The sequence below is a fragment of the Bos mutus genome, chromosome 16 (assembly GCF_027580195.1).
Source record: "Bos mutus isolate GX-2022 chromosome 16, NWIPB_WYAK_1.1, whole genome shotgun sequence".
NCBI lineage: Eukaryota > Metazoa > Chordata > Mammalia > Artiodactyla > Bovidae > Bos > Bos mutus.
Window position 1 is genome coordinate 49,868,247 of NC_091632.1, and position 1,108,667 is coordinate 50,976,913.

General features: G+C 40.1%; 7 protein-coding genes, 1 long non-coding RNA gene, 1 other non-coding gene and 3 pseudogenes across 11 annotated transcripts in view; 2 read left to right on the plus strand and 10 right to left on the minus strand.

Moving 5' to 3' along the window:
* Nucleotides 1–14,879, minus strand: part of LOC138991282 (uncharacterized) — a 25,047-nt gene extending 10,168 nt beyond the window's left edge. For both annotated transcript variants that reach the window (XR_011467307.1, XR_011467306.1), the window contains exons 1-4: nucleotides 14,294–14,879; nucleotides 6,333–6,437; nucleotides 3,201–3,320; nucleotides 2,548–2,685 (exon numbers count right to left, since the gene is read on the minus strand). This is a non-coding gene — a long non-coding RNA (uncharacterized lncRNA). The remainder of the gene's footprint in view (nucleotides 1–2,547; nucleotides 2,686–3,200; nucleotides 3,321–6,332; nucleotides 6,438–14,293) is intronic.
* A 51,480-nt stretch (nucleotides 14,880–66,359) lies between these two features.
* LOC102285258 (lymphotactin-like) lies at nucleotides 66,360–69,706 on the minus strand. Its single transcript, XM_014478659.2, is given in 4 exon segments — nucleotides 66,360–66,624; nucleotides 66,627–66,694; nucleotides 67,576–67,690; nucleotides 69,512–69,706. Coding segments are annotated over 4 exon segments (324 nt in total). The 5' UTR covers nucleotides 69,573–69,706; the 3' UTR covers nucleotides 66,360–66,544.
* Nucleotides 69,707–79,520: 9,814 nt separating this feature from the next.
* On the minus strand, nucleotides 79,521–83,214 carry LOC102285534 (lymphotactin). Its single transcript, XM_005897194.3, has 3 exons — nucleotides 83,000–83,214; nucleotides 80,926–81,040; nucleotides 79,521–79,861 (listed from the first exon to the last, which is right to left on the minus strand). The coding sequence occupies exons 1-3, from the start codon at nucleotides 83,058–83,060 to the stop codon at nucleotides 79,699–79,701; spliced, it is 339 nt and encodes a 112-aa protein (XP_005897256.1). The 5' UTR covers nucleotides 83,061–83,214; the 3' UTR covers nucleotides 79,521–79,698.
* A 226,993-nt stretch (nucleotides 83,215–310,207) lies between these two features.
* LOC102285826 (small ribosomal subunit protein eS4, X isoform-like) lies at nucleotides 310,208–311,017 on the plus strand (annotated as a pseudogene).
* A 41,288-nt stretch (nucleotides 311,018–352,305) lies between these two features.
* RGS7 (regulator of G protein signaling 7) lies at nucleotides 352,306–839,202 on the minus strand. The gene is given in 18 exon segments (XM_070385326.1): nucleotides 352,306–353,009; nucleotides 365,706–365,795; nucleotides 368,851–369,037; nucleotides 374,960–375,085; nucleotides 376,333–376,443; nucleotides 377,409–377,470; nucleotides 378,671–378,769; nucleotides 387,154–387,228; nucleotides 419,489–419,570; nucleotides 419,677–419,753; nucleotides 421,077–421,141; nucleotides 430,080–430,131; nucleotides 437,319–437,425; nucleotides 475,679–475,729; nucleotides 559,926–560,003; nucleotides 560,006–560,021; nucleotides 837,901–838,030; nucleotides 839,008–839,202. Coding segments are annotated over 17 exon segments (1,407 nt in total). The 5' UTR covers nucleotides 837,979–838,030; nucleotides 839,008–839,202; the 3' UTR covers nucleotides 352,306–352,958.
* On the minus strand, nucleotides 403,467–403,538 carry TRNAY-GUA (transfer RNA tyrosine (anticodon GUA)). The gene has a single exon. It is a non-coding gene; the product is annotated as a tRNA-Tyr (tRNA).
* LOC138991236 (E3 ubiquitin-protein ligase ARIH2 pseudogene) lies at nucleotides 744,058–745,359 on the minus strand (annotated as a pseudogene).
* A 63,429-nt stretch (nucleotides 839,203–902,631) lies between the features above and the next one.
* Nucleotides 902,632–925,043, minus strand: LOC102266670 (ADP-ribosylation factor 1 pseudogene; annotated as a pseudogene).
* Nucleotides 925,044–952,143: 27,100 nt separating this feature from the next.
* Nucleotides 952,144–979,074, minus strand: FH (fumarate hydratase). Its single transcript, XM_005897199.3, has 10 exons — nucleotides 978,905–979,074; nucleotides 972,516–972,650; nucleotides 969,172–969,282; nucleotides 965,032–965,208; nucleotides 962,694–962,876; nucleotides 959,637–959,802; nucleotides 957,606–957,809; nucleotides 956,731–956,858; nucleotides 954,822–954,975; nucleotides 952,144–952,337 (listed from the first exon to the last, which is right to left on the minus strand). Exons 1-10 carry the CDS (start codon nucleotides 979,034–979,036, stop codon nucleotides 952,195–952,197), a joined length of 1,533 nt encoding a protein of 510 aa, XP_005897261.1. The 5' UTR covers nucleotides 979,037–979,074; the 3' UTR covers nucleotides 952,144–952,194.
* A 14,255-nt stretch (nucleotides 979,075–993,329) lies between these two features.
* On the plus strand, nucleotides 993,330–1,065,037 carry KMO (kynurenine 3-monooxygenase). The gene is given in 16 exon segments (XM_005897200.2): nucleotides 993,330–993,616; nucleotides 1,019,115–1,019,184; nucleotides 1,019,481–1,019,578; nucleotides 1,020,773–1,020,862; nucleotides 1,028,214–1,028,262; nucleotides 1,032,711–1,032,798; nucleotides 1,034,692–1,034,857; nucleotides 1,036,213–1,036,284; nucleotides 1,038,231–1,038,352; nucleotides 1,040,282–1,040,429; nucleotides 1,045,929–1,045,986; nucleotides 1,057,526–1,057,608; nucleotides 1,058,794–1,058,895; nucleotides 1,058,984–1,059,043; nucleotides 1,061,001–1,061,138; nucleotides 1,061,141–1,065,037. Coding segments are annotated over 16 exon segments (1,461 nt in total). The 5' UTR covers nucleotides 993,330–993,562; the 3' UTR covers nucleotides 1,061,204–1,065,037.
* OPN3 (opsin 3) lies at nucleotides 1,064,037–1,069,761 on the minus strand. Its single transcript, XM_070384407.1, is given in 5 exon segments — nucleotides 1,064,037–1,064,161; nucleotides 1,064,164–1,064,357; nucleotides 1,067,911–1,067,942; nucleotides 1,069,415–1,069,464; nucleotides 1,069,467–1,069,761. Coding segments are annotated over 5 exon segments (696 nt in total).
* A 20,023-nt stretch (nucleotides 1,069,762–1,089,784) lies between these two features.
* On the minus strand, nucleotides 1,089,785–1,101,336 carry CHML (CHM like Rab escort protein). 2 transcript variants are annotated; one of them, XM_070385327.1, is made up of 3 exons: nucleotides 1,100,916–1,101,336; nucleotides 1,098,931–1,099,016; nucleotides 1,089,785–1,096,714 (listed from the first exon to the last, which is right to left on the minus strand). In XM_070385327.1, the coding sequence occupies exon 3, from the start codon at nucleotides 1,096,380–1,096,382 to the stop codon at nucleotides 1,094,427–1,094,429; it is 1,956 nt and encodes a 651-aa protein (XP_070241428.1). In that variant the 5' UTR covers nucleotides 1,096,383–1,096,714; nucleotides 1,098,931–1,099,016; nucleotides 1,100,916–1,101,336; the 3' UTR covers nucleotides 1,089,785–1,094,426. The 2 variants fall into 2 exon arrangements, with proteins under 2 accessions (XP_070241428.1, XP_070241429.1); XM_070385328.1 differs by having other exon boundaries at nucleotides 1,098,931–1,099,088.
* Between the last annotated feature and the right edge of the window lie 7,331 nt (nucleotides 1,101,337–1,108,667).

Genomic DNA, 1,108,667 nt, shown 5'->3' on the forward strand with positions numbered 1-1,108,667 from the left:
TGTATACCAATAAAATGGACAACATGGAAGAAATGGACACATTCTTAGAAGGGTGCAATCTTCCAAGACTAAATCAGAAACAGAAAATATGAACAGCCCAATCACAAGCACTGAAATTGAAACTTCACTATGCTTTATATAGTCTGTTCTTCTTGTAGCCCATGTACGTGAGGTATTTATGACATTTATGACAGCTGGAAAGCTGTGAAGAAAGGGATAAAGAAAGTGGGGTTGTGGGAAGCAAAAAGTCTCATTATCTCCAGGGCTACAGCTAAGGCTGTGAAATGGCTTAGCTCCCCTGAGAGGGTACCATGTGATATGAAAGTACACACTTCAAACGTGCCATTTTGGCAGTCTCCTAGTCCTTCAGTTTCAATGCATCTTTCACTGTTATTTAAGGACATGCAATCATGGGCAACAACTCCAGCTTTCGTACCCCAGATACTTTTTCCTGGTTTTCCTTAACTTTTGCAAGTAGACTCAAATACGTGGGAGTAAAAATTTTTTTTTTTAAATGGACTCCGAACATTCCCAAGTAAGATGTTGAACTGAAAAACTTCCCATGTCTCCTTCTAATTACCACTGTCCTTCCTGCCAGATTACAAGCCATTCAAATAGCAGGCCCTGACATTATCTCACATTTGACCCATAAAAACCTCAGCACTCTGTCATTACCCAGAAAACAACAGCTGAATCTTGGACATGGGATAGATGTGTATGTCATTCTGGAAACCTTCAGACAGCCCAGGACTAGTGATTCCCAACTGTTTATTCTAAGAAGAATTTCAACAAGGTTTTATTTGTGTATGTGCCCACTTACACGTGGCTGTATCAAAAAGAAAGTGAGAGAGAAAAGCTCTCCATTTTATGCTGTATTATACTGCAGTTAGAGAAAATGTAAGCAACACAGAGTTAAACCTTCTATTCCAGAACCCTTTCTATCAGGCAAACTCTGTTTTGGGCAGCTGATTCTATTTGCTCAACATACTCTGTTTTGGGCAGCTGATACTATTTGCTCAACATTCAAATGATCTTTTGTTTATATGCAGATGACACCACCCTTATGGCAGGAAGGGAAGAACTAGAGTCTCTTGATGAAAGTGAAAGAGGAGAGTGAAAAACTTGGCTTAAAACTCAACATTCAGAAAACTAAGATCATGGCATCCAGTCCCATCACTTTGTGACAAATAGATGGGGAAACAATGGAAACAGTGAGAGACTTTATTCTGGGGGACTCCAAAATCACTGCAGATGGTGACTGCAGCCATGAAATTCAAAGACGTTTGCTCCTTGGAAGAAAAGCTGTGACCAACCTAGACAGCATATTAAAAAGCAGAGACATTACTTTACCACCAAAGGTCCGTCTAGTCAAGATATGGTTTTTCCAGTAGTCATGCATAGATGTGAGAGTTGGCTATAAAGAAAGCTGATCCCCGAAGAATTGATGTTTTTGAACTGTGGTATTGGAGAAGATTCTTGAGTCCCTTGGACTGCAAGGAGATCCAACCAGTCTATCCTAAAGGAAATCAGTCCTGAATATTCATTGGAAGGACTGATGCTGAAGCTGAAGCTCCAGTATTGTGACCACCTGATGAGAAGAACTGACTCATTTGAAAAGATCCTGATGCCAGAAAAGATTGAAAGATTGAAGGTGAGAAGAGAAGGGGACAACAGAGGATGAGATGGTTGGATAGCATCACTGACTCGATGGACATGAGTTTGAGTAAGCTCTGGGAGTTGGTTACGGACAGGGAAGCCTGGCGTGCTGCAGTCCATGGGGTCTCAAAGAGCTGGACACCACTGATCTGACTGAACTAAACTGAACTGCTACTATTTGACCAAATAGCAACTGGGCAACTGACAATTACACTATAGCGCCATCTAGCTCTCACTACCAGAGCCTGATGTCCTACTCCCAGCCTGGTTGAGTGTTTAGGGTTAGTCATTACCCAATAACGCAAGGGCTTCCCTGGTTGTTCAGTGGTAAAGAATCTACCTGCCGATGCAGGAGACCTGGGTTCATTCCCTGGCTTGGGAGGATCCTCTGGAGAAGGAAATAGTAACCTACTCCAATAGTCTTGCCTGGGGAAATCCCATGGATAGAGTAGCTTAGTGGGCTACAGTCCATGGGATCCCGAAAAAGTTGGACACAACTTAGCCACTAAACAACAGCAACTATACAGTGTAACTCAGCTGATTGCCATTAAGTGAGGATGAAGCCAAGCAAAATCCCAAAGCAGGTTTATGTTTAATAATCCATATTTAAATTTTGTTGGCTACATTCCAAACTAGTTTTCCAGTAAAAATACAAAGGCTTAGATCTTCCTTGTTGAACATGGGTTAAACGCTGCTCTGGGTTAGTTTTGTTAACCAAATTTCCACAGAGTTTGCATCGATTACCTCCTGCCCTCTTTGGAAAGGCTGTCAGGAGACAGTGTTGCAGACTTAAATCTAAAGTCACTAGATCACTGATTTTGCAAATCCCCAGGACATTTATAAAAATCCCTAATGAGGACACTTGGTAAAATTGTATTTTAATTCACTTACATGGAAAAACAGAGTTGTTCACAGAGTATGTGTGAAGAGGAATGTTGAGAAGGAGGTCATATAAATAAAATAATGAATGGGTGCCACGCTTGTAGAAGATCAAAGATCCTTGCTGAAGGCATGATCTAGAAAAAAAGTCTAAGAACAAAATTTTATGATGCTTCCACATAATAAATTCTTTACTAAAGTAACCAGTTGTGGAGGGTTATGCCTGCTTTCCATCACTATTCCTGGCTAGTGCAGGGGAGGGAAAAGGGGGCACTAAATGTCAAAGGGACAAGAACACCAGAATTGGATATCTTCCCTCCAATAAACAGTGTTATGGTGGAAAGTTTACAGCTTTTGGCTTACAGACTCGGATTCAAATATTTAAACAGACACTTTCTAGATGTTTGGGAAATTAACTTACCTGAACTGTTCAGCATTATTGCAAAAAGTAGTGGAGATAATGTCTGTAAAAATATCTAAAACTATGTTTCTGGAAAAACAGTGTTTACGACTACGTAAACACTATTGAAACATCAAAAAAGAGTATAATTGCCTACTGGTATGTTTGTGGGCATCATTAGACTGTACTTATTTGGATTGCTGGTAATCTGGTGATGATTTGAGTCAGTGATTTAAGAGGGGCCAAAGGTTCCCTACTGCATTACCTTTCGTCTGCGTCATCCGGCTTCCAAAAATAGGGCCAGTGCATCCTTTAACAGGAATAGACGTCTGAAATAGCTGAAAGATGTGTAAGTGTCAAAGTCGTAAGTATGAGGAAAATTAACCTGAAATAGAAGCAGAGAAGACTTAGGATGTGTCACTGTACTCAGCAATGGGGAGAGTGCTTGTGTACAAGATTCCTTCTGACTTCAGGGGGACAATTTGGTAGGGAAATAAGCAACAGACCCACTGCATCTGCAAGCCCGAGGTTTCCGCACGGCCTTTCCTTTCATTAGCTGTGTGGATAGAAACACATCTACACTCCTGGAGACTTGACTACCTTATTTGTAAAACAGAAATTATATTTTTACTGCCTCTCAAGAATTGTCATAAAAAAGAAAGAGAACAACATATCTGAAAGTCTTTTGCCCTTCTCAGTGATCAGTCCACCCCCAAGCAGCAATGGCTGAAGCCAAAATCCAGCAGCTTCTCTGATTCCTATCTCTCTCCCCATCGCCAACTACCTCCAACCATCAGTAAGTCCATTCACCTCTCCTCTCTGAATACATCCTGTGTTCAGGAACACATCCACTTTCCATGCAAGGCTACTATACGAGCCTCATTTCTGAACTCCTGTTCACACACTGACCTTACTAAAAAGCCTTCTCCAAACAAGAGTCAGAATGACCTTTTTAAAAAATAAACCAAGAGAGAACTAAACATTTCATACCTCTCTGTGGAAGGATTCGATGACCTTATGAAATATTCTTGACAAATAAATTAAACATTATTAGCCCTGACCACTTCTCCACTCATATCCAATTCTTCACTGCACTTCACATACTGGGATCCAGCCTCTTTGGTCTAACCTAAGGTCACTATGGTATTCTAGCTTTTTACCTAAAAGTTATACAGGTTTAGCACTTACATTTAAGGCCTCTGATGATCCATATCAAGTTTATATTTATATTTAATATGAGGTAAGATGTGAGGATTTGGGGGACATATAAATATCCATTGTTCTCATACCATTTGTTATAAAGATTATCCTTTCCCCACTGACTTGCTTTGCCTCCTTTATCAAAAATGAATTGACCATATATATGCGAGTTCTATTCCTGGACACTAGTCTATTCTCATTGATCTACATCATTATGTATTTAGGTGTTGTTGTTTAGTCGCTAAGTCATGTCCGACTCTTTTGTGACCCTGTGGACTGTAGTCCACCAGGCTCCTCTGCCCATGGGATTTCCAGGGCAAGAATATTGCAGTGAGTTTCCATTTCCTTCTCCAGGGGATCTTTCTGACTCAGGAATCAAACCCACATCTCCTGCAGTGGCAAGCAGATTCTTTACCACTGAGCAACCAGTGACCCCCTGGACTGAAGCCTACAGGCTCCTCCGTCCATGGGATTTTCCAGGCAAGAGTACTGGAGGGGGGTGCCACTGCCCGCTCCGAAATATATAGAATCTATGTTGTCTTGTGGAGAAGGCAATGGCACCCCACTCCAATACTCTTGCCTGGAAAATCCCATGGACGGAGGAGCCTGGTAGGCTGCAGTCCATGGGGTCGCTAAGAGTTGGAATGGACTGAGTGACTTCAATTTCACTTTTCACTTTCCACTTTCATGCATTGGAGAAGGAAATGGCAACCCACTCCAGTGTTCTTGCCTGGAGAATCCCAGGGATGGGGTAGCCTGGTGGGCTGCCGTCTCTGGGGTTGCACAGAGTCGGACACAACTGAAACGACTTAGCAGCAGCAGCAGTAGCAGCATGTTGTCTTGATTACTGCAACTTTATATAGCAAGTCTTAAAATCTAGCAATGTTAAAAGCCTTAAACTTTATCCTTCTTCAAAAATGGCTTTGACTATTATGAATCCTTTGTTTTTCCATATAAATTAATATATCAATTTCTAAAAAAAAGAAAAATTGCTGTCTCCTAGTCCCTTTGTATGCCACTGACCCACTGACTTATTTTAATTCTTGTATAATTTTTAAAAAAATACTTATCATTCTATTTTTTCCCAGTAAAATACAAACTTTATAAAGGAAGGGAATTATCTACTTTTTCTCCACTATTATCTTCAGCTCCTCAAATAATACCTTTTGCATAATAGGTTTTCAATAATATTTGTTGAATAAATGAGTTCACTAGTCTTAGAAGTCATTTATCTTATGAAAACCCCTATTGTTTTGAAATACGTTCCTTGCCATTGAAGAAGTCAGAGCTAGAGCACCTTTCCATAGTGTCTTCTTGAATTAGAAAATTTTTCAAGGCTACCACCATCTCCTCCATACCTAGACTGACAGTAGCCAAAATGTAATAGATAGAAGGAACATTGGTCTGAAATTTGGAAGATCAAAATGTCTGATTCTGCTCTGCCACTAACTAGGAGCGTGACCTCAGGAATGTCACTTAACCTCTTCAGACCCTTTTTTTTTTCAATCTGTAATTTGGGGATATCAGTTGTATCTACCCCACATGCATTGTGGAAATTCAATGAGATAACAATGTAGTCTTTGATGCACTGCCTGTCATATAGCAAGTGATCAACAATCATTATTGTTATCATTGTGTAAATGATTATAACTTTTGGAAGTTTCTTTAGGGTTGTTTCAGGAAACCTTAGGGCTTCCCTCATAGCTCAGTTGGTAAAGAATCTGCCTGCAATGCCGGAGACCTTGGTTCAATTCCTGGGTTGGGAAGATCCACTGGAGAAGGCATAGGCTACCCACTCCAGTATTCTTGGGCTTTCCTTGTGGCTCAGCTGGTAAAGAATCTGCCTACAATGTGGGAAACCTAGGTTTGATCCCTGAGTTGGGAAGATCCCTTGGAGAAGGGAAAGGCTACCCACTCCAGTATTCCGGCCTGGAGAATTTCATAGACAATACTGTCCATGGGGTCGCGAGGAGTCGGATATGGCTGAAAGACTTTCACTTCACTTTCAGGAAACATTGAAAGCTAAGGAAAAAACAAAGAGAAACAAAACAAATAACAAACTTTTCAGAAGTAAGGGTTAGGGAATTATTAGTAACTCTGGGCCTGACTGCCCTGGTATGACTTGTACCACTTCCAGTATGAGAAGAAACTTAGCTCTCTCACCCCTTGTTAGAAAAGTCATTCCTCAACCACAAACCTCCTTTCCATAAAGTAAGATTCAGATCTTCACCAACAGACGCTTTCATTCCCAAATGTCTTCTGCATTTTACCCAAACTGCTTTTCACTGCAGGACTTGGTTCCCTAAATGTCAAAGAGATATATCAAATCAGCAGTCCATTCAGGCATGTAAGCCTTAGTTCTTTAAAATCAGGCTACACAAAGTTGGTGGCCTTCCTTGTTAATGTCACTTCCCTGGTGGCTCAGCAGTAAAGAATCCACGTGTAATGTGGGAGACACAGGTTCAAACCCTGGATCAAGAAGATCCCCTGGAAAAGGGAATGGCTACAGACTCCAGTATTCTTGCCTGGAAAGTCCCATGGACAGAAGAGTCTGGTGAGCTACCACGGGGTCTCAAAGAGTCAGACACGACTTAGCATCTAAACACCTACTACTAGTACTTGCTAATGTCATTATTTGCTAGAAACAAGAGAAGAATGGGCAAGAAGGAAAGAAAGCTGGGAGACAGTGAGAGTTTAGCCCGCTATATGCGAGAGTGTATTTGTTCAGGTGTCTCTGTGTGTGTGTGTGAGAGAGAATACCTGAACCATCTCTTTCTTTAAAAAAAAAAAATATTTGTTTATTTTAATTGGAGGCTAATTAATTTACAGTATTGTACTGGTTTTTGCCATATATGAACATGAATCAGCCACGGGTGCACGTGTCCCCCCATCCTGAACCCTCCTCCTACCTCCCTTCCCATCCCATCCCTCTGAGTTGTCCCAGCGCACAGGGCTTTGAGTACCCCGTTTCATGCATCAAATTTGCACTTGCACATCTCTTTCTTAAGGGCTACACCAGGAACTCGAATCTTCTTCTGTCTTCTAGAATATGGTTGGAACCCGAAGTAGTAGACGCTCTGCATTGCAGTTAGGATGGTGTAGACATGACGACTAGCCAACTCTGCCCATCGTTTGGCTGAAGCACTGGCCTCAGTTAGGTGTAGAAGGTGTAGAAGCAGCCCAGCTGGGCTGGCCTCTACTGAAAGGCATTCAAGGAATGTGGGAACAGAGACTATGTCTCCCAGGTTGAATGACCTAACTTGACTCTCACTATTGGAAGGGTCCAGATAGGAGATGGGATCTCCATACTTCCCAGGGAAGGAGAGAGGAGAAAGTGGGCACAAAGCCCTGTTATGACGAAGCTTTGGCACTTTTCAAAGGAACCGGGACTCTCACTGCTAAACACTGATAAATGTCCTGGGGCTGGATAACTTGAACCAGAGGAGTATAATCAGTGTACGGGAGAGGTGGATCTGGTCATTGGCACACAAGTAGCTGCCCAAAATTCCCCAGGCACAGGCTTCCAGGAAGAACCCTGAGCACCACAGGGCAGGGGCATAGTTCATGGTTCACCACCCTCATTGAGCACACAGGGGATGCAGAACGCTGCTAAGAATGGTCTCAGTTTCCTCCACAGTGGATTACACATGAAAATCCAGACAGACTAGAAAAACATTTTTTTTTTGGACAGGGAAGGGCTGGCCCTGCTTCCTTGCCTCGCGTTTGCCAAACACCTGTTTAATACATTCTCCTGCTCATTTCCTCAGCCAGGTGCTGGGCACACAAAAAGGCGGAGCCCAGGTGAGAGGAGGCAGGAGCAACTGACAGCACCCTGTCACCACAGGTCACCTTCAGGACACCTAGGAAGGACCACGTCCTCGGAGGACTGTACACAATGCTCCAAAAATCGAACTGTTCAAAACTAAAGATAATAAAGCCCCCAGAAGCATTGCCTAGCTGTAGCACTCTGTGCTTGTAAAGCTCAAACCATCAGAGTTCAGAGCATGTAGGATGCTCCACTCTAGTTCCCACAAGGTAGAAGATAGCAACTATCTCCAAGGTACCCAGAGGAAAAGGTAAGGAAAACAAGACAAGGGGAAGGAGCCTAGAAGCCCTGAGGTCCTCCTTTTCCAGGATGGTCCCACCAACCACTCTGCTGGTGCTCGTCCCATCTCTGGTTAAACACAGAAAGCCCGCTAGAATGGCAGCAGCAGTCCTGACAGAGTGATTTCTCATACGGCACCATCTGTCCCCTGCAACTGCCACAGCTGTGGCAACGGTCCCTCTGCTCAGCTTTTGGAGCAATAATAACTCTACTCTTGCTCTTCTATATGATCCAATGACTCTTCAAATATCTGGATATGACTACTAGGCAACCTGAGTGCATCCTCAGCCAGTCTGTGTATCTTCTCCTTCAGTCAGTTCTCAGCATCTTAACTGCTTGTTTTTTCCCGGTCATTTCAGCTCCTGGGCATCAGCCTGAGGTAGGAAGGGACCACCCTCCTTCTTGCATCTGACAGGCAACAGGTCTGAACTCCCTTCTGAGAACTGGGCGAAAGGAAACCCCTGTGTCAAGCAGTGTAATTTCTGAGCCCGGTATAACATTGCCTATTGATGGAGAAATCAGAGAGAAGTAGTTTGACCTTCTCTGTGGTATGGTACAGGCTTCCCAGGTGGCCCAGTGGTAGAGAATCTGCCTGCCAATCTAGGAGACATAGGAGACGTGGGTTCAATTCCCGGATCAGGAAGATCCCTGAAGGGAATGGCAACTCACTCCAGTATTCTTGCTTGGGAAATCCCATGGACAGAGGAGCCTGGTGAGCCAGTCCATGGGGTCACAAAGAGCTGGACACAACTGCACATGCGCACATGTGGTATTGTACAGATAGAATCCAGGAAGAAGTTGCCTTAGGTTATTGTAGACAGGCACTGGAATAAAGTTTAATACTCACTTTTTCAAATTTAGAAGCAGATTTTTCCTGTCCCTCTTATTTTTGATGATGGGGACAAGGGAATACTCCACCCACCACCCACTGTGTGCGCACAGACACACACACACACACAAATACACACAAACACAATGCTATACTAATACTCTGTAGAAGAATCAATATGCTTACTGTGTATCCGAGGTCACCCAGGAGCTGGGCCAGGAAGCACTCTGAAAAACAACCTGTTTTTCTAGAAGACACCTGACACCGAGAGGGAACAGTTAATCTGAGCGCTTCTCATTGCTTCACAGCAAAGTAAGTGGGATTTCCCCCAGAGAGAGCAGGCTTCTACCTTGACACAGCTTTCAAGTATAGCTGAGAAGTACAGTTAATTTAGCTAAGGAGCTAAATAATGTTAAATGACCTCTAGGCGGCTGTCTGCAAGGAGTTCTAAAACACCACAAAATAGCTGATTCTATCCCGTGAGAGACATGCTGAAGCCCCCCACACGTGCACACTTATCATCCATCATTTTTCAACTAGGTCTCCAACACCCACTTTGGCCATCTCTGCTCTTTCTCTAGGTTTAGAGAGGATCTAGATAAAGGTCTATTTTCAGCAGACACCTACTCATCTACTGCCTTCCTTCTCGTGTATTTTCTCCTCCTCAGTGGGTCTGTTCAGGTTTCTCTAGGGCATTTGAGCATTAAGCCCTGTGCCTTTTGTGCTACTGTCTTTTATCTGATTGTCTTCAACATTTGATCCATGACTTTATGTGCATTAGGGATAAAGGCCTGAATCAAAGAAATAGCTCTGTAGTTAAAACAAAATAAAACACTAAGAACAGAACCAACAGTGGAGAGACTACTAATTAGGGGGAAATTATATAGCAAATGTTTCCTAGTTGGTGGCTTAGAATTCTAAGTACATTTTCTCATAGTAACCATGATATGCACCACACTAGATATAGATGAAATGGTATAATTATTGTCCTACTTTGAGTAAAAAAGATCCTGGGAACTAGCCTGAGTACCTTATCATTTTTATAATAATATCTCATGGGAAGATACCCTCCTGTTCTTATTCACCATGACCCTTTCCTGAAATGGCAAACATGATTGGGTTTTACTTGTTTTTGTAGGACAAGAAACTAAATGAATAAATTATTTCATTCATTCCTCAAGCATTTGTTAAATGCCCACCATAGTCAGATGCTCTGCTCGGTGCCTATAAAGACAGTTCTACCATTAAGGAGCTCAGCTGATAGAGACAGATAAATAGAGTGTCAGAGTATTATGTGATGGAGCAGAATGGTGGTTAAGGACATTAGAAGTGTGATAAATACAGAAAAGAAGACCTTGTGGAATACCACTAAAGGAGATGATGGGTGAAGCGAAGTCTTCCAGGAAAACTGGGACGAGCCAAGAGAGGATGCTAGAATGACATCACAAAAGCCAAATAACAACACTTCAAGGAGTGAGTGGCAATCATGCCCCATCTATTTAGGCATCCACTTCCTCTCTTTGGAATGGATGTTGCCAGCACAGACCTCTCACCTGAACTCAGAACATTGACCTGTCCACTCCGCATCTCCACAAGGATATCTAATAGACATCCCATCAAAAAAGCCAGCAATTGGAGGAGGGGAGAAGAGGTTGGATAAGAATAAGAGAATGGTCTTGAAATTTTATTTGTTAGAACTAGAACAAAACCCTAAGGTATGGAGGATGTCAAAAAAGCTTCAAGGGGAAGATGAGCTATAAGATTTGTTATTGTTGTTGTTGTTTAGTCACTAAGTCATGTCTGATTCTTGCGACCCCATGGACTGTAGCCCACCAGGCTCCTCTCTCCATGGGATTTCCCAGGCAAGAATACTGGAGTAGGTTGCCATTCCATTCTCCAGGGGATCTTCCTGGATCAGGGATTGAACCCATGTCTCCTGCATTGGCAGGGGAATTCTTTACCAATGAACCACCAGGGAAACATGAGCTATAAGATACATCTTAGGGAAAGATGAGGGGAAGTCTCAATTTTGAAAAGAAGAGTTTGGATCCTTGAACAGTTTGTTCTTTAACCAAAACTTGACAAGTCAGATGATACATAAATTACTTAGTGCAGAACCGAAGTTCACAAACATTTGTTCTGCCCTTTTGGTGTTAATTTTCTAGTCTAAGAGAAAATCTTCTCCTATTAATTAGAATGATTCTCATTTAATAGACAATTTCATCAAGCATGGTCAGCTATCAAGACAAGAAGCTTAGGACAAAAGGGATCATTTGATTCTTCTGAATCACTTATTTTTATTTGAAAGGTTAAAATCTAAAGAAGTCTTAAGAAACTCCCATTTCCCAGGCATTGTTTCATAGGATAACCCTGGAACCAACAAAAACATCACTGAATCAGCTGGTTACAGTGGGTCGGATCCTAAATTTTCTAATTGAGAAAATTGAGGTGCAGCAGGTGCTGCTGACATTTAGAGCAGTAAGCATCCTGCTTCTTTGTAAATGCACTTAATAAGAAGGGAATTAAAAGACTAATGCATCTCAACACAACTTCCTGTCAGTAGATGTTCAGCAAACCCTTTCCAATGTAAGGGACTCTAATGTTAACTTTTTAATTCAGTTTAATTGCTTCTCAGAGGTTTGCATTAATAACATTTTATGTGATGCCAAATGATGGAACACTGTCGTGGATAAAATTTTATTTTTAAATCAATGAAAGAATACAGGTCCCAGTGCCTGTGGACACTGCTTGAAGATCTTGTCCCTGCTTCCCCTCACTTTACCCTGCCTACTCCCACCTCTGTCCTCCTTGCCATTGCCCAATGAGGCTTTCTGCAAATGTTGCTTTAACCTATTTATCTTTCAGGATTCTTTGCTTCTCTTTACAGCTGTTATAGTTTCTCTAAGAGGAAAGGTAACTTGATAAATTATTTCACATTAGATATTAGGGATTTTTTTGATGTGCTGACTTCTCATCATATTTCAAAGAGATTAAATAGCTATTAAGGTATTTTGTTTTTTGGGGTTTTTTTTGAGATTTTTTTTTATTTACTTTTTTTAAAATTTTATTTTATTTTTAAACTTTACATAATTGTATTAGTTTTGCCAAATATCAAAATGAATCCGCCACAGGTATACATGTGTTCCCCATCCTGAACCCTCCTCCCTCCTCCCTCCCCATACCATCCCTCTGGGTCATCCCAGTGCACTAGCCCCAAGCATCCAGTATCGTGCATCGAACCTGGACTGGCATCTCATTTCATACGTGATATTTTACATGTTTCAATGCCATTCTCCCAAATCTTCCCACCCTCTCCCTCTGCAACAGAGTCCATAAGACTGTTCTATACATCAGTGTCTCTTTTGTTGTCTCGTACACCGGGTTATTGTTACCATCTTTCTAAATTCCATATATATGCGTTAGTATACTGTATTGGTGTTTTTCCTTCTGGCTTACTTCACTCTGTATAATAGGCTCCAGTTTCATCCACCTCATTAGAATTGATTCAAATGTATTCTTTTTAATGGCTGAGTAATACTCCATTGTGTATATGTACCATAGCTTTCTTATCCATTCATCTGCTGATGGGCATCTAGGTTGCTTCCATGTCCTGGCTATTATAAACAGTGCTGCGATGAATTTCACAATTTGTATGGAAATACAAAAAACCTCGAATAGCCAAAGCGATCTTGAGAAAGAAGAACGGAACTGGAGGAATCAACCTACCTGACTTCAGGCTCTACTACAAAGCCACAGTTATCAAGACAGTATGGTACTGGCACAAAGACAGAAATATAGATCAGTGGAACAAAATTGAAAGCCCAGAGATAAATCCACGCACATATGGACACCTTATCTTTGACAAAGGAGGCAAGAATATACAATGGATTAAAGACAATCTCTTTAACAAGTGGTGCTGGGAAATCTGGTCAACCACTTGTAAAAGAATGAAACTAGAACACTTTCTAATACCATACAAAAAAATAAACTCAAAATGGATTAAAGATCTCAACATAAGACCAGAAACTATAAAACTCCTAGAGGAGAACATAGGCAAAACACTCTCTGACATACATCACAGCAGGATCCTCTATGACCCACCTCCCAGAATATTGGAAATAAAAGCAAAAATAAACAAATGGGACCTAATTAACCTTAAAAGCTTCTGCACATCAAAGGAAACTATTAGCAAGGTGAAAATACAGCCTTCAGAATGGGAGAAAATAATAGCAAATGAAGCAACCGACAAACAACTAATCTCAAAAATATACAAGCAACTCCTACAGCTCAACTCCAGAAAAATAAATGACCCAATCAAAAAATGGGCCAAAGATCTAAATAGACATTTCTCCAAAGAAGACATACAGATGGCTAACAAACACATGAAAAGATGCTCAACATCACTCATTATCAGAGAAATGCAAATCAAAACCACTATGAGGTACCATTTCACACCAGTCAGAATGGCTGCGATCCAAAAGTCTACAAATAATAAATGCTGGAGAGGGTGTGGAGAAAAGGGAACCCTCTTACACTGTTGGTGGGAATGCAAACTAGTACAGCCACTATGGAGAACAGTGTGGAGATTCCTTAAAAAACTGGAAATAGAACTGCCTTATGATCCAGCAATCCCACTGCTGGGCATACACACTGAGGAAACCAGAAGGGAAAGAGACACGTGTACCCCAATGTTCATCACAGCACTGTTTATTAAGGTATTTTGGCCCCTGAAATGTACAGGTTGGAAAGGGAAATTGGGGCTCCAGGAGGTCTTCCTCCCCACACTCCTCTTCAAGTCATAATTATACAGATTGGAGTATACTAACCCTTTTCAGAAAAAGGGGTGAGAAGAGGCAAAAACTGGACCCAACCATCTCCTGGCACTTCATAGATATAGTCCAGGTCTAATTTAGGTATTTAAGCTTGAACTTCCCTCGTAGCTCAGTTGGTAAAGAATCTGCCTGCAATGCAGAAGACCTGGGTTCAATTCCTAGGTTGGGAAGATGCCCTGAGAAGGAAGGAAATGGCAACCCACTCCAGCATTCTTGCCTGGAGAATCCCATGGACAGAGGAGCCTGGCAGGCTACAGTTCGTGGGGTCACAAGGGTCAGACATGACTTAGTGACTAAACCACCAGTTTTCAATCTTTGCAATTACTTCCCCCACACCCAACTAATGTTTTCACCCTCTAAAACAGTTATTTAATTCCCACATTATTTCTTACCTTGTTCCTCCTGCCTTTCTCCCAGTTTCTCTCCTCTTGACTGGTGTCTGGAAAGACTTTGGGGTCAGAAAACCTGGAATTAAGTGTGGCCTACCATTTGTTGGTTGAATGACCTGGAGTTTTCCCCTTAATTTCTTTGACTCTCTGTTTCCTCATGTGTAAAATGGCCACACTAATAATAATTACTCACAAGGTTATTACGGGGGTCAAACTATGTGATGGATGTGAGAGTACAGCTTTGCAAACCTACAAAGTCCAGTAGGTAAAGTCCAATAGGTATTGTACCAAAGAAGAAAGTGCTCTACTCCGAATGTTCCTGACTACATGATGATGACATCCTGGCACAGAGACTGACCTGGGTGGACCCACGTCTCAGAAGAAGCCAGGTAACGTGCCCATGAAAGATCTTCCAGGGGCGAAGGTGACTATGAATCCACTAGTGACTCTTCTGGGGGACTCGGGGCACATTCAAAAAAGTTAGCACTTAAAAATGGGAGGAAGGAAACAGACAAACAAACGAAAACATGGACAAAGGGAACAGCAAGACAAAGGACTGAACAGGCAGAATCTGTTAAGGAGAAAGAAGGTGGCAAAGGGTAGCAGAGCCAGCAGCACAGAGAAACACTGGGACAGAAATTAACAGATGCGCTGCTGAGTGGATAAGGAGACCAGATTGCTCAAGTTACACCAAACCTTAAGTGACCCAGCTCCTGAACAACAGTCTCTGTGTGGTCTGGCATTCTAATGCTTCCTTTCCTTCATGAGGCCCATGCAATGTGACTCCTATTTTCCTTATTTCCCTGTGTACACTTAAAACAAATCTTGTTACCTGAAGAAAGACCAATGGACTTCATTCTTCCAGCATGAAAGAGCCTAACGTTCAAACGGTAAACTTTATTATTTAAGGCCATTTTCTTCTCTTTTGTTTGCCCCCAAACCCTTGGATTATTTACTGGTGATCATTTAAAAAGATCTAGCAAAATGTCCTGTTTAAAAAAAAAAATTAGTATATTGAATAAACAAATAAATATGATCATAGCTAGATTTGAACAAATAACATTCATGCAGTTGAAAAGAAACTAAAATGGTAATATTCATAAACTCTATGTTTGACTTTCAGACTTGTCTGAGGAAGCTCCAGACCTATCATTGTCTCAAATTAATATATGTGAATGTTCAAGGCACTCTCCTAGGAGGAGAATTCATGGATTGGCTTTAGGGAATCTATGAACTCCATGAAACTATATACAACACTTGGAACATATATGCTTTGTTTCTTTCCATGGATTTCATCACATTCTCAAAAACCACTGACTTAGATGTTCCTAACTCCATCTTGGGATCTCTTTAAACCTCTGGATGTATCTTACAAATTTAATCTTCTTTTATTGATCATCTCCATAGCTTGGTCCTTTCAATCCAACACTTGCTTTCTACCTTGTCCTCAGCCCACCTTTGCCTTCCTCTTTTCTCTTCCCTCTTTCTTTATTGGTCTCTCCCCTTTGCCTTTTCTAACTCCCTCTCCAGCTTCCCTCTTTCCTCCCATTCATGTGACTTCCATGTTTCTTGCATCTCAAAGCTAAAGAGGGTGCAACTTCCCCACTTAAAATATTTCAACTAAATCTCAGTCCATCTCCTCATTCCTCCTTTTTTTTGGTAGATCTATCTCCACCCCTCCCCTCCGGCAAGTGCCTGAAGAGTCACACAGTATGAGTCACTGTGATATTAATAATGTCCTTTGTGTGGGAAGATGACATCACTAACCCACCATCAGTGGGCCATGTGCCCTTGAGCAATTTTCTCTATAGTAAGAACAGTGGGCATTGATGTCTTCCCACGCCCCAGCTCACTGCCCCTAAGAATAATTTTAAGAATTTGGGGGTATAGAAGCTGGACCCAGAATAGAACAAAGCCAATTTACTGTCTCCCAAGTTTTTGATCTAGGGCTGGAATAGTCTTAGGAGGCCCATGTCCCAAACTAGAAATAGTCAAAATATTTTAACTGATTTTATTTTATTTTTTTGCTTATGGTTAGTTTTGATTATTATTCTCTAATATGAAAGAGATCGGGTGCTTCCCAATGATGAAGTCCTCAATGATAACATTCCCAGTTAGTGAGCATGGGTATGTTACATCACCTTTAATCTTCCCAGGATTAAATCCTCAGGAACCTGAAAATCACTGAGATTAAGTAATTTACAAAAACCACTGAGCTAGTAAGTAATAAATCCAGGACTGAATCTCCTTTTCTTTCTATGACACCATGCTGCCACATCTGCTACAGCTTCAGTCCCTCTCTTCCAGGATGCTAATAAAATGAACCTCAAAATATGGCCAAGAAGAGCCCCTGAGCAGCTTAAGTGACTTGGAGGTCCACCTCTGGCTGACCTTCCCTTTCACAGTTACTTGCCTACAATGAATCTCAGACTCTTTCAGTCGCTGGAAATCGGATGGCTAATTTGTCCTCAGAGTTTTAAGGGTACATTTTTATAACTTGCTCTGTTATTCGTGGCATGGAAGTAGGATCCATTTCTGGCTTGCCCTTACTGGTCACTTATCTGCTGTAATTACTTGGATCAGCTAGTGCAGGAAGCAGCGTAAGCCACCTAAGAACAGTTTGTTTCCTTTCTGTCATGCCTGGAGAGTGATCTCTTCTTGACTGGAGTCAGCTGTGCTGTCCTAATGCTCCAAGATCAAGTGAGGGCTGGTAAATATCGGTCTGGTGCTGTGCTCTGGTGGCATTTCATCTGTGTCCTCCTTCCCTACCTAGATTGTAAGCAGGACAGACACTGCCTCTATGTTGATTATGGTGATGATACCTACAATGACAATAATAATCATAGATAACATACTATTTGATGCTCATGATAAACCAGGAAATACACTATATGATTGCTGAAATGAGATTCCATAAGTGGTCTACTGACTTCAGACACTACATTTCCTCACTACTCTATATTGTTTCCCAAATTCTCATATGGGAAATTTGGGAAAAGAGAGAAAGAAGCCTCTTCTAATTGTAGGTCAGTTTTTCAGCTTTGAAGATTAGAGAGAACTCCCAATGAATTCTACAAACATTTGTTACATGCCTACTACATTCTAGCCTTTCTGCTAAATGGGATGGAGATTCAGATATATATATATATATATATATATATATATATATATATATATATAATTTTAATCTAGCTTAAGAGACAAATATGCAAGGAAAAAGACTTTCAAGATGAACTGGGGCAAGAGAGGGGAACTAATATAAAATATAGTAGGAACCCAGAGGAAACAAGATTAAGTCTGATTAGGAGAATCTGGACTAGAATTTCTGTGGAGGCTGGCATCAAATTGGTCCTGGGAAGGTAAAAAAGATTTCTGTACATGGAGAAGAGGAAAGATATTTTCCACTTAAGGAATCCACCAAAATTACTAATAATCACAGATATCATTGTTGGATATAAACTATATACCCACCATTATTCATAATACAATTATATCTATTGATTATTAAATCCCAATAGTAATATCAAGGATGAGTTATTACTGTCTCCATTTTACATGTCAGAAAAGTAATGTTCTTGGAAATTTAAGTGGCTTGGCTAAGTGCAAGCTAGCTAAGGCATCTCTGGCTCAATATCCCACATCTTCCCTCTTCTCAGTATTGCCTTCACATTATATTTGTGTTGTGTTTCAGAGATGGGGATGTCATCCTTGTATAAGAACCACATTAATCAATCTATGAGGTTTTTTTTGCTCATTTAAATAAGATTTTCCTCGTTGTCTAGAAAAAGATGCAGAAATAAATTGCTCAACCCTAGTCAAGGCATAATAAAAAATAATAGTATTATAACAGTATTATTATTATGTTTTCTCATATGTATTGAGTTTTAGTATCTGCCAGATACTGTTCTGAGTACCTTACAGATATTAATGAAATCATCACTCACAGCCTACAGAGAAGGGCGTCAATACATATCCACAAATCTAGGTTACAGGCTCACCTCTTATCTCATTTACTTTGTGCAGCTTTTAGCAGAGGTGGAGGTCAGAGGAAGAACATTTTCTTTGAAGTCTATTTTATTTAAATTCTATCTAAACTTCAGTCCTTCCCAGCTGCCTCCTTCCCTAGTGCCCCTCATCCCTTTCACGGAAATTCAGGGCCCACTTCTGAATCCAGTCTATTAGTGTCCCTGAGCAAATGGATTCCACTGCAATGCAGAGCAGGCTCTGCTGACTGAGGATTCCAAAGGTCCCCAAGTCTCCTCTGGTATAAAGGGCAGTGACGTGGATTGCATAGAATGGCTGCCAGCTTGGCTTGGAATACATTTGGATGCTTAAAATACCAGTTCAGTCAAAGGCTGGCCTGCCAAATGAATGCTGACTGGCAGGAAGCACAGACATTCCAGAGAAAGCTCCATCTCTCTTTAACCTGCAGTTCTCATCCGGAATTCACCTCAGAGTTTGCAACAAACAGCCAAGAGCTTCAAAAGTTTTTTGTATGTGTGTGTGCTGCAATAAAGAGATGAGAAAATGAAGGGAGCTGAGGGTGAACCCTTTCCTCCCTGAGCCTTCAGCCTGACCAGAGAAAACACACACCCGTGCTAACTGGTGTCACTGTCAATGAATGGTCACTGACCTACCTGAGGCTCCCTGGGACCCTTCCCATCCTCTTATCCCTAGTTCATTCAGTCCCCTTCTCTCCTTGACAAGAATTTCATACCTTTTCCTCCTATTTTAAACTTCCAACAACTCCCCTAATTCTCAACGGATGACGTTGCCTCTTATTTCCTGTAAGAATTAGAAACAACTAGAAAAGAGCTTCCACATGCTTCTGCCCAACAATCTCACAGAAGCTCTGCCTAGGAGCTATCTCAGGTCCAGTGTCAACACATGAACTATCCATGGTCCTGGCTGAAGTCAACACCTATATTGTGTTGTGGGTCCCATCCCCTGGCACCTTCTCAAGGATTTTACTTCCTCCAGTGTTTCATCTCTTTCTCACATAATACATTTTCCTATCTGTATACAAACACATTGTTGTTTAGCTCACTTTAAGCCCATCTGTCAATCTCACTTCTGCCTTCAATTACTGCCCTGGTTCCCTGCTCCCCTTTATAGCAATGGTCATCAGAAGTTGTCTAAATGTGTTGTCTTCCTTGCCACTATTCTCATTCTCTCTTGAATTCATTCCAATCAGACTTTTCTCAGCATGCCTTAAAAACTGCTCTTGTCCATATGTTCAATCCCTTTTACACACACACAAACACCCTCAGAGGTGATTGAGTTAATTCTCACAGTTCATCCTACTTGACCTAACAGCAGCATTTGACCCTAAGGATCATGCTTTCCTTTCTGAATTTTTTTTTCCTTGAATATTATTCCTGGTTTCCTATCTACTTCATTGACTCCTTCTGAATCTCCTCTGTTAGTTCTTGCTTATATCCATGGCATCCCAGTGTACACAGGACCAGAGCTTGGCCTTCAGATAGCTTCGGCACCTGTACTCACTCCCTTGGTGATCTCCTCCAGTCTCACAGAATTAAATGCCATATCTGTGGTGAGGATTCCCTGTTTTATTTGCTGTTGCTGTTCAGTCGCTAAGTTGTGTCTGACTCTTTTGCAACCCCAGCCTGCCAGGCTCCTGATCCATGGAATTTCCCAGGCAAGAATCCTGGAGTGGGTTGCCATTTCCTTCTCCTGGGGATCTTTGTGACCCAGAGATTGAACCTGCGTCTTCTGCATTGGAAGGCAGATTCTTTACCACTGAGCCACCTGGGAAACACCCAAATACTATTTTAGTAGCATCTTAATTGGTGTCCCTGTCTTCGCACTTGCATCTTTCAGAGTGACCTTGATACACTATAAGTTATATTGTGTCATTTTTCTGCTTATAACTCTCCAGTGGCTTCCAGCTTCAGAGGGGGGAATAGGAAAAACTAAGCTCTTTACTATAGGTAAACTGGCCTGAAAACTTAGTGATACAGAAATAAACCTAGCAAGGAGTTTCGAGGGAGTAATGGAAACAGAAACCTTATGAGCTGAAAAGTTAATTAGAGATGATAAAATAGAAGCAGCCAGAATAAGCTACTGTTTCAAAAACAGTGAAAGTCACTCAGTCATGTCTGACCCTTTGTGACCCCATGGTCTGTAGCCCGCCAAACTCCAATGTCCATGGAATCCTCCAGGGAAAAATACTGGAATGGGTAGCCATTCTCTTCTCCAGGGGATCTTCCTGACCCAGGGATCGAACTTGGGTCTCCCATATTACAGGCAGATTTTTTACCATCTGAGCCACAAGGGAAGCCCATTTCCAGTAAATAGAAGGAAAATAAAACAAGAGGCTACCCTCTTGCAGGTAGCTTAGGCGTAAGTGGGTATAGATAGAATAGATGTGGATGTATTTTTATGTTAAGGGTAGTTATGGGAAAGGAAGAGGTAGTTACTAAAAAGAGACAGTGTTATAGCCCCAGAGGAAGCAGAAAGGGAAGAAAACCTGGAGGTTCAGTTGAAAGAAGCAGCTTCTGACAAGAGGCAGAACATATACTGTAATGAGGCAGAAATCAAGGAAAAGATTGGTTCAATACAGGTAAGCTTGTTGGTGACAGGGGTAGAAATCAAAGGTAATAAAGTGATCAATGTGATTTCAAAGTTTCAGTAATACTGATCACACTCATTGAAGAAGCTAAGGTATTTTAAAAATCAGTACCAAATTTGTAGCAAACATATACTAGTAAATTAAAGCAGAGGTCAATTCTGGATGAATTTTCCTTCTTTAAAAAAAATAGTTTTTAATATTAAAGTTCTGGAGCACATATTCTAATTTGATATCAAGTCTCTATCACAATGTAGAATATCAATGTTTCCAAACTGGTGGTGTGCCAAAACCAAAGATTCAAAAGTAGATTCCAATAAATCTATTTTATTAAAAACAACAATGTCAGGTTTCCATTGTTATTTTAAAGCATCAATCAATAAACTCGTTATTTAAAGTTTTTCATCACAAAATAGAAGCTTAAAAATGCCCAGGTCATACTAAAACATATTATATGGCAGTCAGGGAACTCCAGTGAGCTTGCTGATAACTCAGTAAGTCAGTTTATCACTCAGATAAGTAAGGTTAACTACTGTGCATGTTTTTACTAGTATACAGATTCACATGTGTTCTTTCCTAATCATATATTATTTGGTGTATACACATAATGAATGTATACCCATGATTAACCAATGTTCACATGAAGGCAGCTTAAGTCATGTTACTGTTGAAATATACTAGGTTATTAGAGAGCATAAGAATTATAAGAAGCTTGTAAACTTTCCCCAAGATGCTCTTCAGCAGACACATGTTAAATGTATTTGTTCCAAATCCTCTTGCTTTCCCTATCTTGGGCTTCCCTGGTGGCTCAGATACTAAAGCATCTGCCTGCAATGCGGGAGACCTGGGTTTGATCCCTGGGTCAGGATGATCCCCTGGAGAAGGAAATGGCACCCCACTCCAGTACTCTTGCCTGGAAAATTCCATGGATGGAGGAGCCTGGTAGGCTACAGTTCATGGGATTGCAGAGTTAGACACGATTGAGCAACTTCACTGATTCACTGGTTCCCTATCTTGGCAAACACTGCACTATATGTTCAGTCTTTGGACACTGAAACATCGAATCTTTCTATTCTTTTTTCTCTCTCAACCCCTATACACAATCAATCAATTACATCACCAAGACTGAAGATGCTTCCTCTTTAACATCTCTTGAATAAAATCTCTAACCCTCCTACAAGCCTCAGTGCAAGCTCTCATCACTTGACAAGATAACTAACATTTTCCCCAATATCCTGCTTCCTGTGTAATTTCCCTCCAAGCTATGGCCATACTGCTTCTACTACTCCAATTCCAAACCTTTGAGAGTTTCCTACAGCTTTCAGGGCAAAGCTCAAACTCCTAAGTAAGATTAAACTACAAGGCCCTGAATGGTGTGACTACTACCTGATTCTGATCTTATTCCTCCTGACTTTATCCTGCCTCTCATCTTATGTCAAACCTATATATGTTTCAATAAAGACAACAATGAGTGCCTTACAATACAACAGCATGACCAAATGCTATCCCCTTAACTGGAATTCCTCCCATCTCCAATGACTAGCTAACTCCTATTTTTTCTTCAAAGCAGAGTTCTGAATTTGATATATACTTTAAGGGTTTTGTTTTTGTAGGAGGAATAGGTTTGTCCTAATATAACCCTAGCCTTCCTTCTGATCACCCTTGATTCAACAGTGTGTATTTCTAGAAATTGGAAAACAACTGAATGCTTCTTATGAGAGAGAACTATAATGCAAAGAATTGGTCAGGATAAAAGGATGATATTCCAAAGAATAGCAAAGAGAAATAAGAAAGCTTTCCTCAGTGATCAATGTGAAGAAATAGAGGACAACAATAGAATGGGAAAGACTAGAGATCTCTTCAAGAAAATTAGAGATATCTAGGGAACATTTCATGCAAAGATAGGCATAATAAAGGACAGAAATGGTATGGACCTAACAAGCAGAAGATATTAAGAAGAATTGGCAAGAATACAAAGAAGAACTATACAAAAAAAGATATTAATGACCCAGATAACCACAATGGTGTGATCACTCACCTAGAGCCAGACGTCCTAGAATGCCAAGTGGGCCTTAGGAAGCATCACTACAAACAAAGCTAGTGGAAGTGATGGAATTTCAGTTGAGCTATTTCAAATTCTAAAAGATGATGCTGTTAAGGTGCTGCACTCAATATGCCAGCAAATTTGGAAAACTCAGCAATGGCCACAGGACTGGAAAAGGTCAGTTTTCATTCCAAACCCAAAGAAAGGCAATGCCAAAGAATATTCAAACTACCACACAATTGCACTCATCTCACATGCTAGCAAAGTAATGCTCAAAATTCTTCAAGCAAGGCTTCAAAAACACATGAACTTCCGAATGTTCAAGCTGGGTTAGAAAAGGCAGAGGAACCAGAGATCAAATCGCTGACATCTGCTGGATCATCGAAAAAGCAAGAGAGTTCCAGAAAAACATCTACTTCTGCTTTTTTGACTATGCCAAAGCCTTTCATTGTGTGGATCACAGCAAACTGTGGAAAATTCTTAGAGATGGGAATACCAGACCACGTGACCTGCCTCTTGAGAAACCTATATGCAGGTCAGGAAGAAACAGTTAGAACTGGACATGGAACAGACTGTTTCCAAGTTGGGAAAGGGAGTACGTCAAGGTTGTATACAGTCACCCTGCTTATTTAACTTACATGCAGAGTACATCATGCAAAATGCTGGGCTGGAAGAAGCACAAGCTGGAATCAAGATTGCCGGGAGAAATATCAATAACCTCAGATATGCAGATGACACCACCCTTATGGCAGAAAGTGAAGAGGAACTAAAAAGCCTCTTGATGAAAGTGAAAGTGGAGAGTGAAAAAGTTGGCTTAAAGCTCAACATTCAGAAAAGGAAGATCATGGCATTGGGTCCCATCACTTCATGGGAAATAGATAGAGAAACTGTGGAAAGAGTGACAGACTTTATTTCTTTGGGCTCAAAAATCACTGCAAAAAAAAAAAAAATCACTGCAGATGGTGACTGCAGCCATGAAATTAAAAGACACTTGCTCCTTGGAAGAAAAACTATGACCAAACTAGACAGCATATAGCAGAGACAGTACTTTGCCAACAAAGATCCATCTAGTCAAACCTATGGTTTTTCCAGTGGTCACGTATGGATGTCAAAGTTGGACTATAAAGAAAGCTGAGCACCAAAGAATTGATGCTTTTGAACCGTGGTGTTGGAGAAGACTCTTGAGAGTCCCTTGGACTGCAAGGAGATCCAACCAGTCCATCCTAAGGGAAATCAGTTCTGAATATTCCTTGGAAGGTCTGATGCTGAAGCTGAAGCTCCAATAATTTGGCCACCTGATGTGAAGAATTGACTCATTTGAAAAGACCCTGATGCTGGGAAAGATTGAAGGCAGGAGGAGAAGGGGACAACAGAGGATGAAATGGTTGGATGGCATCACCGACTCAATGGACAAGAGTTTGAGCAAGCTCTGGGAGTTGGTGATGGACAAGGAAGCCAAGTGTGCTGCAGTTCATGGGGTCACAAAGAGTTGGACACAACTGAGCAACTGAACTGAAAAGGAAAAGACTAGTGGCATATCCACCTTCAAAAGAGAAATGCACCGGAAGTATTGAATACTCTATTCTGATGTGACATAACATGGATTTTTCTTCATGCCTATACTGAAATATGTCGTTGGCAATGTGTTAATAATGCAGCATATCAACCTTCTTCTTTAAAAAGAGGTAGATGTAATTGTACATACTTTTTAAAAGATAGTTATAGAAACACAAAATATACAAGAGTTAAACAGTAAGAAACAAAAGTAATCTTGCTTTGGCGATTCAGAAGGTACTAGAAATCTCATGATATAATTCACTAGATTATAGATGCTCAAAAATATCTGATTGGACAGAATTCTCTAGATAATAGAATGGCACCTAAGTACTATATGTCTCAAATTTCCTGGGACAAGTCTGTTCCATTTAAATGAAAATAAAAATTCCTATTCAGATCATATGCCCTTATTTAATGCATAATTTATTTCTATTTCAACTCTGGGTACTTAGTTTAGGAGTTTAGGGGGTACAAGTCTTAACTTTCTTTTCTGGCACTGAATCACGAAGGAGAAACATAAGATACTTCTTTTCCCAATTTTTAATGTATATTTCAAATTCTGTCTCCTCCACAAGGCTTTCTGGAAAGTAAGATGCTGACAAATGTGCAGTGACCAGCTTTCTAGATGAGTGGACAGAGAAAGAAAGCTGATTTATAGTATTGCCAATTTTCAAGCTGTAAATACTCTTACTATGGCCACTTTCAAACTACCAATGGTTTAACAGTCAGTTTGCAATATTGACATATATTTAAGTTAACTCATGAGAGCAAATTCAAGTCAGCTCCACAGTAGCGCTGTTTCCAGGCAACACTGGTCCACAGTGCTTGTCTGAGCTCTGATGCATTCATAGCCTATGCCATCCCACAGTAATCTCCACACCACACTTACCGATGATCACCTTGTACTCTGACACAGTTAAAACTTACCTGAATTTTGTGCTCCTATAAAACACTAAAAGTTAATAAATTCCTCCATTCTTTTGTTCCTCCGAACTTTTGGGTTCTAAAGTAGATAACCACATGGTCCTCCAATATTGTTAATATTCTGAAATTAGACCCTTCCTTGAGATTCTCATTCATCTGTCTCTACAATGCCAAGTCTCCTTCCTTCCTTTTCTTTGAGACATTATGTGTGGGGGGTGTGTGTGTGTGTGAACATAATTCTTTTTATCCCAGAGTGTTTATACCCCAGAGTGCAATTGACAGGTCATAGAATAATCACTTAAAAAAAAAAAAAAAAAACTACCAAGCTGTTTTCCAGAGTGGGTGTATCTTCCCACCAACAAAATATGAGAGAGCCAGACTTTCTGCATCCTTGTCAGGATTTGGTATTGTCATTATTTTATTTTAGCCGCTCTTTTTTGGTATATAGTAATAGCCCATCATAGTCTTCATTAGCATTTGCCTGATGGATAAAGATGTTGAACATTTTTTTAGTGCTTATTTGCCATTTGTACCTCATCTTTGGTGAAATGTTTCTTAATGTCGTCTACCTGTTCTCTAATCAGATTGCTTATTTTTTCACCATTGAATTTTGAGAGCTCTTTATATGTTTTAGATCATTGTCCTTTGTTGGTTATGTGATTGGCAAATATTTTCCCATGGTCTGTAGCTTATCTTTTCATCCATTTAATAGGGTCTTTTGAAAAAGTCTTAACAAAGACTTTTTAAAATGTATTTATTTGGCTGCCTCCAGTCTTAGCTGTGGCACACGGGACCTTCCTCGTGGCACTCAAGCTCTTTGTTGCCACATGCAGGCTTCTCCACTTGTGGTGTTCAGGCTTCTTTGGGCTTCTTTCTAGCTGTAGGATATGGGCTTAGTTAATGCATGTAAAATCTTAGTTCCCTGACGAGGGATTGAACCCTAGTCCCCTCCATTGGAAGGCAGATTCTTAACCACTGGACCACCAGGGAAGTCCCTTAACAAAGACTTTTAATTTTGAAGTCCAATTTATCCCTTTCTTCTTTCAGAACCTACACTTTTGGTGCTATTATTTAAGATCTCTTCATCAAACCTTTGGTGAGACATTCCTTATTAATGAGTGTCCGTTGTGTTGCAATAGCCCGAATTAAATCATCTCCTTCATTGTCTGGTGTGTTTTGTCTTTCACCACTCTTTGTTGTTAGTTTATTAGTATCCTGAAGCCTACCTCAATTCCTAGTTGGATTACACTATGAGGCAGTGGGGCATCCTAAGGGGCACTAGTGGTGCAGGAGACAAGGGTTAGATCCCCTGCAGTAGGAAGGAGCAACCCACTCCAGTATTCTTACCTGGAGAATCCCATGGACAGAGGAGCCTGGTGGGCTACAGTCCACAGGGTCACCAAGAGTCGGACATGACTGAAGCAACTAGCACAGCACAGCACGTGAGGGCAGTTAACTATCCATCTCTTGGGCCCATCTGGAGCAGGAAGACTCAGATCCCTGCATACCGGCCCTAACTGTGTTTTGATGCCCCCCATTGAGGTACCCCTGCAACACTGCTTGTTCTGATTAGAGGTCTCCAGGTAGAAGAACAGGAGCAACTCAGAGCCTGAACTGAGACCCATGGGCACAGGCCTTCTCTTCCACATATTAATACTAGGAACCCTCCCTCACTTTGATGCAATACCACTGACCTGTAAGCATGGTGGTCCAGAGGGATTGGATAAATGAAGACCTACCACTTTCCTTCCTTCCTGATGCCCCGCCTATAATGCCTTCATCCATGAATACAAGCTCAGCCCCGAGGCAATATCTAGGTTTGCTACCAGCTAGTTAGCCTGATATCACCTTTGCCCCCAGAGTAGTGGGGGCAAGCTCATTAAAAACACAAGATCTCAGGCCCCAGATACACCAGATGGAAACCTGTCTTTTTTTTAATATAAATTTATTTTAATTGGAGGTTAATTAATTTACAATATTGTATTGCTTTTGCCATACATCAACATGAATCCGCCACAGGTATACACGTGTTCCCCATCCTGAACCCCCCTCCCTCTTCCCTCCCATACTATCCCTCATGGACTCTGTGAGAGAGGGAGAGGGTGGGATGATTTGGGAGAATGGCATTGAAACATGTATAATATCACATATGAAACGAATCGCCAGTCCAGATTCGATGCATGATACTGGAAACCTGTCCTTGAACAACATCCCAGGTGATTTATTTGAGGGGTGTGGCTGCTGTAAAGTGTGACAGATGAAATACTGTGTGCAGAGGAGGGGCTCCTAATCCACTTTGAGGGGTCTCAAGGCAAGCTCTTGCTAAGAGGTGACATCTAAGTAGGGTCTTAATGTCTGCACCCAGCTGCCTGCGAATGTCAACAAGCACAGAATGAGAGCAGAGGGCTGCTGCCCACGCCATCCTTCCTTCTCTCTTCTCCCACTGCTCCTGGCCCTCTGCAGCCACGCTCCACGTCCTTACTCCATGCCTAGCACTCTCAAGGGCACCTCACACCATCTGGGTAAGGAGAAACCCCCTTGGCTCAGTGAATCCCTCAGTCTGAGAATGGCTTCCACCCCTAGTAGAGAGCAAGTGCTTCTTTTGGAAAGATTTTTCTCCGTGTGTTCCTTGGATGAAGGGATGACTGATGGCTTGATGAACTGAATGCTGAACTCTGACTTTCAGGTACTAAATATAGACCCCTGCACATGCTGGGAGAGCTAAATTTAGCAGAGCTGGCTTGGAGCGGGGAGGAGGGGTTTTGGGGGCTTCCCCCTGACCCCCCTGCAAGAATGGCTATAAACAGCTCTGAGTAGTGCCCCAGCAGCTGCTGCAGCCTACAATTACTTTATTATTCCTGTCAGGGAAGGAGGAGCTCTGGAAATATCATCCCTGGTTTATTTGTTTGTTACGGGAGTCTGCCAAGGGTCATTTTTCGATTTTTTAGGAACACAAGGACAAGTGCAGATCAAGGAGGCTTCCCTCTGCCTCCATCTGATTTGTTTTCTTCCATGTAGGTTGCAGTCAGGTGTTCTCCTCCTCAAGCTGAGTTCCCATCTCCTGGTGGGTTATTGCTAATTCTGTCCTCTGCTGCCCCAGATCTTCTCTGTTTAGTTAGATGGAAGGGCACTAATTATGTAGAGTGAAGGTCAGAATGAGAGTGGATCTCTCATGCTGCCAAATTGCAATGCCCTGAAGTGTCTGTTCTGGTTAAAAATCCCAGTGGCCTGGCGTACTTCGGGAAAAACCACTTAGCTGCTCATCTTTGTTCAGGCTAGGGTGAAGGCAAAGAAGTAAGATCCTTGGTCCTCACCTCTCTTCCAGTAGAGTGAGAAGAGAACATCAATGCAGCACTTAGCCCCTCCTGGCAGAAAGCAGCAGTCGATACAGGGTGGCATCAGTTTAGCACACAAAATGTTCTCCTGGCTCTGCATCCACTGCGTGGTCCCCCTCACCCTATCGGCTACCAGTGGGTGGAGAAGCCACAGTAAATATCCACTTGCTGTTTTTCCTTTATTAACAAGAACACATATTCCTCTCCTATGATAAGATGGAGATAACTCTCACCTGCATGTTGATTGCTGTCTTTGGCTAATGACAACTAAAAATTCATTCTGAACAACCTCTACATTTTCCATTAATTAGGCTTAATGATGTGGCCTGAGTAAAGAAAAGAGAAAAAACATCTCCTTGTCTTCCAATGAATAAATATGATTTAGTTGATTCCACTGTGTTTTCTCTCACTGCTTCCTGGCTCCCCAATCACATGAGTTAGAGGACCTCTGGGGTAGATGTACCATATCACCAAGGAGCACAGACCGAGAGCCCTTTACTCTAGACCGTTTCTCTCTGAGCTTCCTTCCTCCCACTTGTGTCTCTGAGAAACTGGCTGGACTCACTTCCAGAAAAAGGAGATGAGACAGAGTCTGGCCCATTGATTGTTTAAAAGACTTAATGCCCAGAAGTTTGGGCAATTGTAATTTAAGGGCTCTCAGGCCAGGCTCTGAGAATTTGTGCTTGTGTGCTCAGTCATGTCTGACTCTTTGTGACCACATGGACTGTAGCCCACCAGGCTCCTCTGCCCATGGGATTCTCCTAGAATACTGGGGTAGATTTCCATGCTCTCCTCCAGGGGATCTCCCAGACCCAGGGATCAAACTCACATCTATTATGTCACCTGCACTGGCAGGCAGATTCTTTACCACTAGAACCTGGAAAGCCCATACTTCATGGCACCACAGGCTATTAACCAGTTTTATATCTATTAGCAAATTCATTTCAGCATTCCTGATTCCATGTGTGTGTTCTTCAAATTCTCCTTTGAATAGATGTTAGCATCTTACTCATTCCCTAACTAATAGATGGGTTAAATAAAATGTTTGAAATTTATTCATTATGTATTTGCATATGAATCATGATTTTAACCTTTTGAAAATTGTACTTTAGCATAACTCCTGTATTTAATGTTAAGAGCTATCATATCATATTAATAATCACTCCCTCTATCAACTTTAGTTTCCATTTTCTTAAAAGGAAAGCAATAGCAGTGAAAAAAGAAAAAATTATCTCCCCATACCAGACTTAATTCAGCAGTTCAGAGTGTCAGTACAGAAGGGCTCTTCTGTTGTTTCCTAACTTATCATAAGTAAAGGAAGGAGACAATTACATGTATTCAGGTTTATTTTCCAGGTACTCTTGTGTATGTTGTCAAATTTATACCTCACAGCAACCTTGTGATAAAATTATTGTTGTGATCATCATTATTATAAAACACTTACTCTTTATTAGCCACTCTTTTAAACTCTATGCATATAGTATCATATTTAATCATTGCAGCAACCCTATGGGGTAGGTACTATTGTCCTCTTTTTCCAGATGAAGAAACTGAGGTGTCAGGAGATTCAGCAACTCACCTAAGATCACAGCTAATAAGCAGTGGATTCTGTATTCAAGCCCAGGCAGTTTAACTTCAGAGCTTGAGCTCTTAAGCACTTTTTATTTAACTTCACTTAACAGATGAGACGGAGAAGGCAATGGCACCCCACTCCAGTACTCTTGCCTGGAAAATCCCATGGATGGAGGGAGTGACTTCACTTTCGCTTTTCACTTTCATGCATTGGAGAAGGAAACGGCAACCCACTCCAGTGTTCTTGCCTGGAGAATCCCAGGGATGGGGGAGCCTGGTGGGCTGCCGTCTATGGGGTTGCACAGAGTTGGACATGACTGACGCGACTTAGCAGCAGCAGCAACAGATGAGAAAACTGACAGTGAAGTTACTTGCCTAATAACAAAAGGCAAGTAAATGACAGGGCCAAGATCTCTACCCAGGTCTGCCAGACTTTAAAGGCCAGCTTCCTCTACCAGAGCAAAGAGAGTGACTATTACTGAAGTTGAATACAAGCTGAAATATACCTACAGCTTTTGTCCTGTTGACAACCTGATCAGATTTACTGGATGCTTGGGGCTAGTGCACTGGGACGACCCAGAGGGATGGTATAGGGAGGGAGGAGGGAGGAGGGTTCAGGATGGGGAACACATGTATACCTGTGGCGGATTCATTTTGATATTTGGCAAAACTAATACAATTATGTAAAGTTTAAAAATAAAATTAAATTTAAAAAAATACAGCAATCATTCAAAATAACTCACATCTTGTTCCTCCAAAGCAGAAAATCAGCTGGAAGGAAAGCTGTTAGATATTTGAACCTACAGGAAAAAAGCATATGACACTTTGCATCTCCCTTAAGAATTTCAGGTACCATATTCAGCCCTGTGCTTTATTAATCTGGCCTCTTTCCTATTTGTTACCATTATCTCGCAAGACCTAGAAGGCAGAAATACACCCTGAAAGGCCTTGCCTGGTACCTTGTACAGAAAAAAAAAAAAAAAACAACCCTCAAATATTGTGGGATGCAACCACCTGATTGGTGCAGCATGGAGATGCCTACTCAGCTGAGATGTTGCCCTGTGTCCCCAAACACGATGACTCCAGCAGAGCTTCTCTGAGGTACTAGGTGCTGGGGTGGGCAGCTGTGGGACACGGTTTAGGAGACTCAAAGATGCGGAGGAGTCTGGCTGAGATCATAAGGAAGAATCTTGCTGCTTTAATTCCTCCTCCTGCAAAGCAGCTCCAAGACCTCTGGCCTTTTCCTCTCCGCTCGGCTCCCTCCCTTCCCTGCACACCCCCACCTATTGTCACAAACAAGCCCCAATAAGGCAGCTTTCCCACCATCTCCAGCCCTGCCCACCCTAAGCATTGCCAAATTAGGGCTTTGCCTCCCAGCACCGCGGCTAGAAGCTCATAAACCCTCCTCCGCCCCTGCTGCCTTCCCCTCACTGCAGCGCTACGGTCCTGCGGCACCTCCACGCGCAGCTTTGCAAGCGGGCATCTGCACTGCGGGGCTGCCTCACCGGATCTCCCTGCCCCCGCCTGGCTTCTGTTCTCCTCTGTGCACTGCTGCCTGCAGCTTACATAAGCCCCGCGCACGCACATATGCAGTGAATTCATCTTCTCCTTTATGGAAGCTCCTCTGGCATGACAGGGAAGCTGAAATGCTACTAGATGTTCCCCCCGCCCGGGAGCTGTCAAGTCGTCACGCCCTAAAACAACAAATTCAGCAGCTGCAATACCCTCTGACAGGGCTGAAAGCCCTGAATTGAGAACTCCGTCCTAAGGAAATAGGAACTGTTGAGAAGGGGTATCTGAGCAAGTGTTTTAACCTCTGGGCTAGCGCAGCATTGCATCTAATCAGTTGGGACCTGCCAGCCGCACTGGCCTGAGCAGAGCCAGCCAAAGTCATCAGACCTACTTTGCCAAGAGAAAGGAAGGACAAACTGGTTTGTGTCGAATCTTCTCAATTACTGCATAGACTGATTGACGTAGTAGGTATTTGCTTCCTGCTTGGCTTTACTAGGATGTTCTATTCTGAAAACCTTAAACATCTTACCTGGTGGCAAGGGGATAGTCCTAATTTCCTGCTTACAGGATTGAGTGGCCCCGTGGTCTCCTCTCATTTCCCACCAGCCACAGCCACTCTCTTCCACTCCCAGGAGGCTCTCAAGTTTCCCATCAGGAAGCCCAGGACACAGGAACGTCTGTCCTTTACAGTCACAGGGACTCTCCTTGTCCCACCAAGCAAAAGGCTATCAAGCTGAGTTCACCAATCCATCTGCCTTGTTAGATGTAGATGGAGCCACAGAATGTCTTTCTAGTGTGGACAGAGCATTTTACCAGATCTGATTCATCACCCTCAGGAGCAGGAAGAGGGAACTCCTTCCCATCAATACTATGGGGCTAAGTAGGGAGATTCATGGAAAGGGCCCTCCTCTGTCCTGGCTATCTCGTGGGGACTCTTACTGCTTTGTCAAGTTCAGCCTTGCAAAAGTTAGCCCTCCCAGGTGACTCAGTGGGCTTCCCTGGTAGCTCAGTTAGTAAGAATCCGCCTGCTATGCAGGAGACCTCGATTCGATTCCTGGGTCCAGAAGATTCCGTTGGAGAAGGGATAGACTACCCACTCCAGTGTTCTTGGGCTTCCCTGGTGGCTCAGATGGGAAAGAATCTGCCTGTAATGTGGGAGACCTGGGTCTGGTCCCTGGGTTGGGAAGATCCCTTGGAGGAAGGCATGGCAACCCATTCCAGTATTCTTGTCTGGAGAATCCCCATGGACCGAGGAGCCTGACTGCCTACAGTCCATGGGGTTGCAAAAAGTCAGACATGACTGAGTGACTAAGCACAGCACAGATGACTCAGCAGTAAAAATCCACCTGCAGTGCAGGAGACGTGGATTTGATCTCTGAGTAGGGAAGATCGCCGGGAGAAGAAAATGACAACCCACTCCAGTATTCTCGGCTGGGAAATCCCATGGACAGAGGAGCCTGGCAGGCTATAGTCCATGGGGTCACAAGAGTCAGACATGACTTGGTGACTAACAACAACAATAGAAACGGAAGAGATATGGATTTGGCAGGGAGCTGCTCTAGAAATAGGGTGACATAGGCTGACTGACCATCCCAGTTTGTCCTGGGTTTAAAGGAGGACACAGGACATTCTGTTGGGAAAGTCCCAGGCAGGCTGGGACCAATCGTGCAACCAAGGCAGGGGTAGGGGTTAAGCAGATTTTTCTTGGCAACTCGAGCTCTGGACTGAAAGGATGTTTTTTTCCTTCCCAAAGCATGCAAGAGAGTACCTGCTCCCTGACAAAGGACAAGGAAGAGGACATCTCATACCCATTGATAAACAGAAACTACTGCAAATATAAAAAGACAATTCTGGGAGAAGGTGTCAAGAAATCTAATGGGTTAACAACGTTCAGGACATTTAATCTTCAGCTGTGCCTTGTTTGTGCCAGCTGGAATGGTATAAGTCATAAAAAGGACTCCATATCCATGATGGCAGGATGGCATCCCCACATTCCACCCCTGGCTGTACTCACTGCATCAACCTCTCCCCCCACCCCCACAACTTAAACTTAGAATAGTAACAGCAGTCCTCTGCGCGGCATTTCCTGGGCATTGGATGTGAGCCTCTCAGAAGCAGGCCGCTACAGCATAACGGAAAGAGTCCTCACCTACAAGTCAGGGCACCTGAGTCCATTTCCCTCTTAGTCCCCTCTGACTCCATGACCTTGGTCAAGCACTTAACCTTCTCTCTACTGTAAAAGGGAGAAAACATTCCTATTCCACTTCTCCCTTCCTGGCTGTGAGGATCAAATGAAGTGACCTGGCTCTCAAGAACCCTAAGAGAGTTGGACTTTGATCTGCAGTTCCCAGGATGTCCTAAGTATTCCAAGCTAGCTCAACTTTTGCCCCAGCTTTGGGAAACATCACATCCACTCCCTTGGATTTTTTTGTGTATCTTCCTTCTCGTGCCTCTTCTGAAGGTATAAATTGAACTTCTTTCCAGGGATGTTTTGACCGAATTTACACTCCTTTAGGCACTGGTGACCCACTCCAGTACTCTTGCCTGGAAAATGCCATGGACGGAGGAGCCTGGTAGGCTGCAGTCCATGGGGTCGCTAAGAGTTGGACCCGATTGAGCGACTTCACTTTCACTTTTCACTTTCATGCATTGGAGAAGGAAATGGCAACCCACTCCAGTGTTCTTGCCTGGAGAATCCCAGGGACGGCAGAGCCTGGTGGGCTGCCGTCTCTGGGGTCACACAGAGTCATACACGACTGAAGTGACTTAGCAGCAGCAGCAACAATCATTCAGTCCAATGGTCAGATCTTCAAAGATAAGAGTGGGCTGGAGACCAGTCATAACCAGAGGCTAAAAGCCTATGGCAACAACTCAGTTGGGAGAATTTGAAGATCGACTCTCCGTGGAATAACTGAGCCCCTAGGAGACCAGCCTTTGAGATTTGTATCTGCAAATTGTCTCTGCAACTTACCTCATGATTGCTCTAAACTTCAAATACATTATCATTAAAGCAGGGGTGGGGCAGGGGAAGCAGGAAATGGTAAATATTTTGCCCTGTTTGTAGGATTGTGAGGGCTAAATATCACGATGATCTTTGGTAAACTATAGAATGTAGTATATTTTAAATATGAAAGTCCAAAGCAATCGATTTTTTAAAATTGTGGTAAAATATGTACTAAGAATATGTAATTTTTATCCATTTTAGGAGTTCAATTCAGTGGTATTAATTACACTCACAACATCATGGAACCATTACCACTATCTTTTTCCACAGATTTTTCATCACCCTTAACAGAAATTTTGTACGCATTAAAGCAATAACTCTCCATTCCTGTATTCCCTCAGCTCCTGTTAATCTCTGATTTACTTTCTAGCTCTATGAATTTCCCTTTTTTTATTATAGATATTTCATATCAATGAAATCATATAATATTTGTCCTATTGTGTCTGTCTTATTTCATTTAACGTTTTCAAGGTTTATCATATTATAGTATGTTTCAGAATATTATTCCTTTTTATGACTGAATAATATTACATTGTATTATATACAACATTTTGTATATCTTTTCAACTGTTGCTGAACACCTGAGCTGTTTTAATTTTTCATGCATTATAAATCATGCTGCAGTGAACATTGGTATACAAGTGTGTTCGGGCCCTTGTCTTCAGCTTTTTTCCAGAGCACAGTTGCTGGGTGATATGGTAATTCTATGTTTAGCTCCTTGAGGAAGCAACAGACTGTTTTCCACAGGGGTTTCTCCATCTTACATTCTCACCAGCAGTATATGAAGGGTCCAGTTTCTCCACATTCTCACCAACACTTGCTACTTTCTCTTTTGTTTTGTTTTGCTTTTATAGCCATCCTAGGAGATGTGAAGTAATATGTTGATTTTTTTCAAGATGCATGCAATCTTCAGACATAAGCCATCAATCAGTATAGATATGTGAATTGAGTTCAATTACAGACAGATTGCTTCATTTAGAAAGAGACACTGATGCATAGAACATTCTTATGGACTCTGTGGGAGAGGGAGAGGGTGGGAAGATTTGGGAGAATGGCATTGAAACATGTAAAATATCATGTAAGAAACGAGTTGCCAGTCCAGGTTCGATGCACGATACTGGATGCTTGGGGCTAGTGCACTGGGACGACCCAGAGGGATGGTATGGGGAGGGAGGAGGGAGGAGGGTTCAGGATGGGGAACACATGTATACCTGTGGCAGATTCATTTTGATATTTGGCAAAACTAATACAATTATGTAAAGTTTAAAAAATAAAATAAAATTAAAAAAAAAAAGAATTAAAGAAAAAAAAAAAGAAAGTATTTCTTGACCAGAGTACACTGCGTATTCAGGAGAGGGATGAGAGAACTGGAAATAAAGATGAACTCAAAATTAGAGAAGTTTGGCCCAACCAATCAGGCAGCAGAAGAAATATTTGCCAAGTGGTTATTGATGCTAAGAAAGGGCTCAAGACTTCCAGCATCCGTTGTTCAGGTTAATCTTGTTTTTCATTTAATGTCATGGATCCGTAAAATCTGTATCACAGTAATTTATGAAACTATATTTTTTTGTGCTGTTGTGCATTGGTGAGATGCATAAGATACACACAGTACCATGATGAAATCTCATCTCTGTAAATTACTCTGAGTCCACTGATGTATTCCTTTCCATTAAAGCTCCTTGGCCTGTCCAGATTAGTTTTTTTTTTTTTAATTTGTATAATGGAAGCTATATTCATCGTAGCTTGAGATGCTTATTAGAGAAACTCGCCGTCTCTTTTCTTACTTAGCTTTTTTCTTTGCCTCCAGATGTTTTAGCACATTTTTGTCTTCATTTTTTCAAGGAAAGGATGTGAAGCAAGCTTCCAGACTCCTCACAACTCACCTGCTGCATATGAATGTTTATTCTCAGATTAGTTAATGCCAGACTGAGAAGCTGGGCTAGGAAAAGAGAACAAAGCATGAAAAGTTCCAGCCATTTGAAGTCCAAAATGAATTTGTAGCATATCTCTGAAACTATAATCTATGCCAAAGGAAAAGCAGACTATAATTAAAGGAAAGAGAAACAATAGGCTTTATCCACAGCTTTGTGTTTTCTCTGTAAAGAAGGAATATGGACATGCCAGGAAATAAGTAAATTGTTGAGCCGTTTAATAACAAACATCATATATTATCCTTAATACGCCTCTGGGACAGGAATATCTATTTGTTCCTTGGTATCTGTTCTTTACTTCACTCTTCTGATTTTTAGCTGGAGAAATGATCACATGGAAAAAAGATTGCGTTTCCCACCCTCCCTTGGAGCTGAACTTGGCTGTATGACTAAACTCTGGGCAATAAATTGTAAGAAGTGATACAACTTCTTACAGAGCATCTTCTTACTCTTACAGAGCTGCTTACAGAGCAGCTTCTTGCAGAGCATCTTCATGGAAGAAGAAACATGACTGTTCTTTTCTCCTTGTTGGACAGAATGTGGATTTTGGATTTGGGGTCACTCACGGCTTAACCTACTCTTTAGCAATAGACTCCTACAGCCTCTGGAAGAATACCTTGCGTTTAATCAACAGTTAAAATTGTCACAAGTACCACTGACTAAACAAATATCTTGGGGGTGTTACTTTCCTTGCATTTTTGGAAGGTTTGGTGTTTGAGAGTCTTGATGATGTGTATAGGAAAGAGAGGACTGAGTCATAATTCACTCAATATGGTGATCAAAATAGTCTGAGGGAAATTATGTCAATATAGATACAGAAGCATGTGTGTGCTGCCACTTCAGTCATGTGTGAGTCTTTGTGACCCCATGAACTGTAGCCCGGAAGGTTCCTCTGTCCATGGGATTCTCCAGGCAAGAATACTGAAGTGGGTTGCCATTTCCTCCTCCAAGGGATCTTCCCAACCCAAGGATTGAACCCATGTCTCTTATGTCTCCTGCAGTGGCAGGGGATTCTTTACCACTAGTGCCACCTGGAAACCCCACAGATATAGATATATCAGTTCAGTTCAGTGGCTCAGTCGTGTCCAAGTCTTTGCGACTCCACGGACTGCAGCACACCAGGCCTCCCTGTCCATCACCAACTCCCAGAGTTTACTTAAACTCATGTCCGTTGAGTCGGTGATGCCATCCAAACATCTCATCCTCTGTCATCCCCTTCTCCTCCTGCCTTCAATCTTTCCAGCATCAGGGTCTTTTCCAATGAGTCAGTTCTTTTCATCAGGTGGCCAAAGTACTGGAGCTTCAACTTCAGCATCAATCCTTCCAATGAATATTCAGGACTGATTTCCTTTAGGATTGACAGGTTAGATCTCCTTCCTATCCAAGGGACTCTCAAGAGTCTTATCCAACACCACAGTTGAAAAGTATCAATTCTTCGGCGCTCAGCTTTCTTTATAGTCCTACTCTCACATCCATATGTGACCACTGGAGGAACCATAGCTTTGACTAAGCTGACCTTTGTTGGCAAAGTAATGTCTCTGCTTTTTAATATGCTGTCTAGGTTGGTCATAACTTTTCTTCCAAGGAGCAAGCATCTTTTAATTTCATGGTTGCAGTCACCATCTGCAGTGATCTTGGAGCCCAAGAAAATAAAGTCTCTCACTGTTTCCACTGTTTCCCCATCTATTTGCCATAAAGTGATGGGACCAGATGCCATGATCTTAGTTTTCTGAATGTTGAGTTTTAAGCCAACTTTTTCACTCTCCTCTTTCACTTTCATCAAAAGGCTCTTTAGTTCTTCTTCACTTTCTGCCTTAAGGGTGGTGTCATCTGCATATCTGAGGTTATTGATATTTCTCCTGGCAATCCTGATTCCAGAAATATATATATATAGTTGTAGTTTTTATATATATATATATATAAAAATATATTGCATACTTCACATATATAAAATATGGACAAACATCTACATTTAGCAGCTAGATTGGTAAATAGATAGATGGCATAACATTCACAGAACGTTTGGTGAGCCAGGGTTCAAGAAGTAGTGGCCCCGCTACTGGCTTGTAGAAGTGTAAGCTGGTAAAATTTTTTTGAAGCAATGTGCCAACAATTTGTATCAAAATCTTAAAAATGTTCATTCCTTTTTATACATCATGAAAATTTTAATAGAGACGTCAATTAAATAGAGTTGGGAAACCAGCAGGGGGAGCTCTCATGTCCTGCAGCCATTGCAGAGTTCAACTGGAAGAGAGACTCCTCTTCCTCTCCTGCAAGGACTCAGTCAAAGCAAAGTGACAGACTATGATAGCACTCCCAACTTCCTTTTCTTCTCCATAAAAGTGCTCTCCTTTCCTTGCCTTGCTGGGGACTTGCACATGGCCTATTATAATTGCAGACCCTGAATTGTAACCCTGCAGCCCACTCCAGTACTCTTGCCTGGAAAATCCCATGGACAGAGGAGCCTGGTGGGCTGCAGTCCGTGGGGTCGCTGAGAGTCGGACACGACTGAGCGACTTCACTTTGACTTTTCACTTTCATGCATTGGAGAAGGCAATGGCAACCCACTCCAGTGTTCTTGCCTAGAGAATCCCAGGGACGGGGGAGCCTGGTGGGCTGCCATCTATGGGGTCGCACAGAGTCGGACACGACTAAAGCGACTTAGCAGCAGCAGCAGCAGCTGCTGATCCCAAATAAACCCATCATTGCTGGAGAACTATCTGGCAGTCTTATTTGTTTCAAGTTCACAGGAGTAATTCCATTTTTAAGAATCTACTTAAGGAAAGACACTGGACAAAGAGCGATGTCCAAAATTTTCATTGTAGCACTGGTTATGGAGAAAGTTTCTGAGCCTAAGGGTTCAGACAATAAATATCATGAAATGTCAGAGTTGGCAGTGAACTGGTGTCTTTTGCATGAGTTGATTTTTGCATGAGCTTCTGAGAGGGAAGTTTGGCTTGTACACTGAGGGGCAGAGGTTAGGGGAGTGATGGAGCAGGCAATGAGGTGTCTGCCTCCAACTCGGATCCATGAATCAGTTTACCCACAAGGAACAAAGGATTATTCAACACAAGCTGAAGAAGCTCTTTCTATAAATGAGGCTTAGAGACCTGAAAACACTGCCTGGTACCCAGGGAAGAAGTGCAGGACTCAGTAAAGAGCTATCATCACTTGAGGAAAAACCTTGGTTGGGTTCAAGACAGTGAGACTGGAGGCATCGTTTGGAAATCTGAGTCTGCAGCTATGGGAGAAGGAGGGCACCTAGCCCGGGGTGAGGCACCAGCTGCAGTGGTAGTGGGGAGGTGCTGCCCCCTCGTGGCCGTGCGGGCTGCACAGCAAGGGGCCAGGAGTGAAGAGCGGGGAGGGCCATTTGTGAGCTCACTTGAATTCTCAGAGAGAACTGAAATGGGCTGCAGGTGGAGACACAAGCCAATGAGGTCTGAGTTACCACTGCCTCACTGGTGGTCATAGGTCAGGGTATTAACCATGGTGGGGAAAGTACCATGGTGGGGAAAAACTCTGGTCTGTCGCGTAACCTGTGCGCTCAATTTTACCCACGTATCTGCGTATCTTCCCCGTCATTTTAAGTTTTCCCTTGCACCACAGGCACCAAATGCCTGGAAACAATATTTTACAGATTTCCTTGGCAGGAGGTATCTGTTTGGATATCACCAGGGACAGCACTTTCCAAGGTTTGCAAGGTAGGAGAAAAAGATGCTTCTGGAAGAAGCTCTGGGCAAGTGTGGACATCGGGGCAAATGACTGATGAGGGCTTTTGCCGGCAGCTCTCAGGTGCTGCTGGCAGCTGATTTTAGCAATAGTCATCGCTTACCTGGGTTTCTAGATCTGGGCCTTCCTGACTGCTGCTCTCTGTCAATGGGGGGTGTAAACAAGGTCCTATGAGCTTTATATTCCTTGTGTCCAATCCTTTCATACTGGGGGAAAAAAAAAACAAAAACCTTCTTTTTCATAACCAATACCTGATGGACTCAGCCTGTTGGTTAGCACTTGAACTCCAGAACCACTCAGACTTGGTTCAATCCCGTTCTGTACTTAGTTCTGGTGAAAACTTGAGCGACTTCCCTAACCTACATGTGCCCAATTTCTTCATCTTTAAAATGGGTTAATAAAATCACTTACTTCATAGGACTGTAACGTGAGTAAAATTGTATGTATATAGTATAATAGCATCCATAAACATTAGGTGGCATCATTATTGAATATTGCACGACCATTGAGTTGAGGTGGTTGAATTGTAGGTGGAAAAGGGAAGAAAAAAAAATGACCTATACAAAATAATCCCAACTGTCTGAAATATATAAATTGAAATACACCGAAATGTTTTCTCTCTAGGTGATGGGTTTACAGGTGATTCCATTTCCTTCTGTATATCTTTCTTGTAGTTTTAAAATGATCTATATAATAAGTATATGTGTACTACTTTATAAAAGTAATAACATGAATGTTATTAAAATAGGGAAATTTGTTAAGTATACATTCAGTACTCAACTTTGCTCACAGATTCAATGTCCCATGCAAGCACACCAAAATAATATGATCTTCTTGACATTTAATATTCACCATCTTTGTTTAGTTCCTTTCCCACAAGTCCAAAAACAAGCAAACATAGTGATAATACCAGATCTGAGAATAGTAAAGCTCCAGCTCAGGAAATTTGCAAAAGGTGAACCCTGGAGGTGGCAGAAAAGTTTGTGGGATTCTTCTGGGGAGACTGTTTCACTCTTACTGCAAATAGGAGGAGAATCTATTTCTGAGTCAGCTGTGGCTTGATATGTATTCAGAAGAGTTTTCCAGGGTCTATGGTGTCTATTTGTGTTTTAGTTTGCTCTTAAATCCTTCTCACTCACTTTGGCTGTCCATCTACAAGACTGGAGTGGCCATACTCCAGGTTATGTCTCCTGTTGTCACAGAGTAATTAGTGATAGTAGTAATCCCTTTTGCTTTCAAAAATGTCTCCGTTTAGATAACAATATTTATATGTCCTCTCTGTAAGACCTATTCAAATAGTGGCAACTCTTGGACTTTAATAAATAAAGGTCTATAAATAAACAAAAAAAAATCTGCTTAGAATTGGTCCTTAGTCAACTACCTGAGAATAGCATCTGTTTGGGTTTTGCTTTTTGAAAAGTTTTTGTTTGTTTTTAATTGAGGTATAATGGCACCCCACTCCATACTCTTGCCTGGAAAATCCCATGGACGGAGAAGCCTGGTGGCTGCCGTCTCGGGGGTCGCACAGTCGGACACGACTGAAGCGACTTAGCAGCAGCAGCAGCAGACATATAACATTACATTAGCACATCTGAACTAATATCATGTTGTATGTTTTGTTTTGATGAGCTTCTTGACTTAAGAGGTTGCAACTCACTTACAGTCTCCCCAAAACCATCATACCCTATATTTTTCCTTCTCTAATTAGGAATAAGTTGGAGTCCTAGGGTATCTCTTTGAAAAACAAGTACTGTATTTAAAAAAAATAGTTTCTTGTATGCCTGTGTATCTATCTATATCTGTTCAGCAAACCCACCTGCTAGGAAATTCCAAGCAGTCATATGAAATGTAACCCTATAATCACATCTTATTTTTTTCTATGTCACCAGGGTCGAATACTGCAGCAGCTTATAGAAATGAAACAAATGCTGATTGAATGGAATGGAATTTGCTGTGAGTTACTAATGAATAGGTGGTAAAAGAGTTCATTATTTGGGCTAATCTATTAGTCATTTTCTCACCAAACCAAACTTGGGTCTGCTTGCCCTGTCGTATTAGAACCACTCTGCTGACACTGAGATGTGGTGAAGAAAAGTACAGTGTTATTGCAAGGTGCTCAACATGGGCCCAAGCAAGGAGAACGGGCAGCTAATGCTCAAATTCCCCAAACCACACCCTGCCCCCACCAGTGACTTTCAGGGAACAGGCTTTTAGAGACAGTGTGAGAGAGAGGGTCATGGGTTACCTGATTGGCTTATGGACATTCTTCTGATTGGCTGTTTGTGATGTAAATGGGTAGTATTTGGGGAGTCAACATCATCTTTCTTCTGGTTCCAACCAACTTTAGGTCTATGAGCTTATGGTCAGCATGCAGTTAACTTCTGGGTGAGTGGAGGTTTTAGAACCCACCCAACAACTCAAGGATATGACTGAGAATATTATCTATAGCCTTTGAGGAGGAGCTAAACATTCCTGACTTTGTCTTATGGCTAAACTATTATTATTTTGTCTTGTTTGACAGTTTCTTTGTTTCAGCATTTTTTTTTTTCCACTTCTCTGACTAAATGTATTCTTTGGAACTCAGGGAAGACTCAGGAGGCTAAAGCTTTTCTACAAATAAGAAACAGGGGAGAAGGGGAGGAGGGAGTCATCTGTCACCAAGAAGGCCTCACAAGTTCCTTCTTGGTTTCAGTTTCTATGTATGCTGTTTCCCAATCAACATCCTGAAAATAAACATTGTTTTGGTGAGAATTTTTATTTACTTTTTAATTTCCTCTTTATTTCTTCATCATATTTGGAATAGAGTCAGCATAGAGCAGATGCATTTATCAGTTGGGCTGTATGCCGAGATAAAAAGTCATTAACACGAGATGCTGCCTTGGAGTTTTAGTGTACTACAAAAGATAAAATACATACACAGCATGTTTTTGACTTACTGGTGCATAATCTTGATAACCTACCACATGCACCTGCATTTTCTCTCCATCACCCATGCCTCCTCTCTTCACCCTTCTACATAAGCTTGTAGATTTCTTAGCTGCAAGATGGAGTGCCAATTTATCTGAGGAAGATATTTTCATAAAGATGTGAAGGGGAAAGTGATGAAGCCCGTCCCTAAAAAGTTCTACAAAAACTCATGAAAAGCTAAACAAGACAATCCCTGCATGACGAGCGCTAGATGAGTGCTGTAGGAACTTTAAAGGGAAAAGAGGTGAAATGAGCTGTGGAGTCACAAAGAGAGGTTGCTTACAGGAAGTGAGCATGAACTAGGTCTTGAGTGTTGAGATGAACAGGAGGATGACTTTTCCTGGGAGGACCACACTCTGTAGACAAAGCTTAGGCCCCCCACAGAAATTCTAGGATTCTCAGCGGGGCACAAAAGTAGCCGTATTATCCCATACTCAGAAGCAGAGGAGAGAGTCACATGGATGCAACTGAGGGATGCCCCCGTGGTGACCGCATGGAACAGTGGGTGCTTGTGTGAGCCAAAGTTTACATGGGGCCCTTGCCCCAGTGCACTGTCTTTACTCACATCTCCTGAGACTGGAATTAACCCCAGATGCTAATGGCAGTGGGAAGAGAAGACTCCAAATTGATTGAGAATGCCTTGCACAATCCTAATCAATTGGGGCTTGAAATTAGCATTGACTAGGGATTTGGAAAACAACTTGGAAAATAAAGGAGACTAGGTTCCTTGCACACTTATGTTTGTAGACTGAGTTGTATACTTGCTATTTGTGTCTCTGTGACAATCGTTGGAAATGATGAAATCACCAGCTGTGCGTGCTGCTGGCTTGGGAAGGGGGCAGGAGAGGCACTTGTCTCTGGGGCCCATCCTCAGTCCTGTTGTGCACTTGACTTCTCAGAAGCTGGCTTGCAAGGCAGGGCTGTTGCATGGAGAACCTCAAGTCACAAACTGAGCAATGTGGGTCTGGACACTTTCTTATTGCCAAAGTAAACTCAATGCAGACTTTACCCAATGCAGTCTGAACTGAAAAATTGGACAGTAAATCTCAGAAGAGCAGCCAGCATTATCTGTCAGATGGTTAACTTACTCTTTGCCTTAGCACCTTATGAACCAGATGAACAATTTTCCCTGTGATGCTTAATCTGATGGCTCCATTCCCATCATAAAGCCTAAAAGAAGAGGTGGTAGAGTGGAGAAAATGAAAAAGGGCGCTGGGGCAACACGTATTCCAGAAATCAATATGCAGAATGTCTTTTGTATAACCAATTGGCTTTGGACATCATACTACATTTTCAAAAATAAATATATATTCTTTGTTTTGAGGAAAAGTTCTCATTATTGAAATTCTGGGACCCCCAGTGGGGCACCAAAGCACCAGTTACCCCATACTCAGAAGAGAGCATCCCATCTCAGGAGAGAGTCACATGGATGCAACTGATGGATGCCCCAGTGGTGACTGCGTGGAACAGTGGGTGCTTGTGTGAGCCATAAATACATCAGATTTATGTGTCTTTCTTGCCAAAATCAGTTGGTTAGCTAATTTCCTACACGAAGTGGTTATGCCTTGCAAAAGGCAAGGGCATGCCTGTGGCATGAAATAGCAGCAGGACCAACCTGCTATCAGAAACACACTGTGAATATTGGCCTGGAAAAAATAGGCAGGCTGTGTCATCATAAATCTCCTTTTTTCAATTCTTTTTGAAATAGAAGTTGGCCAGTCCAGTTCAAATCACCCATGGATCATTTTTAGACATTTCCTGGGTAGAGATAAAAATCTCACTAAAATTGGAATTATTGAACGGCATTTGTGATTTGTCCCTTTTCCCAGCATCTCAGGGTCGTAATGGAATCCACCAATCATAGCAACTGGCCACTTAGTCACTGGAAGTGAAGGTGAAAAGTTCCCATTACGTTGAAGCAGGACAGAAATTGAAAATGTCAGCTTGTATTTTCTGTTTTATTGCTTTTCTTTTTCTTGTGGCTGGAGATGAGGATGTAGACTAGGAAGGGGTCAGTCTCTGAAGGAGGTTTCTAGAATTAGTCAAAAAAAAAAGTCCGTAGTGGTAGATGCTTTGTATCCTGTGCATGCTAAGTCACTTCAGCCATGTCCGACTCTTTGCTACCCCATGTACTGTAACCCACCAGACTCCTCTGTCCATGGGATTCTCCAGGCAAGAATACTGGAGTGGGTTGCCATTCCCTCCTCCAGGGGGCCTTCCCAACCCAGACATAGAACCTGCATCTCCTGCTTTGCAGGTGGATTCTTCACCACTGAGCCACAAGGGAAGCCCCAGATGCTTTGTATGATGTGTATTATCAGTTCAGTTCAGTCGCTCAGTTGTGTCCGATTCTTTGCAACCCCATGAATCGCAACATGCCAGGCCTCCCTGTCCATCACCAATTCCCGGAGTCCACCCAAACCCATGTCCATCGAGTCGGTGATGCCATCCAACCATCTCATCCTCTGTCATCCCCTTCTCCTCCTGCCCTCAGTCTTTCCCAGCATCAGGGTCTTTTCAAATGAGTCAGTTCTTCACATCAGGTGGCCAAAGTAATTTCACTTTATCTTGTTTATTTATTTCAATCAAATTAAACAACAATAAGATCTTACATCTGTAGTTCTAGAATTTACTATTCTTAGAGCAAGACATGCAATTATATATAATCATTATTTTTAAAAAATCATAGAGGCAGAGGGGAAAGCAAGATAGATATAGTAGCAACTCTGTGATATCTCTGGATGGTAATATTGTAGATGATTTTTGTTTTCTCCTTTTTTTCTTTGGTGTGTGTTCTAAGTTTATCATTATTATCATAAGTTTTACCTTTTATTTTTTTTGTGGGGGGGGGGGGATGAAATTTGTAAGTGCCTGTGGGGGAAAAAATACTTTAAAACCATCTATTAACCATGAGTATTGGTGTATATGGGGGGTTCTCAAGGCAAGAATACTGAAGTGGTTTGCCATCCCCTTCTCCAGTAGACCACATTCTGTCATGGCATCTGGTCCCATCACTTCATGGGAAGTGGATGGGGAAACAGTGGAAACAGTGTCAGACTTTATTTGGGGGGGCTCTAAAATCACTGTGGATAGTGATTGCAGCCATGAAATTAAAGGACACTTTCTCCTTGGAAGGAAGGTTATGACCAACCTAGATAGCATATTCAAAAGCAGAGACATTACTTTGCCAACAAAGGTCCATCTAGTCAAGGCTATGGTTTTTCCATTAGTCATGTATGGATGTGAGAGTTGGACTGTGAAGAAAAGTGAGTGCCGAAGAACTGATGCTTTTGAACTGTGGTGTTGGAGAAGACTCTTAAGTGTCCCTTGGACTGCAAGGAGATCCAACCAGTCCATCCTAAAGGAGATCCAACCAGTCCATCCTAAAGGAGATCAGTCCTGGGTGTTCATTGGAAGGACTGATGCTGAAGCTGAAACTCCAATACTTTGGCCACCTCATGCGAACAGTTGACTCATTGGAAAAGACCCTGATGCTGGGAGGGATTGGGGGCAGGAGGAGAAGGGGACGACAGAGGATGAGATGGATGGACGGCATCACCGACTTGATGGACATGAGTTTGAGTGAACTCCAGGAGTTGGTGATGGACTGGGAGGCCTGGTGTGCTGTAATTCATGGGGTCACAAAGAGTCAGACACGACTGAGCTACTGAACTGAACTGAACTGAACTGAACTGATTGGTATATATGGGACTTCCCTGGTGGTGATAAGGAATCTGCCTACCAGTGAAGGAGATGCTAGAGACACAGATTTGATCCATGGGTAGGGAGGATCCACTGCAGAAGGAAATGGACACCCACTCCAGTATTCCAGAATATTTCAGTATTCTTGCCTGGGAAATTCCATGGATAGAGGAACCTGGAGGGGTACAGTCCATGGTGTCCCAAAGAATCGGACATGACTGAGTGACTGAGCACTCATGCATTGGGATATATACAGAACTGACTGGCAATATGAAAAATGAAGCAAAAATTGAAAAAACAAACAAACATGGTTTATATCACACTGAATAAATTGGTTATAGCCCAGTTGGATCAACAGTGATAGAAAATGCAATGTTCCTAGGTTCTACCTATTCTCTGTGAGGATCCCTATACTATTATTACACATTCTTTATTTGATTGTGGGTTTGCACATAGATCAAATTCTATCACTGATCTGATAGAACAGAGGCACAGTGGGGTGTCTGCAAATGTACCTCATCTTTGGAAGTGGCAGTGTACCTCTCTGCCACCAAATAAGTATGAATTTGCTTCCAGTGATTCATGGAAATACCAAGTAGCCTGGAAAAGGGATGAAGTCAGGAAAATGGAGAGAATAAAGGAAAACTTGTAGAGATTACATCATTGACACTGAGGTATATGTAGACTTTTTTTAACTTTTCTGTTTAGAGGTTGTGGGGAGAAGGTTGTCACTGAAGTCAGGTTGCAGTGAGACTGCAGGAAATTGGGACAGAGTCTGAAATTGAAAAAAAAAAAAAGAGGAGCTCTTTGTGATGACTAGACTCTCTGAATGGGAGGGGAGTCACAGCTTCCACATTCTTTGTGAGAATGGGTGCTTTGGAACATGACTTAACTCAGCCATCCTGATAGGCATGTACAAGGTCTAGAGGAAAAGAGGTTGCATGAATCTGCTACAAGTTTACCCTCTTTTTAACACTCAGGGACCAAGCAATCCTTTCGTTGGATCCTCCCCACTCCTGGTTACTCATAATTAGAAGGAGTGCACCTTCTCCCTCTTATAGCCAAAGAGTAAGGTGACTTACCTGAGCATGGACCCAGGTATGCCAGCCTCACCTCGGGGTGATGGAGACAAGCAAGAGACAGGACTCTGCTCAGAACACACCCCTCAACACCCTGGATGAGCAGCTCTACTGGCTGGAAGGGCAGCTGAGCTCCTGCAGCAACAGAGGCCACAGCAATGTGGGAGCAGGACTTCCATGGTAGTTGTAAGAGATCTCTTGGGGAGTCTCTGCACAGAGACTCTGAAGATTACATAGTGAGACAATACTACCAGAGACTCCTCTTTGCTGCAGTCCTCTCCAGAATTAAAAATATCCCAACCTTCAGTTCTTGCAAATGTTCACACTCTCTGTCATTACCTGTGCTACAGCTCTTGCTGATTTCAATATCCAGAAGTGTCTCAGCACGCACACACATGGACTATTTTCTCAAACACTGGCCAGCTCTCCTCCCATATTTTAAACATACCTAGACCCTTAATCCAATGACCATCTTCTAGATACACACTCTAGATACATCTCATCCATTACATTGGTCTCCTAGCCATCACATCCTATATTTTTATTAAAAAATAAAATTATTTACTTATTTATTTTTGACAGCACTTGGTCTTCATTGCGACGTGTGGGATCTTTAGTTGTGGCATGCAAGCTCTTTGTTGCGGCATACAGGGTCTAGTTCCCTGACCAGGGATCTGTGAACCCTGGCCCCCCTGCATTGGGAGCGCAGAGTTTTAGCCACTGGACTACCAGGGACATCCCCAGTTTTAACCACTGGACCAGCAGGGAAGTCCCCGTCATGATCTATCTTTGTATCTCATTCATTTTAGTATCCTGGTTCCAGTACATCTTCACCCCATTCCACCTCAAATATATTGACCTAACTACTTCTCCACTGGTTTTCAGTTCCTAAGGTGCTCACTTACCTCTTTTCCCAGCTTAGACTCTGTAGTCCTGCATTACTATCACCCCCTAACATACACCAGAATTCCGTTGTCGCTCCTTCAATCTCATCACGCTTTCTGGTCGCATAATTCTTCTACTCTCCTAAATGTTGACTTCCTGCTTTCCTCTCTCTCCTCAAACTGACAAGATCTTTCTCCTCCTTTCTCCTCTCAGCTGACGACCTTGAAAAAATAAGATCAATCAGAAGCAAAGTGCCCCATTCTCCTGTCACCAAATCTATCAACCCACATACAAAGGCCCTTAGAACCTTTCCCTTTTTTCATGTACAATGGATCAACCATCTTTTTACAGACACTTGTTCACTGGAACTCAGCTCTCACATTCTCAGGAATCTCACTTCTGCAATTATCTCCTCTCTCTTGCATTTATTTATTTATTTTTCCTTTTTACTGTAGTATCTCCCATATTCAAGAAAGAAAGAGAGGGAGGGAGAGAGGAAAGAGGAGAGGAGGACAGGAGAAGAAAAAGGAAGGAAGGAAGAAAAGAAGGAAAAGGGAGGAAGGGGAGGAGAGAGAAGCGGAAGGAGGGATTTCCTCCAGCTATTGTCCCACGTTTCCTGCTATTCATTATGGCTAATTTCTTCCTTACTGCTAAGAGTTTTTCCTGACCACATGCTCCACTTTCTCTTCTTTCATTCTTCCTTTCACTATTCTGATCAGATTTGAGTCCTCAGTACTCCGTTAATTAATGTCTGTATAGTCAAAGCTATGGTTTTTCCAGTAGTCATGTATGGATGTGAGAGTTGGACCACAGAGAAGGCTGAGCATCAAAGAATTGTTGCCTTCAAATCATGGTGCTGGAGAAGACTCTGGAGAGTCCCTCGGACAGTAAGGAGATCAAACCAGTCAATCCTAAAGGAAATCAATCCTGAATATTCACTAGCAGGACTGATGCTGAAGCTGAAGTTCCAATATTTTGGCCACCTGATGTGAAGAGCTGACTCATTAGAAAAGACCCTGATACTGGGAAAGATTGAAGGCAGGAAGAGAAGGGGATGACAGAGGACAAGATGCTTGGATGGTGTCACTGAGTCAATGGACATCAATTTGAGTAAGCTCTGGGAGATGGTGAAGGCCGGGGAAGCCTGGCATGCTGCAATCTATGGGGTCACAAAGAGTCGGACTTGACTGAGCGACTGAGCAACTCCATTAATATTATTCTTATCAATGGCATCAGCCACCTCCATGTTGTCAAACCCATTATCAATTCTCAGTTTTATTTCTTCATTTGTATCTGAATATTTTGACTAGTCACTCATTCCTTCTTTAAACAGTTTCTTCAGGTGTGCCACACACCCCCCCACCCAAGGAATACCACTCCCTTAGTTCATCTGACATACTTGGTGCCCCTTCTCAATCTCCACTCTGGTTTCTCCCTTCTCCCTGACTGTTATTATTTTAAGTGCTCCAAGAGTCAGTCCTTGGAAGTTTTTCCTTCTCTGTGCACATTGTCTCTGAAAGGAACCTCATACAAGCCATGGTTTTAAATACCACATTTGTGAGGATGACTCCTGAAGTTATATCTCAAACAGCTGAACTCTAAGCTTCTAAATCTGTCTCTTTTACATTTTAACTTTTTAACTTGGATGTCTAATCTGTTTTTCAGTTGCTCGGTATTATCCAACTCTTTGTGACCACATGGACTGCAGCACACCAGGCTTCCCTGTCCTTCACTATGTCCCTGAGTTTGCTCAAACACATGTCCATTGAGTTGATAATACACTCCAACAATCTCCTCCTCTGTTGCCCTCTTCTCCTTTTGCCTTATATCTTCCCCAGCATCAAGATCTTTTTCAGTGAGTCAGCTCTTGGCATCAGGTGGCCAAAACATTGTCACTTCAGCATGAGTCCTTCCAATGAATATTCAGGATTTATTTCCTTTAGGATTGACTGGTTTGATCTGTTTGTAGTCCAAGGGACTCTTAAGAATTTTTTAGCACCATGATTTGAAAGCATCAATTCTTTGGCTCTCATGAAGGTTAGTCGTTTATTAAAGGCCTCACAGACAGTGAGCCTGTAAGCTGGAATTCAAGGTTAGGGCTACCTGACTCCAACCAAGACAGCCGCCCAAGAAAACTAGTTAAATCATGTCTCACTGTACAAAGTTTTATTTATTCCATTCCTCTTAAATCAGAGTTAATGGTCTTATAAACCATGTTGAATTCCTTGAGCCTTTGTATGTCCACAAGATCTGTGCAATTCAAAAATAAAAATAAGACATGTTTCTGCAAGATCTTGGCTTCCTCACATTTGCCCCAGCTTTAAAGAATACAACCCCCTTGTTCCATAAGCTGAAAAAACACATTTCAGAAAAATTAAAAATTCCAGAGCTTACATAAATCCAATTCAACGTCAAGATTAGAAGGGTAGGAATATGTAAGATAGATGACACTAATTCATCTAAATCTCTCGCTTCCTCCAGAGCATAATACATTTACTGCATGTATTCACAGCAATCTGTATGATATATTAGGGCAATCACGGGATAGCTATATCTTCTAAAATTGTGGTTTTACTCAAAAGTTGTTCACATAAATGTAATCAAGGAAAGGATAAACTACATATTTACATCTAAGCTCATCTCAATGTCAAGAGACTCTGTTTTTATAATTTCCCTCCTTCTACCTCTTCCTTTACATGTTAGAAATCTTCCCAGTATACTTATGAGCTTATGGACACAGTGATGACTCCAGGACGCTCTGAGCGTGTCAGATGGGGGGGAAAGAAAGGAACAAAAAGAAAAAGTAATGCCTGGGGCAATGACAGCATGATCTACCCCTCCAAAAAACACATTTAGGAATTTATTACCAAGCCCCCATGATGTGTCTTTCCTTTTGAAAGTTCTGAATGCAGAGAGAGCTGTATAGAAGATAATGCTTCTCTTGTATATATGTACCACAACTTCTTTATCCCTTCATCTGGTACAAGAAGGAGGGGACTGATGTCTGATTTATGTTGTTATATGGCAGAAGCAAACACAATATTATAAAGCAATTATCCTCCAATTAAAAATAAACAATTTTTTGAAAAATTTAAAAAAAGAAGTCAAGTATTGTAATCACATACACATAAAAAAAAAACAACAACAACAGCGATAACAGCAACAAAAAAGGAAACTAAGAAAGAACCTAAGAAATAATTTTGAAGGACAAAATTAATATGGGCTTTTTCAACTGGTGATAAAGGAAATATTCTGAGCACAAAATTATTTTATAATGAGTCATTTGATTATTTGTTACTGGTAAATTGAGTTAAACTCCTATCCTTTTGATTGGAAACACTTTTGCCAAAATGGTCCTACTAATGTAGAATTTGTGTACTTTTTTTTAAAGCTAAAAATCACTTAGGGATTTTCTAGTCTATTTGAATCTGTTACATGTATTTCAAATGAGGAAATGAAGTAAAGTGATCTGTCTATATAGGAAACAAAACCCACATTCTCTGATATTCAACATAATGGGAACAAAACCCACATTCTCTGATATTCAACATAAACGACTGTTCATTTATCCCTTCACATAATAAATAATTTTTGAGGGGAAAAAAAGAAGATAATGCTTATTGCAAGGATCACACCCATTACTTAGAAAGATATGCAAGAGCATCTCTAGTCTTCTCTCCTGAGTTCTAGAAGGTAAGGGAAGAGACAGCGGGGCTGAGGATGACAGTCATTGCCATGATTACCACTGGAAATGAGAATAAATATCCCACAGCGAACCAGTCCTAACTCCAAGTTGGGATTCTGCAAAAACCCAACATGAAAGTGAAAAAAAAAAAAAAGCACCCTGACATGATCGTGACCCAAGAGGAAAAAAGTTGATTCAGTCTTCTAAGCTTATCGGTGAACATCAACACAGGGTAGCAGCAGAAAGATCAACTTTCTGTTCTTAATCTGCAGCTATCTTTACAAAATAATTTTAAGCTCCTTGCAGTAAATTCCTGTAGAATTCCTCCCCCAGGATCTGTTGTGAAGCCTATAAACAGTAAAAATAATACAGAGTACAAACTCTGAATACACTCATACATTATTTTTCAACAGGAAGATTTTTTTTAAAAAGCACAATATATTTGTGCATAAAACAATTGTTGTTGTTGTTTAGTCACTCAGTTGTGTCTGACTGTCTTGTGATCCTCTGTCCATGGGATTTCCCAGGCAAGAATACTGACGTGGGTTTCTATTTCCTTCTTCAGGGGATTTTCCCAACCCAGGGATCAAGCCAGTGTCTCCTGCTTGGCAAGTGAATTCTTTACCACTAGAAACCTGGAAAGCCCTGCATAAAATAATATATCATGTTAATTTAGTGAGCTGAAGTTAGAAATCACTGTATCTTCCGAAGAGCATTGTGGATTGCCCTATCTATTCAGAAGTCCTTGATTTAGCTTTGCTAATTGAGGACGATTTGACTCTCATCATGACATTAAGAGTTTTGTATTTGATTCAGCTCATCAGAGCTTCAGGAGTATCTGATCTTCAAACATACAGTGTTCACCATGTCTAGAGACAGAACATGAACACAAGAGTTAATGCAGTTTTGCTTGTAAGTTAGTAAAGCCCATCCCATTCAGTTTCTGAGAAAGTGAAGGATCTGTCTAGAGGAAGGGTTGACAATCAATTAGAAAGAATTTATCCATTGTTTCCATTACCCGAGGAACCTAGTGTTCTGCTTTATAGGGAATAGACAATACAGGGTTGTGACCAACCATTATTTACATCTAATCTAATTATACAAATAATAAATATTCAATACAGAGTACTTGAGGAACACAGAAGACAGAACTGGACTGGAGTCAGGAGCTATGGTTGAGTTCTTACTTTGACTACGAAGCCTGGGGTAAACTGCTTATCTTTTTATGCATTTGTAACCATTGCAAACATTTCTACCTTTCTCCCTCATCTCACTTGACTTTTTCTGTGGAAGCCTCAGTGAATAATACAAGTAAAAATGTTCTAAAAAGACATATGTAAACAAATATTTGGCATTGTTTCTTATTTTTGAGGCCTCAAGATAATATGCCAAGGGTGTATGTTAAGGGTATACTATGATCTTTTCATTTCTATGCAATTTTCCTGTGCTTGTTGATCTTACTTTTGACAAGATAGATGGAGAAACACTTCATTGGTTAGGAGGAAAAATATTTCCAAACTCTTAATCTTTCATCTTTAGCCATGAAGCTGTTCATTATTGGAACCACACAAGTGATTATGATTAATATCATATCAACTCTATGAAATTAATTTTTCAAGGTGAATGTGATGAGAAATAAGCTATCTTCTTTCATTTCTAGCTACTCTAAATCTCTCAACTTTCAGATAATCTGCTCCCTCTAAATTTTATCAGATTTAACTCTCCTGTGGTCTTAATGGATTCCAGTCTCAAATGTGATAAAAAAGAGAGCAAACTAAGCAATGACTTTTTTCAAATTTTTAGCGTATCTAAAAATACACATAAGTTAACAGCTAAGAGAATATTCAAGACCTGAACACATGAGAATATTCACTATCCAGATGAAGAAACAACTAACTAATCTTTAAACTTAAAGTCTATCTCCAATGTTTTCTTTAATAAACATTATAAATCTATTATATAGATTGTAAACTTTACATTAGTATATTTACATTCAATCTTATAAATATAAGTTTTAATCCAAATATACAAAGCACAGTTTCTTTGACAAACACCAGAGGATTGTTGTTCTTGGTGAAATGCAACCAACCTAACCATTAGGTTCCTTTGTTGTTGTCAATCAAAATATTTAAATAATCTTGATTCCCTGAGACCCAAGACAATTTCTTTCAAACATGCCACAAAATTTGAATACTGTAATGAGATCATATGGAGAAGGAAATGGCAACCCACTCCAGTATTCTTGCCTGGAAAACTCCATAGACAGGGGAGCCTGGTGGGCTACGGTCTGTAGGATCACAAAGTGTCAGACATGACTGAGCACACAGCACAAGGAGATAATAAGGTAGGGACTTCCAATTGAGGAAGAAAATCTCAAAAATTATTACAATAATTATGACACTACACTAATAATCAGTTTGCCTGCTCTGTTTACAATGAAGAATAAATTATAGGATCTACATTTAGCCCAAATAGAAAGTTAATGTCTTAGATGTAAATAACCACTTTTTCTTTCAATTTATTTTGATGTGAATATGCCTCAAAGGCCAAAAGTACATCTCTTTCATAAAGTTGTCCTAAGCAATTAAATGAATCTTCCCAAATTGAGCTGCCACTAGTTGGTGCCAGGAGGGCAGAGAAAAGGATTCATGGTACACGTTCCTCTACTCACGATTGTGTGTCCTGGGTCTGCAGCCCACTCACTAATGGGCTGCTGGTCTGTGGCGGGAGACAGTGATCTGTCCATGGAATACATGAGGCACCCACGATGTTCAACCTCAGCTGAATGTTCCCAGAGATTTGCTTGGATGTCCACAGTTCCTTAGGATTTGTATTTCCTAGGGGAGTGGGTACAGGTATGTGATGCTGTGATGAGGCCAATCATGGGAAATGGTTCTAAATAAATTATATAAATTTAGTGGTGGCATATATTACCCAGATACCACTGACATCTCAATGGAACTCCAATTGTCCTCTGAATAATTTCAACTTTTCAAAATGACTTCAAAATGTTCTTCAGTCTCAAGAACACTTCCTAAGTCACATTTTCATTCATGCTTCACTGCTTCTCCTTTCTTCTTTCCTACCTAGTCTCCTGGCTATATTCCCTACTCATCTAGCACATATTTGTTGAATGTTTGCATTATGCCAGGCACTCTGCCAGACTCTGATATACAGTCCCGAGTTGAGCAAAAATGGGCCTCGCCTTCTAGAATTTATGGCCCTATGGGAGAGGCAAATCAATCCAGTAACCCTCAAAAATATCTTGGTCTCTTACACCTCCACCCCTTTTTGCTTATATCATTTCTCCTCTCTGGCTTTTAAGTGCTACTCATCCTCCATGGCTAGGTTAAAATAGTTTTACCTGCGGCATGAACTTTCCATTGAAAAAACACATGTATTTATTTATAGATTTTTAGCTGCATTAGGTCTTCATTGCTGCATGTGGACTTTTTCCAGTTTTTGTGAGCAGGGGCTACTCTGATTCAGGTGTGCAGGCCTTTCGTCGCGGTGGCTGGTTTTGCAGCGCATGGGTTCTAGGCTCACAGTGTTCCGTAGTTGCTACATGAGGGCTCAGCAGTTGCAGCTCTCAGACTCTAGAGCACAGGCTCAGTAGTTGTGGCACAGGGCTTAGTTGCTCTGTGGCACAGGGATCAGGGATCAAATCAATGTCCCCAGCACTGGCAGGTGGAGTCTTAACCACTAAACCACCAGGAAAGTCCCTGGCCCAAGCTTTCCTTGACTTACTCCAGTCAGCCCACAGTAATTCCTACACCTTCTCTGAAGCCCATACACCACGGACCCTACCAGAGTCATGGAATAATCTAAATGCATGCCCCTGGGTCAGTGGTAAAGAATCCGCCTCCAAGGCAGGAGTTGCAGGTGATGTGGGTTTGATCCCTGGGTTGGGAAGATCCCCTGGAGGAGGGCCCGGCAACCCACTGAAGTATTCTTGCCTGGAGAATCCCATGGATAGAGGAGCCTGGCAGGCTACAGTCCATAGAGTCGCAAAGAGTTGGACACCACTGAAGAGATTGGGCATGCATGCCACTGCTAGTGAAGTTTATAACAGAAGGCAGACATCAGGAACTGATCACTCTTTCCACTGAGTGAGGTAGTGGCTTCAAGACTGCACCCAATACAGGAAGTCAGGCAGTGACTGCCCATCAAGTGGAGCTGATTCTTTGAAAGAAACCTATGTCATCTTCATCCATTCCATTAACTAGGAAGTTATCATTCACCTCTATCTTCAGTTGCCATTACATCCTTATGTGTAGGTATTATCCCTATAACTACAATCTAAATGACTTTAGTAACAGGGACTGTGCCTTATGTTTCTTTTAATAGTTGTAATTCAGGCACTATATGTTGAGCTCAGAGATGTCAAAGCTCTGTTGTTGGCGCTACAAGGAATACAAAGATCAGTAAGACACTGTCTTCACTGCCAAAGCTTCCAATTTTTTGAGGGATAATAAGTTCACAAATATCTACACCTCAGGTCACACTAAAACAAATGCCAAAGAAAGTCTTGAAGGTTCAGAGAAGCCACAAATCAGATCCAGTTAGAAGGAGAAGGGAAAGTTTCTTAGAGAAGGTGGAGCCTGAGAGGAACACTAATGACTGGAGAAAGAGGAAGAAGAATATCATTCTCCAGGCATAATGAAGAGCATAAGCAAAGCCACCAAAGAGGGAGAGGTCAGAGTCCTTATCGTATCTACTTTGGCCCCAGAGTACTTAGCATGACATCTCATTCATGGTAGGTGTCCAATAAGTGCTGTTAGGTAGATAATTTAGGCAAGGGTAATTACAATACAAAGGAACCAAAGAATCTGTGAGCCCCTTATGTGAACACACACACACACACACACACACACACACATACACTCACTCTGGAACAACTGACCTTTCCAAAATGAGACTCCAGGTTCTGACAGGTTACAGAGACACAAATGAGGGAATCAGGCTGAAATTCAAGCCAGAAAAAATTAAGACAGTAAAGATGGTAGCATCACACCATTAGACAAAAACAAGACTTTTTTTTAAGTGTGGAGACCTGTGTGGCTGCATAGGTCACACAGCCATGAAACTGGCTCTGTGTCTATAAGTCCACCAAATCTTTTTTTCTAATTGCATTGATGCTATTAATGGATGATAGTTTTATTATTTTGGGATTACAGATCTGAGGAATTTTTGGTCACCAATGTTTTGAAGAATTTATGTTCAATAAATGTTCATTATTGAATGTTCAATAAATGTTCAATAGACATTTATTGATGGTGTATGGAAAGAAGCTTTGTAGTCAGGTTAACTTGGGGAAATATTGATCAACTGGAAAAATGCACAATGAAAGAATTGTGAGTTAAGCTTTATTTGGGGCAAAATGAGAACTATAGCCTGGGAGACAGCATCTCAGATAGCTCTGAGGTACTGGCTCTGAAGAGATAGTGGGGAGAGGTCAATATTGTATACGGTTTTAGTGACGAGGGTAAGTAAATGCAGTCAAGTGCACATTTTGGCATAAGGTTGCTTCTAGCCATAAGGAACTGATGTGTCTGTTAACAATCTTAGTGCTTTGCTAGATACAAGAAGATGCAAAAATTCAGGCTCATAAAATCTTCTCCTGAAAATACCTAAGTATGTAAAGACTGCTCTGCCAGTTTTTCCCAGAGCATAGAGTGCCTTGTTCCTGATCTCCACCCTGAACTCCTTTCAGGGTGTGTGGACAGTGACTGCAGTGGCTAGTGAATTACTCCTTGCAGAGGCAGATGGCTAGTGATAACTTTTAGTTGGTACACTGAGCTAAGTGTGGTTTAATGTACTCTTTGGAGACTTTGATAAACTATGTCACCATGACTCTCTAAGAACAGAAGGATAGTATAATCAGTCCCTAAATATATTTAACCAGAGCATCTTTTTAATGGAGGCTCTCATGGTATTCCATAGTACACTCTATGATTTGATGAGTTGTGTATGTGTGTTAGTTGCTCAGTTGTATCCAACTCTTTGCAACCCCATGCACTGTAGCCTGCCAGGCTCCTCTGTCCATGGAATTCTCCAGGCAAAAATACTGGAGTGGATTGCCATTCCCTTCTCCATTTGATGAGTTAGATGCAAGTATATAGAAAATAGGGAAAATTAAACCCAACTTTCCCTAAAGGATGAAGACTGGGGTCTCAATGAGTAAATGTTAACATCCAGGAAATCTTGCAGATGCCTTATATATTCTCTTTTTCATCTACCCTCCATTGTACCACCTCTTGTCCCATCCTACCTACTAGGGATTAAAAAAAAAACAACTCACTTGTCACATCTTCACTATGTTGCAGGATCCATTTTAAGTGCTTTGACTCTCATAATAATCCTATGAAGTCAGCACTATTATTATTCTGATTTTATAAATGAGGGAACCTAAGGCACAGAGACATTGAAGAATTTCCCTTTAGTCACTTATGTAGTAAGTGGTAAAGCCAGTATGGCTTCCTGGTGGCTTAGTCGGTAAAGAATGCACCTGCAATGCAGGAAACCACCTGTGCTGCAGGAGATGCGGGTTCAATCCCTGGGTCAGGAAGATCCCCTGGAGAAGGAAAAGGCACCCCACTCCAGTATTCTTGCCTGGGAAATCTCATGGACAGAGGAGCCTGGTGGGTTACAGTCCGTGGAGTTGCAGGAGTCGGACACAACTTAGCAACTTCGGCCAGTATATAAATGCATATACACCCAGGCAGAGCTAGTTTTCTATCACACCATTGTCTACCCCAGAGAGCAAGAAGGGGAGAGAAAGAGAGAGAGGGAGAGAGAGCACCTGACTATTCTCCCCTCCTCTTTCACCCACTGCTTATGACAGGTGACTCTGCCAACATCCCTCTCCCTCATCCACATTTCCACCCACCCATCTCCCCTATCCAACCTTCGGAGAAATGGGCATCCACCTTCTCTCATATAGCACCTGGTGCATCTGAAGCTTATGATTATCTCAGTCTAGCCATGTGGTCTTTTGTTTCTATACTCCATAATGTGAAACTTCTTCCCAAATATCTCATTCAGCAGTTCCACCTTGATGAGAGAAATCACAGGTTTCAGGAAGAAGCAAATTATGCAGCCTTCACAATTACTCTCGGCAGCAGAATGTGAAAGGAAATCAACATACATCACTTGTATCTAATTGAACTTTCTTTTGGCAGGATTGAGGGGAGAGACAGGGAGAGACAGCTTTCTGTCAGCTGAGATTCCTCTAAATTTCTTCCCTAGCTTCCAGAATAACCATTCCAGGTCACTTCTCTGACCTTCCACCCTCAGCAGTCTGTCTTAATGTTTACTACTTGCTCCCAAAGATAAAAAAAAAAAAAAAAAAACCTTTTGACCTTCTCCCTTACACTCTCTCATCAAACTCCACCTTGCTGTAATGCTCAGGCACTCCTAATTCCCACTCAAAACCTTTTCTTTCACTTCATTTCTCTTTTTCTCTCATTATGGATTCATCTCTCTGCTCCTTTTGCCTCCCACTGCCATGTGACTAATCCCTCTTAAAATAATGCTGATGACTCACCCAGTGGATACTGTATTCCATTTATATGTACCTTTTTCCCCCAAGGGGCATAAAGAGTTTCACAGATATTTGGTTTTATTTTTACTTCATCCTTGTGAAAAAGAAAAAAAAAAAGGTAATCTGTCAAAAGGGGATAGAAACGTAGTTTGGGCTTTTAGTCTGAATTACTGAGCATTAAGGCTGATAATCAGTTTTTGACTCTTTCAGATCTCCTCTTTCTCAGCATCTCTTCCTTGGTACTATTTATTTGCTTCAGAGTCTATTGGCAACCAGACCATAAATTAGACTAAAATCTTACCAATCAGTTGTGCTGTTTCTTAACCAGCCACCCAAACTGGAAACCTCAGTGCAGCCCCAACTCTTCCAGTTTCTCCTCCACATCCAACTCTGCCAACATTCCTCTCCCTCATCCACCTTTCCACCCACCCATCTCCCCTATCCAAAGGTTGATCACCATGGCCATCCTAGTTCTGTCTTGGGCTCTTTTTCACTCCTATTTCCATTGTCACAACTTAATTCGGGCCACCATCTCCTCCAGCCTGGATTTACCTTTTCCAACCTGATGCAATGTTCGCCTCTCTATTCCCCACCAACCTCAACATTTTCTGCACTCCTCCAAGTCAGATCTGATCACGTTGCTCCCCAGGGCCCTCTGTTTAAAACCACACCCTTTGGCGTAGCACTCCGAGTGGCCTCAGTCTCACCTGGGCTTCCTTCTTCTGTGATCCCTGAGCTCTAGACCCCACCCACCCCAAAAAAGAGCAGTTTCCCTGAACAGGCCTGATTTCCCTGCCTCTGGGTTCTCTCATTCTCATGGTTCCCACTGGCGGAATTGCTCGGCCCTAGTGTTTCTCCTCTGGAGAAGGCAATGGCAACCCACTGCAGTACTCTTGCCTGGAAAATCCCATGGACGGAGGAGCCTGGTAGGCTACAGTCCATGGGGTCACTAAGAGTCGGACACGACTGAGAGACTTCACTTTCAATTTTCACTTTCATGCATTGGAGAAGGAAATGGCAACCCACTCCAGTGTTCTTGCCTGGAGAATCCCAGGGACGGGGGAGCCTGATGGGCTGCCGTCTATGGAGTCGCACAGAGTTGGACATGACTGAAGCGACTTAGCAGCAGCAGCAGCAGCTGTGTGTCTCCTCCTGGCATATTTCTTCTCAGATTTAATGGTACAATTTTTGTATCACCTCTTGTGCAGAACTTTTCCTAACTTTCTGAGGGCAGATTTAAATATTCTCTCTTCAGCATTCCTATAGAATGCTGAATAAATAGAGCATTCTATTCAGAATAGAGATACGTACAATGTACATATTACTTCTAGAGTAGAGATACATATAATGTAGTGTATATTGCACAAAAAAATGTGTTGGAGGCCTATGGTGTTCCTGGCGCTATGCCAGGTATTAGGTACATAGAGATCAAATCCACAATCCCTACTCTGAATTTTTTTTTTTTTAAATTTTTATTGTCTTGGCATGTGAAATCTTAGTTCCCTGACCAGGGATTGAACCTGTGCTCTCTGTGTTGGGAGCACCGAGCTTTAACCACCTGACTACCAGGGAAGTCCCCCTACTCTGAATATTAAGTAAGACTGAAAGTAAAGAAAAATAAACCGATATTTCAAGGTGATACGATGATAGTAGAGGTAACCCCAGGGGCTCAGTGGGTCCGTGAGAGGCGAGCCACCTAGGCTGGGGATGTCAGAAAGGTCTCTAAGAGGAGGCAAACCCTGAGCTGAGCTGTTTGGAACATCCGAATAGGAATGAATGGCTTTGATGACTGTCCTTTCATGGGCTTCATGACAGCAGACTAGATTCGGTGCTCCTTTTGCTCAGCAGGTGCTCCACAGCTATTCAGGAAATCAAATAAATCTAAAAATGATTGGTCTGTGGATATCTAAAACCCCCACTGATGCCGTTTATTGCTTCTCAACCCTGCCTTCTCCTTTCTTTTGGTGGTTGGCTTCGATCTTGGTCCCACAGGTCTAATCTTAGCCAATAAAAAATGCAAATAACAAGGCAGGCCCCATAAATGTGATATCTTCCCATCCCGGTACTGGCTCCCCATAGCCAAAGAAGCAGTGATTGGATTTGTGGGCCATACCGCCCGAGTTAGGCAATCGTGCATCATTAATGTGCTCTCTGGCTAAGCAGAAAAAAAAAAAAAATGAGGAAAAGGAAAAATGTGTGAATGTATACTAGGCCAAATTCAGAAGTCAGCAGGCTTCAGAGTCACTTCTCACTACCACTGGCGGCCAATGTCATTTCCCACAACCTCCAGGATGGAGTACATGCTCCTCCATCTGGGAGACAAAGACCGTGGTGTCAACTTCTCCATCTCTCTAGTCTCACCTTTTGCTTACTCTTCCTTTGTTGTTGAACCTTAGCTTTGTCCCTCAGTCAGTCCTATTAAACTGGCTTCCCAGGTGGCTCAGTGGTAAAGAATCCACCTGCCAGTGCAGGAGACGCAAGAGACACGGGTTCGATCCCTGGGTCAGGAAGATCCCCTGAAGGAGGAAATGGCAACCCACTCCAGTATTCTCACCTGAGAAATCCCATAGACAGAGGAGCCTGGTGGGCTTACAGTCCGTGGGGTCACAGACAGTCGGACGTGACTGAGCACGCACACGTATTTAATTCCTTTCATTTCCTTCATGCCTCCAGATTCTCTCACTTTCAGGCCTCTTTATGGGCTGCTTGTCTTCTGCAGGGATTGCACTGAACCCCCCTGGATAACTTTGACTTACCTTTTAGGTTTCAGGTGAAAAGCTATTTTTAGGAGGAAGCCTGTCCTGAACCTCTCCACCTGTTAGGACCTGAACAGGTTTGCTCCTTTCTGCCCCAAGTTCACACTCCTTACTTTCCCTATCATCATAGGTTACAATCATTGAAATTGTCTGCTTAGTTGTGTAAGCTCCCTGAAGTTAAGAATTGCGTCTGCTTTCACCTCTGCATCCCAGTGCCTGGCAAACCGTCTGAACTATGTTAGGCACTTCATGAGCATCTGTTGTTTGAGTCAGTGGATAAAAGAACCTTGGGGTCAAATGGAAGGATGGGGTTAGCAGAGGCAAACTATTATATATAAAGTGGATAAGTGAGAAAGACCTACTGTATTGCACAAGGAAACAATTTTCAACATATTATGAGACACCATAATGGAAAAGAATATAAAAAGAATATATATATATATATATATATATATATATAGGGCTTCCCATGTGGCGCTAGTTGTAAAGAACCTGCCTGCCAATGCAGGAGATGTAGAGTGTGAGTTCAATCCCTGGGTCGGGAAGATCCTCTGGAGAAGGGAATGGCAACCCACTCTGGTATTCTTGCCTGGAGAATCCCATGGACAGAGGAGCCTGTCGGGCTACAGTCCATAGAGTCTCAAAGAGCCAGATGTGACTGAAGTGGCGTAGCATGCAGGCACATACATACGTATAAAAAACTGAATCATTTTGCTGTACAGCAGTAATTAACACAACACTGTATATCAGCTACACTTCAATTTTAAAAATGAAATAAAAATAAATAAATAACCTGAAGTAAGGAATAGAAGACACAATGTACCAGAAGGTAAACTCTATGAAAGCAGGGGTTTGTTCTGCTCACAGTTACAGTTTCTGGCACATAATAGACCCTCAACAAATTGTTACTGAATGAATGAACTAGTTGATTAATTAAGTTGGTTAAACGAAGCTATTATGTAGGCCTGAATAGTCTTTTCAGGGGTACATTGCATATGGTTTGGTCTTCAGGGAATTAACCTCTGAAGAGAGGAAGCCAGTGTGATATAGAAGTCAAAAGTATGAACTTGGAGCCAGGCTTCCATGGCTTCATATCTGAATTCTATCCCTCACAAGTCAATAGCCTTATTATGCCTTAGTTGTTTTGTCTTTATTAGAGGTCTGTAATGTGACTATCTTAACAACATTTGCAAATCAATAAAATAGTGCTGGTTACGCAGTAAAAACTGCTTAAGTATTTGCTATAGGCAACAGACTGGTCTTACAAAATGGAAAGTCAAGAAGTACTGTCCACAGTTGATAGAATAAGAAATAAATGATAGGTATAATACCTAAATCTGTAAACATAATTAATTAAAATATCAACATAATTATATGGAGAGAATGGAAAAAGAAACCTAAATCCTCATGTACCATAAAAGACAGCCACAGTGTCCAAAATTGACAGCCCAGGAATTAATGGTGACCAAATAGGACTGATTTGAAGTATTAACTGACCCCCACAGTTCTCTGCTAGGCATTGGAGACCTGATGTACTGATAGCCACAAGCAGCTTTCAGTCTAATTGCAGGATTGGGGTGGGGGGAGCAGAGACAGGTACACAAGCAGTTTCAATATAAGTTGGTTAAGTTTTAGGTTATAGTTAAGGACAAGTAGCTGCAGGAGCATGAAAGAAGGGTCACAGCCACTAAAAAAAAGTTAGTATTTTGAACCCTCTCCTTCTTAGGTTATTTGGTTGAATTGAATTGAAATCCAGTAAACCACAGGATTACATTTAGTAGACACAAGTCCTACCTAAGCATCCAGTCAATTAGTTAAAATTTATAGACACTGTTTGATTGAAACCTCTTAGCATTACCTTAGATAATGTGATAATAAGATGTGTATACCTATAGTCTTCAGTATATATTATCTCTTGAATACTTGTAGGGTTTGGGAGATATTTGTGAAATGCAAGTACATGTTCAATCAGGAAACCTCTCTTTCATCTTCTGTGACTTTATTAGGTTTCACCCCTGCATAAAACAAGCGATTTCTCCTTAAGTGTATCTTTTAAGACCAGCTTTGAAGATTACTGTGGGCAAATAGCAATGAGAAAGGACAGATGACTCCACCCTTTGCTAGGAGGCAGTATTTCAATCATTCCTCTCTGTTTCCCTGATAGTTCAGCTGGTAAAGAATCTGCCTGCAGTGTGGGAGACCTGGGTTTGATCCCTGAGTTGGGACGATCCCCTGGAGAAGGGAAAGGCTACCCACTACAGTATTCTGCCTGGAGAATTCCATGGACTGTATAGTCCTTGGGGTCACAAAGAGTTGGACACAACTGAGCGACTTTCACTTCACTTCACTCTGGTTCAGTAGTTGGATGACTAAGAGTAAGCTGATTCAAGAAGTTGCCCTCAGTTACCCTCTGAAAATACTTAGCATTTCAGATTGTCCCCCTAGAACCAAGAAACAATTGGTCCTTGAAACTATCAAGGTCTGATCAGCTCTAAACTATTTAAAGTCAAATAGAAGTGGATGTGTACATTATCAGCTACTTGGCTAGCACAATCATAACCATGAACCAAGTTAGCAATTTAAAGAGAATACAGGAGGACATGAATCTGGGATATTTAGGGGACCAAATGAAGTAACATTAATTAAAACTTTACTGCAAATTATGATCACACTCAAGAAATGTTCCAGGTGACAGTGTTCGGGATGTTAAATCCCAAACGCATAACTTGTGTGTTAACTAGAGTAGTGACAATTGTGGAAGTTGCAGAAAGGCAGTGAGAACTTTGCTTAATTTGAGTAGAATTGATTTTTGTTGAATAAACTGTCTAACCTTGGCAAATGAAAGAACTGACAAACTGTGTCTTTTTCCTTTCTCTTGTAGATGAGATGAAACATAGAGGTATGAGAATTTGCTTAAGATCAAACTTGAGTGAAGTCACTTTTTGAGTAGTGAACTCTCAGAATGGGAACCCAGTAACAGTCAGATAATTTTCTCCTTTATTTCTTAAAAATAGAACTGCATGATGAAGACAGGTTGAAATAAGGCTTAAATTGTCATCATCACAGTTGTCACCTATGAGTTGTGTAGAGAACAACTTCATGCTAGAACCTAAGAATAATGAATATAGCTTTCATCTCTGATAAACACTGATATAATCTCTCCCATCAGGGATCAAAAGGAGGAATGGTAAGGACAGAAATGGAACACAAATGATGTATTACCTTTCCCAATATGTAATGAATAAATTTGTGGAATATTCTTAATAATAAATATTTATTAATTAGAACATCTGAATGATTACAAAAGAAATATTAAATATAAGAAAATAATTTGACTCATGCAGCATTTTTATGAAAAGTGAATATAATGTAATCAGTCCATAGGCTTTGAAGGGAAATGAGGTGGCTGGCTAGGGAAGGGACAAAGTGCTGGAAGGTCACTACCCAGTCAGGGTCACAGTTGTATTGGTGGATTGCTGGGCTCCTGTAGGCTTGGCCTGGCTTATATTTTTCCTATCTTTTGGACGGCTTTTTTCACCCAGGCAGCTTGAGGATCAGCACAGATTTTAAATCCTCTTCTGGTAATGAATCTGCAATACAAGGAAAAGATAGGCAAAATTAGTCACATCCTCAAAGCCTTGGGACCAAAAGTTAAGATCAGATCATATAAAAGAGATCTTGTGCAGAAATGACTGGATAAATCAGTCTTTCAGATTCACAAGATCATAAATGAAAATCATTCTTCTGCAATCTATTTTTTCGTGAAGAAGAAATAGCTCCAGGTAATACCCAGATTCCTTGTTCAGCATAATTTTCAGACTCCTATCTCATCATTGCCACCAAGTGATGTAATTAAACTAGACATTTGAGGTCCTTTTTCTTTTTTCAAATCTAAGCACAGTCATCCTATCTTCTGCACAAAAGGTGATTTATTTATCTTATTTGAAGGGGTGGGGGGTAAAGTTGTGATTATATGTTGGGAAGTGTTGCTGTTTTGAAAATGAAATCCTGGAAAGAGAATGGTACCATGTAGGCTAATTGTTGACACTATTCCTTGAGATGTGGCAACTGATAAAATATGGCATTCTACTCCAGGCATCAGAAAGGAAAGGCAGGGAAGGGGTGGGTGGGAATAGAGAGATATCCCACACCAGTGTGGCTCTGTGCTCCAATTCTGATCTGATCCAGCCATCTCTAAACCTAACCCTTGGGACCAAGCACATTATCTATCTGGTTCCCAGTCCGATTATTCTGTTAAGATAAATCAGAAAGGAGGGTGACAGTATTAACTCGGTTGCCAAGTTTTTGTCATCATTGTTTGGGGCTTTACAAAGACATGGTTAATATGGAAAACCAAAAGGACAGTTGGCTAAGTTGAAGTCTTCCTCCTTGTTAACTTATTTTTCCTGAGGAGGGCGTCATTCCTGTACACTGTGTTCCATCAAGCCCAGTTTTGGGGAGAGAAACTCACATCACTGCTTTCACAGAGCCCTCCTTGATGGTGTAGGTCTTGATGTTTTTAATTGGCAGTCGTTTTGTAGTCAGACTCACACAGCTGCTCTTTTCTAGAACTTCAGTCCCCACACCTGTACAGAAAACCAAGCAAACAAAAATAAAATGTAATTTCTAACAATATAAATGTTAGAGTGTCATCAATTAGATAACAAAGAGTGACCTGATAAAGAGTAGTTTGGGACAGTCAATATTAAACATGGGAAAGGTAGTTCATTTTTGATTGAATCACTAAAGGTGTTATTTTAAATGGTAAAATGAGAAATATGTGAAGACAATAGTTCACAGAGTCCTCACCCTCAATAGATATGGCCTGGGGGGATTAAATTTAACAGTTTCCAGAATATCTTACATTGGAGAAGGAAAAATAACTTGGAAGAATTAATAATATAAAGGGTTTCCCAAAATCTAATAGAAGTTTTTAAGTGCTGACTTTCTCCTAAGCTGAAGAGACTGATAGTTGCTTCTCAGGGAAGCAAATATTCTCAGAGAAATATTCAGTGAAAAATCATCTAAAATAATAACTGATGATGATAGTTTTGAACTATAGTGCTGCTGATATCAGGAGGCTTTTTATAAACATGGGACTGAGAAGATGTTCACTAACGTTGCTCTTCATCTCCCCTTGTCTCCATCCCTCAGTATCCAGCCTGCGTATTCTCTATCTGCTGTATTTGCCAATTTTCTTTAATGCTGAACTATCTGTGAACCCAGTGAAAGAGGGAAATACCCCAGTGTCCACAATCCTCAATCTTTGTTCCCCTACCCATATATGAGTTTGCACCAAATGCCAGCCTCTTGTCTCAGAAAAATGCCAGCCAGCCACAGTTCAGGCAACATTTGACTTAAACTTTTTGTTTTAACAGTATTTTATTTAGGGAACAATTTCAGGGACTTTCAGACCGTACCATCACTATTTACAGAGAACCGTGAGGATCCACAATCAGGCTCAGATATTTTGGTCTAAGTATCAAGTCTACAGATTAGGAGTTTTAAAAGAGAGTTTCTGAAGCATTAATTATATCCCAAGGATATTCCTTCTTGTGGTCAGAGCTGCCAAGAGAAATGTACTCCGACCAGCTGAGAACAAATGATCCTTTAAAAAATACGTGTCAAATGCTCAGTATTGTAGCTAAGTCTCAACTGGGTATGCCTTATAGTTTATTTGATTGTATATAAGGCACTGATATTTGTTAGCACTATAGTCTCATACAAATTCAATAAGTTTATCCTAAATGGGAACATTCATAGCAGTAATATAGACTCTCCTACACACTTAAATGTAATATTGATTTCCTGGGTATGAAGGTATGAGCTTCCAATCATTTTTGTTTTAATAGAAAACATTGATTTGTTTCAGAACATAACACTCTCTAGTCATTCCCACATCATGACTGAGCTCTCAAATTTTTTGAGAATTTATCAAGATCAATATTAAATAGGCAAAAACCTCAAAGGTATACACAATTGTCATCACCATTCCACAGCTAACATTAATTAAGAAACTAGGACTTGTGTAGTAACCTGAAAAGTTTACTATAAGTTTATTATAATTTACACTATTGATTATATATAATGTTTATTTCATTTTAACCCCAGGTAAGTGTATCAGTTATCATATTCATCTTATAGTAAGCATAGGCAAAAGCAAGTTAAGAAACTTACCCCAAATTGCCCAGTTGTGAAAAATAGGAGCCTAGCTGTTAGCCAAGATATATCTGCGAAATCCACAAGATCCTCTAGAGTCAAATTATTCCCATTTTGCACACAGGAAGACTGAGGCTTAGCTTGGAGAAAGTAGTTTACTCCATTCAAAACCTGAGTCAATACCAAAATGCCTGGCCACTGCCTGCACACCTAGATGTTCCTTATCTCATAAATAACCTTTGACTCACCTTCCACAGTATATGCAGCGAGACTGCAGATCACCAGGCAGGTCAGGATGAGAAGTTTCATGACTGAGGTCCCTCTGAGCTGTGCAGCAAGAGGCTGAGGACCTTCACTCCTCTGAGTCTCTTTTATCCCCCCAATGGTCAGCACACTTCCTGTGCTGAGAGGGGGAGTTTCAAAGTGAGTGTGGAATCACGGAAAGTCTTTGCAATACTGGTGCTTTCTTAGTTTGAAAAAAAAAAAAGTTTCTTTGTCCCCACTCACACTAACCCCACATCTTGTGGCCTTTTCTCCTCCTCCTGTGGTTAATGTGTCAGTGAAACCTTATGTGTGTACAAAAGAAACGTAGTTGTCTCGTCTCCTGCCACCAGTCTAAATTCAAACCTCCCACTGCACACGTGTCCCAAGGCCATGTCGGTGTGATGGCCCAGCTGGAACATGGTGTAAAGGAAAAGCGGTGGGGTGGTCACTGTGGTCTCATTCCCCGACTGGCTCATGCAGCATTCACTGTGACATGAGGCTTCCACCACCCTGGGTCATATGCCCTTTGTGACTCCACAGGGAGCCAAAGAGATACTGTTGCTTTCCCAAGTTTTTCAATCCTCTGTCTTCTTTTTCTCCTCATCTGTCCTCTGCCCACATTCAGTTGATCCCCTTTCTTACACCACCCTTTCCACATGCCCAAGGAACATTTAAATAAGAGTGTTTGGAGCCTGTCTATATTCACAGGTTTGCTTTATTGTAGCTTACTACATGTTTTTTAAAATAGATTTTGAAAAGTTGTCCTTACATAAACTTTATTTTGGAAAAAAGAAAAACAAAACATTATCTATAGATGATTTTTAAGAAATTATTGTTTTAAGAAAAACAAAATTATGTATAATATCACCATTCTGATGGTTTTTGTTGTTAATGATTTTCAGTGAATCTCTATTGGTATACATGTTTACACAGCTGTGACAATTATAAATATTTAGACTATTTTTATGTCAATGTAAAAATCTTCCTTTTTTTTTATAGTCTTCATATAAAAGAGTCTTCATATTCTGAGTAAACACAGACATATTAAGCCATTCCCTTATAACATATTGTTATGTAGACCATGTCTATAAGATAAATATTCACTGATATACACCAATGACCAGGAGTAGGATTACTAGGCAAAATCGTATGATCATCTTTATAACTCTTGCTACATATTGACATAATCTTCCCAGAATATAATTTCTATTTGCTGTGCTTCTAGCAGTGTTTGACTGTATCACTTGTAATGAACCCTTTCTGGCACTCAGTTTGTTGTTGGGTTTTGTCTTATTTTGTTTAGTAGGTATCTATTTTTAAAAAATGTCACTCAGTTGTGTCTGACTATTTGCAACCTCATGGACTCCAGCCAACCAGGCTCCTCTGTCCACGGGATTCTCCAGGCAAGAATACTGGAGTGGATAGCTATTCCCTTCTCCAGGAGATCATCTCTGATGCATGTATTAATTATGTATGAAGCTAAAAGGTTTTGTCATTACTATGTAGGGATACAAAAATAAAATTCATATTATGTATGCTGCTGCTGCGGCTGCTGCTGCTATGTCGCTTCAGTCGTGTCCGACTCTGTGCGACCCCATAGACGGAAGCCCACCAGGCTCCCCCGTCCCTGGGATTCTCCAGGCAAGAACACTGGAGTGGGTTGCCATTTCCTTCTCCAATGCATGAAAGTGAAAAGTGAAAGTGAAGTTGCTCAGTCGTGTCCGACTCTTAGCGACCCCACGGACTGCAGCCTACCAGGCTCCTCTATCCATGGGATTTTCCAGGCAAGAGTACTGGAGTGGGGTGCCATTGCCTTCTCTGCATATTAAGTATATGTATAGCTAAAAGTGGTTTGCCATTGCTATTAGGTATATGGAAGCAAATTCCTGTATTTCCTATATTCCTATAAAATTATAGGCTAAACTCTAAGATATTTTTCATCAACGGCATTTAACTTTCCAGTCAGACTTTACTCAGAAATTTGAATCTTTCTTATTAACTCCACCTGGCTATACCATCAGTCCTTAAACTCAACATATCTTTCCATTCAGAATGCTCTCTCTCCTATTACTCTGTGACATTGAATAAGGTTTTACCTTCTTTTCAGTATCTAAATACAGATTATTTGGGTCTTCTTAGACTCATTGGCTCTAAGAAGCATCTAAGACTCACGCCGCTGCTGCTGCTAAGTCACTTCAGTCCTGTCCGACTCTGTGTGACCCCATAGACGTTAGCTCACCAGGCTCCCCCGTCCCTGGGATTCTCCAGGCAAGAATACTGGAGTGGGCTGCCATTTCCTTCTCCAATGCATGAAAGTGAGGTTGCTCAGTCGTGTCTGACCCTCAGCGACCCATGGACCTCAGCTTTCCAGGCTCCTCCATCCATGGGATTTTCCAGGCAAGAGTATTGGAGTGGGGTGCCATTGCCTTCTCCAATCTAAGACTCACAGGGTGTAAGATTACTTGGGTCTTCTTAGACTCGTTGGATATCCATATGTTATTTCCAAACAAGCCATACAAACAAGCCGTATTAAGTGTATATGTAGCTCATGTATATGTCTTCTCCTGTCTCTCTAGAATGTTCAAGGCAAGACCTCTTCATTTCTTGTTAGGACTACGTAAGTAGACCAACTGATTCCCAGGTCTGGGTCTCCTCCCTTTTCAAGATATTCTCTGCAGCATTGCCAGAGAAATTATTATAAAATCTTAATCTAATTGAGTTGTTTTCCTACTGACATATGTTTGCTAATTCCCAACACATACAAGATTCATTTCAAACCTCACATTTTCGTATATAAAGATGCTCAGATCTAACAATGCTTTTCCTTTCAGTTCAGTTTAGTTCAGTCTCTCAGTTGTGTCCAACTCTTTGAGACCCCATGAATTGCGGCACGCCAGGCCTCCCTGTCTATCACCAACTCCTGGAGTTCACCTAAACTCATGTCCATCGAGTCAGTGATGTCATCCAGCCATCTCATCCTCTGTCATCCCCTTCTGCTCCTGCCCCCAATCCCTCCCACCATCAGGGTCTTTTCCAATGAGTCAACTCTTCCCATGAGGTGGCCAAAATAGTGGAGCTTCAGCTTCAGCATCAGTCCTTCCAATGAACACCCAGGACTGATCTCCTTTAGGATGGACTGGTTGGATCTCCTTGCAGTCCAAGGGGCTCTCAAGAGTCTTCTCCAACACCACAATTCAAAAGCATCAATTCTTTGGCACTCAGCTTTCTTTACAGCCCAACTCCTAACACCCACATGTCTTTTCTACTACCCACTTACTATTTCCTTTATCAGGAATGCCCATCCAAGCTCCCTATATAGCTATCTGTAAACTCTTCCTCTTCCTATAAGTTTTCCTGAATTCCTCAAGATATAATTAGTTGTGCCTCCTTCTGAGCTCTGTTGGCACTTTCTAGCCACCACTGCTGCTAAGTCACTTCAGTCGTGTCCAACTCTGTGCGATCCCATAGAGAGCAGCCCACCAGGCTCCCCCATCCCTGGGATTCTCCAGGCAAAGCCACCACTGTTCTATCACTACTCTCATTTTATTCTTCTATTCAATTACATTTCTGCATCTCCCACTAGGTGGCAGCCTCCTTGAAAATAGATAATTGGCTTCAGTCTGTCCCTGGCAAGGCAGAATGTCTGCTATATAATATTCATTCACTAAATGGTTTTTGAACAAGTGAATTCATTTCAAGAGACCAACATTACAGTCACTGTACATTAAATAAAAGATGAATATCTAAATACATACATTCCGAAGACTGTGTCTATATCTTCCTCTCACGTTTATAATTAAAAGACAATTTGACCCAAGGCTGAACTCTTACTTACCATATTGAAATGGAGTTTCTTAAACTCTGAGAATGAATTAATTTCAGTTTTTCAAAGCACGCAATAGAGTCTCTGCTGCTGCTGCTGCTAAGTCGCTTCAGTCGTGTCCGACTCTGTGCGACCCCATAGACTGCAGCCCACCAGGCTCCCCCCTCCCTGGGATTCTCCAGGCAAGAACACTGGAGTGGGTTGCCATTTCCTTCTCCAATGTATGAAAGTGAAAACTGAAAGTGAAGTCGCTCAGTCGTGTCCAACTCTGCCCAGGCCCATGGACTGCAGCCTACCAGGCTCCTCCATCCATGGGATTTTCCAGGCAAGAGTACTGAGTGGGGTGCCATTGCCTTCTCCTAATAGAGTCTCTAGTGGAGAGAATTAAGTAATCAAGAAAAAGTGGAGGCCTAGTACACAATGGGCATAAATTGCTAATATGTGGGTATTGATTGAAATGCCCACAGTTGAAAGATAATAGCAAAAATTCTCTCATCCTTGATTCCTCTCCTTCTTTTACATGCCCCACCCAATCTGTCAGGAAATACAGTTGTCTAACTTCAAAATAGAATCTAAACTCTTCTTACTATCCTAAGAGACCCAATCCCCAGCCACCATTTCTTCTTACCTGGATTAGTGCATTTGTGCACTGCTATATTTGTAAGATATGTATATAGCTCATGATAAAGTGAGGTTGCTCAGTTGTGTACGACTCTTTGAGATCCCATTGACTATAGCCTACCAGGCTCCTCTGTCAATGGCATTTTCCAGGCAAAAGCACTGGAGTGGGTTGCCATTTCCTTCACCAAGGGATCTTCCTGACCTGGGGATGAAACCCAGGTCTTCTGCATTGTGGGCAGACATTTTACCCTCTGAGCCACCAGGGAAGCCCTCATAGTAACTACAAAGCAAAAACTTCTAGTGTATACACAAAAGATAAGATATAGGAATCAAAGCATATCACTTAGAAAATCATCACTTCATAAATAAACTCAGCAAGAGGGGAAGGAAGAAACAAGGGGACTATAAAGCAACTAGAAAACTATTATAATGACATTAGTAAGTTCAAATAAGTCAATCATAAAGGAGATCAGTCCTGAATATTCACTGGAAGGACTGATGCTGAAGCTGAAGCTCCAATACTTTGGCCACCTGATGCAAAGAACTGACTCATTGGAAAAGACCCTGATGCTGGGAAAGATTGAAGGCAGGAACAGAAGGGGATGACAGAGGATGAGATGATTGGATGGCATCACTGAGTCAATGGACATGAGTTTGAGCAAGCTCTGGGAGTTGGTAATGGACAGGGAAGCCTAGCATGCTGCAGTCCATGGGGCCACAAAGAGTCGGATGCGCCTCAGCAACTGAACTGAATTGCATGGATTATTAATTACTTTAAATGTAAATGAATTAAATTCTCCAATCAAAAGAGGTGAAGTGACTAAATGGATTAAAAAAATGCATACTGCCTACAAGAGACTCATTTCATCTTTATGGATACACATCAACTTAAAGTAAAGGGCTAGAAGATATCCCATGAATGTGGAAACCAAAAGGGAGCAGGTGTTACTGTACTTAGACAAACAACCACTCTTTACCACCTCCATAATTTAGCCTTTTCCAAAATTCCATAAAGTTAAAATCATGTATTATATATATTTTTCATATTGACTTCTTTCATTAGTAATATATTTTTAAGTTCTTTCCATATCTTCTGTGACTTTAATAGCTCATTTCTTTTTATTACTGAAGAATATATCATTGTAGGGATATGTGTGTGTGTGTAGTCACTCAGTCATATCCAACTCTTTGCAACTCTTTGGACTGTAGCCCGCCAGCCTCCTCTGCTCATGAGATTTTCCAGGCAAGACTACTGGAATAGATTGCCATTTTCCTTCTCCAGTGGATCTTCCCTACCCAGGGATCGAACCCATATCTACTGGCTCTTCTGCATTGTAGGTGGATTCTCTACACACTGAGTCACTGGGGAAGCCCCTATGGATATACCACAGTGCATTTATCCAGCCACCTATTGAAGGACATTTTGGTTGCTCCAAGGTGAATTCCTGTGGCTTCATTTGATACTGTTCATGTTTTAAATTTTTGCCATTTGCATAGGTGTATAGTAGTATCTCCTTATTTTTCATTTGCAATTTCCTAATGAGGTATAATGCTGAGAACCTTTTCCTATGTTTATTTTCCATCTATATGTCTCCTGTGCTGAGGCATTTGTTAAGACCTTTTGCCTGGGTTATTCAATCAAGTTGCTTGCTTTCTTGTTGTCACATTTTAAGAGTTCTCTGTGTGCTTTGGGTAACATTTTTTTTTTTTAATCAGATGTCTCTTGAAAATATTTTCTCCTAATCTGTGACATTATCTTTACTTGACAGTGTCTTTCAAAGAACAGAAATTTATAATTTTAATAAGCACCAACTTAAATTTTTCTCTTAAGGAACATATTTTTACTGTCAGATTTAAAGAAAAAATCATCTCCAAATCCAAGGTAGTCAAGATTTTATCATATGTCATCATCTAGATGTTTAATAATTTTGCATTTTACATTTCACCTATAATATATTTTGGGTTAATTTTTCATGAAATGTGTAAGGTCTGTGTCTAGAGGGTTTTTTGCATGTGGATGTCCAGTTGTTCTAAAATTACTTGTCAAAAATATTATCCTTTCTCCCATCATACCTCCTCTAGGAAGACTTGTACATAATCGTGCTCCTTCCTGAGGCTGGAATATCATAGAAAATCACTATCTGAGACCAGGATCAGTTTATTAAGAACTTTGTGTTCTTAGCCAAGACAATCAATCTCTCTGCAGCTCAGTTTTCTCACCATTTAAATTGCAGTGACAATTTTAGACACTGTATTGTTGTATCAAATATCTATGAAAGAACATAATACTCTACAAATATTACAATCCCGGTGGAAGAATTTCCTAGTGAAGAGAGAATTATGTGACATCTTTCTTCAAATCAATGAAAAATCCATCTTCCATTTCTTGTTAATGATAATAATTAATAATTATATCTAAAGTCAGAAAAAATGAAGAACATTCTCAAGGTAATTATTCCTTTCTCTGTGTTATTTCTATTTCTTGAGCATGCCCATGTTATTAATATTACCTGTTTCATATTGGTTCTCTTTCATCATAGTCTCATCTGCTAGATGAGCTCTTGGAGTACAGAAGTGGTGTTTTACTTATCTAGACATATACTAAGCCTAACACAGTGCCTGTTTTATATCAAGTACCTAAAAATATTTGCTGAATTGAATAAAGTTTCTTCAAGCCTTAATAAAGTTTACTTTGTGTTATATAATTTTAGAAATATGAAAGGGCAGAATGAAGCAAATAATCTAATATGTTATTCTTCCATTCATCCAACAAGTATTAATTGATCCTCCCTCCCAGGTCTATGGGCTTACCAGGTGGCTCACTGGGTAAAGAATCTGCCTGCAATGCAAGAGATGCAGGAGACACGGGTTCAATCCCTGGGTTAGGAAGATCCCCTTTAAGGGGACATGGCAACCCACTCCCAGTATTCTTGCCTGGAGAATCTCATGGACAGAGGAGCCTGGTAGGCTACAGTCCACGGGGTCACAAAGAGTCAGACATGACTGAAGCAACTGAGCCCGCACATTCCAGTTCTATGCTAGGTACTGGGAACCTAGCATAATAACACCAAAAGCAGCTTTTAGTTTGACTGCAGGATTGTGATGGAGTAGCACAGATGGGCAAACAAGCAGATTCAATATAAATTATAAATTTTAAGTTAAATTTTAGTACAATTGAACACAGAAGCACAAAAGAGGAGTCTCAGACACTAAAAAAATATTTAATATTTTGAGATCTCTCCTTCTTAGATTATTTCTTTGAATTGAAGTCCAATCAGCCACAGAGTTATAGTTAGTAGATGCAGGTCCAACCTAAGTGATTCAAAACATCCGGTCAGTTAGTTAAAGTTATGTGCACTGTTGGGTTGAAACCGCTAACATCACCTATGACCTTAGATAATGCAATCACGAGATGTGCATCCTACACTCTTCCACTTGTATTATTAATTCTCTCGAAAACCTCCTGCAGAGCACATCATGCAAAACGCTGGGCAGGATGAAGCACAAGCTGGAATCAAGACTGCCGGGAGAAATATCAATAATCTTAGGTATGCAGATGACACCACCCTTATGGCAGAAAGCAAAGAAGAACTAAAGAGCCTCTTGATGAAAGTGCAAGAGGAAAGTGAAAAAGTTGGCTTAAAACTCAACATTCAGAAAACTAAGATCATGGCATCTGGTCCCATCACTTTATGGCAAATAGATGGGGAAACAGTGGAAACAGTGAGATACTTTATTCTTTTAGGCTCCAAGATCACTGCAGATGGTGACTGCAGCCATGAAATTAAAAGATGCTTGCTCCTTGGAAGAAAAGCTATGACCAACCTAAACAGAATATAAAAAAACAGAGACATTACTTTATCAACAAAGGTCCACCTAGTTAAAGCTATGGTTTTTCCAGTAGTCGTGTATGGATGTGAGAATTGGACTATAAAGAAAGCTGAGTGCCAAAGAATTGATGCTTTTGAACCATGGTGTTGGAGAAGACTCTTGAGAGTCCCTTGGACTGCAAGGAGATCCAACCAGTCCATCCTAAAGGAAATCAGTTCTGAATATTCATTGGAAGGATTGATGCTGAAGCTGAAACTCCAATACTTTGGCCACCTGATGCAAAGAACCGACTCATTGGAAAAGACCCTGATTCTGGGAAAGATTGAAGGCAGGAGGAGAAGGGGACAACAGAGGATGAGATGGTTGGATGGAATCACCAGTGCAATAGACATGAGTTTGAGTAGGCTCTGGGAGTTGATGTTGGACAGGGCCTGGCATGCTGCAGTCCATGGGGTCACAAAGACTCAGACAACTGAGTGACTAAACTGATCTGAAAATTTCTAGCACTTGGGAGACATTTCAGAAATTCAAGTACATGTTCAATCAGGAAACATTTCTTTCATCTTCTGTGATTTGCTAGGTTTTACCCCTCATAAAACAGGTGTTTTTTTCTTTGTGTTTCCTTTAAGACCAGTTTTGAACATTATTGTAAAAAAATAGCAGTGAGAAATGACAGATAACCCACTCCTGGCTAAGAAGAATGTTTTAATCAGTTTCTCTCTGGTGAATAGTTGGATGACTGACTAGACGTGATTTGATTCCTCCCAAATGCCCTCAGTTTGTTACCCTCCGAAAACACTTGATATTGCTGGTTGTCCCCTTAGGACTAGAGAACAGTTAATTCCTTCCCTTCCTTTGAAACTATCAAGGATTGATCAGTTTCTTAACTATTTAAAGTCAGATAGAAGTGGATGTATAAACTATCAGCTACTTGAATAATGGAATCATAAACATGAATCAAATGAACAATTTAATGAGAATATAGGAGGGCATGAATCTGAGATGTTTAGTGAGTAGATGAAGTAATGTTTATTAAAACTTTTAAAACTTTAATGCAAATTGCGGTCATATTCAACAAATGTTCTAAATGACAGTGTTGGGATACTGAAAACTTACTGGCCAAAAGGAAAAAAAGCATGGTGTGTTGATAACTAGAGTAGTGATGATTGTGAAAACCACAGAAAGGCAGTAAGCTCATTGCCCAATTTGGGAAGAATTATTTTTGTTTGAATAAAGTATGTTTTCATTAAAAGTATAATCTTTGCTACTGTGACAAATGAAAGAACTGACAAGCTGTGTCCTTTCCTTTTCTTTCTTTCCTTTATAGATCAAATGAAACCCAGAAGTATGAGAATGTGCTCAAGATCAAGCTTGATGAAGCTTCTTTTTGAGTAGTGAATCCTCATAATGGGGAACCAGTAGCAGTTGGATCATTTTTCCATTTAATCCATAAAAATAGAACTCCATTATGAAGACAGGTTTAAATAGAGCTAAAATTGTCGTTGTTACAGTTGCCACCTATGACTCATGTGTAGAGAATCATTTCATGCTAAAGCCTAAAAATGATGAGTATAGCTTTCATCTCTGATAAACACTGACCATAATCTCTCCCATCATGGATACTATCAACAGGAAGTACAATTATGACAGAAAAGGGACACAAATGATGTATTACCTTCCCTACTAGGTAATGAATACACTTTGGGACCATTCTTAATAATAAATATTTATTAATTAGAGCATCTGTATGAATATGAAGGACATAAAAAAATAAAAATCTAAGAAAATAGACTCATGCAGCACTTTTATAAAAGGTGAATATAATGTAATAAGTCCATGAGCTTTAAAGGGAAATGAGGTGGCTGGCTAGGGAAGGGACAAGGTGCTGGAAGGTCACTACCCAGTCAGGGTCACAGCTGTATTGGGGGATTGCTGGGCTTGTGTAGGCTTGCTCTGGCTCACATTTCTCCTGGTGGACCTGTCTATTGTTCGGACGGCTTTTTTCACCCAGTCAACGTGGGGATCAGCACAGACTTTAAGGCCACGTCTGGTAATGAATCTGCAATGCAAGGAAAAGATAGGCAAAATTAGTCACATCTTCAAAGCCTTGGGACCAAAAGTTAAGATCAGATTGTATAAAAGAGACCTTGTGCAGAAATGACTGGAAAAATAAGTATTCCAGATAGATCTGGAATGAAAATTAGATTCCATTAGATCTTCAAAAAAATCTTTCTTCTGCAATCTATTTTCTTCATGAAGAAAATATAGCTCCAAATAATACCCAGATTCCTTGTTCAGAATTTTGTGCAGGTTCCTTTTCTCATCATTTCTACCAAATGATGCAATTAAACTAGACATTTGAAGCCATCTAGGTTATTGGAGAAGGCAATGGCACCCCACTCCAGTACTCTTGCCTGGAAAATCCCAGGGATGGGAGAGCCTGGTGGGCTGCTATCTATGGGGTCGCACAGAGTCGGACACGACTGAAGCGACTTAGCAGCAGCAGCAGCAGGTTATTTATTACATGTCTTTTCTTTTTGAAATCTAAACACACTCATCTTATTTTCTGGGCAAAGAGTGGTTTATCATATTTTTGGTGGTAAAGTTGTAATTATATTTTGGGAAGTGTTGCTATTTTAAAAATGAAATACTAGAAAGAGAATGGTACCATGTAGGCTAGTTGTTGACACTATTCCTTGAGATGTAGCAACTGATAAAATATGGCATTCTACTCCAGAACACCAAAAAGGAAGAGAAAGGCAGGGACGTGGGTGGGATGGAAAGGGAGGCATCCCACACCAGTGTGGCTCTGTGCTCAAATCCTGATCTGATCCAAACATCTCTAAACCTAACCCTCCGGGACGAGCATATTATTCATCTGGTTCCCAGTCTGATTATTCTGTTAAGATAAATCAGAAAGGATGGTGACAGTCTTCACTTGGTTGCCAATTTTTTTGTCATCATCATTGTTTGGGGCTACACAAAGACATGGTTAATATGGAAAACCAAAAGGACAGTTGGCTAAGTTGAGGTCTTCCTCCTTGTTAACTTATTTTTCCCGAGGAGGGTGGCATTTCTGTACACTGTGTTCCATCAAGCCCAGCTTTGGGGAGAGAAACTCACATCACTGCTTTCATGGAGCCCTCCTTGATGGTGTAGGTCTTGATGTTTTTAATTGGCAGTCGCTGTGTAGTCAGACTCACACAGATGCTCTTTTCTAGAACTTCACTCCCCACACCTGTAACAAAAAACCAAGCAAACAAAAATAAAGTATAATTTCTAATAATATAAATGTTGGAGTGTCATCAGTCAAATAACAAAGAGTGACCTGATAAAGAGTAGTTTGGGACAGTCAATATTAAACATGGGAGAGGTAGCTCATTTTTGACTGAATCACTAAGGTGTTATTTTAAATGGTAAAATGTGAAAGATATAAAGGAAGTAGTTCATAAGGTTCTTATCCTCAATAGAAGGACTAAAAGGAGATTAAATTTTTCAGTTTTGAGAACATCTTACATTGGAGAAAGGAAAAATATCATGGGAGGGTTAATAATGTTACAGATTTGCTAAAATCTAATGAAGGTTTCTGTGTGCCTATTTTCTCCTAAGATGAAGAGACTGGTATTTGCTTCTCAGGGAAGCAAATATTCTAACAGAATATTTCTCTGAGAAATATTAAGCCAAAAAGCATCTAAAACAATAGTCGATAATGATCAAATCTGAGCTTTCTGACATAGTGTTGCTGAAATCAGAAGGTTTTTATAATCATGAAACTGAGCAGGTGTTCACTAACATTGCTCTTCATCTCCCTCTTTCCATCACTCAATATCTAGCCTGCACATTCTTTCCCCTCTGTATTTGCCAATTTATTTTTAATGCTAAATGTTTTATGAGCCAGTGAAAGGGAAATACTCAAATGTCTGCAATCCTCATCAGTCTTCATTCCCCTATTCATTCATGGTTTCCATCATACAGCAGCCTATTTTCCCAGAAAAATGCCAGCTAGCCATGGTTTAGACAACACTTGGTATAAACCTTTTCATTTCAACAATATTTTTTTATTCAGGGCCCAATTTCAGGGGGTTCCAAACAGTGCCATCTCTATTTATGGGCACCCTTGCAGATGCATGATCTATTTTAGTCTAAGTAAGAAGGCTGCAGATTAAGAGGTTGAAAGGCGAGTTAACTGAGTTGTTTATAATCAAAGGATATTCCCTCTTGTCAGAGACATAAGGAAAAATACACTCCCACCAGTTGGGAAAAAAAATGATCTTTTAATAAGTATGTGTAGAATGTTCAGGCAAGTCTCAGTGTAACTAAATCTCATCTGAATATGTCTTGTAAGTTTAATTGATTGTATATAAGTCATTGATATTTGTTAATACTTATGATCTTTTATAAACTCAAGAAATTTATCACAAGTGGGAACAACATTCATAGCAATAATAATATTCTCTCCTACACACTTAAAGGTAAAAATGGATTTCCTAAATATGAGTTCACAAGCTTCCAGTCAATTCTGTTTTAATACAAAATGTTGATTTGCTTCAGAACATACACCCTCTAGCTCACTCCCCCATCATGAATGCTTTACATTTTTAAGCATTTTTTTGAGATATGGGGCAGTTAATGTGAACAAACACATTATTTAATCCCTGGTATATCTATTTCTATTTTTTGAACTTTTTATTTTGTATTGGGGTATAGCCAATTAACGTTATGATAATTTCAGGTGAACAGCAAAGGGGTAAGTGTTTTTTAATTTATCAATACTAAATAGACAAAAGCTTCAAAGGTATATACAGTTGTTTTCATTATGCTGCACCTAACATTAATAAACAAATTAGTATTTGCCTGGAAATCTGATAAATGGTCATAAGTGTATTTCATTTTAATTGTAGGTAAGCAAATTAGTTATTTATCTTAAAGATAATTAAACCTAGGCCCGGAGAGGTTAAGAAATTTACCCCAAATCCCCTAGTTGTGAAAAATAGGAGCCCAGACTGTAATCAAGTTCTATCTTCAAAATCTACAAAGTTCCCTAGTGTCAAACTATACCCATTTTGCACACAGAAAGACTGAGGCTTAGCTTGGAGAAAGTAGTTTACTCCATTCAAAACCTGAGTCAGTATCAAAATGCCTGGCCACTGCCCGTACACCTAGATATTCCTTATCTCATAAATAACTTTTGACTTACCTTCCACAGTGTATGCAGCGAGACTGCAGATCACCAGGCAGGTCAGGATGAGAAGTTTCATGGCTGAGGTCCCTCTGAGCTGTGCAGCAAGAGGCTGAGGACCTTCGCTCCTCTGAGTCTCTTTTATTCCCCCAGTGGTCAGCGCACTTCCTGTGCTGAGAGGGGGACTTTCAAGGTGGGTGTGGAATCACGGAAAGTCTTTGCAATACTGATGCTTTCTTAGTTTGAAAAAAAAAGTTCCTTTGTCTCCACTCACACTAACCCCATATCTTGCGGCCTTTTCTCCTCCTGTGGTTAAAGTGTTAGTGAAACCTTATGTGTGTACAAAAGAAATGTAATTGTCTCATCTCCTGCCACCAGTCTAAATTCAAACCTTCCACTGCACACATGTCCCAAGGCCATGTCAGTGTGATGGCCCACTGGGACATGGTGTAAAGGAAAAGGGGTGGGGTGGTCACTGTGGTCCCGTTCCTCCACTAGCTCATGTAGCATTCGCTGTGGCATGAGGCTTCCACCACTGGATAATATGCCTGGGGTACCATCCTTGGGGAGAAGGAAATGGCAGCCCACTCCAGTATTCTTGCCTGGAGAATCCCATGGACAGAGGAGCCTGGCAAGCTATATACAGTCCATGGGATTGCAAGAGTTGGACATGACTTAGTGACTAAATCACCACCACCATCCTTGGCGACTCCTTAGGGAGCCAAAGTGAGACTGCTGCTTTCCCGAACTTCTCATTCTTCTGCCTTCTTTTTCTTCTCTTTTCTCTCCTTTGCTCCCATTCAATTGATCCCCTTTATTACTCCACTCTTTCCACATGCCAAGAAACAATTAAATAAGGGTGTTTGTAGCCTGTCTATATTCACAGGTTTGCTTTATTGTAGTTTACTACATATACCTTTAAAAAAAGATTTTGAAAATTTGTCCTGACAAACTTTATTTTCTTTTCTTTTTTTTTGGAATGTATTTATTTATTTATTTAAAATTTTATTTTATTTTTAAACTTTACAATATTGTATTGGTTTTGCCAAACATCGAAATGAATCTGCCACAGGTATTTTCAAAAAAAGTAAAACAAAATTATAATATTACCATTCGGATTGTTTTTATTTTTAATGTTTTTCAATGAGTCTCTATTGGTATACATAAGTTTGGATAATTGTGACAATTACAAATACTGATATTTTTACAGCAATGTAAATATCCTCTCGTGTTTCTTCATAGTCTTCATATTTCTACTGTGTAAATTCATACAAAAGGACTTCCCTGGTGGCTGAGTGGTAAAGAATCTGCCTGCCAAGCAGGAGACACGGGTTAGATCCCTGGATCAGGAAGATTCCCTGAAGAAAGGAATGGCAATCCACTTCAGCATTCTTGCCTAGGAAATCCCATGAACAGAGGAGTCTGGCCGGCTATAGTCCATGGAGTCACAAAAATGTTGAACAAGACTTAGAGACTTAACAACAATAAACACACACACACATATTAAATTATCCCCTTATAACTTATTGTCATGTAGATTATATCTATAAGGTAAATTTTCATTAGTATACACTGAATAAATTCCTTTTAATAACCAGGAGTAGGATTACCAGGCAAAATCCTATGATCATCTTTATAACTCTTGCAACATATTGACATGGTCTTCCCAAAATGTCATTTCAATTTCCAATGCTTCTAGCAGCATTTGACTGTATCAGTTTCAATATAATCTTTCTGATTTGTTGAAAGTACTCGTTTTGTTGTTTGGGGGTTTTGTCTTGTTTTGTTTAATAGGTATCTATAAAATGCATATATTAATTATGTGTAAAGCTAAAAGATTTTGTTATTACTATTCATGGATATGAAAATAACATTCTTATGAAATATATGTATAGCTAAAAGTTTTGCCATTGCTATTAGTGAAATGAAAACAAATTCCTATATTTCTATACAATTATAAGTTAAATTTTAAGATATTTTTCATCAATGGCATTTAATTTTCCAGTCAAACTTTACTCAGAATTTCAAATAACTTTTTAGTTATTGCCACCTGGCTACCATCAGTCCTTAAATTCTGAACACATCTTGCTACTCAAAATGCTTCTCTTCCTATTACTCTGTGACACTGAATAGGGTTTTATCTTCTAGTCAGTTTCCAAATACAGATTACTGAGATTGTCTTAGACTCATTTCTAGCCACCCATATGTTTTTCTCAACCAAGCTGTACTAAGTATACCTTCTAAGTAGCTCCTGTATATGTGTTTTCTCTCTCTGCACTGTTCAAGGCAGGACCTCACCTTTCCTTGTTAGGACCACTGCAGTAGACCAACTGATTCCCCAGGTTTGGGTCTCCTCCCTTTCCAATCTGTTCTTCTCAGTATGACCTGAGTAATCATTCTAAAGCTTTAATCTAATCAAATTATCTTCCTGCTGAGAACTTCTTTGCTAATTCCTATTACCTACAGGAGGGCTTCCCTGGTGGCTCAGATGGTAAAGTGCCTGTCTGCAATGTGGGAGACCCGGGTTCGATCCCTGGGTTGGGAAGATCCCCTGGAGAAGGAAATGGCAGCCCACTCCAGAACTCTTGCCTGGAAAATCCCATGGACAGAGGAGCCTGGTAGGCTACAGTCCATGGGGTCGCAAAGAGTCGGGCACGACTGAGAGACTTCACTTTCACTTTCATTGCCTACAAGATTCATTTCAAATCTCATATTGTCTTATAGAAAAGTGTTCAAGATTTAACACTGCTTTTCCTTTAAGATTCATCTTTCACCACTCATCCTTTTGCTCCTAAACCTCTAGACTTAACAAAATCTGTTTAATCAACCAAATGGGACATCCTCTTTTCTACTCTCCACTTATTGTTTCCTTCATCTGGAATGCCTATTTCATATCCCTATATAATTATGTGTAAATCACTCCTCTTCCTACAAGTTTTCCTGAATTCTCTATATACATTTATCTGTGTCTCCTTCTATGTGCCCTTGGAACTTCCTAGCCACTAATTTCATTTGATTCTCCACTCAGTTTCATTTTTCTACTTCCTACCAGATGGCAGGCTCCTTGAAAGCAGGCAATTTGCCTCAGGTCTGTCTACTAGCTATATAGTGGTCATTCACCAAATGGTCTGTGAATAAATGAGTTCTTTTCAAAAGACCAGAATTAAAATGATTAAGGGGACACAGAGGATGAGATGGCTGGATGGCATCACTGACTCGATAGACAGGATTCTGAGTGAACTCTGGGAGTTGGTGATGGACAGGGAGGCCTGGCGTGCTGCGATTCATGGGGTCGCAAAGAGTTGGACATGACTGAGCGACTGAACTGAACTGAACTGAAAGGATGAACATCTAAAAACATTGTGCCTAAACATTGTGTCAGAATATTGTGCCTATATCTTCCTCTCATGTTTATAATCATATAGAAAATTTGACCCATGACTGAATTCTTACTTAGCATATTGAAATAGAGTTTCTTAATCTCTGAGAATGAATTATTCATTTCAAGTTTTTCAAAGCATGCACTATTCTCTGATGGAGAATAATTAAGCAATCAATAAAAATTGGAAACCTAGTACAAAATGGGTACAATCTGTTAATGTTTGGACATTGATTGACAACCAGTTGAAAGATACTAGCAAAAATTTCTCTCATCTTTGACTTCTCATTCTCCTACAAATCCCACCAAATCTGTCAGAAAATACTGTCTTTCTGTCTTCAAAATAGAATTTAAACCTTTCTCATTACCCCAAGGGATCCAAGTCTAAGCAACCATCATTTTTCACCTGGATTGGTGGATTCATGGAATAGCCTCCAAAATCGATTTCTTTTTTCCACCCTTACTTTCTTTTGGCAAATTTACAATCTGACAAATGTGATCATTTCAAAATGTGAGTAATATGCTACTTTTCTGCTCAAAATTCCAATGGACTATATTTTCATGCTGCTGCTGCTGCTGCTAAGTCGCTTCAGTTGTGTCTGACTCTGTGCAACCCCAGAGACAGCAGCCCACCAGGCTCCCCCGTCCCTGGGATTCTCCAGGCAAGAACACTGGAGTGGGCTGCCGTCTCCTTCTCCAATGCATGAAAGTGAAAAGTGAAAGCGAAGTCGCTCAGTCATCCCGACCATCAGCAACCCCATGGACTGCAGCCCACCAGGCTCCTCTGTCCATGGGATTCTCCAGGCAAGAGCACTGGAGTGGGGTGCCATCGTCCTCTCTGATATTTTCATGAGTGAACTCCAAAGTCTTTTTATCCGCTATGTATTGTTGACCATGGGCTTCCCTGGTGGCTCAACAGTAAAGAATATACCTGCAATGCAGGAAATGCAGGAGATGAGGCTTTGATCCTGGGTAGGGAAGATCCCCTAGAGGAGGAAATAGCTACCCACTTCAGTATTCTTGCCTGAAAAGTCCTATGGACAGAGGAGCCTGGTGGGCTATAGTCCAAAGGGCTACAAAGAGTCAGACACAACTGAGCAACTATGTGTGCAGGCACACAGTAAGTCCTTATGTATCAATAGTTACTTTAAATGTAGATGGATTAAATTTTCCAATCAAAAGGCATGGAGTGACTAAATAGATTTTTTAAATATAAATGTATTTATTTTAATTGGAGGTTAATTACTTTACAATATTGTATTGGTTTTTCCATACATCAACATGAATCCACCACAGGTATACATGTGTTCCCCATCCTGAACCCCCCTCCCATCTCCCTCGCCATACCATCCCTCTGGGTCGTCCCAGTGCACCAGCCCCAAGCAACCAGTATCATGCATCGAACTTGGACTGGCGATTCATTTCATATATGATATTATACATGTTTCAATGCCATTCTCCCAAAGCATCCCACCCTCTCCCTCTCCCACAGAGTCCATAAGACTGTTCTATACATCTGTGTCTCTTTTGCTGTCTCACATACAGTGTTATTGTTACCATCTTTCTAAATTCCATATATATGCGTTAGTATACTGTATTGGTGTTTTTCTTTCTGGTTTACTTCACTCTGTATAATAGGCTCCAGTTTCATCCACCTCATTAGAACTGATTCAAGTGTATTCTTTTTAATGGCTGAGTAATACTCCATTGTGCATATGTACCACAGCTTTCTTATCCATTCATCTGCTGATGGACATCTAGGTTGCTTCCATGTCCTGGCTATTATAAACAGTGCTGTGATGAACATTGAGGTACACGTGTCTCTTTCAATTCTGGTTTCCTCGGTGTGTATGCCCAGCAGTGGGATTGCTGGATCATAAGGCAGTTCTATTTCCAGTTTTTTAAGGAATCTCCACAATGTTCTCCACAGTGGCTGTACTAGTTTGCATTCCCACCAACAGTGTAAGAGGGTTCCCTTTTCTCCACACCCTCTCCAGCATTCATTGCTTGTAGGCTTTTGGATCGCAGCCATTCTGACTGGTGTGAAATGGTACCTCATTGTGGTTTTGATTTTCATTTCTCTGATAATGAGTGATGTTGAGCATCTTTTCATGTGTTTGTTAGCCATCTGTATGTCTTCTTTGGAGAAATGTCTATTTAGTTCTTTGGCCCATTTTTTGATTGGGTCGTTTATTTTTCTGGAATTGAGCTTCAGGAGTTGCTTGTATATTTTTGAGATTAGTTGTTTGTCAGTTGCTTCATTTGCTATTATTTTCTCCCATTCTGAAGGCTGTCTTTTCACCTTGCTTATAGTTTCCTTTGTTATGCAGAAGCTTTTAAGTTTAATTTGTTTATTTTTGCTTTTATTTCCAATATTCTGGGAGGTGGGTCATAGAGGATCCTGCTGTGATATATGTTGGAGAGTATTTTGCCTATGTTCTCCTCTAGGAGTTTTATAGTTTCTGGTCTTACATTTAGATCTTTAATCCATTTTGAGTTTATTTTTGTGTATGGTGTTAGAAAGTGTTCTAGTTTCATTCTTTTACAAGTGGTTGACCAGTTTTCCCAGCACCACTTGTTAAGGAGATTGTCTTTAATCCATTGTATATTCTTGCTTCCTTTGTCAAAGATAAGGTGTCCATAGGTGTGTGGTTTTTTTTTTTTTTTAAAGGTCCAAGTACATACTGCCCACAATAGACTCACTTCATCTTTAAGGGCACACATTAGTTGGAGTAAGGGAATGGAAGAAGATATCCCATGAAAGTGGAAACCAAAAGGCAACAGGAGCAGCTATATTTATATCAGACAAAATAGACTTTAGGTCAAAAACCATAACAAAGTGACAGAATGATTTTATATAATGATAAAAGGGTCAGTTCATTGCGAGGATATAACAACTGTAAAGACTAAATATATAGCACATTTACAAGCGTTTGCAAATACCTCCAGAATCTATGCTCCCATCTCCCATTTACTCTCTGACATCATCTTCTGTTGCTCTCCCCACCTTGTTGCTTCACTGCAGTCACAATGATCTCCCTGTTGTTTCTCAGACATGTCAGGATGCTCCTGCCTTTAAGTCTTTTCACTTGCTAGTTACTTCACCTGGTATTTTCTTCCGTTGCACATAAGCAAGTCTCAGTCCCTCAACCCCTTCAATGTTTTGCTCAGGTATTTCTTTCTCATTGTGGCTTTCCCTGACCGCCCAGTTTAAAACAGTACACATATACCAATTCTGGTCTCACTTGATTTCTCATTGCTGCTTTACTTTCATTAATAGGACCTAGCACCTTCTAATATGACAAGAATTTACTTTTTTCCTGGAATTGTTTATCTTTTTTATTTCCTCAGAGTCTAGGATAATGCCTGGCATTAAAAAAAGGGACAAGAATTAAAGATATTATTTTGTTCTTTGTTTTACTTCATTCATTTTTGTCCTTAAAAGAAATGGAACCTTAGGAGAATGAATGCTATCCACTTGTAGCAACATGAATGGACCTAGAGATGTTCATACTGAGTAAAGTAGGTCATACTCAGAAAGACAAATATCATATGCTATTGGTGATGTGTGGAATTTTTTTTTTAAGTACAAATGAACTTATTTACAAAACAGAAGTAGAGTAATGGATGTAGAAAACAAATTAATGGTTTTGATGGGAGAATTGGGGGAAGGTCGGCCTTTCCTGGTAGCTCGGCTGGCAAAGAATCCACCTGCAATGCAGGAGGCCCCAGTTTGATTTCTGGCTTGGAAAGATCCCCTGGAGAAGGAATAAGCCAACTCCAGTCTTCTTGGGCTTCCTTGGTGGCTCAGCCGATAAAGAATCTACCTGTAATGTGGGAGATCTGGGTTTGATCCCCAGATTGGAAAAATCCCATTGAGAAGGAAATGGCTACCCACTCGAGCACTCTGGCCTGGAGGATTCCATGGACTGCATAATTCATGGGGTCGCAAAGAGTTGGTATAAATAGGGAAACTGGGATTGACATATACACACACTATTGTATATAAAATAGGTAATAAAGACCTATTGTATAGTACAGGAGACTCTACTCAATCCTCTGTAATATCCTATATGGGGAGAGAATCTGAAAAAAAAAAGGTGTTTTGTATATATAATTGATTCATTTGCTGTACAACTGAAACTAACACAGTGTTGTAAATAACCTATACTCCAATCAATAATTTTTAAAAATAAAATAAACATGACTGCAACTGTTATTATTTGAAACATACTTCCAGTGCAATTTTTCACATATTATAATTAGCTTTTTTCCCTATTTTAAATAGTTTTGTTATATTTTTCTGATAAAGACAATACAATTATTGTTTAAAAACTCAGACACTATAGGAAAAAAAAAATTAAGGAAAATTCACCCAAATCCCACTTCCCAAGATAACTCTTCAACTACTATTGATGGACCTTCTTCCATACATTTTGCAGATACATAAACCTACACACATTTCAGTTCACAGTCTTTTGACAACATTCATTGGCTGTAGATTTGCAATGTGTGAGGCTTTGTACTAAGCACTCAAGGGAATTAATCTGTTTAATAATAGAAATATTAAAAATTAAGTAAAATTATTATCTATATTTTATTGATGAGAAAAGTAAGGATCAGAGATGTTAAGTAATCCACTCACAATCCCGAAGCTTAGGGTTAACAGAGTGAAGATTCAAACTCAGATCTGCCATATTCCAAAACCTAAGATTTTAACCAATACCCTGTACTGTCAGATATTCTCTACTCTCTATTGATAGACTCTAGGTTAGTCTCTCTTTTTAAACCCTAGACCACAGAGCAGAAAGAATAGACACGTCTTTGAACTTTTTGTACTTTTCTGTGTATCTCTTTGCATCAGTTTCCTCCAGAAAGTTTTCACAAGACAATCTCTTACTATCATACATACTGCTTTCTCAAAAAGATATGCAAAGACTGAAGATGTAAAAATGAAGCTTACTGACAGATAAAGCCACATAAGATAATTCTCAATGGTCATATCTTTTCCACTGATCTACAAAATCAAACTTGTTACATGAAAGTCACTATATGGATATTTGTGTGTAACATACAAAACTGTGGCTTATAGTAAGTTCAAAATAGGACTTAACTTACCCTCCCACCAATCAGGTATGAAAATACATGCTTTTCTAAATTAACCAATCCTGGGTATTAACAATCATTTTAGCCATGCTTTGACCACTAGTAAAATTGAAAATATTTTATAAATTGTCTTTTATAAATTTTGCCCATTTCTTTGGAATATCTGTACATTTCTTTTATATTTGTGAGAGAGCTGTCTCATATTTATTACAACTACTTTTCTACTAAATTTTCTGATGATTACAATGCTGTAGATATGCAAAAACTGAAGGACTTGGTATATACAAGTTTATGCATTTTTCACAGGAACTACACCTACTTCATGCAAACCTCAGGAGTATCTTTTCTAACAGAAATCCTCAGCTTAAAAATATAGATAAAATATTTCTCATGCAAGATCTGGACCAGGGGACTTTCTGCATGAGAGGCCGTTATCTTGCTGTTCTTTTTTTTTTTTTAAGGAATCTCATCAAATTCAAGGAAAAGAACATTGTTTATTATGCAGAGATCTTCCACTATATGTTCCTTACTTATTAATTAGGTGATTTACTATAAAGAAGCACCTTTTAAAAGGGAGTACAAGAAACTATGCCACGGATGTCACTAGAGGTTCTACCACATACTAACTTGGAAGATCAGCCAATAAGTGAATTTCAATGACTCAGTGCTTCTATCTTTACTTTCATCAATCTCTTGGAAATATGGTGGAAGCTGGTAATAAATACTATGTCTACAAAATACTCAGATAATATATATAAATTATTAGTGTAATCTCTAATCACGCTTTTTCTCTTTTGCCATGTAGACCGAAGCATGTCAGACAATAATGCAGGTAAGGAAATGAAATTAAGGAAATTACGTAGTTCACGGATCCATTTTTATGTTAAAGTTCAGGATAATTAAAAGGCAAAGTGGAGAGGGACAGAGAGAGAAAAAAAGTACCTAATATGAATTGAATGAGTAACCTGTTCACACTCATGGGGTTTCTAAGCAGAGTTTGGCAGGTACTATCAATGGGTGCTGTGAAAGTGGTCTTCATACTTTTATTTTAAAGTTGCCACCAAAAACTCTACTGACCCAAAGAAATACATCCATCTTTCTGACATAATATCAGAAATCTCTTCATTAAAGCCATTCACTTATAAAGTTATTCTTTCCTTCAATAAAAATAGTTATTACTATGTATAAGATACTGTCTTAGAAATAGGAGGAAGAAAAGAATAAGTAAGACTCATGTTCTTGTGAGTGATATTTATCTGTATCTAAGAACATATAGAGAGCTTCCCCAGTGGCACTAGTGGTAAAGAATCCACATGCAATGTAGAAGATGTGGGTTCCATCCCTGGGTAGGGAAGATCCTCTGGGTTGCATGGCAACCCACTCCAGTATTCTTCCCTGGAGAACTCATGGACAGAGAAGTCTGATAGGCTACAGTCCATAGAGTTGCAAAGAGTTGGACACAACTGAAGCGACTTAGCACACACATATGAGCACATAGATGTGTATCATAACCCATTGCAACATGATCTGTACTATCATAGCTTGATCAATTACTTGAAATTGAACACTGAATCTCCAGGAGCCCCAAATAATCCTGGGATGTATAAAGCATATAACCTCACTCTCAGGTATTAACATTGTACTCTGGTTAATACATTACATTACATAATAGACTGCCGGCCTATGCAGCAGAGAGGGTCCCTAAGGAAGCTCAAAGAGAAGATAATTCTGAAGAAAGAACAACGAGGAGGATGGTTCTGTGGGCATTTCCCCAAGTGTTTTAAACCAAATTCTAGTTTTGAAAGTCATTCTATGAAAAAGGAGCATGGGTGTCCATTTTCAATAAACTTGGGAAATTTGTGTATTATTAAATCATAGTATTAATATATCACTATATTAAAGACTCTGAAACCCATAGTTCAATGTGGCTAACGCTGCTTTTCCTAAATATTTTTAACTTACAGAAGAATTTTTCACAGAAGACTTAAGCCAACTGGAGGTGTGTTTTAGAAATACTAATCCAGTGCATTGGTATTCTGTCTAGAGAGGGCCATACTAAAAATTAGGTGTGATGGGGTGGACACGAAACATAACCAAGTCCAAACTAGAGTCTGTCCCTGAGCAAGAAATACCAGAAATATTTTGATGATAAATTCAGCACAGGTATGGAACTTGATACTCAGTGGATATTCAGTTGAATAATACACTCTTTAGTTGAACTCCCCAGCCTGGGGACAAATCTTGATTCTGTAGTACTTTTCTTCATGGTTATGACATTGTTTCTGGTTATTTTCACATAAAAATGTGTAATTAAAAAAATGTGTAATATTACATCTTGTTTTTCTCACAGATTAGAAAAAGGTCTAGTCTTATTCAGTAACAAATTAAAACAATAACTGATGCCATTTTGTTCCAGAAATTGCTAATACTGAGTGCTTAACCTTAACATGATTTTTTTTTTTTACATTTACATTGAGATGCTATGCAAAGAATTACGTTTTTTCTCCAGAATACAGGAGTTATACAGAAAAATAGCTATTTCACTGGCATGGTCTTTTTATTTTATTTTATTTTTTGAACTGAACTGAATTTATTTATTTTTTATATGATATTATACATGTTTTAATGCCGTTCTCCCAAATCATCCCCCTCTTCCCTCTCCCACAGAGTCCAAAAGACTGTTCTATACATCTGTGTCTCTTTTGCTGTCTCACGTACAGGGTTATCACTACCATCTTTCTAAATTCCATATATATGCGTTAGTATACTGTATTGGTGTTTTTCTTTCTGGCTTACTTCACTCTGTATAATAGGCTTCAGTTTCATCCACTTCATTAGAGCTGATTCAAATGTATTCTTTTTAATGGCTGAGTAATACTCCATTGTGCATATGTACCACAGCTTTCTTATCCATTCATCTGCTGATGGACATCTAGGTTGCTTCCATGTCCTGGCTATTATAAACAGTGCTGCGATGAACATTGGGGTACATGTGTCTCTTTCAATTCTGGTTTCCTCAGTGTGTATGCCCAGCAGTGGGATTGCTGGGTCATATGGCAGTTCTATTCCCAGTTTTTTAAGGAATCTCCACACTATTCTCCACAGTGGCTGTACTAGTTTGCATTCCCACCAACAGTGTAAGAGGGTTCCCTTTTCTCCACACCCTCTCCAGCATTTATTGCTTGTAGACTTTTGGATCGCAGCCATTCTGACTGGTGTGAAATAGTACCTCATTGAGGTTTTGATTTGCATTTCTCTGATAATGAGTGATGTTGAGCATCTTTTCATGTGTTTGTTAGCCATCTGTATGTCTTCTTTGGAGAAATGTCTATTTAGTTCTTTGGCCCATTTTTTGATTGGGTCGTTTATTTTTCTGGAATTGAGCTTCAGGAGTTGCTTGTATATTTTTGAGATTAGTTGTTTGTCAGTTGCTTCATTTGCTATTATTTTCTCCCATTCTGAAGGCTGTCTTTTCACCTTGCTTATAGTTTCTTTTGTTGTGCAGAAGCTTTTAAGTTTAATTAGGTCCCATTTGTTTATTTTTGCTTTTATTTCCAATATTCTGGGAGGTGGGTCATAGAGGATCTTGCTGTGATGTATGTTGGAGAGTGTTTTGCGTATGTTCTCCTCTAAGAGTTTTATAGTTTCTGGTCTTATGTTTAGATCTTTAATCCATTTTGATCTTTAATCCATTATCTTTAATAATTTAATCTTTAATCCATTATTTTTATATATGGTGTTAGAAAGTATTCTAGTTTCATTCTTTTACAAGTGGTTGACCAGTTTTCCCAGCACCACTCGTTAAAGAGATTGTCTTTTCTCCACTGTATATTCTTGCCTCTTTTGTCAAAGATAAGGTGTCCATAGGTGCATGGGTTTATCTCTGGGCTTTCTATTTTGTTCCATTGATCTATATTTCTGCCTTTGTGCCAGTACCATACTGTCTTGATGACTGTGGCTTTGTAGTAGAGCCTGAAGTCAGGTAGGTTGATTCCTCCAGTTCCATTCTTCTTTCTCAAGATTGCTTTGGCTATTTGAGGTTTTTTGTATTTCCATACAAATTGTGAAATTATTTGTTCTAGCTCTGTGAAAAATACTGTTGGTAGCTTGATAGGGATTGCATTGAATCTATAGATTGCTTTGGGTAGTATACTCATTTTCACTATATTGATTCTTCCGATCCATGAACACGGTATATTTCTCCATCTATTAGTGTCCTCTTTGATTTCTTTCATCAGTGTTTTATAGTTTTCTGTATATAGGTCTTTAGTTTCTTTAGGTAGATATATTCCTAAGTACTTTATTCTTTTCGTTGCAATGGTGAATGGCATTGTTTCCTTAATTTCTCTTTCTATTTTCTCATTATTAGTGTATAGGAATGCAAGGGATTTCTGTGTGTTGATTTTATATCCTTCAACTTTACTATATTCATTGATTAGCTCTAGTACTTTTCTAGTGGAGTCTTTAGGGTTTTCTATGTAGACAATCATGTCATCTGCAGACAGTGAGAATTTTACTTCTTCTTTTCCAATTTGGATTCCTTTTATTTCTTTTTCTGCTCTGATTGCTGTGGCCAAAACTTCCAAAACTATGTTGAATAGTAGTGGTGAGAGTGGGCACCCTTGTCTTGTTCCTGACTTTAGGGGAAATGCTTTCAATTTTCCACCATTGAGGATAATGTTTGCTGTGGGTTTGTCTTTTTTTAATTTACTTGGCTGTGCTGGCTCTTCATTGCCATGAACTGGCTTCCTCTAGTCGCAGCTCATGGGCTCTAAATTGTGGGCTCAGTAGTTGTGTCACATGGGCTAAGTTGCCCCCACAGCCTGTGGGATCTTCCCAGACAAGGGAGCAAACCTGTGTCCTCTGCTTTAGCAGGCAGATTCTTAGCTAGTGGACCACCAGGGAAGTCCCTTGGCATGGTATTTGAGTGTTGGTGTTATGTAGTTGCTAATTCATGTCTGATTATCTTCCAGCCCCATGGACTGTAGCTGACCAGGCTCCTCTGTCTGTGGAATTCTCCAGACAAGAACACTGGAGTGGGTTGCCATTTCCTTCTCCAGGGGATCTTCTTGACCCAAGGATCAAACCCACATCTCTTGCATTGCAGATAGATTCTTTACCACTGAGCCACCTGGGAAGCCCCGGTATTTTACTACTTATAGTCAAATCTGTAAAATTACATTTAATAATTTTTTTAAATTGGTGAATTTTTTTTTAATTGGTGAATTCTAATGAGCTCTCCTGAACGAATATTGTCCCTAAATGATAGATACTATTAATAATAATAATTCCATACTAATAGCATAGACCAGGGGTTAACCTAGACACCCTGCCTCATGTTTTGTAAATAATGTTTTATCAGAACACATCAATTGCTTAGATTTTTTTATGGATGTTTGCACACTGCAATATCAAGGTCTCTGTATTACATGGAAAAGGGTTAATGTATTTTCCATTAAAGAGTTTGCTAACTCCTGAGTCAATTCCTGATTTGTATGCCTTGTTGAAACCAAACTATGTTTAATATAAGATCAACATGTAAAACATGCAAATGGAGGGGAAAAAAAAGAATACTAAAGGAGTACTCCAAAACATTTATAAGCATTCCCTCAGGAAATTAGCAACTTCATGGTCTGGCTGGCAGAGTGAGAAAGACATCGAGTAAGAGATAGTTTCTGACATTTCAATCCCCTATATCATTTATTAGCTATTTTATTTATTTATTCTCTGCTAATAAAAGTGTACCTCACTAACAGACAGGCACATTCTCACTAGTTAGGGTTGTATTCACCTTTTTCCTTGATAAAAGGTATAGCCACCAAAAGAGGACTCCAAGAAATTTCTTAAAAAAATGTTTGTTTAAGAAGTTAAAAACCACTGCTCTTTACTATCTGGGCATGTATTGGTCAGGGCCAGGTAGCCACAGGCTCAAGGTGACTGAAAAAATATTACACACTGGCCACCATAAAGAAGTTGCTTAAAAATAGTCTTGCTCAACATTCAAAAAACTAAGATCATGGCATCCGGTCCCATCACTTCATGGCAAATGAAGGATGGGGAAACAGTGGAAACAGTGACAGACTTTATTTTCTTGGGCTCCAAAATCACTACAGATGGTGACTGCAGCCATGAAATTAAAAGATGCTTGCTCCTTGGAAGAAAAGCTATGATAAACCAAGATAGTATATTAAAAAGCAGAAACATTACTTTGCCAATAAAGGTCCATCTAGTCAAAGCTTTGGTTTTTCCAGTAGTCATGTATGGATGTGAGAGTTGAACCATAAAGAAAGCTGAGTGTCAATGAATTGATGCTTTTCAACTGTGGTGTTAGAGAAGACCCTTGGACTGCAGAGATCAAACCAGTCAATCCTAAAGGAAATCAGTCCTGAATATTCATTGAAAGGAGTGATGCTGAAGCTGAAACTCCAATACTTTGGCCATCTGATGTGAAGAACTGACTCATTGGAAAATAGCCTGATGCTGGGAAAGATTGAAGGCAGGAGGAGAAGGGGATGACAGAGGATGAGATGGTTGGATGGCATCACCATCTTGATGGACGAGTTTGAGTAAGCTCCAGGAGATGGTAAAGGACAGGGAAGCCTGCATGCCAGATGGCTGGCAGTCCATAGGATCACAAAGAGTTGGACACAACTGAGCAACTGAACTGAACTGAGTCTTGCTTACATAGTTCATTATTCACAGCTCAATGAGGAATCTGAACAGAACAAGTAATCTAGTCAAAATAACTGACTCTCTAGGGAAGATGAAGTTGAGAATAAAAGTGCCTGATTTCCATGATATCAAGTCAATCACGTTGTCAGGAAATTAAAATTAGTAAGCACAGGAGTTACTTTTGGTTTTGTTTTCCTTTTTTCAGAAGTCTACCATTTTGGCCATAAAGTTGGCCATAAGCTTAAAATCATCGGTCATGCAGAATTCAATCCCTTATGGATGTCCTGAACAGGATATCGGGTAGACTCTGTCTGCCTGGAAAGAAACATACATAAGGCCCAACATCCGTGGCCAGCAGCCATCCTAAGGAGCCTTTCATTGAGAAACCATATAGGGTAATGGGAAACATGAGATGTAAAATCAGATAGCTCAATCTTATCCAGATCTTGGATCAGCTGCTATAAGATTTGTTACCTGAAAAAGAATAAAAACCATCCCCATCTCACAGAGCTCAGAATCAGAAACAGAACATGTATTAATAACTTGTCTGGATCACAGGAGGAGGGACTCAATAAATGCCAGTGATTACAATCAAAAGATGGGGCTTCCCTGGTGGCTCAGATGGTAAAGAATCTGCCTGCAATGCAGGAGACCAGGGTTTGATCCCTGGGTCAGGAAGATCTGGAGAAGGGACTAGCAACCAACTCCTGGAGAATTCCATGGAAAGAGGAGCCTGGTGGGCTATAGTTGATGGGGTCACAAAGAGTCAGACACAACTGAGGACTAACATTTCACTTCCCTTCATGGTAAGACAATGCTTAGCTTTGTAAGGAACTGCCAAACTTTTCCAAAGTGGCTGTGCCACTTTACATTCCCACCAATAATAAATAAGATTTCCTCTTGCTCCACATCCTTGCCATCATTTTGTGTTCTTACTGTTTTGAATTTTTCCCATTCTAACAGGTGCTTAGTGGCATGTCACTGTTATTTTAATTTGCAGTTTCCTAATAAGGTATGATGTTGAGCATCTTTTCCTATGTTTATTTTCCATTTGTATATTTCTTTTGGTGAAGTATTTGTTAAGATCTTTTGCCTGAGTCATCTAATCAAGTTGTTTGCTTTCTTATATGTGCTTTGGATAACAGCCCTTTATCAGCTATGTCTTTTGAAAATATTTTCTCCTAATCTGTGGCTTATCTTCTCATTTTCTTGCCAGGGTCTTTCACAGAACAAAATTTTAAAATTTTAATGAACTCAAACTTACAATTTTTTTTATTTAAGGAGCATGCCTTTGGTGCTATTCCTAAAAAAAAAAAAAAAAATCATCTCCAAACCCAAGATCATCTAGATTTTTCTCCTATGTCATCCTCTAGATGTTTAATAATTTTGCAAACTTACATTTCACCTATGATACATTTTGTGTTAATTTATCTTGAAATGCATAAGGTCTGTGTTTAAATTTATTTGTGTGTATGTATGTGTGGATGCTGAGTTGTTTCAAAACTATTCAATATTTGTTGAAAATATTATTTCTTCAGTGAATTGCCTTTTCTTCCTTGTCTAAAATCAGTTGACTAAATTTGTGTAGATCTATTTCTGGGCTCTTTATTTTCTTCCATTGATATAATTGTCTATTCTTATGCCAAAACAACACTATCTTGATTACTGTAGTCATGGAGTCATGACTGTGAGAACCCACTGGTAGGCAGTCCCATCATGTAATTCAGTAATTATTCCTCAAAAGTATGTTTAGAGCCTATTATATAGAGTGAGATAAATCAGAAACACAAATATTGTATATTAATGCATATATATGGAATCTAGAAAGATGGTGCTGATGAATGTGTTTGCAGGGCAGCATTAGAGAGAACAGATTTGTGGATACAGTTGGAGAAGAAGAGGGTGCAACAAATTGATAGAATAGCATTGAAAAATGTACATGACCATATGTAAAATAGATAGCCAATGGGAATATGACACAGGGAGCTTAAATCCAGTGCCCTGTGACAAGCTAGAGGGGTGAGATGGGGTGAGAGGTTAAAGAGGGAGGGGATATAAGTATATCTATGACTGATTCTTGTTGATGTATGGCAGAAAGCAGCACAGTATTATAAAGCAATTATCCTCCAATCAAAAATAAATATATTTTTTTGAAAAGAGCATGTTCCATTGTTTGCAACCAAGAACTCACATGGATAGAATGATCTCCAAAGATAGTCAAATATATTTTCTTGATGGAAAGTTGCTAAACAGTTAGTTCTTTATTATTCTTCTTGAGGTAATATGAAATAGAAAAAGAAATGGGATTTAAAGTCAACAGACTGAATCTAAGTTTTGGCTTTGACAATGGCTATATATATGATGCCAGGTATCATGCAACTTTCCCAAATCTCTATTTATTTTTCTAAAAATGGGGTGATTTTTGTGTCATATGGTTGTTTTGAAGAAGGATATGATACTAATAAAAATCTTGACAGATAATGAACAGTATGAAAAGGCAAAAAGACAGGACACTGAAAGATGAACTCCCCAGGTCGGTAGGTACCCAATATGCTACTAGAGATCAGTGGAGAACTAACTCCAGAAAGAATGAAGAGACAGAGCCAAGTAAAAACAACACCCAGTTGTGGATGTGATGGGTGATGGAAGTAAAGTCTGATGCTATAAAAAGCAATATTGCATACGAACCTAGAATGTTTGGTCCACGAATGAAGGCAAATTGAAAGTTGTCAAACAGGAAATGGCAAGAGTGAACATTGACATTTTAGGAATCAGTGAACTAAAATGGACTGGAGTGGTGAATTTAACTCAGATGACTATTATATCTACTACTGTAGGAAAGAAACCATTAGAAGAAATGGAATAACCATCAACAAAAGAGTCTGAAATGCAGTACTTGGATGCAATCTCGAAAAGAACAGAATGATCTTTGTTCCTTGGTAACCCAAGTCTATGTCCAAATGAGCAATGCTGAAGAAGCTGAAGTTGAAAGATTCTATGAAGACCTACAAGACCTTTTAGAAGTAACACCCAAAAAAGATGTCCTTTTCATTATAGAGGACTAGAATGCAAAAGAAGGAAGTCAAGAGATACCTGGAATAATAGGCAAATTTGGCTGTGGAATACGAAATGAAGCAGGGCAGAAGCTCACAGAGTTTTGCCAAAAGAATGCACTGGTCATAGCAAACACCCTCTTCCAACAACACAAGAGAAGACTCTACACATGCACATTCACCAGATGGTCAACTGAAATCAGATTGATTATATTCTTTGCAGCCAAAGATGGAGAAGCTCTATACAGCCAGCGAAAACAAGACTGCGAGCTGGCTGTGGCTCAGATCATGAACTCCTTATTGCCAAATTCAGACTTAAATTGAAGAAAGTGGGGGAAACCACTAGATTATTCAGGTATGACCTAAATCAAATCCCTTACGACTATACAGTGGAAGTGACAAACAGATTCAAGGGATTAGATCTGATAGACAGAGTGCCAAAAGAACTATGGATAGAGGTTCGAGACATTGAACAAGAGGCAGTGATCAAGACCATACCCAAGAAAAATAAATATAAAAAGGCAAAATGGCTGTCTGGGGAGGCCTTATAAGTAGCTGAGAAAAGACAAGACGCAAAAGGCAAAGGAGAAAAGGAAAGATACACCCATTTGAATTCAGAGTTCCAAAGAATAGCAAGGAGAGATAAGAAAGCCTTCCTCCGTGATCAACGCAAAGAAATAGAGGAAAATAGAATGGGAAAGACTAGAGATCTCTTCAAGAAAATTAGAGATACCAAGGGAACATTTCATGCAAAGAAGGGCTCGATAAAGGACAGAAATGGTATGGACCTAACAGAAGCAGAAGATATTAAGAAGAGGTGGAAAGAATACAGAGAACTGTACAAAAAAGATCTTCACAATCCAGATAATCATGATGGTGTGATCACTCATCTAGAGCCAGGCATCCTGGAATGTGAAGTCAAGTGGGCCTTAGGAAGCATCACTACAAACAAAGCTAGTGGAGGTGATGGAATTCCAGTTGAGCTTTTTCAAATCCTGAAAGATGATGCTGTGAAAGTGCTGCACTCAATATGCCAGCAAATTTGGAAAACTCAAATCCTAAAAGATGATGCTGTGAAAATGCTGCACTCAATATGCCAGCAAATTTGGAAAACTCAGCAGTGGCCACAGGACTGGAAAAGGTCAGTTTTCATTCCAATCTCAAAAGAAAGGCAATGCCAAAGAATGCTCAAACCACCGCACAGTTTCACTCATCTCACATGCTAGCAATAGTGAAGTCACTCAGTCGTGTCTGACTCTTTGCGACCCCATAGACAGTAGCCAACCAGGCTCCTCCATCCATGAGATTTTCCAGGCAAGAATACTGGAGTATTCTTGCTCAAAACTCTCAAATGCTCAAACTTCTCCAAGCCAGACTTCAACAGTACATGAACTGTGAAGATGTTCAAGCTGGTTTTAGAAAAGGCAGAGGAACCAGAGATCAACATCAGCTGGATAATGGAAAAAGCAAGAGAGTTCCAGAAAAAAAAAAAGTCTACTTCTGCTTTATTGACTATGCCAAAGCCTTTCTCTGTGTGGATCACAACAAACTGTGGAAAATTCTTAAAGAGATGAGAATACCAGACCACCTGACCTGCCTCTTGAGAAACCTGTATGCAGGTCAAGAAGCAACAGTTAGAACTGGACATGGAATAACAGACTGGTTCCAAATCAGGAAAGGAGTAAGTCAAGGCTGTATATATTGTCACCCTGCTTATGTAATTTATATGCAGAGTACATCATGTGAAATGCTGGGCTGGATGAAGCACAAGCTGGAATCAAGATTGCCGGGAGAAATATCAATAACCTCAGATATGCAAATGACACCACCATTTTTGGCAGAAAGTGAAGAAGAACTAAAGAGCCTCTTGATGAAAGTGAAAGAGGAGAGTGAAAACCTTGGCTTAAAACTTAACATTCAGAAAACTAAAATCACGGCATCTGGTCCCATCACTTCCTGGCAAATAGATGGGGAAACAGTGGAAACAGTGACAGACTTTATTTTGGGGGGCTCCAAAATCACTACAGATGGTAATTGCAGACATGAAATTAAAAGACACTTGTTCCTTGGAAGAAAAGTTATGACCAACATAGACAGCATATTAAAAAGCAGAGACATTACTTTGCCAACAAAGTCTGTCTACTCAAAGCTATGGTTTTTCCAGTAGTCATTATGGATGTGAGAGTTGGACTAGAAAGAAAGCTGAGCACCAAAGAATTGATGCTTTTGAACTGTGGTGTGGCAGAAGACTCTTGAGAGTCCCTTGGATAGGAAGGAGATCCAACCAGTCCTTCCTAAAGGAAATCAGTCCTGAATATTCACTGGAAGAACTGATTCTGAAACTGAAGCTCTAATACTTTGGCCACCTGATGCAAAGAGGTGACCCATTTGAAAAGTCCCTGATGTTGGGAAGATCAAAGGCCAGAGCAGAAGGGCATGACAGAGGATGAGATGGTGGATGGCATCATTGACTCAACGGGCATGAGTTTGAGTAACTCTGGGAGTTGGTGACAGACAGAGAGGCTTGACATGCTGCAGTCCATGGGGTTGCAGAGTTGGACACAACTAAGGGACTGAACTGAGTAAGTCCTCAATCAATGCTCTTTATATTTACTGTCTGCCAAAATGATCTTTTTATTCCAAAGTACCTAAAAGGGAAAATGGTAACAATAGAGAAATTAATTGAAAATTTTAAGGAAATACAAAAACTTTTAGCATAAGTTAGCTGACTTTTGGGGGTTTCTCTGGAGGCTCAGGGCTTCCCTAATAGCTCAGTTGGTAAAGAATCTGCCTGCCATGCAGGAGATCCCAATTCGATTCCTGGGTCCAGAAATCTGCTGGAGAAAGGATAGGTTACCCACTCAGTATTCTTGGGCTTCCCTTGTGGCTCAGCTGATAAAGAATCTGCCTGCAGTGTGGGAGACCTGGGTTCTGTCCCTGGGTTGGTAACATTCCTTGGAGAAGGAAAAGGCTACCCACACCAGTATTTTGGCCTGGAGAATTCCATGGATTGTATAGTCTATGGGTTTGCAAAGAGTTGGACCTGACTGAGTGACTTGTGCTTTCACTTTTAATGGAGGCTCAGGGGTAAAGAATCCACTTGCCAATCAGGAGACAGGGTTTCCATCACTGGGTTGGGAAGATCCATTGGAGAAGGAAATGGCAACCCACTCCAATATTCTAGTCTGGGAAATCCCATGGACAGAGGAGCCTAGTGGGCTACATTCCATGGGTCTGGAAAAGAGTCAGATATGACTCAGTGACTAAACAACAACAAGCTGAATTTTTCAGTAGTAATAATTATTTAAAATAATAATTATTAGTATAGCATTCAAACAAAAGAAAGGATCCATCTATCTTGTATCTAAGGTAGATCCATATAAGTAGCATGCTAAGAGTAGGTATTGTTGGAAGAACTGTCTTATCTAGTCTAGTTAGTTAGGAATCTGTAGAAGCAGTATTTTTATAAGCAAAGATAAAGTTATACAATCTATTTCTGTTGGAAAACAATTTTATCTTTCTTTTATTTTATAGTCTAATACTAATTACAGAAAATTGTTTGAAAAGCAAAAATGAAGGTAAAATCATCTACTAATCATCTATAATTCTACTGTCCAGAGATAACTATCCCAGTGTTTAGGTATATATCTTTCCAGAATATTTCTTGTTCATTTCAGTAGAGAGACAACAAAAATAAGAACACACTATATATACTATTCCTTGTTTTCTTTTCACCTAGAAATATTAATGAGCATATTCCAGGTCTACAAATACATTACTGTTATTTTCAATAGCCACTGAAATCTCTTAAATACATAAAACAAAATTTGTTTAATTAGTCTTCTTTTGAATGACTATTTAGATAAGTTTAATGAGATAGAGGGGGTTATTATCAAAACTGCAACGAACATCCTTTCTTGTATATTTTTGTGTATTTGTCTAATCACTCCCTTAGGCAAATTCCCAGCAGCACAGTTGCTGGGATATGTAAATGGTATCCAATAGTTTTAGCATCACCCTTATCTGTGAAGGAACACCTTTATACTCCCAGAATCCACCTCAGTTAAAAGGAATAATTGCAGGTCTGGGGCTGTTTGTGATAGTGTAGCACAAAATCATGGTAGAAGTGACCCTACTAACAGCACGAGCACTGCTGCTGAGGCCTGGTCACTCATTTCTTCATCCTAAGAGACCAGCAATGACGCTGTTAACAGAGCGTATGGAAGCCAATCATACCACAGCTATTTTCTTATCAGTTCTCTTCCTCCCTCTCTCTCTTTCCCTGTCTCCATCTATCTCTGTTTCTTTGTCTCTCTGTGTGTGTTTCTCTGTCTCTCTCTTTCTCTCCACCAGAAGTGTGTATGCATGAATACATTACCCTTAAAGCATAGTCTCATCCACAGTAGGCCTATGTGGTTTGCTGAAAGTAACCATAAACACAGTGAAATTTCGTCACCAGTGGTGATGAATACTTTCAAAACCATTAGCCCTTAAACTCAGACCACCATCAGATGTTCCTCAGAGGCTAAACTTAGTCATACTCATGAAACTTTCTCCAGCCACTGCTTGCTCTCTCTAAAATCAGGCAATCCAGATTACTTTTCTTAACTTATTAGTTTCTTCATGTTTCCACAAATTTTGACACTAGGCTCTTTAAGTAAAAGTGCATGAGCAAATTATTGTTCATAGCTCAAAATGAAATGGCTGAAAAAGCTGGGAGTGTTTGGACCAAGGGAAAGAGATGCTCAGAAAGGCAGAATCATCTTTACCTATTGGCAAGGGACTAATTGTGATTCACATGGTCCCCTAGATCAGTACAGAGTGAGTGGGAAGAAACTCCCAGAGGAGATTCATCAAGCAAACTGATTTTGTCTACTTTAAGAGTTTCTCACCCTAGAGGTGTTAAGTACATGCTGACAGTGCTTCCAGAAGGTGCTATAATGTAGAGCCATTTAATCCAACAGTTCAGACAAGGAAGCCTATTGAAGTTGTAGAACTGATATGTAGTTTCAGACCCCAGTTTACACTGTTTTTAATGTAATATGATTTTATTTATGGAATATCTACCTCTGAGAATTAATATACTGCAGTGGTTAAGAGCGGAGAAGGCAATGGCACCCCACTCCAGTACTCTTGCCTGGAAAATCCCATGGACGGAGGAGCCTGGTAGGCTGCAGTCCATGGGGTCCCTAAGAGTCGGAGACGACTGAGCGACTTCCCTTTCACTTTTCACTTTCATGCATTGGAGAAGGAAATGGCAACCCACTCCAGTGTTCTTGCCTGGAGAATCCCAGGGACGGTGGAGCCTGATGGGCTGCCATCTATGGGGTCGCACAGAGTCGGACACGACTGAAGTGACTTAGCAGCAGCAGCAGTGATTAAGAGCCAACTAGAATGCTGTGTTCATAGCCAGCTTGATCATTTGGTAACTGTGTAACTTTTCAGCTGGTTACTTAACACACTTACCCTGTCTCTTCTTCAGTTTCCCTATCTATATAAAACGAAAGTAATAATACTAATTACCATATGGAGCTGTTGCAAGAATTAAATGAGCTAGCACATGCAAATTACCTAGAATTGTTCCTGATTAAGCACTCAATATGTATTAGTTGATGTTATTAATATAATGCCAGTATTATGCAAAAGTTATGTCCTTGAGAGTGAAAGTTCCTAAAAGGATATTTTAGAGTCATATTAAAAGAGGATGATTACCTACTTAATTCAGTAATGAAAGAAGAAAACACTTGCTTTTGCTTAAATGGCAAAACAACTAAATGGGAGTTTTTCCTGATTTACCTAGATAGTTAATTCTCCTTTTCTTTTTTGTTTCAGATGTCACATTTGAACACAAAACACTGACCAGTCATATTCTATTACTACATGATTTGTTGCATTTTGAATAGGGTGGCTGAATAAGGTATGGACCAGACACCAGATCTGCTGCTCTGAAGGACATATTTCTGTATCAAGATTGGACTGAATTCCTTTGAAGTCTCCTCCAACTGGGGTTACCATATAAAATACAAGATTCACAGTTACATCTGAATTTTAAATAAACAACAAATAACTATTAGTATAATATTGTATAAGTATAATATTGTAAATATTTCATGGGACATATTTTACTGAAAATTATATATTTATATGAAATTCAAATTTAATTGGGTATCCTGTATTTTTATTTGCTAAATCTGGCAGCCCTACTTCCATCTGTGAGACCGTGAAGTTGTGATTCCCTTGGGCATAGTTCTCAGCAGCTATTGACAAAATGGTTAGCATTTTCCTTTAGATTTTGTCCCTCATCCAAAATACACTACTTTACTTTCTGTAACTTCCTATAATATAAAAAATTAGAATCGTGTGTGTGTGTGTGTGTGTGTTAGTTGCTCAGTGTGTCTGACTCTTTTGTGACCCCAACTTGTTTACATTTCCCGCATTGGCAGGTGGATTCGTTATCACTAGCACCACCTTGGAAGCTCTCTTGTATTGTGTACTACTTTTTGAAAGCCTACTAGTTGAGCTTGGTCACATTTTCTATTTTTTGCAATACAACATGGTCAATGAAAAGAGAATAAATCAGCTTCAATTATCTTTTGTTTTCTCTAATAAGGGGAATGATTTTCAAACTGATAAAGACAGAACAAGCCTTTAAAAGAATTAAAAGATACTTAAAAGTTGAAAACAGGTGGTTAAGCAGCAAGACAGAACTGAGACATTTTAATAGATTCAAATCTGTGGACCAAGATGAATTATGTCAGCCCAGTCTCAATGGCTGGGCTCTGCCCTCTGTGGTCACCATAGCTGAGACCATTAATATGATCACTAATAAATCTGGACATGTAACTTGGCTATCCAGCATCCTCATACCTGTCCTGCTGGGCCGAAATCCAAGATAAATGGGAATAAAATCCCTATCACTCAATACAGAAAACGGAGGAAGACACATCTCTCGCTCAGTCACCTGGACACAAGGCAGATTTAAATCAAGTGGATGATTCTCCTTAGAATTTTGAATCTAAAGAGAATGATGAAGTGGTTTAGGGACAGAGATTATTCATGGTAGCTGTGACAGAATCAAGAGTCAGGCAGTAAGGCAGCCATCGCTGAAGGGCACTGACACTCAACATCGTGTTGGCTAGTGCTCAGCAGCTATGGTGCCGGAAGCAGCATCCTAAAGACATCATCCTTGTGGTGCCATTTTGATTACCCTTGCTCTCTGATCCAGGTCCTCCAGAATTTTGGACAATTCAGTGAGCTACTCAGTATTCTTCTTTAATTATGTTTCTAGAGTTAGTTTCTATTTTTGCATCCTAGAATCTTAATCAGAAGAACCCCCATGCCATTGCCCTCCCTCACCAGACATGCCCCCAAGCTCAGGCGCAGAGCTTCGCTTCTGCTATGTCACCTTCCATAGCTCTTGCCAAACCTCCCTTGATGAATAGATCTGAGTGGATCCCAGTTCTTCTGCTATATGCAGACCACAGAGATGTGAAATGACTCTCTGATTTCCAAAAGTGCATCTGCTCAGATTCTGTGACACTCTGCTTTGCCAGCTTGTTTGGATCCCACTGTGGCTGAATCATAATTGAGCTCATGCCATCAATATGGAGCGACCCAGCCCACTCATGATTGAGCTGTATCTTGTTTCATATCTCTCTCTCCATCTCATCTCTATCTCTCTGAACCCTTTCCTCAAGAAAACATGCCAGTCTGGGATACTAAGAGCATGAAAACTGTGACAATCTAAATAATCATGGAAAATGAAAGGATAACAGAAGATGGGAAGTAAGTGTTATATCTATTTTCATATATGAAGATATGGTAGATTTCCAAATGACACAAAGTTGAGTTTAACCCATTTTGTAGAACGGATTAGTAAATAATTTTCTAGTATTTAGAAAAAGAAGCCATAATTAGTAGATTCAGAGTCACTAAAAAATGTTGTATCATCTTAATTATAAGCATCTTAAAGATTTTCACTGAAATACATGAAAAGGGTTCTCTAAAAAAAAACAAATAGCCCTAAAAAGATAAAGATTTATAATGAAATTAAAGGATCTCTGCTCAGTCATTCACAACCCCCAGCCATAGTTAAATGATGTTTAACTTTTTTAGCTATTTCTTCTATAGTTTATTTGTCAATAAATAGATGAAATGGTTGGACAGCATCACCGACTCAATGGACATGGACTTGACCAAACTCTAGAAGATGGAGGACAGAGGAGCCTGGTGTGCTACAGACTATGGGGCCACAAAGAGTTGGACGTGACAGCAACTGAACAAGAACAGTAGTTATTATAGTACTAACATGTTTTAATATGTGTACTCTTGCAGACATTATATGTATTGCTGCTCATTATTCCCTACTGTAGAGATGGAAGCAATACTTGTCAGGGAAGACAGGGACAAGAAGAATATCAACTTTTTTGCTTTTACTAAGATATAATTGACATATGTCACTGCATAAATTTAAAGTATATAGGATAATAGTTTGACTTACATCTAGTGTGAAGTGATTACTGCAGTAGGTTTAGTTAGCATCCATCATCTCATATAAATACAATTAAAAAAGCAAAAAAAAAAAAAGCAGAAGATATAACTGACTCCAGATAAATGCAAAGCCAATAAAAATAACAAATTTACCTTTTACAATATTTTACTGCCTACAAAGCACTTTCTCATTTCATTTTTATAGTACATTTGATAGCTAGCATTGATATTATCTTTTTCATTTTTTTTTTAAGAAGGGGAGCTGAGCCTTATTTAATTGACTTGTCCAAGGTGATAGAGTGTGCTAGTTGTGGAGCTACAACTGCATTTCTGATTCCTTTATTAACAGTCTTTGGAGTGTCTGATATTCCTACATTACTTGTTCTGTCAGCTGGGTGAGAGCATCCTGACTTTTCACTTAACAGGTGTCTACTCATTGCAACTCTGGTGACCTTGGCCAGAATCTAAGCTACCTCACCCGCTAATACACCATCTCCTGTTGCTTTGGAGAGGTCCTCGAGTCCAGCAGTGAGATGTGGAAAACCACAGAGAAGTCTTTTTTAAAAAGATTATATTTATTTATGTGACTGCCTTGAGTCTTTGTTGCTTTCTCCAGTTATAGTGAGTCAAGGCTACTCTCTAACTACAGTGCGTGTGCTTTTCATTGCAGCGGCTTCTCTTGTCGTGGAGCACGGGCTCTGGGCCTCACGTGTCAGTAGTTATGGGCTTAGTTGCCTTGAAGCATGTGAAATACTTAAGGACCAGGGATCAGACTCTTGTCCCTTGCATTGGCAGGCAGATTCTTAACCATTGAACCACTAGGGAAGCCCCTAGAGTAGTCTATATGTCCTTTCCCCATCCTCTGAGGTACTCATTGGGGTGATAAAGGGCCCATGGTTCATGAATGGCCAGAGAAGGGACACAATCTTGAGATAGAAAGAGGCAGTCCAACCAATACATCTTCTTCAATAGGATATTTTTAAATTTTTTTATTGGAGTGTAGTTGATTTACAATGTTGTGTTAATCTCAGGTATACAGCAAAGTGAATCAGTTATACATATATACATATCCACTCCTTTTTTATTTATTTTTAAAATATAAATTTATTTTAATTGGAGGCTAATCACTTTACAATATTGTATTGGTTTTGCCATACATCGACATGAATCTGCCACAGGTGTACACGTGTTCCCCATCCTGAACCCCCCTCCCACCTCCCTCCCTGTACCATCCCTCTGGGTCATCCCATACAGCCCCAAGCATCCTGTATCATGCATCAAACCTGGACTGGCGATTCATTTCATATATGATATTATACATGTTTCAATGCCATTCTCCCAAATCTTCCCACCCTCTCCCTCTCCCACAGAGTCCAAAAGACTGTTCTATACATCTGTGTCTCTTTTGCTGTCTCGCATACAGGGTTATCATTGCCATCTTTCTAAATTCCATAAATATGCATTAGTGTACCGTATTGGTGTTTTTCTTTCTGGCTTACTTCAGTCTGTATAATAGGCTCCAGTTTCATCCACTTCATTAGAACTGATTCAAATGTATTCTTTTTAATGGCCGAGTAATACTCCATTGTGTATATGTACCACTGCTTTCTTATCCATTTGTCTGCTGATGGACATCTACGTTGCTTCCATGTCCTGGCTATTATAAACAGTGCTGCGATGAACATTGGGGTACATGTGTCTCTTTCAATTCTGGTTTCCTCAGTGTGTATGCCCAGCAGTGGGATTGCTGGGTTGTATGGCAGTTCTATTCCCAGTTTTTTAAGGAATCTCCACACTATTCTCCACAGTGGCTGTACTAGTTTGCATTCCCACCAACAGTGTAAGAGGGTTCCCTTTTCTCCACACCCTCTCCAGCATTTATTGCTTGTAGACTTTTGGATCGCAGCCATTCTGACTGGTGTGAAATGGTACCTCATTGTGGTTTTGATTTGCATTTCTCTAATAATGAGTGATGTTGAGCATCTTTTCATGTGTTTGTTAGCCATCTGTATGTCTTCTTTGGAGAAATGTCTATTTAGTTCTTTGGTCCATTTTTTGACTGGGTCATTTATTTTTCTGGAATTGAGCTTCAGGAGTTGCTTGTATATTTTGAGATTAATTCTTTGTCAGTTGCTTCATTTGCTATTATTTTCTCCCATTCTGAAGGCTGTCTTTTCACCTTGCTTATAGTTTCCTTTGTTGTGCAGAAGCTTTTAAGTTTAATTAGGTCCCATTTGTTTATTTTTGCTTTTATTTCCAATATTCTGGGAGGTGGGTCATAGAGGATCCTGCTGTGATTTATGTCGGAGAGTGTTTTGCCTATGTTCTCCTCTAGGAGTTTTATAGTTTCTGGTCTTACATTTAGATCTTTAATCCACTCCTTTTTTAGATTCTTTTCCCACACAGTCCATTACAAAGTATTGAGTAAATTTCCCTGTGCTATGCAGTGTGTGTTGGGCTCAGTTGTAGGTAGGCTATAGCCCACCAGGCTCCTTTGCCCACAAGAATACTGGGGTGGGGAGCCATTTCTTTCTCCAAGGGATCTTCCTGATCCAGGGATCTAACCTGAGTCTTTTGCATCTCCTGCATTGGCAGGCAGTTTCTTTACCACTAGCACCATTTGGGAAGCCCATGCTGTGCACTAGGTTCTTGTTAATTATGTCTATGTTATATATAGTCGTGTGTATGTGTCATCCCAATCCCCCAATTAATCCCTTCTCGCCTTACCCTCCGTTTGTTTTCTGCATCTGTGACTCTACTTCTGTTTTGTAAGTAAAGTCATTTGTACCTTTTTTTTTTTTGCATTCCACATATAAGTGATATCATATGATATTTGTCTTTCTCTGTCTTCCTTCCTTTGCTTCTTATCTCTCACTCGACACTTGCTTGCCCAGTCGATATCCACATATTTGCTGCATCCACTGTCTCTATGTCATTGAACTTTTCCTTTGTCCAGGATGCTGGGACACCCTTCCTTCCTTCTTAAACTGGAAATCCCTACTTATTTGTGATCAGTCGTCTGTGATTCCTTTCTTTTTACCCCACCCTACCCCTACCCACTGGGCTTCCCTGGTGGCTCAGACGGTAAAGCGTCTGCCTACAGGGCGGGAGATCCGGGTTCAATCCCTGGTTTGGGAAGATCCCCTGGAGAAGGAAATGGCAACCCACTCCAGTACTCTTGCCTGGAAAATTCCATGGACTGAGAAGCCTGGTAGGCTACAGTCCATGGGGTCGCAAAGAGTCGGACACGACTGAGCAACTTCACTTCACTTTTCACCCTTACTTACTAGGAGGCCTGTCCCTTCTCTGTGCTCCCATAGAATCCTTTGCTTTTTTTAGTTACTGTTTTATTACCCCGTGTTACAGCTATTTCCTTGATTCACGCTTTATCTCCAGTGCTATTACTGGGTTTGGAATTGCTGGATGCTTAATAAAAAGTCTATTGTATGAATGATTAATATAAGAGTGAGTTATTGTCAAATATGAAAAATGATTGGCAAAACAATTTTAGTAGGTTTGTGTAGCATATGATATGAAACATGGAGCTCAGCATACAATAAATACTCAGAAGCAGAGCCTCAGCTGTCATGTTGGGCCTCATACCCCTCACGAACACTGGGGTTGATAGGATGTTTTCAGATGTTTAAGAAGCATTATTGGTAGCCTAACACTGTGAAGATGCTGAGGATCTTCCTTCATAGAACAGAGCTAATGCTTCCCCACTGATGTCAGGTAAAGGCCACAAAAAGCAACAGGATCATGAGGGCATATGGGTATCAGAGGAAATAGCTTACCTTTACCACATGTACCCCCACAGAGTACAGTATGCACACACACACACACACACACACAAAACTCATTGAATAAGAACACTGTGACCCACAGGCACATGGTGAAACATCATGAGGAGAAAATTACAATGTGACAAATAACAGGGTTGCAAATGGAACAAAAGTCAGCTTTTCCACTGGCACAGTAGTCCCCTCAGACCACTGATTTCTCCTGAACATCCCACCTTATTCAGACTACTGCTTCCGCAGCCTGCTAGCTAGGTGGCTACCCTGGTGGTCTTGTACCCAAGGGAACTCTCCAGCTCAAGGGAGGGACCTGAGAGCCTTAGAGTCTCCCATGGAAAATCTAATGAGTAAGATTTTAGGTTGGTGAACAGCAGGCTGAGAAATCTGGGGGAGAAGTGCAGGTCGGAGTTTTCCTCGTCTGCTTTTACTTCTCCACGCAACACTTTCAAAATAGAAGCTACTTCCTCTGTGCTCCACCGCGTGCCCCCAGTCTCAGCTTCAAGGTGGTCTACCACAGCACTCTGCATTGTGTGACAGCAGAGAAGCCACCGACCTTCCTGTCATGCACTACACCAAGCAGAGGAAGATTCAGCCCATGCCAGACCCAAGAAAAATGTCTTTGAGTCTGAGCTGCTCAGCATGAAGAGGGAATGGAGCTGATGCAAGATCTCTGGGAAAAACACATTGCCTCTCGAGATCCAAATGTAAGCAGGGGAAAGAGGTATTGATGATCTGGAAATTTTTCTCGGGAGATACTTGAGTGTATGAACCATTTGTCCTCTGCACGTCTGAACCTGAAAGCAGAATAACACCTGGCACCTGGCGATGACTCAAAAATCTTGACTACGTCATCAAATAAAGGAAAAGGGGAGTATGGGGTTATTCTCCAGAGGGTAGCTGCATGCTTGCCAGGTAGGGTCAATTGAGTAGAAATAGTTTTTATTTTCAATTTTTTTTTTTATCCCTAAGAGGTCAAAAAAAAAAAAAAAAAGCAAGAGCACTCATTATCTTCTTTAAGCAACAGTAGAGAGTTATGTTTGGAGAAGGCAAAGGCACCCCACTCCAGTACTCTTGCCTGGAGAATCCCATGGATGGAGGAGCCTGGTGGGCTGCAGTCCATGGGGTTGTGAAGAGTCGGACACAACTGAGCGACTTCACTTTCACTTTTCACTTTCACGCATTGGAGAAGGAAATGGCAACCCACTCCAGTGCTCTTGCCTGGAGAATCCCAGGGACAGCGGAGCCTGGTGGGCTGCCGTCTATGGATTCGCACAGAGTCGGACACGACTGAAGCGACTTAGCAGCAGAGAGTTATGTTACAGCATGACATATTGCATAACTGCTTTGTAGATGTCATTTACGTAATTAAGACCTAACTGGGACAGGGGACGGAGAAGGCAATGGCTCCCCACTCCAGTACTCTTGCCTGGAGAATCCCATGGACGGAGGAGCCTGGTGGGCTCCAGTCCATGGGGTCGCTAAGAGTCGGGCACAACTGAGCGACTTCACTTTCACTTTTCACTTTCATGCACTGGAGAAGGAAATGGCAACCCACTCCAGTGTTCTTGCCTGGAGAACCCCAGGGACAGAGCTACCTAGTGGGCTGCCGTCTAGGTCGCACAGAGTCGGACACGACTGAAGCGACTTAGCAGCAGGGACAGGGGACTGATTCTTCAGGGGCTCCTGGCCGGTCTCAGCTCGTGCCCATTGACAGGGCAATTGCACTCACACATAGAGTAGACCATCCTAAACATGACTTGACTTAAGAAAGACAGATAATACTAAAAGTTCTAATTAAAGTGAGAAAAGTAATGGTTAGTTCTATTCTTCTCAATTTGATGGAATCATGGATTCACTTTTGAGAACAGGTACTTGGAAATCTGAGTTTGGGTTTAAACAAATAGTTTTTGGTGCCACCTCCGTGTTCCCCAGACTCCTTTCACCCCTGCCCTCCATGTTTAATAATATTTCTGAAAGATATTATCATCCTTGTTTCTTTCTGAAATTAGCAAATTTCCATTTTGTTTCAACCATGTGCAGAGAAGGAAAGCTGGCTTTGTGACTCTCTCAGTTACTTGCTAAATCTGTGGATCTCATTTTGAGTTCCAGAATGCTCATTATTGGCCTCTCTTCAATGTTTTTCTTTGAATTTTTGGTTTCGATTTGATCTTTGATAAGCTAGTTATTTTGTCTGCTTGGCTGCCTTTCCCATTTACTGCAAAAAACCCCTTCTAGCATTCCATACAAATGTTTACATGAGAGAAGCTGTGTTCTTACGCTAGAATCCTCACCCTCGGCAACAACTGATCAACGCAGGAGTTTTTGACTCAGGACTCTGTCCTCCGGGGGTCTAAGTGACTTCAGTTTTAGGCTAGATGGGACTTTGAACAGAGGAAACAGAAACCAGAGTAGCTGTGATATAGCGCGTGGACTTCCATGAGGCGTTGCAGTCTCACGTGCTGTGAGGGGGGATAGACCTGAACGACACGTGCTTTCCGCCCTGTCTAGAATGCGCCAAGCCTGCATCCCGACTGTTCCTTAGGCCTGGGCACACCTTTGCTCATGGCTTCTATGAGTCACTTTTATATCCTTAAAAACAATCCTCTCATTTCTACTCAAACTAGCTGATAGGGGCCACATGGGGTCTCACTGATTAGATGGCTCATTATGTTGACCTCCCAAACAAAGAATAAAATCACAGTGATCCATGAGACCGACCAAACTGCCCAAAAGGCATGCTGTTTTCTCACTGGCGCCTATCTCTTCAAAACTGTGAGACCACCAGATTCCAGACTTCTGGCTGTGTGACCATCCCTTTAGAGAATTTTTCATCGGTGGGATATAAGAGGGACCCCGTCAGAAAGGGAGGATGCTGGTTCTCCTTAATGGCCAGTCACTCTCTCTTTTCCCTCTAATAAATTTCCCTTTTCTTGCCTGACTGCCTGGCTTGCTCTCCTTTTCTCTGCACTCGCCTTACATTCTGGTGCTGAAAACCTAGACTCCCCATTTTCACAGATAAATAGAGTCACATAAACACTTCACTTTATAACACTTATAGGGGAGAATCTCTGTTTTTATCATACATACGTTATCTATATTCAATTGATCAAATTCATAATCCTGACAAGATACTGACCTTCCTCTTTACAGATCTCACTTCTGCTCATAAATGACCAGCCATAGGAGGACCCACCACTTCTGACGTTTGTCTACAACAGGCTTCTTTCTGTTTTTCCAGACAAAACTCTATAAACAATTCTTACCCCCAACTAGGAACTATACTGCCACACCTCCGTAATCATACTTCACATCTCTCCTTCCCTTCAGGCTGATCTATCATGTTACTAATTACTATCCAAGCCTTTCTAAAGACCTCACTGACAGCCTAGAAGAAATAGCTAATAGCCTTCTCACTATCCAAACTCAGCTAGATTCCTTGTCAGCTGTGGTCCTCCAAAACAGAAGAGGATTAGACTTCCTCACAGCAGAAAAAGGGGGGCCTATGCCTATTTTTGGAGGAAGCCTGCTATTTCTACGCCAATAAATCAGTTTTTATAAAAGAATAAACCTGACAATCAGGGCCTTGAGAATACATCAGGACGTCAGTAAGTCGTGGGAAAACTGGTTAAGCAATTGGAATTGGGTCCTACCTTTTCTCAGCTCTCTCCTTCTGCTTACCCTTATTCTAATGTTTGGCCCATGTTTAACGCATCTTTTTTCAAAATTTATTCAGGCTGCTTACAAGCCTTCACCAACCGAACTACCCACAGGCCACTTCTAACTCACTCAGATTATCAAAAACTTCAACCCCACACAAATCCCCTTGACCCACATTCCAACCTTTTCTTATCTCACCCCCATGACACCCTTGTCCCACAAGAAGCAGTTACAGAAGATTGACCTTGGGTCCTTATCCTAAATTAAAAAGGCTGGAATTATAGGGCCCACATGGGTTCTCATTGAGAAGATGGCTCATTATGTTGACCTCGCAAACAAAGAATAAAATCACAGTGATCCATGAGACTGACCGAACTGCCCAAATGGCATGCTGTTTTCTCACTGGCACCTATCTTCTCAAAGCTGCGAGACCACCAGATTCCAGACCTCGGCTACGTGACCATCCCTTCAGAGAATTTTTCGTCGGTGGGATATAAGAAGGACCCCGTCTGAAAGGGAGGATGCTGGTTGTCCTTAAGAGCCAGTCACCCTCTCTTTTCCCTCTAATAAATTTCCCTTTTCTCGCCTGACTGCCTGGCTTGCTCTCTTTTTCTCTGCACTTGCCTTACAGTAGCTTTACCCAGTTTTCTGTTCTTGCACACCCAAGTACTAATTCTAATCCCCGTCCTGATTTCCGGAGAAGGCAATGGCACCCCCACTCCAGTACTCTTGCCTGGAAAATCCCACGGATGGAGGAGCCTGGTGGGCTGCCGTCTATGCGGTCGCACAGAGTCGGACACGACTGAAGTGACTTAGCAGCAGTAGCAGTCCTGATTTCAGAGGTGAGGCATCTTTCCTCCATTCTTAGCCTAATTCCTTTGTCTCTGCAAAGGGGTTTTAACTTAGTCTTCTGCTAACATTACTGAGCAATTTATAAAGCCTCGGGCACTTTAGGAAAATCTACCACAATTGGAGTATCTGGGAGGATCAGGGACCGTAAAGTGTACAGGTGCTCAATAAAGATACCACAATTCTACTGTTCTAAAATAGAACAAATGATAAGACACTTAATAGGAATTTTCAGGAAAAATAAAAATATGCTACCACATTCAATGTAGAAAGTCTAAAACTGATTCCAACTTTATAAATTTTAACAGTGTGGAAAAAAATAGGCATCTTAGAGGGGATTTCCTGGTGACTCAGTGGTAAAGAATACACCTACCAATGCAGGAGACACGGGTTTGATCCCTGTTCCGGGATGATTCCACATGCAACTGAGCTTGTGTACCAGAACTACTGAGCCTGTGCTCTAGAGCCCAGGAACTGAAACTACTGAAGCCCATGAGCCTATGTTCCACAAGAGAAGCCACCACAGCTAGAGAATAGGCTGCACAGCAACAAGGACCCAGCACAGCCAAAATTAAGTAAATCAATACAATTATGCAAAAAACAGGCATTTTGAAATGTGGCAATTTGGTAATGCTTTATTGTTGTTCAGCCTCTCAGTCATGTCTGACTCTTTGCAACCCATGGACTGCAGCATGCCAGGCTTCCCTGTCTGTCACCATCTCCCAGTTTGCTCACATTCATGTCCCTTGAGTTGGTGACGACATAAGTATTACACAGTGCATCACATTTTCCCACTATGCTTTGTTCCCCACATAGAGCACTATTAACCAGTGTATGATCCTTAAGTCACTAGTCCAGAGATGTTCTATGAAAAGAGCTCAAAAGTTCAAGTCTTTTTTTTTTTTTTTTTACCTTTTCCTTATGGATCTTTTCTTACAAAACTTTTTGAGGAAATGAATGCTCCAGAAAAACCAAAAGAATAAACTAAGCAAAAGAAAGACATATATCTATGAAATAGTGGATTTAACCCTAGATAACAATAATGAGAAGTCCTAAAATAACACTCAGGCAGCAGGAGGGGAGAGGGCTCTAGGAGAAAGCCTATAGGAATAAGGGCAACTCAATAGACCACCAACCATGCACAACAATTGGGAGAAAAAGTTAGGATTTGTGGACTGCATATGGGACAAGGGAGATTCAAACAAATTTCAGTTAGAAACTCCAAGAAAAACTGCAATCTGAGCAAAGAAAAACATAATAATTGAATATGGCTTGGCTTTGCATTTAGCAATGCTCTCAAATTCATAATATATAAACTTTAATTATTAAGTCAATCTACGTTCATCTATTGGAAAGACAAAGTACAGGGGGGGAAAGTAACATGTATATAAAAAATCCTCATCTGTAATAATAGCTGGGAGGGATTGGGGGCAGGAGGAAAAGGGGACGAAAGAGGATGAAATGGCTGGATGGCATCACCGACTCGATGGACATGAGTTTGAGTGAACTCTGAGAGTTGGTGATGACAGGGAAGCCTGGCGTGCTGCAATTCATGGGGTCACAAAAAGTTGGACACGACTGAGCAACTGAACTGAACTGAATAATAGCAAGTCAATTGATGGCATCTAAAATTCATAAATTAAAAGTACCATACAAGTGATATCTGTTTATTTATCTGTTTATTGAACCCTACAACATGTCAGCCATTTTTCCTAAAAACTGGAGGTACAAGAATAAACAACAACAACAAAAAACTTTGACTTCATGGAGCAAATATTTTGGCAGGAAAACCAGACCATGAACAGGACTAAACAAGTGAAATATACACCACAAATAGTAAATGCTAAAGAGGAAAAATAAAGCCTAGAAAGACAGAATGAAATATTGAGGAATGGATAGTTGAGATTTTAAATAGGGTAGCTGGAAGATTAATTTTGAGCAAAGAGCTGAAGGTGAATGGGAAGAACACCCTACACAGTCAGAGGAAACAGCAAGTACAAAGGCCCTGAGGTAGTGTGTGCCTGGCACATTCAAGAAACAGCCAAGAAGTCCAAAGTAGCTGGTTTGGGAAACGAATGGGGAGAGGGTAGAAGATGAAGTCACAGAAGTGACAGGAGGGACAATTCTGGGTCTTAGAGTTTGTTGTTGAGAATTGTTTGACAACTCTAACTGTTGTTAGAGTTTGTTTGCTTTTACTCTGAGTGAGAAGAGAGGACACTGAATAGATGGGTACAAGGTGTGATACAGTCTGACCTTGGCCTCAAAAGGTCACTCTGGCTGCTGTGCTGATAATAGATCACAGGAGGCTAAGACTGGCAGATCAGTTAGGAGGGTATTGCAATAATCCAAGTGGGAGATGACGGTGGATTGAACCAGAGTGGTAGCAGGGGATCAGAAAGGAAGGTTCAGATGCTGGTTGTATACTGAAGGTAGGACTGACATGGCTCACTGACAAACTGGAATAGTGGATAAAGATGAAGTGGTTAAATATAAAGTGAATAAAGATGACTCCAAGCCTTGTAATATGAACATTTAGAAGAATGGTATCTCTATTCACTGAGCTGAGGAGAACATGAGAGTTGCAGGTTTGTGAGCTCAGTTTTGGAAATGTTAAGTTTGAGATGCTTATTAGACATCCAAATGGAAATGTCAAGTAGACAGGTCAGTTCAGAGGAAACATCAGAGCTGGAAATAAATTGATAGCCATCAGCAAGTGCATTGATTTTAAGCCATAGTGGTGGGTGAATACACATAGGTAATGAGGGCTGATAGAAGAGATAAGAGGTTCAAGGACTGAGCCTTGAAGACTCCAAGGTCTTCAAGCTGGGAAGATGAGGAAGAGCCAGCAAGAGAAATTGAGAAAGTAGTCACAAAGTTATGTTGTGTCCTGGAAACCAAGGTAGAAGAGTGTCTGCAGGAACAAGAGAGTGAGCAATCTTGTCAAATGTGTGGGATAGGTCAAAAAATGAGGACTTAGAAATGACAGTCAGGTTTAATATAAAATGACATTCATGGATGACCAATCATTAGGGGAAACATTTCATTGGATTGGCAGGAGCAAAAGGCTTACTGAAGAGGGTTCAAGAAGGCCTGGGAAAATTGTTGTTGTTGTTGTTTAGCTGCTAAGTCATGTCTAACTCTTTTGCGACCCCATGGACTATACCTTCTATGTCTGTAGGATTTCCCAGGAAATGATACTAGAGTGGGTTGCCATTTCCTTCTCCAGGGGATCTTCCTGACCCAGGGATTGACCTGCATCTCCTGCATTGGATTGGCAGATTCTTTACCACTGAGCCACCAGAGAGCCCTGGGAGAAGAATTAGAGGCAGTCAGCAGATACAGTTCTTTAAGGAGAATAAATATAGACTGAAGTTGCCTCAAAAGTGTCACTATAGAGGCTTGAAGAAAAAAGAATTATAGCCTAAAGAGAATATTGGGTTAAGAAACAGTTTTGCTTGTTTATTTTTAATTTTTCATTGGGAGAAATAGCATCAAGTTTGTATGCTGATGGGAATAATCCAGTGGATAGTTTAGCAATTAGTATAATACCCTGTGTATTGACCATATATGTTTGCCCTCCTTCTAACAATTTGAGTGTACAAGCACATATTCCCCTAGAAACGGATTATATATTTCTGACTCTTTAATCTTTCAATCTCATTACCTCTACCAGGAACTGATCATATTAGCAATTTGATTGATGATTAAACTATTTCCTGGTTTTTCTAGAACATATAATAATCATGCTTTTCTAATAAAAATAGTATTTCTTTTAATGAGCTTTATAAATAGAAATTGAACATAAATTATGTACCTTTATGTTATAGCAGTAAGAAAAATCACTATTGACAACAAAATTAAAAGGGAACTCAGGCCCAGGGTAGACTGAATTCTCTCCCCTGTACTTTAGCTACTACTGACTAGGAACTGATTGAACCCTGAGTATTTATTTAAAGTTCCAGTGACAGTACAGTTGACTTCCCTTAAGAGTCAGGTATCCATGGACTATGCTCCTCCTGACGGGAGAGGAATATTCACTTTTGAGATAATTCAGTAGGAAGCAGTTCCCTGTCTAAGCAGTCACTTTCCCTGCCTTCAGCATTGTCACTTGCTCTTGCTGCCACTTTAACCAACTCATTCAAGAGAATGTCGTCTTCAGAGCTGTGGTTTCCTCCCCAACTGCAGCTTAACTTTTTAATATAACACCCTTCTCTGTTTCCTTCCTGCTGCTCCTGCCCATGGCCCAATCTAACAGTAATGAAGACTACTGTAATAACTCCTGAGTTTCTCTTTTAGCTTCTTGATTCCTATTTTTCCCTATATATAATTACTTAGGTAACAAAATAATTCTTAATTTTCAAGGCAAAGCTCTTTCTCTCCTTTATATTGCATGCATGTTTGTGAATACTCAGTCATGTCTGACACTTTGCAACCCCATGGACTATAACCTGCCAGTCTCTTCTGTCCATGGGATTTCCCAGGCAAGAATACTAGAGTGGGTTGCCATTTCCTCCTCCAGGGAAACTTCCTGATCCAGGGATGGAACACTGCCCCCCAACCGCAACCCCACCCCCACCCTACCCTGCACCCTGGTCCCCTGCATTGGCAGGCAGGTTCTTTAACACTGCGCCACCTGGGAAATCCTGTAAAGATATCTATTTCCACCCTCCCACTGCCCCCCCCCACTGCCCCCGTCACCCCAAATTCATCACGTATTCAATTCAAAATCATTCCAATAAAAATATCCAAATAGTTTTAGGACGAAATTTTCTAATCTTATTCTTAAACTTGTGGGTTTCCCAGGTAGCTCAGCCAGTGAAGCATCCGCCTGCCATGCAGGAGACCCTGGTTTGATTCCTGGGTCAGGAAGATCCCCTGGAGAACAGATAGGCTACATTCCAGTATTCTGGCCTGGAGAATTTCATGGACAGGGGAGCCTGCCAGGCTAAAGTTCATGGGGTCGCAAAGAGTCCGACACGACTGACTTTCACTTTCATTCTTAAATTTGTGTACAACGAGACTTTCAATTGGGACTTTTCAGGTAGAAGGCAATGGCACCCCACTCCAGTACTCTTGCCTGGAAAACCCCATGGCCGGACGAGCCTGGTAGGCTTCAGTCCATGGGGTCACTACGAGTCAGACACGACTGAGCGACTTCTCTTTAACTTTTCACTTTCATGCATTGGAGAAGGAAATGGCAACCCACTCCAGTGTTCTTGCCTGGAGAATCCCAGGAACGGGGGAGCCTGGTGGGCTGCGGGTCTATGGAGTCGCACAGAGTCAGACACGACTGAAGCGACTTAGCAGCAGCAGCAGCAGCCCTTACAGCCCTTTTTTTTTTTTTTTTTCTTTAATAGTGATTCCAGGAAAGTAGCCTTAGAAATGCAGCGGGTAGGGTGAGGGAGAGTTCTCAGCTCGGGGACCAGATGCTCAGGAGTTGTGTTCCCAAACCGACAGCACCGGGAGACCTTGTTGAGAGCTCGGACTGCTGCTCCTCCAACTGTCAGAAATCCCCTCCACTTCCCCTGCACCCACTGCCCCCAGCCCCAGTGCCTATTGCCAGGAAGCCTCAAGATAGGCCTCAGGATTATTCAGCAAAATGTCTGAGTATTTTCAAATTCCTTGTCTGATCCTCCCCAGAGCCGTATAAAGAAAGATGGAACAGGTATGATTGTGTCCACTTTACTCATGAAGAGACAAGCACAAACAGGATAAAACGATCGGCCTGTCATCCTGCTGTGTGACAGAGCCAGGGCTGGATGCAGTCCATCAGAACCCTCATCTCACACAGTCCCATCAAAAATATATACCCCCTCAGGTTTCCCTGGTGGTGATGCTATCCATGTCAGACAGAGGTACTCTAAGAGGAATGCTTGGTTGTCCGTGCTCCATTGGCCTTGGGAATAAGGGAAGCACCCTGCAGTTATCTAAAACTATAAAGAAGTGATAAGGCCGAGTGAAAGTGTTAGTCTCTCAATCTTGTCCGACTATTTGCGACCTCATGGACTGAATAGATTTCTCCAGGCAAGGATACTGGAGTAGGTAGCCATTCCCTTCTCCAGGGGATCATCCTGACCCAGGGATCAAATATATGTCTCCTGCATTGCAGACAGATTCTTTACCCTTAGAGCCACCAGGGGAGCTGTGATAAGACCAAGGCCTGATGCAGTCCCTCCAGAAGCATTCTCCCTTGGAGATGTGTCATCCTCTATGTAGGCACCATCTATGACCAATTGTTGGCCACCTGGGAAAATAACATGATAGACACGGAATAAGACTGAGACATTTAGTTTACCCCTGCCCTTAACACAGATCAAGGAGTAAAGATTATACCAGAAGAGAAAGTGATTTTTCTCAATATTTTCTGCTGGATTACATGTGAAGTACAATCACACCAACCACAGTTTCTATGCCAAACTCAGAAGTGGGACAGATATGGAGAAATCTGAGAGAAGATAGAACCACTAGTTGAATAGAGCTCTTGAGAGGTGGCACATACAGACTGAAAGAGGCCCTAAAAATTGTCCAGGATCAGCAAGTTTTTGCATGCAGAAGGTAGGAAGACTAGAACTCAGGCTTTGGTGGCAGACCCTTGATCACCTGCATTTGAATTAGAAACCTGTTTTGAAGCCATTTAATTTTTATCAATTATCTGAATTCTTTATTTTAGGGGGGCTTCAAAATCACTGCAGGTGGTGACTGCAGCCATGAAATTAAAAGATGCTTGCTCCTTGGAAGAAAAGCTATGACCAACCTAGACAGCATATTAAAAAGCAGAGACATTACTTTGCCAACAAATGTCCATCTAGTCAAAGCTATGGTTTTTTCAGTAGTCATGAATGGATGTGAGAGTTGGACTATAAAGAAAGCTGAGTGCCAAAGAATTGATGCTTTTGAACTGTGGTGTTGGAGAAGACTCTAGAGAGTCCCTTAGACTGCAAGGAGATCCAACCAGTCCATCCTAAAGGAAATCAGTCCTGAATATTCATTGTAAGGACTGATGCTGAAACTGAAGCTCCAATACTTTGGCCACCTAATGCAAAGAACTGACTCATTGGAAAAGACCTTGATGCTGGGAAAGATTGAAGGCAGAATGAGAAGGGAATGATAGAGGGAAAGATGGTTAGATGGCATCACCAACTCAATGGACATGAGTTTGAACAAGCTCCGGGAGTTGGTGATGGACAGGGAGGCCTGGCCTGCTGCAGTCCATGGGGTTTCAAAGAGTCGGACATGACTGAGCAAGTGAACTGAACTGAACTGAATTCTAGACTCACTCGGCATTAACCAACCATGTGGCAATAAGTGTAGTAAAACTGAAAGAGCACTGAATGAGAAGACCTGTCAGTCTGTGATCCCTACTTGCTCCACCTCTCTAGAAACTGATTTCTTCATCCATAAAGTGAGGAAGATAAATATAATCTCCAACTTTTCATAAAGTTCTAAAGTCACAGTCATTTTCTACACATAGAAAATTAGATGTTTGGACTTCCCTGGTGGATAAGGATCCAATTGCCAATGCAGGGGACACAGGCTCTATCCCTGGTCCAGGAAGATTCCACGTGCTGTGGGGCAACTAAACCCGTGAGCCACAACTATCGAGCCTGCTCTGTCGAGCCTGCAAGTCTCAACTTCTGAGCCGGTATGCCACAACTACTGAGCCTGCCTGCTGCAATTATGTAAGCCTGCACACCCTAGAGCCTGTGCTCCACAACAAGAGAGGCCCCTCCTCTCCCCAACTTGAGAAAGCCCCAAGCCTAGCAATGAAGACCCAACACAACCAAAATAAATATTTTGATAATTTTTCAAAAAGAAAATTAGAGGGTTTAAACATCATGTTTTCTTTCTTTTTTTTTTTTTTTTTATACTTACAAACAATGTGTATTTATGTATCCCACCAGGCTCCTCTGTCCATGGGATTTCCCAGGCAAGACTACTGGAGTGGGTTGCCATTCCCTTCTCCAGGGATCATGTTTTCTAAAATCCTCTCTGGCCCTAACATTTTAAAGTTTCAAAAGTACATTTTCTGAGTCATATTTTTTTCTTAGGGTAAACATATGGTCCCTAGTATTTCAAGTGGTACCTCTGCAGTAAACATATAGTATAAGTTCTGTGGGTTGTACTGAACTAAAGAAATGTTACAGTCAGCAGGGCCACCTGCCAACCTATGTTTCTCTGGACAATTTAGAAAAGGATGCTTTTCTATACAGAAGCAGCTTCATAGACACAGGGCTAAGAAAGGGATGTTTGGGCTGAATTTCAGCTTCCTCTTCTCTCCTCATCTGCACATTCTTGTACAGTTTACAAAATACTCAACTAAACACAGCAGTCCTGGTGGAGTCTGAAAATCTGAAGACGTTTGCTTCAAGCCAAACTCAGTCTTTCCAAGGAAAATTCTGAAAGCTTATAGCCAGCCGCATACAACCTCTAGATTCACTGAGCTGGGCAAAAATTATATTAAAGATTGAAAGATTTCATGGTGGAATGTTGATTTTGCTGTTGATGCTCTGAAGGATAATCACAGCACCTCTGTCATAAGAATCAAAACACGGTGTGAAATTGTCCATAATTAAAGCATTAATATGATTAACTAACCTACTTAGTAAGTTACCCTACACTCTAGGCTTCTCTTTCAAATAGACTATAAGTTCCTTAGAATAGTTGGAATTCTTGCTCATTTTTATGCCTCCAGAATTGACTACAGTGTCTGGCACAAGACAGTTGTTCAATAAACAATAACTAAGCTCATTATCAGAAGTTGATTTGATTCAAATACACCAAGACTGGATACTATGAACATAAAAGAAATGCAATGAAATTAAAGTAGAAATGGAACAAGTCAGCTTAGAGAAGGAATTCTTAACCTGCATGTGCAATTATCAAACGTCTGGTGATTCTGATACATCTCTCCCCACTCTGCCCCTGCTCAACTTTGAGAACCTCTAAAGAGTTGAGATTTTCCAAACATGAGTTCTGAAGATCCTTGCTCTCCTCCCAACCTAATCAGAGTGCAGAAACATGGCTCTCAACCTTAAAGGGGGAGAGTGCTTGTCAGAATCAGCACCTACCACTCCAGTTAAGGAGCTTCATGACAGCTTTTACAGGAATAGGGCCCCTGGAGCATTTGTGTGGTGGCTAATGACTATACACTGGCTTATGCCTTCAGTGAAAGGAAAAGTAAATTTCATAATTGTGTCTTTCCATATCTTTTCTCTTTTAAAAAATAGAAGTTTTTTTTTTTTTTAAAGAAGTATAGAGAATAAAGCAATAAATACCAATGTACTTGCTACTCAGAATTAAGAACAGTGTGTTATCTCCTCCAGATATTTAAAAAACTAATACACTACAATCTCTTTAGTATCTTTCTCCATCTTATTGCTTGTCCCTCCTCAATAGAGGCAAGCATCCTACAGTTGATATGTACATATTTTTATCATGCATGCTTCATTATTTCCTTCCGATAGCAGAGTATAAGAATTCTTATTTCTACCTATCCTCCCAAAAGTTAACATTATCAGTTTATATTTTTTTCAAGTTTGATGCTTATGAAACAGGGTCTTATTGTTTTAACTTGCATTTCTCTGATTAGTAGGAAGTATGCCATCTCTGGGGTCGCACGGAGTCAGACTGAAGCGACTTAGCAGCAGCAGCAGCAGCAGCAGCATGAGCATTCTTAATATTCGTTCGCCTTCTGAACTCCCTTTTATGTGAATGGTCCATTGATTTTTTTGCACATTTTCCTATTTAACTGTTAGATTTTTCTTGTTGATTTTAAGAATTCATTTAATATTCTGGATACTAATTCTGCATATTTTCCCAGTAATAGAGAATTTTTAAATTGAGGTTGTCAAACTAATCAATATTTTCCTTTGTCATTTTTTCTTTGGCAACTTAAAAATATTTTCATCATACCTGTATGTTTTGATATGAAAGATTGTTCACATTTAGTCACAATCTCTCTGGAATCTGGTTCAAAATATAATGTGAAATGGGGATATAGTTCTGTATTTTTCAATACAGAAAGTTCATTTTCCCCTGTACATTTATTAGTTAACCTCAGTGAACTCTGGGAGTTGGTGATGGACAGGGAGGACTGGCATGCTGCAATTCATGGGAAGCAAAGAGTCGGACACGACTGAGCGACTGAACTGAATATTTTTCAGAGTCTACTAATGAGACATGAAAACAATTTAGTGGGCCCAAGTCACCATTTTTTCAAAAATGAAAGAATATAGAAAATAATAGGCTACATTGTATATAGTAAGGGTAAGATATGCTTCACAACCATACAGATATAAGTATACATTGGGTGAATGGTTGTTGTTCAGCTGCCCAGTCATGTTCAACTCTTTGCAACCCCATGGATTGCAGCTTCCCTGTCTCTCACCATCTACCAGAGTTTCCTCAAGTTCATGTCCATTGCATCGGTGATGCCATCCAGCCATCTCATCCTCTGATGCCCTCCTTTTCTTCTGCCTTCAATCTTTCCCAGCAGCAGGGACTTTTTCAGTGAGTCAACTGTTCACATCAGGTGGCCAAAACACTGGAACTTCAGCTTCAGTGTTAGTCCTCCCAGTGAGTATTCAGAGTTTATTTCCTTTAAGATTGACTGGTTTGATCTCCTTGCTGTCCATGGGACTCTCAAGAGTCTTCTCCAGCACCGCAGTTAGAAGGCATCAATTCTTTGGTGCTCTGCCTTCTTTATGGTCCACCTTTCACAACTGTATTTGACCACTGGGAAGACCATAGCCTTGACTATATGGACCTTTGTCAGCAGAGTGATTTCTCTACTCTTCAACACACTGTCTAGGTTTGCCATAGTTTTCCTGCCAGAAGCAATTGTCTTCTGATTTCATGCCTGCAGTTGCCATCCACAGTGATTTGAGAGTCCAAGAAGAGGAAACCTGTCACTGCTTCCATGTTTTCCCCTTCTATTTGGTGTGATGTAATGGGGCTGGATCTTAGTTTTTTAAATATTTAGTTTTAAGCTGGCTTTTTCATTCTCCTCCTTCACCCTCATTAATAGATTCTTTAGTTCCTGTTCACTTTCTGCCATTAGGGTGGTATCATCCGCATATCTGAGGTTGTTGATGTTTCTTCCACTTTGATTCCAGCTTGTAACACTAGGTGGGTACTGGCTATGAAATAAACTTTATTTCTTTCTGTGGATTATGACCAAAAGTGTTTGAAATCAACTTCCTTTCTCCCACGTATTTATAACACCATCTCTATCATGCATCATGGTCTCATGAGTGATTGGGTTAATTTCTGATGCTGGGGTTCCTCCAGTGAAATTCAAAACTGGCCCAGTACTCGGAGGGAAAAAACCGAAGAAAGAAGCAGACCACTCCAGATTGGTAGGTGGAAATCTTAATAAGCAAGGGAACTTAAATGCAAGGCTTATCTTGGGTGGCTGAAAGAGGAGTAGATCTCCACACCTGCCAGAATTTTAAAATTTATATAGAGGACTTAACTGGGTTCATCGACATGTCTGGTCCAGATGGTCTCAACAGCCGCATTACTCTCTGAAGGCTGAGTCTTTGAAATAGCTCCCACTGTGGAAACAGTGGCCCAAATGTACATTCCAAGGACAGGGGAGGGGGTGTTCAGTTCAGTCACTCAGTCACGTCTGACTCTTTGCATCCTCTCAGACTGCAGCAAACCAGGCTTCCCCATCCAACACCAACTGCTGGACCTTGCTCAAACTCATGTCCACAGAGTCGGTGATGCCATCCAATCATCTCATCCTCCTTTGTCCCCTTCTTCTTCCACCTTCAATCTTTCCCAGCATCAGGGTCTTTTCCAATGAGGCAGTTCCTCGCATCAGGTGGCCAAAGTCTTGGAGTTTCAGCTTCAGCGTCAGTCCTTCCAATGAATATTCAGGACTGATTTCCTTTAGGATGGACTGTTTGGATCTCGTTGCAGTCCAAAGGGACTCTTGAGAGTCTTCTCCAACACCACAGTTCAAAAGCATCAATTCTTTGGCATTCATCTTTCTTTATAGTCCAATTCTCACAACCATACATGACTACTGGAAAAACCATAGCTTTGACTAGATGGACCCTTGTTGGCAAAGTAATGTCTCTGTGTTTTAATATGCTGTGTAGGTTGGTCATAACTTTCCTTCCAAGGAGTAAGCGTCTTTTAATCTCATGGCTGCAGTCACCATCTGCAGTGATTTGGGAGCCCCCCAAAATAAAGCCTCTCACTGTTTCCATTGTTTTCCCATTTATTTGCCATGAAGTGATGGGATTGGGCGCCATGATCTTAGTTTTCTGAATGTTGAGTTTTAAGCTAACTTTTTCACTCTCCTCTTTCACTTTCACCAAGAGGCTCTTTAGTTCTTCCACACTTTCTGCCATAAGGGTGGTGTCATCTGCATATCTGAGGTTATTGATATTTCTCCCAGCAATCTTGATCCCAGCTGTGCTTCATCAAGCCCAGCATTTTGCATGATGTACTCTGCATATAAGTTAAATAAGCAGGGTGACAATATATAGCCTTGATGTACACCTTTCCCAATTTGGAACCAGTTTTTTGTTCCATGTCCAGTTCTGTTGCTTCTTGACCTGCATACAAATTTCTCAGAAAGCAGGTCAAGAGGTCTGATATTCCCATCTCTTTCAGAATTTTCCAGTTTGTTGTGATCCACACAGTGAAAGGCTTTGGCATAGTCAATAAAGCAGAAGTAGATGTTTTTCTGCAACTCTCTTGCTTTTTCAATGATCCAGCAGATGTTGGCAATTTGATTTTTGGCTGCTCTGCCTTTTCTAAAACCAGCTTGAACATCTGGAAGTTCGTGGTTCACATACTGTTGAAGTCTCACTTGGAGAATATTGAGCATTACTTTGCTAGCATGTGAGATGAGTGCAATTGTGCGGTAGTTTGAGCATTCTTTGGCATTGCCTTTCTTTGGGATTTGAATGAAAGCTGACCTTTTCCAGTCCTGTGACCACTTCTAAGTTTTCCAAATTTGCTGGCATATTGAGTGCAGCACTTTCACAGCATCATCTTTTAGTATTTGAAATAGCTCAACTGGAATTCTATCACTTCCACTAGCTTTGTTCATAGTGATGCTTCCTAAGGCCCACTTGATTTCGCATTCCAGGATGCCTGGCTCTACGTGAGTGATCACACCATCGTGATTATCTGGGTCATGAAGATCTTTTTTGTATAGTTCTTCTGTGTATTCTTGCCACCTCTTTTTAATATCTTCTGCTTCTGTTAAGTCGATACAATTCCTGTCCTTTATTGTGCCCATCTTTGCATGAAATGTTCCCTTGATATCTCTAATTTTCTTGAAGAGATCTCTAATCCTTCCCATTCTATTGTTTTCCTCTATTTCTTTGCATTGATCCCTGAGGAAGGCTTTCGTATCTCTCCTTGCTATTCTTTAGAACTCTGCTTTCAAATGGATTTATCTTTCCTTTTCTCCTTTTCATTTCACATCTTTTCTTTTCTCAGCTATTTGTAAGGTCTCCTCAGACAACCATTTTGAATTTTCGCATTTTTTTTCCCCTTGGGGATGGTCTTGATCACTGCCTCCTGTATAATGTCATGAACCTCCATCCATAGTTCTTCAGGCATTCTATCAGATCTAATCTCTTAAATCTATTTGTCACTGCCACTGTATAATCATAAGGGATTTGATTTAGGTCATACCTGAATGAACTAGTGGTTTTCCCTATTTTCTTCAATATAAGTCTGAATTTGGCAATAAGGAGTGCATGATCTGAGCCACAGTCAGCTCCCAATCTTGTTTTTGCTGACTGTATAGAGCTTTTGCATCTTTGGCTGCAAAGAATATAAGCAATCTGATTTCGGTATTGACCAACTGGTGATGTCCATGTGTAGAGTCTTCTCTTATGTTGTTGGAAGAGGGTGTTTGCTATGACCAGTGCATTCTCTTGGCAAAACTCTGTTAGCCTTTGACCTGCTTCATTTTGTACTCCATGGCCAAATTTGCCTGTTACTCCAGGTGTCTCTTGTCTTCCTGCTTTTGCATTCCAGTCCCCTATAATGAAAAAGACATCTTTTGGGTGTTAGTCCTAGAAGGTCTTGTAGGTCTTCATAGAACCATTCAACTTCAGCTTCTTCAGCATTACTGGTTGGGGCACAGGCTTGGATCACTGTGATATTGAATGGTTTGCCTTGGAAACAAACAGATCATTCTGTCGTTTTTGAGATTGCATCCAAATACTGCATTTTGGACTCTTTTGTTGACTATGATGGCTACTCCATTTCTTCTAAGGGATTCTTGCCCACAGTAGTAGATATAATGGTCATCTGAGTTAAATTCACCCATTCCCGTCCATTTTGGTTTGCTGATTCCTAAAATGTCGATGTTCACTCTTGTCATCTCCTGTTTGACCTCTTTCAATTTGCCTTGATTCGTGGGCCTATCATTCCAGGTTTGTATGCAATATTGCTCTTTACAGCATTGGACTTTATTTCGATCACCCGTCACATCCACAACTGGGTGTTGTTTTTGCTTTGGCTCTGTCTCTTCATTCTTTCTAGAGTTATTTCTCCACGTATCTCCCATAGCATATTGGGCACCTACCAACCTGGGCAGATAATTTTTCAGTGTCGTATCTTTCTGCCTTTTCATACTGTTCATGGGGTTCTCAAAGCAAGAATATTGAAGTGGTTTGCCATTCACTTCTCCAGTGGACCACATTTTGTCAGAACTCTCCTCTATGACCCATCCATCTTGTGTGGCCCTACATGGCATGGTTCACAGTTTCATCGAGTTAGACAAGGCTGTGGTCCATGTGATCAGATTGGTTAGTTTTCTGTGTTTGTGGTTTTCATTCTGTCTGCCCTCTGATGGAGAAGGATGAGAGGCTGATGGAAGCTTCTTGATGGGAGATAACTGACTGAGGGGGAAACTGTGTTTTGTTCTGATGGACAGGGCTATGTTCAGTAAATCTTTAATCCAATTTTCTGTTGACAGACTGTGTTCCCTCCCTGTTTTTTGGCCTGAGGCCAAACTATGGTGGAGGTAATGAAGATAATGGCGACCTTCTTCAAAAGGTCCCATGCACGCACTGCTACACTCAGTGCCCCCAGCCCTGCAGCAGGCCACCGCCAACCCACACATCTGCCGGAGACTCCTGGACACTCCCGGGCAAGTCTGGGTCAGTCTCTTGTGGGATCACTGTTCCCTTCTCCTGGGTCCTGGTGCACACAAGGTTCTGTTTGTGCCCTCCAAGAATCTATTTCCCAGTCCTGTGTAAGTTCTGGCAGCTCAATGTGGGGTTAATGGTGACCTCCTCCAAGAGAACTTATGCCATAACCAGGTCTACTTCACCCAGAGCCCCTGCCCCGTGGCAGGCCACTGCTGACCCGTACCTCCACAGGAGACACTCAAACACAGTTCTGGCTCAGTCTCTGTGGGGTCTCAGGGTCCTCATGTATACAAGTTTTGAGCCCTCCGAGCATCTCTGGTGGGTATGGGGTTTGATTCTAAACATGATTTCGCCCCTCCTACTGTCTTTCTGGGGCTTCTCCTTTGCCCTCGGATGTGGGGTATCTTTTTTTTGGTGGGACCCAACATTCTCCAGTTGATGGTTGTTCAGCAGCGAGTTGTAATTTTAGAGTTCAGGCAGGATTAGATAAGCACACATCCTTCTACTCTGCCATCTTGGAGTCATCTTGGGGAGGGGGTGAGAAGCCTCCAATTGTCTGAGTCCAGCTTAGGGGTCAGCTGGCAGTCATATCCTTTCCCTGATCTCCTCCAACAATCACACAGGTATAGCAGCCAGGATTTAAATGCAGGCAAGTTGGTCCCAGAGTCCTGGTGCTTAGCTAGTGTGCAAAGCTGTTTTCCACACATTTTGTCACATTTGTTCCCAAGTACCTCTTTTTTTTTTTTTTTTTTTTTTGCCAAATTGAAATATCATCATCATATATTTTTTAATGATTCTTATTAGTATATGAGAATATTAATAATTGTTTGTACTATTTATTTATTGCAGTGTTAGTGACTCAGTCATGTCTGACCTTTTGCTGTTCTGGCACCCCACTCCAGGACTCTTGCCTGGAAAATCCCATGGACGGAGGAGCCTGGTGGGCTACAGTCCATGGGGTTGCTAAGAGTCGGACTCGACTGAGCGACTTCACTTTCACTTTTCACTTTCACGTATTGGAGAAGGAAATGGCAGCCCACTCCAGTGTTCTTGCCTAGAGAATCTCAGGGATGGGGGAGCCTGGTGGGCTGCCATCTATGGGGTCGCATAGAGTTGGACACGACTGAAGCGACTTAGCAGCAGCAGCAGCATACTCCAGGCGGTTGCTATTTCCTTCTCCAGGGGATCTTCCCAACTCAGATCAAACCCATGTCTCCTGCATTGAAGTCAGACTCATTACCATCTGAGCCACCAGGGAAGCTTATATTTATCATCACTTATGGTTAATTTTGTAAATATTCTATGTGTACTTGGAAAAGGTACAAATTTCTTGTATGTTGGGTGCAAAATTTAATATTGAGATCAAGGTTGGTATCTGCATATGTATCTCTTCGTAATAGTTTATCTGCATGATTTGGAAGAGAAGTGTTAAGATTTCTTATTGTGGTTCTAGATTTTTCCATTTCTTTCTCTAATATTCCCCATGTTTCTCATCTGTATGTATGTATCCATGTGTGTGCATCTGTGCTAATGTTCTTAGATGCATATAGGTTCATAGTTGTTACTTTTTATGTACTTTCCTCCCTTTTTACTGATTAAGTAAAATCACTTTGTATAATTTTAAATGCTTTTTCTTCTATTCAGTTTTGTCTGGTAGTCAAAATACAGTGATGTTTAAGAATATGGGCTTTAGAAACAGAAATTGGGCTGGATTCCAGCTCAGCACTTCCAAACTATATGACCTTAGCACTTAAAATAGTGCCTGGATCTGTAAATATTTTGTGTTGCTATATTGCTATTGCCTCCCAAACTTTTAGTTACTATATTACTGGCATATATTTCCAATTACTTTTCTTTCGACCCATCTTTATCAATATGTTTTAAGTGCATTTATAAATGATAAATGGCAGATTTTTTTAATTTTACCTTTTTAATAGATATTAATACTATATTTAAATTATACCTACTGACAAATTTAGGTTAGCTTATACCAGGAGATGGCAAATTATTGTCCTTGGAACCTATAGTCCTATAGTCCCTAACTCAGCACCTGCTTGTGTATGTAAAGTTTTATTGGAACACTCACACTCAGTTGCTTATCTAGGATTGCTTTTGTGCTTCAATGGCACAGGTAAGTAGAGACCATCAGAGACCATATGGCCTGAAAAAAAAAAAAAAAAAAAAGTACTATTTAGCCCTTTACAAAAAAGTTTGCTCTTCCCATCTTGCCTTTTTTTCTTCTAGCTATACTTTCACCTACTTCTTTTCCCCTGCATCCTTTATCCTATTGGCTTAATCCAATAGAAGAATTAACTCCTCTCCTTCCACTAGTTTGAAATTTATACACTTTATTCCTTTTGTTTTAGTGATCATTCTTAAATTTTATACTGCATATTTTTTGTTTCAAAGTTATTTAATGTGTTGAGTGCATGCTCAGTCATGTCTGACTCTTTGAAATCAGAGGAGCCTGGTGGCTACTCTTTGACTGTAGCCACCAGGCTCCTCTATCCATGGAATTTTTCAGGCAAGAATATTGGAGTGGGTTGCCATTTCCTACTTTAGATTTAATGTATTAACTGGGTATAATTAACATACAATAAACTATACATAAACAAAGTGTACAATTTCTGTTTTGACATATGTACATACCCATGAAGTGACAGTTAATAAAATTAACAACAACAAAAAAGAAAATGAATACATCCATCACTCCCAAAGCTTTTTTGTGCATAACCTCCTCTTCTCTTCCTTCCCTGCTCCCACATCTTCAAACTACCACTGATTTGTGTTCTGTAAATATAAATTAGTTTATATTTCCTAGAGGTCAGTATCAATGGAATCATTCATTATATACTCATTTATTTCTGACTCCTTTCATTCAGCAGAACACTTTGGGTTTCATCCATGTGATTTGTGCTATCAATAGTTCATTCATCTTTATGGCTAAGTAGTATTCCATTGTATGATTATATGGCAATTTATTTAATCACTCATATATTGATATTTCCAATCTGAAACTATTATAAATAAAGCTGTTCTTAATATTAATGTACAAGTATTTATATAAACTTACTTTTTCTCTGAGAAAATACTTAGAGGCAGCATGGCTGGATCATGTTACATTGTAGATACATATTTAACTTTTAAGAAATTGTCAAATGCGAGGGTGGGATGATCTGAGAGAAAATCATTGAAACATGTATATTACCATATGTGAAATAGATCACCAGTCCAAATGTGATGTATGAAACAAGGCACTCAAAGCCAGTGCACTAGAACAACCCTGAGGGATGGGATGGGGTGGGAGGTGGGAGGGGGTTCAGGATGGAGGTGGGAGCGGGGTTCAGGATGGTGGACCCATGGCTGATTCATGTCAATGTGTGGCAAAAACCACTACAACATTGTAAAGGAATTTGCCTCCAATTAAAATTAATTAACTAATTAAAAAAAAAAAAAAGAAATTGCCAAATGGTACCACTTTACATTCTCACCATCAATTTCCTTCCTTAGCGTTTTAATACTGTGCAGATAGTGTAAATTAGAATGGTATGCCTTTTCTCAGGGCTTGCTTCTCCAGTGGCTCAGGGGTAAAGAATCCTCCTGCCAGTGCAGAAGACACGGGTTCAATCCCTGGAGAAGGAGCTGGCAACCCACTCTGGTATTCTTGCCTGGGAAATGCCATGGACAAAGGAGCCTGATGGGCTACAGTCCACAAGGTCGAAAAGAGTTGGACAAGACTGAGCACACATGCAAGTTATATTCTACCAGGTAAGAAACTTCACATATTTTCATAAGAAACCAAATCACGTTCCTTATGTAATCCTGTAGTCATAACGTGCCTCCCTGTCCCTCTGACATCTAGGTCAAGGTTGAAGCCTCAAATTCCACATCCTTTGTACTTCGAAATTCTTCCCCACAGTTTCTGCAAATTCCTAGAGTCTTTTGCTTTTTCATGATAAAATACCATGTCTCCAGCATCTTCCCCTACATATACTGTTTCTATGTCAACTCCACCTCAGTGTTGACATGAAACTCATCTCTTCAGATTTCGGCAAGAATTCTACTGACCTCAAGCACTTGGGAGATGAGTGACTTTACTGATTTCTTGGAGGAGTGTGTGCTGCAGTCCATGGGGTTGCAAAGAATCGGACACAACTGAGCGACTGAACTGAACTGAACTGGGAGGAGTGAGGGATAAAAAGATGGTCTTACATCACACAGCTCACAATTTCCCGTCAAGTTACTCTTGCTCACCTTCTCTGTGAGCTCCCCATCCCTGTCAAAAACAAACACAGTCTACTCTCTACCTCATGTCTCACAGTGAGAGAGCAAAATTTATTGCTTGTGCATGCCCTGAAGTCTTACACTTCAACCCAAGCAACTTACCGAAGTATTTCTCCCAAACAAATATAATACATTCCCTAAAAGAAACCTTAGTGAATAAAATATTTTTTTTCTATTTCATTGCACCCATAGTTGGGACTGGTAGGTTAACGGAGTTTGAAAGCACATTGGAAGAGTTCTCAATGGAAGGTGACAAACTCAACCAGCTACACCCATCTCCCCGCAAATTTGCTTTTACTTCCATCTGCATCCCTCCCTTTCAGTTATTAACACAAGAAAGAGAGCAAAAAAGAGAGACTCCTTATCTTTTGCGTGGGAAATTGGAAGTAGAATGTCTTACGAAGAATATGTGTTTCTTTTAGGCAACTATGCTAGACTTCTTAATGGTTTTAAACTGTGGTGTCAGAGAAGACTCTTGAGAGTCCCTTGGACTGCAAGGAGATCCAACTTGTCCATCCTAAAGGAGATCAGTCCTGAATGTTCATTGGAAGGACTGATGTTGAAGTTGAAACTCTGATATTTTGGCCACCTGATACAAAGAACTGACTCATTTGAAAAGACCCTGATGTTGGGAAAGATTGAAGGTGGGATGAGAAGGGGACGACAGAGGATGAGATGGTTGGGTGGCATCAGTGACTCGATGGACGTGATTCTGAGTGAACTCCGGGAGTTGGTGATGGACAGGGAGGCCTGACATGCTGCAGTCCATGGTGTTGCAAAGAGTCGGACACGACTGAGCGACTGAACTGAACTGATGCTAGACTTCAGCAGCATGGTTTTCAGACCTCCTGAAAGTAGAAGAGGGGAGGCATTCTACATCATTCATCAAACCCCCTTAAATGTAAGCCCTGCCCATAGGATGCCCTAAAAGGTCACGGAAGAGAATGAGGGGGAGGCAGGGGGGATGTGGTGACATTTGCAAAGAACCAAGGGCTAGGGCAACACAGATTAAAATAGAAGAGGTTGGGGGCAGTGAGAGGGAAACCCACCACAAAGATCACAGAGTTTTACTGTTCTTTTCCCACTCAGATGACATATACTCACACATACAAGTACCCATTCACTTGGTCACACCCACAGCTGCCACCGAGGAAGCCACAGGGTCTTTCACTGCAGCTCCACCCCCCATAGCCCACTGAAGAACAGATCTCAGAGGTGAGGAAGGAGTAGGAGGAGCTGTGACCTGGGCCCCCTGTTCCCTGGCAAGCTTCTGAAGCATTTGAAGGGGAGGAGCTGTTCAGGAGGAAAGGGTGGAGGTGGGCACAGTAGGGTTCTTGCAAGGTCTCATGGAAGTCGGATGGATTTCTCAGCTTCCACTGTCTCATTCCGCACTCTTTCCCTAGGATTTGTGCTTCTCCTATTCCTCAAGGCCTCATGTGTTGTCACCAAACCTGCTTTGTCTAAGAAGCAGAATAGGAAACTGAGCAGCTGCAGGAAGTTACACCTTTGAGGTACATTCCCGTGCCTACACTTTTTCAGTCTGAGACGTCTGAGTCCACTTTATAGTTCAGCTCAGGTACTACACGAATTGAAATAATGACTAGATGAGAAACACAGAGCCTGAAGAGTAAGCAGAACAATCCAAAAGAAAGAAAAAACAAAAACGAAAAGCCCTAGTTCTAGAAATCACTGCACACAATTTTCTGTCCTCTAGCACTTTTTCTGTTAATTGCGTGGTTTTCAAAACAACTCTGTAAGACAAAGAGTAATTGGAAGGGGAGAGGAATGATATTCATTTTTGGATGTATCACCAACTAGGTATAATGCAACAGACTTCTGATTAGAAATAAAATGTCAAGAATAGGAGGCTTTCCTGGTGGTGATAGTGGTAAAGAACCTGCCTGCCAGTGCAGGAGACGTAAGGGATGCAGGTTTGATCCCCAGGTCGGGAAGATCCCCTGGAGAAGAGCGTGGCAACCCATTCTTATATTCTTGCCTGGAGAATCCCATGGACAGAGGAGCCTGGCAGGCTATAGTCCATAGGGTCGCAAAGAGTCAGACATGACTGAAGCGACTTAGCACATACATGCACGTGCTAAGTCTTGTCAAGAACAGGCAACACTACTGAATTAGATGGAGAAACATATGGAGGGGGAGAAGTATGGGGACACATCCTAGAAGGTAGAGAGGAACTGACACATGTTTATTTTTTTAATTATTAATTAATTAATTTATTTTATTTTACAATATTGTATTGGTTTTGCCATACATTGACTTGAATCTGCCATGAGTATACATGTGTTCCCCATCCTGAACACCCCTCCCACCTCCCTCCCCATCCCATCCCTCTGGGTCATTCCAGTGCACCAGCCCTGAGCACCCTGTATTATGCATCAAAGCTGGACTGGTGATTTGTTTCACATATGATATTTTACATCTGTCAATGCCATTCTCCCATATCTTCCTGCCCTCGCCCTCTCCCACAGAGTCCAAAAGACTGTTCAATACATCTGTGTTTCTTTTGCTATCTTGCATACAGGGTTAGTGCTACCTTCTTTCTAAAAGTCTACAAGCAATAAATGCTGGAGAGGGTGTGGAGAAAAGGGAACCCTCTTACACTATTGGTGGGAATGCAAATTAGAAGCCACTATGGAGAACGGTGTGGAGATTCCTTAAAAAACTGGAAATAGAACTGCCATATGACCCAGCAATCTTACTGCTGGGCATACACACTGAGGAAACCAGAATCAAAAGAGACACATGTACCCCAGTGTGCATCGCAGCACTGTTTATAATAGCCAGGACATAGAAGCAACCTAGATGTCCATCAGCAGATGAATGGATAAGAAAGCTGTGGTACATATATTCAATGGAATATTACTAAGCCATTAAAAAGAATACATTTGAATCAATTCTAATGAGGCGGATGAAACTGGAGCATATTATACACGGTGAAGTACGCCAGAAAGAAAAATACCAATACAGTATACTAACGCATATATAGGGAATTTAGAAAGATGGTAATGATAACCCTGTATGAGAGACAGCAAAAGTGACACTCATTTAAAAATCGGTAATTAAGACAGTGAGATGTTAGGAAAGGAACAGACAAAGTGACCCATGGACAAGATAAAGAGGCTAGAAATAGGCCCACTTACTCTATGACTTACAGCAGGTGACATATCAAAGAGGGAAGGACCAGCAATTTAATAAATGATTCTGAAACTATTACTTAACTGCATGTGGGAAAAGGAGATAAGAGTCCTACCTCACAGTAACAAAAATTCCAGATGGATTAAAGATTTAAATGTGAAAAAAAAAAAAAAGCTAGCAAAGCTTTTAGAAGAAAATACAGAAGACCTTTATGGCTAAAAACACAAAAGCTAAAACCCTAAAGGAAAAGATCAAACATTTTAATTATATTAAAATTAACTTTTGTTCTTGTAAAGATATATACAGAAGGCAACAACGCAAACCTCTATATGAGAGAAATACTTGCTACACATGTAACACAGGAAAATTGATATCCTAAAAAATATACCTCCTACAATTAGTAAGAAAAAGACTTCTGGTCTCCTCAAAAAGAGCAAAAAAAAAAAAAAAAGAAACAGAAAATGGGCAAAACCTATGAACAAGTATTTCTTAGAAAAAGAAATTAAAAAGCCTATAATTTAAATGAAAATATGTTTAAACCTAATCTCATTAGTGGTTAGAAGGCAGCAGATTCAAATGAAATGAAATACCAAGTTTTTACTTTCAGATAGGTAAAAGTAAAAAAAGACCATACAAGAAAAGTTGAACAATACCAAGCATCAGCAACTTTATAAAGGAAAGGAGAACACTCACTCACTGTACATACATTTATACAAGTATTTTGGAAAACAATTTGGCATAGCCTACTAATGCTCAACATGCACACATCCAATGACTCAGAATGTCACTCCCAAGTTTCCACCTAGAGAAACTTTTGGACATGTGCTTTAGGAATGATATTCAAGAATCTTCATAGCAACCTTGTTTGTAACAGTAAACACTGGAAATAACCCAAATGTCCATCAACAATCTATTGAGTGAATAAATAGTGGTATGGTCATACAATAGAGTATTATGCAGCAGTGAAAATTAATGAACTCCAGCTACATAGACCCACATGGGAAAATCTCAATTAAAATCAGGAGAAAGAAGTGTGTCAGAAAAGCACATCCAGCATAATGCCATCTAAGTAAAGTTCAAAAATATGCATACATTAAATAATATATTGAGTTGGAGTACATAGGTAAGTGATAAGACTACAAATAAAGCAAAAGAGTGATTAACACAAAATTCAGAAGAGTGGTTACCTCAGGATTGAGAGACAGCAGTATTGGGGGAAAGTTCAGGAAAGCTTCTAACTTAGTGTAAACTACTATTTATAGTCTACATATGCACAGTTGTTCATTATTACTCTTTTGTTCACAATTATTCTTTTTTTGGGCACCCAATCAAGGTTAGGGAAGGCAGCATTTCTGGAATAAACTGTCAAATGTACCTTATTAAGAGGAGTAAAAATGAAAATTGACCTTTGAATTTGGGACACAGAAACCATCAATTGGTAAAGCGATTGTATAATTTTTGCCTAAATCAGAAAATTTTTAAGAGTGAAGGACGAAATTCTCAATAATTAAAATATGTCAAGACAATCAGATCAGATCAGATCAGTCGCTCAGTCGTGTCCGACTCTTTGTGACCCCATGAATCGCAGCACACCAGGCCTCCCTGTCTATCACCAACTCTCGGAGTAGTTCACTCAGACTCAAGTCCATCGAGTCAGTGATGCCATCCAGCCATCTCATCCTCTGTCGTCCCCTTCTTCTCTTGCTCCCAATCCCTCCCAGCATCAGAGTCTTTTCCAATGAGTCAACTCTTCGCATGAGGTGGCCAAAGTACTGGAGTTTCAGCTTTAGCATCATTCCTTCCAAAGAGATCTCAGGGCTGATCTCCTTCAGAATGAACTGGTTGGATCTCCTTGCAGTCCAAGGGACTCTCAAGAGTCTTCTCCAACACCACAGTTCAAAAGCATCAATTCTTTGGCGCTCAGCCTTCTTCACAGTCCAACTCTCACATCCATACATGACCACAGGAAAAACCATAGCCTTGACTAGATGAACCTTTGTTGGCAAAATAATGTCTCTGCTTTTGAATATGCTATGTAGGTTGGTCATAACTTTCCTTCCAAGAAGTAAGCATCTTTTAATTTCATGGCTACAGTCACCATCTGTAGTGATTTTGGAGCCCAGAAAAATAAAGTCTGACACTGTTTCCACTGTTTCCCCATCTATTTCCCATGAAGTGATGGGACCAGATGCCATGATTTTCGTTTTCTGAATGTTGAGCTTTAAGCCAACTTTTTCACTCTCCTCTTTCACTTTCATCAAGAGGCTTTTTAGTTCCTCTTCACTTTCTGCCATAAGGGTGGTGTTACCTGCATATCTGAGGTTATTGATATTTCTCCAGGCAATCTTGATTCCAGCTTGTGCTTCTTCCAGCCCAGCGTTTCTCATGATGTACTCTGCATAGAAGTTAAATAAGCAGGGTGACAATATACAGCCTTGACATACTCCTTTTCCTATTTGGAACCAGTCTGTTGTTCCATGTCCAGTTCTAACTGTTGCTTCCTGACCTGCATACAAATTTCTCAAGAGGCAGATCAGGTGGTCTGGAATTTCCATCTCTTTTAGAATTTTCCATAGTTTATTGTGACAATAGGCATACCTGAATAGGCACAATAGGCACAATGAAGATTAACCTGAACAAAATAAAACAAATCATCACCCTAGCTTTACGTGACCTTGACAAAAGTAGGTTTTTGTTTTGCCCTCATCTTTGAGTGATGAAAGAAAAAGAAACTTAATTGTAATGTGTTCAAGAGAAGAGGTGAGAAAAGGAAGTGGAGATTAGAAGAGATAATCCTTTTGAAGAGTTTAGCCATAAAGAGGAACAAAGAATTTGGTCAGTAGTTCAAGGGTCATGTGTGTTCAAGAGAAATTTAGTTTTAGGTAAGATACACCACAGCATTATTAGGGTGTCAGTTGGAAAACCCACAAGAGATGAAACTATTCAAGAGAAAAAAGGCTGGACTCATGCCCTTGATGGTGCAGGAGCAGATGAGGTCCATGACCCTTGAGGGAGACTGAGCTTCAGTAGGAACAGAGGTGTTTCATTCATGAAAGGAAAGGTATTTTAGATTGGGAGATGTGATAGAGGAAGCAGGTGCAAGCCTCTTCTGGTTGTTCATATTCTCTTGGCAAAACTATAGAGGAAACCAAGTCAAAGACCCACCCACACTGAAAGCACATTTCTTATTATAGACTGAGAATTAGATAGACTGAGTCATCATTTCTGCTCTTCATTCTGTGACTCTTCCAGGACAAGTGTTCCCCGCTAACATCAACAAAATCTCTGGGGCAATGAGGTTCTCCTGCCCATTGCCCTAAAGGAAGAGGCTCCCCAAGCAGTCAGGGCATTGTTGGAGCAGTAAGGTGTTGGGCAGCATGTGCAGTGGCTACAGACAAGGACACACTTTGTGGGAGTGGAATCATTTATTTGATGTGAGAAGAAACAACAGGAATGATACTCTTTTAAAAATGTCTTTTTAATTGAAGGATAGTTGCTGTATAATACTGGCCTGGTTTCTGCTGTACAACAATGTGAATCAGCCCTAAGTATACATATATCTCCTTCCTTCTGAATCTCCTCCCATCCCACCCGATCCCACCGCTCTAGTTTATTACAGAGCACCAAGTTGAGCTCCCTGTGTCACACAGCAACTTCCCACTAGCTACTGTTTTACATATGGTAATGCATACATTTCAATGCTACTCTCTCAATTTGTCCCACCCTCTCCTTCCCCAGCTTTGTCCACAAATCTGTTCCCCATGTCTGTGTCTCTAAGGAATGATACTCTTGATTAGACAAAAAAGCAAGGGGAAGCAGTGCTCTGGAGGAAGGCTTCTTTATTCAAGATGTCTTTGAGTGCCCTGGGCTAAATGCTGGAAGCTCTGAGTGAGAGTCATAGCCCCAGGCCTAAAAGGAGGCCAAAGGATATCAAGGAAGATGAAGAAAGAAAGAAGCAAATTGCTTGATATTTGTTTGTTTGTTTTTTGTTTTTGGCAGATGAATAGGGGACTGGAGGACTACCCTGGTGGCTCAGATGTTAAAACATCTGTCTACAATGTGGGAGACCGGGTTCAATCCCTGGGTTGGGAAGATCCCCTGGAGAAGAAAATGGTAATCCACTCCAGTACTATTGCCTGGAAAATCCCATGGACAGAGGAGCCTGGTAGGCTACAGTCCGCGGGGTTGCAAAGAGTCAGACAAGACTGAGCGACTTCACAGAATACAAAAATAGGAAGTCAAGAAACACCTGGAGTAACAGGCAAATTTGGCCTTGGAGTACAGAATGAAGCAGGGCAAAAGCTAATAGAGTTTTGCCAAGAGAACACACTGGTCATAGCAAACACCCTCTTCCAACAACACAAGGGAAGACTCTACACATGAACATCACTAGATGGTCAACACTGAAATGAGACTGATTATATTCTTTGCAGCCAAAGATGGAGAAGCTCTATACAGTTAGCAAAAACAAGACCGGGAGCTGACTGTGGCTCAGATCACAAACTCCTTATTGCCAAATTCAGACTTAAATTGAAGAAAATGGGAAAAACCACTAGATCATTCAGGTATGACCTAAATTGTATTCCTTATGACTCTACAGTGGAAGTGAGAAATAGATATATGGGACTAGATCTGATAGACAGAATGCCTGATGAACTATGGATGGAGGTTCATGACATTGTAGAGGAGACAGGGATCAAGACCATCCCCAAGAAAAAGAAATGCAAAAAAGCAAAATGGCTGTCTGAGGAGGCCTTACAAATAGCTGTAAAAAGAAGAGAAGTGAAAAGCAAAGAAGAAAAAAAAGATATACCCATTTGAATGCAGAGTTCCAAAGAATAGCAAGGAGAGATAAGAAAGCCTTCCTCAGTGATCAATGCAAAGAAATAGAGGAAAATAATAGAATGGGAAAGACTAGAGATCTCTTCAAGAAAATTAGAGATACCAAGGGAACATTTCATGCAAAGATGGGCTCAATAAAGGACAGACATGGTATGGACCTAACAGAAGCGGAAGATATTAAGAAGAGGTGCCAAGAATACACAGAAGAACTGTACAAAAAAGATCTTCACCACCCAGATAATCACGAAGGTGTGATCATTCACACTTACCTAGAGTCGGACATCCTGCAATGTGAAGTCAGGTGGGCCTTAGGAAGCATCACTACGAACAAAGCTAGTGGAGGTGATGGAATTCCAGTTGAGCTATTTCAAATCCTGAAAGATCATGTTGTGAAAGTGCTGCACTCAATATGCCAGCAAATTTGGAAAACTCAGCAGTGGCCACAGGACTGGAAAAGGTCAGTTTTCATTCCAATCCCAAAGAAAGGTAATACCAAAGAATGCTCAAACTACTGCACAATTGCACTCATCTCACACACTAATAAAGTAATGCTCAAAATTCTCCAAGCCAGGCTTCAGCAATACACGAACCGTGAACTTCCAGATGTTCAAGCTGGTTTTAGAAAAGGCAGAGGAACCAGAGATCAAATTGCCAACATCCACTGAATCATTGAAAAAGCAAGAGGGTTCCAGAAAAAATGTCTACTTCTGCTTTATTGACTATGCCAAAGCCTTTCACTGTGTGGATCACAATAAACTGTGGAAAATTTTGAAAGAGATGGGAACACCAGACCACCTGATCTGCCTCTTGAGAAATTTGTATGCAGATCAGGAAGCAACAGTTAGAACTGGACATGGAACAACAGACTGGTTCCAAATAGGAAAAGGAGTATGTCAAGGCTGTATATTGTCACCCTGCTTATTTAACTTCTATGCAGAGTACATCATGAGAAACGCTGGGCTGGAAGAAGCACAAGCTGGAATCAAGATTGCCGGGAGAAATATCAATAACCTCAGAGATGCAGATGGCACCATCCTTATGGCAGAAAGTGAAGAAGAACTAAAGAACCTCTTGATGAAAGTGAAAGAGGAGAGTGAAAATGTTGGCTTAAAGCTCAATATTCAGAAAACGAAGATCATGGCATCCGGTCCCATCACTTCATGGGAAATAGATGGGGAAACAGTGGAAACAGTGTCAGACTTTATTTTTTGGGCCTCCAAAATCACTGCAGTTGGTAATTGCAGCCATGAAATTAAAAGACGCTTGGTCCTTGGAAGGAAAGTTATGACCAACCTAGACAACATATTCAAAAGCAGAGACATTACTTTGCCAACAAAGGTTCGTCTAGTCAAGGCTATGGTTTTTCCTGTGGTCATGTATGGATGTGAGAGTTGGACTATAAAGAGAGCTGAGTGCCTCTTCAAAATTGATGCTTTTGAACTGTGGTGTTGGAGAAGACTCTTGAGAGTCCCTTGGACTGCAAGGATATCCAACCAGTCCATCCTAAAGGAGACCAGTTCTGGGTGTTCATTGGAGGGACTGATGTTGAAGCTGAAACTCTAAAACTTTGGCCACCTGATGCAAAGAGCTGACTCATTTGAAAAGACCCTGATGCTGGGGAAGATTGAAAGCAGGAGGAGAAGGGAACGACAGAGGATGAGATGTTTGGATGGCATCACTGGCACAATGGACATGGGTTTGGGTGGACTCCGGGAGTTGGTGATGGACAGGGAGGCCTGGCATGCTGCAGTTCATGGGGTCACAGAGTCGGACATGACTGAGCGACTCAACTGAACTGAACTGACGAGTAGGATTTTGTTAAATGATGTATTAAGAGAGGGACTTCACAACCAAAGGAAGTGCCTTGGACAAAGTTCAGAATTCTGAGGTGGCCAAGTTGGTACCCACAGCACTCCTTTGCATCAAGGAGCAAATTCTACACTTGCCTCTCCTCTTCCTGTGCTTAATAGACTTGAGATCAGCCTCCACGCTGTACACACTGAGGTCAGTCCCTCTCTAAACCCTCTAATACATGACAGGAAATTGTCATTTCCCACAAGTACACTCCATTCTTGTGGGACTTTGAAGTCCCCTGGTGTTTGCTAGAACTTTCTTTTTTAGCATAAGCCCAGCGGCATCTGCTTGCTATCATAAAATCTGATAACTACCACAGCTATCATAAAACCCGTTTATTCTTGACTGAAGTGAGACCCACCTCAGCAACTGACCTGCCTCAGGTTAACTGGACAATGCTGACATCCAAATGTCACAAACTTTATATGATGCCACATATCCCCAAGCAGCAGATGAAACTTTCATTCAAGACCTTTAACCTCAAAGCAGCCATCTCTTTCGGTCATTCAACCTTTCAAGATGATTTCCCTTCTATTCCTTCCTTCCATCCATCCTTCCTTAATTCCCTCCATCCTTCCTTCCAAGTATTAAATCCCTCACAACTTTTGGACATAGAAAATGATGTTAAAACATCGATGGGCTTGTGTTCACTTTCCCTAATCCATTAAGTGATATCAACCCACTGCAAACAAGTGCTCTGAAAGACCATAGGAAATCAAATCCCAGAAATCCATGACTGTCAGCTGAGAGTCTAATAGCAGTCTAGCAGCAGTTGTCTGAAAGTGACAACTAGAGGTCAAGTTTGAATCTGAGGTAAGTGGCATGGGGTTTTTGCAAAGCATCTGAGATAAAGGGGCAGGACTTTTCATACTTTTCTAGACTTCACAAACTAAACCCAAAAACCCCCTGAAAATAAACAATACCACAATTTTCCATGTCAGCAGTAGAAGCAGAGTAATACAAAAAACTTACTAATTTAATAGGCGATTTCCATTTCTTAGTAATGTCTCTGATTATCAGCTGTATTAAATTTCCCCATGGCCCATCTTGAACTCTGGATCATATAGTTAAGATGGTGGACAGTCTACTCAAGTTCATAGCTCAGATTCACCATTGATTGACTTTGTAACTGTAGGTAAGAATCCTCAGCTCTGTATGTCTCCATTGCCTCTAACTTTTTTTCTTTTTTAAGTATAGTTGGTTTACAATATTGTGTTAGTTTCAGGTATACAGCAAAGAGATTCAGTTATACATACATGTATAAACGTGTAAGTATTTTTTTCAGGTTCTTTCCCCTTATAGATTATTATAAAATATTGAGTATAGGAACTTCCTTGGTGGCTCAGTGGTAAAAAATCAGCTTGCCAATGCAGGAGACACAGGTTAGATCCCTGATCCCGAAGATCCCACATACTGAGGAACACCTAACCCCGTGCAGCACAACTATTGAGCCTGTGCTCTAGAGCCTGGGAGCCACAGCTGAAGCCTGAGTGCATTAGGGCCTCTCCTCCACAGCAAGAGAAGCCACTGCAATGAAAATCTCGCTCACTGCAGCTAGAGAGTAGCCCTCACAGCAATGAAGACTCAGCACAGCCAAAAATAAATAAATTAAATATTTAAAAATACAGCACAGCTCCCTATGCTATACAGCAGGTCTTTTTGGTTGTCTATTTTATATATAGTAGTGTATATATGTTAACCCCAAGCTTCTAATTTATCCCTCCTCCTCCTTTCCCCTTTGGTAACCATATGTTCCTTTTCTACATCTGTGTCTATTTCTGTTTTGTAAATAAATTCATTTGTATCATTTTCTTTTAGATTCCACATATAAGCAATATCATATGATATTTGTTTTTCTCTGTCTGACTTACTTCACTTAGCATGATAATCTCTAGGTCCATCCATGTTATGTAATTGGCATTATCTCATTCTTTTTATGGCTGAGTAATATTCTGTTGTGTAAATATACATTTTATAAACATGCCACATCTTTTTAAAATTTTTATTGGAGTATAGTTGATTTACAACGTTGTGTTAGTTTCTGCTGTACAAAAAAGTGAATCAGTTACACATATACAGATATCCATTTTTTTTTAAGATTCTTTCCTCACATAGTCATTACAGAGTATTGAGTAGATTTTTCTGTTATACAGTAAGCTCTTATTAGGTATCTATTTTAAACACTGAAGTGGCTTAGCAGCAGCAGCAGCAATGTGTATATGTCAATCCCAGTTTCCCAATTTATCCCTCCATTCCCTTACCTCCTAGTAACCGTAAGTTTGGTTTCTACATCTGTAATTCTATTTTTGTTTTGTAGACAAGTTAATTTATACCTTTTTTTAAAGATTCCACAGATAAGTGAAATCATATGATATTTGTCTTTCTGTAAAGGCTATGGTTTTTCCTGTGGTCATGTATGGATGTGAGAATTGGACAGTGAAGAAGGCTGAGCGCCGAAGAATTGATGCTTTTGAACTGTGGTGTTGGAGAAGACTCTTGAGAGTCCCTTGGACTGCAAGGAGATCCAACCAGTCCATTCTGAAGGAGATCAGCCCTGGGATTTCTTTGGAAGGAATGATGCTAAAGCTGAAACTCCAGTACTTTGGCCACCTCATGTGAAGAGTTGACTCATTGGAAAAGACTCTGATGCTGGGAGGGATTGGGGGCAGGAGGAGAAGGGGACGACAGAGGATGAGATGGCTGGATGGCATCACTGACTTGATGGACGTGAGTCTCAGTGAACTCTGGGAGTTGGTATTGGACAGGGAGGCCTGGCGTGCTGCGATTCATGGGGTCGCAAAGAGTCGGACACGACTGAGCGACTGATCTGATCTGATCTGATCTGATCTGACTTATTTCACTCACTGTTGCTGCAAATGGCACAATTTGCTCTTTCTATGGCTAATATTCCATTGTATATATGTACTGTATCTTCTTTATCCACTCCTCTGTTGATGGATGTTTAGAACAAAAATGAAAAGACAACCCTCAGAATGGGAGAAAATATTTTCAAACAATGCAACTGACAAGGAGTTAATCTCCGAAATATACAGCTCAATAAAAAATAAAAATAAAAAAAAATCGACCGAAGACCTAGATAACATTTCTCTAAGGAAGACACACAGATGGCCAAAAAAAAGAACATGAAAAGATGTTCAACAACATTACTTATTAGAGAAATGCAACTCAAAGCTACAGTGAGGTATCACCTCACACTGGTCAAAATGACCATCGTCAAAAAAATTTATAAACAATAAATACTAGAGAGGATGTAGAGAAAGGGGAACCCTCCTACACTTTTGGTGGGAATGTAAATTGGTACTGTGGAGAGCAGTATGGAGGATTCTTAAAAAACTGAAAATAGAGAGATAAGGCCCTCTAAAAAAAGTATTTAAGGTTAAATGAAGTCATAAGTGTGGGACTCTGATCTCAAAGAATCAGTGCCCTTATAAAAAGAGATCTCAGACAGCAAGCTTGCCCCTCTCTCCCTCCTCTCTGTCTCTCACCTTCCATGCACATTGAGGACATTGCTTGTGTGGGTGTAGCAAGAAGGTTGCCCATCTGCAAGCCAGGAAGAGAGGCTTTGCTAGTAACTGAATCCACTGGAACCTTGATCTTAGACTTCCCAGCCATCAAAACTGTGAGAAGTAAATTTCTGTTGTTTAAGCCAAAGAAAGAGAGAAAGACTCGAGGAGCTGGGATTTAATCTGAGTCTCAGATGATCCAAGTCTATGCTCCCAAATTCTTAGGTAACACTCTTTCCAGATATCCCCTCACAGCGGTTTCTATTGTTTTAAAAACTATTATTTTATATTGGATATAGTTGATTTACAGTGTTGTGTTTGTTTCTGGTGTACAGCAAAGTGAATCAGTTATACAAATACATAAATCCACTGTTTTTTTCTCAATTCTTTTCCCCAATAGGCTATTACAGAGCACTGAGTAGAGTTTCCTGTGCTATACAATAGGTCCTTATTAGTTATCTGTTTTATATATAGTAGTGTGAAGGCTTCCCTTCTGAACAAAGACTGTGTCACATCTTTTAGCTGATAGCAGGAATAAACTTGAACATATATACCCTATGGGGTAGATATAATTTTATAAAAGGCCAAGGGCCTGGTTCTAGCTAATCCCTCTCGCATCAACAGCTCTGTGCCTGTGGAATGGGCCACTGCATCTCTCCAGGCCTCAGATTCTTCATCTGTAAAATAAGGGCCTGGGCCAGATGGTCTATGTTCCTGTCTAGAATGTTCCCTGACATTCTTGGTGCCATGATTTCCACATTCAGAATGTTAACAGCTGTGATTTTACTAATGTTTCCTCCTCCTAATGGAAAGATGGGTCTCTTTTCATTCCTTCCACCAATTTCTGAATGCCAATGTTCTCTCATTCCTAAGGTCTGTCTCGAAAGGAATGAAAAATAAGTGTACTGGGGAAGAAATTTGATATCACCACTTGGGCAAATCTCAGACCAATTCTGATTATTGGTTTCCGCCTCTGTAAAAAAAAATAATAATAATAATTGCAATGTTTGTCATGCATCCCTTATAGGCTCACTGTAAATATTGATGAATTAGTTTATTCATCATCTTTGTAAGGGACCATTGCAAACAAAGTATCACTAATTTCCAGCTCCTCCTGAACCCCTTTTGCTCCTCTCCTGGGGCTCATTCCCATTGTGCTGTGTTGTTCCTGGCATTGCTGCACTACCAGCCTGCAAGCCCCACTTGAGGACTTGAGGGGTGGGCCTGGGGCCAACTCATCCTGCCATTTCCTCACACAGATGGAGCTTGATGAACATGTATTTCATGTCCTCATTCATTCAACAAATAATTATTACACCATGTTGGGCTATGAGAGACTGTGGTGAGCGAGACAGGTGCATGCTTTCATGGCATACAACTGTCCAGATGACTCACAGATATTAACCCAGTGAATGTAGAGTTGATTAATTGTAGCAGTAAGTGCTAAGAGGGAATATTACAGCTGTTAGTAGTGTGGGTAGTGGCTTCTCTGGTGGCTCAGTAGTAAAGAATCCACCTGCCAATGCAGGGGACACGGGTTCGATCCCTGATCTGGGAAGATCCCACATGCCATGGAGCGACTAAGTCTGTACACCACAACTGTTGAGTCTGTGATCTAGAGCCACAGGCTACTGAAGTCTGCTTGCCCTACAGTCCGTGCTTGGCAATGAGAGAAACCACTGCAATGAGAAGCCAGTGTACAGCAACTAGTGAGTAGCCCCCCCTCACCACAACTAGAGAAAAGCCCTCGCAGCAATGGAGACCCAGCACAGCCAAAAATAAATAAATAATTTTAAAAAATACTAAAGGTATGTCCAGGAAACTTAATTTAATGTGATGGGTCAGGGGAGGGCTTCTTGAAAAAACCATAGCAAAGCCGCGGTCCTCAGAATTCAATTCTGAAGTACAGCATTTGAGTCTTCCCCTGCAGGGCCCTCGAGGTCAGCTGAGTATGTTCAGTTTGTTACCAAAGTCTGAGACCACGTCAGACTCCACCTGTGTGATCTGAGGGTGACACGACTGCTCCTCTGTGACCCCAACGTGCATCGCATCCCTTCAGCAAATGACAAGCCCTGATTTCCTCGTCACCCAGCCTCACACTCATCCTACAACCCGCTTCCTCTTTCCCCACCACCCAGCAGTCCACAGCAAAAGGAGGAAAGTCACCTTCCTCTCTGAAAATCACCTCAAACCCCCAGTGAACATGACTTTTTCCATTTCACCAGCCCAAATTTCCTTCCTCCCATTTCCTCAGCCACTGGTCCCAGCCCTTCACACATCACCCCCGCCTTGACAGTGGGTTTACAACTTTCCTCTCAGCTACCCCTGCTACCACCACCCAGCACCACCACCACTCACCTCTAGATCAATTCTCAACTAAGCAGACCTCTGATAAAAAAAAGTGAACTCTTATTTCGTTGCAGTGGTTTTTTGGGCTGGGCTATTTGAGGTGATGGTCATTTCCCACGTCCCTTCCATCCCAAAAAGACGGAAACCCATCTTTTTCTAGTAGTCATGTACAGATGTGAGAGTTGAGTGCCAGAGAATTGATGCTTCTGAATTGTGGTGCTGGAGAAGACTCTTGAGAGTCCCTTGGACAGTAGAGATCAAACCAATCAATCCTAAAGAAAATCAACCCTGAATAATCATTGGAAGGACTGATGCTGAAGGTGAAGCTCCAATACTTTGGCCACCTGATGCGAAGAGCTGACTCATTGGAAAAAACCCTGATGCTGGGAAAGATTGAAGGCAAGATGAAAAGGTGATGGCAGAAGATGAGATGGTTAGATAGCATCACTGACTCAATGGACATGAAGTTGAGCAAACTCCAAGAGGCAGTGGAGAACAAAGGAGCCTGGTGTGCTGCAGTCTATGGGATCACAATGACTTAGCCACTGAAGAACAACTATCTCTTTCCTTATCAGTGGGATGGAAGGCAAGCCTGGGAATCAGGATGGCAGGCCACATGAGGTCACACAGCTGACCCTACACAGTTCAGCTCTCCCATGAGCTTTGCTCAGCAGAGACTTGTGAAGTTGATGAGCTGCTCTAAGGTGATGAAGATGTGGTATTCACCCCCTCTCTGACCATAATAACACTTGAGATGTGGACTTTCCCCTGTGGTGACTCAACGCTACTTTACACTGCTTGGGGGTGGACACTGGGCTATTTTAAGTGTTCATATCAGCTAATTCACTGGGTTCTGGGCAACGTAAAAACACTAGTTAAATTGTCCTCTGGGACCAAAATGAAAACCTGTGGCTAAGTTTCTAGAAACTAGTAGCATGTAGCACAAGTGAACATTCAAATTATACTCACTCAAAACAGCTTAAGACCTTGATTCAATCAGATATAAAATAGGAATAAAAATGTCATGGAGACTTCAATATAAGATAGAATACAATAATTCAAGAAAGTAATACAGTTACTAGAATTCAGTGAATTCTCAACAAGCTGTTACTCATTGATTAAACTGAAGATAAAAGGAAGTTTTCATGAAAAAATACCCCATGAAGGAGCACTTCTCTGGGGAAGGGAGACATAGGAAAATGGCAGTTGTCTGGCCTGAAAGTCCTCAGACATGCATCCATACACCTGAGACCATGGACACACACCACCTGACTCAGTGCCTCTGCATGTATAGAGCTCAGAGGAAGGGAGATGATGGAGGAAGGGGTCGGTGTGGGCTTTCCCTAAGCAGAGGCGAAGAAGAACATAAAGTGAGTGCTGAGTCTCACCCCTGAGAATAAAAGTAGCTGACAGGTAAGTCAATCCCAGCTTCCCAATTCACCCTCCTGCCATGTGCACTTTCATGTGTAAAGCAGATAGCTAGTGGGAACCTGCTGTCCAGCACAGGGAGCTCAGCTTGGTGCTCTGTAATGACCTGGATGGGTGGGATAGGGAGGTGGCTGCTGCTGCTGCTAAGTCACTTCAGTCGTGTCCGACTCTGTGCGACCCCATAGACAGCAGCCCACCAGGCTCCCCCGTCCCTGGGATTCTCCAGGCAAGAACACTGGAGTGGGTTGCCATTTCCTTCCCCAATGCATGAAAGTGAAAGTGAAGTCCCTCAGTTGTGTCCGACTCTTAGCGGCCCCATGGACTGCAACCTACCAGGCTCCTCCATCCATGGGATTTTCCAGGCAAGAGTACTGGAATGGGGTGCCTTCTCCAGGGAGGTGGCAGGGAGGTCCAAAAGGGAGGGGATTTATGTGTCCAAATAGCTGATTCACTTCACTGTACAGCAGAAACTAACACAACATTGCAATTCAACTATACTCCCAATAAAAATTAATTAATTAAAAAAATAAAAACAATTACAACATAAAAAAAAATCGTAGATGGCAAATTCCAGAGGGGTATCAGCCATGGGGTTACAAAAGAGTTGACCACTTCACAACTAAACAACAACAGATCAGCATATCAGAAAGGGTTAAGCAGACACTGAATAAGAATTAGTGAGATTCTAGAAGTACCTTCAAGTTTTGAACGTACGTAACTGTAAAGGTAGTCAGCTCCTTGAAACTGTATAGTAAAGTGGTCTGATGATGATTAGACAGAAGCCTTATAACCTTACTCACCTCTATTTTACTGCTCAGAAACCCGTTTGGAAACAATAGGTCCAAAACCAGCTCTGGGCTAAATAAGGCTCCTCTCAGTGTTATATATGTAGTACATGCTGGTATGATCTGAACATTTAGCATCAGAATCCCTGTAGAAGCACAAGCATCTCTGGGGACTCACTAGGAAGGAGGGTGAAATCCCAGCATATAGGCTTCAGTCTTTGGGGAGAGTCTGCTAGACCCACAAAGACTCTGTGTGTGTGTGTGTGAAACAAAGGACAGAACTGAGTTCCCTTGGCCCTGCCAACCTGTGTGGAACAGCAACCATACACAAACATAATCTAAAAACTAAATTAAATAAGTTACAACAGAAGTTCAGAGCTAGAGATAACTACAAAACAGGGCCCTTTGCAACATTACAGAACTCTTAAGAAAGGCCTTGAACAACTATACATAAAGTGGTTGCAGCTGAATCATATCTGAAATCTTAGCAAACATCTGGGTTACGTACATATGATGAGCACACTGAAAAATCATGTATCCATGTATTCTGAAAGCAATCACTGCCCCACAAATTTTATTTTTTATAAGTCAGCCTAAAATGCCTTTGTGTCTCTCAAGGTTTAAAAAGCAAACATAATTTATGATATTATACTGAAAGTGTTTTCTCAGCCAGATTGACAAGAAAATTGCATCTCTCAGACCTCATGTTCCCCAAAGCCAATGTGTACAGGGTTGTCTGACTCTGCTGTAAGGGGGTGACTGTAATAGCCCCTGAAAGACTCTAGTTATATCATCCCTGATATTCCTTGCAATCCACTCTGTCCATTCTTGGGTTGCCCATCTAAGGCAGTGCCAGGCCCAGCTGTCACAGTTGCTTCTTGGAAGAAACGGAGAAGAGGCCTCATAGAATTGCCCTGGGGAAGGAGGTCAAGGTGACACAAATCAGTGCCATTCACATTGCCTTCCTCACCACTAAACCTTCTCTGTGCCCTGAAACAAGACCAAAAACTACTAGTCCCTTCACCTCATGTTGAAGTGTAGCCATGACTTCTTTGGGGGCCATTTGACCTCAGAGTGAAGGCATTTCTACCATAAATGACTCTAGGGCTCAATGAGTTATATGTCTGTTTCACTCTATTCATTTACATCGCGTCTTAATCCTGATTTACGGGAATTTACTGCACATAGACTAATTTTCACACAGACCATTATCTATACACTAATTGTCAGAACTTCTAGAATGGTGATTTGGTATTAGTAACACAGCAGAGCATTTGTCCAAGAGTGCAGCTTTGGAGTAAGATTGAAAGTGAAAGTCGCTCAGTCATGTCTCACTCTTTGAGACCTCATGGAATATATATTCCAGGCCAGAATACTGCAGTTGGTAGCTTTTCCCTTCTCCAGGGGATCTTCCCAGGAAGTAAGATTAGATGTCTGGGATTCACTTCCTAACACGTTAGGCTTGTTAAGAGCTAGGGAACAGGAAGTAGTGGATAGAAGTAAAGGGACCCAGCCAGGCCTCTGGTTTCTCTTTCCATAGTAAGTTGTCCACATCAAACCACCTACCTGAGAAGTCTGTTGCTATTGTAAAGCTACTTGCACAGCAGAAGATGCAGAAATCCAGGTTGACAGAACGCTTCTTTCACCAATTTGGGGGAAAAAAGGTGAGTCATCAGAGGCAAAGACAGCAGCAAACCAAGCCTTCCAGCTACTAACCAACATGCCAAGCATCTGGATCAAAATCCAGGCTCAGACTCTTCCTTGAGCCAGAGATGCTGAAAGTGAAAGTGAAAGTTGCACAGTCATGTCAGACTCTTTGGAACCCCATGGGCTATACAGTCCATGAAACTTTCCAGGCCAGAATACTGGAGTGGGTAGCCGTTTCCTTCTCCAGGGGATCTTCCCAACCCAGGTCTCCTGCATTGCAGGAGGATTCCTTACCAGCTGAGCCACCAGGAAGCCCATAGAGATGCTGAGTGGAAGCACAGAATGACACTGCTTTGTAGTTGGGAAGGACTACAGGGTTTATCTTATCCAGCCTTTTTGTTTTGCACATTAGGTAGCAGAGGCCAAAACCTGTTAGATGTAGCACCCAAGACTCTAGTCTAATAAAAACAGAATCAGAATGAACATTCATGGTTCAAAACGTTGGTCTTTTGGTTCAAGTCTAGTGAAAGTCAGGCCACAACACTCTGTTGTAGCAAAGTAGGGGAAACCTCTCGTTTATTTCACACATAACTGTGTTTGAGATGACCCTTCCCCAGGCTGAAAGAGAATCCTTTTTGTGGTCACTGTGATCTCCAGTACTAACAGGCAGCTAAAACTCTGAGCACTTTTACACGCCAGGTATTGTTTGTTGTTGTTTATTTGCTCAGTTGGGTCCAACTCTTTTGCGACCTCATGGACTACATCTTGCCAGGTTCCTTCCAGATTTCCCAGGCAAGAACACTGGAATGGGTTGCCATTTCCTGCTCCGGGTGATCTTCCTGATCCAGGGATCAAACCCCCGTGTCCTGCATTGGCAGGTGGATTCTTTACCACCGAGCCACCTGGGAAGCCCTCAAAACTATAAATAGTACCCTCCCAAACTATATTTGATGGATTATTTCATTTAACCCTTATAATAATCTGATAAATCAGGTATCATTACCATTCACATTTTGCTGGAAAGACAACCGAGACGTCAAAATATAAAGTAATTTGCCCATATTCACACAGCTACCTATTAGTAGTTGGGGAAGATGAGATTCAAATCCAGATTATTTACCTGCATGACCCACTACTCAGTCACTCTGCTATCCTGACAGTAGGCTAACAATAACAACCAAAATGTAGATAAATTTAACTGAGATGCATGAAAAAGACATGAGATGCATGCCTTTATTCATGACTTGCACTGTCCCAGCGGACACTTAACATGTAAAATGCCAGCCCTCTCTCTGTGTCAGAGTCCCTATAGGAGAAAGTTCTGCAATCTTGAACATCATTAGCATCCCCTTGAGCATCCAGCCCAAGACTCCAGTGAAGTTTGAGAGAGTCTAGTGTCTTAAAATCTCTGTCCTGGCAAGCTTCAGCTTGGCTCCTGTTTGGAATTCAGGGCACATTAAGGAGCAAGGATGAAATTGGCGTCAGCTCTCCTCCCACGCTCTCTCCTAGGTTCTGCAAACAAGGACTTCAAGGACAAAGACATGAGCAATTTCGCTGTGTTCTCTGGGGATAAGCAGGAAGCAGCTGGGGGAAAACAAGGAGAGAAAAACGCAAACCAGGCTTGTGTAAGACTGGATGATGGGATGGGGGCAGAGAAGGTTGAGGGAATGCTAGTATATACATTGCTTGGTTTAAAGTTTATTGGCTTAATGTGGGTCTGGTAAAACTATGATTATCAAAATGCCTTGCATCTATGGGAGTAGCTGTGGGAATCTATTGCAGCCAGGACAATATCATCCTCTCTAGGATCCATCTTCACATCTGCCTGTGTCTTGGAAGAGAAGCAGCTACTTTGTGACCCAGAAATAGTCCACATTTCCCAAACAGCTCTCGTACATATTTAGTAATGCTAGAGCTATCTCCAGTAGCAGAGAGTCTGTCAGCCTACAATTAGAAAAAAGAAAAGACTCAAACTACTGAGATCAGCTTCTTTCCAGAAACAGCATTTCTTTGGTGGGAGGGAGAAGAGGAAGGAGAAAGAATGAGGGCTCCTGCAGTGGAGGTGGGGACACAATGTCCAGAGAAGAAACAGGGGACTTTAGGGACAGACTGTCAATGGTTCAAGGTTGCCCCAGATTTTCCCATGGTGTGGGACTAATAGAGGCTGAGGTTGTCAGGCTTGGGAGTGATGGGAGGGAAAGTGGATGTACAGTATAGTTATTTTCATTCAGGTCACTGAAAATAAAGTGCTTCACTCCCTACTTTCTGTACACACTTTACATGCATAATCTCACTTAGCCCTCAGGCCAACCCTGTGAGAGAGGTCTTTAAGAGCTGCCTTTAAAGTTTTGCAGGGCATATGGTCAAGAGAATAAATGGAGGATCTTCCTTGGTGGCTCAGCAGTAAAGAATCTGCCTGTCAATGAAGAGCCGTGGGTCTGATCCCTGTCAAACTACTGAGATCAGCCTCTTTCAAGAAACAGCATTTCTTTAGCGGGAGAGAGAAGAGGAAGGAGAGTGAATGAGGGCTCCTGCAGTGGAGGCGGGGACACAATGTCCAGAGAACAGACAGGGGACTCCAGGGAAAGACTGCCAATGGTTCAGGGTTCAGGAGGATCCCACATCCATAAGTCCATGTGCCATAACTATTGAGCCTGGGAACTTCAACTAACTGAGCCAACAGGCTCTAGAGCCCATGCTCAACAACAAGAGCCGCCACCACAATGAGAAACTCATGCACCACAACTTTAGAGAGTAGCCCTCGCAGCAACAGAGACCCATCACAGCCATAAATAAGTAAAGAAGATTATATATAAAGCACAAACAGAGGCTGAAGACCAAACACACTCAGCTTGCCAAGCCAAGGGCCCAGAGGCCTCAGGCGATTCCCTTTCTAGTTCACACTGAGATACTATATGGGCTATTAGCAGCTCTGGATGTCCTAGTGCCATCTTATAGCTGTGAAATGAGACCCATAGATCATCAACTTTTTGCCCAGCATCATGGCAATAGCATGGCAGAATCAGTGGTCTAAACCAGGTCTGTCTGCCCCCAGTCTCAATTTTGCTCTACTCTTCTAGTCTGCCTCAGTGTTTAGAGGGAAAAAAAAAAAAAAAAAAAATGAGCTCAAGGAATGACCTCAGTGTAAGTGATTATTGAGGAGCTTCTGAGATAAAACAGTATAAAGTTCTGGAACCCTGAAAGTTCTGGAACAATATGGTTATATGTAAACAATATGGTTATATGTTTATATATATATAAACAAAGCCAGGCAAGCATGCAGACTATTCAGTTCGACAGTCACCTACTGGACATCAGCTCAGTACCGAGCAATGATCTAGGCAGTTAACAAAGAAAGGAATAGAGCAACATTCCTGGCCTCCAGGAGCTCACTGTTAATATTTAGTGAAACCAAAGATTAAGTAGAACAGAGGGAGCTCATTAAAGAGACTGGTAATTGCTTATTTTGGGTGGAACAAGGAAATTCCACCGATTCAGGCTAGAACTTTAGCTTGGCCTTGATGTTAAGAACTGTCTCTGTACAGGGCAGTTCCTTAAGAAGTTGTAAAACCCAAAGAGGTAAACTTCTAGCAAAAGGGCTGTAACTGCTGCTCATCGCACAGAGCAGTGCAGTTAAAGCCAGGATGGAAATGACTATGGCTTGCCTTGGTCTCTGCTGGACTTTCCAGATGAAAAAGCCTATGTCACAGGCTCCTGCCCACAATCGCTCTGCTGCAGAGACCAAAAATGTCACAGAACAGAGAAAATGAGAAATGGTCTTAGGTGAGCAAAACAGCCTTCTGTACTGTGACTTGACATGCCTGGGTTTCTGGGTACTGCGGCTCACTTTCTTGAAAGTCGAAGTTCAAAGACACAAGGAAACTCCTCCTCTAAAGTGACTCGTGCACAGCTGCATGGTGTGATAAAGAGCCCGAGCCAGCTCCTTGCTGGATGAAGTCATTTCTGGGAGGTTGCTGGTCTGGAAGATGGCAACCTGGATGTATTCCCAAGCTGAGTGTGGGTCTCAAACAGGAAGCTCCAATCCCTTTTCAAAGTCTTTTTGCTTTGCTGTCCTGGAAGAAGAAAATGAGTGGAGAGAGTACTACCAACACTCTAGGTACTTTTTCCTTATTCTGTCCTTGTGACATCACATGGAGGGAAGGCTTATTGACCCTGTTTAAAAGATGATACCCTGGGTTTTCCAGGGTTTTACTGGTGGCTCAGTGGTAAAGAATCTGCCTGCCAGTGCAAGAGACATGGGCTTAATCCCTGATCCGGGAAGATTCCATATTCCATGGAGCAAGTCCATGAGCCTGTGCTCTAGAGCCCAGGAGCCACAACTGCTCACCCCATGTGCCCCAACTACTGGAGCCTGTGTGCCTAGAGCTTGGTTCTGCAATGAGAAGTTGCTGCAATGAGAAGCCCACACACTGCAACAAGAGTAGCTCCTGCTCTCCTCCACTAGAGAATGTCAGTGCACAGCAAAGAAGACCCAACACAGCCATAAATACATAAATAAAAATTAAAAAAAATAATAAACTGATCCTCCCATGGTTTACACAGCTTAACTGAAGTCACACAGCCCAAAGGAACAGAGACAGCAATTTAGCTCAAATTTATACAACTTTCAAAAGTGAAGTTCTTTTTCTTTAATCAAGGAAGTTTAGTGATGTGGTTGAGAGTACAGACTTCACTTTCACTTTTCACTTCCAAGGTTGGAAGCCCAGATCTGCTACTAACTAGCTGAAAGACCCTGGAAAGTTTCTCTGCATCTGCTTCCCCATATGTAAAATGTGGATAAAAATAGTGAGGATTCTGGGTGTTATTAGATTATAATGTACACATAGAATTGTTCCTGACATATAGGAAGTGTTATGTAAGTAGGATGATGTATCTCTATGTAGGAAAAGAAATAAAAAGGCACTCTGGAAACTAGAAAAGAAGAAGAGAATAAGAATGACTGGGGGAGGGAGGGAGAAAGAAGCAACATCCTTAAAATCATCTATTTGTATTTCAGCCATGCCTGGAATCTCCACCTTTACCTGTACTTGGTTCATCATTATCAGAAACAGGCCACAGCCATACTCAGTCTGCAGGGCTGCTGGAGACTTGTTGATAGATGATTTGAGGAGAGAACGAGAGAGAGAAAAGGAGAGACAGAACAGAGAGAAGATGGACAGATTGTACAGGTACATAGGCACTTGACCCTTGAACAACATGGGTTTGAATTGTGTGGGTCCATTTATAGGTAATATGTTGGATTATAAATATATTGGAAAAAAATTTTGGAGATTCGTGACACTTTGAAAAAAAAACTTACAGGAAAACCAGATAGTCTGGAAAAAAAAAAAAAAATATATATATATATAAAGGGAAAAAAGTTGGATATATCCTGAATGCATTAAATATTTGTAGATACTAGTCTACGTTATCACTTACTAACATAAAATATACACAAATCTATTATAAAAGTTAAAATTTCTCAAAACTTACAAACCCTTGCATACCACTATTGTTTAGTCCCCAAGTTGTGTCCACCTCTTTTGTGACCCCATGAACTGTAACCTGCCAGGCTCCTCTGTTCATGGGATTTCCCAGGCAAGAATACTGGAGTGGGTTGCCATTTCTTTCTCCAGGGAATCTTTCCAACCTGGGGATTGAACCCGCATCTCCTGCTTTGGCAAGGGAGTTCTTTACCACTGAAACATCAGGGAAGCCCTCACATACAGAACACGGTTCTATAAATCATATTACAGCTTCTTTGTTATTAATGTATGAATCATTATTGGAGAAGGCAATGGCACCCCACTCCAGTACTCTTGCCTGGAAAATCTCATGGACAGAGGAGCCTGGAAGGCTGCAGTCTATGGGGTCGCTGAGGGTCGGACACAACAGAGCGACTTCACTTTCACTTTTCACTTTCATGCATTGGAGAAGGAAATGGCAACCCACTCCAGTGTTCTTGCCTGGAGAATCCCAGAGACAGGGAAGCGGAGCCTTGTGGGCTGCCGTCTATGGGGTCACACAGAGTTGGACATGAATGAAGTGACTTCGCAGCAGCACAAATCATTATAACTGTAAATGTGAATTTCTTTTTCACATTATTTTTTTCATGTTTATGTCTAGTGTTAGTAATACATATAACATCTACAGTACTTTGTATTGTATAAGATAATACTGATGTAGCTACTAACAGACAATTCATCTTATAAATTGATGATATAAACTTCAGCTATTGATAAATACAGTACACTACTGTAAATATATCTTCTCTTCCTTATCATCTTCTTAATAATATTTTCTTTTCTCTAGCTTACTTTATTGTAAGAACACAGTGTATAATACATATAATATACAAACTAAATGTTAATCATTTGTGGTATTGGTAAGGCTTCCAGTCAACAATAGGTTATTACTAGTTAGTTTGAAAACAGTCAAAAATTTCATATGGATTTTCAACTGCATCGGAAGGATCAGTATGTCAACTCTCCTGTTGTTCAAGAGCCAACTATGTAGATATCCTTCCAATTTAAAATGTTCTTATATTGAGTAGAGATTTCCTTATGGGAAAAATACATTAAAATTGAATGTTTCTAACTCCTTCTCTCCACTGCTCCCCAGGGCTCAACAGAGATGGCAGCCCTGGCTTGTGTCTCACCTTTAAAGTCTGCAAAGTTTTGTGTACCTGTCATACTGTGGGTGGGGCTTCCCAGGTGGCACAGTGGTAAAGAACCCACCTGCCAATGCAGGAAACACAGGACAAGCAAGTTTGATTCCCTGGAGTAGGAAATGGCAACCCACTCCAGTACTCTTGCCTGGAAAATCCCACAGTCCATGGGGTCACAAAGAGTCCAACACGATTCAGCCACTGAGCTTGCATGCAAACATTCCAGGTGTCCTGGTCAATGGGCTGCTGGATTCACATTCTCAGCATCAACAGACCACAGACCAAAGGGATAGTAACCAGTGGGAACAGTGATCATGGTTCCCAGAGGAACATTTAGGTCAAATCCAGCTACTCAAAGAAATTCAAAGGATATGATGACAATGACAATGACAATCCTTCCTATAGGAGAGCCATCATGATGCAGTGGGAAGAGACTAAGGCTAGAAGTCGGTGGTCCAGGATTGGACACTGAAAAAGTCATTTCTTCTTCCTCTGTACCACCTGAAAACTGAGGATAATATTTTATTTCCCAATGTTGTATGATAACGAATGTGTCTGACCTTTGTCCCAAGTTGCTGGAGCTAAGTGTTCTAAGCCAAGAGACAGGGATGTCTGCTATTCATAGGCAGTTCCTGGACCACCTCTGAGTTCATGCCGAGGAGATGACTTGGGTTGGAGGCTGGTCATACCAGAAAGCCCAACCATGTCATTAGAGAGTTAGAGCCTTGGGTCACATGTTATCAGCCCAGCCTCCCTGCTGCTGAAGAGGGAAGGGAGCTGGAGACTCTAATCACGTGGCCCATGATTTAGTCATTCATGTCTACCCGATGAAACCTCAATAACAACTATGAACAGAGGTTCAGAGGGGTTTCTTGATTGGTGATAGACACCAGTATGCTGAGGGGGATGTTCCCTGACTCAGGAGGGAGAGGACAGCGAAAGCTCTACATGTGGAATCCTACCAGACCTCTCCTGAGTGGTCTCTTCCCTCGGGTGGTCCTGATTTGCATCCTTTTTAATAAAGCTGTAATTGTAATTTCCTGAATTCTATGAGTTAGTCTAGTGAACTCCAAACCTGAAGGGATCATAAGAACCCATAATTTGTAGCCAGTTGGTCAGAAGTGTAGGTGGCCTGGGGACCCCCAAAGTTGTGGCTGACATCTGAAGTGAAGGCAGTCTTGTTGAGGACTGTGAACTTTACTTACGAATTTTGAGCCAATTCCAGGTGGTTAATGTCAGAATTATACTGAAGGTTGTTATAAGAATGAAATATAATCAAATATGAAAAAGACCTTGTGAATTGTGAAGGGTTAAGTAAACTTGACTTGTATAATTTTTTAAAAAGGCTACATGCAGTATTGATGAAAGATCAACAAGGCGATTTTGCTATTTTTGTTTAATTCAGATGAATTTCTGTTATTCTACTAGTACTCTCTTGCTTAACCCCTTTATGGTTGAGTTTATTTATTTATCACTTCAACTAAATTTAATTAAAATATAATATGCACAAGATTCTGTGATAGACATGGAACTGGGTGTACAGTAAGACACATACCAAAATGGAAAAAATGCCATAATTATTTTCAAGAAAAACACAAACCAGCAGAGGAAATAATACACACAGAAACAAAGTAAAGAATATGTGCACCAAGAGAGTCATGGTTAAGCTAAAACAGGGGATCCTTTCAGAGGGAATCAAACAAAACTTTCAGAGCCCAGGCCTAAGAGATGCCTAGGATGTAGAGAAAAAAAGAGAAACAGTTCACGCTGAGGAGACAATGAAGAAAAGACACAAAGGAAGCCATGCTGGTGATACATTGGAGAGACACATTCATGAAAACAAGGGATTTCACAGCAGGGCAGAAAGATATATTGGAACCAAATTGTAGGTGGCCTTAATGGCAAGTACAGAGGTTTGTAATAGCCTATAGGTAAAGGGAACTTGTGAACAATTTGGTACCCTCAGACACAGCCACTGTATCTATATATTTACTCTTTTCTATTAATTTGGTTGAAAAGATTAAGAAGCATTACCACCTTCCTCATCTTAGAGATAAGCTAAGGAGGATGTAGAGGTTATGTGATATTCCTGAGTCCATGAAAACAAATAACAGTCAACCAGAGAGAAGGCAGGACTCCTTCTATCCCATCAGTCTTCTCGGACTTCCCTAGTGCTTCAGACGGTAAAGAATCCACCTGCAATGCGGGATACCTGGGTTCGATCCCTGGGTTGGGAAGATTCCCCTGGAGGAGAGCATGGCAACCCAGTCCAGTATTCTTGCCTGGAGAATCTTCATGGACAGAGGAGCCTGGCAAGCTAGAGTCCACAGGGTTGCAAAGAGTCGGACATGACTGAGCGACTAAGCGCACATAGCCCATCACTCTTGTCACAAATATATTATCTCTCACTTAAAGTGACAATTTCAAATTTAGATCATTAATAATTGATTGGCCTGCCCTTCAGACTGAAGAAGACAGAGGACATCCCAAGCTTCTCTTCTGGAGACATTTACTCCAACTTGTTCCCTTTGGGAACGACAGCACAGAAGCATGAGGACCCTGAGCAGATTGGAGGGTCCTGCCCCTCAGTCACGTTCTTCATGCAAAGCCAACTGTTCTGACCTGAGTCCACAACACTGGCCTCAATAACACCAGTCAGCTGCAGAGTGAAAGGCTGCCTGCAAGGAGACAGTGCCTGCACAATATCAGCTAGAAATAGCAACAGGACGTTCAATGGAAAACCTAAGTGATATTTTCCTGAAACAGCTGAGCCATGTGACAGACAAAATCAAACACAGCATTCCTTTGTGGTTAAGGAGAGAGAGCTTGAACAGTTTGCTTTGAGAAATCCAAGTGAACACGTTCATTCTCTAACTCTGTAGTGCCCTTTCTCCTACACTGTCCCAGTCTATAACACAATCAAATTCATCAGTCCTGCAGCACTGGAAAGTTTCTTGAGTCTCTGATTAGTTTCAGTCTATGAAGGACATTCAGAGAATTAAGATCCCACCCGGCTTCTGCTTTATCAACGTAAGATGTCTCAGACAAAAGAAGGCTTACTGTCTCATCTATGATGACATGACTGAAAAGGGGGGCAATAAGGATTTTTTTTTTTTTGTCATTTTGTAATCATATAAAAATAGTAGACAAAACTGCTTAAGGGTTGTTTTTTTCCCCAATTTTCAACATTATTGATTTTTTAAATTCTGTTTGCAAGTTAAAGGGTTTGTCATTTTTTTCCTTAAAAAACAACAATGCACCATATTCCTATGCATAAGGTTGAAAATTCTGGATAATCCTTTTAGCATTGTTTAGAAAAATGAGAAAAAAGGGAGAAAGCTTAGTCTGGTTTCAGTGAGGTGCTGACATAATGGCTTCTGGATTTTAACTGTCAAAATTGCATGACTTATTTAAGTTCCATGAATCAAAGTAAACTTACTGTTTATCCATAGCTGCATGAAAATAAAGGAAAGGATCCAGTTCTAGAACCCACTTTAAAGGTAATAATGTGGCCCCAGTCACCAAGCCGCTTCCTTGTTTCAGGAAGGACAGTGGTGCTGGCAGGTGGGATAAGTCCTCCCTGGCGGGGCTGCGGCGTCTGCTTGCGAATTGATTCCCTCCTCTTGCTCTCAGTCGATGTGAGCTCTCTCACATTACTCCTCTAAACCACCGCCTGTTTTGTAGGTTTTTTTCCTTAGATGCCTTTCTAAACCTGAATGAACAGACCGACCAGAGTATACTGCTGAGGTTATAGTAGGGTGTTGGGTTGGCAGGCCCAACCTGGTATTTTTTGCTGTCCCATCTCTGGCTCTCTTTAAGTACCCTAGAGAGAAAATTTAGAATATTCCCTTACTCCTGCTTGGCCACTGCCTGGAATTTCTCTTCTATTCTTAAAAAATGGGAAAATATTCATAGTAATTCATCTTCTTGAGGGTTTCTTATCAGAATTTTCTATTTTTTTTTTTAATTTCAGCTAATAAAGTGTGTTGCTTCCTGGACCTATACTATATATGATGCTGAAGCTGAAACTCCAATACTTTGGCCACCTGATTCAAAGAACTGACTCATTGGAAAAGACCCTGATGCTGGGGAAGGTTGAGGGTAGGAAGAGAAGGGGACGACAGAGCATGAGATGGCTGGATGGCATCACTGACTCGATGGACGTGAGTCTGAGTGAACTCCGGGAGTTGGTAATGGACAGGGAGGCCTGGCGTGCTACGATTCATGGGGTCGCAAAGAGTCGGACACGACTGAGCAACTGAACTGAACTGAACTGAACAGTTAGGTTTAGTTCAGTTCAAGTCACTCAGTCATGTCAGACTCCAACACCTTGAGCTATCTGGTTTTCCTTAATTAACAATAATCTTTTGAAGTTCAGACCACTTGCCCTTGTTGCAAACTTCTATATAACCTGACTCCTCCTGCCTCAGAACAGTTCTCTCAGGGTTACTTGAGATGCTGTCTCCCGGGCTTGAAGTCCTAAAAATTCCCACCAAAGAAAACCTCTCAACTTTTAGGTTGTGACTGTTTTCTAAGTCAACAGAGTGGTCAGGAATAGCCTCTCTAAAGCACGGCACGTGAGCAGTAACAATATGAAGTAAGCGAGCAAGTTTTCCCTGGTTAGATGGATTTCTCTCCATATGACTTGTATCTCCAAATAGACAGTAGATATTTTGCATTGATACTCATAACAGATTTTTTTTTAAATGATGACCCTAGCACAGGTACTAAGTTTTTAGTTGCCTGAACAGTGTAACCACTCAATACTTTGTATTTTAAAAATCTAATTCAGCCCCTTAATATTATGCCACCAAATCTTAATAATACAGATTCCCTGACACTGAAAAAGGAGCATCTAGACATGATAAAGGATTCCCAGGAGGAAATGCAGGAGACACAAGTTTGATCCCTGGGTCAGTCGGAAAAAATCCCCTGGAAGACGAAATGGCAGCCCACTCCAATATTCTTGCCTGGAGAAAACCATGGACAGAGGAGCCTGGTGGGCTAGTCTATGGGGTCACAAAAGAGTCAGACATGACTCAGTGACTGAGCTGGAGCCATGATAAAGATGAAATATCATGAAGCTCTAGTCTAAATACAGTTGACTCTTGAACATGGGGGTTAGGGGTACCAACCCTTCCTGCAGTCAAAAATCCATGTGTAATTTATAGTAGACCCTGTATATGCAGTTCTTTCACATCTGTGGATCCAAACTATGGATCATGTAGCACTGTGGCATTTACTATTGAAAAAAATCCATGTATAAGAGAACAATCACAGTTCAAATGTGTTGTGTTCAAGGGTCAATTGTACTTCTGCAAACTTAAGCAAGGTTGGTGGAAAACCACATGGAAGCAGACTCCAAGATAACCAGTGATGTGAGCGAGGGGACCATATAAAGAATCATTATTTTATCCCATTGAATGTATATAAAAGTAATTAGATAGATAGATTAAAAAGCAGCTTGCTCATGGTTGTACAGCTAGTTAGTTAATGAAGTATTTCCATGTGGTTTTCCACCGACCTTGCTTAAGTTTGCAGAGGTACAACTGACTCTTGAACAACATGCATTTGAATTGTGACAGTTCTCTTATACGTGACATGGGCTTTTAGGTGCCTAACCCCCTCTCAAGGGAGTAATCTTGCTCTAGCAACAGCTGGACTGGTGGGGGGAATTGTAACTGGGTCCCTATGGAACCCTCCCCGATGTCCTCTGCTTTAGCTCCTCTCTGAAACACCCAGATAATAGTATTTGATGCACATTTCCTGAGTAGTTTTGCAGATGTGAATCTCCTTTCCCCCACCAAATGCAGGAGCTACTTGATGATCCTGAGCACATGATCCAAGCCTCCTGGAGCCTAAGGACTGATCATGCTAACCCTTAGGACACCAGCATACCACTGGGCTGCCTCATCATCAGCCAGGGAATTGTATACAAGCTGATCCCATACCCTGAAACACTCCCTGCTCACCTGCCCTTTAAAAATGCTTTACTGAAACCCTTCAGGGGAACTTGAAGCTTTTCAAGACATGAATGAACCAGGAACCTGTCTCCTCGCATGGCCTTGCAATAAACCTTTTTCCCCAATTAAAAAAACAAAAAAACAAAAAAAAACTGGACTACTGTCCACAGGCATGAGGCAGGTATTCACTTCTTCCCAGAGTGGCATTCTGATTTTTCCTTTGGATAAATCCTACTAATCAATATGGATTTTAATAGAAAGGGAAATATTTATATATAATACATGGCTAATAAAATTCTTATTGAAAATGTATCTAATGGAAATGTTAAATAAATGGGCCATCTGAATTTGTTACTTCTCTGATGTCCCTGAAACTACCTTTCTCAGAAACTTGCAGAACTGAAAGTTTGGAATTAAACAACTTTTTCTCAGACACAAAACTAAACATGTGTTCTGTTTTTGAAAAAAGATGTCATAAAGAACAAATGTAGAGTTTTAGAGGAAACTTGTATGTTCTTTTTCATCTTTTTCAAACAAATCATTAAAAGTCAGGGATTTGGATTTAAAAGACATGGTAAGTGAAGAAAGTTGTCACCAAACATAAGGTATTTGGTGTAAAATTAAGCAGATACTAGGGAGGAAGATAAATTATGTTTTTCTTCCCCAAGTCAGCAGAAATGTTAAAAGTAAAATGGAACCTTCAAGGATGTTGACCTTTTTTCCCATGAATGTTTAGTTTTTTCCTGGAAACCACAGAAAAAAGAAATGATTTAAAAGTATAGCTTTTATGAACAAGGATAGTCACCAAAGTCTAATCTCAAAATTGTTCTAAACCAAGAGAAGATCCACCTGGTTAGTAAGAAGTCTGAACAACAAAATATTTTTTAAAGAAATATGGTTGCATTACTTTTACAATTATGACAGAATGTTAGAGGTTGACAAAGTATAATCTGCTAATAGTCTTTGAAGAAAGTGCCTTCATGAATAAAGATAATTTGCAATTAGCAAATCATTATTAGTATACAAAGAGCTTGAGAATATATTTTTGTCTTACAATCATCATTGTCTCAAATCTTGTTTTACTAATTTAATTAAAATTAATATATATACATATATATATAATTCTTGCTCAAAGCACCTCAAATTTATACCCTCCACCTTTTAAAATCTTGTCTTCCTTATAGTCACATATACACCAAAAAGATAAAACACATGAGTATCCAATTTAGTTGACTTCATTCCATCAAGACAGGTGGTTAAATGGGGAAATTTCTAACCCATTAGGAGAGAAAATAATTAGAACATAAAATATATGAAATCATGTACTTTAGTATTGCAATAAAATCAATTAACCATAGCTTTTCCCAGTTTTCTAGAACATTCTAGACCTCATAAATTGAATAATTTAGTCGTAATTTTTTAAGGACATACTTGACCTCTTTTTGACTAACTGGAATTTAAGCATTAATGACCCAAACCTAAATTTCCACAATCATTGGCCAAAGGATTTCTGTGACTTTTCAACACTAAATATAGAAATGAAATTTATATTACCACATGGCTCTTTTTCAATTTGTCATTTATACCGAACTTTAAAACCACTCTAAATTCCTCTTAATGTTTTATGAGTAGTATTTAGTTTCTGAACGTGTCTTAGGTATTTATGTAGCTGACCTGACCTATATTTTAGAACTATTTTAGCATGCCTTACCAAGAATAGTCTTCCAAATGACCATCTTGAGTGCTCTTTTAGACTTTTCTACTTCCATTGGTATCATAAAGATAGCTAATTTCTAAGATAATTCGGTTATCAAGAGAATGGAAGAATATTACAGAGAATAAAACTTCATCTCTAAAAAGTCCCTTTGTCCTTCATGTTCATAAAATTCTTTTATTGGTAAGTACACAATAAAGATAATTGAGAGTTTGAAAGAGGAATAAGGACAATAATAAAAGATGTGTTTGGAGAGTCTGGATGCTGCTTCCACCTCAGCAACCTATCCAAGGTAGATGAACACGGAAGATGAATAGTGCTTCAGAAGTAAACCTAAAGCCTATTGGAAGGACCAATAATCCACAGCACAGACCAGCAGAAAGGAATCTACAGCGGCCCACAGGACAGATGATGGCACGTTAATGTTGGTGTTAGAGAAGTTTTAGTCACTACGTTGCGTCCAATTCTTTTGCAACCCCGTGGACTGTAGCCCACCAGGCTCCTCTGTCCATCAGATTTCCCAGGCAAGAATACTGGAGCTGGTTGTCATTTCCTACTCCAGGGGATCTTCCTGACCCAGGGATCAAACTTGAGTCTCTTGCATCAGCAGGTGGATTCTTTATCACTGAGCAAGTAGGGAAGCTGAGAAGTTTTTATGGGATCCAAAAAGGAATAAGTTCTAGTGAGGCTTTGCAGGTTAAACCAACAAGGTCATTTCAATCATAAAACCCCAGAACTGCTGTCCTCCCAAATGGCTCCTGAGACTGAGAACTAACTGACAGCCAAGCTGTCTTCCACGACTAAGAAGGACTCTAAGGAGAACCTGGACAATTCAAGACCTGCATGTCTCCCTTCATAGCAGGCAAGCTGGGGAAAATGAAAGGGCAGCTTTACTGAACACTTAAAATTGAAGAGTTAGCTAGAGTCAAGAAACAAGGGTTCAAATCTCACATTTGCCTCCTACTCACTCCATGACCTTCTCTAGCCCTCTGTCTAAAATAGTCTCCCAGGGCTTCCCTGGTGGCTCAGTGGTAAAGACTCTGCATGCCAATGCAGGAGACATGGGTTCTATCCCTGACTCAGGAAGATCCCACCTGCCATGGAGCAACTAAGTCCCTGTGCTATTGAACCTGTGTCCTAGAGCCCAGGAGCCACAACTACTGAGCCCATGTGCCATAACTACTGAAGCCCACACATGCAAGAGCTTGTGCTCCACAACAAGAGGAGCCCTGCTCACCACAACTAGAGAAAAGCCCAAGTAGCAGCAAAGACCGGCAGAGCCAAAAATAAATCAATCAAAAAATTGTATATAAAAAAACCCACTTCCTTATAAAACAATTTAAAACTCTGAAAATAAAATATTCTCCCGTGCAGAATTTACTGATGTATGCTTTTCAGTAAGTATTATCTGTTGTGTACATGGCACTACGTTAGGTGCAGCACTGCACACACCCATGAGTAAGGCAGGGCACATTTTTTCAGTGTGTTCTTGAAGCAGTCTTTAGATCAATACAGTAGTTGTTACCAATAAGCACCTCCCAAATGCATTCAGTCCCATCACTTCATGGCAAATAGATGGGGGAAAGTAGAAATAGTGACAGACTTTATTTTCTTGGGCTCCAAAATCAGTGCAGATGGTGACTGCACCCAAGAAATTAAAAGACACTTGTTCTTTAGAAGAAAAGCTATGACAAGCGTAGAAAGTATATTAAAAAGCAAAGACATCACTTTGCCGACAAAGGTCTGCACAGTCAGAGCTATAGTTTCTCCAGTAGTCAAGTACGGATGGGAGAGTTTTACCATAAAGAAGGCTGAACATCAAAGAGGTGATGCCTTCAAACTGTGGTGCTGGAAAAGATTCTTGAGAGTCCTTGGACAATAAGGACACCAAGCAGTCAATCCTAAAGGAAATCAGCCCTGAATATTCATTGGAAGGACTGATGCTGAAGCTGAAGCTTCAATACTTTGGCTACCTCATGTGAAGAGCCAACTCATTGGAAAAGACTCTGATGCTGGGCAAGATTGAGGGCAAAAGGGAAAGGCGGGGTGACATAGGATGAGATGGTTGGATGTCATCACCAACTCAATGGCCATGAATTTGAGCAAACTCTGGGAGATAGTGCAGGACAGGAAAGCCTGGGGTGCTACAGTTCATGGAAGACATGATTTAGTAACCGAACAACAAAATGCCAAAGAACACCTTATTTAAGATGATAACTTGGAATAAAACAAAACACACAAAAAATATCCAAACAGTTTTGTCATCAAACAATTTGAGATAAGAATGTTATAAAACAAGATAGAATGTTATGAGAAATGCTGACTACTATGGATTTCAGAAATAGGAGAGTCCATGCTTACTGTAGGGATCAAACCAGGGTCTTTAATACTAGTATACACATAATATGGTATAATAATTGAAAATTGACCTATTTTTGGAGTCCTAGCCTGGGGCTTACAAGGTTGAACATCACTGGTGGGAATTTAGACTCTTGGCATTCCTTGGCTTCTCTGTTAATTTATTGCATTTATAGCATTTATTAGCACTGCCCAGATAATGTTTATTATATTCACATATTATTGTTCTGGTAGTTTATTTTTCTATCTCCTGAAAATCTTTCCTTTTTGTTACTGTTTTAGGCTAAAATAAAATACCATTGTCCAAGTACAACAATAAAAATAAAAGGCAAAACAGTCTCCCTTCCTCATCACTATCTCATCCTCACCTTAGTCCTTACTCTATCATCTTATTCCGCTTTTTCTTAGCACTTATTATCAGGTATTTATTACATGTTTACTTGCCTGGGTATTTCTTTCTTTGTTCTTATTTTCTGTCACCACTTCTAAAATATAAAATATAAATTCTATGAGGGTAAGAATTTTTTTTTCCCACACAGAATCCTATGTGGAGGGGCAGTGGAGGCAGTGGGGATCATGACAAGAAAGTCTATATGAAATAGAAAAGGAAAGGACCCCACGTTAAGAGCACTCATCCCCATGCTCTGCATCAGGCACTGTTCAGCCCTCTACAAGCACCATCCCTCCATCTTCACAGTTTAACAAACGTGCAAGATGTTTATAAAGATCCCTTTATAAAGATGAGGGAAGGTAGACTTGGAGAGGTAAGATAAGGTGCTCAAAGTTACAAAGCTAGAAAACCCTGAGGTTGACTTCAAATTAGGATCAACCTGGCTTCAAAATCTGTGACCTTCCCATAAGCATTATAAACTGTAAAGTGCTGTGCAAAGGTATGAATTATCCATCATTATTATTTCATGCTTAAATTGTACTTGTTCAGTTTGTGACCCCATGGACTGGAGCACGCCATAAAAAGATAGCTATAAAAATAAAATAGAGTCTAGAGAACCACTTGATTTGGACTCTCAAAGATACTCAAAATTTCATCTCAAAAGATATTTTTTTAATGAACTGCCACAGGATAAAATGGCATGTGTATGGAACTAAGTTAGAAATGGGAAGCCAATAATAAGGATGCACAATAATTCTGTTGAAGCAGAACTGTAAAGTGCAACCTTTATGGATGAGGGCTGGGGAAAGCACTTGTTAACATTTTGTAAATGCTATGGGAGATGGAGTACATATTGCAATCTCCTAATTGCCAATGACACTAAGCATTTCTCATAAGAAAATGCCAAACTGGTGAAAACTGCAGAATGTTCTTTTCTAGCTGTGTGAAGAAGCAAAAAAAGCAGCTGACAGAAACATATATCAAACTACAATTACAGGTCAATGGATCCAACTATCAGTTACATCCAAGAAAGGAATCTAGAGCTTGAGTAAATGGATCCTGGACACTATAAGCCCACAACGCAGAGACCAAAGTTCCATCAGAGTCCTTGTCACAGGGAAGAGCCAATTCTGATTTCATAATGGATCTGTTACTTTAACCTTTGCTTCACATTGCCTAAAAGGATCTGTTTATACACAATGGCCTATCCCTCTGTCTGAGTGTTAAATCAAAGTGTCTTTGTTCAGGACCCTGTCCACCTTTGGGTACCTACAGGAAGGAAGAAATTAATACATCCTTTCCCCAAGGCTTGCCATTCTAGGATATATTTGCAAAATTAATGGGCTTATTATTATTTTGCTTCCTCACCTCCCTCCATCTCTGTTCTGTAAAAGAACCTGGCATCCAGACCCTGATAGGATGGCTATTTTGAGACATTAATAAAGTCATATTCCTTGCCTCAACGCCTCATCTCTCAGATTTATTGGCTTGTTGTGAGGCGAGCAGAGTGAGTTGGATTCAGTAACCTTCTGGGGATTGTTGGAGAAATTGGTACAATTGATCCTTGAACAACATGTGTGTCAACTATGTGGATCCACTTACATGTGGATTTCTTTTTCAATAGCAAATACTGCAGTACTAAATGAGCCACAGTTGGCTGAATCTGTGGATGTGGAATCTCAGATATGGAGGAACTGCAGATGCAGAGGAACCACATACAGGGAGGGTCGACTATGATTTAGACTTGGATTTTCCACTGTGTGGAGGGTCTGTGCCCCTAACTCCCACATTGTTCAAAAGTCAACAGTATATACATGAGCTTTATACATGACCAGACAGGAACCTTCACTCCCATGAAGAAGGAGAGATCCAAAAAGCTGTAATCTAAATAACAATAGGTACACAGTTGAAATCAGAGGACGTCTGAAACTTCTCCTGGTGGCTAAGTGTTAAAGAATCCACCTGCCAAAGCTGGAGACACAGGTTCGATCCCTGAGTCAGCTAAGAAGAAGAAGTAAATGGCAACTCACTCCAGTGTTTTTGCCTAGGAAATTCCATGGACAGAGGAGTTTGGCAAGCTACAGTCCACGGGGTTGCAAAGAGTCGGACAGGACTCAGCGACTAAACAACAACAGAGGAAGTGTTGACAAGCTAAAAACTCTTTAGATCAGAAAATGGAAAACTAGAGAAAAAGCTACCCCTCATATCTTTAAAACTGGGAAGACAGTATGACCTTCAAGTCTGCAAAAACATTATCTGGACTTGGCTGAATCCTGTTTTGCATATCTTGCTGGTTCTGTGTTGCAGAGAGCACTGATTAAAATGTAAAAACTAAGCAGTCATTACTTCATTTATTTAGTTGCCTTTCACTAAGCACAGAAGAGTAGGGCATGTCCTTGGTACATGAAGAATATATTCATAAACAAAGACACAAGACCTCTTCCCTCCCAGAATTTATATTCCAATGAGGAGACACAGACAATAGGACATAAACATGATGCAAAAGAAAACTGAGTAGCATAGGTAAATTGATAAAGATGTGAGGAGAGAATGGAGCTGAGTAAGAGAGCTGGAAGTTCAGGAAAGTTGCAATTTTAAATAGAGAAGGTGATATTTGAGAAAAATGTGAAGGAGATGAGAGAGTATTTTCATGGGGATACAGAGAGAAAGAGTTCCATGCAAAGTAAACAGTCAGTGCAAAAGCCCTGGGGCAGTTGGATCTCCTTGTGCTTGAGGAGCTTAGCATGGGGTGAGGAGGGCAAAGAACAATGAAAATTAAGGGAAATGATGTGAGGGTGGGTGCAATTCAGAGAAGGGAAAATCTGGGTAGATTATGAAGGGACTTGAGGCTGTAGGAAAGACTTTGGCTTTTAGTCGGATAAAAAAAAAAAAAAAAAGAGGGGTTTTTCAGGTTCAGGAGCAGTGTAGTCTAGCGTATGATTTTAAAGATCACTGCTGAGTTTATAAAAGGCTGAATGGTGACAAGGGAGGCAACCAAGAGGCCATTCAATAATCTAGGCTAAAGAGGATGGTGGCTTGGGCCAGATTAGCAGCAGATGAAAGTAATCAGAAGTGGTCAGATTTGGATGTATCTTGGAAATAAAGCCAGCAGGATTTCCTAATAGAGTGAACGTGAGGTGTGAGAGAAAGAGGTGCACTAGAGTTTCTTAATCTGTCTCTATAAAGAGAGAGCTCTTCATTAACAAAGAAGATCATTTGATAAGTACAGTAACAGCCATCATGTGGAAACCAAAAGTTTCACAGTCCCTAGGAACGCTTACTCCTTGGAAGGAAAGTTATGACCAACCTAGATAGCATATTCCAAAGCAGAGACATTACTTTGCCAACAAAGGTCCATCTAGTCAAGGCTATGGTTTTTCCTGTGGTCATGTATGGATGTGAGGGTTGGACCGTGAAGAAGGCTGAGCACCAAAGAATTGATGCTTTTGAAGTGTGGTGTTGGAGAAGACTCTTGAGAGTCCCTTGGACTGCAAGGAGATCCAACCAGTCCATTCTGAAGGAGATCAGCCCTGGGATTTCTTTGGAAGGAATGATGCTAAAGCTGAAACTCCAGTACTTTGGCCACCTCATGTGAAGAGTTGACTCATTGGAAAAGACTCTGATGCTGGGAGGGATTGGGGGCAGGAGGAGAAGGGGACGACAGAGGATGAGATGGCTGGATGGCATCACTGACTCGATGGACGTGAGTCACAGTGAACTCCGGGAGTTAGTGATGGACAGGGAGGCCTGGCGTGCTGCGATTCATGGGGTCGCAAAGAGTCGGACACGACTGAGCGACTGATCTGATCTGATCTGAGGAGATGTCTACTCTTGGGTAAAGACTTTTTTTTTTTTTTTTTGGCTGTGTTGTGTCTTCATTGCTGCTCAAGGGCTTTTTTTCTAGTTGAAAAACAGCCGCTACTCTCTAGTTGCAGTGAACAGGCTTCTCATTGCAGTGGCTTCCCTTATGGGGCTTCCCAGGGGGCACAGGGATAAAGAATCTGCCTGCCAGTGAAGGAGATGCAGAAGCAGGATCGATCCCTGGGTCGGGAAGATCTTCTGGAGTAGGAAATGGCAACCTGCTCAGTATTCTTGCCTAGAGAATTCCATAGAAAGAGGAGACTGGCAGGCTACAGTCCATGGGGTCACAAAGAGTCATGGGGTTGCAAAGAGTCGGACACAACTGAGCATGCACACATGCACACTCTTGTTGTCAAGCAGAGGCTCTATGTTCAGGGGCTTTAGTAGTTGAGTACGTGGGCTAAGTTACAACTCATAGGCTCTAGAGTCCAGGCTCAATAGTTGTGGCACAGGGGCTTACTTGCTCCATAACATGGGAAATCTTCCTGGACCAGGGATCAAACTCGTGTCCCCTGAATTGACAGGTTGATTCTTATCCACTGTACTACTAGGGAAGTCTTTGAGCAGAGGTTTTATAACCTCTTAAAGGTAGGCCTGGGTGGGTGGATGATGAGAAATCTAACAAAATTCTGCCCACGATTCGTTGGTTCCATAAAGTGTCGAGTACCAGCATCTGCTGAGATTTAAAGAATAAACAAACTATAATACCCGACATTTGTGAATATAAATCCTGGGCCTGCCCCTTACCAACTTTGCAACCTTATACAGGTTTCTTAATCTCTCTGAATCTTAGTTTTCTTGTCTGTGAAATGGGGACATTACTTATCTGATAGACTGTGGTGTGCTGTGCTTAGTCACTCATGTGTGTCTGACTGTTTGGGACCCCATGTACTGTAGTCCACCTGGCTCCGCTGTCCATGGGGATTCTCCAGGCAAGAATACTGGAGTGGGTTGCCATGCTCTCCTCCAGGGGAATCTTCCCAACCCAGGCATTGAACCCAGGTCTCCCGCATTGCAGGCGTATTCTTTACCATCTGAGCCACCAGAGAAGCCCAAGAATACTGGAGTGGGTAGCCTATCCCTTCTCCAGGAGAACTTCATGACCCAGGAATTGAACAGGGGTCTCCTGTATTGCAGGTGGATTCTTTACCAAATGAGCCACCTGGGAAGCCATGAGGGAATTACTTAGTGGTTCAGTGGTTAGGACTCTGCTTCCACTACCGGGGGCCCAGGGTCAGGTTAGAAGTCAGGGAACAAAGTCTTGCAAGCTGTGCCATGTGGCCAAAAAATAAATAAATAAGGAAATAAAGGTTAGACTGAAAAAAAAAAAAGATTAGATGAAGTAATGTATGTAAAATTCTTTGTGTAGTGCTTGGCACACCTGTTATGCAATAAATATTTTATTTGTTGATAGATGCAATAGAAGTAATGTTTTTAGTATTGTAATTACTATGACTCCCAGTGCAAGAGGTGATTAAGATACAGATCACAAACTGAAAACACAGGAAATCACTGACATGAATCAAATACTGGCAGGATAGTCATAGTGTTTTTGAGCTGAGACATAAAGCAACTACCTAAGCCCATTTCCAGAGAGATTGAGACACTTATTTAAGCTCATAAGATACTTTAGAGTAAGCACAGGACTAGAGCCAGAAAATGTCCTTAAAGCATTAATGGGGTAAATTGAGGACAAATAAAAATTTACATGGAAACTTACCTCAAAAAGATGTAAGGTTGTTGGGTATAAGCTAAAAACGTAAAGATATTAAGAAAGATTAAGGTGAACTCATAACTGACATATACATGAGAAAAGGGAGGAAACTAGATGGGTTTGTCATCGGGGAGGGTACTATTGTTGGCCACAAACAGCATAGCTCTGATCCAGAAGATAACTGTGGACTAACACACAACCGGGTCTGTTTCCTGGCATCCTGGGTCCTTGCAGCTTAAGAAGATGCCAGCTGTAAACTTCACTTGGGACATTTCAGAAAGGTAGCATGGAGGAGTGGAATGTAGACCTGGAGTTGGACAAAGTTCTTGCACATGCCCCTCTCCATTTAGAGAGGCAGAACATTTCAGGCGGTGCGTCTTGGAAGATATTCAGGCTCTGTGCAGACACACAGGATAGTAGTCTAGTCCAGAAACGCTATCTGTGGCTCCATGGGCAAGTCACTTAACCAAAAAGTTTCATTTGAGAGAGGAAGTCAACACCAGCCCAGCAAAATACATGAAGCAGTGCAGCAGGGTTTGAACTGAGCAGAGAGATCAGAGATCAGTCACTCAGTCGTGTCCAACTCTGTGACCCCATGAATCGCAGCACGCCAGGCCTCCCTGTCCATCTCCAACTCCCGGAGTTCACTCAGACTCACGTCCATCGAGTCAGTGATGCCATCCAGCCATCTCATCCTCTGTCATCCCCTTCTCCTCCTGCCCCCAATCCCTCCCAGCATCAGAGTCTTTTCCAATGAGTCAACTCTTCACATGAGGTGGCCAAAGTACTGGAGTTTCAGCTTTAGCATCATTCCTTCCAAAGAGATCCCAGGGCTGATCTCCTTCAGAATGGACTGGTTGGATCTCCTTGCAGTCCAAGGGACTCTCAAGAGTCTTCTCCAACACCATAGTCCAAAAGCATCAATTCTTCGGCACTCAGCTTTCTTCACAGTCCAACTCTCACATCCATACATGACCACAGGAAAAACCATAGCCTTGACTAGATGAACCTTTGTTGGCAAAGTAATGTCTCTGCTTTTTAATATGCTATCTAGGTTGGTCATAACTTTCCTTTCAAGGAGTAAGTGTCTTTTAATTTCATGGCTGCAGTCACCATCTGCAGTGATTTTGGAGCCCCCCAAAAATAAAGTCTGACACTGTTTCCCCATCTATTTCCCATGAAGTGATGGGACCGGATGCCATGATCTTCCTTTTTTGAATGTTGAGCTTTAAGCCAACTTTTTCACTCTCCTCTTTCACTTTCATCAAGATGCTTTTTAGTTCCTCTTCACTTTCTGCCATAAGGGTGGTGTCATCTGCATATCTGAGGTTATTGATATTTCTCCCGGCAATCTTGATTCCAGATTGTGTTTCTTCCAGTCCAGCGTTTCTCATGATGTACTCTGCATAGAAGTTAAATAAGCAGGGTGACAATATACAGCCTTGACGTACTCCTTTTCCTATTTGGAACCAGGCTGTTGTTTCATGTCTGGTTCTAACTGTTGCTTCCTGACCTGCATACAGGTTTCTCAAGAGGCAGATCAGGTGGTCTGGTATTCCCATCTCTTGAAGAATTTTCCACAGTTTATTGTGATCCACACAGTCAAAGGCTTTGGCATAGTCAATAAAGCAGAAGTAGATGTTTTTCTGGAACTCTCTTGCTTTTTCCATGATCCAGCAGATGTTGGCAATTTGATCTCTGGTTCCTCTGCCTTTTCTAAAACCAGCTTGAACATCAGGAAGTTCACGGTTCACATATTGCTGAAGCCTGGCTTGGAGAATTTTGAGCATTACTTTCCTAGCATGTGAGATGAGTGCAATTGAGTGGTAGTTTGAGCATTCTTTGGCATTGCCTTTCTTTGGGATTGGAATGAAAACTGACCTTTTCCAGTCCTGTGGCCACTGCTGAGTTTTCCAAATTTGCTGGCATATTGAGTGCAGCACTTTCACAGCATCATCTTTCAGGATTTGGAATAGCTCAACTGGAATTCTATCACCTCCTCTAGCTTTGTTTGAAGTGATGCTTTCTAAGGCCCACTTGACTTCACATTCCAGGATGTCTGGCTCTAGGTCAGTGATCACACCATCGTGATTATCTGGGTCATGAAGATCTTTTTTGTACAGTTCTTCTGGGTATTCTTGCCATATCTTCTTAATAGCTTCTGCTTCTGTTAGGTCCATACCATTTCTGTCCTTTATCGAGCCCATCTTTGCATGAAATGTTCCTTTGGTATCTCTGATTTTCTTGAAGAGATCTCTATCTTTCCCATTCTGTTGTTTTCCTCTATTTCTTTGCATTGATCGCTGAGGAAGGCTTTCTTATCTCTTCTTGCTATTATTTGGAACTCTGCATTCAGATGTTTATATCTGTCCTTTTCTCCTTTGCTTTTTGCTTCTCTTCTTTTCACAGCTATTTGTAAGGCCTCCCCAGACAGCCATTTTGCTTTTTTGCATTTCTTTTCCATGGAGATGGTCTTGATCCCTGTCTCCTGTACAATGTCACGAACCTCATTCCATAGTTCATCAGGCACTCTATCTATCAGATCTAGGCCCTTAAATCTATTTCTCACTTCCACTGTATAATCATAAGGGATTTGATTTAGGTCATACCTGAATGGTCTAGTGGTTTTCCCTACGTTCTTCAATTTAAGTCTGAATTTGGCAATAAGGAGCTCATGATCTGAGCCACAGTCAGATCCTGGTCTTGTTTTTGGTGACTGTATAGAGTTTCTCCATCTTTGGCTGCAAAGAATATATCAGTCTGATTTCGGTGTTGACCATCTGGTGATGTCCATGTATAGAGTCTTCTCTTGTGTTGTTGAAAGAGGGTATTTGTTATGACCAGTGCATTCTCTTGGCAAAACTCTATTAGTCTTTGCCCTGCTTCATTCCATATTCCAAGGCCAAATTTGCCTGTTACTCCAGGTGTTTCTTGGAGAAGGCAATGGCACCCCACTCCAGTACTCTTGCCTGGAAAAATCCCATGGACGGAGGAGCCTGGTAGGCTGCAGTCCATGGGGTCGCTAAGAGTCGGGGACGACTGAGCAACTTCATTTTCACTTTTCACTTTCATGCATTGGAGAAGGAAATGGCAACCCTCTCCAGTATTCTTGCCTGGAGAATCCCAGGGACAGAGGAGCCTAGTGGGCTGCTGTCTATGGAGTCGCACAGAGTTGGACACGACTGAAGTGACTTAGCAGCCAGGTGTTTCTTGACTTCCTACTTTTGCATTCCAGTCCCCTATAATGAAAAGGACATCTTTTTTGGGTGTTAGTTCTGAAAGGTCTTGTAGGTCTTCATAGAACCGTTCAACTTCAGCTTCTTCAGCATTACTGGTTGGGGCATAGACTTGGATTACTGTGATATTGAATGGTTTGCCTTGGAAACAAACAGAGATCATTCTGTCGTTTTTGAGATTGCATCCAAGTACTGCATTTCAGACTCTTCTGTTGAACTGAGCAGGGGTCACTCCAACTCAATTATATTCAACACATTTATTAACTGTCTGTGCTCCTAGCTGCCAGGAGCTCCATAGTGAACCAGACAGACATGGCTCCTGCACTCACATAACTTGTAATTTGTCTAGAGAGTTTTACTATAAAATATTAGAGAGAAACAGACTGTAATAAGCAAAGAAATATAGAAAAACAGAAGAAAGAGAGCCATATAGGGAGGATACTGTGGGGACATCTAAGGGGAGCAGTTAGTCCAGTCTTATATAAGAGCTTCCTGGAGGAAGTGACAGAAAACTGAGATCTAAACAAACATGAATTTGCTGCCAGGGTACTTTATTGATGAACCCATGATTAGTTATTTGATTTTTATTGGCGATCTACAATTGTTGCCAGGGATTACAAAAGACTAGAAAGTAAAATGCAATAGACTGAAGGATTGTAAGAAACAAAATCTGGCCAATTTAATGTCTACTCTTCCCCTAGAGACTGACTTGACAAATAATACAAACACATATGACTCAAGTTGCTCCAGAAACCCCACTTCCATGTTGCATTTACATCACTGCCACAATACAGAACTTTAAGCAGGATTGTACAAAGCATACAAACGACAACAAAAATCAGAAATCATGTGATACACGATGTAAGCCACACATATATAGAATACATAAAACAAGTAATATAGATAATAAACTCATTAAAATAGAATGCAAAGATGTGTTACATGACAATCATTCTGAACTAAACAAAATTTCAAGAAAAACATACAGGTACGTAATCTGACTGCCCCAAGGAATGATTTCTATTTTTGATGTTGATGAAATCTTGTCAAGAAAAAGTACTACAACATTCTCTATTACTACTCTAATTTTCATCAAAACAGACTTTATTTACATTCAGAGGTTTACCCCGCATTTATTGGCAGTCAGGAGCATTTCCTCAAATATGAATTTGCTCTGAAATCTTATACCTTCTGTATTATTTCTTGTACCCTGCATATTGATTAATTGGAGCAAAACAGGAAGCAATCATTCATTATGTGATGTCTCCAAAGTACTTCATTGCTGATTAATAATCAAATTCCCTCAAATTATATTAATTATTGCTTCACCATTCTACATACATGATGAGAAAAAATTGTTAATTTATTATTATTGGGACACTTATTCCAATCATGGTTTGGAACTACAGTAAACCTCCATTTGCTGAGAATATGAACTCTTAGCTAATGGGTCTTTCTGATGAACTGAGCAATGGTCAAAACAGTTTTCAAAATGCCTTAAAGTACATGAGAGCCTTGTGAAACGTAGCAGATATTCTGCTAGAAAAAGAAGGACGAAGGAAGAAGAGACTAAGGAAGAGGAGAAAGACAAAGGAGGAGAGAGTACAGAAGTATAAGAAGAAGAGGAGGGTGGAACAGAAAGGGGAGGAGCAAGAAAAAAATAGGAGGGACTTCCCCTGTGGTCCAGTGGTTGAGAATCTGCCTTTCAGGGCAGGGGTCTTGGGTTTGATCCCTGGTCAGGGAACTAAGAACCCACGTGCTGCTGCGGGGCAACTAGGCCCAAGAGCGACCACTACTGAATCCAAGCGCTCCACTAGAGAAGTCCGTGTGCCACACAAAGACCCAGCCCAGCCAAGAGTAAATAAATAAATTCGAAATTCTCTTAGAAACCAAAGAGAGAGATGGAAAGAAGGTTGAGTCTAGGGATACTTTCACACTCAAATAAATTTGGGAAGCAACATGTCCTATCTTATGTAACCAAGGATATTCCTTTTCTGAAGACCTCTGATAGTATGAACCATGCCTTTTTATGCAGTGAAGGTTAAGAAACGCAGCCCCAGGCTAGTCCTTGTGCCAGGGACAGTGAGCTAGTCTGTTACTGCTGCTCTGTTTTCCATATCCCTTTCCTCATGTTTTACTGCACTTTAATCCTTTACTCCCACAAAGTCTCTCCTATTCATCCCCACTCTGTTTGAGAGCTGTTATCCAGCCCCCATGCCTTTTGGAGTACTTGGCAAAAAGGAAGTAATCAATAAACCTTTGCTTTACACATAGTAGGGAGTCAATAAATATTTGCTAAGCTACCAGATAAACACTTTGTACAGTACCTTAAATGTATCTTAGTGATGATCAGCTGAATAGCTTTTCTGATTCTTTTCCAGTAAAAATTTTCTCTCCAACCCACTGAATTATTTCATATATTTTATCAATCTTGTTTATCATTATTATATAGCTAATTGAAGATTTATTTTCCTATTCTTAAAACAACAGCAAGTCTTCTGAGAATGAAAAAAAAAAGACTATCCTATTTAATCCTAGCTGTGCTAGAGAGATCTAATTTGCAAAATATAAAATAATGATATGAATAGCTTATACCCAGACAACATACTACTATCCAGAGGTCCAGTGATTTATAAGATTGTCTATTATTGCCTTGAGTGGAACATCTCTTGTAAAGCAGCCAAAGTATTTGGTACACAACCTTCCCATTAATCATATCCCCCAAGGAAATATATGAGTTGAACACACCATTGCTCTAATTTCACAAAGGTAGAGAGAGAAGGTGCAGAAGCAAAGTGATTTTTCAAGTTTACCTAAGGTCTCACCATGTAAGTGGTTGGAAAGAGTGGGCTGGCTTCTAGCCAGCCTAGAGACTTTGTTCTCCCCAATTCTTAGTTTTATTCAAAGTACAAAAGAACAAGCAATTTAATATCGGTGTCACCAATACATCATCCATATGAAGGATGGTACTGCCTCGTTAATATGCAAATAAGCTGAATATAAAGTATCTAATCTTACTAAGCACAGTGCTCCCTGTTTCTCAGAAAAATTTATGTCTATATGAAAAGAGAATAAAATTGCAGAGGATATTCAATAATGTATATTCATTAACATATGAAGGGGAACACTGAGCTGTATTCCACTCTTAAGATTAACCCTTAGAGTTTGGGAAAAAAGAAAATAAAATTGCCCATAGGCATTTGGTATCAATACTCTTTCTGCAAATATTCTCTCTCTAAAGGCTTTAAAGTTATGAGGAAAATCTCAGATAAATGGCTGAAAGGTGATCCCATAAAACCAGTAATTAACCCTGCATCATTTTCTTCTTTCTTCAAGATTGAAAGCATTAATTATTAGCACCAAGCATATAGGTCTGTCTCCAGATGCCAAGAAGCTGGTGATCAGAAATGGATGCTAGGATATGCTGTCATCTAGAATCTACTTCCCACATGTGGGCAGGAATGGAACCCAGTCCCTCTGTTCCCCAAAGCTCTCTGTAGACTTTGCTGCCTCCTTTCTGCACAATGAGAAAAACATTAACAGAAAACATTCCCTCGAGGTATTTGGAATAGGGGAACTCTTTGGTCTTATTGGGCTTCCCTGGTAGCTCAAATGGTAAAGAATCTGCCTGCAATCCAGGAGACTTGGGTTCGATTCCTGGGTTGGGATGATCCCCTAGAAAAGGAAATGGCAATCCACTCCAGTATTCTAGCCTGAAAAACCCTATGGACATAAGAGCCTGGTGGGCTACAGTCCATGGGGTTGCAAAGAGTCAGACAAGACTGAGCGACTAACATTTTCACTTCACAGGTTTGGTCTTATTAGGAGGTGAGGAAAATAGGAAAGAAATCAAGAGCAGCGTCTAAACAGGATTAAGTTATTATTATTCCTGATAACAATGAAAAGAACTAAAACCCACACATGCTTAGCACTTCATCATTTATAAACACTTTCCATCCATTTTCTCATTTGATCCTCACAACAATCCTGTGAGATAAGTAAGATGGATATTTACTCTAACTTTCAACTGTGAAAATTAAAAGTACACAGAGAAGTAGATGAAGCAGTGTTAATAACCTGAATATCCATCTTCTGGATCTCACAATATGAACATCCTGCTCTACATGTACATTTATTTTTTGCTTAAGTATTTTAGCAGATTATAAGCAACGTGGGATTTAACCTTTTCACATGTAACAAAATTAATAATACTTCTCTAGTATCATTTCCCATCCAAATTGTAATCAGATAGCCCCAGGTGTAAGATAAGCATTACTTCTCATTTTGCAGATGTGACTTTTTTTGACATAACAAAATGAACCAACGGGCTTGAGGACACATAGATAATAAACAAGGAAACTGAGAACTCAGGTTTAGAACTCATGATTTCTTGGTCTCGATTCTTCTCACTTTGAAGCAAAGTTCCATAAAAATAGTCTCAATTGGAAGAAGACAGAAAAGCTACACAGACCTCTGCATATTATTTGAGCAGAAGTGATCTTAAGAAAATGTAAAGCGAATATATGAGTTTATCTTCAACAATGTCTTATTTTTAGTGGCCCTTCTCATTCCCTGTAGTTCTGTATTTACCCTCCCCCAACTCACCCTTCATTGTCCCTAATTCAAACCCCAGTCAATGCTACTTATAATATTTGTTGTTGTTCAGTCATTCAGTCATGTCCAGCTCTTTGTGACCCCATGGACTGTAGCCCACCAGGCTCCTCTGTCCTTGCTGGGATTTCCCAGGCAAGAATACTGGAGTGGGTTGCCATTTTCTCCTCCAGGGGATCTTCCTGACCCAGAGATTGAACCCGAGTCTCCTTCATTGGTAGGCAGATTCTTTGGAGCTGAGCCAATATACTGGCTATCTAAGTGCCCTATCAATACTTCCCTCTCCCCATCTATAAGGTCAACACCATCTTGCAGCCATCAAACATCTTAAAAGAGCGTGATAGACTCATCTCTCTGAGATGAGTTATTAGTCATCGTTACTGACACCATGAACCCCTCTGAGTATTCCTGGAACTATAGGATGACATTATTTTGCCTCATGGAATCAACAAATCATTCTGATGTCATGATTCTTACACCACCACGAGCATTAGCAATGTATTCCTGCTTAGCTCAAGAGTGTATATTCAATTTAGACAATTCCCCTTGTAGATTTATACAATCTCTGCAGTAAAAGGTTTCCTCTCCCATCTAAATGTTTTACCATCTTCTCCCACTTTCAGCCCCTTTCCCTCATCACAAGTATCACACATGTAATCAGTGGTAGACTCAGCTTGCCATTCACGTTTCACCTCTACTCCACAAATATTTGCATTGACTTCTTCTGGGTTCCTGGCATCTTTTGACAAGACCTGCCAATGGTTGCTGAAAATTTTCCAGATGGATGTGGGTATGTTCCAAATCAAAACATCAAAGGTATCTCTTGGCTCGACTCACTTGTTTAGTCTAAATGGATCAGACAGATACAAAAACATTATATAAATTTTAAGTGTCACCCAAGGGAAAGAATGTAAAACATTCTGAGATAAAGAGAAATTCTGGTCATCATCAGGCTACTCTGGAAATGTGATAAGACAAAGCCATGTCATGTTGCCAAGTCCTGGAGAACTAGGGAGGAGTCGGTTTAACCAGAACATATCTGATTCCAGGCTCAAGATGCTTAGGCAGGAATTCAGGTTAGCAATTCCTAGTTCCATACAAAGCATATTACACGATAACAATAGTCAAAAGCTTTATGTGTGATAGATCCCTTCCAGGATTGCCATGTGTTGACATGCAAGGTATAAGAAAATTCTTTTAAGGACTATTCCCTCATACTAGAATATCAGATATGCAAAATAGCCCAGGAGGTCTTCCCTGTCATCTCTGAAATCATGTTACAATTGTATCAGCCACAGTTCTTGATTACAAACAATAGAATCTACTTGGCATAATTAAAGGGGAAAAAAGAACTTATTAAAAGATATTTTAGCTCAAGGCAGGAGAAGGAGACAACAGAGGACAAGATGGTTGGATGGCATCACTGACTTAATGGCCATGAGTTTGAGTAAGCTCTGGGAGATGGTGAAGGACAGGGTGAAGGACAGATGCTGCAGTCCACGGGGCTGCAAAGAGTCAGACATGACTGAGCAACAGAATAACAATTTTAGTTCACAGATTCATTAAACTAGCTGTAAAAACAGGTTAGAGTTGAAGCTCCCGGGAATAATGCCTAAAACTACACGGAACTGACCCAGTGGAGAAATTGCCTGCTGTGTTTAAATTCCTAGAACCTGATGACTGCTACTAACATCAATGCCACTGCAATCTGTGACTAGGGGAAAGGCTATATACCTTTACAGCCACCTGTGCCCACAACTCAGAGCTCCATGCAGAGTTAGCTGCTGTCTCATATTGTTCACATCTGAACTGAAGTCTCATGCTCATGTCTGATTGGAGAGTCCAGCCCCTGTCCCAACTCTTATTAATCACTCACTATGTGTCATGCCTTCTTCTAAGCCTTTTATAAGAATTAAATCACTTAAGCCTTATGACAACCCTCAAAGGTTGGCTCAAGATTATTCCTTTTTATAGGACTAATAAGGGCTTATAAGGCACATAAGGGCTTCCCTGGTGGCTCAGTGGTAGAGTCCATCTGCAATGCAGGAGATGCAGGAAATGCAGGTTTGATCTATGAGGGGGACACAACCCTCTCCAGTATTCTTGCCTGAAGAATCCCATGGACAGAGAAGTCTGGTGGGCTACATACAGTTCATGGGGTCGCAAAGAGTCAGACACGACTAAGGTGGCTGAGCACACATGCACGAGGCATATAAAAATTATCCAACCAGGCTAAAATCACAGACTGTAAGTGGCAGAGTTGAGATTTGAACTCACATAGTCTGAGCCCAGAGCTGAAGATTTCTTAATGTTCTGTTCTGTGTTACATTCACATGCTTGCTTCGTAACTGCAAGGAGGGGAATTTATGTCTCAAACATGAACTCATTTACCCAAATCTAAAAATGCTGTTCAAAAGATGATGGGTAAATATGAATATGTCAGACATCTACTACAGATGTTTAAAATTGTAAGGCTGTTCTCTGTACATATTCAGTTCAGTTCAGTCGCTCAGTTGTGTCCGACTCTGCGACCCCATGAATTGCAGCACGCCAGGCCTCCCTGCCCATCATCAACTCCCGGAGTTCACTCAAACTCATGTCCATCGAGTCGGTGATGCCATCCAGCCGTCTCAACCTCTGTCGTCCCCTTCTCCTCCTGCCCCCAATCCCTCCCAGCATCAGAGTCTTTTCCAATGAGTCAACTCTGCATGATATGGCCAAAGTATTGGAGTTTCAGCTTTAGCATCAGTCCTTCTGATGAACACCTCAGGACTGAACACTTCCAATGATCACCGAGGACTGATCTCCTTTAGAATGGACTGGTTGGATCTCCTTGCATATTAGTGCCCCCTGAAATTTGTTCTTATGGTCATCACTAGAAGCCCATGAATGTGGGTATGAATCTATGCTATTTACTGTGTTTTACACTCTGCAGTTGTGTCTAAAGATAGCAGCCTCAATTGCTTTCCACCCTGCGTACATTGCTGCCCCTCCCATCAAAAACTAGAGCACATTTTCCCAGCTCCTTAAACCTGGGTTTCTCTTGTGACCATCTTTAATCAACGGGATGCAGCAGAGTGAAAATATGCCTAGGTTTAGCAGATGTGGCAGAGAAGGAAACGACAACCCACTCCAGTATTCTTGCCTGGAGAATCCTGTGGACGGAGGGGCCTGGTGGGCTGCCATCTACGGGGTCGCACAGAGTCAGACGTGACTGAAGCAACTTAGCATGTATGCATGCATTGGAGAAGGAAATGGCAACGCACTCCAGTATTCTTGTCTGGAGAATCCCAGACAGGAGGAGCCTGGTGGGCTGCCGTCTATGGGGTCGCACAGAGTTGGACACGACTGAAGTGACTTAACAGCAGCAGCCGCAGCAGCAGCTGTGGCAGCTTCTGCTTTCTCCCTGGGGGAGCAAGTTGCTGTGTAAGAAACCCTACTACCTTCAGCCTACCATGCAGTGAGAGGCCACGTGGAGAAGAACCAAAGAGCTCACTCACAGACATGAACAGAGTACAGAGACATGTGTTCCCTAAAGAAGCATCCCAAGCCAGCCCCTAGTCCTTCAGACAATCCCTTGAAGCCCCAGACATCCTTGCTCTGCTTTGTCCAAATTCCTGACCTGCAGATAAAATGGCTGCGGCCTTAAGCTTTTAATTCCAGAGTAGGTCGTTCTATTAGCAATAGAAAACTAACACACACATTAACTATATGCTCACCCAGGTATACATAAAATAAAATTTATTTGTTTATTTTTGGTTGCACCGGGCCTTTGTTGCTGTGCTCAGGATTTCTCTAATTGCAGTGAGCAGGCTCTACTCTTCATTGTGGTACGTTGGCTTCTCTTTGTGGTGGTTTCTCTCATTACAGAGCACAGGCTCTAGGTGACTGGGCTTCAGTAATTGTAGCACACAGACTCAGTAGTTATGGCACAGAGACTTTAGCTGCTCCTGGGCACATGGAATCTTCCCAGCCAGGGATCGAATCTGTGTCCCCTGCATTTGGCAGGTGGATTCTTATCTACTAAACCACCAGGGAAGTCTCTAAATGAAAATTTTGCCTCTCATTAAATATTCTTCCATAGCAGTGGTCAGCAAACTTTTTCTTAAGGGCTTACATACTATTTTAAGCTTTGTAGGCCAAGAGGCAAAACTGAGGCTATTATATAAGTACTTATATAACTAGTTAAAATGTAAAAACCATTCCTAGCTCAAGGGCCTTGAAAACTCAGCTCACCAGATTAGGCCCATGAGCAACAATTTGTGGATCCTTGCTCTGGAAGCATCATTTTTGATGTTTTCAGTGTACTTCCTATAGGAATTTCCTGTAACTTACTTAATTAAGTCCTTGTTCTTAAGCATTTAGTTTTACTATTTCAATAATAATGCTTCAACAGATCTTGTGACTAATGCTTCAATAAATCTTTGTCCATATTCATGGTTATTTCCTTAGAGTAAATCCTTCAAACTGGAATTGCTAGGTCAAAGAGTATATTCATTATGCCAAAATACCCTCTGAAACTACCATACCTATGTACAATCCTATCAGCAACATATAAGAGAGCTCTGTAGCAGTTTATGACTATTTTAAGTCATAAAATATTTTAAGTTTGTTTAAAAAAAAAAAAAAACTGTTTGAATTTCACGTTGGTTTTGGAGTGTGAGCAGAGTGCGTCTCTCTTCCTTAGTCAGGGGTGATCTCTTTCTCCCTGGGCTTTGTTGGAACACCCTAATTCAAGTTCAGACTCTCACTGAGTCCCTGCTCCTTGTTGTTTACTCACTAAGTTGTGTCTGACTCTTTGTGACCCCGCCAGGCTCCTCCGTCTATGGGATTTCCCAGACAAGAATACTGGAGTGGGTTGCCATTTCCTTCTCCAGTGATCTTCCCTACTCAGATTGAACTCAGGTCTCCTGCATCTCCTGCATTGGCAGGCAAATTCTTTACTACTGAGCTACCAGGGCAGCCTGAGGCCCTTCTCACAGATTCTCGAAAAGAGCTTAGCCTTCCCAGGGCCCTGGGACAGCCCCCAGAAGAGGGCTGCCTGCAGAGGCCCCAGCCACTCCTTACTCAAGCCCCCCACCGCACTTCCTCCCCCTCCCTCTCAGCAGGAGGTGGCTGGCCCAGCTCAGCTCCCAGCCTAACAAATTGCCATCTGCGAATGACTGCTCCTTTCTGCAGCTAAGCCAGTCTCTGTTTTTCTATTCCCTGGCTTCCCCAAGCTCTTTCTTGGGGCACATGTCCTTCTTCTCTCTATTCTCAGCCTACAGCGGCCCCCCAAGCAGAAAGGCAGGAACAGAAGACGTGCAAAGTACTGTTGATGTGGGGTCCAGACAAGGCAGTCTCTTTGGCAGACCCTGGGCAGGCCTGCAAGCTCTAATCTTTTAACCTGACTGTCTAATAGAATCCAGGCTGCTGACACCCTTGTCCTCTAGTTATTTTTAAACCATAATAACTGGCATTACATCAAGGTCATGAAACACAGAAGTTTGGCAGAGCTGCTGCTTCTCCACTTCTTTCTATCTCCTCTCCTAGCTGCTTGCTTCCTTCCTCCCTGCCTGGCCAGATCCTATACCTACCCCTGGAGGCTGTTTTCATGCTCCCCTCTACAGGAAGCCCAGCCTCACTTTCCTCTATTCATTCAGTTCCCTGGAACAGCAGGTCTTAGAGCACGTACATGACTTTCACCACCTTGGGTATTCAGGCTTGTAGCGTTCACTGTCACTTTATAAATGTCAGTATTATCAACGCAACCTTCTAACTGAGGGTGTGGAACATGATTTCACTTTGACATATGGTCCTTAAAGCAACGGTAGTAGCACTGGGCAAAAAACAAGGAGCTCATGAATTATGTTTATTAATTTTAGGACTCTACTCTGATAAATTCCAAACTGCTTTCTCCAAAAGTTCAGGGTACCATACATACCATTGTTTGTTGTTCAGTTGCTCAGTCATGCCCAACTCTTTGTGACCCCATGGACTGCACCATGCCAGGCCTCCCTGTCCTTCACCATCACCCAGAGCTTGCTCAAACTCATGTCCATTGAGTCAGTGATGCCATCCAAACATCTCATCCTCTGTCATCCCCTTCTCCCCCTGCCTTCAATCTTTCCCAGCATCAGGCTTTTTCCAATGAGTCAGTTCTTTGCAGCAGGTGGCCAAAGTATCGGAGCTTCAGCTTCAGCTTCAGCATCAGTCCTTCCAATGAATATTCAGGATTGATTTCCTTTAGGTGGACTAGTTGGATCTCCTTGCAGTCCAAGGGATTCTCAAGAGTCTTCTCCAACACTACAGTTCAAAAGCATCAATTCTTCGGCGCTCAGCCTCCTTTATGGTCCAACTCTCACATTCATACGTGACTACTGGAAAAATCACAACTTTGACTAGAAGGACCTTTGTAGGTAATGTCTCTGTTTTTTAATATGCTGTCTAGGTTTGTCATAGCTTTTCTTCCAAGGAGTGAGTGTCTTTCAATTTCAAGGTTGCAGTCACCATCTGCAGTGATTTTGGAGCCCAAAAAAATAAAGTCTGACACTGTTTCCATTGTTTCCCCATCTATTTGCCATGAAGTGATGGAGCTGGATGCCACGATTTTCATTCCTCTTTCACCTTCATCAAGAGGTTTTTTAGTTCCTCTTCACTTTCTGCCATAATGGTGGTGTCATCTGCGCATCTGAGGTTATTGATATTTCTCCCAGAAATCTTGATCCATACTGAGCATTTCTCAATTAGATGCTAATTTTTGATAAGCCTGGAGTCAAAGGGGGATGATGGTGAAATGGGGAAAGAATTAGATTAGGAAGCATAAGTCTGAGAAGTCTATCTAGTTCTGTCACTTACGGACATGTAAATTTGAGCCTCATCTATAAAGGAAGGAGAATAATAATACCTCCTATTTCTATAAAGTTTTTTCTGACACTGAAATGAAAGCACCTTTACTTATTCAATCTGCAAACAAAACTAAAAGATAATCATCATTGTCCCCATTTTACAGGTAAAAGGATGGAGACCTGAAAATTAAGTAATTTGCCCAAGGTCAAAAACCTAGCAAGTAAGAGTTTGAACCCAGGTCTCGTTGATGTAAAATTTTTTAAAAGGGGAAAAGGAGAGAAATATAAGTGTGAGTATGTTTTATCTTGCTAACAGTTGATAATTTTAGTGTCTGGCCTGAATGAGCTCATTTGAATTTGTATTTGCATTCATTTTTGAGAGAAGGAAAAAATAACAAAAAGAATAAAAATAGAGTACAGGCAGGAGATAAGGGAGTGAGAGAATAAGTGGGCATGCTGAGAGCTAGGAAATTAGTTCTGCCTAACAAATTTCATTCAGTACCTTTGATGTACCAGGAACCTAGGCTTAGGCTAGGCAAACAATGATGAGAAGATGGTTTCTGCCTGTGAAAGTGACCAAAGAGAGTCACACAGAGAGGTTTGTGGTGGAGAGCGGAAGAGGTTAGTAGAGGGAGCATCCCTTTTTTGCATCCAAGTGAGGAGGAGGTAGGCCTTCCCAAGTGGCTCAGGAGTAAAGAATCTGCCTGCATTGCAGGAGACTTATAGGAGCTGCAGTTTCGATCCCTGAGTCAGGAAGAACCCTTGGAGAAGGAAATGGCAACCCACTCGAGTATTTTTGCCTGGAAAATCCCATGGACAGAGGAGCCTGGTGGTCTATAGTACATGGGATCACAAAAGAGCTGAACACGACTGAGCAACTAAACAACTACAACAAGGAGGAGGTGAGCAAAGAAAATAAGGTTGGCAATAAAGGGGAGGCTAGATCTTGGAGGTCCAGTAGATAATGGAGAATTTTAAACATGAAAGCAATACATTCAGATACAAAGTTTTTACTGTGTTGCTTGTTTACTCATTCATTCATTCATTTACTCATTTAGAATACTTGCACAAAAGTGTGAGGGGGCTGTGTATATGAATGGACTCAAAAATAGTTTTTTGCATAGACCCTGATCCCTTCCACCACCCTCACCATTGTGATGGTCCTGGCCACCATCATCCCTCTGCTGTATGATTGCAATCACATGCTAACATCTATCCTTGGCCTCTCATAATCTAATTACAAAATAGAAGCCTTTCAAATTTAAGTCAGAGCATGACAGTCCTTGGCTCAAAACTCCCCAGTGCCCCCTTCACCACTCAGAATAAAACTCAAAGTTTGGACAATGGCCTTCAAGGCTCATATAATCTGCTACCCTCTCCTCCACCTTCCCCACTGGTATGCCTCTGATCTCATTTTCTACTACTCTTTCTCTTGCTGCCCTGCTCCAGCAACACAGACCTACTTGACCTTCAAACGCTCCAAGCATCACTCTGCCTGGGGTGTCTGCACATCCTCATACCACTCCAGGATGGCTCTTCTCCCTTACAGATCTGCACAGATCACTCCCTCACCATCCGAGCTTTGCTCCAGTCTCATCAGCTCAGACAAGCCTTTCCTTCCTACCATACTTAAAATTGCAACAGGCCACGTGTTTCCCTGAACTCCCCATGTGGCTTCTCTACTTTATTTTTGGCTATTTAACTTATTATCATCGGGAATACATATTTTTATGCTATTTTTGGAGTGCCCTCATCCCATCCCTGGGCTTTCCCAGTGGTAAAGAATCCACTTGCCAACGCAGAAGTTTTGGGTTCAATCCCTAGGTCAGGAAGATCCCCTGAAGGGGGAAATGGCAATCCACTCCAGTATTCTTATCTGGGAAATCCCAGGGACAGAGGAAGCTGGTGGGGTCACAAAGAATCAGATATGACTGAGTGACTGAGCAGTCACATATGCACCCACTCCTGCTCTGCCCTTGAAGTAAACATAGGTCATGGAGCTTTTGCCTGTTTTGTTCACTGTATCCCTAATGCCTCAAATGTGCTTGGCAAGTAGTATGCATTGAAAATGATATTTAGGTGATGACTGAAGGAGATACAATGCTATTGTTCCCCTAGATCCATTTTTTTTCCCCTTTTATCTGTGCAATGGCCACTAAGTTAACATCTGCATTTCCAGCCTCCTTTGCAGATAAATGTGGTCATGTTCTTACTAATAGACTTTGAGCAGTAGTTGTACCCTCATCCCAAGAAACAGACTAGGAAAACCATGCAGGACTCAAGGAGCACATATGCTCATATACCACTTCAGGTGTGACCAGGGCAAGTAAATAGATGGAGAAAAGTCTGCTTTAATGGAAGCTGGGAGACAAGAAGAACAAAGATTAACTGTCCTTATTTTCCCCACTGATCTGAAGTGCCATATTTATCTATAATATATTATTAATACCCATCTATTCTCAGATTTCTAGACTTTCTTAGTTTTTCCATTCATATATCTTCATATTCATGAACCAGTGCTAAACTGTTTTATTATCTGCTATGACCAAGGGTTCCATGCCCTTCATTACATTTTTTCCCCAAAGATTCCTAATAATTCTTACAAAAGGAATGCATTGTAGAAACACTGGTGGTGGTGGTGGTGGTGGTCAGTCACTCAGTCGTGTCTGACTCTTTGTGACCCCATGGACTGTAGTTCACCAGGCTCCTCTGTCCATGGGATTTCCCAGGCAAGAATACTGGAGTGGGTTGCCATTTCCTCCTCCAGGGGATCTTCCTGACCCAGGGATCAAACCCACAGCTCTTGCATCTCCTGCAGGAGGATTCTTCACTACTAGTGCCACCTGGGAAGCCTCTGTAGAAACATTACTTGGGAAGTAATTTTGAGTTGGATTGGCGGCAGACAAGATTGAGACTGTTTCATTAATTTTAGATGAGGATGGGAATGACAGCTGCAGAGTAAGAAATTATCCTACCCTCCCTCTACCCTTCACCCCCAGCATAATTGCTGCCAATGCCCCCCTACTCTCATCCCAGATTATGATATTAAAAGTCACTTCCTATGAAGAGGCCAAGACAGATTCAAGAGATACTCAGAGATTCAAATGCCTTAGTAACTTACTGGATAGTGGTGAAGAGTGAGACAAGAATGATTCTCAGATTTCTGGCCCTGGCAGCTACATGAATATTTGTCATTCCCGGATCACACAGGCTGGGAAACAGATTTGGGGAATAAATACAATGAACAAAATTTGAGGATTTGTGGGTTATCTAGAAGAAACTCCTGTAGACATACAGTCAAGTTCTGGCCTTGGAAGTTGGACCTGCCAGTTCACTCTTGGTAATGGAGCATCAGTTGAAGCTGCCAGAAAAGATCATTAGAGAAGGCCTCAAGCGCTGTAGTGACTCACTGAGCTCTGACTCTGGTAGCATTATCCAACTAGCTCTAGTTTTGCTGTCCTAGTGGTCAGGAGCCTAGAACTTCACCAGAAAAAAAGTGGAAAACAATACTGTTACAGAGAAAAGCTCAACTGGATCATGAAGGCAAATTTTTTATGTTGGGAAGGAAACTGGTTCACAGGAGATTACTAAATGATGGAATGGGTTGCATCATTTACTCTGAAGCAGTGCACAATATAGAATCCAAACTCAATTCTGTTGGCAAATCAATTGGAAAACCTTGACTCTGCCATGAAAAGCTTAAACTTTATTCTCATTCATATCAGGTCCTTATTTTTCCAAGGCTCCCAAGGTTGTCTCACCTTTCTTATTGATTTATTCTACATAAAAACTGATTGAAGCCTTGAAAAGAAACTTTATTCTTGGGTCATTTCATAATGAATGATCTTGGAATCACTCTGGCCAAAACTAATGAGGATTTTATCATGCACTGCTACAGGAAATCATCAATTATTCCAAAGCTCTAGACTCCCAAATCTTCATGTATACAATATTATAAACTTGTATTAGTTTTGGAGACATATGTTTTCCTTCCCTTCTTTTGGAGGGAAGGGATATTGTCCTATTTAAGTCTAGCACAATGACTGGCAAGTGGAAAATTACTCCATAAAAGTTTATTGCAATGTACTTAAAGATAGGTAACAGTTCTTGCAGTGGGGATGAGGAGAAATGGGAAACAATGGGGTATCAGTGTTGGAAATGACATTTTAATCAGAGTACAAATGGTAAATAATTGGAATTCAGTATGACTTTAATCTATGTTGTCCATTACTATTATAATGTGTGAATCAAAAATGCATGGATTATTAGGGCTGTTTGCTCTGCCTGTTTGCCCTCTTGCAACAAAAGTTTTCATTAAATGACAGGTGGTACCTACCATAGGAAATACATAGGGTTAGGAGGAGAAAGTCAAGCTCTATTTGATCACCTTCTAGGAAGACCCGTATGTCAGGGAAGGAAATTGAATCATCTGACTAGAATAGAGTGTGATGTTTACTTGTGGATATTCACTTACTATATCCTTGGCTTCTATTATCACAAATCATTTCAAATTGCCAGTCACTGTGGGAAATAGTTGTCTTACCAAGTTTCTCAGATCATAAATTCAGAAGCCTAAAATGAAGGCTTTTGCATGCGTGCTAAGTCACTTCAGTCGTGTCTGACTCTGTGACCCCATGAACTGTAGCCTGCCAGGCTCCTCTGTCCAAGGGATTTCCCAGGCAAGAGTACTGGAGTGGGTCATCATGCCTTCCTCCAGGGGATCTTCCCGACCCAGGGATCAAACCCACGTCTCTTATATCTCCTGCACTGGCATGTGGGTTCTTTACCACTAGCACCACCTGGGCTGCCCGAACTGAAAGTATAATCCCATAGGCATGCATGTGTGTGTAATGTTATTAAACACTTACTGATTACTCACCAAATGTGCCAGGCATTGTGGTAACTGTTTAACAAGTATTAGTTTATCTAATGGTCACAACAACCCAGTGAGGTAAGTGCTACTATCCCTCCTGGCCACCCTCCCTTTATTTTACAGATAAGGGACCTGAGAGACAGAACAGTCAGCTAGCTTGTCCACATTGTCTGACTCCAAAGCTGCGGCTCTGAACCATTACACAGCAGGCGTCTTCACAAGCAAGGTGCCATATGAAATGCAGATAGGGTTTGGAGTGACTCATGCTCGCTCCACTTCTCACCACAGACCATATTGAGACACGGCCACCGCTTCCTCTTCACCCTTCCCAGCCAAGAATAACACCTGAGAAGTGGCTTCCTGTTGGATCTGGAGGTACTTGTGATGCTTGTGTGTCTGAGAATTCTGTGAACTCGAGTCCCCTTTTGAATTAATGCATATGACTTGAGTTGTTAATAGCTTGAAGAGGAAGTGTCATGGCTAAACGATAGACTAGAACAGAAATAATTTCTTAAAATGCTGAGTCTCCTACTGTTCAATTGCCCAGAAAACTTGTTCTCATCCCAACTGCCATTATTTGCAGGAATTGTTCTCTTTTTTCTCAACATAATGAAGGCCTGACCATATCCCACAAGGCTCCTCTGTCCATGGGATTCTCCAGGCAAGAATACTTCTCCAGGGGATCTTCCTCACCCAGGTATCGAATCCAGGTCTCCCACATTGCAGGCAGATTCTTTACCATCTGAGCCACCAGGGAAGCCAAAGAAGACCTTTTGGTGACAGCTTATTATAGAAGAGATCTCCCAAATCTGAACTTTCACATTAATTGTATAAGAGGAGGAATATAAGTATGGACCAACTTGGCTTTATGGGAGGGAAATGGAGACTCTCTTTTCTCTAGTTCATTCTACTTCTCTAAGGTTAGTCCAACAAAAAGCAGGAACCAAATGTCATGAATTGATTTCTATTCAGCATATGTCACCACCAGGATATCTTTGCTCTGATGAAGAGCCTTCCATCTTCCTGGAAAGAAGACACGTATGTCAAGGATTAGGTTCACCTATTACACACAGAATTCTTTACCTAAATTCGTGGTCCCCAGCCATTCCATTGTAATAGGCTGGTCAGTAATCAAAGCCAACAGGGTCATTTCTTACTCTATACCCACTGATACAGTCTCTCAACTTTTATCCACAGCTCAAAGCATTATTGATGGGGAGGGGTCCTGCCAGTACAAAGTCAAGTTAGCACTCTGCCCTTCCACCCACCCCTTCTTATAAATTTCTAGCTAGACACCATCACTTCTTAGTCACTTCTATTCCTGAGAAGACTGAAGTAAAATGATCTCTTGGGAAATCCCTGACATGTAAATCTAAGAAGCTGAGAAGAGCCCAGACATAATTCCAGAGAGAAGGGTGACTCCAGAACTTTTGCCACACACTACACATTCCATTGAAGTGCCAAGCAGTGGACAATCCACAATTCTTCTTAACCTCTAAATCCTTTATTAGATCTCAAAATATATATTAAGTATCTACTAGGTTATGCCAGATGCTATGCTAGGTGTTGATGGTGAAAAGACATGATCCTCACTAAGCTAGAAAGCTCTTTATTTCCTTTACCATCTTAGTATCCTATCCCTTTTTGCCTGAAAGATACCACCATTATTGTCCAGTCTGAAAGAGAAGCCCAGATCGAGTGTCCCTAGAGGTCCCTGTCCACTGTAAGAATCTATTATCTTGGATCTGAAATAAAACAGGAAATGGTTTGGCCAGGTGCAAGGGTACAATCTATTAGTAGAACACTATTCTGATGGATGAATTAATTCAGTGTATCTAATATTTGTAAACTCCCCCCACTTTAGAAAGATAGTTTCTTATGCTTCTCTTAATGTTTTGATCCTTAGCCAGTACATACGGTCAGATTAATTTCTCTTTGTGTTTCTTTTCAAAACATACTGTTCTTTCAAATGTAGCAAACACAAAGAATCATATTATGGATAATCTTCCCATGACTGTCACTCAGTTAAGAATGCTTGTTAAGGACTTCCCTGGAGACTCTGTGCTCCCAAGGGGCACGGGTTCAGTCCCTGGTCGGGGAACTAAGATCCTGCGTGCTGTCTGGTGCAACCAAAGAAAGGGAAGAAAGAATGCTTATTAAGCTTCCACCTTCTTTCACTTAATTAAGGTTTCTATGTCTCTGAACCAAAATTAGTCTGATCCACTGGAATAAGAAGATGGGATTATGTCTTCTGTAGATGGTTTAGGAACACTGGAAGTTGACCTTCTCCAACACTACAAGATTTAATTGGATGACCTTTCATAGAGGTGGCTGGAATGAAGTTAGACTTCATCGCCCCTCCCCTCACTGCCTGGAAAATAACACAGTGTGTATGTTAACTTTCCGGGGCAGAGCTAGTCGCACACAAACCTATAAAGCCTCAAAACCTGGCTATTGTACACCTAATCCTCCAATTCTCTTTTTCAAAATTTCTCCATGCTTTAAATAACCCCCCCAGTGCCCAGATTTCATGCAACTAAATTGTGGTACACCATGCAATAGAATAATTATACAGCCATTAAAAACCACACCGTGTGTGTGTGTGTGTGTGTGTGTGTGTGTATGTGTTAAGTCGCTTCAGTCATGTCCAACTCTTTGTGACCCTATGAACTATAGCCCACCAGGCTCCTCTGAAGCTTCCTGACCCAGGGATCAAACTCACATTTCTTATGTCTCTACATTGGCAGGCAGCTTCTTTACCACTAGCGCCACCTGGGAAGCCCCAAAAAATCACACTGCAGAGAAATATTTAGTAGAATGGAAAGATGTTCAGCTGCTTCCCTCAGCTCCCTGATTCTCAATCAGAGTATGAAACTTGCCAAATATTTTATTCTGGTCACTGCTTCCTGAGCATGCAAAATGCATCATTTCCTGTACCACATCAAGGTTGATGGTCTTAGTTCTAAGAACTGGCTTATAAGTAAGGAAGCAGAGTGTTTCCTGTTAGACCAGCAATAAAGAAATAGACTATAACAGTTTATTCTTTTCAGAAGAAGTAAAATGGATGTATGCTCAGTCTGACATCCTCAAGATGCAAACTCCTCATTGAAGTTTAGGAGACATCTATTGGGAGATGACGATTAGTTAATACTATTGTTTGGAAGCAAGATATAAACCCTGGCCCAACACTAAAGCTGGGGTATCCTGAACATGCAGATTAATCTCTCTGAGGCTCAGTGTCTGCATTATTGAAATGGGACCACAGTAATACTGACCTCATAGGGTTAGTGGAAAGAATAAAAAAGTAGCACGTAAAGAATTTAGTTTAATGCTTGATATTCAGTAAGTTCTCAGTAAATGTCAGCTATTATTCACTGCTCTACCACAGTTTTATCCTCCAGCCTACACTTAAGAAGGGGGATAGGATGGTGGAGTTGAGAGGGTCTCACCCTCATAAATAAGAACAGAGCACAGAGTCCGCTAGGATTCTCAGTCTCTGACTTAAAAGGAATTAAAGTCAGCTTTGTGTGATCCCTTGACTTGTTTTTGCCCCAGTCTGCCTCCCCCAGTAAAAGCAGTAAGAGGGGCTGTCACTTCTCTGTGAAGTGTAAAACTGCAAGGGCATTTGAGGGGGACTATTACCTGCTCTGGGTCCAGTCTTCGGGACTGCTAGGTATAAAGAATACCACAGGATGAAGTAAGAAGGAATGGCTTCAAAGAGAGAAAAACCAGCTGAGATCATAGGGCCTTGGCAATGGCAGAATGTTATAGGCAATTGGAGTGACAAAGATGTACCTGAGAAGTTGTCTCGGGAATGACAAGTTGGAAGTCCCATGTAGGATACCTGTTGCAAGATAACTGTTTCCCACTGAAAAGCCCAAACTTCTCTCGAACTTGGTGAATGCCCCCATCCATCTGGCACTTTAGCCAAAAGGTGAATTTAATTCAAGGGAGTAAGAATACTTAGAGAGTCCTTACAATGACGAGAGTTGTCTGCAAGCAAGGAGGCAGCAATGCAGATGAGTGAGGAATTGCAGTGTGCTGGCTGGCTTTGAGAGAAAAAGACAGCTACACTCACAACTGCTCCAAGTCAGAAAGTGATCCCTGCCTGAGGGAGGTATAGAGTGCTCTGGCTGTACTTACCAGGACACGGAAGCCTGTGTAAGAAGCTTCCAACAATGGAGAACAGGATGCTGCCAGGAAGGCAGTGGGAAAGGAGGGGAGAGAATCAACACAAGATTTACAGCAAGAACATCTCCTTTCCAGCACTGCTGACGTGTCCTGGACAAGCTGCCATCTCTGACCATCACCTATTCAGAACCCAGAGTGAAAAGCAATTTCCATCCCTCTGATTCCTGTTGAATTGTTCTTCATTCTCAGTCCTATTGCCTCCATCTGCACTTTCCAAGAAATTACTACCCTGGGATCAACTGAAAATGAAGGTCATCTGATTTCAAGGGATTTTGGAGTCTGAAGTATGACCATGGGCCTGCAGCCTGATGGTGGGCAGTGTGCACCTTTCTACCCTGCTGTGTTCTGTGACCTGAGACTTTGTAACCACTGTCAGTGGCCACAGAATTAGACTGATTGCCTACCAGTTGCTTTCAGGTCCATCCTCTCCTTCAAAAAGCCTTCATTTCCATTCTTGAGATCAGACTTGTTAGGGGTTGCAGAGATAAGGCACTATCTCATCATGGCTTAATCATGTATCCGTTCCAAGAAGGGTGTCTGAGGAAGGTTCTGAGGGTTCTAGGTGAACTCCAGACCGGTTCTCACATTGGACACCAGAGAAGAAAATCCTGGGGAAATGGAACTGAGCCAGGTGAGTTTCAGGAGTTGGGAAAGAAGAGTGGCAGGCTCTACATGACAGGATTAATTCATTCATTCAACACTCAACATACATCAACCGAGTATCCACTACATGCCAAAGGATATAGTGAGAAAAGACCCGGGTAGACCACAGTGCAATGAGAGGGAAAAGCAACCAAAATGTAATTGTGATATAGTTTGATCACTGTGGGGCTTCCCAGCTGGCATTAGTGGTAAAGAACCCACCTAGCTTCTCTGGTGATTCAGACGGTAAAACTCTGCCAATAATGCAGGAGACCCAGCTTTGATCCCTGGGTCAGGAAGTTGCCCTGGAGTAGGAAACGGCAACCCACTTCAGTATTCTTGCCTGGAGAATTCCATGGACATAGGAGTCTGGTGGGCTACAGTCCATGGGGTCACAGAGTCACACAAGACTGAGCAACTAACACTTTCACTTTCACCAAGGCAGGAGACATAAGAGATGCTGGTTATATCCCTGGGTTGGGAAGATCCCCTAGAGGCGGGCATGGCAACTCACTTCAGTATTCTTGCCTGGAGAATCCCCATGGAGCCTAGTGGGCTACAGTCCATGGGGTCACAAAGAGTCAGACAAGACTGAGCAACTGACCATGCACACACATGATTCATTGCAACCATAGGCGAAAGTCAATGTGAAATAAAGTAAAACAGGAAGGAATTACCTCCAAGTTTTGGGGTTGAGAGAAGTCTTCTGGAAGGAAGGCAGAGGCAGAATTAAGAGGTCTGTGACTTTATACCTGGACCAGATGGCAGAAGAGGCAGGAAAAGGGATGGAAATCCATACCCACGGCAGCCAGGACTTTATGGCCTTGCCACCAAGAACCTTCCATCTCTCGTTCTTTGCTTTTCTACACCCTTGGTTCTTCTGATCTGCCTTCTCCCATCAGATTTGTGCACCAAAGAGAAACACCATAGACCTCAATAAGAATGGACCAAAAAGGTGTTTTATAAAGACAACCTTGGTGAAACGTGATATTTAGCCTCTGTAACCCTGAGGAAAATCTCTGGAAGAGGGCAGTGTTCGCAGCATCCCAGACTCAAGAGGGGAACCAGACATAGCCAAACCTAAGTCACCTTCCTTCCATTTTCATCTTATTTTCTCTCCCCTCTCTTCTCCTTGACCCTTGGGAGGAAAGAGGAAGAAAATTTAGTAGAAAGAGGTAAAGAAAAGGTTATAGAGATGGAAATGGAGAAAAGAATGCTGAACTGCAAGGCATCTCAGCTACCTGGTTCTTATCACTAATGACCCTCAGGCCCTTCTTAACTAGGATTTTCTCCTGCCTCCCTGGATTGGAGATGAAAAATGAAGGTAAATGCAAGGCATTTGCCTTCAAACACTGTGAAGGTAGAGCTGGCTGGGCCAAGGCCAGCTCTCTCTCAGGACCACATTCTTCCTCCCCTCTTTCCCTCTTGCTCACTCCCTGCCCTTCTCCAGCTGCCTCACTGCCCTGAGTCCCCTGCCACCTTTTGCCTTCTCTTCTGACTCTCCTCTGTTCCCTACTGATGCCTGTGAAGATGCAATCAACTCGCCTTCTGCTCTTGCACTGAGCTAGTGGACTAGCTTTCATGACTTGGTGGGGACCACATGTAGAATCTTGGCCACAATCCATTCCTCAGAGGCAGTGATACTATAACAGGAGGGAACTTGGCAGGGCACAACTTTTGAAAGAATGACATAGCCCAAGGACACAACATAAAGATTAGAATCAAATGGGACCAAGATGACATCAAGATAGACCTTGATCCTCAATCAGCAAGCAAAATGACACACCCAGATACACCATGACAGTTCCAAGGCACTGTCAAAAGACCAAGGAGTGGGCATTGGCCCAATTCCTGGAAATCTCCACCCCTTCTCCAAAATAGATGGACTAATCCCCCCACTCATTAGTATATGAAATTACCCAGCCTATAAAAACTAACCACACCACATTTTGCAGTTGCACTTGGCCCTCTGCAAAGGCCCACACTCTGTCTATGGAATGTGCTCCTCTCTGAATCTGAATAAATTCACTTCTTACCTATCACTTTATCTTTCACTGTATTCTTTCTGTGATGAGACATCAAGAACCTGAGCTTCATTAGGTCCTGAAACCAGGTACTGTGGGTTTTAGCTGGGTTGAGTCCCAGCCTTGTGGGTTCAAGTCCCAAGCAGGGTTTTGGCTGGGTTTGAGTCCCAGCACATGGGTTCAAGCCCCAATCTGAGGTAAACAATTTCAGTACTAACCAGGGCCCTGTGGGGCTCCCGGGCACAAGGCCTTTCTGTGCCCCCATTTCCTTAACTATAGGAAACAGCCTTCATTCAGCCTCCCTGACCTTCCTGAGTTTCAATGAGCAGAGGAAGGGAGGGGATGCGAGACCAGGGAGAAACAGTCAAGAGCAGCCTTGTGGCAAGGTCCTCTTTCCTCATCAAGGGATACACTCAACAATGTTTTTGAGCTATTTTGCAGATACTGGAACTCTCTCTCTAGGTGGGAGAAGTCTTAAGAATGATATGCTGCCCACAAGCATGTAGATCCCAGACCAGCTGGATCTGAAGGTTGATGCTGACTCCCACTTACCTCACCACCCACCCATCAGAAGAATCTCCATGTGCTGATCATGCCCTCTTTGAGCAGTTACTATAAAACTTGTCACTATCTTCCCCAAGTTGGGATATATGGTTTTGAGGACATTAGCCTGCTGTGTCCCCTTTTTCTACTTCACCCAAAACTCTGTCTCTGAGATTTTAATGTGGCACCGGCATACAGAGAAGCTGAGCTTTCAGCAGCAGCAGCAGGCTCTGGGCTCTCCATTAGCAGCAGCTGCTAAGATTTCAGAAAGGAGGCAGGTCAGCCTTGTGTGACACGGAGAAATACATGAAGACACACTTGATCTCCTTCCTCTTAGCAACAGAAACAGCAACAACAATAATCCTCTTCATCTGCAGAGTCTTTCCTGATCGCTTTCAGCCCTTCTCTGTCTCTGGTTTTCCTTTGTGCCATCGGCCTGTATTCCACAAACACCTTCATAATATCACCTAAAAGGTGATTTTTTTTATTGTTTGTTCTGATTATATTTTTCTCAATAGCAATGATGCAGTTTATTTTCACCCGACTTTTAAGTTAAAAATTTTCAAACAGAATTGACTGGATTTTGTCATGAATGCCCATTTATCCACCACCCAGTTTCTGCCATTAACATTTTACTGTTCTCACTTTTTTTACGCATACAGACATCTATCCATTCCTCCCTCCATGCATCAAACTATTTTCTTTTTGATGCATTTCAAAATATATTGCAGACATCTGCAAACTTCCCACTAAAAACTTAAGTATCTATGGGATTAACTTGATATTAGCATCATTATCAGTAAAATTTCCATACTATTGAGAGAGTCAGTTCCTAGGCAGGTTGATAAGGAGTCTAGGGGTTCCCAAGGAGAGAGGGGTCTGGAATTCTCAAGGAGGAAGAAAGGACAAACTTTTTTTCTTTCTCCATATTCCTTAGGATTATATAACAATAATGTATCTTGCCTAAGGACAGTCTCTGGATTAAACCTTCTGTTATCTTAAAATGTAAATTATGGGAGTAGGTCTGATGAGGTCTTAACAACCTCCAGACATTCTTTGGATGCACTGGAAAGTATGTAACTTCATTGTTAACACTAGCAAGCGGGTACTCTTTCTGCCCACTTCTGATACCTATGTCAGAAGCTTTCTCTATCTCCTTTATACTTTAATAAAACTTTATTACACAAAAGCTCTGAGCGATCAAGCCTCGTCTCTGGCCCCAGATTGAATTCTTCTCCTCCGGGGGCCAAGAATCCCGGTGTATTCGTGTGATTCAACAACAACCTTTCACTATTACCTTTTAAAATCAATGAGAATAATGTCTCCTAGAGGTCACACCTTTACATATAGTATATCTATATCTCAAAACCACTCTGCAAGGTAAAGATTATTATATGTTCACTTTACAGATTTTGAAACTGAGGCTGAAGTTTGTCACCCACAGTCTTTCTCATGCTAAAAAATGGCTTATTTTTGCTACTGTGAGTGCACTGAATGCAGAGTTTTTGTCTCCTACTTCTTTGAATCCTTTGTAGCATTCAATGGTGCCCTGGATATAGAGGTCAGCAAAGCTTCCTGTAGCTAATGAGAGAGAAGTTTGGTTATAGAGGGTGATGTGATAAGGGACTTAAGCAGAGACACAGAACTGCTTTATTATCTGCAAAGCCAGCCTCCCCTCCCAAATGCACATAGTCATTAGTAAGAGGATAAAATTAAAGTCAGATGAAACAGCCAGTTGCTAAACAAAAACAAGTTAGGTAAATTTTGGTATATCTGCATTCTACACTGACAAGGCATTGAACACTCACAAACAGATAGGAGGAGGAAAAGGAGAAAAGACTAGGCATCAAACCAGAGCTGTGCTTCCCAGACCTTTTCAGACAATGACATCCCTGTGACCTTGTAGGAACAAGCAAGTCACCATTAAAGCCACGTACGTGCTCAGATGCTCGGTCATGTCTGACTCAGCCATACATATATGGTGACTCAACCGGGGAAACCCACATAAATGCCACATGTCCAACCAATTTTATGCATACAACAAACAGGACTCAAGCTGATGGGCAAGAGATGGCATTCGAAAACAAAAAGTCACTCAAAATCTTTTCACATATCTGTATCCATTCCTATTGGTTATCCATTTTAAATACAGCAGTCTGTGAGTCTCTTTATGTTTTGTAAGTAAGTTCATTTGTATTATTTATTTTTAGATTCCATTTATAAGGGATGTCATATATGTATGGTTGTCCAACTGAAACTATCACAATATTGTTAATCGGCTGTGTGTGTGTGTGTGTGTGCTTAGTAGCTCAGTCGTGTCTGACTCTTTGAGACCCCATAGACTACAGCCCACCAGGCTCTTCTGTCCATGCGGATTCTCCAGGCAAGAATACTAGAGTGGGTTGCCATGCCCTCCTCCAGGGGATCTTCCTGACCCAAGAATCAAACTGGGGTCTTCTGCATTGCAGGAGGATTCTTTACCAGCTGAGCTACCAGGGAAGCCCGTTAATGGGTTATACTTCAATATAAAATAAAAAACTCAAAAAAAATGTCTTTTAAGTAAAGAGAAAAATGTCAAAAAAATAAAGATGAAGGTCTAGCAAATAGCTAGAACATAGAAAAGTGGGCATAATTCCCTGGATCCCAACACTGGATGGTTTATTCTCACAATGTCCCTTCATAGGAAGACATTTATGAGGGGTCCATGACCAGGTATAATAACTGACCTTGGCCTTGGCACTGACCCTGAGCCTATGAGTCCTCCCTACACACCGGCCCAACACCCTCCTTTTGGCCTGAACATCTCCATAGTCGCTATATTGGAACTCCACTCAGTAGTTTCCCACCCCAGGTCCTCCCTAACTGAGGATCATCAAAAAGGCAGAAGAGTGACCTACAACCAGAGGTTGTACATATGAACAATCTGTATGGTTGTACCTACAGCCATATGAACCTCTGAGTCAGCTGACTCAACACTGATTATGCCCCGTGGGAGGGGGTCCAGACCAGGAAAAGGGAAGGAGTCCTCCAGTCTCCAGATTCACAGCAAGGACTCAGGACTCACCTCCCTTACTAGGAGAAATCAAGCTTGAAATAGTCAAAGAGACAATTTTCTCCACCTGTTGTCCAACAGATTAAAACTAAAACCCTTTTCAGACCAAAGGATAAGCTGAGCATTTCACTGACTTGCAGAGTCCAACCAAAAGGAGTGGTGTTGGTATGGAACAGTAAAGAAAACTAGCCCTTGCACCAGCCTTGTTTATCAGAATTCCCATTCAGCCCTCTGTCTGCTAAGAATGTTCATGCTGTATTTATCCTAATTCCTTTGGTACACATCTCCTTTCTGGGGATACCCCCAACAAGTGCCTCCTAATACTTGGAGTGAAGGAAAAAGACAAAGTTGACAAGAGAAAGGACAGGGGAAAGAGGGACCTCATAACTTTTGTGTGTTGCCTCCCAACTCTGGCTGGCCATCACTGGCATCACAGCTGGCGCCACGTGATGCCCCACTACCCAAGGGCCTCCCACACAGGACCCCACTAGCACTGCACACCAGACCAAGACCCCTCCCTCACGGGCCATTTTGCTGTGCCTTTCTCAGAGTTTCTCAGGAACCCTTGTGTTACTGTGCTGTGTGCTGTGCTTAGCTGCTCAGTCATGTCTGACTTTTTGTGACCCCATGGACTATAGCCCATCAGGCTCCTCTGTCCTTGGAGATTCTCCAGGCAAGAACACTGGAGTGGGTTGCCATGCCCTCCTCCAGGGGATCATCCCAACCCAGGGATCGAACCCAGGTCTCCTGCATTCCAGACGGATTCTTTACCAGCTAAGCTACCAGGGAAGCCCCCTCTTGTCACTTACTTTCTATAACTTCCCATATCCAAATCACAACTTAATGAAATTTTATTTATCCTTTTCATGACATTTCATTAACATTTCTGTCTTGACACCTTGTCTTGACATGAGCTTCAAAGTAATATACAGTAATATTTCTGGAAATAGAAGCCCTGGGCTGTGATTTTAAATGTTGGTGGTAGAATAATTACCTAAATGAATATATCTTTCTTGTTCTGAATACTATACAATTCAAAGAGACTCCTGATATACTACGGAAATTTGCTCCTAGTGATCATTTACATCATCTCTAAAATTTTTTGATCATCCATCCCTATGAGTAAAAAATCTTGAACATGTGCCTCCAAAATACATCTGTATTCACTTATAAATTTTATACATAAATCATTGTCAATCTTACAGTGTTATTAGAGCTCAATTTCTTATTTTAGATACAAATGGAAGTTCTAATATATTACTCCTATATTACTCTCTATGATAATCATAGAGAATGGATGCTTATACCTGTCGACTAAAAAGATTCACAACGTGGGCTGCAAGTTAAGTTTTATTTGGGGCAAAATGAGGATGCAGCCCGGGGGACAACACCTCAGATACCTCTGAGAGACTGTTCCAAAGCAGCGGTGGGGTAAGGTCAGTAAATAAGATTTTGGTGAAGGGGGAGTTCAGTGCAATCAAGCACTTCCTTTACAAGAGGTTTTTTGCTAGTCAGGCAGAGCTGATGTCACCATGAAGGGATTTAGTGCTTTTCTAGATATGAGGAGATGCAAGGATTGGGACAACAGGGGATGAGATGGTTGGATGGCATTACAGACTCAATGGACATGAACTTGAGCAAACTTCGGGAGATGATAAAGGACAGGGAAGCTCTGTGTGCAGCAGTCCATGGGATGCCAAATAGTTGGACACGACTTAGCGACTGAACTAAACTGAACTGAAGGATAGGGATTATGAAATCAGTTCCTGAAAATATCTAACTGTCTAAAGACCTGTTCCACCAGTTTCCCTGGAGCACAGAGTGCCTCACTCTCCACCCTGAATCCCCTTCAGGGTGTATCAAAGGTCAATAGCTGCAGCAGCACAGGGTTCAATCTGTGCAGAGGGAGAATGCAAATGCCCTTGGCAAGCACCAATCTGAAGTTGACATATCCCACTGTGGAGGCTATGACATAAAAAGAATGGAGAAATATGTGTGAGGCATGAGCATCTTTGCAAGGACAATAATATTTCTCTTCCAACTCAGTAGAATCCTGCTGTGATAGATACATGTACAAGGTTCTCTAAGCTAATAAAAAATGAATTCTTTATCCTAATTTAATGAGAAGTGCTGAGACATAACTAATCTCAATTGCTGTCCTCGACATTAATTTCAGCACCCCACCCCCTTATTACCTGAGTTTTGGAACAAGAAATTTGCAGCAAAATTGACTTATTTGTTTTCCACCTTCCAGGATTATCCCTTTATAGAAATGCTAAGGAGCATCAAACCAGTCAATCCTAAAGAAAATCAGTCCTGAATAGTCATTGGAAGGACTGATGCTAAGGCTGAAGTTCCAATACTTTAGCCACATGATGCAAAGAGCTGACTCATTAGAAAAAGACCCTGATGCTGGGAAAGATTGAAGGCAGGAGGAGAAGGAGATGACAGAGAACGAGATGGTTGGATGGCATCACTGACTCAATGGACATGAATTCAAGCAAGCTCCGAGAGTTGGTGATGGACAGGGAAGCCTGGTGTGCTGCAGTCCACAGGATGGCAAAGAGTTGGACACAGCTGAGAGACTGAACAACAACAACGAGCACTGAAATAGTCAAGTTGCATGAAGGTGTAAGGATGAGGCCCCAGACTGCATTTAAATCATCACAAGATGACAGTGCAATTTTAACAGGGAAGAACCGACTCTGACTCCATGTTGGATCTGTTTCTTTTACTTTAAACTCTGTTTGCCGTTGCTTTTGCTACTGCACTAAAAGGATGCTGTCTATAGCTGTAAGCATACACAATGTCCTGCTGTGGTGCCCCTCTGCCTTAATGTTAAACTAAAGAGCCTTTGTTCGGCTCACATGGGGACATTCTGGTCCCGTCCACCTGTGAATGACTGCTGAAAAGAAAAAAATGGACACATCCCCTCCCTGATGCTGGCCAAGCCAGGAGATATTTTACAAGACTTAATAGGCTTTTTACTTTACTTCCTCACCTCCTCCTCATCTCTGTTCTATAAAAGTTACTAGCAATCAGACCCCAATAAGACGGTATTCAAGGACACTGGCCTGCCATCTTCTTAGATGCCTGGCTTTCCAAATAAAATCACTATTCCTTGCCTTAACACCTGGTCTCCTGGTTATTGGTCTATTGTGCAGCAAGTGGGGCTTCCCTGGTAGCTCAGTGGTTAAGAATCTGCCTGCAGTGCAGGAGCCACAGGAAACGTGGGTTCAATCCCTGGGTAGGGAAGACCTCCTGGAATAGGGAAGGGCAACCCACTCCAGTATTCTTACCTGGAAAATTCCATGGACAGAGTAGCATGGCAAGCTATAGTCCATAGGGTTCTAAAGAGTCGGACACAACTGAAGAGACTTAGCACCCAGCACGCATGCACAGCAAGCAGACCAAGCCTGGATGCAGTAACACAGTCACTGTTATCTTCTGAACAGAAGCTGTAGACTCTGCCACCACTACTCTTTCACGTCACTTGCAGGTCTGTCTCTTAATAAAAAAGAGAAAGTAGATGAAAAAACCTGTGTAGATGAGAAAAGGAAAAGAGGCAGTCTCCGTTCAACTGTGATCTAGCTCCCTTCTATAAGCTATAGATGCTGAAATAAAATAGACATGCCCTTTTAAGGAACACTCTCCCTATCAGTTCTCAATAAACATGAAATAAAACATATTCTATAGAGATCCACCCAAGTGCTCCGACTTAACACTCCTCAAGCTCAGTGTATTATACCAGACACAAAACAATCCTGCTGCCAAAATCTGACACTCCTTGTTAAAACTAAAAGTTGTCACCAGGCCAATATCAGTCAAGGTTACCACTCAGTATACACCAACTTATGTCTCCTGGAGAAAAGAAAGAATTGGAATTGAACTTGGTTTGTGGGGCTACAAGGATGGACAAACCCAGCCCTGCTGGGTCTTGCTCTCGTTGTAGAGAGCAACCTGGTCTCAAGGTTCTCATAGTCCAAAAAGCAACTAAACTTACAAGGGAAGGACAGCCTATTTCCATAGCTGGTGATTTCCCTGCAGCCTTGCAGGCAGCTGCCACCACACCTGCCCAGCCAAAGGGTGGGAGGGCAGTAGCTGTATGAACCTTAATATAAGTTGTATAAACGGAACCACTTTTTTTTTTGTCTATTTAAAAAATATTTATTTATTTTCACTGTGCCAGGTCTTAGTTATGGCATGTTGTATCTTCAATCTTCTTTTATTTTTTAGTTCCCTGACCAGGGATTGAACCAGGCCCCCTGCATTGAAAGAGCAAAGACTTAGCCACTGAACCACCAAGGAAGTCCCTAAACTGAACTACTTTTAATCTGATCTGGGGAAAATCCTACTAAATATTAGGATGTGGAAGAGATGGTACAAAAACCCAGCCCTCTTTATCAGAGTGGAGAGAAGCACAACATCCCAAGGCACTCCCCAAACTGGATTGTACAAGTCGCTCTTGATAACCCCATCTAGGTAGCAAACCTTCTTTGGTGAAAAGCCTGTAGGCAAATGCCAAGTACTACAGAACACCAGGGCCCACATGGAGCTTGTCATTTAAATCATTCTTTTGATAAGAGCTCAACTTCTTCACTTTCATGCCTTGGAGAAGGAAATGGCAACCCACTCCAGTGTTCTTGCGTAGAGAATCCCAGGGACGGGCGAGCCTGGTGGGCTGCCGTCTATGGGGTCACACAGAGTTGGACACGACTGAAGCGATTTATCAGCATCAGCCACAGGGTCTTTGGGAGCCAAGGAAACAGTTGGCAGGGAAGAGTCAAATATTTGGTCTCCTTGCCCATGGAGGCCCTTAAACATCCTGCATCCCATTCCTCATGCCTGTGACTTCTCAGATCAGGCCTTGTCCTTTCTAGTGAACAGTCTTGAACTGGGCAACAAATATTTATTAAACACTGCAGAAGTGAATGAAACAAACATAAACCCTTGGGACTTCCCTGGTGGTCCAGTGGATAAGAATCCACCTGCCAACACAGGGGATGCTTATTCAATCCCTGGTCCACGAAGATTCCACATGCCACCGGGCAAATGAATCCACGTGTGACGACAATTGAGTCTGTGCTCTAAAGCCCCCGAGCCACAACTACTGAGCCCCTGAGTTACAATTCCAGAAGTTCTGGATCCTAGAGCCTGCGCTCCTCAATAAGAGAAGCCACAGCAATGAGAACCCCATGCACTGCAAATAGAGACTAGCCCCCCACTCACTGCCACTAGAGAAAGACTCAGCACAGCCACAAATAAAATAAATAAATACATTAAAAAGAGTACAGTGATTTCTACCACAAAATATAAATGCATAAAAATTCTCTCTGTCCTTCTCTTGGGCCCAATTCTTTCTCAGATCTCCTGGAAAAACTTAGAATTTCGCACACAGAAAAGTCACACTTGTTCCTTCTATCTCCCTGACCTCATGGTCTACACGGGTTCCCTTGTTAACCCCACTCCATTCATAATAAACTTCTGTTGTCCCTTGAATATGCCCAAGCAAATTCCTACTTAAGGGCCTTTGCATTTGAGGTTCCATCTGTCTAGAATGTCCTTCCCCCATGTGTCTATGTTGCTCACCCCCTTGCTTCTTTGAGGAATTTTGTCAGTTATCAACTCCCTTAAAGAGATTTTCCTTGACTGCATGTCTAAAATCAAACCTTGCATCCAGTTTTCTTTCTTTAAAGCATTTGTCACTACTTGATATTTTATCGTATACAATACATATAACATTTATATCACATTATATTATATATCTGCTCTTCATTCATTTTTTGTCTGAATACCCACCTTTCCGAATAAAAAAGGAAATCTCTCAAAGGCAGAAAATTTGTTTTCTCCCCTGGTTTATAAGTGCACCAGTCAGGGTGCACAGTCTCTGACACATCAGAGAAATTCTCCCCAATCTCCCCAGCCCAGCAGTAGTTTTACTTGCTCAGTCATGTCCGACTCTTTGAGATCCTATGGATTGTAGCACACCAGGCTCCTCTGTCCATGGGATTCTCCAGGCAAGAATACAGGAGTGGGTTGCCATTCCTTTCTCCAGGGGATCTTCCCGACCCAGTGATCGAACCCTGTTTCCTGCATTGCAGGCTGATTCGTTACAGTCTGAGCTACCAGGGAAGCCCCTCCCACCTCACCCATCCCCAAGCAATGGAAAATGTATCATCATCGTAGCCAATACGTATTAAGATTCATGCCTGTGGCAGCAATAACAAAAGAAAGGAAATTTGGAAACTTTCAAATGAAAATCATATTTTCAAAGAGCCAGTAAAGCCCTGAAAATTGCTGAGAAACCCTCTTCAGAAACTTCCTATACCTCTTAGCCATTTTTAATTAAATGTGTTGCCCCTAAAACACTAGTATTCAAAATAAACATGGGTTAATTTGACTTATTTTTTGTTTTGTTTTGTTTTGTTTAATCTTTGGCATGGTACGATTACAGTTCTCAATATTTGTTCCAAATACTCTGTATTTCAGCTGCATTTGAGTTATATATGTGTAGAAATCTAATCACCGGTAAGCACACTACATTTACGTGAAAATAATCCCTTCTGATTTCCAAACAGCCAATTGTCAAATGATATTTTGAATTATAACCCATCTGCAAATTGGAAACAGTCTTGAGGATGCCTTTAAAATTTTTAGGATTCAAAGTGACTTGTGATGTGAAGTTTTCTTTTATACACAAAGGAAAACATAAAATTCCAGTAGCAAAAGCAACAAGGAAGAACACACGTGGCCCAAACAAGCTGTTAAGTCCTTTAGGAACAAGATTCAGAAGAAAATGTGCTAAGCATGACACTTTGAGAGGTGTGCCCGCAGAGTCAAGCCATTCTTATCTTCAGGGACTAAACAGAAAGGCTGCTAGATACCCTGGATTTATACAATAAGGAATTCAGTGACTAAGTATCAAATCTTATGTGTAGCTGATCCTATACTGACCTCACCCCTAGTCCAGCAATAGTCAACAAAAAATATGTAACAAGAATAAAAAAAAAATTTAACTCCCCAGTTAGTTATTTATCAATCATTTTGGTCTAAAATTGGACTTCCCTGGTGGCTCAGATAGTAAAGCATCTATCGACAATGTGGGAGACCTGGGATCGAGCCCTGGGTTGGGAAGATCCCCAGAGAAGGAAATGTCCATCCACTCCAGTACTATTGCTTGGAAAATCCCATGGACAGAGGAGCCTAGTAGGCTACAGTCTATGGGGTCGCAGAGAGTTGGACACGACTGAGCGACTTCACTTTCACTTTGGTCTAAAACAGTCTCTTTCCCCTTGTAAAACTTTTTGCACATATTGTTGTTGTTGTTGTTCAGTCACTAAGTCATGTCCAACCTTCTGTGACCCCATGTACTGCAGCATGCCAGGCTTCCCTGTCCTCCACTATCTCCCTGAGTTTACTCAAGTTCATGTCCATTGGGTCAGTGATGCCATCCTACCATCTCATCCTTTGAGCACATACATGCTCAGTCTCCCTGAGCTCTTCCCCTTCCCATTTCTTCCACCTGAGATAGCATCTGTATACACGGCAGAGATCATGGTGGTGAGTAGAGAGAGCTTGGATCTGCGCATGGGTCTCAGTGCCACTCTTAAAATCCTCCTGGGCCCCCTAAGCAATGGTTGTTCTTGTTCATTTGATCGGTGCTATTCCTGCCAATGCTCACGGCCAAAGACAACAGCTGGTCAGATTCACAGTCTGCCATCTCTTGATTTGCTTTGAACTTAGTGAACCTCCTTGCTGACTTGGCCCCAGATCAACTCACACGAGCTTGCATGGGGTCTAGTTGTGATGGCCATTTGATCCCTAGTCCAGGGGTCTACCATATAGATTTCACTACACAGTTACTAGCCCCAAACACTATCAACTGCTTTCCACATTGGTCAACAGGACAGGGAGCAATTTCTGGATTCTTTTTGCTCTTTAGCTCAAAGCAGAGAAAGATCTCCGGAAGTTAGAGTCAAGGTTTCCTGCTGTGTAACCATACCTCACTGGGCTTCCCAGGTGGCACTGGTGGTTAAGAATCCACCTGCCAATGCATTAGATGCACTGGACTCAGACTCCGTTCTTGAGCCAGGAAGATCCCCTGGAGGAGACGGTAACCCACTTCAGTGTTCCTGCCTGGAAAATCCCACAGACAGAGGTGCCTGGTGATCTGCAGTCCATGGGGCCAAAAAGAGCAGGATATGACTGAGCGACTGAACCAAAAGTACCACCACAACAGCCATGCCTCATCAGTAGGGTATATCCTTGAAGGTGGGTTTTTCCAAGTCCCAAAAGGAAACTGGGACATGAAAATGCCTCTTGTGTCTACCTTTGCAATCATGACACAACCCCTACAATTTCTTTCTTCTTCTCGGGGTCACAACACTTCATGCTCAGGCTGACTGCAGAGAACAGTGTCCTCTCTACCTTTGTGGAAGAATCTCCAAGTCCTAACACAATCAAACTGACTTTTAATATGCTAAAAGAGGTAATAAGTTTTTGAAATCTTTCTCATTTGTGAAACCTGATTTCAAAACTTATTGAAAAAACTTAAAAAAAAACTAAAAGATTTTTTTGAAATAATTTTTACTCTGGGTTTCGAAAGCAGGATATTTAATATTTTTCTTCTTGAATCCCTGTTATGAAAACCTAATACTTCCTGAAGCAAACTGATGCCTCAGACCAGCACAAGAGGTGTGCCATGGACACACAAAGTGAGTAACACGAATGACTGTCATGGCATGGTTAAGAGGAACATAGCCAGCTTGTGTTTAAGAAAGGTGGCTTCAGTATGGAGAATATGGGGCTTCCCTGGTGGCTCAGACAGTAAAGAAGCTGACTATAATGCAGTGGGAGATCCAGGTTTGATCCTTGGGTCAGGAAGATCCCCTGGAGGAGGGAATGACCATTCCAGTATTCTTGCCTGGAGAATCCCATGGACAGAGGAGCCTTGCAGAGTACAGTCCAGGGGCTCTCAAAGAGTTGGACATGACTGAGTGACTAACACTTTTGCTTTTCACATGGAGGATATGAGTAAGTAAGGTTGAGAGTAGAGGCAGCGAGAGCAGCTCATGATAGTATTAATGAAAATAATAGCTAGCACTGAGTAAATATATACTACATGCCAAGCATGTGTTTAATGCTCACAACAATCTTATAAAGTAGGTACTATTAGTGTCCCCTGATTACAGGTGGGAGACTGAGGCTGGGAGTCTTCTTAACATCCATCACACAGCCAGTAGATAACAGAGCTGGAATTTGAATGCAAGCAGTCTGACTCCAAAATCCATTCTTTTGGAGTAATCTGGGCAAGAGTAATGGTGACCTGGATTTGGGCAAGGGTACAAGGGATGTGGTAGGCAGAATAATGCCCCTCCATGCTGCCCATATCCTAATCCCCAGAGCATGTGACTGTGTTAAGTTACATGGCAAAGGGATGTAAAGGTTGCTAGTGGAAGCTTTTAATTCACTTTAAAAATAAGGACATTCTCCTGGACTATCTGAGTGGACCCACAGTAATCACAAGAGTCCTTAAAAGTGGAAGAAGGAGGCAAAAGAAGAGGATGAGAGGAAGAAATGTGATGGTGGAAGCAACATCAGTGAGTGTAATGCTGTTGGCTTTGAAGATGGAAGAAGGGGGCCATAAGCCAAGGGTGGCCTTTAGAAGCTGGAAAAGGCAAAGAAACAAACTTTCTTCTAGAGCCTACAGGAAAAAATGCAGCCCAGCCAAGACCTTGGTTTTAGTGCAGTGAGGTATCCATCAGAACTCTAACCTACAGAACCACAAGATAATATATCTGTATTGCTTTAAGCCACTAAGTATGTCTTACATTGTTATAGGAATAGGAAATTAATTCAGGGTTAAATTCACAGGATTTAGAAATCCAGTAGATAATTGGTGCCCTGATAGTTTTTGTTGGTGTTTAGTCACTAAGTTGTGTCCAACTCTTTTGCAACTCTATGTACTACAGCTCACCAGGCTCCTCTGTCTCCTGGATTTCCCAGGCAAGAATACCAGAGTGAGTTGCCATTTTCTTCTCCAGGGAATCATCCGGAGCCAGTGATTAAACTTGTGTCTCCTGCATCTCCTGCATTGGCAGGTGGATTCTTTACCACTGAGCCACCAGGGAAGCCCAGATAGTTAGAACTTGAATGATTCCAAGACGAAGTAAAGGAGATGAAATGAACTTGAAAGGCTCCATTTATTCTCTAAATCTAAAGCCACTTAACTGATATCCAATGTTTTCATTCCTCCAAAGCATAGCCCCAACCATTTAGTCCACGAGTACCTTCTGGATTTTGTATGTGACTTCCCTCATTTGGTCTTTCTACTTGTGTCAACAGCCTCACCAGAAATTCCCTCCATTATTTCCCCCTCTCCATTGCTTTGGTCCCATGTTTATCAGACTCAGAGCTTTAGTGGACAGAAAAGCATCATGATCCCTCCTTAGGCATATTTTCAATTCCCTTTTCCTATGTTCGCTCAAGAAATGGACCAATACAGTCTTTGATGAGATTTTCCCTGATTAAGAATATGATAATGAGCTGCACAGATACAGACATTCCCTGGGCAAGCTTCATTCTCAGGCACAAACAAGCACTAGCAGTAAAGTGTGACCCAGTGGGGACCACTAACCTAGTGAGTGAGGAAGCAGGTGGGGGGAGGAGGGCTTCAGGAAAAGATATGTGTCTATATTTATGTCTTTAAAAAGCATTTCTCATCACACCTCTCCTAGCTTTTCCACCTTTGATTTTGCAAGCAGAGCAATGTATGACTAAACAGCTATCAAGACTGGACAGAAAAAGTGCTTATGCTTTTATACCATCAGTCACCTGAGATGACCCCAGTCATGTCTTTTACTTGCCCCATCAAAGGAAAGGAAAAGACATAAAAGAGGAAGGGGAAAGTTATTCTGTTCAGTTCAGTTCAGTTCAGTTGCTCAGTTGTGTCCGACTCTTTGCCACCCCATGGACTGCAGTACGCCAGGCTTCCCTGTCCATCACCAACTCTTAGAGTTTACTCAAACTCATGTCCATTGAGTCAGTGATGCCATTCAGCCATCTCATCCTGTCGTCCCCTTCTCCTCCTGTCTTCAATCTTTCCCAGCATCAGGGTCTCTTCAAAAGAGTCACCTCTTCGCATCAGGTGGCCAAAGTATGGGAGCTTCAGTTTCAGCATCAGTCCTTCCAGTGAATATTCAGGACTGATTTCCTTTAAGATGGACTAGTTGGATTTCCTTGAAGTTCAAGGGACTCTCAAGAGTCTTCTCCAACACCACAAGCATCAATTCTTTGGCACTCAGCTTTCTCTATAGTCCAACTCTCATATCCATAAATGACTACTGGAAAAACCATAGCTTTGACTAGATGGGTCTTTGTTGGCAAAGGAATGTCTCTGCTTTCTAATATGCTTTCTAGGTTGGTCATAACTTTTCTTCCAAGTAGCAAGTGTCTTTTAATTTCATGGCTGCAGTCACCATCTGCAGTGATTATGGAGCCCAGAAAAACAAAGTCTCTTACTCTTTCCACTGTTTCCCCATCTATCTGCTGTGAAGGGATGGGACTGGATGCCATGATCTTAGTTTTCTGAGTGTTGAGTTTTAAGCCAACTTTTTCACTCTCTTCTTTCACTTCCATCAAGAGGCTCTTTAGTTCTTCTTCACTTTCTGCCATAAGGGTGGTGTCATCAGCATATCTGAGGTTATTGATATTTCTCCCAGCAATATTGGTTCCAGTTTGTGCTTCATTCAGCCCAGCACTTTGTATCATGTACTCTGCATATAAGTTAAATAAGCAGGGTGACAATATACAGTCTTGATGTACTCCTTTCCCTATTTGGAACCAGTCTGTTGTTCCATGTCCAGTTCTAACTATTGCTTCTTGACCTGCATACAGATTTCTCAGGAGGCAGGTCAGTTGTTCTGGTATTCTCATCTCTTTAAGAATTTTACACAGTTTGCCATGATCCACATAGTCAAAGACTTTGGCATAGTCAATAAAGCAGAAGTAGATGTTTTTCTGGAACTCTCTTGCTTTTTCAATGATTCAGTGGATGTTGGCAACTTGGTCTCTGGTTCCTCTGCCTTTTCTAAATCCAGCTTGAACATCTGGAAGTTCATGGTTCACATACTGTTGAAGCCTGGCTTGGAGAATTTTGAGCATTACTTTGCTAGCATGTGAGATGAGTGCAATTGTGCAGTAGTTTGAGCATTCTTTGCCATTGCCTTTCTTTGGGATTGGAATGAAAAATGACCTTTTCTAGACCTGTGGCCACTGCTGAGTTTCCCAAATTTGCTGGCATATTGAGTGCAGCTCTTTCACAGCATTGTCTTTTAGGATTGGAAATAGCCCACTGGAATTCCATCACCTCCACTAGCTTTGTTCGTAGTGATGCTTTCTAAGGCCCACTTGACTTCACATTCCAGGATGTCTGGCTCTAGGTCAGTGATCACACCATTGTGGTGATTTGGGTTATGAAGATCTTTTTTGTACAGTTCTTCTGTGCATTCTTGCCACCTTTTCTTAAGATCTTGTGCTTCTGTTAAGTACATACCATTTCTGTCCTTTATTGTGCCCATCTTTGCATGAAATGTTCCCTTGGTATCTCTGATTTTCTTGAAGAAATCTCTAGTCTTTCCCATTCTATTGTTTTCCTCTATTTCTTTGCATTGATCGCTGAGGAAGGCTTTCTTATCTCTCCTTGCTATTCTTTGGAACTCTGCATTCAAGTGGGTATATCTTTCCTTTTCCCCTTTCTGATATTTAAGTGTTTTTTGCTAAAGAAGTGAAAGCTTTCATTTAATGGAAATAGATAATAAATTTAATGTCTATTTTGGGATGGACTAGACAGTAAAGACTCTGCCTGCAGTGCACAAGACCCGGATTTGATACCTGGGTAGGGAAGCTCCCCTGGAGAAAGGAATGGCTACCCTCGCTAGTATTCTTGCCTAGAGATTCCAAAGACAGAGGATCCTGTTGGGCTACAGTCCATGGGGTTGCAAAGAGTCAGACACAACTGAGTGACCAACACTATTCACTGTTTTACTTTTTATGTATAAATTTGGTTTATATATATACGATGACTGCATCTATTCAAAAAGTAGTGAACTGACTGACAAAATATCAACAACATGGTCCCTGGCCTCATAGGCCATTTTTCATTAATGATTTCACCTATTTCATTTATTATTTCACCTTTTTTTCAGAGAAAAAATCAGGGTAGCAAACAAGTTTGCAAAATCTCAGATGAGGAAAATGGAAGGAGGTGAGACAGGGTTGTGGATCTTGTACGGAAGAGGGAACGTCTGAACTGGACCTTAATGATGGGCTAGAGGTGGAAAGAAAAACTTAATCATGTGTAAAACAGGGAAGCAGAATGTTCATGAAGAGGTTGGCGAGACTGAAGGTGAGGAGACCAGTTGGCCAAGGGAAGGATGGAAAGAGGGATGCAGGCAGATAAGGAAGGATGCCCATACTTCTCTGGGCAGATGAAGTATGCTGGGAGCCTCAGAAACCACACATAACCACGGTGAGTTTTCCCTCTGAAGTTTTCAAAAGGAAAGTTATGTCTTTTAAGTGGCTTTAAACATTATTTTCATAACAATGAATATACTAGCATGCGTGCGTGCATTGTTGCTAAGTCACTTCAGTCATGTCCGACTCTTTGTGACCCTATGAACTGTAGCCCACCAGGCTCCTCTGTCCATGGGATTCTCTGGGCAAGAATATTGGAGATATACTAGTCTATCTTTATGGAAATTTTTGTGATTTTTTTTTTTTTTTAATGGCTGTGCTGGATCTTCTTTGCTTTGCTCAGGCTTTCTCTGGTTCCGGTGAGTGAGGGCTACTTCTCATTGAGGTGCATGGGCTTCTCACTGGGTTGACATCTCTTGTTGCAGAGCACACGCTCTAGGTTCAAGGGTTTCTGTAGTTGTTGCACTCGGGCTCAGTAGTTGTGTCCCCCAGGTTTTAGTTGCTCTGAGATATGTGGAATCTTCCTGGATGAGGGATCGAACCGACGTCCCCTGCATTGGCAGGCAGATTCTTATCTACTGTACCAGCAGGGAAGTCCTGCATGAGTTTTTAAGATAAAATCACTTCAAAGAGCTTCATCATCTGCACCAGGACCTCAAACTCGGGATGTTCACCTTCTTAGATTCCTCCTTCTCCCTATTCAACTTAGGAGCTCAGATAAGTGTAACTTCTCATTACTGCCCAGTCTGACTCATCTCCTGCTCACTGACACTGCTCTTTCTCGGGTGCTTATCACATCTCACTCAGGTTATTGCCGTGGATCACTGGCTGGTCTTGCTGCCTCCCACCTTCCTTCTCCCTATCCTGCTACACTACTTCTGGGTTATCTTTCTATCATGAAAATGCAATCATTACTACCCCACTGGTAAAACCCTTCTAGACTCTTCCTTCCACCTTTCCTTTGTGCTCTGGCTACACCACACTCACCTCCCCACCCCCACCTTCACAGTTCCCCAGATGGGTCCCATCTGTTCTGCACACTCTGTCCTCATCCACCTCCCAGACCCTCATCCTTTGAGAAAACATTTCCTGCAAGCATTTGAACAACTCATCTCTGTGTACCACACAGTCCTTGCAGAAACCAAAACCTCAACAAGTTCTCTTCAGGGGACTTTGTTTCCTTCTATTTCTGGGATAACATCCTCCATATTCTGCAGCCCTAAATCCCAAGCTCCTTGATGACGATCAGGAATCTGCCAACATTTTATCATCTGAGAAATAATTCAGAGGCAAAGGAGATAGGGCACCATTTTCTTAAATCTTGTATCTTCCACATGACCAAGCCCCAAAGCACAGATTGTTTAAAACAGATCACTAAACATTTACTGACTTACTATGATATGTCAGGCACTGTTTTAGGGGCTGATGATGAAGAGATATGGAGAAGGCAATGGCACCCCACTCCAGTACTCTTGCCTGGAAAATCCCATGGATGGAGGAGCCTGGTAGGCTGCAGTCCATGGGGTCGCTAAGAGTCAGATACGACTGAGCGACTTCACTTTCACTTTTCACTTTCATGCATTGGAGAAGGAAATGGCAACCCACTCCATTGTTCTTGCCTGGAGAATCCCAGGGACAGGGGAGCCTGGTGGGCTGCCGTCTATGGGGTTGCACAGAGTCGGACACGACTGAAGTGACTTAGCAGTAGCAGATGAAGAAATAAAGGAGACACAATCCAGTTCTGGAGAAATTAACAGTTTTGTAAGTATCTCTATTTCTAGCCCACTCCCAGAGTCAAGGAATGTGGCAGCTATCAAGGAACATGGTTCTCATCTGACACCCATTACACCAGGATATAGGCCAAGGAGAGCCCCAAAGAGAAAGCTGCCCAGCTCGTGTAAGCACACAAAGAAAATGTGATGCCAAGAGATGGTGGTTTGGGCTTGGAATAGCAGGGCTCTTGGTCTTCGGCTCCTCTCTTTACTCTCAGGCAGTGCTCTGTTAACATGGTCTCTCAGCACTGGGCAGGAACAGTCAGGTATTTGGAAGTTAAAAACAATGTTATTTCTCTGAATTGAGATCTTTGAATGTAAGAAATATTACTGGAGAATTGTAATTAAACCCCAGAACTCTCTTTAGCTTGGGACAGTGATCAAGGTCATCAATCATCTCTGGCTATTCTTTCCCTAGCTCAGAATAATTCTGATCCTTCCCTCCTCACTTGTACCCACCCCACGCTACCCTTTAATTATTCTATTCCCATGGAATAGGGCCAAAGCTATTTCTTTCAAGGATAACAAGATATGTTTCTTTCTCCTTGGGTGTAGTTCACACTGCTTTCTCCTTGGTCACAAGAAGCCTAATTGACTCTATCCCAAAAGTCTTCCTGGACTCCTTTGTGTCTTTTCTAGCACTCCACCAAAGGAGCTGTGTCCAAGATAGATATCTGCACCTGATCTTATCTCTCTTGTCTTCCTCACAGTTTTTGAGCTCTTAAAACCTCTATTATATCTCAGCCATAGAAATGTTATAACATGGATCATGAAAATCTAATAATTAGGAACAAAACAAGATTGGAAACAGGTAGCTTTGATCAATCTCTACATAGCTAAATGCTAGGGGAGAGAGAAAAGAGATCCTGGAATCTAAATCCATGGAGTCCAAAAGATTGCCTGAAAAGTACAGGGGACATTGGGAATTGGGTCACAGAACTGGCACACTTGTGCCCTGGCAGCATGCATCTACCAGCTGAGAGACAGAGGTGCTTTATGAGTTTCATGAGAGGCTGCTCTGACAGCTGCCCAAGAATATCTGCCAACTCAGAAACCAGGAGGACTCAAGTTGTTCTACCAGCTCCTCCACAAATGCGTGGCCAACACTTCTAAATGAAAACAAGAGCTTTTGAGTCCTTTGTCAATATCATCTGATTAAATGGCCCACAGACTCCTCTTTAATGCAAATGTTGACCCATTCAGGACTAAACAGAAGTCACAGGCCCTTGTTCCCTCTAATAATCCCTCTCTTTTTTGCCTTTCTATTTTGCACATAGCTCCTAAATTGAATCATTGGCCATGTAAATCCAACAGGACTAAATTCCCAAAAGGCAAACATATGCTTAGTGTTTTGTGTTTCTGGAGGAACTGGAGAAATTAACAGTTTTGTAAGTATCTCTATTTCTAGACCATTCCCAGAGTCAAGAAATGTGGCAGCTATCAAGGAACATGGATCTCATCTGACAACCATTACACCAGGATATAGGCCAAGGAAAGCAGAAACCAAAACCTCAACAAGTTCTCTCCAAGGGAATTTGTTTCCTTCTATTTCTGGGATAACATCCTCCATATTCTGCATGCCTAGAATATGGGGCTGTGCTTCCCCCCAGCAACCAGGGCCATTAGACTCACAGGTCGCCCAATGCGGCTCCTATCACATTACTGACAGCTCCCACTTCCTGACCTGACGATTTCTCATCTTGACCCTCGGCCTTCTCAAAAGCATTCTTCTGCAGGCTCAGTATTTGCTTAAACAGAAGCATATCTGCACATTTCAGCTGGCCCAGGACTGTAGACTGACAGGGGTTTATTCTGGACTCATCATAAATGCTTATCTTTTACACATAATTTTTCACTCAACCATGTATCATCCTGTATTATTCTCCCACAGCCAAGTGCCTTTGTTGGTTCTGCCTCCCAGATAATGAATGGCATGGCGGTAAAGAGTTCTGACTCTGAACTGATATAGGTTCAAATCCTGACTCCCCAGCTTACAGCAGAATAGATAAAAATAATGGAGTTGTTTTACAGGACCACCATGAGATTGCATAAGCTAAAATCAAAACTGCAGCTAGACTGCGGTGCCTGGAGGACTACAGGAAGGAAGTCTCTCTACGTGTCAGCCTTCTAACAATGCCCAAATGGGCAAGGACCATCTTTCACTTTCTGTTTCTCCCTTTATTACCTAAGCAAACAACAGGTGCTGAGCACACAAAAGCTGTTTGATACACACATACTGACTGACTGAACAGCTGCCCTAAAGTGGCCATATCCTTCCAGGGCTGATAAAAACATTTCTGCCCAAGAATTCAGATGGAAATGCGTGTTATAGCTGCTGTTAAAAACCAGGTTTTGGACCATCCTCTGTTGCCCTCTTCTGCTGTCTCTAAAGTTACATCACATTTTCCTTTAAAAGAAGAAAGAATTCCCCGGAGCTGTTCCAAGCAGCATGGCTGCAGCAATGAGTCAGCAGCTCACCCAGGAGCCAGCAGCTCAGGCTTGGCGTTGGCTGGCTCTGCTCAGTGAGCCCTGCAGCTGCCATGGCCGTGCCCTCTGCAGCACCCCACCATGGGCCTGCGGCTGTCTGGGGTGCCTGCCTCATAGAGGTTTGGAACATAGATAGCCTGACACTGCAAAGGGTGCAGAAGAGTTGCTTCATTTCAGCCACCTGGCCCCCAAAGCTTAGAGTTAAGGAATCAGAGCATATTTCTGCCAAACAAAATCTTCCACAGGGCAGCCTGCTGACCATCTGGATACCGGGGGCAAAGCAAATGCAAAGCTTGTGACCGTCCATCTGAAAAGTATACTTTTCACTGACTGACTGTGTCTGGCCAAACGTTAAGCAGAGGGAGGGGGAGCCCTTCTATGAGCCCCTTAGGGCCTACATTTGCATATTTGAGCTGAAGGGGAAGCACAGACTTCATTTCCTCTTGGCAAGTCAATGAGCTCCTTGAGAGCAAAGACTGTGTTGGGCTCCGGCGGCATCCTCAGTGCTTAGACTATGCACAGTAGGTAACCAATCAATATTTGATGGCCGATGATGGCTGATGAATCACCAAGCCTACTAAGTAGGAGTGTAATGTTGCACTCCTCACTTCCACCCAACCTGTCCTCCATTCTGTCTCCCCTCTCTTCACCTCTACCAAATGTTTCCAGCACCCCAGGAGCAAAGAAGAGCTCACTCTCTCTCCACATGGGAAACTTGGTTTTTTAAAGTTGCTCCCCAGAAGCCAGGAGATATGGGTTTTCATGCAATAGCACATGGCTTTTCTATTAATAGCAACTACATGAAGAGTATAAACATATAGATGCTAGTTATGATGCTTCTGAAGAAAGGACCTCAATTCCCAGAAGGGTGACAGTGGCATGGCTTTTTCCACTTGGTGTGGCCAGTATGGGCTTTAGTGATTAAAACAGAAATCAGCAATAAGGGGTTTTTTCAGTCCCCAAGAATGCATGCTTCTATCCTGCCTTATTTGAGAAGCCTCTGTCTTTGTCTCTCTCTCTCTCTCTCTCTCTCTCTCTCTCCATCCCTCTCTCCCTCACACACACACCTATGCTATTAAATGTGGGGTTAAAAGTGACCTTAGCAATTAACTACTACGGGTGATCAAAGTGAGGCTAAGGACCAAAGAAAAGAATTTGCCTAAAATTAGACAGCTAGTTAGTGTCCTGACCAGATTTCTGAATTCCAATCCAATGATCTTTTCACACCATTATGAGATTATTTTGTCTTGTGTTTTATTTGCCTGCTTGCTTCTGCTTACTATGTCTTGAAAGGAGACCCAATCTAGATTTTTTTTTCTTCTCGGAAAAATTGTAACAGTTTCCAGGTAGAGCCCAGGTCCCTCCCCAGGTAAGAGATTTCCCCAGAATCCTGCCTCCCTTATATTATACCTAAGTGTTTCAATTTGAGGGGAGTGGTTTCACTGAGTTTTTAAATGTTCCCCATGGGACACTGTCTCACCCAACATGGCAGGAAGACCTGGTCCCCTCACCTGCCCATATGATAAGTGATGAGTATGCTTGTCTCATCCAGAAGTGGCGTGACTCCTCCCTGTCATGATCTAAATGTGCAGTCATTTGTGACACTGAAGATTTCCCTGCTAATGCAGCCTCTGGTGCTGAGATCAGAGAAGGCGGCTTGTGCCTATGCACATTTGCTTTGGTCGGTGCTGCAGCTCAGGCCCACTGGAGCTTGCAAGGCACATTCAGCTGAGGGGATAGTTAAGCCTAGGGGGCAGTCCTGACAAGCCATTTTACCCAGGTCCCTTGGATGCCTGCAGACTGCGGAGATTTCACTGTACTTGCATCCCTGGCTCTGTCTACAAGCCAAGCTGCGGACATCAATTTGTTTCAGGAGAAAGAGCGCCACCTTCTGGCCGCAAACTATCTCTGTCTACAGTAATGCTGTTCATTGAAAACCGCAGTGCTGCTATTTTCAAGCTGCTCAGTGCCTGAAGGGGTCAGATCCCCCACAGTGAGGGGAAAACAGGCCACCTGTAAAACTGATACCAATTCCCCCAAGTCAGACAGTGAGCCAGTAACCTCTCCCAGAAAACCTTGGCAGAGCCTTTGTAGCACATGTCTTTCTCCTTCCTTAGGGTTTCTTTCTCCTCTCTGACCCAGAATAGAAAGATGGTCCAGGGACTTCTAGTTCAGCTAAGGATTCCAACCGTGAAGAGGCTGCCCCAGGTCTCACAGTAGCCCCCTTTTATTCCCACACAGACTTCTCTCACAACAAGTAAAGGCTGGATTGAATTCATACAGTTCAAATGTCTCTCTCTCTGCCTGCTGTAGAAATTTCGCAGCTGAAGTTTCTTCACTTCTGCTTTGCCACAGGCCTCTCTCCCCTCTGCACTATACTTTGCAATGCAGCTCTTGTGTTCACATGTGATCACTCCTATTAGAGCCCAGGTCCCAGGAAAGGAGGTTCAATATCCAAGTCTTTGCCTCCAGGAGGACTTCCTGCCAGTAAACCAGATAGGAACCAGCTCCCTACTTTGATTTCTCAAGGGCCTCTGAAATCAAATTCACTTTTCCTGGCCCTTAAAAATTTCAGCAGAAATCATATTGCAATATATAAATATATCAATAAACATATTGTACACTTTAAACTTATGCAATGTTATATATCAGTTATATCATTATATATTACAATTATTTTTATTAACAAGTAGATAAATTAAGATTTTTAGCTGAAGTTTCAATATCAAAGTCTCAAAAAGTAATAGAATGAATAGACAGAAAAGTAGAAGGATAGAGTAGACCTGAAAAGCACTATCAACCAATTCAACATAATTAAGATTTATACAATCTTCACACAACGGTAAGATACAAATTCTACTCAAGTTCCCATAGACTAAAAACCAGGAGACACTGGAACATATCCAGGGACATAAAATCAGGTGCAAAAATATCATGATCTAAAGATATTGAAATCATACAGAGTCTGTTCTCTTATCACTGTGGAATTATGTTAGAAATCAATATCAAAAGATATTTGAAAATAATCCACATATTTTCAAGGCAATGTGACATTTGCCAAGAGATCTTTGACTTAGCCATTGAAAGCCTCAATAAAGTTAAAAGACTGAAAAAACACAGAGAGTGATTGCAGAGAGGAAAGCATTTAAATGAGAAATTAATATCAAAGTGAGAAATTAATATCAAGGATACTTTGAAAACCCCATGTATTCGAAAATTAAATCTCCACTTTTAAAGGATGGGTGTATCTAAGAAGCCATAGCAAGAAAAATTAGAAAATATCTGTAACAGAATAAAAATGAAAAGAGAATTTATCAGAATTTGCTGCATGCAACTGAAGCTACTCAATACAACCAAATACAATGTGGAATCTGGAAGGGGTTTTATCTCTAATTACTCCAATAAACAGATAAGAAACACAGTGATTTTGCATTTGACAAAGTTTCCCCCAATTTCTCTGAATGTTTGTCTCTTGAAATACAGGAAATAAGATCCTGTTGGGGACTCTACTTACCTCTGCTCTCATCCTAGCCCCAGTAAAGGTTCTTGGAAGCAGAACTGCAGCGTCACAGCCCAGAGCTGGAAAAATGCCAAATGCCATGATTTTCCACCAAAGGAAGCTCTAAAGCCTTACACAGCCACTGTGTATCTCACTTTACTTATCTGTAAAATGGGCATATTAGAAGTGTTGCCTGCTAGGAAAACTGTAAGGATTGAGATAAAGAGGTACTGAGACCTCACACCCAGGAAGTACTCACAGGAGGTCAACTGCTATCACTACAGTTATTCAGTCACTCAACAAACTCTAGTTGGTTATCAGGTTGATCTTGTTTTTCACTTAGTTCCCAACAAGGTATGTGGCAAAAATTAAGTCTACAGTAATCAGTTGTTTAATCAAGTAGGGAATTTATTTCATAAAACAAAACTATTGATGGCAAGAGGCACATGAAAGACAAACACCTTCTAGGAAGGTGAAAAAGGCCCAGAGTGAAGCATAAGGAGTAATCGTTTGGGGGCAATACCGAGAATAGCAGGAGGGAAGATGTCTCTTAAAGGTGGTCATAAGTCAAGAATATTCAACAAGGAAAGATAATCACATCATTAGACGGTGTTGGGAAAACTGAATGTGTTAGTGTTAGTTGCTCAGTCGTGTCCAACTCTTTGCAACCCAATGGACTGCAGCCCGACAGGCTTCTTTGTCCATGGAATTCTCTAGGTAAGAATACTGGAATGGTTTGCCATTTCTTTCTACAGGAAAAACTGAATATCCACATGCAAAAGATTGGCACTGGATCCCTATATAATACCATTCATGGGGTTCCCACATGGCTCAGTGGTGAATGAATCTGCCTACCAAAGCAGGAGTCGCAGGAGATCTGGGTTCAGTCCCTGGGTCTGAAAGATCCCCTGGAGGAGGACATGATAATTCACTCCAGTACTCTTGCCTGGAGAATCCCATGGACAGAGGAGCCTGGTGGCCTATAGTCCATGGGGTCTCAAAGAGTCGGATATGACTGAGCTTGCACGTATAACACAACTCAGGCTTCCCCAGTTGCAGAGCAGTAAAGAATCTCCTTGCAATGCAGGAGACATGGGTTCAATCCCTGGTTTGGGAAGATTCCCCTGGAGAAGGAAATGGCAACCCACTCCAACATTCTTACCTGGGAAATCTCATGGACAGAGGAGCCTGGCAGGCTACAGTCCATGGGGTTGCAAAAGAGTCAGACAGGACAGACATCAACAACAACAACAATTACACCACTCATGAAAATTAACTCTAAATGGATTAAAGGCTTAAAAGTAAGATCTGAAACTGCATCTACCTTGAACTCACACAATATTATATAATCAATTATACATCAATAAAGCTAGAGTGAAGGTCAGGGAAGCCTGGCACACTGCAGTCCATGGGGTTGCAAAGAGTTGGATATGACTTAGTGGCTGAACAGCAAAAAAGCTAGAAAAATACAAATGAAAAAATAAAATTAAAAAAAACTTTTTTAAGTTAGGCATAAGCAAAACCCAAGCCTTTGTCCGCAGGTGTCTGGACCACTGCCCTCACTAGAGAATGGGGCGGCACTGCTGTCCTGGTCAGATTCCAGCTCCATTAATCCACCTCTTTGCAGGCTCCTCATGCTGAAGGACTCTTCCTCTCCTGCACTATTCCAACCTGCACAATTACCAGGATTTGTGAAGCCAGCCAAACAGCCGAGGCTTTCTGTGGCAGGTCCTATAGGTCAGCTGTAAGAGGGCCCTCCAGCCCCCAGTGCTGAGGGCCGCTGTGGGCAGACCATAGGCAGCAGTCCTGGTTGTCCCGCCAACAGCGCCCCCTTCAGGGTTAAAATGATTTTTCTTCTGATGCTCAAAAGCAGCCAGACTCTCCGTGGGTGTAAGTGGCATGCACAGTTGGCAGGGAGGGTGGATTTCTCAGGGACCTGCCATTACTCACTCTCCATGCCCAGCCCACCCCGTGCTGAAGCAGTAGAATCTTCCCGTTGTCAGGCAGGGAGGACATCCATTAGTCATGCACAAGGTAGTGAGCAGTGGGGAAGATAGAGGTGGTGCTTCTGAGGAGCAGGCTGGCTGGCAGGTGAACCATCTGGAGACACTTGAGGGCAGGTAGCTCTATTCTGCCCACACAACATCACTGAAGAACCTATTTGGGTGTTTACACCTGAAATAGGCTAAGGAAGACATTTAGCAGAATGTTGACGCCATCTAGACTGGCACCTTGGACAAGCTCTGAAGTGGAGCTCACAGGATGAAACAACGCATTCTCAAGCAGGACCCTCTGCTCCCACAGCCTGAGTCTACAATATCATCTCAGTTTCAGGAGAGTCGTGCTGCTGCTGCTGCTGCTCATTTGCTTATGACATTTGTCGTATCCAGCTCTTGCCACCCCATGGACTGTAGCCCACCAGGCTCCTCTGTCCATGGGATTTTTCAGGCAAAAATACTGGAGTGGGTTGCCATTTCCTCCTCCAGGGGATCTTCCCAACCCAGGGGTCAAACCTTCATCTTCTGTGTCTCCTGCATTGCAGGCAGATTCTTTACCTGCTAAACCATCAAGGAAGACAACCAGAAAATGCCCTAATGCACAGCTCACAGCTAGGGCTTCCTTGGTAGCTCAGATGGTAAAGAATCCGCCTGCAACGCAGAAGACCTGGGTTCAGTCCCTGGGTTGGGAAGAGCCTCTGGAGAAGGGAACAGCTACCCACTCCGGTATTCTGGCCTGGAGAATTCCATGGACTGTATAGTCCATGGGGTCGCAAAGAGTCGGACACGACTGAGCGACTTTCACAGCTCACAAGTATGTTGTCAGCCTCCATCACCTTGAGATAGAGAAGCTCTTTAATTATTGCAAGAGTTAGGGCTACTTTGAAACCACATTTTGTAAATAACATTTTATTTCAATCTCTTGATTGTTTTAATAAAACTATAATCTTCTAAGGGCAATTATTTTTTAAGTCCCGGGGGTTCTTTCTGTGTTTACTTGCACCCAGGCTGCACTGAACACTCAGTGCATCTGCAATAGCTGTGTCCCCAGAAATGCTCAGGCTACAGTTTTGGTTCTTCTTCTTCATGCAGGAGTCATATGCTGCCTGTTCAACTTAATCATGAACACAAATGCTGATTGCAACTGAGAAGGTCATGGAAAAATATATGGCGCTAGTGGTAAAGAACTCACCTGACAATGCAGGAGACATAAGAGACTCAGGCTCAATCCCTGAGTTGGGAAGAGCCCCTGGAGGAGGGCATGGCAGCCCACTCCAGTATTCCCTGCCTAGAGAATTCCATAGACAAAGGAGCCTGGGGAGCTATGGTTCACAGGGTCGCAAAGAGTTGGACATGACTGAAGTGACTTAGTATGCAGCACACACAGGAAAATCACAGTTATAGATTCTCAAACATTGGTGGTTACCTCAATTACCAAGAACACTTGTTAAAATTAGGGCTGCCTGTCTATTAACCCCTATACCTGCTAAATCTGAATCTGTGAGGGTGAGTAGTTTTAATAAGTTCCAAGATGTTTCTGATGAACTACAGAATTTGAGAACTGCTCTCTGGTCCCTTGCTTCTTTAAGTATAGTCTGTGGACCAGCTATCAACACCTAGAAAAAACATGTTAGAACAGCAGACCTCAGGCCATTCCTCAGACCTGTTGAATTAGACTTTAGCCCCTGTGGCCATGTGGCTCATCCGCACACTGGAGTTTGAGAAGCACTGCCCTAGAAGGCTATGACCTCCTGGCAATGGAGGTTAAGGTCCTGAGTGATGGGTAGAATGCAGAGCTGTGCGGTAGGAGCAGGTAGTTGGTCAGGAGTCCCTAAGCAACCTTGAATGTCCTCTTTCCACCCACTCCTTCATCTTTGCCATAGTCACTGACATCAGAGATTCAGAGATGATGAAGGGGATAAACTCCAGACATGATGTCACACTCAAGCCTGGGCCCAAACTTCAGTTCTGCTACTTCTAGCAGGGCAGTCATAAGAAAATAACAATGTCTCTGATTCTTAGTTCTCTTGTCTTTAAAGTAAAGTGCATCTCCAAAGGTCCTCCCAGATGTTATCATCAACCATTTCACACATACGGAGAGTCACAGTTGAAAGGGACTTTAGACTACCTGGTCTGAATTACTTCCTTGCTGTCTTCATTTTATACATGGAGAACTTGGGTCAACCAGGCAAGTTAAGCTGTTATTCCAACTCATGAAGTGGCAGAGCTCTGACTAGAACCAGAACTCCCAGGCTATATGAGGTGGGGTTTGTAACACACAGAGACCAGGGGCATCACTTCAATGTTGGACGATCTGGGAAACACACTCTGAGAAAACTGTTTGCATGCAGGAAATTCACTGGGGGTGCTCTCCCTTTAAGGGAGTAAGAGAAGCAAGGTAAGGGAGAAGGAGAAGTTGAATCATATAGAAAGTTCAGGAGCTGGGCTTCCCTACAAAGTTATCCTGAATCAAGACAAAGAACCAATCCAGATTCCAAATCAACCAGTTGCTCCTTCCTTTGGGGAGGAACTGTGACCTTTGGCTACCTTCAGATGAGGCACATTCTTAGAGAAAGCTCTGATCTGAGTCATTAGTAGCCAATACTCCCAACACTTGAGAAAATAAGTACTTCATTTCCATATACTACTTTCAATATTCCATATTGGGCTTCCCAGGTGGCTCAGCAATAAAGAACTTGCCTGCCAATGCAGGAGACACAGGAGACATGAGTTCCATCCCTGGGTTGGGAAGATCCCCCAGAGGAGGAAATGGCAACCCACTCCAGTATTCTGGCCTGAAAAAAATCCCATGGACAGAGGGCTACAGTCCGTGGTGTCACAGACAGCCGGACATGACTGAGCAACTGAGCGCATATTCCATATAGGAATTCTGGGCGGCATACCCCAGCATCCGACACAGTGCATTTTTGCATATGTACCACCACTTGCATATTCTAAGTGTGCCCTTCTGAAATCCAGATCTGTGCTATTCTGGTTACTCCATTCACCAGAGAAAACCATCAGAGAAAGATTAGTGGGGAAAACCACCATTACCACACCTGATCTTGAGACTGCAAATGACTCTCCCATCTCCCTCCTCTATAATTCATTCTAGATTCCTCTCACCCTAGGCCAACACCTTTGTTTTTCTAGGTAACTGACCAGGTAAGGTGACCCAGGCCTTCATCCCTAGAGACCACACCCTGGTCACCACACCTGTCTCCTACCATGATTGTCACAGTTATCCTCATATCGGGCAGGGGAGTACCAAGAGATGCCCCCACGGAGCAAGTGAATGCCAAACATACCCTTCCCTGCCCCTTTATATAACAACAGCCTACTTCCTCCTGATTATCGGGATCAATGACTCTTGCCAGTATGGTGGCTTCTTTCACCACCTACTAATCTCTTGGTACAAGGACCAAAAGAGGCCAGATGCCAATGACAGCTTAAAGTATAACAAGCTCTTATTGTATGTTCTGATGAAAGCATCCCCTTCTGGAAACCAGCACCCTTAGATCCATGGAGTCTATACTGCGGGGCAGGGGAGCACAGATCCCACAGGTAAGTCACTGGGAAGGGGAGTAAGCTGGACCTCTCCTACTTTACCCTTTGGTTCCTGATCGATATATTCTATCTTGTGGGGCCACAGTGTCCTAGTGTTGTTTAGAGTGTATGCCATGTGGATTTCTTTGATCCCTGCTACCAGGGGACCACCACCCATTGCTCAGATACTGAGGTGGCTGAAAAAACAGAGGCTGACTGATGTCAACTGGCCGAGCCATTTCATTTCCTTAGCTATTTAGTGCCTCTCCCATCATGGCTGCTCTCCATGTGCTGCTGTCTTTTAAGGGCTTTTTTTTTTTTTTGCTATTCTGGGTCTGTGTTGCTGTGTGGACTTTTGTTGCAGAGAGTAAGGCTACTCTCTGGTTGTGGTCACATGCTCCTCATTGCAGTGGCTTCTCTTGTCATGGAGCACGGGCTCTAGGACACTTGGGCTTCAGTAGTTATGGCTCGTGGGCTCCGTAGCTGTGAATCCCAGGCTCCAGAGCACAGGCTTAATAGTTGTGGCATATGGACTTAGTTGCTTCATGGCCTGTGGGATCTTCCTGGCCCAGGGACCAAACCTGTGTCTCCCACGTTGGCAAGCAGATTCTCTACCACTGGGCCACCAGGAAAGCCCTCTCCAGTGATGTTAATATGCTATGCATAAATTCAGACACTTTATGCCCACTCCCAGAAGTCCACTCACACACCTCTTCCCCAGCCCCTATGCGCTCAATCTTGTAAACTTTTTTCTATCCAGGGTCCTGACCCATAGCCAAACACTATTCTTCAGGAGTCTAGATCTGTTATTCCTTTGGTTCACTCCCCTTCCTGCACAGAATGGATGGCCAGGACTATCACTCCAGTTTCTGCCTTTTGAGCAGATTTCATCTCCTCTTTCTTTATGAACTACGAGCAAGTAGGACTGTGGTTCACAGCAGTCCACTTTCAGCCTTCACCCACAAATAAAGCCAACCCATCTGTGACCCAAACATGACATTCTTCTCCTCCATAAACTATGGATAATGGAGGCTCCATCAGAGCCACAGGGATGGCTGTCAGTTGAAGGAGATGCAATCATAGTCGTGACACAGAAGTCTGAGCCATCTGCTCATGGACCTTCCGGTGATCTCTGGCCCCGCCTGTGCTTGATATTGGATGAGCCACTTGCATTTTACAGACCCATCTGAAACAACAGTTCAACCACAAGCAATTCCTGAAGAAGGACTCAGCTATGACTCAGTAGCAGTCAACACTCTGGCAACTGGAGGAATAAGTACCTAAAGGGGAAATCTGAACAAAGCAAAACCAAATCCATTCTAGAATTAAATTAAATCTTCATAGTAAACCTCCGAAAAATCTAGAGAGGGTGTTAGTACCCCCATTTTGCAGATAAAGAACCTGAAGTATCTCGTATCTCAAGATTAAGCAACTGCTGCAAATCAATTCATCATTAGAACAACAATCCCTCAAGCAGCACTGTCCAATAGAAATGTAATCTGAGCCACAGGTGCAATTTTATATTTTCTAGTAGCAACATTAAAAGTTGTTAAAAGATACAGGTGGAATTAATTTTAGTAATAGAGTAAATGGAAACCAGAAGCTCCAACATATTATCAATTCAACATGTAATCAGTTCAGTTCAGTTGCTCAGTCATGTCCAACTCTTTGTGACCCCATGAATCACAGCACGCCAGGCCTCCCTGTCCATCACCAACTCCCAGAGTTCACCTAAACTCATGTCCATTGAGTCAGTGATGCCATCCAGCCATCTCATCCTCTGTTGTCCCCTTCTCCTCCTGCCCACAATCCCTCCCAGCATCAGAGTCTTTTCCAATGAGTCAACTCTTCGCCTGAGGTGGCCAAAGTACTGGAGTTTCAGCTTTAGCATCATTCCTTCCAAAGAAATCCCAGGGCTGATCTCCTTCAGAATGGACTGATTGGATCTCCTTGCAGTCCAAGGGACTCTCAAGAGTCTTCTCGAACACCACAGTTCAAAAGCATCAATTCTTCGGTGCTAACAGGTACTACAAATTAATGAGACATTTTATATTCTTTTTACGGCACTGAGCCTTTGAAATCTGACATGTGTTTCACGTTTATAATACACCTCAATTTGAACTAGCCACATTTCAAGTGTTCAGAAGCCACATGTGGCAACTATATCAGAAGCCACGACTTAGATTCTATCCAACTCTCTTTCTCATCCTCTCTGAGCTGTTCCTTCTGAATTGGCAGGACTTAAATAAAGCCTTGGAGAAGGCAATGGCACCCCACTCCAGTACTCTTGCCTGGAAAATCCCATGGACGGAGGAGCTTGGTAGGCTGCAGTCCATGCTAAAGGTTAGACACGACTGGGCGACTTTGCTTTCACTTTTCACTTTCATGCATTGGAGAAGGAAATGGCAACCCACTCCCGTGTTCTTGCCTGGAGAATCCCAGGGACAGGGGAGTCTGGTGGGCTGCCGTCTATGGGGTCGCACAGAGTCAGACACGACTGAAGCGACTTAGCAGCAGCAGCAAATAAAGCCTTGGAGGAAGATGTCTGAGCAGTAACCCTGCCTTTGGTGGAATTCTATCTCCTTGCCACTTACAAAGCTTCCAGAAGCCTCACTCCTTTGGCACAACATGTTCTGCTGCTCCCATTTAGCTTCGCAGGTGTTGCTGCCACTTGCTGGGACAGTTCAATTTGAAAAGCCAAAAAAAAGTAGTGATAGAAAATGTTTAACTCCATCTCTGTGTGTACCCTGTAATTTAATGCTAAATCCAGCTCAATTTGGTTTCTGTGGCAACGGAGAGAACCAGTTCTCTATGGCTCATATGTCAGATTTCTAAATGCAGGGTGCCTACAACATGCTCAACATCCCAAACATCTGAGCTCTGATGTGCTCAGAAGCCCTTGATTCTCAGCTTGAGCCACAGGTACAAGGATGCAGTATGGAAGCTTCTGTTAAAGTCTTTACCCAGCCTAGAAAATGTAGAAAAGGGTAGATTAGGGAGCTTTCAAGCCTAGAAATCTTCAGAGATGGGAGAGCTGCTTAACTGGTTTGAGAAGACTTGGGAGAGGGTCTTGGTGAAGACCAAAGGAGGTCTTAGACCTGATGTAGTCATTGGTAACCCTTAGTAGAAGCCTTAGCAGATGTACATGTTCTCTATGAATGGACCCCTGTGGGCAGTCATGAGCCCTCAAAAGTAAATTTGCTTTCTTTCATGTCCTTCCTCTCAGCGAGTAGCATGCATGGGACTGGGGAAGAGTGGGTTTATACTCTGGCTCTAGCATTGACTTTGATACATGAGATGTCTCCTTGCCTCTAGGTCCAGAGATATGAACCCATCCTAGAAAACCCTCTGCCATCCTGGCCAAAGCCCCACGATTGGAATGAATTTCTAAAGCCCCTCCTCCTTTCAGTACTGAGTTTTTTTTTCCTTGGATGCTGAAACTGAAGCTCCAGTACTTTGACTACATGATGCAGAGAACTGACTCATTAGAAAAGGCCCGCATGCTTGGAAAGCTTGAAGGTAAGAGGAAAAGGGGACAACAGAGGATGAGATGGTTGGATGGCATCACCAATTCAACAGACATGAGTTTGAGCAAGCTCTGGGAGATAGTGAAAGACAGGGAAGTCTGGCGTGCTGCAGTCCATGGGGTTGCAAAGAGTCAGACACAACTGAGCCACTGAACAACAACAGAACCCCAGAACTGACTGGTTTCCTTAGAAGCCTCTAGAGCAGGTGATTTCAAGAAATTTTTTAACCACCACTCACAATACAAAATGCCAGTAACACCATGTTCCAGGACACTGGTCTACCCACATTCCCGATGAGTTCCTCCAATCTATTTTCCACACCCATTCTATCCAGAGTGAGCTTTCCAGAGCACACATTGTAACAACAGAAAATTCCCTGGTTGCCTCTCATTATTCTTAGATAAGAATCAACCCCATCAACTTGGCTGAGGAAACCCAACAGGACCTGAGCCCCACCTGCTTCAGTCCCCCCCACACCCTCACACTCACCATGCTCCCTCACATCGCATAAGCTCTTCCCTCTGCCTAATGTGTTCTTCCGCCCCTTCCCTTCAACCTGGTTAACCTCTAGCCATCCTTCAGGTCTCAGCTCAGCCATCCTGACTTCTCTGGACAGGTGCAGTCTTTTGTTTATGAGCATTAAATATGTCTCCTTCAACACACAGGTCACCACTGCAATTTTCTATTTGTTGGCATGACTATATGCATATCATCTAGCTCTCCCACTGAACTTTAAACTCTGAAGAGCAAGAATATTTTCTCATTTTTCCCAGCACTGTATCTGGGTGCCTATTACATTGCTTGGCATAAAGTGAAAGTTCAATAAATATATGTCACATGAATGAACAAACATAAATTTCAAGTGACAGCCCCCGACAAGTGGTAAATTTTCATAGAGCTCTTTGTTGAAAAGACTTCGAATGCCAAGAAGACTGGACTGAGTTTCAAAGAGTGTTACAACTAATCTACAATGGCTACCACAGCCCCCTGACGAGAGAATAGCAGCATGAGTTCTGATTATTTGCCCTTGTAATAAAGAGTATGACTTTCCCAGAATGGGCTTGATGCTGAGCAAATTTTTTAGGTTGGCCAAGTGCTGGAATGCATGCTCAACACCCATCCAAATCCTCTTGGCATTCCCTGGAGCTCCTTGGATCACTTTAGACTTTAAATTCTCCACCTGAAATAACCTTTCATCTTTCGGTCACCAACCCTGCTTCCCAAGGAGATCAAGGCAAGAGAGTCTAATCTTTACAAAGTATGTTCCTGACGTCAGCAGGAAGACTAACACAACGTGGCCACATTCCCCAGAACTAACCAAAGCTGCTGCTGTTACTGCTAAGTCACTTCAGTCGTGTCCGACTCTGTGCGACCCCATAGACGGCAGCCCACCAGGCTCCCCCGTCCCTGGGATTCTCCAGGCAAGAACACTGGAGTGGGTTGCCATTTCCTTCTCCAATGCATGAAAGTGAAAAGTGAAAGTGAAGTCGCTCAGTCGTGTCCGACTCTTTGCGACCCATGGACTGCAGCCTACCAGGCTCCTCCGTCCATGGGATTTTCCAGGCAAAGCAGGGCTGCCTAGCTCCAAGGTGTGAACTTCACCCTGAAGGATGAACAGTATCAACACAACAACATGGTCCACGAGCCCCCTCCCCACCTTCCATGTATCCAGGGCTGGATGGAAAGCAGATATCATTTCCTGATTGACAGACCAGGAGTCTGTCTCAGCTACAGAATCATCCTATTATTTGGCTCAGGAAAGGTGAAAGGGGAAACCAAGGGTCCAGGGAAAAAGTCTGCTAATCCATGATAGGAGAGCATTTTGTTAGGGTTTTTTCTTTCTTTCTTTACTGGTTATAATAAAGATTAATGTGGAACAATGCTTGTCACGAAAGAATTCTGGAAAAATTAAGGGCTTTTATTTGTTTTTATCAGTGCTTCTAGATCTAATTAATTCAGCCTGAGATGCTGCTGCCTTAGAGACCCTATCATCTTTTGCTGCATTGATGGAAATATAGCATTTCCATGCCAGGATGGCAGAGCCTTTCTTGTGCTCTGCAGCACAGACCATGTCTGGAGTTTTGTGTCTGTTTCTGAGCTCAGCATTTATAATCCATCAAGTGTCAGTGTCACCTCCTTCCCATCCATATTATAAACACTGCAGGGCAGAGGCTATGTTCTGAAGAGCTCTGCAAAGTTATTTCACGGTCCCTATCCACAGTGCAGGACACAAGGTGGGCATCCTACAAATAGCTTGGAGTAAGAAATGGCAACTCACTCCAGTGTTCTTCCCTGGAAAATTCCATGGACAGCAGAGTCTGGCGGGCTACAGTCCACGGGGTCACAAAGAGTCAGACACGACTGAGCACACACACCTATAAGTAGCTTGTATCATCTGGGCAGGGGTTGCCACTAGAGGATGGTTCACAAGACTGGCAAAAACTGTGAAGAGTCCCCCGGGCAGGCCCCACTTGCCCGCAGTGACAGTCACGTAGCGAAAAGCCCTGGGTGTGTTGCTTTTGCCACCTTAGGTCAAACAGCTTGTGCAAAATCACACAGACAAATTCTGCAGGTGCCAGGCCTGAAATGTAGCCCCGGTGGAAGAGGACGAACATCTTCTGAGCATCTTTTGTAGATCAAGGACAAAAAAGGTTCAGTTGCCTTCTGTCCACAGATGCCCAGAGACCTGGCGGGGAGATGCACACAAGTACCTGTCTGCCCGGGGCAGGAGCCCCCTGGCCCTGCCTCCTTCCTTCCCTCCCCTCAGTAAAGGCCCTGGTGAGGGCCACTTTGCCGCAGTGCCCTCGTTCCTGCCTGTAAACAGGCATGTGAGTTCGGCAGGGTGCAGCTGCCCGCTCCTCTCCAGGAGGCTGAAACGACTCCTGAGGAAGGTGCCGGCTGTGCCTCAGGACCTGTCAGGATGAAGGACGCCAGCCGGGCTGTCTCTCACCGTTCGCCTGCAGATTAAGCAAAAGGCACATAATGATTCATTTTTCAGTGCCCTTTTGATACTGGTTCACATGTCTATTGGGATTCTGAAACTAGTTCCAATCCCCTAGTCGAAATCAGAACTCTCTTGTTTAACATTTCTGAGCATTTAAAAAATCAGAAATAAATGAACAAAATACTGCATTCATCTTCTAGGCTTCAGGTTCAGATACAGTCCTCAGAAGAAAACTCCCTCAGAGCAACCAGCATCAGTCTGGGCCTCACCTGTCCCTTTTGTATCCTTTCTGCAGGCCTCCCCATCCCCAAATTCATGGACAGAGGATCCTATCACTCTCCAGGGATATTATAGGATCTGAGTCCAACTTCAGTGGCATTAAATGTATTGGTTATTTTCTGTCTATAGCATGAGTACTTCCATGAGTTCCTCCGGGTAGGGTGCTCTGAAGGGTTAATTTCCTGGGGAAAGAAGGCTAGGGCAGCCTGATTGCACCAGAATAAACATTTGCTGAGAGAATATTTCTAGGAAAAATTAGACATAGAGGATTACAGAGAAGGAATGATTGAGTTTATTTTGTGCCAGGCAGATAAAAGGCATTGCTGCTACCCGGAGGGCTACAATCTGTGGGGGCACAAAAGAGCTGGACACATCTTAAGTGACTATCATCAAACTACAACAATCAACAAAAAGAAGTCAGATTGTAGCCCTCCGGGTTCCTCTGTTCCAGGCAAGAATACTAGAGTGGGTTGCCATTTCCTTCTCCAGGGGATCTTCTCCACCCAGGGATTGAACCCATGTCTCCTACATTGCAGGTAGATTCTTTACCCCTGAGCCACCAGGGAAGCCCAGTCCTCACCCTAGTGCCTCTTTATACACATTTCCAACCCAAGTCCTGATTCTCCTTCCCGTTTGATTATCAAATCTGACCTTGTTTCAGGGTCAGCATTAGCACTTTTTTCCAATAACCATTTCATTATTAGACACTTTCTCCAGGGATATTATAGGATCTGAGTCCAACTTCAGTGGCATTAAATGTATTGGTTATTTTCTGTCTATAGCATGAGTACTTCCAGTATGATAATTTTCTGGAACCCAAAGCACCAATGCAGCTGGAATCAGGGTGTCTGAAAAGAGGCAGCTGTCGCTTCACATCCTACAAAATGTTTCCACAAAATCTACCCCCAGATGCTAAACTCTTTCACTAGGGAGAGCTGATTCATGGAATTTAAAATAGAATTTCTGTATGGCTGGATAATTCTGTGGAGGAAAACAGAAAAGGAAAAAAAAAAAAAGTATTGCTGTCCTAAGTCCTTCCTTTTGAGGCCAAGTCAGGGCACAGAGTGTTGTGGACACTGGGATGATGGGAATATCAGAAATGCACTTTATCACATAGAAACTCTTAGGGACCCTGAAAGATTCTCTGCAAAAATGAGCAGTTCTTGGAACTTCACTGAAATATCTGCTCCCAGGCAAGAAATGTCAAGTCGAGATCTAAAGCCAAAGTGTACCAGCCCTGTGAAGCCCCTGATAATTTCTGTTTCATGCCATAAACTCTGCAAGATATTTGGTGATGATGTCACCATAACTTCTTTGAGACACAAGACACTGAATCCTATCCCTTTCTGCCTTCCTAGGCATTTTTCAATATTGAAACTTCTCTCTCTTATAATTCAGTCTCCTTCTGATACCTGGTTTCTTCCAGTTTTTAATGTCTAAACTTTTCACATGAAAAAAAATGAACTTGGCTCAACCTCCCCTTTGCTGGCTCCTCCTCCTTTCACTGTCTTTTAATGTTAGGGTTTCCTGTAAATTGGGGCAGCCACTGTGGAAAACAGTATGGAGGTTTCTCCAAAACTAAAAATAGTACTACCATATGACCACAACTCCATTCCAAGGTATATATCTGGAAAAAACCCAAACCACAAATTCAATAATATACATGCACCCAATTTTCATAGCAGCATTTTTACACTAGCCAAGATATGCAAGCAACCTAAGTGTCCATCAGCAGATGAATGGATCAAGATGTGAGATATATACATTAATATATGGCAGGTGGATTCTTTGCCACTGAGAGAGAGAGAGAGAAAGAGAGAGGTTATATATATAATACATATATTATATATATAATAAAGTATTACTAAAATAAAATATATATATATATATAATAAAATACTACTCAGCCATTAAAAGAAAGAATGAAATGTTGCCATTTGCAGCAACATGGATACACTTGGAGGGTATTGTACTAGGTGAAATAAGTCAGACAGAGAAGGACAAATACTGTATGATATCAATTATGTGTGGTACCACTTTATACAACAAACTAGTGAAGGTAAAAAAAAAAAGAAGCAGCAGACTCACAGATGCAGAAAACAAACTAGTGTTTACAAGTAGGGAGAAGGAAGGGGCTACATAGGGGTAGGGGAGTAAGAGGTACAAACTAAGGTATAAAGTAAGCCAAAAGGATATATTGTGCACACAGGGAATATAGCCAATATTTTATAATAACTATAAATGGAGCATAATCTTTAAACATTGTGAATCACTATATTTTATACTTGTAATATTGCCCACCAACTATACTTCAATTAAAAATAGATATCTTAAGATTTTTAATCAGAGGATAGTTGCTTTACAATGTTGTCTTGGTTTCTGCCATACAGCAGCTCAAGTCAGCCATAAGTATATGTATATCCCTTCCCTCTTGAGCCTCCCTCCCAACTCCCCCACCACCTATCTCATCCTCCTAAGTCATCACAGAGCTCCGAGCTGATCTCCCTGTGTTATACAGCAGCTTCAGCTTCCCAATAGCTATCTGCTTTACACGTGGTATTATATATATAGTACATATATGTATATATATAGGTATCAGTGCTACTGTCTCAATTTGTCCCACTCTTTCCTTTCCCTGCTGTGTCAAGTCTCTTCTCTATGCCTGCTTCTCTATTCCTGCCCTGCAAATAGGTTAATCAGTACCATTTTTCTAGATTCCATATATATGCATTAATATACGATATTTGTTTCTCTGACTTACTTCACTCTACATAACAGGCTCCAGGTTCATCCACTTCAGTTCAACTGACTCAATTAGGTTCCTAAAAAATAATAATTTTTAAAAATGTTACCAGCCTTTATCATTACAAACCGTTTTCAAATACTAATTTAATTTCACCTGACACATTTTAATAAATAAAATGTTATTATAACTGTCATGAAAAAGAATGAATAAACAAAAGAAATTTTCGAAGTTATTATGATTATGCTTGGAATTGTTCTCCATCTTGCTGTCACCCTCAGACCATCTTGATCATCTGAAAGCAGGTTTTATCAAAATAATTCCATAATTAAGAAGCTCAAGTCAACAAGGTGAGGAGTGATGAAAAATACAAATATGTCCGTATGTATATATCAGAAAGCTTCTTGCGAAATGACAAGTGCACTATTAATGGAAAGTTTTATAGTAAGTTCATAGCCCCCAAACTAAGAAATGACTGTAGTGATTTACAATTCTGAAACCTTGCTGAAAATACCCTCCTTTCTTTAGTGCAGTGTTTCCAAGCTCCTCGTCAATTTGCTAAAAACCAATTCCCAGACAGCCAATTCCACAGACCAACATTTGGGCAAATGGGCTTGCTTCCATATTTCTCCAAATATGTTGCCTGAGTCCCCTGCAGTGTTATTACCTGAAATGCTCATTCAAAGCACAGGCCATCCCAGACCTATTAATGATGGGATCCAGGAATCCAGGTTTTAAATACCAAGGTGATTCTCATGAAAGCTAAAATTTGAGAGCAAGACTGTGGTTCTAGAGGGTAGACAGCCATGATTTGCAAAGATATTGAGCTATCTTTCGCTTGTCTCTTGACGACCGCCAAGCCATGACAAGAACCTGCCAAATGCTGTAGTGAAACCCTCTCTCCTGGAAAAATAAAGATGTCTTGCTTTCTAAATTCTTTAAGAACAGTTTGCTTTAGACAAAAATAGTTTGGGCAGCAGGGAGTTTAGAGGAAGTCATTCTTGCTTGGGAACTCAGTGGAGAATGTTGTTCCTTCTAAAAGCCTCCGGCCAGTGGGTTACATCCAGAACTGACCTCGGAAAGCAGGGCCTGCAGGAAATAGAGCCTTGCAAGCTTTTGGCAACCAGGAGTTAGGAAAAGGCTTCAGTCATGGATGGTCTCATGACCCTGGACAGCAGAAGACACCTACGCAGACAGAGAGGGTTAGGAGATGGACAGGGGTCAAGGAAGAATGTCTTTGCTTAAAATAGTACAGAATATCCAATCCCTGTCTCCTACATTTCTTTTACTCTAGGTAATCATATTTTTGAGCACAACTGTCTCTGGTATGCCATCATCAATAGAAGTGACAGTATTGTCCACCAAAGGAAATGAACTATTACAATAATAACAGATACTCTTCATGGTATAGCTACAATATGGAACTCTGCCTTCACAGATTATAGTCCATGTCCATGAAGTAGGCTATGCTTAGTCTCTCAGTTGTTTCTGACTCTTTGCAACCCCATGGACTGCAGCCCACCAGGCTCCTCTGTCCATGGGGATTCTCCAGGCAAGAACACTGGAATGGGTTGCCATGCCCTCCTCCTCCTCCCAATCCAGGGATCAAACCTGGGTCTCCCGCATTGCAGGTGGATTCTTTACCATCTAAGCAACCAAGAAAGCCCTGGTGAAGAACAAGATGAAGAAGGCAGATGAAATTATTAGCACAACACAGAAAGGAAAAGAGGCCTGAAAGTCTTGGTAATCTGGCCAAGGTCATGCAACTAGAGAGTGGGTCTGAATCTGAACCCAGATCTGTGCCCTTTCACTGAGTCATGACTTTAGGCGGTAAATTAAATTTATACAAGTTAATTACTAATTCCATTCCATCTTCATCCAGTCTCTTCTAGCCATACTATTCCCACTTTAGATCTCTCTCTAGCTTTATGCTCTGCCCAAATCAAGCCAGAATTTTATTTCTTTTCTTTTCCCATTCTTACTGAGATATAGATGACATATAACACTGTGTAGGTTTATGGTGTACAATGTGATGATTTAAAGCAACATATACTTTTTGGGGAAACAGTGGAAACAGTGTCAGACTTTCTTTTTCTGGGCTCCAAAATCAGTGCAGATGGTGACTGCAGCCATGAAATTAAAAGACGCTTACTCCTTGGAAGGAAAGTTATGACCAACCTAGATAGCATATTCAAAAGCAGAGATATTACTTTGCCAACAAAGGTTCATCTAGTCAAGGCTATGGTTTTTCCTGTGGTCATGTATGGATGTGAGAGTTGGACTGTGAAGAAGGCTGAGCACCGAAGAATTGATGCTTTTGAACTGTGGTGTTGGAGAAGACTCTTGAGAGTCCCTTGGACTGCAAGGAGATCCAATCAGTCCATTCTGAAGGAGATCAGCCCTGGGATTTCTTTGGAAGGAATGATGCTAAAGCTGAAACTCCAGTACTTTGGCCACTTCATGTGAAGAGTTGACTCATTGGAAAAGATTCTGATGCTGGGAGGGATTGGGGGCAGGAGGAGAAGGGGACGACAGAGGATGAGATGGCTGGATGGCATCACTGACTCGATGGACATGAGTCTGAGTGAACTCCGGGAGTTGGTGATGGACAGGGAGGCCTGGTGTGCTGCGATTCATGCGGTCGCAAAGAGTTGGACACAACTGAGTGATTGATGTGATCTGATGTGATCTGATACTTTGTTGAAATACTTACCACAATAGGGTTACTATAAAACTCCATCCCCTCACAAAATATAATTTGTATATGTGGTAAGATCTATTCTCTTAGTAAATTTCAAGTACAATTGTTAAGAATAGTTATCCTATTGTACATTGGATCCCCAGAACTCACTCATCTTATAAATGGAAGTTTATGCCCTTTGACCAAATTCTCCCCATTTCCCTACCACCCAGCCTCTGGTAATCACCATTCTACTCTCTAGATAATAAGGATTCACAGTCCTTTCAATATTTCTCAAAGCCCTTATTTCTAATCTTCCTTTCATGTATCTGGCTTTTCTATTTTATTCTTGCTTGTTTCTGAACCTTTTCACACTCCATAGTTTTCTATCAGATCATACCACAAAAGGAATATTAACCTTTGTAAACAAGTTTTACATGTATAAGCACGTACCTTTTTTCCCCCTTAGGGAGGGGCATTTTATTTTATTGAAATATATTAGACAAATGATATTGTATAAATTTAAGATATACAACATGCTGATTGATATGTTTATATATTGTAATATATTGCCTTTGTAGCAATAATTAGCATCTCTATCTTGTCACAGAATTATAAGCACTTACTTTTTTAACAAGTGCTGAATGTATCTTTAAAAAATAAGTTTAAACATTTTCTGTATTAGGCACTTACCATGTGCAAAGTACCATACAGAAATGTCAAAGACATGGGCACTGACCTCAAAGTGTGTACAATCCAGTGAGGAGAGCAGTAAGACATAGACACAAATAGCGTAAACCAAGTGGAAAGTAAAGAGAATCAAGAAAAGTAGAATTAATATTTCCATTAGTTTCTCTATGACATCTCTACTCCCAAATGTACTTCATCTTGAATCAACCCAGTAACATCTTTGCTGGTAACTCATCTTAGCCTTAATGCAAATCTGCTGCTATTCCAGCCCACCTTGCTTATCCTTGTAAAAGTCAACTTTTGTCAAATGCTTCCTCACCATCACTTCAGCCCTCTGTTCAAGGATCTCTGTTAGATGACTACTATTTTTAGATCAAATCCACTTTACCTACAGGACACTCCAGACCATCCCTAACTGACATGTTCACTTGTTGGTCTAGGGGTGACCCAATTCCATGAAAACCAAAAAACAAGAGACTGTCCCACATGGTTGCTGTGGTATTCTGGTTCAGGGCAATATGCTTGCTTATCTTGGTTTATGCAATAGATGTTCTTCAGGCTGTTGTGAATATCATTGGAATGATTGCACATCCTGGAGAGTCTGTATACAAAATGCGCTCTGCGCATTGAATCCAGTTTTCTCATTGATTTACATTGTGTTTCCCAGAGCTCTTTCTTTCTCTTATGTACATTTCATTTGCAGGTCTTCTAATATGTTAGTTTGTGTCTTCTTTGCATTACCAGAGGCCCATTATCACTCATCATTTTACCATCTCTGAAAGCACTGAGAGGAAGGATCCCAGAAAAAAAAAATGTGAGTCATTAACTGTTGTGAATAATTTATCTGAGTTTTGAATTGAGTTTGCTTAAAATATATTCCTATCATAACTTACTGAAAGAATTTCAACTCTGCTAACCAGCAAACAGAAAAACAGGCCAGTCCCCGAAGTGGGCAACAACGAAAAAATAGGCTTCTCTAATGAGAAGTTTCTATTGGGATCTTGTTTGAATAAACCAGCTGTGAAATACATTTGGAAATCACTGGGGAATACATGATCACCCACCTAGAGACAGGCATCCTGGAATGAGAATTCAAGTGGGTCTTAGGAAACATCTCTATGAACAAAGCTAGTGGAGGTGATGGAATTCCAGTTGAATTATTTCAAATCCTAAAAGATGATGCTGTGAAAGTGCTGCACTCAATATGCCAGCACATTTGGAAAACTCAACAGTGGCCATAGGGCTGGAAAAAGTCAGTTTTCATTCCAATCCCAAAGAAAGGCAGTGCCAAAGATTTCTCAAACTACCACATAATTGCACTCATCTCACATTCTAGCAAAGTAATGTTCAAAATTCTCCAAGCCAGGCTTCCACAGGATGTGAACCATGAACTTCCAAATGTTCAAACTGGGTTTAGAAAAGGCAGAGGAACTAGAGATCAAGTTGCCAGCATCCATTGGATCATCAAAAAGCAAGAGAGTTCCAGAAAAACATCTACTTCTGCTTTATTGACTACTCCAAAGCCTTTGACTGTGTGGATCACAAGAGACTGTGGAAAATTCTGAAAGAGATGGGAATACCAGACCACCTGATCTGCCTCCTGAGAAATCTGTATGCAGGTCAAGAAGCAACAGTTAGAAATGGACATGGAACAAAAGACTGGTTCCAAATCGGGAAAGCAGTACATCAAGGCTATATACTGTCACCCTGCTTATTTAACTTTTATGGAGAGTACATCATGAGAAACGCTGGACTGGAAGAAACACAAGCTGGAATCAAGATTGCCAGGAGAAATATCAATAACCTCAGATATGCTGATGAACCACCCTTATGGGAGAAAGTGCGGAAGAACTAAAGAGCCTCTTGATGAAAGTTAAAGTGGAGAGTGAAAAAGTTCGTTTCAAAATCAATATTCAGAAAACTAAGATCATGGTAAATAGGTGGGGAAACAATGGAAACAGTGACAGACTTTATTTTTGGGGGCTCCAAAATCACTTCAGATGGTGATTGCAGCCATGAAATTAAAAGACACTTGCTCCTTGGAAGAAAAGTTATGACCAAGCTAGACAACTAATTAAAAAGCAGAGACATTACTTTGCCAGCAAAGATTCATCTAGTCAAAGGTATGGTTTTTCCAATAGTCATGTATGGATGTGAGAGTTGAACTATAAAGAAAGCTGAGCACCAAAGAATTGATGCTTTTGAACTGTGGTGCTGGAGAAGACTCTTGAGAGTCCCTTGAACTGCAAGAAGATCCAACTGGTCCATCCTAAAGGAAATCAGTCCTGAATATTCATTGGAATGACTGATGCTAAAGCTGAAACTCCAATACTTTGGCCACTGATGCAAAGAACTAACTCATTTGAAAAGACACTGATGCTGGGAATGATTGAAGGTGGAAGGAGAAGGGGACGACAGAGGATGAGATGGTTGGATGGCATCACCGACTCAATGGACATGAGTTTGAGTAAGCTCCAGGATTTGGTGATGGACAGGGAAGCCTGGCGTTCTGCAGTCCGTGGGGTCGCAAAGAATTGGACAGGACTGAGCAACTGAACTGAACTGTGGAATACGAATATAGTCTAAGTATTTGCTGATATTAGGAAATAGTTATTAATTTTGTTAGACAAAAATAGCATTGCCATTATAGGAGAATGTGTTTTTAAAGATACTAAGTAAAAGAAACAAAGTGAAATCACTCAGTCGTGTCTGACTCTTTTTGACCCTATGGGATGTAGCCCACCACGCTCCTCTATCCATGGAATTTTCCAAGCAAGAATACTTGAATAGGTGGCCATTTCCTTCTCCAGGGCATCTTCCCAACCCAGGGATCAAATTCGGGTCTCCCACATTGCACGCAGACTCTTTACCACCTGAGCCACCAGGGAATCCCAATACATAATAAATATTTAGGGATAAAATAAAATTGTGTTTGTATCCACTTCAAATTCTTCAGCCAAAAAAAACCTCTGAGAATATATTAAGAAAATATGACTAAATGTTAACAGTTGTTAAATCTGGATGATATACAGGTGTTTATATTACAGTTTCTAGTTTTCTGTAGATTCAAAATTTTTATAATAAAGGTTTTTTATGGTGCCAAGGCAAGGAAAAGTTATATAGTATCTATGTGCTGGGCTCCTTATTTGTCCTTTTTCTTACATTAGCTTATTAAATGTGACAATAACAAGTGAAACTCCATTTTACAGATGAAGATTATGAGGCTTAAAAGGATTCATTTAATCATTCCTCCAAAAACCATTAAACATCCATGATATGCCAATGCAGTTCCTGTCTTCAAAAGATGCATTTATCGCTTAGCAGGGGCAAACAGCTAAATAAATCATAAACAACAACAGCTACCACTATCATTTATTGAGCACCTAGCATGACAAATGGGGACTTCCCAGGTGGAGCAGTGGTAAAGAACACTCCTGCCAGTGCAGGAGATGCAAGTGTCACGGGTTCAACCCCAGGGTCAGGAAGATCCCCTGGAGGAGGAAATGGCACCCCACTCCAGTATTCTTGCCTGGAAAATGCCATGGACAGAGGAGCCCTGTGGGCTAAGGTCCATAGGGTTGCAAAGAGTCAGAGACGGCTGCAGTGACTAAGCACACACGCAGTGTAATGAACACAGTGACAAGCACTTTGGATGTCTTCACGCACTTCATCTTCACAACGACCCTCTGAGGTTGGTAGTGTTAGTATTCCCATTTTGTAGATGAGAAGATTGAGGCCCAGAGAGGTTGCATACATTGCCCAAGGCTAGACAGAGTATAATAAAGTGTCCTGGGTGCTACGACAGACATATATGCAGGACCTAATAGAGGAAGAAGCGATCATTCTTTTTAAAAAGGAAGTCACTGGAAAAGGTAACACATAGAGGCTAAATAACTATTAATCCTTACCACCTACCAAGCAACAGAAGAGGAGCCTGAGCCATTGTACACCTAACTCTAAGTTTCTCAACCTCTGTACTACTGATATTTGGGGGTGGATGTTGTGGGAGCCTGAGCTGTACAGTGTAGGGTGATTAACAGCATCACTACTTACTAGATGTAGGAACGACCTTCTGCTGTGACATGCAGAAAGGCTTCAGACACTGCCAAATGTCCCTGGAGGACAAAATAGCCTCTCATTGAGAAACAATGATCTCCTTTAAACTGCAAACTCCCAGTAGTCAGATCATAAACTACACTTTTAAAATCTTTTTTCTCTTTTTTCTTTTTATTTCTTTATACTTTTTAAATCTTCAGCTAAATATAAATGGGATCCCCAGAAGATGTCTTACCACAAGTTCCCCCAAAAGGACCATGTGACAATATTCTAGCACATTTAAACAATATTGATCTTTTCTTTTTTAAAATAGAAGATGGATGTTTAGCCTTTAATTAAACTAATTTCAAACTTTGGCTATTAAAGTCGTCTCCCAGGTGGCGCTAGTGGTAAAGAACCCACCCGCCAAGGTAGGAGACAAGAGACACGGGTTCGATCCCCAGGTTGGGAAGCTCCCTTAGAGAAGGGCATGGCAACCCACTCTTGTATTCTAGTCTAGAGAATCCCACGGACAGAGGAACCTGGTGGGCTATGGTCCATAGCGTTGCAAAGAGTCGGGGATGAATGAAGCACCTTAGCACACATTCAGAACTAGAGAAGAAAATTATCTCTACTCAAAACCTATAGATCCACTCTCTGGAGCTAAGTTAGTTGTAGTCAAATGAGGTTCCAAGGGTATTCTGTCCACTTTCTCCCCTGAATTGCTATGCTTTTGACTGTTCCTCAAATATGAATGAATGATCCTAATTATGTTCTCACTACAATGTAGAAGCAGCCTTTTGTATAAAATTAAGAAGCCCTGACAAATCCATTATCTTGCATTTTGAAGGACCTTGCCACTGAGTCAAACATATTTTAGGCAACTAGAAAGGAAAGAGACACATGGAAATCCAGTCACCGCTTCAGACATTGAAACCATGAGGCCCAATCCAGAAGATGTACATTCATATAGTCAGAAAGCAGATTTGTGATTTGTCTAGGGTCAAAGAGAGAGGGGAAAGGCAGAGGAAATGGGTAGTGACATAATGAGCATAGCTTTTTGGAGTGAAGAAATGTTCTACAATTGATTGTGGTGATATTTGTACAGCTCTGTGAATATATTTAAAAAGCCATCAAATTGTACACATTAAATGATGGAATAGTATGGTATGTGAAATTTTATCTCAATAAAGGTATTATACTTAAAAAAGAGAAACTATGAGGATCAAATATATTCATTCTTTCATTCTTTGCTGTCATCACTATTAACTCACAGTGTGTTGCTCTTCAGACAAGTGAATGACCTTGCGAACACCTTTCAAATTGGAATTTGCAGACTACATGACTGATAACAGTTCTGCAGGCAGGAAATCAACATGAAACGCAGCTGCCCAGCCTCACCCCACTAACCAGCCAATTCAAACATTGCTCAGATCCAACAGTATTAATACTTATGAGATGTTAGTTCTTCTGAAAACACGGCAGGCAGATAAAAATCAAGAAAACTGAAAATAGGAGCCAGCTCATATTGACTCACATCAAGAATTGTATCACTGGGGACTTCTCTGGGGGTCCAGTGGTTAAGAGTCCACTAGCAGATGAAGGGCACACAGGTTCAATCCCTGGTCTGGGAAGATTCCACATACTGTGGGGCAACTACGCTTGTGAGCCACAACTACTGAGCCCTTGCACCCTGGAGGCCTTGCTCTGTGGCAGGAGGGTCGTCTCAGTGAAAAGCCCATGTGGGGAGCCCCTACTCACTGCAACTAGAGAAAACCCATTCAGCAACAAAGGCTCAGTGCAGCCACAAATACATACATTTTTTTAAAAAGAATTGTATCACCATTTTTAGCAATTCAGGTAAGTAGAACTAGGACTGGAGAATATTTTTTGCAAGATACCTGTCTCTAGAAGTAGACTTTAATTAAGCATATCTTTGATCTTGCATTATTATCAGGGCTAATATTATGTAAGGGTGAGTTAGTGATTGTCTGAGAAAGGTGATCTTCACAGTGTTGATAAAGGACCTTGGAAAATACTTTTTGCATCCTCAGACAGATCCCTAAAGTTCCCTTAAAATGTGATTCTTTTGACTTAAGACTTTGGTTTCTGGCAAAATGAAAATAAAGCATAGAATAACTTTTGAAGTGGTTATCGGATATTTACAGTATGGTATGAATAAGTTTCAGATCATGAGAACAAGCTTTTTAATAGAAGCAGACATAGCAATAAAATACTCACATTTCATGTGATTCCTATAATATTTCAGGACGATATATGTACAAATCTGGCTTAAAACATTTTACTATCCTATTCTTTCCACCTAGAAAGAGGAAGAATTATGTAATAAATTTAAAGCATATTCCATGTCATTTAATGAAGAAAAAAATTACTGATACTTTACTGGTGCGTAACTGTCATGGACAAAAAAGTAGAAGGAAAGTTGGAAGGATAACTAAGGATGCTTCCACTTAACAAGATTCCACTCCAGGTCTCATGGTACCCTCAAGGACATCTTGCACCAAGAATAAACACTTGGCAACTCTTAAGAGGACAAGGGTCTTAGGCTCATTCTTTCATCCAAAGACAAACAACAGGAACAATGCATATTTTAAAATCTTTTTTCTTCCCTAGCCCAGACTCATTTGGTGTAGTAAGAATAGTTTTATGTATTGTAATTTGGTGGGGCTGAATTGTATCCCCTTCAAAAGTCATGTGTTGAAGCCCTGTGTGCACGCATGGGTGCTAAGTCATTTCAGTTCTGTCCGAGTCTTTGCAACCCTATGGACCATAGCTTGCCAGGTTTCTCTGTCCATGGGATTCTCCAGGGAAGAATACTGGAGTGGGTTGCCATGCCTTCCTCCAGGGGATCTTCCTGATCCAGACATTGAACTCACGTCTCTACGTCTTCTGCATTGGCAGGTGGGTTCTTTACCACTAGCAACACTTGGGAAGCCCATGTTGAAGCCTTAACACCCAGTAATTCAGAATGCTACTCTATTTGGAGATGTGGTCTTTGAAAAAGTAGTTAAGGTTAAATAAGATCATTTTGGTGGGTCCTAATTGATGGTGCCTTTGAAAAAACAGAGAGAGAGAGAGAGAGGGTAAGGACATAGGTATTTACAGGGGAAAACTGGGGGTGATGATTCAAGGAAAAGACATTCACAAGCCAAAGAGAGACTTCAAAAGAAACTAGCCCTGTGGACTCCTTGGTCTCAGACTTAGACCTGGCAGACCTATGAGAAAATAAATTTCTGTTATTTAAGCCACCCAATCTATGGTACTTTTTTATGAAAACCCAAGCAAACTAACATAAACTTCAAAATGCTTGTCACCTTGAATTGACTTTATTTTTCACAAAGGAGAATGGCCCAAGTTTATTTATATAGGGCACATAGTCCTGCCCTAGTGTTGTCCATGAAGTTCTTCTGAGTCATCATTCATCAGAATTTCTCCAAAGTTAGTCAAATGAAATTTATGGCAACCAAACAGGCTAAAACCATCAGGAGAATTTATTGCAGTCAGTTAACAATGGAATTGGGCCAATATGAACTTTTTTTCAAAAAAAATTTAGATGTCACTCCAGATTTCCCAAGCAAATTTTCTGGGCACCCACATTTCTTTTGATGTTGCTTTACTTCTGGAAATGTTCAGGCCACTCTTTCTAAGCCACACTTTGCATTCTGTGTTCTTTACACTTTCAGGGGCCAGCAAGAATTTTTATTAATGATGCTTTCTCATATACACTGCTGACAGGAATGTAAAATGATATAGCTACTTTGGAAAACAGTCTGGCAGTCCTTCATACAGTGAAACATAGGATTACCATGTGATTTAGCAATTCCGCTCCTACGTATTTACCCAAGAGAAACGAAAACATATGTTTACAAAAAAACTTGTACACAAATGTTCATAGCAATGTTTTTCATAATATCCAAAAGGGTAAATAATCCAAATGCCCATCAGCTGAATGAATAAACAAAATTTCCATACAATGGAATATTGTTCTTCAATAAAAAGTAATGGAGTACTAACCCATGCTACAACATAGATGAATTTTTAAAAACATTATGCTACATGAAAGAAGATAGGCATAAAAGGCCTTATGATATATGATTTCATTCTTATGAAATAACCAAAATGGTAAATTCATAGAGACAGAAAGTAAATTAGTGATTTCCAAGAGGTGGGGGCCGAGGAATGAAGAGTGATGGCTAATGGATCCAGAGTGTCTTTATGGGATGATGTTGTTATTTAGTTATTAAGCCATGTCCAACTCTTTTGTGATCCCACGAATTGTAGCCTGGCAGGCTCCTCTCTCCATGGGATTTCCCAAGAAAGAATATTGGCGTGGGTTGCCGTTTCCTTCTCCAGGGGATCTTCCTGGCCCAGGGATCAAACCTGCATCTCCTGCATTAGCAGGCCAATTCTTTACCGTTGAGCCACCAGAAAAGTCCTATGGGGTGATGAAATACTCTAATAAATCAATTGTAGTGATGGATGCACAACTCTGTAAATATAATAAAAAACTATGGAATTGTACTGTTTAAATGGGTAAAGTATAAACTACATGAATCGTATCTCCAAAAAGCTTTTCTAAATAAAGAATGTGTCCTCATTGCCATTTCCTTCTGCATGTGCTCCTTTTCCCAAATCCAATACACACACCACATACACCACAGGTTCCTCCTTTGACAGAGGCAGCAAAAAAAGGAATTCAAAGTTAGGGATCTAGAATAGACAGTCATTAAGGTCCTTTTCAAACCTCAAGAATTTAAAACATCCACTGTGTTAGTTTCCTGTTGCTGCTATAACAAATTATCACAAACTTGGTGACTTGGACCAAGACGCATTTATTATCTCACAGTTCTGAATATCGGAAGTCTGCAATGGATTTTCCTGGAATAAAATCAAGGTATCATCAAGGTCCCTAGAGGCTCTAAGGGAGAACATGTACACTATTTTTTTCCAGTTTCTAGATGCTGCCTGAATTTTTTTTTTATTTTTAAACTTTACATAATTGTATTACTTTTGCCAAATATCAAAATGAATCCACCACATCTGATGATCTTTCCAAACTTTTTGAAGACAGAGGAAGGAATTTCACCACAAGAAATGAGTCAAAAATTCAGGCAGCTGTCTGGCTGCCTGAATTTTTGACTCATGATTCCTTCCTCTGTCTTCAAAGTCATCAGCAGAGTACCCTCAAATCTTTCTCCGACTCTATTAAAATCCAATGTAATTGCACATTGCGTGCATGTGTGCTAAGTCATTTCAGTTGTGTCTGACTCTTTGTGACCCGATGGACTATAGCCCTCCAGGCTTCTCTGTCCACAGGATTCTCCAGGTGGGAATATTGGAGTGGGTTGCCATGTCCTCCTTCAGGGGATGACCCAAGGGTTGAACCCGCATCTTGCGTGGCTCCCGCATTGCAGGTGGATTCTTCAGCACTGAGCCTTCAGGGAAACCCGGTTTCATAGTACCCACTCCAATATTTCAAGATAATCTCCCTATCTCAGATCTTAACATAGTTGTATATGTAAAACCCTTTTATCCTGTAAAGCAACATATTAAAAAGTTCCAGGGACAGACCATTCATGACTTTAGGGGGCCATTATTCTCCTTATCACATCTACCATGTCAGTGAGTGACCACAGCATTTGAGAGGGCACTGGACCTTGGGTAGGGCCTATGAAAGAGAGAGAAAGCAGAATACCTAGGTCTTCCACAGAACAATGCCTACAAAGACCACCTATCCTGTTCAAGTCCACCCAGGGCCATGGCCTGCCCCTTCCACTTGTTACCTTATGGGTATCAGCAAACAATCCATACAGATCATTTTAATTTTTTTTTAAAGAGAGAAAGAAAAATCTACCAGTTTGGAGTGGCTCTTGAAGAAGCCTTAAGAACTGTTGGAAAAGGCAGCAGTGATCCCAAGAACTAGTATCAGTTCATAAGGACCAGGATCTGACAATTTCATTTTTTTTTTTTTTTTTGAGAGGATACTTTGATCAAGAAAATGTGGAGATATAGTATGCCTGATACATTCCAAAATATCAACTTTCATAATATCCCAGAAGGCAGAGTAGAATAATATGGGCCACAATGTAAGGCAATTTCTCACATAATCAGCTGGCAAAATAATCTTTGCTTACAGGATATTGATGAATAGAATGGTGTCATCTCTTGAGTAAGTCTCCCGTGTTGGGCCAAAGGGCTAAGGTTTAACATTCACATCAGTGGCTTAGACGAATGATTATCCTGTTTGTCAAGGATGGAAAGCCAGAAGGGAGATGATGAACAGAATGGCTGTGTGTATGATACAATAGATTAGATCATGGGCACAGTGAAGTGCAATGAGGCTGGTGCTTGATCATCGGTGGAAATGGCATGCTCAGAACTTTGCTCTAGATTAGCTATGGTATTTAAAAGGGAAAGATACTAAAATGTGGAAAATATAAAAATACCAAAATTCAGAAAGGGCACTAGGCACGGTCCATTAGAGACTAGAGATGCTGCTGCCTGCTGCCAAGTCACTTCAGTCGTGTCCAACTCTGTGCAGCCCCATAGATGGCAGCCCATCAGGCTCCGCCATCCCTGGGATTCTCCAGGTGAGAACACTGGAGTGGGTTGCCATTTCCTTTTCCAATGCATGAAAGTGAAAAGTGAAAGTGAAGTCACTCAGTCGTGTCCTACTCTTCATGACCCCAGGGACTGCAGCCTACCAGGCTCCTCCGTCCATGGGATTTTCCAGGTAAGAATACTGGAGTGGGATGCCATTGCCTTTTCCAAGAGACTAGAGATATGTCTGCATAACTGCAATGTGTGAAGGCATAATCCATGCTCAGTCGTTAAGTCATGTCCGACTCTTTGCCCCTCCATGGACTGTAGCCCACCAGGCTCCTCTCCCCATAAGATTTCCCAGGCAAGAGTACTGGATTGGCTTACTGTGTTCTTCTGTAGGAGATCTTTTTGACCCAGAACTAGAACCCACATCTCCTACATTGGCAGACAGGTTCTTTACCATTGAGCTACCAGGGAAGCCCATGAAGGCACAGAAAAAGGCGCAAATGAAAAGTAGTAATCAGGGAAGAGAGAAGGCATGAGTGAAAATAAGTGAAATTCCAGGGAAGCTAAGACAGGATAGGATTGAGTACAGGTGACAAGCCTAAATACCAGATGATAGGAGAATGACCATGTATAATAGCATCATCACATAATAAAATGTAATATAGTCATCAAAATGAGGTTCTCAAAAATATTGAAAGACGTGGAAAGTGTTTGATGTAAAATTAATTTTTTAAAAAGCAATATTCAGACAAGTGTATAGTGGAATATCAACTTTGTTATTGTTTTAAAGTATGCTTCAAAGAAAAACCATAAAGAAAAACCTCAAAAATGTTAATAGCAGCTGTCTATAATTAAGAGGACTGCAAATGATTTTAATTTCTTCTTTTACTTCTTAATATTTTCCAAGTTTTTCATAATGGATACCTCTGATTCTTAAAATCAGAAAAAATATTTCAAAGTGTAGGTAAAAGTATTGGTACTTAGACAGGAGAAAAGCTGTCTTAGGTCAGAGAAGGAAGGAAGGAAAGGAGGAAAGAAGGAAAAAGAGATTGAGGGAGGGAGAGAGAGAGGGCCATTGGAGCAGAAATAACTTGGAGGAAGAAAGGGAAATAGGGTCAGTGAGAGAAATCACGCTGTATAAATACGTCAGTCAAATCAAGAATACGCCTTAGAAAGCATTTTTTGAATTAATTTATTTATTTTAATTGAAGGCTAATTACTTCACAGTATTGTAGTAGTTTTTGCCATACATTGACATGAATCAGCCATGGGTTAGAAAGCTTTTTGTAAAGAGGTAATTTTCCTGGAGTAAAGCAGTCATTTTTAATTTTTGTTCATTTTAAAGTTTTACCACCTTTTAAATGAGAAATGTCAGGGGAAAAAATGCTAAAATTAATGTGCAGTCCAACATTTCATCAACTCAACAAAAATCATTAGGATCCACACAAGAGCCTCTGCAGGAACCGACATCCTGTGTCATGACAGAAAAGGAGGGCAGCCCTCTCCTTTTCACTGGTGACGGCTCCCAGGCATGACAGCAGCTGTCACTCACTGCCACTGATCTGCCCAGCAAATTAAGCAACCAGCAATAAGTAATAGTCCATGGCCAGCTAACGGTCAATTCTGCTTCTGTTCTCTCATCTGAGAAATGAAGATATACTTTCAACATCTTAGGGGAAGGAAGCAATGTTCGGATAATATGAACATAGGAATGACTGCTGTGCTCCATAGCTATGCCCAATTAATCCAGCAGTCTGTCCCGGCACCAGTAGCTTATTCCCTGCTACAGCTTGATGGCTTTCTCCATTCTAAGCTGCCTAATTTTCTGTTGAAATGGCCTCTCAGGAGATCTATGAGTCCAGTGCCATCCTTTTACAAGTAAGGAAACCTGCAAGATTGACTTCCCAGAAGTGTCACAGCTGGCTGGTGGCAGAGTCAAGGAGAGAAACCAGACACCAGGCTGCTGCTTCTCTCTCCCTCACCCACTGCATCCATGCTTGGGAGACAGGGTGGCAGGACAGTGAAATGGACAGTACCACTATCATCCAGCAGAACTGAGGAAGATACCTTCAGGGACTGAGGAAAGTGTCCCTGGGAGAAGCAGGACCTAAGGACAAAAGAAGATGCGCCAGCCATGCCGACTCTGATGTTCACAGTAAAATCTCTTGGATAAATTCATCTAAAAACTTTCTTAAAAAAAATATATCTTGAGCCTGTCTCACTCCAGAGTTATCAAGCCACATATATTTACCCCCGAGTTTACCAAATAACACAGGACCACAGCTCCTTTCTGAGAGCCAGTGCCCTGACATTCTCATCAACCTAGAGTATAAGCCAAAAAAAAAGTCCCTAAGCATCCCATACTGATGAACTATAGCCCATACATCAAAGCATCAAAGCTCACATACTGAGCTCACAGCCCAGATCACATTTGATGTAATTATGAGGGAAGAGACTGGAAAATCTAAAAACATATACACAAAGATTCAGAAAGCAACTGTCTATGTAAGGTAAGCAGAGTAGTAAAGAAAAGATCTTATAGTGAAATTGAAGGCATGTCATTTCCTGTTGAGCCTCTGTTTCCTCAGCAGTAAAATAGGGTTCAGTAATTCTTTACTTACAGGATTCTTTTAAAAATAATAAGAGATTATATAGGTTAAGCGCTTGGCATGGTATTTAACACATAATAAGAATTTAATAAAAGATGTTGTTTAGTTGCTCAGTTGTATCCAACTCTGTGCTACCCCATGGACTGTGGCTGCCAGGCTCCTCTGTCCATGGAATTTCCCAGGCAAGAATACCGGAGTGGGTTGCCATTTCCTTCTCCAGGGGCTCTTCCTAACCCAGGGATCGAACTTGCTTCTCCTGCATTGGCAGATAGATTCTTTATCACTGAGCCACCAGGGAAGCCCAAAAGACAACTACTATTATATTGACAGTAATAATTATGGCATTTAGAAAACTGGTAATAAAGTTTTATTTCTAGAATACAATCTTATGCCTTCCAGAGGAAAGATTTAGTTACAAAAAATAAAAAGAAATTCATCCAGGTTGATATTTCTGAAGATTAGAGATAGACTTTTTATTGATTTAAATTTAAACCTCAACATCAAATGATATCAGGCTTCCCTAGTGGCCTTAGAGGTAAAGAAGCTTGCCTGCCTATACAGGAGAAGCAGTTTTGATTGTTGGGTTGAGAAGATCTCCTGGAATAGGAATTGGCAACCCACTCCAGTATTTTTGCCTGAAAAATCCCATGGACAGAGGAGCCTGGTGGGGTACAGTCCATGGGGTCACAAAAAGTTGGACACGACTGAGCGCACACACACACACACGCACATCAAATGTATCAGTCTCAAATCAAAAAGTCCTAGATTAGTAAATCTGAACATCGTTTCCTTTAGAATGGTCTGCTTCTTGATTTTCCTCTTCTGCAGAGAGAATAAAGTAGTTTACATTGGCAGTTACCTGTAGACAGCCCCTACATGTCCCAAGCCATCTAGACTAGCTAGACCATCGAGAGAAGTGGGTTCCACTACTCCATCGACTTCATGCTTTTCTAAATGGTACCCAAGAGGCCCAAGGAGGGAAAAGTGCTTCACTTCCTCTTCAGGAGTTTATTGACAGAAGCAGGTTCGAAATGAAACAGACCACGACATCCCTGATGCCATTTCTCTGCCAAGTGCATTAGCATGCTAAACAGCAATGTGGTAAAGGCAGCTCCAGGCTGCAGACGCCCTGCAGCAAAGCTGCATTGCGCCCTTCCACACGGACACTGAAAGTTCATTAGAAAGGCGCCCACTGGTCACGGCAGGAGATAGCAGACACTACTGCCACGTAGAAGTCTACTAAGATTTGAGATTGGTGGTAAAATGGAGCCAAAAATTAAGATTAAAATGGAAAGTGAAAGTTGCTCAGTCATGTCCGACTCTTTTAGACCCCATGGACTACACAGTCCATGGAATTCTCCAGGCCAGAATACTGGAGTGGGTAGCCTTTCCCTTCTCCAGGGGATCTTCCCAACCCAGGGATCAAACCCAGGTCTCCTGCATTGCAGGAGGACTCTTTACCAGCTGAGGCGCAAGATATTTTCTACAAAATACAGACCAAGATATTCTGAGATACTGTGTAGTGGATTAAGAATCAAATTGCTGAAATCCTCTTCCTTCACTTCTAGCCTGGAGCATAGTGGCCACAGGGCGTATTTTTGAAAGAAGAATCCACCACAAGCCAAATGTTCTGAGATGCACAGGGTATAAATTACCTCACTCCATTTTCACAATAGCCCTGCCAGGTAGGAATTTCTATAGGCAATTCCCTTGGGACATCCTCCCACAATTTGGGGAAGATCTTCCCACAGGAGACTAGTGGGGAAGGAGGGGAAAGGACTTGCTTCTTATCATAAACACTTGTTCAGTTGTTAAGTCACATCTGACTCTTTACAACCCCATGGGCCATGGCACACTAGGCTCCTCTGTTCCCCACTATCTCCTAGAGTTTGCTCAGATTCATATCCATTGAGTTGGTGGTACCATCCAACCATCTCATCATCTGTCACCCCTTTTTCCTTCTGCCCTCCATCTTTCCCAGCATCAGGGTCTTTTCCGATGATTCGCTCTTAGCATCATAAACACTGCACTACTCTAAGAGGAGGCCTCCATTCTCTTCCTCAATCCTCTTGTACAAATACATGCAGTGAAATTGTTCCTCCGAAGATATGACTGGACTTAGTAACTCACTCTGGTCCTCTGAACTTGGAATATATGGGCTTAATTGCCTTTTGTCTTAGCTTTAATCACAATTCTAAGAGGAAAAATAATCTCTATGGCTAACACCATCCTGCTACCCTCCAAGAAATGGGGTGATATATTTTCAATGAATCTGAAAAAAGCACACAAATATATAACGGTTATGGAGGGTATGAACACATACTGTTTTCAGTGTTTTCTTATAAAGATTGCCATTATTAGCATTAGCTATTTTCATTTTTTAATCTGAAGTTTTTCAATTTAATGTTTTCATCTCAGACCAAAACAAAGTAATCACTGTAGACATTTTGAAATTACTGTGCTTTTCAATTTTTTTTTAATATATATACAAATGATGCCTCTCTTTAATGCTAGCAAAGCTTATAATGGTCTTAGCTGGATCTTTCAGATTTCTTGAAGCCTTGCAATGCCCATAACCTCATTTTCCCTTCAGAGTTCTTAATCTTTTAACAGAAGGGCAACTCAAAGGAAAACTTAGTATGCCTAGTTTGGAGAGAAGGAAAAAGGAAATTAAAGGGGGAGGCTTCAATTTGCTACAGAGAATTGATGGAAGTGAGTTTTTTGTTTGTTTTTAATGTTCTATTTAAATAAATGATGGCTTATCTCTAAAGAGTGTTCTGTTGATTTGTTAAGTCATTGGGGTGGGTCATTTTCTCAAATTCTGGACAGTAATTTTTTTAGAAGGGTGGGGAGGAGCAGGGGTGGGGATGGGCAAGAAGAAATGGAAGAAGCCAGTCAAGAAGAGAGTCATTATGTCCTGGCTGTCTGTGTTATATCCTGGCTGTCTGTGTTATATCCTGGCTGTCTGTGTTATATCCTGGCTGTCTGTGTTATATCCTGGCTGTCTGTGTTATATCCTGGCTGTCTGTGGATGGAAAATGTGAAGAAAAATGGTACATAAGTTGAGACTGAAGATGGCACAACAAAATCATATCACTCACTAAATTTACTCCAGTCTGTCTATTTCCTCAGCAGCACCACCTCAATCACCCCTACAGCCCCCTGCCCAACCAATACCCTTATGCACTTTCAAGAGGACTTGACTCTTTTGTGACAACAAAAACAAAGGCCATCAATGGAAACTCCCTCAACTCCTTGGATCCTACCTACTAATGCATCTGCTCTAAGCCCGGCTGCCCTGTATATGATAGGGAGAGAGGAGCCTCCACCCGCTTTGGGATGAACCCTATAGGTGTGCTTTAAAACCATCCACTTCCTTCTCTTCAGACACTTTGTCACTTTGTCAAGTGTTTAGGACTGTATGTTTAGATATGCTCAAGGCTTTCCCGGAGGAGGAAATGGCAACCCTCTCTAGTATTCTTGCCTGGAAAATCTCATGGACAGATGAGTCTGGCGGGCTACAGTCCAGGGGTTCGCAAAAAGTTGGACACGACTGAGCACACATACCTGAGGCTTTCCCAGCTTCAAGAATCCCTCTTACTTATAAATCCCCTTTATCTCCCTTCATTGCTTGAGTTCCTCCAGTCTCACTTCTCTCCTCCCTAGCTGCTCCCTCCCTGGGCTACCTGCTTCCACTACAACTCCACTGCAACAAGGCTCACAAGAATGACTCTCCCCTGAGCTCCAAAGTCAAATACCCAGTTACTGGTCACTTCTATTTGCATTTCTCAAAGACTCTACTGGTTTTATTACTGTCTTCTCAACTCTCCAAATCTAGGTCTCCTATTCCCATTTTCAGTACATAATCCTCAAATCTCTCCAGTCACCTAAAATAGAAATTGAGGCTCTTTGAGTCATCTCTGCCTTTCCTTATCCCCAAATGTGGTTAAATCTTCATGTCTTATCTCCCAATCTCCTAAACATCTCTCAAGTCTGCCTCTGGTTATCTTCTTTGCTATCAGCCAATAACCACTGGTTGATCTGCCTGCACGTAGCTTTCCCAACCAATCCATTCTTTACAGCAGCCACCAGGATTTTTATAAAAATGCAAATATGAACCTATCACTTTCTTGCTAAAAATGGTTCAGCGATTTCTTAATGATCTTACAAAAAAGAATCCCAAATCCTTAAAATAGTGTAGTAACAGAAATCCTATTCTGAAGCATACACACATACCCACACGCTTTTATCTTTTGCCTTCCCCTAAAAAATCAGCTTCTCCTTAGATGGCCAGAATGTCTATCTGCTGAGAAAAGATTAGGACTCCAAAGGAAGAATGCCGAGGGGGAAAAAGGGAGGGAGTATGCAGATTTTGAAAACCTCTTGAAATGATGTTTAACCACAAGCCAACAGCCATCAAAGGGAAGATTTTCTGAATTCTTTTATCCTCTATTTTGGCTTAATCCAGACTCAAGACTGGCTGCCCCAGACCCCAGGGTTCCCCACAGTACACAGAAGATTCCCCTTGCAGAGGAAATTTGGAGGACAAGACAGAAACATAGCAAGATTTGGGGTGAGGCTGAGTTATCCAGGAGACCATTAGGCTCTGACCACTTTGAGAGAGGGAGGGAGGAAGTGATAAAAAGAGAGAATCGGCCAATGGCCCAGCTACAAGGTGCACAGGGAGCAGATTGCAGCCACAGGATCAGCAAACATGGGCCAGGAAGACCAGCAACACTGCTGCAGAGGCCAGAAGAGTCAGGAGATACTCCAGGTCACTACAGGGCTCCAAGGTCCTTTCTGTCACACTGCTGCAAGTACGAAGCAAAGCCAGAACCCACCCCGATACTCTTAGAAGCCAACTTGAAGAGTTACCGGCATGGGTAGCTGAGTCTAAGCAGGTCTACTCAAAAGGGACTATTTATATTTTTGTGTCACACTAAGCTTTGGAGCTGAAATTTTTGCTCCTTGGCAGATGGAGTTTCTGAGAAAGACAAAATTAGATGCTGATCTCCCCACAAAGACAAAGAAGGGTGAGGAGGAGACAGAAGTGGGGGGAAAGAAAGGGGAGGTGATAGGCCATGTAGGGAGGAGAAGGGGCAGAGGAGGCGAAAAGAGAATGGGAGGGGTGGGGGGAAGAGCAGAAAGAAACCATCCCTGCGTCCCACCTGGGCTGCCCTGCAAGTCAGCTGGCACCTCCACTATAGTGTCCTGGATGCCTCCACGCTCCATCTGCTGTCAGCCTCGCAGCCATTTCTCCTTCACCGAATTCTTGAGACATACTGGTCTTCTTGCCCTTTCTCAGACCTGGCCTGGTCCCTCTCATCCCAAGGTGCTTTCTTACACAGTCTATTCCCTCTGTCTGAAATGCTCTTCCCTCTCTCCACTACCACCCTGTATACCCATCTAGCTTGACTCTGACCCCTGCATCACTTTTCCAGGGAAGTCATTCCTGGAATTCCCTGGCCCTACCTCCCACCCCATCTGGCCCAGAGTCCCCTATGTTACAGTCTCATATCTCACTTCCCCAATGGCAATCATATCTCTGCTGACCATAAGCTATTTCGAAAGATGTGGACAACCCCAATCAGGGTTTTCCTGGTGGCTCAGTGGTGAAAAATCAACCTGCTAATGCAGGAGACCCAGGTTTGATCCCTGGTTTGGGAAGATCCCCTGAAGGAAGAAATGGTCCCACTCAAGTATTCTTGCCTAAGAAATCCCATGGATAGAGGAGCTTGCCTGGCTACACTCCTTGGGGTCACAAAAGAGTTGGACACAACTGAGCAACTAAACAACAGGACACCACAACTGCACGGCCCACTACCATGTTCTGCATGGTAAATGCTTGACACGCATTCAGTAAATAAAAGTGAGTAGACCAATCATCGTTGAGGGTTTGCTGTTGTTTCTTCATCAGCTGTTGCTGTTGCTCAAGGCGGTATGTGTGCGTGTTGGGTGCACATGTGTAAATGGAATGCATATGTATGGATTGCATGGGAATACAGAATTAAGGCAACCCATATCCAACATAGAAAATGTTTTAAGTGAGAATCAGCAGCAACATAGGTGACACACATAAGATGTGCAGAGAAAGACCCTCTCATAGCCCACTACCCAAGCCCCAGTGCCTAAATCTGTATCTGAAAGGCTAATAGTTTATTTTACTCTCTGAGTCTTGAAATAGTTTGACTTTGAAAACCCTTATTAAAATGAAAATGCTTTGGGACAGGGAGTGGTTTAAGCTTCTATCACTTTGTGTTTTAGAGAGGATTATGATGGATAATTAAGAAGGAGCTGAAACATCAGACACTAGGTTATGAGTGGAGAAAGGTAGGAAAAGAGGACATGAAAACCCTGTAGGGAGAGAAGCTGTCAGAGGTGAGTGTTGTCACCTTTAAACATCGTTTTCACAATTTTGCTTGGGAGGTCCAAGGTATAGCTGCTCCTCTGCAAAGGAACACACTGCAGATCTCTGAGATAAATGGATGAGCTCAGGTTAGCTCAGATTCGAAGGGGAAAGTGCTGGACTCCCTCTAGGCTTTTCTAAGCAAGGGCAGCAAGCCGCATCTTGGCGGGTCTGTGGCATCAGACTATTGCAGCCTGGCCATTTCCTGGTTGCTGGAGACAAGGGGCAGCAGCGAATTAAGCCACCCACAAATTACTGGAGGGGTGGGGGTCTGCATGACTGCTCCAGAGAGCTCAGGACCCAGGTAGACCCCACAAAGGAGCTGTGTCAAGTTTTGGAAGAACCCAGGTAAGTGGGTATAGAGGAAGATGTGAAGGATGGGGAGTGGGAAACAAAGAGAGAGAGAGAGGAGGGCAGGTTAAGCATCTGGAAAATTACTGCAGTCTCAGGCTTTTGCTGCTTCAATGCCAGGATGAGTCATCAGCTGGTTGCCTAGGTGACGGCTATTTTCCTCCTCCTGCTGATCAATTTCATCTGCACAAATGTCCCATGAAACTGTGAGCTGCGAAGATAATATACCCGAGTCACAGAAAGTCCTGCCAAATGAGGTCTGCATTTCAACTGTTCTAAGCCAGACTTTGTGTGTCCTTAACATTTACCTCTATACCTGAACCCAGCCCCATCCCCACAGGCTCTCACAGACACACACAGAGAAATGCTCACACACACAGAGACACACACACAGATGCTCACAGACATACACACAAATGCACACACACACACACAAATGGACACACAGACACACACAGAAATGCACACACAGACGCACACAAGTGCTCACACATACACACATATGTACACACACAGGGTGATGGGCCAGGACAGGGGCACAGGTGAGAGGAGATTGTCACCTGCTTTATCTTAGTTGCTCAGCTGGTAAGGAATCTGCCTGCAATGCAGGAGACCCCCGTCCAATTCCTGGGTTGGGAAGATCTGCTGGAGAATGGATAGGCTACCCACTCCAGTATTCTTGGGCTTCCCTTGTGGCTCACGTGGTAAAGAATCAGCCTGCAATGAGGGAGACCTGGGTTTGATTCCTGGGTTGGGAAGATCACCTGGAGAAGGGAAAGGCTACTCTCTCGAGTATCCTGGCCTGGAGAATTCCATGGACTGTATAGTCCATGGGGTCACAAAGAATCAGACATGACTGAGTGACTTTCACTTCACTTTTATTTAGTCAGCCTAGAGATCATAACAGCAACCTTAAAGACAGAGTGGTACGCTGTCATTCTCATTCCATTTCTCCAAACAATGACCTGAACCAGGAAATACAACCACAGAGAGCAGTCAGGGGGCAATGTCCTCAGTGTCACGCCCTGCAGTCTGCATTCCTGAGTGCAGAGCAAGGGAGAGGGGCCACTCTCTCCACCCTAAGTCCTCCCAAAGATGTTACTGCTCCCTTTTCCTACTTTATTTTCCTGTTAGCACATACTACATATGAAACATGTAATGTTTTGCCTTCCCCATCAGAGCATATGCTGTTTTAGGGCAGGAATTTTATTTTTCCTACTCACCACCGGATTCTTATCTCCTAGCCTATCTCATCATCCTGTACATAGTAAGTTCTCAGTCAAAGTTTGTTGAATGAATGGATAGTAATGTTCTTAGACAACCTCACAGATAAGGCCACTCTAAAAAATATTCAATCTATGTTACCAAACCCCCTTCTGAAAGGACTAAAACCCATGAGATTTCCACATTATAAGCAAGAAAATATGCACAGTATGACAATTAGGAAATTGTCACAGTATCTGTATATTCCCCATTCTCCCCCCATCATGTAGGGCATAAAGAACGTGAGACAGATCTTGCAGAAAAAAAAAAAGGATTGTGTAGAAAAAAAGTATCCATATACAGGATCCAAATCTCATATACAGGTAGTCATCCCACAGCACAAAACTGATAGAACTGCCAGATCTACTCCCATGTTACCAACAATCACTAACTGGTAGCTCAGCTGGTAGAGAATCCACCTGCAGTGCAATAGACCCTAGTTCGATTCCTGGGTTGGAAAGATCCCCTGGAGAAGGGATAGGTTACCCATTCCAGTATTTTGGGGCTTCCCTGGTGGTTCAGATGGTAAAGAACCCACCTGCATGCAGGAGACTTTGGTTCGATCCCTGGGTCGGGAAGATCCCATGGAGGAGGGCATGACAACCCACTCCAGTATGGTTGCCTGGAGAATCCCCATAGACAGAGGAGCCTGGTGGGCTACTCTGGGGTAGTCCACGGGGTCGCAAAGAGTCAGACATGACTGGACAACTAAGCACAGCACAGCAACAATCACTAAAGGGCTTACAAGCTAGCAAGCACATTCCATGCCCTTTCTCTTTCATCCTCACAATAACCCAGGTGGAAAATAGTTTCTAATTCCCGTTTAACAATTGGTGAAACAGACGAAGAGAGGTTAAATAGCACGCCCACGTTACACATGCAGTATATGATAGCCTCGGGATGCAAGCCCAGACCTGAACTCTCCGTAGGCATCCAATACTGCCTGTCTGCTTGCCACACCCCTCTACTTGTCGATCTTGCCCTTTTGGTGATATTTTCAGTCCTACTTTTCTCTTTCAAGCAGCCCAGGCTGTCAATTCTAGCCTGAAGTGTTTTGCGTTTATACTGTGCTTTCTCCTTTTCCAAGGATCTTTAGAGAAATTATATCATTCAAGCCTCAAAACAATCCTGTAAAGCAGATAGCATCATTCCCATCATTTCAGATGTAGAAAATAAGAAACAAAAAGGTTAAGTGACTTGCAGAATTCATTTAACTAATCAGACCCAGGACTTGCGCATTGGTGCTCACATGCTATTCCTCTCCAGCCCAGATGCACTCTGGAAAAGAGCAGCTCAGAGGCCATTGTAATTGGCCCCCAGCCCTGACCACACTCTAATTTGGCTCTATGCCCCCACCAATCCTCAGAGCTGTCCCAGAAGGGTCTCAAGCTGGCAAACGTGATCCACCTTGTCAGCTAATTCTAGACAAAGCCTGGCCTGAGGAACCTCAGGGACTTCATCCTGGAAAAGCAATCTAAGATTTCAGAGGAAATTTGAGTAATTTGAGAAAGGGTCCAAATGTCATAGCTTAAATTAGAAAGTGATGTAGATATTTGTAACTAATTTTATCCTCACGCTTTCCTTGCTCTGACCCCCTCACCTCAGACCATTCCCCATCCACCACAGGTCTGCTTTAAAAAGAAATACCTTGCCTCACCCACTGTGTAATAAAAATGTCTTAAATTGCGGGTAGGTTTGTAGACATGATTCCGAAAAATAAGTTCACAAAAGATCCTTCCAGTTCTTCCTGAAATAGTGTCAACTTAGGTGGGAATGAGTAATTGGAAGAAAGAGAAATTTTAATCCAAACTCTTATAAGATGTCAAGGCAGGACAGCAACCAACAAGCATACAAAATGAAATATATTAAGATTCCCCCAAAATCATGAGTCTTGCCTTAAGTGGTTTCAATGAATTAGTCCACTTGCCTGCCCTGGCCATTCTTCTTTTTTAATATGGCTTCATTTCTCTATGACTTGTTAGACAGTTTTCCTGTCTGTTTGAAAGCCATGATTTTTCTTCTGTCTCTGAGGCCACGTGCTTTGTACATGTGTCTTCATGTTTACATCAGTGGCAGCTGGATTGCGTGAGAACCTATTCAGTACAATGTGCCAGGAACTGTCAGGCACTTTTCATATATAAACTCCTTTAAACATCCACTGAGCCTATGATTGGAGTATGATTGCCAGGATTGTTTTCCTTTTACGGGGTGAAGAAACTAAGGCTCAAAGAAGTTAAGGAATTTGCCTAAAAACACATAACAAAAACTAATCAAAGAGTAGACCTAGTATAGTAACAGAATATCAGCATTAAAAATAACAGAACAAAACAAAAACACATTCACTCATTACTTTTATTTCAGCAAGAGACTTCTTTATTCAATGAATCTGATGGAACATCAACACTGAGTGACCAGGGAGATAAAACTATGTTAAATCCTTAATGACCTCTCTCTCCAATGATGAGATCAATAATAACAATGAAGTATTCATCTTCATTTTGTTTTGGCCAAATTAATTCTCACTGTCTAGCCCTTTGAAAGCACTGCTATGTGTCAAAATTATTTACAAATCAAGTCAGAAAACTTTTAGATTTTCTTATATCCATCCACCCCTTCAACTATGAGAGCAAGGTAATAACTTGTTATTTTTCAATAAATAAGCCATTATATTAATTGTAATGATGATACATGAAGCCATATTAGACTTTTTAAACAATCTGCTCAAAAAGACATTGCTGTTCTTGTTCAGTTACTAAGTCATGTCAGACTGTTTGCGATCCCATGGACTGCAGCATGTCAGGCTTCCCTGTCCTTCACCATCTCCCAGAGTTTCCTCAAGCCTATATCCACTGCAGCATTATTTATAACCACCAAGGAATATATAAAAGCAATTCAAGTTCCCATAAATAGAAGAATGGATTAATGAATGATGAATGAATGGATTATCACATATATATGCATATGTTTATACACACACACACATAATGGTATATTACTCAGCCATAAAAAATGAAATCTTGCCATTCACAACAACATGGATAAACTTATTTAGAGGTATGCTAAGTGAAATCAGTCAAACAGAGAAAGACAAATACCGTATGATTTTACTTGTGTGTAAAATTTAAAAAACAAAATAAACACAACAAAACAAAACAAAAAGTCATAGATGCAGAGAACAAACAGTGGTTGCAGTCAAACAGTTAAAGATTCTAGAGGCTAAAACGTGACCTTTGTTCTGCAGAGCACTGGTGACCCAGTTTCAGTGCAGTGAGGAGAAAACATGTCTCGAGCAAGTTCAAGAGTTGCAGTAAAGATTGCAAATAAATTCACTGTATAATATATGACCATGTGATATAAAGTTCAGAAAATAAAGAAAACTGAAAACTTACCTGTGATTTATTTATCTTGACAAAACCAATGTATTTGGTCAATTTTCTCCTAGTCTTTAACAATGTGAATATGCCTCAGCTCCAAGTACTAGCTCCTAATAAACCTGAAGGTATGAACTTTCAAAAAGCTCTACCTGTCCACAAAATTTATTTGTAGTTTTCCTTAAGTATTTATTTTAATTCAAAGCATCTTTTCAAGATCATGGCACTGAATAACAGGCCTCAAACCTAAAACTGGGATCATGTGTTATCTGTAATATTTCCAAATTTAAACTTGTTTTCAAGTTTAGAAGTCTAATTCCAGAAGAACCAGAAATCTAGTGTCAATCTTGGGAGCTCAGCCAAGTGTTTCTCTGCCCCTGGAGCTCCTTCCAAAATCTGAAAGTTGTTATGGATTCAGGTCACTGGAAAGTGGAATAGAGGCAGGCAATCATCCCACATCAGATAATTTACTGATTAGAAGCAATTTCTTTCTACTCATGCCTCACACCAAACATTCTCCAGCTTCCCAAGTTCTCAAAGCATCCATAACTAGCTGGGCTTGCTGGAGAGTAGGGATTAAAAAGGTTCGAGTTTAATTAAACTCAACCTCACCTTCAAAGAGGGCTTGGCCAGGGGCTCAGCTGATAAAGAACCCACCTGCCAATGCAGGAGAGACAAGAGATTCAGGTTCAATCCCTGGGTCTGGAAGAGCCCCTGGAGAAGGAAATGGCAACCTGCTCCAGTGTTCTTGCCTAGAAAATTGCATGGACAGAAGAGCCTGGTGGGCTACAGTACAAGGGATCACAAAGAGTTAGACGTGACGAGTGTGCACGCACACACACACACACACACACATCTTCCAGGACAGCCTGACTGACACTGCAAAGGAAGTAGAGTGGTCCCAGGCATACCACCCCTTCTTCTTTGATACTCCTGGGAACCAAACATCTTGCAAAATGCTCCCTGTATTAAAAGGGGAAGGGGGACAAATGGATGAGTATATTTTAAATATCTGCATCCAGGCTTTCATATGAAAATTTTACAAGGAAAAGGGTAATGCTAGAAGTGATGATATGGATAAGTGAAAATTTAAGATTCAAAATATCTATGAATTTGAACTGTACAGGTCATCCAGGTATTAATACTTCTGGGAGAATAGCCACATGATTATTTGCATTTTACTGGGCTTTCCCTGGAGCCATAAGTCTTCACCCAAAGATAATAAAGCTTGAAAAGGTGGTTGCAGAAACAGTCTGGGGATATTTCAGTTTTGTGGTATCCTTCTGATGGCAGTTTGTATGTACCAATCTATGGCTCCAATTTTTGGCATTCCAGTTAGGGATTATTTCTTTTTCAAGGAGCTTTTACAGATGTATACATATATACATACAGATAGATAAATAGACTCATGTCTGAGGGGCGCCCTTGACATGTCAGGCACTGGTGCTCTTTTGTCGGTTGATACGTTAGATACATTATTTTAAATAGATCAGAGAAGACCCACCCCAGGAGACCTCAGAGCTCTTCAAATCTTTTCCATGGAGCTAAAGAACCACTCTTCTAATCCAACGGCCCAATTTACAGATGAGCAAATTGAGACCCAAAGAAGGAACATAATGCCCAAGGTCACAGAGCTAATGGCAAAACCAAGAACTCAGAACTTCCAGGGCTTCTCCTCCCACCGTGGAGCTGCCTGGGTGGCCTTACGTCTCATACTGTCACTGCATGAAGCACCTCAAGCCGTTCTAACACCGCGTCTAGGACACACGTGTCACCATGACCCTGATAATCGGTCCAGATTCTTTCTTTATCCGTATCCTCTCTGTCCACATCCTGATTGGAAACATGGAATTTAGGATTACAATTTTAAATGGTCCAGATGAGCTGGGTAAGCAATCACTAATAAACAGAGAAGCTTAATTACATTTGATCCTCATCTGGTCCCTCCTGAATTCATAGGCTGAGACTTGCAATTCCTTTATCACTAGACACAGGGAGAACAGCCAGAGGCATCTGCAGGGCTCTGAGGAGAGCAAGCCCGAGCTCCAGGAGGAACTGTAGGCAACGTTCTTTCAGTGAGCATCTGTGCGTGCTAAGTCACTTTAGTCGTGACAGACTCTTTGCAACCCTGTGGACTGTAGTCTGCCAGTCTCCTCTGTCTATAGGACTCTACAGGCAAGAATACTGAAGGGGGTTGTCATGCCCTTCTCCAGGGGATCTTCCTAATCCAGTGAGCATCTACTGGATGCCTCCTGGGTACCATACTCTGGGCCTTGTATGGGGAACACAAGAACTGTTAGTCCCCAGTCTTGGTCATGAGGGGTCTGTTTTGCCCACTCTGACCATGGCTGGATAAACTTGGATAAAGCTGAATCTCTCAGGCAGTTCTGTCAGGAGTCATTTATTCTAACCCAACCCATTTCAGGAGTCCCATGATCATCCTTAAGCCTCCAAACAAAGGGCTGAGAGAACTAGGGAAAAAGGGCAAATGCATGAATTCAATGACTGTGAGGTAGACAGTCCCATCCTGGCCAAAGTTAGCTTCTTCTCTACCGTTTCATTTCTCTTTTACTCTCCCTTCCCACCAAATCCCATACCCAACATCCACCTCCACTTCCTCTTACTCTGGTTCTAGTTCACTCTGTCATAGCACCCTCAGAAATGTATGCTGTGTGTTTTAATCAGGTTTCTTAACTTCTCTGAGCTTCCATGTGCTCATATGTAATAATGTTCACTCCCAGGTGGCTCACATGGTAAAGAATCTGCCTGCAATGCAGGAGACCCGGGTTCGATCCTTGGGTTGGGAAGATTCCCCTGGAGAAGGGCATGGCAACCCACCCTGGTATTCTTGCCTGGAGAATCCCATGGACACAGGAGCCTGGGAGTTTGCACTCCATGGGTAATCACAGAGTTGGACAGGACTGAGCGACTCTTTCATTTTCACTTTCACTTGGTGGCTCAGACAGTAAAGCGTCTGCCTGCAATGAGGGAGACCTGGGTTCAATCCCTGGGTCAGGAAGATCCTCTGGAGAAGGAAATGGCAACCCACTCCAGTATTCCTGACTGGAAAATCTCATGGATGGAGCCTGGTAGGCTACAGTCCATGGGGTCACAAAGAGTTGGACACGACTGAGCGACTTCACTTCATTTCACTTCACTTCACTTCAATAGGACTATCAGAAAAATTTCATGAGGCTGTAAAAGTACCTCTCACAGTACCTGGCACTAAGCGGTCCTCCACAAATATCAGTTGTTAGCATTATTATTGTTATTTTCTGTTATGATTACTATCCTTTCCCTTAATGACAGTACTTTTCCCTGGATTATTTGTGTTCAGTCAGTTCCTAATGGTGGGACTTCAGACCAAGAGAAGAACAGTAGGTGGGGGCCTTCACTGTACCCTCAGTCTCTCCCTGGGAAGCAGCACCCTCTTGGGCTCCCTGAAGCTGCTCTTCATGTCTGGTCCTCCTCTGACTTAGTCTGCTGCTCTATGCCGAGGGGCCCCAGGCTCTGCTGCTCAGAATCATGAAGCTGAGCATCACGTACCGCAAAGCAGAGGCAAGACGTGCCTGGGCTCCTGCAGGGATCAGAGCAAGAAGGCAGATAATCAAGTTGCATCTCCCTTCAAACAGAGAAGGGCCTCTCTTGCTGGCAGCTAACTCCTAGTTTTGCCGGTTCCCCTTGAGAGTCCAGGACAGCCCAAGGTCAAATGCCCCAGGGCCTCATCTGTGGTTTTATAATGAGACCAGCAGAGCAAGCTCTGCTGCGGCGAGTCAGCACAGACTGCCTTTCTGCTGTAGGACAAGCCAACACCACTCAGAATTCCAGCCTACCTCCTAAATATCTCTCATTTTCACCCTCCTTCTCTCTGTCCCTATTACTGCTGTCTTAGCCAGGATGCTTGTCATCTCTCCCCAGGTAAATAATAAAGTGAAAAACAATGAAAGAGTTAGTCGCTCAGTCGTATCCAACTCTTTGCGACCCCATGGACTGTAGCCCACTGGCTCCTCTGTCCATGGAATTCTCTAGGCAAGAATACTGGAGTGGGTGACCATTCCCTTCTCCAGGGTATCTTCCTGACCCAGGGATGGAACCCAGGTCTCCCATATAGCAGGCAGATTCTTTAACAGTCTGAGCCACCAGGGAATACTTTTATTATGTGCCAGGTAATATGTATACTTCAGTGTTTGCATGCAATTTCTCATCAAAACATCAAAATAACCCTGGACAGATATAAATTATGGTTCTCATTTTATAAATAAGAGAAATTGAAGATTCCCAGAGAAATTATGTCCAGGCCAACACTTTGGCCCACCTATGCCCAGACTGTGGCCTCCCTGCTGCCCTCTCCCCATGCCAATCGCCACCCACTGCTCACTGTTTTCTCTGCCATGAGTCCCACTCTCCTCCAGCCCATCTTCCATGCACTTCTACGAATTCCTTTCCAAATCATAAATCTGATCATATCACTCACATACTGAAAATCCTTTAAAGACTCCCCACTAGATCCAAATAAAGTCAAGACCCCCTAAACAGGTATGCTAGGCTCTTCCCAACCTCACTTCTCTCTTCCACATACCTGAAGCCACAGGCCATTCATCAAGGGCTCTCTGCTTTCACCTCTCCATCCTCCACACACAAACTCTCCTTCTCTGTGCAATGTGGTTTCCCCCCTCTTCTGCCTGGAAAATTCCTATCTGAAGACCCGGTTCAAATGTCATTTCCCCTGGAAATGCTCCACACTCCCTCAGATCCTTTACTCTGTCTTTGGATAGAGTCTTCCAGCCCATCTCAGTCTTTTCCCTAGTCAGTTACTACATCAAATTGTGTTATTGCTTATCAGGGGAAGGTTACTCTGAGTAAGTTGGGTGCCTTCCCAGGGTAGCACCTGGGGCTTGTTTCCCAGTACATTCCACAGGGCTAGTGCAGGTTGTTGTTGTTGTTGGTTTTTTTTAACATTTATTGCACAGGTGGTTGGAGGAATCATTTATTTATTCATTTATTAACAGTTACTGTAGTAGTTGACTTCCCAATTGGCTCAGTGGTAAAGAATCTGTCTCTCAAGGTAATAGACACAGGAGACACAGGTTCAGTCCCTGGGAGGGGAAGATTCACTAGAGAAGGAAATTCCCTGGAGAAGGAAAACCCACTCCAGTATTCTTGCCTTGGGTTATTTCTCCTGGACAGAGAAGCTTGGCAGGCTTCCACGGGTTCGTAAAGAGTCGGACATGACTTAGCGACTAAACAACAATGACAACCGAGGTAGTTAATCATTGACAATTCACTGGTCACTATTTTAGGGGGCTGAGGAGGCAAAGATGAATAAAAGAACTCCCAGTGGAGTCCCAGCTTTGGCCCAATGCTTACATAACCAAGGGCTTTTATTACTTTTTTCTTGACTCTCTTCCCAGTAAACAAATTAAATTGCAGAGCCTGCAGAATACCACCTAATTCCATCCTATTTAATCTGGACACAACTGCCATCCATTTAACTGCCACACTGCCTACAAAAAACTCAATTGTCAGGTCTAAATTATAGCTTGTGCAAATAACCAAATTTAGATGACTTGCAACTCCACTGGGATCCTAAATCCATCATGATGTTAGTTAAGTTCTATGAATTCAATTAACCTTTCTGATCAGTCATGGATTAATTAACCAAGCTGTGCTGACAAGAAAGTATTGAGGCTTTAGGTGGTTATTTTTCTAGAGACAAGAGCTCATAACATTGGGCTGTATCATTCCATTAGACCCGAACTGAAATCTTTGCTCTCTGAATTGTCTTGTCATTTGATAATAATACTCAGTTCTCTAATTCTTCCTATATAAGAAGATCTTATTTCACCAATATGATGATGACACTGGAAGCATCTTCTGGGCAAAGATTCCACCTCTTTGACCCCTACAAAACCAACTAACCCTTTCTGCTTCTCCTATACCCAGAGGTGACACCAGAATTAGAGACAGCAAGAGGTGGAAAAGAACCTAGAGATCATCTTATCTGAAACTCTCATTATACAGAAGAAGAAAAAGAAACCCAGAGAAGGGCAATGATGTGCCCAAGGCCATGAGGCTGAGCAGAGACTGGCATCCAGGTTTACTAAACTCAGCTCATGATAACAGAAACACAGTAGCTACCATTTTTTTACTGATATATGTACACACACACACACACACACACACATGGATCTGTAAGCAACATATAGCCAAATGCTGAGAAGCTGACCAGTAGCTGACCAGTGTTTTGTGGCTAGAGAGACATAAATTCAAGTTCAGTGCTACCCAAGCAGCCCAAGTCTGTGGGAGAAGATGATGTGCAGAGAAATGAAGTGCAAAGAAGTGATTCTGAATTCTGGGCATCTCTTGCTCTCCAGGCAGCTGCTGGTTTGTAAGCAGTTTGCAGAAATTATTGTGCCAAAGGTTGCTACACAAGGCACAGATTTAATCAGTCTCACAGTGCTATGGAGGGGCTTCCCAGGTGGCACAGTGGTAAAGAATCCACCTGCCAAAGCAGGAGATGTGGGTTTGATCCCTGAGCTGGGAAGATCCCCTGGAGAAGGAAATGGCAACCCACTCCAGGATTCTTGCCTGGGAAATTTCACGGACAGAGGAGCCTGGAGGGCTACAGTCCATGAGGTTGCAAGAGCCAGATACAACTTAGCAACTAAACAACAGCAAATAATAACAAGGAGGAAAAAGAGAAAACCAAGCAACTCAAAACAGACAGGAAGGTCACTGTGAGTGGGCAGAGAGCTCATTCCTGGCAAGAGCATAGATCCGACCATCCTCAGTGACCTCACGCCTGATTTCCTGTGGTTAAAGCTGCTCACAACTTCAGTTCCCTCTAGCACTTATTTATTTTGAATTTCTTAATGTTTCTATGAGATCTAACCCTTTCAAAATCCCTTCCTGGAAACTTGCTAAAACAGGGTAGATGGAAGAGGTAGGAGCCAGGGGTGCTGAATGACTATATGAAGGTTACACTTCTGAGCCAGGCCATCCACCTCTGAGCCTGCACAGCGCTGCTACAGGCTGGAGAAGGAAGCACCTGGTTTCAACCTTTTGGCCAGCAGAGGTACATTAAAAATAAAACTGTACAGAGATTTAATATGTGTTATTGTCAGCTCTGGACTAGGAACATTTAAGAAGTATTCTAAATAGGAGAAATATATTAATATGATTTATATGAGTAGTTATTAAGATCATGTGCCAGAGACTGTGCTAGGCACCTTACATGTACTATGTTCTTTATCTCTTAAAGTGCCATAGGGTAGACGTTGCTATCATCGTGCAGCCAAAGATACTGAAGCTCAGTGGCGCCAAGTAACTGGGCCTGTATCACACAGTAAGGAAGTGGCAGAGTCACTGGGTCATGCTCAGTGGTGTCAGACTCTTAGTGATCCCTTGAGCCGTAGCCCACCAGACCCCTCTGTCCATGGGATTTCAAGAATACTGGAATGGGTTACCATGTCCTTTTTCAGAGTCACTGGGTCAATGTGAGGCAAATACCCCTGTTTAGCCACCAGGAAATTGTCTCATCTTCATGTATTAGTTGTTGTGACTGGCATATCTAAACTTCTCAGCCCCTCAGAAAATGGGAAGAAAAAGAATATATTTGTTGACAGTGGGGAGCTGAGAATTTTTTGGCTTTGAGTGTGCCCTTTGCCCCTTGTCTATCACACTGGCATGTAAGGTTGCCCACCTCTGCAATATTTCCTGAACCCTCCAATCCTATGCAGAACTCATGGGTAACGGACACATGATTCAAGAGACTTTTTGCGAAGCAGGTGGAAGTGAAGAGCACTGTTAGAGGGCGGATCAGCAGTTTCCTTTCTCTGGAACATAAAGATTTGATGTGAAAAGAATTCATGGTCCCCCACATAGCCCTCCTATTATTCCAACATCATCCCCTCCTTTGAGCTGTTTTTACCCACAATTTGCATGAGCACTGGCTTGCATCTCCCAGTGATTAAGTTGCATTTGGAAGGATAGTGAGATTAATTTTTAGCTCCTCGTCATCAAGAACAGAGCCCTGAAATCAGCACGCGTGCTCAAAGCTTCAGAAACGGTGAAGTTGCCAAGGCAACGGCAGCCACTTCTGACGTCACCGAGGGAGGACACCTCCGCAGGAAAGTGGGCTCTCGCCTTCTGGATCAGCACTTCTCTGGCCTTTGTCAGATTTTATTAATTATCTGAGTGTCTCCAGGACTCTCAGAACTGTCCTCCCACCGCTCCCCACGTTAGCAAATACAAGAAGAAAAGTACTTTTTATTAAAGTTCTTTCTTTTCCTAGTCACCCTCTGGTCAAAAGCATACAAAAAGAAAAAAAAGAAAAGAGAGAGAGAACAGGAGCGGGAATCACAGAAGGCACTCCTGAATAGTTCGCTGGCAAATTTATCTGTGACTTTGCTTTGAAATTGGGGAAAGAGAAAATGTATAGGAGAAAGATGCTACGGAGCTTATGCGCTTAGCGGGCAGAAGAGGAACGCGGTAAATCCAATCACAAGAAAGGTTAAAGCTCTCTTATCCCAACCTGTTCTCACCTGGAACCTCAATTAATAATAAAATCACCTTTGAGCAGAACCCATTGCGCAATAAAATATAAGGACTTCTCCCTACAGAGTAAAAGGGGAGAGGATACCGTTCAGAGCTGGGTTCCAGGGCACGCATGGCTTACTGCCCACCCAAGTTCACTTCCCCTCTTCTGTGGGGAAAAGCTGTTTTGAGAAGTAGCTACCCAGTCATTTCCCCGGGAATCATGCATCTAGGCCACATGTGACCAGTTCCTACCAACAGAAGGGGAGTAAAAGTGATGCAGGTCATTCACAGGTCAAACGAGGCCATCCCCACCTTCTCTCACCCCTTCTCCTGCCTCGAGGTTAAGACGACAGGGAGCAAGGAGTAGAAGGAGTCTGGCTCCCTAATTCACACATTGAACACAGTCACTGAACTGTTTTGTAAGTCAGAAATAAAAAATCTCTTGGGTTAGATGGCTGGGCTTTCTCTGAGTTTCTCTGTTAGAGCAGCTGTGTTAACACCCTAGCACAGCAGCATTATCACCAACAAGGTTAAGCCAATGAGATGATCCAATGAGTCCTTCAGGCCAGGAATCTCGGTTCTGAGGGGACACCACAGCTGTGTCCACAATGCACAGCCACTGACCAGAGCTAAACACACAATCTTCCCTAACTGAAATGAAACACACTACAGCAAAATCCCTCAGCAGCATTGTTTTTGTCCAGACACAGAAGAGATTACGGGGCAAGAAGCAAGTGCTGGGAGCAGGCAGAGGATGGAACGCTGGAAGGAAGATGAGTTTGTGGGGGCCGAGGCCTTGTGTCTCCTTGAGCACACCACAGGCCACTGTACCGATGCCCCAGAGGAGCCATTGCTCATTGTACAGATGCCCTACAGAAGCCTCATTAGGTGTAAAACCCACTATCAGGACTGCTGTGGGCAGGCGATGCAAAGAGGGCCACGGCCAAGAGTATGAGTGGGGGCTGAAATGTAACAGGCCCTTTCCTTTTAAAAAAAAGCTATGTATTTATGTATTTATTTGTTTGGCTGTGCCCAGTTTTCATTTCGGCAGGTGGGACAGAACCTGGCCCCCTGCCTTGGGAGCGTGGACTCTCAGCCACTGGACCCCCAGGGAAGTTCAACTGGCCCTTTTCTGACAACACTAAGCATTGTGGCTCAGAGCCCAGTTCACCTGGAGGAAAAGCACTTAGTACCTTTTTAAATATGTGCAAAGGTGCCATCCAAGACTAATTCTCACATCACTATAGCCATGAACACATGGAGCAAAAAGGCAGTGGGCTAGATGGCAGGGGTGGCCCTGACCCCTGAGATCTTCATAACACCAAGCTGCAGTGTTTCTACCTTCTAACCATTCTCAACAGGACGTCACATTCAAAGAAATCTGATACCAAAATAAAACTTGAAAGCTTGCTCCCATCACTAAGGAAAAAAATCTGTGTGTCCCTCTTCCCTTTCTAGCCATCTTATCCCCCCCAACTCAGAATCTGATGCATGCTTAGCCAGATCCACACCCCCTGCCTGAAAGGGAAAAGACATGAATGCTCTTTGTTGGAGGGGGTTGGAGCAAGCTGTGTTCGATTTCACCCCCGGAGGCCCTGATGTGATGCTGAAAAAAATGGAATGAAGACAAAGCAAATGGCAGAAGAGGAGACCTAGGCCCAGAGCAGCCAAAGAGAAAGAGGCTTTGTGAACTGGCCATTTGGGAGGACAAGGATAAGTGAAATTCCAAAAACAATGCTTTGGAGATGCAACAGTGGGTTAAGTCATTTTTAAAATGGCATTCTCCCAGGGAAGACAAGTAAAGCTCCAACAGAAGGAAAAAAGAACTTCTATCCAGGGATGATGAAGGACAGGGAAGCCAGGCACGTGGCCATCCATGGGGTGGCGGAGTCGGACTATAACTTAGCAACTCAACAACAACTCTGTAGTTCAGTTCAGTCGCTCAGTTGTTTCCGACTCTTAGCGACCCCATGGACTGCAGCATGCCAGGCCTCCCTATCCATCACCAGCTCCCGGAGTTTACTCAAACTCACGTCCATTGAGTCGGTGATGCCATCTAGCCATCTCATCCCCTGTTGTCCCCTTCTCTCGCCTTCAATCTTTCCCAGCATCAGGGTCTTTTCAAATGAGTCAGGGAACAACTGTGTAAGGGAATATCAGTATTTCTGGCAAACTTCATCACTGAACAGGTATCCTCATTCATAAATGACAGGAATTTTCCGATGTAGGAAATGACACAAACTTTTCTAGAAGGAATTGGGTCTCTTTATTAAATATTTAAATATTAAACCCTTTGATCTTGCAAGTCCACTTGTGGAAACTTACTCAATAGAAATACTCCCACTCTCAGAAACTTATCAAGAAATTTGTACAAAGTTATTCATAGTTGACAAGAGATGCAATTTTAACTGATTTTCCTATGGAAATTTGTCACTCACATCCTAATGAGAAACATTATGCATCTGTGAGCTGGCTGGTTAGGCTTTAAGATGCCATCTGACCTTGTAAAAGAGCCAAGACCTGGTCTTTTATCATTTGTTTCTAAGCCAGTCTCCACCACTAGATATAAGTCCCTTGAGGTCAGAGACCGTGGCCACTTTCAGACCTGTCACAAAGCCCAGTGTAGAGTGGTATGCTTAAGTGCTATTTGTTAGATAAATTCATGATGTAACTGGGCCTGAGTCAAATTTAGGCTCAAGCACTCATAGCACAGTGCTCTAGGAGCAGAGTCAATGGAGACCAGCCTCATTCTGAAATGAACTGCTCCTCTCAGCTGTGTCTTTATTCCCCACTCTGTGCAGTTCTGGGTGTAGGTGGGAAATGAAGGGTTTATGGAGAAGGAAGAAGGATAGTAAGACTGGCAATTGAAGTTCTTAAGATGAAATAAAGCTGGGTTTTTAGCTGTTGTCCAAACCCTGAATCTCCTCAAATTACATGCAGCCCTTTTCTGGGGAAAGTGTATGGCTTTCATGAGCTTGTTAAAGAATTTAGGTTCAGGACAATCTAAAAGATTAATATCGACTGAAGGTTTTCCTGGTGGCTCAATGGTAAAGAATCTGCCTGCCAATGCAGGAGGCATGGGTTCGATCCCTGGTGCAGGAAGATCCCACATGCCCATGTGCCACAACTACTAAGCCAGCACTCTAGAATTCAGGAGTTGCAGCTACTGAGCCCATGCGCCACAGCTGCTGAAGCCCCTGTACTTAGAGCCTGTGCTTCGAAACAAGAGAAGCCACCTCAATGGGAAGCCCACACACCACAACAAAGAGTAGCCCCACTCACCACAACTAGGGGAAAATTCATGCAGCAATGAAGACCCAGCACAGCCAATATCCCAATGCAGAGGGCCCAAGTGCCATCCCTGGTCAGGGAACTAGAGCCTGCGCACTGGAACTAAAGATCTTGTATGCTGCAACAAAGATCGAAGATCCTGTGTGCTACAACGAACACGCGGTGAAGATAAATAAATAAATATTTTAAAATCTAATTATTAAAAAGTGTTTTTAATTCACCAAGTCAAAATATTTTGACTCAGAAAAGACTATGTACAGACAACCTATGCCAAAGAGTAATATACCAAAGGTGACTGAGAAACCAGGGGACGAAGGCCAATGTCATGCACAGACCTACAAATGAGTCTTAAAAATAAACTGTCACATGTATGTTAAGTTTCCTCTTGCAACCCCTTAATACAATATTTTCGGAGAAGGCAATGGCACCCCACTCCAGTACTCTTGCCTGGAAAATCCCATGGACGGAGGAGCCTGGTGGGCTGCAGTCCATGGGGTCGCTAAGAGTTGGACATGACTAAGCGACTTCACTTTCACTTTTCACTTTCATGCATTGGAGAAGGAAATGGCAACCTACTCCAGTGTTCTTGCCTGGAGAATCCCAGGGACAGCAGAGCCTGGTGGGCTGCCGTCTATGGGGTCGCACAGAGTCGGACACGACTGAAGCAACTTAGCAGCAGCAATATAATATTTTGAAGCATTACAATTTCAAAGGGTGATTACTACCATAGCCTTCCAGCTCATAAGCTTACCTTAATGTTGAATGTCCTAAGTAGGACTTACAATTAATTAAGTGTGAAAAGGCATTTTTTGACTTTTAAAAAACTAAAATGGAAAAAATCTCAGAAAGGAACAAGCTGAACATTTAAAATATCACCTATAAGACAAAATATAACACAGAATATTTCGCAACACCATTCACCTTATCATAAAACTATTAATCAACCCCTTTCAGGTGGGCAGTCAAAAGCAGTTAACTTGGTGTGACCGCATTTCATTCAGCTTGGCTCAGCATCATTCTGGAAGCAAGCGAGCAACACCATTAATCCATTTCCTAAATCCTCAGCAACACCATTAATCCGTTTCCTAATCCTTAGATGGTTTGGTTTCTCCTCATCTAACGAAACCATTTTTTTTTTTTTTAAAGCAAACGGCCATCAATTTAACCTTTAGTTATTTGCTTTTTAAAAAGCTCTGCTGCTTGCCAATTTGATTACCTTATGAGATCTCTTTGGGTGTTCCTGATATTTTGTAATGCACCAAAGTTAGATTGGACAGAAAGAAATTTTCAGAAATTTGCCACAATATGTATATGAGTACAGCAAGAAATGTACCACTGTGCTCCCAATCATTTTCTTCTTTACTCCTTGATGTCATATGACTTGTCCTGAGGCAGAACTTCCTACCTCCCTCCACTCCTTATCCTTCCACCATCCAATTAGCTCCTACTGTTGACCTACAGGTTAATAAATAGCTGTATTTGAGGCCACTTAACCCTCTACATAGGGAGATGATGGGCTCACCAACACCACTTACCAGCACTTAACGGCCTGCTTCATCATGTTAAGCAAATAATAAGATGCAGCACTTGGTCTCCAGATGCATACCAATCAAGCAAAGAAAAACCTGTACTTACACAAAATACATCTGAGCAAAAGGGCTTCCCAGGTGGCTCAATGGTAAAGAACACCCCTGCCAATGCAGGGGTTGGATCCCTGGATTGGGAAGATCCCCTGGAGGAGGCAGTGGCAACCCAGTATCTCTTGCCTGAAAAACTCCATGGACAGAGGAGCCTGGCGGGCTACAGTCCATGGGGTCGCAAAGAGTCGGACAAGACTGAGCAAGTTGAGCATATACAGGATAGCAGAAAATATCTAAACCTGTGGTGGGTGGGTGAGTGATACAAAAGAGGCCTTAAGAATAAATAAACACACACATATGACATTTGCACTACATAATACATTAAGACTGCTTTACAGATCAAGAACCCCTGCATAGCGCTTGTTAAATGGAGGATGCCTAGGTTAGTAGCACAAGTAATGAACCGTGCCTCAACAGACTGGGTCTCTGTGTTATTCACATAATGAGTTCCTGTCTCCTTGTGTCTTCCACCTATAAAGGTACTGATCACTAAAGTCCTGATATTGGCTACCTTTCTACTAGTTCAGCCTTCCCTCCCTCAGTGACCTTGAGCAAAGTGAGAATCTGAGGGGGCCTCCATAGGGGCCCCAACAGCTGGATCCCTGAGACACCTCACTGCAGAGTCCCCAGTGCTAGTGAGTCAACTGAGAAACACCCAGTCCAGAGCCAGACCAAACCTAGCTGGGAAAGCTCAGAAGGAGGAGGGTGCATGCGAAGCCAAAATATCAGGACCACGAGATTTGACACAGGTGACTAGACTGGTGTTTATTGGAAGTGCTGTCCAACTTCAGGGGGCACTATTCATTCATAATCATTGTAGATTTCTACAGGTATTTTGACACTTTTCTGGTAGATATTGGAAAAATGTTTAGGGGAAGGATGCTTTTTCTAATTCACACCAAATTTCAACATGGACTAGCTGGCAGGCCTGAGATAGAAGGGTGAGGTGAACAAGCCAGTTCCCAAAGGTCAGGGTTAAGGATGGACCCTAAGGCTTTAGATGCCCAGCCTGGGAGCAGACACCTGTGAAGTTACTACCACCACCACTTTAAAGTTGAGGCCCAAATCTCTACCCTTAAACCTGACCTCCTGCCACCTGCTTTATAAGTTCATCCAGAATTCTTGGGGCCCTTAAGCCTAGCCAAACAGGTCTACCTTCTCACTTCCCTCTTCCATTGAATTATTCTCCCAATGTCTGAATCTGAAACCCTGAAATCACTTTGGAGTCCTTCACCCCCCTTCTCCCTTCATTACTCAGGGACCATGGCCTCTAACTTGGACTGCCTCAAGGTTGCTGGTATCAATTTCCTTGCTCCCAGACCTCCTACCATGACTCAGTTCAAATATTCAACTTCTCTCCCCCAAACCACACAACATCCTCCTAACTGGTCACCAGTCTTTTGGCTTCAGTATATCCTATATAGTTTGGAAAACTGGACTAAAACACTGTTCTAAGCACATCACTTCTTGCCCACAAACCTTCACTAAATCATCCTGCTTACTGAGCTCAGCCCAGTCTGCCCCCAAACAGTGTAATATCCCTCCACGCAGACAGCATTCACTATTATCAAAATCCTTATTGTTCACAGTTAACTAGCCAGTCATTTGCATGTGTGCTCAGCTGTGGCTGACTCCGTGCAACCCTATAGACTGTAGCCCACCAGGCTCCATTGTCCATGAGATTATCCAGGCAAGAATACTAGGATGGGTTGCTATTGTGTCTGCTACTGTGTCCTGTGTCTCCTGCATTGCAGGCAGATTCTTTACCAGTAGCCCATCAAGGAAGCCTCAGCCTGTCATTTAAGGGAAAACAGTATTTCTAAGCCTCAGCTTTGTCATTTGTTAAGTGGGGATATTAATAGTATCTACTTTATAGAGCTATTGTGATGATTAAGTAAAATAATATTTATAAAGTACCTAATGCTTTGTGGCTCAGATGGTAAAGAATCTGCCTACAATGCAGGAGACCAGGGTTTGATCCCCTGGAAAAAGAAATGGCAACCCACTCCAGTATTCTTGCCTGGGTCCATGGACAGAGGAGCCTGGCAGGCTACAAAAGAGTTGGACTTGGGGCTGCAAAAGAGTCAGACATGATTTCACTACTAAACAACAATCGGGGAAGCCCCAGCCAGTCATTTAGAGAAAACAATATCTCCAAGCCTCAGTTTCATCATCTGTTAAATGGGGATATTAATGGTATCTACTTCATAGAGCTATGGTGATGATTAAGTAAAGTAATATATGTATAAAGTGCTTACCACACTGCCTTTCAGTAAGTAATAATGGTGCTGATAAAGGTGATCTCCCCAAAACATCCCTCAAATTACTTCATTCCCAACACCAGCTTGAGATTATTCTTTTTCATATTTACTTCCAACAAAATTCACTCAGCTGTTAAGCCCTATAAGTGTACTTAATCTAGCCATCTGGCTTGCAATTCCCCTTAAACTTTCCCAAATTTTCCTTCTCTACCCATCAAGGAATGGAATCTTCTAGGACAAATTGCTGGAAGTACTGAAGGGTCCAGTCCACTTACCATAACACTCATCTGAACTTTTCTTCCTTATGAAAATCATCCAAAGTTTCATTAAAGAAGCAGGGAAGACATTTCATCTCCTGTCTAGAAAATGTGGGTCTTACTTTCCAATAATACTGAGCTACATATTTTTAAGGACGTAATATGCATATGTATATATTTTTGAGAATGAAAGAGAGGCTTAAAATAGTCAAAAAACAAACTGTCTTCCCAGAGTGCAGAGAATCAGAGTGATAGAGAGAAGAGTATGAAATCTGAATTTAGACAGATATTGGATAAAAGACCAGCTCTGTCACTTCCTAGCTTAATGCCCAAGAAATGTCTCCATGTGCTCACAAAACTAGCATCAGCCAGTTTTCTTTTCTCCTACTCTGACGCTGAGATGTCTGGAGCTCTCAAAAATTCTGCCAAGTAATTAAGCTTCCAGAGTCCCCATAAAAAGGCCTTCAGCTATAGCCAAAGCTGTCGCCTCCTGTCCTGGGTAGCTAAATGATAGATGTTGTCAACGCCTGCCACCACCTGCCAGCCAGAGGCCTCAGGGGCCCTGACCTGAGTAGCAGAAATGATGTTCCCTCCTCCACACACCGCCCCCCCCCCCACCTCAGTTCTGGGCTGAGTGTCTCAGAGATTTCAGACAAACAGCTTTCCTCCTCCTCTCAGAAACTAAACATGTTCCATAGGGCCTTCTGCTCACTGCACAGAGCATGACATTTAACAGGCACTCAAAGAGCATCATTTAACTTGTGGTGCTTGAGCTAGAGATAGGACTGCAAAATGAATATTGTTCTCAATGTTGACCCTGATCTTCGGCTCCACAGCATTGGTCTTCAGTGATGCTTGTGAGCCTTGATTCTTTCTCCCCTGAGGAAGACATATGGATCTTCAAACCAGAGTTTTCCACCAGCATGCTGCAAATGGGTCACTGGTATACCAGGAGATACCATTCGTTCCAAGTCTCCAGGGTTGCTGGGCTGGAATTGGAGGCAAGAGTCGCAGAACCAGACCCTTCACATGATCAGCAGCCCCCAAGGTTAACCCCAGTGTCTCCTACAATTACTAGCATTGTTTCTGCTCAGTATAACATTACTATCAAGCAAAAAATGAAGAAGGTTGAGAAGCCCTTCTTCATGCTAAAAGAGCCCTCATCCTGTTATATCTGTATCCTAAGACAAGCCCTACTGTGGTTAAGATACCATCCTCCACCAAAAAATTGTGAGTGAGGTTCCATTTCATATATATGTAGAAATGTGTCATCATTTCTACATATGTAATGATGTCTATTAAGGAGCTGAATTAATAATTAATAGCCTTCCAAAACAGAAAGTACCAGGCCCAGCTGGGTTCATTAGTAAATTCTGCCAAATATTTAAAGAAATGACACCAGTTACTATAATCTACTTCAGAGGATAAAGGTGCATGTATTTCTTTCTAACTCCTTTGATGAAGTCAGTTTTACCCTAATACAAAAACCAGACAAAACACTACAATAAAAGAAAACTACCCAGAGGGATGGTATGGGGAGGGAGGAGGGAGGAGGGCTCAGGAAGGGGAACACATGTATACCTGTGGCGGATTCATTTTGATATTTGGTAAAACTAATACAATTATGTAAAGTTTAAAAATAAAATAAAATTTTTTAAAAAAATGAAAAAAAAGAAAAGAAAACTATAGGCCAGTATGTCTTGTGAAAATAAATGCAAGTATCTTCATAAAATATTAGCAAATCAAATCCAACATCTATAAAAATTAATTATACACCTCAGACAAGTGGGATATACCCAGGTATGCAAGGCTGGTTCAACATCTGAAAATCAATTAATGCAATCTATCACATCAGGCTAAATAAAAAGGAAAAATCACATGATCATATCAACAGATGCAGAAAAAACAGTTGACAAAATCCAACACCAATTCATGATTAAAAAAACAAACGCTCAGAGTGAACCCTAATGAAAACTATGGACTTGGGGTGATTATGACGTATCATTATAAGTTCATCACTTATAAGAAACATATCACCCTGATGGGGGATGTTGATAATGAGGGAGACTATGCATACGTGGAAGGTACACGGGAAATATCCATGCCTTCCTCTTAATTTTGCTGTGAGCCTGAAACTGCTCTAAAAACTGTTTTTAGAGCTTCTTTAGTGACAAAGAATCTGCCAGCCAATGCAGGAGACAGTTTCTATCCCTGATCCAGGAAGATCCCACATCCTTCGGAGCAACTCAGCCCATGCGCCACAACTACTGAGCCTGTGCTCTAGAGCCCAGGAGCTACAACTACTGAGCCCACGTGCAGCAACTACTGAAGCCCATGCACCCCAGAGCCTGTGCTCCACATACAAGAGAAGCCTCAGCAATAAGTGTGCGCATCACAGCTAGAGAGAGCCCACATGCAGCAATGAAGACCCGGTACAGCCATAAATAAATAAAATAAACTTTAAAATTAATTGCCTTTAAAAAATCATACTGTAAATTCAAATGTTCTCAATTAATATTTTTAAGCAAATGAACACATTTATCAGCAGCCATGGAAAGGGAATCTGAGGGGCAAAGTATGTATAAGTGCTATACATACTTCTGGCAGGAGAAGGGGATGACAGAGGATGAGATGGAAGATGGTTCGATGGCATCACCAACTCAATGGACATGAGTTTGAGTAAACTTGGGGAGTTGGTGATGGACAGGGAGGCCTGGCGTGCTGTAGTCCATGGGGTCGCAAAGAGTCGGACACGACTGAGCGACTGAACTGAACTGATTCTTCTCGTCAAATACTGCTGATAGTTGATAAAAAGGAGGAGGACAGTCACAAACATTTTTAAGTGAGAAAAAACCGTGACGTTTCAAGGTACCTCACTTACATGGAACCACTTGAAATTCACTCACTCTCTTAATCATTCTCTTCCCAACAGCTTGGTAAATGCAACTGGGTAATGATTTCCCAAGAAATGTGTCACATTTCTTCTCTAATTACACCTGTTCTTAGTTCACTCGTCTCATTTCTCACTAATTTGTAAAAAGTAAGAATCAGATTTACCTATCACAGCCATCTTGTAAAACAAAGAAGATGCCACTCCCTCTCTCAAGAAAGAAGGGAGTTATTTCCTTCTGTATACATGCATTTGCTACATAGGATTGACTAATACCAGAAAAAATACGTTCGTGTGCACTAGAAAAGAAATGGAAGACTATTTCCCATACGGTCCAATGTGGGGATTTTTTAATGTGTACAAGTAGATTCAATATCTCCATGTTATATAGCTTTCAATTTATTTATGGCATTTATAGGAAAGTCAGAGGAATTTTACTCTCTGGGAACAGATCATTGATTCCTAGTCAGGACTAGTTGCTTTATGCTGTTTCTCTCTCATTGGTTAAAGAAAAAAAAAACTTTCAAAAATGAAGCAAGCCTCCATCAATCACCTCCCAAAATGTTCTATTTTCCTATCGTGAGTGAAAGCATATCCAAGGGGTATATTTCACTAAGTGTAGTTCATGATGTTTGGACAATGGTCTGTGTGGCTAAATGTCAGAGACATTTCCATCAAAGTCTATTTCTTCAGGGCCCATTATCTCCCTGGCATCTTTCCAGCTGATGGAGGAAAGAAAGGGCACAGCAACCAATGAAACCACAGAGCCCACGCTTCCTTCTGCCAACCATCACCCTCCGTCCTAGTCAGAACCAGTCCTCACTTGGTCCATGGTGCTCCACACCCTCTAGGCTGACTCCTGCTCTCACCTTCACTTAGCCTCGAGAGAGATTTCTCACTCACCCTATGACACTTGACAACTTAAAGAGGCTAAAAGAAGGGAAAGAGCAGTGGGAGTTCGAAGACGTAATGGAAATTTAGAAGCATCTTAGAGGCACTCTGTTTAAAAACTAAAAATAGAGTTGCTGTATGAACCAGCAGTCCCACTCCTGGGCATGTATCTAGAGAAAACTATAATTCAAAAAGATACATGTACCCCAGTGTTTACAGCAGGACTATTCACAGGAGCCAAGATATTGAAACAATCTACATGTCCATTAACAGAGGAATGTGGTAAGATGTGTGGTGTAGATATAGATACACAGACATGTATGTGTACAACGGAATACTACTCAGCCCTAAAAAAGAAAGAAATGATGCCATTTGAAGCAGTAAGGCTGGACCTAGAGGTTATCATATAAGCAAAGTGAGTTAGTTAGAGAAATGCAAATATCATATGATATCATGTATATGTGGAATCTAAAATATGATAAAAATGACCTTATCTATCAAACAGAAACTGACTCACAGACATAGAAGACAAACTTACGGTTACCAGAGGGGAAAGGTGGGAGGGGTAGATTAGAAGTTTGGGACTAACAGATACACACTACTGTATATAAAATAGATAAACAAGGTTCTACTGTATAGCACAGCCAACTATATTCAATATCCTGTAATAAGCCATAATGGAAAATAATATGAAACAAATATATATATATAAGTATACTTATATATATATAGTATAAAACAAAATCAGTATATATATATATATACTTATATATATATAAAACTGAATCACTTTGCTATAATCAGAAACTAACACAATATAGTAAATCAACTATACTTCAATTAAAAAAAAAGATCACAAGTCTCTCTTGCATAAAAGTAGTATTTCAGCATTGACCATTCATTCCTTTGACTTTTTTTTCTAGACCATCTATGAAAACGAAAATATCCCTGAGAAGGAAAAGTTGAGGGCATGCTGGAGAATCAAAGTCTCAACTAGATGGAAAATTATACTAGCCACAATATTTTCATGGTATTTGAGTTGATTAAGCACCTTCAGAGATATAGTCTCACTTGGTGCTCACCAACAAACCCAGAAAAGGAGGAAATATTTTTGGTATTATCATATCCACTTTACAGATAAGATACTAGACGATGAGAAATATTTATCCCCGTCCCAATTCCCATCCTATCCAAAGTAAAAAGCTGAACACGGACCCAAACTCAGATTTCAGCCACACAAGTATGGAGCTGGCCCCGGTCGGAGTCATTCCGACTCGTCCCTCTCCCTTGCCTTCCCAACTTCCCATTTCTGGTCAGACCCCAAATCTTTTGCTCAAGGATCCCAACCATGCCTGTGTCCCAAACCCTCACTTTCCTGAAGGAGCTTGCTCTGCTGGCCGCAAGGTAAGTCAATGAATCCCAGAGGAGGTGTTGGGATAAGGAAGGGACTTTATTCGGCAGCCAGTTGACCGAGAAGGCGGCAAACTAGCGCCTCAAAATAACCATCTTGTCAGGGCCTGGCTGCCAGTTCTTTTACGGAAGAGAAGTTGGGGGAGGTGGGAAACAAAGTAAAAAGACTGTTCAGTCCTTGCAAATGTGCCCTAGAAAGGCAAGCCTCAGGCAGGAGAATGTGTCAGTGTCTCTTCTTTACCTTCCTTCACAGGTGGGCGGCTCAGGTTATCTCCCTGAGGCAGGCCATTAAGTGTGCTTGCAAAAGTGGCAAGATGAAGGTTCAAGTCACAGAAGCAGATCCAGCAGAAATTCAAAATTAACCCTTCCCCTCTCTGCCCCAGCAACTCCACTCTACACAATTGAAAATAACAATATTTACGGAGCACCTACTATGTGCTAGGCCCTGGGCCTTAGGATACAGCAATACGGAATTAGATCCAAAGGTCCTTCTTCCAAATCAGGACTCCCATAGTTGGTTATCCACCAGAATCCCATAGCTCTTTATTTCAATGGTGAAAGCAGTAATAGTGATGCCTAAAAGTTATAGAGAATTAAGAATGTGTGAGGCACTATTCTAGGCATTTTACTTATGCTAAATCATCCAATCCTCATAATATCCCTATGAGATATTTTTCATATTTAACAAATGAGAAAACTGAGTCCAAGAGAGATTGCCCAGCAAGGCTCCACATCTATTAAGTGGTCGAGCAGATATACACACAGGCGGCCTGGCCCTGCAGTCCCTGCTCTGAACTATTACACTATGCTAAGAACCAGCAGAAGAAGTAAAAGGGAAACAAGATTCTATTCAATAGGTAGGTATTAATTTAACACTGTGGCTTTCCTGGTGGCTCAGTTGGTACAGAATCTGCCTGAAATGCAGGCGTTGTTGTTGGTCAGTCCTAAGTCGAGTCTGATTTTTTGTGACCCCATGAACTGCAGCACACCAGGCTTTCCTGTCTTTCACTATCTCCCTGAGTTTGCTCAAACTCTTGTCTGTTGAGTCAGTGATGCCATCCAACCATCTCATCCTGTCGTCCCCTTCTCCTCTTGCCTTCAATCTTTCCCAGCATCAGGGTCTTTTCCAATGAGTCAGCTCTTCTCATCAGGTGGCCAAAGTACTGGAACTTCAGCTTCAGCATCAGTCCTTCCAATGAATATTCAGGGTGGATTTCCTTTAGGATTGAATGTTTTGGTCTCCTTGCTGTCCAAGGGACTCTCAAAAGTCTGCTCCAGCACCAGAGTTTGAAAGCATCAGCTCTTCGGCACCTAGCCTTCTTTATGGTCCTTCGTTATGGTCTATACATGACAACTGGCAGGAGACTTCCTGCCAGTGCAGGAGATGTGGGTTTGGTCCCTGACTCAAGAAGATCCCCTGGACAAGGAACTGGCAACCCACTCCAATAGTTTTGCCCGGGAAATCCTATGAACAGAAGAGCCTGGTGGGCTACAGTCCATGGGGTTGCATGAGAGTCAGACGTGACTCAGCAACTAAATCACCACCATGTGCTCAGAATCAGGAGTTCGAGATGAATGTAAACACCTCTAGGCGGGAGCTTCCTTCCTCTACCTACCTTGAAAGACAAGGCCAGCTCATGTAAACACGCCTCCAACAGAGATGATAGCCCAGCAGGGAGGGCCTCATGCCTCCAAGTCCATTCACCCTCTCTGTAGACACTCCCTTCACCCTGCCCTTCCTCTCTGACCCCCATCCACACTGCACTCTGGAAGCCAATAGTCAGCTAAGGCCTCCCTGGTCTCATGACACTCTGACTTTGTGTCTCCAGTCCAACCTGGCACTCCCTCTGTGATGATTTCAACTGTGCCTGACTTGGATAATAGGTCAGTCCCTTCCCAAACTATCCTCTCTTACCTCCCATCTGGGAATGGGCTAAGATGCCAGTTTAGACTTCATAGCAATCTGCAAGATATGCATGCTTGATCCACTTATGTCTCTCTGATTCATCTTTATTCGTTGATTCCTTCAACAAGTAATGTGCATGACTATGTGCCAGGCCACATACGAAATGGTTTAATTTATATGCAGTATTCCTTTAAATCTTCCCAAGACCACCATTAAGTTTTTATTATCTCCATTTTAGAAGGGAATGGCAATGCACTCCAGTATTCTTGCCTAGAGAATCCCATGGATAGAAGAGGCTGGCAGGCTACAGTCCATGGGGTCGCAAAGACGTGACTGAGTGACTGAGCACACACGCATGCACGCACCGCCACTTCATATGTCAGGACACTGAACTCTTGGTACTTTAATCAAATTCTTTGGGAACCAGTTGCTAGTCTGTGAGCTCCTAGAAGCCAGGTTTACCTTACTTTTCTGCCCTAGGCCTCCAGCAGACAGCCAGCAAACAGTTGTTGAATTGCACTGGATTAAGCCAGCTCGGAGAAGGCAATGGCACCCCACTCCAGTACTCTTGCTTGGAAAGTCCCATTGACGGAGAAGCCTGGTGGGCTGCAGTCCATGGGATCGAGAAGAGTCAGACACGCTGAGCGACTTCATTTTCACTTTTTACTCTCATGCATTGGAGAAGGAAATGGCAACCCACTCCAGTGTTCTTTCCTGGAGAATCCCAGGGACGGCGGAGCCTGGCGGGCTGCCGTCTATGGGGTCGCACAGAGTCGGACACGACTGAAGCGACTTAGCAGCAGCAGCAGCAACAAGCCAGCTGGGCATTCCTTGCAGCCTGCCTCCTAGTAATACTCACTGTAGCTCTGGCTGTTCTGAGAGCCCTCTCCCATTCATATTCACACAACAGACACTGACGTGAATGGCTCCTGCTTTACCAGCGGCCACGGCACACTACCAGGGCTTTGCAAGCTGGGGATGGTTAGAAAGCTCACTATGCCCACATCTCCCACAGAATGGAACCAAAAGCAATTATCTAGGGTTAAGGGGTGAGTGTGCAAGCAGTGAGAGCCCCTGCCAGCCAGGTCTGGGTGAGCTCTTTCGGCCTGGGTACCTGGAAAAATCACGCCCACGATATCTGCTCCTTCTCGTTGCCCTGGAGGCCTTGACGGCTGTCAGCTCTCTGTCCTGACAGAGCCTGATGATAATGAGCCAGTAATACCTCTCTGGAGGCCTTGCTAAGTCATCAGACCCAAGGATGATACCATCTGCCATGGGGAAGAACGCCCAGAGATGCTGATCCCAAGACAACAGCCTTACAAAGGGATTTTAGCCTGGGACTTATGCCAGACACAGAGGCACTTAAAGTCAGGCCTGACCTGACACTGCAGGGTTTAAAATTCAGAGCCAATAGACCAAGTGCCCCCAAGGAGAAAAGCAAATGATTTTCCGAAGACAGTGGGACCTGCTGTTTCCTCTGAGGAAGCCATTAATGAAATGATCATAAAAATAAAGTATCATTAAAAGAACACATTTAGAACAATTGTTCCCTGCAGCAGGTTGTAATCCCTATAACTCTCAGGGAACAGCTTTGAGCTCTGCAGAGCCGCCCCCACGCAAGACGCAATCTGTCTGCCGCAGAGAGTGAGTCAGCCTGCAGCAGGGGGGAGGGAGGCAAGGACAGCCTCCACCCTCCCCACCATAACTCGGCAACTCTTCGGAGTTTTCTTGCAAAGTGGGCTTTTAACCCTAAGTAACAGGTCACTTCTCTCTGTTTGAAAAGGGAGAGTATTTCAGAGGTTTCCAAATGATGAGGACAGTGGCCTGCCTCAGAAGCAATTGTACCCTTCCCCTAGCAGGAATGATGTCCAGTCAAGTCCTCCACGGTCTGGGTTTCCAAATGCAAAACTCTAGATATATCCTTGAGCCCTCATATCTGTCTATCCCTGGCATCTTCAATATCCCCAGCTATAAACTGGACTGAGCCAGACTTACACACACTGCAGGCATTCATCCATCCATTCACTGATGCTTATCGAGTAGGATGTCATGCTTAGTATTGTGCCAGGTGTTAGGGGATTGGGGCTGTGCAGGTTGACAAACTGCAGCCTCTTGGGTCAGGCCCATTCGGCCATTTTTCTCTATTGCCCCTTCCCTGGTGGCTCAGACAGTAGTGTTCCTGCAATGCAGGAGACCTGGGTTTGATCCCTGGGTCGGGAAGATCCTCTGGAGAAGAGAATGGCAACCCACTCCAGTAATCTTGTCTGGGAAATCCCATGGACAGAGGAGTCTGGCTGGCTTCAGTCCATGGGGTCGCAAAGAGGTCAGACATGACTGGGCAATTAAAGCTTCCACTTCCACTTCCCTTCACACAGCAGGAAAGAGGGATGCCTTCCAGGTGAATAGACAAAGCTGGACACTGGCAGGTCAACCGAGATTGGAGGAGCTCCTGTCTGCTCCCAGCTCACTATCTGCTTGAGTTACTCTCCCTAGAGGCTCTGACCCAGAAGCGGAGCAGCCCATTGAGGGGCCAGGCCAGGAGCAGAGATGAGGATGCATCACACAGCCTTTTGTGGATGGAGTGCACAGCTGAGCTGGGCAGAGGCGGTCCAGTTTCCGCCTGGCTCTCACAGCGGACAGAAGGGCTGACTTCACCTACAACGGCTGACCTCCCACACTTCCCCTCGCTGCGGCTGTGGGATCTTCTAGGTCCTGATCATATTGGGACTGTGCTCTGAGTCCCCCCCGCTGGGAATCCCCGGAGGAGTCCTCCGCACCACCTGGGTTCATGGACTATTGATAGACCTACCCCTGTCTATGTCACTCCCTCCTACTTTTTGCCTACCTGATCCCTTCCCTAGCTTTCCACCAAGCCCTCAGGAGGCAGTCGGTTCAGTGATCTAACTCTATCATTGTCCCTCCTCTCCTTAGTCATGTCTGTTGCTCTCTCCTTAACATCCCAAAGATGTGTCTGTTTCTTCCCTAAAAGGGTGATAGTCAGGACACTGTCAAGAGATGCTCCGTGTCCACACTGTGGAGGGAGCAACTGCGACCTCCAGGCTCAGGGACAGCACTTCTGGGTGGTCACAGACACACCCACCTTTCTCCAAGCAGCTCTTCAGGCCCTGTTCCTCACTGGCAGGTCTTCCCTCACTGCAGACATGGGCCCACTCAAAATTCTGTCTGGTCATGACACTTCTCTGCTTAAAAACCCATAAACGAGATCACAGAGCACAATGGCTGAGATCATGGTCCCTGAAGCCCGACTGCCTGGTTTAAAACCCCGACTCTCTCATTACTACCCAGGGGGATCCTGAGAAAGTGACTTCACTTCTCTTGGCATTGGTTTCCTCATCTGTAAAATGGGTTTTGTAGCAGTATCTGTCTCACTAAGAATTGCTCGAGGACTTTCCTGTGGTCCAGTGGTTAAGAATCCACCTGCCAAAGCAGGGAACACTGGTTTGATCCCCGGTTCAGGACAATCCCACATGCGTGGAGCAGCTAAGCCCATGCACCGCAACTACTGAAGCCCCTGGGCCCTGGAACCTGGACTCTGCAACCAGAGACGCCACCACAGTGAGAAGCCTGCCCACCAAAGTACAGTAGCCCCCACTCACCACAACCAGAGAAAACCCTTGGACAGCAGCAAAGACCCGGTGCAGCCAAAAGTAAATAAATTAATAGATGAATAAAAAAAAAATTTAAAGAACTGCTTGAAGGAATGATTGAGGTTAATGTTGCGCTTAGAACAACATCTGGCACAAAGTCTTCTCTAAGTTTGTATTAAATAAGAGGAATGGCTCCCCACTACCTGTCATTTAAAACCCAAGTTCCATAAATGTCTCAAAGAGTCTTCACTATCTGCTCCACTGACCTTTCTCATCTCACAGCCCCACACCAGCAGGCAGAGCTTCAGACACTGAGCCTTGTGCAGACCCTGAATATCCCTCCCATCTCTGTCTCTATCTCCCTCCTAACCTCACCTGTTTTGGGCTTTTCTTCTGCCTGGAAAGTTTGTCCCCACTAAATCTTGGCCTAAGTGCCCATGACTCTGCTCATCCCCTGCCCACACTGGGTTTGATGGCTTCTTCCTGTGTTCATATGGCTCCTGTTTTTCACCTCGTGGCACTTCCTAGGCTGCATTCTAATTGCATATTTCTTGTTAGCCTAAAAACTAACCAATCATCTCAGCCTGTTGCATGATACTTATTACCTAGTTGGTGCTCAGTGAATATCTGATGAAAGAACAGATGTCTGAGTTGTATGCTACATCAATCCTCAGCCATATTCTCAAGCCCCCAATTATTCCAGATACACCCACTGCTTGGACACAGCTCTCAGTGCCAAGAGGAGGGTTCGTTTCTTCCAAGGATATCCTAACTCCAGAAGGATGAGCAGGGTGGTTGCAGGTTGTGGGGGAGGGGAGCAGAGCCACGGGGAAGGGGTGCAAGCTGAGTCTGGTTGACTAAGAGGTGGCAACAACAAACAGACTTGAATCTCATCTTCAGAATGGCAGTTTTCCAAAGAGCACAGAACCCTGCAATGCTAAGGGAAGGAATCGTGGACCACTGATGGGATCAGAGACCTGGCCATCCCACTGACCTGTGGGACAGATTTCCTGCCTCTCTGGGCCTCAGTTTCTTCATCTGTAAGTTGAGTGTGTGTGCTTAGTTCTCAGCCCTGTCTGACTCTTTGTGACCCCATGGCCTATAGCCTGCCAGGCTCCTTTGTCCATGGAATTCTCCAGGTAAGAATAATGGAGTGGGTAGCCATTCCCTTCTCCAGGGGATATTCCTAACCCAGGGATTGAACCTAGGTTTCCTGCATTGCAGGTGAATTCTTTTCCATCTAAACCACCAGTGAAGTCTAGCATTTAGTGAACACTGGCTGAATAAGTAATTTGCTGACTTAATCATACATCTTCTAAGCATTCATGAGTGCTCAGACAAGGGTGTTAGATGCCAGTAATAATATCTAGGGTGTTCTGGTTCATCAACCACAAAGGTAGCTTTCAAAAGCCAGGATGTCAGAGTTTGCTGATAGACTCACAAGCAACTACCTAGTCCCCTTCCTTGTGCACCTGAGGGCCTTTCCACGGAGAAATCTACATGTTCTTAATTCTCTTCTCTCTACTGACTCGTACCTCATACCTTCACAAAGCCTTGGTCTCATCACTGATGTTAAAAAATATATCAAATCTGAAAGGAAATGCAAAAGAGAAGAGTCTATCAAACTGGCCTACCTCTCTTTGGACCTTCTGCCCAATGTACGTCCAGTCTGGCCTTGTGGACCCAGCTAAATGGACTCCCCTGACTTCCTATTCTGAAGTATGCAGTGTTGCTGCTCATTTCATGACTTCCAGGAATAGAAGACTTGAGCACTCACCTCCTCCTTCCCCTTCTTCTCCAGCATAAGCTTTCCATCATGTGTAATCATCACCATCATAACCACACTGGCCACAGTCAACAAAGCCCTTATGTCATTTCACCTGCATCTTCCCTCAATTGTCAGTGGAAAACCAAGATTCCCAGTGGCCCTGTACCCCAGTCTCCCCACAGCAGCATCCATTTCCAGACCACCACTGGACTTCCGTGGACAGAGTGGCTTACTGATGTGGTAAAGTGTCCCAGACAGACGAAGAGTGGCAGGGGTCAGGAAGGGTGACAGGAGGATGGGCAGAAAGCTAAAAGCCAAAGTTCAATGCCAATGGCTGGTGGAGATAACAGGACCCATTCAGAAACCTGTATCTACCTCTTTGGGTATCATTTCCAACTTGGGGCTTTCTTGGTGTCATACTAAGGTCAAATCTTAGAATAAATGTTGAGAGCAGCACTTCCTTTACCTCCAGATACCAGATGGTGCCAGATACAGATTCCTTTTGGCCACAAGTCACACTAATGACTTAGAGAAACGCCCAAACAACACTCTGACAGGTAGTCAACCCCCACCTACGAAGGAATAGTGCCCCATTTGCATTTAACTCAGTTTTTGCAAACTAAAAATCCATTTCCCCATAGAATTATTTTCTTATAAAAGATGGCTAGGTTCCAAAACCACCTATAAAACATTTCTATCCCACTACATAGCTGAAATGGTACACATTAGCAAAAAGAAAAACCACTGGGCGGGAGGCATGAGTGTGTGTGATATAAGAAATTAGTACCCAAAAGTGATTCTAAATAATGAGTAAAATTAGATGGAGAGTTCCTTAAGGGCATGGAATATTCTTATTGAATTATTTTTCTGCCTTCCTGGTCTCAGCTCACAGCCCACCACTGAATGTTTTTACTCATTGAATTCCTGTGCTTGAGAATAAAATCCACTTGTGTGAATTTTCCAAACTGACTTCCAGGACTTTATATCCTGGTCATCCCAGTTGTCTAATATCACTTCAGATCTAGAACTTTCCTTTCCTTTATACAGATACATTGGTGGCAATATTCAAGAGTTTATTATTAATAAGATTCCTCTTTTTTTTGTCCACAAATCAACTAAGCATTATTAAAAGGAAAAGGAGGAGACAAAAAAAGAAGTTAGGGAATGTGGGAGATTTTCCTAAGGTATCTGGGCAAGACGAGGAATGGTCTTAAGCTAGAAGAAGAAAGACAACAAAAGAAAGGATGAGAGGGGAGAAGAAGGAAGAAGAGAGGAGAGAAGAGAAAAATTCAGACAAGACAGGGAAAGGGAGCAGACACCATACGGCATGTTCTTCCCAGGATGGGAAAGAAAGGCAGTGACCAAGAAGAGACGTGAGAGGGGACACTCCCAGTCTCCAGCTCTCAAGTTGCACCTTCTTCCGGGTAGACTATCCATGCCTGCGGGACTTGAATGCACCTATGTGGCTGGGCCAGGGGCCAGGGTTACTATTTAGAAGTTTCTTTACAAGTACATATATTTGCTTAATGAAGTAAGTTAGAGAAGACCAAGCTCCAGGTGACAGATCTTCTATTGACATTTTGCCAAGGTAAGGATGGAAGCTCTCTTCACCTTTGGTTTGCTGCCTACATGATGGGAGACTCAGAGGCCAACAAAGGCTTACAAATCCCAGCTTCATATTTCCTCACTCAACAACCTTGGCAAAATTACTTTACCTTTATCCGCATCAGTTTCCCCACTTATCAAATAGGAAAAGTATAAATTCTTCAAGGATATGAGAATTTAAAGCAGTCAGTCAGTTAGTTCAGTCGCTCAGTTATGCCTGACTCTTTGCACCCCCATGGACTGCAGTATGCCAGGCTTCCCTGTCCATCACCAACTCCCAGAGCTTACTCAAACTCATTGTCCACCAAGTCGGTAATGCCATCTAACCATCTCATCCTCTGTAGTCCCCTTCTCCTCCTGCCTTCAATCTTTCTCGGCATCAAGGTCTTTTCCAATGAGTCAGTTTTTCACATCAGGTGTCCAAAGTATTGGAGCTTCAGCTTCAGCATCAGTCCTTCCAATGAACATTTAGAACTGATTTCCTTTATGATTGGCTGGTTGGATCTCCTGGTAGTCCATGGGACTCTCAAGAGTCTTCTTCGACACCGCAGTTCAAAAGTATCAATTCTTCGGTGCTCAGCTTTCTTTAGAGTCCAACCCTCACATCCATACATGACTACTGGAAAAACTATAGCTTTGACTAGATGGACCTCTGTTGGCAAAGTAATGTCTCTACTTTTTAATATGCTGTCTAGGTTGGTCATAGCTTTTCTTACAAGGAGTGTCTTTTAATTGCATGGGTGCAGTCATCATCTGCAGTGATTTTGGAGCCCCCAAAATTAAAGCCATAGTGCATGTAAATGGCCAGACTCAGTGCTTGACATCTGGAGCAGTCTCAGACATGGTAGCAATCATTTTTCTGAATATTACAGGACTACTGTTAGTGTTTGTTGTTGTTTAGTCGCTAAGTCGTATCTGACTCTTTTGTGACCTCATGGACTGCAGCCCGCCAAGCTCCTCTGTCCATGGAATTTCCCAGGCTCAAATACTGGAGTTGGTTGTCATTTCTTTCTCCAGGGGAATCTCCCTGACCCAAGGATCGAACCCACATCTCCTGCTTTGCAGGCAGATTCTTTATCACTGAGCATCAGGGAAGCACTGCTAGTGTTACAAGACCATAAAGGTTACAGTCACCAAGTCACCACATGTGAGGCATCAACTGTGGCCCATGAAGAGACACATGGCACATCACCAAGCTGGATGACGGGCAGATGAAGAAATAGCAAAGGAGAGGCTGCTGGCTGGGGATTGAGCACAAACTCTCTTCATAACCCAGGTCTGCAGAACAAGACTGTCCTCCCACCGCCAGAGCTCATTGGGAAGATGTACATTCAACAGGTTGGGACATGGGCTGTTGGCCATACTCCCCAGCAACCAACTTACTTCCTGCTTGGGGGTATTTCCTCTTTTGTGGGTCTTCATAGGAGAGCATCCACCCCATTCACACTGCAGAAGCCAGTGAAGACATATCACTCAGAATTAGGATTAAAGTATTTTGTGCTTCCTGCCTCCTGACCTACCAGGACCAAGCCGGTCCCCTCCTGTTTGCCAATCTGCTTCTCCAGCTTCCCAGTGAGCTGAAAGCCCCAGGGTCTGTTTGTGTTATTTACACACAAAGGAACCCTTGTTGTTGTTGTTTAGTCGCTCAGTCGTGTCAGACTCTCTGTGACCCCATGGACTGTAGCCCTCCAAGCTCTTCTGTCTATGGGATCCCAGGCAAGAATACTGGAGTGGGTTGCCATTTCCTACTCCAGAGCATCTTCCCAACCCAAGGAATCGAACCCACATCTCCTGCATCTCCTACTTGGCAGGCAGATTCTTTACCACTGGGCCACCTGGAAAGCCCACAAAGGAGCCAAATCTGGCATGAAGTCAGTGACGATCTTTGCTTCATCATCAGATCACTTCCCCACTCAGAAACTACAGATCCTCCATCCTATTCTAAGCAGAGATGTTTTGTACCCCACCCAAATCAAGGACCACCAACCCCTTCCTCATTATTTCAGGTGTCTGGATACATTATCTCCCAGACAGCCTTTCTGATCTTAACAAGCTTTGATTTGGGGCAAGTTCCTTCCCATTTACAACAAAATACCATCTGGCTGCTTGAAACTTCCACCCATTAAACTTACTGGCTCAATAAATTTTTAGAGAGCACCTACTTTGTCATAGGACTAAAATGTAACAGAGTTCCTGCTTTTCTATGTGGTAATAATGAAAAAAAAAAACAGAAAACAGATTTTGAGGACATAGATGGGTATGCAGCTAAGCTCTTTGCAGGAAAACACTCTTTTAATGCTTACAACTACGCTTTGAGGGGCTTCTCCAATGGTTCTAGAGGTAAAGAATCCACGCAATGCAGGAAATGCAGGAGATGTGGGTTCAATCCCTGGGTCAGAAGATCCCCTGGAGGAGGAAATGCCAACCCACTCATCTTCTTGCCTGGAGAATCCCATGGCCAGAGGAGCCTGGCGGGCTAGAGTCCATGTGGTCACAAAGAGTCAGACACAACTGAGAAACAGAGCACAAACTCAACCTGTGAAGCAGGTACACTCACGATCTCCCATTTATAGACGAGGAGATGGAAGCGATGAGGAGTTCAGAAAGGTCAACAAACATGCCTAAAGTCAAATGCTTAGAAAGAAACAAGACTGGGCTCTGAACCAGGAAGTCAGACTCTATTGCCTAGCATCATTCACCAAGGCATGCTGCCTCTCAAAAGCTGCCCAGAAACAAGTAAATATCAGTATTCAGTTGCTTACATGTGCTGTGAAGAAAAACACATCAGGGAGAGGAGTATGGGAGAAAGGATGATGGGCTGATATTTTTTCCAGACACTCAGTGAAGCTTTGTTAGAGGAGCTGCTGGGAACCGAGTGGGTGAAGATGGGATTACAGAGGTTTAGAGAACTAGTTCTGGTGTACAATGTCACCTAAAACTAGTCAGTCCCACTTCTATATAAAATCTATTGCAGGATTTAAGAATAACTCTCAAGTCCCCCTTTATATTTCACACTTTTTAAAAATACTCCATTTTTTGTAGGGTTTGTGTATATGAGGGTGGGGGGGGATTGTTTGCTTTCTCTTTGTTCTTAAACCTTCTAACCCTCCTGGGGGCCTGCTCTGACTGCACTGCTGCCTCTGAGTCCCTCATGGAAATTCTAGGGGACTCCAGGCCTGGGAATGCTGGAGCAGTGTCCACAGGCAAATGTTTTCAAGCTTATCTAGAGCCTGCCTGTCTGTGAATCCCCATCATTTCTTTAGCTGCTGCATATCATTACTCCCAGATCTTTTCCCAGGAACCGTTCTCGTTCTATATTTGAACAATTCCTTTTTTTAAATCTTTGAAGTTTTTCACTTCATCATGTTAGTTTCAGTTTCAGTTTTTAATTCCAGGCCACTAAAATTATTTTCAAATCTCTGTCCTGCCATCACTGTTACTAGGTTCCTCTGAGCTTTGTCCCATCTGCTGGACTGTATAACGTTCTTTCCTCAGTCGAGTCATGTTCTTGAACAGGAAAAAGCCAAGGTCAAGGACAGAGCCCTGTGCCTCAAACAGAGACCATCCCATGGGCTGGAAGGGGTTACTATTTGCTGCAGCAGGTCTGGGTACATCTGACAACAATAACATTCAGTCAAATGGTGTACAGTCTTCTCCAGTACAACACATACTTCCTTAAGAGCTAGCACAAAGGCAATACACTCCATCCACCTTTTCCCCTGAGCCTGCAAATTAATTTCCTGTTTTAAAAAGTAGAATGATGTTCATTTCTTGTATTTTCTTCCTGTAGGAATTGATCACTGCATCCACTTCAAAATATAGGCATACCTCACACATGGGGAGGGTTTGGTTCCGACTACCACAAAAAAGTGAATATTGCAATAAAGCCAGTCACACTAATTTTTTTGGTTTCCCATTATGTTCACACTCTGCTGCTGCTGCTAAGTCACTTCAGTTGTATCCAACTCTTTGCAACCCCATAGACGGCAGCCCACCAGGCTCCCCCGTCCCTGGGATTCTCAAGGCAAGAACACTGGAGTGGGTTGCCATTTCCTTCTCCAATGCATGAAAGTGAAAAGTGAAAGTGAAGTTGCTTAGTCATGTCCGACTCTTCGAGACCCCACAGACTGCAGCCCACCAGGCTCCTCTGTCCACGGGATTTTCTAGGCAAGAGTACTGGAGTGGGGTGCCATCGCCTTCTCCGATGTTCACACTCTACTGAAGTCTATTAAGTGTGCAAGAACACTATGTCTTAAAAAACAATGTACATACCTTATCTACTGAATAGCACAGGGAGCTACACTCAGTATCTTATGATAACTTATAATGGTAAAGAATCTGAAAAATAATTGAATCCCTTTGCTGTACACTTGAAACTAACACACCAATGTAAATCAACTATAAAAGTGAATGTGTCAATCGCTCAGTCATGTCCGACTCTTTGTGACCCCATGGACAGTAGCCTACCAAGCTCCTCTGTCCATGGAACTCTCCAGATAAGAATACTGGAATGGGTTGCCATTCTTTTATCCAGGGGATCTTTCTTACCCAGGGATTGAACCTGATCTTCCACATTGCAGGCAGATTCTTTACCATCTGAGCCACCAGGGAAGCCCAAATTAACTATATTTCAATTTAAAAATAAATAAAATTCTAAAAAGAACTAAAAAAGCAATGTACATACCTTAATTTAAAAATGGTATTGCTAAAACACATGTTAACCATCATTTCATAACATGGAGCTGGCAATCTTCAATTTGTAAAAACTGCAGTATTTGCAGAGTACAATAAAATCAAGCACAATAAATGAGGGATGCCTATGTTCAGAATCTCTTTAAGAAATTAAAAAAAAATATATGGTCTTTATCAATAGCCTGCTTATCCGCCTGCAGCTCTCTGCTATTTCTCACTTTTACCTGCAATAGTCTGAAGTCATAGCTCCATATCTCTTCAGCAGAGCTCCCCACTGCCTTGCCTGGCTTGAGAGAAACCTGACTCTTCTTTAAATTTCCAATCTCCCTCTGCAGAAAAGGAAATGTGCACCAGACCCTTTCTGAAACACACTGGGGAATAAATATGCATGAATAAATGCAAGAAGAGAACCACAAGAGAAGATTCATTTTTAAAAATCTTGAATCAGCTGCTCTACAGAGTGAGGATTTCTGGATCCAAGCAAGATTTCAAAAGTCTTTTCTATTAAGCTCAGCAATTTTTAGAAGCCAGCCGTGTCTATCATGCTTTTTTCTAGGTATTGAATATAATATTCTTTCCTCTTCTTTCAAAGATCTTCCTGCAGGCAGCCGCTTGAGTGGGAGGACCAGTGCGGGGGAGCTGGGGGGAAGCTCTCACAGCAGGTGCCAGACGTGGCCTCTCCCTGAGTTGGGGCTGGTCTGTTTTGAGTCACTGGGCAACTTCATGTCACCACCTCCATACCCACCATCAGCTCACCCCTGCCTTCATGTGGTCTGTCTTCAAGGAACTTGTTGGAGGTGTTAAAGCAAAGGGATGATGTGAATCTGAGTCAATAGCTGAACGTTTCCCCTCAACTGAAAACACTTCAATGAAAGAAAAATAAAAAGATAGCATAGTTACCTGATTAAAACCTCATTGCCATCATGTAAGCATGACCTGAAAACGGACAACTTCAGGGCAGTAAACGCTGCTTTCTCCTGATTATTTTAGGGTTTTGTGGGAAATGATGCTTTTAGAAAAACCATAAAAAATGATAACACTTAATGCTAGTGAGCACAGGGCAAAATTAATGTACTCATGTACTGCTTGTCATGATATAATAGTACAATCACTTTGGATTGTTAATGCAAAGCGTTTGTCAGAAAAAATTCACAGCTTTTGGCCTGGTCATCCCACTCCAAGGAAGCTACTCTAAGGTAACAAAGAGAAGAAAAAATATATAGGCACAAAACTGCTCATTACAGCATAAAAAGGTCGACCTTGTACAGTCCCAAGTATATACCATACACTGAAAATATTTGTTGAAAAGCTAAATACATACAGCAGTCTGATAATGATTTAACAAATTTACACAAATAAGATGGAATATTACACAGAAATTAAAATTATAGTAGAAAGTCTATAAAATATGAGGAAGACTTCATAGTATAAAATTAATATACATTTCAAGATAATATTCAAATTGATTGCAATTAAACAGATATGTGTATGCATGAGGAAAAATAATATGGAAAAATAGAAATAGTTGAGCAAAGTGAGAAGATGGGGAAGAAGGCAGGCCTCTTTTCACGCCTAGCACAGCCATGGCTCAGGGTCCCAAGAAGCACCCGAAGCACGCAGCTGCTCCAAAACACTGGATGCTGGATAAACTGCCTGGTGTGCTTGCCCCTTGTCCATCTACCAGTCCCCACAAGCTGAGGGAATGTCTACCCGTAACCATTCTCCTAAGGAGCAGGTTTAAGTATGCCCTAACAGGAGATGAAATGAAGATTTGCATGCAGCATTTCATTAACATCAATGGCAAACTCCACACCAATATAACCTACCCTACTGGTTTTATGGATGTCATCAGCATTGATAAGACTAGAGAGAATTTTCATTTGATCTGTGACACCAAGGATCATTTGCTGTTCATCATATTACACCTGAGGCGGCCAAGTATAAATTGTGCAAAGTAAAAAAGATCTTTGTGGGGACAAAAGGAATCCTTCATCTGGTGACCCATGATGCTCGCACCATCCATTACTCCAATCCCCTCATCAAGGTGAATGACACCATTCAAATTGGCTTGGAGACTGGCAAGATTACTGATTTCATCAAATTTGACACTGGTAACCTGTGCGCGGTGGCTGGAGGTGCTAACCTGGGAAGAAATGGTGTGATTGCCAACCGGGAGAGACATCAGGTTCTTTTGATGTGGTTCATATGAAAGATGCAAACAGCAACAGCTTTGCCACATGGCTCCCGAACATTTTCATTATTGGCAAAGGCAACAAATGGCGGATCTCTCTTCCCTGTAGAAAGGGTATTCGCCTTACCATTGCTGAGGAGAGAGACAGGAGACTGGTAGCCAAACAGAGCAGTGGATAAAATGATCTCTATGTGATGTGATTGGAAAAGTCTTTGTACTTAAAGATAATACCAAGTGATTAATAAAAAAAAATGAGAAGATTGAAAGCAATATTTATAATTTTACTAAACTTACTCTAATTCTGTGGTATTTTCTTTGCCACTTCAGAAGTGCTTCTTACAGAAAGAAACCTACACCACCTGTAAAGACAAGAGATGGCAAAGATCTTCGGGGTTAAATTTAAGCAATCATTTTAAAAGTCCTTTTGTATAACTCTTAGAGAGTTAACCGGCCTGTGCAGGGGGTGAGGGGCGCTGCCCTTGTGGGAAACACTGTAAACATCCCTTCAGTTCAGTTCAGTTGCTCAGTCGTGTCCGACTCTTTGCGACCCCATAAATTACATCACGCCAGGCCTCCCTGTCCATCACCAACTCCCTTAGAACTGCTTAAAACAGATTCCTCCTCTATATACTCAGAGTTACTTGACTTCATTTCGCAATAAAAATGAAGGTGGAGGGGCTTCCCTGGTGGCTCAGTGGCAAAGAATCTTCGTGCCTATTCAGGAGCCTCGGGTTCAATCCCTGATCCAGAAAAATCCCACAGGCCTCACAGCAACTAGGCCCATGCGCCACAGCTATCAGCGGTGCTCTGAAGCCCATGCACCCTAGAGCAGTGCTCGGTAACAAGAGAAGCCACTGCTGGTCGCAACTACACAAAAGCCCAGACAGTAATGAAGACCCAGCACAGTCAAAAATAAATAATTTTTTTTTAATAGCTACTTTGCCCCTGGATCCTCATACTGTTTCTGAAAATACAGTCACCCTGTTTTCCTAATGTGGTCACCTTACCTTCCTGGGCTAGTTCTGCACATGTTTAACAGGACTCTTCTTCCCCTCCAGAAGGGCACAAAAAAGAGTGGCCCTTGTTTGCCACATCACAAAGAGAGCCGAGAGCCACGGGCAGGGCAAGGGGACTGAGATCAGGCATCTCTTGGGTTTAAGGGGTTGGGAGCATCTACTGTGGCTCTCAGATGTCTTCTTCTCCCCAAAGCACATGCAAAAGCCATGATTTTAAACAAGCAATAAATAGCCAGGCTTAGTTGGTTTAGCAGTAAAGAATCCACCTGCCAATACAGGAGATGTGGGTTTGATCCCTGGGTCAGGAAGATCCCCTACAACAGGCAATGGCAACTCACTCCAGTATTCTTGTCTGGAAAATCCCAAGGACAGAGGAGCCTGGTGGGCTACAGTCCATGGGGTCATGAAAGCGTCAGACATGACTGAACAACTAAACAACAACCAGGCTTAGTTAAACATGAAGGTGTGTCCAGAGGGAAAAATAGATACAAATCCTGGAGCCCAGGAGAGGAGTGTGGAAGGGAGAAGGAAATTCTTCCCAGCTCAGCCTCAGTGCTGCTGGGACGACGGGTACTGAAGTGATTGAATACATGTGAGCCTCACGTAGAAGAGGAGCTACTACTCTCCTGCCCAAGCACTAAGGAGCTCTAAATGAAGGAGGGCAGTCAGTCTCCCGACAGATCTCATGGCCAGGCCACCATAAAATATCCTAGCAGTGCCTACTCTGATATTAGACAGGAGATTGGATCCACTTGCTTTCTGTTTTAAACCCACTACCTGCAAAGTACCAGGCACTTGACAAGTATCCTCGTCTTCTAATCTCATAATAACTCTGCAGATTAAGTATTATTTTTCCCTACTCTATGGATGAGGAGGCAAAAGTTCAGCAAGCTTTAAAAATTATACCAAGATGCTCACCATAGCAACAGAGTTTCAAACTAGGTCTGCCCTGCTCCCAATATGGTGGTGCCTTTTGCACTCCCCCACACTGTTTCACAGGATCCGGCAAAGAAGAATTGGGGTTAGAAGAAGAGTTTCGTCCTTAGGAGTGCCCAGGAGTTTGCTCAGAGTCCCCCAGTCAAAAGCATGCTGCACCGGTTTGTGCTCAATCTCCTCTCTTTCCAGTCTTCCCAGTCACCCTCACTGTATCCTTTGAGTTTGGAGAGCATTTGCATAGCTTTTAATAAATAAGATTCTCTTTTTTTCTACAATAAGCACACTAAGTTTGATATTCAAGAAAAAATTAATAAAACTATGTCTAAACATCAGGAAATAAGGACTTCCCTGGTGGCACAGTGGATAAAAATACACTTGCCAATGCAGGGAACACAGGTTCAGTCCCCGGTCCAGGAAGATTCCACAGGCCAGGGGGCAACTAAGCCCCATGCGCCACTATTACTGAAATCCACATGCCCAGCGCCCATGCTCTGCAACAAGAGAAGCACCACAGTGAGAAGCCTGCACACCGCAATGAAGAGTAGTCCCCGCTCCCCGGAACTGGAGAGAGCCCACGCAAAGCACCGAAGACCCAGTACAGCCAAAATAAATAAATAAATATTTTTTAAAAAGATTAAAAAATCCAGAAACAGAGGAGACAATGAGGAAAAACATTATGGTGAATTAATCAATGTAGAGCTCAACTTTCAATTTGGTTTTTACCTATCTTAGCATAGCTCACAACATTTCCATCCATTATCATCATGTCTGTCTGTTGTTCAGTGACTAAGTTGTGTCCAACTCTTTGCGACCCCATGGACTGCAGCTCACCAGGATTCCCTGGCCTTCACCATCTCCCGGAGCTTGCTGAAACTCACGTCCATTGAGTTGGTGATGTCATCCAACCATCTCGTCCTCTGTTGTCCCCTTCTCCTTCTGCCTTCAATCTTTCCTAGCGTCAGGGTCTTTTCTAATGAGTAGGCTCTTCGTATCAGGTGGCCAAAATATTGGAGCTTCAGTTTCAGCACCAGTCCTTCCAATGAATATTCAGGGTTGATTTCCTTTAGGTTGTTTATCCAGGACCTAATTGTGATAAACATGGAAGAGTTTAAGTCACCCTACCGAGGCTTGGACTTCCGTGACCAAGGAACTGTAATTAGATAGATGCCTTATTCACCCAACAGTCCACCCCCAAGAGATGGCTTTTCCCAGCCTTTACCCTCTTCCAGATCTTTGGCTCCCCTGACCTGAGCTACAAGCACATGTGCAGTATACATTGCTTCAGAATGGTTCTTCTAGGTCAGTGAACAAGGCCTGGGCTGCAAAACCTGCCTATCCTCCGGGGTAGAAGGAACCCAGTCCCAGCAAGTTGCCCTGAAGCAGCAGCTGCAAAATGTTGATGGTCTGATCCCATTTGTAATGGACACGCAATGTGACCCAAGGCTTCTCAGCCACCCCGGCTCCAGGAGTCTGGAGGGAAGACCCAGTCCATCCAGCTAGGTCCTGCCTGAGCAAGGAAGTCCAATTTCTTTAACTCTATGTTCAAGGGAGATATGCACCAATGGGTAAGTTACTTGGTATTAGGCAGACGCCTTGTTCTCCCAAAAACCCATACCTTTGACCTGACGTCTCTGAACCCCTACCCTGTGCCACATCCCTGACCACAGTGAACTTTGCTGAACACGCATGTGCAGCACACACCCTTTCAGCAGGTCTTCTGCAGCCAGGGCTCTTCAGATCTGTTTGCCCGGCCCCATTCCTTCCATTGCCTCCAGGATGGAGGGAGAAAACACCTCCAAACCACTCTGAAGCAGCAGCTGGGAATGGACAACAGACAGTCTCCATTAGGATCTGCTGCCTTAAAGGGATCCAGGTCTCTCCAATGACCCCACAGGGCTCCCAGTTTTCTATTATGGGAAGATAACGTGGCTAGCTAGCTAAGCAGTCATTTTCCTTCCAGCTCTGCCTTAAGTGAGAACACCCTCCAATGATTAAGTCAGGGCTTGGAATAAGGTAGAAATCCAGTTGCTCTAAGAATCAGATACCATGACCAAGACTCTCTGGAACCTTGCCGTCTCAGATCCCTGGCTCCCTAGAATGCTGCAGGCACATGTGCAGTACAAACCCCTTCAGGGGGCCTTGGGCCCCAAGTTCTTTCGGTGTGAGGATTTAGGGTGCAGCCCCAAGAACCTTCACAGCCTATGTTGTAGAGGAAGCCCAACCCCCCAGACTCCCCAAAATCACATGGAAATGACCATTCAAATGGGCAACAGTCAGCCCCCATTGGTACAAGCTACCTGATGGAGATCCAGGGTTTCCAAATGACCTTTACTGAGGGATACTCACACCAAGCTGCCAGACCTGCCCTGGAAAATCAGTAAGGTTCCTACAGTTCTGCCTTAAGGGGAAATATGTATATGAAGGTGTTAGGTAAGGCTTGGGATGGGCTTCTCTGGTAGTTCAACTGGTAAAGAATCTGCCTGCAATGCAGGAGACCCAATTTGATTCCTGGGTTGGGCAGATTCCCTGGAGAAGGGATAGCCTACCCACTCTAGTATTCTTGGGCTTCCCTGGTGGCTCAGATGATAAAGAATCTGCCTGCAATGCAGGATATCTAGGTTGGATCCCTGGGTTGGGAAGATCCCCTGAAGGAGGGCATGGTAAACTACTCCAGTATTCTTGCCTGGAGAATCCCCATGAACAGAAGAGCCTGGAAGGCTACAGTCCATGGGGTCGAAAGAGTTGGACACAACTGAGCTACTAAGCATAGCACAGCACAGGGTTTGGGATTAAACAGATGCCTCTTTCCCCAATAGCTAGCTCCTATAACAAGTCCTCTCTAGGACCCCGCCCTGTTCCAGATCCCTGGATCCCCTGAGCTCTGCTTGTGAATCCATGCACAGCACCACCCCTTCATCAGGCACTGGGCAGCAGGAGCCCTCCAGGTCTTGGAGCTAAGGCTGACCCCCACCTCTTACATAGCCTCCAGGAAGGAGGGAGCCCACCCCAGATATTGCTCTAAGAAGGCAGCAGCAAGTGAGTGACTGTCATTCCTGTTAAATGACAAAAATTCAAAAAAGGAAATTTAAAAGATCTGATTGACTTTATTGAATCAGGATCATCCCACCTTGAAGACCATAAAGAAGGCTGAGCACCAAAGACTTGATGCTTTCGAATTGTGGTGCTAGAGAAGACTTTTGAGAGTCCCTTGGACTGCAAGGAGATCAAACCAGTCAATCCTAAAGGAAATCCACCCTGAATATTCATTGGAAGGACTGGTGCTGAAATGTCAACACTTGAGCCACCTGACGTGAAGAGCTGACTCACTGGAAAAGACCCTGAGGCTGGGAAAAATCGAAGACAAAAGGAGAAGGGGGTTCCAGAAGCTGAGATGGTTAGATAGCATCACCAATTCAATGGACAAGAATTTGAGCAAACTCTGAATAGTAGTGGAGAACAGAGGAGCCCGGTGGGCTACAGTCCATGGGGTCGCACAAAGTCAGACATGACTTAATGACTGAACAACAACAACAACAACATCCCACCTAACAAATAGGGAGGAGCTGTCAGGAATTTTACAATATGAAGATGTATATAAGTGGGAGAGGGGAGGGTCATCTTCTTTTCAGAATGGAAAAGGCCTATGTGCCAAATTACCTCACTGATGCTGACCAGAAAAATCCAGACTGACAGGTTCAGACTACATTTCTGGGGAAAGTCGAAATCGCAATTAGGTCTTAAGCTTTGGTCTAATTATATGAGCTTAGCACCAGTGACTCCATTTTGAGGCTGTTACCTCTTTTTTAGCAGTTCCCATTTGGACTTGTTGCCTGATGGGGTCCCAGGCTTCTCTAGCAACCAGGACTCCTAGATGCCTCTTACAGAGGGACACCCTGGCCATTGTCCCTGGTCCCATTTTAGGGCAGTCTGGTTTTCTCCTGTTCTGGCTGCAGTGGGCATATACCTGTTGGGGTAAATTAGGGCTTGGCCTTAGATAGATATCTTGTTCCTCCAAGAGCCTGCTCCTGTGACCCGACCACACCCGTGCACCCCTTGCCTTCTTCCCAATCCCTGGCTCCTTTGAAGTGTGCTGTGCATCTGCAGAATAGCCACCCCTTTAGGCAGGCCTTGGGCAGCTGGGGCTGTCAAGGTCTGTGGAGCTAGGGTCCACCCCAATCTTTTGCAGAGCCTCCAGGAGAGAAGAGAGCTCCCCATACAACCGTCTGAGGTGGCAACTCCAAGGGACCAGTATCAGTCCCCACTAGGACTAGCTGCCAGTTGGAATCCTGGGCTTCTCCACCAACCAGGGCTCCCAAGTGTCTGTTACTGATGGATACCCCCTTCGCCTGCCAGTCCCTAACCTGGCAAGGCAGTGCAGTGTCCTACAGCTCTGCCTTCATGGGAACAGGTGCACTTAAATAGATGATTTCTTCCTCCCAAGAGGCAGGTCCTGTGCCTGGTTTCTGCAGATCCTGTCCCATTCCCTACTCTCGACTCTCCTGAACTGCTGCACTTGTAAGAAGTATACACCTCTCAGAAAGCTTTGGGCAAGATCAGATGTCTCACCCCCTGTAAACGTACAGCTGTCACCTGCATTAAAATTCAGGGCTACTTATATGACGGCAAAAGGAAAAGGAAGAGGTTCTGAGAGCTATCCCTCTGAGTCTAGCTTTCTCTCCCTTGCCTTTTGAAGTCTGCATGCCATCTCTAGAGCCCCGTGAACAGCTTTCAAACAAGCTGAAGACCTCGTCTTCACCAAGAAGATGGCTTCTGCAGGAGGAACAGCCTCAGCTGAAACAGGCTGGCTTTTTAAAGGACTTTGCGCCAAGTCACTTCAGTCGTGTCCGTCTCTTTGTGACCCCATGGACTATAGCTGCCAGGCTTCTCTGTCCATGGGATTATCCAGGCAAGAATACTGGAGTGGGTTGCCATGCTCTCTTCCAGGGGAATCTTCCCCACCCAGGGGTCGAACCCATGCTTGTGATGTCTCCTGCACTGGCAGGCAGGTTCTTTACCGCTAGCACCACCCGGGAAGCCCCAGAGGCCTTTGAGAGTGCTCTAAAAATTTACTGTTGAAGCAGCAGGGAATGCAGGTGGCGATGGGGAGCAGGGATGATGGGGTGAGTTTACTGAATTCTAAGCCCCATTTGGTCTTTGGGAGACAGAACTCCGGTGTTCTGAACCCTAGCAGAGTACTCATGTCTTCGGAGTGTCTCCCAAGACACAACGTCTCCTCACTATTTGTCTTTTTCCTTCCTCAGGAATGCAGCTTGCAACAAGGAGATGGTCTGAATCATCTACTTTCTGAGGGCTCAGCCTTAAAAGCAGATGGATTCTTCCTCCTGCACTAATCCTTGTCAGCTAGAAAGCCCCATCTTTACACCTGCCTGGGGTCCATATATCATCTATAAGACACTCACTAATACTGCAGACCCTGCAAGCATGGATCGGAAGCTGGAGGTCCTTAAAGCCTGGAAAACTACGTCCTCTAAAGCCGACACAGCATTGTATTCTCATAGGTGTTCCATATTGATGGTTTGGTTTAGGGGTTTTAGTTTGTTTTGATTGTTTGATCTTTTGATTGTTTGCCTATCCTATTCTTAAAGGCAGCTTTCATCTTGATGACGTTTCAGCTATCGCCATGGCTCTCTTTAAAGCTGATACGTTTTGCATGGGTAGTTCTTTCTCTAAAAGGAAAATCTGCAGTAACATTTCTTTTTTTAAGTTCTGCAGTCAGCCAGGAGACAGCCAGGACGCAGAGAGGAACGGTTGGTGAATTGGCGCTTTGCTGCCACCTAGTGTCGGCGGGCGAGATTGACGTGGAAAGAAGCTGGGAAAGCTAGTGGATGTGGGGGTGTGTCTTTGGACATTCACCTTCGGTGGTCCATAGATGAAGATTTTCGGGCTCTGGGCCAATCCTACATGGCAGTGGGGGTGAGGGGATGTGCAGAATTGTGGGTCACACGGTTGTCTCTGAACTGCTCAGCTTGCTAGCTCCTTGATTTAAGGAGGCTGACCACACATGCCTACAGATAGAAAACGAAGCTGGCACCTTTCCTCTCAAGCCACCAGTAGGGCAAATCTGATCATATCTCCCTCCCCTTGAATCCCATATCCCTCCTCCCATGTCCTTCCCCGGTGAATAAGCAGAAAGAGGGAAGAGGAAGAGGCAGAGAAACAGAAGCAGTGATTTTCTCGATCATCTCCATCCTCTACAGAGAACGCTTGGAACGAAAACCAAGACTGTTGAGGGAGAGACGGTGACCTTGAATCTGTGCACAGAAATCTCCAGGAGATGCAAACTATCACAGTGATATGCATGGCTTCCCACCAGGAAGAACTTATTGCTTTAGTCGCTCAGTTGTGTCCAGCTCTTGCGACCCCATGGACTGGCCTCCTCTGTCCATGGGGTTTCCCAGGCAAGAATACTGGAATGGGTTGCTGGGGTTGCCATTCCCTCCTCCAGGGGATCTTCCCAACCCAGGGATCGAACCTGCATCTCCTGCATTACAGGCGGATTCTTTACCTCTGAGCCACCAGGGAAGCCCAAGGGCTGGAGAGGACCCTGAAAATCAACTAGAAACAAACACTTAGGAACTCAGGAAAATTAGTATCAGGTTAGTTTAATATGTCTGATGGTTGGTTTGGTTCATCTGCAAGTTCAAAACCCCAGTAGGAGTGCCTGATATGTATTATGTATGCCCCAAATTGGGAACAATCACACAATATTTCTTCAAACGTTTAACAATAATGCTATGAACATTAGCTAATAAGAAGGGTCAGATACTGGAAGGTTAAATTCAATTTTCCAGTTAACTAAGAATTAATGTTGAATGGCCTCTCTTGAGGTTCCCAGGTGGCTCAGTGGTAAAGAATCCACCTGCCAATGCAGGAGATGCAGGTTTGAACCCTTGGTCAGGAAGATCCCCTAGAGGAGGAAATGGCAGCCCACTCCAGTATTCTTGCCTGGAAAGTTCAGAGGAGCATGGCTGATGGGCTACAATCCCTAGGGTGGCACAGAATCGGACACAACTGAACATTCACTCACATGCCTCTCTCATCCAAAAAAGTGGTTGCTGGTAGTTGTAACTCTCACACATCTGTGCCGTCTTCTATATTTCTGTTAACATATAGAGAGACAATTTTGAGACGCGAGTGGGGAGGATTAATGATGCATTATATAGCAGAATTCCATCCAAAAATAATTTAACAGGCTAGAATTCAACAGATGCTTTTATAAGAGATAAGACTAAAGTCCTGCAAATAGATTTTAATAAGTTGACCACACAGGATACAGGATGCACAAATTTGCCTTAATAGCAGCTGATGTGGGAAAACCCAGGCATTTTAGTTACCTGATATGCTGCTGCTGCTGTCACTTCAGTCGTGTCCGACTCTGTGCCACCCCATGGATGGCAGCCCACCAGGCTCCACCATCCCTGGGATTCTCCAGGCAAGAACACTGGAGTGGGTTGCCATTTCCTTCTCCAATGCATGAAAGTGAAAAGTGAAAGTGAAGTCACTCAGTCTTTTCCGACTCTTAGCGACCCCGTGGTCTGCAGCCTACCAGGCCCCTCTGTCCATGGGATCCTCCAGGCAAGAGTACTGGAGTGGGGTGCTATTGCCTTCTCCAAGTTACCTGGTACAGCTGCCCCAAAATGCCAAGAGTCTCAGGCAGCACCGATAGAGGGGTGTCCAAGGTAAACAAAATCAATACTAAGGGGCAGGTTTATTTATTTATTTTAATTGGAGGCTAATTACTTTACAATATTGTGGTGGTTTTTGCCATATATTCACATGAATCAGCCAGGTTTTAATCAGTCATATATTATTGCAATAGAGAAAAGAGTCCAGTGTGAATTTACTCCACTTTGACTTGCACAGAGGTGACTGGGTATTTTAAAGGGAGAATGAGGGAATAGGAAGGGAGAGGGTGAGCAGGGGCTCAGTAGAGTCAGGGAAAAGAAAAATTGAAAAAAAAAACAAAACAAAAAAAAACAGGAAGTGAGGGGTGGTTGATCCTTATGATCCTCGTCCAGATTTGCTAACTGGCAGTTACCTCCCACAGAGGCTGCGAAATGAAGACTCTGTCTTCAGATGTTGGCTGGAACAACAATCAGTTCTTTGGCGGCCTTAAGTTTTCTTAGGCAGCTACTTTCAGTGGGGCTAGTGTCATCCTAGGATATGTCCTTGAGCGGTTAGAAATCATATCAGTGTTTTGTTCACTGATATCTTCATAGATATCTTCACAGGCCAAAGTTAAGGCCTTGTTGAGAAAGGGCTCAGGGGAGCCTAGCTAGAGTTTGGTCAAAGAGAGACTTTTTGTCAGAAGTAGAGTGTTGGAATTCGGGAAGATCGTAGTTCTGGTGATTACTGAAAAACTAGGCTCTTGCCTGCGGCTTTCCCTGGTGGCTCAGTTGATAAAGAATCCACCTGCAATGTGGGAGACCTGGGTTGGATCCCTGGGTTGGGAAGATCCCCTGGAGGAGGGCATGGCCACCCACTCCAGTATTCTTGCCTGGAGAATCCCCATGAACAGAGGCGCCTGGTGGGCTACAGTCCATGGAGTCCAAAGAGTTGGACACAACTGAGCGACTAAGCACAGCAGAGGATCATGCCTGCAGTGCTGCTTTCCATTCTCTGCCAGGCCACAGCAAAATAGAAGGGGAACCAGGATAATGAAGGCTCTGGAAATCACATCAAATCAGGAAAATCTGAAGCTGAGAGGATGTTTAGAATAGAAGACTTGGGGGGAAACTGAAGAGCTATGGGGAAGGGGGAATGGAGTTAAGACCTTTGCAACACAATTGTTTAAAACAATCAGGTAAATTGCATTGCAAGAAAATGGGGGTCTCACTGAAACCACGGGTAATCATCGGTTAAATCCATTACATCTATAACCTGCTTTCACTGACCAAGGTTGTTTTAATGTTGCTACAAAAAGCTTGCATGTCATCCAAGCGGCAGTGCAGCCTAAATAACAGGTTGTGAGCGCAGGGGTTTTCCAAGAGCTTGGAGTCAGCTGTGTCTAGTTTGAGCTGAGCCAGGTAAAGCCGGATAGGCCCACTGACCCTAAAACTCGCCCTGCATAAGGGTCTGATGAATGACCTCTGGCTGTCAGAGGGTCAAAAACTCTAGTCTCTGATCATGCTAAATTCCCCCACTTTTAATGTGCCTTCCATGAAGAAGCATATAACTCAGGTATGCCTGCACAGAAAACTGCCTAACTCACATTTTCCCTACCTCTAATCATCTATCTCCATGCTTAAGACCACCTTGCTTCCTTTATCCCATAAATATCGCAAGCCCCTCACTTTTGGGGAGGCAGATCTGAGGCTTGTTCTCATCGCCTCGTTTGGCTGCCTTGTTGATAAACTGTTTCTCGGCTGCAAACTTTGCTGTCTCAGTATTTGGTTTGTGGTGCACTGGGCAAACGGCCCTGGGTCAGCAAAACCACCATATGGTTCACAGAGTCTAATGGCTACGAGAGATGTCGAAGAAATAATTCCTGTCTTGGATAGGATTTGGACACATACACACACTAAAGTCTCTTCCTGGCCCAACTACTTAACCAGTTGTGTGACCTTAAGAAAATTTCTTAACATTTCTGAGCCTCAGTTTCCTTTCCCACAAGTAATGGTGCCCGTGTCACAGAATGATGGTAAGAACTAAAGCGGGTAACAACTGTACAACATCTAATGCTCGGTACATTAGCCAGTGTTCAACAGATGTTAACTCTTACATTAACTCTGAGAGTTAATGATCTGAATTTCCCCATTAGTTATGAGAAGAAAATATAACACAATGGCACAGAACATAGACTCATGAGCCAGATTCCCTGGATATCAAGCTCAATTCTACCATTTAAATAATTTAATTCTGGTTCTCCATTTCCTCATCTGTAAAATAGGTATCATAACCATCCTTGCTTCACAGATTTGTTGTAAGCATAAATGAATGAATATATGCAAAGTGCTTAGAAGAATACCTAGTGTGTGTCAGGTCTGTGTAAAGTAGTTTGACACACTGGATTGGTTCGGAACCTTTGGTATCAAGTACAGGCATTCCTTTGCTCCCTGGGGGATTTGTTCCAGGACACCCCCATACATGCAGATACTGAAATCCAGCTCAGCAGTAAAGAATCTGCCCGTGAAGTAGAGGCCACAGGAGACACCTCAGGTTTGATCCCTGGATTGGGAAGATCCCCTGGTGAAGGAAGTGGCAACCCACTCCAGTATTCTTGCCTGGAGAATCCTATGGACAGAGGTGGATTGTTATCCATAGGGTCTCAAAGAGTTGGACACAACTGAAGCAACTTAGCACACATGAATGCTACCTAAATTTGCATATTACAAAGCCGCCACATTGGGCTAGAGAATGCAGCTTAGACCTGAAGCCAAAACAAGGCACGTGTCTAAACTCAGACCTTGGGGCAGGCTGGCCAGCCTTGGTCTAGAAAATGGCAGTGAGAGGCATGACCACCTCACATCCTGATGGAGAGCAGAATGGAGAGCTCTGGACAGGGGATTCAGGCTGTTCTGGTGGCCAATGGAGTGGCCTGCCTGGGGGTTCATCATGAAGCTAGTGGATTTTAAGTTTTAGACCCTTACCTGCAAAAGCCCTTCCAAAGACCTGGGGGCACTGACAATTCTGTGAACACAATTTCATGTTCTCGAAATTATTCAGCTTCTGGTATCACAAAATGTAAGTCTGTCCTGCAACCTGCACGCTAGTTAACCTGGCCCAGGGGAATCCAATTATCACTGATCTCCCTAATAAGTTGAGCTATTTCTCCCCTCATGGGGAAAAGCAAGTGAAGAGTAGAGAAGTGGCAGAATCTTTTTCTTAGAACTCCTAGAGGAAAAAACAATACTGCTGAGTTCCTTTAAGAGCTGATGATGGAACACAGATAAAAGAGGGAAGTTATACTACTCTGTGAGGACACCAGCTACCCGATGAGTTTGCTCACAAACTCCTTTCCTTTTCTTCACATGCACAGATCTAGAAATTCCCCACCACTGCTCGGCTTGACAGATTTCTAATGGAATATGACAGGAAGTGGAACACACTATTTCCAGTTCTCTGATAAGAACCATCTGTACACACTTGTTCATGTTCTTTCCCCTGCCAGCTGACAGGAAAGAAAGAAGACACCCACCACCGCCGCCACCAAGGGAAACTCGAGCATCTGTGTTAAAAATGGTGGAGTCACAACATGGCTTCTTCCAACCAGGGAGCCACCTTGGAACATCACAGGAGTGAAAACCAATCAATACTGAGTATCAGTATTTCACCTATTGCAGCATGTAGGATCTTTAATGGGCTTCCCAGGTGGCACTTCCCAGTGGTAACAAACCCTCCTGTCAATACCAGAGACCTAAGAGATGCAGGTTCGATCCCTGGGTCGGGAAGATCTCCTGGAGGAATGACAACCCACTCCAGTATTCTTGTCTGGAGAATCCCATGGACAGAGGAGCCTGGTGGGCTATATTCCATAGGGCCATACAGAGTCGTACATGACTGAAGAGACTTGGTATGCATACACACACAAGATCCTTAACAAAGATAAATATCCATACAAAATAACAAAGAAAATTAGAGACATTTTAAATTAACCAGTTTTTGAAAGATAAGAAATAGGGGGACTTTCCTGTTGGTAAAGTGGTTAAGAATCCACCTGCCAGTGCAGGGAACATGGGTTTAATACCTTGTCCAGGAATATCCCACATGCCACAGAGCAACTAAGCCCATGAGCCAAACTGCTGAGTCCAAGCTTTAGGGCCCTCAAAGTACAACTACTGAAGCCCTTGTGCCTACAGCCTATGCTCCACAAGAGAAGCCACTGCAATAAGAAGTCCACTGAAACGAAGAGTAGCCACCCCCCGCAATGAAGAGTAACTACTTCCCACCACAACTAGAGAAAGCCCTTGGGCTGAAACAAAGACCCACACAGCCAGAAAAGAATAAATTAAAAACAGAAATAGGGGGTCATACAAACAACATAGTAGAGGAGGCTAAAGAGAGAAAGAATGACCAGGCTATCAGAGAAAGCTCAGTGCAGAAGATGTATTTTGTGTTGGACATTAAAAATTAGAGTTTACATAGGAAAAGATGAAAGGAGATAGTTCCACATGAAAAGAACAGTAAGAGCTGAAACTTGGAGGTGAAGAGGATAAGAGAGGACTGGTTGGAGCATACATTTTATACATACATAGAAAAGAATAGTGGGAGATTAGACTGAAATAGTATGTTGACTCAATTTTGAAATGTTTTAAATGATGGGCTAAGGAATTTGACCTTTATATTTATGTTGCCAAGAGGGAATCCTTGAAGGTTTTGGAGCAGAGAGGTGACATATTCAGATAGAACTTTAGGAAGAGGTGCTGAAAGCAATTGCAGGGTGGCCTGGAAGGCAGAGAGGAGGATCCATGGCCACAATCAAACACCGTCACCAGTGTCCGATTAAGAGCAGTGTTTAGGACAATTCTCCATGAGTCTCTCTCATCTTTATTTTTGAGATGATGTGGAAATGTGCTATCAGTTCCAAAGTGAAAGTGAAAGTGAAGTAGCTCAGTCGTGTCCGACTCTGCGACCCCGTGGACTGTAGCCTACCAGGCTCTTCCCTCCCTGGGGGGATTCTCCAGGCAAGGATACTAGAGTGGGTTGCCATTTCCTTCTTCAGGGGATCTTCCCAGCTCAGGGATCGAACCCGGGTCTCCCACATTGCAGGCAGACGCTTTAACCTCTAAGCCACCAGGGATTCCCTAAGCATAATAGTTCCAAAGCATAATACAAATACCAGGTCTTAGTCTTGTTACTAGTAACATCCTCAAATGAAAAGGAAAGGGGGAAATGCCAACAAGCCAATGTCTGCTGCTTAACCAAGCAACCCACACAAAGAGTCAGACAGGTGGGGAGGGAGCAAAAGGTTAAACTAATGACTAATGTGAGGTTTGGGGATTAATTTTTAAAACTCTCCCATTATTCCCATTAGCATGAAGAATTCAGAGTCATCCACATCAGAACCAACAGAAAACATCTTATGAAGAGTTAAAGAGCTACAAAGAAATATACACAGAATTATTGAAAAGAAGTCTTTATCATAAATAACGGTGAATGTATCTTTGGTGATCATACAATTTTACATCAAATACACCTTCTACGTTGCCTACTCTGCTTAACTTCATTTATCCTCCATTCTTCACTTTTTGGTGGCTCAGTGGTAAAGAATCTGCCTGAGATGCAGAAGACACAGAGGTGCTGCAGGTTTGATTTCTGGGTTGGGAAGATCCCCTCGAGAAGGAAATGACAACCCACTCCAGTATTCTTGCCTGGAGAATCCCATGGACAGAGGAGCCTGGCAGGCCACAGTCCATGGGTTGTACAGAGTCAGACACAACTGAAGCGACTGAGCATTCACACTTCACTTTTTGGCATTTAGTGTTGGCTCAGCAGTAAATAATCCACCTGCAAGGAAGGAGACACAGGAGTTGTGGGTTCAATCCCTTGTTAGGGAAGATCCCCTGGAGGAGGAAATGACAACCCACTCCAGTACTCTTGCCTGGAAAATCCTATGGACAGAGGAACCTGGTGGGCTACAGTCCACGGAGTCACACAGAGTCGGACACAACTGAGCAACTGAGCTTTTTAGATCCACAAGTTGCATCATAAAAGACCCTGTGATGGCAGCTTTGCTAAGATTGTAACTGACTATTAGCCAGGATTGAAGGGGACTGCTCTACACCCATAACTCTAGCACATTACTGGAGACCACCGTCTTGCTCTTGGGTGGCCTCAGCCTGTAACGACGTGGAGTGGGACTTGGGTTCCCAGCCAGAGACTGGGAAAACACCAGACCCTAGCTACTAGACCAGTGGTCAGTGACAAGGGCTCTGGCCCTTCACCTTTGCGGAAAAGAATTTCCACGAAGATGGAAAGTAGTGAAACAAGTATTTATTAAGAGGGAAAAAAGTATAGTATGTGTGGAGAGACATACAGGCAGATTCAGAAAGAGAGCTGCTGAGTCTCATGGCAGTTTGAATTACTTCTAGAGGTACTTCTTCTGGGTTTCCTTTGGCCAATTATTTTGGTTTGCCTGGTTCTGGTCCATATTTGGTATATCTCAGGATCCTCTCTTGTGTGCGAATGCTACCCTCCCTTGTAGCTAAGATAGATCCTACCGCAATAGTGTCTGGGTAGAGCATCCCTTGACATTGCTCCCCCTAATATCTGCAGGGAGCCTTCTTTGAGCATGAGTGTTCGGGGAGGTCTCCTGACTTCAGAAATGAGAGATCTGTGGTCTGGGCAGGGCCCAGCCCTCTCCTTTAATTGTTCTGCTATTCTCCTCAGAGTTTAGATACACAGAAATTGAATCTACCCTGGCAGAGGGGGTGGGAGTGGGGTGGGGTGGGCATCTACCTCCTGCCTCAGTCTTTGTAAAAAACTTTCAACATCCATAAAGGAAAAATTGCAGGGGCGGGTGGGGAGGTTGAGATGTGTATTTTCTTTTGTATTTGGATAGAAACAAGAAGGAAGAATCACCCCAGGGGGCCATACAATCGAACTGCTTTCCTACTCTGCTACCTTTTAAGAGCATCGCACTGAAATATTTATGCTTGCTGCATTGCAAATATACAGAATCGTATAAATGCTAAACTAACATTATTAATTTATCAGATATTTACAGGCTTATGTCTCCAGGAATCACAGGGAGTCTTTAAACAACAAATAAAAACTTTTAAAACTACCAAGATAAAATAATGAAGTCAGAAGGAATGAATGGACAGTTAATAAAAGACAGAAACAGGAGGTCAAAATAGAGGAGAGTTCACTTCAGTTCTGAAACCCTCACTGAGCTTCTAGTGTGTAACAGGTATATGTGCTGATTGCTAGAAACACAACAGACTCAGCTGCTGTTCATCCAGTGAGGGAGAAAGATGCCGAAAAAAATAAAACTGAGGCTGTAATAGAAACCATGACCTTCAAAAGGCTACACTGCAAAAGCGTGATATTGGAGCATTCACCAACTGGCACAGGAAGAATTACGTGGAAGATTATCCATCCTTGTCTAGGCTCTAGGTGAGAGAAAAATTCTCCCTTGATAGTTTAAAAGTTTGAACTGAGACACTGGATTTAACATTGGTTCAAAAATTGGGAACAAGAAAACCCCAAGGCTAAAAATTAACATTAAAATTGGGACTGGACTGGTGTGGCAAAGGGTTTTGTTTGTTGTTCGTTTTTTTTTTTTCCCCCAAATGGCCATAAGAACATTTTCCAGGCCATGTGCTCTTCTTCCAATGTAACTGTGACCCACCTGCCATCCAAAGATAGAGTCCACCTTCCCTTCCCCTTGAATCTGGGGGCGTTGAAACTATGACAGAAGTGAGGATATAAGACTTCCAAGGCTACCTCACAAAAGGCAAGACAGATTTTTTTTTCTCAGTAGACCCTATTCATTAGAGCATCATTGAGAGGATGGTACAGAGATTTCCCATAACTCCCTGCCTTCACACCTGCAAGCCTCTTTCACTGTGAATATCCCCCATCCAGAATGGGATGCTTGTTACAACCGATGAACCTATGTTACTGAGTCCAAGCTCGCTTTGCTCAGCACACGACAGGCCAATGAATGAACCGCCGGCAGATGGAGAAGATGGTAGAAACGGTCTCAAAAATAACCATCTTACGGGGTCTGGATGCCGGTTTCTTTTATAGAACATAGATGCTGGGGAGCTGAGGAAACAGTCAAAGGGCCGTGAATCTTGTAAATATCTTCCAGGATGGCAAGCCTCAGGCAGAGGATGTGTTAACTTCCTCCTTCCTGTCAGTCACAGGTGGACAGGGTTCTGAACCAAGGCACCTCAGTTTATTAGGCAGAGGGGCTGGATTCTCTGAGACAGGTCATTATGTATGATTAAAATAACAAAAGCGAGAAAAGGAAGTCAAAGCAACAGTTCCAACATTGGCTCTTCCCTGCAACACCTGGGGCTTCCCTGGTGGCTCAAATGGTAAAGAATCTACCTGCAATGCAGGAGACCCAGGTTTGATCTCTGGGTTGGGAAGATCCACTGGAGATGGGAACGGTAACCCACTCCAGTATTCTTGCCTGGAGAATCCCATGATCAGAGGAGCCTAGGGGGCTACATTCCATTGGGTCACAACAGTCAGACACGAACGAGCAACTAACACTTCCACTTGCACTGCAATATCTGCACACACATCATCATCATCCAGAGTCCATAGTTCACGTTAGGGCTCACACTTGGTGTTGTGCATTCTATAGGTCTGGACAAACCTATGACATGTATCCTACATTTTGGTATCACACAGAGTATTTCCACAGCCCTAAAACCCCTCTGTGCACCACCTGTTCATCCCCTCTCTCCCAGGTCCCTGGCAGCTGCGACTCTTTCTACTGCAAGATGGCTTTTTCTGGTTCTCTTCAGGAAGCTGGCTCTCAGAAATAAATTAAGATTTGTTCATAAGTCTTATTAGGGCTTCCCGGTTAGCTCAGTTGGTAAAGAATCCACCTGCAATACAGGAGACCCTGCTTTTTTTCCTGGGTCAGGAGGATCCACTGAAGAAGGGATAGACTACCCACTCCAGTATTCTTGGGTTTCCCTGGTGGCTCAGCTGGTAAGGAATCTGCCTGCAATACAGGAGACCTGGGTTCGATCCCTGGGTTGGGAAGATCCCCTGGAAAAGGGAAAGGCTACCCACTTCAGTATTCTGGCCTGGAGAATTCCATGGACTGTATAGTCCATGGGTTCACAGAGTGTGGACAAGACTGAGTGACTTTCACTTTCATTTGTTCATAAAATGGAAAACTATCTAATAAATGATGATAGAACAATTAGAATGAATGAATTGTAACTAAGTTTATAAATGTGGTTTTATTTTTAAACCATTCATTGAATTATTAAAAAATGTGTCAAAGGACATGTAAAGATTAATATCATTTACCTGTAATTTAAGATATATAAAACAAGTGTGTTAGTTATAGATTCATATATATTAGGAAATTTGCAAGAACATACATGGGAATGGCATACTTCAACTTTAAGATTGTCAAGAACTGTGAAGGTTTTAAGACTATGTCCCCCTTCCACATTAACAGGTTAGCCTTCCAATTTTATGGATGCTGGCAAAAGACCATTTCCTGGCCAAAGAACATCATCACTCATGACAGAGAGGCAGCATGCCCTTCGTGGCTGCATTAGTTCTTCTTGACTCTTCAGTTCCGCAAGGATGAAGCTAAGTGGCCTGGGTAGAGATTGTGCACACAATGGGTTTCTATCACAGCTGAGGAACTCCCAAGCTTTTTTCAGTTCAGTTCAGTTCAGTCCAGTCACTCAGTCGTGTCGGACTCTTTGCGACCCCATGAATCACAGCACACCAGGCCTCCCTGTCCATAGCTTTTTTAATGGGCTGTACAATTTAAATCCTGGAGGGAGACACTCTTTATCAGCTTGTTATTTAGTCACTAAATCGTATCCAACTCTTTTGTAATCCTTTGGACTGTAGCCTCCTAGACTCTTCTGTCCATGGGATTTTCCAGGCAAGAATAATAGAGTGGGTTGCCATTTCCTTTTCCAACCCGGGGATCAAACCCTCATCTCCTGCACTGGCAAGCGGATTCTCTATCACTGAACCACCAGGAAAGCTGTCTCTTATTATACCAGATAGTAAACAAAGTTGCCCTCTGCTCTTAAGGAGACAGCATCTCCATCTTCTAAGATTGTTCACACTACAAACAACCTTGAAAAGAAAGTCTGGGACAAAAGTTGTCAGTAGGTCTGCTCACAAAATATGCAGAAACATGAACAAGGCTTCCAAATAGTCAGGGAAAGAAAAGTGAGGAAATATATTGGAGTATGAAGCCATAGTATCTATAATATGTTTTTTTGACAAAAGGGAAGATTTTTTTTTTCAGTTTAACAAAAGAAAAAAATTTAAAAAGAGTAATTTGAAGTAGAGACTGCAAATGTGAGCATCTACTTAATATTGTTGGTGGGGATAGATATATCTGTTACTATCTATACATTCAGTTCAGTTCAGTTCAGTCGCTCAGTCGTGTCCGACTCTTTGTTACCCCATGAATAGCAGCACACCAGGCCTCCCTGTCCATCACCAACTCCCGGATTTTACCCAAATTCATGTCCATAGAGTCCATGATGCCATCCAGCCATCTCATCCTCTGTCGTCCCCTTCTCCTCCTGCCCCCAATCCCTCCCACATCAGAGTCTTTTCCAATGAGTCAACTCTTCGCATGAGGTGGCCAAAGTACTGGAGTTTCAGCTTTAGCATCATTCCTTCCAAAGAAATCTCAGGGCTGATCTCCTTCAGAATGGACTGGTTGGATCTCCTTGCAGTCCAAGGGACTCTCAAGAGTCTTCTCCAACACCACAGTTCAAAAGCATCAATTCTTCGGCGTGGAACTGAGTGTTTAAAATATTTAGGACTTCCTTCCTGGTACAGGGGACAAGAATTGGCCTGCCAATGCAGGGGATGAGGATTTAATCCCTGGTCTGGGAAGATTCCACGTGCTGTGGAACAACTAAGCCCTGGGCACCACAATTACTGAGCCTGCTCTCTAGAGCCCGTGAGCTGCAACCACTGAAGCTCACACACCTAGAACCTGTGCTCCACAAGAAAAGAAGCCACCGAAATGACAAGCCTTCGCACCACAACTAGAGAGTAGCCCCCACAACTAGAGAAAAGCCATGCAAAGCAACAAAGATTCAGCACAGCCAAAAATAAAATAAATAAAATGTTAAAAATCAGTCTATAAAATATTTAAAAATTGAAAATATTCCTTTTTAAAGATGAACTTAATTGGAGTCAGGTGCTTCCTAGCTGCTCTTGACTCTGAATTCCATCTCTAATCACACAGGCTCTTTTACGGGGCTGTTTCCAGAATCTTCTCTCAATTGGCCAAGGGAGCCTCCATTTCTGGCTTCCTGGACTTGACACTGAAACTCTGAAAGGAAATTACAGTTGGTCTTTGAATACACCAAAGATTTGCCTGTATTTCAAAAGAAGTTTTGACTCAACCATCCTTGGAAAAGCAAACAGCTAACTGAGGTATTTTTCCTCAGTGAGGTTGAGAGGGCAGAGGGCCTATTACCGTAGTTCCCATATCTGAATAAATGAAATGGCAGTGGGATTGAGAAAAGGAGGTGGTGCAGCTGAACCAAAAAGTATTCCTGAGGTGGCATAGACCAGGTTTATTGGCTAATCAGATGGAAGAGAGCCCTTCTCTGACAACTCACGGGGCTCTAGTACTTGAGTCAGTGGTGACGTCATTCACCTAAACAGGGAATATATTGAGAGAGAAGTTACTAACTTCAGATTTCCATGTGTTGACATTGAGGTACCCATGAGACACAGACATGGAGATGTCTTATAGGCCATAGCACCTATGGATGTAGAAGCAAAAGAAGAGGACTATTTGCAAGAATCTTATGGGTCATTGGCACATATGTTGAAAGTTGAAGCCATGGGCTGACCATGTCACTAACAAACATTACAGTATAGTAGATCAGCAGATCTCAACTTTGGAAGGTGATAGGACCCATCATAAAAACTATGGATCCCTTCTTTTTATGTCATCTTCCCCCAAATTACTCTATGTACATACACATACATTTCTGCCTACACCAAAGACCTTGCTCATGGAGTTACTGGCACCCCAGGTTTCTGGGTATTCATTAAATGAACTAAGCACATTCAAGAAAGCACCCTTGTCCCACCCACAGTGTAACTCTTCAGGACTCATACAGCACTTGGGCTACCCAGCAGGAGACCAGGGCATTGGAAGAAGGTTATGCTTTCTCTACTTCCCTTTCCCTCCTTGTGTAAACCCACTGATGGGGTTCCTGCCTTTTAAGTGAAAGTGTCAGTTGTTCAGTTGTGTCTGACTCTTTGTGGCCTCTCGGATTGTAGTGCACCAGGCTCCTCTGTCCATGGAATTCTTCATGCAAGAATACTGGAGTGGGTAGCCATTCCCTTCTCCAGGGGATCTCTCTGATCCAGGGATCAAACCCCAGGTCTCCCGCATTGTGGGCTGATTCTTTACCATCTGAGTCACCAGGAAACACCTTCTTGCTTCTTAAACAACAATCTAATAATTGATCCTGTGTAATTTTACTATCACAAGCCCAGGGCCTCTGTTTCTGAACTAGTAAATAAACCCTACACCTGTACTTCTGAGTGCCGTGAGCCTGCAGGACTCCCCAACTCTGATTCTTGACCCCTTCTATAAAATCTTACCAACTCTAGGCCATGCTACAGATCTGAAGTTTTGCAACAACTGTGAGAGAAGAAAATCTTAAGATCCTATGCAGTGTTTCTATTAACCCAAGTTCGTATGCCCAAATGCACAGTGAAGCCAGACAAACTGAAACACTGTAGTTTGGAACAGAGAAAAATTTGTTTCAAGGGTCATGCAAGGAAACGGGTGGCTGATTGCCTTAAACAGCCCTGAACTCTGAAAGGTTTCAGCAAAGCACTTTTAAAAGCCAGGTAAGGGAGGGGTTTGCAGGATGTGTGATCAACTTGTACACAGTTCTCTGACTGGCAGATACATTGGTGAGGTAGCAGGGTGGTGTCACAGGGGTACACATTATCAGCCCTTAGGCTCCAGGAGGCCTGGGGCTTTGTGCTCATCTTGCTGGAGATGGGGAGGGGTTATATCTGCAAAACAACTCAGGAAATTTGCATCAAATACTTTCATCTAGGTACTTCAGGAAATAACAGCCTTCCAGCTCAGGTGGTAAAGAATCTGCTGGCAATTCAGGAGATTCGAGATCCTTGGGTTGGGAAGATCCCCTGGAGAAGGAAATGGCTTACCCACTCCAGTATTCTTGCCTGGAGAATTCCACAGACAGAGGAGCCTGGCTACAGTACATGGGATCACAAGGAGCTGGGCATCACTGAGCGACTAACACACACAGGTACTTCAGAGAGGAGCTAAAGCAGAGGATGTGCAGGAAGGCCTGTCCTCGGGAAGGCCTCTTAGGGTCCTGCTCAGTTACATTTCTAGGTGTCAGACCCTATCAAGCATTTGGCAGAGAAATGCACAATAGAGCTGGGTGGGACAAGCGAAAAGTGCCCTCTGTAAGAAAACAAGCAGCTGCCTTTACTGCCTCGAACACTTTCTGCTGTTCTAAGCGGCAGTTTTCCTTCTGTACATAATGTCTGAGCAATAGCCCCACCTACAGGCTGCTGAGAAAAGTGCAGCAGTTGGGCTTAAGCCCACAAAGGAGTGCTCATCTGTGAGCTTCTCTACTCTACTCATTTCTGCTCTGTCCCTTTTTGAAAACAGACTCATTCCTCCTGTGCTCAAAACAGCAGGGTTCGTGACTCCCAGTGATCCTCCCACAATCACGTGTTCCACATTGCAGGTTGACCAACTAATCTTGGGCAAACCTATGCTGTCTGGTTTCAAAATGAAGATCCCATGTTCCAATGAGGTCGTCAGTCCCAGACAAGCCAGAATGGTCACCTTCCATGTTTCCCAAGGACTCACTGATTTCCCTCTGTGACAGGCAGGTATCGGTGGTGCCCATATCACTTCCTCTTTGCTAGGTGAGAAATTTATAGAGTCATCCTGCTCATACCCTCCTGGCAGCAGGCTTACCAAACACTGGCATAACTTATATATGTGGGCCCCTGATTTGAAGTCTAGTCAGTTACTCTTGCCTGGAAAATCCCATGGACGGAGGAGCCTGGTAGGCTGCAGTCCATGGGGTCGCTAACAGTTGGACATGACTGAGCGACTTCACTTTCACTTTTCACTTTCATGCTTTGGAGGAGGAAATGGCAACCCACTCCAGTGTTCTTGCCTGGAGAATTCCAGGGACAGGGGAGTCTGGTGGGCTGCCGTCCATGGGGTCACACAGAGTCGGACACGACTGAAGCAACTTAGCAGCAGCAGTAGCAGCAGCAGCATTATAAAGGATTGTGTTAATAAAATCTTTTAAAAATGCAAAGTTAATTCTTGGATTTATAAACTATTTTTGTCAATGCTTCGACTACAGCATATTTTTGTTTCGGTGTCAATAAGTTTAATTAACCATCTCCTTTTAAAGACAATCAACATTTTTGAGACTTCATTAGACTTTGAGATCTCATTTCCATTAATAACCCAAACTATAATAGAATACACCTATATTTTACTTACATCAAGAAATGCACGCTTTTGCCAAAATCTGTATCAAAAAACTCCTGAGAATCCCCTCAAAATGCTTCCCTGTCACCCAGGCCTTCCTGGAGGATGGCAATCTTCCAGGTTGCCCTTGAGATCCTGCTGATATCATGATGACCACGTCTCTTGCTTGACTGTTTTCCTATAGTCAGGTTCCCTCCTGGTGTGAGTACAGATCCGTCCCTTAATTGCTACGGCAGTTCTAGAGACCTGGTGGGCATCTGACAAGAAACCAAGAGGAGGCACAAGCAGAGAAAACAACTGCTCCTCCTAGATCCACTCTATGTGCAGTGGGAATACATGACATTGTGGATGGGAGCATGCGAGGGAGACCTACCATCACATGATCTGAATTCCACCCTTTAGTAGCTGTGTGATATTGTAAAACCCATCTAAGCTCTCCGAGCCTGTTTCCTCATCTATGAAGAGGGGATAATAATAACATTCAGTTCAGTTCAGTCACTCAGTTGTGTCCGACTCTTTGAGACCCCATGAATTGCAGCACGCCAGGCCTCCCTGTCCATCCCCAGCTCCTGGAGTTCACTCAAACTCATGTCCATCTAGTCGGTGATGCCATCTAGCCATCTCATCCTCTGTCGTCCCCTTCTCCTCCTGACCCCAATCCCTCCCAGCATCAGAGTCTTTTCCAATAAGTCAACTCTTCGCATGAGGTGGCCAAAGTACTGGAGTTTCAGCTTTAGCATCAGTCCTTCCAAAGAACACCCAGGACTGATCTCCTTTAGAATGGACTGGTTGGATCTCCTTGCAGTCCAAGGGACTCTCAAGAGTCTTCTCCAACACCACAGTTCAAAAGCATCAATTCTTCGGTGCTCAGCTTTCTTCACAGTCCAACTCTCACATCCATACATGACCACAGGAAAAACCATAGCCTTGACTAGACGGACCTTTGTTGGCAAAGTAATGTCTCTGCTTTTTAATATGCCGTCTAGGTTGGTCATAACTTTCCTTCCAAGGAGTAAGCGTCTTTTAATTTCATGGCTGCAATCACCATCTGCAGTGATTTTGGAGCCCCTCAAAATAAAGTCTGACACTGTTTCCACTGTTTCCCCATCTATTTCCCATGAAGTGATGGGACCAGACGCCATGATATTCGTTTCCTGAATGCTGAGCTGTAAGCCAACTTTTTCACTCTCCTCTTTCACTTTCATCTAGAGGCTTTTTAGTTCCTCTTCACTTTCTGCCATAAGTGTGGTGTTGTCTGCATATCTGAGGTTATTGATATTTCTCCTGGCAATCTTGATTCCAGCTTGTGCTTCTTCCAGCCCAGCATTTCTCATGATGTACTCTGCATATAACATGAAAACTTATACATGAATGTTCCCAGCATCGTTATTCATGATACCCCAAAAGTAGAAACAACCCAAATGTCCATCAATAAGTGAATGAGTAGACAAAAGATGGCTATTATTTAGAACCAAAAGGTATGAAGTACTTGCATACTGAAGTACGTATGAAGTACTGCTGCTGCTGCTAAGTGGCTTCAGTCGTGTCCGTCTCTGTGCAGCCCCATAGATGGCAGCCCACCGGGCTCTCCCATCCCTGGGATTCTCCAGGCAAGAACACTGGAGTGGGTTGCCATTCCCTTCTCCAATGCATGGAAGTGAAAAGTGAAAGTGAAGTTGCTCAGTTATGTCCAACTCTTCGTGACCCCATGGACTGCAGCCCACCAGGCTCCTCCATCCATGGGATTTTCCAGGCAAGAGTACTGGAGTGGGGTGCCATCGCCTTCTCTGATGAAGTACTGGTGAACCTCAAAAACAATATGTTAAGTGAAAGAAGCCAGTCATCAGGGCTTTCCTTGTGGCTCAGTGGTATAGAATACACCTGCCAAAGCAGGCACCACAGGTTTGATCCCTGGGTCGGGAAGATCCTCTTGAGAAGGGAATGGCAACCCAGTCCAGTATTCTTGCCTGGAAGATCACATGGACAGAGGGGCCTGGAGAGCTACAGTCCATGAGGTTGCAAAAGAGTCATACATGACTTAGTGACTAAACAATCACTGCATTTTGAACCCTTTTTTGACTATGAGGGCTACTCTATTTCTTCTATGGGATTCTTGCCCACAGTAGTATATACAATGGTCATTTGAATTAAATTCTCCCATTCTTGACCATTTTGAAGTTCACTGATTCCTAAGATGTTGATGTTCAATTTTGCCATCTCCTGCTTGACCACATCCAATTTACCTTGATTCATGGACCTAACATTCCAGGTTTCTGAGGAATATTGTTCTTTACAGCATCAGGCTTTACTTTCACCACCAGACACATCCACAGCTGAGCACCATTCCCACTTTGGCTCAGCTGTTTCATTCTTACTGGAGCTATTAGATTGTTCTCTGCTCTTCCCCTGGAGAAGGCAATGGCACCCCACTCCAGTACTCTTGCCTGGAAAATCCCGGATGGACGAGCCTGGTGGGCTGCAGTCCATGGGGTCGCTGGGAGTTGGACACAACTGAGCGACTTCACTTTCACTTTTCACTTTCATGCATTGGAGAAGGAAATGGCAACCCACTCCAGTGTTCTTGTCTGGAGAATCCCATGGATGGAGGAGCCTGGTGGGCTGCAGTCCATGGGGTCGCGAAGAGTCCAACACGACTGACCGAGTTCACTTTGACTTTTCACTTTCATGCATTGGAGAAGGAAATGGCAACCCACTCCAGTGTTCTTGCCTGGAGACTCCCAGGGAGAGGGGAGCCTGGTGGGCTGCCGTCTATGGGGTCACACAGAGTCGGACACGACTGAAGTGACTTAGCAGCAGCAGTAGCAGCAGCAGCAGCTCTTCCCCAGTAGCATATTGGACACCTTTCAACCTGGTGGCTGGGGGTGGGGCGGCAGGTGGGGAGCTTATTTTCCAGCATCATATCTTTTTGCCTTTTCATACTGTCCCTGGGGTTCTCCAGGCAAGAATCCTGGACTGGGCTGCCATTTCTTTCTCCAGTGGACTGTGTTTTGTCAGAACTCTTCACTATGACCCATCTGTCTTGGGTGGCCCTGTGTGGCATGGCTCATAGCTTCACTGGGTTACACAAGCTGCTTTGCCACGAAAAGGCTATAATCCGTGAAGGTGGTGGTGGGGGGACATCCATATATTTCACTAAATTTGAACCACATAGAGAAAAAGTGAAGATCTGAATCTCTTTCCTTCTAAGAGATCACTACAGTCCTAACTACCTTTGTCCAATCTCTGCTCAACAACCTCCAAGCTCCACACCATCTGAAGGGATGTGGGGGGGCCACCACAGCTGCCTCTCTGGAACCAGTCCCAGTTCACCCCAAACTCCCTGTTATGCTCCTGCTCACAACCGTGCACCCCAAAAGTGCTCTTCTAAAACACAGTGAGTCTGCCCCCAAAGGTTTATTGATTTCTCCATTAGGAACAGAAAATCCCCCATTAAATAAATGCACGGGGCACACACACGCATGTAAACACACACTCAGTTATGCCACGAGGCACTGCAAGTCAGAGTTGGTCATGAACAGAAACAGTGAATTCCAGATTTCTTCATTTTGAGAACAAGAATGTGGCCAACATCTCTTCCCAGCCCCAGGCGTATTCTATCTAAGTCCTATATGGACCCGACAAGCGCTGACTTCCAGGCTTCACAGATTCCAGTTTTCTCTTGGTTGCCCAGGGTCCCCACCACTGCTCTTCCTGTACCCTCAGGCCTGTGAGAACAGCGGAAGAGGGTAGAGGTGATCTCTGCAAAGCAGCAGTGAGTGGGCGTGAAGTGAGATCTTAATTCCCTGCCCAGGAATTGAATCTGGGTAGCTTGGATGAAAACCAGGAATTCTAGCCACCAGACCAGCAAGTGCTAGAGGCTAGAAGCTAATTTTCCCTGCATCTTTGCCCTCAATGGAAAAATGCATTTATCATGGAGACAAAAACTATAAATGCCGATACAAAGTTTATTACTAGAGACATAGCACAACAAGTGGGGAAGCACAGAGAAACAATTTGTTTAGTTCAGATGACAGAAGCAAAGCAGAGAGGCTCACCTGGAGAGAAGGGTGTGGGTGTCTCCCCTAGTGAGGAGGTGAGCAGTAAAAAGGCAGTTACGTCATCAATATAGGGCAGTTCTTCCAGGTCTTGGTTTACCTTTAGCCAATTATCTGGTTTCCTTTTCCACACCTCAAAGAAGGCAATGGCACCCCACTCCAGTACTCTTGCCTGGAAAATCCCATGGATGGAGGAGCCTGGTAGGCTGCAGTCCATGGGATCACTAGGAGTCGGACAAGACTGAGTGACTTCACTTTCACTTTCATGCATTGGAGAAGAAAATGGCAACCCACCCCAGTGTTCTTGCCTGGAGAATCCCAGGCACAGGGGAGCCTGGTGGGCTGCCGTCTATGGGGTCGCACAGAGTTGGACACGGCTGAAGTGACTTAGCAGTAGCAGTTTTCCACACCTCGCCTACCCTGGGACCCTCTCCTGGGCACACGTGCACCCCTCAGCCAAGGCGGATCTTGTAGTGAAGGCTTCTGGGAAGACAAGACTCCTTATGGCCTGGTGTTATCCCCTTATTTTGACCCCTCAAGCAGCCTTTCTGCACATGTACAGTGTCTCCCTGTCCCAAAAAAGAGGGGAGGGAGATCCCTTAATCCTTTACTCAAACAGGGTTTTGCCTCTCTGTCCTTGCCACGACTGTTACTTTAAGGTGTTTATAAGAGACAAAGATGGGTTATTTGTTTATCCTCTTTCTGTTGTTGATTCCATTTCCGAGGGCAAGCAGGAGGTTGTAAATGCCTTACCTGGAGCCCACCTATATCTTGTCTCAGGAGATGCAAACAGGAGGCCAGGTGTAAATGTCTAACCTGGAGCCCACCTATCTCCTGCCTCAGGGGCCTCTGCACCTTCACTTGGGAACCACAAGCAGTTCCCTGGTTGATGATTCCTAGACAGACTCTCCGAGGACCAGAAGGCAGAGTTTTCTCCACAGAGGGCTGGCATCACTACACATTTCTATGATCTTTTGTTTGTCCCACATAAACAGTGCCCCAGGGATATTCCCCCAGGTCTCAGAGACTGGAGCAAAGGCAAGGAAAAGCAAGCTTGGGTGTTGTGTTGGTTAGTTTGATGTGTGACTTGGCTAGGTCGAAAGTATTTGTACATGAGGTTAACATCATCTACAATCAATTAACGTTAAATAAAGGTGATTATTCTCAATAATGTGGATAGACCTCCTCCAATCAGCTTAAAGTCCCTAAGAACAAAAGTGAAGTTTCCTTGAGGAGGAGAGATTCCACTGGTACGCTGTAGAGACCACTCCTGCTTGAGCTTACCTTACAGATTTCAAGCTTGCCTAGCCCCCTACAATGGCATATGCCAATTCCTTGCAGCCAGTCAATCCATGCATACACATATACATATATGATTCACTGGTTCTGTCCTTCCAAGAGAACCCCTGAGCACTACAGATGCCTTCTTACTCTTTGCAAAACCTGCTACCATAGAACATTGTTTTATAGACTTGGAGACTGAAGTCCACTAATGTGAGGCAACTTGCTCAATGTCAGTGGCAGAGCTGAGGTGTAAATTTCAAGTTCCTTCCTCTGTGCCCATTGCTCTCAGTCCTCTTTCCTCTGTGGTTTTTAGACTGTCATCCCTCAGAAGTGACACTGGTTGGTTTGCAAGATCTTCACTGTAGAGAATCCTTACTTTTTATAGCATTGGACTTTAGAATCTTCTGCACAGATGCAAACTCCCCTGTCAACACCACAGCCCAACAGCAGTGACAAAGGCCGTGCAAAGCCCCCAGTCCAATTCCAGGTACTTGTAGGTCTAACACAGTGATTTAGAAAGTCGGAGTTGGCTACCTGCTCATATACCACTTCTGTCCCTGTCCCTCTCTGCTGTCACCACCATTGCAAAGGGGTGGGAACCGGTGGGTCTTTGGAAGAAAATGACTGCTACAAAAATGACTGCTACCATGTCTGCTGATTTTCTCCTGGCTCTGCCCTGCCACACATACACTATGCTTTCTTATTGTCTCTTGGCTGTTAAACATCAGCAATCATCAATAAGCTCCACCTCAGTAAGTTAGAGAGAGACAAATACAACATGATACCACTTACATGTGGATCTAAAATATGACACAAATATGACACAAATGTCAATAGAACAGAAACAGACTCACAGGCACAGAGAACAGACTTGTGGTTGCCAAGTGGGAGGTAAGTGAGGAGGGCTGGACTGGTACTTTGGGGTTAGCCGATGTAAGCTATTATACTTAGGATGGGTCAACAAGAAGGTCTGACTATATAGCACAGGGAACTATATTTAATATCCTGTGGTAAACCATAATAGAAAAGAATATAAAAAACAATGTATTCTGTGCTCAGTCGTGTCCAACTCTTTGTCAGACAAGTACACATATAGGGGTGTGTGTGTGTGTGTGTGTGTGTGCTAAGTTGTTTCAATCTTTGCAACCCCATGGACCGTTGTCTGCCAGGTTCTTCTGTCCATGGGATTCTCCAGGCAAGAATACTGGAATGGGTTGCCATTTCCTTCTCCAGGGCATCTTCTCGACCCAGGGATAGAACCAGTGTCTCCTGCATTGGCAGGTAGGTTCTTTACTGCTGAACCACCTGGGAAGCCCTCCCCCCCCAAAAAAAAAAAAAAACCCAATGTATATATATAAAACCTGAATCACTTTGTTGTACAGCAGAAATTAACACAACATTGTAAATCAACTATACTTCAATAAAATAAATTTTTAAAAAATAATGATAATCTCTTCACCTCAATCAAACTTACCTCTGATTCCTTCTCTCAGGAACTCACTAGCTAAATAATTTGAAAATTTACATTGTCTGTAGTGATACAGCCAACTAACCAGTTGACTAGACATACTTCACAGACAATACTTATATAATGAAAAGAGTGTTTTTGTCTCAACTCCAAAGAAACACAAGTTGGAAAAAACAATTGGGGGTAGGCCAGGCACCAGAAGATAAAGACTTAAAGAATCCTAAGTCAGTGCCTTTCAGATCCTGTCCAAAAGGATCAGTCCTAGATATGACTCATTTCATCAGAGCAATGGTAGATTTTTTTTTAATGAATTATTTTGATTAGAGGATAATTACAATTTTGTGATGGTCTTCGCCATACATCAAATGAATCAGCCACAGGTATACATGTGTCCCCCATCCCGAACCCTTCTCCCACCTCTCTCGCCACCCTATCCCTCTGAATTGTCACAGAGAACTGGGTTTGGGCATCCTGCTTCCTGCATTGAACTCGCACTGGTCATCTATTTTATATAACATGTGTATGGTAATGTACAATGCTGTTCTCTCAAATCATCCCACCCTCGCCTTCTCCCACTGAGTCCAAAAGTCTGTTCTTTACATCTGTGTTTCCTTTTCTGCCCTGCATGTAGGATCGTCGGTATCATCTTTCTAAATTCCATATATTTGCATTAGTATACAGCATTTGTCCTCTTTCTGACTTACTTCACTCTGTATAATAGGCTCCAGGTTCATCCACCTCATTAGAACTGACTCAAATGCGTTATCGCTGTAGTTGTTGCTGCCACACGATCTTCTTGTCGGAACCATCTTTGGTGTCTGGTTCAGTCACTGCCCCCTGGTTAGCCAGCATATGACATAGCTGTAATGCCACCAAAATCTGGCATCCCAGAGGTGCGAAGGACTGAACACAGCTGAAGCAATGGGCCTGGACCTTCACTGCTGGGTCAGCAGTGATTTCTCAGCGTGGAAGGGATCAAGAAGCCCCTCTTTGTTTCTTTTAATATTAAAAAAATAATTATTGAGTGAAAGATTGTTTAAATTCCATAGAAGCTTCCCCACCTAGGGAGGGGAAGTCTCACAGGGACCTCCCTGGTGGTCCAGTGGCTAAGACTCCATGCTCCCAATCGTGGGCCTGGGATTCAATCCCTGGTCAAGGAACTAGATCCCACATGTCACAACTAAATATCCTGCATGCCACAAGTAAAACCCGGCCTGACCAAATAAATTAATTAATTAAAAAAAACTTTCACACAGATAATTTCATATACTCCCACAATAACCCTTTTTCTTCCCCTATCTCTATATTGCCCTTCCCCACTTTCCGTATCCCACTTGTAAGCGCTGTCCTTCCCCCTCTATCTCTGAGTCTGCTTCTTTTCTGTTTTACTCACTAGTTTGTTAGCCATAGGCTGACTTCGACACTCTTGGTTTCTGATCACACAACTCTTTGAACATACAGGCTTCACAGTCATCCACATCCACACCCACTCATTCCAAGAGTCAGGCAGTTGACCAGAGTCAACCTCTCTCATGAAGAAACATTCTGGCTTGCGATAAGAGAGAAAATTTCTCCTTGTCCTGATCCCAGGCCTGCCAGTTTCCTGACCTGACACTTCTTTCCACAGCAAGCACCCCACCATTGGACAACCGATAACCTGTGAGCAGCGGCAGCGCATAGCTTAACGAGTTTCTGGGCACCCACCCTGAGGCCCTTTCTGCACATCACTGCCCACTCGTCCTTTGTTACACTTTTGAACTTGTTCTAGGCTATATGCTCAGTGTCCTTTTGAATCATGTTGCCCCTAGAAGTTTCACTCTAGTTCCTGTAGAGTAGGGATTTCTGACTCAGATGAGGGCTCTACACTGAGGAGTTTCTTAGATATCGTGGTCATTCAGAGGAGTTCTTCCAGAGATTATGAGCTGCAAGCTGAATAATGTCAGAGGTCTTTTCAAGTAACTGAAGACTCAGCCTGCAAAACAATTTAAGGCCCAACCATATTAATTGACTGAGTCTCACAATTTTTTAATTTAAAATCTTAGAGGAGTTCACTGAGCTTTCTGAGGGCTAGGCTTAGGTAAGAAGACCACCTGGAGAACTGTCCCACTTGGCAACCATAGCACATGGCAAGAAGCCACCCCAGGCCTCTAAAGGGTCAAGGACAAGCAATCGTGTTGTGTTCAAAGTTGCTCTCTGGTCAGAAAAATGGAGATGTGGAGGGCGTAAGGACTTCTGTCATTGTCTTTGCTCTTCTAACAGTCTCCAGCTGCAAACTGTGATGTTCTAAAGGAAAACGTAAGGCTTCCCAGGTAACCCTAATGGTAAAGAACCTGCCTGCCAATGCAGGAGACTTCAGAGACACAGGTTCAACCCCCAGGTTAGGAAGATCCCCTGGAGGAGGGCATGACAACCCACTCCAGTTTTCTTGCCTGGAGAATCCCATGGACAGAGGAGCCTGGCTGGCTACAGTCCATAGGGTCGCACAGAGTCAGACACAACTAAAGCAACTTAGAAAGGAAAACCTGGGGCTTCCCTGCTGGCGCTAGTGGTAAAGAACCTGCCTGCCAGTGCAGGAGATCTAAAAGATGCGGGTTCAATCCCTGGGTTGGGAAGATCCTCCTGGAGGAGGGCATGGCAACCCACTCTAGTGTTCTTGCCTGGGAAATCCCTTGGACAGAAGGGCTTGGCAGGCTACAGTCCATAGGGTGGCAAAGAGTCTGACAAGACAATCCCACACAGGCAAAGGAAAACACATCATGGCAATCATTTTGCTGTATATACACATCAAAGCATCATATTGTACAACTAAAACTAATACAACGTTATATGTCACTCATAGCTCAACAAAAAATAAAATGGGGGAAAATGTTCAAATCTTAAAAATAATTCACACACATGCTAATTGACTAATAAATAAAATTAAAAACTCTGTGTTAGAGCAAAGGATTATTTTTTAGTTGTCTTCAACTTATGGATAGTGATAATAGTTTATCACATTTTAATCACATTAATTAACAGTAGTATTTATATTTAGTCATAGTACAATATTATTGGGCTTCCCAGGTGGCACTAGTGGTGAAGAACCCAGCTGCCAGTGCAGGAGACGTAAGAGATGTGCGTTCGATCCCTGGATTGGGAAGATCCCCCTGGAGGAGGGCAGGACAACCCACTCCAGTACTCTTGCCTGGACAATCCCCATGGACAAGAGGAACCTGGCGGACTACAGTCCATGGGGTTGCAAGGAGTCGGACACTACTGAAGCGACTTTGCACAGTACACATGATATTATTCGCCCATAATGATCCCATCATCAGAGAGGAACGATTACTCTTAATCTCTCCTTCTGCCTGTTAGGTCATGCTGCACTATTATAGCCAAGTTGGAAGGTAAGGGATTTTTCTCTACTAACTTTAGTTATAAGAATTTGGGTAGCAAAGCAAGTCACTGAACTTCTCAATTTCATCAGCCACAAATATCATGTTACTTATTTTTCAAGGTTGCTGGGAAGACAGAGATGTTTGCTGCATTTAGTGTAAGACTTGTCATAGGCTATCATGTAACATAGTTACTGTTGTCATCAAGAAACACTATCCCATGTACATTTTCCGTTCCATGCCCCATTTTCCTTAAGAAGTGATTGCCTGGAACTCATATTTCTGAGTCCACAGTCACTGGAGTGGTCTGTCATAGGTATAACAAATATCTGGGTAACTTTCATAATTTTCCATTCCTTACCTTTTAACTTCATTGCACTGACTCCGTCAGTCTGTCCGCTGACAGTGTCTGTACAACAGCTCCATGACAATTCAGTTGAACATAACTGGCTCCTTTAGCTACCTTAGAAATACCAATTGACCACTAGATGTCAGAGCTGCTCAGAAACCACATTCATTTCTCCACCTTTTTTAAAAATTATTTTTTTATTGAAGGATAATTGCTTTACAGAATTTTGCTGCTTTCTGTCAAACATCAACATGAATCAGCCATAGGTATACATATGTCCCCTTCCTCTTGAAGCTCTCTCTTCAATCATCCCACCCCTCTAGGCTGATACAGAGCTCCTGTTTGAGTTTCCTGAGCCATACAGCAAATTCCTGTTGGCTATCTATTTTACATATGGTAATGTAAGTTTCCATGTTACTCTTTCCATACATCTCACCCTCTCTTCCCCTCTCCCCATGTCCATAAGTCTATTCTCCACCTTTTTAATGAAGAGATTTTCAGTGACTTTGACAACCATTTCATGAGGGTCACATTTCTACTGGGGATCAATTTTGTTTGAGTTTGCAAGTCTATGTTTCATGCCAGAATCATCTGTTTTCTTCAAGGATAAAATTTAAGGACAGTTTGCTATTTTTGCAGTTCACGTGATAGAGTGGCTGACACACAGGTGACCATGGACCCAAGTTATATTGAGGAAAAAGACAACTGCAAAGCCCCCCAAAAGCAAATAGTGATGAAAAGACCAGGCTCAGAGAGTGGTATGATTACAGTGACAATCAGAAGCTACAACTAAAATAAAACATCTATTATGATATAAAAGTCATCAAACTCTACACCTTAGACATCAAGCCTTTTGGAATAAAAGGTCTCTTCTTTTTCTTTAATTGCACTGGGACCCTGGACCAGAGGCATGCGGGCATGAGAGTTTGCAGTCATGGAGGGTCTGGTTAAAGAATAGGCTCAGAGGACAGCCTACATTAACTGCTTAGCAATGTTAGCGCTAGTTCCAAAAGTCACCTAAATATTGTTCAGAACATAATAACAGACATAAGCTGTAACAAGACTGAGGAAAGAGAAAAAGAAGGAGAACGAACTCTCTCTAGAGGAGAGACCTCCATGGCAAGAATAAATCTACGAAGGCACACAGAGGAAGAAGGTTTTATAAACTAAGTTCCTAGGGACTAAAAGAGTGTATACCAAGACAAAAAAATAAAAAAAACATTTGATGTGAAATGTATCCATTTTACTTCATTTTCTTTCCTGTCTTTGTCTTGCATCTCTCTGCACATCAGAAAATTAAATACAGGTCCCAAGTACCTGCCTAATTCCTCAATCAGGTAAAACCTGAAACCAAGGGGGGAAAGGGGCACCTGGACGCAGTGTCCCCACCTGTGATAGCACAGTGGAAGGGGAATACACAAAACCATGCTGTCTGGCACCTCTGAGCTTGAAGAGAGTTTCAGCAGTGTCCTTCCCATGTGGCAGAAGCTCTAAGGTTGATAAATAAATTTCCCTCACAAATAATTGGTGCCCTTTAGACCACTGTTTTTCCTAGAGCAAGCGATTCTGTGAACTTGCCCATCAGTGATAAGCATCCCTACTATGTGTCACAGTGTCAAGGGTGGGGTTCCTGTCCATGCTGGGGCTCCATCTCTTACTCATCTCTATAGGTGCACATCTCCTACAAACATCTCTGTCATTTATTTTGTACAGATTCTGTTCAATTAGCCCTTCTTCAGGAGGCATTGCTCTATGTGCAAATGTTGACATGAAGTGTCCATGAGAAAAAGGTGAGTTCAGGGTCTTGCTGCACTGCCACCTTAGATTAGAACTTTGGGTAGTCTCGTTTTAGGTGTCTCTTATAAACTGTGTGTGAGTTATGTCAACTCTCAGTGACCACATGGACTCGAGCCCATCAGGCTCCTCTGTCCAGGGAATTTTCCAGGCAAGGATACTGGAATGGGTTGCCATTTCCTACTCCAGGGGATCTTCCTGACCCAAGGATCAAAACTGTGTCTCTTGCATCTCCTGCATTGGCAGGCAGATTCTTTACCACTGTTATGCCCAGATGCATTTCTAGTCTAACCTGAGTATTTTAAAGAGACACTTTTAAATCATCTCCTGCATTTTAATTACTAATATATTTGAACTTATTCCATGTTATTTTGTATTTACCATTTAGTTTGATGTTACTTCCCTTCACCTTTCTTATTGACAATTGTGTAGGTCTAGTTTTATTTTTTTTCATCATTTCCCTATTGTCTAAGACATGGTATTTTTCAATATTCATATTCTATACTGTATAAATATACAGTTAATTCAAATTTAAAATGTATTTTTCTAGCTAAATAGAAAGCTAATTCCCACTTTAGTTCTCACAAATAAGACAAAGTCGAAGTGTTTTATTTCTTTCTACTCTCTTCTACTTTTCAACTTCCAAGTTTACTTCTTGATAGAGAATGGTCTTTATCAAGAGGAAAAAAAGAAGTTTGAAGAATATATGCAAGAATGAAGAATTAATGGTAAGCAAAGAAAGTAGTACTAAATTAGTAAAGTAAATGTGTATTTTTTATAAGATCCTGATTACAAAATGCAATGTTTTAGTTACTAAATACCTACTTCCCCCTGTTAGCCCAGGAGTCCTCTGGAAATTTACAGCGTGAGAGAAAGAGAAGTTCTTGTACTTTGGGGCCAGACAAAGATTCCTTTGAACACCCTGAACTGGGAAAGAGATGATATAATCTCTTCTACATGGTCATAGCCATCTACTCTGTTCTTCACCTCTAGCTCATACTGGATAGCTTCCCACAAAAGTTTCTCTTCTATCCACAGGTGAGGGCACTGATGCTCTCTGAAAAGCCCCATTTCTGCTTTCCAGAGCCACCCTTTCTAGAATCATTTTGTTCAAAACTTAATTTCCTTATCAATTTCAGTTTTTGGTCACTCATTTGGTCCTGACTCTTAACTGACTTTATCTGGTTGGTTCTCCACCAACATCACACCTGACTGTTCGCCACACCTTCCCCTTGGTCTCTGATATCATGATTTGGCACTTCATTTTGTCCCCTGAGGGCTTCTCTGACAGCTCAGTTGGTAAAGAATCTGTCTGCAATGCAGGAGACCCTGGGTCGATCCCTGGGTTGGGAAGATCCCCTGGATAAGGGAAAGGTTACCCACTCCAATATTCTCGCCTGGAGAATTCCATGGACTGTATAGTCCATGGGGTCGCAAAGAGTCGGACACGACTGAGGACATCACTTTCACTTTGTCTCCTGCACTTCATTCCTGATTCCACCCCAGCTAGGAAAGGTGTTTGGATGCATCTTTTATTGTTTTACAAAGATGACCTTGTGGAGGAAAAGAAAGGGAAGAGAGTAAGTTAAATATTGTTTCTTGACTACCATATACATACCAAATACTTTGCTTGATGATTTAGACACACTCTTAATCAGTTCAACCAATACTGGAGTTAGACGTCATTAACCTTTAAAAGGATGTCAAACACACTCCAATTTAGTTGATTTCCAAACAAGTGTGAAATGATTAAGGTCCTATAACCTAATAAAAGCACCAAGATTTATTGATCGATTTATTAGTCAAGAAGTATTCATGTCTTCCCAGCAACTAATGCCCTTTTTGAAGTTAAGTTACAAATGCATTTTATTTCAAGTCCAGGGAAACTGCCATAGGCATTCAAGGGCATATATGACAGTTTCTGTTTTAATGCACTTCTAAAATAACAATATTTTGGCTCGACACATCATTTGGTATCTTTTTAAAGATTAATTTGTGGTACAAAATTCTCAAAAGACTCAAATACATGGTTGCATGACAGAATATACGAGATACCACTCTGTGTTACATGAGTTTACTTTTCTCTCTTCATTCTTTACAGCCATAAAATTCTTCACCATCTCCTATTTTCTAAAATGTCTTAGAAGATGGACTGGTACTTTCGGTTATATCATGTTGATATTTAACAAGGCATTACGATATGCAGAGATAGTCATGGGGAGTAGCAAAACTGTTGAATATTTCAATGTGCTCTTTCAAGTATATTTCTAAGAACACAAAAATCCTATGTGTGGAGACAATTAGTGCATATAACCGGACTGAATTCATGCTAGTAGCAAAACGTTGCCTTTCCTCATAGATGAAAATTAATTAAAAAAAAATCATGAATCTACAAAGAGAAGTGAGAACTATTACTCCTAAGTAGCAAGATCATCTCACGTACTTATCATAATGAAGAGGGAGAGTTTCTGCCTTCATCTATTTTCCTGGCATCTGACAGGAGATGGCTTAATTAAGATTGCTAACCACCTTTCTACTACACTGGTTCAAGCAGGAATTCCTTTGGAGATTCACCAAAAACGTTATTGAAACATACATCACAAGGGGAAGAAGCAGTCAGTGCAATTTAGAGAATATATTACTCTTGTGGTGTAATATATCACTGGGTCACTGCTTTGGTGAATAACTTTTTAAATCGCTTTAAGGTAGAAAAGACTTTAAAAATATTTTGTTCATTAGAAACTTGAAACATTTTTATCCTATGCCTTATAGATCAAACTGGGGAGGGAGACAGTTGGTGCTGTTCAGTTGCTAAGTTATACCCAACTCTTTGTGACCCCATGAACTGCAGCACGCCAGGCTTCCCTGCCTTCATTATTTCCCAGAGTTTGCTCAAACTCATGTCCATTGAGTTGGTGATGCCATTCAACCATCTCATCCTCTGTCATCCCCTTCTCCACCTGCCTTCAATCTTTCCCAGCATCAGGGTTTTTTGAAATGAGTCAGCTCTTTGTAGCAGGTGGTCAAAGTATTGGAGCTTCAGCTTCAGCATCAGTCCTTCCAATGAACATTCAAGATTGATTTCCTTCAGGATTGACTGGTTTGACCTCCTTGCAGACCAAAGGAGGGACTCTGAAGTGTCTTCTCCAGCACCACAGTTCAAAGGCATCAATTCTTCAGCTCTCAGCCTTCTTTATGGTCCAACTCTCACATCCATACAACTACTGGAAAAACCAGAGTTTCGACTATACAAAGCTTTGCTGGCAAAATGATTTCTCTGCTTTTTAATACACTGTCTAGGTTTGTCATAGCTTTTCTTCCAAAGAGCAAGCATCTTTTAATTTTGTGGTTGCAGTCACTGTCTTCAGTGATTTTGGAGCTCATGAAAAGAAAACCTGTCACTGTTTCCCCATGCTTATTTCAGTTAGGTGAAAAGAATTCTAAAACTTTTCTAAGTGTTTACCCTGAAATACCACTGTTTTGTATCCTGAGTCTTGTCTAAACCATATTAAAATGAGTCATTAGTCCCACTTCTAAGTACTTGCACCTATGAACTAACTCACATTTTCACTGGGAGCGCCTGACTTGGGGATAATTGCTTGAGGGTTTCACCTCTTTGTCCTCTATTGTCATTCATATGTATTTCATTTCTGTATAATTCCATGATTTGGAATTAGTAAGAATAATTTTTTAAAAATAGTCTCCAAAATGACCAATCATATTTGTGCAAGGCATACTGTTTATGCATCAGGTTACTATAAAAGGGGCATTGCTTTCTTTCAAGCAATGTTCCCTTTAGATAGGGTTTCAATTTAGCTTCAGTGCCAAAAGCTGTTCTGACATAAGTGTTTTTAAGAAAGAACAACTATCAACTTAGGTTTATTTGCATTTTACGTATTGTTTTTAAAAAGCCATAGAGCATATAGTCAAATCTTTGTTAAATTATTCACAGTGTCCTGATTACAACCTATCTACAAGTCTTTTCCATTTTGTGGTAGTTTATAAAGTAGCTAACAAACTCCACTACTGATTTTGCACCAGTGTTGGTAAACTTTTTCAGAATTTAAATTTACTCACAGTAATTAATAGCCACTAATAACATGATCTCTTTCTTTTTTTTAATAGCCAGAGTCTGCAATCTTGTGGTAGATGCAAAACCAAACAAATTAGTCCTGTCTCTTGGCTGGGTGACCTTCTGGGTCACTGGTCCATCCCTTAAAAGCAGTCAGGTTTCTTTACCTGAGGTCCTTGGATGAATTTCAGAGGTTATTTTGTGAATGTCTTAAAATTCAGTGCAAATCTTCCCTATGTGAGAGAGTGTATGGATTTTCACGTAAAACTTTTACCAGAACAATTTGTGTGGTATGATGGATCAGTGTAGTATGTAGCCTCTGAGTCAGACTGCCTGGATTTGTATCACAACATACCACTTGGCTGTTTGAACAAACGATGCAACTTTTCTCTGCTTCTGTGTTCTCAAAATTGCAGAAATAATCTTATAGGCCTGCTGTGAGAATTAAATGGGAAAATTTTGTGGGTATGTGAAGCCCATAATACAGTGGTAGGTACTTAGTTAGCACTCACTAAATATTAGTAATTACCATCATGCTCTCAAAGGAATTTGCAACCACCAGAGTTAAGAGCCACTGACCTAAGGCATTTTTATGATTATACTTTAAAGAATCAGTTCCTGAGTTGACAAGTCACACTAAAATGTAATTCTAAATAGAATATGCATTGGTAAAAGATAGAGACTCATATTCATAATTAGAAAGGCCTCATAAATAACTCGGAAAATGTGGGAGGTCATTTGTGTTGTTTTCCATAGGAGCAAACCCATCTTCCTGACCTGGGGTAAGCTCCCAGATGAATCACTTTGAATCTGCTCCTGGCTGCTCCACCATCCAAGCTTGTCTTGAAAACCCTGAAATAAACTTCCTAGGGTGAGAGCTTACATTGTGACTACATTTGTCAGTGCCTTCCCAGTATTTTCATTTTCAATTAGCACAGAAGTCAAAAGTTACAAAAGCAACGAGATTACGCATCTTTTAATGAAAGATAAAACAACAATATAAACATACACAAATTTACAGAGAAGGGATCAACTTTGATACATCTGGAGTAAAAGGTGTCTCTTATTTAAATATGGTATAAAAATAAATGCAAGAAACATTAACCAAGAATGTACAGACAACAGACAAAGACGTAAGTTTGTTTCTGACTGTGATACATTGGTGAAATGAAACTTTCTCTGCTAATTTATTATTTAATAAATGTGAAGCTGTATGTATACTTCTTGATATATGCTTTTTTCCTTTTACAATTCTTCCAGTTTGTGACTGAATTTTTAGTGACCTGTGTGTCTAGAAGAAGGTTTAAGAGAGAGAGAAAGGGGGGGAAATAAAAGGTTTACTTCACTTGAACTGTTAAAAAGGAAAAGACACAGATCCAGCTTAATACAAGGAAGAAGTTAGCAGACATTCTGAAATGGAGGCGTCAAGATGGTAGAGTCCCTTGGAGATGGCAGTGCCTTAATGTACACAAAGAAAGAACAATTCAGGTCCTTTGCTCATGCAACATCTTGGTCTAATGTCCTCTGCTCCAGGTAACAACAAAGAACTACAAAGTATATGCAGTGACTCCAGTTCGCTTTCATGCTACAAGATGATCCTTTTAATAAGACTGAACGAGGCTTGTTAACCTCTTTGACGTGAGAGATTTCCCCTGAGGAAAAATATAAACAAGGGAAGAAAGAGAAAACAATATGATCACTGAAAACCTGCTTAAGAGTAACATGTTTATTGCAGCTGATACTGTACAAGGGTCAAAAGGGAACCCTTTAGGTGCATCTTAGTTCAAATTTCATGACCAAGTTCCCTCCCTTCCTCCACATCAAACAAAATGATCCTTCCTTTTTCCATCCTCCCACCCCTCCACCCACTTCCTCCCCCCTGTAAACAGACTGATGGGTTCACAGCACAAATCAGCAAATCATAAAACATGTCCAAAATGTTCCACTGAGGCTTAGCAATGATGCAACACCTAGGTTTGCAACTGGTTATAACATCTTACAGCAAACTTTAGGAAGTTGCTCTGAAAGATAGCGATGTGATGCATTCTTGTCCAACTGCTAAGATTAGTGTTGCATTTATAAATATCTAGATGTGCACAGGGTATGATTTAATTAAACAAAATGATTTTTGAGGGTGAGACTGCTGGAAACTCATGATTGAATCTATTCCCTATCCTATATGGTAATGGAAAAACAAACAATCGGTGCCTAAAAGTTGAGAAAAGTCTATTTGCTTTGTACTTCAAACTGTAAATGTCTTCCTGTAATGGAATGTCAAACTGTAAATGGAAAACCATTTGATTTCCTCTAACCTCAACCTCAGAAAAAACCCTACATATTCTGATCCCACTTATTGTGTTAATAACTATTATACATATTCATTTTTTGAACATCTTGATAGTTAAAACTGTCCCTGTAAATTGCAAATACTCTAGAGAAAGGTATGAGATTTTAAATTTCTGATCAGAATAACAGATTGTCAATTTGGTTATTTCTGTTTTATCCCTCACTGTATATGTTTAGTATAAAAAAATAGGTGGAATTTGTACTCCTCAGAGGATAAAATAATAAGGGAAAATCAAAAGATTTTTTGAGAAATATATTTTAGTAATGTTGGTCATAGCAATAGTCTTGATTTACTCCTTAACGTGGCTCAGAGTTTGATAAATGAGTGGTGTGGTCTGGGGAGAGAAATCAGCATTCATGACTATATTTTGGAAAAAGAATGATATATTTAAAAAATGATTAATGATTCCAGACTCAATCTTTCTTTACATACTGTACAGTAACTGACAAGGTCTTTTTGTATACTTGAACAGCAGTAATAAAAATGAAGCACCATTCTCTTTTAATTGGGGAAAAGGAGTTCATAACTTAGCTTTTAGCAGGTTTTGACATCTGATTGTAGAAGAGCCAGTTTAGCAAAGGACTTTCCCACTTAGCTACGCTCTAATCACTTTATGGGAAGAAAAATACTGAAAGCAAATGCAGATTTCTGACAGGAAACCCTATTTTACATTGGCCTTCTAGGCAAACTATGCTTTGCTTCTTCTTGTCACTTCTGTGCTTGTTTCCTTCTCATTCACAAAGTGGGAATAAGTACCTATTTTAAAAGCTTTTCCTGAAGAATAATACAAGTAAATTACTTAAAACTATTTCAGAACATTCTGTGTACTCAGTTTGCTAGTCATTACCTTATTATATAATTACCATCATTATTAGTATTACTACTGTTACATTCTTTCTCATCAGGATACTGAGACCCAAAGTCACTTTTCTGACTCTGAAAAGAACACAAGATTTCTCATGAATTTGGAAGCTAAAATTATACTACTTTTACACTCCAATACCTTAATCAAATCATGTTTGAATAAAAAAACTACTTTTCTATACTTGAAAATTACATTATTTTATATAGCTACTACTTTTTTCTCTTATGCTACTAATGTGTGCATATATATTCATTCTGATACTAATGTATTTTTAAAAGGTGCTTACTGTTTCTAATGCCATTTGTGGGGTGGGGAGAACCTATACTGGTTGACGTATAAGAGTGAATTCATATTTGAGTTGAGGAGGAAGAGGAAGATGCTAACATAAAACTATTTATATTAAAACTAAAGATTAATATAATTTGGTTCAAACTATTGGGAGGATGCGGAGAAGGCAATGGCACCCCACTCCAGTACTCTTGCCTGGAAAATCCCATGGACAGAGGAGCCTGGTAGGCTGCAGTCCATGGGGTCACTAAGAGTCGGACACGACTGAGCAACTTCACTTTCACTTTTCACTTTCATGCATTGGAGAAGGAACTGGCAACCCACTCCAGTGTTTTTGCCTGGAGAATCCCAGGGATGGGGGAGCCTGGTGGGCTGCTGTCTATGGGGTCGCACAGAGTCGGACATGACTGAAGCGACTTAGCAGCAGCAGTAGCAGCACTGGGAGGATGAATAACATAGGTTGAAATAAGAAGCCATTTGCAACTCAGAGTCATTTTTCATTTTGATCAGTGGAAATGATGTCATATTTGTAAATGTAACAAATGGTAATATGGTTCTCTACCTACTTTTCCCCTCAAATATCTATGAAGTTATTAGTATTGTCCTGGTATTGTCTTCATTTTTAAACGGGGGGTTGAGGTACAGATTTAGCTTGGTAAGCTGTTGTAGCAGGAAATAATTTAAAAATACTCACTCATGGAAGCCCATGGAGAAATACAGGCCTACAGTAAATCTGGGGTTTGTGGTAATAAGAAAGCAGATGAACAGAAATGGGAGAATATATGTATATATGTTAACAAACCCACACAAGAAACTCTTCTGAGATGTGGACTCACCAAATACATAATAAGAGTATTTGTTTTGTGTATTGAGACAATTAAAAGGCAAATTTAGGTATATCTAATAGTTACAAAAAAAACAAAAACCTAAGTGCCTCACCCAAGGGTCAAAGTAAATAGCATGGACACCCAAGTGAGTTATCTAGATTTAAAGACCTAGGTCACGTGGATGTGTCTGTAAGCCCTGTGCAAATCTTGTCTTGTTCACGTACTGGAAAGAAAAATGCCGTGCAAAGGTATTTTGTGCACTCTCTAGTGTGCAAAGAAATATCAGTTTCTCACTCTATTGGAAAATCTTAAAAAGAACACTAATTCTTTTTTGCAGGTAAGAAAGAATATACTTGCACATCAGATGTTTTGTAATAATCCTTTTCAGTGTGGATCCTTGGAGGCTGTATTAAATCATCTTAAAAGACAATCATGAAGTTATCTGATTTTTGCTAATTTTTCTGAGTTGAAGAATCTGGGAAAATTTCATAGTTAAGGTCTAAAAATCTTAATTCTGGAAACTAAAAGGGCTAAAATTCCTTACCAATAGCATGTTTTTTGTTTGTTTGTTTTTACCAAATTGCTTACAATTGAATTCTGTATGAATAATGACTATTTTCAACCCAATGACTACATTTGTGCTATGTCATTTATACCCGTTCTTAATAGATTCTAAAGGAAATGAATTTGAAAAAGAATGGATACATGTAATGTTTATGTATAACTGAATTACTTTGCTGTGTACCTAAAAATAACACAGTTAATCAACTATGTTATACTCCAATGTAAAATAAAAATTAAAAGAAAGGAAATAGATTACATTGGAAATGGAAATCTATATAGAAAGACAAAGACAGAAACTCAAAACGAAAATTCAGCATCCTGTGAGATTTTATAATATCTAGTTAATGGACAATATGCTAGCACATGATCAATTTCAGGACAAAATTAACCTGACTTTAACTGGCATCTAAGTGAAGACAGATTCTCTGGATAATCTACAGTATAGCTATCACATAAACAAAGCAGTTTTTCTAGTGTCTCACAATAAAATTTCATCTCCACCAAACTAATTCCTTCCTTTTAAAATGTTGCATGGAGATTTTGTTATATTTAGGAAAATAAAACTCCCCCCAATAAAACAACCTATGTGCTCATTCTTAGTTTTCTCAAGTTGACTATCAAACATTATGAATTTCACATGATATACAATTTTTTCTTGGTTTTAAAGTAATAACAGAAAGTTGACAAAGAGCTGTGAATCCCTAGAAATGGAAATAAAGATCAGGCTCTTAGCTCCGTATGAGAGCCCTCAGCGTTTGGGAGATGGAAGCAAATGTCCACACGTCTTTCCTGCAGACACTAATCCATGAAGGAAGTAGGAGAGAAGCCATATTTGCTCGGGTGACTAGCTACTTGTTTTATTACTGTCATAAAACATAAAAACAATGTACTCAGTCTTTACCAGTCTACAGGACACAAACCAACACTAACTGAAGGGATGGATTTTTAGAAGATAGCCATCAAAGAGCTTAAAGGGTAGGAAATTACCAGGATCTTTTGGATTAAAAAAATATTAACATCTTAACTCTTATTCCTACTTGTTTGTTTCATATCACTACCTCCTAGTCTTCCCCATGTGTTGCTGTAGACTTAGAAATACCTTCTAGAATGCCTTGTCAGCTCCAGAGGCTCTGGGACCAGGAGAGGGCAAATCATGTCATTGACTTTCTACTGGTGTATGTGACCCAGCTATCAGACCTGTGCTGAGCCCCACAGCTGCGTAATAAAAAGAGCTGACTGTTTGATGGTAATAAGATGCCTTTGGACTAGAGATAAGAAACGTACATGCTCATGTCAGGCTGAACTAAAGGATATGTTTGTTTATTCTCATGTGAAAATTGCACCTGCTTCGCTTAAAAAATATAAAAGTCTTTGCCTGGGTTTCAAAATCATTTTGAAACTGGCTTCCTTGGCCTTTCAAACTACCTATTGTCACTCCACAGAATGGTTCTGTGGCTGGTCTTTGCACCTGCTACTCTCTGAGCTTGGGTTCTTCTCACTCTTCAGATAAACTTCTTATTCAAGTTTTTGCTGAAGTCTTCTAATTGCCCCTTAGGTTCTTCTGCAGTTTACCTCTCTTGATTCTTTGTCAGTGCTTTTTTTCCTCTGGGTCGGAAGATCCCCTTGAGGAGGGCATGGCAACCCGCTCCAGTATTCTTGCCTGGGAAATCCCATGGACAGAGGAGGCTGGTGGGCTACAGTCCATGGCGTCACAAAGAGTTGGACATGACTTAGTGACTAAACAACAACAGTAAGTGCATTTTTTTTAAATGCTGTTTTGTACAATCCTCTAAGTCACCTGGCTTGATAAAGCAATTGATACCTGTTAAACAATCTTAACATTATAGAAGTCTCCAAAAATCTACTTGCTTCTTTGCATGAGTTGAGTTCCTTGACTGGAAGTCATAGTTTAGGAATGGGCTTCTAGAAACAAGGGTAATGAGATTCAAATGTATTGGTACAAGTAACTTTTAGGGGAGGAGAGGCACGGTAGAATGAGAAAAGGGAGCATGTTGGACACACCGTATTAAGTAATTAACTGATAGAATTTGGGTCTTTTTAACTTTTATTTTGCCCTGGTTGTTGCCATCAGTGAAACTAAGAGGGGATATGTTGAGGGAATTGAACTAGGCTAGGGGTTTGGAAAAATCCTGCTTCAAATGAAACCAAGTCCCCTAGGATAATTTTCAGGTAAGTTTACTGAAACATGGTGGATAATTTCAGCAAAACTGAAAAGTGTGAGTTCCTTGAAAATTAAAGAAAACTCAATTAGTGAGAATTAAGAAAGAAAAAGAAAAGAAAGAAGGGAGGGATGGAGAAAGAAAGAAAGGAAGGGGATTCTATAGCTAGTTTGGAGGCTAGTATATTTAATGCTGAAAACAGGAAGAAATTCTGTTATGTACTTAAAAGAGATGGTTTATGAACATATTTATATACCAGTTCTTATTAGTAGCTTCTTGTGTGGTTTGAGATAGAAAAAGTAAAGCCAAATACTTTCATTTCCTTAGTTAAGAATAGCTTCCTGAAATAAAAATAGCGCATATCCATTAGAGAAAATGAGGAAAACATAGAAAAATATAAAGAAGAAATAAACATTACTCAAAGTACAATTATTTACATGTTAATATATCCTTCTATTTTTTATACAAAAATATTTTTATTTATTTTTAAAAAAACTAAAATTATACTGTGCATAGTACTAAAGCTTATTATGAGTAATATGCTAATTAAAAATGATCATATTTTGATCAATTACCCATGTAACATATATTTTGTTCAAATTCAACACATTAGTGGGAAAGGAAATCAATTTAGAAAGATGCTACCAACATTTAGAAAAAAATCACATATCATAGAATAAATAAAAACATATTAGGGTAAGTTGCATATAATACGGGAATGTGTTATTTCTGAAAGGTTATTTTAGTCCTATAGACATATAAACATGCATAAGTACAGTTTATATATACATACACACACACTCACAAACATATATATATTGCATTACTATGTCATAGTAATGGGTTGCAATAAAAAAAGATGAAAGCCAATGCTCTAAAATCTATTCTTTAATAACTGCATCAGGTTGATATACCTTAATGCATTTAAGAAATTCACAATTGTATATTCAGATTGTGTTTTATTTTTGGCCGTTATACGATGCAATGAATATTTTTGTGTACAAACATCTGGGTTTTGTTAGAATTAAATTGTTAGAAGCTGAAATACTGATTGAATGTGAAGGAATATTTTTGAAGCTTTTGACACATTGTATAAAGTTCTCTGCAAGAAAATGATTAGAAATACATATCCCTACTAAGTGTGAACAATATGTGAATTCACCAATTTCCTTATCCTAGATATTATTATTTAAAAAAACTAATCTATTGGAGGAAAAAGTTATTTTGTTGCCTTTTGAATTAAATTTGGTTATTAATATAGGTTTCCTTTTTTTATATATATATTTATTGACTATTTGTATTTCCTCTGTTAAAACCGATCAAGACCTTTGCTTATTTTTCTAATGGCGTATTGCTCTTCTGATTTTTTTTTTTTGCAAAGAACTCCCCATATAAACCATATTAGATCTTTGTCAATTACATGCTCATTTACTTGTTTTTAAAGAGTTCACGGGACTTGAGAACAGGAAGTTGCTTTAAACAAGTAAGGCATTTAGCAGTCTTTCATGGTATTTCTGTGGATAAGACAGAAAAAGAGGAAGTTCGTAACTAAATAAACAACTACCTTTAAGGTGTGCTAATTTTTGGAGTAGTGGAACTCTCTTCATTTCTGTTCTTAGGACATTTTAATCAGCAATTTGCTTGACTAAATTGATATAATTCTGCTAAAATGAATGCACGAATGATGCCAATTTGCTAATCTTGGTTAAAAGACAGGATAACAAAGAGATACTCCAAAAAATTACATAATGTGATAACTCACAAGATAAAATTTAATGGAAAGAATAAAGAACTTACACGAAAATTGATAAACAAACAATAAACCAAAAGTCTAGCAGCAAAAGAGAAGATTGAGGAGATATAATCGTAGTTCACAAGAAAAAAAAAATTTTTAGATTTAAAAAACATTTTAAGCCCCAAATAACCTGGCTGCTGTGACTGCAATCTGATGCAATTTTCAGGGTGAACTGTGCTAGTTACGTATATTCCTTCTTTCCTATTGCGCATTTGATATTTCTAATCTATGCTGGTTCGGTTACTTCTCAAGTGTTGTGAGTCTGCATGAGTAGATTTGACACAGCATTGCCCTTTCCCAGGTTTGCTCCATAACTGGTCTGAGGTTGTATTTCCAAAGCCTGGCATCTATATTATTCATGGGTGGGAAGGGTGGGCTCAGTGTACAATAATGGTGATTGTTAGCATATGGAAAGGAAATTTCATGCCAGATTTCATGTTTAATAAAACCAAGATAAAAATCATTTGACCAGGGACTAGAAATAATCCATAGAGTTTTAGAAAGCATCTTAAAACAGCATAAAACTGCCAGAAAACACTGTAATTCTTCATAGATTGAAGACTAATTGACAAGGAAGCCTGTTATTAATGTGTAATACAAGTGCTTTGGAAATCAAGAATACAAACTCTGACTTCTCCCTTCTACAAGTTATTTTCCCTTCTAGTGTATGTATCTCTTGCATTAGGGCAAACGTAATGATAAGACAGAGAAAAATAAATAGACATCTCTTCTTTTGTGATTTTGTATTCCATTTAACTGAGGAATTCAATTTTTTATAAGAAAAAATGAATATTTAACTTGATGAATGCCTATGACACTTTGAGCTATAATGGCAATGAATAAAGAAAGAACGAAATAAGGAACAACATAAATGTCCATCAATAGAGGAATAGAAAAATAAATTACAGGTATATACATTCAGAGGAATTTTGTGCAGCCAATAAACAGAATTGTGTAGAATATGAAATGACCTGGAAGATATTTCTGATGCAATTTAAGCAAATAAAGCATATTTAAAGAATTTCTTAAATCTATTTATTTGTACAAGTACTATTTACGGCTGCTTCTGGCTAAAGAAATTGTTGATGAAGAAATTGAGGTGTAGCAGTTTAACTGACTTCTAAAAATTCATATGGCAAGAAAGTATGAGACTGGGTTTCAAGCCTAAATATTAACATTTCGGGTTTCCAGTGCTGGGTATAATAGGAAGAAAATGAGTACTCTATAAAGTAATGAATTTAAAGTCAGAAAAATTTCCTTCTAGTCCTGACTTTCTCTCACCTATAAAATGGGTACAATAATGAGTATTATATTACCTAACTAGCAGGTTCAGATTAAGTTAAATTAGATAATATAAAGTACCTGGTGAAGAGCCTGGCACATGGCAGGTACTCATTAAATGTGAGTTACTATCATTATCTCACTTTCCCCAGGTCCTTTCAGAGTTTACATATTGTTTAAAAGTATTTCCCCAAGCTCATTTCTTAGACACTTTATCTCGTAGCTTCGTTATATTTACCAGAGCAACTTCCACATAGAACTCTTTTAAAATGTTTATTTAAACTCTATATTTCCTCCATTATTTCTATTTAGTTATAATAAAACCACTCATTCATTATCTTGTGTTAAAATCATTTTATTGATCCTATAAAGGCATCCCATAAAATTTATTATGTAAGTACTTCAGATGCCTATCACAACTGCTGACTCTAAAAGGAATCATAATATTGAGGAACACTGAACCAGGAGGAAATAAAAAAGTAAATGAAAATAGAAAGTTAAAGGGAACTTTAAATAGAAATTAACCATCAAAAGATTTAATGGTATACAGTATAATATTTTTAATTTTTGTATAAAAATAATTTTCAGGATAGAAATTCACTTCTTATGCCTAATCAAATAAATGTAGTAATTTGTAATCTACTGAGGAAATTAGAGAGCCTTTCTAATTTTTTACCCCATTTCTTCAGAGTACTACCAAAACAAAATATTCAATAAAGATATTACTTTTCATTTTCCTGGATAGAAAAGGATTAACCCTAAATAACTGTGTCTGAAGCTTACCTGAAATTTATCAGTATGCTGTGTGTGTATATGTGTTCTGGTATGAATGTTACTCAACTTATCTTTCTTCAGTAATCTCAGCCTTTTGTACCATTCTCCTTAAAAAGATGGTTGCCTTTCCTGGCCTAATGAAATCCTATTTACCCAGTTAAATGTAACTTCTGAAAATTCTCATATTATTCATGGACTCTACTTATTCACCCTAATAAATAGAAATAGTTTATCTTTCTCCTGTACATCATAATATTTTGTTTATATCATTATGTACCATAGCAATTTAGGTCTTGTTCTTAAGATATAGCACAATGTCTGGAGTATAGTTGGCACTTGGTGTATAAATTCTGATTGAAGGTGCATAGGATTACTTCCTCACTTCCTCTTATTTCCTATCGATCTTTTCTTAAAGTTTGCAATGAATGACAACGTGGTGCTATTTTAAGGGTTGAGGAAGTTGGTCAGATGTGGGGATGGTGTTGGAGGAAAGACAGCCATTTTGCTTTCCCTTTCCATCTTCCATAAATTGCATTATATGTTTTTAATTATATCACAGAAATTTCCAATCCAATTGCTCAAGAACAATATTCTGTCAGCACTATGTTAGAAAAGAATGAATTTGAAACAATTCTTAAACAATACACAGAGCACTGTGCAACATCCTATGGTGACTTTCTCCAGCAAAATCTTGAGGCATTTCTTTAGCATTGTCTTTATCTTCCCATGGTGACTTATGAGGCATGCTTAAGAAAAATTTTTATTAAAGGTCAGAGATTCCAAAAGATCCAGCCAAAATTTTGGGAAGTTAATAGTGTGATTAATTCTTGGAGTCCTTCATTTTCCAGTCCTTTAATTTGTGCAATCACAATGAATGTTCAAAGTATATACTGCTTTTTAAAGTCTTTTAATTGGGAATTCATAAAAATAACTGATTAACATTCCCCACCACAAGGAGCCTTGAAGGAGACTAAAAACAAAAACCGTATTTTTGCTGAATCCAATTAGCTTACATTTCAACACACATAACTCCACTTAACTGGCCATCACAGCAAAAGCCACAACACACACCCACAGCAGCAGCAGCATGGAGCTGACCACACAACTCAACAGACAATGCAGACAAACTGGAGTATAAACCAAGATTTTTCTACCTCTTTTCATAACAGGTTAGTGCTGGCCCTCAGTGTTGGTGTACAGTTTTTATGGCATGGGAAAATAGGGATGTTTCTGCCCTATAAAAATAAATGTGTTGAAGGCTTTAGTTTGAGCTTATACAATGTCAGAAAGTTCCAAAGGCACTGGCACAATACCAAAAAAAAAAAAGAATCTCACAAACAAATATATCACTAAAACACATGGCAAGATACTAAGAAAACACTGGTAGGAAAACAACTGATTTCCTGGATGATTTATGCAATAGTTTTCAATACTTTGCTGAAAAATAACGAATGAGAAAGGCATGCTAGTGGGTCTTTGGTGGGCATTTATTGTCACCAACTCCCATTCATACTGAGTCTGGCTCTGGCTTTACACTGTTAAATAAGTCATTTTCTCTCTGCAAAAGTAGGAGACACAGAACCCTCATAGTTCTTAATCTTTTAAGCCATAGGAAAAGCTAAGGGATAGAGTACAGAAATTCATGCACTATTGTTAACAAAGACAGAGATATATAGAATAAAAATAAAAATATAAATAGTTATTTCTTCATTTTATGTATCATAATACACACTACTTTCCAAGTCTTAGTTTGACACATACAGATTTTCACATATGATATCTTTATCTACTCTAGGAAGTGTTAGGACAGAAAGGTAAGTAGGAAGTTCTGAACTTGAATAAAGACATAAATACTTTTGCTGTTACATCAAAGGATGCAAGATGGAAGATGGGGCTTGAAACTGGGAACATTTCCCAAATGGACTTCATGATTTGTAATTCTTTAAAAATGAAAACTTACCACATTCTGTGCAAAGTTTTCAAAACATGTTCTGCGGTCCATTGAATATCCCGACTTATATGTGTGGGGTTGGGCGGGGCAAAGAAAAATAACAAGCAGAGAGAAAAAGAGAGAGAGAAGAAAGGAAGAAAGGAAGGCAGGCAAAAGCCAGAAAGAAAAATGGCAGAAAAAGACAGGGTGATGAAATGACGCAACACCAAATTCATGTTCTAAATCACAGGGATCAGGAAAACAGGACAGCTGCCACCAAAGGCCTCTTGTCACAGGGCATGGGCTCTGTTTGCATTAACGCTTATAACACCAAAACTTTTCTTGTGCAAACAAAATGATGTGATTTCAAGCAAAATCGAATGACACTGAAATAAAGTAGATATGTTTAGGTTTTATGCTGACGTTTTTAAAGCCTACATTATTGAAAATCTAGTGGCTTATGTTCAGAATGTCCTCATAATTTTCTACTGGTACTAAATTTCTGTTGATATCATTAATTCTGTAGACCACTGCTGTCCAACAGAACTTTCTGAAGGCATGGAAATTTCATTCTATACTAATATTTCAGAAGTCTTTAGCTGTGGCTATTGAGTAAGATAAATTCGGTTCGAATTTTATGTAATCTTAACTAATTTAAATTTAAACCATTGCATGTGCTGGTGGTTTCTGTACTGGTCAGTGCAACTGTCTGGTTGCAAAGTCAATTGACTTTGAAAAATATCATTAGCTTAAGTGATGATCATGAATTATACAAAATTATCATTTCATCTCAGAATTTCAAGAAGCTATGGACTATTTTAATATTACAAAATAATGAATGATGTTGATGTTTACATACAGATTTTCCATTTTCTGTTAAACTGATTAATAAGGTGTTACTGACAGTGAGACTTTCATTATAAACATTAATTGAACAATGTAGCCTACTGCAGTTCTTCAAAAATATGCTAGCAGCTCTTAGGTATGAAGCCTCATCACAGGGATACTAAGTGACTCAGGATAAATGCCAAATGAAAATATTTGGAAGCAAATATTTAGTTTGCTGATAGTTGCTGCATTTTGGCAACTATCATAGGAAAAAAGTGAGTTATGAGGCATATACATACATTCCAGTTTACAGGATGAGGAAAGTCCTCCCTGAGTTTTTAATCTGATGGCATTGTTCTTTTCTTTATTGTAATTTCTTATTTCCTTAAACTGGCATACAGAAGACTAACATGAAACATGAGAACAGCATCTTAAAACCTTTGTAAAGCATGGACATCTGCCGAGACAAACACGCAATAAAGAAAATAAGCAATCAACAAGCAGAAACACATACAACTTAAATGACCCTGATAAAATGCAAGGATTTGCGGAAAGGTCTTGGAGTGTATCCACTTACCATTTGTCCAATACTGTGGTTCCAGCAGAGATAACTACTCCAAATAACTATAACTGAGAACCAAGTCATAAAAGTTCACAAAGAACCAATACCTTTTTCTTTGCCTGTAGAAGTTCCTGATAGGCACTGGATCTTATAAAACGTGGATATGAATCACTTTTCATCAGTTTGTAAATGTGCTCCTAAAAAGAAATAATGGTTGAAGTGCCTCTTTATTATTTCTCAGGAAAAATCAAATACTGTGATAAGAATGCAACATCTGATTCAAAAACAAATCTGGAATAATGATAATGCTGATGAGAATATTTTATATGCTTATAGAACAATTTAGACCTTCAAATTTATTATTTTATTCAAGGATCCATGTTTAAACTGGTTTGGGAGCTATGGAGGAGGCAAATCAAATCCAGTCCTTAAAAAAAATGGGATTTAGTTAGTTGACTGTCATCACGTAATTTCAAATCAAGTTGTTGATTTATATAGACCATTAAGATAAATAAATCTGCTATCTCTTAAGATTAAGCCAAAAGAGAATGATGCAAAGTCAGGATTCAATCATTCTAGATACCTTGGCATTTATATGTACTTGGAGGGTTCAAACTTTCCAAATGAATCATCTCATTGGTGAAAATTGTTATGCAAATCTACTTTAGGCCAGAGCATAAGTCCAGAAATAAATTTTGTGATATTTAATTGCTTAACGTCCTAATTTGTATGCATGTTTTGACTTACTCTGAAATATATTAAGTAAATATTCAATAATCCTAATCAGTTTGCAATGTTTTGTTTCGAAGATGAATATTGGTAGACAAAGGAAAAAAATATATTCATTTAATTCAACGTTGGCCCAATCCAAGGAGATTCTGCTTTGGTTTATTGCAGCCTAAGGGAACATAAATGCTCCTTGCTCATTCTAGTCTGTTAGAGGCAGAGTTCTGAACTATTTGAGAGTATCCTGAATGTCCCAGTGTCTACTTGTTTGGAGAAAACATGTATTTTAAGAGATGACTTAGTTTCCTGGTCTTAAATACACCAGTAATCATTTGTAGTTACTGTGAATCCACTTAATGACATTCAAGATTAATCCTCAGTAATCCTGACATTCAGGCTCTCTAGCCCAAGGTTCGTCTCCAAAAGTATGGTACATTTGGAACTGTATCAGAATTTGTTGTTGGAAAAGTGGGGCAATGTTTTATTTTGGACTCAAGCATTTTGGGATTCAGATCCTATCTTGCTCAAGATTTACCACTTACAAACATGTTAATTTCGACAATTTTATTCACTTCTCTGAGCTTCGATCTTCTAGTCTATAAACTAGAGTTATTGTCAGGATTTGAGGAATGATCAACATTTAGCAAAGTATGAGGGAATGCATAGTAAGTGCTCAAATATGTTTGAGTATGTGCCAGGTACACTTCCAAGTGCTTGCCTCTATTAGTTAATTAAATTCTCACAGAACCTCAACAAGGTCGGCAACCATTTCCATATATATTTTAAATATGAAGTAACTAAAGCACAAAGAGGTACTTGCAATAGGTCACAGGGCAGAGCTCAGAACAGAACCCAGACAATTTGCCTTCAGAATCTGCTTTCTTATTACACTGTATCTCTTCTTAAACAGTGGCAAGAGTTTTTATTATTGTATTTTTGAATATAGGGTTTATAAACCCACAAAAAACTGGGATTAAATAGCTGAGGTTGACTGAAAAAAGCCTATGGTCAGGTGGTAATATTTTCTATAGAAAATTATGCCTTTTCCTTTTATTGAAGACACATTAAGCAAAAATATTTTTCAATGACACAGATAACAAAGAAATGTTCTTTTTAAGACTTTTGGGAAGGTCATTCCAAATATTTTACACATTGTTGACTCTACAAAAATGCTTGAAAGTTTATCTTGAATTGAAAGAAAGATAAAACAGCAGAGAAATAAGCAACAGAATTTTCCTCCTGCTCTCTCTCATGTGTCTCCATAAAATATAATTATTTCCACATAGAAGACCATGGCAGAGCCAGGGTGAATGAATGGGTTTCTGGTTGGCTGTTTCAACCTGTGTTAGTTTCCTGCACAGTGGCTCATTTCTTTTTAAACCAAAGCCAGTGATAAATATATTTTATACTGAGAGTAAAAATAAGAAAGGAATTTTCTGTACCTCATGCTTCATCTTCTATATTTTCTCTTAGTAACATAGCTATTTAAAAAACAAGACACTTTTTAGAGCTAACATTCATCTCTAAAACAGGTTTTAAGAAATTATGAAACATGTTTGTTCAGGTTTAAAAGCCAATTTCAACACATCATTAGGAAATGATATCCTCTCGTTACACATTTATTTTTCCTCTTGAGCACAATATACTTTTTTTAGACAAATTAAAATTACTTCTAAGGAGACAACTTCATCCAGTTTGAGGGAAAAAAAAACACACTTAAATAAAACTATGTCTTAGGAAGTTAATATCTTAATATCAATTTCATTTTTTCTTCTTTTTGTAGACTAAAAAAAGTAACTTGGAAAATTTTAAAATGCCTAAAGTCACTGTTTCAGTTTGCCATCAGAGACAAAACTGGTTTCAGTTTTACATAACTTTAAGCTAATTTAATTTAGTTCTGACTATTCATAATAACATATTATTTAGGAAGGTCAGAATCTCAGATTCTCCATATTAGAAGATAAGTTAAAGAGTTCAAGTATGTGTTACTGAGGTATTAGAGTTGAAACTAAAGCAAAAAGCTTTCAAATATTTAAAATATTTCCCTTCAAGAAATTTTCATGTAAAAACATTCAAATTTACAAAAATCCTCAGGCTTTAAAAACTCTTTAAAGTATCCCTGTTATCTTCTAGATCATTTAGTTGTTTTACATACAGCTTCCTTGGTGGCTCAGATGGTAAAGAATCCACCTACAATGTAGTAGACCTGGGTTTGATCCCTGGGTTGGGAAGATCCTCTGGAATAAGGCATGGCAACCCACTTCAGTATTTTTGCCTGGAGAATCCCCATGGATAGAGGATCCTGGCGGCTACAGTCTATGGGGTCGCAGAGTCGGACATGACTGAGCGACTTAGCGCATGCGCACGCGCGCACACACACACACACACACACACACACACACACCCCTAAATTGAAAATGTTAGACATAGCCACAGATTATGATGAAAATCAAACAAAAGTATCTCAACGTTCAACTTCTCAGGAGCACATGTGTGATGCAATGTGAGTTCCATCCATGCACCAACCTGAGCATCTTCGAAAGTGTATCGTCCGGGCTCCTTCACATTCTGGGTGGTTTTGTCATAGCTCTTAGAATCCAAGTTAATAGCACTGGGGGCTCCTGGAGCCAGAAACTCTTGCCATATTTCCTGAACTCGAGAGGGAACTTCTCGAATAGGCCTTTTCTTCAGGTCCTCCACTGCTAGCCAGAATCTACACAAAATGAGACATAATCTGATGTCTGATGTCTCATAATCTGACAATTCTTAAAATATTGGCTTATCATATGATTCACAATGAGGTATAATAATAAGCTAATTTTCTCTGGGGGCGTCCAGAAACAGGCTTCTACTGATTTTTTTATTAGTTGTATTCAAAGATATAACACTTGGGGAAAGGAAATATTGAAAACAATCTTTTTTAAGTGTTCTCTGAAAATCAGGGGCCTCCCAGGGGGCTCAGACGAGGAGCCTAGCAGACTACAGTCCAGGGGTCAAAAAGAGTGGAACACGACTGAGCCACTAAGTCCACACACACTGAAAAGCAGACCTGCCAGGGCCCTGATTCCATACAACCTCAAATTTTTACTGAAACAATGGAGCAGTACTAAAGAACCTTTTGTTAGACAGGAAGATGAGTTTGAAGGGATTTAGGGGGAGTGACATGGATCATCTGACTGAGGGCATAAACTATACCACATACTCTATTTTTTGGGTCTTTTGTCCATTTGAGCAATGGGGGTTAGTATGGAGAGGATTTTCTACTTTACCTGGTAAGGGAATTACCATGAAGCTTTACTGGAACGTAAAGAGGCCTGGACACAGATTAGAAAATGCCGTAGCTGGAGAAATCAGGGCAAGTAACTAATTTTAGGCTATTTAATTCCGAGACTTATGAAATGACAGAAGCAGCAAGCTTTCACATGTAATTGTTCAAAAGGCTTAAATCTGCAGAAGCATCATAGCAATTCAGAAGCTCTGGAAAAAATAATATTGACCTACTTCTAAATATAAAATATATATTTTATGTCCTTCTGTATAGAATATAGTCTATCCGGAAAGGAAAGAACACCAGGACATATTCTGGTTGATAAAAGCAAATAGCAAAGTCTAACAAAAAGCCACATCATATTAATGGGTTTCATTTTTTTACAATTTTGCCCTATATCTTTTTGTTTAGACCTAGAAGTAATGATGAAACATGAATATGTATGTCATAATAGTGTCTTTAAACAAACAAACAAAAAGGACACTTGAAAAAGGAAGCACTAGATCTGTTATCCTCAATAGGGGCCAGATGTGATCTTGATATGGACAAGATGACCACAGAGATGAATCACTATAAGCTACAGGGGATTCTCAAAGAGTCTGCTTGCAATGCAGCAGATCTGGGTTTGACATGATTGAGCAACTAACACACAACACAGGCTATAGGGTTTTAACAGAAGTAGAAGGGGATAAGCAGTACCTTCATAACTATTATGTTTTAAACTTAGGGATTAAGGAAAGTTCAAAAAATAAGTAATAAAGCAGTTGAGCTAGAATTAGAATATCAAATATTACTCAATCTAATAATTTTCCAGTTTCTAGGTACCATTTTCTTATGGACAGGAATCAGTAGATAATCCAATATGGACTATATCTTAAATGTTTTTGCTTTTAGAAGGCAAGGGTCAAGACCATTTCCTTTTTAAATACAGGTTCTGACAATGTGCAATCTAATAGGAATGCTATGTGCAATCTGAGGGAGCCTAAGTGTTATAATTGATGCATATTAAAAAGCTGAGACATCATTTTGCTGACAAAGGTCTGAATAGGCAAAGCTATGGTTTTTCCAGTAGTCATGTATGGATGTGAGAGACCACAAAGAAGGCTGAGAGCTGAAGAATTGATGCTTCTGAACTGTGATGCTGGAAAAGACTCTTCAGAGTCCCTCTTTTGGACTGCAAGGAGATCAAACCAGTCAATCCTATAGGAAATCAACCCTGAATATTCATTGGAAGGGCTGATGCTGAAGCTGAGACTCCAATACTTTGGCCACCTGATGCAAAGAGCCAACTCATTGGAAAAGACCCTGATGCTGGGAAAGACTGAGGGCAGGAGAAGGGGGGGACAGAGGATGAGATGTTGAATGCCATCACCGAATCTATGGACATCAGCTTGAGTGGACTCTGGGAGATGGCGAAGGACAGGGAAGTCTATGGTGTCTCAAAGAGTCAGACATGACTTAAGAGACTGAACGACAACAACAACAAGTTCATTGCAGCGCTCTTTGAACATACGGATAAAAAGAATGTCTGTGTTCTTGAACTAGCAAAGATATACCATTCAAATGACCATAATACAAGGAAGCACATGAGAGATTCTCAAGGAATAGGCACAAACCAGACAGTCTGGGAATGCTGAGCAGGAAGGAGCCCCTCTGCTGGGGCAACTACTGCATTGGAAAAGGGAGTTCTAGGAAGGCTATACAGATGCAGTGACATCTTAAATAGACTTGAAATTATAGATGAGATATCAAAGGGCTGAGGAGGTAATAATAACAGCACCTACACTGTAAGTGCGGGCTCTATTCTAGGTGATTTAGCTATATTAAAACATGCAATCCCTTCAGCTTTATAGAGTATGTGCTAATATCTCCCCCACTTCAGAGAAAGCTGAATATATGAAGACTAAGTCACTTATTTAACTTGCCCACTGTGAGTGCCATATATAGGGTTTGTCCCCAGATCTGCAGCAGATGACATTCTAAAAAGCACTCTCTTGAATGCCTCACTAAATGCATCATTCTTTTTCTTATCCTCAGCATAGTCATCATTGCAATGATTTAGTAGAATGTAAAGGGAACTCACTAAAACTCCACTCCCCCCTTAATATATGAAAGCTGGAATATGAGGAATTATCTTAATGTCATTGAGCCTTGATTTTTTTTCATCAGTAAAATGGGATAATAATGCCTATCTCACTGGGTTTCCATTAGGTAAAATGAGATAAATTATGTAAAGGGCACTTTTGAAGTGCTTGAGATATTTTTAGGCACTCGTATTATATAACTCTCATATTACTGAATTTACTTGGTACTTACTCTGTTTACCTGAAAGAGGAACAAGCAAAAGCACACCAAGTGAGAATAGAACTTCTATTTGAGAAATAAGTACTTATCAATGAGCAGTATTTCTTGACTATTTTTTGTCTCAATACCTGAAGTTTGCTCACATGAGTGCCATACTTCCATAAATAGCAGATGCTAAATAAGATGCACTGAGGTGTATTTAGGTGTAATTAGCCCTGCTGGTTAAATGGACTGTTTTGTCTCTCTTGGTCTGTGACACCAGATACCTAGGCAGAAACAGGAAGAGCAGTGGACAGAAGCTTAGTATTGGTTTATAAAAAGCCTAGGATGGCAATTATCAGCAATCTGACTTGTAAAGATGCTTAACTTCTTCTATTCATATTTTGCTTGCCTGTCAAATGGGGCAAGGGTATTAATATTTAAATTTTATGTTTGAAGTGATGATTAGTTGAATGATAACCAGAAATGATAAATATAAAATATGGCATGGCATACTTATAGAAGTAGTGAATATAAAGCATACTATGGTATGGCATACACCGGACTTCCCAGGTGGCTCTGTGGGTAACAAATCTGCCTGCAATGCAGGAGACACAGGAGATGCAGGTTTAATCCCTAGGTTGGGAAGATGCCCTGGAGGAGGGCATGGCAACCCACTCCAGTATTCTTGCCTGGAGAATCCCATGGACAGAGGGGCGAGCTACAGTCCCTAGGGCTGCCAAGAGTGGACACAACTGCAGCGACTAAGCACACAGGCACACATGGCATATCCTAGGTGTTCAAGACTTGATAGCTGTATCTATCTATCTGTTCTTAGTAGGGAAACAGACTTACAGTATATATTCAAGAAATATATATGTGACTACATAAGAAATATGTAATGGTTCTTTTTTATATAACTTTGTTTTTATTTCAACATAACATGCAACAAAATATTAACAGATTATAATGCTTAAAAAGAAAAAAAGGACTCTAAAAGCAATTTAGTTCAGATTTAAGAAATCATTCTAATTAAACACAATAAATCTATTTCCAAATGATCAGTTTAGACCAAAATTAAAAATAGTGTTTGGTAGATACTTATGTCTGCTGTCTATTTGCAACATTTTTATACAACCTCTGATTCTTGGTATATCCAGCCCCTATTTTCCTAACACAGCAGGGAAGGACATATACATAGGCCATTTAAATTAAAGGAAGAAATGGGAAAGGGAGATTCCAGGCTGCAAAAATATATACAAGCATTTACCTTTCCATAACTAAACATTTCTTCCATAAAAATACAAAATATCCAAGCTCTATAGAATTAGGGCTGGGACTACTTCAAATGCAATTATTTTTGTATTTTTAAAATATAGGGCAGAAAGCCTTTTGGATGATATTTATACATTTTCATACAATGAAATGTGTAATATTTCTTATATGCAATTATTTATCAGGCAATTTAGTGTGTCATAGGATTATTGAGATAAAAATGGAAATAAGATAAGGCATGGAAAAAATCAGCAGTGATCAATTTCATTCATCAAAGAGAGTCTGCACATGCTAATCTTTTAGTCCCAAAGCCTCTTCCTTTTTCAGCTGGTTATCTCCTTATCATCCAGGTCTCAGCTGGAAGCTATTTCCCTGAGGGGGCTTTGAGTGATCTCTCCCCTTGGGTTTGCCCTTCTCCTGTATTTCTCAGATCTAACACTCATCCTTTTGTATTGCGATCTGTTTTCATCTCTGTATTCACGTGTAAACTGTGCTGCTAATAAAATCAGGAAGGATTTTTATTTGATTGGGTGATAATGGTGAAGTACTACTTATTTATTTCTTTATCATGAAACCCATGATGATAGCACTTTTTTTCAAAAACATAGAGAATTAGAGGAAACTCCATAAAAGACTAAAACTAGATTTATCTCTGCTTTATTTTCTAAAGCATTCTGTACTCAATAACTGATGATGTGACCTTATGACAGAAAATATTATTTAGGTCCAAAAAAATCCTTACACCTGCAGACCTCTTGAAACCCTGGTCAACAGGCTTTCAAGTTTCAATAAACTTGAAAAAGAATAGGAAGCTGCGTCACTGAAACCAATGACAGGCATAATTAAATTTCTCCAGATTCTGCCTGTGGTCAACTTGCTTAATCCATGGGACTTCAGTCAAAATTCTATGTTCTTCTAAATGGTTTGGTTTGGGTATCTATTAAATCTCCTGCAAAGAATGTGATGATTCTGGAACTGCTAAGTTGCAGTGAAAATAAAGGAATGCTGGCAACTTTCTCAAAATGGATTTCACAGGACTGAATAAGTCATGGGAAAGTAAATTAGAGTTCCATTTCAAAAGAATACTGAATGAAAGAACTTGTGGAAGAACCGTTTTATGTAGTGGAAAGTTACTGCTCACTTCAGTGATCTTAGAGCTGTTAAAACCTATTCCAGTGTCTTACATTTAAAAATTTAATTTCCAGGTGCCTCTTAAGTCAGAAAAATTTCAAAAATATGTAAGGATGATGTTTACAACAGATGAGAGGATACACACCTCTCTAGCAGACACTAACAGCTCAATCTGGTACTGCTCTCAACTGCCCTGAGGCTGTGTTTAAGTGTACAAAGTAAATGAACTGCCTCCATCATTTTGTTTCAAGTTATTTTATACAGGCACTCGATTTCTTTTTCTAGATCTTACTTGAGATGCAATACACAAAGAAGACCAATATGATAAATAGGTGATATTTTAATTAAACTACATATGTATTATTGATGATTCTTTGTTTTGCCAAATACTAGTCTGATACTTCTTTATGCAGTCCATTTCAAATGCATCAGATTTACATAGTTAAAAGATCAGGAGACAGTGTAAAATAAACCATTATGAAGAAGTGATAATGTTGGACAAAGTGCTTTGCCTTCATTACATTTTCTTCCTCTATCAAGAGGCAGAAATTCAATAGGTCCATAGCTTCATCATGATGTTGGTGGGATAGTAACTGGTCTGTCGAGTGCAAAATCACCAGACTTATCATAAGAAGGTCACTCTTGCTTAGAATATAAGATTCAAACAACATGTCTTACCTTAAGTTTTCTGAGCTGAATTCTGACTCTAGAAATTTAAGGAATTGTTCTCTCCCGACTGGGTCTTTCAATGCTTCATCCATGCCAAAACCCCATCGTTTTACCCTCTGCTGACTTGGTTCTTTGCTATAGAAAACAAAACAAAGCCAAATATATTCCTTTCATTACAAATTCTATATTCTGCTATTACATTTCACCTCAAAATCATATATTCTTTGAAGCTCCCATCTTTAACATATTTTTCAGGGGACAAAAAAAACCTCTGATTGATGACTCTGCATGAAATTGTAGTGAGAAGAAAGTTAGGCATTAATAATAAAGTCTAACATTTATTAAGCATTAAATGCCAAGAGATGGATTCTCTTTTAGATTTCTTCAGCAACTTTGAGATGGGTACTATTGTAATTCTTATTTTATAAATGAGGAAGTCAAGGATAGAGGGTTATAACTTTCCAATGTCAAATAGGTAATGTTGCAGACATTCTGACGCCAGGGCTCAATTTCTTAACCGCTACACTACGAAGTCTCATGGTGGCACATTGTACTGGAGGAAAATGCATTGAGAATCAAAAGGCTTACATCCTGGTTTATGACTTTGTTGTTGATTAAATGTGTGACATAGTCCTGGCTGAGTCACAACATTTTGGGATTCCAACTTTCACATCTATAAAACTGAGAACTTATGGATGAAGAGATATATACTTGTCAAGCATTTGAGAACCACTGAACTGACATAAAAGCAAGAGAAGGTTCATAAATGCAATCTAGCTAAGTGCTGCAGAATACTAAATCCTCACTCTGTGAAGGGGTATGCAGTGATCTTTTTATGACTCTGTCAAGATTGGTGATATAATTCTTCTCTTATATAGCTGATGAAAGAAACCAGGGAGTCTTAAATTGTGTTCTAGTTTTCTTAAGAAGTCAGACACTTGTCAGTTTCTCTTAGAGTGTTTATGGTAAATTCATTTTGTTCCAAAACAGAATTTATAAAGGCATCATACTTGTATTGGGCTTAAGTAAGTATGGATTTAGCATTCATTTTACCTGAATAGATGGACCTTTGTGGCTATGTGGATTTTCAAGGAAGCTAAAAACAATGAGCTAAATTTTAAGAACTAAGGATCCTAACTAGTCGACCTTGAAACCCTTGCACATCTGATTTTTTCGTGCCAGTCTTTCTGGAAATGCAAATCTGATATAATACAAACATCTAAGTTTCAAAAACCATTGCCTTGAAGAAGAGCTTTATATCATGGTTAATGTAGACACAGAGTAAAATTACTTTTACAATTAGTCAGCTATAGGATTCTTTTTACATCACTCAAATCCTGAAATAAGTGAAATATTTGGAAGGAAGAGAAAATGTCACTTACCTTGCTTCAAGTTCCCAGAAGGTAGTATCATCAGACAACCATGGGTTAGAAGGATCAGGTGGTGCAAGAAACGGGTCGTATTCCACATACTGCTCTGTGTAACTTAGCAGACTTGAGAAAAAGAGACATTTTCATTTTCTTTAGTTCTCTGGTTGAGGTAAAACTGATCTTTGTAAGGGACACACTATAAAAACATCTGGCCAAGGAATCCTTGCTTGCTTATAGAATAAAATCTGATAGCAGTTTTCATGCTTCTTTGAAGATAAATATGGTTAAGGATTCCATCTTTCCCAATGCCTTAGCAATATGAATTAAAATGAGACAGTTTAATGTCATTAAAATGAGACAAAATGGAAAAGGTCAGTGTATAGAAGGAAGTGCCAAGGAGCAATTCCAACCCTTGGTCATCTAGCCTATCCACAGCAGAACAGATGTTAGCTGAACTTGGAGAAGAGGTTAAAAGGCAATTTTTGTCAAAAGTATTTACAGGAATTAGGTAAAGGGGGAATCACTTACAGCATGCTTTTGGGGGAAAAAAATCTATTTTTAAAACAAAATAAAGGGAGAAAGGAGAGGAAAAACACTGGAGAGGTAAGATTTGGCAATGCCTCAAAGTGCGGAATATAAATGTCTTAACAGATTTAAATGAAGAAAATATGTAAAAATCTAAGCTTAATTCAAATTCTGAAGTCATAAAATAACTTAGTAGTGTAAATGTTAAGAAGAATTAACAGAAAGTTTCAAAGTTGCCAACAAGTAACTTAATGAATTGAGTTTTATTTCTCCTAGCAAGAGTGAAAAGATTCAATTCCTTGGAATTATCTTCTGTATTTGATTGTGGTTGCACAAAGATTGGGCTTCTAGACACCTAAGATAATAATGATCATTCTGTCATTTGAAGTGCAACAAAAGAGCTCTTTCAAAGTTTTCTATGTTCAAAAGGGAAAAGAAAATAATATTTCTTACAGGGTTCCAATTATATCAATTCTCCTCCCACCAGTTCTCTGACCATATTGAACACATTTAATTGTCATCTGAACATTTTTTAATTTATATGGGCATCTTACAATACTTACCTATCAGCAACTTTTGACATTTTTAACCGATGTCTATCTAACTGTATTTGCCAATACTTTATCTGGAAAAAAGAGATAAGTAGTTACATAAGTAGTGACATTCTCCAATTTTCAACTCTAAACTCTAATAGATTGAGTAATTCTAAACAAGAATATGTTCTCAGACAGGAATATTTCAGTCTATAGAAAAAATCAAACATGAGGGCTCTGAAAGAGTTAATAAAAATTAAGCTCTGACGGTAAACACATAACCAATATTGCTTTAGAACAGCAGTGGAGTTGAACGTTCTGCCCACGTCAGCAACATAACTTTATTTTAAAAGTATTATAGAAATTGTAAGCATTTATTCATGGTGATTATCCAAATTAGAATCACATTTCTCCATCAAACAGTGAATTCAGAAAATAAATGTATTTGCTATTTGTTACTATAATTTCAAGATAAACCCTACTTCCTAATACTAGCCCAACAAAAGCATCAATGATATTTGTTTTACTAATAACGTTATCAACATTTCAGAGCAAATTCTCACATGGACATAACAACATGTAGAAATTTAAAACTCTCTGAGTTACTTTTCCTTCAAGGTGATTATAAATATACTAGAAAAAGTATGTATTACATAGTTGGTAGGAAGAAATAAGCAAAAGGTGAAAAAGTCTCATGACAACTAACCAAGAGATTTGATGATGATTTGATATGAGACACTTGGTATTGCCTTTGAAATATTGCAGCCAAAGCTATTTATTTATCAACAGATGCAACAAGAAGCAATTTATACCATTGCTATACCAAGAAGCCATATATCTGCTCATCAGTGCTAATGAGGAAAAACTTCAAGAGGCGTCTAGAGATCAGTACTGCAGAAACAAGATTGAGCACTCTTTTGTGAAGATCACATCACATGATTGGAGGTGGAAAACACATGACCTAAATGTCACCAATCTATTGTCTTCTCATTTTTTAAAACAGAATTATGGAATATAAACTAACTCAATACTGGAGTCATCTGTGAGTCAGTGTGTGTGATTTTTAAAAATTAGAGGAAAAAGGATTTGGAGAAATAACAAGCAAAGAGTTTTGAAAACTATCTCCTTACATTAATACATCTTCAAGAGAATACATATCTTAAAATTACATTTTAAATACAATCCTACAAATCAATTTTTAAAATATCTCCTATTAACATTAACATCTGGTCTTCACACTGGCTACTCTGTAAACCATCTACTCTGTAAACCATTATTATAGGTTGACCCACCTGTTGTTGTAACTCATCTTCTGTGGGAGGTTTAGTTTCTGGTGTGGGTGTGTGGGTAGGACTGTGACTTCTAATATCATTTTGTAGACCATAGACAGACTATATTAAAATAAAAAAGAAATATGTTAAGGGAAAGTTACATTTATATTCACAGACTTTCTAAAAGGTAATTTTGTGTTATATATTCATTAAGGTAACTCAAAACTTTGCTGCATATTGGATTAAGCTTATCAAAATTCAAAAGGCACTGCTAGCATAAATGTCATATGAATCTAAAATGAAAGCACAGAGTTTTTGGAAAAAATATGTGGTTGCATTATTAACTGACAGAATAACTGACTATAGGAATAAAACTAGGTAACCGTGACAAAATATGGGGTGAGCTGAGAATACTAATTTGGGAAATGACAGCACAACAGAGCATCTAATAAGTATTAATTTCAGAATAAAACAGAGGTGGATATATAATAGAATAAAAATGTAATAAGGCCAAAAGGGTAAAAATAATCTAGTTGTTTTATAGGAAAGGAATGGAGTAATAAGGAGAGAAATCAGGTCAAGAATTCCAGTGCTGATTTTGTCTCTGATGGTATCATCAAAGACACACCAGAATGTTTCTGCTTTCCCAGCTCAACATTAGGCCATTTACCTCACAATACTGACTTTGTCATTTGGTTTCAGTAGGTACCATTTACAAACGTCAGTGACCCCTAAGGTTTTATACATCTTTGAAATTCTTAATATCCAAGTGCTTCTTTACAATTTTGTCAAAAGGTGAACCCTACTATTTGGGAATGCTCTTTTTTGGGAAAGACCCATTGCTTAGTAAATATAAACAAAAATCTGGGGACTTCAAGAACAAAAATTCATCCCTAACTGAAGGTGAGACATCTTACATGTCAACTCAAGGGAGAGGCCAAGTTACTTTTTCTTTACTATTAAAGCACTGTTACTTTAAAATAAAGAATTTAATGTTAGCTTCTAAGCACTTTTCCATTGGACGTGAGGATGGACGAGGACGTGACAAAGTTTCACAAGCCCTACAAAATTAAAGTTGCCAAATAGTGGAAAGAAGCTATTGAAATCAGAAAAGGGAAGATGTTTAACCAAGCCAATTTTCAGGCCCATCACCAACCTTACCAGTAACTCTAAATTTAAATTCGTTCTGTTAACTGACCTGTTTTCACCTAGATTCTACCTCTTCTTAATGTTAACCTTTTGGCTCTGTACCTGGGCACTTTTCCCTTGTGAGTTCCCACTATTTTGCTCTTAGCCCACCTTTAACATATTTGACTTGCTTTTCTGACTATCTTTGGTAGGTACTTCAATTTTCCCTCTTTTGACATAGCTCCAACCTCCTTGAAACTCAATTCTTGTCACTGGGCATACATTTCAACCCAAAGACTAGCACACGTGATGTCAGTTAATTACTAACTGGACTGAACTAAATGGCTTGGACTGTCTTTTTCTTTCCTTCCATCATTCACTCAACATGTATCAAACACCTATTATATGCTGTATATAATTGTTGAGCATTAGGGATATAGATGTAAACAAAAATAGGTATGCTTCCTCCTTCCTTGGAACTTATGACCTAATGGTTACACAAAGAATCACATAGATAAACATATGATTAAAACTGTGATAAGTATTATGAAAGAAAAGAATGACAAGAGTACAGTACCTGGAATACAAAGAGACTTAATTTTCACTGAAGAAAGGTCTGTATGAACTGCTACTAGCTGTGTTTGAGGGTGACTAAATAACATAACCCTCTGAACTCCGAAGTAACAGTTGAGGTGGGTATTTTAAAATTAGTGAAGCGAAAGACCACCAATTATGAAACGCTTATACTTTCTAATGTCTGCTATTTTTTTAGTTGTATCATACTAATTTTTGATAAAGAAAATAAAAAAGACATCTAAGGTGTAAACTTTACATTCTCACTTAACCTTGGTTTAATTACTTAAGGTTCTTTAATAAGAATCTCTAGTTCATGTAAAAAATGTTTTAAAGACAAGACAGCTGACAGTTCTAACAGTGAGTTTGTTGGTTAAGATTTAAAATAATTTAAAAGAGTGCTAGAAAAATACCACAATTTATGGTGCCAAAGAAGTAAAATAATTAATAAATCACCTTCTATCTCTACATTTCTATGATTATTTCAATATACATGCACTTCAATGATCATCATGAAGTTCCATAAAACACCCAAACCATCGGGCGGTGCTGTTTCAAATAGTCTTCCAGCAGCCTGGCCACTGGTTCTGAGGTTACTGGGACATTTCCTTTTTTGTCTTATATGTAAGTAAACATCATGAATTCTCTCTTTCCTCATTCAGGGTACCTTTCATTTTCTGGGGATCAGTAATAGCTTTTAACTTTGATTGTTGGCTAGAGTGAAAATAGCCACAAATAATACAATTTTATGCTCAAGGCTTACTTCATGCATAAAGGAGGTAAGAAAATTGGTCCTATTTTGGCCAATAAGTTATGAGGATCATTTGCAATGTAAAAGGATTTGCACCTTTTAGAAAACTGAAATATATTAGAAGTCTTGGCATAGAGCGGATAGGGCTAGAGAAAAAGAGAAATGAAATTGTCTCAGTGTCTTAATATTTGCAGATGGGGAAAATTAACTAATTTGGATCCACTTTGAGTTTTAATAGGAAAGATAATTACTAAATCAAGATGCTTTGACTTATAACACCTTTTTTTTGTTGTTCCTCAGGGTGCCTGGATTAACACTTTACATATGCAGTACCATCCTAATGAATACTGAATAGGTTATTCATTAAATGAAACAGATTTGACTTTCTACATAAATCTGTTCATATGTGATCTCCTTTTACATCTCAGAAGAGATAAGACAATTCTTTCCTTTATTTTTGGTCAAGGGGAAGGCACTTTAAGAACTAAAGAGTGAAGGAAGTTTCTATGCTTTTTTATGTGGAGTGCAATATCTGGGATTTTTCTAACTGGTGATGGGTGGAGGAGGGGGGATGCTCAGCTCGACTGGAGAATAATTAGGACTATGTCCGATGCCATGTGGAAGAAGCCAGTGCAGAGACAGAGCAGTGAAAGGAGACTAGAGAAGATTGAGAGAGAAAGTTTGCCAGCGTCCACATCTCTGCATCCAGGAATATCTAGGCTAACTCCCTGCCTATTCCTAAGGTTTTAGAATATTCCTCTCTTTCATCTATTTTGAGCAGTTTCTCTTGCCTGCAAATGTATTGTACTTCTTACTTAAAACATTTTTGTGCTGCACTAAGATATGAATAGTTTATTCTGTTATGTAACACATTAAAATTTAAATTTCCACATTTGGCATATGGAAGTAAAGAAATACCAATCTTTTAAAGTATAAACAGCTACAACCACTGCATTAATAGCAGGAAAACTAGGCATTAATCATGAATTTGCTAACTGTTCTTCCAGGATGTGCACTTTAGCTGTTAACTAAAATATTACATGCCATTATGTTCAAATGCAAGTAACACAGGAAAGAAAGATGATGAGACAGTAAACAACTTGCTGTTGTTTTGAAATGTGGGTTCTACAGTTATAGGAAACGATCTGAAGTGTGGCTGCAGTCGTGTAAGCACAAATGCTTTTGTCATTTTTCTTTATGTTTTGTGTTGTTCTAGGACCTCTTCTAGCAATTGTCATATAGAAGGGTGATCTTATGTGGCAACTTGACTGGACCATGGTGCTCAGATATTGGATCAGACATTATTTCGGGTGTTTCTATAAGCATGATTTTTGGGTGAGATTAAAACTTAAATAAATGGATCCTGAGTAAAGCAGAATATCTTCAATAATGCATTTGCATCCAATCAGTTGAAGACCTAAATAGAACAAAAAGACCTCCACCAACCAAGCAAGAGGAAATCCTGCCAACAGATGGCAATTCTTCCCTGGATCCCTAGCTTGTTGGCCTACCTCATCAGATTTTGGACTTGCCAAGCCTTTTACAATCATGTGAGTTGGTACCTTAAAATAAATCTCTCTCTCTTTCTCTCTGCATACAGATATCTATATATCTCCTTATTTTTGGTTCTGTTTCTCTGGAGAAATTTAGCCATAATACAAACAAAGCCTGACTTATTAGAGTTAAAATTTTAGAATCAGATGAAGAAAATCAGGTACATAGTGCCCCTTAAAATTTGCCTAGATTAGGCTGATTTATTTCCACTTGTGCTCAGTTGTTAAGTCGTGTCTGACTCTTTGCAACCCCACAGACCAGCCTGCCAGGCTTTTCTGTCCATGGGATTTTCCAGGTAAGAATACTGGAATGGATTGCCATTTCTTTCCCCAGGTATTTTTGCTTATGCTTCATTATTATTCCTTCACAGAAAATTGAGGTTATACACTTTACTTATTTCTTTGTATTTTAGTAAAGTATGTTCAAATAAAAAGACAGATTTAAACACTGGTTAGCCCTACCTATTCAAAAGTATTTCAAATCAGATATACATCTCAGCCTTCTTTTCACATATTTGACAAATGTATTTGAAATTAAACACTTAAATATAATGTCCCAAACCCTGATATTCCTCAGGTACATATGCTAAATGAATACTTAAGGAACTCACTTGGTCTTTTATTCTTAACATATATGTCCTTTGTTCTATGACACATAATCACAAGCAATATCATCACGGCTGAATCCCAAAGAATGGAACAGCAGCTCTCTTCACTAAGGGCAGTATCTGCTTTCAAAAATGAAGTGCAGTCCAGGGGTTCCACTTCCTTACCAGCCTCAGTATAGCACAGAGGGCGACCATACAGCTAAGAGAAGGAACAAAGGGCACTTGCCAATTAACAGCAGAAGGCGAAGGCAGTTTCCACAGGTGGCAGGCTGGCCTCTGCCATTTCTGTCTAGACTCTCACAGAACTGCTTGCTCCTGAAGGACAGAACTGTGAAGTCTTCAGAGTATGTTGAAACGGTTTGTTCTTGTTGTCAAGCTATTCATTAATAAAATGGTGTGACAGTTTAGAATCACAAACCATTTAAATGCCCTTGATAACATGACTGAGTTGTGTCCCTCCCAAATTCCTGTGCTGCAGCCCACTCTGATTGCATTTGGAGATGGGGTCTGAAAGGAGGTATAAAGGTTAAGTGGGATCATACGGTGGGATCCTAATCCTATGGAGCTGGTACCCTTAAAAAGAAGAGAAGGAACACTGAGTTCTCTCTCTCTGCCATGTGAGAACACAAGCTGGCCATCTGCTAGCCAGAGAGACAGCTCTCATCAGGAACCAAATTTACCAGCACCTTGGTCTCAGATTTCCAGTCTCCAGAACTGGAAGAAAATAAATTCCTATTGTTTAAGCTCCCCAGGCTGTAGCATTTTGTTAGAATAGCCAGAGCATACTAGCATATATATATATGTATATATATCTCACACAATTTTGTCAACTGTTATATACTAGTATATATATCACATAAATACACACATTTGCTTTGTTTGCTTGCTCAATATGTGTACTCTCATTAAGACCGTAAGTTATGGGAGCAAGGCCATGCCTGTCTCATTTATTTTTGAATAACGAAAGACCAGTACATACCTGGCATAAAGTAGAGATTTGCTAAATCTGCTGATTGAATGGATCATTCCAGTTCCTAGCCAAATATGAGCTAAAGCACAAGTGGTAATAATTCTAAAGACAAACCAGTATGTGACTTAGAGTCCTATAACCTTTTATATAAAGTAACATTGCTGGTGAAAATTAAAGAAAATCCAGTACTTCTCAGTATGAAAAGCTGTATTTATCAGAAGGTGAGAAAATCAGTATTCTCCAATTGTTAAGAACAAGGGTATGTACGCTATCTGCATCCTGCAGGAATTCTGTTTTTCTCTAGTGGTTTTAGTGCTATACAGCTCTGCTATTAGTTCTCTAGTTCTACTGTTATTGATTCACGGGAAATTACGCTACCAACTAGACCAATAGAGTTGAGCTCCATGGTTCCACTTTTTACAACATTTCACTTTGCTATGACAATGTTTTTCTACCATTCAGTGAGGGCTGATGGTATCTGAAGAGCAACACTGAAAACTAATGATTTCCAAGTTTTCAAAAACAATGATGCAGTGTGAAGCACTGGCAGGACACCATCACTTGAGTACAAGAGCTCCAGGGACAGTGTAAATTTACTAATCTTTAAGTTCTATCTCATCAATTCAGATACTTTCCTGTGTGATTCAGAGCACATCTCAGCTGGTGTCTATAGGGGAAACCAGACACAAAGTAATATATTTTGACCTCTTCAAAATTCAGGAAGTAGTGAGAAGTGACTTAATGCACTCTGGGGTAGCTGATTGCATGTTTGAATTTGGAACCACAAAGCTAGTCCCGGTACACTAGGCCACGCTGTGAGCGGAGGGTGAGAGGAAGTGCCCAGGCCTGATCATAAGAGAGAGGGGCCAACAGGCTTGCTGCCGTCTGGCTTTGCCTTCTCAGAGACATGCTAGGACCAAAAGCTTTTGAGCACCTCACCTGAATGGATTTCATGGCACTTTTCCTGTGGCTTCTTTATCCTAACATCAAGGTAAACAGTTTTAAAAGAACAAAAGAAAAAAAAGGTACGTGGACCATAGTGGGGCCTTTGACTATAATGCTTATTTCTAGGGATGGAAGAAAAAGACATTAAGAAATTAGACTACAGAAAAAACTTAGTACCTGCTGCCTGGACACATATCCCAGAAAACGCTGCATAAGTAAAAAGCTATGGAAGAGAAGGTCTTGAACTCTGTGCAATGGTTTGATCTAGTGGCACTGACCTTTGGCTGTGTCCTCAGAGTGACTACTACAGGCCAGGTAACTTTATGTGCATCATTTTTTATGGAATAAATATAAACCATCTATATTTACCATCTGAGCCACCAGGGAAGTTCAAAACGAATCTGTGTGTGTGTGTGCTACGTGGCTTCAATCATTTCCGACTCTTTGAGACCCTATGGACTATAGCCACCAGGCTCCTCTGTCCATGGGATTCTCTGGCAAGAATACTGGAGTGGGTTGCCATGCCTTCCTCCAGGGAACCTTCTCAGCCAAAGGATCAAACCCAGATCTCCTGGGGCTCCTGCACTGCAGGCAGATTCTTTATCATTGAAAAATATATTCTATAATAACTGTCTGAGCCACAGGGAAGCCCAAAGAAAAAAATGCCTTCTATATGTATGTGTTACATTAAAAAGTGTAGGTACTTCGGCTATGTGTTTTCAAAAGATTGTATAAAACGTCATTGAATTCAGGATAGCACTTCATTTTTGTTACATACTTCCTCATATAAGAGATCCTAAACCTACTGTCACCATCCTATAGTTATGCCACAAAATTTTGATATTGAAATGTGGTCTTCATACAGTACCTATAATTAAACATCTTTATGATGATGTCTTTTTCTTCAAATTTTTCTCTAACAATGCCTGTCTCTCATGAGTACCACTTGTTCTCAGATAATCTGTATTTATTTTCCCTCATTTCCTGAGCTCTGAAAGAGATACCTTTTCTGCTAATGGCTCTCCTCTCAGCTCTCCTGTCACAGCCACCTCCACACCTTGAGACCTTGGCATGTTTGAGAATCAGGACGGGGTCTATTTCCTGGTGAGAGAGGAACTGACAGAAGTCCAGGGCTTGAACCTCCAGATTTTCTTCTAGCCAAGTAACAGGGAAGAGCAGGGAATATGCTATAAAGGACTCATGAAATGGAAGAAGAGGGTTTTTTTGTTTGTTTTTTGTTTTTGTGGTTGACGTCCTCTAAATGAGGCAGGAGGTAGATGCTCCCCCAGCTCCCTACAGGGTAAAGTGACGAGATTCATTCCCTGTGGACTGAAAATCCAAGAAGAGAGTAGCAGGACAATTAAGTGGGGAGGCAGGGCCCTGCCAGACCACATATTTCTCATTCTTGAAGTCAGGAGACTTCCCTGACCACACATGTGCAGAAAGGCTCCTTGGAGGCCAAAGGGGAATGATGCCAAGGGATGTTCTACCCATACGCCTTTTCTGTGAAATCCATCTTGGCTAAGAAATGTGTGCACGCACATTGGGGCGGGGAGGGGGTCCTAGATTCACCAAATATGGACTGCAAACCAGGCAAATTAAAATGATTGGCCAAAAGAAACCAGGAAGAATTTCCCCATAAAAGTAATTCAAACTGCCAAGAGGGCGTGACTCAGGGACTCTCCTAAGTCCACCCATGTGTCTAGTCACATGTAATATACTCTTTTTTTCTCTTAATAAATACTTTTTCACTACTTTCTATCTCAGGAAATTCATTTCTGCAAAGTTGAAGGGGCACGGCCCTTGTCACTGACCACTGGTTTAGTGGCTAGATGCCGTGCTCTTACTGTTGTGACCTGGCCTCAATCTCTGGCCAGGGAACTGAAGCCCCACTTTAGCCACTGCAGGCCGAGGCCACCTGAGATCATACACAGTACAACACATTGCAAGATCAGAACAACAAATGTTGATTTTACCTTTCGTGTTTTGTGTGGATTTCTCATTCTGGATGACTTCTTAATGTCCACTTCAGTGGTATTTACACATCCAGGCTAGAAATGGAAAACAGAGAGACAAAGAAATCTTTGGGTGTAAAGTTTCTGATGTGCACATTCACTCTCCAGGACCCGAGTAAACGCTGTGATGACACAAGCCCCCAGCAGCCCTGTCCAAATGGCCCCAGCCTCTTCTCTGGGCAGTTATCCAGTGAGAAAATGCACTGCGTTCTTTGACATCTTAAGTTTAAAAGTCTTCAGATACCGTTCTAGAATAACTAACAGAGAAACAGGAAAAAGAAATACAAGAGATCTGCATGTGAAAGTGAGTGTTAGCTGCTAACCCAACAGATTCAGAGCAAGGATATCCAGAGACCAAATAAGGTGATGCCCCCAGCTGATATCTGCATTCAGCTTCCCTCAGAGTCTACATTATCTGGATGAGATGACACTTATTAGACGGTGGTGTGCATCTCCTAAGTTAGAAAATCAATGGCATTCAGTTGAACCAGCTCAAATCCCAGAGAAATTTTTCTACAGGGATCAGTGACATCCAGTGACTTGGAATATTTGTTTGTCTGTAGACAGAATGTGCAGTGGAGTTAATGGTCAAAATGTGGAAGATGAAGAAAGCAACTGGTAATCAACAGACCATGCTTCTTTTCAGAATTCTTTTCTTTTTCCCTTTCCATAGACAGGTGAGCCCCTTTCAAACAGGGTGGGTTGGAGGAAAAGTTTACAGTTTGCTCCTTGATTTTTGACAACCACAGGAATATCATTTTGCCACATTTATTTTTCTGTTGCAAAGAAACAAAGAACTCTAAAGCTTCTTTCTTATTTGGAGAAGAGAAAAGGAGGGAGGGAGAAAGAAAAAGGAAGAGGTAGGAGAAGGAAGAAGAAAAGGAAAGAGAGAGAGGGTGGGAGAGAGAAAACACAAATCAGGAAACAGAAGAAAGGAGATTAAAAATACTTGAGATCTTAATGGAGAAAGGTCCTTCAGTTCAGTTCAGTTGCTCAGTCCTGTCCGACTCTTTGCGACCCCATGAAGTGCAGCACTCCAGGCCTCCCTGTCCATCACCAACTCCTGGAGTTCACTCAAACTCACGTCCATCGAGTCAGTGATGCCATCCAGCCATCTCATCCTCTGTCGTCCCCTTCTCCTCCTGCCCCCAATCCCTCCCAACATCAGAGTCTTTTCCAATGAGTCAACTCTTCGCATGAGGTGGCCAAAGTACTGGAGTTTCAGCTTTAGCATCATTCCTTCCAATGAACAACCAGGGCTGATCTCGTTTAGAATGGACTGGTTGGATCTCTTTGCAGTCCAAGGGACTCTCAGGAGTCTTCTCCAACACCACAGTTCAAAAGCATCAATTCTTCGGTGCTCAGCCTTCTTCACAGTCCAACTCTCACATCCATACATGACTACTGGAAAAACCATAGCCTTGACTAGACGGACCTTTGTTGGCAAAGTAATGTCTTTGCTTTTGAATATGCTATCTAGGTTGGTCATAACTTTCCTTCCAAGGAGTAAACGTCTTTTAATTTCATGGCTGCAATCACCATCTGCAGTGATTTTGGAGCCCCCCAAAATAAAGTCTGACCCTGTTTCCACTGTTTCCCCATCTATTTCCCATGAAGTGATGGGACCGGATGCCATGATCTTCGTTTTCTGAATGTTGAGCTTTAAGTCAACTTTTTCACTCTCCTCTTTCACTTTCATTAAGAGGCTTTTTAGTTCCTCTTCACTTTCTGCCATAAAGGTGGTGTCATCTGCATATCTGAGGTTATTGATATTTCTCCCAGCAATCTTGATTTCAGCTTCTGCTTCTTCCAGCCCAGCATTTCTCATGATGTACTCTGCATATAGGTTAAATACGCAGAGTGACAATATACAGCCTTGACGTACTCCTTTTCCTATTTGGAACCAGTCTGTTCCATGTCCAGTTCTAACTGTTGCTTCCTGACCTGCATACAGATTTCTCAAGAGGCAGGTCAGGTGGTCTGGTATTCCCATCTCTTTCAGAATTTTCCACAGTTTATTTTGATCCACACAGTCAAAGGCTTTGGCATAGTCAATAAAGCAGAAATAGATGTTTTTCTGGAACTCTCTTGCTTTTTTTGATGACCCAATGGATGTTGGCAATTTGATCTCTGGTTCCTCTGCCTTTTCTAAAACCAGCTTGAACATCTGGAATTTCACAGTTCATGTATTGCTGAAGCCTGGCTTAGAGAATTTTGAGCATTAGTTTCCTAGTGTGTGAGATGAGTGCAATTGTGTGGTAGTTTGAGCATTCCTTAGACATCACTTATCCTTCAGATGTGATTGGAAGTTAGTAGTTACATGGTTGTATTTCCTTTACTTGCAACTTTTGACACAGGATGCAGGGATCTCTGGTACTAGTTAAAATTATTACATTGTATATCTCTGCTCAATTTCTCTATTTTCTCTCCACAGACTGAAAGATCATCAGTTACCCTTGAAAGTGACTCCAGAGAAAATATGAAAGTGGAGAAAATGAGTTTGAGGAGCTAGGAGGATATAGAGGCAAGGGCGAAAGGCAGCACTGATGTGATAGAGAAATAAGTTGTTCTACACAAGCACTGGCAAGCAATAGGGATTAGCTCTTTGTATAATGAGAACCTAGGACATTTTTCTTAGAGACCCTTCTCCTGACAGTACAACCATTGTGACAATACTCCACTACAATGTTGTAAGGGATAAAGAAGTAAATGAAGAAAGCATTTTTCTCTTGAATTGTTTTCTTTGTAGGTTGTATGTGAAATATATATATACTATAATACACTGCCCTGTAAACATTAAGTGAAAGTGAAAGTGAAGTCGCTCAGTCATGTCTGACTCTTTGCGACCCCGTGGACTGTAGCCCACCAGGCTCCTCCGTCCATGGGATTATCCAGGCAAGAACACTGGAGTGGGTTGCCATTTCCTGTAAACATTAAATAAACTATAAATGTGGTTTGCATATCTATTTAAGAATAGAAATAGCACAGCCAAAAATAAGTAAATAAATAAATAATTTATAAAAGAAAAGAACTTCCCTGGTGGTCCAGTGGTTAACAATCCACTTGCCAACACAGGGGATGCACGGTCGACCCCTGGTCCAGGAAGATCCCATATGCCATGGAGCACCTAAGCCTGTGCGTCACAACTTCTGAGCCTGCACCCTGAGCCTGTGAGCCACAACTACCGAGCCAGAACTATGGAAGCCCATGTGCCTAGAACCCATGCTCCGCAACTAGAATAGCCGCTGTCGTGAGAAGCCTGCACACCACAAGTAGAGAGCAGCCCCAACTTGATGCAGCTAAAGAAAGCCCACACAGCAACAAAAGGCAAACTCAGCCAAAAATAAATAGTAAATAAATAATTTTTTCAAAAACAACAGAAGCAGCTGGTTTAGCACCATGATCTGCTTAGAAGTGTCGGAGAAAGGAAGAGCACCCTCCTGTGTGAGACTTATTTACTAACTGACACTGAGCGATTCACTTAAACTTTATCGGCATCAGACTGATCAATATTTGATATTCTGATTTAATTTTCTGTGGCTGGTTCTAGTATAAGTGTACATTAACAAGTCCTCTCTCCCCCACTACCAGCCATTCCATATCCTCTCTCACTGATGATTTTAATATGCAGCCAGGATTCATAGACACTTGCTCCTTGAAAGAAAATCTATGTCAAACCTAGACAGCATATTACACAGCAGAGACATCACTTTGCTTACAAAAGACCATCTTGTCAAAGCTATGGTTTTTCCGGTAGTCATGTACGAATGTGAGAGTTGGACCATAAAGAAGGCTGCCGCTGCTAAGTCACTTCAATCATGTCTGACTCTGTGTGACCTCATAGACGGCAGCCCACCAGGATCCCCCATCCCTGGGATTCTCCAGGCAAGAACACTGGAGTGGGTTGCCATTTCCTTCTCCAATGCATGAAAGTGAAAAGTGAAAGTGAAGTCGCTCAGTCGTGTCCGACTCTTAGCGACCCCATGGACTGCAGCCTACCAGGCTCCTCCGTCCATGGGATTTGCCAGGCAAGAGTACTGGAGTGGGGTGCCATCGCCTTCTCAATTGATGCTTTCAGACTGTGGTGCTGGAGAAGACTCTTTTGAGAATCCCTTGGACAGCAAGGAGTTCAAACCAGTCAATCCTAAAGAAAATCAATCCTGAACATTCATCGGAAGGACTAATGCTGAAGCTCCAATACTTTGGCCACCTGATGCAAAGCCAACTCATTAGAAAAAGCCCTGATGCTGGGAAAGACTGAAGGAGACGGGGATAACAGAGGATGAGATGGTCAGATGGCATCACTGACTCAGTGGACATGAGTTTGAGCAAGCTCTGGGAGATGTTGAAGGACAGGGAAGCCTGGTGTGCTGCATGGGTCGCAAAAAGTCAGACAAGACTGAGCAACTGGGCAACAAAAATTCATACCCATTGATCTAGAAGTGACAAAGATAATGTTTTATAAATATTAAAGCAGTGTGTGTTCATTTCCCATTCAATTTCCATTTCCTTGCAGCCTTCTACCCCTAAGCTTATTAGAGAATGGTAGACACTGAAATTCCTTAAGCTCTTATTGATATATCAAGAGTCAAGCATGACAAGACAGATCACAGAAGATTTTCTTCTATACTTTAAGGAGTGGGATAAATGAGAATGTGATATACAGGAAAAGGAAGGCATGTCCCTTTTAACTGAGGGGGAAAAGAGAAATAAAAGTAAGACGCAGCATCCAACATGTGTCCTCATTTTCTTCCTCTGGAGAAGAAAGCCCAGGCAGAATGAAAAGAGTGATAGAAATGCCCAGTCAATTATGAGGGAGCCTATAATGTGTGGGTTGGATAGCTGGTCCCGCTTACCTAGAAGAATCACCACATGCCATCACACTCAATGTGAATCTTTACAATTGGAGTTGGCAAGAGAGATAAAACTGAGATAGTATTTCTTAGGGCCTGTAGGAAGTAGGCAAGAGATCCAGATGTTGTTGCATGTCTCAGTGGTAAAGGAGGCAGAAGTTCTGAGACTAATAGATGGATGGGAACCTGAGGTTGAGACAAGGCCAAAGTGTGCAGGGATTTTTATGTTGGTAGCACAAATGTCTGGAATACAAACTCCAGTGAGCACCCAAAGATGAGATGGTATTCCCATGAGAGCAGTCCCAGGAATAAACTCGACTGACGTATCTAAAGCAGAAATCAGAAAGAAGCCAGAAGTCCTGTGGATGGTTGACCCTTTCTCCACTGTATGAGATCATATAAAAACAAAGCATTTATACTCCACACTCCTATCAAAACTACCTTGCATAGAAGCAGGGAAAGGTGGAAGAAAACGGAAAGTGTGATCACTTACCCAAATTTACCTAGCAGATGCTTTAAATGATTGCATCATACAGAGCACACACATTGAAGACTATTCTTCCAATGTTTCTGAGATAAATAGGCCAATTATAAAAAAAAAAAAACCACCAGAAAATATATTTTCTATATACACAAGAGGAGTCTGAACTAATAGAACTTGAAAGCTCCTTCTGTTATAAGCTAGAATTCTAAATCAATCTTACTTCATACCAAGTCATACCAAATGGGTATTTATAAATGGCCCTAGAAATTGTGTCAACCACTGAAGGCACGAAGTAGAAAGATATTTTCTCCTTGTATAAAAATGTATCTGACTGCCCTCTCAAAGAGAATTTTCCTTTTCAAAGTTAAAAAATTTTGGTCTTTCAAATTTAGTGAATGAGCCCTTAGCAAACATCTAAAATTCTACTTGAACCAATTTTTAACACCATTGATCAGCAAATTAATGAGAAGTCATAGATCCTAAAAGTAAATATTATTAGAAGACTGAACCCTGAGGTAATGTCCCATAACTCAGCTCCCATTCCAGGCTAATGAAATATGCTAGTTCAAAATTTTTTGCTATGGCACAATGGTTAAAATAATAAACTGAACCTGGGATGCTTGTCTCAGTGGACTTCCAGCTTCCTTTCATTTCTAAAGAGCCCCTTAGGAAGCTAATGCTTAGACCGGTCTCTGGTATCTAAGCTTACATAGGGGATTCTTGAAGACTGAAAAAGCTTCAATACTCAAAGCCCTCTGGTGTATTTCTGAATAATTAATGTCATTTCAAAATAACTACTTTCAGAAATCAGGCACTGAAGTGGGTGAAATATGGGAATATTTCTTTGGAATTTTTTAAATAATTTTAAGAAAATTTATTTTTGTATCTAAATCTAGTGATAAGTGGTAAGGTATAAAAATGAAGGTATGACCATACCTCATTATTCTGTTAATATAGTAAGGATGCCAGACAGATGTATCATCACGGTGTGGGAGCCTAAGGACTAGGCAGTAGATGGCAGAGGGCATTACACGTCAAGAGGACATTCCAGACATCCATTCTTACATGAATACTGCTGTTCTTCACCAATGTGGCAGATAAAGATTTTTTTAAAACTTTGCTTTTAAGTAAATTTGATGTGCCCCTTGGTTATTTTGAAAAGGCAGTTATCCTTTTGAAGCACATATAATATGTACCACTCAGTTCAGTTCAGTTCAGTCGCTCAGTCGTGTCCGACTCTTTGCGACCCCATGAACCGCAGCACGCCAGGCCTCCCTGTCCATCACCAACTCCCGGAGTCCACCCAAACCCATACCACTAGCTGGCAACAGATTCACTTGAAATGTTCAAAACGTATCTTCCCAATAAGACACAAATGACAGTACCATTACCAAGTAGGCACTCAGTAAAAATGGTCAAATATGTACTATTTTACAGATATAATGAAGTATACATTACTGTTGGATTTAAGAAATAATACAATTGCATTTACATTGGCCTAGAAAAGAACTATTTCTAGTGATTCAAAGGAGAATTTATTTTCAACAAAACTAACCTGTGTTGTAACACTACTGTAATATTGTTTGCTAAAAGCAGAATTTAATGTCTTGGAATCCATTCCTGCTGGGGCAAAAGGAGCATACTATTGAGAACTATTACTGACACAGTGCTCACTTAAGTGTCTTAAAGAGTTGCAAAACAGAAGCTGGAATTCTTGGTTTCACTGTTGACATTTTATTTAAAAGAACTTAAAAATCACTTATTTCTTCTCATGACATAATGCATTTTTATTACCTGTAGCAGAAGGCAAACCTGAGTTCAGGATAACTTGGGATACCTGAAGGATTCTTTGATGAAGAACAGCACTATTAAAAGTAATGGAGAAAACAACTCCCTAAATTCAATCAGTATGGCTGATATGTAACTGCAAAACAATGTCCTAAGGGACAAATAAGTGGAGATTTAAGAATCAGGCAGCAAATGGAGCTGACAGTAAGAGATACACACATTCCTGGAAATTAAAAATTCAGACTTGACTCTGGGAGAATTAACATTTTGAATATATGTTAATTATTGGGTCAAACAAATACATTATTGAAAATGATCTGTCCTTCTGTAACACTGTACCAGTTTTAAAAATTCAATTTGCAACATATTGTACCTCAGTTAAAATGATCCCTTATTCTTTTTTTTTTAATTTTATTTTTAAACTTTACATAATTGTATTAGTTTTGCCAAATATCAAAATGAATCCGCCACAGGTATTCTTATACAAAGCAATTCTAGGTTTTTAAAGTGTTCAACCTCAGGATATTTTTTAAAGATCCAATTCAAACTTTTCTTTCTCTTCTTGGGTACTTGCCAATTGATTTAACTTCTGATCCTTTCAGCTTGGCTGACCTACTCATCTACTAAATGCTACACACAAACTGAAAGAAGTTGTCTGTGGCTGGAATTCTTCTCCCCTTTTTTTGAAGGAGTTGGCTTTTTTGATATAATCTCTTGTTTACTGGCTGTGCTGGGTCTTTACTGCTGTGAGGACTTTTCTCTAGTTGGGATGAGCAGGGGCTATTTTTTACTTGTGGTGCTTGGGCTTTTCACTAAAGCAGCTTCTCTTGCTGCTGCGCACAAGCTACAGAGTGTGCAGGCTTTAACAGTTGTGGTTCCCAGGCTCCAGAGTACAGGCTCAACAGTCGTGGTGTACGGGCTTAATTGCTCCGCACTAAGTAATTGAACTCCGAACCCGGGATCAAATCCAAGTCTTTGGCATTGGCAGATGGATTCTTCACCACTGAGCCACCAGGGAAGTTCCTGGAATTCACTACATTCACTCTCCTCTATAATATTTACTCATTTGATTTCTACTCAATCTTAATTGTTGTCTATAGATTGTTAATTAAGTAATCCTACTTTTGTGTATGTTATGAATGACCTCTGCATGTCAAGAGGCACAAGGAAGTCTACTGTGGCAGAGGGGAGAGAAATATACCAGGACAGCCTGGAATTGTGGAAAGTGGTTAGCTTAGGTAGAAATTATAGATTATGGTAAAAATCTCTGGTTCAATTCTAAACATAAGTGGTAGTTACTGGAGTGTTTCAAACATGAAAGTGGCTTGTTATGCTCTAGATTTTTAAAAACCCACTCAAACTTTATATCCTTCATAAAAAATTGGACTAAGTGTGAAATGATAAACTATAAAACTCCTAAAAGATAACATAAAAGAAAATTTAGGTGATCTTGGGTTTGGGGATGACTTTTTAATTCAACAGCAAAGGCACAATTCATGAAAGAAATAATTGATAAGTTGAAGTTCATAAAAATTAAAAACTTCTGCTCTATGAAAGATACTGTTAAGGAAACAAGAAGATAAGTCACAGACTAGGAAAAATATTTGCAAAATACAGATCCGATAAAGGATTATTATCTAAAATATACAGAGACTCTTAAAATTCAATGATAAGAAAATGAACAACATGGTTAAAAAATGGGTAAAAGATTTGAACAGGCAACTCACTGATGAAGATATACAGATGGAAAATAAGCATATGAAAAGATGCTTCACATCATGTGTCATTAGGAAATTGTAAATTAAAGAAACAATGAAATACCATTACATCACCTATTAGAAAGACCAAAAACAATGGCAATTCCAGATGCCTACGAGAATGTGAGACAACAGGAACTCTCATTTGTTGCTGATGGAAGTGTAAAATGGTACAGTCACTTTGAAAGATAGTTTGGTGGTTTCTTACAAACTAAATATACCTCTAATCACACGATCCAGCAATTGTACTCTTTAGTATTTATCCAAAAGAATTGAAAAGTTAGATCCTCACAAAAACCTGCATGTGGATGGTTTATTTATAATTGCCAAACTTGGGAGTACTCAAGATGTCCTTCATTAGGTGAATGGATACATAAACTGTGGTATAGGTATGCAGTGGAATATTTTTTAGCACTAAAAACAAATAAGATGTTAAACATGAAAAGACATGAAGGAAACTGACATGCCTCTTACTTAGTGAAAGAAGTCAATCTGAAAAGGCTACACATAGTATCATTCCAACTATATGAGATTCTGGAATATTGCTGTTGTAAACTTGCTCAGTCATGTCCAAATCTTTGCAACCCTGGCTGCAGCACACCAGGTTTCCCTGTCATAACCTTGGAGACAGTTTAAAAAAAAAAAAAATCAGTGGTTGCCAGGGGTTGGGAATAAGGAGTAAGAACAGGGGGAGCTAGAGGATTTGGGGGAGCAGTGAAATTACTCTGTATGATACTATAATGCTGGATATGTGTCATTATACATTTGTTCAAACCCACAGAATGTAAAATACCAAGAGTGAACCTTAATGTAAACTATAGATTCTGGGTGACAGTGCTGTGTAGTTTCACTTATAACAAAGTACCATTCTGGGGATGTTGATAATGGGGGGAGGCTGTGTGTGGGAAGGGAAGAGGGGGTACAGGAACTACCTATACTTTTTGCTTAATTTTTCTGTGAACCTAGAACTGCTCTACGAAAGTCTACTTAAAAAAACAAACAAACAAATTGGGAATTGTGAGTCCTTTGGGAACTGATCATCAGGATGGGGATAGAACAAAAGTGGAAGCAAGGACACCAGTCACAGGGCTACTGTAATCATCTAGGCAAGAAATGATGCTGAGGGCATCTGCACATCAGCATTAAAGATCGTGGGTATTGTGTTTGGGAAACATTTTGAAGCCAGGATCAGTAAAATTTGCTGATGTGTTGGGTTAGGGAGCTAAAAGGAAGAGAATTGTCAATGATGACTTCTAGGTTTTGGCAACTGAGTTGCCATCAGCTGAGATGAGGAAGCCTGGGACGGAAATAAATGGAAGTGAAGACATGAGTCAGGGATAACTCTGATATTGTATTTACATGTGATTTTTAATATTTACTGAATTTTCCAATTGGAATGCAGCTCCTTATGCAGTGATTATCAAGTCATGAGACTTCGCAGAGATGCAGTGGTAAAGAAACTATCTGCCAATGCAGGAGACGTAGGATAAGTGGGTGGGTTTGATCCCTGTGTTGGGAAGATCCCCTGGAAGAGGAAATGGCAACCCGCTCCAGTTTTCTGGCCTGGAAAATTCCATGGACAGAGGAGTCTGGCTGACTACAGACCATGGGGTCGCAAAAAGTTGGACATGACTGAGCACACATGCATTCATTGAGTAATGGCACAGATTATTTCCAACATAAATGTTTGTACAATAACCTGCCTCTGACCCAACCTTTTGTGTCTTTGCCTTTTTGCATCATCATTGCTGATATAAGCGTATCACTGAATGTGCAAGATTATTATCTAATGGTCAATTACCAAGAGGGTGGTAGAGCAGCCTCCTTATTCAGAGTATTGGCTATACTTCCTTAAATTATTCTTCACATTCTCCTAATCTGCTCTGGTTGAAATAATACCCTTCCATTTAACATCCATGAATGGTCTGTTCACCCTTCAATGATATTTCTATTTTATATACTAGCTGTTGTGGTGTTGACACAGACTGTTACAGTTCTCAACAAGCTACCAAGAGGAGTCTAACACATAAGTCTGCCTAGAGCTTCTCTGTGATCAATGGCATTGCTCACGTTTCAGGTTCAGTTTTAAAATACTGAAAGTATTCCCAGCTAGAATTATTCAGGAATAAAAAAATCACCAAGAGTTAGTTGTTGTACTTACCTTGGATAAAATATTGAATATGAGCTCCTTGAAGAGACAAAGCCTGAGGCGCATGTGCATGGACCCTTTTGTTCTGTTGCACCTGGTCTGCCACGTACACAAGTGACTGATCTCCAACACTTTCTATGATTCTTTCCTTACAAAAATCTGGTTGTAATTTGGGGACATGCAAAGATTTTTCAAAGGGGAGATTTAAAAAGTCCCTCTTGGATTTAGCATACAAGCTCCAACTTGCCATACCCAGAGGAGCCCTGGGTTGGCTTCTAGGATACTTCCATAAGCATCAGTGACATGGCTTTTGGTTCACACTGCGTTGTTGTCTCTCTGGGATCTCATTCATGGAAGGTGAGCAGCAGCATACAGTCTTGGAATCCCTGATCCTCAGACTGAATATCATCAAATGACTTAGAAGTTTTGATTTTAACTCTTTGACTCTGTTTACTGAATGGAAGAATGAAGGAATGAAACCTAGGCTAGCTCTCTGATGGCAACAAAAATTTCCTACAGCATAAAAATTGAGAACCCAAAAAGTAGGAAAATGTGACCAAATTGGTGACAGAAATTTTTAATTCTGTAAATATTACTATTGCTAGTACTGGTGATTTAATGGTGTAATGTAAAAGGTGAAGAAGAACCAAATAAAATTTCCATTAGTATAAATAACTCTCAGTAAGTTCAAAATGCTTATAATGATTATTATAATAGATAACACGAGACAATGATAAAATGACAAGTTCATAAAAATCATATTGGAACATATGATGAATTACATATATTGAATGTAATAGTGCCTTGAATTACAATAGTGATTTGAACTCAAAATCCTTTAATTCCAAAGGATATAAGAGGCTCCAAAGTAATACGTTCCACAGTGGAGAGGTGTACCTCCCTTTTACAGGCCAGTAATGTGCCCTGTGATTTCTTAGGAAGGAATGATGCTAAAGCTGAAACTCCAGTACTTTGGCCACCTCATGCTAAGAGTTGACTCATTGGAAAAGACTCTGATGCTGGGAGGGATTGGGGGCAGGAGGAAAAGGGGACAACAGAGGATGAGATGGCTGGATGGCATCACTGACTCGATGGACGTGAGTCTCAATGAACTCTGGGAGTTGGTGATGGACAGGGAGGCCTGGCGTGCTGCGATTCATTGGGTCGCAAAGAGTCGGACACGACTGAGTGACTGATCTGATCTGATTTGATCTGAATGTGCTAAAATGTCCTAATGATACATGATGTTGAACACCTTTTCGTATACCTACTTGCCATCTGTGTATCTTCTTTGGTGAGGTGTCTATACAGATCTTTTGTCCATTCTTAATTGGTTGGTTTCTCACTGTTGAGTTTTAAGAATTCTTTGTATATTCTGGATACTAGTCAATTTTCAGTTACTTATTTATTTTGATATTATGGTCCCAGTCTGTGATTTGTCCTCTCATTCTTATAACAGTGTTTTTCACAGACCCCAAAGATTTAATTTTAATAAACTGACTTATCAAATTTTTCTTTTATGCCTTTAGTGTTGAATCTAAAAACATATCACCAAACCAAGGGTCATCCAAATTGTCTCATATGTTATTCTCTAAGAATTTACAATTTAGCATTTTACATTTAGGTGAATGATCCATTTTGAGGTAATTTTTTAAAAAGTTATAAGGTCTATATCTAGATTCATGTTTTTCTTCCGTTTTTTTGAATGTGGGTCTTCGGTTCTTTCAGCAACATTCTTGGGGAAGACTATTCTTTCTCCATTGACTTGTTTCACCCTTTGTCAAATATAATTCTGGGCTATCTATTCAACTGATGTATTTACGTATTTTCTTATCAGTACTATACTGTTTTAATCATAGTAGCTTATATGCAGAGTACGTCATGCAGAATGCTGGGCTGGATGAAGCTCAAGTTGGAATCAAGATTTCTGGGAGAAATACCAGTGACCTCAGATATGCAGATGACACCACCCTAATGGCAGAAAGCGAAGAGGAACTAAAGAACCTCTTAATGAAGGTGAAAGAGGAAAGCAAAAAACTGGCTTAAAACTCAACATTCAAAACCCTAAGATCATGGTGTCCATTCCCATCTGTGCGTGTGTGTGTGTGTGTGTGTGTGTGTGTGTCAATCGCTTAGTCATGTCCAACTCTTTGTGACCCTATGGACTCTAACCTGTTAAGCTCCTCTGTCCGTGGAATTTTCCAGGCAAGAACATTGAAGTGGGTTGTCATTCCCTTCTCCAGGGGATCTTCCTGACCCAGGGACTGAACCCAAGTCTCCCACATTGCAGTCTATTCTCTACCATCTGAGCCACCAGGGAATCTGATCCCATCACTTCATAGCAAATAGATGGGGAAAAATGGCAACAGTGACAGACTTTGTTTTCTTGGGTTCCAAAATCACTGTGGATGGTGACTGCAACCATGACATTAAAAGACACTTGCTCCTTGGAAGAAAAGCTGTAACAAACCTAAATAGCATATTAAAAAGCAGAGACATCACTTTGTCTACAGAAGTCCATTTAGATCAAATTGCCAACATCCGCTGGATCATAGAAAAAGCAAGAGAGTTCCAGAAAAACATCTATTTCTGCTTTATTGACTATGCCAAAGCCTTTGACTGTGTGGATCACAATAAACTGTGGAAAATTCTTCAAGAGACGGGAATACCAGACCACCTGATCTGCCTCTTGAGAAATTTGTATGCAGGTCAGGAAGCAACAGTTAGAACTGGACATGGAACAACAGATTGGTTCCAAATAGGAAAAGGAGTTCGTCAAGGCTGTATATTGTCACCCTGTTTATTTAACTTATATGCAGAGTACATCATGAGAAACGCTGGACTGGAAGAAACACAAGCTGGAATCAAGATTGCCGGGAGAAATATCAATAACCTCAGATATGCAGATGACACCACCCTTATGGCAGAAAGTGAAGAGGAACTCAAAAGCCTCTTGATGAAAGTGAAAGAGGAGAGTGAAAAAGTTGGCTTAAAGCTCAACATTCAGAAAACGAAGATCATGGCATCCGGTCCCACCACTTCATGGGAAATAGATGGGGAAACAGTGGAAACAGTGTTAGACTTTATTTTGGGGGGCTCCAAAATCACTGCAGATGGTGACTGCAGCCATGAAATTAAAAGACGCTTACTCCTTGGAGGGAAAGTTATGACCAACCTAGATAGCATATTCAAAAGCAGAGACATTACTTTGCCAACAAAGGTTCATCTAGTCAAGGCTATGGTTTTTCCTGTGGTCATGCATGGATGTGAGAGTTGGACTGTGAAGAAGGCTGAGCGCCAAAGAATTGATGCTTTTGAATTGTGGTGTTGGAGAAGACTCTTGAGAGTCCCTTGGACTGCAAGGAGATCCAACCAGTCCATTCTGAAGGAGATCAGCCCTGGGATTTCTTTGGAAGGACTGATGCTAAAGCTGAAACTCCAGTACTTTGGCCACCTCATGTGAAAAGTTGACTCAATGGAAAAGACTCTGATGTTGGGATGGATTGGGGGCAGGAGGAGAAGGGGATGACAGAGGATGAGATGGCTGGATGGCATCACTGACTCGATGGACGTGAGTCTGAGTGAACTCCAGGAGTTGGTGATGGACAGGGAGGCCTGGCGTGCTGCGATTCATGGGGTCGCAAAGAGTCAGACACGACTGAGCGACTGATCTGATCTGATCTGATCTGATGATTTTTCCAGTAGTCATGTAAGGATGTGAGAGTTGGACCATAAAGAAGGCTGAGTGCCAAAGAAATGATGCTTTCAAATGGTGGTGCTGGAGGAGACTCTTGAAAGTCCTTTGGACTGCAAGGAGATCAAACGAGTCAATCCTAAAGGAAATTAACACTGAATATTCATTGGAAGGATTGATGCTAAAGCTGAAGCTTTGGCCACCTGATGCCAAGAGCTGACCCATTGGAAAAGACCCTGATGCTGAGAAACACTGGGGCAGAAGGAGAAGTGGGCAACAGAGGATGAGATGCTTGGATGGCATGACCTACTCAGTGGATAAGAGTTTGAAGAAACTCCGGGAGATGGTGAAGGGCAGCGAAGCCTGGCATGCAAAGAGTTAGACATGACTGAGTAACTGAACATGAACACAGTCCTCTGACTTTGTGGTTCTTTTTCAGTATTGTGGTGGTTATTCTGTGTCATTTGTCCTTTCCATAAACTTTAGAATTAGTTTGTCAATAGCCACAAAATAATTTGCTGGGATTTTGATTTGGACTGTGTTAAATCTATAGATCTAGTATTGAAGAACTAACATCTTCACAATACTTGTCTTCCTATCTCCATACATGAAATATTCCCTGCATTTATCATGATCTTTATTTTTTTCAGCAAATACTGAAATTGCTTCAGTACTTTCCCCATATTATTCTTGTGTGTTTTGATAGACTTAAAATCTATATGTAATGGCATTTAACTTTTAGTGCTAATGAAATGGTATTGTGTTTCTAATTTCAAATTCCAATTGTTTATTGCTAATATATAAGAAATCAGTTGACTTCTGTGTATTAACTTTATATCCTGCAACTATATTACTGCAGTTTATTAATTTTAAGAGCTTTGTTGCTGTGGTTGTTGATTCCTTGTGATTTTCTACATAGAAAAAAACCATGTTATATGTGAACAAAGACAGTTTTATTTCTTCCTTCCCAATTTCCTTCCCGTTTGCGTATTTTTTTTTTTTACTTTATTTATTTTTAAATTGAAGGATAACTGCTTTACAGAATTTTGTCTTCTGTCAAACATCAACATGAATCGGCCTTAGGTGCACAAATGTCCCCTCCCTCTTGAACCTCTGTCCCATCTGCTTCACCATCGCACCCCTCTAGGTTCATACAGAGCCCCTGTTTGAGTTCCCTGAGACATACAGCACAGTTTGTGCATGTTCAATTACCTTTTCTTGTCATTATATTAACTAGGTCCTTCAGTAAGATGTTGAATAGGAGTGGTGAGAAGGAACATGTTGCCTTGTTCCTGACGTCAGAGAGAAACCATCTATTAATAGTATTTCACCATTAAGTATGATATTAGCTGCAGGTTTTTGGTAAATGTGCTTTATCAATAAGTTGAGGAAGTTCCTCTAGTCCTGAAAGTGAAAGTGAAAGTGAAGTCGCTCAGTCGTGTCTGACTCTTTGTGACCCCGTGGACTGTAGCCCACCAGGCTCTTTCGTCCATGGGATTCTCCAGGCAAGAATACTGGAATGGGTTGCCATTTCCTTCTCCAGGGGATCTTTCCAACCCAGGGATCGAACCTGGGTCTCCCGCATTACAGGCAGACGCTTTAACCGCTGAGCTACCAGGGAAGCCCTTTCTCTATTCCTAGTTTGCTGACAATTTTTATCTTTTATTGAGTGTTGGATTTTGTCACATTTTTTCTGCTTCTATTGTTACGAGTATATGATTTTTAAACTGTTGATTATGGAATGTTGAACTAGCATTGTGTACATGGAATAAATTCCACTTGGTTGTGGTGTATACTTATCATACATTTGTTGGATGTCATATATTCATAATTTATTGAAAATTTTGCAGCTGTGGGTCATGAGAGACATTTGTTTGCCTTTCTTGCAATGACTTTGTGAGGTTTGGGTATTAAAGTAATGCTGGAATCATAGACTGAGTTATTCATAGGAAGTAGGCCCTCTTCTCTTTTCAGGAAAAATAGTAAAAAAAAAAAAAAATTGGTATAATTTCTCCTTTAAATGCATGCTAGAATTCTTCAGTGAATTCATCTGGGATTTTGCTTTCTATTTTGGAAGGTTATTTGTTATATATTTAAATTCTTTTGTTGAATAGATTGTTTAATCTTTAATAATAGATACAACTCTTCATTAATACATGTAGGTATATTCATATCAATTACTTTTTGGGGTAGTTTTGGTAAACTGTGTCTTTCACAAAACTTGTGCATTTCATGTAGGTTTTCATATTCGTGGGCATAGAGTTGTTCACAATATTCATTGCTTATCAAAATAACACCTGTGTGATCAGTGGTAATCATTCCTCTTTTATTTCTGCTATTAGTAACTTGTGTCTGCTCTCTAACTAGAGGGGCTTCCCTGGTGGCTCAGCCTGTAAAGAACCTGCCTGCGATGCAGGAGATCTGGTTTGATCCCTGGGTGGGGAAGATCTCCTGGAGAAGGTAAATGGCTACCCACTCCAGTATTCTTGCTTGGACAGAATTCCATGGACTGAGGAGCAATTTATCAACCTTAATGAACCAGCTCTAAGTATTGTATTTCTCTATCACTTTCCTGTTTTCAATTTAATTGATTTCTGCTCTAAGTTTTATTTCTTTTCTTCTGGGTTTTTCTAGTTTTCTAATATTAAAGTTTAGATTATTGATATTAGGTTTTCCTAACATATGTATCAATGCATATATTTATAAATTGCCAAGTACAACTTTCAATGCATCCACAGATTTTGATAACATGTATTTTCATTTAGCTTGAAATATTTTACAATTGCTCTTGAAACTTCTTTTGGACCTATATATTATCTGGAAATGTGTTGCTTAACTCTAAGTATTTTGTCATTTTCCATCTCTCTTTCCATTACTGGTATCTAGTTAATCCCATTGTGGCCTGGGAATACTTCATATAATTTCCATTAAAATTCTTTTACATTTATTGGGATGAGTTTTGTGGCCCCGAATGTGTTCTTTCTTAGTGTGTTCCATGGGAATTTGAGGAGAAGGTATATTCTGCTGCTATTGGATGAAGCAGCTTATGATATCAATTAAATCCAGTTGATTAATGGCACTCTTCAGTTCAGTTATGTTCTTCTTGATTTTCTGCCTGTTAGATCTGTCATTCAATGACAGAGGTGTGCTGAAGACTACAGCTATAATGGTGTATTTGTCTATTTCTCCTTGCAGTTCTATCAGTTTCGGTCTCATATTTTGATGCTCTATTGTGCACACACATTAAGGATTGTTACGTCTTCATGAATAATTGATCTCTTTATCATTACATAATGTTGCTCCTCATCTCTGATAATTTTTCTTGATCTGGAGCTGGCTTCATCTGAAATTAATACAGCTACTAATTGACTATGCTAAAGCCTTTGATTGTGTGGATGAAAACGAACTGTGGAAAATTCTTGAAGAGATGGGAATACCAGGCCACCGTACCTGCCTCCTGAGAAACCTGTACGCAGGTTAAGGAGTAACAGTTAGAACTGGACATGGAACAACAGACTGGTTCCAAATAGCAAAAGGAGTACATCAAGGCTGTATATTGTGACCCTGCTTATTTAACTTCTATGCAGAGTACATCATGTGAAATGCTGGGCTGGATGAAGCACAAGCTGGAATCAAGATTGCTGGGAGGAACATCAACAACCTCAGATATGCAGATGACACCACCCTTATGGCAGAAAGTGAAAAGGAACTAAAGAGCAACTTGATGAAAGCGAAAGAGGAGAGTGAAAAAGCTGGCTTAGAACTCAACATTCAAAAAACAAAGATAATGGCATCTGGTCTCATCACTTCATGGCAAATAGATGGGGAAACAATGGAAACCATGACAGACTTTATTTTCTTGGGCTCCAAAATCACTGCACCCAGGGACCACAGCCATGAAATTAAGACACTTACTTCTTGGAAGAAAAGCTATGACAAACTTAGTGTATTAAAAAATAGAGATATCACTTTGCCTACAAAAGTCTGTATAGTCAAAGCTATGGTTTTTCAAGTAGTCATGTATGGGTGTAAGATTTGGACCATAAAGAAGGCTGAGCGCTGATTAAATGATGCCTTGATCTTTGGCCAAAGAAATGATGCCTTCAAACTGTTGGAGAAGACTCTGAGAGTCCCTTGGACAGTAAGGAAATCAAACCAGTCAATCCTAAAGGAAATCAATCCTGAATATTCATTGGAATGACTTATGCTGAAGCTGAAGTTCCAATACTTTGGCCACCTGATGAGAAGAGCCGACTCATTGGAAAACCCCCTGAAGCTGAGAAAGACTGAAGGCAGGAGAAGGGGATAACAACAAAGAACAAGATGGTTGGATGACATCACTGACTCAATGGACACCAGTTTGAGCAAGTTATAGGAGATGCTGAAAGACAGCGAAGCTTGGCATACTGCAGTCCATGGTGTCACAAAGAGTCAGACACGGCTGAACAACTGAACAACAACTCCACCTATCTTTTGACTAGTGTTCAGTTCAGTTCAGTTCAGTCGCTCAGTCGTGTCTGACTCTTTGCGACCCCATGAATCACAGCACGCCAGGCCTCCCTGTCCATCACCAACTCCTGGAGTTCACTCAGACTCACGTCCATCAAGTCGGTGATGCCATCCAGCCATCTCATCTTCTGTCATCCCCTTCTCCTCCTGCCCCCAATCCCTCCCAGCATCAGAGTCTTTTCCAATGAGTCAACTCTTCGCATGAGGTGGCCAAAGTACTGGAGTTTCAACTTTAGCATCATTCCTTCCAAAGAACACCCAGGGCTGATCTCCTTCAGAATGGACTGGTTGGATCTCCTTGCAGTCCAAGGGACTCTCAAGAGTCTTCTCCAACACCACAGTTCAAAAGCATCAATTCTTTGGCGCTCAGCCTTCTTCACAGTCCAACTCTCACATCCATACATGACCACAGGAAAAACCATAGCCTTGACTAGACGGACCTTTGTTGACAAAGTAATGTCTCTGCTTTTCAATATGCTATCTAGGTTTACTAGTGGTAGCATCCCTTTACTTTCTCCATAGCTTTACTTTACTTTTAATCTGTACCTCTGTCTTTATACTTAACTGAGTTTCTTAATATATAATTAGGTTTTAGGTTTTCATTCACTCTGATAGTCTCTCCCTTTTAACTGGTGTATTTAGGCCACCACTGTTTAAAGAGATCATAATATAGCTGGATTAATACCTGCCATATCTTTTTCATAGTTTTCTATTCGTTGCCATTGCTCTGATTCTTTTCCTTTTATTTTTTCTATTTTTCTACCTTCTATGTTTTCAGTTGAGAATTTTTGCTATTCCTTTTGTTTGCCTTTCTTAACATATTAATTCTATTTCATTTTAAACTTTCCTCAGTGGTTGCCTTTTGGTTTGCAATACATACTTACATCTAATCAGACTCCTCTTTCAAATCACACTATACTACTCCATTCAATTACCTTATAATAGGTTATTCCCAATGCCTTCTCCTTTCTGTACCCTTTAACACTGCTATCATCATTTGAACGATAATTAAAAATAAAAAAATAGACCTGAGTTTCTGACCTATGGTATTTCCTTCTTTCTAAAGATATTCCACATTTCTTGCAAGTCCCCTGATGACAGAGTTCCTCAATTTTTATTTATCTGAGAAAGTGTTTATTTCTCCTGCACTTATAAAGGATAATTTTGCTGGATAGAATTCGAAAGTTTTTTTTTTTCTTTCAACACAAAATATTTCACTCTGCTCTCCTGCTTGCATGATTTCTAAAAGTCTGATGCAACCATTAATCTTTTTCCTCCCTATGTAAAGTGTTTCTTTTTCCTCTGGCTTCTCTGAAGATTTGTCCTCTTTCTGAAATTTAAATGTGTTATGTCTAGGTTTGGATGTTTTGATATTTAGTCTGGTGGTGTTCTCTAAGCTTCCTGGCTCTCGGTTAATTTTCAGAAATGATGGCTCATCACTGCTTCAAATATTTCTTCTCTTCTTGCTCTCTTGTTTGTCTTTCTGGTATTCCTATTATATGTATGTGACACCTTTAATAATTATTTCACAGCTCTTGTCTTTTTCATCCTTTTTCTCTTTGCATTTTGGCTTTGGAAATTTCTATTGACATTTTTTCAAGCTCACTGATTATTTGCTTGGCCATGTCCAGTCTATTTATGAGCATATCAAGTGTATTTTTCATTTAATGTTAAGGCATTTTTTATTCTAACATTTTCCTCTGATTCTTTCTTAGAGTTTCTATATTTATGTTTATACCTCTATTCTTTATTCCTTTATGTTGTTCATTTCCTCTATTAGAAGGCTTAGCACATTTTTCATACATGTTTCAAATCCTTAGTTTGATAGTTTCGACATCTCTGCCATATTTGAGTCTGATTCCGATGCTTAATGTGTCTGTTTGAGCTGCTTTTTTTTCTTCCCTTTTACTCTATGTGAATTTTTTGTTGAAAGCCAGTTATCATGTATCGGGTAAAGGCCCTGAGGCAAACAGGTGTTTATTGTGTGGTTTGCACATCTAGCTAGAGAAGAAGCTGTATTTACTGCTTTCTTTTGTTATAGCAGAGATAAACTTTCCTCTGCTTTCCTTGTTTGTGTCTCCCCAGTTGTCTTCAGGTTTCCCTTAGGCTTTTTAAAACACAAACATTATTTATTTATTTATTTTTGGTTTTGCTGGGTCTTCATTGCTGCAAGGGCTTTTCTCTAACCTGGCAAGGCAAGCGGTGGGGGGCCGGGGGCTACTCTTTGTTGAGGTACACAGGCCTTTCATTGCAGTGGCTTCTCTAGGGCTCCTGGGCTTCAGTAGTTGCAGTTCCTGGGCTCTAGAGCACAGGCTTAATAGCTGTGGCACATGGGATCGGCATGTGGGATCTTCCTGATCAGGGATCAAACACATGTCTCCTGCACTGGCAGATGGATTCTTATCCACTAAGCCACCAGGGAAACCTCTGTCTCAGTTCAGTTCAGTCGCTCAGTCGTGTCCAATTCTTTGCGACCCCATGGACCGCAGCATGCCAGGCCTCTCTGTCCCTCACCAACTCCCAGAGTTTACCCAAACTCATGTCCATTGAGTCGGTGATGCCATCCAACCAGCTCATCCTCTGTCATCCCCTTCTCTTCCTGCCTTCAATCTTTCCCAGCATCAGGGTCTTTTTCAATGAATCAGCTCTTCGCATCAGGTGGCCAAAGTATTGGAGTTTCAGCTTTAGCATCAGTCCTTCCAATGAACACCCAGGACTGATCTCCTTTAGGATGGACTGGTTGGATATCCCTGCAGTCCAAGGGACTCTCAAGAGTCTTCTCCAACACCACAGTTCAAAAGCATCAATTTTTCGGCGCTCAGCTTTCTTCACAGTCCAACTCTCACATCCATACATGACCACTGGAAAAACCATAGCTTTGACTAGATGGACCTTTGTCAGCAAAGTAATTTCTCTGCTTTTTAATATGCTGTCTAAGTTGGTCATAACTTTCCCTCCAAGGAGTAAGTGTCTTTTAATTTCATAGCTGCAGTCACCATCTGCAGTGATTTTAAAGCCCCCAAAATAGAATCCCTCCTTAAGGCTTCCTAAATAAGGCTTGAGATGTGCAGTTTTTTCCTTTGCAGTTCCCTGTTGTTGTTTAGTCTCTCTTAATGTTGTGGCTGGCGCAGAGGGAGTGGAAACATTCTATAGTTCTAGGGTTAGGTGCCATTCTTTTCGTGAGCCTGTGCTCTGGGGCTGTAACCTTTACAAATTTCTCTCCAATTTTTTTTTTTCCACCTCACTTGGGTGAGACCAGGATTAGAGTCTGGTATTTCCTTTTCTTTGTGTTGGTGAAGTTCCTGTACAACTCCGATCAGTTTCTCTTAAAGGCAGATCTAGTTAAGAAGATGAGAATGTTCTGAGAGTATTTGAAAATAGTTCCTTTTTCCCTTCCCCTGAGAGATGTACAAAGGGATTTCTCTTCAAACTTCACTGTGAGAATTTGGTAGAATTCCTGGAGGCAAAACTCACAAGTGTGTGGTGTCGCCTCAAGACTGGGCTCCCTTGGAGTCTTAACTTTCAAGTTAGTCTTCTCTGAACCTCCAGATATTTGTCCATTACAGGTTAAGTTTCTTACCCCAGTATCGGTTCCTTGGAGGTTTCTGCTCTTGGGCTTCTGGTAAATTGTGATTTCCTGTATTCACCTGTCTCTCCAGTTTTGGGCACTTACAGCATTTTACGTAATGACCTCATTCTGAGATGAATGTAAGAAAAATTGTTGATTTTCAGTTTATTCAGCTCTTTTTCTTATTGTGAGACTGAGAGTGATAATTTCCAAGATCTTTCAATGCTGGACTGGAAGTCTTGATTCATTTTTTAAAACTATTATTGATTTTTCTTACTGAATACGTAAACATATTAAATTTTAATTTTAAAACAGATTAGCATAAAAAGATAAAATCAACAGAATTTCAGCATTCATAAATAAACTATTGTTGATATTCATGTATATATCTTTTCAGTCTTCTCTCTACACATCTGCCTGTCCCTCTGTCTTGTCTGTCTATCTACCTACATACCTATCTATCCATCCACCTACCTATCTATTTACTTATGCCTCTTGCAACAACCAAAGAATTAAAATAGACCTTTGGACCTAAGAGTGTGAGATTGTATGCAGATATATGGTCATATTACCTTTTAAAAATTGTTTGAAAATTTAATAGGTAAAAATATAAATGTTTCCCATTACATTTTTTACTTCTTTGATATTTTCTCACTGACGTATGAGTTCTATATATAAATAAGATTACTCCTTTATTATATGTGATAACATATAATATCATTCACCTTGTTTTTCTATTTTATTTTGAGGTCTGCATTGTTTTTGAACCTAAATTAAAGAGACTGAGCTGATGGTTTTGTGTGATAAACAAAAGTCTGGAGTAACTTAAGTTGAATCATGAATATAACAAGTTAGTGAAAATAATAAATTGAAAATCAAAATTATGGATATAATAGTGGAGTGTTAACCCTATGGAAGTTAATTTAGCATCAATATATCATGAAACCCTCTACTGTCATATAGCAGAATACTAATACAGTAATGGGGATAAACAAATTATAACTATATGCAATAACATGAAAGACTCTCAAAGGAAGATGTTGAATATGAGAAGAGTGATATTAATAATTCCATTTATATAAAGGCAGAAATAAGCAAACGTATCTATGGTATGAGAAGTTACCACTGACCTAGGCAGCAGTGACTGGAATGGTCCCTGGTAGGGCTCTGGGATCCTGGTGCCTTTGTTGTTGTTCAGTCACTCAGTTGTGTCTGACTCTTTGTGACCCCATGGACTGCAGCATGCCAGGCTTCCCTGTCCTTCACCATGCCCTGGAGTTTGCTCAAACTCATGTCCATTGAGTCGGTGATGCCGTCCAACCATCTCATCCTCTGTTGTCCCCTTCTTCTCCTGCTTTCAATAGTTTCGGCATCAGGGTCTTTTTCAGTGAGTCAGCTCTTCTCATCAGGTGGCCAAAATATTGGAGCTTCAGCTTCAGCATCAGTCCTTCCAATGAATATTCAGGGTTGATTTCCTTTGGGATTGACTGGTGTGATCTCCGTGCAGTCCAAGAGACTTTCAAGAGTCTTCTCCAACACCACAGTTTGAAGGCCTCAATTCTTTGGCGCTAGGCCTTTTTTATTGTCCAGCTTTCACATTTGTATATGACTACTAGGAAAACCAAAATTTTGACTAAATGGACTTTTGTAGGCAAAATAATGTTTCTGCTTTTTAATATGCTGTCTAGGTTTGTCATTGCTTTGCCAGTCAAGGCTGGTGAACTGGTTCTGTTCAATTCTTGAAAATTCATTGTGCACTTAAGCTTTGTGCAATTTTCTTTAGAAAATTGTGCCATCCTTTAGAAAATTATTATTGAGATATAATTGACATATAACATTATATTCACTTCAGGTGTACAATATAATGATTTAATATATGTATATATTACAAAATAATATTGCAATATATGTATATATTGCAAAACTAGATAATAAGTCTACTTAACGTTTATCACCACACAGTTTAAACTTCTTTCCTCATGATGAGTATTTTTAAAATCTACTGTCTTAGCAACTTTTCAATACACACTTCGGTATTAGTGACTAAGGTCAAGGTGCTATACATCATATCTCCAGGACTTACTTCTTTTAAAACTGGAAGTCTGTCCCTGTTTACCCCCTTCACACCATTTCTCCCAGCATCTCAACCCCCAACCTCTAGCAGCCACCAATCTGTATCTAAGAGTATATTTTTTGGGTTCTACACATAAGTGAAATGATATTGTATTGGTCATTCTCTAACGTATTTCACATGCCCATGCCGTCACAAATGGCAAGATTTTATTCTTTTTATCCAACCCCCAACCTCTAGCAGCCACCAATCTGTATTTAAGAGTATATTTTTTGGTTTCTACACATAAGTGAAATTCTATTGTATTGGTCATTCTCTAACTTATTTCACATGCCCATGCTGTCACAAATGGCAAGATTTTATTTTTTTATGACTGAATTATAAATGTGTTTGTGTATGTATATATGTGTACACAAACACATATGTACATACATAAGGGACAGCTCATTTTATCACACTTTTTATTGTTCTTCACAGATGTCATGTGCATGTCAGTGCTCAGTCATGTCCCACTCTTTATGCACCCTATGGACCATAGCCCCCCAAGCTCCTCTGTCCATGGGATTTTCCAGGCAAGAATAGAATACTGGAGTGGGTTGCCATTTCCTCCTCCAGGGGATCTTCCTGACCCAGGGATTGAACCCACGTACTTCTCTTGCATCTCCTGCATTGGCAGGCAGATTCTTTACCACTGTGCCAGCTGGGGAGCTACAGATACTGCATCATTGTAGAAACTGAAGGGGTCTGTGTCAGCCCTGCGTCAAGCAAATCTATCAGCACCATTATTCCCGCAGTACTTGTGCATTCTGTGTCCCTGAGTAAGTTTGGTAATTCTCACAATATTTCAAACTTTTTCACAGAGTACATCATGAGAAACGCTGGACTGGAAGAAACACAAGCTGGAATCAAGATTGCCGGGAGAAATATCAATAACCTCAGATATGCAGATGATACCACCCTTATGGCAGAAAGTGAAGAGGAACTAAAAAGCCTGTTGATGAAAGTGAAAGTGGAGAGTGAAAAAGTTGGCTTAAAGCTCAACATTCAGAAAACAAAGATCATGGCATCCGGTCCCATCACCTCATGGGAAATAGATGGGGAAACAGTGGAAACAGTGTCAGACTTTATTTTTCTGGGCTCCAAAATCACTACAGATGGTGACTGCAGCCAAGAAATTAGAAGACGCTTACTCCTTGGAAGGAAAGTTATGACCAACCTAGATAGCATATTCAAAAGCAGAGACATTACTTTGCCAACAACGGTTCGTGTAGTCAAGGCTATGGTTTTTCCTGTGGTCATGTATGGATGTGAGAGTTGGACTGTGAAGAAGGCTGAGCGCCGAAGAATTGATGCTTTTGAACTGTGGTGTTGGAGAAGACTCTTGAGAGTCCCTTGGACTGCAAGGAGATCCAACCAGTCCATTCTGAAGGAGATCAGCCCTGGGATTTCTTTGGAAGGAATGATGCTAAAGCTGAAACTTCAGTACTCTGGCCACCTCATGTGAAGAGTTGACTCATTGGAAAAGACTCTGATGCTGGGAGGGATTGGGGGCAAGAAGAGAAGGGGACGACAGAGGATGAGATGGCTGGATGGCATCACTGACTCGATGGACGTGAGTCTCAGTGAACTCCGGAAGTTGGTGATGGACAGGGAGGCCTGGTGTGCTGTGATTCATGGGGTCGCAAAGAGTCAGACACGACTGAGCGACTGATCTGATCTGATCTGATCTGATGGTGATCTGTGATCCTTGACATTACAACTATGACTTGCTGAAGGTTCAGATGATGGTTAGCATTTTTGAGCAAGAAAGTATTTTTAAGTGAAGGCATGGACATTAGTTTTTAGACATAATGCTATTGCACACTTAATAGATCACCATATCATGTAACATGACTTTTATATACACTGGTAAAGCAAACATTCTCTATGACTTATCGTGGTGCTCTAGAACTAAACCTACACTATCCCTGAGGTATCCCTGTGTCCACATTTTCTTTATTCACTCACCCATCAATGAGCACTTAGGTTGCATCTATTGTAAATAATGCTGCATTGAACATGAGGGTGCTTTTTTAAGTTCATGTTTTCATTTATTTTGGTTAAATACCCAAAAGTGGAAATGCTGGATCATATTGCAGTTTTATTTTTAATATTTTGAGAAACCTCCTTACTGTTTCCATAGTGGTTGCACCAATTTACATTCCCACCAGGACAGTGCACAGAATTTTGCTCCATATCCTCACCAACACTTATTATCTCTTATCTTTTTAGAACTGCCATTCTAACTGGTGTGAGGTGCCATTTCATTATGGATTTGATATGCATTTCTAGTATGTATGGTACACTTGAACAAAATTTTTTAAAAATATCTGTATCTTAACCTTATACCAGGTTCCCCTCTATGGTCCTCAACATAAATGTGCCAAGGTGATGCCTGTCATAGTGTATCTGCAAGAATATTTATAATTGTGGCCTTGTGCTTTATAGTTTGTGGTATAAATAATGTTCACCCACAGTACTGTCTTAAAGTATAACCCTAGAGCTCCCACAGGTCACTATGGATTTCCAAGGTGAGAGGAGAGGTGATTCACTCTATACGGCTGACTCTACCTTGCACATATGAATGTGCCCAGGTTCCCTACACTCCATCTCTTTAGATCAACTTTCAAAGTCAGGGTTAACTAACTTGATGGCAGGAGTCCTTTCACAAAGAACACATATATAAAATCATCATATTGTACACTTTAAGTATCTTACAATTTAGTTTGTCAAGTACACCTCATTAAGCTGAAAAAAATGTAACTAACAAACAAAAAACCAAAGTCAGCGCTAAGGATATAAGCTGGCACCACAATAGGGCTGTGAGGAACAAGTTTGGTTCCAGATATCAGGACCATTCTTCTTTGAAAGGCCAATTCACTAGACTACTTTTTTCCCTCCATGATGGTTGTATTTCCTTAGAATCACTTAGATCTAATTCAGTAGGTTATAAAAACTTTGAATCTTATTGAACTTCTCAAACTTATTATGCAAATCTATAACCTCTTCTTCAGACACTTTTAAACCCCAAATTTTAATGGGCTTTGTGCATACACACACATGCTTCACCAGACACTCCACACTAATTTATTCAAATAAAAAAATGATTTACAGGAAATGTATAGAAAATTTCAAACTCTCTGATCTTCAAGAAATTATAATCTGAAAATATTAAAACAAATACTTGGAAGTTAGTGTCAGTTAAACTCTTTAGCACTGTGACAAACATAATTTTTACTGCAATTTAACTAGTTGCTCAATGGAGAAGGAAATAGCAACCCACTCCAGTATCCTTGCCTTGAGAATCTCATGGATGGAGGAGCCTGGTAGGCTACAGACCAGGGGGTCACAAAGAATCGGACACAAATGAGCCACCTGGCACCCAACTAGTTGCTTGAACTCAGTTAATATAGACTAAGATGGTTAAATCATTGCCGACTCAATGGACATGAATTTGAACAAACTCTGGGAGACAGTGGAGGACAGAGGAGCCTTCTGTGCTGCAGTCCATTGGGTCGCAAAGAGCTGGACATAACGTAGCAACTAAACAACAACAAGACTCCATTAGCCCTTGAAGGGGCTTTTATAAAAGTATCAAAACACTAAATACACAAGTCAACCCATATCCCAAATTATCTTTGACATTTGTTACAATTTGGTCTATTTCCCCTACTATTATCTTGAATACAGTAAGTCCCCTACATATAAATGAGTTCCTTCCAAGAACACCTTGGGAAGTCTAATTTTTTTCGTTAAGTCTAACATTGTTAGCCTGTGTACCCAACTAACACCACTGGCTATCTAGTACTGTGCTGTAACAGGTTTACAATAATTTTCACACAAATAATACATAAAAACAAAAAATAAAGAAAACATTTTTAATCTTACAATACAGTATCTTGAAAGGTTCAGGAGTACCGTACAACTGGCATACAGGGGCTGGCATCAAGTGAACAGGTAAGAAGAGTTACTGACTGGAGGAGAGAGAGGAAGTGGGAGATGGTAGAGCTGAAGGACTGTCAGCAATAAGAGATGGAGGGCAAGCTGAAATTTCATTCATGCCTAAATTTGATGGCAAAAATTCTGGTTCCTTGTTGGATTCAATTCTATCTTCTTGAAAAAATGATCCAGGGATGTCTGAGTAGTAGCCCTTTTTTTCTCATCATAGATGACATAGTAGCACTGGATTTTATTCTGAACGGCTGCTACAACCTTCATATACCATTCTGTGTTTGGGTCCTGTGCCTCAAAAGCTAACCTTGCCTTCTCAAATAAAGAAAATCCCCTTGCCATTTCCTGTGCTGTAAATCTCTTGTTCACTAGTTACTTCTTCTTTCTCTTGTCCCTCTTTGTCCTTTCTCTGGGCTCCAATTCCATCAGGTTTTCATTAGTAAGCTCCCTGTGCTGCACAGCCAGGAGTTCAATGAAGTTGTCCTCTTATAGATCGACTAATAGCTTGAAGTAAATATACTATACTACTGAACTCTATACATTACTGTACAGTAAAGCACACAAAAACATAACCACTTGCAGAGGATGCATGCACGTGACAATGTACGCCAGACAAGTGAACTAACTTATGTGTGCGGACACGAGGGTGCACGTTCTCAAGTCTGCAACTTGAAGGTTCATGCGTAGGCACTTACTGTAGTTAGTGTTTGACAATTCTGTCTGGAGTCCTTAATAACTGAAGAGTCCTTCTCAGTGTTATGACTTTAACTTTTTTTGGGGGGGAGGAAACATGGACGTACTTAGGGAAGCTAAATTTATTTTTAAAAGGTATTAAATGCAATAAATGAGTATACTGTGTTAAGTGATTTCATTAAAAAAATCACATTACATATATTTTCTACATCTCTAACTATAAACTCATAATATTTTACAATATTCTACTTTAAGTATACTTTAAAGATTCTGAGCTTCTTTTTGAGATTTCTCCTTCCTGACTATATTTCTCGCTAATTATTTCCAACCTATTTTAATTAAATAAATGACAGCATCAAACCAGATCAAATCAAAGCAAACCAAACAAAATGCAGTATAGTGTATCACCTTGACTTAAACTAGTAAAAGCTTTATCAGGATTAATTGTTCTCTGCTAAGGTTAAAGAGTAGGATTATGCAAGAGGAAATAAAATGAAACAAATCAACAAACAGTACTGCTAGGATAACTCCATTTTTGTCTTTGAGAACAAAGATACTTAATATATTCATAAATCTAAAGCAATACAGGAAAAATATAACTATATAGCTTAAAAGTGTTTTAATTAAATTGTGTTATAAGTCTGTGAAATTTGAATAGAGTCTTTTATTCCAATGAGAATATTAATTTCTATACTTTAAAAACACGCAGTAGTGTGTTCATAATTTTGTAATAAGAGTTTTTTAAAACCAAAATAAAAATAAGGACATTTTTGGAGGTATAGTTATCTTAGAAAGTTCTTCTTCTTATTGTTTAATTAACACTACAGCCAGTGAATAGAAATATAGCTTGTGTATTTTGCTGGGGAGATAGCCATTAAAAACTCTTTTAGGAGTGTCCTGCTTAACAATCCTGCCAGCATCATCTCTGTCAATTAATCCTCAGTAGGCACTCAGAATTCTAAAATCCAGACACAGGGCAGGACCTGTGTGACTGATACGGCCTCCAGACAAGTGTCATCACTTCACACACACCTGGAACCACTTCAAAAACATTTCTTCCAACGGGATACACAGTTGTAATATAAAACATACATAACTGAAGGTAGGGTTGGGTTAGGCGCATTACATTCTCAGAATCATGCAGGTAACCCAAAGCTCTGGTTTTTTTCCCCTCTAGAAAACAAACAGTAAGCAAGAATTGCATAACATGTTCATTTTAAGAGATACAAAGCCAAGCAGAGGCATCCACAAATTGAATAAGGGAAATGGAACTAACAGCTTCAGGGTGGTTTCTGCCTCCAGGTGCTCTTTGGGAGGACTTTCTAAATGAACATCTAGTGAGGGGCACAGCAGGGGCCCCCTGGAGAACATTCATGAGTGCCTTGCTCTGAGGAGAAACAGGACTGGAGCCTACTCACAATGGTTACAGGGCACATAGAAGGCACGGGACTGGCTGAGTAATTCCTGGGCGACTGAACAGGCAAGTGTGTTGAGGTGGGATCAATTTACATAATCTGAGAGCATTTTTTGCTGTGGAATAGATGTGGGCGGAGAAGGGGATCCGACATGGAGCAAGTCCTCTTGAGTTGCCAAGAGTCATCAGATTTAAACTAAGCTAAGACTAGAGATGGGCCCTCAGATGTTCAGGAGCATAAAGTGGACGAACATGAGGGCATAACTTATTAACCAGTTTCTAGAGATGGCTTAAAACAAGCAAAAATCCTACTTCATATCCTTGCAATACTTATGCATGTGACCTCACAATCTTTTTCACACCATGAGCAATAAAACTCAAGCTGAATTTTGAGTAGGAAAGACAGTTAAGTTTCAATTCTAATTTTTTGTGAATTCAAAAAAATTCCATATGAAATCTGACAGTTGAATTAATATCTAGAATTTAAATATATATAAAATTTAAATTTTAATCATATATATATATATATATATATATATATAGACATATACAAACCTTTGGAAAACAGACCTATTTTGGCCCATTCCCACAGGTAGCTGAGAGGAAAATTTTAAGATAGTCTCAAAGAATCTTGATTCATCTCTTGCTGTGATCCTGTTATTTAATAATACTATATAAATACCATTCTCTAGGTCTATGTTTAAAGATATAAGCTCATAACCATTGTTTAACTCCTTACACAAAGTTTTCTGGTATTAATCAAGGTTGTTTGTTATTTGTTACTCTGGCTCATATGGTTTAACACTACTATTACTATAACATTACTATATAAGAAAGCCAGCTAAGTTATTGTATATAGATTCAATGACCAGTTACATTATCAGAAGAATGAGCTAAGCTGAAGCAGAACCACCTAAAATGTTTCCATTAAAGCTGACATTCAAGGCAGCCTATTAGTAGGTTTTAAAAAGGAAAAACTAGTGGAGGAATAACATTTTAGCTCAGACTTTTACTATAAATTCAGAAAAAATAGTTTGGAAGCCATGCCAAACTCCTTTGTTGCAGACTTCTTTCCTTCAAGTGCATGAAAGTATCAGGCACCTCAGAAGCAAAAAGTGAGTATGCAAGTAGTGTCACGTTAGAAAAAAGCAGTCCTATAAATTAAATATTATACTATTGAACTCTAGTCGCTTTAACGGCGGCACTCTTCTAAATTCACCGACTTCGGGGGCGGGGGGGAGAAAAACGGAGTTACTACATTCTTCCTTTACTTTCCAAAGGCTGAAATTATGAATTCAGACAATGTTGGTGCGTGTGCTTGCTCACCACAGGTCTGTGTACATCCCAGAACGCTCTCTCTTGACTGTCAAGGATCTTCCTTTCAATCTTGTCTCTCTTCTTGTCCACTCTGTTAACATCACAGCAATGAACAGTAAGCAGTGTTAATCATAGTGCCTCTGTGGGTAAAAGGCCACAACTTGAACAAATCTTCCAAAAGACTCACAAGGACTCACTTTGCTTGTGCTTCTGCTTGCATAAAAATGAACTCCCACTTCCGGGCAAATGCTCTCTGTAGCCTGGCCAAGCTCTCCTGTAAAATATACCACGGAGAAGACATTCTGGAGCTCAGCCTTACTATGCCCCCTTCTAGTTTATCTACCATATGTGAAAAGTGAAAGTGGAAATCGCTCAGTCGTGTCCAACTCTGCGACCCCATGGACTATACAGTCCATGGAATTCTCCAGACCAGAATATTGGTGTGGGCAGCCTTTCCCTTCTCCAGGGACTCTTCCCAATCCAGGGATCGAACCTAGGTCTCCCACATTGCAGGTGGATTCTTTACCCGCAGGGCCACAGGGAAGCCCAAAAGCTATCTGTTTCTGCCCGGTTGTACCATATGTACTTACCAAGAAAACAAATCAAAATTTCTTGGAGTAAGTGTACTTGGAATGATAAGTCATGCTCACTAAATGCAGCTAATCCTCAAATTAACAGTCACAGAGGACATAGGAAAGCCTATTACAAACATCAATATTAGCAAGTATAACTAAAAACCCCAAATACTAAACTTACATTAAAAAGTGCTCAACAGTAATTCATTGGATTTTTCTCTGCCCATTTTACTGAATAAGAAATCAGTACATTTCTACTACTGATTCAATAAGTTTATCTGGTTTTTGAGAAAAATGTAAACCTTTGGCCCCCTACTACCTATTTACAGATAGTGCTCTAAGTTTAGTAAATCAGAAGATAGCAATCATCTGAACAGATTACATGAGGTCAATTTAATCTGTTGATGGTGACCAACCTAAAGATTTTGCAAAAACCATTTTCCCAGTGTAAACACTCTTTAATTCTCGAAGTTTGGATATCTTCATTATATATAGTATATACTACTATATATATATATGTATACACATAAAGATTTTGGGCTTCCTGGTGGCTCAATGGCAAAGAATCTGCCTGCCAATGCAGGAGATGCAGGTTCGATCTCTGGGTCAGGAAAATCCCCTGAAGAAGGAAATGGCAACTCACTCCAGTATTCTTGCCTGGCAGAAATCCCATGGACAGAGAACCCTGGAGGGCTACATTCATGGAGTCACAAAGAGACACGACTTAGTGAGTGACTAAAAACAAATGACAACATACATAAAACTTTTATATTAAATCAGTTTTAGCAAATAATATATACTTCCTACTTCTTCCCCGAATTTGTGTGTTTAGAATTTCATCATGACTGTGAATGATGAGAGGAAGTAAGCAAGTAAGGGATATAGTAATTATGCTGTCCCTCCCTGGAAATCTGATCTCTAAGATTCATAAATGTAGAAAGTTCAGAGTGCCCAGAAATGACTATTGGCCTTATTCTTGCTCATCTTATACCTTCCTTTGCCAGGAAGTCCTCGGTACTTACAGCTTCATAGTCGGCCAGCTCCAGCCTTGCTTTGTTTTGCATTGTTCTTTTGCAGAGGTAAACCGCTAAAAGGGGGAAAAAAACACAATCATTTCTTGCCTGCTTATTTACACTGAGGCACTAAAAATAAAAAAAAATAGAGCATTATAAACCAAAGCATATTGGTCTTTGTCATTTTTCCTCAAATTGTCAATTTCTGATTTTATCATTCTGGGGGGACAAAACAAATAATCTGTAACATCATTACTGAAATTCAAGTGAAGAGAAAGTGTTAGTCACTCAGTGGTGTCCAACTCTTTGTGACCCCAAGGACTGCATCCTACTAGGCTCCTCTGCCCATGGGATTCTACAGACAAGAATACTGGAGTGGGTTGCTATTCCCTTCTCCAGGGGAATCTTTCCAACCCAGGAATTGAACCCAGGTCTCCTGAATTGCAGGCAGATTCTTTATTGTCTGAGCCACTCAAACACAATGGTAATTTAAAAAGGTGTTACAAGAAAATAGACATGTTTGGAACCTTGGTAACCATTTCATATGTCATTAAAAGTTCTCTCAGGGTACTGTATTGGCCTCTAGACAGGATTTAACCTCCAAAAAGCATTCAGCAACTGCTCAGTCATGTTCCAGTGATTCCATTCTATGAAGTTCCTCTTGACACATTTTAACTCCAAGGCATTTCATCTGGTGGTTTGAACTGAACAGTCAGTCAGCTGGGCAGAAGAATTCTAGGTCCTTCCTATAAACTAAGCAGAGATGCTGTTCTTTCCCAGCTGGTAAACTATATCTAAAAGAGAAATGTTTATGATGGCTTTGCAATTCTGGCCCTTTGCTTCCCATTCCAGGAAATCAGCCTGAGGAATAGTACTGGAGCTTGACAAACAGCATGGTGATTTGGGAGTACAGTGTGTTATCACTTACTTTTATTATAACAGCTGCCCAAAGCTTCACAAAGGAGCAACAGTAGGAGACTGAACAGCCTTGTAATCATATTTCTAGGCTTGAAAAGAAACTTCTTTAACAAGAACCTGACACCTCAGACTTAGCATGAAAGCATAGCTCAGGTCAGTCACAGAAAGCTGATCTTGCCAGAATTTGTTCCATAACAATGATAGAAATGCAAAGGCACAGCACATTTGTTTTTATTTTGTTGTTGTTCAGTGTTAAGTCATGTCCGATTCTTTGCAATCTCAAAGACTGTAGGCTGTCAGGCTCCTTTGTCTGTGGGATTTCCCAGATAAGAACACTGGAGTGGGTTACCATTTCTATCTCTGGGGGATCTTTCTGACCCAGGGATGAAACCTGTGTCTCCTGCATTGCAGGTGGATTCTTTACCACTTAGCCACCAGGGAAGACCCACAATTGGTGTGTGTTGTGTTTTAGTCACTAAGTCGTATCTGACTCTTGCGACCCCATGGATGGTAGCCTGCCAGGCTCCTCTGTCCATGGGATTCACCAGGCAAGAATACTGGAGTGGGTTTCCATTTCCTTCTCCAGGGATCTTCCTGACCCAGGAATTGAACCCAGGTCTCCACTGAACCCATTGCAGGCAGATCCTTTACCAACTGAGCTACAAAGGAAGCCCCACATTTGGTATATGTCCTTAATAGCTGAAAAAAGTAACAACTATTCAATATATTCAATAACAACTATTTCAATATATTATTGAAAGTCTTTACTGAATGCTCTGATGAGTTAGATATCAGCAATCTTCTATTTATCTCACTTTTTCGTGCATTGAAAACTTGGCCCATAACTTGTGACCTTGACTAAACGAATCCTGTCACTCTCTGGAACTCAGCTGCCTCATCCTTAGCTGAGATGGTCAGATTGGATGACCTCTCAGGTTCCCTCCAGCTCTGAAATTTCATTACTGGATAAAGTCATGATTTCACACTGACATGGACATTCTGAGTCAAGGAAGAGTTGAAGGGCAAGGCATGCAATTGCTAAGCCAAAAGAAAATTTGGAACCTTGCCAGGTGTTCAAGTTTACTCTCTGACTTCACTTTCTTCAGGTTCCCACAAAAGCTTTTGTCTAGTGTGATTTAAAACAATCTAAATCTCCTTCAAAGGGGATGACAGAGGATGAGATGGTTGGATGGCATCACTGACTCAACAGACATGAGTTGGAGCAAGCTCCAGGAGATGGTGAAGGTCAGGGAAGCCTGGCATGCTGCAGTCCATGGGGTTGCAAAGAGCCAGACACGACTGAGTGACTGAACAATAACAACATAATCTTCTTTCTGTTAAGACAATGTAGAAACAGAATACTAATGCCAGGCTGGATGAAGCACAAGCTGGAATGAACCACACCCTCTCCTTGCTCAAGGACAATGTGAAATCAGACATCCAAATTTCTTGTTAAGCAGGTTTTAATTAAAAGAAAAAAAAATTTTTTTTGGCAAATCACTTGGACGTAGAAGTAGTTTATTTCAGCTCTATGCCACAAAAAATTTCTATTATCTATCCAGAAAGTCTTAGGATATAGAATATTTACCTCCTAGGGTATGAAGTTTCTGTCGCTTAACTTCCCAGGCTGAGAAAATTTCAAAGACCAAAAACTGACTGAACAATAGTCTGCACCTTACCAGCCACTCTATATTAAAACAATGAAAAATAATGCCTCTGTTGTTGATTTGTGTATTCACTAAGAATGTTTTTCAGCTTTAATTGCTAGACTTGAGAAAATTGAGTCTTCATGAAATAGTATTGCTAATTCGTAGATGGACTGCAGCATGCCAGGCTTCCCTGTCCTTCACCATCTCCTGGAGCTTGTTCAAACTCATGTCCATTGAGTCAGTGATGCCATGATCTTACTTTTTCGAATGTTGAGTTTTAAGCCAGCTTTTTCATTCTCCTCCTTCACCTTCATCAAGAGGCTCTTTAGTTCATCTTCACTTTCTGCTATTAGGGTAGTGTTATCTGCATATCTGAGGTTATTAATAGTTGATAGAGCAATCAAATATCTTCATTCCAGCTTGTGCTTCATCCAGCCTGGCATTTCACACGATGTACTCTGCATATAAGTTAAATAAGCAGGGTGACAATATACAGCCTTGATGTACTTCTTTCCCAATTTTGAACCAGTTTGCTTTTCCATGTCTGATTCTAACTGTTGCTTCTTGACCTGTATACAGGTTTCTAAGGAGGCAGGTAAGGTTTGCCTATTAGTGCTTACTTATATTCTGACTAATTGTAAAAGACCCTGATGCTGTGAAAGATTGAGTACAGGAGCAGAAGAGGGTAACAGAGGATGTGATGGTTGAGTGGTATCACTGACTCAATGGACATGAGTTCGAGCAAACTCTGGGAGATAGTGAAGGACAGGGAAGTCTGGCGTGCTGCAGTCTAGGGGGGTCGCAAAGAGTTGGACATGACTGAGGGACTGAACAACAATATTATAAATGATCTCATTTATATGAGATCTTTTTTTTTATTTTTAAATTTTCCCTTTCATTCTTTGATTGTCAAAAAGTCTATATAAGGATTGTAAGCAGTCTATTATTTTCATGGTCACCATAATTAACTATTTTTCTTTAGTAAAACTTTAAATGAAATAAATATGCTTCCTGTAGTTATTAAGCCTAAGCAAAATGGGAAGTTTGGTTGTACACTGACACTGTCAAAGCCCTTTTTTTGTTGTTGTTTAGTTGCTATGCTGTGTCCAACCCTTTTACAACCCAATGGACTGTAGCCAATTTCCTCCATCCGAGGGATTCTCCAGGCAAGAACTGGAGTAGGTTGCCATTTTTTCCACCAGGGGATCTTCTCCACCAGGGATCAAACTCGCCTCTCTTATGTCCCTTGCATTGTCAGGTAGGTTCTTTACCACTAAGCCATCTGGGAAGTCCAAGAACCTTTCTATATAGGCTAAAGGTCCTCAAAACATCCTGAGGGAAATAGAGCATTGGTAGAATATTTTGGGGCACAAACCATCATTCTGCAAAATAAGGTAAGTTCTGGACAATTTTCATTGTTAAATTGTCAAAAGTTCCTTATGTTGAGAACATGTTTGCCTTTCTGCAGTTGGCATACATTGGTTTCAGTTGCCCCTAGGATGAGATGAGTGAGGCATTTGCCTACAGGGTAAGTCAACAGATTGCCAAATTACCCATTAATCAAGAAAATAAATAATACTTTAATGTAACATATCAGAGAAGGCAATGGCACCCCACTCCAGTACTCTTGTCTGGGAAATCCTATGGACGGAGGTGTCTAGTAGGCTGCAGTCCATGGGGTTGCAAAAAGTCGGACACAACTGAGTGACTTCACTTTCACTTTTCACTTTCATGCATTGGAGGAGGAAATGGCAACCCACTCCAGTATTCTTGCCTGGAGAATCCCAGGGATGGGGAAGCCTGGTGGGCTGCCATCTATGCAGTCGCACAGAGTCAGACACGACTGAAGCGATTTAGCAGCAGCAGCAGCAATGAAAAAAATATAAAAGTATTCAATAAGGACATGCTCCAACAGGGTCAGGATTTGGGTGAAGTGAATGAGGTGAGTCATAAAAGTATAGCATCAGCTCCTGTCTTTACTGGAAATTTCAATTTCTTGAGGTCCACATTCTATTTGAATACTGGAGATTGCACCCTCAAAAGAAGCCAGATGAAAGATGTTGGTTGATGTGTGTTCATCTGCAGGAATTTCAATGTGCATTGTTTGCTTATAATATCAGTGAACTTACCATCTCTCGCTTCTGCTTGAGTTTTCTACCACCACTACAGTCTCTACTCCTTACCACAGTTCTCTTAAAAACTTCCTTGGGTCTTGGCCTCCAGCTCTCATTGCAATCCCTTTATACTAGATGATTCTTGATGTAAATACATGGGAAATTCATTCCTGACTCCATTTTACTTGGATTGGATTATTTTTTTGTACTTGGGTGAAAAAATATCAGAAATCTCACACAACTTAATTGTCAAAGAACGGTGTTTTTTTCATAGCCCTTTAGTTCATATTGGCTTGTCTTAGTAACTAAACACAATCAACATATTCTATTTTTCTATGAAACCAAGGTAACCATGGAAAAGTGTTTCTCCGTATAAACTGGCTTGTAGATGTTTATGTTCTCCAGAGGCTTTCCAGCAAGTTTAAATTGGTGATGAAAACAGACATTAGATATTGACAGAGTATAAGAAGCATTCTTTAAATCTTCTTTAATCAATAAGTTATTGTCTGTTCCATGCTGTCTCAGAAAAAAACAGCTAAGTAATCACTATTATTTCTGTTGGGACTTCCAACTCAATTACAGCATCAACATCCTCTTTATAAGAAAGTGTTCATGCTTTATAAATGTTCTTTCAACAAACAGTGGTGGGAAATTCAAAGTTGGATAATTTGAATCGCTTCTATACTTGTATGTAAAAAGATAAATCACAGAAGACAAAGCATCATTGCCTATAGGAGTGGTACAGTGTCTGAGATCATTATCATTTCACTTTCTCTTTGTCTATAACCTTTTCAGTTCAGTTCAGTTCAGTCGCTCAGTCGTGTCTGACTCTTTGTGACCCCATGAATCGCAGCACACCAGGCCTCCCTGTCCATCACCAACTCCCAGAGTTCACTCAAACTCACGTCCGTTGAGTCGGTGATGCCATCCAGCCATCTATAACCTTTTATTGAATATTTATTTTATTGTTCACTTGTATAATAATACACTTGCATATTAATCTTCACTTGTATAATAAACCAAGCAAATGAGACATAAACTGGTATATGTTTATTCAGGGGGAAAAACAAACAGAATAATAAAGACTATGCCTACTTTTAGTTAAAAATTAAATGCTCTCCAGGTTTGGGAGAAAGTTTAGACAATGACTCTCATTAAATGGACTCTGACAAGAGCTAATGTTAAACCGAATGACATTAATAATTTTGAGATGACTGACTTTGAGAGATGTTCCATAAATTATTTTCTGTGTAAGCCATGCCATTTCCTCGTGTTTAGCACTAAAACATTAATCTATCATGAAGTGTTGAAATATGAACTGCCATTGTAAACATTAACATATTCAAGAAAAACACAAAAGATGTATGGAGAGAACATTAAGAATAAGAATTTGCCTTTATGCAAGGAACAGGGAAAGTGCATCTGTCAGTAAATTATAATGACAAGCGAAAACAATTTTGATCCATTAAGTATGAGAGGAACAATGCCAGTTTTCTTAGGCATATTCATTTTTATTCATTCAACAATTTTAGGGAGTCAGTATTATTATTATTTTTTCTTGAAAAGCAAGCAGACAGGCTCAGAGAGGTAACAAGCCTTGACCAAAGTTACACAGTTGGTATGTTGCTGTGACACACCAACTGAGCTCAGGTCTGTCTGCCTCCATCGCCTGGGTTTTTCTCAGTGAGCTCCTTTTCGGATGTCCAGGTGTTTTCTTCACTCGTACTCCATAATCTTTGGTGAAATGATTCCCAGGCACCATCCCAGGTTAGAACTGGACATGGAACAACAGACCAGTTCCAATAGGGAAAGGAGTACGTCAAGGTGGTATATTGTCACCCTGCTTATTTAACTTATATGAACAGTACATCATGAGAAATGCTGGGCTGGATGAAGCACAAGCTGGAATCAAGATTGCTGGGAGAAATATCAATAACCTCAGACAGGCAGATGACAACACCCTTATGGCAGAAAGAGAAGAACTTTCACTCTTGATGAAAGTGAAAGAGGAGAGTGAAAAAGTTGGCTTAACACTCAACATTCATAAAACTAAGATTATGGCATCTGGTCCCATCACTTCATGGGAAATAGACGGGGAAACTGGAAGCAGTGACAGACTTTATTTTTTTGGGCTCCAAAATCACTGCATATGGAGACAGCAGCCATGAAATTAAAAGATGCTTGCTTCTTGGAAGAAAAGTTATGACCAACCTAGACAGCATATTAAAAAGCAGAAACATTACTTTACCAACAGAGGTCCGTCTAGTCAAGCTGTGGTTTTTCCAGTAGTCATGTATGGATGTCAGAGTTGGACTATAAAGAAATCTGAGTGCTGAAGAATTGATGCTTTTGAACTGTGGTGTTGGAGAAGACTCTTGAGATTCCCTTGAACTGCAAGGAGAACCAACCAGTCCATTCTAAAGGAAATCAGTCCAGAATATTAATTGGAAGGACTGATGCTGAAGCTGAAACTCCAATACTTGGGCCACCTGATACAAAGAACTGACTCATTTGAAAAGGCCCTGATGTTGGGAAAGATTGAAGGCAGGAGGAAAAGGGGATGACAGAGGTTGAGATGGTTGGATGGCATCACTGACTCAATGGACATGAGTTTGAGTAAACTCCGGGAGTTGGTGATACAGGGAGGCCTGGAGTGCTTCAGTCCATGGGGTTGCAGAGTCAGACACGACTGAGCGACTGAACTGAATAGTCCCAGGATAGACAAAACATTCCACAAAGTTCTCCAACTCAGACATACCAATCAGAAAGCTGTGTTTTTTTTTTTTTTTAAGTAACTTTTCTCTTCAAGTGTCTCAGTTTTGAAGAATGCGTACCCTGAAAGTGTTTGTCGCTCAGTTGTGTCCCACTCTTTGCAATCCCATGGACTATAGCCTGCCGGGCTTCTCTGTCCATGGATTTTCCAGGCAAGAATACTTGGAGTGGGTTGTCATTTCCTTCTCCAGGTGACCTTCCCGACCCAAGAATTGAAGCCGGGTCTCCCACATTGTGAGCAGACTCTTTACCGTCTGAGCCACTAGGGAAGTTATACCCTGCTGTGTACCCTGGATGAAAAAAAGCAACATTCCCCTCACTAGAAAAGAATCATCTATTCTATTAATTGTTAAGTACTCTGGTTTTTAGATTGTTTTCTGTAAGTTATGTTAGTTTGAATTTTTGGTTGGCACATGACCACCTGGATGAACTATGAAATCCAAGTTTGACAAAAATGAGGGTTGATTTCATTGGTTTTTTATGGACTTTCCTATGGTTTTCTATCAAATGTCTTTCCAGGAGGCAAAGAAAGCCAGATTGCTGTCAAGTTTCTGTCTTTGCATATGCTGGCCCTTTCTCTGCCTCAAATGCCTTCTCTGCCTTGCTTCCTGAAAAATTTCCCCTCTTTTAAAATCCACCTCAAATGCTCTCAGTTCTTTTGTGAGATCACTCTGGAAACCCTCAAAGTAATTCTCTTATTCTTACAAACTTCCATCTATTTTACATATACCACTATTAACATTCACTAGGCACTTCACAGCAACTTCTTTTGTGTAATTCTCTTTTCTCACTTAGCCTATGAGTTACTCAATAGTGTAGATAAAGTCAGAGTCTCCTTATCCCAGTACCTACTATGGCCCTTGGCATTGAAACAAATCCTCAATAAATACTCGTAAAAATGATATTTAAAAACCATGAAATATTACAATGTTTTAAAACTGTAGCCTTCAGGAAAATGTAAGAAGCAGCACTTATTAGGAGCCTGTTTCCTTGAAGAGTTTAATTAAAATCATGGTTGTTGAACTGAGTTCATTTGAAGTAGACTGAATTTGATTCACTATGATTGAATTTCCTACTGTATCTTTTCTCTTGTTTGCATTTGGCCTTTCATGTTTAACAAAACCTTCTGCTAACAGGATCACAAGATCCCTCAAATAATAGTGAGAAAAGTGCAGTGTGGAAGGCAAGGGACTTACTACAAATCATAGCTAAATAGAAGAGGTGAACAAAAATTCTGGCTCTCTGAACCCCTTTGTTACTCTTTCCAGTAGAGTAACAATAATAATAATAATCCTTTTAGGTTTATTTATAGCTCTTTAATCTATTCAAAGGAAAAGTATTTTTTTAATAGTCACAAGAGGCACTATAACATGGAATAAGCTGCCACCAGATTTGGTGACTTTCCAAACAAGGTCATTTATAAATTCAATGTTAGAAATATTACTCCCTATTGAAATTTTTAGTATTCTCTTCTCAGTGACAAACAATAAAATGCAAGCACGTATTTATCCATACATAATGGTATTGTCAACAATAAAATGAAGAAATAGTGCACTGACCATAGTCTGTGTTTTCCGGCTCCCAACAATTTGATGGCCAAAAATAGGGTGTCTGTGGAATGAAAAGAAGTGGAACTTAGGTTAAACACATAAAGAGTTAGTGGGACTCCTGCTTTATGAACCGTGTTTATCTTCAGCAATTATCTAGAACAGTTTGCTAACAATGTGTTTTATTATCTAGAAAAAAATACTCAGAGAGGCACTGTAAGGTTTTCCTTTTAAATTTACTTTGCTAATCAATTGTTCAGCCTCTAAATAAGTACAGCATGTATATAAAACAGTGTGCCTTTGCTACAGTTGCATGTCATCTGACATAAAGGTAAAAGAACTGATTGCACTATTTATACAGAAGTGTTAATAGAAGTGTTAATCCACAAAGACTGAAAGCAAAGTATTATATTCACTAAGACTCATGATGAAATAAGTTTATATTTAGAAAATTAATTTTGTTGATTCGTGTATTTCATCGTTGCCCTCCATATGTCCAAAAGCACAACCATCAGAATTTTTCCTTACGATGGGCAAACAGTTGCCTGGCTCTATTAATTATAATAGTGCAGTTCTCAACATTATCCAGCTAGATTAAAACAACTTTTCTCCTTCACTTTAAAAAACATTTCTTCATAGACACACTTACTGCTCTAAATTTTTAAACTGCACAAGTCAGAGATCAATTTTTTAAACTAATATCTTAGTTGACTGCTTAACAATAGACATATATGATTCTGTGAAATTCTAGAAACTGACTGATGAAACTATAAAGAAACTGTCTGATTGAGAAAACCAATTATTATCATCAGCAGGTTATATTTTCTGATAGGGTTTTTCTAGCCCTGATGGCTGGACATGCTTGACTCTAAACTCTGAGCAAACTCCATGACTACCTGTCTGCTCTTTCAAATTGTTCCTCGGATGATGATGGCCCTGGGATTCAATGGAACAGTCTCTGTAGATATCAGACTTGTGGATTTGATTATATTTTTCAATTTTACATTAACAATCAGATTAACAATCTGTGTGTAGCAAGCATATTTGGTGTAATCTCTGATTGCATGCATGCATGCTCAGTCACTTAGTCATGTCCAATTCTTTGCGACCCTATGGACTGTAGCCAGCCAGGGTCCTCTGTCCATAGAATTTTCCAAACAAGAATACTGGAGTGGGTTGCCGTTTTCTTCTTCAGATGATCTTTTCAACCCAGGGATCGAACCCACGTCTCGTAACTCTCTTGCCTTGGCAAGCGGATTTTTTGCCACTGTGCCATCTGGGAAGCCCAATCTCTGATTACCGGTTTGATAATTCTGCCTCTTAGAAGAGGGATTCTCAAGGAGGGTAAAAGGGTAATTGGGAAAACTTTTTGAATCTCTGAGAGAGGGTCCTTCCAAACAGTTCAGGACTCCCAGGGGATTTGATTCACTCTCTATACTTTCTTGGAAATTGCTCTGGTATCATAAAGAAGGCTACTAATATTAATTCTGTATATAGGTGAACAAATTTAGAGGGTAAAAAGGTTGAAGCACTAGATAAAGGGGGATATCAAGGCTTTATACAGCACCCCCTCATTGGCAAATAAATTCACTTAACCCAATTTGAGGACAAAATTGGGTCACTATTCTAGGGGAAGCATAGAGAAAGAAAATAGAAAAAAATCTTCTTTTCATGCGGGCTGCTAGTGTTTGAGATACTTCTCAGAGAATGCATTATTCCCTTTGGGTTGCTTCTTTAGTTTGGGGGATGTGTGTGTGTGTGCAAGCATATTTATTTAATTTTAAAAATATACACTCTAGTCAGACTGGTCAGACAACATAACTTTTTTTTTTTCCCCCTCAAAACTACAAGGAATGTTTTCACCAGTATTCTTACAATTTTTATTTATTTTTCTATCATTTATTTAGTGAAAACTCTCTGACTGTAAAAATAAATAAATGAAACTATTTTATCCTGTGATATTATGTGGAAAGATGTTTTCAGGTCTTCCAAGGAGATCAAACCAGTCAATGCTAAAGGAAATCAACCCTGAATATTCATTAGAAGGACTGATGCTGATGCTGAAGCTGAAGCTCCAATACTGTGGCCACCTGATGCAAAGAGCCGACTCATTAGAAAAGACCCTGATGTTGAGAAAGACTGAAGGCAGGAGGAGAAGGGAGTGCCAGAGGATGAGATGGTTGGGTGTGTGGCATCACTGACTCAATGGACATGAATTTGAGCAGGTTCCAGGAGATGGTGAAAGACAAGGTCGACTGGTGTGCTGCAGTCCATGGGGTCACAAAGAGTCAGACATGACTGAGCAACTGAACAACAACAACATTAAGTGGAAAAGGTATAAAACTAACACTCTTTACTAATATTGCAATATTTTTTTCTAGGAAACCAAAAGAGTTCCAGAAAAACATCTATTTCTGCTTTATTGACTATGCCAAAGCCTTTGACTGTGTGGATCACAATAAACTGTGGAAAATTCTGAAAGAGGGGAGTGAATACCAGACCACCTGACCTGCCTCTTGAGAAACCTATATGCAGGTCAGGAAGCAACAGTTAGAACTGGACATGGAACAACAGACTGGTTCCAAATAGGAAAAGGAGTACGTCAAGGCTGTATATTGTCACCCTGCTTATTTAACTTCTGTGCAGAGTACATTATGAAAAATTCTGGGCTGGAAGAAGCACAAGCTGGAATCAAGATTGCCGGGAGAAATATCAATAACCTCAGCTATGCGGATGACACCACCCTTATGGCAGAAAGTGAAGAGGAACTAAAAAGCCTCTTGATGAAAGTGAAAGTTGAGACTGAAAAAGTTGGCTTAAAGCTCAACATTCAGAAAACGAAGATCATGGCATCTTTTCCCATCACTTCATGGGAAATGGATGGGGAAACGGTGGAAACAGTGTCAGACTTTATTTTTCTGGGCTCCAAAATCACTGCAGATGGTGACTGCAGCCATGAAATTAAAAGACACTTACTCCTTGGAAGAAAAGTTATGACCAACCTAGATAGCATACTGAAAAGCAGAGACATTACTTTGCCAACAAAGGTCCGTCTAGCCAAGGCTATGGGTTTTCCTGTGGTCATGTATGGATGTGAGAGTTGGACTGTGAAGAAAGCTGAGTGCCGAAAAATTGATGCTTTTGAATTGTGGTGTTGGAGAAGACTCTTGAGAGTCCCTTGGACTGCAAGGTGATCCAACCAGTCCATTGTGAAGGAGATCAGCCCTGGGATTTCTTTGGAAGGAATGATGCTAAGGCTGAAACTCCAGTACTTTGGCCACCTCATGCAAAGAGTTGACTCACTGGAAAAGACTCTGATGCTGGGAGGGATTGGGGGCAGGAGGAGAAGGGGACGCCAGAGGATGAGATGGCTGGATGGCATCACTGACTCAATGGACGTGAGTCTGAGTGAACTCTGAGAGTTGGTGATGGACAGGAAGACCTGGTGTTCTGCGATTCATGGGGTCGCAAAGAGTTGGACACAACTGAGCGACTGAACTGAACTGAACTGAAAAGACAATTTCTTCCCTAGATGGCTCTAGTGGTAAAGAACCTGCCTGCCAATATAGGAGACGTAAGAGACATGGGTTTGATCCCTGGGTCAGGAAGATCCTCTGGAGGAGGAGATGGCAAGTCACTCCAGTATTCTTGCCTGGGGAATCCCATGGCCAGAGGAGCTTAGTGGGCTACAGTTCATAGGGTCACAAAGAGTCAGACATGACTGAAGTGACTTGCACAGGACACAGCACAAAAGACATTTAAAGAATAACAAACCTTATAGTTTGCTGGAATTTAAAAATTTACTTTCACAGTTCAGCTAGACTTTAGGACACTTTAGTGTATGAGTTTCTTTGTTTTTCAGAGTTGGGTCCTTTAGCTGTGATTAAACAGATCCAAAACTGTCTAGCCATCACTCAGTAATCTTTGGCACATATTCTAACGTGATGAAAGTCATGAAAGTGATCTGGATAATCATGTCAGATCTCAATTTCAGTTAGCTAAGGAGAATAATTAGACAATTATAAGTTTACAGTGCATACAAAAATCACATGATTGAAAATTTACACAGTGCAGCATATCAGTGAAACTGTTTGTCTCAAACTTATGCCCCAAAGCTTCTTCAGATTCCTAATGATGGCCAGAATCTCAATCGTTTCCTGAAGCAATTATAAACACAACATTGCAGGCTTCCTAGTTTAATTCATGAATTTTAAAATCCTTTCATGGAGTTGAATTTCAATTTAATGTAATAAAGAACTTAATGCTGCCTGGAACCAATGCAAAAACGGAAGCATATACCTTGAACAATAATGCGTTTTCTATTTCTAGAGCTGTTCAAGTATAGATTAATTAATGCCTTGGTAGACACTGTAGCAGGAATTAAATTATCCCTGACTTTGGTGAGGTGTTTTTTGTTTGCTTTTAAAACCTTGGTTTTAAGATTGTATGGTTATTAGATTTACAAATATATCATATTTATATCCTATTTTGAATATGTGTATATGCCATTAAAGTATTTAACATTAACTCATATAATTTAAAAGATTATCTATCATCTATTGGAAGGACTGATTTTGAAGCTGAAACTCTAATACTTTGGCCACCTGATGGGAAGAGCTGACTCATTTGAAAAGACCTGATGCTGGGAAAGATTGAAGGCAGGAGAAGGGGACGACAGAGGATGAGATGGTTGGATGGTATCACCGACTCGAAGGACATGAATTTGAGTAAACTCCACAAGTGGGAGATGGACAGGGAGGCCTGGTGTGCTGCAGTCCATGGGGTTGCAAAGAGTTGGACACGACTGAGCGACTGAACTGAACTGAACTGATCATCTATTTAGGTATATCAAACTTGGCAATCTTCTGCCTGTACCTAGAAGTAATGTAAGAGATCTGGGTTTGATCCCTGGGTTGGGAAGATCCCCTGGAGAAGGGAAAGGCTACCCACTCTAGTATTCTGGCCTGGAGAATTCCATGGACTGTATAGGGTCGCAAAGAGTCGAACATGACTGAGCGACTTTCATTTTCACTTTCACTTTCAAGACATCACTACTAATTTTCAGCCATGCCTCAGCTAGTTTGTTTTGAGGGAAATTTTTGAATTCAATAATTGTCAAGAGGTAGATTATATTCAGGGCTTCCCAGGTGGCGCTCGTGGTAAAGAACCCAGCTGCCAATGCAGGAGACATGAGACCAGGGTTCAATTCCTGGGTTGGGAAGATCCCCTGGAGGAGGGAATGGCAACCCACTCCAGTACTCTTGCCTGGAGAATCCCATGGACAGAGAAACCTGGTGGGTTACAGTCCATAGGACAGCAAAGACTCAGACATGCCTGAATCAACCTGCCACACACACACACATGCAGATTATATTCAGTGCCTCCCTTGCTGCTGCTGCTGCTAAGTCGCTTCAGTTGTGTCCGACTGTGTGGGACCCCATAGATGGCAGCCCACCAGGCTCCCCCGTCCCTGGGATTCTCCAGGCAAGAATACTGGAGTGGGTTGCCATTTCCTTCTCCAATGCATGAAAGTGAAAAGTGAAAGTGAATTCACTCAGTCATGTCCGACTCTTAGGAACCCCATGGACTGCAGCCTTCCAGGCTGCTCCGTCCATGGGATTTTACAGCAAGTGTACTGGAGTGGGGTGCCATTGCCTTCTCTGCAATGCCTCCCTTACAGATATATTAATCTTATACATAGATGATTTTACTTGTAAATTGACAGTGAAGATGGATAAAAGTTGGTATTTTATCAAAAAATATCTTTTATTTAGAATTTGTAAAAAAAAAAAATTTAGGCTTAAATGTTTACTTTATAGTCTGTATATGAAAAATTCATATAAGAAAATAAGATTTTATGGAAAATATAACCCTGCAATACCAGAGTAACTCCTTTAAAAAATCAAAAAGTGTTAGTAGCACATACGAAATTTCTTTTCTAATAACTAGTAATTTTTATTCACTAAAATGCTAACCTTAGGACCACAAGTTACTCTAACTTAATAATAAGCTATTTTAAGCACTATTACTTAAAATTTAACTGTTCTAAGGATAAAGCTTCATTATTTTAAAGACTTTTAAAATTAAGTGATCCAACTGATTTCAATTGCTTGAATACTTAGGTCAGTATCACAATTTCAGGAGGTTGCATTATTTCCTAGCTATTCAGTGTAAAATCCAATGATTATTCCTTGGATAGAAGTGCTCTGTGGCAGTGAGAATACTCTAGGAGGACAATGACCTTTGAGAACAACTTTTTTCAAAACATATTCCCTCTGTTCTCTGTTTCCCCAAGCGAGTCCTTAGGCACTCAAGTCACTTATTTAATCAATAAATCAGAGCTAGTGAGAAGAATGCTCCGATGTCTAGAAGTGGGACAATGGGAAGAATCCTGTGAAAGAACCTAGAGCTAGAGTTTGAACTCTGGCATTATATGAGCCTTAATTTTACAGACTGGAATCCACTAGTCAGTTACTAATGAATCATAATGTCTGATGAAATGTAGAATACACTTCAGGTAAATCATCGTAACTCAAGTGTCGACTGTGTGCCCAATGACCAAAATTGGAGTCCATAATCATTTCCTCAAAGATTATTTTTTATAGGTATCTCATTTGAAAATGACCTAGAATAACTCTTGTCAGTTCATAAGTTATCTAAGATGGCCTCCTGAGTATACACACACAAAGCATCATGCGTGTCCTTCACAGACTTTTTCAGTCACCAAGTCATTTCCAACTGTGTGATCCCATAGACAGCAGCACGCTAGGCTTCCCTGTCCTTCATTATCTCCTGGAGTTTGCTCAAACTCCATTTCATTGAGTCAGTGATGTCATCCAACCATCTCATCCTTCATTGCCCCTTTCTCCACAGACTTATAGAAGGTCTCAGACATGCAGAGGATATGTATTTATTAGTTATTTCTATCCTGGAGCTTTAAGCATTCCCATGACTGTTTGCTTGGACTGTAGATGGCTCTGGATGACACAGAGCTTCCTTCCTAGCAAATAAATATAATTTACAGATGACTCTCTCATCTTCCTGAATTCCACTGTCACTCTGAATTTTTCCCAAACTTTTTATATAAAATATAACTTCAATCATCACACAACTTAGTTTTCACAAATCATTAATTAATTAGATTCTAACTAGCTCAAGTCAAAGTAAAATAAGCCAAGTCTCAAAATTTCTGTAAAACAATGAAAATGCAGACATATTTTTACTTTTAAATAATACTTTTAATAAACTTACTTGGAACCGGTAAAAGGTGCCATCATCCTTGAGTGTGAGGACATGATCCGAGATTGGAAAGAAGTAGCCGTGGGCAGCCATTAGCGTTCCCAAATGGAGTGCCTCCACTAGTTCATGAAAACAAATGGAAAAACACATATATAATTCTTTAAAACTGTTCATTTATAGGCATGTAGAATTTTATCTTGTTTCTTTTGAGCACATTCCTACATTGGAATACTCAGCATCCCAGAAAAGCCTGTCTTTGTACTTCTTTCAGCTCTTTCACATAAGGTACCAAGATGGCTCTGCTTCCTGATAGTGACCACAATGACCAACCGCGCACGTGATCAGACCATGAGAACATAAAGCTATGGAATGTTGAAGCTGAACGTCTTTCTGTAATCAAAGAATCTGCTTCCTTCATTTTACAGATGGGACATGTTTTGCTATGTGTTAATAATCTTCCACAAACAAATATATTTGGCATTTACATAGCATTTTAAACTTGAGAAGGGGACGAAAGAGGATGAGATGGCTGGATGGCATCACCGACTTGATGGACTTGAGTCTGAGTGAACTCCGGGAGTTGTGATGGACAGGGAGGCCTGGCGTGCTGCGATTCATGGGGTCACAAAGAGTTGGACACGACTGAGCAACTGAACTGAACTGAACTGAACTGTCCTGTAATATGAATATCCAATACTATTAGCAATTCTTCTAATGACATATCATTACTAGATAATGTTAATAGGCAATGTTTAGGCATCTAGAACAATTTCTACTGCGCTGTGTGCCTGCAGTCTGTGGTTGGCTAGATTGCTCTAGCTTTTATGACTCTATATACAATATTCTAGACATGGACTATGTAGAGATTTATATAACAATGAAAACATTATATTTTCCCAGTAGTCTGAGAAATAGTTGGAACATAATACTGTAATACTCACACTCCTTCTAGAGCAGTCAATGGTTTCTCCCAATAAAAAGGATAAGAAAATTTGTTCACTAGGATTATTACTGCATTTGTGCAGGGACAACATAAAGTTTGCCAACTTGAAGCTTAGAAACCATGGAACTATTCAAGATAGCTTTTTAGTCCAATATAAGCATATATGTATATAGAAAATAAAAGAGTTAGGTTTATTGATTTGTTTGTGTATCTTTAGGTGCAATTTTCTGGTGGCTCAGATGGTCAAAAATCTGCCTGCAATGCAGAAGACGTGGATTCAATCCCTAGGTCAGGAAGATCCCCTGGAGAAGGGAACAGCTATCCACTCCAGTATTCTTGCCTGGATAATTCCATGGACAGAAGAGCCTGGTGGGCTACAGTCCATGGGTTTGCAAAGAGTCAGACACGACTGAGCAACTGACACTTTTTTACACTTTAATGTGCAATTTATAGATTTAGTTCTATTTTTAGATAAACAGCTAAAATGATTCTTTAACTCTAGGATTCTAACAGACTTTCCAGGACTCTATCTCTATCTCCGTCTGTCAATCACAGGTAATTTTCACACTTCAGCTAGTACTGAGTCCCTAAACTGCTTGCTATGGCCCACCTACCTAAGCATAAGAATCTCTTCCTATCCCCTTCACACGTCTATATTGGCTAATAATGAAATAATTGTTTAATTTATTTAACCTGTAGTTGGGTACTATAGTGCCCCTTTTAATATTATCTAGCATATTGCAAAATTTTAAGTGGTAACTTCTACCTCCAGCCTCCACTCTACCATTCTTGTCAATAAGAAAGAACAACTGCTGACCATCCTCTTTACCATGGGCCTGGAAGACCGTTATTAAGTGACCCAGTTATCTTGTTTACACACCCAATCAGTTATACACCTCTCTCCATAGAGTGTTCTTTTTCTACCAAGAAGGATTTCATCCTTTATGCATCCTTTTAGTTCAAAATCAAGATCTTCTCAAAGTCTGTGCTGCTTATAAGTATATACTCACATAGTCTGTGATTGTCATTAAAGCTGAGAAGGTAGTGTTATATGATGGGAAGAACAAAACCTTTGGAAACACTTTTTAGCTTTTGTTACTTAAATTCTCTGCAGAGAAGGCAATGGCACCCCACTCCAGTACTCTTGCCTGAAAAATCCATGGATGGAGGAGTCTGGTAGGCTGCAGTCCACGGGGTTGCTAAGAGTCAGACACAACTGAGCGACTTCACTTTCACTTTTCACTTTCATGCATTGGAGAAGGAAATGGCAACCCACTCCGGTGTTCTTGCCTGGAGAATCCCATGGACAGGGGAGCCTGGTGGGCTGCCGTCTATGGGGTTGCACAGAGTCGGACAAGACTGAAGTGACTTAGCAGTAGCAGTGCCTCTCCTATCCATTAATACAGGTAATAAACCCACCCTGCACAGCTCATATGAAAATCAAATAATACATATATATATAAAGAAGTTGGGAACTTTACTGGTGGCCTAGTGGTAAAGAATCTACTTTGCAATGCAGGGGGTGTGGGTTCAATCACTGGTCAGGGAACTAAGATCCCACGTGCCCTGGAGCAACTAAGCCTGTGGGCCACAACTACTGAGCCTGTACTCCACAACTAGAGTCCAGGCACCATGTTGACAGATTCCACGTGCAGACCCGATGCAGCCAAATAAATAAATAAAAATGATTTAAAAAAATTAAAAAAAAATTTAAAAAGAAGAAGTTGGACTAGTATCCTGTGCATAGTAGATACTCAGTATATGGTAGCTCTTGTGCTCCACTGGGCTTCCCAGGTGACTCAGTGGTAAAAGATCCGCTTGCCAATGCAGGAGACACAGGACATGTAGGTTTGATCGCCTGGAGTAGGAAATGGCAAACCGCACCAGTATTCTTGCCTGGAATATTCCATAGACAGAGGAGCCCGGCAGGCTATAGTCCAAGGGGTCACAAAGAATTGGACACAACTGAGCACAGAGCACATTGTGCTTCATTACTTATACACCAAATGATTTTTACTTTCCTCCAAAGTACTTTCAGGAAATCCACTTCCATAATTGGTCTTTAACTAGGCTGAGTGAGAGGATCTGGCATTCCTAAATAGCATCAGCCAGTCACATCTTCTTTTTGTGTGTTATTTATAAAACTAAAATGGCAAGCATATCTGTGAGGCGTGCTGGCCTATAACAATGAGCAGGTGCTCACAGCCTGGGTCATGTTCAGAATCCCTGGTTACTCATGTTGGCAGCACTAGAAAGAACAATTTTTGAGGATTTCAAAGTCAGGTGGCCTACTTATCTGCTAGGTAGGTAGTACCTATATTGTCACAACCGTCTTTATTCATTTTATTCCAACAGTCTGTGGCCTAGGAAAATATTATTAGTCCTATTTTCCAGAAAGAGAAATTGAGTCATGGCACATGAGGAAATTTTCAGAATATAGATACAAAAAGGAAAACTGAGATGCCCAGAAAGATTAACAGTAAAGAGCTTCTGAACTCTAAACACAGGAAAGAGTGTGACTAAAATAAAACAAAGAAACACCAAATAAAAAAAAAGATGCTAACATGCTGATGAGGATTAGAAAAACATAGTGAAACTAAATATAGGAAAGCTGAAGAAAAGAAAATCAGAAGAAAATGAATAAGTTCTTACTGTATTCAATAGTTACTAATTATATGATAAATCAAACATTTCTAGAGAGCAAGATGAATGCTTTCTTCACTATCATAATTAGGCCTGCATTAAATGCTTGCTAGAAAGAATAATAGTAAATTAGCAATCAATCTCAGCCTCCCACTTTTGAGGTACAAATACTCCATTTTATTGGGTTTAATCATATATATTCTCATTTTACAACCCTCTAAGATATTCTCAGGCTCATAATTTTATTAATAAGGAAAATTGTTTTTGATAGGTTTTTTAAATGCCCTGAATCCAACAGATACACATTTGTGAGAGTATCAATAAGATCAAAATTTAGTTTCTACATGGCCCACACAAAGTTCAATGCAGAGGTCAAGTCAAACTATTTAACTTAATATTTAAGAGGACTGAATTTCTTTTCTTTTTTTTAATTTTTTTTAAATTTTATTTTATTTAACTTTACAATATTGTATTGGTCTTGCCATATATCAAAATGAATCTGCCACAGGTAAACCGTTTAAAATGATTTTAATTTCATTGGTCAAATAGTAACCTGGAAAGTTTGAGATTACAGGAGTTATAATGCTCTGTCACAGGACCTCCAGAGAACATGACTCCAGGACAAGATGAATGCTAAGATAAAAATCAGGGCATCATGGTGAATTTTGTTTCATTTAATACTATAACCTTGCATTTAGCATAGCAATAGCAAAAGTAGCTATTGAATTGATGTTTGTTGAATGAGTGAATAAGCAAATTTATGAATAAATGGTATATGGAATTTTAAAAACATAGTATTGCACAAAAAATACAAGCTATTGTGTGTTTGATGATGAGGAGCTTGTCATCATTGAGAAGCTCCTCCATCATTGAGCTTGTCTTCATTTGAGAAGCTCTGCCAAGATAATGTAGATGTTCAAAATGTAGATGTATCTTTTCAAAATACTTTTAAAGCTTTTGAAGTGGGATTGTTGTGGGTATATTATATGGGAAAAGATAACAGTGATATAAATGGCTGAAATCCCACTAAAAGATCTTAGAGTGGGCTTGAGATAGTTTTCTCAAGGTTGAATTACTGATAGTAATAACATGGAGACATTTTTCCACATGGTCCAGCTGCTCCTGAATCTCCACAATAGCCTTAATTTAACGAGAATCTGGAGGACTACTGGCGGTCTTGGATCTAAGTGTTGAAAGAATTTAGTGGGTAATCTATCAAGATCACCCTCCCAATAATGGCACAGCAGATGGCTCCACATCATTATGCTTCTCAGCAAAATAATTAATCATCTTGTACATGTGTTATCCACATCACCCACACAGCTAAACAAAGTTCAACAACAAATTTACTGTAAGACTCCAGTTTATTTTTCATTTGGATATTCAAGCATGAACAAACTCAGGAGTAAAACTGCATCTCTAGACAACTGTTACTATGTGAACAGTGTAATGTGGCTGTGTTAAGCCAGATGTACTAATTTCATTACTTCACCTCGAACCTTTAAATAATAGAATTATCAAAATCGTTTAAAAGCAAAAGGAATTCTACATGGTGTAATTTGCTTTGGAACCATAACTACTTCAGAAAGTCAAAAGGATAAAAAGTATACTATAAAAGAGGTTTGTGTTGTTCAGTTCTGTATTTCCATATGTAGAAATATATATATTTCTATATTAAATTTGTAATTATAACGTATTTTCAGAACTCAGTATATTTTCTTTATCCAGCAGTCCCACTGCTGGCAGTCTCAGTACCTCCCAGATATACCCTATATTTTGACACTGATACAACAATGCCTCTGAGTCAAGAAAATAATAATAATAATTTTCACTAAGAATTACATTTGTATTTCTGTTATGCATTTTTACTTTTATTTTATGGGTATATAAATCAGCAAATGTGATTCATTTATCAACACAGCATACATGATGTAGCAAGTATGATTAGTGTATGGGGAGAAGTATTTTAGAAGGAAATCCACTCAAGACAGAAAAAAAGACAGTGGATAATATGACATTAAGGCAAGAAAAGCTAAAAAGTAGTCACAGGTAAGTCATTAAACAGTATTAATAAAATAACAGACATTCATCTTCATGTGTCTGAGTCATAAAGGAAAGATTTTGTTAAACTTGTTATTCTCTAAGAAGACAGGGAAGTGGTTATAGAAATATTTAAAAATATTATACTTTTATAGAATAGGCATTTGCAAGGTAAGATGAATCATGTGCAAAAAATCACATATGCAGATTTTTTTCTCCAACAAGGTCAAATAAAAGTGAAATAATCACAATAGGGACTTCTGAAGTAAGTTTATCTTCTCATTACTAAGAGTTAGTGAAAGCAATAAGTATTCAGGCTTTCCTCCTTTTCTAAAAAAACATCGTTTTCACATAGGAAAATGAAGTGCCACTTGCTTTTTAGTACTCACAAACCAGGGTTTGTAAGTGTATAATATGGTATACGGATGATATAAAAGGATTTTACTTGGGAGAAATAAAAACAAGCTTAATTTATATCAACTTTGAAGATGACACTAGGTAATTAAAACAGGTAAATAATATTTCCAAACAAAGGAGCACAGTATGGGGTGAAGCAACTAGAATATGCAAGCCAGCTGCTTGGGTTCAAACCCTGATTCCCTCATGTGCTGGCTGTATAACTGGGGCAGAAGATACATTCTCTGGACCTTAGAGTCCTCATTTGTAGAAAGAAGACAATAATAAAACACTGATGTTAAAAGATTGTCATGAGGATCAATTGAGATAAATGAGAAATACTTAAAATAAGGCCAGTCACATAGAAGAGCTCCAAAAATGTGAGTTATTAGAGTTGGCTAATACTAATGAGAGAACACATTTGGAAGCACTTAGTGAAAAGGCAGTGGGGAACCTGGTAGCTGGTATTGATCCACGCTCCAGATCACATTGAACACTCCCAATTGAACACTCTTTAAAGTCTTCCAGATGATCCAACTGGAATCTTTAGTGTATAGGTGATGATTCTGCTCTGGAATACACTTGCATTTATTCCTAGGAAGCAAAGAACACTACCCCAATTCTAAAGATTTGGTATCATAGTTATAGGACAAATTTTCCAAAGGTAACATATTCTGCACATGGGATTTACAATCTGAAACATGAAAATGCAACAGATCAGTGAGAACTCCCCCAATTCAAGAGAGGGTGGGAAAGACCAGAGGGTGGCAAGGACACAGAGCCTGGCAATGCTGAAAAACAACGGTGACAGAGGAAGCGCAGCGCCAGCAGACACAATGGAGGTGCTTTCTTAAGGAAGCATAATATTTTCCCAGGACTCAAAAAAAAAAAAAAAAAACTCATTAAAAGGTAGTACTGAGAGTAATAAGATCATACATCAATGGCCCTTATCACACACAGGGTAGAGTAGCCTAGTTGCCTCATATGGGTAAGTACAAAAGCTTAGGAAATTATTTCAATATGAAGAACAGCGCTGAAATATTTTAAAAGCGAAAGATATCACATAGGTGATATCTTTGTGATATCGGTGTGGAGGACTGGTTTAAGAACCATGGTATCTGGTAACTATATTATATCAGGATGTTCATTTCACTGACACAGTATATCCTTTTGTAAAACTGGTAGGTGCATCATTGTATAAAATGAGCCACACTTCAACAAGATTCTGTTTTATTTATATGTGTAGTTAGGTGGTAGAACAGTATTCAGAGGAGAGAAAAATCACACTGAGTTTATTCAAGAATAGTGTAAGGAAAGTGTAATAATCCCAAGAGCCAAGGCAATAATAAATTACAGTGTAAAGCAACATTCCTTCTAAAGTTCAATATACATTCTGCAAAATTTCCATTTTCGTCTAAAAAATATTTATTTATTTGCCAGCACTGGATCTTAGTTGTGGCATGTGGGATCTTCAGCTATAGGCAGACTCTTAGTTGTGGCATGCAGTTAGCTGCGGCATGTAGAAGTTCCCTGATCAGGTATCGAATCCGGGCTCCTTGCATTGGGAGCAGAGAGTCTTAGCCACTGGACCACCAGGGATTTTCTTCTATTGCCATTTTCTTAATTGTTTTGGCTTCATTTTTATAGGTCTTTTTTCCTTCCTTCCTCTTTGTTCTCTTGTTGATGACCATCTTTAGTGTTCTGTTTGGGATGCTTTTTCTTTTTTTGCTTGTGTATATATTGTAGTTCTTTGGTTTGCATTCCCCATAAGTTTTTTGTTTAACAGTCTATATATGTAGAAAGTAAGTTGCTGGTCCCTTTCCCACCTAGGGAAGTTACTTTAGCAATTGTTGTAAAGATGGTTTGGTATTGCTCAATTCTCTTAGCTTTTCTTCCTGTAAAGATTTTGATTTCTCTGATGAATCTGAATGAGAGCCTTGCTAGGTAGAGTATTCTTGGTTGTAGGTTTTTCCATTTCCTCACTTTAAAGATATCACGCCACTCCCTTCTGACCTGCAGAGTTTCTGCTAAAAAAATCAGCTGAAAATCTTATGGGGATGCCCTAATATATTACTTGCTGCCTTTCCTTTGTTGCATTTAATACTTTTTATTTATATTTAACTTTTGCTATTTTGATTAGCATGGGTCTTGACATGTTTCTCCATGTTTTATCCTGTATGGGACTCTCTGCACTTCCTGGACTTAGGTGACTCTTTCGTTTTCCAGGTTAAAGAAGTTCCTGTTTGCCGCCCTGCGTGTAGGATTGTTGGTACAATCTTTCTAAATTCCATATGTATGCATTAATATACAGTATTTCTTTTTCTTTCTGATTACTTCACTCTTATATGATATGATAGTGGGTCTATCCACAGCTCTGCAAATGAAATTGTTTCATTCCTTTTAATGGCTTTTGTTTTTATTTTTATTGTCTTCGTACAATTTATGTAAGAGAATGTTTAATTTATGTTCTCTTCTAGAGTTTTACAATGTCAAGTCTTCTATTGATATTTAAACATTCAAGCCCTTTTGAGTTTATTTTTGCGTATGGTGTGTGTGTGTGTGTGTGTGTGTGTGTGTTGTAAATTCACTGACTAACATACAGCTATCCAGCTTTCCCAACACCACTTGCCAAAGAGACTGTGTTTTCTCCATTGTATACTCTTGCTTCCTTTGCTGAAGATTTTTTGACCATAGGTGTGTGAGTTTATTTCTACACTCTCTATTCTGTTCCATTGATCCATATGTCTCTTTTTGCATAAATACCGTGCTGTTGTGGGTACTACAGCTTTGCAGTACTACCTGAAATATGGGAGGATTCTGCATCCAGCAGAATGTTCAGAACAGCATCCTGTTCTTTTTCCTCGAGATTGCTTTGACACTTCTGGGTCTTTTATTGTTCCATATAGATTTTTGGATTATTTGTTCTAGTTCTGTGAAAAATGTCATGAGTAATTTAATAGGGATCACGATACATTTGTAGACTGCTTTGGATAGTATGCACATATTAACAATATTAATTCTTCTAGTCTAAGAGCACAGTATATCTTTCCATTTCTTTGAATCATTTCCTTTATCAATGTTTTATAGTTCTCAGTATGTAAGTCTTTCAACTTTTGGGTCAGGTTTATTCCTAAATATTTTATTTTTTAATGCGATTTTAAAAAGTACTGTTTTTTGACTCCCTTTCTGATATGTCAATGTTAGTATAAAGAATGAAACAGATTTCTGTATTTTAATATTGGATCTTGCTACCTTGCTGAATTCATCATTGATAATTTTGAGGTTAACAAACAAATTTGCATTGTTTGGTAACTATTAGCTTATAAATTTTAAAAGGTTTCTTTACCTTAATTAACTTAAAGGAATGGACCAACGAACCTACAAAATATGCTTTCTTTAAAAAACTATGAAAGTGAAAGTAGCTTAGTCATGTCTGACTCTTTGCGACCCCATGGACTATACAGCTCATGGAATTCTCCTGGCCAGAATACTGGAGTGGGTAGCCTGTCCCTTCTCCAGGGGATCTTCCCAACCCAGGAATCAAACCAGGGCCTCCTGCATTGCAGGTGGATTCTTTATCAGTTAAGCTACCAGGGAATCCCCACTCCCTCCCTGCAAAAACTATAGTAGATATATTAATTTCAGACAAAGCAAACTTTATAACAGGGGGATTGTCAGGGCTAAAGAAGGATGATGAATAATCATAAAGAGGTCAATTCTCCAAGAAGACAGAACAAGTTAATGTCTATAAACTTAAGAGTGTCAAAATATGTAAGGCAAACAGTGATAGGACTGAAAGGAGAAATATACAAATCCATTATTATAGTTGTAAACTTCAGCACCAGTCTTCCAGTAATAGATACATAAAACAGACAAAAAGATCAATGAGACTTAGATGAACCTGAAGAACACTATCCATCACTTGATGTAACTGATGTGTATATAATATTCTATCCAACAATAGTAGAGTTATTCTGTAACATACATGAAATATTCATCAATGTTCAAAGAGATGAATCACATTCCGGGCCATAAAACAAACCTTAAAATATTTAAAAGAATAAACGTCATACAAAGTATGATTATAATAGAATTACATATATTATAAAGTTAAACTAAATATCAACAAAATAAAGATAATTGATAAATACCCAAAAGTTTGAAATAATACACATCTTAGTAATTCATATGTCAAAGAAAAATTCGAGAGAAATTAAAAATTATAATGAGCTGAATGAATATTTAATTTATCGAAACTTGTATTCTATAGCAAAGGCAGCGCTTAGAGGGAAATTTATACTGCTAAATGCATCAATAACCTAAGGTGGGACTTTAGTATCACAGAAACTAGAGGAAGAAGGGTGATTTAAAGCTAAAGAAAGGATAAAATTACAGAAGCAACCAGAAAACAATAGAGAAAAATCAATGAAATTGATAGACTTCCAGCCAGACTAACCAGGAAAAGAAGAAAGAAAAAACAAATTGTCAATATCAGAAATGATAGGGGAGACACTGTGGATCATTACTACTGACCTATGAATATTAAAAAGATAATAAAATAACACTATTAACAGCACTGTGCCCACAAATTTGATAACTTAAGTAAAATAATCAATTACTTGAAAGATATAAACCAAAACATACAGAAGAGGCAACAGGTAACCTGAAAAGCTCTATTTTTTCAAAGAGAGGAATCAATAGTAACCTCCCTTCAAAAAAAGCAATGGTTCTAAAAAGTTTTGCTGGTAAATTCTACCAAATATTTAGGGGAGAAGTGCTATCAGTTCTTCTTCCAGAAAATTACAAGCAGATAGAACAGTTCCTAACAGTTTCTATAAGATTAGTATTACCTAAATACTAAACTCAGAGAAAGACATTACAAGAAGGAAAATGACAGGCCACTTTCTCCTACTAACATAAAAAAAATCCTCAACGAAATATTATCAAATAAAATTCAACAATCAATAAAAAAGGATTCTTTTTCAATCTTCCTTGTCTTTCTTCTCCCAAACTTTGTGAGGAAGTATAAAAAACCCAGAGGTTCATGCTGATATAAATAAGTGACTGAATAAGTGGAGGATATGGACAAAGTTCCCCATCAAAAAAAAAAAAAAAAAAAAAACCGGAGTAATTTATGCATACATTTCACCCTGAATGAGTTGGAGCATAAATTCTTACTCCTTTAGTCTGAGCTACATTTAGGAATTTCTTTCCAAAGAGTAAGTATGAAAAAGGAGGGGAAAATCTCACTTTACAGTGAGATTTATATCATCAACATAAATTACAAGTTTAGGTTCATTGCTTTTTAAAAAACATAGCAATTTGTTATGTAAAACAATTTTTAAAAAGCTGAAAAGAATCCTTTTCTTCTATTAAATATCCTTTACACTTTTTTCTAAGGTCAGATGACTGTATTTGTGTGGGTCTCTTTCTGGGCTGTTCCATTGATCTATTTGTCTGTTCTTTCCCCAATACAACAATACTACTTAATTTATTTTGTTGCAAAATGTCTTCATCTTTCCAATGGGAACTCTCTCAATTGGCTTCTGTGTCCCTTTGGCATACCTCCAACATTCTGTGTTCCCTTATTAAATTCATATTACTAATCAAAAGAAGGCAGTCTAAAAAGATTATCGACTGTCTGACACCATTTATATGACATTCTGAAAAAGGAATAATAGAGACAGTAAACAGATCAGCAAGCTATGACAAAACTAGACAGCGTATTAAAAAGCAGAGACATCACTTTGCTGACAAAGGTTCATATAGTCAAAGCTATGATTTTTTTTCAGTAGTCATGTACAGATGTGAGAAATGGACCATAAAGAAAGCAGAGCACTGAAGAATTGATGCTATTGAACTGTGGTGCTGGAGAAGACTCTTGAGAGTCCCTTGGACAGCAAGGAGATCAAACCAGTCAATACTAAAGAAATCAACCCTGAATATTCATTGGAAGGACTGAGGCTGAAGCTGAAGTTCCAATACTTTGGCCACCGGGTGTGAAGAGCCAACCCACTGGAAAAGACTCAGAGCTGACCCACTGGAAAAACTTCTGAGGCTGGGAAAGACTGAAGGTAAAAGAGGAATGGGGGCAGCAGAGGATGAGATAGTTAGATAGCATCACCAACTCAATGGACATGAGTTTGAGCAAGCTCCAGGAGATGGTGAAGGACAGGCAAGTCTGGAGTGCTGCAGTTCATGGTGTCGCAAAGAGTTGGACATGACTTAACAACTGAACAACAACAAAACAGATCAATGGCTTTCTGATGTGATGAAAAGAACACTTATCTCTGTGTTCTTCCTCCCTCAAACCTAAAACCCCAGAAAAATCATGAGAAAAAAAACATTAAACAAATCCTAGTTCCGGGACATTTTTATAAAACACCTAACTAGTACTCCTCAAAACTGTCAAGGTCATCAAAAACAAGGAAAGTCTGAGAAACTCACAGTTTAGAGATAGTTACCAAGACATGACAGGCTTTCCTGGTGGCTCAGTGGTAAAGGATCTGCCTGCAATGCAGAAGATGCAGGAGATGCGAGTTTGATCCCTAGGTTGGGAAGATCCTCTGAAGGAGGGCATGGCAACCTACTACAGTATTCTTGCCTGGAGAACCCCATAGACAGAGAAGTCTGGTGGGCTACAGTCCATGTGGTCGCAAAGAGTTGGACACGACTGAAGCAACTGAGCAGCATGCATGCACCAAGACATGACAACTAAATGTAACATGGTATGCTGGATGAGACTGTAGTACATAAAGAGGACATTAGGTAAAAACAAAGAAAATGTCAATAAAGTATGGACTTCAGTTAATAATGTACCACTATTGGCCTTAGAAAGCATCACTATGAACAAAGCTAGTGGAGGTGATGGAATTCCAGTTGAGCTATTTCAAATCCTGAAAGATGATGCTGTGAAAGTGCTGCACTCAATATGCCAGCAAATTTGGAAAACTCAGCAGTGGCCACACGACTGGAAAAGGTCAGTTTTCATTCCAATCCCAAAGAAAAGCAATGTCAAAGAATGCTCAAACTACCACACAATTGCACTCATCTCACATGCTAGTAAAGTAATGCTCAAAATTCTCCAAGCCAGGCTTCAGCAATACGTGAACTGTGAACTTCCAGATGTTCAAGCTGGTCTTAGAAAAGGTAGAGGAACCAGAGATCAAATTGCCAACATCTGCTGGATCATGGAAAAAGCAAGAGAGTTCCAGAAAAACATCCATTTCTGCTTTATTGACTATGCCAAAGCCTTTGATTGTGTGGATCACAATAAACTGTGGAAAATTCTGAAAGAGATGGGAATACCAGACCACCTGACCTGCCTCTTGAGAAACCTATATGCAGGTCAGGAAGCAACAGTTAGAACTGGACATGGAACAACAGACTGGTTCCAAATAGGAAAGGGAGTACGTCAAGGCTGTATATTGTCACCCTGCTTATTTAACTTATATGCAGAGTACATCATGAGAAACACTGGGCTGGAAGAAGCACAAGCTGGAATCAAGATTGCTGGGAGAGAAATATCAATAACCTCAGATATGCAGATGACACCACCCTTATGGCAGAAAGTGAAGAGGAACTAAAAAGCCTCTTGATGAAGGTGAAAGAGGAGAATGAAAAAGTTGGCTTAAAACTCAACATTCAGAAAACGAAGATCATGGCATCTGGTCCCACCACTTCATGGGAAATAGATGGGGAAACAGTGGAAACAGTGGCTGACTTTATTTTGGGGGGGCTCCAAAATCACTGCAGATGGTGATTGCAGCCATGAAATTAAAAGACGCTTACTCCTTGGAAGGAAAGTTATGACCAACCTAGACAGCATATTAAAAAGCAGAGACATTACTTTGCCAACAAAGGTCTGTCTAGTCAAGGCTATGGTTTTTCCAGTGGTCGTGTATGGATGTGAGAGTTGGACTGTGAAGAAAGCTGAGCGCCGAAGAATTGATGCTTTTGAACTGTGGTGTTAGAGAAGACTCTTGCGAGTCCCTTGGACTTCAAGGAGATCCAACCAGTCCATCCTAAAGGAGATCAGTCCTGGGTGTTCATTGGAAGGACTGATGCTGAGGCTGAAAATCCAATACTTTGGCCATCTCATGCGAAGAGCTGACTCATTGGAAAAGAGCCTGATGCTGAGAGGGACTGGGGGCAGGAGAAGGGGATGACAGAAGATGAGATGGCTGGATGGCATCACTGACTCGATGGACATGAATTTGGGTGAACTATGGGAGTTGGTGATGGACAGGGAGGCCTGGTGTGCTGCAGTTCATGGGGTTGCAAAGAGTCAGACATGACTGAGCAACTGAACTGAACTGATTGGCTCATTAGTTTTGACTAATGTATCATACAAATGTAAGCCATTAACAACAAGGGAAACTGAAAGTGGGAGAGCGTGTGGACAGCAACCAATGTGAGTGGTAATCAAGAATGTGGGAGAGTTGAAATTGTTTTCACATATGCAGAATAAAAGGAAAAAAAAGATGACATATGCATGAGTCACCTCCCCAGTGGGCTCCTAGTCTGGTTGCCTTCTAATATATTCTCCACAGTATCTTTCAAAGGACAAGCTCTAACCTTGTGTTTGCTGTAAGGATCAAAGATAATGAACTAAAATATCTAACTGTATCTGGAACATAGTAGAAACAAACAAATGTGGACATTACTTTTCTATTTTCCAAGTTAAATCTATTCAAAGTTCCACCTTCTGCCCATCACCCAATTCAGTCCTTAATGATGTCCTACAGGACACCTTTTATCCCTCCCCTATAAGAAAGTGGCTCCCCAGAACTCATTATGGCCAAACCCTGCCTTTATACTACATTCATACATTCATTCTTCTAGTCAAACCGGATCACTTAGTGATCTGGAGAAGATAATTCTCTCCTCTGTGCCATTATTGCCAGAAAGGCCTCCTTGCTACCAAGTAGAATTCTATGTAATTCCCTGGATCTACTCAAATATAGCCCTTCCTCATGAAGGCTTTTCTGATTCTGTTGGTATCAAGCTCACCCTCCAATGAGCCCCCAGTACCTGGTGTCATTTATTGTAACTAATTTTGTTCTGGTATTATGCTATATGCTATGCTAAGTCACTTCAGTCGTGTCCGACTCTTAGCGACCCCATAGACTGCAGCCCTCCAGGCTCCTCCGTCCATGGGATTTTCCAGGCAAGAGTACTGGAGTGGGGTGCCATTGCCTTCTCCGTGTTTCCTATTATTTCTCTAACATCCTGAAATACAGGAACTCTGCTTAAACTCTTTTTTCTCCCCTGGCCAAACAATTCACAATTGTAAAGTGGAATAATATATCATTTGTATTTAAAATAAAGCAAGGAAAAGAAATTTAGTTTCTAAAAAAAATATTCACTTTTGAGTGTTTCTTTAATACTCATATACCCACTGTGCTTTGATACAAGATATGATTAAAAGCCTGCATTTTTGGAAGTGATATATTACCTCTGCAGGACTAAATTAAAAGAGTCACAATGTCTTGAGACAAGCGGCACATCTAATGCTTGCTCTAAGAATATGAAGAAAATACAGAATTTATATGTAAGAATTTTATACTTGTTACTTTGTATCTAAAAATCACACATTTCCAGAAGAAGTTCTGAGAATTTGTTCAATTTCTAAAACAGTATAGAGGGTAACAAACTTGAAATGTCATCTTCCCTGTTTTTAATGAATACCTAGTGTGAATGCAAAAATTATTTTAACCCACAAATCCATGTTTTGAAATTCAAGTACATGCTTCGATACATTTGGATCAGGAAATGACTAAAAAGATCTCTTTATATTTCTTCCATACATCTTGAGCTCAGCTTGAAAAATTCAATAAAAAACTCAGTAGATTAATGGTAGCTGAGACAAAACTCATGGAGCTTTAGACCTTACCCATTCATGGATGACATAAACTAACCTATTCATAGTCCCTTAATTTTGCCCATGAGAAGTGATGCTGCATTTCCTGACAGATGAAAACACGTTTTAAGAAGAAACTAACTGAAGCAAATACTGGATGTGAAAATTTTCTATATAAGAGCAACACAGCTTGAGACTTCACTATGGTGAAATGCAAATATCTTTTATTCACATAAAAATTTACTTTCAATGAACTTCAGTCTAATTACCAAAATGTCTTTCTGGAATGACTTATGAAGTACAGTTATGAATAAAGATATGTTTAATGGTAGAATCAATTTTAATTACATTAATACTTTAGTACATTTATAATTTGAATTTGAATGCTGAGAGAAATTTTGAAAGTGGTATAAAAAAGAAAAAAAGCCATGAATAACACATGGTTGATTCCAGAAAATTTTATTTGACAAGCAGCATGCTATCTATTGGCATATTCTAATTTTAAATTTGTAACATTCCCTGTCTACAATGAGAGTATGTAATGAAGTCTACCTAAAGGGGGCCAAAGGGCATTTGGTATTAAATTTGCATCTTTCTGAAGATAACAATTTATAGGAGGAGAAACATTTTCAAGGGCATTAAAACATTTTAAGAGTTCTGAAACTTTAAGAGTTTGAAGTCTTTATCCATCCTAATTTTGATATTTCACATTCTATCTTTAACTGATTAATACATTGTTCAAAACTTTGCACTTTACTCAAGCTCAGATATCAAGGTTGTTTCTCTGAATCTGTGCTTGTATTTACCTGATACTTTGCTGAAAATACTCTGCATTCAGATGTTTATATCTTTCCTTTTTGCCTTTGCTTTTCGCTTCTCTTCTTTTCACAGCTATTTGTAAGGCCTCCCAAGACAGCCATTTTGCTTTTTCGCATTTCTTTTCCATGGGGATGGTCTTGATCCCTGTCTCCTGTCACGAACCTCAGTCCATAGTTCATCAGGCACTCTATCAGATCTGGTCCCTTAAATCTATTTCTCACTTCCACTGTATAATCATAAGGGATTTGATTTAGGTCATACCTGAATGGTCTAGTTGTTTTCCCTACTTTCTTCAATTTCAGTCTGAATTTGGCAATAAGGAATTCATGATCTGAGCCACAGTCAGCTCCTGGTCTTGTTTTTGTTGACTGTATAGAGCTTCTCCATCTTTGGCTGCAAAGAACATAATCAATCTGATTTTGGTGTTGACCATCTGGTGATATGCATGTATAGAGTCTTCTCTTGTGTTGTTGGAAGGGGGTGTTTGCTATGACCAGTGCATTTTCTTGGCAAAACTCTATTAGTCTTTGCCCTGCTTCATTCCGTATTCCAAGGCCAAATTTGCCTGTTACTCCAGGTGTTTTTTGACTTCCTACTTTTGCATTCCAGTCCCCTTTAATGAAAAGGACACCTTTTTTGGCTGTTAGTTCTAAGAGGTCTTGTAGGTCTTCATAGAACCGTTCAACTTCAGCTTCTTCAGCGTTACTGGTTGGGGCATAGACTTGGATTACTGTGATATTGAATGGTTTGCCTTGGAAACAAACAGAGATCATTCTGTCATTTTTGAGATTGCATCCAAGTACTGCATTTCGGACTCTTTTGTTGACCATGATGGCTACTCCATTTCTTCTGAGGGATTCCTGCCTGCAGTAGTAGATACAATGGTCATCTGAATTAAACTCACACATTCCAGTCCATTTTAGTTCGCTGATTCCTAGAATGTCGACATTCACTCTTGCCATCTCTTGTTTGACCACTTCCAATTTGCCTTGATTCATGGACCTGATATTCCAGGTTCCTATGCAATATTGCTCTTTACAGCATCGGACCTTGCTTCTATCACCAGTCACATCCACAACTGGGTATTGTTTTTGCTTTGGCTCCATCCCTTCATTCTTTCTGGAGTTATTTCTCCACTGATCTCCAGTAGCATATTGGGCACCTACTGACCTGGGGAGTTCCTCTTTTAGTATCCTATCATTTTGCCTTTTCAGAAAGCATTCCTCAGCGATCAATGCAAAGAAATAGAGGAAAACAATAGAATGAGAAAGACTAGAGATCTCTTCAAGAAAATTAGAGATACCAAGGGAACATTTCATGCAAAGATGGGCTCGATAAAGGACAGAAATGGTATGGACCTAACAGAAGCAGAAGACATTAAGAAAAGGTGGCAAGAATACACAGAAGAACTGCACAAAAAAGATCTTCATGACCCAGATAATCACGATGGTGTGATCACTCACCTAGAGCCAGACATCCTGGAATGTGAAGTCAAGTGGGCCTTAGAAAGCATCACTATGAACAAAGCTAGTGGAGGTGATGAAATTCCAGTTGAGCTATTTCAAATCCTGAAAGATGATGCTCTGAAAGTGCTGCACTCAATATGCCAGCAAATTCCGAAAACTCAGCAGTGGCCACAGGACAGGAAAAGGTCAGTTTTCATTCCAATCCCAAAGAAAGGCAATGCCAAAAAATGCTCCAACTACCGCACAATTGCATTCATCTCACACACTAGTAAAGTAATGCTCAAAATTCTCCAAGCCAGGCTTCAGCAATACGTGAACTGTGAACTACCAGTCGTTCAAGCTGGTTTTAGAAAAGGCAGAGGAACCAGAGACCAAATTGCCAACACCAGTTTGATCATCAAAAAAGCAAGACAGTTCCAGAAAACCATCTATTTCTGTTTTACTGACTATGCCAAAGCCTTTGACTGTGTGGATCACAATAAACTGTGGAAAATTCTGAAAGAGATGGGAATACCAGACCACCTGATCTGCCTCTTGAGAAATTTGTATGCAGGTCAGGAGGCAACAGTTAGAACTGGACATGGAACAACAGACTGGTTCCAAATAGGAAAAGGAGTTCGTCAAGGCTGTATATTGTCACCCTGCTTATTTAATTTATATGCAGAGTACATCATGAGAAATGCTGGGCTGGAAGAAGCACAAGCTGGAATCAAGATTGCTGGGACAAATATCAATAACCTCAGATATGCAGATGACACCACCCTTATGGCAGAAAGTGAAGAGGAACTAAAAAGTCTCTTGATGAAAGTGAAAGAGGAGAGTGAAAAAGTTGGCTTAAAGCTCAACATTCAGAAAACGAAGATCATAGCATCTGGTCCTATCACTTCATGGGAAATAGATGGGGAAACAGTGGAAACAGTGTCAGACTTTATTTTTGGGGGCTCAAAAATCACTGCAGATGGTGACTGCAGCCATGAAATTAAAAGACACTTGCTCCTTGGGAGGAAAGTTATGACCAACCTAGATAGCATATTCAAAAGCAGAGACATTACTTTGCCAACAAAGGTCCGTCTAGTCAAGGTTATGGTTTTTCCAGTGGTCATGTATGGATGTGAGAGTTGGACTGTGAAGAAAGCTGAGTGCCAAAGAATTGATGCTTTTGAACTGTGGTGTTGGAGAAGACTCTTGAGAGTCTCTTGGACTGCAAGAAGATCCAACCAGTCCATTCTGAAGGAGATCAGTCCTGGGATTTCTTTGGAAGGAATGATGCTAAAGCTGAAACTCCAGTACTTTGGCCATCTCATGTGAAGAGTTGACTCATTGGAAAAGTCTCTGATGCTGGGAGGGATTGGGGGCAGGAGGAGAAGGGGACGACAGAGGATGAGATGGCTGGATGGCATCACTGACTCGATGGACATGAGTCTGAGTGAACTCCGGGAGTTGGTGATGGACAGGGAGGCCTGGCTTGCTGCAATTCATGGGGTCACAAAGAGTTGGACATGACTGAGTGACTGAACTGAACTGAATTGAACTTGTTGAAAATATAGGATTTCAATGACTCAAAATCTATTAATTATTATTTTTCAAACACACACTGAATGTTATCCTTGCACTAAATCTCTCTTTTCACAAATGGGGCATTTATCTTATTTTCCAAGACTGTCTCATTCTGTACTCCTAATCCAATTCTCTTCACTATGAGTGCTTTGCTCACTCAACAGTTTCAGAGACTTTGTCAAGTAAACCTTTCTTGATGAGTCATCAAGTTTTTTATGCTCATTCAGTTTTCTTCTCATTAGTACTATAAGTATACTGAAAGATTTTAAAGAAAAAAGAAGCAAGAAGAGGAGAAAGAAGGAAGGAAGGAAAGGGAAAGAAGGAAGGCGAGGGAAGTCAAAGGAAAGAAGAAAGGGAGGGAAAGAGGAGGGGAGGGAAGGAGGGAGGCAAGAAGGAAGGAAGGAAGAGGGAAGGGAAGGAGAGAATCTGTTCTTGGTTTTGCTACTGTCCCAAGTACCACCCTATCACCCCTTGGTCCCCTTCCTTTCGAGGTCACTTTTCCTGAAAGAGTACTGTGCACATGTCCCTTACTTCCTGCTCTCAACCTCTTCCTTAGCTTCCTTTACCCTGCCTCTGAATCCAAAGCTTTACTAAATTTGCTCTCTCAAAGGGTCACCAATGACTTCCCAGTGCAAAATTCCTAGTTTCTGCCCACTCCCTCAATCCTTTTTGCTCAACAAGCTACTGATCAATTTCTTCCAGGGACCCCCTGTTTGACTTCCATCATACTCTATGTACCTTAGTGTTTTTCCCTCTGACTCCTGACCTCTTCTTCCCTTTCTCCTCCCAAACCACAGTGAGGAGATATTTTGAAATTTGTCTTTGCAATGGCTCCCATTTTCCTTTGCTCTTTCTATATTCTTTCTTCTTTGGTAAGCTCCTCTAACTTCATAGCTTTTACTACCAAATGTATATAGCTCATACATGGGAAAATGTACTAAACAAAGTGCCAGCCCAATCCTTAATAAATTCTGGGTGTATAAATGGGCCTGCAAACATACTTTGTGATAAAAATGCCAATGAGGCAAGTGCAGTGTGTTCTGGAAACACATTAAATGGACATCCAGTGAAATCTTTGGAGGTCAAGAACCCTTCCTGGAGGAGCTGATACATAATCAGCTCATTATGTATTGATACATAATACAAGTTCTAATGAAAAAGAATATAAAGGAAGTAGGAGGTTCCAAGCAAAGAAAGCAGCCTATTCCTCCAATTAAAAAAAAAAAAAAATTAAAAGTTTTATCAAAAAAGCAGTATATTCAAAGGCTTGTAATTAGGAGTATAATGTCACTTAACAGACATCAATTTGGTGACTAGAAAGTACAGTGGGGGAGGGCATAAAAAGTTGGCATCTGAATAAAGGCCATGATAAACAGGACTATATCAAAAAGGGTTTTACATTCAATCTTAAAAGTTTGGACTTTATCCTGAGGACAATGGGGGATCTATTGAACTTTAGAACAGACATAGCTTTGCATTTTGGAAAGGTCATCTTAGATGCATTGAAATGAATATATGGGTATGGGACAAGGAAAGAGGGGATATGAATTGCAAGATAATGGTAGTTCCCAGTGATATGTGTCTGTGTACAGATTAGGAAAGATGCAGAGATGATGGAGATAAGTAGGCAAATCTGAGAGATATTTAGGAGGAAAAGTCTACCCAGATTTGGGAACAAAATGTTGAGGTAAATTTTATTTTTTTGCATACATTAGATGCCTGATAAAAAATCCAAGTGGAAATTTCTATTAGACAGTTGGATTTATAGATGAGGGGCTCAGAAGGGATTTTATATGTGTATTCACAGCAATAGTGGATAAAATAAGGAAGTATATGGACTCCATAGAGCCAATAAATAGGGGAAAAAAGATGCTTGGGTCTCAAAAACCCTGAGAGTTTTTGACACAAGCAGAGAAATCTGGGAATGATACTAAGTTGAAGGACTAGAAAATGATGGTACAAACTGGAGACTGGACTAATGAAATACAGAAAAGTGTGATAAACACTGCAAGAATGTCAATTAAGGACTGAGAGTTGATCACTGAATTTAGCAAAAAGAATATCACTCACCACACTGAATAAAAGTTTATAAGTGAAGGACACAAGCAAGATTACATGAATTGAGAAATTGGAGAGAGAAGAATTAGAGATAGCAAGTGAAAATGAATTTGTAAAAATAGGAGAGATAGAAGAGTAGGTAGAGTGTATCACGGGTCAACATGGCATTTATGACGGGAGAGAACTGTGGTGAGTAAACCAATAAATATATGGTAGTTTAAAACAGAAAATAGAAATGTGAAGGGTACAAGAAGAACCCTGGGGCAATATAACTCAGACAGGAGAGGAGGTAACAACAAGTATACATATGGTTATGTTTCTATGAGGTAGGAAGAGTTAGAAAGTTGAGAAAGCTACTCTTTATTATTTTCTCTGAAAAGTCCTGGTCTGATGCTGAGGATGACTGAGAATGAACACGACAGGGAACTTTAGGAAAATGCAGGTTACAAATAATCACTCCCACTGGATAAGTCATTTTCTATGATTCAAATCTGTGATTGCCAGGAAATCTTGAAGGCATGATTGGGATCTGAAGCCATGACATCCTAGTGTTGATCAGCCATGGCACTGGGTGGTTTTTCAGTAGCACATGCACTAGTTCATCTCAAACACAGGAACACAATGAGAGTGAGCCAGGATTAAGCACTCTGTCAGAGACTCTGTTGGAAGGACACGCTAAGGGGAAATTCAGAGCATTTGTGAGTTGAAGACGCTGATTGCTATGCTGCTGGTGTAATGACTTCTCCAATGTCTATCTTGCTGGTGAGAGGGGAATTATATGTACACACTGATCATTACTGCATTTCCACTGCTGGACAGATGCATTTTGCATGCGTGGAATTAATAAATGTATGAGTGGTCCTGTCTGAAATCCTGGTTTATCCTGTTATTATTTTATCACAGCATCATACCACAGGGAGTTTTTAGTTTGTTTACTTTACGGCAGACAGAAAGGTTATTTTACTCTAACTGGAGATAAAATATTACTCAATTTACCTTCTGACTACCAGAGATAAAGGGACAAAGTCTATTTCTAAAGAGTTCTTCAAAAGAGGTTCCCTTTGCCTTGCCTGAACCCACTGATTTTATTTATTTCATACATTTATTGTCTCATGTGTTGCATAAAGCTTGGCTGTGTGCTCTGCATGAATATGTAGCTTGGTCACCATCAGAACTCTTCAGAATTGAAAAGATTCATGCATTAAATTGTCTTCTTTACTTTTGCATCTCCCAGTAAAATATTTTAGCCCTATTCTATTGTTCTCATAAGTTTATTTTCTAACTCTTTAATAACTTCTGTACTTCACAATGAACTCTCTCCCACACTTCTGTTTTCATTACAGGTTATATTTTACAGAGGTCCTGTTTAAGATGGGAAAGTTTTGCATTGTTTGTATGATATAATCTATGCACACAGCTATATTTCTATCCTATTCTTTATTTTTAAACTGTCCACATCACTGTCAATTTGCTTGCATCTTTTTCTGTGACATGATATGCCCGGGATGGATTATGTGTTAAGATGTTTCAGTTATTAGTTACAGAGGTGTTCCCAACTGCACAGCTTTATTTAACTTCTGGTGGCAGCTTCTGCAAGCCATGGCCCTAGGATTTCCCTACAGTAAATGAACATACAAAGTGAAAGGCAGAATTGGCGGAAGGTACAGAAAGACAACGAGCACAGGCCTGAGAAGCAGCTACCATGATCCCCTTCCTCTCAACACCACCACTGAGGAGGGGCCCCAAGTTTCCAGACATTTATGCTCAACTATTTGCAACAACTTTTCTTGTAAAGGACTGAGTGGGACAGTGGGGATGTGATGAAAGGCAAGTTAAGGCACTGGATTAAGAAGTCTTTCCTACTTTCAATAATTTATTCCCTTTTATGATATTGCATCTTTATTAGGTTGTCATCACATATCTGTTAGTAACTTGGGGTGGTGGTTTAGTCTCTAAGTCATGTCCGACTGCTGAGACCCCATGAAGAGTAGCCCACCAGGCTACTGGAGTGGGTTGCATTTCCATCTCCAGGGGATCTTTCCAACCCAGGGATCGAACCCATGTCTCCTGCATTGGAGGTGCTATCCTTCATTGCAGGTGGATTCTTTACCGCTGAGCCACCAGGGAAGCCCTTTAGTAAATTAGGTGTATTTATTAAATTTAGGAGGCCAGTTGGGAGCTTTGTTGTTCAGTCACTCAGTCGTGTCTGACTTTTTGTGACTCCATGGACTGCAGCATCCTAGGCTTCCCTTTCCTTCACTATCTCCCAGAGTTTGCTCAAACTCATGTCCATTGATTCAGTGATGCCATCCAACCACCTCATCCTCTGTCATCACCTTCTCCTGCCTTCAACCTTTTCCAGCATCAGGATCTTTTCCAATGAGTTGGCTCCTGGCATCAGGTCGCTAAAGTTCTGAAGCTTCAGCATCAGTCCTTCCAATGAACACCCAGGACTGATCTCCTTTAGGATGGACTGGTTTGATCTCCTTGCTGTTCAAGGGACCCTCAAGAGTCTTCTCCAGCACCACAGCTTGAAGGCATCAGTTCTTTGGTGCTTAGTCTTTTTTATTGCCCAGCTCATACATGACTACTGGAAAACCATAGTTATGACTATACAGACCTTTGTAGGCAAAGTAATGTCTCTGTTTTTTAATAGGCTGTCTAGATTTGTCATAGCTTTTTTTTTTTTTTTTCCAACAAGCAAGCGTCTTTTAATTTCAGGGCTGCAGTGACATTAAAGGGCTGGTATTCCCATTTCTTCTGTGTATTCTTGCCTTCTATTCTTAATATATTCTTTTAATTTCACCATCCACAGTGATTCTGGAGCCCAAAAAAATAAAGTATGTCACTCTTTCCATTGTTTCCTGAAATATTTGCCATGAAGTGATGGGACCGGATGCCATGATCTTTGTTTTATGAATGTTGAGTTTTAAGCCAGACTTTTCACTCTACTCTTTCACCTTCACCAAGAGGCTCTTTGGTTTCTCTTTGCTTTCTCCCATAAGGGTGGTGTCATCTGCATATCTGAGGTTATCGATATTTCTCCCAGCAATCTTAATTCCAGCTTGTGCTTTATCCAGTCCATCATTTCACATGATATACTCTGCATATAAGTTAAATAAGCAGGGTGCCTTGACATACTTCTTTCCCAATTTGGAACCAGTCCATTGTTCCATGTCTGGTTCTAACTGTTGCTTCTTGACCTGCATACACGTTTCAGAGGAGGCAGGTAAAGTGGTCTGTTATTCCCATCTCTGTAAGATTTTCTACAGTTTGTTGTGATCTACAGAGTCAAAGGCTTTAGTGTAGTCAGTGAAGCAGAAGCAGAGGCTTTTCTGAAAATCTCTAGCTTTTCCTATGATCTAACAGATGCTGGTAATTTGCTCTCTGATTCTTCTGCCTTTTCTAAATTCAGCTAGAACATCTGGAAGTTCATGGTTCATGTACTGTTGAAGCCTCGCATGAAGGATTTTGAGCATTTGCTAAAGTGTGAGATGAGTACAACTGTGTGGTAGTTTGAACATTCTCTGTCATTGCCCTTCTTTGCAACTGGAATGAAAACTGACCTTTTCCAGTCCTGTGGTGACTGCTGAGTTTTCCAAATTTGCTGGCATATTGAGTGCAGGACATTATCAGCAACATCGTGTAGGATCTGAAATAGTTCAGCTGGAATTCCATCACCTCCATTAGCTTTGTTCGTAGTGAAGCTTCCTAAGGCTCAGTTGACTTGGATCTTGGTAAGTGATCACATGGTTGTGGTTATCTGGGTAATTAAGATCTGTTTTGTATAATTCTTCTATTGTGCTCATCTTTGCATGAAATGTTCCCTTGATATCGCTAAATTTCTTGAAGAGATCTCGTCTTTCCCATTCTATTGTTTTCCTCTATTTCTTTGCATTGCTTACTTTAAAAAGCTTTCTTATCTCTCCGTGCTATTCTCTGTAATTCTGCATTCTGATGAGTATATCCTTCCTTTTCTCCTTTGCCTTTCTACTTCTCTTCTTTTCACAGCTATTTGTAAGGCCTCCTCAGACAACCTTTTTGCCTTTCTTTTTCTTGGTGATGGTTTTGATACCACCTCCTGCACAATGTTACGTAGCTCTGCCCATAGTTCTTCAGGCACTCTGCCTATCAGATCTAGTCCCTTCAATCTATTTGTCACTTCCACTGTGTAACCGAAGGGATCTGACTTAGGTCATACCTGAATAGTCTAGTGGTTTTCCCTACTTTATTCAATTTAAGTCTGAATTTGGCAACAAGGAGTTCATGATCTGAGCTACAGTCAGCTCCCATTCTTGTTTTTGCTGACTGTGCAGAGCTTCTCCATCTTTGGCTGCAAAGAATATAATCAATCTGATTTGTATTGACCATCTGGTGATGTCCATGTGCAGCGTTGTCTCTTGCGTTGTTGGAAAAGGATGTTTGCTATAACCAGCACATTCTCTTAGCAAAACTCTGTTACCCTTTGTCTTGCTTCATTTTGTACTCCAAGGTCAACTTGCCTGTTACTCCAGGTATCTCCTGACTTCCTACTTTTGCATTCCAGTTCCCTATGATGAAAAGGACATCTTCTAGTTGGGACCTAGAAGACATTAATAAATCTAAGAGTGCATGTTTGTAAAAAAGTGAGGCAATGGGAATTTGCATATTATACAGGGTCAAGGTTCTCCTTCCTTCATAGCTTGCTCTCTACACGCCAGTTGAGCAGAAAGGTCCCAGAAGAGTAAGTAATTCAGTAGTCGTGTGTTCCAACCTGCAATATCATTTTATCTTACAATACTTGCTGGTATAAATGTGTCATTCCAGACAGAATGATCCACTCTCTCTCCTGAACTGTAGGAAAAAGAAATGTCTTTGACTGCTACTTTTCAAAGCTGGATGCAAGTGGTCAGACTTGAATCATGTTAAAAAAAGAATTCCTGATAGATTTCAGGATACTTTCTAATGGCCTTATATTTTTTTGAAAAGTTCTCAGAAAAATAATCATTACTAAAACAGCTATTTCACTTAATACGATATTATTTGAGGCCTAAAGGTAAACTTCCAAACTATGTTGCCTTTTTTATGATTTTTTGAGACTCTCATTCTGTCCTTACTATGCCTTTGCTTTGGGTTTTTCCAGAGTGCTACAATATTTCAACCAATAAACCATGTTTTATTTCTAACAGGAGCTACCACTTGCCCATAAAACTCATACTTCCATGCAATAAAAACAACTTCCTTAGGCTGCCTCAGAACATTTAGAACACTTTCCTACAGTTGGATAATATTTATTCTTGCCTTTACTCAGACAAAAATATATGATATGAAATCTATGGATTGATAAGCCCAGGATATTTCATTTTATGTCCTACAATTGAACCCTTCATGTCATGTAGGGTAACTGGAACCTAGGGCTTATACTTTGAGATAAACCTCTATTAGAGCTTGAACAATAAATATGAAAATGCCCTCTATACAATGATAAGTGAAATATTAAAATAAAAAGTCTATTTTTATATTAATGTTCTCTTTTTTTTTTGTTTTTATTTTATTTTATTTTATTTTTTTATTCTTCCAATTTATTTTTAAAAATTGTATTAGTTTTAAAATATCAAAAATAAGGTATACATGTGTTCCCCATCCCGAACCTCCTCCTCCTCCTCCCTCCCCATTTCCCAGTGCACCAGCCCCAAGCATCCAGCATCATGCATCGAACCTGGACTGGCAACTGTTTCCTACATGATATTTTACATGTTTCATTGCCATTCTCTCAAATCTTCCCACCCTCTCCCTCTCCCACAGAGTCCATAAGACTGTTCTATACATCAATGTGTACGAGACAGCAAAAGAGACACTGATGTAATGTTCTCTTTGTTAAAAATGCTTAAAATTAAATAATGTTTAAACCTCCAATACATATGAGACGCACAGTAAAGATGCCAGATATGGAGCAAAGAACAAAACAAAGTCCTTCTACTTAACAAAGTTCACAGTCTAGTGAAAATTTGCTTCAGACTTTGGGAAATGTCCTGAAATTAGACCATCATGTGACAACAGAAGGGCATCCCAGGCCTCTGTGCACAGGGGTGGTGTTATGTCAACATGCTCTTGAAAGAGGTTAATCCTAAAATTATCCTTAGCAAAGGTCAGTCCTCAGATGTCCTTGGGAAACCTCAATCCTAGAGTCAGCAATGAGAGTTTAGAAACTGTGGCTAAGAGCAGAATGAAGGCAAATTCTATCCTTTTCTCACTGACTATGAGTTGAAAAGCCCAGATACTGGACCTGAATATACCTGGAAGACTGTCAGTGTTGGGGATGTTGGCCACTGTCACTAGACATGAGCAGGGCAAGAGGGAGTCAGCTTCTAAAGGACCCAGAGACAAATTTGGACGATGAAGGGGTGATAGCTACACTTGTTGATGTATTTTCCTACTACTCTCCATGAGACTCAAACAAATCTTGCGAAGAGTTAAAGTCTGAGAGACGAAAGTGGAAGTTGGGAAGAAGTACAGACTTCATAGCTTCTAGGCAGGAATGGTGCCCTGAACTGGGATCAAACAGTGGTGGCAGGGGGTCATCATGCTGGGACACAGCAACCTTATAAGGACAACTGAAGCTGTGGCAAGGATGTGGGCCTCACAAACTGATGAGGGCAAAGGGGACATGAGATACTGGCTCCTGAGTGGCCCAGGAAAACTCCCATACATAGGGAGGGAAAGACACTGAGTGAGACAAATTCCAGCTAAAAAAGGTCAGAAATAACTTAGGCCATCAGAAAAGACTGAAAAAAAAAATGTGCCAGAATTTTAGTGGTGATTACCTGACTGCTTTTTATGAGAACTTTTTATTCTCCTCTTTATATTTGTTCACATTTCCTAAATTATTTATGGTAGATTTATATTGCTTTTTAATAGTTCAGAATATTTTAAGAAAATGTATACAACTAAAGTACTACATGTGACATCTGACATCTATCCTCCCAAAAGATATATTGAACTACCCACCAAGCAGAGCAGAAGGTATACTTGAGGAAATACCTAAGGAAAAACTGGCAGATCATTTAATGAAGAATCATAGCAAACGCCTTCTTCCAACAACACTAGAGAAGACTCTACATGTGGACATCACCAGATGGTCAATACCAAAATCAGATTGATTATATTCTCTGCAGCCAAAGATGGAGAAGCTCTATATAGTCACCAAAAACAAGACCAGGAGCTGACTGTGGCTCAGATTATGAACCCCATATTGCCAAATTCAGACTGATATTGAATAAAGTAGGGAAAACCACCAGTCTATTCAGGTATGACCTAAATCAAATCCCTTATGAATATACAATGGAAGTGAGAAATGGATTCAAGGGATTAGCTCTAATAGACAGAGTGCCTGAAGAACTATGGATGGAGGTTCATGACACCATACAGGAGGCAGGGATCAAGACCATCACCAAGAAAAAGAAATGCAAAAAAGCAAAATGGTTGTCTAAGGAGGCCTTAAAAATGGCTGTGAAAAGAAGAGAAGTGAAAGGCAAAGGAGAAAAGGAATGATATACCCATTTGAATGGAAAATTCCAAAGAATAGCAAGGAGAGATAAGAAAACCTTCCTCAGAGATCAGTGCAAAGAAATAGAGGAAAACAGGAAAATGGGAAAGACTAGAGATCTCTTCTAGTCTTAGAAGATAGAAAATTAGAGATACCAAGGGAACATTTCATGCAAAGATGGGCTCAATATAGGACAGAAATGGTATGGACCTAACAGAAGCAGGAGATATTAAGAAGAGGTGGCAAGAATACACAGAAGAACTATACAAAAAAGATCTTCATGATCCAGATAATCACGATGATGTGATCACTCACCTAGAGCCAGACATCCTGGAATGCGAAGTCAAGTGGGCCTTAAGAAGCATCACTACAAAAAAAGTTAGTGGAGATGATAAAATTCCAGTTGAGCTATTTCAAATCCTACAAGATGATGCTGTGAAAGTGCTGCATGCAATATGACAGCAAATTTGGAAAACTCAGCAGTGGCCACAAGACTGGAAAAAGATTAGTTATCATTCCAGTTGCAAAGAAAGGCAATGCCAAAGAATGCTCAAAGTACCGTACAATTGCACTTATCTCACACACTAGTAAAGTAATGCTCAAAATTCTCCAAGGTAGGCTTCAACAGTACGTGAACCGTGAAATTCCAGATGTTCAAGCTGGATTTAGAAAAGGCAGAGGAACAAGATATGAAATTGCTAACATCCATCAAATCATCGAAAAAACAAGACAGTTCCAGAAAAACATCTATTTTTGCTTTATTAACTATGCCAAAGCCTTTGACTGTGTGGATCACAACAAACTGTGAAAAATTCTTCAAGAGATGGGAATACCAGACCATCTGACCTGCTTCCTGAGAAATATGTATGCAGGTCAGGAAGCAACAGTTAGAACTGGATGTGGAACAACAGACTGGCTCCAAATAGGAAAAGGAGTATGTCAAGGCTGTATATTGTCACCCTGCTTATTTAACTTATATGCAGAGTACATCATGAGAAACGCTGGGCTGGAAGAAACACAAGCTGGAATCAAGATTGCCAGGAGAAATATCAATAACCTCAGATATGCAGATGACACCACCTTTATGGCAGAAAGTGAAGAGGAACTAAAAAGCCTCTTGATGAAAGTGAAAGAGGAGAGTGAAAAAGTTGGCTTAAAGCTCAACATTCATAAAACGAAGATCATGGCATCCGGTCCCATCACTTCATGGGAAATAGATGGGGAAACAGTGGAAACAGTGTCAGGCTTTATTTTAGGGGGCTCCAAAATCGCTCTAGACGGTGACGGCAGTCATGAAACTGAAAGACGCTTGCTCCTTGCAAGAAAAGTTATGACCATCCTGCTGCTGCTGCTGCTAAGTCGCTTCAATCGTGTCCGACTCCGTGCGACCCCACAGACGGCAGACCATCCTAGGCAGCATATTAAAAAGGAGAGACATTACTGTGCTAACAAAGGTCCATCTAGTCAAGGCTATGGTTTTTCCAGGGGTCATGTATGGATGTGAGAGTTGGAATATAAAGAAATCTAAGTGCTGAAGAATTGATGCTTTTGAACTGTGGTGTTGGAGAAGACTCTTGAGAGTCCCTTGGACTGCAAGGAGATCCAACCAGTCGATCCTAAAGGAAATCAGTCCTGAATATTCTTTGGAAGGACTGATGCTAAAGCTGAAACTCCCCACACTTTGGCCACTTGACGTGAAGAAGTGACTCATTTGAAAAGACCCTGATGCTGGGAAAGATTGAAGGCAAGAGGAGAAGGGGATGAAAGAGGATGAGATGGTTAGATGGCATCACCGACTCAATGGACATGAGTCTGAGTAAACTACGGGAGTTGGTGATGGAAATGACCTGGCATGCTACACTTCATGGGGTCGCAAAGAGTTGGACACAACTGAGTGACTGAACTGAACTGAACTGAAAGCTTCACTGGTCAAACAGCCAGAAACAGATTAAAGAAGTTGTATGTTTATCACTGCTTACAGAAGCTCCCAATTACAGAAACCACATATGTTTTCAAGGATGAACCTCAGCAAAGGAAGAATCAAACTTCAGGTTTGCTGAAATAGACAAGTAATTCCCCAGAGTCAGAAAACTGACACTCTCTTTGGGCCATTCAATAGCATCAGTGTTAGTGACACCTAGAAGTTCTCTTTCCAAAAATTTAGATTAAATCATATGAGCAGTTATTTATATAAAAATAACACAAACCATATTCTGAGTGTGTGCCTCAGGTGAAATGGAGTTAATCAGAATTCTACGGTATGTATTCAAATGGGCCTCAGTGCCCAGGTATTAGGAAGGAGGAATTCTGGATAATTCAAAAGGTCCAATCACTTAAATTTTAATATAACTGCAAAATTTTTAAAAGCATTTTAGTTTTATTAGATGAAAGAATTCCTCACTTACAGGGTAATTTTCAAAATTTAAAAATCATATTATTTGTTACATTGAATTTCTCAGACATTATTTTTTAAAGGTTTTTTTTTTTTTTTTTTTTACTGTGAGAGCAGCAATCTTTATGCATGGTTTGTGATCAAATGATAGCTGAACAGACCAGTATATTCATGCCATAGTAAGACCATATTTACGTTACAAAGCTTCTATCAGCACTTCTCATGTTTTCTGTACTATTGTAGCTATCATTTCTGATCATTCTTAGTGGTAATAAAAGGAAAAGCTTCACTATTATGATATAGAAATAAAGCAAGTAGCAATGCCCTCAACTCAAATACAAAGGGGAAAATAATTTATTCTCCAGCTAGGAGATAAAAAATACTGTTATATTTAATAAAAAACAAAGGGGCTTGACTTTTTAGATAGTTCTTATACAACTGTCTATGGTTTCCACTGGATAAGATATAATTACTTACACTTCCCTTCATTTTCTGAGTAGTCTACTTTGATGAATAGGGATATTTTCAATGATATCTTATGCTCTAGCCTTATCAGCTTTACTAATTCTTTTTACTTTTCTTTTCCTCTTTCTAATTTTTTCTGTCTTTCCTTTCTACTTTCTATTTTCCTTCCTTTCCTTTTTTTAAAAAGTGGTACATGCCCCATTTCTTCTCCAAAATAAAAATATTCAGGAATATGTGTATGCAAAAAGATTAATAAAAAATAAAGTGAAGACCTAAAAAGAAGAAGACAGCAATCAGGTCAATCAGCTCCTAAAAGAATTTAGACAATGTCACAGGGCACTTTGATCTGTGGAGTAATCCATATTTCTGGTTTTTCCAGTGGAAATGATAGAAGTATCAAGCTCTGCTGAGATAGAAAATGTTCCTAAGGGGAGTTAATCACCTAGTTAAAAGTACACTGAACAAGGCTATCATTGTGCTTATTCTAGTTTCACAAGCAAAAAAGACTGCAATTCTAATCACATTCCCAGATGCTTTTAGTATATTCCTTAACAGTTGGCAACTATAAGTAAAATATAAAAAATCAGACAATCAGGTAAACTTGAGGGAGGTTACAAAACTTTGGGGCTGCTAGCCAGTTATAGATGCATGCTGCTAGCTAGTAAAAACTAGCATTGCCAGAGAGCACCTGCTGTTCATTTTTTTATCTGGAAAAATTAATCCAGATACATTTGATATAAAAAAATAAACACTTTCAGATCCAGGCAAAGAATATCATTTCACTTTCCAGATGAGGTTCCTGAGACTCCGAACAGAGCTGAGATGCGGAGCAGGGGTTCACAGCTCATGTATCAAACATCATGGCAACTCAATATATTTGTTAGAGATTGGTAGTTCCATGATCTGAAACTTAGCTTTCTGGTCTACCACCTACTGTATGAAGTTTCTCTCTTTTTTCCTTTGAGATTGAATAACATACTGTTGACACTTGAACAATGTGGAGGTTTGGGGCACTGATCCACCACACAATTGAAAATATAAGTATAATTTTACAGTCAATCCTCCATATCCAGGGTTCCACATCTTCAGATTTAAAACTTCAGATTTTATAGTACTGCAGTATTTGCTACTGAAACAATCTACAAATAAGTGGACCTATGTAGTTCAAAGCTGTGTTGTTTAAGGGTCAACTGTATAGCAAGTTTTCAACAGGTACTTGGCGCATAGTTGGTACTCAGTACATGTGAATTTTTTTGTCTCCTTCCTATTCATATGATTTAAATAGGAAGAAAACATGCAGCATGGTACCTGGGGGCACCCAATTAATTAGTGCTAATGTATTATAATTATTTTCTGTTATTGCAATATAGTAATCGAGGTGGGAGATGAAGACAGCCAGAAGCCAAAACCAGAAAAAGCCTCTATCAGCAGGAAAGATGGCCTGCTCATAGGTACACCATGGCAGACATGCTGGCAATTACAGCTTCTATTCTGGCAATCAGAACTTTGATTTATGGACTTCTGAATATTTTTCAGTACATTCTGGGCTTTGAGTTTTAGTTATGTAGAGTAACTGCATGATTATATTAAAAAATGACACTAGCACTTACTTGTTTCGTTATGAAATATGGCATTTAAATGCAAATGCAAAATACAGATAAATGGGGGAAAGGAAGAGAAGGACGTGTGGCTAGGATATAAGTTAAATGAAAGAGTTGAGGCCAGTAGCAGAGATATGTCTGAAATGTACTTGCTGGTTTTGATTACTTTAACTGGAAGATACCATAGAGTAAACATTTGCAGACTTTTTACTTTCTGCCATGCTAAAGCATTCCCAAGGGGGCAAAGCCCACCAAAAGAGAGGTTCCTGATTATATTCAATATAAAGATATTAATGCCATATTTGTATTTTAAATATTTAAGTATTTTAAAACCTGGGGTTCCAATGGAGTACATGAAAAAAAGAAAAGCTGATAAGACACTAAAATGAATGCATAATGGAAACTATGGTTCTTGCTCATCTCACATGAAAATAATTAGAACAACATATAGTATTCCCTGTGTACATAACTGGGCTTCCCTGGTGGCTCAGATGGTAAAGAATCTGCCTGCAGGAGACCTTGGTTTGATTCCTAGGTCAGGAAGATCCCCTGGGGAAGGGAATGGCTACCCACTCCAGTATTCTTGCCTGGAGAATTCCACAGACAGAGGCAGGAGAAGGGACATGGGTTGGGAGTAGGTACTCAAATAATATGAGGAATTTATTAGTGTTTTCTTTAAGCATTACTTGTAACAGAAAATGCAAATTTGTAAGATGTATGCTTGGGTAATATCTATCACTCTGAACAATGTTAAACTAATCAGGCTTGTTAGAGGTGTGTATGTGATGGCTCCAGTCTATGATTTCTTGAATATTATCATCAGAATTTAAAATTATGCCTTAGAAACACAGAATATTTTCTTATAATGGTTCTTTAGCATGGAAACAATAATTAATAAAGCGGTCACTTTAATTTATTTCATATTGACATGATAACTTGTCAACTGGACAATAAAATATGTATTTTTATAGGTTCAGAGTGTTTTAAATGCTTCTACTTTCCACTATCCAAGTAAGACTATTGTTTGAAACAAGAGTATAGGGAAAAGATCTCCTTCTATTCTGCCTATATTACATATGAATTGAGATATATAGGAAATAGCTCTGACAAAAGGTATACTCAGTATGTAATAGGTAAATATAACAACAAATCCCAGAAAATCAAGTACTTTATTCCAAAAGATACTGAAACATCTTATCAGGTAGATCTATGCAGCTACCATGGCTGCCAATCATTTAAGGAAAAGCAGGATCTAGTTTGGAAATAATTGTGCAAAAAGGAGCATACACACAGGATAGAGATTTGGGAAAAGTTTCAATGCATTTAAATGGGTTTTTGTCAGATTTGGGGCATTCATAGTTTCTTCTCAGTTGATTCTCCAATTGTAAAATAACTATGTCTGTATGGCTACTTCATGATATTTTTGTGGTATTCAGATGAAATGATCTATTTAAAATCTATGTTTTAAAATTGTTTTAAAAACTAAAAACAGAGATATTCTATACTTTCTCAAATCTGAAACACACTGTTCTCACTGGCAAGTTAACCAAATCCATGGAATACAAAGGCCATATGTAACAGAATAGAATTTAGAACACTCTCTCTAGAGGACCTGTGGCAGGACTTAGGGGCAGATGACAGACTCTGTAATGCTGAACACAATAGATTGATTCAATTTTGATAAAACATCCAGGTGAATCTCAATTTTGTACAAATCTCAATTTTCAGTTTTTTTTTTTTTTTACATAGATGATACTTCTAAAGAAAAAAATTGCAACTGTTCAAAATTAAGTTTTTATCCTGGATAAATCTACATTTATCCTTAATCTTATTCTTCTGTGTGCATTTTAAACCATTTCTTTTACTTTGGATTTGGTTTAGATGAAGAAAAGTTTATTTGAAATTTCTTCCTCCTCAATTCTCCTCATCCACTTAGGAGATCACAAACTAAATCAGTAGTTATCATAAATTTGATATCACTTCCGTGGATTCCATAAGTTAAAACAAAATCAAGTGATAACTGAGAACTGATTAATCTTGGCACTTCAGTCAATGACTGGACAGGATGTATGTTCTCTGCCATTATGTTACTGAGATTTGACTGAAGCAATAAGACCAACATGTAAAATAAAATATAAAAGATAATGAAATTAAGCTAATAAATGTAAATATGCTTGGAAAATATTCATGGTAAAGGAAAGCCAATGGGAGCTGAATGATAAATAAAAGGTTTCATGCAACAGGTTGTGTTTTTGAAGGCTAATATAAAAATTGCACACATTTTTAGAGAATTCAATTTAGTTAAATGTGCCTGCAAATGTTCAGGGTTTTAAAAGAATCTGGCCTATTTAAAAGTAAAATTAGGATTTTGGCACACGTGCATGTTAACTCATTTGAGCTTCACAAAACACTGTACTAAAATCATCTTACTGAAAAGAAGAAAAAAAGTAAAAACAGAGAAATTAAGTAACTTGCCCAATGCCCCATAGAGAGTAAGTATATATAGAGATTCAAGCTCAAGCATGTCAGCAGAGCCCATGACCCATCTTCAATTCCAGGATGCCTCTCAAGGAATACTGGGTTCTCAAGAAGCATGGGCTGATAAGAGAAAAGTAGAGTGGTTAGGGTGCCACTTAGGGAACATATACAAGTTTAATGATCTTTGATTTCCAGAGGTCATAGTGAGACTCATGTCAAATCTTCACTACTCATTACTCTGAGGTATTACTCACCTTAATCAGTATCATTTCAAGAGTTTGGTAACAGTGACCCTTCCAGTGAGAGGCAGCAAGGATCACAGATGAGCAGGGTGATATCAAGGAGTTATTGATGGTTTGTCAATTATTTCGTGAAGGATGGAAAATTCACTGAAGCTTTATCTTTTGATAAATTCATTCAAAATCCCATCTACAATTAGTATGATCTGATATTGGATACAAAGCATATTTACTAAGAAAAGATGAACAGGTGCTGGAGGGTGGATTTTGCAACTCCAAACCAAAAGCTAGTAGGACATATCATAGGAGGGCAGATCTGAAAGGCAGAAGGAATATAAATGTGGAAGATTTTTTAGTAAGTGTCCCAATTGGCTTGCACCCTTCTGCATCCATGTTTTTGGATAGTACCTTCCTACACTGGCTCTGTTCCTAGCCACGGTGCTTGCCTTGGCAAATGAAACAAGAGAAAATGCGACACAAGCAGAAGCCTGTGTTGCCCTTGGAACCCTGAAAACACCCTGGTAAAAAGCCACTGCAAGCAGGCTGGAGGATGAGAGAATGAGATGCACCTGGCTGACAGCCTACTGAGTACCAAATATGTCAGAAATCCTAGATCACCCACCCACCAGCTGGCTACAGTTCATAAGAAAGTCCAGCAGGAATCACCCAAGGAAACTGGCCAGAAGACGTGACCAGCCAATCCACAGAGCTGTTTATTCTAAGCCACTAAGTTTTAGGGTAGTTTGTTACACAGCAAAAGTTAATCGATATGATAGAATACTATTTCAAACAATGGGGGAAAAAACAAACAAAAGGTTACTACTTTTATCCAAGAGCACAGATTACCTGTTTCTTGTTTCCCAATAGAGACCTGAAAAACCAGAAGGCTTATACTGTAAAGAATAAATGGTGTGCCCATGCAGAAAGGACCTTAGAGAACTCAAAGAATACCATACTTCAGAATGGTAGGAGAACAGCTGAATTATTCTCATGCAACCGGCAGTAAAACAGAAAAACACCACGGGGCCTTAGTAAGTTCAATGTATTTTCTCTAAACAAAATACATCTCATTTTAATTTCAAGGATGTGAAAAATTTGCAACACATGAAGGCTCTTCTTACATGACGCTTTTTAAAATTCATTAAATTCCTCATAATTAGGAAGGCAATGGCACCCCACTCCAGTACTCTTGCCTGGAAAATCCCATAGACGGAGGAGCCTGGTAGGCTGCAGTCCATAGGGTCGCTGAGGGTCAGACACTACTGAGTGACTTCACTTTCACTTTCTAGGCAATGAAAAAGTGTGCTCCTAGAAACTGTTTTCAAACTCTGCATATTGGTTTTGTGTTGCAGAATACACTAAATGTCTACCACAATGAATGAGTCCATGACTGCAATAAGACCATTAAAAACAAAATATAGGCATGATAAAAAGAAGTTGGAATTAAAAGTAAAATTGTTTTCAAACCTCACACAAAAAAACATAGTTACGGGAAAATTAACGAGATTTAGTTCTGTGTGTTTTCATAAGAGAAATCTCATTATTTCATAATCACTTTCTATAAATTATATGTATAATTATTTTGGACATGTATAATGCTCATCCATTCTAACAGTCACCAATCATTTGAGTTAAATATTATAAAATAGGATATTACATATTGAAAAAAATTATAGTAAACTGAATTAAATACAGTTAAATATACTATAGTTTTTAGTTAAATATACATTGATCAGCATAAAATCTGTATATATGTGAAAAATATAGTTAAATATAATTATAATTTTTCAGATTTGCTTTGCCAAGTTTGTTTGTCATGTTAGCCCTGAGGAAACATATTTCTTAAAACCACAAAGAAAATAATTCTATGGGAAAATGATTTATTTACCTGGATCTTCTATGGTTAAGTTCTTTATTAACCATTGAACGATATCTGACCCTAGAATAAGAAAAAAAGAAAAACACAAACATATGTAATATCTATATATGTTAAGTTCAAGAACATTTAACAGCACTCATAAGAGAAGGAATGTTTCTAATTATTATAACAGATTAAGGATCAGCCACACACGATGTGTTGAAAATAGTGTGAATACATTGTCTTCATTCAATGAGTCAAGTGCAAACTAGTCATTATTAAATATGAAATGTTTAAACAGAAAGATTTAATATACTAGTATTGGATAAAGTGATTCATTTATTTATTCACTTTATGAATGATTGCTGAGTATCTATTATGTTTTAAGCACAATTCTTAGTATGGCAAAGCCAATACTTTATAAGATGATAGTTGTCTAATTTCTGGTTTGCTCCATCCATCCCTACATCTACTCTCAAGTCAACCCAAATGTGCTGTCAGTTTTTGAAACTCCTTTGTGTTTCAAGCCTTTATAGTACTATTCTCTTTGACTGAAAGGTCTTTCTACTATTTTCAAGACACTCAAGATTGATTTACACAGTAGACCTTCCCTTGATCGTCACCTTTGGCAGTGTGCATGGAGAGCCTTAAGCCAGTCAAAAGAAAAGCAGAGTAGTCAACATTTCTGCCAGTTGTGATCCAAGATTGAAAGGCCCTGAGCTAGTTCAGTGTACAAGAGAATTAGAACAAAATCAGACTTGTGACTAATTAGGGTTGGAGTTGGCCAGTGGGGGGAACTATGAGGACTCAAGGTTTCCAGTCCAGAAGCATTATGGATGAACAGAATGGTAGGAAATGGGAGATTCCAGAAGAGGAGATTTACCTAAGAGGTTCATTTCTGTTTAACTTGGTTTTCAGTGTAATTCATTTCTACATAAAATAACAACAACAAAAAATATGTAATGTAAACAGCTATACACACTCAGTAAACTGCCTCAGCGCTGCATGGATGAAATTCTGTGAAAATCGAGATTCCATTTCTACCTCTCTTGGAGACTTGGTAGGGTTGTAGCCTACCCACCTGAGATCTGGTAAATGACATTAACAGTGGGCAAATGATTCCAGTTGCTTAAAACAGAATGGGTCCAAATTAATTTTAAAATAAACTTGATTATCAAACTTGACAATGTTTATGAAATTTCCTAAAATTTATGAAAACATTTACACCCAAAATAGCCTTTAATAAGCACGTGTTTTGCAAATATTGAATTGAATTTGTGCTCTTTCATAGCTGTTCCTTTAAAACTGCCAATGATTTAAATGCATTTGAGATGATGGATTCATCTAGATCCTAAAGAAAGCTCTGAGGAAATGAAGGACAGGAAACCATTCACAAGAGCATGGATATTGCAAAGTGTTGTGCCTAACTTGCCACTAACACCCTAAGTTATCTTGAGGAGTTTTCTTCCCTTTTGAAAAAAGCAGAAACTCAGCTTTTCAAATATGTATGTAGTGCTACTTGACCAATGTAGAATTTCAAGTACCTAAATGTTATTAGCTATCTCCAGGCACCCTGCTTATTTTTCACAGTTGAGCATCTATTTAGGGAAAATATACAAGCAACCATTGGAAAATGTCTATTCTTTTGAAGAGAGCCAAATATTGGTTCCAGGACTATATTTTTTTCTTATTGTGAAAGATGATTTTAAAATATCTTAAGAAAAAGTGTTTTTTGTTTTTTTTTTAAGGTTTTCTTCTCTCTTCCTCCACCCTACTTTCCTGAACAGAAAGAAATGCAAAGAAGCCTACTTTTTGAAATTGCATTTAATACAAGAAACAAGAAACTTATTTTACTGGCCTGGTTTTTGGTTATTTCTGTCACAGAGGTAGTCTCAGTTCAGCATAAAAAAGCCAGTTTGATTGCTTGTCAGTATAATCATAGTGGTTTTATTGTTGTGTGATCACCCAATATATTTATGGCTTTAAGTTAACACATTATCAATTATTATTTTATTGTTAAATGTATCATATTCATATCATGTTCATCATATTCATTTATTAGGCACCTATGTTAGCAAGACCTTAACTCCCAATTGAGACAATTAGAGACAGAGAAAGGAAAGAAAAAAATTCCAGCATCTTATGGAACCAAGAGATTGAAAGAGAAATGTGTTATCATAGTCACATTAACAACTGATTCAATGGCTTTATAGTCAGGAGGGGTAGAGGGAGGAATAGCACCTTTGTAGCAATTTCTAAGCTTTGTCTTTAACATTAACAAATAAGTGGGCTGCTGCTGCTGCTAAGTCGTTTCAGTCGTGTCCGACTCTGTGCGACCCCATCGACGGCAGTCCACCAGGCTCCCTTGTCCCTGGGATTCTCCAGGCAAGAACACTGGAGTGGGTTGCCATTTCCTTCTCCAATGCATGAAAGTGAAAAGTGAAAGTGAAGTCGTTCAGTCGTGTTCGACTCCTAGCGACCCTATGGACTGCACCCTACCAGGCTCCTCTGTCCATGGGATTTGCCAGGCAAGAATACTGGAGTGGGTTGTCATATATTAATAAATAAGTGGGCAGATCTGCTAAAATTTTCATGCACAAATGTATATATGCAGAATACTTCAGCGTTTCATTTATCTTTATACTGAGGACATCAGAGTAACAAGTAGGATGTTTTGTTTTGTTTTGTTTTTATTTTAAATTGCATTAGAGCTATCAATTAGCTACAATGTGAAATTAGTTAAGAGATGTAACAGTATCTTATACCCTAAGAGATAAAAGTCGTCCCTGTCACTGCAGCTTCTGGAAAGTTGAGCCTTGATCTGTGCTTTTGTCTTGAAATCTTAGAGCATCTATCACTTTTAGGGTTACAAAATTATGTGTTCTCTCTACTTAACATAAGCAGTGTAAATTATATTATTGTATATACCCACCACTTCATGGGAAATAGATGGGGAAACAGTGGAAACAGTGTCAGACTTTATTTTTCTGGGCTCCAAAATCACTACAGATGGTGACTGCAGCCATGAAATTAAAAGACACTTACTCCTTGGAAGGAAAGTTATGACCAACCTAGATAGCATATTCAAAAGCAGAGACATTATTTTGCCAACAAAGGTTTGTCTAGTCAAGGCTATGGTTTTTCCTGTGGTCATGTATGGATGTGAGAGTTGGACTGTGAAGAAGGCTGAGCGCCGAAGAATTGATGCTTTTGAACTGTGGTGTTGGAGAAGACTCTTGAGAGTCCCTTGGACTGCAAGGAGATCCAACCAGTCCATTCTAAAGGCGATCAGCCCTGGGATTTCTTTGGAAGGAATGATGCTAAAGCTGAAACTCCAGTACTTTGGCCACCTCATGCGAAGAGTTGACTCATTGGAAAAGACTCTGATGCTGGGAGGGATTAGGGGCAGGAGGAGAAGAGGATAACAGGATGAGATGGCTGGATGGCATCACTGACTCGATGGACGTGGGTCTGGGTGAACTCCAGGAGTTGGTGATGGACAGGGAGGCCTGGCGTGCTGTGATTCATGGGGTCGCAAAGAGTTGGACAGGACTGAGCTACTGATCTGATCTGATAATCCCATAATCTATGATTTGAAGTGAAAACAAGCAAAACAAGCAAGTGATCCTCACACACTGCTCATAGTTCTCCACATGCCATATTGTTTTTACTTCCATGACTGCTTATGCTATTCTGTCTCTTTTTCCTTCAGTTAATCCCAGCTGACTTCATCAACTTCAGTTCATATATTACCTACGTCAGGAAGCCTACTCTTCTCACCCTCACCTCCACCTTACCAGGTAATCTGTTTCTCCTTTAAAACCTATTAATATCCTCATCATTCATTACACTTGTCAATGGTTTTATCGACCTCTGTTAATTTTTGTCTGTCTTTCCCTTGCTTGTTGAGTTCCTTGGAGGTCGGGGTGTGTGTTACTCATCCCTGGATCTAAAACACCCAGACCAGTGGCTGACATATAAAAGGTGATGAGCAAGTGTTAAAAGGATGAATGAACAAACAGCAAGATTTCTCCCCTCATATCCTACTCTAAGGGAATTTATAAAACAAAGGCAGTGGTCATACAAAGATATTTGACTGGCATATAGTTTTCAGCTACCATAATTTCTCTTCATAGTGATAATCTTCCCTTTCCAAGGCAATCACTTCAGGACACCCTCCATAATTAAAGAAAGAATCAAAGACATTTAGACATAAATACTATCTCCTCACCCATGCTACAGACTTGAGTAGTAAAGGGGCTTCCTCAAGACTGCTCCAATGCTGAGTGACAAGACCAGGACTAGGTTCTATGCTGAGGCTACTGTATTTCCACTCAGGCCATATAGCCTCTCCAGATTACAGCAAATCCCCTCACAAGTGACAACTATAACTATCTCCACCCGAACCTGAAAATGAAGTTCATCAAAAGAAAAATATTGTTCAATTTTTATAAATATGATATATGAGGACTTGTAAGCAACCAAAGACAGCAAGGAGATCAAACTAGTCAATCCTAAAGGATATCAGTCCTGAATACTCATTGGAAGGACTGATGCTGAAGCTGAAACTCCAATACTTTGGCCATCTGATGCAAAGAACTGATTCACTGGAAAAGACCCTGATGCTGGGGAAGATTGAAAGGCAGGAGGAGAAGGGGACAACAGAGGACGAGATGGTTGGATGGCATCACTGACTCAATGGACATGGGTTTTGGTGGACTACCGGAGTTAGTGATGGACAGGGAGGCCTGGCATGCTGCGGTTCACGGGGTCTCAAAGAGTCGGACATGACTGAGCGACTGAACTGAACTGAACTGAAAAAACAGGGCTTTCCAGGTAGCGCAGGGGTAAAGAATCCACTTGCCAATGCAGGAAACACAAGTTTGATCCCTGGATCGGGGAGATCTCCTGCAGTACAATATGGCAACCCACTTCAGTATTCTTGCCTGGGAAATCCCACGGACAGAGGAGCCTGATGGGCTGCCATCCACAGGGCAGCAAACAGTCAGATATGACTTAGCAACTAAACAACAACTTTGGGCCAAAGGAAAAGGATACATTTGGATACAAAAGGATACATAAGGCTACAAGGAAAAATGGAAACAGGACTCTGATGATATGAGAGTTCCTCATGGTTCCTCTCTGGATATACTTCTCTCTAAAAAACAGCCTCTGTTGTTTCTCTCCTACAAGGTGGATCATGAGGGCTCATAGTTTCTGGGTTTACATCTCCTTCATTAAAGGCATCAAGAAGTTTGAGACTAAAATTTTGTAGGCACAACTCCTAATTTCTCATGGTGGCCGGGGGGGGGGGTGGTGGTGGGCGGGGGATGGTGGTGGTCTAAGTTTGGGGAAGGAACTCATTCCTGCATCAATCAACTGTGGCAAGAAAAGTGAGATCACAAACATTGGTAAACTGGTTGGAGGCATATACAAAAGAGTGTCCAGAAATTTGAGTACTTGGCAGACAAAACAACAGGTTAAACCATAGCTTCCTTTAATTCTTTAGTGTTTATATTTCCATCAGAAAAAAAGAGAAAAGGAAGGAGGTAGAACTCAAAAGCATGTCAATTTGTGAATGAAATGAGCATGTTATTCTGCTTTGTTATAAATATAAATGTGTTCTATGAAATTATTATATTCCTGAAGGGCAGAGTATGAATACATCTCTCTGTGTGTGAATAAACCCACTCTTTATGTGTAATAAAAGAGTTATGCAAAAAGAACTTCATGGTATATATGCAAAGAAATTCACTGGGGTGTTTGTATATGAATGTGTATATTTTTAAGGAAATTATTTTCTAACGTGAATAACATCCAGTTGAGTGTTGTTATGTCTCTCTTTTTTTAATATAAATTTATTTATTTTAATAGGAGGCTAATTACTTTACAATATTGTATTGGTTTTGCCATACATCAACATGAATGCGCCATGGGTGTACACATGTTCCCCATCCTGAACCCCCCCTCCCACCTCCCTCCTCATACCATCCTCTGGGTCATCCCAGTGCACCAGCCCCGAGCATCCTGTATCATGCATTGAACCTGGACTGGCAATTCTTTTCACATATGATATTATACATGTTTCAATGCCATTCTCCCTAATCATCCCACCCTCGCCCTCTCCCACAGAGTCCATAAGACTGTTCTATATATCTGTGTCTCTTTTGCTGTCTTGCATACAGGGTTATCGTTGCCATCTTTCTAAATTCCATATATATGTGTTAGTATACTGTATTGGTATTTTTCTTTCTGGCTTACTTCACTCTGTATAATAGGCTCCAGCTTCATCCACCTCATTAGAACTGATTCAAATGTATTTTTTTAATGGCTGAGTAATACTCTATTGTGTATATGTACCACAGCTTTCTTATCCATTCATCTGCTGATGGACATCTAGGTTGCTTCCAGGTCCTGGCTATTATAAACAGTGCTGCGATGAACATTGGGGTACACATGTCTCTTTCCCTTCTGGTTTCCTCAGTGTGTATGCCCAGCAGTGGGATTGCTGGGTCGTATGGCAGTTCTATTTCCAGTTTTTTAAGGAATCTCCACACTGTTCTCCATAGTGGCTGTACTAGTTTACATTCCCAACAACAGTGTAAGAGGGTTCCCTTTTCTCCACACCCTCTCCAGCATTTATTGCTTGTAGACTTTTGGATAGCCACCATTCTGACTGGCATGAAATGGTACCTCATTGTGGTTTTGATTTGCACTTCTCTGATAATGAGTGATGTTGAGCATCTTTTCATGTGTTTAGTAGCCATCTGTATGTCTTCTTTGGAGAAATGTCTGTTTAGTTCTTTGGCCCATTTTTTGATTGGGTCGTTTCTTTTCCTGGAATTGAGCTGCAGGAGTTGCTTATATATTTTTGAGATTAATTCTTTGTCAGTTGCTTCATTTGCTGTTATTTTCTCCCATTCTGAAGGCTGTCTTTTCACCTTGTTTATAGTTTCCTTTATTGTGCAGAAGATTTTAATTTTAATTAGGTCCCATTTGTTTATTTTTGCTTTTATTCCCAATATTCTGGGAGGTGGGTCATAGAGGATCCTGCTGTGATTTATGTCTGACAGTGTTTTGCCTATATTCTCCTCTAGGAGTTTTATAGTTTCTGGTCTTACGTTTAGATCTTCAATCCATTTTGAGTTTATTTTTGTGTATGGTGTTAGGAAGTGTTCTAGTTTCATTCTTTTACAAGTGTTTGACCAGTTTTCCTAGCACCACTTGTTAAAGAGATTGTCTTTTCTCCATTGTATATTCTTGCCTTCTTTGTCAATGATAAGGTGTCCATAGGTGTGTGGGTTTATCTATGGGCTTTCTATTTTGTTCCATTGATCTATATTTCTGTCTTTGTGCCAGTGCCATACTGTCTTGATGACATTGGCTTTGTAGTAGAGCCTGAAGTCAGGAAGGTTGATTCCTCCAATTCCATTCTTCTTTCTCAAGATTGCTTTGGCTATTCAAGGTTTTTGGTATTTCCATACAAATTGTGAAATTATTTGTTCTAGCTCTGTGAAAAATACTGTTGGTGCTTGATAGGAACTGCATTGAATCTATAGAGTGCTTTGGGTAGTATACTCATTTTCACTGTATTCATTCTTCTGATCCATGAACACAGTATATTTCTCCATCTATTAGTGTCCTCTTTTTATAGTTTTTTAAAAAAACTATAAGTAACTATAGTTATTAGTGTCCTGGTGTTTTATAGTTTTCTATATATAGGTCCAGGAGAAGGCAATGGCACCCCACTCCAGTACTCTTGCCTGGAAAATCCCATGGACGGAGGAGCCTGGTAGGCTGCAGTCCATGGGGTCGCTAGAGTCAGACACGACTTAGCGACTTCATTTTCACTTTTCACTTTCCTGCATTGGAGAAGGAAATAGCAACCTACTCTAGTGTTCTTGCCTCGAGAATCCTAGGGACGGGGAAACCTGGTGGGCTGCCATCTATGGGGTCGCACAGAGTCGGACACGACTGCAGCGACTTAGCAGCAGCAGTAGCAGCATATATAGGTCCAACCAGTCCATTCTAAAGGAGATCAGTCCTGGGTGTTCATTGGAGGGACTGATGCTGAAGCTGAAACTCCAATATTTTGGCCACCTCACGCAAAGAGTTAACTCATTGGAAAAGACCCTGATGCTGGGAGGGACTGGGGGCACGAGGAGAAGGGGACGGCAGAGGATGAGATGGCTGGATGGCATCACTGACTTGATGGACATGGGATTGAGTGAACTCTGGGAGTTGGTGATGGACAGGGAGGCCTGGAATGCTGTGATTCACGGGGTCGCGAAGAGTCAGACACAACTGAGCGACTGATCTGAACTGATATATAGGTCTTTTGTTTCTTTAGGTAGATATATTCTTAAGTATTTTATTCTTTTTGTTGCAATGGTGAATGGAATTGTTTCCTTCTCTTTCTATTTTCTCATTATTAGTGTATAGGAATGCAAGGGATTTCTGTATGTTGATTTTACATCCTGCAACTTACTATATTCATTGATTAGCTCTAGTAATTTTCTGGTGGAGTCTTTAGGGTTTTCTATGTAGAGGATCATGTCATCTGCAAACTGAGTTTTACTTCTTTTCCAATTTGGATTCCTTTTATTTATTTTTCTGCTCTGATTGCTGTGGCCAAAACTTCCAAAACTATGTTGAGTAGTAGTGGTGAGAGTGGGCACCTTTGTCTTGTTCCTGACTTTAGGGGAAACGCTTTCAATTTTTCACCATTGAGGATAATGTTTGCTGTGGGTTTGTCATATATAGCTTTTATTATGTTGAGGTATGTTTCTTCTATTCCTGCTTTCTGGAGAGTATTTATCATAAATGACGTTGAATTTTGTCAAAGGCTTTCTCGGCATCTATTGAGATAATCATATGGCTTTTATTTTTCAATTTGTTTTAATGTGGTGTATTATATTGATTGATTTGCTGATATTGAAGAATCTTTGCATCCCTAGGATGAAGCCCACTTGGTCCTTATGTAAGAACTTTTAAATGTGTTGTTGGATTCTGATTGCTAGAATTTTGATAAGGATTTTTGCATCTATGTTCAGTGATATCGGCCTGTAGTTTTCTTTTTCTGTGGCATCTTTATCAGGTTTTGGTATTAGGGTGATGGTGGCCTCATAGAATGAGTTTGGAAGTTTACCTTCCTCTGCAATTTTCTGGAAGAGTTTGAGTAGGATAGGTGTTAGCTCTTCTCTAAATTTTTGGTAGAATTCAGCTGTGAAGCCGTCTGGACCTGGGCTTTTGTTTGCTGGAAGATTTCTGATTACAGTTTCAATTTCCATGGTTGTGATGGGTCTGTTAAGATTTTCTATTTCTTCCTGGTTCAATTTTGGAAAGTTGTAGTTTTCTAAGAATTTGTCCATTTCTTCCAAGTTGTCCATTTTATTGGCATATAATTGCTGATAGTAGTCTCTTATGATACAGCCAGTTAGGATAAATCATCTACATATGGTCCCAAAACTTTATGCTCTCGAACTTTATGAGACTGTCTACTCCCTTTGGGGTCTAAAAGATCCTGGACTTTCTCATTATAAATTTCCATATAGGATACTTCCACTTTAAAGGTCTGTGACTCATTCTGCTCCAGAGAGATCCTTTGAAATAAAGCAGAGCCTTGGGAGGAGGCCTTGCTGCTGAGGATTGCCCATCATGGAGAAGGATTTTCCTGAGCCTGTCTGTCCATATGCAAAAATGCAAGCACTATACCCCTGAAAGGCTTTCTCAAGAATTCCTTCCCCAAGGCACTTGAAAACTACTTCTTGACCAGCATATTTTGTAGTGTTAGATTCATCCATGGACCAAAAGCAATAATCAAATTCAAATACCTTGGGAGGTTTCCTTTCTCCTGTTTGGTGTTAGAAGAAGGAGGGTGCAGGACCTTTTGATTCCCTTCCATCTCCACCACCCACTTGGTGTTGAGTTCCAGTTCTCGTCGGTTCAGGGGCCAGACCCGGACGGCGCCCGCTCGGCCCCCAGGTGGCCCCTTCACGCGCGCCCTTGGAGCGCGGTCGCAGCTGCTCCGCCTGAGCTCCGCCTGAGCTCCGCAGCGCGAAGGCCAACCCGGGTGACCACGAGGCGGGGGAGGGCCGGGCCCAGGGAGGGGCGGGCGCGCGGGGCGGGGCGCGGTGGCGAGGGGCGGGGCGCGGTGGCGAGGGGCGGGTCAGGTGTGGTGGCGGCTGCGGGCGGGGAGGAAGCCGCGCCGCACGGGCCCAGGCGCGGCTCTAGCCTCCCCGGCCCAGCCGAGAGAGCGCACAGCACCGCTGCCCCTCGCGGCTGGCCCGGGCGGGCCGCGCCGCCATCTTCCCCGCCTCGCGGCGCCCCTATGTCTGGTTTTTTATATATCAGCTTCATTTAGAAAAGATTATCCAGTTTCTATAGAATTAAAATTACTTCTGGTCACAGTTTTAAACAGGATTGAAGTTATAATAGCACATCTCCCAATCTTCCAGACCTAATAACGTCCCTGACATCCAGAGACCATTGGGAGACTACTAATCAAAAACAGTACATTTGCTAAATTTTTGCTTTCGCTAAATCGGAAACACATTTTAAGCCTTGGTCTACAACACTTTAAAAAGGTAGAAAAAAGGATATTTAAATGCATTTGTAGATGAGATGGCAAAAACAAATTATGTGGTTGATTACATTTTCTTTTCAGGTTCTTACTCAGATTTCTATGGCCCTTGAACAAAAGTAGAATCACAGAAAATACTGGTCTTTCTAAACATAACCAGAACCTGCAAATTAAAGAGACAAAAGCCCAAATATTCATACCAAGTACTAACAGTGTACACTGAAGATGCTGCTAAGTCACTTCAGTCGTGTCCGACTCTGTGCAGCCCCATAGACGTCAGCCCACGAGGCTCCCCCGTCCCTGGGATTCTCCAGGCAAGAACACTGGAGTGGGTTGCCATTTCCTTCTCCAATGCAGGAAAGTGAAAAGTGAAAGTGAAGTCGCTCAGTCGTGTCCGACTCTTAGCGACCCCATGGACTGCAGCCCACCAGGCTCCTTCGTCCATGGGATTTTCCAGGCAAGAGTACTGGAGTGGGGTGCCATTGCCTTCTCCAACACTGAAGATAGAATAAAAATACATTTCTTTACCTTCTAGTAAAGCACAGTGAAAGTAAGTTGGAGTTATGGGGTGTAGAGGTCCCTGGTTGTTTTTTAAGCAGATATTTAAGCAAGACCTTGGGAATTTATCTAGATTTTTAAACTTTGCTGTGTAACTTCCATAAGGCATAAAAAGATCTCTTTAGACACAAAGGATTATGTATGTGTCTTTTCAAGGCCTAAGCTTTAAAGATAGCCCGCAAAAACAAGAAGGCAGTATAAATGACTATAATGAGGGGATAAAAGGAAATCAAGACGATCTTAAGAATTGTTTCTCACCCTGTCCCACAGCTCAAGATAATTACTGATCAACCAGAAAAGTTTTTTCCAAATCGTGTTCTGAAAAACACCACTGTGTTTCTTGTTTGGGATGGCGAGAGTAAGTGTGGGAAATGCTGCTTGACCTATCAATTAGAAGTGTGTCAAAATCTCCAGCTGTAATAAAGTAGTCATCTATTTTTTTTTCAGTTCTGTCCATTTTTGGTTTGTGTATTGTGATTCTCCCTTTTTAGGTATAAACACATTCAAGTTTGTTACATCTTCTTAAAAGAACTAAACTCTCTATTCACTACCTTTCTTGATCTTTGATATGTTTCCTTGTAATGAACATAACGAATGTTTCCTTGTAATGCTTAATGTGAAATTAACAGAGCTACTCCTACTTTCCATTGATTAAAATATGTTTAATGTTACTTTCTGGTAGGGAGTATTTAGTTGGGTTATGATTTTTTGTCCACTGTGCCAATTTTTGTCTTAATTGGTGTTATCAAATTTAATTTAACTACTGATATGTTAATATATGCTATTTATTTATCATTTTCTGGTTTATCTACATTATTTTCTTATCTCTATGTTCTTTTTTTCTGCCATCCTATGGGTTGTATTAACATTTCTTAGGAATTTCATTTTGATTTATCTAAGTTGTTTTGAGGGTATCATTTTGTATAGCATTTCATGGTTGATGCCCAAATTACAGTACATATATGTAACATCACAACTTCTGGTGGCGCTATCATTTCACCAGTTTTAGTAAAGGATAGAAACTTTATATTCCTTTATGTCCCTTTAATCTCTAGTTTGTAATATTTCTTAAGTATTTATTCTATATACTTTTAGAAGCATATCAGACTTTGCTATATTTTTTTCTTCAGCAATGAAATTATTTAGAAAACCAAAGAGAAGAAAAACCTATTGCATTTACCTACTTATTTACTTAGGCTTCTCTGTTGGCTCAGCGGTAGAGTCTGCCTGCCAGTGCAGGAGATGCTGGTTTGATTCCTGGGTCAGGAAGATCTTCTGGAGAAGGAAATGACAGCCCATTCCAGTATTCTTGCCTGGGAAATCCAATGGACAGAGGAGCCTGGAGGGCTACAGCCTATGGGGGTCTCAAAGAGTCAGCCATGGCAGCAACTAAACAACAGCAATAACATATTTGCTTACCATGTTTTTTTTTTTTTTTTTCCGTTGTTTCAAGCTTCTTTCCTTTATTGCTTCCTTTTAATTTAGAAAATTTCCTATAGTCATTCTGTTAAACTAGGTCAGCTGGTGACAAATTCTCTTAGTTTTCATTTATCTGAGAATGTTTTATCTTCACTTTATTCCTCAAGGAAATGATCACTGGGCAAAGGATTCTGGGTTGACAATTCTTTTCTTACAGTATTTTAAAATGTCATGCCATTTCTTTCTGTTTCCTGATGAGATATCTGTTCTCATTTGAATTATTTTTCCATTAAAGTATCATTATTCTGTGACAGCTTTCAAAAATCTCTTCTGTTGTCTGAAATTTAATTATGATACGTCTTAACATAGATTTCGATGATTTTTATGTACCCTATTTTAGACTAGATTTATGTCTTATCCTATATTTGGGAATTTTTTAGCCATTATTTCTTTGAGAGCTTTCTTAAATTCTCACCTTGTTTCTCCTTTTCTTTCAGGACTCCGATGACACAAATGTTAGATCTTTTGTTATAGTTTCACAAGTGTCAGGGGCTGTGCTCATTTTTGTCAGTCTATTGTCTCTCTGCTGTTCAGCTTAGGGAATTTCTATTTTTCTATCTTCTATTTTACTGATTCTTTCCTCTGTTTCATCCAGTCTTCAGTCAAGCACATCCACTGAGGTTTTTAATTTGTTATTGTATTTTTCAGTTTTAAAATTTCTGCTTGGTGTTTCTTTATATTTCATATTTCTTTGCTAAGAATTTCTGTTTGTTTTCTGAGCAATTCCAGTGTTTTTTTTTTCTCAAAAATGTTCACTACTATTCATTGAAAAAGTTTTATCAGAGCTGCTTCAAAATCTTTGTAAGATAATCTAACATCTCTGTCATCTCAGTGTTGGCATTATTGATGGTTTTTCATTAAGCTTGAGATATTCCTGCCTCTAGATGTAGAAAGTGCTTTTCTTAATAATCTGAACCTTTTTATATTATGAGACTCTGGATTTTATTTAAACCTTCAGCTGACTTTCTCTGACACTGCTTCTGCTAGGGAGAAGGGGTTGTTTTTTCGTTACTGTCAGGTGAAGGTAGAAATATGACACCGCAGAGGGGTAGCCTGGTTGCCACTGACTGATGGTCAAAGTCCTGACCTTCCGCTAGGCTTCCTCTGATACCACTGTGGTGGGGCGATGCAGGGTGCCTTTAAACTACCAGGTGGGTGTGGTTATCCATTGACAGCAGGGCTGGAGGAAGGGACCGCTTTACTGGCCAGTGGGGATGAAATTCCTGGTTCCCTGCTTGGCCTTCTCTAACACCACACCAGTGTCAGTATGAGATTACTTCATTATACCCACCCATGGATGGAAATCTAGGCTCTCTACCTGGCCTTTGTTAGTATGGTTGAGATTGGGGCTATAGCTTTTCCTGTGGTGTTTCACTGGAATGAAGTAATTATTATATAAAAGCTACCTACCTACTCACTAGGTTGTCCTTTTCCTAATCCTTTGGCTTGAATGCATGGACCTAATTGGTGTTTTACTCTTTTGTTTTTTGTCTATGCGTGCGTGCATGCTACATTGCTTCAGTCACGTCGGACTTTTTGAGATCCTATGGACAGGCTCCTCTGTCCATGGGATTCTCCAGGCAAGAATACTGAAGTGGGTTGGCATTTCCTCCTCCAAGGGATCTTCCTGATCCAGGGATCAAACCCTCATCTGACAACTCCTGCACTGGCAGACCGATTCTTTACCACTATGGTCACCTAGGAAGCCCCTTTTTTGCCTATACCCATTAACATTTCTGGGTTGTTGACCTTTTCCACTTCAAGTCTGAGATGTGTGAAGCAAACATATAATCCAGGGAACTCATAACTATGTCATTCCTAGGTTCCTGAGTCCTCATAGCCTAATTTGTTCTATCTACCTTTCAGAATGTTACATTTTTTCCTGTGACTAGGGTTTTTAGTTGTACTTACCAGGAAGAATAAGTAGAAATATATGTAATCCATTTTCCTGAAAGTAAACACTTCAACATCTGTTTTTTTAATGGTTATATTATGAATGCAAATTTCCTAGAATACAGATACTTTTAATTTTACCATTCTCACCAAAGCATTCTTTTGAAGAAAAAAATAGAAAACTGAAAACTGTCAAACCTTAGCTCTCCATAGTTTACTCTACAACATTCTTTATTATCAGTTCAGTAGTGTTCATCTAAATTTATGCAGACTATAAAGAAAGCTGAGTGCTGAAGAATTGATGCTTTTGAACTGTGGTGTTGGAGAAGACTCTTGAGAGTTCCTTGGACAGCAAGGAGATCAAATCAGTCAATCTTAAAGGAAATCAGTCCTGAATATTCAATGGAAAGACTGATGCTGAAGCTGAAACTCCAATACTTTGGCGACCTGATGCAAAGAACTAACTCACTGGAAAAGACCCTGATGCTGGGAAAGATTGAACGAGGGAGGAGAAGGTGATGACAGAGGATGAGATGGTTGTATGGCATCACCGACTCGATGGACATGAGTTTCAGCAAGCTCCAGGAGTTGGTGACGGACAGGGAGGCCTGGCATGCTATAGTCCATGGTGTCGCAAAGAGTCGGACATGACTGAGCAAGTGAACTGAAGTGAACTGAACTGAATTAAAGTACTTTATCCACCCTATGAAATAGTTATAAAAAATAAGTAACATAATTATCTTAATTTTTAAAATAAAATTTTGTATTAGAATCATGGAAAAATAAGTGCTCTTCAACATATCTCCTGTTTTATTATAGTTCACTTTCTCATTTCACAACTTATTATAATACCGGCTAGTAAGTTGTGATACAGGCTAGACACGGCAAGCTCTCATATTTCAATAAAAAATCAGTTCATAGACTTATTAACTCAACTTGATCCTTTTTAAGTCAGAATTTGTATTATAAGTCCACAATGGTCAGAGTATGGTTATTGGTTACTGGTTTTCTGCTTCATTTTCTTGAATAAAATCATGTTATAACTGCAAACCAGTGGAAATGGAGGTGATACCTAATGGGCAAATGAATCCTTGTCTACTCTTCCTATTTCGGCTTTTCACTCATACTCTTTTCATCACCTTTGTCAGATCAAATTTGTACAATCCATTTAATAGATTTACTTTCGATTCATTCCTTTAGAAGACTGTCTTTCACCTTTCTTAATATGTCCATTCTATTCATTCTCTTGAAGTTTAAAATCTGGTTGCATGTTATTCAATTACTAAGTTACTTAATTTATATGTAACATGCCTACAGTCCAACTGCTTACTTCTCTATTAAAATGTTATGCTTCTCTCTCAAAGTCTCAGTATGATGTAAATAGAAAATACATTTTAAGCATTTTACACAGTCTAGCGAGGACGGCCACTCCATAAATGGTAGTTTCAGAAAGACTGTAGTATCTACAATGGGGCGGTCCTGTTCTAGGAAAACAGCAGTGAACAACATTCCTGGCTCTTATATTCTGATGAGGATAGACAGAAAATAAGCAAATAAATATGTAAATATGTCAGGTGATGATAACTGCAGTAGTAAAAATAAGAGTGTAATGAAGCAAGAAGCCTGATGTTGAGGGTGGGTGGCATGCTACTATCTTTCATAGAGTGGTCAGGGAAGACATCTCTGGTAAAGTATGGTTTTAGTATAGACCTGAAGGAACTAAGCGCAAGTCGTTCAATCCTGTCTGACTCTTTGTGACCCCATGGACTATACAGTCCATGGAGTTCTCCAGGTCAGAATACAGGATTGGATAGCTTTTTCCCTTCTCCAGCAGATCTTCTCAACCCAGGAATCAAACTGGGGTCTCCTGCATTGCAGGCAGATTCTTTACCAACTGAGCTATCAGGGAAGGAATGAGATAAATTATACAGATATATGGGGCAAAATATTCCAGACAGAGAAAATGAATTCTGAGGCCCAAAGCTAGAATTCTTCTTGACCTATTAGAGAAGCAGCACAGAGGTACGTACAACTGGAACAGAGTCAGTGAAGTTAAAAGCAAGAGGATATGAGGACAAACAGGTCATTTCAATTTCCAGAAACATTAAATCTTCCAAGACTGAATGACAGAGAAATAGACAATCTGAACAAACTAATTACTAGTAGTAAAATGTAATTAACGATAAAAAAATTCCCAGCAAACAAAAGTCCATAACTGGACAACATCACTGGGGAATTCTACCAAACATATAAAGAAGAGCTAACACCTATTCTTCTCAAGCTATTTCAGAAAAGTGAAGAGAACACTCCCAAAGTCATTCTACAAGGCCACAATTACGTTGACACCAAAACCAGATAAAGAACCTTAAAACAAAAGAAAATTACAGGCCAATATATCTGAGGAATACACATGGAAAAATCCTTAACAAAATATTAGCATTCCTAATTCAACAATATACAAAAAGCATCATACACCATGATCAAGTGGTTTTTCCCAGGGATGTAAGAATAGCTAATATCCATTCATCAATCTCTGTCAGATAACACATTAACAAAGGGAACGGTAAAAATCACATAATAATCTCAATAGACACAGAAAAAGAATTTTACAAAATTTAATATCCATTCATAATAAAAACTCTCATCAAAATTGGTATACAGTGAGCATATCTCAACATGTAATGGCCATTTATGACAAACCCACTAGTAATATCATACTCAACAGTGAAAAGCTTAAAGTTTTTCCTCTAAAATCAGAAATAAGGCAAGGATGTCCATTATCACCACTTCTATTTAATATAGTATTGAAAGTCTTAGTCATAGCAATCAGACAAGAAAAGGAAATAAAATGCATACAAAGTGGAAAGGAAGAAGCAAAATGATCAGCATTTCTAAATGAAGTGATACTATATAAAGAAGACACAAAAGTCTCCACCAAAAGACTAATTAATGAAATCATTAAATTGCAGAATACAAAATTAATATACAAAATTTGTGCTTTTCTGTATACTAATAATGAACTATCCGAAGGAGAAAAAGTAAGAAAATACTCCACTTTAAAATCACATGAAAAGAGTTAAATACCTAGGAATAAACAACCAAGTTTAAAGGCGTATATTCTAGAAACTATAATACATAGGTAAAAGCAATTGGAAGAAATGGAAACACACACTATACTCATGTGTTGGAAGAATTAACATTATTAAAACATCTATATTACCCAAAATGCAAATTTAATGCAATCCCTATCAAAATACTCATGATATTTTTCACAAAACTAGAACAAATTATCCTAAACTTTATATAACCAAAAAAGACCCAAATAGCTAAAGCAATATTGAGAAAAATGAGCAAAAATGGACATATCATGCCCCAGTACTACAAAGCTACAGTATTTGAAACTGGCACAAAAAACACACACAGAACACTGAAAAAGAATACAGAGATGAGAAATAAACTCACATACTTATGTTCAATTAATCTCCAGTAAAGGAGGTAAGAATACACAATGGGTAAAAGATAAAACTTCAATAAATGGTGCTAGAAAGACTGAACAGCTACATGTGAAAGAATGAAGTTAGAATATTTCTCTTACACCGTATACAAAAATAAGCTCAAAATAAATTACCTAAATGTAAGAGCTGAAACCATAAAATTCCTGGAAGACAGTACCAACAGAACTCTCTCTGACATAAATTGTAGCAATATTTTTTATTCTTCTGTACCCTAAGGCAAAAGAAACAAAAGCAAAAATAAATAAATGGGACCTATTTAAACTTAAAAGCTTTTTCACAGCAAAGGCAACTATCAACAAAACAAAAAGACAATCTACTAAAATGGGAGAAAATATTTCTAAATGATATGTCTGATAAGGGCACCCAACATAGACGCATCTCAATCAGATCAGATCAGTTGCTCAGTCGTGTCCAAGTCTTTGCGACCCCATGAATCTCAATACATAAGGAGAAAAACTTTATATAACCGAAAAAGGGAAAATTGACAGTAAGACATTAATAGAGGAGGAATTTGATACCCCACTCGTACCAGTGGACAGAATATATAGACATAAAATAAATGAGGAAACACAGTTTTAAATGACAAAATTAATCAGAGAGGCTTAATTGATACTTATAGGACATTCCATCAGAAAGCAGCAGAATACACTTTCTTCTCAAGTGCACACGGAATATTCTCCAGGATAGATCACATTTTGGGACACAAATCAAACCATGGTAAATCTAAGAAAACTGAAATCATATCAAGTAGCATTTCTGACCACAACATTGTAAGATTAGAAATGTTAATATATGGCAAAAACCATCATAAGATTGTAGAGTAATTATTCTCCAATTAAAATTAATTAATTAAAATAAATAAAAAAGAAAGAATTATGGGGGAAAAAACTGTAAAAAACACAAGCACATGGAGGCTAAACAATATGCTACTAAATAACAAAGAGACCACTGAAGAAATCAAAGGGAACCAAAATGTAGAAACAAATGGCAATGAAAGCACAATTACCCAAAACCTATGGGATGCAGCAAAAGCAGTCCTAAGAGGGAAAGTCATAGCAATTCAACCCTACCTCAAGAAACAAGAAAAACTCAAACAAACAACCTAAACCTTATACCTAAAGCAACCAGAGAAAGGAAAACAAGCAAAATCCAAAGTTAGTAGGAGAGAAATTATAATGAAATAGAATTTTTAAAAAATAGCAAAATCAATAAAACTATAAAAGCTAGTTCTTTGAGAACATAACAAAATTGACAAACCTTTAGCCAGACTCATCAAGAAAAAAGGATAGCACTCAAAATAATGAAAGGAGAAATGAAAAAGAAGAAATTACAACCAACACCACAGAAATATAAAGGATCATAAGCGTCTACTACAAGCAAGTACATGCCAATAAATGAACAACTTGGAAGAAATGGACAAATTCTTATTTAAAAAGGTACAACCTTCAAAGACTGAACCAAGAAGAAATAGTAAATATAAACAGATCAATTACAAGTAATGAAACTGAAACTGAGATGGAAAATCTTCCAACAAACAAAAGCCCAAGACCAAGTGACTTCATAGGCAAATTCTATCAAGCATTTAGAGAAGAATTAGCAACTATTCTTTTCAAATTCATCCAAAAATTTGCAGAGGAAGGAACACTCCCAAGTTCATTCTATTAGGCCACCATCACCCTGGTACCAAAACCAGATGAAGAGCTAAAAGAAAAAATTTAGAGACTAATATCACTGATAAATATAGATGCAAATATCCTCAACAAAATACTAGTAAACATGATCAAACAAAACATTAAAAGAAAAAAAAAAAGAATCATACATCATGTTCAAGTGGGATTTATCTCAGGGCTGAAAGGATTTTTCAATATCCACAAATCAGCTAGTGTGATTATCACATCAATAAATTGAAGAATAAAAACCACATGATCATCTCAATAGATACAGAAAAAAATCCAGACAAAATTCAAAAACCCATATATGATAAAAAAAAAAAAGAACTCTTTAAAGTGGGCATAGAGGGAAACTAACTTGACATAATAAAGGCCATATATGACAAATTCACAGATAACATCATTCTCAGTGGTGAAAAAAATGAAAGCATTTCCTTTAAGATTAGCAAGACAAGGATGCTGACTCTTTACCACTTTTAATTCAATATACTTTTGGAAGTTCTAGACATGGCAAACAGAGAAGAAAAAGAAATCAAATTCAAGTTGTAAAATAAGAAGTAAAAATATCACTGTTTGTAGATGACATGATACTATACACTGAAAATCCTAAAGATGATACCAGAAAACTATTAGAGCAAATCAACTAATATGGCAAAGTTACAGGATACCAAATTAATACACAGAAATATCTCACATTCTTATTCACTAATAATGAAAGATCAGGAAGAGAAATTAAGGAAACAATTACATTTACCATCACATCAAAAAGAACAAAATAACTAGGAATATACCTACCCAAGAAGACAAAAGACCTGTACTCAGAAAACTACAAGGTGCTATTGAAAGAAATGAAAGATGACACAAATGGATGAAGAGACATACCATGTTCTTGGATTGGCAGAATCACGACTGTCAAAATGACTACACTACCCAAAACAATCTACAGATTCAATGCAATAGCTATCAAATTACCAAAGGCATCTTTCACAGAGTTAGAACAAAAAAATTTACAATCTGTACGGAACTACAAAGGATCCCAAATAACCAAAGGAATCTTGAGAAAGAAAAATGCAGGGGGAGAATTCAGGCTCCCTAACTTAAGACTGTATGACAAAGCTGTAGTAATCAAAACAGTTTGGTACCAGCACAAGAAAAGAGAAATATAGATTAACATAACAGGACAGAAAGTTCAGAGATAAAACCATGCACCTAAGGCCACCTAATCTATGGCAAAGGAGGCAAAAATATACAATGGAGAAAAATATAGTCTCTTTAGTAAGTGGTGCTGGGAAAACTGGACAGTTACATGTAAACAAATGAAATTAGAATACTCTCTAACAACATACATAATAATAAGCTCAAAATGGATTAAAGACCTAAAGGTAAGATTGAAAACTATAAAACTCTTAGAGGAAAACACAGGCAGAACACTCTGTGAAATAAATTCCAGGACATCTTTTTGGATTTACCTCCTAGAGTAATTAAAATAAAAACAAAAGTAAACAGATGGGACCTAATTAAACTTAAAAGCTTTTGCACAGCAAAAGTAACCATAAAAAAAAAGATAATCTTAGAATGGGAGAAAATATTTGTAAATTAAGTGACTGACAGGGGATTCATCTCAAAATATACAAACAGCTCATGCAGCTCAATTAAAAAAAAAAAAAAAAGAGTGGAAGTCCTAAAGAGATATTTTTCCAAAGAAGACATGCAGATGGCTAAAAAGCACATGAACATTACTCCACATCACTAATTACTAGATAAATGTAAATCAAAGCTAAAAATGAGGTATCACCTCACACCATTCAGGATAGCCGTCAGTAAAAAGCCTACAAAAAATAAATTCTGAAGAGGATCTGAAGAAAAGGGAACTCTCCTACATTGCTGGTGCAAATGTAAACTGGAACAACCACTTTGGAGAACTGTATGGAAGTTCCTTAAGCAACTAAAAAAAGAAGTATGATATGATCCAGCAATCCCAGTCCTGGGCCTATATTTGGACAGAACCATAATTTGAAAAGACACATGCACCCCAGTGTTCACTGCAACACTATTTGCAATAGCTAAGACATGGCAGCAACCTAAAGGTCCGTTGACAGAGGAGTGGATAAAGAAGATGTGGCACAAATATACAGTGGGGTATTACTCAGCCATCAGAAAGGAATGAATTAATGCCATTTGCAGCAACACTGATGGACCTAGAGATTGTCATACTGAGTGAAATAAGTGAAACAGAGAAAGGCAAATATCATATGATATCACTTATGTGCAGAATCTTTAAAAAATGGTACAAATGAACACATTTACAAAATAGAAATAGAGTCATAGATCCAGCAAACTAACTTATGATTACTAGGGGCAGATGGAAGCTTGGGGAGGGATAAACTGGGAAATTGGGACTGACATACACATACTACTATATATAAAGTAGATGATTAATAAGGACTTAGTGTATAACACAGGGAACTCTAACCAATACTCTATAGTGTTATATATGGGAAAAGAATCTAAAAAAGAATGGATATATGTGTATCTATAACTGATTCACTTTACTGTACATCTGAAACTAATACAACATTGCAACTCTACTCCAATAAAATTTTTTTAAAAATTTAGTTCCTCCTTGTCACACTTGAAGTGCTTAATATCCTCATGTGGCTACTGGAACTGCAGACATTGAACATTTACATCACTACAGAAAGTCTAATGGACAGCACTGGTCCAGATATTAAAGTATTATAAGAACAATTATCTGAATATGTACGTGTTTTCACAGGCTAAACCTTATTAATGAGATTATGCATGTGAAAGTAAACAGCACAGTATCTAACACAATATAAAGCCATATGACAACAACAAAAATGTGTTGGTATCTCTTCCACTAAAGTTGGAAGTAATGCTTCAATGTAGTAAGAGTAAGAAAAAAAGCAAGGGAATTCAAAGAATTGTTCCAAACTGAAAATAAAAGAAGTTCAAATCAATTTATAGCAGAAGAAACTTAAAGATTACTTAAAAAGTGAAATAGTAAGGATAATAAAAACTTTCTAAACAAGATACAAAATCAAGAAGCTATAAAATAAATGACTGGAAGATGTGAATTTTTAAAATTAAAAAATTCTATACAAAAAAAGGAAAGACATATAAGCAAAATAATAAAAAGGACAATTGTGAAGTTTTGCAATCCATTTGAAAAGAACGTATTTCTTCCATGTTTTCTTCTCAGAACTCATCATCTTGACATTACATTTTATATTTATTAACACTAGATTTGTGGGTGTTTGTCTTCAACCCCAAGTAAAATATTAAATCCATGCAGATAAGCCTGTGATCTGCCTTGTTCATGATTGTACCTTCAGTGCCTCAAGTAGTTTTGGCATATGATAAGAATTCAATAAAGGGTGATGAATGAATGGATGAATATAAATTTAAAACTTTGAGAAAATAACAGTGATGAGCAACTGAACAGCAAAGCAGGCAGAAATATGAATAAGATATTCACTAAAAATTAAATGGAAATAGTCCATATTAAATAAATAATCTCACTCATATATAAATAAATTATAGAGCATATCCATAAAATTTATACTCAGTATATTGGCAAAATGGAAAAAATCTTTTATAATGTACCATTTTGAGGAAAGGATAGGGAACTAGAACTTTTAGGCATTAATTAGAGTTCAGTCCCTCTGTACAATAATTTTGTAAAATTTATTAAATTTTAGCTATCTATATAGCTGTCACAGTGACAGACTTTACTTTCTTGAGCTTCAAAATCACTGTGGACTGTGACTGCAGCCATGAAATTAAAAGCTGCTTGCTCCTTGGAAGAAAAGTTATGACAAACCTAGACAACACATGAAAAAGCAGTAGTACACATTAAAAAGCCAGCAAAGTGTCATCACTTTGACGACAAAGGTACTTATGGTTAAAACTATGGTTTTTCTGGTAGTCATGTATGGATGTGAGAGCTTGACAACAAGGAAGGCTGAACGCTAAAGAACTGATGCTTTTGAACTGTAGTGCTGGATAAGACTCTTGAGAGTCCCTTGGACAGCAAGGAGATCAAACCAGTCAAACCTAAAGGAAATCAATCCTGAATATTCATTGGAAGAACTGATGGTGAAGCTGAAGCTCTAATACTTTGGCCACCTGATGCAAAGCACTGACTCACTGGAAAAGACCATCATGTTAGGAAAGATTGAGGGCAGGAGGAGAAGGGGGCAACAGAGGATGAGATGATTGGATGACATCATCAACTCAATGGACATGAATTTGAGCAACTCTGGGAGATAGTGAAGCACAGGGAAGTCTGGTGTGCTGCAGTTCATGGGGTCGCAAAGAGTTGGACATGAATAACAAAGGTTCGTCTAACCAACAAAGGTTCATCTAGTCAAGGCTATGGTTTTTCCTGTGGTCATGTATGGATGTGAGAGTTGGACTGTGAAGAAGGCTGAGCGCCGAAGAATTGATGCTTTTGAACTGTGGTGTTGGAGAAGACTCTTGAGAGTCCCTTGGACTGCAAGGAGATCCAACCAGTCCATTCTGAAGGAGATCAGCCCTGGGATTTCTTCGGAAGGAATGATGCTAAAGCTGAAACTCCAGAACTTTGGCCACCTCATGTGAAGAGTTGACTCATTGGAAAAGACTCTGATGCTGGGAGGGATTGGGGGCAAGAGGAGAAGGGGACGACAGAGGATGAGATGGCTGGATGGCATCACTGACTCGATGGACGTGAGTCTCAGTGAACTCCGGGAGTTGGTGATGGACAGGGAGGCCTGGCGTGCTGCGATTCATGGGGTCGCAAAGAGTCGGACACGACTGAGCGACTGATCTGATCTGATCTGATCTGAACACAGTAACAGGCTTCCCTGGTGGCTCAGAGGTTAAAGCGTTTACCTGCAATGCGGGAGACCTGGGTTCAATCCCTGGGTCAGGAAGATCCCCTGGAGAAGGAAACCCACTCTTGCCTGGAGAATCCCATGGACGGAGGAGCTTGGTGGGCTACAGTCCACGGGGTCACAAAGAGTTGGATATGACTCATTTCAGCATTGTTTGCAATGACTCTCCCTCAGATAAAGTGTCAATACAATCTGGTATTCTGGTGTTTTGAGCAAGTGAGTCCAGTTTCCTGAGTATCAACCTCACTCTTAAAAAGAAGCTTAGTACTGAGGATAACAGAATCACATAAAGTGTTTTGTCTTAACAAGGGATTCTGAATTTGCATTAAAATATAATTACTACAAAAAAAATAGTACCCAATTCTAATTCATGATGGAGTTCTCCCTCCTACTCCTCATTCTGTCTCCAGCAAAGTGTCACAGGAATTCATTAAGACAAATTCTCTTATCACCTCCTGGGCACTGCAAGAGAATAACACAAGAGAAGCATGACTTCTACCTAGAAGTTTCCTGCCTAGTCAGGGAAGGCAGCTGCATAAAGGGAAGAAAGTTGGACCCTTGTTACCTTGTGCCTTTCTTCCAATACCAAGACTGAAAATCCTGAAGATTTCACACAACTCATAGACCTCCATTAGGAACTTAGTCTCCTACCTCAGCCTTTCTCACAGGTTGTTGTCGTTGTTTAGTCACTAAGTCATGTCTGACTCTTTGCGACCCCATGGACTGCAGCATGCCAGGCCTCCCTGTCCCTCACCATCTCCTGGAGTTTGCCCAAGTTTGTCCACTGAATCGGTGATGCTATCCAGCCATCTCATCCTCTGCCTCCCTCTTCTCCTTTTGCCTTCAGCGTTTCCCAGTATCAGGGTCTTTTCCAATGAGTTGGTACTCACAGGTACTCAGTAATTTATTTTCCACTCATTCACTCATTACATGTTATGTAATAATGGGGACACTGGCACACTGGAGAGAAAAGGCAAAAAAAAAGTACTATGCTCATTTTCACTCAATGGCAGCTGAGGCAAGGAAACAGATGTGGTTAGCGCTAGGACAGACCTAAGAACAGCCCTCTGAGGAGCTAGTACATAGCGTACCTACCACAGGGTGAGAGAGAAGGAAAGAGATGGGACAGCAGAAACTGGCACTCATAGGTAGCTTCCTGTCCTGTTCTTTATGGTGCCTACTCCAATCTTTCACTACCGGCTCAAATTTCTCAACTGCTATGAGGCTGCTCAAAATGAGTGAAAAATGGAGAAGCTTAAGTTAACTAAAACTTACAGCCCTGCTTTACTGAGGTATAATTTATACACACCGAAACACATCTATTTCAAGTATAAAATTTGAGAAGTTCTGACAGATGTCGCTATACTTCAGTTAAGACATAGAACATTTTCATCATCATATTAACTGAAATACCCTCATGATCACTTTTGGGCAAGACAATCCCTTCTCCAGATAGAGGAAAGTTGGACTCTCATTTCTATCACCATGGTTTATTGCCTATCCCAGAACTCCAAAACACAAAATTGTACAGTATGCACTTACTTGTGCCTGGCTTTTTTTGCTCAATATACTGCTTTAATAATCATTCATATTATTGCATGCATCAGCATTCCTTGTAATTGATGAGTTCTTTCATTATATGAATATACTGCACTTTGTTTATAGACCTTTGGGTTATTTCTAGCTTACAGTCATTATAGATAAAACTGCTATAAATATTCAGGTCATTTCTTATTATAAGCTCAAGTTTTCATTTTTAATGTGAATACCTTCCACCTGCTTTTGACGAACAGAATATAGTATTTCTGAACCTTAAAAGTTAGACAGTGGGCATAAAAAACCCAATGGTAACAGAGAGTTCATAAATTTCAATTTAATATTCAAGTGACCTCCCCTCACCCCACACTTCAGTTTAAAAATGGAGGCTAACAAAGATTAACTCCATCAACTTACTGCCCCTACATGCATACATTTGCTTGTCTTTGTAACTCCTCCCTCCTATTTCCCCAGTTTCTGAAGAAGAGGGTTCTATTTTCCTGTCCAAAGCAAATCCCTTTTTATCTCATTTTATTCCATCTCCTCGAGAGCTTAACTGTACTTTGCCCTCAAGGTTTTTTTTTTTTTTTTTTTTAATATTACAGAAAAAAATGAAGCTTCATAGAAAACAATATGGCACTCAGACTTTAGCAAGTGAGAAAATACAGTACATATAATCCCAAATCAAATATATAACTGAAGTGGCAAATATCATGACCAAAAACTAAAGGGAACAATGAAAGATTAAAAGAAGGGATCCTGGAGTAATCTGGAAGCATGAGAGGTTTTTCCAAACATCTGGATGGAAAAGGCTGAACTTATGTATGAGACGGAATTATAGGAAAGGCAACTTCTTGAAGAGATAGAACAGAATGCAAATCAAAGTACAGGACAAAGTTCAGGCGGGATACAAACCAAAACACTTTTTCTGAGATGGAAAGAAAGATGGAACTAGAAATTGAAAGTACTCTCAACATATGCAAATTGATATGTAAATATCTCAAAATTTTCCCATGAATCAGGGGGCAGGGCGGTCTTTTGAGTCAAGTGTGGTTACTATCTGGAATTTGAAGAAAGAAGTGAGGAATTGGAAGTGCTGCTATAAGTGGGAGAGGCTGCTGACAAAGGTTTGAAGACAGACACTAAGGGCCCAGGTGAGGTTGGGAAGCATGGTGAGAGGCTTCCACCAACAGCTCTCAGCTGTACAGGTACAAGCTCACAGAGGAAGCAGGAGGTTTTCAAGGTGTGTGGGGCACAAGGATAGGCCCTGGTGGCCATTCAGTGATCTAGGAAATCTAGAAAAATGGTTGAAAGAATTAGAAAAGATTCAAGAGTCTTAAAAAGACAATAAAGTTTAAAAATCTCTTTTCTCCTGCCCCATCTCAAACACACAGATACATGTTGCATGTTCAGCCTCTGCCATACAGGGCTATAAAGAGAGCAGTGTCTTTCAGGAAAGACCAAGCTTCTATTAAGGCCAGGAGTCTAAAAGATCTTTATAAAGAGACATAAGGGCGTTTCTATATATAAGCAAGACTTAGTGACTGAGCTAAAACTCTTTAGTTTTATCTCCTCTGGAATGACAGAGATGCCAGAAAGGCCAGCACTTCTCAAATTTTAATGTGCACATTAATAACACCACTTAAATCCTGTTAAAATGCAGGTTATGACTCAGTAAAACTGGATGGGGACCCAGTAGGCTCCATTTTTAACAAACACCCAGGTGACGTTGTTGCTGACCATGAGGAGTGTAAGTCAATTCTGAGTGACTTCATAAATGTTTGTGTTGTAGAATATAGAAAGAGAAGCTGCCAGATATCAGACAAAAAGCAGAAGAAACATAGAAAGATCCCTAGGTCTCCATGGTGAAGAAGTCTACACTGGTATGAATTCCAAGACTGCTCAATAGCTTTGGAGATTATAGTTCCAACAGGAGGTGCTGTTCACAAATTTCTTCAGTCACCAAATTGAGAACTGCCAGCATCATCTGGACCCCTGGGGACAGACTGACATCAAAAAGACTATCAAGAAATGCAAGTGAACCTCTCTGTCATCATCATCATTTAATAGGCACGTTGGAGGGCAGACTATAAATGGCTGAAAGAAGAGTCAACAAGGGGAACAAAAAGCAGAATTAAGTCAGCTGAAACTATAAAACCATAGAGTTAAGTGAATGTTATGGGCTGAATCATGTCTCCCAAATTCCTATGTTGAATTCCTAACTCTCAATACTCTAGAATGTGACTGTATTTGGACACAGTATTTTAAAATGTAGTTAAGGTTAAGGAAGGTCATTAGGTTGGGCCCTAATCCAATATGATGGGTGTACTTATAAGAAAAAACCAGGACACACACACAGAAAGACCATATGAATATATGGAGAAGATGAGCATCCATAAACTAAAGAGAGAGGCCTCACCTGAAACCAACCTTGCTAATACCTTGAACTCAGGTGTACAGCTTCCAGAACAGTGAGGCAATGCATTTCTGTTGTTTAAGCCAACCATTCTGTGATAACTTTGTTATGGCAGCCCTGGCCAAGCAATAGAGTAAATGATATGGCATTTGGGTAGTGCTAAAATAAAAGACAGGAGACTTGGTATGACTACCTGGGTTTGAGTACCTGAAGGGCACTTTGCTGTAAAGCTTTTACCCCATTGCTGCTGTGAAAAAATATCTAATGATGTTAATAGTCCAAAATGTGGGCACCTATTGTAGAGCCAAAGAAACTGGATCCCTCCGCGAATAAATATTAGCAAGAGAATACACATAGACATAAAGTTTTAAGACGAAACGTTTAGCAACACAGCTTTCCTGTTCCTAACTGAACACATCAGGAGAAAGTCCCAAAAGGATTAAGAATCATTTTCTTTGATCATCTCTCACAGGCAGGTTTACCACCCAGAAAAGAACAATTTGCTGATTATCTGCAACATGCTGAGAATGAGACTGCATTTTGGGCTATTTTATTCCGCTCTCCAACCTAGCAGAGAAGGCCAAGAGGGAGAAACTAAATTAAAACTCATAGATCAAAAGCTCAACATCTCTTCTAGAAATGTATCTATATATTAGTTAACATTCATAACTAACTGTGTGTTTTTGTGACTTTCAAGCAAACATCTTTTGAGGCCAATGCTGCAATTTCCAATTGATATTATCAATGGGTCTCATCTGAGAAACTCAGCATCTAGGGTGTCCTAAGGGGGAGAATGACAATTAGCTCCTGTGCAAGAGGTGAAGAGCTCCATCAGATGCTCGATCCTCTCATCAGAAATGCTGCACAGATTGTTTTGGTATCTAACAAGAACTATATGCATTTTATTTTAACTAAAACTAAATATATAACTCTAGTGATATAAAAGGAAATTTTCTTTTGTTTCAAGCAGAGAAAAGCCTATAAAAAAGAGGCCTGGAGGAATATGTTCTCTGGGGGGGGCTAATCCTTTTGGATTAGTCTAAGAAACACACAAGGATTTGGGGTATTTTTTTCATTCTTATATTTTGCTTTCTTTTAATGCGACATTTAGCAGAAAGTCCTGATTGACAGTCAGAGAAGGATAGAACCTATCAGTCTATAACAATCTAGATAGGTTTGGGGATCCAAAGGCAGAATGACACAGGTCCAACTTCCTTCTTAGCATCATGGGAGGGACTGGTCTCATGGAATGGCTGACAGCAAAGTGGAGTAGACTCAGGAAGAAATAATGGAATCTGGCCCTGTTTGCTCAAGGAGGATCTATAAGAGGCTGAAGAAGTTCAAACATTCCTGAGGCCCTTGAATGTTGGGCATGGGTGCCAGGTGAGAATTAAATATGTTGCCTACTGAGGTTCTCTACAGTGTGGAATGAGGGACTTGTAGATGAAGGTGGCCAGTTATAGACAACAGTGATGATGGTGGTGATGGGGAAGGCGTGTCTAACATTGACCATGCCCAGAGAACAGAACATGGGCTGCACCAATGCTGGTGAATTGAACATTGGATATAGCCAGGCCAGAGGGCAAGATGCAAAGATAATATAATATGGTGAGAAAAACCTCAGTGAAGGCCAGTGAGAGCCCAAGGAGCAAATAAGGACCTGAAGCCAGCAAGAGGTCCAAGGCCCCTCTGGCAAAAACATGGTGTCATATTAACCTACCACCCCTCTCCCACCCCCTGCATCAGAATGCAGTCCAAGAAAAGGAAAGGAGAAGGAAAGGGGATCAGGGAAGAAACTTTACCCAAATGACAGTAAGTCACTGGGAAGTGACAGGATAAACAGAATGTGATTCAGTTATATATAACAGGCAAAATATAGTCACATTTCATGAAACTGGAAATGAATGAATAGAAATAGAGCTCACAAGGAAGTTCAGGTCAGTTATTCAGAAATAAAATGATGTATATGTATGTTTCTGTTGATGTCATGGTGTGATTAATTTTAAAAACCTGAACTAGGGGTTCAAAAGGGAAATTCCTTTCCATTTCAAAGCTCAGAAGGCTTGACTATTGCTTTCTCCCTGCTGATGAGAAATCCAGCTCAATAAATGTGCCTCTTTCCACTCATGCAGAGCAAAAGGAAATCAACCTAGTCAATGGATGTAATGACTTTAAGAAGCTGTAACTTAAAAAGGAAAATAGAGACATTACCTAGTGTTACACTCCATAATGAAATGTCTCCACCATAACATATTAGTGAAAGACATAGGGCAGGAGGGGACAAAGAGAGGTGATGCCACTCCTGAGAGTCAGAATATTAATGGGAACTTTCAGCAGGATAATGTGAATGAATATTGCTAAATCCTACTCAGAAAATTTCAAGAATGAGAGCTACAGAGAGAATGCCCTTCTCAGGGAACTTCACTAGCATTAGGACATTAACTTGAGAAATGATGATGATGGTCTTTTCTAGATGAAAGGCTTTAAAATGCTATTTCTAAAAAGGTCTTAGGGTTTCTTTTTTCCCTACAATCTTCCATTTTCTACATTTATTGAGTTTTACATCTCAAAATGGGCTTCCCTGGTGGCTCAGACGGTAAAGAATCCATCTGCAATGCGGGGGACCTGGCTTCGATCCTTGGGTTGGGAAGATCTCCTGGAGGAGGGCATGGAAACCCACTCCAATATTCTTGCCTGGAGAATCCCCAAAGACAGAGGAGCCTGGCAGTCCATAGGGTTGCAAAGAGTTGAACACAGCTGAGCAACTAAACAAAGCATATGTCTTAAAATGCAAAAACTAGATGGCACAACAGTAACTAGCATAGAAAATTAAAATTATTTCTTTCTGTGCATCCCTTTGTTTACATCCACTCCTCAAAATAAAAGTTGAGTCTGCCCAATAAATAGACAGCATTGTCTAGACATTATCTATATATATTTATATTAGCCTTCTATGCAATCTTATCTAAAAATAAAGTTTTAAACATTAATGGATCACACAGGACTTTAATTTTAAATCCACTGGACAGATGCACTCTATATTACTTAACTACAGGTATCCTCAGAATTGAACTATTACAAGCTCTCTCTCGTGTTTTTGGCTACAGAGCAAAGGCTATTACAGGACTGTTAGACAGCAGAAATTACTGGGCCAACCAAGTAACTATAGTCATTTCCCAAACATGAAGACTGCTCAACCTATTCACTTATTCTTTGTATATTTATTATGTTCAGGAAGTACCATGATACTATGATGCCTATGATCAAATAAAGGAATTAAAATATTCTCACAAATACTGCAGTATGAAAGTTTCCATATGAGTGGATAGAAATAACTGTGAAAATCTTGGAAAGAAATAAATCATTCGGGCTCTGGTGAGTTGAAAAGGCATTTCAGCTGGCATTGAAGAATGGATAAGTTTTCCCAGACTGAAAGATGAGATCCCCACATGGAGATAAACAGGCATGCCAGCTGCTTCGGAGAAGGCAATGGCAACCCACTCCAGTACTCTTGCCTGGAAAATCCCATGGACAGAGGAGCCTGGTAGGCCGCAGTCCATGGGGTCGCATAGAGTCGGACACGACTGAGCTACTTCACTTTCACTTTTCACTTTTCATGCATTGGAGAAGGAAATGGCAACCCACTTCAGTGTTCTTGCCTGGAGAATCCCAGGGACGGCAGAACCTGGTGGGCTGCCGTCTATGGGGTCGCACAGAGTCAGACATGACTGAAGCACCTTAGCGGTAGCAGCAGCCAACTGCTTATACCAAACACAGAAATTTTAATGGAAACAACATGCAGTCTAGTTCAGATGGGGCATAGGTAAATAGAGTGAGATAAAACTATAGGAGATCAGTCCTGGGTGTTCTTTGGAAGGACTGATGTTAAAGCTGAAACTCCAACACTTTGGCCACCTCATGCAAAGAGCTGACTCATTGGAAAAGACCCTGATGATGGGAGGGATTGGGGGCAGGAGGAGAAAGGGACGACAGAGGATGAGATGGCTGGATGGCATCACCGACTCGATGGACATGAGTTTGAGTGAACTCCAGGAGTTGGTGATGGACAGGGAGGCCTGGCGTGCTGTAATTCATGGGGTCCCAAAGAGTCAGACACGAGTGAGCGACTGAACTGAACTGAACTGAAAACTAAAAGAGTTGCCAGATTTCAGAATACCCCTTCATTTTCCTGCATGTTTATGAGCAATGAAGAATGAGTTGAAAAATTCACCCATGTTCAAACTCATGATTAAGATACCTCTAAATTTAAAGAACCACAGTTTCTAAAAGCCTTGCATTTTTCATCTCCAGGCTCACAGAGAAAGAGTGAGATGTTCTACGTCAATTTCTGGGGAGCTAAGGAAAAGTCATGACTTTTAATGATGCATTTTCATTTTACCTGAAATTTTAAGTTTCATTATGTTCATCTGCACCATACTTTCTAGGCTCACTGTGCTGCTACAAATTAGAAGACAAAATATAATGCAAAAACTATCAAATAAAACTTCTCATTTCCAATTAGGATTTTCACCTAATTTTTCAGCATGGCCTAGAGGAGCTACCCCACGTCCGAGGTCAGGGGCAGTGGCCAAGACCAGCTACCCCATGTCCCAGGTCAGGGTGGTGGCCAAGAGGAGTTACCCCATGTCCAAGGACAGGGACGGCGAAGGAGAGGAGCAACCCCACATCCAAGGAGCTGCGGCTGCGCGGGCTCAGGAGGGCCAAGAGGAGTTACTCCACACTCAAGGTCAGGAGGGGCGACTCGTCCAAGGTAAGGAGCAGCAGCTGAGCTTTGCTGGAGCAGCCATGAAGAGATACCCCACATCCAAGGTAAAAGAAACCCAAGTAAGATGGTAGGTGTTGGCGAGAGGGCATCAGAGGGCAGACATGGAGAAGGGAATGGAAAACCACTTCAGTATTCTTGCCTTGAGAACTCCATGAACAGTATGAAAAAGCAAAATGATAGGATACTGAAAGAGGAATTCCCCAGGTCGGTAGGTGCCCAAAATGCTACTGGAGATCAGTGGAGAAATAACTCCAGAAAGAATGAAGGGATGCAGCCAAAGCAAAAACAGCACCCAGTTGTGGATGAGACTGGTGATAGAAGCAAGGTCTGATGCTGTAAAGAGCAATATTACATAGGAACCTGGAATGTTAGGTCCATGAATCAAGGCAAATTGGAAGTGGTCGAACAGGAGATGGCAAGAGTGAACGTCGACATTCTAGGAATCAGCAAACTAAAATGGACTGGAGAAAAAAAATGGACTGGAATGGATGAATTTAACTCAGATGACCATTATATCTACTACTGTGGGCAGGACTCCCTTAGAAGAAATGGAGTGGTCATCATGGTCATCATGGTCAACAAAAGAGTCCAAAATGCAGTATTTGGATGCAATCTCAAAAATGACAGAATGATCTCTGTTTGTTTCCAAGGCAAACCATTCGATATCATGGTAATCCAAGCCTACGCCCAAACCAGTAATGCTGAAGAAGCTGAAGTTAAATGGTTCAATGAACACCTACAAGACCTTTTAGAACTAACACCCAAAAAAGATGTCCTTTTCATTATAGGAGACTGGAATGCAAAAGTAGGAACTCAAGAAACACCTGGAGTAACAGGCAAATTTGGCCTTGGAATACGGAATGAAGCAGGGCAAAGGCTAACAGAGTTTTGCCAAGACAAAGTATTGGTCATAGCAAACACCCTCTTCCAACAACACAAGAGAAGACTCTACATATGGACATCACCAGATGGTCAACACCGAAATCAGATTGATTATATTCTTTGCAGCCAAAGATGGAGAAGCTCTATATAGTCAGCAAAAACAAGACCAGGAGCTGACTGTGGCTCAGATCATGAACTCCTTATTGTCAAATTCAGACTTAAATTGAAGAAAGTAGGGAAAACAACTAGACCATTCAGGTATGACCTAACTCAAATCCCTTGTGATTATACATTGGAAATGAGAAATAGATTTAAGGGACTAGATCTGATAGATAGAGTGCCTGATGAACTATGAACAGAGGTTCGTGACATTATACAGGAAACAGGGATCAAGACCATCCCCTTGGAAAAGAAATGCAAAAAAGCAAAATGGCTGTCTGAGGAGGCCTTACAAATAGCTGTGATAAGAAGAGAAGTGAAAGTGAAGGAGAAAAGGAAAGATATAAACATCTGAATTCAGAGTTCCAAAGAATAGCAAGGAGAGATAAGAAAGCCTTCCTCAGTGATCAGTGCAAAGAAATAGAGGAAAACAACAGAATGGGGAAGACTAGAGATCTCTTCAAGAAAATTATGGATACCAAGGGTACATTTCATGCAAAGATGGGCTCAATATAGGACAGAAATGGTATGGAGCTAACAGAAACAGAAGATAAGAAGAGGTGGCAAGAATACAAAGAAGAACTGTACAAAAAATATCTTCATGAACCAGATAATCACGATGGTGTGATCACTCACTTAGAGCCAGACATGCCATGCTTCCCTGTTCTTCACTATGTCCTAGTGTGCTGTGCTTAGTTGCTTGGTCATGTCTGACTCCTTGCAACCCCATGGACTGTAGCCCGCCAGGCTTCTCTGTCCATGGGACTCTCCAGCAAGAATACTGGAGTGGGTACCCATCCCCTCCTCCAGGGGATCTTCCCAAGCCTGGGATCGAAACTAGGTCTCCCAAATTGCAGGCAGATTCTTTCCCATCTGAGCCACCAGGGAAGCCCAGAGTTTGGTCAAATTCACGTCCACTGAGTCAGTAATGCTATCTAACCATCTCCTCTTCTGCCACCGTCTTCTCGTTTTGTCTTCAATCTTTCCTAGCATCAGGGTTTTTGCCAATGAGTCAGGGTTTTTAATCAGGTGCCAAAGTATTGGAGCTTCAGCTACAGCATCAGTTCTTCCCATGAATTCTCAGGGTTGATTTCCTTTAGGATTGACTGGTTTGAACTCCTTACAGTCCAAGGGAATTTCAAGAGTCTTCTCCAGCATTACAGTTCAAAAGCATCAGTTCTTCTGCGGTCAGTCTTCTTTACGGTCCAACTCTCACATTTGTGACTGACTACTGGAAAAACATCTATTTCTGCTTTATTGACTATGCCAAAGCCTTTGACTGTGTGGATCACAATAAACTGTGGAAAATACTGAAAGAGATGGGAATACCAGACCACCTGACCTGCCTCTTGAGCAACCTGTATGCAGGTCAGGAAGCAACAGTTAGAACTGGACATGGAACAACAGACTGGCTCCAAATAGGAAAGGGAGTACATCAAGGCTGTATATTGTCACCCTGCTGATTTAACTTATATGCAAAGAACATCATGAGAAATGCTGGGCTGGAAGAAGCACAAGCTGGAATCAAGATTGCTGGGACAAATATCAATAACCTCAGATATGCAGATGACACCACCCTTATGGCAGAAAGTGAAGAGGAACTAAAAAGCCTCTTGATGAAAGTGAAAGTGGAGAGTGAAAAAGTTGGCTTAAAGCTCAACATTCAGAAAATGAAGATCATGGCATCTGGTCCCATCACTTCATGGCAAATAGATGGGGAAACAGTGGAAGCAGTGTCAGACTTTATTTTTGGGAGCTCCAAAATCACTGCAGATGGTAATTGCAGCCATGAAATCAAAAAACGCTTACTCCTTGGAAGGAAAGCTATGACCAACCTAGATAGCATATTAAAAAGCAGAGACATTACTTTGTCAACAAAGGTCCGTCTAGTCAAGGTTATGGTTTTTCCAGTGGTCATGTATGGATGCGAGAGTTAGACTGTGAAGAAAGCTGAGTGCCAAAGGACTGATGCTTTTGAACTGTGGTGTTAGAGAAGACAAGATCTTGAGAGTCCCTTGGACTGCAAAGAGATCCAACCAGTCCATTCTAAAGGAGATCAGTCCCGGGTATTCATTGGAAGGACTGATGCTGAAACTGCAGTACTTTGGCCACCTCATGCAAAGAGTTGACTCATTGGAAAAGACTCTGATGCTGGGAGGGATTGGGGGCAGGAGGAGAAGGGGATTACAGAGGATGAGATGGCTGGATGGCATCACCGACTCGATGGACATGAGTTTGAGTGAACTCCGGGAGTTGGTGATGGACAGGATTGTCTGGCGTGCTGCGATTCATGGGGTCGCAAAGAGTCGGACACGACTGAGCGACTGAATGGAACTGAACTGGAAAAACCATAGCTTTGACTATTTGGATCGTTGTCTGCAATATGATGTCTTGGCTTTTTATATGCAGTCTAAGTTTGTCATCGGAGAAGGCGATGGCACCCCACTCTAGTACTCTTGCCTGGAAAATTCCATGGATGGAGGAGCCTGGTAGGCTGCAGTCCATGGGGTCGCTAAGAGTCGGACACGACTGAGCGACTTCACTTTCACTTTTCACTCTCATGCATTGGAGAAGGAAATGGCAACCCACTCCAGTGCTCTTGCCTGGAGAATCCCAGGGACAGGGGAGCCTGGTGGGCTTCCGTCTGTGGGGTCGCACAGAGTCGGACACAACTGAAGCGACTTAGCAGCAGGTTTGTCATAACTTTCCTTCCAAGGAGCAAGTGTCTTAATTTCGTGGCTGCAATCACTGTCTGCAGTGATTTTGGAGCCAAAAAAAAAAAAAAATCTGTCACTGTTTCTACTTTTTCCCTTTTTATTTGTCATGAAGTGATGGGAGTGAATGCCGTGAACTTAGTTTTCGAATGTTGAGTTTTGTAATGCATATCAGTTTAGGGAGAGGTCTGGGACTAGAATCTCTTTTTTCCATCTATGTAGCATTTACCTGAATTTCTGGGTTCAAAATGTGTGTGTGTGTTATACACAGCATACTGTTGGATCTATTTTTTAAATCCAATCTGACAATCTCTGTCTTAACTTGGTATTTTATACTATTACAGTTAAAATGATTATTTATATATTTGGATAAAAATCTATCATCTTTGTATCTGTTTTCTGCTCACTGCATGTGCTCTTTTTTCACTTCCTTTACTGCTTTAGCTTACTGAGTATATCATTCTATTTTATCTCTGCTTTTGTGCTTGTTTTTATATAAAAAACTTTATTCAATAATTTAAAATTTAAAAGTTACCCTGGGATAGACAAAATATATCTTAAATTAAATCCACTTTCAAATAACACTACATTACTTCATTAGAAGTGCAGGAGCCTGATAACAGAGTTTGTAGCTCCTCTCATCTCTGTTGACATTGCTATTATTTAGTTCATTTATCCATGTACTATAATTACCTACCATTATTCTCAATTGATGCTTTTGAACTATGGTGTTGGAGAAGACTCTTGAGCGTCCCTTGGACTGCAAGGAGATCCAACCAGTCCATTGTGAAGGAGATCAGCCCTGGGATTTCTTTGGAAGGAATGATGCTAAAGCTGAAACTCCAGTACTTTGGCCACCTCATGCGAAGAGTTGGCTCATTGGAAAAGACTCTGATGCTGGGAGGGATTGGGGGCAGGAGGAGAAGGGGACGACAGAGGATGAGATGGCCGGATGGCATCACTGACTCAATGGGCATGAGTCTGAGTGAACTCAGAGAGTTGGTGATGCACAGGGAGGCCTGGCGTGCTGTGATTCATGGGGTCGTGAAGAGTCGGACACGACTGAGCCACTGAACTGAATTGAACTGAACTGATTCTCATTATTGATTTTAAAAGTTGTATTTTAGATTAATTAAGAATAAGAAAATAAAAAGATTTTGCTTTACCTTCATTTATTTCTTCTCTGATGCTCATTCTTTCATTGTGTACATGCAAGCTTCTCACTATGTCATTTAACTTCTGCCTGAATAATTTAACCTTTCTTGCAAGGAAAGTCTACTTCACTCTGAGAAAATGTTTCTATGTCTCCGTTCAAGTCAAGTTAGGTAAACACAGAATTATAGGAAGACAGATATTTCTTTCAATATTTCAAGGTGTTCAGTCCATTCTGTATTGCATAGTTTCTGATAAGTCTGCTCTAATTCTTGTGCATTTTCCTACATAAAAGGTGATTTTTATCCTCGTCTGTCTTCCTTGAAGATTTTCTGTGTTTAGTTTACCACAATAGGTATAATATGCTGAGGTTTTTGTTTTTGTTCTTTTATTCCTGAAAAAGAATTCCCACTCCACATTCTGTTCTCTTACATTGTCTGTTGCTCCTACTAGTTGTTGTGTGTGCTCAGTCATGTCTGACGGTCTGTGACTCCGTGGACTGTAGCCCCCCCAGCTCCTCTGTCCATAGAATTTTCTAGGCAGAATACTGGAGTGGGTTGTCATTTCCTACTCTAAAGGATCTTCCTGACCCAGGGATCAAACCCATGTACCATGAATGTCCTGCAATGGCAGGTGGATTCTTTACCAACTGTGCCACCTGGGAAATCCTACTCTAGCACTTTATATTTTAATTACTGTTATGCTAAATTCTCTGTTTAACAGTTCCAGTATCTGTTATATCTTAGTCTGATTCTGATGATTAATTTGACTGTGTTTTTTCTCGTTTTTTGCATGCCTTGTAATTTCTTTGTTGAAAGCCAGACATGCTGTATCAAGTAAAAGGGACTAAGAAAAACAAGGCTTTAATGTGAGAATTTCTATTAATATGGCTAAGATTTCAGCTATTAGTTGCAGCTACAGGATCAGAGGCTTCCAATTCCTCCAGGTTCCATTTTTTCATTTGTTTTTGCTTGATTGCCTTTTGTCTTCTTCTTGATTTGAGGGCTACTCTTGGTAGCCCTCTTGATTTCAAGAAGATCTGAGCCTTACTGATTTTCAAACTCTAATACAGTGTTAATATACTGGAGGCTTATTGACACAGTGGTAGGGTATAACAGATAGGAGCATTCTACAATTTTCTGAATGCTTCTCGGTTATTTAGTGGGGCTGTGACATTCATATGTGTTTTTGTCCTATCTTCCTCAAGGGATATAAATCTGTGCTTTTCCCCCACTTTTCCTGCTCTCTTCTCTGGGTGTTTCCAATCTACTTCTTTAAAGAGCTGCCCCTTGATGACTAGCTTTTCTTTTTCCTCAGGGTAGATAGTACTGGAATTGGAGCAGAATTCCCTTATCCTAGCTATGATAAAGTTCCAGAAAATTCCTTCCCTCTGAAGGGAAGGCCTTTGTTGGTGAAAACAGTCTGGAACACTTACCTTTCCACCCCACCCCTGCCAAGGTCCTGAGAGGATCCTTCTCAGAGCCTAATCCTGAGAAACTCATGTGCTTTCTAAAGGGAAAGCCCACAATGTATGAGGACCTTACCATGACTAGGACTCCCTCACTCTCATGCTACTCTGCCCTCAGTCTCCACCAGTTCACTGTGGTTACTATTTAAGTGTTCCTACCCTGGGCTCAGTGGTAAAGAACCTGCCTGCCAATGCAGGAGATGCAGGTTCGACCTCTAGGTAGGGAAGATCCCCTGGAGAAGAAAATGGCAATCCATAGTATTCTTGCCTGAGAAATCCCATGGACAGAAGAGCCCAGCAGGGTGCAATCCATGGGGTTGCAAAGAGTTGGACGTGACTCAGCAACTAAACAACAACATAACAACTAATTTAAAATATCTTGTATCTTCTTTTCCCCATAATGAATTCTGCCCACTCCCTTCCTATTCTCATGTGGTATTTCCATGAATGCAACTATCTCTCTATAGGTTTCGGGGTGGCAGGTAGACTGATGACCTCAGTTCTCTGATAGGTCTAGAATAGGTCAGTGATTTAAGTTTGTTCAGATTTTTCTTATTGTAAGGATGGGAGTGATGAATTACAATTTACACTTACAATTACAAGTTCTTTGTAATTGTAAAGGAGGTGAAAGTAGCAGTCGCATTTCTTCTTTTCTATGGGAATCTTAGCGAGTTACTAAATCCATTTTTGCATTTTTTAAAAGCTGATGTTCATTCAATGATGATTCCACTCTCCATTATGCCAACAGACAAGTTTGACTCAAAAAGGAATGAAATCTTGATTTGCCCACTTGATTTAGGGCTACATAAACATGCATATTTTTACAGTTCAGTGGGTTTTCTTATCTACTAGTTGTCTCACACGCTACATCTAAACAAAACAGAATAATCCAACAAATTGCTCCTCCCAGGGACATGGTTTCTCTAAGTCAATAGGACATGCTTGTATACTTTCCTAGTGCTGCCGTAGAAATGACCACAAACTTGGTAGCTTAAACCGTTCTGGAGGCCATAAGTACAAAATCAGGGTTTTGGAATGGCCATGCTCCCTCTGAACGATCTTGGGAAAAATCCTTCTTCACGTCTTCCTGCTTCTGGTGGTGCCAGGCATTCCTGGTGGTATTATCACTAATCTCTGCCTCCATTTTCACCTGGCCTTCTCCTCTCTTTCTTCTCCCTTCTTATCTTAATTTTTAAAATATTTATTTATTTATATTTGGCTGTGCTGGATCTTCATTGCTGCCTACAGTCTCTAGAGTACGCGGGCCTCAATAGCTATGGCACACAGGCCTAGCTGCCACACAGCATGTGGAATCCTCCCGACCAGGGATCAAACCCATGTCCCCTGCACTGGTGTGCATGCACACATGCTAAGTCACTTGAGTCATGTCCGGCTCGTTGTGACCCCATGGACTGTAGCCTGTCAGTCTCCTCTGTCCATGGAGATTCTCCAGGCAAGAATACTAGAGTGGGTTGCCATGCCCTTCTTCAGAGGATCTTCCCAACCCAGGGATCAAACCTGGGTCTGTTTACATCTCCTGCATGGCCAGGCAGGTTCTTTACCTCTAGCACCACCTGGCAAGGCGGATTCTTAACCACTGGACCCATCAGGAAAGTTCTCCTTTCTTATCTCTTGTAAGGATGCTCATCATCAGTTTTATGGCCCATCCAGATAAAGCAGGGTGGCTTAATCTCAAAATCTTTAACTTCAGCACATCTGCAAAGGCTTTTTTTGCTTTCAAAATAAGCTCACATACAAGTTCTAGGAGTTAGGGGCTGTGGACATGCTTTTGAGGGGTCACCATTCAACTTACAAAAATGCATTAGCTAAATCGGTTGCTGCACTGAAACAACTTATCAATTTGGTCAAAGGGTTCATCTTAAATCTTTGTGTAAAGTTCTAGATTTCCCTAGAAGACCAGAGTGGAATGTGTTTACTTCCTTGCCCAACACAATAGATTCCACTATATAATCATCAGGGCTAAATACTCAATGAAACATGATCAACCATATCCAATTATAGTTTTCTTCTAGAGTGGATCTCAATATTTTATCTTCAGAAGCAACTATGGATCATTCCTTTAAGTAGAGAAAAAGCAAATAATGTGGTTCTTATGTTGTAAATAGGAAATTCAGACAGAAGGGTAATTCAGTTAATGTTTACAGTTTAATTAGAAATGCTGACAGAATGACTTGAAGTGTTGGTAGACCTCCTTATTAGTGCTGTCAACATAACTGCATTTATTGCCTCATCTTAATTTCTTTCTCAAATTCAATTTGGGATCCAGAACCAAAGAAGTTCTATTTTGCATGCATCAGTAGCAATGAACAATTTATGCTTATCCATCCTCCTCTGTCACACTACAGCAGCTGCTTAGAAGTCCTCATTCTACTGTGATAAGCAGTTTTGTTGTTTCATTTCTCACTGGTTCAGTGCACATGCCAGGGATGAGACACAGAGCTGGGTAAATAAGAGAGCAAAGAGACAATAATATTCCATTTCTAAATTTAAAAAAGGTTATTTCAAAATATAGTTATCCTAATTTCCAAGGTCTGTAATTTGTTTTCAAAATGTTTAAATATTCTCTTAGATATAATGCTTCAGCTTCATTTCTGAGCATATAAATATCATTTAGACAGCAAAAACACCTCTGACTTGTAGAGAACAATAAAAAATTGCAGTTCACTAGAAGTATGGATTCACAAGACCATTTATCCAGTTTCAAAATAAGAACTAGGTATTAGCTGACTCAGTGGTGTATGGACAGTTTTAGATTCTCTGTCACTTTTAAAATTATGAAGAGTAACAAGGAGATGGAAGACAATCAACTGAGATTGAATGTCTTTTTCACTACTATTAAAAATGTATGTGGAAACATTCCTAGTGGATATGATAATTTTCCAGTTCTGTGTCTTTGCAAAAGCTAATCACTTTCCATTATTAAATAATCATTGATCACTTGGTGTTCCACCTCCATTGCCCTAGTTTATTTTCTAATACTGGAGCATATGTTCTGTTCAACTCGAGAGACCTGAGAGAAATGGTGGGAAAGGATAAGCAACTGAACATATGGCATTTCTAAGTAGGGATGCGTAATAGCAGGTATGATAAAGGTGGCTAGTTGCCCCTTGGGTTCTCTCTGAACACTGTGTGTTATGCTGTGCTGTTTAAGGCAGCAGTTTTTGAGGCAGAACAGGAACTATATTAGTTAAGCTAAGGAACTAAGAGATAGCTAAGAGAACTATATTAACTCTCATTTATTGAGAACTGATTATATGCAAGTCTTGTAATACTCAAGACCCTGCAAGAATACTTGAGTGGGTAACCACTTCCTTCTCCAGGGGATCTTCCAATCTAGGGATTGAACCAGGGTCTCTCACATTACACTAAGATTCTTACTGTCTGAGCCACCAGGGAAGCCCCATTAGCCCTCACAATAGCCCTATTAGATAGATGTTTTTAACCTCATACAATATATATGGTAAAAGTGAAGTGATCCTATGTGTAGGGCATCAAAAGAGACACAGACATAAAGAACAGACTTTTGGACTCTGGGAGGAGAGGGTGGAACGATTTGAAAAAATAGCACTGAAATATATATATTGCCATATGTAAAACAGACAGCCAGTGAGAGTTTGATGTATGACACAAGGTACCCAAAGCCAGTGTTCTGTAACAACCTGGAGGGATGGAGTGGGGAGGGAGGGGAAAGGGGGTACAGAATGGACGGGACAAATGTATGCCTATGGCTGATTCACACTGATGTATGGCAAAAACCATCACAACACTGTAAAGTAATTATCCTTCAATTTAAATAAATAAACAAAAAAGCTAAGTGATTTGCCTATGATCTCATTAAGTAGAAATTTATGGGAGGGTCCATTTGATTCTAAATCTTATATATATATATATGTATAAATGAATCACTTTGCTGTATATCTGCAACTAACAAGACATTGTAAATCAACTATACTCCAAAGAAAAATACTGAAATTAAAAAACCCTTGGGATGGTACGGGGAGGGAGGTGAGAGGGGGGTTCAGGATGGGGAACATGTGAATTCATGTTGATGTGTGGCAGAACCAATACAATATTGTAAAGTAAAATAATAATAATAATAATAAAAGAAAGAAAGAAAAAAAAATAACACTTGCAGCTCACTAATTTGAAATGACTATGTATTAACTGAGGATAATTTAGGCCAGTTTTCTACTGTGCCCATTTTAAAAAGGAAATGTGATCTTTTCATCCCTTTATCTAGAGCAGAATAGGTCAAAGCAATTCTTGATTATTATCAACATCTTGGGGCTTTCCAAGTGGTGCAGTGGTAAAGAATCCACCTGTCAATGCAGGACTCAGGTTCAATTCCTGGCTTGGGAAGATCCCCCTGGAGAAGAAAATGGCACCCCACTTCAGTATTCTTGTCTGGAGAATTCCATGGACAGAGGAGCCTGGTGGGCTACAGTCCATGGGGTCTCAAAGAGTCAGATGAGACTGAGCTTGCACAAATGCACAATTAAAATGTTAATTTCTATGATGGTTCAGCAGGTAAAGAATTTTCCTGCAAGGAGACGTGAGTTTGATTTGGAGTCTGGCAAGCTACAGTTCAAAGGATTGCAGAGTCGGAGTTGACTGAGCATGCATGCATATACCCATGTTACTTTTTGATAATTTCCTATGGAGAGCTACTGATTTTAGAAACCTTGAAGGACTGCAAATGCTTTCACTCCATTGGGTCCCCAAGAAGTAGCCTCAGGGGTTAACTGGTTTCAGGCTTTATTGTCAGGAAGTCTAAAATACTCTTGGGAAGAGTGAATGTCATCCTTTGGTTTCTGAGAAAAAAATATTTCAACTCATGAAATGCAAAGTATTTTAAGACAAGTGATGTACTCTCAAATGCATACATATAGTGGAGGATATGGGCTATCAGGGAAAGTTAAAATACACAATATTTGAAGACAGGCCAGTAGTCAATAGACAGTACTGCTTCTATGCTGTATTGAACATATTCGAATTGCCTATGATTGATTCAAAGGCTTTATATGTATTAAGTATTATAATCCTCACAGTAATCCTTTAGATGCTTTCTTTATCCAAGTTCACAGCTAATAAAAGTAAAACAGAAAAGTTCAGGTGTTTTCTCAAGGTTACAGAACTGGTAAGCTGAGGTTCAAACCCTCAGCCCAATACTGGGTTCATGCTCTTAACCACTTGACATGACTAGGGCTTGGGGCTGTGACAGGGAGCTTTTCATATTCTGTATTGCTAAAAATCACTAAAATAAAATTTTGGGGAAGGAGTAATAACTTTTCCCATTATCTTGGCCTGGAGAACCACAGAGATGAAGCATGTATAAAAATGGGAAATTATAATACAAAAGCTTTTCTTTGGATGGAGGATGTTGTTGTTGATCAGTTGTTAAATCCTGTTCAAATCTTTGTGACCCTATGAACTGTAGAATGCCAGCCTTCTCTGTTCTCCACTATCTCCAGGAGTTTGCTCAAATTCACATCCCTTGAGTTGGTGAAAGTATTAGTCACTCAGTTGTGTCCAGCTCTTTGTGACTCCACAGACTGTAGCCCACCAGGCTCCTCTGTCCATGGAATTCTCCAGGCAAGAATACCATAGTATGTTGCTATTTGCTTCTCCAGGGGTCTTCCTGACCCAGGGACTGAACCCAGGTCTCGCACATTGCAGGTACACTTATCACTGACTGAGCCACCAGGGAAGACTTTATTGAGTTGGTGATGCTATCTGAACATCTCTTCCTCTGCTGCTCCCTTTCCCTTTTGCTTTCAATCCTTCCTAGCATCAGAGTCTTTTCTTTTCTTTTTAATTTTATTTTATTTTTAAACTTTACATAATTGTATGAGTCTTTTCTAATAAGTCAACTCTTCTCATCAAGTGGCCACAAGTATTTTGAGTTTCAGCTTCAACATCAGTCCTTCCAATGAATATTCAGGGTTGATTTCCTTTAGGATTGTCTGGTTTGTTCTCCTCGTAGTCCAAGGGACTCTGAAGAATCTTCTCCAACACCACAGTTGGAAAACATCAGTTCTTCAGCACTCAGCCTTCTTGATGGTCCAGCTCTCACATCTATACACAGCTACTGGAAAAACGATAGCTTTGACTAGACAGACCTTTGTCAGCAAAGTGATGTCTCTGCTTTGTAATATGTTGTCTAGATTGGTCACAGCGTTCCTTTTAAGGAGCAAGTGTCTTCTAATTTCATGGCTGCAGTCACTCTCTGCGGTGATTTTGGAGCCCCAGAAAAGAAAGTTTGTCACTGCTTCCACTTTTTCCCCCTTCTATTTGCCATGAAGTGATGGTAGTGGATGCCACGGTCTTATTTTTTAAATGTTGAGTTTTAAGCCACTCTCCTCTCTAACCCTTATGGAGAGGCTCTCTAGTTCCTCTCATTTTCTGCCATTAGAGTACTATCATCTGCATATCTGAGGTTGTTGATATTTCTCCTGGCAATCTTGATTTCAGCTTGTGCTTCATCCAGCCCAGCGTTTCTCATGATGTACTCTGCATATAAGTTAAATAAACAGGGTGACAATATACAGCCTTGACGTCCTCCTTTCCCAATTTTGAACCAGTCAGTTATTTCATGTCCAGTTCTAACTGTTGCTTCTTGACCCGTATGCAGGTTTCCCAGGAGACAGGTAAGGTGGTCAGGTATTGCCATCTCTTTAAAAATTTTCCACAGTGTATTGTGATCCACACAAAGACTTTAGCACAGTCAATGAAGCAGAACTAGATATTTTTCTGGAATTCTCTTGCTTTCCCCATTATCCAATGTATGTTGGTAATTTGATCTCTGGCTCCTCTGCCTCTTTGAATAGAGAATACTACACTTCATAAAAAGAACATAACTAGTATGGGGATCATTTTCAGTGAAATCAGTTACTTGATGGAGCTACTGTAGTACAGAACCCAAATGCCCAGATGCCTACTAGATGATTAATAGATCAATAATGTAAGCAATAGCACATTAATTTTCTTGAAGTGAAGGCATGCCGGTGTTAAAACTGAATCATAATGGGATGATAAATTCTCAGGGGAAATACAGTCTGAATTATTTATGCTTTTTATTCAGTATGTAGTATAAATGGCATATGGTAATGTAGGCATATATTCTAAATGTAGCAGTACTAGATGGATATCGGCAAGTTGTGTCTTTAATATATTTTAAACTTCCTTGTAGTACGTAAAGATTTGTAAATAATTAAATGAACATTTATTTGGTTGGTATCTGTGAATGCTAAGCTCTGGATGGGAACAGCCACTTTCATAACAATGAGTCAATAAGGAAGATGATGGTTTGGCTATATTTACATAGTAGTGAAGAAGACAGACAATTGTAGTATTGCATAAGTGAAATTATTTCAGATATTAAGCACTGTGAAGAAAATAAAAAAGATCTTATGAATAAGCTGCTACTGCTGCTAAGTCACTTCAGTCGTGTCCGACTCTGTATGATCCCATAGACAGCAGCCCACCAGGCTCCCCTGTCCCTGGGATTCTCCAGGCAAGAATACTGGAGTGGGTTGCCATTTCCTTCTCCAATGCATGAAAGTGAAAAGTGAAGTCGCTCAGTCGTGTCCGACACTCAGCAACCCCATGGACTGCAGCCTTCCAGGCTTCTCCGTCCATGGGATTTTCCAGGCAAGAGTACTGGAGTGGGCACTACTAAACGCCAGGGACATGTTAACAATCATCCCTTCAACCAAGAAATAACATTATTGAATTGAAAGTATCTATATTAAGTTGTCTGCTAGGAGAGAATTTGGAACTCATACTCAGTTTGTAGAAATAAATGCAATTATAGTGTGTGCATATCCAAAGCCTTAATGTTATAACATTATACTTGTTATATAGCTACAGATGATATGTAGTTAGAGAATTGAAAAAGCTAGCATGGTACACAGTCTGTGCCAGTGGATTAACTTTTGTATTAGATTTTTGAGCCAAGAATACATAACTGAGGATGAGATGAAGGAGAGCCCAGAGAGCATCACACTGCAAAAGCCAACCAAAGAAAGTGTTTCAGCCAAGAGATGCTGCTTAAGAGTCAAGTAAGATGAAAGCAAACAAGGAGACCAGTGAGAATCCAGATAGGCATGGCTAGTTCCATTGAGGGTATAGATACCTTTAGACAGGCAAAAAGGGAGAGGCCAAGTAAAGAGACACAAACCAGACATGAAGGAGTCAACAACTATATTCAACAATACTCTTATTTTTGAGAGGCTTTTCATCTGGGTAGTTAGGACAAATCCAAAACAAGCTTTGAAAGATACAAGATTTCATCCATATTTTTGAGAAACTAGGAGTTAAATGCATGGAGAGAAGGAAAAAGGATGTTCCAGGTACGGGTCTGAGCAATGTTGGTAGGTAGGAGAAATCAGTTGATCGGTTGAGTTGCAACATAATCCTCAGGATAATGGAGAATAAGACTGAAGTCAGGAGCATTTTGGAAATGGCTAAGTAGGGTGAGGTTTTTGAAGTAGGAAAAAAAGCAGAAATTAGAGGAAGATGTTCTACCAGGTGGCACAAATCCAGTGATTTTCTCACTGACAAAAAAAAATGTAGAAAAAAGATTAAGAATTCAGTAAAATCAACAGTACCCATTTTTCTTTTAGCTTCAGGAACAGACATGAATATTTACTTTCAGTGTTTTTTTTTCCATGAAATTTAAAAACCCATAAATTTATGTTCATTCATTTTAAACATAACCTCTCCCCAAGTCTAGCATTTTAATTAAAAAAGGCTGAAAGAGGGCTTGGAATAGTGGTTTAAAATGACTTTGGTGGCAAGTGAAATATTTTGTAAATGAGCTTCCACCCATCTGCTGTAGAGCCTGTTGTTGCCTTTTGAGCAGAATATTCTGAGTTCAGTGGCATGTGAAAATTAAGAAAGTTAATATTTTAAGCCTTTAAGATGAATGTTGAGCTGAACAAGAATAAAATCCATGATTATTCTATTACCCTGCATCCCAGGGTTTAATTTAACATCAGTTTTCCCAGTATACTAATCTATTTACTGCTAAATTGAATAATTAATTCCCCCTACAGGGGATACCACACTCTTACTGACAGCTTGTCTCTAACCTTTGATTTCACAACATTGATACACAAATATACAGATGTGGTTTCTTGTGTGCATCAGTTCTGATGTAAACAACAGCTACCAAAAGGACTGTATTAGCATTAACTTATTTCAATTCTCTTTGATGATATTCACCTTTTAAAATATAGTTGGTAGTTGCTATATGTGAAAGGAAAGTGAAAGTGTTAGTTGGCTCAATCGTGTCTGACTCTCTGCAATCCCACGGATTATAGCCTGCCAGGCTCCACTATCCATGGAACTCTCCAGGCAAGGATACTGGAGAGGGCAGCAATTTCCTTCTCCAGGGGAGCTTCCGGACCAGGGATGGAACCTGGGTCTTCCACACTGCAGGCAGGTTCCTTACCGTCTGAGTCACCAGGGAAGCCCTTATGTGAAATGAAGAGACACAAATAACAGACATTTCTATTTTACTAATGATGGTTTACAGCTTTCTTCTGAAGGCCTTCCTGGGTGATGCACATCACAATATACAGCTTCCAGGTTTGGGCAAGAGCCTTTGATTTAAGCTATTAATTAAGCTAAGTGTAAAGATCACTCTTCTTCGATTGCCACTTTCTCAATAATGTTTGGAAATTTATTTAAAGGAATAGCCAGGTATGGTTTCCCTCCTACTCCAACCAGGTAATGACAAAACTGGATTGACTGGGAGGCTTAAAAGTGGTTTCTTTTTTCCTTCACATCAGCCATGATTTGTTGAGACAAAAGGAACATCGGGTACTGATTGAGAGAGGTTAGTTTCTTTTCTCCTTCAGAGCATCAAGATAAATTTTTAAGTTGGTCTGTTTTTACCACAATTTATGTAACTTTTCATAAAAAATGCACCCCTCAGCAGATGGTTCCACCTCCCATCCAGTTGTGCAAATCCAAACCCAGAGTCTCCTTAATCTTTATTTTTCTCATCCCCATCATCAACAAGTCCGACTGGCTCTATCAGCAAAAGAATTTCAAAACCTGACTCATTCTCATCTCCACGGTCACTACCCTAGTCTGAGCAACATCATCTTTCCCCTGTCTATGCCATGGGACCTTTCTGGGTCTCCTGGTTTCCATTCCTCCTCCTAGAGCCATTCTTCACACAACAGCCAAAGTAATAATGAAAACACACTCCTCTTTAGAAAATCCTATCCACATAATAACAAGGATGGAGGCTGACAGTCCAAGGTCATATCAGGCGATGGGGGGAGCTCAGCTGGGCCAGCCCCAAATTACATTCGTACCTGTGACCAGCGAACAGTGAGTTCCCTCATACCACCCCCAAACAAAGTACATTGAATGAAGGCCTTCTTATTGAAAAGTGGAAGTTCTGATGTTAAAAGGAGGAAGGGATGCTCCACAGCAAAAAAACAACTGAAATGGCTTACATACTCATGATGAAATTCTCATTGGTTTAAAATGAAAGGAGAAAAATTAAAATGACATGTTGAAATTTTTATGAAACTAAATATACTTAATTTTTAAAAGTTTATTTTTTACTGCCCTTTCTAAAATTTGAGGGTGATAAAATGCCCTTCCTTTTAATAAATTATAACAATAACAGATTATAGGGTTTTTTTTTTTATGTCTTAACTTGGCAAAATAAGGTTAGCAACTGGAGGACAGCCCCCTAAACTCTGGGGAATGTTTAATTTAGAGCATAAATTTCCAAAGTACACTCTAAACTGAAAATGAGGTTGCCTTCAAAAAAAGAAGGGGAGAGTTTATTGTCAAATATGCTCAGAAGTGCTGGGTTAAGAAATATTTTTTTTGAAAAGTATCATTACTATGGGAATTTTCAGAACCTTAAAAATGCTAATGAACATTGTGAAACTCCATAAAGAATTACAGTATATAACACAACCCTCAATTATTTGATCAAGTACTTCTCTCATGAAGAATCATCTTAAAATTTTTTTTTAATATTTGAATTAATTTATTTTTAATTGGAGGATAATTGCTTTACAATATTGCATTGGTTTCTGCCATATATCAACATGAATCAGCCATATGTATACATACGTCCCCTTCCTCTTGAGCCTCCCATCCCACCCCTCTAGGTTGTCACAGAGCACCAAGTTGAGCTTCCTGTGTTATACAACAACTTCCCACTACCTATCTAATTTTACACATGGTAACATATGTTTCAATTCGCCCCATAACATATATCTCTCAGTTCACCCCACCCTCCTCTTCTCCCAGCTGAGTCCATAAGTCTTCTCCATGTCTGCATCTCCATTGCTGCCCTGATAGGGGCGTCAGTACCATCTTTCTAGATTCCATATATATATGCATTAATACACAATATTTGTCTTTCTCTTTCTGATTTACTTTACTCTGTATAATAGTTTCCAGGTTCATCCATCTTATTAGGACTGAGTCGAATACCTTCCTCTTACAGTTGAGTAATATTCCATTGTGTATATGTACCCCTGATTCTTTGTCCATTCATCTGTTGATAGACATCTAGATTGCTTCCATATCCTACCTATTGCAAATAATGCTGTGATGAACATTGGGGTACATGTGTTTTTTTCAATTATGGTTTCCTCGGGGTATATGCCCAGTTGTGGGATTGCTGGATCATATGGTAATTTTATTCCTAGTTTTTTGAAGAATCTCCATACTGTTCTCCATACTGGCTGTATTCATTTATATTCCCACCAATACTACACGAGGGTTCCCTTTTCTCCACACCCTCTCCAGCGTTTATTGTTTGTAGATTTTTTTGATGATGGTCATTCTGACTGGTGTGAGGTTATACCTCACTGAAATTTTGATTTGCATTTATCTAATAATGAGCGATGTTAAACATCTTTTCATGTGTTTATTAGCCATCTGTACATCTTCTTTGGAGAAATGTCTGTTGAGGTCTTCTGCCTACATTTTGATTGGGCTGTTTTTCTGGTATTGACCTGAATGAGCTGCTTATACATTTTGGAGATTAATCCCTTGTCAGTTGTTTCATGAAGAATCATCTTGAGAGACTTATCCTGAGAACTGTTAGTTTAGAGACTCATGAAACACTTTACCATATATTTGATTTAGCTATTAAGTATAAGCAGGTTTCCCCAGTGGCTCAGTGGTAAAGAATCTACCTGCAATGCAGGAGCCGCAGGAGATGTGGGTTTGATCCCTGGGTTGGGACGATCCCCTGGAGGAGGGCATGGCAAACCACTCCAATATTCTTCCCTGGTCACCACAACACTAATCTCACCCCTTTATCAAGGGGATAATGGCCAGCACACACTGAGAAAAGACATGGCAAGTACTCACAGACTAAAAACAGCCCTTGCACCAAAAATATCAGAATCACGCATGCTACACAGGGATACTTCCACATAAAAATAGTCCTTCAAGCACACAGTAGATAACTGTTTTCCATAAACTCAAAGAGTCAGAAAAATATGAGTAAAATGACAAAGCAGAGGGACCACTCCCAATGCATAGATCAAGAGAATTGCCCACATTTCCCACATTCTGGCAGGTACCACGCTCCCTTATCCCTATCACCTAAGTAATTTTCCAGTCCATCTCTTTCCCTCCATCTCCACTGGCACTTCCAAAATCTAGGCTGCTAGCATTCTCCCATCTCTCCTAGGTTACTACAATGACTCTCTCCCTGTTTTTTCTGTCTCTAGTCTTTATCCTTCTACTTTTTCTCTATACATCAGTCAAAGTAACTCATAGAAATGGAAATCTGTGTTCTAATTACATTGTAGCTACTCACTGTAAAATAAGGATGATATTAAAAATATCTATGCACCAAACAGTCAGAGCAAATACCAATCCATTTACAATGAGAAACTGATCTAAACACCACTTTGGACAAGCCATGTCATTCATGCAGTTATAACTCCTACTAGTCTGCATACTCTGTTGTGTTATAGATTAGGTATGTCAGTGTTAACCTTGGTATCCTTAGCACATAATTTGACACACAGTAGCCTGTTGTTGAACAAATGAATAAATATGAATGAGGAGATACTTCAATAAATCAATTAATAAGCCAATATTTTCAACATGATTTCTAGTATCCTGATTTCAAGAACCAATTCTTAGCCTACTGGGAATGGGAAGTAATGTGGATTTAAGAAATAGTGATCTAAGACTTCAAGCTCACTATTAAATTACATTTGCTGTTTTTCTGGCCTTGATATATTGAATACTACATTTGCATCCATCTCATTCTCTTGTCTCTTTAGGAAAGGGAGTGATTCCCTTTTTTCCCCTTCCACTCCACCTCCATCCACCAGTTTGTTTCTTAAGGACTGGAGTAGGCCCCAGATCTACAGACTGAGACGTTTCACTAATGCCTATTGACCAATATTCTGGACTCAGTGCAACTGAATCCTCTATTGTCTATCAAGGAACAGTTATGTCCAGTTCAACCAATATTTGACAAACTCTTGTCATACAGTGTTTGTAACACACATTTTCCCTTTAAAAACTCACTGTATGTTGGTGAAAATAAACACACAAATGGATCCTTTAAGTAAAAAAAAAACCAAAACCCAAAACTGTCCAACAGGAAGATTAACTTCATACTTAGAATACTAGCATAACAAGGAACCAAAGATGCTGAGAAAAAATTAAAAGACTTTGATACAGTTAATACAAAGAAGTTAATACAAAAAAACTATACTGTTGTACAGTTAACAAAAAAGTTAATACAGAACAAGCACAAGTGGACAAATTCAAAGCTTTGTGGATTTTGTTAACCTTATATTATCATTTGATATTATTTAATTCTTATTACATTGTAGAGTTCACAATAGTTTTGCCCTCTCAGTATAAAAGACTTCTAAAATTTGTGAAAGTGTTAGTCGCTCAGTCATGTCCTACTCTTTGTGACCCATGGACTGCAGTCATCAGGTTCCTCCGTCCATGGAATTCTCCAAGCAAGAATTCTGGAGTGGGTAGCCATTCCCTTCTCCAAGGTATCTTCCCAACCCAGGGATCAAACCCTGGTCTCCTGCATTGCAGGCAGATCCTTTACTGCCTGAGCCAGAAGGGAAGCCCATCCATTCCAAATAAGTGCTAAGCTAGAGACATAAACAGGATTCTACAGGAGCATACTGGAGAAGGCAATGGCAACCCACTCCAGTACTCTTGCCTGGAAAATCCCATGGACGGAGGAGCCTGGTAGGCTGCAGTCCATGGGGTTGCTAAGAGTCGGACACGACTGAGCGACTTCACTTTCACTTTTCACTTTCATGCATTGGATAATGAACACCAGTGTTCTTGCCTGGAGAATCCCAGGGATGCAGGAGCCTGGTGGGCTGCTATCTAAGGGGTCACACAGAGTCGGACACGACTGACATGAGTTAGCAGCAGCAGCAGCAACAGGAGCATACAGAAAGACAATTAAATCTGTTAAGGAAGGGGAGGGTAGGAGATAGGACTTTAAAAGAAGTGATGCTTGAACTAGATTTTGAGAGACAAATTCACCAGATGAAGGCTTGGGAAACAGGCAATCCCTTTGGTTGGATTTTTTCATCATCTTGACTTAGAGCTTTCAGTACTTCATGTGGGCCTAAATCATTACTGGAGAATTTATGCTTTTGAACTGTGGTGTTGGAGAAGACTCTTGAGAGTCCCTTGGACTGCAAGGAAATCCAGTCCATCTTAAAGGAGATCAGTCCTAGGTGTTCATTGGAAGGAACTGATGTTGAGGCTGAAACTCCAATACTTTTACCACCTGATGCAAAGAGCAGACTCATTGGAAAAGACCCTGATTCTGGGAAAGATTGAGGGAAGGAGGAGAAGGGGACGACAGAGGATGAGATGGTTCGATGGCATCATCGACTCGATGGACATGGGTTTGGGTGGATTCCGGGAGTTGGTGATGGACAGGGAGGCCTCGCGTGCTGCGGTTCATGGGGTCGCAAAGAGTCAGACACGACTGAGCGACTGAACTGAACTGAAATCATTATCTGTTTCTTTCTGTAACCTATTAAGTCTGCTACACCGAATCTTCACTATCACTTGAAAAGTATCTCAAGCTCCAAGACTCGTGCTTGGCTGCATCCCAACAGTCAAGAATCATAGATCACTTGTTCCATTCCAGTTAAGGTAGTTGCTCACAGTTTCTGTTTTTGCTTTTCCTTCAGTGATCATTAAAAATGTCAGTTTGTATAATCACTTCCCTTTAAAGTCTTATTAGAAATTCTCTTCTACAGGAAGTCTCTCACAGAGTATAGACAAGTACACATAAAGGGGCTCCCTTCTAATGAAAAATGATCCACTGATTAGAAGTCTGTATTCATCAATACATATCCAAACAATATAGAAACCGGTATGGCTAAGCATAACTAATTCATTTAACCAAAACTGAAATTTTTCCAGCTAAATGTAACCAATCTCTCCTTGTTTCATACTGTCCATCATCTCAAGTGTCTGGCAGAACAACACGAACACCGTCTAATCACAAAGGTTCACTGAATCCTCACCTAGTTTTTATTTAGCTGTACTCCTTCAAAATTTCTCACCAACATTGGATTACTGGTGAAAATCTGATTTGAGTGAGTGATGTAGGAAAGCCACAAATTACTAAATATTTTGATGGGAGTTAACAGTTACTTGGAGAAGGCAATGGAACCCCACTCCAGTACTCTTGCCTGGAAAATCCCATGGACGGAGGAGCCTGGTAGGCTGCAGTCCACGGGGTCACTAAGAGTAGGACATGACTGAGTGACTTCCCTTTCACTTTTCACTTTCATGCATTGGAGAAGGAAATGGCAACCCACTCCAGTGTTCTTGCCTGGAGAATCCCAGGGACGGGGGAGCCTGGTGGGCTGCCATCTATGAGACTGCACAGAGTCGGACACGACTGAAGTGACTTAGCAGCAGCAGCAATAGTTACTAGTTTTGAAGAATTAGAATATTTCATATGGAAGCACACAATATTTCCCTCTAAAATAGGCAATAAGAGTATTTTTTCTGGCTTGGATTAGGGCCTCATCAATTGCCAGGAGAACTGCAGACTCTTACACAGAGATTCAGAGCAGAATTCCAGCTACTGAGCATGGGAAATTCAGAAAGCAAGCAATTTAACCCCCAAACAGACACCTCAAACAGAGGATCTGTTCTTTTTAAAAGTATGGGATTTATCTAATTGATAGCCATTTAAAACTTTCTGCTTTCACCTGCCTTTCTTTTCTTTAGATGCCATCCTCTATTATCAGAAGATGCTCGGAAGTAACAAATGACTAGAGAATTAATAGGATTTCAGTTTAGCAGTTCACTGAGTTTCAGTAAAGCTGGCTAATTGATCTCAGTGTGAATTAATGCAAATATTCAAATTAGAAAAACAATCACTAAGAAGAAATCATAGGCATAAATGACACCCTTATTTTTAATAACAATTCTCTTACTCAATTCAATTGAATATCTTTTTGCATTGGACCCATAAACTATGCCTCTTCCTATTTCCCAACCTGGAGCTATTCTTGCAACTAAACTATTCATTCATTCATCCATTCATTCATTTGGCATATACTATTGACAACCCATTGTGTGGCAGGCATTGCTCTGATTTTTATTAAATTTACAAATGATGGTATTAATATAATAAATGAAATCAGTGTTTGCTTTACAATCCAGGTAAAATTTACCAAGTTTAAGAATCTTAGAGATCCTGTCTAAAAACCTGGGCATCTGATACTTGAGGGAAATCAGGTAACAGGCGGGCTGTGCATTTTGCAAGTCAGTGTTTTTTTTTTGTTTGTTTGTTTGTTTTTTTTTTAAAGACACCTGGATCAAAATCACTTGCAGTGCTTGTTTAAAATGCAGATTCATCACCTCAAATCAGATTATCTGGGGTCATGCCCCAGGAATCTGCATTTTAAAACCAGTGCTCCAGGTACTCTTTATGCACCTAATATGCCCTAAGAATCTCACAGAAGAGGGAGTAGAAAAGAGTTCTGCACACAGTCCCTTCAACAGGATCATTCTCTCTCTTAAGTTTTTAAAATGTATTTGGGTTACTGTGTAATATATCCAGAAAAAATAGAATCCAGTGCTAGAGCTTCTTTGAAAATTACTTCTTTTAAGTGTAACATCACTAGAAAGTCATATACATGAGACTCTAGCTTGAGCCATCATTATATTTTAAACATGGTGTGGTGAAGAAGGCATGGATTTTGGAAACAGAAAGATAAACCTTCACTACTTACTAGTTGCATAAGCTTGACAAGCTAATTAATCTGTGCAGGTCTTGGTTTTTTCTTCTATAAAACTGGGACAATTAGCAAAGAACAAAGACAAGTTCGTTGTTGAGACTGAAATATTTACAAATAAACACCCAGCAAAAGTTGGCTTGGAGAGGTGCTCTCCAAGTTTTCACTACCCTCCCCCCATCAATTTTGCCAGTTTTAACAGAGTAGCCATAAAAAAACTCTTCTGAAATGCTGTTCTTTAAGACCTTACCTTTCTGATGTATAAAATGTCAGATGTTAAATTCCCTTTAGAATATGGCACCAGAATCAAGTTCACTTTTTTTTGGTTGAAACATTGTTTCTCTTTGATATCAATGTGAATTATACATACCACCATATTTTAGTTTAAGTTACCAGAAAGTCTGGATACAAAGTTAATGTTCAATAACAGAAAACATTTATTATTCTCTCTACATTGCTTATATTTATTTTTTAATTTATTAATCAATTTTTTTATCCAGCCAATAGATATTATTGAGGCTGTGTATTGTCACACAGAAGAGCTATAATTTGATTACCTGGATGTAAATAAATGTTTATTAATTAGCTGAGTGATGTTAGATGAGCTATTTATTAGCCTCAAACATCCCAAGTATTAAACTAGGCTAATAGTTCTTTCATAGAATTGTTATGGAGATTAAATAAAGTAAATCATATGTAGTACTTAGAACACTTATTTGGCATATGGTATGCACTCTAATGAGGCTATTTAGTATTATTTCCCACACAGAGAGTAGTTACTGACAATACATAGTAAAAACAGAATGTATTTCAATTCTTATGAAGAATTAAGTTTAGCACAAGCATACATTATAAATTAATAATGCAGTAAATGACAAACTCTCATTTATCTCATGTAAGAAAAATCAATTACCACCCTGAGGAAATTTTGATCTTTATTTCACTCTTAACTCTCACCTATTATCCATTAAGGCACTCCTCATTTACCCTCAAGATTATCTGTATCAGTGAATGGATAAGCAATCAGAAACATACATACATTGATCCCATGTTGTGAAGAGCAGTATAACTCTGAACCACCTAGCCCATTCTAGGATGGTCCATGCAAATAATCATGCTGAAAAAAACACTTTCAGTTCTGCTTTGCTCTGGTGTTCTGAAGAATAAGCACCACAAATAAAGGAACTACACTTGTGGAAGTCCTGTAGTTAAAAGGTTAGTTGAATAGCTCATTTCTGTTTCCTTCTCTCTAACCATCCACCAAGTTCATTACTATTAAAAATAAAACTACGAGATTTGATTAAACATTCACAGTGGGCAACACTGTGCCCTCAATACATAGTTCTTACAGCTGTCTTTCTTTTTTCTGAAGAGCCTCATCTCTTTAGATGAGACCAACTGTCTACTTCTCATCTTCCACTTCTCCAGTAATAACTACCCTCCCATCTAAGACCCACTTAGACATTCACTGAAGCTTTTAAATGAAAGTACTTGATTGACAGAGGAACAAGAACAGCAAAACTATCTATCTATCAGATGCATGGTGTGGATCATTATTGTAAGACTTCCCCTTGCCCCTTTGTTGTAGGAGGAAATAAGAAAGAATCTTCAGGTAAGATTGTTTAGGAGTTTGGTTGTTAAGGAGCTTTCGCAATCCCTGGCACAAATAATCACTAATTTGTTAATTTGGTGAAAAGAGAAGAAATGTATCTTTGCTTCACTAAAACACAGTGTCCAACTTTACATCGTTTAGCATCAGGAGGTCTGGATTTCCCAAAGGGCTTAGGTACTAATTAGCTGTGTGAAGTTTCCAGTTGCATGTTGTTAAGCCTTAACATAGTCATTCTGGTGAAATTCCACAATAGTTAAATGAAGCTAAAGGAATGAACTCTTCCATGTGCTGCAGCTTGACTCAGCTGTGCCCTCCTTTCTATTATAATGTTTACAACACGGTGTTATGAAGATTACTGTGTGTCTACTTTACTCTCCCAGTAGGCTGGGAACTCCTAAAGTATAAGAGTTGTCACAGATTTAACTCTGTATTCCATGATATTAGCTTGACACTTAGTAGACACTTACAATGTCTAAGTAAGCAAGGACTGAGTGAGAACTATCTTTCCAGGACTTCCAGATACCTATACATACAGCTAGTCAATAGTCATGAAAAATCAATAGCCTACTTGAAAATTTGAATTTTTCTAAGTACAAGATCTGCAAATGTATTAATAATTATAGAATCACTATAATCAAAACAATAAATTGTTATGTTTTCTATGGTTGGTTTCTTACCTAATAGTAAGATGTACAGGTAATTGCTCCCATCTAAATGATTTGGGCTGAGTCCAAAATGGAATATAAAGTAAAGTCATATATTGAGGGTTTGTTTGTTTTTTTTTTTAAAAGCAATAATATCAACTGGGAGCAGGCTTGACAGCAACTCAGGAGACGTGTTATTGCTGCCCATAAGCTTCTCCACCAGTCAGCAGTGGAAAGAAGCTAATGAAGAAGCCAATACAGAATGCACTGTATTAATTCAATGGGTGGGTCCATATTTTGACCAGTGAAAATAAATTTTACTGAATTGTGGGGTTCATTACCTTTCTTCCTTCCTCCCTTTCACTTCTTTGTTTTTCTTTTCTTTCTTCCTTTCTAACCATCTATCTAAAACTCTATGGGAGAGGGAGAGGGTGGGAAGATTTGGGAGAATGGCATTGAAACGAGATGCCAGTCCAGGTTCAATGCACGATACTGGATGCTTGGGGCTAGTGCACTGGGACGACCCAGAGGGATGGTATGGGGAGGGAGGAGGGAGGAGGGTTCAGGATGGGGAACACATGTATACCTGTGGCGGATTCATTTTGATATTTGGCAAAACTACAATTATGTAAAGTTTAAAAATAAAATAAAATTAAAAAAAAAAACTATTTGTAAATCTAATTTTTTAAAGACCCATCCTGTAACCAAAGCCAAAGAAATTAGGAATCTCTGGATTCCCTCTAGCTTTTCTTTCTTGTTCATCTCTATGACAGCTAAGAACCATAGCTAAAAATTTCCTAAGCATTTATCATCAGTCAGCTACTATAGTAATATATTACATATATTTATTCACTCATTTAATTTTTACAACAACTACCATCACTCTTTTTCCACAGATGAAGAAACAGAAGCACCAGAGAGTCTAAGTCACAAAGTTTGTGAACGGAAGGGCTGGCTTTAACTGGGGACCGTGGCTTCCCATAACCATGTGCTCATAACCATGACCTCGCGCTGTTTTTTCTCTGAGGGTGTTGTAAGTGGAAGGTACAGGAAAGCAGTATGGTCTTGACACTGGGGAGAAAGATGTTTAAAACACAAGAAGCACAATAGGAGTAAATGTTTTTTCATCTTTGGTCAATATCACAATTTTTATATTATCAGAGATACATATAGATATTTTAAAACTAGTAGTGTATTTGCTAACTCTGATTCCCCCATATTCCATGTCTCCAGAGAAACGGAGAAATCTGACTATGCCTAATTTAAAAGCATAAGCACTTCGTAGTGGGCCTCCAACACCTCAGAGCAATAAAGAGTAACAGATGCAAACATGCTAATAACAATTTATCTTTGGCAAAACTAATACAATTATGTAAAGTTTAAAAATAAAATAAAATTAAAAAAAATAAAAAATAAAAGCACACACACAAAAAAATTTATCTTCCCTATGTGAGTCAGTAAGAGAAAAATTTAAATATTTCATGAGGGGAAGAAATCATGCAATGATTTCAGATTCCTTTGGGAAGAAAGGGATAGTATAGCATCTTTTGCATTTATTCATATGTAGCTTTTTGTACTACTGAGATGGTGAAAGATTCATGAAAATGTAAAAGAAACACAGTTCATTGCTGACTTATTTCTGACATATGAAAATGCGTGAATGTACTAGTCAAAAGTGCCCTTGATAGGAACATGCTATTTGAAAAAACTACAACAAAACCAAATTGACTGAAGGAAAAGCAATCAAACAGAACCTGTACTAGGAGGATGCCTTATATTTACTGCTTTTGGATATGTATGCATTTACAGATATGAAATATATATGCATATAAATTACATCTAATGTTACAACAATCTTAACAGAAAGGCATGGTTATATTCATTTTACTGAGAAAATTGAGTCTCAGATACACTAAATACTTTTCCTAGTGGCACGTACTAGCTAGGCCGGTTCAAAGAAGCTCAGATGACAAAGCCTTTGTCTATGATAACACAGGACCATTCAAAGAAGGGCAACATTCTTTCTCCTGACAAGGAGACTGTGTACACAACTGCTCCCTGACCCCAAGAGTAGGGAGCAAGTGGACAGGGCTGGAGAGGACACATGAAGAGGGACTGTAAAGGTAACATCTGGCAAGGTAAGCAGGGGAAGAAAGTCCACCAGGAGCAGCTGAACTCACTTTTATGAAACACAAGTTGATCAGCTGTTCATTGATAATTTGCCATTCTATTCTATACAGCTCAGTAATCCATATAAATCCGTGGGATTCTCTCCATAGTTCAGTAAAAATTCAAAGAAGGCCCCAGCCAGGAAGTCATTAAAGTAGGCTAGTGCCACGCCTGCTGCTCAGTCTTGTCCGACTTTTTGTGACCCCATGGACTGTAGCCCACCAGGCTCCTCTGTCCACGGGATTCTCCAGGCAGGAATACTGGAATGGGTTGCCATGCCTTCCTCCAGGGGATCTTCCCAACACAGAGATCGAACCCATGTCTCCCGTGTCTCCTGCATTGACAAGTCGGTTCTTTAACACTGAGCCACCTGGGAAGTAGAGTAGGCTAAACAAAATCAGTTTATCTATGATCTGTCACTTTTATAAGCTGGGGAATTAGGTTGTCCAATGTTAGTCAAGCAATTGTTTTCTAGCCTCTTTGAACAACTTTTTTGTTGTTGTTGTTAAGTCACCTTGGCCTAAAGATGACCTTACAAAAGCTTTCCCAAGATGAGATAATGTTTTCCACACAGCCATCTGTGAGTGCCATAAGGAGACGCCTCTTCAGGGCTTGATTAGGGACAAGACAAGCCTCCAGAGGAGGATGACCACACTGTGGGCAGAGCTGCCCTGCTGGGAAGCAGGCACAAGAACAGACCCAGATGGTGTGCAGGGCACGCCTGGGATGGGTAATAATTTCCTTAGGCGTACAATTTGGCAAACCATTATAAGAAAATATTGTAAGAAACAGCCCAACTGGGGGTCGTGCTTGGGTAATCACCTATCAGGTACCATGCAGGATATTCTCTGTTTAGAAGAGAAATGGCACAAAATTCATCATATTCACATAACTCAGAGGGATGAACTGAATGACGGGGATGAAAAAAATTCCTGTTTCTTCTCAAAAAGTTTGACAATAACATTGGGCTTCCATTTTGTGTGCAGTTTATCAAAACTGTATCAAACTGGACACCGTGAGAAAAGGTAGAGGCTGGGATGATTTGAGATTCTTTACCATCTGAGCCACCAGGGAAGCCCCATTAATCCTCACAATAGCCCTGTTAGAGAGACATTTCCAACCTCATACAATATATATGGTAAAAGTGAAGTGATCCTACGTGCAGGGCAGCAAAGGAGACAGAACATAAACAACAGACTTTTGGACTCAGTGGGAGGAGGAGAGGGTGGGATGATCTGAGAATAGCACTGAAACGTGTACATTACCATAAGTAAAACAGATAGCCAGCGGGAGTCTGATGTATGACATAGAGCACCCAAAGCCAGTGCTCTGTGACAACATGGAGGGATAGGGTGTGGAGGGAGATGGAAGAGAAGTACAGGATGGAGGGGACAAATGTATGCCTATGGCTGATTCATACTGATGGATGGTAAAAGCCATCACAATGCTGTAAAGTAATTATCCTCCAATGAAATAATACATATTTTAAAAGGTCAATTGTCTTCCTTTCTCTGGTTTTTATTAAACATGTTCTCCAGTTACCTTGGTGCCGGTGGCATTGTCTATAAAAATTTTGTCTTTTATGACCATTTAAATTTTTTCCTATTGCTGTCAGTATTTCACCTTAGTTTATAGCTGGAGGAGAATTCTCTGCAATTTTAGTTTTCTAATTCACTTTCTCAGTAGGAGGTTTTGGACTGGACTGATTATATTCTTAGATAACAGGGTATTTCTCAGAGACAGCATGCCTTGGCAGATATTTTAAACATCTCCAATATAGAAAGTTATCCATTCATCTTTCATAGCACTAATTGAGTAGACATTCCATGGTTTCTGCTCAGAACCAGCCCTGAACAGAAAGCTGGTTTGGTGTAAGAATATGTTGAATTAATGAATTCCTTAGCTTTTGTTTCGTTCCTATGCTAGTTTGCTAGGGCTGCCATAAAAGCAACAACAACAACAACAAAAACACTACAGACTGGATGACTTCAGCAACAGAAATTTATTTTCTCACAGCTCTGGAGGCTGGAAGGCCGAGATAAGGTGTCTGCAGGTCTGGCTTTGCCTGAGGGCTCGGTGTTTGGTTTACAGACGGCCAACCTTTTCACTGTGCGCTCATGTGGCTTTTCTCTGGTGTGGTGTCTCTCTATTTTGTCCTAATCGCCTCTTTTTATAAGGATACCGGTCAGATTGGATTGGGGCCCACCCCAAAGGGCCTCATTTTCACTTAATACTGCTTTAAAGGCCCTGTACCTCAAAACAGTTACATTCGGAATTACGAAGCATTAGGGTTTCAGCATATGGATTTGGAGCAAGCACAATTCAGGATATAACAGCGCCTGAGACAACATGTGTGAGACTCAAGATAATTATAACTATGGACAACTATGCCGGGCCTGGGTTCAAGTCTTATTTCTATATTTGTTGGCAGTGTGTTTTTGGTCAAGACATTTTTGTTCTCTGGTCTTCAGTTTCTGCTCATACTCAGTCACTAAGTCATGTCCAACTCTTTGTGACCCCGTGGACTGTAGCTCATGAGTCTCCTTTGTCTGTGAGATTTTCCCAGCAAGAATACTGGAGTGAGCTGGTATTTCCTTCTTCATGGAATCTTCCCGACCCAGAGATTGAACCCATGTTTCCTGAGTCTCCTGCGTTGGCAGGCAGATTCTGTACCACTGAGCCACCTGCAAAGCCCCAATCTTCAATTATTTTGCCATAAATAGTGAAAAAGCAGTCAGTCTTACCTCATAGGGTACTGAGAGGCTCAAATAAAATGGCACATAAAATCTTTGTTAATCCTTAGATGCTAAATTACTTTTAAGGTAAACTTTTACTAAGAATATAATATGCAAAAGTATGCTGTGCTAAATTTTTACACATTCCTTAATTTATTTACATGATTAATCCCACCAGACAAAGAACAATTAACAATCAAAGGTCCACTCAAGAAATCTAGACCTATATCCTGACTTTCACTCACTGTCTGAGTGAGTGAGTAATAGTTGCTCAGTCATACCTGACTTTTTGCAACCCCACGGACTGTAGCCTGCCAGGCTCTTCTGTCCATGGAATTCTCCACGCAAGATTACTAGAGTGGATTGCCATTTCCCCACTCACTAAAGTTAATTAAATCACATTCCAAGCACCTCCACCCATAGACAAACATAATGTTACACTACAAACCCCAAGTAAGACAAAAAGAAAGAGGACGGGAAGTACAGAAAGGAGAAAGAAAAGGGGAAGGAAGGAGGATCTTGATTTTAAAAATGTGACCCTTAGTCTTTTCCTTTTACTGAAAGATGCTTTATCACTTTGAAATTACACAAAATGTGTAAAGGTTGAAATAATTAAGGAAATGGATAGAACTAGATGGTAATATTTCTGACACCTCTCAGAATAGATCCATAATCTAGTCACCTAAGTGGTAAACACATTTTAAAAGACATCAGATAAAAACACAGCACATCTGATGAGTTAAACTGGGTAGAGTTTAAAACTAAAGCTGTCATTAAAATATCACAGTGCAAGAAACAGCAGAAGACCTTGAGAAATGACACATGGAGGGGACTGTTTTGCCAGAGTGCCCTGGGACCTTACACATGCCCACACAGATCATGCAGGCAAGGCTTCATTACAGTCTGACCATGTTCATGCAGAATGTTCTTGGCCATCCTTCCTGGAACATGGCAAGATGGGTGGTCTGTGAGAAACTGTTGCACAGACTACTTTCCAGGAGACCCTCCATTCTGCAAAAGGCTGCAATGAGGCTGTTTCTACTTCTCTGGTTCCAGAGAGGCACTGACCACTGACACATGATCTGAGAGTAAATAAAACACAAGTTTTACTTCTTGTGGTTTATACTGTGGTGGAATTCCTTCAGAAAGGTTTGACTCTGAAAACGTGCAGTAGGAACAAGAGTATGCATGACCATGCTTCTTTCTAGTGTTAAGCACCTAAGAAGAAGAAAAAGCCACAGAAACTTTATCATAGTCAAATAGTTAAAGTTAATGGGCAATATCCTGTAAAATTAATGCACCATTTAACAGCCTTTACAAATGCGATCTTTCTTTGAATCTCTGCAACTGTGACAAGTCAAGTCTAGGCCACATAGATACAAGGAGACAAAGCTTAACTCTCCATGTCTTAGATTGCTCTATTTTTAACAGGGACACAATGATGCATTGTTTTAGTTTTACAGCTCAAAGAAATAAAAACATGAAACTTAAAAAGAAAAATTTTACCCACTCCCCCCACCCAAAACAAATCAAAATAACCAAGTTTAGTGTCAGATGCAAAGAATTTCTAGGGAAAAATGAGGACTGAATATAATTAAGAGGAATGTATAATTCATAACTCATTACCAGAAGCCCAGGTTAAGCTAACTTATATGCAGAGTACATCATGAGAAACACTGGACTGGAAGAAGCACAAGCTGGAATCAAGATTGCCGGGAGAAATATCAATAACCTCAGATATGTAGATGACACCACCCTTATGGCAGAAAGTGAAGAGGAACTAAAAAGCCTCTTGATGAAAGTGAAAGTGGAGAGTGAAAAAGTTGGCTTAAAGCTCAACATTCAGAAAACGAAGATCATGGCATCTGGTCCCATCACTTCATGGGAAATAGATGGGGAAACAGTGGAAACATTGTCAGACTTTATTTTTTTGGGCTCCAAAATCACTGCAGATGGTGACTGCAGCCATGAAATCAAAAGACGCTTACTCCTTGGAAGGAAAGTTATGACCAACCTAGATACCATATTCAAAAGCAGAGACATCACTTTGCCAACAAAGGTCCGTCTAGTCAAGGCTATGGTTTTTCCTGTGGTCATGTATGGATGTGAGAGTTGGACTGTGAAGAAGGCTGAGCGCCGAATAATTGATGCTTTTGAACTGTGGTGTTGGAGAAGACTCTTGAGAGTCCCTTGGACTGCAAGGAGATCCAACCAGTCCATTCTGAAGGAGATCAGCCCTGGGATTTCTTTAGAAGGAATGATGCTGAGGTTGAAACTCCAATACTTTGGCCACCTCATGTGAAGAGTTGATTCATTGGACACGTCTCTGATGCTGGGAGGGATTGGGGGCAGGAGGAGAAGGGGACGACAGAGGATGAGATGGCTGGATGGCATCACTGACTCGATGGACGTGAGTCTGAGTGAACTCTGGGAGTTGGTGATGGACAGGGAGGCCTGGTGTGCTGCGATTCATGGGGTCGCAAAGAGTCGGACACGACTGAGTGACTGAACTGAAGTGAACTGAAGCAAAGTGGGAATTTATTAGCTCAGTAATTGAAAAGCTTTAATTACAACATAGAATCGAGGAGGAACTAAAAAAAAAAACAAAAAAACCAGCTAATGGAAAGCTGCTATATAACACAGGGAGTCCAACCTGTTGCTCTGTGACAACCTAGAGGGGTGAGGGGTGGGTAGAGGGAGGGAGGCACAAGAGAAAAGGTATATATATATACACACACACGCATACACACATAGATGTATATATATACACACACACACACACGTATGTATTTATATGTATACTTACGGCGAGTTCATGTTGTATGGCAGAAAAAAACATGACATTGTAAAGCAATTAACCTCCAATTAAAAAAATAAAATAGATAAAATAATAGCCAAAAAAAAGCTGTTGTCAAGACCAAATTTCACTCTACTCTGTGACTCTGCTCTTCTCTGTACTGGTTTCATTCTCAGACTAATTTCACCTTAGGTTTATACCTACTAACAACAACATGCAGAAAGAAAAGGTCTCTTTCTCCAACTGTTTCAGCAAAACCACTGGTCATGATTTTCAGATTCGCCAAACCTGAGTCACATTCCATCCCCTCACTTTGATCCAGAGACTGGCTGGCCCCACTCAAACCACTTGGACTGAGGGTAGGACGAGATATTTGCCCAATGTAAATCCATGGAGCTAGTGCCAGGAAAGGGGAGGATGGCTGAGACATTATCAAACACAACATTTACTGACTGGTGTAATCTAATATTTTCTTCGAGTTTGGGCTGCATCACCATTTTCCAAAACTATTTGAATTGTGAAACAAGCCAGATTGCTTGGCACTAAAGGGTGGTTTTGAGTGCAGTTATTTTGAATTATTTACTGATCTACTACATTCACCCCCCTCAACCATAAAAATCCATCTCTTGTTAAAAGGCCAGCTGACCAGAATAGTTAGGAGAAATATTCAATAACCTCTAGAGAAAGGGTAGGATAATTATTTTTAGTTTCTGGTATTTGATCATAAATGCTTTCATCCTGGAATGACTTCAGTGAGATCTGTACATGTGAAGGCTGCCAAAAGAGAGAATGGGGGAAAAGTCAAATATTAAAAGAAACCTCCTGCTCTCACCCAAAAGAGGAATATCCTTAAATTTTTAAAGCAAATGTTAACTCTATTTTTAACTCCCTGTTTGGGTTCTCTAAGGCTTAGTCTAACAAAGAGGTCAGGTAGCAACAAGCTTTAAAAACCAAATATTTCATACCTAGGCTTCATTAACCCTCTATTGAAATGTCTGATAAGGGGGACAAAGAGAGAACGCAGGTCTTCCACGGGCAATCCAGTCCTCTATCACATCAGTACCTTCCACAGATGGGCCCTGAAAGATTTCTAACATGAAATTTATTCTGAGTAAGAATGATCACTAAAAAGCATATGATCTAAATAAAGACATATGGACATGGTAAACTGTCCTAAATTGAACTACCAAATTAGTTTGTCACCTTAAGATACCACTATTTGTGGGGTGAGAATGACCAAGTGGCCAGTGACTTTTCACATCAAGTTTATATCAAACTTTGCTTTCCAAGACCTCTGGGACAATGTTAAACACCCCAACATTCGAATCATAGGAGTCCCAGGAGAAGAAGACAAAAAGAAAGACCATGAGAAAATACTTGAGGAGATAATAGTTGAAAACTTTCCTAAAATGGGGAAGGAAATAATCACCCAAGTCCAAGAAACCCAGAGAGTTCCAAACAGGATAAACCCAAGGTGAAACACTCCAAGACACATATTAATCAAATTAACAAAGATCAAACACAAAGAACAAATATTAAAAGCAGCAAGGGAAAAACAACAAATAACACACAAGGGGATTCCCATAAGGATAACAGCTGATCTTTCAATATAAACTCTTCAGGCCAGGAGGGAATGGCAGGACATACTTAAAGTGATGAAAGAAAATAACCTACAGCCCATATTACTGTACCCAGCAAGGATCTCATTCAAATATGAAGGAGAAATCAAAAGCTTTACAGACAAGCAAAAGCTGAGAGAATTCAGCACCACCAAACCAGATCTCCAACAAATGCTAAATGATCTTCTCTAGACAGGAAACACAAAAAGGGGGTACAAACTCAAACCCCAAACAATAAAGTAAATGGCAACAGGATCATACTTATCAATAATTACCTTAAACATAAATGGGTTGAATGCCCCAACCAAAAGACATAGACTGGCTGAATGGATACAAAAACAAGACCCCTATATATGTTGTCTACAAGAGACCCACCTCAAAACAGGGGACACATACAGACTGAAAGTGAAGGGCTGGAAAAACATATTCCATGCAAATAGAGACCAAAAGAAAGGAGTAGCAATACTCATATCAGATAAAATAGACTTTAAAACAAAGGCTGTGAAAAGAGACCAAGAAGGACACTACATAATGATCAAAGGATCAATCCAATAAGAAGATATAACAATTATAAATATATATGCACCCAACATAGAAGCACTGCAATACGTAAGACAAATGCTAACAAGTATGAAAGGGGAAATTAACAGTAACACAATAATATTGGGAGACTTTAATACCCCACTCACACCTAGGGATAGATCAACTGAACAGAAAATTAACAAGGAAACACAAACTTTAAATGATACAATAGATCAGTTAGACCTAATTGATATCTACAGGACATTTCACCCCAAAACAATGAATTTCACCTTTCTCAAGTGCACATGGAACCTTCTCCAGGATAGATCACATCCTGGGCCATAAATCTAGCTTTGGTAAATTCAAAAAAATTGAAATCATTCCAAGCATCTTTTCTGACCCCAATGTAGTAAGATTAGATCTCAATTACAGGAGAAAAACTATTAAAAAATCCAACATATGGAGGCTGAACAACACACTGCTGAATAACTAACAAATCACAGAAGAAATCAAAAAAGAAATCAAAATATGCATAGAAACGAATGAAAACACAACAACCCAAAACCTGTGGGACACTGTAAAAGCGGTGCTAAGGAGACGGTTCATAGCAATACAGGCATACCTCAAGAAACAAGAAAAAAGTCAAATAAATAACCTAACTCTACACCTAAAGCAACTAGAAAAGGAAGAAATGAAGAACCCCAGGGTTAGTAGAAGGAAAGAAATCTTAAAAATTAGGGCAGAAATAAATGCAAAAAAAAACAAGAGACCATAGCAAAAATCAACCAAGCCAAAAGCTGGTTCTTTGAAAGGATAAATAAAATTGACAAACCATTAGCCAGACTCATCAAGAAACAAAGGAGAAAAATCAAATCAATAAAATTAGAAATGAAAATGGAGAGATCACAACAGACAACACAGAAGTACAAAGGATCATAAGAGACTACTATCAACAATTATATGCCAATAAAATGGACAACTTGGAAGACATGGACAAATTCTTAGAAAAGTACAACTTTCCAAAACGGAACCAGGAAGAAATAGAAAATCTTAACAGACCCATCACAAGCACAGAAATTGAAACTGTAATCAGAAATCTTCCAGCAAACAAAAGCCCAGGTCCAGACGGCTTCACAGCTAAATTCTACCAAAAATTTAGAGAAGAGCTAACACCTATCCTACTCAAACTCTTCCAGAAAATTGCAGAGGAAGGTAAACTTCCAAACTCATTCTATGAGGCCACCATCACCCTAATACCAAAACCTGACAAAGATGCCACAAAAAAAGAAAACTACAGGCCAATATCACTGATGAACATAGATGCTTTCCAAACATTTTAAATCATCAGTGTAACTCTAGTGATGGTGTCTTCTAGACTGGCTCTTATGATTCATCCATCACCAAACTCTGTTCCCAAACCATTTGAAATCTGCAATTTTCAGTTTCAACTTGCAATGGATTAACACTCAGAGCTATCCTCTTGTTATACTGAGCATAGCACAGTCTACCTGGAGGACCCCACAGGAAGGATCCATATCTATCATGATGGGTGGAAAAGATGATGCTACCTGATGCAAGTGTCATGTTTCTCAGACTGAGCCTCTTCTATTAATAGAATGTTCTTCATTTGCCTCCATATCCCTCTCCCTTTTAGTGATGAGCCTCCCCTTCCCCAGCCCTCACGATACCTTCCCCGCACAGACATGGACAATGCAGCACTCTGCAATAAACAGTGGGGAAATTTTTACTCAGTGAAGAACTCCAATGCTGCAAAAGAAAGGGTGTAGTTTCCAAAATCGTCATTTTGCTCTCATGGAAAATTTGATCTTGTGTAAATAATTTCTCAAATCTCCAGCTCACGCTGGAGAAATCACACTCTAAATTAATTCCACACCATAGGCTAAAGACAAAACTTACAGTCCAATCTCATAACTTTTCTGACTCTCCCTTGTCTAAACAAATGCTCTTCAGGCAACGTTCTCCTTTCTCAATAAAGTTCTGCATATAGTAAAAGGGATAAGTCATTTTGTACATGATTTCCACAAGAAATCATTTCAAAGAAGAAATTTTAAAAATAAACAAATACCCAAAATATCTCTTTGTAACAAAATGTGACAGTGAAGCTAGGACAAAAAACTTATATCTACATGAAAAGTATAACTGTTTCCCTGGAAAAAGATCTGAGTGGTTATGCAAATTACACAAGTTAGTAGAAATCTGATCCCCAAAATAAATGAAAGAGACAAAATGGCTAACTGGGACACAAGACCATTCTGTGGTGACCAATAATAAGAACAAATGTGAAAATTATGTAATGTGACAGTCTCGGTATTTGGATAAAAGTGATGGGCATAGAGCTATGGAATTTTGGGTGTGCCCCAGTTCTGGTAATATTCGTGGGATGTTCCTGTGTTTGCTGCTCAGAGTCAGTGGAAAGGAAGGAAGTGAAAGGGGGCCAGTGTGTTTGTTGCAATGGTAGGTCCCCAGGGAAATTTACATAAGCATGGTCCCTTCTTTAACCCTCTAGCTATTGTTCTATTTGTTTTTGCTCTGTTTTGTTCTATTTCTTTCCACTATACTGTTCTCAGCATGTGTTTTCTTCTCCTTCACTGACTATCGTTGTTGTTTAGTCACTAAGTCATGTCCAATTCTTTGCAAACCCATGAACTGCAGAACACCAGGCTCCTCTGTTTTCCACTATCTCCTGGAGTTTGCTCTAAATGTATGTCCATTGAGTTGGTGATGCTATCTAACCATCTCATCCTCTCTCGCCCCTTCTCCTTTTGCCTTCAGTCTTTCCCAACATCAGGGTCTTTTAGAATGAGTCAGCTCTTTGCATCAGGTGGCCAAAGTATTGGAGCTTCAGCAACAGTCCTTCCAGTGAATATTCAGGGTTGATTTCCTTTAGAATTGACTGGTTTGATCTCCTGGCAGTCCAAGGGACTCTCAAGAATCTTCTCTAGCACCACAAATCAAAAGCATCAGTTCTTCAGCACTCAGCCTTCTTTATGATCCAACTCTCACACCCATACATGACTACTGGAAAAACCATAACTGTGACTACACGGACCTTTGTCGGCAAGGTGATGTCTCTGCTTTTTAATACACTGCCTAGTTTTGTCAGCTTTCCTTCCAAGGAGCAGGTATCTTTTATTTCATGGTTATAGTCACCATCTACAGTGCATATCTCCTAAATAAACATGGCACTTTTTCATTGGATAAAATATCTAGATACTATGGTGAATGGATGGATGTTTGTAAAGTAATCAAGTCTCAAAAAACCAAAAATGCCTTTGATTACTACCCATGTTACCTTACCTTGACATAGGTCTCTTAATGGACTGATTTTTTTTTTTTTTGATAAAAGAAAAAGAAGCATTTCCAAGCTGAATGCAGAATGAAACAGGAAGCATTCAAGTTATTTTATGGGATCAGAGTATGAGACATTATATATATATATGTATGTTTCATAAATGTCTTACATATATATAAATGTTTTATATATATATAATGATATACATAATATGTATTATCATATACAATGATATGTACTATCTATATAATGATATGTATTATCATAATTTGTATACATATGTACACACACACACTAGATTAACATCAGCTCTATAGTTTACCTAACACATATCCACTATTTTCCTATGAATAACTTCCTGGCAAGCAGTTTCTCATACAACTAACCAGCTGTGAGGCCATTTTGCTGTAAAAGATAAGATAGTTGACTGTTACATCATACTAGAAAATAGTAACATATCAGTTCTTGCAAATCCTTTGGTGATCTAATCTAGCCATATTCTGTTAAAGTTTTCAACGTTTTCAAGAAACTTACATGCATCAGGAATCATGTAACCAATTCCAGGGGGTAGAGGAGCAGCAGGAGGATAGGAGGAGCTTGATTTTATTCTTCTTTTGCTTACAATTTCTAATATTATGTCACAACTTTGGGAAAGACAGCAAGAGAGAACAAGCCATGGAAACTAAATTAGGTCAAGAATCGATCATTAGTGCTCTCAAAAACTGTTGGGAATCTCTAGCCACCTCTTACAAAATGTGCTTACCTTGGAGAACTTCTGATTCTGACACATGGGAGGGATCACCAAAGGATTTGCAAAGCTGATGGTGTATCATTTTCTACTGCAATCCAGACAAAATATTCATCAGTTATTTTTTTCTTTTACAGCAAAATGCCTTTATAGCCAGTTAGCTTGCTATCAAACTATTTGCAGCAAAGGTGTTGATGATGAAAATACCTAGGACCTTATTAATAGCATTACCTTGGACGAGTTATTTAGTTTCTCTGAAGTTTCTTTTACTTATTTTTGTAAGGACAACGATACATAAACAAATACATCCAAAAAGTAAATATTTACTGAATATCAAGCATATTGTGAGTGCCAGGAGTTCCTATATAGCAGTTATGACCAGAACATTCATATTCTTAAATGCACTGGAGCTAGAGCTATCACTTAACACATGATATTCTCCTTTGCAACATGAAAAATAGGACTGAAATCTAGGTCTCCAGAATATATATTAAAAAGTACATACACAAGATAATATATACCAAAACATATATACTCTTTCCACTATTCTACGCAGATGTTGAAGAATATTTACATTTAAATATGGGAATGTCTGATATTCTAAACATTCACTTTAAACCAAATAATAAAATTTAAATCGAGGGTGCTTTGGGTTCTGGAATTTATCCTGAGTCTCCATCCTGAAACCTTTCTAAGCTAGTAGATGATAGCAATGCAGAGTTGTCAGCTTTCTAGTGTTCTCTGCTGAAATAAAAGGATCATACAGTGCTGGATGCCAACACAGCAAATAATTGCACTGAGTGCTCTTTCCACCGCCACTGAATCAAAAAGTGAAATTCACTGTGGATGTACCCAAATGCCTGGGATATCAGCTGTCCTGTGAAAAGTCATTACACTTGCTGAGTATCTACTATGTGCCAGATACTGGATGTACAGAAGATACAAATTGAAATGAGAAGTTATTCTTGTTTTCCAGGTGCTTACAGCCATGAGTAAGAATCACAGCACATGCTCACTGAGGACAAAATGTGAGATAAAATAAATTCCATGAAGAAGAACACAGTGCTACACTGGTCAGAATGGCCATCATCAAAAAGTCTACAAACAATAAATGCTGGAGAGGGTGGTGGAGAAAAGGGAACCCTCTTGCACTGTTGGTGGGAATGAAAATGAATAGTGCCACTATGGAATATGGTATGGAGACTCCTTACAAAACTAGGAATAAAACTACCATATGACCCAGCAATCCCCCTCCTAGGCATATACCTTGAGAAAACCAAAATTGAAAAAAGACACATGTACCCCAGTGTTCACTGTTTACAATAGCTAGAACATGGAAGCAACCTAGATGGCCATTGACAGATGAATGGATAAAGTTGTGGTACATATATACAAAGGAATATTATTCAGCCATAAAAAGGAAAGTATCTGAGTCAGTCAGTTCTAATCAGGTGGATGAACCTAGAGCCTATTATACAGAATGAAGTAAGTCAGAAAGAGAAAGATAAATACTGTATACTAGTGCCTACATATGGAATCTAGAAAGATGGTACCAAAGAATTTATTCGCAGGACAGCAATGGAGAAGCAGACATAGAGAACAGACTTATGGACACAGGGAGAGATGAGGAGAGGGTGAGATGTATGGAGACAGAAACATGGAAACTTACATTACCATATGTAAAATAGATAGCCAATGGAAATTTGCTGTATGTTGCAGGGAACTCAAACAGGAGCTCTGTATCAACCTAGAGGAGTGGGATGGGGCAGGAGATAGGAGGGAGTTTCAAAAGGGAGAGGACATATGTATACCTATGGCTGATTCATGTTGAGGTTTGAAAGAAAACAACACAATTCCGTAAAGCAATTATTACTCAATTAAAAAATCAGTACATTTTTTTAAAAGGCACAGTGCTAGAAAAACCCAAAGAAAGGAATGATTAATACAGGCTGGCTTGGGGATGCAGATAGGGCAGGATGGGGATAAGGACAGAATAATTCTCTACCTTAGAATTTCTAGGATGTGAAAAATGGAAGCCCTTCGAAGTATGTTGAGAGAGAGACAGAAATGAAGAGAAAGCTAGATGGTATCAGGATAAAAAGGCAGAGCAAAATGGTGTACCTCAATTATAGTGATTCATCATTTCAGAAAACATATCCAGACCAGCAATTCAGTCATCAAGATTTATTCATTCTTGGAGATAATTAAGGCTTTAGTGTCATCCCAACTAAGTGTCTGTCTCTATAGTCAATTTTGATCTCCTCCCAAAAGAAAGCAATGCTATTGCATTAATTAAAAGAAGTAAAGCTCCACATTGGTAGGCTTTTCTTTAGCAATCTATAATTTCTAGGATTTTAGAAAATAACTCACCAATGAACAAAATTAAGGTTTTCAGGTCTGTTGCTTTAAAGAAAGGTCAACATTTGTGAAAATTTTCACAGAGTAGGTAAATACAAATTGAAAATTTAACATACCCACATCAGTTAAATCTCCCTAAACAAATTTGGAAGGCTGCCTCTGATTTTCACTACACTATTGTTTCACTAAGAGTACAGATGGCACAATTAACTGGGTATTGACATGATGATAATGGGAAAAAAATTAGCTAAGAAAGCCAAAATGTGATTTATTTAAGGAAAAAATCAATATCCATATGTAATGATCTTAAGCTCCAATGATACTATATGAAAGAGCCATTAACATCCATTCATCTCCCTAGGAGATTTCAATTTCATATGCTTAGTTACTTGTGAGAAATAAAAGATAGGATACATTACACAGTATTAAAATCTATAAGCTACACCTTGAGAATGTGGGGAATCATCACCAATTAATGAAGGCATTCAAAAAATACCTTTTAAGGATGTACTAAAAAAACCTTGTGCTACATGCTACAGTCTCCAACACAGGTACTTAACTCATGGTCTTGCAACACATGAACTCTCTAGGAGGGCAGAGAGTGTCTAATCTGGGCCTAATCCAGGCTTCTGAAAGTGGTAATAAAAGTAATAATACTATTGGTATTAACTACAATAATTTTCCACTTAGTGCTCATTTCCTGTGTATCACACACAGAAATATTGAATTTCCCAGTAACAATCAACATAAAAAAATAAGGATAAAACCCAAGTATGCCATTTTTTTCAGGTTCATATTTAGCTTATTTATAAAAGCAAAATATTATAAGCATGATTCATGCCAAAATATTTTACAACTGTTTTGAAAAGCAATCTATTTCTCTCTGAGTTTCTGCAGAACCCATGCTAGCCATTCCAATGATAGATGAAAAATATTTCACAGTAAGATGTCAGTTTCAGAAAAGTTATCTTAGACTCTTAGAAGTATCTTAGAATTACCTAGACAGTCTCTATGAAAAATATTCCACATTATTTATTTTTATTGTCTTTAAGTTGATTCCAAATGTAGACAGGTTTAAGTCATAAGGCACCTTGAAAGCTTTCTCAAAAACTTTTAGGTGTAAAATATACACTAACTAAACTTGCATTCAGCCACTTCATATCATCAAGCTTTCTCCTTTTTCTTCTTACCCATGCAGCTACCCACAAGATAACTATAAGGCTACACAGATCATTTCTCCCTGATAACTAATAAATATTCATACAAGCCTTGGAAGAAGAAAATATAAGAGGCAGGACATATTCAAATTATTTCATTTAAAAGCAATTTAAGTTTTGGAGAAGGAAATGGCAACCCACTCCAGTACTCTTGCCTGGAAATCCCATGGACGGAGGAGCCTGGTAGGATACAGTCTATGGGGTCACAAAGAGTCAGACATGACTGAGCGACTTCACTTTCTTTCTTTCTTTCTTTAATTTTTAAGCTCATACTTACTACTCAGTTTTATATATATGCCTAAAAACAACAGATCACAGAGAACTGTATACTTTATTAGAGGGCCAAAATAATAATGAAATATGGAAAATGATTCCTTATCCAGTAATACAAAATATAATAGTTCCTCTTTCTATCTAACTGGAGTAGCTCAACATATCACTGGTGAGGGCTTCCTTTGTTATCAAATTTGCTGAGAGTAAGAATAGAACAGAGAAGGGAAAAAATGGACTGAATGGATTCTAGAGAATTAAAGGTGCTTTTCTGAGCCTAAAACTTGAGGTTAATAGAATACTATTCAGCCTTAAAAATAGAAGGAAATCCTGCCTTTTAGACAACATGGGTGAATCTGTAGGACATTACGCTAAGTGAAATAAGCCAGACACAGAAGGACAAATACTGTATGACACCATATAATGAGAAATATAAAACAGTCAAGCTCTATAAAAGCAGACAGTAGAATAGTGGTTCCCAAGGACTGGTAGATGGGGAAGTGGGAACATAATAGTCAAAGGGTACAACTTTTTTATAACTACTTTATTGAGGTTTGATTAACATAAAAACCTATACATATTTAATATATTCAACTTGATGGATTTGGAGGTAAGTATAATAGGAGAAGGCAATGGCAACCCACTCCAGTACTCTTGCCTGGAAAATCCCATGGACGGAGGAGCCTGGTAGGCTGAAGTCAATGGGGTCGCTAAGAGTCGGACACGACTGAGCGACTTCACTTTCACTTTTCATTCACTTTCACTTTTCACCTTCATGCATTGGAGAAGGAAATGGCAACCCACTCCAGTGTTCTTGCCTGGAGAATCCCAGGGACGGGGGAGCCTGGTGAGCTGCCGTCTATGGGGTTGCACAGAGTTGGACACGACTGAAGCGACTTAGCAGCAGCAGCAGCATAATAGGTGAAATCATCACCACTATCCATGTCGTAAACATATCCATCACCCCTTAAAATTTCCTCCTGTCTTAATTAATTAATGTTGGGTAAGAATATTTAACATAAGAGCTACCATTTTAGCAAGTTTTAAAATACGCAATGCAAGCCTGCTCAGTTGCTTAGTCGTGTCCAACTCTTTGCAACCCCATGGACTGTAGATCACCAGGTTCTTCTGCAAGGATACTGGAGTGGGTTGCCATTTCCTTCTCCAGGGAAAATATGCAATATAATATTGTTAACTTGAGGCACTATGCTGTACAGGACATCTCTGTAACTTTAAATTTTTTCATCTGAATTTTAAAAGTGATCATATACCCTGAGAAACTGTAACTCAAAAAAATACATGTACCCCAATGATTTCAACACTGTTTACAACAGTCAGGACATTGAAGCAACCTAAATGTCCATCAACAGATGAATAGATAAAGATGTCATACGTATATGCAATGGAATATTATTCAGCCATAAAAAAGGAAAATTGGGTCAATTTTAGAAATGTAGATGGACCTAGAGTCTGATATACAGAGTGAAGTAAGTCAGAGAAAAACAAATATCGTGTATTAATGCATATATGTGGAATCTGGAGAAATGGTACAGATGAACCACTTTGAGGGACAAGAATAGAGATGCAGATATAGAAAACAGATTTGTGGACATGATGGGAGTGGTGGTGGGATGAATTGGGAAATTAGAATTAACATATACACACTACCACATGTAAAACAGATATCCAGTGGAAACCTGCTGTGTAGTGCAGGAAGCTCAGCTCGGGCTTCTGTGCTGACTTAGATGGGTAGGGGTGAAGGAGGGGATACATGTACACACACAGCTGATTCACTTCTTTGTATAGCAGAAATTAACATAAACTATAAAGCAACTATGTGCATGTGTGCAGTTGTGTCTGACTCTTTGGCAACCCCATGAACTACAGCCTTTCAGGCTCCTCTGTCCTTGAGATTTCGCAGAAAAGAATACTGGATACACCAATAAAAAAAAAGAGTGGCAAACTCAGATGAAGAATGGAATTAAGTTGGAAAAGACGAGCAACAAAAAGAGGCAACTCCTTAAGTATCAATGGGCTCATAATGGAGAACCTCCTCAAGCTATTAAGACAAAACACAGAAATATATGAAATGCAGAAATGGTGGCTGAGAACTCCTAATTTATTTCTGTCCACTTTCTTTCCTACATACAGTCCTTGCTGATTTGGAATAGGCACCTATTCCAAGTTCAGTAAATTCAGTCTTCAAACTCATTAAATAATTTAATAAGGGTGTTTTTATTTGTTAGCTACCAACAGATGCTTCCCTGGTAGCTCAGCTAATAAAGAAGCCACCTGCAGTGCAGGAGACCCCGGTTCAATTCCTGGGTCGGGAAGATCCACTGGAGAAGAGATAGGCTACCCACTCCAGTATTCTTGGGCTCCCCTGGTGGCTCAGCTGGTAAAGAATCTGCCTACAATGCGGGGGACCTGGGTTCGATTCCTGGGTTGGGAAGATCCCCTGGAGAAAGGAAAGGCTACCCACTCCAGTGTTCTGGCCTAGAGAATTCCATGGACTGTATACTCTATGGGGTCAAAAGAATTGGACATGACTGAGCGACTTTCACTTCACTTCACCAACAGGCTCAGATGGTAAAGAATCTGCCTGCGATGTAGGAGACCCAGATTCGACCCCTGGGTCAGGAAGATCCCCTGGAGAAGGGAATGGCAACCCACTCCAGTATTTTTGCCTGAAGAATTCCATGGATGAGACTGGTGGGTTTTAATCCATGGGGTTGCAAAGAATCAGACACGACTGAGTGACTAATACTTTCACTTTTCACTCTCAACAGGAAATCCTACAGAATTATTTCATCTCAGTGGGCTGTTTCACAAGGGTGGCCCAATTCAAGTTTAACGAAAACCTACACCATTTCCTGCTATGACTTATCAGGAAATTCAGTAATTTCCCAGTCAATCCGTTGAAGAAAATTAAACTCATCCAGTGGGTAAAGGCTTATTTTACCATGATCTGGAATAAGTGAAATACTGAATGTCCAGCATATGAGAACATTCAAATGTCTACTGCTGATTTCACCCCTTGAACTTGAGGGGGTCCAGTCATGTAACACCACTGGAACTACCTAACCTAAGAAACTGAGAAGGCAATTCTGGAGAAAAACAATGCTGTGAAGGGACACTGTCCTACCCAAAGACATCTATCCCATAGCTCAAGAGGTCAGAGTGGAGTGTTCTTCCAAATATTTTTCTTCTGATGTTGGGACCATGGAAACCAGGAGGCTAAAATTAACAACTCCAAAACCAAAATAGAGAAGTCTTGGATGTTTAGCTGGAGGAAAGCATTTATCAAGAGGTAGGGAAAAACAAACAAAAAATCTCCAAAGTCCATCTGTGTAACAGCCATGATTCTGAGTTTGGCTCTCAGACGCTGTGAGAAGATGAAATTGCATCATCGTGTTCAAAATACAGCTGTTTTCACCTGAAGCAGATGTGAGCATTATTAGTCACCATGACATATTATTATGCATGGGTATTGCCTAGTAGAGTCAGGTAACTCCACTTAACTGTTAACATCCCTCAGTCTTAGAGGTTGAGGAGGCTCCTGGCTTGGAACAAACAAAATAGAAGGAACTAGATTTTCTTTCAAATCCCTCCTGCAAGCGAAATAAATCAAAACAAAACCAAAACAACAAAGAACCAATAGGCAAACTGGGGTGGGCTTGACTGAGGACAGATTTCAGAAAAAAACAGCAGGGCCCTCGAAGGGAAATAGAAAGCTCTGCACAAACAGGTTGGCCACTGCACCCAGTAAAAAACAAGTGCTGGCCTGGAACCCGGTCTGGCAGCACCTCTTCAGTTCAGTTCAGTCACTCAGTCGTGTCCAACTCTTTGCAACCCCACAGGCTGCAGCATGCCAGGCCTCCCTGTCCATCATCAACTCCCAGAGTTTACTCAAACTCATGTCCATTGAGTTGGTGATGCCATCCAACCATCTCATCCTCTGTTGTCCCCTTCTCCACCTGCCTTCAACCTTTCCAAGCATCAGGATCATTTTCCAATGAGTCTCAGCAGGTGGCCAAAGTATTGGAGTTTCAGCTTCAGTCAGTCTTTCCAATGAATATTCAGGACTGACTTCCTTTAGGATGGACTGGTTGGACCTCCTTGCAGTCCAAAGGACTCTCAAGAGTCTCCTCCAACACCACAGTTCAAAAGCATCAATTTTTTGGCACTCAGCTTTCTTTATAGTCCAACTCTCACATCCATACATGACTACTGGATATACTTCTTACACTTTAGTTAAAACTCTTATTCTGATTCAGTAGGTTTGGAGAGGGCCCAGATGCTGTATTTCTAATAAATTCCCATGTGATGCTGATACTACTGGTTCATGGACCATGCTTTGTTCATCAAGGCTTTAGGGACCATAAATGGGTAAACTTAAGGAAATAGCTTAACAATATTTGAGACAGTTTTTCCCTTGTAGAACGATCCATACAAAATAGACTCCTTTCCTCAACAATCACACTACCTTCCTCTCATACATTACATCACTCATCACAGTTGGTTTCTGATTGACATAAGGGCCTAAAGTTAGTAGATTCCTTGTTTCATTAGCAACTTTGCAGTAAATGATGAAGGCGACGCAATAAGAGGCAGGAAAGCAGGCAGTGGGTAGCAAGTCAGGCCACAAAAGAACACAGGAATTAATTCCAAATCACCATAAGAAATAGAAGAAGAGGAAAATTACTAAAAATGACCAAAAACTGCTAATAAAGTAGAGAGGATTCTACTTTAATGGTAGAGACCATTATAATTTGGGGACATCAATACAAAGAGGTTGGTAAAATACTAGACATACAAATTAAATCTACAGCAGAGCTTCTAGTTGAACATATGAAGCAAAAAGCTCCTAAATGTTTCTAGGAAACACAGAATGATAATTAGAAACTAATTATACTAATATGAACAATGTCATTGAATATTCTCTTTATTTCACAATGAACATTGTTGGTGTATATTAATGAACCTTAAAACAATATCAGGCACTTCATGGCCCAATTTCATTCTCGCTTTTTAATTAAAGATTTAATATTGTCAATCCAGAATTCTAATATGATATTATACTGGAATTGTATGAGGTATTGTTACTTGAAGAACTCAACTAAAAATTTAAATTTGCCATTATAGCAGATAACGTGAACCTGAAGGTCAGCTTAAACTGATGGGCAATCCTTTTACATTCAGCCATTTTTGCACATGTATATTGTCATAAAAACTCCTGAACTGAAATGCCTTTGGATGGGCTGCACACTATTTTTTAAATAAGTTTTACTTACTTTTATTTACTGTTGGCTGCGGTGGGCCTTTGTTACTGCGTGTGCTTTCCCTAGTTGGGGTGAGTGGGGGCTACTCGCTAGTTGTGGTGCTCAGGCTTCTCACTGTTCTCCATTTGTAGTCTCTTGTTGTAAAGCATGGGATCTAGGGTACACTGGCTTCAGCAGTTGCAGTTCCCAGGCTCTAGAGCACAGGCTCATAGTTGTGGTGTATGGGCTTAGTTGCTCCACAGAATGTGCAATCTTCTTGGATCAAGGAGCGAGCCCATGTTTTCTGCATTGGCAGGTGAATTCTTTACCACTGAGCCACCAGGGGAGCTGGCTACGCACTATTGAATCGACCACAATCTCAGTTCAGATGGGAAACTTAGTGGACTTATGTGCCTGGATTCTGAATGCATTTCAGTTTACAGCCCTTGTATTGAAGTATCTTAAATACGTTCTCTTTTTCAATAGTTGACAAAATAACAAGTAGTTTTCCCATTTTGTGTTTAAAGGTAAAGCTAATTCTCTGAGTTACTGATGGCAAGGAGTTTAATATTTACTTGAGGATATAGGACATATTAAAGGAGGGCATGGCAACTCACTCCAGTATTCTTGTCTGGTGAATCCCATGGACAGAGGAGCTTGACAGTCCACAGGGTCACAAAGAGTTGGACACATCTGAAGTGACTTAGCACACACACACACATAGGACATACAGAAAATAACTATAAGCCAAGGTGAGGTATAATAATAGAGGCAAAACAATAACAAAACATGTTTTGAGAGAACAGAGAAAAAGGTTCAGAATAGTTTTCTCCAAAGAGCTTTCTGAGATAACCATTGAAGAATGGACAGTATTTAATGGTCTGAATGACCTAGAAGTCCGGAAGTGGGCGAGTGATGAAGGAAGTCCTAGATGTGGAAAAATATAAGGCATCACCAAGGAAGAACAAGAAACTAGAACAAAGTGGGCTTAAAAGACAGTAACAGGAAAAAGAGGATACATTTCATTAGAGCAAAATATCATTTTATTTCAGCCTTCATCTGCTCCATTGCGCTCTCTCTTTCATCTGAGAGCAATGCAGTTATGAAATACCAACATCTGGGCCTGCCTACTTGTGTTCTGGTCCTAATTATTAGCATAGTCCCAAGGCTGAATTCTTCCAATCTCTGGTCTTCTTTTGATCCTTGTTCACAAGGATGCATAGTACAACTCTTGCTGATGACTCTCATCAAGCACCCTTCCCTCCACATGCTCAGCACCAGCCTCCTTACTATGCTTAATCACTGCTAAGGCTTTGGTCTTTCTGGTTTTGTTCTCTTCTCTAACCTGTGCAAGGCAAGGCCAGAGCACACCCGAGTCCCCTGAGCTTGGCCGTTCACTGTCTCCTGGAGCCAGAGCACGTATTTCTAAGCACTTTCGTCATAACATTCTCGGCAAACATTGTACATGTCTCCATATTTCCCACTGTATCAGAATTAAACTCTTTGGTTGGCTTTCAAAGACCCTCATTATTTGACCCAACTCTAGCCGTTCTAGTCTATCCACCTAGTTCTCAGCAGTTTGGTCCCTCCAAGTTCTACACGCAGAGTTGGTGCAGTAGTAGTCTTAAGCCTGATAAAATTCTTCATTTTTCAAACTCAGCTTATCACTACTCTTCAGGAACCCTTTCTTGACTCCTCATTGATTTCAGTCACCCTCCTAACTTCTGTATATAATCTACATCATACTGGCTCATACATTTTAATTTTAATATTACTTTCTATTATTTCACATTTATTACATTTTCGCAATTAAATTTGGTAAGATTATTTTTTTTTTTTGCAGTTTTGACTTGTTTTACTGTAAAGTATCCAACATAATGTTGACCATGTCATGAGTTTTTATAAATAATTATTGAATAATGAGTTAGAAAGAGCTTCAATAAGTAAATGGCTAAAACGGATTTTAAATAGTTTTGTGAAAAGTGCTGCAGGAAAGTGTTACACTGAATGCAGACTTACCAGAGAAGACACTAGGTATCTTGGAGAGGAAACTTTTGACAGTACGAATAGGAATTCCGTTTTTTTCATCTTGCATCGTGCTATGACGTCTTCCATCTAAATAAAAATAATAAAATAATTAAAGCATTTAATTTTTTTAATTTTATTTTATTTTTAAACTTTACAATATTGTATTAGTTTTGCCAAATATCGAAATGAATCCGCCACAGGTATACCCGCGTTCCCCATCCTGAACCCTCCTCCCTCCTCCCTCCCCTACCCTCCCTCTGGGTCATCCCAGTGCACCAGCCCCAAGCATCCAGTACCGTGCATCGAACCTGGACTGGCGACTCGTTTCATACATGATATTATACATGTTTCAATGCTATTCTCCCAAATCTCCCCACCCTCTCCCTCTCCCACAGAGTCCATAAGACTGATCTATACATCGGTGTCTCTTTTGCTGTCTCGTACACAGGGTTATTGTTACCATCTTTCTAAATTCCATATATATGCGTTAGTATACTGTATTGGTGTTTTTCTTTCTGGCTTACTTCACTCTGTATAATAGGTTCCAGTTTCATCCATCTCATTAGAACAGATTCAAATGTATTCTTTTTAATGGCTGAGTAATACTCCATTGTGTATATGTACCACAGCTTTCTTATCCATTCATCTGCTGATGGGCATCTAGGTTGCTTCCATGTTCTGGCTATTATAAACAGTGCTGTGATGAACATTGGGGTACACGTGTCTCTTTCCCTTCTGGTTTCCTCAGTGTGTATGCCCAGCAGTGGGATTGCTGGGCAGAGGAAGGTCAACTTCCAAACTCATTCTATGAGGCCACCATCACCCTAATACCAAAACCTGACAAAGATCCCACAAAAAAAGAAAACTACAGGCCAATATCACTGATGAACATAGATGCAAAAATCCTTAACAAAATTCTAGCAATCAGAATCCAACAATACATTAAAAAGATCATACACCATGACCAAGTGGGCTTTATCCCAGGGATGCAAGGATTCTTCAATATCCGCAAATCAATCAATGTTATACACCACATTAACGAATTGAAAAACAAAAACCATATGATTATCTCAATAGATGCAGAGAAAGCCTTTGACAAAATTCAACATCCATTTATGATAAGAACTCTCCAGAAAGCAGGAATAGAAGGAACATACCTCAACATAATAAAAGCTATATATGACAAACCCACAGCAAACATTATCCTCAATGGTGAAAAATTGAAAGCATTTCCTCTAAAGTCAGGAACAAGACAAGGGTGCCCACTTTCACCATTACTAATTAAAGCATTTTAAAAGTTGAACTTTTTGAGAAAAAAAATAGTTCTCATAAGAATTTTGTATATCTGTTTTGCTTAGCTAAGAATAATGCCATGTTTTTGTCTTTCTACACTTTATCATATAAATATTTTCAGTTTGGTTAAAAGGTGATTGATAAAACAGAAAGGTGGCTATTTTTGAGTCCACTAAGCTTAAGAATAATTTTGTGCTTAGAATATTGCCTCTCTCCTGTTTTCATATTCTTTGGTTATAAATGATAGAAAATATTGTGATAATAAGATCCACATTTCATTAGTGCTAGCTCTTGAGCTCAGTGCAAAAGAAAATAGAAGACTTAAAAGCATCAGCTTGGATTTCCTCTTCAAATAAGAGAGTTTCTATTATTTAATTTAATATTAACGCCTACAACCTGTGATCTGCCTAGAAATACAGGACTAATTGCCAGCAACTGTTGCTTTTCTTGTTCAGGCATTTACTAAAGTGAGATATGAAATGTACATGCACCAACACACATGTACACAATTAATAAAATAAATGTCACATGATAGCTTTTGCCTATTTACTACCTTCTAAGGTACGTATTTTTCTTTCAATTTGATTAGTACATTCTCTTCTGTTTCTGAAAATTTTTCAGTTTTAAAGGGCTTTGCTTTACCAAGTCTAATATGAAATTTAGTTCTAAATAACATTCATTCAAATCACAGCTTTTGACTTTTGTATGTGCTTCTAAACCTATGGCACATATATATACACATACATACGTTGTATGAACACTATGAATCTCAAAATCTATTCATTTATGACCCTATAATTGGCTTAGTGGTAAAGAACCCATCTGCCAATGCAGGAGACACAGGAAATGCGGGTTCAATCTCTGGGTCAGGAAGATCCCCTGAAGAAGGAAATGGCAACCCACTCCAGTATTCTTGCCTAGGAAGTCCATGGACAGATGACTTAGCGACTAAACAACAACAAAATTACTGATGCTGGATTCTAGACCAGACTTACAGAAGGCACTATAGATGTGAAAATGAATATAATACACTTGCTGCCTTCAAAAAAATTCAGGCAATATTGAAAACAATGGTAAAATTTGAGTAAGGTTTCATTAATAGTGTAGTACCAATATCAATTTCCCATTTTTGAAAATTATGCTATAAATATATAAGATGCTGGAATTAGAGGAAACTGAGTAAAGGACATAGAACTTTCTGTACTATTTTTGCCTCCCTTTCTGTGAATCTAAAATTACTCAAAATAAAGCATTAAAAAAAGTTTTATTTTGTATTGGAGTGTAGTAAATTAACAATGTTGTGATAGTTTAGGGTAAGTGGCAAAGGGATTCAGCCATACATATACATGTATCCATTCTCCCCCAAACTCCCCTCCCATCCAGGCTACCACATAACATTGAGAAGAGTTCCATGTGCTATACAGTAGGTCCTTCTTAGTTATCCATTTAAAATATAGCAGTATATATATGTCCATCCAAACTCCCTAAATATCCCTTCCCCCCATTCTTCCCCTCAATGTCGAATTGTTTTATCCATCAATTATCAACCAATACAACTTCAGAACAATATTCAATGAAGAAATCTTACTTGCCTGGGTAAGTATTTTCAGGTTTATTAACATGAGAAACTGAGATGTGGGAAGAATGGATATAAGATCTTATTATCATTTATGACTCTCTGAACAAGCTAAGTAAGTTCTCTAAGGCTTCATTTTCTCATGTATAAAATGCATATAATGATATTTATAATTACTCTTTCACAATATTTGTAGGATTGGGTTGGGGCAAAAGGGGTAATTTACTAAACAAGCTAGCATATACAAAGCACCATACATGGGCAGACAACAAATATTGGACTTCAGATGTCTATAAACACCCCTGATACTTAGCGATGTATATTTTCCACTCCTTATGTCCCTTTTCCATGTGAAAGCAGCACCATTAGCTGAATTCTCTTGCCTCTCTCTGTTCCCCAATTAACTCCACTCTGGGGATCTAGGCTGACTTAGGCAGAGGATTGGTAAAGAGAAATTGGCCTATTGGGCCCATCGCTTTCCTGTGGGGAAGCCCCTATCCAAACCTGCTGATTTAGAGAGGCCCACCCCAGTGGGTGACTAGTCAGTTAGGTACTAGGTTTTAGGATTAAGTCTCCCGTGTTCACAAATACTCTTCAATATAATAGCTTTGTCAGCAATCAAGGTGCTACTGTGATCTCTAACTGCTTTACTTTCTGGTTGTGAGTTTCAATGGGTTCTGAATTCAGATAGGAAAGGAAGTCTTTTTTCTAAGATCAGACCCCCCAAACACACCAACATATTCAATTCTTCACATGTAGTAAATATATTTCATCCAATTACAGAATCATGAAAAAGATCCACTTTTATGACTTTTATTTTGTTGTTGTTTGTCCTTCATTCATCCGACACAATGTTCAGAAGTGACAAATAAGCTGCTTTGCTTTACGTAATATCAGCCTGTAAACCTTTGTATGATTAGCTTACTAGTTTAAACCCGGCCACCTATGATGGACATGGAAACCTCTCTGACTCTCACTTTAATCAATTCAGCTCCCCAGCATGTGACAATCATCACCTCTGGTCTTGGGTGTGGAATTAAGGTCTGCTTCTCAGTCTGTTGAATTTCAAAGGACCAAGGTTATGAATGTGGGAATTAAGAGTAACCTATGTGGTTGTATTTTAAAATTTTCCATTTTTTGAGCCATAATTTCCACAGGAGGAAAAAGTTTAAAAATCCATGTAAAAACAGGATTTGTATTCCAGATTGAAAATGTGATGACCAAAATGAATTCATCTGTTTTTATCTTAATTCAGATATGATCTATGCATGAACTTTATCATGAAATAGAAAGAGCAAACAAAGATAAATTCAATCTAGTTTTTAAAAGCTAAGATCAGTCACAAAGGCCACATATAATAAAAAATCATTCTAAACTCATTTAAGCATTCACTCAGAGTCTATTTTTAAAATAAGCAGGTTTTAACATGCTTGATCACCAGCATTCTCATTATAAGATTAGAAAATAAGAGCAGACAAACTAAAGAGAAAGCTAGATAGGAAGAGACTAAAAAAGTAACTTTAATAAATGATAAAATCCTTTGAGATGATTTAATTTAAGCCCTCAGATGTCATACCTTTAATTTAATACCTTTAATTTAAAGACTCAGATGTCCTACCTTTCAAATAAGACATGTATATATGCATCTATATATCTACCTATCTATCTGTATTTCCCAAAGAAAGGCAATGCCAAAGAATGTTCCAACTACCAAGCAACTGCACTCATCTCATGCTCTAGCAAAGTAATGCTCAAAATTCTCCAAGCCAGGCTTCAACAGTATGTGAACCAAGAACTTACAGATGCTCAAGCTGAATTTAGAAAAGGCAGAGGAACCAGAGATCAAATTTCAAACATCTGTTGGATCATATAAAAAACAAGAGAATTTCAGAAAAACATCTACTTCTGCTGTACTGACTATGCCAAAGCCTTTGACTGTGTGGATCACAACAAAGTGTGGAAAATTCAAGAGATGGAAATACCAGACCACCTTATCTGCCTCCTGAGAAATCCGTATGCAGGTCAAGAAGCAACAGTTAGAACTGGACATGGAACAATGGACTGGTTCCAAATTGGGAAAAGAGTATGTCAAGGCTGTATATTGTCACCCTGTTTATTTATCTTATATGCAGAGTACATCATATGAAATACTGGGCTAGATGAAAGACAAGCTGGAATCAATATTGCTAGGAGAAATATCAATAACCTCAGATATGCAGATGACACCACCCTTATGGCAAAAAGCGAAGAAGAACTAAAGAGTCTCTTGATGGAAGTGAAAGAGGAGAGTGAAAAAGCTGGCTTAAAACTCAACATTCAAAGAACAAAGATCATAGCATCCCATCTCATCACTTCTTGGCAAACAGATGGGGAAACAATGGAAACAGTAACAGACTTTATATTCAGGGACTCCAAAATCACTGCAGATGGTGACTGCAGCCACAAAATTAAAAGATGCTTGCTCTTTGAAAGAAAAGCTATGACAAACCTAGATAGCATATTTAAAAAGCAGAGACATTGCCTTCTCCGACCAACAAAGTTACATATTGTCAAAGCTGTGGTTTTTCCAGTAGTCATGTATGGATATGAGAGTTGGACCATAAAGAAAGGTGAGCACCCAAGAATCGATACTTTTGAACTGTGGTGTTGGAGAAGACTTTTGAGAGTCCCTTGGACTGAAAGGAGATTGAACCAGTCAATCCTATAGGAAATCAGTCCTGAATATTCATTGGGAGGACTGATGCTGAAGCTGAAGCTACAATACTCTGGCCACCTGATGCAAAGAAACGACTCATTGGCAAAGACCCTGATGCTGGGAAAGATTGAAGGCAGGAGGAGAAGGGGACGACAGAGAATGAGATGGTTGGATGGCATCACTGACTCGATGGACATGAGTTTGAGCAAGTGCCAGGAGTTGGTGATAGACAGGGAAGCCAAATGTACTGTTGTCCATGGGGTCACAAAGTGTTGAACATGACTGACCTGCCTCTTGAGAAATCTGTATGCAGGTCAAGAAGCAACAGTTAGAACTAGACATGGAACAACAGACTGGTTCCAAATAGGAAAAGGAGTACGTCAAGGCTGTATATTGTCACCCTGCTTATTTAACTTCTATGCAGAGTACATCATGAGAAACACCGGACTGGAAGAAACACAAGCTGGCATCAAGATTGCTGGGAGAAATATCAATAACCTCAGATATGCAGATGACACCACCCTTATGGCAGAAAGTGAAGAGGAACTCAAAAGCCTCTTGATGAAAGTGAAAGTGGAGAGTGAAAAAGTTGGCTTAAAGCTGAACATTCAGAAAATGAAGATCATGGCATCCGGTCCCATCATTTCATGGGAAATAGATGGGGAAACAGTGGAAACAGTGTCAGACTTTATTTTTCTGGGCTCCAAAATCACTGCAGATGGTGACTGCAGCCACGAAATTAAAAGACGCTTAGTCCTTGGAAGGAAAGTTATGACCAACCTAGACAGCATATCCAAAAGCAGAGACATTACTTTGCCAACAAAGGTCCGTCTAGTCAAGGCTATGGTTTTTCCTGTGGTCACGTATGGATGTGAGAGTTGGACTGTGAAGAAGGCTGAGCACCGAAGAATTGATGATTTTGAACTGTGGTGTTGGAGAAGACTCTTGAGAGTCCCTTGGACTGCAAGGAGATCCAAGGAGATCCAGTCCATTCTGAAGGAGATCAGCCCTGGGATTTCTTTGGAAGGACTGATGCTGAAGCTGAAACTCCAATACTTTGGCCACCTCATGCGAAGAGTTGACTCATTGGAAAAGACTCTGGTGCTGGGAGGGATTGGGGGCAGGAGGAGAAGGGGACAACAGAGGATGAGATGGCTGAATGGCATCACTGACTCGATGGACGTGAGTCTGAGTGAACTCTGAGAGTTGGTGATGGACAGGGAGGCCTGGCGTGCTGCGATTCATGGGGTTGCAAAGAGTCAGACACAAGTGAGTGACTGAACTGAACTGAACTGAACTGAGCAACTGTATTGAACTGAACTGAATCAACAATGGTGCAATATCTGTAAATTAATGTGATACAGTACACTAACAAATTAAAGAATAAAAATTATATGAACATCTCAACAGATACAGAAAGAAGCATTTTACAAAATTAAATATCTATATATGATTTAAAAGAAAACTCAACTAAGTGAGTATAACAGAAACAAACCTCACATAAGAGAGACCACATATGACAAACCCACATAAGTGGTCACATGTGGTTGTGAGAGCTGGATGGTACAGAAGGCAGAGGGTTGAAGAATTGATGTCTTCAAACTATGGTACTGGAGAAGACTCCTGAGAGTCCTTTGGACAGCAAGGATATCAAAACATGTCGATTTTAAGGGAAATCAACCCTGAATACTCATTAGAAGGACTGATGCTGAAGTTGAAGCTCCAGTATTTTGTTATCTGATGCAAAGAGCTGACTCATTGGAATGTCCCTGATGCTGGGAAAGATTGAGGGCAGAAGGAGAAGAGTGCATCAGAGGATGAGATGGCTGGATGGCATCACCGATGTGATGGACATGAACTTGGGCAAACTTCGGGAGATGGTGAGGGACAGAGAGGCCTGGTGTGCCACATTCCATGGGGTCAGAAAGAGTCAGACACGACTGGGTGACTGGACAACAACAACAATGACAAACCCACAGCCAACATCATATTCAAGGATGAAAAGAACTTCTTTCCTGTAAGATCAAAACAGGAAAAGGATGCCAACTCTCACTACTTTTATTCACCATAGTATTAGAAGTCCTAGACACAGCAATCAAGAAAAAAGAGGAATTCCAACTGGAAAAGAAGTAAAACTGTTATTTTCAAGTAACAGATTACCCAGAAAATCCTAAAGATGTCACTGAAAAAAAAAATTAGAACTCATCAATGAACTGGGGAAAGATGCAAGATTTAAAATCAATATATAGAAGTCTATTGCATTTCTACCAATTTACAACAAACTATCAGAGACAGAAATTAAGAAAACTATCCCATTTACAATTGCAGCAAAATATAAAACATATAGGGATAAATCTAAGTAGGTAAAAGACCTGAACATGGAAAACTGTAAGATGCTGATGAAGGAAATGAAAACATAAACAGATGGAAAGATATACCACGGTCTTGGATTGGAAGAACAAATACTGCTAAAATACCATACTACCCAAATTAATCTACAGCTTCAATGCAAGCTCTATCAAAATACACACTGTATTTTTCACAGAACTAGAACAAATAATTCTAACATTTGTATGGAAACACAGAAGACCCATAAAAGCCGAAATAAGTTTTAGAAAGAAGAACAAAGCTGAAGGTATCACATTTCCTAATTTCAAACTGTACCACAAAACTACAGGCATCAAAACAGTATGGTGCTGGGACGAAATAAGTCACATAGATCACTAGAACAAAAGAGAGAGCACAGAGACTATACCACAATTATAGGGGAATTAATCTATGGGGAAGGATGCAAGGATATACAGTGAGGAAGAGACAACCTCTTCAACAAGGCCACTGTTGGGAAAACTACACAGTTACATGCAAAGGAATCAAACTGAACTACTCTCTCACACCAAGCACAAAAATAAACTCAAAATGAATTAAAGATTTAAATGAAAGACCTTAAACCATAATATTTCCAGTATTATCTTTGAGTCAGTGATGCCATCCAACCATCTTGTCCTCTGTAATTGCCTTCTCTTTGTGCTTTCAATCTTTCCCAACATCAGGGTCTTTTCTAATGAGTTGGGTCTTCATATCAGGAAGCCAAAGTATTGAAATAGAGCTTCAGCTTCAGCATCAGTCTTTCCAATGAATATTCAGCATTGACTTCCTTTAGCATTGACTGGTTGGATCTTCTTGCAGTCCAAGGGACTCTCAAGAGTCCTCTCCAACACCACAGTTTAAGAGCATCAGTTCTTCAGTGCTCAGCTTTTTTTATGCTCCAACTCTCCCATCCATACATGACTACTTGAAAAACCAGCAGACCAGCTAGAGCTGTAAATACGAGGTTAATTTCCCTAAGTCTCATCACTACCAAGAAGACTTCAGATACAGAAAACCGTCAAGAGATTTTTAAGACCAGAAAGGAAGGTGCACTGAGAACGAAATTTAAGAGACAAGTGTACTTGCAGCATTGATCAAGTAGAAAACTATGGCAAACTTTCTGAGTTAGGTAGACAAGACAAGATCTGTGTTCACTGCTGCTGCTGCTGCTGCTGCTGCGTCGCTTCAGTCATGTCCCACTCTGTGCTCACTATGTGTTGTGTTTTTTCCCAGCCTGGAAGCACCAGGCAGTTCTTTGCCCATCTATATGCCTGGAGACCTAGAATCTGAACATTTTTGTCAGGGCTCAGGAGTCAGAGATGTGAGATCCTTTTTAAGGACTATAAAAAAAAGTTTATCCAGTGGTTTCATTGATACATAGGTTCTCCTAGGTTGGACTATTCGTTCCTTCACAAAACTGCAAAAGACAATGGCAGAGGAAGTAATATTCTGCCCAGGCTCCTTTCCCATCAGGGATTCCGTAAGAAAATTAAGCCCTTCAAAATATGCTATTAGTGATTATTTTCTGAATTCTCTCAAAGTTGGTAGTGGGGCAGTGGCATTCTGATAGTATAGCAGTTAACTTTTTACATAAAATGGAACCCTCAGGCAATTAGGGTTTAATATTCTCAGAAAATCCTGGTTGAGAGTTCTGTTCCAGACGAGACCTGTCAGTGCATGGCGTGTTATTTGTGGAGTCACGAGCACTAGCTATGTTCTGTTTCTGCTGAGAAAAAAATGAGGGCTTTAGATTAAGTGTGGGTAGAAGGGCTACAGGAATGATTTCACTATTGTAACAAGAATGACCAAAACAATGTCTTATGATCACCACCACCAGATATATGATTACTGTCTAGCCTAGGTTAATCCAGCCTGCTTAGCATAAGAATGAATACTCTGTCTGTGGCTCCCATTTTGAAAAAAAATTAAGGATTATAACCGGAAGGTAAATCAAAAGCACTTTAAATGGACAAAAGCATACTCATGCTAATGATGAAGGTTTACCTACTTCAGAGGCACACTCTAAAAATAAAAATATGATGATTTGGCTATCTGCCTTATATTTCATGTTTTTCAAAGTTTTAAATTGGTTTTTGCTGCTGCTGATGTTGATCTTCTCTACATGAATTCCTTGGTTTACTTATTTCATAAAATGATTTTTAAAGTTCAGTTTCTTAGAATTCTTCTCAGATCAATAAGTAAATTGTAGAAATCAAAGGGGGAAAAAATTCCTCTTTTATCTGTCATAGTGCTACCTACCAATTCAGGCATTACAAGGCAAAAATGGGTTTTATTTTTTCAAAAGCATTTGAACAGACATATTAATGTTTCCAGCCTACTGAACAGTTAGCTATAAATAAGGGAAAATTCCATGTGACTTTTCTGATTCACCCTTTACATGTAGAAGGTTGGAGATGGGGATTTGGCAAAAATCACTTCTTAATAACTGATATGTCTACCAAAATAAGCTCTCTACACCGAGTTTAGTGCAGCTCTTCACTCACTCAACTCTACTCTTAAAAGAGAAACTAGGATACATAATAATCAAGCTAATACAAAATTCCTATACAAATTAGGTCTAAAACTAGACATGAAATATATAACTTCTCATCCAATAAACACTTCTTTTATATCACCCATACTTTGATTTTTTCCCCCTTGAAAACAAAATTCTCATGCCAAGGAATTCAGAACTCCTAGCTGCTTTCTTCCGACAACAATACACAATAATTTCATGATAAAAAAAAAATAGTTTGCCTTACTTCCTCCTAGAACATCTGTGTCTATTATTTTATAGTTAAAGCATGGATGTCAGGTATAATTTCATGTAAATGTGGAATTTTAAAAACAAAGCAAATAAACAAACATAATAAATCAGAAGCAGAATTATAGATACAGAGAACATACAGGTGGAGGAGAGTAGAGGGAAAAAGAAATAGGTGAGGAAATTAAGAGGTACAAACATCTAGTTGCAAAATAAATGAGTCAGGAGTATGAAATGTACAGTGTGGGACACACAGTCAATAACTATATAATATTTTTGCACAGTGACATGTAACTAGATTTTTATGGTGATTATTTTGAAATATAAAGTCATATCGAATCACTATGGTGTGTATCATAAATTAACAGTATTCCAGGGTAATTTTACATCCTGGGAAATAGATGGGGAAACAGTGGAAACAGCGTCAGACTTTATTTTTCTGGGCTCCAAAATCACTGCAGATGGTGACTGCAGCCATGAAATTAAAAGACGCTTACTCCTTGGAAGGAAAGTTATGACCAACCTAGATAGCATATTCAAAAGCAGAGACATCACTTTGCCAACAAAGGTCCGTCTAGTCAAGGCTATGGTTTTTCCTGTGGTCATGTTGAATGTTAGAGTTGGACTGTGAAGAAGGCTGAGTGCCGAAGAATTGATGCTTTTGAACTGTGGTGTTGGAGAAGACTCATGAGAGTCCCTTGGACTGCAAGGAGATCCAACCAGTCCATTCTGAAGGAGATCAGCCCTGGGATTTCTTTGGAAGGAATGATGCTAAAGCTGAAACTCCAGTACTTTGGCCACCTCATGTGAAGACTTGGCTCATTGGAAAAGATTCTAATGCTGGGAGGGATTGGGGGCAGGAGGAGAAGAGGACGACAGAGGATGAGATGGCTGGATGGCATCACTGACTTGATGGACATGAGTCTGAGTGAACTCCGGGAGTTGGTGATGGACAGGGAGGCCTGGCATGCTGCGATTCATGGGGTCGCAAAGAGTCGGACACGACTGAGCAACTGAACTGAACTGAATTGAAGAGCTCTCATCAAAAGGAAAAGTTTTTGCTTTGTCTTTAATTTTGTACCTATGAGATAGATGCTTACTAAACTGATTATGTTAATCATTTCATGATGTACTTATGTATGTAAAAAATTAGGCTGTAGGAGATCAACCAAGGTGGCAGAGTAAGAGAAAATATTGAGATCACCTATCCCCCAAAAGACATCCAAAACACAACTATAGGAGGAGTCAAGGAGGCAGCATAAGAGGATGTGGAATTCATTGCTTCTCACAAGTACATCAACAACACATCACAAATGGAACAATTCTCTCAGAGCTCCTTTTGAACATTCGTGGAAGGAAGACTTCAAATACCTAAAAGGATGAGAAAAATCTCCTTGCAACTGGGTAGGACAAAAGAAGGGGGAAAAAAGAAAAGAGGAGTCAAAAAAGGAACCAGAAATCATAGCGGGAAGCTAAAGGTGAGGAGAGCTGAAGGGGAGGAAAGTTCCCCACACTCAGAAAGAGAATAAAGGGTTTGTCTTTCTCCAAGACATTTTTTTAATTTACTTAAGCTCCATAATCACTGCAGATGGCGACTGCAGCCATGAAATTAAAAGATGCTTGCTCCTTGGAAGGAAAGCTATGACAAACAATGTATTAAAAAGCAGGGACATCACTTTGCTGACAAAGGTCCATATAGACAAAGCTATGGTTTTTCCAGTAGTCTGTACAGATGTTAGAGCTGGACCATAAAGAAGGCTGAGCATGGAGGAATTGATGCTTTCGAACTGTGGTGCTGGAGAAGACTCTTGAGAGTCCATTGGATCTCTACAAGGAGATCAAACCATTCAACTTTAAAGGAAATGAACCCTGAATATTCACTGGAAGGGACTGATGCTAAAACTGAAATTCCATTACTTTTGGCCATCTGATGCAAAGAGCTGACTCATTGGAAAAGACACTGATGCTGGGAAAGATTGAAGGCAAAAGGAGAAGGGGGCAGCAGAGGATGAGATGGTTGACAGCATCACTGATTGAAAGGACATGAATCCGAGCAAACTCCAGGAGATATTGAAGGACAGAGGAGCCTGGATTGCTGCAGTCCATGGGGTCACAAATAGTCGGACGTGAGTTAGTGACTAAACACAACAACAAAAACAAAGATATTAGGTGGAAAATGTTTCTTGGTATCTTAAATATTTGAGGCATGGTCTTGCCATTTTGCTTCATGAACCGCAATCTAGATGTCAGGTGGAACGCTATGTCCTTGGAGTTTAATGTAGAATTTTTTTGACCTTCCAATGAATGACATGAGGAAGTTTTATGCTGTTCTGGGATATCGGCTAATCTCTTCCTGGCTCAGATTTACACAGACAGAGGGTCATTATTCTATGTCTGCATATAGTGAGCTCAAGATCAATTACATAGCTCTACATAAGAATGCTGCTGCTGCTGCTGCTAAGTCACTTCAGTCGTGTCCGACTCTGTGCGACCCCATAGACGGCAGCCCACCAGGCTCCCCCGTCCCTGGGATTCTCCAGGCAAGAGTACTGGAGTGGGGTGCCATCGCCTTCTCCGACATAAGAATGCTACTCACATCAATTCAAGGTTTTCTAGAATTCACTCAGTATTTGAGACGATAACATGGAGAAGGCTGTTCTAGGTCTCTGTCCCTCCTTCTCCCTCATCCAAATACTTCTGATGCATGTATGCATGTGCATATGTGTGTGTGCACGCACACACACACACTGACTTCATCCTTCCTTTCTTCTGCAGAAAAGTCATGTGTTTCTCCTTGGCTCTCGTGAACATCAGCTTCTTCCCCCACACTCAGCCTTCAGCTTCTATTCCAAGCATGCATTCTCAACCAAGTCAATTCTCTACTTAAGAAAAGTTTTCATGCCAGCTGCAAAAAGAATAAAGCAATCATCCTATTTTTCAAAACCAATTTAAACACACAGTAGGTGTTTAGAATATAATAAATACATACATATTTACTGTTCTGAGTATAGAACGGTCTCTGCACTGTGAGCTGGCATAGAAACAGCCTAGGTTGACAGAGAGTTTTACACACACACACACCCCATTTAATTTATAAAGGGAAAGACATATATTAATTCCCTTTAACTACATAGATCTCAGTTCCTCTTTGGAACATGAACTTCAGGCATTTTCTCACAGTTGCTGCCTAACAAAGGAAAAATGCTCTTATTTTCAATGTGCAGAGAGAGAGAAGAGGAGACATAAGTGGGGTAAATGACTCCAAAACTGGCCTTCAGGCAGCAAAGGGCAGAACAACAGCTAGAACCTGGAGTTTTGAAAACCCAAGTCAAGGGCCAGGAGACAATGTTGTCTCACCAAGAAAAAAGTTTTCAAATTTTGTGCTTTCTCTCAAAATTGCTAAAATCTGAGGTTTCAACCATTTGTACTCATTGGGGTAGTATGTATAGCAGGAGGTTCAAACTAGGCTCTAGAGCAAAACTGTTTGGATAAAAATCACAGATCTGCTATTGTAGCTTCCTATCTTGAGAAACTTAGTCAACATCTTATCGCCTCAATCTCAGCATCTGAAAAATAGAAATGATAAATAATAGTATCCACCTCACAGAGCTATTGTGAGGATTAAATGAGTTTACACCCTCCTACCCCCAGCTCCCCATACACCTACCACAGAGCTTAGGAAAGTGCCTGGTACAAAAAAACAGCACATAACTGTTGGCTATAATTATGTCTTCTTTTCAAATTGCTCATTCTTTTTTAGCAACCCTGAGTCAATTTTTTTTTTTCTCTTGGTGACAGCATTGTCTAACTACGGAAACCAACCTTGCAGAATTCTAAGCATATGATTAAATCCAACATATTGCCATTCTATTGTTCACTTCCCTCCTTTCTTTTCCCTTATCACTTCCCTTTCTTCCTTCCATTTTTATTTCCTTTCTTCCTTCTTTCCTCCTCTCCAGAAATATTTCCTGAGTGCCTACTAAGTGTACTACACATGTGTGCTAAGTCCAACTTTAGCCATCTCCGACTCTTTGAAACCTTATGGACTGTAGCCTGCCAAGCTCCTTTGTCCATGGGATTCTCCCAGCAAGAGTACTGGAGTGGGTTGCCATGCCCTCCCCTGTGGGATCTTCCCAACTCAAAGATCGAACCCACACTTTTAAGTCTCTTGCATTGGGAGGCGAGTTCTTTACCACTGATGCCACTGGGAAGCCCCATGTGCATTATGGTACAGTATTAAACTAGGTACAGTAGTAAAGATGAAATAGCCATTTAAAAATAATTTCCATACTATTTTATCAATTAAATTTAAAATAGAAGTAAATACTTGAACAAGGTAGACTGCCAACTGTGGTACTAACATGTATCTAGATATATACATCTACATGTAAAAACATAGTTTTAGAGACTTTTCTCTGCAAAAATTTAACATATTTCATAAATATATAAGGATAAACAAATTTGTAGCTTCAAATAGAAATATAGAGAGATATGTTACTAAAAGGTCAGAAATGATTTCACTATATCAAAAAATTCAAATTATAAAACACATATATTTATGTAAGTATATATGAATGTTCTACAACTCTACAAAATATTTAAAAATTATTTCACAAAGCAATTGCTCAAAAACTGACTACTTAAATGTTATTTGAACATACAGAATAATAATAAGAAGGATAAAGCAGCTCATCAGAGAAGTAGGTAGGGAACTCTACAAAAGGGGTGGGAACTCTATTAAGATTTTTCAGTTTTGGATACAGCTCACATTTTCATCCTCTATCCTATATGCTGTCTTAAGCCCAGAAAGAAGGCAAATTAAATAATGCTTAAACAACTAAATGATTGTATTGATGTTCATACCAAGAAATAGTGACAGAAGAACAGCTTCTATTTATGTGCCAATTAACACTGCAGAGAAGGGGGAAACTTAACTTTATCAAAATTATACTTTTCTAACACTTTGAATATGTGGATCACAATAAACTGTGGAAAATTCTGAAAGAGATGGGAATACCAGACCACCTGACCTGCCTCTTGAGAAACCTATATGCAGGTCAGGAAGCAACAGTTAGAACTGGACATGGAACAACAGACTGGTTCTAAATAGGAAAAGGAGTACGTCAAGGCTGTATATTATCACCCTGCTTACTTAACTTCTATGCAGAGTACATCATGAGAAATGCTGGGCTGGAAAAAGCACAAGCTGGAATCAAGATTGCCGGGAGAAATATCAATAACCTCAGATATGCAGATGACACCACCCTTATGGCAGAAAGGGAAGAGGAACTAAAAAGCCTCTTGATGAAAGTGAAAGAGGAGAGTGAAAAAGTTGGCTTAAAGCTCAACATTCAGAAAACGAAGATCATGGCATCCAGTCCCATCACTTCATGGGAAATAGATGGGGAAACAGTGGAAACAGTGTCAGACTTTATTTTTAGGGGCTCCAAAATCACTGCAGATGGTGATTGCAGCCATGAAATTAAAAGACACTTACTCCTTGGAAGGAAAGTTATGACCAACCTAGACAGCACATTAAAAAGCAGAGATGTTACTTTGCCAACAAAGGTCCGTCTAGTCAAGGCTATGGTTTTTCCAGTGGTCATGTATGGATGTGAGAGTTGGACTGTGAAGAAAGCTGAGCGCCAAAGAATTGATGGTGTTGGAGAAGACTCTTGAGAGTCCCTTGGACTGTAAGGAGATCCAACCAGTCCATCCTAAAGGAAATCAGTTTTGGATGTTTATTGGAAGGACTGATGCTAAAGCTGAAACTCCAATACTTTGGCCACCTCATGCGAAGAGTTGACTCATTGGAAAAGACTCTGATGCTGGGAGGGATTGGGGGCAGAAGGAGAAGGGGATGACAGAGGATGAGATGGCTGGATGGCATCACCGACTCGAAGGAAATGAGTTTGGGTGAACTCCGGGAGTTGGTGATGGACAGGAAGGCCTGACGTGCTGGGATTCATGGGGTTGCAAAGAGTCGGACAGGACTGAGCGACTGAACTAAACTGAACTAACACTTTGAAAAAGAACTTTCAAAACAGAAGTTGAAAAAAGAGCTGAGTTTTTCACCCTCAGTCTCAACACTGAAATCAACCGTAAGATTTATTTGCAAAATGCCATAAATAACTTCTGTGTTCAAGTGCACTTGGCTACTGGCCACCAGAAACAAACAGGCAAAAAAAAAAAAAAACTGAACGAAAATTCTTTAAGCAGTAAAATAACAGATTATTTTTGTCTGTTTTAAAATCTCACAAAATGAGAGGCCCTGAGATAGAGTGGCTTGAGATCTGGTTACATCTTTGTGACCTTCATAATCATAGGGTGGCATCACATTTCATATTCCATCTTGAAATACAAACAAAACGGACCTAGCACTTACTTGTGCTTCCTTCAAATAGCAAAGAAATGTTCCCAGCAGCCCTATAAAGGAGATCTCTTTAGGTCAAATTAGCCAGAATTTGGTTACATGTATTTGATTAGCCCATCACTGGCAAGGAGAATGGAATATACATAATCAGCCACCCAGAAAGCAGTGGTCCTCAAACTTGAGTATGCACTGGAGTTATCTGGAGAGCTTATTAAAATGCAGATTCATGAGTTTGCATTTCCAAAAAGCTCCTAGGTGATGCTGATCCTTTTAAGCATGCTTTGTATTGCTCTAAAGCATGAGTGAGTATGAATGCCTACATAAAATTGGGTGTGTGAGCAGGGGTCAGGGGAATAACTCTTAGGTAATCAACCAAAGTTCATCTCAGATATCTTATATTATTAAAACTGCTTTTCATCCATTACTTTTAGATCAAATTAATGACATAACTGAGTACCTTCAAGGTATTTTAGAATCACAAGCTTTTGATGTATATAACTACTGATCTATCTCTCTGAATCTAGGGCAAGACTATAACTCAGAAAGTTGCTATCACTGATCAGTGAACACAGTCTTCAAATCATCAGTGTTACTACATGACAGTGAAAGTTTCTCAGTTGTGTCCAACTCTTTGCGGCCCCATGGGTGTCCAACTCTTTGCAACCCCATGGACACAAAGTCCACAGAGTCCATGGAATTCTCCAGACCAGAATACTGGAGTGGGTAGCCTTTCCCTTCTCCAGGGATCTTCCCAACCCAGGGACCAAACCCAGGTCTCCCACATTGCAGGTGGATTCTGTATCAGCTGAGCCATCAGGAAAGCCCAAGAATATTGGAGTGGGTACCCTATCCCTTCTCCAGTGGATCTTCCCAACCCAGGAATCAAACCGGGGTCTCCTGCATTGCCGGCGGGTTCTTTACCAACTGAGCAATCAGGGTTACTATAGATGGAGCTATTACTTCTATTTAGAATGAGCATTATTTGGCTGACTTTAAAAATGAGAAGAAAAAGAGGCTGAGGTTACAATTTTTTCTAGCCCAGCAAGCATTCACTTAGTAATCACTTTTGAGTAAAAAAATTCAAAACAATGCACTTCACCAGATGCTCCTTTAATTTTCCAGGGATTAATTTGAGAGTTAATTACACATTTTAAGTGATTAACAACAACAAAGAAAAAAAGCACTAAGCTCTCTACTGATGCTTTGAATTGTACTATGGACCATTGTTCATTCTCATTTTCAAGAACCAGAATCATTTTGACTCACAAAAAAGTCCTGGAATGAATCTCCCTTCTACTTGGCAACATTTACTTGTTGTAATGAGCAAGTAATTACTTCTATAAATTCTGTAGGAAGCTTTCAATTATTCATGTCTATTAATAAGAAAGGAGACAATAAGAAAAAGGCAAAGATAAAATCAGTAATGACTTCATGCCAAAAATTACATATTTCTTAGTCAGTAACTCTAAAATCTTTTTCCTAACGATATAGAATTGCTAACAACAAACAGCAGTAAACATTTTCTGTTAAACCACCAAACATCCTAAATTTGCAAGCCACTTAACTTTCTTGAACACCATTTCCTTACCTGAATGAACCATTAAGGGTTTGGATTGAATTTTTTTGTTTTTTAATATTCCTTTCAAATACAATCTAAAGATGACAACTCCTTCCCCTGCACTTGGAGATAGGTGTTAATAGCAATTAAATATGAAATAATAGGAAAAAAGATTTTTAATTACAAAGTAAAAGAAAACAGGAGGCCAGGATGATTCTGATCTGAAAGGAGAGCTGGTTGTAACACGATAGTCCAGTTCAGTTCAGTAGCTCACTTGTGTCCGACTCTTTGCAACCCCATGAACCACAGCACGCCAGGCCTCCCTGTCCATCACCAACTCCCGGAGTCCACCCAAACCATGTCCATTGAGTCAGTGATGCCATCCAATCTCTCATCCTCTGTCATCCCCTTCTCCTGCTCTTAATCTTTCCCAGAATCAGGGTCTTTTCAAATGAGTCAGCTCTTTGCATCAGGTGGCCAAAGTATTGGAGTTTCAGCTTTAGCATCAGTCCTTCCAGTGAACACCCAGGACTGATCTTCTTTAGGATGGACTGATTGGATCTCCTTTCAGTCCAAGGGACTCTCAAGAGTCTTCTCCAACACCACAGTTCAAAAGCATCAGTTCTTCAGTGCTTAGCTTTCTTTATAGTCCAACTTTCACATCCATACATGACCACTGGAAAAACCACAGCCTTGACTAGATGGACCTTTGTTGACAAAGTAATGTCTCTGCTTTTTAAGATGATGTCTAGGTTGGTCATAACTTTCCTTCCAAGAAGTAACTGTCTTTTAATTTCATGGCTAACATGATAGAGATGGCAACAATTTAAGAAGGAATATTAACTGAATTAATGCCAGTTTGAAGAATGATGTGTCCACGCCAATAACAAGATCCACTTTTTTTTAAGAAAACTTAAGCAAAATACGTGTTTCTCCTATAGACTTTCCTCTCTGTATCTTAAAAACACCTTTCCAGAGTCACTCATGAGTCATACTCATCCTTGAATTAAACTAAACACTCAGCACATGTGAAAGAAATGAAATGTTTATTTGGAAAAGTAAAGGAATTTGGATCTCTGCTCACTCAGTTGAATCTAACCACCAAAATAAAGATTATATTTCACTCTTTCTAGAACAACAGTTCTCAAACTTGAGCCTGTGTCAGAATCTACTGGTAGGCTTACAAAAAGAGATGCTGGGTCCGACCCCCAGAGTTTCCAAGTCAGTAGATCTGAAGTAGGGCCTGAAAATTTGCATTTTTAATATTTTTCCAGGATACGCTGGTTGACATTGATGGTATCGGGTCCATAGTTAGGGATTATTGTTCTAGAAGACGGGTAATGGTTGGTAAGTATGAAGTAGAGACTGTTTCTTTAGACATACATGTGGGAACTGGGCACAGAGTAGGAAAATATTTCAAAAGAAAAAGGACACCTAAATGGTTAAGGATATACCATGTATCTCTCATAACATCACAGCTCTCATTTTTCTACTTATTTTGATTCCAATTCTGAGCAGTACAAATGTACAAGCTGGAGCTGATTAAACCCAACATACAATGTTACTTCACTGATGTTTTTTTTTCCTCTTAAATAAACAGAAAAACTTTGACTTCCTTTGCTAGCTATCTTACAATAAAATGCAAAGAAATGTTTATTAACCAAGCAGAGAATGAAGGACATTTTTTCTTTTACTTGTCTGGCTCATTATACTAGCTTGAATCACATTACATATCCTGTTAATAGATGATGCTCAAAAATTTAGCAAATCAAATGCAGCATTATTATCAACTGTAACTAGAAAATGTGACATATTAGATTAAATAAAAGGAAAGAAAGAAGCAGCAGTCTATTAATGATGGACCTGTTGAAGGACGGTCATTGTTCACAAGCCAAGGATTCTGCCCCCTTTTTCACTAATAGAAAATTCTCACAAATACAATTCAAACCTTCCTGAGAGCCTACAGACAATGGAAAATATTCTACTTGTATATGTTTCATATAAAAATTAAGAAGGAGGATAATTTGGGGTGGACTAATATTTTTCAGGCAGAAATCCATAGATATTTTGTTACAAAATAGCACAAGGACTTCATTGAATGATTCTCCCGTCTCCATGTGTAGAATGAAGCTCAGAAAAATGTTCATTTACATATTTACTTAATAATCATTCATGGAAAGCACAGGAAAGCATTCGTCTGTGCTTTGGATAGGAAAAAAAAATCCCTCTCTTCATTAGTTTTGACAGCCTGTCAGCTAGGAACAAAAATACAACACCTGCTTAAGATAAAAGTCTCAAGCAAAAATTTTTTAATCAAAGGGAAAAATAAGCAACTAAATAACTAAATACAACTGGCATGAGTGTAGGACACTATGGTATATACTGACACAAGTTTATAAGAGATACTTGCATTTCTTGATGGGGTACATTAGCCCAAAATTTTACAGAATACAAGCAATCTCAAGGTTAAACATTAGATTTATTATTAAAATTTTTCAATAATTTGGCTTATAAGAATGGAATTTTAAAATTAAAAAAATGAGCAAAATATTCTATATCGTAATACACTGTAGAAATGTAACAGGTTGTAAAAATTGTAATGCAGAGGACATGTAGCCAAGATGATGGGGTAGGAAGACGCTGAGCTAACTTCCTCCTATGCTGCTGCTGCTGCTAAGTCGCTTCAGTCGTGTCCGACTCTTTGCGACCCCATAGATGGAAGCCCACCAGGCTCCCCCATCCCTGGGATTCTCCAGGCAAGAACACTGGAGTGGGTTGCCATTTCCTTCTCCAATGTGTGAAAGTGAAAAGTGAAAGGGAAGTCGCTCAGTCGTGTCCGACTTTTAGTGACCCCATGGACTGCAGCCTACCGGGCTCCTCCGTCCATGGGATTTTCCAGGCAAGAGTACTGGAGTGGGGTGCCATTGCCTTCTCCACTTCCTCCTATAGACATACCAAAATTACAACTACTTACACAGCAACTATTGATAAGCACAACATGAAGATTAACAGAAAAGATTTCCACAACTAAAGGGTGCATGAAGTAACCACAATGAGATAGGTAGGAGGGTTGAAGATGCAGTATGTCAGGATTCATATCCCCTGAGCAGGCAACCCACAAACAGAATAATCACAGTTGCAGAGATTTTCTCCAAGCATTAAGCAATTCAAGCCCCATACTCGGCTCCATAGCCTGGGGGGCCTTGCAACAAGAAACAAGCCGTCAGAACGTCCAACTTTGAAAGCCAGTGGGGCTTGCATATGGGAGAATGGGAGGCCTATAGGAAACAGAGACTCTGTAAAAGGGTGCAAACAAAAATCATATGTACACTGAGTCCCAACACAGAGGCAGTAAATGAAAAGCAGCCTCACTCAGACACTTCAGAGAGCTTCTTTGAGAGGCAGGAGCCAACTGGGAATCCCTCTGAGGATATATTAAATCCTGGCAGCAGCCATTTGGGGGAGTTCCTTCAATCATGAGGACATTGGTGCTGGTGCATTAGTGCACCAGCTAGTGCATAGGTGCATCCCACTAGCCTATTAGTGCCAGGGGGGTTACCAGCCCACCAGCAGGTCAGCACCAGCTCCACGATTCCTCCAGCCATGCAGCCAGCTTCCCCAGGAACCAGCCTACTTCACTAGTAGGCCAGGAACAGATCTGCATCCAGCTGCCCTAGGATCTGGACCTGCCCACCGGCAGGTCAGCACAAGCCCTGGGCCACTGCATGCTATAGCCAGCTACTCTAGAACCCAACCTCACCAACCAGCTGGCTGAAAGCCACCACTAGAGACAGGAGCTGATAGCCAACCAGGCTGGGAGCAAGCACCATCTACCAGTGTTCACACATTAGTTTGCCATGGCACAACAGAAGGGCTCAGGACATACTCACATATGGGGCACCCCTAGAGCATACAGCTCTGGTGACCAGAGGATAATGTGCTACTGAGCCCTTTAGGAGAGTTCCTAGGTAAAGCCACTTTCCCAAGTACAGGAAATGTAACCAATCTACATAATACATACAAAAAAACCATGAAAAATAAGGCAAAATGAGGAGATGGGGAATATATCACAAATGAAGAAGATAAAACATCAGAAGAAAAACTAAACAAAGTGGAGATAAAGCAATTTACCCAATAAAGAGCTCAAATGATGATCATAAAGATGCTCAACAAACTTGAGAGAAGAATGTACAACAGTGAAAAGTTTAACTAACAGTTATAAAACATAAAGAAGAAGAGAAAGAGCTGACAAATACAACTGAAATAAAAAATACATTATAAGGAATCAACAGTAAATTAGATGATACAGATGAAGGAATCAGCAAAGTGAAAAACACAGTAGTGCAAATAGCCCAAATTGAAGGGAATAAAAGTAGAATAATATTTAAAAATTGGGATAGTTTAAGAGGCCTTTGGAACAACATGACATGTACTATAGTTGCATTATAGGTGTTCCATAAGAAGAAGAAAGAGAGAAAGGGGCAGAGAACTTACTTGAAGAAATAATAGCTAAAAATGTCCCTAGCCTGGGAAAGGAAACAGACATCCAGATACCAGAAGCCATACAAGGTCATGACCAATCTTTGCAAAGAGTTCCACTTTGAGACACATTATAAATAAAATGGAAAAAAAAAAAAAGATAAAGAGAGAATTTTAAAAGCAGCATAACAAAAGCAAAATTATAACATACTGAATTCAAAAATACATTAAAAGGATCATACAACATGATCAAGTGGATTTACCCTGGGGATTAATGGATGGTTAAATATCCGTAAATCAATCACTGTGACACGTCACATTAAGAAATTGAAGAATAAAACTCATGATCATCTCAATAGATAAAGAAAAGACTTTTGACAAAATTCAACATTCATTTATTATTAAAAAATGCTATCAACATAGTAGGTATAGAGGGAACACATCTAAATATATAAAGATCATATGTGATAAAAATGTAGCTATCATTGTACTCAACAGGGAAACTCTGAGACCACTTTTCTAAGATCAAGAACAAGAAAAAGATGCCCATTCTTGACACTTTTACTCAACATGGTACTTGAAGTCCTAGCCACAGCAATCAGACAGAAAATAAAACTGTCACTGCTTGCAGATAACATGATACTATATATAAAAAGTCCAGAAAAGGACTTTTCCATAAAGAAGCCACACACACACACACAAAAACCTATTAGAAACAATAATTCAGTAAAGTTACAGGATACAAAATTAATATACAGAAATTTGTGTCTATACATTAAAAGAATTGGAAAGAGAAATTTAAAAAGCAATTCCACTTACAATTGAAGCAAAAACAAATAATAGGTTAAACTTAATCAAAGATATCAAAGTCCAGTACATGAAAAACTGTAAGACATTTACGAAAGAAACAAGTCACAAAAAATGGAAAAATATGCCATGCTAACAGATACAAGAATTAATATTGTAAAACGACCATATTTCCCAAGGCAATCTACAGGTTCACTGCAATATCTACCAAAATAGCAATGGCATTTATCATAGGACTAGAGTAAGTCCTTTGCCTCTCCAGACAAAGAGGCCCCACACAGCCTAAAGAATCTTGAAGAAAAAAGACAATGCTTTAAGCATAATTCTGCCTGACTTCAAATTATAGTACAAAGCTACAGTAATCAAAACCATATAGTATCACAAAAATCAAAAGATAGATCAATGAAAGAGAATAGAAAACCCAGAAATAAACCCATGATTATATGGTCAATTAATCTATGAAAAAGGAGACAATAATATGCAATGGGGAAAAATAGCCTCTTCGATAATTTGTGCTAGAGAAACTGGACACATTCCTGCAAAAGAATCAAACTGAATTACTTTCTCACACCATATCCAAAAGTAAACTCGAAATGTATTGCAGACTTAAATGAAAGACCTGAACCCATAAAACTTCCAGAGGAAAATGTAGGCATAATAAAACTTCTACAGGAAAACATAGGCAGTATGCTCTTTGGCAACAGTCTTAGCAATGCTTTTTTGAATATGTCTCCTCCTGGGCTTCCCTGATAGCTCAGTTCCTAAAGAATCTGCCTGCAATGGAGGAGACCCCAGTTCAATTTCTGGGTCAGGAAGATCTGGTGGAGAAGGAATAGGCTACCCACTCCAGTATTCTTGGACTTCCCTTGTAGCTCAGCTGGTAAAGAATCCGCCTGCAAAGTAGGAGACCTGGGTTCAGGCCCTGGGTTGGGAAGATCCTCTGGAGAAGGGAAAGGCTACTCCCTCCAGTATTCTGACCTGGAGAATTCCATGGACTGTATTGTCTATGGGGTCGCAAAGAGTCAGACATGACTGAGTGACTTTCACTTTCCCTTTCCTCAAGCAAAGGCAAGCCAGAGCAAAAACAGACAAATGGAACTGCATAAAATAAAAAGGCTTTTTATAGTAAAGGAAACTATCAGCAAAAAAAAGGCATCCTGCTGAAGAGCTTATTTGCAAATGACATACTCAAAAAAGGGTTAATAATCTAAAATAAACAAAGAACTCATACTATTCAAAATGTTTTTGAAGATCCAGTTTGTAACAAAATGGGCAGAGGACCTAAATAGACATTTTTCCAAAGAAGATAGATGGCTAACAGTAACATGAAAAGATACTAAACATCACTAATTATCAGGGAAATGCAAATTAAAACAACCTTGAGATTTTACCTCATACCTATCAGAACATGTTAATAAAAAGATAACAAACATAAAGTGTTGGCAAGGATGTGGAGAAAAAGGAACACTTGGGACACTTTCGTGATTGTAAGTTGGTGCTGCTACTACAGAAAACAGTATGGAATTTTCCCAAATATTAAGACTAGAATTACCATATGATCCAGCAAGTTCACTGCTGGATATTTTTCAAAGAAAATAAAAATACTCATTCAACAAGATACATGCACTCACACGTTCATTGCAGCACTATTTGAAATAGTCAAAATATGGAAGCAAGTGTCCATCAACAGAAGAATGGATGCAGAAGATGTAGTGAATGTGTGTATTTATATATATACATATATACTCAGCCATGAGAAAGAATGCAGTCTGGCCTCTGAGACAACATGGGTGGACCTAAGAGGTATTATGATAAGTGAAACAAGTCTGATAAAGAAAGGTAAATATTATACGATTTCACTTATATTGGGAATCAAAAAATGAACAAATATAACAAAAGGGGAACAGACCTACAGGCACACGTAACAAAATGTTTCTTAGAAGGGAGACAAGTGATAGGATGAATGAAATGAGTGAGGAGATTAAGAGACATGAGCTTTCAGTTGTAAAATAGGTAAGTCACAGGGATGTAATGTACAGCATATGTAATATAGTCAATAATAATATAATAACTGCATGGTTCCAGATGATAACTACAGTTACCATGGAGATCATTGTGTAATATGCTATGCTAATGCTAAGTCACTTCAGTCGTGTCTGACTCTGTGTGACCCCATAGACGGCAGCCCACCAGGCTCCCCCATCCTGGGATTCTCCAGGCAAGAACACTGGAGTGGGTTGCCATTTCCTTTTCCAATGCATGAAAGTGAAAAGTGAAAGTGAAATTGCTCAGTCGTGTCCGACCCTCAAGTGACTCCATGGACTGCAGCCTTCCAGGGTCCTCCATCCATGGGATTTTCCAGGCAAGAGTACTGGAGTGGGGTGCCATTGCCTTCTCCGGAAACTTGGACAGCTGCATATTAATCAGTGAAGCTAGAATACTCTGTCACTCCATACCCCCAAATACTATAAACTCAAAATGGGTTAAAGACTTAAATATAAAATGGGATACCACTTTACCAAGAGGACTTCTTCTTCCAAGAAAACTCTTAGAAGAGGACACAGATGAAACATTCTCTGACATAAATTGTAACAATGTTTTCTAAGGCCATTCTCCCAAGCCAAAAGAAATAAAAGCAAAAATAAACAAATGGGACCTAATGAAACTTAAAAGCTTTGTATGGTTTTTCCTTGTATGGTGAAGGAAAAACCATAAACAAAATTAAAAGACTACCTACAGAATGGGAGAAAATATTTGAAAATGATGTAACTAGCAAGGGTTTAATTTCCAAAATACACAATCAGCTCATACAATTCAATAATACAAACAACAAATAATCCAATCAAAAATTGAACAGAAGATCGAAATAGACATTTATCCAAAGAAGACATACAGATGGCCAACAGGCACCTGAAAAGATGCTGAACATCAGTAATTATTAGAGAAATGCAAATCAAAACTACAATGAGGTATCACCTCATACTGGTCAGCATGGACATCATCAAAAAGTCTAAAAATATAAATGTTGAAGCAGGTGTGGAGAAAAGGGAATCCTCCTACACTACTGGTGGGAATATAAACTGCTGGAGCCGCCATGGGAAACAGTATGTATGTTCCTCAAAAAACTAAAAATTAGAGTTGCCATATGATCCTGCAAGGGCTTCCCAGGTCCCAGGGGACACGAGTGGTAAAACAACCCGTCTGTCAATGCAGCAGACATAAGAGACACAGGTTCGAGCCCTGGTTTGGGAAGATCACCTGGGGAAGGGGATGGCAACCCACTCCAGTATTCTTGCCTAGAGAATTCCATAGACAGAGGAGCCTGGCGGTCTACAGTCTACAGTCCATAGCGAAGCAAAGAGTCGGACATGGCTGAAGAGACTTAGTAGGCACACACGTGATCCATCAACCCCACTCCTGGGTATATATTCAGAGAAAACCATATTCATCGAATTCCAATATTAATTGTTGCACTATTTACAATAATCAAGACATGAAATCAATTTATATACCCATCGTCAGATGGATGGACAAATAATATTTGGTGTATGGAATACTATTCAGTCATAAGAAGAATGAAATAATGCCATGGGAAGGCCAAATAATGCAGCAGCACAGATGGGCCTAGAGATTATCCTACTAAGTGAAGTACATCACACAAAGACAAATACCATATGGTATCACTTACATGGAATTTAAATATGATAAAATCAACTATTTACAAATAGAAACAAACTCACAGACATAGCAAACAAACTTATGGTTACCAAAGGAGAAAAGGGCAAGAGGGGATAAATTAGGAGTTTGGGATTAGCAGATACAAACTACTATGTATAAAATAGATAAACATAAACAGCAAGGTCCTATTGTATAGCACAAGGAACTATATTCAATATCTTCTACTAGCCTATAACAGAAAATAATAGGGAAAATAACATACACATGTATATATTATGTATAATACATACATATATATATTATGTATAATACATAATATATATTATGTATAATACATACATATATATATTATGTATAATACATACATTTTATATATATATATATATAAAACTGAATATGTATAAGGATGACACGGAGACAAGTCAGGGGCAATGAGGAAATGAGAGAAAGTGGGTTAGGAAGAGAGAGCAGCATAGGTGTTGTTGGCTAATTCATGTAAATTACCCAATATTTTGGCCACCTGATGTGAAGAGCTGACTCATCTGAAAAGACCCCAATGCTGAGAAAGATTGAGGGCAGGAGGAGAAGGGAACAACAGAGGATGAGATGACTGGATGGCATCACCAACTCAACGGACATGAGTTTGGGTAAATTCCGGGAGTTGGTGATGGACAAGGTGGCCTGGCATGCCACGGTCCATGAGGTCGCAAAGAGTCGGACACGACTGAGCAATTGAACGGAACTGAACTGAATGTGTATACGTATGAAAAGTGAAAGTGTTAGCTGCTCAGTCATGTCCAACTCTTTGCGACTTCATGGACTGTAGCCCACCAGGCTTCTCTGCCCATGGAATTCTCCAGGCAAGAATACTGGAGTGGGTTGCTATTCCCTCTCCAGGGAGTCTTCCTGATCCAAGGAGTGAACCCAAGTCCCCTACATTGCTGATGGATTCTCCCCGTCTGAGCCACGAGGGAAGCCCCTGTATATATGTATACTTATAAATGTAACTAAATCACTTTGCTGTATACCAGATACTAACACAACATTGTAAATCAACTATGCTTCAATTACAAAAAGAATAGAACGAGTAGAAAAAGTCAAAAAAATAAAAAGTAAACACAGGTTTCCACTGTCTCCACAGATGGTCACAATGGAGATTTTCCTTGGAAAGCACGTTATGAAAACGTTCCTAGTGGTTTAGAGGTGAGTGGAGACACACAAAAGGTGTGTGTCATCCCAGAGTGCTCATACAGTCACCACAAAAGCTCAGGGACTGGCCATGTGCAGCACTGTGCATCTGGTCAGGAGCTCCAGGCACGAAGGTGCTGGCAGCAACTGGGAAAGTTGGGGTGAAGAAGCAACAAAATTACCTGATCACCTGAAAGTGATCATACTCTTTATTTTTAAAGAATACCAAAAAATAGCTAATTTGTTCTACCTTGTTTTCATTTTCAATTGGTATGGGGAATGTCCATAGTCCCAGCTCAAGTTCATTTGTAAATTCACCTGTTAAAAAATTACAAATGGGAATTATATTATTCTTATTTTGCTTTCACAATGATTTGGCATCTAGACTATTTTCTCATCCTTTGCATTAAAAAAATGTGTATTTTTCATATGTTAGAGTTTCGAGGAGCCCAAAGAAACCATGAAGATGTGCCTTCTGTTAATCTGTTAGTTGCCTGGATCATCTTGATGTCCATTCAAAAAAAAGCAAAATTCTATTATAAATCTCTTTATTAAAACAATGTTTATTATGATTAATTGCTGACCAGTAAGCTGAGGAGGCTAATTTCTCAGGGAGACATGGTCTCTAGGGGTTCTGCTCAGACATCATTCCTTTCAAATGCTTTTCCTAATTCTAGACCCTTCTCCCTTCAAGTCTGGGATAGATGCTCCTTGATGTTTTACTAGCAAAAATTGTATTTTATAGGCATTTCTTTTTACATTTTTCCACTTCCTACTATGGATTCATCAAGAGGAGTAGTTATGTCTCCTAAGTCTTCACATATCTGGTGTTTAAGTCAGAGAGTGGCACAGAGTCTACATCAAATAAATAATGAATCATATCTGAATTAAAAATACTGAGCCCTCTTAATACAGAACACTATCAGTCTCTTTATTTATTCTTTTGTCTTTATTGTTATTGTAGGGAGTGTGAACATACAAGGACTTACAAAGGGGCCTTTTATGACTTTGAGCTTCCAAATTTTAATATTCATTATAAGATCCTAAAATTTCAACTGCCAGAACCTCCATTGTGAGTTGATTCAGACTCTCCAAGCCAGCTGCTGGACATCATTAGTCTCTACACTAGTTGTGGCATGGGTTGGACCTGGCACACACCTGTTTGCAGGAGCCGAAGGCTAAATTTTCAGGAATTGTATGAGAAGTCATTAAACAATTTGTTGTTTGTTGTTTAGTCACTAAGTTGTGTCTAACTCTTTGTGACTAATGAGTCCGTGGACTATAGAAAGCCATGCTCCTCCAACCATGAAAGTTTCTAGGCACGAATACTGGAGTGGGTTGCCATTTCCTTCTCCAAGGGATCTTCCCAACCAATGGATCAAACTCAAGTGTCCTGTGTTGGCAGGCAGATTCTTTACCTCTGAGTCACCAGGGAAGTTCCCGTTAAACAATAGCTAGCTTGAAACTGGCCATAGCAGGAGTATTTAAACCACAAAAGTTGACAAATGTTACATTTCAGGGGCTTTTCTTTCTCCCAGAGAGCTGGTTTACCAGTATACTACTATTTCTACTGAATCACAAAGTATGGTTGTATACTACCCAAGAGGAACTTGAATGCTATCACTTGAAATGATTGTATTAATCAACACAAAGCTATTAGAGAATAATAAAATAAAAGTTTAATTTAATCAAAAGCTAAAATGTGCAACATCAGTAACAAATGCTATGGGAAACCAGAAAGGGGTGTTGTAGTGAATGAAAATTAAGAAGGAGGCATTAGAGAGGAAGTACAAAGAGAGCGGGAAGAGGAGAGATTTAAGGATACTGAACAGGCTAAGCACAGTTTGCCAACTGAAGCTAAATACCCCACAGGTAAACAGGAGGCTAACATGAGGCACAGCACTTCTCTGAGAAGGAAAGTGCCCCCAGGCACACCTGACTTCTACAGAATGTTTGCTAAAATTATCGTACCTATTGTTTTGATCCAGTGAGAGTCACAGATGCTTAGAATTTGATAATTAATATAATTTCATACCCTGTTTCAGTTTCAGGTCATTCGCTCAGTCATGTCTGACTCTATGACCCCATGGATTGTACCACTCCAGGCTTCCCAGTCCATCACCAACTCCCAGAGCTTGCTCAAACTCGTGTCTATCCAGTCGGTGATGCCATCTAGCCACCTCATCCTCTGTCGTCCCCTTCTCTTCTGGCCTTCAGTCTTTCCCAGAATCAGGGTCTTTTCCAATGAGTCAGTTCTTCACATCAGTTGGAGTTTCAGCTTCAGCATCAGTACTTCCAATGAATATTCGGGAATGATTTCCTTTAAGATTGACTGGTTGGATCGCCTAGCAGTCCAAGGGACTCTGAAGAGTCTTCTCCAACACCACAGTTTAAAAGCATCAATTCTTCAGCACTCAGATTTCTTTATGCTCCAACTCTAACATCCAAACATGACTACTGGAAAAACCATAGCTTTGACTAGATGGACATTTGTCAGCAAAACATTGTCTCTCCTTTTCATTATGCTGTCTAGGTTGGTCATAGCTTTTCTTTCAAGGAGCAAGTGTTTTTTTATTTCATGGCTGCAGTCACCATCCGCAGTGATTTTGGAGCTCCCAAAAACAGTCTCTCACTGTTTCCATTGTTTCTCCATCTATTTGCCATGAAGTGATGGGACCAGATGCCATGATCTTCTTTTTTTTAGTGTCGAGTTTTAAGCCAACTTTTTCACTCTCCTCTTTCACTTTCATCAAGAGGCTCTTTAGTTCTTCTTTACTTTCTGCCATGAGGGTGGTATCATCTGAGTATCTGAGGTTACTGATACTTCTCCCGGCAATCTTGACTCCAGTTTGTGCTTCATCCAGCCTAGTATTTCATATGATGTACTCTGCATATAAGTTAAATAAGCAGGGTCCAATGTACAGCCTTGACTTATACCCTTCCCAGTTTGGAACCAGTCTGCTGTTCCATGTCCAGTTCTAACTGTTGCTTCTTGATCTGTATACAGATTTCTCAGGAGGCAGGTCAGGTGGTCTGGTATTCCCATCTCTTTCAGAAGTTTCACATTTTCTTGTGATCCACACAGTCCGCTTTAGCATAGTCAATAAAGCAGAAGTAGAGGTTTTTCTGGAATTCTCTTACTTTTTCAATGATCCAATGGTTGTTGGCAATTTGATCTCTGGATCCCATGTCTTTTCTAAATTCAGCTTGAACATCTGGAAGTTCACGATTCATGTACTGTTGAAGCCTGACTTGGAGAATATGCATTACTTTACTAGCGTGTGAGATGAGTATAACTCTGTGGTAGTTTGAACATTCTTTGGCATTGCCTTTCTTTGGGATTGGAATGAAAACTGACCTTTTCCAGTCCTGTGGACACGGCTGAGTTTTCCAGATTTGTGGCATATTGAGTGCAGCACTTTCACAGCATCGTCTTTTAGGATTTGAAATAGCTCATCTGGAATTCCATCACCTCCATAGCTTTGTTCATCGTTATGCTTCCTAAGGCCCACTTGACTTCACCTTCCAAGATGCCTGGCTCTAGGTGAGTGATCACACCATCGTGGTTATCTGGGTCATGAAGATCTTTTTTGTACAGTTCTTCTGTGTATTCTTGCCACCTCTTCTTAATATCTTCTGCTTCTGTTAGGTCCATACCATTTCTGTCCTTTATTGTGCCCATCTTTGCATGAAAAGTTCCCTTGGTATCTCTAATTTTTTTGAAGAGATCTCTAGGCTTTCCCATTCTATTGTTTTCCTCTATTTCTTTGGGGATCACTGAGGAAGGCTTTCTTACCTCTCCTTGCTATTCTTTGGAACCCTGCATTCAGTCGGGTATATCTTTCATTTTTTCCTTTGCCTTTTGCTTCTCTTCTTTTCACAGCTATTTGTAAGATGTCAGACATCTTACAATGTCAGACAACCATTTTGCCTTTTTGCATTTCTTTTTCTTAGGAATGGTCTTGATCACTGCCTCCTGTACAATGTCACAAACCTCCGTCCATAGTTCTTCAGGTACTCTGTCTATAAGATCTAATCCCTGGAATCTATTTGTCACATCCACTGTATAATCATAAGGGATTTGATTTAGGTCATACCTGACTGGTCTAGTGGTTTTCCCTACTTTCCTCAATTTAAGTCTGAAATTTGCAATAATGAGTTCATATCTGAGCTACAGTCAGCTTCTCAGTCATGTTTTTGCTGACTGTATAGAGCTTCTCCATCTTTGGCTGGAAAGAATATAATCCATTTGATTTCGGTGTTGACCATCTGGTGATGCCCATGTGTAGAGTCTTCTGTATCCTCTTTATTTTACTTACTGCACTAACTCTCATTTCTTAAAAAATCATATCTAAAAAAAGTCATCCACCCTTTCCAGTTACTACTTGAGTTTCTCCACATAAATATTTATTTATTAATATATTTCTTTAAAAGCTTTTAGGGTTATTTCCAATTTTCTTAAACATCTTTGTGGAAGTTCCTCCCATAATATGATTTTATAAAATATAAGATTTTCATAATTCAGACTAGGGCTAAATGACTGCACCTGATATGAAGTGAATGAAGTATCAGCTTCAGGCTTTTTGTATATTTGATACAAATCATCAATCAGTAACACTCAACTCCTAGGAATGAGATGAAATAGCATATCATCAAAGATTAAAAATGCTCCAAAACTCTGTCTCCATAGATTACCTTTTCTGGATATTTTATAAAAATAGAATCATAAAATATATGTCTGACTTAATTATTTAGGATAATTTTTTTTTTTTTGGTTCATCTATATTGTTTCATGTTTTGGTAGATTTTGTCCTTCCTTCCTCCCTTTCTTCCTTCCTTCTTTTCTCCAGATAGCATTCCACTGAGTGAATATTTGTACATTTTGTTTATCCATTCACCAGTTGTGATGACTGTTTGGGTTTTTCCACTTTGGGGCTATGATTAATAATGCAGCCACTAACATTAACGTACTATTCTTCAGATGGAAATATATTTTTCTTTCCTTTGGGTAGGTAATGGATTCTTAGGAGTGGAAATAATGGGTCAGATGATAAGCTTATGTTTACCTTTTTAAGGGAGTGCCAAATTGTTTCCCACAGTGGCTGCACCACTTTACATTCCCATGGACAAGTCTGAAGGCTCCCATTTCTCCACATGGTAGCCAACATATTATTCTCTGTCTATTTGATGATAGCCACTGTACTGGGTGTGTGGTTGTATCTCACTGTACTTTTAATTTGCATTCCCCTAATGACTATTGATGCTCTGCATCTTCTTGTGTGTTTATGCCATGCTTTCTTATAAAGTGTTCATTTCAAAATACTTTCATTTGACTATTCTTAACTGGTCTTTTCAGTAGTCATATATAGATGTGAGAGTTGGACAATAAAGAAGGCTGAATGCCGAAGAATTGATGCTTTTGAACTGTGGTGTTGAATAAGACTCTTGAGAGTCCCTTGGACTGCAAGATCAAACCAGTCAATCCTAAAGGAAATCAGTCCTGAATAATCAATGGAAGGACTGATGCTGAAGCTGAAGTTCCAATACTTTGACGACCTGATGCAAAGAGTCGACTCATTAGAAAAGACCCTGATGCTACGAAAGATTGAAGGCAGAAGGAGAAGGGGACGACAGAGGATGAGATGGCTGGATGGCATTGCTGACTTAATGGATATGAATTTGAACAAGCTCTGGGAGATGATGATGGACAGGTAACCCTGGCATGCTGCAGTCCATGGGGTCACAAACAGTCACACACAACTGAGACACTGAACAACACAACAATAAATTCTCAACTATGTTTTTTCTCATCGTTATAATTCCCCAATTTAGTAAAACACTCTACCAAAAAGCTTTGCCTCAACTAACATTTACAGTCATAATCTTGGTTTCAACCCAAGTAGATTTTTTAAGAGACCCATACCCAACAACCATCCTGTTTCTGAGTGCTGCTCCTTACATGAATTACCCTACAGAGACAGACCTCACAGCATATTCTCACTGGCTCTCTACATCTGCCATACTCTTGTCTCACCCCTTCTCTCTTCCTCCACACTAAGCTCCTTGTGTCTGGCTTATGACTGGAACACAGGCAGCAGGATAGCAGGATTGGAGAACAATTTCCCTCTGTCCTTTCCTATTGAACAGTCCTGCCAGGCAGGCCCTTTCTTGTGGCTGAAAGTTCCTGACAGCTCCCACCAAGACCTCCTTCTCTTTGTACCATGAGCCCAGAGGCATGAAGGGCTCCTTGCAGTGACTGGTCCCTTATTTTCCCCCATTCCCTGATGGTTTCCTTAACCTTGCCCACCCTCTGGATTGGGCATCTTTCATTCCTTCAAATAGCCACTTTCAAATGCCTGTCCTCCTTCCTTCTGGCTCACTGACTGACACTGAAAATAAGCAAAACTTCTTATTATTAATATGCATAAAACAAAAATATAATATTAATAGTTATCTTGAAGTCATTGATTTAGGCATAGTTGACACAGTTTACCCACTAGCGTCCATTCCCCTCTGATTTCACAGCATTTGGGTTTCTTGTGAAAACAGTCACCTCCCTATCTTGCTTTTGCAGTCACTTGCAGTAGAAGACAATCTCACCACCTCCACCCTTCTCAGTATAAAAATAAGAAAGGTACACTTTCAGTTTTCCTACAGTTGCCAAAGCATCTTTCTTCAACCCAAAAAGTGTGCAATGTCTCTAAGAGCCAGTGTGCTTTACAGTAGATGTTGTCTACCCAGATTGGAGCTATGGATTGTTGACTATTGAACTTCACTACTGATGGGGAGTGAAGGCAAGCGAAGATCAGAGCCCCACCCAAAGCCCCTTGGAGGGGCAGCCCAAGAAGGAGCAGTTATGAGGACTGATCAAGAGGCTAAGAATCACCAGTCCCTCCAGTGCAGGGCTCTGACTCCCAGATCCACTGGGTTGGATTCTCCAGCAGCAAGACTGGAAATGCGCATTCCTGACAGCCCTCAAGGAGATGGGTACTCCCTCTCGAGGTAAGAACCACTGCTATATGCAGGCAGCTCTGAATGGAATATTTAAAGCAAGCAAGGGAGGAATATATTTTCCAAAGAATTAAACTACTTACTTAGCTGAAATAGTAATGCACAGATTTTACTGATTTTCCAAGTTTGTTTTGACAATATATATAAAACTAAAAGCATTTTTCAGATGGCTTGCTTCTGGAAGAGAGGCCACAGCACATGCTGTTAAAAGACTCAACTTCTCATTCAAACTGCTATCTGTGTGCTGGTGCATATGCTATTTATTCCACTGGTCTTTAAACCAAATCTTTGTTGTACATGCATCCATCTTATGCACTTGCACACATGTGCACACCCTGGAGGTACTATGCACATGGGCATGTGTGCACACAGAAACGTGCACAGTAGATATGTCCCGTAGAGCCCTCTATCAGTCTCACAGTGATGTTTGGCAAAAGGCCTTATCAATAAGAACTTCTAGACCCCATTATCATTTACTGAGGCACAGAGGATTATCTGCAGAAGCAGCTCTGTAAACTTTCAAAATACCCCACCCTCCTTGGGAAGCCATAAACGTAATATTTCACTGATGCGCACTGCGGTAGCATATTAACCCACCAGGCAAGTGCTTTCAAAGGGCTGGCCTCCTCAGCAGAAACCTAATCATCTCTGCCACTGCTCTGTACTGGGCCTGCCTCAATAAGTGCTGTTTATCTGGCTGCATTTGCCAGACAGAAGCAGAGGGATGCTAAACTTGGCATTTGGAGCCTTCCATCCTCCAAGCAGCCACAAGCCTGATGCACACGGCTGACAACTAGCCAGTCAATCCCAAAGCTGCCAGCGGGGCAGGAAGCCCTTCAACTAGTCAGTGTTGCAGGAGAGCATGAGGCGCACCATCATCTTTCCTCTTCTGCTACTGCTCCTGCCTCTTTTTCTTCCTTGACATCTTACTCTCTCCAAAAAGACAGCTTAGTAAGTCGGGAGGAGCTGGCTCTTTCTCCCTTCCTTCTCCTGCTTCCCCGCCTCAGGCTTTGGTATCATTTATTTAAAAAAAAAAAAAAAAAAAGGTTTCTATGCCTGTTTGCTCCAGGCAGAGTCTGAAGGCACATTCTCACATTAATTGGAGCTCTATAAAAAGGGAGCATTTTGTCCTGAGATAAACCAACCCTTTCGCCACTGGAAGGACTCAAGCAGGATTTCTGACAAGAACTTTGCATTTTAGGTTCCAAGTTGGATTAGACAGCCCTCAAGGTCCCGCTGCTATGCTTTTACATTCTATAATTCCACGTTCTTATCCGCAGTGTACTTCGCAGTTCTAGTGGTGATAATTAGAGTGAAATTTTGCATTTTCTTTGAGAGCTCTCCTGCCTTGCAAATTTCCTAATATTTCTGTTTTGAGGAAGATGTAAGCTATAAGATTTTTTAATCCCTTAAGTGGACCTTTGAAGGGGAAAGTCACAGTTTGGAAAGGGCAAGGTGTTTTTGTCTGTTGGCTGAAGATAAAGAGGTAACCACATCTCTGCTCTGCTGGGGGTGGGGATGACAGATAGAGAAAGCTGAGGAAGGGAAGGCAATGTGCTCTTCCAAGAGCACTTCCAAAAGCTACTGATGCAGCAGCAGAGTCACACAAGTGCTCCCTTATCCTTCTCAGTAAACTGTCAGCATCAGAGGAATCATCTGGAAAACCTTTCACAATAGCTGAGCTCTGGACATAAATAATTTGGGGACAAGATTCCCAAGAAAATAAGATATTGTCTTCTTTCTCCCCACAGGGCACTCATTGCATTTCTCAAGGCTTTTTTTTTTTTTTTTGCTTTATTGATAGCTAAGTTTTATGACTTCACTTGCACACTTCCATACCTGAAGCATCCCTTGGGTTGACAATCACCACCTCCACATGTATACCACATGTAACTAATAACGCATACACACAAGATTCCATTGTCTAGCAAAGGCAACCTCCAGAAAAAAAAAAAAAATTACTCTCTGGCTAGTCAGAGAAAGGTCCAGAGATTATTATAAGAATGGGGAGACACACTGATTAATGCAAAGAAATTCACGGTCCTGGGTTCTTTTCCTTCTCCACACATTTGGATCCAGTATGATTGTTCCCTATATACCGAAAAAAGAAAAAAAAGTAAAATCTAAATTAATCTCAATCTGCTGCAAGATCAGACCACCGCTACTGTTCATACTGGTTACCAAATCTTAGGCTTCCCAGGTGGCTCAGTGGTAAAGAATCTGCCTGCCAATGCAGGGAGACATGGTTTTGATCCCTGGGTCAGGGAGATCCCCTGGACAAGGAAATGGCAACCGACTCCAGTACTCTTGCCTGGGAAATCCCATGGACAGAGAGGAACCTGGAAGGCTCCTGGGGTCGCAAAAGAGTCAGACACAGCTAAGCAACTGAGAAACAACAAGCAAACCTTAACCTAGAGCCTAACCTAGAAGTAGGATTCTCTTCTCAGTTTTGAGGGAATTTACTGCTATATGACCAATTAAGCCACATTATCTGTCTGGGTCTTCTCTGTCTGTAAAATACAATGAATTTTATTTTCTCCATATTTTATGATTAAAGAAAAACAGAAAAAAAAGATTTGATAATGATAAGCATAAATGATTCATCTGAATCTTTTGTCTAATAGGTGTAATACCCCCAGGAAATCACAGTTTCAACATGTAACTTCTATGCAGGGTACCAATAAAATGCATCTTTAAAGCATTCTGAGAATCAGTCACTCCACAAAGTAACTATTTTTTTTTCTTTTTCAGCAGATTAAATATTCCATCCAGATTAAGTATTACACTGTAAGAAAGCAGCACAATACCATAAGGGGACTCAAAAAATACGCTGTTTTCTTACCTTTTTACTTTTTTCTCATTCATTCCTTATTCAACAAATATTCATCAAATGAATACTGCTTTCGGAGAAACATGTTAAGACTGAGAAGCTGTAACTACATGGATACGCCCAGTGGCAAAACAGTTTTACTGGTACTATGTGGTTGTTTTAAATGTTCTGTTCACTTCATGTCATTTAGCCAGACGGTAAGGGATAGGTTCTGCTGATAATACTGGTTAGTGTAAGTAAAAAATCCTTTTGTTTCCTATGTAGATTTTAACTTCTCATGGACTATGTCTCAATACTTTATTCCCAGCACTTAGCCCTGTACACCTAACTCTAAGGGTCAGTTGAAATGTAAATAATAATCATAATACTGAATGATAACATTCCTTCCACTATGTGTAGCCTAAGGCATGTCACTACACCTGATTTTTTCCTCACTCATAAAATAATACAGATAGACAAGGCAGGTAGGGCTTGGCCTGATGTCTATCTGACTGATGCCTGAAAATCTATAAGAGAGATGGTGCTGGCTATTAGTTCTGAAGGCGTCCTGAAGAGTGGGTACTACAATTTGTGCCCCCTAAGTGCCAGAGCTGTGAAAAGAAGAGAAGCGAAAAGCAAAGGAGAAAAGGAAAGATATAACCATCTGAATGCAGAGTTCCAAAGAACAGCAAGAAGAGATAAGAAAGCCTTCCTCAGCGATCAACGCAAAGAAATAGAGGAAAACAACAGAATGGGAAAGACTAGAGATCTCTTCAAGAAAATTAGAGATACCAAGGGAACATTTCATGCAAAGATGGGCTCGATTAAGGACAGAAATGGTATGGACCTAACAGAAGCAGAAGATATTAAGAAGAGGCGGCAAGAATACACAGAAGAACTGTACAAAAAAGGTCTTCACGACCCAGATAATCATGATGGTGTGATCATTCACCTAGAGCCAGATATCATGGAATGTGAAGTCAAGTGGGCCTTAGAAAGCATCACTACGAACAAAGCTAGTGGAGGTGATGCAATTCCAGTTGAGCTATTTCAAATCCTGAAAGATGATGCTGTGAAAGTGCTGCACTCAATATGCCAGCAAATTTGGAAAACTCAGCAGTGGCCACAGGACTGGAAAAGGTCAGTCTTCATTCCAATCCCAAAGAAAGGCAATGCCAAAGAATACTCAAACTACTGCACAATTGCACTCATCTCACACACTAGTAAAGTAATGCTCAAAATTCTCCAAGCCAGGCTTCAGCAATACATGAATCGTGAACTTCCAGATGTTCAAGCTGGTTTTAGAAAAGGCAGAGGAACCAGAGATCAAATTGCCATCATCCGCTAGATCACAGAAAAAGCAAGAGAGTTCCAGAAAAACATCTATTTCTGCTTTAGTGACTATGCCAAAGCCTTTGACTGTGTGGATCACAATAAACTGTGGAAAATTCTGAAAGAGATGGGAATACCAGACCACCTGACCTGCCTCTTGAGAAATTTGTATGCAGGTCAGGAAGCAACAGTTAGAACTGGACATGGAACAACAGACTGGTTCCAAATAGGAAAAGGAGTACATCAAGGCTGCATATTGTCACCCTGCTTATTTAACTTATATGCAGAGTACATCATGAGAAACGCTCGGCTGGAAGAAGCACAAACTGGAATCAAGATTGCCAGGAGAAATATCAATAACCTCAGATATGCAGATGACCTCATGCTTATGGCAGAAAGTGAAGAGGAACTAAAAAGCCTCTTGATGAAGGTGAAAGAAGAGAGTGAAAAAGTTGGCTTAAAACTCAACATTCAGAAAACGAAGATCATGGCATCTGATCCCATCACTTCATGGGAAATAGATGGGGAAACAGTGGAAACAGTGTCAGACTATTTTTTTGGGGGGCTCCAAACTCACTGCAGATGGTGACTGCAGCCATGAAATTAAAAGACGCTTAGTCCTTGGAAGGAAAGTTATGACCAACCTAGATAGCATATTGAAAAGCAGAGACATTACTTTGCCAACAAAGGTCCATCTAGTCAAGGCTATGGTTTTTCTTGTGGTCATGTATGGATGTGAGCATTGGACTGTGAAGAAGGCTGAGCACTGAAGAATTGATGCTTTTGAACTGTGGTGTTGGAGAAGACTCTTGAGAGTCCCTTGGACTGCAAGGAGATCCAACCAGTCCATTCTGAAGGAGATCAGTTCTGGGTGTTCTTTGGAAGGAATGATGCTAAAGCTGAAACTCCAGTACTTTGGCCACCTCATGTGAAGAGTTGACTCATTGGAAAAGACTCTGATGTTGGGAGGGATTGGGGGCAGGAGGAGAAGGGGATGACAGAGGATGAGATGGCTGGATGGCATCACTGACTCGATGGACGTGAGTCTGAGTCAACTCCGGGAGTTGGTGATGGAGAGGGAGGCCTGGCGTGCTGCAATTCATGGGGTCACAAGGAGTCGGACACGACTGAGTGACTGAACTGACTGAAGTGTCAGAGCAAAGAAAGCCTGAGTTCCTTAGACCATGTCCATGAAAGCAGCCTAGGCATTTGTAGAGACTCCAGCAGAAGGAAACGGAAGAGTTCACTTAGCATGTGGTATTCAGAAAGGGACTGTAATAAGGACCAGAGGAGAAACATCCAGTTCCATTTCAGTCAAGGGGAGCATAGATGGGAGCTATCAAGTGAATAGAGGGAATAGTGAACTAGGAATCCTTTTAGGTCTGGATTCCAGGCTGCCAAAACACTTGGGGTACATCTAACAAGACAACTTCACTTCCACTTCTGTGCTATTACAATGAGAAGATGCACTATTACACGTTTGCTAGAAGAACCAGAAAAACATCAAGTATAATTTCTCTTAAATTAATAGCAAAGAACTTCATCTGAGAGGAAAGGATACATTTTTATGTTGACGTCTATATGTGTTGTGAATGGACACCAATTCTTGATGCCATGGGATTGTCTATAAAAACTTTTACTGTACCTTGGGGTGTGAACTGAGCCATCTTTGCAAACTATGTCTATGGTACATTCACTTAAACAACAAAGTTAGTCCAGAAATTCCACTTACTTGCTTCTTATTCCCTTCATTACCTAATGTGTGCCCCTGTAAATAGTATTCTTATTGATGCTGATGGATATTTTAGTGAATGACTTAATGGAAAATGAAGAAGAAAGGTGACTCTACTCCACTGAGAGTGAAGAAAATGGGATTTTAGGGCAGTCAAAGTCCTAAAGAGAAAGGAGAGTGTAGAGCTGGACACCAGTGCCATACATGTCTGATACTTTTCTTGATAATTTAACTCTGGAACAAAATCCTCCCAGTTTCAAAGTATCAACAAAATAGTGTCCTAATGCCTCACAATGTATATTACTTTAAAAATAGGTCTCAAGTGGTATCTTTTTGCATTGTTACTGAAAAATTATTACTCACTGAAGATACAGCAGCGGTACCCTAGTAATGGCTCTTTTAAGTTATTTAGAAACACTGAGAACTATTTCTAATAGTAACTGCTATTTTTTTTTTTTTTTTTGTCATTGAATGAAACTCTTTTCATTAAGCTTGGTGAATCTTCCACATGCTTTTAGCCACAATACAGTCTGCTTAATTTCTGACTCAGTGCAGCCATATGCTACATATGCTACAATGCTACATGTGCTACAATGCTGACATAGCCCCTAATGCCCTTTCCCAAGTATTTCTGGCTCCCTACTATCTAGGGAAACGTTACGAGTATGAGAGTGGGAGCCTTGTGTTGAACAGAGCTATGTAGCTAGCTCTGGCCACTGTGTGAGTGGGAGAGATGTGCCAAAGATTTTGCACACTTGCTGGTAGGAGATCACTTTCTTCCTCCTATCACAGTAGCCAGCACTGTTTCAATGGGTGAGGACAAAAGAAAGAAAACTTTGTTTTAAGCCACTGAGATTTGGAGGTTATTAGTTTCCATACTCTAACTGAGTCTGACTGTAATAAATGTATTATTGCATGTCTCTATACTCATATTTGGTGAAGGAAATGGCAACCCACTCCAGTATTCTTGCCTGGAAAATTCCATAGACTGAGGAGACTGGTAGGCTACACTCCATGGGGTTGCAAAGAGTCAGACACAACTGAGTGATTTCACTTCACTATACTGATATTTGCTGATCAGGTCATTTACTAAATATGCCTGGACTGGAAGTCAGTGTAATGTTTTTATTTATAAAGGTCTATGAATTGATTGATTGGAAGTCAGAGTAATTTAGGTAGTACATTCCCCATCTAAGTGTCACTCAGTAAACATCAACTGGTAATGAATAGTGGATCTATAGATAAACCCACAGATGGATTGTGTTTAAATGAGGTACATATATCACACTGATAAATGAGGGGTAGCATTGTAAAGAATCGTGTCAGAAGTGCTAACAACTCCAATGACAGCTCAGCAATCCTGCAGGTACCTTGAGACTCAAGCACCGCCTTCAGGTGTTATGCAATTCAGCTCAATCAACTTTAAAAGTAAAAATAATTTCTGGGTATGAGCATGACATTATAATGTGCATAATGAGGTACTGCATGATTTGGTGAAGAAGAGATTGTACAAGTTATACATATGTGATGAGATCATTTGGGGGGAAAGTGGTGAGATTCATGAAGGCCTTATACATAAAAATGCATTAAGGGAAATATTCTCCACTGTGCCCCTAAGGTAAGTTTTTCCCAGCAGAGGAGGGGTCTGACCCAGATGAGTGCCACCTATGGCCACACAGGTCAGTGTATCTACTTTGAATGCTCAGCACTGGGTAGCGTATCTGCCTGCAGACCTAAACCCCATCTCTCAGTGTAGCCTTCACCAGGAATAATGGTGGTAATGTGGTCTCCTCAGTCTTACTGCTATGCTTTGTGTCTCCACTTGCCCAGAATCTGGGCAGGGAAGCAAGCACTGTTTATTCAGTTCAGTTCAGTTCAGTTCAGTCGCTCAGTCATGTCCAACTCTTTGTGACCCCATGAATTGCAGCATGCCAGGCCTCCCTGTCCATCACCAACTCCTGCAATTCACTCAAACTCACATCCATCGAGTCAGTGATGCCATCCAGCCATCTCATCCTCTGTCGTCCCCTTCTCCTCCTGCCCCTAATCCCTCCCAGTATCAGAGTCTTTTCCAATGAGTCAACTCTACGCATGAGATGGCCAGAGTACTGGAGTTTCAGCTTTAGCATCATTCCTTCCAAAGAAATCCCAGGGCTGATCTCCTTCAAAATGGACTGGTTGGATCTCCTTGTAGTCCAAAGGACTCTCAAGAGTTTTCTCCAACACCACAGCTCAAAAGCCTCAATTCTTCAGCGCTCAGCCTTCTTCACAGTCCAACTCTCACATCCATACATGACCACAGGAAAAACCATAGCCTTGACTAGATGGACCTTTGTTGGCAAAGTAATGTCTCTGCTTTTGAATATGCTATCTAGGTTGGTCATAACTTTCCTTCCAAGGACTAAGCGTCTTTTAATTTCATGGCTGCAATCACCATCTGCAGTGATTTTGGAGCCCAAAAAAATAGTCTGACACTGTTTCCACTGTTTCCCCATCTATTTCCCATGAAGTGGTGGGACCGGATGCCATGATCTTCATTTTCTGAATGTTGAGCTTTAAGCCAACTTTTTCACTCTCCTCTTTCACTTTCATCAAGAGGCTCTTTAGTTCCTCTTCACTTTCTGCCATAAGGGTGGTGTCATCTGCATATCTGAGGTTATTGATATTTCTCCCGGCAATCTTGATTCCAGCTTGTGCTTCTTCCAGCCCAGCATTTCTCATGATATACTCTGCATATAAGTTAAATAAGCAGGGTGACAATATACAGCCTTGACGTACTCCTTTTCCTATTTGGAACCAGTCTGTTGTTCCATGTCCAGTTCTAACTGTGGCTTCCTGACCTGCATATAGGTTTCTCAAGAGGCAGGTCAGGTGGTCTGGTATTCCCATCTCTTTCAGAATTTTGCACAGTTTATTATGATCCACACAGTCAAAGGCTTTGGCATAGTCAATAAAGCAGAAATAGATGTTTTTCTGGAACTCTCTTGCTTTTTCGATGATCCAGTGAATGTTGGCAATTTGATCTGGGGTTACTCTGCCTTTTCTAAAACCAGCTTGAACATCAGGAAGTTCACAGTTCACATATTGCTGAAGCCTGGCTTGGAGAATTTTGAGCATTACTTTACTAGCGTGTGAGATGTTTATTAGGCACCTCAAATAGAGCAGCAGAAAGGTCTAATGCAGAAGACCCCAGCCACAGGCTGAGCTTGGAAAAAGGGAAGATCCATGGCTTGGAAGTGAGGAAGAAGAGAGTATTCCAGCGGGTACAGTACTATTACACAAAAGTAAGCAGAGTATTCTTATCTGGGTATATTTTAAATGTTCTCAAGTGCTTCTATTTACAATTAAAATGCTTAACTTGATGTAAATCAAAACTACAATGGTGTACCACCTCACACTGGTCAGAATGACCATCATTGAAAAGTCTAGAAATCGCAAATGCTGGAAAAGGTTTGGAGAAAGGGGAACCCAAATAAACTGTTGGTGGGAATGTAAATTGCTGCAGCCACTATGAAAAACAGTATGGAGGTTCCTCAAAACACAGAGTTGCCATATGATCCAGCAATCCCACTCTTGGGTATATATCCAGAGGAAACTGTAATTCAAAGAGATATGTGCACCCCAGTGTTCACAGCAATACGATTTACAATAGCCAAACAAGGAAGCAACCTAAATGTCCATCGACAGAAAAATGGATAAAGAATGTGTGGATGTATATCAAATGAAATATTAGTCATAAAAAAGAATGAAATAATGTCACTTGCAGTGGAGAAGGAAATGGCAACCCACTCCAGTGTTCTTGCCTGGAGAATCCCAGGGACGGGGGAGCCTGGTGGGCTGCCGTCCATGGGGTCACACAGAGTCAGACACAACTGAAGCGAATTAGCAGCAGCAGCAGGAGTAACATGGATGGGCCTAGAGATTATCATATTAAGTGAAGTAAGTCAGAAAGAGAAAAACAAATATGACATCACTTAAATATGGAATCTAAAATATGATACACGTGAACTTATTTACAAAACAGAAAGAGAATCACAGACATAGAAAACAAACTTGATTAGCAAAGGGGTAAGAGTAGGAGAGAGATAATATAGGAGTTTGGGATTAGCAGATATAATCTACTATGTATAAAAAGATAAACAACAAGGTCCTATATATAGTACAGAGAACTATATTCAATATCCTGTAAGAAAGCATAAGAGGAAAAATATGAAAATGTATATATACATGTGTGTGTGTGTGTATATATATATATATATGAATCACTTTGTTGTACACCAGAAACTAATAAAAGATTGTAAATCAAAGATACATAAATAAAAAGTTTTTTTTAATGTGTAATTTTATCAAGATGTATAATTTCTCAGATAGTCAGTGTAAGAATCTTTGCCTTTGACTTTTGACCTTTGCCAGCATAAGGACACAGAATAAACAGTGAAGGCGACAAAGTCTTGTTTTGTGAGTGATATTGTAATGGGGGAAGAGGGACAAAAAACAAGTGGTAAGTATATAAAATATTTTTGCATACTATGCTAAAGCTGAAACTCCAGTACTTTGGCCACCTGATGCAAAGAGTTGACTCATTGGAAAAGACTCTGATGCTGGGAGGGATTGAGGGCAGGAGGAGAAGGGGATGACAGAGGATGAGATGGCTGGATGGCATCACCGACTCGATGGACGTGAGTCTGAGTGAACTCTGGGGGTTGGTCATGGAGAGGGAGGCCTGGCGTGCTGTGATTCATGGGGTCGCAAAGAGTTGGACACAACTGAGCGACTGAACTGAACTGAACTGAATGAGTACCATGGAGAAAAATAAGGAAGAGTAAGAGGATAGAGAAGAATGGATCTGGCTTCTTTGGGCAGATGGTTAACTCTGGTCTGTGCAAACAGAATTCTATTAGAGTCCTGGTGTAGGGAGGGAAAGAACCTCAAGGAGACATAGGGAGCACAGAGTCTCAAACTGAGGAAGCAGCAACTGTTCAGAGCTCAAAGGAAAACCAGTGTGTCTTCCTAGGAGGCCAGTGTGGCTCACATTGAAGAGAAGGGGTGAGCCCAGGACATAAGAATAAAGGCAGCAGTGACAGGAGGGGGACTTTAAGAAAAGGTCAGTGAGAGCCAGGGCAGCACCCAGAGAAGGGAAAGTTATTAGAAGGCTCTTGAAAATGAACCCGTTGCTGGATACATATATATATATATATATATATATATTCATTCCATGAATGCCAAGGAAACAGGGCAGAGGCCATTAAAATATTTTAAGTGCAAGATAAGTAGAATCTAGCCTTAGGCAGTTATTGCAGATGCCAAAATCTGAAAACTTGTACCAAGGTAAAGTTGGCAAAGCCCAGAGACATACTGCATGACAAGGGCAAAGAGGAGACAGAAATAATAGACAACTGACGGTCAGCTACCTGATTTCATTGTCAGTGTCAGCAGAGATGGGATATGAGACTATCTAATAAATGATCACTCCAAGGGAAGTTATAATCAACAATGACAGCAACTTGCAAAAAGCTAAAAAAAAAAATGTCCAAAAAGCCATGCTGTTTTACAAAAACAGCGCAGGCCAGATATGAAAAAGAAAATCAATAAAGGGAATAAAAAAGAACTTTATCACAAACTCACTAATCTTGAGATAAACTGCCAAAGGTAAATTTCATGGTAAATTTGCAAAGAGTCAGACGTGACTGAGCTACTGAGAACACACAAACAATGAAAACAAAATAAATACTTTTAACTGGTTGATACTGCAACGTAATTAATCTGATTCAGTTCAGTTCAGTCGCTCAGTTGTGTCTTGTAGCACGCTAGGCCTCCCTGTCCATCACCAACTCCGGAGTTCACTCAGACTCACATCCATTGAGTCAGTGATGCCATCCAGCCATCTTATCCTCTGTTGTCCCCTTCTCCTCCTGCCCCCAATCCCTCCCAGCATCAGAGTCTTTTCCAATGAGTCAACTCTTCGCATGAGGTGGCCAAAGTACTGGAGTTTCAACTTCAGCATCATTCCTTCCAAAGAACACCCAGGACTGATCTCCTTCAGAATGGACTGGTTGGATCTCCTTGCAGTCCAAGGGACTCTCAAGAGTCTTCTCCAACACCACAGTTCAAAAGCTTCAATTCTTTGGTGCTCAGCTTTCTTCACAGTCCAACTCTCGCATCCATACATGACTATTGGGAAAACCATAGCCTTGACGAGACGGACCTTTGTTGGCCAAGTAATGTCTCTGCTTTTGAATATGCTATCTAGGTTGGTCATAACTTTCCTTCCAAGGAGTAAGCGTCTTTTAATTTCATGGCTGCAGTCACCATCTGCAGTGATGTCCAAAAAAATAAAGTCTGACACTGTTTCCATTGTTTCCCCATCTATTTCCCATGAAGTGATGGAACCAGATGCCATGATCTTAGTTTTCTGAATGTTGAGCTTTAAGCCAACTTTTTCACTCTCCTCTTTCACTTTCATCTCTTCAAAAAATAAAAATGGAGATTTGCACAGAACAATTTGTGAAAAGAAGAAAAAAAAAAAGAAACAAGGCATCTTTTGTATTTTTTACGGGATCCAAAGAGAAGCCAAGAAATTTGAGAACTGTCAGAAAGACCTGAGAAGCCCAATATCCAAAATTTATGCTCATTTGAAGAAAAACAAGGCAATTGCCTGTGCTGTTCAGTCAATTAAGAAATCAAACACCTTTCAAAATAAAGTTCTGTAAAATATGTATGTTTAAAGTAAAATTGTTTATCTGCAAATAAACAATTTAGTCTGCAAATGAGAATTCCAGTCAGCTTCTATTTTAAAAAATAAAAAAAACAAACACAAATTTTACAGCTGAGCACTGTGTTTCATGTAGAGTGATTCTTCAGATAATACTTAGGTTTTGTCTGATTTTTAGAAAAGGCCAAATGGACCACAGGCTGAAAATAAGAAATCCTTTTGGATTCCCTCTTCTTTTCTCTAAGCCTCAATTACTTCTTTCTATACGACTAAATAAACTTAAGGTAATTACCGTAGGGATTATAATGCCTGCTGCTGCTGCTGCTAAGTCACTTCAGTTATGTCCGACTCTGCAACCACGTAAATGGCAGCCCACCAGGCTCCGCCATCCCTGGGATTCTCCAGGCAAGAACACTGGAGTGGGTTGCCATTTCATTCTCCAATGCATGAAAGTGAAAAGTGAAAGTGAAGTCGCTCAGTCATGTCTGAGTCTTAGCGACGCCATGGACTGCAGCATACCAGGCTCCTCCATGGGATTTTCCAGGCAAGAGTACTGGAGTTATGATGCCTAGTCAGACATTAATTACAGTTAATCTTTCAAGCAAATTATTTCAAGAGCTAGGCACTATGCTAGGAATTCATACTATTTATCACATTTTGCTGTTTTGAAATCATAAGGATTATGGTAGCTGATGCATTGTGCATTTAGTTAGACACCCAAATAATCTGTAGGAATGACTAAGAAATCTCCATAAAATAAAACACCCTCTTCAAGAGTTACAACATAGAAACTACATCATTCCCAGGTTGTATCTGTATACACAGAGGTCTGAAATAACTGAAATATAATGTCTGATGCAATGTCATGAGAAGGGACGATAGCTACCAATGGATCAAAAGTAGCAGTCAGAAGGATCCTGAAAGTTCTACCATTGACACAGAGAACTCATTGCACCAGGAAAGAAAATCAAGACTTGGTCAGCCCACTGCACCTGATTGGTGCTAAGACATGATTAAAAATGCCATGTACTATAATACTAATAACTAACATTCAACTTAACACTTACTTCAATAAATGTCAGGAAACTTGCTTAACTTTATGTGTATATCATCTCATTTAATCATAACTATTCCTACAGATGTTAAAATTGAGACACAAAGTTGTACATTTCTTTGTGAAATCTACACAGCCAGTAATTAGCAGAGCACTTACTTGAATTAAGGCAGTCTGAAACAAGTTTTTAAATCATAGTTTCCAGTTCCTTGATAGCTATTGCCTTCATTAAGCCTATTATATGTTTAGAATGGATACCTAGAGTTAGTATATTGGAAATGACAGCATTATGTTCCAAGAACTTGGAAAAGATGAGAATTCAGTTGTCCTGGGTTTCTATACGATCGGAAGTTATATACAACGTCTCCTTAAAGAAAGACTACCTCCACGGGTAGGAAAGCAGGACCACTTGTGGCTTAATTCAGTCAATGAGATGAATAGGGGCTGAATCAGAAGGCAGGAAAGGAAGGTACTTAAAGAAAGCAACTGTAGTGACTTTCCAACCCTTTCGCTGAAAACAAGGTGATTTACCTCAACACGTTCAGTCCCAGGGCTAAATGCAGCTTTGAGGAGATAACTGCATAACACCCATCTTTTCAAAGATGGGAATTCAGCTGTCCTGGGGTTTACTTTGAAACTGTATTATTGGAACAGTTATATGCAACATTATATACAACATGGTCACAATGAACGTTCCATTTTTAATTTAGTTTTTCATGTATTTGTATCTGGAGAGAGCATTTTGGTTGATTAGAAGACACAAGATCTCAGCACTCTTGTCAAGTTGTACTGTAAACTAATAAATTCTGCTCTGCTTTTAATTATTTTTTAAAAAGTTTTTAAAAATCAATTTTAAAAAATTTTATTCCAGGATCTAGTATTACACTTGGCGGCTGTATGATGCAGGAGTGGTGTTTCTGCTTTATTGACTATGCCAAAACCTTTGACTCTGTAGATCACAACAAACCGTGGTAAATTCTTAAACAGGTGGGAATACCAGACCACCTGACCTGCCTCTTGAGAAAGCTGTATGTAAGTCAAGAAGCAACAGTTAGAACTGGACATGGAACAACAAACAGACTGGTTCCAAATCAGTAAAGGAGTACGTCAAGGCTGTATATTGTCACCCTGCTTATTTAACTTATATGCAGAGCACATCATGAGAAATGCTGGGCTGTATGAAGCACAAGCTGGAATCAAGATTGCCGGGAGAAATATCAATAACCTCAGATATGCAGATGGCACCACCCTTATGGCAGAAAGCGAAGAAGAACTAAAGAGCCTTTTGATGAAAGTGAAACAGGAGAGTGAAAAGTTGGCTTAAAACTCAATATTCAGAAAATAAAGATCATGGTATCTGGTCCCATCACTTCATGGCATATAGATGGGGAAACAGTGGAAACAGTGTCAGACTTTATTTTTGGGGGTGCTTCCAAATCACTGCAGATGGTGACTGTAGCCATGAAATTAAAAGATGCTTACTCCTTGGAAGAAAACCTATGACCAATCTAGACAGCATATTAAAAAGCAGAGATGTTACTTTGCCAACAAAGGTCCATCTAGTCAAAAATACAGTTTTTCCAATAGTCATGTATGAATGTGAGAATTGAACTATAAAGAAAGCTGAGCACCGAAGAATTGATGCTTTTGAACTGTTGTGTTGGAGAAGACTCTTTAGAGTCCCTTGGACTGCAAGGAAATCAAACCAGTCCATCCTAACAGAAATCAGTCCTGCATACTCATTGGAAGGACTGATGCTGAAGCTGAAGCTACAATACTTTGGCCACCTGACGCAAAGAACTGAGTCATTGGAAAAGACCCTGATGCTGGGAAAGATTGAAGGCAGAAGGAGAAGGGGATGACAGAGGATGAGATGGTTGGATGACATTACCGACTCAGTGGACATGAGTTTCAGTAAACTCCAGGAGTCAGTGATGGACAGGGAGGCCTGACATGCTGCAGTCACTGTGGTCGTAAAGAATCGGACATGACTGAGTGACTGAACTAAACTGAATATTACACTTAGTATCTCACCTTCATTTTAGAGAAAATTCTTTGTTGATAAACCTTACTATATTGTTCAACAGAGAGGGGATATATATATATATATATATATATATATATATATGTATGTATATGTATACTTATAGCTGATTTGCATTTTATATGGCAGAAAACAACACAACATTGTAAAGCAACTACCATCCAATTAAAAAAAAAAAAGATAGTCTCATGTACAAAAATCTTTAGACTTTTAGCCTGAGAACCTCTTTTTCTCTAGCTGATCCCGGTGCTTCGTTCCTTTTCCACTAGTAATTAAAACAGATGCGCTTTAGTCACTTAGCTGTGTGAGACTCTTTGCAATCCCATGGACTGTAACCCACCAAGCTCCTCTGTCTATGGGATTATCTCAGGAGGAATACTGGAATGGGTTGCCATCTCCTCCTCCAGAGGATCTTCCCAACCTAAGGATCAAATCCCTGTCTTCTGCATTGGCAGGCGGGTTCTTTACCACTGAGTCACCTGGGAAGCCCAGTTCACACAGATAAAATGAGGTGCATATTCCTGGGAGGAACAAAAATTCCTTTGAGCAGAGATCACAAGAAGAAACAAATATGAATGCCATCACAAATTACAGGGAGACATTTCTCCAAGTGTTCCTATGCTAAATCCTACATGAAATAGTACTTCTGTCATAATTACCTAGGCAATTATCATGTTTCATACAGTCAGGTTAAAAACCTGATTCTGATGAAAAGTAAAACAAATCATTGATGAAGCTAAAATAAAAACAGGGTCAGCTAAATACAAAACACATTGGTGGTGGTGGTTGGTAGCATTTTGCCTAATTACTTTTTATTATCATTTGTTTCTGGTGACACTGAAAAAGCAGTAATCTGAAATGAAATATTGTATCACATGCATGACAACATGAAGAAAGAAAAAGACAAAATCAATAACCTTACATTGCTGCCTTCAGTGGTAAAGATAAGGGGAACACGTATCAAATGTTCTCAATAAACAAAATAGTTACATATAAAAAGGGAAAAATGAGAAGGACAAGCCCAGTGGATATCATGCACTTGTCCAAGAATTATTCTACATTAAAAAAAAAATCTTCCCCATATCTGTGGCATTTCATCTCATAAAGAACAAAAGACCTTTGGATACATTTTCTCTTTCTCTCTTGCTTCTTTGCAATAAGTAGTAATAACTCCTCTAGTACTTTATGCAAATCTTCATTATGGCACTTTTACCATTATAATTATTTGCTTCAGTGCCTGTCTTTCCCAACAGACTGTGTGTGCTTGGAGGCCTAGGGCTGTCTTAATCATCTCTTCACATCACACATGCTTGCTAATGCTTATTATATAACACAATGACAGGTTGAAAACTCATGAGTCTACAGGAGGCCCAAGGAAGTAACATAAAGGAATGAAAGCCAAGTGTAAGATGACCAGTGGGGTACTGTTACTCTGAGAAGCCCCTGATCCATCTGAACATGGTAGCTTCTAATTAGACCTGGCAGACTGTTGCTAAGGACATTATCAAGAAGCCAGATATCTAAATATGCATGTGAAGTTTGCCACATTTTAAAAATACTGTGCAAGACAAACAAAACATTATCAACTAGGCAGATTTTATCTATGGGGCATCAGTTTGCAACCAACCAACAGGACATATGCTAATGTATACTTGGGATCAATAAACCCCAAAACTGAGGAAACTCTTGTCCTCAGTCTGAATGTAAGTAACTATTCTAAGAGTTGCCAATAAGGTTTTACATAATCTGAATATCATGAAAAACATTTAACTCAGATGACTATAACCATAACCATAGTACTAAACTATACTATTTATACATACTCACAGGGGCATCTGGTCTATCACTTCATGGCCAATAGATGGGGAAAAAATGGAAACAGTGGCAAATTTTATTTTCTTGGGCTACAAAATCACTGTGGATGGTGACTGCAGCCATGAAATTAAAAGACACTTGCTCCTTGGAAGAAAAGCTATGGCAAACCTAGACAGCGTATTAAAAAGCAGAGACTTCACTCTCCCGACAAAGGTCTGCATAGTCAAAGCTATGGTTTTTACACCAGTTGTGTACGAATGTGAGAGTTGGACCATAAAGAACCCTGAGCACCAAAGAATTGATGCTTTCAAACTGCGGTGCTTCAGAAGACTCTTGAGAGTCCTTTGGACTGCAAGGAGATCAAACCAGTGAATTCTAAAGGAAATCAACCCTTACTATTCATTGGAAGGACTGATGCTGAAGCTGAAGCTCCAATACTTTGGCCACCTGATGGAAAGAGTGAACTCACTGGAAAAGATTCCAATGCTGGGAAAGATTGAAAGCAAAAGAAAAAAGAGGGTGGCAGAGAATGAGATGGTTAGATAGCATCACTGACTCAATGCACATTAATTTGAGAAAACTTGGGAGATAGTGAAGGACAGGGAAGCTTGTCATGCTGCAGGCCATGGGGTCAGAGTTGGACTGACTTAGGGACGGAACAATAATAACAAATACTACTCAAAAGGGCTTCCCCAGTAGCTCAGTGCTAAACAGTCTGACTATCCATGCAGGAGACTTGGGTTCAATCCCTGGGTTGGGAAGAAATGGCAGCCACTCCAATACAGTCCAGGGGATCACAAAAGAGTTGGAAACAAATTAGTGACTAAAAACCAACAATATATTACTCAACATGTTTAGATCCCCTCTTTCTCCTATGAATCCTACCTAATCCAAGACACAGAGAACTAAAGACTAGAAGCAATAAAGTCAATCTTCTTAAGATAGTTAGAAGTGACCAGTGATAGGAATAACCTAATTAGACAAGCAAAGCAGTCAGGGGCCATTTGATGTAGGAGCCATCAGTCCTACAAACTGAATAAACAAGAAAAAATAATTAATTTGCAGCACACTTTATAACAAAGAGTCATTAGAGCAAGGTTAAATTATGTTCATTATGTTCTGTTCAATAAAGGAAAGAAATACATGCCACATTTTAGAGTTTTTCTGTCAAATTAGCTATTTTTAATACTATCTAAATTATGCAGGTCAAGAAGCAACAGTTAGAACTGGACATGGAACAATGGACTGGTTCCAAATTGGAAAAGGAGTACGTCAAGGCTGTATATTGTCACCCTGCTTATTTAACTTATATGCAGAGTACATCATTCAAAATACTGGCCTGGATGAAGCACAAGCTGGAATCAAGATTGCTGGGAGAAATATCAATATCCTCAGATATGCAGATGACGTCACTCTTATGGCAGAAAGCAAAGAGGAACTAAAGAGCCTCTTGATGAAAGTGGAGAGTGAAAAAGCTGGCTTAAAACTCAACATTCAAAAAAAGAAGATCATGGCATCTGGTCCCATCACTTCATGGCAAAAAGATAGGGAAACAATGGAAACAGTGAGAAACTTAATTTTTGGGGGCTCCCAAATCACTGCAGATGGTGACTGCAGCTATGAAATTAAAAGATGCTTGCTCCTTGTTAGAAAAGCTAGACAGCATATTAAAAACCAGAGACATTACTTTGCTGAAAAAAGGTCCATATAGTCAAAGTTATGGTTTTTACAGTAGTCACATATGGTTGTGAGAGTTGGACCATAAAGAAAGCTGAACACTGAAGAACTGATGCTTTTGAATTGTGGTGTTGGAGAAGACTTTTGAGAGTCCCTTGGACTGCAAGGAGAACCAACCAGTCAATCCTAAAGGAAATCAATCCTGAATATTCACTGGAATAACTGATGCTGAAGCTGAAGCTCCAATACTTTGGCCACCTTATGTGAAGAATTGACTCATTAATAAAGACCCCAATGCTGGGAAAGATTGAATGCAAGAGAAGAAGGGGTTGACAGAGAATGAAATGGTTAGGTGGCATCACCGATTCCATGGACATGGGTTTGAGTAAGCTCTGGGAGTTGGTGAAGGACAGGGAAGCCTGGCATGCTGCAGTCCATGGGGTCGCAAAGAGTTGAACATGACTGAGCAACTGAAGTGAACTAAATTGCTGAATGCCTAGAAATTTCATTCATCAAACATATCATTTTCTCAATGTTGGATAAATTAAATGTTACCACACTAAATAAAGCATCAGTCAGTCAGTCAGTCAGTTCAGTCACTCAGTCGTGTCCAACTCTTTGTGACCCCATGAATCGCAGCATGCCACGCTTCCCTGTCCATCACCAACTCCCGAAGTTCACTCAGACTCACGTCCATCGAGTCAGTGATGCCATCCAGCCATCTCATCCTCTATCATCCCCTTCTCCTCCTGCCCCCAATCCCTCCCAGCATCAGAGTCTTTTCCAATGAGTCAACTCTTCGCATGAGGTGGCCAAAGTACTGGAGTTTCAGCTTTAGCATCATTCCTTCCAAAGAAATCCCAGGGCTGATCACATTACTTTAAATAATTATCAGTGGTTTTCTTTCATTTCTCGCCATAATCCCATAAATCAGATATCAGTCCCACTTTGCTGACAATTTAACTGAGACACAGCCACACAATCTTAGACAGTGACTCAGTTCTTTTAGGGCATCCCAGGTGGCACTAGTGGTAAAGAACCCAACTGCCAAACCAGGAGGCATAAGAAACTTGGGTTCGAACCCTGGGTCAGAAAGATCCCCTGGAGGAGGGTATGGTAACCCACTCCACTATTCTTGTCTGGAGAATCCCATGGACAGAGGAGCCTGGTGGGGTCCATAGGGTCACAAAGAGTTGGACACAACTGAGATGACTTAGCAAGTATGACTTTTTTTAACTCCTATAAATGTTCTTTCACAGATCCATTCATTCATTCATTTAACACAAATTTATCGAACATTAATATGACTAATAGTTCCACAAAATAAAATGTCAGAAATTTTAAATATAAATGTAAATCTACAATTATGATATGATTCAAAACTCCTCCAAAGCTCAGTTTTATAATAAGTGAGTTCTAGAGGTTTTTAAATCACTTTCTAGTACCTGTCATTGAGTTAATAATGTGAGATTATCTTAACACATGTGATATTTTGAAAATCAGACTATTTCTGTACCTAATCCATGAGAAAAATAGGTACAGTAAATGGAAATGACTCCAGCTTTCTCTATGTTCATTAGATAATTAGTTAATTAGAACACTTTTGTAATGCCTTCTTAATCATTCACTCCAGTAGTGCAAAGAAATCAAAGTTAATCCATCTGTCGTAAAGGGATTGACTACAGGTTTCTTTATTCAATGTATTTCTTTTAAAACTGTGTAAATTTAGCATTTGTGCTACTCATGAAATATCCCAATTAACAACCCAGAAAGAAAAAAAAAAGACTGCATCTTCTTCACAATTTAACAAGTGGAAAATTATGCGATAGAAAGTTTAACCTAACTGATTATATTCAGATGAGCCTTTACCAAACTAGGATTTCTCTACCAGGACTCAGTGTATTTTAGAAACTGCTTTTCTAATGAACCTATTGTTTATACAGTCACTTCTGTGTTGCTAAGATACTTGTTGGTTTTGTCTTCTGTTTCTGATTTTGGCACATTTTTTTTTTTTTTTATAAGCACAGCTTCTTTAGCAGTCTAGATACTATGATCTTTGCTGGCATCACTAGCTATGCTTTTGGGGGAATGAACACATTGACTTTGATAAAGAAATTGCAAAACATAAAGATAAAATGGTAAAACAAAAATATTTTTATTTGAAATATTATTTCAAATCCAGGATTTGAAATAATTACATTTACTCATAGTAAAGAAAAAAAAAAAAAAACAGTATCTCAAAATCCAATACTTAACAGAAGACTAGGGCAAAGAATAGGATAGGTTTGCTGGACTGTACATTTATAAATTACTGACTAAAATTAAGGTCCTATCCATAGTGGTGGCTCAGCTGCTAAAGAACTTGCCTGCCAAGCAGGAGATGCAAGAGACACAGGTTTGATCCTTGGGTCAAGAAGATTCCCTGGAAAGGAAAATAGCAAACTACTCCAGTATTCTTGCCTGGAAAATTCCATGGATAAAGGAGCTGATGGAGTCGCAGAGTTAGACACGACTGAGTATGCACACATACACACATACACAGCATAGTTTAATGCTTTGTGAACAGTAAGTTGGACTCACATTAGAAAGAATTCACCAGATTTTGAACTGACAATCCAAGGACAAAGTAATCTGATTTTGCGTCTAAACTCAGCCTTGATTTTGATGTCAGTTAATTTGCTGATGACTTTGAAAACATTAAATCGTTGCCGTTCTCAAACCTGGAGAAATGAGTCATCTGTTTCTGTCAAGTGGAAAAGAACAAAATCAGCAGGAAAGGAAATTTTATTTCTAAAGTTCATAAAGAATGCAATAAACAGTGGAGATTATCCACCAGTAACTGCACTTTTTTTCCCCCAAAATTCTCAATGCTCCTTTAAAGAGCAAAAAGGCAAGCAACTTGAAGGATACATGATAATCAGGCCTTCTTTCTACCACATTTTTGCACTAAAAGGGAGCCAAAGAATTTTCCTGGCATAACTTTTTGGTCCTTGAAAGAGAAGCATAAATAAACCAATGCTAATTTTTTCCTTAGAGATTATTAGACCATCTTCATATCTTAAATGTAGCTTCCAACTTAGGTTCCTTGTAATAAATCATACATAATGTCAGTTATAATCATTTTTTAGATTCATAAGCTGAGGTTCAGAGGTTTTCTATCCTTTAGAGTCACCATTTACATGGGGCAGGTTTAGGATTTGAAGCACAGCCTCTGGGTTTCATACTCAAGCCTCTGTTCTAGTTAACTTCTTCCAGTGAATGTTGATACTTTGACTGCCTGACTCTTTCTTTCCTTTTCTGTATAAATACATAAAGACGCCTGACTTACCTTGGTCACAGAGTTGTTATCAATATCAAGCATCATAATGTATATCAACATATTTTAGAAATTTAACAGCCAGAAGTTTTTATTTCAAAGTATATAGAAAGTATGGTTGACTTGCCTGAGAGAAAAGTGGTTACATGGCTCCAAGTTAGCTATTTTTATGGTAATCTAATAATTACCAATTTTTGCCTCCCAGCTACCCATCCATCCAACAACCACTTCTGCTCTCCTACCAGTCAAGCCAGATGATACTTCAGTTTTACAGCAAGAGATGCAGCTTGAGACAGTACTGAGAAATGAGTCCACATTCCCATTCTTCTGGTTTACTCAGAACACACTTACTCACACTTACTCTGGAGGAAGGACAAGAGCGGAAATGCTACTCATGTTTCTGTGTCAGGTTTACCTAACACCACGGTGTATGGAGAGTTTGGCTGTTTAAAAATACAAATTTATTTCCAAGTGCACTGACTTCGTATATTCACTTACCACCCACCTGGAGGTCTGCTGAAGGGAAAGTAAGGAAAAATAGGAGCTCACAGCCCTCTTTTATTAATCCTGAGGAATTCACCAAGAATTTTAGTGATCCTAAGAAATTAATAAGACACAACCCAATTTTTAAATAAAATGGTTAACTTTGAGCATTGCTTGAAGTATCACATTGAGAGAATTGAAAATCTATCATGGAAGCATTCCACCACTTAAATTATTGTCCACAAAAGCAATTTCTATGTGTTAAAACCAGAGTCAGAAAGCAAGAGGCAATTTTAGAAATGTAAATCTTTACTTCGCCCAAAGTACAAATTTGTAAGAGGCTGATTCTTCTGTTCCAATAAGAAGTGTGTTGGTTCAGATCCACAGAATTAGAGTGAGCTATTAATGCTAATGAAAACTCAAAGTGTTGCACGGCACACCCGAGGGAAACTTTTATTTTTAATATCTCAGTCATTCTCTTGTCCAGACACTAGGCTGAGTGCTTTGCATGAAGTATTTTCATTAATCCTTAAAACTCTTTCAGGTGAGACTATTACTAATTCCCATTTTATCAGGAACCAGCTAGTTAGCATGCATGCGTGCATGCTCAGTCACTTCAGTCATGTCCATGGAATTTTCCAGGCAAGAATACTGGGGTAGGTTGTCATTTCTTCCTCCAGGGATCTTCCCGACCCAGGGATCGAACCTGCATCGGCAGGAGGATTCTTTAACACTGAGCCACTTGGGAAGTCTAGCATATTAGTGGTGGACCCAAAGCTAAAACACATTACAATCTTGAGCTATTTTTAAAAATTAAATGGAAAAGTGCTTATACCAGGGCAACTCCTTTCTTTTCCTCTACACTTGGTGATCAGTAAGAAAAGCACTCTGTGCAGCTCTATGAATTTTGGAAAACTAATGGAGCTCTTTTTTAGAATATTTGAAAGGGAAAATATCTCCCATGTATTTCTAGACTCTAATTCATAGAAAATATCAAAAGAAAGATACCTGAGAAACAGAAGGCATCTTTGTCTCCTGTTACACATTAGCAGCATGTAAGGTTCATTACTACTTTTATATGGTTACCAGGGGCTGCCCAGGTGGTGCAGTGGTAAAGAATCCTCCTGCAAATGCAGGAGAGGCAAGAGACACAGGTTCAATCCCCAGGTCAGAAAGATCCCCTGGAGTAGGAAATGGCAACTCACTCCTGTATTCTTGCCTGAAAAATTCCATGGACAGAGGAGCCTGGCAGGCCATAGTCCATGGGGGTCACAAAGAGTCAGACACATCTGAGTGACTGAACACACACACAGGAGAGAGCAGAAGAATGGGATGTCACAGCAGGGAGGCTTCAGTCACCACCTCCCCAGTTTGTAGGGGTTCTCATGTAACTCTCTGAGTATTACTTCCTCACTCACTGCTCCATGAATAACCCCCCAGGATGCCACATGTGTGGAAGAGGTCCTCTCAAAGGGAAGACCAGGCTTTTGTGCAAGGCTTATGGATCTTCACAGACCTGGAAGACTGTAAGGTGCTTGCAGACTAGGAAAGAAAGTGAACATCTGCATCAAAGCCAGAATGTGGTAATTCTAATATCTAAGAGAATAGCTGAGAAATATGAGATTTAAAAGAGAGAAGTGTGTCAGGCTGTGTGGTGGGAGGAATCCATGACAAAGGAGGCAAAAAGGATTAAACTTCAATAAATTTAAACAAGAGAAGATCATATGTGAGAGGAGGAAGAGCTGAGACAAGGCAGACACACCAGCAGCCAGACCCCAGCTTCCCTTTGTTATTCTGCCATCCTTGGAAGGAAGGACATGGGAGATACGGTTGTGAAGGGGAGTCATGGCTGAAAAAAGTCCTTGAGCATTATCCTAAGATAGGATGTGTCAGCAATGGAAAGCTTTGAAAGATTTCTATCAGGGTCAGGTTCAGAGCTGAGCTTTGGGAAGACCAAAGCTGCCTGAGATGCTTCTAAAATCTCAGTTATTAGCTTGTTCACTTGTTCATACACTCATCTGAAGCATTTTATTTCTGAGTCAATATCTTCCAAGCACTCATTTTACCCTCTAGGAGAACACTACTTACCTAGAAGTCAGATGAACTTTTCTAATTGGCTAAGGATCCTCAGTAACCACAGATATACAGATGACACCATGTTTATGGCAGAAAGTGAAGAACTAAAGAGCCTCTTGATGAAAGCAAAAGAGGAGAGTGAAAAAGTTGGCTTAAAACTCAGCATTCAAAAAAAGAAGATCATGGCATCTGGTCCCATCACTTAATGGCAAATAGATGAGAAAACAATGGAAACAGTAACAGACTTTATTTTGGGGGGCTCCAAAATCACTGCAGATGGTGACTGCAGCCATGAAATTCAAAGATGCTTGCTCCTTGGAAGAAAAGCTATCATCAATCTAGACAGCATATTAAAAAGCAGAGACATTACTTTACCAGCAAAGGTCCATCTAGTCAAAGCTATGGTTCTTCCCATAGTCAAGTATGGATGTGTGAGTTGGACTATAAGGAAAGCTGAGTGCCCCAAAATTGATGCTTTTGAACTGTGGTGTTGGAGAAGACTCTTGAGAGTCCCTTGGACTGCAAGGAGATCCAAACTGTTCATCCTAAAGGAAATAAGCCCTGAATATTCATTGGGAGGACTGATGCTGAAGCTGAAACTCAAATACTTTGGCCACCTGATGCAAAGAACTGACTTACTGGAAAAGACTCTGATGCTGGGAAAGATTGAGGGCAGGAGGAGAAAGGGGCAACAGAGGATGAGATGGTTGGATGGCATCACCAATGCGATGGACATGAGTTTGAGTAGGCTCCAGTAGTTAGTGATGGACAGAGAAGTCTGCCATGCTGCAGTCCATGGGGTCACAAAGAGTTGGACATGACTGAGTGACTGAACTGAAGGATCCTAAACCCAGGAGTAGTAAATGAAGGTCTGAGAATTATACACAACCACTGAGACAGGAAACATGGACTGGGAGCTTATATGTTAGATAAAGGTAAAATGCAGCTGCATTTGGGGTAATTAAAGCTGTGGTGCTAGTGGTAAAGAACTCACTTGCCAATGCAGGAGACATAAGAGATGCAGGTTCAATCCCTTGGTTGGGAAGATCCCCCGAAGGAGGGCATGGCAATCCACTCTAGTTTCCTGCCTGGAGAATCCCATGGACAGAGGATCCTGGTGGGCTACATCCATGGGGTCACAAAGCATTGGACATGACTGAAGCGACTTAGCACAGCACAGCACAGCACAATAATAGCATTATTGATGGTGAAGGACAGGGAAGCCTGGTGTGCTGCATCCAGTTCCAGTTCCAGTTCAGTCCCTCAGTCGTCTCTGACTCTTTGAGACCTGATGAACCGCAGCACACCAGGCCTCCCTGTCCATCACCAACTCCCAGAGTCTACCCAAAGCCATGTCCATTGAGTCGGTGATGCCATCCAGCCATCTCATCCTCTGTTGTCCCCTTCTCCTCCTGCCCTCAATCTTTCCCAGCATCAGGGTCTTTTCAAATGAGTCAGCTCTTCGCATCAGGTGGCCAAAGTACTGGAGCTTCAGCTTCAACATCAGTCCTTCCTATGAACACCCGGGACTGATCTCCTCTAGGATGTACTGGTTGGATCTCCTTGCAGTCCAAGGGACTCTCAAGAGTCTTCTCCAACACCACAGTTCAAAAGCATCAATTCTTTAGGGTTGCAAACAGTCAGACACATGACAGTGATTGAACAGCAACAATGATATTAACCTTATAAGGAAAAATAAACCCTACTCTGAACTCTTCACATCTTGAGGGAAATCCTGGAGAGCAAAGTCACATGGCAGGATCCTCTGGTAGTCTGTTGTGCTGATTCCCTCCTCTGGGAAATAATGGGATTAGGCATGAGAAACTGCTCAGCAATCAGTTCAGTTCAGTTTAGTCACTCAGTCGTGTCCAACTCTTTGCAACCCCATGAATCAGCACGCCAGGCCTCCCTGTCCATCACCAACTCCCGGAGTTCACCCAAACTCATGTCCATTGAGTCGGTGATGCCATCCAGCCATCTCATCCTCTGTTGTCCCCTTCTTTTCCTGCCCCCAATCCCTCCCAGCATTAGGGTCTTTTCTAATGAGTCAACTCTTCGCATCAGGTGGCCAAAGTATTGGAGTAGGACCCTATGCAACTTGGCCTTCCAAGTTCTAAAAATGGTGATGTATCAAGTTGACACAGTAGCATCTCACCAAACTGAAAAGGACTTTGAGGCTATGCACAGAGCTAAGGGATTTATGCAAGCAGTACTTCCTGAGGGCTTGATGGGTATTCTGACTGACTAGGAGAGAACAACAAACAATATGGAAAAGCACATGTCTTCAGTGAGCTTACATTCAGGTGTGGGGATAAAGATGCCTGTCACAGTCAGTAAAGAGATAATGAAACAGGCCATGAAAGAAATAAAATCTGATCACATTACAAGGTGAGTAAAAGGCTACTTCATAGAGCTGGCCAAAGGAGACCTGTCTGAAGAAGCAATGAACGAGCAGACACCAGAGTAGTAAAAAGGCAAAGGCCAGAGGAGGGCATCAGACACAGAGGGAAGTAGTAGATCTAAGGGTCTTCTGACAAGAACGCATATGGCATTCTCAATGAAAACAAAGAATGCCCATGAACCTAAAGCATAAAAATGGATGGGGAACACACTGGAAAAGCGGGTCAGAGAGGTTCATGCTGGCCAGATCATCTGTGACCATATTTAGGAATTTGGGTTTTACTGTGAATATAGGAAGCCACTGGAAAAATCTGAACAAGGGAATGTCCTTTTAGGACAAATAAAATTATTCAAATAACTTTATGCACTCTGAATGCTAAGTGCAAAATGGACTGCAGGGAAGCAAATTCTGAGATAAAATAGTTACAAGGCTACTGCAGAAGTTCAGGTGAAAATCAGTACTAGCTTGGACTGACGGTGGCAGTGGGGAGGTAGAGGAATGAACAGAATTAAGACACATTTTGGAGATCGAGCCAGCAGGACTTCTTGGTGAGAATGGGGTAAGAATGAGGAGAAAAAGAGAATAAAGTCAAATCCTAGGTCTTATTCTTAAGTGCCTAAGCAACTACCTAGATGGATGTGGCATTTACTGAGACTGGGAAAACTGGAGGAAAAGGGAAGGGTAGGGGGAAATCCAGAGGTTCAATTTACTTCAATCAAACCAGTCAATCCTAAAGGAAATCAACCTGAATACTCACTGGAAGAACTAATGCTGAAGCTGGAAGCTCAAATACTTTGGCCACCTGATGGGAACAAATAATTCACTGGAAAAGACCCAGATGCTGGGAAAGATGAAGGCAAAAGGAGAAGAGAGCAGAAGAGGATGAGATGGTTGAATAGCAACGGACATGAACCTGGGCAAACTCTGGGAGATAGTGAGGAACTGGGAGGCCTGGCAATGCTGCAGTCTGTGGAGTTGCAAAGAGTCCGACACAACTTAGCGAATAAACAAGGAGGAAATCCAGAGATTCAATTTAGTTGCATTACAGTTGAGACGTCTACTAAAAATTAGATGGAGATGTGAAAAAGGTAGTTGTATACGTAAGTCAAGAGTCTAGGATATTATTGAGAGTAAGAGATACAAATTTGGGAATTATCAGTATTTGGATGGATTTAAAGCTATGGGACTGTGAAGAAAGCTGAGCGCCAAAGAACTGATGCTTTTGAACTGTGGTGTTGGATAAGACTCTTGAGAGTCCCTTGGACTGCAAGGAGATCCAACCAGTCCATTCTAAAGGAGATCAGCCCTGGGTGTTCTTTGGAAGGAATGATGCTAAAGCTGAAACTTCAGTACTTTGGCCACCTCATGCGAAGAGTTGACTCACTGGAAAAGACTCTGATGCTGGGAGGGATTGGGGGAAGGAGGAAAAGGGGATGACAGAGGATGAGATGGCTGGATGGCATCACCGACTCGATGGATGTGAGTTTGAGTGAACTCTGGGAGTTGGTGATGGACAGGGAGGCCTGGCGTGCTGCGATTCATGGGGTTGCAAAGAGATGGACACGACTGAGCGATTGAACTGAACTGTACTGAAAGCTGTCGGACTATCTGTGATAACTTATAGAGAGACTAATCATAGAGATGAGAAGAGTGCCCAATATCAACGCCTGGGAGTTGAGTATTTGGAGGCTGATAGAGGGTGAATAGCCATCAAGGACCACTGCAATAAGAGGAAAACCAAAGGAATATGACAGACAGAAGCCAATAGAAAAATATGTTTCAAGGAAGATGTGGTCAATCGTGTATAATGAGGTTGATACACTGCATAAGGTAAGGCAGTATCAAATTTTGCCAAATATATTTCTTATGGATATAGTTTCTAAAGAATGCATCTTAGGTTTTACTGATATGACATGAAAATCCAGGTAAAATTTAATACATTTACTCACACCAGATGTTTGGAATAAAGATAAACTTTTATTCATTATCACTTCCATTTATCTCTCATGCATCAGTTTTAGATCCTACTCTAAGACTGATATATATCAATCTGTGCTCTATATATAAAGATATATATCAAACTATGCTATATATCTTTAGTTCTCATTGTGTAGAATTTTAAAGATACCTATAACATTGTAGCTCAGCCTAAAGACATGTGCATCACTAAATACATTATTACTGAACTGTTAGATCTGTGAGGGTGGGAACAGGCCTGATATGTTCATAGATAAAGTCCTAGAATTTAACAAATGTCAAATACTTTGTAGATTCTCAAAAACTCCAGTTGATACATAATTTAATCATCAATCACTTATTCTGAGTCACTGCAGCACCAAATTAGAGCAAGTAAAAGATGGTTAGGACTCCCATTTGACATACTGAAATGAGGTAGCCACAATTGAGCAAAGTCCTGTGTAAGCAGGTAAATACCTGTAGCTCCAAAGCCTTCCATTATTCATAATATTGGTGCATAATAAATCTCCACAAGCACACAATTTACTACCACACAGGTTCAGATGGACAACGCTGACCTACAGTTTCCCTCACAGTAATTATAGAGAGTCTACTGATACACAATTGATCTAAAAAGCCTCTTAGGCCAATTTTCCACCAAATTCCAGAAGAATATAATATCACAGTATGTGGACACCCAGAAGAAATTCACCAAGAGTTTCAGCTAAAAGGTGTGCGATTATCACAGTTTGGTTTTAGGGACAAGTTAATTGGCAAATCTATATTAAATTATACTCACAGGAAGCACTTCGATAGGCACTGCTGCTGCTGCTGCTGCTAAGTCGCTTCAGTCATGTCTGACTCTGTGCGACCCCAGAGACGGCGGCCCACCAGGCTCCCCGGTCCCTGGGATTCTCCAGCCAAGAACACTGGAGTGGGTTGCCATTTCCTTCTCCAATGCATGAAAGTGAAAAGTGAAAGTGAAGTCACTCAGTCGTGTCCGACTCCTAGCGACCCCATGGACTGCAGCCTACCAGACTCCTCCATCCATGGGATTTTCCAGGCAAGAGTACTGGAGTGGGGTGCCATTGCCTTCTCCACAATAGGCACTGTGAGGGATACAAAGGAATATAGAGTACATTTCCAGGCCTTTTGGAATTCTAAAATTTAGGTATATGTCTTTCACTTTATGAAATGTTAAATAAAAATGTAACATTGCAATAATAGAAAAATTACAAATGTGAGGTCCTATATAATTAATAGTCATCCATTCTTCAGTGTGATTCAAATATAAGGTGGATAAGAATCTTTAGCTGAATGTGTGGTAAACACAGGAACATAACAAAGTGTGTGTGTGTGTGTGTGTGTGTTTTGTTCTCCCTTAAAAATTATCAGTCCCAGAACATCATATATAAGAAACACACCTTGACGCATGTTTCTTGTTGCATGGCAACCATAAGGAAATGTAATGCTGAGAAACAGATCTCTAGGACACAGCCTGCATGTGGGACTGTGTTTCCAAGCAGAGAATAAGGTTTCCATCCCTATAATTACTCTTGTATTATGTGTGTGGTGGTGGTGGTGGTTCAGTCACTCAGTCGTGTCGTACTCTTTGCAACCCCATAGAGTGTAGCCCGCCAGGCTCCTCTGTCTGTGGGATTTCCCAAGCAATACTAGAGTGGTTGCCATTTCCTTTTCCAAGGGATCTTCCTGACCCAGGAATTGAAGCTGCATCTCTTGCTTGGCAAGCTGATACTTTTACCTGAGCCACCTGGGAAGCCCCTCTCTTGTATTATGAATGCATGTGTGCTCAGTCATTTCAGTCATGTTCAGCTCTTTATGATCATATGGACTGCAGCCTGCCAGGCTCCTCTGTCCATGGGATTCTCCAGGCAAGAATACTGGGGTGGGCTGCCATGCCTTGCTCCAGGGAATTTTCCCAACTCGGGGATTGAACCTACGTCTCCTGCATCTCCTGCACTGCAGATTCTTTACCCCTGAGCCACCAGGGAAGCCCTTCTCTTATATTGTAATAGCACCTTATTTGAGAAACAAAATGGCACCATAGAAAGAGCAATAGATCAAGAGTCAAGGGGCTTGGGGATTCCTGACTTTGCTACCAACAAAGGTCAGCAGGAGGAAGGGGGTCTGGAGCTATCTCCAGCTCTGAAGTCAGACACATAGCCACTTAAACTTCTTCTGTGTGATCCTAGGCAAGTCACACAGCTTTCACTGTTATGTTCTTATCTATAAACCAGGAAGAACAGTACCACTGGAATCTAAAATGCTTGTAACTAAGTGAAAGTAGCCAATCTGAAAAGGATACATACCATATGATTCCAATTCTATGACAATCTGGAAAAGATAAAACCATGGAAACAGTAAAAAGATCAGTGGTTTTCAGAGGCTAGAGAGTAGAGGGAAGAATAGGAAGAATACAGAGAATTTTTCAGGTCATGAAATTATTCTGCATGATGCTAGAGTGGTTCAGTTCAGTTCAGTTCAGTCATTCAGTCGTGTCTGACTCTGTGCGACCCCATGAATCGCAGCACGCCAGGCCTCCATGTCCATCACCAACTCCCGGAGTTCACTCAGACTCACGTCCATCGAGTCAGTGATGCCATCCAGCCATCTTATCCTCTGTCATCCCCTTCTCCTCCTTCCCCCAATCAGATACATGTTATTATACATCTGTCCAAACTCATTTAATGTACAATAACAAGAGTGAACTCTAATGTAAACTATAGACTTTGGGTGATAATGCTATGTCAGTGTAGGTTTATCAGCTGTAATAAATGCACCACTCTAGTTATTACTGTTGTTCAGTCACTCAGACACTTCAGTCACTCAGTCGTATCCAACTCTTTGCGACAACATGGACTGCAACACACCAGGCTTCCCTGTTCTTCATCACCTCCCAGAGCTTGCGGAAACTCGTATCCATTGAGTCAGTGATGCCATCCAACTATTTCATTCTCTTTCGTCCCCTTCTCCTTCTGCCTTCAATCTTTCCCAGCATCAGGATCTTTTCTAATGAGTAAGTTCTTCGGATCAGGTGACCAAAGTATTGGAGCTTCAGATTCAGAATCAGTCCTTCCAATGAATATTTGGGACTGGTTTCCTTTAGGATTCACTGGCTGGATCTTGCAGTCCAAGGGACTCTCAAGAGTTCTCTCCAACACTGCAGTTCAAAAGCACCAATTCTATGGTGCTCGGCCTTCTTTATTGTCCAATTCTTACATCCATATCTAACTAATGGAAAAAGCATAGCTTTGACTAGACAGACCTTTGTCAGCAAAGTAATGTCTCTGCTTTGTAATAAGATGTCAATAGCTTTTCTTCCAAGGAGCAAGCGTCTTTTAATTTTATGGCTGCAGTCACCATCTGCAGTGATTTTGGAGCCCAAGAAAATAAAGTCTGTCACTGCTTCCATTGTTTTCCCATCTATTCGCCATGAAGTGATGGGACCAGATGCCTTGATATTCATTTTTTCAATACTGAGTTTTAAGCCAACTTTTTCTCTCTTCTCTTTCACTTTTATCAAGAGGCTCTTTAGTTCTTCTTCACTTTCTGCCGTAAGCGTGGTGTCATCTACATTTCTGAGGTTATTGATATTTCTCCCAGCAATCTTGATTCCAGCTTGTGCTTTAAACATTCTGGCATTTCCATGATGTACTCTGCATTAGTAAGCAGGGTGACAATATATAGCCTTGACATACTCCTTTTCCAATTTGGAACCAGTCTGTTGTTCCATGTCTGGTTCTAACTGTGCTTCTTGACCTGCATAGATATTTCTCAGGAGGCAGGTAAGGTGGTCTGGTATTTTCATCTCTTTAAGAATTTTCCAGTTTGTTGAGATCCACACAGTCAAAGACTTTAGCATAGTCAATGAAGCAGAAGTAGCTGTTTTTCTAGAATTCTCTTGCTTTTTCTAGGATTCAAAGGATGGTGGCAATGAGATCTCTGGTTGCTCTGCCTTTTTTAAATCCAGCTTTAACATGTGGAAGTTCTCAGTTTGTGTACTGTTAAAGTCTAGCTTGGAGAATTGCATTGCTAGCATGTGAAATGAGTGCAACTGTGTAGTAGTTTGAACATTCTTTGGCACTGTCTTTTGTTGGGACTGTAATGAAAATTGGGCTTTTCCAGTCCTGCGGCCACTGCTGAGTTTTCCAAATTTGCTGGCATATTGAGTCAGTACTTTAACAGAATCATCTTTTAGGATTTGAAATAGCTCAGCTGGAACTCCATCAGCTCCACTAGCTTTGTTCATAGTGATACTTCCTAAGGCCCACTTGACCTTGCACTCCAGAATGTCTGGCTCTAGGTAAGTGATTACACCATTGTGGTTATCTGGGTTATGAAGATATTTTTTGTATATTTCTTCTGTGTATTCTTCCCACCTCTTCTTAATAGCTTTTGCTTCTGTTAGGTCCATACCATTTCTGTCCTTTACTGTGCCAATCTTTACATGAAATATTCCCTTGATATTTCTAATTTTCTTGAAGAGATCTCTAGTCTTTCCCATTTTTTTTGTCTTCCTCAGTTTCTTTGCACTGATCACTTAGGAAGGCTTTCTTATCTCTCCTTGCTATTATTTGGAACTCTGCGTTCAGGTGGGTATATCTTTCCTTTTCTCCTTTGTCTTTCACTTCTCTTCTCTTCTCAGCTATTTTTAACACCTTCTCAGACAATCATTTTGTCTTTTTGCATTTCTTTTTCCTGGGGATGATTTTGATTACTGCCTCCTGTAAAATGTTATAAGCCTCCATCCATAGTTCTTCGTGCACTCTCTCGGTCAGATCTAATCCCTTGAATCTATTTGTCACTTCCACTGCGTAATTGTAAGGGATTTGATTTAGGTCATACCTGGATGGCCTAGTGGTTTTCCCTACTTTCTTCAATTTAAGTCTGAATTTTGCAATAAGGAGTTCATGATATGAGCCACAGTCAGCTCCTGGTCTTATTTTTGCTGACTGTCTGAAGCTTCTCCATCTTCAGCTGCAAAGAATGTAATCAATCTGATTTTGGTATTGAGCATCTGGTGATGTCCATTTCTTGGATGAGAAGTCGTCTCTTGCATTGTGGGAAGAGGGTGTTTGCTATGACCAATGCATTCTCTGGGCAAAACTCCATTAGCATTTGCCCTGCTTCATTTTGTACTCCAAGGCCAAACTTGCCTGTTACTCCAGGTTATCTCACTATTGACAACCTCTCTAGTGTGGGATGTCATAGTGGGAGAGGTTACGCATGTGTAGCAGCAGGGAAACCACTGCACCTTCCTCCACATTTGTCTGTGAAATTTACAACTGCCATGTACTCATTAAACCCTGAAGCCCAGATTCACAACTAAGTCTGAGGGCTGGTCCTTCTCCCTATTAGAGACCACCCAAATATGACTTGCCTTCCTGCTTAGATATACAAGTTGACTATGTCTTAGCTCTCAGTCCTTGGACTTCACACATGTGCCTATTACACTACCTTTTCTAGAAATCTCTATCAATAATTATTTCTTTGCAACAATGACTGCAGTGTGATTTGAGTGTGTGTCTATCTTTGGTACTTGATTTCTACTGTCAGCACTTGAAAAAGGTTCACCTCAGCCACAGTCTGCTCTACCTCACCAGACAGGAATAGAACCTTTCTCGTCTGGCTTATCCTGTTGCAAATGGCTAAATAGGCCTTGTAGATATTCAAAGCACAATAAATCATCCTTCATTTATCACAACTGTGATGACAACTGGAAAAAAGTAATCTATGTGTGTGTGGTAGATAGATGGGTCAGGCCTATAAACAGTCTATCTATAGATGGTACTGAAATTTTTCCTAAGGAAATAATTCACTCTCAGGAAGAAGTCAAGTTGGGTCAAGTGCAAAGATAATTTGTAAAGAAGACGACTAATTTTACGAGTTCAGATTTGTCATCCAGCCTGGTCTTCCCATATATTCCTGTCTGAATTCTAGTAAGAGATTGGGAAAGAGAGGTTATATATAGAAAAACATTTGCGAACCCCATGGGAACCATGTGGAAAAAATGGAGGAGTAATGAGAGAGGAGCGTTCTCCCTACTTCTGTATGGCCTTGGCACAAGAATGACATCAGAGAACCTGACACCCCTTAGGCATCTTCAGACCAAAAAACATCTGTGGCATCACTGTCAGGAAAAAGACACCAGATAGCTAGAAGAAGTGATTGTTACTTAGTAGAAGCCAGACGGACACAGCAGAAGAGGGTGGGAAATGGAGTGCAATTCACCTCTGAGTATTACAAGTAAGGATGAGGCAACTTTGCATCAATCAACAGACAAAAAGAGGGTTATATTATTAATAAAAAAGTAAAGTCACTTAATATCTAACATAAGCAGTTCTGGTTTGTTAATCAAGAAATGCATTGAGTAAAAACATTTAAAATGCATTGGGTGAAGTATTCTACTAAAGGACTTTCCAGGTGTCTCAGTGGTCAAGAATCCACCTGCCAATGTAGGAGACAGAGGAGACAAGGTTCAATTTCTGGGTGGGAAGATCCCCTGGAGAATGAATGGCAACTCACTCCAGTATTCTTGCCTGGAGAATTTCATGGATAGAATAGCCTTAGTGGGCTACAATCCAAGAGTTGGACATGACTTAGCAACTAAACCACCACCAACCACCACATTCTACTAAGGATCATGAGCCCACAATTACTGTGATGTCAGGAGCCCAGAAAGAAATTAAATTACCTAGTTGCTTTGTTGAAGATGACAGAATATATTCATTTTTATAGCTATTTTTATACCTATTTATTTTAAAAACAACTCCTATTGACCTAAGCACATGTCAGGTTGCTATGACACGCAATGGATAAACAGATGGCTAAGTTATTCTTGGAAGGCAGCTATCAGATATAATATATTTTCAAGTGCCATGATACAGACATAATTGAAAAGATGTGGAAGTTCAGATTAATCTACTAAGGAGAAATTAACCTTTAATTTGAACATTTTCATAACCTAGGTAGCATATTCAAAAGCACAGACATTACTTTGCCAACAAAGGTCCATTTAATGGCAACCCACTCCAGTATTCTTGCCTGGAAAATCCCATGGACAGAGGAGCCTGGTTGGCTACTGTCCATGTGGTCCCAAAGAGTCGGACGTGACTGAACGATTTCACTATCACTATCACTATGATTTTTCCAGTGGTCATGTATGGATGTGAGAGTTGGACTGTGAAGAAAGCTGAGCACCGAAGAATTGATGCTTTTGAACTGTGGTGTTGGAGAAGACTCTTAAGAGTCCCTTAGACTGCAAGGAGATCCAACCAGTCCATCCTAAAGATCAGTCCTGGGTGTTCATTGGAAGGACTGATGCTAAAGCTGAAACTCCAGTACTTTGGCCACCTCATGCGAAGAGTTGACTCATTGGAAAAGATTCTGATGCTGGGAGGGATTGGGGGCAGGAGGAGAAGGGGACGACAGAGGATGAGATGACTGGATGGCATCACCAACTCAATGGACATGAGTTTGAGTGAACTCTGGGAGTTGGTGATGGACAGGGATGCCTGGCGTGCTGCAATTCAGGGGGTCGCAAAGAGTCAGACATGACTGAGTGACTGAACTGAACTGAATATAGAAAAAAGGAGAAAAAATATTGTAGAGGTGCATTTTTATAGGAGATTGGGCTCTCAAGTAAGTACATAAAGAAAAATCAAAGAAAGTTAAATGTATCCTTTTACATTTCTGAAGTTATCCATGAAGTACACATGGATGTGGATTTACAATCATGTAGGATTTTTAACCTAAAGTCTGAGAACCACCATGTAATCTAAAGAACAGAACAACAACAACAAAAACTGTGCCTACATGATTTATGCATGAACATGATTCTTCTTTTAAAGTAATTTCTTAAAGAGAAATAAACAATTCCATTGTTTCCACTTCATGGCAAAAAGATGGGGAAACAATAGAAATAGTGAGAGACTTTATTTTCTTGGTTCCAAAATTACTGCAGATGGTAACTACAGCCATGAAATTCAAAGACACTTGCTCCTTGGAAGAAAAGCTATGATGAACCTAGACAGCATATTAAAAACCAGAGACATTAATTTGTCAACAAAGGTCCATATAATCAAAGCTATGTTTTTTCCAGTTGTCATGTAAGGATGTGAGAGCTGGACAGCAAAAAAAAGCTGAGCACCAAAGAATTGATGCTTTTTAACTGTGGTGTTGGAGAAGACTCTTGAGGGTCCCTTGGACAGCAAGGAGGTCAAACCAGTTAATCCTAAACGAAATCAACCCTTAACACTCATTGGAAGGACTGATGCTGAAGCTGAAGCTCCAATACTTTGGCCACCTGATGTGAAGAGCTGACTCATTAGAAAAGACCCTGATGGTGGGAAAGAAAGATTGAAGGCAGGAGGAGAAAGGGATGACAGAGGATAAAATGATTGGATAGCATCACCGACTCAATGGACATGAGTTTGAGCAACTTCTGTGAGATGGTGAAGGACAGGGATGCCTGGCATGCTGCAATCCATGGGGTCGCAAAGAATCAGATAGGACTGATTGATTGAACAACAATTGATTCTACTTCTTCATCCTATTTTTATCTTTTTTTTAAAATTTTATTTTATTTTTAAACTTTACAATATTGTATTAGTTTTGCCAAATATCAAAATGAATCCGCCACAGGTATACCTGTGTTCCCCATCCTGAACCCTCCTCCCTCCTCCCTCCCCATACCCTCCCTCTGGGTCGTCCCAGTGCACCAGCCCCAAGCATCCAGTATCGTGCATCAAACCTGGACTACTTCATCCTATTTTAATATGAAATTTCCATGATCACATAAAAACAGAGCTTCAAAATTCATGAAGCAAAAACTGATAGAACTGAAAGAAACAAATTCACAACTATAGTTCAATATTTCAAGACTTTATGTAATCAATAGAACAGACAGAAAAGGTGAAAAAACAGGCGACTTCAACCATGGCACCAATTGATATTTATAGAATATTCATTCCAACAGTAGAATACACACATTCTTTTAAAGTGCATTGGGACATCCACGAAGTTGAACCATAATCTCAGCCATGAAACAAAACTTAAGAAATCATAAAAATTAAAATCTTACAAATTCTCATTATAATAGAATTAAACTTGAACTTAACAACAAAAAGAAACTGGAAAATCCCCAGATGTTTTGAAATTTAAAAACATGCCTCTAAATAGCCATGAACCAAAAAAAAAGTCACAATGGAAAACAGAAAAGATTTTTAATTGAATGAAAATGAAAACACATTATATCAAACATGATGGGATGCATTCAAGACTGCTTAGAGAAAAATCCATAGCATTAAACACTAAAATTTAAAAAGAATAATTTTCCATATTAAAAGTTAGGGAAATAAGAGCAAACTAAAGCCAAAATAAACAGAAGAAAGAAAATGACAGTCATGAAAAGAAACCAGTGGAACTAAAAACAGAAATATAGATAAAATCAAACATTCGTTCATGAAAAATAAACTAAACTATTGACAAATATTTAGCCAGTTTGATAAAGAGTAAAAGAGAGAAGATACAAATCGTCAACATTGGGGATACAAAATGCCCATCACTATAAACCTTAACAAATACTGAAAGGATAATAAAAATGTTACAAAGCAGATATTAAGCCATTTCTACCTACCCTTCAAATTTTTATGCTCAACTCAAAAACCTATTTATGAAGTTCATAGAAGATTTATTCATAATTTCAACCCAAATACCTTTAATAATCTCGTGGTTAAATAAACAATGATGCATCCATGAAATGAACTATGACTTGGCAATAAAAATAGAGCACTAATACCTGGCAATGCCATAGTTGAATCTAAAATGTTATATTAAGTGTAATAAGCTAGATTCAAAAGACTTCATGCAATATTACTCTGTATAAAAGGTATAGAATATTCTGGAAAAGACAATGTATAAAATATTGTATAAAATATTCTGGAAAAGATAAAATATAGGGACAGAAAACAGATAAAATGTTTGCAAGGATCAGAAAGAATGAACCTTAAAAACATGGAAGAACTTAGACATGTGTGAAGGGGGAGGGATAGAATGATATGGGGTAAAATATTCTTAGAAACCGCACAAAGAAGGGAGCTCAAGAATCAGGGTTAACAAATAACAGAAGAGAATAACTGGTTAAAATGGAAAGGATCCCACAGAAAGAGAACTCTGAAGAAGAAAAGGTCAAGCATTGTGATTGCCTCTGAAGTTCCAGAATGCTCTTTATCCTATAGTCCATGGGGAGGGGTGGGGACAGGTGTGATGTGCAAAGTCTTAAAACACACAGCACACATCATGAATGTGATGTGGGTACTGTACAGTTTTCTTGGTGAATAAGGGAGACATTCATTAGGCAAAAAAATAAAATCAAGGTAACTAGAGCACTCCTTCTTTCTCTCTAAAAAGCTAACAATTATGGTGTCTGCCAATTTAGAACAGAAATATTTAAAAATGAAAGAATCCAATTTAGGGAGCTCTCTTTAAAAGTTAGTGGATGTATCAACAAAAGAGAAGAGACCATTGTCTTAATTGCCTTTTTACTTTTTTTTCTTCTTCCCATCTGCTACAAAAAAAAAAAAAATAGCGAATATATTAAAAGAAATGTTAATGGAGGAAATATCATTAATGTTTTAAATTGGCTTTTCACAGAGTAACAATACATAAGCTGTAAAACAGAAAATATATTTAAATAGTATCAATAATAAAATGTTCCACTTGAGGGCTTTTAAATGTTTTATACTAAAAATTCATATTTAAACATCTTGCTCTCAGAAGTGCTGAGTTTCAAATAATATTCACATACATATACAGGCATACTGTATGTATACACATTTAGGTATACAAAAGTGAAATTATTTATTAATATTCTATCTATAGTCTTAAATTCAAGGATCAGCAACAGAATCCACAGATAGACCCCTACATTCATGTTAATCATTATTTTTGAACTTTTTTTTGCTAATTCATTAAATAATTAGCTAATGGAGAAAAATGGAAATTCATTATCTTGAACACTTCCTGACTCTAATTTTGAAGAAACTCCTAAAAAGGATTGTTGTTTTTCAGTTGCCAAGTCGTGTCTGACTCCTTTGCAATCTATGGACTGTAGCCCACAAAGCTCCACTGTCCATGAAATCCTCCAGGTAAGAATATTGGAGTGGGTTGCCATTTCCTTCTCCAGAGGATCTTTCCAACCCAGAGATCGAATGCACATCTCCTGCTTGGCAGGCGACACCAGAGAAGCCCAAAAAAAGGATTATAAGGTACCAGTAATGATAACAAGAGGTAATGGGTTTTGATAATTCACAGTTTGGGTGAAAAGAACTGTGGAGGAAATTTTCAAGACACTAGACTTTTCTCACAGCTGTGAAGCTCATTGCTCAAGCCAAAACTAAGCAGTAATGTCCCTTTTTTTGCATTTAAGCCCCATCTAATCTACTATCAAATTTAGTTGACTCCAAAATACATCTCCCCATCCTTATTATAACCAACCTGGTCCCACTTATCATTATTATGTCAAGAACTTATACAATACCTTTTCAAGTCTCCTGTTGCCATTCTTACTGTGTTATGATCCATTTGTCTCATGATGTAAAGAGTGAACTTCGAAAAATCTAATCAGAGGGTTTCACTCTTCTAAAAACTTCTCATTGGCTTCCCATCAGATCAGATCAGATCAGTCGCTCAGTCGTGTCCGACTCTGCAACCCCATGAATCGCAGCACGCCAGGCCTCCCTGTCCATCACCAACTCCCGGAGTTCACTGAGACTCACGTCCATCGAGTCAGTGATGCCATCCAGCCATCTCATCCTCTGCCGTCCCCTTCTCCTCCTGCCCCGAATCCCTCCCAGCATCAGAGTCTTTTCCAATGAGTCAACTCTTTGCATGAGGTGGCCAAAGTACTGGAGTTTCAGCTTTAGCATCATTTCTTCCAAAGAAATCCCAGGGCTGATCTCCCTCAGAATGGACTGGTTGGATCTCCTTGCAGTCCAAGGGAGAAGTTCTAATTTATGCAGAGAGTGTGGCTTCCCATACTCTCTGCATAAATTAGAACTTATTAACCATGATTTACATATCTATGTTTTATGGAACTCCCACCAGTGTGACTAACGTTATTCCTTGTCACCATCTTTTCACTTACCATGCTTACCCCATTGACCTCCAGTTCTTCAAATACACTGAGCTATTTCCTCCTCAGAACATTGGACTACCTACCACTCTGCCTGGAATTCTCTTCTTGCTCACCTACACATGTCAATCTTAAATAAATATCACCTCTTTGAACAGGCCATGTGACCACCAAATTTAACAATTCTCCAGTCACATTACATGATTCAACCTAATTTTTTTTTCCATAATGCTTCATGCTATCTTAAATTACCTCCTTTCTTCCTTCATTCATATTCTCTTTCTTTTTTCCTTCCTTTGTGAACTGAATGCATCTTCCACCCCCAATTTGGGGGTGGAATTTGTACTGAAGTTATAACCCCCAATACGATAGTACTTAGAAATAAACTTTTGAGAGGTAATTAAGGTGTATGCAGGTCAGGAAGCAATAGTTAGAACTGGACGTGGAATAGCAGATTGGTTCCAAATAGGAAAAGGAGTATGTCAAGGCTGTATATGGTCACCCTGCTTAATAACTTCTATGCAGAGTACATCATGAGAAACGCTGGGCTGGAAGAAGCACAAGCTGGAATCAAGATTGCCGGGAGAAATATCAATAACCTCAGATATGCAGATGACACCACCCTTAAAGCAGAAGAGGAACTAAAAAGCCTCTTGATGAAAGTGAAAGTGGAGAGTGAAAAAGTTGGCTTAAAGCTCAACATTCAGAAAACGAAGATCATGACATCTGGTCCCATCACTTCATGGGAAATAGATGGGGAAACAGTGGAAACAGTGTCAGACTTTATTTTTGGGGGCTCCAAAATCACTGCAAATGGTGACTGCAGCCATGAAATTAAAAGACGCTTAGTCCTTGGAAGGAAAGTTATGACCAACCTAGATAGCATATTCAAAAGCAGAGACATTACTTTGCCAACAAAGGTCCATCTAGTCAAGGCTATGGTTTTTCCAGTGGTCATGTATGGATGTGAGAGTTGGACTGTGAAGAAAGCTGAGCACCGAAGAATTGATGCTTTTTTTAAAATTTTTTTTATTTTTAAACTTTACGATATTGTATTAGTTTTGCCAAATATCGAAATGAATCCACCACAGGTATACCTGTGTTCCCCATCCTGAACCCTCCTCCCTCGTCCCTCCCCATACCCTCCCTCTGGGTCGTCCCAGTGCACCAGCCCCAAGCATCCAGTATCGTGCATTGAACCTGGACTGGTGACTCGTTTCATACATGATATTATACATGTTTCAATGCTATTCTCCCAGATCTCCCCACCCTCTCCCTCTCCCACAGAGTCCATAAGACTGATCTATACATCAGTGTCTCTTTTGCTGTCTCGTACACAGGGTTATTGTTACCATCTTTATAAATTCCATATATATGCGTTAGTATACTGTATTGGTGTTTGGAGAAGACTCTTGAGAGTCCCTTGGACTTCAGGGAGATCCAACCAGTCCATTCTGAAGGAGATCAGCCCTGGGATTTCTTTGGAAGGAATGATGCTAAAGCTGAAACTCCAGTACTTTGGCCACCTCATGCGAAGAGTTGACTCATTGGAAAAGACTCTGATGCTGGGAGGGATTGGGGGCAGGAGGAGAAGGGGACGACAGAGGATGAGATGGCTGGATGGCATCACCAACTCGATGGACGTGAGTTTGAGTGAACTCCGGGAGTTGGTGATGGACAGGGAGGCCTGGCGTGCTGCAATTCATGGGGTCGCAAAGAGTTGGACACGACTGAGTGACTGAACTGAAGGTCAAAATAGATGGGAAAAAAGAGGAAACAGTGACAGATTTTATTTTCTTGGACTCCAAAATCACTGCAGACAGTGACTACAGACACGAAATTAAAAGACACTTGCTCCTTGGAAGAAAATCTATGACAAAATTGACAGCGTACTAAAAAGCAGAGATATCACTTTGCCAACAAAGGTCTGTATAGTCAAAGCTGTGGTTCTTCCAGTAGTCATGTATAGATGTAAGAGTTGGACCATAAAGAAAGCTGAGCACCAAGAAATTGATCCCTTCAAACTGTGGTGCTGGAGAAGACTATTGAGAGTCTCTTGGACAACAAGGAGATCTAACCAATCAATCCTAAAGGAAAGCAACTCTGAATATTCATGGAAGGGACTGATGCTGAAGCTCCAGTACTTTAGCCACCTAATGCGAAGAGCTGACTGAATAGAAAAGATCCTGATGCTGGGAAAGATTGAGGACAGGAGGAGAAGACGGTGAACGAGGATGAGATGGTTGAACTCAATGGACATGAGTTTGAGCAAACTCCAGGAGATAGTGAAGGACAGGGAGGCCTGGGTTGCTGCAGTCCATAGGGTCACAAAGAGTCAGACAAGACTAAGTGACTGAACGATGACAACAAAGGTCAAAAGGATGAGGCCCCTATTATGGGATTAGTGTACTTATAAGAAAAGGAAGAGTGAGAGAGACAGAGATCGCCACATGCACACTTTAAGGAAAGACAAGGTGAGAACAGAGGGTGAAGGCAGCTATTTGCAAACCAGGAAGAGAACTGTTTGCAAGACCAGGAAACAAGTTGGCTGGCATCTTGATCTTGCACATTCCCCAGCCTCCAGAACTGTGATATTTGTTCCTTTCTTCCCTCCTTCTTTCCTTTTTTCTTTTTCCTTCCCTTCCCCTCCTTTATTCCCTCATTCCCTTCCTTCCATCTGTTCCTCCCCCTCCTTCTCTCTCTCCTCCTACCTACCTTCCTTCCTTCTCTGCTTTTATCCTTTAAAAAGTAAGAATCAAATATGAGATATTTTGCTTACCACTATGCCAGGAATAGAGAAAGCACTTAAAAATGTGTTTACATACTGATATCATAGAGATAGCTACAAATCTGATTGTTCATTCAGTGAATATTTATAAAGCGACTACATATTCCAAACACTGAAATATGAGACAGAAAATACCATTGTCTTCATGCAGCCCACACTGAGCTGGACAGAGAACAAACAAGAAAATGAACAAGAAGAAAATTTCAGCCTGCAATAATTGCTGGTAATAAAATAAGAGGTACTGGCAAAGAGCTTTACAATGGGCATTTTCAAAAGGGTTCAGTAACCAAACTCACCAAAAAATCAAGTGAAGTGTTCAAGTAAAAATGTTTTGCAAAATTTTTATATCTCAGTCCCCTAAATCAATCAACAGAAGCAGTTAATTGTCCATAAAACTCCTCAAATGGAAGGTTCACTGAACTGCTGCCCTAGGAAAAGAAAATAATGGCTCAGTGCTCAAGATTAAAGAGTAGACTGATTCTTTCTTCTTTATGTATTGTGGGGTTTTGAGTAGAAACTCTGACATCATTGCTGCTGCTGCTGCTGCTGCTAAGTCGCTTCAGTCGTGTCCGACTCTGTGCGACCCCATGGACAGCAGCCCACCAGGCTCCCCCATCCCTGGGATTCTCCAGCCAAGAACACTGGAGTGGGTTGCCATTTCCTTCTCCAATGCATGAAAGTGAAAAGTGAAAGCGAAGTCGCTCAGTCGTGTCCGACTCTTAGCGACCTCATGGACCGCAGCCTACCAGGCTCCTCCGTCCATGGGATTTTCCAGGCAAGAGTACTGGAGTGGGGTGCCGTTGCCTTCTCTGGACATCACTGCATTCTGTTTTCCTCTCTAAAATAAAAATAGTAGTAATTCTTAGTATTTGTTTAGGACACAATTCTTCTCACTTGGCCTTTGCCTCACACTCTACATCTCACGTTCATGTCTGAGTCAACCAATGATCACTGGAATGAGACTACTGTGATACGCTCAGTGATGTCCACAGATCAGGAGGCATTTCCAGAACCACACCAGTATTCTCTTTTTGAAGATGGAAGAAAGACAGTGACAATGAGCATCCCAATGAACTGGTCTAATTTCAACCCTTAGCCCTTCCCAGTTAGCCATATCCCCATACAATTTCCTTTTCCATGACAAAGAGGAACATTCCAGGTAAATAGGATACTATAGTTTCCCTATTCCAACTGTATGTCCCAAGCCAGTGCCACACCAGAATCAGAAACAATATCCCAAACATGCTCAAAATACTACAGAAATTCTGTGTTCAAGCAATGGTTTTGTTCTTTCCAATGTGCCGAGGTGGTCTAGAACATAGGGAAGAAACCCTGAGAGATTTGAAAATATAATTAACAGAGAGATATTCAGGTGAGGTAAGAGGAGCTTCATTGTTTTAATGGCACTATCAGGCAGTGAAAGAACTTGCCAAAGAGATCACAGCACCACAGTTGAAAATCTCGGAGCACTCAGGCAGAAGTGGAGCTCCTATGAAGGCAGAGGCCTCTATCAACACCAAGTCTCTGGATGCAGGATCTACTGCACATGGAGTACAGGTGGAATGGTAATAAAGTCTGGTCAACTTTTTGCTGGTTGAGCATCTCTCTCCAAAGAAAACTGATTACTAAATCAGTGTCAACCTGGAGCAATGTCTCTAGTGGTCTGCTGCAGGTCACTGTCCAACTTGACACCTTTAACAGAGACTTAACAGCCTGGGGCACACAGATGACACACTTATCACATGCGAAATAATGCACAGTCCAGAAGAATACAGCATGAATTGGGTAAGAGTATCTTGATTCAGATAATGTGGCATAACGGATCTTTAATGAGATTCTATTTAGTAAATCCAAACCTTTCCCTTAAAGATAAAACAAAACCCCAGAATGGATAGGAAGAAAGTTATTGAACATCAGTACGATTAAGACTTAGGAATCTTAACTGATCATTAATAAGGAGCACACGGTAAAGAATCCACCTGCAATGTGGAAGACCTGGGTTCAATCCCTAGGTTCAGAAGATACTCTGGAGAAGAGATAGGCTACTCAGTCCAGTATTCTTGCCTGGAGAATCCCATGGACAGAGGAGCCTGGTGGGCTACAGTCCATGGGGTTGCAAAGAGTTGGACACAACTGAGCAACTAAGCACAGCAATAAGAATAATAATAAAATCATAAAATAATAGCAGCTAACAAATATCAAGGGTTTAACATGTACTGAGCACTGCTCTAGTCATTTAAAGTGTCTAATATTTCAAAATCATTAATTCATTCACTCTGTACAAAACCCTTGAAGCGTAATAAATTACTGGCATTCCCATTCTATAAGTGAAGAAACTGAAGTACAAAATAACTTAAAATGCATCAATATTGAATTGAAATTGTCAAAAATATTAATGTGATCTAAGAGCCAGACACAACTTAGCAACTAAACCACCACCACCAAGCGTTGTTAAAGAATAATGCCCAGAACAAGAGAATTAATAATGCTTCTCTAGTTTCCCCACATCAGCCTGCACTGAAAGTATTCTGTTGTAGGAAAAATTGAGTCTCTCTTTAACTCTCTTTCAGAGAGGCTATGCAACCACTAGATTGGTAAATTTAGACCTTTCTGTTATTTAACAGAAAGAGAAGAACATAACAGCTTGCAGGGGTCCTCAAGCCTTGGGCTGTCCACCTGGTGTCTGCACTTCTGCAAGGAGTGGTCATAGAAATAATAGCAGGCACATTCCACAGAGTGTTTACTTTGTTTCTCAAATTACAAAGAACAAGGTTTAGATGTGAAGGACAATAAGAAGAGACTTAATAATAGTCAATAAAAAGATTTCTAGTGGGAATCAAACCTTGTGGAGGATTAACAAGCTGTAGACACAAGATGACATAGAACCAAGTGATTGCCAAGGATCATTATGCTGTGAGTCTATCAATAAATTAGAGGCACTGTTTTGGTAACACATCAGCATAATTAAATCCAAGGCTAACAGTATATTATGGTTACCAAACCAAAAGTCCTCTGAGAAGGCCTCCACTTACACCTCTGTGTGTTTCAGTTAAATTCAATAAACATTTATTGACTTTTATATGCCTGACTACCCATAGGCAGGGATCATGACTTACTCATAAGCTTATAGCTTACTTTCCCCTGAACAAAGTAACTATTTTAAGAGAATTCCCATCTACTAATTTGAAATATGCTACAAATAGTTATTTCAAGAGTATACTGACATAAAGCAAACTTATAACCATAAGAATTTGAACTTAGGCACACATTACCTTGACCTTAATTGTTTTCAACAGTCCCTAAATCCATTTTACATTAGTTTTAAATTGCCTTTCAGAATAATGCATGTTCTGGATAAATAAATTAATTGAATTAAAGGTTGCATCTTTTATTTTCCTGCATAATCTGATTTGGGTAATTTTACTTTTCTGAAGCTTAGTTCAGATATTTTTTGCTTTGATTGAGCTGTTTGTTTTCTGTGTGCTTGCTGTTTTTTTTGTTTGTTTGTTTACTATTAAAATTTTCTCCTAAATTATGTTTTTGTCATTTTCATTCCATTTTTGCCATCTCACTATATTCCCATTTTGCATAATGTTCATGCTAGTTCCTGGAGTGTGTCATCAAGTCGCTAACAAAATCACTCATAGAACATTGTTCTAACAACTGTTCACTTTATTTCCTTCTAAAATAATAAACTGCTGTTATCTGAATTTTAGGGAGCTAACTATGTGGTTTCTATTTCTTTTAGTCAGCACAACCCTTTTTTGTTGGTACAATATTTTCCAATATTTTAGTGGCACAGGAAGATTAAGTAACTTGTCCAAAGTGTTAGAGTTAGTTAGTGATGGAACTAAACTCATTAATTCGTCAGGCTATCCTCTTCTAACTATCCCAACCCCACCCTAAAATGAAAGATAGGCATAGTATAGTATCAAGTAGATAACAGTTTCAATATTATCTTTAAACAATGCATTTCATTCTTAAAACAGCAACTTTATTGTAAAGTTTAGAAACCCTTAACCTTCGTAAGTAAAGACCCCATTACTCTAGCTCAGTGGCAAGAAATGCAAAGCATGGGGACCAAGGCATTCAGAGCAGAGGTAAGTCTCCTCTGTACGCAACAAAAGAAAAAAAAATCACAAAAGACTTTGCAGCCAAGGCTATTCTTGCATATGGCTGGTAGTCATAAAGGTGTTTTTTGTTTTTTGTTTTTTTTAATAGCATCTGCTATACCAGTTTTGGGGGCTTCCAAGGTGGCACTAGTGATAAAGAATCTGCCTGCCAATGCAGGAGACGCAAGAGACATGGGTTGGATTTCTGGGTTGGGAAGACCCCCTGGAGAAGGGGCTGGCTACCCACTCCAGTATTCTCACCTGGGAAATCACATGGACAGAGGAGCCTGGCACATTACAGTCCATGGAGTCTCAAAGAGTAAGACACGACTAGCCACTGACCACACAACACCACACAGCTGTATCAGTTTTATTTATACAAAACAACCAAAACAATCTTTTATAAGTAACCACACCTAGAGCAGTTTGAACTTCCTAAATGAAAAGTGTCTCTGTATTTCACCAAGTTTTAGTTCACGGAGGTAATATAGTTGGGTATCATGGTCTCAAAGAAAGAAAACTGGACCAAGACTAAAAAGAAATGGCTCAGAATCATTGTTCTGTCTCATGGCCTCAGTTGCTTAATCTGGAAAACAACTGCGTTTTTCACAGGCTTCTAAGAACCCAATATAATGATGTTAGGTGAAAAGCATTCAGTGTACGGTGACAAGTCATACAAGCAGAAAACCAGTATCACCATAAAACTCCTAGAAGATAAAATAGGAGAAAAATCTAGACAACTTTCAGTCTGAAAATGATATTTTTTAGATACAAGACCAAAGGCACAATCCATGAACAAGAGAATGAAAAAGCTAGACATCATTAAAATTTACTGCTCTGCAAGAAACGAGTCAAGAGAATTAGAAGACAAGATTGGGAGAAAATATTTTTGCGGAAAAAAATCTTATAAAGGACTGTCATCCAAAGTATACAAACAACTCTTAAAACTCAACAGTAAGAAAACAACTTGATTGTAAAAATGGTCAAAGAGCTGAACAAATACCTCATCAAAGAATATAGGCAAATGGCAAATGAGCATTTGAAAAGATGGTCCATATGTTCCATATGATATGTAACCAGGGAAATAGAAATTAAAACAATGAATTATCACTTCGCCCCTTTTTAAATGACCGAAGTTCAGAAAACTGACAACTCTTAATGTTGGAGAGGACGTGGAACAGTAGGCACTCTCACCCATTGCTGGTGAGAATGAAAAATGGTACAGCCATTTTCAAAGACAGTTTGGCAGTTTCTTACAAAATTAAACATACTCTTACTACACAAGCCGGGCTTCCCAGGTGGCACTAGTGGTAAAGAATCCTCCTGCCAATGCAGGAGAAGCAGGAGATTTCGGTTCAATCTTTGGGTCGGGAAGACCCCCTGGAGTAGGAAATGACAACCTGTTCCAGTATCCTTGCTGGGAGAATCCCATGGACAGAGGAGGCTGGCCGACTATACTCCTGGGGTTGCAAAGAGTCAGACACGACTGAGTGTTTGACTACATTGTTACACAAGCCAGCAACTGTACAAAAGAATTTAAAACTACATATACACAAAACCTATACACTAATGCCTACAGCTGCTGCTGCTGCTGCTAAGTCGCTTCAGTCATGTTCGACTCTGTGCGACCCCATAGATGGCAGCCCACCAGGCTCCCCCATCCCAGGGATTCTCCAGGCAAGAACACTGGAGTGGGTTGCCATTTCCTTCTCCAATGCAGTAAAGTGAAAAGTGAAAGGGAAGTCGCTCAGTCCTGTCCAACTCTTAGCGACCCCGTGGACTACAGCCTACCAGGCTCCTCTATCCATGGGATTTTCCAGGCAAGAGTACTGGAGTGGTTTGCCATTGTCTTCTCCAATGTCTACAGCAGCTTTATTCATATCTGTCAAAGCTTGGAAGCAACCAAGATGCCCTTCAGTAGGTGAATGGATAAACTGTGGTACATTCAGACAACCGAGTATTATTCAGCACTAAAAAGAAATGAACTATCAAATCACAAAAAAACCTGGAGGAAATTAAATGCATATTACTAAGTAAAAAAAGCCAGTCTGAAAAGTTACATACTGTATGATTCAACTATATGACCTTCTGGAAAAGGCAAAACTATGAGAGAGTAGAAAGATCAGTAGTAGCCAGGGGTTAAGGGGAAGGGAAGGACAAATATGTGAACCATGAATGAAGGATTTTCAGGTCAGTGAAACTACTGTATATGATACTGTAATGATGAGTACAAGTCATTTTAAATTTTCCTAATCCCATAAAATATACAAGACTAAGGGTGAGCCCTAATGTACACGATGGACTTTGGGTAACAATGATATGTCACTGTAGGCTCAACAATTTGTGACAAATGTAGCACTCTGGTGAGTGATATTGATAAAAAAAAAAAAAAGGAGGCTATGTGTGTGTGGTGAGGTGGGTGAGTCACACTCACACACACACATACCTTCCATTCTATTTCACTATCTAAAATTGCTCTAAAAAATAAAATCTATTAGAAAATCAATATCATTACCAGTAATTAAATTAATTCAGTCAATAAAAATTATAATTAACCCTATCAGATTTATACTATGAGGAGACAGTTTATAGTTTATAGATACTCTAACATCAAAATGTAATACTTGCATATTTGTCTTTTGGGATAATGTGTGTCACTGCTAAGCTTTCATCTTCAGAGCACAATAAGCAGAGATGGCTTCACAGACATGTAGCCTGAGCAGTCATACAGGGCAACATGTTTAGAAGGCCCTGTGCTTCTAAGACATGCTCTGCTCTCTCCAACCTGAAATCTAATTAGTATCTGAACAAGGGGCCTTGCATTTTCATTTTGCACTAGACCTCACAAATTATGTAGCCAGTCCTGCCAGTGACGATACAAGCTGAATCTGGGGGAGAAAGAGAAAGAGGTGGGCTTTGAGGAGGAAGTTCCTGGTTGTCTGAGCAGGAAAGGCCCTCAGTTGTACTGGACTGCAGCACTGAATCAGAACCCTAGGGACCTTGGATATCAGTCAGTCCCACCTTCTCATTTCAGTTGAAGACACTGAGGCCTCCAGAATTTTGGTGACTTTTCCAAGGTCCCCAGCTCATCAGCGGTACACTCTGCATTCTGTCTAATGAATGACTTGCCCAGGAAAATAAAGAGATCTTGTAGGAACAGCTTTGTATCCCAGGTTATAAATATTGCTTCCAGAATCAACACATCCTTCTATTGCTCCTTGGTCTGAGCTCCATTTATTTGGGAACTCTCTCACATTTCCCCAAAGTTCCTGGTATCAGTTACTGAGAAAATGGGTCAAACCTTATATTAATCCAAGTGTGTGGTTTTTTTTCCCTTTTTCTATTTACCCTCAATTATTTTCAGCTTCCTGGTGAAATACACCTGAGAATAACCTCCAGCCACATACTGTGGACTGTGCTTTGATGCTGCTGACTTGGAAAGCATTTGGAATGCATTATTTATCTATTAAACTGCTCCTGAAGGATAAGGACTTATTGCTAGGTAATGTCTTGTTTACAAGCATGTCCTTGGGTATCAGATATGGGCTTTCATTACCAATCATAAATCTCACTTGAGGTGGCAAAGCACTGAAATATCTCTGCTCCAATTATTACTTTGTGCCCATCTCATACAAATCAGAATGAATCCTGAATGCAAATCAAGTTATCTATCTTAGGTTGTCATAACTCATGTGAAACTGGACCATATATGACAGGAAGTGAAACTTAGCCATAGGAATGGAAAGAAGAAAAACCCCTTGAATTCTGTATAAACATTACTGGAAAAACAAACAAGCAAACAAAAACATTAGTCAACACCCACCTCCCTCCTCAGAGTCACACTCAACATCATTACTGAATTTTTCGGTACTCCTCTTTATAGCAGTCTTTTAATTGCCACCATAAAGATTAGGACATGAACTCTTACCACAGTTTACCTTGAATATTAATAATATTAATAAATTACTATAATAAGCTAACAATATTAATATTAAACCACTTATACATAATGTAAGTATAATTCTATTACAGACTTTGCAATTCTTTTGCTATTGTTTAAAGTACATAGAGTCGCAAAGAGTTGGACACAGCTAAGTGACTAAACATGTATGCAGGCAAAGTACACTCACCCATGTTCAGTCAGGCAGTCAGTTCAGTCGCTCAGTCATGTCCGACTATTTGCAACCCCATGGACTGCAGCATGCCAGGCTTCCATGTCCATCGCCAACTCCCAGAGCTTGCTCAAACTCATGTCCATTGAGTCAGTGATACCATCCAACCATCTCATCCTCTGTCATCCCCTTCTCCTCCTGCCTTCAATCTTTCCCAGCATCAGGGTCTTTTCCAAGGAGTCAGTTCTTCATATCAGGTGGCCAAAGTATTGGAGTTTCAGCTTCAACATCAGTCTTTCCAATGAATATTCAGGACGAGTTCCTTTAGGATTGACTGGTTGGGTCTTCTTGCAGTCCAAGGGACTCTCAGGAATCTTCTCCAACACCACAGTTCAAAAGCACCAATTCTTTGGCGCTCAGCTTTCTTTATGGTCCAATTCACACCCATACATGACTACTGGAAAACCCATAGCTTTGACTAAACAGACCTTTGTCGGCAAAGTAATGTCTCTGCTTTTTAATATGCTGTCTAGGTTGGTCATAGCTTTTATCCCAAGGAGAAAACCCATGTTATTAACCCCATAAATACACTGTCATTAGTTTAGGTATAAACATTCAGTTGACTTCAAATAATTTTAGAAACTAAAACATTAATTATATTTATCTGCATATCAAAAAATGTCCTTTGCTTTTTTTCCCCTGTATTTCTAAGTTTCCTGAATACTGAATACTTTAGCCTGAATACTCTGTTTTACCATATCTAGAATTGCAGACATATCAGCCACAAATTCAGTTGTTATTTATCTGAAAATGTCTTTATTGTGGGCTTCCCAGGTGACTCAGTGGTAAAGAATCCACCTGCCAATGCAGGAGACACAGTTTAATTTCTGGGTTGGGAAGATCCCCTGGAGAAGGAATTGGCAACCCACTGCAGTATTCTTGCCTGGGAAATCCCATGGACAGAGGGGCCTGGCAGGCAATAGTCCATGGGGTCACAAAGAGTTAGACACAACTTAGTGACTGAGCACACACACATGTCTTTATTGTGCTTCTATTTTTTTTAGATATGATGTTGTTTAGTACAGATTTCTAGATCAACAATTTTTCCCCCAATACTTGAAAGATATCATTCCATTTTGTCTGGCCTCAACTATTTCCAATGACATGTCTTTAAAAATTTTTAAACTCTCATCATGTTTATCCAAGATGTAATGTTTCTTTTTTCCTCTGGTTGAACTTAAGATTTTATTTTAATCTCAGGACTTCAGTAGATGCACCTATGTATGGTTTTCTTTACATACATTGGCTAAGATTCTTAGAGATTCTTCTTCTTCAGCGTGTGTGGCAGAAATTTTATTACAGACAAAAGAACAGAGAAAGCTTCTGACACAGACATCAGAAGGGGGGTGGAGAGTGCCCCCCCCATAGTCTTATCAAGGCCTTATATACTTTTAACAGACCCACTCCCACAACATACATCTTTTTTTTTTTTTTTAACTTTACATAATTGTATTAGTTTTGCCAAATATCAAAATGAATCTGCCACAGGCATACATGTGTTCCCCATCCTGAACCCTCCTCCCTCCTCCCTCCCCACACCATCCCTCTGGGTCGTCCCAGTGCACCAGCCCCAAGCATCCAGTATCGCGCATCGAACCTGGACTGGCAACTCGTTTCTTACATGATATTTTACATGTTTCAATGTCATTCTCCCAAATCTTCCCACCCTCTCCCTCTCCCACAGAGTCCATAAGACTGTTCTATACATCAGCGTCTCTTTTGCTGTCTCGTACACCAGGTTATTGTTACCATCTTTCTAAATTCCATATATATGCGTTAGTATACTGTATTTATGTTTTTCCTTCTGGCTTACTTCACTCTGTATAATAGGCTCCAGTTTCATCCACCTCATTAGAACTGATTCAAATGTATTCTTTTTAATGGCTGAGTAATACTCCATTGTGTATATGTACCACTGCTTTCTTATCCATTCATCTGCTGATGGACATCTAGGTTGCTTCCATGTCCTGGCTATTATAAACAGTGCTGCGATGAACATTGGGGTACACATGTCTCTTTCCCTTCTGGTTTCCTCAGTGTGTATGCCCAGCAGTGGGATTGCTGGATCATAAGGCAGTTCTATTTCCAGTTTTTAAGGAATCTCCACACTGTTCTCCATAGTGGCTGTACTAGTTTGCATTCCCACCAACAGTGTAAGAGGGTTCCCTTTTCTCCACACCCTCTCCAGCATTTATTATTTGTAGACTTTTGGATCGCAGCCATTCTGACTGGTGTGAAATGGTACCTCATAGTGGTTTTGATTTGCATTTCTCTGATAATGAGTGATGTTGAGCATCTTTTCATGTGTTTGTTAGCCATCTGTATGTCTTCTTTGGAGAAATGTCTATTTAGTTCTTTGGCCCATTTTTTGATTGGGTCATTTATTTTCTGGAGTTGAGCTGTAGGAGTTGCTTGTATATTTTTGAGATTAGTTGTTTGTCAGTTGCTTCATTTGCTATTATTTTCTCCCATTCTGAAGGCTGTCTTTTCACCTTGCTCATAGTTTCCTTTGATGTGCAGAAGCTTTTAAGGTTAATTAGGTCCCATTTGTTTATTTTTGCTTTTATTTCCAATATTCTGGGAGGTGGGTCATAGAGGATCCTGCTGTGATATATGTCAGAGAGTGTTTTGCCTATGTTCTCCTCTAGGAGTTTTATAGTTTCTGGTCTTACGTTTAGATCTTTAATCCATTTTGAGTTTATTTTTGTGTATGGTGTTAGAAAGTGGTCTAGTTTCATTCTTTTACAAGTGGTTGACCAGATTTCCCAGCACCACTTGTTAAAGAGATTGTCTTTAGTCCATTGTATATTCTTGCCTCCTTTGTCAAAGATAAGGTGTCCATATGTGCGTGGATTTATCTCTGGGCTTTCTATTTTATTCCATTAATCTATATTTCTGTCTTTGTGCCAGTACCATACTGTCTTGATAACTGTGGCTTTGTAGTAGAGCCTGAAGTCAGGTAGGTTGATTCCTCCAGTTCCATTCTTCTTTCTCAAGATCGCTTTGGCTATTCGAGGTTTTTTGTTTTTCCATACAAATAGTGAAATTATTTGTTCTAGCTCTGTGAAGAATACTGTTGGTAGCTTGATAGGGATTGCGTTGAATCTATAAATTGCTTTGGGTAGTATACTCATTTTCACTATATTGATTCTTCCAATCCATGAACATGGTATATTTCTCCATCTATTAGTGTCCTCTTTGATTTCTTTCACCAGTGTTTTATAGTTTTCTATATATAGGTCTTTAGTTTCTTTAGGTAGATATATTCCTAAGTATTTTATTCTTTCCATTGCAATGGTGAATGGAATTGTTTCCTTAATTTCTCTCTCTGTTTTCTCATTATTAGTGTATAGGAATGCAAGGGACAAACCATTAGCCAGACTCATCAAGAAACAAAGGGAGAAAAATCAAATCAACAAAATTAGAAACGAAAATGGAGAGATCACAACAGACAACACAGAAATACAAAGGATCATAAGAGACTACTATCAACAATTATATGCCAATAAAATGGACAACGTGGAAGAAATGGACAAATTCTTAGAAAAGTACAACTTTCCAAAACTGGACCAGGAAGAAATAGAAAATCTTAACAGACCCATCACAAGCATGGAAATTGAAACTGTAATCAAAAATCTTCCAGCAAACAAAAGCCCGGTCCAGACGGTTTCACAGCTGAATTCTACCAAAAATTTAGAGAAGAGCTGACACCTATCCTGCTGAAACTCTTCCAAAATTGCAGAGGAAGGTAAACTTCCAAACTCATTCTATGAGGCCACCATCACCATAATACCAAAACCTGACAAAGATCCCACAAAAAAGAAAACTACAGGCCAGTATCACTGATGAACATAGATGCAAAAATCCTTAACAAAATTCTAGCAATCAGAATCCAACAACACATTAAAAAGATCATACACCATGATCAAGTGGGCTTTATCCCAGGTATGCAAGGATTCTTCAATATCTGCAAATCAATCAATGTAATACACCACATTAACAAATTGAAAAATAAAAACCATATGATTATCTCAATAGATGCAGAGAAAGCCTTTGACAAAATTCAACATCCATTTATGATAAGAACTCTCCAGAAAGCAGGAATAGAAGGAACATACCTCAACATAATAAAAGCTATATATGACAAACCCACAGCAAACATTATCCTCAATGGTAAAAAATTGAAAGCATTTCCTCTAAAGTCAGGAACAAGACAAGGGTGCCCACTTTCACCATTACTATTCAACATAGTTTTGGAAGTTCTGGCCACAGCAATCAGAGCAGAAAAAGAAATAAAAGGAATCCAAATTGGAAAAGAAGAAGTAAAACTCTCCCTATTTGCAGATGACATGATCCTCTACATAGAAAACCCTAAAGATTCCACCAGAAAATTACTAGAAATAATCAATGACTATAGTAAAGTTGCAGGATATAAAATCAACACACAGAAATCCCTTGCATTCCCATACATCTTAAATTAACAAGATTAGAACTCTAGAAAGGTCTTACCAGACCCACTCCCACAACATACATCTTAAGATAACAAAATTAGTCAGAAGGTTCCTTTTAAGAAGGAGAAACATGTCTTGGAGCAAGATACACTGTTCTTATACAATCAGAGCTTAAGGACTTGTTTCAGATGTATTCTAACTTCTGTCTGCTTTTGATTACTTCCCAGTGACGTGAGGGTTTTTAAAATTTTCCCCCAGAGTTTAGCTTTTTTTTTTTAAGTTTTTTAATTATCTTTTTAAATTGTGGCTGCCCTGGGTCATCATTGCAGTGAACAGGCTTCTGTTGCTGCAAAGCATGGGCTCTAGAGCGTGCAGGCTCAGTAGCTCCAGCTGGTAGACATCCAATGCCTTTCGTATCTCATATGAGTGGGGAGAATAATGTCTTTAAATTCCCAACAGAAAAAAGTATACTCCAAGAATTGGCATTATTGAAGTATCTCATCTTTCAGCTCATCTATTTGTAAGGATAGATAACTATGTACATTTCTTCTTTAAAAAGAAGAGAAAAAACCATGGACAGTTTAATTCTAAAGATTTAAAACATGTTTGACTATGACTTTCTATACTTAAACCTTCAAACAGTGTTCAGGAAGTCACTCTAAATCCAGCTCAACGTTAGAAAAAATACATACCAAGTAAGACAGAATCCTATCAATACCAGCCAGATTTGTAGGAAGAGATAAGCAGTTTTCTGGAGGAAAGTCCACTCTGCTTAGGAAGTTATGGTGCAGGTATCATTTCGGCATGCCAAGAACGGGCTTCCCTTTTGTCAACAGCATAAAGAGTTTCCTTTGTATAAATTCTTCTTTTTTAAGTAATTTTATTTATTTATGTCTGTGCTGGGTCTTGGTTGCTGCACAGGTTTTTCTCTAGTTGGAATGAGCGGATGCTACTCTGTAGCCACAATGCACGAGCTTTTCATTCTGGTGGCTTCTATTGTTGTGGAACACCAGCTCTAGGGCATATGGGCTTCGTAATTGTAGCACATGAGCTCAATAGTTGGCAGCTTCTGGGCTCTAGAGCAGAGGCTCAACAGTTGTGGCAGAAGAGCCTAGCTGCCCCGCAGCATGTGGGATCCTCCTGGATGAGGGGTTAAACTCCTGTCTCCTGCATTGGCAGGCAGACTCTCCACCACTGAGTCAGCAGGGAAACCCTCTTCTTTATTCTTGGTCCAAGTTTTTGGACATGTCTGCCCCAATCCTTGATCTGGCCACATAACCTGGGTCTGACCAACTGGCTTCCTGATCAATATAATTGATTCAGGAATGAGTCTGTGGCTCAAATATGTTTAAAAAGATACCATCATGGGAATCTGAACAGAACAGTTGGTAACGTGAAGCTTTCTTTCACTGAGTTAGATGACAGAACATAAACTTGGAATCTGGTAGTGATCATTTGCCATCTCTTGTTGAGAGTCGAGCTGAGAATAAAAATCAAAGCTAAGAGATATAGAAAAGAGTCCCAACAAATTCATTTAAGCCTGCATCCAGCAACTTTGATAAACGGATCTGAAATTTCACTTATTTGACCACTTTAATTGCCCTCAAGACATTTTCAATTAAGCTGGTGTTACAGACTGAATGTTTGTGTCATTCCAAAATGTATGTGTTAAAGCCTTAAACCCCTAGTGCAACTATATTTGGAAATGGGGCCTCTAAAGAAGTAATTAAGGTTAAATAAGGTAAAAGAAGAGCCATCAGAAAGTTCTTTCTCCTTCTCCTACTCATCCAACCCCACGAGCACCCTGAGGAGAAGCCATGTGAGGTCACAAGGAGAAGGTGGCAGTCTACAAGCCAGGAAGTGAGTCCTCACCAGAAACCAAATCTGCTGGAACCTTGATAATGGACTTAGCCTTCAGAACTAGTAGATGATGGACTATTAGCCTTCAGAACCGTGAGAAAAATCAATGCATGTTGTTTAAGCTACCCAATCTGGGCTATTTTGTCATGGCAGCCAGAGTAGGCTAATATAGTTAGAGTCACTTAAAACTATGAATACTGTCACCATATAATATGGCAGCAAGGGTTCCATAGGCAGATTTGTATTACAACCCTATCATGCCAATTTACTCCACTGACAAAACTCCCCTTCAAGAAAAACCATACTGTATTCAGTAAAAGAGCCCCATTAAGACTAAAAATCCACTGTACTAACAAAAACCTTTAAAATTTACTTTAAAAAATTTTCCTTTTACCTTTCCAAGTGGTTCACTGGCAAAAATCAAGGTTCCAATTAAACTAAAAGGACTTTGCAATCACACAATTGCCACCAATTATTCACTTAACTATAATGTGTTAAGCCTAGACTAATTACATTTTTCTCAAACCAGAGCCATTTCACATAAGCCACTCAGGATTATCTCAACTTGACACAAGAGGACAATACTGAAAATGGTAATAAAGAATTCTCTACTATAGGCTAAGCTTTCAAATGGCTTTTAATAAACTTTAAAAGTTCTAAAACTCGAACAAGGCTAACCATGTAACTGGTATATCTCTTTCCAATTTTGAGGCACTAACAAAAGAAATATTTTTATGAGAATTAAATAATTGGAGACAAAAGAAAAAAATGAAGAATAAGGAAAGAGGGAGGGAGGGTGGAAGGAAAAAGGAAGAAGGAAAGAAAGGTCAAAGGGGAAAAGGGAGGGTAATTAGTGTGTCTGTGTATGTAAGTGTGAGAGTGTGTGTGGCTCCTTTGTCCATGGGATTCCCCAGGCAAGAATACTGGAGTGGGTTGCCATTTCTTTCTTCAGGGGATCTTCCTGACCCAGGCATTGAACACCACCCCCCCACCACGCCCCCCCACCGCCTCCGCCCCGGGGATCTCCCACATTGCAGGCAGATTCTTTACCATCTGAGCCACCAGGAAAGCCCACGTATGTATGTGTGTGAGTGTGTTACATGTCCTTGAATTACACTCTTCTTCACCCTCAAATTCTGTTAACTCTAATAGGATGGACACAATGTGCTTCTTGCATTAGAGTCTCAAATATCTTCTTTTACCCTCCTTCACTACCATCTGTCCAGGTGAGAACTTTTGCTTTATGGGAAATGGAATTTAATAGGTAAAACGGACTCAGTAAGTTTCACCACAAATAGGAACATTATTTCATGTTATGGTCCATAAAATATATGTCAAACTAAATCCTCAGTAAACACTAAAACCACTTCTAACCACTGGGAAAAACAAGTGCATTTCCCTGACACACTTTCGAGTATAGTTAATGCACAATACCCACCAGAGACGATCACCATCATAGGTTCAATTGAACACCCAGCATAAGACTACCACAGGGCACACTTCGTGTCAAGCTCACTTGGAACAATGGTGTTCAATCTTGAGTATGCACTGGAATCACCTCAAGGGACTGTTAAGACACAGACTGCTGTTCCCCACCTCTCCTCTTTCACCTGGGTTTCTGATTGAGTAGTCCTGAGATAAGGTCCCAGAATTTGAACTTACAGTAAGTTCCCTGGAGATAATCATGATGGTAAACTGGAGAGCCACACTTTAAGAACCCCTAATGCTACAGATATATCTTGCCAGCAGATGAAAGCACCAGGTGTTCCTCTTTCTGGGAAGTCCTTGTAGTAGCTCACCCGGTTGTCAAGAGTTACGAAGCTCACATCTGGTAGGTGTGAGGAGCATCCTGGTTCAGAAAATACATGCCTCATATCTTTTTAAAGTAACTCCACAGTCCTAGGTTTCAGGACCCCCAAAAGGGACATGTTGATTACTCAAGTCACAGTCTGGGACCAAAATTAAGCCTTCCTATCAGGCATTTATAGGTCTCTCAGTCCAGGTACTGCTGCTGCTGCTGCTGCTAAGTCACTTCAGTCGTGTCGGACTCTGTGTGACCCCATAGACGGCAGCCCACCAGGCTCCCCCATCCCTGGGATTCTCCAGGCAAGAACACTGGAGTGGGTTGCTATTTCATTCTCCAATGCATGAAAGTGAAAAGTGAAAGGGAAGTAATTCAGTCATGTCCGACTCTTACAGGACCAATCAATACCAAACAGGGGTCAGTTTTACAATGAAGCCTGGTAACAAAGTTGACCCAAGCCATCTTTATATGTTTCCAGGAAAACAGTACAAGGAAGACAAACGAAGGTCAAAGAGAAAAAGATATTTTGTTTACTCTTTGCCCACTACATGCATATCTTAATTCATATTATATTCCTGTATTAAAAGGTGATAAAAACTTTTTAAAATGTGTACAAAATTTCTTCATTCATTCCTTAATTTTTTTCACTCTTGGCTTAACTAAATCTCAAAGCCAAGGGTTGGAATGATCATTCCAATAGAAGAAGTGGTAGTTTGCTTTGGGCTTCCCCATAAACATCATCTGCATTCTAAATTGCCATTCATATGACAATGCACATTTTTTTATCTGATGTATGTGATATCACAAGTTCCACACAAAGGCAATCTTTAAATTCCATACGAAGAATATTTCCTAATCTCTAACCTGATACAAGAATACACAGAAGAACTATACAAAAAAGATCTTAATGACCCAATTAACCATGGTGGTGCAATCACTCACCTAGAGCTAGACATCCTGGAATGTGAACTCAAGTGGGCATTAGGAAGCAGCACTATGAAGAAAGTTAGTGGAGGTGATGGAATTTCAGTTGAGCTATTTCAAATCCTAAATGATGAAGCTGTTAAAGCTCTGCACTCAATATGCCAGCAAATTGGAAAACTCAGCAGTGGCCACAGGACTGGAAAAGGACTGGAAAGGTTTTCATTCCAATCCCAAAGAAAGGCAATGCCAAAGAATGTTCAGACTACCACACAACTGCACTCATTTCACATACTAGCAAAGTAATGCTCAAAATTCTCCAAGCCTGGCTTCAACAGTACATGAACCGTGAACTTCCAGATGTTCAATCTGGATTTAGAAAAGGCAAAGGAACCAGAGATCAAATTGCCAACATCCACTGGATCATCAAAAAAGCAAGAGAGGCCCAGAAAAACATCTACTTCCACCTTATTGACTATGCCAAAGCCTTTGATTGTGTGGATCACAAAAAACTGTGGAAAATTCTTCAAGAAATGGGAATACCAGGCCACTTTACCTGCCTCCTGAGAAATCTGTATGCAGGTCAAGAAGCAACAGTTAGAACTGGACATGGAACAATAAACTGGTTCCAAATCAGGACAGGAGTATGTCAAGGCTATATATTGTCACCCTGCTTATTTAACTTATATGCAGAGTACATTATGCAAAATGCCAGGCTGGATGAAGCACAAGCTGGTCAAGATTGCTGAGAGAATTATGAATAACTTCAGATACAGAGATGACACCACCCTTATGGCAGAAAGCAAAGAAGAACTAAAGAGCCTCTTGATGAAAGTGAAAGAGAAGACTGAAAAAGCTGGCTTAAAACTCAACATTCAGAAAACGAAGACCATGGCATCCAGTCCCATCACTTCATTGCAAAAAGATGGGGAAACAATGGAAACAGTGACAGACTTTATTTTTGGGGGCTCCAAAATCACTGCAGATGGTGACTGCAGCCATGAAATTAAAAGACACTTGCTCCTTGGAAGAAAAGCTATGATGAATCTAGACAGCATATTAAAAAGAAGAGACTTTACTTTGCTGACAAAGGTCTGTCCAGTCAAAGCTATGGTTTTTCCAGTAGTCATGTATGGATGTGAGAGTTAGACTATAAGGAAAGCTGAGTGTCCGAGAATTGATACTTTTGAACTGTGGTGTTGGAGAAGACTATTGAGAGTCCCTTGGATTGCAAGGAAATCCAACCAGTCTACCGTAAAGGATATCAGTCCTGATTACTCATTGGAAGGACTGATGCTGAAGCTGAAACTCCAATACTTTGGCCACCTGATATGAAGAACTGACTCCTTGGAAAAGACCCTAATGCTGGGAAAGATTGAAGGAAGGAGGAGAAGGGGACAACAGAGGTTGAGATGGTTGGATGCCATCACCGACTCAATGGACGTAACTTTGAGCAAGCTCCGGGAGTTGGTGATGGACAGGGAAGCCTGGCGTGCTGCAGTCCGTGGGGTTGCAAAGAGTTGGCCACGACTGAGTGACTGCACTGACTGACTGACCAACCTGATCTGCAAATAAGAAGTACATTTCTACTTTCACACTCTGTCATATAAATTTTCCACCTGATTGCTATTATGGTCTGCTTCATTTGGTTATGTTACATATTTGAAAAAAATATTATATATATATATATATATATATAACTTTACAGTATTTAGTATTTAAATAAATATTCAATTTTGCAATTTTAGAGTTTAACCCTGCCAATAAAAGTAATTTTGAGTTCTTAACTCTGGTCACATTTGCCTAGGAATCTCTTTAAAAATATCAATGCCTGAGCTGTACTGCAGACAAATTAAGTTAAAATGTCTAGATCAGATCAGATCAGTCACTCAGTCGTGTACGATTCTTTGAGACCCCATGAATCGCAGCACGCCAGGCCTCCCTGTCCATCACCAACTCCTGGAGTTCACTCAGACTCATGGTCCATTGAGTCAGTGATGCCATCCAGCCATCTCATCCTCTGTCGTCCCCTTCTCCTCCTGCCCCCAATCCCTCCCAGCATCAGAGTCTTTTCCAATGAGTCAACTCTTTGCATGAGGTGGCCAGAGTATTGGAGTTTCAGCTTTAGCATCATTCCTTCCAAAGAAATCCCAGGGTTGATCTCCTTCAGAATGGACTGGTTGGATCTCCTTACAGTCCAAGGGACTCTCAAGAGTCTTCTCCAACACCACAGTTCAAAAGCATCAATTCTTCAGCGCTCAGCCTTCTTCACAGTCCAACTCTCACATCCATACATGACCACAGGAAAAACCATAGCCTTGACTAGCTGGACCTTTGTTGGCAAAGTAATGTCTCTGCTTTTGAATATGCTATCTAGGTTGGTCATAACTTTCCTTCCAAGGAGCAAGCATTTTTTAATTTCATGGCTGCAGTCACCATCTGTAGTGATTTTGGAGCCAAATAGCTGTGAAAAGAAGAGAAGCGAAAAGCAAAGGAGAAAAGGAAAGATATAAACATCTGAATGCAGAGTTCCCAAGAATAGCAAGAAGAGATAAGAAAGCCTCCTTCAGTGATCAATGCAAAGAAATAGAGGAAAACAACAGAATGGGAAAGACTAGGGATCTCTTCAAGAAAATCAGAGATACCAAAGGAACATTTCATGCAAAGATGAGCTCGATAAAGGACAGAAATGGTATAGACCTAACAGAAGCAGAAGATATTAAGAAGAGATGGCAAGAATACACAGAAGAACTGCACAAAAAAGATCCTCATGACCCAGATAATCACGATGGTGTGATCACTGACCTAGAGCCAGACATCCTGGAATGTGAAGTCAAGTGGGCCTTAGAAAGCATCACTACGAACAAAGCTAGTGGAAGTGATGGAATTCGAATTGAGCTATTCCAAATCCTGAAAGATGCTGCTGTGAAAGTGCTGCACTCAATATGCCAGCAAATTTGGAAAACACAGCAGTGGCCACAGGACTGGAAAAGGTCAGTTTTCATTCCAATCCCAAAGAAAGGCAATGCCAAAATGTCTAGAGACAGGGCCGACACAGAATATACTTTAAATTCCACAGGTATTTCTAATGTGTATTCAGGATTAAGAACTTTTGAATGTAGTCTATTCCTATGAGAAAATTATTTTTCTTCTCTCTCATTCTCCCTTTTCTTCTTTCCTTTTTTTATAGTGGGAAACGTAGAAAATTCCTCAAATAAGGGAGAGAAGATACCGGGAGACAGATTTCAAATTAGATGGGGTGTTATAGTTTTATGAACCTTATTGGGTTCTTATAAAGATCATTTTAATCTTAGGGCAGGGAGACTCTTCCTGTAGTGGCAGTGTAACTGTTAATATTATTAATATTGTTGATACTCTACAAGTATACTAATGATTTAGATTCTAATGAAATAAAAAGAAGAAATGAAAAACTTAAAAAACAGAGGGAGACAAAAATAAGGTTCTTCACTTCAGTTAAAGAAGAAACAGTAACACAACTCTCTATTAGTTAATAAGAGCTAATATTTATTTCTCTGTTTTTTTTTTAATGTAGATGTGGCTTATACAGCCTGAAAGTGAAAGTCGCTCAGTCGTGTCCAACTCTTTGTGACCCCATAGACTATACAGCCCATGGAATTCTTCAGGCCAGAATACTGGAGTGGGTAGCCTTTCCCTTCTCCAGGGGATCTTCCCAACCCAGGGATCGAACCTAGGTCTCCTGCATTGCAGGTGGATTCTTTATCAGCTGAGCCATCAGGGAAGCCCAAGAATACTGGGGTGGGTAGCCTATCCATTCTCCAGGAATCAAACCGGGGTCTCTTGCATTGCAAGTGGATTCTTTACCAACTAAGCTATCAGGGAAGGCGTTATACAGCCTAGATGTTCACCTATTTCTTCTCTTCTTGAGCAGACACCTAAACCATATTTTCCAACTTTTCTCGTCCTTGATTGTAGTGATGTGACTGAATTCTAGCCAGTGTAATATGAACAGATGGTTAACGAAAACTTTCAGGCATAACATGGCTGAACCACTGGGTGCCAAGACAGATGGTCAAACAGTATTCTGGATATTTTTGTGAAGATGTTTTAGAAATAAATTCATATTTAGTTCCATCTGAATAAAGCAGATTGCCCTCCATAATGTGGTGGGCTTCATCAATCAGTTGAAGGTCTGACTAGAACAAAAAGGTGATATCCTCTGAGCAGAGGAGAATTCTGCAATAGAGGGACTTTGGATTTGCACTATGGCAACAGCTCCTCTCAGGGTCTTCAGCCTACTAGCCACCCAACCTGCAGATTTTAGATTTGACAGCCTTCACTACTGTGTAAGCAAATTCCTTAAAACAAATCCTTTAATAAATAAATATATATATATGTATACATATATATATATATATATATATATATATATATATAGTTGTAGTTTGAAGGAGGAAATGGCAACCCAGTTGGAGGAGGAACTGGTAACCCAAACCAGTATTCTTGCCTGGAGAAGCCTCATGAACAGAGGAGCCTAGTGGCTACAGTCCATGGGTTGCAAAAAGTCAGACACAACTGAGTGACTAAGCGCAGCACATAGTTGTATTTATGTATACTATGCATATAAATACATACATGAATATGTACTATATGTGTGTGTGTATACGTGTGTGTTCATATCCTACTTATTGGTGTCTCTGGAGAGCCCTGATCAAGACAATAACTTTTTATGAAGAACTCGAAAGAATTAGACCTGGTGGCTCAGTAGTAAAGAATCAGCCTGTAAGGCAGAGACGCACGCAGGAGATGGAAGTTCATTCCCTGGGTCGGGAAGATCCCCTGGAAAAGGAAATGGCAACTCACTCCAGTATTATTGCCTAGAAAATTCAATGGACAGAGAAGCCTGGTGGGCTACAGTTCATGGGGTCACAAAAGAGTCAGACACAACTTAGAAAGTAAACAACAACAACAAAACCAACAGAGACAAAATGGAAGGAGTTCTAATTTGTGCATCAGAAGTCCTCCTGACAACTAGAAACATCCATACTGGACATGGAGTAAATGGGAAATGGACTTTCACAGTGCTCAACTACTAACATGTGTGTATTTAATAGGAATAACATGGTAGATGTTTAATTAGATCATATTGAAGCTACATTTTACAGCGATGGCTTTCAAAATTAGCTGTGTATGAAAAAAAAAGCCTTTAAAAATACTGGTGCTTGGTCTTTACTCCCAGAAAGTATAATTTAATTGGTTTCTGAAGTACAGCCTGCACACCAGAATTTCTAAATGCTCCCCAGGTGATAAGTTGGAGAATAAATGGTCCACAAGATGACAGAGACCAGATTTGAAAAGTAACGTGTAAGAGAAACCAAGAGTCTGTGGGTGAAAAGCATAATACAAAAGAACAGCATAATGTGCCTGCCTCATATCAAAGTTTTTGAGCTATATTATTATTGTTGTTATTAATAGTAACAAGAAGGTTATACACATATCTCACAACAAAACTGCTTTGTAAATAGTATGCTTTGCATGTTTTAGCTGAGAAAACCAAAGCTCAAACAGAGAAGACTAGGTAAACTGCTCAAGAGCTTATAGCCACAGTCAGATAGCCATAGTTTAAACCAATGGTCTTGTTGATTTCACAGTCCACACTCTGAACTCTAGGCTATGACACCCCCCATCCACCTGAATAAAATGTCTTGATTAACATAAGTAAGAATCTCACTGGGCAACATACAGTCAGGTATCTATGTTCTAGACCCAGCACCTCTGTTTAAAGATGATAGCAAATTTGTGTCCAGAGAGGGGTGCTCAGGTTGTTGGAGACTCTGTAACCAATTTCCACATGGGAGAGGTTAAAATAATATGTAAGAGTTTGACACAAAAAAAGGCAAAATTAACTTGATGAGTGGAGAGAAAAAATGACTGGAACAAGAGAACATTGGTAATACCTTCAAATATTGTGAAAGTTGTCATCTAAAAGAGGTTATTATGCTTATCCAAATAAAATAAGCAGATTCTGCTTATCTCCAGAGATTTAAATCAGGATCATAAGTTAGATTTTGCAAGAAAAGGAAGTTGTAGTTGATATAAAGAAGACTTTCCAATAATTAGTGCTGTTCTAAAAATAACAAGCAAGGTTGCTGGGGTAATTTAATGAGAAAACATGTTTTGTAAAAAGCATATAAAATACTAGGTAATTTTGTTTCTATTATCACATTTGCGAGGTCCCATCCATTGCAATGTTCAAGTAGATACTAAAATTGTTTTTTGGCACTGGAAAGGAAGAAGAAGATAGTTAAAGCCAAGTATATTTCTAAGATTCTATCTTTACATACCATAGGTTTCCAGGAAAAGATGTTTTATGAAATGTCTTGTCCTATAACTAGTGAATAAAATACACACTTTCTATTTATATAGTGTATTGATTCCAATGTCAGTAGAATATGGTCTCTCTTTTCCCATTACTAAAATTAGAAAAAATTCATGACAATAATATGGCAGGTGTTGCTTGATGAAAACTTAACAGGAGGCTAACTGTGAAATGTTCATTATATTTAATATGCTGCTGCTGCTGCTAAGTTGCTTCAGTCGTGTCCAACTCTGTGCGACCCCATAGACAGCAGCCCACCAGGCTCCCCCGTCCCTGGGATTCTCCAGGCAAGAGTACTGGAGTGGGTTGCCATTGCCTTCTCCAATATTTAATATAAACACCACCAAATACATCAGTGGATAAAATATTTCCTGAGAGAGAATGGAGGCCAATGTCTCTCTTTAGCAGCTACCAAGGGTGATCATTCCATTTATTTTCTTGAATTTGTGCCTTGTCTCACCTTCTCCACAGCAAGAGTTTCTCAGTTCAGTTCAGTTCAGTCACTCAGTCGTGTCCAACTCTTTGTGACAACATGAATTGCAGCACGCCAGGCCTCCCTGTCCATCACCAACTCCCAGAGTTCACCCAAACTCATGTCCATTGAGTTGGTGATGCCATCCAGCCATCTCATCCTCTGTTGTCTCCTTCTCCTCCTACCCTCAATCCCTCCCAGCATCAGAGTCTTTTCCAATGAGTCAACTCTTCACATCAGGTGGTCAAAGTATTGGAGTTTGAGCTTTAGCATCATTCCTTCCAAAGAACACCCAGGACTGATCTCCTTTAGGATGGACTGGTTGGATCTCCTTGCAGTCCAAGGGACTCTCAAGAGTCTTCTCCAACACCACAGTTCAAAAGCATCAATTCTTCAGTGCTCAGATTTCTTCACAGTCCAACTCTCACATCCATACATGACCACTGGAAAAACCACAGCCTTGACTACATGGACCTTTGTTGGCAAAGTAATGTCTCTGCTTTTGAATATGCTATCTAGGTTGGTCATAACTTTCCTTCCAAGGAGTAAGCATCTTTTAATTTCATGGCTGCAGCCACCATCTGCAGTGATTTTGGAGCCCCCCAAAATTACGTCTGACACTGTTTCCACATCTATTTCCCATGAAGTGATGGGACCAGATGCCATGATCTTCGTTTTCTGAATGTTGAGCTTTAAGCCAACTTTTTCACTCTCCTCTTTCACTTGAGTTTCTAAACAGGCCCAAACTACAGTTTTGGTTCCCCCACCGTGTATAGCAGAGTGAATGCCACATAGAATGTCTTCAACAAAATTTTGATTTGGAAATGACCTAGACCAAAAAAAAAAGTTGTTTGTGGTTCTGCACTCAGAGCATAGTGGAGAACTGAGGAAAATGTGTAATTCAGGAAAAGTACATTTTAGACAGGTTCCTATAATTCAGGGAAAAGTGAAAGAATTAGGCTTATGATCTAATTCATGCAATTTTTCCAAAAAAGACATATATAGTAAATATACTGGCTTAATGCATCATACACTTCATTGCTGATACCATAAGAACTTTAATGAATCTTCAAATTCTATGCTCAGCTTCCTCCCTTATAGAATGCAGTAGTACACTGAAGTCAGGGAGGATTCTTTTCATGTTGACTGCTGTATCCCAGCACCTGGCACACAGACTGGCTAAATGAATGAATGAGCAGGCTTTGAAAATGAAATGTTTAATGTGCCTTTTAAAGAGATATTACAAGACCTTTGAGTGACTATGATATTTCCACCAAGCTTCTCTTTGAGCATATGACTTATTTAGCATCTTAAAGTTCATGTTGACAGAGAGGGTAAAAGTATGAATACTTTCTTGAGCTCAGTTATTTCTGACTTGTGAGGTACAGAAATCAACAGTGATAACAGTCCAGCCTGAGCGAGATATAAACAGGAGCTGTATGCCAACTTCCCAATTGCAGTTTCCATGTTAAGTTGCCTTTTTTGCTGCCACTGAGAAAAGAGTGCCATTTAGTAGTGCTAAGAGTAAGGAAAAATTGATCTATTGGACTAAACATTTGAAACCTCTTCAAGAGTGCTGATATCTGCAACACTACTTGAAACTTGGGCTTGGAGCCAAGAGAAACGCACATCATCAAGAGGGTACTGTTTCATCCACAAGGGCAGTTCAGCGGCTACACCTCACACCAAGAATGCTGGAGGTGAGAGCACCCCACGTCCCTTAAAATTCCCTAACTCACATCTATAAAAGAAGATAACTGCATTAGCCAAATAAAGACACTCTCTGAGAAAAGAAAGAGAGAATGAGAAAATCTATTTTATCCTCTAGGTGAGGAACACAAATAAAATGCTTTATTAAATATTAAATACTTCTAAAATGTATGAAACAATAAGCTGGCTACCATCATAGTCTGCACGTACCCTTGAAGGAGCTCAAGGAAGGCTAGCATCCTTTTCTGTGGGTACTTGCTCCAGTCATGTTCAGGATAAGGCAAGTCTCAGAGTCTGGTGGGTAAAATGATTAGATGATCTCTCTATCTCAATATGGGACTTCCCGGATGGTTCAGTGGTCAAGAATTGGCCTGCCAATGTAGGAGACGCAGGTTCAATCCCTGGGTCAGGAAGATCCCTGGAGGAGAGAATGGCAACCTACTCCACTATTCTTGTTTGGGAAATCCCATGGACAGAGAAATCTGGTGGGCTACAGTCTATAGTGTTGCAAAGAGTCAGACATGACTGAGCATGCACACAAGCATGCACACTATCTCAATATACAGGATTCAGGGTATTTCCTATTCTACATTTCTATATACAGTGAAACTTTGCTGAGCACCTATTAATGACCAGGCAGTGGGAAATATAATGAGTAAGATCATCATGAGGCTTATACTAAAGTGAAGGTAAAAAATAATTAACAATATAATATCCATTACACAATAATTTTTCAATTATATAACGTTTGTGGCAAATGTTATAAAAGAAATAAATAAGAGTAGGAATTTATAAAATTGGGAAAATTGACAGATTACCTCCAGGTGACATTTCAGCTGAATGATGAAGGATAAAAAGGAATTGATCAGAGAAAGTCATCATCACCCCGACAGGTATGTGTGTTAGTCCCTCAGTCGTGCCTAACTCTTTGCGACCCCTGGTCTGCAGCCTGCCAGGCTCCTCTGCCTACGGGATTTTCCAGGCAAGGATAAAGGAGTGATTTGCCGTTTCCTTCTCCAGGGGATCTTCTCCAACCAGGCATAGAACTCGGGTCTCCTGCACTGCAGGCAGATTCTTTACCGACCGAGCTACAAGGGAAGCCTGGTAGAAGTGCCCTCTAAGCTAAGTAGAAGTGCCCTCAGGGTACCTGGTTAATCAAATCACTGTTGCTTGTTAAAATTCTGTGCATCTTTAATTTGAAAAATGTCTTTTTTCGACCCTGAAATCTGGCCTTTTGCATAATGAAGCCAAATAAAACTCTGTTTTGAGCTTTAGAGTTCATACCAATTACCTGCTATCTGACCTTACCTTTTCCCTCTATGAGCAATTTTTGCCACCAAGTTTATTTTACCCTCAGATGGATTTACAAATCATTATTTTTCAAAACTCTTTAACAATTTATTCTGCATGAGGTTTTTGCTTTGTCTTGTTTGATTTTTTAAATTCTGAAGTATCAAAAGGTAAAAAAAAAAAAAATACGGTAATACAAAATGGGTTTTACTTGCCCAGATGACATCACCAAAAATTGTCATGACCATTCATGACATTCCAACGTATAAGAACACATGTCACTTTCGCTTTTAGAAGGCAATCTGGGATCTGATGCAATAATGACTGTGAACTGACAATACAAAGCTCAGCTCTGGTGAGTAAGTCTAAAGTTGTTAAAATTCACTTATTCAGCTGGGAAAAAGTTTTCTAAGCTGGGATCTAGAATAGCAAAATAAAGCCCATGTATTGGAATACATCCATGTGCACACATACACGAGAGAAGAGGTGTAGGGGAATATAGGAACTGTATATCCTGAACTCCTCACACTTCAGATAAGGGACTCATAGAGATGAGAGATACTGCTCAGGTTGCTCAACCAGCAAGTGACAATGGCTAAGAATGCACTGGAATATGATGAAATCCACCTATGGGTAAAATAAACTCGGTGGCAAAATTGCTCATAGAGGGAAAAGGTAAGGTCAGATAGCAGGTAATTGGTATGAAGCCTAAAGCTCAAGAGTTTTATTTGGCTTCGTTATGCAAAAGGCCAGATTTCAGGGTCGAAAAAAGACATTTTTCAAATTAAAGATGCACAGAATTTTAACAAGCAATAGTGATTTGATTAACCAGGTACCCTGAGGGCACTTCTATGTAGCTTAGAACTCTTTATTATCATTACTTTATTTATAGTGGTGGCATACTACGTTTTTCCAAAGATGTTCCCCACCATATCTCTCAGCCCACATATTCTTCTCCAATGAGATCTTGTCATTTCTCCATTAGGAGGTGACATCCAAAGAGAAGAACAAATATCATATATTAATACATATATATGGAATCTAGAAAAATAGTATTGATGAACCTATTTACAGAGAAGAAATGGAGATGCAGATGTAGAGAATGGTCTGGTGGACACAGTGGGGGAAGAAGAGGGTGGGACAAATTGAGAAAGCAGCATTGACATATATACACGGTCATATACAAAACAGATGGCTAACGGGAAGCTGCTGTACAACACAGAGAGCCCAGCTTGTAGCTCTGTGATGACCTAGAGGGGTGGAATGGGGAAGGCGAGGAAAGCTCAAGATACACACACACACACACACACACACACATACATACATACATATATACACACACACATACATACACTATCGCTGATTTGTGCTGATGTACAGCTGAGACAACCACAACATTGTAAAGTAATTATCCTAAAAAAAAAAAAAAGTGATGTCTAATTTACCTCCCCTTGAATCTGGGCTGCCTTATAACTTGTTAGTAGCCAACACAATGTAGTAGAAGTGATCCTGAGTGACTTTTCAGACTGGGTCAGGAAGGCCATGGAGCTTCTGCCTGGTTCTCCTGGGACACGTACTCTGGAGAAGCCACAACCATGGAAGAGTCTGACCACTCCAAGACTGACTGCCACACTAGAAAGGCTGCACACTGATGCTCCAGACTAGTCCCAGGTGAGCCCAGTCTTCCATCCATTCTGGCCAAGAGGTCAAAAAGAGAATAGAGGAGCTGTTTAAGAAGGGATTCCCCCAACCATCTGAGTCCTTCCAGCTGAGTTCCTAGACATCATGGAGCAGGGGAAAAAACACACACACACACACACCCCACTATCTAAATTCCTGACTCTCAGAAACCATAAGCATAATGAAATAGTGTAAATATAAATTAGAGCCATCAGGCTTAGCGGGTTTGTTTGTTATCCAAAAATAAATGACTAAAACAAATGTTTTGGTTTTTGTTTTCCCTATAAGGGTTAGTATGAGTATTGAGCCCATTAAACAGATGAAAAATCTAAGGCACAGTAAGATTAAGTTAACTAGATCATAGAAAAATAAATAGAATGATAAAATCATAACAATAAAATGATCATCTGACATTCAATTGAGGACACTGAGACCCAGAGAAAAATGACTTGGATCAAGATACACAGTTAAAGGCGGATCCAGGAAAGGAATTTAGATTTCTACTAGCATTCTTTCCAAAATATTAGACCAAGCTTGCATGCGTGCTCAATCATTTTTGACTCTTTGTGACCCCATGGGCTGTAACTCACCAGTCTCCTCTGTCCATGGAATTTTCTAGGCAAGAATACTGGAGTGGATTATCATTTCCCCCTCCATGAGATCTTCCTGACCCAGGGATAGAACCCATATCTCCTGCATTGGAAGGCAGATTCTTTACCACTGAGCCACCTGGGAAGTCCCATTAGACCAAACATGATACAGCTTTAAAAAAAAAAAAAAAAACAACACATGATTTAGAATCCGATCCAAGCTGATTATGTCCTTAAAAATCTTCCTTATGTTTCAGTGTCCTTATATATTGAAAACTGGAAGAATACAGAGAAAGGACAACAGCAGAAAAAACATAGTGATTTGAATGAGATCTGTAACTAATAGAGCTGTACTAATGTTAATTCTCTGGTTTTGATCATTCCACTAAGACAATATATAAGGTGCTGATATTAAGAGAAGCTGTGAGAGGGGTATACAAGATTTCCATAGTATTTTTGCAAAATTTTTTAGGTAAAATCGGGTCTAAATAAAATTTGACCTAAATTTGTTTTAAAAAAAGAAAACACTAGTTACTTAGTAAGGTTTTTTTTAACACTGTGTTTGGAAAATACCATTCTTGGTGATTAGAACGTATTCCATTTCCGTTTGCTTCACCTGTCGCACCTTTCTGATAAAGTCAGAAGAGATGGTCAACGGACTGGTAGTTCAGGCCCTGTTTCGGAGGCAGTATCCTAATACACTGTAGCTACAGTCAAGCACATTGCAGCCAAAACATTTTTGAGAAAATTAACTTCAGAAGTAGATGATGGGAAACTTTCCACAGTAGTGAAATGTCTAAACCTCTTCTCTGGTCTTTGAGTTCTTGGCGGACACAAGCTCTCGTCTAGTTGAGAGTCCTCACGCCTGTAGCTTCCACTTGTACTTGCCCTTCTTCAGAGATGAGACACCCTCCGCCATTAGATGCCATCTGTTTGCAGCTGTGAACTAGCTGAACGCTCTCTGAAACTCCCTTCCAAAGCTAATTGAATTACTCTAAATATTAATATGTGAAAAGACAGAAATGGGGTTGTACCAAAGAAGTTGAGTAAGATATTTAAAGAGCTTTTACAAATGGTAGATTGGGCCAACTCCTTTTTCCCTCAAGGAAACATGTATTTTATCAATCTATCAGGGGTCTGGGAACCCTGCCATACCATAAAGGAGAAAGTGAAGGATAACTCAGGGGTCAGTAATCAGAATCATTTAAAAATAATTTTGCCAACTACCATCTTCAAATCCTGGGGACATTCATAAAACTTATCTATGAACATAAAGGGGATTCCCTGTGACTCAGCTAGTCAAGAATCCACCTGCAATGTGGGAGACCTGGGTTTGATCCCTGGGTTGGGAAGAGTCCCTGGAGAAGGGAAAGACTACCCACTCCAGTATTCTGGCCTGGAGAATTCCATGAACTATACAGTCCATGGAGTCGCAAAGAGTCAGACACGACTGAGTGACTTTCACTTTCACTTTCATGAACATAAAGATACAAAACGAGCAGAATAGCAATGGGCTTGGCCTCCTGTCTTGAAACCAAAAGAACAGACTGTTCCAAAAACATATTGTTGTGGATCTATAACAGAAAACAGGTAACTTCTACAGGTAAGTGTTAAGGGTTGCTGCCCAACATTCAGAATTTTGGCTACAAGATGACCAATCTTCATCAGTTCATAAAACTAATAACCTCCAACATCCATATTCAAGGTTCTTTTTACTGTACTATATTGTGTCTCTCTAACATCAGACTGCTTTCTACCTGAAGTCCTTGCCTTATCATTCTTGGAAATTCCTATTTGATGTGTGTCAATGTAGTAAGAAAACACAACAATTTGGGGCCACACAGACTCATTTTTCTGCACCACAGAGCCCTTAATCATGGTCCATCTTTTATTTTCATAGTTCAGTATTCTTAGAGAGTAATAATATTGACCCCAAAGCCTGTACAATGCCTGAGAGCATCTTCTGAATCATTAAGTATAGGTAACTTATGTTTAATAAAGTCACAGGGCTTCCCAGATGCTGCAGTGAAAGAATTAGGAGGCACAAGAGGTGGGAGTTCGATCCCTGGGTTGAGAAGATCCTCTGGAGGAGAAAACGGCACCCTGATCCAGTATTCTTGCCTGGAAAACTCTATGGATAGAGGAGCCTGATAGGCTACAGACCAAGGGGTCACAAAGAGTTGGACACAACCGAGCGACTGATTGCACACAGCACAATAAAGCCATAGGGTCAAATATGGCTTCTTTGATTGTGAGTCCTTGAAAATTAGTTGTCCTTAGGTTTGGGCAGAAAACTACCAGAATCATAAAAAACTAGAATGCACTGTTCTCCAACCAGACTGGATAAACTGGCTCATTATACAAGTATTATATATCCCTGCTCATTTTCACTTTTTTATATTCAGGGAGAATTTATTTCTCTCTCTTCCTTCAATTACTTCAATATTTATGAAATTAAATCACATCTTATTATTTCCATAAGATGTCAAATAACTCGTCAAAGCCATAGGTCTTGGTCTGTACTACAGTCACTTCATCAGGCTACTTGTTCTCATCCCCAGCTGTCTTCCAGAGTAAGAGCAAAGCAAATGTGATCCTACCACCGGTGTTCTGGAAAATCATTAAAAGCAAGACACTTGATATCTATTAAGATATTATGCTAACAAAGGAATTTTCATTAGAACTAAAGAGGGTAACATTAATTTTCATCAAATAGCCTGTTATGTTTTACATCCTCAAAAGGGATAAATAAATGGATGCTCTTTTGCTTTATAAAATGCAAAAACACTGGCAGAATCTTCCCTGTCTGGCCTCAAGGGGCATTTATGTCATCCTCCTCTCTAGTCATACATTTATTTTACAAACAAAGTAATAAAATAGAAGTCATTTCAGACCTAGCTTCATCAAAGCCAACTTGAAAAAATTTTCACCTAAGGATAAAGACAAAAGCATAGAAAATTTAAGGAGGAATGACTCCTAGACTGGTCACTGAAGGAAACAGGAGAGGGTACAAAGCACTAAGAGTACTAATGCACAGAGGTAAAATTTGAGAAGATGAGGAAACAAGAATGTCCTGGGCACTATATGGCTTCCCCAGGTCCACAACTATGCCCCCTCAGCCGAAAAACCCACTTTCTCCTTCCTCAAGCAAGCGAGATGCCAGCCCCAGTGCCTGTTTGCAAGCGCAGCTCCCCGTCTCCTCCCCACCTGCAATCACACCTACCACCACATCCGTACTTGAGTTCGCCCTGTCACAGAGGGTGATGGGTCCAGTCCCACCCCGGCCTCCCCACTTCTCTCCTGGGTCATCTTGATTCCTTATCCTACTGAACATTCCTTCTCTTATAGAGTCAGTATTACCATTGTTCACCTGATTATCCGAATCTGTATTTCTGATGATTAGACATGTCTTAAGCTGCTGCTAATTTCCTGGTGGCTCAGTGGGAAAGAATCTGCCTGCCAATGCCAGAGATCTGGGTTCAGTCCCTGGATTGGGAAAATTCCCTGGAAAAGAAAATGGCAACCCATTCCAGTATTCTTGCAGGAGAATCCCATTGACAGAGGAGCCTGGTGGGCTACAATCCATGAGATCGCAAAAGAGTCGGACATTACCGAGTGACTAAAATAACGACAACAATAACAAGCTGCTGCTAATTATATTATAATAATAATTGCAAATTCTCATATAATACTCTGCCAGAAGCTGTTCTAAACACATTACACATACAAACTCATTTAATCCTCACAACAATTCTATGAACTATGGTCTAATAAAAATGAGTCTCTTACATTCATTTTATAGATTAGGAAACAGGTGCTTTAGATTACTTCCACTTGGGTCCTTATCATTTTTTCCCTGAACAAGTGCAATAATCTCCTCTAACATGCTGTGCTTACAGTCTAATTATCTTCAAAATCTACTCTCCACTAAATTTCCATTGTTCATTAATAGATAAGTGCCACCCTGGGTCTCTCCTGATTATAAGTCTTCAGTGTCTCTTTCATACAGTATCATCTAAGAGTGCTTGCCAAAATCAGCTGGGGAAATTTTCATAAAATAAATGCCTATGCCCACTCCTCACCTACAGAATCAGGACTACCTTGGGGCAGGAGGCAGGGAGGGAAGGTGTCTGAGCATGTATGTATTAAGTCTTCTCAGAACTTCTGACATGTGTCTCTAATCCAGAACATGGACCTCTCTAATCAAACACGGACCACTCTAATTCAGATCGCTCACTGTGTTTTGTTTCAAAAGTGTTATTGATGATGTATAATTTACACAAATAAAATTCACCCATTTTGTGTGCATAATTCAATGAGTTTTCATAAATTTACAAACTTTGGCAACTTTAACCACAATTCAGTTTCAGAACATTTCTATAACTCCTAAAAGACCTGGAAAAGGTCAGTTTTCATTCCAACCCCTACAAAAGGCAATGTCAAAGAATGTTCAAACTACCACCCAATTGAACTCATCTCATACGCTAGTAAAGTAATGTTCAAAATTCTCCACGCCAGGCTTCAGCAATATGTGAACTGTGAACTTCCAGATGTTCAAGCTGGTTTTAGAAAAGGCAGAGGAACCAGAGATAAAATTGCCAACATCCACTGGATCATCAAAAAAGCAAGAGAGTTCCAGAAAAACATCTATTTCTGCTTTATTGACTATGCCAAAGCCTTTGACTGTGTGGATCACAACAATCTGTGGAAAATTCTTCAAGAGATGGGAATACCAGACAACCTGACTAGCCTCCTGAGAAATCTGTTTGCAAGTCAAGAAGCAACAGTTAAGAATTGGACATGGAACAATAAACTGGTCCCAAATCGGAAAGTAGCATGTCCAGGCTACATATTGTCACTGGGTTTATTTAACTTGTATGCAGAGTACATCACGCGAAATGCCCAGATGGATGCAGCACACAAGCTGGAATCAAGATTGCCAGGAAAAATATCAATAACCTCAGATACAGAGATGACACCACCCTTATGGCAGAAAGCAAAGAACTAAAGGGCCTCTTGATGAGAGGGAAAGTAGAGAGTGAAAAAGTTGGCTTAAAACTCAACATTCAGAAAACTAAGATCATGGCATCTGGTCCCATCACGTCATGGAGAATAGATGGGGAAACAATGGAAACAGTGACAGGCTTTATTTTGGGGGGCTCCAAAATCACTGCAGATGGTTACTGCAGCCATGAAATTAAAAGACACTTGCTCCTTGGAAGAAAAGCTATGACGAACCTAGACAGCATATTAAAAAGCAGAGACATTACTTTGCCAACAAATGTCCATCCAGTCAAAGCTATGGTTTTTCCAGTAGTCATGTATGGATGTGTGCGTTGAACTATAAGGAAAGCTGAGTGCCTAAGAATTAATGCTTTTGAACTGTAGTGTTGGAGAAGACTCTTGAGAGTCCCTTGGACTGCAAGGGGATCCAACCAGTCTATCCTAAAGGAAATCAGTCCTGAATATTTATTGGAAGGACTGATGCTGAAGCTGAAACTTCAAAACTTTGGCCACCTAATGCAAAGAACTGATCCATTGGAAAAGACCATGATGCTGGGAAAGATTGAAGGCAGAAAGAGAAGGGGATGACAGAGGATGAGTTGGTTGGATGGCATCACTGACTCGATGGACATGAGTTTGAGTAAGCTCTGGGAGTTGGTGATGGACAGGGAAGCCTGGTGTGCTGCAGTCCATGGGGTCACAAAGAGTCAGACACGACTGAGCGACTGAACTGAACTGAAAAGAGTTTCTGTTCATATACAGTAAAGCCTGCTTCCAACCTATCCCTAGGAAACCACTATCTGCTTTTTTTCTCTATAGAATTGCATGTACTGGGCATTTCACATAAATGTAACCTGTTAAGACTGGCTTCTTTCTGGAGGTTCCTACACATTATAATTTGTGTAGGTAGTTTTTTTCTTTTAAAGGCTATAAATATGCTACTGTATGCTTTTACTCATTTTTCAGTCATTCACCGTTTGATGGATATTTGGATTGTGTGCATTTTTGGCTACTATGAATAGTTCTGCTATGAACATGTGGGTCCATATTATTGTGTGGACTTATATTTTCAATTCCCTTAGATAAATAGATAAATATAAAATTGTTGCACTGTATTATAAGTTCATATTTAACTTTTCAAGAAAATTCCAAACTGTTTTCCAAAGTGGTTGAATTATTTGATATTCCCACCAGTAATGCATGAGAGTTTCATTTTCTCTGCATCCTTACCAACACTGGTAATTGTCTTTGATAACATACATTTTCTGTTGGATGAGAAGTGGTACTCCATTGTGGTTTTAATTTGAAATTCCCTAATGACAAAAGATACTGAGCATCTTTTAAGCGCCTAATGGTTATTAATACATCTTCTTTGATGAAACAGCTACTCAGCTTTTTTCCAATTTTTAAATAAATTATCTTATTACTGAATTGTAAGAGTTTTCTATATATTCTACAGCACATATTTTTATCAAATAAATAACTTGCAAATATTTTCTCTCAGGCTGAGGCTTGTCTTTTCAGTTTATTGATGGTGTCTTTTGAACAACAAAAGGTTTAATTCTGACAAAATTCAGTTTATCAATTTCTCTTTCACGATCACACTTTTGGTGTCATGTCTAAGAACCTGTTAACTAATTCATGGTCACAAAAAATTTCTACTATGTTTTCTTTTAGAATTTTTATAATTTTAGAGCTTATATTTAGGTCAATGATCTATTTTAAGTTGTGTGTATGATAGAAGGTAAGGATCTAAACTCACCACTTTGCATGTGGTTACCTAATTGTCCCAGTACTATAAAAGCTGTTCTTATTCCCTTTTAATCATCCTGACATCGTTGTTGAAAAATTAGTTGACCATAAATATAGGATTTATTTTGGATCTCATTATTCTGTTCCACTGATCTATATGTGTATTCTTGAGCCAATACCACACTGTTTAATTAATGTAAGATCATAATAAGTTTTTGAGTTGAGTAGTCTACTTTTTTGTTTCAAAATTGCTTTGGATATTCTGAGTCTTTTACATTTCCATTTAAGTTTTAAAACTAGCTCATCAGTTTCTAGAAAAATCAAAAGCCAGTGGGGATTTAGCAACTGTGTTGTATAGATCAACTAGAGAATCACCGTCTTGACTATATTAAGTCTTCTAATCCATGAACATGTAGTTCTCTCATCCATGTTTTGTAATTTTCAATGTCCACACCTTGCACTTCTTTTGTTACATATATTCCTAAGTGACTTGAGTTTTTAATGCTATTATGAATGAAACTGTGCTTTTTTCATTGTTAAATTGCTTGCTGCCAGTATACATAAATAAGTTTTGTAGACCACTGGTTTTTATAAAGTAAAATATTATAACCTTTCTACAGAAGTCATGTGATGGTATGAAAAGATTTTCAGGACACCATATCTACCTGCTAATTAACATCATTTCCTATCACCCACAACTCAGAGTGTTTGTTTCCTTAGCACTGAACTTTTGGTAGCACCCTGCAATCCTATGATGTTTCTTGCTTAAATTTTCATTTATATCTCATATCTAGTTTATACATTCTTATCCTAGAAATCTCTTTTGATTTCTCTCCACCTGCCCTACCTTCCACTGTGAAATGCATGTGTACAGTGTATGCGTGCACATACACACACACAGAGCTCCTCTTATGTGCTTCCAAAACTCTAAAATTGGAGGTCCATCATTGTTTTTCTCATATTGCATTTTAACTACATTCTTATATACACATCTTGAGAAACTGAATAACCATGTATAGGAAAATCTGCTAGTTGTTCATCAATATTCACCTTCTCCTTTCAAAGAAAGAGAGTCCCTAAGTTTTTAGTAAGCACAACAACACCAAAAACAAAAACAAAAAAGACACTAAAGACTGGATCTCCCAACCTCCCAGCAGTTAGATGTAGCAGCATGAGTATGCTGTGATGAGTGAGCAGGACTTCATGAGACAGCTTCCAGAAATCTTCCCTCCAAAACAGCCAGTGTACACATTTTCCTTTTTTACGCTTTTCTCTTTCTTGCTAGCCAGTCTCCAACCTGACCGGCAGATCAGCAGCAGCCATCCTGACCATGTGGTGATCTTGGGAATGGGGTACCATATATGGCAAAGCAACAATAAGAGAAGAGCCTGCATCTCTACATGCAACTCTGGTCACCTGCTTCTGGGCTTTCCATGAGAAAGACATACACTGTTCCCTGACTTAAGTTGTTGTGTCTCTGGGTCTCTGTTACCTATTGCCAAACTTAATCCAAACATATACACCACACTTCACTACATCCTCAGTAACTGATGTAGTGTTAACACCTTGTAGGTGTTTAGCTGACATCTGCTGGTTTACTGCAAAGAAATAGCAAAAGTAGAAGAAAGAAAAAAAAAAAAACTTCATGGAATATCAACTTCAAGTTTCATTTTATTTCCAGGGTACTAAATTTCTAACATTTTAGGTATACAATATGGCCTTCAGAAGCCTCTCAGATTTTTTAAATCTAACTTATTTTAATTTATTTATCATGATACTAATAAGCTCTCTGTTTTTTTGATGTAGCAGGAAAAAGACAAATTTATGCAATTATTCTGGGAATATTCAAGCAGAGTGAAGGCCTATAATTGAATATAATAATAGATTGTACAAAATCATAGCCGTTAATGACAATAGCATGCAAAGCCATTAAACAATCCAATTCCATAGATGAAAAGCTGAAGTTCAGAGAGGTTGTGCAATTAATTCCAGATCACACAAACACTGAATGGCAGAACTGAAGTCAGAACCCAGATTAATCTGGCTTCCAACTTAGTATTCTTTGAATCAGTTAGGGTTCTTTTGGTAAAGAGCAAATTGCCTAACATAAGCAAAATGGGAAATATTTTTAAAATCTGGGTATGTAAAAGATCAAAATTTGGAACAGACAGACATCAGGCAGCTCTATAAAATTTCTATGGTGATGTGTCCAATGGAATGGATTTATAAGCTCCAGCAATATCTACTGCTTGGTTCTTCATTCTGATTCTGGGATTTTTGTTTTTGTCTGGGGAAAGGCCCATTCCCCCTTTCCATTCTTCCCTGCAGACTGAAACCAGCTTCCTAGGATAGCGGCTGAGACTGCCAAGTGGCCATCTTCCCGGTTTCCCTTAACTAGCCATAGGGAAATGAAACAGAGGAGGAAGTCTCTTGAAGTACCCTAGGAAATGTTTGTTTTTTGAGAGAAAGTGTGTTTATGTGACTCTGTGTGTTTTCCAGCTTACTGACAACCCCTCATATTCTGTTTTTAAATCTTCTGTGTGCCTATGTGAATATATAACATCCACAGTTTGGGACCATGAGATGATATACTTAAGAATGAAAAAAACTCAGCCCTCTGAGAAACACTGAAGAGAAGCAGGGAGTCCTCAATGATGTTTCTGAGCTGATGACTCCTCACTCTACCAAATATTTCCCTCCAGAGCTCTTGTTATATGAGATCATATATTTGTTGCTTAAGCCACCCGTAAGCTGGCTTATCTCCTACCTTCAGTCACAAAGTATTCCAGCTTATATGTCACTCATGATTTTAAGTATATGGAAAAGGGTCTGATTAGTCAACTCTGGATGTTGTGTCTGCCTTTGAGTGAAGATAAGGCAGTGCAAGGAACTTCTGAGATCTTCCAGATTTATTAACATGAAGCCAAGTACCGTGATTTGCTTCCCACTGAGATGCTGTGGAGAAGAGGAAGAGGAGAAGCAGGCAGAATACCCCAAGGTAACAAATGTCCCTGATATATATATTCTATATCCCTGATGTTTTATTAATAGGAACATAGCTGAATTCATGATCAGCACAAAGCAAACAAGCTAGCGCATGAATGCACATATTTAAACACCAAAAAGGAAGCAGTCATCTGTTTTTTTTTTTTAATCTGGAAACTAATACAAAGTGAAATGTATTCAGGATATTATATTATGTAATACGCAATTTCACAGCTCAAGGTTTTTATTTTTCCTCAGTGTGTAGAGTTAGTCATGAAACAAATTTACAGACACCAAATGACCCACTTAAATCTCCCACAGATGCTAATATCTCTTGCTAACACCTTGTCATTTGACCCAAAACAAGGACTTCTGCACATCCATCACACAGAGAGAACAGTGTTAACTTATTGATTTCCTATTTCTAGTTAACACATTGGTTACAGATAAGGAAGACATATCTTATTAAACTGCACTTTATCTGCAACTAAGCCATAATCTGTCAGATTTGTGCTGAGCTTGTTTAGATTTGAGAGAATATGAATAATATAGGACAAGGAAAACTCAGGTGAAAGGTCCCAGCATTATTATCATGCCCAAGTTACAATCATTAAAAAACCAATATGATTTCGGTCTGAATTTGAACTTGACATAGGTTAAAAATTGACAATAGTGCTGAGCAGAAAAGCTTTAGGAAGAAAATTTTCCATAGACCAAGGGCTCAAAATAATTCTAGTATTTAAAAAAAAAAAAAACTCCATCTTATGATTAACACATATAAATTTCAGGGGAAAAAATCTATGCCCTATTAAATGCTACAAAGAATAAATCTTTTCTGCCTTCCAAAAGCTTCTGCTTTACCTATTTTGGTGTATTATGTAGCATTTCCCAAGAAGAACAAGATAAGGAAAATGTACATCAAGCACTGTTTCCTTTTTAGAAAGTGATTTAACTATACAGACAAGTGCTGGGTCAAATCTGATTGTATAAACCAGAAAGGAAAGGAAAAAGTGGAAAAATGGTAAGCAATAACCCAACTATGGGGGCTTCCCAGGCAGCTCAGTGGTAAAGAATCTGCCTGCCAAGACAACAGACATGGGGTTTGATCCTTGGGTCAGGAAGATCCCCTGGAAGAGGAAATGGCAACCCACTCCAGTATTGTTGCCTGGAAAATTCTGTGGACAGAGGATCCTGGCAGGCTACAGTCCACAGGGTTGCAAAGAGTCAGACATGACTGAGCATGAGCACTCACTCACAATCCAACTATAATAAAATTGAGTATGGCAGCAGAGATTTTTTTGCCATATTTCTAAAATATTCAAGAATTAACATTACTAACAAACCAATCAAGAAATGGGCAGAAGATCTAAACAGATATTTCTCCAGAGAAGTCATATAAATGGGCAACAAGCACATGAAAAGATGTTCAATATCACTAATTAGTAGGGAAATTCAAATCAAAACTACAGTGAGGTATTACATCACATCAATCAAAATGGCCACCATCAAAAAGTCTACAAACATTAAATGTGGGAGAGGGTGAAGAGAAAAAGGACCACCCCCCCTACACCACTGGTGGGAATGTGAACTGGTATAGCCACTATGGAAAGCAGAATGGAGGTTCCTTAAAAAAGCCAAAAACAGACTTACCACATGATCCAGTACCCTACTCCTTGGTATAAATCTAGAAAAGAAAAAACTCTAATTTGAAAAGATATATGCACCCCAATATTTACTACAGCACTATTTACAATAGCCAAGACTTGCAAACAACTTAAATATTCAACAATATAAGGAATGGATAACACAATGTGATACCTATACACCAATGCTACTCAGCTATAAAAAAATAAAATAATGCCATGGATGGGCCTAGAGATTTTCATACTAAGTGAAGTACGTCAGATAGAGAAAGATATATGATATTACTTAGATATGGAATATTAAACAATTATACAAATGAACTTATTTGAAGACAGAAAAAGACTCACAGACACAGAAAACAAACTTAGAGTTACCAAAGAAAAAAAGGGAGAGAGAGAAATTAGGAGTTTGGGATTAAAATATATACACTACTAGATGGACAGGGAGGCCTGACATGCTGCGGTTCATGGGGTCGCAAAGAGTGGGACATGACTGAGCGACTGAACTGATGTATAAGATAGATAACCAACAAGGACCTACTATATAGCACAAGGAACTATACTCAATATCTTGCAATAACCTATAAATGAAAAGAATCCTTAAAAGAATATATATATATATATATACACACACACACACACACACACACACATATATATAAGAGTCCCTTGGACTGCAAGGAGGTCAAACCAGTCCATCTTAAAGGAGATCAGTCCTGGGTGTTCACTGGAAGGACTGATCCTGAAGCTGAAACTCCAAAACATTGGTCACCTCATGTGAAGAGTTGACTCATTGGAACAGACCCTGATGCTGGGAGGGATTGGGGGCAGGAGGAGAAGGGGAAGAGAGAGGATGAGATGGCTGGATGGCATCACCAACTTGATGGACATGAGTTTGAGTGAACTGTGGGAGTTGGTGATAGACAGGGAGGCCTGGCGTGCTGTGATTCATGGGGTCGCAAAGAGTCGGACACGACTGAGCGACTGAACTGAACTGATATATATATATATATATATATATATATATAAAATATAAAATCTGAAGCACTCTGCTATTTACCTGAAACTAACACAGCACTGAAAATCAAGTGAAAAGTGAAAGTTGCTCAGTTGTGTCCTACTCTTTCTGACCCCATGGACTAACCCACCAGGCTCCTCTGTCCATGGAATTCTCCAGGCCAGAATACTGAGCCATTCCCTTCTCCAGAGATCTTCCCAACCCTTTATCATATCCAGGTCGCCCACATTGCAGGCACATTCTTTACCATCTGAGCCACCAGGGAAGCCCAAAATGCCAAGCAAATAAGATTAATAATAATAATAATAGATTTATAAAAGGAAATTGCTGGTTATATGGTAGATTTTAATTCAACCATATCAATAATCAGATTAAATGTAAGCCATACTAATTCAAAGATAGGCTGTTAGTTTTAGATTAGACAAAAATCAAGACCCAACTATATATTGCCTATTAAGAATACCACTTTAAATATAAAGGCATAGATTAAAAGCAAAAGAATGAGAAAAAGATATTCCATTCAGACACAACTCAAAAGAAAACTGAAATAGCTTTACTAATATTAAAGTAGATGTCAGAAGAGAAATATCACTCACTACTACTACTCACTAGAGAGGCATATTACATAATGAAAAGGGATTCAAATTTCCAAGAAGACAAAAACATTAATGATTTTATGCCTGTAATTTCAACAACTTAGAGCTAGTGGAAGAATTTCTAGAAAAGCACATCTTAGCAAAATTAGCACAAGAAGAAACAGAAATATTCAAAGAGCTTTGTATCCATTTTCAAAACTGAATTGATAAAGACTTTTTAACAGGACTTCCCTGATGTACAGTGGAAAACAATCTGCCTGCCAATGCAGAGGACACAGGTTTGATCCCTGGTCTGGGAAGATCTCACATGCCATAGAGGAATTACGTTCATACACCACAACTGCTGAACCTGTGCTCTAGAGCCCCTGCAAACCACAATACATCTAGAGCCCTTGCTCTGCAAGGAGAAAAACCACCACAGTTTGAAGCCCATGCACTGCAACAAAGACTAACCCCTGCTCGCTGCAACAAGAGAAAGCCTGAACACAGCAATGAAGACTCAGAACAATCAAATATATATATATATTTTTAATTTTTTTAAAAAGCTTTTTAACAAAGAAAATCCCAAATCAGACAGCTTTACTCACAAATTCTACCAAAGGTTTAAGGTCAAAACTCATATAGCAGTTACACAAACTCTTTGAGAAAATACAAAGAAACACTTTTTAAGCAGTTTAATGAGGATGGCAAAACCCTGTTATGATAACCTTATGAAAACATTATAAGAAAAGCAAATTATAGACCAATCAGTTCAGTTGCTCAGTTGTGTCCAACTCTTTCTGACCACATGGACCACAGCACACCAGGCCTCCCTATCCATCACCAACTCCCAGAGTTTACCCCAACTCATGTCCACTGAGTCAGTGATGCCATCCAACCATCTCTTCCTATGTTGGCCCCTTCTCCTACTGCCTTCAATCTTTCCTAGCATCAGGGTCTTTTCCAATGAGTCAGCTCTTCGCATCAAGTGGCCAAAGTATTGGAGTTTCGGCTTCAACATCAGTCCTTCCAATGAACACTCAAGACTGATCTCCTTTAGGATGGACTGGTTGGATCTCCTTGCAGTCCCAGGGACTCTCAAGACTTCTCCAACACCATAATTCAAAAGCATCAATTCTTCGGCATTCAGCTTTATTTATAGTCCAACTCTCACATCTATACATGACTACTGGAAAAACCATAGCCTTGACTAGATGGACCTTTGTTGGCAAAGTGATGTCTCTGCTTTTTAATATGCTGTCTAGGTCAGTCATAACTTTTCTTCCACGGAGTAAGTGTCTTTTTACTTCATGGCTGCAGTCACCATCTGCAGTAATTTTGGAGGCCAGAAAAATAAAGTCAGCCACTGTTTCCACTGTTTCCCCATCTATTTGCCATGAAGTGATGGGACCAGATGCCATGATCTTAATTCTCCGAATGTGGACCTTTAAGCCAACTTTTTCACTCTCCTCTTTCACTTTCATCAAGAGGCTCTTTAGTTCTTCACTTTCTGCCATAAGGGTGGTATCATCTGCATATCTGAGGTTACTGATATTTCACCCAGCAATCTTGATTCCAGCTTGTGCTTCCTCCAGCCAAGGGTTTCTCATGATGTACTCTGCATATAAGTTAAATAAGCAGGGTGACAATATACAGCCTTGACGTACTCCTTTTCCTATTTGGAACCGGTTTGTTGTTCTGTGTCCATGTCCAGTTCTAACTGTTGCTTCCTGACCTGCATACAGATTTCTCAAGAGGCAGGTCAGGCCAGGTGGTGTGGTATTTCCAGCTCTTTCAGAATTTTCCACAGATTGCTGTGATCCAAACAGTCAAAGGCTTTGGCATAGTCAATAAAGTAGAAATAGATGTTTTTCTGGAATTCTCTTGCTTTTTCCATGATCCAGCAGACGTTGGCAATTTGATCTCTGGTTCCCCTGCCTTTTCTAAAACCAGCTTGAACATCTGGAAGTTCACTGTTCATGTGTTGATGAAGCCTGGCTTGGAGAATTTTTAGCATTACTTTACTAGCGTGTGAGATGAGTGCAATTGTGCGGTAGTTTGAGCATTCTTTGGCATGGCCTTTCTTAGGGACTGGAATGAAAACTGACCTTTTCCAGTCCTGTGGCCACTGCTGAGTTTTCCAAATTTGCTGGCATATTGAGTACAGCACTTTCACAGCATATACCTTACATGAATAAATATACAAAGTCCTCAATAAAATATCAACAAATCAAATTCATCATTATATGAAAAGGATAAATGTTATTAATATGTGGAGCTTATGACAGGATTAAAGTTGGTTTTACATTATGGAATCAATGGTTATAATTCATCCCATTAAAAATGTCAAAGAAAAAAAATTTCAACTGATGTAAGAACATTTTTGACAAAATGTCATACCCATTCATGAAAGAAAAAACTCTTAAAACACAAGGAAGAGAAAGGAATTCCATCAACCTGATAATGGGCATATATGAAGAGACAATAGTAAATGTCATACTTAATGGTGAAATACTGACTGCTTCTTAGTTCAAGAACAAGATATCCACTGTCTCCTCAGCTATTCAACAATATATTGGAAGCTCTTTCTAGTACAACAATGTAAGAAAAAAATAAAAGTATAAAAATTAAAAAGAAAAAAGTCTTTTTTATAGTTGACATGATTGTATGTATAAAATAGTCAAAGGAATCTAACCCCTCCACAAAAACTACTAGAACTCAAAGTGAATTTATCAAAATTACAGGAATTAGAGTCAATATACAAAATTTAATTATATTTCAACATTTTATCAGCAAACTATTAGACAATAAAATTAAAAAGCAATCCATTTACAATTTAAGAGACCCTTGGGACAATATTAAATGCACTACCATCAGCATAATTAGGGTCCTAGAAGGAAAACAGAGACAGAAAGGGCCTGAGAAAATATATGAAGAGATAAGAGTTTAAAAGTTCCTGAATATGAGAAAAGAAATAATCACTCAAGTTCATGAATTGCAGAGTCCCATACAGGAAAAACCTAATGAGAAACACGCCAAAACACATATAACAAAACTGACAAAAATTAAAGACAAAGAGAAAATACTGAGGGCAACAAGAGAAAAGCAATAAATGACAAACAAGGGAATCCCTATAAGGTTATAATGTGATTATTTCACAGAAACTATACAGGTCAGAAGTGAGTGGCAGGATATATTTAAAGTGATGAAAGGAAAATCCTGCAATCAAGATTACAGTAAGTCCACAACATACAAACGAGTTCTGCTCTAAAAGCACAGTCATAAGTTCAATTTCTTTGTATGTTCAATAAAGTTAGCCTGGGTACTCAACTAACACAATTGGCTATATAGTACTGCACTGTAGAAGGCTTATAACAGTTCCCACACAAATAATACATAAAAAACAAACAAGCACCAAAAAAAAGAAAACATTTTTAATCTCAGTACCTTGAAAAGTACAGAAGTACAGTAAAATATTTTTTACAGCCAAAGATGGAGAAGCTCTATACAGTCAGCAAAAACAAGACCAGGAGCTGACTGTGGCTTAGATCATGAACTTCTTATTGTCAAATTAGGACTGAAATTGAAGAAAGTGGAGAAAATAACTAGACCATTCATGTATGATCTAAATCAAATCCCTTATGACTATACAATGGAAGTGAGAAATAGATTTAAGGGTCTAGATATGATAGAGTGCCTGATGAACTATGGATGGAGATTCATGACATTGTACAGGAGACAGGAATCAAGACCATCCCAAAGAAAAAGAAATGCAAAAAAGCAAAATGGCTGTCTGAGGAGGCCTTACAAATAGCTGTGAAAAGAAAAGAAGCCAAAAGCAAAAAGAAAAGATACACCCATTTGAATGCAGAGTGCCAAAGAATAGCAAGGAGAGATAAGAAAGCCTTCCTCAGCGATCAATGCAAAGAAATAGAGGAAAACAATGAAATGGGAAAGACTAGAAATCTCTTCAAGAAAATTAGAGATACCAGGGAAACAATTCATGCAAAGATGGGCTCAATAAAGGACAGAAATGGTAGGGACCTACCTAACAGAAGCAGAAGATATTAAGAAGAGGTGGCAAGAATACACAGAAGAACTGTACAAAAAAGATCTTCATGAACCAGATAATCATGATGGTGTGATCACTCACCTAGAGCCAGACATCCTGGAATGTGAAGTCAAGTGGGCCTTAGGAAGCATCACTACGAACAAAGCTAGTGGAGGTGATGGAATTCCAGTTGAGCTATTTCAAATCCTGAAAGATGATGCTGTGAAAGTGCTGCACTCAATATGCCAGCAAATTTGGAAAACTCAGCAGTGGCCACAGGACTGGAAAAGGTCAGTTTTCATTCCAGTCCCTAAGAAAGGCAATGCCAAAGAATGCTCAAATTACCACACAATTGCACTCATCTCACACGCTAGTAAAGTAATGCTCAAAATTCTCCAAGCCAGGCTTCAGCAATACGTGAACCGTGAACTTCCAGATGTTCAAGCTGGTTTTAGAAAAGGCAGAGGAACCAGAGATCAAATTGCCAACATCTGCTTGATCATGGAAAAAGCAAGAGAGTTCCAGAAAAACATCTATTTCTGCTTTATTGACTACGCCAAAGCCTTTGACTGTGTGGATCATAATGAACTGTGGAAAATTCTGAAAAAGATGGGAATACCAGACAGTCTGACCTGCTTCTTGAGAAATCTGTATGAAGGTCATGAAGCAATAGTTAGAACTCGACATGGAACAACAGACTGTTTTCAAATAGGAAAAGGAGTACGTCAAGGCTGTATATTGTCACCCTGCTTATTTAACTTATATGCAGAGTACATCATGAGAAACCCTTGGCTGGAGGAAGCACAAGCTGGAATCAAGATTGCTGAAGAAATATTAATAACCTCAGATATGCAGATGACACCACGCTTACGGCAGGAAGTGAAGAGGAACTAAAAAGCCTCTTGAAGAAAGTGAAAGAGGAGAGTAAAAATGTTGGCTTAAAACTCAACATTCAGAAAACGAAGATCATGGCATCTGGTCCCATCACCTCATGGGAAATAGATGGGGAAACAGTGGAAACAGTGGCTGACTTTATTTTTCTGGGCTCCAAAATCACTGCAGATGGTGACTGCAGCCATGAAATTAAAAGATGCTTACTACTTGGAAGAAAAGTTATGACCAACCTAGACAGCATATTAAAAAGCAGAGACATTACTTTGCCAACAACGGTCCATCTAGTCAAGGCTATGGTTTTTCTAGTGGTCATGTATGGATGTGAGAGTTGGACTATAAAGAAAGCTGAGTGCCGAAATATTGATGCTTTTGAACTACGGTGTTGGAGAAGACTCTTGAGAGTCCCTTGGACTGCAAGGAGATCTAACCAGTCCATCCTAAAGGAGATCAGTCCTGAGTGTTCTTTGGAAGGACTGATGCTGAAGCTGAAACTCCAATACTTTGGCCACCTGATGCAAAGAGCTGACTCATTGGAAAAGACCCTGATGCTGGGAGAGATTGGGGGCAGTAGGAGAAGGGGACAACAGAGGATGAGACGGTTGGATGGCATCAACGACTCAATGGATATGGGTTTGGGTGGATTCCGGGAATTGGTGATGGAAACAGGGAGGCCTGGTATGCTGCGGTTCATAGGGTCCCAAAGAGTCAGACACGACTGAGCGACTGAACTGAACTGAACAGTAAAACAGGTGTCATACAGGGGCTGGCATCATGTGAATAAGCAGTCAGGGTTACTGACTGAAAAAGGTGAGGAGTTAGAAGATTGTACAGCTAAAGAAACATCAGTTATAGGAAATGAAGGGAAAACTGCAATGTCATTCATGACTGGCATGGACAGAATGCCAGTTTGCATCTTTGAAAGCTCACAATTTGAAGGTTTGTATATAGGGGACATACTGTACAGTACATAGGAAGGCTCTCATTCAGATTTGATGGAGAATTCTAAAGCTTTACAGACAAGCAAAAGATAAGAGATTCAACATCATCAAACCAGTTTCACAACAAATGCTAAAGGAACTTCTCTATGTGGAAAAGAAAACACCACTGTCAGAAACAAGAAGATTCCAAAATGTGAAACTTCACTGGTAAAAGCAAATATATAGTAAAGGTAAGGACTCATACACATAAAAATATATATATATATATATAAATTTAGTCACCAAATCACATGCGAATACAAAAAAGGAAAGAAAAAAAAAAACCTGTTGAAAGTAAACCAAAACAACAAAATAACAATAGGAAGATATATATCAACAATTACACTGAATGTAAGTGGACTAAATGCATCATGCAAAAGGCATAGACTGGCTGAACATACACAAAAACAAGACCCAAATATATGCTGTCTACAAGAGACCCACTTCAAGACACACATACTGACTGAAAGTGAGGGTATGGCAAAACTATACCATACAAATAGAAATTAAAAGAAAGCTGGAATAGCAATATTCATATCAGACAATACAGACTTTAAATACTATCAAAACAAAGAAGGACTTTACATTAAGATGAAGGGATCTATCCAATAAAAATATATACCATTATCAATATATATGCACCCAGAAAACTACTGGTTTTTCCAGTAGTCATGTATAGATGTAGGGGTTGGACCATAGACAGGCTGAGCGCTGAAGAATTGATGCTTTTGAACTGTGGTGTTAGAGAAGACTCTTGAGAGTCCCTTGGAATGCAGAGATCAAACCAGTCAACCCTAAAGGAAATCAACCTTGAATATTCATTATATTCATTAGAAGGACTGATGCTTAAGCTGAAACTCCAATACTTGAGCCATCTGATGTGAAAAGTAGACTTATTAGAAAAGACCCGGATGCTGGGAAAAACTGAAAACAGGAGAAGGGGATGACAGAGGACGAGACAGTTGGATGGCATCACCGACTCAATAGACATGAGTTTGAGCAAGCTCTGGGAGACGGTGAAGGACAGGGAAGCATGGCATGCTGCAGTCCATGGGGTCGCAAAGAATTGGACACAACTGAGCGACTGAACAACAATGTGAGTGAAAGTCGCTCAGTCATGTCCAACTCTTTGCGACCCCATGGACTATACAGTCCATGGAATTCTCCAGGCCAGAATACCAGAGTGGGTAGCCCTTACCTTCTCCAACAATAAATGTACACAAAATAAGAGTTCCTGAATATATGAAGCAAATGCTAACAGCCAAAGAAGGAGAAATTGATGGCAACACAATAATAGTGGCAGACTTTAACACTCCACTTACATCAAAGGACAGATCATCCAGACAGAAAATCAATAAGAAAATGCAGGCCTTAAAGACATATTACATCCAATGTACTTAATTGATATCTACAAAACATTCTATCCAAATGCAGAAGAATACATATTCTTTTCAAGTGCACATGGGACATTCTTTAGGACATATCATGGGCTGGGCCACAAAACAAGCAGAGGTAAATTTATAAAAACTGAAATCATACCAAGCATCTTTTTGGAGCACAGCACTATGAGATTAGAAATCAACTACAAAAAAAAAACAATGAACAGGTGGAGGCTAAACAATATGCTACTAAACAGCCAATGGATCACTAAAGAAATCAAAGAGGAAATAAAAAAATATTTAAAGAAAAATTAAAATGTAAAAAAAAAAAAAGCAATCCAAAGCCTTTTGGACACAGCAAAGGAAGTTCTAAAAGGGAAGTTTTTAGTAATACAAGCTTACCTCAAGAAACATGAAATACCTCACATAAACAATCTAACCTTACACCTTAAACAAACTAGAGAAAAAAGAACAAACAAAACAGAAAGTTAGTAGAAGGAAAGAGTCATAAAGATCAGAGCAGAAATAAACAGCATAGAGAATAAGAAAATAATAGAAAAGATCAATGAAAGTAAAAACTGGACCTTTGAAGAGATGAAATTGGTAACCTTTAGGAAGACTCATGGAGAAGAAAAGGGAAAGGGCTCAAATCAATAAAATTAGAAATGAAAAAGAAAAAATTACAACTGATACCATATAAATACAAAGGATCATAAGAGACTACTACAAGCACCTATGTGCCAATAAAGTGGACAACCTAGAAGAAATGGAAAAATTCGTGGACAGGTACAATCTCTCAAAACAGAAGCAGGAAGAAATAAAAATATGAACAAATCAGTCACAAATACAGAAACAGAAAGTGTGATTTTAAAACTTCAAAGAAGGAAAAGTTCAGGACCAGATGGTTCAGGGGCAAATTCTATAAACAATGTATAGATTTAACACCTACTCTTTTTCAGTTCAGTTCAGTCACTCAGTCATGTCCAACTCTTTGCGACCCCATGGAATGCAGCACGCCAGACTTCCCTGTCCATCACCAACTCCCAGAGTTTACTCAAACTCCTGTCCATCGAGTCAGTGATGCCATCCAACCATCTCATCCTCTGTTGTCCACTTATCCTTCTGCCTTCAATCTTTCCCAGCATCAGGGTCTTTTCCAATGAGTCAGTTCTTTGCATCAGGTGGCCAAAGTATTGTAGCTTCAGATTCAGCATCAGTCCTACCAGTGAATATTCAGGACTGATTTCCTTTAGGATGGACTGGTTGGATCTCCATGCAGCCCAAGGAACTCTCAAGAGTCTTCTCCAACACCACAGTTCAAAAGCATCAATTCTTCAGCGCTCAACTTTCTTTATAGTCCAACTCTCACATCCATACATGACCACTGGAAAAACCATAGAGGGACCTTTGTTAGCAAAGTAATGTTTCTGCTTTTTAACATGCTGTTAGGTTGGTCATAGCTTTTCTTCCAAGGAGCAAGTGTCTTTTAATTTCATGGCTGCAGTCACCATCTGCAGTGATTTTGGAGCCCCCAAAAATAAAGTCTGACACTGTTTCCATTGTTTCCCCATCTATTTGCCATGAAATGATGGGACCAGATGCCATAATCTTAGTTTTCTGAATATTGAGTTTTAAGCCAACTTTTTCACTCTCCTCTTTCACTTTGATCAAGAGGCTCTCTAGTTCTTCTTCGCTTTCTGCCATAAGGGTGGTGTCATCTGCATATCTGAGGTTATTGATATTTCTCCCGGCAATCTTGATTCCAGCTTGTGCTTCATCCAGCCTGGCATTTCTCATGATGTACTCTGCATAGAAGTTAAATAAGCAGGGTGACAATATACTGCCTTGATGTAATCCTTTCAAGATTTGGAACCAGTCTGTTGTTCCATGTCCAGTTCTTACTATTGCTTCTTGACCGGCATACAGATATCTCAAGAGACAGATCAGGTGGTCTGGCATTCCCATCTCTTGAATAATTTTCTATAGTTTGTTGTGATTCACACAGTCAAAGGCTTTGGTGTAGTCAATAAAGCAGAAGTAGCTGTTTTTCTGGAATTCTCTTGCTTTTTTGATGATCCAGTGGATGTTGGCAATTTGATCTCTGGTTCTTCTGCCTTTTCTAAATCCAGCTTGAACATCTGAAAGTTCATGGTTCACATACTGTTGAAGTCTGGCATTATTTTGCTAGTGTGTGAGATGAGTGCAACTCATCCTTTTTAAACTATTCCAGAAAACTGCAGAGGAAGGAACACTCCAAGCTCATTCTATGAGGCCATCATCACCCTGATACCATAACTAGAGAACATACCACTAAAAAAAATAAAACTCAAAGTCCAATATCACTGATGAACATAGGCACAAAAATACTAGCAAAATAAATCCAACAAAGCATTAAAAGGCTCATATACTATGATCCAGTGGGATTTACCCCAGGGATGCAAGGATTTTTCAATATTTGCAAATTAATCAGTGTGATACACTTAATTAATAAATTAAAGAGTAAAAACTATATGATCATCTCAACAGATGCATAAAAAGATTTTGACAAAATTCACCACTCATTTATGAGTAAAAACTCTCCAGAAAGTAGATATAGAAGAAACATACCACAACATACTAAAAGCCATATGTGACAAAACCACAGCTAACATCATACTCAACAGTGAAAAGTCTCAAGCATTTCCTCTAAGAACAGGAACAAGACAATAATTTTTACTCTTGCCACTTTTATTCAACATAGTTTTTAAAGTCCTAACTATGGCAATCAGTGAAGAAAAAAAAGAGCTCAAATTGGAAAAATAAAACTGTCATTATTTACAGATGACATGATACTACACATAGAAAATCCTAAATATGCTACCAGAAAACTATTAGAGCTCATCAATGAATTCAGTAAAGTTGCAGAATACAAAATCAATATACAGAAATCTGCTGCATTTCTATACACTAACAATAAAAGATCTAAAAGAGAAATTAAGGAAATAATCTCATTTACCATCACATCAAAGAAAATAAAATTCCAGGAATACACTCACCTAAGGAGGCAAAAGACCTGTGTTCTGAAAATTCTCAGACACTGATGAAAGAAACCAAAAATACAGAAAAAGATGAAAAGATACACCATGTTCTTGGATTGGCACAAACAATATTATCGAAATGATTACACTACCCAAGGCAATCTACAGATTCTATGCAATCTCAGTCAAATTACCAATGCATTTTTTCAGAGAATGAGAACAAAAAAATTTCAGTTTGTAGGAAAACACTAAAGACCCTAAATAACCAAAGGAACCTTGAGAAAGAATAATGGAGCTGGTGGCATCAGGTTCCCCAACTTCAGGATATATTTGAAAGCAAAAGCAATCAGAACAGTATGGTATGGGCACAAAGACAGAAATACAGATCAATGAAACAAGATATAAAGCCAGAAATAAAGCAATACATCTATGGTCAATTAACCTATGGAAAAAAAAAGCAAGAATATACAAGGAGAAAATACAGTCACTTCAATAAGTAGTACTGTGAAAACTGGACAGCTACATGTAAATGAATGTAATTAGAACATTCTTTAACACCATACACAGAAAAAAACCTAAATGTAAGACCAGATACTACAAAACTCTTAGAGAATACTGCTGTATTCTCTATGTATGTCAGAATACTGCTGACATAAATCACAGAAAACATCTTTTCAGATCTACCTCAAAGAGCAATGAAAATAAAAACAAAAATTAATAAATGGAACCTAATTAAACCTAAAAGACTTTGCACAGCACAGGGACTATAAACAAAATGAAAGAACAATTGACAAAATGTATTTGCAAATGATGTGACTGACCTGAGACTAACCTCCAAAATATACAAACATCACATGCAGCTCAATATAAAAAAAATTTTTTAATGGGCAGAAGATCAAAATAGACATTTCTAGAAAGAAAACATACACTTAGCCAAAAATCACATGAAAAAGATGCTCAACCTCACTAATTACTGTTGTTGTTGTTCAGTCCCCCAGTCATGTCCAATACTTTGTGACCCCATGAACTACAGCATGCCAGGCCTCTCTGTCCCTCACCATCTCCCAAAGTTTGCCCAAGTTCATGTCCATTGCATCGGTGATGTCATCCAGCCATCTCATGCTCTGTTGCCCTCTTCTCCTTCTGCCCGCAATCTTTCCCACCATCAGGGACATTCCAATGAGTCAGCTCTTTGCATTAGATGACCAAAATACTGCAGCTTCAACTTCAGCATCAGTCCCTCCAATGAGCATTCAGGGTTGACTTCTCTTAAGATTGACTGGTTGGATCTTGCTGTTCAAGGGACCCCCAGGAGTCTTCTCCAGCACCATAGTTCGAAGGCATCAATTCTTTGGTGCTCCGACTTCTTTACGGCCCAGCTCTCAGAGCTGTACATGACAACAAAGACCATAGCCTTGACTATATGGACTTCTGTCGGCAGAGCAATGTCTCTGCTTTTTAATACACTATCTAGGTTTATCATAGCTTTCCTGCCAAAAAGCAAATATCTTTTGATTTCATGGCTGCAGTCACCACGTGCAGTGATTTTAAAGCCCAAGAGGAGGAAATCTGTCACTACTTCCACTGTTTCCCCCTCTATTTGCCATGAAGTAATGGGGCTGGATGCCATGATCTTAGTTTTTTAATAGTTAGTTTTAAGCCCGCTCTTTCACTTTCCTACTTCACCCACATCAAGAGGATTTTTAGTTCCTCTTTGCTTTCTGCCATTAGAGTGGTATCATTAGCATATGATAATGATATGGTTGCTGGTGTTTCTCCCAACCATCTTGATTCCAACTTGTAACTCATCCAGCCCGGCATTTCTCATGATGTGTTCAGCGTATAGATTAAACAAACACAGTGACATCAGTCAGCCTTGTCGTACTCCTTTCTCAATCTTGGACCAATCAGTTGTTCCACACAGGGTTCTAACTGTTGCTTCTTGACCCGCATACAGGTTTCTCAGGAGACAGGAAAGATGGTCTGGTACTCCGGTACTCCCACCTCTTTAAGAGCTTTCCACAGTATATTATGATATACACGGCCACAGGCTTTGGCATAATAGATGAAACAGAGGTAGATGTTTTTTTCTGGAATTGCCTAGCTTTCTCTGTGATCCAGCAAATGTTGGCAATTTGATCTCTTTTTCCTCTTCCTTTTCTAAATCCAGCTTGGACATATGGAATTTCTTGGTTCATATAATGCTGAAGCCTAGCATGTAAGATTTTAAACATGACCTTACTAGCATGGGAGATTGAGTGCATTAATCATTAAAGAAGTGCAAATCAAAACTACAATGAGGTATCACTTCACACTGGTCAGAGTGCCCATCATCACAATCTACAAACAATAAATGCTGGGGACAGTGTGGAGAAAAGGGAACCCTCCTACACTGTTGGTGGGAATCTAAATTGGTATAGCCACTGTGGAGAAGAGCTTGGAGGTTTCTTAAAAAATTAAAAATAGCACTACCATATAATCCACCAATCACACTTCTAGGCATACATTTAAAGAAAAATATAATTTGAAAAGATAACGTGCACCTCAATGTTCACTTCAGCACTATCCATAGTAACCAAGGCATGCAAGCAAAATAAATGTCCATTAATAGCAGGATGGATAAAGAAGATCTGGATTACATACAATGGATTATAACTTAGCCATAAAAAAGAATGAAATAATGCCATTTCCAACATGATAGACTTGGAAACTATCATATTAAGTGAAATAAATCATACACAGAAAGACAAATATCATATGACATTATTTATATGTGGAATCTAAAAACATGATACAAATGAACTTAATTACAAAAAGAAACAGACTCACAGACTTAGAAAATATATTTGTGATTACCAAGGGGAACATGGAAGGGAGTGGTAATGAGGAGTTTGAGATTAATATAAAATACACTATTATCATAAAACAGATAATCAACAAGGACCTACTGTACAGCACAGAGGACTCCTCAATATACTATAATAAATGGGGAAAGAAACTACAAAAGAATAGAAATATGTGTATGAATAACTGGACACCTAAAAGTAACATAACATTTTAAATCAACTATACCACAATACAAATAAAAATTTTTTAATGTATTCCTATATCCTGTATTGCTTTTTCCAGTTTTATTAAGATAATATTAACTAATCCTATTGTGACAATCATTTTCAATTATACATGTATCAAATCACCAGGCTGTATTCCAGAAATTTACAAATGATACTCTTGATGAAAGGCAAATACCAGACCAGTCTACATGTCTCCTGAGAAAACTGTTTGCAGGTCAAGAATCGAACATGGAACAATGGACTGGTTCAAAATTGGGAAAGGAGTAAGTCAAGGCCATATATTGTGACCCTGTTTATTTAACTTACATGCAGAGTACATCATGAGAAATGCCTGGCTGGATGAAGCACAAGCTGGAATCACGACTGCTGGGAGAAATAAAAATAACCTCAGATATACAGATGAAACCACCCTTATGGCAGAAAGTGAAGAAGAATTAAAGAGCCTTTTGATGAAAGTGAAAAAGGAGAGTGAAAAAGCTGGCTTAAAACTCAACATTCAAAAAACTAAGATCATGGCACCTGGTGCCATCACTTCATGGCAAATAGAAGGGAAAAAAGTGGAAGTAATGACAGATTTTATTTTCTTGGACTCCAAAATCACTGCAGACGGTGACCGCAGCCATGAAGTTAAAAGATGTTTCCTCCTTGGAAGGAAAGCTATAACAAACCTAGACAGCTTATTAAAAGCAGAGACATCCGTTTGCAGATCAAGGTCTGTATAGTCAAAGCTGTGGTTTTTCCAGTAGTCATATATGGACGTGAGAGTTGGACTATAAAGAAGGCTGAGTGCTGAAGAATTGATGCTTTTGAATTGTGGTGCTGGAGAAACTCTTGAGAGTCCCTTGGACTGCAAGGAGATCAAACCAGTCTATCCTAAAGGAAATCAACCCTGAATATTCATTGGAAGGACTGATGCTGAAGCTGAAGCTCCAATACTTTGGCCACCTGATGCAAAGAGCTAACTCACTGGAAAAGACCCTGATGCTGGGAAAGATTGATGGCAGGAGGAGAAGCGGGCAATAGAGGATGAGATGGTTAGATGGCATCACTCAGAGTTGAGCAAACTCTGGGAGATGGTGAAGAATTCCTGTTTGATTTTCCTCTACTTATTACAAGGAGTAGCTTAATGGATGTCAAACCAGGACAGTAATTTATTAAAGCAGTGTCGTCAAACTATACTGCACCTGAGATGTACTTTAAATGGTTTTCCTGAGTCCACACTATTATATGGACTCTACTACAAAAGTTATTTCAAGATAATTTTTAAGTAGATTAAAAACTACTATTTGGGGCTTCCCTAGTGGCTCAGTGGTAAAGAATCCACCTGCCAATGCAGAAGACACAGCTTCCATCCCTGATCTGGGAAGATCCCACATTCCACAGAGATACTAAGCCCATACACTACAACTACTGAGTCTGTGCTTTAGAGCCTATGATCCACCACAAGAGAAGCCACCTCAATGAGGAAGCTGCACACTACAGCTAGAGACTGGCCCCTGCTCACCTCAACTAGAGAGAAGCCTGCACAGCAACGAAGACCCAACACAGCCAAAAATAAACAAGATTATAAAAAAAAAAAAACTACTGTTTGGCCATCTCTTATCTCTGAGATCTTAAGAAAAATTTTTACAAAACACATACCATTTTCAGATATCCTGGTAACTCTGTTGAACTTATTTATGACAATTGGTAAAGAGGTGAAGATTGAATAGCAAAGACGTAAAGACAAAAGAGGGACTCTTGTAAATCCACAGATTATCTTCAAAATTATAACATTCCCAAGTCATAAAAGAAGAATTTTCTTTATAGAGTTTAATTTTTAGAAGTTTGTACAAGAGTATCTGTAGATGGTTGAAAACATTATCAAAGTTCAAAAACTAATTAAACAAATTTAAAAATTAGTCAGCTTCATTTCCCTAATGAAATGATCACATGCAAACTCTAATGGCATTTCATTAAAATCATCTTTTGCACTTTATAAAAATAATACTTGGCTATTTGGAAAACATCAAACAATATATAAAAATCAAGGAAGAAACTTTAAGCCCGAAATCTCACTACCCAAATATGGCCATCACAAGCTTTTAAGTGACTATATTCCAGACATCTATTCTTATAAGCATGAGTGCCTGCTAATTCACTTCAGTCGTGTCTGACTCTTTGTGAACCTATGGACTGTGGCCCACCCGGCTCCTCTGTCCATGGGATTCTCCAGGCAAGAATACTGGAGTGGGTTGCCATGCCCTCCTCCATGGGATCTTCCTGACCCAGAAATTGAACCCTCATCTCTTACATTTCTTGCATTGGTAGGCGAGGTCTTAACCACTAGCGCCATATGGGAAGCCCTCTTATAAGCATACACTGACATAACAGGTACATTTTTTTTTCAGCAGTTATGGAACGAATTGATAATACATCTCTTTAAATATTCAAGTTAGGTATTATCTCTGACTCTGAATCTCATCCTGCATAAAATGCTTTCTTCTTTCCCTAAAAACATCAAATGGACAAAGGTTCACTCAGTCCATGGGGCAGATGTAGACATTACCACAAGCATAGTCTACTTCAGTCAGTCAGTCAGTTCAGTCGCTCAGTCTTGTCCGACTCTTTGAACCCCATGGACAGCAGCATGTCAGGCCACCCTGTCCATCACCAACTCCCAGAGTTTACTCAAACTCATGTCCATTGAGTGGGTGATGCCATCTAACCATCTCATCCTCTGTCGTTCCCTTCTCCTCTTGCCTTCAATATTTACCAGTATCAGGATCTTTTCAAATGAGTCAGTTCTTCACATCAGTTGGCCAAAGTATTGCAGCTTCAGCTTCAGCATCAGTCCTTCCAATGAATATTCAGGACTGATTTCCTTTAGGATGGACTGGTTGGATCTCCTTGCAGTCCAAGGGACTCTCAAGAGTCTTCTCCAACACCACAGTTCAAAAGCATCAACTCACATCCATACATGACCACTGGGAAAACCATTGCCTTGACTAGTTGGACCTTTGATGGCAAAGTAATATCTCTGCTTTTTAATAGGCTATCATATTAGGTTGGTCATAACTTTTCTTCCAAGGAGTAAGCGTCTTTTTACTTCATGGCTGCAGTCACCATCTACAGTGATTTTGGAGCCCAAGAAAATAAAGTCTGCCACTGTTTCCACTGTTTCCCCATCTATTTCCCATGAAGTGATGGGACCAATTGCCACGACCTTAATTTTCTGAATGTTGAGTTTTAAGCCAACTTTTCCACTCTCCACTTTCACTTTCATCAAGAGGCTCTTTAGTTCTTCGCTTTCTGCCATAAGGGTGGTGCCATCTGCATATCTGAGGTTACTGATATTTCTCCTGGCAATCTTGATTCCAGCTTGTGCTTCTTCCAGCCCAGCATTTCTCATGATGCACTCTGCATAGAAGTTAAATAAGTAGGGTGACAATATACAGCCTTGATGTACTCCTTTTCCTTTTGGAACCAGTCTACTGTTCCATATACAGTTCTAACTGTTGCTTCCTGACCTGCATACAGGTTTCTCAAGAGGCAGGTCAGGTGGTCTGGTATTCCCATCTCTTGCAGAATTTTCCACAGTTTATTGTGATCCACACAGTCAAAGGCTTTGGCATAGTCAATAAAGCAGAAATAGATGTTTTTCTGGAATTCTCTTGCTTTTTCCATGATCCAGCAGATGTTGGCAATTTGATCTCTGGTTCCTCTGCCTTTTCTAAAACCAGCTTGAACATCTGGAAGTTCATGGTTCACGTGTTGATGAAGCCTGACTTGGAGAATTTTTAGCATTACTTTACTAGCGTGTGAGATGAGTGCAATTGTGCGGTAGTTTGAGCATTCTTTGGCATTGCCTTTCTTTGGGATTGGAATGAAAACTGACCTTTTCCAGTCCTGTGGCCACTGCTGAGGTTTCCAAATTTGCTGGCATATTAGTGCAGCACTTTCACAGCATCATCTTTCAGGATTTGAAATAGCTCAACTGGAATTCCATCACCTCCACTAGCTTTGTTCGTAGTAATGCTTTCTAAGGCGCATTTGACTTCACATTCCAGGATGTCTGGCTCTAGGTGAGTGATCACACCATCGTGATTATCTGGGTCATGAAGATCTTTTTTGTACAGTTCTTCTGTGTATTCTTGCCACCTCTTCTTAGTATCTTCTGCTTCTGTTAGGTCCATACCATTTCTGTCCTTTATTGAGCCCATCTTTGCATGAAATGTTCCCTTGGTATCTCTAATTTTTTTGAAGAGATCTCTAGTCTTTCCCATTCTATTGTTTTCCTCTATTTCTTTGCACTGATCTCTGAGGAAGGCTTTCTTATCTGTCCTTGCTATTCTTTGGAACTCTGCATTCAAATGGGTATATCTTTTCTTTCCTCCTTTGCATTGGGCTTCTCTTCTTTTCAAAGCTATTTGTAAGGTCTCCTCAGACAGACATTTTGCTTTTTTGCCTTTCTTTTTCTTGGGGATGATCTTGATCCCTGTCTCCTGTACAAAGTCATGAACCTCTGTTCATAGTTCTTCAGGCACTCTGTCTATCAGATCTAGTCCCTTAAATCTTTCTCACTTCCACTGTACAATCGTTAGGGATTTGATTTAGGTCATACCTGAATGGTCTAGTGGTTTTCCCTACTTTCTTCAATTTAAGTCTAAATTTGGCAATGTCTACTTGAGCCATGAAAAATAGTCTATCATGATTTAAAACCACCATCTCGTTATTTTTACTTGTCCATATGTGTTTTCTCAGCTTTTCCTAGACCCAGCCGCCTCTCCTAAACCCCCAGCAGGGGAAGCACTTTTCTCTCCAATTGAAAAACTCAATTGTGCCTTAGAACATGTAACATTTTGTGACTTAGAACATGAAACATTTAATACAGGAGTCACTTCCCTTGTTACACAAATATGAATACACACACAAACATAAATGTGTGGAAAGATAAATGGATGACTGGAAATGGGAGAAAGTGGTCAATCAATACTTTTGATAGTTACATATTCCACACTATGTATGTATTATAACTTATTTAACATGACTGAGCGACTAAACTGAACTGACTTCTGTTAAGGAGCATTTAAGTTGTTTCTAAAATTTTACTAATATAAATAGTGCTACAATAAATATATATTTGAAGATATACAATTATTTTCTTAGTGTGAGATTGCCCAGTCCAAAAGATTGAAGTTGGGATACTCACAGTTAGCCTACTATACTCCACAAAAGTTCTAGGAATGTACACTAACAGAGTACTTGAGATGGCCTGTTTTGCTTTATACCTGATTTGCTTAGATTTTTTAAAATTTCTGAAATCATCACAAATGAAAATAATGAGTTGACTTTATTTATATTGTTGTTGTTCAGTCAGTAAGTCAAGTCTGACACTTTGCAACCCCATGAACTGCAGCACACCAGGCTTCCCTGTCCTTCACTATCTCCCTGAGTTTGCTCACTCATGTGCATTGAGTCGATGATGCCATCCAACCGTCTCATCCTCTGTCGCCACCTTCTCCTCTTGTCCCCAGTCTCTCCCAGCATCAGGGTCTTTTCCAATGAGTCAGCTCTTCACATCAGGTGGCCAAAGTATTGGAGCTTCAGCTTCCCCATCAGTCCTCCCAACAAATATTCAGGGTTGATTTCCTTTAGGATTGACTGGTTTGATCTCCTTGCTGTCCAAGGGACTCTCAAGAATCTTCTCTAGCACCAAAGACTGAAAGCATCAATTCTTCCACGCTCAGCCTTCTTCATAGTCCAACTCTCACATGCATACAACCCTACTGCAGAAACCACAGCTTTGACTATATGAACCTTTATGGGCAAAGTGACTTCCCTGCTTTTTAATATAATGTTTAGGTTTGTCGTCTAGATTATTTTCCCCATATAACTGTCCTAGCATCTTTATCAAAACTCATTGACCACATGTGCATGGACTATTTCTAGACTACTATTCTGTTTTGTTGATTGAATGAGTCCAGAAGTCAGTAATGTAAAATTTTCAGCTTTGACCTCCTTTTCCCAATTGTTTTGGCAATTCTAGGCTTTTCACATTTCCATATAAATTTGGAATCAACGTGCCAGTTTCTACCTAAAAAGTTTGCTGTGGTCTTGATTGATACTGCATTAAATCTAAAAATCTTTTGAGGGAAAACTTACACATACCTTGTGACTTAGCAATCTCTTCCTAGGTACACATCTTAGAGACTCTTTGACAATTCACAAGGAGACATATGCAAGGATGCCTCTAGTGCAACTGTTTGTAACAGAAACATACCGACAACTTCCTTCATCAGTTGAAAGAATAAATGGTATTTATATGTAAATAAATTAAGAGATATTATATGGCACTTAACAATGAATTGATTCATAATGGTTAAATTTTTAAAGGATATATATAATATTATTCTATTAATATTACATTAAGCATTCCTGGGTTGGGAAGATCCCCTGGAGAAGGAAATGGCAATCCACTCCAGTATTCTTGCCTGGAGAATCCCATGGACAGAGGAGCCTGGCAGGCTATAGTCCATGGGGTCGTAATTAGTCGGACACGACTTAGTGACTAAACCACCAAGAATATGAAAAGCAAAGATGCCATTTTACAATGCAAATATACATGGGAAAACTGTAAAGAAGCCTCAGAGAATGCTAAATAGAGGAATGAAGATATGGGTAATTTTTTAGTGGAAGGAAAATGATGAGTACATAACATTTAAGTGTTATTCTTTATGGCATATGTTACATTTTACACTGTCTTTTTCTATTTCATATTTAATAAAAATTCATTTTTAAAAAGAAAGAGCAAATACTTTTGCTGGAGGAGAAACAAGAGTAAATTAAATCTCACATTAGCAAAACAGGTCAAAAGCACCATCTTAGTTTGTGCAGGCTGCTATACAGTGATTACCATACACTAGGAGACTTATACGGAGAAGGCAATGGCACCCCACTCCAATACTCTTGCCTGGAAACTCCCATGGACGGAGGAGCCTGGTAAGCTGCAGTCCATGGGGTCGCTAAGAGTCGGACACGACTGAGCGACTTTACTTTCACTTTTCACTTTCATGCATTGGAGAAAGAAATGGCAACCCACTCCGGAGTTCTTGCCTGGAGAATCCCAGGGATGGGGGAGCCTGGTGGGCTGCGGTCTATGGGGTCGCACAAAGTCAGACACAACTGAAGTGACTTAGCAGTAGCAGCAGGATACTTATAAACAATGGAAATTTACTTCTCATAGTTCTGGAGGTTGGGAGTCCAAGATCAAGGCACTGGGATAGTAATATGAACCCACTTCCCAGTTCATTGATGTCACACTGCATTCTCACATGGCAAAAGTGGGGAGGGAGCTCTCTTGGGTCTCTTTTATAGGGGTACTAACACCATTCATGAGAGCTCCACCTTTATCATCTAATCACCTCCTGGTTTCAGGCTCCAATACTATCACTTTAGGGAGTTAGGATTTTAACATATAAATGTGGGGGTGTATGCAGACATTCAGTCCATGACAAGCACTTATGATTCTTTTACTTTTAAAAATATGTAATTGCTTATTCATACCTTTCTATGTTTGACCTATGAATAACAAAATGATGCTCTAAATAATATGGAGTCACCAATGTGAACATTTTAACACTGTGGTTTTTGACATTCACTGTCTCCAGAGTAACAAATGCACTTTAAACTCTGAGAATTAATCTTTGTATAAAAACACCATGTAAGATAAAGCAGGCAGTGCCTTTCTCTTCTGCCTCTCCATTTTCTTTCAGATCTCTCTAGTGCACAAACCTTCTGTACTTAGGGGTAAGCACTGTGTCTTTAAAGCACTAGTCATTTTGATAAATGGCTGTTCCATGAGTGTTTGGACATGTGTCAGATGATGCCTGTCATTTGTCACGTAGCAAATATAAAACTCTATAACTCAAGAGGAAATAACAACCCTTTCAAACTAAGAAATACTGGTAGCATCAGATAGTTCAAAAAACAAGAAGGCTGAGCCCAGTGGATTTCTGAAAGGCCCTTTGAATAATAAGCTATTCTGCTGTATTTGTTATTTTTAGGTCTGCCTCCTCTGCTCACTTAAGGGCAGGGTTAAGCCTTGCTCATTTTTGAATCCTTTATACTTAGGACTGGTTTTCAATAAGTGTCCTTGATTGATACTCTGACATTTATTTTCTGATGACTCTTTAAAATAATAACATGTCTTTTTCACTGTATATGTTCAAATCCTGTATTTCTGCACCAAATACTGAATCCTTTGAAAATTTAAACACACTTTCACAACACTTTGGAGACATTAATCAAGTAATTATTTGATACTGAGAAGGTACTACCAGTGGTACAGATTAAAAATTAATCCCTGGTTGCTTTTAATTAAATTTTGTGTTTGGTGCTAATAAAAAAGTACTTGAAGCCTTCAACAACCACCCTGGGCTTCAAAGACATTAATTATTACTCAGATATCTTACCTTTATCATTGCAGCTCAGCAAGAAAAGAACCTCTCCTGAAATGTTTTCCTATTATGCTCTCACTGTAGAGAGTATATGACTGTAAGGAACAAAGCAAAGAAAGGAAACAGTCTAAGGAATAAAGCACATGAAGTTTGACTGGAGTGAAGGTCCTTCCAGTCAAAGGGCTCTCCAGTTCACAGGAGGCCCAGAATTTTTCAAGAATGTATGCTCAAGTTCCAAACACGAAGCCACACATTTAAATCATAAGAAGCCAATCCTTTGGGCACCAGAAGAATCAAGTTATTTGGGAGATCTGCAAGAGCAAAAGAACCCTCACCAGCCATACCCAGATTTACAGGGTGAGGCTGCAGAGAATGGCACTGCAGGTATGACATGGTCCTTCGTAACCATATGTCAAGAAAAGGCTAACTTTTGTGCTTCCTTCTTGATGATTCTAAAAGCAAATGGAACTGAAAGGTGAGCTTATCACCAGGAGATGAAGACCAAGTTCTCTTCATCTCCCTGACACGCCCCCTGAACAACACATTGGGATTTTCTTTCTTTGGGAAACATCACAAAGTCAAGTTTCAATACTTGGGAAACATGTTACACTCATCTCAGTGTTTTCTCAGTTCATTTAGTAGCTATTTCCAAAAGCTCTGGGGCTTCCCTGATAGCTCAGTTGGTAAAGAATCTGGCTGCAATGTGGGACACCTGGATTCGATCCCTGGGCTGGGAAGATCCTGTGGAGAAGAGAAAGGCTTCACTCCAGTATTTGGGCCTGGAGAATTCCATGGACTGTATAGTCCATGGGATGGCAAAGAGTCAGACATGACTGAGCAACTTTCACTTTCACTTTTTACTTTCTAAAAGATCTTGGATGACCCTTCTCCATGAGGATCATAGAATTTAGAGGAACAGGAGGTCTTGAGACCATACTTGGTTGTCTCTCACATGAGTTTTCCTAAGCCTCACAACTCCCCCCACCCATACATATCCAATTTAGCTAGTTCTACAAATAAATTTTAAATCCTTCAAGGGTAGATGTTATGGCATTTTCACCTTTCTACACAGATGTTTGACATGATGTGTTTTCTTAGCAGCTTTGAACAACATACATTTATTACTTCATAGCTTCCAAAGGTCATAAATCTTGGCATAATTTACATCAGTCCTCTGCTCAGGGTTTAACAAGGCTGCAAAAAAGGTGTTGGCTAATCTGCACTCCTGTCTGAGGTCTTCTTCCAACCTCACCATTTTTTGACAAGATTTATTTCTTGAGGTTGTGGCCGTAAGGCCCTCAGCTCCTGGAGTCTGCCTATCATTTGCCGTCACATAGCCATCTCCACAACACAGTCTTTGGCTTCTTAAGACTAACAAGAGACCACTTGCTGCTACTTCTTTGGCTTACCTCTTGATGAATATGGCACATTCTTAAGGAAGACAGAGGTTATTCTGCATGGGCCTTGAGACAGAAGATCAAGTCCATTAAGCCTTCCTCCAGGCATACTACTCTTTTGTCTTGGGATTTATTGTCTTTGTGAGAAATAAGTAGTATTCATTCTCTGAAATTCTAGAGTTTACAGAAACTTGAGGAAAGCCTATGTCGTGTAGTGACCTAAAACAGAAATAAACCTTGAGACAGAATTCTATAGTGATTACCTATTTTCTTCCTAATCTGAGTTGGTTTCTGACCTATTCTCATCTCTATGTTAATTCAGCTTAACTACCGAATCTATAAAGACAAACAATATTGTTAATAAAATCTCTGAATGAGAACTATTATCATTTGCTAGGTCTATCTACATGTAACACTATTAGTAAGAAATAAGCAGTAGATTCTCGTATTATTCTAAATTTCTTCTCACTAGAAGACAGGTTAAGAAATGCAAACCACAGCAGTTAGGAGAATGGTTTTGGTCTGGCTTGGAGCTCCATGTTGTGGGGTCTTGTTTGGTACAGTTTAATGTGACATGTCCACTTCATTCTTGAGGGCTTCCTGGTGGCTGTCGATTTCTACGATGTGAACATCCTTTTGGCTATTGTGATGACAGGAAGAAGGCTTTAAACCCCTTTTAACAAGAAGAATCACTCTCTGCTTGAAGAGGAAATGAACGTTGATTCCTAATTGTGGAAGATGCAAAGAAGTGCCACTCCATGCAATGCTCCAGCAATAGAATCACCACTTAATTGCTTTATGCCAACTCTTGTTTTGGCTGTACAAAATGACTAAAGTACACTTCCCTCTCCCTTCACAGTTCTGTCACAAAGACACATGAGGTTAAGAACAACGTGGCATGTATGCAAGTTGAAAAACTCTCCAAGGTCTCTGATTCTGTGGTCCTCCTTCTTGGGTAAAAATTTTCAAAAACTAATGAATTAGAGGCTAGAAGGCTAGAGGTAGAGACAGAAACGGAGCAGCCAGAAATAGACTTAAGAATTACAATTTCAGGATCAAGGATGACAACGTACCATGTGGTTAAGAGATTAAGAAGCAAACTAAGCAGAGACCCTGAATGGTTAGTGGATACTGTTATGAAGTGAATGCTAAAGCTGTGTTGTAAAAGAATAAGAAGGACACAGGAGTAGTTTAAAGGGGTAATAAAATCACTTTTGTAGGAAATGAAAGCCAAAGAGAGGGAGTTTTTCTTTTTTTCTGAGATGTGTTTTGTTCTGTTCAAGCTGCTATTAACAAAATTCCATAGATTGGGTAGTTTAAACTACAAAAATGTATTTCTCCCAGTTATGAAGGCTGGGAAGGTTGAAATCAGGGTGCCAGACTGGTTTGCCTCAGTCAAGTCCGACTCTTTTGTGACCCCATGGACTGTAACCTGCCAGGCTCATCTGAGTCCATGAGATTCTCCAGGCAAGAATACTGGAGTGGGTTGCCATTTCTTACTCCAGGGGATCTTCCTGACCCAAGGATCGAACCTGCATCTCCTATGTCTCCTGCACTTACAGGCAGCTTCTTTACCACTAGTGCCACCTGGGAAGCCTGGTGAAGGTTCTCTTTTTCCTGGTTTACATACAGCCTTTTTACTGTGCCCTCACATGGCAGAGAGAGAAAACTCTGGCCTGTTCATCCTCTCATAAAGGCACCAGTTCCACCATGAAGCCTCCACTGTCATGACCTCATCCAAGCCCAATTATGTCCCCAAATCTTTACCTCCAGATACCATCCCATTAGGAATTAAGGACTTCAACATAAGAATCTGGGGGAATACAAACATTTAATCTATAGGATGCTGGGTTTTGAGGTTTTAGCTGTCTGTTTATAAATTAGTTATAAGATGCTGACTGTTCTCAGAATAATATTGTCTAATCTCAGAATATTCTCAGAAAAGTAACTGGATAAATTGCAAAGCAATAATTATATACTAAGAATTATATTGCTCTAGTATTTTACCACCTGGAAAATGCTAGAAACCAACATTTCTAACATTCCCCCCTGAAATATTCAATTTATTCTTGAAACTGATCCTAGAATTCACCTACTCAAGTGCTGAAACACCCAAAACACAAAATTTCAAAGAATTTCAGAGTTGGTAGATCATCTTATCCAATTATTCAGCCTTCTTTCCTTTTGAAGATGAAGAAACTGGGACACAAAGAGGGCTGAAGATGACTGTTGAAATCTTTTCTAACCCTGAGGATATATAATCTTAGGAACTAGTTTGCTAAAGTTCTCACAATTCTTCTAAATAAGTGAACAGTATCTCATGCTGACCCTATTTATATAATGATTAGTTAGCAACTACTGATTTTCAGCTTATTTGGATGATAAAAATGAAACAAAGCAATGAGACATGACTGGTTCTGAATCTTTCATGTCCACTAAAGGTATTTTAAGCTTCTCCTGGGAATGAGAAATAACTCTTCTTTCACTTTTGAAGCCAAGTTTTACACAGAGACTGGCATTAATCACCATCGAAAAACCTTCTTTCCACTATGTCATTGACAGATGCAGTTAGTAATGCCCATAACTTGAACACAGTGTCATTCAAACTGAATCAAACAAATTCGAGGAATTCGCTGCCTATGACAGGAAACACCAACCCAAAAGCATTCTAAGGACAGACAGAAAAATGAACAGACACTGAGTTTGAGGGAACAGCGAAAACAAAAATATTCCTTGTGTTTAAACTGAATGAAGAAGTGAAGATGAACTGCCGACACCCAAACTCTCACTGTTTGTCCACAGCCTTCTCCTCATTTTCTTTCTCCCCACCTCTTACCCTCTCACTCACCTCACAGGTACACACAAAGAAAAGAAAAGAAAAGCTATGTACCTTGCCTCACAGATAAAGTACAATTCTCTTGCAGAGAATTGAAATGGAATGCCAAATTTCATGCAAAAAGTGTTTGCTAGAATTAAAATTAACTTTTAGTCTACTAGACCAATCATTAAATAAGCAGAAAGTACCCAGTTACTTTACATCATTGAAAATTAGCAACTACAAACAAAGCCAGTGGTGGTGATGGAATTCCAGCTGCGCTATTTCAAATTCTAAAAGATGATACTATGAAAGTGCTGCACTCATGCCAGCAAATTTGGAAAACTCAGCAGTGGCCACAGAACTAGAAAAGGTCAGTTTTCATTCCAATCCCAAAGAAAGGCAGTGCCAAAGAATATTCAAACTACTGTACAATTGCACTCATTTCACATGCTAGCAAAGTAATGCTCAAAATCCTTCAAGCTAGGCTTCAAGAATATGTGAACCAAGAACTTACAGATATATAAGTTGGGTTTAGAACAGGCAGAGGAATCAGAGATCAAATTGCCAACATCTACTGGATCATAGAAAAAGCAAGAGAATTCCAGAAAAACATCTGCTTCTGCTTCATTGACTATGCTCAAGCCTGTGTGGATCACAACAAACTGTGGAAAATTTTTAAACATATTGATATACCAGACCACCACCTGCGAAACCTGTATGCAGGTGAAGAAACAACAATTAGAACCAGACATGGAATAAGAGACTAGTTCAAAATTGGAAAGGAGTAGGTCAAGGCTGCATATTGTCACCCTGCTCATTTAACTTATATACAGAGTACATCATGTGAAACGCTGGGCTGGATGAAGCATAAGCTGGAATCAAGATTACCAGAAGAAATATCAATAACCTCATATATGCAGATGACACCACCCTTATAGCAGAAAGCAAAGAGGAATTAAAGAGCCTCTTGATGAATGTGAAAGAGGAGAATGCAAAAGCTGGCTTAAAACTCAACATTCAAAAAATTAAGATCATGGTGTCCAGTCCCATCACTTCATGGTAAATAGATGGGGAAATAATAGAAACAGTGAGAGATCTTATTTTCGGGGACTCCAAAATCACTGCAGATGGTGACTGAAGCCATGAAATTAAAAGATGCTCCTTGGAAGAAAAGCAAACCTAGACAGTGTACTAAAAAGCAGAGACAACTTTGCCTACAAAGGTCTGTATAGTCAAAGCTATGGTTTTTCTAGTAGTCATGTATGGATGTGAGAGCTGGACAATAAAAAAAGGCTGAGTGCTGAAGAACTGATGCCTTCGAATTGTGGTGCTGGAGAAGACTTGAGAGTCCCTTGGACAGCAAGATCAAACCAGTCAATCCTAAAGGAAATCAACCCTGAATATTCTTTGGAAGGACAGATGCTGAAGCTGAAACTCCAATACTTTGGCCACTTGATGCAAAAAAAGAAAGACCCTGATGCTGGGAAAAATTGAGGACAGGAGGCAAAGGGGACAGAGGCTGGATGGATGAGATGGCTGGATGGCATCACCGACCTAACGGACATGAGCTTGAGCAAACTCCGGGAGATGGTGAAGGACAGGGAAGCCTGGAATGCTGCAGTCCATGGGGTCACATAGAGTTGGATAGGACTGAGCAACTGAACAACACCACCACCACATACGTAGGAGGACTTAAATAGTATATTAAAGATATAGATCACAGCCTTATAAAAATTTAGATCTCCTGCAGAGATTGAATACAATTAAAGAACTGTCTGCTGCTGCTGCTGCTGCTAAGTCACTTCAGTCGTGTCCGGCTCTGTGCAACCCCATAGATGGCAGCCCACCAGGCTCCCCCATCTCTGGGATTCTCCAGGCAAGAACACTGGAGTGGGTTGCCATTTCCTTCTCCAATGAATGAAAGTGAAAAGCGAAAGTGAAGTCGCTCAGTTGTGTCCCACTCTTCGCGACCCCGTGGACTACAGCCTACCAGGCTCCTCCATCCGTGGGATTTTCCAGGCAAGATTACTGAAGTGGGGTGCCACTGCCTTCTCCCAAAGAACTATCTGCTGCTGCTGCTGCTGCTGCTAAGTCGCTTCAGTCGTGTCTGACTCTACGCGACACCATAGACCGCAGCCTACCAGGCTCCCCAGTCCCTGGGATTCTCCAGGCAAGAACACTGGAGTGGGTTGCCATTGACTATCTAATGAGATCTGATATACCGGGTTGGCAGAGGTTTAATTCTCTCTTTTTTTTTTTTTTCATTTCACCCTATTCATTTTGATTTATGGAAAGTGGAAAGACTTCCCCTTTCTTCCAGAAATGGAATTAATTGCAGCACTTTAATAATCTTAGTGAACCCCATATCCCCTGTGAAAATGAGAGAAGAGCCCAAGATTCAAAGTAGATAAAACAAATTGACAGGAAATGTGGGTGGGAAAGAAATGAGAAAACTATTCCAGACTAAAAGTCTTATATGTTTCAAACACAAGAAGCAATAGAATTTGAGTGGCAGAATTCAGTTTTATTGAATCACGTAATTTATAATATCTAAAGATTTTGATGACCTTCTCTAAGGCAATTTACTTAAATATTTAGTGAGAACCACAGCAGCCTTTCAGTACTCATATATGCATGCCAAGCCTTTTAAAGAACATAATTAAGTAGAAAAAATGAGGAAGTCATAAAATGTAATTTTTCCCCCAAGCAACCACAAGTTCTTCTCAATCCATGCCTACACTAGGAAAGGCCAAGGTCACGCAAGTCAAACAACTTACAAGCCCATTAAGGAACAGACAAGTGTAGGTTGTTTCTAGTAGAACTGATTTGGGCTAGAAATTCTGTGGACATCATCGAAGCCTGAGTTTTAACAAGCAAAACTTCAAGGGGGAAGTAAGGAGAGGAGTACTCAAATGATCTATGAGAGGCAAGATACAAGCAAAAATTTCTATACCAATTGACTTTGCCCAGCAACATGGAATTCACATTTCCATACTACCATCCTACAGTACCTCAAAGGAAACAGTCTAAATCTACACCATCATTTTTTTATTTCTACATCTAAATAGAAATGATGATTCTCCAATACTACAGGAAATGTCAGTTGCATCAGAGAACCATGCTGCACAGCAGGAAATTATAGACAGATAGAGATATGAGCCCAATTCCAGTTTTTTTGGCCCACATAACCAAGGCCACTTTCCCTTCTTTTCCCTCCGTCGTCTCAGTTTCCAGCACCAACTCTAATGACCAATGCAATATCTCTCACAAAAAGTCAAGAAGCATTTCAAATGTCTTATTTAATTCTATCTGGCAAATATTTAGCAGCAACTGTGTGGCACACGCTGTACAAGGCAAGTATTAATTAGGCATGGCCTTGTGTTCAAGGAGCTTATCACTTAATATACTCACTGCGATGACATATAAAGATATGGTAAGTATAAAGACTAAAAAGAAAGAACAAAGAAAGAAAGAACAAAGTCAGGAGCAAATTATATACCACTAAAACACTAATCTAATAGCGAAAACAACTGTTTCTGAGGCCGAAGAGTGAAAGGGTCTAGGACGAAGTAGGGCACACCATCTGCATCATCGAGTCCCGTGAGATAGTACTCAAATCTCAACTGATACCCACTCTTACTGATACCCCCTGATACCCACTTAGTTGGCACCATTTAAAATTATACAATGTTAGCACTAGAAGGGACTTTAGAGATCAAATAGTCTTATTCCCTCATTTTAAAACTCAGACTAGAGATTAAAATATTGGTTTATAACTCCATAATCAGCTTGTTGAATGGTGAAGATCAGAATGAATGCAAAGTCATCTGACTCCCTATGTTTGTTCAGCTACACCACATTGTCTGCTATTCATATGACATTTGTCTTGTGTACATCCAAATTCTCATTGCTTGTCCACTGAAAGCTCCACTTTCACCTTGGAGGTCCTCTAACCACTGTGGCTCTACTGGCCTTGGTCTTCTTTGAGTTCCTACAACACTTGCAGGCTAAGCCATACAGTTGTCCTAATAACATTCTATTGTTTCTCGTAGGAAATGCTCACAAACACACTGTAGGTGACTGGAGGGTAGGGACTGATGACTGCTCTTCTGTTCCTGGTTTCTACTAGACACAGACAATGTGGCTCTAAATACCTGTTCAGTGGTTGAGTCATCATGAAATGTAACTTAATTGCTTCTGTCCACCTATGTTGAATATATCAATTACCTTTATTGCCTGAAAAAACCTGACTTCTCTTCAAAGTAACATCTGCTTTCTCACAAGGTAGCTAATGCAAGCATTGATGTTTCAAAACTCAAAAGACATTCAACTTAGGTTTACATAAGGCAAAAGATTAAAGTGTTCTATTGTTTAGTTTGGGAACATTTGATTTTGTTCTGTAGGTAGACCTTGGGTAAGTCACTTAACCTCTCTGAATCATGGGCTCCTTATCTCTAATATGGGGATAGTAGTATCGACTTTATATGTAGACAATATTGCCATGAAAGTCAGTAACAAAGCATTGGAATGCCCTTTTCCTTTATATCCCACTGTTCCCTGTGACCTAAATCCAGATAAGTCCTGTGCCTCATTCTGCTAATTCCTTATACAGTTCCAGCAAATATCCACAAAGTTGGCTAAAACGGGCTTAAGGGACTTCCCTGGTGGTCCAGTGGTTAAGAATCGGCCTGGCAATACAGGGACATGGGTTCAATCCCTAACCAGGGAACTAAAATCTCACATGCCATGGAGTAACTAAGCATGCACACCACAACTACTGAGCCCTTGGGCCACAACTAGAGAATCTGTGCGCTGCAACAAAATATCCTACGAGACACAACAAAGATCCCACGTGACAGAGCTAAGACCTGACACTGCAGAATAAATAAATTAAAAAATTTAAATAAATAAAATAAGATGGACTTAAGATGGGACTCCTCCGTAAGACATCTGTGTTTCAACAGAATACTTCTAATGCAGAATCTCCCCAAGCCTCAAAGGCTCCGATGTCCTCTTGGATGACAGACAGTGGAGCAGACATTCAGCAAAGGAGTCCTGCTGGCACTCCTCAAGCCTTGTCACACAGACAGGAGCCTCAAATTGTCTGGTTTCTCATATACATTCCAGTCTCAGCTCTGCCTGGGTTTCAAGTTACTTATTTAAAAAATAAGGGCAACAATTGAGATGTAACAAAAATCCTTTCCAGCTCTAGAATTCTACACCCTTTATATCCAGAAGACAGCTGCTAAATAAGAACCTGTAGTCATGATGTTAACTATAACCAAGTAGAGAAAAATAACCATTTAGTAATACTGCTGCTGCTGCTGCTAAGTCACTTCAGTCGTATCCGACTGGGTGCGACCTCATAGACAGCAGCCCACCAGGCTCCCCTGTCCCTGGGATTCTCCAGGCAAGAACACTGGAGTGGGTTGCCATTCCCTTCTCCAATGAATGAAAGTGAAAAGCGAAAGTGAAGTTGCTCAGTCTCGTCCGACTCTTAGCGACCCCATGGACTGCAGCCTACCAGGCTCCTCCATCCATGGGATTTTCCAACCTATAGAAAATTATGATAGTTAGGAAAGCCAGAAGTAAAAAATGCTATTTGCCCTGATTTTTATAGTGTGTTTGTACATTAAAAAAAAATGAAGGCACTTTTCAGATTAAAATGAAAATAATATATATTGCATATATACTCTGTGGATGGGCCAGGAAAAATAAGTTATTTTCAAAGAACAGGGGGAAAAAAGGATTTTCCAAGTGAAATAAAATTATTTAGCAACATTACAGCACATTTATATATTTTCAGGGGCTTCTCAGGTGGCACATTGGTAAAGAATTCACTTGCAATGCAGGAGATATGGGTTCAATCCCTGGGTCAGGAAGATCCCCTGGAGGAGGAAATGGCAACCCACTCCAGTATTCTTGCCTGGAAAATCACATGGACAGACGAGCCTGGAGGGCTACAGTCCATTGGGTTGCAAAGGAGTTGAACAAGAGTTAGCCACTAAACCACAACAATATATCCTCAAAGTCTGAATTTCAGCTCTTCATCTACAGGGTTAGAGCCCACTGCCCTACTCTATTCATCAGCCCCCCTTGCAATGCCTTAGTCATTCACAGTGTGCTAGGGAGAAGAAGGGAAGGAGGCCTCTCTGGATGGATCCCAAGTACTGCAGATGACACAGGAGAGATATGTATATGTGGCTAATGACCCCTTGTTCTAATTCTTAAACTATTTAAGGTCCCTTTTCAGCTGGTAAAGACCCAAGCCTTCTATGGCTCCTGAATGGAAACTCCAAAGTATCTCATGTCAAACAAATAAATGAATATTTTATCTTAATAACGTTATGCCCAGCAGCAATACTAACTATGGGATTATGATCAAGTCATGCCACAGCTTTCATTCCCTGAGCTATGAAACGAAGTTATCAAGGGAGACAATCTTGAGGGTTTCCATCAAGCTATATTTTATCTCATAATACTGAGTATATCAAAGCAGTGACTGTGGATTGATTTTTTTCCCCATGATGTCACAAGAGAGGGAAAGGTAAATGCAGTGATTAGTACAGGAAAGGATTAAGTAGACAACACATACACAGAGCAAGAGATAAAAGAAAGACCCTGAGGTATCAAGGCACAACATTATATGTGTCTTAACAATCTACAGCAAACCAGGAGGGGTTCAGAATGGCCAACTGCAAGTTCCCTTCCCCACTGTGCTCCCTAGGTAAACTGCTAGGGAGGTGCCCTGGTACCTTGCTTCCAGGATCCCAGGTTCATCTCTGATAGCTTCTCCCCTTTTCCAGCATCTTTCCCCCAAAAAGGATACATAAAATGTAGACTTGGGGCCTCTTGCTTATCTGAAAATGCCTTTTTCTTCCTCACCTTTCACAGAGGGTCTGACTGGGTTTAGAATTCTAGTTTGATGACTGTGACCAGGTCACACCATTTGTTCTTCATAACTCTTGAAGGGATTTTTCCATTAACTTCTAGTGGATCAGGTTGCTGCTAAGAAGTCTGATCCAATTTTTATTCCCAATCCTTTCTTTGGACCTATTAATTCTCTTAGTGTTCCAAAAATTCACAACAATTTGACTTGATTTTTCTCTTCCAAGTCTTGGTGCTGGTTGCTTGGCAGTTCTTCCCCTCTTGAGCCTCAAATTCCTTAGTTTGGGGAATTAATCTCACATTACTGTTTTCATTCATTTCTTCACCTATATTTTCTCTATTCTCTCTCTACATAACTTTCAGTAGACACGTAGAACTGCAGTTCTCATTTTTTCTCTCCAATTGTCAGTTTCTTTGCTTCTTATTTTACTTCCTGGCAAAGTTCAACTTTCATTTAATGCTCCCATTTTATTTAACACCGTACATTTTTATGCTCTTTCCTGCTCTCTGATTTCTCTTTTTAGTATAGAATACATTGAAACTTCTAATATCTCTCTGAGGATATTATGAGATTTTTTTGAAGTGTTCTCTTTTCTACACTTTTTTTTAGCGTTCTCTGTTTATACTTTGTACAATTTTAATTTCAGTATAAGTACCTGTGTGCTTTCTTTCAGAGGTTGTTCTAAAATAACAACCTGAGTCTGAAATATTTCGAACATGAATTCCTGTCACTCATATTTAAAGCTAAAATGGTAACAAGCTGACTGATCTCTGTGTGTATTGGTGGTCTTGCCCGTTGCTGGCTGGACACTGTCCCATGACCTTTTCTTCTCTGTTGCAGAAGAGATATCTCTGAGCGACTGCCTGCCATTTGGTATTCCAAGAGTAGAGTAGGGAAAGGAACTGGGGTTCCCAGTGTTCCATAGGCAGACTCTGGTTTTATTCCCTTCATCCAGCCCCGTGCTTCTGCTCACCCCAGAGCAGGGTTTCTCAGCCTCAGCACTAATGGCATCTGGAGCTAAACAATCCTTTGCTATGGGAGGCCATTTTGGACACTGCTGGGCTGTTTAGCCTCTCTAACCACTAGACACCAGAAGTGTCCCAAGTTCTGACAATTCAAAAGGTCTCCAGATATTGGCAAGCTTCCACCAGACGGAGGGGAGCAAAACCGTCCCTGCTTGAGAACCCAGGCCTGCCAAGTGCCTGGGCTCCCTGAGGCAGCAGTTTCTCCAGTCTGTTTGCCCCATTGTAGATATCTAGGCTCCTACAGAAGCAAGGGTAGGTGTAGCTGCCTGGCACTGTGGGGTATGAGAGGGAAAGTGCGAGTTTAAATGTCATATGTAAATTGATTTTCCTGTACATTATCCTTGTTATCTGTGGTACCTGGGGATACCATGATCAGTACCTCCAATCATACTGCCTTTCTGAGAATCATGGGAGTATTGTTTGATAACATCTACGAGCACAAATTATAGCTTTATCTCATTACTGTATCAGTCTCCACCCCTACAACCTCTTTAACCTATTCCAGAAATGTTTGGGCACTCCCAGCCCACTCCTGACTTCTCTCCTTCCTCTTGACTATTGAACTTAAACTTTTATATCTTGCACCAGCATTTAAGGGGACTTTTAGAAGGATGCTGAGGTGAACCATGTGTTCAAAGCTCCATGCTCAACTAGAAATTTGTACTATTAGTTTAAAACTTCAATTCTTTGTTTAGATAAATATAGGAGAAATTTCTTCAGCAGTTATCCTGAAAATTTTATGGACTAATTATATAGCATGATACTGATCATCCTTGTCATTTTTTTTTTCCTTCAGTTCAGTTCAGTCGCTCAATTGTGTCTGACTCTTTGCAACCCCATGAATTGCAGCACGCCAGGCCTCCCTGTCCATCACCAACTCCTGGAATTCACTCAGACTCACGTCCATCGAGTCAGTGATGCCATCCAGCCATCTCATCCTCTGTCATCCCCTTTTCCTCCTGCCCTCAATCCCTCCCAGCATCAGAGTCTTTTCCAATGAGTCAACTCTTCGCATGAGGTGGCCAAAGTACTGGAGTTTCAGCTTTAGCATCATTCCTTCCAAAGAAATCCCAGGGCTGATCTCCTTCAGAATGGACTGGTTGGATCTCCTTGCAGTCCAATTACCTCATGTTTCCAGGAGATTAGCTTTAATAGTTTAAGGAAAATGGAGGAGCTGACAGAATCCAGGGCCTCTTTTTAAGAAAACCTTTTGTAACTCTTCTGTAACTTTTTAAAACTTAAAACTCTCAAAAGCCTCAGATGAAAAGGTAGGAGGATTAAGGAGATGACACTCTTGTCCAGTGATGCATTTTTGGAAAAATGAGGGGATACCTCCCAGACCTCCCAGTGGAAAACCACAACATCTGGGGGTGCCAGCAAGTAAAAATAAACGTGAAGGAAGACTGGATTGTACCACACATCTCATTCCCAGGGTTCCTCAAGCAAGGACTCCTGCCAAGTCATGTATTTCTAGCTTGATAGATTTACTAGGTGGGAGTGGTAATACAACTGTCATACAATTTTCCAAAGCTTTTTCCAAGAACAACTGACAAAAATATGCATTCTCCTTGGGCTTCCTAGGTGACACGTAAGTAAAGAATCCACCCGCCAATGCAGGAGACACAAGAGATGTGGGTTCAATCTCTTGGCCAGGAGGATCTCCTGGAGGAGGAAATAGCAACCCACTTAAGTATTCTTGCCTGGAAAATTCCATGGATGGAGGAGCCTTGAGGGCTATAGACATGGGGTGGCAAAGAGTTGGACATGACTGAGCATGTACCCACACATGCATGCTCTCAGCTTGTCTATTCATATGCCTCTGGTCAGATTTAGAAAGTGAGGAAAAGCAAAAGGAAAAGATTGAGTCAGAAGAACTGAAAAAGAAAGAGAAAAATGGACCAGTTAGAAACTTAAAAATAAAGGAAAGTCATTCTGATAACAATGGGGTGATCTGATATTCTTTGAACCATAAATACATTTCCTCTATCTAAAAGCATCATCAGTATCCCAAATTAGACGTGCCAGGTTTTCAAAACTTAACCTATGAATTTTCCAGTAGAATTTTACATTAGTGCCTGAACAATATAAGAACAAATCCATCATTGCAAATCATCCTAGCCATTTAGGGCCATGGACTTAAAAGTAGTTGGCAAACTTAGGGTGTTATGAAGCTTAATTAAAAACAGCTCATTTTTTCTGAACATCATTACTTTTGGCAGCACATTTATCAGCAAGCCTGAAATGAGTTGGATAGCACAGAGGAACAGATATAAGCTTTTTTAAAACAAACTCAGAGACCCTGAGTATTACAAAATCTTACTTAATTCACCTCACTAATTTCAGAACTGGGAGACCCACTGTGTCAGCCCTGCCTGATTGCCACTGGCTCCACTGATGGGTGCCTGCTTCTGCCCCCTTGACTGTTCTCAAGGATCCATGAAAATGGCAGTCCCTCTCCCACAGGGTCAATTCCCATCGAAATTCTCCACCTCAGTAGGCAGAGTAGAATAAGGCTAAAAACATTCTACGGCACAAACATGTCTGTGCCCTTGGCCTAACTAGAAGCATGTTTAAAATTGGACACATGGAACAGCAGACATCTATTCCTTCCATTAATCTCAAGGGGCAGAAATACTCTTTAAATGATTCGGGGGTCATTTGGTTTTTGAATTCTAAATCTCACAAGGATAAAAACTCATTCCAAATCTACTTAAACTTATTTTTTAACAGACAAAATTTAAGCCATATTTCCATAGCTTACATGAAAATTCAAGCAGTTTTTTTCAACCTGGCCTTGGAAAGCATACTGATGGCTCAAAGGTCAAGCATCTGTCTTAGCAAAGAAAACTTTCAAGTTTTAACTCAGTTTAAAGAACTCTTAGCTTAAAGAAAATTCCACCAATTGAAGTTCTAGTGAATTTGCTTTTTATTCTTCAGGTAGGTTATTGTCCTAGGTCATGAGAAGTACAAAAGACTCGACATTCAGAATGACTATGAAGCAACATTCATAGAAATAAAACTCCCCATTCAGATATTTAACATTCCTTTTGACTTTTGCATGATATTTTAAATATCATGACAATGGCCTTTCAAAACACTCATCACCTCACTTCTGATCTATGTGGAAATTTGGCCTATTTTCTGGTGGTGGAAACTAACCTGGCTAAAATGTTTCTTTTAAAATGTGAATTTAAAACTCAAAAATTGTAAATATATTTTATAACCTTTAAAATTATTATGGGATTTCCCTGGTGGCACAGTGGATAAGTGGACTGGCACACCTGCCAATGCAGGGGACATGGGTTCGATCCCTTGTCCAGAAAAATTCCATATGCCGTGGAGCAGCTAAGCCCACATGCCACAACTACTGAGCCCTGCTCTAAACCCCAGGTGTTCCAAATGCTGAAGCCCCTGTGCCAAGCGCCTGTGCTCCACAAGAGAAGTCACTGCAATGAGAAGCCCTCCAACCACAATGCAGAACTGCCCTCACTCGCCACAATCAGAGAAAGCCTATGCAAAGCAACAAAGACCCAACGCAGCCAAAAATATACATATATATAAATTTTAAAACATCAAACTATTATGACCATAGGGATTTCAAGATGGTGGAGGAGTAGGAGGACATAGAGTTTGTCTCTCTTTGCAAATGCATCAAGAATACACCTACAGAAGGAACAACTATCACGGTGCACTGGCTGAACACTGGTAGAAGACCCTGGACACTGGAAAGGACAGGAAAGATCCCCACATAGCCAGGTATGATGAGAGGAAGAATAAGGGAAAAAGAAGAGGACAGGACGGATGGGACCTGTGTCCCTTGTAGGGGAGTTGAGAAAGAGGAGAGGTTCCCACATCCAGGAAGGCCCCTCACCAACAGGGAGATTAGTTGGAACAGAGGAGCATCTGAGGCTGTTGGAGAAGGGTTAAACAACCAGTCTGTGGCAGACTGGACAGAGTGAGACCTACACAGAGGGTCCATGCCACAGCACAGTTCTTTGAGAGGATAAACAGATTAAACTTTAGTGAGATTCATCAAGAAAAAAAAGAGAAAAAAATAAAAATTTTAAAAAAAAGAGAGAGGACACAAATCAATAAAATTAGAAATGAAAAAGAAATTGCAAGTGACACTACAGAAAACTAGAGGCTTATAAGAGATTACCATAAGGAATATATGCAAAAAAAAAGATGGACAACCTGGAAGAAATGGACAAAAAGTACAGTCCTGCAAGACTAAATCAGGAAGAAATAGAAAATGTGAACACACCCATCAAAGTAGTGAAATTGAAACTGAGATTAAAAATCTTCCAACAAACAAAAGTCCAGGACCAGATGGAATCACAGAAAAATTCTATCAAACATTTAGAGAAGACTTAACGTCTATGCTTCTCAAACTCTTCCAAAAAATTGCAGAGGGAGGAACACTTCCAAACTCACTCTACCAGACCACCATCACCCTGATACCAAAACCAGACAAAGGTATCACAAAAAAGAAAAATACAGACCAATATCACTGATGGACATGGACACAAAAATCCTTAACAAAATACTACCAAACTAAATCCAACAACACATTAGAAGGATCATACACCATGATCAAGTGGGGTTTTATCCCAAAAAAGGAAAGATTCTTCAATGTATGCAAATCAATCAATGTGATATACCATATTAGTAAACTGAAGAATAAAAACCACATGATCATCTCAGTAGATGCAGAAAAACTTTCAACAAAATTCAACACTTATTTATAATTAAAAAAACCCTCCAGAGAGACTTCCCTAGTGGTCCAGTAGCTAAGACTCTGCATTTCCAATGCAGGAGGCCCTGGTTCAACCCCTGGTCATGGTACAAGATCCCACATTTCTGCAACTAAAGTTCCTGAATGCTACAACTAAGACCTGCTACAGCCAAATAAATAAACAAAACCCTCCAGAAAGTGGACATAGAGGGAAGATATCTCCATGAAATAGAGGGAAACTATCTCAACATAATAAAGGCCATATATGACAAACCCACAGCAAACATTATTCTCAGTGGTGAAGAACTAAAAGCATTTCCTCTGAGATCATGAATAAGACAACAATTTTCATTCTCACCACCATTATTCAACATAGTCTTGGAAGTCCTAGACATAGTAATCAGAGAAGAAAGAGAAATAAAGGGAATCCAAATTGGAAAAGAAGTAAAACTGTCACTGTTTGCAGATGTCATGATACTATACATAGAAAATCCAAAAGATGCCACCAGAAAATCACTAGAAATAACCAATGAATTTAGTAAAGTCACAAGATACAAAAATAATACACAGAAATCTCTTGTATTCTCATACACTAACAATGAACGTAATACAGAGAAATAAAGGAAACAATACCATTTACCATTACCAGAAAATGAATGAAATACCTAGGAACTAACCTACCTAACGGAGAAGGCAATGGCACCCCACTCCAGTACTCCTGCCTGGAAAACCCCATGGATGGAGGAGCCTGGTAGGCTGCAGTCCATGGGGTCGCTAAGAGTCAGACATGACTGAGTGACTTCACTTTCACTTTTCACTTTCATGCATTGGAGAAGGAAATGGCAACCCACTCCAGTGTTCTTGCTTGGAGAACCCCAGGGATGGGTGGGCTGCCGTCTCTGGGGTCACACAGAGTCGGACACGACTGAAGTGACTTACAGCAGCAGCAACCTACCTAAGGAGCCAAAAGATCTGTACTCAGAAAACTGTAAGATCCAGATGAAAGAAATCAAAGATGACACAAACAGATGGACTGATAGACCATGTTCTTGAACGGGAAGAATCAATATTGTGAAAATGACTATATTATCCAAAGCAATCTACAGATTCAATGCAATCCCTATCAAATTACCAATGGTGTTTTTCACAGAACTAGAACAGAAAATTTTACAATTTGTATGAAAACACAAAAGACACCAAATAGCCAAAGAAATCTTGAGAAGAAAAAAAAAAATGGAGCTGAAGGAATCAGGCTTTTTGACTTCAGAGTATACAACAAAGCTACAGTAATCAAGACAGTATGGTACTAGCACAAAAACAGAAATATAGACCAATGGAACAGGTCAGAAAGTACAGAGATAAACCCATGCACATATAGTCACCTAATCTATGACAAAGGAGGCAAGAATACGCAATGGAGACAAGACAGCCTCTTCAATAACTGGTGAAACTACACATCAGATCAGATCAGTCGCTCAGTCCTGTCTGACTCTTTGCGACCCCATGAATTGCAGCACGCCAGGCCTCCCTCTCCATCACCAACTCCCAGAGTTCACTCAGACTCACGTCCATCGAGTCAGTGATGCCATCCAGCCATCTCATCCTCTGTCGTCCCTTTCTCCTCTTGCCCCCAATCCCTCCCAGCATTGGAGTCTTTTCCAATGAGTCAACTGTTCGCATGAGGTGGCCAAAGTACTGGAGTTTCAGCTTTAGCATCATTCCTTCCAAAGAAATCCCAGGGCTGATCTCCTTCCGAATGGACTGGCTGGATCTCCTTGCAGTCCAAGGGACTCTCAAGAGTCTTATCCAACACCACAGTTCAAAAGCATCAATTCTTTGGCGCTCAGCCTTCTTCACAGTCCAACTCTCACATCCATACATGACCACAGGAAAAACCATAGCCTTGAACTAGATGAATCTTTGTTGACAAAGTAATGTCTCTGCTTTTGAATATGCTATCTAGGTTGGTCATAACTTTCCTTCCAAGGAGTAAGCATCTTTTAATTTAATGGCTGCAGTCACCACCTGCAGTGATTTTGGAGCCCCCCAAAAATAAAGTCTCTCACTGTTTCCACTGTTTCCCCATCTATTTCCCATGAAGTGATGGGACTGGATGCCATGATCTTCGTTTTCTGAATGTTGAGCTTTAAGCCAACTTTTTCACTCTCCACTTTCACTTTCATCAAGAGGCTTGTTAGTTCCTCTTCACTTTCTGCCATAAGGGTGGTGTCATCTGCATATCTGAGGTTATTGATATTTCTCCCGGCAAAACTACACATAAAAGAACAAAATCAGAACACTTCTTAACACCATACACAAAAATAAACTCAAAGTGAATGGAAGTCCTTAATAGAAAGCCAGACACTATAAAACTCTTAGAAGAAAGCACAGCGGAATATTCTTTGACATAAATCACAGCAGGATCTTTTCTGACCCACCTCTTAGAGTAATGAAAATTAAAATAAATAAATAAAAATAGTAAATAATAACGGGATCTAATTAAACTGAAAAGCTTATGCACAGTATAGGAAATAATAAACAAGACAAAAAGACAACCCTCAAAATGGGAGAAAATATTTGCAACAAAGCAACTGACAAAGAAATAACCTCCAAAATACACAAACAGCTCATGCAGCTCAATATCAAAAAATAAAAACAAATACCCCAATCAAACCATGAGTGGAAGACCTAAATAAATATTTCTCTAAAGATGACATACAGATGGCCAAGAGATAAAGATGCTCAACATCAGTAATCATTGCTAAGTCACTTCAGTCGTGTCCAACTCTGTGCAACCTCATAGATGGCAGCCCACCAGGCTTCCCCATCCCTGGGATTCTCCAGGCAAGAATACTGGAGTGGGTTGCCATTTCCTTCTCCAATGCATGAAAGTGAAAAGTGAAAGTGAAGTCACTCAGTCTTGTCCGACCCTCAGCGACCCCATGGACTGCAGCCCACTAGGCTCCTCTGTCCCTGGGATTCTCCAGGCAAGAATACTGGAGAGAGCTGCCATTTCCTTCTCCAATGCGTGAAAGTGAAGTCGCTCGGTAGTGCCCAACTCTTAGCAACCCTATGGACTGCAGCCTACCAGGCTCCTCCGTCCATGGGATTTTCCAGGCAAGAGTACTGGAGTGGGTTTCCATTGCCTTCTCCACACAGGTCAGAATAGCCATTATTAAAAAAAGTACAAACAGTAAATACTTGAGAGGGTTCAGAGAAAAGGAAATACTCATGCACTGTAATGGAAATGTAAATTGATACAGCCACTAAGGAGGTTTCTATTATCATATGGCCCAGAAATCCCATTAACAGGCCATACCAAAAGAAAATCATAATTCCAAAAAACACACGTACCCCAGCGTTCACTGCATCACTACCCACAATAGCCAGGATATGGAAGCAATCTAAATATCTATCAACAGAAGAAAGGATAAAGAAGATGTGGTACATATATATCATGGAATATTACGCAGTCACAGAAAGAACGAATTTGGGAAATTTGTAGAGACATGGATGGACACAGAGATTGTCATACAGAGTGAAGTAAGTCGGAAAGAGAAAAATATTATATATTAATGCTTATATGTGTAATCTAGAAAAATGGTATAGATGATCTCATTTGCAAAGCAGAAAGAGAGACACAGACATTGAGAAAAAACATGGACACAAAGTGGGTAAGAGTGGGTAAGATGAATTGGGAGATTGGCATGGACATATATACACTATGGCTACTATGTATAAAATACATAACTAATGAGAACCTACTGTATAGCTCAGGGAACTCTATGCAGTGCTCTGCGGTGACCTAAATGGGAAGGAAATCCAAAACAGGGGATATATGTATAGCAGATTCACTTTGCTATACGCAGAAACTAATAAAACACTGAAAAGCAACTATACTCTAATAAAGATTAATAAAGTAAGTAAATAAGTTAAAAAAAATTTAATAATAAATAAATAGTAAACTAAGACAAACAGAAATTCTCTAATTTTATCTGGAGACATAGTAACATAATTCAATGCTAACAAATATCATCATCAAGAAATCAAAAATAATAAAATTATTATGATCTTTACCCAAGGATGATGTCAGAGCTTCCTGATGAGCTTGACTAGAAAGACCAGTAAAGAATCTTTCCTGAATTAAAAAGTTTATATCTCAAAAGGATTAAAAAGGAAATCAGATGTCAAAACTTGTCTGGGTATTTCCACAGTCCAAACTATTCCAATTAAATGCAGAAAGACTTGCCAATATCTTCCCTTAGCAGAATTTGCCAATCACATCTTTCAATAGCATACTCAAGGTCATGTGATTTCACTCTGTTGATCTCTACACATTATTTCCACGGCATCTCCTTTACTGGCTTTCTGCTGCCCTCAAACACACAAGGATTATTATTAATACTAATTTAGGGCTTTTTTTGGTTTTTTCTTGCCCTAAAATTCTCTCAACTATATTTAACCATGGCTAATGATTTATGTTCAAATTATGCCAATCTCATATAAAGCATTCCTTGAAAATCCAATCTGAAAAGTTTTTGACTCCATCTAGTCTTTCTTTAGATTTTCTGTCAAGTTTGAGATTGTCAATCAATTTTGAAAAATTCTCCATTAGTCTCCTGTCAAATATTTCTTTTTTCTCTGCTACTTTGCTCTTTTTCCATACGTTCTAATTTCTTATGATTAGACCATTTGAAATTCTGCCCAGGTTTCAAGTAGCTTGTTTCATACTTTTTTCTTTTTTTCTCTTTATTTTACAGTTTGGATCATTTGTTCACTTTTCATTTGTTCAATATACTGATCCTTTCCTCTGTTTGCTATTAAGTTCATCAAGTATTTTTTTATTTTGTAGTTTTCATTTCTAGTATAGTTTTTGGCTTTTTTTAATATCTTGTATCTCTCTGGTGAAATTGCCTGTATGTTTACATATTATGTCCCCTTTCCCCTGATCCTTTAATGAATTATATTATGGGCTTTTGAAGTCTGTCTGATAATTCCATCATCTAGTCCATCCCTTAGTCCACTTTTATTGACTATTTCCTCTCTTTACTTCGAGTCATATTCCTTCTATCTCTGCACACTTCATAAACTTTTATTGCGGTTCAGACATTGTAGGTAAAATAATATTAGAGGCTAAAGAAAATAATTGTAATTCCCAAGAAAGAATACATTGTTTCTTCGGTCAGGGCAGAGTTCAAATAATCTGTAGTTGAGATGCATCTGGGCTGAAATTTAGCTTTAGTCACAGTTACTTCTGCACTGACTTCAAAGGTTTAAAGACATGATTAAGACTTTCCCTTCAGCAAGAATGGCCCGTTGGCAAGTCTATAAGAGTTGCTAAAGTTCTCCTTTAGCACTCAGCCACCCAATTTTCAAGCTCTGAAAAATCTCTACTTACTTTTCAGTCTATCTTCTAGTTTTTTCGTTTGTTTGTTTGGGTCTCTAGGGAGGTATCTTTTTTATTCCAGTCCCACTAACAGCTCTGTGCACCTCAAGATATCTCTCTTAGCACTACTACCTGACCCCTAGTCTTTGGAAAGCTTTTCCAGTACATTCTGTGAAGTCCCTAATTACTCTAGGGAGATGATCTCAGCTTTCTTGCCTCACTTGCAGCCTTCTATTGTCCAGTTGCTCAGTCACATCTGACTCTTAGTGACCCCATGGACTGCAGCATGCCAGGCATCCCTGTCCTTCACTATCTCCCAAAGCTTGCTCAAATTCCTGTCCACTGAGTCAGCAATGCCATCCACATCTCATCCTCTGTCATCTCCTTCTCCTCCTGCCTTCAATCTTTCCCAGCATCAGAGTCTTTTCTAATGAGGCAGCTCTTCGCATTAGATGGTCAAAGTATTAGAGCTTCAGCATCGGTGCTTCCAATGAAGGTGGCTACTACAGTATACTTCACAAAGGTCTAAAACCCCTGAGAGAGAGATGTCTTATCCCTCGTGCCCTACCCCCAGCTTTCAGTAGTCTTCTGACTTTTATTTCAGGAAGGCCTCTCATATCTCAGAGATAAGTGAGTTCAGCAAACTTGTTCTGATGCCATAATTTGGCATTGTATCTCTGTACATTTGGTGAAGGGCCCTAGAAAAGAGCTGGCAAATGGGTGCAGATAGCCTGTGTCTGGAGCTCCTTGGAATTATAATCTTTCATGCCAACTTACACGCAATTGTCAAAAGTTAAGCTGGTTTCTCTTTATCCTTTTGCTTATGGTAGATTTTTCCTCTCCTTATGATCTACCAAGAATGAAAGTAACTATGAGTCTCTCCTCTCATAAAAACAGCTTTTGGCTGTCTGGCATTTAGTTAATTTCGCTTTCTTTTCATACTCAGTTCTGATAGATTTGAAAGATTATAATACTGTAGAGTATGTGGCTTGATGTCAAAGTTAGTGTGGGAGTGATATTCCCTTGTAACTTCCTACATCCAACCAGAAGTTGTCATCTTTATATTTTCAGCATCTGGACTGGTGCTGATACTTGGTAGCCACTCAAATTTTAATTGAATGTGCAAAAGGAGGAAATTAATACTAGACACCACTTTCTAATGTGTAAATGTGCAAACTTTTACTGAATGTGTAAAAAGAGGAAAGTGATATTAGACACAGACACCAAATTGCTTGTGCTACCCAGACACCTAGCTGGACAAAGATTAATTAAATTAAACTTCCCCTGAACTTTTTGAAGAAGTAACAACACAAATAACAGAACTATTCAAATAACTTTTAGTAATAATGCCATTCCAAGGCAATTTCTACCTGGAACTATTATTTATTGTGATTTTATACCACAGATATCTGCTGTAACTTTATAGATGAAGAAATATCCATTTAATCTATGAAATATGATTATGATATTAACTGAGAAGGCTAAACTCTAATGTATTTAGGTGGAAAATAAAGAAATTAAGTCAGAAAAATTTTAATGGATGGTTTGAATTGGCTTATTACTCATGACTTTCCCAGGTTTAAAATGAATACAATTATATTACTAGTAAAACCTAATTACTGCCCATGGAAATGCCCTGTGGTTACATTTGGTATTTCTTCCCAGTCTCATGAGTGACAATGGAAAACTGCAATCCTAAATTTCTCCTGGTTTATATTAAAATGAGAAATTATATTAAATTATCTGTATCATTCACTTTCTAAATACATTCTTTCAGATCATACCACAACCAGAGCACTAAGACCTTTCCTTATACAGGATAGATTGTTCAAGTTAACTTTGGCAAGGTGGATGCACTCCTGTATTATCTGGATAGCCACTTGGATTTATTGACAGAAGTGAAAGTTAAGAGTCAAAACAGTGTACTATAACTGTACTCATGGCACCCAGTACGGAGGAAAGTTAGGGGTGGCTCAGCATAACAGATCTTCACCATGAAGACTGAGTATAGCTGACACTTCAGAAGCGACCACAGTCATACATAAAAGCCACAGACCAGCAATAATGTTTTGATGCAGGACAGACAAGACATTGCTAAGTACTTACTAATTCCTATGATGAGTGAAAGAAGCTGTCTATCTTTTCTGAAGAAAGGTAATACTTAGTAGGAAGAGTCTGTGTAATCAGTTGTTTGATTTCTAACATACCCTTAACAGGATACTAGCTTATACAGTCTTAGACTTGGTCACCTTAGGAGTGTGTGAACTTCCTATTTGCATCTTATTTTTCTGAGGATGTTTTTTAAAATTTTACTTTATATTGGAGTACAGCTGATTGACAATGTTGTGTTAGTTTAAGGTGTACAGCAAAGTGATTCAGTTATACATATACGAGCACCCATTCCTTTTCAAATTCTTTTCCTATTTACATAATTACAGAATGTTGGGCAGAGTTCCCTGTACTATACACAGTAAACTTTTGTTGGTTATCTATTTTAAATATAGTAATGTGTACATGTCCATCACAAACTCCCAATTTCATCCCTCCTTGTGACCAGAACTTTGTTGTTTTTGTTTTGTAAGTAAGTTTATTTCTATCATTTTTTCAGATTTCACACATAAGCAATATCATATAATATTTGTCTTTCTCTGCCTGATTTACTTCACTTAGCATGATAATCTCCATGTCCATCCATGTTGCTGCAAATAGCATTAGTTCATTCTTTTAACGGCTGAGTAATAGTCCATTGTATCAATATAGTTGCTGTACCACATTATATTCCCACTGACAGTGTATGAGAGTCCCCTTTTCTACACACTTTCTCTAGCATTTACTGTTTATAGATTTTTTGATGATGCCCATTTGGCTTGGTGTGAGGTGCTATATCACTGTAGTTTTAATTTTCATTTCTCTAATAATAAGCGCTGTTGAACATCTTTTCACGTGCTTCTTGGCATATTGAGGTGCATGAGCTGTTCATAAATTTTGGAGACTCTTTGTTGGTTGTGTAACTGAAAATAAATATTTTCTCCCATTCTGTGAGTTGCCTTCTCTCTCTCTCTTTTTTTTGTGGTTTCCTTTACTGTGCAAAAAAACTTTTGAGTTTGATTAGGTCCCATTCATTTACTTTTGTTTTTATTTTCATTACTGTGAGAGATTGAAAGATGACTCCAAAAAGATACTACTATGAATTATGTCAAACAGTGTCCTGCTTATGTTTTCCTCTAAGAGTTTACTCTAAAACTTATATATCCAATCTTATATCCAACTTATATCCAATCTTACATATAGGTCTTTAATCCATTTTGAGTTTATTTTTATGTGTAGTATTAAAGCATGCTCTAACTTCATTTTTTGACATATAGCTGTCCAATCATCCCAGAACCATATATTAAAAAGATTATCTTTCATCAATTGTGTAATCTTCTCTCCTTTGTTGTAGACTAATTGACCATAGGTGCATGGGTTCATTTCTGGGCTTTCTAATGTATTACATTGATCTAACAAAGGTCCGTCTAGTCAAGGCTATGGTTTTTCCAGTAGTCGTGTAGGGATGTGAGAGTTGGACTGTGAAGAAAGCTGAACGCCGAAGAATTGATGCTTTTGAACTGTGGTGTTGGAGAAGACTCTTGAGAGTCCCTTGGACTGCAAGGAGATCCAACCAGTCCATTCTAAAGATCAGTCCTGGGTGTTCACTGCAAGGACTGATGCTAAAGCTGAAACTCCAGTACTTTGGCCACCCCATGTGAAGAGTTGACTCATTGGAAAAGACTCTGATGCTGGGAGGGACTGGGGGCAGGAGGAGAAGGGGACGACAGAGGATGAGATGGCTGAATGACATCACCGACTCTATGGACATGAGTCTGAGTGAACTCTGGGAGTTGGGATGGACAGGAAGGCCTGGTGTGCTGCGATTCATGGGGGTCGCAAAGAGTTGGACATGACTGAGCGACTGAACTGAACTGAACTGATGTTTCTGTTATTTTTTCCTGCCAGTACAAGACTGTTTTGACTGCTGTAACTTTGTAGTATACTCTGAAGTCAAAGAGCCTTTTCCTCCAACTGTTTTTCATCTCTCAAGATTGCTTTGGCTATTAGGGGTCTTTTGTGTCTCCATACAAATTCTAAGATTTTTTTGTTATAGTTCTATGAAAAATGCCACTGGTAATTTGTTAAGGATTGTACAGAAGATGTGAGTTGCCTTGGGTACTGTAGTCATTTTAACAATATTGATTCTGCCAATCCAAGAACATGGTATATCTTTCCACCTGTTTGTGTTGTCCATGATTTCTTTCATCAGCATCTTACAGGTTTCAGAGTACAATTCTTTTGTCTCCGTAGGAAGCTTTATTTATAGGTATTTTATTCTTTCTGATGTGATGGTAAGTGGGATTGTTTCCTTAATTTCTCTCTCTGATCTTCCATTGTTAACATATGGAAATACAACAGATTTCTGTATATTAATTTTGTTTCCCATCATTTTATTGAAATCATTGATGAGCTCTAGGAGCACTAGTAATTTTCTGGTAGCGTCTTTAGAATTTTCTATGTAGTATCATGTCATCTACAAACAGTGATAGTTTTATTTTGTTTCCGATCTGGATTCCTTTTATTTCTCTTTCTTCTGTGACTGCTATAGCTAGGACTTCCAAAACTATGTTGAACAAAAGGAACAACAGTGGACATCCTTGCCTTATTCCTGATCTTAAAGGAAATGCTTTCTACTTTTCAGTGTTGAATATGATGTTAGCTATAGGTTTATCATATACGGCCTTTATTATGATAAAGTATTTTCCTTCTGTGCCCACTTTCTGGAGAGTCTTTATTGTAAGTGGGTGTTGAATTTCATCAAAAACTTTTTCTGGATCTATTGAGACGATCATACGGTTTTTATTCTTAACTTATTGATGTGGTGAATCATACTGAATGATTTACAGATATTGAAAAACCCATGCATCCCTGTAAGAAATCCCATTTGATCACTGTGTATGATTCTTTTAATGTATTGTTGAATTCAGTTTGCTAGTATTTTGTTGAGGACTTTTGCAACTATCTTCATCAGTAGTATTGGCCTGTAATTTCCTGTTTTTGTGGTATCTTTGCTTTTGATATCAAGGTGAGGTGGCCTCATAGAATGAGTTTGGGAGAATTCTTTCCTCTTCAATTTTTTGAAATAGTTTCAGAAGATAGATGTTAACTCTTCTCTAAATGCTGGATAGAATTCACCTGTGGGTCCACTTGGTCCTGGACTTCTGCTTATTGGAAGACTTTTAATCACAGTTTCAGTGCCTGTGATTAGCCTGTTTATATTTTCCATTTATTCATAGTTCAGTCTTATGGGATTGTACATTTGTAAGAATTTGTCCATTTTTTCTATGTTTCCATCTTTTGGAACATAGTTACCTGTAGTAGTCTTTTATGATTTTTTGTATTTCTGTGGTATGCATTGTAACTTCTTTTTCATTTTTAATTTTATTGAGTTGAACCTTCTCCCTATTTTTCTGGACAAGTCTAGTTAAAGGTTTCTCAATTTTGTTTATCTCTTCAAAGAACCAACTTTCAGTTTCCTTAATCTTTTCTATTGTTTTCTTCCTATTTTGTTTATTTCTGCTCTGATCTTCATTATCTCTTTCCTTTTGCTAATTTTAGGCTTTGTTTGTTCTTCTTTCTCTATTTGCTTTAGGTATAAAGTTAGGTTGTTTATTTGTGATTGTATTGCCACAAACATCCCTCTTAAAATTGCCTATCCTGCATCCCGTAAGTTTTGGATCATTGTGCTGTCTGTTGGGTGGAGCTACTGGTGGCCTCTGGGAAGGTTCATGCCAATGAGTACTCCCAGAATGCTGCTGTCAATGTTTATGTCCCCACCCTGAGCCAAAGCCAGCCCCCATTTCTTCAGGAGACTCTTCAACACAAGCAGGTATGTCTAACCTATTCTCTATAGGATCACTGCTTTTTTCTCCTGTGTCTTGGTACACATGGGTTCATGTGTACACTTTCCAAGGGTTGAGTTTATGTTTCCTCCAGTCCTGTGCAATTCCTGCCATCAAACCCCACTTAGATTCAAAGCCAGATTCTCTGGGTGCTTCTCCTCCCATTGCCAGACCCCTAGGCTGGGAAGCCTAACATAAGGCTCAGAACTTTCACACCAGTGGGAAAACTCCTGCCAAATAATTATCTTGTAGTTTGTGAGTCAGCCAACTGGCAGGTATGAGATTTAATTTTATCATGATTGCGCCTCTCCTGCAATCTCACTGTGACTTCTTCCTTGTTTTTGGATGTAGGGTATCTTTTTGGTAAGTTCCAGAGTTTTGTCCATGGTTGTACAGCAGTGAGCTGTGATTCTGGTGTTCTCATAAGAAACGCATGTCCTTCTACTCCGCTGTCTTGAGTTTTGTGTCTCTCTATTTGCATCTTATAGTAGCTTAAGATATTTTTAAAATCTTCTGTGATAGGAAATGTTGGCCACAGTTGAGGGCACCTTTCTCTCTCTTGTAGCAATTAAGATTAGCTAGTAGGTCTTTATTAATGGCCTGAACAGAAAAACAGAGTTAAGAGCAGGCAAGGTATTCATCTATAAAAGCTTTCCAGGGACCTCCTTTCAGTGATCTCATAGAGCCCTACTTGAACACAACAGGGAAAGAATCAAGCTTGCATGCTTTAAACTAGCCAGTCTAAGCACTGCCATTCCAGATGGCATTTTAGCTACTTCTCCCTTGCTCTTTTCACTCAGTTCTTTCACTTGTATATACATTTCTCAAAAAGTTATAGTAGGAAACAAAACCAAGTCAGTAAAACAAAGACCTGGCCTCCTCGATGGCTCAGCAAGAATCCACCTGCCAAGCAGGTGACACAGGAGACACAGTTTCAGACCCTGGGTCAGAAAGATCCCCTGGAGGAGGAAATGGCAACCTGCCCCAGTATTCTTGCTTGAAAAATCCCATGGACAGCAAACCCTAGTGGGCTATAGTCCATGGGGTCGCAAAGAGTTGGACATGACTAAAGTCACTGAGCACACAAAAGAAAAACCTATTTGCTTATTAGAAGTACCAATCATTCAAATGGAGACTTAGTTATTTGAAGATTTTAATGAATATAGAAAGGTGACTTACATGGGCTTGTGTGGGTTAAATCAACACCAAAATGATCCATGCTTTTGGCTGAGAAATAATCATGTGATTGTATGGGAGACACTGAGATGATCCAATTATTTTATCACCCTACCCTATTTAAGGGGGGCTTCCCAGGTGGCACTATGGTAAAGAACCCCCCTGCCAATGCAGGAGACATAAGAGACGTGGGTTCAATCCCTGGGTCAGGAAGATCCCTTGGAGCTTTTTCCGTTATAACTCTTGTGTCAATAGTGGGAACCACAGGGGTTACAGTGAGATTTGTCCTACAGAACTTGGAAATGAAGTAAGAGACATTAAGATCAGCTCAAAATGGATCAGAACACAAAATGCTCTAGGGACCCCAAAAATATTCTATAAACAGTTCAGACTAAAAACAATTAACTTAGAATAACTCCTGTCATTAGTATACTTAGCTCCTGATAAAGCCTGAAAGGTTAATATTATTCTACTGACAGGCACAGATATATCTCTTTCTGATCAAAAAGGAAAAATACAAGTCTTACAGCAGAGTGAAAAATGGCTTGGAAGTGCTGATTTTATTTCCAATTCTCAATTCCCTGTTTCATTTGGCTAAATGGGTTTCAGGAGCAATGCTGACAATCTGGTAAAATTTTCATATTCAAGCAATAATATGAATCATCTTAAGCATCCTATTCTGTTGCTTCATTTTAGTTTAGTGAATGTTCAGACAAGCAGTGTTTGTGGAGCATCTTCTCTGGTTCTGAAGAAAAACAAATGAATTGCAATGGTCCATTTCTCCCAAGGAAACCACAATGTGCTACCTGACCTATGAATATCACCTTATAATGGAAATCAGTGGCTAAACTGAAGGGTGACTCTAATGGAATTTTCAGGCTCTGGTAGAGAATATATTTTGAATAAACAAGTTCATTTCTTTTTGTTTCAGTTCTTTTTCTAAATAGCATGGGCACAGAGAAAAAAAGAAGAGACAGAGCTAACAGTATCCCTCTTACCTCTGCTGACAATCTCTACTATTAGTTTCTAAAAATATATCTTAAAATAATACAGAGTAGCATGTCACTGGATTTTTTGTTTAAAGTATATCTTTGAAGTCTTTCCAAATATTACTGTTGGAGGTGCTGTATTCTTTTAATAGCTATAAAATCTCCCAATGCATGTATATACTACAACTTAATATTATAATTCATTTAAATAGATCTCTAATGATTGCATTTACATATTGCTTTGATTCTTTTGCTGTTAAAAGCACTGGTGCAATTAGGGGGAGGTGGGTAGAGAACAATAGAGGGTACTGCTCCAATGTCTTCTATTTCTGCTGTAGATAATTTGCTGAACGTCTAAAACTGGGCTCAGTTTTTTTCATCATATTATACCCAAATCATTTTTTCTAATTTTGAGAACTACTAAAGTTACTAGAATATACAGCTATTTTGATTGTTTTCATCAAAAATTTTTGGCACTTGAATCCTGGGTTCTAGGCTTCCTTTGGTTATGAAAATTTTTCTTAAATTGCATCTTTAGGTTTTTTTTTTCCATTTCATTGCTTCTTTTTTTCAGAAATAGTAAATATGTGTATGCTGATTCATTTTCTCTTCCATATTTATCACTTTTTAAAATCATTATAACTTTTGCTCATCTTATTCTGCTTGCTTTCCTCAATGCTGTCACACTTATATTTTTAACCACAGTTTTCAAACGGCATTATTTGGTTACAACTGACATACAAAAGTTGTACACATTTAAGTATTCAACGTTTGAGTCTGGAGATAAGTATATACTCACAGAACCATCACCATAATCTATGCTTACATATTCAATACTTACAAAAGTTTCTTACTGCCTTCTCTATTTACTTTTATGATAAAAAACAGTTAAGATCTACCCTCTTAATAAACTTTTAAGTCTACAATAGAGTACTATTAACTATAGACAAAATGCTGAATGATTGATCTCTAGGACTTATTCATCTTATATAATGAAAATTTCCCCCTTCATGGACGACAGACTTGTCATGGCAAAGGGGCTTGTGTAACTCAATGAAGCTATGAGCTATACCTTGCAGGGCCACCCAAGATGGATGAGTCACAGTGGAGAGTTCTGAAAAAACATGGCCCACTGGAGGAGGCAACGGCAAACACTCCAGTATTCTTGCCACAAGAACACCATGAAGAGTATGAAAAAGCAAAAAGCTATGATACCAGAATATGAGCCTCCCAGGTCAGAAAGTGTCCAGTATGCTACTGGGGAAGAGTGAGAGCAAATACTAATAGTTCCAGAAAGAATGAAGCAGCTGGGCGAAAGCAGAAATGATCCACACATCAGCTGTGGATGTGTCTGGTGGTGAAAACAAAGTCCAGTCCTGTAAAGAACAATACTGAATAGGAACCTGGAATGTTAGGTTCATGAATCAAGGCAAATTGGACATGGTCAAGTAGGAAATGGCAAGAATGAATATAGGCATGTTAGGAATCAGTGAATTAAAATAGACGGGAATGGGTGTATTTAATCCAGATGACCATCATATCTACTACTGTGGGCAAGAATCCCTTAGAAGAAATGGAGTAGCCCTCACAGTCCAAAAAAAAAAAAACAGTTTGAAATGCAGTACTTGGGTGCAACCTCAAAAATGACAGAATGATCTCTGTTCGTTTCCAAAGCAAACCATTCAATATCATAGTAATCCAAGTCTATGCCCCAACCATTAACACTGAAGAAGTTGAAGTTCTAAGACCTAAAAGACCTTCTAGAACTAACATCAAAAAGATGTCCTTTTCATCATAGGAAATTGAAATAGGAATTGGAATTGAAAAGTAGGAAGTCAAAAAATACCTGGAGTAATGGGCAAGTCTGTCTTGGAATACCTTGGAGCAAGCCAAAGGCTAACAGAGTTTTGTCAAGAGAACACACTGCTGCTGCTAAGTCGCTTCAGTCGTGTCTGACTCTGTGCGACCCCATGGACTGCAGCCCACCAGGCTTCTCCGTCCATGGGATTCTCCAGGCAAGAACACTGGAGTGGGTTGCCATTTCCTTCTCCAGTGCATGAAAGTGGAAAGTGAAGGTGAAGTCGCTCAGTCGTGTCTGACTCTAAGCGACCCCATGGACTGCAGCCTACCAGGCTCCTCCATCCATGGGATTTTCCGGGCAACAGTACTGGAGTGGGGTGCCACTGCCTTCTCCCAAGAGAACACACAGGTCATAGCAAACACCCTTTTCCAACAACAAAAGAGACAACTCTACATATGGACATCACCAACTCTACATATGGACATCACCAGATCACCAATACTGACATTAGATTGATTATATTCTTTGCAGCTGAAGGTGGAGAAGCTCTATACAGTCAGCAAAAACAAGACTTGGGGCTGACTGTGGCTCAGTTTATGAGCTCCTTGTTGCAAAATTCAGGCTTAAATTGAAGAAAGTAAGGGAAACCACTAGGCCATTCAGGTTTGACCAAAATCAAATCCCTTATGATTATACAGTACAGTAGAGGTGACAAATAGATTCAAGGGATTAGACCTGGTAGACAAAGTGCCTGAAGAACTATGGATGCAGTTTCAAAAGGAGGCAGTGAACAAAACCATCCCAAAGAAAAAGAAAGTGAAGTGGTTGTCTGAGGAGGTTTTAGAAATAGCTCAGGAAAGAAGACAGTCAGTCAGTTCAGTCAGTTCAGTCACTCAGTCGTGTCCGACTCTTTGCGACCCCATGAATTGCAGCATGCCAGGCCTCCCTGTCCATCACCAACTTTCAGAGTTCACTCAAACTCACGTCCATCGAGTCGGTGATGTCATTCAGCCATTTCATCCTCTGTCATCCCCTTCTCCTCCTGCCCCCAATCCCTCCCAGCATCAGAGTCTTTTCCAATGAGTCAACTCTTCGCATGAGGTGGCCAAAGTACCGGAGTTTCAGCTTTAGCATCATTCCTTCCAAAGAACACCCAGGACTGATCTCCTTTAGAATGGACTGGTTGGATCTCCTTGCAGTCCAAGGGACTCTCAAGAGTCTTCTCCGACACCACAGTTCAAAAGCATCAATTCTTCGGCACTCAAATTTCTTCACAGTCCAACTCTCACATCCATACATGACCACTGGAAAAAACCACAGCATTGACTAGACGGACCTTTGTTGGCAAAGTAATGTCTCTGCTTTTTAATATGCTATCTAGGTTGGTCATAACTTGTGAAAAGCAAAGGAGAAGAGAAATATATACCCAACTGAATGCAGAGTTCCAAAGAATAGCAAGGAGAGATAAGAAGGCCTTCTTCAATGAACAGTGCAAAGAAATAGAGGAAAGCAACAGAATTGGAAAGACTAGATAAGAAAAAAGTGAAAGTCGCTCGGTTGTGTCTGACTCTTTGTGACCCCAAGGACTATACAATTCATGGAATTCTCCAGGCCAGAATACTGGAGTGGGTAGCCATTCCCTTCTCCAGGGAATCTTTCCAACCCAGGGATCAAACCCAGGTCTCTGCATCGCAGGTGGTTTTTTCACCAGCTAAGCCACCAAAGAAGTTCGTTGATAAGAGATGGTAAGAATACATAGAAGGATGATACAAAAAAAGGTCTTAATGACACAGGTAACCATGATAGTGTTGTCATTCACCTATAGCCAGATATCCTAGAGTGTGAAGTGGGCCTTAGGAAACATTACTACAGACAAAACTAGATAGAATGCCAGCTGAGCTATTTAAAATCATGAAAGATGATTCTGTTAAAGAACTGCACTCAGTATGCCAGCAAATTTGGAAAATTCAGCAGTGGCCACAGCACTGGAAAAGGTCAGTTTCCATTCCCATCCCAAAGAAAGGCAGAGCTAAAGAATGTTCAACTACCAGAGAATTGCGCTCATTTCTCATGCTAGTAAAGTTATGTTCAAAATCCTTCAAGTTAGGCTCCAGCAATATGTGAACTGAGAACTTCCAGATGTACAAAGCTGGGTTTAGAAAAGGCAGAGAAACCAAAGGTCAAACTGCCAACATTCGTTGGATAAGGAAAAAGCAAGGATTTCCAGTAAAACATCTATTTTTGCTTTACTGACTACACAAAAGCCTTCGACTGCATGAGTCACAACAAACTGGAAAATTCTTAAACGGACGGGAATACCAGACCACTTTATCTGCCTCCTAAGAAACATGTAGGTGGGTCAAGAAGCAACAGTTAGAACCTAACATGAACAAGTGACTGGTTCAAAATCAGGGAAGAAGAACTGCAAGGCTGTATATTGTTACCCTGTTTATTTAACTTATATGCAGGGTACATCATGCAAAATGCCCGGTTTGATGAATTACAAGCTGAAACCAAGACTGCTAGGAGAAATATCAATAACCTTAGATATGCAGATGATACCACTCTAATGGCAGAAAGTGAAGAGGAACTAAAGAGCCTCTTGATGAAGGTGAAAGAGGAGAGTGAAAAGGCTGGCTTAAAAGGAAAAAGTAGAACCAGTGACAGATTTCATTTTCTTGGGCTCCAAAATCTCTGCAGACAGTGACTGCAGCCATGCCACTAAAAGATGCTTGCTCCTTGGAAGGAAAGCTATGACATCCTAGACAGCATATTAAAACACAAAGACATCACTATGCCAACAAAAGTAATAATATACTCAAAGTTATGGTTTTTCCATTAGTCATGTATGGAGGTGATAGTTGGACGATAAAAAAGGCTGAGCACCAAAGAATTGATACTTTCAAACTGTGGTATTGGAGAAGATTCTTGAGAGTCCCTTGGACTGCAAGGAGATCAAACCAGTCAATCCTAAAGGAAATCAACCCTGAATATTCATTGGAAGGACTGATGATGAAGTTGAAGCTCCAATACTTTGGCCACCTGATGTGAAGAGCTGACACACTAGAAAAGACCCTGATGCTGGGAAAGATTGAAGGCAGGAAGCGAAGGGGATGACAGAGGATCAGATGGTTGGATAGCATCACCAACTCAATGAACATGAGTTTGAGTAAATTCCAGAAGATAGTGAAGAACAGGAAAGCCTGGTGTGCTGCAGTACATGGGGTCACAAAGAGTCAGATATGACTTACTGACTAAAAAACAAAACAAGAAATCTTCAATTATCTGGGATAAAAATATCCAGGAATGCAAATTTTGGAAAGGTAGAATAATAGTTGCAAGTTTATTTTCTTAGGAATTTGTCAAATTATTTTCCAGCATGTCTATAGCAATTTGCACTCCCACCAGCAATGTATGAATCATCTAGTTTCTTTGCATTTTCCCCATTATTTGCTGTTGCTACTGTTTTCTTATTTTATTCGAAGCTGTGTAGTTGCTTCTTATTGTTGGTTCTAACAACAATAAGGTTCATTTCCCTTAAAAGCAATGATGTTGAGCATATTTTTATATATTTGTCATTTGTCCTGTGAAAAATCTCATTTCTTTTGCCATTTTTTAAATGCATTGTTTGGTTTTTCAAAGATGGATCATGACAGCTCTTTATATACTCCTAGTAGTAGTCCTTTGTCAAATATATTGTTTGCAAATATTCTTTCCTAATCCAAAGCTTGTCTTTTCATTCTCTTAACAGGGTATTTCAGAGAGCAAAAGCTTTTAATTTTGATGATGTCCACTTTTATTTTTTCCCTTTTATATTTTATGCTTTTAATATCTTTCTTAACTCTTTATTTTGAAAGTTTTCTCCTAAGTTTTTCTTCAAAGCTTTATCAGTTTACTTTATATTTAAGCTCATAATCCATTTTCAGTTAATTTTAGTATGAGAAACATGAGAGGTTGAGGTTCACTTTTCCTCCCGAGTGTCCAATTACCCCATCACCTTTTGATGAAAATGCTACCTTTCCTCCTTCAAATTGTGCAATTTTGTCAAAAATCAGTTGGTCATATTTGTATGGGTCTGTTTCTGGTTACTGTATTCTGTTCCATTAATCTATGTATATGTCCCTCTTGACAATACCACACAATCTTGATTACTGTAGCTATATAATAAGTCTTAAAATTGAGAAGACAGATTCTTCCAACTTTATCCTTCTTTTCTGAAATGGTTTTAGCTATTCTAATTCCTCTGCTTTTCATTATAAATCTTAGAGCATTCTTGCCTATATCTACAAAAATATTTGTTGGCATTTTGATAGAAATTATATTACACCTATATATCAATTCAGGGGAGAACCGACATTGTTAATGTTTTGAGTCAACCAGTCCATGAACATATGTCTCTCCATTCATTTAAATCTTTGATTTACTAGATCAGCATTGCACAGTTTTCAGCATATATCTTGTTTCATTATGTTTATATATAACATTTCAATTTTATCTTTAGCAGTTGTAAATGGTATTGCATTTTTAATTTTGGTGTTCACAATTTTCACTGCTATGATAATAGAAATACAAGTGAGTTTAAGATTTGTATCATATATCCCATGATCTTGCTAAACTCACTTCATAGTTCTAGGAGCTTTTTCATAGATTCCCTGGAATTTTCCACATAATCAATCATGTCATTGGCAAACAGAGACCTCTTCCTTTCTAACTGAATGTCCTTTCCTTTTCTTGAGCTACTGTACTTGCCAAAACTTTAAGCACTGTGCTGAATGAGAGTGGTGAGGGTAAACATCTTTGCTTTGTTCAATTTTAGAGAGAACTCCTTTCTCTTCCAAACTTTGATATACTGTACTTTCATTTTCATTCAGTCTATATTGTTTATTTCCTATTTGTCTTCCTTTTTGACTCATGATTTATCTGGTACTATGTTGTTTAGTGGCCAAGTGTTTGGAGATTTTCCTATTATTATTTTGTTATTAATTTCTTTTTTTTGTTGTTATTAATTTCTAATTTGTTTCCACTGTGGTCAAAAAACACACTATTTATGGGTTAGATTATTTACAGTTTACTGAAAGGAGTTTTATGTCCTAAGATGTGGTCTATCTTGGCATTGTTCCATAAGGATTTGGAAATGTACATATATATATATATGTGTGTGTGTGTGTGTATATATATATCTTTATATACATACGATTGAAGGCAGGAGGAGAAGGGCACGACAGAACATGAGGTGATTGGATGGCATCACCAACTCAATGGACATGAATTTGCACAAGCTCCATGAGATGGTGAAGGACAGGGAAGCCAGGCATGCTGTAGTCTATAGGGTTGCAAAGAGTCAGACATGACCGAGGGATTGAACAAAAGTATATATCTTACTTACAGAGTATTCTTTAAATATTGATTAGATCCTGCTGGTTGAAGGTGTTGCTCAGTTCTTCTACAACCTTGTTGTTTTTCTATCCAGTTGTTCTAATCCACTTTTGAGAGAGAATTGTTGAAGTCTCAAGCTAAACTGTAGATCTGTCTACTTCTCCTTTCAATGTTATGAGCTGTGTTTGAAATATTTCACAACCACTTTTTGATGCATACATATTTCAGACTGCTATCTTTTTGCAAGATTGACATTTTTATCATTACATAATGTCCCCCTCTGTTTCTAGTAATTTTTGACCTTGAAGCCTAATTTATATAATATTAATATAGTCACTTATTGTTTCTTTTAATATTTGTATAAATTTTTCTATTCTTCACTTTCTATCTGTTTATTATTGTGTTTGAAGTCAGTTCCTTATAGACAGTGTATAGTTGGGTCATGTTTTCAGATCCACTCTGCCAAACTCTGTTTTTATTGGTATACTTGATGAGAGGGTAACTAAAAGGCACAAAGGTCAGGGGTCTCCAAATGGAGGAAATAGGCTGCAAGCGTCAGACATTTTTTATCTCTCTTAAGCGGCAGGAGGAAACAAACTAGTGATATTTTTTTTTTTCTCTTCCCTTCTCTATACAAATTTTAAAAAGTTTCTCTTAAAATACTGTTGCCATAATGACACCTGGTTCCACCTGAAGTTAACTATTCTCAAACCTTGAGTTAACCAATGCATTTTTCTTATGGAAATGTCTGTCTTAAGCTATGTTAATGTACTATGCATTTACCCCAGACTCTGTCTTCAAGTCGGGTTCCGCCTAATGGCTCAGAACCTACTTGACAAACCATTATATTATACTCAGATATTGTTCCCCTAATCTACGTAAACGAAACTATTTGTATGGTAATCTGCCCTTCTACAAGATTCAAGTCAATCATGGCTTGGGATGACTCATCTGGTGCCAAGATTATCCCAAAATACATCTTATGGATGAGGGACCTGGTGCCATTCTGAGTTTTAAGACATTCCTTTCTTTCATGAACAAACTGGTAGTGACTATATAACATCCAGCTGAAGACTAACAGGGGGGTACTCTTTCTGCCCCCTTCTGATGCCTATGTCAGAAGCTTTCTCTATCTCCTTTATGCTTTAATAAAACTTTATTACACAAAAGCTCTGAGCGATCAAGCCTCGTCTCTGGCCCCAGATTGAATTCTCCTCCGGAGGCCAAGAATCCCAGCGTCTTTTCGTGGTTCAGCAACAACCTTTCACTGAGTGATTTATTTTTAATGTAATGATTGACTGAAATGTTAGGTCTTAAGTCTGCCTTTGTAATTTTTTTCTGTTTTTTACATATGCTTTAGTTATCCTGCCTTCCTGTGGATTATTCGAATATTTTATAAAATTTCATTTTGATACCTTTACAGTCTTGTTAGGTGAATTTCTATGAGTAATCCTTTTTGTTGCTTTAAGGTTTTACATTATAGACACATAATTTATCAAAATCTACTTGGGTATCATTATTTTACCAACTTGAGTGACATACAGAAAATTTAACTCACTTTATATATCTTTATCCTCTTTTTTTTTACAATATAGTCGCCTTCAATATTTCCTTCATATACACTTAGCCACATTAGACACAGTTGTAGTTTCTGCTTCAACTGTCAAATATAACACAGAAAACTGAAGAGGAGAAGAAAAATTACTGTATTTACCCATACTTTCACTTAACATGTTCTTTGCTCCTTCCTGATATTTTAAGATTCCATCTTTTATCACTTACTTTCAGTTTATTTTTTAACATTCCAATGCCAATTTATTTTTAAAAGGGTTCTGTGTAATTCTATGGTTTCTTTGCCCCCCTCCTTTTTCATATAATTGTACAACCACTAAATATTACATAGGTTGTAATGACCTGGATTGGGAAGATCCCCTGGAGGAGGGCATGACAACCCTCTTCAGTATTCTTGCCTGGAGAATCTCCATGTAGGCTGGTGGGCTACATCCCATGGGGTCACAAAGGGTCCGACACAACCAAGTGACTCAGCACAAGCACAATGATCTTATACTATTACCAGTCACTCAGGAAAAATTTCCCCCCTCCCAACAACCATCCTGGGGGAACTAAAGGTCCTGAGAAGAGGCCAATTCAACACGGCCTCTACCCTGGTAGGAATGAAAAGATTTAAAAAAAACAAACAGAAATTGACTAAGAGGTATGTGGCCACCATCTCTTAGGAGTGAGGCTCTGACTGTTGCCTAGCGTTGTGAAAGCCTGTAGCATGCAGTAGGGCAACCGCAAGACCTTGCAGCCACATCTTCCTCACACCAGTATGTCCATGCACAACGCAGGTGTCACAAAATTCCTTCAGCAGGATTCTCTTCCACTGCTCTGTTGTATGCATCTGGTCATAGCTGTCCACATGCTTCACCTTTTATGACAGGTTTTGGATCTCAACCTCTAGTTGAATCTACTGGTATTCAGTTTCTTCCTGAGTCCAGACTCCACATAGTATGCACACAGGTGTATGTCCTGCAGGGTATATATCAACACTTGTCCAAGAGCTGGCATCCTTCTGTAGGTACTACCAATCGATCCGTGTGTCCAGATTATTCATGACCCTCTCCTGAATCTTCTCATGAATCCACTGGTATGTCTGTGCCTCTCTCAAAGTAGAACAAGAATGTCTTGAGGGGTTCCCTAGCCTGGGCTTGCTGTCTCTGATTGACAATGTCAGAGTTCATCTTGTACCTTCTTCATGACTCATAGTACTCCTACACTCCCGTGGGTCTTCCAATCTCCTAGACATATTCAGCAAAAGTCATGTTTACACTTGGGAGCATTGCATGTGACTGCAGTCTTCATTCTTCTCAATGCAGATGTTGTGCTTGGGACAGTCTTCAGTGTGAGCACTAATGTAGTGGCCGACTCAGAGTCATCTGCACACTTTGAGATCCATTTCCAGGTTGTGGCGCAGTCTGTGGAGGCATGATACATCTGATGACACTTAAAACAGAAGATTTTGTTGCACCACTGGCACTGTACTTGGTGAGCTCAGGGCTCCTGTACCCGGATAACCATGGGGCAGTCTGCATGACACAGCTGGAGCTGGCAGTGACTCTCCATGAAATCCCTGAAGATGTAGTGCCTGTATTTGTCTCTCGATTCTTCACTGAGCAGCAACAGAAACACGAAGTCCTCTGGTGTTCGAAGCGGGGAGTCCTGAGCCATGCAAGAGACACCCACACCCAGACCATCCTTGATAAGTACTGAGCAGTACTTCTCCAAGTGGCTGTGGCAAAACTTGTGCTGACAGGCTAGAGAGAGTAGGTTTTCCTTCCACACAAACTGCATACACACTGTGCAGTGGTGAGGAGATGGGCTGTGGGGACAAGTTTCAGTGAATGGATTGAACTCAAGTCTCAACGAGAAGCTGAGCAGAATTAGACTTGTATTAGTCCAGTATCTCTGTGACTTGCCACTGGAAATTAATTAATGTAAGTTTAGCAACTCAATGAGGTACCTTTAGGACCGAGGCTAAAAAGCTGGTCATACATGCTCACCAAGGGCACCCTTGGACTCCTTGAAGCTGCTCAGCTTCTCTTGATGCTCGAGTTCAGCCCAGTCCATCAATTCAAACTAATTGCAGCATCTTTTCCTTAAAACTGTACTTTTTTTTGCATACACTTTTTCTTCTTTCTGCCCTGTGGACATTCGCCACCTAGTAAATGCCCATTCATATTTCAAAATTTAGTCCCATTGTCCAGTTATCAGGAAATATTCCCTGATTCATAAGCTTGATTTATTTGTCTTCTGCTTTCCCTTAATAGCCTTTCCAGGCTTCTATCATAATACTCACCATGTCGTACAGTAACATCTAGTAACCTTCCTCAACAATTAGATTCTATACAACTCATCCAATTTTATAGTTTCAGATTCTATGACACAGTAGTTGTTAAATAAGTGTTTAACAAAAGGGTGCACTTATCTCATTTATTGACTGAAGAAATATTTACAGAGTAACCTCAGAGCATATTTAGAAAGCACATGGGTTGCTGAGTCCATATTCTAAGTGAGGGAAGCCTTCATCATATTTCAGTTTTTCAGGTGCATCAGAGATCAAACAGACTCTCAAACAACCTGCTTCGAGGGGAGACTGGGAATGGCAGGGAAGACAACAGGGTTGAGGCACGACTGTGCCTGGTGCTGCTTAAGTGAGAGGAGAAGCTATGGAGGCAAGGGAGAGCACAGAGGCACCTTCCACCCAACGCACCCACACTGGAAAGGGGTGTTGTCATCACTTATCCAAACTCGGCAGGAATCCTCTCTCAAGGAATTTCTTATCTCACCAAAGAAGATATCATTAGAACATATACAAAGGTTAAAGCAGCGTTGCATCTCAGTCTTCTATCTCAGTTTTTATGTTCTAGTTCATTGCAAATGGGGCTTCCCTGGTGGCTCAGAGGGTAAAGCGTCTGCCTGCAATGTGGGAGACCCGAGTTCGATTCCTGGGTCAGAAAGATCCCCTGGAGAAGGAAATGGCAACCCACTCCAGTATTCTTGCCTGGAAAAGCCCATGGATGGAGAAGCCTGGTAGGCTACAGTCCATGGGGTTGCAAAGAGTTGGACACGACTGAGCAACTTCACTTAATTGCAAACACATATGAAAATCTCCCTTTAAAATCAAATGCTGGGGCTTCCCTGGTCCAGTGGTTAAGAATCCGCCTTGCAAAGCAGTGGACACCTGTTCGATCATTGGTCCGGGAGGATCCCATATGCCATGAAACAGCCAAGCCAGGGTGTGGCAACTTCTGAGCCCACACGCTGCAATTATGGAAGCCCAAACAGCTAGAGCCCGTGTTCCACAACGTGAGAAGCCATGCCAACGAGAAGCCCGTGCACCACAACTAGAGAAAGCCCACATGCAGCAACGAAGACCCACCAGTCAATAAATACCTAAACCTTTTAAAAAAATCAAATGCCACATTAGCAAGTAGGGTTCATATGTACAAGTGTTTGTAAATGAGAAGTATGTATTTTAGGGAGTACATATGCAATAATGTCTCACCCACAACTGCTATAGGCAAGATGATCAAGAGAAAAATAGCAGCAGCTGATGCCAAATGTACAACTCAGATGGTTTGAAAACAAAGTAGCATTCCAAAGAACGTGGGCAAACTTCCCTCAGACACAGTCCACTAGCCAACAGATTAAATTTTTAAGATACATGAATAACTTCTTAACAAAAGCTTACCAAAAGATAGCAAAGACTTAAAAAATTAGAATAGTTTTATGAAATCCAAATACCTAAACATCTCTCCCATTATTCACTATCTCTGAACACAAAATAAAGATTTTCTGTTTCTTTTTCTTTTTTTGCAAAGTAGAAAGGAAATTTTGGCCTCTTCTTGTTAGATTGATTGATTTTTTAAAAAGATAATGAGAAAAACAAATATTGTATATTAATATATATATGTATATATGTATACATACATATATACACATACATATATACATATATATAGATTCAACCAGTCCATCCTAAAGGAAATCAGTCCTGAATGTTGGAAGGACTGATGTTGAAGCTGAAACGCCAATACTTTGGCCACCTGATGCAAAGAACTGACTCACTGGAAAAGACCCTGATGCTGGGAAAGATTGAAGGCAGGCGAAGGGGACAACAGAGGATGAGATGGTTGGAGGACATCACTGACTCAGTGGACAAGAGTTGGAGTAAACTCTGGGAGTTGGTGATGGACAGGGAGGCCTGGCGTGTTGCAGTCCATGGGGTCGCAAAGAGTCAGACACGACTGAGCGACTGAACTGAACTGAATATATATAGAGAGAGAATCTAGAAAAATGGTACTGATAAACCTATGTGCAGGGCAGGAATAGAGATGAAGACATAGAGAACAGACTTGTGGAGAAAGCAGGAGAAAGGAGAGGGTGGGGTGAACTGACATATATACACTGTCTCTGTATACATATATACATAGAGAGTAGCACTGACATATATACACTGTCTCTGTATACATATATACATAGAGACTAGCACTGACATATATACACTGTCTCTGTATACATATATACATAGAAACTAGCACTGACATATATACACTGTCTCTGTATACATATATACATAGAGACTAGCACTGACATATATACACTGTCATGTGTAAAATAGGTGGCTCGTAGAAAGCTGCTGTGTGACACTGGGAGCTCAGTTCAGTGCTCTGTGACAACCTAAAGGGGTGGGATGGGAGCAAGGGAGGGAAGCTCCGGAGGAGGGAATATATGTCTACTTCCAGCTGATTCACATTGTTCTACAGCAGAAACCAACACACCATTGTAAAGCAATTATCCTCCAATTAAAAGCAAGTATTAAAGAAAGAGAATGCACTTTGTACTCAATTGCACATTAACTGAACACCTCAGCATAAATTTATCAGAAGTAGGGGACGTGGGAGGAAGACAAAGAGGCTTTATAATTGATCTGATCTGGATTTTGATACCAGTTTTGTCACTTCATAGTCATGTGAGTCTGGGTAAATTCTGTAAACTCTCCAAAGCTCAGTTTTCTCAACTGTCAATGGGAAATGAGCGTAGACATTACATGGCTTGACTAGATCAGATCAGATCAGATCAGTCGCTCAGTCGTGTCCGACTCTGTGACCCCATGAATCGCAGCACACCAGGCCTCCCTGTCCATCACCAACTCCCAGAGTTCACTCAGACTCACGTCCATCGAGTCAGCGATGCCATCCAGCCATCTCATCCTCTGTCGTCCCCTTCTCCTCCTGCCCCCAATCCCTCCCAGCATCAGAGTCTTTTCCAATGAGTCAACTCTTTGCATCAGGTGGCCAAAGTACTGGAGTTTCAGCTTTAGCATCATTCCTTCCAAAGAAATCCCAGGGCTGATCTCCTTCAGAATGGACTGGTTGGATCTCCTTGCAGTCCAAGGGACTCTCAAGAGTCTTCTCCAACACCACAGTTCAAAAGCATCAAATTCTTCGGCACTCAGCCCTCTTCACAGTCCAACTCTCCCATCCATACATGACCACAGGAAAAACCATATGGATTTTAATAAATAAACTTATTTATAAATATGTGTATATTTGTGATCACTCCTTTTTAATGTGACATTGGCACTGAAAAGGAGACCCCCACCCACGTATGCAATTGACCAGAATGTAACGGTCATATGCAATGGCACAAGTAAAGCATCGTGCACCTGGCCTAGTGTGCTACGTGTACTCATGTTCTGTTTCCACTCACCCCACCTCTTTTCCCAGATTTCTATTGAGAAAATGGCAAGGTAAATAAGGTACTTCCTTCCTTAATGAATTTAGACTGGCAAAGGGGTTAAAATATACACAGATTAAGCCAAATGAACGCAGAATAACCCACATGTTAAGAGAACACAGGGATAAAGATTTGGGGCCAAGTTCCCCTGCACATCAGGATCAGTTCACACAAAGGCCATTTTAGATGGGCTTCACAGAACCATGGGGTGCTTTTGATGTGTGACTTACAGTTAATAAGTCTCACAGCTGAAGTAACATGTTAACACAGAAAGAGAAGCTAAGGCAGATGGTTCTCCAATAAAGAACCCTAAAGAATTTCCACTCGTCACCAACTTGCAGAGCTGAACTGAGGATTGTGACTGACCAGAACATGGTTTACTGCCTAAAATGCAACAGTGTTACCAGCTTCAGCAGAGATCAGACATTCCTTATTCTTCTAATTCCACCCCAAGGAATTCTCAGTATTCAAAGTACTAGGAGCACTCCTTCTGTAGTGCAGTCAATGAGAGAAATTGTGTCTTGGCTTCAACTTTAATCCATTCTATTCTTTCCTCAACTTTCTATAGAAACTAATTCCTTAAAACAAGAAGAGAGGGTGTAAACAGGATCACTTAAGACATAAAGCACTTCTTGAAAGGGGGTATGATTGTACAAAGCAAAACACTATAAGGTGGCTTGTACAGCAAAGTCTGAAGAGCCCTGATAACATTAGGAGACATCAGGGCTGTGGATTTTCATGTGCTTTGTCCATTTATTAGTGCATTAGAGAGACAAACAGTGAGGATAGAAGAGGATCCCATTAATCCGACAGACCAGTGCAGGAATTAGAAACTGCTCATAACACCACCAGTCCAGGTTGTGGGTGTGAGAAGACATTATAAGCACTCAAGCCAAAAGTGGGTGGATCCATGGACAAGCCCATGCCCCTGCTTACAGCCAAATGCTTAATCTTCACTGAACACTCCTCATTCTAGGGAAAATAAAGGGATAATAACAGAAATAAGAGAGGGAGGACAGAGGAAATAAACCATGTGTCCTAAAGAAACAGTATAGGGATAATCATCTTTATTTATTTATTTTTTTTTTTTGAAAAAGGCCAGCTGAAATCTTTGTCCTGGATTTGTAACTCATGTTTTCATGACACCAAAAGCTTTTTTAGACTTGTGTTTTTTCCTTGATGCAGAAACTTTAGTTCATGGACAAGTCTTTAAGGAAGGAGATATGGAAAAGAAAGGAAGACTTTTCTTAGAAGCTCCCAAGATAGGTTTCTTATTAAAGTGTATAAATGTGTTATTATCATTTTCTTCCTTGGGGAAAACATTATTTATTTGTAGGAGAAAAGGACACATTTGTTGGTTGATGGCTCTGTTACCATGGAAACATAAATTTAAAAACTAAGAAAAATGTTTTTTTTTAATTAATTTTATTTTATTTTTAAACTTTACATAATTGTATTAGTTTTGCCAAATATCAAAATGAATCCACCACAGGTATACATGTGTTCCCTATCCTGAACCCTCCTCCCTCCTCCCTCCCCATACCATCCCTCTGGGTCGTCCCAGTGCACTAGCCCCAAGCATCCAGTATCGTGCATTGAACCTGGACTGGCGACTCGTTTCATACATGATATTTTACATGTTTCAATGCCATTCTCCCAAATCTTCCCACCCTCTCCCTCTCCCACAAAGTCCATAAGACTGTTCTATACGTCAGTGTCTCTTTTGCTGTCTCGTGTACAGGGTTATCGTTACCATCTTTCTAAATTCCATATATATGCGTTAGTATACTGTATTGGTGTTTTTCCTTCTGGCTTACTTCACTCTGGATAATCATCTTTAAAATGCAATGGAATAATCATCTTTAAAATGCAATGGAAAACTACACCTCTTTAAAATTACTGACTACACAGACCAGTAGATTTCAAGTAAGTTACAGTACATTCATATGATAAAACATTTTGCAGACATTAGACACATATTCTTAAATAATATTTAATGCACCAGAAAGTGCTTAAAACATAAAGTAAAAAGAGCTGATGTAAAATCTGTACATACAGTGTTTATCAATATCACAAAACTAAAAGTTTGGCATGTGTGTTAGTAGCTCGGTTGTGTCTGACTCTCTGCGACCCCATGGACTGTAGCCAGCCAGTCCTCTGTCCATGGAATTCTCCAAGCAAGAATACAGGAGTGGGTTGCCATCTCTCCAGGGGATCAAACCTGGGTCTCCTCCATTGCAGGCAGATTCTTTACCATCTGAGCCACCAGGGAAGCCCTTGAATGTGTGGTAAATATATATATACATATATATATGTATATATATATACATATGTATATATATATACACACACACACATATATATATAAAAACACACACTAGTTCTTATATCTGAGTGATATGATTATATAAGAATTTTAGCTTTTGATTTCTCCTTCATATTTGAATGAGATCCTTGCTGGGTACAATAATCTGGGCTGTAGGTTAATCCAGCAATCCCGCTGCTGGGCATACACACTGAGGAAACCAGAAGGGAAAGAGACACGTGTACCCCAATGTTCATCACAGCACTGTTTATAATAGCCAGGACATGGAAGCAACCTAGATGTCCATCAGCAGATGAACGGATAAGAAAGCTGTGGTACATATACACAATGGAGTATTACCCAGCTATTAAAAGGAATACATTTGAATCAGTTCTAATGAGGTGGATGAAACTGGAGCCTATTATACAGAGTGAAGTAAGCCAGAAAGAAAAACACCAATACAGTATACTAACGCATATATATGGAATTTAGAAAGATGGTAACAATAACCCTGTATACGAGACCGCAAAAGAGACACTCATGTATAGAACAGTCTTTTGGACTCTGTGGGAGAGGGAGAGGGTGGGATGATTTGGGAGAATGGCATTGAAATATGTATAATATCATATATGAAACGAGTCGCCAGTCCAGGTTCGATGCACGATACTGGATGCTTGGGGCTGGTGCACTGGGATGACCCAGAGGGATGGTATGGGGAGGGAGGAGGGAGGAGGGTTCAGGATGGGGAACACATGTATACCTGTGGCAGATTCATTTTGATATATGACAAAACCAATACAATATTGTAAAGTTAAAATAAAATTAAAAAAAAAATAAAACCAAAAAAAAAAGAATTTTAGGTCCTTTCTAAAATTTTTCTGTTGTATTCCAAAATTTATGTGAGGTTACATTCATCATTTAAAGTTTGTTATATAATAAGAAAAATGTAAAGATAACAGAGGTTGAGGGAAAGAGTTTTCAAAGCAAAGACAAGTCAGTAAGAAAGTAAAACCCAGGGTTCCCTGGTGACTCAGTGGTAAAGAATCCACCTGTCAGTGGAGGAGACACAGGTTCAATCCCTGGTCCAGGAAGACCCCACATGTTGTGGAGCAACTAAGCCCATGAGCCACAACTACTGAGTTTGTGCTCTAGAGCCCAGGAGCCACAATTACTGAGCCCATACGCCGCAAATACTGAAGCCCACATGCCCTAAAGCCCCATGCTCTGCAACAAGAGAAGCCTCATGCACCACAATGAGAAAGTAGGCACCAAGTACCACAATTAGAGAAAAGCCTGCACAGCAAAGACGACCCAGCAGAGTCAAAAACAAATACACAAGTAAATAAAATTATTTTATAAAAAGAAAACAAAACCCATTTCCTGAGCAGCCAGAGCACTGGCATGTGGGTGCAGATAGCTGTGCTAAGGCAGAACATAGGGAATGGGGACAGGGCACAAAGGGCCTGAATACCACACTTAGGAACAGAGATTTTCTTCTGTCCACAGAGCATATTCTGAGTATGAGGGAAGGCTCAGCTGAAACTGTGCTTCTGGAGATTACTCCAGCAAGTAGCATCCTGAATCAATTAAAGTGAAAGACTATTTTAAGAGTCCAAGTGTCAGGCGATGACAGCTAAGCCTGGGTGATGAAGGTGAGGATGTGGTAGACCTGAGTGCCTGGTTATAACTCAACCAATGCTTGGATACAAATGGGAGAGGGGAGGATTAAAGATGGCCTCAAGGACTCAATTCTGGGTGGCTAATTAGAGAGCCATATTATTTACCAAAATTGAGGTAGGAGTATGAGTATATTTTCAACAAGTTGAGTTTAAAGCATCCAAGGAGATCAAACCAGTCAATCCTAAAGGAAATCAACCCTGGCTATTCACTGGAAGGACTGGTGCTGAAACTGAAGCTTCAAAACCTTGGCCACCTGATGCAAAGAGACGACTCACTGGAAAAGACCCTGATGCCTGGAAAGATTGAAGGCAAGAGGAGAAGGGGGCAGAAGAGGATGAAATGGTTGGACAGCATCACTGACTCAATGAACATGAGTTTAAGCAAACTCTGGGAGATAGTGAAGGACAGGGAAGCCTGGCATGGGGTCACAAAGAGTCAGACATGACTTAGCGACTGAACAACAACAAAGGAGCATCTTAAGATTCTAACAGCGAATTAGAAATGTGAATTTGAAACTTGAGAGAGAACTCTGGGCTGGTTACATGGATTCAGGAATCATCTGTATAGACATGAGTGGTGGATGGGGAAATGAAGAGTAGGAGAGAGAGAGAAGGGAGAAGGGACCAAGAAAGAGTCAGACAGAGGACACAGGCAATAACATCAGAGAATCATACTTTGTAACAAAGAAAAGTGGACACTGACAGAGTCACGAAAAACAAACAGAAAGGTGAGCCCTTATTTCAGTACCATGGAAAAAAGGATCTAAGAATGGTAAGTCACCCTCAATGGTAAACGTGGCACAAAATTCAGAGAGACTGAGCACTGAGAAACGGCTGCTGGAAATGGTGATGGGGGGTGGGGGCGGGTGTCAACTGACATTAAAATGTTTTCAGGTGAAACATTAAAAATAAAATCAGCCAGTCTCAGAATAGACATTTCTCTGCAGTAACTGTCACATTAAAAACACACCTGGAGAGCCAAACTCTAAGCATCACGTCATTTCTGCCTCACCCAAATGAGCTGAGACATTCACCTCTGGAATGCTACCAACTTGAGGCCATCACCACAGCAACCAACAGAACAACTGTTGTTTTTTAACTCTGCCCATCGCCAACTACATTGCAGGCTGTGAAATGCATAGAAATGAAGTTGTTCTTTCAAATCCTGTTGTGTGGGACTCAGCATGGTTGCAGGTGTCTGTGAACACTGCCTGACTTAGGGTATTTTCTTTAAAAACTAGAATGATAAAATCTACCAAGCAGTTTGGTAGCAGTCAGGAGAGACAAACTAATTCCTAGCTTTGTGGACTAAAATATATTTATCAATTCAAATTGGATTTAATTGTTTTTCAAGACACAGTTTTAGTGATTCCTTAATCAAACTGATACTTTTCCTTAATACTGAAGAGGAAATTCGTACACCTAAACATCCCTGCAAAAGCAAACCAAACACTGAAAGTGTTAGTCACTCAGTCGTGTCCGACTATTTGTGACCTCAAGGACTGTAGCTCACCAGGCTCCTCTGTCCCTGGAATTCTCCAGGCAGGAATACAGGAGTGGGTTGCTGTTTCCTTCTCCAGGGGATCTTCCCAACCCAGGGACTGAACCTGGGTCTCCTGCATATTGTAGTCAGACTCTTTACCGACTGAGATACGGGGGAAGACCTAAATCAAACACTGGGTCTTGCTTATATCTCTCCTTGTCCTGAAGGGCCAGCTTGGGAAAAGGACAAGAATCAGCTATTCAGTCTATTCTCTTTTTCACATAAATTGATTTTTCTTTTATTCATTTTATTGGCATTTGTATGAGCCAAAGTAGATAACACCTGAAACTATTTGAATCAATGCTACCGATAGGCTTCCCGGGTGGCTCAGTGGTAAAAGAATCTGCCTGCCAATGCAAGGAGACGTAGGAGACACTGCTTCTATCCCTGAGTCAGGGAGATCCCCTGGAGGAAATGGCAACTCACTCCAGTATTATTGCCTGGAAAATCCCACGGACAGAGGAGCCTGGTGGGCTATAGTCCATGGTGTCGCAACGAGTCAGACATGACTGAGCAACTGAGCGTACACACATGCTACCTAATTACTGTTACTAACAGTACTAAAATAACAAATAAAACATGCTTGAGAAGCAGCGCAGGGGAACTGAGAGTTGAAGATCCTTATATTATGCGTCTTACAATTACTAGATTCAGTAGAAAGGTATCATTAATACAATAGAGAACTCTCATAAATCCCAGGATGTCTGAATATGACCTTGTGGCATGAAAAATCTCCAGTCTTCAATATACACAATGATAGGCTGAATGACCAATGAGCAAAGATACAGAAGAATACTTCCAAGTATCAACTGATTGTTTAGAACTGGCTTCCCTGGTGGCTCAGTGGTAAAGAACCCACCTGCCAAAAAGAAGACACGGTTCAATCCCTGGATCAGGAAGATGGCGTGGAGAAGGAAATAGCAACCCACTCCAGTATTCTTGCCTGGGAAATCCCATGGACAGAGGAGCCCAGTGGGCTACAGACCACAAGGTCACAAAAACGTTGGACACAACTTAGCAACTAAATAACAACAAGGTTCCTAAGTTTATATTTACATCCAAGCTTTCACACAATTTTTGCTATTACTGTGACCCTCCTGTACTATTACTTAACTTTTGTTTAAATCAATATTTTTAGGTGAGCCTCTTTCAAAGTGGCCTTATAGTATAAACATGTAAACATTACTAGATAAAATACAGTTTAACAAATGACTGACATGCTAATACCTCTGAGAATACTGAATCTCAAAGATTCCATTTTCTTTGTTACATTCAAATAGCTTATGTACCCATATCTTAACAAATCTCTTCCCAGTGAAGCCCAATCTTAATGTGAAATCCTTTTACGAATGATAGTATGATCTGTTCTAAGAGAACTTTTTAAGACACAAGTCATATCATAGATCTGAACCCCATTCAGTCAACAAATTCAGCAGTGAAGAAGCAAATATGCACCCGATGCAACAGGCTGGGAGTAAGATCTAAATCTAGGCAGAAGGAGCCTAGGAGTAGAGGGATAGCATGAGGGAATTAAAAATGTGAATCACAGAAGAATGGCTTCTAGCTTGAGGTTTCAACTCTGACTAGAAAGAGGAAAACACATACCAGTGTATCAGAACAACTACAACCAAAGTTCTTCATTTGACTCTTTCTGAGATTATATTACTTTAAAATTAAATATCTGATCTGATAATATGCATTTTTTTCTTCACATCCCTGGCCCTCCAGGACTCCACACAAAATTCAAATGTTACAAAGGCAACTCTGTCTCTACACAGATCCTCTCCCGTGCCCCAGACCCTTTTGTTCAGCACTGAATGAGACTCTAGCCCCTAGGAAGCCATCAACCACCTTCAGCGGGGAAGGAGTGAGCATGTGTGTGCCAGGACTGAGGGCCTGAGGACAACTATGGCTCTTGAGAAAGGGAGGAGGAAGGAGGAGGCCTTGTCTAAACTTCTGATCATCAACCAAACCTATACTCCTCCAACCTTCCCCAACTCTCTTTTTTTTAATTACTTAATTTAGGCTGTGCTGGGTCTTTGTTGCTGTGCAGGCTTTTCTCTAGTTGCAGAGAGCTGGGGCTCGTCTCTAGATGTGCTGCATGGGTTTCTCACTGCAGTGCCATCTCTTGCTGCAGAGCCTGGGCTCTAGGGCTCAAGGGCTTCAGTAGTTGCGGCATGTGGGCTCAGCAGCTGTGTCTCAAGGGCCCTAGAGGGTGGGCTCAGCAGCTGAGGCACATGCACTCATTTGCTCAACAGCCTGTGGGATCTTCCTAGACCAGGGATCGAACACCCACATCTCCTGCATTGGTAGGCGGGTTCTTTAGCACTGAGACACCAGGGAAGCCCCCACCTCTCTTAATAGTAATTTCACATTTCCAGTTGCTTGGGCCAAAAACGTTTGAGTCCTTCTTGATGTGATGCTTTCTTTCACATCCCAATCAATCAACAAACTCTCTAAATCTACCTGACAAATACACCCAGAATCCTTCTCCTTCTCACCACCTCCACAGCCACCATTATGATCCAAACCACCTTCACCTCCTGCATGGGTTATTGCAACAAACTCCTAACCAGTCTCCCTATATCCCCTTCAGCCTATTATACAACAGTCAGAGTAAACCTGCTTGTGTGTAAGTCAGATCATATCACTCCTCTCCTCAGAACTCCAGGGGCTTCTCCATCTCCCTCACAGTAAAATCCATAATGTCCTTGAGGTAGCCCACACAGCCCTACATGTCCTGATCATTGTCACATACTTGATCTTATCCTCATCCTCTTTTCCTCTTCCTGCTGGTCCTTCCAGTCTGACCCCTCTGGTCTACTCAAGACCCCTGACCTTTCAAGGCATCTTTTCTCCTCTAGGATCTTCCCTCTTGCTGCTGTTTTTGCTTGGGCATTCTTCCTCTGATAGTACCATCTCATTTCCTTTACATCTGTACTCCAAGGGAAGCTTCTCAGCTGGGTTTTTTGTTTTTTTTTTCCCCTCTAGCCACCTGATTTAAAATTTAATTTGCCCACCAGCACTCTATTTCTCTCTTTTATTCTTCTATGGCACACATCACCAACTAAAATGATGTATTTTCCTTATTTCTTTTATTCATTACTTCATGTTTTTAGATTGGGCTTCCCTTGTGGTTCAGCTGGTAAAGAATCCGCCTGCAATGCAGGAGGCCTGGGTTCAATCCCTGGGTTGGGAAGATCCCCTGGAGAAGGGAAAGGCTACCTACTCTGGTATCCTGACCTGGAGAATTTCATGGACTGTATAGTCCATGGGGTCACAAAGAGTCAGACACGACTGAGAGATTTTCACTCACTTCCTGCCTTTAGAATGTGAACTCCACCAAGAAAGTGATTTGTGTATATTTAATTAACTGCTGTAGTCCTAGAACCTAGATAGCTGTCTGGCCTATAGAATGTGTTCAATGAATGTTTATGGGATTAATGTGTAAAAGGAGGGATGGAAAGGACAGATAAATTATGAGAATGAATCTCCAGAAGGATAGCAGCACCATTTTAGAACCAGATTAAGATGAGTGGACTCAATTCAGAGAGGACACAACAAGAATGTCCTACTAATACAAGGAAAAGATAGGAATTTTTGTAATGCGGTATAGGAATAGTCAGTTTTCTTCATATGTAACTTGAACATGGCTTTGATTATTCAGCTCCATGAGAAGAAAAATCAGTAACGAACTCTGTGATTCTAAAAACCTCATTTCAGAAATTTAAGAATTCATTAGCAAATGAGAATGAACCTGTCTCTAGGGACACCACCACCAGGTGAAAATTCAACAGCATAATTGGCCAATACCAGGAAAAACTACATACAAAGCTTGAGCTGCTTTGATGTCTATAAAAGCCAGGGCTGAATTCTTGACATGTAAACAATTATAGTACTAAGCCATAGACAGTTTTGACTTCATAAATCCTTAAAGCCCCCATTAATCTGGACTTCAATAATGGATTGATACAAACAGTTTCAGATTTTCAGAGTGTCCTAATCTTGGCTCAGATGGTAAAGAATCCTTTTCTAATGAACAGTATCGAAGAAAGCAAAATCAAAGTGACTCAAAGTGGCACCTACTTCAGTCTGAAGGTGCCCAATGAAATGGTGAAGAAACAACTATAATGTTGCAAACTTTACTACAAGATTTAAACCAAACACTGAAACATATATACGGTAAAACAATATATTAAAGAAAGTCAACTAGAAAACCACTAAACTTATTTTATTAAGGCGAACTTGAGCAACACAGAAAATTTTTCAAGCCAAGTTTCATTCAATTCCCATTGGATCTACTACCTGTACATTAACTCACTCCCCTCAAAGGAGATGTTGGGGGGACAGTGACTAATGAGACATAGAAGAGGAATCACAAAATTATTCAATATCACTCAAATTCGGATGATAAAGAAAGAAACTTAATGTCCTGATTGTGGATTACTAGGGAAGACTAAGAAATGGATGATCACAAAAATAATCAGAAACCAGGAGAGGACCTGCACATCAAGCCAATGTTAAGTAACTTGAAGACCCTGATCAGGAAGCTTTCATTATGTTTGAAAAGTTACAATAAGGTCAGTTAATCCAAGAAGAGTCATTTGCCTGACTGATACCTACTCACTCTCTTGATCCCAGATCAAATGTTACCACTTCAGGAAGATCTTCTCTCATCTCACTCCTCCAACTAACTCAGGTTTTTCCATATTCCCTGATGGCATATTTTACTGTTTCTTCATTGCACTCAGCACAGTCATCTACCCCCTTGTGTATTATTAAAGAGATGCTTAGGCTAAGTAGAAACCACGACCCAACTTTAGAGAATGTTCTGGCGCCTACAGAGGGTAGATGAGCAACTCACAAATACTTTTCCCCAAATAAGGCTTGTTCTTTTCTATGAATGTTAAACACTAAGCAGACAGTGGCACCAGTCAACAGGGAAACCATGTTAATTGGTAGTAGCAACACTGATAAAGGTCAGTTCTCTCAAAGTTTCCAGAACTCCCATCATCTAATCATCCGAGGATATCAGAGAGTCATGGAGAAAGAGTTTAGTGTCCATTGTTTTCACTCCTTTCACAACATTTCTGGCACCCTTAAGATAAGCATCTAGAAAAGAAATACAAAAATAAATGTAATAAGGTCAATTGAGCTGTGCACAAGGCTGAGGCATCTTTGCCACCACACAGATTGCAGATAAAGAACAAGAGGTGGTAAAACTACATATCCAGGGAAACCCAGAGCTAGTTCTTAGATCTCTGCAGACATGACAAGTACTTCTCACTCCCCACTTTAATTTTAATTCTAGTGTGTACAATCTCAAATCTAGGATCAATCCCCAAGAAATGATAATATGTTTAAAGAGAAAGAAAGGCTAAAAAATCTGAGCTAATAGAGTTCTGAAGACTCTTGAGCTTCCCCATCCAGCCACTGACACTCCCAGATTTGTTGACAGTCTTCATATTCTCCAGAAAAGTCAGTGTTTCAATTATCCTGACTACACTATACTTACTACACTAACCATTTCATATATGTCACTTAGATGATAGGCCCATATTTTAGGTCAAAAAAAATACTACCATATTAATTACTAAAATAAATGCAGAAAACTTATAATCAAAGAAATGTTTTGAAGATGAGATATGAAAAACCAACTGTCTTGAGCAACTATTAAGACTTTTTTAGCAAATCTCTTTTCTGAAGGCTCTGTATATAAATTCCATCATCAGCTTTGGCTGCTATGGCAACTGGAATATTTAGAAAATGATTTGAAGCCAGTATCGCTACACATCTAGCATCTTTTGCAGGAAACAGAAAAGACTATGAGGTCTAATCCACTCTAATTTTGAATATAGCTTTGATTTTCATTCCTGAATCTATTTACACCTATACTTGCAAATCAACAGATAACAATCTATTACAAAGGTATAAGCATTATGGAGCAGCCTCTCATTTCATTCCTTAACTAATCACGTTAACACACTGATGTACTCTCCTCTCAGTTTTAGTAGGCCTTCCTATCTTCTTTTTAAAAATAGACAGTTTTAGGTTCACAGCAAAACAGAGTTGAAAATACAGAGAGTACTCATATTCCACCCAACCCCCAATGCACAAAAAGTGTATTTCCCTATTATCAATCCACCACCAGAGAGGTGCATTTGTTACTCCAATAACACTCACACATCATAATCACCCGAAGTCCATAGTTTACATTAGGGGTACACTTTTGGTATTGTATTTTCATTCTGTGAGTTTTGAAAAATGTATCAGATCAGATCAGATCAGATCAGTTGCTCAGTCGTGTCCAACTCTTTGCGACCCCACAAATCGCAGCACGCCAGGCCTCCCTGTCCATCACCAACTCCCGGAGTTCACTCAGACTCACGTCCATCGAGTCAGTGATGCCATCCAGCCATCTCATCCTCTGTCATCCCGTTCTCCTCTTGCCCCCAATCCCTCCCAGCATCAGAGTCTTTTCCAATGAGTCAACTCTCAGTGACATGTAAATATCATTATAGGATCATATAGAGTAATTTCACTGCCCTAAGAATCCACTCTCCCCCCACTATTTATCCTTTTCTCCCTGCTAATCCTTGGAAATCACCTGTCTTTTGACTGTCTCCATAGTTTTGCCTTTCCCAGAATGTGACATAGTTGGAATTATATGGTATGTAGCCTTTGCAGATTGACTTCCTTTACTTAGTAATATGCATTTAAGGTTCTTCCATGTCTTCTTACAGCTTAACAGCTCATTTCTTTTTAGTGCTAAATGATACTACATTGTCTGGTTATACCACAGTTTATTTATCTACTAGCCTACTAGAGGATGTTGTGCTGCCTTCAACTTTTGGCAATTATGAATAAAGTTGCTATAAATATCCATGCACAAGCTTTTTTGTGGATACACTTTTCAATATATTTGGATAAATAACAAAGAAAAGTGCTTGTGGACTGTAGACAAGACTATGGTTAATTTTTTGAGGAACTTCCAAACTGTCTTACAAAGTAACTATACAACCAAAAATGAATGAAGAATTCCTGTTACCCCATATTTCACACCATTTGGTGCTGTCAGTGTTCTGGATTTCCATTATTCTAACAGACAGGCATATAGTAGTATCTTGTTGTTTTAATTTGCATTTCCCTAAGTTAGAATGATCAAAAATGACAGAATGATCTCTGCTTTTTCCAAGACAAACCATTCAATATAACGGTAATCCAAGTCTATGCCCCGACCAGTAATGCTGAAGAAGCTGAACAGTTCTATGAAGACCTACAAGACCTTCTAGAACTAACACCCAAAAAAGATGTCTTTATTATCATAGGGGACTGGAATGCAAAAGTAGGAAGTCAAGAGATACCTGGAACAACAGGCAGATTTGACTATAGAGTACAAAATGAAGCAGGACAAAGTCTAACAGAGTTTTGCCAAGAAAAAGCACTGGTCATAGCAAACACCCTCTTCCAACAACACAAGAGAAGACTACACATGGATATCACCAGATGGTCAATCCCAATTCGACTGCCAAATCCCAATTTGGCTGCAATTCTTTGCAGCCAAAGGTGGAGAAGTTCTATACAGTCAGCAAAAACGAGACCAGAAATCAACTGTGGCTCAGATCATGAACTTCTAACTGTCAAATTCAGACTTAAATCGAAGGAAGTAGGGAAAACCACTAGACTATTCAGGCATGACCTAAATCAAATCCCTTATGATTATACAGTGGAAGTGAAAATAGATTCAAGGGATTAGATCTGAAAGAGTGCCTGAAGAACTATGGATGGAGGTTCATGACACTGTTAAGAGGCAGGGATCAAGACCATCCCCAAGAAAAAGAAATGCACAAAGGCAAAATGGTTGTCTGAGGAGGTCTTGCAAATAGTTGAGGAAGGAAGAGAAGCTAAAGGCAAAGGAGAGAAGAAAAGATATACCCATTTGAATGCAGATTTCCACAGAATAGAAAGGAGAGATAAGAAAGCCTTCCTCAGTGATCAATGCAAAGAAATAGAGGAAAGCAACAGACTGGGAAAGACTAGAGATTTCTTCAAGAAAATCAGAGATACCAAGGGAACACTTCATGCAAAGATGGGCTCAATAAAGGACAGAAATGGTATGGACCTAACAGAAGCAGAATATATTAAGAAGAGGTGGCAAGAATACCAAAAGAACTATGCAAAAAAAGATCTCCATTACCCAGATAGCCACAATGATGTGATCACTCACCTAGAGCCAGCTGCATCCTGGAATGGGAAGTCAAGTGGACCTTAGGAAGCATCACTATGAACAAAGCTAGTGGAGGTGATGGAATTCCAGTTGAGCTATTTCAAATCCTAAAGGATTATACTGTGAAAGTGCTACACTCAATATGCCAGCAAATTTGGAAAACTCAGCAGTGGCCACAGGACTGGAAAAAGTCAGTTTTCATTCCAATCCCAAAGAAAGGCAATGCCAAAGAATGTTCAAACTACTGTGTAATTGCACTCATCTCACACACTAGCAAAGTAATGCTTAAAATTCTCCAAGCCAGGCTTTAACAGTATGTAATCGTGAACTTCCAGATGTTCAAGCTGGATTTAGAAAAGGCAGAGGAATCAGAGATCAGGTTCAGGATGGGGAACACATGAGAAATAAAGGAATAAAAAATAAAAAAATAAAAAGAAAAAAAATAAAATTAAATTAAAAAAAAAGAGGTCAAATTGCCAACATCCGTTGAATCATACAAAAAGTAAGAGAATTCCAGAAAAAATATCTACTTCTGGTTTATTGATCACTCCAATGCCTTTGACTGTGTACATCACAACAAACTATGGAAAATTCTTAAAGAGATAGGAATACCAGACCACCTCACCTGCCTCCTAAGAAACCTGTATGCAGGTCAAGAAGCAACAGTTAGAACCAGACATGGAACAGTGGACTGGTTCCAAATCAGGAAAGGAGTAGGTCAAGGCTGTATACTGTCACCCTGCTTATTTAACTTCTATGCAGAGTACATCATGCGAAATGCCAGGCTGGATGAAGCACAAGCTGGAATCAAGTTTGCTGGGAGAAATATCAGTAATCTCAGACATGCAGATGACACCACCCTTATTGCAGGAAGTAAAGAACAAAAGGACCACCTGATGAAAATGAAAGAGGAGAGTGAAAAAGCTGGCTTAAAACTCAACATTCAGAAAACTAAGATCATGGCAATCAGTCCCATGACTTCACAGCAAATAGATGGGGAAACAATGGAAATTGTGAGACTATATTTTTTGGGACTCCAAAATCACTGCAGATGGTAACATAGGATGAGACAGTTCGACAGCATCACCAACTCAGGGGACATGAGTTTTAGCAAGCTCTGGGAGTTGGTGTTGGACAAGAAAGCCTGCTTTGCTGCAGTTTATCGGGTTGCAAAGAGTCGGACATGACTGAGTGACTGAACTGAACTGAAGATAGAGCTTCCCTGGTAGGTCAGACAGTAAAAGATCTGCCTGCCATGAGGGAGATCTGGGCTCGATCTCTGGGTCAGGAAGATCCCCTGGAAAAGGGCATGGCAACTCACTCCAGTATTCTTGCCTGGAGAATTCCATGGACAGAGGAGCCTGGTGGGCCACAGTCCATGCGGTCGCAAAGAGTGAACATGTCTGAGTGACTAACACCATACAAAGTAGAGCACCTTTCACATATGCTTACTTTCTAAGCCTTTCTCCTTTTACTCAATACCTGAGTGTCCCACTGAAAGCCATGCAACAGAATGAAAACCAAGTCCTTCAGTCATTAGCTGGTTGTGATTTAAGAAAAAAAAACAACCATGGTTTTCACATTCTACAATGAAGCGCTCCTATTCCTGGGTCACTGAAATAGCTAACTTTTATAGGGAAAACAAATCTGTGCAGAAACGAAGAGGAAAAAAGGACAGCACAATTCAATACAGCAGTCAGGCCCGTGCTTCCCAGGTGGCACTAGTGGTAAAAAACCCACCTGCCAACACAGAAGACATATGAGACACTGGTTCGATCCTTGGGTTAGGAAGATCCCCTGGTTGCATGGCAACCCATTCCAGTATTCTTGACTACAGAATCTGATGGACAGAGGAGCCTGGCAGGCTACAGTCTATAAGATCCAAAAGAATCAGACGACTGAAGTGACTTAGCACACACCCTAATAACACGTATGAAAAAAATTCAGACAAGTTTTGGAGTTCTCTGCTTGGGCCATGGCATTAGGAATTTCACCTAGCATTATCAGTGCTTCTTTGAGGTCCAAAAAGTAAGGAGATTTGTTCTTCATTGAAGTTCTGACAAGATGTTTCCCTGAACATTTAGTGATGATGGTTATGGAGTGTCAACATTAATCTACCTAGATGAATAAGTACTGAAAAAAAAGCAAGTTATCTAAGTATATGCTGCAAGATAATGGGGGAACAGTGGAGGTGGGGGAATTCTGATTCATGCAAATATGCTAAAATCCAAAAGAACCAGCTCCTAACTAAAAATCGTTAACCCTCTAAAACAATGACCAAGACATTTTAGAAGTAAACTAATCAAACTGTCATTCTTTTTCCTCTTGAAGCTTACTGATTTTGTTTTGACAATATGTGTTATGATCTCTTTGAATAAAGCTAGTGGAGATGATGGAATTCCACATGAGCTATTTCAGATCCTAAAAGATGATGCTGTTAAAGTGCTGCACTCTACACACCAGCAAATTTGGAAAACTCAGCAGTGGACACAGGACTAGAAAAGGTCAATTTTCATTCCAATCCCAAAGAAAGGCAATGCCAGAGAATGTTCAAACTACTGTGCAATTGCACTCATTTCACATGCTAGCAAAGTAATGCTCAAAATTCTCCAAGCCCAGCTTCAAAATATGTGAACCATGAACTTCCAGATGTTCAAGCTGGAGTTAGAAAAGGCAGAGGAACCAGAGATCAAATTGCCAAAATCCACTGAATCATCAAAAAAGCAAGAGAATTCCAGAAAAACATATACTTCTGCTTTGTTGATTACGCCAAAGCCTTTGACTCTATGGATCATAACAAACTGTGGAAAATTCTTCAAGAGATGGGAATACCACACACCTTACCTGCCTCATGAGAAATCTGTATGCAGGTCAAGAAGCAACAGTTAGAGCCAGACAGGAACAATGAACCGGAACAAGAGTTCCAAATTGGGAAAGGGTCAAGACTATACATTTTCACCCTGATTATTTAACTTATATGCAAAGTACATCATGAGAGATCCCAGGCTAGATGAATCACAAGCTGGGATCAAGACTGCTGGGAGAAATATCAATAACCTCAGGTTTGAAGATGACACCATCCTTATGGCAGAAAGCAAAGAGAAACTAAAGAGCCTCTTGATGAAAGTGAAAGAGAAGAGTGAAAAAGCTGGCTTAAAACTCAACATTCAGAAAACTAAGACCATGGCATCCAATCCCATTACTTCATAGCCAATAGATGGGGAAACAATGGAAAACAGTGGCAGACTTTATTTTGGGGGCCTCCAAAATCACTGTAGATGGTGACTGCAGCCATGAAATTAAAAGACACTTGCTCTTTGGAAGAAAAACTACTACAAACTTAGACAGCATATTAAAAAGCAGAGACATTACTTTGCCAATTAAGGTCTGTCTAGTCAAAGCTATGGTTTGTCCAGTAGCCATGAATGGGTGTGTGAGTTGGAACATAAAGAAAGCTGAGCACTGAAGAATTGATACTTTTGATCTGTGGTGTTGGAGAAGACTCTTGCACATTCCATGGAATGCAAGGAGATCAAACTAGTCAATCCTAAAGGAAATCAGTCCTGAACATTCATTGGGAGGACTGATGCTGAAGCTGAAGCTGCAATACCTGGCCACCTGATGTGAAGAACTGACTCATTGGAAAAGACCCTGATGCTGGGAAAGATTGAAGGAAGGAGGAGAAGGGGATGACAGAGGATGAGATGATTGGATGGCATCACTGACTCAATGGACATGAGTTTGAGCAAGCTCTGGGAGTTGGTGATGGACAGGGAAGCCTGGCATGCTGCAGTCCATGGGGTTGCAAAGAGTTGGACACGACTGAGCAACTGAACTGATAATGGAGTCTTTTATAAAAGGTGTCTACCTCTGCAATACTGGTGTGGAAACAAGCTAATATTGAGGTTTTAAAGAGAATCTAAGACAATCTGTACTACTGTTATCGATATTAAGAAGTGTTTCCAGCAGCTACAGCTTCCAGAAATAAAAATCTTGTAGTCAGTGCAGGTAATATAATCAGAAGTGTCAAATAAAAGAGAAGAAAAATTCTGTGACATTCACAGATGTCACCTTCATTCACTCATTTTGTTCAACAAAAAATTATTTTGAGTAACCACTGCATTCCAGGCACTTCTTACTACTTAAATATGTAGTTTATACTGATTTAAATATGTAAATAATATTATGTGTTAGAAAATGGTAAGTTTTGGACATCAAGAGTACTAGGCTGGAGCTGTGAGCAGAAAGGGGCCTTAAACAGGGCCCTTGTTAGGATGACAGCATCTAAGCAAAGGCTTGAAGAAAGTGAGGGTGTGAATTCTGTGGTCATCTGGGGAAAGTAGTCTGGGCAGAGACAGCACAGAGGCCCAAAGGAGAGAGCAGGCTTAGCACACTGAAGGCCAGCAGGTAGGCCAACAGCAGTGGAGCAGAGTCAAAGGAGAAGGTTAAGTGTAGGCCTCTTAACCTTCTGTCCTCCTGTAGGCAGGATTTCAGCATCTACTCAGACAGGAAGTCCTGGAGGATTTTCAGTAGAAAATATAACTTACTTTTTACAATCTTGTCTATTTTAGAAAATATAAGACCCATTTAAGGTGGAGAAAAATGTATAAGAAACTCCAGTATACTTGTGACTAAGTCTAAAACACTGTTTCATTTATACTCCCTACTCCACTCTCACCCCAGATCATTTTGAGGAAAACCTCAGACATCCTGCCATTTCAACTATATGAATTCCTTATATATATTTGTAATACAAATTTATTTCTTTTAATTGGAGGCTAATTACTTTACAATATTGTATATGAATTTCAGTGGTTGTTGTTGCTTTGTCACTAAGTCATGTCCCACTCATTTTGCGACTCCAGGCTCCTCCGTCCATGGGATTCTCTAGGTAAGAATACTGCAGTGGATTGGCCATTTCCTTCTCCAGGGGATCTTCCCTACCCAGGGATCAAACCCATGTCTCCTGCATTGATATGCAGATTCTTTACTCCTGAGCCACCAGAGAAACCCATGTATTTTAGTAGAGACCTCCAAAATATAGCCACTCTTTTTTAACACCACTGTAGTATATCAACAATTACCACCCTCAGTGTGGGCTAAAGCAGTTCATACTGACTTGGCCAGTAAGCACTAATGTGTATATCCCTTCCCATTTAGGGATCTCTGACCTAAAACAGATTACTTGAAATTGGCCACAAAGGGAGCACATATTTCACAGAAATCAACAAATATGAAAATCAGGGCTTTAATTTAAGGAGATCCATTTGTTAAATATTTATCGTCATACCTCAGATTCATGTTTGAAAAATTAACAATGCTTTATTAACATCAAGAGATGTCCAGTCAGGGGTCATATTTTCTTGGTAAACTTACAATATTCTTTAGTCTGTGTGTTTGAACAAGGATCAAAATAAGACCCACACTTTGCAATTGTTGCTTTTTCTTAAGTTGCTTTTAATCTGCAGGGTCTCCAACATCTTTTTTTTTTTTTTTTCTTGTACTTGTTTTTGCTGTTATTGAAAAACAAAACAGGTTGTCTATTCCACAGAGCTTGCCACAGTCTGGATTTTGCTGACTGCAGCCTTCTGACTTCACATAACATGATCCCCTATCTCCTATAAATTGGCAGTAAGATCAAGGGGCTAGCTAATGCAGACTCAGTTCCATTTTTTGGACAAATCTCCTTTATTGGTGAAGAAAGAGTATTTTTATCAGGAGGAACAGTAATATAGATTAAGTTTTATTTTATGGTAGTAAAAGCCTATTGATGATCATTCCAACATGATAATATTTTACATTCTATCACCTGTCTACTTATTATTTGAATATGTCTATAAGAGAAATTTTCATCGGTCAACCACCTGATGAGTTTACATTTTATCAAGGCCACTCTGATTGCTGTGCAGAGGAAAGACCAGAGAGGCAAGTGTAGAAGCAGAGATGTGAGTTAGGTGTTTCACCCACCTGGGAGAGCCACAGTCATGCTTAATGGCAGGGTGTAACCACATCACCAATTCAATGGACATGAGTTTCAGCAACTCCCTGAGACAGTGAAGGACAGGGAAGCCTGGTGTGCTGCAGTCCATAGGATCACAAAGAATTAGACACAATTGAGTAACTGAACAACAACTGTTGAAGTGGTGAGAAGCATCAGATCCTAGATTTTTCTTGAAGTTCGTCTAACAATGGCATCCTGTCCCATCACTTCATGGCAAATAGAAGGGGAAAAAGTGGAAGGAGTGACTGATTTTCTCTTCTTGGGCCCTAAAATCACTGCAGATGGTGACTGCAGCCATGAAATTAGAAGACACTTACTTCTTGGAAGGAAAGTTATGACAAACCTAGACAGTGTATTTAAAAGCAAAGGCATCACTTTGTCAACAAAGGCCTATATAGTCAACGCTAAAGTTTTTCCAGCAGTCATGTATGGATGTGAGAATTGGACCATAAGGAAGTCAGAGCACCAAAGAACTGGTGCTTTTGAATCATGGTGTTGGAGAAGACTCTTGAGAGTCCCTTGGACTACAAGGAGATCAAACCAGTCAACCTTAAAGGAAATCAACCCTGAATTCTCATTGGAAGGACTGAAGCTGAAGCTGAAACTCCAATACTTTGGTCACCTGATATGAAAAGCCAACTCATTGGAAAAGACCCTGATGCTGGGAAAGATTGAGGGCAAAAGAAGAGGGTAGCAGAGGATGAGATGGCTGGATGGCATCACTGATTCAATGGACATGAATCTTGGGCAAACTCCAGGAGATAGTGAAGGACAGGGAGGCCTGGTGTGCTGCAGTCCATGGGGTTGGACAGGACTTAGGGACTGAATGACAACATCCAACCAAAGTTCTCAATGGATTGGAGTTGTTCAATTGTTGTTTTTGCTATTTGCAAGTGGCCCAGGAGGTATCTGGTGGCTCAGATGGTAAAGAGTCTGCCTGCAGTATGGGAAGCCAGGGTTTGATCCCTGGGTCAGGAAGATCCCCTGGAAAAGGAAATGGCAATCCACTCCAGTATTCTTGCCTGGAAAATCCCCTGGATGGAGGAGCCTGGCAGGCGACAGTCCATGGGGTCACAAAGAGTCAGACATGACTGAGCAACTTCACAGGAGGTATCTGATGATTAAAAGTGTGTAATATGGCTCAGGCAGGACTTCAATTTCTAGGTGCCACAAGCTGTATAGAAAATCAAATCACTCAGCAAAGAGCTGAGAGGGTACTGGGGGAGGTGCTAGGAGATGCCAGGTAGAGAAACGAACTGACCATCCAGTTTTCCTATGTTAACTAAGAAACATATAACTGGAGAAACAGGTATTAATATGAAGCTGATGCTCAATGCCACATTATTTTCAGCCTATTTTCTAGATCAAGTTCCACCTCACTGACTGCCATGCTCTCATAGGATCAGACATGACCACGCTTGCTAAAAAGTGTGTCAGGATAATAGAGAACATGTGCAAAGAACCTGGGTGGGCATTTTCCTCAGAGAGATTTGTTAAAAGAATAAAATAATCTCTTAACTGGATGAACTTCAAAGGTCTTCTGACAAACTTTACTCTCCCACTCTCTTTTTATAGAAGGAAAAAAGATGTGAAGAGGTGAAGTAACTTCCTCCAAGGTAATTAACTTGCAACTAACCAGTAGAAATGAAGTTGGAAATAGTTCATGGCCTTGGAGGATGGAATATAGACTAGAAAAGAGAAATACTAATATATTTTCTAAGTAACTACAAGAAGACACCCTACTCATTCTCTCTCTCTTTCTCTCTCTTACACACGCACACACACCCCTCTCTAGAAGCCTACTGTGGAACAGAAGAGGTTAACTGGCAAAATAGCATCATATGACTGGTTTTACAGTGTTTCCTTTCATAGCATACTAACAAAAAGGTAATAAGGTAATGAAATGGTTTGTAAGGGAGAAAGGCTATAAAAATGAAATCAAAGCCCCCGGCTGGCAAATGAGCATTTGTTCACCCACTGTTTTTTGCTAAAATAGATTTTCATTGAAAGATTCTACTGTGTGTCTGGTGCTTTAGGTATCATTTTTTCAGCTTTATTATAGTACATTTTAAAATTTTTAATTGGAAGATAATTACTTTACAATGTTGTGTTGGTTTCTGCCTACAACAACACAAATCAGCCAAAAGAGTGTGTGTGTGTGTATGTGTGTATCTCCTCCTTCTTGAGCCTTCTCAGCTTTATTATAAATGTGACCATAGAAAAACGCTCTTCTTACTTTCCAATCTTTACATGCAATCTATTGAATGAGATATTTATAGGAACACTTTGAGAACATCCAAAAATCTCCAAGTAAGCCTGGAAGTATGTACTCTCTCCTACATCCTAATAAATTTAAAAGTGGTTAAAGGAAAATTTACTAAATTCACTAATCTATTAATAAGGACACATTGAGGAAGAGTCTAATAGAAATTGGTGTAACCAACTGCCAAAGGAGATAAATACCAAATGCATATTATATAAAAATAAACAACAGACTGTTTTGAATGCATCAATTATCTCGGTACTTTCCATTGAGCAAAGGCAGTGAACAGGCCTTTCAAAGATATTTCTATTAACTCCTCAATAGATCACAACAAACTGCTAAGAGATTTAGTTATTCATTCAAACCAACTAAAAGACACATGATTTTTTTAGGGAAATTGAAATTCAGGTAAAAAGAAGATAGGTCACTTCTTTATCTTCACCAGAGAATGCTGTTACTGATCACCCATTATATAAAAGGTCTCTTCCTAAGCCCTTTTCATAAGTCATATTAAGACATGGATGAGTATACATTGGAAAAGAAATTCTGTAAGAGCAGGGGTCTTAATTTGTTCTGTGTTTCTGTTGTGTCTCCAAGCATCTGCAGAGTCTGACATATATAAATACTCAGTTAATATTCTTGAATGAACAAGGGCTTCCCAGATAGCACCAGTGGTAAAGAAGCCACCTGCAATGCAGGAGACATAATGACACGTGGGTTAGATCCCTGGGTTGGGAAGATCCCCGGGAGAAGGAAAAGGCAAGCTACTTCAGTATTCTTGCCTGGAGAATCCCATGGACAGAGGAGCCTGGCAGGCTACAGTCCATAGGGTCGTAGAGTCAGATATGACTGAAGCAACTTAGCATGCATAAACACACAAACAACTGAATGAATGGAATGTCTTATCAAACAAGGCAGCTAACAGAAGACAGCTTTGTTGACCCAAAGCTGCACAGCATTCAGAGGGTATCCTTGGTGAAAGTCAAAGCTTCCCTTGATCTCAGGATACAGATATAGATGGCAATAGGAATATGTGTTCAATAAGAATTCCAGCTCTCTGTTGATACTGTTTTTCCCCCCATTCTAGTATTTTTTTCACTCTTGTGATTTTATGCTTAAAATGTGCAGATGGATGCACACACATCCTTACCTCTTGGAAATTAGGAATAACTTTGGACACAATCATTTTTATCCTTTCTCAAGTGCTGTTTCAGGCACTGAAGCCACTGCAGTTGCTAGGGAGATAAGGCAGGGGGGCACTTAGTGCTCTCTTTAGCCTGCAGCCCAGGGCATACTGACCAGAATGGAAAAACACCACCAGTCCAGCCTCCAATCAAATCCCTTACAGTCCACTGAAGACAGAAGGAGCTGTGATGCCATTTTGGTATTTAAAACAGGACCATAAAAGTATTGGCTTAAAACTCAGCTATAGTATAATATTCTAGTCATGTTTAAGCAAAACTAAATCAACTTTACATTTTTACACTTATGTGGATCAAGAACCTGAATAAAGTATCACACTTTAGACATTTTCTCTATAAGATGACAGCAATAAGCCTGATACAGGGTCAGAGCAAATAGTTGCTTTTTTTTTTTTAATCAGCAGATCTATTTCCTGAGACGCTTTCCCTGGTGGCTCAGGGGTAAAGAATCCACCTGCCCATGCAGGAGACACAAAAGATGTGGGTTTGATCCCTGGGTCAGGAAGATCCCTTGGGTAAGGAATTGAAAATCCACTCCAGTATTCTTGCCTGGAAAACCCCATGGACAAAGGAGCCTGGTGGGCTGCAGTGCATGGGGTCGCAAAGAGTCAAACATCACTTAGCAACTAAGCAACAACAACTGTTTCTTGAAAGACCTAGAAAGGGTTGTGCTCAGCTGTGTAAGTACTTTTAAGGCCTTGAGCTAGACTGTTGCGAAGTATTTTTAAAGTTTCTAACATAGCCAGGGTATAAGTATCTGTAATCTAGTAGATCTGACCATGACTCTCAACTGCCTTTTACAGCATGCTTTCAGAATTAAACACTGATTCACACCACAGATACTTACAATGAGCCCACTGTCTGGGGGTCTTCTGAGCTTAACACACACAAAAAATCGTCAGCAAAAGAAAGCAAGCAGGATTTATTAAAAGAAAACTAGCTAATGCAGATTTTTAAACTAAAAATGTTTGTAATTACTTAAATACTGGTTCTTATAACATCAGGTCTCCTTTGTTTTCCTCGCCATCATCCTCTCTAAAACTGAGGAACAGCCATCGCCTATGTCAGAGAGGCATTGGTGACTGAGTACATGGACACACGAGGAGCTCAAAAGTGTTCACTTTCTTTCACTCACTTACCTTCCAATAATCTCTCCTGTAATATTCCAGGCATGCAAGCACTCAATAGAAAATGACAAGAATAAGCAACCCAAGGAGTCCATAATGAACAGAAATCATCCAATCATCTAGGTTATATTCCAAGCTGTTGTAAAGAAAGACTGTTATCAAAAGAAATCATTCAAAAGTCATGGCATCTAGCAATAAAACTGTAGGGATCTGACATTTGCCCCTGGAAACAGAAGATTTCAACAACAAACTCATGTAGTGAAGCATTACTAGAACGCAAAAGTGATAAAGTCAGTATAATAACAAAGATCTGAGGAATACTGTGTTACAGTGTTATGCATTACAGTGCCTTTTCCTATAAAAGATGCCTGATTCACCAAAAACTTAAGAAAAGAATACAGATTGTGACATTTAATTCTCTGGCAGAGGAAGCAAGGCAAAATGCAAATGTTAGAATTAATCTAAAATTACAATACTTCATTTAACGTGAGAGTTGAAATAGCACAGATTCATGAATCTGCATGATTGCCTCAGTCTAACCTCTCACCATACAGTGCTCAGCTTCTTATTAGTTTAAAGTAATCTATTTTTCACACTGACATGAGTATCTTTAAGAACCCTAGTAAATGGAGTTTAAATGCCGCAGACTCTGCTACTCACAAAAATATGCTAGCATTCCAGAACAAGATAGGAGATGCATCAGCCCAAAAATGCCATTAAAGCTGTCTTGTGAGTAATTCCATTATAAGTTAATAAGGCATATTTCCAAGGCACACAGCATGTTTGCTTCTTCCTGATGTCTGAAAGGTGGATTATTTTCAAAGGACTAACTTTCATTTTAAGGAGAGCAAAAAACCAATACTTGCAGTCATTCTTCTCTTTATGAAAAAAGTTAAGAACTTGAGAAATTGACTCCTGGCAGCAAATTCATCTTCTAATTTAGTCAAGTCAACCATGTTCCATTAAGTATGTTTATCTTAGTGTAAGTTAAGACCTGGATGAAGAAGTAATATGTGTGTGTGTGTGTGAGAGAGAGAGAGAGAGAGAGAAAGAGATGAAAGACAGAATGAAGCAGTCAACACAGGAAGACAGGAATGTGTTCTTTTTACCAATATACCATCTGCTACAGTAAAGAATGTTACCAAAACCCAGGGCAAAATCACGGCATCATAAAATTCCCAGGGAGGTAACGACTATCCATGAAAAGGGACTTATCAGAGCGACTGATGAGGAAATCATGCTCCCATAGCCTATAAATACCTCCCTCACCCAATTTAAAACTGTTTTTCCTATTCCACTGTTGGGCTTTGCACGTGACTCAGTGATAAAGAATCTGCCTGCCATGCAAGAGACACAGGTTTGATCCTTGGGTCGGGAAGATCTCCTGGAGAAGGAAATGGCAACCCACTCCAGTATTCTTTCCTGGGAAATCCCATGGACAGAGGACCCAGGTGGGCTACAGTCCATAGGGTTGCAAAGAGTTGAATACAACTTAGCGACTAAACAATATTCTGTTGTTATGTGAAACTTTAAAACCCTTAATATTCTTGTTATTTTAAAAATTGAGGGAGGAGGGTTCAGGATGGGGAACACATGTATACCTGTGGTGGATTCATTTTGATATTTGGCAAAACTAATACAATTATGTAAAGTTTAAAAATAAAATAAAATTAAAAATTAAAAAAATTCATTGTTCAATCAAAGGTATTCATTTGACAATTTCCCACAGAGGAATATGGAATGCATCTGCAAGACATTGATCAAAGAAATAAGCCAGCATCCTCGAATCTTGGTCCTTGTAGTTGCTGAGGCAGAGAACCGCACTTAGAGACAGAGGCTTGGGTTTGACTATAGTTCTGACATTGACTGATTTTTGACTCTTGACAAGGTTCTCAACTCTCTCTCATGTTTTGATTCTTCATTTATATCTTCCTCAAAGAATCACTATGAAAATAAAAAATTGCATACCATTTTTGTTATCCAATTTTGCTATTTTTGTTGTTGTGTTATAACACAACATACGTGTTCCTAAAAATTGTGCAGTACAAAAAACTGTGGAATAAAATCCACACAGCTTATGGGAGGGAAAATGTAGTTAGAAACACAACACTCAAAATTTCACCCCTGGGAATGTAAACTGATACAGCCACTATGGCAACTCCTTAGAAAACTAAAAACAGAACTACCATGTGACCCAGCAGTCTCACTTCTGTCCAGAGAAAACCATAAAAGGATACATGAACCCCAGTGTTCACTGCAGCGTTATTTACAATAGCCAGGACATGTGAAGAGAGTGAACTGAAAGTTGCTCAGTGGTGTCTGACTCTTTGTGACTCCATGAACTTTACAGTCCATGGAATTCTCGAGGCCAGAACACTGGAGTGGGTAGCCTTTCCCTTTTCCAGGGTATCTTCCCAACCCAGGGACTGAACCCAGGTTTCCAGCATTGAAGCAGATTCTTTACCAGCTGAGCCACAAAGGAAGCCCAAGAATACTGGAGTGGGTAGCCTAAACCTTCTCCAGTGGATCTTTCCGACCCAGGAATTGAACCAAAGTCTCCTGCATTCAGTTCAATTCAGTTCAGTGACTCAGTCACGTCCAACTCTTTGTGACCCCATGAACCACAGCACACCAGGCCTCCCTGTCCATCACCAACTCCCCGAGTCCACCTAAACCCATGTCCATTGAGTCGGTGATGCCATCCAACCATTTCATCCTCTGTCATCCCCTTCTCCTCATGCCCTCAACCTTTCCCAGCATCAGGGTCTTTTCCAAGGAGTCAGTTCTTTGTATCAGATGGCCAAAGTATTGGAGTTTCAGCTTCAATATCTGTCCTTCCAATGAATACCCTGGACTGATCTCCTTTAGGATGGACTGGTTGGACCTCCTTGCAGTCCAAGGGACTCTCAAGAGTCTTCTCCAAAGCCACAGTTCAAAAGCATCAATTATTTGGGGCTCAGCTTTCTTTATAGTCCAACTCTCACATCCACACATGACTACTGGAAAAACCACAGCCTTGACCAGACGGAACTTTGTTGGCAAAGTAATGTCTCCGTTTTTGAATATGCTGTCTAGGTTGGTCATAACTTTCCTTCCAAGGAGTAAGTATCTTTTAATTTCATGGCTGCAGTCACCATCTGCAGTGATTTTGGAGCCCAGAAAAATAAAGTCAGCTACTGTTTCCACTGTTTCCCCATTTATTTGCCATGAAGTGATGGGACTAGATGCCATGATCTTAGTTTTCTAAATGTTGAGCTTTAAGCCAACTTTTTCACTCTCCTCTCTCACTTTCATCAAGCGGCTCTTCAGTTGTTCTTAAATTTGCCATAAGGGTGGTGTCATCTGCATATCTGAGGTTACTGATATTTCTCCTGGCAATCTTGATTCCAGCTTGTGCTTCTTCCAGCCCAGCGTTTCTCATGATGTACTCTGCATATAAATTAAATAAGCAGGGTGACAATATACAGCCTTGACGTAGTCCTTTTCCTATTTGGAACCAGTCTGTTGTTCCAGGTCCAGTTCTAACTGTTGCTTCCTGACCTGTATACAGGTTTCTCAAGAGGCAGGTCAGGTGGTCTGGTATTCCCATCTCTTTCAGAATTTTCCACAGTTTATTGTAATCCACACAGTCAAAGTGACTATGATCCACATAGACAATAAAGCAGAAATAGATGTTTTTTCTGGAACTCTCTAACTTTTTCAATGATCCAACAGATGTTGGCAATTTGGTTCCCCTGCCTTTTCTAAAATGAGCTTGAACATCTGGAAATTCATGGTTCATGTATTGTTGAAGCCTGACTTGAAGAATTTTGAGCATTACTTTACTAGCATGTGATATGAGTGCAATTGTGTGGTAGTTTGAGCATTCTTTGGCATTGCCTTTCTTTGGGATTGGAATGAAAACTGACCTTTTCCAGTCCTGTGGCCACTGCTGACTTTTCCAAATTTGCTGACATATTGAGTGCAGCACTTTAACAGCAGCATCTTTCAGGATTTGAAACAGCTCAACTGGAATTCCATCACCTCCACTAGCTTTGTTCGTAGTGAAGCTTCCTAAGGCCCACTTGACTTCACATTCCAGGCAAATTCTTTACCAACTGAGCTATCAGGGAAGCCCAGCCAGGACATGGAACCAAGCTAAATGTCCATCAACATAAAAACAGATAAAGATATGGTGACTAAGTGACTAAACAATAAACAACACCACCATATGGAGGTGAGTGTGGACCATGGCAAGGGTCTGAAATGTGAGGTAGTTGGTAGATGTTTATGAAATGTACATTTTATGCATTTTTATATGGTTCAATTCAGCTGGGTGCAGTTTTCTTCATTCACTCAAAAGCGAACTTTGTATTATATGCAAACTGCTCCCTAACATAACAATTGTGTTGGAACAAATTTGTGAGTTCAAATGAGTGGTATATTTGAATGTGTTCCGTGGAATGTGTTCCCAAAATGGAAAATAAGGCCCCCAAATAATTTAAATTGATTCTCTTTGCCCCTTATACTTAAGAGGAATATATACACAGCAGCAGCAACAGGGCATTGCTCTGAGCCTCTCTTTTCATCAGCAAATTATGAATATTTGATTACTTTGAAAATTTAAAGCTTTCAAAAGTGAACTTCACCCAGAAGGGAATGGCAACCCACTCTAGTATTCCTGCCTGGAGAATCCCACAGACACAGGAGCCTGGTGGGCTACAGTTAATGGGATCACAAAGAGTCAGACATGACTGAGCAGCTAAGCACATCTATCTCTTCTTAGCCATGTGACTGGAGGGTTATATGATCCATCTGAGCTCTTAGCTCAGTTCAGTTCAGTTGCTCAGTCGTGTCCGACTCTTTGCAATCCCACGGACTACAACACGCCAGGCCTCCCTGTCCATCGTCAACTCCCAGAGTTTACTCAAACTCATGTCCATTGAGTCAGTGATGCCATCCAACTATCTCATCCTCTGTTGTCCCCTTCTCCTCCCACCTTCAATCTTTCCCAGCATCAGGGTCTTTTCTAATGAGTCAGTTCTTCGCATCAGGTGGCCAAAGTATTGGAGTTTCAGCTTCAGCATCAGTCCTTCCAATGAACATTCAGGGCTGATTTCCTTTAGGATGGACTGGTTCGATCTCTTTGCAGTCCAAGGGATTCTCAAGAGTCTTCTCCAAAACCACTGTTCAAAAGCATCAATTCTTTGGTGCTCAGCTTTCTTTATACTCCAACTCTCACATCCTTACATGACTACTGGGAAAACCATAGCTTTGACTAGATGGACCTTTGTTAGCAAAGTAATGTCTCTGCTATTTAATATGCTATCTAGGTTGGTCATAACTTTCCTTCCAAGGAACAAGCATCTTTTAATTTCATGGCTGCAGTCACCATCTGCAATGATTTTGGAGCCCCAAAAAATAAAGTCTGCTACTGCTTCCACTGCTTCCCCATCTATTTGCCATGAAGTGATGGGACCAGATGCCCTTCTCTTTGTTTTCTGAATGTTGAGTTTTAAGCCAGCTTTTTCACTCTCCTCTTTCACTTTCATCAAGAGACTCTTTACTTGTTCTTTGCTTTCTGCCATAAGGGTGGTATCATCTGCGTATCTAAGGTTATTGATATTTCTCCCAGCAATCTTGATTCCAACTTGTGCTTCACCCAGCCCAGCATTTCTCATGATGTACTCTGCACAGAAGTTAAATAAGCAGGGTGACAATATACAATCTTGATGTACTCCTTTCCCTATTTGGAACCAGTTTGTTGCTCCATGTCCAGCTCTTAGTTAAGAGGGTTATAATGATGCAATGCCATAATGAATGTAAAAAGACTGGCACATAGTAGGCATTCAATAAAAGGTATTACTATTAAAAAAAAAGTGACTTTGCTGCAACTGGGACTTTCTTAGCATATTATTAACTTTAAGCCTCACAAAGGACATTTGATTAGGGAATTAATATCACTAGATTGCAAACCATAGGGAGATTTTCCTTACTTTTTCCAATCACTCAACAAATGTTCATTCCTGATATTTATTCATTCAGTAACTATTTACTGAGCATTGACTATGTGTCAGACACTATTCTAGGCACTGAGGATACATCAGTGAATAAAACCTACAAAGGTACCTATTCTCATGGAGCTTACATTCTAGTGAGGGAAACAGACTAGGAACAAAAGCATAATATACAAATTACATACAATGTAAGAAAGTGATAAATGTTATGAATAAGAGTAAAGGGGAAGGGGAATTAGAAATATCAGGAAAACAGCATTACGAAATTATGTGATCAAGGAGAAGTCCTCATTGAAAAGCAGACAACAAACACTAAAAATCATATGTAATATAATATCATATAATGATTAATGCTGAGAATTATACCAGGGTGAAAACAAAGAGAATAACGCAGGGAGTTCAAGAAACTTGACACATGAGCTAAGCGAAATCAAGACTCATATGACTATCTGGGGAAGGAGAATTTCAGACAGAAGAACAGCAGGTGTAAACTGCTTGCATTAGGATGAGCTTGGCACATTGGAAACCCATCCAGAGACCAATGCAATTGTAGCAAAGGGCCAGGGACAGACCCTTGCCTTTCACAGATTTAGTGAAAGAAGTGGTCATAGCAATGACCATACAGATTTGTAACCTAGAACAAGGACCTACAAGCGCACTATTTTGAGTATGCTATGGCATAAGCTAATTGAAATGTTTAATAGATCCATTTTTCTGTACTGTGGAGAAAAAAATAGCAATAGCCTATGTTAAAGACACATAGCTGTGTAAAGCCACAGCTTCTCTGGTAGCTCAGGTGATAAAAGTGTCTGCTTGCAATGTGGGAGGCATGGGTTTGATCGCTGGGTCAGGAAGATCCCCTGGAGAAGGAAATGGCAACCCACTCCAGTTCTCTTGCCTGGAAAATTCCATGGATGGAGGAGTCTCATAGGCTACAGTCCATGGCGTCGCAAAGAGTCGGACACGACTGAGCGACTTCACTTTCACTTTCATGTAAAAGATGATAGTGGTAGCTATGGAAATGACTTAATGTGGATGAACTCATGACGTATTTTAAAGGTAGAGCCAAGGGAACTTGTTGATGGATGGACTATATATAACGTGAGGAAAAGGACAGGATCTGGGACTTCCCCAGCAGTCTAGTGGTTATTAAGACTTCACCTTCCAACCCAGAGGGTGTAGGTTTGTTTCTTCGTTGGGGAGCTAAGGTACCGCATGTCTTGTGACCAAAATAACAAAGCATAAAACAGAAGTAATATTGTAACAAACTCAATAAAGACATCAAAACACTATCCTTAAAAAAAAAAAAAATGAAAGAAAAGAAAAAGGACAGAATCAAGAACAGCTTCCAGATTTTTAATTAAACAATGGAATGAATGGTAGTACCACTTTTTGAGATGTCAATGATGGCAGAAATGAGGGTGGGGCTAGGGAGTACAGGAGTGCCAGCATTTAAGATCTACTTAACAGTGCTCAGAGTTCAACCTAAGGAAAAGAGAAGCCTTATAAAGAATTATTTGAAACTGAATAGTGATCAGTCTCAAAATCAACCACCCCACTTTGTTTACCAAAGGAATTTTAAAGTTTTAACTTCATGTTTTTTTAATAATGAACTTAAAGTGTTCCTCTTGAATCCTGTATTTCCTCCAGCATAGTTATCCTGTTAACTCTCTGATGTCTGAAAATTGCTATGCTTTACTGTGGAAAAATTTCAGATTAGGAGTAAATAGATTTCAGGAATTTAATGGCTTAAAAAATATATCAGTAATCAGCAAGTCACTTCTTTGTAGTACCAAAGATTTGAATGCATTCTCTAATACGAGTTCTTCCTGATAATTTCAGCTGACTTATGTTTTGAACAACACCAAAATTCCTACCTTACTAACTTTCCAGCCCCTGAGCCACATGTGGAATGTCACATAGAACCGCTGACCAGAAAAGACCCCAATAAAAGAAGCAAGCAATTTAAGATCGCTATCCCACAAAGGATGCTAAATACTCCTGTGGCCAATATTCATAAATAATTCTAATTCTAAATTCCTTGCTGCCCTTGAACAAAATAATGAAGTGGATAAAATTCCTCTGTGATTTCTGACTCTCCATTCTCAGTTTTTCACTGCCACAATATCCCTGACTCTCTTATCAATGAAGCAATACAATAAATTCAAGCATACTATAATGCTAATGACTAATAAAAAATAACATGCCACTTCTCTTGGGAATGTTAACATTTTAAACAACCAGGAAGCTTTGAGTCTATGAAATAAATTTCTAATCAAGACAAAGGAGGAGAAAGGGTTTTTCCACAGATTCATAATCAGAGTCCAATAAACAAGCCCAACTTTGAAGGTCAAGGGGTAGGTGGTATTGCTATCAGCTTCTATTTTGGCAGCACTGTTAATAAATGACAGAACCTGGCTCTCCAAAAATGTCTGTAAGTATAAACATAAGTTTATTATAAATTATACCCACGTGGTAAAGAATCCGCCCACCAATGCAGGAGACACAGGTTTGATCCCTGGGTTGGGAAGATCCCCTGGAGCAGGAAATGGCAACCCACTCCAGCATTCTTGCCTGGAAAATTTCATGGACAGAGGAGCCTGGCAGGCTATGGTCTGCCAAAGAGTCAGACACAACTGAGCAACTGAGCATATGAGCGCGCACACACACATACACACACACACACACAGTTACCGACAGAATGAGTGCCACACAATTAACCAAGAATAAAATAAACATACTTCTATTGTAAATTCTATATAGTCAATTGATTCTCACAGGATGCTTTCATTGATTTCTACCCAACTGCCCTAACCACAGCCAACTATGGTTGGAATTCAACCATGATTTGACAAATGGAGTTGAATCTCAAGCTATAGCTCCTTTCCAAATAAAATTTTTGTTATAATTTTATATGTGGCAGGGATGCTGGTTGATATTTTTATTTTAACAAGTAAAACAAGGAAGATGGTTATCAAAGCTTAACTTGCTTATCAATGATGTGAGCAACATTTTTATTCAGATAATAGTTTTTAAATATTAAAACACTTTTTTTCTTTGCTGTTCACATGTAACAGCTACAAACACAATGTATGATAAGTTTGCATCTTCATTGTCAATGTTTTCACCATCACTTTCTCAGATCTAGAATTTAATAAAAAACAGTTAAGTAAGCAACTCATTCATACTATTAGCTAATTTCTGTGGTGTAACAACCCCATTGTGGTTGATTTCAAGCTTCTGATGAATAATGTATCTTCCCAGGTGGTGCTAGTGGTAAAGAACCCACCTGACAATGCAGGAGATATAAGAGATGCAGGTTCAATCCCTGGGTCGGAAAATTCTACTAGAGACCTGATGAGCTTTCAGTATTTATTATCTCATTTAATATAATTTACAGAATTGTAAATTTATATTATTTATGGCTGTGTTTAAAAACCAACACAAAAACTTTCTGAGACTTTAACAATTGGCTCTTTTTTCATTTTATTAAAGTATTGTTGATTTACAATATTGTGCCAATCTCTGCTGTATAGCAAAGTGATTCTGTTATATGCATCTATTATTTTTATATTCTTTTCCATTATGTTTATTATAGGATATTGAATACCATTACCTCTGCTATACAATAGAACCCTGTTATTTAGTCATTCTATGTATAATAAGAGAAAGTGAAAGTGAAGTCGCTCACTTGTGTCCGACTCTTTGCTACCCTCTGGACTGTACCCTGCCAAGCTCCTCTGTCCATGAGATACTCCAGGCAAAAAATACTGGAGTGGGTTGCCATTTCCTTTTCCAGGGGATATTTCCGACCCAGGGATCAAACCCAGGTCTCCCCCATTGCAGGCAGACTCTTTACCCTCTGAGCCACCAGGGCTCCTTTGCATCTACTGATTCCAAACTCCCAATCCATCCCTTCCCAACCCATTCTCCACCCTGGCAATCATGAGTCTATTCTCTATGTCTGTGAGTCTGCTTTTATCTCATAGGTAAGTCCGTTTGTGTCATATTAGATTCCACATACATGTGGTATCCTATGGTATTTGTTTTTCTCTGTCTGACTTCACTTACTATGATAATCTCTAGGTTCATTCATGTTGCCGCAAATGGCATTATTTGATTTTTCTTCTTATAGCTCAGTACTATTCCACTGTGTATATATACCACACCTTCTTTATCCACTCCTCTGGCAATGGACATGTAACTTCCAAGTCTTGGCTATTGTAAGCAGTGTGGCTATGAACATAGGGGTGCATGTATCTTTTCAAATTAGAGTTTTATCTGGATATATGCCTAGAAGTGGGATTGCTGGACCACATGGTAACTCGATTTTTGTTTTCTTGAAGAGCCTTCACACTGTTCTCTATAGTGGCTGCACCAATTTACATTCCCACTAACAGTGCAGGTGGGCTCCCTTTTCTCCACACCTTCTCTAGCATTTTTCAGTTACACACTTTTTGATAATGGCCATTCTGACCTGTGTGAGGTGATACTTCATTATAGTTTTGGTTTGCACTTTTCTAATAATTAGTGATGTGCAGCATCTTTTAATGTGCCTAATGGCCATCTGTGTTATTTCTTTGGAGAAATGTCTATTTAGGTCTCCTGTCCATTTTTTGATTGAGTTGTTTTGTTTCTCGTTATTGAGTTGTATGAGCTGTTTAACAACTGACTCTTGTGAAACATCATAAGTCAGCTTTATAATCACAGCTTGAGTTTCCAGTAAGCAAGATGACCTGGAGCCAAATATAGGGAAAAGATGTGCCTCTTGCTTTCTGCATTCATCTTTTTGTGGGTCTCTCAATATGCCTAGAAGAAGCTGCCATCAACCCTTCAGCTGAGGCTTTTTAAGATCTCATGTAGGAACCCACCATACTAAACCACACGCCTAGTCATCCAGGATTCTGATGACAGGTTTTGAAAGCAGAGACCAGTGTGGTTCCCACATATCAAAGTATGCAACCTTTGTAAAACATCATGGAATAAACATATAAATTATTTACACTACAGACATATCTCTTTGGATTATCAAGATTTCACACATCTGTTTCTCAACCACTCCTCAGTTGCTGTTGTTGGATGTGTTCTTAGGTTCTGAACATAGCTTTAAGGATAATAATATCATCATCTCCTTTGCCAAAGTAGAAGATAACATTGTGCAGTAAACAGTGATTCATATGCCATACCAGTTATTCTGAGATTCCCCTTCAGGGCCTTGGCTTCCTTACATAAACTAAATCCTTTCTTGCATATTCCACATGAAAGCTATCTCCTGCCATCTTGATGCTCCTGACCCATGAAGAATGAGCATGATACTTATTCCTTGTTTAATACATTTGCTTATGTATTACAGATATGTCTCCTGCCACTCAGGCATTGATAGCCAAAGAGTAAGCATTCTGATAGAAAAAGCAAAATAAAGACATATATATGGACAGTAAGTTAAAGTTATTGAGTCAATATGGTAATCCAAACATCAAACACTATTGGAAATGTCTCAGCTCTAACAATAAAAGAGCAATAAAATTATACACATCTACAGTATTTCACATTAACTGTAAAATAATACTTGGCTGAAATATAGTAAGTGGGTTATCTCTAAGAGCTTGGCACTTTTAAAAGTTGGTTCTTATATATGATAGCATTTTAAACTATTCTTACATATTAATACATGCATGCAATTGCCAGCATTTAAGTGCTCCTACTCTGAGGGCTTTCAACATAGGAGTGCTGTTTTACAAGTAAAAATAGTCAACATTTGTACTGTTTTTTTATTATAAAGCAATTGGTTATTCAATTCTCTGTATCCTTTTAAAGACTGCATTGGCTTAACCCTTTAAACATGCATGGTACATGACTCAAAAAAACAAGAAAACAGAAGGTAGAAAGAAATGATCAAATGAAGAGCACTGATCCATAAACTACATTAGGATTATCTGTGATTTTCCATGTAATTCATTAGATTGTTAAAATGACCACATGAACAACCAGAAATGCAGCAGGAAATCCACAGAAATATAACATCCCATGAGTACTTCTTATTTTCTAGGGATTATAGTCTGAATTCTTCTCGCAATGCTAACTTGGTTGACTGACAATATTTCATATGAAAAAAACCTAACATTTTGTCTATGAATGCTAACTTTCTTCTCCTTTTCTAAAATAAAAGGAGAATGGTTTAATGATTTATTGATCATTAAATGATTAATTGATGAAATGATTTATTGACTGACTTTTTCTCATGTTCTACACATCTAATGGAATTAGATATGAAACATACAAAAGAAAAAACTACAAAAACACATCAATTATTATTGTTAATGATATCTGTTAAATGTTGATATCTTAAAAATCAGTAAGAAAATACACCAAAATATTAATGGCAGTAGGCTCTCTGAATGGAGAGATTAAAGGAGGAGTTTCATTTTATTTTCTATGTAGTCCAAGTTTCCGTAACAATCATGTATTACTACTGGGCTGAAGAAAGTAAGTTTTATTTTTAATAAGGATAAATAAAAAGAAAGAGAAGATTACCATTCCATTTTACTAATTAAATATCTTTAAGAAAATATTTTATAATTTCTTATCTAAGGTGAATGTCCAAAAGAAGCTAATTACTCTCCCAGGCTTTTCCCCAGCCATGCTGAAGTACTTGTAGTTCACTGAAGCATTATGCCGACTCCAACTCTGCACCATTGTAGATGCTATTCCTGATATCTTTTTTAATATACACTTTTATTTATTTATTTATTTATTTATTTATTTATTTATTTGTCTCTGGTAGGTCTTAGTTGCGGCATGCCGGGTCTTTAGTTGCAACAAGCAAACTCTTAGTAGCATGCGAGATCTAATTCCTTGACCAGGGATTGAACCCAGGTCACCTGCATTGGGAGTGCAGAGTCTTAGCCACTGGACCACTAAGGAACTTCTGTTCCTAAACCTTAAGTATCCTACCCTATGGTCTTAAAGTAACAATTTTCCTTCAAAACTCAGCCATCACCTTCTCCAGGAAGACTTTTTGGGCTCTCAAGCGCAATATAAATGCTTATCCTTTGAACAGAACCCTCCATGTATTCATCAACAGTAAGGATTTATCACTCTGAAATCACTGCAGAAAGTGTTATTCCCAAGTGATTTAGCACAGCACCTACTGAATAAAAAAAGCAATGAATGAACAATGTTGACATTCCCATAAGTTAAATGAACGGTAGGCCTTTGTCCTTTCTTTCATTTAAATGATTAGCCCTTTGACTAGAACAGTTAAACCAACTAGGTGATTTGATGTCTTAAGAAATGTTACAATTATTCACATAAACTCAATCCATTAATTTAATTAGTAGTATTTATTAACTGAGGCTTCCCAGGGGGATCAGTGGTAAAGAATCTGCCTGCCAAGCAAGAGACTTGAGTTTGATCCCTAAGTTAGGAAGATCCCACAGAGAATGAAATGGCAACCCACACCAGTATTCTTGCCTGGGAAACCTCATGGACAGAGGAGCCTGGTGGGCTACAGTCCTTGAGGTCACAAAGACTTAGTGATTAAACAGCAGCAACAGCATTTACTGAGTAAACATCAATTCATGGCACTGTGTCAGGCACTGGAACATAGAAAGGAGAGACACTGCTTCTTCTCTCAACAAACAGACTAGTGGAGACAGGAGGTACATCAACAGTCACAGCAGAGGTTGCTGAGTGTTGTACTGAGGCAGGCACTTTCCGCAGCAGTAGCAAAAAGGGGGGGCGGGGTGCGGATGGCTGGGGTGTGGGAACAAGACTTCCTTGTTCCAATAACACATAAAATTCAAATGCAGCTATGTCTACAATACAAAGCAAAATAGAAATTAGACTGGACAATTACCTGACTAACATCATCAGGGTAAACACTCAATGTTACATAACTTGAATGGACAGAGGAAACAGCAAAAGCTCACTGTTATAAGCACTGGCCCACAGAGAAAGATTGGAAGACATGCTGTCACTCACTATAGGAAGTCTAGATCTGAAAAAGGGAATTTCATGAAGGTTTTATAAATATTTAAATCTGGCATCAATTTTGTTATTTTCCAAACCTAGAGAATCCCATGGACAGAGGAGCCTGGTGGGCTATAGTCCATAGGGTCGCAAAGAGTTGAACACGACTGAAATGACTTAGCACAAGCATGAGTATGATTCCTAGGTCCAAACTCGGGCAGGGTGGTGGGGAGGAAATAATAAGTTTCTCCTTAAACTGTACCACCACAGGGAGAAATTCTTTCAGATCAAATTATTGCAGAAGATCAGAGTCACTTTCGGCCATCTCATCTTTGAGCATTACTGTCCTTTGTACCTACCAAAGAAACAAAGTTGTTTCTATATTAATAACTTAGTAAGCATGAATAGTCTTTTTGTCTCCAATGCTTTCTGCTTCCAAGCAATTCAGAGTCCCCAGATGGATATGAACCCTACATCTCTTTTACCTCAGCCAACGTTCTTCCATGACATTCCAAAAATATGAAGTTGAATGGACACAGACTCAATTTCCAAGAGGAAAGTGAAAAACTTTCCACTTGATTCAGAATCAAAAGCCAGATTTCTAACTAATTCAACATCAGTCAGTTCAGTCACTCAGTCATGTCTGACTCACTGCGACCCCATGGACAGCAGCACACCAGGCTTCCCAGTCCATCACCATCCCCTGGAGCCTGCTCAAACTGATGTCCATCGAGTCAGTGATGCCATCCAACCATCTCATCCTCTGTCATCCCCTTTTCCTCCTGCCTTCAATCTTTCCCAGCATCAAGGTCTTTTCCAGTGAGTCAGTTCTTCCCATCAGGTGGCCAAAGTATTGGAGCTTTAGCTTCAACATCAGTCCTTCCAAAGAATATTCAGGACTGATTTCTTTTAGGATTGACTGGTTTGATCTCCTTGCAGTCCAAGGGACTTTCAAGAGTCTTCTCCAACATCACAGTTCAAAAGCATCAATTATTCACCATTCAGCCTTCTTTGGCAACCCACTCCAGTGTTCTTGCCTGGAGAATCCCAGGGACGAGGGAGCCTGGTGGGCTGCCATCTATGGGGTCGCACAAAGTTGGACATGACTGAAGCGACTTAGCAGCAGCAGCAGCAGCAGCAGCCTTCTTTACAGTCCAACTCTCATATTCATACATGACTACTAGAAAAACCATAGCTTTGACTAAATGGACCTTTATTGGCAAAGTAATGTCTCTGCTTTTTAATATGCTGTCTAGTTTTCAACATCAGACTATTTCAAACATTTTTCCTAAAATTACTACTTCAAACCAAAGAATACTGTCATTTATACATAACAACGTGAAGACAGGAGGCTGTGGTTGCTTCAGTTGTTCAGTGGTTGCTGAAATTACTACATAGAATTACCACATGTATCAGATATTTACTCCAAAACTTAAGGAATAAAATATACCTAGAATTTATAACCATAATCCTAAATAATCTTTCTAGTATATCCCAGACATAGTACCCAGATTAGGCTTCTTAAAATACAGCTCAAAAATGTGTCCTTGATTTAAAGTGTATAATTTCTGTTTATTATTTGTAGAACAAAGTCCAAACCTTGAGTCTAGAATTCAAGCTCTTCACAAGCTGGCTCCAACCCGCCTCCTTCACTGGTAAACCACATACCTTTTGTAAAAATCTATACTTCATCCCCAGAAGGTTTTGTGGTATTCTCGTAGCATTCAGAGAACTCGCCTTCAACCCCACATCTGTGCTCTCCTCTTTTTTCAATTGGACTAACATTCCTTCCATTCTGTCTATTCAAACCCAACTCATCCAAACCTCTCCTCCATGAGTCTGCACATACGAGGGTAACATCTCTGTCCTCTACACTCTCAATCTTTTGACTTATATCTCTCTTGACACCTCTAACATATCTTACTCATTTTTATGGCCTTTCACAGCAGTGAAGACAGAGTAGGCATACAACTTCAGAACTATAAGTGAATGACTGGATCTTTCAAAGTAATTACTCATAAGACAATCCAGGATTACTCTATTTTTCCACATAATCCACACATATCTACTACCAGTCCTTAATAGATTCAGGTATTGTAAGATGTTAGTCATTCTATGTCCACCCTATAACTGATATCAGAAGTTTGTTTTAGAAAATATACATAGCGGCTTATCTGTCACTTGTTTATATTTCATGTCAATAAAGTTAATGAAAAATAATCTGATGTTGAATAACCTACTTATAAAAATGAAAGTAAAAAAGAGCTTATTATCTACCACCCTGAATTGAATTGTCAGCTGCATGAATTCTCCTTTACAGGTGAACTAAACCTTGATGCTAGGCATCCCCTCAGATGTTCCTTAAGTTCCAACCTCAGAAAACTTGAAGGTCTTTATGGCATTAAATAATAAATACCAACATGACTACTATTGATGGTGTTAGTTCTGGAAATCCTACTGACAGTAGAGTAGCAAGTATTCTTTCTACACAGTCATAGTGTCAGTGGCCCTACTTTTTTCTAACAAACATTCTATGAAATGTAAGATAAAGATAGTCAGTTAGTTCAGTCACTCAGTTGTGTCCAACTTCTTGTAACCCCATAAACAGCAGAACGCCAGGCCTCTCCCTGTCCATCACCAACTCCAAGACTTTACTGAAACTCATGTCCATCGAGTCCGTGATACCATCCAACCATCTGATCCTCTGTCATCCCCTTCTCCTCCTGCCTTCAGTCTTTCCCAGTATCAGGGTCTTTTCCTAGGAGTCAGTTCATTGCATCAGGTGGCCAAAGTATTGGAGCTTCACCTTCAGCGTCTTTGGAATACTCCAAAGAATACTCAGGACTGATTTCCATCAGGATGGACAGGTTGGATCTCTTTGCAGTCCAAGGGATTTTCAAGTTCAGTTCAGTCGCTCAGTCATGTCCAACTCTTTGCGACCCCATGAATCACAGCACGCTAAGCCTCCCTGTCCATCACCAACTCCCAGAGTCCACCCAAACTCATGTCCATTGAGTCGGTGATGCCATCCAACCATCTCATCCTCTGTCATCCCCTTCTCCTCCTGCCCTCAATCTTTCCCAGCATCAGGGTCTTTTCCAATGAGTCAGCTCTTCACATCAGGTGGCCAAAGTACTGGAGTTTCAGCATCAACATGAGTCCTTCCAATGAACATCCAGGACTCATCTCCTTTAGGACGGACTGGTTGGATCTCCTTGCAGTCCAAGGGACTCTCAAGAGTCTTCTCCAAAACCACAGTTCAAAAGCATCAATTCTTTGGTGCTCAGCTTTCTTCACAGTCGAACTCTCACACCCATACATGACCACTGGAAAAACGATAGCCTTGACTAGAGAGACCTTTGTTGGCAAAGTAATGTCTCTGCTTTTTGATGTGCTGTCTAGGTTAGTCATAACCTTCCTTCCAAGGAGTAAGCGTCTTTTAATTTCATGGCTGCAATCACCATCTGCAGTGATTTTAGAGCCTCCCAAAATAAAGTCATACACTGTTTCCACTGTTTCCCCATCTATTTCCCATGAAGTCATGGGAGCAGATGCCATGATCTTCGTTTTCTGAATGTTGAGCTTTAAGCCAATTTTTTCACTCTCCTCTTTCACTTTCATCAACACACTTTTAGTTCTTCTTCACTTTCTGCCATAAGGGTGGTGTCATCTGCACATCTGAGGTCAGTGCTATTTCTCCCAGAAATCTTGATTCCAGCTTGTGCTTTTTCCAGCTCAGCGTTTTTCATGATGTACTCTGCATAGAAGTTAAATAAGTAGGGTGACAATATACAGCCTTGATGTACTCCTTTTCCTATTTGGAACCAGTCTGTTGTTCCATGTCCAGTCCTAACTGTTGCTTCCTGACCTGCATACAGATTTCTCAAGAGGCAGGTCAGGTGGTCTGGTATTCCCGTCTCTTTCAGAATTTTCCACAGTTTATTGTGATCCACACAGTCAAAGGCTTTGGCATAGTCAATAAAACAGAAATAGATGTTTTTTCTGGAACTCTCTAGCTTTTTCAATGATCCAGCAGATGTTGGCAATTTGATCTCTGGTTCCTCTGCCTTTTCTAAAACCAGCTTGAACATCTGGAAGTTCACAGTTCACATCCTGGCTTGGAGAATTTTAAGCACTACTAGCGTGTGAGATAAGTGCAATTGTGGGGTAGTTCAAACATTCTTTGGCATTGCCTTTCTTTGGGATTGGAATGAAAACTGACCTTTTCCAGTCCTGTGGCCACTGCTGACTTTTCCAAATTTGCTGGCATATTGAGTGCAGCACTTTCACAGCATCGTCTTGATGAAATAGCTCAACTGGAATTCCATCTCCTCTACTAGTTTTGTTCGTAGTGATGCTTCCTAAGGCCCACTTGACTTCACATTCCAGGATGTCTGGCTCTAGGTGAGTGATCTTTCTTTATGGTCCAACTCTCACATCCATACATGACTACTGGAAAAACCATAGCTTTGACTAGATAGACCTTTGCCGGCAAAGTAATGTCTCTGCTTTTTAATATGCTGTTTAGATTGGTCACAGTAAGAGTCTTTTGATTTCATGGCTGAAGTCACCATCTGCAGGGATTTGGAGCCCTCCAAAATAAAGTCCCTCACTGTTTCCATTATTTCCCCATCTATTTGCCATGAAGTGATGGGACTGAATGCCATGACCCTCGTTTTTTGAATGCTGAGTTTTAAGCAAACTTTTTCACTTTCCTCTTTCACTTTCATCAAGTGGCTCTTTAGTTCTTCTTCACTTTCTGCCATAAGGGTGGTGTCATCTGCATATCTGAGGTTATTGATATTTCTCCCAGCAATCTTGATTCCAGCTTGTGCTTCATCCAGCCTGGCCTTTTGCATGATGTACTCTGCATATAAGTTAAATAAGCAGGGTGACAATATACAGCCTTGAAGTTCTCCTTTCCAACGTGGAACCAGTCCATTGTTCCATGTCCAGTTCTAACTGTTGCTTCTTGACCTGCATACAGGTTTCTCAGGAGGCAGGTAAGGTGGTCTGGTATTCCCATCTCCTGAAGAATTTTCCAGTTTGTTGTGATCCCCACAGTCAAAGGCTTTAGCATAGTCAATGAAGCACAAGTAGATGTTTTTCTGAAACTCTCTTGCTTTTTCTATGATCCAGCGGATGTTGGCAATTAGATCCCTGGTTCCTCTGCCTTTCCTAAATCCAGCTTGAACATCTGGAAGTTCTCAGTTCATGTAGTGTTGAAGCCTCGCTTGGAGAATTTTGAGCATTACTTTGCTAGCATGTGAAATGAGTACAACTGTGCAGTAATTTGAACATTGTTTGGCACTGCCTTTCTTTGAGATTGGAATGAAAACTGACCTTTTCCAGATAATTCCAATAATAAAGATATTATAATTCATGAATTCCCACATGAGGAACAAACAAAAACAGAATCACAAGAATATTGCCCAGACCTTGAATTTTTATCTGCAATCTTAGAATACTCCAAAGGACAGAAATAAATTTGGTAGGGCTGGTAAATAAAATGATTTCTAAATTCTTCTGACAGTTAAGAAACACAGACATAAATTTTATCAAAGTAGAAAACAAAAACCAAGGATTTTTTTAATTTAACTTAATCATTTAAATATTTATTCTCATATGCTATAAATTACTCTGATACTTGTATCTGAAAATTAAAGAAATAAAAAGTGAGGCATTTGATTCTGTGGTAATATAAAATTTCTTGATAATATGTTTCTGTGGCTGTATTAAGTATCAGTGAATACACCAAGCTCTAGCTCATACCCGGTGTTACCAACAGATGATATGACAATTTATTTTACTTAAATAGAGATGTATTTGCAACACACACCATTTACTTCTTCTAAACCAAAGAAATACCTGTCAGAGCCTGTATTACTGCTCACCTTCACAAAAGGGGTAGGCCTAGGGGAGCACAGTCTTCTCCTTCTCCCAGATCCAGTTTTGAGAACAAAAATTTGGCTCTCACTGAAGGACAGCCAGTGCACACATTAGGCATTGGCAAACCTACACCCCAATGTCAAAAGATAAATCAGGCAATCAGATTCTAAACTCAAAAACTTAGAAATCAGAAGAGTGAGCCAATGTAATTTAATGTTATGAGGGAAGACAAAAGCTATAGGATGAAGTCTAACTAGTAGAAAAAAGGACAAATGAAGATGCCAGGACCTCCCTGGTAGCTCAGTGGTAAAGAATCCACCTGCCAATGCAGGAGACACAGGTTCAGTCCCTGATGGAGGAAGATCCCACATGCTGCAGAGCAACTAAGCCCGTGAACCTCAACTACTGAGTCTGCATTCTGGAGTCCAGGAGCAGCAACTGCTGAGCCCACTTGCCTCGACTACTGAAACCCATGTGCCCTAAAACCTGTGCTCCACTTGCAAGAAAACCCACTCACTGCAACTACAGAAAAGCCCATGCGTCATCAAAGACCCAGTACAACCAAAAATAAATAAATAAATAGAATTATTTGTAAAAGATGCCATCCCTCTGGGTCGTCTCAGTGCACCAGCCCCAAGCATCCAGTATCATGCATCGAACCTGGACCGGCGACTCGTTTCATATATGGCAAAACCAATACAATATTGTAAAGTAATGACCTCCAATTGAAATAAATAAATTTATATTTAAAAATTTTTTTTTAAATTAAAAAATTAAAAATAAAAGATGCCAGACCAAAGCAGTTGCCATTAGAGAGCTGTCTGAGGTCCTGATACCTGGAGAATCTGATTTCAGTCAACCCACTGGGTTACGACTATTATGAAATATAACCCAAACTCCAACACAACAGATTCATAATATGTCCAAATAATTTGAATAAGTTCCGGAAGTTCATAAATAAAAGAATTTAAACTTTTCTTGATAAACTGCTGCAGCAAAGAGGCACAAAGGCAAATAGCGTCATTTTTTAAAGCCAACGCTGCCTGAACCCGAAGTCCAGCTCTGCCACTCACTACCTATGTGTCCCCACGGCAGAAAGTGAAAAAGAACTACAGAGCCTCTTGATGAAACTGAGAGAGGAGAGTGAAAAAGTATGCTTAAAACCCAACATTAAAAAAACTAAGATCATGGCATCTGGTCCTATCACTTCATGGCAAATAGATGGGGAAACAATAGAAACAGTGACAGACTTCATTTTCTTGGGTTCCAAAATCACTGCAGATGGTGACTGCAGCCATGAAATTAAAAGACGCTTGTACCTTGGAAGAAAAGCTATGACCAACCTAGACAGCATATTAAAAAGCAGAGACGTTACTTTGCCAACAAAGGTCTGTCTTGTCAAAGCTATGGTTTTTCCAGTAGAAATGTATGGATGTGAGAGTTTTACTATAAGAAAACTGAGCACTGAAGAACTGATGCTTTGAATTATGGTGTTGGAGAAGACTCTTGAGAGTCCCCTGGACTGCAAGGAGATCCAACGAGTCCATCCTAAAGGAAATGAGTCCTGAATATTCATTGGAAGGACTGATGCTGAGGCTGAGGCTCCAATTCTTTGGCCACCTGATGCAAAGAACTGACTCACTGGAAAAGACCTTGATGCTGGGAAAGATTGAAGGCAGGAGGAGAAGAAGAAGACAGGTGGTTGGTTGGATGGCATCACTGACTCGATGGACACGAATGTGAGCAAGCCCCAGGAGTTGGTGATGGACAGGGAAGCCTGGTGTGCTGCTGTCCATGGGATTGCAAAGAGACGGACGTGACTAAGCAACTGAACTGAACTGAAGCTATTCAATCTCTTTAAGCCTAGTGTATCTCATGTGTAAAATGGGTATAATAAGAGGGCCTCAAAGGGCTATTATAAGCAATAAGTGAAATTATGAACAATAGTGCTGAGCACAAATAGCCTTCAATGTTGTTAGATGATGATCACTATTGTGATAATGACAATAATAATGAGGATTTTCTTTTCTACTCAATAGAGGAATAAATGAGCTTTAAATTTAAATTATCTAACTGCTTATCACTTCAAATAGTTAGATATTATAGTGAGTATTTTAAATCCACAATGCATTGTCATGGAGAAAATTTGTTAAGGAAAAGAATAGAGATGGAAGCAGAAACCCAGAACATTTTTTGCCTTATAACTTAGATGATGGTTGCTTATCCATCACTACCTACTGATGCTATATTTCATATATAACCAATGCCCTTTTCCCCATTTTCTCTACAAACAGCACAACTTATGCCCTCATTACCCTCCTGGGGATTTTATGAGGACCTCATCATTGAGTCTCCTGTCTTCTCACACATGCAATCTTTGTATTGCTTCAAAAGACCTTCTAATTCACAGTCATCTTCAATTAAAACTCTCCTATAGAGCACCACCATCTGCTGCATAAAGGCTAAATTCTATTATAATGATTATGACGACCTTTTACAAACTGACCTCATTTCTTGGCATCATTCTCTACTGCTGCCCACCAACTTTTCATGGCTCATTCTCATATCGATGAATTTTCCCTGGCTAGATACTCCTTCTAACTTATGTGTCTACATAAAAATCTGACCTATTTTAAGGCTCAGAATATTGCTCTTTCCTTATGAAATATATTCAATACTTATATTCAGAATTTAAAATTTCCTTTTCTGTGGTCAGAGCAATCTGTATTTTTACTATAACACTTCACATTCTGTTATAAACTTATAATTTTACATTTTCTTCAAAATCTGTAGCCATGGGACTTCCCTAGTGGTCCAGTGGTTAAGAATCTGCCTGCCAATGCAACATGAGTTTGATCCCTGGTCCAGAAAGATCCCACATGCCCTGGAGCAACTAAGCCCGTGCACCACAATTACCAGAAGCCTGCACTCTAGAGCCTACCCGGGCACCACAATCGGGTAGCTCTGACTCACCGCAACTGGAAAAAGCCCACTTGCAGCAACAAAAGACCAATGTAGCCAAACATAAATAAATAAAGTTTTAAAAATCTGCAGCTACATTTCAAATGAAGAGGAATGGAAAAATAAAGTGAATGTAAAATTCATAAGCAAGGTAAACTTGATATGAGAAAAATACTGGCAAATGTATTCCAAACTAGTCGACATAATGTATTTCAATGTCCACATTTCCCCATCAACACGTCCCCATCAACAATTGGACTCTAAGGAGATTTCAAGGATCCTAATGACCGAAAACAAAACAATCATTTACACAACAAAGATTTTCTCTATATCAATGCGACAAACTTTTTACTCACTACAATGGCAGGCCTTCCTGGTGGTGTCAAGAACAACAAAGTGAAACCAGACGTGAAGGAGCTACGCAACCTTTTCACCAAATTCTTCATGAATGATCACTATGATCCACACTAGCAGGGGATCCTCATATCTACCAGTTACGTGGAAGGCATACAATCCTGAATGGGTCTTTTTCCAAAGAAGATATTCAGGTGGCCAGCACGTGCATGGAATTATTAAGACAGTCAGAGAAGGACGACAGTGAGGTGTCACCTCACAATTGATGAAACGGCTGAGGGATGGTCAGTGCTGGCGGGGGTGAGGGTGGGCCTCATGCATTCTTGGGGAGAGAACAGACTGATGCAGTCATTGAGGACAACGGTGAAGAGGTTCCTCAGGGAACTAGAAATAGATCTTTCATATGGTGAAGTGGTTCAACTTCTGGATGTGTGTCTGAAGGAAACAGGAACACTACCCCAGAGGATGTCTGCACCCCCATTTGCAATGATATTGGTTAAACATAAAGGCATTTATGAGAGCTTCCTGGGTGGTGCCAGTGGTAAAGAATCAGCCTGCCGATGCAGGAGACTCCAGAGACACGGGTTTCATCCCTGGGTTGGGAATATCCCTTGAGAAGGAAATGGCAACCCACTCCAGTGTTCTTGCCTGGGAAATCCCATGGACAGAGGAGCCTGGCAGGCTACAGTCCATGGGGCTGCAAAGAGTCAGACACGACTGAGCACACACACACCACACCAAGAGTATTATTCGAGAAGAAGTGGGTCAGACAGAGAAAAACAAATACTATATGCTCTCACTTATATGTGGAATCTAAAAAAAAAACAAAACTTATATTTAAAAAATATATATATGCAACAAGCAACAAAGATTTACTGTATAGCACGGGGAACTATAGCCAATATCTTGTAATAACCTATAATGGAAAATAATCTGAAAAATAATACATGTGCATTTGTATAACTGAATCTGTTATACTGTGCACGTGAAACACTGTAAGTCAACTATACTTCAAAAAAATACATATATTAGGAAAATAAATAAATGAACCAAGCTCACAGGAGCAGAAATCATATGTGTAGTTTCCAGAGGCCAGTGAGGTGGGTGGGGTGGGTGAAGGTGGTCAAAAGGTACAAATTCTAGTTATAAGTTTGGGGGATGTAATATACAGCATGATGAGTAAGGTTAACAATATTGTATATTTGAGAATTGCTACAAAAGTAGATCTTAAAAGTTCTCATCAAAAAGGAAAAAATGTATAACTATGGGATGCATGTTAACTCGACTTACTGTGGTAATCATCTCACAATATATAGAAATATCAAGTCATTATGTTATACACTTGAAACTTAAACAATGTTATATGTCAATTATATCTCAATAAAACTGGAAAAATTAAAAGGCAAAAATAATCATACAATAAGTACTACAGCACTCATCCATCTCCAGTACTCCCATAAAGGTAAATACAAAACTGCATTATGACCACACAATGGTAAAAGGGATATTTATGTTGCTAACATGAGAGCTGGAATTAGGAGAAAAGTAAAGGATCTGAATAGCTTCAAGACATCTTTCATGTATGCATAGTCCACTGTGAGACATAGATACACAAACCTACTTGCTTCCCAAATAAATCTTGTTTGACATTCACTTCATTACTATAGGAGAGTAGCAGGATATGCCTACTGGCAAGAGAAATGGTGACCCCTTTGGGTCACTCCAGTATTTCTTACAGAGATCATTCTTCAAACTCCAAGGCGTCAAGTGCAGATTTTAGACCTGATATCTGTTGTGCATGTGTCTGTTGGGTTGTAGGATAACATGCTCAGAAGCTATGTACTTTTTAAATTAAGTACAATCAAGTACTGAGACACAAAGAGAGGGTGAGGGAGAGAAAGAAAGAGGAAGGGGAAAGGAGAGAGAGGGAGAGGGAGGTAGGGAGGAAAGGAAGGAAAGAGCGAGGGAATATCTGTAAGCTGATCAAAGGAAAATGTAATTTTCCTCACTTCTCCAGGTAAACAGGACGACTTGGAACAACCATTAGCTTTTTAGTCTTCCTTTTTGTTTTTTTTACTGTATCACAAGTACTTTCTTCTCTAGAGACTACACTGTTAAATAAACTCAAGTACAGGGTAACAGAATCTACTGATAAAACAATGGGACTCCTTTGCCACCTCTCCCAGCAAAGGTCAGCTTCCCCAGGGGCTATTAGCCTTCTCAGAAAAGTCATAACACTGTTCAAGCACTAATAACTTCAATTTTCCTCCCTCAGGATTCATATCCAGACAGAGGTACCTTTAAGAGCTACATCTCCAGTTTCACCATTAATGGAAAAAGACTAAGGAAAAGAAGAAATCCCTCGACATCCAACTTAGGGGATCCCAGTTGTGCTATGACATCAACTCCTGAGTGAGGAGCAGAGGAAACCACTCTTGGTCTGGCTTTCTCTCTGGTCACTCCAGGAGGGATGGCTTACTGCCACAGACTATCTGTTGTGCCTATCTGGCCTCCTCATTTGCACCATCACTTATTCAATGTAGAGAATCCTTCAGCTAACATCTTCCTTTCTTCAATCCCTATGAGAGTGTTTCTCCGTGTATGTGTTGGAAGAAAGTATAGAGAGGATAGGACTGCAGGTCGACTCTTGAGCTGCCTCTAGGCATTCAGAGACTCCCCACCTGGGCCCTGTCCTTGGAGTACATATTCCATGCAGGGCTCTCCAGCAAAAGCCATTATGACAGATGCAGACTTCAGAGAGCAGTGTGGTGTTGAGACCATCTGAAATGAATATACGACTGAATCCTATTGAGGCCTCCAGATAAATTTTCTTTCAGAGTTTCTCAAACTTAGCTTTATTATTATTTTTTACTGAGGTACAGTTGATATAACTAGATAAACTTTTAAGATTCTGGAGGGCAGGTGTGGAGACCTATTTGTCTTACAGTCACCCAAGGCAAGTCTCATATGCATGTTTCCTGCTTATTCCACCTGCCACCTGGAATCTGGAATATTTATTGGAAGGACTGATGCTGAAAGTGAAGGTCCAATACTCAGGCCACCTAATGCAAATAGCTGACTCACTGGAAAAGACCCTGATGCTGGGAAAGACTGAAGGCAGGAGGAGAAGGGGGCAACAGAGGATGAGATGGTTGGATGGCATCATCGACTCAATGGACATGAGTTTGAACCAACTCTGGGAGATAGTGAAGGACAGGGAGGTCTGGCATGCTGCAGTCCATGAGTCGCAAAGAGTCGGACACAACTGAGCTACTGAATAACAACAACCTGGAACCGGGAATGTCTGCTTCTTCCATTTCCTATTCCCCTCCATCTTTGGAGCAAGTTTCAGATTTCACCCAGGAAGTCCCTGAGGTTGTGAACCAACATTATCTGTAGGTCTGCCAACAAGAGCTGTACCAAATTTTGCATATATTTATTGTTTGTGCTTCATCTTGTTCTTTAAAAAATGTATTTGAAGTTTATCTACATTATTATTTATGTCATACCTTATTCTTAAAATATATATATAAGGTCAATTATGAAGATACATTAAATTTCAATGATTAGAAAATCCCAAGGAAGCAAAATGACAGAAGAAAAAGTAGAATCACACCATAGCACTGTTAGGTAATTTTAATACTTGCCTCTCATCCTTACACTCTATTCAAGGCAGGCTACAGATATGACCTCTAAACATACTAATGTTTGAGGGAAAATGCAGTTGGTTATAGGATATACAGTATCATAAATAAACTTCATAAGACTGGCTTGGCATGGGTATTTTTCTATTATAATGTTAAAGGAGATGAATTAAACAGCCTGAAAAATAAAAATGCATTTGTATGAGATTCTTTAATAAGCAATACATAGTAAGCAAGAAGAAAACACTGTAGCATAAGTTTTCATAATTGAGCCTAGGAAATGGACATCAATTGTTTTCTAAGTTCCAGTATGTGAGTCAGTATTATAATGACAGAAATAGCAGCATCAAGACTAGACACCCACAATAAGGCTGCCATTCAATGGGAAATGTGACAAGAATGTCAAACAATGCTATGCTGATGATAGTGATGGAAAGAAAAGAAAGGTTATCACTCTTGAGCAAAAGTCAGAAGTAATCAAGAATCAATCAATTTATATGTTTAGGTCTTACAGTTACACATATAAAGGTTTTTTAAAGTTCTTATTATTGAAATTCCTACAGGAAAAAATAATTATATAAAAATCTGAAACTCTTTAATTTCATTTTCCCAATAAAATAATTACCCTAACTCAGGGGGCTTTTTTAGACACGTTCATATTTACTATTTCAATTCAGTTCAGTCACTCAGTCCTGTCTGACTCTTTGCGACCCCATGGACTGCAATCCAGGCTTCCCTGTCCATCACCAACTTCCGTAGGTTACTCAAACTCACGTCCATCGAGTCGATGATGCCATTCACCATCTCATCCTCTGTTGTCCACTTCTCCTCCTGCCTTCCGTTTTTCCCAGCATCAGGGTCTTTTCCAATGAGTCAGTTCTTCACATCAGGTGGCCAAAGGATTGCAGCTTCAACTTCAGCATCTGCCCTTCCAATGAATATTCAGGGCTGATTTCCTTTAGGATGGACTGGTTGAATCTCCTGACAGTCCAAAGTATTCTCAAGAGTCTTCTCCAACACCACGGTTCAAAAGCATCAATTCTTCAGTGCTCAGCTTTCTTATACTCCAACTCTCACATCCATACACAATTACTGGAAAAACCATAGCTTTGCCTAGACAGACCTTTGTTGGCAAAGTAATGTCTCTGCCTTTTAATATGCTGTTGGTCATAGCTTTTCTTCCAAGGAGCAAGTGTCTTTTAATTTCATGGCTGCAGTCACAATCTGCAGTGATTGTCGAGCCCAAGAAAAGAAGTTCATGGTTCACATACTGTTGAAGCCTGGCTTGGAGAATTTGGGCATTACTTTGTTAGCATGTGAGATGAGCACAATTGTGCTGTACTTTGAACATTCTTCGGCATTGCCCTTCTTTGGGATTGGAATGAAAACTGACCTTTTCCAGTCCTGTGTCCACTGCTGAGTTTTCCAAATTTGCTGGCATATTGAGCACAGCACTTTCACAGCATCATCTTTTAGGATTTGAAATAGCTCAACTGGAATTGCATCAGCTCCACTAGCTTTGTTCATAGTGATGCTTCCTAAGGCCCACTTGACTTCACATTCCAGGATGTCTGGCTCTAAGTGAGTGATCACACCATCGTGGTTATCTGGGTCATGAAGTTCTGTTTTGTATAATTCTCTGTATTCTTGCCACCTCTTCTTAATACCTTCTGCATCTGTTAGGTCCATACCATTTCTGTCCTTTATTGTGCCCATCTTTGCATGAAATGTTCACTTTGTATCTCTAATTTCCTTGAAGAGATTTCTAGTCTTTCCCATTCTATTGTTTTCCTCTATTTCTTTGCACTGAACACTGAGAAAGGCTTTCTTATCTCTCCTTGCTGTTCTTTGGAAATCTGCATTCAAATGGGTATATATTTCCTTTTCTCCTTTGCCTTTCTCTTCTTTTCTCAGCTATTTGTAAGGCCTCCTCAGACAATCATTTTGCCTTTTTGCATTTCTTTTTCTTGGGGATGGTCTTGATCACTGCCTCCTATACCCTGTCACAAACATCCATCCATAGTTCTTTAGGCACTCTATCAGATCTAATCCCTTGAATCTATTTCTCACTTCCACTGTATAATCATAAGGGATTTGATTTAGGTCATGCCTGAATGGTCTAGTGGTTTTCCCTACTTTCTTCAATTTAAGTCTGAATTTAGCAATAAGGAGTTCATGATCTGAGCCACAGTTAGCTCCCAGTCTTGTTTTTGCTGACTGTATAGAGCTTCTCCATCTTTGGCTGCAAAGAATATAATCAACCTGATTTTGGTATTGACCATCTGGTAATGTCCACGTGTACAGGCTTCTCTTGTGTTGTTGGAAGAGGGTATTTACTATGACCAGTACGTTCTCGTGGGAAAACTCTGTTAGCCTTTGACCTACTTCATTTTGTACTCCACGGCCAAATTTGCCTGTTACTCCAGGTTTTTCCTGACTTCTTAATTTTGCATTCCAGTCCCCTATAATGAAAAGGACATCTTTTTTGGGTGTTGGTTCTAGAAGGTCTTGTAGGTCTTCATAGAACCATTCAACTTCAGCTTCTTCAGCAGTACTGGTCAGGGCATAGACTTGGATTACTGTGATATTGAATGATTTGCCTTGGAAACGAACAGAGATCACTCTGTCATTTTTGAGATTGCATCCAAGTACTGCATTTCGGATTTATTATTTATTATTGAGTAAATGACAGCACAAGGACAAAAGTTCACCATTTTACCACATAAGCAACTAAATCAGTCATTAAATAATACAATTTAAGTACAAAAATACACCTTTACACTGCTGTTTGTCATTTATGAAAAAGAAACCCAAAAAAATCTAACAATTGACTAACCTAAAAGTTAAAGAATTCATTCTGTGGCTAAAGTCTAACTCAGGGTTTTGATTTAAAATTGTTCCTAACAGTACAACTGTCACATTATAATACAGCTAAAGTGACCAAATTTTTCAAAACAGAAACAAGGAGATATGACTTGAAAAAGGTATTGGATTGGGGGGTCAGTATTTGTTTTAAAGATTACAATTTATATATATTTTAAATTTGATCTTACATCTAATGGCTCTTTGAAAATCTTTATGAAGTCAGAACTGCCACAGAAAGTCTGGAATGTGTGTTTGGCTAAAAACGGATCCACTTACAAGCTGTTAAAAATGAAAGCCCAGGGGGAAAATAAGTGAAATCCTACCCCAGTTTTTTACAGAAGTCTCTTCATGTTACCATCTTTTGATATGTGGTAAGTAGCATGTTTAGAGCCTTACAGCTCCTAGCTAGCAACCCTGGACAAATGACAGCTTCCAGAAAGTTTCATGTTCTCATATATAAACTAAAACTGTTGGACTGCCTGGTCATTGAATCCTCAATATTTTGTTGACTGTAGACTTTTGAAGAGACCACTAACTGCTCACCAACTCCAGCTGCCTGGGTAACATCTAATACAGAATTAATATCTATCCTCACAGGTTTTAAATCAAGTTTTTATGCCAGTGTGAGATCATATAACCATACTCTAATGGCTAGCACTTTAATTTAGTTTTCAACATAGATTAATTTAACCTGTCTGAATTTCAAACCTTTCACCTGCTCTGGCCTCTAATTTCCATATGCCCCACTGACATCATTGCTATCTGTTCTGATCTCTGACAGTTAAACTCTCCAGCATGCTTCTTCATCTCCCGTGTGTTTGCTGGCTTAGTTACACAGTCATGTCCAACTCTTTGTGACACCATGGACTATAGCCCACCAGGCTCCTCTGTCCATGCAACTTTCTAGGCAAAAATACTGGAGTGGGTTGCCATTTCCTACTCCAGAGGATCTTCCCAACCCACAGATACAACCTGAGTCTCCTGTGTCTCCTGCACTGGCAGGCGGATTCTTTACCACTGCACCCCTTGGAAGCCCTTTTCATCTCCTAGGTTTGGCTAACCTAGGATGCTTGCATTAATACCTTATGATGTCTTCCTGCAACCCTATTTATTACATCTTAGGTCTCTATAATAACATTTTAGAAAAGTCCATCTTATCTTTTGTTAAATATCTGAAAATAAATCTATAGTGGGGTGATTTCTTTTGTGGAAGCATCCTGAAAACAAAGCTGATGCTCAGGCAAGTGGTCTACTGAGGATACAAAATTTTTTTCCTTCCTCCAGAACACAGACTCACATCAAAAAATCAACAATAAATGTGAAATAGAGGCCAACATGACTTTATCTTCATAAACAATACTTTCTCTCATTTCCCTTATGGACAACATAAAGGAATGAAAAGAATCATTTTTGTTAGACAGTTGATATATTTCCATTTAATAAAAAAGCAATCTGTAAAATGTTAGTAGCAACATCTATCATCCCTCATTGGCCAACTTTGGGGCTGTCACTTATCCCCTAAATTTCTCAGGGCAAATTTGACTATAACCCATATCTATACCAAAACCTTCCATACCAAGGTCCACTGATGAGTTACATATATAATCAATAGGTATCAAAAGAATTGCACAATCATTTCCAATCTTACCTTGACAAGATAGAAAGATAATATCATTAGAAAAGAGAGAACCTACCTGGTGGCCCAGTAAAGAATCTGCCTGCCAATTCAGGGGACACGGATTTGAGCCCTCATCTGGGAAGATTCCATGAAGCCCACATGCTGCAACTACTGAGCCCATGTGCTGTTAACTACTGAAGCCCACACACCTAGAGAATGCACTCTACAAGAGAAACCCCTGCAATAAGAAGCCCATGCGCTACTAGAGAGAAGCCCTCACTCATCACAGTAGACAAAGCCTGCTTGCAGCAATGAAGACCCAGTGCAGTCATAAATAAATAAGTAAACAATAAAATGTAGAAAGAGAGAGGCCTGATGCAAAGAGCTGACTCGCTGGGAAAGATTGAAGGCAGGAGAAGGGGGCAACAGAGGATGAAATGGTTGGATGGCATCACCAACTCAATGGACATGAGTAAACTCCAGGAGATAGTGAAGGACAGGGAAGCCTGGCTTGCTGCAGTCCATGCAGTTGCAAAGAGTTGGACATGATTTAGGGACTGAATAACAACAATGAAGATCAGAAAACATACAAAATGCACTCAATTGCTTAAGGGTATTTAAATGTCCAAATGATTGTGAATCCAGTTACAGTTGCTTGGAACTGTTCACAGATGGTACATCCATCACTAAAGGTGAAATATCAGTATCTTTCCTGTATTATGCTACACAAAATGGTTCACAAGAGACTTTACGGTTGAGAAAATCCAATGAAGAGTTAATCTTCTACACAAGGCTTGGTGATATCAGCTGACCATGCATTCGAATTAACGCTGTTCCGTAAGGCAGCTAAGTCAACAGCAACCACTTAAGGGGCAGATTCCCATGGGTTCTTAATTGCTGAACAGTGTGGTGCTGTCCCTCATACTAGATAAAATGACAATGTTCTTTAGCTCTAGGAACTTAAGTGAAATCTTGGAAGATATATGAAAAAATTCCATATATGCTCCTGGTGGGTAATATATAGGTACAAGATACATATGATGTTTTCAAATTAGAGTTTACAGAAAATACTGGTAAATATATCAGTGAAAACTTGGTGGCAAATTGTTAACTAAAGTGAGGCTTTATGGCTCTGTCTTCTGATATGATCAGCTTTAAATGGCCCATGTCACACATCTGATAGTGAAATGGAATAGAATATACAATCTTTCAGACCAAAAAAAAAAAAAAACCAACATGATGGAAAGCTGAATTGAATTTAACAAAATGTAATCAGACAAATTTCAACGTAAAGCTAGTGTTTAGGTTTAAATAATCATCAAAGTAGGACTTGAAGAGGGCCTTGCTATATAATAGACTTCTCTGAAAAATACCTGGAGTCTTCCTTTGATTGCAAGTTCAATGTAAACTAAACTGTAAGGGGGTTGGCAAAACAAAGAGCTGCTGAAAACACTCATGCAAAAACAGAATTATAATGTCCAGAGCTCTCTACTAATCAAGCTACTCTGTGGTTGAATTTTATTATGGAAACTATTTATTCACTGTAGAATCTAAAGGCATACTCTTTCACACTACAAAGCAAAATAAAACCCCGTTTCTATTTGGATGCAGTAAGTGTCTTCACTCATCCTTTCATCCCTATTTAGTATAGCTTATACATAATTCCTATATTAATTTCCCTTTAGTGGATTTTTCCTTCTAAAACTGCTCTGTCAGATATCAAAAACCAACTAAAGAGGCACTTAAATATACATACTATTTTATTGCCAACTTCAGATCCTCTCTATCAAAAATGACAGAAAAACTCTAATTTTATCGGGTTTATCACTTATCCACTGTGCTTTTGTTTACTGAATTTAAAGTCATCACTAAGGTTGCAAAACCACTTAGCTTCACTTCGAGGGTGAAAAACTGTTAATGAAACCTCATTGAGAATCTATTTAATTTAATGCATTATAGTAATAAAATAGTGGAAAGAACATTTTTTTTAAAAATGTGGGCTTGAATCCTGGCTCTGCCAAATGTAGCTTATGGGTAGAACTCTGGGTGATTTTATTAACCAGCTAGCAGTTTTCCCAGTGATGTTTTATAGAAAAAAAAGAGAAATACAGCTTATATTCAGATATTCCAAGTTAGAGAGTCACATGGTAATTTTTCATTCACATACACGCAAATACAAAGATATATGGTAAGGCACAGATGAAAAATTATTAGTATCATAAAAGAAACATCAATCAAATGTTGGAAGAGTTCAGCAGATAGAGAAGGAGTTTTGTTGTTCCAGGAAGGTTAAAATTGTTAATAGACTGAGAGCACAGTCTAGTTTCCAAAACTGTTCTTGTACTTTCACAATGAATCTTCCTCTCACCCACTGTACCATCAGCCTCCACTCCATTCCTTTTATCTAGACATTTATTCCAAAAAGTACCATTCAAACTTAAAAAGTAATTTTTTACTTCATAAACTGCCAATGAAATATCAAAAACAATGAGGCATTTCCCTTTTAGAGAAAACCTAATTAACTGTGTAAACTCTTGAAAACTTGATTGTGGTGCATTTCCTGGTTGCGCACTATAAACAAATGAGAAGCAGAAACTTACTGGCAACTTGACCTTCCTTGGAGAATTTAGTTGGGATATGGATAAAATAAAGTCTTTGAATCCTCCCCACTAACTGACATGAACAGAAAAATTAACATTTCAACTTCTGAACCACATTCAGACATTATAAGAATGCAACAGATAGTCCTATTTCCCCACCAGCCTTTATTTTCACTGCTTCTTGCAAGGGGTGGAGAGTTTTATTCCAAAATGGTGAACAGTCATGACTGAGTTTGTCTCAATTCACTCTCACCTGGGAAGAAAAGGATAACAAATCAAGGTTTTGTTCTGAAGAGTCTCTCACAGAGAGGAAATTCAGTAGTTGGGAGTTTAGAAAGAGTTTCCAAACAGATCAATAGAGAGGCAGACCCAGTCACTCCTTAAAGGCATCAACCACTACAACACTGTCATTTGCCTCCCCTAGCTTTCTCCACCACTAACTTTTGAAGTCCTGCTAGCTTACTGCGGATTGACAGAAAAACACTCAGTTGCTGAGATGAGGTTACTGAGGTACAGCAACTTCATAAAGTCTGTTCATTCACAGGTGAAAATTTGCTGTGAGTAATCCAGTAGTGACTGGATATATCTCAGCCAGATCATTCCAATCTTTACTTTGAGGCCATTATAACAGATGCATTCAAAATGGCATCTAGATGACTAAGGAAAGACTTAGGTTAGAAGAACGACAACCACTTTCTGAGTTAGAAAACCTTGGTTTGTGTCCTTATATCTATAATCTTGGCTAAGTCTACGACTGCACTTTCTCATCTGCCGTACTCAATAAGGAAAATAACTTCCACAGGATGACTATAAGGACTAAAAAGAAATAGCATCTTTAAAATAGCATCTTTGTAAAGTTCAAAATACTGCTTAGATGTTAGCTATAGCAATCTTTCGGGAGAAGGCAATGGCACCCCACTCCAGTACTCTTGCCTGGAAAATCCCATGGACAGAGGAGCCTGGTAGGCTGCAGTCCATGGGGTCGCTAATAGTCAGACACGACTGAGCGACTTCACTTTCACTTTTCACTTTCATGCACTGGAGAAGGAAATGGCAACCCACTCCAGTGTTCTTGCCTGAGAATCCCAGGGACAAGGGAGCCTGCTGGGCTGCTGTCTATGGGGTCGCACAGTCAGACACGACTGAAGCGATGCAGCAGCAGCAGCAAAGCAATCTTTCACTGAGCCTAATAGTCATGTTGTGACTCCTTAAATTCAATAATTTAACAATGATTTAAAGGAATACACCATATTTTCCTTTTTATATAATTATATCTGTTCACTTCTTTAATTTATTTTTGGCTGCTCTGGGTCTTTGGTTGCTGCTCAAGGGCTTTCTCTAGTTGGGGAGAGTGGGGGCTATTCTCTAGTTGCGGGGGGCGGGGGTGCTATTCTCTTGTTATGGTGTGGTGCACGGGCTTCTCATTGCATTGGCTTCTCTTCTTGCAGAGCATGGGTTCTAGGCAATGGGCTCCAGTGGTTGCAGCTCACAGGCTCAGGAGTTGCAACACATGGCATTAGAGTGTGGGCTCAGTAGTTGTGACACATAGGCTTAGCTGCTCCAAGGTATGTGGAATCTTCCCAGACCAGGAATTGAACCCATGTCCCTTGCATCATCAGGTAGATTCTTACATGCTGTGCCACCAGGCAAGTCCTATAGTTTATTATTTTTTGTAAGATCATCAAAACTATTTGTATAGGTAGTATGATCTATTAGCAAGATCAAAAGGTCATTTTGATTTTTAGATTTCTTTATTAATATAAAAAAGTTCTATTTATTTTACATCTGTGTTATTTTTATGATAAAAAATAGTGCTTTGTATTTCTCTATTTTAATAAATTTCTGTGAAAGTTCTACATACATAGCAATTATAATTTTGTGAACACTGTTTGGTTTCATTATATTTAAGTAAAACAAAAGCCATAACCACAGGAAACTTTCTCAGAAATCTATTAGTAGAATAATTCAATATAATATATATCAAAAATGTTTTATTTCCTTCAAAAAGAGAGTAAACCAGAAATAAAATCATCTAGAATAAGCAAATGATAGAAGAGGAAAAGTAAAAGCTTTTCAGAAGTCTCAGCTTCTAGACATTATGAACATGGTAGTTAACTGGTAGCTTAAAATAGTTTTCCCTTTAAAGAGTAATTAAGGTTTCCACTAAGAACAAGAGCAATGGTTGAAATAGCAGAGTTCATTCTTAGTTAGAGATTGTCTGGGTCATAAAGATCTCTAAGATCATTCTAGACCACAGAATGCTTTAATAACCTCAATGACACTCAGTCTCACTGAACTAATGCACCTGTTAGAGAAAGAGACTTCCTATCCTGAAGGGACTCATTCTCTAGTTGAATGGCTGTTAAAAGTTCTTTTGTATTATCAAAGGGCAATATAGTGAGGAGGGGGCAAACTAAGCATTCCTCCGAAGAAGCAGGACCCACTCAATTGACAAAAGTCTCCTTCTTTACTGTATTTTTTAAAGAGTAACCTTAAGTCCATGGATTTAACTTTCTTGGGCTCCAAAATTACTGTGGATGGAGCTGAGAGGTGGACCACAAAGAAAGCTGAGAGCTGAAGAATTGATGCTTTTGAACTATTGGAGAAGACTCTTGAGAGCCCCTTGGAATGCAAGGTGATCAAACTGGTCAATCCTAAAGGAAATCAATCCCAAATATTCATTGGAAGGACTGATTCTGAAGCTCCAAAACTGGCCACCTGATGCAAAGAGCTGACTCATTGGAAAAGACTCTGATTGTGGGAAAGATTGAAGGCAAAACGAAGAAGGGGGTGGCAGAGAACAAGATGGTTAGATAGCATCACCAACTCAATGGACATGAATTTGAACAAACTCCAGGAGATAATGAAGGACAGAGGAGACTGGTGTGCTGCAGTCTCTGGGGTCACAAAGAGTCAGACACGACTTAGCAACTGAACAACAACAACAACAATGGATTTTTCATTTTTTTTTAAATATTATGACCACTATGTATTTTTATAAAAAGAAGGGGAATTGCAATGAAAAATGCCATGTCTTGACAAAAAATTCTATCACTAGTCCTAGCTATAAAATCACTTCAAGAATAATCAGTTGAAATTAAAGAAATCAAATATGAAACAAATAGATGGAGAAATATACCATGTTCACATATCAGAAGAATCAATATAGCAAAAATGAGTATACTACCCAAGGCAATCTATAGATTCAATGCAATCCCTATCAAGCCACCAACGGTATTTTTCTCAGAACTAGAACAAATAATTTCATAATTTGTATGCAAATACAAAAAAAACTCAAATAGCCAAAGCAATCTTAAGAAAGAAGAATGGAACTGGAGGAATCAACCTGCCTGACTTCAGACTGTACTACAAAGCTACAGTCATCAAGACAGTATGGTACTGGCACAAAGACAGAAATATAGATCAATGGAACAAAATAGAAAGCCCAGAGATAAATCCATGCACCTATGGACACCTTATCTTTGACAAAGGAGGCAAAAATATACAATGGAGAAAAGACCATTTCTTTAACAAGTGGTGCTGGGAAAACTGCTCAACCACCTCTTAAAGAATGAAACTAGAACACTTTCTAACACCATACACAAAATAAACTCAAAATGGATTAAAGATCTAAATGTAAGACCAGAAAATATAAAACTCCTAGAGGAAAACATAGGCAAAACACTCTCTGACATAAATCACAGCAAGATCCTCTAAGACCCACCCCTCAGAGTAATGGAAATAAAAGCAAAAATAAACAAATGAGACATAATCAAACTTAAAAGGTTTTGCACAATGAAGGAAACTATAAACAAGGTGAAAAGACAGACTTCAGAATGAGAGAAAATAATAGCAAATGAAGCAACTAACAAAGAATGAATCTCAAAAATATACAAGCAGCTCATGCAGCTCAATTCCAGAAAAATAAATGACCCAATCAAAAAATGGGCCAAAGAACTAAATAGACATTTCTCCAAAGAAGACACACAGATGGTTAACAACCACAGGAAAAGATGCTCAACATCACTCATTATCAGAGAAATGCAAATCAAAACCACAATGAGGTACCATCTCACGCTGGTCAGAATGGCTGCGATCCAAAAGTCTACAAACAATAAATGCTGGACAGGGTGTGGATAAAAGGGAATCATCTTACACTGTTGGTACAAATGCAAACTAGTACAGCCACTATGGAGAACAGTGTGAAGATTCCTTAAAAACTGGAAATAGAACTGCCATACGACCGAGCAATCCCACTGCTGGGCAAACACACCAAGGAAACACGCTCAGTCGTGTTGACTCTTTGCGACCCCATGGACTGCAGCCCACCAGGCTCCAGAATTGAAAGAGACACATGTACCCCAGTGTTCATCACAGCACTCTTTGCAATAGCCAGAACATTGAAGCAACATAGATGTCCATCATCAGGCAAATGGATAAGAAAGCTGTGGTACATATACACAATGAAATATTACTCAGCTATTAAAAAGAACACATGTGAATCAGTTCCAATGAGGTGGATGAAACTGGAGCCTACTATACAGAGTGAAGTAAGTCAGAAAGAAAAACACTGATATAGTATATTAATGCATATAAATGGAATTTAGAAAGATGGTAATGACGACCCTATACGTGAGACAACAGAAGAGACACAGATATAAAGAACAGACTTTTGAACTTTGTGGGAGAAGGCGAGGGTGGGATGATTTGAGAGAACAGCATTGAAACATGTATATTACCATATGTGAAATAGATCGCCAGTCTAGATCCAGTGCATGAAACAGTGCACTCAAAGCCAGTGCACTAGGACAACCTAGAGGGATGCGATGGGGAGGGAGGTGGAAGGGGGATTCAGGATGGGGGACTCATGTACACCTGTGGCCAATTTATGTCAGTGTATGGCAAAAACCACCACAATATTGTAAAGTAATTAACCTCCAATTAAAATAAATTAATTAACAAATAATAATCAGTTGATTATGAAAAGACTCTTAATATACACAAACACAAAAGAAAGCAAACATTTATTTCATAAGCATTATTAAATTATGACATATTAGGAGTCATTAACAATCAGCAGGCAGGGACACTGGGTTTTGCTGGTCTAATGTTCCAAACAATCAAAAATAATATCCATGAAACAATTAATTTCCTGCACATTGATTATTCCAATCTCCACACTAATAAGAAGTCCTAAACTGGATAAAGCACCCCACTCCAGTACTCTTGCCTGGAAAATCCCATGGACGGAGGAGCCTGGTGGGCTGCAGTCCATGGGGTCGCAAAGAGTCAACATGACTGAGCGACTTGACTTTCACTTTTCACTTTCATGCATTGGAGAAGGAAATGGCAACCCACTCCAGTGAATCCCAGGGACGGGGGAGCCTGGTGGGCTGCCATATACGGGGTGGCACAGAGTCGGACACGACTGAAGCAACTTAGCAGCAGCAGCAGCAAACCAGATAAAATGAAACAGTGCAGCAAGAAACTAAAGACTGAGCGCACTCGTAAGGGGGAAATGGACTGGGAGATGGATTACATCTCCCAGGTTACTAGGAGAGTGCAGGAAGTTACTCTGGCACCTTGAATCATGCCTTGAAAGCTCCGCACTGCTTGGAAAGCATCTTTGCATCAGCTATGCCCCTCTGACATGCACCGATACATACAAGTTCCACAAATCAAAGAATTAAGATCCAGACAGACTGTCAAAATCAAAAAGCCAGTAAAGATGAGCAAAGTCAGGACCAGGGACTTTACATCAGTCCAACGTACTTTCTACTCTGTGGAGGCTTAAATGGTTGTTAAAACAATCTTGGGATTGGAGCATTAACACCACTCCTATCAATTCAACAACTTACACAGCAAACTGCAAAAATGCTATTTTCATTGTAGTCTATGGAATCACTTTTTAATAAAATTGTAGAAACAAATATATTGAATCTGTTGTAAAAATTTTAAACCACATTCTCTTTCTTAAACTTGTCAGACAGTTATTGTGTGAGCCTGTTTAGTTGTGTCCAGCCATTTGTGACCACATGGACTGTAGCCTGCCAGGCTCCTCTGTCTATGGAGATTCACCAGGCAAGAATACTGGAGTGAGTTGCCATGCCCTCCTCCAGGGGATCTTCCCAACACAGGGATGGAACCCAGGTCTCCTGCATTGCAGGCGGATTCTTTACCAGCTGAGCTACCAGGGTAATATTAAATATTCACTAACTCTGCCAGGTGATACATTAGTTTCTCTAGGGACACAAAAGGAAACCAGAACCAGATCCTCTTTTTAAATACCTAAAAAGATTAAAACACACACACACACATACACACACACATGCACAAATGGGCACACACACGCACATGGGCACACAACACACACACCCTGATGTCCTAGTAAATGTTTAACATTTAAGAAGAGGAAGAGGGTAAAAGAGCCCTGATTTTATAGCATTTGCCAATTCCCACTATGGCAGATTTCAAATTGTACACAGGCTGTATGTGAACATGGTGTTAGGGAGCGATGTGCACTGAGCTGTCTCCAGTGCATTACTACTATATTTATGTTTATATTTATATAATTTTTATACATATGCATATATATATATATATATATATATATATAGTGTTAGTGTGTCAGTCACTCAGACGTCTTCTACTGTTTGTAATCCCATGGACTGTAGCCCTGCAGGCTCCCCTATCCACGGTATTCTCCAGGCAAGAATACTGGAGAGGGTAGCCATTCCCTTCTCCAGAAGATCTTCCCAACTCAGGGATCGAACCAAGGTCTCCCGCACTGCAGGCAGATTCTTTACCATCTGAGCCACCAGAGAAGCCTGAACGCATCACAAGACTTCATTTAGCACTAAGCTTTCCTGAGCTCCACCTTCATAACCACAGGACTTCCTATAACCTACAGACTATATGTATAAAGCATGCCCCCCACCACACATCCTTAATCATTTCAAATATCCAGTCATGCAATGATTAAGTCATACATCCTTCATCATTTCAAATATCCAGGGAAGTGGGAACAAGCCAAAAGGTGATCTCTAAAGCACAGGATACAGGCAAGAATACTATTGCTTCTGCCAAAGCCCCCAGAAAAGCTGCAGTGATATGCCATCCATTTAGTTTTGAGATTTATTTTCAACAGTGTCTGCAGCTGGAAACAATCGTTCCTCCTTCACTTTACATAACATACAGAAGCATTGTGCTTTGGAACCAACTTTCCAGAGACCTTCCTCTTTGTTTTCAACCCACTCCAGTACTCTTGCCTGGAAAATTCCATGGACTGAAGAGCCTGGTAGGCTACAGTCCACAGGGTCGCAAAGAGTCACACACAACTGAGTGACTTCACTATACAATCTACTAAACCTCTAATCTTAAAAAAAAAAAAAATTATAAACATTTTAATGAAAGAAAACATTTAAATTTTAATTTAAAAGTTTTGTGGATAGAAAATAAGATGCTTTATTGCTTCCATAACGTTTAAGCATTTGCAAAGCACTTCTATGTCTGTTATCATACATAATTGCCACAATAATCCTCTGAAGTGGCTATGCCTAGCACCACTGTGTGTGAAGAGAAGCTCAGGCAGTTTAAAAGGTTCCCTAAACTGACAAAGTCATAGAAGTGTAGCCCACTGCTTTTAAGACAAGGGCTACAGAGCGCATACTCCAAGCCAGTAGGGAAGTAGCACCCAACTGCTATGTTATGGAAAACACACAATTTGGAATTACACAGACTTGATTTCGAATCCTGATGCCACCATTTTCGGTGTGATCTTGAGCCCAGTCTTCACCTTCTCTGGGCCTCATTTCCCTCATATGTAGAATAAAGGAATAGAATCTTCTTCATATGATTATCATGAAAATCAAATAAAACCATACAAAGGAAACAGGAGATTTTTCAAAACATTCACCTTCCTTTGTCTACCCTTCTCTACTTCATTGTTCATCTCCTTTGCCTTCTTTCTTTGCAACCCCCTTAGTTGGAACACAGTTGCTTTTTTCTCACCTGGACTGGGCAGGTCTCCCTAGCTCAACAGTGAGGATTTTAACAATCATTTGATATGGTGTGTTTCACACGGAGTGTATTTCCATAGCAAGAATTAGCCCATTGCTAAATCAGGGAATTTTATCAGACCAACATAGAAGCCCCATGGGTTCACACACAATTTTTCTTTGTTGTTGTTGAGTCGTAAAGTCGTATCTGATTCTTTGCAACCCCATGGACTGTAGCCTACCAAGCTCTTCAGTCCATGGGATTTCCCAGATAAGAATACTGGAGCGGGTTGTCATTTCCTCCTCCAAGGGATCTTCCTGACCCAGGAATCGAACTCATGTCTCCAGTTCCATGGGTGGAGTCTTTACCACTGAGCCACCTGGGAAGCCTCACAATTTTTCTTAGCACATCACATTTTATGCCACCATAATACAGCAGCCCAACTCAAAGTACACACACAAGTGGGCGCAGCAAGTTCTGGAGGAATGTAGCACTGCTCATACGACCCGTTCTTCCTCTTGGCTCAATCATTAGGTGTAAAAAGGGTTTACTCCACATTTCTCTCAGACATCTGTACAAAACAAACAAGCAAACACTAGATAACAGGCTAGGACTATTTCATGGTAAGCCTGTCACTGTTTCTCCACCTGGTAATGTCCTTCTGTTCTCCTTTCCATAATTCAGCACACAATACTCCCCTATATACTCTTCCATCAAGCCACCCTCTCCTTTACTTTCTAAAGGCAATGGCTTGTATCACTGTGTTACTGCTTTACTTATAAGGAAGTTAGCATATTTTTACAGCTGTGCTAGAATTTTTAATAAGATTGTTTTGGTTATTGCTTAATTATAACATTAAATGTTTGGGTGAGTAAAACATTTCAAGTGATCTATTCCTATTCTATTTCTTTCAAAATGTCAGTTATTTTTAGCATGTGATTTTGCAGAGTGTGGGGTTTCTTTAATGGAATGTATTATGCCACAGCAGAAATGTCTATATTTTGCTTTCTTGTGTGGATATTTCTGATATACTCGGGCACCACAGATTGATGGAATAGCTGGTGTAAATAAATTGTTTTCATTGCACTGATTTGACTCACTTTGTTAAAATTCAACTCAGGACCTCATCTACATGGTTAAGAATGTACAATTTCCAACAAAGATGCTACCAAGAAGGGAAACTCATACTATTTTTCATAAATAATTTCAACAAAGTGCTTCCAGATATAAAATAAGGTTCAAACATACTGTTCAAATAAATTTAAGCAGTACTGGCCTAGGTCCACAACTTTAAGTAGTTTGTGTTTTATTATGTAAAATGATTCCATTTTCAAATAAGTTAAACTTACAAGCAACAAAGGCACTCTAAGAACATCTTCAGCTATAAAAACTGTCCTATGAGTAACTAATTTCTAAGGTAAAGAAATAAATTCAAAATTTTATGAAGTTTTTCCTCTTATATCCCTGGGTTTGGAAGATCCCCCGGAGAAGGGAATGGCAACCCACTCCAGTAATCTTGCCTGGAGAATTCCATAGACAGAGGAGCCTGGCAGGGTCCATGGCGTCGCAAACAATCAGACACGACTGAGCAACTAAGACACAAAATGAAACATATGGTTTTAATGTGCATTTTTTGACATGGACAAGTAATATTTCCAGGCCTTAGTTTTCTCAAAAGAAAACAAGAGCTTTTTTTGTTAACTGAATAAGTGGACCATCAATTTTATGAGGTTTTACAAATACACATATACATACATGAAATTAATTGTAAAAATGTTGATTCTCCTATCTTGGGATTGTAAAGTGCTCTGATAAAGAATATATTATTGTCATCACTGATTCTTTATCCCCTGACACTTCTAGCAAATTAACTTGCACAAAATAACTGTTCAACAAATATTTACTAAATTAAATTGAACCATTTACATAATTATGTGTCAGAATTTCCAAATTATATTGCTTAAAAGAAATTAGATTTATTCCTAGAAAACAAATAGATGTTTTTTTTAAATAAAACAACAAACATATATTCAAAAAAAAAAAGCTTCTTCCCAATTACTATCTTACAGATTAAAAATAAAAGGTTTTGGATATAGCTATTGGTTAGAATTTGATTTGGTTGCAAGTTACAGAAAATTCAAACCATAATATCTAGAAGACATAAAGATGGCAATAAAAATACTGAGAGATATTATACCAATGGATACATTTTATATATTTGTTAAAACCACAGAATGTACAACATCAATAGTGAATCCTGGGGCTTCTCTAGTGGCTCAGTGGTGAAGAATCCGCCTGCCAATGCAGAAGGCATGTGTTCAAATCCTGGTCCAGGAAGCTCCCACACGCCTTGGAGCAACTAAGCCTATGCACCACATCTATTGAACGTGGGCTCCAGACCCTGGGAGCTACACGAAGTCCTCGAACCCTAGAGCCTATGCTCCAAAACAGGAGAAGCCACCTCAATGAGAAGCCCAAGCACTGCAACAAAAGAGCAGCCCCTGCTCACTGCAACTAGAGAAAAGCCCACACAGTAACGAAGATCCGGCACAATCAAAAATAAAATAAATAAAATAATTTTTTGATAAAAACAGCAAACCCTATGGTAAACTATGAACTTTGGGTGATAATGATGTATCAGTATAGGTACATCTTTGGCAAAAATCTACCACTCTGATGAACAGTATTGATAAGGTTAATTAAGTAGGGTAGGGAATATTTGGGAAGTCTCTGTTCCTTCCTCTCAATTTCCAGGCTTTTACCAGGCTTCTCTGGTAGCTCAGCTGATAAAGAATCCACCTGCAATGCAGGACACCCCAGTTCAATTCCTGGGTTGGGACGATATACTGGAGAAGGGATAGGCTACCCACTCCAGTATTCATGGGCTTCCCTGGTGGCTCAGCAGGTAAAGAATCCACCTGCCTTGCAGGAGACCTGGGTTCAAACCCTGGGTTGGGAAGATCCCCTGGAGAAGGGAAGGGCTACCCACTCCAGTATTCTGGCCTAGAGAATTCCATGGACTGGGGTCCATGGGGTCACAAAGAGTCAGACACAACCAAGTGACTTTCACCTTCCTCTCAATTTTGTTGTAAACCTAGAACTACTCCAAAAAAAAAAAAAAAAACTTAAAAAAACAGAAGGTACATAAGTTAATTTTTCTCTAATACAATTACATAGGCAGATCAAGTTGCTATGCTGCCTCTATAACCATCAAGGAACCAGGTTCATTCCCTTTTCACTCTGCTATCCACGACTCAGTTTTCACCTCCTGGCTAAGATGACTGCTTTCCAGACAGGAAGAGCAAGAAAAGAAAAAAAGAAAGGTATATTCCCTTTCTTTAAGGGCACTTCCCAGATACTATATACATTTATTCTGTTTACATCTCATTGGCCAGGATATATCACAGGGCTACACCTAGCTGCCTGAGAACCTGGGAAATTCAATCTTTATTCTAGAGGCCGTATGCCTTGATGAAAAAGCAGGGTGCTATAACTATGGAAGAAGAAAAGAAATATCAATGGCAGACAGGTCTACATAGTTTTATAAAGTGATAATGAGCTTTGAGTCAAACAAATCAATAGGGTACAGGTCAAACAAATCACAGTGTACAGCAAATTAATTAATTCTAGTAAACTTTCAGAGTAAGACAGTAATGAGGAATCCTGGAACACATTTCCAACAGATAAATGATTTTGATTGAAGCCACTGAAAGTTCCATCCCAACACCTTCACATCAGTTAATCAGTTCAAATCAGTTAAAAGAAATGTTATGAAAAGAATATATAACTGCATAAAAACAAGATTTAAGATGAAAGGAGAAATTCATTTACAATTATCTTTCTACCCTAATCTAAATGAACTTTTCTGGTTAAAATCAATTATATCTCTATTCTGAAAGGGACACGTGTACCCCAATATTCATCACAGCACTGTTTATAATAGCCAGGACATGGAAGCAACCTAGATGTCCATCAGCAGATGAATGGATAAGAAAGCTGTGGTACATATACACAATGGAGTATTACTCAGCCATTAAAAAGAATACATTTGAATCAGTTCTAATGAGGCAGATGAAACTGGAGCCTATTATACAGAGTGAAGTAAGCCAGAAAGAAAAACACCAATACAGTATACTAACGCATATATATGGAATTTAGAAAGATGGTAACGATAACCCTGTATGCGAGACAGCAAAAGAGACACAGATGTATAGAACAGTCTTTTGGACTCTGTGGGAGAGGGAGAGGGTGGGATGATTTGGGGGAATGGCATTGAAACATGTATAATGTCATATATGAAATGAATCACCAGTCCAGGTTCGATACAGGATGCTCGGGGCTGGTGCACTGGGATGACCCAGAGGGATGGTATGGGGAGGGAGGTGGTAGGGGGGTTCAGGATGGGGAACATGTATACACCCGTGGCAGATTCATGTTGATGTGTGGCAGAACCAATACAATATTGTAAAGTAATTAGCCTTCAATTAAAACAAATAAATTAACAACAAAAAAAAAACAATAGAGTGAATACTCTATATTCACTAACACTGTCCTAGTACATTTAAATGTGCCAGGAATAAAAAGGTGGAGAGACTAAATAAAAGTTAAAGAAAGACAATATATAATTTCAGAGAGTCTGGGATATTCTTTCAAACATTTACAAGATTCTTTAAGAGATGTGGACTGCCTGTCCTACCTCAATGCCCCCAAAGCAGTTATTTCATAGATTCAAAATAAACAAAACTGAATTTATCTTTAAGTGTGCTATTTTTTAATTTTTGTATTCATTAAGTTTTATCCCTACCATCACCTGAAAGAGTCAAATATGGAAGTTACACTTTAACCGTATAAACTTGGAACCTAAGGATAGAAAGTATTTTGAAAATCTCCCCATTATTAAAAAGGTAGCTCAGAAATCCAAACAAAAATAACAGAATTCTGGTTAGACATATGATCATATAGTTCATATAACCATTTCTAGATGTGGACAATCTAGTCTGTCTTTAAAAGTTCACAAATTTCCCAAAGAAGATATGAAAATAGCCAATCACGCACAGAAGAAGATGCTCAATTATTACAGAAATGCAGATCAAAATCACAAAGAGATGCCACTTCATACCCATTAGGAAACTATTATCAAAAATAACAAGTGTTGGTGAGAATGTGAAGAAGTTCAAATCTCTGTGCATTGCTAATGGGAATGTAAAATGTGGTGCAACCACTATGAAAAACAATATGGCAGTTCCTTAAAAAGTTAGAAATACAATAACCATATGATCCAGCAATTCTAACTCTGGGAATTAAAAGCAGGGTCTTGGTCAGATATTTATGCACCAGTGTTCACTGCAGCATGACACACACTGTCAAAAGAGAAAGTAACCCAAATGCCCGTTGATGTATGAAAGGATAAGCAAAATGTGGTACATACATACAATGGAGCATTTTTTAGCCTTAGAAAGGAAGGAAATTCTGACACATGCGATAACATGGGTGAACTTTGAGGACATTACACTAAGTTAAAAAAGCCAATCACAAAAGGATAAGCACTGCATAATTCCACTTAGATGAGGTACCAAGAGCAGTAAAATTCATAGAGTCAGGAAGTAGAAGGGTGACTGTCAGGGGTGGAGGGAGAGGAGAATGAAGAGTTGTTTTTTAATGAGTACAGAGTTTCAGCTTAGGAAGATGAAAAAGTTCTGGAGATGGATGGTGGTAATAGTTGCTGAACACTGTGAATGTACTTTATGCCACTGAACTGTATACTTCAGTTAAGTTCAGTCACTCAGTCGTGTCCAACTCTCTGTGACCCCATGGACTGCAGCATGCCAGGCCTCCCTGTCCATCACCAACTCCCAGAGTTTACTCAAATTCATGTCCATTGAGTCAGTGATGACATCCAACCATCTCATCCTCTGTCGTCCCCTTCTCCATCTGCCTTCAATCTTTCCCAGCATCAGGGTGTTTCCCAACGAGTTAGTTCTTCACATCAGGTGGCCAAAGTATTGGAGTTTCAGCTTCAGCATCAGTCCTTTCAATGAATATTCAGGACTGATTTCCTTTAGGATGGACTGGTTGGATATCCCTGCAGTCCAAGGGACTCTCAAGAGGCTTTTCCAACACCACAGTTCAAAAGCATCAATTCTTTGGTGCTCAGCTTTCTTTATAGTCCAACTCTCACATCCATACATGACTACTGAAAAAAACACAGCTTTGACTAGATAGACTTTTGCCAGCAAAGTAATGTCTCTGCTTTTTAATATGCTGTTAGGTTGATCATAACTTTTCTTCCAAGGAGCAAGTGTCTTTTAACTTCATGGCTGCAGTCACCATCTGCAGTGATTTTGGAGCCCAAAAAAATAGTCTGTCACTGTTTCCACAGTTTCCCCATCTATTTGCCATGAAGTGATAGGACCACATGCCATGATCTTAGTTTTCTGAATGTTGAGCTTTAAGCCAACTTTTTCACTCTCTTTCACTTTCATCAAGAGACTGTTTAGATCTTATTCACTTTCTGCCATAAGGGTAGTGTCATCTGCATGTCTGAGGTTATTGATATTTCTCCCAGCAATCTTGATTCCAGCTGTGCTTCATCCACTGTACACTTAAATATGTTTAAAATGGTAAATTTTATGTTGTGTGTATTTTATCAAAAAGAAACAGAAAGAAACTTCCCTGGTGGTCCAGTGGTAAAGAAGTGAAAGTCACTCAATCGTGTACAACTCTTTGCAACCCCATGGACTGTACAGTCCACGGAATTCTCCAGGCCAGAATACTGGAGTGGGTAGCCTTTCCCTTCTCCAGGGCATCTTCCCAACCCAGGGATAAAACCCAGGTCTCCCACATTGTGGGAGGGATTCTTTACTGAGCCACAAGAGAAGCCCAAAGGAAAGGTTCCATTGGGAAAGGTTCCATTCCTGGTCAGGGAAGATCCCACATGCTATGGAGCACCTAATCCCATAAGCCACAACTACTGAGCCCTCGAGCCTAGAGCCTGTGAGCCACAATATGAAGACCCAGAGCAGCCAATAAATAAGTGCATAAAAAAAGTTGTGCTTCTTTTTTTGGAAAAAATGGAAAGAATGATAGACTCATTTGAGCAATATGAAAGAATTTAAAAGCTTATGGAGTAAAATATGTCATTGTTTTAAGGATGCAGGACAAGTAATAATCATTTTAGTTACCTTTATCTTCCTTAAAATTACTTATACACACTAAAGAACTTATATCTTAAGTCATATATTTTCTGAGATTTGCTTCAAAACAACCAACTAGGGGAACTCCAAAGTGAGGAAATATAAATTAAACAGGATTTACCAACAGTTAAGAACTGTTGACCCTACAGGATGGGCACATGAAGATTCTTTATATTATTTTTCTCTACTTTTGCACTTGCTTGAATTGTGCTATAATGAAAATTTTTAATATTGTTTATCGTACATTTACCATATGAAAAAGTTTTAAACAAAATCATCAAAAGCCAATGAAGAGCAGCAAATTCTAAATTCTAAAATAAGTGTAAGAAAGAAAAATTTTAAAGGGACATGCTCCTTATAAGGGGCTTCCTTGGTGCCTCACATGGTAAAGAATCTGCCTGCGACCTGGGAGACCCAGGGTGGATCTCTGCGTCGGGAAGATTCCCTGGAGAAGGGAATGACTACCACTCCAGTATTCTTGCCTGGAGAATTCCAGATATCATTTCTTCCACTTATAAAGAAACCCTTTGGGGCAGCATTTATAAGTAACAGTTAACATATATTAAATGTTTCCTACTTATCCAAGCTTTACATATACTATTTATGTAATCCTTATAATAATCTGTCATCATCATCATCGTTATTATTATTACTATCTCCATTTTATAGATGAGGAAACTGGGACTCAAAGAGGCAAAATAATTTTATTCAAGTTCACAAGTATTGAGTAAATTTTAAGTCTATGGAAGGAGAGATTTGATCCTCTATCATAAGATAGAAGGGATAAGATCAATACTCTTGCCTCATCTGTCTCTGTAAATCTCTGAAGACTTTCAACATTAGCTCAATTTAGTTCATCTATTGAGCACTTACTAAGTGTCAGAAGCTGGGCACTGTGATAAGCACTTAGAACTGCAAACAGAAGACATGGATCAACATAATATTTATTTTAGACACCAGATGACCCAATATAAATTTATTTTCCTAACACTCGGTTCTTCCTTTTTCCCAGCAGTAATCAGATCAGATCAGTCACTCAGTTGTGTCTGACTCTTTGAGACCCCATGAATCACAGCACACCAGGCCTCCCTGTCCATCACCAACTTCCGGAGTTCACTGAGACCCACATCCATCAACACAGTGATACCATCCAGCCATCTCATCCTCTGTCGTCCCCTTCTCTTCTTGCCCCCAATCCCTCCCAGCATCAGAGTCTTTTCCAATGAGTCAACTCTTCGCATGAGGTGGCCAAAGTACTGGAGTTTCAGCTTTAGCATCATCCTTCCAAAGAAATCCCAGGGCTGATTTCCTTCAGAATGGACTGGTTGGATCTCCTTATAGTCCAAGGGACTCTCAAGAGTCTTCTCCAACACCACAGTTCAAAAGCATCAATTCTTCGGTGCTCAGCCTTCTTCACAGTCCAACTCTCACATCCATACATGACCACAGGAAAAACCATAGCCTTGACTAGACGAACCTTTGTTGGCAAAGTAAATGTCTCTGCTTTTGAATATGCTATCTAGGTTGGTCATAACTTTCCTTCCAAGGAGTAAGCGTCTTTTAATTTCATGGCTGCAGTCACCATCTGCAGTGATTTTGGAGCCCAGAAAAATAAAGTCTGACACTGTTTCCCCATCTATTTCCCATGAAGTGACGGGACCGGATGCCATGATCTTCGTTTTCTGAATGTTGAGCTTTAAGCCAACTTTTTCACTCTCCTCTTTCACTTTCATCAAGAAGCTTTTGAGTTCCTCTTCACTTTCTGCCATAAGGGTGGTGTCATCTGCATATCTGAGGTTATTGATATTTCTCCCGGCAATCTTGAGTCCAGCTTGTGTTTCTTCCAGTCCAGCGTTTCTCATGATGTACTCTGCATATAAGCTAAATAAGCAAGGTGACAATATACAGCCTTGACGTAGTCCTTTTCCTATTTGGAACCAGTCTGTTGTTCCATGTTCAGTTTGAACTGTTGCTTCCTGACCTGCATACAGATTTCTCAAGAGGCAGATCAGGTGGTCTGTTATTCCCATCTCTTTCAGAATTTTCCACAGTTTATTGTGATCCACACAGTCAAAGGCTTTGGCATAGTCAATAAAGCAGAAATAGATGTTTTTCTGGAACTCTCTTGCTTTTTCCATGATCCAGCGGATGTTGGCAATTTGATCTCTGGTTCCTCTGCCTTTTCTAAAACCAGCTTGAACATCAGGAAGTTCACGGTTCACATATTGCTGAAGCCTGGCCTGGAGAATTTTGAGCATTACTTTACTAGCGTGTGAGATGAGTACAATTGTGTGGTAGTTTGAGCATTCTTTAGCATTGCCTTTCTTTGGGATTGGAATGAAAACTGACCTTTTCCAGTCCTGTGGCCACTACTGAGTTTTCAAATTTGCTGGCATATTGAGTGCAGCACTTTCACAGCATCATCTTTCAGGATTTGGAATAGCTCAAGTGGAAATCCATCACCACCACTAGCTTTGTTCGTAGTGAAGCTTTCTAAGGCCCACTTGACTTCACATTCCAGGATGTCTGGCTCTAGGTCAGTGATCACACCATCGTGATTATCTTGGTCGTGAAGATCTTTTTTGTACAGTTCTTCTGTGTATTCTTGTCATCTCTTCTTAATATCTTCCGCTTCTGTTAGGTCCATACCATTTCTGTCCTTTAACGAGCCCATCTTTGCATGAAATGTTCCTTTGGTATCTCTGATTTTCTTGAAGAGATCTCTAGTCTTTCCCATTCTGTTGTTTTCCTCTATTTCTTTGCATTGCCCGTGTCCGAGGTCGGGGGGGTGGCCGAGAGGAGATACCCAGCGTCCGAGGTGAGGGGCGGCGGGTGGGAGGAGCTACCCCACGCCAGAGGCCAAGGGTGGTGGCCAGGAGGACCAACCCCACGTCCAAGGAGCCATGGCTGCGGGGAACAGGAGGGTCTAGAGGAGCTATCCCACGTTGAAGGTCAGGAAGGGTGGCGGTGAGGATATACCCCTCGTCCAAGGTAGGGAGCAGCGGCTGCGCTTTGCTGGAGCAGCCGTGAAGAGATACCCCACACCCAAGGTAAGAGAAACCCAAGTAAGACGGTAGGTGTTGCAAGAGGGCATCAGAGGGCAGACACACTGAAACCATACTCACAGAAAACTAGTCAATCTAATCACACTAGGACCACAGCCTTGTCTAACTCAATGAAACTAAGCCATGCCCATGGGGCAAGATGGGTGGGTCATGGTGAAGAGATCTGACAGAATGTGGTCCACTGGAGAACAGCAGTAATCACTCTTCAGTAAGTTATCTGACACCTGACCTCACCACTGTAAAGTAAGCTCATTGAGGATTCAAACCCCTATCTGTCTAGTTCACAACTCTAATCCCAAGGCCCACCACACGGTTCAATCATAGCTGAGGCTCAATGTATGTATGGTGTACAGAATTGAATTTTGAACATGCTATCCATTCACTAATCTAAATGAAAGCAACACAGTGAAGAGGCAAGAATGCAGACTTTGGGTCAAGCATTCATTCATTTGTGCAGTCATTCATTTGTTCATTCACTGATCATGTGCTTAGGCACTCAATATTCAGGACCATCTACTATACCATCTCTGGGTGCTGTGAACATAGCACTGAAGATAGGAGTCTCCATCCTCATGGAGCTCACCAGCTCTGTTACTAATCCCTGAGCAATCTTGGACAGCCACTTAGTCTGCATATGTCAGTTTCAGCTTTCTTATTAGAAAAACAGGATGGTAATAATCAACATGCAACATATTTTAAGGAAATCAGATAATATACATGAAGGCCTTGACACATGGTAAGCACTCAATAAAAGACAACTCTTCTAATTAACAATAAACTGAAAGTCAAAACCCAAAATACTAAATATAAACCTTGGAGCAAGTGACAAATAGCCCTGATTTCCAGAAAAAAAAATGTATTTTAAAAAGTTTACCAAGAGAAATATGAGTAATAATATGTTCTATGTGATACTTAATTTCCTTCAAAATGCTTTGGTATACATCATTTTAAATACTAAAGTTGAACACTTTCCCTAGATTCTGTACTAGAGAAAAACTTTCTACTGAACCAGTTTGCCTGACATTCCAAAAGGTTTTGTATGGCCAAAGATGGTCATGTAGATATATATCAATCTTGAGAACTTCCATCAATGGCCAACTGGGTGGAAGTTGGGCTTCTAAATGACCTATGGCCATAGGGACACTCAGCAAACTGGGAAGACTGGTCAAAGAGAGTATAGCAAAGTTTATTCTTGCAAGGAACCTCAGTATCTTCCACAATTCCCAAAGAGTCTGTAGCATAACCTGTCAGTCACTTTCAGTCAAACATTCTCACTTACAGTTCATCTTTTCAATGATTCTGTAAAAGTAGTCTCTAGGAGAAGTTAACAAACTTGTCCAGACTTATGCAGCCAATCAGGGGCAGAGCAGGGGTTCACATCTAGCTCTTCTGACTTGGAGACTCTGTCACTTCATCATGAGTTAACTACTTTCCCTAGACTACTGCCTTCCCTTCAACATTCTGAGGTATATGAAAAGAAGTAAGCTTTAAAAAACTGGATTTCTTTATACCCCAATTTTAAATTCTCAACAAGGATTACAACCACTTTAAATCCCTTATACCCAGAACTCTGGTTTTCCCCTCAGTCTTAACAGGAATTGGAATGGCTACAATGCATGTCTGAGACTCCATAAGATACACAGGTTAATTAGAATGCTTTCAACATTAGTAAACCACCTGAGATGTTGCAAGTGCACTTCCTGGGATACTCATGGTGCATGCAGATTTTAGTTGTGCATGCAGGTTTTAGTCTTGCTGCAAAACAACCTCTATCATCTGACCTTTGGAGGGCCACCCTCTGCAGACCACTTCCAGTTTCCACATGGCAGAAAAAAAACCAAAACATAAACCTTTAGTGTAATTCATTACAATATCTCCTAATATTTCCTTAGCAGGCCATGGTTCTCCTTTAAAGCTTTACATCTGTACTATAATTTTTAAAAATTGTTTGTTGAACAGTTTTTTTGTTGCAACGTTGTTGCAAGCACTGCATGCCAAGTCTCAAGCTAAGTACAGCCTTCTCTTTTATCTTTTCTCTTTGATACCGCTTTTTCTACAGGCTTTATTCCATAATCACTGTGCTATCAAATATAATAGCCACCAGCCACAGGGGACTATTTAAATTTAAATTATAATTAATTAAAATTAAATATAATTTACAATTCAAGTCCTTGGTCACATTAGCCACATTTCAAGTGTTCAACTGCCCTCTGTGGCTAGTGGCTACTATATTAGACAGTACATAGTATATTTCCATCATGATAGAAAGCTCTATTGGGCAGTGCTGCCACAGAACATCAAATTCTGGGTTTTCATCAGCCTAGAACTTCCAGTCAGGATTAAATCAAGAACAAAACTACTACCAGAGTAGGTAGGACTAGTTCTCAATCTTATTCCTGGGGCTTCAAATGCTAAACTATAGCTGAAGGGAAAAGGGAATCTAGTCATCTACTATAGTGGTGATTAAATATCCGGGAATAATCATGGATGCCACAGCGTAACCAGGACACTGATTTCTTACTGAAACTAAATCATAAACACAAGACTTATTGCATTTATTTTAAGAGAAAGATAGAGAAACACACATAACACAGAAAGACAAATAAATAAAGACCTGAATTCATCCTGTGTGACTTAGACCAATCATGTTACTCCTCTGATCTTAAATTTCATAATCTGCAAAATTAAAAAGTAGATAAATTCTTAGTTTCTTTTCACCTCTGAAATTCCAGAGGCAAAGACTTTATTTAGTTTATGTAATATCTAAAACACTATGCAGACTTCAAATATATATTAGATAATAATTCAAAGGCTTTATTAAAATTAGAAGAAGCTAGCTATATAGAATGTAAGTTAGGACACTCACTGTGTCATAAAAATGGTATTACCACAGCATCCTACAGAATCTGCCTTTAACTACCAGAAAGACATGACTGGGAGTGGTTAAAATGTTCACATTTTTACCAATATCAAAAAATATAGCAACATACTGGACCCTATGGCATATACAATGTGTTTCATTAAATAGTAATAGGGAAAGAATAATTATTAGAATTATAATATATAATGTAACTATGACATATTATACATTGTTATAATTATAATTGCATAATTATATTATTATTATTATTGCATTTATTGAAACATTTATTGAGGTTGTTTAACAGAAAAACATATATTTCTGCTTTATTGACTATGCCAAAGCCTTTGACTGTGTGGATCACAATAAACTGTGGAAAATTCTGAAAGAGATAGGAATACCAGACCACCTGACCTGCCTCTTGAGAAACCTATATGCAGGTCAGGAAGCAACAATTAGAATTGGACATGGAACAACAGACTGATTCCAAACAGGAAAAGGAGTACATCAAGGCTGTGCATTGTCACCCTGCTTATTTTGCTTCTATGCAGAGTACATCATGAGAAATGCTGGGCTGGAAGAAGCACAAGCTGGAATCAAGATTGCCGGGAGAAATATCAATAACCTCAGATATGCAGATGACACCACCCTTATGGCAGAAAGTGAAGAGGAACTCAAAAGCCTCTTGATGAAAGTTAAAGTGGAGAGTGAAAAAGTTGGCTTAAAGCTCAACATTCAGAAAATGAAGATCACAGCATCTAGTCCCATCACTTCATGGGAAATAGATAGGGAAACAGTGGAAACAGTGTCAGACTTTATTTTTCTGGGCTCCAAAATCACTGCAGATGGTGACTGCAGCCATGAAATTAAAAGACGCTTACTCCTTGGAAGGAAAGTTATGACCAACCTAGATAGCATATTCAAAAGCAGAGACATTATTTTGCCAACAAAGGTCCGTCTAGTTAAGAACTCTTGAGAGTTCCTTGAACTGCAAGGAGATCCAACCAGTCCATTCTAAAGGAGATCAGCCCTGGGTGTTCTTTGGAAGGAATGATGCTACAGCTGAAACTCCAGTACTTTGGCCACCTGATGTGAAGAGTCGACTCATTGGAAAAGACTCTGATGCTGGGAGGGATTGGGGGAAGGAGGAAAATGGGACGACAGAGGATGAGATGGCTGGATGGCATCACTGACTCGATGGACGTGAGTCTGGGTGAACTCCGAGAGTTGGTGATAGACAGGGAGGCCTGGCATGCTGCAATTCATGGGATCACAAACAGTCGGACACGACTGAGCGACTGAACTGAACTGAACTGAACTGAACAGGCGAACTCATTTTATCATCAAACAGCTCTATGAAGGAAACTTTTTTTTATTTTTTATTATTTTACATTTTACATGTAAGAAAACTGAAATGAAGGGAGTTAGGTTGCTAACCCACCCACTCCAGTGTTCTTGCCTGGAGAATCCCAGGGACGGGGGAGCCTGGTGGGCTGCCGTCTATGGGGTCGCACAGAGTCAGACACGTTTGAAGCAACTGAGCCGCAGCAGCAGCAGCAGCAGGTTGCTAACCCACAGCTGCAGAGCTAAACAAGGGCAGAGTCATGATTTAAAATGAAAACCACTCAGCTGCAGTGCACATGCTTCTACTTTAGCACACTGACTCCTAAAGAGAATTTTACATGCTAATCATTAGAAAGGACCTAAATAAGAAGGCTCCTAGACTACTGTTAAGAACCCAGCTAATATCACACAGCTACCATTTTCCTATATATTTTTCCAGAAGACAGAACAACAACTTATTTCCCTGGATAGGCCCCTCAGCCCAAATTCTTTCTAGCTTAGGCCAAGCGGCAATTTTAATGGAACTGGAATCAAGTTCATGATTGTCTATTAGAGTTCCAATGTCCTGAGACCTTTGTTAATTGAATTAGACACAAGACAAAGGGAATTAAAAGGAGGGTAAGTTAAATTTTCATATTGCCTTGGGCAAATGTCAGAGAAGTGGGTCTTTTTTTCCCTGAGGAACTGCGTACCCACTTTAACATTTACAATTATTTTATAATTAGATTGATATTTTGTAAGATAGAAGCCTCCATAACACTGACATTCAAATGCCTCCTTTGTACAGGGAGAAAGGGAGAGCAAGGGCCAATTACTTGTGCTGCAATATCGTTTTCAAGGAGACTTAACATTTATTAAGTCACTAAATATCCAAATCCAAAATAATTTCAAATTCTCTGCAGTGATCCCATTCCATCAACCATACTACCTAAATATACCCTGCTTCCATCACTCAACAAAGCCACAAAGGCTATTATAAGGCATTAAAAACCTCTACATAGTTTCTCCTTTCTGCATCTGCACTTTCCTCTGATCAATTAAGATTTCGGTTAGGCTGGAGGTGAGAAAGGAAGGAAATAAAACTGAAGCCACAAATCCTTATCTTAATTCCACAAATAGCACTGACAAGCAACAATTGGTGAGGAAAAAAGCTCAATGGAAGGCTTCCTTGCTTCAAGCTTATGTTAATTATTATCCAAAATTCATGATTAAATTATTACTCATAAAACATCTCTACTTCTCAGAAGTATCACAAATGATGGTCCTATTCTATCTCAGGGCGCATTAGTGTCACTGAGGGAAAAAACAGGTCTGCATCTGATTCAAACAGATTAAACTTATATTTATAGCAGACACATCCTTTAGGAAGGAGCTTTCAAGTCATATATTCAGAAGACACTTCATTCTGGAATTTTCTAGAAATGGCGTAGATGCCTGCCTTCCCTCTGAGCCCCTAGTTTAGAAATCTGAGGACCTAAATGCCTTTTGTGATTATCCATTTGCAAACATTCCTTTGTTTTCTAACAGACCTTTCTCTTTTTATCACCTATAAATATTCTACACTAACATGCAGCAGCACCCTATACAAGGACAGATCAAGATAATGAAAGTGCAAAAATGTCAAAGCCTATTTTTCATAAAAGAGCTTGAGGAGGGAGAAACGTGACAACTTCAAGGTTGACCAGACTGGACAATCCTGAAAAGACAAATGCACTGAGTTAATGCTGAAAATGTCAGCTAAATCGCCACTAAGAAACTAGTGATGTCTATGACTCACTCTTTTCCAAAGAGGAAAACAAGTCACTCCCCTCTCTTGCAGATATAGCTGTTTTCACAGAACAGACTGACTACAGCAAGAGCTTCCCAAGGCAATGTCTAGGTCAAAGCAATCAGCAGAGGTGATCTTCTGACTGGGCTGAGAGCTCCCCTACATCTTTTATGTAAGAAAGGCCAATTGTCGCATCTTACTCTTCAAAAATAGAGCTATCTCAGTCCTTCAATAAAGCATCACTACAAACAAAGTTAGTGGAGGTGATGGAATTCCAACTGAGCTATTTCAAATACGAAAAGATGATGTGAAAGTGCTGCACTCAATATGCCAGCAAATCTGGAAAACTCAGCAGTGGACACAGGACTGGAAAAGATCAGTTTTTGTTCCAATCCCAAAGAATGGCAACACCAAAGAATGTTCAAACTACTGCACAATTGCACTCATCTCACACGCCAGCAAAGTAATGCTCAAAATTCTCCAAGCTAGGCTTCAACAGTATGTGAACAGAGAACTTCCAGATGTTCAAGCTGGAATTAGGAAAGGCAGAAGAACCAGAGATCAAATTGCCAATCTCCATTGGATCACAGAAAAAGCAACAGAATTCCAGAAAAACATTTACTTCTGCTTCATTGACTACGCTAACGCCTTTGACTGTGTGCATCACAAAAAACTGTGGAAAATTCTTAAAAGAGATGGGAATACCAGACCACCTTACCTGCCTCCTGAGAAACCTGTATGTAGGTCAAAAAGCAACAGTTAGAACCGGCCATACACCAAGAGACTGGTTCAAAATTGGGAAAGGTGTACATCGAAGCTGTATATCATCACCCTGCTTATTTAACCTATATGAAGAATACATCATGAGAAATGCTGGGCTGGATAAAGCACACGCTGGAATCAAGATTGCTGGGAGAAATGTCAGTATAACCTCAGATATGCAGATGACACCACCCGTATGGCAGAAAGCGAAGAGGAAGAGCCTCTTGATGAAAGTGAAAGAAGAGAGTGAAAAAGCTGGCTTAAAACTCAGTATTCAAAAAACGAAGATCATGGCATCTAGTCCCATTATTTCATGGCAAATAGATGGGGAAACAATGGAAACAGTGGCAGACTTTATTTTCTTGGACTCCAAAATCACTGCAAATGGTGACTACAGCCATGAAATTATAAAACGCTTGCTCCTTGGAAGAAAAATTATAACCAACCGAGACAGCATATTAAAATACAGAGATACTGCCAGCAAAGGTCCAGCTAACCAAAGCTATGGTTTTTCCAATAGTCACATATAAAGAAAGCTGAGCACCAAAGAACTGATGCTTTTGAACTGTGGTGTTGGAGAAGACTCTTGAGAGTCCTTTGGACTGCAAGGAGATCAAACGAGGCAATCCTAAAGGAAATCAGTCCTGAATATTCACTGGAAGGACTGACACTGAAGCTGAAGCTGCAGTACTTTGGCCACCGATGCTAAGAACTGACTCATTGGAAAAGACCCTGATGCTGGGAAAGATTGAAGGCAGGAGGAGAAGGGGATGACAGAAGATCAGATGGTTGGATGGCATCACCAACTCAACCAACATGAGTTTGAGCAAGCCCTGGGAGTTGGTGATGGACAGGGAAGCCAGTCCATGGGGTCACATAGACTCAGACACGACTGAGCGACTGAACTGAATTGTGTCCTTCAAGACTAACCCTTTGCCACAACCACAATATGATACCAAGTTTAAAAGCACCCATCTGAGTGTCTGTGCCTAAGAGGTAGTCAAAACAAGGCTGGTACCTGCTCTCACCTCCAAAACATAACTTTCTGTTTCACAATTAAAATGAGCAGCATCTTAGGGAAAATTATATCTTCACCCTTAGGTCTTTTTTGAAAAGAAAAATTAAAAGGAAGAAACAAATGGAAAGAGAGTGGCTAGATGGACAACAAAGAGAGAGGAAGGGAAGAGAGAATGGGTGAGGAAAAAGGTCAGGGTGCTTGTGGAGGGGAGAGGTATCGTGAACTTTATACATTTGCTCTTTCCAAAAGATGTGTTCATTCCACTAAAACAGTGAATGAGGAAAATATTTTCCTTTTCTTTTCTGACAGCTGGAGCATAAATGGTTGTTGCAATAACACCAGAAATTATTGGTCATTCTGAACATTCCTGCTAGTATGAAGCCAGCATGCCAGCCAATTTGAAATACTGGCCCACAAGGTGCCCTAGATATTTTGTTTTTCGAGTGTAGGAATGTCAGCTTCTGGATGAAAAGTGATGTATGCTGTCTGGTGGGCAGCATACTGGCCAGACACCAAATTTAGAATGTGTCTCCCTATCATCTCAGGTTCTAGCTCAGCAATCCTTCACAGCCAGTACCCCAGGAATGAGAAGACCAAGAAAGAGAGCAGTGTTTGACATGTGAGTCAAACCTCTACATACATTTCAAGAAGCTAGTCTGAATCCAGGGTGAGTTGGAGCTAGGTGGGTCTCTTCTTCAGGAAGTTGATTTATTTCTATTCCATTCTAGTTAAGGCCTACCGAAGGGAACTTAGGAAGCCCCACTACTAAAAGTGGTTAAGCCTCACATTTTATACATTTGTTAATGTTTTCATATATATAAAAAGACATAACCACTCTAGTTTCATCACTTGCTTGTGGAAAAAGCAACATTATAAATTGAAAAATTGCTAAGGATAATATTTTGTCCATATGATTTTTTAAAATGTACCTCTGCTATCAAACGAAGCCTACAAAGAGTCCTCATATTAAGTCAAAAAGGTACCAGCAAATATCCGAGACTGATTTGCAGGTACCAACCCTGATTGTGAAGCAGTGTTGAGACAGGCTGGGCCTGGGACCTGGGACCCTTTGTTGTAATGCTTGCACCTGCACATCTCTTCATCTGCTCATCTCAAGCAACAGAATATAAAGAAACTGTAAGACACTAAAAATAACTGCGTACATATGCAGTTGGCAAATTATGAACAAGATACAAAAAGACCAAAAACCCAGCTGCCACTTCTGAGGCATCCCGGGTACTGTGCATGATCCCTGCACACAGCCCCACCAAGGGGGCTGGCAGACCACCCAAGGCATCTGTCCAGTCTAAACCACACGTTCATCCTTACCCTCATCCCATTTAATGGGCTACCTTGCTCCACCTCGGGGAGTAAGCAATAAAGCCTTAAAGCCAATAAAATCTTGCCTGAATTTCTCATCTGGAATCTTATCAATTTCTATTGATTAAGGAGTCCAAGAACCCTGGTCAGTAACAGTGTATAGTAATGCCTGCAGCTTTTACAAAGGTAGCACTCACTCTACCTGGAAGATCATAGTTCTACCCATTGTACATTTTCCCCATAATATCACAAAGGAATTCTCCATGGAAAAAAAGATTCCTGGAATGTTCCCATTATTTGCAGGAACCACAGTAATCCGTATGAGGGCAATCATAGTGGAGGGACATCAGACCAACACAAGAAATTCACAAACCCCAGCTCTTTTGTGTATTCCACTTTGACAACCATTCACTGTTTCCTATCCCACACGAGAACGTTCCTAAACCTCATACATAACTTACCAAGAGAACACGGAATTAGTGCATGCATATCTTTAGTAGGTATAAGCCATCTGAATCCTGGGCGGCTTGCAGGGAGGGGAAATAGTGAGAACACCATGAACACTTCTAGTTCAGAGCCCACTTTAAATGCTATGTTTCCACAATTAACCAGAAGTGGAAAATTGGCATAAATCAATAAAACAGCAATTTCCCCAAGCATTCTCCTCACTGATACTAAGCAAGGCACTGTGAGGTTGAAATTCTTTCCTTACCTTTGATTTAGCATTTGTAACATGTCACTTATTCTTTTATGCAAGTCCACCAGTTGAAATATTCTAATACATGAAGTTAACCTACAACCCTCCTCCAACTACTCTGCTGTTCTTCACATTAAAATTTTGTCTCTACTGAGAAGATATTAAATGTCAAAGCCCACATAAGATACAAAAAAACAGAAGTTAAATGGTCACATGATGTCATGATGTATATCTGCCTACAGAGACAGACCATGAGACTTGGTAACCAGCAAATGATAACCAAGAACATTGTGTTTCTTTATATAAATTATCTGGTATTTATGTATTAATATTATTATTTGTGTCACAAACAAAAACAAAAAATATATACATTCAGAAAATAAAAGGATAGACAAGCAACCCATAATTAAGCATTATGAGTAAAATTTACTGGAGTTACATTTTTCTAATAAGGATTTCTCAGGGAAATCTTTTCTAGAAATTAATTATATGTGTCACTACCCTAAACAAAGGAGGGCAAAAGAAGTAGCACAAGCGGTTCCAAGCTTACACAACAGAACAGCAAGGCTTAAAAGAATGAAAAATAATTACATTCTCTCCCCAGGCTATGAAGTCATCATAGCCTGTTCACTTTTAAGTAACCATAATGACAGTTTGATACTAAACAACAACTTAATGTTTCAAAATTAGCAGTACGAACCTTAGGTACACTAAATAATCCAATAACTATCTATAAAACTCCTAGCCTCAGTTTTCACTTATTCTCATGATAACTGACTAAATGAGACACACAGACTGATATCATATTGTTTATTTCTAATCAAGATAACTGTTAAGTGTCCAATCAATTTAGCCTCGGATCATTTATAGAGAAATGGAGAATACAGTGTTTGACCTAACAAAAATAGCTAACTTAGTAATTTTACAAAAGTCCAACTCTCAACACTGCACAAACCTACAAGATAGAATTTACAATTCTCATATCTTTCATATTACAATATTCAAAGTCATACAAAAAAATAAGGAATATTACAACTTCTTTAGAAACACGTAACTTGCCCCAAAATAGGTCTTCTCCTAACTGAATTTATATAGAATGGGCAAATATCCAATAATTTCAATCAGTATAGGAATAGAATAGTAATAATTAAGCTCAAGGGGATTATTTCCTTGATTTATCCAGTCGGGATGCTTTAAGACTAAAATAGGCAATTTTGTTCCCTGTGAAGAAAAAGTTTTACTGTGCTGTCACACACACACACACACCCCTGCATTTACAGGTACACAACATACTACAGTCTACAAGATTAGCACCGTCAGGATATCCATGCATATTCACATAGAAACAATAACAAGATTTCCGCAAACACGTATCATCAGCACCTGTTAATGACATTGGGCCACAATGAAGGAAAGTCTGGATTTAGTACAGGTCAAGGTGGAAAGCATTTCATCTTTCTCCATAACCAGTTCTGATCCTCTAGTAAACTCATCCTAGACTCTTCAATGGGCTCACACTAATTAAAATCTTTAACAGTTTTCTTGGTTTTCCAGGCCCAGTTTCCTTTTTACCACTGCTAGTGTTAACTAAAGAAATCCTACCCCAATAAGCACTACAAATAATATGCTAAAGAAAAATAATCCCCCAGAAAATGCAGTAACTTCTGTACCAGAATTTAAATGAAGAATGCTGCTTCCTTAATTTTAGTAAGATTATTGATTCTAACCAGAAAGAATTTACCTAAGCAACCACTCTGAAGCACATACACTATTCAAATACATCTTTATTATGGTGGCTCAATATCTAGAAATTTGGTGTTGACAGCATCATTATAAAATGCATAAAGCTGTCAGATCAGTTTGGAGGGAAAAAAAGCTTCTAAAATATAAAGACTTATTTAATGGGCATATGGCACTAGAACATAAATACCCATAAGTAAAATTATAAAAATAACACAAAGTAAAAAATTCCTTAAGCTAAGATTTAAAAAAAGAAACTGGAATTATTTAGTTGAAGCAAAATTATTAAATCACCCATACATACATAGCCACATTCACTCTTGCCCCAGGAATGCAATGTAGTCTTCATTCATTTCTAAAATGTTATACATCTGTATGATCATTACAACCCAAAAGCTTAGGAAGAGTATTAGAAAAAGCTTTTAAAAACTATTACAGATACTATAAAATCCTGTATGTGACAAACAAAATATGTGGGATGTCCAAATTTGCTGCTGCTGCTGCTGACTACAGCTTCATCCATGTAGGATCCACAGAGAAAGTGTGAGAACAGAGTATCAGTAGCCTCGTGTACTTCACTATGTCTCTATACATATGCATTACTTGAGAATGTCAGCTCATCCTCAAGTATAGTATGCAGTCATTAAGGATTTGGAGAATTTTTAAGGTCACAAAACTGATAGATACTCTGATCTGAGGGGGGAAAGAAAAATTCAAAGAAGCCAGAAGTTTCCTTTTTTCCAGAAAAGTGAAGAAATCCTTACCTTTCTGTATACCAGCATGTTGGGTGATTCATCTGCCACCCCATTGCTGGTCTGTCCATAATTATTCCCCTGGGCCATGTCACCACACACCTGGTGGTCCACTCTCAGATACAGGAATTGTCAGTCTACCCTGCAAGAGACAGAGACTTCAGTGAGTTCTTAATGGTAGTACTTAAGAAGGTTGACTCTTATTTTTCCAAACTTTAAACTTTTTACTTTGTATGGGAGTACAGCCGATTAACCATGTTGTGGTAGTTATAGGTGAACAGTGAAGCTCTTCAGTCATATATATACATGTATCCGTTCTCCCCCAAGTACCCCTCCCATCCAGGCAGGCACATAACATTGAGCAGAGTTCCATGTGCTGTACAAAGGTCCTTGTTGGTTATCTATTTTAAATACAGCAGCGTGTACATGACCATCCCAAACTCCCTAACTATCCAAGCAGGTTGACTCTTGATTCATCACCCTCATCCAACATTGGAGCATGCTTACATGCTGGGGCTGGCTTGTAGAAAGTAGCACAGAAATAGATCAAAAAAAAAAAAAAATTTACACCTACAGTACTCCCAGGAAATTGTAAGAAATGACAATCTTTTAGTTAAAATTGTCATTTGACTAGGGTTTTAATTGACTTGATTTTCTGGATACTCATTTTTAAAAGTGTTTGAGGCTCACTGGAAAAAAAAAAAAAAAAAACACGGTTACCATTTCCATCCTACAGAGTTCTCTTCTCTCCCAATACTTGCATCTCCACCGGATGGTGTTTCCCCCCTCCCTCCCCGAGTGGTTAAAAAGGCTACACCCTGTGGCAGCACTTTCTCCCAGGTGTCTGTCTAGTTTCCCCGCATGCAAGCGCATCAGAGGCCCATTCCTGGGCCATTCTCCAGTCATGTGTTTCCTCTTCATTCCCCTAGGTCTCCCGCACAGAGTCAAGGCAGCTTCCTCGACTTTCACCTGCCTGCACTGCCCGGCCACTGCTGCTTCTCCCCTCGGCCCAACTGGGCTTCGGAAGTCGCGGCGTAACCCTAACCAACCCCGGCCAGAAGGCGGAGAAGGTGTCCTGGCAACAAGACCAGGTGGGAGGTCGGCCCTTCAGGCAATTACCTGGGTCACCGTGAGCAGCGCCAACTGCGGAAGCCTCGGAGCGACCAGGCAGAGAGAGAGGGAAAACAAGCAAGCCCGGCTCGCCTGCGGCGGCAGCAAATGGCAGGCAAGCCTGAGCCGCGCACTGGAGCCGGGCCGGCGGCGGTGTCAGCCCGCGGACCCGGGCGCGGGGCTCCGGAGCACCGCCTCCGACCTCCGCCCCCACCCCAGCCCACCCCCATCCCCGTGCCCAGCCTCGTACCTCCTCCTCAAGGTCGCGGCCCGAGGCGCCTGCTTCCCGGCGGCTGGGTGCGGCGGTGTCAGCGCGCGGCCAGCTTCATCACCTCCGCGCGGGCACAGGGCTCTGACGGCCCGCGCTCCACCGCTCCCTCCTTCGCTTGGCTCCCGGGCTCCCGGACCACGAGCGCGCGCGGGACCGAGACGCCCGGCCAGTGCGCGCGACTGGGGAGGGAGGAGGGGACTGTCACGTGGGACCCGGCGTCCCTAGGTGCCGGCTCGGGGAGGGGAGCCGGGCGGGGTTCGGGGGGCTCGGCTCCGCGCGGCCTCGCTGCCCCGTCTCCTCTGCCGCCCCACCGTCTCGGGCAGGGAAAGTGGCCGCCCTGCCCCCAGGCGCGTGCAACCTGGGCCCTTGCACACCCGGCTCGCCGGGGTGCGCGCCGCTGAAGGCCTGGAGATGGGAGTGTTAAGCCGGAGAACAGAAAGGGCGATGGGTGGGTGGGTGGATGGATGGATGGAGGCATGCAGGAATGGAGGTAGCCCCTTGCGGCGGGCCACTTTGGTCACGTGCCCGGTGACTACGCTGACACTGCGAGGGTAGCAGATGACTGATTATCGTTATACTTTAAAAACGGGAGTAGAGGGATATTGAGACATCCTAGGAGTGAAGGAAATGTCCAGGATCGAATGAGTCATTCAGCCCGTTTGCCTGCAAATTTCACAGCTTCCTCCTAAGTTAGAGAAATGGAAAATGATTTGGAGACTGCCAACTCGAAGTGCACATCTTGCCACCTGTTACAATGAAGGTATAGTCGCAATATCTGGTTTGTGTTTTAGACAGGAGATGCTCAGAGGACCTGTCACCCACTTAACTCTCACCCTCCAGCAGTTTTCAAAGAATGAGGGTAGGGTGATGATTCCCCCATAATTATTCTTCAGGTGGCTGTCACTAGTTCTTCTGTAAGGATTAGAGTGACATTAAGAAGAAAAATCACTTTTGTCCCAATTATAGTAAAGAAAGTAGTGTGTCTGGCTTTCAGGGGCAGGGTCGTGAAGTTAAAAATATCTGAAGTTTTCCTTCCACAGCTGGGCCAGGTGTTGGGGAGAAACACAAAATAATCAAGCTAGCCTCTTCCTAACATCCTAGATAAGAATGGAAGTTACAACTGGTCAGGAGAGCCCATCAAAGTAAACCCAGGGCCGTGTCCTCAAGTGCCTTTCCTCAGTCCGCCTGGCTCCTGTCAGCTTTTAACCAGGAAACATGTATTTTTTCAACCTACCCTCTTTTCTGAATAATACAGGGCAGAGATTCCTAGCCCAAACTATGTTACACACACCCTAGTCTGACCACCTCCCTCGTGTGCTCTGGAAATTGTGATTTTTTTCAGCAAAATTGCCACTTTTTCCACTTCTTCTCTAAATATGTGCTTAACTTTCTGACTGTAGCCAAAACCTGCCTCGTCCCCTTCAGCCCCTCTCTTGCCATTTATTCAGTCAATTCCAGGAAGTTGTGATGAATTGGATTAATAAGTTTGGAAAGAGTAATTGGGCATATTCACTTCATGGCAAATAGATGGGGAAACAGTGGACACAGTGGCTGACTTTATTTTTCTGGGCTCCAAAATCACTGCAGATGGTGATTGCAGCCATGAAATTAAAAGATGCTTGCTCCTTGGAAAGAAAGTTATGACCAACCTAGACAGCATATTAAAAAGCAAAGACATTACTTTGCCAACCAAGGTCCGTCTAGTCAAGGCTATGGTTTTTCCAGTGGTCATGTATGGATGTGAGAGTTGGACTACAAAGAAGGCTGAGCGCCGAAGAATTGATGCTTTTGAACTGTGGTGTTGGAGAAGACTCTTGAGAGTACCTTGGACTGCAAGGAGGTCCAACCAGTCCATCTTTAAGGAGATCAGTCCTGGGTGTTCATTGGAGGGACTGATATTGAAGCTAAACTCCAGTACTGTGGCCACCTGATGCGAAGAGCTGACTCATTTGAACAGACCCTGATGCTGGGAAAGATTGAGGGCAGGAGGAAAAGGGGATGACAGAGGATGAGATGGTTGGATGACATCACCAACTCAAAGGACATGGGTTTGTGTGGACTCCGGGAGTTGGTGATGGACAGGGAGGCCTGGCGTGCTGCGGTTCATGGGTCACAAAGAGTCGGACATAACTGAGTGACTGAACTGAACTGAACTCAGTTTGAACATTTTTCTCTTAACTCATTATTGACTGTAGGATATTTTCAGAAACTAACACCTGTGGCTGGCGATTTGTTATGTAAGAGATATTGATACGTCTCTGGTCAATAAAGTTCTGGTAACAAAAGATGTATTAATATGTCTCTGGTTAATACTGTGTTAAGGAGGACTGCCTGAAAGAAGCAGTTTCTCCCTCACATCCCAAGATAGAGATTTTATCCCATTAGTGGGGTCTCACCCAAGCTTAGCACTGATGGAACATTCCCATCAATCAGCAAACTAACAGAAAAGAGCTAACATTTTATATTTTATGAATGAGGTGTAAAATATGCACCAGTTGTATGCATAAAGTATAAAATATACCCTATCCATCTATCTACCCATTATATGTCAATATCTATATGTAGACTATCTCACATAAGATATGTACATAAGGCATCTATACATAGATACAGATATAGGCATGTGTAAACTCTCCCTTGTCACACTTCCCACTTACTCTTGTCCTATTTTTCTGCTTTTATACCAAAAACTTCCTCTTCCCTCATTCTGCCTTGAACCCATTCTATTCTGACAATAATCTCCTTGTTACTATATCAATGGTCATTTCGCAATATGTGAATCGACTTATAAGTTAAAGTTTATGCCTCTCACTTTCTCAAAAACTTTCTACATTTGCTTATCAGGGTACCACTGGCTGTTATTTCTTTTTTTTTTTTTTTCTAGTTTTGTTAAGACATAATTGACATACAGCACTATATAAGCTTAAGGTGTACACCATAATGATTTTATTTCCGTACGTTGTAAAATGATTACCACAGTAAACTTAGTGAATGAACATCTATTATCACATAGATGCAAAGGGGAAGAAAAAAAATTATTTTTTCCTTGTGGTGAAAGCTCTTAGGATTTACTCTCTTAACAACTTTCATGTACCATGTACAGTAGTGTTAATTATATTTACCCTGTTGTACATTACCTTTCTAGTACTTATTTATCTTGTGGCTGAAATTTGTACATTTAGGCTACCTTCATCTGCTTCCCCTTCCTCACCCCCAACATCTGATCTGTTTTTCTTTGAATGTGTTCACGTGCTAGTTTGTTTCTGAGGTAAAACTGACCTACAAGGCTGTGTAGTTCCTGTTGCAACATAGTGATTCAATATTTTTATACATTTCAAAATGATCACCACAGTCAGACTAGTTACTATTTCTCACCATATGAAGATATTAAATAATTATTGACTACATGTCCCACACTGTACATTTTATACCCGTGACATCCCCTGGAGAAGGAAATAGCACCCCACTCCAGTGTTCTTGCCTGGAGAATCTCATAGACAGAGGAGCCTGGTGGGCTATAGTCCATGGCATGGCAAGAGTCAGACACAACTAAACCACCATACTACTATAAATGGAAAGTAAGTACCTCTTAATCTCCCTCACCTATTTCTCTCATTTCCTCTATACCTTTTTATTTCTTTTCTGCATTACTGGTTGCTGTTTCTCAGCCTCATTGCTTGTTCCTCTTTATCTTTTTCACCTCTGAATTTTAAAATGCCTCATATCCCAATCTTTGCGCCTCTACGTCTCTCATTTAATGAGTACTCCCTAGGTGAGATAAATCAGACTCAGACCTTTAAATGCTTCCTAAATACTAATAACTCCCAAATGTATTCCTTTCATGTAGACTCATGCTCTGAAATCCAGTCTGTCAACTGCCATCTTAACATCTCTATGGAATGTCTAATTGGTGTCTGATCAGCTTCATGATAGGCGGGATACTGTCTGTTTATCTCAGTGCTGTGCAACATCCCAGGCATAGTACAGTTTCTGGCACACAGTAGGTGCACGTTAACTAAATGAATTGAAGCATCTAATAATAATAATATGATAAGTAATTTTTATATTTAGCAATACAGTGTTTAGGTTATCTCATTTAATCCTTAGTAAAACCCTGCATGCATGCATGCACGCCAAGTCGCTTCAGTCATGTCCAGCTCTGTGTGACCCTATGGACTGTAGCCCTCCAGGCTCCTCTGTCCATGGGATTCTCCAGGCAAAGAATACTGGAGTGGATTGCCATGCCCTCCTCCAGGGCATCTTCCCAACCCAGGGATGGAACCCATCTCTCTTTACGTTTCCTGTATTGGCAGGCAGGTTCTTTACCACTAGCGCCACATGAGAACGTAGTTATAATTGTCATCTCTCTTACACTGATATACCAGTGGGGAAGGGGAGGATTAGAAAGCTTACAGAAACTGCTGGATACAACCTACATAACCAATAAGTGGCTATGTTGATTTGTACTGTGCCAGTTTGCTGAGCTAAAACTACATTTTTCAGGATTGCCTTCTCTGTATGCATGTGAGTGGAATTTGCCAAAGGAGGAATTTGTGCAAAAGTAGGAAAATAGAGTGAGATAACACTTATTCTTCTCCGAAGGACTTTGTAGTGTGACTACAGTGACACACTCGGAGTCCCAGAATGTTTTAGCATGTCTATGCTCTCACTTCACATTCAGATATTCCTAATTCCCAACCCTTATGAGCAACAGTCGCCCCATGCACATATCAAAAGCCTGAATGTGGACCTAAAGGAGCAATAGCCATGCAAAGACCACAGCTTTCCACTGACTTTCTACCAGCTCCCTCAGGTACCTTCCAGTACCTGGCTATGTCTGGCTTCCCAGCTATCCCTGGGAAGGGATAAGTTTCAACAAGTAAGCTTCAACTTACCCACTCACAAAACAGCTTCAGAGGGTCTGGTAATGACTTTTCTCAGATATTTCAGTTGCTCCTTCTAGAAAGTAACTCCCCCAGCTTCCGTCACAATTGTATAAACTATTGTTCCTGTAGTACACCTCTTATTCCATTATACTCATACTGGTTCTATTTCCCTGAGTGGCTTGTTACTGTTCGTTGTTCCATCACTAAGTCATGTCCGACTCTTTGTGACCCCATGGACTGCAGCATGCCAGGCTTCCATGTCCTTCACTATCTCCTGGAGTTTGCTCAAATTCAAACTGAGTGGCTGGCAGAGTTCAAATCCAAGTCTTCCTAGTGCTGTTCACTATTCTACAAGAAATCCAAGTTAGGGAGATAAAACCCTGAAACCAATAACTATGGGAAAGTGCAAAACTGGATGATCGCGGGGAGGTGAACTGACTGAAGGAAATGGGGTGACATTAAGCCTGAACTCGTCACGGACTGAGAGCATATCTCCATGTAGAGATGATGAGACGGAAAGGGTTTCCGGTAAGACACAAGAGGTTCTGAAACATGTTAGGAAAATTACTGTAATAAGACTAAAATTTACTGGATTCCTACCATATCTATATTTATATATAGACACCATTTGTATCTATATTCCTTCTCAACAGTTTTTAAAATTTCTGACAAAATTTATCCCATAAGCTATGTAAAGGAACGGGTTCAAGTTAGGAAAACTGACCGTGGTCACATACCTTCTATTAGAAATTGGATTCAAATATGCCTGTGTGTGTCTCCAAAGTCCTGTGGAAAATAATGTGTAAAAATGCCTCCAGCAAAAATATGAGTTCAAAAAAATCAGGGGTTCCCCACCAAGATGCCTTTCATTCTATTGTCTGTTTCATCTCTCATCTCACTGTCATCCCTCCATGTACCTGACTTACACCTCTCTCTCTGTGTGTTTATGCCTCAAGAATGCTTCTGACCACTTACTCTTGCAAGGCAAATATCAAGGAGGAAGATTCAAGGAACAGCACATTTCACTATTTCTTCTACTGTTATTATTAAGCCTCATTAGGCAATTCATAATTTTTGTAACAGGGTGCTGGAAACAAAATCATGTCCATCATCTCAACATTTCTAAGACACATTTTGCATATGTATACTGAGGGAATTAGACTAGATTATCCCTCAAAGTCCATCTGGATCTTATAACATGAGGCTTTAATATGTTCTTGTTGTATTTTTGGCCCATGTAATGACTTTTTATGTTGCAAGCACCAAAACAATATGGTTACTCTAAGATGTTTTTCTGTATCTTTCCAAAACCATGTAAATATGTGATTCTTAGCTATCATCACTCAAAATCACTTATCTTTTTCCTCATGAACCCTATATTTTGAGATATTTTTCTAAAACAAATTAAATGGTAAGATGTGATAATGTATCCATTTGTCCAGTCGTAGAGAACTTACAGTGCAATTGACAAGTTTGTTGTCTCTCTCCCTCTGAAAGAATTTAAGTTCTGTGAGGTCAAGCATTTTTCCTCTCCTGTTCATTATATCCCCAGGGTCTAGAACAGGATATTGTGTTGTTGTTATTTAGTTGCTAAGTCTTGTTCGAGTCTTTTGAAACCCCATGGACTATCCATGGGATTTCCCAGGCAAGAATACTGGAGTGGGTTGCCATTTCCTTCTGCAGGGGAACTTCCCAACCCAGAGATCTTGCTTGGCAGGCAGATTCTTTACCACTGAGCTACCAGGGAAGCCTGACATATAGTGAGCACCCAGTAATTATTTCATGATTTATTGAGTGAATAAATCCATGAACACGATTCTGTTTGAAAGACTAGGTGTGCTAGAAGACCATGGTCTATGAGTTTGAACAAAACTGAATTAACATCAAGTTTCACAGTATATAGAAATGATTTGCTCTTCAAACCTGTTTCCTGTGTCATAAAGGAAAAGAAAATTCCTCTTCCCACTCCACTCCCACTCCACAGAGAAATGCTTTGAGAATTAATTAAACAGTAACATGGAGAAAGCATTTTGAATTTCTAGAAGAAAGCACTTTATTAATTCGAGGCTTTTATTGTGTGAAGAAACTGTAAGTGACACAGGGGCAAGGATAAAGATGAGGACATGTTAAATGGATTAAACTGTTCAGAATATTACATTGGCATTTTAAGGGATAATTGATTTGAGATTGATATAGGCAGAGTGAAAAACACAAAGCAGTTTAAGAAATCTTCTCCCAAATAATAGATTTTTAAGAAATACTTTCTTCTTTGTAGTCAATTCTCAATTGACTACAGTGCACAATTTATGGCACAATACTCTTATTAATGAATTATTCCCCATGTTTACCATTCTTTTGTCTATATTATGGGTATCTTCTTGCTAATTAGAACTCCCATACCAATGTCAGAGGGCTGGCATTAAAAAAAAAAAAAAGTTTAAACTAAAATTTGTCCTTATCAGGAGTACATTCCTTTCTCCTTGTTTATTAGGGTCCAGCCATGAAGCCAGGTAAGAGTCACAGAATTAGAGACATATGAATTGTACCCAATTCAATGCACAAGTCACTAGGTATATGGCACAGAAAATTGCACAACATGAGTTAGTCAACATGGGGAGATGGAAAGGGGTAATGAAATGCCCCAAGGAGAAGCCTGGGCAGAAGGAGTCTCAAGTTCAGCAGCAAGGCTCACTGCAAGCGACAAGTATGAGTGGAAAGTCATCTGAAGCTCTGAGGGAGCCCCCAGCGGTATCCCTGGAACAACTCTCACCAGCTCAGAGTTGGGTCCTCCAGTAAAGAGCCTTACAGTTACTCAGCTCCATGGTCTCATTTTGAGAAGTCTGTCTGTCAGTAGGCGTAACAGTAACATCCCAGGGGATCTTGTCTCTATTGGTTGCTCTTTCAGTTCCAGTGACATAAATCCTAATTTGCCTAGTAAATCGCTTATCTAAATTAGCACTGTTAGTCTATTACTCAAAGACACTTGAACTCTTACAGCAGACATGTCAAATCAACTAATATGAAAGCACATTGGCCACTGTGACTCCATTTTGAACTACTTAGCGTGGCTTAACATAGCATAAATCCTATAACTTTCACTCAGGATAAGTAGGAATCATCACACAAAAGAAATCATATCATAACCCTCCTTCTTGTTAAAATGTTTAAATTCTGATACAGATTACTTTCAAAATGACACAATTTTAAAATGTTATATACACTGTTAAATTAGTTGAGCACATATTATGAGTGAGATGCTGTATAAAGTTTGGGAAGGAATACAGAAATGTTGCAACTTTGTTCCTGCCCTTTTGGCATGTTGGAACAGGACTAGAGAGGGCATGAGAATGCTTGAGTTTTAACTGACTCCACTGCTTAAAATCTGGGTTACGTGGGTGACTTGACCATTCTAAGCCTCAGTGTCCTTATAAAACAAAACTCATATTATCTGCTTTGTTTTGCTGTGAAAATCTTTTTATTAAAAGGTAAATAAAGTATTTAGAATGACAATCTGATAACAGTCATGTTGATCAGATCAGAAACCTAGCAATAGATCCCCATTTCTTTTGGTCAGACACCAGGAGCAGATGTAACTGCAGTCATTGAAACGGTTCATCCAACAGGCAAGGTAGGATGTCTAGAAAGTACTGAAAACCAAATGACAAGATCAGAATGGTATAATGACAGATAGAAGGCAGAGCCCCCGAAGGAGGGCTAAGCATAGCAAGAACAGGCCATGTCTGCAGCTTTCAACAGGGCTGGTTTTGGGATGCATGGGTGCAGAGACCAGCAGTTGGACAAGGGTAAGTGGGGTCATGGCCTCAGAAGGTAGGAAAACACAGAGCAACTCACTTCCTGTTTAGTTTCCAAATTCTTAGCCAAGAACAGTCTTCAAATTAGAAATGATAGAAGATGTGATTAGAATATTAAAATAATAAAAATGGAAGGGATTGGGGCTTCCCTGGTGACTCAGTGGTGAAGAATCCACCTGCCAATGCAGGAGACATGGGGTCAATCTCTAGACCTGGAAAATCCCACACGCCCCAGAGCAACTAAGCCCTTGCACCACAACATTGAGCCTGAAGCTGCACCTGCTGAGCCCACTGTGGCAACTATTAAAGACTGTGTACCCTAGAGCCCGTGCTCCACAGAAGAGAAGCCACCTCAATGAGAAGTCCATGCACTGCAATGAAGAGTAGACCCTGCTCACCACAACTAGAGAAAAGCCGGCATGGCAACGAAGACTCAGCACAGCCAAAAACAAATACATTAAAAAAAAATTTTTTTTTAATGGAAGGGGTAACCCTCAAAAACCAAATGAAGAAACTGGGCTTCAATTACTTGCACTTACTTTTTCAAGGTCACACAGCTCAGCAGAGTAAGAGTCAGGACTTAAATCTTAAGTTTCCAAATCTAATGATTCTTACATTATGTGATACTGCCTCTAAGAGGCAACTTCCCTTCCCAGGATAAAGGAAGAAAAAGGGGGGCACTCAGTTGTCTTAAGAAATTTATCTCTAGAGTCAGAGAAATTCTGGTCACTGGCACCGAGAGATTTGGAAAAGAAATCCTCAGGAACTTACAAAGCATGGTAGAGGAAAGACGATAGTAAAATAGAGCCGGTTTGTCCAAAATAAGGGAGAAAATACACAAGCTGGTACCTAGAGCCTGCCCATATGAAATTTCTACAATAGAATTCAACACATGTTTATTAAGTCCTTTACAACATACCAGACATTACGCTAGTCCATGATGATGAATTGACCTTTTCCAAAACAAAGTCCAAAAGAAGAGAGATGGGCAAATCACTATAATGTGATGCATTCAATGCATGTGTCGACAAAGTGGTACGAAAGCATAGAATTTAAAGTCAAAGACGTTTTATCAGTCTCTAAAGGTGATAGAAATTTTCCAGAGGATCAAAGGGGAGGAATAGCAGAGCAGCATTTCAGTTGGGTGGAATGACATGTGCTGAATTACATAAATAAGAGACAAATGTTTGATGAATAGCAAGAAGTTTGATATGGATGGTTTCAAATAGAAGGAATGACTTTGATGGAGATGAAGATGGTATATAAACTGGGGCCAGATTTTGAAGAACTTACAGCTCACACTGGGAAGTTTGGGATTTAAGCAATCAGAAAGTGGATGGGGTTTGAAAATTTGAAGAGAAGAGCGGGGATGACGAAGAGCCAAATGAGCGTACACCCACCACAACCTCAAGCGGACCAGCTGCATTTCATCTGTAGGTATGGGTCTCTAGACTGGCAAATGAGGACTGCATGAAGGTAAAATGTACTGTTCAACAGGGCATTTGACAGTTTCTTTTGTGAGAGCTTTGTAAACATGAAGATTAAGTAAGGACTTGAAGAACGGTTCATTGGATTCATAATAGACTGAATAAAACCCGAAAAAAGAGCTGATCAACAGATTAGGGCACACCAGAAAGGAGGACTTCATGGAGACGATTCAGAGGTTTGACATTAGAATTTCCCTGTTCTATTTGGGCTTACGCAATGACTCAAAAGTGTAAGTAGCCCACTTAATCAAATTTATAAATGGCACAAAGCCATAAAGAATAGTTAATACACTGGATAATGGCGGCAAAACCCAGGGAGATCAAGGCAGGCTAGTTGAATCTGCATTGCTATAGACATAGTGACAGAGAAGTATAGATGAAATGAATGGAGTTAGAAACAGGGCCTGCCACAGCACTGCTCTCTAGAGACATATGATTCCACATACCAAAGACAGAGAACTCCACACTCCATCGTTTGTTAAAACTCTGCCTCCTCCTTTGCTATTTAAAATCCATGAGCACAGAGATTTTGTTCCGTTTTTACTACTTATTGCACTCTATTGTATACCCAGTGCCTACCCCTGTGCCAGGCACATAGCAGAGAACATGTTGAAGGAGTGATGAAATTAATCTGGAGGTAAGTAATAAGGATGTGAAAGTGCTCAAAGCCACTCTGATGATGAGGAGAAACAGAGATACTTTGTCCGAAAAAGAAAAGGCATGGGTGGTGTGTGATGACTGTCTTAAAACATTAAAGGACTCTCTTGTGGAAAAAGAATCAAACACAATCTTTCAAGCCCCAGAGGACAAATTTAAATCTAAAAGGTAGATGTTTCAGGCAGGTGGATTTCAGTTTGATGCAAGGAAGTAATTTCTAACAATTAGGGCTGTTCAGAACGGCCTTACTGAGGAGGTGAGTTGCATGTCCCTAGAGGTGTCTGAGGACCTGATGAATGGTCATTATTCATTATGTTCCACTGATTATTGTTCCACTGAGGCTCCTGGGGTAGGTGACCATCATGGTCACTTCTAATCTACGTTGTCCAACTACAAAATGAGATGGCATACGAGAAAATGATTTGAAACTTAACCCTTAAAACTGAACACCATTTTCCTAGGAAGACTTAAAATAATTTTCATCTAAACTGAGGCAAGATTGACCTGAAATATTAAAAATGACAGACGAAGAATACTAATAATAAAACATCTCTTTGATTTTATTTGGGGCTTTCTTGGTGTCAGGGAAGACCTCATGCAGGAGAGGGGACTTGCTTAGCTTTAAATATTGGGTACAGAAGGGGTGGGCTGGTTGTTGCTGAAGTGTGACTGTGAGAGAAGCTGCACACCCAGAAATATGTGTTATCTGATATCAGTAAGTTGGTCTTCACCACACAGTTGTATTATATGTATCTTTTCATCAGCAGTTTGTAGTTTCTCAGAAGTTGCTAATTTATCACTCTCAGGACAAAGAGCACCTGTTCACCCCAAGATTCAAAACCTCATTTGTAATTCTCTTATTCTCCTTTTCTTTGATTCTCCATTTTCTTTACTTATAAATATTTCCTAGCTCTTCTAACTAGCCAAGCATTAACACTACTGAATTTCTGCAGACCTAAAGGAGTCTTAATGTGCTACAGTCCATGAGGTTGTAAAGAGTCAGACACGACTTAGCAACTAAACAACAACACCAAACTTGCTTTTAAGAAAAAACAGCAATAGGGGGGGAAAAGAGTGAAGACTCAAATTATGGACTCAAATTATGGACTACACTTTTGTAATTTATAGAAAAGCATTTTTTTATCGATCAGATGACTGTAATATATGTATTTTATATGAACATGTATACACCCATTGGGCTTCCCAGGTGGCTCAGTGGTAAAGAATCTGCCTGCCAATGAAGTTGACCTTAAATTAGTTATGTTTATCAACTTCAAAAACTATACAAAGAATAATGCTGTAACTGAAAGATGGCCAAGCAGTCTACAGCAAAGAACTTAGCACCGGTATTAAGATTCTCCCTGTGCTGTGTAACTTTTGCTCTTATGGTACTTTAACCATAAGAGTTCTACTCTGCAGTTTTCAATCTACTTGACAATCCTTATGGCATTTTCCACTCTCCTTAAATATTAGACCCCTAGAAAGAGTTATTTTTCTTTCTTATCATTGGTTACTCCAGTGATAATTTTTCAAGGTGCAAAAGTCAATGTTATTTGTTTTTGACTAATAAAGCCCAAATTTGGAAAAGAAGGCTTTTCCGAGTTTCCCAGTGTAGCTCGTGGACACCTGGGAGAGAAACGCCCTAAGCAGCAGAGCAAGGCCCTGGGAGCCATCTCTTTTGGTCCTCTGGGGCTGCTAAATATGTTCTTGAGTGCTCCAAATACTGCAGTTCTTAAATCTAGCATCTGTCTATTCCTTGATCGGCAATGAAGTTTTTGCTTAGATGCTTTGAGCTCTGCTCGATGAGAAAGAGGTGATCATTTGTGGGATCAGCAGAAAGAATGCTATGACTGAATAACAATCCTGCCCTGACCCAAGAATGTGGCATTCCAGGCCTTCAGGAATGATCCTGGCTTAAGGGTCTCCCTCTCTTCTGAGACCCATTTGTGAAAAGTCCAGTTAAATTCAACTATCTGGCTGACACAGTTCTACGCTGACTGAAAGCAGATCATTTATTCTAGATCTTTGAGGGAGGGCCTGAAGTTCTCTATCAAGCCACTGCAGGTGGAGGAAGGCCCAGGAAGTCACTGTAACAACTCCTGTGGATTCCCAAGCATCTCTCCCAGAAATAACTGTCTTTTCTGAATCATTAAATCTTTATTCATGAAGCACTTACACTGCGTCTGACAAGTTTCTAAATGAATATCACAGACCAAATAGATGGAGAATCACCCAGACCCAAATTAGGAATACCAGAGAGCTAGTAAAGTACCCTAGAGAATGTCTCTTCCCAGCTCACTTTCTTTGCTTGCCCCCAGTACTCTTTCTGGTGACCTCATCCACTCACTGGCTACAAATGCCATCATGCTGATGACACTCCAATTTACATCCCAATCCTGATTTCTACCCCATCCCCAGAACTCCAAACTCACATTCCCAACTGTTTACATCTTCACTGTGACACCGTAGCCATTTCTATTTAAAGAGGTCCAAGACAGAAATTCTTTTTTCCCAGCCTGTATCCCAAGTTGTTCCTTTTCCAGAATTCCCCATGTGAGTAAGTAGAATACTCTTTTCCCAAGAATACAAGCAAAAATCTAAGAATCATTCAAGGAAACCATAATCCTTCCCCTTTACTCATTCCCTTATACAATACATTAGTAAGTCCTTTCAGTACATATCAAAATAAATATCATATCAAGATAATTCTATTCTCCCACCTCCTCTGCCACCTCCTAGACTAAGCCACCATTGTCTTCTACACAGACTACTCAAGTAGCCTTCTAACTATTCTTTCTGCTTCCATTCTTAGCTATATTCACACAGTCTTCAAATAAAGCCAGAGTGATATATTTAAAATATGTAATAGATCATGATGGTATTTGGCAGCTTATATCTTTCAATAGCTTCCTAATTCCATTGGAATAAAATTCACGCTTCTTACTGTGGCCTACAAAATCTTTAATCATTTGGCCCCTCATCACCTCTCCAAGTTCATCTTATGCTATATTTTTCCTTGCTCAAAATTCAAGAGATGATCATCTCTATCTTACACAAGCTGTTTCAGGAAATAGAAAAAGAGGAAAAGCCAGCCAATGTAATGAAATCTAATTTCAAAACTGGACAAGGACAGGGTAAGAAGAACACACAGTAGAATCATCTCACTTGTGATCCTAGGGTCAGGAAATAGATAAAATAATTTTATTAAATGTAGTATATATCAAATAGGCCTTGTCAGTATACTATACCATAATCTGGGAGTTACCTCAAGAATGCAAGGATAAGTCATTATCAAAATCTTTTAACATTACCTTCCAATAAATATATGAAGAGAGAAAACAGTGCAATCAACTCGATAGAGGAATGTATTATTCAGGACAGGCAAGCTATGCTGTGGTAACAGACAGAGAACAAAATCTCTGTAGCCTACAATAAGAGGGGCTTATTGCTTTCTCAAGAAAATTCCATCTTATTAAATTAAGTGTACCAGGTTCAGTCCTTGGCTTGGGAAGATCCCCTGGAGGAGAGCATGGCAACCCACTCCAGGATTCTCTTGCCTGGAGAATCCTCATGGACAGAAGAGCCTGGTGGGTACAGTCCATAGGGTCAGAAAGAGTCAGACATGACTGAAGTGATTGAGCACACGCACTGTATATAAAATGCATCATATATCAGGTTAAATACAGAAAAATTATAAGTCATATATTATTTCATAGCCTTCAAGTAATTGCTGTGTCATGGGATGGGTATTGGACTCAGTGTGGAGACTCACATTGCTAACTTTGGGCAGGTCACTTAATCTCCATGTAGCTCAAGTTTTTCATCTGAAAAAATGAGTAGATTAAACTGAATGATCTGCTTTCTTACAATTCTGACATCCCTGATAGATCAGCCTTAACACTGTCAGTGGAGTTGACATGATATGGCCATCAATTCCCAGGCGTATTTAGCTTATTTATTTTTTCTATTTTGGTCTAAGCTACTTCCATATTCCTTTTCCTCCCATTTTCCGGACATACATATATAGTAACAGAAAGCACAACTTCTCCACAAATGAGCCTTTTCTTTAATTGAAATATAGTTGATTTACAATATTATATTAGTTTCAAGTATACAACATAGTGATTCAATATTTTTACAGGTTATACTCTCTTTAAAGGATGTGAGAGTTGGTCTATAAAGAAAGCTGAGAGCAGAAGAATTGATGCTTTTGAACTGTGGTGTTGGAGAAGACTCTTGAGAGTCCCTTGAAGTGCAAGGACATCCAACCAGTGCATCCTAACGGAAATCAGTCCTGAATATTCATTGGAAGGACTGATGCTGAAGCTGAAGCTCCAATACTCTGGCCACCTGATGCAAAGGACTGACTCATTGGAAAAGACCCTAATGCTGGGAAAGATTGAAGGCAGGAAGAAAAGGGGACAACAGAGGATGAGATGGTTGGATAGCATCACCGGCTCAAGGGACATGAGTTTGGGTAAACTCCGGGAGTTGGTGATGGACAGGGAGGCCTGGCGTGCTGCAGTCCATGGGTTTGCAAACAATCGGAAACAACTGAGTGACTGAAATGAACTGAAATGAAAGTTATTAAAAAATAATGCTACATTCCTCTGTGTTGTACAATATATCCCTGTTGCTTCCACAAGTGAACATTCTGATTTTGAATTCATTTGCAGAGAGTGAAGCAGCCCCCAGCTGCCATTCATAAACAATCCTTGAAAAAGCTAACTTGCAATAGGCTTCTATCTTGCTTAGCCTCTTCTGAGAAAAGTCCCATTTTCGGTGAACTTGGCTAGGAGTGTGATGTATCCTTATGCTACAGGAATTGAAAACATCTTCTAAAACTTCACAGGAAAAAACACACACTTTGAAATATAATAGAAACGTAATTGTATGGAACACGAGGGATTTAGAGTCTCTTAGGCCAGGGAGACTCCAAACTACTTCCTTTGTATCCTGAGCACAGGCCCTTCATGCACCCTCCTTGGTGGTGGGATAGTGTATATGGAAGAGGACATTCAGGCTGTGGAGTTAAACTAGGATTCAGAGCCCTCCTCTGTAGTGTTAGAACCCTCAGTCTCCTCATCTGAAATGGGCAGATAATAAACGCTACCTCAGGCTTCCCTGGTGGCTCAGAGGTTAAAGCGTCTGCCTGTGATGTGGGAGACCTGGGTTCGAACCCTGGGTTGGGAAGATGCCCTGGAGAAGGAAATGGCAACCCACTCCAGTATTCTTGCCTGGAGAATCCCATGGATGGAGCAGCCTGGTGGGCTACAGTCCACAGGGTTGCAAAGAGTTGGACACGACTGAGCGACTTCACTTTCACTTTCATAAGTCTGTGGTAGGACCAAATGTGGTAACATCTCTTGGTCATTTAGCATGGTCTCTGGCACATGACCCCTTGTGGCTCAGCTGGTAAAGAATCCACCTGCAATGCAGGAGACCTGGGTTGGGAAGATCCCCTGGAGAAGGGAAAGTTTACCCACTCCAGTATTGTGGCCTGGAGAATTCCACAGACTACATAGTCCATGGAGTTGCAGAGTCAGGCACAACTGAGTGACTTTCATTTTCACTTTCTGGCACTTGAAGACCTACATAGAGGTTAGTTCCTTTCTTTCCTCAATTTCTTGATAAAATAGCTTTAGTTGGACTAAAGAAAATCTTGTCCTCTGAAACAACTAAATTGAAAAAAAACTAGAGAACACAGTTAACTGAAAATAGCAAATTGTCAGTGTTTTCTGTTAATACTAGCGCCATGAAAACTCTGTGAATTTGGTACCACTTGCAAATAATGCAAAGATGATTCACAGTCACATTTATAAAGTGTTTTGACCTCCTTAGGAGAAAGATGTTAAATAGATAGAAGCAAAATTCTGTTCGTATCATTCTTCACTGGAAATGCCATGCTTAACCACATTAAAACTCTAACATATTCTTCTTCTTTTTCTATGCTATGAACTCAGGTCAATGTTTAGAAAAACTGTGTCTGTCACCAGGAAGAATGATGAGATAGCATACAGGGCAATTTACAATAAAGAAGTGAGAAAGACTGGACAGATAGAGAACATTAGCTGCTCCCAGAAACAAATTTGAAAAGATACAGAACCGAGCTCTTAGAGAAAACTGCCTTAAAACACATGGTCATCTTTGCTCGTGATTTAAATTTAGTTATGTTATAATTTCCCTGCTTATTTGTTCCTCTAATGTGCTGTCAAGAACAGTCAGAGCCATTTAGGAATTCACGGAGCTGTTTAGTGATCTAGAATTGATTAATGCCCATTGACATTGAGAGTTGGTTTGGAGTGAATGAAAATGCATCCTTTCAGCACTCTGCTGCTGCTGCTGCTGCTGCTGCTAAGTTGCCTCGGTTGTGTCCGACTCTGCGACCCCATAGACAGCAGCCCACCAGGCTACCCCATCCCTGGGATTCTCCAGGCAAGAACACTGGAGTGGATTGCCATTTTCTTCTCCAATGCATGAAAGTGAAAAGTGAAACTGAAGTCGCTCAGTCATATCGGACTCTTCGCAACTCCACAGACTCTAGCCTACCAGGCTCCTCCATCCATGGGATTTACCAAGCAAGAGTACTGGAGTGGGGTGCCATTGCCTTCTCCATTTCAGCACTCTAGGGGAATAGAATAAGAGGCCTTCCTATTTGAAACAAAAGCTCTCAAACACCTGTGTTTATAAGCTAATTCCTAGCATAGTGGAGAGAACAGCAAAACCACTGACCACTGACCCCCGGTCACTATGTTGGTGTTCCTTATCTCTCCATCATTGGACATAACGTGGTTGACATTGGATATCTGGCCTTGAAACATCTGGGAGCTATTTTTCTCACTAACCAAGACATAGCTATACACCTAAGCATTTTTCTTCCAAGGATCATGACTTGGCTAAATTTAAGACCTTCAAATTACAGTCAGAAAACTGAAAAATACAAAAGAACCATAAGTCATTACTAGCCCATACCAGGTTAAGGGGAAGATAAGAGAAAAATAACATACACAGAACTCAGGGGAAAATCCTTCAAAACAGAAAGAGGGTAAGAATTCCACAAATTCTCTCCATGGACAGCAATGAAATAAAACATCTGAAGAAAAAGACACTAATTAAAAAACCACTAATAATAAATTGATGTGTCTTGTGAAACAACTCTCTTCAGAGTATGAGTTGTCTAGCCATTTTGATGAAAAGTCATTTTGGAATTTTTAATTCATGGACATAATAATAAATACACTTGGTCTTCTGAGGAAAGAGAAAAAAGAACAGGCTTTCCCTTGATAATTGAAATATGGGCTTGGTTATTTTAATCAGAAATATCCTGGGGCTTCCTCTTTGGCTCAGTGGTAAAGAATCCACCTGCCAATGCAGGAGACACAGGTTCAATCCCTGATCCTGGAAGATCCCACATGCTGCGGAGCATCTAAGCCCATGCACCACAACTACTGAGCCTGTGCTCTAGAACATGGAAGCTGCAACCACTGAGCCCACGGGTCACAACCACTGAAACCCGCGTGCCCTGGAGCCCATGCTCCACAACAAGAAAAGCCACTGCAATGAGAAGCCTACCTGTCTGCCAGTGTAGCTATGAAACATGCCCATCCCTCCAGTCTTGTTCTCAAACATGATTTGAGTGTTATAAGAATAGAACTGGAACTGACACTCAAACAAGAAAAGAGTCAGATATGAGCTCTTATTTCAGAAAAAGAAATACAAATGGACTTTAAAATATGAAAAATATGTTCTCCTGATTCATAAGATAAATGTAATTTAAAACCACACTGACAATGCATTCAATGCAAGCCCTATAGAAATGTCTGCCTTTTTTTTTTTTTGAGAAATGTATAAGCTGATTCTAAAAATCATATAAAAATTCAAAACAATCTTGAAAAAGGAGGAAAAAATTGGAGAATCACACTTCCATACTTCCAAGCTTATTACAAAGCTATGGAAATAAAGATAGTCTGGCACTGGAATAAGGACAGACACATAGATCAAAGAAATATAATTGAGTCCAAAATAAAACACATATATCTATGGCCAGTTGATTTTTGATAAGGATGTAAAGACCATTCAATGGGGAAAGAATAGCTTCCCAATAATGTGCTGGGACAACTAGCACCCACACACAAAAGAAAGAAATTGAATTTCTACTCATACCACTTACAAAAAAATAACTCAAAACAGATAATAGACCTAAATGTCAACTCTAAAACTCTAAGAAAAAATTAGGAATAAATCTTCATGGTCTTGAGTTAGGGAAAAAAAATTCAGGTATAACAGCAAAAGCACAAGTAACAAAGGAAAAAAGGATATAAATAGAGTTCATTAAAGTTAAAAACATTTGTGTTTCAAAGGGTGCCATCAAAAAAAATGAAAAGATAAATCACAGATTGGAAGAATATATTTTGATATTATATATCTGATAAGGAGCTTTTGTCTAGAACATATGTACTCTGTGCTTAAGTCACTTCAGTCACATCCAACTCTGTGCAACCCTGTGGGCTGTGGCCTGCCAGGTCCTCTGTCCATGGGATTCTCTAGACATGACTACTGGAGCAGGTTGCCATTTCCTTCTCCAGGGGATCTTTCCAACCCAGGGATCGAACTACATCTCTTATGTCTAGTGACACCTGTGTGTGTGTGTGTGTGTGTGTGTGTGTACTGAGTCACTCAGTTGTATCTGACTCTTTTTGATACCATGGACTGCAGCCCATTAGGCTCCTCTGTCCATGGGGATTCTCCAGGCAAGAATACTGAAGTGGGTTGCCATTTCTTCCTCCAGGGGATCTTTCCAACCCAGGGATCGAACTACATCTCTTATGTCTAGTGACACCTGTCTGTGTGTGTGTGTGTGTGTGTGTACTTAGTCACTCAGTTGTATCTGATTCTTTTTGATACCACAGACTGCAGCCCATCAGGCTTCTCTGTCCATGGGGATTCTCCAGGCAAGAATACTGGAGTGGATTGCCATTTCTTCCTCCGGGGGATCTTCCAGACCTAGAGATCAAACCCGTGTCTCCTATATCTCTTGCATTGGCAGGCTGGTTCTTTACCACTAGCACTACCTGGAAAGTCCCCAGAATGTATAAACAACTCTTAAAATTCAACAATAGAAAGATGAAAACCCAGTTTAAAAATGGACAAAAGATTTTTGCCAGGTACATCATAGAGAAGATAGACCTATGACCAATGAGCACATGAAAAGATGCTCAACATCATTAGTCACCAGGGAAATGCAAACTGAATCTATAATGGCAGCTATTTTGTTACTGAGGGCAATTATTAATCCCAGTTCCAAACTGAGACTGATAACTTGGGCTTTTCCCAGGCAGGGGACCATAGCTGGAGGACAGAAACCAGAAAACACTATGTAAATCTCACAAGACTAGGGAGACAACATTGGAAATAAGGAGGCAACATTTCAGTGAGTAAAGAAGAATGAAAGTGAATCTGGTGGGGTTCCATTCTGCCCTCTAGGAATTTGCCTATTTCTAAAGCTGAATGTCTTGGGAAGATAGAAACCTGAGCAGAAATCTGAAATTCATAGCAATGGATTTTGTAGTCTCAGTGTAATATTAATATAAAAATTAGAGTTCAGGATTTGCTAGGGGGAATGCTCCCAGTGAACATATCAGGCTATCAGAAATATGAAAAAGTAATAAACAGAAACCTCAATTAAATAGAGCTCAGAAACCAGAACGGGAGCTCCCATGCCCTAGGGCAAAAGCAGAATCCAACAAGAAAAGGTTTCCTCTTCTTTCCTGGCAAGGATTCAGCCAGTGAAAAGCCATACTGCTGCTACTGCTAAGTCACTTCAGTCGTGTCCGACTTTGTGTGACCCCATAGACGGCAGCCCACCAGGCTCCGCCGTCCCTGGGATTCTCCAGGCAAGAATAGTGGAGTGGGTTGCCATTTCCTTCTCCAATGCGGTTGCTGTTTCCTTCTCCAATGCATGAAAGTGAAAAGCGAAAGTGAATTCGCTCAGTCGTGTCCAACTCTTAGCGACCCCATGGACTGCAGCCCACCAGGCTCCTCCATCCATGGGATTTTCCAGGCAAGAGCACTGGAGTGGGGTGCCATTGCCATGGACTCCGCTATTGTAGCCCTCCCAAGTTCATTTTCCTCTCCATAAAAGCATCCTCCTTCTCTTGCCATGTGGAGATTTGCATGTGGCTCACCATTGTACAATTCTCTGCTCATCCTGAATAAATCCATCTTGGCCGGAGAAATATCTAGCAGTTTCTTTGTTTCAGATCAACATTTTGGTGGCGTGTGTGGGGACCAGAGACTACCCCCACAGCTCAGTGGCTGGTAAGTAAACAGGTGTGGTATCCACAGCTGAGCCCATTGTCACTCACTGCTTTTCTCCCTGACCCTGGCATTTGAAAGTACATCTTTGTCCTGGGTCCAGGCTCACACCCTCTTTGCATTTGAAGCTCTCTAGGTTTTATTTGGGGCTTCCCTGATGGCTTGGCTGGTAAAGAATCTGCCTGCCAAGCAGGAGATACAGGTTAAATCCCTGGGTCAGGAAGATCCCCTGGAGGAAGAAATGGCAACCAACTCCAGTATTAGAGAATCCCCTAGATACAGCCTGGTGGGCTATGGTCCATAGTGTCACCAAGAATCAGACATGACTGAGCAACTGAGCACAGGCTTTTCTTGGGATCTATTTAAAGGTTTCATCCTTCTGGTTAGGCCTTGTTTTGTGTGAAGTCTGTGGATACTCAACCAAAGCTGGCTAAGAATACCTTCAGCTCAATTCCACTGGGAAGGGGCTGCTTCAAATGAAACTGTGCTGGTTTTTCAGCTCACAGTCCATCCCTTTAAAAGAGCTGTCTTCTGGAGCCCTGACTCCTCCCAGACCAAGTTATCTTCCTAGGCTTGCAAACTGTTTGAATTGAGCCATTTGTGCTGTCAGCTGTTTAAGTTGTTTGAAAATTGTTCTTTAGAGAAAAAAAAAAGACCTCTAGAAAACGGGATCCCAGTTATCTAAGTATTTTGAGGATACCCCCCTCACAGGAACTCCAGTAGATTTTTTGTTTAAACATCACAACCTGGGAATTTTTTGGTAGTCCAGTGGTTAAGACTCTGTGCTCTTACTGCGATAACCTGGATTCGATGCTGGGTCAGGGAACTAAGATCTTGCAAGCCACGCAGCACAACTGAAAAAAACAAAAACACAGTCTTTCCTCATATGCATTTCTAATTAAATGGACTGATCTGATCAAAGGCAATTTAGAAGATAAATAGCCTTTCTGGGGAACTTTTGGAATCCCCAAACTTTATTCTCTTAAAACAGAATTAGACTATAATGGCTCAAAGTTTTTCAGAATACTGTGGAATGCTTATTTCAATTAGTATTCTGAAGCTTCCTAATGTTGTCAGGAGTCTGAAATTGCCTCACTAAAGAATAATATTTTGAGATTAACTGAGGCAAACAAATGATCAAAGAGAGATAAAATAGCTCCCAGAGCCCCAGGGTCTTCTTTTTTGGCTTCTCTGTTTCAGGCTCTGCCTCCAGTGCCATCTTGTCTACCTCAACTCCTTGTGGTCAGACTTTGCCTCCTTCCCGTCTATGCCACCTATGCCTCCATAGTAGCCTCAATTCTCTGATACTAAGTATCTTGCCAAACTTATCCCTTTCTCTGAAAATCTTTCCACTCCATCTTCCTCTGAACTGGTCAGAACCTGTCCCTTTAAAATTAAGCCATTTGAGAATCCAAAGGTTAGACTCTTAATTTCTTATACTCCTGGGGCTAAAACTACAACCATAGTCAAAGATGTTCCCAAACTAACTGAAGATCCTCACAGATTTGCTGAAGAATTTAATATAGTCATTCAGATTTATCAACCTAGCAATTCCTAGGACTTTCCTGGAGCTTATTGATTGAAACAAAATTCAGTCTTGCAATACAAAAATTTGAAAAACCTGTTCATGATTATTACAAGCACCTTGAGGTTGTCTTCTGATCTTCCTTCAGACATTAATTCTACTCTGGTAGCTTTTGGTAAAAGTAAGTGAAGTGTTATTTTCTCAGTCCTGTCCGACTCTTTGCAGCTCCATAGATTTAGCCCACCAGGCTCTTCTGTCCATGGGATTTCCCAGGCAAGAATACTGGAGTGGGTTGCCATGCCCTTCTCCAGGGGATCTTCCTGACCCAGGGATCAAACTCTGATCTGCATTGCACGCAGATTCTTTACTGCCTGACCACCAGGGAAGCTCAGTAGCTTTTAACTCTATGTTTATTAATTTGCTGAACCAGGGCCTTTTTCTTTCAGTAAAAAACAACAGGATAGGATGGAAATTATATCCACACCTAATTTAGCTAAGCTGGCAATTAACTCTTAATTTACACTCCATCAAATGAAGGTTCCTAATCAAAACCAAAACTCTCCTGATTTCTGGTGTTATTGCAATGAGTCAGGACATTGGAAAAGAGATTGTTACAAATTGAAATGACAGTTCTCTAACCAACCTTTCTAACTTACTCCCAATTCTCCAAAAGGGGGCTCCAAGGAATTGCAGGGCATCTTCCCCATCTTCTCTTTTAATTGGCTTGGAGAAACTTTTCTCCAGACTGGGGATGAATCTCTTCCAATCCTTAATGACACCAGAGCTACATTCTTGGTGTTCAACACCATTATTATAAAGCAGCCCCTGCCTCAGAATACTAAAACAGTTCAAATGCTGGACATCTCTAATGGACCTCAAGCGGTTCCTCTCTCTGAATTCATTCCCTTTTGTTTAGCCCTTTGAGAGATACTGACCCTTTCTTTTCTGATTAATTCTTCCATATTCATTGAAACAATAACTTAACCACATTCATGAAATAATGACCAAAATTGAACACAGTATTCAAGTTTTTGTCATGAAGAAATACAGATCTAGATGGTCTCATTAATGAATTATTTCAAATATTGAAAGAGGAGGTAATACAATGTTAAACTCTTTCAGAAATTAGAAAGGGAAGGAACATTTCCCAATTTATTTCTTTTTAGATTTTTTTGCTATAATTTTTTTAATTGAAGTATAATTGATTCAGGAATGCAACACAATGTTTAAGCTATACAGCAGGGTAATTCACTTATGCAAATACATATCAGTTCAGTTCAGTTCAGTTGCTCAGTCGTGTCTGACTCTGCAATCCCATAAATTGCAGCACACCAGGCCTCCCTGTCCATCAGCATCTCCCGAAGTTCACTCAGACTCACATCCATCGAGTCGGTGATGCCATCCAGCCATCTCATCCTCTGTCGTCCCCTTTTCCTCCTGCCCCCAATCCCTGCCAGCATCAGAGTCTTTTCCAATGAGTCGACTCTTCACATGAGGTGGCCAAAGTACTGGAGCTTCAGCTTCAGCATCATTCCCTCCAAAGAACACTCAGGGCTGATCTCCTTCAGAATGTACTGGTTGGATCTCCTTGCAGTCCAAGGGACTCTTAGGAGTCTTCTCCAATGCCACAGTTCAAAAGCATCAATTCTTTGGCGCTCAGCTTTCTTCACAGTCCAAGGCTATGGAAAAACCATAGCCTTGACTAGACGGACCTTTGTTGGCAAACTAATGTCTCTGTTTTTGAATATGTTATCTAGGTTGGTCATAACTTTTCTTCCAAGGAGTAAGCGTCTTTTAATTTTATGGCTGCAGTCACCATCTACAGTGATTTTGGAGCCCAGAAAAATAAAGTCTGACACTGTTTCCACTGTTTCCCCATCTATTTCCCCATCTATTTCCCATGAAGTGATGGAAGCAAATTTGGAAAAGTCAGCAGTGGCCACAGGACTGGAAAAGGTCAGTTTTCATTCCAATCCCAAAGAAAGGCAATGCCAAAGAATGCTCAAACTACCGCACAATTGCACTCATCTCACATGCTAGTAAAGAATGCTCAAAATTCTCCAAGCCAGACTTCAGCAATATGTGAACCGTGAACTTCCAGATGTTCAAGCTGGTTTTAGAAAAGTCAGAAGAACCAGAGATCAAATTGCCAACATCCACTGGGTCATCGAAAAAGCTAGAGAGTTCCAGAAAAACATCTATTTCTGCTTTATTGACTATGCCAAAGCCTTTGACTGTGTGGATCACAATAAACTGTGGAAAATTCTGAAAGAGATGGGAATACCAGACCACCTGACCTGCCTCTTGAGAAACCTATATGCAGGTCAGGAAGCAACAGTTAGAACTGGACATGGAACAACAGACTGGTTCCAAATAGGAAAAGGAGTACGTCAAGGCTGTATATTGTCACCCTGCTTATTTAACTTCTATGCAGAGTACATCATGAGAAATGCTAGGCTGGAAGAAACACAAGCTGGAATCAAGATTGCCAGGAGAAATATCAATAACCTCAGATATGCAGATGACATCATGCTTATGGCAGAAAGTGAAGAGGAATTAAAAAGCCTCTTGATGAAAGTGACAGGTATATATATATAGAGAGAGAGAATATATATAAGAATATATTTATATTCTAGTGAATATTTTTATTCATAAATTTTATTCATGGTTTTTTATTCATGATTTATTAAAGGATATTGTATATAGTTTCCTATGCTATACTATAAAAGCTTCTTGTCTATTTCATATATAGTATTGTGTATATGTTAATCTCAAATCCCTAAATTACCCTTTCCCTCACCCCCTTTCCCCTTTGGTAAACATAAATTTTTTTTCTATGTCTGCAAATCTTTTTCTGTTTTGTAAATAAGTTCATTTGTATCTTTATTTTAGATTACACATACAAGTGATACAGTATGATATTTGTCTTTGACTCACTTCGCTTATTAGTATGATAATCTCTAGATCCATCCATGTTGCTGCAAATGGCATTATTTCATTTTCTTATGGCTGAGAAATATTCCATTGCCTATATATACCACATCTTTATCCGTTTGTCAACGAACATTTAGGTTTCTTCCATGTCTTAGCTATTGTAAACAGTGCTGCTTTGAATATTGGAGTGCCTGTATCTTTTCAAATCAGAGTTTTAGTCTTTTCCAGATATACGCCTAGGAGTAGAATTGCTGGATCAAGTGGCAACTCTATCTTTAGTTTTTTAATGAACCTCCGTCCTGTTCTCCATAGTGGCTGCACAAATTTACATTCCCATCAATAGTGTATGAGGGTTTCCTTTTCTCTACATCCTCTCCAGCATTTATTATTTGTATTTATATTATACACTTGTTAATGACGACCAATCTGAGCAGTGTGAGATATCTCATTGGAGGTTTGATTTGCATTGCATTTCTCTGATAATTAGCAATGTTGAGCATCTTTTCATGTGCCTATTAGCCATCTGTATACCTTCTTTAGAGAAATGTCTATTTAGGTCTTCTGTCCATTTTTTGATTCAATTATTTTTGTTGTTGTTGAACAGTATAAGCTGTTCATACATTTTGGAAATTAATCTCTTGGTTGCATCATTTGTAGATATTTTATCCCATTCCATGCGCTGTCTTTTCATTTTGTTGATGATTTCCTTTGCTGTGCCAAATCTTTTAAGTTTAATTAGGTCCTTTTTTGTTTTGCTTTTGCTTTTGTTTCCGTTACTTTAGGAGATGGATCCCAAAAAATATTACTGTGGCTTTTGTCAAAGACCTTTCTGACTATATTTTCCTCTAGAATTTTTCTAGTATCTGATCTTACCTATAGGTCTTTAATCTATTTTGAGTATATTTTTGTATATGGTGTTAGAGAATGTTCTAGTTTCATTCATTTAGATATAACTGTCTCATTTTCCCAACACCACTTAATGAAAAGTCAGTCTTTTTTCCACTGTATATTCTTGCCTTCTTTGTTCCATAAGAACATGGACTTGTTTCTAGGCCTTATACCTGTTTCGTTAATCTATGTGCCTGTTTTTTGTGCCAGTACCATACTGTTTTTATGACTCTGGAATCAAGGCACATGATTCCTCCAGCTCTTTCTTCTTTCTGAAAATTGTTTTGGCTATTCAGAGTCTTTTGTATTTTTATACAAATTTAAAAATTTTTTGGCACCAGTTTAGTGAAAAAGGGTCTTCCCTAATGGCTCAGACAGTAAAGAATCTGCCTACAATGCAGGAAACCTGGATCTGATCCCTGGGTCAGGAAGATCCCCCTGGAGAAGGGAATGGCTACCCATTCCAGTACTGTTGCCTGCAGAATTCCATGGACTGAGGAGTCTGACAGGCTACAGTCCCTGGGGTTGCAAAGAGTGGACATGACTGAGCAACTAACACTTTCTGTGAAAAATGCCACTGATAATTTGATAGGAATTGCATTGAGTGTGTAGAGTGCTTTGGGTAATATGGTCTTTCAGCAATATTGATTCTTCCACCCAATTCATTTTGAAGATAGTATTAACAAAATACCAAGATGTGACAAAGACATTACTAGAAAGGAAAGTTAAGATCAATGTTTTTCATGGAAAAATGTCAAATCTTAAGCTAAAAAATCAAATAAAATCCAGTGATACAAAACAGGAATACATCACAAAAATGTTGATTTTATTCCACAAACGTTTTAACATTTAAGAACAATGAAGGTAATTCACCACATTAATAAAAGGAGATAAATCATGTTAATAAATTCAGAAAAAAAGTTTAAAAATTTAACATCAATAAATAATAATAAAGAAAACTTTTAGCAAACTTGGAAGACAATGGAACTTTCTTAACCTAGGCATCAGATCAGATCAGATCAGTTGCTCAGTCGTGTCCGACTCTTTGCGACCCCATGAATCACAGCATGCCAGGCCTCCCTGTCCACCACCAACTCCCGGAGTACACTGAGACTCACTTCCATCGAGTTAGTGATGCCATCCAGCCATCTCATCTTCTGTCGTCCCCTTCTCCTCTTGCCCCCAATCCCTCCCAGCATCAGAGTCTTTTCCAATGAGTCTCTTTGCATGAGGTGGCCAAAGTACTGGAGTTTCAGCTTTAGCATCATTCCTTCCAAAGAAATCCCAGGGCTGATTTCCTTCGGAATGGACTGGTTGGATCTCCTTGCAGTCCAAGGGACTCTCAAGAGTCTTCTCCAACACCACAGTTCAAAAGCATCAATTCTTCGGTGCTCAGCCTTCTTCACAGTCCAACTCTCACATCCATACATGACCACTGGAAAAACCATAGCCTTGACTAGATGAACCTTTGTTCACAAAGTAATGTCTCTGCTTTTGAATATGCTATCTAGGTTGGTCATAACTTTCCTTCCAAGGAGTAAGCATCTTTTAATTTCATGGCTGCAGTCACCATCTGCAGTGATTTTGGAGCCCAGAAAAATAAAGTCTGACACTGTTTCCACTGTTTCCCCATCTATTTCCCCATCTATTTCCCATGAAGTGATGGGACTGGATGCCATGATATAGATACCTACAAAAAAAAATCAATAGCCAACATCATATTTAATTGTGAAACATTGAAATATTTTCCTGTGATCAAGGATGAGATAAAGATCTTAGCAGTGTGAGAAAGGTGAAATATTAAGCCAAATCAATAGGACAACAAAAGCAAATAAAAGATAATGAGATCTGGAAAGGAGGTAATACGACGCTCCATTTTTATACAGGAAAGATGATTTTATGCAAAGAATCTGCTGATATACTGTTAGAATTAATTAATCCACTTAGCAATATATAAGTAACACACATGTCTACTTGCTCTCTGAGATTTAATATTATATCTGGCCTCTGACTTTCTAGAACCCCATCATACCCATTGTTAAAAGGGAATGTAGTATTTTAATCATAGCTCTGCCAATATCTTTATCTAGTGGCCTGTTGCCATTTTTGTCTTCTCTGAAATTTTTGTTGCCAAGAAAGGCAGGATTTCATTTTTTTCCTTCCAGATTGACTTGGTGTAGTGTATTCTTGGTTATCAAAATACTCAAAACTTTGGGGCTTTGAAATGGTAAATATTCATGATCTGTGAAACAGCATGATACATAACTGTATGATCTTAATTATATAAAAATGGATTATTAGTTGTGAAAATATACAAATGAGACCTAGAAGTACATATCAAATGGTAAACTTCTTGTGATTATGAATGGCTGTTTTATGCTTCTTGTGTTTTTTGGTTTCCTATTATGCACAAGCTAACTTTTAAGAAATAAATGTTATTTTTAAAACCTCTTAAAAGGGACAGGGGGAGTCCAGTTCCGTGGTAGCATTACCCTCTGTCAACCCTCATAATAGAATGCTACCAAGCCTCTTAAAGATTCTATCCTTCTTGATTGCCTTGGTGAAGCAACCATCTCCTCCTGGCTACTCCTGCAATAGCACTGCCAAGTGATGGCTTCAGGGTTTTAAATGCAAATCCCCTGAACAGGTGACCCCTTCCTCAATCTTGGGCCAAGGAGATTTTGTTCTCTATATTTTATCTCTTTGAGGCCAATGTCATGTCTAGGCTTCAAGGAGTCATCCCACCAAAATATAAGAATCAGCTTTAGGCAAGTGTTTTTGCTTGAAAACTTCACCAACATGCCAGTCCCTTGAAATTGACATACTTAGCACACATATGTCTTTCTAGGAAAGAAGATTAAATCCCAAGTCATGAGTGACTTTGCCCTATGTCAGTAAATTCTTGCCTATTCATCCTATGCCAGTTTGCTCCATACCACAATATAATACCCTAAATATCTCCTTTCACAAATATTTTCCCCTTTCCTACTGGTACATAGTAGTCATGCCCTTTGAATATTTTGATATGTTTGGCTATGAAACAGAGGCTGCATTTCCCTGCTCAGACTGTGCTGATGTCTGGCCCTGTTTCTTGGCCTGCAGCCAATTAGGAGTGGATAGGATGAAAGTAACTTCATTCAGATGAGGTTTTTGTACAATTTCCGGGCAATTAAAATTTGTTTTTCTAAGCAATGGAAAAAAGGTTATTTTCCTTGCTAGAAGGATCTATGGGAATTTACAAGTATATACATATAAGATGCTCAGATTAGTCCAACCAAAATGTCTTCATCCCAGATCGCAAGGTCTACTGTTTCCCTGTAAAGGCCCTAACTTTGGTGTAGAAAACCTATCAGTCAGTCTATACATCAAGCCTTGTTTATAACTCAACTGCACTTATAATTTGATCAAATTATATATGATATATGTGAAATATATGACTTGATATTCCAGCAGAGCATGCCCTGAGGCTATAGTTGAATCTTTCAAAATTGCCACAAAGGTAACCTAACTGAAACAGTATTCCTTAAGATGGCAATTACCTACTCTGGACTTACTATTTATACTTCTTGCAAGGTCTTTATTGCTCTCAAAAAGTACTTACTTCATAGCACAACTTGCAATTATTCTTGCCCTTATACCAATCTAGAGACTACTTGATCTCTTTTCTTCTTCCCTTCCACCTGCATCTTGTGCCAATTAAATGCATGTGAAGGCTTTAGTATTTATGTTCTATGTGCCAGAGGGGTTTTGCCATCACACTTGCTCCAGCAGTAACTTCTTATTGAGTTCAGAGAGGAGAGAGAAACACTGTCAAAACCTCATGCCACGTGTCTGCTTTCTAGAGCCACTTCTTACACCAGCTGTTGTAACCCAAGCTTCCCAATGGCTCAGCAGTAAAGAATCCATCAGCAATGCAGAAGATGCAGGTTCAATCCCTGGGTCAGGAAGATTCCCTGGAGAGGGAAATGGCAACGAGTTCCAGTGTTCTTGCCTGGAAAATCTCATGGACAGAGGACACCGGTGGTCTAGAGTCCAAAGAATCTCATGGAGTCAGATACGACTGAGTGACTGAGCACGCACGCCCTGGAAACAGAGGCAAAGGCAAAGCTTACAAGCTAATGTTAGTACTTTATTCAGGGAAGAATACAATCCAGGAAATCAAGAGTGAGGGGAAAAGAAAAAGAAAGAAAAGTACAATGTGGTACATGGCCAAGTTGCTACAGCCTCCAAACAAGCAGGGTTGCTTTCCTTTTCTACAGGGGATGTTTCCAGATAAGACATTGGAACCTTTGGGCAATGAAACAGTTGTCATGGGAAAGTAGGAACAACAAGGTACCTGCGGGCTCTCTCTGTCTTTTGTCTCTTATAAGTCAGATTTCAACACTTGGAACATTTATTTTCTATACCTCCAGGCTGTGGGAAGCTGTTGAGAAACCAACCTCCCAGGGTAGTACTTCATCTATGTCCAGAGTGCTAAGAGAAATCAACATCCCTGATCCGTTCAGGCTAGGTTTGGAGGCTAGAACTGCAGTGGCTCCCACAGTCCTAGGGACAGTGGAGACTGTGAGAGCCTGGCCTTCCCCAGCAGTGACTAGAAAACCAGCAGTGTTGACAGTCAAAGTGGCAACAGTCCAAGTTCTCCACTGAGCGTGTGTTCAAGTGCTTGGAAAGCAGGAGAAGCCAAGAAAATCCTGAGACATGTAAAAATTGGGACTAAGATACATAACATTTGGGCTTCCCTGGTGGCTCAGACTGAAGAATCCTCCTACAATGTGGGACACCTTGATTGGAAAGATCCCCTGGAGGAGGGTATGGTAACCCATTACAATATTCTTGCCTGGAGAATCCCCATAGACAGAGGAGCCTGATGGGCTACGGTCCATGGGGTTGCAAAGAGTCAGACATGACTGAGCAACTGAGCACAGCACATAAAATATTTAGATATTTACTGAACATCTTCACAGGAATAGAGATACAATTGATGTGTTCAAACCTGAACTTGTTATCTGTACTCAAGCTTATCTCGTCTCCTCTTGTGCTCCCTACCTAAGTGAATAACACCATCATTTATTCACTGACCAGGAGGCAAAGCAGGATGTCATTTATCTCAACTCTCTCTCCCCTGCAAATCAATCTAACTTCTACCTTTTTAATGTTGTAATCTACTCCCTTCTACAGTATTACTCCTATTTTAATTCAACTGTGTATCACTTCTTGCCTAGGGAATTACATTAGTCTCTTAACTGGTCTCATTTTCTTCATTCTTGATTCTATCAAATACATTCTCCAACTCACAGTTGGGGAAGTTGTGTTAATTACAGTAGGGATTAAAAGCACGCACTCTGTTGTCAGACTGTTAACTTTGAACCTGGCTCGTTTACTTATTGACTGGGTGACCTTGGACAAGTTAATTAACCTTAGTTTTCTTCAGCTCCCTGTTGCTTTTAACATTCAGCCATGGGCATATAAACAGGATCTCTACTGTGAAGGCATGTGAGCCATATCAGATTGTTGTGGGGTTACTGAGAAGCAAAGTGTTTTAGGGATAGAAATCTACTTTTACATTGTTTTAGCTTTGTCACTACCATAATGAAGAGGTATTGGTCACAATTTTGTCTTGCAGAGGTTTAAGTAAGGAAGGCCATTTACATGGACTTTATCTATCCTGCATTTCATAGTCTTTAGCCCTTTTAGGTTAGATATAAGCATCTGAATGCAGAGTTCCAAAGAATAGCAAGGAGAGATAAGAAAGCCTTCTTCAGCGATCAATGCAAAGAAATAGAGGAAAACAACAGAATGGGAAAGACTAGAGATCTCTTCAAGAAAATTAGAGATACCAAGGGAACATTTCATGCAAAGATGGGTTCCATAAAGGACAGAAATGGTATGGACCTAACAGAAGCAGAAGATATTAAGAAGAGATGGCAAGAATACACAGAAGAACTGTACAAAAAAAGATCTTCATGACCCAGATAATCACAATGATGTGATCACTGACCTAGAGCCGGACATCCTGGAATGTGAAGTCAAGTGGGCCTTAGAAAGCATCACTACGAACAAAGCTAGTGGAGGTGATGGAATTCCAGTTGAGCTATTTCAAATCCTGAAAGATGATGCTGTGAAAGTGCTGCACTCAATATGCCAGCAAATTTGGAAGACTCAGCAGTGGCCACAGGACTGGAAAAGGTCAGTTTTCATTCCAATCCCAAAGAAAGGCAATGCCAAAGAATGCTCAAACTACCACACAGTTGTACTCTTCTCACACGCTAGTGAAGTAATGCTCAAAATTCTCCAAGCCAGGCTTCAGCAGTATGTGAACCGTGAACTTCCTGATGTTCAAGCTGGTTTTAGAAAAGGCATAGGAACCAGAGATCAAATTGCCAACATCCGCTGGATCATAGAAAAAGCAAGAGAGTTCCAGAAAAACATCTATTTCTGCTTTACTGACTATGCCAAAGCCTTTCACTGTGTGGATCACAATAAACTGTGGAAAATTCTGCAAGAGATGGGAATACCAGACCACCTGATCTGCCTCTTGAGAAATTTGTATGCAGGTCAGGAAGCAACAGTTAGAACTGGACATGGAACAACAGACTGGTTCCAAATAGGAAAAGGAGTACGTCAAGGCTGTATCTTATCACCCTGCTTATTTAACTTCTATGCAGAGTACATCATGAGAAACGCTGGGCTGGAAGAAACACAAGCTGGACTCAAGATTGCCGGGAGAAATATCAATAACCTCAGATATGCAGATGACACCACTCTTATGGCAGAAAGTGAAGAGGACTAAAAAGCCTCTTGATGAAAGTGAAAGAGGAGAGTAAAAAAGTTGGCTTAAAGCTCAACATTCAGAAAACGAAGATCATGGCATCTGGTCCCATCACTTCATGGGAAATAGATGGGGAAACAGTGAAAACAGTGTCAGACTTTATTTTTTGGGGCTCCAAGATCACTGCAGATGGTGACTGCAGCCATGAAATTAAAAGATGCTTATTCCTTGGAAGGAAAGTTATGACCAACCTAGACAGCATATTCAAAAGCAGAGACATTACTTTGCCAACAAAGGTCCATCTAGTCAAGGCTATTTTTCCTGTGCTCATGTATGAATGTGAGAGTTGGACTGTGAAGAAGGCTAAGCGCTGAAGAATTGATGCTTTTGAACTCTGGTGTTGGAGAAGACTCTTGAGAGTCCCTTGGACTGCAAGGAGATCCAACCAGTCCATTCTGAAGGAGATCAGCCCTGGGATTTCTTTGGAAGGAATGATGCTAAAGCTGAAACTCCAGTATTTTGGCCACCTCATGTGAAGAGTTGACTCATTGGAAAAGACTCTGATGCTGGGAGGGATTGGGGGCAGGAGGAGAAGGGGACGACAGAGGATGAGATGGCTGGATGGCATCACTGACTCAATGGACGTGAGTCTGGGTGAACTCCGGGAGTTGGTGATGGACAGGGAGGCCTGGCATTCTGCGATTCATGGGGTCGCAAAGAGTCGGAAACGACTAAGCGACTGAACTGAACTAATCTACTTCTGGGAGTCTGTTCTCTCCAGAACCTAATCATTACTGACATAGCCCATTGAAAAGCGACAAATTCAGGCAAATTGAAATGTTTGCATTAATTTTTGATGCTGTCATCTGTGCTAAAATTGTCCGTATTAGGAAGTGAAGAGGTCACAAGAACAAATGAAGAGTATTTTCAAAACTGAGTTCATTTTAGATTATATTTAAGAGCCTTGTAGAAGAAAAGCCATGCTAAATATATATATAATATAATTATATATATATATATTTTAAAAATCTAGACAGATAGGTACTGATGAACTTATCTACATGGCAGCAATGCAGATGCCAACATGTAGAACAGACTTTTGGACTTAATGGGAGAGAGAGAAGGTGGGATGATTTGAGAGAGTAGCATTAAAACATATACTTTCCCATATGTAAAGTAGATAGCCCGTGGGAATTTGCTGTATGACTCAGGGAACCCAAAGTTGGTGCTCTGTGACAACCCAGAGAGTGGAATGGAGAGAAAGATGGGAGGAAATTTTAAGAGGGAGAGGACATATGTACGCCTATGGCTGATGCATGTTGGTATATGGCAGAAACCATTACAATATTGTAAAGCAATTATCCTCTAATTAAAAATAAAATAAAATTTTTAAATGTATAGTGAAGGATCTGAGTAACTGTGATATAAAATGGCTGATGCTAAGGTTATGCTAGGGAAAGGCAAGATTTAGGATCATACACTGCAAAGATGTGGGGGATTCTAGAGGTCATTTAAAACAAACTCCTCATATTATAGAAGAAAAAGTTGGTGCCAATGGTTCCCAGTTTAGGTCTGTTTCTGTTATATCACAGATCAGTTTCCTAGGGGTGACATAATTACACAAATTTGCTGGCTTAAGACCCCAGACATTTACTCTTGCACAGTTCTGGAGCACAGATATATGAAATCAAAACACCAGAAGAGCCACATTTTCTCGGAAGATTTTAGGGAAGAATCCTACCTTGCTTATTCTAGTTTCTGGTGGCTCCAGGCATTCCTTGGCTTGTGGCCACATTAATCCAATTTCTGAGTCTGTTTTCACATGGACTTTCCTTCTGTGTGTGTGTCACTTTGGTGTCCTCTTCAGTTGGTGGCTCAGACGGTAAAGCGTCTGTCTACAATGTGGGAGACCCGGGTTCAAGCCCTGGGTTGGGAAGATCCCCTGGAGAAGGAAATGGCAAACCACTCCAGTACTATTGCCTGGAAAATCCCATGGACAGAGGAGCCTGGTAGGCTACAGTCTGTGGGGTCGCAGAGAGTCGGGAACGACTGAGCGACTTCACTTTCACTTCCTTTCTTTCACTTTCAGTTCAGTTCAGTCACTCAGTTGTGTCCAACTCTTTGTGACAACATGAATTGCAGCACGCCAGGCCTCCCTGTCCATCACCAACTCCCGGAGTCTACCCAAACCCATGTCCATTGAGTCGATGATGCCATCCAACCATCTCAACCTCTGTTGTCCCCTTCTCCTCCTGCCTTTAATCTTTTTCAGCATCACGGTCTTTTCAAATGAGTCAGCACTTCTCATCAGGTGGCCAAAGTATTGGAGTTTCAGCTTCAACATCAGTTCCTCCAATGAACACCCAGGACTGATCTCCTTTGGGATGGACTGGTTGGATCTCCTTGCAGTCCAAGGGACTCTCAAGAGTCTTCTCCAACACCACAGTTCAAAAGCATCAATTCATTGGCTCTCAGTTTTCTTTATAGTCCAACTCTCACATCCATACATGACCACTGGAAAAAATCATAGCCTTGACTAGACAAACTTTTGTTGACAAAGTAATGTCTCTGCTTTTTAATATGCTGTCTAGGTTGGTCATAACTTTCCTTCCAAGAAGTAAGTGTCTTTTAATTTCATGGCTGCAATCACCATCTGCAGTAATTTTGGAGCCCAGAAAAATAAAGTCAGCCACTGTTTCCACTGTTTCCCCACCTATTTTCCATGAAGTGATGGGACCAGATGCCATGATCTTAGTTTTCTAAATGTTGAGCTTTAAGCCAATTTTTTCACTCTCCTCTTTTACTTTCATCATAAGGCTCTTTAGTTCTTCTTCACTTTCTGCCATAAGGGTGGTGTCATCTGCATATCTGAGGTTATTGATATTTCTCCTGGCAATCTTAATTCCAGCTTGAGCTTCCTCCAGCCCAGCATTTCTCATGATGTACTCTGCATATAAGTTAAATAAGCAGGGTAACAATATACAGCTTTGATGTACTCCTTCTCATCTTCTAATGACATGTCTTTGGATTTTGGGGCCACCCTAAACCCAGGATGATTTTATCTTAAGATCTTTAGCTAATTTTAACTATAAAGACCCTGTTTCCAAAGAAGATTATATTCAAAGTTTTGGCTAGACATGAATTTTGGTGGGAATACCATTCAACCCACTATATACCATGTTCCCCCTTGATATAAAGAGATCCTTCCTGGATCTAAGGGAGAAGGCTCTGTACTCTGCACATCTAATGTTTTAAGCCATAATTCCCACATAGGTGTTGACGGTCAGACTGCTGCTGCTGCTGTCGCTTCAGTCGTGTCCGACTCTGTGCAACCCCATAGACAGCAGCCATCAGGCTCCCCCATCCCTGGGATTCTCCAGGCAAGAACACTGGAGTGGGTTGCCATTTCCTTCTCCAATGCATGAAAGTGAAAAGTGAAAGTGAAAAGTGAAAGTGAAGTCGCTCAGTCGTATCCGACTCTTAGGGACCCCGTGGACTGCAGCCTACCAGGCTCCTCCATCCATGGGATTTTCCAGGCAAGAGTACTGGAGTGGGGTGCCAGACTACCGAGATTCAAGTCACATTGACCCTAGACAAGTAAATTCATGCTAAGCCTCAATTTCCTAGGATACAAAATGGAGACACTAGTCCTCCCCTCCTCACAGGAACCCCACACAGTTACAGCAAGGATAAAATGAGATAACCCACATGACCCATGGGAAGGGCTCGATAAATATTAGCTGCCATTAATCAAAGCCAGCACTGATGCTTTGGAGGGCTTGCATAATATACAAACTAAAGCACATTCAGCCCCAGGGCATGTGAGAAGGGTGCCATCTGGCAGCTGGCTAGCTATTCCCAACCAGATCACTTGTTCTTCTGACCCTGTTACGGGAAAAGGCCTGACCTCCGTGCAAATGCGTTCAGTGGAGCTTGTTTTGTTGATCCCTACCTGATTTTCTGGCTAGCGTCAGGCTAGGCAGTTTTTTTGTGCTGACTTGTGCCGGGTACATGTTCGGAAATTAAACTCAAGTATGTGGAGTAAAGCAGAGATGAGCAGAAATATGCGAAGACCCTCAAGATAAACAGCTCCAGGATCTAGGCTTTCCAAGGTGGTAGCCCTCAGGAACTTCTCAAAGATAGTCTCTGACTTGAGTGACTGGGTCTCACCTAAAAGGCATGCTGTCACCTCAGGTAAAGAAGCTGAAACTGGGGCCAGGAAGACGGGCAATTCCTAGAGTGGACTCCAATCGTGGCAGCTCAAAGTGCCAACTTTGAGCTTTGGAATGTCTTAAGGAAACACACAGTGAGACTCTGGGGAGGAGAGTTAAGGTGAAGAGGCATCTGCTGAGTCGTGGGACTGGGGCTTTACCTACTCTAGTGGATACTGTGGGCCACTACCTAGGCTCCCCCTTCACAATGCAAGCACTCATTCTGCCATCCCTGAAGCATGTCAGCTCTTGGGTAATCTGCTTAAGCTAAAGAGAGACCCCTAGAACAAGGTCGTAAGCTCCCCACTGGAAACAACCCATATCCAATGTGTGGTCCACAGGGTGGGGGGTATAAAAACCTGGCCCTTTGCTTTAGGCAGGACAACTCTTAAGAGTCCTCTCAGCTCCAGAGCTCCTGCAGGATCAGCTGAGGTTTCTGCTGCAATAGCCCTCAGCTTCTTGCTCAGCCCAGACTTGCTTCCTTTGCTCCCCACCAGGTGGTGATCCTGAAAACAGCCCAATAAAACTCTTGCATGCAAATTATTATTTCATTACATTTGCCAAGGAAAAAAACCCAGACACCTACCTCCATAAAATTCCAGGAACACCAGGCTTTTTATCAGTTTCATTTTTCAGATGAGAAAATTGAGTCATAGAGAGAGAAAGAAACTTCCCCAAAGACATAGAGCTGGTGAGCAGCCAAGTCCTGGTATTAAGCCCAAGTATGGGCAGCCCCAAAGTCTTGGGTCCTCTCACTCCAGTCTCTACCTTCAGCAAACCAGCAGTAGTAAAACAGAGATTAAATATTCTCAGCACGGGCAAATGGGAAGCTAATCATGTTGCTATATGGGGAGCATTCCTTTTATGCTCTCCCTGGCTTGCTGTTCTTTATTATTACGGTGCAGTTCTTTTTCTTGTTATCTCATCCAACACTGGTTAGTAAATGTTTGTTTTCTTTATTAGTCCACTGTATGCTCAGAAAAGGCTCCAGTTTCCTAGTTGTGTTTGCTTAGCTCCTTGTAAGCTTGAGCCATCTGTTCCTCTCGAGGTGAATGACATTTTCCCCCAGAAATTTTCCTACTTTTTCTTTTATAAGGGAAGCCAGACTAGGTGATTCACTGTCATCCTCATCTCTATCCTCCTTCTCTGCCTTTTCATTATCATATGAAAACACTGAGAAACAAATCTTAGGAAACACGTTGAAAATTATGTCATATTATAGCAGCAGCAAATTTATCATGTTTGAATTTAGAACTACAATCAACGTAAAGCATTGAGCTTTGTAAATAATTAAACAAGATTTTTGAAAAAATATCTGAGTTTCGTTTTCTGTTTCAATTCATACTAGTTACATAACCTTGAGTAAATTACTAAACAGCTACATACAATCTTATCTGTAAAATACAGCTAACAATAGTAAATATTTTGTGTGTATGAGAGAGAGAATATGCTGATACACATATAAAGGGTTGAGCACTGTGCTGTAAACATAGCAAATGCATTCTCAAACTTACCTATTGTGTAGAAGCTGCTGCTGCTGCTGCTAAGTCACTTCAGTCGTGTCCGACTCTATGCAACCCCATAGACTGGACTATGCAGCCCTCCAGGCTAGGGGTGAATAAATTTGAGCTACTCAATAAAAACATACTATGTGATATTTAGAGAAATTCAACAAAGGGATAAGTTGAGGGTAGACAGCTCTTTAAAAAAAAATCTTGGAAGAATGCTTTTGATATTGGAGTTTAAAGAAAGTAGAAAGTGAAGTCGCTCAGTCGTGTCCGACTCTTTGCAACCGCTTGGACTGTAGCCTACCAGGCTCCTCCGTCCATGGGATTTTCCAGGCAAGAGTCCTGGACTGGGTTGCCATTTCCTTCTCCAGGGGATCTTCCCAACCCACGGATTGAACCTGGGTCTCCTACATTGCAAACAGATGCTTTAGCATCTGAGCCACCAGGGAAGCCTATTGGAGTTTAAGGATAAATTATTGATAAATAATTTGAGGACAAATTATTGGCCTTTGATGCAGACAACTGGTTGTACAGTTCCTTGGGACTGACTAAGACTATACAGCATGCTTTCAGGATGTTTGTCCAGGTGAGATAAAAAGAGAACCCATTAACCCCTCAACTTTTGTCCCTGCTGGTCAAATTTTTATGCTAAAAGGTGATATAACTCCCTACACTTCCAGGTTGCTTATGTAAGGACACACTGCAGTATTGAAAGAGATGTCCTGGGTCTGGATGCAAATGCAAAATGTATAGAGAAATCCTATAAATGAATAAGTAAACAAATCCTATAGAAAATTGGATGAGATGCCTCATCAAGTACTTCACAAAAGAGGATATTCAAGGGCTGGTAAGCGTATGAAAATGTGTTTATAATTGTTAATCATTATAAGAATGGAAACCAAAAGCACGAAGAGATAATGATGACACAACCTTCATAATGGGCAAAATTTTGAAAACTGAAGAAAAACATGTTCATGTGTTGTAATTGGAACTCTCCTACACTGGTGGTGGGAATGTAAATTGGTAAATTCCTGTGGATAAATTGTAAATAAAATAAATTATAAATCCCAACAGAAAACTTGTCATACATTCTAAAGCTGAGCACGTGCCTACCCTCAGTTCAGTTCAGTCACTTAGTCATGTCCAAATCTTTGCGACCCCAAGGACTGCAGCATGTCAGGCTTCTCTGTCCATCACCAACTCCTAGAGCTTATTCAAACAGTTTCAGAAAACTGTTCATACATTCTAAAGCTGAGCATGTGCCTACCCTATAACCCAAGAATTACATTTCTAAGTGTTTGTTATTGCTGTTGTTGTTCAGTTGCTAAGTCATGTCCAACTCTTTGCAACCCCATGGACTGCAGCACGCCAGGCTTCCCTGTCCTTCACCATCTCCCAGAGGTTGCTCAAATTCACGTCCATTGAGTGATGTCATCCAACTATCTTATTCTCTGTCATCCTTTTGCCCTCAATCTTTCCCAGCATTAGGATCTTTTCCAAGTGTTTTACCCAAGAGAAATGCAAAATAAATTCACCAAAAGACCCACACAATTAGAGTTCATCTTTGTGCTACTGTGATAATCCTATGAACGCTCTGGCTTCTCTTTCATGTGAAGGCACTAATCTCGTTTGTGAGGGCTCCACTCTCATGACCTAATCACCTCCCAAAGGCCCCACATCCTAGGATCATCACTTTAGGCATTAGGTTTCAGGGGGACACAGACATCCAGTCTATACATCCAGTCTATAGTATATGTATTTTTCTTTTTTTTCCGAGTGGTTCAATATTTGGATAGAGGGGGAAGACAACAGATTTATACAACATCTACTGGTTTGGGCCAGAAATCTGAGAATCAGACCAAAATAACATGTAGTGAGTCTTTAGCCAAGGCTAGGGCACAGGAATTTAGGTGTGGGCTTTGGTAAGCACACAGCTTGAAATGAAATTCTTGAGTAATAGGGTAGGCATATGCTTATCTTTAGAATGTATGAACAGTTTTCTGAAAGGATTTATAGTTTATTTTATTTATAATTTATACAAAGGGATTTGCCAGTTTACATTCCCACCACCAGTGTAGGAGAGTTTCAATTACTTTACATCCATATGAACATTTTTTTTTTCTTTTTAGTTTTTAAAATACTAAAATAGAGAGGCCATTCTGAGCCATGGGGCTGTGTCTTAACAACTGCACCTTTATTTAGTTTTTAGCTGTTATCACCAAGGCATGTGCCTTTGGGCCTGAGGCTCAGCCATGTTGGGTTTTTCACCTTAGCGGTTCACATGAGTTTATGGCAACTTTGCCACAGTGAACTGCTGTTTCTATGGAGACAAAGCTGCAGGCACCAGCATGCTGGAAAATAGTGCAAAGTGTCAGCATGCAGTGAGGCGCCAGCCTCCACAGGCTGACCTTGGACTAAAAAGCATAATTTCTCTGCGTACTTGTAGCTGAGGTAAAGATTCAACTTTCATACAAAGAGAATCTGTCTATATACCTTTTAGGTATTGTTGAGCAGAAAGTTTTGCTTTTAAATTTCAAGGCAATGACATTCCAAGTATTGTAAGGACACTGGGGAGAATTACCTTTAAATTATTAATTTAAAGCCTAGGTGGAAAATGCTAGAATCACTGCCCAAACTCCATTCTGTTCTCAGGGTGAAGGAGCAAACTCTGAATGGATAACCTTGAATAGAGGTAGCTTTTCGAAAGGCTGGGGTTTCCCTGGTGGCTCAGCGGTAAAGAATCTGCCTGCAGTGCAGGAGATGCAGGTTAGATCCCTGGTCGGGAAGATCCCCTGGAGGAGGAAATGACAACCCACTCCAGTATTCCTGCCTGAAAAATCCCACCTTCGACCTGGTGGGTCACAGTCCATGGGGTTGCAAAGAGTCCAACACGACTGAATCGACTGAGCACGCACGTGTCAAAAGGCTGAACTTTTTCTTTCTTTTTTTTCTTTTAGGCTGAACATTTTAAAATACTTCCAGAGTAGCTGAATGAACTTCAGGGACATGTAAGGCCTGAAGCCAACAGGCCCCTGCAAGTTTTAGAGAAAGAAAAGAATGAATAAAATCAATAAATTAAACACAACATATCAGTTCTAAAAAGTGCAACAGCAGAGCTGTATCCCACACCTGCAGAAAAGGTGGAGCAGAAGGAATTGTGCTTAGAGTCTAAAATCTGGAGGAAACACAGGGGAAAATTTCGGTCCCCACTGGGCTCCACAGCTTCAAAAACATCCACAGAAGCTGCTGACTCTCCTGTGGAGACAAAAGAGGGGAAGAGGGAAAGCTGTTCCACAGGAGGTGGGTTTCACGGCTCAAATAACTGCACAGAAAGAGAAGTGGCAGTAGCCATCTGACATGTGGCCAAAAGACAGCCCAAAGAGACAGCAGAGCCCACCGAGCAGAGCCTACCTTCAAGTTAGCATTCCGTCAAGAGCCAAGGACTTCCAAGATGAAATTAAAATGAAGATATATGAAGTATGCGGAATAGTTAAAAGCACTTCAGATAAGATCTGTCACTTGGTAGTAACCATGACAAACCACTCTACTTTGCATAAATGCAGCAATGCCCTCAAATACTACTCTTTCTCAGAGAACAACATGGTATGCAGGAGAGACTTCTTGCCCCGACCCCAGTCAGAGTATATGCATGGTGCCAAAATTAACCACTTGGGAGGTAATTTCGGTAATAAACTGATATTATAAAAAAGACTGGCAGCTAAAATATTATTGCTTGCCATCTGGTTGTGGAGGAAAGCAGTCACTACCCACTACAGTCACTGACCTTCGACACACTCTGAAAGGAGTTCAAGGCTGAGATCAGGAATGGCTCACTCTGTGCTCTGGGAAAACCAGATGAACTTCAGATAGGTATTTTCAGAAGACAATTTTATGAGCCCAGTTTCATGCATCTCCTCATATCTAGAAAAGCACTGAAACTGCTAAAGATATCTTTTCCTCAAGACTAGCAGCAACCTTCTGCCAAAATGTGAGCTTGATTACACTTTTGCCCCTTCAGCAGAATCCACCTTGCAATGCAGAGGACAAGGGTTGGTTCGAGCCCTGGTCTGGGAAGTTCCCACATGCCCCACATGGGGCAGCTGAATCTGTGTGCCACAATTCATGAGCTCTTGCTCTGGGGTCTGTGAGCTGCAACGACTGAGCCTGTGTGCAGCAACTATTGAAGCCCACACTCCCTAGAGCCTGGGCTCCCTAACAAAGAAGCCACCACAATGAGAAACTCACACACCATGACTAGAGAGTAGCCCCCAATCGCCACAACTACAGAAAAGTCTGCACAGCAACGAAGATCCAGACAGCCCAAAATAAATAAATAAATAAAATATATAAAAGGTTTTCTGAACTGTCAGAAAGATCCCTAGAATTCATTTACTCCCTTTATATATGCATTTTGTCTCTATTTTCTAAAGAAAATACTCTCTTCAAACATATTTTTCATCATCTCAAAACCATTCATGTGACCAGAGCATTCTTGACACCCCAGGGCCCCAGAGGACAAATACTTTGCTATTCTTTTGTGCTTCCCTGGACCTGTTTCATGACCTCCACATCTTATTTCTGTAACTTGTCAGATATCAGAAAAAATATGAAAATAAAGTCCTGATTTGTGCCTGGAATTGAGAGAGAATCACCTTAAACTCCCTTTATAATGTTCTAGCCTTGAAAATATTCCTCACCCTTTAACATTTCAGACAAGTTTGGATGTTTCTTGTTTGTTTTAGGAAATGCTGACCATATGTTGAAGTTATCCTGAAAGCTTTTAAAAAGTATCCAGCTCCAGTTTCATAAATTTGGAACACGGTCTCAGCACTGGCATTCTGTTAGAGGTCTCCAAGTGAACCCAATGACTGAGAGCTTTGAAAGCCAATGAGCTAATTCCTCTGGCTGTTCTTTAAATTTCATCATCTGCTGCCTCCAATTTGCTCCATGAATCCTCTCACAGTCCCTTAGGAGCTTACTCTCTATGACTGTACCTTGTGTATATGGAAATATATTCAGTTCTTTCCCAACTGGAATAAAGCAAACTAACAAACAAAAAGTTAGCCTCTGCCCTGGGAATTTCTCTAGTTATCATCCTTTCCTCTGTAATAGCCAAATTGTTGGGAAAAAGCAACATACCTCCACTATTTCTTCATCTCCCATTCATTCCTCAACTCTTGTGACTTTTTATCTTATTTTATTTTTAAACTTTACAATATTGTATTGGTTTTGCCAAATATAGAAATGAATCCGCCCTAACCTATACCCAAAACTATTACAGACATCAAGGCGCCATATCTAAAGTTTACTTTTCGCTTTTATTTTACTTCATCTCTTCTACAACAGTTGGCACTATGGTCTACACATTCCTTTCATAAATACTTCCTTTCCTATATAAAAAAATCACACTCTTTTTACCTGTCACTCTGCTCCCATGAGTTCTCTTTGCTCAACTACATTCAAAATTTTCCCAGACACCAATGTAATCTCCCTCTAAGCACTCTCCCTGAGTAATTCTAACTTCTTTTTTTATTAATTAAATTTTTTTGTTTGTTTGTTTGGTTGTGCTGGGTCTTTGTTACCATGCATGAGCTTTCTCTAGTTACCACAAGCACGGGCTATTCTTCATTATGGTGCATGGGCTTCTCCTTGCAGTGGCTTCTTTTGTTGTAGAGCATGGGCTTAGTTACTTCATGGCATAGGAGATCTTCCCAGACCAGGGATCAAACCCATGTCCCCTGTATTGGCAAGTGGATTCTCAACCACTGGACTACCAAGGGAGTTGCCTAACTTCTTGTTTTCAATTCCCTGTTATAGATAAACCTAAATTTCTTCCAGTTTCCTGAGTTTCAGACCCACACATTGAATTGCTTTCTAGCATGTATCAATAACCTCAGATATGCAGATGACACCACCCTTATGTCAGAAAGTGAAGAGGAACTGAAAAGCCTCTTGATGAAAGTGAAAAAGGAGAGTGAAAAAGTTGGCTTAAAGCTCAACATTCAGAAAACTAAGATCATGGCATCTGGTCCCATCACTTCATGGGAAATAGATGGGGAAACAGTGGAAACAGTGTCAGCCTTTATTTTTCTGGGCTCCAAAATCACTGCAGATGGTGACTGCAGCCATGCAATTAAAAGACGCTTACTCCTTGGGAGGAAAGTTATGACCAACCTAGATAGCATATTCAAAAGCAGAGACATTACTTTGCCAACAAAGGTTCGTCTAGTCAAGGCTATGGTTTTTCCTGTGGTCATGTATGGATGTGAGAGTTGGACTGTGAAGAAGGCTGAGCGCCAAAGAATTGATGCTTTTGAACTGTGGTGTTGGAGAAGACTCTTGAGAGTCCCTTGGACTGCAAGGAGATCCAACCAGTCCATTCTGAAGGAGATCAGCCCTGGGATTTCTTTGGAAGGAATGATGCTAAAGCTGAAACTCCAGTACTTTGGCCACCTCATGTGAAGAGTTGACTCATTGGAAAAGACTCTGACGCTGGGAGGGATTGGGGGCAAGAGGAAAAGGGGACAACAGAGGATGAGATGGCTGGATGGCATCACTGACTCGATGGACTTGAGTCTGAGTGAACTCCGGGAGTTGGTGATGGACAGGGAGGTCTGGCGTGCTGCGATTCATGGGGTCGCAGAGTCAGACACGACTGAGCGACTGATCTGATCTGATCTGATGTATAATATCAGGCCACTACTTCAAACTGAGTATCTTCAAGGTGGAATTCGTTGTCGTCCCCTCCTCACACCATCCACCTGTCTTCTGTTTCTTTCTTGCTTTAGTTAATGGCACCACTAATCACCAAGATGCCAAAGGGCAAAGCCTAAGAATCATTTCAACCTTCATTTGTGGACTTGCCTCATTTTAAATAATGCTACTTCTAGAATATCTCTTAAAATTTCCCTCCACTGCTCATCCCTTAGTCCAAACCCTAAACTCAAAAATTAACTTATATCTCTAATTGGTCTTCCTTCTTCCTATCTCAGCTTTCTCCAATCCATTTCCACATCAATGCTAGAATTAGCTTCATAGCATAGGAATTTGATTACACTACTACCCTAATGAAAAGGCTTCAAATGCTTCTCATTTTTACAATGTACAATTCATTTACTCAGGGGTTTTTGGGATATAGTTTTCCTTTCTCCTCATTTTCACCTTCTGCCCCTTTCCCAGGCACATTGAATTTCTAAACAAGCCATGTCTGCATATCTCAGCACTAATATCTATTATTCCGTTGCTAGGAATGCCACTAACAATCTTTTTTTTTTTTTTTTTAAACTTTACAATACGCGGGTATACCTGTGGCGGATTCATTTCAATATTTGGCAAAACTAAAACTAACAATCTTTCATCTGACAATTCCTCCTCATCTTTTAAGGATGGTAAGGTATGTGAGGGCTTTCTTATCTCCACTGTGACCCCATCCCTCTGCATAGCATCTGAACAGCGTAAGTGATCAAGGACCGCTTACTGTATGTAACCTTCCCTGCCCACCCACACCCTCCTCAGGCAGAGCTGGATCTGATAGCTATGGTGTCTTAGCATCATATACATATAGGTAAGATAGCATTCATCCCACTAGACTGTGACTATTTGCGCATTTGTCTAAATCTTCTAATGAACAATGAACTCTTTGAAGGAAGAAACTGTGGCATTGCTATATGGTGTAGCATACAATGCTGATTTTTTAATGAGATTTGTTGATTTCTTCACAAAAGGGATGCAATGAATTGATCAAATTGAGAAATTTTTTAAAAATGAATGTTCAGCTTTCAAAAAGAAGAGTCAAATATTAAACTGTGTTTGTAGTTTAATATATATTTGCCATTATCATGCCAAGCTTGAGAGGGAAGCCAAAATAAAGAAAACTAGATGAGAAATGGAAAAGACTGTATCCACAGATGGCTCTATTTATGTGCCTAGATCGGGCTGTACAGACAAATATTCCCCTTGCCTTTTTAGTTATGTGAATCAATAGATTCTTTTCATTAAAGCCAGTATGAGTGAGATTATTCTATCACATATTCAACAGTCCTACTGATGTACAAGTTTTAAGTATTTCATGGGATTTAACTTGCTTTAAAGATGTGTTTTAGCTACTGCCTTTAAAATTCAACATATACCAGCTGAACCATTTAGAGACTGATCAATCAGTTGAAATATGATATATGATGCTTTGAGGCTTTCATCTTATTTTCCTAAAGGTATGATAGGCCAAATTTAATGCATAGTGATTTAGTTAGATAATGGCAAATACTTTCATTTTCTGGAGGAGGGAAGGCAACCCACTCCAGTATTCTTGCCTGGGAAATCCCATGGACAGAGGAGCCTGGTGGGCTGCAGTCCTTGGGGCTGCAAAGAGTGGGACATGACTGAGTGACTAAACAACAACAACAACTTTAAACTGTGGAAAATTCTGAAAGAGGTGGGAATACCAGACCACCTGACCTGCCTCTTGAGAAACCTATATGCAGGTCAGGAAGCAACAGTTAGAACTGGACATGGAACAACAGACTGGTTCCAAATAGGAAAAGGAGTACGTCAAGGCTGTATATTGTCACCCTGCTTATTTAACTTCTATGCAGAGTACATCATGAGAAACGCTGGGCTGGAAGAAGCACAAGCTGGAATCAAGATTGCCGGGAGAAATATCAATAACCTCAGATATGCAGATGACACCACCCTTATGGCAGAAAATGAAGAGGAACTCAAAAGCCTCTTGATGAAAGTGAAAGAGGAGAGTGAAAAAGTTGGCTTAAAGCTCAACATTCAGAAAACGAAGATCATGGCATCTGGTCCCATCACTTCATGGGAAATAGATGGGGAAACAATGGAAACAGTGTCAGACTTTATTTTTTTGGACATCACTGCAGATGGTGACTGCAGCCATGAAATTAAAAGACGCTTACTCCTTGGAAGGAAAGTTATGACCAACCTAGATAGCATATTCAAAAGCAGAGACATTACTTGGCCAACAAAGGTCCGTCTCATCAAGGCTATGGTTTTCCCAATAGTCATGTATGGATGCGAGAGTTGGACTGTGAATAAAGCTGAGCGCCAAAGAATTGAAGCTTTTGAACTGTGGTGTTGGAGAAGACTCTTGAGAGTCCCTTGGACTGCAAGGAGATCCAACCAGTCCATTCTGAAGGAGATCAGCCCTGGGATTTCTTTGGAAGGAATGATGCTAAAGCTGAAACTCCAGTACTTTGGCCACCTGATGCAAAGAGTTGACTCACTGGAAAGACTCTGGTCCTGGGAGGGATTGGGGGCAGGAAGAAAAGGGGATGACAGAAGATGAGATGGCTGGATGGCATCACAGACTCGATGGACGTGAGTTTAAGTGAACTCTGGGAGATGGTGATGGACAGGGAGCCTGGTGTGCTGCGATTCATGGGGTTGCAAAGAGTCAGATATGACTTAGCAACTGAACTGAACTGAAGATATTTTGAGAATTGAACATTTTCATTGTTTAAAAATGTTTTAAAAAACATTTTAATGTTTTTAAACAATGTTTAAAAAACATTGTTTAAAAAACCTAGGCCATTACAAAACAGAAGTTAGCTAATTATCTAGACTGGAGGTTAAAATCCATATGTCTATAAAGTTAAGGAAAATAACATAAAAGAATAAAGCATGCCTGGTAAACATTAAAAAGCATGTGGAGACTGTGGCTAACTGGATATAAAATAGCCAATTAGTGTCATCTAGAAATAAAGACCAACAATGTCCAATATTTTCATCTTTTTTCAAAAGAAGACACATTCAGATTAAGTGAAAATCTCTTGGTCTTTAAATATTAATAATGAGAAAGCAAAACAATGACCCTGTTTATAACCAAACCACAATGTTGCCCCCAAATTATAATACTCAAAACAAAACAAATAAGGCAATTCCAAGACCATGTTCAGAACAAGTCAGATGAGGTTACCCCATGACAGAAAAATGGCTAAAACTCTTCTGCCAACAGCGCCTATTTCTGAATAGATACTGCTTCTTTAACAAACCAATCTTTAGATTCTTTTAATGCTCCCACATCATATGTACAAATTATTAAGATACTCACTGTCTGAATTTTCCTAGCTTCTTGGTAGCCTGAAATCCAGAACTAGTCTCTGCTTCGCAATTCTTCCTCAAAATCTAACACACAAGCCCAACCTCTAAAAGAAAACTCTTTCAATAACCCTTTACCAGAAACTTCCCAGTGGTTTCCCCAGAGTACAATCACCCTTGTAGCAACAATATAAGGAAATATAATGTCCTCAGCTACAGATGTATTCTTACCAGTCTCTGATCCATTGGCTTAACAAGTACTTAGAAAATCTCTTAAAATACTGGGCCAAATATAGCTGGTGTATGAGCCAGGTCTGACTGGTAAAGCCCTATGACCTTATAATCTCTGTTAAAAGTAATAATGGAAGCAAAAGGAGAGACAGGCAGGTTTTCTCATATTTTATGCCATTTCCTGTTTGCTTTATCAGTACGTTAAAGGGAGATGCACAATCACAACAGGTAGTACACGTTTCTTGAAGATTATGATTGATTTTATTCATTCCAGTAGTGAAGATTTTATTCTGCTTGATTTGAGCAAATCCATTACAAGTGCTTTCAATTTCAGGCCTTCCAAGTTAAGGTTTGCTTGGAGTTTGGAAGGCTGCTATCTCTTACAGGGCTTTTTCCTTTGTAATTGCTTAAAAATCCAGCAACGGAAATCAGGAAAACTTAGAGAGACCAATGAAATCATTCAGATGCTTATTATATAGGTAACTAAGATGTAATCACTTTTCATGACTAGAATTCAGTTATATATTCATTAGACGAGGAGACTCTATGCCTAATACATCTCATGAAATTAGTGGGGGGAAAATATATATTAAAAGCAAATAAATGTCATCCCAGGGAATTAGAGTCAAACAGGATTAACTGAGGGTGGGTTGGAAGCCTGAATGATAGCTCCCCTTGCCTACCTAGCCCCAGCTTTCCTCTGGAAAAGCTAGATGCTAGAAAGCAGCAAACCCAGACAACTCCCCTAAACAGCCAGCACAAAACCTAAACCCAGCCTCTTTAGTCCTGTGAATGACTGTTCTCCTTCTTAAACTATAAAAAGACAGAAGAGCAGAAGACCCATGATACAACCCAAACACGCCTCTTCACAGAATGTCCAGAATTTGGGGAGATCATCCTGCCGATTCTTCCACCTGAGTCCCAACAGGTACTAACAAAGCTTGATGCAATGTCCGGAGACCCAGGTAGGGTAACCCTGTTTGATGCAGGCCCAAGCCTGGCAGGCTACAGTCCATAGCATAGCAAAGCGTCGGACGTAACTGAGCGACTAACACTTTCATTTCACTTTGAACATGATATTTAGCCAGAAGATTCCTTTCTTTCACCCACTGATCTCTTGGCTCTTGCAAGTCCTCTATTCCATAACTTAATGGCCATGCTTTGAGATAATTTACAATATAATAGCCTTTAGTGAGGCAATAACAAGTGTAGTGTGATCTTAGTTAATTAGCATTTGACTGAAGAAAACGCTTAGGGAACTGTGTACAAGAGAAGTCCTAAGGTACTGATCTACTAAATCTTCAGCCTTGCTGTCACTCTCCTTATCTGTTGTCTCAGTTTGGTAAGATACATTTATTTTAAAAGCTTATTTTTAAAATATAGGCTTCTCAGTGAATTTAGAATGCAGGCCACAGATAAAGAATACCTCTCCCATCTCTGCTTACAGATTAGCTAACTCTAGTCTGAGTACAGACCTCTCCTTCAGGGAAAAAAAAATGTGTAACCATATGCCAGGATTCTGAATTTCTCCTACTACTTATGCTAATGGCAAAGCTGCCATGGCACATGGTCTATATTCCGAACAGCAGGTGGCAATCTGACCAAATGTTTTTCCACCAAGTAATGAGGGTCACCAGATTTGTAGCCTGAAATATCTGAGTCCTCACTGACCAAAGTCCCACCTCTTTCACTCAGCCAATTCCACATTTTAGAATCTTACTTGCAGCATCCCTTTCCAGATAGAAATTTCTATTTCAGGTGAAATGAATTCATCTTCAGCTACTGAATAAATCAGCAGGAAAATGGTTGCCTACTACCCCACTCACAGAAGCAGCTCTGGAGACAGATTTGTCGCTAGTAATAAATAGTGTTTCTTACACTCTAGTTATGTCAATTTCCTTCAAGAGCAGCTTAAATGCATGATATAATGTATTCCTCAAAATAAGGCAGTGAGTGGTAAGTTAGTATTCCCATTTCACTGATGAGTAAATTGAGGCTCAGAGCCTAGATGACTTGCTCAGTTTTACCCATTTGCTAAGTATTGGAGCTGGGATTTGAATCTAGATTTGAGTGATGCAGAAACCTGGTACTTCTTAGCATTTGATCATTTTAATCATCGAATCTGTGTTTAGGGTATAAGTACATCACAGAAGAAGAAAAGGAGAGCTACAGTGCAAGTTGGTGTGCCTGTAGCCACATGAGGCACTTTGTGGAAAGCCTAGAACAGAGCCTGCACTCCTGTCCTGAGCTGCATTTGCACATGGACACCACCACACAATGGGTGATATTTTTAATCTGAGGATGAAAACATTATCAGAAAATAACGAGTCAGGCTTTGCCAAGCATATGCTTCGTTCCTGAGCCAAGTGTATGTAATCACTGCCAAAAGCTCCTTCAGGCCACTAAATCACCAAAATAAGACCCCAGATTCAGTGCACAGCACCCCGGTCCCTGAACCAGATGCCTGAGACAGTCTCCAGGAGCAGGCCTGTGTGTTTTCACTTTCCCCACCAGCCTTGGGGGCCATCCAGCAAAGCCTTCTGCAGGGGCCTGAAAGACAGAGTCCTCTCAACTGTGACTCTTGCTCCCTTGGGAAATAAGATATGCTTTCTTGGCTTGAATTGTTGTTATTGCTTCTCATATCCGCAACTCCCTTTGATCAAAAGATAGCATGGCAGCTGTTGCCCTCCTGGGCACCAAGAGAGACATGAGCTGCCCTCTAGGGCTCCAGGAGTGCTCACAAGCTGCCACTGCTGCCAGGAACCCAGGCGTGGACACCAGCCACTGCATCCACACACCCTTATCAAGGGAATAATGGCCAGTCCATGCTGAGGAAAGAGGCAGCAAGCATCCATACTAAAAACAGCCCTCATGCCAAAAATATTAAACCCACACAAGCTACACAGGGCTGCTTGCATATATAAATAGCCCTCCAAGACCACAGTAGATAATTGTTTCTTCTAAACTCACAGAGTAAAAGAAATAGAAGTAAAATGAAGAAGCAGGGGAACCACTCCCAATTAAAAAACCAAGAGAATTCCCCTCAAAGAATAAACAATGAAACAGATCTCTCCAGTCTATTAGATCCCAAGTTCAATAAAGGAGGTAATAAAAATACTGAAGGCTATTGACAGAAATGCAGAGCACTATACAAAGGATCTAGAAACTATGAAGAAGAGCCAAGAAAAATCATAAAACACATTTGCAGAGAGAAAACAGACCTTAAGGCAATGAATAGCACAATGAATAATACAGAAGAATGAATAAGTAACTGGGAAGATAGAACAAAATCATCAAATCAGAACAGCAAACAGAAAGTCAAATGAAAACAATGAAAGCAGTATAAGAGACCTATGAGATAATATAAAGCATGACAATTTACACTTAATAGGGATCCTGGAAGAGGAAGAAAGAGAAAATATACTTGAAGAAATTATGGCTGAAAAACTTCCCAAACCTGAATAAGGAAACAGAAATCCAGGTACAGGAGGCACATAGGGTTCCAAACTAGATAAATCCAAACAGACCTACACCAAAACATATTATAATAAAAATGGCAAGATTTAAAGAGAGGATTCTAAAGCCAGCAAGAGGAAAAACAAACAGTTAATTAAAAGGGAAACCTCATATGATTATCAGCTGATTTCTGTATAGAAACATTTTAGGACAGAAGGGAGAAACAAGATATACTCAAACTCCTGAAATGGAAAAAAAATGGAAACCCAGAATACTCTACCCACAAGATTATCATTTAGAATAGAAGGAGAGATAAAGAAATTCTTAGACATGTAAAAGTTAAAAGAATATAGCAATACTAAACCTATCCTAAAAGAAATATTGGAAAGTCTTCTCTAAAGATAAAAGAAGCAAGAATCTATAGGAAAGAGAAAATTACACTTGAAAAGTAAATCATTTAAACCAGTACACAGATTTTTTTTTTAATCAAAACATTTTTGTGAAAATGATAACCACAATGAATAGTAAGGATAAAGAAAAAGATGTAAGAGGACATCAAAATTATGAAATGTGGAGAAGCAGTGTAAGAAAAAGTAGATTTTAAAAAATTATTTTTAAAGAATACGTTTGAGTCTATATGACTATCAGTCTAAAACAAGTAGATATAGGAAGAGGTTCAGTTCAGTTCAATTCAGTCGCTCAGTCGTGTCCGACTCTTTGTGACCCCATGAATGGCAGCACGCCAGGCCTCCCTGTCCATCACCAACTCCCGGAGTTCACTCAGACTCATGTCCATTGAGTCAGTGATGCCATCAAGTCATCTCATCCTCTGTCATCCCCTTCTCCTCCTGCTGCCAATCCTTCCCAGCATCAGAGTCTTTTCCAATGAGTCAACTCCTCACATGAGGTGGCCAAAGTACTGGAGTTTCAGCTTTAGCATCATTCCTTCCAAAGAAATCCCAGGGCTGATCTCCTTTAGAATGGACTGGTTAGATCTCCTTGCAGTCCAAGGGACTCTCAAGAGTCTTCTCCAACACCACAGTTCAAAAGCATCAATTCTTCAGCACTCAGCTTTCTTCACAGTCCAACTCTCACATCCATACATGACTACAGGAAAAACCATAGCCTTGACTAGGCAGACCTTTGTTGGCAAAGTAATGTCTCTGCTTTTCAATATGCTCTCTATGTTGCTCATAACTTTTCTTCCAAAGAGTAAGCGTCTTTTAATTTCATGGCTGCAGTCACCATCTGCAGTGATTTTGGAGCCCAAAACAATAAAATCTGACACTGTTAACACTGTTTCCCCATCTATTTCCCATGAAGTGATGGGACCGGATGCCATGATCTTCGTTTTCTGAATGTTGAGCTTTAAGCCAACTTTTTCATTCTCCTCTTTCCCTTTCATCAAGAGGCTTTTTAGTTCCTCTTCACTTTCTGCCATAAGGGTGGTGTCATCTGCCCACTCAAAAAAACAAGGTAGCCACAAATAAAAACATACAGTAAGGAAAAAAAACACAAGGAAAAAATAAAAAGAAATCATCAAACCACACAAACAAGAAACACAAAATCAACTGGAAAACTAGTTTAAAATACCAGTGAATACATATATGTAAAGAATTACCTTAAATATCAATGGACAAAAATACTCCAGTCAAAAGACACAGAGTGGCAGATTGGACAATAAAACAAGAACCCACAATATGCTACCTGCAAGAGATCCACTGTAAAGCACATGACACTCGCATAGATTGAAAGTGAGAGGATGGAAAACGATATTTCATATAAATGGAAATAAGAAGAAAGCAGGAGTTGCAGTACTCAGATCAAATACTCAGACAAAATAAAAATTTTAACAAAGGCCTAAAGAAAGATAAAGAGGGACACTAATTATAAAAGGATCAACATAAAAAGAGGACTTTACACTCATCAACATATATGCACCTAACATAGGAGCACCCAGATACATAAATACCCAAATACATAAAAGAAATGCACAGATATAAAGGGATAAATTGATAGGAATACAAGAATAGTAGGAAACATCAACACCCCACCCATATAAACAGACATATCTTCTAGACAGAAAATCAATAAAGCAACAGAGATCCTAAATGATCAAATACAACAGTTAGACTTCATTGATTTTTCAGGACATTACATCCAAAAACAAAAACAAAATACACATTCTTTTCAAGTGCACATGGAACATTCTATAGGACTGACCACATACTAGGGCTCAATACAAGGTTCAAAAGATTTAAGAGTATAGAAATTATTTTAAGCACCTTTTCTGACCAAAACAGCACAAACTAGAAATCAACAACTAGAAAATGAGTGAGGAAAAATTGATTACATGGAGACTAAATACTATGTCACTAAAAACCAATAGTCAACAATGAAGTCAAAGGGGAAATAAAAAATACCTTAAGACAAATGACAATGAAAACACAACCATAAAAAATGTATCAGGTGCAGCAAAAGAAGTCCTTAGAGGGAAGATCATAGCAATACAGACCTTCCTCAAAAACCAAGAAAAATCTCAAACAACCTAACCTAATCTCAATCAATTCTTCTAATGCTTAAAAGAATTAGAAAGAACAAGTGAAACATAAAGTCAGCAGAAGGAAGGAAATAATAAAGATCAGAAAGCAAATAAGATTTGCAAAAAATAGAAAAGAGGCAGGAACACTCCCAAGGACATTCTACGAAGGCACCATCACCCAGATATCAAAACCAGAAAAAGACACCACCAAAAAAGAAAATTATGGACCAATATTCTTTCATAAATATATTAATAGATTCAGGCTTCCCTAGTGGCTCAGACAATAAAGAATCTGCCTGTAATGTGGGAGATTCAGGTTCAATTCCTCGGTTGAGAAGATTCCCTGGAGAAAGGAAAGGCAACCCATTCCAATATTCTTGCCCGGTGAATCCCATGGACAGAGGAGCCGCGTGGGCTACAGTCCATAGGGTCACAAAGAGTCAGACACAACTGAGTGACTAACACTTTCACTTCGTTAATAGAGGCAAAAATTCTCAACAAAATACCAGCAAACCAAATCCAACAACATGTAAAAAAAGATCATACACCACAACCACGTGGGATTCATCCCAGGTTCACAAGGATGGTTCAACATACACAACCCAATCATGTAATGTACCACATCAAAAAAAAAAGAAAAGACAAAAACTGTATGATCATCTCAATAGATGCAGAAAAGAATTTGATAAAATTCAACATCTACTCATGATAAACTCTTACCAAAGTGGGTATGTCTACATAAAAAAGGTATTTATTATTGAGACAAACCTGGTGCCAACATAATACTCAACGGTAAAAAGTTGAAAGCCTTCCCACTAAAATCTGGAACAAGACAAGGATGCCCACTCTCACTACCTCTATTTAACATAGAGTTGGAAGTCCTAGCCATAGCAATCAAACAAATAAAAAGGAATGAAAAGTATCCAAAGTGGAAGAAAAGTGGTAAAACTCATTATATGCAGTTGATATGATATTATATATAGAAAATCCTAAAGACTCCACACAAAACTACTAGAATTAAAAAAAGAACTCAGCAAGATAGCAGGATACAAGATTAACATACAGAAATTAGTTCCATTTCTTTACACTAACAATAAAATATAAGAAATGGAATGTAAAAAATAAAAATTTTAAAAATTGTAAGCCCCAAAATGAAATACTTAGTAATAAACCTGACCAAGGAGGTGAAAGACTTATACATAAGAATTAAACATTAATACAGGAAATGGAAGATGATTCAAGGAAACAGAAAGATACCCCTTGCTTTTAGATTGAAATAATTAATATTGTTAAAATGGACATACTACCCAAAAATATCTAAAGATTTAATGTAAATCCCCTGGAGAAGGCAATGGCTACTCACTTCTGTATTCTTACCTGGAGAATTCCATGGACAGAGGAGCCTCTTGGGCTACAGTACAGGGGGTTGTAAAGAGAGCAACTAACACTTTGACTTTTTCACTATCAATTATCTATGATATTTTTCACAGAACTAGAACAAATAATCCTAAAACTTATATGGAACCATAAAAGACCTAGACTTGCAGAAGAAATCCTGAGGAAAAAGAACAAAGCAAGAAGCATAATCCTACCAGACTTCAAACAATATTACAAAGCTACAGTTATCAAAACAGTATGGTACTGGCACAAACAGACATAAGGATAAATGACAAAGAATACAGAGTTTAGAAGTAAACCCACACACCTATGGTGAAGTATTCTTCCACAAAGGAGGCAACAGTATACAATGAGACAAACACAGTCTGTTCAGCATATGGTGTTGGGGAAGTTGGACAGCTACATATAAATCAATGAAGTCGGAACACAGTCTCAAACCATATACAAAAATAAACTTAAAATAGCTTAAAGACTTAAATATAAGACATGACACTGTAAAACTCCTAGAAGAGAACATAACCAAAACATTCTCTGACATAAATCGTACCAATGTTTTCTTAGGTTAGTCTCCAAAGGCAATGGAAAAAAAACAAAAACAAACAAATTGGACCTAATCAAACTTAGAAGTTTTAATACAGCAAAGGTAACCTTAAGCAAAATGAAAAGACAACCTACAGAATGAGAGAAAACATTTGCAAATGATGCAACCAACAAGAGCTTAATTTCCAAGATATATGAATAGTTCATACAACTGAACAACAAAAAAACAAAAAACTCAATCAAAAAATGGGCAGGAGATCTAAATATAATATTCTTTCTCCAAAGGAGATATACAAATGGCCAATAAGCACATGAAAAGATGCTCAACATTGCTAATTATCAGAGAAATGCAAATCAAAACTACAGTGATGTACCACCACCCACCAGTCAAAAATGTCTACAAATAGCCACCAAAAAAAGTACAAAATAATGCCATTTGCAGCCACATGGAAGCAACTAGAGATCATAAAACCAAGTGAAGTAAGTCAGAAAGAGTAAGACAAACACTATATGATATCACTTATTTGTGGAATCTAAAATGTGACACAGATGAAACTATCTATGATGCAGAAACAGACTCACAGATATAGAGAACAGACTTTTGGTTGCCAAGGTGGGAGAGGGAAGAATTGCAAGTTTGGGATCAGTGGATGCAAACTAGTATACATAGGATGGATAAACAACAAGGTCTTAATGTATAGCAAAGGGAACTATATTCAATATTCATAAGCCATAAAGGCAAAGAATATTTTTAAAAAAAATAATATATATATATATATATATATATATATATCTCAGATCAGTCACTCAGTCGTGTCCAACTCTTTGCGACCCCATGAATCGCAGCACACCAGGCCTCCCTGTCCATCACCAACTCCCAGAGTTTACTCAAACTCATGTCCACTGAGTAAGTGATGCCATCCAACCATCTCATCCTCTGTTGTCCCCTTCTCCTCCTGCCCCCAATCCCTCCCAGCATCAGGGTCTTTTCCAGTGAGTCAACTCTTTGCATGAGGTGGCCAAAGTATTGGAGTTTCACCTTCAACATCAGACCTTCCAATGAACACCCAGGACTGATTGTCTTTAGGATGGACTGGTTGGACCTCCTTGCAGTCCAAAGGACTCTCAAGAGTCTTCTCCAACACCACAGTTCAAAACCATCAATTCTTCAGCATTCAGCTTTCTTCACAATTCAACTCTCACATCCACACATGACCACGGGAAAAACCATAGCCTTAGCTAGATGGACCTTTGTTGGCAAACTAATGTCTCTGCTTTTCAATATGCTATCTGGGTTGGTCATAACTTTCCTTCCAAAGAGTAAGCGTCTTTTAATTTCATGGCACTTTTAATTTCAGTCACTATCTGATTTTGGTGCCCCCAAAAATAAAGTCTGACACTGTTTCCCCATCTATTTCCCATGAAGTGATGGGATGCCATGATCTTTGTTTTCTGAATGTTGAGCTTTAAGTCAACTTGTTCACTCTCCTCTTTCACTTTCATCAAGAGGCTTTTTAGTTCTTCTTCACTTTCTGCCATAAGGGTGGTGTCATCTGCATATCTGAGGTTATTGATATTTCTCCTGGCAATCTTGATTCCAGCTTGAGCTTCCTCCAGCCCAGCATTTCTCATGATGTACTCTGCATAGAAGTTAAATAAGCAGGGTGACAATATACAGCCTTGATGTACTCCATTTCCTATTTGGAACCAGTCTGTTGTTCCATGTCCAGTTCTAACTGTTGCTTCCTGACCTGCATACATATTTCTCAAGAGGCAGATCAAGTGGCCTGGTATTCCCATCTCTTGCAGAATTTTCCACAGTTTATTGTGATCCACACAGTCAAAGGCTTTGGCATAGTCAGTAAAGCAGAAATATATGTTTTTCTGGAACTCTCTTGCTTTTTCTATGATCCAGCGGATGTTGGCAATTTGATCTCTGGTTCCTCTGCCTTTTCTAAAACCAGCTTGAACAGCTTAAAGTTCACGGTTCACATATTGCTGAAGCCTGACTTGGAGAATTTTGAGCATTACTTTACTAGCGTGTGAGATGAGTACAATTGTGCAGTAGTTTGAGCATTCTTTGGCATTGTCTTTCTTTGGGATTGGAATGAAAACTGATCTTTTCCAGTCCTGTGGCCACTGCTGAGTTTTCCAAATTTGCTAGCATATTGAGTGCAGAACTTTCACAGCATCATCTTTCAGGATTTGAAATAGCTCAACTGGAATTCCATCACCTCCACTACCTTTGTTCGTAGTCATACTTTCTAAGGCCCACTTGACTTCACATTCCAGGATGTCTGGCTCTAGGTGAGTTATCACACCATGGTGATTATCTTGGTCATGAAGATCTTTTTTGTACAGTTCTTCTGTGTATTCTTGCCACCTCTTCTTAATATCTTCTGCTTCTGTTAGGTCCATACCATTTCCATCCTTTATCGAGCCCATCTTTGCATGAAATGTTCCCTTGGTATCTCTAATGTTCTTGAAGAGATCTCTAGTCTTTCCCATTCTTTTGTTTCCCTCTATTTCTTTGCATTGATCGCTGAGGAAGGCTTTCTTATCTCTCCTTGCTATTCTTTGGAACTCTGCATTCAGATGCTTATATCTTTCCTTTTCTCCTCTGCCTTTCACTTCTCTTCTTTTCAAAGCTATTTGTAAGGCCTCCTCAGACAGCCATTTTGCTTTTTTGCATTTCTTTTCCATGGGGATGGTCTTGATCCCTGTCTCCTGTACAATGTCACGAACCTCCGTCCATAGTTCATCAGGCACTCTATCTATCAGATCTAGTCCCTTAAATCTATTTCTCACCTCCACTGTATAATCGTAAGGGATTTGATTTAGGTCATGCCTGAATGGTCTAGTGGTTTTCCCTACTTTCTTCAATTTAAGTCTTAATTTGGCAGCAAGGAGTACATGATCTAAGCCACAGTCAGCTCCTGGTCTTGTTTTTGCTGACTCTATATAGCTTCTCCATCTTTGGCTGCAAAGGTATATACATATATAGGTATAACTGAATCACTTTGCTGTACAACAGAAATTAAGAAAGCATTGTAAATCAACTGTACTCCAATCTTTTAAAAAAGGCAGTGTATGGCACACATCAGATGAATTCCATTGACATACTGTAGGCATTTCATAGCCTCTCACAACCTGGACATCCTGGTACTGGGATTAGTAATCCATGCGAAGGACATTTGGCCATGAGCTATATACTGGTTACCAGTTGTCTGGAGCCAAATATGGTAAAGATTCAGACCCAGAGGCACCAGCCCCCGGAAGACTAGTCCTGCCTACAGTTCTTGCAGAAGAGAGCTAGGCAGTGTTGTTTTTCTCAAAATGAAGTGAAAACATGAAAAAGAGTGAGGAATGTTTATGTCTTGGCTCTACTGAATAAATTAGCTTGAGATGTGCTCCTCAGCTTGCATGTAAAGGGTGCAGAGTGTTCCAGGCGCAAGCTCCCCTGCCTGCCCTGGGTGTTCTATTGTTGGTAGCAGAAGCTGATTTTCAGGGATGGGATCACATGTTGGGTTTCTCTCTCTTCAGTAGTGATAAACTCAAAGAAGAAACAGTCATGGGGTATGTGTGTGCATGTGTGTGGTTACTCCCCATAGCTTCTAAAGTAACAATGACTATGTTGCCATTTGACTTGTTGAATGCCCTGAAATGTGATATACTGAAGAGAATCAAAGACTGACAATAATCTTTTCCTTTTGAAGCTATCTCTATGACTAGATTCCAGAGTGTGATAGAATTAGAAATGGAAAGATTTTCTTGCAAAATGTATTTTTCTTTTGCAGAAATTTTTATGCTGGATGAGTAGAAGGATAGATGGCTATATAGATAGTTGATAGGTAGATAGATAGAGTGTGTGTGTGTGTGTGTAGGTGTGTGTGTGTGTGCACGTGCATGCACGCACTCAGTCACTCAATCGTGTCTGACTCTTTGTGACCCTATGGACTGTAGTCGACTGGGTTCCTCTGTCCATGGGATTTCCTAGACAAGAATACTAGAGTGGGTTGCCATTTTCTCCTCCAGGGGATCTTCTCAACTCAGGGATCGAACTCACATCTCTCAACCCTCCTTCATTGCAGGCAGATTCTTTCCTGCTGAGCCATTGGGGAATTCTAGATAGACAAATCTGGTAAATGTGATAGGTAGAATACAATGGTACTATATATATCATATGGTTATGTTTGCCAAAAGTATAGTTTTTTTAAAAAAAACACACATACATACACTAACGGGAACACAAATAGAAAATAGAAAGGCATTTTAAAAATACAACATCATTTAAAAGCTTTCCCTGTGGTAATAGGGAACCTGAAAAGTACACTCCTTTTTCCTTCTACTTGGTCTGCTCCTCAGCAAATGACAAATGCATTCCTCCCTCCCTCCTTCCTTCCCTTCCTCCCTTTGGTGTAAATAACAGCCTTCAGTTTCAATACATATTTTTATCTTCATGGAATCCCCAGTCCCAATACTGTTATCTTTTCACTTTACAGAAAATTAATAGGAGTTATTACTGTTGCCAAGGTAAAATTATATCTCTCTATATATGAAACACTTGTATGCCTAAAGAGTAGTATGTCAACTATGAATAATGCATTTTATCATAGTTTAAAATGCATTAGAGGGGGCTTCCCTGGTAGTGGCTCAGTGGTAAAGAATCTGCCTGCTAACGCAGGAGACACAGGTTTGATTTGTGATCTAGGAAGATCCCACGTACCACAGAGCGTTACTAAGCCCGTGCACCACAACTAAGCCTGTGCTCTAGAGCTTGGGAGCCACAACTACTGAGGCCCTGTGCTCCACAGCAAGAGAAACCACTGCAATGAAAAGCCTGCACACCACAGCTAGAGAGTAGCCATGGCTTGCCACACTGGAGAACAGTCCTTGCAACAGTGAAGATCAAGTATAGCCAAAAATAGATAAATAAAATATAATGCATCAGAAGAGCTTGCCTCTTAAAGAAATTAGTTATAAGCCTTTTGGTAAAATGAATAATTAGTAACTGACATTTAAATTTAGACCTGTGAGTACTGGATTTATTTACAAATCTTTGAAATATAACATATAAGGTATTCCTTTAAGTCTAAGTCCCAATAGTAATTTTTTAAAATTCCTAATTGTGTATTGAAAGCAGTAAGAGGTTTCACAACACCAAATAAACCAGTGTTGAGGTTTCCCCCAACATAAAGTTTAACAGCTCCAACTTCTTCAGAGTTTATCAAGATACAAAAGAACAAAGTAGAGGTTATCATTTTCGATGGTCAGTCTGACCCTTGCAGGCTGAGGGGGTGCGAGCACATGTAGACAGGGGCTTTGAGGGGCTGTGGCGCAAGAGTGACCATCCGCACTCTAGCTGATGAGACCCTAGCCTGGAGCAGGCTACAAGGGGACTGCAGGGCTCCTGCTCCAGCCAGAGCATTCCAACTGAAGTGTCCACGCTGATCCAAGGAAAAGCCGAGGTCCTTCCAAGGTGTCTGAGAGTGATGGCTGCAGGCTTCCACCCTGTCTTCTGGGCAGCCATGTAAGCATAAATACAAGCAAAGTACTATGGGATGTGGAATGACCTGAGACAGAGCAGATCAATGGTCACCCTATTGTGACCTTGCAGAGTGGATCGTGGGTGGTTCTACCCTGTTTCATGTCCAGGAAACAGACCACCGGTGGACTGGACTCAGGCCATTACTGCAGAACCTACACTAGGCATATGTCTCCCTTCTGTGTGTTCAAGTGTCCTCCTTACCTTGTATTTGTTAACTATTTTTTTAAATGCACTGAATTTGGGTTAAAGACGAACCACCAAAGTGGATCTCAACACAGATCTAAAGCCCGGGGGAGGAGCATCAGGCTCATCTGACACAGCCATTCCTGGATAACCTGTGTGCCTAAAATCCCTTCTCAGTGCTAAACAGTGGGTTGATTTTCTTTTTACAATTAAAAAAAAAATGAGTAGTATTGCATTAGAGTACCCAAAACTGCTTCATTGGAAACAAAAACTATTTACATTAAATAAAAATCCAGTTGCTGGCTGCATCTGCACATTCATAGCACGGTGAAGCAGGGTGATAGTGCAGAGGGCTTCTGGCACTCACACCGCAGGGATAGGAAGAAGGGGTAAGAGGGGAGGAGCAAAGAGTACAGCTCATTTCTGGTTCCAGAGCTGATTGGACAGCCAGTCCGGCTCCTTATAGAGCCCGTCCCCGCTGGTGGCACAGGTGGCCTGAATGTACCAGTGCCCGTGGCACAGAGTGTAGACCCAGCTTGTCTGTGATCTCGGCTGCATTCATGGCATTGGGGAGGTCCTATCTGTTAGCAAACACGAACAGAAAAGGCGTCCCAGGGTTCATCTTCTGCCAGCATCCTCATGTGAGCCTCGCAGGCCTCTCACACTGTCAACCACAAAGATAAGACTTTGTGTGTTCTAAAGGTAGTGGCACCATAGATGCCGGATCTTGTCCTGGCCACCCATGTCCCACGGAGTGAAGCTGATGTTCTTGTATTCCACCGTCTCCATGATGAAGCCTGTAGTGGGAATAGTGATCACAATTTCAGCCAACTTCACTTTGTACAGTGAGGGTCTTTCCCACAGCATCTAGGCCCACAGTGAGAATGCACATTTCTTTTTTGACAAAAAGGCCCTTGAAGAGGTTTGAAAAGATATTTCCTGGCGCAGCTGTCGCTCTGAGGCAGGCGTTGGTTTCACTCCCACACAATTCCAATAGTGATTTTACAAGACCGGAATAAACAAGGAAGGTCACCAAGAGTGTAAGGCGACTGGGCTGTAAAGTAGCTAGCAAGAATTTCTAACATCTCATGTGACCCATTCCTTAATACTAGTGCAGGCAGAAGAGTTCTTCATGGCCTCAGTCATAATCAGTTAATTCTGCACACTGTGTAGAATTAGAATATTAGAAAATGCTTTTAAAAATCGTCCCATAACAAAGTTTCCACTGGAATGAAAGCCACTAGCTTTAGCACTGCTGGAACCCAGAGGGTTTGCCAGCCAGTGTTCATATTTCAATTTCCAGCCTGGGGCTTTGAATTTTTTCTCTTTTTTATATTCTTTTCCATTATGGTTTATCCCAGGACGTTGAGCATAGTTCCCTGTGCTACACAGTAGGACCTGTTGTCCATCCATCCTTTTTTAAAAATTTTTATTTATTATAATTGGAGGCTAATTACTTTACAATGTTGTGGGTTTTGCCATACATTCTATATGAAATAGTTTGCATCTACTAACCCCAAACTCCCAATCTACCCCTCCACCGCCCTCCTCTCTCCCTTGGCAACCACAAGTCTGTTCTCTGTGTTTGTAAATTTGTTTCTACATCATAGATAGGTTCATCTGTGTCATATTTTAGATTCTATAAGTAAGTGATACCATATGGCATTTGTCTTTTCTTTCTGACTTACTTCACTTAGTGTGATCATCTATAGTTGCATCCATGTTGCTGCAAATGGCATTATTTCATTCTTTTTATGACTGAGTAATATTCTATTGTATATACGCACCACATCTCCATCTATTTATCTATCAATGGACATTTAGGTTGTTTCCATGTCTCGGTTATTGTAAACAGTGCTGCTATGAACATTGGGATGCACATAACTTTTTGAATTATAGCTTTGTCTGGAATGAACTGCTGGATCTTATCGTAAGTGGATCTTTAGTTTTCTGAGGAACCTCCACACTGTTTTCCACACTGCCTTCACCAACTTACATTCCCATCAACAGTGTAGAAGGGTTCCCTTTTCTCCACACCCTCTTCAGCATTTATTATTTGTAGACTTTTTAATAGTGGCTATTCTGACCTGTGTAAAGTGGTACTTCATTATAGTTCTGATGTGTATCTCTCTAATAATTAGCATTTTTTTATATGCTTATTGGCCATTTGTATGTCTCCTTTGGAGAAATGTCTGTTTAAGACTTCTGCCCAGTTTTTGATTGGATTGTTTGATTTTGTTGTTGAGCTCTTTGTATATCTTGGAAATTAAGACCTTGTTGGTTTCATCATTTGCAAATATTTTCTCTCATTCTGAAGGTTGTCTTTTCATCTTGCTTATGGTTTTCTTTGCTATGTTAAAGTTTGTAAATTTAATTAAGTCACATTTGTTTGTTATTATTTTTATTGCTTTGGGAACCTGACTTAAGAAAACATTGGTATGATTTATGTCAAGAGAATGCTTTGCCTATGTTATCTTCTAGGAGTTTTATGGTGTCTTAATATGGGAAATAGATGGGGAAACAGTGGAAACAGTGTCAGATTTTATTTTTCTGGGCTCCAAAATCACTGCAGATGGTGACTGCAGCCATGAAATTAAAAGACGCTTACTCCTTGGAAGGAAAGTTATGACCAACCTAGATAGCATATTCAAAAGCAGAGACATTACTTTGCCAACAAAGGTTCGTCTAGTCAAGGCTATGGTTTTTCCTGTGGTCATGTATGGGTGTGAGTGTTGGACTGTGAAGAAGGCTGAGTGCCAAAGAATTGATGCTTTTGAACTGTGGTGTTGGAGAAGGCTCTTGAGAGTCCCTTGGACTGACTGCAAGGAGATCCAACCAGTCCATTCTGAAGGAGATCAGCCCTGGGATTTCTTTGGAAGGAATGATGCTAAAGCTGAAACTCCAGAACTTTGGCCACCTCATGCGAAGAGTTGACTCATTGGAAAAGACTCTGATGCTGGGAAGGATTGGAGGCAGGAGGAGAAGGGGACGACAGAGGATGAGATGGCTGGGTGGCATCATTGACTCGATGGACATGAGTCTCAGTGAACTCCGGGAGTTGGTGATGGACAGGGAGGCCTGGTGTGCTGTGATTCATGGGGTCGCAAAGAGTAGGACATGACTGAGCGACTCATCTGATCTGATCTGAATGTTTAAATCTTTAAGCCATATTGAGTTTTTTTGTGTATGGTGTAAGGGTATGTTCCAACTTCATTGATACAGCTGTCCAACTTTCCCCACACCATGTGCTAGAAACTTTCTCCCATTGTATATGCTTGCTTGCTTTGTCAAAGAATAATTGACCACAGGTACGTGGGTTTATTTCTAGATTATTCTTTGCCATTTATCCATATGTCTGTTTTTGTGCCAGTTCCACACTGTTTTGATTACCGTAGCTTTGTATTACTGTCTGAAGTCTGGGAGGGTTACTGGTGCTTTGAATTTAAATGGTGCTTGGCAAATGTGTTTTTAACTTATATTTAATACATATAAATACTACTCAAGCTTCAGATGAGAGGGAAAGGAGTATGAAAAAAAATACAAATGGCTATTTGAGAGTAGGAATATCTCTTGTCTCACATTCTAAATTCTAAGTTGGGGAAGAGAGAAGTCATAAAAACAAAGGAGGATGACAGACCATATTCTCACATTTATTTGGAAAGCTATTCTCTTCATCTTGTCTTGGATTCTTTAAGGGAAGTAGGCAAAAAAGGAAGAAAAACAGAGAATATGAAAGAATCAATTAAGAGGTATTAAAGGAATTTCATGTAGCTACTGGCATATATTCAAAAAATTTGAAAAAAATATGAATTGTGCCCAAAGTCTTGTGGGTTTTGGCACTTACATTGAAATTAAGTTCTATCTATACCTGAGAATCAGATCTTTCAGGGAAAATTCAATTTCTGAAACTGAAATATTTTCACAAAATGGAGAAAAGAAAGATGCACCTCAAAGAGATCAAACTTGGAAATAAGCCTGATGTTATAAATTGAGATTCTTAAATCACAGACCATGCTTTTCTTTTCTTGACCCCATGTCTCTTACACATCTCTTATTACTGTTAACACTCTAGCCTTGACTTACAGCCAGCTCTTCTTAGTGGCTTATCTTAGTCTAATGAAATGAAGATTTGCCATGATTTTGATCTAGTTAAATAAGATCCAGTCTTAACCTACATGCTGCTGCTGCTGCTAAGTCACTTCAGTCGTGTTCAACTCTATGCAACCCCATAGATGGCAGCCCACCAGGCTCTCCTCTCCCTGGGATTCTCCAGGCAAGAACACTGGAGTGGGTTGCCATTTCCTTCTCCAATGCATGAAAGTGAAAAGTGAAAGTGAAGTTGCTCAGTCGTGTCTGACTCTTAGCGACCCCATGGACTGCAGCTTACCAGGCTCCTCCGTCCATGGGATTTTCCAGGCAAGAGTACTGGAGTGGAGTGCCATTGCCTTCTCCACTTAACCTACATAAGATGTGGTAAATGCACAATAATAAATTAGACATTTAAGTTATCTCAGTCTATTTTCAACTGAGTACTCTTTTAAGCTTAAATCAACCACTTTTATTTTCAAACATTTCAGTGGGTCCCTATTTCAAAAAACATAAAGAAAAAGACCTTCGAAAAACCTTTGAATGCCATCTCTGTATTTCTCTCCTTCCCTCCCCCCGACTCCAATATTGCTCACTCTGCTTCAGTCACATCAGTGTCTTTGGAAATTCTTCTACCATCCAGTTGCTCTCTTGACTCCTTCAAGTCTTAGCTCTAGTGTCATACTCTCAATCACCACTGTTTGAAAATGTAAATCTCCCTCCAAACCACACACCATGTGGTTCCCCTTATCTTGCTCTATTTCTTTTCTCCAGTTTATTCACACATTTGAATATACTATAAAATTTCTTATTTGTTATTATACTTATTGCTTATTTTCTATCCCTGACCCACTAGAATGTAAACTGTACAAGGACTTTTGTCATTTTAGTTCACTGATGTATCCCAAATGCTTAGAACACTGCCTGACATAGAATTATCCAATAAGTATTTTTGGAATAAAGGGAAGAATATGTTCAGTATTCATTATCATTTATTAAGTAGTATTGGAAAATAATGTGAAACTCAAACTTCATTATATCTGATTCTCTAAACATTAGGCCATATGTCCTTAAATAGATGTTCAAGTGAGACATTGAGAGGGAACGGAAAAAAATAAGCATAGGGATCAAATCATAATTCAGTTTTTTACCAGCTATGGCAAAGTAAATTTGTGTGAACTTTAGTTATCCCCTTTGTGAAATGACTGTGATGAAGACATTAAGTGAGCAACTAGATCAGTTCCTGGTGTAGTAGGCACGTGATAGATGTGTTTCTCCATTTTTTTCCCTCTAACTTTTCAGTAGACTCCACATGGTAGGGGGAAAAAGGAGAAATCTAAGGCACCTGCAAAGATCTACAGTGTGTCCACAGACTCTCATCATAAGAAACTGCAGGAAATTGGGAGAAAGGTGAAAAGGCGGTTATCAGATCTTTTCTAGTCCTTCTTGAATGGAGGGCCTCGTCAATGGGGACACTGAGAACAAGGATAGACAAGACTGCCTCTTACTCATGGCTGTGGAGGGAGAAATCGGTGACCTAACGTGGACAAAATGGTGAATGAAAATGGCCATGCAGAGCCAAAGCAACCTGACCAAACATATTATCAAAGCAAAACAGTCACCGACCAGGTACTAAGTCAAAGGGTCAGAGAGGTAAAGGGGTCAAGAATAAGGCTTAATTGACATTTCTCCAAAAAGGACATACATATAACCAATAGGCACATGAACAGATGCTCATCATCACTAAATAACAAAAAATGCAAATCAAAACTACAATGAGGCATCACCTCACACAGGTCAGAACAGCCATCATTAAAATGTCTACAAACAACAAATGCTGAAGAGGGTGTGGAGAAAAGGAAACCCTTCTACACTCTTGGTGGGAATGTAAGTTGGTGCAGCCTGTATTGAAAATAGTATGGAAGCTCATAAAAACACTAAAAATAAAGTTTTCATATGATCTGGCAACCCCACTCCTAGGCATGCTGCTGCTACTGCTCAGTCACTTCAGTCGTGTCCGACCCTGTGCGACCCCATAGACTGCAGCCCACCGGCTCCCCCATCCCTGGGATTCTCCAGGCAAGAACACTGGAGTGGGTTGCCATTTCCTTCTCCAATGCATGAAAGTGAAAAGTGAAAGTGAAGTCGCTCAGTCGTGTCCGACTCCCAGCGACCCCATGGACTGCAGCCTACCAGGCTCCTCCGTCCGTGGGATTTACTCCTAGGCATAAACCCAGATAAAACTGTATTTCAAAAACATAAGTATCTCCTGTGTTCATAGCAGCACTATTATTATAGCCAATACATGGAAACAATCTAAATCAACAGATGAATGGATAAATAAGATGTGGTACATATATACAATGAAATACTACTCAGCCATTAAAAACAATGAAATAATGCCATCCACAGCAACAAATGGCTACATTTGTTGCTACAGATGGATGGAGCTCAAGATTATTATACTAAGTGAAGTCAGTCAGAAAAAGAAAGACAAATACAATATGATATCACTTATATATGTGGAATCTAAAATACGACACAAACATATCTAGAAACAAAAAGGACTTACAGAACACAAAGAACAGACTTGTGGTTGCCAAGGGGAAGGAGATTTGGTATTAGCAGAGGCAAACTATTACATATAGGATGGATAAACAACAAGTCCTACTGTATAACATAGGAAACTATATTCAGTGTCCTGGGATAAATTATAATGGAGAAGAATATGAAAATATATATATATATATGTATGTATAACTGAGTCACTTTGCTCTACATTGGAAATTAAACACATTGTAAGTCAACTATACTTAAATAAAAAAATTTAAAAAAGAATAAGAAGGTTGAGAGTGACTATAGGAAATATGGACTCAGTGAATGTCATTGCAAATGGCCATGTCCTGCAGCCAGATTGAGAGGCCTGGATGAATAAGGGCATGAGATGGCACAGTCCTTTAGAAAGTCCTGCACAGGATGGACAGCAACCTTTTTGACAGTCTAGGAATCTGTCTTCACTGATATTCATCTCACACTTCTAAATAAGGCTTTCATCTTCAGGAAACTAGAAAAAGGCAGGACTGACGAATAGCATTCCCCTTCCTCAGGTCAAAGGGAGTAGTACTTCATACTCTGAAGTCAGAAAGAAAATTAAAGTGAAAATATATTTTTAAAAAATAGAGTAAGTTTTAACAAATGCTCATGGACTCAATGAACAATCAATGGCAAGTCAGTAAACAAGTGGATCAGTAAATTGAGGGGGACAATTCGGAAAACTTTCCCCAATAAAACAATCTTTTATTGTACAAGAGAAGATATTGAAACCCAGAAAAGTAAATTGATTTCTCAAAGTCACACAATTATTACTGGCTACATTAAGACTAAACACTGATTTACAAAACAAAATTCCAGTTTCCATTGGAAGCTATTTTTTCAGTGACCAAAATACTCGTTTTGGCGTCTGATGCCTTTCAAGTTGGAAAGTGTTTCCATACAGAGTAAATAATCAGACTTTTGAAAGAGTAAAAACATTTCATTAGACTGTGGTGCAGTCTGTATATTTTTTCCTATTTTACTCTGTAGTCATCTTTCCTAGGGATTGAAATTCTTGCATCTCTCAGAGATGGTGTCATTTTTTTTTAGTTGTAATATACACATATTAAAGAAAATTAAAATTAAAAGCGTATATGTATGTGTACATGTACACTTTATATATATATAGTATATATAAAGTTATCAAATATATATATTCTTTAATTTTATTTGTATATTATTTAATTTTCCTCGAGTATATATACCATGATACTTATATACCGCTACCACTTGAGGCATAATATCATTAATAGTTTTATAAATTATCTTACATTAGTCATTATTAGTGCTGATAAATAAAATTCAGTTTCGCTCTTGTTTACTGAGCTCCTGCTTTTTGACAGGCCCAATAACAGGTGTGGAGATTTCAGAAAATGAGGGTTTTGGTTTTTTTTTTTTTTTTAATAAATATTTTAGAGATTCTCCCATGTCTTTAATGAGCTTTTGAAACCTTCCATAATCTTATTCCTTATGTTAGCTACACAAAGTTACTTCTATGGAGAGTTAATACGTTTAATTTGTGTTGGCTTTCCTGACATTGTACTCAAACTCTAGAAGTTCAGACAGTTCAGGGCCTGATCATACCTAGAGATATTTGGCTCTAACCATTGCCCCAAAATAAAGACCTTATAAGGTTTGTGAATGCAGTATCTCATATATCCCATTACGGGTGATTCTTTTTTCAGAGTAAGCAAGGAATAAAAGACATTCTTAAAACTGTTCCTCATCCTCTTATTCCTTTTGAGATTTTCAAATAGGTGAAGTTTAGAATTATGACTGGCTACTTATCTGAGTACATTACCCTTTGATGGAGAAATTCACCTATTCTGTTTCTATATAAAGTAAATCAGTTTTACAAACTGAGATCTTGTTGCCACTCAGAGTGTGGCTCTGAATTAGTCTCTGCTGGACTTCACCTGAGGGGGCTAGTTAGTTCTTTTAAAACATAATTATCTTACCACATTGCAAAGTATTTTGCTTCATGGATTACATGTTTTGAGAAGGTAAAATCGCCATTATCTATAAGAAACCTCTCTTATCAATAGATAAAAAGACTATCTACAGAGAGATATAAAACAGAATGTTTCTAAGTTCATACCATTGACAATAATAAACATTCTGTGAAAAAGAATAGAAAGCTCCAAATTTAAAAACAGTGACATCAACTATCTGATTCAATCAGAAACTGGAGGGAAGAAAAAATAATACAATTAGCATCAACACAAAATCCTGCCTATAATGGAGGTACAATCAAAATTTGTTAAACTGAATTGACAATTCATGGTTTAATTATCTGATAAGATGCTTGAGGATTGACACTGTTTAAGAGACAGATAAACTTTAGACACCAAAGGAGTGGAAAACCGTTTATGTTTTATTAATTTTGATTTAATATTAACTTTAAAATACTTTATTATAAAAATATTCAAAATTAAAAATTAAACAATAAAAATAAGATAAAACAATTTTAAAAAGATAAAAAGATTCCCTGTTGCCTCCTCTATCACTGCCCTTGCCCCCATGGTGAGATGCAGCCTACCCCACCTCCCCAGTAGACATTCCAACACTTTGGTCTTAGACCCTGGAGCCCAGCGGGCTGGGGAGATGCTGTCCAAGTTCCGCTCCAATCCCCCATCCCCCGAAGGCTCCTCTCCGTCCTGGCCAATCTCCTCCTGGTAAGTGGGCTCCTGGGAGCATGGGAGCCTCTCCCCTCCCCAGGAACCCCTTGTCCCGCCTCTACTTTTCCTCTCTCCCGCCCTTACCTCTGTCTCTGCAGGGATTCCTCCCATCCCCCCCCCCCCCTTCCATCCCCCCAGGTGTCCGAGTTCACCCACCAGCGCTTAGGAGATGCCCTAGTTGTGAGCAGACGAACTCTGCATTCTCTTGCTCCGCCATCTTGGCTCCACCCCCTATGCTTACTCTTTCTTGCCTTTCCAGAGCCTAGACTGACACATTAAAGTAAAAGTTGAAAAAGACTCTGATGCTGGGAGGGATTGGGGGCAGGAGGAGAAGGGGACGACAGAGGATGAGATGGCTGGATGGCATCACTGACTCGATGGACGTGAGTTTGAGTGAACTCCGGGAGTTGGTGATGGACAGGGAGGCCTGGCGTGCTGCAATTCATGGGGTCGCAAAGAGTCAGATATGACTGAGCTACTGAACTGAAATGAACTGAAGACCTATCTAGCATTCAAAAGGATTTATGTACATTGCAGAGAAGAGAAGGACTTCCCTGGTGGCTCAGATGGTAAAGCGTCTGCCTACAGTGTGGGAGACCTGGGTTCGATCCCTGGGTCAGGAAGATCCTCTGGAGAAGGCAATGGCAACCCACTCCAGTACTCTTGCCTGGAAAATCCCATGGACAGAGGAGCCTGGTAGGCTGCAGTCCCGTGAGGTCACTAAGAGTCAGACATGACTGAACGACTTCACTTTCAGAGAAGAGAAAGCATTTATAATTAGATATTTTCTACAGTAAATGCTCAAAGAAAAAGGAGGAGAGGGAAATCTCTTTCCTCATATCTTTGTGTGTGTCCTTACAAAGACTGTGATGTAGAGGTAATCTGGGGTGGGTTGGCGGAGGGTACCACTGTGGACCTGTGTGAGCCAAAGTGAAGTGGTAACATAAAAATGAGTAGGCAGATGCTCTGAAGTAGACAGAAGACACCTGCTTCAATATTTATATTTATATCAATATCTGTAATTGAGAGTTCGTAGAGATAAGAGAGGGCTTTGGCTTCTCAGGTAGCGCTGGTGGTAAACAACTCGCCTGCCAAGGCAGGTAAACCTAAGAGATACAGTATTGATCCGTGGGTTGGGAAGATCCCCCAGAGAAGGGTATGGCAACCCACTCCAGTATTCTTGTCTGGAGAATCCCATGGACAGAGGAGCCTTGTGGGCTACACTCCATGGAGTTGGAAAGAGTCAAACACGACTGAAATGACTTAGCACATGCGTACACACACACACACAAAGATAAAAGAAACAGATGTGTGGCATGTAGCTAGACTACCTGAGTGAATCCACTATTTTTTACTGGATCCAGAACTTTCATCCAGAACTACAATTTTCCTGAGGCCTAACTGTCCAGGTTCCCCTGCATTCTCCTGCATATATGCCATTACAATAACCACCACGCTCTTCCTCCATACACACGCCATCACTAGGAGTAGCATGAGAGAGTCTGTTTCTTGGGTTAAAAGTGCTTGTTTAAAATATCCCTACCGTATATCACAGGGAATTCTACGCAATACTCTGTATTGCCATATGAGAGATGAATCTAAAATAAGTTATACATATGTATATATATAACTGACTCTCTTTGCTGTACAGAAAAAACTAACATAACATTGTAAATCAACTATACGCCAATCAAAAATTTTTTTAAAACATGATAGATTTTTTTCCTGAGGAACTATGCTTGGATTCTTGTGTGCAGAACACTCTATTATCTGGATATAATTCACTCCTCTTAGGAAGACTTGACATCTGACGCATGTGTAAGTCATTCTATGAATTCAGTCAGTCAGACAACTCTAGCCAAGGGTCCACAAGGCTTTGTGGATATGTAAATTAATGCCCTCAAGTGAATGGAGGATCATAAATACTGGAGCTCTAGTTTGTGAAAGGCAAACCTTTGGTTTCCTTGAATGTAACAACTCTCCCTTGGCAAGAATCTAACAGAATTTTGTGCAAAATATTTGCAGAGCAAGATATGCACCTGTTCGTTCATTGTTTTGCTCATTCATTAAGCCAATTAACAGTTAAAGGTCCAAGAAGGGTTCTGTGAATGGGAGACACAACAGACCAGGGCACTGTGTCAAGTTGGTTACATTTCAGCTGGAGACCACAGAGCCCAGAAGCATATGAAGATACCATATCAGGGGCACAGTTGAGGGATATGTAAAGCACAAAGAGTTGGTACTACAGTGAGTTTAAATAGGTGGTCAGGAGGATCAGATATATTTTATTATCATTCTGGTATTTCTGTTATATCTGCCTTGTATTATAATTTGGTGAGAGTGGATTGTTTTTTTTAAAAATGGCTAAAGATGTAAAGTTTTCTAGTGATTCTTAGAGGTAATGGTTTGGGGTCCTTGGAATTAGAAGCTTGATAAAGTAATTGCTCCCCTCACTGGCTTTCCAGAGTTCTGAGCTTCAGGATTCCTATTCCTGCTCCTGAGTTTGTGTGGTGAGCCCTGGGGACTCTTGTCCAGGATCCTTGTTGACAAGACACAGCTTATTTAGGCTCATACTCGCTCTGGGGAAAGACATGCTGGGCTTCTCAGGCTTCTCATTCTATCTCACTCCACATCCAGGGACTAATTCACTCTGCCACCTGGCAATGAGGGCTCTAACAAAACGGATCTTGTATGCTGAGGGCACCTGCAAAGTTAAGCCCAATTGCATTGTTTGGAATGTGTAGATGGCTAGAGCAAGAGTGTGTATTCTTCATATTAAAATGAACTCACAGAATCACTGGAAATTACCAAAAAGCACTCAAGTAAAGTGATGAATATTAAATTGAGGAGTGCTCAGCCCCCAAATAAGAGTACAGGCAGTGATATACAAGCTCTACTCCCCACCCCCCCAAAATAAATCTATGTTGAACCATGCTAAAGAGGAAGTCTTCCATGACATCAAGTAATGAGGAGAGGTTAGGAATTATTCGGTGAAAACAGATATTCTCTATCAAGAGAAATGGGCTTGACGTGTACTTGGACCCGGTTCATTCAAACTACTATAGTAGTTGGAGTGCTAACATCTCTTGCTCTTCACAGACTCTGAGGAGGTTCTCTTCTGAGACAGGTGGGTCTTTCTGTGTATATGTAAGGATGAGGGGAAGGTGAGGGCGGTGGCAACTGTAGGCTTCTGAGCACACAGCACAGAATATCACGGTCAGAGGCAGACCAAGAAGCAGTGGATGACTGGGAAGGCATGTGGAGTTAGAAGATAAGAGTTGAGACTCGAATGTCTTTTCCTGGATTGTTTGATGGGCACCTTACCAAGACACAGTGAGCCTTAGTTATTTCATCCACACAGTCCATATAGGGTTCAGTTCAGTTCAGTTGCTCAGTCGTATCTGACTCTTTGCGACCCCATAAACCACAGCACGCCAGGCCGCCCTGTCCATCGCCAACTGCCGGAGTCTACCCAAACCCATGTCTATTGTGTTGGTAATCCTATCCAACCATCTCATCCTCTGTTGTCCCCTTCTCCTCCTGCCTTCAATCTTTCCCAGCATCAGGGTCTTTTCAAATGAGTCGGCTCTTCACATCAGGTGGCCAAAGTATTGGAGCTTCAGCTTCAGCATCAGTCCTTCCAATGAACACCCAGGACTGATATGCTTTAGGATTGACTAGTTGGATCTCCTTACAGTCCAAGGGTCTCTCAAGAGTCTTCTCCAATACCACAGTTCAAAAGCATCAATTCTTCGGTGCTCAGCTTTCTTTATAGTCCAGCTCTCACATCCATACATGACCACTGGAAAAACCATAGCCTTGACTAGACTGACCTTTGTTGACAAAGTAATGTCTCTGCTTTTTAATATGCTGTCTAGGTTGGTCATAACTTTCCTTCCAAGGAGTAAGCATCTTTTAATTTCAGGGCTGCAGTCACCATCTGCATTTTGGAGCCCCCCAAAATAAAGTCAGCCACTGTTTCCACTGTTTCCCCATCTATTTGCCATGAAGTGATGGGACCGGATGCCATGATCTTTGTTTTCTGAATGGTGAGCTTTAAGCCAACTTTTTCACTCTCCTCTTTCGCCTTCATTAAGAGGCTTTTTAGTTCCTCCTCACTTTCTGCCATAAGGGTGGTGTCATCTGCATATCTGAGGTTATTGATATTTCTCCCGACAATCTTGATTCCAGCTTGTGCTTCCTCCAGCCCAGCATTTCTCACGATGTACTCTGCATATAAGTTAAATAAGCAGGGTGATGTACTCCTTTTCCTATTTGGAACCAGTCGTTGTTCCATGTCCAGTTCTAACTGTTGCTTCCTGACCTGCATACAGGTTTCTCAAGAGGCAGGTCAGATGGTCTGGTATTCCCATCTCTTTCAGAATTTTCCACAGTTTATTGTGATCCACACAGTCAAAGGCTTTGCCATAGTCAATAAAGCAGAAATAGACATTTTTCTGGAACTCTCTTGCTTTTTTGATGATCCAGCAGATGTTGGCAATTTGATAGACTAATTATCTAGAAAAGTGGATTAATCAAGATTACATTCTGAGGTGTACAAGACATTATACTAGGGTATAAGGAGAAACTAGAACTTCTATTCACATGTATCTTTATCTTAGTCTCTTTTAAATTGTCTATTTTGCCTATATGTCTATTGTCTCTATTAAATTTGTCTATTAATGCACACTGTCAAAGACTAGTACATGTGCTCAGTAGATCAGTCATGTCTGACTCTTTGTGATCCCAGGGACTGTAGCCCATCAGGCTCCTCAGTCCATGGGATTTCCCAGGCAAGAATACTGGAGTGGGTGCCATTTCCTTCTCCAGGGGATCTTCCCAACCCAGGGGTATAATTCACATGCTCTGCATCTCTTTTCATTGGCAGGTGGATTTTTTTTACCACTGAGCCACCTGGGAAGCCCCCATAGTAGTACATAGATAAGTTTAAAGTTACATGGCCAAACTTGCATGAAGGCTGATGATTTAGAATGCTGAGAGTCAGAAGAACTTGGAGTTAGAAAAGGGAGAATCTTCACTCAGCCACTTTCTAGTTGCCTGACCCTAGGCAGTTTCCTTAGTTTTTCTGAGCCTAACTTCCAATCTACGTATTACCAGGATAATAATAGCACTTACATCATAAGATTGTTGTGAGGATTAAATGAGTGCTTAGCAAGTGGCAAGAATGTGTGGCAAGAAATGTGTGAAATAGATAATAGCTCATATTACTCACCAACAAAATGGAGATAATTTCTTTCTTGCAAAATTGTTGTGAAATTTAATGACATGGTATATTTGAAAGTGCTCTGTAAAGCTTAAATTCTAGGTAACTGTAAAGTAATGTTTTCAATGCTTATTGAATGCTGGAGTTGTAATTCTTTCAATTGCCAGAGTCTGGGGCCATATCAGTTTAATCCTTTTATGGAATATCTGAATTTTCTTCATATCTTGGAGTTATCACAGGGAAGCCTGGGAGAAGTTACTCATAGGACTGGTACCCTGAGATTTCTCTCTATAAACAGAGAATTTGAGCATTACTTAACCTCAGATATGCAGATGACACCACCTTTTTGGAAGAAAGCAAAGAGGAACTAAAGAGCCTCTTGATGAAAGTGAAAGCAGAGAGTGAAAAACCTGGCTTAAAACTCAACATCCAAAAAATGAAGATCATGGCATCCAGTCCCATCACTTCATGACAACTAGATGGGGAAACAATGGAAAAAGTGCCAAATTTTATTTTCTTGGGCTTCAAAATCACTGCAGATGGTGACTGCAGCCATGAAATTAAAAGACCCTTGCTCCTTGGAAGAAAAGTTATGACCAACCTAGATAGCATATTAAAAAGCAGAGTCATTACATTGCCAACAAAGGTCCATCTGGTCAAGGCTATGGTTTTTCCAGTGGTCATGTATGGATGCGAGAGTTGGGCTGTGAAGAAAGCTCAGCGCCAAAAACTTGATGGTTTTGAACTGTGGTGTTGGAGAAGACTCTTGAGAGTCCCTTGGACAGCAAGGAGATCCAGCCCATCCATCCTAAAGGAAATCGGTCCTGAATATTCATTGGAAGGACTGATGTTGAAGCTGTAACTCCAATACTTTGGCCACCTGATGGGAAGAACTGACTCATTGGAAAAGACCCTGATGCTGGGACAGATTGGAGGCAGGAGGAGAAGGGGACAACAGAGGATAAGATGGTTGGATGGCATCACTGATTCAATGGACGTGAGTTTGAGCAAGCTCCAGGAGTTGGTGATGGACAGGGAAGCCTGGCATGCTGCAGTCCATGGGGTTGCAAAGAGTCAGACATGACTGAGCCACTGAACTGAACTGAACTAGGTGGCTGGGTGTGGCCTCTCGAAAGCCATTCTTCTATGTCCACCCTTTAAATGTTAGAATTTTGTAGATAAGATCAATATGGCCCTAGTATCCCACAAAGTTCTTATCTCTTAAAAATTAGGGTAAGAATTTGAGATGCTTTGTTCATATAAAGCAGTGCTTTGGAAAACACAAGATTTATGTATTTAATAAAATCTATAGAATCCTAGGCATCACTGCCAAAGAGGATTTAGGAAACAGTTAGCTCCTTGAGTAAGCTATTTAAAATGAAGAAAGCACAAGCAACTTAACTCCCACTTTTTGGGGGGATAGTTAACGATTTATAATTGAAACCATTGCTGTTTTAGCTCTAATAATATCATATCACACTGGTTGGCAGAGCAATGAACAAAATTGGACATTTATTTTGGCTTTCTCCATTGAATTACCTTTTAATTTCTTTCAGTGACCCAAAGGAAAGGTAACAAAATGAGATTCAAGAATCTGTGAGCTGGATGGCAGATGGAGACCCATTGCCTCTCTAAGTCCTGTGCTACATGTGGTAGAAGGAGGCCTGGCTGAGCGATGGCACCACAGCTGCCATTTTACAGTCGTGAAGATAGTGCAAAGCCTCACTGGGACCAAACTCCTATGGGTTAATAATGTGGAGCTTTACCTGGCCCAGTGTTCCTGGAAAACAATGATGGGCAATAATCCTCCCCGGTTTGTGTTTTAGGAGACAGCTGGCTGCAGAAGGCCCTCCGCCCTATGTGACTCGGACGGGGCTCATGGGTGGCTCCTGTGCGTACCCATGGCAAGGCAGACAAAAGTTCCCCAAGTTCTGATTCTCTAACTCATGAATGATTAGCTGAATCGTTGGTCCCCACTAACCAATCTGAAAACTGTCCACTAACTTAACTCATTTAAATTTTATCAGGCTTCTTTCCCTCCCCCAGGCGGCAGAAGCTTGTCTCTTCCATAAGCTTAAGTTAGCTTAAGCAAGCACTAAAATGCAGAATATCTCCCCCTTAAAGGCCCTTTCCTGTTTGAAGTACCTGTTCACATCACCTACTCATTCCACTCCTGCATACACAGTTCTCTTTAAACTTCATTGTATGACTAGTGACTAGTGAAGTCACTCAGTCGTGTCCGACTCTTTGCGACCCCATGGACTGTAGCCTACCAGGTTCCTCTGTCCATGGGATTTTCCAGGCAAGAGTACTGGAGTGGGGTGCCATTTCCTTCTCCAGGGGATCTTCCCAACACCGGGATCAAACCCGGGTCTCCCGCATTGTAAGCAGATGCTTTTACCATCTGAGCCACCAGGGAAGACTAAACTTCATTAGTCTTTCTTAAAAGAGACAAAAGCCTTTTCTACCTGAACTTTGAGACATTTGTACACATTATGCCTTCTCCCTACTACAATGGCATCTGGTCCCATCACTTTATGGCAAATAGATGAGGAAACAGTGGAAATAGTGACAGATTTTATTTTGGGGGGCTCCAAAATCACTGCAGATGGTGACTGCAGCCATGAAATTAAAAGACTCTTGCTCCTTGGGAGAAAAGTTATGATCAACCTAGACAGCATATTAAAAAGCAGAGACATTACTTTACCAACAAAGGTTCATCTAGTCAAGGCTATGGTTTTTCCAGTAGTTATGTATGGATGTGAGAGTTGGACTATAAAAAAAGCTGAGCACCGAAGAATTGATGCTTTTAAACTGTGGTATTGGAGAAGACTCCTGAGAGTCCCTTGGACAGCAAGGAGATCCAGCCCATCCATCCTAAAGGAAATCGGTCCTGAATATTCATTGGAAGGACTGATGTTGAAGCTGAAACTCCAATACTTTGGCCATCTGATGGGAAGAACTAACTCGTTGGAAAAGACCTTGATGCTGGGACAGATTGGAGGCAGGAGGAGAAGGGGACGACAGAGGATGAGATGGTTAGATGGCATCACCAACTTAATGGACATGAGTTTGGGTAACCTCCAGGAGCTGGTGATGGATAGGGAGGCCTGGCGTGCTGCAGTCCATGGGGTCACAAAGAGTCGGACACGACTGAGCAGCTGAACTGAACTGAACTGAACTACAATGGACACCCTCGCACTGTTGTAATAGTCCCCCAACTCCATTGCAATTGTCTCTCTACCCCTATTGCAATGATCCTTATAAATAGTTTTTCCATATGTGCTTTTTATTTGACAGGAGAAAACTAGACTTTCTCTTCTACCTCTAGTCTTTTCTGTTAAATGTGCTTTTTCTTATTTTCATCTAATAAATGAATATATATATGTATCTAGATATATAAATTATAGCTATGTATATTGAGTTCATTCTTAGTGCTACCGATTAAGACAACAAAGTCTTTCTCTCATGCCTATTGGAATGGTTGAGAGACAGATAAGAAAAAACAAACATTAAATGATATGAAGTGTTTTGGAGATAGGTAAGTGAGAGAATGTCTTGCTTGGGGATGAGTCAAAATTGTATCTATGGTGTGTGTGTGTGTGCTCAGTCATGTCTGACTTTTTGTGATCCCGTGGACTGTAGCCCACCAGGCTCCTTTATCCATGGGATTTCCCAACCAGGAATACTGGAGTGGGTTGCCATTTCCTACTCTAGGATCTTCCTGACCCAGAAATCAAATTCATGTCCCTTGTGTCTCCTGCTTGGCAGACAGATTCTTTACCGCTGTGCCACTAGGGAAGCCCTTTATATCTGCGGTTGTCAGATAAAATTTCACATATACAAGTAGTCCTAAGAGAAATGAGAAAAAGGGCTAACAAGCAAAGATCCTGAGATGAGCTGACTAACATTTTAAAAGAACTACTCTGGGTTCTAAGTGGTGAACAGGCTGGGGAGAGGGCGATGATAGAAGCATGGAGAACATAGGAATCTATGGCAAAAATACCTGCATTAGAAGCTGGTGGACTGAACAAAGGTGGTGATGACCATGGTTTGGGAAGGCAAGATATGAGGGACTGGAATCAAAACTTGAATTTGGAGCATGTTATGTTTTAATGTTTATTACTCATAAATGGAGAGTTCTAGTTGAAAATTATATATTGAATATATCAGGAGAGAGATCTTTACGAGTCGAGTTCAGGAGAGAGATCTTTACAGATCTTGATATCTATGAAAGGAATATTATTAATTTAAATAATTAAGACAATCATTTAAGTCAAATGATTATTTTACTATTTAGTGTATTTAAGTCAAATATACTCATTTAGCTGTATTTACTCCATCTATCTACTTTGCCTAATATGCTAATTATGTTTTTGCCTCAGGCCTTTGTCCTTTGGAACAACAGACTGGTTCCAAATAGGAAAAGGAGTATGCCAAGGCTGTATATTGTCACCCTGCGTATTTAACTTATATACAGAGTATATCATGAGAAATGCTGGGCTGGAAGAAGCACAAGCTGGAATCAAGATTGCCTGGAGAAATATCAATAACCTCAGATATGCAGATGACACCACGCTTATGGCAGAAAATGAAGAGGAACTAAAAAGCCTCTTGATGAAAGTGAAAGAGGAGAGTGAAAAAGTTGGCTTAAAGCTCAACATTCAGAAAATGAAGATCCTGGCATCTGGTCCCATCACTTCATGGGAAATAGATGGGAAAACAGTGGAAACAGTGTCAGCCTTTATTTTTGGGAGCTCCAAAATCACTGCAGATGGTGATTGCAGCCATGAAATTAAAAGATGCTTACCCCTTGGAAGGAAAGTTATGACCAACCTAGATAGCATATTGAAAAGCAGAGATATTACCTTGCCAACAAAGTCCATCTAGTCAAGGCTATGGTTTTTCCAGTAGTCATGTATGGATGTGAGACTTGGACTGTGAAGAAAGCTGAGTGCTGAAGAATTGATGCTTTTGAACTGTGGTGTTGGACTCTTGAGAGTCGTTTGGACTGCAAGGAGATCCAACGAGTCCATCCTAAAGGAAATCAGTCCTGGGTATTCAGTGGAAGGACTGATGCTAAAGCTGAAACTCCAGTACTTTGACCACCTCATGCGGAGAGTTGACTCATTGCAAAAGACTCTGATGCTAGGAGGGCTTGGGGGCAAGAGGAGAAGTGGACGACAGAGGATGAGATGGCTGGGTGGCATCACCGACTCGATGGACATAAGTTTGAGTGAACTCCGGGAGTTGGTGATGGACAGGGAGGCCTGGTGTGCTGCGATTCATGGGGTCACAAAGAGTCGGACACGACTGAGCAACTGAACTGAACTGAACTTTGTCCTTTCTTTCCTCTGTCTACCAGGGTTACTCAAAATGCAACAAGATAAAAAGCCAGAGATAATGAGCCAGAGTGCAAACTGACACACTGCTTTCTTCATCAAGAATGTCTTTCAATATGAAAGAAAAATGTTAGCAGGACTGAACAGCATTTCGTAATGAAATTGGTTTGTATTCTAGGATATTCTCCTTATCTTACCATCAATCAGAAATAGACATTTCATGCACCATGCTGTTCTAGACGACTGAAGTACCCCCAAATAACTACTCCATGGCTCCTCATTTGTTCCAGGCCCTGGAACAAATGTCACTTCCTCAGAGAAGCCCTCTTTTCTAAAATGCTGCTTCTCTCACTGTCCCCTTTTTCCTTGCTTCAGTTCCTATGTAGCATTTATCGTTATTTTACTTTATATCATGTAATTATTTGTTTAGATTGTGTCCCCCCTACAAAGCAAACTCAAGTAGGACATGAGCTTTGTTTTATTCAGTTGTATCTCCTGTACCTAGGCAATTACCTGGCTGGCACATACAAGGTTACATAAAAAGGAAAATGAATGAACAGGAATATAATAAACACATCAATATCCTATGTTTTGTATTTGTATAATAAATCATTGCACTTCTTTTTTAATGTTCATTTTCCTTATTTTAGGTATATTCCTTTTAAACAATATTGTTGGGGAGGGGAAATTTTCCCCTTCTACTCCCCTTGAGTTCTTGTGGCTGGATTAGCCATAAAATTGACACAAGACAGATTAGCAGCAGAAAAAAAAACTTCTCATTTTTTAAAACTGATTTTTATTGGCGTATAGTGGCTTTACAATGCTGTTTCAGTTTCTGCTGTTTAGCAAAGGGAATCAGCCTTACATATACATATATCCCCTCTTTTTTGGATTTCTTTTCCACTTAGTCGTCACAGAGCACTGAGTGGAGTTCACTGTGCTGTACAGCAGGTTCTCAGTTATCTATGTGATACACAGTATTATATATGTATATATGTCAGCCCCACTCTCGCAATTCATCATACCCCCTTTTCCTGCCTTGGTCACCATAACTTTGTTCTCTACATCTGTGTCTCTGTTTCTGCTTTGCATATTAGTTCATTGCTAACATTCTTCTAGATTCGACAAACAAGCGATATTATACAATATCTGTTTTTCTCTTTCTGACTTACTTCACTCTGTATGACAATCTCTAGGTCCATCCACATCTCTGCAAATGGCATTATTTCATTACTTTATATGGCTGAGTAATATTCTATTGTATATACGAACCACATCTTCTTTATCTATCCTCTGTTGAAGGACATTTAGATTGCTTCGGTGTCTTGGCTATTTTAATTAGTGCTGCCAAGAATATCGCAGGGCATGCATCTTTTCAAATTATTGTTTTCTCCGGATAGATGGCTAGGTGTGGGATTGCTGGATCATACAGTAACTCTAATCTTAGTTTTTTCAGGAACTCCCACACTATTCTCCATAGTGGCTGTACCAATTTATATTTCTACCAATAGTGAAGGAGGGTTCCCTTTTCTTCACACCCTCTCCAGCATGTATTGTTTGTAGATTTTTTGATGACGGTCATTCTGACTGATGTGAGGTGATACCTCATTCTAGTTTTGGTTTGCATTTCTCTAATAATGAGCGATATTGAGCATCTTTTCATGTGTTTGTTGGCCGTCTGTATGTCTTCTTGGGAGAAATGTCTGTTTATGTCTTTGGCCCATTTGACTCCAGCCAGAAAGGGATAAGGCAGCCACAACTGGGGAGCCCATACTCACTCTGATGGGATCCCCCTCTAGTGCCCTCAGAGGCAGGGGCTGGCAGGAAGCTGAGTCAGATTGGAGTGCGCTCGCTCTAGTGGGAGTCTCTCCTAGTGCCTGCAGAGGCAAGGGCTGGCATATGGGGACAGAGTCCATGATGGCGGCCCCACCTCTTGCATGCCTTTCAACAGTGGTGCCTTATTCCCAAGGCAGATCTGCTTCCTCCAGGATCATTCCCGGCTAGGGAGCTCCTCACTTCTGTCCCTTCAGGCCATCTCTGTGAAACCAACAGCAGTCCTCTCCCTGGTCCACTCTCCCACACTTTAGCATCCTGCTCCCTCCACCATGGGCAAGACACTTAACTCAGCCTGGGGTGCCCAGTGCCAACTCCCTAGGAGGCTTTAGCAAAGGTGGTGCGTGGGTCCCTGGAGCTTATGTGGGCCAGAGAGGACTTGGCTTGAGGGGCAGGTGGGCCCTCTCAGATGAGCACCCCCCCCAGTGCCCACAGAGGCAGGGGCCTGTGGGTGGGGATGGGGGTTACAATGGCCGTCCCACCCCTTCCATGCCACTCAATAGCAGCGCCTTTATTCTGGGTGACCAAGGTTTCACCCAGAAACTTTCCTGGTCATGGAGCTCCTTACTCCTGTCCCTTCAGTCTGTCTCTTCACATCCAACAGCTGTCCTCTCCCAGGGTTCACTGTCCAAACCCCATTTTCCAGCACGCAGCCCCTCTCTGTACCAGGAGACACATGGCTCAGGCTGGGGTGCATGGGGCTGCAGCATGGACTGTGAGCACAGATCTTACTCTGTCCTGCCCTCCACTGACCAGTTGCTGCATTCCCCTCTGACCCCCTAAAGCTCCCTCTCTGTCCCAGCTGATTTTCCCACTGTGAGGGGGCTTCTCTGAGTGCAGGAAGCTCTCCTCACCTTCAGCTCCCCTCAGGGGTGCTGGTCCCTTCTCATTTCCTCTTTTTGTTTTTCTTCCTTTTGTCCTACCTGGTTGTGTGAGGATTTTTCTTGTCCTTTTAGGTGTCCAAGGTCCTCCAATAGTATTCAGCAGGTACTCTGTGAGATTTGTTCCACTTGTAGATGTATTCTTGATGTATTTGTGAAGAGAGGTGAATTTCATGTCCTCTGATTTCGCCATCTTGTCTCTAGAAATAAATTTTAATTCATGTACCTAAGAGGTCCCATAGAAATATGACCACAGGGGCTTTCCTGGTAGTTCAGTGGATAAGAATCCACCTGCCAATGCAGGAGACATGAGTTTGAACCCTGATCCAGGAAGATCCCAAATGCCAGGGAACAACTAAGCTCCTGCACCCTCCATTGAACCTGTGCTCTAGAGCTCAGGAGCCACAACTACTGAGTCCCTAGAGCCCATGCTCTGCAACAAGAGAAGCCACTGCAGTGATAAGCCTGTGCACCACAACCAAAGAGTAGTCACCACTCACTGCAACAGAGAAAAAGCCCTTGCAGCAACAAAGACTCAGGACAGCCAAAAATAAATAAAAATAAATTTAAAGAAAAAAGAAATAGGACCTCAGAAGTGACCAAAGTAGGCAATTTTATATTTTTTTAAACAAAGAAATAATACATGTGTGAGGAATTGATAGGACAAAGAAAGTTAGGGTTTGGGTGCTCAATTAGTGAAGAGTCTAAACAGAGTTTGGATTTGGGGTAGTAACTTGAAGTAACAAGGTTTGTTTATTCAGGCTTCTCAGCCTGAACTTCCTAACTTTAGTGATAAATGTGTCCTACCTCCTGAAGCAGGGAGCATATCTTTCACTTGGGAGATTTGCTTTACAGGGAAACAGAAAGGAGGGTCAGTGTCCCCCTTGTTTTGACCACTTCTTAAGTAAGTTTTATTCAGAATAATCAATGTGCCATTGAGGCACATTTTGGTGTGACCTCCTCTGGGCCCCAGCAATATATATTAGGGATTTGGGGTTGTTTTGTTTTAAATCAATCTGAAGTTTTTTCTCTTTAATTGGGGATTGTAATCCACTTACAGTTTCAAACATATTGATATGCTTAACATATCAAATATCATACTTTCTTTCATTTTAAACAGTTCTATTCTCTTCTTGCATTTTCCTATTTGGCTCTACGAACTGTGTTTGAAAAGTTATCTTCCCCCTAAGTGTTCTGTACTTTTTTTAATTCTTACATAAGGGAATGAAAGACTAACCTGATTTCTCCCAGCCTCCCTATCATTTATTATTATTAATTGTTAACTTTTTCTTTTCCTATGCCCTCTCCTAACCACCTTTGGTTTTCAATATATATTTTTTTCACCTCCATATAATCTTTCTATTCTAAAGTTGACTTCACAAATACTTATGATAAAACCATATGTATACAATGAACTAACACTTTCACTAGAAGTTAGAATTTCCTTCTCAATCAGGCAGAAAATCCATTTCAGAAGAAGGCAATGGATGTAATTATTTCTGAGTGATCCATTTTATGTGAACTGCAGTGTATTCTCATACATCCTACAATATTTAAGTCAATTCATCTCATTGTGAATTTTTGAGCCAAGCAAGAAATAAGATGAATATTTTTTATCTCAGGCCACACATTTTAAAGAAAAGTTTACAGTTATAAACCATTGTCATGATCTAACAGTCTAGGGCATGGAGAGGGAACACAAATCATAGATTTTTGCCTAATGAATACTTTTCTATATGATCATTATTGCTAGTTCACTAGAGAGAAGTTTCCTGCAACTTTTCTCCTCATAGCCTCACAAGAGTAAGGAGCAAACCATAGCTGACTTTAGTTTTCTACTTTATAGGCTAATACAAGAATGATCATGTGTACCTATGAATTTATGGTGGAATACAAATCCTACTGGTGGGAAAAGGCAAGAGGGAGTTATGGCTTCAGTTCTTGAACTTTATACCTTGTTAGACGAATTCTTCTAGGGTTTTGTATTTATTTCCTCTAGTGTATGGATGCTATTCATGTCTAGTTTTTAGTTATTTAAAAATATATTTGTATGTTTTTTATTTACTGTTCATTTAAATAGTAATTTCAGAGCAGGAGTAAAAATGCCTTTTTCTCATGCCACCATCTTGCTCAAAAGCATTTTCTTTGTATTTTGCTCAGTAGCAACCATACTAGCAAAAGTCTGAGAAATAGTTCAGGTAGCCAGTTTACTAGTTGGTCAGCTAATTTTGATTGCTATGAACTCACAAATATAACAATCTCTATGCTATGCTGTGCTATGTTAAGTCGCTTCAGTCGTGTCCAATTCTGTGCGACCCCATAGACGGCAGCCCACCAGGCTCCGTCGTCCCTGGGATTCTTCAGGCAAGAATACTGGAGTGGGTTGCCATTTCCTTCTCCAGTGCATGAAAGATAAAAGTGAAAGTGAAGTCGCTCAGTCATGTCCAACTCTTAGCGACCCCATGGATTGCAGCCTACCAGGCTCCTCCGTCCATGGGATTTTCCAGGCAAGAGTACTGGAGTGGGGTGCCATTGCCTTCTCCAATAACAATCTCTATACTTATACAAATCTAAGAAGTAATTACTGATATAGACTAGGTGATGAAGAAGAAAGAAGGGAGAAGTAAGTGATCATTTTTTATTCTGCTTTATACCTGTGAAAAGGTATACCTTTATACCTGCTTTATACCTGTGAAAAGAGGATGAGAGATGTGAAAAGAGAAATAAAGGCTTTATTATCCTCCAAAAACCAAGATAACCAATAAACACAGAATGTATTGAAGGAGGAAACAGAACAGGCTCCATCTTGAAAGCAGGGCTCCATCTTGGGCCAGACTGTGGACTTTGAGCTGTATGTCCAGAATCTATGGAAACGACATACCAACTGAAAAACCAGATCCCCACCCCCACCCCCGCCATTTTATGGAAGAGCCCCAGGGCTCATACCTAGACTCTCCGTCATCTAAAAGAATACCCTAATTATCTGTGTAACCAAATAGAATCCTAAATTCTATTATGCTTATTGGGGTATGCTGCTGCTGCTGCTAAGTCGCTTCAATTGTGTCCGACTCTGTGCAACCCCATAGACGGCAGCCCACCAGGCTCCCCCGTCCCTGGGATTCTCCAGGCAAGAACACTGGAGTGGGTTGTCATTTCCTTCTCCAGTGCATGAAAGTGAAAAGTGAAAGTGAAGACGCTCAGTCGTATCCGACTGTTAGCGACCCCATGAACTGTAGCCCACCAGGCTCCTCCATCCATGGGATTCTCCAGGCAAGAGTACTGGAGTGGGCTGCCATTGCCTTCTCCGATTGGGGTATGACCACTGCTGCTGCTACTAAGTCGCTTCAGTCGTGTCTGACTCTTAGCGACCCCATGGACTGCAGCCTACCAGGCTCCTCCATCCATGGGATTTTCCAGGTATGACCACAGGCCTACTGATAATTGTCCACTGTTAACTACCTAGGCTTAAGGCATACAAATCATGGGTTAACTTTGACTGTATCTTTCTTTTCTTTTGTTCTGACTAGTTTCAGAGAATTTGGGGAGGTGGGTTTGAGCATGTACACTTAGGTTATATAAGGTTTTCACAAAAACTGGTTGGGGTCCTTGGCTAAGAGGAGACTCTGCCTTGGGCCCCTCAGTGTAATAAACTACATTCCACTATCTGCATTGTCCTTCTGAGTGAGTTTGTTTGCCAGAATGCATGTTTACAACAGTATGAAAATAATAACTATCAATAAGCTGAAGAAGAAGACAAATCTGTTTATCTGTTCTCAAGTTCTGATTAAAATACTGTTGGCTTTCATCACTCCAGTATTTAAAATCATGAATTAATTTCCCTATCACATTCTATATGGGCAATTCTGCAAAACAAATAATTTAATTTTAATTGTCCTAAACCTTCCCTTCTGATGCCTATTCATTACATTACTCATCTTTCTTTCTGACAGAACTGTCAGGAGACAGATTCTCAGGGAAAAGATCAGCAGTTTTCCGTCACGTAGACAGCTCTCGGGTTACAGGGGAGAGTGAAGTGGCTGATTTACATAGATACCTCTGGCCACTTAATTAATAGATTTAAGCAAGGCTCAAGGCTATAACTAATGTAATGCCCTTGTGGCATTAATTTGAAAGAACAATAGTTCATTACTATAATAAAACATCACTATCATTAACAAATAATATATTTATGTTATTAAAACCATGTTAATGTAAGCAAATAGCAAAGATTAACACCCTTTCTGAATTTGTTAATTTGCTCACAAATCACAAGTATAAGAAATATAAAATCCACAGTTTCATAGTCAACCCTAAAAGAGGCTCTCTAGCTTTTGATATTGGCTACGACATTTGGGATGTTGTTCTCAGACTTGCAGGGAGTGTTTGGAAGGATAGAGTCTGCACTCTAGAGTAGCCTTAGGAAGTGAAGGTAATTTGCAGAGTCTAGGCTTATAGCAGAAACTTGAGCCGTGGGAGATGCCTGGAGAAGTGGCCTGGGAACAATACTCAGTGGCACCGGTGGTGGGGTAGGCAGAAGGACATTGGGAATGCATGGGGTGAGCAGACAGATGGAGAGTTGGAGGATGTCTTGGAGATTTAGTTAATTTCCCTTTACTTCTAAGTATAAACCAGAGGCAAATCAAATCTGAAACATTTTATTTTCAAAACCTAAAAACTTCTTCATTTTTATGCATATGAAAGCCCAAGGTAGTGCCAGATATATAAAATGTGTGATCGCATACTCCAAGTCTTGTGATTCTGCTGCTATTTCCTCACTAAGCTTGGCTACTTCTTGCTCACAACTATTACTAAGTGCAGTTTCTATTTGGAAACAACCCAGGTGCTTCACAGGGAGAGGAGAATAATTCAATTTCATTTGTATCACTTCGGCACTTTGACTGTCTTGTTCTGCTGATTTCAGAGAGATAGCAGTGAGCAGCAGCTGGAAGCAAGATCAGACACTGACCACGAGAGTAAGAATGCCAAATCCTAGCCAAGAGACCATGAGGGCCAGTGACTAAAGTTTGGGTCCCAGTTCTTGCCTGAAAAAAAAAAAAAAAAAAAAAAAAAAAAAAATATATATATATATATATATATTTTGACAAGGAGACAGAAGGTAGAGAGGAAAGTAAGGCGTTTATTACAAAAGCAGAGTACATGCATGGGCAAGCTCAGATAAAAGTCGTGCCTTTGGGAAATATGAGTCATTTATAAGGGGGTGATCTTCTGGGTATTTGTTTTCCTCTGGCCAGTCTTGCTTTGTTCTTTGACTCAGGGCCCTTCCTTTTTGACCAGGAGGAGCCTTTCTACCATATGCGTACTTAAGGTCTCACTGACCCCAAGGATGAGAAATAAGTCTCTTGATCTTTTAACCAAGCAGTATTTAGCCTCTTTCTGCCCCTGCCATTGCTGCTATCTCAGAATGTCCACCACAGACAAAGACCAGCTATTTATCCTGTTCCTGGTGTTATTTCTACCTGGAAGTGTAAACAGGAAGCTAGCTGTAAATGTCTAGCCTATCTCACTACCAAGTGGCCTAGATTCAAATGTAGAGTTAGCAGGAACGTGAAGGATCTTTTAACTTCTTCCATTTTACAGGTGATGAAACCAGGGATCAGAAAAAGTAATGGACGTGGCCACAGTCAATACATAATTCATGACAGTGCCAACGTCAGAATCTGGTCTCCTAGATCTTTGAATCAGCTCTCTTTAAGTTTAGAAAGAAAATCTAAGCCGCTACAAAGTAACAGCTGCCAGTGCCAGCCGGCAAAGTCGATCAGGTCCCGAGAACGTGCACGGCACGGCTGAGAAAGAAAACTACAGCAAGAGTTCTACAACAAAGATGGGGTCGAGAGGGACAGACACATCTCCACGAAGGGACGCAGTCTGACCATGACTTTATTCAGCATCTTATATTTATACAGGAGAGCGTGAGAAAGACAAGACAGCATTTTTCTTGGTTGACCTATACATCTTACAAAAAGTCACAAGAAATCTTGAGAGCATGGGAATGGCACCCTGTTATTATTTCTTACACCAGATAACATTTCTCTGTGCGTGAGAAGTTTGTCCAGAACTCCAGGTGTCTGCAGTAAATAATCGCCTAATCTCTGGGGTGGCGGGACAGAGAGCTATGTTTGCAAGCAAACCCTCAAGGACTGAGGCAGCTCCCAGAGCTGTGTCCTTTAGATAAAGGACCCCGTTCTCACGGGCAGCTCCCCGCAAACAGCTACCGCATTTTACTGAATTCCAAGATCTCAAAAATTTTATCTATCACTGAGAAAAAAACAATTAACCAATTATAAAATGCCATCAGTTGTAAGGAACATTCAATTTTAGAGATGTAGCCCTAAAAGCTTTTTTAAACCATCTTAGAATTGTTAAAATATGGTAACGTATTGGTGTTGCCTCCAAATTAGAAACTCATCCAGGTAGTATATGCTATTCTTACTTCCAGGTGAAAACAAAGCATCAGTTCAGTTCAGTTCAGTCACTCAGTCGTGTCCGACTCCTTGCGGCCCCATGAATCGCAGCACGCCAGGCCTCCCTGTCCATCACCAACTCCCGGAATTCACTGAGACTCACGTCCATCGAGCCATTTCATCCTCTGTCGTCCCCTTCTCCTCCTGCCCCCAATCCCTCCCAGCATCAGAGTCTTTTCCAATGAGTCAACTCTTAGCATGAGGTGGCCAAAGTACTGGAGTTTCAGCTTTAGCATCATTCCTTCCAAAGAAATCCCAGGGCTGATCTCCTTCAGAATGGACTGGTTGGATCTCCTTGCAGTCCAAGGGACTCTCAAGAGTCTTCTCCAACACCACACTTCCAAAGCATCAGTTCTTTGGCACTCAGCCTTCTTCACAGTCCAACTCTCACATTCATACATGACCACTGGAAAAACCATAGCCTTGACTAGACGGACCTTTGTTGGCAAAGTAATGTCTCTGCTTTTGAATATGCGATCTAGGTTGGTCATAACTTTCCTTCCAAAGAGTAAGTGTCTTTTAATTTCATGGCTGCAGTCACCATCTGCAGTGATTTTGGAGCCCAGAAAAATAAAGTCTGACACTGTTTCCAGTTTCCCCATCTATTTCCCATGAAGTGATGGGACCAGATGCCATGATCTTCGTTTTCTGAATGTTGGGCTTTAAGCCAACTTTTTCACTCTCCACTTTCACTTTCATCAAGAGGCTTTTTAGTTCCTCTTCACTTTCTGCCATAAGCGTGGTGTCATCTGCATATCTGAGGTTGTTGATATTTCTCCCGGCAATCTTGATTCCAGCTTGTGTCTCCTCCAGCCCGGCGTTTCTCATGATGTACTCTGCGTATAAGTTAAATAAGCAGGGTGACAATATACAGCCTTGATGAACTCCTTTTCCTATTTGGAGCCAGTCTGTTGTTCCATGTCCAGTTCTAACTGTTGCTTCCTGACCTGCATACAGATTTCTCAAGAGGCAGGTCAGGTGGTCTGAAGCACCACACTCAACAGCTTTGATTAGTTTTGTTTGTTGCTTTCTCTATAGTAAGTCTTCTCTAGTAAGCTTACTCTATATTAAGCATTCTATAGTATATGTATTTGATTCTATAGTATTTGTTTTGTAAAAATCCATTTATATTCTGTACACTTTTGCATATTTTTAATTAGCAGAAAGTACATTTGCTATGATTTACAAACCATATTGATAAACAATATATTGATACATTATTATTAACTGAAGTTCATATTTTGCATTAGAGTTTATTATTCGTGTTGTATAATTCTGCAGGTTTTGACAAATGCATAGTGTCATGTATGTATCATTATCGCTTCATACAGAATGGTTTCACTGCTCTAAAACTGCTCATGTTACCTGTGATAACAGCTCATTTTTTACTGTCTCCATAGTTTTCTTTTCCAGAATGTCATATGGTATCCAGCCTTTTTAGATGGTTTTTCTTACTTTCATTTAGCACCTTTCACGAAATGTGCATTTAAGTTTCTTCCATGTCTTGTCATGGCTTGATAGCTGATTTCTTTTTATCATTGCATACTATTCCACTGTATGGATATACCAGACTAATTTTTGGAATCTATGAGTAAAGCAGTGCATGTTTTTGTGTGGACATAAGATTTCAACTCATTTGTATAAACAACAAACAGAGCAAAATATACAGAGCAATTGCTAGTTCTATGGTAAGTGTAGCTTTGTAAGAACGTGTCAAAGTGTCCTCCAAAATGGCTGTACCATTTTGCATTCTCACCAGCAATGAGTGTGAGCTCCTGGTGTTCCACGTTCTCCCTGGTATTTGGTGTTATCAGTGTTCGATATTTTCACCATTTGAATAGGTGGTAATGGTATCTCATCATTATGATTGCAATTCCCTACCGACAATGATGGGCTTCCCTGGTAGCTCTGCTGGTAAAGAATCTGCCTGCAATGCAGGAGACCCCAGTTCAATTCCTAGGTTGGGAAGATCCCCTGGAGAAGAGATAGGCTACCCACTCCAGTATTCTTGGGCTTCCCTGGTGGCTCAGACAGTAAAGAATCTGCCTGCAATGGGGAGACCTGGGTTGGGAACATCCCCTGGAGGAGGGCAAGGCAACCCCCTCCAGTATTCTTGCCTGGAGAATCCTGTGAACAGAGGAGCCTGGTGGGCTACATTCCATGGGGTCGCAAAGAGTAGGACACAACTGAGTGACTAAGCATAGCACAGTGACAATGGTGTATGATGTTGGGCATCTTTTCATACACTCGTTTTCCATTTGTATGTCTTCTTTGTTGAGGATCTTCTGCTCAGATTCTTAGCCCGCTTTTTAATTGGGTTGTTTGTTTATTGTTAAATTTTTAAAGTTCTTTATATATTTTGCTTCTTTAATTTTTCAAAATAAAATATTTTACATAACTCACAAGTAAAATTATTTAAATAATTAACAAATTAAAAAAGCATGAGTAGTTTTTTAAGTCAGAAATTTTCATTAGCAATAAAAATAAAAGTAACTTCTAAATAAAATAATAAATTTAGTTCTATGCACTGTTTAAAATATGTTGTTTTTGAGAAGATATTTTTTTAAGCACCAAAAAAATTCTTATAATGTTAAATTGCTAACATAAGATAGTTTTCCTCCTTCCAACCCTGATGAATAATGAAAGATTGACTATTAATTGGCTAATAGTCAGAACCAAGTAAAATAATTTTTGCTCATTCAACAATCAATTTACAGACAAGAAAGAAAGGAATTTGGAGAAATACATACAGGTAAGCAGACAGAAAGTCTCAGCTTATATATCATCATTGTATTTACAAATGGCAAAAACAATTTGCAGGTTTGGTCAATTTCTGGAAAACCAATTAAACATTAGTTCTGATCACCAAAACTGGATCAAATGGTCAGTTCTCTCTAGACATCCTGTGTTAGGGGATCTTTTTCAATCTCTTTGTATACAATTTGGGTTTCCCTGGTGACTCAGATGGTAAAGAATCTGTCTGCAATGCAGGAGACTCGGGTTGGATCCCTGGATCAGGAAGATCCCTTGAAGCAGGAAGGGCATGGCACCCCACTCCAGTGTTCTTGCCTGGAGAATTCCATGGACAGAGGGGCCTGGTGGGCTACCGTCCATGGGGTCACAAAGAGATGGACACGACTGAGTGACTAACAACATGTATAAAATTTATGTAAAGCAAGATTAACAGTATTTTTAATAACACTTCCATGAGAACTTATTTTGTTTCTAAAACTCTTTAGTTATTTAAAGTGTTAATTATGATGAAATAGAAAAGCCAAAGTAAATCAATGCCTGAAGCACACAGAAACCATATCTCTTAATCAACTTACTAAAATGGTACAACAAAATAGTACCCAAAATAAGATCATTTCAAAGGCGATGTTCCTGCAGTCATCAGACCTAACTAATCTGTAGATATGAGGTTAGGAAGGTCGACTTTCTCTTTTATGGAGAAAAACTGAGGCCATAAGGTACATATGCCTCCTCCTTCTCACTGTCATACCTGTAGATGTGAATGGAGATCAAGAATGAGGTAAGGTTTAGTTTTACACATATTTCTAGGTTATAAAATGAAACTAAAGGCAAATGATTTCTTTACTAGTATGCTTCAAGTGTTGAATCAAAATTCTGTGTATCAAATATATGTATAAGTTAGCAGTGCTGTTTGAGAAAATAATAGTAATTTTAAACTACTTAAAACTAAGTAAGGCCTATGAGGGGAAGTAAAAGAATAGAAATTATCATATTTTATTATTTAATTTTTTAAATAGTCTTTTTAGAGTAGTTTTAACTTCACAGCATAACTGAGAGGAAAATACTGAGATTCTCCCTATGTCTTTTTTCCCACATATGCGTAGCCTTTTCCGTTATCCACCACCCCCCCACCAGAGTGGTACATTTATTATTATAATTACTGAATCTGCATTGACATATCACTGTCACCTAAAGCCTATAGTTCAAGTTTACTAATCTTTAAAAAAAAATGAAATTCAAATAAATCATGACAGGACCTGGCCCTCAGTCTAAGACAACTGCCTTACTGGCTCCCCTCTGCCCCCATGTGCCAAGCTATCTGCCAAAGATATTTTCCCATCATTGTCTTCCATGATGCCCTGAGCAGTCCTCTATCTTTCAGGTCAGTTCAGTTCAGTGCAGTCGCTCAGTCGTGTCCGACTCCTTGCGACCCCATGAATCGCAGCACGCCAGGCCTCCCTATCCATCACCAACTCCTGGAGTTTACTCAGACTCACGTCCATCGAGTCGGTGATGCCATTCAGCCATCTCATCCTCTGTCATCCCCTTCTCCTCCTGCCCCCAATCCCTCCCAGCATCAGAGTCTTTTCCAATGAGTCAACTCTTTCACATGAGGTGGCCAAACTACTAGAGTTTCAGCTTTAGCATCATTCCTTCCAAAGAAATCCCAGGGTTGATCTCCTTTAGAATGGACTGGTTGGCTCTCCTTGCAGTCCAAGGGACTCTCAAGAGTCTTCTCCAACACCACACTTCCAAAGCATCAATTCTTCAGCACTCAGCTTTCTTCACAGTCCAACTCTCACATCCATACATGACCACTGGAAAAAACCATAGCCTTGACTAGATGGACCTTTGTTGGCAAAGTAATGTCTCCGCTTTTTAATATGCTATCTAGGTTGGTCATAACTTTTCTTCTAAGAAGTAAGTGTCTTTTAATTTCATGGCTGCAGTCACCATCTGCAGTGATTTTGGAGCCTAAAAAAAAATAAAGTCTGACACTGTTTCCACTGTTTCCCCATCTATTTCCCATGAAGTGATGGGACCAGATGCCATGATCTTCGTTTTCTGAATGTTGAGCTTTAAGCCAACTTTTTCACTCTCCTCTTTGACTTTCATCAAGAGGCTTTTTAGTTCTTCTTCACTTTCTGCCATAAGGGTGGTGTCATCTGCATATCTGAGGTTATTGATATTTCTCCCGGCAATCTTGATTCCAGCTTGTGCTTCTTCCAGTCCAGCGTTTCTCATGATGTACTCTGCACAGAAGTTAAATAAGCAGGGTGACAATATACAGCCTTGACGTACTCCCTTTCCTATTTGGAACCAGTCTGTTGTTTCATGTCCAGTTCTAACTGTTGCTTCCTGACCTGCATATAGGTTTCTCAAGAGGCAGGTCAGGTGGTCTGGTATTCCTATCTCTTGAAGAATTTTCCACAGTTTATTGTGACCCACACAGTCAAAGGCTTTGGCATAGTCAATAAAACAGAAATAAATGTTTTTCTGGAACTCTCTTGCTTTTTCCATGATCCAGCAGATGTTGACAATTTGATCTCTGGTTCCTCTGCCTTTTCTAAAACCAGCTTGAACATCTGGAAGTTCACAGTTCACGTATTGCTGAAGCCTAGCTTGGAGAATTTTGAGCATTACTTTACTAGCATGTGAGATGAATACAATTGTGCAGTAGTTTGAGTATTCTTTGACATTGCTTTCTTTGGGACTGGAATGAAAACTGACCTTTTCCAGTCCTGTGGCCACTGCTGAGTTTTTCAAATTTGCTGGTATATTGAGTGCAGCACTTGCACAGCATCATCTTTCAGGATTTGAAATAGCTCAACTGGAATTCCATCACCTCCACTAGCTTTGTTCGTAGTGATGCTTTCTAAGGCCCACTTCACTTCACATTCCAGGATGTCTGGCTCTAGGTGAGTGATCACACCATCGTGATTATCTGGGTTGTGAAGATCGTTTTTGTATAGTTCTGTGTATTCTTGCCACCTCTTCTTAATATCCTCTGCTTCTGTTAGGTCCATACCATTTCTGTCCTTTATCGAGCCCATCTTTGCATGAAATGTTCCCTTGGTATCTCTAATTTTCTTGAAGAGATCTCTAGTCTTTCCCATTCTGTTGTTTTCCTCTATTTCTTTGCATTGATCGCTGAAGAAGGCTTTCTTATCTCTTCTTGCTATTCTTTGGAACTCTGCATTCAGATGCTTATATCTTTCCTTTGCTCCTTTGCTTTTCACTTCTCTTCTTTTCACAGTTACTTGTAAGGCCTCCCCAGACAGCCATTTTGCTTTTTTGCATTTCTTTTCCATGGGGATGGTCTTGATCCCTGTCTCCTGTACAATGTCACGAACCTCCATCCAGGGTTCATCAGGCACTCTATCTATCAGATCTAGTCCCTTAAATCTATTTCTCACTTCCACTGCATAATCATAAGGGATTTGATTTAGGTCATACGTGAATGATCTTTCAGGTCAAGACTACCTTATTTATCTTTTAAAACTTAGATCCAATCAAACCGAAGATGTAGTCAATGTTAAACACCAACTGTTAAAAAATATTAAATGACATGGGATATCCATGCCAGTTTCTTTGAGTTTGAATTTGTTTTTTTTTTAAAGGAGACAAGTTACAGCATTTATCATTCAGACCTTGGCTATCATCACATCCCTGAACATCCAGCTCGGAGGTGCATTGAAAAACAAAGTCAATACTACTTGATGTTGCACTTGTAATTCATTTTCCCTGAAAACCCAAAAGGCTCGATATTGTGTTATATTTATAACTAGGAAAACAACCTGTTTTAATCCTTACAGAACTATTTGATCTATTTATCATGTTTGAAAAAAAGCTCTTCTGTTTAGATTTTTCAACAAATGCAATGCTTTGCTAATTTACCAACATTTGGTGTTCATCTCCTCTGTATGAAAGTTTATCAGAGCCTTGTTACTATGAGTTTCATGCTTAATAAGGAACCAAAGCAGATAGTCTGTAGGTGTGTTCCAGCTTTGTTCTTAGTGGGGTATAACAGGGCAAAAGAGGACACATCAAGGCTTACATTCATTCTATCTAGTAATTGAATGCAGTCTTTCTGTAGGATAATCTGCCCAAACCCCATTATCATGCTGATGAAAAGAAAATTGAATTATGAGCTATAGCATCCAAACTGCATATCCCTGAAACCCAGGACTTCATGGACATGGAGATAGCATGATAATAGGGTGAAAGTTAGTGAGTGGAGATGTGTTCCCTCCCTGCTATTTACCTGGGGCCAAACTATGGTGGAGGTAATGAAGATAATGGCAACCCCTTCAAAAGATCGCATGTGTGTACTGCTACACTCACTGCTCCCAACCCTGCAGCAGGCCACCGCCGATCCACGCCTCCACTGGAGACTCGAGACACTCCAGGGCAAGTCTGGGTCAGTCTTTTGTGGGATCACTGCTCCTTTCTCCTGGGTCCTGGTGAACACAAGGTTCTGTTTGTGCCCTCCAAGAGTCTATTTCCCAGTCCTTTGGAAGTTCTGGCAGCTTACATGGTGGGGTTAATGGCGACCTCTTCCAAGGGGGCTTATGCCATACCCAACTCTGCTGCACCCAGAGCCCCTGTCCCTGCGGCAGTCCACTGCTGACCCGTACCTCCACAGGAGATGCTCAAACAGTTTGTGCTGATCACACAGTCAAAGGCTTTCCGTTTAGTTCTGTTGCTCAGTCATGTCTGATTCTTTGTGACCCCATGGACTGCAGCACGCCAGGCCTCCCTGTCCAACATCAACTCCTGGAGTTTACTCAGACTCATATCCATTGAGTCACTGATGCCATCCAACCATCTCATCCTCTGTTACCCCTTTCTCCTCCTGCCTTCAATCTTTCCCAGAATCAGGGTCTTTTCAAATGAGTCAGCTCTTCGCATCAGGTGGCCAAAGTATTGGAGTTTCAGCTTCAACATCAGTCCTTCCAATGAACATTCAAGACTGATTTCCTTTAGGATGGACTGGTTGGACCTCCTTGCAGTCCAAGGGACTCTCAAGAGTCTTCTCCAACACCACAGTTCAAAAGCATCAATTCTTCGGCACTCAGCTTTCTTTATAGTCCAACTCTCACATCCATACATGACTACGGGAAAAACCATAGCCTTGACTAGATGGACCTTTGTTGGCAAAGTAATGTCTCTGCTTTTTAACATGCTGTTAGGTTGGTCATAACTTTTCTTCCAAGGAGCAAGTGTCTTTTAATTTCATGGCTGCAGTCACCATCTGCAGTGAATTTGGAGTTCATGATAATAGTCTGCCAGTTTCCACTGTTTCCCCATCTATTTGCCATGAAGTCATGGGACTGGATGCCATGATCTCTGTTTTCTGAATGTTGAACTTTAAGCCAACTTTTTCACTCTCCTCTTTCACTTTCATCAAGAGGCTTTTTAGCTCTTCACTTTCTGCCATAAGGGTGGTTATTGATATTTCTCCCAGCAATCTTGAGTCCAGCTTGTGCTTCTTCTAGCCCAGCGTTTCTCATGATGTACTCTGCATAAAAGTTAAATATGCATGGTGACAATATACAGCCTTGACGTACTCCTTCAATAAAGCAGAAATAGATGTTTTTCTAGAACTCTCTCTTGCTTTTTAGATAATCCAATGGATGTTGGCAGTTTGAACTCTGGTTTCTCTGCCTCTTCTAAAACCAATTTGAACATCTGGAAGTTCATGGTTCACATATTGCTGAAGCCTGGCTTGGAGAATTTTGAGCATTACTTTACTAGCGTGTGAGATGAGTACAACTGTGCAGTAGTTTGAGCATTCTTTGGCATTGCCTTTCTTTGGGATTGGAATGAAAACGGATCTTTTCCATTCCTGTGGACACTGCTAAGTTTTCCAAATTTGCTGGCATATTGAGCGCAGCACTTGCACAGCATCATCTTTTAGGATCTGAAATAGCTCAACTGGAATTCCATCACCTCCACTAGCTTTGTTCATCGTGATGCTTCTTAAGGCCCACTTGACTTCACATTCCAGGATGTCTAGCTCTTGGTGAGTGATCATACTAATGATCATAATTATCTGGGTCGTGAAGATCGTTTTTGTACAGTTCTTTTGTGTATTCTTGCCACCTCTTCTTAATATCTTCTGCTTCTGTTAGATCCCTACCATTTCTGTCCTTTGTTGAGCCCATCTTTGCATGAAATGTTCCTTTAGTATCTCTAATTTTCTTGAAGAGCTCTCTAGTCTTTCCCATCCTATTGTTTTCCTCTATTTCTTTGCACTGAACACTGAGGAAAGCTTTCTTAACTCTCCTTGATATTCTTTGGAACTCTGCATTCAAATGGGTATATCTTTCCTTTTCTCCTTTGCTTTTACTTCTCTTCTTTTCACAGATATTTGTAATGCCTCCTCAGACAGCCATTTTGATTTTTTATATTTATTTTTCTTGGGGATGATCTTGATCCCTGTCTCTTGTACAATGTCAAGAACTTCCGTCCATAGTTCATCAGGCACTCTATCAGATCTAATCCCTTGAATCTATTTCTCACTTCCACTGTATAATCGTAAGGGATTTGATTTAGATCATGCCTGAATGGTCTAGTGGTTTTCCCTACTTTCTTCAATTTCAGTCTGAATTTGGCAATAAGGAGTTCATGATCTGAGCCACAGTCACCTCCCAGTCTTGTTTTTGCTGACTGTATAGAGCTTCTCCATCTTTGGCCGCAAAGAATATAATCAATCTGATTTCAGTATTGACTGTGTGTGGAGCCTGGTAGGCTGCCGTCTTTGGGGTCACACAGAGTCAGACATGACTGAAGCGACTTAGCAGCAGCACAGCAGCAGAGTCTTCTCTTGTATTATGGGAAGAGGGTGTTTACTATGACCAGTGCATTCTCTTGGCAGAATTCTATTAGCCTTTGCCCTGCTTCATTCGGTACTCCAAGGCGAAATTTACCTGTTATTCCAGGTGTTTCTTGACTTCCTACTTTTGCATTCCAGTCCCCTATAATGAAAAGGACATCTTTTTTGGGTGTTAGTTCTAGAAGGTCTTGTAGGTCTTCATAGAACCATTCAACTTCAGCTTCTTCAGCATTATTGGTTGGGGCATAGACTTGGATTACCGTGATATTGAATGCTTTGCTTTGGAAACAGAGATCATTCTGTCAGTTTTTGAGATTGCATCCAAGTACTGCATTTCGGACTCTTTTGTTGACTATGAAGGCTAATCCATTTCTTCTAGGGATTCCTGCCCACAGTAGTAGATATAATGGCCATCTGAGTTAAATTCACCCATTCCACTCCATTTTAGTTCACTGATTCCTAAAATGTCAATGTTCACTCTTGCCATCTCCTGTTTGACCACTTCCAATTTGCCTTGGTTCGTGGAACTAACATTCCAGGTTCCTATGCAATATTGCTCTTTATAGCATCGAACCTTGCTTCTATCACCAGTCACATCCACAAATGGGTATTGTTTTTGCTTTGGCTCCATTCCTTCATTCTTTCTGGAGTTATTTCTCCACTGATCTCCAGTAGCATATTGGGCACCTACTGACCTGGGGAGTTCCTCTTTGAGTATCCTATCTTTTTGCCTTTTCATACTGTTCATGGGGTTCTCAAGGCAAGGATACTGAAGTGGTTTGCCATTCCCTTCTCCAGTGGACCACATTCTGTTAGACCTCTGCACCATGACCCGCCTGTCTTGAGTGGCCCTACACGGCATGGCTCATGTTTCATTGAGTTAGACAAGGCTGTGGTCCGTGTGACCAGATTGGTTAGTTTTCTCTGATTGTGGTTTTCAGTCTGTCTGCCCTCTGATGGAGAAGGCTAAGAGGCTTATGGAAGCTTCCTGATGTGAAAGACCTACTGAGGGGGAAACTGGGTCTTGTTCTGGTGGGTGGGGTCATGCTCAGTAAATCTTTAAAAACTGTGGAAAATTCTTAAAGAGATGGGAATACCAGACCAGCAGATTTCTTGAGATTTCTTGAGATTTCTTGAGAAATCTGTATGCAGGTCAGGAAGTAACAGTTAGAACTGGACATGGAACAACAGACTGGTTCCAAACTGCGAAAGGAGTACGTCAAGGCTGTATATTGTCACCCTGCTTATTTACCTTATATGCAGAGTACATCATGAGAAACACTGGGCTGGATGAAGCACAAGATGGAATCGAGATTGCCAGGAGAAATATCAAAAATCTCAGATATGCAGATGACACCACCCTTATGGCAGAAAGTGAAGAGCTAAAAAGCCTCTTGATGAAAGTGAAAGAGGAGAGTGAAAAAGTTGGCTTAAAGTTCAACATTCAGAAAACTAAGATCATGGCATCTGGTCTCATCACTTCATGGCAAATAGATGGGGAAACAGTGGAAAAAGTGTCAGATTTTATTTTTCTGGGCTTCAAAACCACTGCAGATGGTGACTGCAGCCATGAAATTAAAAGACGCTTGCTCCTTGGAAGAAAAGTTATGACCAATCTAGACAGCATATTAAAAAGCAGAGACATTACTTTGCCAACAAAGTTCCATCTAGTCAAGGCTATGGTTTTTCCTGTAGTCATGTACTGATGTGAGAGTTGGACTATAAAGAAAGTTGAGTGCCGAAGAATTGATGCTTTTGAACTGTGGTATTGGAAAAGACTCTTGAGAGTCCCTTGGACTGCAAGGAGATCCAGTCCATCCATCCTAAAGGAAATCGGTCCTGAATATTCATTGATATTCACTGACTGATGTTGAAGCCGAAACTCCAATACTTTGGCCACCTGATGCGAAGAATTGACTCATTTGAAAAGACCCTGATGCTGGGAAAGATTGAAGGAAGGAGGAGAAGGGGACGACACAGGATGAGATGGATGAATGGCATCAGAACTCAAGACATGAGTTTGAGTAAACTCTGGGAGTTGGTGCTGGAAATGGAGGCCTGGTGTGCTGCAGTCCATGGGGTCACAAGGAGTCAGACATGACTGAGCAACTGAACTGAACTGAGTATGAAAGTGAGAGTGAGAGTGAAAGTGAAAGTCAAGTCCAACTCTTTGCGACCCCATGGACTGCATGGAATTCTCCAGGCCAGAATACTTGAGTGGGTTGCTGTTCCCTTCTCCAGGGGATCTTCCCAACCCAGGGATCGACCCAGGTCTCCTGCATTGCAGGTGGATTCTTTACCATCTGAGCCACCAGGGAAGCCTTGATAATAGGGTAAATGAGCAATTATAGGCTAGGAAGTCTACTTTAAAATAAATTTGCTTTTAACATGTGGGTAATAATTCCAACTTTAAAGCTAAAACAGATTCTTCTCATTGTGTAGATTTCTTCCCATATCCTGCCACCCTGCCTCCACAATGGTAATGGATTTGTGACTAAGACTGGTGTCATCATAATGTTCTTGGGACAGAATGATAGTCCAGTGACTCATCAGGCACTAGAAAGGGAAAATATTCAAGAAATTTAACATCACTGGCATTTGAAATATTTCAGTACTGTGAATCTCTTCCTAAAAATAAGGACAACAAAATAACTTTATGCACTGATAAAAGCCACAAGTCAAAACAACTGTGACAAAGCACAGAACAAATTATAAATTACTTAAAAAAATCATCATGGTTACTCATAAAAATCTCAACATTTGCCAACCAATTTTTCTTGTCAAAATACCTTGTTTCTTCTGGGGTTTATAACCTCAATTTGTCCAATTTCTCTCCATAAATGCTCTTTTTAATGGCTGGGGCACACAACAGTATTCAGATTCTAAAGACTTGTTTCTGTAGGAACAACATTTGAGAAGCAGATGAGTACCTTTCAAAGGCATTTGTAGTTGAGATTGTGGATGAGAATGATGGGGAAAATGAAAAAAAGTTATCTGAGGACTCTGGCCTATGCCAAGAAACAAGTGAGTAGAGCAGGAGGTTTGAAACACAGCTCAGGTAACTAAATGGCAGGCAACTCTCAGATTGTTGGCCTCTCAGTTTTTCCTTTCTAGCCTTATTTATCCCTGGTCTTCGTTCCTTTACTCAACCCATGCTCCTGTTACTTCTCTTCCCTGACTCCCTATCCTCCATTCTTCTTTTCCTGTCGTTCTCTCTGTGCATATTGGCCTTCGGAGATCTATACTTCAGAGAAAACTGGGCTGTGAGACCCGCAAAAATGGATATCTATCCCTTTGTGGTTGCTTCTAGGAAATACTAACCATACTTAAGATATGATTAATTTCCTAATATCTTACCACCAGTAAGATATTAAAACTCATTAAAAGTTAAAAACTTTTATTATTATTAAGAACATTTAATATTTTATGGTTGTGGTTCAGTTGCTAAGTCGTGTACTACTCTTTGTGACTCTGTGGACTGCAGCACGCCAGGCTCCCCTGTCTGTCACTATCCGCTGGAATTTGCTCAGATTCATGTCCATTGAGTTGGTGATGCTATCTAACAATCTCATCCTCTGCCTCCCCCTTCTGTTGCCTTCAACCTTTCACAGCATCAGGGTCTTTTCCAATGAGTTGGCTCTTTTCATCAGTTGGCCAAAGTTTTGGAGCTTCAGCTTCAGCATTAGTCTTTCCAATAAATATTCAGGGTTGATTTCCTTTAGGATTGATTAATTTGCTCTCCTGGCAGTTCAAAGGATTCTCAAGAGTCTTTTCTGGCACCACAATTCAAAAGCATCAGTTCTTCAGCGTTCAGGCTTCTTTGGGTCCAACTCACACATCTGTACATGACTTCTGGCAAAACCATAGCTTTGACTATATGGACCTTTGTTGGAAAAGTAATGTCTGTGCTTTTTAATATGCTGTATAGGTTTGTCAGAGCTTTCTTTCCAAGGAACAAGTGTCTCTTAATTTCATGGCTGCAGTCACCCTCCACAATGATTTTGGAGCCCAAGAAAAGAAAACTTGTCACTACTTCCACTTTTTTCCCTATTTGTCACAAAGTGATGGGACCAGATACTATGATCTTAGCATTTTGAATGCTGAGTTTTAAGCCAGCTTTTTCACTCTCCTCTTTCACCCTCATCAAGAGGCTCTTGAACAGAGAATGGATAATAGTGGGAAAATTGCTGAAATTTGAGGAAAAGGGTTATAGTTTAGTTGATAATACTGTATCAAGGCCAATTTCCTGTTCTCGATTGTTGTATTATGGTTATGTAAGATGATAACATTAGAGGAAGCAGGGTGAGAGATGTAAAGGAACATTTTTTCATATTATTTTTTCAACTTTTCTGTAAGTCTATAATAGTTAAAAATAATATTTCAATAAAATAAGGTAAAATAAGAATAATGGGTAGTCAATGAGGCAAACACTAGGACGCGGGTCAAATATCTAGAAAACTTAGATGATGGGAAGATTTTGATCCTATTTTTCAGTTAAAATGATTGAGAAATAGAGAAGTTCTTTGATGTAACCACAGTATACTGTACGTAAATACCTTCGTCTTCAGCTCGGGTTTGACTATTATGATTCTATGACAAGGAGAGTTACATAGAATGAAAAATATTATGTGATATTTATTTTCTTCATAAAGTTAGGATGATTTTTTGAAATGCATGTTCATTTATGATTGGGGAGTATTGGAAGCGATAGTGAGGAATCTCAATAAAATGACATCTAACAATCATGAAAGTATAAAGTTACATATTACTTATGTTAAAATCAGAATAGCAGTAGATGATATGTGCTACGCGTGCATATGTGGGTGGGGGAAATTTTTATTTTGGGAAAGTGTCACAACATTCCAAGAAACTGTGATTTTACTATTCTCACCAAAAGGCTGTTAGTAATACAGAAAAACTGCTTTGGAAAAATGTTTTATTATTAAGATAAAATTGCAACAAAAATATCCTGTCTTGAAGTCTGTACCTTTGTGTAAATGATGTGCTAAGTGAAGTGAAGTGAAGTCGCTCAGTTGTGTCCGACTCTTTGCGACCCCGTGGACTGTAGCCAGCCAGGCTCCTCCGTTCATGGGATTTCCCAGGCAAGAGTACTGGAGTGGGTCGCCATTTCCTTCTCCAGTGGATCCCCCCAACCCAGGGATCAAACCCAGGTCTCCCGTATTGTAGGCAGATGCTTTTACCGTCTGAGCCATCAGGGAAGTCCTCAAATGATGTGCTAAAGCCCCCCACTATTATTGTGTAACTGTTGATTTCCCCTTTCATCAATGTTAGCATTTGCCTTATATACTGGAGTACCCTATGTTGGGTGCATGTATACTTACAGTTGTTATATCTTCTTCTTGGATTGATCCCTTGATCATCACATAGTGTTCTGCCTTATCTCTTGTCACAGTCTTTATTTTAAAGTCTATTTTGTCTGATATGAGTATTGGTACTCCAGCCATCTTTTATTTCCATTTGCATGGAATATCTTTTTCTATCCCCTCAATTTCAATCTGGACGTGTCCCTAGGTCTGAAGTGGATCTCTTGTAGATAGCATATATATTGGTCTTGTTTTGGTATCCATTCAACCAGTTTATCCTTTTGATTGGAGTGTTTAATCCATTTATATTTAAGGTAATTACCGATATGTATGTTCCTATTGGGCATCCCAGGTAGCTCAGAGGGTAAAGAATCTGCCTGCAATGCAGGAGACCTGAGTTCAATCCCTGGGTCAGGAAGATTCCCTGGAGAAGGGAATGGCTACCCACTCTAGTATTCTTATCTGGGAAATCCCATGGACAGAGGAGCCTGGTGGCCTATAGCCCATGGGATTGCAAAGAATAGGACACAATAGAGCAACTGAGCACACACACACAGATTCAACAGGTTAAAAATTAGAGGCCTTTCTTTAGTTTTCCAGAAGGTGGTGCTATAGCACAAGTGTTTGGCATTTTTGGCCTGCGCTATTTGTATTTGAAAAGCAGCACTTTCCACCGTCTCTGCTTAGAGTTGATGTCCAGTATCCCCATGGTCGCTGCTTCTGCTCCGGGGTCACTTGTGCCTTGCTGCTGCTGTTTTCTCTGTCATCACTGCAAGGGGTACCAGGACATTGGGCACTTAAGTCACATTTGCCATTTCTTGAGCCACAGGCTCAGCCACCACAGGGAGTGGAGGGTTGGGGGTGCCTGGGTTGTGGCCCGTTCTGCCATGTCAGATTCATGGGCTGCACTCGTGTGGGAAAGCAGCAGGGGACCAGATTCTTGGAGGCACGTTTCACTTCCACTGCTGCCCCGCTATCTATCTGACTGTGGGCGCTGCTGTGGCTGGGAGGCCAGAGTTGTGTGTGGTTTCCCTTGCTGCTCCCAAGTTCTCTGGGATGGCAGGCCGAGCTGCTGCAATCAGAGGGCCACGATTGCAGGCACTGCCTCTGCTGTCCCCCAGGTTCCACCTCCTCTATGAGTTCCAGTTTACCCACCTTCAGATGTACAGGTATGTGGAATTCTCCAGGGTCCCCTGCTTTGGGCAGAGGAACCTTCATGGTCAGTGTTTTGCTGGTTGTAGATTGAAGGGGAGAGATAGAGTGTCTCACCCAGTTATGATGCTGATGTTAACTCTGCTTCTCTCACTTTTAATGTTCAGGTAATAGTTTAAAATTTTCTGCCTTTTAATGTACACATATACACCTGTGTTTTCGGTATTTTGGGGGAAAATCTTCAAAATTAAGTTTTGAGTAGCACGATTAATAGATCCACCAATATGATTTTTAAAAATTGCAGTCAATAAAAGTTTTAATTATACAATTTTATTTTAGCACCTTCTTTTGTACTGGAACACAGAATTCTCCAGCTTGGATAATATTATAACTTATGTGGTTGAACAGTCTTCCTGAAGGAAAAAAGGCTAATCCAATTTTACCTCTAAAATCTGTTAGGTATTTAGTAATTTTGTCCATTCTCTTTGGGGGGGAGGAGGGGTGGACTGAAAGATAATTGAGGCAGGGATTGCACTTGGTACTTTATAAGTATGCAATGTTGTCAGTAGCTCCATTTTAAGGATAAGGAAATGGGTTTATAGACATAAAGTGGTGGCTGGGAACACGTAGTAGGCAGCAGAGGTGAAGCTGAACTCCACTGGATTTACCAGCTTCCCCCTTCTCCTGCCTTAGTATCTATGAGCCACTCCAATTTAACCTCCATGGCCACATCTATCTACTTCAGTGGTTACTTCTCATTTTCCTTCTGCCTCTTCCTTGGCCATTCTCTTTTACAGCTTCAGATTTCCTTTGTTTAAATGTCTTGATATGAATAGCCCCAAATTATTGATGAAAATGAGTAGTTTCCATTGAAAAGTCTTCATTCTAAATCCCTTTCTCATCTGATTGAGGCAAAAAATAAGCACACTTGACCACAAATTCTTAAAGAGAAGGCTCACCTATTAGAGTAGTGCTATATGTAGGAACCATATTTCATTATCTTCTACCCCTTAATCCTAGACACAGAGGTCTTCTCAATCCTGGATCCCATAGGTTTATCAATGAGTATGTCTGATGCTCAGGCTTCCCAGGTGGTTCCGTGGTAAAGAATCTGCCTGCCAATGCAGCAGACACTGGTTTGATCCCTGGGTCGGGAAGATCCCCTGGAGGAGGAAATGGCAACACATTCCAGTATTCTCGCCTGGGAAATCCCATGGACAGAGGTGCTTAGTGGGCTACAGTCCATGGGGTCACAAAAGAGTCAGACACAACTTACTGACTAAACAACACGCTTGATGCCAATACAGCAAATAGACTTTAATGAGCTCTTTTGGTACTCAGCACCCTGCCCTGCGGCTGGATAGCCATAATTATGTCTTTTGTGGAAGCTCTGAAGAACAGGGTCAAGTGTCAGCCAGTATCTCAGGTTAATCACAAGATACACCAAGACAATGTCCTCGACTGCCTGGCTTCACACAGTTGTATTGTGGTCTTGACTCTTTGCTTCTTGGCATCACAAATGGCAGACAGTGATCAGCAGCTTCTTTTATCTCACTCAGATTCCAAATGGAAGTAGCTCTAGGTTAGTTGCTCAAAGCCAGTTGCTAAATGGCCAATTTAATGAATTTGTTTTAAAAAAAAAAAAACCTAATTCATTTTACCTTATCAAGAAGTTTTAATCTTAGTATCTTTTAAAAAACATTAAATTTGTCTCTCAAATATTTCTTGCTGCGGTAAGGCAAAAGAACAGTGCAAGACAAATAACATAGCCATACTGAAGCATGATCTTTAAAATATACTTGGGTATAAAATATTCTCATAAGTTCTTGTGAAAGCGTATTTTTTCTGTCAACCAAACAAAACAGTTAAATGAGTAAATCTGGCCCATGGCTTTCTATGAACTTCCCTTTTGTGTCTGCGTGGCAAGGTTGGTGTCGTTTCAGTCTGATCAGTTCTTAAGTCCCATGACTTTTTTCCTTTGAAATTTGTTTGCCTGTCATTCTATATATCTGCTAACCAGGATCAATGGATTGAGTTTGTCTCCACCTTAAAACATATTTATTTGCCATTTTTGTAAATTCTTGACTATCACTCCCCCATCATCATGGTTATCCAGGACAAACTCTTGGACACCCTGCTGGGAGTAGGTCATTCCAAGGAGTGAGCACTGTGATCAGTTAATGGTTCATTAACCTTTTTCTGTTCATGCTCATATCTGAGATACCTCATGGTTTAATAAAGTCTCTGCGATGCCAAGATATACATATACACAAGCAGTGAAGCCTAACTGAACGGTGAGCATCTCCAGAAATAATAGCTCTGGGGTTTAAGTTTCTCAGTTTCACCACTACTGACATCTGGGGAGTGGAAAGTCCCTTGGGGATTTTGGGGTTTGTCCTGTGTATTACAGGATGTTCAGCAGCATCTCTGACTTTCACCTACTAGATACCAGTAGCACCCTTTCTCAGTTGTAACCAAAAATTTCTCTGGACACCTGCCAAATGTCTTGTGAGACAACACTGTCCCAAGTGTACAAATCCTGAAGTTGATTTTCAGCACGACCCTCTCACAGAGAATTCTAAAACCCTTATTTAGGATTTCATCAGAAAGTCCAGTGTTTTAAACTTCACTTACATCACACAGAGGTTTCAGCTCAAAGGTTTCACGATGGCTCATAATATGCTAGCATATAGTAGACAGCCATACAGAGACTGTTGGAGGCTACAGACTTGATCTACTGTTATCTTTATTACGTAAGTGGTTATGTTTCTCGTTGAGCCCTCAAATACTGGCCTGTTTAGATTGAGGATGTCCTCCAAGGCAAAATAGCATTCAGTTGCCAGTCTGGTTATTGAGTTACGGGTACAATCTGATTTTGTTTGATTTTTTTCCCAATAAAAATCTTTCTTTTTAAACCAAATAGGCTGTAGGAAATCAAACTGTACAAGATCACATCATCATCGCCATGTGAAAAACACTGCTGAGAACAATGCTGCATGGGCTAAAAGAATCTATGGGCTCAACACTTCCACTAAACGGTTTGAAATCCCTTTCATAGTAATGAAAAGAATACCCACTCAGGCCTAAGAAATTAGTTATAAGATTGTAATTTCATTTTTTCATCACAATGCTTCTACAACTTTTAAAAATTGAGATACAATTGGCATATTAACATTAGAATTTTAATTATGCTTTTAAATGCCATCTATGCTACCCTCTAAATACCACTGGGGAGTTGGTGTTAATAAGACTGTTTTTCCAAGAAATACTTATCAAGGGTAAGTATCCACTGTTTTTTAAAGATACTTGATAGACTACTACTTACAGACAAGATGCTTTAAGTAGTGGGTCTTCGTAATTCTGTATACATGTGTGTGTACCTAGTTGCTCAGTCATGTCTGACTCTTTCTGACCCCATGGACTGTAGCCCACCAGGCTCCTCTGTCCATGGAATTCTACAGGTAAGAATACTCAAGTGGGCTGCTGTGCCCTCCTCCACGGAATCTTCCCAACCCAGGACTCTATTATACATGTAGGAGGCGGAAAAAAACCAAATTGCTCCAACTCCCTACATAATTGAGGTTAGGTCTATTTTAAAGGAAGCCTTCAGTTTCAAGCTTAAATCAGCTTAACCTGGATCTCCCTGCTGCTGCGGCTGCTGCTAAGTCGCTTCAGTCATGTCTGACTCTGTGCGACCCCATAGACGGCAGCCCACCAGGCTCCCCCATCCCTGGGATTCTCCAGGCAAGAACACTGGAGTGGATTGCCATTTCCTTCTCCAATGCATGAAAGTGAAAAGTGAAAGTGAAGTTGCTCAGTCATGTTCGACTCTTAGCGACCCCACGGACTACAGCCTACCAGGCTCCTCCATCCATGGGATTCTCCAGGCAAGAGTACTGGAGTGGGGTGCCATTGTCTTCTCCACTGGATCTCCCTAGAACTGCTAATTCAAAATTCCCTAAGGTTGAAGCTACCTGTGGAAAAATCCTCGCACTGTTGCAGAGAGATGATGGGCAAGACTCTCTTTCATGACAGCCTCCCTTTATTTCCAAGCTTCCTGCTTGCATCCCTTGTCCTTTCTAATCTAATCCATGTCCTATAGTTTTTGACTCATAGTCTTTTCAGTCTATGATAATTCAAATAAGAACAGGAGGTGTGTGTGTATCTGTGCAATTAGCACATAGGTATATTTCTTAATTTTGTTAATCTAACCTGTTATCTTATATACGTATGTATATAAATATTCTTTACATATGCATGCGCACACACACACACACACACACACACACACAGACTCACATTCTCACTTAGGAGGGCAAAAGCTTGGTCAGCTTATGCTCCCAAATTACAGGAAAATAAAAGATGTCTGAAGACATAACTTGGGAATGAGGTCACAGGTACTTTTTTTACTATAAGAAAATTTGTTTAAAACAACACCAACTAAAAAAATGGAAACTCTAAAAATTCATATGCCTCTTACAAAACATCTGAGATGGTAAACACCCATGCACAAAAATCACAGATTCAACTATGTCAACTAAGATAGAAGAAAAATAAGTCTGTTTTCCTTTTGATTTTATATAATTTAGTGATTTTATTTGACACTTTTAAAATTCATTTTGGACCTAGCATGTCCTGAGGTTTTATACACTGACCAAACTGCTCTGCTAGAGACAGTCAAGTTCAATAGCGATTTTCTTTCATATTTATCCATTTTTGTTTGAGAAATATAAGGAGTCTGTATCACTTTTTATTTTATATGACATAATCATTTTTATTATACATTTATTTAAATCACTTTGGACCAAGCATGTCCTTCGGTTTTACCCACTCATCAAACTGCTCTGCAGTGAGATAGCCAAGTTCAATAGCAGTTGCCTTTAAGGTTGATCCATTTTTGTGTGCAGCCTTGGCGATCTTGGCGGCTTTGTCATACCCTGAAGAAATTAAAAGGTGACATAGGAGTTAGTAGTGAAACTTGGTTTTCTAAAGCAAGAGTAATCATTATTATTTATTTGACGCTACCAACCTCTTAAGTAAACATTTTTTAATCTTAAAAATATTTAGCAGTGAGTTATCTTGATAGCTGTCACTTCTTACACAGAATAAAACCTTTCTTCACTTTTCTTAAGTAATACGTACCTCACATTCTATAAGATGTGTCCCTAAACTGAAATGCTCACTAATACAGATATTTTCATAAGGGGGAAAATATATACACATAAGACATCTCTCTCTACACACACAAACACACACATACACACGTAGCACCAAGACATAGAAGTCTACATCTGGGTAGTATAAATGTGCTGTTTCAATAGTATGTTTAACCAAAAATAATTATCTTTCTAACAAAGCATTAATAAGCTTAGTGCTGCAGCAGTACAAAAAATACAGGACTGCATGACCAGGAACTGTGGTAAAGGTAAAGGGCTCTAAGAGGGAAGAGAGAGGAGAGTCCTCTCACAATGAGGGAGGAGCAGGCAGGGCTCTGAGGAGACACACACCTTCAGAGCTTCCAGCATCTCTTTCTGTTCTCCACTCTTTTCAGACGGTACACAGTACAAGTAGGGAAGTTTCAGACAAACATATACTTGCACAAGAGGTCACAGATCTACTGTTTACATCAAAGTTATTTGCTTTTAAAATTAATAGAGGCAGGGCAATTCTGGTTATCTTGATTTAATGTAATTTTTTTAAAAAGGCAAAAACCAGAAAGAAGAGAAATTAACAAAAATGAAACCAATGAAGGAGGAAAAAAAAACAAGATTAGAGGGGTATGAACAAAGAGAAGTCTGCAATGATTATCCACTAAGCAAGATGTGCAGCCAAATAAATATTTTTAAAAAATGTTATGTGTCATGTGCAGTTATTAACCACCTACAAAATGTTATGTGTCATGTGTGATTATCAACCACATATAAGATGTTACTCATAGTATCAATTAATCTACTATAAAACATTATGGACATAGTTAATACAAAATTAACACTGAATGCTAAACATGTTGAAATGGGCATTTACTGATCAAACTAACTTTGAAAGAATTCTCATGTTAAACCTTTGGGGTTAATATTAGACATTCCATACTTTAATGTTAATAATGACATTAACGTTAATAATGACATTAAAGTCTATGCATTATGCTAACCCTTTCAGTTTTCATTCAAGTCCCAAAAACATGACTACCTATTATACATAATGAGCACAATCAGAACCCATGATGTGGAGTTGTAAGGCTCATGCTTTGTCACCAGTCAGGCGTGCTTTTGCCCACTTATTCTTGAACGGCCTTTACCTCACATTAAACTGACTCAAAGAAAGATATCAATCATTCTGCTTTAGGAGTATCTCTAATTTAAACATTTTAGTAACAAATTCTGGAATATAAACATGATGAAACACTTATCCCATGAGCCTCTGGGTTCCTCTGTGCATCTCTCTAGCTGAATGCTAAGGTACAATAATTTCAAAAGAATCCAGTATTATTGCCAATTTTCATACTATTCCAAAAACAGACAGTATATTGGGCTCACAGCTACCTGCAGCAGTCAGGAGCTCTAACTTTATAAGACTGAAGTTATAGTTTGACATGAAGCCCAGATATAAAATCAGCCTTGAAAGTATAAGATTATTAAAGACTTTTTTAAAACAGTACTCATATCACACCAAAAGACTGCATCATAACTTGTTCTAATGTACAAAACCCTCAGCTCAGCAGTAAGGAAATGGTGGGAAAAGGCTTTTAATACATTATAACATAAAGCAGTGAGTGCCTCAAAATCTATGAGTTAAAATAGTGTATTTAACAGGGATCATTATGGTCGATCTATAATCCAAGTTAACAAGTTTGAATCTATATAATGAAATATTTATAAATCTGGAAAAGGCCTGCAACACAAAAGCCACAGTTTTAGACAAAATATTTCCCCCCTTTCCCTATAAGAAATGCATACATAACCCTTTTTTTTTTTTAATTTAATCCATTTCTGAGTTGAATAAAACAACAACAACAAAAGTATAGTAGCATCTAGACAAGGTAGAAAAATGAGTTCGTTCAGTGTTGTTAGTCAGCAAGTCCCAACAATACAAACTGAGAGGATATTTAGTATCTGAATTTAATGTCCCATAGTATCTAAATCCTATTAAGATTAAAATAAGCTTTAAGTTCTACTTCTGAACTTGCCACATTTCAAATAAAATGAAGTATAATCAATCAAGTTTTTGAAAGAAATATTACACCATAAAGGTTATAAATAATATATATAGCATCTTTCAACACAATTCAAAATGTCTTTAAGACAATGTTCAAAAGAAATCTGTTGTTCACTAACATTGATCCAGTAGTCTTAGTCTCTTAAAACTTTCTCAGCTTTTAAACTGTATATTCAAAATGACATTGTTATTCTTTAAACGCATACCTATGTGAGGATTAAGAGCTGTCACCAACATTAGGGACTCATTCATCAGCTTGCTAATCCTTTCTGTGTTGGCCTGGATTCCCACCACGCAGTTTTCTGTGAAGGAAACCGATGCATCTCCCAGCAGTCGGGCTGAGTGTAACACATTTTTAATCTGAGAGAGAGACAGATTTATTAAGCCTAGCTTTTTTCTTTGTTCGATAACATATTTGCTAGTTCATATATGAATATAATTCAATTAACATATAGCACTCTTACAACCTGTAAGAAATCATACCCCCAAAAAATATGAAAGAAACTATAAACATTTGAGGACAGAGAAGTGCTTTTTTAAGAGGTGAAAAGGCATAAACACAAAAAAACTAAAGCACGAGATAGTCTGTGGTATTATAAAATACAGGTATGAAATGTTAAAGAACGCAGAGAAAGAAAATAAATTCCAGTTGTAGGAGTTGATGAAGTTCTACTGATGGAGAGAACTGAAATAGTCAGAGGTTGTAAAGTTCAGCGTGTGTGTGAGGCAATGAGTGAAGCCAGGGCTTCTCAGTTCTTAATGATCAGCATGTTAGTTTGTTTTAGCATTTTTTGTGACATTTCCAACATATATTAAAATAAATATATATCCGCATCCTAATCTCTCTGGTCTAAAATCCCAGGGTCTGAAAACAGTACTTCCAACAGTGGACTCACACAGAACTTCCAAGGTTTAATTTGATACTAACAACTTTATTATATCGCAAATGTTGATTATCTCGACTTACTATTAAAAACAAAACAGATCTTTTAAAAAAAAACTGCAAGACATTTAATGTTATGCACATGTATCTGCCAGGCAGCTGGTGTTAACTGTTTGGAATCTGACCTGAAAGGAAAAGCTTTTTAATATGAGATGTCCTTTTGTCTGTCTTCTATTTTCCACTAGAGTGCATATCACATAAGGGCAAAAAAATTTGTTTTGTTCATTGCTCTATCACTAGCAACCAGGACAGTGCCTGACATAGACTAGTACTCAGTCAATATTTAATGAATACAGTGAATGAATAAACATAATATTTGTCATTTGCATGTTATCAAATTAAAATCAGACTTTACATCAGATACAAACTACAAATAAGCCTTTAATATATATTTAGATATAACACTTCACACAAATAGAGGACTCTAATAGGTAACAGTTCCATTATCTGAAGTTGGGGAAACTGGATAAAAGATGATGCCATTTTGTTCCATCTTCACAAAGATGAAGGAAATAGAACAGATTTGAACACTGAGTGGACACAATGTTTTCAAGGTGTATGGAAGAGTAAGACCAATCATAGTCTTGAGAGAGAAAGGAAAGAGAACTAGATAGAAATTACTGAATAAACCAAGGACAAAAGTGTCTCAAGGGACAAGTCTAGGTCAGATGGCAGTTAAGAGCCGTGGCATGTCTGTTGGACTCAACAGTGCTACAAAAACAATTCAAATACAAGTGCAAGTGTGGAAGCCCAACTGCAGTGCATATGCAAGTGAGAGTGGGCATTCCTTTACAACAGCTGAATTTGGAGAGGAAGAAAGCAGCAGTAAGAAGGAGACAGAATGGAGGCAGAGTTTCTTTCCTCTGTTTATTAACTGAGGAACTAGAACTTATTTCTAGCAGTTGGCGTCCCCAGTGGCTAGGGACAAGAAAGAAACCTATAACCCACTTTCAGAATTTTTCTTCCTGTTATAAAAAGCAAACCATCAATTACTTAAGCTAAAAGTCACCTAATTAAATATCCAGGATTAATCTTCTAACATTAATATATGCTTGACTTCCAACTGCTACTCATATTATCTTAACACCTAATGAACTTTAAGAAATCTTTATGAAAGACAAAAACCAAGACAACTAGCTTTGGGTCAAAGGCATTAAAAATCAAAAACTTACCATCATTGGCTTGAAAACATTCAACTCAAAATGTCCATTGCTGCCTCCAACGGTAACAGCGACATGATTCCCCATGACTTGGGCTGCAACCATGGTCATTGCTTCACACTGGGTGGGGTTCACCTTTCCTTCAAGAAAACCACATCGAGCACACCGATGGATTCAAGTATGAGTTAAAATTAGGTTTTAGATCAAATAAACAAGAAAAGAAGGAAAGACAAAGCAAGACATATAATAAAGCAAGGCCCCAACCATATCTGTGTAGCCTCCCATACCTCACTGGCCAAAGCCCAAAGCAAAAAATGAAATAAGAGACATGTGATATAATTCTTTTTATTCAACCCATTAAGATCACTTTAATAGCCTGTTCTAGAATTCTATTTGCTTTGGGTTGTGAAAGAACTATTTACACATTTTCTAATATGGAAATCAGAATACACGATACTAACTAAAATTGTTTTCTCCTATATTGTTGGTGATGCTCCCAGAAGTTCTGATCAAAGGCAGCCCTAAGCACATTCTGAAACAAGTGTGCCACATACGTCCCCATCTACTTACAGATCATGTTAAACTAAAACAGCCGTGCTTTGTAGATGAGAATGCCTGGGTTCTAATCAAGTTTCAGTTCTAACATTTATCAGCTATGTGGTGATTGTTGTTGTTTAGTTACTAAGTCATGTCAAACTAGTTGCGACCCCACAGACTGTAGTGCACCAAGCTCATCTATCCATGGAATTTTCCAGACAAGAATACTAAAGTGGGTTGCCATTTTCTTCTCCAGGGGATGTTCTTGACCCAGGGATCAAACCTGCATCTCCTGCTTGGCAGGTATATTCTTTACCAATGAGCCACCTGGGAGCCAGCTACATGATTACCTGGCATGATACTGCTTCCTGGTTCATTTTCAGGCAAAATTAGTTCTCCCAGTCCAGAGCGAGGACCAGAACCCAGAAAACGAATATCATTTGCGATCTTCATCAGACTGCAAGCAGTAGTATTCATGGCTCCACTGAGTTCAACCAAAGCATCATGAGCAGCCAGAGCTTCAAACTTATTTGGAGCTGTGACAAAAGGTAAGCCTGAAGAAAAAAATCAATAACCTGTATGAGTTAACAGGTAAAATTAAACATTTTTCTAATATCAGCAAGTTAAACAGAAACTGTCAGTATATGAACATAAGCAAAAACAGAATAAAAATTTAACTTCATAAAGAAATGCTTAAGACTCAAGCTTTCTCTACATTTCTTCAAGATGTCCTGAGGAGTAGAAGGAATCTAATGATACTAGCACATTTAAAAGATAAAACAAGCACAATTAATGTTGAAAGAAATATAAAATACTAAATGAAAAATCATTCTGCTATTGCAAACACATGTGTATGATGCCGTGAGTAAAGATGAAAAGTAGGTAAAATTCACTCCACTCGATTCCGAACTCCTTTCCTAGTACAATTTTCCCCCCATTTGAGGCATCCTACTCTCTTCTCTTGGAGAAGGCAATGGCACCCCACTCCATTACTTTCACCTAGAAAATCCCATGGACGGAGGAGCCTGGTAGGCTGCAGTCCATGGGGTCGCTAGAGTCGGACACGACTGAGCGACTTCACTTTCACTTTTCACTTTCATGCATTGGAGAAGGAAATGGCAACCCACTCCAGTGTTCTTGCCTGGAGGATCCCAGGGACGGGAAGCCTGGTTGGCTGCCATCTATGGGGTCGCACAGAGTCGGACACGACTAAAGCGACACAGCAGCAGCAGCAGCAGCAGTCTCTTCTCTGGGCTTTTCAGGTGGCGCTAGTGGTAAAAACATGCCTGCCAATGAAGGAGATGTAAGAACTACAAGTTTGATCCCCGGGTCGAGAAGAGCCTCTGGAGGAAGGCATGGCAAACCACTCCAGTATTCCTGCCTGGGAAATCCCATGGACAGAGAAGCCGGGTGGGCTAGAGTCCACGGACTCGCAAAAGACACTACTGAAGTGGCTGAGCACACATGCATTCTGTTCTCTAGCCAGGACCTACAAGCTCCTCTGTGAGATCAGGAAGTCAAAATGAACTAGACATTCTCAGTCGCTCCCATGTTCAAATTTTTAAAGATCTACATATTCTAGACCCCATATTACAATTCTCACTGATTAAAGTTTAATTAAAAGTCAAATCTCTGCTAGTAAGCAATAATAAGAAATGTAGAATTATCTGTACTCTCTGTTAAGATCTGCATGTTAATAAGAGTTTTCTGGAGACAACAGCTCTAGTAACAGTTACTATTATTGAGACCTTCAAAAAGGTCATTAATTCAAAGAAATGTCACAGTATGCCATAGGGAAAAAAGAAATTAAGCCAGTCAATCTCTAACATACTTGTTATTCAAATGAATTTCTCACCAATCATTTGATTCTTCCTACTTTGAAAACAAGTATTCAAAACAGCTTTAGTGGTGATTTAGTTGCCAAGTCATGTGACTCTTGCAACCCTATAGACTGTAGCCCACCAGGATCCTCTGTCCATGGGATTTCCCAGGCAAAATTACTGGAGTGGGTTGCCATTTCCTTCTCCAGGGGATCTTCCCAACCCAGGGATCACACCCAGGTTTCCTACATCGCAGTCAGGTTCTTTACCAACTGAGCCACCAGGGAAGCCTACAACAGCTTTAAATGGAAAATAATTGAATACTACCAGATAGTAAATGAAATTAGCACTAATAGATTTTAATAATTACATGTTATATGAACTTACAGATGGAATACTGGATAAGGATTAATATCACAACTTCTAAAACAGACACAAAGTAGATGACTGATGGGGAAGTATTATTTCTAACTTTAAATCTGTAAGAATTCAAAGCAGAAACACCCAGAAAAACACAGACTGGTCTAATGGTAATAAGTAGTAAGCCATGTTATCACCTACCTGTGAGCACAGCCACTTTTGCAGCAACCTTTTCTGCAAAGCCAATTCTAGTATTTAAACCAGTGCCAACAGCAGTGCCCCCAGCAGCGAGCTCATAAATTCTTGGCATGGCAGCTTTTATTCTTGTTGTTGCATATTTCACTTGTTGAACATAACCGCTAAATTCCTGAAAAAATAAAGAAATTAAGGTGAGAGTATACAATTTCCTAATGGCATGTAAGTCACTCTAACTGCATTGAATATAAGTTTTTAAAAAACACATCTCAGGTACAAAATTAGAAGCTACTCAAGTGGCAATTACATTAATGTATATGATAAGCAATGTACAAGGGTGAAAGGGCATTTAGAAACCTATCAGGTAGGCCATGCCACTGATAACAACATGCACCCTACCTATAAACTATAAACTACTCTTTTAATAGAAAACCAACACAGGAAATAAACGTAAAAAAACACAACTTTACTACATTAAATTATTGGTTTATATGCAAATGATTTATTTTGTTGGTGCATTTCAAATAACTTGAAGAAAGAAAAAAACTGAATCTCCTTAAGACAATTTCAGTTAAAAAACCTGACGTGGAATTTGAGGGTGTTTTAAAAAGCTCTCAAGAAGCTAAGTGACTTATTGAACAGCCTAAGAAGGTAACAGGGTAGAGTAAGACCCTGGGTAGCTTCATGATGCATTTTAATTCTGCTATGAATGCCACACTGCTTCCCAAAGTACAACATACTTTAAGTAAAGTAACCACAGAAATCATCATGTTTGAAACACAGCAAGGGCCCTATTAAGTAAGAACTATGCAAGGACAGAGGGCATAAACTAGAACTCAACTGAGCAAGCCAGGATATACAGTTACACTCAATCTATCTTTTCTTTACCCTATCTAACAACACTGAAACACCATGAATACTTTTGATTAGTACTGGGATTTCACACTGCTCTAAAGAAAATACTTTTTAGAAGATACAACTTCTTTCCATCTGATCTAATATCACTTACATATATACCAGGTGGATTCACTTAAGGAATACATTTTATTAGAGAAAAAATTACACTCAAGAAACTCAAAAGACTATTTCAATAAAACCAAGTATAAATACCTCTGGTAAGATAAACAGAAAAATCTAACTTTCTGTCACAAAGAATGATGATTTTACATAGGAAGCTGAGTCATGGCCCAAATGGACTTTAGCACATAATGGTTTTCCTACATGTAACACTCAAAAAAAACAGGAAAAAAACTAGAAACCAGAGAGATACTCAAAAGTTTCAAAAACAGATACTGTATCTCCTTAGAACTTATGTATGGTAGAGCCAAAATCACTGCAGATGGTGACTGCAGCCATGAAATTAAAAGATGCTTACTCCTTAGAAGGAAAGGTATGACCAACCTAGACAGCATATTCAAAAGCAGAGACATTACTTTGCTAACAAAGGTCCGTCTAGTCAAGGCTATGGTTTTTCCTGTGGTCATGTGTGGATGTGAGAGTTGGACTGTGAAGAAGGCTGAGTGCTGAAGAATTGATGCTTTTGAACTGTGGTGTTGGAGAAGACTCTTGAGAGTCCCTTGGACTGCAAGGAGATCCAACTAGTCCATTCTAAAGGAAATCAGTCCTGGGTGTTTATTGGAAGGACTGATGCTAAAGCTGAAACTCCAGTACTTTGGCCACCTCATGTGAAGAGCTGACTCATTGGAAAAGACCCTGATGCTGGGAGGAATTGGGGGCAGGAGGAGAAGGGGATGACAGAGGATGAGATGGCTGGATGGCATCACCGACTCAATGGACATGAGTTTGAGTGAACTCCGGGAGGTAGTGATGGACAGGGAGGCCTGGCGTGCTGCGATTCATGGGGTCGCAAAGAGCTGGACACGACTGAGAGACTGAACTGAAGAGCCAATGATGTAAAGAGAAATAAGATACAGCTTAAGAAGCAACTTAATTTAGTAAGCTTTATTTAGTCACATCATGTGTACCTCAATTAATCATTTCCAGTTTTCCTCATTCCTGCTGTCATAAACTTAAGGTAAATGATCATGTTTTTTTCCATTGTTTGCTATCAGATGAACAAAACTACAAATGAAATCTTTCCAAATAACCAGCAGCCAAACGCTCACAACTAACTTGAATTTCTACAAAAATACTGTTACTGATACTTGATATAGAATTTGTGTATGTCCTACCTCAAAGTGGAGTGAGCTTACTGAGACAAAATCTGTTCCTTGTATTTCCTCTGCAATGTGTACTATTAGACATTCTTTAAAGTATCACTGAAAGTGAAGTTACTCAGTAGTCTCCAACTCTGCGATTCCATGGACTGTAGCCTACCAGGCTTCTCCATCCATGGGATTTTCCAGGCAAGAGTACCAAAGTGGGTTGCCATTTCCTTCTCCAAGGGATCTTCCTGACCCAGGGATCAAACCCGGGTCTCCCACATTGCAGGCAGACGCTTTACCCTCGGAGCCATCATAAAGAAACATAAAAATGCTTTTTGTATTTTGGAAAAGAGTAATACCTCTTTTACATGTGGCCAAAACATTTAACCACTTTAAAATTAATTTTTAAAGAACTTACTAATTTAGAATAAGAGAGACAAAGGAAGAAATTATGATAATGATACTGATAAAGATGATGACAGCTAACACCAATATGTGCTTACAATATATCACAAACAGTTCTAAGCATTCTACATGAATTAGCTTATTTGAACCTCATAACTATTCTACGAAAGAGATATTATTTTCTTGGTTTTACAGCTAGAAAAACTGACGCAAAGAAAAGCTAAGTTTCCTAAGGTCCAATAGTTTACATATAGCAAAGCTAAGATTTAAACTCAAGCAGACTGATGTGGAGTCTGGTTCATAACCAGTATGCCCTGCTCTTCTCCTGAGTGGATGCCAATAAAATCACTGACAGGTTAATGCAGAATCATCTCTGTTGCTGAACTGAACTGTTACAAACTTGGCCATTTAAACCAGTGTGATTTAGAGGGTAATACATTGGCCATTTGTACCAAGCCCACAATGGAACCAAATCTAATCACACTCAATATACCTGCCCAAGAGTAAGTGGAACAGCATCCTGTGTATGAGTACGCCCAATTTTGATGATCTGGTCAAACTCTTTGGATTTTGCTTCCAGAGCATCATGCAGCTTCTGTAGTCCTGGGAGCAGCACTTCATGAACTTCTATTGCAGCAGCAATGTGCATTGCTGTGGGAAAAGTATCATTTGAGCTCTGTCGGAAAGTTTTCAAAAGAAACATAAAATGTTAAATCATAGGCCAAAAAAACCAAACTTGAATGTCTCAGTTGAAAATCTCACTAAGTGACTACTCAAAATGTGGCATATTTAGTACTCTATTATATTTATGTGTGCCAAGTCACTTAGGATCAAATAAGAAGCAAAAGAAGCAACCTGATTTCCTTTACAGAAGGTATTTAGGTCGGTATTACACAGACCATCTACAATGAATATATTACATATTACTGTATCTACCTGCTAATAAATAACAGCAAGACACAAAGAAATACACCTAGCAAATATAAGGATAGCAGTAATAAAACATCTTACAGTTAAATAACACATACAGTCTTTCACGAACATTTCTTCCTTCACTAAACTTGAGGAAAATTCTGCGAGATAGGTCACCACTTTAAAAATAGAACAGAATCTGTCAAAGAAATTATGTGCCATGCCAAAGTATTTAGAGTTGGCAGAACTGGGACCTGACCAGGTAGTCTATAAACACCATGCTCTTTTGTCAAATGTAAACCTTTACTTTTAAATTACGACGTTATCTTTAACTCTACCTCAGTCCTCTACCTGACCATACACACTAGGTTATTCTGAAGTAGATTTCAGACTTCAATATACATAAAAGATAAACTCATATTTAAATGCAAGTCCTAGGTCTGCAAAATCCTTCACACCATGCAATGTGAAATAAATAAATAAACTTCCTTATACTTTAAATTACACTAGGTACCCAGATCCTGATTTTTAAATATCACTTCCCAATAAGATCCTCCAAAAGGTCTTTGGAAAAATGATTGCTTAGGGGGGTTAGGACAGGAAAAATACAAGATGATAAGCCTGGAGCATCCTGTAGTGGAAAAATTAAGTGCCTTAAAAAAAAAAAGGGATGGTGGCATGTTCAAAGGACACAGGAGTCAACATGCTGTGGCTTTATGGAACGATATGAGTAGCAACATAAAGAATAAAAATACTGGATTATAACCTTAAGAAAAAATATTAATGAATTCATGCTTACATATAAATGATTAAATAAATAAATAAATCCAAGGGGAGAGAGAAGAAGAATATTCTGTAAATATTCCTTACAGAAAAATTTCAATTAATGCAAAAATAAAGAGGGGGGAAAGAAAATTACTACTAAAACATCACAGCAGTAATTGCTATTGGCAAGATCTTCTGATGAATGTTAAAAATTAATAGGCAAAAGTTTAGGGAAAAAGAGGCTGTTTTCATAGCCTCAAAGTTCTCTATTAATTTCACGGTTATTTTAACAAGTGTCCAAAAATTTCTTGATATTTCTCCCTGTAGGAAATAGAGCTTAAGTGCAGTAGCTGGAGTATAGGCTATTGGAAAATGAAGACACCATCTTAACCAAGTGGCAGACACCATCTTAACCAAGTGATTCGAGCTAACATCACCAGTACCAACTTGTGCTATTATCATGTACCCCTGATATGATGCAAGAAGAGCCCTTCATTTCTTAACAATCTTCCCCAAAATCCACAGTCTCAGTCTAATCATGAGAAAACAACAGACAAACCTATATTGAGGGACATTTTATGAAATATCTGACCACTGCTTTCAAAAGTCACAAAGACAAAAAGCAAACTTTCAGATTAGAGGAGACCAAGGGGATGTGATGACAATACAATGTGGAGCATGGACTGGATCCTGGTTAAAAGAAGAAGGACATCAATAGAAAACTAATAAAGCCTGCTTAGGAGTATTGTACCAATCTCAATTTCTTCGTGTGATAAGTGTACCAGGGTTATGTAAAATATTTAATATTAAGGTTAGCTGGGTAAACGGTACATAGAAACTCTGAAATTCTTTGCAATTCTTATAAATAATTTTATTTTTCAAAAGAAAGAGTTTTTAAAATATAAATCAATGAAAATATAAACATATACTAAATTCAAGTATCCTAAAAGTGATTTTTACCCCCTAAAGGTGCTTTTCATGAAATTTAATACATAGACTCAAGATTCATAAAATAAATAAGAAGAACATAAAAGAACTCCTTTCCATTAAAGAATATAAGCAGAATTAATCCTGTCAAAAGTTAATGCCTGTTTTACAAGGGAAATCTCAGCATTCTTCTCAGTTTATACAAGGAAAAGAATTCGTATACTGACCTGGCTTTTATTAACATGATCGTTGGGATGTACAGGTTTCTTGCTGCCAAGTTCACCTCCCAGAATTTCAATTGCTCGATTGCTAATGACTTCATTTACATTCATATTTGTCTGGGTTCCTGATCCAGTCTGCCATACCACAAGTGGAAAATGATCATTTAATTTACCTTCAGCTACCTGCAGAACAAAATGTTAAAAAATGTATTTTAAAAAATAAGAAAAATTCTATATTCATTAAGCTGTTTGAATCAAATGATTGTCGGCATCATTTATAGTACTATTTTAAAGACACTCACTTTTTTCATGTGCTACTATAGTTCCTGGTTGTCCAGCAAATTGAAGCTTCTGCAGTCTAAACACTGCTACTTTATTTTTTCACTTTACAATATTGTATTGGTTTTGCCATATATCAACATGAATCCACCACAGATATACATGCGTTTCCCATCCTGAACCCTCCTCCCTCTTCGTACCATCCCTCTGGGTCGTCCCAGTGCACCAGCCCCAAGCATCCAGTATCATGCGTCAAACCTGGACTGGCGACTCATTTCATATATGATATTATACATGTTTCAATGCCATTCTCCCAAATCATCCCACCCTCTCCCTCTCCCACAGAGTCCAAAAGACTGTTCTATACATCAGTGTCTCTTTTGCTGTCTCGTACACAGGGTTATTGTTACCATCTTTCTATAATTCCATATATATGCGTTAGTACACTGTATTGGTGTTTTTCTTTCTGGCTTACTTCACTCTGTATAATAGGCTCCAGTTTCATCCACCTCATTAGAACTGATTCAAATGTATTCTTTCAATGGCTGAGTAATAGTCCATTGTGTATATGTACCACAGCTTTCTTATCCATTCATCTGCTGATGGACATCTAGGTTGCTTCCATGTCCTGGCTATTATAAACAGTGCTGCGATGAACATTGGGGTACATGTATCTCTTTCAATTCTGGTTTCCTCAGTGTGTATGCCCAGCAGCAGGATTGCTGGGTCATAAGGCAGTTCTATTTCCAGTTTTTTAAGGAATCTCCACACTGTTCTCCATAGTGGCTGTACTAGTTTGCATTCCCACTAACAGTGTAAGAGGGTTCCCTTTTCTCCACACACTCTCCAGCATTTATTGCTTGTAGACTTTTGGATCGCAGCCATTCTGACTGCGTGAAATGGTACCTCACAGTGGTTTTGATTTGCACTTCTCTGATAATGAGTGATGTTGAGCATCTTTTCATGTGTTTGTTAGCCATCTGTATGTCTTCTTTGGAGAAATGTCTATTTAGTTCTTTGGCCCATTTTTTGATTGGGTCATTTATTTTTCTGGAATTGAGCTGTAGGCGTTGCTTGTATATTTTTGAGCTTAGTTGTTTGTCAGTTGCTTCATTTGCTATTATTTTCTCCCATTCTGAAGGCTGTCTTTTCACCTTGCTTATAGTTTCCTTTGTTGTGCAGAAGATTTTAATTAGGTCCCATTTGTTTATTTTTGCTTTTATTTCCAATATTCTGGGAGGTGGGTCATAGAGGATCCTGCTGTGATATATGTTGGAGAGTGTTTTGCCTATGTTCTCCTCTAGGAGTTTTATAGTTTCTGGTCTTATGTTTAGATCTTTAATCCATTTTGAGTTTATTTTTGTGTATGGTGTTAGAGAGTGTTCTAGTTTCATTCTTTTACAAGTGGTTGACCAGTTTTCCCAGCACCACTTGTTAAAGAGATTATCTTTAATCCATTGTATATTCTTGCCTTCTTTGTCAAAGATAAGGTGTCCATAGGTGCATGGATTTATCTCTGGGCTTTCTATTTTGTTCCACTGATCTATATTTCTGTCTTTGTGCCAGTACCATACTGTCTTGATGACTGTGGCTTTGTAGTAGAGCCTGAAGTCAGGCAGGTTGATTCCTCCAGTTCCATTCTTCTTTCTCAAGATTGCTTTGGCTAGTCGAGGTTTTTTGTATTTCCATACAAATTATGAAATTATTTGTTCTAGCTCTGTGAAGAATACCGTTAGTAGCTTGATAGGGATTGCATTGAATCTATAAATTGCTTTGGGTAGTATACTCATTTTCACTATATTGATTCTTCCAATCCATGAACATGGTATATTTCTCCATCTATTAGTGTCCTCTTTGATTTCTTTCACCAGTGTTTTATAGTTTTCTATATATAGGTCTTTAGTTTCTTTAGGTAGATATATTCCTAAGTATTTTATTCTTTTCGTTGCAATGGTGAATGGAATTGTTTCCTTAATTTCTCTATTTTCTCATTATTAGTGTATAGGAATGCAAGGGATTTCTGTGTGTTGATTTTATATCCCGCAACTTTACTATATTCATTGATTACTTCTAGTAATTTTCTGGTGGAGTCTTTAGGGTTTTCTATGTAGAGGATCATGTCATCTGCAAACAGTGAGAGTTTTACTTCTTCTTTTCCAATTTGGATTCCTTTTATTTCTTTTTCTGCTCTGATTGCTGTGGCCAAAACTTCCAAATTACTATGTTGAATAGTAATGGTGAAAGTGGGCACCCTTGTCTTGTTCCTGACTTTAGGGGAAATGCTTTCAATTTTTCACCATTGAGGATAATGTTTGCTGTGGGTTTGTCATGTATAGCTTTTATTATGTTGAGGTATGTTCCTTCTATTCCTGCTTTCGTGAGAGTTTTTATCCTAAATGGATGTTGAATTTTGTCAAAAAATTATCTATTGAGATAATCATATGGTTTTTCTTTTTCAATTTGTTAATGTGGTGTATTACATTGATTTGATTTGCAGATACTGAAGAATCCTTGCATCCCTGGGATAAAGCCCACTTGGTCATGGTGTATGATCTTTTTAATTAACCACTGCTACTTTAAAAGGTGAAAGATAATCTATTGTGAATGGCATAAAAATTTCACTGATTCCAAATGAAAACTGAATCAAAGATATCTTTCTTCTATTTCTCCAACTGCCCTCTGTAATATCCAGACAGGGCCACTTGTTAATGCTGGCAAATGTGTTAAGTCTCTAGATAAATTCACTGTTGGTACTCAGCAAGAATATCCAACAGATGTTACAGCCAGAGTCAGCATTATAACCAACAAGTGACTTAACAGTGTGAGTTCACTAGTAGCTACTGCATCCCACAAATGTCCCATGAGTAGCAATCTCCAAGCACAGACATAAACATGTCTAGACTTGTCTCTATTTTTGTCATATTTTTGTATTCTGAGCTAGTTAGTTTTTTAATTTTAAGTTCTCTGGGAAAGTAAGCACTTAACTTCATCTTCTGGAATGATTTTAGTTTTAAGCTAAGAAAATCGGTGTGCACGTTAGAAATTATTACCTTAAAAAAACTGGTTCATTTAAAAGTAAAACTTTTTTCCTAACTGAATAAAAATAATAGGTGATTAGTGTAAAAAATTCTGAGAACTAAGAAAAGTATAACAGTCATCATACTTTTACCCTCAGAAATAAAGATGATTAGAACTTAGGCATCTCCTTCTAGTCTCTACTTCAAGTGATGGGAGTATATATGCAGAAAAACGTGTTTTCTATTCACTTTTTCTAAACAAAATTGGGATCATAAAATACATGCATTTTGCAATCTTTCCTCCCCACTTCTTATATGGGTAGGCTTTGTTCTATGACATTCTTTAAAAAACTAAATTTCTGTGGCTTCACAATCTAACTTGTTTAAACAGCTGCTTTAATAAAAAGTACTGCAATGAACATTATATCTAGAGCTTTTAAGCTGTTATCTCTGCTTATCTTTGCACAACAATCATGTTATTGGTGGAAGAGTGAAATTACATTCTGCACACATATTATCAAACAACCAATTTTAAAGGGAATCATTTATACATAAAACAAGAAATCAAATATATAAGTTCAAAGAGTGCCTCTTTAAAAACTTATCTTTAAACTATATAAATTACAAGGAAAAGTAAAGAGAAATGAAAGGTATAAAATCATCCAGAAAATCTGCCACAATATATATTTGAAGCATATTAATATCCTTACCAAATAATAACATTGTCATCCTATGTTAAAACACATTAACTCAAGAATTCAGTGCCCCTTTCCTCAGGCCAGAGCTTATCATTATCCGGAAGATAATAGGGATCTAATGCCAACAAGTAAACACTCTTATCACCTCTTACCTCATCTGCTGCCTTCATTATTGCATTAGCAATCTTTGGATCAAGACCATAATCCTGGTTTACTTCAGCAGCTGCTCGCTTCAAGATGCCAAATGCTTTAATAACTGGGATCTAAAATTTTTAATCAGAAAAATATCTCAATTTGCAATTTAAGCATGGAAATTTAAGATTACTATCTTATGCAGGTACAAACATTGTACAGAAAACAATAACTTAAATAATATTATGACATTAAAATGTTTAGGATATAGACAAAAATTAAAGATAGGCATATAAAAACCAAGAACCATCATTTATCTATTTGTATAGGCAACCGAACACAAGCAAATACAATGACTTTTCACAGATATGTATGTATGCCTTACACACACATACACACATTCACACAGATGTACAATATACCATTTGTCCTATTTTTTATAAGATATTACAACACACATGATTTTACATCACATATTTAAAAACAAATGATACTCAACCATTTCACCAGGCTATACCATTATTTCCTGGAGAAAGGAATGGCAACCCACTCCAGTATTCTTGCCTGGAAAATTCCACAGACAGAGGAGCCTGGTTGGCTACAGTTCATAGGGTCACAAAGAGTTAGACACAACTGAGTAACTTTTCACTCATACCATTATTTGGGCTTCCCTGGTGGCTCAATAGTAAAGAACCCACCTGCCAATACAGGGGCTTCAATCCTTGTTTTGGGAAGATCTCCTGGAGAAGGAAATGGCTGCCCACTCCAGTATTCTTACCTGAAAAATCCCATGGACAGAGGAGCCTAGTGGGCTACAATCCATGGGCGGGGTCTCAAAAGAGTTGGACACCACTTAGTGACTGAACAACAACATTATTTTCCCTCACTGGATTCTACACTACGTAATAATTTTTCCTTCTCTTTAGAAAAGAATAAAACAACAAGTAAAATAAAGGTAGCAAAATGGTGCTATGAAAACTGGACACCACATGCAGAAGAATGAGAATGGACCACCATCTTATACGATATACAAAAATGAACTCAAAAAGGATTAAAGACTTGAATGTAAGACATGAAATCATAAAACTCTTGAAGACATAAGCGGTAAGCTTTTTGATATCAGTCTAAGTGATGATTTTCTGGAGAAGTCCAAAAGAAAAAGCAACAGATGCAAAAATAAACAAATTGGACTATGTCAAACTAAAAAGCCTCTTCACAGTAAACCATCAAGAGAATGAAAATGTGGTGGCTGGAGGGTGTGAGGGGTGTGGGGGAACACGTAGGGCCTGGGGGTTGGTGAGTGACCAGGAACCAGTCTGCCATGGCGCACCATCCCCCACTTCCCCCATGGTTAGTAGCACTAATCTGTTTCAGAGTATTTCCTGCTAAATCCAGGAAATTAAAATTAAAACATTACAAGTGTTCTACCCAAATGAAATGGAAAGATATGACACATAGGATTACACATGAAAACAAATGAGAATTTCATTTTCTACAGGAACACTGCAGTGGGTCAAACCAATGCTGAAGGCACAACCAAATGCCAATCAACTCTGGCTACCAAAATGGAGTGACTGACCCCACAATGTCTGCAGATGCATAAAAATAAAAAAGGTCACAGTACAGAGCTTCACTGGGCACTACTGAAACAAAATGGTAAATATATCATTGGAGATGAAAGGGTCTCAGTATTCTTCACTCAGATTCAGTTCAGTTCAGTCAGTCAGTCATGTCCGACTCTTTGCGATCCCATGAATCGCAGCACGCCAGGCCTCCCTGTCCATAGCAGTCCATAAATTTTTTTTGATTTTGTTTTCCTAAGGACCTCAGATACAAAGAGTCTGCTTTATATCTTATGTAGTTCAGAAAATTAATCCAGATGGAAGCCAAATATGTAAAAATTGATAACCCTTGTATTCATCTTTCATAGACACCTGTCCAGATCCAAACAACTGCTCTGTCTCTGGTACAGCAGCAGCAGCAATCACACCACCCCAGAAACACACACCTTGCTAGTTGAAGCAAGAAAATCAAAACATGAGCCATGCTTACTCCAATTAATATTGCTTAAGACTGATCTTTTTAACCCTAGGAGTTGAACTATATGGGAATATTCAGGATCAGCTGCTACCCTCTCTCTCCCAACCATGTAGTCTGGCCCTCACCATTAGACTGGCTGTGGGTTGACAATTACAGAGATATTTTTCTAAGAAGATCCACTGCGTCTTGGAAAGGCATACAAATCTGTCAAGATTCAGTCTTGAAATCTTAGTAATGAGCTAAAATACGGAAGTTAAAATTACTGTTTAGATAAAAAGTATATTTAAAAGATAAAGGTAGCAGTATCTCACCAGATGAGGCCTGGGGACTTCTAGGCTTACTAGCCTATCCTGCATTCTTGTGGTGACTATTTTTCATACTCTAGTTGGGCTCCAGTAGGATATGTAATATATTTTATCAATTCTTTTCACACTTTAACATCTCTGAAATCAAGATGTATCTTCAAATCAATGACATGACACAACTTTAACTGGCAGATTTTTTCTTTCTTAGTAGTACATATCAGATCTAACTGAAGATTAGTTCTAAGGTAAGGGTTTAATGAAATATGGTTTTCATATATATATGAAATACTTGTTTTCATACAAATAAGAAAGTTTTCTCATCATTAAATCATTCATGTAGCACTGAACAAATACTTATATATTATGTTATATGCCAGACATCATGACAGATAGTATTTTTATGAATTAGTGTACACTTTTCTACAAACTGAAGCCAAGATAGATATAAAGTATAATATTAAAGAAAAATTGGACAGGAGGGGAGTTTGGGGGAGAATGGATACACGTATGTGTATGGCTAAGATCCTTTGCTCTTCACCTGAAACTATCACAGCATTCTTTATTAATTGTATTAATGTATTAATATTTATTAATCTTTGATTAATCATATAAATATATTGCAGCTATATCGTAATACAAAATAAAGTTTTTTAAAAAGTTTTCTTTTAAATCAGTTTCTTAAAAGCTTTACATCAATTAAAAAGAATCAAAATTAAAAATGTTTACAAACTACAACATTCTAGTAAAAATACGAAAAATTCAAGCAAGAATGAAAGACAAATCACTTAGTTCTATCAAATAAAATCCAAAAGACTCACAAAGTCATAGCTCAAAACACTAGCATACTAAAACTTTAAAAAGTTTAACGAGAGAGAAACACTTTATTACTCACAAAGCTAGTTCTCGAAATGACTTTACGTTTTAATTCTGTAAAATATTTATAAGGTAGGGTGACTCTCAATACTGAATAATACCTAGTTTATCTAAAATAAGCCAACATTTCCACAAAAGCCACTTACTGGCATGCGTTCTGTCATGCCTCCAATCTTAAAGTTCATTGTAGATCTCACAGTCTGGGCGCCATAATACTTATCATTTGGGACCTTGAGTTCACCAAAGGTATCATATTCTATCCGAAAAGAATTTTGGCTTGCCTAAAAATAAAGACAAGACACTGTTACAGCTTGAAAAGAAAACAAGTATCAGGAGAAATAACATCATATACAGGAAATACACAGGAAATTATTGGAAATAATTGGAAATTATTTAATATTGGAAATATAATTGGAAATATAAATTTAATTTGTAATTCCAAAATAATTGGAAATATATGTTTCCAATATACAGGAAACATCATATTTGGGAAAAGAAATTCTTAAGTACCACAAAGACAAAAAATTCCACTTTGATTCTCATTGTTCTCCCACACTTACAGTTTTTTTCCTGAAAATTTTAGTCACACAAATTAATACAGATGTTAATGATGGATTCTAGGATTCATACACTATGCACATGATAAATACAAAGAAAGCCTTTGAAGTCAAAAGAGTAATCTTTCCAATTCAGGAATATGCCTATTATTGGTCAAGCTTTCATCTACTATTTTACTAGAACTTTGGAAAATAACCTAAGAACAATACTTTCAAAGTTTGAAAATATTATATATTTAACCAAAGCTCAACCACTGTCTATAAATATTATGCATGAGAGAGAGCTTAGTGCAACACAAAATATTCCAGGCTTTGCAGTGAGATGGCCCACCACCTGGTAGCTGTGTCATCTTCAGCAAGTCAGCTTTTCTAATCTATAATTACAATAAATGGTGTAATTTACAGAGACATGGGCCAGATCAGTTCCTAACCTTCTCAGGGTATTGGATCATCTCTCTAGAAAAATTAATATAAATATAAATATATGTAAAATCTTATATACGATTTTAAGGAGTTTATACCTTGAAGTCAACTCATTCCCTAGGATAAGAACCCACGACCCAAAATCCCTTTTATGGAGAACCTAAGATTCTACCAAGTACATCAAATTATACTAATTAAGAAAAAAAAATAGACATTTGGAATCTACATATATTTATTTTACAGAGAGTTCAAAGAGATACTCAGAATTTTAATTAATGTTCTCCTTGCATTAATTATAAAATAAACATGATCAGATGATTCAAAAGATTTAAAAACACCTAGCAAAGTAATCTTATTTTAGTAAATAGTCCTCTGTATAGGAAACAAATAATTTTGTAGTTATCCCTTGGGAATAGAAAGATGGAACAACAACAACAAAAAAACTTTATGTTATAAAACTTTTTAAATTGTATGAAAAGAAAAATATCCTTGTATCTAGTGAGAAATACAGGAGTATAATCAGTGAGGTGTATTTTCTTCTTCTGCCTAAAAGTCTGCAGAGGACAGGAGTGGCTAAGATGGCAGAGTAGGAAGACTCAGCTCATTTCCTCTCAAGAGCACATCAAAATTATGATTATTTACAGAGCAATGATTGATTAGTAAAGCTGAAAAATTAGCAGAAAATAGCTTCTACAACTGTAGATATATAGGTACCATGGCAAAACAGGTAGGAGGGGTGAAGACATAGTAAAGTCAAGACCTATACTCCCCTGGGGGGAGGTGACCCACAAACTGGAGGATAATTACAATTGCAGAGATTCTCCCCCAGGAGAAAGAGGGCCAGGTCCAGTGTCAGGGTCCCTAGCCTGGGGGTCTTGCACTGAGAAGAGTCCCTTGAAACTTTGGCTTTGGAGGCCACAGGCCTCACTTTTGGTCAGAGGTCTGTGGGAAATAGAAACTCCACCCTTAAAGGGTGCACACAAAATTTCACACTCTGGCACCCAGGGCCAAAGCAGTAATTTGAAAAAAGCCTGGCTCTTTACAATGACCTACAGAAAAAAAAAAAAAAACCTTTATATTATAATAAACACACATGTATAGACACACAAGGCTGAAACAAACGTTTTGTGAAACAATCTGTCCTGCCCTCATATTTTCTATTCTATGCTATTCAGTCAAAACCCCAATGCTGTTTACTGTCCACTACATTGATTTCTCCACCCACTAATGAGTCCACCTGAAGTTTGAAAACCATGTGTATGATTTTCAAAACCTTCTTACATTATCTCTTCCTAGTGGCTTAGGCAAGAAGAGGACTGCTCAACTAAATTAATGAAAAAAATTATTAGTGCTTTTGATGAAAAAGTGAGGTTATGATGGTATCTATTAAATATAAATAAGTTTTTAATTATTACTAAAAAAATTGTGGGTTTTTTTTTTTTAATCATGTCTTTATATCTCATAATTCAGAGAGCAGAATTTCTGGGAGAAGTTTAAAGAGTCTAACCAGCTAGGCATAAGGCAGGCACAAACTGCAATTTCCTAATGTCCTGGGAGATGCATTTTTATTCACAATTGCTTCCCCTCCTAGAGAAGCATGAAAGGATAATATGGCCAGTGTGCATTGCAGTGTGATGGCTATTTGGTCCTAAAAATACCAAGTACTATTACCATCCACTAACCCCAGTAACCTGGAATTGATGAGGTGGTCTCCAAGTTTACAGGCTATCAGTCAAGAGTCTCAGTTCAGTTCAGTTGCTCAGTCGTTTCTGACTCTTTGTGACCCCATGGACTGCAGCACGCCAGGCTTCCCTGTCCATCACCAATTCCCGGAGCTTGCTCAAACTCATGACCATCGAGTCAGTGATGCCATCCAACAATCTCATCCTCTGTCATTCCCTTCTCCCGCCTTCAATCTTTCCCAGCCTAAGGGTCTTTTCCAATGAGTCAGGTGGCCAAAGTATTGGAGTTTCAGCTTCAGCATCAGGCCTTCCAATGAATATTCAGGACTGATCGCCTTTAGGATTGACTGGTTGGATCTCCTTGCGGTCCTAGGGACTCTCAAGAGTTTTCTTCACCACCACAGTTCAAAAGCATCAATTCTTTGGTGCTCAGCTTTCTTTATGGTCCAATTCTCACATCCATACATGACTACTGGAAAAACCATAGCTTTGACTAGACAGGCCTATGTCAGGAAAGTAATGTCTCTGTTTCTTAATATGCTGTCTAGGTTTGTCATAGCTTTTCTCCCAATGAGCAAGCATCTTTTAATTTCATGGCTGCAGTCATAACCTGCAGTGATTTTGGAGCCCCAAAAAATAAAGACTGTCACAGTTTCCATTGTTTCCCCATCTACTTCCCATGACGTGATGGGACCGGATGCCATGATCTTGGTTTTTGAATGTTGGGTTTTAAGCCAGCTTTTTCACCTTCATCAAGAGACTCTTTAGTTCTTCTTTACTTTCTGGCATAAGGGTGGTGTCTTCTGCATATCTGAAGTTACTGATATTTCTCCCTGCAACCTTGATTCCAGCTTGTGCTTCATCCAGCCAAGCATTTCTCATGATGTATTCTGCATATAATTTAAATAAGCAGGGTGACAACAAACAGCCCAGACGTACTCCTTTCCCAATTTGGAACCAGTCCATTGTTCCACGTCTGTTTCTAACTGTTGCTTCTTGACCTGCATACAGGTTTCTCAGGAAGCAGGTAAGGTGGTCTGGTATTCCCATCTCTTTTAATAATTTTCCACAGTTTGTTGTGATCCACACAGTCAAAGGCTTTGGCATAATCAATAAAACAGAAATAAGATGCTTTTCTGGAACTCTCTTGCTTTTTCTGTGATCCAACAGATGTTGGCAGTTTGATCTCTGGTTCCTCTGCCTTTTCTAAATCCAGCTTGAACGTCTGGAAGTTTCAGTTCACATACTGTTGAAGCCTGGCTTGGAGAATTACCAGAGTCTAAAGCGTTTAAAGGTTAGTAAAAAGGTACAGGCCTTAGGCCTATAATATATCCCTACGCATGTGTAAGATAACCATTAACTAAACCATGATATCTCTTAAAGAAAATGTAAAATGCCTTTCACATTCTCAGCCTTAGGTGGTTTCAAAGAATATTGCAGAATTCAAGAAAATCCAAACCATTTCTTAGGCAGAAAGACTATCTCAAGAGGTTTAAAATCCCAAATGTGACTTCATTTTGTTTGGGTTTCCAGTTTCTCTAAAGAGACTTCTTAAATTCTTTCAGTTCTTAAAGTACAGGGTGACCACCAAGTCTTAAAATACTGACAAATATGTAATAAGTGGTTTATTGATACTGTACTGCAATATAGAATATTATCCATGTTTTCAGACTTTATGGCCATCTTGAAGATGAAGTAACTTTAACTGTGCATGACATCTTTGCTTATTTACTAATAACTGCTTTGTTTACTTAACATGCCTCAGCAGTCTATAAGGTCTTCCCAGGTGGCACAGTGGTAAAGAATCTGTCTGCCAATGCAGGAGAAATGAGTTTGATTCTTGGGTTGGGAAGATCCCCAGAAAAGGGGATGGCAACCCCCATAGACACAGGAGCCTGGCAGGCTGCAGTCCATGGGGTTGCAAAGAGTTGGACACGACTGAGTAGGGATGCATGCACACAAGCAGTCTAAACCCTGTGCCCACAGTGACTGTTTCACACACAGGGGGCATTCAACATAATCTTCCTATCTGACCAACTTGTATTCTTAACTGAGACGAAAGGTAATTTAGGGAATTTAGGGTTATTTGAAGTTCTTTTTGTAAAAAGTTTATTGAAGTATAACTGATTTATAGTATTGTGTTAATTTCTTCTGTACAGCAAAGTGACTCAGTTAGACATATATATTTTTTCATATTCTTTTACATTATGGTTTGTCACTGGGTATTGAATATAGTTTATTTCTTAACACTAGCAACAAGAAAAACTTAGATCAACTCGGAGATTTTGGAGCTGAGAAGATTAGAGGGCAAAAGATGTATTTAGAATTTTGGGGACAAAAAAAAATCTATCCTCACCTGATGTTAGCTAATACTACAATACTAAAAGCAAGATAGTGCTTTGTTTTTTTTGACATTAACAGCAGGATAGATTCAGTTCTTCAGTCTTTTATTCCTTTTTTACAAAACACTAAATAAGTGAAAAATAACTTTTTAAAAGGCTTTAAAGTGTACTAAAATTATTCGAGCAGAGAGTTGCAGAAATATAAAGCATCCTTGATTTCTAGTTTCAGATATAGTGATGTCATCAAATTATCTTAAAGTGTATAGTCCAGAAAATGTCTTGGGCCTTTAAAATCCCCTAGATGGAAGCATTCATTTAATAAAGCACTCACCACGTCCCAAATTCAAAGTATTTCCACAGGGATAACATTGCTGAGTATCTGTAATTATTTTCATGTATCCTGGTGACTCAGACGGTAAAGTGTCTGCCTACAATGCGGGAGGCCCGGGTTCGATCCCTGGGTTGGGAAGATCCCCTGGAAAAGGAAATGGCAACCCACTCCAGTATTCTTGCCTGGAAAATCCCATGGACAGAGGAGCCTGGCTGGCTATGTCCATGGGGTCGCAAAGAGTCAGACATGACTGAGCGACTTCACTATTATGTATTACATAATACTGTATGTATTACAGTATTCAGTTCAGTCGCTCAGTCGTGTTACAGTATTACCTGACCAAAATCCCAACTCTGAGTAATTGAATAGGGTCTGAAGCCGCATCTCTCTGAATAAAAGCTCAAACTACAAATCAGAGTGAATAGGGCAAAATAGTAAGCCTTCCTAAACCAGCATTTCTTTCTCTCACTTTTCCTGATAATACACAGGTGAGCATACCTATTCAATGTTTATTTACTACAGCCCAAATTTCCGGAGGTTACTTTCTAAAGTGAAAAAGAGCTCGTGTAAGTTAGGGTATCCAACCTGAAATTGGACGTTTAGTTCCTTGGAGGGCGTGCCTCAATTAAAAGTGCTGATTCAGCAATAGTTAGGTCCCATGCAATTTTCTCCAACGTACTTCAGGACATTCTGCCAGTTTCATATTTCCGGGTTTTACAAAAGTTACGTGAGGAAAGAGAGTCTCACAAACTAAATGGCCAATTGCATGAGAAGTAAAATCTCTTAGGTTCACAAGACCCTTCCAACCCCGCCTGGAGACGACTAGCAGCACAGCTGTGACCCCCAGAAATTAGCTCCGAGGGGCTGGATTCAGCCGGGCCCACGAAGGGCAGGTGCGGAGCTGCCCCTTCACGACACAGTCCCACCTCGTGGCTGCCCCCTCCTCACACCGTCCACCTCAGCATCCTCGCAAGGGCAGTCGCCACAGAAGTGAGCGCGGCAGGGGCAGGGTCCACGAGGCCCGGCATGACTCTCGCCCACAGCTGCCGCCCCTCCCGAGCGCTCCTCCAACTGAGGAAGCGCCCCGGGCCGGCAGAGAAGTTCCAACACACGGGCCAGTACCGAGACCCTAAGGCCGGAGGGCGGGAGGCCTGAAGGTCACCGCGGGGCGGCCAGGGCGGTCGGGCAGCACGAGCTCACCATTCGAGCGGCGTTCGGAGGCCGGAGCAGGAGGACTGCTGGGCCACCCGGGCCAAGGCCAGGTCTAGGGGCGGAACCTGGATTCCGCGAGAGTAAACGCGAACGCGCGAGGAGCCGGAACGCGCGATCCATAGCGCGGCGGCCTTGGTAGAGCTTCCGGGCGTTATGGCCACGCCTCCACACAGGCTGTAAGAACCCCCACGGTCCCCACTCTTATCCAATCAACAGCCTCAAAACCGAGCTGGCGGGACCAACGGCCAATGACCAGGGAAACGTGAGGGGGCGGGCTTAACTGCATCCTCTTGAGCACTAGGATTCCTGGGAAACTTAAGGGAAAGGAATGATGGGAAAGCGAGTTCGTGGTTTCTTGAACCAGTAGTTTCATTGTTCAAAGAAGACAGGAGTAGTTTTCCTGTGTTACTGTGGCTAGTTCAGTTCCATTCAGTTCAGTCGCTCACTTGTGTCCGATACTTTGCGACCCCATGAACCGCAGCACGCCAGGCCTCCCTGTCCATCACTAACTCCCGGAGTTTACCCAAACTCATGTCCATCGAGTCGGTAATGCCATCCAGGCATCTCATCCTCTGTCGTCCCCTTCTTCTCCTGCCCTCAATCCCTCTCAGCGTCAGGGTCTTTTCCAATGAGTCGACTCTTCACCTGAGGTGGCCAAAGTATTGGAGTTTCAGCTTCAGCATCAGTCCTTCCAATGAACACCCAGGACTGATCTACTTTAGGATGGACTGGTTGGATCTCCTTGCAGTCCAAGGGACTCTCAAGAGTCTTCTCCAACACCACAGTTCAAAAGCATCCACTCTTCAGCGCTGAGCTTTCTTCACAGTCCAACTCTCACATCCATACATGACCACTGGAAAAACCATAGCCTTGACTAGCTGGACCTTTGTTGGCAAAGTAATGTCTCTGCTTTTGAATATGCTATCTAGGTTGGTCATAACTTTCCCTCCAAGGATTAAGCGTCTTTTAATTTCATGGCTGCAGTCACCATCTGCAGTGATTTTGGAGCCCCAAAAAATAAAGGCTGACACTGTTTCCACTGTTTCCCCATCTATTTCCCATGAAGTGATAGGACCAGATGCCATGATCTTCATTTTCTGAATGTTGAGCTTTAAGCCAACTTTTTCACTCTCCTCTCTCACTTTCATCAAGAGGCTTTTTAGTTCTTCTTCACTTTCTGCCGTAAGGGTTATTCTCTATCAGACCTCTTGGAAACACTGTTTATGTTATTTTGTTGCTTATGAACTTGACTGGAACATATTTAAAATTTGAAAATTTAAATGAGGATAATAGTTGAACTACCATCTAAACATTGAAACATTGCAGAAACCCACCAACAACTTTTTGAGTTTCAGTATCTTCTCCTTCCTTCAAACAGATGAAGAGTTATTTAGAAGTCAGAAGGTCAGAATAAAAGATAGTGGAATGGTTTTAGAAAACAATGAACCATCCATCCTATATGTTTATGTTTTCCACCATACTAAACAAAAAGACAATACACCAAAGTTTAGTATGAGGATAGTATTGTTAGTGTTGTCATCCATTTGACAGAAAAATACAGAAATAAGCACTTAAAATTACTATCATTTCCTAGGAAATGCTAACATTTTGATGTACTTAATTCATACTTTGTAAAATAAAATAAATTACAAATAGTGGAGTGGCATTTTCTTCCACATCCCCCGAGACTATTCTTATTTTGATATAATAATCACCAGTGTATTTTTTTTTTTTTGGTTTGCGTATTGGTATGCAAACAAACTTTTTAAAATTTATGGTTTTATACCTGAATATACCTTTTCTATACCTGAATTCTATTTTTAACATCTAGCCATTCAGTTCATTCAGCTCAGTTCAGTGGCTCAGTCGTATCCGACTCTTTGCGACCTCATGAATCGTAGCATGCCAGGCCTCCCTGTCCATCACCAACTCCCGGAGTTCACTCAGACTCACGTCCACCGAGTCAGATGCCATCCAGCCATTTCATCCTCTGTCGTCCCCTTCTCCTCCTGCCCCCAATCCCTCCCAGCATCAGAGTCTTTTCCAATGAGTCAACTCTTCACATGAGGTGGCCAAAGTACTGGAGTTTCAGCCTTAGGATCATTCCTTCCAAAGAAATCCCAGGGCTGATCTCCTTCAGAATGGACTGGTTGGATCTCCTTGCAGTCCAAGGGACTCTCAAGAATCTTCTCCAACACCACAGTTCAAAAGCATCAATTCTTCAGCACTCAGCTTTCTTCACAGTCCAACTCTCACATCCATACTTGACCACAGGAAAAACCACCATAGCCTTGACTAGACAGACCTTGGTTGGCAAAGTTATGTCTCTGCTTTTTAATATGCTATCTAGGTTGGTCATAACTTTCCTTCCAAGGAGTAAGCGTCTTTTAATTTCATGGATGCAGTCTCACCATCTGCAGTGATTTTGGAGCCCAGAAAATGAAGTCTAACACTGTTTCCACTGTTTCCCCATCTATTTCCCATGAAGTGATGGGACCAGAAGCCATGATCTTCGTTTTCTGAATGTTGAGCTTTAAGCCAACTTTTTCACTCTCCACTTTCACTTTCATCAAGAGGTTTTTGAGTTCCTCTTCACTTTCTGCCATAAGGGTGGTGTCATCTGCATATCTGAGATTATTGATATTTCTCCCAGCAGTCTTGATTCCAGCTTGTGCTTCTTCCAGTCCAGCATTTCTCATGATGTACTCTGCATACAAATTAAATATCTTTTTACTTAATAGTATTCCATGGCTTGTATTTAGCACATATTATCACATTTTCTTAATAATCTTTTTAACAGTATTTCATTGAATGAATATAAAGCTTTTTATGCAGTTTCTTAATGAACAGTAATTTTTTGCTATTATATACAATGCTTTAATGATTTCTTTATAGGTTGTCTGTCTTCATTGGGTAACATCACTATTTCTGTTACTTGTTATTTAAATTTTTTAAAAATATTGATTTCTGTGCCAGTTTTATATTAGTTATTATTTGCCTGATGTATGTTTCTCATTTTATTTTAGATAATTCTTTTTTATTTTGAGGATATCTTCTGTTTCCATGATACACTTTGACTTAATGTTAACTGACAGATGTTTTATAAATGGGCTGTTTTAATGCCTTTTAGCAATCACCTACTGATACATTTATGATTTAGAAAATTTTCTAGATGTTATAAGTTATAAAGTCTTTTAACACTCAGAACAACCTTATGATATAGGGCCTATTATTATTCATACTTATAGAAAAGAAAATTGTTGCCCAAGATCATCCAACTAGCCCACAATCTTTATTATTTTGCAGACACATTGTGGGGTTTGTTTTTTGTATCATTATTAATATTTCTCAGGAAAGGGAACACGGCACTGAAGAATGATTAAAAATAATTTTTAAAATGTATATGGCAAAATTTATTTTCCAACAACAATATCTGCCATCCCATTCGCTTTTCTCAGTGTGACTTTTTCACATGTGAGTCTAAATGGTATCTTCTCCTTTAACAGTCAGATCTTATGACTCACTGATAGCCAATAGAATCTGAGAAAAGTGACTGCTGAAAGTAGGTCAGAAAAGGCTGTGCTACTTCCCTGTGATTCTCTTGAGACAACTACTCTGTGCTAAGTCATTCACCAGTAAAAAGTGTGACTGCCCTGAAACAGTTGTGCTATACAAACAGGCATTCTAGTCAACAGCTTAGCAGAGCTCCCAGCTGACACTTACCATCAATTATCAGCCATGTGAGTGAATAGTCTTAGATATCCACCCCAGATGAACTCACATAACTGTAAAACTTTTACCAAAGCAAACTTGGGTCTGCTTGCCTGTGCACAGTAAAGCCAACCTACTGACACTCTTCTTCCTACATTATCAGTTTTGTTACAGGGAAGAACTGACTTCATGTTGGATCTGTTTCTTTTACTTTAACCTTGCTTTCCATTGCTTTTGATCTCTAAAAACACACTGTTCTTTGATCTCTAAAAAGACACTGTTCATACCTAATGGCTGGCCTTGGGGAACCCTGCTCCTCTGCCTGAATGTTTAACCAAAAGGCCTTTGTTCAGGATCCTGTCCACTTATTGCTGTCTACAGGAAGGAAGAAATTAACTCATCTCCTCCCTGAGGCTTGCCATTCCAGGAGATATTTGTAAGATTAATGGCCTTTTATACTTTACCTCCTCACCTCACCTCCCTCCTCGCCCCCATTTCTGTTCTATAAAAGAACCTGGCATCCAAACCCCAATAAGATGGTTATTTTGAGACATTAGTCTGCAGTCTTCTTGGTCAGCTGGCTTTCTGAATAAAGTCCTATTTCTTGCCTCAACACCTGGTCTCTCAGATTTATTGGCCTGTAGTGTAGCGCAGAGGGGACTGGGATTTGGTAACAGTTTATTCTCTTTCTTGAACCATTGCCGTAAACAAATACTGTAAATTTTCTGTATTATCTCCCATGTTTAAAAACAAAACAAAACGAAAAAACTGCCTCAACTTTGCGTTCTGCTTCAACTACTTCTCCATTCCTAAGGCATATTTGCTCGCCATCTTCATTCTTCACCTCTCATTTTCTCTTCAGTTTACTACAGTCTACCTTCAGTTCACATTACTCCACTGATACTGCTCTTGTTAGGTTCACCAATGACCAACAAGTTACAAAAGTTGCCAAGATCCTGACTCCTTGTCCATTGATGCTGAGTAGAAATAAGCAGACAGAGTTTGAAAGAAATAGAGAATGTGGCTTTATTCCTTTTGTCAGATAAGAGGGAGAACACAGGAGACTAACAGCTCATGAACTCTGCCCCACTCACCTAGTGGGATTAAAAGAGGTTATATAGACTGGGACTCATCGTCTGGGGTAGATAAATGATAAGGCTCAAACTAATGAAGGTCTTATATGCAGAGTACATCATGAGAAACGCTGGGCTGGAAGAAGCACAAGCTGGAATCAAGATTGCCTGGAGAAATATCAATAACCTCAGATATGCAGATGACACCACCCTTATGGCAGAAAGTGAAGAGGAACTAAAAAGCCTCTTGATGAAAGTGAAAGTGGAGAGTGAAAAAGTTGGCTTAAAGCTCAACATTCAGAAAATGAAGATCATGGCATCTGGTCCTATCACTTCATGGGAAATAGATGGGGAAACAGTGGAAACAGTGTCAGACTTTATTTTTAGGAGCTCCAAAATCACTGCAGATGGTGACTGCATCCATGAAATTAAAAGACGCTTACTCCTTGGAAGGAAAGTTATGACCAACCTAGATAGCATATTCAAAAGCAGAGACATTACTTTGCCAACAAAGGTCCGTCTAGTCAAGGCTATGGTTTTTCCAGTGGTCAAGTATGGATGTGAGAATTGGACTGTGAAGAAAGCTGAGCACCAAAGAATTGGTGCTTTTGAACTGTGGTGTTGGATGAACTGTGGTGTTGGAGAAGACTCTTGAGAGTCCCTTGGACTGCAAGGAGATCCAACCAGTCCATTCTAAAGGAGATCAGTCCTGGGTGTTCTTTGGAGGGACTGATGCTAAAGCTTAAACTCCAATATTTTGACCACCTTGTGCAAAGAGTTGACTCATTGGAAAAGACTCTGATGCTGGAAGGGATTGGAGGCAGGAGGAGAAGGGGACGACAGATGATGAGATAGCTGGATGGCAACACAGACTCGATGGACATGAGTTTGAGTAAACTCCAGGAGTTGGTGATGGACAGGGAGGCCTGGCGTGCTGTGATTCACGGGGTTGCAAAGAGTCGGACACGACTGAGTGACTGAACTGAACTGAATGAAGGTCTTGCATCCTTCTTCCTGCATTATTTCAAAATAGTCTCAGCTGGTGTCAGCTGTGTTCGTTTGTCTCTGGGTTATTGACCAGCAACCTTCCTTCTGAAATACAAACAGCTATAAGGTTTTTTTTTTTTTTTTTTTTTTTTGGCTGCAAGAGAGTTCAGAGAGAATAAACACCAGGTGCAGGATATAATTTACACAGTGTGGAGGTGGAGGGGGGGTGATAGGTTAACTTTGTGAAGGACAAATCTAGGTACCAACACTGCAGATTAGTAAGTTAAAAAACTAAGATTGATCAGCTCTTTCAGGCTCATTTGTCCTGTTCTCTGTTCTCTTTACTTGTTCTCAGGAGAGGAAAAACTTCATTTCTTTTTTGCTGCAACACAAATCTGATAGTCAATGTCCTATATTTTCCGCAGCAGTGGTGCCATTGACTCTCCTTCCCTTTGGAAATCTCTTTACTGATCTTGCAATATTGGATCTCCCTCTAGTTATTCCTTCATAACTATTCTTTGTTAGCTCTTCACTGGAAGATGAGAAAGTGCCTCAGAGCTCTGTCTTAGATGATCTCTTCTTTTTCTCCTGGTTTAAAAAAAAATCTTTTTAGCAACCTCAAGTAGAAAGGGTTGAATTAAGTACACACCTAAATTTATGACATTATGGAGTATTAGATCCATTCTTAATTTATTTTAATATTTATTTCCGTTTCTATTCATCCCCTGTGCTTCCCCAGTGGCTCAGTGGTAAAGAATCTGCTTACAGTCCTGGAGACACCGGTTTGATTCCTGTGTCAGGAAGATCCCCTGGAGTGGCTATCCACTCCAGTAATCTTGCCTAAAGAATTCCATGGAGAGAGGAGCCTGGCAGCTACCGTCCACTGGGTCACAAAGAGTCTGACATGACTGTAGTGACTAAGCACATTCATTCCCTATACCTTTTTTCTTTTCGGACCTAAACACTCAGAGCCAGCCCTGCAAAGATAGAAGAAAACATAGAGCTGCAAGTGCCAAAGGCCTGGTGAAATGAATAAACAATTATTGAGCAAGCAGAGTTCATCAAACAGAGTGAGACCATATTCTTTCAACTTCAACAGTTTAGCAATAATGAAAACAACAGAGCAAATATTGTACTAATTAATCTCTACTAAATTTTAATTTTTATAAACTTTTATTACTCCCAATAATGCAGATTTTTTAAAACTTAAATGTAGAGAAATATGGAAATATTCAGTGTCTCCTGTAAAGTAAACATACTGTAAAGTGTGCCCCTCTTGGAGTCATTCAGTTGGAAAAGGACCTGATTAAAAGATTAACAAGTAATCAAATTCCAATGAGGGTGAAATGCAGCTGCTCCTGACACATTAGTTACCCCATAAATTCCTTGTCCCACAGCCTCACATTTTTCAGGCTCAGAGGAGGAAGAAAAAAAAATTATTAATTTCTTTTTTTCTCAAGAAAATCTTCCAGAGAAAAGGAATGTGGTCATCTTTAACTTTGCTGAAGCCCCTCTGAAGCAACTCTTTCTACTAGATTTTTAGGAAGACTAGAAAGACAAGTAGCCATGGCTGAAATGTAGCTTTGTAATAGTTAAACTTTTTACAAGCTTTTGGTGCCCTTTCTCTCACAGATGCCCAGGGACCTCATGCTATCCTTCAATTTATAAAGTTATTGACTATGTTATTCTACTCAGATCTGTTTTCTCCTGTCTAACCTCATACAAAAAGTTAATTTTCTCTTTCATTCTCCTCCAACCCAAAGAACATCAAATCCACATTATTCAGGTCTTATAAAATGTAGCTACTTTATAATTCAAATTTCATTTAGATTTGTATTGTCAAAAAAAAAAAAAAAAGGAAGGCAAGATGAGTCTTGAAAATTGTCACCTAATTGGAGAAGCAGTAATACTGATTCTCCCTGCTATGGGGACTGGGGAAATTCCTGGGAGGCAACAGTACAAAATATTTTTACCTATTCTACTGAGAGTGAACTGAGACAAGACCAGGGTCTTGCCAGTAAAGTAACTAAAGTGATAATGATCATTGCCTATCAGTCCACAAGCATGTTGTTGCAGACTGCATAGAACCACATGATTCATCATTAACTCTTACATAATCTACTTGCTTGATGTACGTTTCTTTGGCTCAGACCTGGTAAATTTGATCCACTCCATTAATGTTCTTGAAACATCTTAAGATAACAGTTATCAGCATCCTCATAGTCAATCTTAATGAATTAACACATTGTTTTAACTAGATCATTTGTGAAGTGGGTCAACAATGTCATATATAGAGTCAGGGTTTGAAATTTTAAAAAAAATTTTTAAAAATAATTGAAGCAGACAGACTGTTACTCGGGTAATAATATCCTATCAGATGTACTTTTTGAGTAGAAGGGAAAAAGTTTGCAGTTATCAAGCAGACAATTGTATGTAAGTTTCAGGCTATTTTATCTGTGACTAAACTGCCAATGAATACTTCCATAGGATTTGTCTTTCAGATAAATAACATTCAAAATAAGCACATGACATGTTATGGGAAAAAGTTATTCAATTCCTAGGCTGAAAGAACAAAAAGTGAAGATCACTTGTTTAGTGTCACATGGGGCATGCAGACACCAGTGGAACAACCATTTCAGAAACAGACAGACCTTGCTAATTCCACACATCGAATGAGTGTGAAATCACCTATGGGCACAAGGCAGAAGCAAAAATAAATCCTCTCTAAGTTAATGTACTGCTAGCTTAAGCTTCAGATTACTGCAGTCTTTTTTCTTTCCAAGTCATTTCTTTTTTTTTGAAGTATAATCATTTACAATGTAATGTTAGTTTCTTCAGTTCAGTTCAGTTCAGTCACTCAGTTATGTCTGACTCTTTGTGGCCCCGTGAATTGCAGCACGCCAGGCCTCCTTATCCATCACCAACTCCTGGAGTCAACCCAAACCCATGTCCGTCGAGTCGGTGATGCCATCCAGCCATCTCATCTCTGTCATTCCCTTCTCCTCCTGCCCCCATTCCTTCCCAGCATTAGGGTCTTTTCCAATGAGTCAACTCTTTGCATGAGGTGGCCAAAGTATTGGAGTTTCAGCTTCAACATCAGTCCTTCCAATGAACACCCAGGTCTCATCTCCTTCTAGTGTATATCAAAGTGATTCAATTATACATATGTATATTACTTTTTGTACTATTTTCCATTATTGGTGTTTATAGGATATTGCAGGGAGAACGCAATGGCAACCCACTCCAGTACTCTTGCCTGAAAAATCCCGTGGACAGAGGGGCCTGGTAGGCTGCAGTCCATGGGGTCGCTAGGAGTCGGACACGACCAAGCGACTTCACTTTCACTTTTCACTTTCATGCACTGGAGAAGGAAATGGCAACCCACTCCAGTGTTCTTGCCTGGAGAATCCCAGGGATGGGGAGCCTGGTGGGCTGCGGTCTATGGGGTCGAACGGAGTCGGACACGACTGAATTGACTTAGCAGCAGCAGCAGCAGGATATTGCAGATAGTTCCCTGTGCTATACAGTAGGACTTTACTCTTTATCTATTTCATATATAGTAGTTTGTATTTGCTGACTTTTTGGCCAACCCATTATGAGCTGTTTGAATGTTTTGGAAATTAAGCCCTTTTGGTCACATTGTTTGCAAATACTTTCTCATATTCCATATCGCTTCGTTTCCTTTGCCATGCAAAAGCTCTAAAGTTTGGTTTGATCACTTTCCTTTATTTTTGTGTTTTATTTCTATTGCCTTGGGAAACTGACCTTCTCTTCCAGTAGAAGAGCCACTAGGTATCCCTTCACAGGAGCTGTCCCCCATGAAGTGTACACTGTGGTGTCATCTGTCACCCATTGTGCTGGCTCACAAAGTACATGGTTGGTTGTTACTGCCCTCAGACCCATCTCTACCAGGGAAATGCAGGTGATTGCGCTAGGTGTCCTTTAGGCAGTGTGCTCACAAAGTCACCAGTGCAGATTCATCAGTACAGATTCTCTGTAGTCAGGCATTGGGACCGCTATAGTTGTACATTTACATCTGCTGTAGGGACTATGGAATCATTTCAGGCCCAGCCTTGCCTCTACATGTGCCCACCCACAAAGTTTGCAGCTGCTACCATGGGACCCACTCCAGCTGTGGGAGCACTAATAACCCACCCCGAAGTTCATCAGGTACTGAGCTCACAAATTGGCCACTGATGGTGTAAATCTGGATCACAGCTTCTGGGCATAGGCTCAGATTTCAGCCCTGCCTCTGCTTGTGGACAGCCCACCATTGCTTGCACACTGGAGCCTTGCCTGCAGTGAGCATGCTGAAAATGAGACCGTATGGTGGGGCCATGTCCTTCCTTTTATACTTGTGTTAACGATAGGGCTTCTCTGATGGACCAGGGCCCCTCCCATCTACACCCTTGGTTGCTGCTTGGACCGTACTCCAGACCCTTCAGGCTGTTTCCATGGAGCCATCCCGAGTACTCTCCCCTGGTCTCTCTTCTGAAGCTCAGATTTCTGCACACCAGCAGACTAGCACCTCAGACTGGGGAGCGCAGGAAGGTAGCCAGGACTGTCTGTGCTTGTCTTTCTCCTTTCTGCCTGCGACAGTCTGGCTGCTACACTCTGCTCTGAGCCTCTGAAGCTCCCAATCTATCTTGTCTGTCGTCTCAGGCTCTGAAGGGTGTTCCTAAGGTAAGGGAAACTTTCCTCTTTCACAGCTCCCCTTCAGGGATGCTGGTCCCCTACCAATCCTTTGCTTTTTTCTTTCATCCTACCTGGTTACATTGTAACCTGTCATGTAGCTTTGGAGCTCTTCTGCCAGCATTCAGTAGGTGTTCTGTGAGAATTGTTCCACACGTAAATGTATTTTTGATGCTTTTGTGGGAGGTGGTAAGATCCACATCCTTCTGTTCTGCCTTCTCGATTTTTTTTTAATACAGTTTTGAGCACTCAGTTTAAAATAGTCATACGTAAATTAGGTAACATGAGTTCCTAAACCCAAATAAATAACCGTCAAAACAAATCTATAAAGGAAAGGGTTGGTACATTTGATATGCTAAAATTCAGAATATCTTTTCATCAAAAGGCATCACTAAGAAAGCAAAAAGGCAAGCCAGAGAGTGGACGTTATTTGCAATATATATAAAGAATAAAACTCATATCCAATGTCAGTTAAAAGAAAAAAAAAAAACAAAGACAACCCAAATGAAAATTGAGCAGTATACACAGGAAGAAAAGCAAATGTGAATGAGGTGCCCACCTTTATTTATAATCAAAGAATGCAGATTAAAATGATAGTGGAATAGAGTACACATCCACCAGCAAGTACTGGGTATACCAACAATGTACATGTTGATGAGGATGTAGCAGAAGAGAAATTTCTATACACTGTGTCAAGTAAAAGTAAAATGCTTTGGAACATAACTTTGTTTCAGAAAATTAAAAATAAGCATAACCAGTATATAATTCCTATACATGCTCATATGTATGTGCGCTTCATTGTACTAATATACATGCTCATATGAATGTGCACTACACTATACTAAGCTCGTATGTACACGCACTCAGTTGAGTTCAGTTCAGTTCAGTTGCTCAGTCGTGTCCGACTCTTTGCGACCCCATGAAACGCAGCACGCCAGGCCTCCCTGTCCATCACCAACTCCCGGAGTTCACTCAAACTCACGTCCATTGAGTCGGTGATGCCATCCAACCAGCTCATCCTCTGTCACCCCTTCTCCTCCTGCCCCCAATCCCTCCCAGCATCAGGGTCTTTTCCAATGAGTCAACTCTTTGCATGAGGTGGCCAAAGTACCGGCGTTTCAGTTTCAGCATTAGTCCTTCCAATGAACGCCCAGGACTGATCTCCTTTAGAATGGACTGGTTGGATCTCCTTGCAGTCCAAGGGACTCTCAAGAGTCTTTTCCAACACCACAGTTCAAAAGCATCAGTTCTTCGCGCTCAGCCTTCTTCACACTACACTGTACTAATATACAAGCTCACATGTATGCACACTATGTTGTAGTAAAATACATGCTCATATATATGTGCACTACAGTGTGCTAATATACATGCTCATATGTATGTGCACTACACTGTACTAATATACATGCTCATTTGTATGTGTACTACATTGTACTAATATATCCAAGGCTGATCATAGCAGCATTATTCAAAATATTTGGTTGGCCATAAAGTTCATTTAGGTTTTTCTGTAGCATCTTATGGAAAAGCCCTAACAAGCTTTCTGGCCACCCAATATTGAAAAACTGGGAACACCCAAATGTCCATCAGCAGTAGAATGGATAAATGAAAACAAGTGAATTAGAACACCATGGAATAACACAGATTAATAAAATACTGAAGAAAAGAAGCAAATTTCAAAGAAAAAAACCCAGCATAATTCATTATAGTAAAGCTTACTGTAAATGAATAAAAAGAAGCAAAGAGGCAAAACTAAAGCTTATTTATTAATTTTTGGCTGCACTGGGTCTTTGTTGCCGTGCATGGACTTTTCTCTAGCTGCAGTGAGCCGGGGCTACTCTCTAGTTGCCGTGTACAGGCTTCTCATTGCGGTGGCTTCTCCTGCTGCAGAGCACAGGCTCCAGAACATGCAGGCTTCAGCAGTTGCACTGTGTGGCCCCAGTAGTTGTGGCCCGTGGGCTCTAGAGTGCAGACTCAGTAGCTGTGGTACAAGGGCTTAGTTGCTCTGAGGCACGTGGAATCTTCCCCAGTCGGGGATTGAACCTGTGTCCCCTGCATGGCGAGGAGATTCTTAACCTCTGAACCACCAGGGAAGTCCAAAACTAAAGGATTATAAGGTTGCTTGTATGAATGGCGATTACCTCTGTGAAGAGACTTTTGGCAATGGACACATGTAGACTTTTGGGGCCCTGGCAATTTTTTTTTCATAGTCTGAGTGGTAAATACATGAGTATTTGCTTTACAATAAGTTATTGGACTGTATACTTGGGTTTTACGTGCTTTAGTTTTTGGTGTTATAGTCCACAATGAAAAAACAAATGAAACAGCTCTCTGTATACTGACATTAAATAATTATTGAGTTTATGTTGTAAATGAAAACCTGGAGTGTGGAAAAGTGTATAAAATTGGCTACTATTTATGAAAAAAAAGGAAGGAGGTATGAGGGAGGGAGAGAGAGAAAGCAGGAGATAGGTGTTCATAAAAGAAGAGGGAATAAAAAACCTGGTTATCTTGGGGGAAATAGCTGGCTAAGGGACAAGATTAGAAGAGAACTGACTCCACGCCTATTATACAGAGTGAAGTAAGCCAGAAGGACAAACACCAATACAGTATACTAACGCATATATATGGAATTGAGAAAGATGGTAACGATAACCCTGTATACGAGACAGCAAAAGAGACACTGATGTATAGAACAGACTTATGAACTCTGTGGGAGAGGGAGAGGGTGGCAAGATTTGGGAGAATGGCATTGAAACATGTGAAATGTCATGTATGAAACGAGATGCCAGTCCAGGTTCAATGCAAAAAAATAAATAAATAAATAAATAAATTTAAATAAAGTAAAAAAAAAAAAAGAAAAAGAAAACTGACTATTCATTGTATACCCTTTTGTACTTTTTGTATTTCATAAAATGTAAATGTATTAGCTATTCTGTGTGTGTGTGTGTGTGTGTGTGTGTGTGTGTGTACTCAGTCATGTCTCACTCTTTATGACCCCATGGACTGTATCCTGCCTGGGTCCTCTGTTCATGGAATTTTCCAGGCAAGAATACTGGAGTGGGTTGCCATTTCCTACTCTAGGGGATCTTCCCAAGCCAGGGATCAAACCCCTGTCTTCTATGTCTCCTGCATTGCACGTGGATTCTTTACCACTGCTACATGGGAAGCTCATTAACTATTCTAAATAAATAAGTAAACGTTTCTGAAAAAAAATTCCTAACAACAATGCTGATTATACTTATCCACAAGAGGTCACCATCTACTGATGTTGAACCCTAGTTCCTCATGAGAGGAAAACCAGTCTGAAGGCTTCCTGCTCTCACCAGGAAGTGAAGAAGCATCTTCATTTACATTCTTACTTTATTTTACCTGTCATGTTCTGTTTTATAAAAAACCCTCCAATTCAAAAATACACACAGAAATTTAAAATATACATTTAAAATGGAGCGGAAGAAGACAAAGAATTTAAGAGACAATATGAAGCCATGAATGAATTTACAAAAAGCATAATATTATCCATTTCCCCTAGGATTAATACACAAATTAGATTCTAACGTTTCTAGCATTTGATACAAAAAAGGAAGTATTGTCAGTTTTATAATTCAAAATCTTGCTCAGGAGAATATTCAGAGTATGAAAAATGTTTTCCCTGGTATAGTCTGTTAAAGACAATCCATAAGGATGGTTTAGGTGAAATTCCTGACCAGTCTTAATAACAAGAACAATCCACAGAACAATTGGGAAACCACGCCATCTTATTAAGAGAAGTGTAAGATGCTCTGGGACACCAGATCAGGGAAGTTTCATGCATGGGTTAGTCATGGTTGAAAATGAAACTAAGAATACTTGGTATAGAAAAGGAAGAAGAAAAGCCACAAAACTTGTGCTTTAAAAATTCTGACTTACACATAAGAGAGTGTTCAGTCTTCACTTGGCTGGATTTTTCAAAATTTGGTTATTGCGACAAATTCCCTTTCCCCTAAAGTTGAGCTGATTGTCCTTCCGGCAACTAATGGGTTAAATGCTACCTTCTAAGTTCAAGGAAAAAGGGCTCTATTCAAATGCTGCTGCTGGCTCACCAATGCAGGGCTTAAGGCAAAGACGGAGGGAAGTCAGTGTATAGGAGACAGTTTGCTCTGTGAAGAGAGCTGCAACAGCTGTGAAAAACACTTCAGCAGTGATGGATTCTTCTGATATTCAAAGAAAAAATATAGCTATCATTGGTGGTGGCTTGGTAAGAATCTATTTGGATATATTATTCCTGGTAGTGGTATTATATTATCATTACTCTTTTTTTGCTTTTTGATCAGAGATTAATTGCTTTTATTAATGTTTTTTCTATCAGTTTTACTGCGGTATTATTGACATAGAGCACTCTGTAAGTTTCAAGTGTACTGCATAATGATTTCACTTACATACATTATAAGATGATTCCCACAAGAAGTTTAGTGAGTATTTCTCATTTCAGAGAGGTATAAAATAACAGAAAAAGAAAACATATTTTTTCCTTGTAATGGGAACTCTAAGGATTTACTCTCTTAACAACTTTCATATGCAACATACAGTGGCATTAATTACATGTTACATCTGTGGTGCTTATTTATATTATAACTGTTAGTTATATTATAACTTTTTGACCACCTTTGTTGTTGTATAAAGATATTATACCTCTAATCTTCCTCACCTATTTCACTTATTTTAGTATTATTAATCACTTGTAAGGATTGTTCACTTTCTTTTGAAACATTTCTGATATTTAAATACACCTTTTTAAAATGTGGTATTAATTTAGTTTGCTCTTTCCTAAAAGAGCTATCTTATTTCCATTTTCCCTTGTTTTTTCTGTATAGCATTTTTCAAAATAGAAAATAAAGCAAATTGAATTTGATTAATCCCTGAATGGACTATGTTTTAAAACAAATATTAATGTAAATAGTCATTTTAATCAAAACATTTGCCCTGCTTTGGTTAATAACTCAGTTTATACTGTCTAGTAAGAATAAAAGTGTCAAGAAACATGAAGTTAATGCAGAATTATCACATTGAATGTTCACTAGTTGTTTGAGTAAGTGGGAGTAATACTTATTCAGTGATCCTGTCTGGCTGGTTCCAAGTTGGTGGAGTGAGGCACAGAGCAGGTGAGATGAATGGGCTGAGATGACCCCACATCTGGCAAGATGAGGGGAGAGGGTGTCTATTCTCTGCTTCCACGGTTATTATAGGAAAGCTGCTGCTGCTGCTACTAAGTCGCTTCAGTCGTATCCGACTCTGTGCGACCCCATAGACGGCAACCCACCAGGCTCCCCCGTCCCTGGGATTCTCCAGGCAAGAGTACTGGAGTGGGGTGCCATTGCTCTGCTTAACATGGGGCTGCCTCAGTGAAACTGTATTTTCCCCTCCCTTAGCAGAACAACTATTTTGGAATCAAAATATCCCCATTAGTTAAAGTTTAATCATTTTGGCTTTGCCTTTGGTTTAATCATGTGCACGCTTTTAAATCATAGGTGTTTATTTATTTCATTTACTTTGCGAAAATTTGCTGAGGGCCTAATAATGTACCAGACACTGTTCTAGGTTGTATGTAAATGAGTACATTTTGTACCACATAGAGTTATACAGTTTGTGCTAATTCTGACTTGGGTGTTGCCTTCCTTTTCGTGTTTTCCCTAAAGTATGATGACAGTTTTAACATTTCTGGTTTGCTATTGTTGTAGCCACACGTTCTGGGAAATAAACTCACTCAGAAGGATAATGCAAATAGTGGAGTGCAGTTTATTACACCAGCGGGCCCAAGGCAGAGTCTCCCCTTAGCCAAGGACCCCCGACCAGTTTTTGTGAAAACCTTATGTACCTTAAGTGTACATGCACGAACCCACCTCCCCAAATTCCCTGACAATAAAAGTTAACCCGTGATTCATATGCCTTAAGCCTAGGTAGTTAACAGTGGACAATTATCAATAGGCCTGTGGTCATACCTCAATAAGCATAGTAGACTGTATGATTCCATTTGGTTACACAGATAATTAGGGGCTCTTCCTTCCTGGGGCCTGGGTTTCCAGTTGGTTTGTCGTTTCCACAGATACTGGGCCTATAGCTCAGAATCCACAGTCCAGCCCAAGATGGAGTCCTGCTTTCAAGATAGGGCCAGTTCTGATTCCTCCTTCACTATCACATGCTGTGTTGGCCAATGCATGTGACATACATCCTCATTTCTTCATACTTTATACCTGGCTTCAATCCAATCATTCCTATCAAAATTTTTCATAAAATGTGAATTCATGGAGTCAACAAAATCTTATTGGGTGCCAGCTATGTGCCAACATTGTTTTAGGTACTAGGAATATAGTGATAAGCATTTAGGGAGGAGAAAGATAATGGAGAAGAAAAGTAAGTTCAGTGAGGCCTAAGTACTACAAAAAAAAATTCAAGCAGGGTAATGCTGTAGGGTCTTGAGGGTATCCACTTACAGAGTGTGGTCAGGGACAGCTTTTCTGAGGAGATATATGACCTGAAAAATGCGAAGGAAGCCATCATGTGAAGGGCTACAGAAAGACCATTTGGAGTAGATGAAGGACTGTAGAGAAACAATGAGGAGATAAAGAGCTGGGTACTTTTCTTGGAGCAGACAGAAAGGCACAAAGAATGAACCTGGAAAGGAGTGGCCACTGAGGCTGGGGAGAATCCTAGGATCTTAGAGTGCAAGGCAGACAGATTTTACCCTAGATGCAATGGAAAGCCGTTGGAAGATTTTAAGTAGGAAAGCAAGCCGTGATTTTAAGATTCCTTAGGCTGTTATAAAGAGAAGAACTGGGAAAATTTTAAGACCAGGTAGACCAGTTAAGAGGCTGTTGTGTTTGTCCAAGGCTTGGATTAGGGTGGCAGCAGTGATATCTCTTCTCTATGGACAAGGAAATGACAACCCACTCCAGTGTTCTTGCCTGGAGAATCCCAGGGATGGGGGAGCCTGGTGGGCTGCTGTCTATGGGGTCGCACAGAGTCGGACACGACTGAAGTGACTTAGCACTTAGCAGCAGTGATATCTCTTACGATGGCGCTTAGATATCCAAGTGACAGTGAAAGTCACTCGGTCATGTCCAACTCTTTGTGACCCCATGGACTATACTTTCATGGAATTCTCTAGGCCAGAATACTGAAGTGGGTAGCCTTTCCCTTCTCCAGGAGATCTTCCCAATCCAGGGATTGAAACCAGATCACCTGTATTGCAGGTGGATTTTTTACCAGCTGAGCCATAAGAGAAGCCCAAGAATACTGGAGTGGGTAGCCTGTTCCTTTTCCAGGAGATCTTCCCGACCCAGGAATCAAACTAGCGCCTCCTGCATTGCGGGCAGATTCTTTGTCAACTGAGCTAGGGGATATAACAAATATGTGATTGGATATATGACTTTGGAAGGCATAAAAATGTGAGTATCATCCGCAGGTTTCTCCTTGAATAACACTTTAACTCTTCATCCTAGAACCACTTCATTATCTGGGCACACATACATGTGCTAGAAAATGGAAGACATGAACTAATTAATACACATATATTAAGAAGCAATTAAAATTCCTCTGCAAAGGAATTCTATTCACCTTATTGCTCAGGTCCGTACTTAGGAATCACGTCTGATTCTTTTTTTTCATTTTATGAAAATCCCCGTTTCTCTTTCATTCTACCAATAAGCCTTGGCAGCTCTATAACAAAAATATATTTCAATTCTGGTCATTGCTACCATCCTAGTTAGGGCCATCATTCTTTATCCATACTCTTGCAGCCTCCTCCTAAATGATCTCCCAGCTTCTACTCTTATCCATAGGCAGTCACACAGCAGCCAGAATCAACCTTTCAAATCATTAGTGTGATAATTACCATTCATTGCTTACAACCTTCCATTACAAATAAAGTAAAATCTAAACTCCTCACCAAAAGCCCTACAGGAACTGAGTCTGTCTACCTGCCTGGCCTCATCCTTTCCATGTTTTTGTTTTTTATATTACCTATCAGCACCTGAAATCATATACTTTATTTGTTTTGGGTAAGTAGGTAAGCTGTTTATTAAGCATCTATTCCTACAAGGATATAGCCTCTCGTCGCTGGAACCATACCTAATATTGCTTAATGTCATTATTTAGTATTTGACAGATAAATGAATGAAAGGAATGAAAAACTCTTCTTAATGATATGAAGGTAAAGGAAATTTCATAATGGATGAAAGAGTGAATATTGAGGAAATTTAAAAAAATGCTGATTACAAAAAGTGATTCAAGAAGGTTAAATTCAATACATAAAGGACAAAATTATTTGCTTGCCCATCTACTTTCTTTTGTGTGTGTGTGTGTTTCACCCTTCCCCTTATCTTCCTCCCCATGGACTGATCCTAGTCCCTTAGACTAGGATCTCTGGTTATTAAAGGCTGATACACTAAAGGCTCTTTCTGGGCCCCAGGGGGAAAATTGCAACAGAGCTGAGAACCTTTACTCAGAAGTCCAAATAATATAATGAACTGATTTTCTCCCCCAATGATACCTTGCCTAGTGAAAGATCACTCAAGAATTTGTCTTTGCTTTAATGTAGTGATCATCTGATTCTGTGATTAACCAATTGATTTCTGTTCTTTGAAGACATGTTAAGTCAAAGAGGTCAGAAGTAACCAATAGATCAATGAAGGAGTCTTTGAGAAACTAAAGGTGAAAGAAATTGTAAACCATGATCATAAACTGGCTAAAGTTTATCTATTAAAGAGTGGGAAAAGACGTTAAAACAGTTTTTCAAGAATGTTAATCTGAGTATTTACAAAAAATCACTATACTCAGTTATTTTCCTTCTTGTGTGAAACACTGCTCCCAATCCCTTCCCCTGCAATAAGGATTACCTCCTGGAAGCTGGGGGTGTAACTTCTCCTGCGAATGCACATAGGACTTTGCTTGCCTTTATCACAGACTGCATTCTGTTAAAGTTATAGACATAATAATTATAAAGAGATAATTGTTTAGTTGCTGAGTTATGTCTGACTGTTTTGTGACCCAATGGACTGCAGTCAGCCAGGCTCCTCCATCCATGGGATTTCCCAGGGAAGAATACTGGAGTGGGATGGCATTTTTCTTCTACAGGGAATCTTCCCAACCTAGGGATCGAACCCCTGTCTCTTGCATCTCCTACACCAGCAGGTGGATTCTTTACCACTGAGTCACCCAAATTTGTAGATATGCATAGTTTATTCCCCATAGAAGCTTCTATAACTTCATGAGTCTAAATATTTTCTTATCTTTGGGTCCTGCCCCCTTTTCTTTTATAACGGTTATCCCAGTGCCTTGTACTGTCAAACACACTATAATATCTTGTGTGCATGAGTTTGCTTTCAGAACAAAGTGCAGGCAGATGTTATGGGCAAGTAAAACAAAGACACTATTTTTCAGAATGGAGTCATAATGAATGCAATACTTTTAAGGACTAACATTAAAAAAAAAAAGAAGAAGAAGATTTAAAAACCAATCTCTACTTTTCAGGCTGAAAAGAGTTTTGCTGTTGTTTAGTCACTCAGTCGTGTCTTACTCTTTGAAACGCCATGGACTATATAGCCCACTAGGCTCCTCTGTCCTTCAGATTCTCCAGGCAGAAATACTGGAGTGGGTTGCCATTAGGAAGGAGTTTTACAGTTTTCTAATTCTAACCTAAGTCAACCCAGGGGTAAAAAACTGCCACATGAGTTTAGGTTAGAGTGAGACCTGTTTTCTTCACCAAATGTCAATCCAGAGAAGTCAAAAGAAAGGCCATTGCACATGTGTCCTGAAGATGGGTAGGTATTCAGGTTCTTGGTATCTGGAAATGCTGCTGCTGAGGTGACTGTTTTCAATGCTTACAAATATGATGGAAATGATCAGAGTTTTCAGTGACAGTTACAGCTACTGATCTCTCATTTTTTGGCTGAAGTTTAGAGTTTCAGCTGTAAGGATTATTGAGAATAGCAGCCTTAGTTGTTGCCTGCTGTTGCAGTGTCCATTGTTCTAGCACACACTTTGAAGATGTATTTTAGGGCAATATTGAAGCATTCCTTCTATCTCCCTAGCTGACAAGCAACTCCTTTTCCCCTCTGTTTGACCCACCAAAATTCTCCATTAAGAGCTTATTTAGAGGGTAAAGTTGTTCAAAACATCAGGTCAAGGAGACATGTTTTCCATGACTTATTATTGTTAATTGTGCCCTGTCCCCTAGTAGTCAAGTTGTTAGTGGCTTCTACTGGTGAAACTGGGGCTTCCCAGGTGGCTCAGTGGTAAAGAATCTGCTTGTCAATGCAGGAGACACAGAAGATGCAGGTTCAATCCCTTGGCTGGGAAGATTCCCTGGAGAAGGGAATGGCAACTCACTCCCGTATCCTTGCTAGGAAAATTCCATGGACAGAGGAGACTGGTGAGCTATAGTCCATGGGGTTGCAAAAGAGTTGGACATGACTTAGTGACTAAACAACAACTGATGAAACTGCCTTTGAAACTGCCTGACCTTGATGCTATGAGAGGTTATATCTCACGTCTAGAGATATTAAATTCTGTCACAAATTTATAGGCTCAAACTGGACCTTATGCCAAAATGGCCCTAGACACTGTTTTCTGCCCTGTCTCCCTAGGGTCTTTCCACCTCACAGTCACTCTTCACTCAGTTCAGTTGGATAGAAGCAGCAAAAGACAGTGAGGAGAATGCACTGGAAAGGCTGCAATCTGCTGGAAGTGCAGGAACTCTTACCCTCTCTGGGTCTTTTTTTCTTCATCCTGGGCTAAGACTAGGTCCCTAATTCTTTTAACTCTACAGTTTTGTTGCTTCCTTTTCATACTTCCTTCCTCACAGGTCACTAGCTTTGTTCTCAATCTAGTCTTTATAAACATAGAAATCAAATGTCACCTAGATTTTTCACTTTCTCCAAAATAAATATTCTAGACATGTATAAACCATCAAATGTTTCATAATTTTTGGTTAAGGTCTGTCTATATATAGTTACTTTTGAACTGTGATGTTGGAGAAGACTCTTGCAAGCCCCTTGGACTGCAAGGAGATCCAACCAGTCCATTCTGAAGGAGATCAGTCCTGGGTGTACATTGGAAGGACTGATGCTGAGGCTGAAACTCCAGTACTTTGGCCACCTCATGCGAAAAGTTGACTCATTGGAAAAGACCCTGATGCTGGGAGGGATCGGGGGCAGGAGGAGAAGGGGACGACAGAGGATGAGATGGCTGGATGGCATCACCGACTCGATGTATGTGAGTTTGGGTAAACTCCGGGAGTTGGTGATGGACAGGAAGGCCTGGCGTGCTGCGATTCATCAGGTTGCAAAGAGTCAGACACGGCTGAGCAACTGAACTGAACTGAACTGATAGTTCTCTATATAGTTGATGCTGGGAAAGATTGAAGGCCAGAGAAGGGGATGATGGTTGGAGATGAGATGGTTGGATGGCATCACCGACTCAATGGACATGAGTTTGAGTAAACTCCGGGAGTTGATGACGGACAGGGAGGCCTGGCATGCTGCAATCCATGGGGTTGAAAAGAGTCAGACACGACTGAGCAACTGAACTGAACTGAACTAATAGTTCAAGTGTATACTTTTTACTTTACGCAAATATTGACAAAACAAACCATGCAAATAGCTTAATAACTATTATTATTTTATTTCATTAATATTAAAATATCTATTCACGTCACTCTTGCTTTCCACTCCTCAGGCACAAAAACTTACGTATGATAAACCTGTATTACTGCCCTGATTTCTAGCACCTTGTACAAACAGAAGTGAAGTCAGTTTCTTTGTGACCATGGATGTCATCTTGAATTTGCTCAATAAGTAGAGACAAGTTTTCATCTCACTCTACTAGCTTTCCTCAATTTCTTTTGTAGTTTTGCTTATGTTACAATTCCTCTCACCAATTAAGTTTTCTTTGAGCTATCTCACTCACGTATCTGTATTTCTCTAACAGGCCTGACTAATATTTTGAGTATTTTTTGCTACCCTGATAGATAAGGTACCTCATAAACCCTGTTCTCACCTACATAAAACAAAAGTCCTTGCTCAGAGTTTAGTTCATTTGCTGCCTAATGAACAGTATCTGAAATGGAGCCAATAACTTTAGACAGATCAGTTTTGTTAACTGCCTACCAAGAAAGTGTTCTGCTTTCCTTTTATTGGCTCCAAAATACTGTTTGTCCATCTGTCCATACACATCTCTTCATTCAGCTATTCATCTATCTGTCAACTCAAAGAGAAAAGAACATTCCTCCACTGGTGATGATAATCTCAGTTGGCACTTTTTTCTTGAAGACAATTTGAAAAAAATATATGCTGATAGTCTTAAAAATATGGAGGAATTAAAGAAAGCAACATGCTCCCTCTCTCTCTGAAAGTCAGCTTCAGCAATGCCTTGCCTTTAGAAGGAAGATTGTCCTTTAATCTGAGGGAAGTTAAAAGCATTAGAATCTAATATAGACTCTCAAATACACCAAATCTGGAGTATGTACAAAACCTGTAACAAAACCTTCTAAAAATCTTGCTCACTCTCAACTTCTTCCATGTACTTCCCAGTTATTTCAAAAACAAAACCAAAGAAGATACAACTAACTCCTGCCACACTCCAAGCCATCAAAACCCTCTCCTCAACTTATCTCAGACTCTCTTCTACTCCGTTCTCATCACCTTGTTTATAATTAAACAATATAAATTCCTCCTGATACTAAACAATATAAATTCCTCCATTCCTCCTGATACTAAGGCTCAAGAACCAATGGGGCAGTCAGAAAGAGAGTATGGATCTCAGAAGTTTCTGGGAGTTTGGTCCCTGTCACTAAGACCTGTGCTTTGATGGACCATTTCATTATTGTGATTTTACCAAAAGAACTCAGTGGGCACCATGCAATTGTTTATAACCCTAAAAATTTAAAATAACTCCAATGTACAAATGTAAGGGTATTGCATACAACAAAATGTAAGGCAATTCTTAAGTATTATGATTTAAAATATCTTATGACTTGGAAATACATTCACAGTATACTATTCCTTTTTAAAAGATAACTATATAATAAAATATATATGTTTTATATATCCTAATACCATTTTAAGAAGAAATATCATTCGCTTTAAATACATAGGAAATGTTAATACTGGTTCTCCCTGGTGGTAAGATTGTGGAAGATTACATTTTCTTTCAAATACTTTCTAAATTTTTATTACAAACTGTTGAGTCTTTTACTAAGTATCAGGTCTGTACCGGAAATAGAAAGATGGACAAAATACAAGCCATACACATATCACTAATCCCTGGGCATTCACAGCCTAGTGGGAAAGTCAGTCAGGAATGTAAATAAACAATTCAGCTAATTACGAAAGATATTAAAACACATATATGCATCCACGAAATTAAAGAAGAAAAGACAAGTCTTTTGGAGTTGGAGAGATACTAAGAGAAATTGAACAGAGGATATGATTCTTGAATGAAAGCTAAAGGAGGAAAAAACAGCCCAGGCAAAGGGAACATTAGATTCAAATGCACATAGGTGTCAAAGTGTAAGGCATATTCAGGAAAAATACAGTGACTTCGGTCTACCTCTTAGAGATAGTATATGAGAACAGGAGGAAGAAAAATGAGCTTGAGAGGCTGGGATCAAATGTAAGAATCTTTTATGCCATATTGAAAACTTGGGACTTTTTCTTAAAGACTTATGAGGAGCCAATAAAGGATTTTAAGAAAGGAACTGCATCATTCAATTTCTGTTTTAGACAATAGCCAGCTCTTCTGGAAGTATGACTTAAATAGGTAGACACTGGGGGGAGGAAGAATTGCTAGAAAACTTGTAGTAGTCCAGGTGTTAGGCAATGGGAGCCCCATATAGGAACAGTGGAAGGTATGGGAAGGAGATCTATTTTCAGAGAGATTTGAAAGATGCAATAAATAGTACTTGTTACCTCTTTAAATATATATTTGTAGGTAGAGAGGGCATTAACTGTTCTCTGAGTTATCCTAGTTGGGTGAAATAGCAGGTAGAGTCGTCATTCACTAAGAGAAAGAACACAGAGGAGGAGAAGGGTCTGAAGGTTGAGGAGGGGAATAAGTTGAATGTGAGTTATGTTGAGATGAAGATTCCTAGGAATCTTCCTAGGAAGACATCCAGGAAGAGAGGTTCAGTAGTCAGAGATGGTGTTCTGGAGGAGTATCTAGGCTAGAGAAAAAGTCATGAACAAACTTTCTTAAGAGCCCCAACTTCAAAGTGTGGGGGGCATTCATCTTATCATCAACAAAAGAAGGAAAATCAGGGCTGTTGCTTGACTTTAGAGACCAAATTCAAATGATACAGGTAAGAGAGTTCAGAGTAAGATCTAAATAATAAAACATTTGACATAACATTCACTATTCTAGAGTCCTTGGATGGCTAAATGGTAAGAATCTGCCTGCAATGCAGGATACCCAGGTTCAATCCCTGGTCTGGGAAGATCCCCTGGAGAAGGGAATGGCAACCCACTCCAGTATTCTTGCTTGGAAAGTTCTATGAACAGAGGAGTCTGGTGGACTACAAAGAGCCAAACATGACTGAGATACTAACAAACACTTTCACTTTCTCAATTCTAGCAGATGTAATAGTTACAAAGTATGAAGACATTCTTATTTGCTTATTTCAGAGGAAGTGCAATTAACAATCTGGTTCTTCTCATTACATTGCTACTTTCAAAGATCAAATTCTTCAAAGACCAAGTTATAGTTCCATGAGTTCCATTAGTACTAAAGCCTAACAGGCTTTACTAAAGCCTGATAGACTCAGAAACAAACAATCTCTATGACTCTTGCTGCTGCTGCTGCTAAGTAAGTCGTTTCAGTCATGTCCGACTTTGTGCAACCCCATAGACGGCGGCCCACCAGGCTTTCCCATCCCTGGGATTCTCCAGGCAAGAACACTGGAGTGGGTTGCCATTTCCTTCTCCAATGCATGAAAGTGAAAAGTGAAAGTGAAGTCGCTCAGTCGTGTCTGACCCTCAGCGACCCCATGGACTGCAGCCTTCCAGGCTCCTCCATCCATGGGATTTTCCAGGCAAGAGTACTGGAGTGGGGTTAGGGAAAGTTTTATGTGCTTCAGTAGGTCAAAAATAGTTGACACATGTTTAACATTACATTAGTTCCATGAGTTGGAGTGTAGGAAATGACAACCCACTCCAGTATTCTTGCCTGGAGAAACCCATGGACAGAGGAGCCTGCTGGGCTACAGTCCATGGGGTCGCAAAGAGTTGGACAGTACTGAAGTGATGGAGCATCAGTTCCATGAGTAGGAGATTATTAATAGGCTTTTCGAAAGCTTGTTTGGTGACAGACTCAGAAACAAGCAATCTCTGTGACTCTTAGGGAGAGTTTTATATGCTTCATGAGGTCAAAATTAGTTGACTGATGTTTAACAATACATTACCAGATTAATTTCAAACATACTATATAAAAAGGCATAGAAAGTATGACATTTTAAAAATCATGATGCCTCTTCCTGTTAAGGTCAGCATTTATATTGGATTGGCCCAAAAGTTTGTTTGGGTTTTCCTGATGTTATAGAAAACCTGAATGAATTTTGGGCCAATCCAGTAAATTTAAAGTTTTCTGGCACCCAACTCTAGTACTCTTGCCTGGAAAATCCCATGGATGGAGGAGCCTGGTGGGCTGCAGTCCATGGGGTCCCTAAGAGTCAGACACCACTGAGTGACTTCACTTTCACTTTTCACTTTCATGCATTGGAGAAGGAAGTGGCAACCCACTCCAGTGTTCTTGCCTGGAGAATCCCAGGGACTAGGGAGCCTGGTGGGCTGCTGTCTATGGGGTCACACAGAGTCAGACACGACTGAAGCGACTTAGCAGCAGCAGCAGCAGCATGATCACTGGATACTTGAACAATCCTTGCTGCTGAGGTCACGTGGGAATCAGCGGAAAGGTAGTAGATCCTACTGCAAAAAGCCACACTGGCTGAATGCCTGAGAAGCATAACTCCACATTTATATAAAAGAAATGTTCAAATTATCTTTTAAATTAGTAAGTGAGGCGTCAATATAATGGTCCACAGTGGGGTCCACGCACATGACCCTTAAAGAAGGAAGTTAGAGAAAGTGGAGAAACGGAAGAGCAGTAAGTGGAGTAAATCCGTGATTACGTAACCAAGGAATCGCCTCAGTCTGCTGAAGCACAAACAGGCTAAGCCAGTTGTTAATAAAACATTTACTTTTCAGATTATTTTTTATTAAAACTTCTTACTACTGTGAACTATTGATGCTGCAAAACAAATATGGAGGTTTTTCGTAATAGTCTATGTCCAGGCTTAACTCTGTCTGGGTTTCCCTCATAGCTCAGCTGGTAAAGAATTTGCCTGCGATGCTTCAAGAGACCCTGGTTCAATTCCTGGGTTGGGAAGATTTGCTGGAGAAAGGATAGACTACCCTCTCCCTCTCCAGTATTAGTATTCTTGGGTTTTCCTTGTGGCTCAACTGGGAAAGAATCCACCCAAAATGCGGGAGATCTGGGTTTGATCCCTGGGTTGGAAAGATCTCCTGGAGAAGGGAAAGGCTACCCACACCAGTATTCTGGCCTGGAAAATTCCATGGACTATATAGTCCATGGGGTCGCAAAGAATTGGACAAGACTGAGTGACTTCTCACTTTCAGGCTTTACTCTATGAACTGGCATGAAAACTACAATAGCTCCTAGGAGTCTAACCCCATATAGTTTCTTCCCTCCTCTCACCAGCTTCCCTCCTTATTGATGCACAGGAAGCAGCTGGGCCTTACCCAAGAGTATGTGGTGGGCTGAGCATGATATACACATATTTTCCTTTCCATTTGTCTCTTTGGGTCTTCCTAGCATTTTTGCCTGTGTAACAACTAAAGAGTCCCTGGTGGCTCAGATGGTAAAGCATTTCTCCGTAATACAGGAGACTCAGATTCAATCTCTGGGGCAGGAAGATCCCCTGGAGGAGGTCATGGCAACCCACTCCAGTATTTTTGCCTGGAGAGTCCCATGGACAGAGGAGCATGGTGGGCTACAGTCCAATTCCTGATTAAGAGCATTTTACATAGACGTGAGAAGGAGAAATAAAGTTAGAGTGAATCTATAAAGTACTTTATAAGCCATGTTACTAATCTTTCTAGCTGAATTTATATAATATCTACAAATAATTTTTCATTTTAGTTTTATTCAAACCTTCAGTTCAGTTCAGTTCAGTCGCTCAGTCGTGTCCGACTCTCTGCAACCCCATGAATTGCAGCATGCCAGGCCTCCCTGTCCCTCACCAACTCCCGGCGTCCATCGAGTCAGTGATGCCATCCAGCCATCTCATCCTCTGTCGTCCCCTTCTCCTCCTGCCCCCAATTCCTCCCAGCATCAGGGTCTTTTCCAATGAGTCAACACTTCGCATGAGGTGGCCAAAGTATTAGAGTTTCAGCTTCAGCACCAGTCCTTCCAATGAAAACCCAGAACTGATCTTTAGGATGGATTCAAACCTTAGTAATACAGAATTGAACACCTTATTATGACTGGTCTTGGAGAAAGCATTGTTGTTTATTCTTTTGTGTGTATTAATAAGAAACAGCAGCAGTACATTTGAACTCACCACTCAACTGGAATTGATGCATTGCAGTGACTTATGAGGAGAAGGCAATGGCACCCCACTCCAGTACTCTTGCCTGGAGAATCCCATGGATGGAGGAGCCTGGTAGGCTGCAGTCCATGGGGTCACTAGGAGTCGGACACTACTGAGCGACTTCACTTTCCCTTTGCACTTTCATGCATTGGAGAAGGAAATGGCAACCCACTCCAGTGTTCTTGCCTGGAGAATCCCAGGGACGGGATGCCGTCTATGGGGTCGCACAGAGTCGGACACGACTGAAGCAACTTAGCAGCAGCAGCGACTTATAACGGGGCTTCCCAGGTGGCTCAACAATAAAGAATGTGCCTGCCAATGCAGAAGCCAAAGGAGACGAGGGTTTGATTCCTGGGTTGGGAAGATCCCCTGGGGGAAGGCATGGCAGCCCACTCCAGTATTCTTGCCTGGAGAGTCCTATTGACAGAGGAGGCTGGTGAGCTACAGTCCATAGGGTTGCAAAGAGTCGGACACAACTGAAGTGACTGAGCATGCAGTGACTTACAGTAACCTCTGGGCTTCTCTCTCATCCATTACATTGCCCTAAATCTTGCTTCTCTTGCTTACATAAATATATGTAAAAGTTTTATGATATATACATGATATACACTGATCATATATATGTATATATATACACACACATGTAAATAACAAACATACTTCTAAAACTTGTGTATATACACATACAAGTGGTTTAGTTGTAGTTGTCTTTAATACATGAGTATCAGGCAGTTTGAAGTCTTCTAGGACTTTTTTTTACTCATAGTGTTATATATTCATATTATACTATTTTATCATGTAATTATACCATAATTTATTTGTCCTTACCTCTGTTATGGCTATGTAGACTGTTTCCAGAATTTTATTTATTTTCAGTTATGGAAACTGTGGCTCTGGATATTCTGGCATGTGTCTCTGGGAGTTTCTTTTGGGTATATGCCTTGAAGAGGAATTGCTGATTTGTCAGAGATGTGAAAACTCAACTTGAAATTGCTGTAAGCAATGCATAAGAGATCCTACTAACCCTCATCCTCTCTAGCACTTAAGATTTTCATGAAACAAGATTATACTAATTCCTATTGTGTCCATATCATGTGATATTCCTTCTTTTCCTTCTGCCTTATAAGGAACTATTTATGCAGGCTTGATTGGCAAACATACAGGAAGTGTTGGAGAGGTAGGGATCAACCTCCTTGCCAACTTTAGAAAAATTTGAAGCATATCTTCACCTGAGTCAGCTTTGTCTCCCCAGATCCTGGAATCAAATTTTGGTCAAAGAAAAGTAACATAAAAAACCCATAAGAGTAGGTCATTGGCTTGGAAATGAGCCCCTTCTGAGCCCAATCACCGGCTCTTATTAATATTTGTACATCATTTGTTATAATTCATTTATTCCATAATTCAAGTTGAATTCCCTGGAAACAAATGAATGTTCTTCTTGCTTCTGAATCTCAGTTTCTCTAGTTTTCTATTATTGCCAATAAAGGCAAGTTGGTGTGCCTGACATACAGTGAGGCTAAACGAACCAAAATGTCAGTTTGGAGCAGAGGAAGGTTTATTGTAGGGCCATGCAAGGAGACTGGTGGCTCATGTCCAAAAAACCATGAACTCCCTGAAGAGTTTCACCAAAGCATTCTAAAAGGCCAGGTGAGGTGGAGAGGGTAGGTGGTGGTCACAGGGTATATGATCAGCTCATGTACAATTCTCTGGTTGGTTGATAGCGAAGGAAAGGGTGGTGTTGCAGGGGTTAACATTCAGTCCTTAGGCTCAAGGAGGTCTGGGGCTATGTACTCATGATCATCAAGTAGCTTCCATTTGGTGTGGAGTTTTCACATCTGTTAAAAAAAGACTCAGGAAATGTGCATCAGTTACTGTTATCTAGGTACTTCAGAGAGGAGCTAAAGCAGAAGTTATGGGGGAATGGGCTTCCCCGGGAAGGCCCCATATGGTCCTGCTCAGTTATATCATTTCCCTATATTAATTTCACTGATCTTCTGCTGTTTAGATTGCGGTTTGCGTGTCCTGTTGTCTTTCTCCCTGGGCTGTTTTCCCAGTGTATACAATAGAATATTACTCAACCATAAGAAGGAACGAAGTTGGGCCATTTGCAGAGATGTAGATGGAACTAGAGCCTGTCATACACAGTGAAGAAAGTCAGGAAGAGAAAAACAAACATTGTATAATAACACATGTATGTGGAACCTGTAAAAATGGTACAGATGAACCTATTCACAGGGCAGGAATAGAGACGCAGACATAGAGAATGGATGTGTGGAGACAGGGAGGGGGTGGGGGATGGGATGAATAGGGAGACTGAGATTGACATATACACACTGTCATGTGTGAAAGAGATAGCTAATGGGAACCTGCTGTGCAGCACAGGGAGCTCAGCTCAGTGCCCTCTGGTGACCTAGTGGATGGGATGTGGGGTAGGAGGAAGGTTTAAGAGGGAGGGGATGTATGTATACAGGTGGCTGTTTCACTCCATTGTACAGCATAAACTAACACAACATTGTGAAGCAACTATACCCCAGTAAACAAGGAAATACAAGAAAAAACTAATTTCTAAATTACTTCCTCTACCCTCACTCCAACTTTCCTGACCCTCTTTGTCTCCTGATCAATATCCTTCTCCTGCCCTGTTTTCCATATGCATAAAAGAAGCAGTTATGATCATGGACTGTGTGTGTGTTAGTTGCTCAGTCGTGTCCGACTCTTTGCGACCCCACAGACTGTAGCCTCCCAGGCTTCTCTGTCCATGGAATTCTCCAGGCAAGAACACTGGAGTGGATTGCCATTCCCTTCTCCAATGATCGTAACACTGAAAGAAAGAAGATTTTCACAAACCGTTCTTTTTTTCTTCAGTGAGACTTACTCAATTTAGCTTTTAATCCCTTTTATTATTTTTTTCTGATGCAACTGAGCAATTTAACCATTTGAAGAAATTTATTTTATTGTATGAACTTTACTGTTAGCTTACAGTTTTTCTTTCCTTGATACAACTTATTACTATTGCCCTTACTAGATATTATTTTCTTAAAATTAGAGTATAATTGCTTGACAATGTTGTGTTAGTTTCTGCTGTACAATAAAGTGTATCAGCCACATGTATACACATATTCCGTGCCCCCTCTCCACTGCTTGGACCTCCCTCCCATCCCCCCACCTCATATACCTCTGGCCCCATTATCAACCTCCCCTACCAGAGTGATATGTTGTTGTTATTGTTTAATCGCTAAGTCGTGTCCAATTCTTCTGTGACCCCCGTGGGCTGTAATCCACCAGGTTCCTTGGTTCATGGTATTTCCCAGGCAAGAATACTGGAGTGAGTTGCCATTTCCTACTCCAGGGGATCTTCCCAACCCAGGGATTAAACCTGCATCTCCTGCATTGGCGGGTGGGTTCTTTACCACTGCACCACCCGGGAAGCTCTTGTGACTACACAACTGTACTAATAGGTCCCTTACACACTGCCCAGGTGCAAAGCCCTCTCCTTATTCCCACATCCACCGGGGGCTGCTGTGACCCCACCAGCCTCACATCTCAGAGCTTCTCTAGTTTAGTATTTACCCTCATCCAGCATTGAATCCTGTCTCCCTGCTGACTTCTTTGCTACTGTTTCTTCTAAAATCTTGCACAGAGTCCACTGGATCTGTTTTTTGGTATGCAAAATTTCCAGTGTTTTCTCTTTACTTAGTGCATTGCCCCTCAGACTCCTGATCTTAGCTTAAACCTAAGGACAGCAACAGTCTTACAGCCTTCTCCCACAGCACAAGCATCTCAGGATTGGGAGTTGCCATGGTATCCTTACTCTACACTGCAACTTTCAGCCTGCAGCTTCTGTCTCCGTTTTTATCTGTAAATCCTTTGAGGCTACTGACACTACTTTATCACCTCTGTCCCCTCATTGTTGTCATCAATCAACCTCTAGGCCATTTCCACCCAATATTGAAGACTTCACACCTAATCTTTTTTCTATATTCCAGCCCTGCCATTGCCTTGAGTGACTATCAAAGTTCGAATTATTGTCCTAGCCAATTCCCTAGCCTCTCAGTTCCTTGGTTTCTGTACTTTCAATCTTCCACCTCCACTGTACTTCAGCCTCCGAGTCCCATGATGACATTCTGGACCTTGACACTGTCATTCCACAGAACTGCCTCATCTACAATAATAATGTTGGATATGGGGCTCTCTGTTCAAAACCTCCTGACTTCCTAACTCTCTCATTCAGTTGCTTCTGCTACATCTGTTCTTCACAAGGACCTCCTACCTCCTCATTCATAAGCCTTTTCTGTTTTCCTTCCTTCCTATCCAGTTTAATTACTATTGTCCATCAATCCAACTAATACTTCAACTCCTTGCTTTCTATTCCAACCACATGGCTGAATCCCACTCTGCTTGATTCCAGTGGTTTTCTTCCTTTCCATAGATATACATAGGTGGCTTGATTTGGTTACAAATTTTACTTAAAAATGTAATCTCTCCTATTCATTTATAAATTCAACAAATATCAATCCAGTATTTATTATGTTTCAAACACAATGCTTTGGGCCAGGGATAAAATGATGAGCAAAAACGGTTTGCAGCTCAGTGGGGTAAATAGATATTGATTACAGGATTACCCTAAAGATGTAAGCTTTCAATTGTGATAAGCACTTTCTGTTAGTTTCCTAGGGCTGCCATAACCAAGTACCACAGGCAGGTGATTTAACAAAAGACATTTATCATTTCACAGTTCTGGAAGCTAGAGGTCTAGAATCAGGGTGTCAAAAGGGTTGGCTCCTTCTCAGGGCTATGAGAGAAAGATCTGTTCCAGGTCTTTATCCTTGGCTTGTAGATAGCTGTCTTCTCCCTGTGTCTCTTTATATCATCTTCCCTCTGAGAGTGTCTCAGTGTCTTAATTTCCCCCTTTTTATAAATATGCCCATCATATTGGATTTAGGGGCACTCTAGTGACCTCATTTTAACTTAATTACTTCTGTAAAGACTTTGACTCCAAATAAGGTTATACTCTGAGGTACTGGGGTTAGGGCTTCAGCATATGAATTTCATGTTCATTCTTGTGCTCAGTTGCTCAGTCATATCTGATACTTTGCAATGCTATGGATGGTAGCCCTCCCCACCAAACTCCTCTGTCCATGAGATTTCCCAGGCAAGAATACTGGAGTGGATTGTTATCCCTCCTCTAGGGGATCTTCCCAACTCAGGGATAGAACTCACATCTCCTCAGTCTCCTGCTTTGCATGTTCTTTACTGCTGAGCCACCGGGGAAGCCCTATATCAATTTGGGGAACCAGTTCAACCCTTAATGCTTCTCAAAGGAAAAGTCTGTAGTGCTATGAGAACTCATAAGTAAGGGGTTTGAGGTCATTACAGTAGCTAAAGGAGGCTTCCTTTTGGAAGTAAAGCTGAGTGGAAACTTGAGGATGAATAGGCATTTACTAGAAAGAGAAAAGAGGAAAAGATTGTTCACCACTGAAATCTTTTGGTAAGGGAGAGCATGGTGAGAACAAGCAGCTGAAAGAAGGCTAGCAAAGCTGAGGTGGGAAAATGATATGATCTCCATGATTTAAAAATATTATGGAGAAAATCTTAGACCTACAGTGATGTCATGTTTCTCTGGGAGGATTATATTTGCTGCTGTTAGGTGCTTGTGGTTACCAGCAATCCTGGATGGACACAATCCAATCAGTGCTAGAGAAGAGTCTTAGACCTACTTTTGTCCCTTTGATCATTGATTTATTTCCAGTTGACCTTATTTCTTAGATACTTATTGAGGGTCCTAACCCAAAGCCTGGGCATTTATTAAACTCTCCTGAGCAAGATGTCAGGGTATGTATCCTAAACTCCAGATTTTGTCCTTGTAGCATCATGGGTCTATCAAAAATTCTGTTGAAATTCTTTGCCTCCTTTGCCATCAGTAGATAACCCTAGGTGTGGCTCCAAATGCCAAGTTCACTTGTCTGGGCTTTCTTTTTCTCTTAGCAGAAGAGTTCATTCAAATGGCCTATTTCACCATTACACCAAATGACAGCTTGTAGAGAATCAATGGCCAAGAAGTCAGATGAATGCTAATAGAATAGAAGCAAACTTGACATTAATCAAGCAGAATGATTATGATAACTAGCAGCAGAATGGTGAAAATGAGAAGAGATGGATAGATGGAGAAAAATTACAGGGTAGAATTGGCAAAACTTAGAATGGATTGGATGTGGAGAATGAAGAAGTGCCACAGATGACTCTTAGATTTCTAGCTTGAGCAACAGGATGGGTGAAATGCCATTCTCTGAGATATCCCATCCATTCCATGTGAAGAGAACTGACATGATTTGGGGCAAGGATCACAAGTTTCAATTTGTATCTGTTGATTCTGAGGTGCTTTGAGACATTTAAAAAGCTACATCAATTAAATATCTATATGTGTTGTATTGGTATTCAGTCACTAAGTCGTGTCTGACTCTTTGTGACCCCACGGACTATAGCTTGCCAAGCTCCTCTGACCATGGGATTTCCCAGACAAGAATACTGGAGTGGTTTGCCATCTCCTTCTCCAGGGGATCTTCCTGACCCAAGGATTGAACCCACATCTCCTTGTTAGGAGGCAGAGTCTTTACCAATGAGCCATCTGGGAAGCCCTTAAACATCAATATGCATGAGCGCAAAAAAAGAGATCTGAGTGGGATATGTAAGTTTCTGCATCACCATGGACGTAGAAGATGGACCACAATGGATGCTTAAGAAATCCCAACACTTTGGTGGGTGTGAAAACTGATACAGCCATTATGGGAAAAAGGATTGAAGTTCCTTAAAAAGCTAGGAATAAATTTACCACAAAACCCAGCAATCCCACTGCTGGGCACATACTCTGAGAAAACCACAATTCTAAAAGACATATGTACCCCAATGTTCATTGCAGCAATATTTATAATAGCCAGGACATGGAAGCAACCTAGATGTCCATTGACAGATGTGGTACATATATACAATGGAATATTACTCAGCCATAAAAAGAAATGAATTTGAGTCAGTTGTACTGAGGTGGATGAAACTAGAGGCTCTTATACAGAGTGAAATGCCAGGAAGAGAAAAACAAGTACTGTATATTAATAAATATATATGCAATCTAGAAAGATGGTACTGATGAACCTATCAGAGCATGGACCCGTGGACACAGCAGAGGAAGGTGAGGGTGGGATGAAGTGAGAAAGTAGCATTGACATATAAACACTATCATATGCAAAACAGCTAGTGGGGGGTTGCTAAATAGCACAGGAAGCCCAGCCTGGTGCTCTGTGATGACATGGAGAGGGGGGATAGTGGGAGGGGAGGGAAGGGATATATATACATACACACATACATACATGTATTTATATATATATGTGTGTGTATATCAGATCAGATCAGATCAGTCACTCAGTCGTGTCCGACTCTTTGCGACCCATGAACCCCAGCACGCCAGGCCTCCCTGTCCATCACCAACTCCCGGAGTTCACTCAAACTCACGTCCATCGAGTCAGTGACGCCATCCAGCCATCTCATCCTCTGTCGTGCCCTTCTCCTCCTACCCCCAATCCCTCCCAACATCAGAGTCTTTTCCAATGAGTCAACTCTTTGCATGAGGTGGCCAAAGTACTGGAGTTTCAGCTTTAGCATCATTCCTTCCAAAAAAATCCCAGGGCTCATCTCCTTCAGAATGGACTGGTTGGATCTCCTTGCAGTCCAAGGGACTCTCAAGAGTCTTCTCCAACACCACAGTTCAAAAGCATCAATTCTTTGGCGCTCAGCCTTCTTCACAGTCCAACTCTCACAGCCATACATGACCACAGGAAAAACCATAGCCTTGACTAGACGGACCTTTGTTGGCAAAGTAATGTCTCTGCTTTTCAATATGCTATCTAGGTTGGTCATAACTTTCCTTCCAAGGAGTAAGCGTCTTTTAATTTCATGGCTGCAGTCACCATCTGTAGTGATTTTGGAGCCCAGAAAAATAAAGTGTGACACTGTTTCCACTGTTTCCCCATCTATTTCCCATGAAGTGGTGGGACCAGATGCCATGATCTTCGTTTTCTGAATGTTGAGCTTTAAGCCAACTTTTTCACTCTCCACTTTCACTTTCATCAAGAAGCTTTTGAGTTCCTTTTCACTTTCTGCCATAAGGGTGGTGTCATCTGCATATTTGAGGTTATTGATCTTTCTCCCGGCAATCTTGATTCCAGTTTGTGTTTCTTCCAGTCCAGCGTTTCTCATGATGTACTCTGCATATAAGTTAAATAAACAGGGTGACAGTATACAGCCTTGACAAACTCCTTTTCCTATTTGGAACCATTTGACTGATTCGAGTTATTGTACAGCAGAAACCAACACAAAATTGTAAAATAATTTTCCACCAATTAAATAAAAAGAAACCCCAACATTTGATTGTCCTTCTTTGCATGGGTGAAAGAGAAAAAGAGGAAATGGCTAGAGATGCATTAAAAAAACCAATAGAAAATGAAGGAAGTTTAGTGTTTCAAGAAGAAAGGTTAGTTAGCAGTATTGAATGCTGCTGAAAATTCGTGATAATTAAATATAGATGGTGTTATCAAATTCAAGTTGCTCAGTAGTGATAAACAAATCACTGAAATCTGTATAAAGCTATTTAGGAGAGCAACACACTAAAGCTTCAAGAGACAATAAACAAAAAAGTCTTCATAATCTCAAAGTAGGGAAAGATTTCTTAAGCAGTATACCAAATGTATTAGCAGTAGTATAAAAGATTGATAATGTTACTGCTGCTGCTGCTAAGTCGCATCAGTCGTGTCCGACTCTGCAACCCGATAGACGGCAACCTATCAGGCTCCCCTGTCCCTGGGAATATCCAGGCAAGAACACTGGAGTGGGTTGCCATTTCCTTCTCCAATGCATGAAAGTGAAAAGTGAAAGTGAAGTCACTCAGTCGTGTCCGACTCTTAGCGACCCCATGACCTGTAGCCCTCCAGGCTCCTCCAGCCATGGGATTTTCCAGGCAGGAGTACTGGAGTGGGTTGCCAATGCCTTCTCCAATAAATGTTACTACACAAAAATAAAGAGATTCTCATCATTAAAGAGGAGAAGGCAATGGCACCCCACTCCAGTACTCTTGCCTGGAAAATCTCATGGATGGAGGACCCTGGTAGGCTGCAGTCCATGGGGTTGCTAACAGTCGGACACAATTGAGCGACTTCACTTTCACTTTTCACTTTCATGCATTGGAGAAGGAAATGGCAACCCACTCCATATAGTCTTCTCCAGCACCACAGTTCGAAAACATCAATTCTTTGGCACTCTGCCTTCTTTATTGTCCAGCTCTCACATCCGTACATGACTACTAGAAAGACCATAGTCTTGACTATATGGACCTTTGTCAGCAAAGTGATGTCTTTCCTTTTTAACATACTGTCTAGGTTTGTCACAGCTTTTCCTGCCAAGAAGCAATCATCTTCTAATTTCATGGCTGCAGTCACCATCCGCAGTGATTTTAGAGCCGAGGAAGAGGAAATCTGTCACTTCTTCCACATTTTCCCCTTCTATTTGCCACGAAGTGATGGGGCCAGATGCCATGATCTTAGTTTTTTTGTTTTTTAAATATTGAGTTTTAAGCCAGCTTTTTCACTCTCCTCCTTCACCCTCATCACCAGGCTCTTTAGTTCCTCTTCACTTTCTGGCATTAGAGTGGTATCATCTGCACATCTGAGGTTATTGATATTTCTCCTGGAAATCTTCATTCCAGCTTGTAACTCCTCCAGCCTAGCATTTCACATGATGTGCTCTGCATGTAAGTTAAATAAGCACGGTGATAATAAATAGCCTTGTCATACTCCTTTTTCAATCCTGAATCAGTCAGTTGTTCCATACAGGGTTCTAAGTGTTGCTTCTTGACCCTCATCCAGGTTTCTCAGGAGACAAGTAAGATAGGTAGGATAGTTCCATTGCTTTATTCCGGTTATTATCCACACAGTCAAAAGGCTTTAGTGTATCCAATGAAACAGAGGTAGATGTTTTTCTGAAATTCCCTTGATTTCTCTATGATCCAGCAGATCATATTGTTGGCAATTCGATCTATGGTTCCTCTGCCTTTTCTAAACCCAGCCTGAACATCTGGCAAATATAAGCTCTCAGAGGCTGCTGGTGGGAAAACACATTAGTACAAAATTTTGGAAAACAGTTTGGCATAATAAAGTTGAAGATACATAAACCTTTGACCAGAGAGTCCACTTCTGTGAATAAAACTCTAAAGAAAAATCATGCACACGTGTACCAGGATACATGTATGGAAATGTTCTTTACAGCTTCTTAATATTCTCAGGCCATCTTTTTACAATATTCACATACATCAAACCCTTATTCTGTATATCTCTAAACTTGTATAATCAATACATCAATTATATCTCAGTAAAACTGGAAAAATAATATTGTCAGGCCAGAAACAACTCAAATGTCCTTCAACAGTAAAATGGTTAAATCAGTTCAGTTGAGTTCAGTCATGTCCAACTATTTTCGATCCCATGGACTGTAGCATGCAGACCTCCCTGTCCATCATCAACTCAGAAGCTTGCTCAAACTCATGTCCATTGAGTCAGTGATGCCATCCAACCATCTCATCCTCTGTTGTCCCCTTCTTCTCCTGCCTTCAATCTTTCCCAGCATCAGGGTCTTTCCCATTGAGTCAGTTCTTCGCATCAGGTGGCCAAAGTGTTGGAGTTTCAGTTTCAGCATCCGTTCTTCCAATGAATATTCAAGACTGATTTCCTTTAGGATGGACTGGTTGGATCTCCTTGCAATACAAGGGACTCTCAAGAGTCTTCTCCACAGTTTACAAGCATCAATTCTTTGGCGCTCAGCTTTCTTTATGGTCAAACTCTCACATCCATACATGACTACTGGAAAAACCATAGCTTTGACTAGACAGACCTTTGTTGGCAAAGTAATGTCTCTGCTGTCTAGGTTGGTCGTAGCTTTTCTCCCAAGGAACAAGCATCTTTTAATTTCATGGCTGCAGTCACTATCTGCAGTAGTCTGTGAGATTTCATACAATGAAGAATCAAACAGAGAAAAAAAAAGTATCAACCAGTAATGAAAGGATGGCCTGGAGTTTATGTGGGATCATACAGATGATCTCACCAGCATACTAGTGAGTTAAAGCTGCTGCTGCTGCTAAGTCGCTTCAGTCGTGTCTGACTCTGTGTGACCCCATAGATAGCAGCCCACCAGGCTCCTCGGTCCACAGGATTCTCTAGGCAAGAATACCAGAGTGGGTTGCCATTTCTTTCTCCAAGTGAGTTAAAGAAGCAGATGCAAAAAAAATACACAAGTGTCAAAAGCATGCAAATTAAATTATGTTGCCTAGGGATGTACACCTAAGCGGAAAAACTATAAAGAAGCTAAGTTTGGTTATCACAGAAGTCAGAATGTTTACCTCTAGGAGAAAGTTTGAGGATTGTAACTAGGGAAAAGTTGGGGGAGCTATAGGAGATTGGCAATGTTCTACTTGTTTTGATCAGAGTCAGTAAATGGTGTTTGCTTTTTCTAATTATTCTGTAAACCATATTTATGGTTTGAGGTCATTCTGTATGAAAGTTATATCTCATGATATGAAAGTTAAAAAAGAAGAAAAAACCTAAATCTTCCTTGAAAACTATATAGTTCAATCTTCAGTTAATCCTATTATTCTTGCAAATGGCATTTTCTACTTGTGACTAGATTAATCAATATGATGACTAAGGCTATGGCCACACGTGATGTTGTACTTCAGTTCAGTTCAGTCACTCAATCGTGTCCAACTCTTTGCAACCCCTTGAACCACAGCACACCAGGCCTCCCTGTCCATCACCAACTCCTGGAGTTTACCCAAACTCATGTCCATTGAGTCGGTGATGCCATCCAACCATCTCATCCTCTGTCGTCCCCTTCTCCTCCTGCCTTCAATCTTTCCCAGCATCAGGGTCTTTTCCAATGAGTCAGCTCTTCGCATCAGGTGGCCAAAGTATTGGAGTTTCAGCTTCAACACTTAGCCAGCAAAAATTCCCTATATTTGTGAAATCAGATAAAAATATGAAAAAAATTTGCTTTGATTTCCTAGGTTGGATCATTAAATGCATGCTTCCTTGCCAAGAGGAATTTCCAAGTTGACATATATGAAGCTAGAGAAGGTGAGACAATACTGAATAATGTGAGATGTGGTTCTAATTCTTTGACTTCTTACTCCTTTAGATTTTAAAAAGAAAAAATAAATTTTTAAGGTAAACTGTTAGACTTCATTAAAACCCTCAACTATCTAAATTTAATTTAATGCAAATTCATTACTATCTGTGTTTTCTTTAAAAGAGTTAACAAAGTCTTTTAATTTGGTTCAGATGGCACCCATTTTTGAGGTGTATATGCTCACCCTGTCTTAGGATATAAGAATTGTGTGTAACATGAGGTCTATCTACTTCCAATGTCTTAGATATCCGAGTGACTAAATCTGCACGTGGAAGAAGCATTAATTTGGCCCTTTCTTATAGAGGACGACAAGCCTTGAAAGCCATTGGCCTGGAAGATCAGGTACCTTGTGAATGCATTTTCCTTACAGAAGATAACACCTGTTGTTTTTCAACAACTGCATGGTCTTGATTTCTCTTAGTTCAAAGCAGCACTCAATGCCACAAAAATCACTGCATGAGAACTTGTTTTATAAAGGTTTTCAAACTTCTAAATTCACAACAGGGTGGACATTTCACACTTGAGGCACATGATCGGGGAGGGGGCAGAGCACGTTGTACGGCAGTGGAAGCTGTATCAGGTGGAAACCTGACTATCACTTCTGACACTGGGCCATCAACAATATGGTTAATCTTTGCCTTTTATTTGTGTGTGACCTGGGATGGCCTCTGGGGTGAGAGGAGGCAGGCTACATCCAGTCTTTTGACTATGTAGGTACTTAATCTCTTATCACAATTCTGTCCTCCAAAAAGCTCTGGGACTAGAAAGCTTTTTCATCACCCATTCAGCAGCAAACTTGACCTGATGCAGACTTTTTAAGCCTCTAAAAATATGTTTTACTAAAGAAATATTGTGTTATGGGGTGGCGCCCTAGACTAGTCTGCGTGTCATAAAGTATCCATATATGCACTCATTACCTATCTAACCTTTGAAAAGTTCTGAATTCTGAAACCAGTGAACTCTCAGTGTTTGGATAAAGATTGTGGGCCTGTTACAGATTTTCCTCATATAGACAGACTCAAGATTGTCAAATTTCTCGCTATCATGTATTTTGGAAATGTAAAGAGAAATAGTATATTTTTATTGACAGTATTTTTGTGAGAGTGTGTCCTTGAAATGATAAGTTCACATAAGTGCTATTTGCATTTCCACATTTTTCTTAGGCATGTGTAGGAAAACACTTTGCACTGCATTTCAGGAATCCTGTGATTTACTCCTCATTCTTTATTCTTTTGTAATCATAAAAAAAGAACTTAATCTCTGACAGTGAACTGTTTCCTCATTTGTAATATTTGATTTAGGTACAGATAAACTTTAAAGTCTATTCTAAAATCTAAAGTTAAAAAACCCTAAAAACTAAAATTTGTAGGAGCATAGTTTTTATTAAATTTCTGTCATACTGTGTTCCCATGGTCTTTTACATTATTTTTGATTTTTGGAAAATGTTTGAATAATCACACTTTAAAATCAATATCTATTTTATTGACATAATGCCACACTATGGAAATTGAAATAGACATCTTGATTTTATTTCAGGTTGTATCCCAGGGTATCCCCATGAGAGCAAGAATGATTCACTCTCTTTCAGGAAAAAAGTCTGCTATCCCCTATGGGACAAAGTCACAGGTAGGTTTACCTGGAGATACCTTTTTGTAAAATGGTAATAGCTAAGTCTAATATCTAGAACTAGCTACTTGCTTGCTGACCTTGTCTTTCTAGCCCTGTTTTGACATTGTTTGCTTGTTTAGAATTCAAAAATATATACTAGTTAATTCATAGGAGATGTTTAGAAACAGCCTAGTCCCTAATAAGCATTCAATGGACTTCCCCCATGGTTCAGCAGTAAAGAATCCACCTGCAATGTAGGAGCCCCAGGAGATACAGGTTCAATTCCTAAGTCAGGAAGATCCCCTCAGTTTAGATCAGTTCAGTCGCTCAGTCATGTCTGACTCTTCGTGACCCAATGAACCACAGCATGCCAGGTCTCTCTGTCCATCACCAACTCCAGAAGTGTACCCAAACTCATGTCCATTGAGTCAGTGATACAATCCAACCATTTCATCCTCTGTCATCCCCTTCTCCTCCTGCCCTCAATCTTTCCCAGCATTGGGGTCTTTTCAAATGAGTCAGCTCTTTGCATGAGGTGGCCAAAGTATTGGAGTTTCAGCTTCAACATCAGCCCTTCCAATGAACACCCAGAATTGATCTCCTTTAAGATGGACTGGTTGGATCTCCTTGCAGTCCAAGGGACTCTCAAGAGTCTTCTCCAACACCACAGTTCAAAAGCAGCAATTCTTTGGTGCTCAGCTTTCTTCACAGTCCAACTCTCACATCCATACATGACTACTGGAAAAACCATAACCTTGACTAGATGGACCTTTGTTGACAAAGTAATGTCTCTGTTTTTTAATATGCTATCTAGGTTGGTCATAACTTTCCTTCCAAGGAGTAAGCATCTTTTAATTTCATGGCTGCAGTCACCATCTGTAGTGATTTTGGAGCCCAGAAAAATAAAGTCAGCCACTGTTTTCACTGTTTCCCCACCTATTTGCTATGAAGTGATGGGACCAGGTGCCATGATCTTCATTTTCTGAATGTTGAGCTTTAAGCCAACTTTTTCACTCTCCTCTTTCACTTTCATCAAGAGGCTCTTTAGCTCTTCACTTTCTGCCATAAGGATGGTGTCATCTGCATATCTGAGATTATTGATATTTCTCCCAGCAATCTTGATTCCAGCTTGTGCTTCTTCCAGCCCAGTGTTTCTCACAATGTACTCTGCATATAAGTTAAATAAGCAGGGTGACAATATACAGCCTTGATGTACTCCTTTTCCTATTTCCAGTCTATTGTTACATGTCCAGTTCTAACTGTTGCTTCCTGACCTGCATATAGGTTTCTCAAGAGGCGGGTCAGGTTGTCTGGTATTCCCATCTCTTTCAGAATTGTCCACGGTTTATTGTGATCCACACAGTCAAAGGCTTTGGCATAGTCAATAAAGCAGAAATAGATGTTTTTCTGGATCTCTCTTGCTTTTTCGATGATCCAGCAGATGTTGGCAATTTGATCTCTGGTTCCTCTGCCTTTTCTAAAACCAACTTGAAAATCTGGAAGTTCATAGTTCATGCATTGCTGAAGCCTGGCTTGGAGAATTTTGAACATTACTTTACTAGTGTGTGAGATGAGTGCAATTGTGTGGTAGTTTGAGCATTCTTTGGCATTGCCTTTCTTTGGGAAAGAAGATCCCCTAGAGGATCCCACTCAACCCACTCCAGTATTCTTGCCTAGAGAATCCCATTAACAGAGGAGCCTGGTGGGCTACAGTCATTGGTGTCTCGAAGAGTTGGACATGACATGATTTACATGCAAGTCAAGAAGAGACTACACTAACTAAATGTACCTTTTCTATAAGCAATAATTGTCTTCCTGTGGGTGAGTTGCTGAAGAACTTGCAACCTGGGGACAACGTAGTCCTATGAAAAGTTCTCTATGTTCACTATGAAAAGAACTCAGCCAAGCGATGGTAGGAGCACTCAGCTCTTACATTCAGAGAGGGAGGAAATCTTTCAGTTTCAGAGAAGAAAAAGTAAGGCTTGAAACAGATAGTTTGTTTAAATCTTCAATTGGCAACAAACTAGCATCATTCCAATCAAATGACAGTTTTTCTATGGGGAGAATTGGGTGAGACCAAATTTCTAAAAAATAAATTTTTAAGTGTCAGGTGTGTATCGGATGAGAAAGCTTGCAAATGCACTTTCAGATAACAGAATCTCACAGCGGTCAGCAGCTTTAGATGCATGGACTCCAACCACCTTGCTTTACAGATAAAGAAACAGGCTGCATGACTATGGGAGGTCAACATTAAGGCAGAAACTGGACAAATCTCCTTACAGACAACAACCAGTGAGCATGGTGTAGGAGGCCCTCAGAGGAGTGCTGGAAGTGCTGCTTAGTTACACTATTTTTTTTTTCTAAAATGATATTCTTCCCATAATAGGCATAATAGTCATTCCATCTTTCTTTTGGATTAATACTGATTGTGCTGAGGAAATTCCATTCATTGTATCCATCTCTTCCCTGGAGATTGGACCAATATAGTATGAATAGATCAAGGAGGAAAATATTGTTCAAAATAGCAGGGAAAGTGGATGAAAAGAGTGACTTGGACCTGAGACTAAAACTGACTTCCTTCTCCAAGTGAGAATGAGAGAAGGGTGAGGGAGAAACAGTTTCATCACCAGTGACTGCCCATGAAGGTGAAAGTGTTGGTGCAAGTTCTCATTTCAAGGCCTTTAATACAGAAGAAGGAAATGATCCTTCTACATCAGTCCTGCCATTCCTCAATTCTTAAGAACTGAGCTAATGCTAAATTTATAGGTTTGCATCATTAGTTTTATACTGGAGTCAAAAATGGGCCCTCCTTATCTTTTAAGAACTGTATAAATTTGCTTTGAATTGGTCAATTCCATAACCTTTGGAAGTGCAAAGTCATCTCCATCACCCCAAGATTTCTTCCAATATCCAGGGAGTGTACGTATTGGCCTCTGCTGCCTCTTGGTGTCCACTCCTTCTCCTCTAGTTTTGGTTATGTACCATGATGACCATACATGAAACTCATGATTTTTACCCATTTCCACATGCAAAATACATATTAATAGCTTTCCTCCTGGAACACAAACAAGATTGCAAGGGCAGAAGCAGCCATATTTGACCATGAGGTAACTTTACAGAAGGAAGCTACATGCCAAAGATGGTAGAGTGGAAAGGAGGAGGACGCTGATGAATTTGTGGATGTCCCTGAAATACCTCTAGATGTTTTTTTAAGTAGGAAAAAAAAAAAGTGTAGTTTATATAAGCAGCTGTGGTCAGGTCTCTGCAAACAGCTAAAAATATCCATGACTCATTACAGTATGTAAAGCTCATGGTAATTTGCACAGTGCTAAATAAATTATGTTTGAGGAAAAAAACATTCATGAATATACCAAAGACCTGGGCAGGTCATGGGGTTGCAAAGAGTCGGACATGACTGAGCAACTGAACTGAACTCGGGGGTCATGGAAGGCCCACGTTGTGCTGCTGCTAAGTCACTTCAGTCATGTCTGACTCTGTGCGACCCCATAGATGGCAGCCCACCAGGTTCCCCCATCCCTGGGATTCTCCAAGCAAGAACACTGGAGTGGGTTGCCATTTCCTTCTCCAATGCATGAAAGTGAAATTGAAAGTGAAGTCGCTCAGTCGTGTCCGACTCCTAGTGACCCCATGGACTGTGGCCCACCAGGCTCCTCTGTCCATGGGATTTTCCAGGCAAGAGCACTGGAGTGGGGTGCCATTGCCCAGCAAACAATTCAGAAGTTCCTAGTGTATATACAATTTGACTTCTGAAATCTTTTCTATACCCCCTACTCTGAGCCTTCTTCCCCTAGCTGTTATTTTTTCTGCCCTTTCTCCTTTGCTATGACTGTCTTGCTGATTCCTCTCATTTCCTTCCCCAATTGCCAAATATCAAAATATTCTCTAATATACAGAGCAGGCCAGAGTTCCCCCAATTCCTATTCTTAAACTCCTGTACCCAAAATAAAAAAAAATGACACCTCCTTACTAGAAAACATTCTCACTTGAAGGTTATGTAAACACTTTTTCATAGCATATTTGAAAAAGTCAGCACTGCAACTATTGTCTTACAAATCTCCAAAGAAGATTATCCTATTGCCTTTAGGTTTTCTTAGTGGGTTTTTTGGTTACAAGAGTCACTTTACAGCTCTTTACTTGTTTGTTCTTCTTCTTACTTATTCTTCATAAGGTAAGCTGCCGGGGTCCAGCCCTGGCTGATCCAGGGTATTCGAAGAGGAGACAGCTTCGGCGACTATTTAAATATTCATCAAAGATATAAAGAGTAATAGAATGAAGATAGCTCAGTAGGAAAATTCAGTGGAGAAAAGAGGCTGAGTAGCTTGGTTTACGCGGGAGACCAATAAAACTTCAAGACAAGAAGTTTGCACCACTTACGCAGGCCACAGGCATCCTTCTGTTCTCCCGAAGGAGAGGAGACACTGAGGCCTCCCCGGTAGGATCTTAGAAGCCCAGGCATAATTAATAAGCATGGCAGGTTCCGAGCTCCAGATGGAGACTCAGCCAGAGTGAGAAAGAGAGCGACATGGGGAGACCAGTATTTCGAGGAACTGATCCCCATTCTTTATTTTCCAGAGTCTTGTTTTTATACACTGAGATGTTATACAAAAGTCACGTGGGGACAGCAGTCCTGACTTTTATTAAAGTCAGGTGCTTCATACAAATGTATACAGAGGTCTTAGGGGTGTTACATCATCTTCTGGCCAGGGGGGCCTGCTGACAATTTATGACCCTCTCCTTGTGACAGTGGTCAGTCAACCAGAACACTTTTTTCTCCAAGGGTGATTATTCTTAAAACAGACGCCACCCAAATAAAGTTACATTCCTATAGGGTGAGGGTGTAGTGGGTTTTAGTTAAGGAAAGAATTTACTTAGCCTAAGGTCTAACGTGATTAATATCAAAGGTTAATACTTATTTCTTCTATATATTCATTAATGTGTGTAAGGGCAGGGGATGTGGAGACTTCATTGGCTCAACAAATGAAAAACCCTTCACCAATACAATTTCTAATCAGCCCATTATACTTATACTAATAGTTTTCTAACTTTTCTAAGGAACCTGTTTTTAGAAGGTTTAAAGCATCTCATGCCTCTCACAGTTGGGAGGCTGTGAGCAATCACATGTGGCCGGACAAGCCTGTCAGGCAGGCCAGAGAACCTTCAGAGGAGTTTGTAGGTTAAAACACTCTGGTCATGCCCAGGAGTTTTTATTAACTGGAGCTCTAGGTTAACTCCTTCTCCAAAAGAGGTGGTGGGGGACAGCCCCCCATAAAGTCAGAGGTGTAGGGGAGAGCACAAAATAGTAAAGTAGGCAGGCTCTGGTTATGGGGGTAGATGCTCGGGAATTTCCAGGGGGACTCCTGAGGCTCGATCCCGCCTTTGCGTATGTCGAGCCTCCTTCCTCATGACCTTTGTCATGGGCACAGTGCCTCACCCGGCCCCCAACAGTAAGCCTTTTAGAATATGTATTGGAGAAGTGAAGCTTGATGTTAGTGACTCTTAGTTATGATTATAATAGGAAACTGCCCAAAGATATGGAGCAGATTAGACCAGGACTCTCCCTGATCTTCTGCAGGACCAACATGTCTATCGGTTCCCAGATGATCCGCCCCAGTTTATCTCAACTAAGCCTGCTGCTAAGTCGCTTCAGTCGTGTCCGACTCTGTGTGACCCCATAGATGGCAGCCCACCAGGCTCCCCCGTCCCTGGGATTCTCCAGGCAAGAACACTGGAGTGGGTTGCCATTTCCTTCTCCAATGCATGAAAGTGAAAAGTGAAAGTGAAGTTGCTCAGTCATGTCCAACTCTTCGTGACCCCATGGACTGCAGCCCACCAGGCTCCTCCGGCCATGGGATTCTCCAGGCAAGAGTACTGGAGTGGGGTGCCATCGCCTTCTCCCAACTAAGCCTGATAGGAATCAACTGGCAAGGAAAGAATATTTTCCTTATGTTAATAAGACTTCATAATTTGAATGTTTCCTGGTATATTTAGAAGTATAACAAGTGTGGTTTCTGTTGAAATGCAAACATTAATAATGTAGAAGACTGGAAAACAGAACCACAAGGCAGAGAATTACGAAGTTCCTGTTAATTTTAATTTGTGACAAAGACACAGGAAGCTCCTTCTCAGTCTACTGTTGCCACTTTAGCATGACCAAGTTATTTTTATACCAAGTATAGATTTAGCTGTTAATTTTATATGCCTATATTTGAATGGGATCAAGATGAATAAAAGACCATATTTGTGTTAAATGTTGTAATGTCCCATAATTTATGTGCTTTAAATTTTTAAAGCAATGGACTTGTCCTGAATTGCAAGACTGCATTATGACTTTCATGAGCCCTAAGTGAATAAGAGTAAGTGAAGCCGCTCAGTTGTGTCTGACTCTTTTCGACCCCATGAACTGTAGCCCACCAGGCTTCTCTGTCCATGGGGTTCTCCAGGCAAGAATACTGGAGTGGGTTGCCATTTCCTTCTCCAGAACATCTTCCCAACCCAGGGATTGAACTTGGGTTTCCTGCATTGCAGGCAGATGCTTTAACCTCTGAGCCGCCAGGGAAGCAGATAGACACTTTTGCTTTGTGGGACCCTATAAATCAATAAATATTAAAAATTAGACTACATGAGCACATTGATATAAAGATTACATTAAGCTTTAATATAATCCAGACTGGATTTATTCTTATCTTTTAAAGAATTAATATATATTCATATTCTTATATTTATTTTTTCTCATGATTTTGAAATAAACTAAAATTATTTTCATGAACCCCTAAAAGTATCATAGGCCCTATGCACTGTTTGACTGGGTCTCATGGAACAATCGGCCCTGTGAAGTCAGAAACAGCCAGTACATGTCCCGTGTACTGGAGTCTACCTATTCCTAAAAACCCTCACCCTGCCACAACCACACCACACATTCACACAGGCTTTCAAATTGAAATGAAAACTTCAAAGTAGTTTCTTTGGGAAATGGTACATTTATTCTAGTAATGCTGTCATTTCTGAAGTTTTTTTACACACCTTGATTTGGAGACCTAAGATGAATATTTGAGATTTATGTTTGATAGTTAAAACTATCTTAATGAAATAATATTTTAGGTACCAAAAAAAGATTTGTTTTTATATAGCATCAAACTTGGAAAAAGCCTATGTTTAAACCTGAACCTTGTATTGCATGTATTTGATTAAAGTGTTTATAGAAAAAAAGGTTACTTAGTTAAATGGTTGTAAAGCTGAGCTTGCAACCTTCTGATAAATAATTAGTATTTTCTATTGCTAAGTGAATAACATAGAAGCATATTTGCCCATTCTCCAGAAACAAATAGTATATACTATATTTTTCTTGCAGTATATTCTTTCTATAAGCAGAGAAAATCTAAACAAGGATCTATTGACGGGTAAGTCTAATGTTTTATTCACCAGCCCTCATTTTCAGCAAAGCACATGAGACTAATCTCGTCATATGATTAAATGAAACTCATTTACCATTTCATCGTAGGGGTTATTAAGAGCAAGACTATGTACAATACAAAGTGTTTCTTTAAAAATACTGGTGGTACATCTTCCAGCATCTCTTTTTCATCTTGCTGCTGCTGCTAAGTCACTTCAGTCGTGTCCGACTCTGTGTGACCCCATAGACGGCAGCCCACCAGGCTCCCCCGTCCCTGGGATTCTCCAGGCAAGAACACTGGAGTGGTGGTCTAAATAAAAATTGTTTGTTCAGCATGTATTGAATTCCTATTGTCTTCTAGGCACTGGCTTGAATGAGTGCCTCAGTGAAGAACTCACAATCTAGTAGAAAAACAGATATACATATATAACAATTTTCAAAGAGACACAAGCAGATTTTTTTATCAGAAATATGACAAGCAATAGTGTGAAGGCTGATAGAGGGCTGAAGTTTTTTTAAGTATTATGAAAATTGCTGTGTGCAAAAACAAGAGTCTGGACTAAAGCTATAGCCCTCCAGTTGGGAGGAGATATAGATTCAAGATATCTGTAGGAGACAAAATTAGATGCAGGGTATAGGAAGTTGATAAAGAGGAAGGTGTACATAAGCCTGAAGATTCTCATGTGCATAACTAAAAAGACCTAGACTCATCCATTAATTGAAAAGCCCCTGGACTGCAAATTAAATTTGTATCCTGGATAATCAATCCAATCACATTCCATGTAACCCTTGATCATAGTTTTTTCTTCTTTAGCATTTGTACTAAACAAATTCATTCTATGCAAAGCATGCCATTAGTAGTTCTGCTGCTGCTGCTGCTAAGTCGAGTCAGTCGTGTCCGACTCTGTGCGACCCCAGAGACGGCAGCCCACCAGGCTCTGCCGTCCCTGGGATTCTCCAGGCAAGAACACTGGAGTGGGTTGCCATTTCCTTCTCCAATGCATCAAAGTGAAAAGTGAAAGTGAAGCGCTCAGTCGTGTCCGACTCTTAGCGACCCCATGGACTACAGCCTACCAGGCTCCTCCGTCCATGGGATTTTCCAGGCAAGAGTACTGGAGTGGGGTGCCATTAGTAGTTCTACTATCTTGTAAATCAATCAATCCCTTTCAACGCATTCCAGCAACCTCTGACTTTTGGAGAGCAGAGGTTCCTGTTATTTATCTGTGTTTCTCCACAGTTCCCTACCCAGGGTGAGTTTGTAACGTATCTGTTGAATTGAACTGAACTGAACTGGGAGGAGGAGTGAAGGGGAAGGTCACTCTAGTTGATTCACAAGGGCTCAGAAACAGGGTTTAGTATTCGTCTCAATTCCATTTCTTTACTTGTAAGACTGACTTTTGGATGAGTAGATACATGGCTAGATTGCTTTACATATTCATGCTGATCTTAAGAAAAGAAACTACAAGACAGCTTTCAAAAATAATAGAAAATATCTTTGATGTGTTAAGCACTATGTTAATAACTGCTTTATATTGCATCCATTTGTATAACCCTCCAAACAACTCTGTGAAGTAAGAATGATGTTTACCTCAGTTTTGTACATGATAAAGGAAGCTTAGAGAGGGCCACAGTGCAACAGGTTACACTGTTAATAAGTAGCAGAATGGATTGAACTTGAGTTTGTCTATTCCAAAGTCCATGCTTTTAACTATTACAGTCACTGCCTCCAGTAATATAAATGAAACACTGATAATAAGGAGCTAAAACATGGGGAAGATCCATCTGGCATACTCCCCCGTTTTTCATTAGGTACACACTGCACAGCGTACAATTTCATAAATGGCATAAATATGTTAATAAAAAGAATGCTGAGCCTCTTGACTTCTAAACCGTTTGGCATATAAAGTTCTTTTACACAGCTCTTATTCCTATACATGGCATCAGATTATGAGCCATCTATTCCACAGATAAATGCTCATTCCTTCTGATAGAACAGCTCCCCTCTGAAAGTACTGTAACTAAATCATTATCCTGCATCAGCTTTTCATGTAGGGTTGTTTCATGGTTTACTGTCCTGTGGGATGTTAATAACTGTTAAGTAAAACAAACATAAAAAGGATATGTGGTCAGGTAAATTTGATAAACTTAAAACCTGCATTGGACTTCCCAGGTGGCCCTAGAGGTAAAAAACTCATCTGTCAATGCAGGAGACATAAGAAATATGGGTTCAATCCCTGGGTCAGGAGGATGCCCTGGAGGAGGGCATGGCAACCCACTGCAGTATTCTTGCCTGGAGAATCCCATGGACAGAGGAGCCTCGTGGGCTACATTGGGGCCCAACAAGTTGAACACAACTGCAGTGACTTAGCACACACACAAGCAAACCCTGCATCAAATTAGTTTTAAAAGTTCTAGGACTTCCCTGGTGACCCAGTGGCTACGACTCCATGCTCCCAATGCAGGGGGCCCAGGTTAAATCCCTTGTCAGGAAACTAGATCCCACCTGCCACAACTAAGAAATCCCACATGCTGCAATGAAGAGCTGGTGCCGCCAAATAAATACATAAATAACTATTAAAAGTCTTTTCTTACAGTACTTTCAGGGCCTTTATTATACTAGTCTGCAGTGTGGATTTTCCAGGGCAATGCTGTCTAAGATGTGACCACAAATGCCAGCCATATGCATAATTTAAAACCTTATATTAATCACAATAGAAAACCTACAAAGAAATTGACAAAATTAATTTTAATAGTATATTTAACCTAATATATCCAAAATATTATTATTTCAATATATAACTTATGTGAGAATGCTGCTGCTGCTACTGCTAAGTCGCTTCAGTCATGTCCGACTCTGTGCGACCCCAAAGACGGCAGCCCACTAGGCTCCCCCATCCCTGGGATTCTCCAGGCAAGAACACTGGAGTGGGTTGCCATTTCCTTCTCCAATGTATGAAAGTGGAAAGTGAAAGTGAAGTCGCTCAGTCGTTTCCGACTCCTAGTGACCCCATGGACTGTAGCCCACCAGGCTCCTCCGTCCATGGGATTTTCCAGGCAAGAGAACTGGGGTGCCATTGCCTTCTCCATGTAAAAATGCTACTCATGAGACATTTTACTCCTTTTTTTTTTTTTAAACTAAGTTGTGAAAACCCAGTGGTTGCATCCCATCTCCATTCAGAACATCCATATTTTAGGCATTCAAGAGCCACATGTATCTGGGGACCAAGACGGCATAGTCAGAGGGTCAGAGTGTGAGCATTTCTGTAATGACTGTGACCACAGAACAGTTATTTCAGTTATCATAGGACTAGTGTCCCATGGAAAATTCTTTGAGCTGCATTTCTCTACATTTAATTTGAAAAAAAAATTACAAAAAGCTTGATTCCACAAACACATATTGTGTTTGTCAAAGATACCCATAGTGGTTTGAGTAAACTCTGATTTCTCCAAGTTATTTGTCAAAAGATTTCTTAAACATCGATAAGTCTTTGGCATATCTCAAATTTCAATATTCTAAAGCTTCCAATCCTGTGTTCAAGAATCTTAAAGTCTGCAAACCCCAAATCAAACTTAAGCAAAGCAGAACAACAACAACAACAAATACAAAACCTGAGATGAAAAGGAGAGATGGGTACAGATAGAAGTATTGAATTCAAAGTCAGACTTCTGGCTTATTTTTCCTAAATTCTTTACTTTGTGTGATCTTAGTCATCTCACTTTTCCCTCCAGAAGCTCAGTTACTTCATTTATGAAATGAAGAGTTTTAAAATAAACTCTCTCTGAGGTCTACACCAGCTCTAACATCTACATTCAGATTTGTGGCTTTAAGAACAATAAATAGCCCCTAATTATAGATCTCCTGCTCATGAGAAAAACTAATAGTTAAGAAAATTAAATTCACTATAGATTTTTTAGCAGGCCAAAAAAGCACTAAAATAATTTGATTCTATTTATTAAGAAGTTTCCAGTCTTCTTACTCACTTTCCCCTATTTGATACAAAAAGATCTATATTTATATATCAATGATCTATATTTATAACAAACTGAGTCAGAAGTCTAGAGGACTTGCTAAAAAGAGATACAAAGTCAGACATAGTATGAAAAAAGAAGTTTGACTGAATATTTCCAATCACAAATTAAGCCTTAATTTGGGAGTAACTTTAAAATATGTGATGATTGCTTCTTTCCTAGGGTGCCAACAATTACAGTGATGCAAGAATATACATAGTTAGATTTTTTTTTTGAGATGGAGACAGTTGATTTTTATTTATCTCTTTTACTACCAGATTATCCTTAGAACATTTGCCAAACAGTTGTCAAATCACATTTTAACTAATTGATGTTTACATTGTTAAGTATCTCTATCACACCATTCTCAGAAAATGATTAATTCAATTTAAGTGAAATAAGAATTGGAATTTCATTTCCATTAGTTTTCTCTCTTTGTTTCTTCAGCTGTTGAGAAATACTCCAATGCAAAAGTGCACTTTGGCCACAGGCTGGTGAAATGTAATCCCGAGAAAGGAGTGATCACAGTGCTTGGGTAAGAACCGGTCAGCCCTCTGACTTCACAGGTGAAGGGTTGAAGTGGAGAACTGTGCCTGTAAACTTTGCTCTTGACTTTTTTGAAAGAGTTAAATGATTACTAACAGGGTAATTCAAGTAGTTTCTACAGTCAAGTAACTTTATGTTGATCACTAGCACCAGTATTCTTCCTGATTCTCCCGCTCATTCATCTTCTTAACAGTATTCTAGACTGGTAACCGTACTCTGCTTCTAACACTCTCCTAACTTAAAACAGATAACTCTCCACTGCTCTGCTTCTCCTCTCCTCTTTCTGAATACTATTTGTCTGCCTCCGCTTGGCTGAGCCCATTTCCTCTCAAGTTCCAAGACTCATATCCCACTTGGGGGAAATATCTTGGATTCACAGTTTGTTCAACAACTACTTATAAATTCACATTTCTATTTGTAATAATAACCCTTATTTCAATCTTAATATTAATTTTCCTTTAAGCACCTTCGCAAGTACTTCTTGCCATAATCTCAAATGTATCTAAAATTTCAAACATCTATTTGTCCTCCTCCTAACTTCCCTGGTTTGTTGTTGTTGCTCTCTAGATGCTCAGTCATGTCCAACTCTTTGTGACCCTGTGAACCGTAGACCACAGGCTCCTCTGTCCATGGGATTCTCTAGGCAAGAATACTGGAGTGGGCTGCCGTTTCCTTCCCTAGGGGCTCTTCCCCACCCAGGGATCAAACCTGTGTCTCCTGCATTGGCAGGCAGATTCTTTACTACTGAGTCACCTGGGAAGCTGACTTACCTAGTACTTTTAACCAAATAATTAAAATCATTCTTGACATACCCCGTTCCTTATTTTCTCCCATTTGATCTGAAAACATTTCCCAGTGTCTCGTACTTCCTGTCTGCCTCAGAGCCTATGTCGTCCTTCTTCCTGAGCACCACAATCCTTGGGATCTCACCCCCACACATGTAGGCTACTAAGGTCACTTTGTCTCCATTTCCTCTCCCTTCTGCATTGTGGCTCCTCTGCAACGTTTCTACTCCTAAGTAAGTTGTCTTAAAGTACTACTCTTCATACACCACCTGCCCAATGGAAATATATTGTTTTCTCCCAGCTGCCAGAATAATGTATTTAAACCTTGCATCTTAACATTCAAAATCCTCTTCTCCTCCCTCTCCAATTGTATTCTTTTCTTAAATTCCTCTTCTGATCTCCTCTAAGACAAACATGCTGCTCCTAGAGGATCTTCGTCACGTCCCTGTGGTTGTTCATACACTTTCTCCATTTGAAGGACTTTTCCTTCTTTTCAAGGTTCTCTTCCTTCATGCAGGGAACTCAGCTTTAAGTCAGGCTTCTGTGGCCTAGCATGTCTTTAGGAATCAGTATGATTGTGTGTTGGAGAAGGCAATGGCACCCCACTCCAGTACTCTTGCCTGGAAAATCCCATGGATGGAGGAGCCTGGTGGGCTGCAGTCCATGGAGTCACTGAGGGTCGGAAACGACTGAGCGACTTCACTTTCACTTTTCACTTTTCACTTTCATGCATTGGAGAAGGAAATGGCAGCCCACTCTAGTGTTCTTGCCTGGAGAATCCCAGGGACGGGGGAGCCTGGTGAGCTGCCACCTCTGGGGTCGCACAGAGTCGGACATGACTGAAGCGACTTAGCAGCAGCAACAGCAGCAGCAGCAGCATGACTGTGTGTTACCCTCATTCTCATAAGCAAACCCCATGACTGGGACAAGTGTTATCTTCATTTTATAGCTATCGACTCAAAGCTCTAAATCAGATATGTAAAAGTGAGTAGTGGCCCCATTATTAAGTCACTACTTTTTATACCCAATAGAGGTACTTCATCATTTTCACCACTAGACTTTTTTTTTTTTTTTTGATGGTTTATTTTATTTTTCAGACAGGACAAAGTTCCCAAAGATGTCACCTGTGACCTCATTGTAGGATCTGATGGAGCCTTTTCCACTGTTAGAACTTACCTCATGAAGAAACCCCGCTTTGATTACAGTCAGCAATACATTCCTCATGGGTACATGGAGCTGAATATTCCACCTAAGAATGGGGATGTAAGACCTCTCCCTTTCTTTTTTCCTTCCTATGACTCTCCCCCTCCCCTGCCCTATAATAGAGAGAAGTGTATTCTAGTGCAGTTGTGCTCATCAGCATGTCTTGATCCATTTTAAGGTTTGCCAAAGTACTATGTATTCAATAACTCATAATAAATTGGATGTAGAGGTATCCTTTTAATAATATCATTCTCACTCCCTTACCTTTCCATATGTTTTCTTGAATAGGGAAGAAAGGAAAGGAATTACAACTACTTTTTTCTATTATATCTTGGGAAAAAATTAAAAAAAAAAAACAGGTTGGGAATCAACTTTGTGTACTGACAGTCCAAAGTTCTTATACTCATGATTAAATAAAAAAAGGTATTAAATAAAGTGAACAGAGAGTTGTTGTAAAGAGACATGCATTGCATGTTTTTTATTTCCTGGAGTCCAAGTTAAACCATATGTGGCCAGAGGCAAATATGTAGTATGTGTATTGCATGTTGAGGAAAATTAAAATACCAACAGAAGCAATGAGGATCTTGGCTTATAAGTAATAAAAGGTACAAAGCATTAGTTAAATACTTGATTTGCATGTAAAACATACATTTTAAGGTACTGATTTAACCTATCCTAGTTGAAATTCAAACGTCTAGTCTGTTTGGGCTGCTAAGTCACTTCAGTCGTGTCCGACTCTGTGCGACCCCATAGACGGCAGCCCACCAGGCTCCCCCGCCCCTGGGATTCTCCAGGCAAGAACACTGGAGTGGGCTGCCATTTCCTTCTCCAATGCATGAAAGTGAAAAGTGAAAGTTAAGTTGCTCAGTTGTGTCCGACTCCCAGCGACCCCATGGACTGCAGCCCAACAGGCTCCTCCGTTCATGGGATTTTCCAGGCAAGAGTACTGGAGTGGGATGCCATTGCCCTCTCCGCTGTTTGGGATAGCAGTATTATATACCACTTATGGGCTTCCCAGGTGACTCAGTGGTAAAGAATCTGCCAATGCAGGAGATTCGGGTTTGATCCCTGGATGGGGAAGATCCTCTGGAGGAGGAAATGTCAACCCACTCCAGTATCCTTGCCAAGACAATTCTATGGACAGAGGAGCCTACAGTCTATGAGGTTGCAAAGAGTCTGACATGACTGAATGATTAACACTTCTAACACCTGGGGAATTAAGTGGGAGTTCATCTTTAAGCTATTTTTTCACAGCAAGCAAACTGTCTTTGCTTAGACTTTATGTTTAGAAGGACTTGCGGTGATCTAAATTGCTGTGGGTACAAGTATAACATAAACAGAGTCGGTGTGCCTTATTTGTTAATGCAGATGAGCTGCATTAATACACTAATTATATGTATATTTTTCCCCTGCAGTATGCCATGGAACCTAATTATCTACATATTTGGCCTAGAGATACCTTTATGATGATTGCACTTCCTAACATGGTAGTGTAAAATTTTTATTAACTCTCATTTTGCCTATATGATTAATGGTTTTCATTACTTACTTTTATATACTATATACATATACGTAGTCAACTTCATCATTGTCTAGTCTGTTTAATGATTATATATGAAACTTTGGGGATATTGAAGAAAAACCTGAAGAAATACAAGTTATTTACTTTGGAAAGGATATTTAACATATACAAATGACTAATGGGGGTTTGTGTGTGGTGGTACCTGACTGCCACCTCTCCCAAGACAGTGCAGGAAGAAACTGCCCCCAAATAAAGCCAAAGATATTTAGGTTATATATTATGAAGTACTTTTCATCCTTTAAGGTCTGTAGGACATTTGAATATTCATTATCAAAAAGGAGCATGGCTGTTCTTTCATTAGACCTTAGAGACTTTTTTGCTATCAGTCCTGGGTGTTTATTGGAAGGACTGATGCTGAAGCTGAAACTCCAATACTTTGGCCACCTGATGCGAAGAGCTGACTCATTGGAAAAGACCCTGATGCTGGGAAAGACTGAAGGCAGGAGGAGATGGGGACGACAGAGGATGAGATGGTTGGATGGCATCACCGACTCAATGGACATGAGTTTGGGTGGACTCTGGGAATTGGTGATGGACAGGGAGGCCTGGTGTGCTGCAGTTCATAGGGTCGCAAAGAGTGACTGAACTGAACGGAATACGTACATATATAGTTATTATTATCTCTATATGGAGATTCCCATGCAGCTCAGTGATGAACAATCCAACGCAGTGCAAGAGATGTGAATTCAATCCCCGGGTCCAGAAGATCCCCTGGGGAAGGAAATGGCAATCCACTTCAATATTCTTGCCCGGGAAATCTCATGGACAGAGGAACCCGGTGGGCTATAGTCCATGGTGTCACTAAAGAGTTGGACATGACTTAGTGACTAAACAACAACAATCTCTATATATAATATAGACACCTATATCTATTTATATTTTTCTGGTTGGTCTTTTATTTACCTTTGTTTTTTCTTTCTCTTGTCAAGAATCCTGGGGTCCAAGGCCCTAATGTCATAGTGTTTTAAATGGAATAACAGTAGAGAAAAAAAAAAAGAGGAGAATTCAAATCCAATGCACCTATTAATAGTATAAGGAGTGCAGTGTTTGCTTGGTGAAAATATCTGGAGTTTACAGTATCAGATCAGATCAGATCAGTCGCTCAGTCATGTCCGACTCTTTGCCACCCCATGAATCACAGCATGCCAGGCCTCCCTGTCCAATATCAACTCCCAGAGTTCACTGAGACTCACGTCCATCGAGTCAGTGATGCCATCCAGCCATCTCATCCTCTGTCTTCCCCTTCTCCTCCTGCCCCCAATCCCTCCCAGCATCAGAGTCTTTTCCAATGAGTCAACTCTTCACATGAGGTGGCCAAAGTACTGGAGTTTCAGCTTTAGCATCATTCCTTCCAAAGAAATCCCAGGGCTGATCTCCTTCACAATGGACTGGTTGGATCTCCTTGCAGTCCAAGTGACTCTCAAGAGTCTTCTCCAACACCACAGTTCAAAAGCATCAATTCTTTGGCGCTCAGCCTTCTTCACAGTCCAACTCTCACATCCATACATGACCACAGGAAAAACCATAGCCTTGACTAGACGAACCTTTGTTGGCAAAGTAATGTCTCTGCTTTTGAATATGCTATCTAGGTTGGTCATAACTTTCCTTACAGTATAGAAAGTTTCCTAATAACCAAAAAGCAGGAGTGTACCTGGGGACCCCTGACTGAGCTTTTCCTGGGAAGTGAGGGAAGGAAGTGAGGGAAGAAATGAGGGTGCTTTTCCTGTCTGCTTGGACACTCCTCCCAGAGTCCCCTGAGCCACAGCAAGCTCTCTGAGACTGAGGATCTGTCTTAGGGCCAGCATTGCCTGACCCCCAATCTCTCACACACTGTTCCTCTTCTCATCACAGAACAAATCTTTCACGTGTACTTTGTTCATGCCTTTTGAAGAGTTTGAAAAACTGCTAACCAGTAGTGATGTGCTGGACTTCTTCCAGAAATACTTTCCGGATTCCATCCCTCTAATTGGAAAGTAAGTTTCAAGATGTCCAATTGTGCCTTTTGACCCCTTGTTTGAGGTATTCAAAATTCAGATAAAGGCTAATGCACCTTATTTCAGCTTTTGTTAAAAATGATCTGTAATGCATTGACCTGGACAGGAAACCTGCATGTGTGCTAAGTCACTTCCATCATATCCGACTCTGAGACCCCATAGACTGTATCCCGCCAGGCTCCTCTGTCCACAGGGTTTTTCCAGGCAAGAAATTGCCATGCCCTCCTTCAGGGGATCTTTCCTGATCATGCAGTGACCTGGATGGGAAACCTAGATTACAGCAAAAGTCCAAGAGGATCTTGTGCTGCAAACAGGAATTCTGAAAAAATCCCAGGCTGGGCCGGTATCTCTGGGAAAGACAAGCCACCATTGTCCCTGGGTCTTTTATGTTCCCTCTGCAGGTGCTCAGGCCCCACAGGTCTCTGTGTGCCACAGAGCTCGGCTGTGCTTCCTCCTGCTGGTGGGAACACAAATCTATATGATGGCACCCTCAAGTCCACCAGCTGCTAGCTATATTAGCTTTCTTATGTCTCATACCCTTCACAGTAAAATGCTGATGATAGTTGTACCTGCCCCAAAGGGTTGTTGTGCAGAGTAAAGGGAATAATGCCTATAAACCATTCAGCACAGGGCCAGGCATGTGTAAAGTTTTTCCAAACTGATAGCTAATTGTACCAGCTGTCTGGCTTATGAGTCTTAGCTCCTCTGGCCCATTTCAACATCACCACATGGACAGCATTTGGTCTCATTCAGTGCCTCTCTCCCCTGTCCCTCTGACCTAGAACCTAACTCCCATTCCACCTCCAGTGACTTCTTCATGAAGGCAGCACAATGCTGCAGAAAGAGCAAGGTTTTAACACTACTCTTGTCCCTGACTTCCTTGGGTCTCAGATTTTTCATCACTAAAATAGACATCAGGATGCCTTACTTTTAGGGCAATTTTGAAAATTAAATGAGTTAATTATGTAAAAGGGATAGCCCACTGCCAAGTCATAGCAGATCTTTTTTAAAATTGTCAGTTCTCATCCTTTCCTGCATATCAATTCAAATGCTATGTTGGTTTCTCCTTCTCTGGCATTGAATGGAAATCTCTCATGCCAAAATTTAGCCCTTAGATACTTTTGGAACTTGTTCTCTGGCTATTTCTTGCCTCTCTCACTAGATGTAATATCATCTAGTGTATGTACACAGGATTCCCAGATGGCTCAGTGGTAAAGAATCCACCTACCAGTGCAGGAGATGCCAGAGACATAGGTTCAGTCACTGGGTCGGGAAGATCCCCTGGAGGAGGAAATGGCAACCCGCTCCAGTATTATTGCCTGGAAAATTCCACAGACAGAAGAGTCTGGCAGGCTACAGTCCATAGAGTCACGAAGAGTCAGACATGACTGAGCAAGTACACATGATAAATGTTCATAGTACTTCTCCACCTATAGCGCCCACAAAACCTTTGTAGATACTTGAGCAATACTAGCTTGATTCCAGTTGTTCATTTCCAGATACACATGGACTCACTTAACTTAATTTTGGTTTGTTGAGTGTTAATAACATGCACAACTGCATCTCAATTTTTTCCAAGGAAACCTGAAATATACCAACATAGCTGAAAATTGTGTGATTTATGTGCTAGATAATGAAATTTTCCTGACATATAACACAGGCATATTTAAAATTATCCAAATTCAGCTACTCTTGTTCTTTTTGGATATGATTAACATTGTTTCAAATTAAGAATGTAATTAGAACAATGGAATTTGGAACAATGGAAACTTCAGCTGTTTTCTTCCTGGCATTCTCATGTATTTTTCAATGAAATATTATGTTGACAAAGCCAATAAATCTGAAAGAACTATGCAGTATTTAATACCCAGCTTAACATTTTTACATTTTGATTGTTTTCTTCTGAAGGCAAGCCCTGGTACAAGATTTCTTTCTGTTGCCCGCCCAGTCTATGATATCCGTTAAATGCTCTTCTTTTCACTTTAAATCACATTGTTTGTTGATGGGAGATGCTGCCCATGCCATCGTGCCCTTTTTTGGGCAAGGAATGAATGCGGTAAGTTCTTTTTCAGTAGGTGAGTCCCTCAAACTTTTCTGGGCCCATCTCAATTAAAAAAGCTTAAAAAAAAAAAGAAAAGGTTAAAACTATCCCCACATAATCTCTGAGAAAACAATCAATTCAACAACCCCACCAGCTATTTAACTAGATTGATCTCTATGTATAGTCAATTCTTGGCTTACTTGATCCAGACACTTAATGTATAAAAAAGCATAAAGCATAACATAGTTTTCTGTTCAGTTAGAAAATGTATTGATAACTTGAAATTTAGGAACTTGACTGTCAGAAATTCAAGGCTTAATTTTTTTAAGTATTTATTTCTTTGGCTGTGCCAGGTCTTAGTTGTGAAATGCGAATTCTTAGTCACGGCGTGTGAGATCTAGTTCCCTGACCAGGGATTGAACCCAAGCCCCCTGTGTTGGGAGCATGGAGTCTTAGCCACTGGACCATCAGGGAAGTCTCCAAGACGTCATTTTTAAAGTAAATTTTTTCTTGAGATTATAATGTTAGTATCAACAAAGAAAAATATCCCAGGGACATCCCTGATGGTCCAGTGGTTAAGACTCCACCTTCCAATGCAGGGGGCATGGGCTTGACCCCTGATCCAAGAACTAAAGTCCCACAAGCCATGGGGTGCAGCCAAAAATTAAAAAAGAAGAAAGAAAAATATCCCAAATTATCTTTTCTTCCCCCCTCTGTTTTTTCATTCCACAGGAAAGGAAAACACAATTAATAGAGTTAAATAGAATGATAAAACAGACTAGACATTGAATATTACTGCTTCCATGGAAATTTTACCATTCTGGCCAGAACAATATATCAGGAAAGGAATACTGTTCAAATAGTGAATGTTAATTTAAGGAATTCTAAAATAATTGTCTAGACAAACAATTATTTTATGTGCATGTGTGTTTGATTACTAATATTATAGTTTTATAACCATAGTCTTATTGTTTTGGTTTAGGAATATAGTCCAAGAATAAATAATGTGTGAGTATAATCAATTATATTTTCATCTAATTAGTGGTAAATATTTTGTTTTACAAAACATAATGGGAGGTGGGATCAAGTTAGTAGAGCAGGAGGACCCTGAGCTTACTTCCTCCCTTCCTGCCTTCTCCCAAGGAGAAGTCCTGGCTGCACCTGAATCTGGCTTTAGGCCCTCTGAAACGAGTCCTGTCTCTCACCAAGGGGGTGGTTGCCACCACAGCCTAAGGAAAAGTGTGGCCCATGCTCACTTCAGATATGCTCTCCCACCAAAGCCACTAGCACATGCAGACTGAATAGGACATCACAGAACATACCTTCAAGACCAGGACAGGTAACTTTCACATAATTTCATAGAGATGGTGAAAGCTGGAGAAGACTCTTGAGAGTCCCTGGGACATCAAGGAGATCCAACCAGTCAATTCTAAAGAAAATCAACCCTGAATATTCATTGGAAGGACTGATGCTGAAGTTGAAGTTCCAATACTTTGGCCACCTGATGCGAAGAACTGACTCATTGGAAAAGACCCTGATTCTTGGACAGATTGAGAGCAGGAGGAGAAGTGGGTGACAGAGGATGAGATGATTGGATAGCATCATCAACTCAGTGGACATGAGTCTGAGCAAACTCCGGGAGATAGTGAAGGACAAGGACGCCTGGTGTGCTACAGTCCATGGGGTCACAAAGAGTGAGACGTGACTGAACAACAACAAGAGAAAATTAAACAAAATTGTAGGAAACCATCAACAAATGGAAGATGCAACCTACTGAATGGGAGACCTTAATCAAATCCAAAAAGAACAAAATTAGCTGCATTTGAATAACTTGGTCTTTGCAGATGTAATGTCTGATAAGGGGTTGATATCCAAAAATATATTAAACTCATATAACTCAATGTCAAGGAAACAAACAACCGGATCTCAAAAATGGGCGGAAGAACTGAATAGGAATTTTTCCGGAGAAGACATACAGATAGCCAACAGGCATATGAAAAAATGTTCAACATCACTGTTCACTGCTGCTGCTGCTAAGTCGCTTCAGTCGTGTCCAACTCTGTGCGACCCCAGAGACGGCAGCCCACCAGGCTCCCCCATCCCTGGGATTCTCCAGGCAAGAGCACTGGAGTGGGTTGCTATTTCCTTCTCCAATGCGTGAAAGTGAAAAGTGAAAGTGAAGTCGCCCAGTCGTGTCCGACTCTTCAGGACCCCATGGACTGCAGCCCACCAGGCTCCTCTGTCCATGGGTCCAGGCAAAAGTACTGGAGTGGGTTGCCATTCACTGTTCATTAGGGAAATGCAAATCAAAACCACCATGAGATATCACCTCATATTTGCTAGAATGGCTATCATTAAAAAGACAATGACAAATGTGTGTCAAGGATATAGAAGAGAGGAATTCTAGTACCCTGTTTGTGGGAATGTAAATTGTTGCAACTTCTATGGCAAGCAGTATGGAGGTTCCTCAAAAATTAAAACCTGAACTACCACATGATCCAGTAATTCCACTCATAGTATATATCCAAAGAAAATGAAAATGCTGCTTCAAAAAGGTATATGCACCCCATGTTCATAGCAGCATTATTTACAGTAGCCAAGATGTGGAAACAACCTAAGTGTCCATTAAAAATGAATGGATAAAAAGTAGTGGTATGTATATACAATAGAGTATTATTCAACCATAAGAAAGAACGAAATTTTGCCATTTGCAGCAACATGGATGAACCTGTATAGTATAACGGTTAGTGAAATAAGTCAGACAAAGAAAGACAAATTCTGTTTGTTTTCATTTATATGGGGAATCTAAAATATAAAGCAAATAAATGAATATAACAAAACAGAAACAGACTCACAGATACAGAGAACAAACTAGTGGTTACCAGTGGGTAGAAGGGGAGGGGGAGAGGCAAGAAAGAAAAAGGGGATTATGAGGTACAAACTGTAATAATATACAGTACATAGTATATAGCCTATATTTTGTAACTTTGTATGAAGTATAATCTATAAAAATATCAAATCACTAAGTTGTATATCTGAAACAAATAAAATATTGTAAGTCAGCTATACTCCAATTTTTTTTTAAACTAAAAAACACATCAATTTTAGCAGTGGATACATGTGTGGACTCTGGCATTAGAGCTCCTTTGTTCAAAGCCTGCCTTCATGATTTATTAGAATATATTTTCACACAACTAATTTTACTCCTTATTTGTAAAATTCAGATTTTTTATTTTTAATACTTTTTGCTTTATTATTTCTTTTTTTTTAAACGTTTTTTGGGGAGGTGGGATCCCCAAAATAAATTTATGTTTATTTTATCCACATAAAATAATTGTTTGTCTAGACAATAATTGCTTTACAATGCTGTGGTAGTCAATACAAATCAGCCATAATTACATATATATCCCTTTCTTCTTGAGCCTCCCTCCCCCCAAAATTCAGATTTTAATAAGACCCATCTCATAGGAATTCTCCAGGAATAAATGAATTAATTAAAGAATTTAAGACTATTATCTCATCACTATATGATATCTCTTATCTCTATATTCCTATAGCATTAACAGCCTATATAATCGACAAATTTATTTGCCTCTGGTATAATATTGATATGTGTAATTGATATAGAAATATTTTATTTTTTAACCTTTACATATTTATATATGATCTTAAAACCATAGTTTAATTTCCTAGAATACAGGAAACATAGCTTTCTATTTTATTCTCTCTACTGCACTTAGCAGAGTATCTTACTAATTTTGTGGATTTGTTGATTAGAAATTTGCTTTAATTTTGACTTATGGGAAATGAGTTCATATGAGAGTTCTATGCTGTCATTAAATTGCTCTAAATGTGAATCTTAAATGCCTAAATAGTTTAAATATTATTCTAATGCTCATGGTAGAACAATATAATAATTTTTGCTTCTTTAAGAAGCAACAGAATTGTCAAAATTACAAGTTAATCTAAAATTTTGATATTCTAAATTTATATCTATATCTACATATACTACCACACACTTGCACTCATCTCACATGCTAGAAAAGTAATGCTCAAAATCCTCCAAGCCAGGCTTCAACCGTATGTGAACCATGAACTTCCCGCTGGATTTAGAAAAGGCAGAGGAACCAGAGATCAAATTGCCAACATCCATTGGATCATTGAAAAAGCAAGAGAGTTCCAGAAAAACATCTACTTGTGCTTTATTGACTATGCCAAAGCCCTTGACTGTGTGGATCACAATAAACTGTGGAAAATTCTTAAAGAGATGGGAATACCAGACCACCTGACCTGCCTCTTGAGAAATTTGTATGCAGTTCAGGAAGCAACAGTTAGAACTGGATATGAAACAACATGGTTGCAAATCAAGAAAGGAGTACGTCAAGGCTGTATGTTGTCACCCTGCTTATTTAACTTATATACAGAGTACATCATGAGAAACACAGGGCTGGAAGAAGCACAAGCTGGAATCAAGATTGCTGGGAGAAATATCAATAACCTCAGATATGCAGATGACATCACATTTATGGCAGAAAGCAAAGAAGAGCCTCTTGATGAAAGTGAAAGAGGAGAGTGAAAAGTTGGCTTAAAACTCAACATTCAGAAAATGAAGATCATGGCATCCAGTCCCATCACTTCATGGCAAATAGATGGGGAAACAGTGGAAACAGTGAGAGACTTTATTTTTTTTGGACTCCAAAATCACTGCAGATAGTGACTGCAGCCATGATTTTAAAAGACACTTGCTCCTTGGAAGAAGAGCTATGACCAACCTAGACAGCTTTTTAAAAAGCAGAGACATTACTTTACCAACAAAGATCTGTCTAGTCAAAGCTATGGTTTTTCCAGTAGTCACATATGGATGTGAGAGTAGGACTATAAAGAAAACTGAGCACCGAAGAATTGATGCTTTTGAACTGTGGTGTTGGAGAAGACTCTTGAGAGTCCCTTGGACAGCAAGGAGATCCAACCAGTCCATCCTAAAGGAAATCAGTCCTGAATATTCATTGGAAGGACTGATGCTGAAGCTGAAGTTCCAATACTTTGGCCACCTGAGGCAAAGAACTGACTCATTGGAAAAGACCCTGATGCTGAGAAAGATTGAAGGCAGGAGGAGAAGGGGATGACAGAGGGTGAGTTGGCTGGATGGCATCACCAGCTCAATGGACGTGAATTTGAGTAAACTCTGAGTGTTGATGAGGAACGGGGAGACCTGGCGTGCTGCAGTCCATGGGGTCACAAAGAGTCGGACACGACTGAGAGACTGAAATGAATTGAATTGAACTGAATTGATAGATATAAATGAATAAACTGGGCAAAGACAAAACCATCAAACATGCTGTTAATGGCATTTTTAATCAGAATTCAATACCAAGTGTGACTATTCAGCTGTTACGTACTGGTTTAGGGTACAAATATCCTGTGAGTTATACCACCAATGAGAAGTCTATTCAAAATAGCTAAACAAAGTATTTATTATTTTAGTTCATTTTTCCCCATTTTTTCTTGTTTTAGGGCTTTGAAGACTGCTTGGTATTTGATGAATTAATGGATAAATTCAATAATGATTTTAGTAAGTAAAATTTCTCCGTGGGACATGGATTAATCTTGCTGATTAATTGTACACCTGTTTCTGATCCTGAAAGATTTCAAATCATGAATTAGATTTCCTAATCAGAATTATAATTTTTTCTTTTAACACTCTATGCCACTGTTGTTACTCATTGCAGACAAGAAACACCCAAAGAGGAAAAGATAGTTTAAGTTTTTACATGGAGGTCTATACCAAGAAAAAAATTTCTGTGTACCAAAGTTTGGTGAAGGTGTACTCCTTTCTGGGCTTCCCTGATGGCTCGGATGGCAAAAAAATCCACCTGCAATGCAGGAGACCCTGGTTTGATCCGTGGGTCAGTAAGACCCTGGAGAAGGGAATGGCTGCCCACTCCAGTATTCTTGCCTGGAGAACTCCATGGACAGAGGAGCCTGGCGAGGCTACAGTCCATGGGGTCAGACACAACTGAACCTACTTAGCATGCACACATACCCCTTTATCTCCCACTCAGTCTAGTTAACACCCATGCCTATATCCCCTACAGCTTGCCCTCAGACCACCTTTGGAAGCTCCAGCATTTTCTTGTTTTTTGCTTTGTCAAAGTTTGCATATAATAGTTCCATTTACCTTTTGATTAAAATGAATTCCACAAATAATTTTACAAGTATTGAAGTTTTTAATTTTTATATATAACTCTGAAAATAAGTTAAATGTACATGATTTTCATCTGTAAAAGAAATTGAAAACAATAGAACTGGGTAACTTTTACTGCTTCTCAGCTCCACATGCTCTCAAAGGTCACCTCTGAAATTAAACCTGTGGCAGATGAGAGACTACTTAGAGAACCAGTTTTGAATCTACACCCAGATTCCAGCCTTTTTTCTTTTAATTTCTTTTTTTATTAGAGGATCATTGCTTTACAGAATTCTGCTGTTTTCTGTCAAACCTCAACATGAATCAGCCATAGGTATACATATATTTCCTCCCTTTTGAACCTCCCTCTCATCTCCCACTCCATCCCACCCCTCTAGATTGATACAGAGCCCCGTTTGAGTTTCCTGAGCCATACAGCAAATTCCCATTGGCTGTCTATTTTATATACGGTAGTGTAAGTTTCTATGTTACTCTTTCCATACATCTCACCCTCTCCTTCCCTCTTCCCATGTCCATAAATCTATTCTCTATGTCTGTTTCTCCACTGCTGCCCTGTTAATAAATTCTTCAGTACCATTTTTCTAGATTATGTATATATGTTAGAATATGATATTTATTTCTCTTTCTGACTCACTTCACTCTGTATAATAGGTTCTAGGTTCATCCACCTCATCAAAACTGACTCAAATGTATTCCTTTTTATGGCTGAGTAATACCCCATTGTGTATATGTACCACAACTTCTTGATCCATTCATCTGTAGATGGACATCTAGGTTGTTCCATGTTCTGGCTATTGTAAATAGAGCTGTAATGAACAATGGGATACATGTGTCTTTTCCAATTTTGGTTTCCTCAGGATATATGTCTAGGAGTGGGATTGCTGGATCATATGGTGGTTTTATCCTAATTTTAAAAGGAATCTCCATACCGTCTTCCATAGTGGCTGTATCAATTTACATTCCCACCAACAGTGCAAAAGCATTCCCTTTTCTCCACACCCTCTCCAGCATTTATTGTTTGTAGACTTTTTGATGATGGTCATTCTGACTGGAGTGAGGTGATATCGCATTATAGTTTTGATTTGCATTTCTCTAATAGTAAGCGATGTTGAGCATCTTTTCACCTGTTTGTTAACCATCTATATGTCTTCTTTGGAAGAATGTCTGTTTAAGTCTTTCTCCCACTTTTTGATTGGGTTGTTTGTTTTTCTGGTATTGAGTTGTATGAGCTGCTTGTGTATTTTGGGAATTAATCCTTTGTCAGTTGTTTCATTTGCTATTACTTTCTCGCATTCAGAGGGTTGTCTTTTCACCTTGCTTGTGGTTTCCTTTACTTTGCAAAAGCCTTTAAGTTTAATCAGGTCCCACTTGTTTACTTTTGTTTTTATTTCCGCTATTCTAGGACGTGGGTCATAGAGGATCTTGCTTTGATTTATGTCATTGAGTGTTCTGCCTATGTTTTCCCCTAAGAGTTTTATAGTTTCTGGTCTTATCTTTAGGTCTTTAATCCATTTTGAGTTTACCTTTGTGTATGGTGTTAGGAAGTGTTCTAATTTCATTCTTTCACATGTAGCTGTCCAGTTTTTCCCAGAACCATTTATTGAAGAGGCTGTCTTTGCCCCATTGTATATTCTTGCCTCCTCTGTCAAATATAAGGTACCCATAGGTGCATGGGTTTATTTCTTACCTTTCTATTTTGTTCCATTCGTCTATATTTCTGTTTTTGTGCCAGTACCATGCTGTCTTGATGATGGTAGCTTTGCAGTATAATCTGAAGTCAGGAAGGTTGAATCCTCCCAGGTCCATTCTTCTTTCTCAAGATTGCTTTGGCTACTTGGGGACTTTTGTGTTTCCATATGAATTGTGAAATTTTTTGTTCTAGTTCTGTGAAAAATGCCTTTGGTAACTTCATAGGGATCACACTGAACATGTAGATTGTATTTGGTAATATAGTCATTTTCACAATATTGATTCTTCCTAACAAGGAACATGGAATATCTGTCCATCTGTTTATCTTGTCTTTGATTTCTTTCATTAGTGTGTTTTAATTTTATGTGTACAGTTCTTTTGTCTCCTTAGATAAGTTTATTCCTAGATATTTAATTCTTCAAGTTGCAGTGGTGAATGGGGTTGATTCCTTAGTTTCTCTTTCTGATTTTTTGTTGTTAGTATATAGAAATGCAAATGATATCTGTGTATTGATTTTGTATCCTGCAACTTTGTTAAATTCACTGATTAGCTCTAGTAATTTTATGATACTATCTTTAGGGTTTTCTATGTACAGTATCATGTCATCTGCAAACAGTGAGAGCTTTGCTTCTTCTTTTCCAATCTGAATTCTTTTTATTTCTTTTTCTTCTCTGATGGCTGTAGCTAGGACTTCCAGAACTATGTTGAATAATAGCAGTGAAAGTGGACGCCCTTGTCTTGTTCCTGATCTTAGGGGGAATGCTTTCAGTTTTTCACCATTGAGAATAATTTTTGCTGTAGATTTATCATATATGGCCTTTACTGTGTTGAGGTGGATTCCTTCTATGCCCATTTTTTTGAGGAGTTTTAATCGGCAATGGGTGCTGAATTTTGTCAAAGTCTTTTTTCTGCATCTGTTGAGATTATCATATAGTTTTTATCTTTCAATTTGTTAACATGGTGTACCACATTGATTGATTTGCATATATTGAAGAATCCTTGCATCCCTGGAATAAACCCAACTTGATCATGGTGTATGAGCTTTTTGATGTTGCTAAATTCTGTTTGCTAAAAGTTTGCTGAGGATTTTTGTATCTATGTTCATCAGTGATATTGGCATGTAGTTTTCTTTTTGTGTGTTGTCTTTGTCTGGTTTTGATATTAGGGTGATGGTGGCCTCATGGAATGAGTTTGGAAGTGTTCCTCCCTCTGAAATTTTTTGAAAGAGTTTTAGAAGGATAGGCATTAGCTCTTCTCTAAATGTTTGATAGAATTCTCCTGTGCAGCCATCTTGTCCTGGGCTTTTGTTTTTTGGGAGATTTTTTTTTATCACAGCTTTCATTTCAGTGTTTGCAATTGAGTTTTTCATAGTTTCTATTTCTTCCTGGTTCAGTCGTGAAGATTGAACTTTTCTAAGAATCTGTCCATTTCTTCCAGGTTATCCATTTTATTGCCATATAGTTGTTCCTAATAGTCTCTTATAATCCTTTGTATTTCTGCATTGTCTGTTGTAACCTCTCCCTTTTCATTTCCAATTTTGTTGATTTGATTCTTCTCTCTTTTTTTCTTGATGAGTCTGGCTAAAGGTTTGGCAATTTTGTTTATCTTCTCAAAGAACCAGCTTTCAGTTTTATTAATTTTTACTGTTGTTTCTTTCATTTCTTTTTCATTTATTTCTGCTTGGATCTTCATGATTTCTTCTTCTAATGTTGTTTTTTTTTTTAATTCTTCTTTTCTAGTTGTTTTAGTGTAAAGTTAGGTTGTCTATTCAATGTTTTTCTTCTTTCTTGAGGTAGGCTTGTATTGCTATAAACTTCCCTCTTAGAACTGCTTTTGCTGCATCCCATAGGTTTTGAGTTGTCATGTTTTCATTGTCATTTGTTTCTAGAAATTTTTTTATTTCCCTTTTGATTTCTTAAGTAACCTGTTGGTTATTTAGAAACATGTTGTTTAATCTCTATGTGTTTGTTTCTTACAGTTTTTTTCTTGTAATTGATATCTCATCTCATAGCACTGTAATCAGAGAAGATGCTTGATACAACTTCAATTTTCTTAAATTTAGTGAGGTTTGATTTGTGACCCAAGATGTGGTCTATCCTGGAGAATGTTTCATGTGCACTTAAGAAGAAGGTATAGCCTTCTGCATTTGGATGGAATGTCCTAAAGATATCAATGAGATACAGCTCATCTAATGTATCATTTAAGACTTGTGTTTCCTTATTAATTTTCTGTTTGTTTGTTTGTTTGGTTTGTCCATTGGTGTGAGTGGGGTGTTAAAGTCTCCTGCTAATATTGTGTTACTATTAATTTCTCCTTTTATGTCTATTAGTGTTTGTCTTATGTATTGAGGTGCTCCTATGTTGGGTGCATAGATATTTACAATCATCACATTTTTCTCTTGGATTGATCCCCTGATCATTATGTGGTGTCCTTCCTTATCTCTTGAAATCTTCCTTATTTTAAGGTCTATTTTGTCTGATATGAGGACTGCTACTCCAGGTTTCTTTTGCTTCCCTTTTGCATGGAATATATTTTTCCATCCTTTCACTTTCAGTCTATGTGTTTTTAGGTCTGAAGTGAGTTTCTTGTAGACAGCATATATATGGGTCTTGTTTTTGTATCCACTCAGCCAATCTGTGTCTTTTGGTTGAAGCATTTAATCCATTTACATTTAAAGTAATTATTGATATATATGTTCCTATTGCCATTTTCTTAATTTTTTGGGGTTTATTTTGTAGATCTTTTTTCTTTTCTTGTATTTCTTAACTATATAAGTCCCTTTAATATTGTTGTAAAGCTGGTTTGGTGGTACTGAATTCTCTTAACTTTTGCTTGTCTGAAAAGCTTTTTATTTCTCCATTAATTCTGAATAAGATCCTTGATGGGTACTGTAATCTTGGTTGTAGATTTTTCCCTTTCAATACTTTAAATATATCCTGCCATTCCCTTCTGGCCTGCAGAGTTTCTGCTGAAAGATCAGCTGTTAAGTATATGGGGTTTCCCTTGTATGTTACTTGTTGCTTCTCCTATGTTGATTTTAATATACTTTCTTTGTGTTTAGTCTTGTTAGTTTGATTAGTATATGTCTGGGGTGTTTCTCCTTGGGTTTATCCTATATGGGACTCTTTGTGCCTCTTGGACTTGATTGACTATTTCCTTTGCCATGTTGGGGAAATTTTCAACTATAATCTCTTAAAAAATGTTCTCATACTCTTTCTTTCTCTCTTCTTCTTCTGGGACCCCTGTAATATTAATGTTGGTGCGTTTGATATTTTCCCAGAGGTCTCTGAGACTATCCTCAGTTCTTTTCTTTCTTTTTACTTTATTCTTCTCTTCAGAAGTTATTTCCACCATTTTATCTTCCAACTCACTGATTCATTCTTCTGCTTCAGATATTCTGCTATTGATTCCTTCTAGGAAATGGCAACCCACTCCAGTACTCTTGCCTGGAAAATTCCATGGACAGAGGAGCCTGGTAGGCTACAGTCCATGGGGTCGCAAACAGTTGGACGCGACTGAGCGACTTCAATGTCAAATGTCAAATGTAGAGTATTTTTAATTTATGTAATTGTGTTGTTTGTCTCTATATGTTTATTCTTTAATTCTTCTAGGTCTTTGTTAATTGATTCTTGCATTTTCTCCATTTTGTTTTCAAAGTGTTTGATCATCTTTACTATCATTATTCTGAATCCTTTTCCAGGTAGTTTGCCTATTTCCTCTTCATTTATTTGAATTTCTGTGTTTCTAGTTTGTTCCTTCATTTGTATAGCATTTCTCTGCCTTTTCATTATTTTTTTTTAAGGTATTGAGTTTGAGGTCTCCTTTTCCCAGGTTTCAAGGTTTAATTCTTTCTTCCTTTTGGTTTCTGCCCTCCTAAGGTTGGTCCATTGGTTTGTGTAAGCTTTGTATAGGGCGAGATTTGTTTGTTTGTTTGTTTTTCCTCTGATGGGCAAGGCTGAGTGAGATGGTAATCCTGTCTGCTGATGGTGGGGTGTGTACTTTTGTTTTGTGTGCTGTTTAGGTGAGGTGTCCTGCACAGGATGCTCCTGGGGGTTGGGTGATGCTTCGTAGTGTATTCAAGTGGTTTCCTTTGTGTGAATTCTCACTAGTTGATACTTCCTAGTGTTAGTTCTCTGGTAGTCTAGTGTTTTGAAGTCAGTGCTCCCACTCCAAAGGCTCAATGCTTGATCTCTGGTCAGGAATAAAGTTTCCACAAGTGGTTTGTTATGGCATTAATTGAGATTAAAGCAAATATCTGAAAACAAGAAACCAAAGATGAATCCCAGACAAATGGCAGTTAAAAAATCAGGCAAATAATAATTAAAATAATAGAATATACACATATACAAATACACCCATAAGCAAAGTCAAAACAGTTGAACAAAAATAGAGTAGATTGACCCAGCAAACAAAGGAAATAAAAAATTATATCTACGAGAACAAAACTAACTAAAGCACAAACTGGAAAACAAAACTAAGGCAAGGTGCCAATTGGGGAATAAAGCAATAAAACTAACAAATATGTTGAGAGGAAAGGAAAGAAAGAAAAGAAAGAAAGAATAGATATGCAAAGTTAAATAGAGTTATATAAAGAAGACTTATATACATTCAAGATTAACTGCAAGGGGAAAAGAATAGTAGGAAAAGCAAACAAAGGAATAAATGTAGAAAAAATAATAATAGGTTTAAAAAATTAAAATTAAAAAGAAGAGAAAAGAGAAAAAGAGGGAGGAACTCCACAGAACTGCAAAAGCCCAATGTAGAGGCAGAGGTTTATAACAACAATAAAAAATGTGACATAGAAAAAGAAAAAAAAAATCTCAAAAGCTTAATTAGATTTCATAGTGCCAGTTGACAACTACAACAGAAGCAGTGGGTCGGGGAGTCGGTGGGGGGGGGGGGGGCGGGAGGGCGGGTCGGGGCGTGGGGAGGAAAAACAAAGAAAAAAGATCCAAAAGAATCTACACAACAAGTTAAAACATAAGAATAATAAATGTTTTTCTTGAGTTACTGCTGTCAGAGTCCTTTCCCTCACTGGGAGTCACAGTCCACCTCACCTCCCTAGGATGCCCTCCAACACTGTGCTCATCTCTGGACCTGCTTTGGGGGAAGCTCAGATTCTAATCTGGTCCTGCTCCTATGTGTTCTTGCCTCCAATGACCACAGCTATCAGAACTAGTGCATTTTCTTTTGTGGGCACTCTCAGTGACCTTTTGTATATTCCATAGACACAGATTCTGTCCAGTTGATCGTGTGGATTTAATCTGCAGCTTGTACACCGGGTGGGAAGGTTTTGGGTCTTCTTCCTTAGCCACACTGCCCCTGGGTTTCAATTGTGGTTTTATTATCACCTCTGTATGTGGGTCATCCACTGGGGTTTGCTCCTGAGGCTTCCCTGGAGGACTTGGGTTTGCCCCTGTGAGGACCATGTTTGGAGGTGGTGCATCTGCTTGGGTCACAGGGGTTCTGGCAGCACCAGGTACTCAGGGGAGTTGGCAGCTAGGACAGCAGGAAATATAGTGCTCTAGAAGGGTATGGCAACCAGTATTGGCCAATACGCTCCAATATTGCCTGAAGAACCCCACTCCCTGACAGAGAAGCCTGACAGGCCACAGTCTGCTGCTGCTGCTAAGTCACTTCAGTCGTTTCCGACTCTGTGTGACCCCATAGACGGCAGCCCACCAGGCTCCCCCATCCCTGGGATTCTCCAGGCAAGAACACTGGAGTGGGTTGCCATTTCCTTCTCCAATGCATGAAAGTGAAATTGAAAGTGAAGTCGCTCAGTCGTGTCCGACTCTTAGCGACCCCATGGCCTGCAGCCTACCAGGCTCCTCTGTCCATGGGATTTTCCAGGCAAGAGTGCTGGAGTGGGGTGCCAAGGCCACAGTCTACAGGGTCGCAAAGACTCAGACACAACCGAAGCGACCCTGCGCAAGACTTTTTTGCCTGTGGCAGTTCTGCCCCAGTGAGAGTTGAGTGTGAAGGTGGTGCAGCTGCTTGGCTTGTGGGGACCCTGGCAGCACCAAGTGTGCAGGAACATGGACTGCCTCCACCATAGGAGTTATGGCCCTAACAGTCTTGTTTCGAGCCTCTAGTAGCTGATGATCAGTAGGCCTCTTTGGCCAGTCTTTCTCTGTTGCTCTGTCCATTCAGGCACTTAGAGGGCTCCCTTGCCTGGGGTCCTTCTCTGTTGTTCCATGCATCAGGCACATAGAGGGGCCCCTGTGGCTGGGGTCCTACTCTGTAGATCAGAGGCACATCAGTCACTTAAAGGAGCACCTTGGGTGGGGTTCTGCTCTGTAGTTCAGTGCGTCAGGCGTTTGATGGGCCAGCCTCTCTATTGTTCAGCTGCTGATGCTGGTGTGTGGAGAGAGAGAGGCTGTGGTGATGGCTCCGCACCCTACGTGTGACACAGCAGTATTGCCTTGCTTCCATTGCTGCCTGGCTTTCCTCCACAGGCATTTCCCACCACAGTTTCCTCCCTCATATCCCCTTGATCTGTCTTTCCACAGTCAACAGTAGCCCTCACCCTGGGATTGCTCCACAATCCCTAAACTTCAGCTCCCAGACACTGCACCTTGCAGGAGACCTGTGTCCTTCTCCGAGGTATGTATGGCTGCAGCAAGGACTGTCTGATGCTCATTCCATTTCAGCTGCCACAGATCAGCTGTTTCACTCTCAGCCTTAAATGTTTCTCCTTTGACTCAGACAATTGCCCCGATGTGGGGATCGGACCCCTGCTTCAGTGACCCCACCCACTGAGGGCAGGTCCAGTCCTACTAACACTCCTGTTTTTTCCCCTAGTTCCTTCATCCTGCCAAGTCTTGCGTGATTCTATATACTCTTTTCCTTTGGTCAGGTACTCCTGTCCACTCTCAGCTGGTGTTCTGCATGCACTTCTGTGTCTGAAGGTGCATTCCTGATGTATTCTTGGAGAGAGTTGTACTCCATGTCTACCTACACCTCTGCCTTCTTGTTTTCTCCAGATTCCTGTCTTGACTTGCTAACTTATTAGCCCTGTGACCTTGAACAAGTCACTTTATCTTTTTAAAGTCTCATTTTTTTTCCATCAATAAAATGGGGATAGTACCAATTTCAGAAAGCTGTGAAGGTTAAATCAAATGACTTGTGTAAAGCATTTTTTTTTTTTTAAGCCTGATTCACAGATACAAGCTAGTGGTTACTAGTGGGTAAAAGGGTAAGGTGAGGGGCAAACCATGAGGTATAAAATAAATAAGCTACAAGGATATACTGTACAACACAGGGAATATAACCAATATTTTATAATAACTATAAATGGAGTATAACCTTTAAAAATTGTGAATCACTATGTTATACCCTTGTAACTCATGTAATGTGACTGTGACTGTTTGTGTGGGCTCAGTAGTGTTCAACTCTTTTGCAACCCCAAGGACTGCAGCCTGCCAGGCTCCTTTGTCTGTGGACTTTCAAAGTGGGTCACCACTTCCTACTCCTGGGCTCAACCCCAATCTCTAGGGTCTCCAGCATTGGCAGGTGGATTCTTTACCATGGCACCTTCTGGGATATTGTACATCACCTATCCCTCAAGAAAAAAAAAAAAAAAAGTTAAAAAAAAAAAAGGCTGGAATAAAGTAAGCTCAGAGTAAAAAGAATTTTAAGTGTTATAGGGTGTCAGTGAACACTATAGTATCTGAATCTGAAAAGATTATGTATTCTAGGGTAAATTTCTTCTGGATTTCTTACTTCCTTTCCCAGTTATCTCACTCAGATGCTCAGGATCCAGAGGCATTTTCTTTCCTCCCTTCTTAGCCCTTGTGTGATTAGTTAGCATGTGATGACAATGGTGGAGTTAGACTGAGAGCTTATATAGCAGAACATACTGTCAATATTGGTTTTAGTTATAAGAGATAGATAAAACTAATTATCACAATAATAACTAAGATCACTGAACATGTAATATGTGTTGGGGATCTTGCAAGGTTTTTTTTAATGTATTATCTCATGAAAAACAAGGGGCATAAGTACTATTCTTGTGCCTGGTTTACAACTGAGGAAATTTAAGCTTAAGTAACTTGCCCAAAGCCAAGTAGCTAGAAAGTGATGAAGCTGGGACTTGTACTTACGTGCACTCTCAGACTTTAGAAATGGCTTCCCCAAAATGGGAGTTGTTTGGCCCTGTGAAGTTATATCAATCATTACTTTATCAAATATTTATTCAGTATTTACCATATATCAGTTTAAGTTTTCAAACATGAGTAAAACATGGGGCCTTCCTCTGAGAGATAAGAGAATAATGAAGAAGCTAATGTTTAAGCTAACAAGGTGAGCTGAGGTGAGTGTTAGTTTCTCAGTCAAGTCTGATTTTTTGTGACCCCATAACTATAGCCCTCCAGGCTCCTCCGTCCATGGGATTTCCCAGGTAAGAATACTGAAGCAGATAGCCATTCCCTTCTCCAGGGGATCTTCCTGACTCGGGGATCAATCCCAGGTCTCCTGCATTGCAGGAAGACTCTTTACTGTCTGAGCCACCAGAGAAGCCCAAAGAGAAGACTGTTTCTACCTGGTTTAGAATCAGGGACATTTCACATGTGAGGTGAATGTGATAACCACACACTACAGAAACAGGTGACTTAGGTTCAAATGAAACAAATTTACATGGGGGTAGCAAGGAAGAACAAAAAGAAGAGTAGCAACATCTAAGGATTTGGAATCACTTTAAAGTCATTTATATGAACTGCTTTCCAACTGTGAATTAAAAAATAATGATTTACTAATCTAGTATATTTCATAGTCTTTATCATAAGCTTTGTTAAACTATGCATGTGTGTGTTAGTTGCTCAGTCGTGTCCAACTCTGCAACCCCATGGACTGTAGCCCACCAGGCTTCTCTGTCCATGGAATTCTCCAGGCAAGAATACTGGAGTGGATTGCCATTCCCTTCTCCAGAGGAGCTTCCCAACCCAGGAATCGAACCCTGGTCTCCTGCATGGCAGGCAGACTCTTTACCGTTTGAGCTACAGGGAAGTCTTATTAAACTATAGGTGATGGGAAATGTCCATGTGTTATTGCTCAGTATTCATGGATTGTTGGTCATACAGCTTTGTTGTCCATAGCTTTACAAGGTTAGAGAGAACACTGGTAGAGAATACACCATTTAATTTGAACTGTATAGAGTTCAGCCCATTTTTTTTACAGACTGTTTTGGGAAAGACATCTTATTTAACTTGGATTCTAGGTATGTGTCTTCCAGAATTCTCAAGACTTAGAATTCCAGATGACCATGCAATTTCAGACCTATCCATGTACAATTACATAGAGGTAAGTGAGAAGGTTTTGTTCTTTTCAATAAGATCATGCACTGATATTCTAACAAACATTCTTTAATTTTTCCTTGTTCCAGCCCCATCTCATGCATGCTGTGTAAGAATAGGTTCAAAAAGAAAACACACACACAGAGAGCATTCCTTTTTACATGGTTGAAATATGAAGGCAGAGACAGTGATAATGACCCCCACACACCCTCTTCATCTGTATTTCAGGGACATTTAGAAGGTAACAAAAATGAAAAAGTGTCTGGTTTCAATATCTGATCATTCATAAGCTCTAGCCTTAGACATTTAGTAGAGTTAATAATACACTGTTTTAATGAAAGAATATTTTTGATATGAGTTAATATATTTGGAAAATTTAAGAGACATTGAATAACCTTCCCATTCTTAACATTATAAGCTGTGAACTTAAAGTAGCATTAAATAGTCTTTGGGGGATTTTGTACTGAAAGAAATACTTAACACCAAAGAAATTCACAGTCAGTAGATTAATACTCAGAAGAAAACCACAATTCCATTTTGAGCCAGTCACATGAAAACTCACGGTAAATGATTATGGTTATAGTTTTTCAATCAAATGAAAAAAATTTACAAGATAAATTTTTAGGAAGAGTGTAGCTGTTTTCCATCTCTCCTGAAGACAGAAATAAATAAAGTAGACTTCAACTTAAGCAGAATTTTTTCATGTGTGGTGAAGGTAAGCTTCTGTAAGCTTCTGGAATTCTCATTGAGATATCCTGCCTTGTCTTTAAAACAAGACAATTATAACATAAGATTTATCTTGAATATGGACTAAACCAAGAGGCATAGCTTTAAACGGATCTCTTCTTGCCAAAATAATGTTGCAAACTGACCAGGAAATAACAGAAATTAATCAAATCTTTGGGCTCACAGACAACTCACAGATTCATGCAAACACTTGCTGAAATAGAATTGACCCTCGAGCAAAATAGAGTTCTAACAGGTTTTGCATAATTGCTATACCTTTTCAAGTTACTGTCCTGTGACACTGGCTAAAAAGAAAATGACTGAAATGGATAGGAAGCAAGAATTTATTTGACTACTCTGAATCTGGCTTTGTGGTGAATGGGAATGAAGAGTGATAATAAGTTGTAGTAAACAATTAAAGGTACATTTTAAAAGATTTTCTTTGAGACTCCTTACATTATTACAGATGCGAGCACATGTCAACTCAAGGTGGTTCATCTTCCGAAAGAACATAGAGAGACTTCTTCATGCTATTATGCCATCTACCTTTATTCCTCTTTATACAATGGTAAGGTCTGGATTTAAGACACTTCCTCATTTTAATCTTCTGTTTAGTCATTATAAAATACTTAAGAATACTTTTTAAACTTTTATAGGTCACCTTTTCCAGAATAAGATACCATGAAGCCGTGCTGCATTGGTACTGGCAGAAAAAGGTGGGAACAAGTTACACTTACTTGTAATTTGATATGTTGAAGTTTACAGTGTTATGGTTATGTTTACCTCAGACAAATATGGAAATAATGAAACAGACACCAAGTGTTTGCCTTCCAATAAAAAATGTCCTGGGCTACACAGGTGACAGAATCCCTAATGAACAAAATTACAAAGAAGAGGCAACTCTTGAAGAGAAGAAATTCAAAAAAGAAACTGATGCTGACATTTCTAAACTTTTTATTTTAGCAGCATGACCTTTTACTTTTATTTAGCAGTTAACTTTCTTCATGCAATACTCCTATGGGTTTAACTTATAAAATTGGGCAAAATCCTTTAGGATTGACTGGTTTGAATATTCTTTGGAAGACCTGTTGCTGAAGCTGAAGCTCCAATACTTTGGCCATCTGATGTGAAAAGCTGACTCATTAGAAAAGACCCTGATGCTGGAAAAGATTGAGGGTAGGAGGAGAAGACAGTGACAGAGGGTGAGATGGTTGGATGGCATCACTGACTCAATGGACTTTAGTTTGAGCAAACTCTTGGAGATAGTGACGGACAGGGAAGCCTGGTATGCTGCAGTCCGTGGGGTCGCAAAGAGTCAGGCACAACTTAGCAACTGAACAACAAGTACAAATGATTCTATTTCTGAAAAAAACAAAACCAGTAATACAAAATTATATTTGTTCTTTGAGAAAAACATCTAAGTATTGTAGTAATTGTCAATGACTTAAGATGGGACTGCAATGAGATTCCCTCCAATACTGAGATTTCTATGATTTTAACATAAAAAAAAGGACAAAGTCAAATTACTTATAAAACACAATCTAATTCCAATGTAATGCTATACCACATTAATTTTGGGCAGTCGACTCACAGATGCCATATATGGAGATTCAGATTCCTGATCTTCCACTGTGGAAATGTTACAACTTCATTGACTAAATAAATAGTTCTATTTAGTACGTAAACACTGAGCTAGGCATGGTGATGAACATGAGGCAGCCCCTACCCTTTGTATAGCTCAGAGATTAGTACAGGAAATGGATACTTGCAGTGGAGAGGCACTGCCCTTGAGGGGAATGGTCATAGACTCGGGGAAGGAGGGTGGAGGTTGAAAAAACCTCTCAGACGTTCAGAGTGGCAAGTATTCGGTGGAGCTGGAAGAAGCTCATATGTGCGAGAATGACAAGAGAAGGAGCTGGAATAGCAAGTAGGACCTGAAACACCATGAATATTATTTTAAGGAAAATCGGAAGACAAAGGAGACTTGAAGTCTCAGGTGTGGATTTCAGAAAGATTACTTTGCTGTATAGAGACTAGATTGTAATGAATCAAGATTTATTCATACAGAGATGAATAAAATAAGGTCCCTGCCTCAAAAAGCTAAAAGTCCAAAGGGGAAAGAGATAGCAAAAGGCAGTTAAATGTAGGACCATGGGTGTAATGTTAGAGGCCAGGATGATACGGGAATGCACACAACCCAGGCTTGACACCTTGGCTTGTATGGTTGATAGACTGTAGATGGTGAAGGTGCATCTTTGAATGTGCATCTTCCAAGTCACAGAGGTTCACTGGACCCATCAATCTTCTTAGGGACACTTCATGCAGGGTCTGAGCAATGACTGAATCACTTCTGGCTTCTTCCAAGACAGAGTTCATAGTTCTTTTTTTTTTTCAATTGTGGATTTCTTTGTGGCTGGACAAAGACTGAATGCTAAGAATTCTTTATACAGAACATGTGGATTCAGGAATTTCTGGGAAGAGAGAGGAGAGTGAGAAAGGCAGGAAGCTTCAAATTACCAGCCATTGCAGGACTTCACCTTGTGGTCATGCAATGAAATCTGTTTCACATTGAAGAATAAATAGGAAAGTAAACAATGCTGTTTAAAAATGAAGTCTATTTTCAAGATTTTAATCTCTGAACAAATAAAAGGAAAGTTCTTACTCTTTTTACAGGTGATAAATGGAGGACTTTTTCTCTTGGGAACGCTGATAGCTGTCAGTGGTACCTACCTACTTATGCGCTACAAATCACCGAGACCCCTGGACTACTTGAGAAGACCATCAGAGTGGGTCACTTACTTCCAGAATACAGGACATGTTTCCCTGTAAATTCCTTGGAGTCACTAGAACAATTTCCCAATGTCACTAGCAAGTGATAAAAAGATCCTGAAGTAGCAAATATTTGATTTCTCTGTAACCAAAACAGGAACAAAATCATGTTTCCACTATCATTTAATTCACTAATGGAAGATATTTATCAGCTTATAATCAAATTCAGTGTAGAATTTCTCTGCAAGTTTATTGTAATTATTGAAAAAATAACCCATCATTTTCAGTTGTAAAATGCAGTTTTCCCACAGCACTATTGTTAGGTCACATCATTCTAAATATAAAAGCACAATGACTAAGATCTCTTTCACTTCTCAAAAAGTAAGGCCCTAGAGATCTCAAGAAGTCACGATCATACTTTTCTTTAAAGGACTTAATGGAAATCATGATAGGATTGACTTAACACTTGAGACTAAAAGTCACAATTTGCCTAATGGATTAGTATTAATTGTACTTTTCATCACTTGGATGAAACTCACTCAAACACAGGGCTCAGATTTTCTTGCTAAAACTAGAAGTATAAATAAACAAAGGGGGCTTTCTCAAGAGTTCAGAATGAATCAGTTTTATTTCCCAGTCTTCAAATGCCAGTATTACCTTCTGAGGATTTTATAAGTTTATTTTTTTAATTAAAAAAAATTTGTGTTAAAAGTCATAATATAAAACATACTATTTTAACCATATTTAAAGACTATTAAAGCCATACTAAGTAAAGGTTAGGAAGAGTCTTATAAATTAAATATCTATATACATAAAGGTGGAAACAGTTTCATAGAAAGAGGAAGCCATGTTTATTCCATTTCAGAAGCAACTTATTAACATTCTTAAACTATATGCTGCAAAACCAGGGATAAACTTGATGTTTAAAAGTTCATTTAGAACACTAGATTGTGAATCAGAAAAGCAAAGCTCTGCTCCAAGATTCAATATAAACTAAACGTGTGACATTGGACATGTTTTTAATGTCTCTGGGCCTCTGTATTATTTCTAAATTATTGGATATACTATGTTAAATGCATTAATTATCTTACAGGAAATCATTATTCTTCCAAATCATGCAATTTTATATTTCTTTTGAGAATGTCAATAATTTTCACAGAAATACTAAAGTTTCAGAATCACTGACAATTAAAACAAGGCCTGGAAAAAATTTTTTTTCCTCCTAAAATCTCCACCAAATACCTTCAAACTATATTATTCAATTTTAAAGAAATGTATGAAATCAGACAACTTAAATTTTTATGTGGAGAACTTTTGTCTTTTCTAGATTATATAGACATGCTCATTTGCATTGACAGTTGGAATTTGTTTTTGTTGTCATACATGATCTTAGGTTGTTATAACTTAGAGTATTAACTTAAATATGATTTAGAAATACAGGAATAAAGAACAATTCAGAGAAAACAAAAAATAAATCTGTTTCTTCAAAAACAAAGCAAAAAGTTCATTTAGTGAATACTTTTTTTCTGGTTCTTCCTTCTTCAATAGGCCAACTGAATCATTTAGCAGTCTTTCAAGTGGTGGCTCAGACAGTAAGGCGTCTGTCTACAATGTGAGAGACCTGGGCTCGATCCCTGGGTTGGGGAGATTCCCTGGAGAAGGAAATGGCAACCCACTCCAGTACTCTTGCCTTGAAAATCCCATGGATGGAGGAGCTTGGTGCAGGTTACTATCCATGGGGTCGCACAGAGTCGCACATGACTGAGTGACTTCACTTTCTTTCAAGTGTGATTAATTATGAAGATGCAACACCACTTAGAATAGTCATGTAAGAAATAAAAATTAGGAAATGAAATGGTTCACTCACTTTCCTACATTGTCAAAGAAATCCTTGAGTCCTAACAATCCATGTTTAGTCTAAATAATGACTCATGAAAAAACAGCCTCTTCATGCTCTGACCACAATTTATGCAGTGGATTGATTGAAAAGCAATGAGGATTAAATAACACAGTTCATGAATACAGTCCTACAGTTACTTTCATTCTCCTTCAAATGTAGCTTTGTTTGGTTTTTGCTGGAACCTTTTTTCTAAATCTAGAATTCTTGGAAAATTATGAGAAATCACTAGGAGGAGAGGCTAATCCTACCATGTTCAGATTTGAAATGAAATAGATGGAGACATCTCTCTTCCATCAACACTGGCTTCACCATGTACATCCACTGCTAATGCATGATTACCTGTAAATCTTGATCACCTTGAAATCCATCATTTGTGTGTGAGTGTGTTGCTTTTAATCATCTGAGCCACCAGCGAAACCCTTGTGTGTTGCTTTGCAATGGTATCTTCTAGAGCTTGCTCAGCAACAGTTTGTCTGAAGCTCCTCTTTATCATGTTACACAGAGCAACAGTCTTTGGTTTCACATAAAATTAAGGAACTGAGTTTCTTTTTCATTCTAGAATTGCCTCTTTGATAAATTTGATTGAGCAAACATTTGACATGACACTAAATAGGACCCAACACTACAGAAAATCCGAGATTTTCTAGCAATTTCACACATGTGTATGAAACAAAATCATTTTAACTGCCAAGGGTTTCTTTCTTTCTTTCTTTTTGAGAAATACATTATGTGCTTTGGAAAATTCAGTCATTTAAAAAATACGTATTTGAAGTGCAAATTTCTGACATGTTAGAAGTTGATGGTGCCTGATACGCACCTTGTGCCCTAAGTGATTTTCCATTGTATAAAGCAACCACTGAATTAAAAGAATCCGTCTTGCTCGATTACTCCCTGAGGTCAAAGAGTCCAAGAGCAATTCAGATTCCCTTCTGAATCACAAAAGTTCTGTTAATATTACATAGATGGGGAATTCCAAAATGGTCCTTATAATGATAGTCTAAATAGCATCTGATTTAAGTTCCATCTTTCATTACTGTTTTTCAATCCAATAAAGGATGAACTTGGATTACATCAACCTTTGACCCATTGGTTCTGTCACTGTCACCCACTGATAATGATTCATCATTAGTGATGATAAAAATGATGGAAGAAGAGTTAAAAGTTCTTTTTTCTTTGGCCTGTCCCTGTCTTTCTTTGACTTCACACTGGATCTTAAACGCATTTCTCTCCCAACTGCAGATAGGTCTTTAGCCGGTATCTGGCATCTCAGCAGTTAGAAACATAAGAGCTGCAAGAGGGCTCTTTAAAACTCGGCAGGGAGAAAATAAAGTTGAATGTTAAGTAAAAGTCTGGCCCTTAACCTGGATTGACATTTAGGAAAATTGGATTAATTTAATTTGGGTTGTTCTTTTTTACTTATTAGCTGATGTGGAGTTAGGTGGTAATGCTCAGTCTACTTAATTAAGCCTGGAATTTAATGTCTTTTACTTATTATAATTCTTATTAACTTTACTACATAAGCCTCTTTCAATGCCATATAATATCCATAGATTCAAATTGCATGAACCTTCCATGAAGGCAGCTAGATGTGTTTCTTTAAGGCATTTTGAACATTAATTCATTCCACAAATATTCAATGAGCCCTTATGAGGTGAGGCAACTTGTGCTACAATCCGGGGATATTGCGGGAAGCAGAGACAGTCAAGGGCCTTCCTAGCAGAGTTTCAGCTTGGTGTACTTACTAATGTGCCTTTAATTAGGTTAAGAGTTTTTTTCCCTTGTATCAAGATTACATATCAGTTGGTAAAAATATACAACAGCAAACCAGGTTCAAATCCAGGCACCAAAGTGTCCTGAAGTAAGTAAATTTTAACTCCTTTGAACCTAGCTCATAAATCCATAAATAAAATAATATTAGTATCTATTTCATGGAGTTTTGCAAAGATAATGGATGTAATCTGCATAGTGCAGTAAGAATTGTAAATAAATTATTAACTTTGTATTCGTTATCATTACTAAACATAAAATGTTTTCTGATGTATTAAACTCTGATTTTAATAAAATTTTACCTAACAAATGCAAGCCTCTATTGGTAGGTCTTAGAATTGTTATTACAGTCAGTGGGAATATCCTACACATCCCATCCCAGAGTCTGGCTGAAACCAGGAAATATTTGCAACTTATGGCCTTTGGGGGCTTCCCAGGTGGTACTAGAGGTAAAGAACTCGCCTGCCAATGCAGGAGACATAAGAGATATGGTTTCAATCCCTGGGCTGGGAAGATCCCTTGGAGGAGGGCATGGCAACCCACTTCAGTTATTCTTGTTTGGAGAATTCCAGGGACAGAGGAGCCTGGTGGGCTACAGTCCATAGGGTTGCAAAGAGTTGAACACGACTGAAGCGACTTCTCACACACACACACACACACACACACACACACACACGCCCTTTTTAGTTTACCTCCTCATCTCCCCACTCTTTGTTCTATAAAAGAAGCTAGCATCCCAACCCCAGCAAGATGGTTCTCTAGGACATTAGAAAGCCATCTTCTGGAACTCCTGGCTTTTAAAATAAAGTCATTAATTCCTCATCCCAAAACTTTGTCTCCCAATTTATTGACATGTTGTGTGGCTTGCGGAACAATCTTGGACTTGGTAACAGAAGTTCCTGCTATTAGTATTATAAATGTGTGGTGGCTGCGATTGTTGGTGACTCTGACATTCTTGTGTTGCAGGAAGCGGGACCCCTTCCAGGGCCTGAGAGTGGGCTCTTGTTTAACACTCAGAATGAATTGTCCACAGAGACTTGGGCTGACAAAGCAAGAGATTTTATTGGGAAGGGAAGCCCAGGCAGAGAGCAGCAAGGTAAAAGAACACAGGAGATTGGCTCTGTCACATGTCTTGCAGTTTCGGCAACGGGATTAGTTTCCAGGTTGACTCTGGCTAATTAGTCTGATGCGGGGTCATTCCTAGGGGTGCATATACTGCTCATCCAAGATGCATTTCAGCGAGCAGGATTCTGGGAGGTGGTAGGACATGTGGCATCTCCTTTTGACCTTTCCCAAATTCTTCCGGTTGGTAGTGGCTTGTTAGTTCCGTGTTCCTTATTGGGACCTCCTGTCATAAAATAGCTCATGGAAATGATGACTTTGGTGCCTGGTCAAAGTGGGTACTTTCAGTCAGTGTGTTTCCCCTAACACCTGTTTACTGATATGGCAGCAGAGACCCAGTCATACTTCTTCGTACTTTCACCACTTCTTCCTATGCCCTCTGTAACTCTTTCCAAAAGTAGTTGCTTGTCCCTATTGCATGTATGTAGAAATAAATAAGACTGGGTCTCTCTTGAGAAGTTCACTCTTCAGCAAGGCTGACTAGTACATAAATATACTGCTGTCGAAGGTGATACATGCCATGAGGGAGATGACTGGTGAGGGCCATGGGAATATACAGGAGAGAGAACCAGTTCAGAGGTAGGTAATAGCAAGTAGATCCTGATCTCAGCCCTTCTGAGGTGAGGAGGAGTTTAGAAAAGCAGGAGAGACAAAATGTTCCAAGGAAAGGAAATGGGCTCAGACAAAGAGGTAAAATAACATGTCAATTTCTGGGGACAAAAAATACTACAGTTGCCTGGAGCCTGAGGTGGCTAAAGGGATGGTGTGTGGAAAAAATGAGACTGGATGAGACTGGTGTGTGAAAAATGAGATGGCCATGCAGGACCTGAGAGTCAGCTCAGAGGCCTTATTTTTAATTATGAAGGCAATGGAACCCTTAAAGGACTTACTCCGGGTAGTGACGTAAGAAAATTTTCACTTGAGAACAATTAATCTGGTGGCAGTATAAAGTGAATGGATTAAGAGGAAAGCAAGAAGAATTGATGCTTTTGAACTGTGGTGTTGGAGAAGACTCTTGAGAGTCCCTTGGACTGCAAGGAGATCCAACCAGTCCATTCTAAAGGAGATCAGCCCTGGGTGTTCTTTGGAAGGAATGATGCTAAAGCTGAAACTCCAGTACTTTGGCCACCTTATGCGAAGAGTTGACTCATTGGAAAAGACTCTGATGCTGGGAGGGATTGGGGGCAGGAGGAGAAGGGGACGACAGAGGATGAGATGGCTGGATTGCATCACTGACTCAATGGACGTGAGTCTGAGTGAACTCCGGGAGTTGGTGATGGACAGGGAGGCCTGGCATGCTGTGATTCATGGGGTCACAAAGAGTCAGATGTGACTGAGCAACTGAACTGAACTGAACTGAAGAATAAAGAGGCCCAAGGAAAAGAAGCCCTTGAATGAGACAATAGGATGGGGCCAGAGAGTCAGTAACAAAAATAACAGAGAAAGGGGTCCTAGAAACATTAAGAGCAGAAACTCACAATTAAGTGGGAGCTGTCAACAATGTCACAAGTCTCAATGCCACAGATTCCAGGAAAAAAAAAAAAAAAAACCTGAAAAGTGTCCATTGGCTCTAACATGGGAGACCATCAATGACCTTAATGAGTGCTGTTTCTGTGAGAGTGTGGTAGAAGAAGGAATTGCCAATTTGCAATGGGTTGAGGAATAAATATGTGAATTTACTAAATGGCAGACTTTCTGAGGCTGTGACTCAACCTTATTCACTATGTATCCTCATTAAATAGTAATTGTCTTCGCTTGGGCTTCCATAACACATTACTACTGAGTGGTTTAAACAATAGAAACTCATTTCTCACAGACTTGGAGACTGGGAAGTCTAAGATCAAGTTGCCAGTAAGGTTTTCATTCTGAGGCCTCTTTTCTTGGCTTGTAGATAGCCACATTCTCTCTATATCCTGTCAGTTGTGAGAGAGAATGAGAGTGGTTTCTCTTTGTCTTCTTAGAAGGGCGCTGAACCATCACGAGGGCCCCACCCTCAGGACCCCATTCTCGTATGTCCCTATTTACCTGCCAAAGGCCCCATCTCCTACACCATCACACTGAATATCTGAGGGACACAAATATTCAGCCCATAACAGCAAGCAATTGGTACATTTTAGATGTTTAATAAATATTGGTCAAATAAATGCTTATGTAGTGATGAAGTGGCATCAGTTTTCTTTAACAGTGATGAGAAAAATAAAGTGATAAGCTAGAGAGAGTTGAGGATATATTTTGAATTAAATTTGCATGGTTATATGCTAGAGTTTGGAGAAGGAAATGGCAACCCACTCCAGTATTCTTGCCTGGAGAATCCCATGGACAGAGGAGCCTGGCATGGGGTTGCAAGAGTCAGACACGACTTAGTGACTACACCACCACCACCATGCTAAAGATACTGAGCCAGTAGTAAGGGAGAAATTGAGGATATAAGTAAAAGAGAAAATTATTACTTGAGAGAGGTCCCTGAGGTAGAGAATGGGGGTGGGGAAGAAAACAAGAATCTAGAATCAGATTGGTCCTGAGAGATCTCTCCCATTACCTTGCAACTAAAGAGTGAGGTCTAACAATGAGTTTGAACATGGAGGCAAGGAGTTGAGGAATTTCTTGATAATTACTTTATTTTGCCCAACAAATAAGAAGCATGATTGTTTCATAACAATGAGGTGGGGCATAGTAGGACAAGAGAGTATGATGAGAACTGATGATTTGTAATAGCAATAGCAACTAAGTAGAGAGTAGATTGGGCTCCCCAGGTTGTGCTAGTGGTAAAGAATTTGCCAGCCAGTGCAGGAGACATAGAGGTTTGGGTTCAATCCCTGGGTCAGGAAGATCTCCTGGAGGAGGGTATGGCAATCCACTCCAGTATTCTTGCTTGGGAAATCCCTCAGACAGAAGATCCTGGGAGGCTACAGTTCATGGGGTCACCAAGAGTTAGACACCACTGAAGTGACTTAACACACACACAGAGTGGATCATCCAGAGATCCAAAGATTACTAGACAATAATAACAGAAAGTCTCACTGCTCACTGGGTACAGATGCTGGGATTCCAATGTGGTTTTTTTCCAGCTTATCTTATTGACTATAATCTTTAGACTTCCTTCTTGTTAGCACTTAACAAGAAACCTGCCATGGTCAGTTCTTGTCGTTTATGACTCAAAAGGTGATTTCCAGACAAAATACTGTGCCATTCTCTAGTGCAGATTCGGTGAATAAAATTATGGGAAGTGCGAAATCCCCATTATGAGAGTTTTTCAACTCTCAGAATGCTTGAGAATGTAGGGTTTTGGGGGTTGTAGATTGTGTCCATCCAGAAACTTTTCCTTCCTTTTTCTGGTTTAGAGAGTGACGTAGAGAGAGTAAAGTCCTCTTTGATTTTTTTGTAGACAGTGACTCACCGTGCAAAATTTTATCAAACAGGAAGTACCCGAGAGTTGCACCAGCTGTGGGGGAAGAGTATAATTCTCTTCTGAGGGAAAATTTCTACCCAGGACAGTTTGAGGGACAGGTGTTCATAGTCTTGGACTCACATTTTGAATGGAAAACAGAATATGGCCGTGACAATGAGCAATGACACCATCAGGCAGCCAAGAAACAAGAAAAGCACAAAGGAGGAGTGGCTGGTGTCCTTGGATGGCCAGTCCCCCGTGCAGCCTGGCCCATGCATGTCCAGGATGTGGTTGTTCCAGCCCAGGAGAGATGCTCCTGACCACACTGTTGAGGACAGCCAGATGCAAGGGATGGTCCTCCAGGCCTGGGGGAAATTGATCACTCTGGCATGGATCACGCAAATATAACACTCATACGCCAGCCTGGTTAGGGTGATGATGGAAACAATCCCTGCAAGATTAGAAAGTGGGACAGCATAGCAGGGCATGGTGGGGGTGCAGGGGAGTGCGGGAAGACCCACCAGGAGTGATACATTCATCACCGAAGTATCTTACAGAGCATCTGGAACCAACAAAGTGCCCCCAAAGCCAAAATATCTAAAAAGAAATATGCCTCACAGTCCTCCAGAAATTCAATTGGAGATACATCTACTCAGAAAGTATGGAGTGGAAAAGGCGTGTGTTCTTTAGTCACCAAGTCATATCTGACTCTTTTGCAACCCTATGAACTGTAGCCCAACAGGCTCCTCTGTCCATGGGACTTCCCAGGCAAGAATACTAGAGTGGGTTGCCATTTCCTTCTCCAGGATGTCTTTCCAACCCAGGGATTGAACTTGAGTCTCCTACATTGGTAGGCAGATTCTTTACCACTGAGCCACCAGGGAAGCCCATGCGAATTACAGCAGGACAAAAAGAAAAGCTTTAAAATCAGCTCTGGCCTAATGGTGCAGCTGTTGTGTTAAATTTTCTGAGAGAGAAAAATTCCAGAGAGAAACTCTGGAGTGGTTCAGGAAGAGTCACTAGAACAGTCATCTCTTGGTTTTCACTTCTCTCAACTGTTTGACTCAGCTATAGAGATGATGTCAAAGTAGGTTCCACAGGTGTGAACTGACCAAAGTGATGGTCAAATTGCACAGGAGCTGTGTTAACCTACCTACTAGCACTGTCAGCCTATGAACTGTCACATGCATGACTTCTGACAAGGGATGGAAGTCTGTGAGACTGTGTCTTCATCTATGCCTCTGTTTCACAACAATTAGGCTTTAACAACATTATTCTTTTATTTCTCTGCCCCTCCTGAGAGAGTGATTTATTCATGCATTAAGCTCCTTTTAAGTACCTACTGTGTGCAGGGCACTGGGCCTACACTGGTAACTCAACGATGATGGAAACTCAGAAATCTAGATTTTTAGAGGGGAGGCAGATGAGTTAAGCAACTGTAAAAACCATACAGGAAGTAAGGGTTACAATTTTGATACAATATATTGTAGGAATCACAGAAAAAGGCACTTGTGAATAAGGCAAGAGAAGTGCATTCCAGGAAGAAGGAAGAATTATGTCCTGGAACATGGAGACAATAAACGACAGAAAATGGTCTAAGAATGAGGAGAGGATTCGAGACACTGGGGCTCAGAGAATAACTAGAAAGGAAAGATAACGTCACAAGGAGCAGATAGGGTCTTACTAAGAAAGGCTGTTAATTTCTTGCTAAAGTTTTCATTTGGTTGTTTGTTCCTATTTTTCTTTTCCTTTTTGGCCTTTTTCTGCTTAAAATAGTAAATTATAAATCCATTACATCGTCATGCTTTTTAAGCATAGAAGTGACAATAGTTAAGTTCTCCTTTTCTTCCTCTATATTTTTCCTCTGAAAAAACAGTCATTGAAGCAGCTGTATAGAATAAGAAACACAGTCCAATGCATGGAAACCATCTAGCAGGCTTTTGCAATAGTCCAGGAAAGATATGATGGAGCCTGAATTAGGATATTTTCATAGGTATGAACAGTGAAGTCTGTATTCCAGAGACATTCAGCAATTAATATCATCAGAATCCTCCAACTTCTTGAATGTGAACAGAGAGGAGAGTGGAGTCAGAATTACTTGGAGGTTCTGACCTGCCTGGTGAATAAAGGGAGTGGTTAATGAAGACAAAAATCTACTACAAAATATATGGGTAGATAGTGAAATGTTGCAACTATGACCCGTGGATGACACCAGGATTCTTGGCCTCCAGAGCAGAGGATTTCCATCTGGGGCCAGAGAGGAGGCTTGGTTACTTGGAGATTTTATGTAGCAAAGTTTTACTAAAGTATAAAAGAGAAAGAGAAAGCTTCTGACATAGACATCAGAAGGGGGTAGAAAAGACACTCCCTTGCCAGTTTTTAGCAAGGCATCTTATACTTGTTAGCAAGCTGTTGATCACAGATAAAAGAAACACCCCAAGGCTGAGAGAGTTGCACCTGAGTTTCTCTCCCCCAACATACACATCTGCACAAGGGGCAAAGACTAGGTAAGAGTTGTCTCTGGGCAAGATATATTGCATCCATAAAACAATTGTCATGCCTTGAAGGAAAACAGATCTCCAAGCAAGATACATAGTTTCATTAACATAGTTTAAGAAAAACATTTTTTTGAGTAAGACATTATTTTGGGGGCAATTAGCAGAGGTTCATGACATTATTCAGGAGACAGGGATTAAGACCATCCCCATGGAAATGAAATGCAAAAAAGCAAAATGGCTGTCTGAGGAGGCCTTACAAATAGCTGTGAAAAGAAGAGAAGTGAAAAGCAAAGGAGAAAAGGAAAGATATTCCCATTTAAATGAAGAGTTCCAAAGAATAGCAAGGAGAGATAAGAAAGCCTTCCTCAGCAATCAGTGCAAAGAAATAGAGGAAAACAACAGAATGGGAAAGACTAGAGATCTCGTCAAGAAAATTAGAGATACCAAGGGAACATTTCATGCAAAGATGGGCTCCATAAAGGACAGAAATGTTCAAGCTGGTTTTAGAAAAGGCAGAGGAACAAGAGATCAAAGAGCCAACATCTGCTGGATCATGGAAAAAGCAACAGAGTTCCAGAAAAACATCTATTTCTGCTTTATTGACTATGCCGAAGCCTTTGACTGTGTGGAACACAATAAACTGGAAAATTATACCAGACCACCTGACCTGCCTCTTGAGAAACCTGTATGCAGGTCAGGAAGCAACAGTTAGAACTGGACATGTACCAACAGACTGGTTCCATATAGGAAAAGGAGTACGTCAAGACTGTATTTTGTCACCCTGCTTATTTAACTTACATGCAGAGTACATCATGAGAAACGCTGGGCTGGAAGAAGCACAAGCTGGAATCAAGATTGCCGGAAGAAATATCAATAACCTCAGATATGCAGATGACACCACCCTTATGGCAGAAAGTGAAGAGGAACTCAAAAGTCTCTTGAAAGTGAAAGAGGATAATGAAAAAGTTGGCTTAAAGCTCAACATTCAGAAAACTTAAGATCATGGCATCTGGTCCCATCACTTTATGGGAAATAGATGGGGAAACAGTGGAAACAGTGTCAGACTTTATTTTTGGGGCTCCAAAATCACTGCAGATGGTGATTGCAGCCATGAAATTAAAAAACGCTTACTCCTTGGAAGGAAAGTTATGACCAACCTAGAGAGCATATTCAAAAGCAGAGATATTACCTTGCCAACAAAGGTCCGTCTAGTCAAGGCTATGGTTTTTCCAGTGGTCATGTATGGATGTGAGAGTTGGACTGTGAAAAAAGCTGAGCACCGAAGAATTGATGCTTTTGAACTGTGGTGTTGGAGAAGACTCTTGAGAGTCCCTTGGACTGCACGGAGATCCAACCAGTCCATCCTAAAGGAGACCAGTCCTGGGTATTCATTGGAAGGACTGATGCTGAGGCCGAAACTCCAATACTTTGGCCACCTCATATGAAGAGTTGACTCACTGGAAAAGACCCTGATGCTAGGAGGGATTGGGGGCAGGAGGAGAAGGGGACGACAGAGGATAAGATGGCTGGATGGCATCACCAACGCAATGCACATGAGTTTGGGTGAACTCCGGGAGTTGGTGATGAACAGGGAGGCCTGGCGTGCTGCGATTCATGGGGTCGCAGTGTCAGACACGACTGAGCAACTGAACTGAACTGAACTGAGCAGCTCAAGGTTTGGGAAAAAGTTACTTTAAGGAGATTATCATCTTAGCACAGCAACACTGGATCAAAAGGTGCCTCCTGTGGCTAAAGGAATGGGGTGGGGTGGGGTGGAGCGGGGTGGAGTGGGATAGTCAGCTGCTTGGCTTGTCATTTGTTTCCTCCTGTCAGTTGGTTGGAAGGACCAAGTAGCGGTTGAAAGACCGCTAACCCCTTCAACATGAGGGAGAAAATGAAATTGTGAGATCCCTAGAACATAGCGGCATAAACATGTGTTGAATGCATGGATCAAGAATGGTTCTAGGAGGGCTTCCCTGGGGACTCAGTGATAAAGAATCCACCTGCCAATGCAGGAGACACAGGTTCAATCCCTGATCTGTGATGATCCCATATGCCGAACAGTAACTAAGCCTGTGTGCCACAACTATTGAATCCGTGCTCTAGAGCACAGGAGTCACGACTACTGAAGCCCGAGCACTGTAGAGTCAGGGCTCCACAACTGAGAAGCCATCACAATGAGAAGCCTGTGCACGGCAGCTAGAGAGTAGCCCCTGCTTGCCCCAACTAGAGAAGTGCTGTGCAGTAATGAAGCCCAGCATAGCCAAAAATAAATAATCTTTAAAAAAAAAAAAGTGCTTTAAATCATTTAAAGTGCTTAAAAAAAGAACGGTTCTAGGAAAAGTGATTCTGATGGGGAATGAAAATAAAACTGGTGTCATGATAACTGGTAGGAGTGTGGAGACTAGGTTATACCATGATAAATATTTTGTTACAAGGACATTATTACTCCCAGTGTCTGATACGTGTGCTAGTCAATAAACGCTCACTGAATAAATGACTGAGTATTTAGTAAATACATAAGTGACTGAAAGATCAAGTTTTGGAATATGGTAGAAGGAAATAATTCAGAAAATAGTGATAATAATAGTAAAGGATGGGTTTAAATTTAAATATAATAGGAAATTCTGGAGACCAAATAATATCCAATTAGATATGCTGTCTTCAGAACTAGTGATGACTAGTTTTCACCTTTTACATTTATTTCTGAAAAACTGGTATTATCTTCTTTAACTGAGTATATTCTAGAAGAAAATCTAAAAATAGTGACACAATAAATTGACTCTAACAAAATACTGTTGGTTTTATTTAATTCACAAACTTTCTTATTAAGTATAATGGCATTTAATTATGTATTAATACTTGATGTTAAAGCCTAGCTAGACCTTCAATTTCAGCATGATTTAATCCTTTACTGGCAAAGAAGTTTAGTGCAAATAATTATGTTGTAGGTTAACAAATCTCAGTGTACTTTACAGACCAATAAATGTGCTCTTATGGTTTAAACAATAAATTAGTATAATTTTAACTTTCATATATTCACTCATTTATTCCTTAAGTACATGTGTCAATCATTGTGCTAGAAACTCAGCATAAAGTGGTGAGTGAAGCAAGCATTTTGTGGACCTTATCACAGTCCGGAGGGTAAAAGAGAAGAGATAAAAACAACCCAGAAAGTAAAACAGGTAAACTAGTGAAGCCCTATGAAAAAACGAGATAACGCAGAGACAGAGAACAAGGTGTGGTGAGATGGGGGAAGTCATAAAGGTGCACAAGGTCTCACTAAAAGCCTCGTTGTGCTCAGCGTTGAAATAGGAGTCCAGCTTTGTGACGTCAGAATGCAGGACTTGACTACATTTCCCTTATTATTTCGGTCGAAGAAAATTTTTTTCTTTATGTATTATTTGTCTGCACTGGGTTGTAGATGCAGCCAGAGGGCTCGTCCTTGCAGTGCACAGGCTTCTTTCTAGCTGTGATGTTCAGGCTCCGGAGTGCACAGGTTTAGTTGCCCCACAGCATGTGGGAATCCCAATTCCCCGACCAGGGATCGAGCCTACATCCCCTGCATCCACAAAGGAAGTCCCAAGATATAAATATAATATATAAATTTATAATATATTATATATATTATATAATATATATTATTATTATATAAAATATTATCTAATCTTTGACTATGCCTGTGTCTTAGCAAGCACCATGGGCTTCAAGTCCTGAATTAAATTACTATTATTCTGCTCCATGACTAGTTAGTAGAGACCTAGAGACAGCAAACCTTGCGTTGCTTAGGTCCTCCCAGTAGCATGGGTGCATATAAGCAGCAGCCCTAGTCACACAGATATAGTCTTCCAGTGTGGCTCATTTAAACAGAACTAAACTACATCCCTTTCTTGCAAAATACACATATCAGCCTTTTTCCCCCCTTAATACTTTATTTACTAATGGATTTCAATCCTGAGTCCTAATTGCTTGTTATACTCTAGTTGATTCCCAGAACACATCCTGGGAGGATGAAAATGCATGGACTGTATTAAAACTGTGTTACACATACTTTTTAACTGATGTTAAGCCTAAATCTCTATTTCTTTTGACACTATGGACAGGAAAGGGGAAGGTGACTATTGCAAACTGGGCATCTATTATGAAACAAACCCCAAGGCAATGATTCTATGGAATATGTCCCCCATCCTTTTTGTTGTTGTTGAGAAAAGCAGTCTATGGCTCAAAATGGGTAAGAGACGGTGAAGATAGTTTTGACAACTCAGGACTGGACTGGCTGATTTCAAAACTCAGGATTTTGTTGTTACACAACCTATTGTACTGTGGGGCAACTTCTATTACCGCACAACATCCACAGGGGAAGTGTGATGACCTTGCTTACCCTGTAAAGATGTGAATTGATCACGTACATATTAAGTGCCTCTTAGTCTGCTGAGTGGGCTCAGTGGTAAAGAGTCCACCAGCCAATGCAGGAGATGCAGTTTAATCCCTGGGTGGGGAAGATCCCCTGGAGAAGGAACTGGCAAACCACTCCCGTATTCTTGCCTGGGAAATCTCATGGACAGAGGAGCCTGGTGGGCTACAGTCCATGGGGTCACAATGAGTCAGAAATGACTAAACAACTAAACAACAACTTAGCGACTAAACAACAACAGTCTGCTGAGCACGTCTTATAGGAGAAACCAGAGACACGTGGTCCCTCAAGGAGATTACAATACTCTTGTAAAGCCAAGACCAACTCATAAGTGTAAGGTGGGCAGTGTAAGATGATATGTAATCATAAGTTTATTGTGCAACAATAAACCAGTGGGCTTTCCTGGTGGCTCAGACAGTAAAGTGTCTGCCTGCAATGCGGGCAATCCGGGTTCGATCCCTGGCTCGGGAAGATCCCCTGGAGAAGGAAATGGCAACTCATTCCAGTACTCTTGCCTGGAAAATTCCATGGACAGAGGAGCCTTGTAGGCTAAAGTCCATGGGGTCTCAAAGAGTCAGACACGACTGAGCGAACATTGGAATTGGATTGGAAACCAGAAAAATTAAATCCCAATGGCTTCATGAAGCAATGAAGGATAAGTTGGATCTTAAAAGATGAGCTTAGTGTTAACAAAGTGTCAGGGTGTGCATTTCTGACTGAAAGGAGAACTTCTACAAAGGTAAAGCAATCCTCTTTGAGTTCTTCTAAGAGCCTCTTAGACTCCAGATATGTGGAGAGGTAGAACTAATAGTCATTACCAGGCTTGTACAAGTCTGACCATGCCTTTTGTGGCTGTCCATGGTCTACAGTAGGGGTCTTCAATTTTTTTTCTAGTATTTTTCCTAATAGAATTTTGAAAAACTATGTATACTCCCATAGTTTTAAAGATATATATTAAAATTTTTTTGCCACAAGTTTAAAGAGCTGAGTAATATAAATATGACTGTACTAGGGAAGAAACGTTGTACTCTATTATAAGTTAATCACTAAAGGGATGTTACCTATAAGCTTAAACTATACATAATGACCCATCTCTGGGAACACTGACTCCCAGGTAATGGAGTTTAAACTAAAATAACTAAACATTAAACTAATATAACTTTGTTTAGGTCCAGAAACATCCTGACCAGGCCCACCTGTGAAAGACTTTTGGAAAGAAGAAATGAACATATCTCTTCTGGAGGCTGACTGGAACCAGTAAGTGTTTGACTTTACTGCCTCTTCTTTCAGTATAAAAGAGGCATGAATTCACATTCAGGTAAGATGGTTCTTTTCCTTGCCCCAATAACTCATCTTTGACTTATTGGCTTATTGTTCAGTGAGCAATATGAGCTTGGATTCAGTAACATAAACGTTGAAAAATAGATTACTTTCCTCTTTAAACACATCCAGTGATTCATAAATGTTAGTAATTCCATATACACATTAGTATCTAATTTGTGTGTTGATTCTTAGACATGTATACATAAAAACACACACATAAATGATCAACTACTTAGGCTCATGTTTCCCTTCTGCTTTCCCCTAAATTGTTTTTAAACTTTTTATTTTGCATTAGTCCATAGCTGATTAACAAACAATGCTGTGATAATTTCAGGTGAACAGCAAAAGCACTCAGCCATAGGTATGTACCTATTCCTCTCCCGCCCACTGAGTGAAATAGGCCTGTCCTGTGCTTAGGTGCTCAGTCGTGTCCAACTCTTTGTGACCCCATGAGTCCTCTGTAGCCCACCAGACTCCTCTGTCCATGGAATTCTCCAGGCCAGAATACTGAAGTGGGTAGCCATTCCCTTGTCCAGGAGATCTTCCCCATCCAGGGATCGAACCCAAGTATCTTACATTACAGGCTGATTTTTTACCAGCTGAGCCATCAGGGAAGCCCAAGAATACTGGAGTGGGTAGTCTATCTCTTCTCCAGGGGACCTTCCCTGCCCAGAAATCAAACCAGGTTTCCTGCATTGCAGGCAGATTCTTTACCAGCTGAGCTGCCAGGGAGGGCCCAAAGACAAATATCATATGATATTACTTATGCTACTGCTGCTAAGTCACTTCAGTCGTGTCTGACTCTGTGTGACCCCATAGACAGCAGCCCACCAGGCTCCCCCATCCCTGGGATTCTTCAGGCAAGAATACTGGAAACTGGAATCTAAAAAATAATGATACAAATGAAATTATACAAAAATAAACTCACAGATATAGGAAACTAACTTATGGTTACCCACGGGGAAAGGTGGGGAGGGATAAATTAGGAGTTTGGGATTAACGTATGTACACTACTATATGTAAAATAGATAACAAACAAGGACCTACTGTATAGCACAGGGAACTATATTCAACAGTTTATAATAACCTATAAGAGAAAAGAATCTGAAAAAATACATATGTATATATATATGTATAATGAATCACTTTGTTGTAAACTTGAAATTAGCACATTATAAGTCAATTATATTTCAATAAAAATTTTAAAATGCACCAAAAATTCTCAAAGCAAAACCCTAACCAAAACAAAAGTCAGCTGCTTTCATATTGCTATTCCCTCTGCCTGCAGATATGACAAAGATCTCACAGACACATGAGAAGACAGACATGTAAACAAATAATTATAAGCATGTGATAAGTACTAAAACTGAGCTGTGTTTGGGGACCTGGAGAATGCAGTAAAGGAAGTACTTAACTCTTTGCTGGGGAAGATTTTAAGAGAAACCAATATTTGGAGTGAATTTATCAAGTTGAAATGAATTTATTACTTTCCTACCTGAATACAAATAAATTGAAATAAAAAATTATTACCAAAGAAAAGCATTTTAAAAATTAGAGGATAGTATAATTTTCTTCTCATTCTTTGTTTTTAAAGATTTATTTTTTGATGTGGACAATGTGGAGGGAGTTTATCAAGTTGAAAAGGATATTTCAAGGATATAGTACATACAAAAGCATGGACATGAAAAGAGGCATTCAAATGTTAACTGCATGTATTAGTTTGAGTCCAGTAAAGTTCTTTGTGATATAGCCTGATGATTATGCACTATTTATAGCATTGATCAATAAACATACATCATGCACACATAATATGCCAGGCACTGTGTTAGACAATGGAAAAACAAAGATGAATTATAAACAGGAGAGTAAATGATTATGAAACAATATGATAAATTCTATGATAGAGGAATGCATTTGAGGCCAAAGTCCTGAATTCAATTCCAATTTCTATGCATAACTACCACGTTTCTGGGAAACTTAATTAACATTTCTGAACCTCAATTTGCACACCAGTAACATAGGAATACGGAGAAGGCAATGGCACCCCACTCCAGTACTCTTGCCTGGAAAATCCCATGGATGGAGGAGCCTGGTGGGCTGCTGTCTATGGGGACACACAGAGTCGGACACGACTGAGCGACTTCACTTTCACTTTTAACTTTCATGCATTGGAGAAGGAAATGGCAACCTGCTCCAGTGTTCTTGCCTGGAGAATCCCAGGGATGGGGGAGCCTGGTGGGCTGCCTTCTATGGGGTTGAACAGAGTCAGACACGACTGAAGCGACTTAGCAGCAGCAGTAGCAGCAACATAGGAATAATTGTACCAAAATGCTTATTGTGTGTATTTGTGTATGTATTAAATGAGAATATAAAGGTAGTTAGTAAAATGGTAATATAGAAGGTATTATTATTATTGAGTAATTGAGTAGCTGGGTGCCAAAATTGCTTTAAGTGGTAGAAAGTTAGAAAGGCACAGGAGTGGGTAGAACTCGGGAGCTTAAATACAAGTCTATTAACACTTGCTCCTTGGAAGAAAAGCTATGACAAAGCTAGATAGCATGTTAAAAGACAGAGACATTACTTTTCCAATAAAGATCCATCTAGTCAAAACCATGCTTGTGCCAGTAGTCATGTATGGATGTGAGAGCAGACCCATAAAGAAGGCTGAGCACCAAAGAATTGATGTTTTTGGACTGTAGTGTTGGAGAAGACTCTTGACAGTCCCTTGGACTGCAAAGAGATCAAACTAGCCAATCCTAAAGGAAATCAATCCTGAATTTTCATTGGCAGAACGGATGCTGAAGTTGAAGCTCCAGTACTTTGGCCTCCTGATGCGAAGAACTGACTCATTGGAAAAGACCCTGATGTTGGGAAAGATTGAAGGCAGGAGGAGAAGGGGACAATAGAGGACGATATGGTTGGGTGGCGTCACTGACTCAATGAACATGAGTTTGAGCAAACTCCAGGAGTTGGTGAAGGACAAGGAAGCCTGGCATGCTGTAGTCCATAAGGTCACAGAGCTGGACACTGAGTGACCGAATAACAAGCTTGAGAACCAAGTCATTTCCCCTATTTGGTGACTAGATGTCCTTGTGGAACTTGACAAAACCCTCCTATTTTTTTGGCTTGAATAATAGGGAACAACTAAAGAGCCTCTTGATGAAAATGAAAGAGGAAAATGAAAAAGTTGGCTTAAAACTCAACATTCAGAAAACTAAGGTCATGGCATCTGGTCCCATCACGTCATGGGAAATAGATAGGGAAACAGTGTCAGACGTTATTTTTGGGGGCTCCAAAATCACTGCAGATGGTGACTGCAGCCGTGAAATTAAAAGATGCTTATTCCTTGGAAGGAAAGTTATGACCAACTTAGACAGTTTTTTAAAAAGCAGAGACATTACTTTGCCAACAAATGTCTGTCTAGTCAAAGCTATGGTTTTTCCAGTGGTCATGTTTGGATGTGAGATTTGGACTATAAAGAAAGCTGAGTGCCGAAGAATTGATGCTTTTGAGCTGTGGTGTTGGAGAAGACTCTTGAGAGTTCCTTGACAGCAAGGAGATCCAACCAGTCCATTCTGAAGGAAATCAGTCCTGAATATTCATTGGAAGGACTGATGCTGAAGCTGAAACTCCAGTACTTTGGCTACCTGATACGAAGAACTGACTCATCTGAAAAAAACCTGATGCTGGGAAAGATTGAAGGCAGGAGGAGAAGGGGACAATAGAGGATGAGATTGTTGGATGGCATCACTGATGTGATGGACGTGAGTTTGTGTAAACTCCAGGAGCTGGTGATGGACAGGGAGGCCTGGCGTGCTGCAGTTCATGGGGTCGCAAAGAGTCGGACACAACCGAGCGACTGAACTGAACTGAACTGCGCGATCCGACCTTAGTCCACCAACCCCAAAGCCCTCAACCCATGGATTGTAATGTGTCTCAGGTCCTGACCCTCTCTGTCTGCACTCTGCCTTGACCTCCATATGTGACCCACTGAGGTGTGCCATGTCCTTCCTCCAAGGCTGTGAGTGATAAACTCTATTTCATTTTCTCTCATGGTCCGTTATTGAAACATCAGCTCACCATCAAAAAAACAAAAAACAAACAAAAAAAAAACAGCTCCTGCCTGGAGGTGAGAAATCAGGTCCTTGAGGGCACCAAGTTTTAAGGGAAAGTAAGGAGGTAGAGAAAATATTGGAAAGATGTTGAAGATATAGGAGAGTTGAGTGCACATGGTGGGAGCTCAGGACTGGACCGTATCAAGAAATAACACTGAGCCATAAAGAGATCCTAAGGGAAATCCTAAGGAAATCAACCCTGAATATTCCTTGAAAGGACTGATGCTGAAGCTGAAGCTGAAGCTCCAATGCTTTGGGCTACCTTATGCGAAGAGCCGACTCATTGGAAAAGACCCTGATGCTGGGAAAGATTGAGGGCAGGAGGGAAAGGGGGCAACAGAGGATGAGATGGTTGGATGGCATCACTGATTCAATGGACATGAGTTTGAGCAAGCTCCGGGAGAACCATCTCCAGGACAGGGAAGCTTGGCGTGCTGCAGTACAAGGGGTTGCAAAGAGTCAGACACGACTTAGCAACTGAACAACATAAAGAGATGTGAGTGCAGTCATGGCCAATGAAAGGCTTTCCCTTTTGGTAAAGACTGACCTCAGCAGGGCTGTGAAGTAGGACCAGATTTGTTCTCCTCATCTTTCGGGGGGTCAGGAGAAGATAAAATGTGTTTCCAGAGGCTGGGACCTGAATGATTTGCTCAGTGGTATATTCGTTTCTGGAACATGTGCTCCCTCAGATGTCACACTGTGGGTCTCTGGATTATTTGCAATTTTTCACTCTTCTAATAGTGCTATGAGAAGAGATAGCACAGCCCAGGGCCCTAGGTTCAGGTTCCATGTCTTCCACTTTTTATGTGACCTTGAAAAAGTCAATCTCCTGGTGCATTAATTTCTTTATAAAATGGGGTAATAGTATATTATCTAGTTACCTTGCAGAATTGGGATGAAGATAGAGTTAATGAATATGCATAAAGCAGTTATAACAGTACCTGGCATAGGGTACACATTTAACAAGTGTGAGCCATGGGTATTATAATCTATTAGCTATATATTTACACACATCCATGATTACTTTATTAGGATAAATTCTGGCAATATAATTGTTAGGTGAGAAAGTGTACAGAACTTTAATGCCTTCAGTACAACTCTCTAAACTATCCAACAGAAGATAAACTAAATCCCTACTACCTTATCATAAGATACTTGCTTTAATGTCATATGCATGACAACCTACCACCCGTGCAGCAATCAACTACAATTGCTGTCTGTATACTCACTGACCCAGAATGTAAGAGTGGTATTTGGTAATCTGTATTTTAAAGACATCCCCATTTGAATCATAAGAACTCTTCAATTTAAAACCATAGCTCTATAATTTTATCAATTGACCCATCACTTGCTATTAATAAAACATTTGCAGCATCAACACTTTAGACCAGGCTCTTTTTAAAGTTCACCTTGGTTTTTATAACCTCTGTCCTGACTCATCTCCTATTTCTATGCCAGTTTTGTATTTCCAATAGAAATATAATGTGAGCCACATAAATTAAGGACCCGAAATATATCACTAGGATTATGTTTCTCCCCTCCCATCACTGGTTTGGTTGTTCTCTATTTGATCTAAGTCTCAGACAGACCCTGGTAATTAAGATACTGGCATCCTCTGATTCATATCCTTGGAGTTCAGCAAGTCCAGGAGGAAAAAAAAAAAAAGAGTGTATATTTTGGAATCCTGGAAGGGAATTTTCCTAATCCAGGACAATCCAGAGGTTATTGCATTAAATTGGTCAGGGCATCATGTTTGCATTCATAACAGGTCCCTGTCCACTAGCTCTTCCTCTGTTGGGTCCTGGTTTCTCTTCCTTTCCTGTAGCACTCACATTTAATCAATCACTAGCTCAGGGGGGCGGGGGGTTGCCTGATGATTCAGCAGTAAAGAATATGCATGCTAATGCAGGTTTGATTCCTGGGCTGGGAAGATCTGAAGAAGGAAATGGCAACCCATTCCAGTATTCTTGCCTGAGAGATCCCATGGACAGAGGAGCCTGGCAGGTTACAGTTAATGGGGTTGCAAAAGAATCAGACATGACTCAGCAACTAAACAATAGTAAAATGTCAAACTGCTTTACTATTTCATTGCTTAATGAAAGATCAGTAAGTGTGAATATGATTCAATTATGGATGGTTTATTTAGTCTTATATTGGCTCCTCTGAAACTCATGGGATATTATTATATACATATAATTTGATTCACTTGCCCATAGCCTGTCAGGTAAATAATACTCCTCCAAAAAAAGTATGCTAAAATACTTTTACGTTGATTTGAGGTAGCTGTTTGCAGTGTGTAGAGAGAAACATATTTTTAAAAAGATATTTAAAAGATAATGTTGCAGGAAGGCGGACCCCTTCCAGGGCCTGAAACTGGGTTCTTGTCTAACACTCAGAAATGAATTGTCTGAGGAGACACATGTGCTGACAAAGCAAGAGATTTTATTGGGAAAGGGCGCCCAGGTGGAGAGCAGTAGGGTAAGGGAACCCAGGAAAGCTGTTCTGTCGCGTGGCTCGCAGTCTCAAGTTTTATGGTGATGGGATTAGTTTCCGGGTGGTCTTTGGCCAATCATTCTAATTCTGAGTCTTTCCTGGTGGCACATGCATCGTTCAGCCAAGATGAGTGTTAGCGAGAGGGATTCTGGGAAATGGACGGCCACGCGGTGTCTCCTTTAGACCTTTCCTGAACTCTTCCGGTTGGTGGTGGCTTATTAGTTCCGTATTCTTTATCAGGATCTCCTGTCATAAAACAACTCATGCAAATGGTTACTATGGTGCCTGGCCAGGGTGGGTGGTTTCAATCAGTATGTTTCCCCTAACAACAATAAGAGAACACGACAAAAATAACTAAAAAACAATACAAAAATATCATCCTTTCATTTCTATAACTGCTTTGCAGAGTTATTCTATACCCGAATGAGATGAATGATTTCTTCTAAAACTCCCCAACATATCTAGTCTGTATCTGAAAATTGGGGCAGGATGAGATATATTCACTATATCTATGAATCTTGTTTTGGAGTTTATCATGAACCTTTGGGTGGAAGCCTCTGCTAATTTGTGAGGGAACAGAGATGAAGGAGTAGAGGGATGGTATGTAAGGGGGCAACAGACAGCAGTCTCTACCAATAGTGACCCTGATGAAGAAGCACTGAGGGAGTCTGAAGATGTTGAGGAAGAAAGTCTAAAGTGGGGTGCATAAAAGAAACTCTTACTCGAATGCAGTTTCTCTAGCATGGCAGTGTGGACATTTTGGGCTGAATAATTCTTGTGGGGAAGCTATCTTGGGCACCTTAGGATGTTTAGCAGGACTTCTGCCCACTAGATGCCTGTTGCAGCCCCTTCCGAGTTTTTATAACCAAAAATGTCTCCAGACATTGTCAAATGTCCCCCAAAGAGCTAAATCACCCTGGTTTGAGAACCATTGCCTTGATGGGAGAAAATCAGTAAAATGATTAGATGAAACATTTCATAGATTATTGAAATGTCCCCTATTTTAAGTAGCTTTATTCACTCACATAGGTTTACCCTAAAACTAATTACCTGTGCTAATAGTACAAAGATCCAGGACTATGGCTTTTGATACATTTTCCCAGACTGTTCCCAGTGGTACTCTGTTCCTCAGTTTTAAACTAGAAGAACAGAGGTGCTGGAAACTGCTAGTGGGTATTCCATTTTGCGAAATTTTTTTGCATGCCTGTGAAGTGCAAGACAATGTAGGGAATACAGAGGTACAACACACACAGACTTTGTTTTAAAAGAGATTACGATCTCATTGCAAACTACTTCCAGTGCAGTTCTCTTTTGCTTTTTCCTTTTAATACACACCTGGTTTATACTTGTTTCAGCAACAGAGGGCATTGCAAATAATGGTGTGTAGTCATAAAATAGAATTGTTAAAGGAACAAAAGGACTTACAGCTTTTTTTAATACTTCACTTAAATCATTTTAGGAACTTAACAACTACATTAATTAGCTAAAGACAAGATTTCCTGCTTCTCCCTCAGCAGTCCATTCCCCCAAATTTCTTCATTACTGAAATTTAGTCTTCCACCCATATATTTATTTAGTCTTCCAACCATATGGATGGTTTATTTAGTACAAAGTCTTTGTACCAATCAATTAAAGATAAACACATATAATGAAATTATAATGAAGTAAAATTAATACTTCCCCATACTGATTAATAATAATTCTGTTCTTATTTTTATATGTATGAGATTGTAGACTTAAAAAATATCCACAACCTAAAAGTTGAGAGTTATGTTTTATTTGGTGAGAATTTTTAGGACTTCAAGCCTGGGAGACAGCATCTCAAGCAACCCTGAGAGAACTGCTCCAAGGAAACAAGGGGAGGAGTCAGGTTACATGGAAATTTTGCAATAAAGTGCAGGTAGTCAGGAACAGCAAAAGATTATTGTTAAAGAAAACCAGATATCCAAAGTAGTGGGATTTAGCACTTTTCTATGTATTGGACGATGCAAGAGAATGGACTCACTGAAATAATTCCTTTGATAGGCACCTCAGCTCTCTGGGGCCGGTATCTTGTTTTCATGTCCTGACCTTCCTCAGGGCTCATGGAAGGGAGTGACTGATGGCTGTAAGAGGGCAGGTATTCTTTCCTTCCTGAGTTCCCTCAGGGCTCACCAACTCTCCATCCATGACGGCTGGCGTTCCTGGTCACCACATCCTTGTTTACTGATATGGCAGGAAATATTCCATTTCTCAAGATGAATGAATGAACAAGTAAAAGTGTCAAACAGAAATGGGATGCCCAGGGGCATTAATTTTATGACCTATAATCAAAAGAATTGACATAAACCCCACTGCACTAGTATCCCCTAGGATTCCTGTTTCTTTAAAACTGTAAAATGCCTAAATATATATTTCCTTCTGACTGAATTACAAACACATATTTATCTTCCTACTACACTTTGTCAACCTTGCACCTTCAAATCCAAAGTCATGTCTTTTCCTCTGATATCTATCCCTTTATTCATGTACTAAGGATTAAAAACCTATATAACAAGCAAATGTCAAAATTATAGGATATCAACAGAAACAAATAAAAATACTATATTATAGAAATGAAGCTCTTGACATAAAAACAGGAGAAACAGTTTGCTTTGATTTCAGGTGTGAGCTTAAACTCCCTTCTTCTTCCAATTCTAGTTGACTCTGTTTAATTACACAAATTGTAATTTATAAGATGATTTATTTGTTAAAAAATAAATGTATTCTAGAAACAACCACTTTTAAAATAGTGATGTGCTGTGCATTTTTATATGCAATAAATAACCATCTTGAATGAAGGCAAAGCAGAAGCTACATCTCAATTCTACTTAACGGATCTGAATATTTACTAGGAGAGAGTCCAGGCAAGTCAAGTCACTTAATTCTTCCAAGTCTTATCTGTAAAACGGATATAAATATCTGCCCTATCTTACCTTACACACTTGTCCTGAAGTTCATATAAAAAATGTAATTGTTAGGAGAAAAAAATCCTACAAATGCTGTAGCAGAACTGTTAATACTCACGTTAAATTCTTTCAGTTGAATCACTCAGCATCTTTGTTCATGCCTTACAGAAAGCTGGAGGTACTGTGCCCCCTGCTGTTGAAATGTGAATATACATATACTGAAGTCACTCAGTCATGTCTGACTCTCTGCGACCCCACGAACTGTATCAGGCTCCTCTGGCCATTGGATTTTCCAGGCAAGGGTACTGGAGTGGGTTGCTATTTCCTTCTCCAGGGGATCTTCCCAACCCAGGGATCGAACCCAGGTCTCCTGCAGTACAGGCTTAACCATCTGAGCCACCAGGGAAGCCCTCGGTTGAGCCCTCATTCCCTGAGCCACCAAGGAAGCCCAAGGAATCATATACATATGGTTGTTGGCTAAAGGAGTAAGAACTACACTGGAAACAATGTCCCTTTCTGAGAATAAAAATACTGAAATAAAAATGTTTAAATCTTCAAAAGTGAAGCAACTACTCTAATGCAATAAAACCATGACTTCCAAATTTCTTGCCAAGACTAAGGTAGGTAAAACTATCCTAATCAGAATTTTTTTGGTTTTGAAACTTTGTGATCTGCTTCTCTCATTTTGATTTCTTTGTACTTCTACTCCCTGACCTCTTAACACTTTGGGCTTCTGGGACCCTAACCAATCTTTCGTACTGTCTCCTCACTCCATCCCCCAGGCAGGCCAGAAAGCTTCTGATTAATGGCAGAAAATTAATTAACTGTTAACTGAAAAAGATTTCAGAAAGTATTAACTGATCTACCTTTTAACTTTTATTAAGCTACTTGTTTCCAACTGCATAATCAAAGATTTTGGTACCCCCTGGTACATGCATCACAAATCACATTTTTGTTTTTCCTTTTCTTCTGGGGTGGAGGGAGAGAGAGGAGGTGGTTATAATGGGGAGTATGATTGATAGAAAAATTAAGATAAAATAAAACACACATCCTCTAAGGGACTGGTGCTCAGCTACAGGGAATCTGTCATTTATTTTCCTATTTCTAATCCCTAGAACAATGCAAATTCATAACCCACAATTGAGGTTCAAACTGTTTGTTTGAATTAAATCACCTTGATTTGGTTTTGTTTGTTGAATTAAATCACCTTGATTTGGATCTCTCAGATTGATAAGAAAGAGTCTGCCAGCATCCTCAGTACCCTGAGATCTCTCCCTGGCACCAGTCTCCCTGAAAACACTCCTCAGGCACAGGCTTGGCCACTACTGCTGACTTAAAAAATATTTACAACCTAAAAATTGAGTGTTATGATTTATTCAGCAAGACTTCTTAGAACTTCAAGCCTGTGAGACAGCATCTCAAGTAACTCTGATAGAACTGCTCCGAGGAGGTGAGGGGAGGAGCCAGGTTATATGGAAGCTTTGTAACAAAGAGCAGGTAGCATGAACATCAAAAGATTATTGTTAATTAAAGAAAACCAGATATACTAAGTTGAGGAATTTAGTGCTTTTCTATGTGTGGGAAGGCAATGGCACCCCACTCCAGTACTCTTGCCTGGAAAATCCCATGGACAGAGGAGCCTGGTGGGCTGCAGTCCATGGGGTCGCTAGGAGTCAGACACGACTGAACGACTTCCCTTTCACTTTTCACTTTCACGCATTGGAGAAGGAAATGGCAACCCACTCCAGTGTTCTTGCCTGGAGAATCCCAGGGACGGGGGAGCCTGGTGGGCTGCCGTCTATGGGGTCGCACAGAGTTGGACACGACTGAAGCGACTTAGCAGCAGCAGCAGCATGTGTGGGAAGATGCAAGAGTCTGGGCTCACTGCTATCCAGGACAGTAGCCTGTGTTTCCACATCCTGAGCTTCCTTCCCTCAGGGCTCACCATAGGAACTGGTGTGGTCTGATGGCTCCTATTCTCCTTCCTAAGTGCCCATGAGGCTCACCAGCTCACATTGGAGGACTACAGTGACTGTGACATCCTTGTTTACTGATATGGTAGGGAATATTTCATTTCTCACTGCCGGTCTAAACCCAACTTTCATTCCCCTGGCCTCCAAGACTCCAAAATGAAGTTTGTTCTTGGATTTGGGGTGATACTTTTAATTAGTGTGGGGCTTCCCTTGTGGTTCAGCTGGTTAAGAATTCGCCTGCAATGTGGAAGACCTGGGTTCAATCCCTGGGTTGGGAAGATCCAGAGAAGGGAAAGGAGAACAGAACGGCTACCCACTCCAGTATTGTGGCCTGGAGAATTCCATGGATTGTACAGTCCATGGGGTCACAAAGAGTCGGACACAACTGAGCGACTTTCACACACTTTAATGTGTGAATACAATATGTGTATTGTGTGAATGTGTCAATACAACGTGTGTTTAATACAGTGGCTTCATGCTGATGTCCTGGAATGTATTAGTATCATTTCTATTATTTCCACCTCTGGTTCTGAGGTTACCATTGCAGGGGAAAAAGTCTATTTATAGTCATAGGATACCTTAATGCTGGGCAACTGAGGAAAGATACATAAGACACAAAATCCATCTTGACCACAAGAGCTGGAAAACCTTCTGTCCATGCCTCTGAAGATTATCTTTTGACACTAACATTTAAATATATATTTTTAATTTAAAGGAGGATTTTAGAAGTTTCAAAGAAATCAATAATACTGTCTCTAATTCAGTAAACCATTTTATCAATTAATCTTTTATTATTTCACACATCAATATTTTATAGAAAAGGGCCTCTTAATGTTACACTCTAATTACAATGTTTTATGCTGATTCTTTCTAATGTAGAGACCTCAATTTTTACACAATCAGTAAATACAATAACTTAACACTTTCGAGGCTCATTTAAACATTTCCCATACAGTTTTACATATATCAATACTATTAATGGCTATTTAACAGTCTATGAAAGCAATAGCAATACATGAAAATTTACTTATCCAGTTCCCAATTACTGGGCTCTTTTAGAAATTCAAATAAATGCACTCACTAGAAATATCTTTATACAAATAGCATTTTTTCTTTTAAAATATTTTCCTGGGCATATGCTACTCAGAGTAAATTCCATCTATCAAAAGACAGACTGGTTATAGGGTTCTTATTATATTTTTCTAAATAGTTCTTCAAAAAACGAATATAATAATGCCACTGGTATGAGGATACATGCAATTAAAATTTTTTTGCATGAACTACGTCAAAGTTGCTTAGTTTGCATTTTTAATATTAGGCAATCTGAATATCATTCTAAGAATTAACTTCTATTTGTTATCTTGTTTGAACTTAATTCTTTCATAAATTTGCCTAGTAAGCCTTATGGATTTGCATTTACCTTTTAAAAAATAGAGTACTTTATCCTTGTATAATGCAGGTAGGTTTTACCCCATCTCTTGGGATGCAAGAATCCCTTTTTCCTCCTAAAGTTAAAAAGACATATCTTTGCTTGCTTATTAGCCTAAATTATCATAATTCTGTCAAATTATATAAATCATCCATCCATCCATGTTAAGTGGAAGTGTAGCAAATTTACGTACTAACTTCACCTTATTGCCAGTTCTTTGGACATAATTTCATTTACATTAGTCCTCACAATAATTCTGAAAACATTATTTCTACTTTATAGATGATGAAATGAAAAGTAGGCATGATTTTCCCACGATTATACAACTCTAAGTAGTAAGGTGAGGACTACAATTTTGGTTTTCAGATTCCTATTTACTTCCCTTCCATTACACTAGGATGTAGTTCCTTCAATCTGCTTCTGTATAAGCATCTTTCTAAATTTATCCCAACACAGTTGTGTAACTTTCTTTAAATGGCTTGCATATACTAATACCCAAGCACTTTAATGTAGCTTATCATTGTTGGAATCTAGAAATAAGATTAATTTTTAAATGTTATATATCCTGCAATTTTCTGAATTAGTCTTTTATGTTTATGATACTTTTATGTTTATGATACTTTTATGTTTATGATTAGTTTCACTAATTTAAAAGCCATACTAATAGAAAAAAATTTGTGCTCTCCTTATCTTTCTCATTTACATATGCTTATTAAGGATTTATTACAATGATGAGTTTTCTTCAACTATATATAAAAAATAGTGCCAAGATTATTTAATTTCTGGTTGAGAATTGTTTCTTATTTTCCCCTAACAGGAATGATATAAGTTCTTGGTTTTAATAATTACTTATCACAATGAGAAGCCACAAAGTCATTAACAGAGATAAATAAATATTTTTATTAGTATTTTTAAAGTTACCTGTAGTTAGTTCCTTGAATTTTTACTACTTCGTTCTGTTGATATTGATTTAATGGTTATTCTGTTGAACACTAACCGCATAATTCTGAGTGACAGTAAATAACTATTTTTCATTTGCTAATATTTTGCATTTGTTCAGATGAGACCCTTTTCAAAATGTTTCCTCCTAGTACTGAGGCGATATTAACTTCAAAATGTAAGTGTTAGTATATCATCTTTCTAGTACATAGATATTATTTATTCTTTGAACATTTGAAAAAGTTCACCAATAAGCCCATAAGAGTAAAATGGGTTTGTCAGAAAATCATACTAGGTTGGGACTTCCCTAGTGATCCAGTGGTTAAGACTTTCCTTCCAATGCAGGAGGTGTGAGTTCAATTTCTGGTTGGGGAGCTAAGATCCTACTCATATGCCTCATAGCCAAAAATCAAAAAATAAAAAGGAAGCAATATTGTAACAAATTCAGTAAGGCTTTAAAAAAATGGTCCATATCAAAAATAAATCTTTAAAAAAAAAAAGGATGAAAAAAAAATTATACTCTCCTCTAATTTTTAAAATGCTTTTCTTCAGTAATAATTTATTTCCAATTTATTTGTATTCAAGTAGGAAAGTAATAAATTCATTTCTTAGTTTTTAAAACACTGATTTTATCTAACATTTTCCTGTTTCTATTACTATGGTTCTATCATCTTTTGCAACATCTCACTGATATTCTCAAATTCTTATGAATAAAAATATTCCTCATATTGAAATTAAAATATTTTCAATAGGTCTGGATTACCTTCACTTCCATTTAATTTAACATCTCAAATTCTTTTACATTTTAATAACTAATTTTTAGGTCTATTTCAGACATTTCATTTGTTTTGATAAGTATAAGCCTAGAAGCCAACCAATAACAGATTTGCTAGATTCAAAATATATATATTAATATCAATTCATGACTTCTCTACTTCAGTAAGTTGAAATTTACTTAAATTGTTCTTGTTTCATTTTTCTCACATACAGAAGAGCAACAAGTCTATTTAGAGCGTACTTTGCCCTAGTAACACGTTACTTTTTATAACATCATAATCAAAAGGTAAATTTAAAATAATTGTGTTAAAGCTTAGACAAATTCTACTACAGTGAGATTCACAGCTCTAAGTTACATGCATTTTTAATTAATCTTTACTTTCCTATTTCTCTGACTCAGTAATAAGCTGTCTGCCTACTTTGCTTCACTAGCAATGCTAGACTGGTTCTCATGAGCCAGTAATCTTTTCTTTCTCCTTTAGCACCTATACTCTTCTAACAGTTAACAGAGGTTGAAAGATTTTGAAATCATGAAAGCCTGGATTTCAATATTGGCTCTGCCACAAATCAGAGTGAATTACTGTCTTTATTTTCTCTCTGAAAATGTATTATCTGCCTCACAGAGTTGTTGAGAAACTATAATGAGAGTACAGTAAGTGCGTGCTGCTGCTGCTGCTAAGTAGCTTCAGTCGTGTCCGACTCTGTGCAATCCGAGAGACGGCAGCCCAGCAGGCTCCCCCATCCCTGGGATTCATCAGGCAAGAACACTGGAGTGGGTTGCCATTTCCTTCTCCAATGCATGAAAGTGAAAATTGAAAGTGAAGTCGCTCAGTGGTGTCCGACTCCTAGCGACCCAATGGACTGCAGCCCACCAGGCTCCTCCGTCCATGGGATTTGCCAGGCAAGAGTACTGGAGTGCGTAGCACATAGTAAATGCTCTGTTCCCGGGCAAAAAATCCTAAGTAAAGGGCTTATTTCCTATAGGATTATCATTCTCTGTCTGAGGAATGGAAATGGTGACTTAGGACGGAAGTTTACTTTTTCTGATAGTTCCACAAGCTTGCCCTGCTAGAATATAAGCAGCTTTATAACTTCTGGTGGTTCTAGAAAAAAATGTTTCTATCTTCTAGATAACAGCTAAGAGGCAGGAGCTGATTATGAAGGCGTCCACCTTGTTACTTGCTGGGACACAACCAAAGGGGCATGGTAAAGCTTCCTCTGATTTACTAACAACTGTAGTGTTACTAATTAAAGTGGTGGGGCCAACAAAATGATATACTTCACCTTCATTGTGAAATCTTGGGAAATCTACTCACAGATGGATTTTTAAAACCATCTGTATTCTCAGGTTAAAAATGTTTCACTCAAGTTTCTCCTTAGCAATTTCAGAATAGGCATTCTGAAATATCTTTTCCTGGAGCAGTTTATTTTTTCTTTAGCCTGAATTACTTAGAAGTTCTTTTCTTTTAGGTGCCAGAGCAGTGCTCTGCATAAATTTTCTGAAGTATTGAACCAGAACTAATCTTTCCCCCTAGATTTTCTTTGGACCAAACCTCCCGAGAATGAGCTTTGCAACTACTAACTGAACTCTCTGACTCTTTCCAATGTATAAGACTGGGATGACATCACTGCCTCATTGATTACAAGGGTCAAGCAGGAGAATTAAACTGCAAGATGCATTCTAAACATCACCTTCACAAATAAAAGATCATGCAAAACTATTCTTCCAACAATTACAAACATATTTTATCACATTGGCACTTGCATTAGTTGCTATTGCTGCCACGATATCTGTATGTTTATATTATAAACAAAAGACCCACGTAATTTCCTCTGTGTTTCACTACTCAGAGGTGGTAGCAACTGTAATAGCTGTAAAAATAATTTAAATATTCCTTAGATATCACCGTTCTGTAGACAATAATAAAATTTGAAGATAATCAGCAGATATAATATCATCTTCCTTTAAGCACCATTGCTAACACGGAACTCTCACATATATACCCAGTACTAAAATAAAGCTAATTCTGGGTCATGGAGCCCATTCTGAAACAAAAACAAGTCCAATAACCAATACATCCGTCATTGATAGGTTAACAAAGGCATCCAATGACTAAAAGTCACAAAGAGAATTATAGACAACATCTGCATGGCATTCATCATATAACCACATCTAATTACTCATATAGGAAACTGTCCTTTAAATGAGAATATTCTGATGCCAGGATGAAGGCCCAAAGTAGCATTTCCAGTTTGTTTTTTTTTCTAATTTTGAAGGTGCTTCCCTGAACTTTCTAGGTTTTTGCTTCCCTCAGAGGATTCTAGTTTGGCCATTACTATATTATTGGTTCCAAGAGGCTCTGATGGCTTTTCATCACCGTCAAAGAAAATGTCTTCTGGATTTGGAGGTGGGGGGCAGAATTCTTCACTTGGAAAGATCTCGTGGAAGAGTGTTTCAGCTTGCTTGACGGCATGCTCACTTCCAAGTCCACAGTCAGGCCCAGTGCAGACATAAACGTTGGGAGGCAAGCCATTATATGAGCTACGGCTGACTCCCGAGGAATCTCTCATGTTAAAATAAAGAGCCCACAAGAGTCCTGGCTTTGGAAGTTCTTCCTTGTCTACTTCTGTCTCAGAATACGGGGTGAATAATTTCTTCACCACTGATTCTAAGTCTTCTCTTGCTGTTTTGGAAGATGAACAGGTCAGATGTACCAGGTAGGTGTCTTTCATGCATGTCATGGTTGAAGAACACAATTCAATGATTCGGACAGCATGTGCTCCTGGTTCCACCGGAGGTACTATCAAAATGGAAATCTGCTGATCTGAATCTGTCTTTAGGACAGACTGATCTGTAATGAGCACTGCCCTGGATATCTGCTTGTATTGCACACTCGAACATGTTTCCTCAGACAGGTAACTATCTTCCACAATGAAATATTTAGCATTTATCCTTTGACCAAGGTGATCTATAATTGCTTTACATCTTCCAGATTCTCTGTCAACTACAAGGCATTGTACTTTATGGCGAAGACAATATATCCCACCGAAAACTGCACACATCCTGCAGAAACACTGGGGAATTTCACCTTGGCCATATAAGGGAAATAAAAAGGGAGTGTTGCCAAAGCGTCCAAGACACTGAAGAAAGGTTTTTGTTGCTTTAAGGCCATCTACTGTAGTGCAAGAGGATTCTGACATCATGGCAATCGAGTGAAGTATAAAATGCTGGAGGCTGGGGGTTAAGTTTTTGGTTTTCAAGTACTCTGAAAATGAGCATTGTGTGAAAGCTTGGTATTCCTCAGGATGTTGTTCATAATCTAAACAAAATGTAAGAAATTTCATTAGCATCCTCTTTTCAACCATAGTGAGCTCTTTGCTATTAAAGACATCTGCTCTGGAACAAGGCACCTGCTCTACTTTTCCTTCTCGAAATGCAAGAATTCTAGTGACATTTTTAAATTCAGCGTAACGACTAACATTTGATTTGATTAACAGATCGATTAACAGTCCTTGAGAATAAAGCAGCTTCGATGACAGATCAATATTAAACCTCCTGCCTTCTTTAACTATTTGAGAGTAAGCAATCCTTTTTCTCTTTGGTGGCACACTGTTGTCTTCCAGTACAGGTTTGATTTCATCTTTAGTGCCATCTGAAACTGTGTGTTTATAAGTATCATACCCACAATATTCTTCTTTCACAGAAGTTTCTGCCGTATCAGTTATTTCTTCATTGTTTTTTGGAGTGTCTTGTGTAGGCACTTCATAGCTAGTAATGTGTGATGAGTGTGTTTCCTCAGACAAGCATGCAGAATCCAGAGGTTTTATGAGGGTACTAGATGCTACACAAGAAGGATTTTTCTGCAGGGCACCAAGCTCTTCAATATTGCCATCCATGCCCTGACTGGCATAACAAAAAACTTCGGCGTGTTGAATGGTTTCATCCTTCTTGCAAAGAGGAATGGCTTCTTCTGTTTCATGGATCATGTCTTGCCATGCAGCAGGGCTTTCCTCCCCAGTGTCACTGTTTTGCTGATGTTCCTTCAACCAAGACAGCAATCCTGGAAAGCTGAAACTAGCCCAGTTTCCCCCATAGTAACTTCTTGAATCGAGATGCAGAACCCTTTGACCACTTCTGGAACATGCAGCGGCAAGGATGGATTCAGGCAGACCTGTCCCCATCACTATCACATCAAATTCTGTTGGGAGACTGTTGGCCATCCTGGAAAAGTGTCTGGTGACAACGTCTAATGAAGAAAATGTATACGAATCTGGGCTGAGGGTTCGGAGAAGGTGTGACTACACTGTAATAAAATCTCTCCTTGTGATATTCCAGATCATCCCAGAAATACTGAAGTTGCAGGTCCCAGGTATTCAACTGCTATCCTTTTTTAGAATTATTTTCTTATAGGTCAGTAGCATAAAACCATGATAAAGTACATCTAATCATATCTGAGAATAATAAAACAAGTATACGGTGTTCATTTCTGTGTTTCATCTTAGCAGTGAATGTCAAAATGTATCACATATGCATTTGTGACTGGAATTCTGCTCTGAAAGGAGAAAATTCAAGAAAGAATACAATTATTAACAATACTAAGTGAATAATAATTTCAAGCATCAATAATTATAATCCTATGGAGCACAACTTGATATCAGGACATAAGATTCCACTAAAGCAAGTCATTAATGCTTTCTCACATGTTTTCTAACTTCTTGAAAATAAGCAAAAGATATAGACTCCTCCAAGTCAGGCAATTCAACAATGAAGAATGGATACAACAACATCCCACAAAAATAAAGAATTAGTATAATACAATTCTATAACTTTTGGTTTTAAGTATTTGAATAAATGGTGCACAACTAGGAGATTAAATTGCAAGGAACAGGTGGCTCCACTGTGTTTATGGAAACATACTATATACTATGTGCACGCTGCTATGATTATGCATATTTCTGTGGCCCATACAGTCTGTGGATGCTTCTAAGACAAATGAACAGAAGACTTTCTCATGCCCCACCCACCTTTAGGCTCTCATGGGAACAACATGAGACTATTTCAATTGAATGGGCCACTGCTATAATCAGAAAAGGATTAATTCAATAAAATAGCATATTAAAATGTTTAGGTATATAAAAGAATTAGTCTACTGAAAATGTATTTGTAAGAATCCTTATATAAATGTGCATATGCACAGGTGTGTTTTTTAGGTGTAAGTTAAAAAGGAAAAGTCCTGGGTCCATATGTTAAAACACTGCAATATAAAATAACATCTACTTCATTGGAAGGACTGATGCTGAAGCTGAAGCTCCAATCTTTGGCCACTTGATACAAAGAGCTGACTCATCAGAAAAGATCTTGATGCTGGGAAAGACTGAGGGCAGGAGGAGAAGGAGACAACAAGAGGATGAGATGGTTGGATGGCATCACTGACTTAATGGACATGAGTTTGAGCAAACTCTGGGAAATAGCGAAGGACAGGGAAGCCTGGCGTGCTGCAGTCCACGGGGTCAACAAGGAGTCGGACACAACCGAGTGACTGAAGTACAGCTTCTAAAACCCACGTCACCATAGGGTGACGTGCATTTTATGAGACCCTAGCTCTGAGACTGAATCTCTTCATCTCAAGATGAAGGTCTGTCTAAACATCCTCTGCCAAGATTAGCATGTTGTTTGTTCTTATTTTTGAAGGGGTAGGAGGTGGTAGTAAAGAAAGTCTCTCCTGTTAATCTGTAGCATCATTCTGGTTGTATTCCATGTGCAGAACACCTGCATGGTGGTAGGTGTTGCCAGAGGTGCAATAGCCAAAGGGCTGAAAGGCAAAGTCACCTGGAAGTATTACACACACCACATGCTTGATGGCCTTTCTATCACTCATCGTTGCATGGTAAGAGTAAGTTTCTTAAGCTCTGATTTTTCCTACTGCTACACTTACTGAAACCTAGATCAGTGCATACTGGGTCTGCCTAGGCTGAGATGACTAATTATCCTGGATACCCATATAACAAGCCATTCAATTGGAACTTAAAGTGACGAATTCACTGAATTGCCAGTTCAAATGAGATGGCAATCTTCATAGTCTTGTCTGGTCAAAGCCTCTGCCTGAAGAATGCTAGGGATTCCACTTGCTTTCAGCACTCCCTAAGAAACCAGGAATTGAGCACAGAATGAAGTGGTTGCCTGGCCTACTATATATATATATATATATATATATATATATATACACACACACATATGTGAATTACTTATTCTGCTTTCTTCCTGCAGAGTGTGGAGAGGAAGACAGAACCCATGAGGGTATGTGAAGAAGCGTAACCATAGTATGTACCTATTTTTGGCTTAGAAGGGGATATAGCAGAGGTTTGCGAGTAAGAGAGGATATAAGCCATAAGTGCTGAAACCAGCCACCTCCTAACCTACAGGTATCAAAGGAATTCTCGTAACACAAGGCAGGACAGGACAACCTTAAAGAACATTTAGCTCAATTACCCTGTAACCCCAGGTAAGAGAACTGATGGCTGGAGAGATTAAGTGACTGGGAGAGTCCACATGACGGGTTAGCCACAGGACTGAGTGGGACCCATGCTCATACCATCAGGCCAGTGGTCTTTCCACTTGACAGAGCAGCCTCTCTAGAAGCCTCTGAAGTAAGCAGTCACTTTTGATATTTTAGAATGTCCTGCCCTTCACTACTCCAGGGTTAGTTAGTTCTTGCTTAGGGCTAACAATGAGGAAAGCACCCTCCCTCTCTTTATCTTTAACACTTACCTAGAAGCACAATGTTTGGAATTTACTCCAGAATCCGCCGGTCAGTGCAGGAGACACAGGTTCCATCCCTGGGTTGAGAAGATCCCCTGGGGAAGAAAGTGGCAACCCACTCCAGTATTCTTGCCTGGGAAATCCCATGGACAGTGAAGCCTGGTGGGCTATAGTCCACAGGGTCACAATAGAGTCAAACACGACTTAGCAATTAAACAACAAAAATGTTTTCAGCTCTATCATAATCCACTATTGACCTGTCTCCCAGGGCTTGAACAAGACTCAGAACGTTCTGTCCCAGAGTTTCCACCTCTAACTTAAAGGCAGGTTAAAGTCATTGTTGAAAGCACTAACTAAATGCCCAGAAAAAGAGTAGTGGTCAGGCAAAATACTGTGTGGTGAACATTTTTAGCAGTCTTAGAAAATCCTTTCAGATTGGGGTGGGAATGGAGCAGGGATGATGAGGGAGGAAAAGGATGGAAGAGAAAAGGAGATACAGTAGGGTGAGGCCACAAGATAGAAGGGATGAGGAAGAAAACAAATGCTGGTACTAAGAAAAAACTGGGACGAGGAAGAAAACAAATGCTGGTACTAAGAAAAAACTCACCATACCCCTGTTTCCAAACTCCCAGGCACTGAGTTAGAATAGAAACTGAATTTCCCAGCACAGAAAATGCACTTCTTGAAGATAAGAACTTTAAATGCTTATTGGGGAAGGGGTAGGTAGTAGTAGAATATTAGAATCATTGAGACAATCGAATAAAATTATGATTTCTATGATATTTTCTTGTGTCCCTCAACATATAAAAAAGGAATCATAACAAATATAAAATGTGGGTTTGTCATCACATAGACGGCTGGTGAATAAGAAAATACTCTTGATAATGCTACAACGATTTTATTCTTGTAAACTTGCCAAGATAAAAGCAGTAATGAATTATCAATAAATTTCAGGATTTTTTTTTAAGGAAATTTAAGACCTGAGAAATATACATTTCTATTTCAAACTTTTGTACAAATGAAATTTCTGGAGCACATACAAAATGATCATTTCTTTTTCAAGCTTAGAAAATAATGTCTTCAATGAAACAGCGGGGTGGTTCATCCTTCAAAATGTCAAATGTTAGTGAGATTTAAATCTTGCATCTGGGTTAAGAGTATTGTATTATCAAGTTCTACTTAATGAAACCTACTGGTTTCACAGCTAATTATATGTTCATTTTGAGTTGGGATTCTCTCATCCATTTGCAATCTCACCTGGGACTTTCGTGTGCTGGAAACTATAAGGAAGAAAACACAGAAAAAATAGCTAATAGGGTACATGCCAGTGTGCATTCTGAGGACCTGAATAAAACTATCTCACTTCCTAGGAAGCAATCAAAGGTTTACAACTGCTAATGGGCAAATTTTTAAAAAGAATTTACACATCGCGACTATGTTAAGTTTCTATCTCTCATTTTAGGAAATTAATATAGGAATTAGATCTCATCACCCTCTCCAACTTTCACAGATCAATCACCGTTTTCCTTGAATCTCTTAATTCCACGGCCCTTAATTTCTTTTCTCAAAGTGTATAAGCCATTGTCTCGTGCCCTGTTGAATTAAATGAGGAGACAGAAAGCAGAGAAGTAGATGAGCAGGACAGCGACCAGAGATGGGGTATGGAGGAACTGGGCCCACCGGGGAGCGGGGGCTTGCAGACAGGCTGGGGTTTGGGTGGGCGTGGGGCCTGGTGAGCAGAGGGAAAGAGGGAGGTGAGCGAGCGCAGGAGGACGAGGTCAGCGGGGGAGGAGGAGAGGTGCGCGGAGGGGGCGAGATGGGGGAGAGGTGAGGTCACGAGGGAAAAGTCGGGCTGGGGAGGAGGGGAGGTCAGAGGAATAGAGGTCAGTGGGGAGGTGACCACAGGGGAGCCCCGCCGCGAGGCTGAGGTCCCGAAGCGGGAGGGGGCGGGGCCGGGAGCAGGAGCGGGAGGGAGGTCCACTCCGACCACTCACCTCACAGGCTGCTGCTGAAGCCCACTCGCCGTCCCACTCGCCGATCGTGGTGCCCCCCAACCCTGCTGCCCCTCAGGGGGAACGCGAAAGCCAGGGCGGCCTGGAGGACGGACGGTAGCAGATCGCCGAGGCTGACGTGGAGCAGGAGGAGGCGGGCGGGGCTGCGGAGCCGCAGTAACTTGAGGTAGATGACGAGCACTAGCAGGTTGCTGCCCACGCCCGGAAGCCCCACGGAGCCAAGCAAAACACCACGCGCTCGTAGGCGCCCTCGCTGACAGGCAGGGTGAGGCTTGACTACCCTGCCCTTCCGCCAGCCGCCGCCGCGCCTCCCCGCTGGCACTACGGGGGCCGGCGCGCTCGGTTCCGGGCGGGTCGCAGGGCGCCCCGAGGCATTAGATGGTATTAGATGCGGCTCCGGACCTTTTCCCCGCCCCCGGCGCGCCTCGTAACCCCGCCCCTTCCCGCCACTGTGGCCCCGCCCCTACTCGCCTTGTAGCCCCACCCATCCTGGCGCACCGCCTAATCCCGTCCCCCGTCGCAGTCTTAACGGAGTCCGAGCTCACTTGGCCCCCTTCTCCCTCCCCAACCTGTACGCTGGCTCCAGCCCTCCCAGTCCATGAGAGCCGGAAGGGAGATCGACCACGGTGGCTCCTCACTTCGCATCCCCACCCCTCCCCCAGCCCAGCCGGAAGACCTCTTGGCGTTCACCTCTCACTCACTCCTTCAGGAACATTTATGGGTTTCTGGCCCACCACGTGCTCACGAGGGGGTTACACGAGCGACCCCTAGCCTTGGCTTCTCTCCTTCCAGGAAGCTGTTAGGAACCGCTGCCAAATGGTGTCACACATTTAATGCAAACCCAGGCAGCACCCCAGGCCTGCTCATATTGTCCTTCGTGTCCTCCCTGCAGTAAAAATGGATACACCCAGTCACTAAGGCCCTTGCTATGATCACCTTCCAGCTCCACATCACATCTAGCAGGTGCAGAGGTGATCTCTGAAGCAGAACACTTCCTCTGACCTTTTATACTGTGAAAAGATAGCAAGTTAAACACAGGTCTGTGAACCGAAAAGTCATTACAGGGCTGCGCCACTGCCTCTACGCAAGCCACAAAGGGCCCAAGGAGGATGCAGTCACTATTCAGACCCGCAAGCTGTCCTGAGCACCGCTGGCCTGCACAGTGTCTGCTCAAGGGCAAAGGACCTGCCCTCCACGAAGGTGTGTGCCTCCTCCCACCTCTATTCAAAAGATGGGTTGAGAATGAGTAGGGTCTGTGAACTCCCATTACAAGTGTCTTGGAGATAAGGTCTAAATGTCAGGGCAGGGTGGCTCTCCATCATGGTGCATTGAGCAATAGCTGAGGGGCAGTGTGCTGCCCTCAAAATCTTGATTTGTTCTTGAGGCTTCCAGTCTGGACTTACCTGTGAGATTAACCCAACCACTTCTTAAAAAAAAAAAAAAAAAACCATATAATTTTGTATCTTAGATTTATGCAACCGTTTAACAAGTTCTATATATTTAATGTCGACTATGTTTACTGTCTAGTCTACAGTAAAGTCTCAATAAATATTAGTTGAATGAATGAAGAAGGACTCATATTTTTCCCTAAAGCATCATTCATTCTTTGGTGCTGAGTCCCTGCTCATAAACTTTACATTGTGGTGGTGTTGGGAGAACAGACAATTATCAACTAAGTACATATGTAGTGTTGTGAATGTGGATTTAAGAAAAATAAGGCAGGGCTTTCCTGGTAGCTCAGTGGTGAAGAATCCACCTGCCAATGCAGTAGACAAGGGTTGGATCCCTGGTGGGGAAAGATCCCTCATGCCTCAGCAATTAACACTGTGTGCCACAACTCCTGAGCCTATGCTTCAGAGCCTGGGAACCACAACTACCGAGCCCTGCAACTACAGAGTAGCCCCTGCTCACACAGCAGTGAAGACCCAGCACAGCCAAAAGTAAATAAATACATAAAATTTTTTAAAAGATAAATAGGGCAGATAATTCCTGATTATCTTTAATTCCTAAAGGAAATAAGTCCTGAGTATTCATTGGAAGGACTGATGCTGAAGCTGAAGCTCCAATACTTTGGCCACCTGATGTGAAGAACTCACTCATTGGGAAAGGCCCTGATGCTGGGGAAGATTGAAGGCAGGAGGAGAAGGGGATGACAGAGGATGAGATTGTTGGATGGCATCACCAACTCGATGGACATGAGTTTGAGTAAGCTCCAAGTGTTGGTGATGGACAAGGAAGCCTGGCGAGCTGCAGTCCATGGGGTCACAAAGAGTCAGACACAACTGAGTGACTGAACTGAAGGAGATGAAAGGTATTTGGGAGGGAGGGAAGAGTTTGTTATTTTGTACAGCATGGTTACACATAGCCACCCTGAGTATAACAGGCACAGGGTAGGTGTAATGGAGTGGGTCCATGCTTGACATATTGGAGGAAAAATAAAGAAACCAATGTGGCTGGGTGGAATGAGAATTGCAAAATAAGGGCAGGGAAGTAGGTGAGCAGTGATTGGCCGCAGCTTCTTGGCTATTTTAGTAAAATGACTTTGGCTTTAAAGTCCAAGGCAATGCCTATGTAAGAGGAATAATAGTGAAAGAAAAAAGGAACAAGAGGCTTTTCGTAAATGTTTAAGAATTTTGGTAGATTTTTTTTTTATAATACTATGAATTGTTAAGGTTATCTGTTATACTGGGGGTTTCCCAGATGGCACTAGTTGTAAAGAATCCGATTCCTATTGCAGAAGATGAAAGAGATACAGGTTTGATCCCTGGGTAGGGAAGATCCAGGGAGAAGGAAATGGCAACCATGGAAGGAAATGGACTGTAGTATGCTAGGCTCCTTTGTCCTCCACTGTCTCCTGAAGTTTTCTCAAATTCATGTCTATTGAGTCAGTGATGCTGTCTAGCCATTTCACATCCTTTGCCACCTCCTTCTCCTTTTGCCTTCAGTGTTTCCCATCATCAGTGTCTTTTTCAATGAGTTGACTCTTCGCATCAGGTGGTCAAAGGATTGGAGCTTCAGCATCAGTCCTTCCAATGAATATTCATGGTTGGTTTCCTTTAGGATTGACTAGTTTGATCTCCTTGCTGTCCAAGGGACTCTCAAGAGTTTTCTCCAGCACCATAGTTTGAAAGCATCAGTTCTGCATTTAGTCTCCTTAATGGTCCAATTCTCACATCTGTATAGGACTCCTGGAAAAACCATAGCTTTGACAACATAGACCTTTGTCACAAAGTGATGTCTCTGCTTTTTAATTTGCTGTCTAGGTTTGTCATAGCTTTCCTTCCTGGGAGCATCTTCTAATTAAAATTTAAATAAAATTTAAAATAAAGGATCTTTAAAATCAAAACCACAATGAAATGCCACTTCAGACCTACTAGGATGGCTATTATCAAAAACTAAAAACAGCAACAAAAAGGAAACTAAAAAGCATTAAAAGAATGTGGAGGATACTAACCCTGCTGTGCCCCTACTGAGAATGTGAAATGGTGTAGCCACTGTGGAAACAGCTTGGCAGCTCCTCAGAAAGTTAAACACATTTATCAGTGATCCAGTAATTCTGCTCCTAGAAGTATAGCCAAAAGAATTGAAAGCAGGGACTGGAACATGTATTTGTACACAAGTCTTCATAGCAGTATTATTCACAATAGCCAAAAGGTGGAAATAAAGCAAATGTCCATTAATAGATGAATAAAAAATGTGGTATGTACATACAATGGAATGTTACTCAGTAATATAAATAAATGAAATTCTAATACATGCTACAACATAGATGAACCTTGAAAACCTTAGGCTGAGTGAAGTAAGGCTGACACAAAAGGACAAGTATTGTAGATTCCACTTATAAGAGGTACCTAGAATAGACAAATTCATAGTAACAGAGAGTAGAGTAGCAGTCACCAGAGGAGAGGAAGAAATGGGGAATTAGTGGTTAATGGGTACAGAACCTCAGTTTGGGGTGATGCAGATGTTCTGGAAATGGATAGTAGAGATGGTTGCACAGAATTGTGAATTACTTAATGTCACTGAATTGTACATTTAAAATGATTGAAACGGTAAATTTTATGTGATGTATATTTTAATGCAATAAAAAGCATATGCTAATTATGCCTGCATCTCACTCCCCCAAAGTAGGAAAAGTACAGTATATACAAATGTAACCAATTTACCGAGTGAGCTGGACTCAGCATGTTGTTTAGTTGCTAAGTCCTGTTCAACTGTTTTTCGATCCCATGGACTGTAGCCTGCCAGGCTCCTTTGTCCAGCACAGTGCAAGCAAAAAGTAATTTTATTCTCTTTGGTACTACTCATTTCAAATATTTTCTTTCCACCTATTCTTCACTGCCCTTGGTTGACATTTTATCAGTTCTCAAAGCCTTTCTGATCACTTTCAAGTAATATAAAGTCTGGAATATTGTAATACTGACACATTAAAACTCATAGAAAAATCATCTGTCAACCCTCCAAAACAGTGTGCTGTAGCCTGGAGAACTTTTGGGGGATGGGGAAGTGGGAGTGGAGGGAACAATAACCAGCTTCTCCCATTTCCTTAAGCACCACCTTTGATGCTGCTGTGGGCCCCTCTGGGATTTTGAGGAAAATCTTCCTTGATTGGTAAAGCTGCCATCTGATGTTGGTGCCCTCTGCTTATGCAAAATTTCAGTCTGCCTTTTTCTATCCTGGGGTGATCTGTGGAGTCTCTAGAGGACCTGAGGTCACTGGAGATATTTTTCCCACAACTCTGTTGACAGGGGCAGTGCCTCTCTGTCAGCTGGAGCCTTAGTTCTCCCTCTAACACCCTGATTAGGGTCCCTAGACCTTCAGGAAGTCTTCTCCAATAGAGCTCCTCCCAAAGTTATGGTCACATGACTACTCTAAAAATTTTGTCTGGAGGTGTTCATTAAGGGTCTCCTCAACCTTGTAATGAACCTGCCTTCTACGTGTGAAGAATTGGTTTCTCAGTGCCTCTGTACATCATCCTTCATGGGCTGTATAGCCCTTTTTTTTTAAAAAATGGGGGAATTCCTCAACCCTATTGTACCATGGAACCTCTGGTGAGACAGAAAGAAGTCTATTTTAGTATCCTCCCACACTGAAGCATTAATTCATTACAATCTATATTTCAAACAAATCTTTTACAAAGTATGACAGTGTCAATGGAAACAGGCTTTGGTTTTTTTTTTTTTTGTAATTTATTTATTTTGCTGCATTGGAGTGGGATCTTTAGTCACAGCATGTGGGATCTAGTTCCCTGGCCAGGAATTGAACCTGGGCCCCTTGCACTGGGAGCACCGAGTCTTAGCCACTGGACCACCAGGGAAGTCTCCAAGACGACAGGTTTTATCTGCCACTCTTGTTCGGGATCACTGATAACCCTTAGCCTTCTGTGTCATGCACATGACAGCTAAGAGGAAACTTCGACCCTTACTCAACCAAGTAATCTCTCTCCAAGGAGCAAATCTTTCCCAGGCCTGTCTAAACTTTGATCCCCAGTGAAAAGAGGAAGAAGCCTTGAGGAAATTCTGGCCAAATATATCTAAACCATTTCCTGTTTTAGGAAACATAAGTTAGTGAATGTAATTGAACTTTTTTATTTTATTTTTTTTAAAGAAAATCTGGCATACCTTCAAGTTCTGAATGTCAATTCTCTTTGCACCTATAGCTGAATTTCTTTACTGAGTAAACTATTAGTCTTTCCAACATCTCCTTCCTTTTCAAAACACTTTCTCCTCTTGGTTTCTGAAATACTCCTTTCTCTTGACTCCTACTTCACTGGCCACTCCTACTCAGTTTCCATCAGTGGTTCTTCCTGATCACTCTGACCTCTGAACAGTGGCATGCTCAAGGTTTGGTCCTCAGTTTTTTGTTTCTTCAAGGAGATCTCATCCAGTCTAATGGCTTTGAATACCACCTAAGTGCTGATGGTGGCTTCCCAGGGGTTTAGTGGTAAAGAATCCACCTACCAAAGCAGGAGATGTGAGTTCAATCCCTGGGTTGGGAAGATCGCCTGGAGTAGGAAATGCCAGCCCACTTCAGTATTCTTGCCTAGAAAATTCCATGGACAGAGGAGCCTTACAGGCTACAGTCCATGGGGTTGCAAAGAGTTGGACATGACTGAGCAACTATACAGAGCAGAGCAAGTGCTGATGATTTTTAAGCTCTCCCCTAAACCTTAGATTTTTACATCTGACTATTCGATATCCACAATTGTTTATCTAATAGACATCTCAAACTTAACACATCCCAAATTGAACTCTTAATTCTCCTCTAAAAATCTCCTTCTCCCACTGACTTGCTCCCCAGAAGTGAATAACTATTCTATCCTCCCAGAATCCCTGGAATTATTCTTGATTCTTCTCTTGCTATCACATTCCCATCTAATCTATCAGCAAATTCTATCATATCTATCTTCATACAGCCTGACATCTTAGCCCTACCTTCATCTAAACCACTATCATCTCTTACTTGGATTACTGAAATTGCCACCTAGTTGGTTTTCCTGCTTCTACTATTTCTCTCCTTCAACTTATCTTTACTAAGCAGTTGAATGGAGAAGGAAATGGCAACCCACTCCAGTACTCTTGGCTGGGAAATCCCATGGACAGAGGAGCCCGGTGGGCTACAGTTCATGAGGTTGCAAAGAGTCAGACACGATTGAGCGACTAACAAGCAGTTGAAACAATCGTTTTCAATTGTGACTCAGATATCAGCATTCTACTCAATAGCAGATTAGTGATTACTGTATAGACTGTCCTGACAACAGATTTGGCTCCACCTCTGACTCTGTGATGTTATCTCCCCACCTTCTCTTCCCATACCACATCACCCCAGTCACATGTCTGCTTTGTTGTTTCTCAGACATATTAAGCACAGTCTGATATTGGGACTTTATGCATGCTTTTCTTGGAATACCTTTCTACCATTTGTCCACATGGCTTGCTACCTTCCTTCTCTCTGGTTTGTGTCCAGGTGTCTTTCTATTAGTGAGTCCTTTTCTGAGCTCCCTCATCCATGTCCTTTGACTTATCCCCCAACCCAACATACTTTTACTCTTTTTCTTTAGCGTACTTATCACCTTTTGCCATATTACTTACTTGCTTTTTTGTGTGTCTTCTGCATCAGATTGAAAGCTCAATAAGCTCTTTTGTTCACTGTTGTTTCCTCAGTGCCTAAAATAGTACCTAATGTGAAGCAGGTGTTCAGTGAATATCTGCTGAATGAATGAAAATGAGAATGCATGAGAATGGTAGGAAAAGTGGTCCTTCCTGTGTCACTACTTATATTTTGAAAGCTTTAAAGGGAAAAGAGAAGGAACAAAAGAAATTAGGAGATTTTTTTCCTACATAAAAGTCTTATTTTGTCCTTTTAGTAGCCAGAGATGAATATTAAGGAGACAGTATTACAACTGGAGGTACCCAGCAATGCTACCTGATTCACTTCTGAATGCAAGGTCTTGCCGATGTTTTTAAAGATGGACTTCATCTAACTCACCTAAAGCATAGGAAGTTAGCTCATGGTGGATAAAATATTAGACAATCTCTCCTTCCCATAAAGAGTTAAATATTGGAAAACTTGATTGAATAGCAATTGCACCTCAATAGTATTGGAGTATTGGAGCTTGCAATTAGAGGAAAGGAGACAAGGAGATAGCTTCTTCTCATTCAACTAATGATACCTTGAAAGAACTTTCCTCTCAGTCAGGAATTACCTCTTCCTCATACTGACTTGCTTTATTAT

Bases quoted from the DNA above. Each gene is read 5' to 3' on its own strand.
- LOC102285534 (XM_005897194.3), bottom strand. From the start codon at position 83,060: ATGAAACTTCTCATCCTGACCTGCCTGGTGATCTGCAGTCTCGCTGCA. The intron at 81,041-82,999 runs GTAAGTCAAAAG...TTTTTGTTACAG, and splicing joins CGCTGCATACACTGTGGAAG to GTGTGGGGAGTGAAGTTCTA. The intron at 79,862-80,925 runs GTGAGTTTCTCT...CTTGCATTGCAG, and splicing joins GGCTCCATGAAAGCAGTGAT to ATTCATTACCAGACGTGGCC.
- FH (XM_005897199.3), bottom strand. From the start codon at position 979,036: ATGGATCGCGCGTTCCGGCTCCTCGCGCGTTCGCGTTTACTCTCGCGG. The intron at 956,859-957,605 runs GTAATCATGTAG...GTTTTCTTGAAG, and splicing joins AGGAAGCAGTATCATGCCAG to GAAAGGTGAACCCCACCCAG. The intron at 954,976-956,730 runs GTAAGTTTTTGA...TCTCTCTCTCAG, and splicing joins ATGTTTTCAAGCCAATGATG to ATTAAAAATGTGTTACACTC.
- CHML (XM_070385327.1), bottom strand. From the start codon at position 1,096,382: ATGGCCAACAGTCTCCCAACAGAATTTGATGTGATAGTGATGGGGACA.